Here is a 1,153,433-nt window from a genome sequence, read left to right on the forward strand (position 1 = left end):
TCCAGAGACCAGGGAAAGGCCAGTTGTGTTAGACAGTTGCTGGCGTAACGTGGCATGCTGTTTTAAATGTGTTTTACTTCCTAAGGCAGCCCTTAGAGTTTAAGAACTAAATGGGACATTGTTAGACCCAACAGGGAAACAATGTTCATTTTCTAACTCAGAAACCAGAAAGAAAAAAAAAAAAGAACGAAAGAGAGAAAAAGATTTTCAGGCGCTAGAAGTACATTTTAAAAAATTATCTTTATTTAGGTTTCTGATTCAGCACATGTATCAAAGACTAATCAACATAAAGTAAATAAGACATTAATTGAAAGTCTTACATCTCTCTAAACTCCAACCAAGAATGTCAAGTTGCCACTATTACCAGAACTCCAACCTAGTCAAGTTGTAGACAAGCTATCATGAAAAACACACAGTGCGTACAGATACGCAGAGGCAAAAGGCATGCTAGCATCTGGCTCGCTTCTCCTTGTTGAGCTTTTTTCTCCTTGACAGTCCACTTCTGCATTCCAGGTTAAGTTACAAATGAAGTCCAAAGAAGACGCAGGGTCAATCTGACCAGATACTCTTCTAGAGGAATGTATTCTTAACCTGTTGTGCCTGCAACTTTGTTTTTGCCAGGATGAAGTTTGGATTGAGATGTACAATACAATCTAGATGATGTGCAGACTAAGTCAAAAACTAAAGTTTGAGCAGTAACCCGAGTTAAGGCATGAATGCACACACACACACGTGCACACACACAACACCCACGCTATCATGAACAAAAGACTCCTTCAATTGCCGACTGAGAGGCAACCTGGGTGTGGCAGTTAATAACTGCTGAGTATTCTGGAAAATGCTCCCAGGGACATTATGCTAACATTTTTTTTTTTTTTTAAGTGAGGAGAAAAAAAGGAGGAGAGGGGAATAGAAAAACAAATTAAAAATCTAAACACCCCTTAATCTCCCTTACAATGGCTCTTGAGCATGAAACTCATAGCAGCGTCAATGGCTGTCACTGTAATAATTTGGAAATAAAAATTTTACTCTGTATTTCTTTGGTAGTCATCACTACAAAGTTTTCAGTGTTGGTTACCTATAAGACAAGTACACAGAAATGTTTCGTCTGCACTGATAAAAGTATTAAGCTCATAGAGTTTCTATGCTTTTTCTTGCCTTACAAGTGCATCCTCTAAAGCAAGGCTTTGTGCAGGGAAAAGTTCTATCTACCTAACGAAGGGTAATACAGATTCTATTTTCCTACAATTGAAAAATGAACAAAAATTCACATTATCAATTATTTCTGGCCAAATCGGTTAGAAGCCAATCACAAAGGCACAGCAGCACTCGGTGTCAAAGCCACATTCTGGTCACACATTCATTCCATGGTTGCTAGTCAGTATTTCAGGAGCTCAGAATTTAAAACTCCTTCCAATCAAAAAAGGAGTAAGTTCAAAACTAAATCTTAAATACTTTCATCTGCCAAATTTCTAGAATTCAGTCTAGAATGCCAGCATGCTTGATGAGAGAAAGCAGTTCAGTTCAGAGCCCAGAGGCATCAGATATTAAGTTAATTTGGTTTGTAAAAAAGGCATGGTAATCTGGCAACAGAGTACTTATCCTATTAGCAGCACAGTGGTAGCCAAAGGTCTCTGTCAGCTGAGCGAGACAGGAAATAAAGCTAAGGGAGATATTGTTGCTCCCACCTGCCTGCAAGGCAGCTGATTTTACAAGGACCTTCTGGGATGGATTCAGGGTCAGCCTGGATGAGCGAGTAACAAAAGGGCAGGAACCACATTCAGCTCCTCTGTGAAGTGTCCAATGTAGGCAGGTCAGTTTCCCACAGGTGAGGAGCTTCCTGTCCCTTCCAGGCTCAGGGCCTGACGCTTACCAGTCCCTGGTGGCTAAGCCATTGTCAAGAAATTGTCCTAGCAGGTACTGCTCAAACGCTACAGGCTCCACACGAGGTCATAAAACACCAAAAATGACATGATACATCACAAATTCAAAATAGTAGTGTTCGTTCTATCAGTTCTGAATGTCTGCAGAGAGAGGCAACTAGATTTACATTGAAAAAGTGCGGTTTAAAGGAGCAGTGTTTTGTTTTGAAGTGAAGTGATGAGTCTAGGGGACCAGCAATACACTGCAAAAGTCTGAAGGTCAAGAACTTCTCTCTAAAAGGCATTTATTAGGGACTGTTTGCTCACTCCAAGTGCTTTTTCACTCACCATATGGCAATGTTTTTAACTTTGTGCTTTCAGGAGATAAATAAATTGATAGGAAACTGAGACAAGATCGTTACATTATGGACTTTCTTGGATACAAGACACCAACCAACAGCATTGAAATCTACAATCTCATAAAAGATTCTTGTAAACATATACCGTATTTCTCCTTTAAGAGAAACTAAGAACTGTACCGTGAAGGCAAAATTGGTTTGCCTAGTTCAGAGTTCATTGGAATGGGTAATGTACCAGCAAGGTCCGTGAGCTGTCCGAGATATCTCTGGGTTTGACACAGCCCAGTGTGATTATATTAAAAATCTAAAGCCTCAACAGCAAATGTCAAACTCCTTCTCCGCATTTGAGAACTGTACTATGATTACGTATATTACATACACGTTATAAATAAAAATTTTATAGACCAATAATTTTTTCCTAACAATTGAGAAGGATAGAAGTTTGGGGGTGGAAGCAGGAAGAGGCCAAAAAAACCAAAATCCTATTGTTGCTTTTACTCTCAAGTTCTTAAAATGCTAGCCAAACACTATTATCCAATAACACTTTCTTCATTGTTAAGTCTTAAATATGCATTCGAAGGCAAAAATGGAGGTTTCTATACTGTACAATATCAAATATCTACAATGTCATGGTTCCTTATTTTTAGGAGTGTGTTCCATAAGGAGTTAGCTATTAGAGATGTTATCACAAAACATGAACTCTTAAAAATTACTGATAAATTAATTCTCAATTCTCTGATTATATCCAACAGATACACGTTCTCATCATAAAATATACATTCTCTAGTAAGTTATTTTCATCCACAGCATATATAAATATGCAAACACAGGTGGTAAAAATCACTTTACTACCAAAGTATAAAACAACTGCGGAGAAACAGAAAAAAAGATGTTGCAAGTATTAAGAGTGACTCAAGAGTTCCACTTTAAAGTGAAACCACACAATTTATTTGTGCTAAATGAATGGAAATAATATTTTCGGAATATACTTCTTTGTACACTTACTTGCTTATACTGGATAAAATAAGCAGTCATCAATGCTAATATACTACTGTCCTCTACACTTTTCTGCCAAACAATGCAGTATTTTGTGGTCAGTATGCCAAGATATGCCTATAATGTCCATTTCAAATAGTATTTTCTAATCACATTTTGTTTAAAATGCTTGTTCAAACTTTTCGCAGAACACAAAAAAAGAATCAAAGGAGAAATCACCTTGGTTCTGTTACAATCACATTGCCCTCTGCAGCAGAAATCAAAAAGCACATTCTAATCAGCCATCAAAGCACTGGTGGGGAGGATACTCATTGGCTCACGTGAGAGGGGGGCCAGTGTAGGTAGATTAACATTAAGGATAAAGAAAAGAATCACATCTTAAAATGCAATCATTATCCATCCCATGTATGTGGAGAAGAATCAGCCATATGACCTGGTACTTTACATTATCTGTTTTACAGGAGATAATGGATGTTGCTTTACACTGAAAACAACTTGTAAAAAGTGTATCTGTAGAAAGCTCTATTAAACAGTAAATACATCTTGGGCACTGATTCATCTAACTCCCGGTTTACAATGAAAGTTAGATTTTCAAAGGTCTGACTTGTAGAGCTGAATTCTTGGTACGTCTGATAAACACCACTATAATTGGAGAAAGGGGTAATAACAGCTCAGTAATTTTCTGCAAATTCATGAAAAAAATATAAAAAAGATATCCCTTTTTATTTAACAAACCTAAAAGCCAAGAAAATGAAGCTCGGGGTGGGGGCCAAGCAAAAATTGCACACTGCTGCTAAATTGCCAAATACCAAAAAGCAAATGTTCCAGCCAGGGAATGGATATACATGTAGATTCAAGTAAAACACTGATGGGAAAAAGTCATCTGGTTAGTGTTGTAGACCCACAACACTGGCTGCGTTTCCGACAGACATTTACAACACAATGAATAGTGAAGCCTAGATAACCTCAGTGCAAATAAGTCAGATCCAAATATGCCAGGGAAGGAAGCCTTTGGCATTGAGTAGATGGCTCCATTGGACGAGTCCCAACTTGAATTCAGACTAAGCACATGCATTAAGGCTGGGAGGAGGGATGCACCGAATGTTGCGAAGGGGCAGACGGCAGGGTGGCTGCAGAGGGGACCGTGGGCTGCATGGGTGGCGGAGGCGGAGGTGGAGGTGGCTGGACTGGGGTCTGTGTGTTGGGAGACGGAGGCGGTGTGGGCCGTTTGAATTTGTCAGGGCTGTTGCTTCTCCGTGGTGAAGGCCTCTGTAGAGAGGAGGAGAATGGCAGGTCAGCTGGGGGCACGGCTCATTTCCAGTACAGTGTGACTGTGACTGAGGCTAATAAAACACCAACCAGAAAGACCAGAAAGCAGCCACTGCCTTATTCAGGCCTACTGGCTCCTGAATTGGTCATAAAAACTTAAACCAGTATTCCTACCTACATTAAAAAAAAAAAAAAGCCATGCAGAATTATGAGAAAGCTTGCACTGACCAATCTATTGGACACTTCAGTGACTGTTATAAAAAGTTACTATGTCAACCTTTTAAATTTTTATTGTCAGCTGTGCATCCTCAGTTCCTTCTCTCACTCATTTTCAGTGAGTTTTCCACATTCTAAAGACTGTGGGTCAAGAAAAAAGTTAGTACTTTAACACAAAGTCCATTAGTCTGACAACGGAGATTCATGAGTCTCTCAAATGATTTGGAGAACAGAGTTCTTTGAAATATCGTCTCACTGGAAATACCAGCCATTCTTTCCAATTTTCTTATCATCTTAGCTACATTTCAGCTATTCTATGAGTCAACAACATGGCAAGTTTATAGGAAAAAAAAAAAAATAAAAGCAAACTCCTCTGGATAGAGTTAGCATCAGATATACTTAACCTCCCCTCCAATTCAAGGAGGGGAAATTATGAATAAAACTAGAAACAAAGTTGGTTTCAGGAAGAATATTAAAGGTGAGTGACCCACGAAGATGCTGACAAATATTTCCAGATGTCATTACAAACAACAACTCTCTATGGCAAGGAGCTGGCCAGAGTTCAGTAGAGGCATTGGCCAGAATTCAAATTACATTTCACAGATGCTAGGGGTTTTTTGTTTTGTTTTGAGTTTTAGTTTTGTTTTCTTTTTGCAAGCATTAGATTTAGTTTAGAGCAATTTTTCATAAGAAATGAAGTTATAGTTTTCCCTCTTGGGAAGGAGTTTAGTTTCAACATAAGAACTTTGTGTCAACTACTGGGAATTCTTTGCAACATTCAGGTAAATGGAAGGAGAGAGGAAGAAACATGTATGTCTAAAAGCATCAATCCCAGTCTCCCAAAGGAGAACAGCCTGGTTTGCTACCCCACGGACACTTACTGTGATGCCATGGGATGGCCCCATGTGCTGCACGTGAAGCCCTGGGGAGTTGTAGTAAGACATTCCCGCTCTAGTCAGTGACGTTGGTGGTGTGAAACCAACTGTGTGACTTGCATATGAGAGACCTGAAACAGGATAACAAATTAAGTATCACTATAGTCTTCAACTATCTAGGTGGTTTTTAAATGCAGAGTCCAAATCATCCACAAAAAAGCCAAAATAAAACAAAGCCACAAAACTAACCCAAAACCAACCAGACAAAATCCCAGATGGCAAGAGCAGTGGGCTCACTGAATGACATGCTAGGCAATGAGGAACATGAAGGTCAAGCCCTAGGACACTACAGAAAGCTCCAAAATAAATCCACGCATCCATGATCAGCTGCTAATTGGTAAGGACACTAAGAACACAAGATGGGCAAAGGAAGATGTCTTCCAAAAACTGTACTGGGAAAGTGGATATCCATATGCAGATGAACGAAATTTGACCTTTATGTTATACCATACACAAAATTCAACTCAAAATTAATTAAAGACTTAAGATCAGAAACTATAGACATCCTAGAAGAAAGTAGACAATAGAGTAAGAAGGCAAACTGGAGAATGGGAGAAAATATTTACCAACCACATATCTGATAAGGAATAAAGATTTGAAATACAAGGAAATTTATATGCAGCAAAGATAACAAAAAAAACTTCAACTCAATTAAAACATGAACAAAGGGGGCATGGGAACAGCTGTGCTTGCCTAGCACATGAAAAGCCCCAGGTTTGACACCCATAACAACAAAAAAGAGCAACAAAAATAAATAGGCATTTCTCAAAGCACGTACACAAATGGCTAATAGGTATGTGAAAAACACTTGCCATCACTAATCACCAGGGAAATGCAAATCAGAACAATGACATATCAGACTTCCCTGAACATCTTTTAACAAAAGATTAACTGTTGGCAAGAATATATAGAAACTGGAACACATTGTTGGTGGAAATGGGAAATGGAAAACTATGCCTCTCAAAATTCAAATAAAACAATTATATGAATTAGCAATCTTACTTCCAAACACTTATCCAAAAGGATAAAAATCAGGATCTCAAAGAGAGATCTGCCCAACTATGTTCACTGGTATTATTCACAATAGTCAAGACGTAAAAACAATCTATCAACCCATCAATGGATCAGTGGATAAAGAAAAATGTGGAATACATATACAATGGAATAATTTTTTTAAAATCCTGCCATGTGTGATAATATGATGAACCTGGAGGACATTACACTAAGTGCAATGAGATAACTGCAAACACCGTGTAGCTCCACTTAAATATGGAATCAAAGTTCAATTCATAGGTACAGAGTACAATAGTGGTGGATCGTAGGGATTGAGTAGGAAGAGAAGAAAAAGAGAAATTGCTGTTCGGAGGCATAAAGATGCTGTTAAGCTATGAATATACTTTAAATAGGCTATATAACACCATGTCTATGTGTTAACAAATGTACTTTATCGCACACTTAAAAATTTGAGATGGCATATCTCATGTTGTCCTTACCACACTTTAATAAAAAACAAGAAAGTCAAACCATTCAAGCCATGCCGGGACTTTAACTGAGATGTAGGAAAAAAATAGGAAGATATGAGAAGAGAATTAAGTGGGAAAAAGAAAAAAGCAAAGGGAGTTAAAAAATCAGATGGAAGGCAGGAGAAGAAAACATACACAACGATTGGACAGGACCCCCATGCCCACTCTCACACGTGTGTGTATATGTATACCACAACAGCAAACAAACTGAGAACTGTGCAATCTGAAAACATTCAATATAGGAAACAAAAGCCTATATGGAAATTAGTAGGCTCATGTTTCCTGAAAGTGACATTTAAGGAAAAAGCAACCCACAGCCTACTATAATGTTCTATAAAACCTTCATGTAGGACCCCTGGAATCATCTGCAAAATGTTTTGCAAGTACACACATTCAGGCTTTTCTTATTATTAGACAAGTCTAAGCTACAGTCCAAGCAGCCATATTTTGACAGTGTTCCCAAAAAGGACTTATCCCCCCAAGCAGTCTAAGCAGCCCTGGTGTTTGGAGCGTTAGCCCTGAAGGACTCACTGGCTGGACCATCATTTATTTATCACTGTATGGATCCAGCAATCTCGTATTTTTGAGTTTTCAGCATTTAACAGGAAACCTAACTCACAGTGGATTCTAGATGAACGAATGAAGAGAAATTGCAAACAAAGGAGACAGAGGGGAGAGTCTGGACAGGAATTACCTAAGATCAACTATCCTGTGCCTATGCCCAGCTGTTAGATGCTAAGCCACATTAACTTTACTTACTGCTTTTCTGAACTGCATGAAAAATTAGTTTTCCTGTACTGTCTTTTTGCTTCCGTGAAAGATTTAGACACTGTTATGGCTTATATGTAGATATCCCTCCAAAGCCTCATATGGTAACAGGTGGGGCTTTTGGTGGTGCTTAGGTCTAGGCTGTGTGATGCTGGGATCAAAGATACGATGCTAGGATTGATTCATGGTGGGATGCTAGGATTCGATGCACCCACCCTGGGTGAGCACTACCTACATGAAGGATAGGTATCATCTTGGAAAGGATGTAAGGGACAGGAACAGGGATGCTGCTTCTTGCTTGCTGGTTAGCTTCTTCCCTGCTTTACTGTCTGGTGCCTGCCATAACTGTTTCTCTCCTGTGATGCCCTTCTCTGTGCCACTCTGCCTTGGAGCCAGCCCACTATGAACTGCATCCTCTACAAACAGTGACCTAAATAAATCTTTCCTCCTTTGACTTTGGACATAAAGTATTTGGTCTCACCAATGAGAAAATTAAGACAGCTACCAAGTCTTTTCCTTACTTGTAGGGTTTTCTGTGCCTTCAACATCCAGTGCTAGGTATGGGTTTGTTTCATTTCTTGATTTGGATATCAGTCAATGATGCCCTTCAACATACTTCCATTTCCAATAATGGATGTTTCCAAAATGGAGTTCAGAGGTAAAACAAAAGACTTTTGGACTCGAGGGATCATTTGAAATGATGCTTACTGGCATTACCAGGGCATCAGTCAGCTGAGAGATGGAAGCTCTAAACAGCTTTGGGGAAGAAAAATGCTAATCCTATTCCTTGGGAAAGAATGAACTTAAGAGAGGAGCTATAAAAGTTAACTTTCGTTTCCAAAGAGAATTCAAGATGTTCAACTCATTTAAAAAACAAATAAACTCCAACCTATTTTCTGGTATTACCAGGCTAATTTTTCTGAAGCATAATTATGAATATATTAAAGCAACTAATGAGAAACTTTCAAAGACTTTTTATTGTCTACCCAACCTAAAAAAAAAATTTTTCTTTGGCTGCTGCTGTAAAAGACTTCTCCTTTTAGCTCTAAACTATGCTCTGATGCTCTAAGTCAATGGTTCTCAACAGTGATTCTCCAAGTCCTGTTTGCTTTACCCCAAACCAAATGAATAGGCTCTCAGAGGAGCTGTGCCCCAAGGCAGCCACGAGACTCACAGTGACTACATGGCTCCCCACTCAGCACTGTCTGTCCACCTCGTCCCCATGGCCTGGAAAAACCTCCTCTTTCTTGCCTCTTCCTTCCTCCAGTGTTAATCAGTACCTAACTCCTCCTCTGGATAGGCCCAGTCCCAAATGCTGGATTATCTTGGATCTTAGCTCAAGCTTGGCTGTAAGCAACAGTGGACAAGTTCATTTACCTTGTTGTGCTTTACACGTCTTGAATGGCAAGCAGAACACTGAAGAAGCTACTCACAAGATTATGCAGTTTTACCTTTACCCAGGCCTTGTTGAAAAGCTCCTGGTAGAGGTCAGAGAACAAATCTTATGAATGTTTGCTTGCCCTCATATTTCAATAGTCATGCATCTCACCCTCTGGTTCAGAAACATAACAAATGACAGAAGTTTAGTAACATTTATGTTGAAATTCCTAAACTACACATTCTGGCTCACTACACAGAACAGTTAGGCATGGTTTAAGGATGGGAATATCTTCTGAGAAATGTGTGCAAACATCACAGGGTGGTTAAACAAATGAAGAAGGTACAACCTCATTAGTAATGTCTTTGCACATGTGGCCCATCACTGACAGACTGTCATTATTCTCTACCTGACTATATTTCTTTTATTGCTCAAACTGTTATAGGTTTAGTGTTTGAGAGCTTCTACATTTGTTTCACATAGCCACATCATTTTGCTTTGTAAGCAGTTTATTTCTTTTCTTCCAAGGAGCTATCCCAAATCTAGAAACATCTATCTCTCAAGTAATTAACCTAAGTTCATTTCACTAGAGACTGGAATTAGAAACCAAGACCTGGGAGCTGGATATGTTCATGAGTATTGGGTACAGATCTTTTGTTTTGTTTTTTTGGTATCAGGGATCAAACTCACAACCTTGCATTTGCGAGGCAGGCGCTTATACCGCTGAGCTAAATCCTTGGCCCCTGGAGACCTATTTTTAGACTGCATAACTGCCTCTCACTGATCAACACATGAGAACTGGGAATATTATTTTCTTAGATTACATTAAAAAATGGGCAAATGCAAGACTAACTATTAAAAATTAACACCCATCCTATATATGAGTCCACATTTAATCAAGATGAAGATCATTCAGAAACTATAAGATGTGTCTTAAGAAGGGTGCAAAATACTTCCAAAAGTTGGTAAAAATGCAAGAATCCCAATATTAACTATTAAAAGAAAGGGAGGAAGAACAGCCAAAATGTTTAAAATAGAAATGAAAAGTATGCAAACATATTTCTGCTAAGGAAGTGAATCAATATTCTTAACACTAAAAATCACAAGTTTTTCCAATAAAAATTAAAGTGAAAATTGGAACACTTAGGTTTTGCAGGCCTACTATATATAGCACTACAATATATGACATTAGAAAGGAGGGTCTCTGCTGCCAAGTATGACAGAAAATCTGCTTTGCTGCTATTATAGAACTTAAAATAGGGTAAAAATATTCTGTCTAGCTGAAAGAAAAAAATCTAGGCGGTATTTATTACACAGTTTAAAGGAAAACCAAATAGCTTATCTATCAAAGTAACCACCACACCTGATGTAGGTCCTGCTACAAAGGCAGGTGCAGTGGGTAAAAATAATGCAATCAGGTAAGGTTTTCTGCAGAGTACTTGTTCTCATAGAAGTAATAGTCCAAACCAGGATATCATACTTGTTTCCTTTATTTAATAGCTGTCAATATTCTTTTTAATCAATTTCTTTAGGTTTAAATAAATCAAAGACATTAAATTATACCGAATATGAATCAGCATCCCTATGAACTATAAAATAACCCTCTATATCTTGCTTCTTTCTGGCTCATGCCTGCCTTTTACATCAATAAATCAGACTGAAAAAAGAAAAAGACCTTTATCATGATAATGAAACCAATGTGCTATTTGGGGAAAGTGAGAGGCAGCTAGGATGAGCAGCCTCTGGAGAGTGCTAAGACCTCTGGGAAGTACAGAACAGATTCAGAAACAACGTTTTTGCAAGAATGAGCAGCAATACTCACTCTGCTCATTCATGAGAAAAAGTCCTTTTAGCCTGCAATCAGTCCCCCTTTCTCTTGTCTAATATCACACAGTAGAGGCCCGAAGCATACAAAGGCTACCACTGTGCTAACCATTTTATTGTTTGATTGTCTCCTCTTTAAAAAAATTTTTTTAAAGTCACAGCAGCACAGTGCTGGGTTGAGCTGGACCCCAAACCCCAAACCCCAAGCCATTTCCATCCTATACTTGATGGAAGGGAACAACATTAAAGCACCATTTCCCTTTCACCCACCTTAGGGATATCCCTCATTTTAACTATCAGAGCAGACAAAAAACAACTTGTTAGTTACCATTATGTGTTTTACTTTACAAACCTTAAAACTGGCTCCTTAAGGTGGTCACATCACTATTCTACTATGAACTCTGAAACTCCTTCTCCACCCCTTACCCACTGTACCAACTGCTTATAAAACCTGTTTATCAGCAAGTCCAAGAACATCAGTCTCATCATTTTGGTCATGAGACACAATCCTCTGGCAGCTACTTTCTCTTCCCTCCCCCATCTCCACTCGTCACCCACACCCTCCTCTGCTGCTCCTTCTTTGCTGGATCATTCGCTGCCCTCCAGATTCAAGTGTCCCACACAGGGATGACGCTTAGCTGGTGACCCTGGGAGACTGCTTTCCGGGTCAGATGAAGACAAGCATGCCTTTAAGGGAAAGGCTCCCAACAGCAAAGCCAGGAGCAGACTGCCAGGCAGAAGTTCATCCCCGCCTGTACAGCCAGCCATCTGGGGCCAAGTCTCTCTCACACATCACTGGAAATATCAGGTGGCAGCTCACACTAAGAACAACACAGGCTTTGGACACAGCCGTGCTCTGCCTTGCCACTTCCCGGCAATAAACCTCTGAATCACTGCTGCCTTAATTTTAAAACAGGGAAAATAATCCCTACCTTCATTATTTTAAGGGTAAGTGTACTTAGAATGTAGCAAAAGAACCCATACAAAGTATGCTATAAGGAATCTCTGAAATCCATTAAATTCCATTAGATGATGAGCTAAGATTTAACAACCTAGTCCTAAAAAAAGCACTGTAGAAACAAATTCCCTTAAGGCTAAATTTTTAAAAATGAAAAACATCACATGGCACTACAGTCCTTATGCTTACATTTTCCAAGCTAAGTCTCAGTCTTAATAGTGAATTTACTTTGCACATGACCATGAGCATGATTAAGAAGGTTTACCCTGTAGCAGGGCACATGGCAGGCTAACCCTACTAGAAAGCACTTGCTAAGGTTGCCAAAGCCCCATACTCACCAGGTGATATGGGCCTGCTCGAACTCGGAGAAGGTGTGTAAGGGATTGGGCTAGACACAGTGCGAGGTCTTAATCCTTGTGCAGACATCTCATTAAAATATCTAAAGCGAGAGAAGGGGAAATGATTAGAACCACCTGAATTTACATAGGTCTCAAGAGTGTTCCTATGTGGAAGTTCTCATGTGGAAATGTTTGGAGTTTATAACTTGAGGCAGAAGTCCTGAATGTTTTGAGTGACGTTGCAGCTAGGATCATTTGTAACACGGACTCTGAGACACGTGGCTCCACTGTTTGGCAAACTGCACTCTCCATGAGGGCAAACCTATGGCACGCATGCTGCAGGGGGCTGTCTGTATCTCTGAAATCTCTAAAATGTTTACTGTCACTATCTACAAGGACACAGGGTAGAGAATCGAGGCTGTCTTAGCCCAGAACGGAGGCCTGATCCCAGAGCTAACTCCATACAACAGAGGGCTGCTCTCTTCTCCTGCCCACCACGTCAAAATCCACTTCCATTATTCCAAAAATTACAAAGACTTCTTCCAACAGCTACATCTGCATGGGGATTTAAAATTCAAAACCAAGCAAGCCATCTGAGAACTGTCATCCAATGAAGTTTAAAAGCCCATATGCCCATGAGTTGAATGTCACCTGTTTTCAGGGAAGTCTTGTTTACTTAACAAATGCTCACGTTAGAAAGTAACAGAAGACGTGGGGTACTGAGCACTCTGCTTAGGTCATGCTCAGCTACACTGTGCTGAGTCTGACTTATTTCTCAATTCGAAAGTCATGTCAGACCCGAGAATGCTGATGTGTGATTGCCAGGAACATTAGCTTTTACTCTGCCAACCAAGCAGAGTGCTAATGAGGAGAAATTTCTGCTTGAGAGACTTTCTGATAACCATCCTTGATGTACTCTGCAGACGCACGTGGTGCACCTGAATCCAGGGAAGCTTTCAGCCTTTGTACTAGGTCAGCTTACACGAGGAACTAACATTGACATTTCTAAGTGGGTTTATAGAGTTCAACAAATAAGGCTCCTTATTTTGACATGCACTTCAACTAGAGGTTCTCCACTTAATTTCCAACCTTCCTTAAAGCAGTATACCATAGTAGACGGGACCTTTCTTTGCATTCTACAGTCAACTAGGCAGCTGACTACCACTTATGATTTTAAGTATCAGGCCTTTCTTTCTTCCATCATTTCCAGTAGGCAGAAAAGTATTTGTTGAACAACTGTTCCCCATCAGAGATAGGAGCTTCAGTATTGTTAACACACAGTCAAAAGAAACTGTCCCTAGAGCGGTGATAGGGAACCTTTGAGAGCATTCTGGTTAACAGCAGCCTGCCGCAGCACACATGATGTAGGTTTGCTACCACTGCCCTAGAGTATGTCTCACTCAAAATTGGGCACAGGATGTAAATTAACATATCACTGCTCTAGAGTTTAAGAAAGTTAATAAAGTATAGTAGTTAAAATGCTGTTTCGCCAGGCATGGTGGCACACACCTGTAAGCCCAGAGCTCAGAAGGCTGAGGCAAGAGGATCGCTATGAATTTAAGACCAGCCTGAACTGCATCCTTGTCTCAAAAAAAAAAAAAAGTGTTATGGTGTTTAGTATTCTAGCTGACATTGCCAGCCAAATAGTTGAAGAACATTTTAAAGAGAATGAAAAACTGTTAGAAGTTGATGAAATTTAGAATCAGAGATGATAGTTTTATGTAATTTTGAAAAAAAGTAATATTTATTCTCTTGAGGAAATATATAGTTTTTAAATAAGATAACCTATTATCCTGTTTTTTATTTTTTTAACTTTTTATCGGTACTGGGGATCAGTTTTTAAATAAGATAACCTATTATCCTGTTTTTATTTTTTTTTTTAACTTTTTATCAGTACTGGGGATCGAACTCACAAAGGCCTGCTTGCAAGGCAAGTGCTTATGCCGCTGAGCTAAATCCCCAGCCCTATTATCCTGTTTTTATAAAAATTTTTCATTTGTAGACTTCCATTATCAAAAGTATGCATTTTTCTTAAAATGGTCAAAAGCTTTGTCATCTCCCATTCTACCCCAGAGTGCTGGGGCTCCCCAGTGCCCCATGACACATTTCAGCATCAGGCATCAGCACTGCTCAGCAGAGACAGCAGCAGGCCCTGGTCCTGGGCACTGGCTGCACAGTGCTACTGGAGGGGTCCCCAGGAGGCGCACTGTCACTGTCCACATGGGGGTGTGGTCTCTGTAAGGCTCAGAACCCCTGATCCAGAACAGGCAATTTCCTTACACAGATGGCGTCTCAGAGAAAGACTCATTGCCTAGCTGCTGCGTTTCTCTGCTAACTGAACAGTTTTTCCCCCTAAGGTAAGTTTGTCACTTGTTTTAATAACCACTGTGCTCTCAAATTCAAAGAGGAAAAGGTAGGGGACCCAGATAACAGATAAATGCAGGGACCAGTGCCCCTGCTTAAGCCACAGACCCCCCCCATCTCAGGTCACTCACAGTAAGGCAACGAGAAGGTTCCACGCTTAGGTTTGAGCAGACAAAGGCAATGCGGTAGTTTTATTTAAAAAAAAAAAAAAAAAAGTTGCAGAAAGGCTCCAAATTATCAAATGTGTTAAATTCTTGAGATTTCAACAACCTTTACCAATCTCCTGCTGCTCCTTTCAAGGATGCACATATTTGTTTTGTCAGTATACACTATAGTTTGCTTATCCTTATAAGGAAGTGAAGATGCCCCTAAGCCTGCAACGCATTTAACACAGGACTAGAAAAATTCAAGGACAATGCCAGCCTCATCTGTTATTTTAGAATGGCGTCTTTCCCTTTCTTTTTTTAAAAAAGCATTCGGTCTTCTGCACTTATCCCATTTTGAACATCAACATTAATGTGGTCATATGTGTATCATCACAGTAATTATGATGTGTGCATAAGCCATCTTCTTCCATATCTAACAGCTGTGAGAAAAGGCCTCCTAAGGCTGGGTTTGGGTTTTGGTTCGCAGGACTTGCAGGGCCTGTGCACACCTCTCATCATCCATTTCTAAGCTGGACTCGCTCTCAGAGAGCTGTCGGCAGAGGGCCTCTCTTCGCTCCATCTCCCTCTGCAGCTTCCTCTGCAGCCTCAAGTTTTCTTCCCTCATGTGGCGCTCCTCCTCCAGGTACTGGGCCATTTTCTCTGAATCTGAAAAGCCAGAGTTCACAATTAAACCATGTTTGGTGAAAATCAGAAGCCATATCTTAAGGAGCGAGATCCCAGTGCAGCCCAAAGGCACAGGGGACTACTGTGAGATGGTCCTTCCCGCTCCCACACACCCAGATGAGAACTGGACTTAAAGTTTACCCCAAGTATCGTAGTTTAGAAATGAATCACATTTAGAAAATAATATAAAAGGCAACGCTGGGAGGTTAGGCAGCTTCATCCCATTCACTGGTCTTCAACGGTGCTTTAAGCAGAAGAGGAAATGGTGGAATTATAGCCACATCTGGATTTAGTGGCTATCTGAACATTTCTCTCCACTGGTAGAGCCAGGTGAGGAGGTGCCCAGGTGGGGAAGAGACCTGCCCACCAGTGCGGCTGTCTCTCCTCTCCAGACACAGTGGGTCACTTCTGGGGCCTGTCACACACGCATGATGTGCAACCAACCACACTGCAAAGCACTGTACCAGAACATGAGGTAATGGCTAACATCTTTTCTATAAAAATACTAAGTGACCCAGCAAACACGAAAACTAGCGGTTAATATTTCAAATAAGCGGTCTGTCCACTCATGTCAGATTTGAGGGCACAGACATCTTGACCCAAAAATAGCAGGTTATACCATGGTAACTATCCTTACTTTCCTATTAACTTAAACTGAAATCCTGTATTACTTACATTGTCTTACTATGACTGATCTTAATTGAATCTGAATCATAAGACTATGGGTTGGCCGTGGCTGATTTTATTTGAATTTGGTATGCTTGTTAGTATCAACCCTAAAAGTAGAGGCAACTACTCTGAGGATGACAAGATGTAAAGGATATCCATACTGGTATTAACTAGTAACAGTTCTCAAATCCTACAATGCTGTCAAAGTTAAGTTTTTATAAAAATGGGTGATACTATGTTTAACTATAATAAGCCGGTGTTGTGGACAAATCTATTGAAAATAACAAGAGAAAACATAGTAACTACGGAAGATCATCTATATTGTGGTCTTATATGTCTTATCCAATGCATGTTTTTCTAGGAAATTGTTTTGCTGTCTTGCTATGACTTGGTTTTCCCTATAATACAGAGAGGATAGATATATATGTACAAATTCACACATGGGTTTTTAAAAAAAATTATTTACGGGAACAGATTATATAATGCAAGATGTAATGAACAGATACTCTGAGGAAGAGACGCTAAGAAACCCGAGGCTAATTTTGTAGCATTATGATATAAATTCTAGCAGTACTATTGTTCGCTGATTAGAATGACATTGGACTGGTTTCTTGAGTTCAATTTCAGCATATGTAGAGATGGGGACAGCTATCACAAAGAGAATGCGATGGCAGTTTATTATTGTCTTCCCTAATTTGGAACTTGAGGACCTAAAAAGCCTTCATCATCCTGTAATGATTTGATTAGTTCTATAATATGCAATAAGTATATAAAGTGGGTGAAGATAGGGACAACTATTTGTAAGAAACTAGAGACAGACAGTGAAGATCTCCAGTGGACTTGCTTTGAAATCAATTTCTTTAAATTGTTTTTTTAACTGTTTTGTTCTGTTTTGATATGTTTAATCTTACCCTCTTTGAGATGTAAAACAAATGTGTAGGACTGATAACCATATTACTGAGCTTTTGTTCGATCATAGAGCAGAACGGTTTGTAGTGTCACTTTTTGAATGTCATTCTAAATACTTTAATTCTATAACCTGAACAGCTATTTCTAAGATGACAATGTGTAACTTATCAACCAGCAATTTCTTACCGTTTGTTTTTCAGTAATTTTGTATTATTTCTACCCTTTTTTTATCTCCATGTATTTTTTTTGTTTCCTTTTCTTTAAATAAAAAAATAAATAAAAATAAAATATTTCAAATAAGCCTCATTTGTGGTGTGCATGACGCTACTGCCCTGACTCACATGCAGCTCAGACAGCAGATTAAGGTCTAAATACCACATGACTGGCAGCTCTTGGGCTGATGTCTTGCTTTTGAGGAGCCCCATAGACTCAGGAGGTGCCCCATATACCCAGTTCAGCTCCAGCACCCTTCTCTGGAGCAGGGGTGACCAGCCTCTGGGACGGATGAGGGACCCGTGCTGAGCCTGTCTGACTCTTTCCCCGGGATCAGAAATCTTCATGAGGCTCTAGAATCTAACTTCCGCCAAGTTTCCGTACCCTGCTGAAGTTATTCTTCACAGGATTCTGCAGCACTTTCCAGTCCCCTTCCAAAACAAAGTCCTCTCCTTAGGGCCAGAGATACAGCTCAGCACCAAGGTGCCTGCCTGGCAAGCACGAGGTCCTGAGTTCGATTCTCCAGTTCAAAAAAAACACACCAGTTTAAAAAAACTTCCCTTCTTTCTGGTTCATCTCAGACAGAATCTGCTATTATCAAGTAGTCAGAATAACCTCCATATAAAACTCAGTGTGGACTCATTCTTCTGGCTTTCTTTCTCCCTTTGCCTTCATGAACTTATTAAAAGTAAAATCTCCTTATAGTCCTCTCTGAAAAACAGGCACAAATTCAGAGAAATCATGTGCAGTTTCCTATTGACTGCTAATCCATATTTCTAGCCCAGTCCAAATTTAAGAAAAGAGGAACTAAAAGCCACATAGACCATTTTTCTCCCACAAACTGACCCTACTTCAATTTCCAATACTCATCAAATTATTTTTAGTTTTAAGCAACTCTATGAAGGTCTAGCATTTCAGCAAATAATGACTTCTGATAACTGTTCAATGATTTCCAAGAACACACCATCCTACAATATATGAAGTTATTTAATGTTCTTATTTTAGAAAAATAAAATACCAAAATTATTAAACACCATTATGTACACTAAATACTAAATTCCTTGGTTTTTTTTTTTCAATGTAGCCAGAAACCCTGCTGCCTAATCCAGATGCAAAAATCTCTTTAATTGAAGGCATGCTGGGAAAAATATTTACAAAGTGCACTTTTAATATGAACAATTTAAATCATTTCTTCCCAGAAATGCAAGCCTGCTGAATTTTTCACTTAGCACTACAGGAAGCCTTAAATTGGCCCTTGGGTTTATAACTAGAAGGGGGACTGTCAGAGCCAAGTCAACTTTCTCTTCCATAAATAGGAAAGCTTTGCAGAATTGAAGATTCAGGGATCTCTGAATAAAAACCTAAGCGGAAGCATTCTTTAGCATCTGGGGAGATGTCAGAAAGAAAAGAAAGAAAACAGTAATTCTTTAGCACCTAAGGAGTCAGCAAGGGAAGCCTGAAATAATAACCTACAGATAAGAATGTCACCTGAGATGAGGAGAGGATGATTTCCTGACGATTCAGCAATTAACCCTGAAGCCAAGACTCAACCCAGCTCCTCCGGGAGTCAAGGGTCCAGCCAGCCTGAGGCGGGCAGCACGGCACTCCTCGGGAGCCCCCTGCTGGCACACTGCTGACAGGACATGTGGGGCTCTCTAGTCCTTTGGGGAGCCAGAGCTTCTATTTCCCTCAGCTCCACCTTGCTCCCCAAATTGTGTCAAAGAGAGCACCAACTGAGACTGACTTCCAGACACACTTGACAGCAGCGACTGCCAAAGGGTCTAAAGGTGGCTTGTTTACTTTGCATTCCTTTCAAGTGTACAGTAGGAATCACCAAGGTCTAGATCTTAACCAAGGCAATTAAATCAGAATCCCCAAGGATGAGGCCTCACCGCTATACACTGACCTCCTCAGCAGACTTTTGCTCAACCAGAATTGAGATCTACTGAGAAGGATGTTCATGCCCATGCCCAGTGGGGCTTAGCACATGCAGGGGTCAATCGTCATCCGAAGGTCCTGTGACACAGGAGGAAAAGGCAGATGCCAAGGAACAGCCCCTAGCACATCCTCTAAGCCGAATCAGAACTCACTGCATGCAGGCATCCAAGCACCACTCGAAGCTGCTTTGGCTCCTGTTTTTCTATCCTTGCAAAGTCAAAACAGCACTTAGAGATATGCTTATGGAACTGCCACAGAGAGCAAAAGATGAGAATGAAGATTCTCTCCAAATTTCCATCAAATATAAATGAAAAAGAAAAGCAAACCAACAACTCTGGAAGGAGTGTAGGAAAGTGCTAAACCTTTTCTGTCCAACACAGAGACTCATTTGACAATGCTTAGACTTATCTGACTTGTTTTCATAGAACATAAACTGCAACTATTAACCTGAGATATACATGAGAATTAACTTGTATTTAAAACAAACCAAATTTTCAGAAGAGCATATGCCTGTGAAGTCCCACGTCTACACGCTAATCCCCAAAACCTGTGAATGCTACTACTACATACTCTGTGCATATGATTAAGATTTTGAGATAAGGAGATTATTTCAGAGTATCGGCGTGGGTCCAATACATCAGAGCCCTTATAAAGGGAGCCAGGGAAACCACGGAAAATCTCATGTGAGCCAGACATAGTGGCACACATCTGCAGCTCCAGCTACACAGGAGACTGAGGCAAAGGATTGCAAGTCAGAGGCCACCTGGAGGACCTAGTGAGACTTATCTTAAAATGAAAATTACAAGGGTTGGGGAAGTAGCTCAGTGGTAGAGCACCCCAGGTTCTAATTCCAACACCTTCCACTCTGGCCCACACACAAAGGGGGTGCAACAAGGAAGCAGAGCAGTTGGGAGACCACTCCAAGGAAAGCAGGACACCCCTGAAACAGAACATACAAGCGGTTCTCAGATTCTCAGATGTTCCCGTGAGCCTCATAGAGGAATGCGCCCCATGACACTTTGATTTTGGTCTAGTGAATGAAACTCTTGGCAGACTTCTGGCTTTGAGAGCTACAAAATAATAAACCTGTACTGATTGGAGGCAATGTGTCTGTGGTGATTCACTGTAGCAGAAATAAGAAACTAATCCATCAGCTTCTGGGGATGACCTTGACACACCAGCCCATGTGCATCCCTGCATGGGAACTTGCAATCCACTTCAGAGACAAAATATAAAGCTGAGAGAACCACCGAAAACTTAAACTTTGACTCAGTATATCCACCTGGAATCTACACTAAAGGCGTTCACACACAGGTAGCGAACACATGTACAGAAACACTCACTGAAGTTGCGGCATGACCACAGAAAGAGCCCAATGGTACGGGACAAATCCACGGTATGTCCACAGAACTGAATATTATGCAGCCTTTTAAAATGGAGCTAAGAAGCTGGGCATGGTTTCCACATCTGTAATTGCAGCTCTCAGGAGGCTGAGGCAGGACTGCTGCAAGTTCAAGGACATTCTGAGCTACCATAGTGAGTTTAGGGACAGCCTGAACTATACAGTGAGACCGTGTCTTAAAAACAAAGCAAAAGAGCTAAGGTAACTTCATATATACCAGAAGGACAAATACTTCAAGGTATAAAACATGAAGACAGGCACTAAAGAATATGGTCACTGCGCCACTATTTGTATAAATGATTTTAGTATTCATACAAGGAGAGGCGAAAATATACAGTGAATGCTTAAATTAGAGAAAACAAGTGTTTGGTGAAGGGCACATTGCCATTAACCCCACCCACACACCGACCACACTTTGAACACACTTATCCTGTCATTCTTCCAACTTGCACTAGAAGTCCTCTTCTGGTGTATGTCGCTACTGAGTGTCGTGTGACACAGTTTATCAAAAGTTTACAACACTGATTCTCAGATTCTCAGAGCACCTCTATTGGCTCTTACCCAGAGTAAAAATGATCAAGAAATGTAAACATTTTTAATTGATTTAGGACATCCAGGCAGCAACAACAGCACAGCTAAAGACAAGAAAAAGGGCTTCCGAAGCTACTTCTGCAAGTGGCAAGAATGACAGGGTGAGCTTGAAGCAAAGGGGACTATTTTGAGGGGGATTAATGGCATTGTGTCTCTTACAGTAATAATTTTTTAAAAATTTAAACAGTCACTATGCTTTTTAGCATATGCTTCCACATGTATTACCTGGAAGAATACAGAAAAAATGTGAAATTATGAAAATCATCTAGGTGGGAGGAGGAAACAGATTTGCATTTTGACTGTATAGTTTTCACTGTGTCATTTGGTCAGCAAAATAAATCTGAGCAGCCAGATACACTGAAATGGGGAGACCCAAGAAAATACAGAGATTAAGTATTCAGAAATCCCATTCAATTTCTAACTCAACATCTTGGCCTTTTCCAAATTTTAAGTGTTTATTCTTTAAATACTATGAAGAAATCAAGACTAAATTTAGAGCTGGGCATGATGACACATGCTTGTAAAACAAGCACTCTAGGAGGCTGAGGCAAGAAGATCTCAAGTTCAAGCCCAACCTAGACAACTCGGTCAGACCTACTCCCGAAATATAAACAACAAAATAAAACTTTTACAAAAATTTTAAAGGGCTGTAGGTGTACCTCAGGGCAAAGGCCCTCGGTTTCAATCTCGGTACTACACCAAAAGAAAAAAAAACAAAACAAAACCCCTAAATTTAGTAGTAAGAAGGGTAAACACTATTTTCTAACTTAACATTCCAAAAGTACATTAAAGTCTCCTGCACTGTTCCATCAGCACAATGCTAGACTGAACATGGTGGCACAGATTAAAAACACTAGCTCCTGAATTATCTTCTGAAAGTATTCCACAGTGGTATCTCCTACTGTACTATTTTTTAAAAATCCCTTCTAGGATGACAGTAAATTTATGTGAACATTCACCAGTAATAAGATACAGCATGAATTTGATTATGGCAAATTCACTGGTAGAGAGAAGTAGTATCATGTATTAAATCCCAGACAGAAAACTCAGTGAACCCAAAGGCTACATACGCTGTAACTGAGCGGCTCTCAGTTGCTTCTTTAGCCGCTCCACTTCGTTCTTTAAAAACCTGATGTGGCGCATCATGTTTTCTGGAGAATCAATCTCCATGGAGATATCTCTAGGCGATGGTGGTGCAGACACAGGCTGGTCTAATTTCTCCTGCAAGATTCTTCAATGAGAAGAAAATTTCCACAGATGAAACAGTTTGCCTTTTTTTAAATGAGAAAGCAAAAACGCTGGCTGCAAAGTTTCTTTTTTAAAAAGCATGCTCTGGTTATTTGCCAGCATCTTCTGCCCATTTTTATACCAACTTGTGGTCACACTTATTTGGTATCTCAGGTCAAAAGGCAGAACTAAACAATCTACCCTCATTTTTGATGACTACTGGTAATTTAACATTACTGAAAAGTTTAATATTTGGTTCTGCTATGCTTGGAATACACAGGAACACAGAAGCATCTGTTGCCTGTATTGTAACATGCTGGTATTAAGGCATGGAGATAACACAGGAATTCCACCCAATGCTTTGGGTCACTGAAGTTGATGTTAAAATGGGCACAAGAATCGAGCAATCACATGAATACTTATGAACTAATACAAATTTCTCTACAAGGTGAAATCATATAAAGAAACTCAACTTCTAACTTTCTCAGTCAGAATCAATGTCTAGGACCCAGCAAACTGGACAGAAGGCCTTTGGCTTCTGGACACAGCAAAGGTAAAAAATTAAGAACCAAACCAATGTTATCTGCTTCATAATCAGTGATATTATCGTATTCAGAAATTATCAGTAGGCTGAAGCATGTAAAATTCAACAGCTTTGGATCCACAAAATGATTATCTCAAATTGCTTCACTCAGCAACTTGGGACTATGCAATACCGCCAACTGTATTCTACAGAGGAAAGCTAATCTGCAGTGGACCTTTACTGCCCTTCTCTATGCTGCTGGCATTGCTGGGCTTTATTTTTAGCTTTTTAACCTTTGAGTTTATACAAATGCAAACTGTAAATTACCTCTAGGGCTACCCGTATTGAGAAAATTAGTATGTTAATTCCAGTTAATATCATAAAGGTCCCTATTTTTGTTGCATAAAGTAACTTTTCATATAGTAATAAAACTTTATTACTATACTACTGCCTCAAAATGCAAAATGTAGCTGATTTACACAAAACTTGAATTTTTTCTTTTTTTTTAAATTTTAAAGAGAAAAAAAGCAAAACAGAAAAAAAGGGTAGTAATATAGAATTTCCAAAAAAAGTTTCTTATAGATATCTTCTTTTCTTAAAGCTGTGTGTCACATATTTTGCAAACTGAAAGTTGAGCTCAAAAACAATATATAACTGCCCATTAAGCCAACTATTTATGGCAGAAAGAGTTTGGGTAGCAAACAAAAGATTTTGGGGAAGTGAATTAATAAACATTTTCTAAAAACCTCACTTTTTACATTCATGCACACATCACATACACAGCACCCTCCTGTCATGCCTACATGTCCTGTGCCACCACCCTCAAAGTAGATAGAGTGATTAAAAATGAGGGTCTAACAATGTCTTGCGAAATGAATTTAAGAAACAAGTGCTAGTGAATGAGATCTTACATATCCATATATGTACAGAAAATCTTCACCTTAAGTATGTACAGATGTTTCCTTATTCTATAGTATATTGTAAAACAGTAGCTTTCTATTAAAGTCTCAGCCTTACCAACTGAATAAAGTCTAAAGATGTTTAAGAATAGCACAGACTATAAACTAAGCACTTCAGAAATCAGCTGAGGGAAGCAGTTGGAAAAGGAGAAAAGTTGAAACAGCAACTACTGTCCAAAACAGCAGCATCGTGATTAATTCTGTCACTGCCCGTGACACCAAATAAACAGAAAGAAAGAAAACAGCTGGGATTTAGCTCAGCAGCATAAGCACCTGCCTGGCAAGTGCGAGGTCATGAGTTCAATCCCCGGTACCAAAAAAAAAGGTAAAAAAACAAAGCATAAAAAAGTGGGAAGAATTCAGAAAGTCAACATGTTTTTTCTCTGTGGCAAGTTAAAATGACACATGTTCCCTGAGAAATTAAAATATCCCATTGCTTTCCCTCGGTCACATCCAGAACAACAGTCTAGAGAGACACACACACAACACCCACACTGAAGACCAAGACCCCACAAACCGCTTTTCAGCTTCAAGCTTATCCATCCTCTTCCAGAGACGATTAACTAGTGCCTCTTGTTCTTGTTCCAATGTATTTTCAAGGTCAATCTTCTCCCGTCTCAACTAAAGAAAAGAAAAAAGTTTTACTAAGAATTGTAGGCCACTGAAATTTTACCACTTAGATCTTCTGGAATGAACACAGGATCCTCCCCTATTTGGAGGAAACTGCAAAGACACAAACCAATCTTCTGAACTTTAAACAAGAAAACAACAACTGGTTCGTTTTTAGCATGAATGCTTAATTGTAATCTGGTATATGAATCCCATTTCTTCTTTCAGCATTTATCAAGGCACATGAAAAGTCTTCCTTAGGGGTTGGGGAAATTCTGTTTATTACTTTTACCAAGACTTTTCTCCATGTGTTCTTTAGTGTTGCATATATGTCAGTGTTAAATCAGATATACGAATAACTCTAAAAGGCCCAGAAACAAGCTCTGCATACTATTTACCGGACATATATCAGTAGATATTAAAATATAAAAACAAACACAGAGATGACAAACACCAAACTCATAATACTGGTTACTGAGGATTTAAGGAAGAACAGAAATTGATCTGGAGGTGATATGCAGCTGGGAAGCAAATCTCAAGCTGTATCCTAGTCCATAAAACAAAGCCAACAAAGGGGTCAGTTCATTTAGTCAATGAACATTAAGCAATATGCAATAAATACTGAGATGCTAATAGGGATGTTTCAGTGATCTATGGAATCTGAAACTCTGTCCCCGTGGAACTTCACTTCAGTGGAGATCAAAATAATGAAGCAAGGATATATGAGATATGAAATAAGTAAACTGGCAAAATAGCCATAGAAATAACTGCCCATTTGAATAACGTAGTTCCTATAACTTTAGGTACATGCGCAAATCATCAGCCAATACCTCCAGAAAGGCCACATGTAACTATATTTCTGCCTCTCTCAAAAAAAGCAGTAAAATGAGGTCATCATCACAAATCGTGAGACAAATGTCTGGGTTAAAATCCCAGATCAGTTGCAAACTAGAAGACTTGGAGAAAATTGCTAGACACAACTTCATCGTTTATAAAATAAAGGACAAAGATGATGTCTGGCTCTCTGGGTGACTGAGAGTCACAAGGCAGTGAACTCACGTAAGTCATTAATTACTGGCGGACCTCTAGGAGGTGCTTAATACTTGGCTACAATAATAGCCAGCTCCAGTGTTCCAGCACTCTAGAGCCCCACGGGCCTTGACTCAGTGGTGGTTTTGTTCACTGGTGTACCCTCAGTGCCTAGCACAACATCTGGCAGTTTACAGCCCATCCATAAACAGGGAAGCCTTGTCGGACAAGTGAATGAGCTAAGATCACGTAGCAGTCAAGTGAAAATAGAGTGCAAAGTGTCTCCCTGGTGGGAAGTGACTCTGAAGAACAGTTCAAGGGTAAGAAGTGAGGAGGCGGCAAAGAATCAATAGATCAAAATCCCTTTGTGGGCAACCCAGAACGAGAACCAGTCAGTGTCCCCTGAGATCCAGCCATGCTAGAACTTAGGGTGCTGAGCAAAAAAACAATTTCCCTCCTTTCTGGAAAGCGACCGAGACACCAGCAAGCCACGGGCAAGCCAGAGAGAACCAGGCAGCATGTCCAGTAAGCCTAGCAGCGGCAGGCTGAAAATCAAACATCCCACCCCCCCCCCCCGTTAGCAACTGGGGGCCAGAGGGCTGAGCATCTCTTAGGAGGAAGACAATATGCAATACAGCAAATATGGGAGATTTCCTTCTGCCTTGTCCTTCAAGGCCAATATTGTTTTCCCTGTTTTGCTTTGTTCTGATTGTTTTGCTCTATTCAATATTCTGTTTTGATAGGTTTTATGATGTTCTGTATTTGGTTGGATTTTGCTATACCTGATTAAAAATACAGCTATTGTGAAGATAATGAGATACACTACGGTACCTATTACTGTTATCCCTGTGTGACACTGCTGTGAAGTTCTGTACCAATTTCACCGCATTGTCTTGATTGGCTTTGTCTTGTTCTGTTGTATTTTACTAACTTCAAAATAAAAAAAAAAATAATAAAAGATACTCACTGTACACTGACCCTAAAAAAAAAAAAATTACTCTGTGCTATGAGGTTAGAGCTGGCTACCATGTAAACATCTCTCCAAATATTAAAACAGCAGTGCTACAACTAGCAAAGAGGAGAGAGCCTGGACACCTAGGAAAACCGCCACTAAATGCTGTGCTTCTATGTGCTCATCACATTTTTGGCCAAACTTTAAAGTATAATCCATAGGTGTTTCTTTAAAGAAACCGAATTTCAAGGTTTTTTACCCTTTGAAGACCTGCTTTACTGTTTTACCAAAAGCCAGAAGCATTACAGGAGGTCCTGGGTAAATAAAACAATGCAAGGCGTCATGTTGTAGAATGGTGTGCCGTAGAGAAATGCATGCCAAGTTACTTGCACAGTAATCATGTGTAATGCTAACCAGTCATTCTGAGAAGTAAATTTAAGAAAAGTTTTCTTTACCTATGTGGGAAACACCAAGCTTGCAACTATAAGCAGCTCACCCAGCTGCCATAAGCTTCGGCATCCTCACCGTGGAACGAGAAGGGTGACTTAGACCAACCTCTGCATTCCCTCTCTGGTCTACTCAGTCTGTCACTTTCTGCTCATGTCTTCACTCTGAAGTGGCTCAGAGTGCTTTATAATCAGAAGCAGCAAGAGCAATCAGCTAAATCCACCCTTCCATTTTAGAGGTGAATAACCATTTGCCTGAGAGGTGATGCACCTGAGCCAAACTGACACTGCTAGACAACCATTTAGAAGAAAACAAGAGACATGGTAGCCACTGTGGATCTCCTGTAGTCATGCTTTGAAATCTGTGTCACATTGTTTTCTTCTGATCTGCTTTGTTCTGTTTTACCCTCTTTAAAATAAAAAAAAAATTTTTTAAAAGTGACCCTGCTAAGGTAAACCCAAGCTTGGTCACTGTGGCAGCCAATACTTGGGTCCTCTTCAATAAGCAAATGTGGAGGGTCCAGGAGGAAAGTAGGATCTGGGGGAAAGATGCTGTGGTTTGTGAGCTTAAGTCCTCTTTCAACAATACTTACTAATAGGAGATTTGGTGGGCAGTTTATAGTGAAGAAATATGATCAGCATAGGGAGCCCTTCCTCCACCAAAGACTATTAGAAAACAGGAAAACATGAGTTGAAAACAAATGCATCTCAGCTACTTCTTAGAACTTATTGGTAGAGATCCCATCTCTTAATCTACAGCCCACCTTAGCAACCCAGGGTATCTTAGGTATGAAACTTTGGTTTGCTGATCCCAATATACTCTACTAATTTATTTTCAGGAAGCAGATTAGCAATCCGGGTTCTCAAGCATTTCATTACATAGGCTGATAGTGCTGCAGGATTTTCTAACTGTCTTTAACCCTAAAAAGATCAGGGCTTGTTTTCTTTTTGTGGTTGTTATTTGTTTTCTCCGTTTTAAGTGTGCCAGCTTGTCAGCATGACTAAGGCACTCTCACGGGCAATAAGAGCAGAAAAATTAGAAGAACTCATATATTGAGTTAATTAATTTCCCCTAAATTCTTTATTGGAACTGTCTCACCACCACTGCCTGCTCACCTAATTCCACATCTTATATAGTTAGAGCCCAAGGGCACACGTCAATACTGCCAACTCAGCAGATTTTTAGTGCCTACTCCATCCTGACCATTGCACAATCTAACAATATATGTTAGATTTTCAGAGTAAAAGGTTGGAAACTCCCTGGTGCTTTTAATATGTTGGTCTATCTTTCTCTCCCAGCTTTTTTCCCCTTAAATGAGCTTTTGCACCCACACAAACTAGTACCATGAGTCAAACATCTAATATCTAGGCTAACCCAAGTAATCTTGACTGTGATTATTCTGCAAGTACCCAACATCCATGGGCATAGCTGATTTGCAGTATATTCATTTGAAAGACTGCCTGATAACTAATTCAGTTCAATGGAATGCCAAAGTTTTGTTCGGGAGCCCTACTTCTCGTCGTAGATTAAATTAACGTCAGGCCAAGACTTATTATGTGTCCAAAATAAATTTAGAACTTCAATAGATAGCCTTAGTGTATAAAAATACCTATAGTTGATTTGAATTCACAGTTTGCCTTACACATCTTGACAGTGGGTAGGTGCTGACCGCCATGCAGAACCAGGGCGGAGGGTGGGGGGCGTCAGCAAGGCCACCTCTCTAGGGGCTACTATATTTCTTCCTCACTACTGCATTTTCCCATTTAAAGAGCATTCTGATGCTGGGGTGCAGATGGGGAGAAGAAGTGCCTGACAAAAACATCTGATGAGAAATTTAACCTTGGTTATATGCTCAGCTACAGGAGTATGAGAGGCTTTCATGTGCCCATTTTATCATCCTAAGAGAAAATGTACTTTGACTTAAAAAACAGATTTTGGAAAGTAGTTATTTACACTAAGACATTTACCTGATCCAAGCATATGAGAAGGAAAAGAGTACTAAATAAAAGCCATCATATTAACACAGATACAAAGTTAAGATATAGTAAACCAAAAAAGCACCTAAAGTAAATGTTTTTAAATATAAATAGAATACTCAAAGACCTACATTAACCAATTCTTTAGCTGGCCAGATTTTTTTTTTAATGAGAAAGAGGTAAATCTTAAGAAAATAGGTAAGGTTTAGAGATTAACAACTAGCAAAAAGCTTTCAGGGTATATCTGAAGACTATTAACAGTTCAGGTCAATCTCTTGTCAATTTGTTACATAACGTCATAAATGTTCACGTGCTCAAAGTGCTAACCAGAATTACCTGGGAAGATAAAATAAAATATTCAGAAAATGACATTAAAATAAAAAAACAAGCAGTTTTTTGTTTTCTACTACAAGGGCAGAGATAACAGAAGATTTTGCCACATTCCATCTTACTTTCCTATACCCCTGAAATAATCTAAGCTTTGTTAATAGATTGGAAAATAATAGGACTTTTGAGAAGATTATAAAAATACTGTGTTTATCATGTGCAAGACACAAAAATAGCTGACAACAATGCACAGCAGCCCTTGCTCCATGATAAACTCTTCACAAATGAAAGCAACAGAGATCCGCAAAATAAAACTTCAGGTCTGCTAAGACCTTCTGCTTCTGCTAAGAAACTGGTATTTTGTTTCTATTCCTCACAACTCTCCTAGGCTGGAAGGCAACTGATCCTTGCCTTTTGGAAGAAACCCTTTTCTAAAACAGCTAAGCAACCAATTTGTTGTTACAGATATATCAGGTGTTCACAGATCAGAGCCCTGCAAGGTGCCGTTGAGATTAATCAAGCCGCAACTGTTTTCAGAATTAAGAACAAGTTCTAGGGCATCCCCCCGGCTTATCCAAAAGGACGGTGGAAATTTGCCAATGAAGAAAAGAGACGAAGGAGGATAGTCTATTCCAAGTCTAAAAGGTTAAAATTACCACTGAAAATAAATTTATCTGTGTACACCTGAAATACACAGATAAAGAAAAAGATGCAAAAAAATCAGCCAAGGTTCCTTGCAAACAAAACAACATGGCTGTCCATTGAAAGTAACTCTGCTCATTCATTTGCATACCTTTTCTTGCTACAACCAATCCTTTACTATATTTTTATAATAGAAAAAACTTTAAAGACATTTTACCTTAAAAATCTGATAGGTTTCTAATATATATAATAGCATACTCATTAATAGAAAGCCTTTAGAACATTCATTTATATACATTAAATATCAAAGGAGTCACTTGATTTTGAAGATAAATAATGGAGAAGGAGCAATTACCTGAAAGACCTGAGTTTTCCAGGTAGCCAAGAATTAGCATTCCTTACTACAATTTACATATTTTTTCTTGTCAAAACTGAGAATTTGTTCTTTGAAGTGTTACACTTGTTCTTTGAAACTGTTGTACCTTCACAATATATTAATATTTCATTATTATATAAAAGTGATGCTGCTTAATAGTTTGCCAGCTCAATAAATTTTGCTTTTGTTCAATAATGCTGAGAATGACATTTTTGAAATAGACACACAATTACACAGATTGGTACTGTTTCTGGATCAATTTCTTTAACATCAACACACTACTACATAATTTTGTATAACGGATTCATAATTCTATGGAATTTTTTTTTTAACTAAATGATTACCATTGATGAAAGTAGATTCCAAAGTATTGAATATACATTGTTTTGTTACATCAAGAGTTCAGAGGAAAACCCCTTGGGAAAGAATCAGGTCTGCAACTCTCACAAACACACTATTCCATCAGTCCATCAGGTAAAATGAGATCTTTAAAGAAAATAATAGGGACTGCAGTTGTAGCTCAGTGGTAGACTGCTGTGGCTTCAGACAGACCAGAAACACAGAAACAAAGTTAACTCAGTTGATACAGACATATGATTTATCTAAAATGGACCTTTCTTGATAAACAAAATCAATTATTTCTTGTCTGTAGCACATGCATCCAACGGTCTCAGGGGAAGATGTTGAATTTGGCCATTTGTTCATTTGCTCTGCTAAGGAGAATGCAAATTTTCATTCTAGTCCTAAGGAAACAGACTGCATTTGAAAACTACAGGCAACCTGATTTCAGGATCACATTTCTAGATTTTACTGCCCTTGCTACGGCACATCAACTTCATCCAATTTAACAAGCAAGGTCTCCACACTACTGGCTAATGACTCTCCTTCCACAGAGCAAATGCATCTTGATCCCCCCCCCCATCACATAATCATCTGTGCAAACTAACCTGCAAGTTATCTGATGCTTTAAAATAAAGTCTGACAAGATGGAATGCAGTGATTTGTCCTTCTTTAGAATATAAATACATGAAGGGTTTTCCTGTTTCGTATTCTACAGAGACTTATTTGTGCCACCAGACAAATTCAGTCTGCTTTCACAATCCTTGTGTTGGGACCTCTCACCAGCTTTGATACCCCAGCAGCCCCAGGATTACAAAACAAATCAAATCATCTGAAAGCCAGATTACTGAGGATTCCTTGGGGGAGGAATACGGATCCTGGTTTGCCTATTTTCAAGGCCAAAAATCCCATTTATTTTTCAGCTATGATCTGAATTTTTTTTCTATCGCTCCTGAATAAGCAGTAGGTGGGACTTGTACACAAGCTTCTCAGAAAACCTAAACATCTTGAAGGATTTGCTCTAATCCAATTCCCACCCAGGCAACTTCAGCATTTACTATGATTATGACTGCTTTTGCTCCAGTGCAGCTTAGCTAAAGGAGCAGGCATAGGTTCTGATGTGTTATTAAAAGATAAAAAGGGCAGTAAGCTATATATATACTGTTATTGGAAAAGGGAGGAAATTATTAAAAAACACCAATACAAACTGTTTAGAGTTCCATCTAGATAATGTTTTTGTACTTTTGTACCTTTTGTTCATGTTTTCTAAATTTTCTTAAAAGATCAATGTATTACTTTTAGATGCAAACAATTTAATAAAAGGTTCTACAACACCCATAATTGGAATCAGTATTGTACTAGGAATCAAACTTCAAAGTGTACAGAGTGATCCCTAAATTTTATCTCCTCAATACAAGTGAATGCTCAAGGAACACAATTATTCCTTGAATTTGCAAAGTGGTACACATAATTCAGCAGGTGCTACCCACCAGCATGTTTATGACAGATCCCTACTATAAACAGAATCTGCATGGGCAGGTGTTTGCACAAATGGAATTCTAAACAAGACTCCATATGACTCTTTTGTCTGCAAATTTAAGAAATATCTTGTTCCTTAATTATACAAAAGGTGAGCCACCAGCCAATGAATGTGACCCATTAGTCACCAAATTTGCTGTTGTGTGAGTCACAAGTACACATTGATTATCTGTGTAACTCACTAGTGAGCTGCAGTAGCTACCAAAATAAGCAGCATCAAAATTACATCGGAACTAGTAGTGATGTCAATTTGGTTTGTATTTTGAAACAACTGTCTTGTGACAAGTAAGACAGAAAGGTTATCTTGTATCCTTAATGTGCTGTTAACCATTTGTAACACCTTACTATCTACTAGTGGTTCTAAGAGCTGGAAAACTTTCTTTTCTTCTATATAAAACCAAATATATCAAGTTTCACTGATTGATTAAAAAAATGAACACCACCCAATCTTGTTCTAAGGATCCAAATGCATCATTTGAAACCCACGCCTCTCTGATTTGCTGCAGTTATGAATGAAAGCAGACACTAGGATGAGTGGGTGTCACCCTGCTCTGTCCCTAGGAGCTGGGTCTAGTCCAGGCTAAGTTAGTTGCTGACACTGTCTAGCAACTAAAGGTAACACCACAAGGCACCATTAGTGCTAAAGCCTGGGTGGATCCCTGGGATAGCTAGAGGGCTGCTTTCTGTAGTCACACTATAGGGACTCAACTCAGCATGTAGTCACTGTCACAACCCCTGCTCACTCCATGCTCTCTGGGGAGGATGAAGACTCAACTTCACATCTTTGTGAGTTCATTTCTCTGCCTCTTTGTGCAGTATTTGCAACCAATTTTTACTCCCACTTGTCTCTTCACAGGCCTTTGCTTTCCTAAAAGAGCAAACCTGGACCTCTCCAGCTGGCGTGTCTTTCTCCCTGCATCAATCTCTGTGCAGCTTCTAATCCTCTACGCTAATTAGGCTCCTTTCCAGCACCAGAGTGCTCTGTCCAGTGCCTCCTTGACCATTTGCCACAGACTCACTCGTGCCCTTATCCTGGACTGGACTTCTCCAGGCCAAGGACCTTTTTATCATTTTCCTTAATAGACTGCAACTCACAGTAAGCACATAATGAAGGTGTATTGAATAAAGGCAGGATACATGCCATATAATTGCACCAACTGCAGTATGGGCAAAAAGGGGCAAACCACAAATCTATGAATATGAAAGAGATTCATAAACGTTAAAGATGAATAACCAGCTTGAGAAAACCAGTAAAGTATTTGAAGCTCTCTTAATACACAGGCTCACGTTCCTGGAAAATAGAAAAAAGTACTGTAAGAAATGGATAGCAGCTTTTGTTATTAATGGCAACAGCCACGGCTTTTGGAAAACTTACTAGATCTGAGTCACCAAGAAAACAATAGTTAGATCAACGCTATCACTGTGCTGAACCTTACTGGGTATTTTCAGAAAAGAAACAATTACTGGCATATCCAGCGTTACAAGAAGACTGACCAATATGAAAATACTTCCCAGGACAGGCCGCAGCTGCCTGGAGAAAGGATATTAGCAAGACCCATGCACAGTGGGAGGAAGTGCTCGAGGTAGAAGAACAGGGCCATGAAAATCTGGCAATAGCAAAGCACCTGGCACACCAGAGCATGCTGTTCACACAGGACACAAGCCATTACTGGATTATGAAACTGGTTTGGTCTTTTGCAATCTACTTTTCTAAAAATGAAACAGGATAGAAAAGAAAAGCCTAAGTATTATCTTATGAAACTCACTCCTGTCATATATACATAATTACGTAATCAGTGTATACTAGATTACCATGTAAATGTATTTCTTGCTGCACAGGGTTTGAAAAATCTTGCCTCAGAGGAATATAAACTTCAATATATATGGAGTATGAGATGTAGGATAGAAAAATTAATCCTCTCCCAAACTTACAAATTACAGTTGCCTCACAAAGGAGGTCAACCTGTATGCCTGTGTCATACAGCTTATCACAGATGAAGAGGATATTTGAACCCAGGGAAGCTTTCCTTAGCTACATGGGCTAAAAAACTGTCATCATAAATGGTTGCTAATTGTCATAGTTTAGATCTAAAAATGTACTCATAAGTCTCATTTGTTTGGAAGGTGACTAAATCACGAGGCCCTGTATTCATCAATGGATTCATCCACTGATGAGTTCACAGTTGAATGTGCTGTTACCTAGCGGGACATCACTGAGAGGTAAGTCCTGGGGCATCTCACCTGGAAGAGTATGTTGATTTTGGTTCCTCCTTTCGCTCTCTACTTCCCAGCTGCCAGGCCCTTCTACCATGCTGTTTCTGACTTGGAGACAGCTGACCATGGACTGATTCCACTGAAACCATGAATGAAATAAACCTCTCCTCCTTTTAAGTTTGGATGTCAGGTACTCTGCCCCAGCAACAGGAATGTTGACTAATACTACACTAATGAAATGAAATTACCCTATAAGTCCCAAATCCAACCTTTATAAATGGACTTCAATGCTTTGGGAGAAAAGAGACAACTTAATAGAATATATTCCAAACTGCTATGGAAAGTACAGGGCTACAAGGGTCAGTTACAGAAACGAAAACAATCAGGCATGTGGTAGATGGTAGGCAAGCCTGGTAGTCACATTAAGTGTTAGCTGAATTACATGACACCACTAGCTTATTGCACCAGTATAACATTATTAAATAATGGTTTAATGTTAAACCACTGTTTTCTTCTTTCTTGAATTAGTCCATTTTCTGTTGCTATAACAAAATACACAGAGCAGGATAATAACAAAGAAAAGAAGTTTATTGAGCTCACAGTTATTTTGGAGGCTGAAAGATTCAGCTCAGCATGAATCCCCTCTTAAAGGCAGTGCCCCTCCACGAGTCACGCTTCACACAAGTTCCCCTTCTTCAAGGCTCCCTGCTTCTCAGTATTGCCATATGAAGGACCATAGCTCCAGCAAATGAACCTTTGGGGATAAACCACACCCAAATCGGAGCATTTCCTACAAGCTAATTTCTGAGCAAGTGTACAGAAAGCCCTCATAGTCTGTTGAGGTGAACTTCACATAATAAATGAGCTATGTGTGCCTTTCAATACTCAATAAGCAAAGAAAATCTCCCCCAGTTGGCAGAAAACATTAACATGCTCAGGACAGGCAGCTTGGACCACTGCGGGATACATGCATGATTATCCCACTGGGAGTTTATAGGTATTTTTTATTATTAATTTTATCATTAAAAACACCTATAGAAGTGTTTGAATAACCCCAGTGGTATAAGCCACTGAATGGGACAGTCATGCATGTGTTTTAAGCCAGTGGGAATGTGTTAACTGGGTCAAGATTTCTTGACACAGACAAGAAAATTTCAAGTTCTAAATGTTCTTACTATCACCTAAGAAATTGTGAATACTAAAAAAGAGACTTATAGTGACCACACAGTTCAATAAAAACCTTCCAATAAGGGTTTGCAGTACAGGAAATGACTACCAGCATTTATTTTTAAAGCTGCTAAAGATGCTAAAGTCACACTGAATAAATTAATCTCGTTTATTCAAGATGTCACAATCATATCATTCTCAACATGCTCTTTTGGGTCTACTTATGAACTGTTTTATAACTAAATTATAACTGTTTTATAACTAAAACAAATAATTAAGAATGAAGGCAGTCTGTTTGGACAGGAGAGGAGCAGGATTTCTAAAAGTATAAAAACATTGCTACCTCTCTTTACACAAAGATTAGGTTCTTCCTGCCTCCCAGAATAGAATACTGGGCCAAGGACTGAGGCCAAATCTGCCACTCACTGGCTATGTGACTAGAGAATGCCCAGAGTCCCCTGGCTTTCCATTTTTGGGCAAAGAGTATCCATGGGTTGGTCCACCTATAGGCCAAACTGGCTTGTCAGAGAAGCAAGTCCCATCCAGCGTCCTCCTCTGTAAAGGGAGAGGACACAGGAACAACAAGCTGCGGTCCTAAATCCTGCAGAGCTGTATCCTGCACAATTTCCCCCAACCCCACTAGGGTTTGAGGACCATTGTTGCCCCCTTGCTCTAAGCTTCTATGAACCAACCAAAACACCAGCCGACCACTGACACCCCACATATCTCACTAGTTAAGCTGCTTACATTCCCCTAGGTGAAAAATGAACTTGGGTTCTTGCTAAGAGACGAACTAACACTAATGAAATCATCTATGTGGGAGGTCTGACATCAGCACAACTGCTAATGAAGGCCTTCTGACATTTGGTTAATGGGCCCTACTGAGGAAGGACCTCCAGACAAGAGTCTCCAAGCCAAGTCAGTCCTACTTTCCAAAGCATGAAGACATAGCTCAGTGGCATAAGCGCCTGCTTGGCAAGAGCAAGATACTGAGTTCAATTCCTGGTACAAAAAAAAAAAAAAAAACAGTACTACCACTCAAGCTACACCTTCATATCAAGCAAAGCAGAATCATCACAAATTTCTGAAAGGCCTTCCAATATCTTTTCTGGAACCAGAACCAGCGGCTACCCGAGACCCGGCCATGTTGGGACTTAGATGGCTGCACAGGAAGGCAATTTGCCCACCCTCTCAGTAAGCACCCTGGCACCGGCCAGGAAGAGAACCAGTCAGCTGTTCCCGTGAGCCTGTCAGAGCTTGGGCTGAGAATCAAACATCTCCCCCCGCCACCCTGTCAGCAACTGGGGAGAGAGTTCTGAGCATCTCTTGGGAGGATGACCATATGCAATATAGCAAATAAGGGGTACTTCCTTCTATGTTCTGTTTGAAGGCAAAGGTTATTTTCACTATTGTGTTTTGTAATGATTGTTATGCTCTACTCAATATTCTCCTTCAATTGTTTTTACAATGCTCTGTTATTGGTTTGACTTCGCTATACTTAACTGACTGGACAACTATTGTAAAGATAACGAGATATACTATAGCACCAATTACTACTATCCCAGTATCCTGCTTTGAAGGTCTATACCAATGTCACTACATTATCTCGGTTGGCTTTGTTTTATCTTGTTCTGTTGTATATTTACTACATTCTAAATAAAATAAAATAAAATAAGCAGTATCTTTTCTGCAGGTTCAAGTCACTAAAATGCAAAATGTCTATTATTTTTTGTACAATTTTATCCAATTCCAATGTAAAACTATCCATTTGAGTCCTAGGTATATGCTTAGGAAAAAGGAAAACACAATGTCCACACAGAAGGTAGAAACAATCACATGGCAAGGAATAAATAGGATGCAGTATATTCACACAGTGGGAAATTATTCAGGCAGAATAAGGAAAGCTGCATGAGGACATGCTGTAACGTGGGCAAAAACACTACGCTCAATGAAGGCAGTCACAAAAGACCACAGTATACAAGCCCTTAAGTTCTAAAATGGGATTGTGGGAATAGCTGAACAACTTCCAATAGTAAAACTGAATTGTACATTTTGAATGGGTGAATTATATCTCACCAGAACCACCAGGGGAGTGGATGAGTGGATGAGGATGGAGAGAGGGAGGGAAGGAGAACGAGAACTCATTAAAGTATTAAGCAGAGGAAATACCAGCAGGTTCACATCGGGCTCCTCCTGTGTCAGGGCCTAGCCCCTGGTGACTCCTGAGCTACCTTTTGAAAGGCAAATAACTGCTCTCTAGCCTCATGCCTAAAACCACTGTTCAACTGTCCTGACAGAGCTCTGGAGCACGTGTGGTGGTATGGGACACAAAGAAACTGTCCTCAAACATCTTACAGCTCAAACAGTAGGTGTGAGTCAGTAACGGTGACACATACCTATAATCACAGTTACTTAAGAGATTGAGGCAGGAGAATCCCAAGTTCGATTTTAGTCTGGGCAAGTTACTAAGACACCATCTCAAAATAAACTAAAATTGGTGGGGGGTACAGTTCAGTGGTAGAGTGTCCCCGGGTTTGAGCCCCAGTGCTGTACCTCCCACAAAAAAGCAAAGGCATAGACTATATGTCATTGTAATTTATAGTGTACTATGTGCCTTTGGTCTTCTGATAACATAAGTGTAAAGCATACAATATAGCAGATACCAAGTAACATAATATAAAGTATTACAGGTATCATACAAGGCACATAAGAATCCCTAAAGATGACCACAGAGCTAATCAGAACAGATCCCTGGAAACTCAGAAAAGATTCTTACTGGAAAAAAAAAAAAAAAATCACAAAACAGTCTTCCTAAACACTGGCCAAAATTATTTGTAGTTCAACAAAATGCACAATAAAATTTCCAACACCAAATCACCTTGGACATAACCAAACGAGAATGGCAGGTTGGGGGGGGGGGTGATGTATGGCAGGTTGGGGGGGGGTGATGTCACTTTCTCCATTTTAGTTAAATAAGGACTCATATGCTGAATCTGAGGTTTACTTCTTATAAGAGGCTTTGCAGTGTACCTATTCCTCTAGAAATTTGGAAAGTGCTTTTTTATTCTGGAAATCCTATTTTGCCAATGTCTGAAATAAGCTTATAAATTCACCAACTCATTAACCTGGTAGAGGAAATGCATGCCTTGGACTTCACTTTACAGTGGTTCAATTATGTGTTTCTCCAAAGGGTCTTTAGAGAGTGAGGCAGTAGGACCCTTCCTTCTCCAGGGCCAGCCTACTTCCCTTCTCTTGTGGCCATTAGCTCACTATCTCCACCTTGTGGTCAAAGCAAAAGCCTTGCGAGGGGTCACAGCCCCAGACTCCAGTCCTATTTCCAGAGCAGCTTGTGAACACACATAACGGAGAAGGTACTTAAAGGATTTGCAACCACCATCGTGAAGTCCATGGCCAAGCCAAGGTCTCAATCTCAACTACAGTGGGTGTTTCATGTGACCGTCTGATTAGCTCTTGACTAACAAGCACCAATAAGAAGTTGAATCCTCAAAACTTAAACAGAAGAACTAAAGGCCACCCTGGAATCAAACAGGTGAAACTTACTAAAAAACATTTTTAAACTGAGGGTACAAGAACTCTTCTAAATTTAGACAGTGAATCTAAATTTGAAAGCTAAATGGAAAAAAGAAATTATTCTCTGTGTGTGCATGTGTGTGTGTGTGTGTGTGTGTGTGTATATATATATATATATATCCTCACTTTGATATAGGTATATATAAAAATAACAATCACAGCAAAAACCAAAGTCAGTTTTAACTCAAAACAAACCCCAACTTCCCCTCAACCCTCTCAAGTCCTATCACAGTTTCACTCTCAGGTAAAAATGTTAAAACTAAACAGAGTGCCTGGTGAGCAGAGGCTCAGATACACAACAGACCACTTTGCTTGGAAGGCCTAACCAAATCATCCCAACGGCCATTGGAATCTGTAACACTCAAACCTGAGTCATCTTAGGCAAGCTATTGAATTGTACACGGTAATCCAAGTCTCCATGCACTACAGACAGCCTCTTACAATTTGTCTTAGCAGAAATATAATTTTAAGAGACCTGAGTGGGAAAGGGCACTAAAGCGTAAGACCAGGGGTGTCAGGGACTTGGGTCCCTTCCACCAATGTGAATGACGTGATAGCAACTTCCCGCAGTCCAGAGTGATGGAAGAAATCCAAGACCAGTCTGGATGCTGAAGGCCAGTTCTGTGATCAACATCAAGGCCTGCCAAGGGCACCTGGCAGGATTGTGCACTATTACTTTCCACGTTTGTACCTCTGAGTTGGCCATCTATGATTGTAGCCTATCTTGTCATTTTCAAATAGAGAACTTGGGCTTAGAGGATTTAATGAATTCAAGGTCATGCTTGTCATCAGCACCTGACCCAGCATGAGTTACCAAGTCTATTACTCCACATTGGCGTCAACAATTTCAGCTGGGAGACAACAGCATTCATATAAAGTTGATAATAATTCAGAGGGAAAAAAATGCTCATTGTTCTGAAGAACTCTTGAAAGAAACAATTTAGCTGCAGAGCAACACTCTCAGGAACTTTCACAGAAATGATCCTGTGGTTAAAAACATTCTTCCCCTTTTGCTTTGTAAAAAAGGAACCTGACATTTCCTGCTATAAATCAGAATATCACCACATGTCTCCTGAAACTTAATTGTGGCCAGCCAGAGAGCCGAGGGCAGGTGGGTGTGTGTGTGTGAGCAGAGACGATGTAAACTTGCAAATACTTACTTTAGAAATGAAATCTCCACTGGGAAAGCAGAGCTGAAAAATGGTTTTTACTCCTACTCCTCAAGGCATATGAAAGCTGGAAAGAGCCAGCTGATTGTAGAAAAGCAAAGTCAGGAGAGCTAGACATGCTTACCTGCTCTAATGTAAGCTGCTTAGAAATGGTATCATTCTCCAGCTTTTTAATTTTCTTCATCAGTTTGTTGACCTGGAATTCCTGCTCCTGTTCCAGATGCTGCTCCAATTCAGCTTTCTCATGCTGCAGCTAGAAAATGAAAACACAGACTTGGAAATCAAGAAACACGGAGGCTACACCATCCCTGGTTCCAAAAGCTGACTATAAGAGGTCTCACTGCTAACGTGATATTGGCCATGTCTGCTCACCTGTGTAAAGTGTATATGACTAGGACTACCTGAGGCACTACCACCACAAACCATAATTAAACATAGATTTTAATTTTAAAAAGACAGGAGTAGTTTGCCTCTGTAGGAAGGAATTGGTAAGCTAGGGAATGAGGCAGTAAAGAAAACTTAATTTTCAACACAGACCCTTTGGTATCGAGCATATACATTTTAAAAACAGACACTTCACACTGTCAGTTTTTATTAAATGAATTGCAGTTTACTCAAATTTGCATCATGCCTGTAGAGAGAGATGTCACAATCACAAAATATACTTAGTAAATTATTCAGAATTATTTCCTGATGTACACGTAAGCATTCTTTGACAAAAATCAGTTCCATTAATTTTCTTGGCATAATGAAATCGCACACCACACCTCCTACATCTTTTTGCTAAAAACCTCTTATCTTTGCAATTATAACACGAGGTTATGATGTAGTTACAAGAAAATTTTTTTAAAAAATTATTGCAATCTTCAAGACAAAAAGGCAATGGAAGAAATCCAGCGGACACAGAACAACCAGGGACCCACATTAACCACCATGTGTTATTTCTGACATTCTCCTTTGAGGGAAGGGTTCTGCCTGATGTCATAGAACCAAGGACAGACTAACTAAACATTACTTAAGAATACTGAAGTACATGCTGCTTAGTTTTATCTTTAAAAGCACTTTTATGCTTTTAAAGATAAAGCATCTTTTGTGCTTTAAGTAGACACTAGAAACTAGGTTGTTCACACGCGTTAAGATAGGTGTGACCATTTCCAACTTATATGTGACAAAAAAGGTCTCCACAAGGCTCTCTGAAAGGCTCGGCTCAGAGGCCAGGAATGATGTGGACTAAGGAGACATGAACCGGTAGAGATATGCTCTGCTGACTCAGGAATGAAATGGGCTGAGAGAAACCAACTTAGAATACAGTCTTGGCGCTAAAATAGGAACAGAAAAGACTCGGTGTGGAGGCTCAACACCACGCCATTGGAAACTGTGATTTGGGTTTCCCGCCGCCCGGCGGCTGGCTGCCTCCACTGCGGCTCGGCAAGGAGAGACGCACAGAAGCTCTGGGAACGGGAGTCTGCGAACGGAGTCGAAAACAGGACGGACAAGGAGGCATACACGAAAACTAACTGGTGGCGAGGTGAGTGAGAGAAACTGACCCCCTACCACAGTTTGACTCCAGCGGAGGACTTTCTGGGCTTGGGCAGTTCTGCGGGAGCAGGGCGTGGTGGCAACTCCAGCCACACATTCCCCTCTCGGACGGGATTGGTGAAAAGTCCCTGGCCTGCATGACGCTGCTGGCGGACTCGGTAGACTGGCCTAACCCAGATCCCAGAGCCTGACGGTGGCCCGGAGGAGCGACTGACTCCTGTGTAGGCTGCCCCCTCTGTAACTCCCTGGTGCGCAGCGGTAGGCAGGAACACCTAGCCAAGCGCAATTTGATCAGGCTGTGGCTGACAGGCAGGGAAGCCAGGCCTCCTATGTAAGCTTGCATTTTATAAGGAACAGATAATATGGGGAAGGGAAGTAACAAGAAAGGCTCCTCGGCCCCCAATTCTGAGAAACAGGAAATAGTGGATCCCGCACCAATATACATTAAGCGCCATATAGAGAGCCTCATAGACCAATTCAGGAATGAAGTTATCAATGACCTGAAGCTAGAAGTATGCAGAATAGTTAGAGAAATGCTAAGCACCACCCAGGAAAAAATGAATGGTGGAATGGAAGAACAGAAAAAGAGGAGAGAATTGTTTGATGGAGAAAACAGAGAAAGCATTGAGTATGTGAAGCAGGTTCAAAGGGACTATCAAGAAATTAAGAAGTCTATCCAAGACTGGCATAACAGCTTGAAAGAAACTAAGGACAGACTATCTGAACTGGAGGGCAGACTTGTAATATGGGAGAATGAAATGAAAAACTTCTTAAAAATAACAAAGAAACAAACAGCAATAATACAAAGACAAGAAGATGATAAGAGGAGCCATAACTTAAGGATTAAGAACATAAAAGAAGAAGTAGGGACACAAACAAGTCAACTACAAAAGCTACTCACAGAAATAATCCAGGAGAATTTTCCTAATTTAGCAAAAGGTAAAGATACTCAGATATATGAGGCATACAGGACCCCAGCTACCTACAACCCTAACAGAGAAACACCCAGGCATATAATAATAAAAATTCCAGAAATTCAATACAAGAACAGAATATTAAAAGCTGTCAGAGACAAGAAACAGACCACTTACAAGGGAACACCCATCAGAATTACAGCAGATTTCTCTGCACAAACCATCAAATCCCGAAGAGCATGGGGGGAAATAATTCAAGCTTTGAAAGATAATAATCTCCAGCCAAGATTGAGATATCCTGCACAACTGTCCCTGGAAATTGATGGAAAAATGAGGTGCTTCCAGGATAAAGAGGAACTGGGGGAATTTGCAACCACCAATTCAACCCTACAGAAAGTATTGCAGGATATTCTAAAAAAAGAAAAATACAAAGAACCCAGAAATAGTGGCGGGGAGGCCACAACGAATGGAGCAGAGAACTAAATGAAGAAGACAAACTGACAGCTACTGACAGAAAAAGAGCTCAACAGAAATGAGACAGAGAAGATTGGATGATAGGAACAGCTATTTTGGAGAAAATGACACCTTAATAGGTAATACTGATTTAGTACCATCTTGTTTTGAAGTCTCATCTAGCTTTTGTTCTTCTGTCTCCAATGATCTAAACAGGTTGTATCTTATTGGATTTTATTATGTACGATAGTATAAGCAAAAACCTTTTAAAGACAAGGAGATTATACAGAAACCATTGTTCATTTTCTGTTAGTCGATTCTAAATACTCTATAATGTTGTCATTCTCTTAAATGGTTTTACATTGTTTTGATATACTTAATGCTACAGTATACGAAGTTGTACTCAAGGACTTCAAGGAAAGAGTCAATATGGTAACTACTTTTGGTCGGAATTATCTGGTGGTGAAACACTATTCTGCTTAAATGGTTATGTTTTGATCTGCCCTGTTTCACTGTTATGCCCTCTTTTTTTCTCAATCTCCACTCCATTATTTACTTTTTCATTTTTATCTGTTTAATTAAAGGGAAAAAAATAGCAGGATATAATATAGTAACCCACTTTGACTTTCTATTATCTCGATTTGAAGCCCTGTATTACTCTCACCATCTTGTTTTTGACTGAGGTTCCTCTATTCTGTTTTACTGGATAGTATCAGGTTCGAAAGTTTAGGCATCAGCTGTGAAGATAATGAGATTCATTACGACGCCCATTCTCGTTGACTTTTATCTACTTTTGAAGACCTACAATGTCTCCAATGTTTTGGTTTTGTCAGTTTTGTTCTTTACTGTTTTGTTCAATTGTATTACAACTAATGATATAGGCAATTCTATTAGAAATAGCAGGAGGCATTATGGTAACCATTGTTGATCACCTTGTATTATGTTTTTATATTATCTATTATGTCCACCCTTTTGACTTGACCGATTCTGTTCTGTTATGTCACATTTGGTTTTACTCTCTTCCAAAAAAGCAATAAGAACCGTGGGAGCAGTGAAACCCAAAATGTTTAATAGTCATTGTACAAAAGAGAGGAAAAGAAAGTGCTCTAAACTATATAACTGCATGTATATTTAAGTGTATAAGATAGAAAACGATATCACAGAGTTTTATTGGATCATTGAACAGAACTGTTTGCAGTATCATTGTTGGAATGTGCACTCTACAAGCTTTAATTTTGTGACTTGAACAATTATTTCTAAGATGGCAATATGTAATCCATTAACTAGTGATTTCCTACTGCGCATTTTTTTCTTCTGTAAATCTGTATAACTTGTACCCCTTCACTGTTTTTTTCTTTTCTCCTTAAATAAAAAAAAATGAAAAAAAAAAAAAAAATGAAAAAAAAAAAAAAAAAAAAAGGTCTCCACAGCAAGACAATAGAGCTGGGAAGCAGCAGAGTTTGGGATCCAGACTCTTGCTCTGAATCCCAAGCCAGTGCCTGCCCTCTCTCTCACTGAGCAAACTTTCACAGGCTGTCTCAGACTCTGTCACCCACCAGTGCTCAGGAAACCCTGGGCATTTGGAAAAACAGACAATAAATCACAGAACAAAACAGGCTGTGCCTACGTGCCCAGGGGAAGGTGTGAGTCCTTGTGGGTCCTCTACAAGGTCCACTGAACAAGCAGGGTGGAGGGACCTGATCAACCGTGGAATATCCATACCTAACAAACTCTCTTCACAGTTGACAAAATTTCTGCTTTTCTGAAAGCACATACTAGAATAGGTGAAGAGCAGAAAAGTGGAGGGGAAGACAAGGTAAGTGTTAAATCTGATAGTTTTTTCCAACATTGAAAATGTTGACTAAAAAGATACAGTTCTTTCGCCTATGGTTTTGGATGTGCAACTCAAAAAACAAAAACCAGACGTGAAGATGCTTACAGTGACAGGGATATTTTTAGTTAGCTCTTTACAACACAGGTTCTGCAAAACTAAGCAGTAATTAAAACTAAGGAGCCCAGACACAGAACAGGAAGAGTTCCCACATGTTGTCAGACATGAAGACCCTGATGGAACAAACAACACTCATAAAGGGGGAAAAGCAAAATATGTCCATCATTGCCAAACACTTTTATTAAACACCTGCTGTGGGTCTTCGGTCTGCAGGTCCTACACTTGTGGTCGATAAAATCTATAGTTAAGACATTATCCATGCCCTGAAATAGCTTATGAACACTAAAGCTTAAATGATATCAACTGGTTCTAAACACACAATGAACTTGGGCCTTCAGGCCTTTAAGCCACTTACATAAAGGTATTTGAAATATAGTAATGTTTTCCATCGCTGGCATTTTGTGAGAATCTTTTTTTATTTTTTTAAGAATTAGACCCTAACTCAGGTAAATTAAAATAAAGAATGCAACCTAAGTGAAAACTGTCCTCCCCTCATTCTAAGTGCCATATGTCACATAATACCAATCTGAGAATGGAAGACTCATTGGCTTTTAGGAAAAGTCATATTTCAACAGATGGTCTAACGCTGTTGATATCTGCTTAGGAATTTCCTTTAAAACTGCATATTTTAGGAGGTTTTTGTCTTTAAGAGCTAAATACTAAGGAAAATTAGATTGTAAAGTTGTCATTACCAGGACATGAGCACAGTCCCTGGCTTACGCTAACCTATTTGGAAAACAGCAAGGCATCCTGAGCCTTGCTTGACTGTTTGCTAAAGCTTTGGTTTTCATCAACTCAAGCTAAAGCAAAGTGCTCCACTCCTGCTTTGTTCTGCCATTCTCAGGTACCATGCAAGTTAGAAGCACGGCATGGAGTTTCTGAACAGAGAAAACAAGAGAGAAGAAATATGGTTCTTCCTTGGAATCAAAAAAAATAAAAATAAAAAAACTAGAAATATCCCAAGCCCCCAAAATTATGAGATGAAAGTTAAGATGCAGCAAGGGGAGGAAGCTGACTCGGGACAGCATCTTTGAGGAACTAATAACCACAGTCTGCCTCATACAATATGCCTGAGAAAAATTTAGAAATTGTCTGATTTAAACAAATACAAGTTAATGGTCCTTAATCCAAAATGCTCCAAAATCTGAAACTGTCTAAGCACTGTCTTAATGCCAAAAGCAAAATGAAGGTGCACTTAAAATAGTGTATAAAAGTACCTTTTATGTATAAGGAATATGTATAAGGTATATATATGAAACCTTTAATGCTTATTTTTATTATTACATATACGGCGTGCATAATGTTTACATTCATCATGCATGGTGGGTACATGCACACAACACATTTTAATCTTTTTGCATTCCCTACTCCTCTCCTTCCACCTTCTTTCCATAGTCCTCCTTCCATATAAGAAACAAATGAATTTCATGTTTTGACTTGGATTCCACCACCAAAATAACTCATTAGGTGCAATGTGTGGTCAGACTATACAGTGAACGTATAAAGTCTAAAAATTTATTGCAGTAAAAGATACAATGGCCTTCAAAATAGCCCTGCTTGCCTTGAACACACTAATCCCACCACCCTGCACTTTCTGAAACAGCTCTGGAAGTCTTGTCAGGAGCACAGTTCCTTGGTGTGATTAAAAACGACACTGAAGGCTGCTGCCTAGAGGTCCAGTAAAAAGGTGGGCGGAGGTCATTACACCCTCAGCCACCTTACTCACTGGGTATGGCACTGTGTGACTTCTGGCTCTTCCACTAAATCAAAATGACCGCAAACGGCAAATGTTTTGAACTGATCTGGGACACTGAGGATGCTACATCTCAGCTAAAGACACGCACAAAAGAAGACTCCAGAGCTACTTCAGAAAGGTGCGTAATGACGGGACAAGTCTGTTCGAAGTGAGGGGGAGCATCTTAAGGGAGATTAATAGTAATGTATCTTTTACTGTGAGAAATATTTTTAAAAATTTAAACATTCAGGTCGGGGATTTAGCTCAGCAGTGCAAGCACCTGACTGGCAAGGCAAGGTTATGAATTCGATCCCTGGTATCAAAAATAAAGAAAACATTCATTGTAATTTGATCACTTTTCTGGTATCTGCAAATATTCCAATATGTGAAAATATAGAAATTTAAAACACTTTTGATCCCAATTATTTCAGAAAATGAATACTTGACTGCCCATGTAAATTCAAGCAACTTGGCTCTAACAGAGTTCAAAACAACACTTGAATCCCCTTTCCTGTTGTGAAGCTATAGCTCATGATGCCGTAAGCATAAAACCCCTCCAGGAAGCCTGGTACAGGCTAATGCCACAATTAGCTGTCAGAAGCAAACTCCAGTTTCATCTCTGCCACCCATCTTCAATATGGATAAAAAAAAAACACAAAGCATAATTTTCAATTTCTAATTGGGGGGAGCAATTTTAAATCTTCCAATAAGGTCAGAGTTAATATACTAGAACAAAAATAACTCACATAAGTAAATAATCAAATTCTGGTATGTGTGAAATAATACTCACGTGAGTATCTTTAGTTGTGCTGCTGTGGCACAACTAAATTAAATCAATTAAAATCAATTAAAAAGTTTACCTTTTGTGGGCACTTTGACATTGAGGAAGAGCCTAGAAGTCCCTTGGTACCTTATTCAAAGGTGGACAAAGACTACTGTAATGTTTCTAAGGCCTGGCCTTCGATTACATGGCACTTGACAGAAGCTTTCACCTTCTTTTTTTTAATCACAACTCATAACCATTCATGAAAGAATACTTCCAGACTGCTTCACAAGTGGCAAGAATGTTAGGATAAGTATGTTCATAGCAAGAGGGAGTATTCTTAAAGGGGATTCATGGCAATACATCTTTTGTTGTATTAAATTGCAGAATTTAAACATACGCCACTTTCTGATCTCCCCTTGTATTGCTAAAGCTAAATTGTTAGATAAAATATTTTTATTCAAAATTAAAATTTTCGATAATATTTTATAAAATTCATCTAAAAGATTGTAAAATTTTATAACCCTACTTGCACAATATACTGTGAACATTATCAAAAAATACTCCCATGAACTTGAAATAATTATAATAGATACTTCTTTAACAGGTCACACTTTCAATGAATTAAAGATAGGAATAACTGTTTGTTCTTTGATATTCAGTACAAAAATATAAAGTAACTGAAGACAGCACAAACCAAGACACAAGTATAAGCCAGTACAACTTTAAAACCATAAGGATTAAAACTTGAGCAGTTTCTTGTTTTATCCATTGATATAAGATGTGACCAAAACACATATAAGATGTGACCAAAAGTTTAAACTTTTAAAGAAATGTTTATAGTAATGACCCGCTGCTATTAATGTTCCTCAAAATACTTTTCCCTTGCTTCAAATACACTTAGCCCATTCTTCTTGCACATTCCTGAAGCCATTTTGGAAGTTTTCTTTTGTGAAATGTCCTTTTAAGCTGTCAAAAATTTGAGGGTGAATACTGTGTGAGAAACGTTTGCAAAAATAACATGGTGTCTCCATCCACCTGACTGGGTATGCTACTGTGCAGGTTCTAGCTCTTCCCCAAAGTCAAAATGATCATGGAATGTAAACACTGAATTGATCAAGGTGTCTATGACAGTACAGTTAAAGATCCTAATCAAAAGAGGACTTGCAGAACTGCTACAGACAAGGCAAGAATGAGGCTTGAAGAGGATTACAGGCAACGTGTCCTTTACTACAATATATTTTTTAAAATTTTTGAAACATTACCATATTTTTTTATTACACCTCGTATGTGGAATCCCAAAGCAAACATCCAGTCCTTTAAAAAATACAAGTGTAGCATTAATTTGATCTCAAGCATACTAGCCTTAAAGATCATTCAATTACCAATAATTGTCCTTATAATTTGCTTTTTGGAAGCATGTCAATGAACCAGGCTTCTTGCATAAGATATTCAATAACTGTGCACCAAATAACTCACTATTCTTAGCACAAGTCTCTTGAGAAGGTCTGAGGTGTTGAAACCACTCACCTTTGTGACCCACCACCAACAGCCAGCACAGGTGCACATGAAGGCTGGGTGCTGAGCAATCCTCCAGCCCAATATGGCAGCAGAAGGTAGCCAAGTCAAAGGCTAAGAAAACTGTAGATCAACCTATTCCTTACTGAGACTGGCAGGCCTTCTGGTTGCCATCTTCAGAAACCAGCTTCTCAAAGCAAACTGAGAACAAACTTGAGATGCTGTCACCTGTTTAATTAGTCAACAGAAATACCTCCCTCTGCATACTTACCTACCATTATAAACAATCACCAAGGAATAGAGTTGTCTCATGTAACAGTAAAAAAGACAGTACTTGCATTGAAACAATTAATCAGAGTGTTAACAAATTTTATGAAATATCCTAAAATATCACTCGGAACATCAAGTGTCTCTCAAGAACTAACTTTTCAACTCTTCTGAGCAGCAACTCCGACTCCCACCTCGAAGTCGGTGAATCACCACTGTCTCTTGGGCCCACTCTCCCTTCCACCTCCTTCCTGCTGTTACTGGTACTGTTATTCTCGCTCCACACCTCACATCTCTTCAGTTATCAAATCACATTAAGTCAGCCTCCATATCAGCTGTCAAACACACCTTCTCTTCTCCGTGTTTGTGATCCAATCAGTTTAGCTCTTACATTGCTTGTCAGGAGGCTACACCAATTCCTGCCTTTGGATCCCCAGATCCACTGAAGATCATCCCAGTAGGTACTTCAGTGCCCAACTCAAAGCCCTTCCGTGGCTCCCTGCTACCCGCAGATCAAGCCCAAATTCACTAGTGGAACATTTCAGTTTTGCTCATGCTACTGCCACACTGAGTGCAAGTGACATACGAAGGTTTGCGAGCAAACACTTTCAAGGTTCAGGCACCAAGAAAACAAGGAATGGATGGGTCTAAGGGAGCAGTTGTAATCATGCTTCAAAGCTCATATGTTTTTCCAAAAGCTCTTTTTCCTAAACACACACATACACATACATAAAAACCAAGAATCTCATCATGCTGGCCACTCTGGTTGGTCCAGAGTTCTGTTAGGTGTGACAGCCCCTGCCAGGCCCACTGTTAATAGAAACTGTTGTCCTCTCCCACCTCCCACCCTGCTCACACTGTGCCTCGCTAAAGGGCCTGACTCCTTCCCTTCAAATTACTGGAAGGGAGGGCGACTCAAGACTTCCACAGTGCTTTCCCACGTGTGGCACACAGCGCACTCCCCCTCCTTAAGCTGTGACAAGTGCATTGTCATTCACGTGCATTTTAATGTCTGTTTCATGTCACTTTTCATCTTTTTCATCTGGTATTTCTAAAAGCAGCTAGTACTTCATGGCATTTAACTAATACCACGTACTAAACATCAATGTGCTTGATTCCCATAGTTTATAGTATTATCACCTACAATGGAAGAATGAAACTATGCCTTGCCCCAAGACTGACAGGAAAGGATGAACCAGGTTCAAATGAGGTTTGTGCCCTTATCATTGATGTATGCAACCACCCCTGATCACATGGAAACCCACTGTCACTCACTCCCATTAAATGCAAGCTTTACGAAAGTTAGTGACAGGCCCATTCTATTCTACACCCAGCACCCAGGAAAATCCTTACTAATGAAATACTGACCAGTTAAATGGGTGGACCGTGCCCTAGGATTAAGTCTCAATGAAATACTGACCAGTTAAATGGGTGGACCGTGCCCTAGGATTAAGTCTCAGAATGAACAAAACAACTAGTTAATTACAAAGGATACAGTTAAGAAGCAAACAGAATCAATAACCACGTAGAAATTAAATCACACAGGATGAAGATATTAATCCTTTCAAGTAATCATTACCCAAATCAAGAAATACACAGCCAGCTTCTCCAAAACTGTCTCTCTCTAATCAGCCCTTCCAAATCCCAAGACAACCATGCCCGATTTTTATGTTTGTGACTTCCTCCCTTTTTCCTAAAACTTTTTGTGCTTATGTATTTAATTCTGAACATTAATTTTACTTAGCTTCATACTTTTTATCTAGTTTTTTCTGGTAAATGAACTTGTGATAAGTCAAACTGTGGCTTATATCTTTAGTGTCTTACATAGTATCAGACTGAATGAGTATATCACACTTAATTCTAGTAATAGTAGGTGTGAGGTCATGTCTAGCTTCCGATTGTTGTGATACATAACAGAAGGGACGCGGACATACGTGGTGGACACAGGTATGCCATATGATATATACCCAGGGATAGAATTGCTGGTCATAAAGAAGGAGTATTTTCAACTTAACCTGATAATACCAGATTGCTTTCAAAGCTGTGGCAGTAATTTCCACTCTCTTCAAGGAGTGCATGAGAATCTATCAGTATGCTGTTGTAGTTTAATTCACCTTTCTCAGTTACTAATGAGGCTGTGTACCTTTTCATTTGGCTATCTGGCCATCCACGTAGGGGAAGCATCTGTTCAAGTCTTTTATTGTCTTTCTTTCAGAGTGTGTTTTCTTACTGATTTGTAGTACTGTGGCAGTAATTTATACTGCAAATATCTTCTCCCACTCTGTGGTCTGTCATTACTTCCTCCTTTCATGCTTTCCTGTACGTCTTTGGTCCTCCTCTTTGGGCAACCCCCAACCTTCCCCATGAGAGCATTAATCCCCAGGTGATAAATAAGTTCATATGACAACATTCCCAAATTTATCTCGCTAGCCCAGACTTCTCTCTACCAACAGCCAAAGGCTCTGTCCAACTGCCTGTTTTCTCCATTTGAAGTCTGGACATCTGAAAAGAGCCTCTGACCTTCCCACTAAAATCTATTCTACCTGCTGTCTCTTCTACCTTCAGGGGTAGAAATTCCTTTTCTACTCATGAAAGCCCAAACCTCTGTGTCTTCCTTGATCCTCTCTTTTTCCACACACCCACTTCTAATTTATTCACACATGCAATGGGCTATTTCTTCCAGACACACCCAAAATCCTACGGTCACCATGTTTATTGCTACCATCCTCAAACAGTGCTCTCCATCTCTCTGCATGGATTACAGAACAGTCTTCTAATGCATTTCTTCACCCCCATCTTCTTGGCCCCCATAACCTCTTTAATACACACCAACAAACACAATTACGGTAACAGATTATTTCCCTGTTCACCGTTCTGTGGTCACCTCCAATGGCAGAGTGAAAGCCAAAGTCCTGACATGGTCCCAAGCTCTACTTGATGTGCGTGCTGGCCTTCAACCCCAGACTCACAACCTCCTCAATGTCACCTCCTATCCGCCTCACCCTCCGATTCCACTCCGACACACAAGCTTCTCTGCTGTTCCTCCTATGTGTAAATTCAACCCACCTTCAGGTCTTACCACTTGCTTGCTCCGTGCAGTACTTTGGCCTCAAAAATTTACACACCCAGTTGCCCTCCTGTTCTCTAAAGATTTTGCTCTGAAGTTACCTCGTGACTAAAGTTACTCAAAGTTTCAACTCCCCATTGGTGTTCTGTTTCCCCATGCACTTAATAATTTCCCTTGGTTTTGATGCTGTCATTTTTATTTTCACCTTTTACTGCAATACCTAGTGATATAATTTTTCACGTCAAGAGCAATTCTAATTACCTGCACATTGAGATTTTCTACTTACATAATTATAATCATAGCTTTCTTTTAACCCTGATGTTTTTTATCTTTTCCTTGCCTTTCTGCACTGACTAGGAATCTACAACAAAAAAAAAACATTTAGGTGAATGTAACAGATATTCTGTCTACTTGTCGATTTTTTTTTTGAAAGACAAAGCTATTAACTTGCCCCAGTTAAACAATGTTTGGGGAAGTTCTTTGTGGACATTATCAGGTTGAAGTTCTCTCCTATTCCCAGTTCACTAAAATTTTACCATGAATTGTTATTTTTTTATCCTTTTTCTCCCATTTATTCATGTGATTATTTTTATTCCATGTGTGTAGCTAATTAGACTTTCTGGTTTTCTACTAATTGCATTCCCTGTGTAAACCCACAATGCTGGGGTGCCTTAATCTTTTAATATAGGGCTGCCTTCATTTACTTTAGGATTTTTGGTTGTGATTGAGACTGTACCATAATTTGCTTTTCTGAACAGTATCTGTTTAAATTTGAGCATTAATCTTTTTTGGGCCTCAAAATACCCCCGGAAACCTTTTTTTCCCTTATAGAATATAAGCAAGATCAGAAACATTTTATCCTTGAATGTTTGGTACAACTCTCAATGGAACTGTGTGAACCTGGAAATCATTTTCTGTGGAAGCCTATGATTTTTCTATATTTTCTATTTCATCAGTCAGCTGTGGAAAGTTGTCTTTTTCTAAGTATCTGTCCATATCAGCTATATTTGAATATATTATCATATAGTTAATCCTAAAATTACAACCCAAAGATGACAAGCTTGGCTTTTATTTTTTTACATGCAGTAAGCATGTGCTTTGTATAGTCCAGGCCTGATAATTCTGGTATCTGCTCTATCTGTGAAGTCCGCATTGTTATTTCTTCTTCACACTCATAACCATCTCACAGCTTCACATGCCTGGCTGTCTTTGCCTGTGGATTGGATACTGAATTTGAAGATTTATTTATAGAGCAAACTTGTGGCCCAGCATGACAGTATCTTGTTCCAAAAAAATTTGTTATCTTCTGCCAGGCACTCAAGCCTGGGTATACCTTAATCTAGAATCAAAGCTTTAAGTCTCTGATTCATTGCAATTCATACAGAACTGGTCGCTCTTATTCTGAGGATATAATTCTTCATGATTCTAGTTGCAAGTGAGAATCATCCCTAACTATTTGAGCTCTGTGGTCCTAGCTCCACATGAGTACCGAGTGCGTATCACAGCTGTTTTCGAGAGAACTATAAAAATCCTCAGAATAAAAACAGCTACAGGCCTGCAGTCTCCCTTCTCAACTCCCATGCTCCTCCAGCTCTCGGTCCAAAAGTGCTTTGGTACCTTGTTTAACATTCATTCATCCCTGAGGTTTGTCTAAACTAAAAGCTACATGTAACTTTTATGAGAAGAAAAAAACACAGCTAAGTCCTTCTATAAAATTGTTCTTTGCTTGCAGCACACTTGACAGCAGGCCCCTGTTCTCGAACAGCTGGCTTCAGAATAAATCAGACGCCCCATCTTCTCAGAATACCAAAAGCCTAACTTTACCTTGCCTGGATTTCCAACAGCATGATGCCTGCTAAAGCACTAATATCTTTTCACTAGTCTCTTTAGGACAAGGAGAGATAAAAAGATACTTCTGACATGAGACAAAAAAAGTCCTTTACACTCTAGAATCTGTTTTTTGTAAAAACCTGCAGTTTTTCAGCTTTTTCCAAGCGACTTATCAATGCCCTAAGAACAAAAGCCCCCAAAAGCCTTAATCCAAAGTGTTCGTTCTAGGTTGACTCATTATTGGAGATTAAAATAAAAAGTTTCATCTTTCTTTCCTGGTTCACATTTATTCTATCAATAAGGAGGAAAAAGAAGGACATGAGAGAAAGACAGTAGCAGGATATAAGTAGTTTAAGGTAATTACCGACTGGACTAATTGTTAATTGTTTTGAAAATAAAATGTAAAGTATCACAACATTCACAACTACAAAGTTTCAGTATTTGAAAATTGTGTGATGATAGCTAAGTTTTATCAATGGGAGGGCACGCATTCACCAATAAACAAGATTCACCTTTCCAACTAGAAATAATGAGGCTTCCCATTTACTCAAGAAAATAAAGCAACCTTTTGCCCCAGTTCCACCTAATTATTTTTCTTTGCCTTCTTTTTGCCTCCTGCTTTTTTCTCATGCCAAAGAAATCAATAAAGAAGGCTCTGAGTCCTCCTGCCCTTACATTTTTTAAAATCTGTGCTAGAGCATTAAATGTAGCAGCAACATTAGGAGTGTATGTACAGACAGACACACAGTTGCACGCTTTAAAAAAAACTCAACAATTTTTTAAGACTAAAGTGCAAAGACGTTGCATTTTCTAATCGCAACAAATTATGTTGTGTTGAGGGGTTTTTTGGCATGCTACTAGCGGAATTCTGATTTATGCTGGGTATGGTAGCATATGCCTATCATCCAGCAATCTGGGAGACTGAAGCAGGAGGATCACAAATTCAAGCCTATCTAGGGCAACTTAATGACTTTGCTGTCTCAAAATAATGATGATAATAATAATAATAATAATAAAAGGGGCTAGCTCAGTGAAAAGCCCTAGGTTCAATTCACATCACCAAAAATAAACTGGGGTGGTACTATTTTATACTTTAGCCACTGGTGGTTACAGCACTTAAAATCCATTTAAAAAATAAATAAAAACCCTGGCAGCTCCCTGCAGATATGTTGTGAATGCAATATATAAATCTCTTGCATTATAAAGACTTGAAAATCAGACAAAGCTGAAATTCAGATAACTAGAAATAAAACATGAAAAAAATTCTGCCCATTTGGCTTCAGAGCTATTGTATTGAAATTTCTCTGATCAGTATTAAAGCCATGAATAAACACAGGCAAAGAGGGTCACAGACCCAGCCATCTATTTCATTCAAGGTCTTTTCTCCCACTCTGTTGCATGTGAATGGATGTGACAGCAGTTTTAGCCATGGTCTTCTTGAAATTGACAAAAGCAAATCATGTACATTATTTGTCATCCTGAGTGTGATTTTTAGCTACACAAAATAAGACCATTACTACCTTAGTGACTTGGGGGGGCAGAAAATACTTTCAGATTCTGATGTGCATATTTAAAAAGAAGAGAACTGATCGTTCTCTCTCACTTTTGATGCCTACAGACACATCATGCTATTCAGCCACACACTCCTACAGAGGGAGGAAACAAACAATTCCATTCGATGGTACTCAAGAGAGGAGGAAGAAGGTAAAGCAAGAGGTAACCCTTCTGTTCAGGTAAACAGGCACATGTGGAAACTTACTGAAATTCTTTCTTGTAGCTGTAGTCCTCTGCCAAACATATGGAAGAATAATTCTGTTGCATGACACTCTTCTGAACTGCTCAGCTATCAATCTTTGAATTGTGGCAGGTTCAGCAGTGGTTTTGCCCACAAACTTCCTTCCTTCCATATATCATCTTTCCATAGATGCTAAGAAAACTTAAACTACTTTAATTCTAGGAGGCATTCTAACCTCAGAGACCAGGTCAGTAACAAAAACAAGTTATGATACTTGATAGAGCTCCAGACACTTTTCTTTCTTATTTCCAATCATCAGTATGAATTATATCCCCCTATTAGGGTACAAGTGCAATAATTCCTATTAGAGCTATAATAGCATTGCTGAGGACCAGAAACTGTTTCAAAAACAAAAGCACAAAATTATAACCTATTTTAAGCCCTGAAATATAAAAAATGGATTGCAAAGGTTGAGATATAAGTAATCCTGGATACTCTTCTTGTTCTAGAGTGCATGTGTATAAATTGTTGGCAGCCCCATGTGTTAAGAGTGTAAACAACAATCCTGAGCAGTGACTACGTAGGAAATGGACTCGCTGCATCAGACTTGCATAAAAGCAAGTGGGAAGATTTACAATTGCTAAAATCATTATAAATCTCAGCAATGACAGGTCTTCCAGTCAGCCCTGATAATTGGTGGTTAACAGTTACCCAGGGAGTGAAACACAAAAAGACCAACTAGCTAATCATTAGAGCATTCTGATTAGTTGTTAATGATGTAGTAAGTCCTGAATCTACTGCCGCCTAGAATAATCCTAACTCTGCAGGGGACTCCAGTGTCCTGGTGTTTATGACAAAGAGATGAAGCCATGATAGCAAGACTCTGAGCTCTCAAGTCAGAGGCAGCCAAGGAGGTTTCAAAACCTAAGAACAATCAGGCAATAGAATTTAAAAGTTCCATTTTAAAGAAATAAGGTATTTCCTAGCTATAATAGTAATACTGGTACTTTTACAAAATCAGGAAAGGACACAAAAATTTAACATAACCTGTAAGCTCAGCATCAAAACATAGGCATAGCTAACATTTGCGAAAATAGTTATTTTTATTTTTTCCCTTATACATATGTAATATATCAAATTCTGACAAAAATTTCTTGTAAATATGGATAAAAAATTATTATTATATTATAGCTTCTCTTCAGAACATGCAAGAGCAGAATTTAGATACAGGTTCATACTGGACTTGCCAAAACTACTAGGTTTTTTTTTTTTTTTTGGACAATTTCTCATAAAACAAGCATTCAGTCTTAGTCTGTGCTCAAAATAATGCAATTTTTCATACAAGATTCTTCACAAAGTAAAGATATAATTTTGTATTTGTCCACTGGATAAAGATAAAACCAAGGGAGAAAAGCTGCATGCTATCTTTTCTGTGTGTTCTGGGAAGGCTCAGCACTGCTGGGGATGTTTAAGTTACCTCCCATACCTGGTCTTAAGAAGGAAAGAATTTCCTCTTAACTGCACTTAACTAAACCTGAGTTCATTTTTAAAGGTACACCAGTTGAACCAAAGCAAATAGGAAAGGACACATCTCTTCTACAGTAATATTCTCATTTTTGTCCTCAGGATCAAAGCGTCCCTTTGAAATACACATAAAAGCCATGTCCAATTACTATCAGAGATAACAGCCAAAGCACACTGACAAAACAAAAACTGTTCTATAAATTAGCCTGCTAGTATGAAGAATGCTAAACACTTTCACGGTGTTCAATTTACCTATCTGTCTATTGGTGACACCTGCAAAATGGTTCCTTTTAGCAGGCTTTTCATTAAAAAAAAAAGTTCTATCCAGAAGCAAATATCACAGAAAGTCATATTAAAGTAATTACACAGTTGGAAAAGTCTATTGGTATCAATTACTCTAAAAATCTTCCAGATGGAGAACAGTACTTCCATGCTGGGTGGCAGAAAATGTGAGTATCCAACAAAGGACTGGTTGAAATCATTAAGGAAATATGTCCTGGGAAAAAGGGGTAGGGGTGGCTGAATATGAAAAGCCACACAGCCCTTCCCCCTACAGCAAGGAGCATTTTCTAGCTGGCCAACAAGAGAGGGCAGGTTCATAGATTATTACAGAATGAGCATGCTGTGATAATCTGTCGAAAGTAACTGATTATCTATTGTGCTACAGACAGACACATCTTGGAAACTTGCCAGGCACCTCGACACTGAGCTACCTGCCATCCATCACCATGTATAAGCTAAGAATCGGGAGACGTAATGGGCCATTATTGTTTAGTGGGTACACGGTTTGTTTAAAAATACTGTAGAGACAGATGGTGGTGGCTGCACAATAGTAAATTATTTAATACTACCCTCAAAAGATGGTTACAAATGATACATTTTGTAATGTATTTACTACACCATTTAAACAAACAAGCAAAACCTAAAAATGAAGAAACTATCTCAACATGCTAAACATCCACTAGTCCAGATGCTACAAGTTGCCTTACCGTAAGCTATAGATACAGCATCTTCACAGAGTCACACTTCATACCACATCCTATGTTTTGACCGAGAGCAAGCATAACACACGGCTACATGAAGTTTAAAGCTACACATTATGTACTCCACTTGATAAAAACAACTCAGTGTGTTGTTCAATTCATAAACTCTTCAATCTCTTTAGTAAAAATTGGGAGGGGGCTGGATTTTTAATATTGTATATGAAATACTTTCTGACAAAGTAGAACTAATTTTTTAAATATAAGAAGCAAAGAAAAATAATCATAATTCTCAAAGTCATAGCATTATTTGTAGGATGCTCAGAGCTTAAAGAAGGTTTGTATGCCATATATATTACTATAGCTGACTTCCTCTTCTGCTGCATATGACTCTTAAATTTCCTTTCTTTATTTTAAGGAACATTAATGTCTGTGGAAAATAAGCAGGCTATGGTAAGTGAAAGGAGGCCAATTATGAACCTCACAACCACTCACATTGGAGATGAATCTTTACAGAGAAAGGGAACACAATCTTGCTAAGTTTCAAATGCATTATAAGGTACTTTGGCCCAAGACACCAAATACAAAAAACAATGTGAGTTCTGCGGGTCGAAGAGAGTATTTCTTGCAATGTTATAAATTAGAAGATCTGATTAAACACTGAACTCAAGAAAAACAATCCATAACTGTATCTGTATAGTTTCAGAAGCCCATCATATAAAATAAAGCCAAGGTGCTAATGTTGCCAAGGTGAAATACATTAAAAGTGACCTTAAACTTTTCCCTCCTTCTTTCTCTACATCACAATGCAATGAAGAAATATGAAGTTGGAATGCAGAACTCCTGCCATGAATCCATGCTGAATGATAATGCCTGGGTACATCTATTCTACACATTTCAACAGCTGCATGTACAATTAATTTTACATAAGTTTGGAACAATACCTTTTGTAACTAGGAAGAAAAACAAGCATTGAATGGCCTTAACACTACAGTATCTACAGTAATAAAAGTTCAATCTTATTTACTCTTAACTTCATATTGAGTAATGCATAAACTATTTCTCCTATTTTTGCTTTCACATTGGAAAATGATATTAATTCAGACTTTAGAAGTCAAGTCCCTCATATGTTTTATGCAGGGTCTCCTATGTATTTTTTTATTCACTCATTCATTCATTCATTCATTCATTTACGGTACCCAGATGGAACTCACGAATTTGCACTTGCCAGGCAGGTGCTTACGCCACTGACCTAAACCTCTGGCCCAGTGTCTTCTATATTTCAAGTGAATACTGTTAACCCTTATTAATCTGATACCCGTTCAGTAACATATAACCCACTGGGACACAACTGACTATATAATTTTAACTATCATAGATATCTTTTTTCCTACCGACAGACATTTCATTTTATAATCTCATATTTTGGTGCAAAAGACCCACTTATGATTGTCAAAATAATTACATATTCATTATAGATTCATCCTAAAAGGAGAATAAAAAATCTCACATGTGGTATTAATCCCCATATTTCCAAATTTATATATAGAATATCACCTATGTTAAAGCCTCGTGTTTGTCTGCATCTTTTTAAATGCTCTAGGTACAAAATACCTTAGCTTTCCTAAGCAGATGTGCTACAAAAAACCAAATCCTTGAGTATCATACTGCCATCATTCTTAACATGTTATTTTTCATCTCCAAAGAACTTTTGCCACAACCTCATCAGCAAATATTTCAAGCAAAGTGCTCTATCAAAGTCATTTTTTTCCTAGAGAAGAAAATAGGCAGGGAAGATGAGAAAGTAGAAATGATAATTTACCTGCATCAATTTTCTGGAGAGCTCATTAGTGAGGAACTCTTCTTCCTTCTCGTAATTTACAGCAAGAGTTTCTTTCTCCTTCTGCAAAGCCTGAATTTTCTTAAATAACGTGTTACTGATGAATTCTTCTTCCTGCTCAGCCCTGGCTTGCTGTTTAAAAAAAGAAAAACAAGGGAGAACAAAACAAAAACACATGATAAGGAAACAGGATATTTACTAATTGTAATATAGTTGTTATTTACAGAGGAGGTGCCCATTTTAATTAGCACTCTGTTTTTAACTGCGAACCACCATTTCCCAAAAAGCACAAAACCAAGCAACTCATCAGTGGCCCAAAGAGCAAATATTACAATTTCCCAAAAGATCTCTATACTATGTATGGTCCGTCTTCTAAAAAATGTGTCACCACTTTAGGATGGTGGCGAAAGGGTCTAGACATATCATTTAAAAAAACAGTGCAGACACACAGAGAGACACAGAAACAGTGACATGTTCAAGGAATGGTTACCAGAAGGCATATCATCAAACAGCCCAAAAGTAGTTACTGTCAGGTGGGAAACTAAGGGACAAAGGGAGAAGTTGAACAAGAAGAACTTCATTTTTCACTTTATTTTCCTACTGGGATTATTTTTGGGTGGGCAGCAAAGCAGGTAATAGCAAGAACAGGCCTTACTGACATTAAAGCCACAGAAGCTAATGGGCTCTGGCATCGTGCAACAGAGATGATACTGTAGTCTTGATGCTCAATTCCTCTTCGCCCAAAATTTTAATAGACCAAACAGAAAACCTAACCATCTTGAAAGAAATTCATCTTTTTAGAAAGAAATGGTCTCAACTGTATTCAAAGCACTTTTAAATTTCCACATTCTCATGCATTTATCCCAATAACACACTCCTGTTTTACCTGCCAACCACAGGGAAGTAGTATATGAATTCCAAATCTACAGCACCTGTCACCTGTAATAATACGTAACAGCTAGAAGAAGGACAGTAAGCCAAGGGGCACCCCCATTAAACAACCTTTACCATAAAAGGTCCAAGCACCACTCCAGCTCTGGTAGCGTGTATTTGGTACTCACACCTACAGCTTGATACCCACATACACCTTGATGCCCAGTTTTTGCATCATCACATCCCAGCTCACCATCACAGGAGCCCTAGAGAAAGTGCCAGCCCTGAACTGTTTTGCTGAACATTCTTACAAAAGACACCCACAAGCAGTGCTTAGACTAAAAACCAAAGTTACACAAAAGCTGGGAATGTAGAAGGTTCAACATTGAAGGTCCAAATAAAGCCATTCTGGGGTGGTCCAGGAGAGTTGAGGGACAAAGAACATCCATTAGCTGATAGCGTCACTTGACCACCCAAGGACATTCCGTGAGCAGTCCCTGGCTCTCAGAGGCATCCTTTACACATCCAGTTCACCGACACTCTTTAATCCCCTACTTTTTTCTGTGCTATTAAGGGAAACTGCTGAGGACTGGGACATCGCTTGGCCCTTTAAATCAACCCCCACTCTTCCTCCAGCTCCACAATCATCAAAATCCCCTAGTTAATGCAATGAGCAGGAATCTACAGGTTCCTAATTAAGGCATATGTGACACATATATTCAAACCCACAAGCTTTTTCAGTTACCCCAGATTTGACTCAGAAAGTCTTATTGTATATTATTTGAACTCTGACTTTAAAAGTTACAGACGAGAAAGAGAGAGAGAGGAATTATAACACTTTTGCTGGTGTTCCTGGACTTAGAATTCAAAAGGGTGTTTGTCATAAATGATTTTCTATTATCAGGCCAGACTCAACTACCTGCACATTATTATACATTTAACATTTTAGATGAACGGTAAATTTAATAATAAGCAATTGGACTGGACTCTGAAGCTCGGGAGGCAACCTTCCCCTTTACATGGGGGCCTATAAGTGAGAAGCTGAAAAATCAATGCCAAGAATTTATTCCTGTGAAGATAAAAATAAACCTTAAAAGAATTTAGCTCTGCAGCTCTCTCTTCCTCTTTCTTCTTACCATTAAGTTACAGAGACAAATTTCAGTGTAACAGAAAAAAGAACATTAAGACAGAAAACTAATTAGTGGTTGCCAGGGAAGAATAAGGAATGACTGCTTATGGGTACAGGGTTTCTATTAGAGGTGATGAAAATGGTCTGAGGTTAGAGAATGTGAATATTTTACACAACCTACTAAATAACCTAAACAATGGTGGTCTCCAGTACACGTTAAAGGGTGCACACTTCGTACATGTAAGAGGATCACTGTTATGGTTTGTGAGCTGTAGACTGTTGACAGAAGACTTGAAAAAAGGACCCTGGTAATTAGCAAGGTCCGTATTTCATAAAACCTAGTTTCTTTTGTAATTCTTGAATCCTCATATATGTTCTAAATCTTAATGATCTTAAAATCATGAAATAACATCTGAAACTATACTGCAATGAGAGAAAGAACTCCCTACACACACACACACACATACACACACAGAGAGACAGAGACAGAGAGAAAGAGACAGAAAGGCAGAGGCAGAGGCAGAGATGGAGAGGGAGAGAGAGAGGGAGAGAGCGAGCCTGGCAACTAAACCAAACTCTGTCCTTTCTAAACTGCCTCTTACCGGGTGCAACACAACACAAATCAATTGTTCTGGAAGATGTTCAGGGTTTAACGGAATCTCTCATGTCCGATGCTGGCAGCTCTTAAAGAATTAAGTATCAGAAATACCAGTGGGTTTATCAACACAAATCACAGCTCTGCAGAAATTTTTAGCATTTAAGGGTTAATATGGCAGGGGTTGGGTGGCAGTGCCACATAACAAGACTACATTTACCCCTATTTCTTTTAAAATAAGAGTGGCCTAGGAAAGGATCTCAGGACATGCTCCAGAATTACAATTTTCTATTTAGTCCACGGGAGCACTAGACTAGTTTATACCTCCTGCGAATCCTGCACAACTAATGCATCCTTATTAATTCAGAATAGCCAGCAAGTCACCGACACACAGAGAAACCAGAGTGGACCCATGGTGAGTCCTGGCAATCTGTGCTACTCTGCCTCAGACTCTATCTAGGCCACTGTCACAGAACTACAGGCCAGAGACATGAACACACCAAGGGGTGACTCTCTAGATAAAAAGACCTCAGAAGAGATGGGAGGTGTAGCTCAGTGGTACAGCAATTGCCTAACATGCAAGACACCCTGGGGTTGAGCCCCCAGTATTGTGAGGAGAAAGAGGAGGAGGACTAAGAAGGTGGAGACAAGTGGAAAACAATTCAGGAGCTTGACTCTAACAGTTACCAAGTTTTACCAGCCTGTGGCTCCTTCAAACCAGCTTTAGAGAAAGGCCAGTTAGCCCCAGACAGTCTAACATGTACTAATGAACCCATTCCACATATACAAGGAAATAGTATAAAAATATTCATTGCAGGGCTGGGGATTTAGCTCAGCGGCATAAGCACCTGCCTTGCAAGCAGGCGGTCGTGAGTTCGATCCCTGGTACCAATAAAAATGAAAAAGACCAAAAAAAAAATTTCATTGCATTCCTGTTGTTAAGTAAAATACCTGGGAACATCCCAAATACCTATAAGGACAATAGCAAAAAAATAAAAAGAAAAACAATGAAACTTAAAAAAGATCAGGTAAGCACAATATAAACAAATCTAAGAAACACAGGATTGAATGAAAAAAACTACAGGAAAATACGTTTCTATATTGAACTAAGAAGTAGAGTAGATGTTGTTTCAGAGACCTTCGCAAGATTAAGAGTAAGAAGAATAAAACAGAAATGAAACTCATAGAAAAATGCAATGTTATTAGCATCATTCTTTTTAAACTGAGTAATGGGAATCTGGGTTCTCACTTCCCATGCTTTATAACTTACATGTGCCATATGATTCCTTTACTCTTTATTTTGAATAACATGAAAATGTTAAAGCAAAGGTTATGTATCCTTGGTGGAGAAATCCTTTTCCAGCTTAGTAATGATACATATTACCACATGGATAAATCTCAAAAGCAATACAGTAAGTACATGACGGCAGCCTGTCAGAAAAGATTACTATTATGAGAATCGCCTTCTAGAAGTGTACAGAACAGGAAAATATACAGAGATGGAAAGAACTGTGGTTGTAAGAGGCAAGGCAGGGAAGGCTGGGTGAAGCTGACTGCCTATGGACACCAAGTTCTTTGGGAAAATAAAAAACACCTAAAATTAAATCACAGTCACAATCACAAAACTGTAAATATACTAAGGACCAATGGGCTGGCCATCTTAGGTGGACATCCTTCTGGTATGTAAATGATAGCTCAATGAAGCTTTCTAAAACATGATTATCTCAAGCCTGTTTTTGTTCATATCAGAAATATAAAGAAATGTAAAACTGTTAAGTAGCCTTAGGTACAAAGGCAATGCAGGCTCAAATTTATAATTAAATACAGTGTGAAAAAGCTCTCATTTTATGTCACTATAATAATCACAAACTTATGTAATCATTACATGCCTAATATTTATCAGTTTGACATATTTAGAAAGAACCCATGCTTCAAGGATCACTTCTACTATCCTTACAGGCAGTCATCAATTTAAGAATGCTCAAAAAGTTATAAACATTTATATAAATTGGATAGTGTTTTCTGTTGCAACAACATAAACCATGATTCAATTACCACGGCTAATTTTCAAAACTTCATTCATGCCACAATGTAACTAATGTGTGGTATTTTACACCAGGTCTGCTCTCTGAAAGCAAAGAGATTCTATTAAAGTTGGGAAATGGAAGATTTTTTTTTCCTCCTCTTTAAATACGGCATCAACTCAGATGCAATTTTCAAGTTTCCTTGTATTTTCTCAGCTTTCCCTCTCAGAATTCTTTATTTCCCATTGTTACGACTACCAGATATGTAGTATACTAAAAACTGTTTTAATTCCCTAATTCCTATATGGAGAACAATCCTTTCCCCAAATCAATCAGGCTCTCAAATTAGCTACATTCCTTTCCTTACAAACAAAGCCACACCTAGCTACTCACTCTTTCAACTGGCAGCTGAGAAAAAACAAATTGGATTGATCCAAATTATACCATAATGTGAAAGACTTTTTCCTAACCCTGATGATTTTGGGGGGAAGAGGAAAAAAAGACCCTAGAAGACCATGCCTGAGAACATGCTCACTCAATCAATTATCTGTTATTTAATAACAAGCCATTCCACAACTCCAAGCTTATGAGGAAAAAAATGTATTAGTTATCCCACTTTGAGGTGATGGAGTTTCCTTAGGTGGTTTTACAGGATTCTCTTTGATGGCTGCATTTAGCTGCAGATTTAACTCAGGTAAAGAGCCAAGACTGAAGTGAAGATTGTACTTTTAAAGAAAGATACAGCATAAATCTCCCAGATGTAATAAGCAATAGAGAAAAAGATCACACAAAACAAGTCAGTGTCTAACGAAGTTTCAAACCACACACATTTGTAAGAACAAGGGTCATGATATACCCTTTTTGATATTCTGTGTTTATCATGGTTCACATCACTGACTAAGTTAAATACATGATTTTCAAGTTGATGAAATTACTATCTCCAAAGTACACCTTGGCTTAAAGTCATTGGGGAAGTTATTGTTCAGGGCTCTTATTTGCTGCTCTTGTATTCTTAGAACAAAGACCCTGTCTGTTTTGCACAAGAAAACCACCAATACCACTCTACATTTCTATCTACCTTTGACCTCAAGAACAAGGACGTAACATATCTACAGCTCTGCCTGCTTGAAAATCTAAGTCACTACTTATGCAGGAAAAGGAATCAGCCCAGCACTTCCTTCCGTCAATAACCAATAGGGGGAGCTCCACGATAAAGTGACTTCAGGAACAGGAAGAAAGCCCCAATCACAAACAAAAAACACTGGAATCCATCTACTCTCAAGGCACATTCCCAAAGACAGAAAAATCTTACAGGAAATAAAGAGAACAAAACAAAAATCTGAGTAAAGAATGCGACTATATAGAACCTATGACACCTTAAAGGTGGACTGTAACTAGTCATTTATCCTGATGGAGTAAAATACACCAAAGCTTCCCAGTCCCGGGTACCTGAATTTCTAAACAAGCACCAAGCAGAGGGAACCTCGATGTTGTCCCAGAAAGTATCCTCTCTTTTGCCAACAGTTCCTGACCAGAACACCTAGTAAGTACAAAAGTAGACTATGGTCAGTAAAAAACACAGTTAAAATTCACTTAACATATCTGAGAGTACCTTCTACACTGCAAGTGCTGCATGGCTATGGCAGTGACTACCACAGACACTATCAAGGCCCTGAAGAGGTATAAAATCCCCCTAGCCTCGAAGAGCAGCAACACTTTTTTTTTTTCTTTTTTATCGGTACCGGGGATCGAACTCACAACTGACTGCTAGCAAGGCAGGCACTTATGCCACTGAGCTAAATCCCCTGCCCCAACAGCAACACCTTTAATCCATACGTTCACCACCTGGCTGTAGGATAATCCCGTCCTGGCTGCATAAAGCGCCTGAAGTATAAAGACTTTAATGAGATTAAATTGAACAGAAGAAGTACCATTGCATCTACTACAGGAATAGAAGAGAGAGGCAGGTCACTCACACCTAAGGTCTGGCACCTACGCACTTCAACACCTGCTGGAGTGGGGAGCATGAAAGTACACGAATATAGAAATGTTCTATCACAGGCTCTTTCATACATCACCTACTTTATCCCATCATTCACTGTACATTTCAGTCTCTCATCAGATATGGAAAAAATGGGTCATAGAAGTCAAGTAACTCACTCAAGGTACCAACTCTATGAAGGACTGGAGCTACAATTCAAACAGAAACCCTGGACTTTTTGAAGAGATACCCTGTGATTTTCTTTCCCAAACCAAGACTAACTAAACACTGAGTGACGGACAGGTAATCTTTATGAAAAGGGTCATTTCCTGCTACTGTTTCCCCTACGCTGGTGAGAGAATACGTCTTTCCTGGTGGCATACCCACACACAATGTTCCTGTGGACTGCCTGCAAGTTTTGGTAATATAACTTGACTCAGCAGACTTCTCCCCTGCTTTCAGACACCAAACAAAGGGAGATCAGTAGGAATAAGAGAAACCCTTTCAAGAGGCCATAAGGGCAAGTCTGCCACAAGCAAGTCAATAAGGACATTATTTCAACTATATCAAGAATCTGCAGAATAAGAAAAGGCAGGTACACTTCCTAAGGGTGGACAGAATTTAACCCAGCAGGCCTACCTAGTATGATTTGAAAGTTTTGCTGACAATGTTGACCCTGACTGTCAACTGGTAACTTAAGATATCAGACAAGTTCTTCCTAACATGGCAAAAGCAGCTGAGTCTATACTTTACGAATGCTACAGTTCATGATGATCAAAGGTAGACAACACTTCACGTATGTGGTCACAAGTAATGCTGGAGGAATTAAGTACATCTTTCAACTACTGAAGAGACCAAGCTGCTCTGTTTTCCTCCACACTTCAGCCCTTGGACCTGTTCCATTTGGCTTTGCCTTCAAGTAATAAATCTTACCCGAGTATGTATTGATTCTGAATCCTATTAGTCCTCCTAGCAAAAGACCAAATGCTGGGGACTTCTGGCACTTCTGAAGCCTGAAGAGAATGCCTTTCAGTCTACCTTTTCAGTCTATCATGGAGAGCACAGGAAAGATCACACTTCATACTTGGCCATGCCTAATGATCTTAGGGTAGAGGTGTTAGCTATAACCCAGTCTTACGGTTAAGTGTAACTTGACTAAGAGGGATAGGACACGACTTAGCCTGAAAACACTTTCCAGTCTGCAGAGTGTTAGCCAGCTATTTACTTAACATCTCCAACTGGCAATCATATGGGCACCTAAAGCATAACTAGCCATAGACACATCTCCCAGCTCCTTCCCACCTTGGCTAAAAATCCAAGCACTCAGTTGTTCAAGCAAAAATGAAATCAGCCTTGTTTTTCTTTCCCCTCATTGCCCTTGTGTTCATTTAGTCCACTAGAAATTCTTGTTTTTAATGGAAAAGTTTGAGAATGTCTCTGTCTGTCCTTCTCATCTTTGTCCAACCACCATTGTTCTGCACCAGCCATACAACTGCTAACTCACTCAATGGGGGCTCCACTGACGCCCCCATTCCTGCTCAGTATCTGTGCTCCATCCATCCTTGCTTGCTGCCTGCCATTTCCGATCTCCCCAAAATGTCACTTCCACCACCAAACCTAACATCAGCCCTCAGTCACTTGCTATCTATCTTACCACTGCTTTTTTGTCTTCAAAGTATCCACTGCCAGCAGGATTTATCTTTTTACTTTTGTCTCCCAGCCACTCCTATCAGAATATGAGCGTGTTAGGCAGAGCTAGGTCCACTGTGACTACAGAATCTTCAGTCTAGAAATGTGGCAAGCACTGCAGTACCAGTCAACAAATGGGCACTCTCTCAATCTGTGAACCTCCTCTTCTCCACCTTCCTCTGCTAGTTAGCTGAAATTCAAAGCACTGGGTCAAGACCTCGGGACAAAAACAAAACAAAAAAGTCATCACTGTTCTTAGAGGAGCCACAGTGCAATTCCATACTATTCACAGCTTTGCATGACTCCACATCCACCAATATGGATGCTGCCAATATCAAAACATAGTCCCACGTGGTCCCAACTCTTCTACCTTACCGCCACTGTTAGATGACATACTGAGCGACAGTAGGCAGTAGTGACCAATTCTCAGTGCTAACTTTTCTTCCTTCTTTTGCAAACAGGCTGCCAGTCACATCCTAGTTAGACACAGTAAAATTACATATCCCAGTCTCCCTGGTAGCTAGGTGACTCTATGGAAGTAATTTCTGATAAAAAAGGGAGGCCAACGAAAGTGACACGTAACTTTGGAATGTCACATCTTTAGAAAGGAAGCAATTATTACCTATACCTAAACCCCTTTCCCAAGGACTGGAAAAACCTTAGAAATTATAAGCAAACTCCTACCATCAATGCAGAGTTAAAGGTCCTTGAGAAGATAGAGAGCAATAGATTTTACCAATCACTCTCATGGATAAAATTACAAGAGCACATTAAGTTCTATACTCTGAAATTTCCCTTTAAGTAGTGTGACCTCCACTCTAAAATGATTCCTAAAATGGAAATGCATAGGAGTGATTCCTAAAATGAAAATGCATCTGTAGGAGAAGAGGCAGACCTAATATTTAAAAAGAAAAACTCCCACAAGATACACTAAAGTTAGACAAGACACTGTAAGACTCATGCATAGTAGGGTCTCACAAGTAAAGTTTTATTCAACAAGACTATAAAAAAATAACATTCACAAAATATTATAGATTATAAATGTATATAAGTATCATGCATATAAATAATTACACTTTTTTTTAATCTGTTAGAACTGCGCCGAAGAACTCTTGACTTCTTCTGGAGCTAAAAGTCTAATCGGTCACACCACAAAGTTGAGAACACTGCCTTGTATATCCTAAGCACTCAAATACTGTAAAAGTGAATATATGCCTGTGTCAATATGTGTATGCACAGAGCTATCACAGAGCTGCTTTGCAGGCGATGAATTCTCAAAGCAAAATATTAAGACTGCATTAGCAGTAGTACCATCTAATATTCATTTTTTTAAAAAACCTCAATTAGCTACTGATGCCCAGATCCCTTCTCTCTGAGTTCTGTAACTCTGTGGGGCGAGTCCTGAGGTAGCGATGAGCAGTCTGGTAGTGGAATCAAAGGCAGTAACATAACACTACACTAGCTGATCAGAAGGCATCAGGCATGCCTTTGTACTCATTCCTATTTAACTTTGGCATGCTACCATCTTCTCTATGCCTCCATATCCCTTTCTGTACATGTGAGATAATCCAAGGTCCTACCTGACAAAGCATTTCATAAACAGCAATCACATACTCTAGAGAAATTTAGGGAGCACCTGTGGTTAACCGCACACAGGCCAAAGACTGTAGAACATGGGAAGTAAAATCCATGTTTTTCCTGCATCATTCTGCCTTGAGAGAGAATGCTGGGCCTATAGTATGTTGCTTTAAAAGGTAGCTCTTACAAAAATATTCCCTACACTCAGTTGGTAAAGAAAGAGAAGGGGACTTCGACTAAATAGAAGGATACGATTCTCCTCCAAAAGTAAAAGACTTTGAATTTTGGGAATTGAGGAGAGTGTAGATTATGAAAATTCTCTAATCAATTATGAAAACATTATCCATCCTTATAACCTCTATGTTTACTCGATTTATAAGATTATTCCATATTAGGGCTTGGGATTTAGCGCAGCGGTATAAGCACCTTCCTTGCAAGTGTGCGGTTGTGAGTTCGATCCCTGGTACCGATAAAAACAAAAAAGACAAAGAAAAAAAAGATCATTCCATATTAAATGTACACTCTATCCCTTTGCCCACTTGTATCACAAGCATTCCCTGTGATTAAATGGTCCTCCAACTTTTGATGTGGCAAACATCCTATCTCACACGCCAAAACCATCTCCTTATTGCCTGACATTTCTACTGCCACAGCTACTACAATAAACATGTTGGAACAATGTCTGACAGTGTACTAGTTGGATGTTCCTTCCAGTGGACTCCTCAATCATGGGTATGAGTATTCAGTTAAGATATGAAGATTTAACAATTCATTTCCACTATGTGCAGCTCCAACACTGTTTCCCGTGCAACTGCAGGTGAAGGAGGCAGGCAGTCTGCTGGCCATTCAAAATGTCGCAGAGCGTGGCTTCTGAGGACCAACTTTCCACTGAGGTAAAGCTTTCTAAAGAGATGGAAGGCATTTCTGATTTAACCAGAAGGTTGGATTTGCTACTTGGGGTTTGATGGATGAAGACTGTCCGGTTGGTTCAGTGAAGAAAGAGGCTCGGAACAGTTAACTCCTTGAAAGAGTTCACATTGAGTATAAAGTCTCCATTTGGATTAGACAGGAAATGTACTGTTATCACCTTGATGCTTGGGGTTGATTGCATGCATCTAATCCACAACTTCCCAGAGAGGACAAAGAAGACAATATTAAATAGTACCTAAGTAATGACTGCTGCCAACAAAATGTCCCAGAAAGCTTGCTCTGAGGATTAGGTGTAACTTGTCATAGGTCCTCCATCCTTTTACAGACAATTCCAAAATGCAAAAGATTGAAAACCAAAAGCTGCAAACCATTTGGCAAGAAATCGACCAAGCTGATATGCATGCATTTGGTGGCAAAGCTTGATCTAAACAGACAGAAAGCTCTTCACAGCTTTCTCTTCACATTTCACGTGGCTGTTCACAGGTCTTGTGGGTGTGTTTAAAGTGCTTGCTGTTCTAACACGCCAGCAGTGTGACACTGTTACATCCCATGTGCTCAGTATCTTTCCGTATCTCCCCTCCCTGTTATGAGAAGAATTGTTTCCTTCAAGAATATGTTGAAAGCCCAACTCCAACTACCTATGACTGTGACCTTATTTGGAAATAAGGTCTCTGAGGATGTAATCAAGTTAAAATGAGATCATTAGGGTGGGCCCTAATCCAATAGAGCTGGTGTTCTTCTAAGAAGGAAAACAGAAACACAGGAAGAAGGCAGCTGTGTGACTACCGAGGTACAGACTCTGCAGCTGCAAGCCAGGCACCGCCTGCAGCTACCAGAAACTGGGAGAGGCTCTTGGAAAGGTCCTCCCCTAAGGGCTTGTTAAGAAACATAACCTTTACCATCGTCTTGATGTCCAACTGTAGCCTCCAGAACGGGGATAGAATCAATTTCTGTTGTTCTAAGCCACTGCATCTGTAGCACTTTGTTATCGCAGTTCTGGGAAACCAGGACACCCCATTCTTCACCAGCAAAGACACTTTCATTCCAGAACTCATCTGACCCTGTGCCTGACAGACTGTGGAGCTGTTGTTTTTGTTTTTGTTTCTTTTAAAGAGAAAAAACAGAAATATCAAGAAGCAATCAAACCGGGAAAAAAAAAAAAAAACCACCACCACCACAACAAAAATACTAATATAGGATTTCAAAACAAGATGATGGGAATTTAACATGGCTGTTATATTGCATATTGTTATCTTCAAAATAGTGGCTCAGGTTACCAGACACAGGTATGAAAGATTGATCAAACAATATAATTTCCCTTTAAGCAGTTTCTTTCTCTTTTACTGCATCTATTGTACCTTTTGGATCTTATTTACTCTTTCAGTTTCTACACTAGCGAGATAATATGGTGTTTATACATGCAAGTCTTATTTATTTCACTTATGAGTATGATTTCTGGTTGCATCTATTTAGCTATAAAGGCCTCAAGTTTATATAAGTTCTTTATGGCTGAGTAGTATTCCATTGTATAAAAATACCACACTTTTTTTTAATCCATTCCTCAGTTGATGGGCATTTGGGTTGTTTCCAAGATCTGGCTATTGCAAATTGTGCAACTATAAACACAGGTGCACATATATCATTGTGATACAATGTTTTCAATTCTTCTGGGAAAATACCCAGAAGGGGAATAGCTGGGTCAAATGGAAGCTCTAATCCTAGTTTCTTGAGGAACCTCCACACTGATCTCCATAGTAGTTGAACCAGTCTACACTCCCACCAACAACGATAGAGAAGGGTGGAACTGCATTTTACTGTCACTTTTGTCTAAATATTTCAGAGTAACTCGTTACAGTCAAAGTTTCTAGCAATAGTATTAACCTAAATTAGTGAAGATGTCATTAAAAAGAGATTTATTTTTCAAGCAATAGAGGTAAGAGGGGCACCCATGACATATTTAACCTTTAAGATACAACTGAAAACCATCCAAACACATCTTAAATGTTTTATAGAAGGATGAATGTTTCTTGATCTAATGATTTGAGGTGGTTTTGAACAAAGACATGAAACAGTCGTCAGCACCCAAAATACTGCAAAATTAAATATGGTGACTCAGACAAAAGAGCTATGTTACATGTAATACTAAGGGAAAAAAGTGAAAGGAGGTGGCTAATGGCAAAGCGCTTGTAATAAAAGTGCTTACACATTTACCAAGCAAATACACACCAATAAACTACACATGCCAAAGCATACAGGGAACTCAATAAAACTATAGTGAGAGACAAGACCTTCACCTTTATAGGAATGCAAAAGGGGCCAAATCAGTCTTCTCCTAGCTCTAAAAATTCATCTTTGGCCTTAACCTTGTGTTCTGTTCTCTTATCTAACACAAGTTTCCGTAACTTTGACATTTTTAGGGGACTTACTAAAATGATTATTTTGACAGACTTCATTTACAAAAAGATAGTACATGGATTAACCAGAGATACACAGAGATGGACATATGAATGAATTGTCACCCATTCAAACCCAATCAATCAGTGCTTCCACAGTAGGAAAACGGGAGAGGTAGAACCTCTTTCCCCTCTAAGATGTCCCTGTCCTAATCCCCAGAAGCTGGGGATGTGTTATTTACACAGCAAAGGGTAATTAAAGGTACAAAGGCTGCTAACCTACTGACCTTTAAATAAGATTATTCTGGGTGCTCTGGGTGGCCCCAGTGTACTATAAAGGTCCTTTAAAATTAGAAAACAGAAAAAAAAGAGATCAGAGTGCTGCCCTCTGAGAAAGAAAAGCTGCCACTGCAATCTTTGAATCAAGAAAGAGGCCACAAAGAAAGCAAGCCAGCTTGAGAGGTTGGAAGAAGCAATAAATGCATTTTCCTCCGGAGCCTCCAGCCCTGCCACACTTTGACTTTAGGTAGCCCAGTCAATCCATACTGAGTTTAACCTTGGGAACTTTCAGATTATACATACGAGTTCTCAACTATTCCCACCATCCAGAACCCTGAGCTCACCAAAGGACACATTCTGCCCTGGCCTTGTGCAGAGAAGTCTTAATGGGAGTCCCAGCACCTCCACAAGACATCCTTAGGAAGAGTTCCTTAAGAGTCCCCTTTCGGGGACTCACTCTCTCCAAGTCACTTTCGGAGAAGTGACTATTTGTGTGTGTTGTGTGTATGTAAGGAGTTATAATACTTAACACATGCAACTACTCATTTAAGCCAAGAGATGAGAAAAGGGATAGGGAATGAAGCATGGTGCCACCTTGAATCCCTTTAGGAAGTAGGTGCACACTATAAATTAGCAGATAACATCTCATGGTGAAATCCAACAATTACATCACAAAGGGCCATTAAGAAATCCGGGTCACTGCTATAAATTACCCTTACTCAACTGGTAAGGAGAGAAGGGTCAGGCGTGATTAAGCAACTGCCAAAGGTCTACACGACCTTGCAAGGACTGTTGAAAACCACTAAAACCAGTCTACACAAGGCAACTCCTATCACTTATGAAGAAGACTTAACATGAGCACCTGAAGAGTAATGTTCTAAATATATTTTCTGTTCACAATACTCATTTAGTATCCTAAGGAATAAGAGACAGTAAAGGTCAAGCCTATTTTAAGAGCACTCAAAGTGCTGATTTATGAAAAACAAGAGCCTATAAATTTTCTCTGAAAAGCAAACAAGCAGTCCCGATATCCAGCATCTGATGCTCACAGTGAAACCTCAGTGTTATACAAACTGACCCACCATAATCTAAGCCAACAGAAGCTAAGTCATGAGGTTCTCTTTGGGACATACACAATCTCATAAAACACCTACATTAAACAAGGTCCCTGTAAGACCACAACCAGGGGAGGAAACAAGACTGCTATGAAACCCAGCATATATTAAATGTCCCTGTCTTTTGGTTAAAATGAGGGTTGTTTTGTTTTGTTTTTGATGTTTTTGTAGTGCTTGGAAGCAGAGGCTGCCACATGACAGGCAAGCACTCTATTACTAAGCTACATCCTCAGGCCTTTTCTATTTTAGTTTGAGACAAGATCTCAGTAAGTTGTCCAGGCTGGTCTCCTGCCTCAGCCTCTCAAGTAGCTGGTATTCTGAGGACTACCACAATCACAGCTTTTAACCTTGCTCTAATCTGTCCTCCTACAGATAAGATTTACTGAGACAAACAATAGAACTGCACCCACGTTCTGAAACCACCCAATCTAAAGCAAACCCCTGCTGCCATGGTCTCATTCCAGGATTATCCAACAAGGCTTAAAGCTTTTATGACACCCTCTTCTTCTCCATATTGTATTCCCTGTCCTGCAAAGATCAATAATAAATCCAGCTTGTTTCCCAAGCTGGTCTTGGTGCTGTCTTGGTGAGCTTCAGCTAAAACATTCAAAAATGACTCATCACTTTACATCAAGATACTTTGTATGCTTACATTTGATAAAAACTGAATTCAATCAACTTCATTTAAAAATGAAATTTTTAGGATCCTATTACATAAAAGCATGTTACATCTATAAAATGACAGACTCTGAAGGCATCAAGATTTTTATCCCATTGTTTTAAAAATACCAAGATATTTCCCTTCCAGTATGTATAGAACCCTTTACACCATGAACACTATAGCTGGAGATAGCTTTTGCTAACACTCAAAGCACTGCAAACTGTGATGACACCCAGTGGATTACAATTTGCACATCTGAAGGATATCAACTGCTTATAGATACTATTGGTATAACAACCTACCTGGTTAACTACTGTCTGACTCACAATCTTCCACTTGGCCCTTTAACCTTTTTTTCTGTTTTTTGGTACAGTTCTGTATATCTTGTTTATAAAGTCTCAGTGTCTTTGTTTTATACAGCACACACAAAGTTATACAGTTGTTTATACACAACTGTCATTTTTGCAGGCTGCATTACACAGTCCAGTGCTGTTACACATCACAGTAGTGCATATAAGAGTTACAAAAATAAAAGCAAAGTCGTCAAGTTGGAGTTTGAGTTCCATTTGATCATTTCTTTGTTCTGAATAATACTGCAACATACAAACTATATAAAATTCCTCATTTAGTGACCAATTCAATTAATGACCTAATCACAGGCCCTTAATCGTTAAACAAGTAGCTATATACTACTGTTTTTTAGGCACATTCACTAAACAAGTTGTGCAAATAAACACACCATTTATGAAAAGACAAATGTCTTCAAAATATATATTATTTCTATAGTATCTAATACTGTGGAAAAATAATCTTCCTGACATTTTTTTGGATATTGAGGCAGTAATCAAAAAAAAAAAAAAAAAAGAGGTCACTTGTCTTGCCTCAATATCCAAAATATGTATGGTTTGCTTGTTTTGATGCAGACTGGAGTGATGTGGAGCACAGTCTTATGAGATCTGTTATCACGTTACGATACAGGCAGAACAGCTCTGCCAAAGGCCAGAGAAATTTATCAGTGCATTCTTTTCATTGAGGTCACATCTAATGACTGTTTGCTTCCAACAGTTCCTCAACAGTCCCTTGAGACTCATCTGGAGTTAATTCTCAAATTTAAACAAACTCTTTAATGTGATACTACTTTGAAACTTTCTAATATGAAAAAATATCTCACATATGGATGCACATATTTTCTCAAGGGATATATATATATATATATATATATACATACATACATACATATATATGGCAGCAGGGGATATATACATAATATATGAATGTATTTCTGAACCACCGGAAACAACTGAACAATTAGTTTTCACTGTTATGCTTCACTCTCTGATTGTTTTACTTGTTTAATTCTTGCCTTACACTTCTGGCTAGTAAGCTCCTTTACTGCACATTTAATATGTCTTTCTATTCTCCAAGGTATTACTGCAGATATAGGCGGAGCAGTGGCTCCATTAATGCTATTTCACTGGCAAGAATATTTCGCATTTTCAATGATTTTTGCAGAGTCAAACAGGTTCACCGCTCTATGATATCTCATTAGTAGTGTTTTCGTTTCACTGGTTCCTTGCAATGATCTGCAAAAGCTCCTTCATCAATGAGCCAAAACTGCACATTCAAAACACAGCTCCCAACACTATCAGCTGTGTGATCAATGTAACCTTGAAGAATTCAAGATGCTGCTGAAGCGGCTACAATGCCAAGAAATGGCATGTGAGGAAACACAGGAATAGACACTGTATTGATTTGCTCAAGATTGTATCTGGATTGCATCTGCTTTGTAATGATTATTGGTGTGTACTTCTAACTCACTGCTATATCATCACTGCTATATTATCCTAGATAATTTTCATCTCTGTCTTTTTTAACAAGTGAGGGATCAATAGTGCCTGAAGCCAGCTCATATGATAATTTGTTGATGGCTGCTGCATTTTATTTTAAAGGTTGTTGGAAAGCCAGGTGTGGTAGCATGCCTAGAATCCTAGCACTCAGGAGGCTGAGACAGAAGGATTAAAATTTGAGAACAGAATGGGATACAAAGTGAATTCAAGACCAGCTGGAACAGTGAGACCCTGTCTCAAAAAAATAAATAAAATATAAAGTTGTCGGAGAACAACTGAAAAAAATCAGTTTCATGGAGCTATTTTGATACTATGAGGTCTAATATAGATAGTCTTAACGACCTACTTTTCAGACTTACAACTAAAGCACATTGAACTTAAAACCTGTCTTTTTTGGGGGTACGGTTCTGTACATTTTGTTTATAAAGCCTTAATATCAATTTTTTACAACATATCAGCACTGTAACTTTTGCTGATTGTATAGTATAGTACTGTAGCTTTACATTCCATTATCCATTACAGTAATGCATATAAGAGTTATGCAAATAAAAGCAAAGTCATCAAGCTGGAGTTTCCTTTGACCATTTTTTTTCTAAGTACAGTAATGTTCGTACCACATACAATTCTCATTTAGCGACCAGTTCAATTATTGACCAAGTTCCAGGAACATAACTTAGTCATTAAATGAGGTATGTCTGTACTAAAGGGATTTTACAGCCATAGAATCTATGTGTTTTTTCTGGCCATTCTAGATCTTAAGACTCAATCTCAAAAGGGAAGAAAGCAATCTACAGATACAGCATTGGAAGAAAGGATCTAAACACTATGGGCATGTACCATACAATGAGTGACACAGTGCAAACTCAGGAACATAGCTTCCTGTAGAGGGATAAGGACCCGGAGGAGCAGAAGTCAGGTGTTAGTATTGCTCTGTTTCTTGATCTGAGTACAAGATACACAAGCGCCTTCAATCTGTGAAAATGTATCGAGCTGTCCACTTGTTATGTAATGCATATTACAAAAAGAAGCTCTCTCAAAGGAAAAGAAAATGTATCAGCATTTCACAGAGTGACCTCTGCCTAACTGAAATCCTGGAGGCAGTGTGTGTCCATTATTTAAGCCAGTGTCTTAACCACAGTCTCTGCACCTCATTTTCCATCAGATATAAGGATAACTATAGATATTCATAGAACCCTTGTGAGAGTTCCACTAGTTGTGCCTGGTGCACACAACATGGTGATTCAATCACATGGATGTCTGGTCATGCTCTCTCTGCCCAGTATTTCCTCTTCTATGCAACTCAGAGAAGAACAGTGATTTCTGTCTGATAGATCCCTGCAACACTCCTCTCGCCCTCGTTCCCCAGCCTGGGGCCTCTAGTCCTGCCTAGCAGGTCTCATGAGGCATCTCCAGCTACACTTTCTTTCTGACCATTGCTACCAACATCCTGCACCATAATCCCCACTGTAATTCCCAGATCTCCAATAGTCCTTTCCAACTGCATCATTCCACCAATTCCCCACCTCGTGTTCTGTTTTCTCAAAGAAATCATCAGGAAGCAGGATTCATCCCCCACCTGTCACAGGTGCTGGTACTGAAAATCACAGCAGCACAGGTTCAGCAGGCTACTGCTAAAAGAAGAGGAAGCTCAGGTCCCTGTGTGAGAATGGGAGTGAGTGGTGTGTGACATGTCCTCTACAGCCTTAAAGGTGGCTTGAAGATATACAGCAAGGCACATATTCAAAAGTAAAAGCAAAGTCCTAGGGTTTTACATAAGGGAAATTACATCAGTGTCCCAGAAGAGGGACACTGAAGTGACAAATTAAGACACTTTCCTCTCTTGGGGGTCAGCTGAGGGGCTACTGTAATTTCAGATTCATTTTGAGTTAGGTTTTTTTTTTCCCACACCAATTCATTTTAAAACTCACTGAGATTGTTTGCATAAACATATATGACTTAAAAGAAGCGACAGCATAGACATGGATAGGAGCAACAACCAAATAAAGCCAAAAATTTAAGGTACACAGGCATTAATCAACAGGTCCCAAACAATTTCAAAACTGAGTGTCCTAGCAGCCTCCCGTCTGTTGCCATGACAGCAAGACCTAAGAAATAATTTCTTCTTTGCATCCCCATAAAGAGGACACTCATTGTGTAGGTGATAGGCTAAAGCATATCCCCACTCCTTAGCTCTATCCCTGGGAGGTGCATCCTGAATACACAGAAAGGAAGTAAGCCGATATCTGAGACCTACTTTTAGATGGCTGGGCAAAAGGGGACAGGATGGGGAAAGGGCTGCCGAAGACTCATGTGGGAGTGGTACAGTGCAAAGAGTCAGTGAATTAGGTGGAGCACACAAGAGTGTTCCTGGTGCTGACCTACTCTTTAATTGAAAAAAAAACTCTTTCCATGTCAATAGGGAAAGGAGGGGGCCTATCCTTAACTCCAAAACATGATGATTCTCAAGGACTCTGACTCCAACAAGTCACAAAAATAAGAAATCAGTGGGGCCAATGTTCCCATGGTCTCTCCAGGTTCGGTTTCTCTGTCTGAACCATCTGTGGGCTCTGAGTCTTTGAGTGAAATAATCACATTTTGTAATAAGCAGACAACATATTAGCTATGCAAAAGGTGAAATAGAGCATTGAACGAAATGTGATACTGGAAACTGGCAGATGGAACAAAAAAAGGGAAAATAAACTGTCCTTTATGATTTCCACGTGAAATGGCGCCACTAATGTCTTGCCAAGGATGAGAAGAGTCACAAAGCAGGATGCACTCAGTTGTACCAGATGAGGTAACTGTCACGAGTGATACCAAAAGAAGTGCCAGCACCTTTCATGGGAGCCAACATCTCCCGCCAGACTCCAGACTTAGACATCCAGACTTTTCTTTGTCTTTACTTTTATCCTGAACCTATGAGAGTATGGGCAAATGACAGGGAAAAATCTTAGTGCATTAGAAGGTTTCACTGCAAGGTTGTCAAATAAATCCTATCCAACTGGACAGCAACAGTAACAGTGTATATTCTTTGATTGGTTCAATTTACACAAATTGGAATAAACTCAATTGATTTTATATAAAGGAGCAAATCTACTCTACTCTAAAACTCCCTAAAATATATTTGAGAACAAAAGGCTAGGATTCCTATCATGTGAACTGACCGTAGCCAGAGCCTGTTTAAGAAACTCTACAAAGTATACACCAGATAAGGACGAATGTGTCAGAATTGAAAACTGTCACTTTTAACACCAAGTCCAAACTCTGAATATTCTAGTATTTCTTCTGGGGTGACTCAAGGGCAAAACAAAGACAGGTCATTAATAGGTCCCCAAAAGCAATTTTAAACTCCTACTATCTACCAATTTGCAGCTTACAAAGAGGGACACTTGGTGCTAAAGAGATTTATATGAAATGTTTGTTTTCTCTCATTTCTAAGTTATTTAGACAAAAGAGGTGTTTTCAGTGTTAAGAAGACTGAATTTGAGGGAGGAAAAATGTTAACCTACATGGCTGGGTTTTTTCTAAGTAAAAACAATCCTTTAAAGAATACAAGACAGTTCCTCCTATAGAACAAAGGAAAGGCAAGAATGTTTAAAAAAGGGCGGGGGGGGGGGGTCAGGTTAAGATAACAACAACAACAACAAATGACCAAAATGAGTAATACTGCCCTAACAAATGTAAACAAGTTTTAAAAGCACATCCTCTTTGAACTGGTAATCCCACTCCTAGATTCTTCTGCAGATAACGTGCACCATAAAAACATTTTTAAAAGAATGATTACTGTGTAGCAAGCAAGAGACTAGAAACAATAAAAAACTAAACAAATACACAGTTCCCATTCTATGAAATATTTTATAGCAAGTCCTTCAAAAACAGTGGGGCCAGTCCTATGACCACTAATTCGGACAAACTCACAGGATGTCCTCCTAAGTGGAAAAAAACCAAGACACAGAACAGCATGCACAGTGTGCTCCTATTTCTGGTGATCTTTTAAAAGGTCACCAGAGACACACAATTGTATATGCATAAAATTTATCTAGAAAAACAATGAAGAAAATGCAAAAACAAAACAAACAAAACCATCTCTGTGGTTACCTCTAATGAGATAAACTGGAGTCAGGGAAAAGAGACTTTACTACACTGAGTTCTAAATGTATTTTTTTCTATTGTAAGCCTACATGCCCTAAAATATAAATACAAATTTTCAGGGGTTTTGTTGTTGTTATTGTCTCTTTTCAAATTTGAAGTTTTAACATGAAGCCTGTTTATATATTCATGAAACATGAGTCTAAAACTATCACAGCAGAAGGCTCAGAGTTGGGGACAGTGATGAACAGTAAATAGTATTTAATGATAGAACAGAGTAAGAAAAGAACACAAGATGTATCTTGGAAAAAACGCCAGTCGTAGGGGCTGGAGGTTTAGCTCAGCGGCATAAGCGCCTGCCTTGCAAGCAGGCAGTTGTGAGTTCGATCCCCGGTACTGATAAAAAGGAAAAAGACAAAAAAAAAAAAAAAAAAAAAAATGCCAGTTGTCTACCCTGCCTGTCTTCATCAGAGAGATCTATCAGTCCAAACAAGAAACACAGGGAAGTCTCACTTTGAAACTTCCTTCTTAACCAAACTCTGTTCTGCCTCCTACATGACTGGATTCTTCATTTACCTCCCCCGTGACTGATCCATGCAAGAGGGCGTTTGACCCTGTCTGCCTCAGACTTTATACTAATTGCTCCTCCCTGTTTACCTTCACCTACCTCCTCTCTGACCCAGCCTCTGGCCTACTTCATTCATTTGCACATCCAGCTAATCTACTTTCTCTTCCAGGCTTCCTTTCCAACCCCAAGATAGCCAAAATGTGAGTCATTTCAGAGATTATCACAATAAAAGGTTTGTCTTTGATTTGTTCAAGACGTAGGTTAAAGGACTCTTTGATACATTACTATCATGCCAATAAATCCCACTAAAGAAAGGTGAACAGTCGACAGGTGTAGTCTCCAAGAATTTAATAGATGGAAAAGGGGAGTTGTAGAAGACAGGTTCTTCTCATTGCAAAAGGAAGGCAAAGAATGGGTTGCTTGTCTTTCAACACAGAAAGGGCAGCAAATAAAGTATGAAGCAGGGAGAGGAGGAGAGAAATCCATGCCAGATGCGTTTGCAGTGTACCTGCAGCTCTTCTTCCATCTTAATTCTTTCTTTCCCGTTCCAGCTAAGTCTAGAAGTTTGCTTAATGAGAAGTTAATCTTTTTAGACCACCTCTGAATTTTAAACCATGAAGCCTACTGGAAGAACAAATCTTAATGAAAAACTAACAAAGAATGCATCCAAGTGCCAGTTTCACAGGCTAAATGTATTCACGCGAAGAAGTCCTAGGTTGGAGCGGTCTTGGGAGTAAAAGAGCCTAGTTCTGCTTTCAAAGGTACAGAAGCCAGCATTGCTGTGTGAGTTAGACTCAGATCTCAAGTCTCATTCAAGACTCAAGACTGAGACTGCCGGACCTCTCACCTCGCCACGTCCCCATCATCACTGGGACTACTCTCATCTTTTAGTTCCTCAAACTTGCCAGGCTTCTGTAGCTTTTGGGGTTTTTGCATGACCTGTTTCCTTGCCCCAGAATATTCTTTTATCACTGCACTGCATGATTAACTTGATGTTTAAAGCTAAATGATGGTTACCACCACTGTCACTTTAGAGAAACTCTCCCTGGCTTCCCAACCTACACAACAAGCTCAGAGCCCTTACACATCCTCTGAGAACTGCTGGTTATCTTTTGAAGCACTTCTCACAATTTTATTTGTGTAAGTGATGCCTGTCTTTCCTTGCTAGAATATGAGCTCTGAAAGGACAAGACTGTCCTCAAACCTTCGCACAAAACTAGACACACAGAATAACCTCAGTAATGTCTGTGAGATGAACAAGACTGGCTAATATGGAAGGAGATTAAGTTTAAGGTCCACAGCTTTAAACCCATCTATGAGCAGGGGAAATGGAAAATACTGCAGAGTCAAACAAAACCACCAGATAAACAGCCTGAAACTGACCAGGGGAGATATAATGCCAATTAAACTTGACTCCTTTGAGAAGATTCTGAAGAAAAGTAAGATAACGTATCCAAAATGCAAAAAACTCAGTAATTGATAACTAGACACAAGAGTCATCCTAATCAAAGATCTTACATGAACTATAAAGTATAATTATAGAGAATGATGGGGGGACAGCGGGAAATGTGTCTTTAATGTGCAGATGTGAGTTCAAATAATTTAACATACTATAATTTAAAAGAATTTTTTTTTGAGACAAGGTATTGCTACATAGTTCGGGTTGCTCTTGAACTCACTAAAGAGCCCAGGCTAGCCTCAAACTTTGGACAATCCTGCTATCTCATGAGGCCTCCCAAGTGCTAGAATTACAGGCAGGCATCACTATGCCTGGCTTAAAAGAATATTTAGCTTCACTATATCTCTGTTTTGTTCTGACTCTCTTAAATACAATTTTTTTAAAAACACAATTATCCACTATTTTTTTAAAACTAAAGTTTTACCATCACATGTTAGCAGTATTTCTTTCACGTAACCTATGACATTAATAAAATAGATTTAGGTGTGATGGCGCACACACATACAATCACAGCACTTTGAAAGGCTGCAGAGGAGGATGGCAAGTCCAAGTGACACTTGGGCAACTTAGCTTAGTGAAGTTCTGTCTGAAAATTAAAAGTGCTGGGGAAACAGCTCAGTGCAAAGGCCCTGGGATCCAGAGGGATTGAGCGGAGGAAAAAGAGAAAGAGGAAAAGAGAAAGTCTTCTTTGTGCCCAAAACTCAAGTTGAAAAATAGTCATCAAATAGGAAATGTCTTTTGCAACTCAAAATTGGAATAAAGGGAAGGTCACTATAACACATAGAGCGCTGAGAAAGAGGAGCAGGACAAACACCAAGGTCCCAATAGAGAAATGATCTGAGCTAACTGACTATAGAGAAAAGAGCTACTAACAGTTCCTACATGCACAGGAAGGACGTTTATCCACTCCCTTGAGAGACATACAAAGGCTACACCAAGATGCCAACTTCCATTTACCAGCTGGCAAAACCAAGCTTGATAAAGCCTTTGACAACAGCATGGGGGCACATGTCCCCTGTCATACCCTCCTAATGGAAGGGTCAATTAGGACAATCCCTGCCAATGGCACCTTAGCAATATCTATTCCCAGTACACACATTTGGGCATTTGATCCACTAATGTCCCTTTCCACAACTTAGAAAGGTAGTATCATAAAATAGAGGAATTCCTGTAGAGTCACCTTGCATTGGCACAGATTCTGGCTCTGTGAATCTCTGTCATGTGGTGTAACTTTGGTCAGGTGACTAAACCCTCTCTAAGCCTCAGTTTCCTCACCCATAAAATGGGGAGAATAATGCTGGGTACTTCAGAGAGGACTGAAGTGAAGAGTGAGTCAGTACTGTGTAAGGAAATGGTTTAAGAGATGGCTTGGTACATACGTGCTGAGCGAACTATCCCTTCAGATACACTCACTCACCTGCAAGATAGTCGTGTTCAAAGTTACTGCTACGTTACGAGACCAAAGACTGAAATAAACGCCCAACAGCTACACAACAGATTATCATACAATTGTTTAAAAAAAAAAGGAGGGTGGAAGGTAATCAATGGACCAATATTTCCATATATATTTCCTGAATATAATTAAGTGGAGGAAGCACAGCACAAAGCACACACTAACTTTTGTATTAAAGGGAAGGAGAGAGAAAACTATTACAAAATTTCAATTAAAACAAAAGAGAAAAGGCTGGGGTATAGCTCACCCCAAGGCCCTAGGCTCAATCCCCAGTGCAATCAAATCAACCAGTGTCCTCTAGGGCAGCAATATTCCAAGACTAAGCGAAAATTAATACTCACAAATGTATGAACTAGCAATTCCTAAATTTTGTTGCTGGATGAAAAGCCATTTTTTAATTGCTTAGGAATTTTGGAATTCAATTCCTTTTGTTTCTAAGTGTTCAACTCTGGAACTCTTTCTTTTCTGACAAGCTGAAAGAGGAGAAAGATTCTTGGTCTAGGAGTAGGCTGTCTACCTGAAATCTCGCCTGCCTGTTTATCAGCACAGTTCTTGGGTGATAATTTAACACATTTATGACTGGACTGTCATCTATGTCTCACTGCAGGGTGGCTTGGATCATCAGTAGTACATGCATGACTGTTGCACCACGTGGCTTTTAAGTTTATTAGTAAAGAAACCAATAAAAGTGATTAGATCTATTGGTACCACCAGTGGTACCAGCTGCCAAATCGAACAGGAAGCGTGTACCACTTGTGGTTCAAGCTGGCAGGAACATGTTAGCAAGGCTTTACCTGAGCCCCAGATCCTTTGTTTTGACACTACCCACTCCCACAGACTTACTGGGAGACACGGTTGAAATAATTTAGCTGAAAATACTCTACAGATGCTGCTGAGCTGCAGATTTTGGAGCTAGATTCTGGTCAAAGACGAGTAGCCCATCTACCTGTCCAAGAGACGTCTGTCTGTGTGCCCTGCCCATACCTCTTCAGCACCTCCCGGCCACACAGTGAGGACGCCAGATTTTCTGGAAGCTACAGATGCCATTCTACCTTCCTGGGCTCAATCCCACAGGATGCTCCATTTCTAAGTAAAGGACTCGAGGAAAGACTGCAGAAGATGCCTTTATCAGATTTCCTTACAGTAGAGCCGCAAAGCCAAGTTTCCTGCTCCACAAACCCAGTGGCAACCTCAAATTCACACCAACCTGTGCGAGGGAGCTGGGACATGGGCCCTACTACTTGCTGAGAGCAAAACCAGTGTGACTTAGATGCTTAGGAGAATGATATCAGTAAACAGGGAAACTGGTAAAAGGCCCTATCAAAGGCCGCCAAAAGCTCTAGGGGAAAAGGAGGATTACAGCTGGGCTGGGGGGCAGCCTCGGGTACAAAGGGGAGAACTTAAAGGGAGAAGCAACAATAACAGTATTTCAGCCTACAAAAGCCTAAGGTGTTTACCTCTCAAGTGCAAATTTAGAGGAAAAATAGTGTAGTTATTTTTTACATATAATAATGTTATGGTGGTTATACAGTCTTCATCAGAGATACAAACCAAAATACTTACGGGTGAAACTGTTAGTTCAACTGCTAGTTAATAATCAGGACAGCTAGTAGTTTGCAAATTCATTCTACTATTGTGCATACTTGGAAGTAGCTTTAGTAAAGAAAAAAGTTGTTTAAAAAATCCGCTATCACAAAAATAAATTTCACAGCAGAGGAATGTAAGAAACACACTTTAACAGTCTGATGGAGTGCCAGGCATTCAGGGATAAGGCACAAGGCCTACAGGTCACTAACTTTCTGTGTGGTTTTTTGTTTACTTTTTGAGGTATTGGGGATGAAACCCAAGGTCTCACGCTCTGCTACTGAGCTGCATTCCAACCCCTGAAGTCACTACCTTGAGTAGCAATTTCTCCTGCAAGGGCATCAGCAGCCTGATGACATTTGGGGCTCTGGGGCATTACAAAACCTAGGCATCATTCACTCATAAATGGAACTTTTCTTGGCCATGAACTCCTTTCCAGTGTTGCTGTGACATTGAAGGCTGCTCACCACTGGTTAACTGGCACATGCTATGTCAGAAACCACTGGCCTAGAAGATATATTCAGGTGCACAGCTTCACACTGGTATCCCCTGCGGAGCGTGACAATGTGGATATGTGAACAAGCATTCTATTCCATGGGACTATGGTCATTAACTGTGATTGTTAACTGTGATATGCCAACTTGACATGAGTAAGATTTGTAAATCTCTGGTTGTGTCTGTGAATGATTGATATGTGGGCTACAAAGTGAGAAGGGAAGACCCACCCTGGATATGGTTGGCACCAACCAATAGGCTTGTAACCCAGGCAGATTAAAAAGGGAAAGAAGGAAGTCTTCATTTTATGTATTTCTCTGGACTTTGCCATTGCCTTTGAACGTTAGTCTCTAGTTCCTTAAGGCTTCCAGGACAGACTGTTCAGCCTTCCAACACAGATTCTTTGGCTTCCTCACAGACTCTGCAGTGAGATCCAGACCTTTGACCTTCAACTGGATCCTTTGGCTCTCCAGCACACAGGCAACCATTTGCATGCTTCTTCCCTTGATTCTACAGGAGGCCATCGTATGCCTGCCTAGAAAATCCTTTATGTAAATACATACACACATATTCCTTTAAAAATACTAAGTCTGAGTGAACCCTAACTGATACAGGGGCTTCAGAAGACAAGCAAAAGACAGGAAAAACCTCCAGCATCAATCCAGTCACTTCAAGGCATGGGCTGCTCCATGTGGACCCTGATGTTTCAAAGTGCCATGCTGATGCTGTCCATGCTGTTTGTTCTCCCTGAAAGCCCATTATTCATGTCCTCCTTGAGGCGGGGGGACCTATGAGTCCTCCAAAATTATCTGCAAACTGTTCAGGAACTGCCCAGGCTAGGCACAGTCACTACATTTTCATTTCTTCCTGAGTCAGACCTGGGTCTGTTGCACCTAAGATGCCTCCCAATGCCTTCTTGGGTCTGTAAGGTTGCAGAGAAAGGGAACCCTCTATAGGCTGCATCTCTTTTCAGAATCAGTTAACCTCCAACTGGAGTGTTTCTCCCTTCTCCACCTTGGACAAGCTCCCTGTCTCAAGGCTCACCGCAATTCCAACTTTCCCAGTTCATGGACTTCAATAACACCACTTTCTCCTTCATCCTCCAGAGGCAGCACAGAAGTGGGGTGGTGTCCATATACTGCAAGCCTGGAGCTGTTTGCTTCCGAGCTCCAAATCCCCACTGACCTCTCAGACTCTACCATTGGGATAAGTAACTCCCTGGATTACACCACTACCTCTTACTCTGTGTGGTTTCTGTTTTCTCACATGAATCCTGAATAATAAAGTGGCTATCTTCCTTCACACAGTGTGGTCACAGCTTTTACACTTATCTCTCCAGTGGCCTCTAAGGCCCTTCGCAGCAGGCACGAGTTTTCCTGGGCTTTGGACAGAGAGGGCACTCAGCTGTTAATTCATATCCCTGCCCTGTTCCTATGAAAGCACAGCTCAAGCTTACAGCTGACAGCAGGTATCTAAAAAGTGTCACGTTAAATAAGCATTTAGACATTTCATGATCTATACAAGTTAAACAAAAGGCCACAAGAAAGTACTTTAGAAAACAAGATTAAGAGACAGAAGAATTCTTAGAGGAGAAATTGACAATAAGGATTCACCACCTCAAAATTGCCTACACAAAGGGCAAGAAATTAGATTATTAATTTTTTTTAAAAAGAACCATACTATGAACTCCTACAGAGACTTTCTTAGATCCTCACAGCTGCAGGTGATCACAGAAATATAACTGTGTGGTTAAGAACTGAGGCTCCAAAGCCAGGCTGCCATATCTGACCCCAGCATCTACCAGCCATGTGACCCTGGCAAATTAACTTCTCTGCACTTTGCCTCTCTTGATCTGAGAGCTAAAATAACTGTATCCCTATAGTTTTGTTTCAAGGGGTAAAAAAGGCTAGAGTCCACTGGCTTCATTAGTCATATCTGCAGCCTGTTCCAGAGGTCTCAAACCCAACTGCTGTCAGAGTGGGAAGTCTGTAAGCACGTGAGGCTGTAGGGGAGAAGCAACAGCGGCGACACTGTGACAAAGCAAAGTGCCTGCCCTTCTTATGATGGTCTCTTGCAAAAGTTCTCAGAACAAACCAAAGCACTCACCTGTTGGCCAAATGCACCCTGCTAGATACAAACTCCACAAATTTTTCAAGAAACTTTCGCAGTAAACTGAGGAGAAAAATGAGGTCCTAAAAGAATGTGGGACCAACGCCTGGCCCCACAGACAGCGAAATGCCAAGAGCCCAACTCTCTCAGGACCATCTCAAGCTCAGAAGAAGAGAAGGGAAATAAGAGGGTTGGTAACATGTAGCCAAGTACAGGGAGACACCTGGGACCTAGAGTCAAAGCCTCTCCAGACAGGAAGAAATAGGAAGAGCACAAGGCCTGGAACTGGGAGGCAATACCAGGGAGCAGGTGAGCGAGCAAAGCACCATGGGGTGAAGCCTCAAAAACCCACTCAGGAACAGATATTAGATGGCTTCTTTCAGGCCTGGTCTCAAGTCCATAAAGGAGCAAAAGAAGAAAACAGGCAAAGGAACAAATTCATAATTAATGAATAACGACAGAAAAGAAAGCCCCATGCTGAATGTGTTCTGAGGGTCTTCATAAGTTGTGGCATAAATTCACAAACCCAAGAAGTAAGATAACAGGATCTTGTGTTAGAAAAGGCAGCAAGATGGCTCACAGGTCAGCTCAGCTGTTCCAGGATCAGCTAGGAAGGAGCAGGACTGAGATTTGTAACACCAGTCTTCCAAGGCTGCCAGATAAAATATCAGACCCCTCATTTTAAGTTTGAAGTTTAGATGAATGACAATTTTTTAGTGTATGTATTTTCTGTGCCACATTTGGGATATATTACTAAAAAAACTTTTTCTTAAACTTAAGTATGGTCATGCATCTTGGTTTTATTTCTAGCTGTAGTAACTACTTGATTCAGATCTCTTCCCATTATGCCAAGTTCTTATCTAAAAACCTTGGGCAGAGCAGAAAATCAAAAAGGAGCTAATAAAATAAAAAAGAGGACTAGTTCACACAGTCTAACAGAAGATGCTAATCAGCAATGGCGGTACTGATAGGACTTTGAAACCTGCAAAAAGAATACACTCTGCTTATAGAAAGCAATAAAACCTATTGGCTTTCACTGTGTGCCAACACGTAAATTCCAATTCCCTTTTCACCTTTCCGGGCAGGTATCAATGACCCAGAGCTGTAAGGCTCTGGGCCAAGTAACAGCCAACCAAGTAAGAGATTACTGTCATTAGAGTTAATCTTCCTTCCCTAAAAGAGTTCAATAGGAAGGTATTCAGACAAGCAGGCTGGGAGGGAGGAAGACAGAAACCAAAAGGTAGAAAATGGCCTTGGTTAGAACCCTACAATCCCTAGTAGGCAGTAGTGAAAGCAGCAAAGGCCTTCCTGTGTTCAAGATAACCTGCTCACTTCAGTACAAGTGGAGTTGCTGAATCAGACGAAGTATATGCTCTTTTCCTCTTGCATGGTCCTCAAAGCCTCTACGCTGGGCCAATAAAATCAGATTCAGGTCCTAGCAAAAGGTGTGCTCCTCAACCCTAAGACAGTGCCCAGCTACCTCTACTACTGCTAGACAGGTCTAGAGACAGCAAAAAAGAAACCAGATCCTTTGAGGCAGCCCGCAGACAGATGAAAACAACTCCCTTTCACAGATCTGCCCTTGGGTCATAACCCTGGGCTCTCCTTCCATCACTTGGGGACTGCAAACTTGCAAAGTTAACTCAGCTTCAAAGATACTCAGGTTTTGGTTTCTGTTCTTTAAATCAGCAGCTAAGCAAAAGTTTCACTCGGGTGGTGCCCATCAAAGTACACTTTGCACCAGCCAGGCCTTCACAAAACAGGGTCTCCTGTCACACTCCTGAGGAGCTGCCTATGACTGCCTTCTGTCTGCCCACAATGCCAAAGTCAGAAAACAGTGAAAGATAAAAGATGGTTCTTGTTTCAGGAAATAATGGAAAGAACGCTAACCCTAACCCTAAGTGACCTACAGGGAAATAACATCCTTCAGGAAGTATTTGCCACCCTCAGTCCTGTTATTTTCACAGGGACACACACTCGTTTTACCTGGGCTCACTGACCTCCAGGAAATCAGCCAAATTTCCCAGGGTATCCCCAAGCCCCAGGGAAATGTGAGCCCACAGAGTGCAGGGCTCCTGGCCTGAGGTCTACAGGCAGGCTGGTGCTGCCTCAAATCTCTCCTCCTTTCCAGAGATTATTTTCCTAGCATCCTATATCACAAATGATTTGGAAATGTATTTTTTGACAATACAAAGTCTGAGGATGTGGTGGGTATTAATGGATTTTAATATCTTCTACAAGAATAAACCACAAATTAACAAAACATTTTCAGATAAATCGCCTCACGTGGTCCTTACAACACTGAGGCAGGAAGCAAGATAGGTACCAACCCTACTGACTACCGTTTTAAACCAAGATCCAATGACTGAGTATAATATCAAGGGAGCTAAAAACCTCAGCTGATTGACTCTCATGTCCTATAGGGCCTGTCCATGTCCTGATGGGTCACACTTCCCCCACACTGTCCCTCTGCCCAGCAACCAACACTGAGGTTGGGGCAGAGCCACGCAGACAGCAGACATAAAGCTGAAAACAACTTCACATGAGGTAGAACACTGCACAGCAAAAAGAACTTCAGTACAGCAACACAGTAAATAACCCAGAAAAGTCAAAGAAGCTGGACACAGTAAATATTCTACAACTGAGTCCAAGTTGAAAAAAGGACTAGGTGGCCTTCTGGGGGACAGTGACTAGAAGACAGCATGTGGAAATCTCAGGGCCGCTAGTAGCTCACATTCTGAGCTCAGTGATTCACTAGTGGATTCATTTTTAACTGCATTGAGCACTGATCAATAATCCTGTGTATTCAAAGTCTAAGTCTGCACATCTGACAGTAACTATACCTACTACATTAAAGACTTTGAAACACTATAAACATGGGCACCTCCAAAACTCAATTTCATAAGCTTTATTGAACAGCCACTTTGTTAAGGTTGTGGGAATACACAAATGAGCCTAGAAACAGCAGGTCTTTAGGTGCCAATCACCATGCAAACCCTGGTCACACTGCTTGCGTTCAACGTTAACTCTAAGGGGTTGCTGAAGCTCTCTATACTTGATTTTCAAATTTAACATGAAGATCATAAAGGATTATTTTGAGGATGACATCAGCTCCTAAACATAAAGTGTGGAGAACAGTACAGGGCACATAGTCAGATTGCAATATGCAGCTGCTGTCACCACGGAATAAGACAGATCTCATAGACGATAAATGACAAAATACCTATCTGTAAATAGTTCAAAAAGAAAATAAATGTCTGCACTAAGCAGCCAGAGTGGATTTCAGAAAGGCAGAAATGTCTCCACTGTTCCTCAGCCCATTTTCCTCTCCACCATTCAGGAGTGGGCCAGGAGCAGAGACAACCAGATATGTCCAACTCAGCCACAGTCTCCACCCAAGCTTCTCTATCCTCTGGACACTCAAGTTCTACCTGATATAGGAAGACTCTAGTCCCTCCATACGTATTTCTCATGCTCTTGTCTTCTGGATTAACTTCAACTTATCAAGCTCTGATAAACAAAAATTTTAAAAATTTTAAATAAATTACCTCTACCCAGAGCAAGCCCTCTGACCATGACCCCAACACCTACGTTGACTCAGTGCCTTCTACCAACTCTCCCCGCACAATCTCACAGTCAGGCACACAGCAGATGCTCAATGTTTGGTGGGTTAAAAATTAAAAAAAAAAAAAAAAAAAAACAACTTGTACTGTGCTAATCAGGCTTTTTTTTTTTTTTTTTTTTTTTTTTTTTTGCTTTTTGAAACAGGGTCTCACAATGCAGTTTAGCCTGGCCTTGAGCTCACTTTGTAGCCCACGCTGGTCTTGAACTCATAACCATCCTCCTGCCTCAGTCTCCCAAGTGCTTAACCAGGCTATTTTTGTGTAGTGGTTGTAACGTAAGCATGAAAAAAGAAACTACATCCAGACTGGAATGGGTGGAGGTGACAGTCAGGTAGCAATGCTATAAACAGAGGCGGCAATGTACCAATGTATATAGAACAGGATACAGGCGCGCAGCAACTACCACCCGAGGTTGGAGTGCAGGAGAGCCAGAAAGGGGAGCACACAGTCCCACACACCTGAAAGCACCCTCTCTAAGGCTGCTATCTTTCCCAGACAGGGAGTCAGCTACCCCGGCAACACTCCCTCGGGCCCAGCAGCCTGGGAGTTTGTTAGGGCAGTCACTAATTACTGGCCCATTACCATAACTAAGAAACAACTGTGTAGAACCTGCAGGAAAATATCTACAACCAGATGAGACAAAATTGTCCCTAAATCAATTTATATCTGACCATTCTATGGTCTGTGTTGCCTTGTGTTTAAGCTCCAACATCAGTCCTACATTCAAATCCCAGTCCCACCTGAAAACCAGGAGATCTCAAACAAAATACACAATCCCCATGGGCCTACACTTGCAAGTCTATAGGAATGGATAACAGTAGTACTGATCACATGGGACAGCGGTGAAAGACAGGATGTAGGCAAACCTTGCAACAATCCCTATCCCATTGTGAGTGCTGTATAAACATCACCTGTATCATAGTAATGTAAAAGATTTGGAAGCAGACAATGCTGGTGGTTAAAAAAATACTTCAAGTTTTTATTTTCTTCATGTTTCTTAAATTATGGTTTATTCAAAATAGTATCAAGACAATTAAATGCTTAAACACATCTCATTTAAAAAACAACAAACCAAGAAAGAGCAAAATAGAGGACATATATTAAGAAGCAGGAAGAACTTTTTTTCAAAAGGAAGGAAAACAAGAGATGGGGAGAAGAAAGGAAGTGAAGAGGGATTTTAAAAAATGAGTTGAGGCTGGTCCGATGGCAGTGGGTTATCAGAACTTATTAACATTAGTGTCACTAAAGTTGGTATACCACCCCCCCACTGCTAAATTTGACTGGCTTTAAAAAAAAAAAAAAAAATGAGTTGAAGGGAAAAAGTGGCTAACAGCTTTTGCAAATGGAGAGGGTGCAAGGGTTGCCAGGGAAAGGGGAAGGGGACCAAAAAAAACCAAAAAGAATTAACATGTGCTATGCATAAATTCCCTATAATGAATGTGACTGCTGTATACTGCAAACATGTACTAATAAAAAAAATAAACTTAAAAACATAATCATCTCTGAGGTATTAGGACAAAGTTCTTTTCTGAAGCATAAGACTTTACTGTAAGTAATTCTGAACCTAGCATTCTCCATATCTGGGTGCTTATCCTCAATACCAATTAGGGTGTCAGGTGCCAAACCCAGGGTGGAGCATCCTATGTGTTTGCTGCATGACACAGAAGGACCAGATATAAAGTAGCAAATAGCAATACAAACATAAGACCTTCAATCGGAGCAAGAAATCAACAAAATTTGCATTACGACAATCTAGTTTCCAATTTATAATTTCAATGCCAAGACAATAAAAAATCACCTTGATGCTTTTGTAGATCCGAATTTTTCTTTTAAAAAATAAAAATGTTTTGACTGGAAATATAGCTCGGTGGCAGAACACTTGCCTCGCATGCTCATGGTCCTAAATTCAATCCCAGAACCACCAAAGTAAATGGCATACAGGTTACCAGGGTAGGCAGAAATGAAGAGTGACTCTTCAGCGGGTACAGAGTTTCTCTGTAGAATTAAAAAAAAAAATTCTGGAAATGGGTAATGGTGATAATTCCAAAATCTGCAAATGTACTCAGGCCACTGAATTGTATGCTTAAAATTATATGCTTAAAAAACTGCAAGGAAAAGATGGTCATTGGCCCTCTTCTCTGAGTACCCACCCACTAGTTAATATTATGGGATATATTTCCATAATAAACTCCATGCATTCAGGGTTTATATAGCTCATATACTGTCCCAAAGACACAGTCTCTTAGCAGGTGGTAATCCAAACCTAAAGAAATCCAATTGTTTACTTCATACAGTATATTCTTAAAATCATATTTTTTTGGTAACAGGACATTAAAGTCAGCTAGCCATTGGTTTTTCCTCAGAGTTTACTTTCATGTAATTTAGAGCTACTAAATAGACAATGTTTTGATTCAGCAAATATCTGTATTTCGATAAAGTCCTGTCAACTGAAGAATCCAACTCTCTCCCCAAAAACCATCAACTCTGAAAAGAAAAAAATTACACTGAACTTGCAAAACCAGAATAACTGAAAAAAAAAAATCAGCACTACAATGCAAATAATTTCATGCATCGTTTCTATATTAAGCACAAGGACAATTATCTTCCTTTCTACCCATCCTTTTTAGCCCCTTTTGAATGTCAAAAAGCAGAAGGCTCAAAAGAATCAAACTGTTCCCTTATGAAAGCCACATGTGAAATGTTTCATACAGATTACTGTATTTCTAAGACATTTCTTGATGTTTTGGGTCTTTTCTTTTTTCCTAGTATGGAAAACTTTTTAAAATATGACCTATGTCTGGCTGAACATCCCACTTCTGTCCCTCAGGACCAAGTGGCCTCATTTGATCTTCAGTGCCCTGAGACACCCTGGTGGGCATTAGGCAGATCGCTCTGGACACAAACCTGGCACCTGCTGAGGCTGGATAGATCTGGAACAGATGTGTGCAAGATTAGCCCATCCATCAGCACGGCCTTTCAAACAAGGTACAATTCCAAATTGCTCATAAAATACTATCTTTCATTAAGTCTACCATAAGGAGTCTTTGTTTTTACATAGTTTTGGATTAAAAGCATGGGAAATTTGGTCCTCCAACAATATTCCATGAAAGGAACAGAAGTAGGCCCCAGAGAATAACAGAAATGGAGGAAAATCCACCTAGATAATGACAATCTACTGACAGGTACAAATTATGAAATTAAAATATCAGTGACATTTCTGCTCAATCATCACCATATAAAAACACAAATTAAAAACAAACAAAATGCCTCACTGTGCTTCCTCAGCATAAATTGGGCAACAGCTCTCCCCAAGGCCCTTACAAAATAAACTACAAGCTAATTAAACTGTGAGAGAGTATGACACACTGCTTTCCTTAAAGGTATTCACCAAGATAGATGACCTTCATTTTAAAGCCAAAAGGGAGAACTGCCCTCCCTCGGAATCTCCAACTTCCTCTCTTGCTTGTATGTTCTCTTTAAACACCTAGGCTGGAAAGAAAAGGACTATTCCTCTCGGTGGTAAGTTGTCTGCCAGGGTCAAACTAAAAGTCAGGTACAAACCTTGCTAGGATCTAAAGGAGCTCTTACATTCCGTTTAAATACTTTTGACTGTCTGGCACATAGTGGGCCATGAATGCACACCTGAAAGCTGAATTCTGCCTGTTGAAGGCTGTGTTTATCACATGCCATTCTGTTTCTTATCAAGAAAGCAAAGGTGTGGGAGACAGAAGAGAGCACAGAAAATTTTCTAGAGTCAGGCAAGTGAGTACTGCGATGAATTTCAGTCACCACACCAGCACTCCAACAAGCCAGATCTAGACACAAGTAAAGGGAGGGATTAAGTCTAAATCAGCAAACACACTGTTTAGTCCCCTCTTCTACCCATTTAAGCTTTATTGCCTCTAAAAGAGACCTCACACAGAGATGTTGGCAGTTTACTGGTATGAGAGTTAGCCTAAACTTCAGAGCCGTGAATGTGACAGGCAAAAAGAAAATTTGACAGTCTTGGAGAAGTAGGCAGAGGCTATATATAAGTAACATCACTCCAAGATTGTGATGAGAAATGTTTTCCAGAGAATTAGTTTTTCTTGTCAAGAAAACTGCAACCACCACCAAGCGGGAACATACTGAACCTGTGAGCATTTACTTTGCTAGCTTTGACAATAACTCAATATCTCTAAAAGCAGTTACACTGTGATTGAAAACAAAAGGCAACACCTACTCACTGAGGAAAAATTTATGCAGAGGGACAAGAAAGATCACTCCTTGCTTGGCCCCGATGCATTTTAAAGACAAGGTTTAACATTTCTAGGTATAGATGCAATTATCTCTGCAAGGCATGATTTAAAGGGGAGATGACCACACAGAACAGGTCAAACAGAGCACAGTATCAACACCATCACCACCCCCGTCCCCCGCTCTGCAAGTCACATACGGACATGAACATCTAAAGGAATCAAGACTTTCCAGTCCGTTTTCAGACACTTCTCCAACCAGAGACTCGGGTTACCTATATTTGCATTAATGCATATTTACCCATGGTACACATTGTTTCTTAGAGGTGCCTGTGGGATACTTCAACATGAAAGTCATAGAAAACACCTGGAATGATTTGTCACCATGCCCCGCCCTAAGCAAGGTAACAAATCTGACCGTGAATATTTACAACAGGGCTATGTTTTTCTCTAAGCTTTGCTTAGTAAAATCTTGGAAGGGTAAGCCTAAACACATTTTGCCCTCTTTCAGATGAAATGTATCAGGAAAGTCCAGTATATGCTACAAGGTAGCTGACATCATCACCCATAGCTAGAAGAGGATGACTCAGGTCATGCTGATGGCAGAGAAGTCCCTGAAGTATATATATAATGTATCCACACATCTACCCAATCTATTCAACTATGATGAAGATAAGGTTCTCCTGGTATGGCCAAAGAATGGCTCTGGAACACAAAGTGCAGGTGACAGCATTCTCACCCTGGGAAAAACCACAAAGACACCCTTCCCATGCTACTGAAATAAACTCAACACTGCAAGTGTCTCCCACACACCAGCCACTGAGGAGTTTCCACTCTTCAGTGAAACAAGGCAAATTCTGCAGAAAAGGAATCTGTCCCCCTCCTGAGGAAGATCTGTGTGGCGAGGGCCAAGAGACAGGTGGAGTCTAAGGAACTGCTTGAGAAAGCACAAAACTCAGGGTGTGGCTACAAAGTGACAGTGCCAGGGCATACTGGGCAGCGATCTGAGCTAGGGAGGCAGCACTATCTGATTGAATTTATAGGCAGAAGGCAGGAGGTGAAAGAGGGAAGAGCATTCAAGGGCAAGAATACCTCCCTGAAGAGCCAGGGGACTCTAATGAAATTGTCATGGTAGCTCCTGCAAACAAGAGCTCAAAGAAGGCACACCTGCTAGATGCACATGGCTGTGCAGCAAGCAGAAGCCAACCTCACAAAGCACGGTAAAGTACCAGAAAGTTTCCCTGGATCCACAGGGCAGTAGGCACTGCTGAACATTTTTAAGCATATGGCTGCTTCAGATTTTTGTTGAAGACGAGTGTGTCTGGTCCTAAACAAAAGCCATCACACACACACACACACAAGTCATCACAAACCAGATTCTCCAATGCTTCCCCTTCTCCAGTGAATACATATCAGCGTAAAAGACCATCATAACCTCCGAAGGCTTTAGTTTTAAATGAAGTTCAAACAGATTCTATGAAACACACAGAAGGTATGCATGAAACACGAAACATCTTAAATACAGAACAAACATGTGAGAACTGTCTCTTTAAGATAATTTTTATGTATGGTTAGACCTAACTGAAGTTGTTTCCCTCAGAGTTGTGTCGAAAGCTGAATGTTTCTGTAACAATCTAAGAAATATTTTTTTCTATGCAGGAAAAGAACCCATGCCTTTTTATAAGGGTAATGCCAATTTGACAGCTTCAGAAAGTCTGTCAAAATAGTCTTAAAAGTGGAAAACAGGGTATGAGGCTTCCAGAGTAAATAATCCAAAATACACAACATATTAGGCTATCTTTATTGGTTAAAGGAATCATTGTACCATTGATGTCTAACATAGTTGATTGTTAATTATATCTTTCCAACATGTTTTTCTACTACCACTTCAAAACACTTGTATTTCTGTATTTCTCTAAGATTCTACAATGAGGGCTGGGGATTTAGCTCAGGGGCATAAGTGCCTGCCTTGCAAGCAGGCAGTCGTGAGTTCATTCCCCGGTACTGGTAAAAAGGAAAAAGACAAAAAAAAAAAAAGAAGATGCTACAATGATTAATTTTATAATCAGAAAGACAGTTAAATACTACTGATGTGATTGCGATAGGCCTTTACTTCAAAACTGAACATATACTGATGATCTGAACTTGTCTAGGGAAGATGCACACTGGAGGGACCTAGCTGAGCTCTTCTTACACACTGAGCACTTTGCAGCCATTCAATTACTACTGATAATTGTATTTCTTCACCTCTGCAAAGCAACCACCCCTCGACCACCTTCAGCGCACAGAATCAGACAAGCTTTGATCACATTCTCATTCACAGCCTGTGCTGGACAGACCTGGTCTCACAAGGAAAAGCAACTCAAGCAGGTGATAAAGCATTTTATTTCCCTCATTCCAAAAACAGCTATTGTTATCTATCATCAGTAGCCTATTTCCACTACTAATTTAACAAGTAAAACTAGATAATCACTCAAAACATTCCACCTTTATGTCCCAAATAAAATGCACTAGCATCAAGCTCCAAGTCCCAGATACAGCAAACACTTATAGACATGGATATGAGTCTTCTTACAGTTGATTCTTTCTCACAGAAGATGTTTATCTCCTTTATACAGATGCCATGAACACAGACCCATGAGGCCAGGTCTTTATGAAATGGGAGGCTTGATCAGAATAAACACTTATATACCAGAAGAGACACTGATTAGAACTTCTATTGCAGTGATGGCAAAACTTATAGAACATCCAATGACAGGAACAGCCCACTGCAGTACATGTGCCATAGGTTCACCACCACTGTTCTATCGACAAGGAGATACCATTAAACACCTATCAGAAGGCCCCAACCCCTGAACACTGCCAACTCTCATTCATTGCCAGTGGGACTGCAAAATGGTCCAGCCAGTTTGGAAGACAACTTTGCAATTTCTTACAAAATCAAATACATTCTTACCACATAATCTAGCAACCATGATCCTATATGATCCCAGTGAGAGGAAACTTTTTCCACACAAAACCCTGACTATGAGTGTTTATAGCAGCTTTACTCATAATGCCTAAAACTTGGAAGTAACCAAGATGCCCTTCAGAAGGTAAATGGATAAATGGTTACAAACAATGAAATATTATTTAGCACTAAAAGGAAACCATAAAAAAGAGGAATTTTAAATGCACAGTAAATGAGAGAAGTCAATCTGAAAAGGCTGCATATTACCTTTTCCCAGTTACATGACATCCTGAAAAAGCAAAACTTTGGATACAGTACAAAGATCAGTGGGTTACAAAAGTTGGAAGAGGCGGGGGAAGAACAAATAAGCAACACACAGGATTTTTAGGACATGAAACTACACTGTATGACACCATAATGGTGGTTGCACGTCATTATGCGTGTGTCCAGACCCTAGAATTCAACAGCAAACTCTAATATAAACTACAGATTCTGGGTGGCAATAATGTATCAACACAAACTGTACTAAATGCTCCCCTCTGGGGCAGGACACTGATGGTAGAGGTGGCTGAGACCCTGACGGGAAGGGAATGCATAGGCAATCTCTGTACTCTGTGCTCAATGTAACTGAAAACCTAAACCTGTTCTACAAAAGGAAATACTTTTTTAAAAGGGGAAGAGAGAAGTCTTCCTCCAGGGTGTGGGTGAATGGTAATGTGCCCTCCTGAAAGTGTTGGGGGGATTGGGGAGTAGAGGAAAGATAGCCATAATCACCTTTTTGAGCTCTTCATTTTGAAAGTTAATATAATTAGAGGTAGGGATGAGAGTCAGGAAGAGAAGTAACATGATTATGATACTATACTAACTTCCCTTCAAATTAACTAAAATGGTGAAAAATCTAGCAAGGCCTTCACTTAACTGAGTATCTAGGCCTTGTCCCAAACTTCTGAGGCAGCTTACTAGCAAGGGCAATGTTGAAATCAGCTTTAACCTTGATATAAACTTTGAAACAGAGCTGTTCAATAGATTCCTTAACGTTTATAAACCCATTTTATGGAGTACACGTATTTCTCTCCTAAAATTACAAACCCTACAGGTCAAACCTACTCCAATACAATCTAGACCCTAGCTCAGTTCACAAAATTTTCAAAAGCTTGATGGAATTGCTTTTCAGCGTTTGTCATTTAGCTCCTTAGCAACAACTGCCAAGAAGAAGGGAGCCAGAGGAACCACAAGTACTTTTATTTGTCTGGCTGAATATATTAGAGATTAAGAAATGAGATGCTGCTGGTACTTACAGGCTTGCCATCTGAACAATTTTTAAAATTTACTTGGTAACGCCACAGAACACTCCCAAGTACATTTGGTGGGATGTCACCCTTAGTTGAGAAGTAACCTGCTAAGAAATAAAGCCACTGCTTTATACACTCCTTGCACCAAATATTCAGAAGGCCTATGATCTTGCACATCAGGAATGGCCATGTTTGTCCTCACAAAGCCAACATGCCAGTGTACAATCTGCAGATCTACTTATAATATGGTGAAAGTGTCACAGACAACCCTTAGTCTCCCCACCCGCAATCCCTTCCAAACAAAGACAACAAACAAAAAAACCCTGCACTGCTCACCATATGCAAGAGGCCAGAGATTCTGTATACCTTAATTTTATTAATCTGCATGGCTCACAACCTGAGACTACTAACCTTCTCATTTACTAATTCAAACCGTAAATATATGGCCTCCTCTAACTTCTCCCTCTTTTCAAACCCATTCTTAGCAGTCATCTTTCCAAGCCAAGAAAGTGGAGGCTTGGAAGCAGCTACCTCTGCAAATTCCTCCCCCTTCCCATCAAAAGGGCACTTCAAGAACTTTACAGTCTGGAGACCAAGAATGTCAGTCTAATTCTATTCACCAGGACAGGATCCAAGCTGCAAAGCATCTTTCTACGTGTAATCAATTGTTACTCAGGTTGCTGATCATTCTGAAACTGTTTGCAAAAACTGTTATATACACAGATCTAGAATGTCATATAGTTCTCTGTGGACTAGCACTGGGGAAACACAGCTTACACACTCTTATTCCCTAAATACTACTTTTTCCTGGGCCAAGGGCATCCTAAATATGTTCCATTTCATTTCCAGGGTGCAATTCTGAAACTCGTTCCCAATTCATCCCTCCTTTTCCATTTAATCAGTTAGCTACTGCACAGCCACTGTGGCAGCTTATTCCCTTGATTTCTTGACATTTTCTCTGCTCCTGGCTGGGAAACTGTTTTGATCTGAATAAGGTTGTCTGTGTGGGGTTTCTGCATGCTAATGATGTGGAGCCGGCAGAGATGTTAGGTGAGAGAACACAGTGTACTTTTTTAGTTACGTTTCGCCTCATCACCGCCCTAGGGGCCTTTCTAAACGCCTGATACACCGGGAGAGCGACCTACACATCTAATCTTACCCTCTCCTGGGGAGCCCGGGGTAGTGGTGGGGGGAGGGACATAACGAAAGGCCTGATCTCCCATCTAGATTCAGAAGCGAGATCCTCCCAACCAATTCACCACCAGCGAAGCAAACAAACGTACATCTTACTCAGCAAGAGTCACAGTGCCGACCCTTCACGCTGGTTTCAGCCCCCAGCCGGTGCAAGATTCCCTACTCTCACGACTGTACCCCGCCCATCCCCTCCGCCCAAAGGAAAGGGCTTCCACAAGGAGGTAGGAGCAGTAGTTTGGGTACCCGCCCTTCTCTCTTGATCCCCGCCAGAAAACTCCACTTCCCGGATTCCGGCCACTTCTCCCGCCCCCTCCCCGGGCGATCCAGCAACGCCGACCCGATGCCAGCTGGGTGTCCAACCTCGCTGCGCAACCCCTCCAAGCCAAGCCTGGGGGACAGATCCCCGCTTCCTCTCTCTTCCCCACCCTCAGGTTCCCCACATTCTAAACGCACCCCTCAGGCACACTAAAACCAAAAGCTCCCACCCCGCCCTCCCCCCAAGCCACGCCGCCAGCCTCCAGCCCAGCCCCGGAGGGGCCTCCTACCCGGAGGCGGATAGGGACAGTGGGTGGTTGCCCCAGCAGCCAGCACCCGCAACCCGCGAGGGTCCTGGGCCCCAGAAGGGGACAGACCCGCGTGGCGCCGAAAGGACACCTCCCTAATACCCCCGGAGGCCAGCCGGTCTCCACAGGGAGCGCTCGCTGCGGGTCCCGGGAGTCCGGGGGGAGCACCGAGCAGCCCGGGTCGGGATGCAGCCCCTCCCGGGGGCGGGCGGAGGTCGGCACTGAGGCGCGCCCCCCAGGGGGCACTCACGATGGTCACGCTGGCTTTGCGCAGGTCGCGGTTCTCCTCCTGCAGCGCCTTGCACTTGAGTTTGTAGGTTTCCAGCTCGATCTTGAGCACCTTGTTCTCCTGCTGCAGCGAGGCCAGGCGGTTGGTGAGCTCCTCCAGGCGGAACGGCGAGATGACAATGCCCCCCGACTTCCCACCACCGCCGCCTCCCCCGCCGCCGCCGCCGCCTCCGCCGCCCGAGGTCGACGAGCAGGACGACTGCATGGCGGCCGGGCCGCCGCTGTTGCCCCCCGCCCCGTCCGTGTCGCTCTCGCTGGCGCTGTCCGCCATGGCCGCGGCGGGCTGGGGAAGGAGGAGGAGCACGAGCAGGAGCAGGGAGGCGGCGGCGGCGGCGGCGGCGGCGAGGGCTGGGCTGCGAATGAGTGGGCGCCGGGCGAGCACTGGGGAGCGCGGAGCTGGGCGCCTGGCACCAGGGCGCAGACTCGGAGCGGCGGCGAGAGAAAGAGAGGGAGCTTCCCGCTGCCAAGGGACCTCCTCTGCCAGAGAACAGAGACCCCGCCCGGGCTCGGGCAGTATTGCACTGGGGCTCGCTCCAGCCGGGCCTGGCGCGCTCGTTAGGCCGCCCTGCAAAGCTTTCCAAAGCTCAGAGACCCACCCTCCACCGCCTGGCGACTGCCGGCGGGCCGGGGACGCGCGGGCACCCAGGGTGCGGGAGAGCCCGCCGAGCCTGCTGAGCGGCCGCTAGCTCGCGACCGCACGTGCTCCGGGAGGCCCTCCGAGCCCCCCGACTTAAGCCTGCGGGCGCCCAGCCTCTTCCGGGCTCGTGGCCACTCCGGGGAAGAGGAAACCCAATGCCCCACAAGCTCCGCAGGTGCTAGGGACACGTGGAAAGGTCAGCGTGGCTCGGGCATCCAAGCCTGGCCGTGTGGCGGCCCCATCTTCCGCCGACTGTGTTTGTGGGTGTCTCCCTCTATCTGTTTCACACATACATTCAGTTGTGTCTTCTCCGGGAGCAAAATACTTGACTGGGAAGCTTCGGGTAGAGATAAAGAAACAAAGTTCTGCAGTGGGTCCGAGTGGGCTGAAACAGCTGCAGCCACAGGTTAGCATTGTTAAGGAAGAATTTGCAGAAAGGACTTTCGGCTGTCTAATAAACTCATAAAGCTCCCTGTGCTCCATTGTTTACATAATGTGCAACTTTTTTTTCTTTTTCCTCTTTGCATCCTGCATACATTTCCAGCACACGTCATGCAATAGGATTAAGACACATTTGTCTAGTCAAAGACAGAAAAGAAATATTTTGTGGAAGAGTTGAAACACATAGCAAATGCCAATTTTCCAAAGTAACTGCAGACATAGTATTATGCTATGCAAATAGTCTTAAGTGGGACTTTGCTATCATCTGGCTCACTTGTAGAAAACTCCAGTGGGTAAAATAAAACATTAATTACTCTAAGGTTATATAATTCTGAGCCCCAGCTTTGAGGAGTAAGATAATCAAATACTTGCCTTACTCCCCAAGAAAGAATTGCAGGAAATAGGCCCAGCAGGTGAGGTGGCTCTAAACACTTTATCCTGTTGACACAAAACAGCTTTCACTTATGTATGAAAATTGGAACGTGAAACTGACCAGACTAGTTTTATTATCCAAGTTTAATCAACGGAAGAATAAACACATGGAAGCAGAAAATGGGGGGGGGTCAATTGTTTTGAACTGTTGCACAGATTTATAAAGTGTTATCAAGAATGAAGAGATGGCTTTCATGATTTTTATTCCTACTCCTTCATTATCTGTAAACCTAAATCTGATGTAGTGACTAAACTGTTGCTCAGTGCCTCATAGAAACTGGTATCTCAAAATAAACTCCAAGTGTTCCAAATGCCATCGTCTTTTACCAAGATGGCTGCTCCTAGCAAACAGTTTAGAAATGCTAACTACACTTAATCTCCAAATTTCTCGTAGGTCTTTTTAGTGTAGTGCTAGAGGACTTTTGAACTCAGTCACTGTTGGTGTTAACAGAGCAAACAATAAAATAAAATAAAATAAAATAAAACAAAAACCAAAGAGCACTTGAGATATATATCTATATATTATTATTGAGATATATATATCACTAATCTAATAATTGTTAAAAGTGATCCAGTTTAATTTTCAGTGAAACTTCTTTCTTTCCTCACGTTTCCTTTTCAGATCTGTTACATGAGACAATCAGCTCCTTGAGTTTGAAACAGGTTCTGGAAAACTCCCTTGCTGGGTGAAATGGAAGAGTCAAGCTAGCAGAAGAGCACCACAGGAGGAAAATCAGATTTAACAGCATTCTTTTCACTTTACTCAGCGCGGTTATAGAGTGGGCCTGACTTCCATACTTCACAAATTCTATTGTTCCCTTCCCTTAGTATTTCAAGGCTTCCGCTTTTTGGGTTTATTACAGCAAGAACTTTCTTTAGAGGCAGAGCAGAGAGTGAATTAGCTTTCTTGGCTTTATCCAACTAAACTAACTGCTATAGAAAGCAGCCCGAACGCGGCGAATCAGCAGAGGGGGTGGAGTTTGAAGCGTCTGGCTTTCTTAAAGGGCCCAGGTCATGGTAAGCTTAAGAATGTATTGGTCTTCAATAGGATTTGGAGGAAATCTGCATTTTGACATGGTACTTGTAGGCAATAATCGTGTTTGGAAGACTTTAGAGGGAAAGTCATCTTCTAAAGCTTCCCTGCTGATACAGATGGAAATAAGTTGGAGGATTTTTTTTCCACCATAGTTTTTATTGTTATTGCAAAGCAGAAGCGTGTCTAATTTTCTACTTCTTCTAAAAGTGATTTCCTTGATAAACAGACCATTTATCACAACACTGGTTCAGTAATAGCATTACAATGGAAACACCAGTAATAAAACCAATAATATCATTATAAAACTCCTCAGCTTTCATGGGAAATGAATCAGAAAAACAGTAGTGTGTGCTGCCTGGAGGAAGAAGGGACAAATTTAGATAATCACCTCCATTGGAAGAATAATGAAATTTAGCTTTGCCCTAAATTTAAACGCCCCAATTTTTTAATTTTAAATTGTCTATTGGTACAATTTAGATATACATAAAGATCATATTCATCAGAGGGAATTTGTACCTATAAAGCCCTGAAATTTTATGAACAAAGAAAAAGATACCTTGTGGTATAATTGCAAGGCATGGCATCAAAATCCTTATTTTTTTCTGATGCCATGATTTACTCTGTATCTTGAAATTTTAGTGTTATTAATAATAAAAGTATAAGTCAGAGAATGTTAAATTTTTAATGCCTAGAAATAAATTGCTACTTAAACTAGTTAAGATAAGAATCTAGTGATTTTATTTCAATTCGAGATGGATTTAGTGGTTTCAGACTCCACTATTATATTTTTTTTTTCTTTCTTTCTTTTTTTTTTTTTTTTTTTTTTTTTTTTTTGTCTTTTTCCTTTTTATCAGTACCAGGGATTGAACTCATGATTGTCTGCTTGCAAGGCAGGCGCTTATGCCGCTGAGCTAAATCCCCAGCCCCCACTATTATATTTTTTAAAAGAAAGCATTGCACACACACACACAAAAAAGAATTGGAGGCATCTTGAGAATGAACTGGCTATCACAATGTCATTCTATGTGTGGAAATATAGAATATACCACTGTGGTGATGTCATTTCTTGAAAGGTAGTTAATAGTGTTTATGGACCTTTGACTTAGAACCTGGTTCCAGGGCCCAGGGCCCAGATTTCTCAACATTGGTAATATCAGCACTTGGGACTAGATAAATTTTTGTTGTGGGGAATGGACCTGCAACATCCCTAGCCTCTACCCACTAGATGCCAGTTGTACTTAACCAAAAATCTAAATGTCTCCTGAAGGACAAAAACGCCCCCAATGAGAACTACTGATTTTGCAGGACAATTATTTTGCAGGCCAAAAGCAATCCCATTTGGGGCTGACATTTTTGGCAACACATTGATTACAAACCACTGAGTTTGAAGAAAATTTCCCTCTCATTTCATATTCCCAGTGGCGCTAGCCAAGAGATCATGGACCCAACTCCTGTTCTTACCGTTGTTGTCTTTAATTTCTTTAACATGCTTTTACAATATATGGCACATGTTAATATTAAAGCAACCATGGAAGTAAAACATCCTACTCTGGTCAGGAATCATGACTATAAGATTAACTGCATGACTCTATCACTCATCATGGATTCTTAGGAGTCAAAATCATTTTTACACATGGCAGTCTAAGGAATTAAGTGCTTGGCTAAAGTAAATCCGATAAGGATCAAGTAAGAATTTCAGCAAAAAAAGAAAGAAAGAAAAAGAAAGATCTGACCTATGTATCTGGAGATTTGACAATCCTATATATAAGATCTAAATATTTTCCTGATTCAGACCATCTAGAATTGCTAACCAAAAAATGATATTTAAACCCTAATTACTAAACAGAAAGAATCAAAAGGCAATAAAAGAAGGCCGGGGATTTAGCCCAGCAGGCATAAGGGCCTGCCTGGCAAGCATGAGGTCACGAGTTCAATCCCTGGTACCAAAAAAAAAAAAAGAAGAAAAAAAAAAAAAAAAGAAAGTAAAGAAAAATCTGGGCTCTAACAGCAAAGAAGAAAATGAAGCACGCAGATAAGCACCAATCTTGTACATTGTGTTATACTTATGCAATAGATTAGTAGATAGAAATGACAATGAACAAGCTTCAACTGCATGAAGGCATGTGATAAATGAACCTTATAAACATAGTGATAAAGGAAACCAGACACAAAAATATTCTTTGTCTTATGGCTTCTATCTAGATGTCCTGCCAAAGCCTCCTGCACTCAGGTGAGACTTTTCAGAAGTGGCTGGATCTAGGGTATATGAATATGGATTAAGGGTGTGTGGCATCTGGATTAGTCCCTTAATTGGATTAGCACAGTTTCTGGCTTGGCTGAATGGATTTGCTGAGGAAGGAAGCTCAATCCTGAATGAGGGTGGCATCAATCCATAGGTTTGTAGCCTGGATGGAACAGACAGAGAGAGTGAAGGCAAGCTCACTGCTTCCGGCCTGTCATGCCCCTCAGCCATGCCACCCTGCTTAGGAGCCAGCTGATTATGGACCGAAGCCTCTACAAACTGTGAGCCAAAATAAACCTTTTCTCCTTCAATTTGTGGGTGTTGGGTACTTTGGTCCCAGCAATGAGGAAGTAACCAAGTTTATTTAGTTTTCTGCAGTAAAAGATAATTCACATTAATATGCCTATGAAATGAGATGATGGTAGGATTTTCACTTGAACAGGATGACTCTAGGCAGAAGTTTGAAAATTTACATATAATTCAAAATTAGGCAAAATTACACTGTTAGGAATCAGAAATAATGATTCTCCTTAAGAGAGTGTGGTGTTCTCTATCTGAGTACATACTAACATAGGTATATTCACTCATGAAAAGCTGTTGAGTTATATGTGAACTTAGGGTTGATGTAGTTTTCTCTACGTATATTGTACTTCAGTATAATTCATGAGTCAAAACAGGAGAGAGAGGTGGAACTAAAAGGCAGTTGAATCTGGAGCAGCAGCATTTTAGGACATGAACTTTGTTTTAATGTCCATCAGGGGCAGGACTTGAGGCCTCGGGATCATACATGGTCAGAAGGTATAACTAAAGAATCCACAAGGTACCAGAAGTATTTTTTTTTTTTAAAAGTTGCACTCATATTGAACAGCTGAACTAGAAAGAAAAATTCGTGTCTTCCTACCTGCCAATAAGTACATAACAGGAGGCTTGTGTGCCTTAGACTGGATTCAGAGTTTCATTTGTTTATTTAATAGTCTATTTGGAAAAGTTATGGTCTAGAATCAAACTTCATCAAGTTAGAAGGTTTACATAAGTGCCTTAAACACCTACATGGTCCAGAAATCTCCAGGATGAAAATTGTCCTGGATGGGGACTCTTCGGCTTACAGAAATGTTCCATACATTGGTTACACAAGTGTGTGCAATTATCAAATCTCATTGAATGTATTTATAAAGGGTGAATTGTATTCTATGTAAAGTATAATTGAAAAAATAAACTGATTTAAAAATAGTTGGTATTGGAATGGTAATATTCTCTACCACCTAACAAAAACAAGAACAATTCATTCTGGAAGGATATTCATTCTGGATAAAGACAAGATTACAACTGAAGATTATAAGATACAAAAAGAAATCCATTTTAGGCAAAAGTTAGCAAACAGTAAATAGAAGAATGGTATTCTTGAAATTTTAATTCTTATGAGAGTTGGATATAGTGGCTTGGGTAAAAATAAGTATGTTTAAAATAGAGCTATGAAACAAGGAATTAAAAGTATAGGGAAGATAAACACAATCAGATCTGAAAACAGAACAGTTAGAATTAGAAATGAGAAAATATAATATCTAAAAATTAAAAATAGTTTGCTAAAAACCATTACACAATGATCAGAACTACACCTGTAGTTAAAAAAAAAGTTTATTCAGTTTCCTGCAGTAAAAGATAATACACAGTAATATACCTATGAGATGAGATGATTGTAGGATTTTCACTTGAACAAGATGACTTTAGGCAGAAGTTTGAAAAGCAGAGGTCAGTTGTGGATCAGATCTTAACCAGAAATGGAAAAAAATCTGGTGATTGAATATAGCTATAAATTTTATCTAAGAAGCAAGAGTTTAGAATTATCATTGCAAAAAGTTACCACTAATGAAATATTTATTCATATTGGTCAAAAATGGTAAGTTTTGTCATTTTTATGATGGCAGATTAGCCTGTATTGTTTGACCACCAACATGATGTGGACTCACCTTGATAACTACTTTTATTCTTTTAGTATTGGCTTTGTCTTATTATATGCGTGGTTGAGACAAAAATACCTGCCACCCAAAGTTAAAGGAGGAAAGATTATTTCAGCTCCCTGTTTGTAGAGGTTTCAGTTCGTAGTCGCCTGGCTCCAAAGCAGGTTGGGTTATCTACAGTCAGGACTATAATCAACCAATTAGTGGGCTAATCAAGTACTACGCACTTTTAATCCTAGTATCACAACCTTAATTGACATTCACACACCCTAGATTTAGCCACCTGCAAAAAGCCACACCTGTGACCACATGAAGCCTTAGGGAGACATCAAGATGAAAACTATAGCATCTTCTTTCAGTCAGGAATATAATGACTCAGCTGGCATCTGCTATTTAAACAATTTTTTTTATTTTATTAAGTGGCAAAATTTGAAACCCTTACAGTTATCACAATGAACACTACTAGCAAGTACATTATAATACATATACATAGGCTCTGCACCCTGTGATTGTAGAATCAACACTCTTTTCAGGCACAAAAACACCAAAATTGAGAATTAAGTGAGCCAACAAAGAACATTTCATACACTGACATGGGCAAAATGCTTTAGTATATGTTATATGTTAATTAGTTTAATTCTCACAACCACCTTGTTTGGGTGGGTACTATAATTACTATTACCATTCTTCCCACTAGAAGATGAGATCATTCAGGCTAGTATAAATTAAGAAAATTATTCAAATTCATCACTGGTAAACTGGAAGATGAGAGTCCAAATAACAGTTCCTGACTTCTCCACATTTCTGGAATCTGCATTGTAGTTTTGGCTCCACTCTCACAGCTTTATCCAGTGCTCTCTCAGGGGCACACTATCTGGTTTCCTAGGCTTTCTTATGGAATCTGGTGGAAGCCTTCCTGTCCACACTCTTACATTCTTCATGCTTGTAAAAGCAGGACTCTGTGGCTGACAGCAAGTTCTGCCACCAGCTACAGCAATAGCCAGGATCCCTTGAACTGGGGCTGCAGAGACTTCTGAGTGGCTGGATGACTGAGTACCATGAACTGAATCCAAATGACCAAATTCCCTGGGGGGCCATTCTTGAGAAGCTTGTCCTTGGAATTTTTTTCTCAAAGCATTGTTTCACTGGCCACTTTAAGCCTGCAAGAGTGAGAGGCCTTTCTACTTCCTCACATGCCCTTAAGCCATTTTGTCTATTTTCCTGCTGTGAGGTACTTTAGCTTCTTTTTAATACTAATATTTTTTACAAGTAAACTTTCTTCCACTATGTCTTTACAGATTTGAATTTTATCTGAGCTTCCTTTCTTTCCAAACTCAAAACTTTTCACATCATTCTACTATGCCATTTGTTCTTGACTATCAATATAGATCTGACCAAAATTTGCTAATAATACTCATTCACTGCCTCAATAATGGGATGTTTCAAAATTTCCTCTGCCAGATTAGTCTACCTTCTTTAATCTCATTCTTCCACAAAGCCTCAGGACATAAGCAAAATGCAGAAAAACATTCTGTAAGAGACCAACACATATGATCCAAAATCCAACAGAAATCTCTTGAACTTGGTTTTTTCTGGCTGCATTACTGTCAGAATTCCAGTCTTCTGAGCTCTGACGTAAGCCTCCCCTTGCATTTGTCTCATGGTATTCTGGCCTTATCCATCCAGCATCCCTAAGCCTTTCCAAACTCTGGCAAGCCAGTTTCAAAGGCTAATAAACCACATGATCAGATAGTATCACAACAATGACTCCCCCTCTCTCACTTCTGAGAAAGAGAGAGAGAGAGAGAGCCAAAAATGTATACATTGGTAAAAGAAAAACTTGTATAAATATTTTAATGCTAAATTTTTGAGACATCATGAAATCAACTTATTACCTTTGGTCTCTACAGTTAGGAGAACATTGTATATATTGAATCTGATTCCTCTGTAAGATTCTGCTCACCACTCATATCACTCAAGTCTTCTATCAAAATCTTATTTATCCTTTGCTAGTGAAATAAGAATGTAATTCTTAGATGAACTGAAACCATGTATAGTAATATATACCCTTAGCTCTGGGGTATGTATTCCCAGTGGATGTCTGCAACCTTGAACAGCGCTGGACCCAAAATGTATTTTTTCTTATACAAAACACATATTTCATAAAGTTTACTTTATAAATTACTAAAATCAAGAGATAAAAAATTAACAACAGTAAGCAATAGAATAGAAAAATATACTGTAGTAAAATTTAATGCTTGTAAGTTGTTTACTTCTGAAATTTAACATTTAGTATTTTCAGCTGTGGTTGATTTGGGGTAACTGAATCCAAAGAAAGCAAAAATCACCGCTAACAGGTGGCTTCATGGGTAATGGACTACTGAAACCCTTGTTATCCCTTATTTTACTCTGCTTTATAAATATAATCTTTACATGTCTACTTTCCTGACATATTGATTATAAAATTTAATTCATTTTATAAGCATGAATAAATAATGGTTAGTGTGTGTGTGTGACACAGGAGATTGTATTCAGGGTATCCTATATACTAGGCAAACACTTTACCACTGAGCAAGATTCCTGCCTTGATGATTAATTTTAATATGTCACCTTGACTGAGACACGGAGTGCCCAGGTACTGGTTAAACATTACCTGAATATTTCTGTTAGGATACTTTGAGGAATGTAACATTTAAATTAGTAGAGAGAATATAAAACAAATTGTGTTCCCTAATGTGAAGGGGCCTCAGCTTTCATCTAATGCCTAAGTAAAACAAAAATTAAAATGAGTCAGAGGGAAGTCTTCCTACCTGACTGCTTACAGTGGCATCTAGCTTCCTGTTTTGAACCAAACATCACTTTTCCTCCAGTTTCAGACTGCTAGTATTTGGAATAACCAAAAGGATAGTATCAGTTTTTCTGATCTGTTTCTGTCTCTATCTCTCTCTGTACCTTCAGTTCATCTCAATTCTATTTATTCTGTTTTTCTGAAGAACTCTAATACAATAAATGACATCTTATAAGGCCTTAGACTAGGAGTTGGATTCCCCACCTGTCTAGGTTAAAGGAGTAGATAGGTTAAATTCAATGTTATAAGTGCTTTCACTGAGTTACATAGTTGGAGAATATTTTGAGACCACAGAAGGAGTCTAATTAGCTAAGAGTTGAGAGGGCTTCACCTAAGGGTTGGCATGAACACCACTGTGAAAAGTAGCACCAGACAGAAAACTGATGAAAATGAACTAATTCAGTACATAATATTAAGTGAAAAACATCAGATACAAAAGAGCGCAAATGAATGCAGGTGCTTTAGTTATCTTTGAAGAACAAGTTTTGGATATTAAACTCAAGTAAAAAGCATCTGGTGTGCAACCATTCATTATGATGTTAACAGTGATGTACCTAGTATATGTGACATTCCAAGAAGTCATCTGTTAGCTTCTCCTTCCTACATAAAATACATTTATTTTTCAATAAAAATAATGCACTAACCCACAAAAATATTTTTGATTTGGTGTCTATTTAAAAAATAATGACTAGAAAGGATACATTTCAGCTTTACAGATATTACTGAAATTTAGCAAAATGTATGAGCTAAAGTTTATCCATACTTCCAAAATTACACAACAGCTAACACTGTTACATTAGTTAAAAAAACTTAAAAAGCAACAAATCTCCAAATAAGTCACAATGAATAGCAGAATTGAAGTAACTTGAATTTTGTCTTTACAATCACTTTAACTGACATTTTCAAAATTTTAAACCCACTGTTGAAAGGTAGCAATATACAGTACCTCAGGTGTGGAGTTAAGAAGCACTCATGAAATAATCTAAAATGATTCTGAATAGTTATAAAATTTTTGAAATGAAGACATGTAGCTATGTCTATGTGATTACAAAAGTGGAGGTCTAAATAGGAATTAACTTTCACATAGAGTAAAATGCTTATTGCAGAGTTAGTAAAGACTATGGTGATTGGATGCTTACATGTATTACTAAAACTCAATGATAGCAACAGTTATCTAAAACAACAGTACTAGAAAGTCAATATTTTAGGGGGTTTTTTGGTACCAATAATCAAATTCACAACCTCACACTTGCGGGGCAGGTACTGAGCTATATCCCCAGTCCTAAAACAACAGTGCTAAAAGTTTTTGGTCTTAGAACATTGTTGCATTCTTACAAATGGCTGAGATTTTTGTTTTTGTTTATGTTGGTTATATGTAATGTCGGTTTTGTTTATGTAGATATATATATATATATATATATATATATATATATATCCCTACTAGAAGTAAAAACAAAAAATTAAAACCAGAAAAAGTTAAATATTAATTTCTAAATGTTTACACATTAAAAATACAGAAATCCTACCATACTAACATATACACTTATGAAAAATAGTTTTCCAAAACAAAGCAAAATTTAACAAAGAGAATGACATTCTTTCTTTGATGCAGTTGGGGTTGTGATACATACTTCTGTATCCGGTTTACTGTAACACTCTAGTGAAAATGGAAGTAGACAAAACAAACCTAGTCTCACAGGAATACACAGTTGGAGAAGTGTGGTAATTAATTGTAATATTTCCACTTGGACCTGAGTAAGCACTACCTAGCAGAGGAGTGAAGTTTTGGGGGTGCCTGGGGGGGACTCGTTCACCACGAAACTGAAAGGGGAAGACTCAACCCAGGTGTGGCTGACACCAACCAATAGACTTGTACCCTGGAGTACTGCTGGTCTCTGTTCTTGCCTTTGGATGTTGGTCTCCAGTTTTCTCAGCCTTCCACTACAGACTCTTTGACTTTCCAACACAGATTCACACCACAACTCTATAGTGAGCCTCCAGGCCTTCCACCGTCTACTGTACCGAATCCTCTGCCCTCTGGCATGTCTCTCTAGACAACCCTAACTCATATAACAAAGGAATGTATTTTAGCAGACTTTTTATATAATCAGAGATTTCTTTGATAATGCTCCAAAACTTGAGAAGAGGTTGTTTTTTACAGCATTAGTTACATTGCGTTCTAAAGCCATTGTATTGCTTAGTTCTCCTCTCCTCTGCACAAAATGCATAACACTCACAACTTAATGGAGGAGAGATTTGTTTGGCTCGTAGTAACAAACGGTTTAGTCCATTGTTGGCTGGTTCCAAAGCAGAAGCATCATGGCAAAAAGGAGTACAGGATCAAAGTTGCTTAGCTCGTGGTGGTGGGAAGCAAAAGAGGAGAACAGTGCCTGAAACAGCCAGGGATCATATATTTTTCTCAAGATTATATCTCCATGACTCACTAGACACAACCAGAAGTATGCTTTACTAATTCTCAGGGTGACTATCAAGCCAGTCCAGCTTAACTGTCACATTCTTCTCCTTGTCAATTTGATGCTAAAACACATCTTCTTAAACCACACTTAATCTCTAAATAAACATGACTTTGCGTAATATTACATATCTACCTCACCTATGACTGGAAATACACTGATGCCCTCCCCCAAGGTCTCAGAAGTTCCAGTTTTGTTCAAAGTTCAAGTTGTCTCTTATGAGACTCACGGCAAACTCTTACCTATAAATGCCTGACAGTCCTTAAAAATCAAGTTGTTAGTATCCAAGCGTAATGGCATGGGGTAAACATTACCCTTTTAAAAGGGGACCTAAGAGGGTAGAAAAGAACAGGACAATAGCAAAACTGGAATCCATCAGTCAGACATTAAGTCCAATAGCCCAGTATTCAGCACAGGGCACACAATGATGAAATATGAATTCCAAAGGTATAGGACAGCCCCTACTCTTTGACCTTGTTAGTTGTAATTTATGTGTTATCTGTCTTGGGGGGGTCTTCGTTTGTTGTCTTTGCCTTTCTCCATAGATATCCCACATTCTTGCCTCTCCAGCTTCCTGGAATTTCCACTGTTCATTCAGTTTCATTTTCTTAGCTTCATACAGTCCTACTTCTCAGAGGCACACTGCTTGATCTTCCAGGTTTTCTCTTGAAATCTGGATAGACGCCTCCATGACCCAACAACTCTTGCATACTGCATGTCTGAACAACCCACATCATGTGGATCACCCCAAGATCTGCTACCAAGCTGAACAGCACTGGAGTCCCTGCAGACCATAGCTATAGCAGCCTCTGAGTACCTAACTGAATGGTGAAATGAATCCTGAGGAACTGACTCACTAAATGGCCTTTCTCAAGAGGCGAGAGCTCTTTCCTCAAATGAAAGGTTTGTAATTTTGTACCCTGCAACCTACGACAGGTGGGGATTTGCTCATCCCTGAAATGCCCTCACAGTATTTTTCTCCTTATCCCCAAAGTATTTTTAATGGGTCTAGTCTCTTCCATGCTTTCTGAGGCCCCAACTTTACATGGGGTTCCTTCTAAGCCAAAATTTAAGCTTGTGAAATCTTCTTGTTCTGTTTATTTCTTCTGATTCTCACTATATATGGCTAACTGCAGCCAACAATCCTCCTGTCACAGCTTGCATACTGTGCTGCCTTGAAATTTCCTCTCCCAGATAAATTAGAACACCATCATTAAATTTAGCCTGACACAGAGTCTTAAGACATACAAACAAGTTCTTTGCTAGTATGTAACACACATAGCTTTTAGTAGGTTCCCAACAGAGTCCTTCATAAATCTGGGTTTTTCCTGTCTGCATTTCTATCAGTATTCTGGTCCTGTTATCTCCAACCAAATTGCCTATTAATATATACCTATATCATTTTACAGCTTCTCTAATTTGCACCTCCAATCCTTTCAAATCCTCCTGCAAATCAGTCCTAAAGGCTTCTGAATTTTATGGTCAGGTGTGATCAGTTTAAATGTTTAAATTTTTAAAAAATTATTACAATAAAAGACACATTTCCATTACTTTGTCTCAAAATACTCCCATTTGCCTTGAACACACTTATATCGTTGTTCTTGCCACTTTCTGAAACAGCTCTAGAATTCTTTTTATCTTTGGTTGTGTTTCCATGGTTACCTTGATGTGTTGAATTAATTAAAAACATTCACCTTTTGTGGTTATTTTGACTTTATGGAAGAGCCAAAAGTCACATGGTACCTGATTCACTTAAAAAGGTGGGGATATACCATAATGTTTTTTGTTGACAGAAATTGCTGCAGACATTTGATTAATGAGGGATGCTCAAGCAACACAGTGAATGTTCAAATTTTTAAATTTAGTACAATAAAAAATACATTGCAATAAATCATTAAGTCCCTTCAAAATACTCTTACTTACCTCTACTATCATTCTTGGCAAAGTATATTTCACAGTGATGATTTTTTTAAATTAAACATTTACCATATTTTTTGATCACCCTTGAAGTCATAGCGACAACCTCACTTCTCTGATAACCAATTTTTAAAAAACTGGTCAGTTTTCCTGTGACTAAATACCCAACATTGGTAGTTTAAAGGAGAGGATTATTTAGCCCAGTGTTTCAATTCATGGTTGGGTGGAAGGATACATTGGAGGAAACTACTTAGCTCATGGTGGGGGAGGCAAAGCAAGGGAACAACGCTTGAGAGGATGAAGCCGGGGAACAGACATAGTCCCCAAGGTTATCCCTCCGTGACCCACCCCGACACCCAGAAGTGTGCTTTACTAATCCCCATAGGCTGACATTCTGGTTTACATTTCACAGCCATACAAATGAACTTCTCATACTCAATTACATTAAAATTTATTGATTTGTACTATATTCTGAATTAATAGGCATGACATTGATGATTTGGACAATATTACTTCCCTGAGCCAATGCAGCTATTGCAAATGGTGAAATGTACCATTTTCTAATGGCAAACACAAGACTTTTAAAAATATTTACAACCATGGATTGCAGCAGGAGTCTTTAAGCTCACAGAATTTTTCAAGCTCACATAAGTACATAGTAAATACAATAGTTAATCTGAGTTCACAACCTCAAATTCTAAATTGTATATATGCTAGTTCCCTGCTGAGTCTCTTAGTCAAACTTCTGAACTTCTCAAATTGACACAATGTATCATCCATAACAATATGAAAACATTTTACACCCTGGACTACCTGATACAGGACTTTGCTAGGTAGTGGGCTGGTCTTGGACTCACTTTGTAGTCCAGGCTGGCCTCAAACTTGCAGCAATCCTCCTGCTTCTGCCTCCCTAGTGCTGAGATTACAGGCATGTGCCATCATGCCCAGCCAGACAGCAAATATTTCAGTGTATTTGAAATGTCAAGCTTCCTTGGTATATTTCTTAAAACCATTTTATAAATAATGAAATTTGGATAGCTAATATGTAAGTCTCTTCAAGACAAATAGAGGTTTAAAAATGGCTAGATTAACACATATCCTAATAATCACAAAAAGTGCATTTCTTGAAAGTGTGTTGTTTTTCATCTCATCATATGAAAAAGATGGATATAAACAACAGTTCAGATTTCTTTTTAAAATTTTTATTTTTAAATTTACTCTCTAGCTTTTTTGAAGTACAACTGACAAATAAAAATTGTATATATTCAGTGTACACTGTGTTCTGATATATGTATACATTGTAAAATGATTACCACAATCAAGCTAATTAGTATGTAAATTACATTAACATTTTATAAGATTTAACGTTTAATAAAATTAAATCCTTTAATAAATATAAAATTTTAATGCAAAGAATTACACATTTTTGCTTCTTTACTAGGGATATTCTTTCCTCTTCTTCTTCTTCTTCTTCTTCTTCTTCTTCTTCTTCTTCTTCTTCTTCTTTCTTCTTCTTTTTAGATAGGGTTTCGCTGTGTAGTCAAGGTTAGCCTTGAACTCATGACAATCCTCCTGCCACTAGGGATATTCTTAAGTAAAACTAGAGGTTTGTTATTGTTCTTAGCTGTGTATATATAGTGGTAAAGAATACAATGTGTACTAGTATGATTTGTCTCACTGCTTTGGGTTGTGCTACAGAATAAGCAGTTTACAGCTTATTGTTTAGAAATATCAGTGCACACAGTCAACACAGTGAAAAAGGCAAATCATATTTTAACATTTAATATGTGACTTCGTTACTTTTCTCTCATTGCTAGGACAAAATACCCGACACCTAAAATGAAGGAAGGCAAGGTTTATTAGCTCACTGTTTATGGAGGTTTCAGTCCATAATCAGCTGCTCCAAGGCAGGGTGGCATGTCAGGAGGGCAATACTTTAAGAAAAAGTAGCCAGAGCAAAAGCCAGAAAAGAGCAGGTCTCTTTTCCTCCCTTATAGTGTATGTAAGCCACCCCCTGCCCCCAAGGCAAAAGTAGCCCTCACATAATCTCTGTGCCCTCCTCTTGCACAGGATGAGGATGTTTACAATGTAAGGATCCTAGTTCCCTGCTGAGTCTCTTAGTCAAACTTCTGAACTTCTCAAATTGACACAATGTATCAACCATAACAATATGAAAACATTTTACACCCTGGACTACCTGAAAAAATCAGGACTTACTCTAAATCTGTAAATTATATGTTAGAACTTACACTAACAAAAGATTTTTTTTCTAGCAGAGTATAGTATATGACATTGTTTAACATTTCCAGTACAGTATATGGTAACACTAAAGTATAGGTTGACTTTTAGTCAGTTTTATTATAGGTTATACATTCCCCACAACGAAGCCTTGATTGTCTGCATGTGGGAAGACTTTCCCACTATTCTGCCCTCAGTACCCTTCTGGAATGTGTGTGCATGTTGGTCAGCCTTCCTGTTGCTGGGGGAAAAATGCCTAGTATACAGTTCAAGGGAGCCGAATGGTCTACTCAGCTCATGGTTTCAGAGGCTTTCGTCTATGAGTGACTAGCTGACAAACACCACACCAGAAAGGCATGAGAGAGCTCCCATGGCAGCTGGGAGGCAGAACACCAACGAAAGATGTGTTCTCCAGAGGTAACCAGGGTGGCACACCTTAATCTAGATCTCGCTTCCTAACTGCATATTCAGCTATCAAGCATCGTGTGCCCCCAGTCCAATCATCTCTCTGTCTAAATCCAGTCAAATTGACGAGATTAACTTGCACAAGATTTCAGGTTAGTATAATATATAAATTATATTATCCTTATATAATATAATGTATAATTATATGTGTATTTACTTATATTTATTATATGTACTATTCATATGCTTTTAGAATTGAGTTCATTAGATACATGTTATTGTAAATATCTCATCCCAAGCAGTGGTTTGTCTTTTCCTTCTCTTTGTGGTATCTTTTTTTTTTTTTTTTTTTTTTTTTGTCTCTTTCGTTTTTATCGGTACCAGGGATTGAACTCACAACTTCCTGCTTGCAAAGCAGGCGCTTATGCCTGCTGAGCTAAATCCCCAGTGCCCCTTTGTGGTATCTTTTAATGAGTAGAAATTCTTACTTTTAATAAAGTCTAACTTTACAACCTAACTTATGATTTTTACTTTTTTCCCAAGATTGCAATCCTGGCATAAATTCCATTTGGTCATCCTATATTATCTTTTATATATAATAAGAAAATCTATGAAGTCATCCTAGTATTTACAGACAATTTTTGATAAAATTTAACATTGTAAAGTAGGAATGGAAGGAAGGAAATAGTGAGGTTATGCTGATCTATGGAGCTTTTTAGAAACTATCCTTTACTCTTTTCTACTCTCTGAAAGAGTTCTTGTAAGATTAGTTGTTTTTTTTTTTTTCCCTTGGAGAATTCATCAACTGAAGTTATTTTGATTCCATGGAGATTTCTGTGAGGAGGTTTTTTATGAGTGAGTCAGTTTCACTGATTTTAGTTTCATTCAGATTTTCCTCTTTTCTTTTTACAAGTTTTGGTAAATTTTACTTTTCAAGGAATTTGACCTTGCATTTAACTTTTTTTCTTTTCTTTCTTTCTTTTTCCTTCCTTGTTTCTTTCTTTCTTCTTTTTTATTCTTTTTTGTCTGTCTTTTTGAAATAGTGTTTCTCTATGGAATCCAGGTTGGCCTCAAACTCACAGCAATCCTCCTGCCTCAGCCTCCTGACTGCTGAAATTATAGGCATGTGCCATCATACCAGGCACATTTATCTGTTAATGACTTCACTGAAATTTAATGGGAATGCTGTCAAATTCAGCATAATCATTGCCTCTTATTGTTAGCAGAAAAAAAAATACCTCATACAACCTAAAGAAGGCAAAGTTTATTTTATATTTTAGCTCACCATTTCACAGGTTTCCATCCTTGGTTGGCTGGCTAGAAGTCAGAAGCATCAGGGTGGAAAGGAATAGTGAGCAAGCTACGCAGCCCAGCTGAAGAGTGCCAATGAGAGACAGATCCCTTAAGAGTACAGTCCCAGTGATCTAACTGAGACTCCTCCAACTGGGCCCGTCTTTTAATAGCACATTCAGCTATGAACATAAGTGGATTAACCCACCTAAGAGTGCAGTACCTTCAGGATCCAGTCACCTCTCCAGCAGTCGCTTAATTCAATCAAGTTGATGATTAAGAGTAATTGGCACTGTTGTCCTGTGAAAATGTGGAACTGAATAATTTTTAGTATAATATTGAAGTTATGCAACCATTATCCCTTAAATTTATTATTTATTTGTGGTGCTGGAGATCGAACCTAGGGTTTTGCATATGCTAGACAAGTGCTGTAGTACTGAACTCCTCCCCAGCCACCTAACCTTAGAACATTTCCATTCCCCAAACACAAATCTCATGACCATTTGCAATTACTCCCGATCCCAACTCTTAGTCCTAGGCAACCACTGCCTTGCACTCTATTTTCATAGATTTGCCTTTCCAGAACATTTCTTATGAGTGGAATCATATAATATGCGTGATACTTTTGAGTAATACTTTTGGGCTTAGCGATGTAGTCGGTTGTATTGTTCTCAGGTTTTCAGGTGCTGGCATCTTGGTTCCCAAGTTCTGTCTCAAACAATGAATTGAGTGAAACAAGTGAAAATGGTGACAAAGCTTATTTAAAAGACTAAAAATGAAGAATAAGGGAGAAACTGGCTCTGCAGAATGAACTTGGGCCAAATACAAGAAAGGAAATTTTAAAACTAAAAACCAAAATAAAAGTATACCCTGGGGGACATAGGGTGGGCCCCCATGAGGAAAACCATGCTAATATGCTTTTCATGGCAGCCTGTCTGTTTTTTCTTCCATGTATTGCAGGAACATATGAGAACTCCATGTACGGGGCCTTTGAGATTATTCGGCACATGTGCTGCCATCCAGTCAATCTTATTCCTCCCAACATCTGTGCCATGCCCCGCCTTCCTGTCTCACTTCTCTCTGAGAGACATAAATTCCTGAGGAAGTGGAGGTGTCTGTCTTCTATAGTTTCTTGGAGCTGGAAGAAACTGTGTACCTTGCCTACTGGGGATCCTTGAGCCCTCCAATCACCTTGAGGTGCTGAGGCTCATTGACTGAGCTGAAGAATGAAAAACCTGTTAGAAGACAATGAGAAAAGAGTAACAATCACTGAGCTGCCTGTTTGATGGGAGCAACTTTACTATTACCCAAAATATGAGGAGCAGATTAGATTTCCATACTTACTAAAGAAGAGAGTGTAAGTCAGAGAGGAATGTCAGATAAATTCTCCAGGATCTGAGTGTGACAGTCTTCACAAGGTCCTGTTTACCTGCCTATAGCAGCACTAGAGTCTTGCTTTTCGCAGAGAAATCACAAATCTTTCAGGGGCTCACAGGAATAGTTTTTTCCTTTTGAGTGATCTCCCTCAGACACAGTGGGATTGGCTTTGTTCTAAAGACATGAATCCAGTTTTCTTTGCACCTTTATTGCAGTGGGTGTTGCAAGGATCATTGAAAATGAATCCTTCCATTTTGGCTTTAATTGGTCTCCAGGAGTCCTTTTTCTCCAAGTTTTTATGAGCACTTGGTCTCCAGGGCAGACACTAGATAGTCCCCCTGGGCAAGATTCCATTCCCATACATTTGGATAGCCTGTTGGCTCAAATTAGTGAGAATGTGTACGAATCTCATGATATTTGGGCCTATTATCATCTCAGAGGACAGAAATGGCCTCCCATATAATATCTCGGGTGGGCTCAATTTAACCCAGTTTTGGGCACTTTACAATCCTCGTAAGCACCACTGACAGCAATAGGACTCAGGACTCAGATATCTCTTAGTAAATTTTTTCCAGGGCTCACTTTAGGGTCTGGCCAGCTTTTCCTACCTTTCCAAAAGATCAAGGCAACCAGTGGAATGGAAGTAGTACTTTATTTCTAAAACCTTTGTCACCCCCTGAATTATTTGAGATGTAAAAGAAGGCTTGTTGCCACTGTAGAGGGAAGATAGAAACAAAATCTGGGGATGCTTTCCTTAAAAAACACCTTAACTATCTCCAAAGCTCTTTCTAAATATGTAGGAAAGACTTCAATCTAGCCTGTAAAGTGTCAATCAGGACCAGTATCTGTGTAAATCCTCCACATTATGGTAAATGGGTAAATTCTAATTGCTACTTCTCCCCAGGGTATGTACCTCTCTGTACAGGTTCTAATCAAGGAGCTGGTTTGGGCTTGCCTGGTGTGATAGTTGATTTGTTGTATCAATTTAAGTAAGTAACACCAAAATAAATTGGCTCAGCATAGTTCTGGATGTGGAAGACCCACCCTAGGAGGATTATCACCAGAATGCTATCAACGGGAAGTAAAGAAGGCAGGATTGCTTCTGTTTCTTCAGGGAAGATTCCAGCCCTGACCCTTCAGCTTTCTGGCATGGACTCAACACTAGACACTGCACAGAGCTCCAAGCCTTTGATTAGATCCTTCAGATGTCCAGTGCCTTGACAAATGTTTTGCACCCTTCCACACCTGACTGTGGATGGCCACTGTAAGCCAGTTTTATAAATTTTTATATATTTGTAAGTCTTGTATTATATCTGTTCCTTTAATAAGCACTGTCTGATATACCTGTGTTATTGGAAAGTGGGCGACTTTTGCGGACCTGTTGAGTGAATGCTGCTAGTCTTCATCCTGGGAAGACTTGAATGAGTTGGATAATTTCTGAAAGCTACAATATCAACTGTGTGCTGCAGGATGGTTGCCTGTTTAAGTCTTAGTTTCCTTTGTGCCTGAGCAAAAAGTTGAGGACTATCTCTAAACCCCTGTGGGAGAACTGTCTGAGTATCTTGCTGTTGTCTCTTGTAATAAGTTTTTCCCATTCAAAGACAAATAGAAATTGGAGGTTGAATGCAGGGCAATGGAAAACATTGTGTCTTTTTATATTTTTATTTTAAAGAGAATGAAACCAAGCAAAATAAAACAGACTAAAGCCAATCAAAACAAACCAATGTGACACACGACTTCAAAATAATAGTAATTAACAATGGTTACCGTAATGCCTCTTGTTGTCTTCCAAATAGCTGCTGATACCTTCAGACATAGTAAAAATCAAACAAAACAGAACACAATAGAACCAATAACAACAAAACAATGAATTCAATAAAGGACTTCAAAACAAGGTAAGAGTGCCAGGCTTGGTGGCACACACTTGTAATTCCAGCACTTGGGAGGTTGAAGCTGGAGGGTTGTTGCAAGTTCAAGACCAGCCTGAGCTACAAAGTAAGCGCATGGCCAGCCTGAACTGCATAATGAGACCCTGTCTCAAAAAGACAAAGGAAACAAACAAACAACAGCAACAACAACAACAAAAAGCCAAGATAAGAATAAATCCAAAATGGTTGCCATAATATATCTTATTATCTTTGCAATAGCTGCCCATACCATCAGATATAATGAAATCAAACAGGACAGAATAAAACCCAACCCAGCAAAACAATGAAAATGATACAGGACTTCAAAACAAGTTGATAGGGAGTTAACAGTGTCTACCACCTTCAGAAGATCTCCCATAGATGTTACATTGTGTATTATCATCCTCTGAATAGATGATCAGATCATTGGCTTTATACATGCAAAGTCAGTGAAATATTAAACTGTACAAGAATTAAACTGTATTCTACTTCAATAGCCATCATCACAGCTAGTGTTTCTCTGGATCAGCCAGTCACTTACAACGGGTTTTGGGGGGCTCTTCTTGTTTCCCAGCCTACGTGTCAGAAGGGGCTGGCATCTGGCTGTCCCCCTCAGTGGCCCATGCATGGTGCTGATTTGAAGGAAGGGCTTGATTCTCGGTGACTTCTTGTTGTCTTCCCCACAGTCCCAAAAAGTGTGTTTTTTTTAAAATCTAAGACTGAGAACAAATTACTGAACTTAAGAGAGAATTGTATATGGATCCGTTGCTAGAGGATGCAGTGAAGTCTTGTTAATGAGGCAAAGGTCTTGTACTACTCTGTATTCTCCTGAGGGCTTTACTCCAGCAAGAATGGGAATATTTCAAGGGGACTGACAAGGCTTCAGAAGGCCATGTCTGAGAAACCTGTCTGTGACAGGGTGGAGGCCATTATGTGCTTCTTCCTTGACTGGATGTTGCTTTCAGTTAGAAAATCGGCTGGGGATTTTTAGTCTGATAATTATTGGCATGTGGTGGACCCCAGGGTCTCCTTGAAAGAAGACCACTTGTCTCCATGTTGGCCCAACCTTGCTCTAATTTCATGTATTGATATGTACAGAGCTGGCTTTAAGCAATGCAGCTGAGTCTAGCCAGGTATTGATTTGTAGTCTTTGAAGCAATGTGACAGGTCAGTGATCCCTGCCTATTACTCCCAACTTTCTAAGCATGAGCTAGGCTGAGGAAGGCCATGCTGTTGGCTGAGACTGAGATTTAAGAAAAAAACTCCTGGACATCGCAGAGCAGGAGGGGCCAGAGCAAACATCCTGACCAAAAACACAAGATACTTCCTCAAATTATGTTTATGCAGATTCCTTCTAGAAGCTACCTGTTACCACACTTTCTGCATACCTCTCTCTGCATATTGCAGAGGTGTGGTTGTGCCTTTTACCAGTCCACAGTACTTAACATACTTCCTGCCATTCTCTCTGCCATGAGCCACTCCCCTCTTCCTGAATTAATAAAACCCAGGGTCTGCCCTGGGTCATGGCCTTTCTTCTGGTTAGCCATTGTTCTAACTGGACTTTGGATCCCGTTGGCTCCTCATAACCACAGATATGTATGTGCTTGTCCCCTTATTCCCACCATTGGTTGCAGTGGAAGTGGTGGATTGGAATTTACTTAGTGGAATTCCAATAAATTTCCCCTGGCATTACAAACGTGGACTCCAGACTATGATGAGGCCAGAATGGGCTCCCTGTACTGGCATAACTCAATTTGCCTTACCAGGTAGTCCTCTATCCCATGCAGTAGGTTCTGCCTATTGGATAATTTGGTCATGGAGACCTGGTATAGTCCCAGGAGTAAAATCCATTTTGGCCTAAGCCATATTTTGAGAATTTCCCTAGTAAATCTCTTCCTTGCAAGGAAATAGGACACCATGGGACAATCAGAAACTCATGGTTAAACATTTGGCCTTCAAAGCTACATGTTAGAGGAAACATAAAGAATCCTGATTAGGGGTCCCCTTCACCCCAACTATAGATATAGACTTGGAGGAGGGTTTTCAAAGGAAGGAAACCAAACAGAAGGAGCCACCCCTGTGTCAGTTACTAGTTGGATTTGCTCACCCATGACATCCAAGATTACCCAAGACTCTTCAGGAGAGATGGTGATATCCATGGATGGGGGCATAACAAGTTCCCTGGGACCTTTTCAGTCATCAGAGCAGGAAATGGAATAAGACAGTCAAACCTCCAGTGCCACAAGCAGGCACATTAGCTGCCTCACATTTGGAGTAGGGTCCAGGTGGTGGGTTGGTGCAGTCTCGTGCCCAGCATCCAGTGTTCTTCCACTTGAAACTGGAACTCTTTCCCTGGTTGTCCCTGGATTTTTTTCTTAGATAACCTGAGGGCGTTTAAAGCATTACCAGCTGCAACAGCTATAATCTTACCTTTTTGTTTTGTCCTTCCTCTGGGTCCTGATTGTTGAAAAGGTCGTGTCCTGCAGTTGGGCCATAGGTGTTGATGATCCCATCTGAAGTTTCTGTAGCTTACACCAACTATCTGGGGCTGATTGACAAATGAAATGGTGTCCCACTAATGCTTCTCCCTCCCTGAAAGATGAGTATGTTTATGAAAGACTTGTACTAATTGGCCATAGGTAGCAGCTGAATTCTCATCTGTAGCTTATATGACCCCATTAACTTTATCATAGTTAATAGACTTTTTTTGGTACCAGGCAGGCACTTGTGTTGCTGAGTTAAGCCCCCAGCCTGCTAAAGACGTTTTAATGGACCTTTTTATCCCATGGTAAGAGTGGCTAGCATAGTAGAAAACAATTTTAGTCCCTGACTACTATTATAGCCCCAGTTTGGTCCCTTGGCAGGGAGAACAGGCTCTCCTGGGTCGTTTATTTCCCTTTTAAAGCATATTGCTCCTTTGTATAGTTTCTAGCCTCTTATAGGAGTCTTTGTCTTTCACAAGGGGTGAAGCAAGTGGCCAAGGTCAGTTGGACATCTTGCCATGAAAAACCAAAAGCAAGGTCAAAATTTGAAACCCACCTGCAAACTTACTAGGGTCCCCCGACAGTTGGCCTAGTCATTCTTTGTACTACTGGACATCTGCAACGGGACCTGCACTCAGGTATTCCCTTCCACTCTTGGGGCTTCTCTTATAAATTAGAGTAATAAGAAGCACACACTTGGTTTAATCTGTGGGACTTAAAGCTCTCTGTGGAGCATGATTAGGGGGCTGAGGAATATTGGGTTCCTCTTGGGCACTAGGCTCTAATGGAGTCCCTGAGCCACTTGGAAGGGGTGAACCTGATTTGTTGGCCTGAGGCCTATAAGGAGGAGGTCATAGAGTCCTCCAGTGTGGTTTTTTTCATCAAATAGACCAGAGAGACCCATATCTTTCTGAGAGGCAAGTGGGGTCTCCAGGACAGGGTCATCCCCTCCTTCGGAGAACATTTCATATGCTAAAGAGTCATGAAAGCCTGAATATAATGGATTTCATTCCACCTTTTATTTTTTAACCAAATAATAGTTTCCTAGTTTTAACTGCCATCCAGGACCTGTTTCTCACCATTTCCTAGTTCACACTGAACCCAAACCATATTACAATGATTACAATGGTAGATAAACTGTTTGTGTTTTAAATTGTCAGGATCAAACCTTGAACATCCATCAGGGATTTGGCTTAGTGTTTAAGCTGGTGATATCTACATGGCAAGTTCAAGAAGTTTCTCACTGGCTCATCTTTGTGGAATGTAGAGGGAAGGATACAAGTAGGTCTTGGCTCCTTAAACTGCATCTCAGGCAGAAGGAGAAGACTTAAGAGCCCCATAAAGCATCCCTTGTGAAACCTTAACACTGACTAGACACACATCTCTATCTGAACCTTAGAGTCATGCCAGCATCATTCACAGAGGCACAGATGAAAGTCCCACCTAAGACTTCTTTGTCTCCATATTGGGGCCCATTAACTACTCAGGGAGAAGACAAATGAGCCATTTAATGCCCTTACCTTTCCTTTGACTCCTCATCAGATGGTATTTTTTTAGCCACCCAGTCGAACATTCCATGGCTTAAACAGAGTAAAGCCATATGGAAAAACTATCTCTTTCATTTACTCTGATAGTAAAATATTCTTTGGTACTTTAAGATGCTAGAGACTGAAACTTTTTTTTCCCCTCTAAGAACAGGGATGGTTTTGCTTTTATATACTCAAAGTCAGTTTAGTTAAGTTTTAAATACTGTTCATTTGTTCTACTCAGGCTGTCAGGCATATGTTCTTAAATTTTACCTACATTTAAACAAAGAAGGAATCTAGCCAGCAAACAATAGCTCCAGGTGCGCTCTTAGACCCAGAGGGATCCAAGTTATCTAAAGCCCACCTGGCTGCTTCAGGTGGCCGCCTTTTGCTACAGGAACATGGTCTCAAAGCCAACACATATGGGCAGCTTAGGCCTGCCCATTCTTTCCTCTGACTTCTGTGGATGTGCACATTGGCGATGGTGACTGGGACCTCCCTCCCGCCTCTCTGTGAGCTCATTACCCAGGCAGGTCTGCCCAGGCCAAGGTGATGGGAGAGACAAGAGGAGATCATGCCCCCCACAGCTAGTTCACACCATAAAATAGCCACAACCCTTGGGCCTCTGGTCACTACTCCACTGGCCAAAGCCACGATTTTTTGTTTTTTGGGTTTGGGGGGGGGGCAAATTTTTCTGTCCTATGCAGGAAGACTAAAAATAATTCAAAAGAAAAGAGATTCTTCCCTCTTGTTTCTAAAAGCCCACATGTTCTTTAAAATTAGAGGCTTAACTCTTAAGTCTGGTTGGAAAAAAAGGGAGAAAAAGGCAGCAGTTGATGCAAGATGCTATCTAGTGTCATGACAACACAAGATGGCAGGTGATCACATGACAGGGTAACATGGCAGCACTTGAGGCAAAAACACCAAACCAGAAGAAAAATTCATTTACAAACTGGGATAGGTGAAGACCAGGCTGATTTCCAAAAAAGGTGTATAGCAAAGGAACGCATGACCACAAGGCATGCCAAGGTCTAGGTTGCACACATGGTACAGCAAACTCTCTGGCTACTTAACCTGTACCTGCGAGTGAGCACAAGCAAGGGAAAAGTCTATCGCAGTTGGAAGAAAACAAAGGCAGTAGATTCCCTCCCCAGCCTCCATGCTGGACTAGGAAGCCCTTCCTGGCACCGTAAGGAAAAGCCTCACAGATTACCACCTTAGGGGAGCAAGACAGGGAAGAAGAAGGAAAAAACCCTTCATGACATTTCAGAGAGAAGCATAAGTAAAAAAATATTTTTAAATGTACGTGGGTCTTTACCTGAAACTTCTTCTACTTAAGTCTCCTGGTCAGCTAAGCCAAATAAATGTTACCGGGTTTTAGAGTGCTAGCATCTTGGACAAAGAACTCAGCAAAACAAACAAAAACAGCGATGAAGTTTGTTTGAAAAGTTTTTTAAAATATTAAAAGTGGTTGTATGCAAAAGAAACTATCCTTTGCTGTCTTAAATGAAATAACGCAATGTAACATGGGGATAGCGTAGTGGACAGGTATTTGTGGCTACAACAGAAACACAGAAAAGATATGGCACAGGAAACAGTACTGAGGAATACTCACGAAAACTTCTATGCACCAGTGTCTCTCCTAAGTTGCTCCAGTCTCCTAAGATCTCACTTTCTATTTTCAAACTACATGATAGAGAGTAGTATTGTTATTGTTGTTGGGTTTTTCTCTCTGAATTTTAAAAGCAGTGAGACTGGTGTCTCTTCATGGTTTTCTCATTTCTCGGAGGAAATATTCTCTCTCCTCTTCCCTCCCTTCCTCCTCCTTTTGCTTGAGTCAGAGTGGTGGCTTCCTTCACTAGGATCGTCCTTTTTCTTTCACTAATATACACGCTGTCCCTACACACGATAAATAACGTGGACGTAATGGTACTAGGTTTCCACAATGGTGTCCCTAGAGGCAAGAGGACATTTCCCATTAGTCCCAGATGAGAGTTTCTAGAGGAAAGCCTCTGAGTGAGGGCATAGAGATGAAATACAGTGGACCCCAGAAGCTCAGAGTGTTCCTGGAGCACTCTCAAATCATGAAACACTGTGAATTTCAGATATGGTCAGGAAAATGCCTATTTTTATAGTTTAAACACTATGCTATGTCTCCTGCATATGTAATTTAAGATAATAAAATGCTGTATTAATAAAATGTACAGGGTGACTTGGCAGCATCTTAGGAGGGATTTTAGGGCTTTAAGAACAAAACTGAGAACCCTTGAGATAGCTTCATGCTATACAGAAACCTGTTATTATGCAGGAATGTTGGTGCATCTGCCTGAGATTGGCATCAGCCAATCAGCAGCAAGGAGAACTGAATATTGCTCTTGGATTGGCTTCTTGTGAACCTTCCACCAAAAAAACAATTGCAGAGGATATTTGCAGTTTCCTTGACATTATGGAAGTTTCCATGAACAATTGTTAGCTTCAAAGGAAATCTGCAAAGACGGAGGCTTCGAACTCTGAACCACAACTTCGACTGTATTGAGGTTGGCTAGTCTTGTGGAAGGAATTGTTATTATCAGAAGGGTACTGGAGAATTGTCCTAGGTCAAAAGCCATAGGCCACATTGTACTCGTTCTATTTCCCCATAGCACTGTTGCGTTATTTGCAAATAGTACGAACTTCCTAAATGTTTATTGAAGGAAACAAAGGAATGAATAGTTGAATGAATGAGTCAATCTCTGACGCAAAGTGTCTTCCTGTCTGCACAAAAATCTTCAGCCTCTATCGCAATCCTCCTAGGACTTTGCTAACTAACTATAACATCCAGGGACACTGCTGGTTAGCCATTCCATGGCCAACTGTCTGTGAACCTTAAAGGTACAGACACACGAAAGAATGCGACTGAAATACTAAATGTTTCACTATCTTTTGTTGTCTTCAGTCTGGGTTTGTTAGGTCAAGAAAGGTCATGAATGATCCGTCAGAAAACCAGAAAGCCTCGTGGTGAGTCAGGGCTTGGGGGCTAAAACACAGTTTTGAGTGTGGGCAGCTTGTCATCACCTGCATGTACCTGCCTTGAGAGCTACCGCAGCTTCTGATGACCTTACCACAGGCTGCACCTGACCCACAGCCTCTCCTGAAGAGGGGTGATTCAGCAGCCACCTTTGTGAACATTTTTCCTGAGATCTTTCATTCGCATTCACTGTGTTCAGAGAGATCTGAGTTTCAGAAACCCTGCATTGTTTCATTCTCACAAGAGAATTATTTTCAAAGCCCATCATCATTTCATTCTCACCAGGGAGGTATTGCTTTTGTCACTTGTCAGAATCTTATGGAAAAAAAAAGAAAGAAAGGCTAAATAATATCTGCAGTTCATATAGCTTCCCAGACTAGTGCTAATCCTATCAGCCTGCTTCTTTCCTAGGGCCTGCTTCTTTCTCCTTTAGGGACACATTGCCCGTGCTCAGTTAATGCCAAGTTATAGGGGGAAAAAAATCATGCAGTATCCTACACATAGTCAAATAATCTTCCTTTTTTTCTCTTTCCCTCATTCTGTATGCTTGTGTGTGTGTGTGTGTGTGTGTGTGTGTGAGTGTGTGTGTGTATCCCATTGGTTTTGTTTCTCAGTACTAAGCTAAGCAAGAAACATTGATAACTTACGCTAGGGATTCTGACAGTAGAGATGATGACGCATGCTTGTATTCAGAGTAGGGTTTGAAGGTAAAGTCAAATAAGACTTGGTGATGAATTAAGATTAGAGCTAATGAAGGAAAAAGATAAACTAATTAGGTTGGCTGACTTGCTTTGGGGTACATAGAAAAATTAGAAATATCGATATGCAATAGAAATGGATCTCTGTGGATTAACTGCACCCCACCACTGTGTATCGAGCTCAGCACCTTGCACTTGCTAGGCAGGTGTTGTGCCACAGAACTATATCCCCAGCCAGACTTCTGTTGAATCAATGGGCTAGAATCCAACTTGCCACTGTAAGAGAACAAGAACCTTTAAAACTCACTATGGTATGTACATGACTGAAAAAATTGCTTCTGTGAGTTGGGGAATGATGTATTTGGGAAATTATAAATATTTGTAAATGAAGGGTCAGTGAGATCCTTCACCACAGTGATGGGAATCATTCCCCAGGAATTTTGTTACTGCTGAGTCAAATACATGGGTACTATCTAAATCTCATTTCTGATTATAAAGGGATCTTTTTGAAGTCTCCACCAAGGAAACTCTTCTTTGCCGTTAGAAACAATTACTTTTTTTGTGTGTCTCTTTTAAGACAGGGTCTCTATGCAGTTCAGGCAGGCCTTGAGCTCACTTTGTAGCCCAAGCTGGTCTCAAACTCACAACGATCCTCCTGCCTCAGCCTCCTGAGTGCGGGGATTACAGCCACCATGCCCGGCAACAATTACTTTCTTTACTTACTTTTTCCTAAGTTGACAAGTGAAACCATTTTGCAGGTACTAAAAGCCATTAACAGGAAAGACTTGAGCACTAGAAAGCAGATGAAGCATTTTAATGGTAAATGAGTAATTTGAAAACTCCTAAACAAATATTGCTCAGGGACTCCTTGTTCCTTTAATGAAGGGAATTATTCTGTGGAAAGGGGCTATACAGGGTAAGGATTCACAAAGCTAAACTGTAAGTGCTAACTTGACTCTCTTAAGGATTCTATGACGTCAGGTCATTTATCATCTCCGGCCCTTCATTTCTTTACTTATGAAGTGAGATTAAAAATCTCTGCTCAGTCTGCCTTATAGAAACTTCATGAGCTTTAAAGTAGATAAAGACAGTAATACCACTTGACATTTTTTAAGTCCTTACTGTGTGCCAGGCATTGCGCTAAGTAACACAATGAAGCTACTGTAAGCCAGACACCATGTTCAAACCCTTTTACTGTCATTGCTCACAACTCTGAGGGTCAGTAATTTGGGCTGGACATAGCTGAAGGTTATTTTTGCTTATCTTGTCAGCGATCAAGGATGAAGCTACAAATTTCAAACACTTCTGGTCTCCTAACTATTCCTCTCTCATTTGTCTGGTCATCGATAGTGTCTATTATCTGGTGGCATGGTGGAGGCGGGGAGGTCTAGGAGGCTGAGGGGACTCCAGCTGGAGGTTCATTTATTTTTCATTTGCTCTTGCATATTCCAATAGTTCAATAGTTCAGGCTTTTTTGCGTGGGTATTTCAGGCCAGAGTTCTAGGAGGTGAGAGAGAAGCTGCAAGATACCCTGCATTTGAGGCTGGAGAGTATCGCATGTTATATCAATGATTTTTTTGGTCAAGACAAATCACAGGTACAACCCAGATCCAAAGAAGAGGAAACAAACTCCATTTTTGATGAAGGAAATGGAAAAGTCACATTGCAAATGGTCTTGACTGCCAGGATAGGAGGAGTTATCATAGCCGGTAACAATTTATCATATTTGCCAACATGTAACTTCATTCATTTTTCATAGTAACTGTGTTATTCTTATTGGATAGATAAGGAAACAGAAGCACAATGAGGTGGAATAACTTGATCAAAGTCACAAAATCACTTAACATCTACATTGGAATATAAATCCTGGTAGTTCAACTCTTGAGGTCATGCTCATCTTGTTTTGTTTCTTTTTAACAGCTTCACAATGGAAACCACATTGTGACAGAGATTCCTTGTGTCTACTTATGTTCAGAAGGATTTTGTAGGAGGCCATGTATCAATGGAGCACCTACACTGGACCCAAAAAACCAATCCAAGAGAGAGCTTAGTCCCAAGAGCTGAGCTTTGGTCCTAGAAGGTCTGTAGCCAGTTAACTAATTAAGTCATAAACAACTAGTTAATCTGTTACCAATTGTTATGGTTTGTGTTCTGATGCCCCACCCAGCCTTCTGTAATGATGAACACAGCTGAATCTAGTGTTTGTGATTGGTTCATTTGTCTAGTGCTGGGATTGAGTGCTACACCCACCCAGGGGCATCACCCTACCTTGGAGCCAACTGAGTATGGACTGAAAGCTCCAAAAAATTGTAAGCTAAATAAACCTTTCTTTGCTTCACTTTGAGCATCAGGTATTTTGTCTCAGCAACTAGAGAAAAGTAACCAGCACACCAGTTGACTGGTTCATTGACTAGGCTGTAGCTAGTTTAGTTGTCTATGGCTAACTTCTGATTTCTTATAAATGCCATGCATTCACATTGTTAGTGGGAGGTTTGGGAAGCTGCCCAATTTATAAATCATTCTTATTTAACTGGTCTAAAATTTTTTCTTTTTACTCTTTTATCTAGTTCTTTCTTTGTATCCTACTTCTTAACCCTTACAGTTTAATTGGGACCATGTAACTGGTTCTGAGTCAAAAGAAGAGCTGATATAAGTTCTTCTTTCTTTCCTGTTCCACTTTTGTGGTCTTAAAAACCAAGTGTCAAATTGTAGCTAGAAGTAGACTGTATTGCAAAGCTCCATTTAAAAGGAAATCACCTGACTTATAAATGAAAGAAAATTGTACTTGCTAAGCACCTGAAATTTTCAAATTTGTTATTTCAATGAAGTCAATTCTCTCCTAAAACAAATTTCCTTGTATTACTCCACTTATAAAGTGAATTGATAATCATAAAAATTGGAATTAAGCAAAAAAGAATAAAGAAAGAAATCTAAAACCACTGTACATCTTACAAGCCAGGGTTGGCAATTATATCCTTGGTAAACATAACTCCAGACAATTATGCATAAAAAAATTCACTATTTATATAAATAGGTTTACACTCCTACATTGCCTTCTGTTTTCATTAAAAGTGTCATTCCAAATACTGGTGGTTAAGAAAGAAACCTAGGGGGCTGGGGATTTAGCTCAGCGGCATAAGTGCCTGTCTTGAAAAGCAGGCAGTCCTGAGTTTGATCCCCGGTACTGATAAAAAGGAAAAAGACCAAAAAAAAAAAGAGGTCAGTTTTCCTTGAAAGCAGGCAGTCGTGAGTTCGATTCCCGGTACCCATAAAAAGGAAAAAGACAAAAAAAAAAAAAAAAAAAAAAAAAAAAAACTTAATAAACCTACTTTAAAAAAAAAAAAAAAAAAAAAGAAAGAAACCTAGGTAGGTACTTCTATGAAATCTTCAAAAAAGGAAGTTTTGAGAATATTTATGAGTATCTGTTCTATATCTGAGTACTTGAGTTCAAATTCTCACTATACTACTGACCTTAAGGAAGATATTTAGTCTTACTGTGCTTTAATTCCTTCAGTTGTGAAATGAGGGTTGATACTCATCCTATTTCACAGTGAGGATTCAATAAAGTTTATTTCACATTCTGTACATCATCTGGCATGTAGTTAACACCAAATCAATGTTAGCTCTGCTATCGGGATAATGCATTTACCCATCCCACTGAGATTTACAGAGAAAATACACTTTTGAAATAATGTCTTTCTTGTAACTCCCTGTGAGGCATCAGGGTATGGTGCAGGGTGCCATGGAATAATGGTTTAGTCTCCACACTGGCATCAATTTCAGGAAGACAAGTCCATTTGGTATTCTTTTTATTAGTACATCTTTGTAGTATGCAGTGTTTACATTTCATGTGTGGAGTTGTTACATGCACACATGACACACATTTTAATTCCTTTTTTTCACCCCCGCCCTTTCCCCTTCCCTCTCCCTACTTTCTTGATCTGCTTCTGCTTTGAGAAAGATCCATTTTTCTCTTTCCCACTATCTTTTATTTTGCTCTCTGTTTATACTTTGTTTTTTTTTTTTTTAATCGGTACCGGGGATCAAACTCATGACCATGTGCTTGCAAGGCAGGCGCTTATGCCGCTGAGCTAAATCCCCAGCCCCTGGGTTTCTTATATAAGAGAAACCATGCAATATTCAAGCTTTATGTCTTCATGAACAACAGTATTTTGTTGGTGACTAGATGTTGTGTCTGGTCATTGATGGTCCTGACGTGAACACCTCCTCTTCCTAATTCAAGTCTTCCATGAGTCCAGTGGTTCTCCCAGCCTCTGGTCCCTCACTAGGGCACACATAAACTATCTGGCTTCTTAGCACACTATGTATAGACCATAGTGAGCAAAGAACAGCACCTTTGCCACATTTTGGCTGACTCATAAGTCTTGGCAGAATCCTTGCATGGAGGTCTCATTTCATGATTTCAGACAGGAGTGGATCAATGTTCTTTCTGTTTTGGCAATTTATTTAGTTTAGGTGGCAGCGTTCTGCCCTCCAGGGCAAAGTCAGTCACCGATCAGATAATTTGCTTTCTTTTCCTTTTTTATCAGTGAGAGCTATGTTGGACATGTTTTTCCTTTACCTTCTTGTGTAGAGGAACTTTTTTCTGTACATTCCTTATGCCACCAAGCCTCACAGCTCAACTGTAATGACAGAGCAGTTTTAATACTTGCATGCTGAAGAAACTGCATGGCTCTAGATATGAGAGGGATACATCAGTTACTCAAGTAAACTATGAATACAAATATAGTTGTTAATGTTCTTAAATATTACCCCATTATAATACCATCATCATTATCATATAAGATGAGTTTATTTCTCTCCCAATACCCTTTCACTTTTCCAATGAACTTGTGTTGCCTGTGGGCTTCTGGATTTTCTAGCTTTTTTGCTTATTAAAAAAACAATTAGAAGACAGTCCACCGGCTGTTTTCCTGGAATGCAGGAAGTGAACATTATACCATATGGACTCTTTAGCACCCAGCCAGATGGCCCCAGACACACACAAGCACTGGCTCCTCTGGCAGCTGTGCGCCATACACCACTGGGATGGCTGCTTTGCTTGACAATGACGCATTTAAAAATTTTTCTTCATTACATTTTTTATTGCACAGATAAAAAATTAATTTGAGGTCTTTCTGTTAACTACAAAGGGATCTATAATTTCTCTCTCAGATTGTTCGTGGTACATAGTGCCCAGTAATGACTAATGAATGTTCCTGTCAGTGACAGCTACGTAATTAATGCTCTCAATTAGCAGTGCTGACCTTTCACAGATTGAATAAAAACTCTGGCTAGATGTCAGGGGTGTCAGTAAAACCTGCCTTGAATATGGACTGATGCTCAAATACCATTTTTGTCATGTATTTCATTAAACTAGACATAAATACCTTTATTTGAGATAGATTTGCCAGATCACCTATGAGTTCTTTTTTATATAGGGAAAGGAATTTTGGGTTTCTGTAAATCTGAGAAAAAAAAATTCTTACCAAATGGGAGATAGATACTAACAAAGGTGTGCAGCAAACCAAGATAAACTTTACTGTTGACTGGGGCCTTAGGAAGACGAATATGTGGAAGAGATGTCTACTGCATTGTGATAGGTCAGGAATAGGCCAAAAAGTGATTGAAGTTTTATGTGTCATTTAGGGGGCTCTACCACAGACTTTTTTCAATGGAGTGGACCAGCATTACCTCACAAAGACTGACGCTGGAAACGAAGAACCAGTACTTGTATGCTTGGGTTAATTGTACCTGGTAAAATTGAGAGGGCATCTTGGCTTGCTTTCCTAGCTGCTGAATCTCAATCTTTGAAAAATGACCTAGTGTCTAGCACAGAGATAGATGCAGGAATGTTTATGCAAAGATCCCTGTAGGGGTCAGGCAGGTCATATCATTGCAACAGCCATCAGCTGACCTGTGACTCTGTTTTCTCTAGCGTGTTCAGGAGGTTGTCTCCAGCCCACTGCTCTCAAATCAACTCAGGGATTCACAATCAGAAGAGCCATCAAGGCTGATATTTTAAGGAGGAGCTAAGAATGAACACTAAGATGGATCAAGGTTCAAAGGTTGGAAGAGAGTTCCTTAATTGGGAAGAGCCATTATGAGAAAGAACCCTGGCAGCATCACACCTGGAGAGGTACTTCACGAATATGCGCTGAGTCATCAACTGGCTGTCGTGACCAAGACCTAAATGTTCTGGGTGTGCTTAAGCCTTTTGAAATTAAAACTAATATGTGTGGGTATGCACCTTGTGGTATGCACTGTATAGTACTAGGATCTACTGATTCTAAAGTGATAGCATGGAAATCCTGTTTTTAGTATGATGCTAATGGCATCTTCTCAAAAGTACTGTCTTCAAACGAGTTATTTTTGATGATGGGGGATAAGCTTTAGAGAAAGAGATAAAAGAGTTTAGGAGGGAGGGACTAACATCATCAAGGAATGAAAAAGAAAAGCACCAATGAAACAGTCTCTGCCTATGAAATAGAAACACAGGAGAGAAGCAGCAGCCAGTTGATAGGAGGTAGGTTTTTGCATTATTTGGAATCTTGTACACATGAGTGATATTCAGCAGGCCCAGAGAGATAGGCCTTGGGATACAAGTAATGGCCAAACTCTGATGAAATATACTCTTGGGCATTTTTCTAATAAGTTTATGTTTATTAAATGATTCCAGAGTATAGTAAAGCTCTGGGGCTTTATCTAACAAATTGTTCTCTCCTAAATCTCTCTTAAGAGCTCTGGTTAGAAGCTAGTAGTGTCTCACCTACCCAAAGTCCACTTTGTCTGGCTCGCACACTGGTGAATCAGCAGAACTAATCCTGGCTGGTCTTTTGCCCTAGAGAAAGAGGCAGGCCTGGTGATCATAGAGGGGGAAAGAGGAAAAAGCCTGAATCATCCTCAACAATAGGTTTCACTGCTGACCTCTGTTGGAGTCAAATATAAATTTCTTCCTCCCAGTGAAGCTCGGTTTTCAGGTTTAAATTAAATCCAGTTCAATAGACTATATACAAGGCACCTATCCTGGAGTTAGCACTGGACTCTGTGGAAAACAAAATAGTATAAGAAACTGTAAAAAGCAAAAAATATTCCAAAAGAGGTCAACATAAACAAGTAAATAATAAGATGTTTAAATGGGCAAAGAATTTCTTGGCACTAAAATTGCAAGAAAATTCAGAGAACAGAGATACTATTTTTATGAGAAATTTTGGAAAGAACTTGGTATTTGAAACTCATGCTTTTGGAATAGACAATAGAGGAGATGAAGAAAGCAGAATGGTCTTATTAAGACTATTAAAAAAAAAACCTGTCAAGATAGCTATTTGATAAAGGTAATCAATAGGCATGAATCTCTCACCAAAATGAATTCTTCAAGGGTTGGTATGATGGCTTAGGCCTCTTGATACCCATGCATTTGAAAAATCTGAGTGCAAAGGACAATGAGAGATTCAGACAGGACCTCTGTCTTCAGGCAGTACAGTCTACAATCTAGTGGCAGAGACAGGTAAATAGACACATGATGCTGCAGAAACAATAAAATTGATGAAAGCAATACTGATCCTTGTTAAAAATAATGGTTAGTTACAGACCACTTTTTCTGGAAAGTGGAAAGGAAAAAACCACATTTTTACACTAATTTATTTTTTAATATAAAAAGTTCAGCTAAGTGGACTGTGTGGAACCAGTACGTACACACAAACACATACACACACAAGCACCTCACGAACTTGCAAATCAAGTTGTCTGCAAAGATTACTTGTCTCTGTTAAGTTAACAAGCCCATCAGCCAGACAAGCCTCACCCCCTCCTTTCCATCATTTGAGTGGTGACTATTTTCCACATCACAGACCAGCTGAAAATGATATTTCCTTGGCTTACTAGGAGAGACAGAGGAGACAGTGCTGGATGGATGAACAGTCCTGGAAGTTCCACCCTGTGGACCAAAAGGACCAGGATTTCAAAGCATCTTTAATTCATTTGGCCAATTAACTAGAAAGCCCTACTTTCTACAATCAAAGAAAAGTCGGCTTTTGCAAAAATACTGTAACCCTCTTTTCCTCAAACTTGCTTCTCCTACAAGTATTAGCATTGCTGTTACTCCATTTTTCTAGCTATTCAAGTCAGAAATTTTGAGTTTATCGCACACACACAGCATCCATTAGATCCGTCAGCAAGTCTTACTGATTTTACAAGGTCCAACACTTTTTCCATTTCCTCTGGTACCATCCTGGTCCATATTTTTCCTTTCCCTGGATTACTTGAAACACTTTTTTTGTGTTGCCTCATTTTTTCTCCTGTCCCTCTGTAGTCCATTCTCAGAATAGCAGTGCACATGATGCTCTTAAAATGTAAGTCCAATAATAATAGGTCCTTGCAATTCTCCAGGGGTTCCCCATCTCACTTAAAGGCCTGATTTCTCATAATGGCTTATAAACCCCACCTCCAACGGCCTAGCTGATCTTGCCCATCTGCTCCTCTCCCTACCTCTCTGACCTCGTGTTTGACCTTCTCCCCCTCCCTCATTCCTCTCAGCCTACACTGGCCTGCTTGCTCCCCCTTGAACACACCAGACGCATTCCTGTCTCAAAACACTGCATTTGCTGTGCCCTGCCTGCAGTGCTCAGATAGCTCTACGGCTTTCTCTTATCTGTCCTCAGGTTAAACACTGCCCTCTTAGGGGTCCATGTTGAATCCTACTGTTTACAATTGATGCCCGACTCCTCAGCTAACCCCATTAGATCCTGCCCCATTTCTCTAGCAGCCAGCCCTTATTACTATCTAACATTTTACTTGTTTATTTTGCTGCCTGACTGCCTCATTTGAATGTTAAAATTCAGCAGAGCAGTAATTTATTTCTCAGTTGTGTTCATGTTGGCACCCAACATTCTATGAAGCTGAAGTTATCTGTCTACTATCTGTCTACATAAAAATCATTGAGGCCAAACACAGAGGATTTGATCCAAAGGTTAACATAGACATGGTCCTGAAATATTACAGCATTAAAACTTTGCATATAGATTATTTAATAGTGTGATCTAATCATCGCTTGTTCAATTATAATAATATAATGAAACATGGCCAGAAGTGCTGTGAAGGATATTAAAGCAAGGAGAGAGTTTTAAGGATGAGAAGATGGCTGTTTTAGTTGGTGACATCAGGGAAGACCATTTATCAGAGGCTGGAATGAAGGGAGGAAACAGCCCTCAGACGCACTCAGAGAAAGCATTCCAGGCAGAGGGAACAATAAGCACAGAGTCAGTAGCGGGAACAAACGTCATGGTTTTGAGTGGTTGTAAAGATAACGTGGTTAGATCAGAATAAACATGCTGGGGAGTGGCGGCCGCTGAGGTTAGAAATGTGGACAGGGGCTTAATGGCACAGAGGCTTTTGATAAAGAGTTAGATGCTTGGTGCGATTGGAAGCCACCAGCGTGTTTTGAGCATGAGAATAACATGGTTGGACTTGTTATTTTAAGTACAACTTTAGCTGTGGTGTGGAAAAGGACAGCAGTAGCAAAGGCCATTTGGGAGGCGACTGTAGGGCCTAAGCAAGAGAAGTCTGCTACAGCACCAGAGATGGTGGTAGGTGTTATGAGAGATGATTTGACTCAGGACTCAGGACTCCTCAGGGCTCACGACTCAGGACTTAGGGCTTCCTTGTTTTACCATTTTATTTTGAAATAATTTCAGTTTTACAGAATAGTTGCAAGAAGAGTAGAAAGAACTCTAAAATGCATTTTATTCAGTTTTGCTAATGTTTAAAACTTCACATTTTTGTATGTTCTCAGGAGCTCTGTCGCTCACCCTTACCATCTCTACTAATTTTTCTCTTTTCATTTGTGTGTTTATACAACACATGCACATATATTGCTACAAATCATATTCATATCTATGTCTATACTTTATGCTTGACTTTTGATTAGCATGTGCTAATTATACAAGCTATGTCTATGGTTCCTGTTCAGAGCATTTAAGAGATTTGAACATTAGGCAGAGAAATTTGTTCCACTAACAAAAGCAACAGCGTTTCTCAATTTCATTGGCATTTCACGGTCCTTCTTCAAATTTCAGCTTCTTATGAAATGTCATCTCAGAAGACAAAAATTGGGTCTGCAGTTATAATCCTGACACCAATATTCAGAGTTCTCGATGCAAATATTTCAGTTCTCCTGGTGTGAAAAAAAGCATATCAATCAAGATCCACATCAATGGATGTTGAGTGTGTGTGTGTGTGTATGTGTATTGTCTTGATGGAATGGTGCAAGCTGAATTTGCACCTAGTAACACTACAGTGAACTCTGAGTATTATTAGAGCATTCAAGAAATGATATGTGTGGAAACAGCCTGAAAAATGGGCAAACGGTTTCATCCTCCATTATGACATAGCTCAGTGTCACACAATGTTTCTACTACAATTTCTATCAAATAAAAATATTGCAGTGTGTCCTCCTCTACCTTACTCATGAAATCTGTCACCATATGACTTCTGGTTCTTCCTCAAAGTCAAAATGACCAGGAAAGGTAAACATTTTGAATGGATTGATGACATCAAGCAAACACAATAGCATAGTAACAACAGCACAGAGGACTTCCAGAGCAGTGTCAGAAAGTGGCAAGGAAGAGATAAGTGTGTTCAAAGTGAGAGAGTATTGTGAGGGGACTTAATAGCAATGTGTCTGAAAGGGTTTTGGCCCAGACAGGACACTGTAGCCAGGAAAACCTCAACCGGAAGCAGGAAGCCCTATCTCCCCTGCCCCTAGGAAGTTATCTGTGACGCCATCTTCCTGCCCCTGGAAATTTACATATGGCGCCAAACCTAGGACCAATGGGCTACCCTATGGGGTACCCAATGGGCTACCCTAATGCCCACCTTAGGTTCCACCCCAAACCAAGGCTATTTACATGCCCCCATGCCACGTGTCTGCCGGAGAGATCACGGGACGCCAGCGGTGGGGGTGCTGGTCATCTCTCTCCGTGTTCTCAGAATAAAGGCCGCTTTTTATTTTATACTTCTCATCTTTTGGAAATATTTTTCATCTTTTGGAAATAATCCTAGCAGTGTCTTTCACAAAAAAATTTTTGATCATAGGATATTTGATTTCATAGATTTAAGATTTTTCCTATGTTTGGAAATACAGTTCTATTTCATTGTTTTTGTTTTTGTCTTTATAAAGTCTTAGGTCATCTTTATGTTGAATCTTCCTTGCCTGCCTTTTCATTTCAACCATTTATCACTTAAAAAAAATTATGTCTTTATTCTCCTGAGGGTGGGTTTTTGTGTTTGCTTTTGCTTTTCTGTGTCCTCTTATTTTTTTTTTTTATTTTTAAAGAGAATAAAACAGAGTAAAACCAATCAAAACAAGCCAGTGTAAAAGATACAGAATTTTAAAACATTACAAAATCAACAATAGTTACCATAATGACTCTTGCTGTCTTCAAAATAGCTATAGATAACTTCAGACAGAACAAAATAGAAACAATAAAAACAAAACAATTAATGCAATAAAGGCCTTCAAAACTAGCCTATAGTAAATCCAAAACTGCTATCATAATATATCTTGCTGTCTTTGAAATAGCTGCTCCTGCCATTGGATTTGATATAATCAAACAAAACAAAACAAAACAGAATAAAACCCAACCCAACAAAACAATGGAAACAATATAGGATTTCAAAACAAGACTATAGGGAACCAACAATGGCTGCAACCCTCCGAAGGAGCTCCCCCTAGATGCCACACTGTGTACCACTATCCTCTGAACCCATGATCAGACCACTGGTCCTAGACCTGCAATGTTAGTGGAGCTTCAAAGCACCACAGGCATCCAATTGTATTTCAACTACATAGCTTCATCACAGCCTGTGTTTCTCTGGATAAACCTGTCACTTATGGCAGGGAAGGGAGGCAAAGGGAAAGGGTGTTGGTACTTCTTGTTTGCCAGCCTGGACCTGGAAGGGGCTGGGGTCTGTCTGTTCTAGTCTGGCAGCAGCCTGCACATGCCGCTGGTTCCCAGACCGGGCTTGCTTGCTGGTGTGGCTTTGTTCTCTCCACCCCAGGTCTGAGAATGGCACTGACTCATGGGGAGGGGCTGGGATCTGTTCCAGACTGTTCCAGTCTGCCAGTGACCTGCTCATGGCATTGGTTCCCCTCTGTCCTTCAGTAAATGTTCATTTGAATATATTCTTAGGTAGCTTATATACTTTGTTTTCAGTGTATATGTCTTTTTAAAAAAATTCTTTCCTATATTAATTAAAGTCTTATTAAATTTTTTCTAATTTTGACTGTATTTCTTTTTGAATTTTTGATCTAGTTGGTGTCCAGTATCTCCAAATATTTATTTAAGAATATTTTGTTAATTTTGCAATATTGTGTTACAGTTTAATTTTGTTTCATCGTCAAATACTGAATGTTTAACTTCTCTGTTCCTTTTATATTCTTAAAGCATATCTTTGTACAGAAGTGGTCTGATTATATTTCTAAGCCTTTGTTCCTAGCTTATAAGTTCTTATATCAGACAGCATAATAAAAGGCAGCTGTCTAATGAATGGTCTTGGCAGTTGTTACGGTTTGTGTCTGGATATTCCCCCAAAGCCTCATGCAGTGATACAGGCTGAATCTAGAGTTTGTGATTGATTCGTTATCCAGTGCTGGGATTATGGAGGTTAGTGCTCCACCCCCCCACCTTGGGATGGTATGATCTAAATACAATATAAGGGACAAAAAAAGTGATGTCTGGTGCTCTTTCCCTTCACTCTAATTGTTTTTGCTGTCCTCTGCTTCCATGAAGTGTTGTCCCTCTGCCATGTGCCACCCTGTCTTGGAGCCAACTCAGTGTGGACTGAAACCTCCACCAACTGTGCGTTAAATAAGCCTTTCCTCCTTGCGCTTTGGGTGTTAGGTATTTTGTCCCAGCAACAAGAGAGAAGTAACCAAGATACTGATGATGTGGTGGGAGAGGATGAGGATTTACAGGGCTGATGGCTCTCTCTCATTTCATAGAATCTTTAATTTTTCCTTTCTCTGTGTGGCACACATCGGAGGGCCACCACTGCTATATCTGTTTTCTGCCCAGAAACAATGATTTTCCATGACACTCCTCTCTAGTCTCTTGCTTTCAAGCCTGTTTCCTCTAGCCAGTGCTGTGTACTACCAAGTCCCAGAGTTATTTTTAATATTGTAGCATTCTGGCAGAATGCTTTTTCCTGAGGGTGATTTTGTCTGTGTTTGATGGAATCTCACTTCTCTTCACTTGCCTCTTCTCAACACAGCATCTAAATTCTCCTGTAACATTCTGCACTCATAGGTTGGCAGTGGCAAAGGAAGCTGTATAATAATTTTACGTTTTCTTACAAACAATTTGAAGTTCTTATAGTTGAAAGCATGGGTCACATGAAAGTTTACTAGGACTTCTTATGGACCTTCTGTTTGTTTGTTTGTCTTTTTGAGACAGAGTCTGGCTATGCAGTTCGGGTTGACCCCGAGCTCACTTTGTAGCCCAGGCTGGTCTCAAACTTGTAATGATCCTCCTGCCTCAGCCTCCTGAGTTCTGGGACTACAGGTGTGTGCCATTACGCTGGCTGTTCTGTTTGTTTTTTAAAAGATGACGCTGTGGTGTGAATTCAGGTTTTTTCAATTTGAAGGGCTTTTAAGAGGTAACTCTCTGAGTACCTGCATCACAGGTACCCCAATTGTACAGCAAGAAAGCCGCTTGTCAAAAACTGGGGCTTTAATATTAGATTTCCTAGCCTCCAAACTTGTGAGCAAAACATTTCTGTTCTTATTAAGTCATCCAGGCTCAGGTATTGTTATTGCAGCTCAAAACAGACGAAGGCAGAGGCGTGGAGAGAACCTGTATTCCAGGACTGAGGGGAACTCTCAGGATTTACTTTAAGATAGAACAAATGTGGAAGCATTGACATTTTGAATGTAGAGTGGGAAAAGCAAATAGTTGAGGTGCTTCCCACATTACTGAACAAATGGGCAAATTGTAGCCCCTTATTTAGAAGGGACAAAGGAAGTTGTGGGAAGAGGTGGCACAGGGAAGACAAAGATTTCAGTTTGGCTTCACTTTGAGATGTTTTGACACATCCAAGTGGAGCTGTTATGCAGGCAGGAGGCAGGGAGGTAATGGATGCAGTAACACTTCCATTTTTTACTAAGAAAATTTTAAAAATGGATGCATCAGGTTGATTTTGTTTTTGGATTTCTTTGAGATAGGGTCTTGCTACGTAGTTCAGACTGGACTTGAATTCACTATGTAGCCCAGGCTGGCCTTTAACTCACAGCAATTCTCCTGTGTCAGCCTCCTGAGTGCTGGAAATACAGGCATGTGACACCAGTCCCCACTCTGGGTTGATTTTAGAAAACCACTTTTTATTACTCATAAGCAGAGTCATGCTATGTTGGCAAAACTGTTTTCCAGTTATGTCCTTTACAGATTAATAGACAATTAATAACTTTTGACAGACCTAAGTGTTAAATAAGTTTTTAAAACTAAGCGCTCTATTGTCCCCATAAATTTACAAACAGAGAAAAGCAAAAAAAAAAAAAAAAAAAAAATTAATATCACAAGTAATCCTGCCTCACTGGTAGAAACAACTACCACATAGATTTGTTGCAAGAGTACTCGGATCTAATTTCACCAAACCAGCAGCTACAGTTTCTGCATTTTATCTGCAATTTCACAATGTTTTCCGTGCACTAAATCATCTCCAGGTTCTAAATATTCAGCCAACAATGGCGAGGCAGAGCCACCCAAAATACACGCTGACTTGGAAATGCGGTATTAGCCAGCAGAGCCTTTTGCCTACTGCTGTCTGGACGTGAGCAGCAACGCAGACTGGAGTCCCATGGAACCGGTTCCCTGTTGGCAGTCATCCCAGAGGATGAGAGAATAGTAGTCATGCTAGCTGGCAGAATATTGAACTGTTTTAAAACCAATTCATAATTGATCCCAAGGCAAAGCATTGTGTACCCATTAAAATATTGTATAGTGAAGAAATAAAGTATATTTGAAACCTTATGAAACAGTAACCTCCATTGGTATTTTGGCCTATAGTACTCCAGATTATATATCCAGATAAACAATCAGATTACCATAGGGATGGGGGACAGATTCATCAGCTGTTACTTATTAAAACCATGATTTGTGTTTTCATCTGAGGCAATCAGGAACTTTAAAAGTTGTTTTTGAAAAAGAAAATAAAAAAGCTGCTAAGAAAGACTCCTTCACTTGGGCTGGTACTTGCCCAGCAGATAATAAAAGCAGAAAAAAGCCTGACCTTCGTTTGTGTCTGTCTCCTTTATTACCATGAAGTTTTGGGTCAGATCCTTGCTCAGCTCTGGCAATGTATGTCTGAAAACTGTCAGAACAGGGCTGATTACTCCTACACCTACATAGACTATCCCATTCCCTTCAAGATGAGGACATCAAGATAAGATTTACAGGAACATTCAGCTATCGGTGGGCACACAGAGATCTCTAGTTATTGCCCTAAACTAAACCAAAGAGCACCTTGGATTCCAACAGAGCCTCTACAAAACTGAGGCTGCCCCAAACAAGCACCTCATGAAAACCAGGTAGCTCCTCGGTTGATGAGACCTTCTGAGCTTCCTCACAAGCCAGCACTGAGTAATGATCATCAAGGGCCCTTAGCCCACCTCAACAAATCCATAAAGCTGGTCTCATTCCTTTGTTAACAGATCAGTCTGATCCTCATCAGACCTGTGCCCACTTCATCTCAAGATGATATTCCTTTCCTGTTTTTCTTACTTTCTAACTTTGCCTAATAAATCTGTTTACACCTGTCTCTGATGAGTCCTAAAATGCTTTTCTGTGATATAACAAGAACCTGCCTCGGCTGAGTTAATCATGCTACTGTTGCCCCCTCTTTAGAGATCTAGTAGGATTCGATAGTATTTTGGAGCAATTTTTGCTAACTTGATTGTACTTGAAGTTTTGCAAAATGATAAGCTAAGACAAGTGCCTTGAGGCAGAGGTGCAGGAGTTCAGCATGATTCTTGGATTTCATTTAAGACAAGGAAGCAGCTCCAGAAATCAAAGAATGCCTGCCTCTACTCATTAATAAACACAGCTGGGAGGGGATGGCGGGGTCAAAACCCAGAACTTGCCCTTTATCCTTCGTCCCAGTGGAGATGTGTGTTGCTTTTGTGACCCCCATTGCTGGTGTTTCTGAAGCTTTCCTTACGGGCTTTTAGGAAGCACCCTTCGGCTGTGTGTTCAAAGGTAAGATTTATCTGATTTGTTTTGCATTGATGAGAACTGTTTTGGGAACTAGAGTTAGACTATTTCTAATCTCAGTGAATTCCCTGAACTCTGGGAAGCTTAGGAGGAATGCAAAGGTTGGGTCCAGCCTCGACAATTTAGTGACTTAGGTAAACGCTGTCTCAGAATGAAAAATTTAAAAAATGGGGGGGGGGGCTATAAATGGAGCTCACTTAATTGTACCCTGTCTTAGTGGGTGGCAAACTGAAAGTAACTTTAAGGAAAAAATAAGTGTAAATGGCAGTGATGTAGAAAATGCCTGTTTTAAAATATGATAACTCGTTTCTTATTCCAAAGTTTTTCTCTGTGTGCTTAAAGTCAGCTATTCTTGGGCCGAGCATTTACCTCAGCAGCGTAAGTGCCTGCATGGCAAGTGCAAGGTTGTGAGTTTGATTCCTGGTAGCAAAAATGAATAAAAATAAAGTGAGCTCTTCTTTATTTCAAGTGATATTTGATGTCTCTTTGCTTTTAAAATCAGGGATTTCAAAGGAGACATAAGGGTGATATCATGCTGCAATTCCAATAGCCAAATCTCCTTTTTAGCTGCTGGGAATACCTATAGCAAGCATTTTCTGTGAATCTAATTTCATCATAAAAAGTGAAGTCTTGGAGTCATCAGAAAAGGAAAAGGAATGAGTGATGTGCCTGAGTGTGTGTGGATAGGCTAGAGACTTTGCTTTAGGTCTAGAATGGTGGCAGCCAGAGGAGGAGAAAGGAAAGAAGATGCCAAAAATGTAACAAAGGACAAAGAAAAATGAAAAATGTAATAAAGGACTCACCTTCCTCCACTCTGTTATTTCCCATCTTAGATCTTTGTATGTTTCCACAAGGGGCTTACCAGCATTTGCTATTATATTTATTTGTTAAACTTATTCTATTAGTCATTCTTATTTTATGTCTGAAATGTATATTCTCAGTGGACATGGACATTACTTGTCTTTATGTAAAACTGAAGTCTAGCACCTAATTTGTTGAATGAACGTATATTGATTATACCAAACATTTGACGTATATTACCTCTCAACCTAAGTTCTAGAATAATTGGGACTAGAAACAGTTGTTGTTTTTTTTAACATCCCTTTCTAAAGACAAAAATTTATTGATGACTAGTTTCAGTCCATATCCAAGAGGTTAGAGGATGGCATTTGAAATGTGATCCTCATAGCACCCTGGATGTGAGCCACCATTTCATGATTTTTATGAAGTTCTCATATATTTCTCTGACAAACTGAGAAGCTGAAAACAGTCTATCAAGACTGCATCCAATCTGTGAGGAAGATTGATCTCCACAGCGTGACCACAGCTATTTAACGTGTCCATCATTTCAGTCATCCTGTCCTAAACCTCACCCAGAGCTGTTTTTCACTCTTGGCAGAATTCAGAAATCATGCAAATCAAACAGTGTTCTAGAGCCCACATCCAAAACTACACAGCCTACCTCAACATGTCACTGCTTCCTAAATATAGTACCTGAAATTTTACAGCTTGGATATTTATCTTAAAAGTTTCAAACCCTGGAACAACAAATAGTAGATATGTCAAAAGTCAGAGAAACTGGTGAGATATTACTTGCAGAAAATTACTGCTTCACAGATGTTAATTCCTCTTCTCTGTAAAACTGCTCTAAGGAAATCTCTAGGTCTTTCTCTAACTTTTATCCCTTGGTTACAATTTTGTCCTGTATAACGTATTTCCCCCTTTAAAAGCATGTAAAATGACAAATTTACAGCCTTGCTTTAGTAATGTAACACTAGCACCCTTAGAGGTATGACAGCCTTTAGAAGTGTAAATATTACACTTCTAAATATTACTCCTGGCCATCTCCAGGGAGAGAAGCGGATCTGAGGCACTCTGGCCAGCATTAGTGCTGGGGCTGCCCTGGGGAGACCATAATCTAAGACAAAAGGGTCTGAACTCTGGAAAACCAGGCAGAATAATGACTAGAAAGGAGGCAAACCAGGAAATACACCAGTGCCCCTGGTTTGTAGTTGAGATCCTTAGTAAAGGATAAGCACAGTTTGGAATAGAGCTTACCTAAAGGGACAGAACTGTCTTATGTAAAAGAATTCAATCTATTTCAGAATTTTCTGCAGCCCGTCATCTTTTAGATATGCTTCTTTTTGTGTGTTGGTCATCCTGTCTTTTATTTCAATTGGTCTTCCTCCAGGGGACAGATTTTGCTGTGGAGTGCCCCAGGTTTGTGCCACCTACCTTACATACCCCAGAAAATAAGGAAGTCTCTTTCACAGTGTCCATATGTAAAATATCAGAAATGCTGACTAGATTTAAGAGATGTTTTCCTTTGAGGGTGTCATGATTTTGATGAGGGATATGAAATGCCATGATTGTCCAGGGTCTAGGTTATATCACTTTGGATTTCTATGCCTCTTGTGCCTGTATGCTGGTAGGGTTTCATACTAAGAGTTTTTTTTTTCCTGGTGATGTATCCCAGGGGGTCTGTTGGATGGGCTACATTTGGCTTTGGTTTCATGTGTGAGGTTTTATTTAGTGGCTGTGTAGCTTCATTTGTAGTCAATGTTGGTGGTATCTGCAGGTGTCTCGGGGTGGAGGCCTCAAGGTTGTAGGATAACACATGTCAGCTGGGATGAAGCTCTCTTAGGAGGAACAGCTGTGCTGATATCCCTGGTCATGGAGTGCTGGGATGCAGGTGTGAACTACTTTTCAATTTCTGTAAGTCGCGTTGGAACAGGCACGTGCAGGCAAGATATGGCTGAGGTGGCAGCAAAGGGTGCCATCTTGTCAGTTCCCACGAGGTACTGGGTGGGGGCTGCCCTTGTGGGCTGTGCTTTCTGGATGCTTCTGAGGGCTTCAACAGGTTAATACAGATGACAGAAGTTTTTTTTTCAGAACAGAACAATTTAAACAACATAGTGTTTCACCACAAGACAACCTGACATAACAGTAGCTACCATAGTGTCTCTTTCCTTGAAATATTTGAGTATAACTTCATACACTATAGTATCAAACATAACAAGACAGTGTAAAACCATTCAAGAGAATGACAGTATTACAGGGTATTAAGAACCAACCAATAGAAAATGAACAATAGTTACTATATTATCTCCTTGTCCATAAAACATTTTGTTTATACTATCACATATAATAAAATCCAATAAGATACAACATGATAAAACCAATGGAGACAGAAGAACAAAAGCTTCAAAACAAGATGATATTAAATCAGCACTAGCTATTACAATGATGACAGAAATTCTAATGAGGGTAGTTGGTGATGCAATGGTTAATCCCACGCCTGAAAATTAACCAGCCACAATTTTTTTTCACACGTGTGTAGGTATGCACAAAAATATTCATTGCCACATTGTTGAGAGATTAGAAAGTTAAAAGGACTCTAAGGATTTGCCAGTAGAAGACTGGTTAATATGATCTATCTATATAATAAATTATTAGATAACCTTGGAAAAGATTGCAGTAAACATTGTATGTAGTGTGGAAAGAGTTCCATTAGAAATTATGTGACAGATAGAAAATAGCAAAACAGTAGATATAATATGATCTCCCCTTTCTGGGTGTGAAATTATAGTTGTTTATATATGTATGTGAATATAAATAGATATATATAGATATATGTATCTGTATAATGTCTTAAAATGTATGCATAACTCTTTAGGGAGTAGGTAGGAGTGGGGGCTACTTTTTGTATGTTCTTGTATTTTAATAATCATGCATTATTTCCATAATATAAGAGAGGATTAGAGTGTTTTTAGAGTGTTTTCAAATAAATTTCAGAAGTGCTAAGTGGCTACTTATTCTTCATAGTAAGTAGCACATGTTCTTTGGAAACATTCCTTTAGATGATCAACTTACTATGCTTGCCTCGGCAGCACATGTACTAAAATTTGAATGATATAAATAAGGTTAGCATGGCCCCTATGCAAGGATGACGTGCAAATTCATGAAGTGTTCTGTATTTTTTTTTTTTTTTTTTTTGGTCTTTTTCCTTTTTATCGGTACCGGGGATCGAACTCACGACTGTCTGCTTGCAAGGCTGGCGCTTATGCCACTGAGCTAAATCCCCAGCCCCTCATTCTATATTTTTTTAATGGAACTAAAAACAAGATCAACTTATGTACAGATGTATTCTGGCTTGAAATTTAAAATATTACTACCTTAGAATTCACACCAACTTAGGGATAAAAATGTTCCCTAACAATCTGTTATTGAAGAACCTTGGGCATATTTTTTTCCTCTGAAAGTTTTAGTCCTTTTAGTTTCTCCATAAGTAACCCAATGATGGGTTCAGATTTATTCCCCAAAGTTATTTTAGTCTATAAAATTGTAAAACCATCTTGTCATAACGTTTTTTCCTGCTCCACACTTAGTTTCTACGACAAAAGCTTTTAAGACAGCCAGCATCCGAGTGGCTGTACTAGCCACGCAGCATCCAGGGTGCTCATCTGTTTGTTGCACATGTGAATGAGGTAGCTTACAGATGCCAGGTGGCTGCGAACTGTGGGTAACTGAATGTTCTTTGCTCGACATGCTGACTATCCACTATGGTTGATGAAGTCTCTGATATCAATGCTGATATTAAGAATCTTTCATATCTTTCAGTATTCCTGTAATAGTGAAAAATTAGCCTCCACATAAGAGTATTATTGCAAACACCCTCCTAGAAATAGTTTTTCTTTTTCCTAAGAGGAGCCCAGTAAACATGGCAGTCTATAGTTATGGAATTTCAGGCAGTAAAACTATTCATTGAACAAACCTGGGTTATGCTAGGGAAGAAAAACTATTCTTGTTTTCTTCCCTTTTATTCTAAAGTACCTGTTTTTCCAAAAACCTTTGGTTTTTTCCCCCACTTTTTGTCTGATTGGTTCCCATAGCAACAGCAGCCTGCAGGGTAGGGCAATCTGTGTGTCTGGGTCATATGTAAGTTGACTGTTTGTAAGGGAACTGCCTCTACAGCATTATTCACATATCTAGACATCTAAGTAGGTCACTTGTCTCCTGTAATGATGAAGTATTTGTTCTCTTAATAGACTAGCAAGAAGAATGTGTTTAAGGATTTTGCTCCTCAGAAACACTATTGAGAGAAAACAAAGCTATGGGTGAAGAAGACGAACAGATGGGACTAGCGTAAGTACATGAGAGCCAAGAAAGAGTTGTAAGAATGGTAGAAATCGCTGGGGATCTAGCTCAGTGGCACAAGTGCCTGCCTGGCAAGCGCAAGATCGTGAGTTTGATCCCCAGTACCAAAAAAAAAAAAGTAGAAATTCTGAAATGACTCAACAAGGAAGAGTGAACTATCACGATAGCATTATCCACCTCAAGTACTATATGAAAGAACATATTTGGTGGCTGTTCTTTCTGAAAGTTCTCAACAGGTTGTTAGTGGTTTCTTCAGTTGGTACAGTATCCCTAAGGTTACGGCACTGACATGACCTTCTGCATCAGCTCCGGTGCCCAGTAAATACTGAGCAAGTGACACAGTCAACAGTGTCAGCTAAAAACAGTTCATATTCAAAATGTTTAGCAGATCAACTCTAGTTACTCACTGAGTCATTCAGCACATGTTTTCTAGTGATGACAGTAAAATTTTGTTACATCTACCATGAACTAGGCCTTGGAGTTGACTGACCATTTATGGATGAAGCTTTGCACCAAAACAAGTTCCTAGTATCAGTTCTAAGTTCTAAGTTCCTGGTATGAGGTATTTTATCACAGCGATGGGAAGGCAGCTAATACACATATTTCTTTAATCCATTATTTTTATTGTTACTGATAACTAAATCATCCCCCTTTTGATCTTTGGTAGCCTTTTCTATTTTACTCCAGAGTCATCGAACACATCTTAAGGAATCTTTGTTAACTTCTTTACTGTCTTGTATGACAAGAAATCTCAACTCATCTTTTTTTTATTCCTATCCAGACATGTAACTGTTCATTTCTCCAAAGATCCCTGGTTTCCCTAATTGGAAAATAGCATTTGGAGATTCCTTGCTTTTATTTTGGTAACTAGTTTTTAAAAAATGACTTTTTCTGGATTCAGCCTGTGGGTAGTGTGTTGGTGACCTCTGATCAGATTGAGAGTACAGGTTGAGTGTTCCTTATTGTACAAATCTGAAATATTCCAAAATCTGAAACTTTTTAAGCACCAACATGATGTCACAGGGAAAATTTTCATACCCAACCTCATATAATGGTCACTATCAAAACACAGCTTTACTGAAAACATATAAAACCACATGAGGGTTGGGAGGTACTCAGTGGTATGTGTGAGACCCTGAGTTCAATCCTCAGTATCACAAAACAATAAAGTGTATATAAATCATAAATAAATTTTATGTTTATGCTTGTGTTTCACCTTCAAGAGACTGTATTAAATGTGTTCAAATGTTCTAGTATCTGAAAAAAATCAAACATGTTTGTAAGGATTTTAGATAAGCAATCAAACTATAGTAGCTATGAGAATAAAAAGGAGAGACTAAGACATTTTGGGCTCGGTTGCTTGGATATTTGGGAAGGAAAACACTTGATGTTTCAAGTGAGAAAGTTCTAATTATAAACTATCATGGTTTGAAAATTAATGTCTGCTTAATATATTACACACATGTTTAGCAGTGACAAGTGATGTGGTCCTCTACAGGTGAAGAAACCGATGCTCAGAAGAGCATTGTGTGACTGGGTCTCTGTCTTACTTCCGGTGAGGTCTTCTTGCTGGTCTCCATTCCTTGCTTGTCCCCGGGATGTTGGTTTGACCACTCTAAAAAGGGAAAATAACAAAGGCTTGATAAAGAAGAGTACAGTTTTTCTCTCTCAATAATAAGCAGATGGTGCAGGGCTTGTAGACAATTTTGTTTCAAGAGAACATTCAGGGGCTCACATGTGTTGTTCAGCGATTCCCTGGAATTGTACCTTCCTCCACATATTTGATGCTGACTTACTTGCATCAATGGGAAGGGAAAAATAAGAGCAGAGGGGAGTTGCCAAAGTGGCTAGCTTTGGAGAAGTGAAGTTTTAAGAAGTTGGAAGTATCACTCCTATTCACATCCTATTGGCAAGTCCTTGGTCACATGGCCATGGCAAGGAGAAAGGAATGCAGGTCTGTGACAGCCCTGGATGGGGAGGGGAGTTGCATTACAAAAACACAGAAAGGGTGAATTGGGTGTTAGGGGGGGATATTCAGCAATCTCTTGCACTTTTCCAATGCATGCCTCTTCCCTTTGAAAATCTAATGTTCTTTCTAGGGAGGAAAGGAATCTTATAAAGAAGCGCATTGAATTTCATGTGGAGGCGCCGTGGATAGCCGAGGAGTGGGTTTGATGTGAGCATCCCAGGGGCAGTACCTAAGTCCAGCCACACACCAGAAGCAGGAGAGGTAGGAGACTGGGCAGGGGGAGGGGGTTGACATTCATATTTGGCTATGTCACAAAAGAACTGCCAAGAACAAATTCTTTAAGTCCTGGTTTAATTCTAGATCAAAGCCTTCAAATTCATTCTGCCAAAAACATTTTGTTTCCTAAGACGATAAGCCCTTGAAATCACTGCAAATGTCCTTATTAAAACATGAGTGCATTTTAAAAATAAATAGCATGGCGTTTCAGAAAACAAGTTCTACTCCTGTGTTTCTCAGAGTAGGTGGTTCATTTATATCTCACTCCTAACTGAATTTAAGTACAGTAAGCTGGAATTGCTTGGTTCTTTCCAGCAATCCATAGGTATTTTCAACTGCTTTTCAGTGTGACTGGTATTGTGTAAGAGCCTTTTGACTTGTTTGTTCCTGCCACCAAAGCTTGAAGCAATCAAGCACAGTAGTCTTCTGTATTGATCTTTCACATATGGGGAGATCAAAATACCTAAAGAATGTTTTATTTTCTAGGAGCTTTTCCTTGCTAAGTCCTTTATTTTCTGGTTAGATGAATAAGTCTTTGTCCCCTTTTAGAAAAAAAAGAATCAAAGTACACTTTATAAATGATTTAAATGCTACTGCAGCTGTCTTCTGGCCTGCAGAAAGACAAGGAGAAATTCATGCTTACTAATTGCATGAATTTGGGTAGGTCACTTGACTTAGCATAGTCCTTGTCTAAAATAAAGGAAAATCATCTGTACCCTACTGAATTGTTACAGAAATAAACCACAGTTCCATTATTTACTTAGAAGTGTGTTTTTGGTAAAGTTACTCAAGCTCTCTGTGCCTGTTTTTTAATCTGCAAAACAGGATGAAAGCAGCTACCATACAGGAAAGGGTTTCATGAAGGAAAGAGCTCAGGAGAGTATGTGACACAGAGTAAGCCTACATCAGTGTTATTTGCTGTGATTCTATAAACATGGTAGTGGACACCAGTGTGCATGGGCTTGACTTGGGACACTGACAAGATGGGAAGGGGAGTCAGTCTTCAACCTAATTATTCAGCCTAGGCTGGAATTCTTACGTGTTTCTGCATTAGTGGGGACTATCTGAAGGCTGCTTGGAGGGCAGAGCTCCCCTGACCTTTGACGGTAGCTGATAGGGTTGTGTCTGAGAGAATCTAATGCCACTGAGTTTTGGGGGAAAAAGAAAAAAAAATCCTAGAATAAAAACATCTTGTTGAGGCAAAACAAAATGGCACGCATATGGGAAAATGGAAACAACTCCAGAAATAGATTCTAGTGAAATGCATTCAATGGTAAGTTTTAGTTCTCTGGGGGAAAAAAAGGGGAGGGGGGCACTTTTCAAAGTTTTATTTTTTATAAGCTTTGGTAACATGACCCTCCTCCCCCTCATCATATGTGTGTTTTAGTTTTCATCACTGTAAAATCCTTTCTGGGATGAGAGGTTCAAACATGTTAAACTGATATGGTTCTCTGTGTTAGCAGGAAATAGCAGCAGATAAAATGTTTCCACAGGGGACTGTTATCAAAGACTCGGTGCCAGGAAGATGTCATCCAATAGCTGTCCAGATGTGCTCGGCCCATCTGCAGCCCGCCACTCCCCGCTTCCCTGCGTTTCAAATTCAACACCTTCAGGGATAGTTAGTCCAAGAGACCGGCACTGCATTTAATTTGGGAAAACACATTTTTAGGTCACAAAACTGTGGTGTCATTTCCTTTTTAGCTTTCTTTAGTTCTCCTCCTGCTCCAGGAAGATGGAGATTTACAATTACATTTTATTGTTACTTTTCTCCATAGCACAGATGATAAATTATTGAGAAGCCATTTGGTCTATAAAAATGAAATACACAGCATCTCCCTTCCCCAGCGGGCTGCTGGGATTGGCTCCAGCTGCTGTGAACTGTGAGGGCCTTGCAGATGATAAAACAAAGCAAATCCTTTACACATTAAGGCCTTCTTCCTTTATAGGGAGATAGAGGGAACAATTTCTGATGGGAGTATGGACTGTCTGGATGCTACTGAAGGCCACAGTACTAAATGTGAGTGTTGGAATTCAGAACATGTGCCTATATTTTAGCTAGTTCTTATTTTGGATTCTAACCAGAAATAGTCAGAGCTTCCAATAGTTGACATGATTTTAAATCTTTCTTATCCTCTTCTACGGCAATCGTAACTCTGTGGGTCACCTACCCCCTTAAGGTGCTGTAAAATTATGAATTTCCCATCTCTTGGCGCCCACCTACTACAGTTATGCTTCATGCACAAACACAAAACCCTTCAGTGTTAGTGAAGCTGCCGACCACCCAAATGCTAAATGCTTTACAAATCTATGAGTAACTAAGATTTCATTAGATACCTATTTTCCTATGTTGTTTTTTTTTTTTTTTTTTTTTTTTTGTCTTTTTCGTTTTTATCGGTACCAGGGATCGAACTCACGACTGCCTGCTTGGAAAGCAGGCGCTTATGCCCCTGAGCTAAATCCCCAGCCCCTATTTTCCTATGTTTTAAGCACAAATGTTAGATTACACTGGTAAATATTCTTTCAAAAATAGAAAATTATGTGATCTTTGACCTTGCCTTTTATGTAAAAATAAAAATCAATTGAGATTTGTTTTGTTGTGTTTTTCAATACTGAAAATTATCCTTGGCACACTGAGGTACATCTCCAGCCCTTTACAAAAAAAAATTTTTTTGAGATAGGTCTCACCAAGTCCCCAAGTTGCTCAAGTCTCATCTTTTAGCCTCAGTCTGCTGGAGTGCTGGGGTTATGTGCCACCATGTGCAGTTTGAGATACTTTTAAAAGTATGATTTAATTTTTAATTTTATTTGAAGGTACTTACCTAAGCTCTTAATTTTTAAAACTCAGATTTAGGATGATGTCAAATTGATGATTCAGTTTTCCACGAGCCTATAATGCTTGAGCTGACTTAGTGAGCAAGCCCCTCAAGATTCCAGGATCTCTAGATAGATGGACAGTTAAGACTCAGCCTCATGGCCAGGGATGTGGCTCAGTGGGAGAGCTATGACCCGGCCTTGTATGAGGCTCTGGGTTTGATCCTCAGCACCATAAAATATTTCAACCTCAACATCTAAAAATTCTGGGATTTGTATTACCACTTTTGCTGGGTTATTCTCAGAGTTAAAAGTAGTTCCCATAAAGTGCTCTTAGATACACAGTAAGTGGCAGCTCTTTTGTTATGATCATCTAGCCCTCCCAGCTATGGAATTGTAAAAGGAGGCAAAAGGTGTTTATTTCACTTGCAGAGACATCAACCATAATGTTGGGTGGAGAGCACCATCCTAGCAAGTGGAACTGAGGAAAGACATGGTCATCTGCCAGTTGTTAATGCAGTTCCCACGTTGGAACAGTGCCTCTTCGGAAATACAGTACAGATTTCTAAGGATTAAATTATGGAATCTGCAAATTTCTGTTGCTCAAAAATGTATAAGTAATGTGAAGAGATCATTAACTATCAGTAGAGGTTCTCAGTAATTTTCTGTTGCTCAGAAAAAATGTAAGTAATATGAGGAGGGCCAGGGATTTAGCTCAATGTTGTAAGTGCCTGCTGGCAAGTGCAAGGTTGTGAGTTCAATCCCTGATATCAAAAACAATCCCCCCCCCCCCGCTGGGGATTTAGCTCAGCAACATAAGCACCTGCCTTGCAAGTGTGTGGTCGTGAGTTCGATCCCTGGTACCAATAAAAAAGAAAAAGACAAAAAAAAAAAAAAAAAAAAAAAAATCCCCCCCCCCAAAGAAAACCCAAAAAACAAAAAATAAGTAATATGAGGCAATCATTAACTATAAGTAGAGGTTCTCAGTAGGTATAATAGTTCTGCAAGCAAATTATATCTCTGAGTACAAATAGATTGCTTATGGTTGTTAGAATTAGGAAGAAAATGATTTCTTAATGTTTTTCAGCTTCTCAAAACCATAAAAAAATTGATTTTTGGTTTTTCTGAGTGGAGAAAAAAAGCACAGGACTGTTACCAGAGTGCATCTAATTAGTTTTAAGGTTGATTGCTTGGTCTTTGCAACCTTACTCTGCTTTCGGTAATTAGAGACAAAAATCTCCTGTACTTCCTCATGCTGCTCATGATAAACAGCAAATGACTATGGCTAGTCCTTCCTCGACAAACTGCTAACATAAGAAGCGCACTCTGTGTCAGGCCTTGCAAAGTTGGGGGCAATTCTTATCTGAACTTACATAGGAAGAGGCCGTATGAGCTCTTTCTACTTTGTCCCATGTCTGCAAGAAAAAGGGGACACAATAGAATCCTGCGTGTTTAATTAAGATCCCAAATTCTGAATCTGTTTTTCTCTTCATTTAAATTCCGCCTATTTTTGTTCTGTTATATGTAAACAGGCTCAGTAACACTGTTGCCAAAAGCCCAGGTGCTTTCTGGAAAGATAGATGTTTTATGGATTGTCTGGCCAAATTTGTCTCCTTGGGAAAGAGGATGTAGCTTGGATCTAAGTGGATACTGAGTTAACCTTTCCCATGAACCTTTCTCCATGTTCACAGAGAACTCTCAGGACAGTGGATTTACAAGAGGGCACATTTTTGGAAAACTGAAATTCTATAGGTTCTTGCTTTCTGAGCTTCTGTGGTTTCTTTTGGCTCTCTTTACCCTCCTCTGCAGTTGATACAGATGCAAAGTCTGCACAGTAAGGTCCATGGATGCTAATTTTCTCACCGATTAGTATCTTCCAGGGTCACTGTGGAGGTTGAGCAGGACTAACAGCAGGAGCTGCCATTCACACAAGCATAGGGTGGTGTTTAGGGCCCTTGGAGTTGAGCACAGCTCCTAACGTGTGCTAGAAACGAAGAAAGGCAGAGTTTGGGATTCCATCTGTTGTGGTAATTATACTTTAGATTTGGCTTTTGCTGGAAGAAAATGGTGTTTCCTCTTCTTGAGTTTCTGCAGGACAGAAACAGTGAAAGGTCTTCACTCAGAATTCTAGACATTAGATAACAACTGTGTTCTTCAGAGCTGGTTCACTGAAATCTTGAGCGATTAGAAACACTGTGGATGTGGTTTGGGGCCAATGCTGCAACATGGCTCCTGCCAGTCTCACTGGGTCAGTTCCGTGGGACTGGATGATAAAGTAGGTGCAAACTATTCATTGCTGAGTGAGGAGGGAGTGAGGCAAACTTGCAGTGTGGTCCAAGCTGGCCCCAGCAAGGCTGCAATGAAACATGTTTACTTCTCATACTTTTCTACCAGCAGTTTCTAGTGCAACTGTTTTAGTTGGGAGAGAGAAAACTCAATGTTATATGACTTAAATTAAAACAAAGAGGATTTATTGGCTCTATTACTAAAAAGTACTGTATTTAAGGGGCTTAAATGATATCATTAGGACTAATCTTTCTCTCTCCTCTATCCTCTTCTCCATCTCTCAGTTCTGCTTTTCTCTGTGTTGGTTTTATGCCTGGGCAGATCTTTTGAATCTGACATCCAGCCTTTCCAGGTTTACACTGCTTAATACTAGTATTCTCAAAAGAAAGAGAATGTGCCTTGGTAATCCCAAAGGAAAGAAGCACCAAGCTTTACAATGAAAACAAACTCACACCACAACTTTAAAAAATGAAACAAAACCCAAAGGACTGTGTCTCCTTGATGGGGGGCTCATCACTGAGACACTTGCTCTGGTTAAAGGAATGGAACCCGTGATTGGCAAGGCCTGAGTTAGTGTGTCTGTGTCAGGGTTCGGAAATGTACATCCTAAAACAAGTAGACTCTGAGGGCTGGAGGGCTGGTCTCTGGAAAGAAAGGAAGCTGCTATCCCTAGAAGAAGGAAGGACGTATATGTGAGTGGCGTAGCAGCAGTCATAAGATCATCTCTATTCATCTTTTCTGCATCTACCATATAGGTGGCCAGTAGTGGGCTGGGCCTTCCCAGTGCCCTCTTCTGATGTGTGTTTTTCTCAAGGAGTATTTTCCTTTTTAGGGTCACTTCTACCATTTGTTAAGTCTATATGTGCCAAATTTAAAGGCCTTGAAAATATCAAACCTGAACAAACATTGCTGTCATTTATTTGTATCACCTTTCCATTATACTTCATATTGTTCACATCATCTGCAGCTGAAGTTGTCTCCTCTGTTGATTTTATGACGTGGTCCTCTTGTTTTCTTTTTACATCTCTGATTCTGATGGATCCTTTTGGCTGGCAGCACATGAAGTTAACCCATAGAGTTTTTTAGAATTCTTTTTTTTTTGTCTTTTTCCTTTTTATTGTTACGGGGATCGAACTCGCGACTGCCTGCTTGCAAGGCAGGTGCTTATGCCGCTGGGCTAAATCCCCAGCCCCGCCATAGAGTTTTTTAAATCACTAGATTGTTTTCAACTTTGCTTTCTTGATAGTTCTAAGATATAGCATCTTCCTATCTCCACCAACTTTAAGGGCTAATGACCCATTAGTGTGGTGCTGTCATCTTTCCTTATAGCTTTTTTTGTATACCTTTAAAAAAAAAAAGCACTAATTTTTAATATTATTTATTCTTAGTGCATGTTTATAGTGCAAAATGATTACATTCATCATAGGGAATTTGCACATGTACATAACACACTTTAACCACCTACAGGCCCCATTATTTAAATACCAAATGACCAAAAATGCATATTTTTAATTAATTTTTATAAGATACCAGGAAATATAAAAGTAACAATTTTATCACATTTATTCAGTAATATCTGCATGTGTGGTATTCAATAGACAAGCCAGTGTTATAATCTGGACCACAGTGTCTAGGCTCATTCCAAATTATTTTTCCATTATTGTCTTTCTTTGAATGAGATACATTACACTGTTGGGTTGGCCTTTCTTTTCTGTGGGTGGTATAATTTCAATAATATATCTACCCAGTAAACATAATGGTGAAAACACTGATGATGGATGTACTGGTTGGCATTTTGTTATCTTGTATTTTTAATTATCTGGTATATTGATTGGTCTCATCAACAAGAGAAAAGTAAACACCTGACACCCAAAATTAAAGAAGGAAAGGTTATTTAGCTTACAGTGTATGGAGGTTTCAGTCCATAATCAGCTTCCCCCAAGGCAAGGTGGTATGGCACAGGGGCAATACTTCCAGACGGCAGAACACAGCCAAGCAACAAGAACACAAGTTGGGGGAACAAATCTCTTCTCCTTCCTCATACTGTAAGCAAGTCCCCCTCAACCTGCAATGTAGCAGTTACATCATTTTGGTGCCGTCCACTTTCACAAGATCAGGATGTTTATTGACAGGTTTTTCCTTAGTATGGTAGAAAAGCAAAGAAAGGAAAAAAGAAAGGCTTTCATTGTGGCAGGGAAGGGCTACAGTAGAGTGCAAGATGCCCTCGGGGCACACAAAGAAGCCCTGAGCTTTTGTTCAGTTTGACAGAGGGTGGAGTTTGAAGGAGCAGGCAGAAGTAAGTTTTGAAAGCTGATTGGGGGAATATTGGCACCTGCGAAAAGTGAGGAGTTCAATTTTGGGGTTTGGAAGAAGGCGGAAGTCGGTGTTGAAGGATACACTGTCCCGCGCATGTTGGACAGGTGCCACCTGAGCCTGGCAGCACTTCGCTTCACGTGGGCAGGGCCCATCATTTACAAAGCAAAGACCCCAGATCCGAGTACCTGTCAAACTTCTAAACTTCTCAAGCTGACACAATGTATCAATCACAACATCTGGTCTATTTGACCAAATCTAAATGTATAGGAGTTTTTGAGCCCCCTTGTTTTGAGTCAGTAACAAAGGAGTTTCATTTTATTTGGTCAAGAAGGTCCACAAATATTTCATAATATTTTTTCCTCACTTCTTGATCTTCACTTGTTAGAGGTTGGGCAACTCTGTCAACACCACCATAGAATTATTGTAATCATTGACCACTATTGGAATTTTCTAAGTTTCACTTCTTCTTCCTGTCTTCTGGATTATGAATAGTTGACAATAAGGGAGTCTTTTTTTTCTTTTCATCTCATAACAGAGTTTTCCTCTGATATGCTAACATTTCTCCTTTTTACAGTTTTTTTCTTTTGGCACTTCCTTCCTATTCAGTCTCAGGGTCCCAAACATGTCCATTGGTGTTGTAAAAGAATATCAACTGAGTTCTGGAGACGTGTAACAATTTTTTCTAATGTTCATTATGATAAGAGTTTTTATAGACTGTAGCACAAAATCATGGGTCATTTTTCAGAAACACCAATTAGTAAAAGAAAATGACCAGAACTTCCTACTAGATTTCACTAGAAACATCAAAGATGAATTCAATATTCTAAATAAAGCATGCAAAAATAGTTGACATAAAATAGATAAATGAATATATCACATGCAAATAAGAATCAGCTGGTCAAAATGGTACCCGCCCAGGGATGCTTGGTGTAGTCAATATGTAACAGACGGCTGCCCAAGTGATGCAGCGGTAAAATGGTCAACCCTTTCTTCGTCACCTTTCTCTTCTTTCTCCAGACTGACTCCCCTTTCCATTTGCAAAAACTCTATTTGCATTCTTTGCTTCAATTCTTTTTTACTTTAAAATTCTATTTCCCTTCCCTGTGCCTCATCTCGCTTCCCCTTCCCATTTGAAAAAATTCTTCCTATAACCTAAGAGCTATCTTTTACGTTGCTCCTATTTGAACTTCTGAAATCTAACCTCCCGCTGCTTTCAGACCCTCCCAGTTCCCTGTTTGAATTCCTCATGTTTGCCCACTCGTCTATAACAGACCCGCCATTCACTGGCCTTCCTCTCTGTTTAGTTTCATTTCTTCCTTGCTCCCCTCTGGATTTCCATCATGTTAAACACAGCACATTGCTTTCTAATTTCTGTACTAATTTGTCCATATGTTATTGCATACAAACTGCTGCATTTTAATTCCTTACTTAACCTGTGTGACTGTGTACTAGCCTGAATACTTCTGGGTAAGACTTGAGCTGAATCACAGGCCCTAACATGCAACATCTGTAAACTTTCTGCTCCAGTTAGCCAGGGGGTTTCTTTGGATTGCAACCAAGATTCCTGACGAGAAACCCTCTTCTCAGCATTAAGAATGTACGGAGAAAAGACATACAGTCTTATCTCCTGGCGTTTCATGCCTAAGTCCCTCTTATTCTTTGATTTCATGCTTATCTTTTTCTTTGTATCATCTTGTAGCCATTAATACCTCTTTTAAGCTACGTTCCAGTAAAAGTCAGTGTATTAATTATGCTGGATGCTTATGTTATTTCTCAATCCTGAATAATCTGCTTTTTCTACATGGAATTGGCAATAGTGACCTCAAGGAAACCTCTGCACAGAATGCAAACACACCTAATATATGATGCTTGCTTAGGGAATCTATTTCCATGACAACAGGTCATTTGGGATTTTAGATACAAATGTATTTACAACCATCCTCTCTATAATACAGGCCATAAGCATACTTTTGGACTATTAACCCACAGGGCTCATTTTTAGAAGTCAATAATGTCTACTTAATAATGAGCTATTATTATGTATTTTCTAAGACAAAAACAATTTTTACTCTTTTCTTCCCTATGAGGGCAGAGATAAATGTAGACATTTTAAGTTGTATTTGTCAAGAAAAGAAAGGCCTTTAAAAAACCATTTAATTTTTCCATAAACAATATGAAACACCTTTAGAATAGTTTTCAGAGCAGTTATAGTGAGGCACACTTAAAGATCAGGTTTCTGACTTGCAAGGCCTTTGTTCCCTGCTCCTTTTATATTACTTTGGTTCCTCCCCTCCATGCGGAATTCTGCTATGACACAGGGAACCTCTACGTCCACACAATGATTCACCTGACTGTCAGGGTCATGAGAATCTAATTCCTGGTCAAAATAACTACCACTTACCATACCATACACCATTAATGTGCTAGTTTTGAAGACATTTTCATACATTACCTTGAATCCTCCAGCAGCCATTACAAGATTACTATCCCATCTGCAGATAGAAAGATAAGAGTATAGAGCTGGGATTTGAACCCAGGTCTGTCACACTGAGAAGCCCATGTTTGTTCTGGTTTTCCCTGCTGCCTCTGCTTCTTTGGTTTCTTCAGGGGAATTTTCTGACAACAAGATAAGTTCCCTCTAAGCAGTACTTGCATTATATTGCTCTTGTTTTTAAACAGGCTTAAAAACCATAAGGAAAATTGACAGCAACTGGAATGTTAGAGAAATCAGAAGATAAATTTTTATTAATTACCAAAAAGCAAATGTAAACTATAAAGGATTGAAATTAAGAATGTCAAACCCCTTTCCCACAACAATGAAGGAGATCATTGTGACACACAGACTTTGAATGATTTCCGATCAATCAGAGCCAGCCTGTACTGCTGGTAGCCACCCTATAAAAAACAACCTGTGTGGTTGAACTACTCTACAAAGGACATGTGTCTCAGATGAGGGGTGCCTTTAAGAAACTCTCAGAATGGATACTGCCACATTTGAAGGAGGTATAATAGACCCAAGCTACAGACAAATTATTTGAGAACAATACTGAATCTAATTTCCCTGATTTAACTGCTATCCCAACTGCCTTGCTGGCAAACTTGATTTTGCTTCTATGCTTTCAAAACCTTTTCGGTGTCCTCATAGGAACATCACTGGTAGCCTGCCCTTTGCACCAGCAATCACAGATCTTTAAAGTGATATTTTCTGTCATGCATTCCTATAACTCAGCATGCCTGGCTTGGGCTCCTGTCTAGGCTATACCTAGAAGTGGTAGGTCTCTATTCTAATACCTATTTAATTTTTGAAGAAAATGCAGTTTCACTTATGATTGGGTAAGTTTTGGGCTTTACTTTTGCACAATGAGGGGTAAATAACTCATCTATGAATCAAAAGCTTTTTATTTTAATCCCTTACTGTAATTTTAGACTTCCTTCATCAAAATGGCACCTGGATACACATTTCCCATGACCCAACCTCCACTTTCCAGATAGGTACACATTTTATGCTTCTAAACAACTACAAAAACTCTTCTATCTTTTCTTGGAGCACAGAAGGTAGATTTGGAGAAGCAGGCATAAGGTTGGAGACTGTTGTGTTAACAAGACCTTCTGGCTCTAGAGTTAGTGATTAAAGAAGAAGAGCACATGGTTGGGAAAAGGTCTGGCTGATAGTTAGGATGTTCTCTTCTGTTTCTGGGCTTGCCTTGGGCCCACTGGTCAGGAGCCTTCATGGAAAAAATGGGGCTGCAAAGCCTCGGGGTGCTGGAGAGGAATAGGAACTAATGAGCAGAGTCCTAGAATGGGAGTCCTCTGGCCTTTACATCAGCAAGTTGCTTTCTAGCACATGAAAGTTCATGTTGCAAGCCTCCCATCCATAGTAGAACTAACAAGCCATGAGACCCCAGCAGGGAATTTTTCTGTTTTGCCTCTCAGCATAATTCACCATCAGATAAAATAATAAAATGCAGGTAACATTTATGGAGTGCTTACTCTGTGCCAGATACTTTTTGAAGTGCTTTACATGGATGATCTCATTTCCACCACTTGTGGTTAGTAAAACTATCACCTCTACTTGCCAGATGAAGAAACATAAAGGCCAAGTAAATTGCCTTAGGTCATATGACTAGTTTGACATGATGTAAATGATGGAAAAACATGTACATATGAAACTCCGTCTTCTACATCTTTCCTATCTAAGACTTGGGCCTGTTTTGAAACAGTAACTTTTGGCTCAGAGGTCACATATGGATTCTAGAAGGCTGTTCAGTGTAGGCTTTCGTTGGGCTCAAATGCTTACTGTGATATACATGGAGTCATCACCCTCTTTCTACCCCCTCCTCAAAAGAAAACACTATTAATGATACCTTCTCTATTCGGTTTTGCTCACTTTAATTGGTCCTTTGTATATAGGACCAATTTTGTCCTCTTTTTCTTACTGGGAAGCCTCTGCCCTCTATGATAAATTATTTCATTTTCTCTCAGACTTTCCTTTCTCTGGTACCTTCCTTTTCTTTTTGGGGGGACTAGCATATATGAAACCAACCTCTTTTGTTTCTTTTTCCTTTTCTTTTTCTCCTTCCTTCCTTCTCATGGTACTGAGGATTGAATCCAGAGCCTGCTAGGGAAGCATTTTACCACTAAACTACATCTCCAGCCCAGAAAACTTTTTAATATGTTCTATAGATTTTTTTCATAGTCAAAGTGATCAGGTTTGCAATGTTATAAAAGTGTCTCTGCCCCTGTCCTTGCTTGGAGTCACATTATAAAAATTATCTTTATTACTAGTTTAGAAAGTCTGTAGACCAATAAAGAAAGTACTGGGCAATCTGTATAATGCACATATATACACAAGGGCTGTCATGCAAATGACTAAGGAGAATTACAAAAATGAAAAGTTGTGGTAATTTACAGATGACTTTTTTCTTTCAAAACATCAATATTGTTATGTTAGCTCATCATTAAAATACTAAGATATTTCATTCTATACATCTTTGTTTGATTCATACTAGTCAGCTTTAATATATTGTTTTGTCAAGAGGGTTTTCCCAAATGTGTAAGCAAATAGAAAACTAGGTTGATTATATTAAATATTGATGACTTACAAATGTGGTAGAGAGGCCATTTGAGGACTGTGTGGGGAGAGAACCAGGCGCCAGGCCAGGAGGTGATCCCCGCCTAGAAAGCAGTGCCATGCCCTAGCTGCTGCCAGCGTGGGGACAGCCACACCCAATCCTCTCTCTGTGAGTCTGCGCCATTCCTGGATCTAGGCCTCCAGGAAGTGATCCCAACAGGGAAACCATATCATCTTTATTGTTTTGTTGGGTTGAGTTTTATTCTCTTTTGTTTTGTTTGATTATGTTAAATCTGATGGCATGAGCAGCTATTTGAAAGATAACGAGACATATTATGGCAGCCATTTTTTATTTACTAGTGGCCTGTTTTGGAGTCCTTTATTGCATTCTCTGTTTTGGCTTTATTGTTTCTATTCTGTTCTGATCTGTTCAATTTTTACTATGTCCAAAAGTATCTGCAGTTATTTTGAAGACAACAAAAGGCATTATGGTAACTGTTGCTGGTTTCATAAGGTTTTGAAGTCCTGTATCACTTATGCTGCTTTATTTTTTATTGCGTTTCTTCTATTTTATTTTCCTTGGTTTTATCATTTTTTCAAATAAAATTTTTTTATTAAAAAAAAACAAATGCAGTAGAGATAAACTGGGGATTTAAAAATATATTTTCCCATTTAAAGTCTTTCTATTCAGTACAAAGACAGTAACCAAGACAGATTAATTTTCTCTGCTTTTATTGAAACAATATGAAGATTCTTCCTATATTTATAGAGCAGGAGACTCAAGTGTAAAGGAGGAGGAGAGAGGGCAGGATTGCCACACTTCTAGACCCTGACCCTCAGCCAAAAAAATCTTCATCTTGATAGAAAATGACCAAAAACAGCCCAAACAACCTAATATGGATAGCTTTCTGTACTTTCTCATTGTTTAAAATACAACTGTAAACACAGAGCTCCTTCAGCTCCTTACCTGGAGATTATATATAGGCCCGTGACATTATATTTTTAGCAAATGCCACCCAGCATATGGTTTTCATTGTCAGGGAACGTTGGAAAGTACTAATGTGACAACAGCAACTTTTTGCTTGGTACTATTTTGTTCTAAGTATGTTGGGCATTTGTCAAGAATTGTTCCAGTTAAGTCTTGAAATAGTCCTATTCCTTTTTCAATTACTTTGCATTTAAAATTGACATGATAGTCTCAATATTTTCCTCTATAAAATCATGCTTTGTGTGATTAAAGAAATTAGGATAGTTGTTATGGTAAAGAGGGCTTTCATGCTGGAAGTTTAATCCTAATTTTTGCCCCTATTGCTCTTATATCCTTCCTGACTTTTCTCAAAGTGGTATTAGATGGATAGTTTCTGGAAAGCTGCTGGACCCTAGAAATTTTAATAGTTTCATCCCAGTAAATCCATTTCACATCACAAGCTATGTTCAAAGTGAAGGGAGAAATTTTTTCCCACATAAGAATATAGTACTGTCTTTAGAGTTACTAAGAATGGAAAACTAGCCCTTGCTTTCCAGAGTCTTTGTGCATTTGGGGAGAGCAGACATTTTAAAGAAAATATTGGATTAGGATTATGTATCTAGTTATGTATGGAACAGCTGTGTTTTAAGACAGGGGAACTGCCCAGCTGTGCCACTGGCTCTGTGACTCCTGACATGGCGTCTCCTGCTCTGCCTTCCACCTGTGATGGAGGAATCAAATAAAACAACAACCAAGAAAGCAATGAGATGAAATGAGGCATGTCATTATTATTGTTTCTAGAATTCTCTTTGAGGATATCTTAAAAGGAAATCAAGTGACTAAACTCAATCGGCAAAAGTAAATTAATTTCATTGCTAATGCCATTTTGTTTAAAGACTGGTTGAGCGAAAGGTCCTTAAACAGCTCTCACAGAGGGAGCAAGGGATTTGATGGAGATGATGGATAATTCTGTTTTCCTATTATAGGAAGTAAGGCATGATCTTTTCTTTTGAAACTAATTATTGGGAGAGAGGACAGAGAGAAGGATGAAGAGAAGGAAGAATGAAATATTAGCCAAGAGCAATAAGAAATCACAGAAGCAAGAATCCAGTTTGGCCAAAGGCACTTCTATGAAGAAAATGATGTTGGGCCTTCCTTCCATTTCAATTCCCAAGAACACTCAGGAATCACATTTTCTGGGAAAGGTTTTCAAAGAATATTTTCATATGAGTTGATCACATGAGAGAGAATTGAGGGTCTACAATTAGTAAAATTCCTATAAGCCATCAGGATGGGGTTGATGCAAAGTGGAACTTCTTTTCCTGCAGCTGTAAGAATGGCTTTGTGTTCTTTCATTTTTGCAGTTTCTTCTCAGTAAAGCTCAGTGGCCCCCCTTGATCCTCTCAGCCACTTTGACTGTTTTAATAGTTTTCTTCCCAGTAAAGTAACCGTCACCTTGAGTTCCCCTGGAACAGCTGGTTGGTACTCTTTGGCCACACTTTCCTATATTCTGCTTCCTTTTGTATCTCCCTTTCTTCCTCAAGAATAAGTTCTCTCCCCGTGACTATTTAAAAAATCTTTTGAACTTTCAAAGGTTTGACCTCCTTTTGAGACAATCAGATGCATAATTGATTGTCTTCTGACCATAAGTGCCATGTTTCCTTAAAACATAACCTCTTCCTGATTAGTAAATCTGTATATAAGACCTTAATTCTCTTTATACTTCTCTGAATAAAATAGTTTGTAATTAAAGAGTAATCAAGCTTAGAAAAAACTTCAACTACTGTCTGCTGAATGCCTACCCTGTGTCAGGAATTTTGTCAATCCTTTTACCTGCACCTGATTTAATTGTAAATCTGACCCAGGAAGTATATACTACTGAAACTGAGGCTCAGAGAGGTTAAGAAAGTTGTTCAAAGTTCACAGATAATCTTTGTGAAAGAGTTTTCAGTGTGATAAAAGAGCAAACTATAAAGTAAAAGTAGCCTTTATTCCAAGGACATAGAGAGGAGTCCATGGCCACAGGTGGCCTGGCACCCTCTGACCAGAACTGGGGTATGGGACATACATACAACCTCTGACCAGGGATGGTGCTTAGGTTGGGCATTGATGACGTGCAAGGAACTGATTGGAGCTTTCTTCGCATACAAACAGGAAGGGGAGTTGCAATTAAGGCTGAGGAGGAAGCAGGAAATAGTAGGCATTCGTGCTTTGGCCTTCCCAAAGGCCGCCGCCATAACCTAAGGCCAGAAATTTTCACTTTGTATTACATTCTAAGGAATTTATTCATTCTAAAGGCAAGGAAGAAGATTCTAAGCAGGGAAATACTATGCTCAGATGTTCTCACAATGCTATCATACTGTTTTCAAGAGTTAGAAAAATAAACTGAAAGCTATCTCAATTATTCAGATGAGAAATGGTGCCAGAAGATAGTAATCATTTGAATTGAGATAGTAGAACAGATTAAGACAGTGATGAAGAACCTATGCATGCTTGCACAGCCAGCTACTCGTTACCATTAAAGCTCTAAAAGGTTTGCCCTCCCTGGATTAGGGGATGGGGTGGGGTATATTTCTGAAATAGTCAGGGAAGAAGGGAGAGTAGATAAGGGTGTTTTTCTTGTATCTGTGGGCAAGGAAGGAATCATGTTGCCATCCACATTCTTTGTTCTGCAGATGTCAGAGGAGCATCCTGAGCTGTCTTCTCCTGAGGGGAGGGGCATGTGTTCACCTCTGGATAGGAAGGTTGAAGATGTCTGTACAAGTTTCGTGGGCTGATGTATGTGAATTCTGACACTCAGACAGCAGTAGGAAGAGATAAAGTTCTGGAAAAGATCAGCACATAGATACTACTAATGTTTTAGGAATAGATGAGATCACTCTAGGAATTTTGGTCTATCCCAGTATTAGTAATAGAACAGATAGGAAGAGGATGATGAAGAGGTTGAATGTTTCAGAAACTAATTAAAGGGTAAAGACCAACAAGTTTTTGTGAGAATATTTGATTTTGAAGACACAAATTTCTCCAAGGAATCCAGATGGAGAGATGCCTCTTTGGGCTAATTCTTTGTGTTCCTTCCCAAATCAACAGGAATCCAATAAGCTATGGTATAAGATGCAATTTCCAGCCATGATCTACCTCAAGCTGACTCTGGGACCTTGAAGCGTCACTGAACTTCTCTGAGTCTGTCTGTGCTTACATTGCCTTGTGGCAGTCAGTCAATAGGGTGTTCCCATAAGCAGTTGTTTGTTGGTCTGCTGTTGATATTGATTAACTTTTAAATCACAAAATGTCCTATTCAATTGTGTTATTCATATGCAGCTGGCTTTAGAAATTGCTTTTCATTGAACTCATGCTTCATTTATTTGGGAAGGAGTTGAGAAATGGCTTTGTTAATATTAAATTAAAAATGACTCTATAGTACATATCTAAAGACAGGTATCTGGCCCAGGAATAATCCTGGGTAACTCAGGAGTACTTTGTGCTTTTTATCCTTAGAATCTTGCATTGTGATTCTGATGCATTAAATGGCCTTGCATTCATTAAGCACATGCAAACATGCCTGAAGGGAGTGAGAACACAGATGATCAGCAAGGCGACTGTCTGCTGAAAGCAATCAGACTTCCTGAATGGCATTCAAGACTCTTGACATTCTCTTCCCTCTTTGCCCCCTATTCTTTCTTCTCCAGTTCTGATCCAGATAAGTTTTATTCATGCTTCTTAAGATCCCTTTATCATGCTTCCCTCTTTGTTCCTTTTGCCTAGGTCTCCTTCATTCCCATATTTAAATCCTCCTGGTTTATCGAGTCCCAACTCAAAAGTTGTTCTTCTAGTAAGTATTCACTGAACAGGGTCTGTGGATTTAGCTCAGCGGCAAAAGCATCTGCCTTGGAAGCAGGCAGTCGTGAGTTCAATCCCCGGTACTGATAGAAAGGAAAAAGACCAAAAAAATTTGTTTTTTCATTGAACAAGTATTTACTGAGTACCTCTATGTGCAAAGCTATGGGCTAGCCCCTTTGCAGTTGACTTTATCAAGAGACCTGGGGCTCATCATTATAATGACAATGTAATATTACTACTAATAGTGGAAACAATCAGAGTAGTAGCCAACAAATGTACTACTTATTTAGGACAATTTCGTGCATTATATACATTTACTTATTTAACACATAGCCCCCCCCCATTGTCTTATGTTCTGTTTTAGTATCTTAGGCTTCCTATTAAAGACTTGTGAGTCCACACGTCCCAGCTATCACTCCTGATTTTTGACAGGTGGCTATGTCTAGGATTGATAGGTGGGTGGGTGAGTGGGTGGATGGGTGGATGAATGAACATCAAGGATGGTGGCTTAGAAACAATGTAAATTAAATGGCAAGTGTGTTGAATTTGACATATGCTTATAATTGTATATATCAATAGTCTGCTGCTTTCCCCTCACATAGATTTCTAGCTTCTTTTGAAAAATCGTAAGAGCTGATAATTTCTGCCTGACGTTCTATACTGCAATATTTTGTTAGAGCTAACTGATTCTGGTTGTGGCACATGCTGTCAAGTTTTCCACAGTCTCTGTCACCCTAAAATTTTTTATAGCAGGTTCTGTAGATTTTATTTTTGACCTTTATGAGGCTGAGAGAGTTTAGATTGTGGTTACAGGTTGGAAGTGCTAGGGTAGGAGGCAGTTTAGTGGATTGGTACCTGGTGGTCCACTTAAAAACCAGCTGAACTGAATCAGCATGGTTCTGAGTGTGGATGGCCCATTTGAGGACTGTTACAAGCCATAAAAAGGATACATAGAGAGGAAGAGTAGCATTGTGGGTTCTCCTACGTGTTATTGTTTGGAGCCATTGGTTCTCCTGGAGCTTGTCATGCTGGCTCTCTTGATATGAACTTAGCTGTTATCATCAGAGGAGTTTGGAACCTTGATGCTGAGAATGGCTGCTGTTCACTTTGGGGGACCTCTGGGCCTTACTTTGACCATCGCTTCCTGGCTCCAGAGGGGAAGATGTGTGCTATTTAATCTCCAGGAAAAGTTTGTCACATTGGCTTCCTGATATGCACTTGGCTGTTCTCATTGCCAGAGGAGCTCTGGGCCTCATTGTCTGGTACTTTTTGAGGGAGCTTTACTCCTTAATTTGAGCATCGCTTCTTGGCACCAGTGCAGAGCCCTCAGTCTACCGCCATAGATCCTTCTTCCCACTGGCACAGTCTCTCTAGCTTCTACCGCTGACCTTTGGATCTTCCCAGCACAGATTCATGAAACAGACTTGCATGAATCACTGTTGTGGGCTCTAGGTTTTCAGTTGAACTCATACAGGATAACACCATGGGACCCAGGTCTTTGACTGGATTTTCTAGGTCTTTAGTGTTGTGGACAGATTTCTTGCACTTTCTTTGTCTCTAACTCTGTAGGTGATCATCATTAATACTATAAATGATGTGTCCTATATGTAATTGTTCTCTTTGCAAGCCCTGACTAAAATAGACGTGTTGGGGCCATTATAGAACGTAGCCACACAGGCTGCCTGAGTGGTTCTCTTCTGGTTATTGTTCCACCAGAAGGCTGGAATTCAGCTACAAAGATGGCTAATTTTTCTAGCGCAGCTTAGCAAGAACTATGCTGTGTTTGGGTGACTCAGAGAGAGTTATTTGAAAATCTGATGCCGTGACACAGACTGAGTGACTTTAACAACCTTCCCATCACATGTCCTTGGCACAGGATGGAAAAACACCATGATGACACCTGATAGTCAGTAAAAAAGTTCTCCTAAAATGCTGTGGAGGGGGAGTTGAAGATAAAGTTCTTCTCAGCAAGTCTTCACTGGGGGTGGATGTATAGCAACCCTAAGAAACAAACTGAAATCTCTTTGATGCTTTACAGTGAGTCACTGAAAATATGCTGGTTTTCTTTGACTTTGAAAGCATTCGTGAGATATTTGTCCTAGGTTATATATATATATATATATATATTTTTTTTTTTTCCCTTTTGCTTTATTCCATGGCTCATTTATTCAACAAGTGCTTCCATGCCTAGGAAACAAATGTACCAGGCTTTGTCCCATATATTGTGATATAGCAATGAGTAAGAAGGATAATTGGTGTATCACTAAACAAGATGATTATAGTGATGAATGCTTTGAAGTGAATAAAAGTGGTGATGTGACAGAGGGAAATTGTGACGGTAACAAGAGGCTGCTTTGGACAAGGAATGAAAGGAAGGTGACATTTAAAGGTTGAGGTAAGAGCTCTCCTAGGAGAGGGAACAGTAAGTACTAACAAGGTGGGATGAATTGTAAAGGACTCTGGTATTTCTGAGTAACACAAAGGAAGTTAGTGTGGCTAGGGCTACGTTGGGCAGAATACTAATCTGTAAAAGATAAAGAATTGTATTAGATTACAAATCTGTGCAACACCTTGTTTTCAAGATAGGCTTACCATCAAAAGAAAAAAAAATATGGTTAGGAACATAGTTGATTTATTCTGGTTCAGGTTTATTTTCTCATTGTAGAATGGCAATAAATGATTCTGCGAGTCAGGCCAATCTACACACTGTCTACTTCACTATTGGTCCGGAGTACTATAGTGAGAGAGAGGGGTAAGGAGGCATATAATGTGGATTTAGAGGTATGTAGGAATCATGCTAAATGTACAAATGGAGGTCGAGTTTTCAATAAGATGTAATGAAATGTTGAGTAAAAAAGCTTAATTGGGCCCTTCAGATCCTTACTGACAGTTCTAGAATTAGATATCTAGAGTTAGATATCATGCACAGAAAGCAATCAAGCTACCCTGGAGGGGGATGAGTAGTCCATCAGACTAACTCAGGAATTACTTGCTTATGCACACCAGAGTATGGTAAAAAAAAGATATCAGCAAAGGTGTGTAGCACGATCCCAAAATGTGTACCTTCTACAAATGCTAGCAGTCAGTGGCAGGACTAAAAACTGGTGGACCATAATTGTGTTTTGTCTGCTCACATATATGTATTATTGGAAAGAAATTGAAATAGCTGACAACACTTTAAAAACTTGAAAATCTAGCAGAACTGGTTTCCCACAAGGTGGCCCCATTAGAAGGGGGAGTATTCTTGTCAGTACCCATCACTTCTTATTGCCTTCTATCTGTCTTGTATATTAATTGGAGTAGTAGGATTGTGCTATAGTAACAAGTGACTGAACATTCTCCATAGCTTACTAGAAAGGCTTATTTCTTGCTCATTGCATGTGCAGGGTGGTTTTGCTCCACATTATCTTCATCCCAGCCCTGGACCAGTGAACAATCTCTCTAGAGCATCATTGGTGTTGAAACAGAAGAAAAGAGAATGAAACCATTAGCTCTTATAGTAATCTGCTTTTATTTTGTTGTCAAAACAAGTTCTATGGCAGGGATGTGACTCAGTGGTACAGCTCTTGTCTTGCATGCACAAGGCAAGCCCTGGGTTTGATCCCCAGCACCCCCCACACACACATGTGCACACGCACACACACAAACACACACGTCTAAAACAAGTTCTATGGGCAACAGATCCAGGAAGTATAATCTACACTCAAGGAGTGGTGGCCAGAATTTATATAAAGTATGGCTTGCCACAACCTTTTACCTAATTTAGGTGACCTGCCTAGTGTCCACAGACATTTGAGAATGCCCACTCTTTAATTTTGTCACAGCCAGAAGCAGAATTAAAACTTATAGTGCTACAGCTGTCACATGTATTTAGATTTTTTTTCTCTGAGAGCCAAATGACCTTGAGTAGGTTAAGTTTTCACAAACTTCCTTAAATGCACTTCATCTTTCAGGCTCCCTGGCAAGGCACAGTAATCGCAATAGTGTTAGCAAGCCGGCCAGTAGTTGCACTAACTCTGTTCTTCACTGCACCCATGTGCTGCCTGCTGGTGGGGAAGTGTACATGCAGGCTGAGCAGTATTGCATATTTGGGGTCTGGTGAGGCTCCTTCACAATAACTAGGTTTGTGAAGCTGGGTATGTATGTGATTGCTGTGTACCCAGCTCTGCTCTCGGGGCTGTGAAAACCCCATGTTTTTTTTTTTTTTTTCTCTCAAAAAACAAGATTACTGGAGAAACTATCAAGGATGGAGGCTTGAGTGCTGAGCCATGGGGAGTTCATTTGGTTCACCTGAGTTGCTATTGTTTGTTAGCATTAGCAGGGGAGGCTGTGATGAGGTCAGAATTATTTGGGACTTGAAGGATGGAAGGAGAAGGACATTGTGTAAGAATTCAAAGGTTCAGCTGGTTTCAAGTGAATCTGATCTCTGGAAATATGATGGGCTTTAGAGAGTTCAATGTATTTGAAATGTTTTATTTATTTTTGATACCACAATTCAAACTCAGGACCTCGTGCTTACCCGGTAGTTGCTGTGTCACTGAGCCCTATTCTTGGCCCTCAAACATTTTAGTTTTCCCCTGAAATGTTTGTCAGATCTCAGGTCCCACTGAATTCTGACGTTAAAGCCTGATGTGAAAGTGTGGCAGCTTTTCTCCCAAGTAGCTCCTCCCACCTCATGCTGCCATCTTGTTCTCCAGCAAGCACCGTTGCAGACGTGCAGCTACTTCCTTTCCTGTCATCCCTTCCTGAGCAGCTCTAGATCTAGATTTCACATAAGCTGTTTCCTTTCTTCTTTGAAGACAGTGGCAGGGAACTGAAGTATCCTGGGCTGAGAGCACCTAAAAGACCGCAGGCACCAAGCATGTGCTGAAGAATGAAATGGCGGAGAGCATGGGTGGGTTTGGAGAACCACAGGATCCATCTTCTCTTAGTTCCTGATCTTTTGTTCTGTCCTCTTACAGGTACTGAGATACAGGATGAAACAGAGGTTGATGTTTAACCTGCCAAAATAATTAAGCAGGATGGCATCACTTTGCCATCTTTCCTTTCCTTCCAGCATAACAGAGACTGGAAATATAAATTAATAAAATAGGTTGGGTTTTAGAAATAATAAGAAAAGGAAGGAATGGGATGGTGATTAAACACATGCCCATCCAAAGGTGGTGTGTGTGCTGGTTTGCTCCAGGTGACTGTCAAAATTTTTCAGAAAGGAACGTGCCACATCTTCAATTTTAAAGATAACTCAAAATACAACATTTCACCTAAAATCTCCTGGTTTTTTTTTTTTTTGAAGTATTGCCCCTCATTGTTTAAAAACTTCCTGTGATCCAAATGAAACATTTTTGCAGGCTGGAGGTGGCCCAAAAGACTCCAGGATATAACTTCTTGACCACTGCTCCTCAGCAACTTGGCAAGCACTTAGCATCATCAAAGTGGAAGCAACTAAACGGACTTCCACAGAAAGGATGCTCCAAATTGTGGCCTTGTTTCCTGGTCAGTCCTTGATGATGATGACCACAGCCACGCTCATAGAAAGGATGCCCACTCAGCAGCATGTGAGTGGTGTGCTGCTGGATCATGAGGTGTTGGTGCACTCAAGATCCCACATTTGACTTTTTGGCGTACAAAAGGGTTATGCACCTGGAATGCACCAGTGGAGGTTAGTGATGCAGTTCTTGGTGAATGAGTCATCAGTTAATGTTTTTCTTTGATTTCCAACTTGGTTAAGCCTATAACTAAAATGGTGCACAGAGCAATATTTCTCAGTACTGTTGCTTGTCCTCTCATCTTCGCTGTTTCATTTATTCATGCATATAGCAAATATTTCTTGAGCCCATTAGATGGTAGACACTATTGCAGAGTACTACGTTTTTTCTTTTCCTTTTTTTTGCGGTACTGGGGATTGAACTCACAACCTTGCGCTTACCAGGCAGGCGCCTATGCCACTGAGCTAAATCCCCAGCCCAAGTACTTACCTTCCTTTTTTATTCTTTTTTTTTTTTTTCTGTCTTTTTCCTTTTTATCGGTACCGGGGATCGAACTCATGACTGCCTGCTTGCAAGGCAGGCGCTTATGCCGCTGAGCTAAATCCCCAGCCCCTGTACTTACCTTCTTATCCACAGGTGATAGTGCTACTCCAAGACCCCTGTTAGGTTCCTAACTGATAGTACCAGAATTTACATACATACATATTGCCCTGAATTTACATACATACATATTACCCTGAATTTACATACATACCTATATACAAGTATCAATTTTAATTTATAAATTATTTTAAGTTTAATTATAATTAAACATGGAAGAGTTTAATTTATAAATCAAGCATAGTAAGAGATTAGCACCAGTAATTAATGAGAACAATTACAATATACTGTAACAAGTTGTTTGAAGCTTATGATTTATTTTTGGGAGTTTCCATTTAAGATTTTCAGACCATTAAGTAAAACTGAGACTCTACAAAGTGAAACTGTGGATGGAGCTATGGAAACGGGGAACTACTATACTATGGACATAGCGGAGAAGACGGTCTCTGCCTTTGGGGATGTCTAATCTAAAGACATGATGGTGTGCCTCATACAGAAGTCTTTTGAAGAGTTGGACAGTCATCATCTCACCCAGAATTCCCTCAGAATTAGGCCTTGCATGAGTAAGTTTGAAGAGGAGATGTGGTAACTGAGTGATGGGGAAAATAAGCAAGGAGACTTTTTTTTTCCCTGAGATACCAACAGGATGTTCCATGGTGGCCAAGAAAGAGGACAGTAATTCTTGCTTCTGGCATTCTTCCTGTTAGATAGTAATTCTTCTCACTGCCATTAGAATTCTTTGGGCATATTCATCTCAACTCACTCTAGATCTCCTCTGGAATTGATGTGGAGTCCCAAGATGTCCTGCTGGAAATGGAATTCTAACACAGAAAGCACTAAATGATAAAAGAATAAAATTTCTTCATGGCCTATTTCCCTAGCTGTACATACTACATATATGGCTATCAATGAACAAGCACAGATGATACATGCTAAATTCCATGTTTCATTTTGAACTGCCACATTTAATCAGAGAAGTAAAAGCTATTGGGCCTATTAAAAAAGGATGCTTGTCAGACTCTACGGTGTATTTTTTGTTCTGGGTATACTGCTGTATAATGATATAATGGACACCACTACCTTTCTTCTTGAACTCTTGAAAGAGTGCGGCTCAAAGCTCAATAGTGGACAATGTTTATTTCTAGACTATTTGATCATCAACTTATGATAGATCAGTGTCATGAGTAGAAAATTATACACCTTTCCATATGCCAGTACCTCTTCAGTGACCAAGAATACCAAGAGTCACCCAATAAGGATCAGTTTTTGGATTGCTGGCTACACTGGAGACAGGCAGGGGATGCATTACTGTTACCCTTTGGTTTCCAGGCTTCTCACATATCCCTGTCACACAGTCAGATGTGAGCTGATACTCATAAGAGGCAAGTAAACAGCTGTTTATAGTTGCCATGGCGAAAAAACTTGAATCTTTGAGGAACCCTAAGATGTTCAAATGAACGTAGCAGAACATCAAAATCTGGAGTCCTTATTTACAGAGCAAAGGAGGTGACCATGTAGGTGTTCAGTGAAGTAGGTCCCTTTTAGAAGTGATGAAATATTCCTGTTTAGCATATTGCCCAATTTTGAACTAAACCAGGAATTTGGTAGGACTACAACATGAAGAAACAGTAAATATCAGGCACTTGTATATCACAGTTCATTTTTTACAGCAATATCAAAAATTTAAATACATTTTTATGTAGGCAGGCAAAAGATATAGGAATATAAAATGTGCCACATTTAGACCATATATACATATATAAATTATCCATATACATATGCAAATAAAATTCTATCATATTTTGGATACTTCTGAGTAAATTTATGAGTTTTCACTAGATCTGAAACATAGCACATCCCATACCCTGAAAGTTAGGCTTTCAGGTATATAAACATAACCACTTGCTATCTAGACAAGTTTGCATCATTAATCTACTTCAGGATAATCATCTTCTGTAAAAGACAGTCAAAAATTCGTAACTCTTACATGGGAACTTGACCTTGATTTTACAGATAAGTGTTTTGGGGCAAGGTTGTTTTGTTTTGTATTTTAACCTTTCAGAGTGTGGGTGTCAGTTTGCTCATCATAAGATGATTTTGGTGTAAAGGTACGGGTGTGTTTCATTTATCTGGAACACTACAAATGGAACCTAGCTTAACTCTATGCAAAACAAGTTGTTTAGATAGGTCATCTACTTGTCAAGTCCATTTTGCCGCGTCCATTTGTTGATCTTGTAGACAAGCAGTATATGATACTGATGTACAACTTTACTTACTTTTTTTATGAGGACTATTTCTTTCAAAGATAGTACCTACCTCATAAAGTAGCCAAGAGGACTGAGTTAATAAATGAACAGAGAAGGGGTCATAATGAGCTCTCCAATTTCAGTGATGAGAGTTACTGCTACCACTATTTAAAGCCACACTCTGAGCTGGAATAAAAGTTACAGCCATGGCCTGTTGTGCTACAGAATTTAAAATCATGTAGTGAATGTGTTGCAAACTGTGGTGTTACATTAGTCCAAAGTGTAAACAGTGTGGTCTGAGACTGTGGTATATTAGACTGCACACCTGGCTGGTGAGGGCAAGGACAAGGGCAACCTATCATGTTGCTGTTTTCGGGGGATCAGGTCCATTGAGAGCAAATATTGCTTTTCCAGAGAAGTTAGAAGTTGGGTCATCAGGCGAAATCTTGTAACTCATATGCACTGACACTGAATGTCATTTAAAAATATAGGTCAAAAACAACTGCATGTACAATGGTTATGGAGTACCAGGTTACAGCTTCTTTTTTTTTTTTTTTTTGTCCTTTTCCTTTTTATTGGTACCGGGGATCAAACTCACGACTGCCTGCTTGCAAGGCAGGTGCTTATGCCGCTGAGCTAAACCTCCAGCCCCTTAGGTTACAGCTTCTTGACATGTTGGCTATTGTGGCTCTAACTTCTCATTTTTGGGGGGGCAGCCCAAACAGATGTGGGAATAAACGAAAGTTCATTTGTTGGTTCCTTCACAAAATACTCAGAATATATGCCAGCTGGGAGCTTTCAGGGCAAAACTAGATGTTTGGTACAACTCCTTTAGTGACCAAGGCATAGGTAGACTTTAGCAGGTGGTAGATTGGTGTGGCTAGAAATCATGGGACAAGGGATCAGATGGTGACCTTTTGCTGCCAGAGAACACAAGGACACTGTAGAACACAGATAGGTGAAGAGTTTAACACAATTTATTTTATGCTTAAATAATTGACTAGGTCATCCAGTGTCTGGTTTTTCATACATATGTCATTAGAGCTATGTGTTGATGAATGCTGATTTTATGTGAATATAATCAACAAATTAAAGAATTTCACCAAAACCCAAATAAAAATGCCCTTTAAAACACAGCAGCCTTTTTAACCTAGTATGACACTGCTAGAATGGTTACAAATGATTGGCTTACGGAAAGGTGTCTACATCTGAGAGCCAGTACACAATACAGTAATAAGTTTACAGCGTGCTGCCATTCTACTAGCTAAGGATTTCTGATCAGTCCATTTTAAGTACCCCTGACTGGGGCCTTGTAGGAGCACTGTCCACCTCTACAGCGGCAAGCATTACCCCCTTTTAAGCACTAACAGCACCCCCCACCCCCCTAAAGCAACTACTGTATAGGCCTTTTTTTTTTTTTTTCTCATTTTTAGGTCATTTCATTGAAAAATTGGCAATAGCAACAAATAGTAATGAAGGGCTTTGTGTTTACAGATAAAATTTTCTGTGTTGCAATATACTGTAGTGTTTGCAAAATTGGAAAAGATTTAATCAAAATAAGGTGATACACATGCATCAAAATATTAGTATTCTGAAGAAAAAATTTTCACACAACTACAGAATTCCTCATTTTGGGAATTAAATTTGCAGCAGATTTTAAAGATTTGTTTTTTAAAATCAAGCTAGCAGTTTTGCATATACAAACATTATAATTGCTAATATACATGAGTCAGGGGGAGTCCTCCCCCCAGAACCTCTCCCTCTTCTAGGGTGAAGTCACTTGAGCCCCCTATTATGTTAAATGCATCTGCAATATTCTGTTTGTGTTCTAAGAGGCAGTGCCTTATCAACATTTATTCTATTTTTCTGTTAGAATTTATACAGTGTTACTATTTACAGCAAAACTATCGATGTTTTAAAAAAGAAACAAATAGTGTTTATACCCTGACAGTTTGGGTCCAAGAAAAATAAGGCGAGCTGTTGTGGATTTAGTAATTTTAGTGTTCTTCGAGATTTGATCATTTCATCTCCTTCTGTCCTTTCTGGCGGCAGGAATTTCTTTTGAAAATGACACCAAATTACTTGAGATAAACTGTTAACAGCATGGCTTCTTTGTATATACACTGCATTGCTAATTGCACACGTGCCAATCCTGGAAATGAAAGTGAATTTCCATGCTCTGTAAATTGGCTCATGCTAAATTAAAATGTGAGTCGTTTTCTTTTTTTTCTTTTTGCATAAAAAAAATCATGCCTTTAATGTGTGGAAGCAGCAAACACACACACCCTTCTCCATAAATTCTTTCCTTCCTGGTGATATTTCTTCCATGAATTTCTCAATACTGGCAGTAAAAATAAATGATCCTGTGGAAAGAGAGACAATAGGTAGTGAGTACAGTTTTCTTTCCTCATTTTGTTTTACTTTTTGAGAACTTGCCTAAACCTTTCTTAGTATTCAATAGAAAAGCCTCAGAGAATGAGTTCTCAACAGTAATAGGTGGTTAGTCTACCTGCTAAATGTCTTTGATGACTATGCCCTAGGCTGTACTAGAAAGGAAGGGACCTTATTTTCACAGAAATAAGGGTTTTAGAAGTTGAGCTGGAAAGATCTCCTGGTTCTGACTACAGCTCAGGTGGCTGAGCTATTTAAAAACTCTTTGAGGTTCAATCTTATCACCTATAAAATGACATGACAGGAAGATTGGTACCAGTATCAAAATTGAAGAGAACTGAGCCTTTCGTGGACATAAAGGGCCAGTCATGTGGAGGTATAGAGCATCTCATCATGTCTGTAGATTTGTAAGTTCCTCATCCCCTAAAGTCTAATCTTTCAAATCTGGAGGACAATTGCATTGCCTCATTACTACAGACCTGCTTTTCCACACATAAATTAAAGTTAAAGCCTAACTTGTACTTTTGCAAAGAAAACTTTCCTTTCTCTTGTCTGTATCAGTCGTGATAGGATAAAGCGATCTGAGCTTTTCTATTGAGGCTCAACTGAGAATGTCTTATCTTGCTGGATGATTCTTGAATAAAGCATCAATGTTTTACAGTCAAAATCAGTTTTAATATATCAAGATAAATGAACATTCCGCAGCGGAGGTTTTCATGCTATGTACAGTATTGTTGGTATGACTCCTCCACAAAAGTTTTTTCCTACATACAGTTTTTCCTCCTTGTTCAGTATGAAAAACTGCAAGCCTGAATGTGTTTCTGAGCATAAGCTAGTCTTTACAGAATCGAAGGAAGGCAAGAACAATTGTAAGAACAACTCTGTCCACTCCTATGTAAGCCACAAACTTGTTGGCAGGTCCTGGAGAACCTTTATAAACAATTCTGGTTTTGTTGGGGCTGAGTGTTCACAGTGACCTTAAGTTTCCTTCTCTTTAGATGAGTCTTTATGACACCTTATCTTATGCAAACATTTTAGAACAGCATTCCTCTCTCTCCTCACCTAGGATTTGGACTTCCCTTTTTGTTTTAAAAATGGCACTGACCTCAATACCTAGGTCACTAATACTTGGAGCCAAGAAGACCAAAGTATCAAATTTCTTCTTGTGTGATTTCAAGGGCTTGCCTCTCCTATAACTTTGCAGAAGTTCTGGAGAAGGAAAGTGACTCATTTGTACAGATCCTTATTGGGAGGATCAGGATTTTCGCACTTCCATTTCTACCATTTAATTCTAATCTTCTAGGCACCAGGCTTCTCGGATGGTCCTAGGATAACATTACCACTATGATTTTGCTGATTTGCAACAATTTTCTCTGGATAGATTTTGTATGTCTTACAATTTAATTTGCTTAATTTATAAACCATATTTCATCTGTTATATTTATCAAGATATATTTATATCTTGATAGTTTTTAGTAAGTTTATGTAGATAGAAGATCACAATAAACCAACTGAGCTTTTTCTTCATCTCTTTTAAAAAAACCAATCCAATTTTCTAGGTTAATTTTGTGATATGAAGAGCCTTTTTCTTCTTATCCCAAGACAAGTGAACATTATCTTTCTAGATACAGGTTTTTCTCAGATTTTACTCCCTGGGGAGTCGGGAGGATTTCACTTCTCCACTATTCCGGGCTGATACTATTGTCCACCAGCCTCTGGAATCCAGATTCTGCCAGATTCTGTTCTTGGCTCTCTTCTTGATCAATGCTAGTGATAATAGCTTGCTCTTATTGAATACCTACCACAGGCTTCAGAGTCACTATTAAGCAAGTTACATAATTAATTTCACAAATAACTGTAAGAGTGCTGTTATCCCTGTACTGAAATACAGCATTATTGTTCATTAAGCTTAATACCACGCCCTATCTCTGGTCTTTTGGAATAATAATAGATGTGAAGAAATTAAGACTTAGAAGTTTATTCAGCCAAGCTCATGTAGTTAGTAGACAGCTACACAATTCGATCTACTCAAGCCACTTCTCTTCTCTCTCCTATATCGAAGACGGTCCCAGAAAGATCTCTAGCACAGACAGACTTGTTTGAGATCACTGACAAAATATGGAGGGCACTGTGGCAGTTCAACCCTAAGTTTGTTTTGTGGTCCTGGGTTCTACATTTGTGTTAATTATTATCTACAAGCTAGCAACTCTGATCATCGCTCTCTCTTCCCTCACTCTGTATACTGAATTAAGCCAACTGTTATACTTCTACAATGTTCACCAGATCTGCATTCTCCTTGCCATTCTCCCGCCTGGAATGAATCCTTTTTTCCAGGCCACTGGGTTCCAAAAGACAGCACAACTGTCACTTCACATTATGCCTGCCTCCTTCACCCCTAATTCCTCAGACTCCTGCTCAGGTCCACTGATGTGCCATTTTCTCGGGAATGGTACATATCTACAGCTCGAGGCCCTTACACATGCTGGTAGCACCTCGAGGTAATGAGGCATTTGGATAAAAGGCGAGAAACTCGGTAGGCCTCTTCTCTGTTAGTGCTACTGTTTTACCACAGAGATCTTCCTTAGATCCAAGTCCAAATGTGTCCACATGTCATTAGCTACTGGACATTTTTTTTTTTGGTACTTAAACAATATTTGCCCCATCTCTTCCACTTGTAGACTGGGAAATTCAGAAATGCACGGAGGTTTTATTCACCACTGTGCGTCTGGGCCATCCACTCTGAACCAGGCAGATGGTCAAATATTCTTTGCAGGAATGAATGAAATAAAATGACGTTTTGGCATCAGACAAAGTGCTGCCCTGGCCACCCAAAGCTCCCCTGTTTCTATAGAGCTGTCAGTGAGAGGCAGAGCACTTTCTCAAGGAGGTTTGGAATATGTTATGGTTTATTTAAGTCTTTGTCCTCAAGGAGGTTTGGAATATGTTATTGGTTGATTTAAGTCTTTGTTATGACTTTGATCTGAGGCTGTTCCCTTGTCATGATCCTAAAAAGTAGCCATTTAATGGCACCTGAAGTAAAAAACCTGAAGATTATGGCTATCTTAAAAATGAAGTCTTGCTTTATTTTAAAAAGCACACATATTTACCACCACTGTAAGTGTTTACAGGTTGCCTATAGACACATGTTTTTGGTTCAAAATTTGATTTTGAATCTAATAATTACTAAATGTTATTTAATAAGTAACAACTGATTTCAAAATGAGTCCAAATTCCACTCTTTTGCTTGCTGGTAGAAGGATCTTAGGTACATCATTTAACTTTTCTACAACTTAGTTCCCTCAATCAAAAAAAAAAAAAAAAAAAACCCACCAACAAAAACAAACTCACAGCATTTTCTGGTAATTATATGAAATAATATATGTAATGATTTTATGCAGTGCCTCACATAGAACGGTCATTTTATAGATGGAGTGTATGAGAAGTCTTAGATTGCTTACTATGAGACAAAGAACTCTAGGCTGAGTATCAGTCTTGTGTTCAGATTCTAGCTCTACCAGATAAGATAAGCTGGGTGACAACAAACAAATCACGTCACCTCTGAGCCTTAGTACTTTCATCTGTAAAAAGCAGCAAGTAAAGTTAGCCTAGCCTGCCTCAATCTTTTTTTTTAATAGATTAAATTAGATAGCAATGTAGAAGTACTATGTAAACTAAATCAGTATACACGATGGACAAATCTTTAAAATCATGGTGATTCCTTTTACAAACAGGTTGACTGTGACTGCATATTACAAAAAAAAGCAGGAAGGAGCAGGGTGCAGACAACTCAAAAATCAACTGGCATCAAAATGGGAAATAAAAATTTTGATGTCAGTGTCTAAGACCCAGTGAAATTTAACAGCATTCTAGCTTCTTTGTTGTTTTGTTATGTTAAAAAAGCAACCGGCAAGACTATAAAAACTCAGTGTATTCACGAAACTATTTTTCCATATCACATATTCAATATCCTCAAATTTCACGTATTATCATAGAACCTGTTTCCCAAGGTTCCTTATGGAAGGTGAGCACTACCTCGCAACATGGAGTCACTGGTCATCTGACACATGGAGATCACGTTATTCTGAAGCTATTTTCACATTCACATGAATTGATCTGCTTTAAAAAAACTGATCTGCCCTTTGATGTAGCAAATGAGCCTGACTTCTTGAGAGGGTAGTTATAATTTTAGAGCCTCCTGAATATTTAGTGAATATTAATAAAATTCTATACAACCCTGGGAGTATAGCACTATCATATTTTTTGTGTCACTTATTCAACAGATATAAAATATATTGTCACTGTGGAAAACGACTCACCTGTGGAGATAACCTTTCTGGTTCTTTCCCACTTGGAATCTGAGTAGTATATAATGAACAAGTTGCTACACTTTTACAGGCATACTAAAGCTGACAGAACTCTCTTCTACTTTGACTTCATTCATTGCTTGAGTTGATAAGGTAGACTAATTTCAGAAAGCATGCTTAGTATTTTAAGAATACATATATATGTGTATATACTACATATATGTGATATATATATATAGTGAGCTTATTCTAGATATTTCTACATTGATGCCATCCTTAATTTTCTTGTCTGTCTGGCCAGGGATTTAGCTCAGTGGCTCACGCCCTTGCCTGGTAAGTACAAGGTCGTTCAATCTCTGGTACCAAAAAAAAAAAAATTTGTTTTTTCTTTGTCTGTCACCCATCTCATCCAATAGAAGTCCAGTCATGCCAACAGCACTCATACAGCAATTCTGACCTCCAAAGCCCGCAATGGCACCAAACTCTAGGCTATCTGGAACACATCCCATCCTTGCCTTGAAAACCTCCAGTGGGTTTTTTTTTTAAACCCCTTTTAGACTACAAGTGCCTGAGTCCCATTAAACTCATTCCACACTTCACACTAACCGTCCCTGTCTCCTTAGGCCTGGGTGAAGTCTCCAGTAAATACATCATTGAGAAGGGGGCCTCTGGGGCCACTTTGTTAAATTCTGAATCCTCTTTCTCCCACCTTTTACTTATGCAAATTTAGACAATCTACCTAGGCCTGCCTCTTATCTGTTAAATGCAGATAATCATGATATGTGTATCCAGGAGAGGTGCCATGAGAATTAAAGGGGACACACAAAACACTTGCAAAATTATGGAAATACTATTTCCAGAGGATCTGCAGTTCCCAATGTCATTAAATAACTGTGTGATTGATTAGTTGTACTTGGTTATCATGAAGTCACTCTTACAGCTCAGCTCTCTCACGTTCCCCCTGGGAGCATGTCTTGGAAGGATGCATTCTTGTCCCCACCTCCTCCCTTTTCTCTTCACATGTTTCCTGGCTGCAGGAGGCCAAGAGTTTCTCTTCACCATGCCTTTGCTGCCTTGGACCTAGCTAGCCATACAGTTACACCATGACCCAAAATAAACTTTCTCCTTTAAGCTGTAGATGATGGATAAATTTGTCCTAGTAACAGGAAAGCGACTGTCTCCAAAATATAAATTCAGTGAGAGCAAGTAATGAGTTAAGAGTTTTTTGCCAGCAACTTTTTAGTGCCTATGTAGAAAGCCTCATAGAGAGGAAGTAAAATAAATTAGAATAAACAAATGATAAGATATTGAGGCTTTAGTTACCTCACATACAAACTGGGAGGATTGAGACTACATTATTTCTCAGTTCCTTATCTTAGCTTTCCAAATATAGTACCAGGATGCTCAGGGGCAGAGAACAGCAGATACTTGAGGGTAAAAACTAGAATCTGTTTGCTCTTTGGTACTTTAACCATGGCACTCAGAGGATGTAGGTGCATGGTCCTGAAGAAACAGCCTAATTATTGCTGTATTATAGTAGTAGGACAATGTAAAATTTAGGGAAAATTTAAAAGAAAACAGTATGATCTGTGATGACAAGCTCAGTCAAATTTAAACAAATCTCACTTGTAAGCATTTAACGTAAAACAAAAAAAAGTAGACCATTGATCTATTATTTTACTTTGATTTCTACAAATATAGTAGTATACAGGGTTTTACTCACTGAATTTAGACTTGGCAACCATTACATTTCAAAGGAAAATATATCCTCAGGTGCTAAAATGATGAAAGACATTTGGAAGAGTTAACTTATTGCCAAATAGTGTCCCTGTTGGGTTGTATATGACTGCTGCATTTCATAGTGAGCTTTCTCAGAGGAAATTAAAAAAATCACTATTTACACTTGCTTTTACAAACATTTACATTTAAATTCCTGTCGGCTTTGCAAGGAGAAAGTTTATGGACTGTGAACTACAGTCAAGTTTTAGTGTGTATATATTTAAATTATTATATATAATATAGATGATCAAAATATACAGTGCTTAAATTTTAAAAACTTATTACAAGAAAAACGCATTGCCCTTAATCATCTCAAAAGACTCCATCTCCCTTCAAACACACTCATCCCTCTGCTCCTCCACTTTCTGAAGCAGTCCTGGAAGTCTTTTTTTCATGTCTTTATAAGGTGTGATCAAAACCACGGTAACGCTGCTGCCAAGTGCCACCCTACAGAGAATCAGGCTGGTAAAACACATCACGGTGTTTCCTTATCCACTTGAACGTGGCACTGCACTTTCGGGTGCTTTCCCAAAGTCAAAATGACTCCTGAAAGGTAAATGTTTTGAGTTGATTCTGGACACTGAGAGACAGTTATGTGACTAAAGGCATTCATAAAAGAAGACTTCAGAACTGCTTCAGAAAGTGGCAAGAACAGTGTAATAAATGTGTTTAAAGGAAAGAGGCATATCACAAGCAAGACCAATGACAAAATGTGTCTATTACTATAATTTGAAAATTCCACGTTCAACGTATTTTTGATCACACAATACAGATAGAATATATATGCAACACACTTATGCATATAAATACATCTCTAAACATAAAAAGAATGTAACTTCATATTTTTCAAGGTGGAATGTAGTGAAAAAGAAGAAAGGGAATATCTGAATGGCTTATTTAGGAGTTTCACAGGAATTAAGTGTTCACATGAGCACACTTCACACCTTGACTGACCGTTCTGTTATGAGTGGCTCTTCTTTTCCACGTGCCGGATTTCCTTCTTCATCTTCATCTTATAACCTTCTCCCTGCTTTAAAAGGAATATGCACATTCAGATTTCATTGCAGAAGGCTTTTAAAGTAGTTCCGCTTCTGGTCCCTGGAGCTGGATTAGGATAAGTGGAACCATTTAATGTACTTTGTCATTTCACATCCAAAAATACACACAGTCTATTTAGCTTAACTACAGAGCTTAGCATCACCACGGCAAACAAGAGAGCACTGTCAAAATGATTACAACATAACTGCGTTTTGCGATAATTCAGCAGGTTAGTGACTACAGAAAAAAGAAAGCAGCCTATTCATTTCTTGTAGTTAGAAGAAATCATCACCAAACTTCACAAGGCATTCAAATCTCCATTTAAAAAAAAAATTAACAAACCCTAATATTTTAAGCCAGCAGAACTTGAAGTGATCTGTTGTAATGAAACAAGCTTTTAGTAAAGCACTAATTAAGAACTAACTACCATGGAAATACTGTTATCAGAGGGACTATTTTCATTCTTCTGAATTTTATGGAATTACCAACACTAAGCTCTTATTCCTAAACCACAGAGGTATCAGCTTTCCATAAGATCTCTCTTCTCTGAGTACCAGAAGCACAGTTCCGAGGGGAAGGCTGCTATGCAATACTCAGTTTTTACTTTATTATTTACAAGAGAAAACCCAAGTAGCCGTTCTAATTTTCTGATCTAGTCCTGAGGAGCTATGAATTTACTCTTTTTCTCTGAAAGAAGTCTACTGCCGTTTCCATTTTTGAATCAGAGAGGATAAAGATCTGGGAAAAAGAACTGAAAAATAACTAGAGGTTTTCTTGACAGGTAAGGATTTATTGGAATGAATTCCACTGCTCAGTGAGGAGATTCTGGCTCTGGGACTGGCCCAGCTACGGAAACCCAAAGAGGACAGCCTTGTTAGGTGACGATGGAATGCAGATTACCCTACAGAATGTGATAGAAAGGATAAATGTACAGATCTGATGCAAACAGTGTGAACTGAGACTTCTCTCACCCTACCACTCAAATACTGCCCTTTGAATTGCCCTCTGTTTGTGTCCTAGGCAGACACTGACAATGGCCAAGCCCTGTGCAGGGCTTGGGCACTCCCAAAGAGTTTACAGGTACTAAAAATTTTATCTTTTTCTCTCTCAAACTGGCATACTCTGTTCCCATAAATAAATTTATTTACTGAAAACCTGGAAGACAGTAAAACTATATACAGTATCATTAAGAAATGGGAGGAGGAAAATCTTTTTTTTTTTTTTTTTTAACACTGAACAAATGCGAAAGTCAAAAGCAGCAAATGCTTCAAGCTGCCACACTGCACATGTCAGCCCGTGAGCAACGCTTTCAGGGAATATACAACACTTTTATCCTCTACTTCCTCCTTGGCCATCCCTCTCCATTACCACTTCATCCTGTTTCCTCTCTTGTGGGGTAATTCGTCTTATTACTTTCCGAGTGATCTGTAGGAAGCAATAGTGAAAGGTAGAGATTTTTCCATTTCCAGAGGTGATACTGCAGCACAGAAACAGTAATGTTCTTAAGGTGAGAAATTTAAATTCCAAGGAAAGCATGAAATCTCAATGATGATTACTTTTCTGGTGATGAGGTTCCCTTCTTCATCAGTAAATTGTTCTTCTGTGACAGATTCACCAGGAATGTTTTTTGCTTCCTCTCCCTAAAGGATGTGGCACAGAGGTTAGCAAGGTGCTAGTCGGAGATATTGCCACACCACTCCAAATGCCACACACATGCTTTGGAATTCCAGAAAAAGCATCAGTGAGCTCTATTTGCTATTCCAGTGTGAGAGAAAAAGGCGGACTTCACTGGTGGTTATTTAACAGTCAACAGTCTTCAAGCATTAAAACTGCAAGCATGTATAATAACAGAAGTCAGCAACAAACTCCAAGGTAGAAGAATTTGAAAATATGTCATTACAGAACACACATATACACAGGCTTCAATTGTTGGAAAGAAAAATTATAGTCAACACTTAATTAGAGCTTAGATCAGATCATCTGACCCTGAGAACAGTGTTTTTTCCTTAGTTACTCTGAGGATCTTGTAGATTGAATTTTTGTAGTTTGAGTTAAAACACTACCTCAGTTGGAGAATGATATTTATCATCTTTGTTTAAAAATTCACTTCCTAAGGATAAAGATTTTTGGAAAGACTATGAAAGCTTCAAGGTAATAAAACAATCATTTTTCCCCCCCTCGAGCTTTTCATAGGACTTAATTGAGAATAATGACCTCATGAAACATAGTTTAAATATAGTGTAAGAATGCTACCATGAAGTGAAAGGGTCTTAGGAGATAATTATCTTTACTGCCATAGGCCCAAAGGGGAGTGGAAGCAATACTAAAGGAATTTAAGATTGTATCTTTTAGTTAGTAATTGTTCTTTGATTTAGAAGTGGAAATTGTCAAAAGTTAGTGTATTAAAAATAAGTGGCATAAATTCTTAGTCATCAGGATGGGCTCATAAGGAGTTCAGTGGATTGAGATGACGCCTTAGTATCTCTTCATGACAAACCCTTCAGCAGCAGGACTATACTGTAATACATTACCTTCTTCACTAATGTTCAACAGTTGATTTGTGCTGCTTGCAGTTTTGGGGAACGAGGAAAAATATCTTAAATGTGGATTTGTATTTGAGGAACTCAGTGACTTGCTGGTCACACTTGTTGAAAAGGTAAAATGGATAAAGGTGCAATTCAGTGGACGGATGTGATTTTTCTGGGAAAAACAGTAGATCACAACAATATCCACATTTCCACTTGTCAGTGTAACTGGCGTGAGAAGGACAGTGGCTCTGATAATTCTCTCAGTACTAGCCAATGCTGAGAAAATTGTGTGCCTGACCAGAAATTACAACCAGTGGAAAATGAGTCCTGGTTTGAAAAAGTGGAACAAAATAAAAATTAACTTATTTTTCTAACAAACTTCTGTTCCCATTCTTATATACTTTTTTTTTTTTTTTTAAACCAATTGTCCTTGTATGTCTGGAGTCTGGGCACGTAGGTGATGGCCATAGGCAGAATACACTCATCTGACTTCACTGTGGTATGAGTGGAAAGAAAATGCTCCCTAGCTTGTCCTTAATCTTACTTAGTTTTTAAGTCATCCTTAGTTAGTTTTAGGTCATAGTTGTTTAGTTAGTCTTACTTAGTTTCAATCAACACAATTGTCTAAATGCACTAAAACCAAGTGTTTTTCTGAGACATCTGTATTTCCTATGGTTGGCACTGGAGAGCAATTTTTAAAGTTGTATTTTTTTAAAAAAAACAAACACCTAAAGACAGCAAAAACATCAATAAACATTGAAGCTAATCCTTATAAACATCCAGCTCTTTGAGTGGTACACAATTAAGGGATCTCAGGAGAATCCAGTAAAATAAAATCTTGTTGAATGTGCTATGAATGAATCCTTGTGTAGAAAAGATGCTAATTAACTTTTAAATGGTCAGGACATTCTGAAAGGAATGTGAAATAGATATATTTATAAGGATAGTGAAAACCTACTGGCATATTAACTGATTCTTAGCCAAGTCCTACTTAATAAATAATATCCTATTAGTTGAGAACTATTCTGGTATGGAAGCATTTGCATTATTTTATACTGAAACTTATACTAATTATTTATCATTTATAGGTAAAGGGACACCTCTTTACCTTAAAGTTTACAAAATATAGAAAATTATTGCTTTAATATGGCAAAAATTGATTATGCAGAAACTTTCTATACTGGGGAGGTGGATTAGATAGGGAAGACAGTAAGATATCATGACATAGATTTTTTAAAAACCATGCATCTTTAATTCTGTCAAATATATTAGAGAACAAGATTACCAAGGAGAGATCTCTGAGGACTCTTTTTAATAAGTGTCTAACACTGTTGAAAATAGCAAAAACTTCTAAGTAAACAAAATTTCTCCCTTGGTTTGTTTAATAATATTTTAGACAACTACTGCCGCTTATTTCAAAGGGAAATTTTCATTTCTGGTGGTTATCTTAACAAAGCCTACTTATATTTACTTTGATACACCTGCTAGAAAGTATTGCATGTCATAATTTTTACTCTCTTTCCTAGAGTTTTTAAAAAAGTAAAAATATGAAATATAGCAATTTGCTTTGATGTACACAATAAAACTTGAATACTCCAAAAATAGGATAATTTTGCAAAAAGCAAATTTTCCAGTATTATGTAGAGTATAACCTATTGTTATAGTCTAGCAAACACTATTACATGAGGGAGGGAGGGAAGAAGACAGAGAGAGAGAGAGAGAGAGAGAGAGAGAGAGAGAGAGAGAAAGAGAGAATGTGTGTGTGTGTGTCTGTCTACACATACACTTTGGGACATGAATGCAAAAACAGTTTATAAATAATGGTTATTCCTGGATAACAGAATGAGTAGGTATAACTTTTGAACTGCTAATTGGAGGAAAAAAAGCATCTACCTTCCAATTAAAATATTATGAAAAATTAAAATAAAAATGCCTTTGTGCTATATTGTAAAAAATCAACCATTCAGAACTTACCAAACTTCACAATAGTTTGTGAGTTGGTTTAAAAATTTTACTTTGGCATTCAATAAATGTGCTAAGAGAGATAAACAAACTTAAAAGACTGCTTCATACTTTAAACTGCCTCTAAATATTTGAAATTACTGTGATATGATCAAATTATATAGAAATAAATGATTATGCTGATAAACTTTAAAAGTTCCATAATGAATGAAGAACTTAACATGACTCATTCCATAATGATTTGAAACTATTAAGTGTAAAATGAATTACAATTGCATTAAAATGAATGGATTCACATATAAAAGTAAAGATAAAAATCATAAAATTATACTTTTAGCCCATTTATTGTATAAATTGCTAAGGCTTGTGGCAACGGAATTCTGATCATATCTACTGCTTTCTTTGGGAGATACTTCTCACACAAAGCTAGCTCTACAAGGGATGGATAACCCTACAAGTTTTTGTGGTACTTGAGGGAGATAGAGTAACATGACAGGCAGTGTAACTATGCTGACTCAGCTCTGGGCTAGACTAGCATCTGAAAAATATGTCAGATTCCCAGCATTCCAGTCCTATCAAATAGTTTCTAGCAATGGCACCCTAATGCCACCCTCATCTGTGCCAGTGGAAAATATGAATGGCGGAACGTTTGACTTAATCTAGTCAAAAATGCTCCTTTCTATTTGTTTTGGAACAGAAATACAGTATGGAGGGAAAAAAACTGTACTTCATTACAGTGATTCTGCCCAACTGTGTGATTTTAAGCAAATCAATTCACCTAGTTTTGTCAGGTAGGAAAAATAATTTTAGTCTTGATGGCCCACGAAGGCCTAACATTGCCATTTTATGTTTCTGAAAGAGATGCTTTCCATGTCATATTTATTGTACTATTATTGTAGTTCTTGAGCTCCTTTTACTTTAGAAAGACAGCAACATATAGAATAAAGAGAAAGGCAACAGAAATCTGATTCTCTTAACTGCTCCAAAAACCTCAATGGGAAAATATTTAACCAGAAAGGATCCTATGTATGCCAGAGTTTAAACTTTATTTGTTATACCTATAACTTCCAAAGGTAGTTATAGCTATCCTTTAGCCAGTTACAAAGTCTTTATCTGATAATTCCATTCATTAAATCTGTTTAAAATTATACCAACTTCAAGAGGTAGGCATTTGGGGAGAAAACAAATACTTCTGTTTTATAAAGCACTATAGTACATGTTGCTATTTTAAACTTAGGACCTTAATACACTGAAGTGTTATCTATTATTAATCAGATTCTCATTCTAATAAAATTACTTATAAGTTTGCTTGCAGATGCATTTCTAGAGTGCTAGGAAACCAACAGAAAGAATCCCCACAGGTTTGAGGGGTTTGGGGACTTGATGTTGCTGTTGCTCGGTTTTTGTCTTTAGAGAAAAAAACTTCTTTACTCTCTACTTTCCAGTGTGTTTGTTTGTTTTCCCCTCTTTCATGAATGTTTTCTTCTTCCTGACAGGGAAATCTGTTCTGTAAGGGGGAGGAATATAAAGGAAACGGGGTGGCTGTGGAGGCCACATGGCTAAGTCATAAGTAAAGCATAAAAAGCAAGTTAGAAAATAGCCTATCTGCTGTGGTTTTCCTAGACTTCTCACTTTGAAATACCATTTCTTGAAGATACTGACCACGCGACTAGCAAATGTGAGTAAAAGGTATGGCTATCTCGATACCTGAATCCATAGAAAAACTGAATCAAGTACTCCCCGGCCCATCCTGTAGAACATACGATAGGTGAATGATTATGAGGATTTTATAGGCAACAGGTTGAATACTGCAGATGTCCTTAGACAGAAATTAGTAATTTGTTTGGCTCTGTAGGATTTCCAAAGAAATGATTCATGCTTTTTTTTTCCTGAGAGTTTCCCCACTGAGCTCACAGTTGACTGGGGGTGGGGGGGAGGGTGTTTCCAAATTTAGATGAGGACTTATTTTCTTAATTCTCTAGTTTTATAAAACCTTATCACTTGACAATTTCTTCACTTCTTTCAGCTGCTTTTCATCAAGTGTACAACACAGCAAGATTAAGAAATTTTGGGTATCAAATCTAGCCTTCCTCTTAAGTCTCTGACGCTCTGGAACTGGGAAAATTTGATAAATAGTCTTCAATTTCTCTTCTCTCTCCAGAACTGGCAACCAAGAAGTCTCAAGTGCATTGGGAAAATAGGCTCCTAGTTCTTTGCACTCAATTATTCTAACATCAAGAAAGCTTTTGTTAAAACCAGAGAAGGAAGAGAATTAGCAGATTGCAAGGAGCTTTGTGATGGACTTTGCCATCCATAAGGTCAGTGTTTCAAAAGATCTTCATAGAGAAAAACTTAATGATTCATAGTGTTCTCAATTTTGCTAAAATGGGGTGAAATTATACTTTTCATTTCTATCAAAAATTGCTTATACTTAGCTTAATGTTTTTGTGTAAGTTATTATAGTTAAAAACCTATTTCAAAAGGTTTGCTAGACTTGCATTATGTCACATACATTTATGCCAGGTTATAACTAAAATTCTTAAGCATTAATTAATAAAGAACTGGCTTTTCATGTAAATATTAAGACAGCAAGAATTTAAGACAGATGGAAACCTTTTACTTCTTTCATGATTTTTTTCTTTACCTTACTTCATAGCTTAGTAGTCTCTGAGGTTTTGGTTGAACATTTAACTTTATGCAGTCTACCCTCCAATCCAGACAGAATTTTTGTTCATACATGTAACACTTCTCCAAGAAAAGCAAGACACAAACGCCAAGAATTATCAGATAAAATTATAACTGCCACATGTCAAACAGGCCTCCATTGAACACTCGTTACCATGCAACATGAGTTTCCTTTTGGTTGTTGTTTTTATAAACTTTCAAGTTTGCAGAGAAACAGAAAGCCATTTAGTTATCAAGCATGCTGAATTTTTAAAATCACATGAAAGGATTTCTAATATTATGCAAAGTCCTACAGTGATCCGGCTACAGGATACCTTTATAATCAAACGCCGGCGAGTAACTCGAGTAGTGACCCTCTGTTCCTCCTCTGAGCTTGAATCATTCTCACTGTCTTTCATGTCCTGATAAATGCATTTTTTTAGTATGATTTTAACATCACATTTTAAAATAAAAGACATTCTGAGAAGAAAAACCAAGAAAAAATTATATTTATTTGCTGTTTTTTTCCTCCACTAAGGAATATCATGATAAATATTGCTGAGAATCTTAAAATTTAAATGGAAGAAAGCTTTTATTCTCTAGGAACTGAGGACTGAACTTAGAGCCTCATGCGTGATAGGCAAATGCTCAACCCACTGAGTTCTGTTCCTGGCCCAAAAGTTTTGAACAGCATTCAAACTACTTTGTATATGCAGATAAATATCAAGGTAATTGGTTATAATTTATTAAAAATAATTGTAGAACATTTTTAGCTTTTGAAACAATGCTACTAGTTTGGAGAAGCATTTGATTTCTTTTAAAAATAGTTTTATATTTATATTCATTTGACTTAAAGGTGTAATAACCTTCTGGTTTAGGCTACATTTCACTTCACAGAAAAAGGTATAAAAAAATGGTCAAAGAGATATATTTCTGATTTTTATAAGAATTTGGGCAGATATCATAACTTTATCCAAGCTGTTTTGAAATGCACAATACCACAATTTGGTGCACATATTTACATCAAGAAATTCTTATAAACAAAACTGGGTAGTAAAAAGAGTTTAGAATAATGTAAAATATGAGAAGCTTGAAGTATTTTAAAGATCTCATGAAATTACAGTATAACAGAACACTTCATGGAAAATAATATGTTACAAATTAGAATCTAGTAAATCTAAAACTTTTGTAAAATACTGCTTTTTAGGCAACAGGGATAGAAAGCAGGAGAAACAACCAAGTGGCAAATACTGTGTAATTCACAGGGAGAAACAACTTCTTATGGTCATGGTGAAGAGTATTTACTGAGTGATTTTATTTCTCAACTGTAACGGTAGAATTTTGGTAATTATCTCAAACATAATAGTCCTGAAGATGAGTGTTACAGTTAACAACTGTTAGAAAAATGAACAATAGTATTTGTTTAGTGAAATAAGCATGCAAGGTGTGGGTGTTAGATAATACATTTTATGAAATGTTAATTGAATAAATGATAAACTGGGTCATTCTTTTCACCAAAGTTAATTTAAATATTTTAAGATATTTGAGTAATAGCAAACTTGACTTTATAGGAATTTTATTTGAATAAAACATCCTACTGAATAATACGGTTTCAAAAGGAAGTAACAGCCAGTATCTTTGCAAGAAATAAGAATTTGAAAATTAAATTTTCTACTATGTTTTAAATTTTTTTCAGAGGAGGACAGTAAATTTGGGAGATGTTAAAGGATCTAAAAATCATATTGTGAGAGGAAGGCCTTAGTGGCTCAATAAAGCAGAAGTAGACTTGCCACTGAAGAAAGCAAAAACTTGTTAATGGGTTGGATGAGGCAAAAGGGAAAGAGAAATCCCAATTTTCCAAACACAGAATCTTAAACTGGGGAAAGGTTTGCATTGGGTACACTGAGAAAGCTGAAGAATACTTGTTAATGCAAATAGTAACAACAGACCTAGATGTCAATTAGATAATAATTGTCTCGAGTGTCCTGAAACCAGCCCCAACACACACAAAAAAGTGGCGATTTGGCTAATGTTTCAGAGTCCACTGTCTCTCTGGAGTCTCCACTCGCCTTATGGTGAACAGTAGAGAAAACACAGTAGCACAGTTGAAGATCAGGATCCTTTTGGGAGAATTCACCAAGAAGTGGTAGTAAATGGAGAAACTTTAGGAGAACAAATGGATTTTCGCAGTGTTCCTACAAATGAGTTGTTGCATGAAAAGACGTGGAAAATAGCAGAATTTTACCTTGTAACAGCAGGCAGTCATCCGTGTGAGAGCAGCACCCGGACTTTTGACCTGATTTTTTAGGGGATAAAAAGGGGACTGTTTTCTGAGATTATACATCAGACGAGCTACTTGGTTGCTATTACTGTACTATGGTAGAGCCACAAAAGATAACACCCGAAAATCACAGGATTGCTTGTGAGTTCAGACTCATGTTTCCTGGAAGCTGAAACTCACATAGATTATGATGATCACATAATAGCAGAACTGGCAATCAACATGAAAGGGAGGCTCATTTATAAGGAATCTTGAAAGTGCTTTCTAATAGTACTGATTTTCCTTTACAAATGAATTCAGCTGAGTTTCCACTCCGAGTTAAGATCTTCACCTTCAACCCTCTTTATGCCAATGCCAGTGCTTATGCCCATGTACACATGCTGCAGTGCTTATTTATATTGCATGGTAGTTGTTTTTGGCACTTCTATATTGATATTAATAGACCTTTGCAGAACAAATCTTTCCAGATAAAATATCACTATTCTATTATTTGTGGGTTTGCCTTAAAAGGAAGCATTCTGTCCAAATTCATTCTGCTAAATACACTAAAAATCAGTGAAAGACAAAACAATCAATATTCAAAAACACACTTGTCAGAAAGTCAAATGCCTCAGAAAGACTCAAAAATGCTTAAAAGAAAAACAGAAAGAACACCATGTTCAATTATTAGTTGTGGTAATCAGTTGCTTTACTTACCTCATTAAATAATCTCTATCTCATTTAATAATCACCTTCACTAAATCTCAAAATAAACATCATTGGACAAGACAGATTAACATTTGACTTCCTCTTACTTCCCCTTCTAATAAGCAGGAAAACAGCCAAAAGGAAAAGGAAAGGATGTAATTGGTTGGTAAGTTTTCCTAACCTTTAAGCATTACAATGTGTCTTAGGTGTCTTAGATATGTCTCAAGGAAGATACATATGCAAATATTCCAAAGACCTGTAATTCTTGGTCTGTTTCTATGGCATAGATGAAAAGAACACACAAATTGAGATTAGGAAAATAGTAAAAAGTACAGAAAATGTAGCTCATTTTTGTTTTCTTACACCAGTGAGTCATAATTTCAGCTTAAAATATTTCAATCTCTCAAAATAAAGATGTACTACAGGATATCACAAAAACATATCAATACAAAGAGCAAACAATTTCATTATAGGAAAGTTTTTAGATTACTAGCAACAGTTGTAAAAATGATACTTGTAACTTTAAATTTCTGACAGCTGCCAACCCACCTTATCTTCAACTGGGTGATTTTGTCTCTTCAATTTTTAAAATACTTTCAGACAATAAGATTTTTTTTTTTTTTTTTGGTGCTGGAGATCAAACTCACCAAGCAGGCACTTACACTGCTGAGCTAAACCCCCGGCCCCCAAACAATAGATCTTTTTTTTTTTTTTGTCTTTTTCATTTTTTATCGGTACCAGGGATCGAACTCACGACTGCCTGCTTGCAAGGCAGGTGCTTATGCCACTGAGCTAAATCCCCAGCCCCAAACAATAGATCTTATAGAATAAGAATCTTAGATGGGTCAGGTGCTGTATACATTTTTTTTTAAAACATATTCTGTAGCTTGAACAACTGGTGGTACACACGTGACTGTCCCATACACAACTGCACCACTTGTACCAACACTGGCACAAGCCATTCCATAGGACAGTCATGCATGTAACCACAGGTGGTTGAAGCCACCCAGCAGTAAGACATATGAATTATGGCCCCATTGTGAATGTGTTAAATTATGCTGAAAAACCAGACAGGAACAGAATTATCCTCTAGAAAGAAAGATGACTAGGTTTGGAGTTAGGAAATCTAATATATCTCAGACAAAATTAATACTAGATCTTAAGGTAGTTACTTAAATGTCTCTGTAGTTCTTCATCCTCCTGAAAAGGGCTATTGAGGTGCTGCTCCCTTTTTCCTACTTTGGGAAGGAAGGTATGGCCAAGTGGCCGGTGTTGTACTTAGCATGTTCCTTACCCCCACCATTATCACTACAGTGTCACCCATTTATAATTTCAACCCAGTAGAGAATCATGTGTCCGGGATTCTGGGTACAACCCAAAGCAGGGAAGCATCAATACTGCACATTTCACGAAGAACCCAGGGATGACCTGATGACATACCTTTGGCTCTGACCCACTGGACCCCTCCTCTTCATGAAGGTTAAACCGTGGCTTGCCATCAGGAGCAGAAGTCCTACTCATCTTTTTCATACTGACAGGCACACAGGGTTTAGGCTCTTCTATTACAAGTTTGCTGGTTTCTTCCAGAGATTTCTGATATGCTGCTAGTGGTGATGGTGACTCCTCAGCACGACCAGATCCATGCATTTTTGGTTTCAGAGTTTCCTTAGCACTCTGTTTTCCTGTGTCACTTTGGGATTCTGGAAAGTGAGATTTTGTCTTCGCTTCTGGAGTGACTTTAGCATGGCTGCCATTTGCTTCAAATTTTCCAGGTTCTCCTTTGAGATATGAGGTAATAGAATCTCTGCACTGATCAGGGCTGGAAAAGATGAAATGGACAAATTATAACGGCACCACGTGGCTCAGAACCCCTGAAAGTTACTGCTGAAGGCATAAAATAGAATGGATGAAGGGTTTAAAATGTGAGGGGCCATTATGAAAATGTGAGGGGCCATTATGAATGGAGGTGTGAGAAGGTAGATAGGCTCAAGGTACCCCAGATTTCCAATCTAGTTGGCTATGCTGTCTTTTTAAAAAGAATTATACCTCTACAGCTTCTAAATTCTGTATCTAGAAAGGTGTTCACGGGTCTGTAATTCCAATCAATTTAAAAGGGAAGGATATTTCAAAATACTCTTGTATCACAGTAAAAAATTCAACAAGTCAAGCACCTAACAACAAAGTGAATTGCTGAGGTGAAACTCTGGCAGCCCTGTGAGTCTCCAATTTTGGTTCTGTGTATGTTTTCAGCTATGAATCCTGTTTTCACGCTTTTCTAATCATAATACTTCTACCTGACATTCATTTCTTCCTGCTCCTGACCCGTGCTGACCTCTCTGGTCATCCCTTTGCTTATTTTGAGGACCGTTTTCCTTAACTATTAAAAACTTTTAAATCGATTTTAATTTTTTTTTTACTACTTTCAGTATATTCTTTGTTTTGTAGCTTGCACATTATTTTAATGTGTTTGTTTACACCTTGTTGAAAGCAGCATATAATATAGTAATATTTATAAAGTGCATAATATATACTGTACTTGTGCCTATTCTTTTAAATCAAGTTTTATCTGAACACATTTATTTTAAAGATATTAATAGTATACTCCCTTCTGTATGTGTAAAGACAAACTCACTGTACTATGAAAATAGTGTAAGATCCGTATCGTCATGACTTCTTTCAGATCCCCAGTTCACATTGTTTGCCTGACTTCCCTACCTATGCTTATAAACAGAAGCAAAGTTACTGTCATTTTCCTGCTTTTATGCAATAAAATGACTATTTCTTCTACATAATATATTGACATATATGCCTTCCAAATAATGTAGTCTATATTTAATGTAATAAACAAGGGCTTCCAGCCAGCTTAATAATGAACATCTTTCCTATATCTCTAATTACTTCTTACTAAGCAACTACATACTGCATAACTGCATCTGAACATAAACTTCAAAATACTCTCTGTCTGTTCTGTAGTCTATTTGCTAAGCTATATATAGCATTACTGCCTTCATTTTTTCCAAAGGAGTTAAACTTTTTTCCAAAGGAGTTAAACTTTTCTTTGCAAATTTTATAGTCTATGTGAATTTTTGTGAGCAAGAGGCTTATCAGAAATATGAAAATATTACATATGTTTATGAAATAATATAAGCTCTCTTGCCTCCAATTCAAGCTTATCACCAAGTAAAATACATTTTAGTCTGATGTGTAGGTATGTAAAAATAATGGTTACACTTTTATCAGGAGATTACTATTTGCACAAGTCCTCTGGTAGGTAGTTTATATGCTTTCTTTTATGATTTCTATCCTTGCCTGAGGGAAATGGTAATAGAAATATGACTAAAGTGACACTGTCAGAGCTGAGATTTTCAAGTTGCAGAGTATCTATCTAATGGTGGTAGGATTTGACCCCAGGTTTTGGGGACTGTAGACTTACCTTTCCAGAGTAGTGCTAATATAAAAATGAACCAGCTTCATGTTGTTTTGTTTTGTTTTTGTCTTTTTCATTTTTATCGGTACCAGGGATCGAACTCACGACTGCCTGCTTGCAAGGCAGGCGTTTATGCCGCTGAGCGAAATCCCCAGCCCCGAACCAGCTTCATGTTAAGAGAATTATTTTGATTATCAGCAAATGTCTTTCATGGCATTTTAAAAGAAAGATATACAAAAAATTAAGAAGGTATACAGTATGGTAGGAAGACAGAAGCTTTTTCTTTTAGCTTGTCTATATTTTCTACATTAAGATATTTTTAAAAATATACACAGAAGACAAAACATTTTTCCTTTTGGTACCAATGACTGAATTCAGGGCTTAACATGTTTCACTGCTGAGTTTAACCTATAGCACTTCCAACAACATTTTAAGGGTAGTTATTTCTACATGATGTTGTTATACTGAATTTTTAAAAATCTTAAGTTTTCAAATTTTGTATAAGAATCACATTTGTAGGTGGAGACATGAAATGTTTTGGGGGCAAGAATACTGCAAGCAATAAATTAGAAAAGAATAGTCTTCTAAAGTTAAAAAAAATACGAATCTTTAGCTTCTCTTTCTATCTCAGGCTTTCAAAGTTATATTTGAATTTAAACGAACTTTTCTCTTTCCATATTAGCATAATGAACCACTTTTCAAAGCAAGTATTATCCAAAACTGAGCTGGGAGTTTCAGAAAGACTCATGCTAAAAAACATCTACTTTTACGCAAAAGATTTTAAACAAACAACACTTCACAGCACTTGATGTTGCGCCTCCTGAAACAGAGCCATACCTGTCTTCCAGTCGGTCTAGCAACCCACCAGTTATTCTTCGAGCTTGAGCCGGGGAATCTACGTTTCCACCTGATGTCTCATTGTGCCAACCTGTAATTGAAGACATTTCCAGTTCCGCTTGCTGAACACGTTTAAGAATAGCCTGTACTTTTTCTTCTGTCATCTCCTCAGACTCTACTCCCTCTTCAAGTTGAATGTCCTCAAACAGAGATTTGAGTTTTTCTTCCAGCATCTCCTCATCAGGACCAGATTTTCCTTTCTCCTGCTGCTCAGCGCTTATGCCTACTTTCCTAGTCTGTTTCAATGGCTCGGCTGCTTTCGCATCTTTTGGGACCCCAGCCAAACTTCCGAGATATTGAGGATACTCACTCAGACATACATCCTCCAACTGGCTCTCATCTACTTCCACTGCTTCAGGCATTTCTGTTAAAGGCACTGAGTCTTCCATTTTGCTGTCTTCTAAGGAAGTGTCTTCTGCAGTTACAACTGGAGGTCCATCTGCTGAATGCACTACATTTCCCTGGGAAGGCACTAGCCCATCACTCAGTCTACTAGGGGTTCTAAGGGGAGACTCTATGCTAGAGAGATCGCTAAAATAATCATCTTGCTGCAAAGGGGTGGGTGGTGTGTAGTGCAACCCTGTGGGGGTCTCCAGTTCCACTTGAAGGGGAGGATAACCTATGGAAGACAGTACATTTGGACTGACTGGAATGAATTAGAACACATCAAACAAAAACACATGGAATGACTAAAAAGTATATCAGGTATGAAAATGCATGATGAATTACAGAATAATGTTGATAAAATTTATTGGTTTAGTTCAGTTAAGTGAAATACAATGAAATAAAAAGCCTAGTGCAAACTCCAATAAAATAGAAATGCTAATGAAGATACCAATTGCTTAAGATTTTGGTACTTTTAATATAGTTAACTTAAATATGCAGACTAATTCAATATAAAGTTAGTTGTCATTTAAAACATTTATTTTATGGCCAATTATCATTCTAATTTTAGCATGCAAAATTCATACTGTGGTGGACTGAATACAGCAAGCCACAAGAAAACAATTTTGTAATTAACTACCTATAACTTATTTTAAAAACAGTACATATGAGCAATACAACACAACTTTAATTCTTGTTTAAAGAAATTTACAGAAAGATATATGAACCTAAAACTTCAGAAAGAAATGTTACTAGATTTTTAGAGCAGTAGCACTGGGTAAAATCTGAAAAGATGTTAGGAAAAGGATTTAAAAAGTAGACAGAGTAGAAAAGAGTCCATGTAAAGTTTCCAGGTGTCGGAATATGACAGAGATGAAGGGCTGTGGTCTATATGGAAATCTTGGTGAGGTTGGTGGTGGGATCCACTTAGAAACACAAATCAAATAAAGAGAAGAAATGATACACAACAGAGATAGGAGGAAATCATTTGCAAAGCGCACTCTGAATATTCTTGACAATGCTATGAAACACGGAGCTCATTAACTAGCCTACATGAATAGGGAAGGACAGAGCTAATTGCTTGCTTTAAACATTGCTGTGTATGAACTACAGAAGTATTTTTCTACCTTAGCAGAGAGAAAAGTCAACAGTGGTCTGGTCATGGTGAGGAATGGAAGTTTTGTAGAAATTCAACCAAGAGGAGAGACAGGAAAACATTTTTTAAAAGCAACAATGCGCATTTCCTGAATTATTTGTGTAGACGCACTGAAGACTAAGTTTTCCATCAAGCCAAGGTAAATACCAATTTAACTATTGTTATAATTCAAATGACTGAATGTAAGCATACATTTTCTAGTCATGATCGCTTGTGTAAGCCAGAATCTTGTTGGAAAATTAGCTAAGATTACTTGAGGTTTACAATATGCATAAGTGAAACTCCTAAATTTGTCTAAGTAGTTTTAGAATAAGAAATATCAAATACTAAAATACAGCATCAAAAAGTCTACATTAACTTATTTTAAAATGATATTCTGATTTTAAAATATTAAATGAAGCTTCCAAGAAAGGTGCTTTTGTATTTAATGATCTTTTTAACTAGAGCTACTTTTCTTAGTTTTGTTTTCCAATACAGGATAGTAGAAGAATATATAAGCTGTAACTTGTCAATAATATAGTTTGCTATTTATTACCTCTATATATACTAGAATTTGATTACCAATATATGGTCTTACATATAAGGCATAGCCTTGGACACAGCTTTTCCTCCAAGGCTTTGTTGTATTTCTAAGCTTTAGGGGAAAAAAATCCATGTTTATTACTTCCTTTTTATATGTTATATGCATAGCGGGTATACTTTAAATTTTCCATTAACTTTAGTAAGCAGAAATTTTCTAACAATTTAAGATTCTTTCTCTTATAACATTTGCAGAATTAGAAGTTTGTTACTCTAACTTTGCCAGTTTAAAAAAGGAAAAAAAAATCAAGTCAGGCAGATGGTAGACGTCTGTAAACGCAGCCTTCATGAGGCTAAGACAGGAAGAGCACTAGTTTTGAGGCCAGTCTGAACTACATGGGAAGTTCAAGGGGAGCCTCGGCTGAACTAACGGCAAGATTCTGTCTTAAAAGAAAAAGAAAAAGAAAAAATTTCACTGTTTTAAAACTTGAAATAGTAGAAAAGTATCCCTTTCTCCTTTCTCTGCTTTCATGTGATCAATATTTTCTACTCAAAGTTTACTGCAGGAATAAATCCCCATGTGTAGAGGTAAGATAGGTCTATCTTTAAAAAAAAAGACAGTAATGTATTTATTATGCTTTTCTTAATACTTTGGTGAAAAAGTCCCAATTTACATAAGGGAAGATGACAATATATAAATTCAGCTAATGTGAATGAATTATGCTGTTAGTGATATTTATTCTCACTGTTGAAAAGTATGCTGTCTTTTATATACAATATATGAGGTAGGGTTCTCCTAAATAATAAATGATAGGATGTAAATTTACCAAACTAATTTAATAACTAAACTAATAAATAAGTGATTTAATAACTAAATCACTGTGACAAATTAGATCTTTCTAGTATATTTAAATACTTCGTTCCAGCACAGTAATTCAGCATTTTACCTTAAGATAGATACACCTTTGTGTATTTTTTACTTTAATCTCACTCACTACTTTGTATATGTAGCACAACTGCCCTCACCATTTGGTTTCACATAAACAAAAGATCACTAGTTTTCTAGGTAGCTATAAAAATTGAAAATGAAAAAAAGAATGCATTTTTGAGGTATTTAACTTTCTTCCATTTGGTCACATATCAGAAATACCAGTTCTTTCCAATTTTTTATATCTCATTATTTGCATTGTATATTACAGAGGCATTTACCAGGCTTGCTTTGACATCAGAGTGCTTATTTGCAGACTCTGGCAGACAAAATGCTGTGAAAATGAGAAATTAAGTCAAGCAAATCACAATTTATTGATTTTAAGTGACTGCTCTGTCCAACTGCACTTTTCAATTTTATCAAATGATTAAATAAATATGAACACTAAATTCAATTACCATCAACAGGGTCATGGAAAACATTGTTTTCATCTGCAAAACTTCTGGTGCCTGAAATATTTCCATAATCAAATATTGGTCCTTCTAGCAGAGTCACTATATCTATCCGATTAATTTTTGTCAAGACTGCAGTTAAGGCATCAGCTGAAAAGGAGAGAAAAAAAAGTTGAAGCCAAATTAAATTATTTTCTTCTTGTCAGCACAACGTCCACACAAAGGAATGGTCTCTGCAGCCCAATTGGTGTTTCACAGCTCATCCTCAAACCAGCTCTGCAGTGTCATTATCGGGAGGACTCAGAATGCTTACTGCTACAGGGAAGTTGGGATCTTAAACGCTTGGCCAAACTGTGTGTGATGGCAACAGCACAGAGCGTGCACTCCACCCTAACACAGCGGATAGGCCCTAAAATAGCTGTCTCCTTTTCTAAGGGCATCTATGGTAACTGCAGAGAAGTTCTTCCTCTTTTTCAGAACATCAAGATAGGTCACCCTTCTGTAAAACATTCTGCAAAGTTACTAAGGTCAGGCCGACACAGGCAAACCCATAACTTGTTCCACACTGCATGGGTTAGCACTTGCCAAAGTGTAGTACCACCCCCTCCACCAATCCCAATCCAAGGCTGGCAGAATTCTCTGCTGCCACAGAGGCAGCTGAATTCACTACTTGATCCCTAGCTTGGTCTTGTCCTCTTCTGTGCAGTTCTGCTTCCGGCCACAGCAGAGTGTTTCGGATGACCATCCCACGAGGTAATGACAGGAATTGATTTTCCATTTTTGATGGTCACAGAAAATGGCAGATATAATGAAAAATATTTCCTTCTGGTTGTGTTCCAAAACACTTCTTAAAAGCAGATCTCTATCTAGCAATGTTAGCACTCTATTAAACAAATATAACTTCAAAAGTCTTGCCATTAGAGGGTCATCATCACCCTATGTTTAATTTCCTATGTTATATTTAAAAGCACAGGATATTTAGAACAATATTTGTATGAACCTAATGGTAGGATTTTCTAAAGTATTTGGCATATGCAGTTTTGAAAAAAGTTAAAATAATATAATTTTAGCATACTTGTAGCATTTTTCCCGTCTCTGGTAACCCATTTTTTTAATAACATGAAGCTTTGAGAAATTAAGGAATTGGGATTTTCCACACGTATTTGATTGATTTCATCCACTGAAAAATTCAGTTCCCTTGCCAATTCTGTAAAAAGAAAGAGAGTTACTAAGATTGCATATTCTAGTTTTACTACACACATTTTATAAAAGTAATGTTCAGCTGTTACCAGGAAAAAGAAAAGGAACTTTAATTTTCATATACTTGATTTCATAACAAACTAGTGGTTATCCTCAGGCTCTGATTTGTCTCTCCTTAGGTAATTACTTAAAATCAAATTACTTGAGAAATCATTCTATAAATATTCCTTTTCTTTACCGAGAGAATGCTTGCTTGCTATTAATTCAGCCAAATTCTCTGTCATTTCAGCAAGTAGCATACAATATAGGTATAAAATTCATACATATAAAACAATAGACAGCAGCAGAGTGCCCTAAGCCATCTTCATGAAGCATTTTCATACAACATTCTGCTCTATGATGCCTTCTAATTTCATGAACTCCACTCAGGAATTTAAGGATGGATGACTCCAAGTTATATCATTATATCTGAGATGCAATAACCTGGGTAAAAAATAAAAGGGATCTAGCTCTTTCTGTTCATGTATAGCTTCACACACTCAATCCTGTAAATGTTGAGTGTCTCTGGAAAAATATAGATGCGCTAGATATTGGTGGCTGTCCTGGAAGAGGGAAACTTTGGAGACTTCTCACTGTATATTTTTGTGTTTCTTAATAATTATCAAGTGTATAATACCTTAAAAATGATTTTTATAAAAAGAAATGCGATAAATGCTCCCATGGAAAAAGAATTGGTCAAGATTTTTTCTGTTAAGAAACATTTCCAGTAAATTGGTCAAATGAGGTCAGTTTACAAAAGTCTTTATCTTTTGACCAAGTATGTTATTCTGATAATGCAAGAGACATAAAATGTGTTGCATAGGTTACTGTTCATTACAGATTTGAACTAATGAAACACTGGAAACAGTCCATGTGTTAAAAAAAAAAAAAAAAGAATCATTGGGAAGTAAAATTACAACTGTTGGGATCATGGTCAACAAATAGAAATGTATAGTGGTGTTTATATAAATGAAACCAGTTTTCAACAGAATGAAGTTTTGTTTTTAATACATGCAATATACAAATTCTTTTACATTCGGTTTAAAAATAGTCATGACTCATTAGTGTACTGTGACCATAGTTAGAAAGACACTATCATAAGGTGTATTAAAGGCAAAATCAGATTTTGCAGAAAATTACAAAATTTGTAACTGTTATCTGAAATAAAAATGCTAGAAATCATTAAAAATCAACACACATTAGGACATTAATGGTAGTTAAATTTTCTAACCTTCATTAAACATGTAGTTAATTCTAATTAGAAAAACTAATCACATTTTTAAAGATTTTTTTTTTTTTACCTCTGTGTTTTAAGTGAAAATATTCCTCCTATTGCTCAACAAACCCAAACTGTATCTGTTTTCTGGACTCACAGTGCAGAGCAAGGAGCTACTGACATGAAGCATTTTATAATTTGGCTTTATATCTGGCTTTTCAAAATTATTTTTTAACTCCCTTGCAGTTCTAGGGGTTGAGTCCTGGGCCTTGAGCATTCTAGGCAAGCACTCCACCCCTGGGCTGTAATCCCTGGTCTATCAGGCTACTCTTATGCCCCACCTTCTCCAAAAAATTTACTCTGAAAATGCAGGGTTTTTTTAAATTGGCTTAAGGAAAATTTAATTGTTATGGGTATATAATAACACAAAATCAACATTTGCCTCAAGCTACAGTATATTTTCAAATTTGTATCTGATATTAAGATATAAGTTAGCAAATATTTATACAGAACAAGTTACTCTCAGCTCTCATCCATTCACAGATGATGGCTCAGATCACCCATCTTAAGAGCTCCTTTGGGTTCCCGGTAGCAATGTGCTTGAGAATAGGGACAGAAATGGGGTGGTGGAGTTGGGTTGGAGGATGGGATTGGGGGATGGAGGGCATTCACAGGAAAAGGTTGAGATGAAACTGTTCCCCATTATTCAGTTTCACATTGTCTTTTTATAATAGTTAACTGCGTGGACTGTACGTCACTGGTGGTGTACAAGATGACTTTAGATATGACAATATCCTTTTAACCAGGCTTTTTTGAATATGCATCAAAAAATACAAGCAGCCTACGAGACTTGAAGTAGCTCAAACTTGGGTGAGGCAAGATTTTAAGGACGCTGATAAGATCAAAACCACAGAGTAGGCCAGGCATGGTGGTAGATAATCAGGAAGTAGGATTATAAATTTGAGGCCAGCTTAGGCAATTTAGCAAAACCCTATGTCAAAAAATAAAAAGGGCTGGGATATAGCTCTACGGTACAGCAGCCATGGGCTTGCACAAAATATAGTTCAATAACAACGAAGTAGCACTGCCCCGTTGATACAGGCCTGATCTTTGGTTTTTATGGAAGCAAAATGAAGCCAAATATTCACTTCCAATGAATTAATGGCTGGTTATTTACTTTTTTAACTACTTTTGTGAATTGAAATTTTTTTAAGTTTCAACTCAAAATTTGAACTGTCATTCCTTTGTTTTCATATATAGATATGGCAAATACTCCATTCCTCACTAGGAAAGTATTACATGATTTACTTTTAAATAAATCTTGAGCATAAAAGTTAGTGAGTTCACTCAAAGAAAAGCATCTGGGCTGGGTGGTGCATTGCTCAGTAATAAGGGTGTTGCCTAACATGTATAAAGCCCTGAGTTCAGTCCCCAGCACAAAAGTATATTTAAAAGAAGAATCAGGTATTCACTTTTTATTAAACCCAGGCAGAGGTTCACTGAACTACTGCTAATGAGAGCTATTCTACTAGGGCAAGGACTGTAAACTCAATGATAGAGCCCTTGCATGGCATATGCAAGGTCCTGGGTTCAACCCCAGTATTGGGAGGGGAGAGGTATTGTAAGGACATTAATCATGTTAAGAATTGGTGTGATTTTATAAGTTTTTAGCTATGTTTTCCTTTATATCTCCAAGTAAATCTGCTATCAGGTGAAAGATTACTTATGTTAGCACACGTGACACTGTAAAGAAAAACTCTAAATTCAAGGTAAAATAAAAATTAAACTTCTATTCCTAGACTAGAATATGTACAGAGGAAAAAAAACCTCAGTACGAGGTGCTATTAGCGATCACCTGATTGATTATGGTTTTATATATTTTTTTACCATAGCTGCTTGTTTTAATTTTTTAAAAATATATAATGAAGTACAAGAAAACAAGGAAATAAAATGAGTGCAAGCAATTGTTCCACTCAGGAGTATACACACTTACCTGTCCAACTAAGTCCCAGGTGATCAGCTACTATTGCCATCCTGATATCTGTCCGTTCACATGGACTCTGTGGACCTACGATTTACAATTTCTTAATTAAAATAATCATCAAGAAAGACAGGACACTGGAAAATTGCTTTTAGCAGTACTCAGATTTTACAGAGACTAATGCTAACACTATACACTTAGATGTGTCCTAGCCACCTACATGAACACTATTTTGTCACATGACTCACTTGTTTTCTACCTGCATCAGGCCAAATGTCAGACTACATGGATGCTCAATGTAATGGGGTTGAACATGCTGACAAGCTAGCTACTTTACAACAGTTACAGAATTGTCATGTTGGTGAAAACACCATGATGAGATTTTTGACATTTGTGCTTTTACTTTGACAGAATTATATCCATTAGCACATCAAAAAATACAAGTTGTCCCTCTGGAAAGACACCAGTCTCTTCAGCATGCTTCCCTAGCTGTCTACAGTGTAGTTGGATTAAAAGGAAGAAAGAAGAGTATATAAGACAGCACACACAGATGACAATGGCAGAATGAGAAACTACAGTTAAGTCACTCCACAGGCAATCACGACAGTTCATGCACTAGGGTCTACGAGTTGGAAAGTGTTTACAAACTAGGCTGGTCTCCAGGAGGTGAGCAAAGAGCGCTCCAGAAACCTGACTGCCTTCATTCTCACCAGTCCTCCTACTGCTCCTTTTCTCACTGCCGGCCTTTTCACTCTTTGATTTTAAAGATGCTGACTCTGTTTTCTTATCTCTAGCAGACTTCGTGGTAACTGAAGGCTGGCCACCCCGGGAAGTCTCGGACAACGACGTGTTTCTTGAGGTACTCTCTTCCTCATCAGACAACTCCGACTGCATCTTTTTGTCTTCTTCAGAAAGGCGGTCCACAAGCTTTAAGGTCTCACCACTAATTCCCTTAAAATATTCAATGGAATGTTTACATACTTCCTTAAGCTGACTTTTCCTGACTTTGGCTGTGGTGGCAGTGGTGGTGGTGGTGGTGGTGGCGGGAACACAGGTGGATCTTACCTTTACTGGCAACTTGGATGGAAGCTGTTTGGCCTTCCCTTGCTCTGGCTGTCCTTGCCTTTGGGTGGCACATGCTTTTCTAACTGAAACTGAGTTTTCCCTGTGTGTGTTTTTTACTGGAATTCTGGACTTCATGTCTACACATGAAGAGGTGGTAAGGGGTTTGGCTTTCTCAGACTGACTAACCTGCTTGGTTTTACTTGCTTTCATGTTTGGCCTATGGCTTGAAGGGAAGATATCTTTTGGTGAGGTGGCTTTTATGGGAAGTTTGGATCTTTGTCTACTCCCTATTGATTCTTTTGTCTTGTGCAGCTCTCCGAGAGCTGTCTGCTTATCTCTGGTATAGTGTCCTTGTAGTAGCCCTGTCTTTCTTCCTGATGAGCTTTTCATTGGATTAGCTCTCTCTGTGGTACAAGTGGGTGCAGGATGTTCTGTCAGAACTATATTACTGTTATCTGTCTGCATAGTGGCAGAATCCAAATTGTTGTTGTTATTAAAGTTATCTTTTTGAAAATCATGTTTTTCTTGGGGACTAGTGCCCATCTGGCTATTGGCTGTATTGGAAATCACTGGTAAAGTTTCATTTTCTAATCCCTGACAACTGGTCATCCCAGCTTCTAGCTTATCTGTTCCTTCTCCAGGACCTTCTTTCTTCATGGTCATAGTGGATGCAGAAATTCCCATTTTTATAGGCGTGCGCGACTTGGGGTCAACTTTAGAGGTGTGAGTGGCTGCTGCCGCTTTCTCCAGGGAGCCACTAGTGGATGTGCCTTCCTGACACTCTCCGCTGGTCAGGCTGCTGGGGTTAGGTTCAACTGTAGGTGCCTCTACATTTCTTTCTAGATTGGTTTCTACAGTGGTGTCCCCTGACTGTGGCTGTGGAGTGGCAGTGACCATACTTTCATCCCCTTCCCCCTGGTCCCCTGACTTCCCTTCAGAAGTATGCTCACCAATCTGGAAAAATTGGAGCCTCTCTTCAACAAAATCCCTCTTGCTCATGTCAATTGCACCACTGCGAGTCATCTCAAACATTTTTCCTTCATGAAATGGGAAGGGGTTAGGCTCACTAGTTGGGGTACTTTCATCAGTTGGCGTTCTGGCTGGTGTGGTGTCAGGGGTGGTTGCTGGAGAACGGTCTTCCACTGCCAGACCAAATGGCTTAGTTTCATCTTCCCGTGATTTACCATCAAAAACTTCATCATCCCCTTGGTTATTGGACCAAGGGTCAAAATCTAGACCTTTGGTAGCTACTGTTTTAAAAGGAGTGGCAAATTCTTCATCTACTTTGTAACTGAAATATGTATCAGGAAACACCGATCTGTCAGGATGTCTGCCTTCTAGTGTGAAAAACTGAGCCCCTGACTTCTGATCAGTCCTATCAGGAGTCCTTTCAGATGAAGAACTTTTAGAGGATGGCTTATCTTCATCTGGTCCCATCCTTCCCTCCTCCTCAATGACTTCCAGTTTACTTTGGCTAAAAGAGCGATCAGCTGGTTTCAGGATGCCCTCCGTGTTCCAGACATCCTTCTTCAATTCCAGGGTTTGGCTAGGGAGTTTAGAATCACTCTCGGTCAGACCATCATCTTCATCTTGCAGGTCATAACCATCCAGAGAATCGATCTCGGTGGCATCTGTGTCGTGAGAAAACTCTGCGGTGGTAGCAATGGAACACTCTGTGATGGACTGGTCATTGTTCCCATTCTGAGCAGTTTCATTCTGGGTCGAGTCAAGGCCAAGGCCAAATTCATTATCTTTTCCAAATCCATTACTTTCTAGTTCTTTCTGGTTGGCAGCCTTTTCAGCAGAAGCTTTGGATTTTGACATTTCTTTTTGTTCGTCATCTACTTCCTTTAACTTGAAGGTGTATTTTTTAACTGGGACTGGTTGATAAATAGATTCATCATCACTCGAATCACTGGCGTCTGCGCCCGGAGGAACTGGCGAAGGCGGCTGCACTCTGATGACTGGCTCCGCCAGCTGGTATTTGTCATGCTCATCTTGCAGACTGACTTCAATCATGTCTACCTCCCTTTCGGGGTGAAAATGATGCTTCTTTTCTGACTCGATGTGGTCTGCATCCAGTGGTGGAGGAGGGGGAAACTCAATATAGGCAACTCTGTTACTTTTGGGCCTTTGGACAGAGTCTTTGCTCACATCAGAAGGCATTTCCCGCTCAGCTGTGGTTTCCTCCACTGTGACTGGCTTCAGGGAGGTTGACTTGGCCTGTTCCTCCTCCTCGGATTCCTCTGAAACCTCAGGAATTGGGCTAGGTTTGCCCGGTATGTAAGCTATGAGTGAGTCTGGGGTCTTAGATGTAAATTCATAACTCACTTCCTCTGAACTAGGTGTTTCTGGGGTTAAAGGGCTTTTCCCAGAGCTGTCTAGAAAGGATACTTGCTCTAGAGTATCATCCTCTGGACTACCTTGGGGAGAAGGAGGCTGCTTTTGCTGTCTAGTTGTATAAAAGGTCCCCCTCGTTTCTTGTACTGTCTTACATTCCTGACTTATGATTTTTTTTATACCTCCTTGTTGTATCTCCTTTTCATATTGCTTCCCCACTTGTACAAAACTGACATAAACAGGTAAGGTTTTTATCTCTTTCCCTCCCTCTGTCTGGGCTAGTGGTACAAGTTTTTCCAATCCATCAATGGGACTGTGGTCAAATACATCACTAGAAGGAGAATCCTTTCCTGGGCTAAAGTCTAAAGAGTCAGGAGATTTGGTGGGGGAAGTCTCGGTTTCATCAAGAGGCGGGCATAAGCCTACATAACTTTGTTTGGAAACTTTGCTGATCTCTGAATAGGTAACCTTTTCATCTTCTATTGAATTAAAGTGCTGCGTCTCAACTGTCTCTTTACTTATACTTGACTGGGAAAATTTTTGTGATAGTTCATGTTTTGGGTATGTCGACTGTTCACAAAAGCCATCAGGAATACTGGAAGACAGCGCCCTCCTCTCATCGGCAACTCTGACTGGAATATGAGACACTGCTGAGCTCTCGCTTCTCCTGGGAGGTTGATCAAGAGCTCCACCTGGACGTTCCCCGTCTTTAACAACATACTCCCTATACAAGACTTTCTTGGAAGGAGATTTTACAGTCATTTCCTTAATTTCTGAGAGAGAGCCATTTGTTAACAATTTGTGTTCTCTCTCAGTCACAGACATAAATTCACTCTTTTGGTCAACACTTTTGGTTTCAGGGTGACCAATGTGATTCTCTCTTACATCGTGAATAAGTACATGTGAAAGTTTGTCTTTCTGTGACTTATTATTAGTGGCTCCAGAACTTTCCCACGTTCTAAAGACCTTTTTGTCCCACGGTCCCTTGGTTGCTAAGTCTGAAGTTACACTGCATGCCAAGTCTTTAGCCTGTTGCTCAGAAAGATAGTCAGACACTGCTTTACTTGACGATTCAGTTCTCTGTTTGTTCACATCATCAGAGCCAGTGTCATTTACAACAGCTTCACTGCTCAGGGCACGCTCCTCTTTAGCTTTTAATAACACGACATCTTTTTGTACTGATACACTTTCCTCTGAAAGGTCTATGGTCTTCTGCTGTTTTTCTCTAGCCAAAACTTGGTAGACAGGTAGCTTGCTCTCCTGTGGCTTTTTAATTGGGATTCTAGATTGGCCATCTGGCTTTCTGTCTTCTTGAGCCGTGTCCTTACTTTTTGCATGTGTTCCTTGTTCAAATTTTAATCTAATGGAACTGAGTTTTGATTGTTTGAGCTGAAACCCAGACTGGGGTCCTTCTGGTGCTTTCCTCTGTGAAGCACTTCCTGGGGCTTCCACGGTGGACACGCCATCCTCACTTGGTTGGGAAGGGACCCTTTTTTCCGGGCTGCTGGGCGTGCTGGATGCTTTGCTGTCCTCAGCCTGGGGGAAGCTCTGTCCATCAGGGCCTTGCTGCCTTGCCTTAACCCACTCATCATTGGATGCCAACAGTTCTGTTAGTACTTTCTCAGGGCTGCTACTGGTAGAGCTTTGAGAAGAATGTTCTTTGCCATTTTTGGGGCGTGGCTTTTTCTCTGGGGACTGCAGTTCATCGTTTAGCTTCTCGGTTTTGTCACGAAAAAACTGTGACACTTCAGTCAGCTTTTCTTCAGCCTCCTTCACAGTCCTGTCCACCCTATCTTCATATATCAACTTCTCTCTACCTCTGTCTAATCTGTCCTCAGTAAAGCGCATCCACATGGCATGTTTTGGACTACTAACATCGCCAGAATAGTGCAACACTGTCACTTTATCAAAATGCTCATCTTTAGACACTTTACCTATACCATTTTCAGATACATCTTTATAGATTTTGGAGAGAATTTCTTTTTTGGGGGCAGTGGCTACTTTTTCTCTGGACCGCTTATCAGACCCCTGTAACTCTGAGCTAGGGGGTCCTGTATGGTCTGTAACCGATTCCTCAGTATCAGAGTGAGACACATCTAGCTTTTCTGACAGAAGCATTTTCTCAGCAAACCTGTAAGACTCCCCTCTTAGTTCTGACAACTCATCGTCATGGTATTCTATGGAGTGCTGACTCAAAAGTTTCAGTGTTTTATAAGAGTCATCAGATATGAGTTGCGCAGAACTAGGGCGGCTGTCTTCTTCTTGGGACACAGGAGTGTTCACCCTGGAAGACTCCAGGTAAGAAGGCAAAGACTCTTCTGCAGTTAGTTCTTCTTCTTCTTGCTGACCCTGTTCCTCTGAACAAGGAAAAGCATCATGTTTTTCTGGCAGAAAATCTTTTAGGTTAATATCTCCCCGGGATAAGTCTTTCTGATATACATACATTTCTTTTTCTGGATGCTTTTTGGTTTCTCTAATAATGACTTCAGTGGGCTCAGCCTGGTTACCTTTTTCGATGTGGACTTCTATTATGCGCTCCAGTTTGGGTTTCATTTGGTTGTCCTTCTCTGCATGCTGGCCAGTTGTTTCAGCAGCAGACTTGTGAACATCTGGAGACATGGCCGACTTATGCTCAAACAGACCTGCTAGTTCTTTGGAGGGGTCCCGCCCGGACTGAAAGGCCTTCATGATGTCATGGACAGACATGGTTTCCTCAATTCTTTCAGAGGCTGCATCACTGCCTGGTGGAGAATGATAAACCATTCTAGTGGTTGTGGTGATATGAGTTTCTTCTTTAACACGCATGCCTTTGCCCAAAACCCGACTGTGGTCATCTTCTTCACTGTTGGCTTTCATTTGAAATGCTTTAACTTTTTCTTTAATACTAGAGGTGGTGGGCTTTGGTTCTAGTTCCATAAACGTTGGTGAAGGTTTGGGTGACACAGGCTCCTCTGGCTGGGGCTGGGGAACATCCCCAGAAGAGGGCTCGTAACTCCTGATCACGTGAACCACTTCAGTCCTTGTTTCCGTAATGACGGGAGGGATGGGGACTTCATGAAAAAGTGGTTTAGGACCAGTGCTTTCTGCACTTTGTGGGGCCGAAGGTGTTTTTTCACTTCTTGTTTCAAAGCCACTGTCAGACAAGGGACTTTTATCTTGGTCATGTTGAGAAAAGTCATCTGGAGACTCTAAAATAGTATCTGTTCCGAAAAAAGAGTCAGCCATTTTACATAATTCCTTCTCAGAGGTGGAAGGCCTCATGGAGGCTGGTGGCATTTTGAGTTTGTGTTCCTGCAGGGCAATTGCTGGTTTCAGAATTCTTTTCTGTCTCTCCTCACCATCCTTCTTTGCATCCTCAAACTTGTACTTTAAGTTTGTTAATGAACTGCTGCCGATATCATTGGTTAGGTAATCAATGACTTTGGTCAAGTTGTAATCCTTTTCAGAGGCAGCTTTGGCTTTTACCTGCACTCTCTCTGGCAGGGTTGGAGAATGGCTCGCAGCAGCGTGCTGTCTTGCTTCCCTTAGCTCTTCAGAACTGAATTCTATCCAGTCATCTTCAGGAGAGTGTCCTTTGTCACTCTTTGGTGATTTGGGTGGTCCTTTGTTATCTACACACACATCCTTTTTAAGGATTTCACTCACTTTCACTAAGTCTTCCTTGACTTTTTCAACAATTTTAAAAGGTTCCTCATCATCAATTCTCCCTTCTTTGGGGAGTTCAGGTTGGAATGGCTTCTCCTCAGGCACATCTGTCTGTAGTATTGCAGTCATTCGCATAAGGTCCTCCTTCATTTCAGCCACGTCTTTGAGTATCTCCTGACTGGACGATAAAGAAGATGGTGTGGACAACTTAAGGGAAGAGGGTGTGAGGAACAAAGGTGACTTCCCTGGAGATGAAGTTCGATTGAAATGGGGCTGAGGACGTGTCTCCGTAGTCAATGTTTTAATGGGTGACAGCAAGGCTGCTGCTGATTTTGTAAGTGAATTAGAGTCTGGAAGTTTCTTTACTGCTGGTTCTGGCAAAACATTGACTACAGAGTATACTGGCACTGTGATTATTGATGAAGTTACAGATGAGGTAGTTGCAGAAATTGACGACCCAAGGGATGTGTAGAGTGCACTTGCGGAAGGAGTTCTTAGGGACTGAAAAGCTGATGGCGCTGCAGAAACATATGACCTGAGTGGGGAAAATGGCATTGCTGTTGTGGTAGAAAATACTTTCTCAACTGTGTCAGTGGCTGCATTCACCACAGAGCTCACAGAGTTTGTAGCTGTAGAAATTTTGTCCTGTAAAGTGGCAGTGGCTTTGCACCCATTAATTAAAGTTGAAGCTGATGGATATTTCAAAGGAGAAATAGATCCATTGACTAATGCTACCTCTGCATGTCCAGGGATCTGTTTCAAAGGTGACGAGAGGGAAGATACCGTTGTAACTTTAGCTGATGAAATGACATCAACTGCTGATTTAGCTGGAGACACCACTGACTTTAAGGGTGAAGATATTAGAGGTGCTGCTGATGTAATAATCGACTTAAATGGCAAACTTGAGGAATACATATTAATATTTGATTTGGGGGAGGCAGGAGGTGTCATAGTAATTGATGACCTCTCCAAAAGAGACCCTGCTGTAGTCACGGGAGAGGTGCGAGAGGAAAACGTAGAATTGGCTGCTAGCCCTTTTAAGGGCATAGCCTCTGTGACTGTGGGAGCTCTAACCAGGGTACCAGAGGCAACTTGGATATTGTATGGAGACTGTGACACCACTGTTTTTATTGGCGAAGACATTGTCCGAAAAGATCTAATTGGCGATGCCACGTCACTAATGGATTTAACTGAAGATGTAGTTGATGCGCCTAATGTGGATTTGATTGGAGAAGGAGTCGAAACAGACCATATTGATTTTAACGGAGAAGCTGATGGCGTATTAGAGGAAGAACTTGATAAGGAAGTGAAGCCTGACTTGGCCGGCCCGGGCACTGTAATCGGAGCTGTTGTCCAGGACTGGTATGGTCTTGTAGAAAAGAATGGCTTGTATGAGTAAGTGGTAGGGAGGGATCTTGTTGCTCCTGCACTCCGTTCAACTGTTTCTTAAATTTAAAAATGAAATCAAACACAAAAATCAACAAAAATGGTTGAGAAACAGAGAGACCAGAGAAAAAAATTGGTCAGTAAACTTTGAAATATTACAAAAGCAAGTACAATTTTTTGCATGATTTAGAATGGAAGAGGCAAAAGGAACAATTAAATAAGAGGAAAAAAAATCCTACAGACATAACTAATCCAAAATTAAAAAAAAAAAGAAAGAAAAATGACTAAATAAATAAAAAAAGAGCAATGGTAAATGAAAGACAGGAAAGGCACATTGCAACCAAATAAGCCAACAATGAAAAATAGAAAACATGAGGAAAGGATTAATGATGAGAAAAATAACCACATGGAAAACTGTTCCTTTACTTCCTATTGACTTTCTTATGTGCTGGTATTGAAATTTCAGTAGCCATTCTGCTTTGCCTGTATAGGAATGCTTATTTTGTGCAACCATAGCACTCTCATTTTAGTAATTTCTAACATTCACTCTCCTAGAGCCTTTCCATGATACAGATTGCACCTACTTAGAACCATTAAGCAAATCTATACATTAAATAGCTTAAATTCTTTTTTAGAAAGCCACTCAAGCCTATTACATGCAGAATCTGGAAACTATTAAGAGACAGGCAACTGGTGTGCAAACTGTTAAGCCACTGGATTTTAAATCTTTATCTTCCATGCACAATTCAGTTATGCTCCACACCCATAAAAAGCCAATAAGAGCAAGAAATTTTTTGAGTAAGGATTTGAAACAAAAACAAAAACCAAAAACAAAAGGAATGTTTGCATTTATCTTTTCCATGCAGTATATTCCTTTTGATGAGGGGAAAAGAAAATGTAACATGAAATGAATATAAAATGCATATGTACACACAAAGGGGAGAAAAAAACCAGAAAATATGGTCCATAGTTACCGTAAGCAAGCAAAGCAACTGAAAACATTTTATCATGCGCAGTATATCATGGCAAACAAGCCAATGAAGAAATACAATTTGTATGCCATATTATGCATAATGTATAACCTTTAAAAATACTTTCACAAGACCATTTAGAAAGAAGAGTACACTTTTTCCATGAGATGTGAAGTCTTGGTACCTTTTGAGATTTTAGGAAAATATTCAATACTGCTTAATATAAAATACATCTGCAATTAAATATATCCATGTCTATAGCTGTCTTTTTATGAATAAAAGCATACAGTTTATTGCATATTTTTCATCATCTTTCTACTTTTAATTCTCAAAAGGTATCACGGGTAAAATCACAGTTGTATTCTTAACACCCCATATTTAAATACCTCTGGGATATGATATATATGGAGATATATATTTATATATATTATAAATTACAAAGGTACCAATTCTGGTGCCTTCTCAGAATATTCATGGGACTCATCGATACCCCAACACTAGAACAGCCATAAGGTAGACCTACCACTAGGAAAGACGGATGTAGTACCAGCATTCCTTTTGCAATGGGGCAAGAAACACACAAATGAAGTAAGCACACTCGCTGGGGAGAGCAAACACATACTTAGTCCTCTCTGCTTCTACAACTCTAAGAAACAAACTAAGCCCGTCACAGAGATTTGGAATGCCTGCCAAGGATTCATGTTCTAGGTCAAAGCTGAGTATAGGCTTACTCCAAGAAAGCAATGGTTCAGAACAGTGAAACTTGATGAGAAAATGAGAATCTGTTTCATCATCTTCATGCTGTACCCATGCCACTGCTACAATCCAGGCCTTGGATTAGCAGCTACTCCTGTAAGGGTGAAGATTTTCATTCCTAGTGTACATTTAAAGTTAAATATTCAGAATATATCCTTTATTAGGCTTACATATTATTGTAAAGAAAATGGAAGAGCTAAGGAAAAATGCATCTACTCATTGCTGTCTCCTAGCCATAATTCTCAATATTATATTGATTAATTCTTTAGGGAAATGCTATATTACAAATGGATGATTTGGGGAGTCCTTGGTTTCAATCCTTTGGACTTAGTTCATATCTTAAAATAATCTGTAGTACTGAGAATTGAACCCAGGACCTCAAGCATAAAAGGCAAGAAATCTACCACTGAGCTGCATTATCAGCCCTTTTTGATTTTTATTAGGCAAGATCTCACCAAATCATCCAGGCTGGATGAAGCTGGAGAAGCATATTTTCTTTGCTATTGAAGAATGGCTCTGCTAAGCAGCCGTCTGAACCATGTCTATGGTTTTATACTTTATAAGGAACAATCAACTTCCCAACCATTTATACCTCTATGTTTTAATGACACACTTTGTGATGTCCTATACCAAAGGAAATTCTGGATGTTAAGCCAACTACATCAGTATCTTTTTCGGGGGGCAAGTTGATGAGGGAACATTGCTTTTCACTTGGGAGTTCTAACAGCAATTCAGAGGCCATGACATTGCCTGTTTTCTCTCAGTCCCTTTTTATTCCTTTCCATTCCTGTTTATCACCTTTTTATGTGCCCATTCAAACACAGAAAACTATCCCCTTCTTTCAGTCAAAAGACAAGCACATGTACCTAACTGAAGCTACCTAATAAGGTAGCTTATGCATTTAGCACCTGTGTGATCTTCTGAGTCAGGTATCCTCCAAACATACACCTTAGGTACCAGAAAGAGATGGGAACCTCCCTGCCCCAAGTGCCTCTGACCTAAAGTGGCCAGCCCATCAAGCCTGTCCAAAATTTAAGCATACTGCCTGTGGGGGCAAGGCTGGGCTGGGGACAACCAGAATGCAGTGAGGATCTCAAGGGAAAAATAATATTCCAAAGAAAATGTATACTCTGTTTATCTGTACTGAACACTATCTCACTGTCCACATACCCTCTTCATGCTCTTTGGGATAACAGGAGTTAGTTTCAGTCCTTAGGTTTCTGAGAGGATTCAGACATCTCTGCTAATGGAGAACATTCAGATGGGAAGAAACATTCATAAGTGTGTAGGGTTTCATTTCTCTTGTATTTCCCATTTGTTATCTGAATATGAAAGCTTTCTCAACAGTCAAGGAACTAGACTTTGGAAGATAATGCTAAGGATATCTAATCTAAGCCGTGAAGTAGTTTCTTCCTACATATTTCACATGCTAGATTGGTTCACAGAGAAAAGAATTAAGAAAAGATGGGAAAAATGAAAATTGTGGGCCTTGATGGTAAATTTCCAAACCTTCCTAAACTCAAGTTAAATAATATGAGTCAATGGGAAACAATCAGGATTAATTAGAGGTTTTTTTTTTTTTTGCATAAACCTTCTTCAAAATGAAGCCCTCAGATGCTCAAAGTATCACCAGTCTACATCAGTCAAAGATGGTTCTGCCCTCTGTGCTCAGTTCCCTTGGTGGAGGGCATCACCTCGAAGGCTGTGGTGAGCACCAGACGTGACAACTACAAAGTGCTGGCAAGGAGAGACAGGAGGCAGAGAGAGAGAGAGAGAATGCATATGATTGAATGAATCATACCTTACGTGGAAACCAGTAAACAATGAACCAAAACAATCATCCAGATAAAAGAATTTAACCAGTCTAGTAAAAACAAGCCTTAGAACTAATATTTTATAGAAAGCAGATGGAAGACACAAGAAACTAGTAAATAAAAGTACTACCATAGGAAGGTAAGAATACAAAGTTCTTGCAAAGCAAGAAGAAAAAGAACTGGGGCTAGTACAACAATCTGTATTAAGTGAGATGACATTCAAAGTAACTCTACCATACTTTCGACTATCCCAAATACACAGGAGTAAATATGTTTTCTTCTGAGCACAGATTAAAAGCAACATTGCCATTTGCCCCTGAGCATAGTTTACAATCACCACATAAAATGAATGGTTAGAAAACAACAAAACTTTTGAAGCTATGAACTACAGGTGTCTGCACTGTGTATCTTCAACTACACACAAAGTATTACCTAGATTTCACAATAGGGTTTTTCTGTAATTTTTTCTTCATTATTGAGTTTCCAAATGACAGTAAAATTTAGTTTGTATAGAAAAAATGTCTCTTCTTGAAAAAATTCCACACAGATTAGTAAATGTGTTAACAAACTCACTCATTCCAGGCTCAGTCAAGTAGCTGTAGCGCTTACGTAAAGCTAAAGATGCAAAGCTCTGTCGTTTATCTGCTTTCTCAGTCTGAAAAAGAAAAACGTAGACTTTTTTCAACTTCTGTGTGACGTTTTCACAATTTTGATAATGTTTTATAGGATGGCATTCTGATACTTTGTTTATCCTTATTTTTTTTTCTCTAAATTTAGCATTTTCCTCTTGAAAAAAGTTACATTCCTACTGGGATTCTACAACCCCACCGCAGTATCTCAACCAAATAACCACAATTTAGCAAAACACAGCGGACTACAGGGAACTACAAATAAAAGACGAGCATCACAGAGACTTCTGGTGCTGAGCAGTAAGTCTTCCCAAAGTCATTCATACTGAAGCACATATATCACAAAATACACTCACTACGTGAGTACATTCAAGAGAAAAAGGCGCACACGGTTTACTATTCCAATTACAGTGTGGTTTATATGTTAATATGCATAAAGTATAGAGGAAGAGATTCAAAACAAGGGAATGGTTTTACTAGCAGTAATGTTACTGAGTCCTAAGGCTACTGTCTCTATTACTGATGTGTGGGTTTTTAAAATACAACTAGCATATAACTTGGAGAATTAGTAGGAGATAACAGGCAATTCTAAAACTTAGCAATTTGATTCTCTAAAAATGGTCAAGATAAATTTCTTTCGTTGCAATAGTAAATATCTTTCAACAACTGGCAAGGAAATGTAAAATATACACTGATTTCTACTGTAAAATTTCATGCATTTATTATGATCCTGATTCGAAAGTTATAATATAGTGCATAACAGGATAAGTAGGTAATAAAATACGCAGGTGAAACTGAAAAAAAATATACATGCCAGTCACATTAAAAAATGTTTAAATAATTTCAGCTTTTCTTTTAAAATCATTAGCTGGATTATAGTTTTGTGAACTACACTGACATACTTTTAGGTGGATGTGTAGAAAGTAAACTACTTTTAAAGAAAATTATATATGCTTTACCTCACATAAGCTAAAGCCTACAACAAATATAACTGGTATATTTCCCACATTTCAGCCCTCTTCATACATTTTCAATATCTGTTCTACTTCTGATAGAATAAAAGCAGAAGTTTTTATATTACCTCATCATCTTGATCTGACTCTGTCTCCTTTTGGTCCCAAGATGCATTGCAGAGACAAGGAATATTATAATGGACAGCAGGGAAAAGAATATCAGGATATGAAAAGGACTGAGTAGGGAGCACAAAATGCAAGCTGGTTTAGAAAGCGAAGCAAATCAAAAGCCAACCAAAAAATATCAAGAACTGTACATTCACAGCAAATTAACGTGTGACGCTATTTGAAAGCATACAAAAATCTATGAACTAGCAGCAGAAGCGATAAACAGAGGACTGTGTCATACAAACTATAAAAATCTGACAACACAATAACAAGACTTTGTCAATCTACACAAGAAGACTAAAAAAATGCCAGTTTCAAGAGCTTTAATTCTGTAACAAAGCATTCCTTCATTGCACACCAAGGGCCCACTTTTTCAAGACCAGGGGAAGAAGCTTATATGAACCAGTGTTAAAAGATACCTTTTTATGTGCTGGCAGAGTAATATTTAAGTTGCAAACAGCTGTTTGAGGCAGTCCTTTTGTTGTCTTTGGTTCTTTCAGAAAAGACAGACGACCACAGGGCTCTTGGCTGGTGTCTCTAATCTAGAAGAATTTAGGTGGTTGACAGTTACAGAAAAAGACTTTCCTGAGGATTCCTTCTGTGTAAGAGCAAAGTGTGTTTATTCTATAAAACCCTCTTATAGATAGGTAAGATAAAAGGAAAAGATGATGACAATATATGTCAACCATGGTAGTTACGGTTGGACTAGGCAAGATTTAGGGACTCAGTTATGAGCTTCAAACAACAGGACTGTTGTGTCTGCTTGTCCTATCTTGATAATTCATAGCAGAGTGCGCAGTAAATGGATTTTCTTCTGGTCTAATAATTTCTGTCTCTCAAAGCTTCTCTCAAACATAAAACAATAGCAGCAGATTAAAGTAATAATGAAACAACTACCCTGACTTCTGTTCTTTTAAGGAGGAAGAGTGTGTCTCAAGAATATCTGCGGTCTCCCTCAGAAATGGAAATGAAACTTGACCACTGAATCTGGATTTCATCCTTTTTTTTTGAGTTACAGGGTCTCCCTATGTAGTTTAGGCTGGTCGGAACTTGCTTATGTAGTCCAATCCAGGCTGCCCTTGAACTCACAGTGATTCTCCTGCCTCAGCCTCCCAAGTGCTGGGATTACAAGTGTGCCACCCATTTCTTTGATTACTGGATATTAACCAGATTTGGTGAATTCATTCTTGTTTGGTTTTATAAACAATTCCTTAAATATAAATGACTCATACATTTTTTAAAAGGTAAAAACTAGCTTTTACTAGTTGGAAAGCTTCACTGAATCTGACCTTGTTCTTTAGGAGTTCAGGTTTGGTGGAAAATTTCAAGCTAAATCATTGAAACCTTTTAATTCTCTAAGAGCTTTGCTTTTACTTATTTATTTTATTAAATTCAGAGTCTCTGTTGAAGATAGTTACCTTGATGGAAAATGGCAGTCTATTTTCTTTAAAAGCATAAAAGTTAAAAACGAGTTGTTGTCCTCCCTTGGTAAGCGGAGCCAGATTTCCATAACAATCAACATAAATAGGTTTTCCTTCTAGAACCTTGAGAGTAAAAGAAATGCATAATTTAGTGCCAATTTAAATTAGGAGAATTTTGAGATTTTAAAACATCTAATATTAAAAGACATGTTGTCATTTTTGCCTCCTCATTAGGAAATTACTTCCATCATACTGTCTGCCATAAAAACCATTCTGCAGAGTTACAATCCAATAGTTGGGACTGGAAATCATTACTATGGGCATGTGTAAAGTAGAATTCTATACTTCTGTTCTGGCACTTTTAAACATGTTTGGAAAAGTGCCTGATGTCATCACTTATTTTTATAGACTCTGAAAAAAAAATTCTTAGCTTTGGATACCCACATGACCACTGGGTTTGAAAAAGGAAAATGACAGAAATGAATGTCGATGGTGACAATGAAAATAACACACACTAGTGGCCATAACTTAGATTCCTTTGCGCTACATTTTAACCAACTGAAATAATCTCAAAGATGTTTCAAATAACTTGGGAATGAATCTACATCAATTTTTAAATTAAAAGTAAAATCAGTAATGTACATAGTATGTAGTGACTGCTCCTTAGGGCCTGAAGAGAGAAACCTGTGTCTGGGCACGGCTATTGGATGGAGCTGTTTTTGTGGACCAGGTACCTCAATATCTTTGCTTCTTGCAACTTCCTCAAAATTCTCTTGTTGTTCTAAAGTTTTGTCGACTTTGTCATCTGTCATACAGAAACATCGCAAGGAAGATTCTACAGGATCATTCATTTTGGCAAACACAACAAACTTGGCCATATATGGAACACATATTAATTCTCTGTACAGTTGTGTGGCTAACCCGACGGTTTCTAAAACTTGATGGCAGTCTGCAAGCCAGAATCTGAGACAAACAAAACGGAACTATGAAAATATGATACAGAAGCTACTATCTTTAAAAAATATTTCTTGTTAATTTAAAAAATCAGAGGCTAGGGCTATAGCTCAGTGGCAGAGAATAGGCATATGCCCTGAGTTTAATCCCTAACTCCAAAACAAACAACAAAATCACCCATATAAGGGAATTAAACTAAAACACTATTACCTTGTTTATTTAAACAGCAAACACATTTACTCTCTCCATCCACACAGAAAACTTGTTATTTATTATTTGATAACATTTTTGCAAGGATTCTCTCTCCTTTCCCACAAAATGGAAAAGAAATACTATAAAAATAACACTGCTATAGAGCACAACAGTTTTTACTTCCCAAAATGTAGTAACACAAGTAAGCCAATTCCTCAGTGCCTTTCAGAATCTGTTTTCATACCTGGCAGAAACATTGGTTGTAAAAGAGACACAATCCTTTATAAACGTCAAAGGTGTTGTTCCTGTGATGTCTTCCCACTGAGCAGGCGAGGTGCCCCCTGGGAGAGGAGCAGCAAATAATGTTGATTTTATTACATTTTATTAGGGAGAAGCTCACTGAATCCTTTTTATTGTCATCCTGCTCTGCTCCCTGCATAGCCAGTATCTGATGAAACACTTTTTCAGTGGAATGGTATGTGCTAAAGGTAGGTTTCCTCTTTACTCCCTTTTTATACTTTTACCAGCTTACTATGCTCTCTTTGTAAATTATTACTAACTTTTCAAATTCACAGCAATCCTCCTACCTCACTTTCCCAAGGGCTGAGATTATAGGCATATGCCACAAGCCCAGGTAGGAAGGAACTCATTTTATACCTAACTGAACCATTTACTTTTCCAGGGAAAAAGAATCGATCGTTAAAATTACTCCTCAAAAAAAAAAAATAATAAAATAATATAAAACAAAGCCTATGGACATTAGCTAAAACATGGATCAGGATTATCAAAAGATGAACTGGGGTCTGGATTCTGGGTAGTTGTGGTCTCGCAATCCTGGCTGTTTAGCTGACTGACTGCACTGGTGAACAGAATCCGTGAGAACAATAAAAAACTCCACAGTGCCCTATAATCAGTGCTCCATGGGAGAGCTATTTGCCCCACAGCCCATCCAAATTCCTGCAAGTCTAAAGGGCTTTGCTAGTTTTACTGTTTGTGTCTAGTTCACTAAGAAATTTCCTAACTGCTTGCTCTAGTAGAGTTGATAATAGCTCAACAGTTCTAAAAAGACTTTCTTATTGACACTAAACCTAACATCAGGAAGGGGATAGCTCTAAATGTTAAATGAGTCACGAGGTCAATGATACAGCTCAGTGGCACAGCGCCTGCCTGGTAAGCACAAGGTCCTGAATTCAATTCCTGGTACCAAAATAAAAGACAAAAATGAGCTCAAGTCCATCATCTTAAAAAAATAGTCTGAGAAGAAAAGGGATGAGGTGGTAGAAAAGAGTAAGTATTTTATCCTTTACATCCTACTGTTATACAGGTGGCATGGATTTTTCCAAGATTTTATGTCACTGCACAGAATCACTGCAAATCCACAGGAAGTAGAGCTTAACCACACCTGTAATGCTGCAGAGAAGGCGTAGGTTGGGTGTTGTGTCCCCCTGGTATCCATTAGATACACCTTCCCCAGAGGGCGGGGGCACAGGAATGGTCATAGTGATTGGTTTATGGAATTTCCTCCTCCTGGGCTCCACAGTGACAATTGGGCTAAACGTTGCTTTATTTCCAAGGATCTTTTTTACAATTTCTTCTGGAACAGGTTGGGCCTAAAGAAAGCAAAAGAACCTTAACTGAAACTAAACATTTTTTTTCCAACAGAGAGTTGACTTTTCACAGGAGAAAGACAATAGTCTGACATACCATGACAATAAATGCTTTTCTTCATCTTTTCTATTTTAGGAAGACATGAAATAAAACCAAAGGAGCTACCACATGGCAGGAACAAGTCAACCTACTTCCTTACTAGAACACAGATGGTACTAGTTTCCTGGGCAAACAGGCAACAAATCTCAGAGGATGGAAGCTCAAAGTCAAGGACAACGAATATTTAGTTCAGTACACTTTAAACTTATGCAGGACATTCCATAAAACCTCACAAAGTCAACTTGCACCTATGCAAAAGTTGAGGCTTTTAGGGACGGAACAAAAAGGGCACCCAACATTTCAAGGGATTTGAATTCTAGTGTATGAGGCTAACTTATGCCTTTTAGTTTTTTTCCTAGTTGGTAAAACAATTCAACATGAGAGACATAGAGAATTCACTGAAAGGGAAGGTGGTCTCTGGCTCCAAGTATGTACTACAGGCTCTCCAGTGCTTAGCATGTGGGGTTGAAAAGAATCCAACTGCTCCCTGGTATGAGATTTCAGTCTCACAAAAATAGCATTAACTTCCAGCTAAACTATTAATTACTACGTTAATTAATACCAGATGAGTTATTGGAAGTTCATTTTCCTTATTCATTCATTTATACTAGCTACGGTATAAACTAACTAAAATGAATAAACAAGGATCATTCTTGCCAATATTTCCAGTCAGCTTTCTAAACTAAAGCCAGCTTCAACTGGTCTGGATGAAACCCAGCATTTATGATTTACTTAAACCCCAAGAGCTTCATATGACTGATTTTTATGATGTGGCATACTATAAACCAAGTTTTAGTAAGCTGCTCCACACACTGAGACCAATAAGCTTCAGGTGAAAACATTATGCTTCCTCAGAAACCTACTGAGACTTTTAAATGGAAAAACTCCAAAGTACACAATCTTTTTCATCTGGACACTAACTTTACACGGCATGCTTTTCATTTGAAATAGACTACTTATTTCCACAATGACTTAATTAGCAATGTCATTGAGGACAAGTTACTATGACTGTTTCCAGAGCAGAACACACTCAGTGCCCTCCCTACGTGCCGAGGAACGCAGCACTTGTGAAAAGGACACCTTCTGAACGGTACCTGGAGGCCCACTCGAATCCTCTTGGTTAAAGCACCTTCAGGGAAAGATGCTTGGACCAGGGGCACGGTAGTGCTGCTCAGAATTCCACCTTCAGGACCAATCTGGTTGCTTTCCTGCTTAATCCGAGAAACCACTGCAAAATACTGGGGGAAATCCTTAGTGATTATCCTGCAGATCCGCTTCTTCCCTAGCTCTTCTGGGCTGTCAAGTTCTGAAAAAACAAAGTGAAAAGGCCATGAGAATATGCATCTCTGCAAAATACTTTGAGAAAAAGTGAAATATAAATTTTGCTTTTTAAGTACATAAGAATATAAAATTGTGTCGGGGGTACCATTTCAATTCAAGTATACTTTTTAGTGTCTGAGTCAGATTAAACACATCCAGTGTCAAATGTTCATCATTACTTTATGGCGAAAGCTTTAAAAGTCCTCTCTTCTAGTTTTTGTTTATTTTTTCTTTAGGTAAGTTCAGGTTGGCCTCACATTCTTGATCCTCTTGCTGCGGCCTCCAAAGTGCTAGGATCGCAGGTTTGGGCCCACCTGCTAACTTTTTGAAATGTGCAGTATATTAATAGTGCGGTCACCACACTGCGATAACACACCAGAACTCCTTGCTGCTACCTCACTGTAACAGAGTACTCACCAACCTTTCCCATCTTGCCCCCTAATTTCCCTGCCTCCTGGCAATCACCATTCTTTCTACTCTGAACCTGTATGAAATCAGCAGTTTTAGATCACATATAGGAGTGAAATCATGTGGTAGGTGTCTTTCTATGCCTGACATTTCACAATTTCTAACTTTCTTTCTTTTCTTCCTTTCCTAATTCCTTCCTCCCTCTCCCTTTTCTTTCACTCCCTCCCCACTTCCTGCCTTCCTTTTACTATGCCTTTTTAAAATACTGGGGATCAAAACCCAGGGCTTTGAACATGCTATGCAAAGGCTCTACTACTGAGCTACACCCCAGCCCTGACATTTATTTCTGTTCAGTAGCTGAAACAGACTTTTTTGTGATAAAAGGAAAACTGTAATGATCACCAAAGAGTATGAAGCTTTTCAAGAATATTACAATATCACCAGGCATGATTGTGGAGACAAAAGGATTGCTGTGAGTTTGAGGCCAGACGGGCTACAAAATGAGTTCAAGGCTGGCCTAAACTGCACAGCAAAACCCTGTCTCAAAAAGACAAAAAACAAAACAAAACAAAAAAAAATGCTCTTACAGTACTTGCATAAAATATTTCTACTGAAAGATTAACATCTTCAAAAACTGTACTTGCAACATATACAAATAAATTTGCATTCCCCAAGAAGAGATTCTGTTGATGGTAATCTATCTTCAAAGCTTACAATAGGTATGAGTCAGAAAACAAGTGGAGCTTCACAAAAAAGCGGTACATAGAAAAAGCTCTAGAACTTTGTTTGAAAAACTCTTAAATATTTCCAAAGACAAATCATTAATATCACCACCAATTTCTGTCTGCCCCCTGACAAGCATCAAACTCAAGTGATCTGCACACGAATGCAATTTTTTCCCTTCTATCTCCTTTCAAGACTGCTTCTTCCTCTGGAGTGCTAACTCCAGGAGAGAACTGAAAGTTTGCCTACTCCCTTCAAAGTTTTGACTCACTTTCCTTCATACTTCAAGTCCAGTTGCTTCTGTCTGGGAAATGGCTCACCCTCTGGTCACCCATTACTCAGTTTCAGCCTTCTTGATTTATGGAGGCCACTTCCTAACCAACTGTCTCTTTTTTATTCACCTGCCAGACTTCAGTCCATCCCTCCACTAGTACATCCAGAGTAGTTTTTGTTAGTCAAATGTGATGCAGAATTCTTCTACATTTAGCTGCAAAAAGGAATTTAAAATTTTATGGCATAATCCTTGAAACTAGCCAATAGTGTTTTAGAAAAGTAGGTTTGTGGGGGAAGATTTATGTTCCAAGATATTAAAATATATCTAGAAATATCACAGTAAAACATATTGGAATTATACATGACAATAGATAAACTGATCAGAGGGATAAAAATAGAAGATGCAGACTTAGGTTAATGTATGTAATATGCATACACACATTCATATGTAAGTCCATATACATTAACATATAATGTAAGTTATATTTAAAGCAAAGTCATTCATTTAAATTTCAAATCAAAGTGGGAAAATGGCTTATTTAGAAGATGGGCTTCTGTTTGTTTTTTGTTTGTAAAGATGGGTTTCTGAATCAGTCTATTCCACTGTGAGGTGTTTGGTCAGTGAGGAGCTAGAAGCCTAGGGAAGAGAGAGCCTCCCAGAAAGACTAGAGGACCCAAGAGTGGCAAGCCTCTCCTGCGTCATGTGCTTAGATAGCAAAACATCACCAGCTATATCCTTGGCTTCCTCCTGTCTTTGTCAGAGGGTGTCAGCAATTTACAGAGCTTTCCTCCATCTTTCCACTGGTCCTCTTTTCTGCTTCTAAAAACCATCTGTGTAACACTAATTCTTAAGGAATACATGTATAACACATTTACAATCAAACCTGATGTTTTCAGGTAACTGCCATGTAAAAATGTGGAAAAAGATTAAAAACAAAATAAATTCATCTGAATTTCCAGGCAATTCAGTTAACTTTTATATTTAAGGGTGGAATTCCAAACACACAAACACATTCACGTGTATGACAGAAAGTAAACCCATGGAATATAGTATTTTACAATTTTTTTTAAAATAGAAACTTTTACACACACAAGCAATAAAAAATTATGTTGGTGTAACTGAAAATCTATTTGGAAAAAGAAAGCTATATCATCATATATATGTTTTTTACTTTTTAAAAAATGAAAATATTACCCTCAAAATTCAGAAAAAAATGCTTTCTTTAGCCTCACTTAGAAGAAACATTCCCGTGCAAAACTGGAAAGCTGCAAATTTAAAAGGCAGTTTTGTCTATGCACAAATGTAAACCTTTCACTCAAATGCATGTAGTTAGTATACATTTTAAACACACACTAAATAAAAAATAATGGAAGGCTTTCTATGACAAAAATGTAAACTTGGAAACACAAAAAGTAGACACTAGGAAGAGTTAATAGCCACACCTGACAATGTTTTAGTATGCTTAACACTAAAGGTAGCTATTATTTAGAAGACGAGGGACAACAGCAAAACATTATAAGCAGGCAATTCACAGAAGCAGAAAAATGGTCAATTAGCACATACTGAAGTATTCAAGTTCAATCGTTTACATAAAATGTCAACTAGACAAACTAATTTCCCTCCACATTCACCTCTTTAATTAGCAAAAAGTATTACCTATGGACTTACACTGCTGTGGCTATTTTACTTATTAACAAAATAATAGGAACATTCTCAAATTTCAGGGGTTAGAGGGTGAATTTTGTTCTTGGTGTTCACCAGTCATATAAGCCTCTGTCCATACCTCTGATGGACTGAGGGTCAGCCTTCACTTTAACATTTCTGTCTCCCTAGTCAGATACCTGGGGCCCATTCTGGAATGGTCATGGCTTGTTGCAAATTTACTAAAAAAAACCCAAAAACAAAAAACAAAAGACAAAACCATGTACAACAATGGCAGATGAATGACTAGATAACCAATCAATGGTGTCTGCTCCATTTAGAGATCAGCCTTTGGGCTCTGACACAGGGGGATCAACTTAATTGTCAAGTAGTGGACAAACAGGATTCAGCCCTGATTAAAAGTGGAACTCGAATTACACTACTCTAGATTCCTACAGAATCTTCTTCTGTTCTGCAAACTTAAAATTAATGAGGTCTCAGCGAAGGAAAATAAAATAAAGGTAGAGAATTATGAAAAGGTCAGAAAAACAAGAAATAATTCAATTTCTCAAAAGAGTACTACATTCTGGGCCTGGGGTGGGGGTAGGTAGGGCTGGGGATGGGGAGGAAGTTTACCTATTCACTGATAGGAAAATAAGTTTTCCACATAGAGCAAATAGAGCAAATAAATGATCCTCCCCAGAGTTCACAGTTCCTGCTACACCTGATAAAGTTCTGATCATCTGTACAGCACATGAGCATCGGCTAAACAGGTGTTTCCTCCTTTAGACACAAAGTGGCCATTACGTTCCCCTTCACAGTGGCCCAGAACTCCAGGACAAGCGACCTCAGAGCACCACCATGAAATCAAGAAATAGATTTCCTAACTCTGCCCGTGACAAGCTGTGTGTCTGGGAGTGTGAAACTTGCTGCAGATTGGCCTGAACCCACTGAGAAAGAGCGGCACCTCTTGGGGAACTAGCAGTATTGTTGGTCGTTTGTGTGCAAGTATACCTTTGTTATATTTCAGAGGCAGGTGAATGGAAAATGTAAAAAATGGATTTCTATCTGGTTTCTATCCAGAAACTGGTTTTCTACAAATAGAAAAGCTGCCAGGAAAAGTTATCAGTACACGCTACACTCAACTTCTGACAACTGGGATTTTCTAGGTTCTTGGGGTACACCCCACATTTTACCTACTAGCAAGTTTGAGTTACCTCTGAAACTTGTAGGGTAACTCACTTTTACTATGGTATTAACAGGTATTTTGAAGGTAAGTCTCAATATAAAGAAACAGTTAATGTGGCAATGGCAGTCGGCAAGTGGGAGTAACTTGGGTCTGCACACACGGTTCTTTAAAGAGAACATCACACACTGCTTTCATAAAAGGCAGATTCTCAGGCCTCAGCATGCTGAAACCAAGCATCAGTATCTTCTCACGTTCTTCACGGAACCAGACTGATTCCAGTATATCTTTGTACTTAAAATATTTCTAAGTTTTTTTGAGAAAAAGAAGTCAAAAGAAATGTACAAAGTACAAAAAAGTATTCTTTAAATATTGGTTTATAAAAAGAGGGATAATCTCTTTAATAGCTGCAGGAAAATGCCTAAATTCTGGGACACTGGCTAACTAAAAAATAAATGATGTAGACTAGGTAAGTATGAAGAGGCAAGGTGAAGAGGTGAAAAGCAGTTAGTAAAGTCTCTGTAGCATGCTTATGACTTGAAAATCTGTCTCATGATCTCACTGATCAGCAATGAGAAAGGGGTTAATTATGACATTCAGACCATGAAATAGAATGCATATTAAAAATAATGAGGTAAGACATGCTAATTAAGATTTTATGAATGTTATTAACATTGTGTTGTTTTGTTTTTGTTTTTGTTTTTGTAACCAGGGATTGAACTCATGACCTTGTGCTTGCCAGGCAGGCACTTATGCCGCTGAGCTAAAATTCCTGGCCCTTTCTAATTAAGATTTTAAAATGTAAATTTCAAAACATATAAAATAAAATATGATCTCAGGGCCAGCGATTTAGCTCAGTGACCTAAGCACCTGCGTGGCAAGTGCGAGGTTGTAAGTTCGATTTCTGGTACCAAAAAAAAAAAAATCTCAAAACTACTGACTAATCATCTCTTAACACGCCTTGTGCTTTTACGTGTTTGTATAAATCACATTTCTAATGTGTCTATATGTATATCCATATAAGTTATATAGGAAATAGGGGAGATGGAGAAGGAAAATTATGTATTATAAAGAATTATTAATAAATTATTAGATATATAACATACAAAATAAAAACATATATATAGTATTTTATCGCAGATTCAACTCATGCACCTTAGTTTCTTGCTTTAAGAAAACTGAAATACGACAGTAAAATGACCTTGGCTGAACATTTGAAAACTGGTAACTAAAGACCCCAGCAGCTAGAGAAGAATGCAAGAAGGAAGAAAGCAGGAGCTCTCAACACTCAACTAGTGTGAGGTCCTGACTTGTGACTACAATACCCATCATTGTGGTTATCTTTCCTCAAGGCTTCTGATGCTAAGGAAACTACCCTGTGCTAAGACTGGGGGCGCTGGGGTGTGAATGTGATACAGGGATCACATTTTAAGGTACTAGTGTGTATTAAAAGCTAGGTTTTCTTGCATAAAATGTTAAGTAACTGTCATTCAATTACATTAAGCTCAATACTGTTTGGTATTGGCAGTCCAGCATATGGCAGGGTTCCACTAGTACCCTCTAAACAGAGAAATCAGTTGGGAATTAATGAGACTCAGACAACTTTGTATGCTAAGGAAGAGTACAATTCTTTAAACTTTGCTCTAAAATGTATGCAGTTGTAGAAACTGGGGGGGGTTAGATTTTTTTTTTTATAAAAATATGTGAAAAAGCAGCTCTTTCTTCCTACTTTTAAATCCACAAAGTACTCTACTTCTATATGTTTATAACTGAAATTACAGTTTAATGATTATTCAAATTGAATTAAAAAGTCATGAGAATATAAAATTTATCTGAAATTCCTCTGCTCTGTGCTTCAAATCATAAGAAGTGTACCACTGAAGTCTCTTTCACAAATGGCAACATACTCTATTCAGACAATGGCAATAAAGTCTGATTATGTAAAAATGAACAATGACAGTATGCATTTGGGGATTGGATTTATATGTACCAAGATTGTTAAATGGTCCATTAGGTCAGAGAAGTTGGACTACATTAACAAGAATCTTTGCTTTGCTTCTATTCTTTGGATACAGAGAAAAGCTCAGGGGCTGGGGATTTAGCTCAGCAGTATAAGCGCCTGCCTTGCAAGCGCATGGTGGAGAGTTCAATCCCCGCTACCGATTAAAAAAAAAAAAAAAGAAAGAAAAGAAAAGCTCAACAACAATACCATCCCTGTATGACATTCACACCCGCAGCACCCACAGTCTCAGCACAGGGGGCAGCACTCCAGCCTGGCAATCACAGACACCATGTAGCAGCAGCAGTGAAGCCCAGGCTTCCTGGGACAGATTCTGACCGGCTAGGCCTGGTGTGGATCCTGAACCTTCTTTTTTTTATCCCCTACTAATTTCAGCAGACTTGATGACTTACCATTTTTGGTAAACAAAGTCTTAATGAATTTTCATCCAGTACCTGGCTTTAAAAACTCAGAACCCGAATTTTTATTAAAAATATAACACTTGGCTCTCATGAAAAATAACTCAAGGCTCATTCGGTAAGAGAAGCAGATGGAGCAACAAAATACATCCATTACTGTACTTTTAAATGGTTTTGTTTTTTAAAGGATATATTAAAACACTAGCTATGGAGGAAGAAAAACCTAAATTGCTATAATGTAAACAATGAAACAAACACAAAATGAAATTTAAGAGCTTCTTACCTTTAAAGGTCATTCCCAATGGCTTAGACTACGAAAGGACCCTGAAATTCTTTCTACCCTTTGTCTTGCTATAATAAATAACTAGTGAAATTTTTACATACAACACAAAGAGGACTAGAAGGAAGAGAGAGGAATATTCTGAAATAGATAGCTTTGGCCAGGTAAAAAAGTTAGAATTTACATTTACTGAATATTTACTCAGTGCTGGGTCAATTATTATTTTGTTTACATAAAATTGGGATCTGAAATTCAAAGAGGAATATAGGCTTGCCACACTGACTTAGCTGGCTAGCTGAACAGTGAGATTGTTCTAATCTCAAAGGTCTTGGAAATGAGGCAAATGATGTCATAGGCACGGACTGCAACCACCATTTAGTATCTTTGCAGACTGCCTGGCACATGCACGGTGGTGGATCAACGGATGAGTAATGAACAGATCTGCAAATTATCTTGGGTGAAAAAGGTAACCCGATTTCTAATTGGCACAATCTATAACAGAAAGCCTTGCCTCACTGATTAGTAATAAACTTCTTAAGCAGCAAGTAACTCAGTTTCTCTCCTTGTACCACGTGGGACAGCATTCCCAGTAACCGATGATCTTAAAATCTCTTACAAAGCGTTATGGAGATCCTACTACAATCAAGCATAAATAACAGGAATGAGCTCACATTCCAAAAAAACACTACTCTTAACACTTTCAAGTGATCACTCTTTTTGCCTCATTCTGTATCTCAATAGCTTGGTAGAATGGAGAAACAACTCTGTTTCCTGTACCAAATTACGTGTCAAAGGCTACCTGAGATCTGGGTAAGTCTGACTTCACGTGAGTAGTTCCTGGAAGGAACACAAATGACCTCAAGGTTGCATACTGGATGGTTTTTATACTTAAGGTTTAAATTTTAGTTAGAGAGATATTCTGCTCAGCTTACTCCTCTAACAAGAGATTATTTGATAGTGGGGGTAGAAAAAAACTAGGCCTGAGAGCTAGTATTCAAAAGGCCAATCTAGCTAGGATGGGTATGTGGAAAATCATTGTAAACAAGAGTCCAGAATTCAAATCCAGCTATGCAACCAGTGGCCTTGGCCCCTGGGCAAGTTCCTAAACTTCTGAGCCCTGTTCTCATCTACATGATCAAGATAAAGCATTTTCTCCAGGATGGGCATAGTAAGTGAATGACAAAAAACTCTAGCACCATTCTGTTGATGTAGTAACTTATAGAGCTTACATGTTCTCTCCACGGTCACATACTGTTGGAGACAGGAGAACCAGAGAACCAATCTGTAGTGGATGTAAGGGAATACACATGTTGAATTTTAAAAACAATCACACCCTCTCTCTCCTTTGTGTCCTAACAAAGTAAGGACCTGAATTACAATTTCACTCAATTTTTAAAAGAAAATTTTAGCAATTACAGGAAACTAAAATCAGATAAATTGGAGGAATGAAGAAAGATAAATTTATTATATTCAACACTAGGTGAAGACTATATAATACAGTTTGTAATTTCAATGACTGTAATATAGTCATTGAAATATTTTAGAAAATGACAGGCATTGAGCTCCTTGGAATGAAAAGTTCAGTTTCATCTGAATATGCGACCTCTGTAACAAGCTCACCCAAAATGTTACAGGGGAAAAAAAACCCTTTAAATGCTATAACTGATCCTTTTTCTTTGGCATCAACTTAATAGGTATCTTTTCAAAGTTTTTAAAACTTATATAAAACATAACTATAGTTTCATGGAAATTTTAAGAATAATAGACAGGCTCCATGAACTGCACATCATTTTGGTAATTCAGTCCATACTCTTAATCAGTTCCAGCCTATCATTTATGTCTATCTGGATCAGCCTGCTTTGTGTCTTTAACTATTTAGAGGCCTTTTCTGTTACTCATATTTATATAATGAGTTAAGTGTTAATGATGCAGAATGTCTGGAGACTTTAAATATCCACTTGTTTCCCCCAGTTTTAGTAAGAAGTAATTTTTGACAATTTTATATTTTAAAGGTCTTTTAAGACTAATTCTGGGGCTGAGAATAAAGCTCAAGGGCACAGCACCTGCCTGGCAATCATAAAGCCTCCAGTTCAATTACACACACACACACACACACACACACAGAATTACTTCTAATCAAATGTTTATGACTTTTAAAAATCATGATGTGATTAATTTCAGAACTCTATTTCTGTTTTTTTTTTTTTTACACATTTTGGATTTTATTACTCCTTAGTTCTTATTACTTTTTTGGGGGGGAGAGAATTCAGTCAAATATGGCAAAACAAAGCTGTCAGTCAAAACCAAGGATAGACATAGCACATGGTGTAGAACAGAGTACAAGGTTATCAACAATGGTTATCAACGTTGTCTCTTGTTTCCTTAAAAAGAATTGTCTATCTCATTAGATATTATAAAGTTGGACAAAACAGTAGAGAACAAGACCAATAAAACTTAGGCATTGTAAACCTTACAGGACTTCCAAAGGAGACAATAGTCAAACCAGAATGGGCATCTTAGTGAATCTTATTGCCTTCAAAGTAGTTGCCTATACCCTCAAACTTGGTACTATCATACAGAATAGAACAGAGTCTAATCAGTCAAAACAAGATCGTGGGAGTATTACAGGACTTCAAAACAAGTTAATAGGAAATCAAAGAGAGTTACTATTATATATCCTATTTTTTTAAAGTTTTCACTCATTAATTAGAAAGGCTTTATTCTGGGCTTCTTGATATGGAAATATTTGAAGCTATAGTATATGAAGGTTTATCCAAATATTTCAAGGAAAAAGACAGATACTATGGTAACTACTATTAAGTCGGGTTATACGGTGGTGAAGTACTAGGTTGCTGAAACAGTCATGCTTTGACCTCTATTGTTATATTGTTATGTCCTGTTTTATCTCAATCTCCCCCTTATTCTTTAAAAAAAATTATTTAGTTATTTCTTATGTTTGTCTTAATTAAGGGGAAAAATTTAGAACTCTATTTCTGAACACTGAGTGACTGAGCAAAGGTGTTACCAAAAGTGCAGCGAGTGCCTGGGTAAAAGTCATTAATTTCTCCATTCTTTCAAAAAATTGTAATGAAGTGACGGTTGTGTGCCGAGCTGGGCTGAATATAATGGTCAGGTCATTATATACCTCATAGACCACAAGGAAGGAGACAAAGTTCAAAACTGCACGTTACAGCAAAAGGCTAGGTACTGTGGATGTATTTATGAGGTGGCCCCACCAGTCTGGGGGTCAGGGAAGGATTCCTGGGAAAACAAAAGTGGGCAGAAGGAATCTGGCCATTCTGGAATAATCTTTTTAAGGTTTTTCTTCTTGACTGCAGATAGAGAGACCAGTAGTCTTTGCATCTGCTTCTCCGAAATTTTCCCAAAATTTCATGCTTGCTTACTTTTCCATATGTACAAATAAAAATACAGTTTTTAGGCAACTAACTCCACTATGTCACTTTTCAACCCTTTGTTTAAATATTACTACTGTACCCCGGAGAGAAAAATAATCAATCAGTAAAATGCTATCTTAAAAGGCCATGACAAAAGTATTAAAACTCAGCACCATGAACACGCGTGGGGAGCCTTGAGCTCCAAGGGCACAGGCCCTCTACAGTCACCGCATGCAGCAGTAAAAGTTTGGGCTCAGCCTCACAGACCTGCTTCACTGCCCTCTTAAACGTAAAGGTCCCCCTGTGCCATACGTGCATGAGGGGCAGGGGTTCTGATACCACCGTTCTGTCTTCATGATGTTTCATACAGACCTCTGATTGCTGGCTCATTGGTACACACAGACATATACGAAGTGTGGCTTGATTAATTCCTGCTCATTTGCTTTTATTCATCTCCCATTTCCCAAGTAGCTGTTTTGGAAGACTGTCCTGATATACCGCCTTTTTGCAATATTAACTTTCAATTTCTGCACCTGATTTAAAATGCCAGATTGAATACAGGCCAGTAATTTGTTAGGATTTAACTAATTTACTTCCTTGTTTAAATTTTTGTTTATTTTTGTACTTCAAAACCATCCTGAATTTTTTTTAACCTTTGGATTTTTCCAAAATTGTTACTACTAGATTTTGCCAACAGATGGTGCTATGTACAAAATAAAGCTGCATATTTCATTTTCAGGGTCCTAGTGCTTCTGATGACTTGACACTTTTAAGATTACTATTTGTCTAGTGGTTGATTAAAGATAGGTCAAACTGAAATGAACCAAAGTGACAGCTTTTAACTGAGAAGTCTGCTTCTGAGATATTGTTAGTATAGTCAAGATAACAATTGGAAAATTCATGTTATATAAGAAAAACCAATTTCCCTTTCCCACTTCAGTTTACAATAAAATAACATAGGTATTCAATCTAACATACATTGTCTGAAAAACATCATTTGTTCGCATATGAAAGTCAACCTATGACAATGAGAAGATATTTTTCTAGCCTTATAAAATTGAGGAACTCCAATAATGCACTGTTCCAATCCCATGACTAGGATTTTAAAATGAGGGCACGATTCATATATCTTCTGTCTATGTGACAGTTAGCAACAATTACGATTTTTAAAAACCTTAATGATACATAAAACTAAGTCTGTCATTATCCAGAGTAGTATCCCCCAAAATAAAAATAATGTAAGCTTCATATATAATTTTAAATGCTTTTACAGCCATATAAAAAACAAAAAGGAACTCGTGAAATTAAGTTTAATGATTTTCATGTAGCCCATATGTCCAAAATGTTATAATTTCAATGAACAAACACTATCAAAATTATTAAGAGGAATAGTCTTTCTATTAATAAACATAATAAACATAATAACCACCAACTACAAAGCACTCCTTGGAATCTGACTTTGGTGGCAGCACACTTTTAAACATGTTTAATTTAATTGTGTAAGGTGTTCACTAAACTTACAAAGTGGATTCAATTTGGTGTACATTTTGGTGATGTAGGGGAGAGAATGTATTTTACAATGTCTCTTTTCTCTGCTGAGAAAAGACTAATTGATAAGGACCTGGACACACTTTGCTATCAAGGAGAAAATTTGCTCCTGGCACCTGATACCTCGTGGCAAAGGCAGGTTCTCCACACCCAAACCAAATGCACTTTTTGTCACTCTAGCCTCTTACTTCAAAAAACACACCTTCTTCCTCAGCATACACACTGATGCTTTTCCCTGGGCTTGCTTACAAGGGACAGAAATAGACCTTAATCCACTCTTTTTTTTTTTGTACCTACAGTTTTTCTTGAATATATACTGTGTCTGTCTCAGTAAAAACAAAACAAAACAAACAAAAAAACAACGATCATTAATGGGAAATGTAAATACCAGCACATTTTTTGTGACTTTTTTATATTACATAAAGCACTTTCATAGGCATGCTTCATTTAAGACAGAGAGGGAAAAGACAAGAGCTGTAGCTGGGAACCCGGATTTGGAAGCGTAGATCTACAGACTATTTTCTAACTGGTGGTGGTGGAAAGATGTGTCTTGCTCATATGGTTGATGTTTGTGCAGTTTGGAAAAGCGGGGCTAGACAACCATGCAGGTACACGAGCTAGGCCAGAAGACAGCAGTTCTGAGCAAATTAGAAAGAAGTGCCCCTTGGTGCTTAAGCCAGCACAGTGTCAGGGCAATGGGAGTGACAGGTGGAAGACGCAACATTTCAGATCCTGCTTGCTCTCCCACCCAGCTTACATGGCAGCTGTGACTGACTGAATGCCAAGTGACTGGTTCTCACGCATCAGGCTTGGGGGCGGAACTTCACATGTGCTTGCTCATCTTTGCCCCTTCGTTTCCTGAGAGGTCCCCTCTCTCTACATACTTAAACTAAGATTTAGAGAGACCATGTACTTGGTTAGGATCACACAATTAGCAAGAGCTGGAGCCAGGATGGGAATTCTGATCTATGTGACCTCCACGGGTCATGGGATCATGGTCCTAACCACCACAGGACACTGCTCCAATACCCTCCTCCTCCTTAATTCTGTCTTTCCCTGAAAACATTCTGACAAATTTGTGTCTATGCAAAGGTACTGCATATTTTGAAGCACTGAAGAACAGATCTGATCTTTATAATAGTGCTACTTAGTAAGATGACTTTATAAAATAGCTGGGTGTTGAAATTTCAGACAAGTACACAATAGGTCTGTTTATTATTAGCACATAGACTGGTTTTAAAACAGCCCACCAAATTCACCTATGGAAAGGGGAGTTTGAAAAAGAGACATTTAGAATGAGATGGACATTATCAGAGGTCACTTGCCATAGACGACTGAAAAAAGTTTAATTTTTAAGAACTAGGGAAATAAGTACATTAAATGAAATTTTAAGCAATCTGGCCATTTTTATTGACTTTTAGTAATAGTTACCTTGGAGCAAAAAAAAAAAAAAAAAAAAAAAAAAAAGGACGGATACAGGTGGAAAGGAAAGAATATCATAAAAACAGCATCCTACAAGGTACTCTGGATCTTATCCTCACTAGAACTTTACTAGTTGGACCTTCAAGAAAAACATAGGCTGGCATTTTTCAAGCGACAGAATGATTTCTAATTTTGCCTGGATTTAAAGGAGGTAATGCTCTGACAGGAATGAAGTGTCTTTGGCACTGGTGAGAAACAGGGTCTGAATCTGGTATGAAATTGGCTTGAGCTTCAGTTATAAAATGTTTGTTGTGTTGCTTCATAATTACTATTCCTTAGTTTAGTACACAAAGAAAACCACTGTGCCATGAAAATTTAGTTTTCATTTTTGCTCAATAGAGCTTGATTCTTTAAACTTAGAAGTATTTACATTTCCCTTTAACTGTCTCAAATGGAAGCAAAGTTCATTGGTCTTTAAAAATATAGTAAAGAATATCTGCTATTTCCAAGATAACATATAGAATCCAGAACAGAGGATTATATCACTGTTTCTTTAAAGTCTGACAAATACTCTGAGTGCAGCAGTGTCTAAGGTTTCATTTGTCTAAGCAAAGACAAGATGAATACCTACGTGAAAACTGGTTTGTTGAAAATAAAATGAAGATACCTCAGTATAGAATCATTCCCTAAATACATTTTAAATTAAGAAAAAAACTTCTGTTCACTTGGTAGGGTATAATGTAATATATACTCAAAAATGAAGGAGAATACAGAACTAGAACACTCAGTGTTTGCCAGAAATGCACTGTCCAAAGAGATAGGCATTGGCCATATTAGCTGTGTGAAATTAAATGAAATGAAACAAAATAAGAATTAACTTCCCTGTGTACTGGTCACATTTTAAGAGCTCAGGAGTTACTATATTAGGACAGCACAGATGAACGTTTTCGTCATAAAGTTGTGTAGGGTAGCCAAACCTTCAAGGAGTCACTATTCTTCCAGAATACTGTTCCTCTCTTAGAACTTTCCCCAAAGAAAGTGTTCCTTGTTCATTTTTTTCCAGGAGGTTAGTATTAATAAAGGTTGGGACAGGACAGTGGAAACAGCCTAGTGAGACCTTTCCTCCAGTTACTTAATGTATCGAGCTCCTTCTTTCTGCCCACTCACTCAGGACTCAGAGTGCTGGTCAGTCCTGTGCCAGTCGCTGGTGATGGGGAAATGATGAACACAGACTTTGCCCTTGAGGCAAGAATCGGGGACCTTCCATTTTAAAGTTTGTAAGGGATGCTACATTTAAAAATCAGTAACCTCTGTAGGAGTCACTAAGTCACAGTTACATGAAAGTATTTCTCACTTTATTTTCCTTAAAACAATGAGACAATTATCATCTGTAGGAAATGTATTTCTCTTTTCTCACTTATTCCTCTAAATCATCCTTTTTAAAAAAACATTTTCACATGTGCTAATTCATTTTCTTAGTAGGTGTTCTTTTAAAAACTTGGGACTCGGGGCTGGGGATTTAGCTCAGCGGCATAAGCACCTGCCTTACAAGCAGGCGGTCGTTAGTTCGATTCCTGGTACTGATAAAAAAAAAACTTGGAACTCTTGGGTACATTTTCTTATAGACTGATATGTATTACAGTAAGTTCATATAAAAGTTAAGAAATTTAGTTGTCACTGAATGCTCCTATCCATCAGAAATTATTTGAGGTTGCAAAAAGAAAGCAAATATCACTACTGCGTATGTATATTCCTTAAATAACATACTCATTAAATGTATAAACTGCATAAAATGACTATTCTCCTTCACTCAATGTAAACCAAATCTAATCTGGACCAAATCTAAAGGTATATAGGAATTTCTACTGTATGTTTTAAAATAAGTGAGATATTATTAAAATTTTTAGAAAATATGTATAACTAGATTTCAACCCCATCCCTGATACTCAGGTAATGTTAGGTAAGTTACTTGATTTCTCTGAATTTCAGTTCTCTTATTTTTAATGTGGAAATAAAGCCACTGAGTTTGTAGTGCTATGTTTTCTATTCAAATTAGCATATACAGTACAGTCCTCAAGACTGTTGGACACACAACAGTTGCTGAGTTCTCTCTACCATGCTACAAAGACATCCTTTGGGCGGTAGTGTGTGTGTGTGTGTGTGTGTGTGTGTGTGTGTGTGTGTGTGAATATCTGATATCTAACGTTTTAGCATGATGGTTTTTTAAAATAGAATGAACATGACAGTGACAATAACTGATGTTTATCAAGGTTCACTATGTGACAAGGACTGTGTTTCACAAATGCTTCCCATCATTATTTTCCTTCTTTTCCTCAGCAGTAACCCTGTGAAGCAAGAAAGGTAATCTCTGTTTTACAGAAGCAGCAGGCTCACACTGATGAAGGGACTTGCTCATCATCACCCCTCAGACACCCTCTGTCTAGTTCCTTTGTGCACATCGTAAACTCATGAGAGATCCTGCTGCATGCACTGCAAAACTCAGTGAATATAAGACTGAACTTTATGAAATATAAATTATATTTCCATAAAGTTACTATTTAAAACAACTGTTGAATTTGTAATGATTAGGCAGTAATGATTGAAGTAAAGATCATCTAATATTCTTACTGGATTGGGTTTTATGAGGTTGTTCTCTAATTTCTTTTAAAGGAAAACTGCATCAAACATTTACTCTCAAAAGCAATCTATTATTTATGTCTGCTAGGAAAAACTGCTACAGTTTTAAGGGTCAGATAACTTCAAAAAAGTTAGATGTGAGAAAATAACCTGCTTAACTATTCCTTAACCTGGTCTTACTAAATTAAAGATACCAAAACATCATAGACAGCAATAATTATCCTGCAACTTATTTTTTAGAAACAAATGTTAGCCCAGAAGATACTAAAAATTCATGAAGGATACTAAAATAGGTTGGAAGAAAAATTAAATGCGCTGAAAGAGTCTAGAAATAATTCCAAGAATAAACTGTGAACTTGTTTTCTGAAAGGTGTCTGTATGCTTTGAGATCCATCCGCTACCATTTTACTCTGACCTTATCTATTTTTGACTCAGAAAACTCTATTGGGTTTTGGAAACTAAAATGTTAAATGAAATAACTACAAGCTTAAATATCACATGAGTTTCTCTTATATTTGAAACCCAAAGTATGAATAGATTCAAGAGTAGAATAGGAGACATAGCTTGTGCATAGAGAAATGAGAGGCGGGAACAGAATGAGTTAAGATGTGTTTATGTACATGAACCGACTCCCCACATGAATGTAATCTTTATGTACTGCAAACATGTAATAATCAAAATAAAAACAAAAAAATAAAGTGAAAGAGCCTCCAGAACATTTATATATCTGCTCTATATATGTGTGTGGGGTGATGGTGTAAAGTTTGTTAGATTAAATGGAACTTTGAGCGTTAGTTTAGAAACCAGCAATAAATGCTAAGGAACCTGTGTGGAATGTGTGTGTTGTTTCATTTAACTTCATATACTTTTGACTTCTGTCTGCAAACATTTATAGAATCAAGGAGCCACCGTTACCTTCATCCATGCCGTTAAGTAACTCGGTCAAATCTTCATTTTTACTGTCAAATTGATGCTCCTTCCATGTTTCACCATTTTCACTTCGAAGAACAATGAGTTCTCTCTCTTTTCCTCTCATGGACCCAAAGTGAGGGATTTCCACTATGACGGGGCTGGAAAAAAAATCCCCATTATTTTGGCATCAAGTGAAATATAGTTATAAGTATCATACTAAAAAATGTTTCTTTAACAGTGCTCATTTGAAAATCAGAGGTGCCACTCAGGTTGGGAATGATTTCAAAGCTGCAGAATCATTTGCTAATCAAATAATATACATTCGAAGCCTGAGAACATGCTGTCATTCATTCATTCACAAACAGTTCTTGAAGGCCTATCATATGTTAGGCACTGGATTTAGTGGGGCAAATGTTCAGCACATATGAATACAAAATTTGAATCAGGGAATTGAAAGTTATTAAAATAGGCCATAAGAAAGAAAGTTGGTCCATTTCTTTAAAACACAATAGGTGTATTAAACAAAATGCTAATGATTTAAAAGGACACAGTCATTCCTTCAAAAAAAAAAAAAAAAAAAACTACGAGTTTTCTAGTTTAAAGACCATTACATTTTTTTTTTACCGTAGCACTAAAATGATCAATTTAATAATCTATTCCCTCCAGCAATCAGTTTGCTTGACTTTCATGCCCTGTGTAGTGAAAACAGTTTCTCTGATTTTCAATTTGTGAACAGACACTGGGCAGCTTCATTTCCTGACTCTGAATAACCTGTATAGGAATAGCGAAACTTTCTGAAAAAGCACTTGTTGGCTTGAAATTATGACACAAAAATGTATTAATTTGTGACAGTGTCCTTTTGCAAAGGAATGTAAAGGAATGGCTGCAAATTGATGACAGCCAATCAAGCAATGAGAAATAATTTAGTTAAGTTTTAAAATAGGATCAATACTAAAAAAGATGAATGGAAGTAAGCAGACCACAATCACATACAGTTTATGTAGTTGGATTGTGCAGCTTTATTTTATGACATTTAAATAGACAGTATCATTATTTTCCTACAGAGGTTGTATGTAACCTCACCTCTTAACCTATGTATTTATGTACATATAGTAATAGCAGGAACAGTTAAATAAAAGGAGCATAAAAAGGGACAGTTGTAATGAAAATATGAATATTTAAGTTCTTACAAAAATGTTCATTTAAAATGGGGATGATAAATATGACAATTTTAGTTTTGGCAAAATAATTACAATTCAGATTAGGATTTTAAAAACAATTTCTGTAATACATTTGTTCTTTAATAGAAACTAAAAGCAAATATTCCTCAGGCTAATTTCAACTTATTAGGATATTTATCACGAGTTTTTTAACCATGCTTAATAATTAGACATTAAATTTTATTTTAATTCTTTTAGAACAAGATACAATCTTTGCAGGTGAATGTTTCAGATACTGTCTCTGTAAATATTTAAGGAATGTGGCTCTGTGTATAACATTCAACGATACTGGAGAGAAGGTATGCACAAGGTCTTTGACCAAGGAGAAAGCCAGGCATAACTTTCCATAACAGGTTTTTTCATGCAGACTGCCAAGGCAAATATAACAACCAAACAAGCGAACAAACAACAAATACCAACACAGTTCAGCTTAAACAAGACAAAACAAAACAGTTTAACAACTCAAAAAAATAGTCTGCCTTTTACCTATTTAATTTTCTTTAGACATCTCATATTCCTAACACTTTTTAAAACCACTGTACTTATTTCTTCTCAAAGCACTAGTTTACTAGGACTCACAAGTACTTTCTTTTAAAAAAGATCTAATCACACACACACAGACACCAACAGATACAGACAGACAGACAGACATACACATACATATACATCATTTACAGCAAATGTTGATTCAAAGCCTGCAAATACCTTCTCTTACACTGGGTTAAAGATTATTAGTCTAGCTTCAAAATATATTTAGAAGAAACATTTCAAATTAAAGAAAAGTATACAGAAGCACAAAATTATGAAAGCAGAATGCTGGCGGTGAGTTCCACATGCTTGAAAGCACAAGATAGGGAGCACTGCTACATGGAGTCAAGCCACTATGGTGTTATTTTTTTCTTTCAGTGACACACATCAACTGAAAGCAATTTTTAAAAACTTAAAAAATAAAAATAAACTTAAGACAAGAATAAGACCATGAGTGTGACAGAAAAAAATCGAAAATGGAAAAAAATTGTAGACATTCTGTATCTTGTCTATGAAAGTCCTACCCAATAAATTTTGTTCCTTGAGGCCCAAGCTGCAGGATTCGGCTAACCAAGCTCTCACCCTCATTTACAGGGGGAGGATTGGTAGGAAGATGCAGTTTACTGAATAACATCCATGCAGCAGGAAGAGAAACGAGAAGGGGAGATCGTGAACACGCTGCCAGTCACGACAGAGCCTGCCTGATTTGCACCCAAGTGCCACCTCAGAGAAATCAGTAGATTTAGTTTTTCTTCATATAAGATACTATGTCACAACGGGCTGTGTCCCTAAGAATTCTCTTTCAAAGGACAGGTCCCCAAAGTAGGCATTTATTCAATAAGGCCATCCGATTCTGGCATTTGTGCTCTCCCTAGGAGTGGTGCCTTGACTTCCAGGGGCCCGGGGGGATTCCGTGCACTGGCTGAGCAGAGAACATGCTTCTGGTTAGTAAAAGCCTCACCAGCAAACCGAGTTACGGAAGTATCAGCCTACGGCAGCCTTTCACAGAATCACACAGTTTTGTGACACTGGCACTTCACAAAAATATCCTCAATCAGATCCAACTAAGGCATTTTCATCGTTAACTCTGGGAGTTAACAGGGGAAAGAACATCAAAGCTGTGGTAATAGGGCCAGGATTAAAATTGACAAAACTTACCCTAAAAATTGTGCCCCTGCAGGACCCATTTCTACCAGCCTACTGGCTAATCCCTCTCCTTCCACCATGGGGGGTGGGTTGGCCAGTTTATGTCTCTTTACCAAACGGCAGGTGATTCGGGTGGGGGCCGTACACTTGCGTGGAGGAATAATGATTCTCATCCCATGGTGCCGGCTTCCCCTCATGGAGCCGCCTCTTGCATCCACCATAAAGCTAACCAGAAACCTGTGGGGAGAAGACAGAGGAATAATCAAGGAGAGGAAGAAGCCCTCTTCAACAGAGGTTTAGAAATCACATGTTAAAAGATTCAAGCAATCGACAATATAGCTATCATCTCCTTAACGGGCCCTTGGCAGGAAATACGGTGGAGTTATATTGAGCATGCATTTAGTTTGTGACCTGGGAAAAACCTAACAACAATTTATTTTTGGTGGAACATGGCCCCCCTCTCATAATCCAACTATTTGATAAGACGCTCACACTGAAGGAAGAGTGAATATCTCAAAACAGGAATAAAAACCATTAAGGGGACACTCATGTATTTAAAACCCCAATACTGCCTGCGGCCTTTGTCAGTGGTTTATGGTATATCCAAGGGTTGTTTTAATTATAAGTGGTTTCTACCATATGCTGACTATGGACTCTCTCTATCCTACAAGTAAGCTGAAACTCCACAGTATGTCTCAACACATACAACTCATCAACTGAAGGGGTATTTAATTACACCAACACTCTAATTTTTACTAAGATGAAACAGACTATAAAAATAAATGCAAATGACTAGATCAACTAAAACAATTTTGATGGAAAAGGATTAAATCTTTTCAGTAGAAATATGGACTTGAAAGCTGTTTTACCATAACTCACATTTGAATATTTTATATAGCAATATAAAAATAAAAAACTTAGTTTTTTTTTTAAGACAAGGTCTTCCTGGCCTCAAATTCATGATCTCCTGTCTCAGTCTTCTGTATGCTGGGGTTATAGGCACTGTCTACTTACGTAATTTAGAGACATTTTCTAATTCGATCATTGGCTCTTTTTATTAAGTCCAGAAAAGAAAAACAATTTATCTGCATGTAGACATGGCAATGTAACCAAATTAACTGTGCCATATCTGAGTAGAGCACTTGGCATCCCTGCTTTATTAGAGTGATGAGCATGCTGGTGAACACAGCAAACCACCCTACACTCAAACCAGTGCACATCAGAAACAGGATCTTGCACACACAGTCTCACATCTAATTTTCACACTGGAATTACTGCTAGAACAGTGCCAAACATCAATAATGAGAAAGTTGCCTAAATTTCTAAAGTGTATTTGGAGAGAAAGAATAATCCCATCCATCAAAACCCATGGGCTAAACTGTTTTGTTATCTGGCTTAGAAATGAGCGAGGTGAAACTAGATCACTAATACTAACACATGGATGGACAGACAGATACACAATGACTGTACATGAACAGTCTGGAGAAAGTCAGAAAGGTTTATTGGGATCAATAGGAAACTGTGTGGGCTACCAAAATATGAGAATCAAATGGACAAAACATTATGGCTATGATGACTTTAACGGCAAACCAAAACAATCTTTTTCTCTGGATTTTGCTTAGCACATAGCGGATGGTTAGTGTTCATTAAAATCCATTTATTGTTCTAATGTTTTCAACTTCATAGGCCAAGAGACTCAGGAAAAGTGGAAGTGCTGAATATGAATACAGGTCCTATTACTCAATAACATTATAACACATAGTGATTTGTTTTCTAAACCATTCCCTACATTTTTTGTGCAAAAAAGTCAGGCAACACAATTCATAGAAACAAATAGCAACAAATTTAGGTAAAATTTAATAATATTTGTGCTTACTAATATTTATACTACAGCATGAATTCTATAAAGGATCCTAAATGGATATTTCTAGTTGTGTGAACAGCAGAATGACAAATGCACACATACTACGGACACTGACACAATCTAACTATGAGAAAATTTCACATAAATTAAAAATACAAAAGGATGGTTCACATAAAGGACACGGTTATCACCTTGAATCATACTGAGGAAGTGGAGAAGAATAGCTGCAAAATAATTTAGAAAGCAAATGGGAAAATTAATAGATAATTAGCAGCAAGCAACAGAAAATGTCAATGACAAGCAAAGAAAAATAAAAACTATCAGAAAATGAAACCATGGCATTTGGCATTTGTGGGACAACCTGAAATATGTTTGCCTTAAAGGTCTGCATACACTACTTCACGGACTTGATGCTAGTGAAGTATTTTCAAGTGTACAAGAAGTCTATTTTTTCCTTTTTAAGCAGATCATTCCTTGTGCTTTGCTGCACAAGTCACTGTCTTCAAGAACAGTTTAAAAGAACAGATAGATAAGTTGTATATTCAAAGACTTCATCTTCAATGTGTGGCTATGTCTGCTTCTGATTATATTATCTCATGTGTCCTCAAAGTAAATTCAGAATGTTTCTTTGCTATATAGAGAATATGAAGTGACAGTTCTATAGTGGGTTCAAAAACTCTCCTTGTGTATTTTCTTTTAAAATTTGATTTTCTTGCTTGTACAACTTTCGGGTCCACATCTAATATAAATCATGGAAACACTTTAGGCCCTTCAAAAGGAATATTATTCTAGTAATTCAAGGCTTCTATAAGTTATAGAACTGCAACATCATGATTCAAACCCCACTATGCAATTTATAATTTACAAAGTACTTTCATATAAATGAATGCCATTTAAATGGTACACTGCCCTGATTTCTTAAAGTTATAGTATCAGAAGCCAAAATTCTATAATGAAACTTTACCTAAAGCATTCTTGAGTGTCAGATTTATCATCTATCGAAGGGGGACAATGAGAAACAATTGTCTCAGTGTCATTTGAGGTTTCGAGTAAGTATTAAATGAGACAAGCACATGTAACAGATGCAGCACAGCGCCAGGTACATGAAAAGAATCAGGTGAATGTTAGCTATTACAACTGAACTTTATTAGAAGCAGCAGCAAATACTTCATGTAATAGATACAGCACTTCACAAACATGAAATGGTAACTTAGTTTTGAATCATACCTTGTCCTTGATCATGACTGATTTATAGCCTAAATGTCAATTCCAAAGGCAAAAATACCTTGTGATAGCCTCTCACAAATTATTTTTATACTGTGTATATGGATATGAATTATTTCAAGTTTGAATTACTGAACTATCTAAAAATACCCCGATTTATCAATTCAGTTATCAAAGCAAATCATCTTCTAGCCTGCTGCCTTCAATTCCACTGGCCAATGAGGGGCAGGAGCAGCCTCTGTGATGCAGCTTTTACTCAGGACATTTGGTATACATACATGTATAAATTCACTTTTTAAAAGCAAATTGATTTTCTTTTAAAATTTACTTCTCTTTGTCTAATTATAATTTAATACAACTTAATTCAATTTTATTTCAAGAAGTTGGTTTTTTTTTTTAATAAAAAGCAGACAAAACATTGTTTGTCAGATAAAAGGTCTACATTTCTTGAGAAAAAGAGGAAACAAGGCATGGTGTGCATGCCTACAATCCCAACACAAGGGAGACTGAGGCCGGAGGATCATAAGTTCAAGGCCAGGCTGGGCAATTAACTGAAACCATGTCTCAAAATGAAAAGGACTGATCATATAGCTCAGTGGTTGAGTATCTCAGGATTCAATCCTTAACCCCATCATCATCCCCAAATATGATGAGAATGCCAGGGCTTAATGTTTGAAGGATTTAAAAAGAAAATATTTGATTGAAATTTTATCTACCACTAGATGTGAAATACAAAGTCAGTTAGTCAACTAGTGAGGTAAATTAACAGAAATACCTATTTAATTTTGTTGGAAGGAAAAATCAGACACCTAGAAAAACATGGTATTAGTCCAGCACAGTAAACTGAAGAAAAATGAGTTTTTAAAAACTATTTTAATTGAAAAGGAAAATTAAGAACTTAAGATCAGAATAAAAAGGAAATACTTCTGCACCAATAATTGAGCTTCATTCCAAAACTGTGCTTTCAGCAATAAAAATACACGGATTTGCCTAAAAATATGTATTAAATGATCTATGCATGTATGTGGCACATACTAGTAAGTGTATACTCATGTATGAAACCTATCAATATGCATTTAGAGCTACAAATAATAAATACAGTGTTAATTTAGCAGGATAAAAGGATAAAAGTGACACTTAGGTTACTCACCCAGAATGAACAGGGCTTGAGACAAGGTTCACATTGTCCAAGGTGTCTGCAGCCCAACTGTAATGTCTAAGAGAATCTGAATCAAATTCCCTTGTGAATGTTAGAGGCTGAAAAATAAAACAGTGCATATCACTGTATTACATACAAGATACTGATTTTCTTCAAGAACACAAAACATATCAGTACTTCTGTAAAATCCAAGTAGACTAACATTCAAAACAAATAACTTGGAAATTCTCTTTTAGCTGTCTACGTCACAGTCTGAGTACAAGAACACTGAAACATAGCCTACAGACACACCCAACTATTTCAATACTCTAAGAAAGCACTGTTAAGCAATTTGCACAGTGAAAGGAATATCATAGAACTATTTCCAAAGATTATAAGCATGTCAACAGGTCCCAATTAATCCTACAATGACTATAAAATCTTTTTCTTATTCCCAAAATAAAAATAAAACACATAATGTCTGATTTCAAGTGAGACAGAGTTGCTGATAGCTGTCCAGTGCTCCTGCCAAGTAAACAGTCCAGAGAAAATACAGAATTGTATCTGGCGTCAGTAGAGGGCAGTAGAGGCCCTCAGAACTGAAAGAACTCTACTCAGGAGAATTACAAGTGACATGATTTTTAACTTGGGGGCATTTGTCACTTACTAGTGCAGGCAGAATTTGGGCTTTGTATGTAACAGGGTCCAGTACTGAGAAAGGAAAGAAGCAGGAGACTTTGGTGAAGATTGGTCTCCAGCAAACTAGTTTTTCATGGAGAACATTTGCTGAATCCTGGGCCTGTGCAGAACAGGAAGCTGAAAACCTAATCAGAATGATCTCTATAAAGTATAATGTGCTTTTGGAAGTTTCATGAGAAAATTATTTCCGAGTTTAGAACTTGCAAAGAAAGGTGGACTTGAAGTTCCTAACAGGATCTCAAATTAGGGTGCTGAAAGTCCAGGACAAACCTGTAATCTGAGCTTTAACAGGGCAGGGAAAGGAGCCTGCTTTTAACAACATCTTGACTAGACTGAAAGCATCATCTTTTCTGTTGCCCTAACAGGGGAGGGTGACCTGTCTCTAGAGGAATATAACCTTGGGGCGTGTCTACAGTTTTCATTCAGCATGTCCAGCATGAAATGAAAACTTGCCAACCAGGACCACAGCACATGAACAAAAACAGAAAGGCAAAACTAAACCAAACCAGGTAGCCTCTCTTAGCAGACTGATGGGTCATCTAGATTTTGAGGTAAGTTAATAACTTTATAATAACTATTATTCCAATAGAACACTGGGATATACGTAAGAAACAAGTGGGCACCTGTTCAATTCAAAATGTAACACCAGATCTTGACTTAGACAACCAAAAACACGGTCACTAAATTAGAACCATATATGGAAAAATACACAAAGTGGAACACAGATTAAAAAAAAAAAAAAAGAACTGAAAATACAAAAAAATAATATGAGACATCTGGAACACAGGAAAGGATTTTCTCTAAGTGTAAGAGGACTCTCAGAAGTAGCTGAGAAAAGACTAAGGCAGAAGGTATATTTCAAAAGATAATGGTTAACAATGCTTCAAATCTGATCAAAAGTTCCATCTTGCAGAACAAAACCAAAACAATTTCAAGTTTTTCCCTGATAAGGAGTTTCTTTTTCCTAAGAATACCACAGTAAATGGCAGTCAAATACCTAAAAACACAGAAATAGGACAAGAAGACTAAGATAATTCATTCGCAGAAAAAAAGGATTAAAAAGGTATTTTTTAAAAAGTGACTTGCCTACTATAAACTCATGAATTACCAGTTTCCCCATCTACCATCACTGGCAGAAGACTGAAGGCATAGAGACCAGAGGCAAAAGACTAGAGAGAGGCACAATACTGAAAGCAGGAACTAATTCAAAGAGTCAATACGGACCGCTCAGGTTCCCAGCCTCCTTTCCTGACCGGCAGACACAATTAGGGACAGAAAGGTCCTAGGCAGAAAGTGAGAAGTCTCCAAGGATTCTGACCTCCCCACTGGAATTTCCCACTGAAATGTTACGCACTTACTACTGTTTTGGAAATCATGGCTCATAAGTCCCTATACCATGCAAAAGCTCCTAATGAATTTGTCACTGAGCAGACAGCCAAGAGGCACCAGGCAGCTGAGAAAAGCATCCAATATCAAACAAACAAAAAATCCCAAAATAAACAAGCAGTATAAACAGACAATGGAGGAACAGAAGTTTAAATATTTTACTAAAATCCAGAGAGAAATGAGGTCTTTTATGCCTATGAAACAACTGATTATTTTTAAAAATTGAGAAAAACATCTTAGAAAGTATATTAACATTGAAATTGAAATAAAAAATGTAAGGAAAAAGTTTTTTTTAAGGGGTGTGGGGAGAAAATACAAAAACCACAGAAGATCAATTTAAAGAGTTTCAAATCTTCCTCAAAAAAAAAAAAAAAAAAAAAAGAATTTCCAGGAAAAGAACAGTAAAATAAGAAAGAATTAAGGAAACTATTCTGGAAACATTCCCAGTTCTGAAAACTGGGTTTCCAGAGTAAAAGGATCCACTGAGTGACGGCACTATGACTGTCAGACTCCCCTGTATTCTGCTATTGCACTTAGCAGTAAAAGTGACGGCAAAGATAATACAGCACATTTTATTACAGTACAAGGAAACAGTTTTGTACTCAGAATTCTACAACTAGCAAAGCCACGAATGCAAATAAAAAGATCTTTTCAGATAAAAAAAAAAACCTCAAAAAATAATGAAAGATGAACTGCACCTAAATGAAAGATTAAACTCCTTCCTTTAAAAAGATGAAGAGGAAGAGGAAGAGGAAGGAGGGAGAGGGGAGGGGAGGGGAGGAGAGAGGGAAGAACAACTGAAGCCACCAGTTAAATCCAACACAAGAGAAAACACAGGGGCTTTTCATGCTGATGAAGGAAGGGAGAAGGTGTCTGTGCAGTGGACGTTTAAAGACTTGACAAGTGAGAAAGTGAGAAAGCTCCATGAGAGATGAATTAAGTGGATGAAACACCTAATGAGTGTGAGCATATTAAGAGAGGTGTACACTTGGGTACTTGTAAGTTGGACTAGTGACACATACAGAGAATGCCGAGTAAATGAAAATAGCCTAGGGAAAATACAGTGCTGAAAAGTCGGTCATAATACTTGCCACAGTGGTGAGCAGAATTTACACCATGAGCTCTAAGCACTTATGTAACAACAACCAAAATACAACTGCTTTGAGAAACAGAAGGACAGGAAATGTATGGTAGAGGAAAAAGTCCTGAAAATAATCTTAGCTTTATCTTCCTTTTGGGGCAGTGAATTAATAACTCCTGAAACGGACTGAAGTCAATAAGAAGTAACATATATGCATTATTTAGAGACACGAAAATACATTAAAAAAAAAAAAGTATTCTAAGCAGTTAACCCTGGAAAGGAAAAACTAAAGACTGATATATTGGGATTATATTTTTTTCCTAACAAGTATGCCCTATGACTTTTACTCTACATAATTTTCACAATACTAAAATTTAAACTTAAAAACCTAATGTGAATTACAAATTTTAAAAAACAGCCCAAAAATCAAATTGAAAAACAATTTGTATAACAATCATATGTAAGTCACTATCTAGGTCCTAGGAAAATGCAAAAATAAATGGGTGCAGTTTTGTCTGTGTACAATGACACACAGACACATCCAATGGGCATATATATAATTAAGTCTAATAAGAGTTCATGGAACAAAGATTCTTCCTCCAAAACAGCAATAAACAATTGTACAAAGTGGCCAAATTCTGCAAGCTGAGCAAAAGTTTAATGTGGGATTTAGTATGGCTTTATGTTCCTAATACTGGCTTCTAGAGACTCCAGCCAATTAACCTTTAGACTAAGGTAAAAGGTTGCTCCTGGTGATGGTGGAAAAAAACTACAATTCTTACATTTGAGGCCCTGAGGTTATTTTCCATGAAGGCCCATCTTTCTTAAAAAGTCTGATAAATAAGTAATATCACTTCTCTTTGGTAATTACAGTAAATTATTTACCTTTGGTACCCACAGAAATATGCCCTGGAGATATTAATTATTTAAACAATGAATTATATCACACAAAAAGGCATCACTGCCATCATGTAATATTTATCAAGACCTGAGTGTGCCAACACTCTGGAATTCTATGTTCCCTGGAGTCCGTTCTTAACCCCTTCACCCTTGCAAAACTTTTGCCACTTACTGAAGCTGTGCCCTAACACGACATACGCCATACTTGATCAAAACAGGAACTGTATTTCCAAATAAGTGACCCGAGCAATATTTAAAATGTATTTTTAGGTGCCCCCATAATATCTCTTCTGAATTTACTGGTTTTGTTTTTCTTCACAGAGGATTGTTCAGAGTAGATTGTTTATGGGTAGATCCTATGACATTTGAAGAACTTAAATATAGGTCAATGCAATATTCCTTGTATGATACATTCCTCTGAATATAAAACTAGCAACTTGATTGAACCTGTGAAGTGAAACCTATCCATGAAATTTAAAACAGGAAATCAGTTATAGATACTGAATTAGTAGCTTCCACTCCAACTATTTCTCTGTAGACACTTATTTCTATAGACTAGAATTTAAAACTAAAATGTTTTGATCCCTGGTACCGATAAAAACGAAAAAGACAAAAAAAAAAAAAGTAAAATGTGAAATTTCAATTATCTACCTATTTTAATACATAACATGAATTTTGAAAAGTTCTGACATACTGTATTACTGTCTAGAAGACAAAGTATCGCCTCCATTTCATTACTGAATGCTACAGTCAGGGGTTACACAGAGAACAATTATAGATTTCACAAAATTATTTTATGATGGTCACCCAGAGTTACATACAAGGACTACAGGAAATCTGTCCACAACACCAAAGACCTAGAAAATCCAACTGAGGGCCTGGATCCTACAGCAATGTCCTGCATGAGTCCACCTAAAGACCTAGAGCCCATGACAATGCTTCCCATGAGTCCAACTAGCGGCCTAGAGCCCACTATGAGTCTGTTTTATGGATCTGTTCTGGGAAGGTACGAAAGTCAGCGGTGGAAGCTGGAAAGTCTATGCCAGCGGGCTGAAGGATCTGTGCCAGCAGGTCGAGGGTTCCACATTGGAGCCAAGAAATGACACTCAAAATAAGGACCAGAGCTCTCCCAAAAAGGTACCACAGCCATCCTCAGCGACAATGAGATCCCAAGCTCCTCCAATGATGAGAACAGCCGAGTACACATCAGCAAGCCAGTGTGACAAACTTCTGGAGATTAAACAGCACTTATCTTCCCCGCTGGAACCAGGAAGCAATGCTCAAGGTAAGAACTAAAGCTCTCCCAGAGTGCATCGCAGCCATTGTCAGCAACAAGGTGCCAAGCTCCTCCTCTGATGATGGCCGAATTCATATCAGGGAAGCCAGCATGACAAGCTCCTCCAGGAGAATCCATGGCTCCAAACAACAACACTTAGGAGAACTAACAGTGCTACTCTTCCTCTCCAGGTCTCCTTTTTATGCTGGCAACCATCCTCAGGTGGGCCAGCCATGCTCAGCACCATATTGACCCAATTCAGCTGGTGTTAAGTTGACCATCAGTTTTTAATCCATAATTCTGAACAGACAGATTTTAAAATGATCAGGACACCACACATGACAATGGTTAAAGATGAACTAGATCTAGCAAAGGGAAATTCTCAGGCTTTAACAGAAGAGCTTGGCTTTCAGTGGAGTGACAGATTGGGCTCTGGAAATGGCCTTTGCCACTTGTCAATGGAGAACACTTGTTGCTCTCTGCTGAGTCTTCCCTTGTGGAAAGGTGATCCGACTGTGTAACTGTGCTGCTTTCCTCAACACTTCACATTCACTGAGGGTCTGAAGCCGTCTTAAATGTAGCATAGCGGATCTGGGGAAGGCAGCTGGGAAGACTCAACAGTTCAACCTTCCATTCTCAAAGGGAGGATGTAGCACAGCGGGTTGCGGAAGAATGCTGACCAGAATCCAGGATACAGGTGCCAAACAGTTCCCAAGGCCCCACACATGGACTTCTCACCAGTTCCCATGATGCACACAAGAAATACACACCAGGAGCCTGGAGCTCTCTACTCTGTCGTTTCATGGTGTCCAGCCCTGTGTCCTCCAGACCCAGTGTGTACTTTTATTTCTGCTTTTAATTTTTCCTCTCTTTTGTTTGGCCCAAGTTTTCTCTGAAGAGCTAGTTTCTCTCCCAGCCCTCAATTGCACATAAACTTTGGCAGTTTTTAGTTTGTCTTGCTCAACTCTTTGTTTCAGCTGACAAGGACCTAGAAACAGGTGGCAAGCGAGCACCCCTAAAACCTCATAACATTGAATTGGTGAGCCATTTCTTAAAGGAGCTACCCAGTGAAATTAGGTCTGGGCAGGGTCACAGTGAACAGGCAGCTGCTTCTCCTCCCAGCACTTGCTCCCGGCCAGCTAGGCTGTTCACAGAGCAGTGGAGTCTGCCTGTGAGAGGGGTTCACTGCGCAGGCTTGCTTGGTTCACATACTAAGCCAACCTGCAACCTGGCCTGCCTCAGGAATAAGGAGCTGCTCTATTCCTGATACTCATCTTTACTCCCTGAGAGCACCTCAGGCGATGCTCTAACGGGACTTGTGGGTTTTGTGGATCTTAGACCTTGTCTCCACTTTTCCCACTCTCATTTTCATCATTTTTCTACTTGGGTATCTGTTGACATAGTTTTTTTGTTTTTTTCGTTCCTTGAGACCGTGTCTCGCTATGCAATTCAGGCTGGCCTTGAACTTACTACGTAGCCTACATTGGCCTCAAACTCGAAGCAACCCTCTTGCCTCGGCTTCCTGAGTGCTGGGATTATAGGCATGCAACAGCAAGTCCAGCAAGGTAAAGATTTAATAAAAATGTATGTTCATGAAGAATCTGGCACTAGTGTAGTGTTGGTGTTGAATTATAAGGCCTCCCTATATGATATATATAGCCTTTTATACTTTTTGAAGGACTTCCATTTATATTAGCTTATTTGTTAAAATATGCAATTAATTGGGGAAAACAAAAAATGTTCCAGGCCCAGCACTGGACCTTTATAGTTATATACATACAATGTTTCTCATAAACTAATAGCACGTTCAGTTATAGGAATGTATTTTATAAAAATCTGCACTTATTTAATGACTGAAAAAATGTTTTAAAGTCCTCTGTAACAGCACTGGCACAACTTACTACGCAACTCAGTGGCAAGAACTGACCAACTAGAACTGACCAACATTCATTTCTTCTTTGAGACCTCAGAACCTATTATAGTAGAGAGTGATACTGGATAACCAAACTGAGACTCAGACAGACTTCAAAAACTTGGCAACATAAATCAGCACCAGCCTAGAGTGGCGTTAGTGGAACGCCACTTCACTATGGTGAAGAAAAATTCACAGTGACTTAGGATGAAGTTTCACCTCCATGTCCAGGGTAACAGGAATAGGCGTGTGGTTTTTATCTTGGAAGTGAAACAGGGATACTATTAAAATCAAAATACACATTATTCAACAGAGTCCAGAGCCTGACTAATGATGATATCACTGTCTCCAAGAGCTTAATACTTTCCAAAATTAGTTTCTCACTAGCCCTATTCATCAGAGGAAAGACAGAGCAAGCACACACTGGTCTTACAAATGAGGACACACCCAAATGCCTAGGTCTAGAAATAAATGTTTAGGCACAGAAGAAACCAAGGTCAGGAAAGTATCTGAAAAAGGAAAGGAAAGAAAAAAGAACAGAGTAACCTAATTCATTTCAATGGTAAGTGACTGTCCAGGCTGCTGCCCACTCAGTTTTGGGTGACCCCAGGTCAGGTGCAGGACTGAAGCCACAGGCTCCTTGTCTGTCACCTCCGGCACCACCAGGAGCCTGAGAAAGGTGGTCAAGTGAGTGAACTGGTGGCCACACAAAGCTATTGTTAACAGTCCCCAGCAGACCTCAAAATAACAGGTCACATGCAAAACTCATCTGGGAACTGGTAAACAGGAGTTGAGTGACAGGTGGATGATGTAACCAGCCTGATACGCCAGGAAAGCAAAGGCTCATCAAGGATAACTTCTCCCTGGGTCGGTCCGTTTCCCAACATAAAGAAAAAGAGAACACAGTCCAGTGAATGGCAAGTCGGAAACCTCACTGAACCTCCATTTCCACATGTGGCTGAAGAGTAGGTGACACTAACTGCCCATTTCACCTGTGATAAGGGAACGACTCCATGTGAAGACTTGAACATTCTACATGCTGTGCAGGTAGATGCATAGATAATAATCTAGGTTTTAATAATGGAAAATAATTTACCTCATATTAATAAAATATCGTGTCTTTTTAGACATTTGCAGCATAGCATGTGCTTTTCAGTCAGTCAGGGAGCTCATTGGATTACAAAACAGTAATCATGCTGTCCTCTCTGGTCTTCCCACAGCTCATGCACTTTGTGAAGCTCTGCCACAGGTTGTCTACTGGAGTGACATCTACGCTCAGTGATCAGCAGCATAGACTTGAGCATCCAACAGACCTAAACCCTATCCTCAGCCTTCCATCTAATATCTATGTGACACTGAGCACATAAACACTGCTTTTGGCCCTGGTCCCCTTGTTTATAAAATGCCAGTGATAATACCTGTTGCACAAAGGGGTGGAACAAAGTGGCTCCTTTAGCAAATGCTGTGGCAGGTAGTGCTGTGGCACACAGTGGATACTGAGTAGATGGCAAACTGCCAGTCAAAATAGGAGGCTTGTTCAGATAGCCAGCTTAGCTACATCGGAAGATTGTTTCCTGCCCGCCTGCCTTCTTTCTGCCCGTCCTTCTTTCTTCCTTCCCTATCACCCCTCTCTCTTTCTGTGCTGGGCATTGAATCTAGGCCACGTGCCTGCTAGTAAGTACTCTCTGCCACCCAGGCACATTCTGAAACTGTCTCTTAAGAAATTGATTCTGTAAAATAAAACCTGATTGAAGTAACAAAATAAAAATTAAAGTCTCAATCTAACAACGAAACCAGGTCTTTTCTTCCCCCTAAAGCATTTTCTTTAAAAATCAACTATATTATTGCCTTAGGATTTAATTTAGAAATGAGAATATAAGCTATTATGAAGCATCGTTCTTTGGGATTTTCAAATCTGATTGCTTTCAAAATAATTTACCTAATACCTGCAATTTAAGAATAGGTGACTTAAGATCAGCATGGAAGCCGATCACATCCATCTGTAGCTCTAGACGTGACTATGCCACCTTAAGTAACTTACAATACTAACTTCTCCACCTTAAAAACATAGGCAATCTTGCCACCAATCTTTGTGAGGTGTTGAATGGGTCACCTGAGTAATGCTGGCAAAGCATTTTGAAGAGACAAAGCAGCATATTAAATGTCCCTAGTCAAAAATGCTTATCTTCCTGGATACTATCTCTAGGAAATCTTTAATCCGAGGTTGGCTATCTTCTGCCACCGTGTGTATTTGTGAGGCCCCCTTAGAATCAGCATGAGCAAAAAAGACAGGAAAGTACTGGTGTGTGTCATGGGGGTGGGGTGCGGTGGAGTGGGATGGGATGGGGGTGGGGTGGGGTAGGTTGGGGTGGGGGTGGAGTGGGAAATAAAAAAGAAGAAACTATTAGCTTATCCTGCATTTTGGATTAGGTATTCTCATTTTCTATGACTGAGCTAATAGAAAACACTCAGATCTTGAAAAACCAAGCATGCATTTCTATTGAAGAACCTTCCAATTTGCATGCTACTTGCTAATATGTCAAGTAGTACATAGCACGTTATATGTCTAAGCATATATGAAATCATGCTTAGCCTCAAAAAGTACCAAGTCTAATTCAAAGACCCCAGTATCCTGGCCATCAGTTAAATAAAGAGAGTTATAAAGTAGAAGATGTGACAGCTCTTTTCATCTGGATTATGGCCATCAGGATATCTCCAATATTATTTACAGAACTGTCTCCACAGGCAATATTCACACAAACAACACAATGGTTTATTTTATATTTTAGGTGAACCTTCCTAACTATTTGAATGAAGGCCTGCTACTTGGTCTTCAAATAGACCATGTGGGTGTCAAAAAAAAAGTCCACAGAAGGAAAGCCTCTAGATGATCAACTGCATCGAAATAGAGCTAACATCTGTAGTCAGAAATTCGTTGAAGTGGATGATGAACACAAGCTCTGCATTTGTTATGAGAAGCATATGGCCACAAAAGTTGCTATTGGCATTTTGGGTGAAGAATGGAAAGTTATGTACTCCAGATCAGGGCTGCAAAAAACAAACAAGGTTTCACCACTAAGCAGAGTATCTGGAACTAAAGCCATGTATGCCTTCTACTAAGGGACATTCCTGTTATTCTGCTTGGCTGCCTTATGGGTTGCCAATTTGAACATTTTTACCTTGGCTATTGTAAAAAAATAGAGACCTATATTCCTTAAATCTGTGCCTCATTATCCAAGGTCCAAAAGGGCTAGCAGACCCACAAATTTTTCAGTCTTTCTAAGGAAGTTGATGTCCACTAATTTGTTGTCAGAAAGTCCTTTAAGAAAGAAAGTAAGAAACTCAGGCCCAAGATTCAGTGTCTTGTTCTTCCATGGCTGCTATACTGCTGCGAAGACACAGCATACTTAAAACTAAGGAAGAGCCCACAGAATATACTAAACTTTTGGCCAAGAGGATGAAAGAAGCCATAGAAAAATGCCAGCACAGATTGCCAAGCAATGTATACTGTCTTCTCTAAAAGCTTCGGTTCGCAGGCTAAATCACAAAGTTTTTTAAGAGTAACAAATAAGCCAGGAGTGTTGGTGCCCACTTGTAATCCTGCACTTAGGGCGACTGAGGCAGGAGGATCGCTGTGAATTTGAGGCCAGCCGGGGCTACAAAGTGAGCTCAAGGCCAGCCTGAACTGCATAGTGAAACCCTGTCTCAATAAAAGACAAAAAAGACCGGGGACATAGCTCAGCAGGCACAGGAGCCTGCCTGGCAAGCGCAAGGCTCTGAGTTCGATTACCACCACCCCACCCCACGCAAAAAAGTAACAAATAAATAAAATCAGACCCTAAAGAAAAGGAAAGCAATCTAATCAAACGGAGGGAGAAGGGCTGAGCAGCTGATGCATTTCTCTCTTCATAAATTATGGCCCCGAAGCTAACAGAATGCTAAGGAAATAGAAGGCACTCACTTCCCAGTGATTCACAGGCAAGAGAGTTCTTTCTGAAATGTCTTTTGAGGAAAAGCAAAGTTTACATCTATTTTCCTAAATTATACCTCATTTCCTTTTAATTTTGTTAAAAGTAAGTTTATTTCTAAAGAGAATGCATAAAGTAACAGAATCCCAAAGTTGAATAGCACTTTATGAAGTTAGGTTTTCTCTCTCTCCACATTACCACTGTAACGTGGTTGGTTATGCCACATTTCACACTATCCCCAATAGCTAGTACAGGGATTACACACACACACACAAATTGAAATTACTACTTCAAATGGCAAAAATGTTTGGCTGGTGCTAACTTTGGGCCTGGCTGAATCCAGCCATAGCTCAAACGATGGTAGGAATTTCTCATTGTCAGGCTCCACTCCTGGCAACTCTGGGCTTGCATCATCTCTGCTGCGTAGTCACCCTAATGGAGTTTTCCTAGCACTGCCACTAAAATGAGTGCACAAAGGAAGCCAACTGGTATGCAGGAAAAGTGACCACAGTATAGTGACTTTTGTGCTTCTCCTACCTTTCAATAATTCTATAAGAAACTTACCTAATTAAATATTTCTGATGACAGCGTACATCTTTTGGTCTTATAGCACTTTTAGGGTGATTCGGATGAAGTGAAACTAATTGATTGGCCTGCTAAATATTTGTAAATTGCTATCATGTCTTCTATCTCTTATCTGTGTAGGCAAGCACTCTACCACCGAACCATGCCCTCAGTCCTACCCCATGTCTACCTATAGGTCAGATATTTCCATTCTTTTAATGATGCCTTACATGGCATAATTTTACCCCCTTCATACTTTTTATAATCTATGTGTCAAGTTCTTTGTAAAGCACATTACATAACACACTATTAGCAATAAACATAACGAACATTTGTGTCTACATATAGTCTTTTTTGTTAAAAAAAATAATAAAAGGACCTAGACAGTGGTATTGAGCCCATGTTAAAAATACTAGCCAGGTATGGTGGCTCACATTTGTGATCCCAGCACTGGGGAGGTTGAAGCAGGAGGACTGCAAGTTCAAACCCAGCCTGGGTGACTTAGTGAGATTCTGTTTCAAAAAATAAAAAGGACTGGAAATATATCTTAGCATGAAGGCCCTAACTTAAATCCCCACTCCAAAAAACAAAAAAACAAGTAAAAGATTCTGGAGGCTAGAGAGTCAAATGCTTGAGCTCCTTCCTAACTTTCCCTTACACTAAGCAATGCACAGTATGATGTGTCCTGTGTAAAACATTTAGAGTAAATAGCTCATGGTGCATTAGTGATTTTCACCATTGTTATGAGCATCCTTCCATTATATTTCCTGACACGTAAGGCATCTAATGAATAGCATTCCATCTCTGTAATGAGGACTGGCTGATCTGGATCATGCACGGTAATTACACACGCACCAGACAGTTGCTTTCAATAACGATGTCAGAAGACATGAAAACAACAGTTTACTACATCCATCCCAGATGACCAGCCTTCAGTTTAGACTCATCCCTCTTAACTCTTATTTGGAAAGGAATGTTCTCAAGCACAGATGTTACTCTAAGACAGCCTGACACACAAATATCTTAGCTCACTCAACAAACACATTGGACGTTGATTAATCAACACAGTGTCATCTCTTGGTGTCTGTGGGAGATTGGTTCTAGGAACCCTATCCTGTGCACACACCCACATCCCCACATGCTCATGCCCTTTCTATCAAATGGTGTAGGATTTGCTTATAACCTACACGCATCCTCCTGTGTACTTTGAATCATCTCTAGATTACTTATAACACCCAATTCACTGTAACTACTCTTTAAATAGCTGCTATACTGTATTCTTTAGGAAATAAAAAAAAAAACTTGTTCAGTACAGATGCCTTTTGTTCAAATACTTCCTTTTCACAATAGCTTGAATCCTTGAGTGCAGGATACAAAGGGCAGACTGTTCACAAAGCTACCAGAGTTGCTATAATTCACATTCCTAAAAATCACACATGCCCATGAAAGCAGCCACAGGTTCTGATTCTATAGGTATCTGCTTTTTAAAAGAGCCACAGGTGATTCACATGTGCACCTGCAGTTTTGAACACTGTCTACAGCCAGGTGTGGTGGTGCACTCCTGCAGTAGCAGTGCTCAGAAGGATGAGGTAGGATGGTTACTGCAAGTTCAAGGCCAGCTTCGGCTACATAGTGAGTTCAAGGCCAGCATGGACTACAAAGTGAGACGATCTCAAAAACAAAAAACCCCACTGTCATTCAATCCTGTGTGTACTGGAAACTCCATGTCCATGTCCACCCAGGCCAAGTGAGTAGTGAGATGAGCAGCTGTCTTTTCATAAGTCTTTCAGATAATTCACATAAGCAGTCAGGGCTGAGTCACGACCTTATATAAGAGCCTCTCAGAAATCCAAGACACAATTTCATGTAGATGTTTACCGTCAGAAGTCGGTCTTCAGGTGACTCAGGATTAACAGGTAAAGGGGAGATAAAAGACTAGAGAGTTTGAACTGGGTATGGTAGTGCAGGCCTATAATCCCAGCACTCAGTGGGGCTGAGGTAGGACGACTGCTAAGACCAGCCTGGTGAGACCCAGTCTCAAAATGAAGAGTCAAAACAAGCTGTCTATGCAGTTCAGTGCAAAGGTCCTGGGTTCAATTACTAGGGGGTGAGAGGAGAGAATAGCATTCATAGGTAATGCAGGATCACAGAAAAAGAAGTCCACTTTGGCTTATCTGGGGATGAATGGTTTACCAACTAATCACGATTAAGGCCCAGAAAGAAATGGGAAAATAACTCTTTCTTTCAACCTATGGAAGCTCTGGCCTCCATGCCCGCCCTCACCCAGCACAGGTGCCTGGGAACTGAGGGTGGAGGCCTGCACCAGTCATCCTGCTGTCAGCTTTTACTGTGACTAATACTCGAGCTGGTTAGTCAGCAGGACAATGAACCGCGCACTGTGCTTTACAGGGGTCAAGCTGGACAAAAGAATATACAGAGCTGATTTTATTCACTTTTCACCTGGCCTTGTCAAAGCAACTGTAATTGGGCAATGACAGGGTAGTTTTAAATCTGACAGTGAGTCATGTATCACTGCTTTAAGAATTCTAAATATGCAATACATCTTTCATGTTTTTCATCAAAATTATTATTCTAGAAATTACTTTGAGACTTAAATACAGAGGCCCCTACAGACATAAGACTAATTTCTTGTCATTTCATTCTAACTTAAAGTGTTTCGGTGAATGGCTCTTACTAATCTTTGCAGTGTAACAAGATTGTCCTGACACTCTCTCTTTACAGGAATTGGCTGTTTTTCCTCCTCCATGGTAAGAACACAGGACTACTGTTAACATGCCTCTTTTAAATCTCTTTTCTCCTCTTCCTCAAGTTTTATTTTGAAGGCATTCACACAAGTACACATCAACACTCCAGTTCAACGACTAACATTTTGCCACACCTGCTTTACCTGCGTCTATTCTTTCTCACTCCAAACCATTTCAAAATAAACAGTTGACTTCATGATCAATTCATTCTTACGTATTCCTAGAACAGGGATATTTTCATACATAGCTTTAATATTAACAGTGCTAAGAAAATTACAGCAATTTGCTAGTACTATGTGGATATATACAGTGGACCTTTGACTTACAAACTCCGTTCCTTTGTAAGGGCATGTTGTAACTTGAGTTGCTGTGAATCAAGATTGTATTTCCCTTAAGAAATAATGGAAATGCCCATAATGCATACTTCACACAGCACCCCTTAACTTTTTTCTTAATAAAAAGATTGTATAATGTGCATAATTTATCAGAAATACCAATAATTTGCCTAGTGCATTCACCAAAATGTTATATATGTGCTTTACCAGAAGCAACAATTTCATACTGCACTCTCCATTCAAGTTGACATCTTTGGCTTTGTAGGAAGGGAGGATGATTATTGTTTGGAAGTAGAGTCCCCTTCTATATGAACATCAGGAATCTGGCTCTCTGTTGTCCTTTTTCTCCTTGGGAAATTTTGTACTAGGACTTGCTTCTGATTCAATATGTCTCAACCTTTTCATAACTAAAAGCTGGTCTAAGGTTTTCTGTTTCTGTCTTTTCTTTTTTTTTTTTTTTTTTGGTAATGGGGATCAAACTCATGACCTCACACTCACCAGGCAGGCACTTACACCACTGAGCTAAATCACCAGCCCATCTTTTCTTTAACACTGCTCCGTGGTTGACATGGCATTCTTATTAAGCAAGTGAATGTAACAATTGATTTTTTTTTCAGTCTGGATGGGTCTTCTCTACAAATGTTTGTAGCTTTGCCTTTTTTTCTTTTTTTCAGGGTCTCACTATGCTGTTCAGGCTGGCCGTGAGCTCACTTTGTAGCTCACACTGGTCTCAAACATGCAACAATCCTCTTGCCTCTGCCTCCCCGTGCTAGGATCACAGGTGTGCACTCCCATGCCCAGCTAGCTGTGATTAGATTTTCAGCATTTCTTTTATTTCAGAAGAACTTTGCTGCACTGATTGTTGACACTCCCCCTTCTCTTCAAAGAGCTCCTCTGCTGCCATTCACTGCTGCTCAGCCAGAAGTTGCTGAAATCCTCTGCAGACGTTTCCCCTGAGTGCTCCTCCACCAGTGCCTCAGCATCACCACTGTCTACCCGCAAGCCTATGGACTCTGCTACAGTGACCAGGTCATCAACGCCAGGGTCAACTGAAGGCTCAGGCTCTTCGAAACAGCCTCCAAAGTTTCTCTCCTGTATAATTTTAGGCCACATTTTCTTCTAGGCAGATTTCAGTGTCCTTAGAGAGACATGAGCCCAGGATTTCTCAATGAATCCCACATGGGAAAAGATGTTGTAATGTTGCTTTCAGAGCTCTTCAAAGCTTAAACCTGTATCTGAGACCATCTGGAAGCACTTCACAAACAATTTTGCTATTCAGCTTCTTAAAGTTAGCTATAACCTGCTGATTCACAGGCTGCAGTTGAGGAGTTGTATTAGGTGGGAGGAACTCGACTAAGAGCCATGGAAATTCTTCAGCCAGTTCTTCTTCCAAATCTCATGGGTGAGCAGGAGCACTGCTCATGAGGAGAGCTTTGAGTGATAAATCTTTGCCCTCTACATATTTCTTAACAGTAGGACAAAAAACCTTCCTGATCCATGCAAGAAAAAGTACTCCAGTTACCTAAACTTTTGGGTTAGATATCCATATGACCCCGAGCCTACTGTTCATGACTTTATGTTTTATGAACACTCTAGAGGGGTCTTACAGTGATAAACCAAGAGAAGTTGTATCCTGTCTCCACTCACACTGGCACATAGCAATAGAGTTAGCCTAACCCTCACAGGTGTATGGCTTGCTATTTTCTTCTTGTACTGGCTATATGTTCTCCTGGGCATTTTCTTCCAGAAAAGGCCAGTTTCATCATAGTTGAACATTTGGTGAAAGCAAAACCATTTCTCTGTGCTGTCATTTCAAAGTGGTGCATGTAATTTTCAGCAGCCCAGCACTGCCTGCTTCACTACGCTATGAACCCCCAGTTCCTGCTTTTAAATTGTGAAACCACCCTTTCTGAAATGAAATGTTCCACCATCATCACTTGCCAATGGGTTATTCTTTGAAAGATCTGCATTTATAGCCTGTACTTTTTCACAAATTATATACGAAGAGAGGCTACAACCTGCTATATGCCTTTGATTTATCCACAACAATAGCCTTTCTACCTCATTTAACACTGTTGATTGGGACTTAATAATCTGAGTAACACCTTTAGCAACACTAGCTTCCTTATATAAATCTTTTCTCCATAAGAGTATTGAGATGGTGGATTTCAACATGCTGTACACATTAGTAAGATTGGTCGCATGAACACCACTCTCCTATTTCTCCCAGTTTTCTTTCTTTTTGATTGTGATTGCTTTCTTTACTTTCTTTTCCTGCTTTAGCTTCTATTCTAGCTTTTGGGGGCAAGTTTGATAGTAGTGATCATAGTGATTATATAAAACACCGAAGGAGCCAGGGATTTAGCTTCAGCCGCATAAGCACCTGCCTTGCAAGTACACGGTCATGAGTTCGATCCCTGGTACCAAAAAAAAAAAAAAAAAAAAAGGCACTGATGGAAACTTCATCCATAAATGCACATTTGGGCTCAGACTGACATACATGCTTATATACACTTTCCTGGCATCACCAGTCTTTGTTCACAACCATACAAGCCACTGGCATTCAGGTTGAAACTCAAGACTTTTGGTCATATGTGAAACCTAAAATTCTGGTCATAACTCAAGTTGCTTGTATGTGAGGTGAGTAGTAACTTGAGGGTCCACTGTATGTATTTATGTGTAAGTATGCATGTGAGTATGTGTGTGTGTGTATATACATACATATATACACACTCTATACATATACTCTATAGATGTGTACTCTATACACACACATTCTATATACACATATTCTATATCTCCAATACATTTTTAAAATTTCCCGCTTGATTGTAAAATATTTATGATTTTCGTATTTTTTGTTCATTCAAATTTCTTGTCATGAATTTGTATTGTTCTAAGTATTGTATATGTTCACTAAACATGCCAGTCCCACAAGGCATGCTGATTTTTCATGGGCACTCTGTATTCATTTAAATAAACACCTTCCTGTTTCTACAGTTAACAACTTAATTTTTTAAGACTCACAGTGTCTTACACTCTCCCTCTTCTGATTGGTCCATAGAAGGAATTTCTGAAACTGTTGACATAGATTATTCCAAAGCTGAGAGGTAACAACCTGACTCCAAAAACGTCAGTTTGATCTCAAAAGTTAGCCTTGTCTTTTCTTCTTTTCACAAATCCTTAGTTCTGAAGTGCTTCCTCACCATTCTACATGAGTCAGTACATCTTGGTAATAGCTAACACGTGATGTGAGAACTCTTGGATGCAGTTTGGGGCCATGTAACCAGATAAGCATTTACATTCTGCATTAATGCTGATGTGCAGAGGATAGGAAGTAAATAACTCCAGTGGGGATGATAATACTGGAGATTATCATGATGATGGAGATGGTAGTTCCAATTTCAGACACTTGTTCTAAAACAAGTACATATTCAGAAAATATAAACCATAATGACATTTGATCAGGAGTCCCTCAGTACATGCTCTATATAAGAGCAAAGTGGCACGGACACCCAGGAATCTCCTATTACCTGTAGTTCTGTGGAATTTCCTTAGGACATGGAGGATAACAGGCATTTTTTTACATTTAATTTTTACTAATATACCCACTAACATTTCATTTCAGTGGGGAACATGAAGATAGCAGAATTACCAGACTAAGATGAGGATTCTTTGAAAATCTCAAGCAGTATCTTCTGCCCATAAGCTTAGCTTCATTATCTGAAAGAAGGCCTTTTTCACTAGTACTAACACCTTGTTTTGCAAAGTAGTTTTTGGTCTGACCAAACTCTGAAGAGTACCTGTATTCACTTTTGTAAGATGTGGTTGCTAAAAATGTTCTAGAGTATGCAGTAATATTCATTGTAGGCCTTTGTGAAGTACAATGCATATGTTGCATCTCCAGATACAAGGGAGAGAACTCTGACAACCCATTGCTCAACCCTTAACTTGGGCTTAAGTGATTATCACTTATCCATTATCTTCAATCACCCTTCATTATGGCATAAATATGTAAATGCAGCACAATTTCACCAATTATTAACATTGTTTAAGTATTATAAGCCATACTCAAATTAGTTTTATGCTCTGAACAGTTCCATCCACTATCAGATCACTACTCTGCACATTTAAAACCAGGTACTGTGTATATCCAGAAATCCTGAGCACACATGAAAGAGGATTACGCTGCTAAAATTCTTACGTTAACTCAATATCTATCCAACCATATTATCAGAAAGAAGAAACTGCCCAAAGACTCAATAAATCTAGCAGAGATCGTAGGAGAAAACAAAATGTTATCATGTCTTGAGAAGGCCCATCACATGCAGCTTTAAAACTAAGGGATCAAAATTATGACCAATATGATCTTTAACTACTTGTTACAAACAATCCTAGCAAATCCCAACATGCATACATACTTAGCAAAATAAAACATCCATGTGAATAATATCAGTAACTCAGCTACCAATTACTATCAATGCTCCCTAAAAGTGTTTGAAATAGATTTGATCTACAGATGAGAAAAGTACACTTTTTTTAGTTTTTAACATTTTCTAAGTTCCCCTTTGAATTTGAGGAACTAGTCTGCAGAAAAAAGTGGTATTTCTGATCATGGTATAAATGACTCTTATTTTAACTGGCTAGTACCAGAAGATTTACAAATGTAAAATCAAACATAGAAATGTGAAATTTTTTGTTACAGAACATAAAGCTTAATTCAATCACGTAGACTAAAGTTCAACAACCAAAGAGTTTGTTGTGAATAAGAAGAATATTTACCTGCTCTTTGGATGGCACGAGAAGTTCTTCAATCATCATGCTGTCTCGGGCATAGGAGCTTCTGTTCAAGGTGTAAGACCTATCCGAACTGAAGGAGCGGAGGCTGTTGTATTTACAGTTAACCATTCAACAGTGGTAGATGATGATGAGATGAATAAAAGAAAATTAATGCATGCAACTTTCTAAACAGGCAAGATGGCTAAAAATATCAACAAATTTTTTTCTTGAAAGGACATCATCAAAAATAAAATTCTTTATATTGGAAGAAATGTCTTAAGTACATACAATCTGATGATCAGTTTTTGTTTAGAATTAGGCCAACTGATATTAAATATGTGTGAAGATGAAATGGATAAAAACTTTGGATGTTTGACTATGCATCTGAATCACATGATATTGAGCAGAATCTCCAGATAATTGATAATCAAAGTTTTTGGGGGTGGTGGGTCAGGACTTGTATTCGTTTCCTCTCTGGCCCCTGTCTGCTTGCTTTGCCCTGCTGAATGGAATTATGTCTACAGTCAGATGGCCTTTGAGAACTAGATATGGATGTAACTTATGGAGAACTCTGGTTTGTAGTTGCTACTCAGGGAAAATATGAAAAAGTATTTCAAATACATAGTAAGTTGGGCTGGGGACTTATCTCAGTGGTACGAGTGCCTGCATTGCAAGCGTGAGATTGTGAGTTCGAACCCTAGAACCAAAAGTAACAAAAAACAACAAATATAGTTGTATGATCTTCTGTTGCATCTTCCTAGCCTCGAAAAAAGATTCAAATTTCTGGATGGTTATATTTTTCCTGTAAATATCCCACCTCCCCTCTCTCAATCTATTTTTGACTTCCTCGCTTCTTCTCTTCCCCTTCCCGACCTCTCTTAAATCTTCCATGTAGCTCCTGAACTTCCCAGATGCTCTGAAGTGTCTTTCATCACACTGACCTCCATCCTAAAAGCCCATAGAATAAGGCAGGCACTGAAGGAAGCCAGCTCTGCGAGTCACTGTGATGACCCTGCACAGATCCAGCTAAACCATGTGAGGACTGAAACTGTAATCAATCTGAGTCTCAGATTATTACCTTGTGAGTCCCCAGGAGCCAGAAGCATGGCAATCCTGAGGACCACTTCGAGGTCATTCCCACTTGCCTCCCTATCCCTCCTGGCAGACTGTCATGAGATCACCTTTCCTCATCTCCACTCTCTGTTGAGGTCTGAGGCTTCCTGTCTTGTGCCTGGAAGACAGCTGCAGAATATAAAACCACTTAAATAAAGTTCAGAATCGGCTCCTCAGTAGTGTGGTGTCCCTCAACCAGCATTGTACGTATTTTGTTTGGGTGCCCTTTTCAGTGTAGAGGTAAGATGTTTTCTTTACTCACTGCTCCTGTAACTGACTGAATGTAAATGTTGTTTATCCTATCTTTAGCAGTTAAATCACTCAGACCTTGACATTGGCCTTACGTATATCTGACGTGAAAATGGGCAAAGAAAAGGATTGTAAATGAGGAATAATTCCTTGCTTTGTACAAAACAGTGTCTTTTTCTCACTGCCTATTAATATTTTAAAGATGACCTGAAAGTGGGTGTTCTTTTATCAAGATATAGAGGCTCCTGATATTACGGGCAATATTCTAAGAATCTACAGAGATGGGTACTCCTACCCTTCTCTACTCCTACCCTTCTAGGAGTAGAGCTTTAGCTTTCACCAGAATCTCAAGCTGATCTTTCTCTGACTCAAAAATAACCATCATTCTATAGTCATTACGGAGCATATTCAGTGAACATGAATGAACTGACTACTGAGATCATTATTCCTGCACAGGGGAGCTTGCCTAGAAAGCCACCTGACTGTAAGCACATGCACAGCCAGGGCCTCGGTGTCCCACCATGTGACCCACAGCTGTTCCTTTTCTCCCTCTCTTTCCAAGTGTAAGCATTTCCTTCTTATTCCTCCTGCTTCTAGCCTTATCTCTTCTCTCTTCCACAGCAAAAGCTTCCTAAGAGCAGAAATTCTTTCCAACTCAGTACTATCCAATAGAGTCCAGAGTACCCTGGAGATGTGCTAAATCGGTGCTGGCCACTGTCACTGCCCCTGACCACATGTGACTACCCAGCACCTGAGGTGTAGCTAATGTGACTAAAAAATTGCTTTTTAAATTTTATTTACTTTTAATGGATTTAAATAGCCATACATGGCTAGCGGGCAGCTATATTGCTCAAGAGTGCACCTTCTGAAGACACACACACAGCACTATTGGTGTGATCTGAGAGGCACTGCAGAGTTCTTCTCTTTGTATATAGCATTTTTCTCTTCAAATTATGATCCTCACTGCATTGTATGTTAACACTGGTGGTTATATGTGAAGGTTTCATTGTATATGTGGAGAAACACTTAAAACTTTTAAGAGAGATTACATATTTATTTTAATTTCAGTTTTTAAATATAGCTAAGATCAGTTAATACTTTCCATATCTTATCTATCTATCTATGAATGGCAACTGCAAAACAGAGTTCAGAAAGACCTAAAGTTGTCTTAATCTTACCAGACAAGAGAAGTTTTTATTTCTGGTCATTCTAGACCAACTTACATGAGACAGATGGAACCAATTAAATCAAAAAGTTTCATTGTGAATCTTTAACACATCTAAGTACTTTTAGGTTCTAAACATATTGAGTATTTGCCTGTGGATCTTGAAAACATCAAATAGCTTTTACCTAATGCCAATGATACTATTTGTAGCCATCGATATACCCTAAATGTTAACTGTAGGAAATGTTAGAAAAACATGCCTCAAAATCTAAAATTATACTAGTATACCTAGCATTACTCAAAACAGCATCCAGCAAACAAACAGCCCTAGAAATCAAGACTTTTTCCTTAAGCCTAGTGAAGTTTTTTCAGTTACTTCATGCACTGTACAAAATTTGTTGAGAGGTAAGTTCTTTAAGTATTCAGTCACTTGGGCATCAAGTAATATATGTATATATACACATTTGTGTGTGTGTGTGTGTGTGTGTGTGTGTGTGTGTGTGTGTGTATATATATATATATTTTTTTTTTTTTTTTTAGTTTCTTGCTAATTTTCTTGGTCACAAAACTCATTTTCTAAAGCTAAGCAGGAAAAAAAAAAGCACATCACAGCACATCACATCGCAGCACAGCACAGCACAATGCTGAAGAAAACCAAAATTACAACATGAGTGGGAGAGGGGTGGAGAAACATCACAAAAGCGCCATGTCTTCTTACCTTATCTTGGGACTATTTTTAAAGTATTTTTAGAAAAAAAAAAAAAAGACCAGGAGAAACAGAATGCAAGAAAAATCAGACAGGGAAAAAAGAAAAAAAAAATATGGTTGAATGAGTTACACATTTAACACATTCCTTTTAAAATGTTACACTCAGAATAATTTACTTGATAATACTCTAACAAAGTGCTTTAAAATATTTGTTTTATTGTTTTAAAAAGATATTTGCCTCTGAGCATAACATAAATTGCTAATGTAAAAAAAATGACTCACATATAACAGCAACAAATAATGGTATAATCAAAATTAGAAGTGTGGACAGCCTTGGAATAATCTTAAGAAAAAATTAAAACAGGCAATAGTCTGGTTTCATATCTCACTAGAAGTCAGCTGCTATAATTTCACACATGCTAATGAATGGTTCACAAATTTGAGGATGAGAAGCAGCTAATTATTTGATTATAAAGCTACAGAATACTGAACGAGATAGAATCTATACTGCCTTTACAAATCTGCAGATTTTCAGTTGTAACTTGCCTATCTATGATTATCTGAAACAGCATATTTTCGTTTTTTTCCCCTCTTCTTGTTAATGACACTTGTTTCAGTAAGATTTTAAGGCCTTTTGTAAATGTATTTGTAAAGAAAAAGTTCTAAGTCTATGAGGTTCACTTAAAAAAAGACTAACTCAAAGAAAAATCAATTCAGTATCTAAACTGGCCATAGCAACCTCACTGAGAATAAACTCCAAGGTTTACTTTGTGGGAAGTGCCATTTACTATTAGACAATGAAACTTTTACAACAGATTTTTAAACTATAGGAAAATGTCCTCAGGGCTCTGGCTTAGGTTTAATTATTAGCTTTAACATAACTTGACTGTCAGCAAACAAGCTGCTAATCCACATCAGGAAAAAAGAAATCTTCCAAATTCTGGACAAGGTCTTGTTTCTCTCTAGCAGTGTGAAAAAGTTTGAGTCAAGGTTTGCGATGCACAGAAGTTTCATGCTTCCATTGTAAGGACTGAATTCCTCTCTGTGACTTATGGTAAGTTATGCTGACACTAACAGGTTCTTTTACAAACAAAATAATGGAAGAGTTGCGGAAGAGATTTCTACATTTGGTAAACAATTTTAATAAATACAACTCTTCAAGGATTCCTTCTTTTAAGTCTCTATCATGAATTCACTCCTTCAACAGTAAAGAACAGTAAACAACTTATAGTCATATTTCTTAATTGAAAATAAGGTTATCTTTTGATATGGAGCAAAACTTAATTTGGAGAGATGTGACCCAGATTGGTTTCCCCCATTTTTGCTGGTGAGGACTGTAAAGTAGGGGAAAGAATCAACAAATGATAAACATATTTGATCACATAAAATTAAGGACTGAAAACCATGAAAGTAAATATCAGAGCATGTTATAACTTAGTTGAAAATATTTCACCAAATTCATACCCTCATCCAAAGAGCTCATTCTAGGACAATGTGGAAAATTAAAATGATGTTGTTTATGACAAACCATGGTTGTCTTACATTAACTATGAAAACAAGCAACAAAAGTACCTAGCAGAACGAGCTCCAAGACTGAAGCCCATGTAGCCCTCCGCAGGCAGGGAGTCATCACCCAGTTCCTTCAGGTCCTGCGGCCCCAGGTACTTGTCTGTGTCCCCTGTCATTGCATCTTCACCTGCAGAAGGTATGGAGCAAGCCAAGATCAGAAGCTGCCTTTCTGTATATCTGTTGTGGAGAAAACCTACTCCTTTGGTCATCAGCAAATCATCCATTACCTCACCACCACCATCCCCTGTCCCCTGGATGTTTACAGCTGCCGCTTAGAGAGAGAGAAAGTACAAGTAGAAGTTAGTACAAACTTCAAGAGTAAAGTAAGTTCATAGCCAGCTCTGGGTAGTAAACACCAATTTTTTAAACACCCCTAACTCCATCCTCTCCCTTAAGGCTCCAGGTGGATCCTTTAAATTAGGCTTTTCCTCACCTTACTCATGATGAGGGCAGCTTGTCTGAATGGACATGGATTGCAAAGTACGAGATACCTCCGCGTTACCACTCTTAAAAATTATATGTGGGAAGGGAACACACTTAAAAACAACAACAACAAAACTTTTTTGTACACACTGGATTTCAGTTTGGAGATTATGCAAGAAACTAGCAAGGTATAAATGTGAGCTTGAACTACTTGTTTGAGGGAACACGAAACATTAATGTTGCACAGTTTGTAAACCTCCCAAACTCACCCAACAGTTCCAATGCTTTATATCTACTTGGAAAGGACCCTACCTTCTAAAGAGACACATGGGGTTTCCATAGCTTGAAAGGAAGACTGTGAATTTTTAACTATCAATGTAAAGGGTTACATCACGCAGATCACTTTTACTAGCTACATATGCCTAACATGACCTCACACAGAAAGCCACATTCCAAGAGTGACAGGGCAGGTTTTTCAATTGTCTTTGCCCTCTGGGATGTTTCTCATCCTCCTCAAAATGTAGTCCAGGCTGTGGAAAAGTTCCTTCCACACACAGGCAGACTTTTTTTTTTTTTTTTATAAGTCGCATTTTCTTTCTGGACACAAAACTTGGCTGACCAAAACAGATCTCAAAAACGTGTGTGTTTCTCAAAAGGTAAGTGATCCATGGACCCTGGCTATTTTTTTCCCATTCCTTCATTCATTTCCGTGTACAATTTCCATTCATTTAAACTCAGGAAACCAACAGAGCTCAGCTTTAAACTACCAGTCAAGTCTAAAAATACACTGTCAACTACTGTTTTTGCAGATGTAAAAACTACACAGATCAACTTTCGACTATCACCTAGTACCGAAAGATTATTTTAAGCCACTGTTTACAGCTGGGCTCCCAGCACATCCACTGCCTCCAAACAAAACCAGCACATACCAAGTACAATTTAAAGAAAGCGCTTACTCTTTGGTAAAGCCATTTCCACCAGGCGGGGCTGATCAAATGCTTTCCTGACGCTTCCAGGAATTCCTTACGCAGTGATTTAGAATCAACTTCCAAACCAGCCCAGGAAGAGTGGCTCCACTCCTCAACAGGGCTGTGGCGTCTGCCTCAGCATCTTGCACTCCTCGTAGCTAAGGGAGGAATTGCACATCGTTTCCCACTCACGGGAGTTCCAAGAGTTCCAAAATTTCAGACCAAAAAAAAAAAAAAATCTAGCCACCACTTAATTGAGATTAAGATCCTTTTGATCGCGCGGCAGACATCCTTTTAAAGCGCCTCCTGATTGGATTGAGGACTCGGCGGGCGAGCCTCTAGCAGGCCCCAGTGGGGACACAAATGCAAGCCCATGAGTTATTTGTATGTAAATATGAGGACTGCTCTGGTGTAGCCTTTCGGTAATTTGATACCAGTGCCCGGTGCCTAACCGGGTAACAGAGACAGCCTGAAAAGCAGGGAGAAAGCGGGAGGTGCAGCATTTAATTAGGAGGCGATTCTTCTCAAAAATGAATGAAGAAACGGCCAGCCCCAGGTAGAGGGGGAAACTGGAGGAAAACAAAGCAGTGGCCCAGGCGGGAGTGGCTGGGAGCTCCAGGCAACTTCCAGCTTTGCTCTCAGCTGGGAAACCGGGAGCCTCAGTTATTTATGGTCTCTGTCAGGTGGAAGGAGGGGAAAAGAGCGAGGGAGGGCCTGCCCTTGAGTGGAGGTTGTGAAACCCTGGGGCCGAGGGCCACAGCCGCAGCCCCAGCCCTCGCCGAGACGAGCTGGGACTAGGCCACGCCAGTGCTTCTCATCAGGAGTTTGGAGACCAGCTGGGGCGGTGGGGGTAGCAACAGGGTGTATGGCGTATTTTTGCAACAAGTCCTTCCAACTCTCGAATGCACTTCAGGGACTAACTGGTTCTCCCTCCTGGAGAGCTCCCGGGAGAGGCGGCCAAGCCCAGCCCTGGGAGAACTGGCGTTGTTGGGAGGGGCTCTGATGCCTGGGTAGGAGCTGGAGCCTGGAGGTGTTGGCCTCTTCACTGTTACATTGTCTCTGTCTCTCTGGAACTCAGGGCCTCCCTTGTAGGCGGCTCCACCCTGTTTATATTGGCAATGAGGAAAAAACTAGCGGGGTTTGTGCATCCTCCATCTGGGTACACTGTAGAAGCCATTTGCCAATCCCCTCCCCCAACAGTTGTAGAATTAGACCAGAAAATGAAGCGATGAGTTCCGAAGCCGTCTTGCTAAAGTACGCTAACTGGTAGCCCCTCTTCTTGATGGTGCGTCTATCCTTTTTACCCTACAATATTGCGTGGGCAATCTGTAGCACTGGTGAAGTGGGGGACAATTTCCCCCCCTGGGTAAATAAATGAATGAAAAATGAACGACTCGATACAATCCTGAAGTGGTATGATTCCCTTTGTCGTGGTTGGCTCATCTGGCGTGATCCACGCTATAAATCCACAGAAATAGAAGGGAAACCTGCGTGGAAGAATCACTTTCCCCAAGTGGGAGACTCACTTTCCAGTTCTGTAAAGAAGGAAAGCTGTGATTTTAAACAGTAACAGAGTCCATGCAGTGTAGGGAAGCCTTTTTCCGTGGCTGCCTGCATTCAAAATTCAGAACAAGCTGGGGACAGGCATGCAATGCCCTTCTCAGCGAGTTCACGGCCGGTCAGCTTTAACCTTGCCCAGTCTTCCACCACACCCACCCTGCCTGCGGTCACACAATCCCTTCAGTCCCTGGAATTCCTTAAACTCCTAGACTTTGAACCTTACTCTGGGTGTACTCTGAATAGCACCTTTTCTCCTCTCCCCTACTTTAGTAATTTTGTTCTTACAGCCCCTCCCCCTTCCACCAGCTCAAGGGAGGTGTCCCCTCCTGCGGGTGGCCCTTATCAGAAGAGACTGCTAGCAAAACACCAGCTTCGTTCTCTCACGGCCTGGTGCAATCCCTAGACTAGGAGTCAGGCATCTTTTCCCTGCACCGGGCATATTGGAAGTACCCCATAAATAGTTGTGTAATTTATGATGGCTAATAAAAAGGGTAATGTGTTCTATATTCATTTTTTAAATTTCCATGCCAGCCAGTTAGCACTCTTTTCAAATTGAACTTGATGACTGGCTTACAGTAAACTCCCGAAAGTAAGTTTCCATTATGCTTTGCCCATCCTTCTTAGACTTCAGAATGGTCCCTAGGAGATCAAAATAAACCCTGTGTTGGGCAAGGGTAGAAGTTGTCAATACATCTGGCCAAAAACTAATTAGGGGGCTGGGGATTTAGCTCAGCGGCATAAGCACCTGCCTTGCAAGCAGGCGGTGGTGAGTTCCATCCCTGGTACCAATAAAAAATTAAAAATTAAAAAAAAAAGATTAGGAAAACTAATTAGTGTGATGGCAGAAATTATATTCATACCATTCTAGAACAGTGAAAATGTTTCTTAAAAGGTAGGGTTTCAGAAATAAAAACAAGGGTATTATTTTGCCACAGTTTGGTGCTGGAAGTGTTCTTGGGTTCAAATTTAAAACCTATTTATTGATTGGAATGACCTTTGAAAGTCTGTTTAATTCTCAGAGTCACAGAGTTTCAAGGACTACAAAATTGAGATAAGGCTGCCCCTACTCCAAAAGTTCCTGTGTGGATTAAATGAAATAATGTTTTATCAGCACTGGGACTCTTCAATCACAGCTTTCTGTAATACCCAATATCTGATTGCATGAACTTACATAATTAGCACCTAATTTGTTACCATTCCTATCAGTAAAGACAAAAGCCAGCAGCAGCAGCCGCAGGGACTGTCCCTGTTCTCAGTCACTTACAGAGGTCCTGGCCCCAACAGGTGTTCAACCAATACTTACTGATTAAATGAATACTGTAAATGATTGAACAATAACAAAATGATCCACTCTCCTTTGGAACATTCTATGATTATTGTGCAGTATAACACACTACTATTCCAAAGATTAGAAAGGTTGAGATAAATTTGATTGAGTAGACTGTTAACTGCCTTTTAACCCACTGTATAATCCAAAGGTAGTTTGTTTCTAACCTATTGATAACAGTGTGTATAAGCCAGCCAAAGTCATTTTATTCATGTATAACATTCAGTATCAGAAACATGTAGTTTTTAAAAATAAAATCTGTGTATCTATGTGAAACCCCAAGAGCCACGTATTTTCACTTACACAGAAGTAAGCGAGGTGGGCTTACGATTCCTAGATGTGCTTGGTCAGTAATGTAACCCTTGTGTTAGCAAAGGGGATGTTGACAGTCTTGATAGACTTCCCCAGCCCCACTGCCATGGATCCATGTGTTCTTCTTTTCATACCTTTGTGTAGAGCTCTTACTTCAGTTGGGGTTGGTGAAAGTTTTGCACAATAAAACTCAGGGAAAGTGATTTTGTATGACCGCCTTCTGTTGGAGTTCAAAGAAATTTTGTCTCAGAGTTTCTTGGAACACTGGTTAGGTAGGGGAAGCCAGGCCACTGTCAGAAAGCATGAGTCTCCTGTGTTATAAAGAAGGTTGAGGGAACTTTTTGAAGTTGAAAGCCAGACCTCTGAATGAAGTTCTTGGACATCTTGGATATCTGATCATGTTATTCCTCTGCTGCTATCTGATTGCAACATCATGGAAGAGCTGTAGAGCCCAGAGGAGCCCAGTTAACTCACAGAGCCATGGGAGATAATAATAAATTAAACCATCAAGTTATAGATGGGTTATTATTTCCACCACAGGAAATAATATGTTCCCTGCACTCTTAAGCTGTATTTTGAGACAAGGTCTCACTAAACTGTCCAGGCAGGCCTCAGACTTGCTATGCTCTTGCCTCTTGAATAGCTGGAATTACAGGCTTGTACCCCCATGCCTGGCTAGTTGTTGCTTTGCAATAGGTCACCAAAGACAGAAAGAAATGGAAATGACGAGGTCAAAGGTAAGATGAAAAGTCATATGCTGGTTGCCTAATGCAACCTTAATAAGTTAGGAGTTAGCTCTGTAGTAATTTGCATAATTAGTACAGACAAAGACCAGAAGTACAATGGCCAGTGCAGTTAGATAAAGCCCCCTTTATTTACTTTTGAGTGTCAGTGTTCTCTTTGTTAATCTATTTCCGTCAAAAATGTACTAGAACCTAGAAAATGTAAGAGAAGACAAAACTCCCCAATTCTACCATGGTCACATCATTAACCAAATCATAAAATTCCATGGAGGCATTACACTTCACTCTCCTAGCTATGCCTTCTGGTCCTCCTTACATGGTCCTCCTCCTGTACAATACAAAATACAGAGAAACATAAAGAATATATTAAATAATTGCCAGAGCTGTGGCAGACCGAATAGGTGTGGCCTTGTTTCTTTTTAGATTTCAAGTCAACGGTCCAATAGATAATTTGATACATGTACTCCAAATTCCTTGCAATCTTCATTATGCCCTCTTGTGATCATCTTTTTATGATGAGTAAAGGAAACAGCTCTTGATCTTATATTTAAAGGTGTTTTCTTGTACTAGGGTTTCTCTCTATCCTCTCCCTTTTCCTCCTCTTTTCCTCTCTTTTGCTCTTCAAGTGATTTTTCTTTCTTTCTTTTCTTTTTTTTTTTATGGTTTTTTGGTACTGGGGATGGAACTCACGACCTTACGCATGCCAGGCAGGAGCTTGTGCTGCTAAGCTAAATCTCCAGACCTTTCAGGTGATTTTCATCCAGTTTTTTCCCACTTTAAATTCACCACTAAAACACACCTTTGTTGTTTTGTAAGGACTGAAAGTTGCTGTCTCATCTGCCTGCAGACTTGAATCATAGAGTCCTTTAAAACAACTATACCAAATTATACTGCTAAAATTTTTTCTCAGAAGTACTTACTTTTTGTGAAATATAGAATGTCTCCAAGATATATAGGGGTTTTGTTTTTGGGTTTTTTTTTTTTTTTTTTTTTGGTACCGGGGATCGAACTCACGACTATAGAACTTGCAAGGCAGGCGCTTATGCTGCTGAGCTAAATCTCCAGGCCCAAAATAGTTTGTAACACTAAAAAGCTGAAGACACCTCAAAATGCATAAACACTATAGTACGAGATCTTCAAATTACACGAGATTTTTAAAAGTTAGATAAAGAGGAACATAATCCCCATACTGATTCATTAGTTGGCTTCTTAATGGAACTCAGTGAATAGTTGTACACACAAGCAGTTGATCAAACTTGAATGACTTAAATTTACTACTTCTCCTTTAAAAACTGATTTTTGATCATACAGCAAAGAGAGAAAATGAAAACTACCAAGACAAGAAATCCTTTAACCATTTCTAGTCCACACCATAGGAAAATGAGATCACACCATTATAATCAACACTAATATTTATTGAGCATTTACTATGTTATCCACATTGTGCTTAGTGTTTTGTACGTACAGTATTACCCCATTTAATTCTCACATTGTTATATAAAAAACTATTGCATCTGTTTTAAGATCAACAAAATGCAGTCTGCAATGATGGAATAAATAACTTAAGATCACTTAAAATATGGAAAAGATGGGATTCCAAATTACATGGCCTGACAGTAGAGACCTAATTTTTAACTACTGTAGTGTGTTGACTAGAGAACACTTAGATTATTGAACAAATACTATAAGAAATTGTTAATCAAAAGGTAATCATGAGCACAGGGGCTTTGTTTGTAGTTTTCTATATCTGGTACCCAGAACAGTACCTGGTCCATAGTAGGTGCTCAATAAATGTGCAAATGATTAAAAAGTTCAGAGACTGCTTTTGTGGAGGAAACTATATTACTGAGATAATGGCAAGGGAGACTTACTTGTCACTGTAAATTCTTGTACCTTGGGAACTTTGCACCATGTGCATCTATCACCTATTCAAAAAATGAATAAAATTAACAAAATAAAACAAAATATAAGGACTGCAGAGAAGTCATACAGACTGTGTGTTCCATCTGCCAGAAATCCTGTTAGAGCATATGTAGCCTGCCCAGTAAACATTAACATGTGCATGGGTGGAAATCCAGCAAATTCAGAGGAAACAGGATTACATGATATTCTCCTTTATTCCTGGGAGAGAAGGGCCAGAGAAAATGACATTAACAAGGTAACAAGCTATGCAGGAAGAAGGAGATACCTGTTACTAATGTGGCACTTCTGGTAGCTCCTCATGTTTTAAAGAGGTACTTTGAAACCTGTAGTTTGCATTAGAATCACCTGAAAATGTGCATTCTTAACACATTCCAAAGTGACCTCATGCTGCTGCTCCAGGAAACATACTTGAAAACCACAGTCTAAAGGAATTTTACAAGTAAATAAGTCATCTAATGATCTTACAGAATTAAGTATCTATTTTTCCAGGGGAGAATTACTGGAATAATTAAAATATTAGCTTCCATAACTCAACTCAATTAAATGAGCACAGTCTTTCTCAAATACGGATACATACAGTGTTTGCATCAGAGGGGGACCTGGTTAACCAGCAGCTGCTGAGCCCACAGGCTCAGAGAAGGCTCTGGAATTCCAGCACAGGTAACAGGTTCTCAGGTGACTGCAGTGCTGCCCATCTGCAAACTATACTTCAAATACCCAGAGGGCAGAGCCAGCCTTGCCTTTCAGCGAGCCCAGAACACAAGCAACTGATAGATGGAGCACATTTGATGTGAATCTCCTTTAATCCCAACTCTACAGCAGTACTTTTCTCCTTTATCCACAAAGAAACATTCAGAGGGTTTCACTTATTCTTTAAAACTTGAGTGTCGGGTTAGGAGCAGAGTCTGGGTTGGAACTCATACAGTCAGACAGCAGGATTTAGACCCTCGCATTCACACCATGATGGGTAAACTCAAAGGAAAGCATCCCATCAGACTGAGGAGATTCAAAAGCAGCTGGACGGAGGATATGTGAGTTAGGTGGAAAGGAATAAAAGACCTTCCCTAGCCAGAGAACACAGCATGAGAAGGAAAGAATGGGAGTGTTCCCAGAACAGCAAGGGCTTGAGCTGGTTGGGCTGGTTGAGACTGAGCTTTAGGGCCGCTGCATTGGATTACAGAGTAACAAGTGCCATCCAAGTGCCAAGCAACATGTACCTATCAGTGGGTGGAAGCACAATTCTTTTGTTGACGCCTTTTTTTTTTTTTCCAAAGCTGAGGACTCACAGAGCCAAAGTCCGTCCTTATTCTCTCATGCTTCCCTGCCCTTCTTCTAACCCTAAAGTGGAAGAAGGATGGTCATACCCATGTGATGGGAAAAAAAAAAAGGAACTGCCATTCATTGGGTACCTACTACATGCCAGTGAGTGCTCTAATTCCTCCACAGACATTCCTTCTTTCCCTCCTCTCAGAAATTTTATGTGAAGGGGTTTGAAATGAGAATTGAGACCCAGCATGTATTATTGCTGGAGGTTCAAAAAATACAGATAGGGGCTGGGGATTTAGCTCAGCGGCATAAGCACCTGCCTCGCAAGCAGGCGGTCATGAGTTCGATCCCTGGTACGGATAAAAAAAAAAAAAAATACAGATAACTTGGAGAGAAAAAAATGTTTTGCATCAAGTTAAAATCTCAGCAAAAATTTATGTGCCATGCAACATTTAGATAATACACTTTCAAATCCAAATAACTCTATTTGTACACATGACTTTTCCCTTGAATAAGGGATATTTTGGTTCTCACAAGCAAGAAAATAGGAGTAGAAAGAAGAAAAAGTATGATATGATTAAGACCCTTATAAAAGACCCTAATTCTATCCTGGGGTCACAAACAGGTAATGGAAAAGTCACTCCGATTCCAGATATGTCTTTCTGCTTGCATTTTGCAGTGTGGAGCAAGAGCCTCGGCTGAGTCAGGTGACTGACTATTCAAAGAGTGACAAAAGGCAGGAAGCGATGTGTAGAGGATGCAATTGTGTCACTAATTTCAAGAGCTCCTGTGTGTTACAGGTTCTTCTGGGTCAGGCTGGAGGACCAGAGTGGCCCTGTGGTCCAGTCCAGCCCTGGACTTTCTGGTATGGTTCGAAGCTCAGAAAAAAAGCTGGCAGCCCCATCCTCCAGGTAAAGCATAAAGCACTGCTCCGCCTGTCAGCTCCGTTCAGAATGAGCAGTTGATGAAGACTTCCCTAAACCCCTCAGGTTCCATCATCTCCTGGTACATGCGGCTGTTCTTTCACGACATAAAATCAGCACTGAAACATAATATTCTCTTGCTTTCCTTCTCAGTGTAGATGGTAACTCTGGTTAAGCTGAGGAAACAGATGCACTGTGGATGAAATACCAGACACTAAGGAGGCTGGAAAATTGTGTTCCCATGGTAAGGGATCCATGAACCTCTTGCGGGACAGCCATCTGCTGCATTCTTATTTTCTTTCCCTGTGTTCATGAGACCCTGGCTTTGTAGGTGGCCAAAAGAGAATGGCATTTGAATGACAAAGTATGCACACTTCTTAACAGTAAATTGCAGCTATCTCAGGGAAAAAACAATTGTCTCTGTTCAGGTTATTTTTCTTTTCAGAGTACAAAGTTGATTTGATTCTTCAGTTCTCAACATTTTCTGTTCACTGTGGCTAGATGTGCTTCTTTTTAAAAGCTGCATAGCAGTTTACTGCTCCTTAATCTGGGCTAGTTTCTAAAGTAAGCATGCATGACTCAGTGTTGGAACTTTTCCAGATGCAGCAATAAAAAAACGTTCCCTGTGATCTTGGTTGGGTTAATAAACAAACCCATCCCAGAAAGGAAAAAAAGATTCAGTATCTTTCCCGCAAAAAGGTAGACGACAACGAGGTCTAGACAGAAGCTGTAATTGTTTCATATTTTCTGCCTCAGTGCAGTTCCCTTTAGTCATCTAAGTGGCATTAGACAATACACTGATTTGGTCAAATAAACATCGAACTCTTAAGATAGTACAGAGAGAAGAATACAAGATTGCTTGTATTCTTTTATTTTTTATTTATTTATTTTTGCTTGTATTCTTTTAGATCATGATTGTCTCATGATCTAAATCTATGCCACTTGAAAAGAAGACTAGGGGGTTGGGGATTTAGCTCAGCGGCATAAGCGCCTGCCTTGCAAGCAGGCAGTCGTGAGTTCGATCCCTGCTACCGATAAAAAGGAAAAAGACAAAAAAAAAAAAAAAAAAAATTTTAAAAAAAAAAAGAAAGAAAAAGAAGACTAGACAATGAATTAACGACTAGCCATAAACTAGCCCTGTGAAATCAGGTACTAAAATCCTGGTTCCCACTTTGACAGAAATTATGCAGCTACATTCAGTTGACAGCATCATGCAATCGGGTCTTTTATGCATTTTTCCTAAGCTATCAATCTCTCCTTCACCTCAAACTAAGTCCTCCTTAGGCCCAGGTCTTCATTACAGCACTCTGTGCACAACACAGGAACACTCACTTCTCCCAGGAATGCACAAGGCAGGACTGGTCACTTTTCCCACAGAGTGCACGCTGTGTAAGCAAGTTTTTTTCTTAAAGTCAAGCTACCTGTCATTAAGGCAGGCAATAAACACCCATTTATTGGTTTGTGTTTCCAGCCTATAACCCAAAGATGTACACACACAAGGCGAAGACCTGGGGGGCCTGTTCTCTGTTCTCAGCCTGAGATCAGGCTCTGGTGATAAGGGCTCCCCTCATGTGTAGCACCATTGTCCCCTGGTCTCCCTAACTTTTCTCTCACTCCTGCTGCCTGCCCTGGCCCTTGCATCCCCCCCATAGTGCTGACAGTCCCTGGCTCACCCTTTCTCTCTGTGGTATACACAGGACTTTAAGAGTGTTACAGATAGGACTGTAAGAGGGAGGGGGCTGAAAAGTGGACCACTTGGGATCTACTTCTACCTGAGGCAGATCAGACTTTTCCAGTGGAAAGGCAGAGACAGAAACAATTTAGAGAAAGAAATAAGCAGATTCACAGTTACAACTTGGTTTGCACAAATAAAAAACAAAAATAATAAAAAATTTTTTAAAAATTCAGCCTGTTATTCAGAGTAAGTAAGTAGCCTGCTGAATTCCCCGCCACCTCACAAGTAGGTCCAGCTCCTCGTTTTGCCTCGGTTTTTACACTTGCTATGTGACCTTTCTCCCGATGTTGGGAATGGATGTGGCTCACCAGGGGAGGTCATCAGGCGCTCCTGTATCGCTGGTGCTTGGAGCTCCAGGAAGTTTTTCCAATGGCTTCACTGAAACCTGCTTTTCCACTTCTTCCCCATAGCCCTCACCACTTCCTCTCCAAGCCCTTCAGCTTTCCTTTCCTCTTCGGGGTCAGTGTAAGGAATTTTCTAAATGGCTTCCCCTCCTCCCTTTGCCCTCCCCTAGGGGTCTGACCTGAGGTCAGCTCTGCTCCCCTGGGGGTGGGGGTGGGGGTCACAGTTTCTTCTCTCTGATACTGACTTCTGAACTTGGAACGTCTCTCTCCAGTCCCCACTTTCTACCTCCCCTGCAATTTCTGCTTGTCTATACTCTATACTTTAACAAGCTTTTCCAGCTCCTTGTTGAAGCCTTCAATAATATCTCCAACTTTGGAATTTCCCTTCCATGTGATCTGTCCCCTTATGACATCTCATTGAACAGAAAGTCTAAGCACAAAACTGAAATCCAGCTTCCCATTTCCATGATGGCATAAATCTGAGCAAATATCTTAAACTCACTGAGCCTGATTCCTTAATGTAAATTAGGCCTAAAACACTTTAAATGAGGGCTTTAAATTAGGACTAAATGCAAATTAGGAGTAATAATTATACTAATAATGCTCTCAAGTACTTGGAGAGAATTAAGCAAGGTAAAGTACCAAGTAACTAACATTTACTGAGATCGTACTGCATGCTAAATTCTAATTTGAATCTTTTATATGTGATCTCATTTAAAATTTAAGAAACCCCACAGTTAGGAGGCTCCTATGCACGTTGCTAAACAACATCTATATTAGAATAGAGGTCAAGTACAAAGGCTTTGAATATCAGCCCCAGCGCTGACCAGTGGTATGATCTTGATAAAAATTCCTGACTTTGTTGAGACTCATTTTCCACCTCTGTAAAATGAAAACAACAGAAGGCTGAGATCGGGGACTACAGTTCAAGGCCAGCCTGGGCAACTTAGTGAAGCCTGTCTCAAAAAAAGAAAAACAAAACACTAAAAATGGACTGGGAACGTCGCTCAGTGAAGGCCCAATGTTATCCCTACTACAGCTAGAAGGAGAGAGAGAGAACAGAACAGAACAGAGCAGTGACTGTAACTCAGGGAACTGCTGTTGAGTGTTTAATGCCATAACAGGAGCAATGTCTCTGTTTAATTCCCAGCACACAGAGGCACTCAGTGAGCAGCAAGTACCTGAGTTAAGGCTGGGAGCGTACATCTGCGTGGAACTGGGGGAGGGCAGAGACACGGGTAAATGATGGCCTTAAACCCACAGGGCTCTCCTGCATGAGTGACAGCGTGTGTACCTCTATCCTAAGAGCTGGGACAGTGATCCAGACAGCTCGGCTTTTTTGGTGCTAACAGTCTAATTTGAAAGAAAATAAATCAGTAGTTGGCAAACTACAATCAGCAGACTGAACGTCGCCTCCTGCCCATTTCTGTACATAGTTTTGTTGTCACATGGTCGAGCACATTTGCGCAGGTCTGCTCTCGGACTGCTTCTGCCTGCAGTGCAGGAGCTGAGTAAAAAGCTGAAAACACTGCCCCTGCCCTTATAGTCATGCCTGCTGACCCCCTCAAGTCAGTGACGTAAGGGGGAGCCAGGAAGTACATTGAGAAGAAAGCAAAAAGGAAGTGCCTGAAACCGTGTCACATGAGATCTACGGACTACGCTGTTAAAGGAATGAATTTATTCTCCATATAATGTTAAGCCTTGGAATTTTTTCCATTTGTGCTACTTTTGGGGTATATTTGTATTATTTGGGGGAAGCAGATAATTTCCATGAGATACAGCAATCACTCAGATATTTACACAAAAAATGTGAATGTAGGGGGCTTAGAGTGGCATAAGCGCCTGCCTTGCAAGCAGGCAGTCGTGAGTTCGATCCCCGGTACGGATAAAAAGGAAAAAGACAAAAAAAAAAAAAAAAAAAAAAATGTGAATGTGCCTTCAAACAAGTTGTTAAGAAATAGATACCATCAGGCTGGAGACATAGCTCAATGGCACAGTGGCTGCCTGGCAACCACAAGGTCATGAGTAACATTCCTGATACCAAAAAAAAGAAAAAAGTAAAAGACACCAGCTGAGCCAAAAATCAGAACAGCAGTTGGAGCTCTGAAGCATCCCCACTCTCATCCCATAGCAGCCCCCTTTTCATAATCCTCACACTGTAACATTCTTTTGACTTCAGGCTAACCATGCAGTTAGGCTGGCCTTGAACTCACTGTGTAGTCCAGGGTGGCCTCAAATCATGGTGATCTTCCTGTCTCAACCCTCTGAATGCTGGGATTACAAGCATGTGCCACCACACCTGGACTGCCTTTTTTATTTTTTGGGTAATGGGGATTGAACTCACGACCTCGTGACTGCATGCTTGCCAGGCAGGCGCTTATGCTGCTGAGCTAAATCCCTAGCCCCTGGCTTTCCTTTTTTAAAAAGAAAACTCATGCCACTAATTTTACAATCTTAGATTATTGTCACCGGGTTTTAGTGAATTCCATTGACTTTGCATAATTTAAAACTCAGCAATTGCACTTATAGGTCCATACGCTAAGAAGTGTGTACCTTTGACTACAAGGAGATATATAAAAGAAGATTTTATAGTAGCTTAGTTTATAACCGTCCCCAACTGGAAAAAAACAACATGTTCATCAATGTTGGAGAACCTAATTATAATGCTAGAGGCATATTGTAGAATATTATATATAGATGTGAAAACAAAATGATCTATAATTATTTGCAATAGCATGAATGAAGCTTAAGCATCATTGAAACTGGGGAACAGAATAACCCCATCCAGTTGCTACTTTACAAGGCTTACTGTGTATGTTGTACAGGAAGCCGAATCTATGGTGAAAGAGAAAAATGGAGACTTATAAGGAGGTCCTGACAGTGCAAGGTGGTGATAGGCTGGGTTACAGTGGTGACAATGAGATGACGAGAAGCTGAGGATTTGAGATGTATTCTGAGGGTAGCAGAAGAAGAACTGATATGACTTGCTGAAGGTCTAGACATGAGAGGTAAGAACAGGGAGATGGCATATAGCTCAGGCTTTGGCTTGGGTGACGAAGCCATTTGTTATACGGAGAAGGATATAAAAAGACACTGTTCTGGAAAGTTCTGTTTAGAGCATATTGAATTACACTATTTGTGAGAATCCAGGCAAAAGTGCACATAACTGAATAAGTATAAAAATCATAATGTTGGATACAGCTCAGTGGCACAGTGTCAAAGGTCCTAAATTAATTCCCAGAACAAAATAATAATAATGATAATAATAATAATAATCACAATGTCAAAAGGGTATCAATGAAAGAATATTCTCTGTTTTAGAATTAGGGTCACTGTCTCAGTCCACAGATCTTTTTCTTTAGCTGGAAATTACTTTTTAACTCATTAACTAATTTATTTATTTCCTATTTTATTTCCCCTGTCGGAAGGATCGTTACAAAGCTGTTTATCAATCCAACATGTGCCATGGACTTTTTTAGCCAAAAGAAGTGTTACAGGAAACAGAAGAAACACGGCACACCAAACTGCATCCTGCCTGCTCTCAGAAGCCTGACACCTTACCCTTGCACTGTCTCCCTGCACTGCAGCACAGCTGGTGAAACACACATCAAAGCTCTGCTGTGCGCGCCAAGTACCTTCCTAACTTCCTACACCACAGGAAGGTTTGATCTTTGCTTTCTGACATTTCAAAGTGACTATGCTGACTCTAGCACTGACAGCTGCACGCATGCATGCAATGTACATTTGAAAAGCCAGTTTTAAGCTGTGAAAAACGCTAAGTGTGTGATTTAAGGGGCATTCCTAAAATTGAAAGCTTCCGATGGGTAAAGAAAATTTCTGCCACTGCTAAGAACCATGACATAATCACCACCACGCCCTTCGTTCACCTGACACAGGCAATCTGTATGGTTCTTTCCAGATGTATTAAGTTAGTATATAATCATCCTATTTCTGTATCAGGATGATTAAGAGATTAGAGCAGCAAGATAGTTAAACATTTGGCAAGAGGTACCATGTTCCTGGTGTTTTCTTGATATCTAGCTTCATGTTTCCAAAAATAATTTCTCCTAATTTTTTGTCGTTGCTTTCGGTTGGTTGGTTGTTTTTGAGACAGTCTTACTATGTTGCCCAGGCTGATCCTTAAATCCAAGGATTAAGTGATTTTCCGGTCTCAGCTTTCTGAGTATTGGAACTACAGGTGTGTGCCATCAGCTCTTTCCTACTTTTTGAGGTTTGCATTGTCACAATTCAGATTCTACCTATTCTCTCCTAATTGAGAATATTCTGATATGCTTACTGTAATTACTGGAGATGAGTTCTTAAAATCTATTAAAAATTATGTTTATATTTATGTCACTTGAATTTCCACCTTGGTCTGTCTGGATATTTCTTTTCCCCAAACATAGGAAGGTAAAAATACTTCTACTGTAGTCTCACAAAATTCATTTTAAAATAATTGTCTAAGAACATGTTGTGTTCCTTAAATACACACTTCCTTAAAGAAAAAAAAACCTGCATTCTTGGGTTCTGTTATAAATATGGAGATCAAGTGAGAGATCCAAAAGCCAGAGAGTATCATCCTCATCTTGTTGCCCAGCTCTGTCACTAACCTGTGACCCACGCCTCACTCTGTATGTAGGGCTTTCCCTGTTCACCAGTGCCCTGGCAGGAATGGGCTTTCATGACCTCACCCCAGCCCTCAGTCTTTACCGTCTGTGGACTGTGGTTTGCCATTGCTTCCACAAGGCATCGGATTTGTCACAAAAGGCAAGAAGACTTTCTCTTCTTTCATGTCTCTGTACTCTCTGCTGAATTTTATTGCCTCATCTCAAACTTACACATACCGGATAATTATATCATAGATGCACTTAGCCTGTTACTTTTTTCTTTTTGTATTTATGGGGCATCTGATTCTGGAGGAGGATTTGTAACCTGTCAAATTTCAACTAACTTGGAACATTCTTCCCAGCATGAGTTTGTCTCACTCAGCTGTTCTCATAAACTTGTTCATGAGAGTTATATTTCATAGACCTGCCTGGTCAGTTCTTATTTTGCATGACTTACTTCATTCCTCATTATGTCACTTCTCTGGTTCCTCTGTCCCTCTCTTCTTTCTCTTTTTATTCTTTCTGTTTCTTTTTGTGGCACTGGGGATCAAATCCAGGGTCTTGCACATGCTAGGTAAGAGCTTTACTACTGAGCTGTACTGTAGGCCCTCCTACAGTTCTGTCAATTTGTAAACACCCACTAATCTCTATAATACTGCAAGTTAAAGTAACATTGTTTATATTTTTTTCAGTTCTTAAAATACATTTTATAGAAATTTACAAATGATGATCAAAGCACCACTATGAAATACTCTCAGAGGCGAACCCAAACTAGAAGTCAATTTGGACCTTAATCTCCATGTTCTCGTGTTTTCTTTCTCAATGGTTCTCTGGGTTTGCAAATAAATAATCACTTGCTCTGTCTCTTCTCACCTTTCTTTCCTCTGTTCCCCTCCTGTGCACATACGTACTTTCTCCACTTTCTTTTTAATTACAAACTGCACTGTGAAACGTAAGAATCTGGCGCTAGAATTAAGATGGTAAGTTTATGTGTAAATTCACACAACACACATGCAATAGGTATTTTGCAGGACAGAGACAGGAAGATGCTGAAGCACCTGCACTCTCCCTTATCCCACTTGAAAAGCCCTGCTCGCCTGACCTGTGCATATGTGAGCCCACAATGGCCCAGCCGAGATGAGGCCACTCTGCCTGAATCCTGCTCTCTTGCTGTGCCTAGGCTTCCCATGTTCCCTTCCGCATCTCCACTCCATGGCTCTCTTAGAAGATAACACTGTCCAGACTTGTTTTCCTCACATTTTCCTAAGAAAATAATTTAATCATCCACCTGTACTAATTTCTCACAGTAGATCAAAGAAAGAGAGAGGAAGAGGAAATGAAAAAAAAAAAAAAAGAAAGGAAAGGCTACTTTTAGCATTACACATTTAATACTTACCCTATTTTTATAATTTAGTATTACAATTTTATTTTCCCATATTACAGAACTCATTCTTTACTTCCTTGAGATAAGCTGGCAGCATATATTGTTTTGAAAGACTGCTTATAACGGCAGTATCCTGAGATACCAGTGTGATGATCTCTTATGAGCTCCTGTAGATGCATGTGTTTCCCTCATGTCTATGGGTTTGTGGAAATGAACATCTGCCGCAGCTCTGGGAGGCAGAATTAAATCCAGCTAGGGTGGCAATCAAAGCCCTGGGGAGACCATCAGGCAAGTGAGTCAGAAGTCAAAACTATCATTTAAGTTGCAGGGATCCTTTTAGAATTAAAATTCATAATGATTGGTTTTGGGGATTTGCAGTAATGTAGAAATGTTAATTTAGGTAGCAGAGAACATCATAAATTCATGATTAGGCAAATGTGGCTTGGCACAGCTCAAGCAGAGAAAATTTAGGGACTTCCGCTGAAAGTAAGATTAAAATGAATTAAATTAAATGTCCATTATCACATCAAACACATCTCAATCTTCAAAAATAGATGTGTAATCTACGGAGAAAGCAATAGCCCCACTATATTCCACTTGGATCAGACTACACCTAGAATATTGTGTTCAGTTACTGCCACTTGAATTCAAGACAGATATACAAAAGTTGAAACATGTATAGGAGGGCAACTAGGCTGGTGAGGGGAACAGTAGAGGGAAGTGGAAATTATATGTAGTGAGGAAAAATGACTAAGAAGAAATAGGAAAAACATTTTCAAATATCTACAAAATTATAATATGGGAAAAGTAGATTTTGTTCTAAATAGTAATTAGAACCCAGTATCCTTATCAACTTGGCCAAATACAGTATATCAGAGCTACAGGAAATTCAATAAAATAAAATTCAATAGAATATTTAAAGATAGTTGCTCAAACTAGATCAGGCAGTTTGAGAACTAGGGAATTTCTATCATCTGGTCATTTAGGCAAAACAGCCCTAAGCAAATGAAGTGCTTGTTCAGATAGAGTGACTTGTAAGGTGATCTTTACAAGATCAAGCTTTGTAGCATGATGAAATCAGAAGCCATAAAACAAAAGAAAAAGAGTTCAAAGAAAGATGGATGAAAAGAAATTTATTAAAATTTGTCTATCTTCAAATTTGCAAGTTGAGATAAATATAACGGAAATTATTTTCATTCCTATTTAAATAGCTAGATCAATTATATTCAAATTAGCAATTCAAAATTTCTTGTTTTGAAATTATTTTGTTAGTTACCCATATAATGTAGGTTGTTATGTAGTCCATTCAAACTTGGCCTCTCATCAATGTAACTTTGCATATTTGTTAAGACTAACAAATTTTTAGATATCTGATTATCATATTATATTTCATATAGTTTTATTTGGAAAGCATATTTGGGACACCGCTTTTGTGTGTATACATCCATGTGAGAATATTCTTTCTCTTCTACCTCCTGCATTTAGGAAATTTGTTATGGTTTGGAACTAAGATATCCCCAAAAGTTCAAATGTAAAAAGGCTTGGTTTCCAATCAGCCATGTTCAGAGGTGGGAGGTCAGGCAGGCAGCTGACCATGAGGATTCCTACATCCTCAGTGTATTAATCCATTTGTAGGCTTATAGCCTACTGGCTTTTTTTGGAGGGGAAATTGTCATAAAAGTGAGCACTCTCTTTTGGCTTCTTGCCACCATGACATGAGGAATCTTCTGTCCCTGGTGCCATGACATCCAGCCTCATGGCAGGCCCATGGATGGAAATTTTGTAGACCATGACCCAAAAATCTACCTTTTGTTTTTTCATGTTAATTTTCTCAGGTAGTTTATCACAGCAACTGAAGACTGACTAATACAAATTTACCCTGAAGTGTTGCATGAGAATGCCCTGAAATATAATATGATAGCAAAACATAGTACTCTAGAAGTCCTAAAGAGGATACAGTCATCTATTTTCAGGTAGAAGTGAGCTCATGTTTTAGAGAGGAAGAAAGAAAAGTAATTACAAGTCTATAAAATTTATCAGAATAACATTTATAAACAACGAGGTAGGTGCTTCCCAGGTTCTATACAACCTCCTGGCATTAGCTGTTCTGGTGTACAGGCCCTTGGTTGTGTGCACTTTGTGAAAGCATTCACTGGAAATTGAAACATTAGGATGATTCTATGGAAGGTAGGCTTTTCCAATATTTAGGTTCCCAGTGAAATTGTGCACATCAAGAAGGAAGCAATAATCATAACTGGCAAAACAAAGTGAGCAAACAGAAAAATTAGCAATACTAGACTGACCTAAGAGAAAAGTATTAAAATGGGTAATTAATGGAGGGTATAGTAAGTTGGAATATAGTTTGGAGAGTCAAATGATTCAAACAAGATATTTAAATACAATGTGGATGCAACTGCAGAAAACATTCCATTATTTCAGTGAAACTCCAAGATTTGCCATCCTTATAGTATTCATTTACTTTAAAAATGTTATTTTTTCCTATAGAAATTTCAAATATACCATTTACTGTGCCAATAAATATGCCTATTGATTATGATTGGGTCAAAAGTATTGTTTTTAAGTAAGTAAGGTAGAAGATAATTAAGATTCTTTAGAACCTGGACTTTTTCTGTGTGTGGTGCTGGGAATTGAACCCAAGGCCTTGTACTCTGTCACCAAACCACATCCCCAGCTTGCAATTAAGTTTCTTTAATCACATGAAGTACAGCTATAATCATGTTTTGATCTCTTTTATCAATTCATTGTTGGAAAGTTTATATTTTAAAAACAGTATTTGTTCTGATTAAGTTTTCACTACTAGTTCAAGATCAAAAGCTGCTTAGTGCAAAGCTTAGAAGAAAGCTTAGACTGGGCTTTTGATCTTCTACGTGCAAGGATACTTTCTTATTTCAAAAAACTTTTCATTACAAATATTAATCAGTTTTCCCCTTTTAGCTTTCAGATGTAAATAATAAAACTATTAGTTTTCTGCTTGCTAGGAAAGAAAATAAAGTAATCCAGATAATTAGTGATAATTTGTCTTTTAAAGATGAAAAATGGGCTGGAAAAGTAAGAAAAGATAAGCAGGATTACTAAACATATATTCTTTAAATAATACATAAATAATCTCAAGATAATAAGAAAAGTTAGTGATGCAAAGAAGTGTTATGTTTCAAAGAAAAGAAATGAAAAAGTTGGTAGTTAAGTTTCATCACAGTAAAAATTTACAAATACCTTCTTCAACATCTGAGATATATTCGCCATCACTGAGCAGCACCTCAGGGGCATTGGCTTTACGAACTGTGTGATTGAAGTGAACAATGTAAGTGTGAAAAATACACATCCTGGTACCACAGCAAAGCATTGCAACGTTTCCAAAAACATTTCCACAATTAACTTTCTTCAGGAGCCTCCAAATACTGAGGCACTCAAGATTGTTACGTAGTCAAAGGATATTTTCATACCTTCATCATCAGACATATCGAGAACTTCATTCATTGTTTCTGGAACATTCATTTTGTGCTTCTCTGTGACAGTCTAGAAACAAAAATGTTGTCATATTAACGGAGCAGACTACACATTTTAAGGCAATGAATTGTCTTTCTAGTTCATCAATTGGTTTCGTATGGGACTTGTTAAATATTTTGAAGCCTCTACATATAAAATATCTATACTTGCTCTCTCGTGGCATACACAAGACATTGTTCAGGTGAAATAATTCTAGCAGGAAAGTACAATGGCTTGAAAGACAGAGATCTTCTCAAAAGAGAAGAAAGATACCTCTTTCCTATTCCGCTTATATACTTTTCATGGTCTGAAGAATCTGTCCCATTTTATGAAGCGTCTTGGCTAAAGACAAATGAACTAAAAGGTGAGAAATATGTCTTGCAGTTGAAGATTTAGCTTCCTGGTAGAGCCCTGGCCTGACAAATATGAGGTATATATGGCAAATAGGAAGTTCAGTCCCCAGCACTGAGGGATGGGGTGAGGGCAGGAGAAAAATCAAAGTTAGTGAAGGCTTCCATTCATTTTATTTTCTCCTCCTAAGTATACTTTAATTCCCAGGATATATCAAAATGTTAAAATTATAAAAATTATGTAATTTTTTACAACCATACTTATGAAAAAATACTTTAGAGGAATGCATTTGCAGGACCATTTTCACCTCCAGACTTTAAAGAATATTATATTAAACAGCAAATGCCTTACTTATGGTTTTTCTCTGAACCGGGAATCTAACTTAGAACTTTGCACTTGCCAGGCAGGCACCATGCTGCTGAGTTATATCCCCATCTTACTGATTCTTTATACAGATTTGGATCATATCCATCTAAAAGACAGCATCAGCATTACTTGTTTAAAAAACCTTCATAACCATTGTAATCAGTCATCTTTTAATTTTGAACATTTGGGAATCTAATGGTACATGGGAAGATGAACACTAAAGTTAAAAAACAAGATCCAGATTGCTAAAACCAAGAAGGGGCATAGATTCAATGTTTCTTTGGGCTAATTCTAGGTAAATTAAATTACATGTTCATTCCCAATTACTGTGTTGAAATAAAGCATTATTTGGTGCCTCTTTCAGAACACAATACTGAGTTGAACGATTTTAAAAATGAGATTTTTGTTTTTGTTTTTGGTACCAAGGATTGAACTCACAACCTTGTACTTACTAGGCAAGTGCTTGAGTCACTGAGTTAAATCCCCAGCCCCTTAAAAATGAGATTTTAATCTCAGAATAGTTTTAGATACAAAAACTTTGTGAAGATCATATGGTATCCCCATATATATTCCCACAGTAAGTTTCCTGTCATTAAAATCTTACATCATTATTATGGTACATTTATCATAATTAATAAGCCGATATTTAAATGTTATTGAAGTTTTTATTTATTCAGTTTTCTCTAAATTTTTGCCTGGTTTGTTTCCATTTTCTCTTTTAGGATGATTCACAGAACAGCACACACTGGATTTAGTTATCATGGACATTAGGGCTTCTCTAGGCTCTCGCAGTTTCCTAGTCTTTCCTTCATTTGCTGGCCTTAATGGTTTTGAGAAATATCAGTTGTATATTTTAGAATTTTTTAGAATATTGCTTGGCTGGGGTTTGCACCATCTTCTTCCATGACTAGTCTGTGCTTCTGTTTTAGGGGAGACGACAGAGCAGTGGTGAAGAGCTGGTTTTCCTGTCATCGTGTTGGAGCACACATGTTTCTGCACTGTTGATGTTGGCCTGGACCACCTGGGTCAGGCAGTGTTTGTCAGGTTTCTCTATCGTGAAGCTCTGTGGTTTTTTTTTGTTTGTTTGTTTGTTTTTTTTTTTTGTCTTTTCCCTTTTTATCGGTACCGGGGATCGAACTCACGACTGCCTGCTTACAAGGCAGGTGCTTATGTTGTTGAGCTAAATCCCCAGCCCCGAAGCTCTGTGTTTTCCTCTGCTTTCATATAGGTTTGTTTTTAAGAAAATCTCTATATTGAGGCCACTCTTAAGCAGTGGGGAATTCTACACTTCTTTGAGGGGGAAGCATTTTCATAATTATTTGGAACTCTTTGGGCTGTGTATTCTTTCCCATTCATTCAGTCATCCATTTGAATCATCAGTATGGATTCAAGGGTATTTATTTTATACCTTTCATTATACTCCAGTACTGTTTATTTTTGCTCACATCATTCCAGCCGTGGCTAATAGTAACTCTTCCAGCTGAGCATAACAGCACAGTCCTTTAATCACTGCCTCTTGGGAGGCTAAGATAGGAAGACTAAATATCTGAGGCCAGTCTGGTCAACTTGGTGAAGTCTTGTCCCAAAATGGAATAAAAAGGCTGAGATGTAGCTCTGAGACAAAGTGCTCCTTTAGCATGGTTGAGGCCCAGCATTCACTCTCTAGCACTGCAAAACAAAAAACTATTCAAGTTGACTCCTGTGTTCCCTGGATATACCATCACTCTGTGTGTATTTATTTATTGTTGACAAACAAAGGCAGGAGAGCACTTGTTTGCCTTTTGCTGCTCTGGTGTATTCCAGGCTCAACTTGTCCATTTCCTGCCCTCTTCCTACTTCCAGCCATTTCCCCAAAGTGTCCTGGTTCTTTCTTTTACATGACAGTACTAGCAACTACCATCTAGATGCTAGATGTTCTCTGCTTGTTGTTTGTAGAGAAACTGAAAACTTTAAGCAATAAAATTAAGTAATAAAAATAGGCAAGATATCTTTTGAAGATCAGTTTCCTCCAGTTAGTTTCTTAGGCTGCCACGATTGTAACCTCATTAAGTAAAACATATTTCTCAGAATTGCTACTTCATACATTGGATTTCTACGGAAGAACCATTCTTTCAAAGCTTTGAAAAACTGAAGTTCACATACAGAGATCAGGGCTGCTGTCACTTCAGTATTTGTCTGTAAAAAGATCATGCCTGTTGTGAAGGATGAGATATGATTGTGATTTAAGCTGAAGATTATAGACATCACCCTAAATTGCATCAGTCCTGGTTGAGCTAATTTATATGTAACCACTGAGGCAGGGCTGACAGGGCGGTGTCTTCATCTGAGATGAAGTCTCAAATATCATGATGGCGGATTGAGTCATAGGGACTCTGATGGATTATTTTCTAATTGATGCAAACACTTGATTCTGTGACATTTCCTGTTTTCTTTAGGCAAACTGGACTTTTCTCATGAGCATGTACCGTGTCTTCTCTTCTTTGCAGAAAGTCACTGACCAATTCACTGATGACATCAACAGTGAAATGGCTCTATTCATACACACATTATGTCTTCTGATGGGAACCTGAATCTTGTGACTTTTTGCTTTCATTAGATTTTCTGAAGCTATAGTTTTACTTTCTCTATTGGTAAATCAATTTTTTTTTTAATATCGTTACCGGGGATCGAACTCACCACCATGCACTTGCAAAGCAGGTGCTTATGCCACTGAGCTAAATCCCCAGCCCCCCAGTAACTCAATTTTATCTTCAAGAGTGTTTTGCCCTGTTTTGTGCTACTAGGGATTGAACCCAGAATACAGGTGTGTGGTCTGTCCCTGCCTGACTCCCTTAAAACTTCTCTGCTATCAAAGAAGTATTTTGAAATTTCCTAATGGGTGAGATATCCAACAAGTAAGAGTGTTATTTCAAACTATCATACAAATTTCAGTTCCTTAACATTAAAACAAGATTTGCATATTTATTGCAGGGACTTCATATGTTTTATATCACAGTGACACTTGGCTATTCTTTTTTTTTTTTTTTTTTGTCTTTTTCCTTTTTATTGATATTGGGGATCAAACTCACGACTGCCTGCTTGCAAGGCAGGCGCTTATGCCGCTGAGCTAAACCTCCAGTCCCAACACTTGGCTACTCTTAAAAAGCTCATCTTGCTTCTTCTTTCCTATTCTAGACATGGGCTATCTATAAAATTAAGGTTAATAACTATTACCCATTTAAACTCTTCTTCTTGAGAATTAAATAAGATAATGAAATACTTAACAGAATATGAATAAAAATGTGGGAACTTATCTACATCTTGAAGCTGGAAATATGTTTTGGTTGATAACTATTGTTCTAGAGTCTATTCCTATAAAGCCACAGTTTTCTATCTTGCAAATTATAAAGTTTATAAAATTTATAAAGTTTATAAAGCCTGAATAGTGCTGAGTAATTCAACCTGCAGAGAGCTACAGATATTATCAGTCCATGGTTTTTGTTTTTTGTTTGTAATATGAAAACCTGTGCATACAAGCTGAAAAGTATACTTTCCTTCAAGTTGGAAGGTGGTGGAAGGGAAAAGGGGACAGAATTGGCAATCCTAAATATTTCAGATTTATATGATCTCAACTTAATCTCAGAGCTGTATATTGATCTGCATAGTCAGGAACAGCTCAAGCCTATGAGATGGGGTAATACCTAGCTTTGCTTCCAAAATTGCCAAATCCTGATACAATTCAAAGGCATCTTGTGGAGTTAAAAGATGACTTATCTAGAGGCCATAGCTTTTAAAAATGTTTCTGATACAATTGGACTCTTGATAAATATTTGCTTAAAAATTTAACAAAACATTTTTCCTATGAAAACTCTGTAAGGTGAATGGAGAGGAGAACGGTGCTCAAAAACAATTTTGATCCTATTTGTAATTTTTTTAAATTCATATTTTACAATAATGATAATATATCCCTGTATCACTTGTCCACTGAGACATTTTAAGAAGCCAACTTGAAGTTTTCAACTTTCTTACATTGCCAAGGAACCATGCTTAAAAAACAAAATAAAACAAAACAAAAAACTTTGTTCACCACCATTTTATTTAAAAAATTTTGTATCAAAGCAAATAAATATTTAATTTTTATATGGAACTAAAAACTCTGAAACTACTTATGCAAAATTTTCTTTTTCTTTTCATGTTTTGTTCTAAGGATCGAACTCATGACCTCATGCTTGCCAGGCAGGCATTATGCTGTTGAGCTATATCCCCAGCCCTACTTACTACAAATTTTGAAAAGTATTTTTATTATTTCAAAGTTTTATTCATATCAGAAATGAAAATCTTGCTATCCCGACTGTCAGTATTGAATTGACAGCATTTTGAAACATGTCACTATGTGTGTGACTGGGGGGGGGAAAGTCCAGGAAGGCATGGGGGTGCAGGTCAATGGTAGTGGGCTTGCCAAGCCATATGTGAGATCTTGGGTTTGATTCCAGCAACACACACAGGAAACCCCAGTCTGTGAACTGACTCTTAGGGTCTCAGAGCTCTACACCCCTTACTTACAGTCGAAGTCACTGTTTCTTCTGTCACTACTTTCAGAGTGTCAACCACGGAGATGTAGCCAAGGCGCCGAGCAATGGCAAGGGCAGTATTCCCATTCTGGTCATGGAAAAACAGGAACAAGGAATTAACAAGCTGCATTCTAGATGTTTCACCTACACAAAACCTTACGTTGTCCCATTACAAAAACTGTTTCATCAGAGACATTCCATGCACAAAACCCATCTAACTTGTTTCTACTCGTACAGCAATCTGGGCAGCTATGCTTGGAATCTAAAAGGCTTTTTAATGTTCTAAGGAAGCAATCAATGAAACTGACATACATTTTCTTCCTTACACAGGGATTTCCTACTAGGTGGCAATGTAATTTGTGGTTTTAAAGCGCAAAATAATAATTACACAGCTCACAACAATGTGGTTATTGTTTTTTCCCCACTCTACTGCATGTTCACAAAAATGCAAGACTGGTGCATAATGAAAAAGTGAGAAGACACCGAATCCAGACACATGTACATTCAACCTCTTCCTCCGGGCTGGCCCACAGCTTACCACAGTGAGTTCGTTGGGAGAGGCATTGTTCTGAAGCAAGACGTTTATTATATGCGTGTGTCCCTGCTGAGCTGCTTGATGTAATGGTGTGTATCCGTTCTGTAGAAGGAAGATGCCAGAAACCACTCTATCTTATTTGGATACAAAATCAATGATTTTAGTGGAAAGAAGGAGAAAGGGGCTAACCTTTGTTTTGGCATTAACTTTTGCAGAATGCTGGAGCAGGAAATTAACAATCTTGATGTTTCCATAGTGACAGCCCACATGTAGTGGTGTATATCCCATCTGTAATTAAAAAACAAAAATAAACAAAAAAATAGGACAGGGACAATTTTAGTAACAGATATACCAAGTATAAGTGAAACTGTTATTCAATTTTTTTTTTGAGCTAGACAAAGTTTATAAAAGAGGTCCTGGATGATTCTCAGACCTAGTGTTAGATATAAAAATATAATTGCACATAAAAATAGTTATTTTACTTTCCCAAGTGCTCTCTTGTATTGGCTCATTTTATTCACATAAGTACTGTGTAGGCCCAGAAGGCAAGATGGAATCACTGGGAACACAGACTGACTTAGTGGCTTCTTGTTGTAGGTCAGAAGAGGGTTTTGTGGAGAAGAGTGGGCTAGCATTTATTTACTACAGTATACTTTAAATGTTGAAAATCCAGGCAAAACATCAGACTACTAAATGATAATGCAGGACAGATGATGTCAGATTGTGTAATGCAGACAGGAAGAGGCCAGTGTAAGTTCCAGGGGTCAGAAAAGTGTGAACTGGGTCTAGGTAGCTCTGCCCAAGTCCAGTTTCTCATGTTCACTGGACTTCTGCAGTTTGAAAACTACTGATTTAGACCCAGCATTCAACTGTTTCGTGGATTAGTGTGCCCTGGATGCCAGGGGATGGCGAATTCATTTTTCACTTACTTTCCCTCACTCTTTTGCTGAATGTGTGCGTATATAGATATAGTACATAAAATCCAGATAAGTGTTTTTCAGAGTAATATTTTGTGCCGCCCTGGATACTTGACTTTGGTTGGTGTGGTTCCATAAACCAAAATGTCACCACACCCATGCTGACCGACTCTGCCCCAGCAAGCTTACTGTACCTCACAGAGATGGATTTATGATCCCTAAAGCTTTCTGCTGACCAGAATCCATTGCCTGCTTTGCTTCCTCTGGCTACTGAGGAATCAAATGCTATACCTGCCTGGGTCAGAATGCTGTTTGATGAGAGAGCCTTGAGGATAGTTTGTCCAATCATGTTGTAGTACAATTAGTTTAACTGGCAGAAGCAATACTTTTCTTGAGTTCAGAGATTAAGAGGTCAAAATAATGTAGTAGTATTTGTGACATACACACTAAAGAGCTAAGTTTCTAGTTACTTGCCCAAGTAATAATGCAGTGTTTCTAATGACTGTTGAGCCAGATGTATTTGATTTAGAAATTGAATTCCTTTAAATTTTATAATGCATAATTTCTACTCATCCTCACAATTTACCATCTAACTCTTAGTAAAACCCTAAGTCATTCAATAATGGACTATTTGCTCATTCTGACCCCCTACCCCTCTACTAATCTCAGCTCATTTTCTGGCCATTTCCCTTGTTCATAATGCTCTAGAACATTGGTTTTCTTGATGTTCTACAAATACTATTTTATTAAAAATGTATGTGCATGAACAAGAAGATTCAATTTGCTGGGACTCAAATATCGGAAATCAGATCGAGGGCTACAGTATTCCCAAATAAAATGGTGAAACTGTACGGAGTGACTGTACACACTATAATCCCAGGACTTGGGAGGCTGAGGCTGAAAGATTGCTGCAAGTTTAAGGTCAACCAAGGCTACATAGCGAGTTCAAGTCCAGCCTGAACTACATAGTGAGATCCTGTCTCAAAAAGACCAAAAAAAAAAAAAAAAAAAAAAAAAATTACCTCTAAAATTAAATGGTTGGTGGGGGGACCTCTGAGGCATTAGAACAATCAAAGCTCATAAAAGAGAATTTTCATAATTATTAGAAAAAAGAAAGTGAAGTGTTATCTCTAACCCAAGCTACTTCAGCTCTGGCATCCTACATAATGCTATGAAATTTTCTCTTTCTTCTGGCATCTTCCTCTTAGTTTACAGATATACTTACTTGTTCCCTGTTTTGGAAATAAAAAGTACTCCCTTCAAATATTCCCATATTTTAGGTCTTTGCCTTTTATAATTAAAATTCTTGAAAGAAATTTCTTTTGTTATTCCCTGTTGTCATCTCCAATACTATTCTACTCCAGTGAAACTGCCTTCTAATGCCCAAGTGCTAATCCAGGGCCCAGGAAATGCGCTTCTCTAACGTGAAACCTCTGCTTCACAGCCTTTCACAGCCTGCATTTGTGTCCCCTCTGTCCTGATAGGTTCTCTTCCACCCTCTCCATCCATTCTAAGACACCCTTGACTCTAGGGATTTTTGTCTTTGGTTTGCTCTACACTGTTCCTCAATGATCATGTCTATCTCCACAACTTCAACTGATATGTTCATTTTGATTACAGGGTCTTTTTTTTTAATTGGTACTGGGGATCGAACTCACAATCACGCACTTGCAAGGCAGGCGTTTATGCCGCTGAGCTAAATCCCCAGCCCAATATTTTCATTTTGATGACCACCCAGGAATCGTGACCTTCCTATAGCCCAGATCAGTATTTTAGTCATGTGTTGAGTTTTTCTAGCTGGATGGCCCTTGGTAATCTACAGATCTACAGGGCCAACAGACAAGTCTTCATCTTTCCTCCCACTGGCTGTCCCTCATTCTCTGTCTCACCGAATGATACGGTGATCATCCAGTTTACTCGGGTCAGATCCTGAAAGTCACCCTGAATGTCTCACTGTCCTCATCCCCCCATACATGTGACCTTTGAAATCTCACTATTCACTTATCTTTAAGGATTTATTACAATTTTCTCTTGTTGACATGCTTCCTCTCTGCCATGGTGTTGAGACCTTCTTTGTTCTTCACTGAGACCTTAGCCACAGCCTACCTGCCTTGGCTCCAAACTCTTCCACTGACTTACTTTTTGTATACTTTCCCAGGATCTTTGTAAACTAGATTGCTGATCTTATCACTCTTGTGTTTAAAACCTTGGTGGCTTCCCAATACAAACAGAATAAAAAGCCTCCACTCATGTAATAGCCTCCAGTGAGAGCTTATTAATGTTCTAGCAATGTATTAGGACATACCCAATCATTTTTCTAATTTTCCTGTGAACAACTACACAGTTCTTCTCTATACTCCCTACCTTGATAAAAAAACCTCAGTTATTGTATCTCTAAAATCTATGTATTTCTCTCAAATCAGGCTTTGCACCAATCTGCTTATACAAGTAATCCATCTTTCTGTGAATCAGTTTCCTTACTCATAAAATAGGGTTACTAATTTTACCAGTCACATTAGGGAAACTGTAAGGATCAATCAAAATAATTTCTAGAAAGCAATGACAATAGTACTGAGCACAAAAAAAATGGGTAATAAATTTTTGCTATTATTGTTATGTGTTGGGAGCCGCAGCCCCGAGCCCGGTCGCCTCACTTGGCGGACGTGAGGCCTGTAGTAAAGAGTGAGGCCTGAGGTAGATTACCCCTCCCATCGAATATGTTAGTTTCCTGCTTACCGCGTAAACAACCCGCTCAACAATATAGTCTGCCTGGCAACTGATGATGTTAGCCAATCAGCTTGCCTTGCTTACTTTAACATGATTGGACACTGTACCCGTATATATACCGGTGCCACCCCTGGGCGGAAGTAGAAGCCAGATAGAAGCCCGGAAGTAGAAGCCCAAAAGGAGCCGCGGAGAGCGGACCGGTAGAGGCTTTGGGGCAGGCTGAAGCACAAAAGGAGCCGCGGGGAGCGGACCAAAGGAGGCTTCAGCTGGGAGAACCCAGGGCAGGCTGTACGGAGAAGGAAAATAAAAAGAAAAGGTTGTCCACTACCAGACTGTGTCGTGTGTCCTTCCTGCCGGCCGGGAGCGGACATCGACAGTTATGTCGTCTCTACGTTACAAATTTTGTGAGGGCAAGGAGTGTATCATCCAGGTAAGAATTTGGGAGTGAGCAGGAGTTCTACAAGTGCACTTAAAATGAATGTCAAATAAGCTCTTAAAATTTATCTTATTTTGGGGGGCTGGGGATTTAGTTCAGTGGCATAAGCGCCTGCCTTGCAAGCAGGCAGTCGTGAGTTCAATCCCTGGTACCGATAAAAACAAAAAAGACAAAAAAAAAAAAAAAAAAGAAAAAGAAAAAGAAAAAAGAAAATCCCCGGCCCTCTTAAAATTTTTTTATGATTTATGCACAAAAAATCTAATTTACCTACCAATTCTCAAATTAGTACCTTTTGAGAATCAATGACTTTCAATGAGTGATTTCCAAAATGCACTTCAGAGCATTATCCTTTTAAAAGCAAAAACCAGTGGCTTCGTTTCAGCTGACAATATACTTACTATAAAACCTGGTGGCCAGTAGCACACTTTATTGTGAACTGATTTACTAAACACCAAAGGCAAAGGGGGGAGGGTATATAAAAGGTCAGTAAACAAGTAGAAAGGCTGGAAAGATCAGGCTGAGGACTCTGGTCTTTTCCTCATAAGGAAAATGAGTCCTTGATATTTTTACTACTATTATTTTGAAGTCTTATACCCATGAATTGAATGGTCTATCTCCCACCAGAGGGGTGCTCGGCAAATGTCTTGGGAGACTTGAGAGTTCTCAAGATATTATAAACAACCTGCACACAGTTAAGCAGCAAATGCCTGCAACCTATCTCTCTACTTCTGCTCTCCTCTAGAATGGCACAATCACAACCACTTTCTCTTGATGGAGGAAAAAAAAGAAAGAAAAAGAATTTGTCAGATGGAGAGATGGAGAGATGCTTTCTCAAGAAACATTATTGGAAAAGGGAAGGAAAAAGTATACACTTTAAAATATACTAGGAACAAAACTAATCCCTGCCTGAGAACCTGAGTTGGGCTAGGTGAGAGGCCCAGCAGAGGCTTGGCGATGTGTGTAAGCTGAGAGCTGACAGAGCCTGGGATTCTTTCTGCCATGCCCAGCTGGCCTGGAGAACCACACAGGCTTCCTGACTGGATTTGGGTGTGTGCTTTGGATGTACATGAGCAGAAAAATGCAGAAAAACTGGCCCAGTCCTTGTCTTCTAGAAGTCTACATCTAAAATTTAAAGTCATTTCAAAAAGGAGAAGTGACCTAGTAAAATGTTTCAGGTGTTTTTTTTTTTTTTTTGGTATGTGTATAAATAAAACAACACAGAGTGAATGTATTTTTTCATGAAGCCGCAAGTTTCCTAAGTGGAGAATCTTTTCTTGATCAAAGTAGTCAAGCAAAATACAGAAAACCAGTTAAATTCAATTTGATTTTGATGTTTGCAGTACAATTTTACCTGGTTAATTCTTGGCATTAATATCTTTAAAAGATTCTCATGCTGCAGAATCTATTTATATTATACAGAAAAATATTTTATTTAAAATATTTAATATTTTTTTAGTATCAAACATGACACATATTAAGAAAGAAGAATTTTAGAGTAGATAAATCTGACATGAAGTAATACAATAAGCATCTGAAGGAAATATTCAGAGAAATGGAATTGATAAAAGTCGTATCTTTGGTGATAACACATAACATCCATTTTTTAAATCTGTGTTTAAATTGTGGCATTCTTTGAAATCACTCAGTATGTTTTTTTCTTTTTAAAAGTAAGCTATTTTGTCAGAGAGGGAAGGAGAACACCAGTGTAACTGTATAGCCTGTAAAGAAACTGGCAAGTGAGTAATAATTGAAAATTTCTTAATTTAATAATCTGTCATCAGTTATACTGAGTGAAGTTAAATTACTGACAAAATTTTCTTTTTATATATACACACATACACATACATATTTTTTCTGATAGAATCTAATAGTATACATATACACATCTTTTTCTCATGAAACCTAAAAAACATACAAGCTCTCCTACTGCCTGGAAGGATAGGTCCATAGTAAGGCTTAAGGCTCACTCGTGGAGAGGGATGGTTGGCACAGGCACTGACATTTAACTCATATTAAGTACTCAGGCCATAACGATAAAAAGTGTCTGAGATGCCATAACCAGAGACTTTGGTGCCCCTCACACAAATGCACATTTGAAATAATGCCCTAAGTGACATGATTGAAGGTACTTTCTTCCTGCACATTGTAAAGGGTCCTAAACTGGTGTCACCAGTGGGAGTCGATATGGGTGGGGGAGGGAGGATGTACCTTTGTCTGGGCATCTACATGTGCTCCCTGGTTCACCAGGACTTCGGCCACATTCACTCTGTCTTCTTGAGCAGCGAGATGGAGTGGGGTGAGGCCACTCTGCGAAAGAATCCAAGTGTACAGTCACCCACAGGAAGGAATTAGTATACACAGCCATGTTTCAGAAACAACTGGGAAGGTCAAGAAAGTAAGCCTACAATTTCTATGTTAAAAATAAAATCTAACAATAAAAGTTCATACCACACGATATGAGCCCTATGGCAGCATTACTATTTGAAGGCTTTAAGAAAATTTTCAAGCATACTCAAAAGTAGAGGAAATGGAGTACATTTGTACTTTGTATATTTATTACAGATTCAGCAAATATCAAGATTTTTGTGTTTCTTGCTTCATGTATCCTTTTTCTTCCCATATTCATTCTTTGTGGCATCATTTGTTTTAAAGCAAATCCCCCGATATTACACCATTTTTAAAATGTACATACTTCAGTGTTCATCTATAAATAATAAAGACTTTTCTAAAAGGCAAAATTCTATAGGATTTTAACACATTACCAGTGATACTAGCTTTAGCAAAAATCACTAAAATAGTATCTGTTTACAAAGTCAACGTTGACACATGGCATCTTCCATATATTAGCATCTAAAGTCTGATGGGAATTTTTTGTATGTTTCTTCCACGTGGGAAAGGTACCTGTGGGATGTAGTGAGCATAATCAGTAATGAGAATTTCCAAGTCATGTCAGTGGTGTATGGTTTGATGAGACTGATTATTTGAAACTGACCCTACTGGAGAATCTATGGATTCTTGGTTGTTTTAATGACAAAGAAACACTCACTCAGACTGTACTCTGGTTTTAAAAACCTCTATAATTATAAAGCATTTTTGTAAATAATATTTAAGAGAAAATGAGTTAATGTAAGTGTTTTCAAATTGTTTTATACATTAGGATCACAGAAGCTAATATCTTGAATTCTTTATTTTTTGTGTTCTTGATTTTCATAATGAGAAACATCAGCCTGTATTACCTGTCAGAGGAAAGGAGCAAATCAAAAGCAGCTTTGGGGAGGGTACAGAGCCTTATACTCTCAGAACTTTATTCATTTAGGAGTCATGAGTTGATCAGAAACATTATAGGACTCACAGTCATTTGGTCATGATTTCTGATGACTTTGAACTACACTGACTCAACTAAGAGAAAAATATGAAAAGGAAGACCAATAAATCTAAAATCTAAAACAAAACAAACCCTTCAAAAAAAAACTAACCAAACAAACAAAAACACAAATGCAGGCCTAAAGAAGTACCACTCAAACACTGACATAATCATGGAACAATGTTTCCTGTTCTACTTTAGTTGTAATAGTATTTTCAGCCATAGCACTTTTATCAGTTGTTCCTCAGGATTTGGCTCATAGGCACTCGACCCTTATGTCCAAGAAAGAAGGACGCCTGGCTACTGCTCCAGCTGGCAGCATACCTTGGCATCATCCACATGATGCTGGTTTTAGGTCCATGTAGAATGCAAGAGTTGTGGTGTCAGGAAGGCTGTCACCTAGATTTCAGAAGAATGGTTGGGAGGCTCGGTAGTGTGCCCCTGAGAGGGCAATGTGTGAAGCTGTGAGTGTGAAGCCAGGGGCACAGTGAGATCCCAGAAGTTTGGAGAAGCCAAGTATATGGATTGTCTGATGAAAATTTCATGGAGGAACAGTGCCAGCCCTAGAGAGAAACCTTTGGAGCCACAACCACCAGCTGTCCTATAGGGGTGAAGTCACTCAGTCTCTCTGGAGTTCATAATTTACCACAGTTTGCCAGGGATGCTGAAAGCAGAACTGCAGGATTTATGTGTGCCTTGCTGGGTTTTGGTCATCCTTTGTTCCCATTATTTGCTATTCCTGTTTGTAACTTTCAGAATGCAAATGTCTGTCTTGTGCCAGTGAATGTTGTAAATTCTTTACTATATGCATGAGCGTTAGTAATTCTATTAACATGTTCCCAGTCTCTTGTTAACTAATGCTGCACTTTGACGAAATGTCGGTCCTTTCTTCACTTCACTAAGAACGCAGATATCAAACATGAGGTCAGGGGTATTTGGGAGCTTACGGAAAGGTTTCCATACTTACATACAAAGATTATACCTGTATATCAACAGCTTTTCCTATCTGTTCACTAAAATAGCTATTCTAAATTTCTATTTTAAAATGAACTCTCTAAGGTCAGTAATGTTTCCAATTTTTTTGGTAACTTAAAGACTTTAAATTGGGACAGGCAAGAAACAGGAGCCCCAAAACAATTGTGCAGTAAAGCAACAGGCTGTAACTTGCAACTTCTTGTTGCTATGTTCTGGTGAAGTAAAAATGCTACTTATGGAACTAATAGAACAAAACTTCTTCAAGTCACAACAAAAACTTCAGCCACTTCAATTTTATGGCTGCATAAATGCAGAGGTGTGTGGCAGTAAAAGATCCATTCACATTACTCCCATGCCGAATACCACCCCTACACGTATATACACTTCCAAAACACTTATTACGTCATCCATCATTCTGAGTACTTTCTGAAGCAGTTCTGGAACTTTTTGTGTCTAGATGAGATGTGATAAAAGAAAACACTATGAACGCTGCCCCCGAGGGCCATCCAACAGTACGGCAGGTTCATAAAACCTCACCTACCTTATGTACCGGACCTGGCTTCTGTGTCTTTCACAAAGTCTAAATGATCAAGAAAAGTAAGTGTTTTGAATCCATTCAGGACCTCAGCTTGACTATGACAGTACAAGCAAAGACACTCTTTTTTTTTTTTTTTTTTGTCTTTTTCCCTTTTTATCGGTACCAGGGATCGAAGTCACGACTGCCTGCTTGCAAGGCAGGCGCTTATGCCACTGAGCTAAATCCCCAGCCCCCGCAAAGACACTCTTGAAAGAGGGCTTCTAGAACTGTTTCAGAAAATGTCAAGAACAATAGAATAAATGCATTCAAAATAATAGGGAGTATTTTAAGGGAGATTAATGACAATGTGTCTTTCATTGTAATATATTTTCAATTTAATCATTCACCATAAGTTTACTATATTTTAAATTTATAATCATCCACTATGTATTTCAATCATAGCTTGTATATATTTCTTTGAATTACTGCCATTCTGTTATTACTATAATCTTTTTCAAGTTTTTGCTGAGATAAGAAAGATTTTAGTAAATATCTCTGTGTAATATTATACTTTACACAGTCTGTGTGATGCAGAACTTTTCATGCTTTAGTGACCTTTCTGCAGGGTGAAGTTTCATGGTGGTAAATTTTCTGTAGAACAGGGGAAAAGTTACCTTATTGCTCAGGTTCACATTCGCATTTCTGCTGAGAAGCAGCGACACCATGTCCACGTGCCCTTCCTGCGCTGCAAGATGGACGGAAGCAATTCCTTGCCGGGTAACTGCGTTGGCATCAGCACCATATTCCAGCAGAGTTGTTGCTATGTCCATCTGGTTCTTTTTGGCAGCGATGTGCAGCGGTGTATAACCATTCTGCCAACACAAATCACTTGGTCACAGGCCCAATAATGAGATAAAAACGTGCACGGTGTATTTTCCGATAATACACTTCTCTTTCCAGTGCTTTTGACTACTTGAAAAATCACGACTAAATGAAACACTGTTAAATCAAGTGGTTTCATTAATATAGTGCCCTTTTGCCTTTCTAGGCTTGGAAACAATTTAAGACACAGTTTAATACAGTACAGCCAGAGTATCGTCAGTTTTCTGAAAGGAATACAGGTTTTCCTTCTGCAAGGAGTCATGTTAATAGGTGCTCAATAATGGCATGTTTCATTAAAATTTGGGCTAGGAAGAACCCTTCCCGAGAAACAATAAATAATATGGCACCACTGCAGCATGCTTAGAGCCATCCTAAATTCCATCTTAAAAGTCCCTCCAATAACCGTTTGTTATGGTTTGATCATATCCCCTACAGTTCTTGTGTTAGAAACTTAAGTCCCTCTGCAACGGTGTTGCAAGTTGAGGCCTTTAAGAAGTGACAAGTCACTGGGGCTCTGCCTTTAGGAAGGAATTAATGCTGTTATCTGAGGCCTGGGTTAGTTCTGGAAATGGGTCTTTTGATAAAGGAATGACTTTGCTCCCTCCTCTTCCTCTCACGCCCTCTTGACCTCCCATCTTCTGACATGACAGATCGTATAAAAAAATCCTTGGTAGGTGTGGGTACTTCAGCCTTAGCCTCCCCAGTCTCCAGAACTATAGGAAAAAAAGTCTCTAATCTTTATGTATTGCCTAGCTTCACAGACCCCCGTAAACAGCAGAAAATGGACTAAGAAACCATATGCTGCTCACAAGTTGCAACTTTTTGTTTTCATGGTAGTCAGGGTGCTGTACCCTACCCATTTGCTCATGTGATTAGCTCTTCTGCTGAAATTTAGTTTCTGTGCTATGCTTCAGCTAGATTAGTCATCTGTACATCCCCAAACAGAATAAAGTGTCATCTTTTTTGCCTTACCTGACTCTACCAAGGAAGAATTTCTCTAACATGCCCATGAGACCAGTATATAACAATCTAAAATTCAGCTCTATGGCCACACCCTCCTGAAGTCTACGTTTCTGAACCTCCCAGGCCCCAACGCCTAGCTTCAACCCTGAGGGACATTTACTGACACTCATTTTTTTTAATAAATCTGTCTCCTATAAAAATACATTTGTTGAGTACGTAATGATCATATTTGTCTTTGTATCTCTCCCTAGTACCCCAGAATAATCAACAGATATCAATTAAATGAAGCAAAGATACTTTCAGAATTTGAATCAAGTACACTAAAGCTTTCAGTACATTCTCTCTCTTGGCTAACTCCTGATACTTGGAGACAATCAAAATTCCTTTGATAAGTTGTTGCTCAGTTGTGCCTCAGCAGCCATCAGAATCTCCTCGTCTAAGAAATCTCCAGGGAACTTTGCCTTGGCTCAGTCATTTAAGGGAAATGCAAGATAACCCTTATATATGGACACGAACCTACATATAGAGACATGCAAAGGGGAAATGTCACCCCTATATTTTTCTGAAACCAGCCTCTGCCAAAACTGGATGAGCCACAGAAGATGATTTTGTATCCCTATTTTTAGTTTTGACCTACTGCCATCTGGAAATCCTAGTTGCCCTGGAGAACATTTGGCTCTCTGACCAAATACGCAGACACACCCTTTAGAGACCAACGCCTTGGATCCCAAGCCAGGACTTTGGACCCAGCCCAATGTTCCAAAGAATGACAGAGGATACTGGTCACCATTGCAACCTGTCCCATAAAAAAGAACATATTCACAAAGCTGCACTAAAATAGGAAACAGGACCAGTGGATATGTCTAAAACTAACTAATTAGGATGGCAAAAGCAATTTAAGGTCAGATTTTAACTTATCATTCATCTCATCTCTTTTTTGCTTTTAGTACTAATACAACTTTAGCAAGTAATTTCTAACCAAGACAAAGCAGCCCAGTATCCTTGCAGATGTGACAATTCTCTTGATTACTTCTAATTGGAACCCAAAATCTTAGGTCCTACAACACTTATCAAGACAAGCTGTAGTATGTCAATTTCAGATAAGCAACTTTTTATTCCTTAAGGATTTGTCTTGAGCACCTTACCTGAGATACAAAGTATAAAGTAAAGGAAAAACAACTCAGGGTATTATTTTAGAATGGAAAGTTAATCTTGGAAAGATTTAAATACTTTCAAGTAATAAATAGTTTATCTTGAAACTCACAAAGTTTTTTCTCATAAGCTTTTTCTATTTTCTGGAAAGTAAAATAATCCTCCTCTGCCACACTAAAGAAGAGAGATGCATTAATTAGAATAATAAAATAGGGAAAGATTCAACTGTGGGATAATCTTAATCTCTATTTTACTCCTTTGGTGTAAAAGACAAAATGCTTGCCAAGGATGCTTCTGCATCTCACCATGAAAATCAGACCAAAAATAGCTTTAAATTCTCAAAGGTGACATATAATATTGATATCACTTTGTGTTTTTCCCAATAAATTTCAAAACACACTGATCTATAGTAATAAACATGTTTTACATTTTATGAAAGAGAAATCAGACAAATAATAAGTAAAAGTTCACTATCTTTTCCATAAGTAGTGTTCAGGTTCTGTCTGGATTTTGACCAATCCTCTTTCCAGCAATATCCTGCCTCAGGAAATATATCTGGCTAAAAAATGGATTATGGAAATTCATCCCCCCCACCTCTGTCTCTGTCTCTCTCTTATCACATAATGCTTCTAGGACAGTGTAAGAAAACATATTGCCAATTAAAAAAACATGGTAAGAAGGCACCACATATTTCAAGAAAAAAGGAAGAGTTAACATAGACGTTGCTGCTGTCACACCACACAGTAATAATCCCTCTGTCCCTCTGTGCCTCACGTCTCAGGACTGTCAGCATTCCAGAATGCTGAGCCTTTGGCAAGCAAAGGAGGCAGACTGCTCACTCCGCAAGTACTCTCCTTCCTTATTTGTGCTATGAAAGAACAACTAGCATTGTGCATAACTAAAAAACTACATTTCCCAGCTTTTCTTTCAGATAAAAGTGACCAATGAAATGTAAGGAGAAGTGGTGGGTGGAGAATCTGGAAAAGCCCTGTTGTGCTGACTTTCCTTTTGCCTGCTACTTGAAAGGGGACCTGGCAGCCCGGCCAGAGCTCCGGCTACCGCCAACACCACAGTAAAACAAACTAAGCAAAACCAAAAAACAAACAGTGAGTTTGCTTTGGCATGCTGGAAACACTGAACCAACACTAACAATTGTTTAGCCTTCTCTCTTGACTGTTTATGACATAAGAAAAAAATGGGGCATTATGAGTTTAAACCACTTAAGCAAAGTTGTTTTGTTTGTTTGTTTTTGTTTTTCCTAGCCAATAAAGCCATCCCTAATGGATATAAACTGGTTTTGCTTGGGTTCAAAGTCTAGAAAAAGCCTCTAACTAGTACCACTGCCTCAGAAGATGGAGATGACTGGACAATGTGCCAGAGATGGCATTAAGCAGGCAATTGTGCTATGGGAAAGGGAATCAATGACCCATTAGAAAAGTCTGTGTTTAATTTACCGTAAAAGATACGCCTAAGGCCAATGGGATGTTATAAGGAGTTAAAGTACTGCTTTTTAACTATTTCAAAGATGTTTTGCGGATATGAAACCATGAATACTAAATCTGTTTTGACAAATAGAAAGCTAGAAATCAGCTACCAAGATAGCAGTTGGCTACGACCTGATTAACAGTTATTTGTATATGGAAAGAGAAGTGATACTCACTTTTGTTGCATGCATTATTTTATAAGTTGTGTCATTTTTAAATTACTTGGCACTAGTTGTGCTCAAGTTATTATAGTCCCAGATGAGTAACACTGACTGAGTTGCCTACCAAGACCCCGAGGTTACTTATGAGAAAAGAAACCTCAATGCCCAGGGATATTAAAAACAAACTAAAATGTACAACCATTGAATTCTAGTACAGGTTTTCCTCTTTAAAAATTGTGGTAGGGCTTGGTTTGTGGCTCAGTGGTAGAGCACTGGCCTAGCATACTCATGGCGCTGGCTTTGATCCCGGCACTGAAAACTAACAAACAAACAAAAAAAAGGAAAACAAAATTGTGATAAAATATACATTACAAAAGTTCCTAGTGAAAGCTTTTTAAGTGGATAGGTCTGTGGAATTAAGTGCATTCATACTGTGCTCTAATGATCACTACCATCCCTCTCTGGAACTTGTCCATCTTTCTAAAGTGAAACCATGTATCCATTAAATACTAACTCCCAATGCTTGCTTACTCCTTCCCTTGACTCTGTTTCTGAATGTGGCTGGCTATTCTATATGCCTCATGAGAAGAATGACACAATGTTTATTCTTTTGGGAGGGGCTTATTTCCATTATATAATATCTTTAATGTTCACTCATAGAGTAGCATGTATCAGTATTTCCTTCCTTTTTATGGCTGAATAATGCTGTTTTGAGTGAGTATGAGTGTGTGTGTGTGCGTGTGTGTGTGTGTGTGTGTGTTACACGCAGACTCCACATTTCTTTATTCAGTCATACACTGATGAACATCTGGGCTATCCCCATTTTTGGGTTTTAAAATTTTCTTTCAAAAATGAAGCTTTATTAAGTCAAGGCATGCCTTGACAAATATTATTCATGATAAAATAAAGTTCAGAAATTATGGTGGGAATTTACATATGGATGAAAAGCAAATTTACTAGTTTGATGTTGAACTAGTTTAATTGGGTACAGTTCAGATGACGCTGAGCCAAGAAATGACTTAAAAAGTGTAGAAAAGAGGTTCTGAAATTCTCTCTAAATGTAGAAAATGTGTTGAATTTTCTCACTTAAAGTTTCTAAAGTAAGGTACAACAGGCCAGATTCACTTACCTGTGTGTACAATTGACTTGGTCTAAATATTAGTTTTAAAGGAGAATATTGAAACTGTCTCCAAATGGTGAAGTGAAAAGCATTAGGGATGCTAACGGGTCTTTCAACCAATAGAATGTCCAAAAAGAATTAGACATCATTAGAAACTATAGTTTGCATCATTACAGTCTTTCTGACAATAACTACCAGGTTAACATTAGAGACTTTTAAACTATATCAACTACATTATTTTAACCCAATGTCTAAATTCTGTTTTGTCATCTGCTCCCCCCCAGTCAGAATACCAGCTATATACCCTACATTCTTTATCCTTTTTCTCAAAAATCTAAGTTGTCTCCTGGTCAAAAATGGCCTAAGAATAGATATTTCCCATTAGCAAAAATAAAAACACATACACAAAACTTTCCAACCAATTTTATAAAACACAAACAACTTAAAGGCAATGTTTTATGGCCCAGAAAATGTACTACATCTTTTTATAACTTTGACAGAATAGAACTTTTGTACTCCTTTTGGAGTACAAAACCTAAGTTTTTAATCTGGTTAAAGAGTATTCCAACTTCTCTTCTTCTCCAGGCTCCAGGATATCTTGGATTTTCAAGAGAAATCAATTGGCCAGTAACTATTTATTGAGCACCTATCACATTAGTTGGCTAGTTAGCCGAAGGCATAGCTTTCCTAGCTGCTCTAGGTCTGTGATTTTTAATGGCATCTGGATGAGAGGGGAGCACTGTAGGTGAAGCAAAAGTGGGTGTTCGAACAGAGACTCATAGACACTGCCCATCGGCCCCCTTGTGCTGTGAACTGGAGGTACCTTTGCAGCCGCATGAGGTGAGGCTCCTTGGTCCAAAAGCAGAAGGGCCACTTTCTGATTATCGTAATGTGCAGCTACATGCAGTGGAGTTAGGCCACTCTGAAAACGTGCAAAAACAACAACGAGGGTCAAAAGTGTCTTAATATGAAGGCTTTAGACTTAGGAAATGGGATTAGATTAGGTACAACACAAAGCGTAGTTGATAGCCCAGTGCCACAACACTTGCACCACATGTTCATCTGGCTATTTGAGTGCTCTTCTTCCTAGTGGGACTTAAGTAGGGTTTGGTTATTTTTGAGATCGCAGCAGGGGAACATTAGCAAGTGTTGGTTTTGTTATGACACAGTAGCCAGTTTCAGGCTGGCCAATCACCTCCTACCTTCCCAGCAGCATCTGGAGATGCACTTTTCTGTAGCAGGAGGTTGGCTACTTCGAGCTTCCCATATTTTGCTGCCACATGAAGAGGAGTAAAACCTTTCTGCAATAGAAAACAAAAAGTAATTAACATAGAAATGATGAAGGGTTCTGCTTTTCTAGGAATGACAAATTGTTCTAATAATTAAGATCAATTAAATGCATATTTAAGGACCAAGACTAGGTACCAAATAGTCAGTGTGTACCAATAGGTAGTGTCCATCAGGGTTTGAGAGGCCATAAATGTACGTGACATCCTAGACTACAGCAAATTAGAGCCAATGGGAAGCTGACATGTGGAAGGCCAAGGGAATCCCAATCCCTTCATCCATTATTTTGTTTCACCTATTAAATGAGGTCTAGGAACTAGTGTCTAACTCTACTGAACAGCCTAAAGAATCAAGAAGACAAAGTTTGAGATAGTCATCATTTATTCATATAGTTTTCTAAGTGTTTGCAATGATCTTCTGTATTGATTATACGTACTTTAATCTTTCTTAACCACATCCAAATTAAAGACTGAAGCACTAATGATTTCCTTTTTAAAACTTGCCATGCATCATTTCATTTTACTTTACATTTGCTACATTTATGTAGTATCATAGGAAAAATGACCTCCAAATTTTGCATTTTGTACACCTAGAGCAACCATGTGCTAGGCTACTACTGTAACAAATCATTTGGGCCAAGGATATAGCTCAGCAGCAGAGCACCTGCCTGCCAAACACAAGGTCTCCGGTACCAAAACAAAGAAATAAATAAATACGGCTGGGGATTTAGCTCAGTGGCGTAAGCGCCTGCCTGGCAAGTGCAAAGTCCTGAGTTTGATCCCCAGTACCACAAAAATAAAAATAAATAGGCAAATAGAATTTTAAAAAGACATCAGTTGATCTTAAAAAAATCAAAACAAATCATATATCATACAAGACACCAATAATGACAACAAAAAAAGAATAGTAAAAATAAATGGGGGGGGGGAACCTCCTAATTGGAAAGTTTTATAAAATCATCAAAAAAAAAAAAAAAAAAAAAAAAAAAAAAAAGAAAAAAATCTGTAAGTGCCAGGCATGGTGGTGCATAGCTGAGGAAGGAGGATCACTGTGAGTTCAAGGCCAGTCTGAACTACTTAGCAAGACCCTGTCTCAAAACAAACAAAAATAAAATAAAATAAAAGTAAAATAAGATAAAAAATAAAGGCAGTTTTTCCAGAGCTTTAATAACATGGCCTCAGGAAAAGGAATCTATAAATATGTTTTCAAATACAGAGAACTGCCCTTCAGCTCCCCGGGACTCTGCTGGCCATGTGAGCGACCATCTCAGGATCCATGCAGCTTCTGTGCTTATCACCATGCAGGCACTCATAAGGAAGACGTAGTTTGTGGGCCATGCCAGCATTCCAAGACTTGTTTGCATACCTTTGTTGTTATAGATAAAGATGCTCCATGATCCAAAAGGAATGCGGCTACATCCTCGTGCCCTTCTCGGGCTGCGAGGTGAAGAGGGGTGTATCCAGATGTTGTGGCTGCATTTGGAGATGCTCCCTGCTGCAACAGCTGCTGTACTATATCTGCCTTCCCCAGTCGGGCTGAAATGTGGAGTGGGGTTTGGTCATCCTAAATGGTAAGGTAGAAATGCAAAGCTGATGAGCTCAGAAAAATGATCACGCCATAATGAACAATTCAGGGAACATTAGCTGCTCGATAGCAGAGGCACGTTCAACTCTTTGATTCAGTGCTAAAAGGAATCTCATTCATCTTCTTATAAGATCAGAAATACAGGGATAGTGGAGCTGAGCTCCTTAAATTCCCTTAGCATGACCTAATTAGTAGAAAATCATGAAAGACAGTTCAATTTTTAAATCATCTTCACTATCAGCTGTCATAGAGTACCAGTTTTTAACCTTTCCTGTTTCCTGTTATAAGAGGTAAGAGAAGTAATCCTAGCAAGATTCATATGCCTGGGAGGAATATTATACTTCCACCAGCATTATGTGCTCATAAATACTAAAGTATATTATTAATTACACTGTCCCATAGCAGAGGGAGGGCAGGCAGCATGGAATTCGGCAGGTGTACCAGGGAGAATGCTCTAGCCAACAAGGCTGACAGGTGCCATACTCTGTAAACTGTGTGTCAGGAAACATGTCTGCCTTAAGCGGTAGGCCACCTTATAGTTAACAGCCCTACACGCTTAGTGTTTATACTCAAATGGAAGGGTCACCACATCTAATTTTCCCTAGAGGTGCCCTCTGATGACCCTCCAAGCAGAAACTTCTCAGTTAAACGTAATAAAAAGACAGAAGAGAGCACAGACACTGTTTTGGATGAAGGTGAAAATCAAAGCTACACGGACTATGTAACAAGTTAGAAGCATGAACAGAGTGAGAGGAGATGCTGTGAGGGAGAAGGGAAATATTGAAAGCAGAAAGAGACAGAAAAAGCCAGAGAAAAATCTCAGCTACTTCTATTACTGCCCCCATAACCACCAAACATTTACTGAGCACCTCCTATTGACTCCTAGGCTGTGCTTGAAGTACTTTATGTTAAGTCATTAATCTTTAAAACAATCTTTGAAACTGGGACAATCATGATTCTCATTTTGTAGATGAGAACTCTAGATAAACAAGCACAGAGTAGGGATATTATTAACTTGCCCAATGTTATACAATTGCTAAACTGTGGACCAAGGCTGAAGCCCAGGTAGTCAGCCAGACGAGCTCGGCTCTGAACCATTACATATACTCCAGTTGTTTGCGTGTGCAACCATTTCTAGAGATGACGTTTGATATATAGTTAACAATATTCACTGGTATGAGGTTTCTTTGAATCTGTAGTAGACTATTGTCTCTCTTAGTTATCCACTGAACCAATTTAGAGGATTAACAAAATCCAGGTCAGAGGGCAGCAGACTATATTGTAGGGGCCAAACCCAGCTGCCACATAGTTTTGTGAATAAAATTTTATTGGAACACAGAGTTTTCACTATAATTGTTTTTGCACTACAATGGCAGAGTGATTAGCTGTGACAGAGACAGTATATTTTGCAAAGCTTCAATATTTACTATCAGTCCCTTTTCAGAATGCCTGTGGACCTCAGTTTCTGGATGATCTACACTGGACACTGAAAGGTTGTCACAACCTTTGTACTCACCTGTGGATCTCATGCTTACAAGGACTTAATGGTTTGTTCCTACAGTAGTATCTTTGTTCTAATTAAAAGCTTGTCTTATGTTTGTATCAGTTACTATAACTATATATTTAAGCAATGTTTTAATAGGTAAAATATGAGTATAAAAGGAAAAGAAAGACCCTCCCCAGGAATATAAATTGAAAGCTTTATAAAGCTTTGACAGCAGTTGACTAAACACAATTTTGGTTAAATTAGATATGAGAGAGATAGCTGAATACACTAGCAGGAAATCAGTAAAGTCTAGAATATGCTAGTCAACTTTCTTCACAAGTAACTTTATTTTCTCTTCAGTCAAGCTAAAACTAGAAACTGTTCAAATAAATGGGAATAAATGTACATTCATACACTGAAGTTTAAAATTAATGGTTGAAATCATTATGTACTTAGATTCTTGATCTGAACTGCCACTGTGATAATCAGCCCAGATACTGATCCCCTGAGTGGAAAGCTAGAGGGTTTCTACTGATGGTTGACCATCAGGCAAGTATGAAACATCCAAATTCAAACCTGACATTCTTCTTACATGTAAAGGCAAATCCTCAGAGCAGCTTTCCTCCGATACTTAGGAATTATGATTTCCCAATTCACAGAGACAAAAAGATCCTTTTCCCTTTTGTGGCTATATCAGCTGACATAATTCAACCAAAAGAAGTAAAGTTATGCTTTTAAGATGTGCTTGTTCTAGAAGCTGTCTGTCAGTCTCTGTCCATCAAGTGTGGGCCTCTCTGGACACATCTAGACCCAGTTTCTAATCTTTCAGGGACAATTTGGGGCATGCTGTTATTCTATTTAAACTATTGATTGGATACATGTAGATACCAGGGATTTTTATACTGTTATTTGAGTAGAGACTTTAGTTTTTGGAAGTTATGCATTTACTTTTTAAAAAAAGTGTTAGTCTTGAGAGACAGCACACATGTTTAAAGGTCTTATTAAAATCCCAAGTTTTTCCCTCAACAGGAAAGCGTTCATGTATTGCACATACCTTAGCTTTAGCTTCTACCTGAGCTCCATCTTGTACCAGATACCGCACGACTTCAGCCTGGCCTGAGCGAGCTGCCATGTGCAGGGCCGTCTCTCCTCTCTGGGAAACAGGAGCCAAAGTAAATTAACTGTAGCTCTGAAGAAGATTGGTATGTTTTATTTGGCATAAAGTTTATCATAAACTTTTCTTGCAAAATGAAGAATGGCCTTAAGTACTTCCTTACTGAACAGATAGGGAAGTGAACACATAAGTGCTTTTAGGACCTTGAGCCATGATGGCAAGGACTTCAGGGCCACCCTAGAGGACCCTGTCACTTACAGCATCCAAAGTTGCCCAGGAATCTCCAGTATAGCCTCAATAGGGATAGAAAGGTGAATGCTCACAGGGATCAATCAGCGAGTGAATGAGTGAGGCAGGACAGCTAGGGAGAGCCCAACCCGAAAGCCCCATACCTGCCCCAAAGGGGACCACTTCCATCTTGTACCTGCAGATTGCTGCTGTGACTGTGCAGGACACCAGCCCTACTATGCTACACCCTTCTGTTTCCAAAAGAAATGGCACTCTGGACATCCGCGTACATACATTTCCCAGTGTACAAATGTTGACTCTGACAATGGAATTAAAAACAACACTCTGTGTGGGCACCGGAAGTCATACTTGAGGGCCAGATGGGTCTTCTCTACAGTAGCTGTTTTGTGTCTTCCACTTTACTTAACCAGATCAGCATCCTACTCCTTACTCTATCACGATGGTCATTTTCTTTGCCTTGTATGATTATGTCAAATTTGAAATCCTGTACAATGTCAAATGCCACATATAGATCTAGGGTGACAAGTCACTGCCTGATGTCTACTCTGAAGTGAATATCATGATTCTCACAGCAAGGCTTAGCAAGAGAAAATTATGTCACTATGTAATCTTACACACAGAGTTAGTTCCAAGGTTTTAGTATAACATGCTATTGATACATATGGTTGATACATTGTGTCAGAAGTTTAGAAATTTAACTAAGAGGCTCAGCAGGGTGCCAGGGTTCTTACTTTGTAAATATCTTCATCCTGTGCAAGCAGAGGGCAAGGAGATTTTCTGGGTGCTATGCCTGCCCTGGAAGGGGAGTGACCTGTTATAATATAAGGGAGGAAAAGGGGCTTGTTTTTCCCCCGTTTTGATCAGGCTGCTTTTGCTGGCTGCTGCTTTGAAGTGTTGCCCTGGTGCCATGCCAATCTACCTTGGCGTCAGCTGATTATGGACTGAAATCGCCACAAAAAGTAAGCTAAATAAACTTTTCCTTCCTTCATTTAAGCTTAAACAAAACCTTTCCTTACTTCATTTTTGGTGTCAGATAGTTTATCCTAGCAACGAAATAAAAGTAATCAAGATACATGGTCCTTACTTTGAAGTTACTTGAAATTAATTCATTTAAATGATGTAGTACTTGTACCCTTATCCTCCTTAACTTTGAGCACATTTTACTGCTTTTAATATAGAAAATTCCCCACACCCATAAAATTACACTTTTAAAATATATAATATATAATAGTAAAGTACTTATCACATTCATGAACACATGAATGTTAAGTCCTAAAAATTTTGGTCAAATAGCCAAGGAATGGATTGTGCCTTCCAAGTAAAAGAAACAAAAAAATGTTCTTAAATTCTATCTTTTCAAATAGTCAACATAAGAGTTAGTTTAACCATAATTAAAAACCAAGTAAACGAAAGTCACCTTTGCAGTTTCTTAAATACTCACAGTTGAATACTTACCACATTGGTGGTGTTCGGTGAAGCGCCATGATGCATTAGTTGTGATACGATATTTACATGCCCCATGAAGGCAGCAACATGGATTGGGGTAAGGCCCGACTAAGGGGAAAGGAAGGAAGCATTGCTTTATTGGCTTAGCATTCAAAGTGTAAACACTTCGTCTATATGCTTGCCTGCCTGACCTCCTTCCACCTATTTATCCATCTGTCTACCCTGTCATCAATCTGTCCATCCATCCATCCATCCATCCATCATCCATCTCTGATTAGTAGTCAGATTAGATCAGGTTAGAAGGTATCAGGACATTTATAATGTCACAGATTTTATAAGGCAAATGTATCAACACATAATTGTCACTTCCCTAAAGCCAGTTCTGTGGTTATGATAGTGCTATGCCATACTTCTTATAAAGACCTACGGAAAAAATGAGAGAGAAATAAAGGTTTTTTTTTTCTTTAATACTAAATTTTCATCATCCATATGAGTACGCGTGTATGTATATAGGACAGAGTGATAATACATACATTAGTAAAAATTATTTTTAACTTAAAATTCTAATATTGGGCTTTCAAAAAATTTGCATGTACTGAAATATTACACAAAAAAAGAGGAGGGTGCTTTACATAAAGCCATTCCTCTAATAAAAGAGTAAACTGCACTGATAGTTTCAGTAATTTTTTTCTTTTTGAGACCGGGTCTCACTAGGTAGTGCAGGCTGGCCTTGAACTCTTAGGTAGCCCAGGCTGGCCTCAAACTCAAGGCCATCATCCTACCTCTATCTCCTGAGTGCTGGGATCACAGGCCTGCACCGCCATGCTTGGCTAGATTTTAATTTTTAAATTTGCTTTACATGCCATATACATGTATGCACACACACCCCTGAAACACGATTCAGCAAAAAGTAGAGTAGATAAAAGAGGATTGAAATCTCAAATCAATTATCTTATTAAACAGTACAACTGGCTGGTGCTTTTTATATAGTTACTCCTTTTTAATTTTGCTGAATTAATTAAGCTTAAAATATACATATCATAATCTGATAAAAATTTAATAGGCTTAGAAGAAGCTTATCCATTTTGTTTTTAAAAGGGAGAGAAGGGACAATTAATTTCTAAAGAAATTTGAGAACTGTCAGAAGTATGTGAAGTAATCCTGTACAGTAAGTGAGGAACAAGACAGAAGAGTAATAAATCCAGTTGCCCCACTTCAAAAGAGTGAAAAGTGAGGAAAGTGAGGAAAAGTTTTGTTACAGTTTGACTCCTTTTCCCATCAGCAGGGGGAGTCCCGAGAGCCTGGTACCAGCTGCCTTTTGAAACTCACAAGGACCTTCTCATCACTGATGGCATCTCTGGACACCAATTCAAATATCGGTCAAATCTTTCTCCCCAGTTTATTCTGGTATTTTAAAAGGCTTTCCATGCACTGAGAATAAACATACTATTTTCTACTTAAAATAACAGAGTGCTTAATGCAAAGCCATATGTCTGGGCAAAGAACAAATCTGTATTAGTTTTCGTTAGCCATTCAATCTTTCAAAAGTATGTGTTACAAGTCATGGCAAATATTCTATTGCAAGGTAAGAGCCTGAGGTCAAATAACAACTACAAGACTAGACTTTAATTTTTATGGAAGTGTAAAGGCTTCCACAGAGCCCCATGCAGGGTCCATGCATTGTGTGAGTCTGAATGCAGAGAAGACTCCCCTGTCCTCAAGAAGCTTGTGTATTTGGGGTCCTGAGGAACAGCTGGCTCATGACAGCTGGATAGATGCTTTGATAAAACATACACAAGATGAACAGTGCGTAGTTCAGACCTCAGAGTGAGGGGAGAGTGGCTGGAGCAGACAGCCCAGATCTGGTGCTAAAAGGTCTGTGGGATTAGTCTGGCAAAGTGCTTGTCGTGCAAGCATGAAGGAAAGAGGGCTCAGTCTAGAAAACGGCAGTGGTTAGGATCTGCAGGGACTAGAGCGCTGGGAGGCTGAAAGTCGGGTGGGGGTGGCACAGATCTGGAGGGGTAGATGCCAGGCTTGCTTCAGTTTGCAGAAGGCTCAGCCCTGCTTCTGATGGTTCATGTCTCTCAGCTGGTTCACAGGAAAGACACCGAAAGCTAGTCCTTTACTAACGCCAGCAACTCTGTGTTTCACTAATTTGAGCTTTTAGAGAGGGCAATCCCTACTTTATGAAAAACACACAATTTGTATTATTCAGAGTTTCTCAACCTGGCACATTTGACATTTTGAGGCAGAAAACTGTGGTGGGAGGTTATCCTATACCTTGTGAGATAGTGGTTAGCATCCCCTGACCTCTACCTGAGAGCTGACAGTGGTACTATTCAGCTTAAAACTGCAGATATTTACAGCAATTGCCAAATACCCCTTTGAGGACAAACTTGTCCCCATTAGAGAAGCACTGCCTTGTAACATTTCATTTAAGTTACGCTTTCTGTGATGGTGACACTGGCCTTGACTGTATTCTTGGTTATATTTCTAGACATGGGATGCATCTGCATCTTCCCTCTCATGCTTCACCTAAGACCTGGCCACTGTTTTGGTGAGGAGTTCAGAACGTGGTCTGTGGCAGCAGCACACAAACAAAACCAGGTGCTCCCTAGATAAGGCCCTGGTATTCTGGCTCTGCTCTCAATACCTCAGGAACCCTGGGAACCCCAGAATCCCTGGAACCCCACTCTGCTTACCTCGGTTACAGCTTGGATGGATGCACCATGTTTCAGAAGAAGTTCCATTACTTTAATTCGATTCTTTTTGCAGGCAATATGAAGGGGGGTAAAGCCATTCTGCAAAGAACAAATGTACTTATTTGCCTGAGTACATTCTATTGAAATCCAGTTCCACTGTGTACAGTGTAATCTTTCTGCTAAAATGATGTGCTATAAAGACTTCAAAATAAACAGAAACTATGAGGAGTGAAACAGAATGGTGATTCATTTCTGGGAGCAGAAGTAGTCTAGCTGCTCCCAGGAACTGAAGGTCCCCTGAAACTACAGTTGTGAACAGGAAGTAAATGTTTTGCCATCTCCCAGTAGCTAAGGCAAATAAAATGAAATGAAATAAAATAAAATAAAAACTTCCTTATTTTATTTTGGAATTCATTCTTCCAAACAGCATCCTTCTTCTACATCATTTCAAAAACATAACACAACAGCTGTGCCTAAACATACATCTTCATAGCCAGATTTCAGCAATAACTATTTTGACTTATTGACTATATTTTAGAACAGTAAGACCAGTTATAAAATGCTGTTATTTCTTGCCCAGCTTTAAGATTCAAGTAAGTGCTTAATCTATGGGAGCAGAAATTTGAATGATTCAACATTATTTGGATCATTTAATATTTAATCTAATATCTGCTTTTTAAAAAAAGTACCTCCCAAATTGCCCTGGCTGAAAGCTGATATGATGCCATTATACTTCAGCAGCTAATGGAGAACTATAAACTACCAGGGCCCACCATAAAGGCTGAGGTCAAAGTCATTGCAGATACTTCCGAGCAGGTTCCCAAGATAATTTCTCTGGCTAGAGTCCATCCCAGGATGACTGGCTTACAAGCTCCATATGTTGTGAAATCTCCAGAGTCCCAGAAAAATGAGAGCCCACACCCTACTTTAAGACTTTTTTTTTTTTATATGGAAAAATGAGTCATGATTGCTAATTTATTTTTCTCTCTCTTCAGAATTCAAACAGGTTTGACATACTGGGTGGGATCAACAGCTCTTGAATGTTGCTTCCCTGGAATCTTTTAGAATTAGAAGGAGAATGGAGCTATCTGGGGTCTGGAGAGTGCAGAAACCTTCCTGAAAATGTTCAGCCTTTACTTGAAAATTGCTGGTAAACTCACACTTTTTCTCTAAAATTGGGTGGCTTTTTTTTTTTTTTTTTTTTTTTTTTTAGTACAGGTGCTTATTCTGAACTAAATTTAAACAACTTACTAAGTAGAGACAATTTATTTTTCAAAAAACCTCAACCAAACAAGCGAAAACCAAACATTTTTTCTGAGCAAACCAAAATACAGCACATCCTGAGGGCTAAAAGAGGAAGTCATTTTGTGTAGCAGTTATAGCTGCAAACTGGACCAAAATTTTGATGGTTAAAAAAAACAAGATGGGGGGGGGGAGATCACAGGAAATATTCCATTGACTGACAAGGGTAACAGAGCACTGCAGATAAAGAATTTCTGGATAGATGGGTTTTTGATCATTTTGTTTTATATTTTTAGATCTAAGAAAAAACTTAATTCATAACAGTCATAACTAACTTTACCTATACTAACATGAGGTTGATGTCTTCATTCTTTTTACAACTGACATTCTTCAGGCTTTATTTGAATAAAAGAATCATAAGTTGATCCCATAGACTTCTCTTCTATAAGAAACTCGAAGTATAAATTAAAGAACAAAATAAAAGGCGGCAAAATCTGGGAGGGAGCCCTTCTGCAGACAGGAGGCAGTCTATGCTTTATTTAACCAACGCCTCCCACTTTTGCCTGGGTAAAAGCAATCCTTTCCTAAACAAGAGACCATGAGATGGTCTAGGCTGGAGCCACTCACCAAGGCTTTGGCATTGGGGTTAGCCTTCTTATCCAAGAGGACCTTGGCGACTTTGTAATGGCCGCAGTGAGCAGCCACATGCAGGGCCGTCAGGTAGTCATTGGTGACGTCGTCCACGGGCACATTGTGCTGGAGCAGAAGCTGGACGCAGTTTAAATGGTCCCCTTGTGTGGCCATGTGCAACGGGGACAAGCCATTCTGTAACACACGTGGAAATCAACTTTAGTGTTTTATCTTTTAAATGCAAATGTGCTAAAAAGTGAAAATATGAACAGATAAATTCTAGTTTTTCACATGAAAATATCTGATGTTTTAAAAGGTACTAAAGACTATTTTTGAGCTACAGCTACTTTTTCTTTTCTGGTAGTGCTAGGGATTGAACCAGGCACTCGCACCTGCTTGGCAAATACCCTAACACTGAGCTACAGCCCCAGCCCTTCGTATTTTGATATGACAGGATTTCACTAACTTGCTCCTGCTGGACTTAAATTTGCCACCCTCCTCCCTCAGTCTCCTGGGAAGCTCGGATTTCAGTTAGGCATGTATGACTACTTTTAAGATGGGTCCTCCTACTTCTCCTATCAATCATTTACAAACTGTCAAGGATAATTCTTCTCCTGATTTGAAAGCAATATGAATTGTATTTGCAGTCAAAATCTACTGTATTCTTAATGAATAGAAACTTTTATTTAAGGCTGAAAGAAGAAAATAGACAAGAACTGCTACTCATTGGACTGGCATTTATGTTGTCCTTGTAGATTAATTATGCTTGACATTGACAATGAATGGGTCAATTTTCCTGTTGCAATTTAAAAAAACAAGAACTGATTACAATGCATAATACTCACATAATATTCTTTCACAATTAGCAAAAGGAAAACCTTTGCCATTTCTGTAAATTTGGTGCCCCCATGTGTCTGTGACAAGGAAAGGCAAGTCTTGATCAATTCAATAACTCATGCTTCCCTCTTAATTTAATTCTATTGGACTGAAAAACAGTTAATCTTGTATATTAGGAATGAGTTGAAATTTTTTTTGAACTGAGGGGAGAAATTAATATAGTCAAATAGTCAGAGGTAAATAAAACTTTTAAACAGTTAGAATATAGCTCAAAAGCCGAGCATATGTTTAAAATTTGTGAGGCCCTGCATTCAGTACCTACCACTAAAAAAGAAAGAGAAAGAAAAAAAGAAAGAAAGTTAGAGTGACATTTAATACTCAGTACACATTTTCTAATGAAGGGAAAATAAAATGGGAAAATATGATAGCATTTTGTTCAAGTGTGCTTCCTTTAAATATAGAGGCAAAATGTGAGAGGCCTGGAGAATTCTAAGAGAAGCCAATTACCAAGAGAAGTTTGTTAACTATTGTAACAGAATTTAACATATTTTATGAAAAAAGTAAGAACAGCAAATTTAGTTTCTAAAAAAGTTATCATTAATAAGTTTGAAAGTAATGATATATCAAATATATACCAATGAGCCTGCTGTTTCTCAGTTCTCTGGGCCAAGTTATTGTCCCCTAATCTGCCTATAAATGACACAAAAGAGAAGCTCAAGACAAGAGAAAATAATGTAGTCCTTCCTTTGGCCAATCTCAGGGTATTAATCACTTACTGACACATATATTTCAATGACATGTTCTTTGAAGGCAAAGGCTCACGGTTATAATTTTCCTATATTGCCCAGAAGAGAGCTCTGCACATACAAGTAAAGCTCAGTAAATATGTATGTAAATTTAACGGCTTTGTACACAGTCAGTCAATCAAGATATTTCTGCCTAAAATATTCCTCTGAGACATTTCAATTCAAATTAGAAACTAATGCTCAGGAAAGGGTGGAAGCATTTTCCTTTTGAAATACTGCCACCCACGGGCATATGCACTACCTTATTCCTGCCAAAATAGTCCTTTGCTTTGTATTTTGATACAGTCTTGAAAGAAAAAATGAAGTAAACAAGGAAACAGAATCTGAGGAACAAATGACTTAACAGAGAGCAGAAATGGGAGGCAGGATCAGTAACAAAAGTAAATCTTAACCGTGCACAAAATAATGATGCATGAGTGGGAAACTCACAAGTCACTGAGGAAGAACAGAAGGAAAGAAAAGAAATGATCATCTGGTTTATGGAAGGAGTCATATTACATATGATGCCTGGAAATGTGGATCTGGTATGATGGCTTTCTTAGCAAGAAGAGAGAAGTCTTGAAGTACCAGATAAATTGCCTTTAAAGCTAGGAATGTATTCAGATCGCTCAACATCACTCAAACAAACATTTATTGAAGGTCTCTTATGTGCTGGGCCTTAATCTATGTGTCTGGGAGTACTGCACAGAATGAGGAAAAGTTCTTTCATTCTACTGAAAAAAGTCAGGCTAGAAGCAGGTACACAAACTAAGGGACATTGCATGACGGTGCTAAGAATTCCAAAGGTTATAAAACTTGATTGAATTATAATCACTTAGGGAAGTGGCGGGCATAGGATGGATGGATAGTCACAAAGACTTATCGGAGAAAAAGACATCTGAGTTGAAGATGGTGCGGACACCAAGAAAATCTGGGACAAGTTAAAGGGACTCAAACCAAATAGTTCACAAAACAAACTTAATGTGTTCTAGGAGTAAAGAGGCTGGGTGGCAAGATGATGCTGACCTAGGAGCAGGCAGAGAAGGGGTCTGACTGATAAGGACTCCATTCTTAGTGCAGGGGGAGACTTCTGATTAAACGTGGTAGGAGTATTTTTCCTCTAGAAAATTCCTTCAGAAAAGCAGGAAAGGAATTTAAAGAGTCAAATTCAAAAAAGCATAGAAATGTCCTTTTCCTGTTCTGATACATGATGAGGAAGGAAATAATAATGAAGGAGTGAAGTCAATTGTGGGGTAAGAAAAGAGGCTTTGAAAATGGAAATGCCCCTTTTAGGAGGGAAGAGGCTGCATCCACAATGTCTGTGGACCAGTGTGGTTAGTGGCATGCAGACTGATGCTTAATAACCAGCTCTTTAAAAAAGAGAAGATTCATCGCCTGCCATTGGCCAGTTCCCACTGTGTACAGACCTCCACTACGACCACGGTCAAGCTAAGTAGTGTGATCACTATATGTGGGGTTGGGAAGAGATTATGCAGTTAACTCTTGTGAGCAGACGTAATCTGGCTCTAGCACATTGCTGGGGATAATGAAGACAAATGATTTATCTCTCAAATCTCAAAAAGGTAAGGATACAGAAAAATAGTACATAAGAAGCGGAGACTTGGGGCTGAAAGCAGGATGGAGTCAAAGCCTGTATATGGAACTGTTGAATTTCCAGGGTCTTTCCCGCCCAGAAAAGCCAGATGACAGTCCCTTTTACCCTGCAGGAAACCAGGTGCTCAGTCACTGGAGAAGAAGACACACTTGGTATGAGAGCAGAACAAAGGGGAACAGTGAGGATGTAAACTTAGAACAAGTGATCACAGAAAAGGAGGACAGGATAGTTGTTAAGTATGTAGTCTCAGTTAGACTGGCTTCAAGTCTTTGCTCTGCCTCTAGCTGAGATATCTTCAGAAAGCTACTTTATCTCTTTGGATTTCACTTTCCTCTTTTATGAAAAGGATACAATAGTGATATGGTCTCACTGATATACCTGAAGGTTAAATGAGCCAATATATGCAAAGAACACTAACCCATATACATATTAGTTATCAGTACTATACACACAGAAAAAGAGACTAACAGCCCCCTTTCCTTTTGTGTTATTCAGAAAGTATGCATCCAGGTGTACACTAAAAAAGACTAAAAGGAGAGAGGAGCAAAGATGGTGGATAGATAACAGCAGACTACAGAGGCTCCCTGAGATAGTCAACTTAGAATTCAACATAATACAGCATGGGGAGTCCCAAAGAGAGGGAGATGAATTCTCTTGTCCCAAGAAGAAATTAAGGTGAGAAGAACCAATCAAACATACAGTCCTGGTACTACTACTGGAACAGCTGAAGGTTCAGTGCTCCCACTGTGGCGCCTGAATCTGAGCGGTGGCAACTTCAAGCTGTCAGAAATCCCGCCACTTTGACTCACTGGAAACACAGTCACATTGAGGTTGGGGGTCGGCTAGCCAAACAGAGAGCTGAGCTAGCGGGGAACCTGCATCAATCGTGGTGAGTGACGGGAATAAAACCATTCCAAAGAGAAGGGGGCTCTAACAGATGACATCCTGGGACCAAGCAGGACTGGCAGGAACAAGGGGCAGCAGTGACTTCAGTCAGTTGTTCCCTTCATGAACGGGATTGGTGGAGTGAGCTTGGCCTGGGTCATGTGACTTGGCTGAGACCCAATAGGTTATCTGAAATCAATTTACTATGGTGGCGGCACACACTAATGTAGTGAAAGCCTCAGCAGGTGGACTGACCTAGAGGAGAGGGGCCAGCATACATTGACCCTGTCTGCAACTCACTAGCACAATGCCATGGGAAGGGTCACCCAGCCAGCGTGCTTCAATAGAATTGTAACCAACAAAGAAAGAAACTGGGGCCTCCTGTAAAAAACAAAAAAGATGGGAAGAGGAAGCAACAACAAAAAGTCCCCAGGTCCTAACCCTGAGAACATTGACCCAGGACAGGTAAATACAAAGGAGAATGAGAAGAGCAAACATGCAATATCAGACATGGCACCAGTGGACATAGAGAGATACCTTTGGCACCTCATAGACGAGTTCAAAAGTGAAATATTTAGCCAAGTAAAGCAAGATATAAGAAGATTAATAAAAGAAATGCTAAGCACCCCTCAGGAAGACACAGACAGAAGAATGGAGGAACTGAAACAAAGGAGAGAATCATTTGATGAAGAGTATAAACAAAATATAGAATACATGAAGCATATTCAAAAAGATTATCAGGAAATTAAAAACTCTATGGAAAGATGGCAAAACTGCTTGAAAGAAACTAAGGATAGATTATCTAAACTTGAGGACAGGTTTGCAATGTGGGATTATGAAAGGAAAAAGTTTTTAAAAATAACAAGGAAACAAGCAGTAACAATACAAAGGCTAGAAGATGACAAGAGGATCTATAATTTGAGAATAAAGAATGTGAATGAAGAAGCAGGGGTACAAACAAAGGAACTACAAAGGCTATTCACAGAAATAATTAAGGAAAATTTCCCAAACATAGGAAAAGGAAATGATATGCAGATATATGAGCCATACAGAAACTCCAGCCACCTACAATCAAAACAGAGCCACATCCAGGCATATAATAATCAGAATCCCAGAAATTCAATATAAGAACAGAATATCAAAAGCTGCTAGAGACAAGAAACAGATCACCTCTAAAGGAAGGCCCATCAGAATCACAGCAGACTTCTCAACACAACCATCAAATCAAGAAGAGCCTGGAGCAAAATATTCCAAGTCCTGAAAGAAAATAATCTCGAGCCCAGATTGATATACCCTGAAAATCTGTCTCTAGAAATTAATGGAGAAACAAGATGCTTCCAAGACAAAGAATAACTTGAGAAATTCGTGACCACCAATCCAACTCTACAGAGAATACTGCAGGGCATTCTAGAGACAGAGAAAAGTACTAGGATTCCAGGAACAGTGGCAGAGAGGCCTCAATGAATGGAGCAGAAAACAGAATGAAGAAGACAACAAGCAGACAAATGATGGTGCAAAAAAAGCATAACAGAAATGAGGCAGAGAAGGTTGGTTATAATCTCTAATATAGATGGCCTTGATACACTAATTTAAAAAAAAAAGAACCACATGTAGAGTAGATCAGGAGGTAGGGACCACCGAGATGCTATTTTTAGGAAATGTAATTAACATGAAAAAGAGTACATGGACTGAAAATCAAATATGAGAAAACAATGCTCTATGTGACAGAGAACCAGAGAGTAATAGGGGCAACTAGACCAGTATTTGTAGATAGGTTGGAAAGACAGGCTTTAATGGGTAAAGGAATACAATTAGAGATCAAGTCCAGGAGAGAGAAGGTTCAGAACCACTTAGGTAAATAGCAGGTTGCCCCCCCCCCCCCCCAATTTAAAAGCAAGGGTCTTAGTGAGACCTAAAAATGCAAAGTATACCCTGGGGAAGTGAAAAGAGAGGAAGAGTCGTAAAAAAGATGGCAGAAGATATTGTTAATAGTGTATCAGGATTTAAAACCCACATTACTTGCACCACTCTGCATAGATAGATTTTATTCTGTCCCAGCTTGTCTTCTTGCATTAGATTTGAGGGCACAGAGAGCTATCCCCAAAACATCAGGATATAGCACAGTAATCATCTTTAATTTCCTATTATCTTAATCCAGAGCCCTGTATGACTTATACTGTTTTTTCATGACTGATCTTAGTTAAATCTGGTTTGTTTGATTGCTGTTTGGTATAGCAAAAAAGAACCACACATAGAGTAGATCAGGAGGTAGGGTCCACTGAGATGCTATTTTTAGGAAATGTAATTAACATGAAAAAGAGTACAGGAACTGAAAATCAAATATGAGAAAACAATGCTCTATGTGACAGATTTTATTCAAAACTGTTATGATTGATAACATCAAGTCTAAGAGTATAGGCAACTACTGAAGATGACAAGACTCACTACAATACCCATTCTGGTTTGATTACTGCCTATTTTTGAAGTTTTATACTATATACAAAGTTGTGTTTTTATTAATACTGTTATGTACTGATATATTCAAGTCAAGTCAAGAAGAGCCTAGAGGGAAATATTCCAAGCCCTGAAAGAAAATAACTATTATACTATGTCTGATGATATAGCCAATTCTATTGAAGATAACAAGAGACAACACAAGAACTATGGTAGAACTCCTTGTACAACGGTCTTTTATGTCTTTTTCGTTTCATGTATTTATAGGAATACGTTTTATTTTGTCTTGCTTTGTTTCATTTCTCCTTCTAATATAGAAAGGATAGAAATACATGTTAATACTCATGCATGTGTAGAACAGTTTATAAGAACTGATAAACAGTTTATAAGAACTGATCTTATGACACATGATGAAATGAACAAATACTTTGAAGAAAAAGAGACACTAAAGTACCCAGTGCTGATCCTGGAGTGTCATAATATGAAACCCAGCAATAGTATTATTTTTTGTTCAGAGTGATATTAGCCTGCTTGGGTTTGTTCAATCTCAACATAATTGAAGATATGGATAACTGCATGTATGTTTAAGTGTATAGGATTGATAACCATATTTCTAAGTTTCTGTTGGATAGTTGAACAGAACTGGTTGCAGTCTCACTGTTTGAATCCCCACTTTGTATGCTCCACTTTAGTATCTTGAATAACTATTTGTAAGAGGATAATCTGTAATCATCAGCTAGTGATTCTTACTGTTTGTTTTTTTCTTTAAAAGTATGTATTATTTCTACGTGTTTTCTGTTTTATTTAGTCTTCCTTTAAATTAAAAAAAAAAAAAAGACACTACAGTGCTCAGTGCTGATCCTGGAGTGTCATGATGTGAAATCCAGTAATACTATTATTCTTTGTTCAGAATGATTTTAATCTGCTTTAGTTTGTTTAATATCAACATAAATGAAGATATGGATAACTGTATGTATGTTTAAGTATCTAGGATGATAACCATATTACTAAGTTTTTGTTGCATAGTTGAACAGAACTGTTTGCAGTCTCACTGTTTGAATTCCCACTTTATATGTTCCACTTTTGTATCTTGAACAACTATTTGCAAGAGGACAGTATGTAAACATCAACTTGTTATTTCTTATTGTTTATTTTTTCTTTGAACATATGTATTATTTCTACCCATTTTCTGTTTTGTTTAGTCTTTCTTTAAATAAAATTCTTAAAAATGGCTAAAAGATTATTTTTCAGAAAACTGAATTGCCCCAATGTAAGGACATTTAGTGCTGACAGTAGACAACCCTGCCAATCCAGCACCACTCGATCATCAGCCCTGCTTACTCTTACAAAGTTATCTACTGAATGCTTGTGCCTGACTCTTACAGGAATTCTCCAGAAGAAAAGATTTCTTCTGGAAAAGAGAAAAGGAAATGTGTGGAATTAGTGAAATAGGAGAAGCAAAAAAAAAAAATGGAGTTAAAAAGTCATCATGAATGCGGTTGGAAAGTTGGTTAGAAATACTGTATTCATAAAACAAGAAGTACGGTTAAAAAAAAGAAGCTATCAGAGATTGAGAAAATGTCCTTAAAAATTAAAACCAAGAAAGAAAAAAATTCAAGATTTAAAAAAAAATCAATAACAGGAGAAAAAAAATGAGACAACTATTGTTTTGTTTGCTTGTTTGTTTGTTTTGGTACCAGGGATTGAACTCACAACTTTGCTCTTGCTAGGCAGGTGCTTATGCTGCTGAGCCAAATCCCCAGCCCTGTTCATTTTTAACTATGCCTGCACTGCTTTGACAAATGAAAACTAATCTTAATGAGAACATCAAAATTAACTGGAGGGTTTTAAAATGAGTGGTTGACATGATTTTGTTGACATTTTGATTGCGAAGAGGAATCTGGATTTTAAAGAAGCAAAAGGGAAAATGTGAGATCAATAAAAGTTGTTATAATGATTGAGTGAAAGGTAATGTGGCTCAGAAGGCAGCAGTAGAGAGAGAGAGAGAGAGAGAGAGAGAGAGAGATAAAAGACATCGTATATGTGAAAGAAAAAGGAAAAATGAAGTGATTAGGCTGAGAAATATTCAAAAGACCAAAGTACAATTATATTTAAAATGGGAAATCTGTGCTTGCTTAATTCTTTTGGGCAATACAATTCCAACAATTCACCAATCTATATCCTACATTTTAAATGGTAGTATTCAAATTGTCTGGACCCTATCTCGTCTTGTGAACCAGAGTACAAAGGATAATTGCATGCAGACTCATTGCTTTGATAATGTTTGGAAATTCAGACTCCTTACAGAGCTTAACAGAATTTCCAAAGTTTAATTAAAATAGTATAGACTGTAGGGCAGTTGTGTATCTCAAAATTTATTAGCAAGAAACATCATATAATGTCAAAGGGTTTTACTACCAGAGAAAAACTGAAAGAAGTTTTGTAAAGAATTAATTTTTGAAGGCAGTCTCATGTTCATTTCAGATATGTCAACTGTCAATGGGCCCAGAGGCCCATTCAAGGTGGAACTTTCTAAATTTTTCCATCTTCATCAGTTAAACAATATCCCTTTGCTTCTAAGAGCCTGTGAACATGTAAGACATACAGTGAGGGGTGAGACAAAGAGTGCCAGGTCTAGACCTGGGGAAGCATGGGTCTCTCTTAGTTTCTTTTAACCTAACCAGCAGTCATTGTTGAGCTGTGAAAACTTCAAAGAGTGAAAGCAAGCAAGATACGCTTCTGGAACAGAATATGAACATCGCACATGCAAATGACTTCGTGTATAGTACATTTCACATGAAAACGTCATAAACCCAAACTCACTCTGAGGTTCTTCAGAGAGTGCATAAACATAACTACTTTAATTATTAAATTGAATCTATCTTTTTTTTCTCTCTGTGATTCACATAGCCAGCAAAGACATTTGAAGCTAACAGCCATTACCTTGGTTTTTGAAAGAATGGGGGCAGCTCGATCAAGCAGCATTTCCACCACCTGCTCATGGCCACTCCGTGCCCCACAGTGCAGTGGCGTCAGACCATCCTGTTGAACAAAATCGCGTCTTTAATTAGATTTGATAGGAAGCTCTACAAACACAGTGTGTTCTGTAAGACTACACCTGGAATCCAATACCCTGTGACCCATGGGGATTTGAACATTTGCTCCATATGCTTCATAAAATAATTTCCTTTCTTAAATTGAAAGCTCATTTTTCTTAAGTTTAAGAAATTGCAGAGTATGGCTTTCCACATATTAGAATAGTAACACACATAAAACTGTTCCACTACTTTTTAAAGAATCCAATGAAATCTAAATAAATACTCCAGTAATTTGATGCACAGGAATAGATGTTTTATTTTTATATTTATTTTTGTTGTTTTGAGACATCTTCCCTAGGTACTCCAGACCAGCCTCACACTCATAGCAATCCTCCTGCTTCTAGCTCTGGAGTGTTGAGATTACAGGACTTAATAGTTAAGAATTTTATTAGTCCTCATTGCTCTTGCATTTCTATTCCATTCCATTTCCCCCACATCATTTTATCTTAATATAATTTTATGCCTGAGAATTTATTAATCGCCACATCATTTCTCAACCACAATATTTAAAAACTTCCAGTGAACCAAAACCTCCAAGTATCAAAAATAAAACACCTGATATCATTATAATTATTCAAATATAAGTGATCAAAATATATTTAAATTTGTGATTAAACAATTTGTTAAAAATCTTCTCTTAACAAGTTGCATTTTTTCACAACTGCTAGCATGACAGAGTTCAGTCTCAGTAGCATACCTAACTTTTTTTCCCCTAACTTTTACTTCTAACAGATGTTAGTACACTAGTACAGAGAAGCCTTGTTCACACAGAGTGGATACACTTATGACAGGAGTGTCATAAACTCTGAATGTCATATGACATGTATGCCAAAATTCCCTTCAGTTTAGATCATGAATTCTTTGCAAGGACCCATCACAGGAAAACTCCATTAGGTCTTCACTTTTGTTGGTAGCATTGGAGTCCCAACCATTTGATATGCAAAATGCTTTATTATCTACTATTTAAAGTCAGGTCACCAAAAAGTGCCCCATACTGGGAATTCTCACTTTTCCCCTCTTGGGCTATGAGGGTGAGAGGCAGGCCTTCCTTCAGTGCAAAGAGAGGACACTGTGCTGAGGAATCAATGGACAGAGACGTGGCAGGGAGCTATGGAAAGTGGGCCACTCAGAGCTAAGCGATCCCAAACTACCTGGGGATGTTTTCATATATACCCTGGCTCATGTGTCCTCCCAAATGAAGACTTCTGTGGTTGATACTTAGTGGCCACTCTAAGGATAATCCCACTTAAAATACCTCAAAATTAGATTCAGAATATTCAAATTACTCTTAAACTGGATAAACAAATCTGTAAAGTAAGCCTAATTATTGTAAAGTATAAGCAAGGAGGTAAAATTTTATTTCCAAACAAGTCTCAAAATCATTAACATACTTTAAAAATGAAATTTGAAAGGCAAATAGAATATGACCTGATTTGCACATTCCTTGAGCATAAATATTGTTTTTTATGTTAAGGCACTGCCTTTATATGAACTAAAGCAGCCTTTCAAGTAGAAATAGAATTTTACTAAAAAAATAGAACACAAGAGTATATAAAAACCACCATAAAGTCCAAATGCCTTTCTAATGATATAACACCTGAAAACATCTGAAGGAGAAATAATACAATAATCATCTCTATCCTCCACCACACAGAAACACGTCATGTAGACTGCAGGGTAATAGTTCACTTATGAACTAAAATGTCAAAATTGTTTTCTTTTACTTTTTCTTAGAAGCAAAAGATCACAGAATATCTGCAGACATTTTCAAACTACAATCATATAGAAAAAATAATTATTTTTATTCACTTCTTTATCCTGGAAAATTACCTTTCTCAAAGCAAAATGCAACATATTAAATGAAAATGTTTGGCCATCTAAGAGCAAAATCTAGCTCAAATGTCAGTTTTTAATCCTTTGAAGTATACTGTGCCTTCTTACAAACATGCATTTTTGGCTGATTTCATCATTTTAAAAAATTTATGGAAAATTTCAAACATATTTCAGACTAATGTAAACAAACTACTGCCTCAGGCACCATCATGATTCATCAATAACCTGACTTCTTCCCCTTTCTTGTATTATTTTGAAGCAAACTTCAGACATCTTTACCTTCCCAATTACTTCTGTAAAAACAAAAAGTATGACCTTCATTTAAAAGTGAAAACTTGGGAGTTTCAAGAAAATGAAATTATGCATTAAAGGGCTGCATTCAGAGCTGGCCTAGAGAGGCTAGGGAATGTTGCTCAGCTCAGTCACTGCCCAGCATGCGAGAAGCCCTGAGTTTCTTCTAAGCAACAAAACACTGGCCACCACCACACAGGACCAAATCAGCAAGGAGGCAAAGGAACGAAAGAGCTATTAGTGTTGATGCAAGACAATCAAGGCATATCTTGGGAGGGCTGAGGTAGAAAAGCCTCTCTCCTCAAATTCCAGCCCTTCTTAGCCTTCCTTTAGCTAAGCTGTGAAGCTGCCTCCTCTGATGTTTATTAAAACATATATGATATAAAGACACAGTACGAAAAGGTGACATTTTCAACAGTGGAAGAGCTGTGAAGTAGAACTGTTCTAGCTCTGTTCCTTTAATCGGTGAGTTTCAGCGCGAGCCTGCCAGCTTCCCAAGGTCAAGCTCATCAGTTCGAGCTGAACTGCAAAGAACTTGCTTCAACATAGCTCTTTCAACCAGACTCTCCTTGCAATATTTTTAACCCTGTCACCTTTGGATCTTCTACAAATTTGATCTGACACTTTTCAAGTGTAAAATTCTTCAAATAGCCAAAAGCCCAGCAGAGAGAAGCCTCATGAAGAAGATGTAGATGTCACGACTGCCTGGCTGCGCAGGTAGTGCTGGCCCAGCTGCCCAGCCCTTCACGGATCAGTGGAACACTAGCAGCTCAAGTGCGTGGAAAACCTTCATGAGTATCACAGTTCTCACAAGCAGGAAGACAGAGCCAAGGCCAGGGGGCCCACAGTGAGACTGACAAGTCTCTGCTATTTCATGATTCACGCTTAATTCAGCTTTTTAAAAGAGGATAATCAGCAGGCAGCGACTTGACTTCAGATCTGTTGAGTTAAGAAATAAATACGTAAAATTTGAACTAAGTTTTTAGGATTTGAAGCTGATGTGGCTCATCTTTGCTTTCCTGCAGCACAAGTCTGACCATGACATCCCTCTATTCAAAGAGATCTTCAGTAGCTCTCGTTCACCCTCAGTCCAGGAGAAACATTTCAGGTGTTAGCACTGCAAGGCTTTTCCTAGTCCCTGCCACCTATCAGCCAACTCTTCACAGCCCCTGCCATGAGCCTGTCATTGCCTTGTTTCTCTGGCTTCGCCCAGCTGCTTCACAGGCTCAAGAAGCCCCTTCTCACTTGCTCCAAGATCCAAATTCTTAATGTTTTACACTATGGTTTTCTCTGAAGCCTTTCTCCAAACTAAATGTAGCTGTTCTACCTTTGGGATTTCTGTATTATTTTTTGTACTTTTGCAAGGAGTGACCTACAATTTTTCCTGCTGGGGTTTTAGATATTTGTGGGCTCCTGGAGCTAACTCTAGTGTTACGGTTGTCTGGATGTCTCCCCAAAGCCTCATGCAGTCATGGAGGTAGGCTTCTAGAGTTTGTGATTGATTCATGGTTCAATGCTGGGATTATGGGTGTGAGTGCTACACCCACCACACCCACCCTAGGGATAGATATAGCCTACATACAATATAAAAGAGAAAAAGAGTCTTCTTTGCATGCTCCTTTTTGCTTTTGTTGTTTTGTGCTGCCATGAAGTGTTGTCCCAGTGCCATGTCACCCTGCTTTGGAGCCAGATGATTATGGACTGAAACCTCCACAAACTGTGAACTTAAATAAACCTTTCCTTCCTTTATTTTAGGTGTCAGGTATTTTGTCTCAGCAATGAGAAAAACACATCCAACACATCTAGTCAGGTACTTCTAAATTTTCTCCCTGACTAGGCCCTGACTTTTGATTTTTTAAAATTTATTGACAGTACTAGGGCTTGAATCAGGGCATCATGCATGCTAAGAAAGTGCTTTGTGATTGAGCTATATTCCCAACCCACCAGGCCTTGACTTTTTGGCTCAGAATGTTAGCCTGTTTCTTTTACTTTTGGCAAGAATCCTGATGGGCCAGTTTAGAAAGAATCCCCGTTTCTTGTTGTCTGATCCAATTTCTTATTCCCACCCTCAATATCTCATCACCCTGATCTGCCTTTGACAGTAATCCACTCAAGTCTGTTTAGCCAGAATCCCTCTTCCTCCTGATGTTTCCTCCTAGTAATTTTCCGCCCACCTACCCTCACCTTGTTCCCCAGTGGTAGAATACTACACCTTTCCTGATTGCATTAGTTGAGCCACGTGTCTCTCCTGTACTACAAAGCCCATAGTAGAAGCCACTTTGAATAAGGCTGGCTTACCTACCATTCTGTTAAGAAGTGCTATAATTTGTTTAACACTAGTTTATACCTGAGGACTAGTTTAACAGTCTAAAGGATAAATGAACCTCAGAAAGAAGGTAACTCAGTATCACATCCATGAAAGCTGCTTAACAAAAATTACAACGTGAATGAATTGCTATTAAAGTGTCTTACCTTTCAAAACATAAATTTCCAATAAAAATGACTTAAATTGGGGTTAGACTTAAGAATATGACTCAGTCTCTTTAACTTTTAGAATTCACTCTAAATAAGCTTTCCTTTTTTTTCTAAACCAGAATACTATAAGCATAATCAAAGAACTATTGTGAATATTGTGCTTTGCAACATAGCACTGAACTGATTTCTTCTAAATTAGAGCAATGGATTTTTTTCAGCACAATATAAGGATTCTTACTTGCTCTGAACTCCTAGAAATTTACATTTAATGTAGTGTCATTTGGAATGGGTCCTGGATCAGGAAGCATTTGTCAACTGCATGCAACAGCATCAACTTCCAGCTGAAAAATGCTTGACAGGCAATTCTTGGGGGACCCAGGGAGGCTGCTTCAGGAACACAGCATATGCAGTTGGACTCGAGAGAAGAGAGGCATGCTGGGTTGCCATAGTAACATTACAGGAGGGAAATGAAATTGCATGGGTTAGTAATTTTTTTCACCCAGTTCTCTCCATTTTTAAAGCACTAACATAATGAACAAGTTTCCCTTGGGCAGAATTGTGAAGCAACACTAACTGGCTAGTCCAGATCTCATACTTCATTTTAGTGACAGTAATCTTATTAGTGAGGTGTGAACTGTATTTTACTGGCTGAACAGAATGTTTTCTTGTGCAAGAACAAAACCTTGCACACAAAATCTTGCCAAAAAAAGACTTCTTTTCAGGTCTGGTTTTTCTGAGAAGCATGGAGCAGGACATTAAGGAGTTACACCTAAGAATATGAACACAAAACATGCCCTTAACTGATGGAATTTGCTCACAGCCATTACTGAAATGATGCAAAATTCATCATTTGGGAAGCATTTTCAAGAATAGACAAGGCCAGGCACAGTGGAGCATGCCTGTAATCCCAGCATTCAAGAGGCTGAGGCGGGAGATTGGGGCAAACTGAGAGCCAGACTGGGCTGCAAAGTGAGCGCAAGGCCAACCTAAACTGCATAGGGAAACCCTGTCTCAAAAACAAAACTAACTGACATATTTATTTTGATTTCTAATCTCTAAGTCCTGTCTCTTTCCTTCTTTCCAAGCAAAAAACTCTTCTCTCATTTTCCTAGAGAAAGTAAAGGAAGACAATCGGGGAGAATTCTGCGCAGACATATCACAGATATACAATACAATATAATATTGAGCCAAACACTAAATGAGTTGAGTTGAAGTCAGGGAACTTGTAGAAGTGACAGAATATGTAAACAGTGCTCAGGAGATGAGACTTATACTGATAGCTGAAGGTAAAGTAACAGTCGTTAATTATAGCTTAATAATGAAGATCCTCCTATTTTCAGCAAGAGTTTGGACTTGTGTCTCATTTTATATGTTAGGCAGTTAACAGAGGGAAGCAAAAAGAACATGAAATAGCATTATTTGAATGTCTTCTGTTGCAGGCACTTTATATGTGAGATCTTGTTGAATCTGGACCACAATTTCATGAGAAAAGCATCCATAGTTCTATTTATTGATGAGAAAGCTGCTCCAGGGAACTCATGTTCCTACCCAAAGGTCACATGGAAGGCAAATGGTTGGGATCAGGATTTATAGTCAGGCAGGACTCACAAGCTCTTTAAAAACACAGGCATGCATATTCCTTTAGGAGCAAGAATTCATTTCTGCTATTTACATGCAGGAAGGAGAATCTCTAATTTTTTTTCTTTTACTACTATAAACTCTGTATGTTTAAAATTAAACTAAAAGTGGGTAAAAATCCGCCTATCTTCTCTGTGCTTGGAAAATTTCAGCTTGCTTTCTGAAACTGGATCCTTTATGTTATTTGTTTTGTATTTTTCCATACTGTTCTTTGGGGGTTTTGTCTATCCTTTCTTTTCTTCTTTTGGATTATTTAATAGTCTAATCACTGAATCAGTATCTATCCTTGCCTATATTCCTTTTTGATGTTTCACCTAAAATTAAAAAACCTTTTTTTGGTGATTACTGTAATAGGCATTATAATATATGTTTTTAATATAATTTGAATATTGTATGGTGATATTTTATTACATGTATTAAATATTGAATACTATACCACTTTATGTACAAGAATTCTGTAGTATAATTTAACATACACTTTATTTCATTTTGGGGATTATAAATATAAAATATTTCTATATATATTAAACCTCACTAGATGGATACATCTTGTTTAAGCAATGGACTTTTACAGAACTTAAGGAAAATACTTTGTAATACAATTTTAAATGTCATAAAATTTGATTTTAAATATGTGGAGGTACTTTTAATAGTACTTATATTTTATGATTTCAAATTAAGGTTAATAATTTGAAAATCAAGAAAAACATTTATTTATTGCATCTATACTTTCAACCCTTTGAAGAAGAAAAGTAATTGAAGATATTTATAACTGGCAACTGTAGAGTGTTTATGTGCCTAGCTAGTACTGAGTTATTTAAAAGAATTTAGATGCGAGCATTACCAACATATATCAAGGGAAAATAGGATGAAAAGCAGGATACTTGTTGAGCACTAGTACTACATAGCAATTAACTAAAATAATAACTACTCTGAGTTTGTTTTGTAGTTTCTTTAAGAGAACCAGGCATGCGACACTGACCTGTTACTTTTAGGTTTCTATTCTGCAAGGGCAATAAACTTTCCAATATAGTATAAAATCATCAGGATTGGGGAAAAGAATAAAATTGCTCCCTCCATGTTCTGAAAAATCTTCCCAACTGTCAAAGGATGAACCTATGGTGGGAAAGCTAAGTGCATTTCATGATTGCTTGTCCTTTTTTTACTCTGAACACTTTCAATGAACTTCTAATATCTGTGTGACAGAAAAATGAAAAATATCATCATGTTGTGTATAATATGAAGCAATGTTTTCAAGTCAGTCTTGATGAATGTAGAAATCTAGTCTTTTGCTCTAGCTCATGCCTACCTTAGAACCAATGAGGAAGTGCTGCTTTAAGTTTTTATTCCTGGAGAGTGACTATGTCATGACTTTGAAATATTTATTTTCTTGGAGGATTTACTTCCTTGAATAAAAGGGCTGTTAAGAGCAGTCTTGGGAGCAGAATCCTGATTAGGTCAGCAGCCAGTGCTGGGAACGGAGCTGCAGGGAGGAGGGGCTTTCAGGGCTGGCCTCTAAGATCAAGGTCAAGAGAAGTTTATCTGTAAACACCAAAAGTGCTGTGTGTCTTCTCTGATGTGTTAAATGCAAAAACTTAAGATAGTAGGAAGCACTTAGCAGGAAGTGTGTGAATAAGAATACTGTTAAAAGCTACCACTGCCTTGAGTAGTTAAAACTTGTATTTATGGAAAGTTCTGTTTTCTATTTTTAGTGTTGTTCCTGTGGCTGTTTGACATTTTAGTTGCCTCCCTTCCTGTCACTCACACTCTGAAGCATTGTTTGGTCATTTGGGCAGAGAGAAATAAAGGTTCCATGAGGAAAACACAAAACAGTTCACACGTTTTGTATGAACACTGCACTTTCTTCCATTCTGTCTGCCAGGAATTCACTCTGGGTGTAAGTGGCACTCTTCTCCGGGCCGCCTCCCTGTGGGTCAGTAACAGGAGAATGACAGGCTTTTCTGTTCTCTCGCTCCAAGTCTGTCCTCTGCACCCACATGTCATTCACCTAGCTGAACAGCGTAAAGGTAATTCAAAATGAGCAGGAGGTAAAAGGAGTCTTGACCTTTGTTGAAATTAAGACAGCCTTGGAGAATATGGTGGCAAAGGGACACAGAAAATTTTGCCTAAGTATGTGATTTCGTTCATCTGTACTTTAAAGAATTTTTGTTTTTATCTCTGGGTCCTGTCCTGTGAAGCTATATGGACCTTATATGATCTTCCTAAGTATCCCTTTTTTCTTCCATTGCACTAAATACAGTACAGTAGTGTTTGGTATATAGTGCAAAGTGACAAAATGACTGTTCTGGTGATGGATGACTGTATCAAAAAAGGGAGAAATAAGATAATTTCCAACCCACAAACCAACTAAAATCCAGTGGATGTCCAGGCATCTATCTCCTAAAGCTTCTTATTTCCCTTTTTGAAGAGTCCCTTTGATTACCTATGATTTTGCTCTTCCACCTGATAATCAAGTGGCAAAAATAATGCATTTCTAGTTTTTATTCCTTTCAGCCTCTTTAAATAACTTACGCCTAGCAGAAGATCCATGACATTTACAGAAACGGTTCTAGCTTCATTAAATACTGATAATTTTTTCCTACTGCAACGTGCAAAAGCTAGCTCAGTAAGATCCTCTCTTCAATTTATCTCCCCACTGAGAGAATTTTTTAGGGGCCAGCCTTCATCACCTTCATTTTGCCTCTCCAGAAAGTGTGTTACTTGTACAGCACATACATAGTTTTCAGGCTTAGCAGTCATCAGGAACAAGACGTCTGGTTGTCTTGTGAAATACCCAAGGCTGGGCTGGACTGGAGATGACAATCTAGTCCATCAGCTTCGTGAAGACAAGGACAGCGCTACCTTGCTCTGTGATCAGTCTAGCCCAAGAGACACTCACTGATTAGTGAATAAATGAAATGAGTAACAAATGAAGAAGTAAATTAAAGCACTCCAAGAATCAAGTTGAGGTTACCACGTTCATTTTGAAACCTGGAGATTGGGATTTTGGAAGGGAGGAGCCCAGGATTGCAGGAGATCTAACCAATGACAAGGCAGGGAAACTACCTAAAACCCTTAGATAGGCCCATGCTCCTGGTGAGGCTGTATTTTATTAGACTGGCTCTTGCTCACCCCTCATAATAAACCCATGACATATGGAAAGAAAAACTCTGCTGGTTAGAAGTTTAATACACTCAGGGCTATGAGATGCTCCAGTAATGATTGACAATAATTTCTGGCCTTCTTTTTGCTGGCACAGTTTACCAACTTCATCTAAATCACTGTGACAATCCTTCAAGATGGCTGTTAATTTTCTTTATCTTCAAACAGAGAAATGATGAGCACCAAGGTTAAATAGACTGTAATAAATCAACTGGCTAAGAATCTGGCTTCTCGGAATTTGAATTCAGACCAAATTCCAAGTCTCAGTTCCTTCCCATAGCCACAGTAGCTCACACCACATAAACTATGTACTCTAGGGCTGGATTTGATCCTTAATACTGCTAAAACAAAACTCTCCCTGACCCCATCCCCTCCCAAGGCAATGTACTACAAACTTCTAGCTAGACAGATTCATGGGTCTTAAGTTTTTGAAATAATTTAATTGCAATAAGTACATGTAAAATTTACCATCATAACCATTTTTAAAATACACATTTCACTGGCATTAACTATATTAACACTGTTGCCTAATGGGTCATTAGAACTTTTTCTGTCTTGCTTTTTTTTTAAAATCTAAAACTCTATTACCAAACAATTCCACATTTCCATCTTCCTCCAACCTCTGGCAACCTACCACTCTACTTCTATTTTTCCATTATCTTTCTCACCTTGTTTTGGTGTTCAGGAGTGGATTTAGGGCCTTGTATGCGGTAAACACATGTTTTTTCCCATTTATGTTCATGATTTTGACTCTTCAGAAATCTCATAAAAGTGAAATCAGGGAGTATTTGTCCTTTTGTGACTGCTTTATTTCACTTAACACAATGTCCTCAAGAGTTATCTGTGGTGTAACATGTGACAAGATTTCCTCCCTCTGTAAAGCTAAATAATATTCCATTGTAGTACATACTACGTTTTAAGAATCCATTCACCTATTAATAGACATTTGGGCTGCCTCCAGCTCTGGGCTATTATAGTGATGCTATAAAGAACACAAATGTGAAAATAGTTCTTAAAGACCTGTTTTCAATTCTTTTGGAGAAATATCCAGAAGTAGAATTGCCGGATCATATGATAGTTCTATTTTTAGGAGTTTTCTTTTTGAGGAATTTTCAGTGTTTTCTGTCACAGCCGCATCATTTTATGTTCCCACTAGCAGCACAAAAGAGTGAACAGGTTTGTTCTCTGTAGAAAACTAGTCAGTTTCATATCAGACTGATCAAAGAGTTCAGCTTCAAGTATCAGTTCTTGAAAACTCAGTGAAAACTCTAGACCTTAGATCTTATAATTAAACACAGCCACTTAATACGTATTAACAATATATAAATATGGATGGCCATTGACTTTTAATAATAAGTGGAATAATCATTTTTAAGAAATTATAATGAAACAAAAGTAAGCCAATGTTTAACCAATGCAAAAGTATTTGGAAATATTCCTACTTTTTGTAAGTGTAAGTTTGTAGATAAGTAACACTCTTACCCTGGTTTTGGCATCAATTTTAGCTCCTCTATCAAGCAATAGTTTCACCATATTTGCATTTCCTCTTTTTGATGCAACATGTAAAGGAGTGATGTCATTCTGTGAAAGAGCAGAAAAAACCCACAGTTTTAATATCTTCAGTTTAATGAAAATATTGTTCCTAAACTTTCTCTGACATTGTCCTCCATTTTCTTCTTTTTAAAACATCCATCATACATAAGCACCTGTCTGGCAAGCGCAAGGTCATGAGTTCGATCCCTGGTACCAAAAACAAAAAAAAGAAAAGAAAAACAAAACAATCCATCATAAACAATGCACTTCCTAACATTTCTCTTTGACAGAAACTTTCTCCAGCAGACTTAAAAGAGGGAGAATTTTGAGGGACACAACAGGAGCAGGGTCCAAGTTCCTTTATCTCAGTCACTGGTGGTGGCTAATGGTACGATAATGAATTCCTTCCTCAAAAACCTGACATCTTTAAGTCAATGTATTTTCCTATGAATTTGCTGATGCTGAGCATACTGACCAATGAGTGGCTGACTAACAAACGGCTGATGAAGTGGATCCACACAGAGAGTTAATGGAGTGTCATGCATCTCAGAGCTGGCCCTGGGCTCAGTGGGCACCTCAGGTTGTCAAGGAGACAACAGTCACTAAAAGTGGAACATCTGTCCTTCCTGTGAGTCCCTATGCCCATAGGCCTGAATGCATTAGAAGGCATTTATTAGCAATCTCATAGAAAACTATGATGTTTTTCTTTTTAACGTACCCTCAAAGAACAGTTGGATTGTTAGTACAATCTAAAATTCTAACTTTCCTTAACACTTGTCTAAGGTAGATTTTCCCTTGATATATCTTATCGGTACTGTGACTCTTTCCAGTTCGTCAGGGATATAAATATATGTATGTACTGAAAAATTACCTATTTTGGTTCCTTATTCTTGACTAACAGCAATATGGGTTTAAACCTCTTGTCCTCAAAAGTGAATAATATCAATGAACATGGCTCATAGGGATTATATAGTTCAATAACAGATATAAGATCCACCACATATTAATCGCTTCCTACATGTCAGGAATACACAAAGTTTTATTTTCACATTGGTGAGTTCAACCAGGGCCTCACATATCTAGAAAAGCACTCTGCCCCTGAGCTTCGCCCCAGTCCATCTCATTGAATTCTCATTAGTTTTTTTTTTTTTTTTTGTCTTTTTCCTTTTTACCGGTACCAGGGATCGAACTCACGACTGCCTGCTTCCAAGGCAGGCGCTTATGCCGCTGAGCTAAATCCCCAGCCCCCGAATTCTCATTAGTTTTACAAGGCACGTAAACCTGAATTGCTATCTTCATATTACAGATGCAGAAAATAGCTAACAGAACCAGGACTCAACTCTTTTTTTTTTTTTTTTTTTTTTTTGTCTTTTTGAGACAGGGTCTCACTATGCAGTTCAGGCTGGCCTTGAGCTCACTTTGTAGCCCCGGCTGGTCTTGAACTCGCAATGATCCTCTTGCCTCAGCCTCCCGAGTGCTGGGATTACAGGCATGAACCACCATGCCCGCTCCAAGACTCAACTTTTTTTTTTAAAGCCAGTCAAATTTAGCAGTGGGGGGTGGGGGTGTAAGACTCAACTTTTAAAAGCTTAAACTTGAACAGATGATTAAAACCAACAAATTTTATAATAAAATAACTCCAAATGAATTTTGAGAGAAAAGCAACATGAAATTCAGGTACTCCTCACTCAGGTTCAATAAATATCAACCACGGTGATTGGAATGTAGCTCACTGGTAGAGCACTTGCCTAGCATGTGCTTGGCTTTTGGTTGTTTCCAGCATAACAAAACAAAACCAAACCCAAACAAAACAAAACAGCAATTTAAAAACATCAATCTTTTGCTAATTGTTTTCTCTCTACTCTCCACTTTTTTGTTCTGAAGGAGCTCAAGAAGAGGAAAAATGAGTCACAGGCATTTTATTTCACATATAAATACTACAACTTAATTATCTTTAATAGATAAGAATGTTTCCTCTACCCTCCCCGGACAGAATCTATGTTGTCAAAGCCTGTATTGAATTCCTGGGCTCAAGTGGTCCCTTTACCTTAGTTTCTAGAGTAAGCCGTGGCTACAGATGTGCACCAATGTGTCTACTAGACAAGGATGAGTAATTACAATATTACCCCATTTGTGATCAAATTCTCTCATCACCTCCAAGTGTCACAGTTGGTCTTCTTCACTTAGAAGGTCCACAAATTGTGTTAAATTTTTTATCTCTTCTAATCTTGCCCCTACTTATTCTCTTCTCCATATCCATTTATTTATTGAAGAAATCTGCTGATTTATTATGTAAAATTTCCATAATTGGATTTGACTGATTGCATCTGTTATGGTTTGTGTCTAGATGTCTCCCCAAAGTCTTGTGTAGTTTTAGATGGGCTTTTTTTGGTGGTAGCTGAATCTAGTGTGTGTGATTGATTTGTAGTACAATGCTGGGATTAAGGGTGCTAGGATTAGGGGTGTGAGGGCTACACTCATCTAGCATGGGAGGCCTGCATACAATATAAGAGACAGAAAGAGGCTTGTGCCCATCTCTTTCTCTTATTGTTTTTGCTGGTTTTTTTACCACCATGAACTGTTGTCCTTCTGCCATGTGCCACCCTACCTTGGAACCAGTTGATTATGGACTGAAACCTCTACAAACTGTGAGCTAAATAAACCTTTTCTCCTTTAAAATGATGGCTACTTTGTCTCAGCAATGAGAAAAGTAAGCATTTCAATGGGGTGTTACAAGTCTTTTCCTTTCATATCTTCAACAGCCTTTTCCAGTTAAACATTTTCAACAATTGTACATTGTACCACAAATGCAGACTGTGTAATTGTCTTATCTCATTATTTGGAGATACTAAAATATAAATTAAGACATATTCTCACAATGTTTAAGGATTATCTACTTATTTAAAGATGCCCAAATAGAAATTAGGGATTATTTCATTAAAAAATAAGCAAGAATTGACCTGAAGTGCAAAAAAAAAAAAAAAAAGTCTTAACATTGGTGGGGAATGGAAAGGACTACTATTATTGCTCTGGAACATGGGGAGGCAAACTAGCCAGATAGCAAACTATTCTGTCTTGCTGGCCACACTGTCTTGGATACGTCTGCTCATTTTTGTCACCATGGAACAGAGCAGCCACACACAGTGTATGAAGAAATGGAGTGGCTGTGTTCTGACAAAGCTTTATTTATAAAAATAGGCAGGGGTTGGATTTGGCTGGTGTGTACTCACTTGTTAATCCCTGCTTTAGGCACACTGGCTAATGGCTGAGGTTACAGCTGTGTGAGATAGTTTACAAAAGAGTATAAGAGATCGTGCACCCTACATGGTTCATGCTTCAGTTTTTCTTAGGTGGAGGTGAAAGCCAGCAGGAGGAAACAAACTTTATGATGCCCTTCACGTTTGTCTTGTTTCTGCATTCTGCTCCCAACAGTGTGCTGGTCTAAGGATGTAAGCTGCACGGAGCCTGACTCCTGTCTTACACTGGCAGGTGTGGTATCTGCTGAGGGATTCAGAAGTACAGGTCAGGAAGACAGCTCAAGCACGATGTGACACAAGGACTCCTCACTTCCGAGGGTGAATAAGGTTTTCTGTGCTGTCAGCCTTTAAAAAATGGCTCTTGCCTGGTCAAGAAAGATTTAATTAACCTTTGTCCCAGCAGGCTAATTTTAGTGAGATGAAGAACTCTTTTAATTCTACCCTCTCTCATATTCATGCATTTCTTCCATGGTAGAAGGATAGCTATCAAAAGGGTGCCTTGAATTCTTAATGTCTATATTGTCTATACCTCTCTGCTCCTTCTTAGAGGAACACTTTCTAATGCTAAATTTCATAAAAGTGTTACAAAGGCCTTACAAACACATCTATAATTTCATTCTACCCTCAGGGCAATCCAGTGAATAGCAGTATAAAAATCATTAACTCCATTTGATAGAGAAAACAAGACACAGAATTGGGCCATAATTTGCAGAATGAGAAACAGTTAACTGGAGGTAGAATTATTTTCAATTAACCAATAAAAATATGTTATGCCATACTATGCATAAAGCCTGTTGCTATGTTTTCACTGTCTAAGCAAACAGCAAAATTTTGGAATCTTGACCTACAAAAGAGCCCAATTATGTTAGAGAAATTTTGTTAAAAAAGCTCTCATTTGCTACCGATGAAATAAAAATCGGTACAAGCTTAATGAGATGTGATTTCCCTTTGTATATGAAGAGCTCTCAAAACAGCAGCCATAGAAACATGGTGGAGTTTGGCTGTTGGTGACAGAAAGAGCAAGAAGGTGAAGAAAGCCCCAGACCTGAGACTAAGAACACCCCCAGACTGAGACTGAGGCAGCCTGGAAACTTTCACATTGCCCAGAGATGCTCCCGGTGCCTCCTCTGCCACAGGGGTCCCTGGAAAGCTGAGAGTGGAGGACTGACACAGCAAATCCTGGCACCTCAATCCACAGCCTGAGCCAGACACGGAGCAGCCTGCTCTGGAGAGATCTGAGCCTCTGACTGATTGTCAACTCAGCTCAACCTCCGGTTCCATCTCTGATATTTGAGTCTGATGGAAGAAAGTATACCTCCCTCTAAACAAAAGTACTAGCAATTGCTATGTCTCCTGTTCCACATATAAAACTCCGGGTTCTGTCTAGTGGGGAATAGGTGAATGACATACAGGAGAAGACAGAGAATTCCAGCAAAGGGAGAGGGAAGGAGAAAAGAGAAAGAGATAAAAAAAGGAATTAAGATGTGTTATGTACAGGTACCAACTCTCCACAAGGAATGTAAACACTACGTACTACTAATATGCACTAATAAAAAGTTTAATAAAAAGACAGAGAAGGCTAAATGGAAACACTTGAAAAGAAAATCTACAATGTCAGAAATGAAGGATTCTTTTGATGGGGTCATGATTAGACTTTATGGAGCTTTATTTCTTTGAATCAGGGAATTCAAAGATATATCAACTAAACTACTAAACTTCTAAACTGAAATTCAGAGAGGAAAACTAAGAGAAAAAGAACTGAGTGTCTGTGGGACAATATGAAGCAGCTTAATAGATTTGTTTAAGAAAAGATAGAATCGCAGGCAGTCATGAGTTCGATCCCTGGTACCGATAAAAAGGAAAAAGACAAAAAAAAAAAAAAAAAAAAAAAAAAAAGAAAAGATAGAATCAAACAAAATGAATGTTTGAAGAAGTAATACTCAAAAATTTTCTTAAAATTGCCAGGCATGGTGGTATTCACCAATAACCCCAGCACTTGGGAGGCTGAGGCAGAAGGATCATTGTGAGTTTGAAGCCATCCTGGGCTAGATACACAAGTTCAAAACCAGCCTGTACTACATAATGATACCCTGTTTCAAAGAAAAAAAATAATTTTCTCAAAATAATGCAAGACACAAAGCTACAAATTCAAGAAACTCAGGAGGAACCAAGAAAGAAAAATTCCACAAGGAAACATGTCAGTTAAATTGCTAAAATGAAAGATAATAAAAAAATATACATTTCATATAGAGAACAAGGCAGTAATTATAGCTGATAACTCTGCAAAAATTATGTACCTAGAAAACAAAGAATAACATCTTTAAACAATGAGGTTAAACAAATATCAAATGAAAACGATATGTTGAATAAAAATGTCTTTTAAAAAAGTCATGGAAAAATAAAGACTTTGTGATAGACAAAGTTGAGGTAAATCATTAGCAGCAGATCTGCAATATATAAATGTAAAAGGAAATTCCTCAGACAATAAAAATATGATACAAGACATGATATAAGTATATGATACAAGACATAAACTTTGATCTACTTGTAAAAGAGAAAAATGAGAAACATGAAAGTAAATATAAGATAATTTCTTATGTAGAGTAAAAATGATAACAATGAATTGTAAAGTTTATAAGGTATACAAAACAAAAATGTACACTGAATACCTGTGTGCCCAACTGTATAAAATAAATATTAACAGGCATGAAAAATCAAATAAGCACTAATAAGATTATAATGGGGGACCTCAATACTCTCCAGGCACAAACAGATCAACTAGAAAAAATATCAACAATGAAACAGCAAAACTGAGCCAAACTTTTGAACAAAGGGACTCAATAGATCTCTATAGTGTGTTACACTGCATAACATCAGAATACACATTCTTTTCAGCTGCACATGGGTCATTCTCCAAAATAGACCACATACTAGCTAATAGAACATGCTTAAATAAATGCAAAAGAATTGAAATTATGCCATGCATATTATCAGACCACAGTGTAATGAAATTGGAAATCAATGGGAAAAAAACCCACAAAACCTTCATAAACATGTGGAAATCAAATAATACCTTCTTAAACAACCCATGGGCCAGAGATGAAATTAAAGAAAAAAATTAGACAGTTTCTGCAATTAAATCATAATGCCAATACAATATACCAGAAATTATGGGACACAATGAAAGTAGTACTATGTGATAAATTTATAGCTGTGAATTCCCATCAGAAAAAGAGTAAAATTAAATGAACAACCTAGTGTTGAACCTCAAGCTTCTAGAAAAAGAAGAGCAAATCAAGCAAGTCATACAAAGGAGGAAACTGTAAAGATCAGGGTAGTATTTAGTGCAATGGAGACTAAGAACACAATACAAAGAATCAATGAATTGAAGAGTTGATTCTCTAAAAGATTAAATAAAATTGACAAACCTTAGCCAATCTTATTTTAAAAAGACTCAAATCCATGTAATTAGCAATGGAAAGGCTGAAATCACAACATATCCTGCAGGAATACAGAAAATCACCAATACCCACTTTGAGAATCTGTATTCTAATAATGGATGGGGAACACAGAAGAAATGGACAGATTCCTAGATATATATGAATTACCAAAGGTGAATCACAAAGTTATAAAACTCTAAATAAAACAATATTGGCCAATGAAAGTAAGTATGTAATTAAAAACCTACCAACAAAGAAACACCTAGTCCCTGAGAGATTCACTGATGAATTATACAAGAAATTTAGAGACAACCTTTTGCTGCTATTTTTCAAACTCTTCTATGAAATGCAAAGGGAAGCAATACTTGTAAATTCATTCCTAGAAGCAACCATTACCCTGATACCAAAGCCAGAGAAGGATCCAACCAAAAAAGAGAACTACAGGCCAATCTCCCTAATGCACATAGATGCAAAAATGTTCAGTAAGATACTGGCAAATAATCTAGGTGTGGTGGTACATACTTGTAATCCCAGCACTTGGGAGTGCGAGGTAGGGGGATTGCTGTGAGTTCAAGGTAAACTTGGGTTACATAATGAGTTCAAGGCTAGTCTAACTATATAATGAGTTCTCATAATGAGTTTCTAGTCTCATTTTGAGACTGAAAAAACTCATAATGAGGTTTCAGTGTCAAAAAACACAAACAAACAAACCAAAGATACTTGCGAACAGAAAGCAGCAAATTATCAAGAAGACTATATACCTTGACCAAGTAGGATTCATTCCAAGGATGCAGGAATGATTCAACATACACAAATCAATAAATTTAATATATCATATTAGCAGAGCCAAGGACAAAAACCATATGATCATCTCAATAGGTGCAGAAAAAGAATTTTACAAAGTCCAACTCCCAGTATGATAAAAACTCTACAGAAAATTAGAATAGATGGTCTGTATGTCAATCTGACAAAAGGCATCTATGATAAATCAACAGCCAACATCATTAAGTGGAAAAAACGGAAAGCTTTCTCTCTAAAATCAGGAACAAGACAAGGATGTCCACTGTTACCATTCTTATTCAATATAGTTCTGGAAACGTTAGTCAGAGCAATCAGACAAGAGAAAGAAATAAAAGGAATAAGGATAAGAAAGGAAGAAGTTAAACCATCATTTCCAAAAGGAAGAAGTTAACTTATCCACCAAAATTCTTCTAGATTTAATAACCAAATTCAGTAGCATAGCTAGATACAAAGTCCACACTCAAAAATCAATAGCTTTCCTGTACACAAATAACAAACTCACCGAGAGAGAAATTAGGGAAATAACACCTTTCACAATAGTATCCAAAAAAATCAATCTAACAAAGGAAGTAAAAGGTCTTTAGAGTGAAAACCACAGTACTCTTAAAAAGATCAAAATAGATATCAGAAAGTGGGAAGATAGTCCTTGTTTTGGGTAGACAGAACAAATATAGTGAAATTGGCATACTTCCAAAAGTGTTACACAGATTTAATAAGATCCCTACAAAAATACCATTACCATATCTCACAGAATAAGAAAACACAATCCTAAAATTCATCTGAAACCAGAAGAGACCTAGAATAGCAAGAGCAATTCTGGGAAACAAAGGCAAGGTAGGGGGCAATCCCTGAGTTGAAACTGTACTGCAAAGCCACTGTGATATAAACAGTATGGTACTAGGATAAAAACAGATGATCATGTAGAACAGATTAGAAGACACAGAAACAACTCCAAACACATTCAACCATTTTATCTTTGACAAAGGAGCCAAACATCTTCACTGGAAGGAAGATAGCCTCTTTAATAAATGGTGTTAGAAAAACTGGCTTTCCACATGCTGAAGATTAAAACTAGACCCATATCTTTCATAAAGCACTAAACTAAAATTAAAATGGATCAAAGATTTAAATATTTAACAGGAACACCAAATCATCTGGAAGAGAGAAGAGGTAGAGCTCTTGAAGACATTGGTGTAGACAAAGACTTTATGTACAAAATTCCAATCCCACAGGAAATATCACAAAGAATTAACAACGAGGATCTCATCTTACTAAAAAGCTTCTGCACAGCAAAAGAAACCAGCAACAGAGTGATGAGACAACCACCCACAGTATGGAAAATTTTTTTTGCCAATTGTTCCTCAGACAAAGAAATAATATCTAGAATATATAAAGAATTAAAAAAATGTCAGACCTGTTCCCTAAATTTAAAGACCCCATCCAAAATGGGAATCTGAAATAAATAGACACTTCTCAGATAAAGAAGTAGAAATGGCAAATAAATTCAGGAAAAAAGTTCAATAACTTTGATCATTTAAACAACACTGAGATTCCATTTCACTCCAGAAAGAATGGTTATTTATTTATTTACTTATTTTTTGGTACCAGAGATAGAACTCACAACCTTGCATTTGCCAAGCAGGCGCTTATGCCACTGAGCTGAACACCCAGCCCGAAAGAGTGGTTATTATTTTTTTAAATTATTTTTTATTTTAAAAAACAGCAGACAGAAAAAAGGATAGAAATAGTACAGTATTTCAGAAAAAAATTAATGCTAAGAAATCACTAGCTGATAAATTACATATTGTCCTCTTAGAAACAGTTGTCCAAGTTACAAAATTAAAGCATAAAGACAAACAATGAGAGTGCAAACTGTTCTGTTCAATGATTCAACAAAAACTTAGTAATATGTTTATCTATCTTACACACTTAAACATACATGCAGTTATATCCTTTAGAGTACTTTCCTTCCCTTTGTTTTTTACAATAGCTATTACACATTTTGGATCTTATTATCCCCTCAGTTTTTATTACTTTTTACACTAGGGAGACAATGTGATATTTACAAATATAATGCTTATTTCACTTAGAGGATAGTCTCCAGTTGCCTCCATTTACCTATAAAGGCCTCAAGATCATCCTTTGTTATAGCTGAAATATTCCATTGTATAAAAATACCAGAAAGAATAGCTGCCATCAAGAAATCAACTGATAACAAATGTTGGTGAGGCTGCGGGGAAAAAGGAACACTGCTCCACTGTTGGTGGGGGTGCAGACTGGTACAATCTCTATGGAAATCAGTATGGAGATTCCTCAGAAGACTAGGATTGGAAGTTCCATTCAACCAAGTTATTCCCTTCCTGGGTATTTTCCCAGAAAACCTGAAAAGGTCATGACATAGTGATATATGTGCACCCAAGTTCACAGTAGCACAATTTGTAATAGCTAATTCTTGGAAACCACCAAAATGCCCATCAACTGCAGAATGGATGGAAAAAAATGGTTATTATTAAGAAAACCACCAATGACAAATGCTTATGGGGCTATGGGGAAAAAGAAACCATTCTCCACTGTTAGAATGTAGACAGGTGCAACCACTTTGGAAATCAGTGTGGAGATCTCTCAATAAACCTAAAACTAGAGGTTCCATTTGACCCAGCTATTCCCCTCCTTGGTATATTCCCGAAAAAATTAAAACATCATGGTACAGTGATATATGCACACCAATGTTCACAGTGGCACAGTTTTAATAGGTAAATCTTGGAAACAGTCCAAATGCTCATGAACTGATGATTGGATAAAGAAGATGTGTGATTTTTAAATAAACAAGAGTTAGCTAACTGGTTGCTCCCTGCATTATTTCTCTGGTGTTAGACACTGAGTGTGTAAATATGCACTGAAATGTATGGTAGACACTGGGAAATGGAAAGAACAATGAGAAGGGGAACAAGGGAGGGAGAAGGGTAGACGAAAGGAAGGCACAAGAAAATGAAAGAGAACAGAAGGAAAAAATGGAAACAAAGCTTTTGTAAAAAATCAGAAGACAGACTGAAGGGAGAGGAAGGAAATGGGGCAAAAGAGGAGCAAACCGTGTGTCACCCACAGGTCCAAATCCCCTGTGATGAATGTTATCATTATGTACACCTAAAAGGCACCCAGAAAATGTAACTCAACTCCACAAAGACGGGAAGGAAGAACCGAACTACAGGATACTGTGGCCAAGTTATTATACTATTTGTAAAGTTATAGGATATTTGAAGGTAAACTGATAAGTTAACCCCATGGGAAATATAATGTGCTAAATGAAAAGCAAAAGTATACATGCATTCTGCAAGGATTTAGGGCTAGTGACTCAAATGTAACAACTTATCTTTAAGACTGAGATTATAGATGGCTTTATGCTTCTTGTTTTTCTAGCAAATTTCTATCATGGACACTTGTTCATTGTCTACTGAAAAAGTGGCTGTATTTTATTGTTGGCTGATATGCAGCCCCCTACCACCAACGCTGTGTTCCCCGGCTAGACAAAGAGGTTTTACCTACACGTGAGCTTTTCTAATGTTGAAACTCTGAGGGAAACTGCTGAGCTCAGAGATACACTAAACCTAAAGATATAGTACTGTATTTTTTTCATTAATTTAGAAAATTGGGTATGGCTAAACATCTATATCTTATTTATGAAAAGAAACCGGAATTAAAATTTGAGTAAAACCACATTCAACTGAGAGTTTGGAATCTGACCTGAGTTTAGTACAACGGCAGATATTAACTTTAATATTGTATAAATTAATATTAATTTGATGTTTCCCCTTATAACAAATAATATTTTTCTTGTGTATTCAAAATGTTATAGAATTCATTAGCACTTAAGAAGTTTTTTTGTTTTTTTAATTAGTAAGGACCTCTGTCTGAGTTCATCCTGTCTGAGTGGGTAAAGAAGAGACCAAATAGGTTAACTAGAGTAAGAGAACTTGAGGCTTGCTAAGATGCCAGATTTCCCAGTTATCAGGCATCATTTCTTCCATTTGTCTATAACATTTGGGCTTCTCTAAGTCCAGAGTTTCATCACTATCACAATAATATCTAATTTAACTTTTCATGAAACTATTCAATGTAATGATTATTCACTCTAAAAATCTTAAGGTATAAATATGATTTACTAATGCCTTCCTTCCTCTAATATTTATTTCTAAACTGTCTTTTAAATATGGTAGCTAAAGATAAAAAAGTCAACTGAGTGTGGTGGTACAGGACTGTAATCTCAGTAGTTGGGAGGCTGAGGCAGGAGGACTGCTGTGAGTTCAAGGCAGCCAGGACTACACAGTGAGATTTTTTAAAAAAATTTTTTTCCCCAAGATAAAAAAAGCAATCCCATATATATGTGCAAACATTTTATAAACAGCAAGGAAGGGCACTGGCTATAATAGTATTCATATAAGACATTAACAGGATCTGGATTAATATTCAGACTTTGACTAACCAAGAATAAAATACAGAGCAAGTTGAATTATCTCAAGTTCTTGGGGCAACCAGCTAATCAAGTACTCAAGAAAATAACATAGATTAATGCTGTCCCTTTTGTGGATTTGTGTTCTCACAGTGAGATTCCTAGCCTTTTTTCTTTTGCAGTTAAATCATTTTCTTCTATGCTAAGTTCTTCCTACACAAAGAAAAAAGGAAATCTCCCAAACAAACCAAGATCTCCTGTATCGGTAACAAATTCAGTAGATTTCCTCTACAATTCATCTCAGTCCTCTCCAGGGATACCCACTGCACTGTAGTACGGAGCATCAGATTGTATTATATCTTATAATGATCACTTTTTAGATAAGACGATTAAGTTTTTTGCTATACTTCCTAAACTATTACATTGTTTAGAAATTTGCAGATTTTTAACAATGAATCTGGAGGTAGAAGGGAAATTCTATTCTGGTTATAACTTCATTTCAAGCCCATTTCTCAGTACAGATCTAGCGGAAAGCGTGTTGCCTTGATGATGAGAAGCCCCAGTGCCCACTCCTCTACAGCCACTCTCCTGCTGGGTGAGAGCAGGGTTGTGTGTTAGCTGGTATTAACTTATTTTCTCATCTAGAAGTGGACACAGTACCTCTGTCACTTTCCCGGCAGGACGGTCCAGAAGAACAAAGAGATAATTCATGTCAAAAGGAGGAAAGGAACTCATAGGTATTCCCCATTCATTTTCTCATCCATACTACAACCCTAGAAAGAGTTACTAAAATTTTGTCTTTATTTTACAGATGAAGACCCCCCCCCCGCCCCATCAAACCCACTTTCCAAATGTCACAAGGCTGCTGTCACAGGGTGTTTGACCCCATTGTGCTTCCCTCAAGAGCCAGGTTCTGGACTTGTTAGCAGTTGATGCACGCAGCCAGTTTGGACTCTGAGAGCCTTTCTCTGAGTGGTGCAACAATGGGCCGAGAGAGAAGATGGCTTGGTACAGTGAGTGAGCTTCCTGCTCAGGTTCAAATTCCAGGCCTGTTCCATATTAGCTCCCTAACCTCAGGTAAGTTTCTTTACTTTCTCATGTCTAAAATCAGGCCAGCGATAGTACTCACAGCACTGTCACGAAGACTAAATGAGTTAATAAGCACAGAATCTTTAGAACGCTGCTTAGCACTTGAGAAACAATGAAAGGGTGAGGTACTACACTATTGTTTTTACTATGTATCACGTAGATACTTAAAATGTATGAAACAACTGCATCTCACAAGGGCATTAAATAAAAGATTGAATAGAAAAAAATTATACAGAACCATACAGAGAAGAGTCAAAATCAGAAGGAGCTAAATTGTGGTCAGTTCTTCTGGATATAAGAGGTGTTAGAAGGGGTAGTAGTGTACACTGGTAATCCCAGCCCTTTGGGAAACTGAGAATTTCATGTTCAATCTCAGCCTGGGCAATTTAGTAATTTACTGAGAGCCTGTCTTAAAATACAACAGTAAAGTGGGGCTGGGTAGCTCAGTGCAGTGGACCTGAGTTCAATGTCCATATGGGAAGAAAGAAAGAGGGAAGGAAAGAGAGAAAGAAAGAAAGAGAGAGACAAGAGAGACAGGCAGAGGGAGGGAGAGAGAGAGACAGAGAGACAGAGAGAGACAGAGAAGAAGGGAGGGACAGAGGGCGGGAGGAAGGGAGGCAGGGAAGGTTTTATGGAAGCATCAGCTCAGCACAGTAGCAGTCTGCAAGGACTACAGCAGGATTCTGGCTAGGGTAGAAACAGTGAAGAGCAGAAAGCCAGGACTGAGCCGTGGCCTACATAACATGACAGAAACACATAGTACCAACATGATACATACATGGTACATAGGCTACCATGTGGCACTGTACGGCAGAAGACAGGGACCTGAAACCACTTCCTCTGGCAAAGCCTGAGGATTCCTTCCCTCTCAGCTGTCCAGAAAAAACAACCTGACTGAAGGAACATCCAAGCTCATCTTCTGCAAATCACCAAAGCAAGGCACTTGCTGCTGCTCCCCAAGGTGAAAGCAGGACCCTTCCCTACCTTGCTAGTGAGAAACGGCAGACTTTCCTCTTAGCTGAAGTCTATCAAGGGGAATTGATTGGCTTTTCCCTCTTTTCTGCACCTATTTCTTATTTTCCTTTGAAAATGTCTGGAAAAGAGTATCACTAAGGGAAAGACTAAAAGGATAATACCACTCAAAATCTTCTAGATAATGAAAATTAAATAACAGAACTATTTATTTCAGTTGGCTACTTGCCATGTCCTCTGTAAATACAAGTTCTAATGATTAAATGTGGGGAGAGAATCCAGCATCTTTTCTGAATTTTCCCACTTGCTACTTACTTCCTATGGCTTAAAACGTTAAAGGTCACAAAACAAAATATATGAACATAAGATGTCAATAGGCTGAGGGTATCCATATAACAAATACACATTTCAAAAATTTTATGTCTAGTTCAAGTAATGGTGCACACTTGTAATCCCAGCACTCCAGGAGGCTGAGACAGGAGGATCACCTTGAGCTTAAGGCCAGCCTGGGCCACATGGCGAGACCCTATATTCAAACCCAATTAAAACAAAAATAAAGGGAATGTGTCTTTTACTGTAAACATTTTTCTAAATTTAAAACTTTTCTTATTATTCTATTATACCTCATACAGATCTTTTGAAAGTCTTTTGGTCTTTTAGGGAAGAGGTATGTGTCCTCTCACCCTCACACCCAGAGCATTTATTAATAAATAATATTTAACAGTTACATAGATTTGGATACAGTGCAGAAAATATATAGTTGAAGTCCCGTTTTAATTTTCTTGAGTTTAAAAATATTCTTCCCATAAATTTTTATTATTTTCCACTGAGAATCTATTCATATTTTTACAAATAGGTTTTATAAATATAATTAGCGAATAGTAAAATTCACCATTTTAAAGTGTAAAATTCAATGACTTCCAGTCTATTTATAAATTGGATAAATCATGAGTATCTAATCCTAGAACATTCGTCATCCATAACAGAAATCTTGTACCACTGAAAACAATCGTTTCTCATTTTTCAATCCCTTAATCATCTCCCTGTTTAGCTATGAGTTTACTCTCTGTCTGTGGATGTGGCTAGACTGGATGTATTTTAAAAAGTGGAAACCTCCAATACGTGTCTTTGCATGACTGGTTTTGTTCACCTAGCATGTTGTTTTCAACGTTCATCCATGTTTTGATATATATATTAGGACCTCATTTGTTTTTTTGAGAATTCCTAAATTTTTAATGACTTAAGATAGCTATAACACACAGGCAACCAAGACGCTTCCAATGGTGAAGATGTAATACTTGAAGAATATACCCAGGAAAATTTATAACTATTACACATACTTGTAAGAACACACTTTGGCATTCATAATCTGAAATGTAAATAGGACTTCGCTTTAAAAGAAATTCAACTTTGTGTATAGTTAATGAGTATAAAGTAAACTCAGAGGCACTTTTCATACTATACTGACCATTAAGATGACTGCTGTTGTTCATTTTCTCTGTATTCACAAGGTTTTAATGAAATAGGTCTTTTTAGAGAAAGTCTTTTCCTCTTCTCTGGCTTTGCTGACTGCTGGCCTATTCTACCAACTTTTCTCTGTGTGCATTCTGGATAAGGAGATTAAATCCATAGCTGCTTTGCTGCCACTGACACTGAGGTATTGATGTCAGTGACACGTCCCCTCTCAGGGACACCAGCTAAATCTCATTTGATCAGACACCCGATAGAGCTGGGCTCCCAGGCTGCAGCACCAAATGCTTAGAAATTGGATTTTTTTTTTTTTATTTTTGGGTGAAATCAGGCTCTGAGTGCTGGATCTGTTTTGCTGTAAACTCTGGAGATTTATTTATTTTCTCCTAAGGATAATATGTGCCTGTTTATAGTTTATACTGTCAGAGGCTTCTACTGGGATAAATAGAGGATGGAACATCGTAATTTAGATAAGGCAGTGCCAGGCTGTCCTGTGGGTCTTCCAAGTGACTTAGCAGTAGAGAGAACAGTCCATCCTTAGAAGAGACCTCACCACTCGCTTCCTATGCACACTCTTGGCTGATGTGCATGATACCAGCTGTTGCCAGGGTGCAAGAAGACAGACCAGAGCTGACTTTGATCTCTTTTCTCAATTATAGAACCATCTTCCACTTTTATTTCACTGGATACTACAATTGACTGGATCTTTTCAAATGCTAATTTAATGGTTTACAAAAAACACTTTACAAATTAAAAATACACACAATATAAAACTTCTACCTTAACCCTATATATATATAGTTAAGTAGAATTATATTATTACATCCACTATTACGCCAAACTTCAGAACCTTTGAATCTTGAAAATGGAAACCTTGTACCTATAAATCAATTCCCCATTTTCCTCTTCCCCCAGCCCACAGCAGTTACCATTGCACTTCTGTGTTCATGAATCTGATGACTCTGTGTATCTCACATAAGTAGAATTTAATGTTTGTCTTGTTGTGAGGTTTATTTCACTTAGCAAAATTTCCTGAAGGGTTGTTATGGATTAGATTAAGAATGTCCTCAAAGCCTCCTGTGCTCAAAGGTGGGGCTTTTAGGAAGTGATTGGAACATGGGGTGCTGTACTCATCTGTGATTACTGCATGGGTAGTTCAGAGCTGAATGTGCTGTTAGGAGGGGGGCCCTCGGGAAGCTGATCTGGAAGGGTGCATTTCCCTTCTGGCTTCTCCCGTCTTGCTCTGCATCCTGGCCATCATGATGTGAGGAGCTTTCCTCTGCAGGGCCCATGCATCATGCTGTTTCCATCTTGAAACCAGCCAGCAATGGACTAAAAGGTGAGCCAAAATCAACCTCTCCTCCTCTAAGTTTTGTTTGTGAAGTGTTATGTCTCAGTGATGAGAAAGTAACTTAAGACAAGGCTCACCTATCTTGTAGCCTGTCAATGTTTCTTTCCTTTATAAAGATTGAATATTGTCTACAATATGTATCTATCACTCTGTTTATCCAAGCCCTCACTGTTGGACTCTTGGGTTTCTTCCACCTCTTGGATCTGTGAATAATGCTGTATGAATCTCCATGTACAAGTATCTCAAGACTTTGTTTTTACAATGGATATATTGTACCTAGAATTGGGATTAATGGATCATTTAAAAATGATATGATAAACCTTTTTCATTGTAGCAACATTACAAATTTACATGATTTCTTATGCTTCACACCGTCCCAATACCGGATATTTCGAGTAGACATTCTAATAGGTATTCAAAAAATATATTTTTTTCAGACTACATGTCAGGATTTCTACTATTCCAGGTAAACATGAGAAAGTTGAAGCATTAAAGAGTTAAACAGTAAATGCCTTTCATTGACTGTAAGCCCCCCCTTTCGCCTTTCCTTTCTTTGTACTGGGGACTGAACCCCCACCACCCCAGCCCTTTACTATTTTGAAACAGAGTCTTGTTAAATTGCCCAAGATAGGCGTGAATTGGTAATCCTTCTGCCTCAGATTTCTGAGCAGCTGAGATTATAGGCATATTCCAACATACTCAGTTTATCCCCTAAATATTTGTTAGAGGAGGTCTGTTAAAAACATTTTGACATCTATTGATTTAGATGAGGTAACTATATGAGAAAAAAATGCAATTATAATGGAAAAGACTACCAATTATGAGGTTCTTGCTTGGTGCAGGCCCTGTGAAACACACGATTAAACTTTATATCCACAACTATCTGTGAAATAGGTCCTATTAACTGCAATTCATAGGTGAGCGAGGTGAAGCCAGAAGGGGTTACAGGTCTGTTATGGTTTGTGTATGCAGCCTCTGCAAAGCCTCATGTGGTCATCACAGGAAGGGGTGGGCTTTCTGAAGGCAGCTGACCCTACAGTTTATGATTGATTCGTAGTATAGTACTACAGTTAGGGGTGCTGGGATTAAGAGTGGGTGATTGCTGGATCAGTCCTCTGATTGGACTGGCACCGCCCTCATCTTGGCAGACTGGATATAATACAAGCAACAGGAAGAGGCTTGTCTTCCCTCTTCTCTTGTTGCTTTTCTGTCTTCTGTTCCCCCAACCACCGCTGCTCCTCTGCTATGTGCCACTTGCTTTGGAACTAGCAGATCATGGACTGAAACCTCTACAGACTGTGAGCTACATAAACATTTCCACCTTTAACAATGCGTGTTGGGCATTTTTTCTCAGCAACAAGAGAAAAGTAACCAAGACAAGGTCACATGGTAAGAAAATACCAGAGCTAAGAATTGAATTTGGGTTGTCTGACTCTATAACTGTGCTGACTTTTTCAGTAGGTCATATAAGAGAAAGGAAATTGAAGTAATTTTTCCTTACGTGGTCTAATATTGGTCCACGCTCTGAGTCCATGTAGCATAGTCTCTATTCTGAAAACATTTCTGACATACAATTTCTATCAAAAAGGAATAGCACATTCAATGCTAACAGAAATATTACATGTCTAAGAGTGACAAATTCCATAGTGTCCTTTTGAAAAGAACTCTTGTTTTTCTTTTTCTATAATTCATTTAAGGTCTCACTAGTAACACTTAGTCAAAAATAGCTTACATTACAAAAGATAGCCTTTCTCAGCAAGAAATTCCTACCTACAAACTGAGACATAGGGATTGAAATGAAAATCATTTAAAGCTCAATCATAACTGTTTTCTGTATGTTGGAGAAAATTATAAAGCTGGAATTACCTCAAGTGAGCCGGTCTAATGATACTAGATTTCCTCTAAAGTTTCTAACAAATACTATAACTTCAGTTTTAAAAATCCCACCCCTTTCTCTAACACTCAACCACCAAAAACTCAAATACGGACAGAACAAGGGGCTTTACAATTACAGATTTTCTGCACTCTTGTATCATCTCTGATAAACAGGAATTCCATCAGTTTCTATGTGGAGATTTTTCCTTCTCCTTCAGAAACAAAATCATTTGCAGACTTTCTAGTTCTCTGCTAACTTAAAGCCTTTCAGAGCTCAGTTATCTTGCTCTTATTTGTTATTTGGATAAACCAGATACTTGGCTCAAGTTTCAAACATGTCAAGAAATGAAAACACTGCCTTTGAAGCTCCTAAAAGAAGATGATTTAGAAATAACAAAAACAGTTTTGCAAACCGGCTCATCTGTGCATGGCATTCTTGTCCTTATGAGGGGAGGCATTTTTCTAGGGACAGTGATGACCCAGCTACCACCAGTGCCCAAAGGCCTCTCAGTCCTGCTGCCACTCCCTGACCACTGAGCAGATTTCCACGAGCCCCGGGTGATTCACTAATGGTGATGGTCATGCATGAAACACACAAAATGCAAGAGACCTGGCTTCAAATCTCCATTCTACCACTTTACACTCAGTAGGATCCAGGGCAAGTAACTCCCTGGGGACCTCAGCTGGTCCTTCTGTAAAGATGGCCACTGTTGTGGGTTTCAGATGACGCACTGTATGTTAAAGTATTATAAAAGTGGCAAAATGTAGTTAACTCAAGATCCTATTGAGGGGTTATAAATATAACAATAATTGTAATAAGCAAATGAGTTTTTAAGAACCTCTATGATTCAACTTTGGGTAATTTAGAGAGAGATTTGTTTGGCCTTGGTGAATATTTCCTAATAATTCCTGGTCAGAAGAGTCACTTGAAGAATTTGTTAAAAATATGAAGTACCCACTCTATGTAACACAGGTTTAATGCGTTAGAATCTAAAAGAGACATTTCCTAAGAGGCTGGAATCTATAAAGTATTGGGAAATACATGTGTAGTACAAACCTGCCCTGTATTTTTTACCAGAAATGTACATTATGTATCTCTGTTGTAAGATCACCGAGTTTCTCAGTATCATGAGATGATGTCAAAGCATGCTTAACGAAGATTAAAAATGTATTAAGTCCATTTTGTAACCCTGGTCCTGGTATACAATTAATTGCCAAATAGTCCAAGTTCTTGGGATGCTCTATATTAAATTTATTGTTCAAGTACACATTGTGTCTAATGTCAGGATATTTTTATGAACTACATGGCCTGGATACAGTTTTTAAAACATTTTTTATGGCTTATGTTCCTATTCTTACTGCAGGTTACACTACTGGAGAGCTATACAGCTTTGCACAAATCATTTAACTTCCTGCTTTCTGTTTTACAATGGAAACCATACACCTCAGAATTAAGGTGAGGAACAAATGACACAAAGTATGCAAAACTTTGTGCTTTTTCAGTGATTAAGGAAAGCTATTACTTAAGCTGGTTTGAATCTTGTATAAGCTTTTTCTGCCTCTTTTGAAAATCTCTGGAGTGAGAACCAAATAATGTGGATTGCAGGGGGCAGTGCTCAGCGGCCCTGATTATGAACTTCTGGGTCCTTTCTGACACATCCCACCAACTCCACTTGGCCACAAGGAGGTGTCTAATCCAGCAGCTTGTCTCAGTGGCGGTGTAACCAGCATTTGGGCTGGGACACTGTTATTTGTATGGGACGATCCTGTGCACCCTGTGAGGGAGGCTCAGCCATGGTGCAACCAAAAATGCTGTGTAGACTTTTGAATGTTCTAAGGACAGCTCACAGCAACATGGCTCTGCACAGCTCTTCATTTGTCATTGAGACAGACAGGAGCATCATGCCAGGGGCTGGACCTGCACCTCCTCAACCACAGGGCTGCTACCCGTGTGACCGGAGTCCACCAGTGCTCACAACTCAGAGCCATTACTCCTCAGTGTCTCATAGATAGTGTTTATTAAACACTACTTCTTCCACTTCACCATTCCAAGATCTGGAATGATTCCCTGTCATCTGCAAGTTCAAGGCCAATCCCTCAGCTCAGGTTGGTATTAGTTCTGGGCTGATTTCACCACTGATTTCTAGTTTGTTTGTTTTTGGCGCTGGACTTTGAACTATGCATATTAACTATGCGCTCTACTACTGAACTTCGCTCCCAACACCAGCATCATTTTTTGGAGCTGATTGATTCTAGGCTCTCTGTTTCCACCATGGTGCAGCTTTTCAATATATTGTTCAATATATTGTTCAACTATGTTAGTCTATACTGATCTCCTGCCTGAACTTGTTTTCTTGGAAACTCTTGTTTGAGTTATGGAAGAGCCGGCATGTATTTGGGTACCGATCTAGTCCTTCAAAACCCTAATGTCATCCCTCTAGATGCCCCTTTACCAGTCCTGCATACTCTTTAAACCACCAGAGAAGAGCAGGCATATGCTTTTTATTGCCATAGGAGAGCCTGTAGTGTTCAAGGAGGGGTTCAGGGAGCATCTGAGCTGTTACCGATGCCCCGTCTAGGGACAAGGAGAGTCGCACGTGCTGGCGTGTGTAGCTGAGGGTCAGTCCGGGGCACGGCAGCCCCATGCTGCCTTTTGCTTTCACTGGAGAGAATGAAAATTGTACAGCTAATGAATAATTCTCTTCTAAAGTGCAAATGAACAACGTGAGCTCTGCTAACTCCTACCTTAATAGAATTTTACTTCACAGAATTTCCAAATAGGATTTATTCAGGTCATTTAAAAATGTTCTCAGAGCAAGAATTCTATAGCAGCACTGCAGGAAGCAGGGCATATATTCAAGGAGGAAGAGTAAAGAAATGGGTTCCTTCCAATTCCTGTAAATTTTTTTTTCATATTGGGGTTGTGTCTCAAGCACTGTTACCTTTATCACTTCTTAAAGGCTGGCTTTCAGCTAAAAACACCACTACAAACAATGGAACCCAAATATTCTGGGGAGGGACACTTCTGATTACCTTCAGAAGCCCATTGAAAGCTGTCCTGATGTCACCTACCACACTGTTGCCTGTGTATCTATCAGACTATAAGGAGAATGCGTTTTACAAAGCATGGGTTCTCTCCTGTGAAAGCAGCAATAGCAGCAACTATAAATTTATCTGCAGCTCCTGCTTGTGTGATGTTGGTTGCACACACATGGATTATTTCATTTAGTTGTCTTGATGTTGCGAGTTAGGTACTACTACCAGGACATTCATTCCTTCAAAGACAGGGTCTCACTATGTAGTTCAGGCTAGCTTTGATCTCACTATGCAGCCCAGGCTGGACTCGAACTCACAGAAATCCTCCTACCTCAGTCTTCAGAGTGCTGCAGTCACCATATGTGACTTCCACGAGGCCCAACTTATAGATGATCAAGTTGAAGCATTGCCAAGAATACACAGAGTAAGCTAAAGCCCAGGGGGGATTCCACTTGTCTGGATTCAACATGAATGACTTTGCCACTGTACTGTACCTATTGTCTATTGAGCGAGATGGAAAAGAAGCTGAAGGCTACCTCTGTCACTGGCAGACAAGTCATGGAGCAGATGGGAAAAGTCTTTTATTGATCTCGCTCTTTCTCTGTCTGTCTCTCTCTCTCTCTCTCTCTCTCTCTCTCTCTCTCTCTCTCTCTCTGTTAAGAAGATCACAAACCAGAAGATAAAAGCATTTTCTGTGAACCATGTCCATGACCAATGACACAGCCAGGACAAGTCCCCAGGAATCCAGTGTGTATTTTTCTCCTTGCTCCATGCTACTACTGTCATTAGAAATTTTAGGAACAACACAGATATCACACGGGAAGATGGTAATGAAGTTCAATTGTACACATGTATTTAGGAAAAACATGCATCTTTAAAACAATATCTATGAGAGGTTTTCCTTTACTTAGAACTAAGTGGAAAAGGTAGGATTGAGGTGGCTTGGCACACTTATAAGAGCAAATCTATACAAGGGAATATATATTTGCCTCTCTTCTATCTGTCTTGCAAATTGGGTTCATTCTTCCCAAGTTACTAATATTACTATGGCAACAAGAGCATGGTTAATGCAGTAGCCACATGGCTACTTTCCTTAACTCACATTCCTTTGCTAACACTTCTACATTCCCATTTTCATTCAAGAGGAGGTTGATATGTCCCATTTTGTAAAGTCCTTATCTTTAATCTAGTTGATCCTGTATTAGGAGATAAACCTACCTTAAAAATATGTAGTAGTTCAAAGAAATGTCCTTGCATGCATAAAATATCTTTGCATGCACACTTGGTTTATAAAAAGTTAAGCACATGTTGGAATGTCCACTTTACAAGCTTTAATTTTGTGACTTGAACAATTATTTCTAGGATGACAATATGTAATCCATTAACTAGTGATTTCCTATTGTTTATTTTTTTTTTATCTGTAAATCTGTATAACTTGTACCCTTTCTCTGCTTTTTTTTTCTTTTTTTCTTTTCTCCTTAAATAAAATTAAAAAAAAAAAGTAGAACAGGAGTATTGTGAGTGTTTTTTCTTTTATTTTAAAAAAGAATTGGGTAATGAGGGGAAAACGTGCTGGCAAAGGTACCACTACACAAACCAAAGCGGTCTTCAGGAGCCCTGTGCCTTTGGAAAGCTCTTATTAAAGTGTACACTCTGATGTCCTTCCCAGCACCTCTGAAGGTCACCTTGACTGGGTCTTTAGGGTTCTGAGCCAGAGGCCTTGGTTCAAATATCCTGAACTGAACAAGGCTTGGCAGCAGCTCTGAGGAAGCAGCCCTGTGTTCTAGGCTTGTCTTCCAAGGTTATCCACAAGACTCACAGGACTCCTCCTACTCAAATAAACTTGTCCTCAGCACCTGACTTCAATATCCAGGTTTGGTGCACAGGCTTCAAATTTCACTTTAATCTTAGCAATTTCCATCTCCCTCAAGGGATCTGATGGCACTTTGAGAAGCAGCCCTTAACCCCAGAGAAGGTTTGGCTGAAGCAATAGAATTTGATGGACTGGGGAGAAGACTATGGTCTGAGGAAGCAAGCTTGCACTGGAGCTGGGTTTCAGGAGTAACAGGCAAGGAGACCTCAAAGTGATACTTTCATCTACTCTTGAGTTTCATAAATATGAAGTCCCTCCCAGTGCTGGCCATACTCCAGGGATTCCAGTATGTGTAAGATACAGGTGTGACATGGAGGAATTCAGTCTTGTGAGACAAAGAGCAGGATGTGGAGAGGAGCTGTAAATATATTTCACGACATTTTTACTTCAGCTCGTGGTCTGCTCTTGAAATGTGAAGTGTTAAATGCCTAACGAAGAGGTTGGGACTTAGTAAATAATTATAACTTACAGAATCATTACATTTCACCTGCAGAATACAGGAAGGAAATCATTGCTAAGCAACCTAATTTTCTCACAGGAGATTCTTGATGTTTTCTCTTTCTCAGGAAGCTGGCAAGTAAACTAGAACTGAACATTCTGGTGACTCCATTGTTAGGTCAAGGGTACCTTCTTGTGACAGGCAGGTAAAAAGCTGTCTGGCACAAATATCAAAGGTCCTGCCTTTTTGCTTTACAGAACAGCAAAGGATGGTTTTCTGGAATAAATGCTTAACTCTCTATAAAAAGATCCAGATGGGAAGAAATGTTCTGGGATACCAAGTCTCATACTAGCAGGCTGAGAGGATTAAGTTTTTGCTATATTCATTAGCACAGGGCCAGGTAGTGGGTGAGCACCTGGGAACCAGCTGGAAAGCAGGTGACTAAGGCACTGGGGTCTTCAAAGGGCTTAGTAAATAGTGTGAGCAGAATGGATGATACCACAAAAATAACCTGATATTTGAGGTCCAGTGTGAGAGTGGAAAGTGTCACCAGTTTTGCTCAAAAGAACCCTCCTAGATGATGGAGATATTATGTATTTGTGCCACTTAATACAGTAGCCCCTCAATGTGCATGCACTGAGCATCTGAAATGCTTTTGGGAAGAAAGACATGAATTTTAATCTCAATTAAAATTAGGTGAGTGGCTCCCGAATAAAGGTAGCACAGGTGTAGAGGCAATGGTTTCCCTCTTTGCTGGGGCCCAGAGGTAGTTAAAAGGCCTGATTCTGGCCAGGAGGGGTGTGGTGTAAAGGGTTCCCCTATGGGAAGCAAGAATGCGACACGGGGCTTTCTGGGAGCTTTGGGAAGGTGTCAACGCGGTAGTGAGGAAAGGGTCATGGCCTGCGGACTTCAGGGCTATTCAGCACTCATTCTCCAGCCTTGCCTTTCTGCTTTGAACTCCCTCAGCAGTCTCTAAGTCTTTAGAGAAGTCCGGTTTGGCATTATAGCCTACCTTTAGTTGTGCATCATGGTTGTGTTATTACGAACATTGCGAGTACTCTGGCACTTGAACAAATTAGTAGAGTAAGGACTATCAGAGTATGGAGTACTCTGGTATTGGCAATAAGTACTGACAGTAGAGTATTCAGGTTACTTAAGTATGACTCTTCAGGGCCAGCTCATAGGAGACACTATAAATACTGCTACTTTGAATAAAATTTAGAAAAATAATCTCTGAGTTACTCATGGTAGTGCACTCTGGGAGGCTGAGGCAAGAGGATCTTAAGTTCAAACCCTGTCCAGACAACTTAGTGAGTATCTATCTTAAAAAAAAAAAAGTGCTGACGATGTAGTAGAGTTCAGAGGCCCTGCATTCAAGTCCCAATACCACCTTCCCTTCCTCCCCCCCAAAAAAAAACAAGAAAAGAGAGAGAGATAGTAGGGAAGGGAGGGAGTAAAGAAAGGGAAGGAAGGAAGGAAGGAAGGAGTGAAATCTTTGGTAATGTTAGTTCACAGACACTGTTTCGCTCATGTGTATGCTGTGCCATGTTGCTCTTCTATTTGGGCAAAACCTAAATCTGACACTTCTATTTTTCCACTTATAGGTTAAGTAGCTTCAGTATATATATATAAAAAAACAAAAAAAAAAAATACATTGCTTTCACTTTACTCCAAAATTAAACTACCTTAGTCACTTTAGTATGGTTAAATGGAGTTTCAAGTGTGGTTCAGCACCTGTTAAAACCTTGTCAAAACAGCTGATATTTGAGAAAGGTCATCAGTGGGTGTGTTAACCAACCATAGATCCATAACATATACACCAAATGCTAACATGCACAACCAGAGGATCACAAAGCCAGGGACGTGGCACAGGCTTGCACCTGGCCCAATAAGGAGCCTAACCACATGGAAATCTAGTGCCTGCAGGCAGCATGGAGCAGTATACTCGAGGTTCTGTGATATGACAAGATACTGTTAGCTCTCTGTTCCTAGGAGTGTTAGGAGTGTTCATGTGCTAAAAATCATGTTTGAGCTATTTCACATAAAAGATGGTCTCTTACAGAAAACTAAGATTTCCTTTGTCAAGAGATGAAAACTACATAATCCTTGCTTTCACTTTTATGAATTTTATCAAAGGTTTTAAGGCCTGCATTTCTCCTGCAGTGTTATTCCCTGGCTCATCCCAGCTGCTTGAAACACCTTTTTAGTTTCTTTCTTGTGAGCCTTACTCTGCATATTTTAATCTATAAAGTACCTGAAATGCTTTTGCAAACCCAAATCTCTCATTCTTCTGGGGTCAAGACAAAAAGTACAAGATTAACAGATGGATGCTTGATTCAATTTTCTTCTCAAAAGGGGGAAATGAATAATAATTTACAAGAGAAAGGTCAGTCACAAGGGACAGGATTAGGTTAGGCGGCTCATTATATTTGATGAAAAAACTCTTAGCCAGATGAAAAAGTTATCATTTTCAATCAATAAAAGGAAATTTGTACGTATCCACATAATGTAATTTGCTTTTAGTTGCACCAGTGCATAAATGCTCCTCACTGGAATGATGATCAGTCGTGGCTCTGGGGTGACTTTGTTACATTTTCTTCCCCAAGAGAGCTAGCGGGATTTGCTAAGAAAGCAAAGGTCACACACAGATTCAGAAGACTGAAGACTGCTGACACCGCATTGCAGCATTCAGCAGTTGACTGCATTAGCTCCCTTCCGTGGCCCCAGGAGGCTGAGGGAGTTGTCTCCATGGATAATCTGGAAGGAAATGTTAGAAGATGCCGACGGGATTATTTTATGCAGAGAAAGCAAGATCAAAATGCAAAAACCAACTGATACTGGAATAAAAATCTAAGAAAAAAGTGTTTAAAAAAACAGGTAAGTATGCTACAAATTCATTGCCATAATTGCTCCAGGTGGGTATAACATTCACGATTGGCTGGGATTTGCTTTATTGCCACATAAATTAGTTAAGCACTACAAAGAAGGTAGAGAGCAATCTGGTCTACTGTGCCCTCCCTTTAGTCACACTGCATTTGTTTTTGCTTCTTATCTGGTTTGGAAATGAACATCTGCAGGCAGGAAATGACTCCAGAAGTGTCCTCCTTCCCTTCACCAGCTCTCACTGCTAGCATGTCGCCCCTCTCTGGGTCACTCCCCAGTCCACATGCTGCAGAGAACTGCAAGACTGTTTTCTGACTTTCCTCTCAATCTTCCATTCCCTCCTGGACCCTGTCACCATTAGAAAACAGAAATCACAGCCCAGAGACAAAGATTGCTGTTGCTCTTTCTTCCAATCACCTTTTTTATTCACCATTAAAAATTTTCTATGTCTTTGCCTAAGCCTAGTACTGAGGTCTGTGATGTATGGTTACCATTTGTCACTGGTTCTCAGTAATGAGGCTTAATAGGTATCCCTGAATTATTCTGAGCAGACAGAACTTAATCCCATCTGCGTTCCATGGCACCTAAGTTTCATCTGCTACATTCCCAAGGGAACTGTGACTGAGAAAGACTTCACTGAGGTGTAGGGAGATGCCTTTATATTATGAGAGTATAAATCCTGGATGATTAGTAGTAAAGTTACTAGAGGTTTGACACTGAATATGGACAAGCTATTTCTGGAGAGTTCTTAGACACCCAGAGGCAAGTCATCAATCTCAAAGCAGATTCAGAGGCTGCAGAGGGTAAACAAGACCAACAGCTCCTCTAAGTATAATCAAATTCCACCACAGCTTTGCCGCTTGGAATGCAATGGAGCCTCATTATTTAGGAATGACTCAGGGTAAAATCAGGGTAAAATCTGCACTTCAACATATTTTAAACAAAAGCAAGTGTGACTACTTTCAATTGCATATGGGGAGTCAGGCAAGGTTAACTGTTGGGGACTGAGGTCTCCATTGATTTTTAATCAATAAACAAGCAACTTTTAGAATTACCACAGTCACTGTCTTAATGTTAATGGGTGTCTTGGAATTGCTGGATGGAGCCTTAAATTTTGCAATTTGTGCTTGTGATTTGCTTAAGCATACCCTCAATCCTGTTTTCAACAGTATCAGGAAACTTCTGAACAATGGCACAAAGACAAACTTTACACACTACTCTGATATGGATTTTCGATGTTCTATTAGAAGATGTAAGTAAATGAGGTTTTTATTATATAGTGAATTACAGAAATAAAACCAGAAGAATGCATCTTGAAATGAACTCTTGTGTTCACAATGACGTGCCCTGTTTATCCTGGGCTTAAGGAGTGCTTAAGTTTGTCCTTCAAAGAGTCACAAAAGACCTCAGGTCTGCCACATCAAGATGCAGTCAGTGCAGAAAGAACAGAGCTCCAGAGTGAAAACAATTGATAGGCACTCTAAAGTCATTCGAATTGAGATAGGCTGTGGGTAAATGGACGCAATAGGGCAGGAAATAGCCTTTATATTAGTACAATCTGAACTCCTATTAATTTTTATAGAACTAATAAATTACAACAGCAAAACAAGAAACTCTTTCACCCTGCTGAAGGGAGATGAACCACATACTGGAGTGATTAACAGCCTCATGCCTGAAGTCCTGCCTCTTCCGACCTGCAAGCTCTGGGATCCTGCAGCAGCTATATATCTCTAAGCCTCAGTTTCCTCTTCTGCAAAACAGGAATAATTAACATTTGTCTTCCTATTAGAAGTGAGATTACTTTATTATGGCTATTATTTAAAGTCATCATTCCTATTCATCCATCTTATAAATGAGGAAATGCAAAGAAATAAAGAAAAAAAAGTTTAGAACCAAAATGTGAAATCTGGAGTCTGAATCTGTACTCTGAGCTGGTGCCCCATCCTCCTTCCAACCTTACATGCTTTGGAAACATGCAAATAGGATTTTTCCCCAGTTTTATTTTTCAGCAGCATTTCTGATGATCAGCTCAGCAGTCAGTCACGTTTTACCTTCAGAGCAGTAATACTGACTTCAGATGACCAAGTTGTTGTCCAGTGGTGACGTCACTTAGCTTTCTCTCCATGAACATGAGCTTACTCAGGTTGTACAATCTTGTTATTCATTATGAAAATTGGTAAGAGATAAAAAGATACTGAAGGTTTAGAAATATGGGACTTATTTGGGTAATCCAGAACGTTCCTACTGTAAAAATGTCCCTGTCTGTAGTATCATTCCTACTGGATATCTCTGGAGAACTCTAAGTCCCATTTGAACCATTTCTAACAGTCTCAGAAATTTCAACTTGAGGAACCATGTGCAGTTCGTTGCCATGGTGATGTGAACTACATTTTTGTTTGGTCTTTTGAGATAGGGTCTGCCTATGCAACTGGTCTTGGGCTCACTTTGTAGCCCAGGCTGGTCTCAAACTTGTAATGATCTTCTTGCCTCAGCCTCCCAAGTGCTGGGATTACAGGGGTGTGTCACTCTACATAGTATGAACTACATTTTCTACACATACATTTGTTCTTTACCCAGCTCCCCTGGTTTTGGTTTACTTCTCCTGCTAGGAAATAATCACAGTGTAAAAGCAGGAAAATGCACAAGACAAATAGAAAACCATAGCATTCACTGACTAGAAACACCTTTGGCAGCATCTGTCCCACCCTCCTCTCAGACTGAGAAAGCAATGTCAAACATCACCGATCAAAAGCGATGTGCACTGGTGAGTTCTTACCCGTGCAGTGAAGTCCACAGCAGCCGCTCGGTTTAACAGCAATGTGGCTACGTTAATATTTCCATAGTGAGCAGCTATGTGGAGCGGAGTGAAGCCACTCTGTGAAGAGAAGAACACAGCAGAGATTCAGTTGATTCCTGCCAGCTCCTCGTCTGACAGGTTAATATCATAGCCCTGCCCAGATATAAAAGAGGAAGCAAAATATGCTGAGATTCACATTTCATTCTGTGCTAGGTTTCTATCAGTGCCAAATGCTCACAGGGTTTCTAATAAACCCCTTGGTCAGAGGCATAGGACCAGCCAGCAGCGATCCCAGGGTAGAGACTGATCCATCTTAGCAATCCAGTATGGTAACTATGTAGAAACCAGCATTTAAGAAGTTTCAGTAAGGATGACAAGAAAAATCTTTATAGCCCACAAAGAGCTTGTTTTAGGACTTGTTAGGACTGTTAGAATTGGCCATTGACACTCTATCCAAGTTCAGTTAGTTTTACATATTCAATATAAATTCAAATTAACCTACAATAAATATCAATTTCAAGGAATAAGGCAATTTTGAGGCCTACAGGTATTACCACAAAATTGATTTTATATAATGGGTGATTGTATTCCATGAAGAATCCACAAGTTAATTTCTTTATTAGCAAATGCCTATTCAATTATACCTTTTTGCATATTTTTATACCATGGTCATTTTACTTCCTTAAAAAATTTTAAACATGCAGCGATTCACTTAGTCCCCAAAGATTGAAACCTTATAGGAACTAGATGCATTTCTAAATTGTTAGCAAGCCTCTTAGCCATGCTAGCTGTCTCACTGACTCTTGGTGGGGGATGGTGGCTCCTACTGGCACCTTGGGAAGTAACTTTTCCTTTTGCTGACACCACAGAGGGTAAGTGTCATGCAGAACCCTTAAGAATCAGTCCTGGGGGAGTAGAATGACAGGGTTGTCTGCAGCTTTTGGTACTGCTGATAAGCATCTAATGTGTCGAAACACTTCATCTCTCACAAGTCTACTGCAATACCCTTAAGGTTCAAGGAGTCCTCAAACTTCTTTCAAACACCAGGTTCAGCTGCAGAAAGCCCTGGTAATCAAACTACTGTCTGCTCTAGCACATGCTCCTTTGAGGGACAGGGCAGAAAGCAGGAATCTAGCCTAGAGAAGGCGATGCAAAGAAGGAGGGAAGGAAATGAGGCAGCAGCACTAAGTAATGGGCAATGATGATGCAGATCTAGATTATACATATACATATTCATATATATATACATATATATATACCTCTGTTGTTCTATTCACCACCATCTAGGTTAACACATTTGGAAGCAAAGAGGAGGAAAAAATGAACGGTTAGTTCACTGTTGGTGACATGAGTTGCACAAAGCTAAGTGATGAGGCTAGTGATGGAGAGGAAAGCTGTGACAGAAGCACACAGGCACAGACAGCTAGACTGAACGAAGGCTGCACGACAACCTAGTCCAATTGCCGCATCTCCTTCACAAGACTTCCAGGTGAGACATGTAAAGACAATGGGCATTTTGGGCTGCAGCTCCCTCACTTCTGGCATGCTTTCCACAGCTAATCTGCACTTGGCACACTGCCTGTCACCTTAATACAAACCAGAGGTTCCACTCTGCGTACTGTCTTTAGCATTTTGTAACTTTTCACCTTCATGCCTGAGTTGCAGTGTTAGACACATTCCGACCACAACGTTAAAAGGAAGGAAACTATCAGTTGCATGTGAATCAGTTTCTCCCTTTTAGCACTGCAGGGAAGCATCTGCAGCACTGCCAGCTGATTTCCATGTCAGGGTGTGGGTGCCCTTAGCTAGCTGGGTTACAGGTTTTCTTTTCTCTCAGTGGAGCTGAGATTTGGGATAAGCTTGCCAAGAGGGAGACCAGGCATCCTTAGAAATTGGTCACCTAACTTAGGATCGATGCATGAAAGGCTCGTGTCCTGCCTGTCTCACCTTTGACTCCACGTCTGCATTGTTGTCGTTCTGCAGCAGCAGGGCAGCGGCTTTCGTGTCATCTTTTCGGGCAGCAATGTGAAGAGCTGGAAGACGCACTTTTCCTTTCGTGTCATTTTCTAGCAGAAGTGAAACTACTTGGTCATGACCTTGTTGCAAAGCTACTGCCAATGGTGTGAAGCCATCCTGCAAATTTTGGATACCATTAACAAATAAGAAGGCAACCAGTGGCCGAGCATTGATTTTATTTAGGGTTATTAAAGCTAACAACATATTCAAATAGCCACACATGTGACAAGATGTGTGTGTGTGTGTGTGTGTGTGTGTGTGTGTATTCACAAAGCAAAAAGCAAAACAAAACAGATATCTGTGTTAAGTACACGGGTTTTGAGGCTCTAAGTTGGATCCTTAGCAATGAAAAAAAATTTTTTCTGTTGATAAGTAATACTTATACACTAAAGGGAAACATTTAAACATTTTGAAAATATCTGAAAGTACTATATAAAAAGAAAAATTTTCCAAGATGCCATTATTTTAGTATACATACAATTTTAGCAAAACATTAACACTTTAGTATAGATTCAGGCAGAATTTTCAAAGGCATTTGAATCTGATGTAAAAACTGTCATTGAAATTTTAAAGATGAGATGTGCACCTATCTGATTTATTACTCTGCCTGGGGGATGTCTGAGGTCACAACAGTATAAGAAATTAATGAACCACAGTCACTGCTGTTTTAAGAAAGACCTATATGAAACCAGGCATGGTAGTGCATGTCTGTAATCTCAGCACTTGGGAGGCTGAGGCAGAAAGATCATTTGCATTTGAGAACAACCTGAACTACAAAGTGAGCTCAAGAGTAGCCTGAACTGCATAGTGAGAGGCCATCTTAAAAAACCAAACCAAACCAAACAAATCTACATGAAATATTATTGCTTCTCTGACCAATAAGAAAACATGATATGTGATCATACAAAACTTGACTTTATTTATTTTGGTTTTTATTGCTTTGTTGTTTGTTTTGTCTTTTTGAGACAGGGTCTCACCATGAATTCAGGCTGAAATTCACTTTGTTTCCCAGGCTGACCTTGAATTTCTAGCAATACTCTTGTCTCAGCCTCCCAAGGGCTGGGATTACAGGTATATGCCACCAGGCCTGGCTACTTTATTGTATACAGACAAATATAATTTTACATAATTATAGAACACAAAGTACATATAGTCTTGCATTATTTTAAATAATGTTGCATAGAATCTTACTGAATACATATGCCAATATTTATTAAATAGATTCCTCATGAGTACATGTTTAGGTTCTGCTTGGGTTTAAAAATTAGTACTAATTACACTAATGAATATTTTTATATACTAATTTTTTTTCCTTTTCCTCTGATGTATATAATATAAATTCTCAGCACTGATGTATATAATATAAATTCTCAGTAATAAACAATGTAAATATTAATTTTGATAGTTATTTTTAAGTGTTCTATAAAAGTATTGGAACTAAGTGTCAATTTCATCAATATTATAGAGAGGTCCTGATTTCCTCTTCTTGTCAATTTTTTTATTCCATGTGCAAAAGATCGGATCTTTTTATTTGATTAACGAGTTCTTATTTCTTTGTGACTAGAGATGAGAGTATTTTCTATATTCATGGCTATTTGTGTTTCTCTCGGTATGAACAATATCAGTTTCATTTATTTGTTGGTTTCTATGGAAGGTACAATCTGAAAAGCTGAGTGAGGTTATATGTGATTCTTCTATTGCCATCTCCCCTGCCATTCAGGAAGCACATCAACTTGCAAGAGGAATGGTATTTTCACAAGATAATTGTGTATATGTTGGAATTCACTGTTTTGTTAAACATAAAGAATACTCAAAACATTGGTCCTTATTATTGGCATTAGATTTCTTTTTTTTTTTTTTTTGGTCTTTTTCCTTTTTATCAGTAGCGGGGATTGAACTCACAACTGCCTGCTTGCAAGGCAGGCGCTTATGTAGCTGAGCTAAATCCCCAGCCCCAATTGGCATTAGATTTCTAGTGACATACTTAGCAGTAATGGTGGTGTTACACAAAGTTTAGATTAAAGAACAAATTACAGTAATAATGGCAAGACTTTGGTAGTTTTTTATTTTGAAGCAATTTCTCTTTTTAAGATTGTAGAATTCTTTTTCAAATAATTCACTACTTTTATTCGGTACTTAAAATGTATAAGTTTTATCTAGCACTATCAATTAAATCTACTTAGCTAGCTTTAGAAATATACCAACTCGATCGTACTAACTAGGTTAAGTTAGATTTGGAAAAAATAGAGCTACAATTAATATTTAATTGAAAAAATATTTCAAAAACAATGGTTCCTTTTGAGGTTAAAAACAAAAATATTCTTGAGTGACTTACTAAATATTAAAATAACAGCATAATTATAATGTAGAAGCAGACATGTGCAAAAAAGGTATCTAGGCAATGGAAGATTTTTAAAGATTAAAAATAGATTTCTAATGACTTTTATAAAAACTCAGAAAATCATAATACATTAATATAAAATTACAGTTGAAATCCTAGTGGAAAAAATTCTCAACTCCAGGTTTAAAAAGTACCTAATACCCATGTAAACTCAGTCATAGGAGAAAGCAAAGGGTCTTACCTCTGTGGCTAGGCTTTGGCTGGCACCATTGTCAAGAAGAAACTTGACAACTTCCAGGTGGTTTTCCTGGGCAGCCATATACAACGGTGTGAAACCATTCTGCAAAATAAGAAGTAAAATGTTTATCTGCAGGTTTCTAGAACCAATCTTTTTCTATGGTACTAAGGATATATGTCCAAAGATGTGCTTACATATAATAATTTTTATAATACCTCAATGTAGATATTGATAGAAAATAACACCAGTATTTAAAAATTCATAATTTGAATACAATATATTAATTATACTTCCTAATTAAAAATGAGTTTAGGTCATGATTAATACCCTATAGTTAGTAGTTAAGACTGTGGGTTTAACTCATAGAAATTTAAGCACTTAAGTACATTTATTTAGTCATCAATCACTTACTGAATGCCTACAATGAGTAAAACATTTTACTAGATGCTATGAAGATATAAGGAAAATACATTTAACTTTAACAGCTCCCAAGTATCACATTTTAAATAAAGATAATATTTTCATAGAAAAGTAAGCATTTGAAATAGTATCAACTTGGGAAGAAATTTGCTTTGATTTTGAACAGCTTCAAATATACATGAATGTTATTATTTAGAACAAAGAAAGGAACAATAATTTGCAGAATTATATGATTAAAATTCAAAGCAGAATTTAATTAACAGCTTATCTGATAGGCTTCCTCCCTTGAATTTTTTAAAAAGACATTGTATTTTTATACTTAAAATACATATATTCATAACAGCATATACTCATACAGACATATTTCACTTGTGTGAATGTGTGCTTCTCTGATATGTGCCTAAACAATCAAATAATTTGAATGAAAGCAAAAGAATGTGCATATTGCATTTTAAATTTATTAGTAAAAATAGCTTACATGTGTTGTCTAGAAAAATGTATTTCTCAACTATGAGATATAATTTCTAAAATTTTTATTGCAAAACATAAATATCACAAAAGATATTTTTCTTCCTACAATATCTTCTCTTTAAATACATTTTTTTCAGAATGCAGTTGTATTTAACCAAATGTTTAGGAAATTTTGGAATTACATTATAGTACTTAAAAGAATAAATGTAAATATATTTTAAAAATAAGATGTAACAAACCAAATATACAAACATGATTTAACAGCTTAGTTTAGGGTCAACATTGTAAATATCTATATTACTATCTTACTTATCCATAATTTGGCCTTTTGTGGTCTTTTTTGACTTACAGCTGAGAATTAGTAAATTAAGACCTGTATAGCTTGTGTCTAGGTGACCCTGCAAAGCCTTATGCAATCATGTACACAGCTGGATCTAGCATTTGTGATTGGTTCATTGCCTAGCACTGGGATTGGTGGTGTGAACACTGGACCTGCCCAGGATGGAGCTGGCATCAGTGTAAGGGCAGGAAGAAGATGTGCTTTCATCTCTTTTGCTCTGTTCATACTTGCTGTTTGTGGTGGCCATGAATGGCTGCCCCACCACACCACCCAGCCTTGGAGCCAGCTGAGCATGGACTGAAACCTCCAAAACTGTAAGAAATAAACCTTCCCTTGCTTCACTTTAGGTGTCAGGTATTTTGTCTAAACAATGAGAGAAAAGTAAGAAAAGACCCTTGAGCACATAAAACTGATGGTGATGCCATATAACAATCTAACATGGCATATATATTTACCAAAGAATTTCTCTATTCTTATTCTATTTTGCCCACAATTACAATAAAATAGTTTATCTGGTTGACAAGTTCAATATCAGAAACAAAAAATTAAAGTTGGTGGATTATGACATGACATTCAAGTTTCTTTTCGTTAAACTGTCTACCTGGTAATATTTCTGGAGCCCAAACAAAAACAAGAAAGAAAAAACAGGTTAACACCAGTGTCAACATTCTTACAGCTAAGTGAACAGCTGAACACCTATATTCAAATCTTCACCAACAGTTCTCTCTGAAAGCCAAACTTACAGAGGAAGGTTCAGATTTTAGGAGTGTGGTTTCTAAAGAGTTATGCTACCAATTTGATTCCAAACTGCAAGGACCTGGCAGTGTAGGATGACTCAGGGAACACTGGCTGCTCACATAGGTGTGGCTTCTGGCCCAGAGTATGCTCACACTGGTCCAAAGGTTACTATCTGCAGTTGAAATGGATACTCTTTTTAAAGATCTCAGAGTCTTGAGAAACACACCTTTTAAATTATCTCACAAGCCGTATATATGCCATAGATGGATAGACATAGCTATAGATACAGAAATGTATTTACTTTACAATGGCAGAAGAGATATGTAGCACTGGGACTACTTAGAAATAGTATTCAGACAAAGTCATGGCAAGTTGTGGCCCTGTATCTGTTTCCCACTGTAGTTTTTCCTTTCTTTTTGAGCATTTGCCGTGCTAAAATTTTATCTGAAATAAAATTCTTGTTCTCTTTTTTATTTTAAAATATTCACTTTTACATAGTATATTGCTGACTAGTTCTTAGAATATTAAAAAAATTGGGCAACCAGCCTCACCAGACAAGTGCCATTGCAAGACATACAGCACTACCAATCTGGACTATCTCACCATCCCGTTATCTGCTGGTGCTGGTTTTTCTTCATTAACTCCTTCCTTTCTATAACTCCTGGCAACTACTGACTTTTTTTTTTTTTTTTTTTGCCTCTATGGCTTTGTTATGCTGGATATTTTATACAAATGGAATCATATCATATAAACTTGAATTGTCTTGTGCTACTTTTCTTGTAAAGTCTTTATGATAGAAATTTCAATGTCACAGGGGCTATTTGGAGTGTGTGTCCTTATTTTTGCTTTAGTTATAGTCAACAGCCACCATATCCATTCCCCTTTTAATTTGTCAGTGTCCCCCTTATTTTCTTTTGGAGAATTTCTCTTCCTTATTGTGTACATAGGACTCAACTTGGCTAGACTTTGAGATGGCTGGGTCTGTCCTTCTCTAACTATAAGGCCAACAAATGCGCAGATTATCTTCTGTTTGCTCTTTTAGGTCAACTCTGTTCTTTGCCTGATTCCCTTTCCCCAGTCTGGACAAGAAAGAAAATCTTACTCTCTAGCTCTTCTAGATTCTTATCCTCAATCCCAATTATCTGATGTCCAAAGGCTTCTGAAAGCTTCTTTAGCTTTTTATTCTCAATCAAATTCAAATAAATTCCCACTTTATTTTTTCCTCAAATAATTTTTATTCTTCTGATCCAAATAACACAAAGCAATACAAATCTCATCTTTAGGAAAGTATCAACAAAGCAGAAGAACAATTATGTATCTGTTATAATTCTATAGAATCATAAGGGTCCTTTGGAAAGGCTGAATAAAAACATGACCAGAATTATCCAATTATCCAGGTCAAGGATGGTTAATGCACCTACCATAATGCGCTGCCATTGAACGAACTATAGCTGTAATTACTATTATTATTATTTGTGTGTGTGTGTGTGTGTGTGTGTGAGAGAGAGAGAGAGAGAGAAATGGCATCTGGATTGAGATAATGGTCAGATTTCAGAAAGATTAAGAGGAAAAAAATACAACATTTTCATATTAATTTTTTAGGAAATTTCCAAAATGAAACTGGTAAAAAAAGAAACATATTTGTGCCCAAGTTACATTTTCTTTTCTATAACAACAATAAATGTCATTCTCAAAAGGCACAGAAGCTTAAGATGCAGAGAGTTTGCTATTTGAAGTCTGAGTTTATCTAACATGCTTAATAAAGTCTGCTCTGAATGTCTATAGTGCTTCTAAGTATAAGGATGTAAATCAGCAGGTTTATAATTTGGTAGATAGTACTCAGGTATGCTCTCTATATTTGGCATTAAAACAAAATAAAAAGTCTTCCCGTGATTTCATTTAGGAGATTGAATTTCATCCATGAGAATTTCCCATCTATCTCAATTTTCTATGACTAGTCTTAGTACATCAAAAAGTGCTTTGTAAAATTAAGATATATGGGTTTCATGAAATATTTCACTGGTTCATGCATGACAATTTTTGTGAAACTCAGATTAGAGAGGTGATATAAAAGTTACAATCATAGAGCCTCTGTCTGGGCCATACTCATGTGTCTGACTTTGTCACTGACTTTGCAGTGTGAAATTTTCAGTAGCAAACACTGGCAATCACTGTTGTTATATTCCTTACAAATTATTAAGAACTTAGTAAGAATTCTTTTCAATCACAATTTAACTGTTTCCTTCTCAAGTTATGGTTAAATGATTGTTGGAACACTAAGTAACACAAGAAAGAATTAACTAACTTGTTAAGACCTAGGATCGGGGCTGGGGATTTAGCTCAGTGGCTTAAGTAAGTGCCTGCCTGGTAAGTGCAAGGTCATGAGTTTGATCCCCAGTACCACAAAAAAAAAAAAAAAAAAAAAAAAAAAAAAAAAAAAAAAAGAAGAAGAAAAAAAGACCTAGGATCAAGGCAGTGACAAAGAAAGTAACTTAAAGTCTATAAATTCTTTGTTAAAGAATCTGAGTTTATAAGATTTGAATTTAGGGGCTAGGATTTAGAACAATGGTTCAAGCACTTGCCTAGTAAACATGAGGTCATACGTTCAAACCCTAGTACCAAAAAAAAAAGAATATATGAACTTGAATGATACTCAGGGTCATTTTTCTTTTCTTTTTCTTTTTCTTTTTTTCCCTTGAGACACGGTCTTACTATTTAGTTCAGGCTGGCCTTGAATTCACTATGTGGTCCAGGCTGACGTGGAACTCTCTCTGATCCTCCTACCTTACCCTCCTGAGTGCTGAGATTACAGGCATGCAGCGTCACACACAGCACTATCATTTTTATTTTAAAGATAAGGAGAATTTTTTTATTTAAGGAGGATAGAGGACTCTTTGAAACAACTTTTCATGGCTAGTACAGGTTACCTACAGGTTAAAATTTCAGTTAGAGTAATATGTGGTCTTTCTTGAATGCTAATATTCCCATGATGTCGCAAGAGCCTAAATGACGTTTCATCTTCTTTTCACTGATGTTCTTTATAAAAGTTCCTGCTAAAGCATGGCTACCAGAAATTACCACAGAAAATTCATTCTATTGCACAGCCACGTCACTTCTTACTCTGTCCACAGAACGATGGTTCCGAAGGCACTTGAGGGCAGGAAACTGGAGGACAGGGAATACTTTGGGGGCACCACGTGTGCCATAGTATCCCAAGCACAGCTGCAAGGAGCAGGAAATTTCACAGCCTATACTCTTCTCCTTCACTGCATCATCAGTGTGGAATGTGTATAAAATGAAATTAAATCTGATTAGGATTTTACAGTGACTGCAGTTCTCCCAGACATGACGGAGCAGGCTTAAAACTGGCTGCTCAAAGAATTAGTGAAGAAGGAATACAGTGTTTAAAAGGAAGTGGTTTACTTTTCCTTTCTCAGAAAACAAAAAAGGAAATGAAAATATATTAAAGGATTTTTACCACCATCTTTCCTATTGTGTAGGGGAAAATTATGATATTTTTTAAAAAATCAATTTAAAAGTATGATGCTTTTTGTTGTAGTCAGCTAGTCTGTACTTCAAATACAAAACTAGTCAATAATCTACTTTTTATTACTATTTTTGGCAAAGTTATTACTCAAACTGAACTCTCATAGAGAATCAGAAGTTGGCATAGACCACGTAATAAAGATTCAACCACCAGAAACTAGAAAGATATTAGAGCAAATATGCAAGAAATTTGTAGTTGAAAGCACTGCACTGGCCGGGTGTGGTGGCACATGCTTATAATCTTAGCACTTGGGAAGTTGAGGCTGGAGAATCACAGCAAGTTTGAGACCAGCCTGGCTGCAAAGTGAACTCAAGGCCAGCCTGAACTTCTTAGTGAGACCCTGACAAAAAAAAAAAAAAAAAAAAAAAAAAAAGAAAAGAAAAAAAAAAAGAAAAAAAGAAAAAGAAAAAGAAAGAAAAGAAAAATAAGCACTGTACCCTTCTGTTTTCATGACACTAATATTTAACAGCACCAGAGAAATCATTGCTTATGGAAAGGAGTCACTGTAAGTAAACAGGCCCCATAAAATAAAGGGGATCCCTGTTTATCCAAAGGCAACCAGTACAAGACAATGCTGATGAAACTGTGTGTTCTTAACATGGAGATCACTACTCAGGAGGTTCAGATGGAAAGATTGAGAGTTTGAGGCTGGCCTCAGCTTTAGTTATGGTTTACCAATTTGCTGAACACAGTTCTAGGTGTGGCTGAAATTACTAAAGATAAAAGACCTACCCTGGAGGTGGATGGAATTCCTCCAATAGAATTGTAGCATGAATGGAATAAACAGGAAAGGAAGGCTCACTATTGGCTATTTTCTCTTGCTAAGTCATGAACTGTTTCTCCTCGGCCATGTCACCCTTACTTGATCAGCTGACTATGGATGGAAACCTCTACCAATTGTGAGCTAAAATAAACCGCTCCTCCTTTAACGGACAGGAGTTGGGTATTTTGTCCCAGGATTGAGATAGAAACTAAAACAAAACCCTGATAAATAAGGATATATGTCAGTATTCAACTGGAAGGAGGTGTATTAGAAAACAGTTTTAAAAGCAGTCAAGCCTTCAGTGGACATTCTTGTGTTATGATGATGTTTACATTTCTATAAAACCTGAGGGAGCATGCATGGACTCAAATACTAAATGTTTTGATAGTGAAAACCTATATTTTTAATTAAAGTGAAATTAATAATTCTTTGGGGCTCAAATTGTAAAATGATATTTTATTGATGTTCTTTTTAGAACCTCACACAAAACTGAGTTCTGGAGAGTCACAAGTCCTATAACTATGTTTAGTACAAGTACAAGGAAGCTGAATATTTTAGAGTTTGGGGACTTCAGCCAGTTTTTAATCTGTATCAAATAACAACATTGTTAACTCAGTAAAGAAGAATTAGGCAGTTTTTTTTCCTTTTTGCAGTTAGATAAAGCAGTGACAATCTTGAATTTCCAAGAACATTTCCGTATTTAGTGACATCCTCATCTTATTCACAAGTCAATATATACAGAGACTACACATGGCTAGCATGGAAAGATACCATAAGACTCTTTATTTCAGAAATCCCAGTTTAAACACTTGTGTGTGATTATCACTTTCCAAATTTCACAGATGGACCACTGCTAAAAATCTCTACCTCACAGGCATATGGATTGCAAATGCAAATACGTATCAACTTATATAACCTGCAACCATATAACTATCTGACTAGAGTTTCTCAGTATTGTTTTTAGAGGATACTAAACCAAGCAAGTACTGACCCAAAGAACATTATCTGTAAATTATAGCAAAATTTCTTTGCAGTAGAGCCGTAGGTTTACCTGAGATTGTGCGTTGACATTGGCTCCATTTGTAACCAAGACCTTGACTACTTCTGCTTGTCCAGCCAAAGATGCTATGTGTAATGCTGTGTTCCCTTTCTGTAAAAGGCAAATGAGGACATCAGCTCAGTCACTTTCCAATTCCTCGCTGCTTAACGTTTGCCAAAAAGAATAAAGTTGATAAGTATCTCATGAAAAGTGTACCCTGATTCTAGTTGAGAACCAGTTCTTCATTAAACTTGTTAAGTGACATACAAAGCCTTGAATATGTTGCACTGACCTTGGTGGCTGCATCCACATTGGCTTCTCTCTGTAGCAGTTCAGAAACAACTTCCACATGGCCTTCTTTGGAAGCAAGATGGAGCGCATTCAACCCATTCTGATTAAAAGTGAAAAGAAACTTCTTAGGAGATTGCAAACAGACCACTAAAGAGTCTATTAAGAACTCATCCCACTGAAAATCATTTGCATGTCCATGTACTATGAAACTGACTGAGGAATAAATATCTGACAACTTAGTAGACTGGCCAATGACCATTTATGACATGTTATGAATTATTAAAGAGCGTATACTTACATTTTTTAATATGCCTCTAATAAAGTGGAGAATAATTTGACAAGGTCAAACTGGTAAAATGTAACAGGTGAAACTGATAAAAGGACTCAGTCTTGCTAACATTAAAGAAAGTCTTAGAGAAGTATAAAGTCATGATTTTCAGAATACTAACCAAAAAAAATTAAACAATAACAATAGTAACCACAACTAACCTGGTTGCAAATGTTGATGTCAACTCCATTTTTTATGTAATCAAGGGCCTTTTCTAGGTGTCCAGCTCGAGCTGCTCTTAAGTAGCTTGCATTGGCATCAGACTGAAATAAAACAGAAACAGATTTTGATGAAAAGTGAAAGACATATATAAACAATGTTTGTAACTATCCAGCTTGTAGTCAAAACTAGAATGAAAATAAGTGAAGTATTTTATTTCTAACATAAAAACACTAATAAAAATTCTCTGTAAAAGGGTAAGGACAAATTATTTTAAACAGAAAAAATAGCAAAACAGAATTTCAAAACAGGTTAGTAGGAGTTACAATAATTAATGCATTGTGTACTGTCGTCTTCATAGCAGTTATTCAGAGTACAAAACATAGGCATGATATCTTGTCTAAATAATATTAGCGGCTGGGGATTTAGCTCAGTGGCATAAGTGCCTGCCTTGTAAGTGCATGGTCGTGAGTTCAATCCCTGGTACCGGGGAGGGGGTGGGGGAACCCAGCCTGAACTACATAATGAGACCTTGTCTCAAAAAAAGAAACCAAACAAACAAACAAAAAGACCCCCCAGAAATATTAGCACAAATCTTTTCAGTGAATTAAGAGAAAGTATAACTATCTTAATCATCTTGTGTATAAATATGTTTTTTACTTTTTTTCCCCTTCTTTTCCCATCACAGTTTGTCTTCTCTTTTTAATAGTTTCTTCCCAATTAACATTTTGGATTTTATTTACTCATTTGGTTTCTCACACTAGTGAGAAGATATGATGTTTATACATATGGGCCTGATTTATTTCACTTATAAGTATGGTTTTGAGTTGCATCCATTCACCTATGAAAGTCTCTAGCTTGTCATTTTTTATGGCTGAGAGGTAAGTATTGCATTATAAAAAAAACTACATCTTTTTTATCCATTCCTCAGTTGATGGGCATTTGTGTTATTTCCAAGATTTTGCTACTATAAATTGTGCTTCTATAAACATGGAAGCACATATATTGCTGTGGTATGATGTTTTTAATTCTCCCAGGAAGACACTCAGAAGGGGAATAGCTGGGTCACATGGGACCTCTAGTCCTAGTTTTTTTAAATGAATCTCCATTTCCACATTTCCTCCATTTCCACTGATTTCCACAACAGTTGCACCTGTCTACACTCCCACCAACAGTGGAGAAGGGTTTGTTTTTCCCCATAGCCTCTCCAGTATCTGTTATTGGCAGATTTTTTGATGGTAATCATTCTTTCTGGGGTGAGATAGAATCTCAGTGTCATTTTAATTTGCATCTCATGAATGACAAATTGTACTGAGCATGTTTTCATTTGTTTGCCATTGGTATTTCTTCATCTGAAAAGTGTGTATGCATTTCAGATGCCCATTTTTGGATTAGGTCTCTGAATTTTGGGGGAGCATCTGATTTTTCTCAATTCTTTATATGTTCCAGACATAAGTCCTTCATGTAAGGGACAATTGGCTACTATTTTTGTTCCTATTCTGTGAGTTGTCCCTTCACTGTTAGTGATTTCTTTTGTTGTACAAAAGCTTTTTAGTAAGTTGGGATTCCACGTGTTGATTCTTTGTAGTATTTCCTTTGAAGTCTGAGTTTTGTTGGTGAAGTCTGCTTACACCTATGTCTTTCAGATTTCTACCTATTTTCTCTTTCAGTAAATTTAGTGTTTCTATTTTAATATTTAGATCTTTGATCCATTTTGGCTTTAGTTTAGTGCATAGTAATATATATGGGTCTAGTTTTAATCTTTGGCATATGGAAAGCCAGTATTTCCACCTCCATTTATTAAAGAGATTATGTTGCTTCCAGTGAACCTGTTTGGCTCTTTTGTCAAAAATAAGGTGTTTGAGTGTGTTTGAAGTTACGTCTGCATCTTGTAATCCATTCCACTGATTCTTAGGTTTTTTTTGCCAATACCATCCTGATTTTATCATAGTAGCTTTGTATATAATATCAAGTCTGGGATTGTGATACTCCCTGACTTGCCTTTGTTGTCCAGAAATGCTTTTGCTATTCTAGGTCTCTTATGGTATCAAATGAATTTTAAAGAGTGTTTTCTTTAGATATGTGAAATATGCTAATGGTATTTTGATTGACATTACATTAAATCTGTATTATAGTTTTGCGAGTATGGCCATTTTCCCTATGTTACTTCTTCATACCCAAGAACAAGAATACCTATTTTCTGATATCCTCTTTGATTTTCTTTTTTAGGATGCTGTAATTTTCACTGTATGGACTTTTTATATCTTTTTTGCTTCCAAGTATTCACTTTTTAAGATGCTACTGTGAAGGATACACTTTCTCTAATTTCTCTGTGAGTTTGTTATTTGTGTACAGGAATGTTATTGATTTTTGAGTGCTGATTTTGTATCCTGCTAGGCTACTGAATTTGGATATTAAGTTTCCAAGTTTTTGGGTGGAGTTTTTGGGGTCCTCTACGTAGAGTATCATGTCATCTGCAAATAATGATAAAGCCTTTTCCTTTCCTATTTTATCTTTATTCCTTTTTTTTTCCTCTTGTCTAATTGTTCTGGCTAATATTTCCATCACTAGATAGAATAGCAGTGGTAATAATGGGTATCCTTTTCTTGTTCCTGATTTTTGAGTAAAAGCTTTCCGTTTTTGAATATTTAATATGATGTTAGCTGTTGGTTTGTCATAGATGGCTTTTACAAGATTAAGGTAAAGATCATCTATTCTAATTTTTTGTAGGTTTTTTAAAAATCATGAAGCAAATTATTTAAGCTGGTTTCTGTGTACAAAGTTGCTTTAAAAAATGTCATATGTCATTCTGATTGAGAGAGAAAAATTTCCAATAATGTGTAGTCAACTTAAATTGACATTTTCCAGGGAGTACAGCAATCCTAAAATTTCTTGGTAATAACATTATGAAGACTCCAATATTCTTTTGTATTAGAAATTTAATATCGATTTTATTTTTCTTTATTACAGCCAATTTTAGTCATTTCACAAAGCTATAGTTATATTTCCTATTATTACAGTATGTAATGGGAGTTTGTAAGTGATAATTTCCTGTTGGATGTTCCTCTAGGATGCAGTCCTGTGTTAGAACAATGGATTGGATTGGAAAAGCATATCGAAAAGCCAGCTCAGAATGTGATGTGTACTTTTTATAATTTTCAAGCTATATAAGGCTACATCCTAAAGAAAACTATTAGCAGCATCTAAGATTTAAAGTCAACAATACAAGGCAACTAATTCATTTGTTGAAAGCTTGCAACACTTAACTGCTGCTAATCTCTAACTTTTGAAATTGTACAACTGTTAACTACCTACTATGAAAATCTTTCATAGAGAAAGAGACAGGGAAAAGACACGCAGAACTGGGCCTACAAAATCTATAGAGGAGTCTTGCTCAACACAGTATAATACAGAAGCAGGTTTTCCTGAAACAGCAGCCCAAAACATCTCTTCAACAGTTACAAATGCAGGTTATGGGTTCAAAGAAGAGAAGGTCTTCTTTCTGTCATATGGTGAATGCTTCTTTCAAAGCCCCTGTTCAAATGCTACCTCAGCTGTGAATGAAGCCTGACCAGACCTCCCAGCTAGAGTTTAATTGCTTAGTGCTCCCAAAGCACGCATTCTTCAAGCTCTCTTAGTATTTATCACGTGAAGCATGGTTTTGGTATACTCATTCTTCCTCCCTGAATCGAAAGCCCCTTAATATTAAAGGAGGAGGTAACTAATCTTTACACAACACTAATTGGTGCCTGGAAATGTAATTGAGATGAAGGAAATTCCACCTCTTTAATGAGTCTTGGGTTCTGGTATGAATCAGTCAGTAAAAGCTGACTTGCTCAGGAGTCTCTAGGCAGTGATGGTAAATCTTTTAGAACTTTCATTGGTAACAGCGCTCTGTGGCACACGTGCCACAGGTTGGCCACTATCACTCTAGGGTCTCCTCTAACCTCCCCACTTACAGCAGTAAGCTTCTGTTTGAATAAATGGGTATTATTTCCTGTAAATCAATCCTTCTCAATCTCAATGCTATAGGCATTTAGATATGAATAATTCTCTTTTGTGGAGGACTATCCTACTCATGGTCCAAAGCTTTCTGGCATCTTTTGCCTCTACTAACCCAATGCCACTCATATCTCCAGAATTGCTCAAAGTTCCATGAGGAGCACAGTTTTTCAAGCTGAGAACTACTCTAGGTAAATAAACTTACTTATTCTAACATGGTAAGCTTATGGAGGCTCAAACCTTGGGCCTGCTTGGGTTGTCACATACTTTGACCTAACACAGTGCAGTACCCTCTATGTATGATATTAACTCATTTTACTTAAAACAAGAAGCATTTGTAGCACATAGCAGGCACCTATAAACAGTTCATGAATAAATGAACCAACAAACAAGCACACTGTGTAGAGATAACTAGCAATTATTTTTTGGAGCAATATAATTGGTTTTATTAATACCAATAGCAGCAACAGCTATTTAAGTTGAGAATCTGCTATGACACAAAGATGGATAACAGTTAATGTAAACTAAGTCAGTGAGTCAGGTGTCTTGGAGTACAGATAGATATCACTATACAAAACCCAGGTTTGTATTAAGCAGGTAAATCATACAATCAGAGCAGAAAGTTAAGAAAGAAGGAAACACAGTGAGAGATAAAAGTTCAAATCTGACAAAGGATAAATCACTTTAAGTTTCCAGGAATTTAAAGAAAAAAATGTAGTCTTCAAAGAGGTTCACTATTTTGAAAAGGTTAGCTTTTGTTTTTATGTTCAGCTAGAATTAAATTAGCTATGCAAAGATGGCTCATTGTACCATAAAATATCTTTTTCTTTGTGCCTGCTCAATGATTTATCAGTGAATTTGCCCAGAAGGGCTGTGATGCTGTTCTGGGAACAAATGACATCAGTCTGCCTGGATATTTCAACTGCCAGAGATAACAACTGTGAGTTAAGCAACCCAAACTCCAATTCTGAGTGCATAAAAACAGCAGCTAAAGAAGCTAAAAAAGAAGTGTTATAATTCAAGGGGGGAAAAAAGCCTTTGAATTGAGTCCAGATTTTAAAAGGTTTGCAATTCCAACATAGTCATTCTCCTCAGATTTTTTTTTTTCTGCAGACCTCTAAAGCAAAACAAATACAACCAGCATAAGACAACTCTTCAAACCTAGCTGATGTCTGGATTCTTTTGAGACTAGTAAAATTTATGAATGAATTTCCTTCCTTCCACACTAGCATATATAGTTAGCCCTACATGTCCAGGGTTTTGCACTTCCAGATTCAACCAACAGGAAATAAAAAATGCTTCTCTAGAAACTAGATATACTGAACATGTACAGATTTTTTTGCTTGCCATTATTTCCTAAACAATATAGCATAACATTTGTACCTAATACAATGTAAGTGCCATGTAATTCAGAGATTAAAATTCACAGGAAGATATTCGTAAGTTATATGCAAATAGTACATCATTTATGGCAGAGACTTGAGCATGCCATCATTTTGGTATTTGCAGAAGGGGAAGTGGTGATGGTAGTTATGCAACAGTCCCTTGAAGATATCAGGGGACCACACACACACACACACACACACACACACACCACAATGTATATATGCACATGTAAATAATTTCCACATCATGTTCACCAGCTCAAAACAATACCAAACTTCCACTTTATACTTTAAAAACAAAGGGAGAAAAGAAGGAGGAAAACAGAAAAAGCAGGAAGAGGGAGAATAAAAATTAAACTTAAGACAGGGCTGGGGATTTAGCTCAGCGGCATAAGCGCCTGCCTTGCAAGCAGGCAGTCGTGAGTTCGATTCTTGGTACCAATAAAAACGAAAAAGACAAAAAAAAATTAAACTTAAGACAACCTATAACTAATAACAACATTATTAAAGCTCACAGAGAAAGAACCAACAAGTGCTTTGCTCTGAACTACCTGTGAGTGACGCAGCCACAGCTTGCCTCCTCATAGTTGTAAGAGGCAGACTAGGTGCTAGCTGTCACATCCATACCTGGCTACACAGAAGAGAACAAAACACACGTGGTTTAAATGATGACCTGCTTGCCTTCATCTCACTGCCTCTTAGTCTCTTCCAAAGCATCTTGTATAAGTCGCAGGGTTAATACAGATGATCCTCAGATTACAATACGGTTCCATCCTGAGGAATCTATCATAAACTACAAATACCTTGAGTCAAAAAGGGAACCAATATCCAAACCCACTGAGTGTTCTGGCTTAGCCACACAGTCAGTACACTCTATCAGTGGTTCACCCTTGTGATCAAGTGGCTGACTGGCAGCTGTGGCTTCCACTGTCACTTACTGCCACTGTCATTTCCCAGCATTGCAAAAGAGTATTGTACTGAATATCCCTAGCCCAGGAAAAGAACAAAATTCATGCTGGGAACTAAGATTTCTTTTGAATGCTAATAGCCTTTTGGATCATCATAAAGCCAAAGAATCATTAAGTCAAATCTGCCATTAAGCCTGGGATTCTGTATTGGGTTATTTACTGTTACTGTTTTCTTTTTCCGAAATCTGCCAATATATAGTACATAGTAACTATGATGTTGCTGTTTATTTTCTTAATGTTAATAAACAAACATGTTTTTGTACTAAGCTCAGTACCAGAGGTTTGCATCTCTTGGCTGTCCCTTCATAGAATCAGTAGGAATTACTCTTACCATGCTCTTGCTGGCTTGGGCCACTAGTGATACACACAGGACTATCCTATTGGGTGGTTTGGACCACTGGTGGTTCAAGGTACCCGGCAGTGAGACATGTGAATTACAGCCTTGTTGTGAATATATCAATACAGTCTACAGCGTATGTTTAAACCTGAACACTCTATCTAAACAGTGTCCCCTATGGGTCCTAGATGATAAGATGCATCTACATATGGGTGTTGACAAATTACTACAGAAGGGAGCTGGATACAAAGGGAAGTTGAGTTCTGCATGAATGGCCAGATAGAAGAGGCCACTGCTAAGAAAAACTATATTAAGTCATTTTTCTGTGATTGAAGCAAAATACTCAACATCTGCAACTTAAAGGAGGAGAGGCTTTGGTTCAGATTAGTCCACAGGCTGTAGGCTCCAAGGCAGAAATCGCACAGTGAAAAGGCATGACCAAGGAAAGCTGCTCAGTTCAGGATATCTGGGAAGGAGAGGGAGGGGAGGAGAGGGAGGTGAAGGAAAGAGGATGGCAGGGAGCAGAGGGAAAAAAAGGAGCTGGGAAAAGAATCCACTCTTCCAGGTCACACCCCCAGTGACAGGCCCCACCTCCTAAAAACACATTAACTATTGAATTCATTAATGACTGGTCCACCAGTGAGTACAGGGCTGCCATCATCTAATCATCCCCTAAGTGCATGAAACATTTGGAAGACAATTTAGATGTAAATAATAACAGAGTTAGTAGGCACAAAGCACAAATAAACAGGTTGATCAGCATTAATTTTTCCTTGCTGACCAACATCTGATGGAAGAATCCAGAAAATGAAATCTTCCTATGTCAATGTTTCATCTGCTTTCTCAGCCACTTTAGTACACAGGAGAGAAACATGAATCATGTGTTTTTAAAGGAAATGGTTTCAAAGATAAAGTCAGGCATTCTCAGGAAGTAACTTAATAACTCAGCATCTTCAATTGCACTAGAATATGGATATCATTTAGCAGAATGCAGGGGTTAGAACAGGTAAGCATTTCTGAGAGCCATCTAGGTAATAACTAATTACTCCACACTTCTGACTGCATGTTATACATTATTACAAGGGTCTATATTAAGTTATTTATGTTACGATAACTTAATATGTGTTGGTGGTATAAATTCTTATATCAATTTACTTAAACCTTGCAAACTTCTGTGAAGCAGAATAATGGTTTGAAAGATGTTCCTCCAAAATTTATGTCCATTTGGAAACACATAATGTGACCTTATTTGGAAATAAGATTTTTCAGATGCAATAAGGTCATACCCTGTGAGAGTAAAATCCAATTTTTGGTACCCTTAAAAGAAGAGAAACAGGCCATGTGAGGACAGAGGCAAAGATTAGAATGAAGCCGTCAACAAAGACTGTCAGGAACCACCTGAGGCTGCAAGAGGTAAGGAAGAAACATTCCCAGTCAGCCTTAGGAAAAGCATGAGTCTGTTGACACCCTGATTTTGTACTTTTCGCCCCTTGAGCCATAAAAATTAAATTTGTGTTGTTTTAGATCAGTTTGTGGTGATTTATTTTGGGAGCCCTAGCAAACTATACAGTTTGGTACTATTACCAGTTACATATATAATGACAAGCGACTTCTGGGGACACAGAGCTTGTGAGCAGCAGAGGATGGAACACCAAACTGTCTGTTTCTAGAGCGTTTCACTATATGCCTTTTCACTATGCCATGTCTGCCTTGGAGCCTACAGCCTGCTGATTAATCTGAACCAAATAAGCCTCTGCTCCATTAAGTTGCAGATGTTGAATATTTTGCTTCAATCACAGAAAAGTGACTTAATACAGTTTTTCTTAAGCAGTGGCCTCTTCTGTCTGGCCGTTCATGCAGAACTCAACTTTTCTTTGTATCCAGTTCACTACTCTAAGCAAGGGTTTAGTAAATGTTTCATCTGTTTTATGTAACTCTTAGTTCATTTGTTCATTTGCCATTCATCCATTCAACTACTAAACTATGCTAGGTACTTTTAGGTATGTCTTCTGTGGGACCGGAATTCCATCCCTTAGATCATGATAGAACTCCAGACTAGGTGAATAAAGGAAATGCAGTTTGGGGATTCCGTATGTAACTGTGTTCTGTTCCTGTGTTTTAATTATCAAAGGAGACTCCCTGGGGGCCTCTTTGTATTTCATCTGTCAGTGCTTTCATTTTGCTCCTTGACATTCCCAACTATATAAATTATGTGAAAGGCCAGATGATCCTTCCTGTGAACCTCAGGTTTCTCTTCTCTTCTGGTGAACTGTCCTTTGCTCACCAACATACTCAGGTATTTCATAAAGCTAAAAACAAACCACTTTCTTTGCACTTTTCTACCTGGGACTGGGTTGTGAGCCATGATTTCTATTTCTCAGTGTTAGAAGGTGAGTGAAGGAGAAGGCATGGGAATCGCACGCACAGCCTGAAATGTGTAGCTGAGCTACCCATCCGTCAGGTTTTGTAACATCCATGTACCTCAGCCTCCTTAGCTGTCACATGGAGACTGTGATGATAAAACTTGGCTGTCCACTTAGTTGGACTGAGAAACACCTAGGAAATTAGGAAGAAACACTTTGGGTGTGTTTGTGAAGGTGTTTTCAGAAAAGACAAGGGGGACACTAACCTGAGGATGCAGAACTTGTCCTCCACATGGGTGGCCCCATCCAGAAGGCTGCAGGCCTGTACGGAATAAAAGGTGGAGGAAGAAGAAGCCCTTTGCATAGGCTCTGTCTTAGCTTTCTGGCTAGTGGGAGGCGAGTAGGTTTTTTCTGCCAGGCCCTTCCTTCTGCCATGTTTCTGCCTAAAAGGGATGGAGCCAACTGCTCAGGGATCGAAACCTCTGAAACCATGAACCAAAAATAAACTTTCTTCCTTTAAATTGTTTTTCTCAGGCATTTAATCACTACAATTGTTACAATTTATATCTAGATATCCTCCCAAAGCCATATGTACTCAAAGGTGGAGTTTTGGGGAGTTGACTGGATCATGGGGGTGTGATGATCATCAGTGGCTTTGTTCTTTGATGAGTTTATAGCTGACTCGCTGTTAGGAAGGAGGATTTGGTAAGAAGAGGGTCCCTGGAGGCACCATCTAGAAGATCTTATCTTTACCTGCTTCTCTTTTTCCCACCTCTTTATTTCTCATGGCCATGTCACAGATTGCTTCTCCTCTCCTCCATGCCCCTGTGACAGGTTGCCCTGATTTGGAACTACCTGATTATGGACTGAAACTTCTACAAAATAAACCCTTCCTCAAATTGTGGGTGTCAGGTATTGGGTCTCAGTAACAAGAAAATAAGTCAGCAATAGAGAGCTCACTGACACATGGATAAAATAATCTACTGTTAGAGTCAAATTATATTAATTCACGGGAGACTAATTATATGAAGGTATAGAAGCACTCAATGGATATTTTATTTTTGAGATTTCTTTTGAATATCAAATTTTTTGAAAGAGTAGCCACCAATTCTGTATTAATATGAATTCTGTACATTTGCATTCCTGCAAATATAGTGTTTCCCTAATCAATAAAGCTTTTCTACATGAACTTACCAAAGATCTTCCAATTATCAAATATTAGAACATTTAAATTTCTCCTCTTGTAACACTGAACTATATGACAGCACAAATCAACTCCTTTTTGTTGAAATTCTTACTTTCAGCCTCTCTTATATTTCATTCCCTTTTGCTCCTCATAATGTTAATCCATTAATGAAAACTGGACCTTTCCAGTTGAGAATTTTAATTTATTTCCTATCTGTGTTCTAAGTTACCTCTCTGAGCCCATGGCCTCTTCCACTTTCTATAATCCCAAAACTCTGAATCTACAATGTGTTCAACCTTACCTCAAAGTTTCCACTTACATGTCACCCACCTCAATAGCAGCAACACCAAAAGTTCACTGAGGTACACCTTATTCAATACCCTGTCCCAGGCACTTTTTCTGTTCTCCATATTTTTTTTAAAGAAGTATTTATCATGGTGCATGTCATACAGAAAAAGGGCATAAAAAATATATGAATAGTTTAAAGAAAACTCATAAATATCCACGTAACTACAAATCAGCACAAGAACTGAAAATTACAAGTGGGTCTAAGGATTCCCAACCAGCCCTCCCTTGAGTAGCTGATTCTCTATTCTAGTTAATCATTTGTATGCCATTTCTACATCTTAACATACTTGCACACCTCCCTAAGCAAAATACTGTGTGTGCTTGACTCTCTTAGCTCTCTCTACATAAAATGACATGATTCTTTAATTCTGTTTTCTGGAGAATCAAGGACATGATTCTTTAATTCTGTTTTCTGGAGTCACTCATGTTGACATGTAATTATAGTCAATGTATCAGTGCTATCACTGAAGATTGTATTATGTGATGGTAATACAATCTACTTACTCAATGTAGAGTTTTTGGATTTTGGGTTACTTTCAGTTTGGGTCCACCATGAAAGATGCTGCCATCAATATGCTGGAACCCAAGCACAATGGTGCATATAGACAAGTGCACAGGACATATACCTAGGATCATAAATGCTGGTGACTGGGTATGTACTGTACTTGTTAAATGTTATTACTTAACTACAAACAGCTTTTCAAAGTGATTGTATGAATTTTATATCCTTAGGCTTGTGGCTACTGATTGTGAGCTCACACCCTTTAAAAACTAATCTGCTAATCTGTAGCACCTGGGTTAATACTTCTATGGATCAAAGAGAAGAAATTAGAGATTGCTTCTGCATTTGCTCATTTACTTTAAAATAAATGTTTGGATTGGGAGGTAACTTCTTTTTGTTTTAAAGACTACACAGATAAATTTGAATCTCAAACTGGAAAAGATAAGAGGAATTTCTCATGATTATAAATTCTCAAGGGAGATTTTCCTCCCTTTCATCTTTTGTCAAGTGGAACAAGGCAAAGTTTTGTTGTATCTTTAATATAATGAGTTTATTTCCTGTCACTGCTGATATGGGGCTTTCTCAAAATAAAAAGTGAAACAAAGTCTGGGGACATAGCTCAGAGCAAAGGGCCTCACTCTGGGGCTCAGTTTAACATGAGGCCTCTCGTTAGACTACCCCTGGGGCATGTCCCAGTCTTCATCTTCTGTATTAATGCAACCACGTGAAATTGGTTCTTGCTTTCATATAATTTTTGGTATCTGCTGATCCCACACTTTTAAAGTGACAATTGAGATATACTTCAAAAGGCTTGTTTTTGTCATTTTTTCCTACTGTTTTTGCTTTTCCCACAGCTGCAAGTAGACTTGTTTCCTCCTGCCCTGAAACCTCTACTTAATTATCTCAGGCTTTGCTATATGATGCCCACGTCATTTTAAAAACTGTCAGGAGGATGTAAGCAGCACTGGTTGAGTCTACTGGAAGATTCAATATTCAGAAGACTATGAGAAGCCACTAAGGCTCAGAAAGTCACAACCAGAACAACAGCTCCAATTTAAACGAGTGCCTACTGTATGTCAGAGACTCAGTGTTTTACATATATAATGCATTTTTGTATTATTATGCATGGATCGTATTTATTAAATATTCAATGAAAATAGATATCTCACCATTACAAAGGCAGAAAACTAAATATTGTAAAAGTTAAGTGACTTGCCTGAGGTCACACAGCTAATAAATAAACAGCAAGGACTGAAGCCCAGGGTAACAAGTCCAGGCTGTTTCTTAACACCAGGGGTTTTCATGTTGGGTTCCACAGAGCCCTGAAGTCAGAGAGTGCTGAACTTCAGGATCAGGAAGGCTCAGGAAGCAAAATTCTCTATACCTTGCTTCAATGTCACCCCAGATCGATCTACTTTATGTGGTTTATACACTAGTGTCTGGTAACAAACTTCATTTCTAAACATATTTCTCTTTCCTGCTCTCCCCCCCCCCGCCCCCGCCCATGGTTCTAGGGCCCAGGGCCTTTGCACTGAGCTGTATTCTCAGCCCTTTTTTCAGTTTTTTTGAGACAGAGTCTTGGAGTTTTTCTTTTTCTTTTTTCTTTTTTGTCTTTTTCCTTTTTATCGGTACCGGGGATCGAACTCACGACTGCCTGCTTCCAAGGCAGGCGCTTATGCCACTGAGCTAAACCTCCAGCCCCAATCTTGGAGTTTTTCATGCTGGCTCAAAGTCATGATCCTATTTCAGACTGCCAGAGAGTTGGGACTATAGGTCTGTGCCATCACCCCTGGCTAAGTATTACTTCCAAAGGACATCTAAACAGCTCATTAAGCCTGGACTGGCCCCATAATTCCCCAGGATTGTGACTTCACCCAGGCATTATATCTACAGGACCCCTCCCCCACCCTATCCTGTACTTCAATTCACCTGTGAAATCCTAGGTTTGGATTCAAGATCACTTCACATTTTCCACTTTCCCTGATAAACCCTAGATCTGACCCATTTCCTTTAGAATCCTGACAGCATCTGTTTTGTTCTGCTTGGGTGTCAGCTGTCCAGAAAGATAGCAAGGCAATCTTCCTTGAGTAGGGCCCTTGTCTCCTCCCTGGAGGACATGGTTATTGCTTTAACTGTCATACTATCTGGCTTTGCTGACATGGGCAGGCACATATAATAAGAATGCATGGCAGATGAGCCTACAGAAGTTGACATCATTGAAACTCACCGGGAAGAGGATTTCTGCAGCCTGGATATTCAGCAGCAAAAACAACAGAAAAAGGAGGAAGCAGGCTATCAACAGAGCACTTGGATAGTGAAGAGAAAAGAAAGGTCAAGTGTAGAGGGCCAGAGAGAGGTCTGAGGCAGGGTGAATAGCTTTCTGGAAAAGTTGATGCCTCTGAGAAAGAAGAGCAACGAAGGTATTTAGGGAAAAGTTTAAAATGCCAGATACATCTGGTTTAATATCACCATAAAAATATCAGGAGGCACTGAGGGTTTCTGAGGAGTGCAAAGAGATCGCTAACATTACGTATTATCCCTGGAATTGACAGCACATTACTGTGTTGGAGAAAAAGTAGAAAAGATCTGCAAGTGTGTGTTGGCAATTTTCCATGCCTCAAGGATCCCCTGAAAAGCATTAAAGCAAACACATACATACTGGAGCCCCAACCCCACGGAACGAGACTGACTTCATATGAAAAAGGACACTTTGATAAATGTAGCTCGGGTGATGTTAATGTGCACACTGGGGTGAGAGGCCCTGAACTAGATTATTAGCCAATCATGGCTCTCTGTCACTATTCACAGGAGCCAAGAAATGGAATCAGTGTAAGTGTCCATCATGTCAACAGAAAAAAAATGTGTTACAGCAAGAATACTCTTCAGCCATAAATCGATGAAACATTGTCATTTGCAACAACGTACTGGCAGATGAACCTGGAAAGTATTATGTTAAATGAAGTAAGCAAGCCAGGGACAGAAAGATAAACACCACATGACTTCACTCATGGGCAGAATCTGAAAAAGTTAAAGTCGAGAGTACAATAGAGGTTGCCAGAACCCAGCAGGTAAGATACAGCATGGGGAGATCAGCTAAGGGGTATAGTCAGATGAAGGAATAAGCTGTTGTGCACACCTGCAGTGGACAGTAATTATGGCTCAATGTAGTATATATTTTAAAAAACCTACAACAGAACAATTTTACTGTAGTCACCACTAAGAAATGATAAATATGAAGTGACAGATATGTAAGCGACCCTTATTTGATCATTAAACAATGTATACATACATAGAAATGTCGTATGTAGCCCTCACACGTAAAAGTAAAGCTTACAAAGTACTGTATGGGATCAGGTGATGTGGAGATTTGGAGACAGCGGTGGAAGGGAAAGGTGAAGAGTGAGCTGTGAAGCCTCTTGAAGGGATACGCACACGTATTTAATTTCCCACAAAGGAATATTAAGATCTCAATGTCAGATTTTCAAAACTGGCTTTCCAACAGTTCTCAAATTTGGCCCCGCCCTGTCCTTGTTTTGCTATATACCTCTCCTTTCCGAAGCAATTTTTTATAGCCGGAAACTAAAGATGTAAAGCATTTCTTGATAGCATTTGAGTAGTAACATTTGGTGAATAACTAACACGATTTTGTAAATTATTCTCAATCAGGAGTAAGGGGGCCTGCTCATCAAAATCCCCAAATGCTGTAATTAGTGATTTCAGATGCCAATTAAAGTTCTGAAGTTTAAATGGAGTTACTTTGAAGAACATTTCAAAATCCAAGACTGGTATTTTCTCAGAGTATATTCACTGTCAACCAATATAATCTGAGGGACTTGAGAGTCAGTTGTCTGGGTTTAGGTCGGGTGGAGATACACAAGAGGGAAACTAGTGACAAAGGATCGGTCCCTACTGTTCTCCCCACTCCCCCCAAGTCTGGAGCTGACTCACTGCTTAAACAGTGGGACATGACATCCCCACAGCACCCACTCAGAGTTTCCAGATATTTTAAAGTGAGAAACTGTGCCCTGATATTTTATAGATTTCTTGCCCAGTGATCTAATTTTCCACCAATTTCAAAAGAATGTAACCAATTACACAACCTAAAACAAATGTGACATTCATTCTACAAGCTGTTGCCTGTCAATAAAAACCCTGGACCTTTAACAGATTGAGATTTCTCTCCTTTTTTCCCCCCTCACAAATGAGTAACGAAATCTATGCCAGCAAAGATTTTTTAGATATCTGTTTAGGGATGGGAGACTTCTGCATGTGACAAGGGTTTGAAAGTTTATTAGAGAAGTCCATGGGTGATTTAGATTTTATTTTCCTTTTTAAAAATTTCGATCCAGTAATTGGAAATATTCCAGCCTTTTCTATCCATAAGTCAGTGAGAAGAGGAGGAGATGGGGGTGGGAGTTGAACTAGCAGGAAAAATGCTTCTAAAGGCATCGATATTTGTAATCACTATCAAAACCAACTGAAGTAAAGGTTGCTTCCCCAGATTCCCTCCGATGGCTACAAGGCTGCCTTTGTCCACAAGGATTCTGCTTGCAAGTAACCTCAGTTCATCCCTGAAAATGAGGTCACCGTCCCCTAACACATGTTAGGCATGGTTAGCATCTTTGCGCTGGGATCTCTGCCAGGAAGGCCCCTGCTGCTGCACATTTGAAACCTGCCGGGGCATCTGTGCACGCTGTCCCCTCTCAGGCCAAACAGCAGAACAACATTCCCATCTTTATCTCTAAGTGGAGGAGAGTGGGAACCAGCTAAGAACCACACAGCCGCAAGCTTTTGTTTTTGTAAAGGCAGTGTTTTTAAGAGATTTTCGCTGTGGTATGCTGATAAAACCCTCTCTCATCCAGTCTGTTTATAAGAGCTGGTTTGTATCAGAAGCACCGAGAGGCCAAGCATGTGGGGGGGCAGGGATGTATTTTCTCACCCAGAATTCAGGCCCCTAAATACTCTTGTGGGGATTGATTAGAAATAAAAATAAATATAGAAAAGGGTTTTTTCCCCCACAAGAAAAGAAAAGTGAATACTGGTGGAAAGTGATAGATACATAAAGTACACATACCTCAGCTGCAGAACAGGATTTATTTGGTTTGCCTTGAAATGTTTTGAGGATATAAAGTAATATTTTAAAGAACCAATTTTTCCTGCCTCTCAAGGGATATAAACCCACAGATATCAGGAAAGAATAGTTTGTATGTCTTATTAATACAACATCAATAGAGTAACATTTTGTCTTGATTTATACCAGCATATGATAGAACTGCAAGTGTTTTAATATCTTTATTTTCTGCACGCTATGTAAGTTGAAAAGCATCCTAGTGTAGTACAGACACAGGGTCACTGTCATGTGTTAGCTATAAATGATGTCTGTAATTGGCAGAATGATATCTATATCTATCTATCTATATACACATATATATTTATTTGCTGGTGTGTGATGCTTGTGTATTATTAACATGTATATGTACTACTGAGATACACATACTCCCAGTCCTAACACAAAATGTGAAAAGGAGTGTAGCTATCCAAAATTTTATGATCTCTAAAACTAAAGCAAAATGATCTATTTGTTTTATTCTATTTAAGAGAATTGTAGGACATGGCAAATTTGTCTACATTTGCATACTCATGAAGCTGTCTACAAGTGACAGAGACATGTTAACTTCAATGTTTTTAAAGAATTATTTTTTGTTATTTCTGAATATAAAGATTCATATAAATAAGAACTGGAAAATAACCACCGCTGGAGAAAGCATTTCTGAAAAGTGTGTTCAGCAGGCATATTCATTATTGGACTTGCTTAAAGCCTCTGCTGTGTTTAGACATGTTTCATCTTGTCTCTTGGGGCACAGACACACAAGCGCAATGGTAACACAATATTTTGGAAAAAAGACAAGACTACTTGTAATATTCTCAATTCTCAGCCTACAGGACAAGTAACAGCCCTGGAGAATCTTTTTGTTTTTTTTTTTTTTTACTCCTACAAAAAAATATAAACTATAAAGGCAATTCAGTCTTTCGGAAATTTTAATCATATTTACTTCAGGGACTTATTATTCTCCCTACTGGGCTAAAATAAGAATGCAATAGAATGTTGAATAAAACAGCAGGTAATGTTAATTAGAGTCAATAAATATGGTGGGGTTCCCACAACACAGGGCTGAGCATGTTTTCTTTTTGTAAGGCAGAAGACCAATGGTGAACAAAGAAAACCATAGGACCCCTGGCATCCTAAACTTTCCCATTATCACGCATCCCTTTCTCTCTTCCTACTGTGCTTCATTCAGTTCAGCTGTCCCGATTTCCCACATGGCTTACGTCCTTTAAGAAATTCTCTTTTGCCCTCCTGTGAGTTAGGGGGCCTGAGAACTACCGGATGTGCACCCCATGCTTCCTTGTTCACCTGAGAAAGTGGCTGCCTTCAACACTCAGGCGCTCCCAGCCCTAGCAGGGTCGGTGGACCTGTGTCTTGGACCTTTTACAACCTGGTTCGAGCACCATGTACAGCAGTGCTGGTGAACCTATGAGCACACGTGCCACAGCAGGCTTTTTGTCTCATTGAAAGCTCTAAAAGGTTTGCTATCATGAATCAGTATCATGTGCCTGCCTTTGACTCTCTTCAGCAATATTTACTAAATAATTTCAGGATTCTTAGCCTGTAACTAGTAAGCTGACAGGTGAAAATTCAATTCAGCAGTGATTAAATCTTAGCCTTGATGAACACCTTGCTCTGTATTGAACAAAAAATGTAAATTCTGTTTTTTTAAACACATCTTAATTTTTGAGTTTGGTAGAGGTCACTGTATCATTTATTTGGCACAGAGAGCAAACAGCAGCAAAGACAGGGGAGACTGGCTTAGGTAGATAAACTGCTAAAAAGAGACTGTGGGTTGCATGGATTTAATGTTCTCCCTAATACTTTATAAGAACAAAAATAGATTAATTCACAGTGTTAATAGCTTAAAGTACTAAAATGACTTAGCTGACTATTTTCCTGTGAGATCAATAGGTCGAATGGGATCTCCAAAATCAATAGCTCCAACCTTCCTTTTCCTAAACTGTAATCCCTATCTTTCTACATACCTGTAGGGTATGTATACATATCCAATCACTAATCTACTCCTATGGCATGAAGACAGCTAAAAATGACAGCCAGCTTTGTTTCTATACATAAAATGAAACAGAATATTATACTATCAAAATGTGGTAGTCTTTGAAGGACCTATGCTTACAAAATAAACTCCAAATTGTGGCACCGCTTAGCTAAATAACAATAAATAAACTAGAGTCCCTTAGAAATTTTAAGCTACCAAGATATCGCTATTTGTTGCTTAGGAAATACATAATAGCAACTTCTAGCATTATGCACAGTGAATTGTATAAAACCTATCAGCTGTTTGGGATTTTTCCATTGTTTGGTAGGTTATGAATCAGAACAAGGATGTCAGGCCTTCATGTTTAAGGATCTTTATTCTGCAGGAGGTATTTGCAAGAGTCCTAAAATATTTAATCCAGGGAACCATTCACATTTTAAATATAGCAACTGAAAATAGTGATAAGCTAAAATAGTTCTAGGTAGAAGGACAGAAGAAAAGTATTTGGCTGCATAGATGAATAGTCCACAACAGTTTCTGTTTTTAAATGTTAAAGAAGTAGTTTGGTTTTTAGTGTTGATAGACATCATGTTGTGAACATAAATGTTTTCTTATATGCATAAGTATACTCCACACAGTGAGAATCAATCAGGAAATTACACTATATTGGACTTCAGTTTCCTGGCCAGATAATTAAAGGCCTGGAGCTTAAAAGCCCAAGAGAATTGAAGGCTGGGGCTCAGGCAGCAGAGGGAGAGGAGGCGTTAGCTGGTGAGAGGAAGGGTTCTTGAATTTATCATCCCAAAATGTGTGTGCCAGCTGGTGCAGCTGCAGTCTTGCTCAAATGGTTGGCAAATGAAACCCTCTGCCTTTTTGGGGACTTGCAAGGAAGATGGTTTCATATTAATGGTTTTAAATAAATATAACAAAAAGCTATTGTTCTTTCCATTTTTTTTTTTTTGGCATGTAATGACTGCATATACCTATTGGGTACAGAGTGATGATACATGTATAAAATGTATAATAATTAAATCAGAGGTGGTTTATAATTTTTTGTTTCTATTTCAGCCTATGATTAATAACTGAAAGCCCTCACTAAGAAAATACAGCTAAAATAGTTTTATTTTTTCAGTGCTGAGATTAAATCCAGGGAATTTTGCACACTAGGCAAATATTCTACTACTAAACTACACTCCCAGCACTAAATAAGAAAATGTTTCTTTTTTTCTTTTTTCTGCACTGGACATGGAACCCAGGGACATTCACACTGAGCTATGTCTACAAGTCTGTTTTGAGACGGGTTCTCACTAAAACATCAAAATGCCAAAGCTAGGTTTACACTTCTAATTCTCCTCTCTCAGCTTCTCAGAGTGCTGTGATTATGTGTATGTGCCACCATGCCTGGCACCTAAGTAAGTTCTTATTGGATAACAATTACTGAATAAGAACTGGGAAGAGAAATATTTAACAAATCATATTAGGTCACCAGTGAAGTCAGACAGACTGATTGGTCTGGAAATCTCAAGTAATCTTCAAGTGACACAGTTTTTCTGGACAAGTTATTCTGGACAAGACTAGAAGTGACAGACTAACTAGCTTTACATTGAATGTAGTAAACATTAAATGCAGATGACATCATTGGTTATTTGTGAAATACAAATTAAAACAACACTGAGATTTCATCTCATTCCAGAAACAATGGCTATCAACAAGAAATCAACCAGTATCGCACACTGGCAAGGCTGTGGGGAAAAAGGAACCCTTCTCCACTGTTGATAGGAGTGTAATTGGTACAAGCATTATGGCAATCAGTATGGATATTTTTCAAAAAACAAAAGCTAGAGGTTCTATTTGATTCAGGTCTCCCTTCTTGGTATCTTCCTGAAAGGGTTAAAAGCACCATACTACAGCAATAAATCCTCACCCATGTTTATAGCAACACAACTTATAATAGCTAAATCTTGGAAACAGCCCACATGCCCTTCAACAAATGAATGTATGAAGAAGATGTGGTTTTTATATACAATGGAGCGCTACTCTGCCATAAAGAAGAATAAACTTGAGACATTTTTAAGTAAATGGATGCACCTTAAGAACACAATTTTAAGTGAGATAAACTGGACACACATGTTTAAATGTTGCATTGTTTCTCATAGGAGAAATCCAAAGGTTAGATAAGGAGCAAAATAAAGGATAGATATCATGACACTGGATGAAAATACTCAAATGGGAAGGAGAACAAGGGAAGGGAAAGAGGAAGGGAAGGAAGCAAACAGGGATAAAGAAGAAGAAAGAAAACAATGGAAATAAAGTTTTGTAAATGGGGAAGAGAAGAAGGGTTGAAGGGAGGGAGGAGGAATGGGGGAAAATAACTGAGATAGATTAGGTACAGGTTCAAATTCCTCATGATGAATGTGATCATTAGGCATCCCAAAAATGTATCACTAATGTTAATTTAAAAAATAATAGGAACAGAGAGATTGAGCAAGTATAAAGATGTGTGGGAGATCTTTTTTCTTTAAAGTGCAAGGAGAAAATAGAAAAGAAAAAGGAAAGATATTATTTATTATGCAGCATGAAACATGTAAGAACAAACTTTTTCCAAAGTCAAGGTAATCACTGGAATCTGTAGTTACAAATAGTTATAATATGGTAGGAGATGTTCAGCTTTATTAGAGTCTTAACTGCTAAAACTAGAAAAGAAAGGTATTGGGGGCAAATCTTCATAATTTAAGGAACTGTTCTTCCTGTAAGTAGATGAAGGTACTAATTCAAAGCAACCCTGATGTATGCTCTTTAAATGTTTAGAGACAGAGGCAAAGTAAATCAGTATTAGCTTAATGATTTCAGAGCTCTGACCCTGGGTTGACCAGCCCTTAGTTCACAGTCTAGCTCTGCAATTAAAAGACTGTGTGAACTTGGACAAGGTATGCAAACCTATAGTTAAGTTGCCTGATCTGCAACGTAAAAATAGCAGCGAAACCTAACTCAGAGGACTGTAGATATTCAAGGACATAATGTACACAAAACAGATTGAAAGGACCTATTAATAATAAATTATAATTTATTATTAATTTAAAATTACTTTTTAAAGTGAGTGTTCTGGTGAACATGAAAGTCAAGAGAATATAACCAACCACACAGGAACTGAACCCAGGACTCTGACTTCAACTACTTCACGCTTTGCATCAATAAGCTAAGCTCAACAAAACCAGAAAGCATTCACATTGCAATGTATCTCCAGCAGTAGTTCTCACATTTCCTTATCTCAAGATCCCTTTAGATTCTTATGGAGGATGCCCAAAGAGTTTGGATTACGAGCATTTTAAGAATATTTATCACATTAGAAAATGAAACTGAGAATTTAAAAAAGTTATATTTATTTTCAAACAATAATGGCAAATTTATTGCATGACAACATAAAGTACACATTTCGTAAAAAAATACTATTTCCCAAAACACAAAAGAAGAGAAGACTGAGTTTGCAAATCCTTGAATGTTGGACAATAGAAGACAGTTGGATTCACACATGTGCTTCTCCATTGAATCTTTTGCCATGTGTTGTTTTGGTTGAAATACAAGGAGGAAACCAGTCCTCAAGAAGATAATACACTTAACAGAGGGAGGACCTCATAGGTATTCCAGAAGGCTCTCAGGATATGCAGTGCTTCCTGGGCCATATTTTGACAGAGGCTGATCTACAGCAAAACTTTCTAAGACTGCGCTCATGTTCCCAAGCCTAATAACTCCTAAGAGAATAATTAAAATGAAAGCCATGACTGAGCAAAAAGGCGCAATCTAAACAGAGGCATTGCTGCTACTTTTACAAAGATCATTCTAATCATTACACATTTATTGTATTTTTTGCTCCTTGGATTTAGTATTCCTCCAAAATAAAGTGTTTCCATGAGTCCATGTCATGCACTCTAAACGCTTGGACAGCACAGCCCTCAGAACGCTCTCCTAGAGTTCTTGGAAATGACACACGAGAGAGAAAAAAAAAAAGCAACAAATCTCATTACAAGTGGAGCTGCTATATCAGAAAGATAGCATGAAAATTCTTCACGAGCCACTTGGCAATGTTGTGTAAACACAACTGCAGATACAAATCCTCTACTCTGGGGAACTTCCAGACTGGAACTAACAGTCTGATTTGGTCAGTGAAATGGAAAGTTAATGACTATGTTTTCTTCTTTATTTAAAACTATTTTAATATTTAAAATCCTGCTTTTTGTGTGAATAACAGTGGTTAGAAGGCCAAAATTATGAGCAGTAGTACCTTTAAAAATATATGAGCATTTAAGATTCTAACAAATATTTATTGAGTATTTAATATGTGCCTAGACCTAGAGATCAAAAGATAGAACACAATCTCTATTTAAAAATCTATAAGTGATCTGAGGTAGCATCTTTATATTGCCACACAGAAGAAAACAAACCAGTTGATATGTAAATACTAGAGTTAGTACAAGACTAAAAATTTTCATTTTAAAAAATTCCAAGTATAACTCACCTTATGATTGCAAGAGTTTTCAAAATACGACAAAGTAACCACTGACAGAAACATGTAAATCAACGTATAATAGTGATGAATTAAAATCCAATTCATCAACAATTCAAAGCTGAATAAAATTGAAACAAATCCAGATTTTGCAAAATAATTTTGACATTGATTTCTACTTTTCAAATTGGTTGCCAACACCACTACCTTATCAACTGATTAAAGAAAACAGTAGCATTAATAACCCAACATATCATTCTCTTGAAATGTCTGCTATCGTGACTATCTGCAAAGACCTTTATTTCAGACAAAAGTAAAAAGGGACCTCTAAAAGAATTTATTCTTTAAATTCATTTATTCAGTCAATAAATTAATTTATTCTTAATAAGTGATTACTTACTATAGAAATTGCCTGATATACACTAAAATTAATGTTACATTATCTAATGATGTACTTATCCATAGTCCAATTTTAAAAAGTTCTATTTTTATTATTAGATTTTGCAATGTATTCTGAAAACCATAGCAAAAAGAAAATGTAAAAAGTACATACCTATTTGTATTAGGATAAAGAATTGGAAGATGAATTTTTACTTTGTATCTAAAAAATGCTTTAACATTACAACAGAATTTTCAAAAAGATACCACATTACATTAAAGTTTTTGTTTGTTTTCCAAATATTGCTTTAACTTCATTATTACCCAAAACTATAAATAATCCAAGGTAGCATCTTTATATTGTCACACAGAAAGAAAAAAAAAAGTTACCTGGTAAATAAATATTAGACTTATTACATAACTAAAAGTTATCATTTCAAAATAAATTCTATAGTCTCAGCAACAGAAAGACAAGTCAGGTTCACTTTTTGAATTTGACTTGTATGTATTATTCTACTTGCCCCTAACTTCATAAGTAAAAATCATTAACAATAAAATGATTCCTTCAGCTGTTAAATATGTATTCATTACTGAGTCAATTATTGAAAACCATACACAAAATAGAGAAAATCTGAGTTGGAAAGCATAAAATGAATAATATCAAGAACTTCTGGTACTGTAAGGTTCCCTTATAGGATTTAAAAATAACTCACATCACTGTTATTAAAGAATCTTATTAGCTGCCTTTCCGATTCACATATAATTGGATTACAATTGGGCTTTGTTTAGTATCAGAGTCTATGAGTTTATGGTCATTTTTCAAGAGATTAAGAGTTAATGTCTCATCAATCTTTTATGTCAAATCTAGTTCTTCCATATAGACTTGATGAGAATGAACCTATGAGAGGCTGTTTCTAAAATTAGCAAAGGTACACAGACATCTAGCTTCCTAAAGGTTTGAGAAGAAAATGTTTCACATTAACAAGTTGTAAAACCACTATGTCTCCCCCAATACTAAAAGAGTCTTACAGAAAATCTTAAAACAATGCTGTAGAAACCACAAGATAAATAATAGTGGCAGGAAGTATGAAGAACCGTTTGGGAAAAGGTAATTATTTACTATACCCTTTCAGCAAGCATTTTATCCATAGTTCAGCTCATGCAGATAAATTCTCCAGTCTTGCATTCAGGTCAGAGAAGAAGCCAGGAGAGGAAGAATTCTTATTCACTGTCCAACTAAACCCAGAACTGCAATAGTACATGTTGCTCTATTGTGATGGGACTTCTCTATGATCTGTATCGGGTCAGTACCCTTCCGGAGTTACTGCTTAGGGCATGATAATTTCAAATTCAGTCTGTCATTTTACCACACATTTTTTTAAACAGCATGCCCACCAAAACAGAAAATGCTGCACATATGGGCTGAAATCAAATGCTTTTACTATTTAGTTGATACATTCTGACATGAGGCAGAAATAAGACAGTCTACTTTTATTTGGGCTTTCCTTTGGATCTCATGTTTTACTATTTTAAGCTTACAAATTCATAAAGAGCCATCTTTTTTTCAGGTACAGCCTTTATTATGTGTTACATTTGCACCTAAGCAGTTCACAGCAATTGGCAATTAATATTTCTCAAAGCTAGGTCTAACTAATTTATGATGATAAAGCTTTCAGTTCTACAACTAATGGAACAGAATGCACATCCAAATTGAATAATTCATAATTTTTGATGAGTGAATTATTTTGAGATTTTTTTTAGGACCTACTTGCCAATATGCTTACATCACTATGTAGTAAATTACCGTTAGCATTAATGCCCAAAATTCACAAGCAATATTCATACCTTTATTATGAATCTCAAAGTATAATCTGAAGAAGTCTTTCTCAGAGTTGTATGAAATATTTGCAAAGGGTCTCTCAGGTTAAAATTTCATAAATCACCTATAATATAGCTATAATCCATAACGGTCACACAAGGCTAATACTTAAGCAGAAAGCATTGAGTATTTAAGAACACAAAGATTAAAACCGAATCCATTTAAAATAAAAATAAACATTGTGAAAGAGTTCCCCAAATTGCTTTTTCCTCAAACTACGAAATGTCAATTTTCTTCTCATAACCATTAGCATGTCTGCCTACGTGAACAAGTACCAATGTCCTCATTTTTATGTCTTTTCTTAGCCATTATGACTTTTTCACTATAATTTTTAAGCAAAAAGTTCACAGGGTGATCAGTACTTAATTTATTACCTTACTACCAAAGAATATTCTATTCATAGCACCTATGTGTACTCATTGTCCAATAAACTGATGTGAATTCAAAGTTCACAGGTAGAAACCAGAGACCACATGAAATCTTCAACCAAACCAGAATCTGAATGGTATTTTATAAATCCCCAGAATCAAATATTTCAACATTTTGTAAATATTTTATATTTTAAATATAGCATTTCTTAAAGGCAATTGGCTCACTAGTCTAACATTTCAAAACTAACAAACAAGATGATTTGTTAAAACTTATGTCCAGTTCTACTGAGATAGAAATCAAATTACATTTTTCAGCCTCTAGTTACATCCTTCACCTATCCTTTGAGTTTTATTCAAACCTTTATTCAGTTTCTCCCAACTGCAAAATTTCATAGTTTCTCTTGTAATTGATACATCAGAAAAACCTAGCATTCAGATTTTTCTAGAGTACTATGCAACCACTTATATCTCACATTCATCAGTTCAACAGGCTCTCCTTGTGCTCCTAATAACCCATCCTCTTTTTACATTTTGGTATGCATCCTCTTCTGGCAGGCCTTAGCCAGACACACTCACACCAGAGGCAAACATACAATACCTAAAGTCCAGGTCTGAGCAAAACAGAAAGATAAGACAGTCGCTGTCCTACATGTATTTAACTCAAGTAATTCATAGTTTTTTTTTTGCTTTTTTTTTTTTTTTTTTTTATGAACAGGCTAGTTTCCTCCTACCCAGCAACATACTTTCTCTTAAAAACAAAAGTTTTAGAGCAAAGCAAAATTTCTATAAGGAAAAAGCAATTCATTTGAAAGCGACAAATGCTTACTTGCTCTGGAAAGAACTCTCCCTCTTCCACTGCCATTCTCTGTGGCCAAGTTTGAAACCTGATAACTCAATTAGTTAACGCTTTGTAGATAGCATCACCTCTAAAAATATCTGCCTTGGGGAATGTAAAGGTTTCCCCCCACCTCCTAGTAAAGAAGCAGTAGCTGCTCTGAAGGGACTATTTAAATGTGAGGGGTGGGGTGGGAACACTGGAGGGCAGGGAACCATGTAAACAGTGTAAGGACCTCCCAGAATTCCCCATAGACTTACCATATTTATGGCCTCCAGTCAAGTTCTGTGGAGTCAGTCATGATATGTGGCATACCGAAAATAGCTGGCCATCAGCTGGGGAGTGTACCCTGGCTGCTTGGAATCACTCATGAAACCAGCTTTTGTCATTCTGCTTATCAGCACTTTCCTCTTCACACAGGCTGCTGTGACATTCCTTCTAAAGACAATGCCACCATTTTCTCCTCTGCCTCCCTGGAATCCAGTCAGGCTTGGGGTTTTCACTATTGGGGTTTTTAAATGTTTAATTTCCTTTGCTGTGTTCAGCCTTCCTTCACTACTGATGAATATTTATACATACATATGCATATATATAAATAAAAATATGTATGTGTACGTATGTATGTATGTACTGACATAGATGTGTACATACAAACACGTACACACAAGGAAACTGTGAAAGCAGGCTTTACTGTCATGGAGAATTACCATTCAAATCCAATTTCCTTCTCTCAGAGAGCAAATAGAGCTAATTATCTTTTTAAAATTACAGTGTGGATAGGGAACATGGCTTTTGCCTAACCTGTGTGAAAGGCTCTGAGTTCAGACCCCCAAAAACACAAAATAGATAATGAAATAATAAATAAATAAGAACATAGCACCATCCAAAACTTATGTCTATAATTAAAAAAGCATGAGAAAACAATGCTTATCAGTTGCTCAAAATTTGCATTTTAAAAACATAAATTCAGTTTTTCAGATCTGGGGCACAGGATACTTTGGAAAATTTTTAATATTCCTCCACCTCAGTTTTGCAGGAAAAGTCCTATTAAAATGCCAACACCGTAATAAGTTCCACTTGTATTTTATTTAATTCTAATGATTCCCCCCCCCCAACATTAAAGGCTTGAAGGAAAGTGCCTATGGTGGCCTCAATTAGGGAATCACTATGCAAATGTGTTCTTCAACACATGTTTACCCAAAGTCCACTAAATGCAGGGGACTATTCTAGACACATGGATGAAAGGGAAACAGAAACACAATAAAGAAAACTGAGAAATCCCTGCCTTGACGTAGCTTGCATACCAGCAAATGTGGGCAGACAGACAGTAAACTACAAGCATGGTTAGTTACCATGTACATTCAAAGGGACAGGAGCTATGACAATGGAGCAGGGAATGGGGTCTTAAGTGTGTGGTTGAGGACAGGGTGTAATAGTCATAGTAACATTTAATGGTTAATGCTGTGAACTTGTTCATTATTAACTGTTACTAGTAGCAATTATTATTATAATAATATAGGAAACAGAATTTTATATTGTTGGGTTGGATCACATAAAACTGCCATGTTTTTCTCTGATTTTGAGACAGGGCTTTGCTAAGCTGCCCAGGTTGACCTTGAACTCATAATCTTCCTGCCTCAGCTCCCCAAATAGCTGAGACTACAGGGATACACATTTTTAGAGGCCCAAACAGTTCTAGTGGTTGGTCCACAAACGCTTTTGTTTGTGAATAATTTGGTTTACAAACAGAAGTATTTGGCAAAATTTTATTCTTGTTTGTAAACTCCACATGGGGTGATGAATACAAGTGTAGTCATCTTTGTCACCCAACATGAATATGGCCATCTTTTCCAGAATTAAGGAACAAATTACGTTCATGAACCAAGGTATCACTGTACAACATCCAAGCAATTTCATATGGTTCAATATAATAATTTGGTCAAAGAATTAAAACACTAACATTTATTAAGCATAGAAGTCACTATATAAATTCTTTCGCATGTTATTTTAGTTCTTATAGGTAAGCTGTGAAACAATTTTTGTTTGTACTTGCGTTAGTAAGAGGGACACTAAAGTTCAGAGACTAAGTCACTTGCAAAGGTCAGCAGCTAATAAGTAATTAGGGCTTGAATCTAATTTTATATGATTTCAAAAGTTTACATACTTGCCAACATATAGGAAATATATGTTTTTTAGGGTGCCATACTGCTTCACAATTTCTGAATTAGTAATCTTGAGCAACAAGAACAAAGTTGGAAGCATCCTATTACTTGACTTCAAAATGCATTAGAAGGCAATTATAACAAAAGTCACAGTACAAGCACAAAAAGACATGGAAATGAGTAGAACAAAACAGCCGAAAAACAAATCTATATATCTACAGCTAACTGATCTTTGTCAAGAACACAGAATGAATACAGGATGGTTTGTCTCTTCACCAAATGCTGTTGAGAAAACTATAATAATGTGTAGAAAAATGAAATCTGAACCTCATACTATATACAAAAATCAACTTGCAACAGACTGAACTCTTAAATATACAATCTGAAGTGTAAAACTATTAGAAGAAAACAGAGAAGAGCCTTCCTGATACTAGTTTCAGCAGTAATTTTTTGGATAGAATATCTAAAGCTGAAGTCTAGAGAGAGGGAAGAAACATTCACAAGTCATACATCTGATGAGGAGTTAATATCTAAAACATACAAGGAACTCATAGGATGCAATAGTAAAAAATTTAAAAAACCAGCAGCAATAAAATGGGCAAAAGACCTAATAGATATTTCACAAAAGAAGACATAGAAATAGTCACTTAGTACATTAAAAGTGTTAGACATTACTAATCAACAGGAAAATGGAAATCAAAACATGAGGTATCACTTCAGGATGTTAGAGTGGCTTTTTATCATAAAGATAAGAAGTAACCAGTACTGGTGAGGATGCAGAGCAAAGGGAAACCTTAAAGACCTCTGGTGGGAATGTAAACTGGCAGAGCCCTTATGATAACCAGCATGGAAGTTCCTCAAAAAATTAAAAATAGAACTACATTCTGGCCCAGCAATCCTAAAGTATACAACCAACAGAAATTAAATCAGTATCTTGAAGAGATATTTGTATTCCCATGTTCAGTGCAGCATTCATTACTCACACTAGCCAAGACATGGAAACAAACTGAGTGCATGTCAACAAATCATGATGAATAAATGAAATGTGACATATATATACAATGGATTTACTCAGCCACAAAAATAATGACATTTCGCCATTTGTGACAAGATGGATAAACCTGGGAGCCATTACGCTACGGGAAATAAGCCAGGCTCAAAGACAAATACTGCATGATATCACACATATTTGAAACCTAAAGAAGTTGAGCTTTTAGAAGTAGAGAGTAAATTGGTTTCCAGGCATGGACACACGCGCGTGTGTGTGTGTGTGTGTGTGCATGTGTGTTTGTGGTGTGTGATGGAAAGGCGCGGGTCAAGGATACCATGTTTCAGTAATGCAAAACTGAATGAGTTCTAAGGACTAATATACAGCAAATGAGTATGGGTAACAATACTATCATACACTTGAAATTTGTTAAGTGGGTAGATCGTGTTATCATAACACACAGAAAATGTTACGTATGAAAGGTAATGGATACATTTACTAGCTTGACTATGATTATTTCACATCCTACACACATACAAAAACATTAACTCACACACCATAACTATATATAGTTTTTATTTGTCCACTGTATGGCAATACAGATGGATACATGTTTGAATTAGTTGCCAACACTGGCAAACTGGGAGATTTCATACAGACATGAAGAACTCCAGCTTCAGAAGTCACTGATTACACATCTCCTCCCTCCCATCCTCCTTATGCTCATTTACATAATCGCCCCGCCCCAGGTGGCATATGCAGGAAACTGTGATGTGCCAAGGGAGCCCTGGAAAGCCATCACCCTGTGCTCTGTGCTGGTTTTACAACTAATACCGAATGAGGAGGAAGCAGAGACAAGTCTAAAATGTGGGAAGTCTGACCTGTTGGCTGCAGGCATGCAGTGGGCAGAAAAAGGATTAGAAAGTGGAGAAGTATCATCGGTTGATGCTCAGAGGTGAGGTTGGCACAGGAATCCTTGCTGTCCCAGGTAGGATCTACCTGACAATGGGCAAACTCTTCCTCCATCAAACTCAGGACACAGCAGGGCCACTTCTCCTGGCTGAAGTTGGAGACTCTATTCTAACTAAATTTTGTCTTCTTCGAGGCTGACCTTCACAGATGTGTTGTCTCCTCACTTTCTTGGTGCTGAGACACAACCCCTGACACAGGCAACTTAAAGGAGGAGCAGTTTATTGGGAATCATTGTTTGGTCCACAGGTGGCTGGCTCCAAGGCAGAACAGCATGGCAGAGAGGGAGGAGGAGGAAAAGCTGATCCTGTCATGGATGCTCAGGAAGCAGAGACAGAAGGGAGGAGTCAAGGAAAGTGAAGTGCATTTTCAGGGTCAAGCCTGCAAAGACCACCTCTAACCAGCCCCACTTCCTAACAGCAAGCCAGTGGAAGCACCCCTACAATCCCATTACCTCACTCCACCTATGAGCACGAGGCCTTTGAGGGCCATTATCCCTCTGAATTGTAACATCTGTGTTAGCCACCTGCTTTATCAAAACCCCGGGGCCCTAGGAATCAGAATGGATGGGGTTCTGCCCACTGACCTAATGGACAATCCTTAGTGCCTGTGCGGGAATCTAAGGGGAAGATCTCTGGCTGCCGGCAGGACACCAAGTCCCTGTACTCACAGACACCCCAGGTGAACTCATTGGTGCTTACTAGTGAGGCATCGTAATTCCTCATAGCCAGTTTAGGCCTCTCCTACCCATTTCTTCATTTTCTATCTTCAGCGAGAAGAGACAGCAGCAGGGTTTTGCATTTTAACCACTGAGCACTGTTTGTGAATTACCCCTCCCTTCCAGCCTTCTCCTCAGGATAAATAATCCCAAGCCATACAACCTTTCTCTAGAGCTTATGGGGGGTGGAAAAGAGGGAGGGAGGGAGGGGGAGAGGAAGAGAGAGGAAGAGAGAGGAAGAGAGAGAGAGAGAGAGAGAGAGAGAGAGAGATCCACTATAATTACACTAAATAAGAAGAGTAATAATTCCCATAATTGTGTCTTCAATCCAGGACATTTTGTTTCCCAGACTCTAGCAGCTCCTCGCACAGATCCTGCAGCTGTGGGAGCAGAGGCAGAAGCTGATGGCCCCACACCATGCGTTCTAGCAAATGTGAGAGTCTGGTGGAGTCATTGGTAACACTCAGCCTGCCGAAGTCGGATTTAAGGTATTTACATGGTGATTTGGTTCTCAGAATGAAACCCACTTATGATTTTCAAAACTCACCCATTAAGATAATACTCTTGAAGAATGATGGCAATAAGCATTACCCTGAATATTTACAAAAATTTGCATCAGGCCTTGTGTGTTAGTTTTTCATTGCTGAAACAAAATGCCTGAAAGAACCTAATGGAGGGAAGGTTTATTTTGGTTTGGGTTCACAGGTTTCAATCTATGGTTAGCTGGTTCCAAGAAAGAAACCTCACGATGGAAAGGCATGGCAGACAGTGGAAAGCTGCTTATTTCATGGCAGCTAGGAAAAGAAAGAGCCAGAGAAGAGATACAGCCTTCTACAGTGTGCCTCCAGAGACAGACTTTCCTAAGTAGATCCCACCTTTATCAACTTATTCTAACTATTAATTTATTAATCAATCAGCACAGTGGTGAGGTTAGTGCCCTCAATATATGAGTCATTGGAGGAACATTTCTTAGTTAAACCATAACACTCTTTAAAAGACACCGGCCAGCCCAAAGCCAATCCTGATAACCTGCTTCCAAATTAATCTCCAAAATGTGAAAATGCTTTGAAGTCATGATTTTCCTGGCAATCCTAGGTGGGAAATGAACATCCATCACGAGCTCATTTCAAGCCATCCTGAATCATGAGTCACCTCATCTGGGAAAGGTCAGGGATGTTATCTGTGCAAGAAGATGAGGTTTAGGCAGTGCCCTGGGCTGGTGCCAGGAATATTGCAATCTGCATCTCTTCCCTTTCTCTTCCTTGCTGGTCCTGTGTGTCATCCTCTGCTCATGTTCACTCTCTGTGAGCATCCCAGTGCTGGCTGCAAATACCTAACATCATCTATCTAACCATGGCCTCCCACAGAATGTGCTCAGTAAGCATCCTAGGAATGTGGGAAGAGTCTGAGAAGCATATTCAGCTGTGTTCAGAACAAATTCCCAGTGTAGAAAACCATCTCTGGCAAGGGGAAGAGAGCTCTTAATGCCTGTTTTGAGATGATCCTTAAACCTCAAATCCTTCCAGGGCACAGGAGACGAGGGTGCTCCCTCGCCCTCAATCCTAGCCATCCCGAAAACAAGCCTCCTGTAGATCAGCCTCAAACTTGGAGACTTCTTGAAGTGTCTGCCAGTCTTACAAAATACTACCTCAAGGTCGCATCTGGTGAGCTACCACCTTTAATGTCATATGCAAACTAAAACTACCTTTTACTTTTTTTTTTTGTACTGGGGACCAAACTCACGACCTTGCACTTGCCAGGCAGGTGCTTATATACTGCTAAGCTAAATCCCCGGCCACTTTTACATTTTTTAAATGGTTAAAAATATTAAAAGAATATTCTGACATGTGAAAATGATATGCCATTCAAGAGTCAGTGCTTATGAATAAAGTTTTATTGGGAAACAACCACATATATGTGTTCCAGATGACCCAGGCCTGCTCTTCTGCTTCAGCAGCAGTTGTAAGGGACAGTACGGCCAACACAATGTACTCTGACTTGTTCATCTGGCTTTTTTCAGAGAAAGTTCTCTGACCACTGTCCTAGGGCCAGGGGTTTGACAGTTTTATCCTGAAGATGCACTTTTAAATCAAAGGCCATGAGTTCCTGTTGAGTCTGAGACTGAAAAAAAAAATGACAGAAATCCTATATAATCCTGGTAGAATCCATTCACCAAAGTTGTTGTCCTTCCATGTAGTAGTAAAGTGTTAAAATTTTCTCTATCCTCTCACTATGTGTCACACAAAAAATACTGAGCACCAAGACATGGATTCCACACAATTTTCTATGTTCAATATTTAGCAGAAACATGAAACACTATCTAAAAAGAGAAAAATAAAATCTCAAAAGTATTTGTATCATGAATGTGATGCCTGAGAACTTGGAGTAACAAAATGTACTCTCTCTTTTCTCTTGTTTTTTCCCTTGTTTCGAACTGAGGCCATGACACAGGCATTACTCACAGGAACACATGGAAAAAGCAGCTCAATGAGCTTTTGAGAAGGCAAGTGATTTAATCTACAAGGGAGCTTTCAAACAGCAACGTAATCTTGATTGGCTATGCTCAACATGTTCCACAAGCGTATTCTACCCTCCTTTATCAGCTGAGATTCAGACAAGATAAAGAATATGAGAAAAATTCTGAGGTTGAACTCTGACGGGAGATCCTTGACTTTCAGACAACCTGGTTTTGGATATCCTCTGTGGGAACCGTATGGTCAGGAACTCAAGGTGACACCAGACTGGAGGCTAAGTGGTTGGGGAAGTTGTTTCCAACTGCCTTTTCTCTGTTCTTCCTTCAGCCTCACCATTTAAAACTGGAGATACCCTGTCTGAGTAAGGTCACATGGCAGCTACCTTGGAGGTTAATTTTTCTAACAAGATTGATTCTGAGGGGGGAATGATCATTTCACTAAATTCTCAAGAGGCCTGTTTTACACTTACAGAAAGCAGCTATGGGCTGGGGATGTAACTCAGTGGCAGATGCTGGCCTAGAATGTGGGAGGCCCTGGGTTCAATTTCTAGCACTGAAATAAGCAGCTATGTTTCCTCTGGCTATATGGGGATGTTTTCAAGTGCTGCTCCTTCCATTGGGTTCATGGATTCCTCCCTCATCTGCCACAGCTCTACATTCCAAGCTGGGCTACCACATCCCCTCAAAATCTTGCAATCCAAGAGAATTAGAATAGAGGGACTCAACGGAAGACCTACACTTTTTCCTTACTTTTGCAAATGGCCTGCTGTAGATGCAAATGAGCTGGTAAGATTTTTTTAAAAAGGGCACAAAAGAACAAATGATATGTAATAATGTCTTCAGCACTTCACATATATACATTTTTGACAGCTGCAAACTTTATAGCTTCCAAAATATAAAAGGTGCTACTCTTAATGATGAAGGCATAGTTTTGTTTAATCCACCCAAATAGCATTAGGAAAGCCAATTATTTCTGAACTGCCAGAACTGTGTGCAATGTGGCCTGAAGTAATAGAAAGGTGAGATTTTCCCCATTTTTTCATATGCTTCTGAATATATAAAAGTGAAGCATGCATATCTCAGATTCGATTAGGAAATTATTGCTTTTTTCTTTCTCTGAGGGGCTCCAATGAATAATAATATTCTTAGGTAAAAGAAATTGACTGTTTCTGTTGTGCATAGTTAGGGCTTGAGGATTCTGCAAATGTAATGAACTCTGCAGGGCTTGATAAGCTGAGACTACGACTGTTGAAGATGAGCTTGCAGTTGTACCCTTTGACACTGACCCATTACTCCAGGAGGATGTCTGAATATACAGCACCCACATACTTCTCTGGAGATGATTAAGAAGACTGGAATATCATGAAGTACGTAGTTGGGCTACATTTTGAAAACTAACATACTCTCCTTGATACTTGCTACTAAAGAGAAAACAACTGTAGACTATACCAACCTCTCTTGAAATTTTCTGTCCATTTAAAGCATTGGAAAGGAAGAAACCAAAGGTAAAGATGAAGGGAAGAGAGTTAGGTCTGCAAAACCAATCATCCAGAATCATCATTAAGCAGTTTTATAAAGTGTACTTTATTAGAGTTCAGATATCAGTGAATTCAGTTTCTTTTAAAATCTTATGTTAAACAGCAAAACATGCATTTTCACATATTATTTGAGACATGTTAAGTGTGGGTGATTCTATAAAGAAAACTGGTTATCTTTTATGAATGGGAAGTACTACTTATTAATCCAGAATATTATTCTTTGGAAGGAATAATACATAATTAGGATATATCAGGGGATGAATAAATAATGGTTTGAGGACCTAAAATGTATATGCTCACAGAAATTCAGGAAACAGGAGGAGAACAAATTAGTAATTCAATTTGACAGTAACGTGTTAAGAAGCTACTTTCTTTTTTTTTTTTTTATTTAAGAGGAAAAAGAGAAAAACACAAAACAAAACAAAGCAGTGTAAGGTTACATATAATACAGAACTACAAAAAAAAGCATAACAGTAAGAAATCACCTGTTAATAGATTACATATTATCATCTTGGAAATAGTTGCTCAAATCACAGTATCAAAGAATACAAAGTAGACATTCAAACAGAGAGACTACAAACAGCTGTGTTCAATGATCCAAAAACATTAATAGAGTCAGCTATTCAACATCCCTATACACACTTGCTGTTATATCCGTTAGAGCTCTTTTTTCCCCTTCCTCTCTTTTTACAACAAAATTTACACATTTTAGATTTTATTACTCCTTAGTTCTTATTACTTTTTGGGGGGGGGGAGAATAAAGTCAAATATGGCAGAACAAAGCTGTCAGTGAAAACCAAGGATAGACTTAGCACATGATGTAGAACAGAGTATACGGTTATTAACAATAGTTATCAACGTTGTCTCTTGTTTCCTTAAAAAGATTTGTCTATCTCATTAGATATTATAAAGTTGGACAAAACAGTAGAGAACAAGACCAATAAAACTTAGACATTGTAAACATTACAGGACTTCCAAAGGAGACAATAGTCAAACCAGAATGGGCATCTTAGTGAATCTTACTGCCTTCAAAGTAGTTGCCTATACCCTCGGACCTGATACTATCCCACAGAATGGAACAGAGTCTAATCAGTCAAAACAAGATCGTGGGAGCATTACAGGACTTCAAAACAAGTTAATAGGAAATCGAAAAGAGTTACTATTATATATCCTAATTTTTTAAATTTTTCCCTTGATTAAAATAAACATAAGAAATAACTAAATAATTTTTTTAAAGAATAATAGTTACCATAGTGTCTGTCTTTTTCCTTGAGATATTTGGATAAAACTTCATATACTATAGAAGAAGCTACTTTCAACTCAGGAGTCCTGATGCTTATTCCACACAGAACTGCAAACGGTTCTAACACAAGTATTTCTCAGTTTCTAAAATATGCAGAAATGATGAAATTATTGAAGCTATCTCCCCCTGTTGTTTTACCAGAAGTATTTTTCCCTCAAAAATTTGGAAAGAGGGTAGAATGAGGAATTGTCACCCATCACTCCTCTACGCTATATGCTTTTCTTCAACTCTGGAGACATAAAAGTCAAGTAGAGTAAGGACGTGATGCTCCACTGCTGTGCAAAAAAGACCAGCGTGTGTGATGTGTAGAAAGACACCAGCCTGCTTTCTGTGCATCTTTACCATCTCTGGGGCAATAGATGGGAGATGGAAAAGCACTCATTATCAAAGATGGGAATAATTAAAGATGGGAAACTTCCAACTGATCAAGTGCCTACAGGGGAAGAAGGACCACTCTGTGGTGATGGCTGCTTGATGACAAAGACTTGTGAAAATCTCCCTCTGCCTGCTTCTTTATTCCTAAACCAGATGTAGATCTGCTATCTGTTGGCTCAGACAACATGCAATCAAAGCATCACACAGCTGAATTAAGAAGACTAGAATAGCCCTTTGGCCTGAGACGGGTTTGGCTCAAACAGCAGGTGGACAATGATGAGCCCCCTCCAGCCTCCTTGGACTGCTGGAAGGACCCAACATGATTGTTCCTACATCAAATCACATTGCAATGGAGTCCCACATTGCTATAAAACCAGTGAAATCTTCATAGTCAGCTAACTGAAATTTAAGTAATGAAGTGAACACATAACAAAGAAGAATGGTACTAGTCCCTTCAAAAAATAATTGGGGAAATGAAAATTTACTTGCTTGAAGTAAGTTGAAAACCATCTGTGTGTAAGCAAGTTCTTGGATCTCACTTCTTACAATTTCTCTTTGCCCTGAGATCATGCTTCAGGTACACTGGCCTATTTTTATGTCCTCCAAGAGGCAATCTCCTTTCTCCCTGACAGCCTTTGCCCTTGCCGTTCCTTCTTCTTGCAATGTGCTCTTCCTCTGGATATTTAATGGTTGGTTCCTTCTCATCAGTAGGTCACTGATGACACACTGATTCCTACAGTGGACTTTTCTCAACTACTCAAGCTACAGTAGGTTTAAAATAACCACCACATCACTCTTGTTTTTCTGCATAGCACTATTTGATCAATTTCTGATTCATTAGTTCACAGTTTGTTTTGTTCTTCCTTTCATCCCACAGAATTTCAGTTTCTGAAAACAGGCCTTTGCCTATCCTGATCACTGGTAGAACAGCACTAGGAACAGAGCAGATGCTTAACATCGTAAAATGAATGTGAAACTTTTGGCCCAGGTGGGCAGGAATGAAAGATAGCATATTTGAGCAGAGTTTCCGGGGCACTTGGCATCGCTAAAAGAAGGTGAACATAGCCTGAAGGAAGGCAGGCTAAACTGGTTCTAGAAGTATCCTCCAGGGACGGGACAGCCTGGGGGTGGGCAGGACTGAGTCCTTATTCTGAACCATCCTGGAATGGACACATTAAATTTCAGAGCTACAAAACACAATCCTCTTTCTCTGCATGAAGATTTCTAAAGAATAGTGCACGGTACACAGCTTGGCATGGAGCAGGCTCTTAATAAATGCCCGCCAAGTGCTAGCTTTATCTGCTTTATTTATATCTATATCTTTAGCTACATCTATCTGTATCTCTATGTGTGTGTATGGGGGAGGGTCCAGAGAGCCAGGCATGGCAGACAGATGCTCTGCTGTGCTCCCAGGATGGACACATTCTCATCCTACTGACCTTGTCACATCATAGCAGTTCAGTCTTGGCTTAACAGGTTAAACACTGACTCTCAGGCCCCCTGGATCTCATGGTCAATGGGCCCAATTCTCCTGATAAGGAAGCCACCCAGGAAAAATAACTTATCCAATGTCATAGAACTTGTTAGTATATTGTACATCTCCCTTCAAAAAAATCCTCACTGGTGAAATATTTCATGAAACAAAATAAAACTAAACTAAAACACCCTAATTCATTGCTAATATTTACTTACAAAAATACAGATTTCTACTTCCTCTGAAAAAATCAGATTATTTAAACAAAATCACCCTCTTCTTTCCCTTCAGCATCAACTGGCTTCATCTGAACCATAACTGTGACCTTGAGAAGGGTACAGGGTGCTCCAGCTTCCCAGCTGGTCTTGGGGGTCAGTGGACTTTGCAGCTTCAGGATTCAGTCACAAAGATGCCCAACTGAACTTATCTGTATCCACCCTTTGGGTGCTGGTCAGGTAGGGAGGCGTGGCTCTTGTTCAGAAGGCTCGTCATGGCACTTATGGTCCATCTCAAGAGACAGGCCTCCTGCTCATCTTTTTTCACTAAACCTGATTCCTGAGCAATGTCTGTTAAAGTGGCCAGATGCAGAATCATGCAGAATTGAGCCTACTCTAGTTGGTACTGACTCTTGCTCCCTAGATCCTGGGAATATCACCTGCAACTTTGGTAGGTCCCTACTACTTTGGAGAAAGATCCTCAGGCCATTGTGGGGTTTCAGTCAAAGTCACAGAAAGTCAGTAACTTCTTTGTAATCTATGAGTCATAGGAAAAAGAACAAACTGTGTAACAGCCATGTGAATATAATAATGTAAAACGTAACTCGGACTGACAAAGAAGAGCCTTGCTTTCCCAGGTGGGTAACATTTTGTGCAGTGTAAGGAAGGAATGCTGACTTTACTTTATTATTAGTTGTCTCTGCTGGAAGAAAGGGTGAGCTGGAATCTATCAGTTTCCTGCTGTTCAGGGCTTATCTCTTTGCCTATCCTCCAGGACCATTCATTTTCCCCTGAACTTTAGCCACTCCTTTCCTTAAACCTCCAGTTGGTCATTTTCTGACCTTGGTCCAATCCTGGCAGCCAGCACTTCCATAAAATATCCCTCCTCCAGTTTCAAACTAATCCTATTAAACTGGACTACCCTCATATGTTTGATATTTACAGAAGTATTTTTGTAAAAAGAAAAAGCGTCAAATGAAACCTAAGAATAGTCTAACAGATGACATTGAACAAAGTTTATAAATTACTTCTAATTGATCAAAGCATCTCAGATGTGACCTTGTTAGAGCTCAGTCCTGAATTGCTCAGCAAGAAAAAGTACTCCTCACTCTAGTGCATCATCAATCTCCCAATGTGGAATAAACTCTCTCAGATGAGAAGTTTCCTGTTGGTTACTGAAGTATACCTCACATCCACAAAAGTGCTTGATACTCAGTAATTATTTTTTGAGCAATTGAATAAATAACATTTACTTAATAGAAATTCTGATCAGGAGGATCCTTTGAAAAAACTCAAATTTTCAAATGACATTTTCATCAAATGATATCCATCAAATGGTGTTCAACAGAAACAGAAATATATACTGCTGATATTAACTAAGCACAGGCAATTTATGCTGGTCACTTTTTAAAGCACTTTGCACTCATTTTGGTAATTTTCATAATCCTATAAGGACATAAAGTTATTCATTTTACAGATGAATTGCCCAAGGCCTCTTCATGATGATATTGTGTTGATACTAAAAACAATCAGCTACATATTAATCCCAACATGAGTTAATCAAATTAACCCTTAAATAGGAATTTTTCAATTGTGTTATGTAAATGAAGCCAAACTGGGCCAGGCAAGAAATGCAAATGAAGGCATATCTTGGGAATACATATTCAATGAGTAATACATGATTCACCGGAAAAGGAATAAGCATATTTCTGTGGAACCATTATAGGAATACAAAACAATAAAAGCATACTTATGACTGAAAACCTGAGCTTTACTTTTCAGGGATGGATAACATGTTATGTAGGATGTATAGAACACTCCAACGGAAAGCAGAGACTAATTCTGTAGGGTAAGGCCCATCAGGCTCCAAGCTGATAGAGGCAGCAGAGTAGATCTTCATAGTACAGGAAAGGCTGTGAATCTGAATGTTTTTAAATGCCACTCTTCACTTTTTATATGGTGGCAACTAATTAGAAAATTAGGATATGCAGGGCAGATGTGAAAGAAAACCCAGGCACACTAGATTTTAAGATCATGTCAAAATCTACATGATTCTAAATGTAGAGCTCTGCTCTTGGCTTTGACTTCCTACCCACACAACTATAGAAACACAGGAGAATGACAATAGGATTCACTCTCATGGTACTTTATATTGGAGTAGACTCCTAACCTTTTCATTCAGTTTTCATTTACAAATGTCCTTATCCACCCTATTCTTGTTTCCTACTATGGCCTTGCACTATACCTGATGGTGGGGTGAAGGGAGAGGATCTGGAGGAGTTTAAGGTAGTCAGAATCCCTGGGGACACAGGAAACGGGTAAAGATATGGCTACACAGAAAAGCTAAGCAGTCCTCACACGTTCTTTTAGAAACAGAATGGACTCCTGACTTGATCTTTAAAATAATATTTCCTAGAATGTGTTTTTATTTAAATCCTTCTTAAAAGTATTTTTATACTATCTTGCTTTTAAATCTATGTAACTTTCATGGAGCATGCAAAATGAAATATACACACAGTTTGCTAGTTTATCTTAGTGAATTCAAAGATCCTTTCCAAGAACCAAAGAAGACATCTGGCACCAAATTCCAGTTAGAGCTCTAAGACTGCAATGATTTAAGCTCTTATCAATTAAAAAAGTAAAAGCAGGTTTCAGAATTACTGTGATTCTGCCAAAATCACTGTTAAAAATGAGTCACTTGTAAATATACTAATAATTCAGATGGAAATGACCTAGGAAGTTGTCTAATCCATCACCTGTCACTGTGGAAAAATGGTAAATTTAATTTAGAGATTTAGTTGTACTTGTTTAATTTGTTCCACAGGATTTGAGGAAGTTCAAAAATAAAAATACCATATTGTCGCTCTCCCCCACCTCCTTCAATCTCAGCAAACCATGGCAGCTTTCCTGTGTTAGGAATGAGTTGGCCCCCTTTCCATCTCTGCTTAACTAGCTCATTAAGGATTTAGGTTTTCCATTAGAGATTTCACCAATGGATACGAGAAGCAATAAGGTGATAATTCAGCATGTTTCAATGGCTATATTTCTGGAGAGTTTGAAATCTCCCCAGCTGTCACTCTATGCACTAAGGGAGGCTAATTCCACAAGGAATACTCATGAAATGAAATATTTGGTTTTCTAACTTATTAGAGCCAGCATAGCAGATAAAATTTCCAGAAACCTAGGACTCCTTGAGCCTCAGAAAACCTTCTGTAATCATGGTTCCTCAGGTCACACAGCATGGGCAGTCGCAGGGTATGTTTGTGAGCCCGCCAAGGTGGGCTCTGGGAGAAGTTCCAGACTTCACTCATGACATGCTTTACAATGGTAAAGAGAATCAGAATAAGAAAACCAAAGTAATTGTATGAATCCTACCAAACTGTATATCCTGGTAAAAACAGAGAGTATCCCAGTTCAAAGTGTGAGCAGTCAGGTTTGGGCTTGGTTATCTGGCTTTAAAGTCTGCTCTTCCCCTTCCTAGCTCTAAACCTTGGCAAAATTACTCAGTAGCTTCCTGCCCAATTATGAGAATAATTATAAATACAGCTGGTAGGATTTTTAAAAGGAACAAAATGGCATTAAGTACAGACATGCAACATAAACTATAAGGTTAATCTGCGTACAGTTGACATTCAACAAATAGTAGTAAATAATATTGTTTATAAGAAGGAAGAGAAAATGCATTTACCCTGATTCCACTAAAGTCAATACAATCCTAAACCACACATTATCTATATCATATATGTAGTTTGTCTAATACCTGGGCTTGGATTTGTATATGACATGGGCAAATCCCATTCATAGATGTGGTAATTAAATAACAGGGTGACTATTTAAAATTTTATAAAATTATTATAGCAAAAGACACATTGCCATTAATCCCCTTCAGAACACTCCTTTCTTTACACTTATTCCATTATTCTTGCCACTTTTTCTAAAAGTTCTAAAAGACTTCTTCCATTTATGCTTTTATAAGGTGTGATAAAAATATGATGAATATTGTTGCTCAGTAACATCTAACAAAAAAGCAGGCTTCTAAAAATATCACAATTTATTCTCACCTTATTTACCAAGTCTGAACGTTACACAACTTTGCTTTTTTCCCTGAAGTCTAAATTGCTATTAAAGATAAATAATTTGAATCAATCAAGACACTCGAATGAAGCGAACTTTTAGAATAAGTATAGGATTTACTTGTAAGTATAGGATAAGTATGAAGTGAGGAGGAGAACTGTCAAGGAAATTAATGGCAACTTATCTCTTACAATAATAATTTTTTTTAAAAAATGTGAACATTCACTATAGTTTTTGATCTTATGTATGTGTTAAACTTTATGAGCACTGGATATATGATATTTATTTTGTATAATCAGAGTCCTACCTGGACAAGCTTTCACAGTTTTCTGCTTATCTGTCATCTCTCTTAGTCTGCAAATCTTTTCCCTAATTTTAACTGTCTTTTACCATGTCATATAACTTACTTCCTTATGTAACTCAATAAAAGAAGCATGATTTAATTAATATGAAGTTCTATTCGGAATGTTATGGTTTGGATCTTAAATGCGTCCTCTACATAGGACATGTTTTGAAGGCATGGTTTCCAGCCTGTGATGCTACTGGATGATAGCAGAACCTTTAAGAGATGATGTCTAATGGAAGGAGGCTAGGTCATTTGGGATGAGCCCTTGAAGAGGGATACTGTCACTCCTGTCTCCTCCTCTCTTATCCTTTGCTTCCCAACAATCATTAGGTGAGCAGATCTCACCCACTATACTATGATGTTGTGCTCTGGCAGGCTCAAAGCAATAGGCCAAATTAGTATGGACTGAAGCCTCTGAGACTGTGAGCCAATAAATCTTCCCTCCTTTTAAGTTAACTCAATTTGTTACAAGATGGAAAGTTGACTAAAACAAAGTAGGTATTATTATCCCCATCTGACAAGTAAGCAAAACTCAAAAAACTTGCCTGAAATAATGTCATCAGCCATATAATGAGCGTAGTTGTATCTACACACCAACTCATGAAAGAATCATGACATTCATAATGTCATAAAAACAATGCACAAATGTGCAGTTTAAGCAAATATTTTACACTGGAGTAACTGTATATTTTTCATATTTTCAATACTGATTTTTACATTATCTATCCAATACCCAATTTTTATAAACATATTATATCATTCCTTATAGTTTACACTGCATTTTCAGTTAGACTATATATAATCTGCAACAAAGCCTCCTAAAACACTAACAGCTCAGCTTAAAATTGGAATTTCCAAATCAGATCATCAAGTCAGCTGTTGCTTATAAGGGGATCAACTTTGTCTTATAAGCTGATGCCGACATAGCTCTGAGTCACTGTACCTTCCTCACAACAATGCACAAACGGACTCAAAGAAAATAATATACCAGACCAGAAAGTCTTACTGTCACAGGCTTTAGTTCAAACTGCAAACTCCGAAAACAAAATGTTTTGCGTTTGTGTATGAGAGCATTGTCAAGGAGTATTACTCAGATTTTTGTCACTGGGGCAAAATATCTGACACACATCATTTAAAAGAGGAAGGATTTGTGCTGGCTCATAGTTTCAGTCCATGATTGACTGATTCCAAGCCAAAAGCATCGTGGCAAAGGACATGCTGCTCACCTCATGGTGGCCAGAAACTGGGAAAGCAGGGAGGGCAGTGTGGGTAAATGCCCTCTACAGCATACCTCTAGTGACCCACCTCCTCCAACCTGGCTCACCTCCTAATAGGATGTTCAGTTTTGAACTCATTAACACATTCATTCATCTGTTGATGTCCTGAACAGGTGAGTTTGGGGGATATATTTGGGAAGAGGAGTGCATCACTTTACAAATTAAGAACTAGCACTACAGAACACCAAAAAGAAAAGTCTTCCTCCATCCATGATGTCACCTTTCAAAACATTATGTTCAAAAATGTTGAGTTCATCATGATATGCTATTTAAAAGTGTAGGTTAGAAGACTATCAAGTACCAGGATAATTTATGGGAGAAATATCTGCTAATCTAAAAACTTTGATGATTACCCCGAATGTCTGTGGCATTTGAGATTAAAGTGGCTCTAAGTATGAAGCCATCTAATGCCACTGAATTCTAGAGAACACTTCACTAATCAGTAACTTCACCTCACAGAGCCTCACGTATTTGGTAATCAAGGCTTGTACTTTTTCCTGCTTGTTCACTATGGAAGATGAGTGAGCTGGACTTCTTCACGCAAATCATTACTGATTACTGCAGAATATTACTGGAATGGATAGTAAATTCTTGTCTTATACATGAGCTGTTAAAACAGGCAGAAATTTGCACATAGGTGAGCACAGTTTCTGAAGCTTCATTGCATTTACTACTTCATGTGATCATTGTGAATTTTGTATCTAATATCTGAAATATGTGGCATTCTGTGCCACTGCTGTTATTACTCTTTAACAGATGAGGAAATCAATGCTAATAAGAATTAAAAACCTTTCCTCAAATCAGTAGATGCACAGGTCATGGACCAGACCTAAGTCTTTTAATTTGTAAACTCTGATTATTCACACAGTCTCTCAACACTACAAATACAAGATTAGGGGAAAGCAATGTAGAATTTGTTATAATAAAACATGTCTTTTATTCTGTATCCATGTTTGATGTATTAATAGATATTTTTCTTAAGTCTTTAGCACACTGTACAGCTCTCTCATTCATGGCTCCACGAGTGTCTAATCGTTGTTGACTAGGTTGTGCGCATTCCTGGGAACATATAGTGGATAAAACCTTCTTTCAGGGAGCCTTCATCCTGGAGGATGTATTTCTTCCATGGTTAACTGACAAAGTTTTCAGAAACATAACTACCCTACAAGGAAATGTTCCTTCACTTGGCTGTAAAATCTAATGATCCTAACAAGTTTTTTAGAAGTTACAACATACTGACTCACCTCAGAGTCCTACCTCTATTCTGTTCATAAACTCCATTCATTATTGATTACTATCACTCATAAACGCTCGTTCCCAGCTGACTTCCAGAGCTTCCTCCCCGCAACACCAAACCAGTGTTTCTCAAACTAGTGCTTTCAGAGTTGTTCATGGAGAAAAAGCACTTCATCTTCCCTCAGCCTTCTATGGCCCATCTTCACATAGACCACATCTTTCCTTCAAATTGCTTTCTCTTCAATTTCAGCCTCATCCTCTCCTAGGACAGTGAAGGTGCTGGGCCTCATGGCAGAGGCAGTGGACATAAATACTATTTATATAAATTCCTTTTTTGGACAGGCCAAGGAGCCAACTGTGTGACTTTGTCCCAACTGTCCTCCATGGATTGCCCACTCTGGATACTCTTAAGGACAAGAATACAAGACTGAGCAAAAAGAGGAGCTCAGTGCCCCTGTTCTCTTTGTGTGCTGTTCAAAGCACTAACACATCCGAAAGCCCACAGTGTGCAGAGGATTCAAATAGACTCAGTCCCTTAGAAAGATCCCAGGGCAAAGGACAATGACATAACCTGCAAAGATGCCATTCTGTGTCATTTTGGATGGGCCAGTGTGAGGTGAGAAAAAGGGCTAGGTGTTCGCAATTTCTGGGGGACAGTCTTCTTTCTCCTATTCCAGTTCTAAGGGCGGGTTCTGGTAGGAATCTGTAGCCTGTGCATGAGCAGTGACAGTATCATTCTGGATGTTCCTCAGCCTGGTTGAAAATCACTATGACAGGCAAACTCTCTATGTCTCCTTAGTAAAATCAGGATGGAAATGGAAAAGGAGGCAGCACTATATAATCAGAACAATGAAGCTATGGCAAAGCACAGCTTACACATCTTGGTACTTGGTGAAGCTTGGGAGAAGTACAGGCATATGTAAATGAGGGCATAAACCAACCACAGAATCAATCTCACACTTCCTCAGGGCTCACTCTGTGCTAGATAACCCATTTTGCTTCCTATAGATACTCTACTAGCTCACTGAATCATCATAATGACCTCATAAAATAAGCACTGTCATCACCCCATTTTGCAAATACAAAACACGAGATTAGAGAGGTCAAGCAACCTTGCCCACAGGCACACCACAAGTGAGAGATCAAGCTGAGTCTGACCTCTGAAGGCTGACTTCAGAGCCTATGGCCCTAACCTCTCTGCACCCCAATGCCCTGACTGCCCTTGGTGATCATCAGAGTTGGAAGGACAGTATATTTATTGGCCCCGGAAGTAATTCACTTATTTAAAGTGACAGTGGCAATTACAAATTGTTCTTAAAATACCCACATGAATAGGAATCTTCCTGAAAGCTAGCACATAAAACTGTTACAGTGATTTTGAGGGGGTTGAGGAAGGCAGACTTCATTACTTAAAATGATTCGTCATTTGAGTTTCCTATGTTCTTAACATATAGCTCTACCCTGGTGGCCTATAGTGATAAACCAGGAGAATCTGAAGATTTTTTTTCCAGTTTATGCAGTATTTTGGTGACAAAAACTCACTGGTAAAGAGCACATTTATCATTATGAAGCATTCTATATAATGTTTTTCATCTCCAAAGCCTTTTATCATTAGGCAAATTTTGTTGTTGTTGTTGTTAGCATTCATGCATCTCTATTAGCAAGTATTTTTGATCATATTTGGCAGTCTATCTTCTGAGCACTGAGGGTAGAAGAGCAAAAGAAACAAATGAACATTGCTTTCTTCATGGTATTATATTGAATTGTTCAGAGACAAACACTTTTAAAATGCTGAATATTTTACTATGCCAAGGTGTGAAATCCTATGGAGAAAAATGAGTGGCTGTTAACTGGGTAAAAAGTGTGAGGGTAAGGCAAATATCAAAATGTTTGTCCAACAAGTGGAAGAAGTCACTCTTCTACTGAGACAGGCAATACAATGGCAAGAACATGAAGGTCTTAAGCTTGATGTAGCACGTTTGTAGTTAAGATGCCACTTAATATCTATTTTAATCTAGGTTTCCCACAACAAGATCTTGGAACAGTATTTGAGCACATGTATTGAATTTGGGAGTTGATCTCAGAAAACATTATAGACAGGTAGAGCACTGAGATATACACAAGAGGTCTAATAAAGATTGCCATAGGAGGTCAATTGGCATGATGACCAACTGGAGGTCAATCTCTTTGAGAATCTATGGGCAACAAAACCTGGCTCAAAACACACTTCGTCAGGAGTGTGCAGGCCACAAATGGGTGAATCAGCTGGGGTACTTATTCATGAACTCCCCTCAGACCTTGATTGATAGGGACTCACTGTGGAAGTTAGCTTAACTCCAACTCACACAAAAAGCCAGGGAGACTGAGTGGCTCCAATAGCCAAAAAGCAGCCACTGGCAAATTGTAACCATTTGTAATTACAAGCCAGGCCAAAGTGCACAGGAACTGTGAGTTCTGAAACAATATAGATAAGGTGACAATACTGGCAATCCCTACATATGAATGGAGACTTTAAGTAGGCTGTGGGATACATATATATGTCTAGAATTTAGGGGAGATGTCTGAAATGGAAATGTAAATTTGGAGGTTATCAATATACTGACAGGTTTTTAAAACTATTAGACTAGAAGAGATGACAAAAGCAGAGAGAAAATGGACAAGAGATGCTGCCTAATGACTGAGCTTGGGGTACACCAGCTGTAGATCAACCAAGAGATAGAAAAAGCAGTTAGCAGAGTAGGAAGAAAAGCAGCAAAGAGGAATTCAGAAGTGAAGTGGAGAAAGGGTTTTTAAAGAGAAGGAAGTGATAAGATGTCAAATATTCCCTCAGATCAAGTAAGGCAAAGGTGGAGAGCTTACTATGGCTTTAGCAACACAGAGGTTAGACCGGCTCTTGCAAGGACAGCACTGGTGGGATGCTGAGGACAAAGGCCTCGCAGAAGACTCACATGGGGAGAAGAGGAGGATAGCGAAGAGGATGAGCTCTGAAAAATTTAACTATAAAGACAGATGAAGCAGCAGCTGGAGAAAGACAGAATAGTTTTTGTAAGAAGAAATAAACTTACATGAAAGAACATTACTGAAGACTCCCCATGAAGGATAGAAATATGTTGATAATGGAAAGAGAAAGGAGAAAGGCTGGAGTGCTAAGGGCCCCAGGGTGGCAAGAGTGGGTCAGTCTGGAGGACTTGCCAGTAATACAGGCCTTAGAAGGATGAATGGGAGATGAAGTTCAGGTGCACAGATACGGCAGTGGAAGTCACTGATGTGATGCTAAACCAAGGGTGTCCATCTGGTTCTCTGGTTTAACTTCTTCTCAGGTACCTTTGGGTGTCTTCTGTGGCCAACATGAAATATTTCCTCCCTGAATTAGTGTTGCTCAAATTCTCTCGTTTTACATCTGTTTCCCAATGACAGTTTGAATGTGTAGGGCCCTCATTAATTCACTGAATTTTCAAGCCAGAAGGGACTTCATTAAAGGTTATTTTTGTACCCTATCTCACATCATCTGTACAACATTCCTAGTAAATGGTTACTCAGGTCCACTCTGAAATTTTCCAGGAACAAGGAGCTCATAGACTTTTCAAAGCCTTCAAGAATTTTTGTTAAAAAAATTTTGTCTACCTAGACCATGTCATCTTTTTCTGCACCCAAAATTCTAGAAAATTTTCCATATTACCAAACAACTCACTATGATTATCTGACCACTACTAATATAAGTTCATTGAGAGGTAACGTTTTATTTTGCCCACTGCTATCTCTATAATACCCAGAAGTGCACATAGTAGGTACATTCATCATATTTATGCACACTGAAATGAGGAGATCCCCAAAAGCTCTCAATTGAGGTATACAGTGTTCTTGTTTAACAAACAAGTCACATTAACATCCCTAGCTGCTTCCCAAAAAGCACCTTGGTTTTCTTTTGGTTGAACTCTTACTCCATATTAATGCTGATAACAGGCTGCTACATATCCCTGGCTAAATAATCAGCACTTGAACCAAGCTTGGCTAACTGAACATTTGTTCCTTAATTTTTGAATCTCAAAAATAGTAAAGAATCTGAGGATAGCTGGTCTTTATCCATTCCCACAGAAATATCCAGGAGAGAACAAACAAAACAAGGTTCCTGCTTCCTCAGTATCCAGACCTGTCCTGAATGCACACAAATGATTTTTGTTTTTCTCTGACCTTGTGGGAGCATTATACACCGCTGTGCTGCGGAGGCGACAAATGACCAATTGCCAATACTGAAGGTAGAACTTCTACATAGCATCTCCTAGCCAGGGCACTTACCTGTCAGTGTGAAATACTCCATGGATTTCTTTTCCTGGTGCAATTACTACAGCATTAGCAAGATAGCTTGAAGCAAACTAGAAAGGGATTTTCATACTCCCCACCTCTGACATATAGCATAAGTGCTAAACTTGTATAAGATTCTGTTCTCCAACTCTGATTCTCAAGTTTCTCTTAAAAGCAAGGTCTGGATATCTTTTAGTGCACTACCTTTTGCTTAAGAAAGCCACTCAGTACCAGCTTGGGTTACAAATGCTTCCCTCTGTCATTTTACTCAAGATCCACATTTCTGATGACTGCCTTGAAATGTTCCAGAAGTAACTACCACCTCATTATATTCATTTTCATTTTTCTCTTTTGACATGGGCCTCTATCACTATTTTTTTTTAGTTTTTGGTTTTCTTATCATGTCTAAATATTCAGATTTGAGAAAGCATTTCCCCACTTAGGTTCCAAATATTATACTCCACCCCTCCTCTCATTCATGGACAAGGTTCCCTTGGAAATGTTCTCTGACAATGAGTCGAAAATTACAGTAAAACCTCTTCTCTCCTGGACCCCACTTCTGATGCTGTCAGTTGTTTATGTAAATGACTAGATGTGGACTGTCTTACCCTTCTTAACACGTAAGCATTATCAAAGCAACAACTTGCTTAGATGAAGTCAGTCATGTAGCCTGAGCATGTAGCTTTCCTGAGATGGGATGGGAGACAAGGAAGAGGTAGATGAACTGATACTGCTGTGCCATCCACAGAGGATGAGATGTGAATGCGACCACTCTCATTTCCACGTCTCTCCTCTAGCAGGGTCAACGACAGGCACTCAGGGCACACAGTGCATTTAGGCAACATTTAGGGAGACTGTCCTCTGCCTTTTGGACAGAGAGGAGGCAAATCATTTTTCTCTTTGGTTAGGATAACGTGTTCCGGTTGCTGCTTTTTCTTTCAGAGGAGATTTTAGTGCATAAATTTAGAACAAGGAATGGTTGGTAAACACTGCCTTATACAAAAACTTTAATGTACTCCCACATTCTACTGTTCTTTTCTTTTTTCTACTGAAGCAAAATAATCCATAAGTTACATAATAGTCTAAATCCAAAATCCTTGACTGTCCTCTGAACACCATATATTGATACTATAGATACTAGTAAGACTGAAGAGATGGAAAAGTGCTGTGGGAATTCCTGGAATTTAAAGAAAGGCTAAAAGGTTGTGGCACTTTAATAATAGATTTTTCTGATTCCTGCATGTAATCTTCCTCCCATCTGATGTTTTCTTAGAAACACAAAATAAAGCATAGAGATGCCCTGGGCCTGCAACTCTCCCGTCTGGCTAATCGTGAGAAGCCACTGATCAGAACTGTAAAATAAAAAAAAATAAAAAGAAAAAAGAAAATGTATTCGGGGCTGGGGATTTAGCTCAGTGGCATAAGCACCTGCCTTGCAAGCAGGCAGTCGTGAGTTCGATCCCCGGTACCGGAAAAAAGAAAAAGAAAAAAAAAAAGAACTGTAAAATACCCATTCTCCAGGATTACTGCTCCAGGATTCAACTGAGTGGGTCTGTCCAGCCAAATTTTAAGGCATTCTGCAGGTAAACTAGTCTCAGTGAGGTCTGCAACTCACTGCTTTAGAGTCAAATTTACAGAAAGTGTGGACAGTGAAGTTTGGTGAATTCAGCTACATTTTAAAACATAACTTATTTATCCATCAAACTGTTAAAAAATTAAAGGCTATATTTCTGATGACATTCTAAAAGTTCTGCAATTATTATCAAATTTATATATTCAAATCTAGACTAGTCACTTAAAGTAAATGTTTCTAAGATAAAATACTGAAATTTCAGTGTGGCGGTATTTGTGAAACAGAAAAAAACTGAAACGATGTCAATGAATACAAGAAACAAGTTCAATGCCATTCAATATCATATATTGATACTACACAATTATGTAGGCTCATGAAACCAATTATAATGTGCTATCAATTTTAGATGAGAAAAAGATGGAGTTAGGTGTTACTGCTAAAGAAATATTAAATATGGACAAAGATTTACCAGTAAACAGTCAGTGCATCTTTATGTGTAATAAGCAGTAGTTAGAAATAATGTTTTATACCACAGCAGTGGTTAAATAAAAGGAATATATCTATATATTCCTACAGTGGTAATATACACTAGGGGCATTAAATTGAAATCTATGAAAAAATGGAATGTTCTCATTAAAACGTTAGTGGTATAATGGTGAAAAGAAGATCTGAATATCTTTGTACATATACTGCACACAGAAATAGTCAAAGATTGGAAGAAAAAAATAAAAGGAGACAATAATACTCTCTTTTGTGTAACCTTTTTTTAAAAATTGAGATGTCAGTGATATAGAAATTCTACCAAGAATTTATTTATTTTATTTATTATTTATTTTAAAAAGGGTAAAACTAAATATAACAAAACAGAACAAAGCACGTCAGAAGAAAACAATGTAAGTGACACAGACTTCAAAGCAAGACAGCAGGAGATCTACAGTGGCCACCATAATGTCTGTTTTCTTCTAAATAGTTGTCCATATCTTTACACACAATGAATTCATATGACATAAAATGATATAAAACTGATCAGAACAGAGTAATGAAGGCGTTACAGGCCTTCAAAACCAGACAACAGGAAAATTAACAATCGTGCCATGTCTCGGTCTCTTTCTACCATCAATTTAATCCACGTTCACTGAAAGAACAAACATGAGAAAGAAGAAGACAAAGAGGGGGGAAGGAGGAGGAGCAGAAGAAATAGGAGGAGGAAGAAGAGGGAGAGCAAGAGAAAGGAGGGATGAGGAAGAGAAAAAGGAAGAGGAAGAGAAAGAGGAAGATGAAGAGAAAGAAGAAATGGAGAAAGAAGAGAAAGGAAGAGAGGAAGATGGAAAGCAGAGAAAGAAGAAGAGGAGGAATGAAAACAGAAAGGAGAAGAGAAAGATGAGAAGAGAAAGAAAAGAAAAAGGAAGAAGAAAAGGAAGAATAGGAGAAAAGCAGAAAGAGGAGGAAGAGTTAAAATTTTCTTTGAAGCTAACATCAGAGTCGTTTTGTGGCTCAGAAGCTATTTTCTGTTCATCTCTTTTGGACTGGGAGCCCAAACAGGTCCCTCATTTCAATTAGCACATCATCTTGTCCTACAGTTTAATACTACATAAACTAAATTACTGTTTTTCAGGTTGTTTAAAAAATGAGGAGCTCGGATTTTAAAGTAAGTCACACTAATTTATCACAAGTAGATTAGATAGATTAGGAGAAAAGGACTGATTCAGAAATGAATATTAAATGCAACCTACCACTGCATAGAAACCATCCTACGGTGGAAAGAAAAATGGAAAGAAATTGGTGCATCTTTCCCTTTGCCTAAACTACAGAGCCAGTCTTTTAGAAATTTATTTGAGCAACTCAGAACAGCAGGAAATATATCCATGTGGTTAATTTAATTTCTTTTTGCTACACTTTAAACTCGTTTTCTATTGTGCTAAGCTCAGCGTAAATGGATACTAGCTAGTTACCATGCTCCTATGATTAAAACTAATTAAGATCCCTCATTTCTCTGTCATTACAAACGCAAGGAAATGGGCATGTTTCCTTAATGTTCAGTTTCTAAATCGAGAAACCATAAAGGAGTAATTCTAGGCTTTATTCAGAACTTCTCCCTCCCTGTGGAAAAACATATGGAGCATAATTATATGCAAAATATCTGAATATAATGCAGAGGGAAAAAATGGGACAAGACTCCCTTCAGAATCTTACATCAAGCTCACATTCACCTAATGCAAGTGTGAGCTTCGCAAGCGCTGGGGACAGAGGTGCTGGCTCCATTGTCTTGCATTAGTACTAACCACACGTATCTGTCTAACTTTGTGAATATTTACTGGGATCTGCTGGGCGTTACCCTTTGTAGTCATCTCAGAGCTGGCCCAGCGAGAGGGACACATGGAGGGCACAGCAGGGAAATGGCAAAACTGTATTGAACTGGCAACTGTTAGCACTGCTACATTTGCTTGGCAGTAGCTGCCGAGGGGGAAAGAAAAGGAACACAGGCAGACATGCGAGAAAGGCCAAAAATAAATATACACACAAAAGCCTCCAAATCTAAATTCCAAATCATACTAAACAAAGCACCAATATATTTTGAAAGACTGCTTCTTGGGGCAAACCTGAGCCTGAGGCTGTGGCCGTGGGCTGCCTCTAGGGAGTCTACGATATGCTTTCACTGTGACCATTCCCAGAATCAAAGCTCTATGATAGTGTCAGATTGCTGAGCTGTGAAAAGTGATTACAACACAGAGAAAATGGATCGTTGGGAGGATTAATAGAAATAGGGGTAAAATACACTATTCCGGTGTTATAATAGTAAGTGAATTTTGGGATAATTTGGCAGAGCCCATTAAAACGTATGGATGCACATGTATCCTTCCCAGGAACTGAAGTATAAAATACAGTTTTATAGAATTTTTTAAAAAAGTCTTTTAGCCCTTTTATTATGATAAAGAACATTAAAATTGGACATGTGAAATCTTCAAATTCTCCTATTGATTTTAAAGTAAATGTCTTTTCTGTTCCACAGAAAGGGCCAACCAAAATATATACAGTCTGGATAATATTGGATAATATTTAATTTCTAACTATATTATTCATTTTCATTAACTGTCTACTAGTGATGCATATATGTATTGCTACTTATGTTTTTATTTCTTAGCAAAGGGCTCACAGGATTTTCAATGAGGAGATATTAGCACTAAATTATGAAAGGTTAAAAGGAAAACCTCAGGTTAATAACAATTAAGGTAATTTTTTGGTAGCATTCATAGCTCTAATACAATTGTTTGCAGTCTTGGATATGTTGCACTAATTATACTGTTCTTTGTTACCTAATGAAGATTTTTACCAACAGAAGACAATTAACATAGCTTTTATGTATTTATAGTTTGGCTGCATTAATAGCAATCTGTATAGATTCTGTGAAGATAGAAGCAATCCTCTGATCTTGAGCTTTATTAACTTGGACTCCACAGATCAAGAGATACACGAGCCTCCAAAAAAGTCCACATCTATAGGTGTTATGGCATATCTGGAGTGGAGGGCAAATCTACAGCTCTCATTGGATTTCAGGGGTTTGAAATATTGGTCTTTCCAAGCATTAAATTTTTATTATTAGAATCAGTTTCAGGGAGATACTAGTAATTGTTGCTAAAGAAAAGGTCCTGACAATTGGTCAGCTATGAAAATTTACACCTTTTGAGAAAATGGGACTTCAGGAACAGAGCGCTTGCATTTGAGGATGCTAAGGAAAAAGCAGTGTTCAAGGCCCAGGACATCCTCGAGTCTGGAGACCCTGGTGGCTGGGAGTGAGAATGAAGTATGGTTATTAAGGCAGTGATAGCTACAAACAAGTCTTAAAGTTAGGCTTGTCCAGTTCACATTCACCCATGTGGCAACTAATGGAAAAAAAGCTGTATTCAGAAAGGAATAATCCTAAATGTGGGCATGAAAAACTGCAAGGAAACAATTTCTGCATCATGGAAGGAATTTTGTTTTCTTTCTCTCCCCTGCCCCCACCCTTTTCTTAGCATTTAACTCGAAACTGTTCAGTTCTAGATGATCTGCAAAATTACGTCCCTTGTGAATGAGACCAGCCTGGCCTGGATCACTTCAGCTGTTGAGCAGAGGGAGTGAAGCAAGTTGACCCACACCTGACTTCCAGTTCTTACAGTAAACAGCTGTAGAACAGGCAAAATCTGAAGCATTTCAAATACCAGCAAGGAAGACAGTTCTTCAAGCTTAGATTCAGGCAACTGAAGATGAAGTGGCCAGAATTTTAATGAGACCATCAGTCCTGATTCAAAAACTAAACCGTAGGAAATGAGCAGGTATGAAGAGACATCAATCACATTGTTATTATCATGTCTTATGTCTTAAGATAATAGTCTAAGAAATAGGTTCCTTTTAATTCATTGAATACTTTTAACACCCTACTGGGTAGGTTATACTATTATGCCCAACGTACAAGGGGGCAAGCAAAGCACAGAGAAGTCTAGACATTTATTCACAGTTGCACAGCTACCTCCAGGTAGCAGAAATGCACTTCAGGGCCAAGCTGGATCAGAAGTAACCAGACTAGAATTTTAAGAAGCAATAAACTGAAAATGGTAGCTACATTTTGGTTTTGAAGTTTGATGATCACTGGAATATTCCTGAGAGTATTTTGTAACACAGTTTTCAAGGGGAGGGAAGCCTACTGTCAGGGAGCACGTGAAAGTCACGCTGGAGCAGGTTAAGGAACTCAGACTGTGACTAAGTCTACTGTTCTAAAAGGCGAGGTTAAAATGGAAGAGAGGCAGTGGCTGGGGTCCTAGGGTAACCAGCGCTGCACTTGGTTAAGGTGAGATACAAAAGACAAGGAGAGAAGCTTGAAATGGTGCACGGAAGCAGACGCAACCCAGCTCACGTTTTCGTCATGTTCACTCAGGAAAGCACAGTAACAGATCACTCACAATGGAGCACATGGCCTGGAAACCAGCGTGTTAGCCAGGCAAAGCATTCTTCCTGAAGGAATGTGTTTCCTTTTGGTCAAACACTTGCAATTGTGTGCTGTATAGTGATCTCCTGGTTCATGGTAAAACCCGTACATGTCGGTGGTCCTATGAGATTCTATTGACTAGTGACAGCCTCGCCATCTCAGCTTGTGTGAGGACTCTGTGATGGTTCCACAGTGATGAAATTGGCTTGTGACACATTCTCATTACGTGACACATGGCTATACAAATACATAAGAATGCACAATACCAAAACAGTAACAATAAGCTTTTTCAGTTCGGTTGGAATTTGGAGAGATTTTCATGCTGTTGTTTTTGTTTTGTGCTTGCCTATATATTCCAAAATGACTATGAATTTTTTTTTTGTGGCATTGAGGATTGAACTCTGGACCTCATGCCTGCCAGGCAGGTACTGCATCACCGAGCTATATCCCAGGCCCTTGTGAGTGTGAATTCTGTATCAATGGTATCATGATAGGTACTTAACTTTGTATCAAAGTATCAATGGCTTATGGACAAAGAGGCTAAGAATGTATGTTGCTTGAAGCAATTATTAACATATAGTTTCTTATCTACTAATACCAACACAGCCTCTGACTCCAGAGCTCAGGCTCAGGGCCAAGATTCAGTGAGAAAAGTAGCCAGTGTTGAGGGAAAAGAGTTCTTCCTTAGACCATTCTGCTGTCAGAGTTTCTTTATGGTCAGGCAGATGAACAGTGACAGCTGAATGGGGAACTGATCTCTGGGGTCACTACCCCAGTCCCTTCCATTAGACTGCAGAAAGGAAATGCTGTCCAGTGCCCATCACTGGAAGAAAGCCCCAAAACCCAGGTATGATTTGACCAAAACCTGCAGCTGGGGCTCTCTGAGAAGATGGTGGGCAGTTGGGGGATGCTGACAGATAGTTTAATGATATGAATTGGACTTGCTTCCCTTTCATGATGAAAGACTAAGACCACAATGAACTTTAAAGTCCTGAAGTCTAGCTGACCAAATAAAACATCAAATGTTCGTCACTAACCCTTCCTGCTCATGCTTTTTATAGCACCTCCTGCTGTACGCTGTCTCTTCTACTTACTCTTTTGTCTCCCACATTTTGTTCCATTCTGTCTTCTGAACCTTCTATTCTTGTTGGATCTTACAATCTAAATGCTCCTCTTGATACACAACCGTTTTGTGTTCCTCCAAAGCATCACATTTCCCCAACATTTCCTTTCTTTTCCTAGTCCCAGCTCCCCAGACCCACACAAGGTCTGACTCGGCTCAACAGCCCCATAGCCATTAGACATGCACGAGGTCACTTCCAAGTGTACACAGCACAGCATGTCTGCCTTTCCACTGGTCTAGACACGGGTTACCAATTATTGTGACTTACTATAATGAGTGCTACTGCAGAAATATATGTTCTTGGAATGACATATTAACTAAAAGCAGGTTGTACATAATTGGCCAATAAAATATCACTGAGTTTAATCCCATTACTTGATTTTACCTTTGACTTTCCACATGCCGTTTTGTTCAGCCCTGTAGTTTACAACTGTGTGAACTGCTGCTGCTGTGAACTATCAGCCTGAAACCTTCATCTGTACTGCTGCCAGAATAACCCTTTCCCTATCCAGAAGGAATGGACAACTATACTCAGATTAATATTTTAGCTTATACTTAAACAAGTGGTTCTCAAGCGTGGATGTGCATCACCAGGAAGGTATTTTAAAATAGAGATTGCTGGGCTACCCATAGAGTTTCTGTATTGACAGGTACTAACTGGGGCCTAAGAATATGTATTGTGGTGGTCCTCAGGGTGAACTCAAAGCCTTGCACATGCTAGGCAGAGGATCTACTACAGAGCCATGTCTTTAGCAGAATGAGTATTTCTTTTTTTCTTCCCTTTTTTATTTTTTATTTTGTGGTACCAGGGACCAAACGCATGACCTTGTTCTTGCCAGGCAGGTGCTTATGCTGCTGAGCTAATCCCCAGTCTAGAATGTGCATTTCTAACAAATTTTCAGATCCCCCTGCTGCTGCTGCTCCAGAAACACAATTAAAGAATTGACACTCAAAGAAAAGTATGCAATAAAAATAATATTTTCTCAAGCTGGTTACCATATAGATTCTTTTGGAACTATTGCTTTGCATTGTTCTGTAATGTGGTATCAGACACACCTACGACATGGGCCAAATGATGGGAAGACACTGTGTGTTGTGTGTATGCTCAATTGTCATGGAATCCATTGCCACTCCAATTTTGTCTACCAAGTGATATTATAAAGTACAAATTTCCAAGGCTGGAAATTCCCTATTTTTGATACAATCTTTAGGCTATTTTTTGAAATAAATCCACATTTCAGTAATACCTCGGATTACAAACTTAATTTGTTCTAGCATTTTGGAAAAGATGGCCATATTTGTTAGTCACCTGATGCAGAGTTTGCAAACAAGAAAAAAATTTTGTCAATTGCTTCGCCAACTGAATTCTTTGCAAACAAGTGTTTGTAAATTGAGGTACCACTGGATAGGCTTATTCTCTGAACTCTTCCTGGAATATTGTTTGTCCATATAAGTTTAATGCAAAAATAATTTCTGAATTATTTCAAGATTTAGTTTGGATGTTTGTCTCTGAATAAGTGGGAACAGTATTTGAGTCTGAAAACCAGCAAGTCCAGGGAAGCTCTTTTACAGATACATGGAGAATTTCCAAAGACAGAATCAGTATATATTCTAAAAGCAGAGTGTCACAGAATATATGCTTGTTTCTTTTGTTAGTACCAAAATAGACTTGTGTTCGTTTGCTAGAAAAAAAATAATTCTAGCATGATTAAAAGGTTCAGACATTAAGTGGTACATTGTGAAAGTGTCACATAGCTATATGGCTTCCATTAACATCTGTGGGAGTTTAATCCTCCGCATTGCTATGAAAATGTAATTTACTCAGAGGCCAAGAATATTTCTGGATGTAGAATAGAAAGAAAACATTAGCAGAGAGATAAAACATCAGGGAGCTTCTTAAAATCCCACGCTGCTTCTCTTAGCAAAGACTACCTTGTAATCACTATCTGTTCTTATGACGAGGAATTCCTTAGCAGCATACTTAGGTGATAAGGGCATCACTTGTATATGTTCAAATGATCATAATCTTCTCCTATGATCTTTGAGTCAATTCTCTCTGTCTCTCTGTCAAGACAGACATTTCCTCGGAGCAGGCTGTATATATTAATGGAAAACAGACAGACCTTGGTTTCTTTTCCACCTTTATCACTCAAGGGTCATAGGCTTTTTAGCAAGGAGCAGACCATTTTCTTCCATGAGATGCAAAACATAATATGTATCTCACGGTTTTTAAAAACGTAAAATGGAATAATGTACCCTGCTGTCTAGTCCAGACAACCTTTTCCTCTCAAGACACAATGAAGGCTTTCTAGGAACAGGAAACACAAGTAGCAATGTCAGTGACAGCAGTAAGAGTGCTAGCTAGCTATTTATGATGCCCTTACTGTTTGACAGCCCACTGTTAACATATGACTTCATGCAAAGTAAAAACAATTAGTCCTTGCTCAAGAAAATGTAGTAATAGTTACCAGATTCGCGGTGACAGTGTAGGGGAGTGATGCACACCTGGAAATGCAGGAAATGCAGGATGTATAAGCCATGAACTGTAAGCTGCAGCTCACACTAAGAATTATTCGTGTTTTATCTCATTTTTAATCCTCCCCAGAAAGTCTACACAGAAGTATTACTTTGCCCTTTTCAGATCATAGAAGAGGCTGTAGAGATATCAGTAAAAAAAGAAGGCAGTAAGTAATATTTCCATTATTATTATTCTCAGGAAGAAAACTGAGGCTTGGGAAGATTAACAAACACACCCAAGTTTTTAACATAAGCAAAATAGGAGACCTGGGACTCAGGTCCTAAGTTGTTTGACTACAGAGCAGAAACTCGGAACAGTTATTACTTAGTGTTTGCCTTTTATGTGCTCAAAACCACGGCCCCAGATCTCTTCCCTACTCAATGACACTGCTCCTCAGACCCAGGATTTTTCTTTCTTCTCTAGTCTCACTGTAGCTGTTCTGTTCCATACTTTCATTACCACATACTGGGCATATTCTCATTTCTTGAAAAATGAGATGACAGTGGGGAGAGGTTTTGGAAATGTAAATCTATCCATAGTCTGATTTAAGACAGCTTGTTTATCTGTTGCCTTATATTGGTTACTCTTCTTTGGTTATTACCAAAGTTTTTGCATTCACGGTTTATTGCCTGACCAACTTTTCATGGGCAAAATATTGGTTTTTATGTTTCTTAATATTCTCCCACAATCTACCAGTTAGGATTCATCATTAGTTGATATGACTGGGTAATAACAGTTTCTGCCAAAATAACCTAAGTATCATTTTTTAGTCAGTGAACTCTGATGGTTCTGTTACAGAACATGCCTACGCTTTACACCCTATGTACTTATGTACATCTCCAATTTTCCTAAATAAAGAGTGGCTATTTACGGGGAGGGATCATGCCCAGCTCCAATCTGTGTTCTGTTTTGTTTGACACCAGTGTAGACATGCAGTGATTGGTTTATGAGGCTTGGAAATGACTGATTATACAACATTTGGTTTAGTCAAAGGAAACTAGAAATGCTTATTTTAGGTTAAAACATCTTTCCTGGCTTTTAAGCGCCCCATACTGGGTTAATTTACAAGGCTTGGGTCTCATGTTATAAAGTCGGAGGTTCCAGGACGGGTGGTTATTTGCACAAAACAGTGTTAGGGTTTGGTTCAAGGACATCCCCTGAAGGCCTCACACATTTACAGGCAGCGGCTTTGGAAGGTGATGGATTCCTGGTGGCCACACAGCTGATTTGCTGTTAGGAAGCAGGATCTGGTTGGAAGATGTGGTCACTGGGGCGTGACCTGCAGAGTGTACTGTCCACCCTGGCTCTTCTCTTGTCCTCTGCTTCCTGGCCACTATGATGTGAGCAGATTTTCCTCCGCTATCCCCCACTGCCCTCCTGGTCCTGCCTTTGTGTGAGCTGCTCCCCTGCTCCAGGCCCTTCTACCATGCTATTTCTGCCACTGAGGTAGCTGATCTTGAATACTAACTGGGAACCAAAATAAAGGTGCACACGTCAAATATTTGGTTCAGAAATGAGGAAAGTGACTATAACAGATTATCTCAGAAGTGGCTCAGATGACGATAACTTCCAGAAAAGTAAATGTAAACTTGCTTTCTTCTAGCTAACAAGTTACATGCTCATGAGAAGGGGTTGTGGATAGGGCAGGGGAACAACCAAATTTGCAGGACAAATGAAAGAAAATTTACATTCCATCAAAATTGATCAATAAATACTTTTTTAAAATTACTAATGTTTCTGTTAACCATTTACTGTATCTGCCTACATTCTGTAATACATAGTAATGTGTCAAACCTCTGTCCTCAAGAATGGTATATTAGGGCCGGGGTTGTGGTCCAGTGGTAAATTGCTTGCCTATCACATATGAGGCCCTAGGTTTGATCCCAAGTACCCCATAAACACAAAAGCAGATTTTTGAGAAATCAGACTGAAATGTTACATTACATTACAGTATTCCAAAAACAGTTCTGTTTTGGGGGAAAAAAACCTTTTATTTGAATGGATAAGAATTCACATATTAAGTCATAAGTCTTTGAAACTGGGAATGTAATCCAAGCACTCTGGGAGGCTAAAGCAGGAAGATATCAAGTTAAGCAGTCTGGGTAACTTAGTGTCTCAGTGAGACACTCTCTCAAGATTAAAATGGGTTGGAGATATAGTTCGGTGTACATACCCTGGGTTCAATCCTCAGTGTCCCCCACTTCCCATCCAAAAATACTAGAAATGTATTTTCAGGGATTTTTCTTATGATTTAAGTCCATTCCTATTATTAGATGGCACTGCTTCTCAGAAAAAAATACCTTTAGAAGCTTATGCTGATTAAATTCAGCCCTTCTACAATAATTAGTGGTAAACATAAGAGAAAAATTTTCTGAAACATGTAAATCACAGTCATTTGATCTGACAAAATACAATGAGAGAACACACACCGCATGACAGTGGTAGATATGCTACAGCCCTTTACTACATTATGGGTCACATATCTAGAACTCCTAGAAGCTAATAAGGTGGCTGAGAAAAGTTCTTTGGCCCTAACAAGTCATGTGAAGACCTCGCACAGTGCTTTACTAAGGCTATCTTTGAACCAGACAAGTTAGGTAGTAGACTGGATACTGCATCTACATGGAAATAATAAACTCAATGGGATCCAATAACCAACTGATGCAATGGGGCAACATTTTTTCAAGATATGTCCCATGCCAGATGAGTTATGTGAGATGCCATGTGAAAAAGAGGTTCATAGCCCCGTGTGTTTGAGAAATGCTATGTCAAGTTTTTTCTTATCCTTTTATCGGTACCAGGGATCGAACTCACGACCGCCTGCTTGCAAGGCAGGTGCTTATGCTGCTGAGCTAAATCCCCAGCCCCATCAAGTTTTTTCTTGAAGGTCAACAATTCTCATCAGAAACTAAAGGCTATGAAGAGTCCTGCAGTCATGTATTTTAGTGTACTCCAGTATTTCCCAAACTCATCTGGCATATTTTTTCCTTAACATCTGTGAAAAAAACATTTTATGTTCTATCACAGCACAATGTAAAAAGTTGCAGACCGAACCCAGGCATGCAATCAAAGAGTAGGATGCATATAGGTGGGTTAGGCATTAGTCAAACAGCAATCATGTCCTTTTATTCAGCAGTAAATATTAATATAATCACCCTATTTCAAATGTTACTTCCAATTTCTAGAAGCAGCATATAAACAAAGTATTATATAAGCCACCACAGTGTAAGAAAAATGTTAGTAATCCAGAGTCAGTGGTTTATCTGAAAGAGAAAAAGAGGAAGAAAATGAGGAGAAAAAGGGAGAGGAGTAGATGTCAGTTTCTCTACTTTCTATAAGACTAATTCAGTGAGTGAAGACTCAGGAAACTAAAGGTATAAAGGAAATCTCTAGAAGAACCCTAATATGAAAAGCATAAATGATAAAGGTGTGGGAGAAGGCAAAGGAATGGGAAGAAAAGCATAAGCAAACTGAACACTCATCTTTCAGAAAAGGTAGCCATAAGTACTACTTTCAGATGATTATTAAAGAATACATTTTAGGGTTGAGGAGAATTAATACATCTAAAAATAAAAATGATCAAACTGATTTATCAGAGTGGGAGTATAGGCAGATCTAAGGGTTCTTTCCTCTAAAGTTCAAAATTGTGTTTTCTGTATTACACAACCATCAATAAAGTAGCCAGCAGCACGAATGCACGTTTGGGTTCTACGTTCCTGAATGGGTCATCAGATTTGAGTTCACAACGCAGTCACCCACAGGACTTGCTGCACAGATCACAGGGCCCACTCCAAAGTGGATTCGGGTTCAGCTGGTTTAACAGGGGGACTGAGACTGGATTTCTAACTACAGATGGAGTTCCTAGCTGATGCTGATGTGGATGGGTCCAAAGACCACAACTGGAGAGCACTTGTGTTAGGGCAAGTGTCAGTTCTGGACATCCTTGGACCTCGGTTTGCAATTTTTGGAGTGGCTGATCCTGTGAAGAGCAGAACAAAGGCAACTCTGATATCCAGCTCCATAGAAGCAGATCTTGCTTTAATATCACTATCATTTCTACCCCAAACCGCGCCTCCAACATCCATATCCAGCAGGTAAAAAACCAGAGGAAGGCACTGAAAGTCTGATGTTTGCTGATTTTAGGGTCCTAATATGTCCACAGCCTTTTTTTTTTTTGTCCACAGCTTTTTACTTCATATGGAAGCCAAGATAAACGTCATCTAGAAAGACACTATCATCGATGCAGAAAATCTAACAATAAATCTGAAAAACAGTGATTAAACCAGATTGTTCAATTACAATCATGTTACAAGAAGGCCTATATTTCATGGGAGATGAAACAAAACGTATTAATAACTCAAAGAAAAAAGGAATTAAAATATATACAGGAACAAGTTCCCTAAGATGAATTTGATCATTATGCTTATCAAAAGTATCAATAAAATTAATTAATAAAAACAAACAGCTCAAAGTACCGCAAAGACACAGTTAAAGGATGACAGCACTGTGTACCCTCTGGGATTCACAGACATGGTGTACTACAAAGAATGCTTCCATTAAAAGTGTTGCCACTATTAGACCCCTACAAATATTTTACACATTTACTATCAGTACTAAGTCTAAAATTCTGAATTCTTTTTTAAAAACGCTGTTCAGAAATATATAGCTATAACACATTTCTAAATTTCACTTAGCATGCATAAACTGAAAACAGTGAAGAAATAGTTACCAGTGAGAGCTGGCTCATCCCTTTAATTTTATAGCCACAAAAGAATCTCAGATATATACAATCTAATATACAATGTGATCTGTAAATTCAAGTAAAATGTTCTATTGACTTAAAAAGTTGGAAAGGATTTAAAGAAATAGATTACACGTGCACACGAAGAACAGAACACAGACACCACTGCTGACCGCCTCATTCTCAGAAGGCCAGGTAGATGGCCTGCAACAAAGTCACCTGGATGTCCTTTGTTTTAGCACTTCCTGGTTGCATAAAGCTGAAAATATTGAACCAGCAGCCAAACTGTGAAACAACACCTAATTAAGTGTTTAGTATATGTGCCTATGTCTCAATCAAGCATTAAAATACATTTGTGGTGCAATATATTTTATTACTATTGAAGCAGAAAACCAGATTATCAACGTTTTGAAAATAAGGGAATAAAATTCAAAATATCATTCTATGCACAACTTATTTTGATGTTATTTACTCTAGGCTTTTCCAAGTAATATGTGTAGTCATGTACTTATTTTTAAGCAGGTGACAAGCCACACTATATCATATTGTTAAATTCTGGATTTTCCTTTTAAATTATTTTTCCAGTGATTTATTTTATGGGTCATTTAAATTACGCATTATCAACAAGTGGCTAATAGTATACAGTAATGACTTTCTTTTTTTTCATTTTCTTCTTCTTTTTTTTTTTTTTGAGTCAAGGTCTTATTATGTAGTTCAGGCTGGCCTTGAACTAATTTTCTAGTTCAGGCTGGCCTCAAACTTACAGTGAGCCTCCTGCCTCAGTGCTGAGATTATAGGCATATACCGCCATGGCTGTTGATAATTTTTTATGTGTGTAATTTTCCCTCTCTTTTGATTCATTTCTTTTGGTTAAATTCTTAGAAGGCTTTATGAGTTTCAACACACCAAAAAAGACTGAATTATATCCATTTAGGTACATTTCTTCCTTATTGGAATAAGAAAACTTCTTATAGAATAAAAAAGATATAATATGACAATATTAAGGCACTAATCTATTCATTTATCACATTTATTAATAATCTATTCTTTAGGGGCTGTGAATTTTAAATTCTTGGTGAATATATCACTAAAAATAATGTACCTTATTTTTGACAAACACACTCTTTAAAACAGTTTGTATCACATTGTTTTTCTGTAAAGTACACTGAAGCCAGTGCTTATGGAAAGATATTTTTTACAAGTGTAGCTTCTTTTCAACTAACAGTTCATTCCAGGAGCATAAACTGATCTACAGAAGATACTAGAAAGTCCAAAAACTAGTTCAAAATAATTAAGTCACTTAAATAAATTTGAGAGTTTCATAGAAAGTAGAGGTGGCATTTGAGATCAGTAAGGAAAAGATGGATTATTCAACATGATTGGATCTAGAATGTGCAGTTATTTTTCAGAAGAAAAAAAAATAAAGCAAGGTCTTTTCTTCCTCTTTACTCCAAAAAAACTTTAGATTTCTTAAAAATAAGTGCAAAATAAAACCAGAAAACAACCAAAAGAAAATATAAATGGATATTTTAGTAATTTGAAACAGGGAATTCTAAGTAGGAGCAAAATCCAGGGTTACAAAGAATAAATAGATCTGTGTTCATAAAAACATAAAGCTTCTATGGCACACAGCTACCAAAAAACCAGAGAAGAAATATAATCAACAGACAATAAAAGATGTAATCTGTGTGTGTGTGTGTGTGTTGTTTTTGTTTTTTGTGGGTTCTGGTAATTGAACCCACAAAAAACAGGCAGGCAGATGCTGCACCACTGAGCTATATCCCTGGCCCAAAAGGTATAATCTATGTATTACAACAAATTTTTACAATGAAGAACTTCTTTAGTGAAAGTTAATAAAGGATGTAAATATGAAAAAAGTCAGTCAAACTTATTAAAATAAATGCAAGCAGGGCTGGGGATCTAGCTCAGGAGCATAGTGTCTGCCTGGCAAGCATGACTCCCACTTTAAATACATAAATAAACAAACAAACAAATAAATAAATAAATTAAAAAATACAATGTAATTTTCCTCACTAAAGAGACTAAAATATTGACAATAATCACCCTGTGTTGAGGAATATAAGAAGAAATATTAGTACACATTGTTAGAAAATATATAAGCAGACATCTATTTGAGGGGTAGTTTAGGAATGACTGTTGTAATTTTACATATACATAATCAGTGTCACAATTTGGAAATATATGCACAAATATACACAGATGCAAGCACACACACACATACACACACGCATGGTTCTGCTTTATGTCTCTCATCCAAGGCCAGAGAGTTACCTTCAAGTTATTGATTTTACACACCTTCTCTCCTGGAAACTCTGGTGGATTGAACTACTAAGAACGGGTCTTCTGACCCTTCCTAATCTCACCTTTCCCAAAACACTACTATACAATGTCACTCAGGCCTTGATCATATGTTTTTAAAACAAATCTTATTTTTTAGTTGTTACTCTAGTACCTAATGTAGCTTTGCACACACTAGATACATGTCTGCCGAATCATATACACACTTAGCTATTAAAAAACCTCATGGATTTAAAACAACTTACCTAGCATTCCATAATTATTAACCATACACAGAATAACTATATATATAATAGCTTTATCTTATCACTAGTCCAGCAAGGTTTATGTAGATTTTTACCCAAAATATGCTCAGAATTTGATAATCTATGTTTATGCTGACAAGATTAGTTTTATCACCATGAAAGCATACAGATGTGAAGCTGTCTAATGTTAGCTTTAGGATCTCTCTTTTTCTTTGACAGTGAAGCAGTTCCTTGGAATCAGATATTTGGTCTAATTCTCTGAGCGTGTGTCAAGATACTTGGGTCATATCCCAAGCCCATTATCTATGTGATGTTGTAAAAGTCACTAACAGCTATGTTCCCTTGTATGTAAAATGAGAATAAGATTATTGAACAAGTTTATTATGTGTGGGTGAAATAATCAACCTCTGTCAAAGTGCTTGACACTCAATAAACAGTAAATGAATAGTCAAGTTCCAGGTAGGTGTATTGATACAGTTATATACCAATTGCTTTTTGATTGCATCATTAGATCTATTTATAAGAATTTAAAAAGTGTCTATCCCTAACCAGTCGTTGTCACACTTGACCCTTGTTAAATACAATCCTGAGAATTTATATTTCCTTCCAGTTCCCAGAAGATGCTGAAAACTGCTGGCCCAGGGACCAAGTTCAAGAACCACTGCCTTAAGCATTGGATGATGCATGACCATAATCATACCTTGGTATCAATTTCTGATTGGTTCTAGGGCATGTGATGAATACCAATCACATCACTTTGGCTGGAAATTGTCACAAGGTGACTTACAAGGCAGCCTACACCAAGTTCCCACTTGTGTGATGAGTACCGAAATGATGAATGTTGGGTCAAAATGTTCCCGCCAATATGTGTGGACCAAAAAATTCAAGTTTAAAGGCAGTCCAGAAGCTAGGTATGACTGTACTTTGAGCCTATGTCTGTGATATACAAGGTTTGGGGTTTCAGGTGGGACCTTTAACTTCTTAGCCACCACGCCACCCCTCACCACCAGGTTTTTCTTTGATTTTTTGCCCTACCTTGGCAGTGCTAGCAGGAGATGGGCTTATTTTTACTGCCCTTGATTTAGGATTCTACATTTTATCTAGCTTTATTAGCAACAGGGTGAAAATGGATTAAAAATTCTTTGGGAGTTAATGAGGATCTTTCATCTTGCTAGGTGCTATTTCCCAAACTCATGTGAAAATCTTAAATCTTTGGCATTCCTGCCAGCCCATTCTGTATCCAGGTGACAATGTACAACAGAGGTGGCAGACATGTGGGGTCTTGGGTTTTAATTATTTCATGTGCCTGTTTTATCTGTCCTATGAAAAGAAACCACAGAATTTACCAAAAAAGTCATTAACTGGGTGTCATGAGCAGTACTGACTTTTGACTAACGCAGTGACTAAGCCTGCAGACTGGGGATAAGACTGACTTGGGTTTGAATTTCAGCTCTAAAGTACATTAATGGTGTGACTTAAAATGAGTAACATAATGTCTATGTGCTTCAAACGTCTGTTAACTGCTGCATATATTTCTTCCTGTTTGTTCTTTTTTTAACCTTAATTTTTGGTATGCCATATAAAAGTGTTACATTTGCTGTTAAATAAGAATATCTTACTTTAGAGAGCTGAAAGGTTTAAATAGGATATTATACTTGAAGGTTTATTGTAGTGTCTGATAAAGACTCTGGCTCTGTTAGGTATTAGTAGTAGTAGCAGTCATTTTTACACTCTTTAGACACTTTATTTCATAGAAGGCAAACATTTGAATGAAAAAATCTGTTGATTTCTAAAACTACACAAGAACCGTATTTACAGTAGTCTCATCTAAACTATACAAGGTCCACATTGCCTGGTAATGATACACCCAGAACGGGCTTTCTACACTTACTGAGTGAGTGAAAGGCATGAACTGCATTATCTACTAAAAGATGGTAAACTACTATTTTATTTTTGGTGGTTTGGGGGTTTGAGTCCAGGGCCTTGCATATAGTAGGCACATGCTCTCTCATTAAGCTATATCATATCCCTAACCTAGGCTATGACTTTAAAAGACAGAAAAGATGCTCTAGTTACATGCACATTTCTCCCACATGTTTCCATGGTCACATTTCTTTACTGCCATTTCAGCCTCTCCAGCATGAACTGATATTTGGAGACATCTTCTCCCAGGACTGAGGATGTGGTTCAGGATGAGCTCAGGAGAGAACCACAGGAGACATGAACACACCAACAATGAACACAACCCAGCCTGCGCAACAGTTGCTTTACAGGAAGAAACGAAGAACATTTTGGGTGTAAACCGTTTGCTGTTACGCTTGGCTGTTCATTTGCTACTTGAACTTCAGCCTTTCTTTTAACTTGTGATTGCATGCATTCAACAAGAGAAATTGGAAAAAAAGATCTCTATTCTGTAAGATGTCTATGCAGACAGCCTGAATACTGCATTTCATCAATGACTGGAGAATGAGTACAAAGACCTCATGTGTTACAGCTCTGGCAGGCAACTCAGAACTGAAGGAAATATTTAGAAATTTCTATTTGCATGAAACTTGTAAGCAAGGATTAGGGACGGTAATTGTTTGATGCTAAGGGAGATAATTGCTCAATAAACAGTCATGAAATAGGGTATCTAAACTCACTCTTTTAAAACCCCAAAACTCTAAGAAATAAAATATTAATTCTTCCTCTACTTGTAATCAACGCTTCACATAAAACAGACTCAAAATAACTCAGGTTCTTTGAATAAAATAACTATCTGCTAAAAGCCCACACAAATTCTAGTTCATTCTAAATACAAGAAAGATAGGAAAGGATATGAAAATAGCAGTCATCATTGGAACAGGAGTTGGAATGAGGATAAAAGAAATTGCCGCCATATCTGTTCTCCCAATAGGCACAAACACTCGAAGGTGAATTAGAAATTAGAGAGCAACATGTGTCTTTGGACAAATCACATATTCCAGAGGTAAGTGGAGACTTAGAGGGAAAAAGCAATAAGACATGAAAATATCAGCGAAAGGAATGGGGGGAGGAGCAAGAGCCCAAGCTAGTTAATAAGCACTTTCTTGGAAATGAATGAGAAGGCACACATATGGTGCCAAGAACACATACCTAGTAGCTAATGCATGTATTATCTTTGTATTTCAGACTCACTGGCTGACCTTTTTCTTTTCTTTTCTTTTTTTTGTACTGGGGATCAAATTCAGGACCTTGCACTTGTCAGGCAGGTGCTTATGCCACTGAGTGATATCCCTGCAACCCGACCTCATTTATTAAGCACTTAGTATGTGCAAGGTGTTTGTCATGGTTTATGTCAGTGGCCCCCAAGCCTCATGCAATTAGGTGTTTGTGACTGATTCATTGTCTAGCACTTGGATTGGTAGACTTAAATGTTCACCCTGCTGGATGTTGGATTGCTTTGTTTCCAATGCTTGTATTCCTGCTTGTAAATTTTGGAATGGTAAAGTTTATCTTGTGCCTTTGCATTTTGGAAATGATTAATTTTGTTTCATTTGTAAAGAGTTTGCCATGGATCTTGGAGAAGACTTGGGACTTCAACAATGCTGAAACTGTTAGGACTTTGGCAACTCTTGGAGATGGACTAGACTAAATGTCTTTTGTATAAAGGATGTGCACGAGTCTTTGGGGGCCAGGAGTGGCTGATGTCATGGTTTATGTCAGTGGCCTGCAAGCCTCATGCAATTATGCGTTTGTGATTGTTTCACTGTCTAGCATTCGGATTGGTGGTGTGAGTGCTACACCCCTTAGGGGTGGAGCTAGGATATAATGTATAGTGGGAAGAAGATGTCTTTCCAGTTTCTGCCTTGCTGTTTGCAGCTGCCATGATGGCTGTCCTGTCATGCCATGCTGCCTTGGAGCCTACTGAATATGGACTGAAACTTACAAGAACTGAAAGAAATAAACCTTTCCTTCTTTCATTTTGGGCATCAGGTATTTTTCTCAACAACAAGTAAAAGGTAACTAAGATAGCGTTATAAAAAGGAAAGTCAAAAATGGATAATGCTTTGTCACTGGTTTTAAGGAATTTACAATAGAAGAGATGAAGTACTATATATAAGTATGTATGATACTCATAGTATAAACATGTGATACATGTAGGTTAATTAATTGTGAGACATATAACAGGAATATTTTGGCTTTATGAAAATGACATGCAATGGAGAGGGAATGAATTGAGAAGGCAATAGTTTGAAAGAACAAAATAAAAAAAACAGCCATAGCTTTAAATCAGTGTGCTCAAAAACCTTCAAACCATGAATAGCTCTTTGTTCTTCCCTGCACAGACAATACGGGGTCTTCTAATGCTTGGCACACTACAAATGAGGGGAAGACTACGTAATCTGGAGAAGCAATGCTAAGTCAGTCTTGGAATAAATGAAGCAGATCCCTGAGGCTTCCCAAGCCAATCCTCTCTACACTATTTCTCCAAAAAAAGTTTCAGAAATCTAGCCAAGAGTGTCTCTTAAACCTCAGGTCTGATGTCTAAAGGGAAGAGACAAGCAGCAGAAAGCTATGGATGTGCAAATCAATTATTGAGAAGATAAATTAAGTGGGAGGTGAGGGGTCCAGGGAAAAGAGAGCCATCAAGGCATGGGCAAAACTTAGGCCAACAACAGGGGTCTCCTCAACCAAAGTGTGGGACAGACCCTGGGGTTCTGCTGGGTCTTCACGGTGGCTGCAGCTTCTGCTGCCTGTCTGCCCAGCACAGAGGGTAAGGTTGATGCTGCCACAACCTTTGAGTTCCCTCTGCCCTTCTGCACTTCCCAGGGCCACTGACCTGGCTGCATTCCAGAGAGGATAATTTAGCTCCAATTACTTAAGCTGCTTTACCAGAGTTTCACAGAGAAAATCCCCTAAGTCGACTTTCCCAAAACCAGACAATGCCACACAGAGGGCACAAATGTATTTCCTCAAATGTTTTTATTTGAGCAACAATTAGAATTTAAACAATGACAGAGGCAGGGCATATTTTTCTTGATTTTGTGGCAAACTTCCAAGGTAACACTCCCACCCATTACCAGGACCACAAACACTCAGGTGTAAAAGGTCCATTTAAGTATTCAGACAAAGCAAATTTTTCTTTTAGGACAAGAAAACAATGAGGGGGAAGTCCTCCCACACCATCCCCACCCCCCAAATCTGCTAATAACCATCAAATAACTCCCCCGGATGCACGCAAGTGGCGCTCACCCAGAACATACATCTGCTGTGTTTGTGAGACTTGCTTTGACACAGACCTGCCAAAAATAGAATTATGCACTTCGGTGCTGTCACAGACTGCGCCACCATAAGCAGGCGCACAGGGGACATTCCCTATTTGAAAAGGCCACATAAAAGATCACTCTTCTAAGTTATTTAGTCCAGAAAAAAATAAAAAAGCATTCATGTCAAAGTGTTAAGTTTTATTCTGAACCTTACTTCCTTCAGGTTTTAGGGAGAAATTATGGCAGGATAATGTAGAGAAACAACTGCCTATGATTGAAGAATTAAGAATCTACCTATCTCGAAGAAATCAAGATAAGTCGGAAAGAGTCTGAGCAGGGCTGGGAGTCACAGATCATGGAGGGAAGCTGCTGAGGCCACAGTTCAGCTACCACTCCACCCAGCAGACAAAGGTAGATTCCTGTGATTTTTGTTTTAGTTTATTTTTTGGAGACAGGGTCTCGCTGTGTAGTGTGGGTTACCTTTAAACTCCCTGACATGGCCCAGGCTGGCCCTAAACTCACGGCAATCCCCTGCCTCAGTCTTCCGAGTGCTGGGATTACAGCTGTACATCACCATACTGGACTATCCCTGTGATTTTAGAAAGTACTACATCACAAAGCAAAATGTCTGGTTACCTTGCAATAAAGACATTCAGAAATGCATTTAAAGTAAAAACATTTTAAATGTAAAGCATGTAGATGCACATTTTTGTCTCATGTTCATTTGGATTATGAATTAAAGTAGCCATCAAATTGAAAAACAGAACCTGAGTAAACAATTTTTCACTTCTGATAATAAAATCCTCCATGAAGCTTTGCCCTTGGGACACACACACACACACACACACACACACACACACACAGATCATCCTGAGAGCAAACTCCAGGACTCTACAGAAAGAGTTCATACATAGACAAATGCTCATGGTGTAAGTAGGACTAAGCAAATGTGCATGTGTGGTCCCAGGCACAATGTCTTCTGACAAACACTGATAATATGACAGCCCGCAAGAGCACAGTAAGAACTCTCTTTCCGTGATACTTTCATAGAAAGCATAAAGTAGTGGACTCCTCCACTACAGTTGGACTGTTTCTTTAACTCTTTCAACATGTGTTTCTCCCTTCCTAATTTTATTTCGAAAAGAATAGTGGGTAGGATTTACTAACAACCTTAAGAGGTAAGTGCATAAGCCATTTACTTTGTTATATCAAGTCACTAAGATTTAAGATAGTAAGCCCTGGGTTGTGCTAGGACTACCTGTGTAGTACAGTCAAATTATGTTTGTACAGGGATGATCAAAATATATGGTGAAGGTTTAAATTTTTAAAAGCTGTTATAGTAAAAGATTCATTGGCATTAGTCACCTTCAAAACACTTCCTCTCTCTTCAAACATACTTATACCATCCATCATTCTTGCCACCTTCTAAAGCAGCTCTAGAGGAGTTTGTCTCATGTCTTTACAAAGTGTGGTCAAAAAGATGAATGCTTGAGCCAAGGATTTAGCTCAATGGCATAAGTGCCTACTTGGCAAGCGCAAGGTCACGAATTCGATTCCCAGTATCCCCCCCAAAAAGAAAAACAATATGATGAATACTGTTACTAAGTGCCAGGCAATGGAAACGCAGGGTCATAAAAGTATTGTACTGTCTCCTCATTTACCTTATTTACTGCATCTGGCATCCTGTGACTTCTGGATCATCCTCACAGTCAAAACCACCGTGAAAAGGAAACATTTTGAATTCATTCAGGTCACTGAGGCAGCCCTGACAGTGCGACTAAAGTCAATCATGAAAGAGGACGTCCAGAGCTGTTTCAGCAAGTGACAAGAAGTGTGAGGAGGAGGATTTTTTTGGGAAGGGGCTAATGACCATGTATCTTTTATTATCATCCTCTTTTAATTTAACGATTATCATATATTTCAATTACACCTTATATTGTGTTTCTATAAATCGACTGGACCCTCTTGGTAGAGGAAGGAAAGAAAAGAGGGAGGAAATGAAGAGAGACAATATGAACAAATGAATGACAAGGAGGAACTGTGAATTTTAAAGCTATTCCTAAAATCCACAATTCCTATAACTCTTAGCGTATATGCTATAATAAGTCAGGAGTAAGATATCATCTACTGGGGGCTGGGAATTTAGCTCAGCTGTATAAGCACCTGCCTTGCAAGCAGGCAGTCGTGAGTTTGATCCCTGGTACCGATTAAAAAACAAAACAAAACAAGATATCATCTACTTAAAAAGTTGACTTAAATTTTCACTCCCTTTGTATCAGTTTCCTAGATTACCCTGCTCAGCATCTCTCATTGGACATGTCATACTGTCTACTGTTTCTTATCACATGATCTTCCTTTTATCAGCAACTTTGTTGATTAATAAACATAGAGACTCTTCAGAGCTATCTCTGTGTAGTAGGTGTGAGGTGCCCCCTGCCCCAGCTGACTGGTGTGGGCAGGCTAAGAAAAGCCACGCCTTTTCTTCTCTTCCCCGTGTTGCCTGTTCTGGGGAAAGGGAGCGCTGCTCACCATCACTGACCCCAGGGCTGTTACACTGAGAGCCAGTTCTGAGATAAACCCTGCCTCAGAAACCTACTGTTTCACCCCAGGAACCTTTGCACTCATTGTCTCTTGGGATTTCCCCCAGGAGATCCCATCTTGTTGACTTTCCCCAGTAGATGTCATCAGGCCCCTGCCTGGAGAGCCTCGTGCATTGTGATCTTGTCAGGCAGTGTGACCAGGCACCAAAGGGCTGTGCTTGGCTGATGCATCTCCGAACCCACGTGCGGCCCATGATGTCATAGGGGCACCGTAGTCTCCTGTGGGGCATTGTCCACCATCTATGCGGAGCTAGTAAACAGCTCAGTTTTCAGTTCCTTCCCACCTTATACAATAACACAATCAGTAAGACTTGATCACTGAATACTGTCGATTGTGAATTGTTCCAAGACTATGCAAATAAATAAAGTGTGGAGGGTTTAACTTTCACCCCTCCCCCAAGAAGGATGATGTATTTGTGAGATGAAATATGAGAGAGTCCTGAGAAGCCTTCATGTCTGAGAACTTCATGCTTTTCAGATCACTTAGTGGTCCTTGAGAAATTATAGCTCTCTTTGAAAACGCAAAGCAGGTCACATCTTCATTGCTGTTTTCTGTAAGGAAATTCTTTCATCACCACAATACATACATACATACATACATACATAAGTAAAAATAACAGGCAACTTTGACAAAATCCTGAATTTGACATTTGACGCTGTTTGATAAAACCTTAATGAAAAATTACTACACCCAAGGATATTTTTTAATAACACTTCCTAAATAAACCAGATTAAGAACAGCAGCAAGGAAACACTTTGCACCGTTTCTCTTGCAAATCCCAGAAATAAAGAACATATAACATAAAAATAGCTCTTGCCCCAGTTCTTCTTGGCTCTTGCTTAGATACTGATTAAGAGAAAGGGCTGTAATGCAAGTTGGGTGTTTAATGTTAATTCTTTGCTTTTATCCTAGTTTAAGAGCACTCCCCCACATCAAAACATGGTGATACAAAAAGTGGAAATTTACTGTGATACAAGTTAATCTTATGCTTATGTATTTTAAAGTTAAAAATACTTCTTCTTTTGTATCACTTCTTAGAAATTATGACTTTGTATCCTACATTGAAAATTCTACAGTTGATATTGCTGCTAAAGAAACAGCCCTGATGCTGAAAATTTTCATAATTATTTTTAGAACCATATGAACAATGCTTTCTGCCTTAATCTAAGAACATCTTAAAATTTGTTTTATCATAATTGCTCACAGAATATACCTTAGTCACTTAAAAATACCATATGAGAAAAAGAAATATGCTACATTGTTATAATTCATCATAGGTACTGAGACTATAATTGGCAATTTTTCCTTTTATAATTTGTATTTATTCATCATTCTTCAAGAGTTACAAGTTATAAAGGAATTTATAAACTAACAAATGAAAACAACTGCTCTCCTCTAAAAGTTTAATGAAAATAAGCAAAAACCTTGTCAAGAAATCAACATCTTTTCCCTCAAATGCACTAAAAGGGAAGAAGTGAATGATTTATTTATTTTTTACCCATCTATGGCTTTTGCAACATCCTCTTGAATAGCCTGTTCCCCAGGATCTGGAGTGGTATAACTTGTCCTCATGTGGGTGCACTGCCCACATTTTTGGGACTACTTGTTCTGTGGAGCCTAAGAACTGGGCAAGGTCCTTGCCCAGGGCTTTATTTCCATTATTACTTTTAGTCATTGTGAAGTGTCTGAAGCCAAAGATAGTTCAGAAAACCCTGCTGAAATTGAGGAAAATGATAAGCTGGCTGAAGTTTCTTTCTTCTAGCATGTACACAAAACAAACAAACAAAACACGACACTCTTTCACCTCCATTCTGATAGTACAATATTATTTTCTTCCCAGAGGACAGCCACAGTCCAAAACCATTCCTGATGCCTCCTTCCAGGCTCCTTTTCTTACTGTGCCTAATTTTAGCCACCTCCATTTTGCCTTCTGATAACTTTTAAGAGAGTCCTGCATTTCATCAGAAGTGGGCAAATGAGGCCGGGAAAGGAACTCTTCCTTATTTTTCCTTCCTGTCTCTGCGCAGTCCTTTCCTGCTCTTCAATAAGAACACGCACCGTAAAGAAATTAAACAATTCAAAGTGCTTTTCAAGGGCATTAAATGCGGGTACCATGAAAGGCCTGAGGCAGAACCCTGCCTCAGGCTCAGTTTAGTAAGAGCAATACGTACACAGTACACAGTGTGTGTAAGAGAGAAGGAAACATGTGCTGGGCTGCTTATGTGGAGCCCCAGGGCAGCAGGAGGGAGCAGAAAGCACTTTTCTAAGAGAAATGGAAGGGGAGAGATACAGTCTCCTTAGTTCTCTAGTTATTCATCTTGTGCGTGAAGCGTTCTCAGACACTTTCCTGTGGAAATGATACCCTCCCTTGTTACAAAACAATTTTCACAGGAAAAGATGCACATTTATTTGAAGTATATAATTTATAAGCCTCTGAATGTTGAGAACTAATTTTCAACATGTATTTATATGTTGGACTCAGAAATACATGCATACATATATACATACAGGTATGTGTGTGCATGTGTCCAGTGATATTCTTACTGCCTCTGGAAAGATCAGATCCCAGAGATTTCCTCTTGCCACATGTTCCCAGGTGGGATGGCATCGTCTGATTTAGGGGAATGACTAGCTCAGGTCCACCGCTGAGCTCCCCCCACTCAGGAAGATAACAAGCAGTCTGTGGGAAAAGCTTCTGGATGGCCTTTAGACCCAGAAATTAGGAAATAGACTCCCGAGCACAGAATCCAGCTACATGTTATAGCCTCCATCACATTACCAATCACTGTCTGAGAGATTTCCAGAAGCAGACTCACCCCACATAGTGTCCAAAATCACTTTGGTCATCATTAATATTTCTTGTTTCCCCGATATTCACCTTATTTTGAGTGCCTTATTATTACTAGAAATGGGTTGTCTCCTTAAGAGATACTTCTGTAAAGATTTTCAGGTTTTCTTTTGTACCTCACATAATTTAGGCAGTGGGAATATCTATCCTTTTCTGTCCCTTTTGCAGCTTCCAAATCATTTCTCCTTCATTTGTGTTTTAAAATCTAGCTTCTCTAAAGCATCAAAGCATCATTTTTTATTCTTCCATGTTCTCCCAAAAAACACCCTCATCATTGCCCTTGGTAATGACTACATCCCTTGCCCAACACCCTGTTATCCATCAACGGTCCTACTGCATTCTTAGCAGCTTCAACATTATGGAATTGATGTTCCCAAGACTCTGAACTCTTAAGTCCCCGTCTTCCTCCACTCCAATGGAGTTTCCCCAGTCCACTGCAGCCAGCTACCCACTCACAGAGTTGTATGCTATATCCCACCCCCAGCAGCTCCATCACTTCTAAGGTAGACATTCTCACAGTGTCAAGCAGTTGTGTATTTCCAGTACTTGCTACATCCCTTCAAATCCACAGACTCCTCCACAGTTTCACTATCACCCTGTCTTGTCTTCTGTTTTGTCTTTTATTCTGTGATCTAGCATTGCAAGCGCTTCGTCCTTGCACTTTGCTCTCAGCATTTCAAACATTGCCTTCTGCAAAATTCCCTGAACATGTGCAAGCAAATCCAGGTAGAGCTGGGCCTGGCCAGTTGAAGAATCCCCGAAGAAAACATTTGATTTTACTGGCTGAACACACTTCAAATTTGTTACTGTAAACCTCGAATTGGTAGTCAACAGTGTCAATGTCTCATGAACCTTCCCTAGTGGGCTTGCTTTTCCATCCACACGAGACAGATTTCACGCTAAATCCTCTTTCTTCATTCTCCAAATCCCTTCATTCCTCCTGCTGTCTCTCCTGCTTCCTGTAGAAAACAGATGTGATGGAGTAAATTCTCCTTCACCTCTGACCACCACGCTCAGGAACCGCCCGCGTGTTTTTTCTCCTCTTTGCTCTCTTCTCTCTGAAGTGGAAATGTCCCTGCTCTTACCGAAGGCCAGCTCTTCTATGAGAGCACCAGCTTCATCACGTCATTCAGGGCTTCTCCCGGCGTTAAGAACTTAGCTCATCCTATTATTCCCTCTCCTTTGTCTGCCTTGTTGGTTTCTTCATCTCTATAATTTTGCTCATCAAAGAAAAGATTTATCCATTCTTTGAAACAAATGAAATGGAAGCCCCCAAAATCAAACCTCTTCGTGGCCCCACTTTTCAAGCTACTATCCCATATATATGTTGTTACTATTGTTTTTATTACTCTGTTCTCTTGAATTCACTTAGCACGATTATCAGTAACCTACATTTCCCAAGACCAATTTTCTGTGTTCTATTTGACACCACTGAACAGTCTGTGTGGTTGATCACCTTTACCTTCCTATATTACTTTCCAGCCATACCTTATGCAGATCTATCAGGTCTTCCTCCTACCTCACCATATGCTGCTTTCTCAATCTCTTTTTTTTTTTTCATTCTTCCTTTTTTACTAGATGTCTAAATGTTGGGATGCTCAGAGCTCTGTGCTCACCTATCCTCTCTTCTCTCATCAAGTTCCATTAGTTTAAAATAGTTCAGTGCACTCAACAGATGGCTGTCTCATGGTCCAGTTTGGGCCTCTAATTTTACATACCTTCTTACATCTCTGTTTTGCTGAGGGAGCTACAGTTGGATGTAAAACAGATACCTCAATGTTAAGTTGAACTCCGCCTCATGCCACTCTCTTTTTTTCTACTTTAATCCTGGAACACTGACCCCCTTCTGAACCTAGAACACCCCAGCCTAGAGCTACTCCCAAGGTCTTCGCTTTTACTCTTCCCTCTCTTGATAAGACTTTCTATTTTAGTAACCCTGTGTAACATGAGGTCGTCTCAGGCTCCCCTTGCTCACTGCTGTATTCTTGATACAGAGTCTCCCTCAAGGGAGGTGCTCAAGAATTATCAGATATCTGATTGCTTTCCATGACTACATTAATGGGCATCAGGAATGCAACTCTAAGTAAAGAGGCTATGCTCTTTTATGAGCACCAGATATCCTTTTGCTATTTCACGGACATCTAGTGACATCAGTAGTCTCAAGTAGGACTCTTTTGTAGCTGTAGTCTATGGATCACCTTGGGTGAAACTGACAGTCAGAATGGTTTCCTTGGAACAATTTCTCTCTGCAAAGAGAGACACCAGTCCCAGACATGAAGAGTGATATATCTCTTCACATCATACCTAAATGAACTATTATTCTATCAATCAGTTTGATATTCTTTAAAAATTGTCACCTGCATTCTATTTTAATTTTTATTTTGTCACCTGTATTCTTAATCCCAAAACTTTATTAGAATGGTTTATATTTTCCTAACAGGAATAGGATGTAAGTCCTCATCAATCGGTCTCTGTTAAGATTGCTTTAGAAACAACAATCACATAGCAGATAGAGTCAAAAATTTTAGTCATGCTGCCTAAAGTTTCAAAATTCCTAACCATGTTAAGGAATATAAATCTAACTTAGACAACGAAGCACAACTCTGCTATTCATTTCTTAACTTTTTATATCAGTAATTATCTCCAAACTTCTGAACTATTACAATGAAATAATAAATAGACTCTTAAAAAATCCATAAAACCTAGTTTTTTCAAATATGTTTTAGAGTCTTTAAATCACTGTTTCAAATCAATATATCTGGCACTATGTAAGTGCACACATGTATGATTGGCAGAGGGGACAGGTAATGCATGTTTAGATTTACTGTGTTTACCTGTTTTGACCAAGATCTTAAAAATTTAAGTGGAAAAAGAAACAGTTATTTTGGGGACTGAATGAACAAATAGCACTCCACTGAAAAGTGAAGAATCTCTGAGTATGCTATTTGTTTCATTTGGTTTTTAATAAAATAAGTGTGAAATGTTCTTACTATGTAAGGAGAAAATGGAGAATTCTACCTAAAGTATAATTTTTCTTTCTAGTTATAGGAGGTCAAAGGAGATTGGAGTTGTATTTATTGAAACTAAAATTTTCTGAATTAAAAATAGATTTAGCCTTTAAGTTCAATGTTGCAAAACTTTTATCTAAATGAGGAACTTTCATAGGCAGTGTCTTAGTTACTTTTTTCATTGCTGTAAGAAAACACCTAACACTCACAAGTCAAGGGAGGAAAGGTTTATTTAGTTCACAGTTTGTAGAGCTTTCAGTCCATATTTGGGCTGACATAATTCTGAGCTCCAATGAAGAGGGGCTTGGCAGAGGGGCATCACAGAGGAGAAACAGCGAGAAACACAAGTCATAACAGGCAGGCTTTATGTCAACAAGAAGAGATGAGATATTGGAAACATTTTATAATCAAAACATTAGGACAAGTTTGTGTTTGGAAATCTTTCTGGGGACAGTCTTTTTTTTTTTTTTTTTTTTCCTCAACTACCTAGGAAGCTGCTCAGTTTTCTACAGAGCCTTTGTACTTGTTTTTTTAATACATTTTTCAACTGAGTCAAATCAGAGTTTTGCTACTTACAGAAAGACAGGACAATACAACAATACAATTGGAAGTTTTAGCTATATTCTTGGCCTACAATAATAAACTGATCTTTCAGAATTTCAAAGAGGAAATTTTAAATCATTTTTCCTAGATTTCTATGGAAAATGCTTATTAAATCAGAATGTTCAGAGAACAGAATTGTATTTCAGTGTTTGATTCAACTCAAATTTTTTGGAAAATTTTTTGTTTTGCCCTTGATGTTGAAAATATTTTGTAAAGGCATCAGTCTACTTGTGTTTCGCTTAGTTTAGCCACTTTATTCACTAAGAAAGAAAACTGGCAGATGTGCATAATCGTGGCTGTTATTAACAGCAACAGAATAAGGCACAGAGAGAAATGGAGACAACGTATTTCAAGACATATTCCTAAAATTCTCATTTATAGGATATTCCTAGGTACAGTTCATAGTTTTGGGGGTGGGGAGGATACCAGGAATCGAATGTTGGAGTCTCACTTAGCAGGCAGGCACTGTGTCACTGAGCTAAATTCCTTGCCCTCTGCATCTCCCTTTTATGAACATAAAATAAGGAGAAAAGGTTGTAACTTAGTTTATTGTTACTTTGGTTCTAGCCAATTGAGGGTTTATACATGGTGTCTCATATTACTTTTCTATTCGTCTAAAGCATGTTTATAAAATTTTTTCTTAATGTAAAATATGTATACACTATATTGCTTTAAAATTAAACAATGTAAAACATTTTAAAATATAAAATAAAATCACTGTCAAGAGATAAACGCTATCTAATATTTAAGTATACACACAATTCCAGCTTTGCAAAATGAGATGAGGATCATACTTCATATATAGAGCCTACCTGATATATCCAGCAACATTTCTATGCTGCCAGAAGTTTTAATGCTTCCGTAGTGTTCTAATATCTCCTGAACCTAACTACTCATAAAGAGCTAGAATATTTCTGAATTTTATTGTAAAACATTACTACAAAATCTTTTCACATGTATTTTTGCACATTTGTTTAATTATCTTCTAAGGATACATTCTAGGAAGTAAAGTTCTATTTTACATTATATACCTATTCCCCCAGAGAATAATTCCTATGAATCCTTTGAACATCTGCTCATATCAGAGAACTGTACTGATTATTACGCTGAGCTCAGATTTACAACAACTAAATGACTATGATCATTTAAAACCACCCATAATAATTTTAGGACAACAGAATGAATACTGTCCCAAACTAGAATATTTCTATTACACATCAGCCGGCAGGGCTTTGGCAAAATGCTTCCCACTGGACCTTAATGAATAGAGTGGTCAGGGTTGTGGTTTCACATTTCATCAGGGAATGCCTATGGATAAGATTGGGATGTCAGGTGGCCAGGACATTTCTTCATTCAGCACTCTGTTTACCTCCAGCTGCTAGCTTCAGGCAACAACAGGAGGATCCACACTCCCATTCCTGCAATCCTTCAACAAACTCTCAGTGAACCCTGTCTCCCGGGGACTTCCAATGCTCCACTTCCACATGTGGTCCCTACCCTGGAGCACGCAGTGGAGACGAAGATGAGTGCAGACCAGGTTGGCTCATAGTGGTGAACTCTCCCTAAGCTACTCAGAAAAAGATTTCCCTAAGGGATGTGAAGCCCAGTGCTGGAGGGCGGGATGGAGTAGATGATCAGGGACAATGGTGCACCTGTGCTCTGGTCATCCCTGGATAGTCTCAGCCTCCTTGTCACTTGTCACCTCTGCACTAGAATGGCTTACTACTCATGTGTCTAGAGTCTTTTGCAGGTGGAGAGGATACTGCATGCACATCTGATCACTGAGATATAAACACGGGTTGGCTAGGGGCTCTGTAAACATATTTTCTTTCTCAGACAATAGCATAAATAAGTGAAGCCTATTATTTCCCCCACATCATTCTGTCTCGAATGCAGCTTTGAGGCAGAAAAGTAGACAACTCACACATGCAGGTCAACACCTTGGACCTAGTGACAGTGGCTTCCTACTTTGAAATTGCTTGTTCCCTGGATAGAGCAAACTTCTCTGTGTTTACCCTCCTGTTAACCAGACATAATGATACAAATGAGAATGAAGGTGTTCTTAACTGATTTTGGCATTTCTCTAACCAAAGTGGTATCTGGGTAGAAACAAGAAAATGAGGAGAGGGGCTGGGGATTTAGCTCAGCGGCATAAGCACCTGCCTTGCAAGCAGGCAGTCGTGAGTTCGATCCCTGGTACCGATAAAAAATGAAAAAGACAAAAAAAAAAAAAAAAAAAAGAAAATGAGGAGAAAAGAGGCCAAATAGGGCAACACAGGGAGGACTGCCGCAGGGTTCAAATGCCAGCTCACACAGCCAGCTCATGCTCACACCATATGGCTCTCTCAGGGTGGGCAGGCACAGCTAAGTGTTCCAGGAGACACAAGCTTCAAAGGGATTATCAGTAATTTTTACTAGAAAAACTATGTTGACAATGCCTAATAATGAATATGAAACAATACAATTTCCTTAAGATACAACAGCTTCAAAAGAACTAGCATTCAAAGGAACAAAACTCTAACATGAACTAAAGAAGCAAAAAGTAAATGCAATGCATCAAAATGAGACTGAGAAAGGCAGAATGAAAGGTAATGTCCTGTCCACAACCTTTTTCCCATAAAAGTATTAACAAGGTTTTGCAAAACAAAACAAAACAAAAACAAACAAACAAAAAACTAAGAAAGTAAAAGAAAAAGACTAGGGCAATTTTCTTAAGCTAACAAAGTATACAAAATGAGACGGAGAATTTCTAAGCCCACTGGAGCTGAAGGGAGATTTTCTAAGAGAAAACAGAAGCATCTAGATTATAAACCATCACGTAACTCAGCCAAGTGAACACCTGAAACTGATTATTCCAGGTTGCTTACATCATCCAAAATGTTTCAGAGGGATGTGTCATGAAAAGAAAGAGTGAATGAAAAAACCCTTACAATTTGTTGGAAAAATAACACAATGATTGTCACCGGCTATATGGATCCTTGTTTTAGTGATAAGAAAAATTAAAACAGCATGAATTTACAAGCAAAAGCTTTAAGTGGAAAGTAAGAGAAAATGAAGCAGGCCAGAGCTCTGCCAAAGCTCAAGCTGGTTTCTTAACAAAGAAGAATAAGGCTGCAGGAAAAGGCTTCAGTTTGAGGAACTAAAGGGGACACAGGTCTGAAGGGGCAGATTGTACTGATCTGTTCAGAAAGCAGGTGGCCATCTTTTAAGGATTACCTGAGATGGGGAATTATGTCAGGGCTGATTTTCTAGCTCTGGAGGAATCCTGATGGCTAGAGGGGTAGTGCTGTACCTGTATAAACACTGTGCCTCCTCCATGATTTGTTATCTGAGACTCTGCTTTTCCTTGGGCCCAGGACAATGGCTAGAGATTCCAGGCATTGCTCCAAAGGGGCAGGGTTGGAACTGGATGTTGTAAAAGCTGGTAAACAAATGTTCCTACAAATTCTGAACATTGGTTCCTTTTATCTCAGTATCCGCCATCTTTAAAGAGATAGGCCAGGTACATTTGGGGCTAATAAAGTTTGTTTTGTTGGCTTAAAAAATGATTAATATCTATATTCAACATTTTAAGGTAACAGAATACATAATGACAGTTAAGTTTTGTTCTACTTTTACTTACCTATATCTATTGCAATCTATCTGTAGGTCCAAGTGAGAAAACTTGGCTTTAATGAAAATCATTTTCAAGTCTTTGACTGCCTCAGAAAAAAGCACAGATCATGTTTTGCATGAATTACAGACTAAGGGCCGGCAGTTTGTCCTTTGCCCCTATGGTGGTCTCTGTACATGTCACAATGGTAACAAACCATGTATCTGACAAATAATCTATTTCCTAAGATAGTGACAAAATAAGGTCATTACTTTTAATGTGGACAACTTACAAAACCATAAATAAATGAAGAATTACACATGTGTAGGAGAAAGAAGAAAATATGAAGGGTAACATAGGGACATTGTCTATATTTCCAAAAGGTAAAAGACAACATCTCAACAGATGGTATTTTGTGGATTGACTGCTCTAAGAGCAAGTGTGCAAAAAACACTACACATTTGTATGTGAAACAGAAGATATCTGAAGTATAAACAACAAATTTTAAACTCCAAGAAAGCACTGATTTATCATTTTCTAACATCATGCATGGTGCCTGAAAAACAAACTAAAATATTTATTGAAAAGAAGTAGAGAAGGAAAATGAGAGAAAATGAAAATAGAATGCTTTTTAGATAAGCAAGGTGTTCTGTATAAAGGATTTAGCTTTTTTTTTTTTAAGCCACAGTGGTATTGTGTCATATAATATACACATAAATTGCTAAGTAGTAGTCAAGAAATCAGAAAAAATTAAAGATACATTCTTTTGAAGTTATGGATCCAAATGTTTTAAAGATCAAACTTCATTCTAAATCCTATTCATCAAAATTTGACAATATCTGTCACCATTTTCATTGAGCAACTTTATAGTTGTTGTAGACTACACCTTTTAAACAATAAGGGCCAGCTAGTTTCCACAAGGGAAGGCTGAACTATACAATATTAATGAGGTTATATACATTTAGCACTTTTTAGGAACATTTCTTTCTCAGTTGCCCTATGTTTAAAAGATACCTTCTATTTTCTACTGTTGAGAAATGTACCTATGAAATTCACAAGCAAGGTTTTACTTGGGGATTGTTCTTTAACAGTACAATAGAAAAGCAACAGAGATTTAGTTTGTAGGTCATTTTCCCAATAGTAATCTTGAAGGATTACTGCTGTCTATATTTCATAGGTAAGGAAACAGGTCTCGTAGTCAAAAAACAAACCCACATATCACAGTTATTAATCAAAGAAGGTGAAATACACAGAGATGCACAGGAAATTCGAAAGCTGATACTAATGAACAAGATAGAGATAATAATTGATCATTCTCTAATAATATACTGCCAAACGCACACATTTGCTAAAAACCTTCTCATGTATGTGTTCTTTGCAAGTTGTACAGAACCTTACTGTCCTCCTAGCAATGACAAACATTTATGTTGCAAGACCAAAATGTTGAAGTCACTGTATTTGGAAGTTCTTTGTCAGAAACCAGCTGCTTTCTTTCATTTCGTAACTTGGTGCTAATCCCCACCAGGAAACACCAGCAGCACATCTCTTGGGGCCTGGAGATAGGCTGAGGCCTCTCTCTGCTGTTTTGGCCATGTGGTGGCCTGAATGGGCATCTGCCAGAAGTTTTTTTGTCTAATATGTTGAAAGAAGAAGCGGGAGGGATTCACTCAGAATTCAGAGTGACCACTCAGCTCACTGGCCTAGGGTGAGGAGTAGCACTCCAGGGAAAGTGAGGGTATTTTCCACAGTCATAGGGATCAAATGTGATTTTATATATATTACATTATACATATAATATATAAAAGTTCTTCCTAAACAACAAATCCAAAGACATCCTCAAAGACTTCAGAACTCTTGTGATTTTACGATCTCCCTCTTCAATTGTCCTTAGAGGTCCCTCTAAAAGCACAGTAGTACCCCATCCTTCATCCAGTGGTCCCCTCTACTCAGTGTCATGTTTATTCTTTCTAAATGTACCTAATTGCACCATTATGTGAACATTTTACTTCACCTTCTAGTGCAAGGGTGCCCCACCATCCTCCTTTCCCAATGTTGCTTCAGCAGATTATTAAAATTTCCCACTGGTAAAGTTAACTGAGGTAGAAACATCACAGAAACAAAGTCTTCAGGAAGACAGGCACTGGAGCTGCTGAGACCCTGCATTTACAGCAGGAGTGTAGGACTTAGATAGATGGCACACAGTACCTTACATAACCCTGCGGACCAAATGGGAGCTTAGGCTGACATCTGACAGAGGACTTGCTCCTAAAAGAGTTTGCTTGAATTTTTCATCAGACTGCCTTTATAAAAAATTGAAACAGAATATTCTCCAAAACAGTTTGCTGAAAAAGAGGAGAATTTACAACTATCTTTTAAACTATCTTCACAGGACTTTATGCTTTCTATGCTTAAAATGCCAAGCAAGTGTTTGCCTTTAAAATTAAGGAGAAATGATGAATTCTTCATTTAGTACAACAAGGAGGTTTTGACATTTACATTCCTTGGATGGTAATTTCTCAGTATTAAAACGTTTTGTCCTTCAGGACATGGGGTGACAATGGGTGCCTTGCTGTGGAGTGATCATCATTTGCACACTGCAAAAACCGCCTTTTGTGTTCCTCCCCAAGGTGAGAAAGCCTGCCAGGGAGGGGACAGCGGAGGGCAGCAGCTGAATCACCAAGCTGGGCGGCCCTTCGTGCCCTGCTGCAGTGCAGATCTTTCTGACCCAACCTAACTCTCGTGTCCTCAGTGACATTTAAGTACAGCTTTTCCTTTAACATGATGCAGCAAACAAAGAGGATGTGAGGATATCCACCGTGTTTATAAGTTAAATATCACAACTCTGATATTCCTCAATATTAAAATGTTTCAACCCTTGGTCTTTTCAAAAACAGGGATGGGGAAATCTGCATTTCAGATACTGGGAGCCTGCTGTGAATGCAGATGGAAATTTTATGGCTTGTCTAATGCTTGTCTATTTTAATAAAGAGAATAAATTACGACAGCAGTGCAATTTCATTCTCTACTCCATGTGTAGCAATAATGAAATAAAAGTAACCTTCCTTCTCCTGCAGTCTTATCTCTCTACATTGTTCATTTTATTTCAACCCTAAAATTTACTTATCAAGAAGAGCACATTAGCTAACAGGAGAGAAGAAAAAAAAAACCTCTAGGGGCAAGGTAGGAAAAAAATCTCAATCTCAAGCCCTGCCCTCCAAAGATAGAAACAGAAGCACTCTTTGTTCTGTTACCTTGAGGTCCAAATGACAGTGCCTCCTACTGCATGCACAGTTCACGGTCAGAAGGCGCGGGGTGGGTGGGATACATTGCTTCTCCAAAGTCTCAGGGAGGTAATGGTCTCTTTGGCTTCATCTGTGATGTTTAGTGATCAGTTTTACTAATTTATATGTATTGCTCCTTTGTTCCAGTGTACACAAAAGGCGTCCATACCACACAAAGTTAAGATGCAATTGCAAAGGATTGCCACAGTTTTTACCAGAAGTAGAAACAGCTAGATTAAAATACAGCCAGAAAGTAAGTTACACAAAATCATTCTCAAAAGCTGGAAAGTGACTTGCTCCTCCTTCAGTAACAATTAGAAACTGTGGCTCCTCTCATGTGTTTGAGAGGCAACACACTAAAGTCCTGCATGGTCTGATTTTAAATCCTCATTCTTAGTCTATACATGTACTTCTGAATGATTCCCTAAAGAGAAAAAACAAACAAACAAACAAACAACTCCTCAAAGGTAAACACTTTTCAAAATCCTTCTTTGGCATGTCAGTGTGACATGTTATCTCTAAGAATTAAAATTAAGATCTAACAATGGTGCTGGAAATCTTCACCCTGGCTGCTTCCGGGGGGAGGAGGGGCCTGGGAGCACTGGACAGTCATCACTGGGTGATGCAAGTTGTGTCTGGTGAAAGGGGAAGATTAAATGACTGCATTTGTCAAATTGCTGAACTATGCACATGGGACCAGTACATTTTACAAGTAAATTAAACCTTAATTGGGGGGCAAAAAACCCTCCCTCAAAGCATTAAAAAAATAGCATAATTCTAAGCACAGGGTACATTTCAGAATTTTCTGGACATATAGTCATATGAAAATAAGCAAATAAAAGGGGTGCCTCTGGCTGAACATTTATACGAAGCTGAGATTCCTAATGCTGTATTTTACTAGGACATTACCATGAACACTTTATTGTTATGAGACAAAAGTAAATGTTTACTGAGAATGCAATTAAATCTCTATACTAAATTGCAAGGTTAAGCAAAAAAATTCTGGCCTAGGCATTCCTACCACATCCTTACTGACACAAGGGATCTTGGACCTCCCTCCTGTCTAAAGTATGTGTCCAGCTGTTGGGAAAGACTGAATCTAGAAAGGTCACTTCCCATAGAGCATGTGCATGCCTCATTTTATGATAACTGAACATCAGACCTCAAACACACATACACCAAAGCACAGTTATTGTAATTAAAAATGCTGGCTTTCAATTGCTAAATGCCATCATGTATTTTGCAACTATTCTAACTAGGGAAATTTCTGTTAATATAACTAAACCTTTTTTGGTTAGTTAAGGGATTTGTTCATCTATTTCTACTACAACTAATAACTGCAAATATGATATGGAACTTCTGGGTTAATGAGATTAAAATTACAGGCACACATACATGAACATAAAGTACAAGAAGAAATAGAAAATAAATTAATATCATGAATTTTGTGGTAGTAGCATTCCTTGTAGATAACTAACTCTTTGATATTCAACATTAAGGCGACAAGTTTTAGGCATGTATGCTTCCCCATAAGTATTTTATAAAAATGTCAAATAAGTACATTTAATATTTTTGTTGGATTCTTTAACATGCAGCTTCAAACTTAAAATAGTTTTTCAATAAAAGTAACACACTTGAAAAAAACCTAGCACATGTGGTTTAGTATCAATTTGGCAAATTTTCAGGGCATTCTTACGTCTCCTGTGTATTCATGCCCAGTGTTTTTAACAAGCAGATTTGCAAGACAAATGTATCCTCCCACTACATTGTTTTGCAGGACATTTCCTTTTTAATTTCTTTAAACTTCTGAAAATTAAATTTACACCACTATTAAAACAAACAGAAATGGATCACATTAAACTGATCAGGTTGGATCTGTTTCAGACCATGTTTTTCCATTTTTCTATTCTTTAAAAATCACTATAAACACACTTCTCTCAAATGGAGCACACAAAACTGTTTTAAAGGACTTTCATAAGTAAAAGTAATACCTGTAGGATACAGAAACCCTGAACATGGCAGCATAGTCTGGTTTTGAAGGCTAATAATCTATATATGGAAAGCCTTTGCACAGGTATGTCCAGCACTTAGCAGGCCCAGAGAATGACAATTTAAACTAAAATCAATGGTTTCAATGCTTCTCAGAGTAATTCAGTAATTATTCTCTAGGCTTCTCATTTACCAGCTCAGTGAATTTCTGTTTTCTTCAATGTTCTAACTCCAGAATACTGACGTGTGAAACTGGTACCTAAAACTCATGCAAAACAGTCAACATAAGGTAATTCTTTTTGCTTTGCAAAAATAATGTGAATAGTTGACTGAACTAGGAGAAAGCTGAAGACAATGTAAGCCAATCCCTCTGCAGTCTTCCTCCAACATGGGGTAGCCAGCCTTAGATGCTCACCCCTGTATATGGCACAGGGGCACCTTCCTTCTTCTTCCACCCCACATCTGACAAGCTGGCAGGCCAATTAATACAACTTTTGATGGTTTTCCAGTATTTTCTATGATATCTGTCCAAACTTCTGGATCTTCAGGACCAGCTCCAGGGCTCTGCCTCATCTCTGTCCTTATAAACATGTCCCTTCGAAAGTCCTCCACTGTTCTTTCCATGTTTCCTGTATCGACTAAAACTATTTCAATTCTTAAAACTTGTGTGTCTCCCTTACTGGACCATCAATTCCCAAAGAACTGGAAGCATAATACTTCTTTGTATTCTCGGGACATATAAATATCTACAGAGCAAATAGGTTGTAGAATCAAAACAGTATGTATGCCTTGTATTCATTTCAGGTCAATAAATGTTTCAAAATTTTGTTCTTTTTAGATTTTTGTTAGCTAATTGTCTGTCATAATAATTTCACACATTGGCTAGTTTCTATGAATTCAGTTCATAAAAGTTGGTTCCTAAGAGGCCAACTGTAACCCATTAATTGGTTCGCTTAAAATATACAAAAATCAACCTTTCAAACATTTTAACAGGATGTAATTTGTTCCATCCTGGTATGCAACTGATACTGAAAGATATCTATCTACTCTAGTGAATTTTAGTGAATACTTTATGATAAAAAAGATAAGGGGGGGGTAAAAAAGCAAAAACAAAGACTGGAAAGGCAGAAGACAAGTAGAAAAAGAAAAAAGAGAAAGCAATGTAGGGCATATTGTTGGGTCTTAACAATTATTTAGAAAATAACTTCTAAGTCTGAGAAATAAAGTAATAGGAGATACTATAATACAGCAGAAAACACAAAAGATAAAGAATTAAAGACAGCAAGGATTTCACATTGTGATAAATTTGTCCGTACCTGCTGTTTATAAATGTTTCAGTGTGGCACAAATTAGTTCAAGGTAGATATTTGAGTGTCAAACACAAAAAAACTAAAAATTAAATTTGCACACAAAATACAAACAAAATTCTCATGAAAATGGGCTGAACTGGCTCTCAGTTTCCCCCTTCACCAAATAACTGGAAACTTGGCCTCTTTCACCAGCAGTGGCCACAGCTCAGGATGTAGTGTTATGAGCTGCACTAACCACACACAAAACACTCTTTTCAGTTCTCGTTATCATAGGATGCTTAGGAGGGGAACTAAGGGATCTCTTGACTATGTTTTATGAAGTCTGGCTGAAGAAATAGAGAGCATAAAGCCTGGAGAAGCCACAGCACCTACCTATCACTGTATCTTCAACTCTAAACGTAAGTGGCATATGGCTGGACTTCACGGGGTGCTAGATTGAGTCTTAAAATAAGAGAGCATGTCCTGACAATCAGAACCACAGAGAAACAGGGACTGTATTTAAAGGTAGGACATTTCCACTCATGGGAAACTCAAAAACAGTTCACAGAGCTGCCATCAAGGAGAGGCAGGCTCTCTATCGGCCTGACTCAGTGACCTTAAAGCTCCTTCCTCCTCTCAGATTCCTTAATTCTGGAGAATGGAGACTAGGAATTTTCCATGCAACCCTGTCCTTCGAGCCACATGTATTTGTCCTTCACATAAATCCTATAGGTTCCAATTCAGATCTTTAACTAGGCACTTAAAAAAAAAAAAGAAATCATTCATTTATTCATTAGAATGAAGTGACTGAACCATATATTTTAATTTTCAGTCCATGGAAGTCATCACTAATACATTAAAAATGGTTGAGTGATTGGTATAAAATTAGAGGCATGATATATTGCTTTTTAAAAACTGAGTATTAGCTGGGCATGGGGGGATATGCCTGTAATCCCAGCACTCAGGAGACTGAGGAAGGAGGGTTGCCGAAAGTTCAAGACTTGCTTGGGCTATATAGTAAGTTCAGGGGCAGCCTGCACTACAAAGTGAGACCCTGTCACCAAAAAAACAAACAAACCCCATATCCCCCCAAACAAACTAAATAAAAATCTAGTAGTGTAAAACAATATGAAATCATGTTTATTGTCTCAATCATATAAGCATAAAATATGATTCTCTAGAACCTGCGACACTTAAATTATGTAACTTTGTAGTGACCTGTATCAAAATACTCCTAATAACTGGCCAGTGGTGGATTCCCCCTGGCTAGTGCATGAGAAATAAAACTAGAATTAAGTTGGAAAGAGCTGTAGCAGCCAGGCTGGGGTCTCTGAGGGTATGACACAGAAGTAAACAGAGCTGAAAGGGATGGGGAGGCAGACGTAGACACATCATGCCATTGCTATACTCTTCCCTCTTCACCACCAGTTCTAAATGTGGCAGTCCCTCCTTTTTTATAACTTTATTCTTCATGTTTCCAATTACCTGCTCTAAATGAGGACCCAGAAATATTAAGTGGAAAATTCCACAAAGAAACAATTCATATTTTCAAGGGTGTACTTTTGTTGTTGTTGTTTTTTGGGGGCGGAGGGCGAGAGGGTTCAGGGAATTGAGCTCAGGCTCTTGCACTTGCCAGGCAGGTACTGTGCCACAGAGCTACATCCGCACCCAAGGGTGCACTTTTTGAGTGATGTGATAAAATCTTGCACCACCCTGCATTGCCCCACTCTAGATGGGAGTCATCTCTTTGCCAGCGTATCCACACTGGGCATATCACCTCCCTGTTAGCCATTGTAGCCATTTTGGTTAACAGATCAACAGCTCTGGTTATCAGATCAACTTACATCAAGCAGCTCTTGTGTAAATAACCTTTATTTTACTTCAGAACAGCTCCAAAATGTAAAAGTAATGATTCTGGCAAATTTATGTTATCATCATTGTATTTTATTATTATTAGTTGCTGCTAATCTCTAATCGTGCCTAATTTATACATTCAACTTTACCAAAAGTATGCATGTACACACAAAAAAGTCTTGCCACAGAATATCATGTGTGCTTTCAGACATCCACTGGGGTTTTGAAACATGTGCTCCTGGATGAGAGTGAGGTTGCTTTATGTCCTTCGGAGAAGGGTAAAGTAATCTGAAGTTTATCACAGAATCTCTTGTCATAGGACGCATCTCAGTAATGGAGAAACCAGGCCAGGTGGACACATCAGGCCAACATGACGTGACGCAGCCCCTTCCCTCACCAGGCGAGAGGCACTGACCTGAAGGAATTTCAGGTGAGATAAAGAAGGCCAGAGGAAAAGTACAGGGCACTGGGAACAGAGCTCTAAACCCTCTATCATTTCTTTAAACAGCAACACAGCGAGGTACCTTAAGAGAGGTCCCAGGACGAATTAGTGTGGTTCTATACAAGGTGTGTGTGATGGAGTAGGGGCATGAAACATAGGACTTTTTTCATCTAGATATTTTTATAGAAAACTGAAAATTCTATATGTTTCCTGAAAATGTGTACATTTGCAAAATAATGGTTCTGATAAAAAGAAATTCCTACTACATGGGTAAGTCAGTGTTTCACAAAGGGAGGATTAGAGATGAGCTCTAACCGTTGGAAGGATCTGGACACAGAGATGGAAGAAAAGAAGACTGCAAACAGAAACACAGAGACCAGCAGCGGGAAGGAGACCAGACCCTGGAGTGGTGACAACTAGAGTCAGTTAGACTAAAACTAAGGCCAACTTATGGGCTTAGAGAAATGAGGTTGTGAATGGCAGTTCTTGCTTGAGAATAGAATTTCATGCTAAAAAGTCACTGCAAAATCAGGAAGACAGAAAATGAGAATACTTGGTGCAGGAAAAAAAAAAGATGCTATAACGTCATCCTTTATAATATTTTTTATAACAACAAAGACTGAAATAAAATAAATATAGAAAAATAGGTTAATCAAATGCTACAGATTCCTTAAAACTTACAGAAATATATTTATTGAAATAGGTATATCTACAGAGTTTTATTTCTTACATTTATATTTCTGTGAGGAAAAATGAGATTATGAAACAAGAGGTACCACTGTCTTCTCATCCTCATTCATTTTGATGAGGGAAAGAGGAAAGAGGAAAGAGGAGGGAAGGAAAATAATAATACATTTACTAAAATATTGAAAAGAACTTTCAAGCAATAACATGTTTGTCTGGGTGCTTTGCCTCCTTCCTTAACATTATTTCTACAGCAGATCTGTTACGTACATGGTGAGAATTCAGAAGCTAGATGAAGGAAAAAGAGTATGCTAACAAGTTACAAGTAGTCAAGCGGGGAATAAAAGTGACACAACAGGTATGAACTCATGACAACAAATTCTTGAAGAAACCTTCTTCACTTTGACAGTTAATAGTTAGTAAGAAACCCCATCTGTCTATGGCTTGCCTGGTTCTCTCTAAATATCCCTGGTTCTCTCTAAATATTTCCCTAAATATCAGCTGCCTGTCTGAGACTGGCCTGAAACTCTCTTCTGAGAGTCACTAGAACTCACTTTTGCTTAGGAGTGCTTTTTGCTCAACCGAGGCGGGGAAGACTTTTCTGTGAAAACTTAAAGAGAAATCCAGGAAGATGGATCTAGGAAAAAAGGTCTGGCTTGTCCCGTATTTCAGAAAATCTACCAAACCCACCTAGATGCCCACATCGGAGATGCAGGAGAAACTGGAGCCAACCTGGAGGATCAAGCAGCTCTCTAGAAGCTGAACCAGTGTCTGTATGCACCATGTTTCTTCCAAACAGAACCGCAGCTCTCATTTTAAATGTCCTTTTTGGAATACTGTCTATATCCCCGTCCTTCAACATAAACATATGCGTATTTCTCATTTACTTATTTACCGACTTCCTGTTTGCAATTCATTCAGCAAATTACTTTCTCCATTTTAACTGACAACTCTTACTAAATATGCTTAGCATAAAACAAGTTCTGATTTCTTGCAAGTACACCAGGGAAAAATGAAAGGAGTGGGGAGGTGGGAAAATTAGTATTTGTTGCACCACTGCATTGTGGCTTCAGGTTCAGCTTAATTTGGTCTCCATAATGGTTTTGTGGTAGATGTTATTATAGATGGGGACACGGAAAGGTTCAGTAACTTATTTCAGACTCCAGAGGAGTAACAGTGTCAAGATTCAAACCCAACCATAGCTACTACTCATTTGGAGTCTCCTCATTCCCTCAAGCCTCCAAAATATCAGTTTTCCTTTTATTTCAAACATCTCTGAAGCATTTAATGGGAGGGAAAAAAGCAGGCCAGATTAAGCTGTAGGAACAGACACAGCACAGATCGAATTAATAATTTACAATCCTTTAAAGCTGAAACAAAGCCCCAGGAAAGCAGGTCAAAGTGGGGAATGCCAAATGAATGTAAGAGTATTCTTTCTTCCCCTGCCACAAACAAAATCCTGATTAATCTGCCAGAGAGCAAATACTATCCAAAGCCAAATGGAAGGCTAGATAATTACTTTAATCTTAACCCATGAAAAATCCACTGAAACATGTTACATAAAGTCAAATCATAACTGGCCACTGCAGAAAAGGCTTTTCTATGGGGAGTTTGGAGTAAGACCAAGATCTGAATTCACATGTAGGAGTGAGAGGAAGCCATTGTTGCCGAGCCACGCAGCGGGACAGGGCACCAGGACCAGGGCTCACATTGGCCAGGTTATAATAGTTAGCAGGGGAAATGCTTATTTTAATGTGTCCCCAGTCACTCTCGAAGATCAATTTGAAATTGATCTTCTGCCTGTCTGAGACTGGCCTGAAACTCTCTTCTGAGAGTCACTAGAACTCACTTTTGCTTAGGAGTGCTTTTTGCTCAATTTGCACTTTTTGAGTGCAATTTGCTCAAATTTTTGATCAATTTGAAATTAGAGCTGTCAGTTAAAATGGAGAAAGTAATTTGCTGAATGAATTGCAAACAGGAAGTCAGTAAATAAGTAAATGAGAAATACGCGTATGTTTATGTTGAAGGAGGGGGATATAGACAGTATTCCAAAAAGTAAAATGAGATACCTTCATAACCTTTTGAAAGGAATTGCAGACTAGAATTGAGGCGGATTATCAGGATCATGAATTCAATTGTAATGAAGACCAGTGAATGTGTGAATTTCATATGCCTGGATTAATATATTAACTCTATTTGGAATAAATGTGGATAGAATAAATGTGCATAATGAAACCATTTATTTTTAGATAGCAGAGAATGACTCCAACTGAAGAAGCATAGTAAAACAGGCCTTGTTACAATGGCCATGATTCAAAGGAAAGAAATTAATTACATTCAGCATTTTAAAACATCAATATGGTTATCTTCCTGTTACTTAAGGGCAGGCAAATGTATTTCGAGTGTTGACAGAGCTGAGTAAATATATTCATGTTACTGAGTCAGGTTGCAGAGGCTGAGCCATAACAGCAAAACCCAGCAGATCTTTACAGCAGAGGGGAGGAAACAGTAGACAGTGAGGGATTCAGTGTCCTCGGGACTATGTTCCTTCTAGCACATCCTGTCCCCGTCACCCCTAACCAGTCAGGTAGCAGATATGTGGCTGGGAACTAAGAGACTGGTCATTTTGGGATTTACTAATAGCAAACAAAATGCATTGTTTAAAATTACGGCTTTGGCAAATGCTATTTCTTTACACTGCACATTCATCTAATACTATGATTTTTTTGTACCTGATTGAAAAATTTTTCTGTGTTTTACAATGACACTTAATATTCCTTTGTAGATCAAAACATAAAACCCAAACTATGTGCTATTATGTAAAAAACATTTTAAGCTAGTATTTCCTACATAAAACAAATGAACAATAATATTGATAAAAATGAGAGGCATACAAATGGCACAAAACTAATTAGCAAAACAATAAAAACCAAAAGTAAAACATTTCTTTAAGAGCAAGTATCTTATGTGACTAATGAATAACCTATAAATGGAATAGCAAAATTCAGGTGGGAGGTTTGAAGCCCAATGGCCGTGGGTTCAAGTTCTACTCTCCTTTTTTGCAGTAACTGAAATTCAATTTCTAAGTCTCAATTTATCCAAGAGCAAAATGGGAATAATGCCAGTTTACTCAGAGGACTCATTTCAACATTAATTGAAACAACCACCTTTGATTCCTATGAGTTATTTTACTGTAAATGGGACCTAACTTCCCCTAGCAAGTTTCCTATGATATCAAACTGAGGTTTTCTGGCAAAGTCTAAAAACGTCTCATTTTGAATAATCAAAGTTTTGAGAACTCTCATTTTTGCCATGTCTCCTACATCAAACTTTTCATTCATTGTCCTTATTAGAGTAAAGACAAAGGCCAGAAGGCCTATGGCAACTTGTCTATGCTAATAATAAGAAAAGAGGCAAGTTCTATGGTGATGGAACAATATATCATTTTTCTGTTTTTAGGGGAAGTAGCTTTTTGGATGTTGGTGTTAATTTCTTAGCTATCTACAAATTGCATTTATTTTCAAAATTTGTGCTTTTGAGCCTTAAGATTTTAAAAGTCAATTTCTTCCACAGTTTTCTCATAAAAATTACAAGCCAGAAAAGGAAGGTTTGGGCAAACATGGGGGAATAGAGTCATTTCAAATGCCAAAAGGTCAACTAAAAAAAAAAAACCTACTTTTCGTCACAATAAAAAAAATTGGGTAAGATATTTTGTTTATTCTTCTTTACTAGTAGTAAGATTATGACCCTGTTAAGATGGATTTGCACTCGTCACAAGACACGAAAGTGATTTCAACATCGACTTATCTCACCAAGTAATGTCACCCTCTTACTCAGTAGGCCCCGTTCTCTACTATTATTTTGGAGAAAAAAATAAATCATAGGTGTGGTTCTACTACAGATTTTCTACCAGGAAAAGCCCACTATGGCATTTCATGGTCTAGGAAGGCATGATTCGTTTCACAGGGCCCAGCACTCCACTCTGAAAACAGTGCTCCCAGGGATAATTCGGTAGCATCTCCAGGAGTGGAGAGATGGGGAAAGCACCAAGCTGGGAACCAGGCTGACCTGACTGTGATTCCACCTCTGCATTTACTAAGCATATGACTCTGGACAATTTGTTAAAACATTCAGGGTAGAGCTTTCCTAATCCAAGAGACAAGGACAAGAATATCCATGTGAGAGAGGCTTTACTACAATGGGCTACATCGAGCACCTAAAAGAGTGCTCAGTAAATAGAAGAACAGGTAAATTCTTCACATACATTTACTGTGCTGTCTTTCTTTTGGTAATAAAAATCACATGGAGACTATGAAGAAATGTCTAAGGAAGGGTATCTGGGTTTCTGGCTCAGTGTTTCCTTTGGTTTTAGGTGAATGAGTTATAGAAGCACACTGATAGTTCTGAGTAGTTATGGAAGGTGACCAATTAGTCAATGTGAGGTCCTTTGCTGTGTGTGAGCTAAGAGGTCCTTTAAAGAGCAATCCAGCAAAGCAGGGGAAGGGAAGGGTTGTGAAGGAGGACCACTAATGAACTACTGTGGGTTCAGAAAATAGGTATAAAAGGTTTGAGATTCCAACGGTCACAATACATAAACTATAGACCCTTTCACTCAGCCCAAATGAGTACATTTTGCCTAATAAATACTTCAACATTTATTTTATTTGAGAGCCCAATGCCACAGGCAAGGAAGCTAGAAACCCTTGCTAGGGTTCCCTTTATGCCGGGAACCTGGTGCATTTATTTACAGCATCATCACTAAAAAATTAATATCCCTGTTTGATCCGTGTAGACACTGAACCCAAAGAAAGACACATAGTTAATTAGGAACAGCTTCAAAATGAATTCTTATCTAGCCCACTATCACGAATTGAGACATTTACCCTACTCTCCACATTTATTTATTGTGTATCTATTATACCAATTCCTTTAACCCTCTAGTAAAATGTGTTGTGTTTACATACCACTTCTTTAACTGTGTAGATTTCTGACAAAGTATTATTTCATTAGGATAAAATGATGCTGTGCATATTACTACCAGCACAAGATTTTGGCATATCTACATGTAGATTGCAGATGTTTCAGTTTCTCTTTCAGTACTAGAAAATCTTGCCCTTCCTTCCTTGCACCCCTCCAATGGCCTAGTTTCCTTTCAATTTTTATCATATAGCTCATATATCTTCCCCTTCTAATAATGGCAATAGGGGAATTTTGTTCTGCCAAATAGCAGGCTACAGACCTGGAAGATATGAACAGCGGTCTCCATTTAACCTGTTCTAATGGGCTTCATCTGAATTTCCACAGAATCAAGACTATGACCCTAATTAGTCGGAGGGCTGATGATGACTGAGAAACAATATACTAGAACCAGTTAAATTGAAATTGAGACCTAAAAGCAGATCCTGCAGCAGACAATGATGGACCATTCTATCTCTTCACGCCACTCTGGCTAGCACAATGCTGGGTGACCAGGACAAGCACCAGAAAAATCTGACCCATGTATTAACGATTCAAACTCAATTTCCATCTTGTTCTTCTTAACTTGTCTAATTTGTGAAGACTAGAACACCAATTGGGCAAAACTATAGGAGATTGCTTGTTTTCAAATGTTGTTTTTCTATAATATATTTCTTTTGAACAAAATTTGAATAATGTAACCAAATATATAACATTGTATTTAGACATTCTCCTTTAATATTTAACCTATACATCAATCAATACAGGCAAGCCAAAGGTTTTTTTTTTTAGTGACTGAATTCCTCTTAAAATTATTTCAAACTTAGAAGTATATTCACAAGTAAAATAGCTTATACAACTTCTAGATTTTACAGTTAAGTTTAAATAATTAATAAAAGTACAATTATGAAATAACTTTCAATATCTCAAGTGATTATTTTTCTCTTGACATGAGAATTCACCTTGGACAGCCAGTAATAAGAAAATTCCTTAAGAAAACTTCTCCTATAGAGGTTTTTTTTTTTATTTTAAAAAAGCAAAGTAGAAAAAAAGGATAGAAATAACACAAAATTTAAAAAAAAACAGCAAGAAATCAACACTAGTTAATATACTGCATATTGTTACCTTAGAAATAGCTGTTCAGCTTACAAGATCCAGGCATTAAAAATAACCAAACAATCAAACAATGACAGCACAAATTGTTCTTTTTGATGAACTAACAGAGTTTAGTAGTATAGTTATCTATCTTGCACACATATACAAACAAAGGTTTCAACAGCCAAACAAGGGGCTGCGAACCACGAGGACAATTTTGGTTTCAAATCTAACTACTTGCATAACTTGAGGCAAATTACATAAGAAAGCTAAACTTTGGATAACACTTGCCCACATGTGGGTAACACTATGTGATTACAGTGTTGACAAATTCAAATAACACTGACCCCAAATTCTCTTCATACATGAGATGCACCAAAAACAAAAACAAAAAACTTTGTCCTTTACCCTATCTTTGCAGAGCAGTATACACAGAATCTAAAAGAAAGCACGTAGACCGGTCCCTCCGAGGTATTACCAGTATCCATACAGTGACTGGCAAAATGTAAGTGCACACCAAATTTTTATTAAATGAATAGATGCAGGAAAATTTGATACAATTAATGCATACCTTTTGAATAATCTGAAAAGAAAATAACTTTCCACCAAATCCTCTTGTTCTCTGAGTAGATATACAAAAAGCTACCATTTTTCTATAATGAGACTCAATAAAACAAAACAGAGAGAGAAATATATCTTCTTGCTAAAGGAAAACCAGAAGACAGACATTATGGGGCTGCAGAATAATAAATAGTTATCAGTAACTACAGTACCAGAAGTGCCAAAACTACTTAGAAATTTTAAAATATTCACACGCTAATATGTATATAATTTATTCCTAGCATAATCTTGCAGTGCTCATAATGACAGTTGGTCAAGAGCAAGAAAGTGTTAATAAAAATTGAGAAAAAGATTTATCAAGAAAATTATGTACCATGATAGTAATAAAGAACGTAAAAAAATCAGTCAGCTGACAGATTTCATTTAAGAGCATCCTTGCAAGGACAAAGCTTTGCCACCTCTTCGTGAGTGAGGCTGGACCTTTTCTTCCCACCCCCTCCAAGTGTGGAAGAATGGACATAAGCTTAAGCCAGGCATCCACTTATGGAGCTCACCTGCTGGGATTTGCTGGCATGATCCCCGAAGATTTGAGATTAAAATAACCCATGTATTCTTCTGTTTATTTGACTGTTCATTCTGAACAACAAAAAGGACAACCACCACCAACACTTATTTCGTGCCAAGTCCTGTTCTAAAACCAAACCATCAAAATCTCTTAGTCCCCCTTTGCTAGTAAAGGGCTGAGGTACCGGGAGGTTAAATCACTTCCCCAAGGTCACACAGCCAAGTGATAGCACCAGTATCTGTCCTCAGAAAATCTTACTCTGCAGACTAAACGTGAGCTTTGGTTAACACTTGCTAACTCTTATTCATTACACAGTACTGCCTGTTCATGCATCTATCCCCCAACATAGGCCATTTTGGTTACAAGAAATAATTATGATAACACTTGTGGCTTAAAGCAACTCCTGAGCGAGCCACACATGGAAACACTTAATTGATTTGAAGTCCAAATTGAGCAGGAAATGAAGCAGGTTCCCTTTGTTTCAAAGGGACTGACATAGTTTGTTAACTGCCAAAGTGCAGCTGTTGCTACAGAAAACCTTCCCTGCTTGGTACCTTACCCCTTAGGTTCCTATGAAGGAAGCTGTCACATCCCAGGAAGCACCAAGTTCCTACAGCAAAAGATTCCACTACCCCTTCATGTCATCTTGAGTCTTTTTCTCAAACTTAAGAGGCTTATGAGATGTTTCATGACAATAAACTCAGGGTTAAATGTAGACTTTAAATATATTACCCAAGTTTAAGCCTAGTCTATTTATTAGTTGTAGGACATCAGGCAAAATTATTTCAAATCTTGATTTTATCTAGGGAAAATGTAGATGAAAATAATACCCATAATATAGAGAAAAGACAGAGAGAAAAAGAAATTGATAATCCGTGGGACTCTCTTTTCACCCTGCCTGACATACTAGTATGTACCTAGCTACTGTTGGGTTTTCATTACATCATTGTGTGTTTAAAGATTTGAAGCCCCGGTGTTGGTAATTTTTATTTATATCTTCAAAACTATTTATCTTAAAAAACAAAGAGGGTAAAACAGTACAATCCTGATTTACTTAAGACACGCTTATTAAAGATAGAGATTCTGAGTAATGGACTATCATTGACAAGATTTTATGAAATGAGCCTACTTTCACATAATGTATAGCTATGAAACTAGCAATTCCATATACTACCTATGTGTGGTTAACACACAAGCTGGAGAGACTACCCAACTAGGAATCCCATATCTACCAATGACTCCTGTGGTACAACCAACTTAAAGGTTCATGCCTCGGTTTCTTCCTCTGTAAAATGGGAATGAAAATATCAGTAAGGTTATTGTGAAGCTTAAATGAGCTTCCATCTACAAAACAATGTAAAACTCTATTTGGTGTATAAGAAATGGTCAATAAATGTCCTGGGAAAAAAGACATGAATTTAGGAAATGTGATTCTTCCTCTTCTTCTTCAAGCCAAAAACCTGGCAGCTTCCCTAGAAAAAGATCCCTGTTTCTCACTTCCTACCTACAATCCCTTGCCAAGTTCTACTGAGTCTTCCCTTAAATATCTTTTGTATGCTACACCCCCTTCCCCAGGGGCTGAGACCCCCCAGCCCCCGTTCAGGCTCTCAGCATCTCACGCCTGGATCACCATCAGAGCTTCCTGACTGCTCTCCTTCCTGCTGACTGCAACACGGATGGGTGAGGATGGCTCCAAACCACAACACGAGCCCCAGTCCACTGTGCCTCCCACACTAGCGCAGGCCTCCTCACACAAGGAGAGAGGGCACGCAAGGGCTTCACCCGTGCTTGTGCTAGCTTTCCCTGCTGTACACTAGGCGTCTAAAACACTTTTCACACGTGGGCTCTCCTACTCCCATCACTTTGGGCACGGAATTCCTGTCTGTTATTCTCATCCATCTCCAATTCCTCTACAAGGCTCTGCTTTCGTGGACCCGTCTAGGAGCCCATTCCAGTCAACTGAGAGACTTTCCCTTAGCTTTGCCTTTTCACCCCTGGCGTAGGGTGGTTAGCAGTGTTCTAGTGTTTCTCTCGACCTCTTTTGGGAGCTATAATCTGTTTAGCTTTGTCTCCAATATTTGATGCAATGCCTGATTCATGAAAGTCACTCAGTAAATGTCTGCGGATGAACACAAGAAGGAAACAATGTCCTGCCACTGGTTATGAGTTTGACATCAATAATCACAAATATTCTTAATCATGGAACTAGTTAATCACTGTAGCCTAGTATCTAGCATTTTATATATATATGTACATATGCATATACATATACGGGAACCCCATAATGGTTCCTTTTAGAATATAAATTTCCTTAGGTTACCTTAAAGTTATTTTTTGACAAGAAACAGTAAATGTACTGAACATATATTCACATTTTAAAATCCCACTTATTGGATTCATTAGGGTCAATTCTTCTGACATGCCCCACTATTGAAATGGTTTCTACAGCTCATAAAGGAGAGGAACAAATGCAGGTAACCTGGCACCAGAAGCTATTAGCAACTAGAGGAACTGCAGCCTGTACCCCAAAAAGGACATTTTCCCCTCCAAACTTTCATATGTGTGTGGTAGGGTGTGCCAGGAATCCTGCTGGGGCAGAGGATACAAAAAGTTCTACCCTGAATGCTGTTAGGACAGGGGCCGACTGTCAACCCACCCAAAGGCACTCGGCCATGCTGCCCATCAGGAAAGGATTGTGAAGAGAAAAGAAAGTAGGGAAGAACAGAAGGAAAGTATAACAAACATTGTACATGCAGTGCCATGCAGTTTTAAACTAGACACTCATTAAAACTTTTAAATTTTTCCTATGAGGCCAAAAATATTGGAGAGACAAGACTAAGACCTTTGGAGATATAGCTCAGTGTAGTTTGCTTAGTATGCAAACGGATGACCCTGAGGTTTTTAGGTCTCAGTGTGCGCACACACACACACACACACACACACACACACACACACACAGTTTAATCTACCTAGATGCTTTTCTTTTAACAAGTGGGAATTTTTTTTCTTAGTGCAATTTAGGTTGTGTCAAGAATAAAATAGATCTTTATTAAAATTCAACTAATTATAAATTCCTAGAAGTTTTCTATATTTTTTGACTGGTAATTACATATTCATACTAACATGTTCAAAATAAACCAAATGTGTAACTTTTGTGATTAAAAACAGATGAAGCTGGGTGCAGTGGTGCACACCTGCAATCTCAGCACTTGGGAGGTTGAGACAGAGGATTACAAATTCAACTCTTGGCTGGGCAACTTAGTGAGATGCCATTTTTAAAGAGATACAGTAGGGGCCAGGGATTTAATTCAGTGGCGTAAGTGCCTGCATGGCAAGTGCGAGGTCATGAGTTTGATCTCCGGTACCAAAAATAAATAAATAAACAGGTAAATAAATAAATTAAAAAATAAAAAGATATGGTGGCTGGGAATACAGCTTAGTGATATAGCACCTGCCTGCCAAGCACAATTCCTGAATTTCATCTCTGGTAGTCACAAAAATAAATAATTTTATGTATATATACATAAAATTAAAAATAAATGCATGTATACATAAAAATAAATAAATTTGATGTATACATACATAAAATTAGATTTTCAAAAAAAAGGGCTGGGGATATAGCTCAATACCATCAAAAGGAAAAATGATTCAATGAAATATGAATCCAGTGTTAAGTCTACATATGTACTATAACTTGATTATAATTTGTAGGATATTCCATGCTATATGACGCCATATCATATAGATACAATCAACATATGTTCATTTTGGGTTTGTTCAAGCTTGAATTACAGGATTGCCATAGACAATTATTTTAAAGAAACAGATATTCTTTTATCTAATAATAGATAATAGTAGTTTAGCTATTTCCTAAGCTTTTCTATTTTATGACAGTACTATTACTTTTATGTAATTAAAAGATCTCAAGGGGTATTTCCACATATAAACAAGAGTAACTATCCCATAATTATCTAAAAATAATATTTAAGTCTTTTCTCTATTGATATGAGGTCTACAATACAAAATAAAGTAGCTCACAGGCATTAATTATGATCTTGGGAAAAAAAGGAAACTCCAACAGTCAAAATAATTCATTTTATAGAGTATAAATATGTGCTGTACCACTGAAGGAACATCTTCAAAATGACTGAATCTGAACTTTGTACACTGAGCACAGTCCATGTAATCATGTGATTATGGACATTGTTTTTCTCCAATATATACTGTACCTTTGTCAGGGAATATATCTCTTATACTCTGCTACGAGAGCAAGAGAGAGTACATACTATCCAAGAACCACTCTTTGGATCTACTCTGACAGTGTCCCGAGAACACCACATCCAAATCTGCCTGCACAGTTACAATCGCGATACTGATATTTCTCCATGTCCCCTCCAGTTGCTAAGAGATTTACACTGGGTAGACTCTGTTGTACTCATAACAAAGCATTTGCTTCAGCTCAGTAAGTCCCGCAGCCTCCCTTACCGCACCTCTTCCCTATTTTGCTTCCAAGTCAAATGGGGACTCAGGCAGCAAGGCAGCAGGTCAGGCACTAGCGCACAGGAGACTACTGCACAGGAGTTTGGTGAGGCTGACAACCCTTATGTACAGTGTCAGCCTGAATGATGACACGGTATCGCCACATAAATACACGTCCCTTTCTGCATGTCTCTCAGAAGTCCATTTATAATGGTGTGTGTGGGCTTGAGTGGAGGAAGAGAAAAGAGGGGGCAATCAATAGTGACCTTCCCACAGACCAATCCAGTAAATTGGACCAGAATCTAGTAAAATACAGCTATCTCATGACAACCGCATTGTACAAGGCTTTGAGATGTGCCTGCACAGAAGTCCATACTCTGTTTGCACTCTTAAGAAAATATATTCAAGAAGTTTATTTACAAGAATATCAAAGTGGGAACAATCTACATTTAACATCATGCAGCAAACACAACTGGGACCCTCCAAATTTGGCCTCATAAAATCTACTCCACCACAAAAGGCACAGAAGCTTCTCCTGTAGATTCTCACTCAAAGGAAAATGGCAAAGGTACCCAAAATATCCACAGTCACTCCTGAAGAGAGGAGTGTGCAGTAGAGGATATCTGCATGTTATTTAAAAGGCACATGCCTCAGTGCTCAGAGAAAATTAACACTATTTTTCCCTTGGGGATTCTCACAAAGACACATAAAAATGCTTTATGATTTGATTTCCATATTCAGATCACAGAGTTTTAGTCAATTTTTATTCACTGCCATGGAGGGAAAGTGCTTGGGCCTCACTTAACAACCAGTCTCCAGGAGTTATATTTAAAGGGCAAAGCCACAAACACTAAGTACTTTCTGGCTACAAAAAACTACCTCCAACCTAGGATACATCCCTGTGTTCCCCATGCATTTGGTTATCAGTGGGGGATCATCCAAGCCCTCTCTTTGATCTCAAGCAACCAGTGCTTGAAGGTTGCAGGTCATGATCATGTCACATAAATTCCTGCATTTAAGATAATCACTCATCCAGCTAGCAAAAACAAACCTCTTATGATTTTAGCTATATTTAACAACAGAAAGTTATTTCTAGTAGCTTATTTCCATTGTCCAACCTACCTAAAAAGAAACACTAAAGGGAAAAAAGACGACAAAGCAGGAAATGACTTCTCTGCCACATCTTTAAGGTCACATATCTGCCTGAGAAACACATGTGACACAGTTCCAGCATAAAAGCTCCTTTTCCATGGGCCAGATCTCTAAGAAGTACAACGGCCAGCTCTCTGGCCTCTCCTTCCAACCTAAGTCACCGCAGTATATTTAACCTTGACCAGACTGGCAAGAAACTACTTTTAACCCCCTGGCAACACCTTTCTGTGTCATGGAAACGTATCTGAAGCCATGGAAAGTGAGGCATGGCTTCTGCAGAGCCCTGCATTAGCCCCCCAGGAGGAACCTTCCCTGGCAGAGCCCAGCCTGTGGCCATGCTCTAGCCCTGGGCTTTATCTCTAGTTCCCATTTACACACCCAATTTAGACTCTACACAGCATGTGAAAAAGAGCCCTTCAAGCTCCACACAGATGCCAGGAGATTAAAACAAAAAGAATCCAGGCAAGATCTATGCTCTGGCATACATAGTACCTTTTTCTTCCGATCCCGGGACCGTTTGCGGTGTTTCCTTTTTTTCTCGGTCTCTTCTTCAGCATTGATTTCTAAATCCCTGTTTTTCTTTAACTGTGAGGCTGCATGAGCCATAATGCATTGAAAAAGATCCTGTCAGGCACGCAGGGCTTCCTTGTAAAAGGTGATCTCCTCAGGCACCTTTAATCAGGCGTACAGCAGCATTCCACTCACTGGAGAGAAGCCTCGGACTAGAAGCAGGAAGACATTCAAAAGGCAAAGATGCTGGAGAAGTTTAAGCTTTTAAAAACCAGAACAGCGGGGTCCAGACTTCATCCTGCACCTTCCTTTACCTGAACCTCCATATAGGAGTGCAGCCATCGTAATGCATTAACCGTAGTGCAGACAGCTGGGACAGAGGAAGCTGTATTATGGCTGTATCCCCTGCCACCAGCTGGAAGTGTCTAAGTGATTCCTCAGAAGGGGGAATGCTGCATAGGATGCTGCTCCGAAGCGAAGAAATCAAGAGTCACCACATATGCAGAAGCAAAAATCCAGCACTAATTCTGAAAAACTATTTTAGAATCCATCAAAAAAAGAGAAAGGGCTGCAATTTATGCATCACCACTAGATCTGCTCAGAGCACAATTTAACCCATCGTAGAATGGAGCAGTTCCTACTTTAGTTCAACTGCTGATGGTGACAAAATATATAAAATAAGACTTCAAAAAATACGCTAAATTTGCCTATGGAGAGGCTGACTGCATTATGAGGAAAACAATGCATGCATTGCCGGTCTCAACAGTGCACCCTTTATGCGGAGTTATCAGCCCCAATGCGTTTTGTGGAGAGGACTACAGAAGGGCTTGTTGTCATTTAAAAACAACACGCTGATTACAGCACATCACACAGAAAGCCGTGAGCATGTTGGTGTACGGAACAGATGCCTGATTCATGGGAGGTTCCCCAGGACGGTCCTCTCGTGTGGTCCAAGGGTCAGGGGTGGGGAAGGCTGTGCAGTCAGCAGTGTTTCTGAGGTACTGAAATGCAGATCCAGCTTTCACGCGAGGGTTTGCTTCAATCACCTTACTATTTCTGCCACCTGAGTCCTCAATGACTGCAGCCTCTGAATATTCATTATGTGAAGTGAAGCAGCAGCAATGATCAGGGCCTGCCGGGCGTCTTCTGTGAGGATGCACGCACTGGAAGAAATCTAATAAGTGGAACTCATTTACACACACACACACACACACACACACACACACACACACACAGTACTCACAAAGACAGTTTAGCAAGAAACTACTGAAATATTAGGTCGGGCCTAAAACATAAGGCCTGACATAAGAAATTCTAATTTCACTGAGAAAATCAGGAGAGTAAAAATGATGCTCCTCTACTGAAAAGATTCAATATTTGGACTTCAAAGACTAAAGAATCTGACCTTGCTCCTTGCCAGTGGCTCTGTAGGACTGACTAGAAGATACAGACAGGTCAGAGCTCAAGTGTGGTGCCTCCTGAGAGGATGCGCTTTTGGGCTTCGCCAGTGTTGGTCATCTGCTTCATCAGAAACACCAAGCACAAATTTCTACCAGCAACTTCTACCCGCTATGTCTCTGATTTGAAAATCAATGATCTTTCCCCTCCTTCCCTTGTAAAGTGCTTTTTCGAGTCTCTGCCAGGTAGTGACAGGAAATGAGATGGAAAAGATTCAAGAACCATGGACTTCTAGGCCTACATCAAATACACGTTTCTGAGAGCCACATGAAAACCACTCTGGTCACGTGGGTACTGAGGGTCTGCTACGTGCACCACTGCTCAGACCACTGCTTTCCACAGATGCTACCTTCACGAAGAGCTCCAGAAAGTTTCACCATTGCTGTGAAATCATCTATCTGACCAAAGTGGGGGAGGGAGGTGGAGAATTAAATGTAATTCAGATCCAAAGGCAGAAAAACCACATTTGGATTCATAATAAAAACTAATGATTCTGTAGGACTTTTTATTATATAATAGGTGGAGCAGAGAAAAGTATAAAAATTAAAATTTTTCTGTGTTTCTTTCCAGTATAAATCATTTTATACTTTTGAGGAACATTCATACAATTTATTTTCTGCAAGTTTAAGAGAACAGTGTACTAAAACATCAGCTGGCTTCCCTTGGCTTGTAGACCTCTTTCTTTCCTTCTTTTATAGACACTAATGTTACTGTAAAATCTATTGCATTTATGAGTAGCCTTGATCAAGGTTAATCATCATAAACTGGCAAAGCACCTTACTATTCATTGTTTGTCATAAGCAAAAGTCGAGTTGGGAATCAGGAAAACAAGACAGATATTTTTCAAACTCTGCCTTTCTAAAAGAATTGTTTTCCTAAAAATTTCAGAAGTAGAGGATGCATTATTACCTTTACCACCATAATGTGAATTTTGGGTTAGCTGAGGTTTTCCATTATCAGTAAATGATCATCCCATCAAAAATAGTTTCTAAAGCATAGCTTGTTTAGGTTCTCTTTCTTACAGGACACATGAGTTTTTGTCCTCCATTTCTAAACTAGAAGAACTCTAAAAAGCACTCAATCAAGGAGGGCAGCCCTGTGGGTAATAAGCTTTGACTCTGTATTACCAAAGGCTCAGTCTTTTCCTCCTAACCCAGCACACACCCGGACAGAAAATCCCAGGCTTCTGGGTACTTACTGTCAACACAAAGTGCAACACAAGAAAGCTACAAATGCTAACTCCTTCTAACTCAAACCAAAATGGCAATTCTGTTATAATAACTGAAATGGAAATATTTTTAAAAAAAACTTTAAAAAGTCATTTTCCCAGACTAGAGTTTCAAACTTTTGCACTTAAGTGCCAAGAGCTATTCCCATTATAGAACTAGTGTGAATCTTCAGCATAAACCTGTTAGGCTGGTGAAGCTGGTCTAAGTGTCTGAGACTTTGGTGGGTCCCTGACAGTAAGAAGGACAGGGTACAGACAGACACATGGCTCAGCCAGTTTGATGGTCACCTGTGTCTAGTTCAACTTCCTCCTCCGAATGCACAGGATGGGGATGACTAAAGATCAAATCCACTTAGAGATAAATAACAATAATATTTAGCTAATTTTTTCAAGAGAAGAAAACTGTTTTTGTTTCATAAAAACCCCAAGTACAAGAATTTCTAAACATCTTTTCAAAATACAGGATAAGTATAAGCTTTTAAACTTCACTAGCCCAGGAAGACTTTCTTTGAGTAAGTCGTTCAAAAAGACAGGTGAAGAAGGTTAAAAGTGTAGCCGCGTGGGTAAACTGGGGTCCCTCCACGCCTCCTTTTCAACTTCGCCCACCTCTGTAGTCCAGTCTTTTCCTTGCTTGTACCACTGTCACTAAAAGTTATGTTAACAATTGATTTCTTCTATTAAAACTTTCTTCATTATTTTGTCCTCCATATTTCTTGACTTATTTGAGCTAAGGAGTTTCACCAGGAGAACTTTCTGGGCATGCATTGGACCATGTGATAAAATTTATTTTTACATCAATAAAAGTAAAAATCACTTCTTAATTTGGAAAATAAATTATGTTTATACTCCAAGTATCTAATCCAAGAATCCAATAAGTGTGACTAAACACTCCATTGGAAATAAAACCAGATCAGTTCAGTAACATAACCAAGGAATTTTCTTTTTCTTCTCAAATTTTACATAATTTTCAAGATAAATTTTGAATATTATTTCAAACAATTGGTAACTTGCTGAAGTTGACTTGACTTCTTGTATTGTCTCCACATTGTTGAACTGAGCTGACATGCAAACAAACAAATACGTAATTTCTATGGAGATGACACTGCCACTTGGAGATTCTGAAGTTACAATAGCTGTACAATTTGAAAGAGTATTCCATAGTGATGTGGACAATGGGGAGACAAGGAGTATACAGAATAACAGAGGGTAGAAAGCAAGAAAAAAAAAATCTAAAAAGAGGAATGTTTCTACTACTGCCAGGAGGCCCCTCTCCAGACTGACTCTGGGTCCTGAACAACAAGGAAAGTATATGTTTAGATGGAATGAAAACAATTTCATGCTACACCCACTTCAGCTTTCTCAGACGTGGCTCAGCTCACCATAAGAGAGAGTCAAAATAGTTCTCCTTCACTCAGGAAAATGGATCTATTGTCATTTCCTTCATTCTGGTATCCTGGAGAGAGATGACACTAAGAGACATTAGCAAGTTCTGAGCAATGCGGGGGAACAAGAAAGTGGCTTTATGACAAGAAAATACTTTGGGAATTTCTGAACTCATGGTCACATATTATTCTTTGTTTTCAGAAGAGACATAATTCCTTAAAAAGGGGTGTGTATGGCTGGATACCCCTGAAGAATAATAGTCCCCATGTGTAGCAGGGAGTGGTACCTCCAGATCACAGGCCTTGGAACCATCTGTCTTAGCATTTGGCCTGCCCTCCTTCCCCAGAGTGCGCTGTCCATCCAACTAACTGGCCTCATCTCAGCACGGGACAGAAAAAGCCAGCTGGTCTCCAGCTCGCCAGCTGCTTTGGTGACCTCACTTGGGCAGATGGGGGCAAACACATGGAGATGGCTCATCTGAAGTTCCTGCATTACTCCCACAGTAGCCGGAGAGAGGAAGAGGTTCTTTATAGTCCATGGAAGGCCCTGCAGCCATATTCCTGGTTTCTGCCTGACACAAAGTAGACTGGCAGTGCCTGGCACAACACGGAACACAAAGCGGCCACTGGATGTGGTGTGCACACCTAACAGAGGGGGTATGCCATGTCCTTTCTGGGTTCCTGTTCTGTAGGTGGAAGAAGCAGGAACAGGTGACTTAGAAGACATCCTCACTATTCCAGATCACTCATAAGTGACAGAAGGCACTGGTGTTTGGAAGGAAAGGAGGGTATCTTGGAAAGGTCTAATAGAAGATTATAATCTACATTGGTCAAAAACATAGCTCATAGTCACAGAGGGTACTGAGCCTGAAACGTGAGCAGTGTGATTAGATAACTGAATTTTATTTTTAAAATTTTTAATTTAAAGCAGACAATTCATATGCTAGAATATATTTGAATGTGTTTGGAACAATTCAACTATGTAAACCCTTCTTTATTGTATTTGTGAAATACAATATAGATAAAATGTTTCAAATAAAAATTTAATATCCAAATCAAAATATAAATTCAATATCAGATTTTATGTTGATGTAATAATTTGATTTATGTTGAACTGCTAATACACTGGAAGCATCCAGTTAAATAAAATGTATTAATTTCATTTTTTGAGTGTAAATGTGGCTATTAGAAATGTGAAATAATACGTTTGGCTGATACTCTACTTTTACTTGTCAGTACTAGTCTATATAATGAGTACACATTAATGAAAGAGAGCCCAATTTGCCAGAAATTGTCTTCCTTAAGGCAGATATTTCTCAAAAGTGTCATCACAGGACACTTAGCGGTCCATCATTACACTTTCGATATAAAGAAATGAAGCTCAAAACTGCTATATGTTCTCAGGCACTTTGCTGAAAGAAACATGCATACTCTTTCAGTCTGCTGATCCCTGGCGTGGGCTGCTGAGTCACGTATGTGAAAGTCTTGCGTCCTGTTTGCAAGAATCAATGGGCAAGAAAAGCAAGTAAACCAATGACAGTGCACACAGAAGTGCTGTGGAAGCAGGGCTAGGGGCAAATGGAACAGAAGAAAAACATCGTGACTGGGAATAATGCTTTTGTATGGGATATAACCAAATAAATGAACATACAATTTCAGATAGTAGTAAGATTTAGGAAAAATACTATATGATTGAGTTGTAAGTGGCTGAATGTGGAACAAATGTTTATATACTATTTGCATATTTGAATGTTTATAATTCCCAGAAAAAGAAATCAAGATAGGGGAGAGCCAATGAAATTAAGTATCCTATTCTATTTGGGTACTAATTCTCCAAAAATCACCCTCTAAATCAAGAAAGTGATTTGACTGTGAACTCTGAATGATTTCTCAAGTAGTGTGTTCAATTCTTTTTTTAAATTATTATTTGTTTTAAATTTTTAAATTTTTATCGGTATGGGGGATCGAACTCACGACTGCCTCCTTGCAAAGCAGGTGCTTATGCCACTGAGCTAAATCCCCAGCCACTGTGTTCAATTCTGATACACTTATTACTGAGGACAAACAACTGATGATGATTTTGTATGGTCTATCTTCTAAATCATATGGGTAGTTATTGTGTCTATCATCTTTTATTAACTTACAGTTTAACAACAGTTCCCAAAAGATTGTGGAATATGTCCACTGAGTAATGGGATGCATTTTCCTGCATACTTTGTGGAATCATCTCATTTCATTTTTTTTCACTGAACTCTTGTTCTCCTGTGTTTAACAATCAGCTAAGTGGCTTGAAGAGAAGATAACACAAGTAACCAAAGTAGCTCTCATTCAACTTTGTTATATTAAGTCCTACTGAGACCTTGGAGAAGTCTTTTTTTTAGTTTCTGGATCCCTATCTGTTGAATGAAGGAATTCTGAAGTTTATCTCTCAGCATACATATTTTGTGATACTAAAATACAATTACAATGAAGATATAATGATCGATGTATGTGTTCTTTTCTTGTTATATTCTGATCAAAATATACAAGGAAAGGAAATTCACTTTCAAAATATTTCTCTTATGAGGTAGCTAAATGGCAAAAGGAGGAAGGACATGGGATTTAAAGATTAACAAACCTATTAGCATATAATTCAGGGGATCATTTGCTGACTCTACATAGAAGAGATGGAGTGACAGAGAAAGCAATATTTAATTTAATTAATCAATTTATGGCCATCTGACAGTGGCCAAGGATAGATTAACAACTAAACACTATACAAATACTGTGAAAGCAATCGGTCAGACTTCACACTAAAACTGAATAATATTTCTCTATCATATTACAGAATGTAACAACTCTGACAAGATTTATGTCTGACAAAAAGAAAATAATTATCTTTTCTTGGGTTTAGCACTGACTATCATAGAAAGAGCTACATGCAGAGTTTATAGCCTCATCCTTCTGTAGAGTGAAAATGATGCCTGCTGCTTCTGTATCTCACTAGTATGTTCAATAACTAATGTCTATAAAACAACATGAGCAATACAGAAAGAAAACCCAGTACACATAAATGCAGGGCAGAGTGTGCCTCGGGCTGGCACTTGGGTCCCCAAGTGGATTGGGATTCTCCTTCTTTCTCCTGTCTTACTTGGGAAGTCTTAATAGGTTTTCTTTTCCATGATGCTTCAGTAAACATACTGAAAATTAGAGTAAGCTTCATATTACATATTCCACAATTTTACAACTTTGTACTTGCTCTATTATATTATGTGAGAATATAATCCCATACGTAAAGTTTGAATATTGAAGACATCCTGTTTGGGACAAATGTTTAGAAAAAAAAAGTTATGAGTCCTTTTATTAAAAAAAAGATAGAAGCTGACAATAATTTTCTCATTTTCTCTCCAATTTCTCTACAAAAAGGGGAGGGGGCAAAAGCTTTTCAAGTACCGTGAAGTACTGTTTGATTCAGGTGGGTTTCACACTACAATTATTTTTATATTCTCCAGTATAAGAGGCAGCAAACATTTCTGTAAAGGGTCAGTTAGGAAATATTTGAAGCTTTGTAGACCAGGTGGTCTTTGTTGGCACCTGCTGGATTTTGCTGTTTTAGAGCAAAAGTAGTCAATATGCAAATCAGAAAGTAGCTGTGATCCAATAAAACTCAACGATTTCAGCAAATTTACATTTCATGTGTCACTAATATTTTTTGAATTTGTTCCTAACCATTTGTAAACACAAATACCAATCTTAGCTGGCATGCTGGCTAAATATAAGGCTGTCATTTCCCCACAGGCCAGGCTGCTGAACCCTGTTCTATGACATCTCAAGGTCTGGGGCACCATTTGGAAGGCTTCTGAGAAGCAGTGAATGGACAGCAGGATCAAAACCAATGCTTGGAATGCACACTTGAACATACATGTGTATGTGTATACCTGCATTCATATACACAAATGCGTGCATATATATATGCACAACTGATGTGCATATATATTCATATATTATCCACGAAATCTATCACATGGATTTGAACATGAAAATTGTTAAATTTGTAGAAAGACACATTGCTATATACATTTTCTAAACCATATACTTACAGATTTTTTTTTTTTTTGAGACAGGGTCTCACAATGCAATTCAGATTGGCCTTGAAATCACTATGTAGCCCAGGCTGATCTTATACTTGTGATGATTCTCCTACTTCAGCCTCCCAAGTGCTAGGATTACAGGCAGGCACCACCACACCTGGCCAGATGAAATTTTTTAATTTACTCATTTAACAAATACCTGAAGTGAGGACAAGATACAGAAAATTCTGATGCTCTATGTTTTATTTGTAATTCACTATTATATTTTACGTTTTCTACTGTTGTTGCTTCAATTACCTGGTAGAATAAGGCATGGGAATAAATATTTATGAAGCATCTCTTATATATGTGATAGCATGCTTCACCTTGTGAAAAACTAAAGAAAAAAAATATATATATACACCATTTTCTTAAAAATAAGAACTATAGCTACAGAGTTAAATGCTTCTTTTGGCATTGGTTTTTAAAAAGAACTAAAGTGAAAGTGTGTCAATAATTAAGGTTTGGTGCAAATTTCTAACATTTCTTTGTCCATTCACTCGTTACTGATGTGGAAGCTGACGAGTGAACAAACTTACGTCTCTGAGCTAAAAGCAACTCTAACTCGCCCTGAAAGCAAGAGGGGATGTCCTTTAGGAAATGCAACCTAGGTTTGCTGCCTTGTTCCACGCCATGCTCCCTCTGCCCTCCACACATGCACCCAATTGGTATTCAGAGGAAGGGAAAGGCCAGATGGTTTTAGGGATTAGCAATGAGGAAAGGACCAAGTTTCTCCTCAAGGTTGTTATTAAATTCTAGTGCAGATTGGCAGGGATACAAAATTGGGGCCATCTGAGAGCTCTTTGGGAGTCTTGGTCCAGTTCCTAGGGAGCAGGTGCAGACAGGGAAAAAGCTGCCTGAATCACGGCTGCTGCAGACACTTGGGTGTACTCAAGCTGCCCCAGGACCTCCTTCCACTTGAGGAAGCACACACTCAAATCTGCACTCCCAGCTATCAGTAACCATAGCAAAACAAATAAAACCAATCAATGAAAATGTAACATTGTGGCCTGATCTGCACAGGTGGTGATGTCCCAACACTTTGCTCTACTTGGAAGATTCTCTCCAGAATGTATCTAATTTAAATCAGATTCTATTTTGACTCCAGAAAGCTTCAGTACCCACTTGTTGATATGCCTGAGCATCACAGACTGCATGGCATAGCAAACACATCTGGATGGTGGCTCCCACAATTTAGTTCCAGGAAATGAAATATACATCCAAATCCCTATATAGTGATTTTTTTTTGGTAGCCATGATACTAAACTTTTAAGATTTAGTAAAAGGCTCTATCAGTGAGAATACTAAGACTTACTGAATACTAACACCACTTTACTACAGGCATGTGACAGATGTTCCTGTGTCAATGAATTCGTCAATTACACCAGCAACACAAGCTCAGTGGAACACAAATGTAACACTGTATCTGTTTTTAACAATAATTTTCCAGTCAACTCCATTTTTTAAAGACTTGAGGTCCTATGAATATTAGTTATGAGACATGACTAAAAATACTGATTCTTCTTATAATTGTGGTTTCTTAGCAATAAAAACATCATGCTTGTCAGAAAATAATTACTCCCTCCTCTACTAGTACTTGTACATGCAAACTGCAAAAATTAAAATTCTAAAGTATCTACTGCATTTTGTGATGCCAAGTGCCATTACAGTAGCAACCAAACCAATGAGGTGATCACTTTAAGTTTTAGTTGACTTTATAGGTAAAAAAAAAAAAAGCATGAGAGTTCTTTTTCTCTATCTATCTATCTATCTATCTATCTATCTATCTTGAGCTCACTTTGTAGCCCAGGCCAGTCTCAAACTTGCAACAATCCTCCTGCCTCAGCCTCCTGAGTGCTAAGATTTCAGGCATGGCCACCAGGCTCCGCTCAGCATGAGAATTCTTATGTTAAGTGTACAAAGAAAGAAATAACCTGTGTGGGCTGTAAGAAAAAAAAAAAAAGATAAAGCCTTCCACGTAGTAGTCACAGTAAAAATTTCCAATCATCAATTTAAAAATCAGGAAAGTAAATATCCTAAGGGTATTATGATAAGTGAAAGATAGTGCATGACTCCATTGTCTGAAGTACCTAAAAAAATCAACTTCAAAGAACAAAGAGCAGAATAGTGGTTGCCTGGCACCAGAAGAGGAAGAAATGGGGACTTACTAATGATGCACATAAAGCTCTAGGCAAACAATATGGGTATGCTTGGGGGAGCGGCTGCACAACACTGCACCAGTGACACTATGCTGTACACTTAACTTGTTAAGAGGGCAGATCTCATGTTAAAAGTTCTTGCTTCAGTAAAACACACAAGTGGATATACAGAACTGCCATTCATGAAACACAAGGTAAGTAGAAAATTTCAACAGGAAGAAAAATTTAAAAAAAAATAATACCACCACCATTCAGAAGTGATCACTATTACCATTCTGTACATTTTCCAACCTCCTTTTATGCTTATATGTATTTAAATGTTACCAGAATCATGTTAGCGCTTCTACAATCTGCTTTAAAAATACATCACACATGTAAACAAAATGAGCACCCATGTAAGTCATTAAACATTCTCCCATTGGGTTTTAAATGCCTGTACTTCTACACAATAAATATGACATATCTTTAACAAACGTCTCTCTTCTGCTAGACATATACATCGCCTCCAATTTTGCTAGAAGAAAAATAATGCTATAAATGGCCACATCAACAGATGAATTCACATACGCATAAGAAAATTAGGATAAATTTCTGAAGACAGATTTATGAAAAAGTGAAAACAACTTAATGACTAAACTGAAATGTATTGTTTAAGAATTGTGGAATTAAACTATATTTCAATATCTTTGTAATTCTGGGGATTGAAACCAGGGCCTTAGTCATTCTAGATCAGTGGTCTGTCACTATACTACACTTCCAAACTCCAATCAGACTTATGTTTTCTGTGTCCCAGACTTCTTCTTGCTTATTTTTCATTTTACTTATGATTTGTCAAAATGTTGTAAATTATTTAAGTTCCAAGCTGTGAATTACTTAAGTTCCAAACTATTTTCAAGCTTAAATACTTCATGATAACGTTTTTTGGTATCTCACTCTGAAATCTTCAGGTATCGTGGACCATGTAGTTACAATATAAACCTCAAGATAGCCTTCACTGATTTGGAGTTGTGTGAATAAACAAAATATTTAATGTTTTATAAATTTTTTTATAAAATGTTTTAAATATTAGTGAGGGAAAACTTTTTATGAGACCCTAATGAAACTTTATATTCAGGCAAGATTTATAACCATAGCAAAGATCTATAAAGATTGCTGTACCACAACATTCATTAAAGTCAGACAAATTACACAAAGTTGTTAAATTCATAACGGTCTGTTTATAATAATATACCTTAGAAAGGGGAACTAAAAACATTATTCTATATTTGCATTCATTTGGAATTATTGGTAGTCTATTCTTCCATGCTTCAAATCTGGATTTTTTTGTGACTTACTTTGGGCAACAGAATATGAAAAAATTAATTTTGGGCTAGACGCAAGCTTAACCCTCAAGAGCATTTGCACACTCCCATTTTCTCTAGGAGTACTGCCAACCCACTACATGAGCAAGCCTGGTGATGTGACAAACACATGGCCCATCATCCCCAGGGCCCCAGACATTAGCTAACCAAGCTCCAGACACAAAGCCACCCAGCAAACCAGGAGCTAACCAAAGGCTCCCAGGTGAGTCCACCTGAACCATAAGAACTGCTGTGCTAATCCCAGCCAGGGCCAACTACAGATAAATAATTATCATCTTAAGCACCAAGTTAAAGAGGAAGTATTACTAGAAACTCTATAGATGTTAAAAGATAAGTAAATGTTATGACCAACTTTTTGTCAGTAAAGCAAAAATTTAGATAAAATAAATATATTCAAAAATTGCATCTTATCAAAATTGACACATGATAAAAAGGAAAATCTGAAATTTTTTAAAACAAAATTAAAATTTTTTATTACAAAAGGATCCCACAGGAGAAGCATCACATTCATATGACTTTACTAGTGAGTTCTAACAAACATTTTGGGGAAAAACAACATAAATCACAGTCAAATCTTCAACAAAGTAAAGAAAATTGTCAACTTGTTTTATTAGGCCCATAAAATAAAACCAACAAAGAAATTACAAATATACACGTCCCAGAATGATCTCTCACACCAAGAGATACAAAACTGTCTTGTAAAATACTGCATTAGCAAAATTAAATTTAACAATTTAGTGAGGATTTCTTCAAGAATACAAATATGGCTTAAAATTTATAAGCCAATCAAGATAATACATCACACTGATAGAATAAAACAGGAAAATACATAAAATAATTTCAATAAATACAGATCATTCCACAGAAGTGAACACTTGTGATATTAAAATGGAATGAAATAAAACCACCAAGTTAGGAAGAAATAAATTTGAAATTTCCTGTTTGATAAGAAATGTTAATGAAGATCCTATGAAAGTGGTGACATTGAATACTTTTCATCTTAAAAAGATTGAGGAAAAAAATGATTGAAAACAAGGTAGTATACCACTCTTAATAGTTTTATTCAGCAATACTTAAGAGTTCTTAATCAGTGTAATACGGCAAAGAAAAGAAAGTCATAAAAATTGGAAAGAAAGAATAAACTGACTAATTTCATAGGTGGTATTTCTCAAACATATAAAACCCTAAAAAATTATAAAACAATTTTCTAGACCTGACAAATAAATTTATTTGGCTTCAGGACAAAGATCAATACATAAAAATCATCTGCATTTTACACTACATGCAACATATTTGAAAATACATTTTTTAAAATCCTATTTTCCTATAAATTTTAAAAAACTTTTAAAAAGTATTTAAATATAATGCAGAGTGAATCCTCCATCCAGTTTCTTTCACAGGTAACATTTTACAAATGTTTCAGTTCATATCAAAATCAGGAAATTGACTTGGGTATGGTCTCTGGACCTTATTCAGATTCCACCAATTTTCACATGTATTTACTCATGTGTATGCATTTATATCCACATTTCCATGCAATTTTTTGGTACTCGGAACTGAACTCAGGACCTTGCTCTTGCCAGGCAGTCATTCCTTGCAATTGTATCACACTTATGGATTCTTAAAATCTTTGCAGCAGTAAAATACAGAACAGATTTGCTTCTAGGAAGAAACTCTCTTGTTCTGTTCCTCCTAAAGATATTAAAAGAGAAATCTTGCTGTCTGATTGGGTAAGTGGGAATCTAACATTCTGGTAACCGGAGTCAAGGAGTTTCTTTAATTACACTTTGCAGCCACGAGACCTGATCATAAAGGGTGTTCTCAGGAGTCTTCCAAATTGTTGGTAGGATATGCAATCTCATTTTTGAAACCATCAACAACCACAACATACTTAGGAATAAATTTAATGAAAGACATGTAAATCATTCACATAGAAAACTATAATAATTATTGAGAGAAATTAAAGGAGCCATAGGTTAAGATATAAATCATATTCATGGATTGGAAGAGCCAACATTATTAAAATGCCAGGGCTGGGGGCTACAGCATATGCTTAGTATACATGAGCACCAAACAAAGTACAGATTTTCTTCAGATCTACAGATCTAATGCTAAGTCAATCATAAGTCCACAAGATTTTTTTAAATAAAAAATAAGCTCATAAAATTTGTCTAGGAATGTAAAAATTGTAGAATATCCCAAAGTATTCTGAAAATAATAACAGAGTTGGAAGGTTTGTACTATCTGAACTTAACCTGTTAAACTAACTATATAGACACAATAATCAAGATAGTATGGTACTGGGATTAAGTTAGACAAAAACAATAGTAGTACAGAAATAGACCTATATTTATTTCATCAGTTTACTTTCAACAACAGCAAAGTAATTCAATAATGAAAGTCTTTTGAACAAATCACGTAAAGCAGAATACCAGTAAGGATAAAAGTAACCTTAACCCCAACTTTACAATATACATCAAGTAATTCAAAAGGAATCATATACCTAGATTAGACACTAAAGCTATAAACCAATTAGAAGAAAACATAGGAAAGTACAATGACAACATGAGCATAGGAAATATTTTATAAAACAGATACAAGAAAAAAAAACTTTAAAAAAGAAGCTCAACAATATTAGTCTTCATCAAAATTTAAAGCTTCTCTTCAAAGTCCACTAAGGGATTAATATCCAAAATATACAAGCACCTCAACTCTAGAGAAAAAAAGAAAATAACTGTATAAAGAAATGATCAAGAAAGCTCAATAGACACTTCTCAAAAGTGGAAAATAAGTAGCTATCACATGCATGAAGAAGTGCTCAGTATCAATAATCACTGGAGAAATACCAATTAAAACCGTATGCATACACATGAGTATTACTCAGTCTTTAAAAAATAAATAATTCTATCATTTGCAACAACATGAATGAAATTGGATATCATCAATCTAAGTGGAATAAACCAAACAGAAAAATACCTCGTGTTCTCACCAAGAGTGGAAAGACAGAGGCCAGAAGCACAAAGAAATAGGATGACAATAGTGAAAGGGTACACTATCTCAGGAGGAATATATTTGATATTTTCTTTTCATTCTTTTTTGAGATGAACTGCACAGAATGGTGAATATAGGTAATAACCGAGTACTGTACATTTAAATCTTACTGAGAATCAAATGTTCTGATCACAATAAATGCTAAGTATATGCTCTAAGGAATTCATTAATTAACTTCACTTAATCATTCTACATTGTATTAAAAATCAATTTGTACCCATAAATATAAACCACTATAATTTGGCAATAAAAAATAAAATTAAAGTGAATAGGCCGCTGCTAAGAGAAAATATTCCTAAAGATCTGACAAGATCAGTGTAAAGCAAATGAAAATAACTCCAGGAAGTAAAAGACAGGATAAACAACTCAGTTAAAAATAAACACAGAACTTTAACAGGCACAAATGGTGAGTATATAAAAAGCTGCTCATCATTACTAGCCATCAAAGAAAAGCTAATTAAATCCATCATGAGACACTACCACCATCTACAAAAAAAAAAAAAAAAAAAAAAGACTAATAAGTGTTGGCAAGGTATAAAACAAACCCAACTCCAATACATTGTTAATGGAGGGTGTGAGTTGTATAATCACTTCGGGGAAAAAGAAAACAGCAGACATTTTTATACAAAATACTGCAAATATCTACATTATAACCTAGCAATTCCACTCTAGAAGTTTGCACAAGAGATAAGAAACTCAATCCAAAAGGACTTATATAAGAATGCTTATATCAGCTGTACTCATAAAAATAAAAAGCTGGAAATCACTCAGATGTCATTAACGAATCTATGGACAAATAAACCATGGGGGAATTCACACAATTACACCTACTCAATTAACAAAAAGGGAAAGAATCAGTTACATGTGACACATTGAGCCTATGATACTACATGGTAAACTCCTTTTAAGATTCCACACAATTTTTATACGCAAAAGCTTACAACTCAGTGGGATAAACAAAGAGGGCATCATTACTTCTATTATCTAGCTAACAATAGTCTTGAAAGCATCTGGCCTAAGAGGGTACCTTGGAGGATGAATTCAAATAAAGTGTGAATATATGTGTGTAGAAATGTCACAGATAATCTCATAACCCATACAATTAATATGAGTTAATAATTACAGTGATTTGCCCAAAGTGTCAGGGCAATGGATAGTAAACTAATAATTCAGGTGACGACCTTTGTCTTTAAAGAGTTAGATAGGAAATATGTGCCATTTTGGAGGCTAGTCATTGTCATTCTTCAGCTCTACTTTTGCAGCTTGAAAGCATTCATAAACAATGCATAATGGATATAGCCATGTTCCAATATAGCCATGTTCCAATAAAACTTTATTTACAAAAATAGGCAGAGCTTGTGTTTGGCCCATGGGCTGCGGTTTGCTGATCTCTAGACAATAATTCAGGTTTTCTCATTACAGAAGTTATCAATAAAAGGAATTTTGTTAGATTTTTACCTACCATATGAAGTTATAGTGACAACTAAAGAACTCATATAAAGTAACAAGTACAATGTCTGTTTTACAACCTATATTCACGAGTTGTAGTTTTTATACTTGTCACTAACCTTGCCTTTTTCTCATTCACTACTTTCACTAAAACACCTCAGGGCTTGAGTGAATTATAAGAAAACAAGCTTCTTGATGGCATTAGCTGATAGAAGACCTTTGGTTCAGCAAATCAGGAACAGTCGTACTGTAAATACAAATGCCTCCCCCAACACATTTATCAAGCTACCTCTCAGGTAGACACTTATGTGAGAAGCCTTCAGGTTGTCTACTCTTTTCATAAGGATGTTCCAACTACTCATTCTCATTCCACATTAGAGGAAACACATTGGTTGACTCCTGTTCTTGAGTTTTTCCCAGCCATTTCTCAACCTATACAACTATATTTATTTCTCACTGCCAAAAGTGTGTGTCTAAAATTCCACTGCAAAGTTAAGTGTAAAACTTTTCCTTAAGCATTTGATGGCTCTAAATGTGAATTTTCAGCCTCTCTCAAAACACTTTGAAGCAAAACATTCAAAATGTTAGTGAAAGTTTTATTTACTTTTATTTATTCCCTTATACAGAATTGTGACGGTGCAAACTCACATGTCTTAATTAACTCTATCTGTGAGCAAAGTTGTAAAGGTTTATCCTGGCATTAGGTTACAAAGGACAAAGACTATTTCAACCTTCTTTAATACAAAAATAAATACTATAACAAAAGATGTTTTTAATAGCTAGCATTTAATATGTGCTAAACACTATATTAGGTAACATTATTTTATCTACTAATTCATCAATATATATTGAAGAACAAGTATATGCCAGGATTTACATAAATTATCTGGTGAGTCTATACCAAAATCCTTTGAGACAGGTATGGAATCTTTGTTTTACAAAGTATGTAAGGTGAAGCTCAAATAGTTTTCAAAAAGTCACATGGTTAAGAAGTGAGACTCCTAGATTCAGTCAATTATTCTAAAGACTTTTCATAAATATTGTGAATGCACTGCATTAGCCAGCTTTCCATTGCTAAGACCCGATAGCTGACACCTGCAATTTGGAGCAGGCATGTAATTTGGCTTACAGTTTCACGAGATTCAGTTCCTAGTCAGCGGGCTCCAAGGAAGCACCATCATAGCACAAGGACATGGGAAAGCAACACTGCTTAGTTTACGGCATTCAGGAAACAGAGCGATGGAAGAACACCAGAGAGGGAAGGAAAGAGGGACCAGACAGATGTCAAGGCCATTCCTCCACGAGCCACTGAAGATACAGCTGGAAGTGTGCTCTGCTAAACTCCAATTTGGAATCCAAAGTTAATCACATTGACACTCCACATGTATGTTTTGTGTCACTTATTTAATGCATTTCTGTGTTGTTTTGTCTTTTATAGAAAGTTTGTTCTATTTCTGCTATCTGATTATCTTCACAAAGGAAAAAGACCAAGAGGCTCATTTTCTATGACTGTCTGTAACACATGTCCCATATTCCACATGTAGAAGATCAATCACTTCTGCTGATTCTTGCTTCTACCCCTACAGCACTATCTGTTCAGGCATTCCTCAGCACTCCCATCTCTACAAGATGTTTCCTTGCTTTATTCCTGGTTTCTTTGGAATCAGTCTATGGAAGACAGCAGAATCAAGGACTCCCTCTTCTACAGAGTAGGCTTTCCATTATGAACTCTGCCATCATGCTTTATTTGCTCTGCTGTTCATGACTTTTGTCACTGTAATAAGAAAAAATGACCCTCCACAAATGACCAAAGCATCTAAAGATGAGAGGAAGCTCCTTTCAGAAATACTATGCAATCCAAAGTGCCATTTCCTCCCAGTACATATATAGAAAACGTCTCAATCACCAGGGCCTGAAGCAGAAGCCTTCTGTCTACAGCCTCCAAGCCCTGCTCTCCAGTTAGGCTCTAACTCAGATTCTTCCCGTAAAGCTGCATTTCTGAGATCAGCTAATAACAATGGGTGCCTTAACTAATTAAGAAGAGTAATGAGTTCAGAAAACAAACAGGCATGCAGCATGCTGTTATTATGCGGCTTCTGCCTGACACTGTTGTCCTCATTAAGCAGGCAGTAATGTCAATATATCTAGGAAAGAAAAATTTTAAAAAAGTCCTTACTACAAGTTGAGTATCTTTTTTTGTTTTTAATTTATTGCATAACTACTGTGATAACTCGGAATCCTGTATAAAATCCAAGGAAGCAAGAAATTAAAATTTGGGAAGCAAAGGCTTTATTAGGTAAAATCCAGGTCTGGTGACGAGTCTCCAGGAGCCAATTTGGAGACTGCGCACCTCACAGCTAAAAGTCAGGTTTTTTTATCTTGTAAATCCACAAACAGCTGCTGGTCACACAATGTAAGGAAGGGGATGGGAGTGTGGCGCACTACAAAGCAGAAACGGCAATTGCAAGTCTCCCTGCATACTAGCAAGTTTAGATAAGAAGAAATCTTGTTTTTCTTAGCAAAGAATAGAAAAGCCTAACAGCAATTAACAACCTTAGTTACCCTACTTGAGCACCACAACTATTCTATTTGTAGAGGGCAACAATGGTTAACATATCAATTAGGTAAGATTTTACAATTCTTTACAGAGGAGAGCATTGATTAACATATCAATCCTTTGCCCAGAGGGAAATGAAAACACACATTTACAGTAAGGCCAAGTTACAGGTATTGCTATGATACAAACGAAGCTATTTTTGTGAAAAATGTACAATCTAATACAATCTAATGCAATTAACACAATTTGTGATGGGCTACCGGGTAGGAAAAACCCGGGTTGTCAGGCCTTTGTTTTATGGCCTTTAGGAAGTTAAAACTTAACCTAGTTAGATTTGAAGGGAGAAGGGGAGGGGAAGCAGCAGGTGGGCTTATACAGAACAGACCTCGGCGTGATAGTTAGGGGGCCTTAGGTTATAACAACTACCATGTCAGTGAAAGTGAACTTCTGTTTTGGTCTGATTAAAAACTCAAGTCTCCTTTCACACTTCAACCACGTAGCATCATTCTGCATTGCTTACAAGTCTGGTTCATGAAACCTGCCACTCAACCCAAAGAGCAGCTTCTCCAGTTCTAGACCAACCAAGAGAAAAACAACAGGACCCACACTTTTCTTTTCTATTGGTGTTATTGGTTCCCTGCTAAAATTAAGTTACTACAAACATCTCTGCATGTATCCCACAGCGGAGAAGAGTATCAGGGTACTTGCATGCTACGTGCTTTTTGTTCTTGTATTAAAAATGAGTTCTTTTCCAATAAGCAGAGGATGAAAATATAAAGGAGTTACTGACCTACTTTCCACTATTTACTATTTTTAAAGAAACTGAGGCTTACAAACTAGCTTCTGAAAAGGACTTTTTAAAGGGGGTTTGGCTTCTCTGGTTCTTCACAGAAGCAGCCTGTTTTCCCTTGGCACATCAGAGCCCCAAATCTCCATCCTGGGCTTTTTCATCTTCCTCTTACACTCTGCTCAGGCCACCTCATCCACACCCACACCTTCAATTATCACCCAAGTTAGATGACTCACAGCCCAGACCCCTCCTCGGAGCTCCTGACCCAAAAATTCAACTGCCTATTTGACGTTTTATTTGAAATGTATCAAATGCGACATCTAAAAATACACATGAGGTGCCTCCCACATGTCTGCACTATCCTTGGATCAGGGGATGACAGGCTCTTCTGCCACCTCCCCTTTGTCTGGGGCGCTTGGTCTGACCCCTGGCTGCTCTGCCTCATTCTAGCACATGCATCTCACCGGGTACCCCAGCCTGTCCTGCCCTCCCTCCCTTCCCACCTTCGCTCTTCTCCTGGTGACACCTCCTCAGCCTCCAGGAATCAGCTCAAGTATTCTATTTTTGATATCCCGACCCAGTGAACTCTGAATACTAAAGGCTCCATAGTTTCACACATCTTCCTTTAAAGTACTAGTTAGTTACAATGCTCCATTTTTCATGTCTTGATTATCTAATCAAGGGTTTTAGCTCAAAGGTGGAATGAACAGTATCTGGTTTTGTTTACAGATGTATTTCATAGAGCTCAGAGTGCCTGATGCTTTGTGAGTGGTCCTCATTAAATATATATGAAAAAAGAGAAGAATGTCTGTGCTTCTCAAATTTCTGCTAGTTTACAAGACTGGATACCTAGCCTCCGAACAATTCCCATTCTCTGATGGGGTGCGTGTCTTGATCACGTTTCTTAGCCTCTTTGTTGCTGAATGAAGCCTTGGACTAAGAACAGAAGAGGAGGCAGGTACCTGGGTGCACATCTTACCAACTCTGTGGAATATGGACGCAAATGAATTAAGCAGCATCAGAGTATATTAGAGAAAAGCCCAGCCCCCAGAACAAGGCTGCTTAGACTAAAATAACACAACACTGCCATGTGCTAGGAGAATGACGGCAGGCACCAACCTATCGATGCCTGTTTTCATATTACTAGATTGTGAAAATGGAGACACAGAAGAAATAATCATTGTATTCTTATGGAAGTGAAATGAGCAAATATTTGTAAAGTACTTAAAGTAGTAAATGCTATATAAGAACTAAAAGAGCCAGCACAATGATTCTCAGCTGTGCACTGTCTATATTTCATGGGTTCTATAATTTTTTTACTGAAAAAATTTTAAAATCACTAATAGGGTTGTGAGCACCAAAGAAGGAATAAGTAATTTCAAAAGACGTAAAACTGAGGATTGAGAAGGTCAATCAATACGGAGTTCTTATAAGATGCTAGTTAGGAAGTGTTTGGAGAGAGGTGTCCAGCTACAATGTGTGATAATTAATCAATTCATTCATTTTTTAAAATTTTACTTTTAAGGTACTAAAAATACAACAGAACAAATCCAACTGAGACATGCAGTGAAACTGGTACAGAAATGCACAGCAGGATATCAGGATAACAGTAATAGGTACCACAGTATATCATCATCTTCACAATAGTTGTCCATTCAGTTAGGTATAGTGAAATCAAACCAAAAACAGAACATTATAAAACCAATCGAAAGTGAATATTGAATAGAGCAAAAACATTTAATCATAACAAAGCAAAACAGTGAAAACAACATTTGCCTTAAAACAGAAGATAGAAGGAAATCCCACATATTTGCTATATTGCATATAGTCATCCTTCCAAGAGATGCTCAGACTTCTTCTGCCCCCAGTTGCTAACGGGGTGGGGGAGGGATGAGATGTTTGATTCTGAGCCTCTGCACCAGTGGGCTCATGGGAAATGCTGATTCTCTTCCTGGCTTGCCACAGAAGCGCTTACCAGGAAGGCTTTCTTGTTCAGTTGGGTAAGTTCCACCATGGTCAGATCTCAGGAGACACTGTCTGATTCTCCTCCTGGCTTGCGCCAGGGGTGCTTACCAGGAAGGGAGGCAAATTGCTTTCTTGGTTGGCCGCCTAAGTTCCACCATGACTGAATCTCAGGAGACAATGACTGGTTCTCGATAGTTAATTTAATAAATCAAGGTGACTGAATACAGGGTGCCTAGACTAAACTTTATTGTGGATGTGTCTATAGGGTGCTTCTTGATGAAATTAGCATTTGAATTGACGGGTACAATCTTCCCCAAAGTGAGTGGGCTTCATCCAAACCTCTGAGGCAATAATAGAACAAAAAATTTACTTCTCCCTGTCTGATTACTGGAGCTAGTACAGCACGGTAAATCCAGTTTGATTCTCACGTCTTCCTATCCTAGAAATCTAGAACATTCACTCCCTGGTTCTCAGGTCTTCAGGTTTTGAATGACACTACTGGCTTTTTTACCAGTTGTAGGTACAGGTCATGGGACTGTTCAGTATTCATAACCAGATGAGGTAATTCCTGATAAAATACATGTATATATACTGTTAGTTCTGGTTCTCTAGAGAACTCTGACTAATGCAAATATTAAAAAATATCTGTCAGTCACTTTCCAACTATAGGAAAGGTTGAGTCATAGCAGCCCCCTGAGAGCTGAGACTGTCTATAATTTTTCATGCAGCCTGCTCATTCTTGACCAGATCCAGCCCAGATAAAATGTGCAACATTTAACTGATGGGCTTTATCTTTCTAATAACAAAACTTTAAGATGATGATTATTCCAGTGTGCATGTTTCATCTCTCTCTAAAGTCACTTCAAGGCAAATTTCACATCTCATTTATCCTTTTATTCCCACCTAGCAGCATTATCTTGTACATAATACACTCCTAAATTGAAAGAATGAATGAATTTATAAAAGGTAGGATCACCCACTCAGTCTATTTATTAATAATCTTCCTCCTCAATTTATGAAATAGTAAAATTTAACTTTACAAAACTGAACTATGAAGTTCAAAATAATTATCACCTTTCTATGACACTAATCTTAAGTGCTTTTATTAAAAAAGGGGATTGTAGCAATTCTAGTCACCTTTTTCCTCCCTCACTAAAGTTTTATGAACTTGAAAGAAAACTTCATTTTGTCTAGATAACTAGAGGCAATATTGTGTCCATAAAAGAAGTCTGTTTCTTCCTCTAATCTTAGAGCATCTGGTACACAAGAATTCACAAAATGAGTATGAAAGTGTGGCTACCATAGTGTTTTGGGTGAGTACTGTATTAGTAAGATTTCAATGCCAAGAGCTCAGTTAAATTCAGTTAAATATGTGCTTCAAAGATGATAAGAGCCTTTTCAAAAACACTTTAAAAACTATGGAATAGTTCAACTTCATTGACTAATATTGGGTTATTTGGAATTTTCATATCTTCTTGGCCCAGCTTTGGTAATTCATATGTATGTAGGACTGTCCATTTTTGTGTTTTTCATTTTACTGGAATAAAGATTCTTCAAGTAGGTATTGTGATTTTCTGGACTGATGCAGTATCCACTGTAATTTTTCCCTTTGTATCCTTAATTGAAAGATTTGAATCTTTTCTCTTTTGATAAGGTTGACTGAGGGTTTGTCAGTTTTATTTAATCTTTCAAACCAATTCTTTGATTCATTGATTTGCTGTATTCTCTTTGTCTCAACTGTATTAATTTCTGCTCTGATCTTTATTATTTTCTCCCTTGTACATGCTTTGGGTTTATCTTGCTCTTCTTTTTCTAGAAACTTGAGGTTATTTACTTATGTTCACTCTGTTTTCCTGATGTGGGAATTCACACTATACATTTCCCTCATAAGACTGTTTTCATTGTGTCCAATAAGTTGCAGTATGCTATAATGACATTATTATTTAATTGTAGAAACTGTCTATTTCCTTTTTTTTTTTTTTTTTTTTTTGTCTTTTTCCTTTTTATCGGTACCAGGGATCGAACTCACGACTGCCTGTTTGCAAGGCAGGCACGTATGCCGCTGAGCTAAATTCCCAGCCTGTCTATTTCTTCTTTAATTTCATCTCTGATCCTTTGGTTGTTGAAGAGGATGTTATTTAATTTCCACATGTTTAAGCACATTTTGTGGCTTCTTTTGGTATTGATTTGCAGTTTCATTGCATTATAATCTGATAACATACATGGGATAATTTCAATTCAAATGATTGCATTTATTTAAGCATGAGCCAGTAGGTGGTCTATTCTGGAGAAAGTCACAGGTGCTACAGAGATGAATGCAAATTCTGTTGTTTTGGGGTGGAAAACTCTATAGATATCTAAGAAGTCCATTTGTTCAAAGGTTTAGTTCAACTCTGAATTTTTTTTTTTTGTTTAGTTGATCTGACTATTTGTGATAGGTACTGAGGTTACTCATTACAATTATATTAGTACATATCTGATTTTTTAATATCCATTAATGTTTGTTTTACATAGTCAGGTGAGCTGGTATTTGGTGTATGTATATTTATGATTGTTATGTGTTCCTCTTCAAATGTTCCCTTAACAAGTATGTAGTGACCTACCAACAAAAAAAAGTCCAGGTCCTGAAAAATCCACTGCTGAATTCTACATGAAATTTAAAGAAAATCTAATGCTACTACTTCTCAAAGTCTTTAATGAAACTGAAAGGGAAGTAATACTCCCAAATGCATCATGACCAAGTAGGATTCATCCCAGAGATGCAGGGATGTTTCAATATATGTACATCAATAAATGTAATATGCCACGTTAACAGAACCAAGGACAAGAACCACATATCATCTCAATAGATACAGAAAAAGCATCTGACAAAGTCCAACACCCACTCATGCAAAAAAAAAAAAAAATAGAAAATTGGTATAGAAGACCTTGGTATAGAAGATCTCAATCTGATAAACGCCATCTGTGACAAACCAACTAAGTGATCATACTGAAAGCTTTCACTCTAAAATCAGGAACAAGGATGCCTACTATCACTACTCCTCTTCAATATAGTTCTGGAAACTGTAGCCAGAGCAGTTAGACAAGTGGAAAAAATAAAAGGAATAAAGATAGGAGAGGAAGAAGTAAAATTGTCATTATTTATAGATGACATGCTACTCTACATAGAAGACCCCGAAAACTTCACCAAAAGACTCTCAGAATTAATGACAACATTCAATAGTGTACCAGGATACAAAGTTCACACTCAAAAATCAATAGCATTCATGTACACAAATCACAAACTCACTGAGGGAAAAATTAGGTAAACAACACCTTTCACAATAGCATCTTTAAAAAAATGAAATACTTAGGAATCACTCTAAAAAAGGAAATAAAAGACAACTACTTGGTTAACTACAGTACTCTAAAAAAGGACATTGAAGAGATACCAGAAAACAGAAAAATATCCCTTGTTTTAGATAGACAAAACCAATATAGTGAAAATGGCTGTACTTACAGAACTGTTACACAGATTTAATGCAATTCTGATAAAAATACCAAGAGCATGCTTCACAGAAATAGAGAAAAGAATCCTAGTATTCATATGGAACAAGAAAATATCTAGAATAGAAAAAGCAATTCTAGGCAATGAACATAAGGCAGAAGGTATCACAATCCCTGATTTGAAATTATACTACAAAGCTACTATGATAAAAATAGCACAATACTGGAAAACAAACAAATAAAAATGCAAACAAACCAGACCTAACAATCAATGGAGCAAAATAGAAGGTGCAGAAACAATTTCAAAAACAGTCAGCTACCTTATCTTTGACAAAAGGGCCATACACCTTTACTGGAAGAAAGATAGTCTCTTTGATATATGGTGCTGGGAAAGCCAGAAACACACAGAAGATTAAATACAGACCCATATTTCTCACCATGCAATAAACTGAAGTTGAAATTGATCAAAGATATAAATATTAAAACAGAAACACTAAATCTACTGGAAAAGAAAATAGGTAAAAATCTTGAAGACATAGACAGAGAATTGAACAAAATCTAGTTCACATGGGAAATACTTCAAATAATCAACAACTGGGATCTAATCTTTTAAAAAGCCTTTGCACAGCAAAAGAAACAACCAACAAAGTAAAAAGACAACCCACAGAATGACAAAAAAATTTTATTGGGTATTCTTTAGATAAAGGTCTACTATCTAGACTGTACATAGAACTTAAAAAAAAAAATCAGACCCCCCCCACATAAAGACTCAATCCATAAATGGGTATCTGAAATAAACACTTTTCTCAGATGAAACAAAAACAGCGAATATATGAAAAAAATGTTGATTATCTCTGGTTACTTGAGAAATTAAATTAAATTAAATTAAATTAAATTAAATTAAAACAACACTAAAATTCCATTTGAATGCAAAAAAAAATCAAGAAATCAACTGATAATAAATGCTGGTAAGACTATGTAGAAAAAGGAACATTTTCCACTGTTGGTGGAAGTATAAATTGTACGAACACTATGGAAATCAGCATGGCAACTCCTCAAAAAACTAAAACTAGAGGTTCCATTTGACTCAGATGGTCTCCTTTTTGGTATCTTCCTGAAACAGTTAAAAGCATCATACCCCGATAATATATGCATACTCATCAGCACAATTTCTAAAAGCTAAATCTTGGAAACAGCCCAGATACCCATCTGATGGAGCAGCTCTGAGGAGGATTTAAAATTAACCAATTGGCTTTCTATGTTTACTTGTGAGTCTGTCCAGGCCTAAGCCCCCTGTCTGGAGATGGGCAGTAGATTCAAAGTAAGTGAACCTCTATGAATCACTGGGTCCTGGCTGAGCCCGTAATGCCAGGGATGCCCTGAAGGACAAGATAAGACCACAGCTGAGGATCTTGGCTTTAACCCCAACTACCTACATAGAGACTGCAGCTGCAGGCATCTCACTCCTGCTGCCTCAGTCCTGCCATAAATGTCAACCCGGAGATAAAACAGTTCTCCAAAATTAGCATCATTTACTACATGGAGAACCCTTTAACCTGACTCTCAAGGTCTTGCTCAGTTCCCATGTTTTCCTCAGCATCCTCTTTCTTTGTTTGAAAACCAAATGAACATGGAATGCCCAGAGAAGTTCTTGGTCTAAGTCCCCAAAATCTCAAATTCTGGAGACTAGAAGGTTTTGATTCTATTGGAGCCCTAAAATCTTATCAGTTGTCTCATTTATTTAAGCCTTTGCTTCCCACTCATTTGGCAGATCATGGGCCTGATCAGCCAGCAATATACATCAATGAATGGATAAAAAAAATGTGGTTTTTGTACACAATTAGTAATATGCTGCCTTATAGAAGGATAAACTGGAGACATTTATAGGTAAATGGATGCACTTTATGAATATTATTTTGAGCAAAATAAATCAGACATGCATGTTTAAATGTCTCATTATTTCTCCATGAGAAACGGATTAAAGAGGGCCAAAATGGATGATAGAATTTGGGAAATAGGAAGAAAATGTTCAAATGGGAAGGGGAACAAGGGAGAGTTGAGGAGGATAAAGAGAGGAAAGAAAAAGAAAAATGGAAACAAAGCTTTTGTAAATAAGGAGGCAAAGAGAGGTTGAAGGGAGGGGAGGGGACTGGAGAAAAAAAGAAAAATCAAGATGCATTGTACACAGATACAAATTCCCTGGGGCAAATTTGATCATTACATATATCAAAGGTACATCAAAAATTAATCAAAAAATAAAAAGTACTAAACAGTAATTTTACACTACTAAAAAGCTGGAAATGTCTTATTCAGAATGATACCAAGCATCCAATAAATACTTAATAGATAAACAAATCATAAAGTACTGTCTCAAAAGTATTATAAAACTCATAGCAAAGATGAAGCACAAAAGGGAACAATAGCATTATAATATATAACCTCTATTTGTTGTCACCAATTTTTAAGGTATTTCAATTTTAAAAGAAGTAGTATGGGTTACTCTCACAGCCTAGAACCAGCAGCACTTTCATGTAGAAACATTTGTGATTCTCATGTAAAGCATGCCTACAAGAGATCTGCTCTGCTAAATAGACTGAACTTTGTTCATTCACAGAATATCCATGAATCTAATTCCCCCTAGTGAAGGCAACAGAGGCTGAGTTTGGTCACTTAGTACAGTCCCTGTACCATGAGGAATGGACTCCAGAAATACCAGGAAAACACAAACTCTGAGTATTTCTCAGAAGCATCCAAGCTTATTTATAGCACTAAAGATCGATTTTCAGAGATATTCAACAAACATAAGGCATATAGCAAATGACTCCAATAAAATACATGCTCTTAAAAGTAATTATCAAGTAGAAAAAGTGACAATCAAGGAAGGAAGGTATGGGGGTGGCTCTGAAGGATGAGTTGAGGTTGGAAGGAATATGCCTGCCCTGCTGTCCACCCTGGACTCTTGGAGAAAGACCAATTGGACAACATTGGTAAAAATAGTATTACTTTTTATAGTTCTCAGGGTTGAACCCAGGGCCTCGTGCATGCTAGGCAAGTACTACTATTCGGGCTGAGGTCAGAGACATTGGTGGCTACCACTGACACCTTTTGAATGAGGTAGCGACAGCTACATGACATATGCCTAAGCATTGCGAGAGGAAGTTACAAATCTCAAGAGGAGATGGTAGAGCCAAAGGGACATTATCAGAGTATGCACTGACATATCCTCACTCACAGTGGTGGGGAAGGCAAAAGAAAGTCAGTTCTGTTGAGGTCGTCAGAGTTCCAAGGCCTGTGTGGACAGATTGCTGACACATCCTTGGGTAATCTCCATATAAAGGACTGAGCACTGATGGCAGTGGCAGGAAGATGGCATTGGTCTGGTTGTATCAGCTGTCTACAACTCTCTGTCCTGCCTTCAGCTAGACCAGATTGAAGAGTTGGCCTTGGGTGGCAACATGTTTCATGGGTTTATAGGGCCTCCAGCACTGTCCAGATGTAGGTTGGGGAGTAAAAAGCAGAAGCTGTGTTGTGAGAAGTGTGGCTAAACATTGTAGAAAAACTCCTAAAATCTACCATATGAGGCAATCAATATCATCTATACAGCATGGAGAGAAGATCCTGTAAACTCCGCTTAGCTAGAGGGAAGCCCTGCAAAATAACATCAGTGGCAGTCCCATCCTTTTTCTCTTCTCCCTCCACTGCTTCAACCAGTGTGGCCAGTAGTCAATCTGATCCACTGAAGAAGAGAGATAAATGCACACTAAGAAGCTGGAGACAAAACTATACCTCCATTCCCTTCCTTCAGGCTTCCAACCAGACTGCAGTCACACGAGGGAAAAGGCCTGCTTAAGGCAGTCGAATGTTTTTTTATATAATGAAAGCATTTTCACGACAGAGTGAGTCTCAGTCTCTCTCTCTCTCTCCCTCTCTCTTTCCCTCAGTACCAAAAAAAAAAAATGTTGCAAGGTTGCCCTAATATTTCATCAACAGCAAGGAACATCCCATGGTCCCTAAATAAAGTTGTTTTTGAGTCATAGTTCTTCTTCAGTCAAATACTGATCCACTTACGTAGTCTGAGTTATACTAATCACAGTTTATGTATTTTGGTTTCTGCTATGTCCTGAGTGTTTGCATCCATCTTGAAGTTTGCATGTTGAAATCCTAACCCCCAAAGTGGGTAGTGCCACCAGAGATTTAGCTTCACGGCATAAGCGCCTGTCTAGCAAGTGCAAGGTTGTTAGTTTGATCCCTGGTATCAAAAAATAAATGAAGAAAGAAAGAGAGAAAAAGAAAAAAGGAAAAACTGCAAAGTGATAATGTCAGGAGATGGGAATCCTTAGGAGATGATTAGGTTATAAGAGTGGAATTTTCATGAGTTGAATATGTGTAATGTGTGGTCACATGTGCTTATTCAATATTAATATTTTTAAAATTAAAATGAAAAATACATTTCTTCATGCATACTAGCCACATTTCCAGTGTTCAACAGTAACATGTGGCCACTCGCCACTATATTGGACCGTACAGAATATATCTTTGCTGCCACCAGAAGTGGTACTATATAATAATGTTAATTACTGTTATACTGTACATCTAATTTTATTGGTTTCATGGGTCTTTTTATGACTTTCTAAACCACAGGCTCAAAATTGGGCATTTTAAGATATATGTTATCCCAAAATAAAGTTGGTTATAAAAGTTGTTCTGGAGAGAAAATAGCACCCACAATGAATCAGGAGAATGACTGATGGAAAGTTTTAAATAAGGAAGTCTTGAGAAGTATGGGCTGGGAATTTTTCTAGATTGATTAGGCAGGAAGATTTGATATAAGACATTTTGCTGGTAAAAAAGAATTGCACTCACTGAACACAGCTGAGTTGGCAAGAAGTTTGAGATCTACAAGAAAACTCTAGGGAACTTATCCATAGAGATTAAACAAAAGTGAGTCATGGAAGAGATAGACGGCAGAAAGCTACTTGTCTGGAGGAAAAATTAATCATTAAGCCAAGATTCAAGTAGTTTGAGAAACAGCAACTTCAGGGAGGCAGCGGAGAAAACAGAGTGCTCCCTGGCTTGGAGATGTCACAACATGGCTAGGGTCTGACACTTGGAATGAAAACATGCATACAAGCTGACCCATCAAGCTAGTTTATGAACACAGGCCTGGTTCCTGGAAAAGGGGGATTCTATGCAGGGTTGGTGTTTCAGATAATAGTTCTGATCTCAAAACCTGGTGTCTGAGCATGTATTTCTTGGAGGTGATTTTGACCCAATGGGGGCTCCAGAAAAAGATCTTTGTAACAGGTTAATAAGGCAACTCTGAAGTGGATAGCATCCTACAGAAAGCATGGATGAAACCTACGGGAACATCCAGAGTCTGCAGCCAAAGCTTGTTGCTACTGTTTAAAGAGGACGGAATGGCAAATGGATGACCAGGACAATAAAGACCAACAGAGATAAACTAGACCTGATTCCCTAAAGAGGATATTGGGGACGGAACAATAAGAACAAGAGCATCAGTATTTTAACTTGAATATTCTCAGACCCATAGGTCAGCTGCACAGGAAAAAGATACCCAGGGAGATCGACTATGAGGATGATCACCAATAGAAAACTAACACCTGTGCTAAGTACAATGTAAATTTTTAAAGTGCTTTTATCACATATATGTTTCTACATTTTCAAGTGAGAACACATCATGCTATTTATGAGGCCTACATCTAACTAGCAAGTGAGAAAAGGTGATTTTACCTGTGGAATATTTGTGCCATCTGTTCCTTCTCCTTATCTAGTTCTGACTCATTTCTGAGACAGAAGATTGCAGCAGCCTCTCAGTTGACCTCCTTCCTGCCAATCTTACCCTCCAGAAATGCACTGTCTTGTCATGGCCAGAGTGGTCCACCTGAAACAATTCTGACTCTGCTTTTAACAATTTCCCCATTCTCAACCCAGCCTAGCAAGCATACACCATGCTGATTTGTGCTTCTGCCTACAACAGCCTTCCTGGGTCATTAGGTGGCTAACATTCTCTCACCTGTTACACCCGTGCCCAGGTAGCATCATCCATGAATGCCTTGCCTGAATATCTTTTCTCTTTACTTAGTACATACTAATCACATTATTAACATTATCTACTCAGGTCTTTTCCACATTCCTTGAGGAAAAGTGGGTTTTATTTAAGTTATAATGCCTAGCACATTTAGTTGATACTCTAAATATGAGAAGAAAACATTTTAAAATACTGGCAAAATTACAAATATGGTGGAAATTTGGATATCAAGTGCAGCAAACAAAATAGAGACTTTCTAGTTAAATCTGAATATCAAAAAATCAGAAATTTTGAAAGTATAAATATGGGAGACCAATATTATATGTGACACATACTAGAAAAAATACTGCATCTAACATGCTTATACCAGAAAAAAATCTTATTTATCTTAAGTTCAAGTTTAATAAACTGCTCCACACTTTATCTGGCAAATCTAAATAGAAAGTTTTGGACAATTAAAAAATTACTAACGTTGTCTATTTAAGGTGACGTTTTCAATGGTCTGAAGAAATGAGTTTCAGAAAGTTCCATTTTCTTAAATCTCTGAGTTTCAGAAAGTTTCATAGATAACTTTTTTCTCAGATTTTTCAAGACAAAATGTTAGAAAATTCTATTTAAAATTCTTACAATCTGTAACAAAATTCTTTCTTAATTTTCTTTAGTATAGTTGAAATGAAAACTCCATTACTATTACAAAGAGCCGATATGTAAATTTGCTCTTCTGCTGGGTTCTCAAAGTTTAAAGTCTTGAATACATTTATAAATATACTACAAGCTCCTAAAGTAATCCTCTGGAAATAAAATAATTCAATAGGCCACAAGTGTGGTAACTTCATTTCAACGCTATTTTAGGGAGAACTTGGGTACAGCACATAACTCATTCTTCATACGTACGATATGGAGAGTGGCTTCTAAGTGACCTCAGAGGCCACTTCTCCATAACAGTCCACACCCACGTGAAACCAAATGCCTGGGTCTGAAGCAGGCATCCCACATCTGCCAGCAACTCTGCATAAACATAGTACAACCTGGCTCCCAAGGCTACAGGAAGTGTCCAGGTTCCCCTGTCTAAGCCTGGGCTTCATGATTCCCCTAAAGGTCATCTCACTTCTGCCAAAATAACACATCACCAAAACGAGGATCTGATAAGAAGAGAATCCCACGCAGGAACTAAGTATCCCTTTTGTCTCTCTTCTGAGTTTGGTTTTTGGTTCAGACATCTATGTTTTTTAAAGAAAGAGGTACATGGAATGAATTTCTACTTTCTGTGAAGATCATCCTGTCACATGGATATATACCTCAGCACTATTGAACACAACACAGTAACTCCAGTGTTAACTGTGAAAGCTGTTTTGTCACATCCGACCTCTCCCAGTCTTTTCTCTCTACTTCCTACAGTATACCTTCCAGAATCCATCACCTTTGCTTCCACATTGCAATTTTAATCTCAACTGTAGTTAACTGGTCAAAGACCTCTCTCTAAGTAACAAAACCCAAACACCCCACATGGATGATTACTAATAACACGCCTGTCTCACCCTTGAGAAAAATGTTGTACTTAATGCAGGGATGGAGCTTCATGCACCTGAGCAGTTCATGCAGCAATAAGGAAGACTCAAGACGTAGGCTAAAACAGTCAACCAAGGTGGACTGATTAATTTTTTGGTTTCCAAAGGCACTTATTAAATGTCAATGTGAGAGCATTAATAAACAGAACACATTCTCTACTAATCACTACTTACTTGTTTTTACTATGAAAACACTATGTTTAAGGCACTGTCTGATATGAAGAGCCTGGGATCCAGGATGCATCCACCTGCACAAATTTATAGTGTTCTGAATAGAGAAGGGGGTTGAGACTAAACATAAGACAGAGAGTGACCCGAGCCTTATTTCTAGTCATTTCTCTTCCAAGAAATACAGACAGCACAACTACTAGTATGATTATTGATCAATTTGTTTTATGAACACAATAAGATCCCATTGAAAACACAGAAAATAAATGCGCCATACAGTTGGCAAATATGAAGAAAATGTTTTTGGGACAGAATTGTTCTTATATTAGCTTGAGTTAAAATGATCCATTATCTATATCTAATGTCTGCTCCCCTAAATGAGTAGGGTTTACACATGACACATAATATTTGTACATTAACTCAAAATTGGTTATTATAATCAATTCTATCAATCAAGTCTACATTTAAATCCAAAGGCTTCTAGCAGTTTAGAGGACATGCTGCTGACAAGTAGAAAGTTTGCTGAAACATGATGTAGTCAAAGCATAATAGAGCTTGAAGGTTCAAATCAGTCATTATACAGCAGGGGTGTAAAAATGGTTATATTTTGGTGATGGCAATCTGTATTTTCAGACTAATAATATCTATGCCTACAATAGTTGTTCAATAGTGACTTTGTTCTTTTTATATCTGAGTATCTTCCTAGGTCTTAAAAAATGTCTACCATTAATTATGGTAGACATAATTAATACATAATTAATTATGTATGACTGTGTTTAGTGTGCCTATGTTTAGTGCCACAGAATTTTACTAAAAAAAAATCACGAAGGCTAGGTTTGGGGAAACACACCTATCATCCCAACAGGAAGCTGAGGTAGGAGGATTATCACAAGTTCAAAGGCTGTCTGGGCTACATAGTAAGTTCAAGGCCAGACTCAACTCTCTCCAAAACAAAACAAAACAAAGACAAGCACAAAGATAAACATTCATTTATTCACACTTCCATTTATGTGTTCATTCATACAACTGGCCACAAATGTCTATGGAGTATCTTCTACAGACAAAATTATTCCACTTTCATAGGATTAGCAATGTAAATTATAATAAAAACTGTTCTAAATTCCAAGTGACTTGCCAAGGGACACAGAATCCCTACTGCTATACAAGCTTGTTGACATAATCATAAATACCTGCTATAAATACTAAAACCTAAGCCTCTAAAGAAAAGAGCTAAAATATTGTTTTATAAAATTCTTATCCATGCATTTTGGTTTTATTTGGATTCAGCAACACATTTTATTCATTTTTATATTACAAAGCTTGAATATTTCCTCCTGACCTTCACTCGTTTGGTTTGAAAATACTGTAAATGCTGCTTATTTCTTCTTTCCTCTCCTAATCAGTAATGGCTTTTATACAGCTATTACAATAAAAATTTTAAAATGCAAGCAAGCAGTAGCTAGATTGCACAAGCTAATCAAGAGTTCTGTCAAAGATTTAAAAAACTTCTCAGTTCAATAATCATACTGAATAGAATAAAAAGCTTATGTAGCAGTGCTTTTCAGTGGCTTTAAATCTGAAAAATTTGCATCACCTTTCATACGTATGCATAAAACAATCTATGCTATCCAAATCTGAATATATGTTCTACACAGCATTTCACAAAGCACTGTTTACATACATGAAAGGATAATTCTTTATTCTGGAGGGCAATTCTGTATACTAAAGGGTGAAGGGTCATACCCTGACCCCTATTCATTAATGCCAATGATGCCCTCATTCAACCAAAACATCTCTAAATATTTCTAAAAGGTTCTTACAGAGGTAGTACCAGTCCAAGTGAAAAGCACTCTAAGGAAATTTTTTCCAGATGGGTACACTACATGTATTTGTAGAGGAAGAGGACAGTAGAAGCACATAAATATAATTGTTTCCAAAACACTTGTATGCGGTCTGTTTCAATTGTAAATATCTGTACACAGCATTCTTTACTCATTAATTTAATAAAAAGAATGAATATAATTATTTGAGGTAAATAATTTTACCAAAGTAAAATAGGTAGGGTGATATAGAATTTATGTTCTTCAACAAATACTCTCCATCTTTTTGGCCTAACGACGTACTTTACTACTACAATGACAAGTACACTGGCCCAGAGCATCCATAATAATGTGCCTGGTAGCCACTCTTTCTATGGACAGCCTGTGGGGAAGAGTCTCAGGAAAATAGCCTTGATTGCATCTCTTATATACCAGTAAATTTTTGTGTATCCCAACAAGAACACCCCATGTTCACCACTATCTTTGTGGGTGGGTCCTTACTGTCCACTGTATTTCATAGTCTGTTGAGGCAGCCAGGATCCCAGAACATTCTTATAGCAACATGAAGCTGAAGAATTTATACTTTCCAGTTTTAAACTGATCCTGATTTGAAAGTATCCATGGGCAAAAGTTTAGAGAATCCCAGAGGAACACACTGTTTTGCAAGAACTCTGCTAACTTATACTTTGTTAGAGTACAAATTACAGAATTATGGTTTTAGAGAAAAATAACTTCAGGGTTCATATGGGCATACTAATATTGGCAAGTACATATTATTTCCTTGGGTGTTTTGGATTTCACATAGGAATTTTATATTTTGATATGCTGTACTAGCCTACCAGTACGTTTCTACGATAGAGGAAGCTCAGAAGATGACATAAATCTGATGGGTTTGGCTCAAAGTGTTGGATTATGCTCCTCCTTTCTACAATCAATTATACTTAGGGTGACCACGAATCCTGATTTGGCCAATTCCAGTCACATCTGTCCATACTCCATAATTGTTAATAGCATTCTCTCATTCTCAATGAACCCTGTTATTTTGAGAGTCCCTGGGAGATATGTGACAAGGTCAACAATAAGAGGATCTAGAAAACTAGTTTTAGGGAAAAATCAATTATGACCTTTAAAAAATATTTGTCAGCTCTGTGATCATATAAATGACTCTTTAATATATATTCAAAAGTACAAATAACATGAGACCCTGGTTTTGATTGCCAACACAGAAAAAAAACAAGGCAGACAAAACACAAACAAAAACCACCACCACAACAATGAAGGTAGCAGTGGGTTCTATACTAAAAATAATCAAAAGGAAGCAGGTGTGGTGGCACATGCCTGTCACTCCAGCACTCTGAGAGACAGAGGCAAGGGGATACCAAGTTCAAGCCTAGCACGGGCAACTTAGTGGCTTAATGAGACCATATCTCAAAAGAAATGAGGATGTGGCTCAGTGCTCAGGATGAAGACCTTGTCTAGCACTGAAAAAAAAATCAAGAGAAATTAGAAGGAAATCCAGGTCAACTTCATTGAACATCATTGAGCACCTATAATACTAATACATAAATTACCATTACTGCTCTAGAAAGCCTTTCAACTCCACACAAAACACAATTTGGTGCAGACAGCAACTAAAGCAGAACTTTAGCATGTTGTAGTGCAGTAATTCTCCCTGTAATTTCCTAGTTTTGAGCTCTGAAAAATTAACAAACTGCTTTGGAAATTAGTTTTATCTTCAGAAACATCTACATGATACCTCTGTCACAGACTCATTAACTATATTCCGCAGGCCTTTCCTTATTGCCTTATGTATTCAGTACGTGGTATTTTGTACTCAACATATTTTCATAGTAGTATACATGAGCATAGGTGATCCCCAAAGAGGGGCCCTAAATCCAATCACAGATGAGAAGGAGGTCTAGGTCAGGGCAGATATAGACAGCAGGGGATGGAGCTAAGTCCCGACAGCTGCATGGCAGTTAGGCATCTATCTGATCACAAGCAGAGAGAGCAGGAGCAACATCCCGAAGCAGTGACATTCTCAGGGTGATTGTGGATATATAAACAAAGTGTAACACATTTTAGAGTAGGAAGTGACAAGAAGAGAAGCTAGAGAACTGGTGGAAGCTGACAGAGTTAGTAGGTAAGTGATGCAGATAGACACGGGGTTTGCACCCAGAACTCTGGCAGCATTTGAATCTAAAAAAGTTGACATGAAAGAAGAAGGGAGATCATGAATAGACAAAAGAAAAAGAAGGGGGAAGAGGAAAAAAGGGGTGTGAGGAAGGGTAATGGAATAGGTATGATCAAAAGATACTCACTGAAAGCCAGTACTTAATAAAATTAATAGGCACTCATAATAATGGAAAAATTAAATTAAAAAGAAAGCTGTATTTGAGTTTAGAGAATAATGTAGGCAGGAAAAATAGTTTGGAGGCTGTTACATTGATAAAACTATAAAATAAAAACAGAGAACATATATTGAAATACTTAGTGATTGTTTCCTTTTCCCCTTCTATTTTCAAGTCCTATGTGTTTAAACAACAGATTGTTTAGTGGTTACAGCCACTGTAAGTAGGAAAGGTTTTACCTTTCATTTCACCTCTGAATGCCAAGTTCAACAGCACATTCTTTAATGTTGACCAAAGACCGCCCTTAAATAAACAAGCAACCCTGACAATATGGTCATACTTTATGAGTTCAAGTTTTTGTTTCTAAGGTGGACAGTTGCCTTGGTTAAAATATACATAGCAAGTAGATCATGAAAGATGACTACAATAAGGTGATCCTAGTCAGCAAAAGCTCCATGAAAGACTGGGTCTAGTGCTTCAGTTAAAATACTCTTAGAGGTAACAAAAGTAGAGTAGGAGGGAGCAGAATGATTATATGAGAGTCACCAGGTGATACTAAGTTTGTTTAGTCTTTACTTCACACTTTCTATATGACTTGAGAAAACTGCTGATCTTCTCTGGGCCTATTTCTTCTCTGTTAAAACTGGGCAGAATAATATGCTTCCAGATAGAAGAAAGAGAGGAGAAACAACAGTGTTAGACTGAGAGTAAACTTAGAGATCATTTAGTATTTAATCGTCTCCAGTTGATTTGTATCTTATCCTCCATAGTCTACCATATTCTTCCTGGTTTTCCCTGGCTTTCTGCTTCCAGTCTGCTCAATAAAACTTCCAGTGTATATTTGATATTTTTATAATAAACTAAATTCTTCTTCCTCTTATCTCACTTTTGCAGAAATCTTATTCCATCCCACTATCACAGCTGCCACAAAACCGTATTTAACTCTACCTTGAATTGTGACGTTGTACTTCCCATCCTTCAGACACCTCCTGTTATTCTTTTGTGGCTCATAATTGCACATCTTATTATGACAACTAATCAAAAGCAAAGAGTCTGTCTTGTAAGTCATTTAATCCCAATAATTTGGATTTGGTTCATGGGCAAGACCCACAGTGGGTTATTTAGCAAACCTTTGTTTGAAATTTTGCTGAATCATTCTGAGATCGAATCTGTCCCTGTACTTCTACAGGGATGTTGAAGATAAATGTGCTAATATGTAGGAAGGGCTTTTAGCTCCTGCAAGAAAGCAATTCTATCAGCCCAAGAGATTATTATTTCAGCTGAAAGGCTATCAAGCATCATCCCATAATTACTTATTTATAGTCATAGAGGCTTTTAGCAAAGCAAAAATCAGCATCTTCAATTAGGTCACTCAAATTCCACATTTATGAAGTATGGAAGCCAATATGTAAAGAACAGCAATGGCAACGGTGCCTAGGAAAAACTTGAGGTGTCACATCTTAAGAAAGAGGCTACAGTTTAAGCAAAATCATTAAGCCTGATTCTCAGCAAGTCTTGAGCTTGACGCCTCAGAGAGGTGAGTTTGACGCTTGCTTTCCCTTCCTTCTGTAACACTCTATGCTACCAGGATGGCAACATCACAAGTGATGATGGCTGTGTTACAACATGGGAAACTGAGCATGAAGAGGAAGGTCATGAAGAGAACAGTTCATAGCCTTAGAGCGCATTTACACCCAAAGTTGTAGTTCGAGTTACCAAGTCAACAAACTACTCCATATAAATCAAATAAGCACTCAGATGATATCATGGCAATGGTAGTCAACATTTCTTTCTTTGACAAACTAACTACCAAGATATATGGGGGACAGGAAGATTGAGAAAGACAGACATAGACATCCTGACAGTGGGCATCATAAATAAAAATCAAGGTCAATTCATACGCACAATAAATAGTAACATGAACTTTCCTGACATTCATGTTAATGAACCACAGAAACAGAGAAAACCAGGAGGTGGTTTGTTAAAAAGGCATTTTTGCATGAATACATCTCCTAACACAGAATATAAAGATTTTTGGCTCTAAGAAATCTCAAGAATTTAAAAAATAATATATTCAGTACCAATATTACTGTCATGGACATTGGAGATTCTAAAAGCAGTATAGAAAGGCATGAAATTTTAGTGTTTTTAAAAGCATTGATGGGTTCAGAGGGGGAAAAGAACATGGGAGAATACTAATGGCTTCTAGTCTTCATATCCGCAGAGGCAAATAAACATTCCCAAGGTCACCAGGTGAAAGGTGGCTTGGATGCGGAGCTAAACTAAAACTCACATCCAAGTACAGACAAACCAGTAACCAGCACCTAAGTACCCATGGAAGAACACATTTTGGTGAGCAGTTAAACACACTGAGTTATGAGTGAGCACCTTATACTTCACCCCTTCCACACACCTTCCTTGGTTTCCCTCCTTGAAAAGGTGGCTCACACTCAGTTCAAAAGCCATTAGCACCTCTGCATCCTCTCCAGAGCAGGGGCACACATGAGTAATCACCTGCTATGTCTCTCTATGCCGATGTTTCATTCTTCTAGCACCCAGTTTTAAATAGTTGATGACGTATTCATGCAAAGGATCTAGGCAGCAAACTCTTGACACCTGTTTAAAGAGTCCCTCACAATCTGGGCCATCACTGAATCAAATCAGTATACTAAAAATATGAAGTTCCATAGTGAGGATGTCTGCCTCACAGCCAAGCATAAGGAGAATTCTTTCAAAGCCCTAGCACGTTCTCAGGTAGGATACCCACTGTGTATGTGGTTACCTCTGTAAACACAATCCATTTTTCAGGATACTGTGTTTCACTTCAGTGTCTCAGTACCAAAAGAGACAAGCATGAAAAGGTCATTTATCCAAAAAATTCCAAAATAAGCTGTTTCCCAGTTTTCTTGATCCTCTCAGTTAACTTTTAAATCCTTGATTATTCCAACACCATTCTGTGACATCATTCCCAGAAGAGCCAGAATCATAAAAATGATACCTTTATCCTGAGAACACCAACTCTCTGGCAATGCCACACCATAAGTGGTTTCCAAAAACTTCACTGGTTTTGAAATCACATCCTATCACTTAAGAAGGGGCTGGATATAGAATTTGCTGAGTTTCCCTGAATAAACTAACACTATCTTCTCCCCTTACAAGTTTGCAAGAGTTGGCCAGTTTCAATGGACTTCTTGACCATATGTAACTGAATATTCACAGGAGGAAGAGATTTTTGCAGGGAGGTTTTCTCTGTTTGACAAGAGTAGAACAAGTCACAGCTTGTCTTTGGTACTGTGAGAAAGGCAATTTAAATAGATACTCAAATAGAAAGTAGAAATAAATATCAGTTCCTACCCAATCCCCAGGATTAAGGATGGTTCTCTCTATATTTTATTGGATAATAATTCTAACTTACATACTTGCCAGCCCAAAAGTGTAGTATTAAAATCTGGCTTTACTTCAACAGAAGAAATTAATGCCATTACAGGATTGAGGGACCCAACCTCATGTACTTTCTGATAGGAAAAAATCCAAATGATTTCCAAAGCCTTTAGATATGGAAGTCACATAGAAGTTATGAGCCTGGACTTCTGTAATCCATGAGATCTAACTTTGTATGTGACAATCATAGATTCAATTATAAATAACATCCTGAAGGTGTTTTTTCATCTCCTCCTAAGCAGCCTCTATAAGTCTGGGAAAAATTATGAAAGAGGAGAGATAAAGAGACTTATTTAAGAGATGTTGAATAAGAAAGAAAAACAGGAGAAAAGGAGGGAGCTGGAGAAACCATTCTCAAATTTAAAGGATGCCCTCACCTTAAATATAACTAATGCAATTTTCTCTTTAAAAGTCTTTATGAGAGAAGATTAATAGTTTAGTTTTCAAGAAAAGACAGAAAGTATAATCCAGGACCAGGCAGTATGCTTGGGGCCTCTCTGTTATTCAGCCCCTCCTTCCTTTGTCCAGGTGTAGCCACTGGTTAGCGATGGAGGTGGAAACTGCCCTGGATTCTCTTGCAAAGGGGCTCACTTCAGACGCTAATCACAGCCAGTAGTTACAGATTTAAAGCATAAAACATAATTACAAATAGATGAAGAATGAGACCATTAAGACGAATCTGTAAGCAGCCTGGAGGCCCTGCAGGCGGTATGCAGGGCATGTGCAGGGCACAGAGGAACCAGGAAGAAGGCTTGAAATTGTTTGATTATGCTTTTCAAATACTTCAGAAAAGCATTCATAATATGTCACTGATACAAGCACCCAGAGTATATGAATGTTTTCCATCTGTTTCCAAATCCTGAGTACACACATTAAATGCTGAAGGGAGAGTATTACTTTCCTTGAAGGATCCAGCCAGCAGGATGTAAACACCTGCAAAATACCTCGGAAATCTCTTACCATGCATCGTTTCCAGCTGCTAAAAATTTCTACACTTGGCGTGCATCAAATTGTGAAGAACTTCACAGCAAGTACCCATGATAGCATTAACCCCAACGAGTAGATTGTATCATGTAAGTAGGACAAATATAATGTATTAGCAGGTAATACAGAAGACCTTTGTACAATAAGTTTACATTTCTTTCTCTTTTTCAGTTACTAGGGATTGAATTCCAGGCTTCATGTAAACTAGAAAAGCCCTCTACTACTAAGCCACATTTCAGACTTTTCTTTCTTGAAGCAGTGTCTCACGAAATTTCCTGGTCTGGCCCAAATCTGTGGTCTTCCTGCCTCAGCCTCCCATAGTGCTGAGCTTACAGATGTGTGCTGATTAAACATTCAAAGCTCATAGGGAATATAAAGTATGTGTTTTCATTTTCTCATATTTCATGATTCAAAAATTACTTGTGAATATCTTGATTTCAATGTAATATGTATACACGTATAGACTTGGTATAAAAATTCTTTTCATTCATACAATTATAGCCCATATTTGCAATATTAAGAAAACAATAATATCTATCTACTGTGTTACAGGACATTAGAATGTAGTATGTAAATCAAAGCAAAGCTTACACATTCAGTAACATGAACTCACTGTTTAAAATTTGTGGATTTGTTTAAAAAAATAAAGAAATAAAAAATAACATTAGTCATCATCTTGGGTTTCACTTTAAAAAAAAATGCAGAGTATCACCAATTCAGAAAACAGTTCTTTGTAGGCAGGGAACCTTAAATTCTCCGCAGGCCGTTTGTGCAGCTGAATCCCACTTTCTAACAGTACATGGCTTGCCTGCCCTGCCACCCTGTGGAAGACTTGGAGAAAGCAGCCAGACTTGGAAAATTCGGGCGACTGCTGGTCACCAACCCAGAGCTGACTTGACACTCCTTACACATCACAGAGGCTCAAATCAAAGGTTTCAGAATTTATATATCTGCAATGCTTTTTCATTTGATCATTTCTCACTGGGAGTTTTCCAAGTGACTGATAATCAGTCATGTTCTGTTTTTAATAAGCATACAACTCTCTGTGAACTTGGGCTGTTTTCGAGTATGTTCTCCCCTACCCCATAACATTTAGTAAAACACTGTGAAAATACCAAAGAGAAGGAATTGCAGGAGTGCATCACACAATGAGGAATAATCACACCTTCCTGAAAACAGCTGTGATGACATGCACACTGCAGCTATGCCTGGGGACCCAGCACACTCTGGAAAGCACATTAGCATGCTATTCTGACAGTGATAACAGGAGGTCATCAAGCACTGACCAAGCTTTTGTTTTTAATATACTATTTCCTTACATTACAAAACAGAGGATGATAGGCTGGTATTTTCCCTTGTCATTCACTGGGATGTTTATTTTTTTCAAAGTTTGTAAAGTTTCCTGCTATAAAAAGTTGTTTTCTGCTAGTTTGATGTAAATAACGTACTGCAGAAGTAATGAATCACTTATCAAAAGTACATAACTTAATGTCTTGAAATAGTACCCACTCTTTCTATATATTTCCTTATGTCTACCACTGTCTTTTCTTAGAGAATCTTTCCTCCAGCCTAGTGTGCAAAGACTCTATGGTTCAATCTCAATCCTCACACTATCCCTCCAGGTGAGTCCCAATCATAACAAGGGGGCTTCATCAAACATCTCCTTTGAGTAAAGATTCTACTTAATCTTAAAAGAAGTATCATTTCTTAAAAAAGATGTAATTCGCGAATCACAACAGTCACTCATTTAGACTGTAAAATCTAGTAGGTTTTAATATACTTGTAAAGCTGCACACCTACCACTGATTTCAGAACATTTACAACCCTCAAGATAAATGCACTGTGCCCTTTTAGCATTTACTCCCCATTCCCACTGTTTTCAGTCACCCCACTAAACTATTTTCTGTCTCTGAATTTGCCTATCCTGGACATTTCATATAAATGCAATCATGCAGTATTTTGTCTTGTGTCTTTTTTTTTTCACTTGGCATGTTTCATCCATGTAGCATGTATCAACAATCTATTCCTTTTAATGGCCAAATAATATACTATTGTATAAATATACATTTTATTTATCTATTCAGTTTACAGGTGTTAGGACTGTTCTCATTTGGGAGCTATTACACTTCCACATTTTTTTAAAGGTAGAGGTGTGTATCTTATCCCTTTTGGAATATAAGAAGTAATCAAAACATGTGATGAGTGTTTCAGGTTCTCAAAGAAACAGTAAAAGATACCTTGCTAAGACTGATAGATAGGATAAGCATGTTCAAAGCAGAGGAAATATTTTCAGAGGGATTAATAAAAATATGTCTTTTACTATTTTATAGTTTTAAATGTAAACATTCACTGTATTTTCGATCATCTTCTGATGATCAAATGTTTACGGGGATTGCTATGGAAAACATTATGATGCGACCTCATTCACCTTGTCAATTGTATCTGTCACCATGCGACTTCTAGTTATTCCTCAAAATCATAATGACCATGGAACACAAATACTTTGAGTAGATTCAGGGCATCAAGGCAGCCAAAACAGTGTAACTGAAGACACTCACAAAACAGAACTGTCAGGACTACTTCAGAAAGTGACAAGATTGACAGAGTAAATGCCCACAAAGTGAGAGAGAGTATACTGATGAAGATTAATGGCAATGTCTTTTATTGTAACAATTTTTTAAAATTTTGTTAAAATATTCATCATTTATCGATCATGCCTCATATACCTAGGAGTGGATCTTCAGGGTCATATGCTAACCCATGCTTAATTTTTTGAGAAACTGCCCGACTGTTTTCCAAAGTGGCTGCACCACTCTACATTTCTATAGGCCAGTGGTGGTGAACCTACGGCATTTGTACAGTAGCAGGCACCCAGAGTGCCTCTCCGTTGGCATGTGACCTAAAGGGCACCAGCATCACCACAGCAGTCAAACATCAGATACTCAGGTTTCACTGTGGTACTGGCACTCCACAATAAATAAGTGGGTTTGGGTTGCAGTTTATGCACTCAGTCTCTGAAAGGTTTGCCAGCACTGCTATAGATGAAAGTATAAAGGTTCCAAACCTCCACATCCTTGTTAGCACTTGTTACTGTCTTTTTTATTACAGCCATGGTAGTGAATGTGAAGTGATACCACATCATGACTTTGCTTTACATTCCTGATAGTCAAGGAGACTGAGCATCTTTCATGTCCCTGTTGGCCTTTTGTATATTCTCTCCATTGGATTTAAATGCTTTGCTTACTGAACTCTCCAACCCCCAACAACTCCCCTGCTCCAACCATGGTAGGGATCAAACCCAAAACCTTGCACACGTGAGCACTATCTGCAGCCCTGTTTCATCTACTTTTAAAATTTGATTATTGAGTTGTAATAAATTTTAACATATGTTAGAATAGAAGCTCTCTGTCAAACACATAATTTGCACATAGTTCTGTTCTGAGGATTGTCTTTTACTTTGATAGTAGCCCTTGAAACACAGATTTTTAAAAATATTTTGATAAGCCTAAACTAGTTTTTCTTTGCTTGTGTTTCTGAAGCAACACCAACACAAACTGCCTTAGGTCTCAATTATTGTGGACTGGGTAAACACAGACATAATCCGGATATCGCACAGTCTGCTAGCACATGGCATCTAATCTGCCCCCAGTTGAATGTGGACTGGGGTCAGAGGGCACAGAGCTCAGCAGCACACCGTGTCCCTCTCTCTTCATGCAGGCTTTGCGTGCACTGTTCTTTTCATCCACCAGGACACTGCTGCTCAACATATATAACCTGTTTTACAGAGCTCTGGTTGACTCCAGAGCATTTAGATCACTTGTTTAGGCACCTAATATTCACAAATACTATCTAAAGGTGGCTGCAAGCCAACAGAGTCTTCAGATGCATTATTATAGGCAGACAGTCCTAATGAGAGAAGGTCAGAGTCTAACAGAACCCAGCCTGGGCTAAGTGGCCAATGGCATGGTCTTTTGGGGTATCATGTTTTAAGAAAAATTTAAAAATTGAAATTCAGCTAAATAAACATAGAAAGGAAAGCAATATATCAACGGAACATAGTTGAAGACAATTCTTCAAAGAAAGGATTCAAGAAAAATGCAAGAACGACCCTTATATAGCAATGTAGGAAGAGGACTACATTGCCACGGAGGACAAGAAGGCCCAAGGGTAGAATCTGCAGGGATAGGTGCTTGGGATTTGATAGGAAGGAAAGATTACTATCACCAAGCCTAACACTGAGGAGAGGCTCAGTAACTACCACTGAATCAAAGAATGTACAAATTCAAGGTCCCAAATAATACAAATGGCTGTTTCAAGAATTAATGAGTTCCTTGTCCATGGAAATACCCAGACAGAGGGTGTAAAAAAGGAATTCACACATTATACATTAAGAGAGGTAGGGAGAAGTGATGTGCAACTATTACTCTCCTGACCTAGACTCTGAGCAAGAACTCACAGTAACATTCTATGTTAACCTCTTTAATTGTCATAGCTGATGAAGAGACAGACTTTAAAGGATTAGTACCTGATATGACTACATACAAAGTATGGTCTGATCTGAACTTTGTTTCCAGAATGCTATCCTTCCATTTAGCTGCACACTATTTTGACTTAGCTCTGAAATTCTTTAAAACTTCAGGACTCCATGTTTCTCTTCAACATTTGATAATTATTATATAACATCAAGGAGTTATTTACTTTTTTCAAAATGGAAAAGCCAAATAGACCATTTAAACTGAGAGAAGACTGAACCCTATGATGGCTAGAAATTCACACAGGCCCTTATAAATATGTGCACCAAATTTCTGCTCCAACACTTAAATCAACTAGTGATTGTATAAAAACACCTAGCTTTAAAATAACATTGATTCCACCAGGCTGTTCTCCCTTATGGCTAGATGCCCAGAACAGGCATAAAATTCCAAAATTCCACCTTCTGAACCAGCAGGGCTTTGTCCCTGATTCTAGTTGGCTTGTATTTAAAGAACAAGTACAAAGTTCCATTGAAATTTACTCAAACTTCCTCCTCTTCTGGAGTGTTCCTTTAAATATCTATCCTAGTTCCTACATGACAACATCTGGTGCCCCAATTCTTGAGCTAAAGCAATGAAAAACTAGTTTAAAACGCAGAGTGGACAAGAATACCCCAAAAGAGAACGCATAGGTCATTAAGAACTATTAAAGACCTGCAGGTTGGGCATTAAATGGGGATTCTGTCTCCAAAAAGAGGAAAACAATGTGACTAAGTTTGGAACCTCTCTAAGAGTCTTGAGCAGCTAGTAATAACTGTTCAAGGAACGAAGCAGTATAGCAGAGCCACGAGTCTTTTCCCTGGTAACATTTTGCTTCTGATTTCATCAAAAGTAAATGAGCTGAGCCTTTGCTGCTGGAGTGGGTAAGGAAGAATAAGACATACAACTCTCAAGTCACAGAAAATCCATTTTGCAACTCTATGAAATAAGCATATGTCTACTAAGCCCCCAAAGCAAAATGAGTAGAGATCCTCAAAAAGTTGTAGGATCTCCATCATATGGCAAGTTTGTGATTCTAATGTTTAAAATAGTATTTTTTTCTTCTAACAGATCCTCACACACAGACCAATTCCACCAAAAAGAATGGCAGAATGGCACTGTAAGACTTAACAACTCGTAACTGACCTCATTTGAGAACTTATATATGGGCTTGTGAAACACTGGAGCCCGATACCGTGGAAGGTGATACATATAAAATCCTTGCGAGGCTCAGGAATCCCATCCAGTCTGAGGATTAGAATAAGCAGTAGACAGTGAAAATGATCATAGCTTGCTGTGGGGCTTTGGGCAAGGCATTGTACCTCTCTGAACCCCCAGGAAAAGAGAACGTTGAGTACAATGATCTCTGATGCCTTTGTAACTATGACAATTGACAACTGTACTTTAATTTTTGTCTAAATTCCCACCTTAGCTGCATATTCCTCTTCCCAGTAGCTGAACAACCTGTCTGAGAATCTAAACAAAGTGCAGAAAATTTTACTTCATGGAAAGAAACTGATTAATATATACTGCATACCGAGTTTCCCAATCTGCACAAAATATATTTCAGTATGTTTTCCCCGCCGAGTGCCCCCAGGAGCCTCCCATGCTGCACAGCACACTCTCAAGCTGTCGGCAATATTCACAAGCCTGGCTGCTCTAACAATGTAGGCTACAAAATAAAAATAAGAAATAAACAAATCTATCAATCAGGACAACAGTAGGGAGACAACAGAGAAAGAGAACAGTAATTTTAACTGCCTGCCCTTGAGGATGTACGGCGTCTCTCGAAGCATGGATGTCACAGTTGCTGTACCAAATCGTTCAAGGAAAGAAATGGCCTAGGAAGTAATACAGGAATCTAAGATGTACCAAGGCCATAGAGATTCAGGATATCCAGCTATAGGCAACAGAAATATGCACTTTTTCTGGGCTCCTCATTGCCTGAGTAATTCCTCTGCCAGCTAGCACCTCCCAAGGTTGAAAAATTCAGATAAGAAATAATACATACATCTCATCCAATAGCCTAACTTTTTTTTTTTTTTCTGGTCTTTTTTCTTTTTATCGGTACCAGGGATCGAACTCAGGACTGCCTGCTTACAAGGCAGGTGCTTATGCCGCTGAGCTAAATCCCCAGCCCCCCAATAGCCTAACTTAATGTAGGAAGAAGTTTGTGCATCTGTAGAGAAATTCAACAATTGGAGCTAATCTAGTCGGCAGTATCAATGGGAAACTCAAAAGTGTGCTTCTCAGACACCAGCTTAAAAGTCTTAAATTTGAGATGCTTATGGGATATTCAATCGACTGTTACTCAAGAATGGGCAATACCAACTTAGAAAGTAAAGTGGGCAAGAGAAGGAAAGTAAAAGAACAGAGGGTGGCAAAGTTTGAAAAGATATTCAACCACAATATTAGAGTGGTCACACGGGTGCAAAGAGGAGAGAAGATGGTTTCTACTTCCTTTATATCATTCCTCTTGCACTGTGTGGACTGACTTTTCGGTAAGCCTTACTATTTTTATAATCAGAACATCATTCTACTCCTGCTATTACAGAAATGGGAAAAAACATTAAAAATGGCCTATGAACTAATAGCTTCTTGAAAACTGAACATTTAGGGCGGCAATACCTCTTTTTGCTTTTGTTTATGTAATCGAAGATGAATTAACATCATATAGAATGAAACTTTTGAGTCACATCCTCAAAGAGCTGTATTTATTCCTCTGGATTGTTCGCTAAGAAGTTTCTGAGGCTTGATCTCTACTTCCAACATCTTGTATTTTCCTCTCAGAGATACTGTATGTAGTTACTATATACACAATAGTAATTCTATGGGCAGAATTCCTATAAAACTTTGTGTACTACCTAAACAATTTGCTCAGGTTTAGAAAATGGTTATTCCCAATACAAATAAACAAATAAAATAGGACAAAAGTATATAAAGGTCTCCATTAATTCCTATTTATCTGTGTTTTATTGCTATTCATAACACTTACCCTGTTCACAAAAGTCTATAAACAAATTTCAGTGATGCACTGAAAACTTGAATTATTTTCATTTGGTAAAATAAAATTTCCAGATACTTAGCATAACTTATTTCAACCTTATTTATCATAAAGACCAACCAACAAAATTTGGAATTTATTCTCTTTGCCGGCAGTTTGTGGCCGTGAGCTCTCATTCAGCAGATGGTAAGTTATATTTTGCTCCAAACTTTACCCTGAAGAGCAAACAAATAATAAAATTTAGCTCCACATTATATTAGGTATAAATTTAATTTTAAAAATCCCTGAAATCAAATCATTTATATGATTCATTGGGAATAAAGTATTTTCTATTCGTTCAATACTTATTATCTTACATTTTAGGCATATTATGCTAAAACTCTTACATAGATTATAGGCTTTACTCCCCACAAAATCCACTACATGACAGGTACCTTTATTATCTCCCTTTCACAGGAGAGGCATGAAAGCACAGGAAGCATACATAAGTTGCCCAAGGTCACATAGTTAGGAGGGCAGGACTTAGACGCAGGCTGCAGACCACCTGCTCACTACAGCTATTATCACCAGCCTCACCAAGCTCGAGAACCTAGATGGAGGTGGTTTGTAAATAAGAACATTCAGGTTCAGTTCTGTGTTTTTAGGGGTGTAGATAAGAGGAAAAGTCCATCTGGGTTTATAGGACAGTGTGATGGGAATGGGTGGAATTACATGCATCTACACTGGAGTGCTGATTCAATAATTTACTAGCTGCTGTACTTTGGATCTTAAGTATCTCCAAAGGACTGTGTGTTAAAGCGCTGTTCCGTAGGGTGACACTCTCAAGAGGAGCTGAAGCAGTTAGGAGGTGGTACAGGGTGGGGTCTTCAGGTCCCTGGGACGAGCCTTTCAGTGGGGCTGTGGAACCCAAATCTTGTCTTGCTCTCTCCTGCTTCCTGGTTTGTGATGAAGTGAGTGGCTGACTTCACTGTGCCCTTCAGCCATGATGTGCTGCTTCATCACAAGCACAAAACTACAGGTCTAATTGACCCAGAAATGAGACCTCCAAAAACATGAACCAAAATAAATCGCTTTCTCGAGTATTTGTTACAATGACAGAAAATTAACAAACTAGCTCTTTGTCTTGGCTCACATTAATTTAACTCTTCCCAATATCAGATTATCTTAAACTCAGAATACAATCTTCAGCCTCAGGTTCAGCTGAAGAATATGTGTAAGGTGTCCTGTCAGATTCACATACACCTGTCTTTACTGAGACCTCAAGGATGGGGTAAAAATTGCATCATTACTTTAAGATTATTTGAAGACTTCTTGGAGGAGGAGACATTCACATTGGTTCTTAAAAGGTGCTTGTCTAACCATTATTCACATTAAGTTTTTATTTGAAAAGTATTTTGCACCCGCTTTTACACTCTGGATAAAGTGGTACTTAAAACTGACTTCTATCATTAAGGAGTTTATACACTATAATGAGAATAGTGGAAGGTTAGACAAAGTAAAAGTTACATCTGGAAGGAAAGCACCGAGCTAGATACATAAAGGATGTAGAGTAGAATAAAATATGGGTGTTGGAGTGAGTTTAGGAATAGAGTCAGGCTTCAGGTGGATCATAACCTAAATGAAATACTTAGTTTTGTTTTATGGTCTCCATTCTATTCCTCCATGAGTCTCTCAGACAATAATGGAAGAAAAATAAGAGATTTTGCACAATTCTTGCCAAAATACAACAAAATACAAATTTCTAAAATGGTCTGATTACATCTTTCAATGCTTACTTTTCAATCCATAATCCTTGATTTCAGAATCACCATTATCCATCACTACTTGCCCAATTTACTTCAAATTGGAACATTATCCTTTTGGGAGGATTACTGCGCTAGAATAGTAGGTTAAAAATAAGCCTGGACGTTGCCAGGAGAAAGTACCTTATGATACTGGATGCTTAGGAACAATCAAAAAATGGATGTCCTTTTTGGATAAGTACATCATAAAAAGTCTGCTCAACTCAAGCTTTTTCCTGCTCTTCAAAACTTCACTTTAATAGTGAGATCAACTCACTCATTCTTTCCAGAAATGGATACTGAAACTCTGTGAGAGTCAGGTAAGATGCCAGCTACTGCTTATTTTGGGGCTCACTGTATTTTTCATATCTCGACCTTTTATCCATTTTTTTTTTTGCACCAAGAATACTGAAATTCCAGCAAGTAATTTCAGTACCAAAGCAGAAATATATAACCATAAATACCAAACTAAATACTATTAAAGTTAAAAATTGAAAATAACTTTAAATCAACCTCTAAGCTCTTGTGTTTTAACTGATTTATGACATGATGCTATTTAAAAAAAAAGAAAAAAAAGAAAAAAACAAACTGGACAGAAGACCTGGCTATCTAACCACTGATACTTAAAATGTAAGTAAATACTAAAATATAAAATAAGTTCTATTCTCCCACTTTTTCAAATTTTAGTATCTACTAATTTCATATATAAGTTGTATTTAATCTGAAGTACAGAACTTTCCTTCTTTACAGTGTTTAGGATTTTATTCAAATTTCCTTCCCTAAATTATATTGTAATTTGTCACTAGGGGGAGTGATTGTCCTTTTCCTTTTTTAAACAAGTTTTTAAACAGTTAAGAAAAATATTCTTTTTTTACCTTTAATGCACTAACTCAACACAATTTTGAAGTATGAATATGCTTTAGTGGTTATACATGTCTATATGGTTTCTGAAAACTAATTTTACATGTTGTTTCGTTCACAATTCTGCAGCTATTCTAATGAAATCCAGATCAATTCTGATGCTGATAGACTCCAATGACATACAACTTTTTTTGTACTTTCATCATTTTAAAAATGAACTCTTTCAGCCAGTATCTTATTATGCAGCTGGGAAAATAAACATAATCTAAGAAAAAGTCATCAGTGTTCTAAGAGCTCATCCTATGTGTTAATAAATTGGTTGAAGCAATTCTGAGGATACAAAGTAATGCAATATTCCAGGTTAAAAAATAAAGTTCATTTGAAGCAACATTTAAGAAAATAAAACACTGCTTGGTATATACTCAGGTCATAGTAAAACTTTTTAAGCTAACAATGCTGATTAAAAGAAAACAAAGGGTTCAAGTTCGGTCTGTCTTTAGTCTGTTTCCTAAGTCTTCTAACTTGCTGAAAAACAGATAAAATTTAATGGAAGCACCATTCACATGTACACAAGTCTTATTATCCAGGCAGGCTCACATGTTATCAGTCGACAAAATTCCCTAACTAACCATAATAACAGCTTCAAACAAGTATTTCTAGATCACTCCCAATCTGAGTAGTAACCTAGACAGGGTATCATGGTGTTCAAGATTTTCAGCCCAGCTGAAATCAGGGAAATTTTGGAAGAAGCAGGCTTAATCTGGTGTCCCAGACCTATCACTCGAATTTCAATCAATAACAAAAACACAGACACTGAAAATGAATCGAGGCTGTCTGCTGTCATCACGGACTATGAAGAGAAGTGTGTACATCAAAGAGCTAAAGTACTTCATACCTGTCCAGGGTGACCACTGACATTCATCATTAACATTTTCTCCATTAGCTTGCTCTTAAAATTATAATCCATTTGTCCAAAGGAGGAAGAGGAAAGAACAGCAGAAGGTAATTTGTGATTTGCTATAAAAGTCCTCCTTGAAAGCACAGTGTTTTGTGCTTTGATTCTTTAACCATGGCTAGCCATTTCGAGTTTTAAACCATAAATGCATTGTGTTCTGTATCTTGCATTTTAAAGAGCAATTTTTCTTGCATGAAGTGAGGGAAAACACTCCCAGGTAGCATAGACCTCATCCATCAGAATGGAATGCACTTACCAAGGCCAAAGGAGGCTGAAACACCCTGCATCTCCAGGCCTGTTCCATTAGCCCTGGGAACGCATTCCTCTCCAGGCCAGAGCAGCCTGATTGCTGATTGACTACCAGTAATTCATGGCAGCAACTGATATTCTCAGACAGTTTCCCCTTCCTCTTCATCTCTTAATTCCTACGATGATTATCAATTAATGTGAGTTCCCTGGTTCATACACACATTACAGGTTCGGAGACTTTTTGGGGGTTCAAAATGACATTCAGAGTCAGAGCTTTATCCAAACACAACAGTCTACTTCGCTTTATCTCTCTTTGTTCTTTGGAGCTTTCCCATACAGCCAAGGGCAGAGGACACACAGAGGCTCCATGTTTGACACTGTTTCTCAAACAACAATGCCAAGGTTCTTTTGGCAAAGCAACTCCAACTTTAAAGGATAGCTTGGTGGTTTTATCTATAGGTAAGATGCTAGAATTTGGGATGTTATTTTTGTATTACAAAAAATTAAATCTTGCTGAAAACTACCATAACTGAGGAAAGTGCTTTTTTTAAAAAAAATCATAAATGGCACCCAGGAAGCACCTGAAAATAAAGTGCCATTTAGATGAACTTAGTATTGAATCATCCCCTTTGATCCTTAGATTACTGTGTCTTGAATGAGAGAAGCACTGCGGAAGCAGGAAGTGCCTGCTTAAAATATGAACCTTCACGGGTTAGTAAAGGTAATGGGAAACAAATCCCAAGTGGCAGGAAATACCAGTGGGGTGAGAGGTTGGGCTCTCTCCCAGAGCTTACTGCTCTGCCAAATGCCACAGAACCACATCACAGGCATCTGTGCACACAGACTTCTACTTTGAGGAAAAAGAGAGCCTTGGGTGTTCAAAGACCAGAGGGCTTCCCCAAATAGAAAAAAATAAACCTATAAGGAACTAAGCAAGTGTCTTTAAAGTATTCATAGCCAGTGAGACCAGAGGGATCAAGACAAAGAGTGAGGTCTCAGTGGGGCAGTGTTGGAAGACAGTGATGTTGGCCCAGGAAAGGTAAAATTAGAAGCCTTCTGTGGCTGCTGGATATAGGATGAGTCTTCTCAAGGAAGCACAGGTTTTGGTGTGATGGCACAGGCCTACAATCTCAGTACTCTGGGGAGGTTGAGGGAGGAAATCGCAACTTTAAGACCAGCCTAGCCAAATTCAAAATCTGTCTCAAATTCAAAAAAGGGCTGGGGATGTGGCTCAGTGTAAAGGTCCTGAGTTCCATTTTCAGTACCTCAAAAAACAAACTTCATTATTTTCTTTTTTTTTTTTTTTTTTTTTGTCTTTTTCTTTTTTATCGGTACCGGGGATCGAACTCACGACTGCCTGCTTGCAAGGCAGGTGCTTATGCCGCTGAGCTAAATCCCCAGCCCCCAAACTTCATATTTTCAACTTAACAAAAAGAAGGAGCCCTGCACTACTCCAGCAAGAGCATTTCAGTTATCATTTTCATTAACTGAAACAAATGATGCCTACTTAAAAAAAGGATGAAGCAAAGAATTCCACAGCTGTTGAGCAACTAGATGTTTCCTAGGCACTATGCACCATGCACAGTGTCCTTAACAGAAAAGCAGGCTCTAGACATCTACTTCATGCCAATGAATGAAATTAGAGGTATGGAAGTTGTTTAGAGAAATGTCAGGAATGTGGTTAGAATGGCATGCTGGGTCACTCACTTAAAAATTTGCAGGCTTATTGTAGATAATTTTTAAGAACCTCTTTTAGCTCTAAAACTCTTACTTTGCCCTCTGTAGAGGAATGATCTTCTGTGTGCAAGTGCCTGAATGTTTGTGTGTGTACACAAACACAAATCCTTGAAATTAACATTATGCTCAGTATACCAAGCAGCAGCAGATGGGATTCACCTGGCAGAGGAAATCCTCCCTGACATCCTTTGCAAAGCACTTATTCACAGTGGGGTAGTCTAGATAGGACTCAGTTCCAAACACATGGGATTCCAGAGTAGAAGGAGAAGGAAAAATCTCCTGCAGCATTCTCCTAATGCAATCAGAACTGGCCACGAAGACTAGAACTTAGACATTATATCTCGAGGCTGCAAAATTAGGAAGATTCCTATGTTTCTAGGGGAGACCTGGAGCTCCAAAGAAACTACAAAGTAATTACATGAAACTACAGCACTCTGGAAAAACATAAAATGTCATCATAACATTTTCAGAGTTTATTTTGTTAAAAAGTAAGGAAGATTAAGGCTCTCACACCTTGCCTCTTCTTTTGGCGCAGACTAGAGCTAGAGGACACCCAGGCACAGGGAGGGAAGTTCACAGGTTCATTCACTTAAATCTGTTGCTGTTCCATTTTTCTTTTCTTCAAAACATCTGACCTAGTTACAAAATTGTGCATCTTCTTTCCTTTACCACTTGCATTCTGCCATAACCCAATAAGAGATAACATAACTAAGTTTTAGTTACCTGCTCTTGTACATTTCTCTATTCATGTGGAAACGGCTCCTCCTTCCCGTGACCTTGACCCAGTCAGTGGGGGACAGCTGTGGAATTCCACCATGGCCTATTTGGTTTTAGTGGAAAGAGCTTTCTGTCCTGCAGAAAGAGAACTACTAATTCCTTTAAAATATCTTCTTTTGAGCAGTAACTTTCCTCCAACTGAGCAGACACAATACGTGTTGTAAGTGATACTCGTAGTTTATTGGGAGACAAAATATTGGTCAGCCTTGTTCCACGACTCTCGGGATGCCAGACCTTTTCACAAGATATCAATGTGACTGCAGCCTAGACCTTTATCCCTTTATCCACAACAAATACCCAGTCACACAGGTTCAATGCCAAAAGGCAGTTCTCGGCGGAAGGAAGGGATGTGTGGAACAGTCTCTGAGTTATTATTCCTTGGCCTTTCCTTATGTTAAGTATATAAATGCTAGAATAGCCACGTGGCAGAGAGAGTTACCAGGTCCGGAAAACAGTAGTCTATATGTTTATAGAAATATGAGCCACTTGCTTATAGCCACATTATAAGAGTAAAATTAAATTTTATTAATAGATTTTAGTCCAATTTAAACTGTTATTTCAACATTCAAAACTTGTTTTTCACATACTGGCTTCTTGATATCTAGAAGGTACTTTATTTGCACATCTCAGCCAAGTCATGTTCCAAGTACTCAACAGTCACATGTTGCAAGTGGCTGTTCTGCTTAATGGAAGAGGTCTGAACTAGAAAATTTAATTTTATTTGGGGGGAAAATTAACAGTGCTTCGCAGGCAGGCTGCATCAGACTCTTAGGGCTAACTAGTTAGCTGTGTCATTTTAGACAAGCTGCTCATCTTTAGAAGCATCACTTAGCTTCTGCCAAATGGACATAGTAGTTGACCTATTCAGAGTTCCTGGCACTTAAGAGTGGGCTCAGTAGATGTGGACTGTCATTGGTCTCCTCTTTGTTCCCTTATTCTACTCTTTAGAAGCATTACTGAGTGTCTTTATGGGTTAGGTGCTGTGACACACTAGACAACTCTGTACCCTTTATTGAATATAGAATTCTTTGTCCTCAAGGAACTTAAAACCTACAAAACTAACGAGGCAATGTTCAAAATGTGAAAATAGAGGTAAACATAAAGTATAGAGAAAGAGGAAACTCTACTGTGTGCTAAAAAGAGACACAGAATGACAGCTCAGGCTTGTGGCCTTGGTCAGTTTCCATGATGTGGATATCTTCACCATGGTCAGTTTCAAGATGTACAATGTTACTGCACATTTGACAATCAGCAAACTGTATTCCCTAGCTAGTGTGAGCTAGCTCCAAGCACACCCTGGAAAAATTTCAGCTTACAGGAAGGAGAATGATTAGCCAAAGTGGGAAAGTAAGTGAGAGAGGAAAGAATGCTCAAAGCCAAAGGGAAGACTGAATAGAAAAAAATAAGAGGTATGAAAGTGCATGATGAGTCAGAAAATAAGTGATCTCTTTGGGCTGGAATAAAACATACCTTAGGGGATACAAGAGGAAATGGATTTGGAAAGTTAAGTCGCGATTGGACTGTAATAAAAATGGAATGTAGGAATGGGAGAGGGAATTTTTCCACAGATTTACAGAGACCTCTGAGTTGGAAAACAACAAAAATAGAGATGGAGCCCTTACAATTTCAAAAGACACATGTACAGTATCTCACTATTTTCTAGCACAGATCTGTGTAGGGCAATGTAGCTCTTACCATTGTTGTAGTGGAATAAATACTAGTTCCCCAAAAGATCTGTGCTCTCAGAACCTCAGAATGTGACTTGATCTGGACTAAGGCTCTTTGTAGATGTAACTGCAGTAGAGATATTGAAATGAGATTATACTTGATTAGTGTGGGCTCTGAATCAATGATACATGTCCTTAGAAAGGGAAGATGCTATTAGGCACATTCAGAGGGTCTGAAGGTCAGTTCCACTCAAAGTATTTTAACAGACTGAATGAGCTGAGTATGAAATTGGTTCCACACGTTTGACTACTGAATAAAAATGACATCCATTTGTAATTTTCTTAGGAGCTGTGCACTTGTGCCACTTTTGATACAAGCATTTTAGTAAATGCCATCACGGGACAGAAATGTGGGGCTGTGATTATGTTGCTGAGACCAAGGTTTATAGTGCTCAGCGGAAATCACGGAGTGTCCTTGTGTGAAAAAAATGCATCTATCGAGACCCATCAGCTGATGTTGTATATTTCCACCTTGATGGAAGTGTGGGAGTCAAGTTTGTAACCAGGAAGAAAGATGTAAACCTGCATACTACAAGAGTTTATGAGAGCACTGAAGAAATGATATGTGAGCCATATGTGATGATGTATGCCTGTAATCCCAGCATTTAGGAGACTGAGCAGGAAAATCATCATAAATTTGAGACCGGCCTGAGTACTTAGTGAGTTTAACGCCAGCCTGAACTTACACAGTGAGACCCTGCCTCAAAAAACCAAAAAGGAAAAAGAAAAGAAAAGATATGTGAAGAAAACAGTCTGAGAAATGGACAGCTTCATCGTCATCTTCTATCATGGCAGCAGTCCATGTCATTCATCACTTTTGATACAGCAATTTTTGTCACATAAAAACATGGCATCTGCCTACTCACCAGATCTGACACTACAATTTTTCTTTTTCTTTCTTTCTTTCAGTTTTTTGAGACAGAGTCTCACTGTGTAGTCCAGGTGGCCCCAAACTTAATGCAATCCCTCTGCCTCATTCTCCCAAGTGCTGGGCTTACAGGCATGTGCCACCACAACTACATATTGCCAATTCTCAATCTTCCCCAAAGTCAAAATGACCACAAAAAGTAAACATTTTCAATAGATTCAAATTAACAAGGCAGCCATCACAGAGTAACTGAACACACAAAAGAAGACTATCAATCAGAACTACTTCAGGGATTCACTGGGCTCAAACATATGATCCTTCTGCCTCAGCCTCCCAGAGTGTGGGCGTACAGATGTGCACAGCATGTGTCTCCTTATTAAAAACAGCAACAGAAACTAAAAGTCTACTAGTCCAATATCAAAGACTTTGGAATCATCTGTGAAGTAGTCAAATGCAAATTCTTTTGTCATCCCCAGATACCTTAACTATAGCCTTAGACATAGCAGGCTAATCATCAGCTAGGTGTCCCTGGACTTCTATAAGGAATTTAAGAAGGCATCGGGTATATGTGTGTCAATGAAAATAAAGGTTAGGGGTATAGCTTGGAGGTCTTGGCCTCAATCTCCAGTACCCCTAAAAGACTTACCAGAAGACTTTTTGTAAGTCCTTCCAGGTTGTAACTACGCAACACAACAACTTGGCAAGACTGTCTTATAAAGGAGTTGGAGGTGTAGCTCAGCGTGAAGACTTCGGTTCACTCTTCAGTGCCAAAAGCCAAAAACCAATAAATACATAAATAAATAAATAAACAGATACATAGAGTTGGAGATTTAGCTCAACGGTCTAAGCACCTGCCTGGCAAGGATGATGTTATGAGTTCAATCCCCAGTACCAAAAATAAAATAAAATAAAAATAAAAATAAAATACTACCAAGTTGAAATTTCTCACAATGACACTATCATATTTGTCTTTTTCCATCATTCTCAAGGAGATAGTGATTTCCAAACAAAATTAGTCATGTTTTTGAATGAATTGCACATGCAATATACCTCACAATTCTGAGATCAAACTGCCATATTTTGTGAAATAAAATAAAGATGATGTTAAAAAAAAAAAAGAGAAGACAAAGAGAGACATAGTTTAGAATTGAGGAGCTGACAAGCCAAGGAACATCAAGCATTGCCAGCACCCTCTAGAAACTAGGTGAGCTTCAGGGAACAGTTTTCTCTCAACAAAAATTAGCCTTGTCAATATCTTAAGTTTGGACTTCTGGCTCTCAGAATCATGAGACTATACATGTCTACTGTTTGAGCCATCCAATTTGTGGATATTTGTTGAAGCAGTCCTAGCAAACTCATATAATGCCTAAAAAGGCAAACAAAGAGCTTTCCAAGATAAAGTTACCTGTTCAAAACCATTGGTCTAGAACTTGGTGAAGTTAGGACTGAAACTCAAGACAGCTATCTAGAGCTCTATCATTTCACAGGGCTTTACTTTGCAAAGACCCCAAAGGCCAGGAAATACTTCAGGTTACCTTGTGGAAGAGAAGCAAAATGTAAGCCTCACCTCCCACCAGGAGCACAAAATCATGCTTTTTCCTGTCATTTCTTTCCATCCCATTTGCCTCTGCTTATGGATGGCCAGGAAAATGTGCTGGTGCTGAGGCAGATTTGCTGGCATGGCAGTGCTGGGCCTTTGAGAAGCTCCAAATCCTGCCATCTCTGGACAGCTATGACAACTTACCCTCTACTGGTGTGTGATGTCACCCTTCAGTCTTGCCTGAGAAAACAAAGTCACTTGTGGTACTGAGTGATTTCTGGCATCACTGAAGCATTTGACAAGTATGTCCCCAAGGTTTCTACCAAATTCCAGAACAATGAGGACTCGTGGCAAGGTTACCTCTGAGAGCAGAGAGGGCCATGTGGGTGTCAGGCTCATCCTCTATGTTTTGCTCCTTATACTGCTAAAGTACTTTGCTTTCAGGGGGAAGAAAATAGAATAACAAAACATATTCCTGCAAATCTATTGAAAATGTTCTCTTTATATCTCCAGCAATCCTGATAATTCTGGGGGTGGAAGAGGTGACATCTATCCCCTATGGGTGAGCACGGTGCAAAACAGAGTGGATCGATTAACTCTGGAACATTTTTAGCCGCCCTTTCTCTACATGGTAACTTCAAGGAATAGTTTCTCTGCCATTTACACTGCTGAGGCTGTGCCCTTATCGATCTTAGCAGAATCACCATGGCTGCAGGAGCCCTTGGCACTAGTGATTCTCCTGTTGTGGTTTCCTTGGAGAACTAGTGCTGCTCCTTGGGGCTGAAGTTCTGGCAGGATACATGGCTGTAACAAGCAATGGAGATTGTTTTTCCAAAGAGACTTCTCCTGAGCATCAGATATAATTCCAAGCAGCCCAAGCCTTCCACTTTTTGTGGATAAGACTCTCTGATGGACTCCTACATTAGGATGAAACCAACACATACTGCAACCTAAACCTGGCAGAGAAGGAGCTGTACAAATAGCAGGGCCAACTGCAGCAAATCTCTAGTTTTAGCCAGGGTTCCATCACTGAGAAACCACCTATTATATACTGCTTTTATTCTTGATAATCTAAGCCCAGTGAACTGAAAAGCGACCTTAGATAAATATTTTTTCCCATCTTCAATGTCTTTAAGGTGTGGGGAGCCCTGGATAAATCTGGTGAACATTACCAGAGTGGAGAGTGCCCAGTGCAGTTCAAAAAGAGAATCTCCCTCATCATAACATCTTCTGAACTTTATAATAGTACCCGCAAAATTCAAGCATACTCTAATTATACGAAGTTTTATATCTTTAAAAGAACATTTCTAAAGGTTACTCTTTTGATGTAAATTGTAAGTAGGTTACCTGGAAATCCGGATGTTTCTGCTCATTTAGTTTCCTCATTTACTGTTCTAACAGAAAGGTTTATTTTGTGGCTAAAGGAAATCTTTGCATGATCTGAGTTCCAGGGGTTGAGGTGCTTACAGCTTTGGGAAAAAGATGCCCATACCATCTATCAGACACAAACAATCCTGGCACAATCCCTGTGGTCCCCAGAACACAGCTCCAGGGACTCAAAGAGCCTCCCCTACAAGTGAAATCTACCATTTGCTTTAAGGAAAACTGAACTCAGAAAAATTATTTCTGGAGCGAAGTGGCACAATGAAATGGCTAGAATATAACCTTTAGAAAAGGAAAATCAATTTCAACCTTGGTTTCAGCATTTGCTAACTGTGAAAACTTGGACAAATTGCTTAATCTCTGAGCACCATTCCCGCAAAAAGCAGCCATAATGCTCTAATGTGGATGCTACCGTGGTGTCGTGAGGGCTGAATGCCCACAGAGGACTCTTCACTCCTGGTGTCATCACTCTGCACAGATGCTCTCTAGGGAAGAAAACCTGATGACCTGTGTCTCCTGTCCATTCCAATGCCTTCAATTTAAGAATCCTGGGTTTAACTGAAATACATTTTCCAGTTATTTAAATTGTTTTCATAGTATTCTGTCCTCAAAGGAAATTAAAAGATGTCTGTGTATGTGTTGCAAATAAACTTTCCACGTCTTAGAGACTTCAGAGCTAAACATAGTGATCTTGGGATTTGCATAGTGTAAACAAACGGCTGAGTAAATATTTCAGAAGTTAAACCACCCTTTACATTTTCCCTCATTGTCTCCTACACTAACTGAAGATGGACTTTCACTTTGGACCACATCAACAGGAAACAGCTAAGCAAAAATAGCTAAATGAGAGTTCCCCCAACTGTCACTGTCTTCTGCAGTAGTTGTAAAATCATCAGTTTCCAAATTTTATGCCCAAATATTAGCAATCATCCTGGATGATTAGTACTGATTTATGTGAATCTGAGTAACCAGACTGCAAAAATGAAATATAAATACAGCCAGAATGCATATGACTGGTTTATAGGCTTCTCATCATTTTCAGCCCAAAAATGAATCAAACAGCTGGCTTTTCTTTCTTATATGCAAATAAGCCTCATTAAAATCATTCCTATCCACCATTCTTTTCTCTTCTTTTTGTTTTTGTTTTTTCTTCTTTTTTTGAAAGCATAGATTCAGAACGGAATACTTCCTTTGTATTTTTGGTCCGTCCACAAAACCATAATAGCAGCTGGGTTGTCGCTGAGTTGGAGTAGAAGTGTCTCAAGGACTGCAGTTTTTGATACTATCATTCTTGATCTTCTCTGACATTCAAATGTCAAGAATTTTACATACACAGAAAATGAGAGGGAGGGGGGAGCACAATTTATGGGAAGTAAAGTACAATCTAGGATGACATTCTTCTCCTTGTTTCCTTTCCATAGACTGCCCTTGGGTTTTCCTTTCAGCATCTATTAATGCCAGCCCAGTCTCCTAGGATCTCTCATGTGTCTCACTGAAGCTTTAGAATGCTGTGAAATTATAACCCCAATACTGATAAGGACAAGGACAGGAAGAGTACTTCCTTTACAATGGGAAAGAAAGTCAGAGAGGCCAGTTTACAGGACAGCCCCTGCCAAAGAGAAGCCCCATTCAGGGACCAGGATGAAAATAGGGCATCTTTTGGCTCTGCCAGAAGTAGGACATTCTAGGATGATGTTTCTATTCAGTACACAAAGGATTTCTCTATTCAGTTTGACTTCACCTGAAAAATCAAAGATAAAATAATCTTCCTCCTTGAAATTGTTGAAAAATCACAAGTATGCTTTTTGTGTCTAAAACATTCAATGAATTATTACAAAAAAAGTTCAGCCATAAAGAAAACTGATGACAAGATAGTAACACCTGATATAGCACTGCAACTAAATTGTGAAATAATTTTTAATCACTCAAAACAAACTGAACATGTGAAGAAATATGACCATATTCTTACATATATGGAAATTATTCTCTATTGTGGAAATTATATTTCTGTAATATAATACAACAATAAGTAGCATTCTTTGGTATGGTACATCCAAAAGTTTGGGGGTTTTGTAGTTGCTGTTAAAATGTTTTTAAAGTAGTGAAACCATTTCTAAACAAATAAATCTCAATACATAAAACAGAAAAAGATTTTTATTAAAAATATTTTACACAATCTCATTATACTACCAAATTTCAATCTTTTCTCAAGGTTATTGTAAGAATTAAAAGAATGAAAGGTAATTTTGACCAAGTCTAGCATACAGCACAAACAAAACATGTTGGCTGCTTTATTTCTCACATATAAAAATTTTCCAGGCAAATGATGTTTTATAGGCAAGAAAAAAATCTCTGAAGCGGCATCTTGCCTGGTAGGATGTAAGCTGCTGGGCAATTAAGGTAGATTCTCTCCTGTCATGTCTGTCCATTAGAAAAGCATTTCTTCCAAAGATCTCCTATTGCCATCAAAGTAATCAGGTAAATAAAATTGCCAGTAGCTCAAGTGGCCTTTCCTTTCCCTAATAATAAAAGACAGAATTCAACATATCTTGGGGAGATAGCCTCGGCCAGCTTGGCCCACTATAAATAATAATAAGGTTTACCCACCTGCAAGCAAAGAAATTCACAATCTAGACAAAGAAACAGACAAATGGCAGCCGATTGTGCCATCATACACAGAGGCTGTGTGTTGTAACAGCTGTACTGAGAAAATCCAACACGAGCACAATGGAGACAGAAATTAGTTCTGTCCTTAGGGAGACAACAGAGACGATGAAAACAGAAGGTTACTATTCCTTATGAATTTGGATATTACTTTGGATCAGTGGATGAAAAAAAGGGAAACAAAGTAACAGTAAAAACTTTAGGTAAAATTATCTACCACATAGCATTGGTTAAGGAAATGGTCATAGAAGAAAGTCACAAATCTCAGCCACTTACATGAGGCTCCTTATCACTTCACTGGGAGTTTTGCCTGCATGAAGATGAGAAAATAGGATTTGTGCTTTAGGGTCTGTAAATGATATAGTGAAAGTAGGAAGCCTATTATTCCTACCTTTAAAAGGTAAGTCAATAGATATGGATTATCTTTATGAAAGAGAATTGGATTGGCTTTAATGCTTCTAGTGAAACTACTTAAAATATAGGTGGGAGTTTTTAAATACAAAATAAAACGCAAGCCCAAAAGTACCAGAAGACACAGTCCATCAAAATGAGTGACAGTGTGTATTGTTGAGAACCCAAACTGAAGATACCCAACTGTGCCTCCAAAGAACCAGTCGAAGCAAACATATCCCCTTTTTAGACGACAGATGCATTAGCATATAATATATGATTCTGTTTCTGTGAATTTAAAAGCTTTTTAAGTTTCTTGGTCTGAAAATACAAAGCTTTGCCAGAATTTTCAGTGCTGCTTTTAGCTAAAAGGTATCCACACCTATAATAAACAGCACACTTCTGTGTTCTTGCATAAAATCTTGTACTTCAAAATCCTGTAAGATTTGGCATGTTGGGGAAACCTCCCCAGAGTCCTATATTAACTAGCAAATTCTACTTCACAACCACACATCTGATGAGTGAGCCACTGTGGATTTCTTCAGACCCATACCACAGACATTTGTGCACCTGCTGAGACCTCCTCTTCCTTATTGTAATAATCTGTTTTCAGTCATAAGCATCATTCTAGATCTCCTCTCCAGCTGATCCTTTCATCAGTACTAATTAGTGATTCATGATGGGTATTTAAAATTTAAAAGCATTCCCAGTGTTTCCCTCTCAGGAGTATAATACAACCACTTAGTAGAATATAACCTTAAATAACCAAAGTGATCTCAGACTAGGAGCCCTAAATTTTTCAGTAGGCTCCAAATGTTAAGGTGAATACCTCCACAGTACCATACTAATGTTAGAAATGCACTCAAATTCTTATAGATACATCTTCAATCGGTCTTTGAAAAACTTGTGAAACAGACCTCAGCTCTGGAGGCAGCAGTTTTGCAAACAGAGTCAGAAGTATGAAATACAAGCCTGAGAGAACTGGAACCAACAGCTTAGAAGACCAGATGGTAGAATGGTTTCATCACCCTTGCCCTCTGACATCTGAATCTAAAGAGAACACCCAGTATAGAACATGCCAACAATCCCTTTGAAAATATCCACTATGAAATCTCTGTTTCTAAGATTAGCCATACACTGTCTCTGTAACAACTGATTTAGTTAAAAAGAAGCTGAACAGCAAAAACATGTAAGCCACTAATATGTAGGTAATCACTTGGCCTTAAGAGCAAATCCTTTGGGAAATAACTACATATCTCCCAGAAGCATAGGCAATGATTCAGCAGGCTAAAGAAGCCAGAAAGGCAATATTTAAGAAAGCAAGAATCATTAGAAACTCCAGAAGAAAATAAAGCTTTGCACAGTACTTACATAAGCAGGAACAAAAAGATAACTTCCAGGAAGTACTCAGCTCAACAAAGACATCCCTCTAGAAAAGAATTACTTTACAAAAATAGACCCCACCAAAAAATATATGCAGTTTATTTGGCCATTTGTCCCAGTTAGAGATGAACAATACACATTTTCATACAATTAAAAATGGTATCCACGAAAAGCCCAGGTCTATTATTCAAAATTTAATAGAAATCATGCATTTTCAATATATAACATCATTTTTCCTAGGTCTTTTGAATATTTCTTAGAGAGCTGACATGTTGTCTCCACTGGCATCTAAATTAGATTGGCTGATGTTTCCAAGCTTTTGTGAAAGGTGCTGTTTAGAATTCACTTCACTGTGTTATCTATTTTATGTCATATTATATTTGAATTAAAGTTAAATTTATATTCTAGTATTTTGAAGTATCTGAGAACTTGAGGGGGAAATATTAATTCTCCTGGTTTGAAAGATAATATGCCCCCAAAAGCTGTATCTCTGGGTCCTTATTACCAATAATCCTAAGAAGTCATTTTATTGTTGTATTTTCTACACAAAGACACCAACACCATAATGCAAACAGAGTGGAAGTTTATAAGTACAGATATCAAATCTCCAATCTTTCTAAAAAAAACAAAGATACAACATAATGCCGTCCATAAAAAAAAGCTTTTGGGTTATTATTCACAATACCATGGAGGATTCTGAGAGACAATTTCACAGCTATTCATGTTAAAATACTTTCACAATCTACAGAGAAAGACACAAAAGCTCAGAAAAGTCTGGACCTCTGCAGGCCAACGACTGGCCTAAAGCAGGACGTGAGGACATGCAGGTCGAAGAGCACACATGCTTATCCATCTTCAACCACAAAGGAATCTGCTCTGAATGGCCCCAGGGTTTCTGACGGAAAGCCTCTCCCCGCTCCCTCGGGTCTCATCCTCGCAGAGGTTGCTACACTTCCTTAAGAAGATGGTCTTGATTTCTGCTCTCCCTCGTCACAGGTTTGAAGAGAGAAACCTTCACCAAATCTAACATAGCAGTATTATCCCGAATGCCATACTTCTGGCGCTACTTTATCACACTGTCAAATAATAATTGAAATTAATGTGGCTAACACATTTCAACCCTGCTTTACAGTTATCTAGTGAGATGCATCATAGAAACCGGATCAAAATGTTATTTCTGGTATACAGGTTGATAGTTTAATGGATTGAGGCATCCAAACATCTGCCAAAGAGTGTTTTGAGAGCTTGCAACTATATGACACTCTGATGGTGCAAGATCATGGGAAAAATGAAAGTTGGCGGTTACTAGAGGTTGAGAGGACAGAGGGATGAGTAAGGGAAGCAGAAATGACTTTCTGGGAGTGAAACTATGCTGTATGTTATTATCATGGTGGGGATATGTCATCCAATCACATTTACAACCAATGGAGTGCAGGACTCCAAAAGCAAACCCTAATGCAAACAATGGACTTAGAAAATAAGGATGTGTCAAGGCAGACAGGATGACAAAGCAAGGTAAAAACTATCGGCCAAGAAGGGTCTAATATCGTGTTTGTTTAAAATGAATTCCATAGTCACAAGACATACTCTGACTTCCTAGCACCTAGGTGCATTCTCTGGCTTCAACTTCCCACCAAGAACAGCAAAACTCTGGAAAAGTCAGGCAGTAACTCGAGGACAAGTCAATAACAAGGCACGTCTAACTATTATCCAAATGGCTCAGTATCAGGATGAGAGTTTGAAATGATTCCCTTGACAAGCTCAGATCAGGCAAGGCCAAGAATCACACAATCAAGTATAAATTCACATATCTTATTCCTGCCAGAGTAAAGAGAGGGAGGTGAAAATTGCTTCATCTCACATTATTCCCTCTTCTGGGATCACTGAATCAGCGCAGCTACCTGCCTGAAAGATAGAGCGGATGGAGAGTTTCCTTAGACTGCTGTTCAGATGGTGGAAGTACCAGCCAGTGACGAGGGTGCTCAAAGAAACAACAACCACAAAAAGAACTGTGGACATACAGGCTGTTGGCACAGTATGTACAACTGAACTGTGTGCTGAGAATGTAACAAAGGAGAGATTTACTGCATGATTTAACAAGGGAAAAATGAGAAGACTCTGCTAAGGCATGGCAGAAATCAGTGCTTTTTCATAATCAGAAGTCAAGATGCTTTTTTTCTAGACTACCCTATTGACAAAATAATGCAAAACAATGCAAAAGAAGAGAAAGGTTGATACATGCATAAACCTCCTACTATCAATAAAAGAACATTATTTTTTAAATTTCCTTTTATTAATTTATCTTCTTGAGACACAGCCTTGGCATATATGATACTCTGACCTTGAACTCACTGCGCAGTCCAGGCTGGCTGGAATTTGCAGCAATCCTCCTGTCTCAGTCTCCAGAGTCTTGAAATTACAGGCATGCACAACCACACCAGGCAAGAACACTGATTTTTAAGGAGGCTCCTACTTCTCCCAGGAAAGTCAAATACTCTGATTCTCTGGAGACACTCTAGTCTCACATTTGGTAGCAATCCCAGAAGAGTTTCTTCACTAACTCTGGTGATGAAAGTATGCCTGCTGAGTTCTTTCACTTCTACATGTTTCCCAAGATGTATGTGTTTATGAATCTAAGCATCTAAAATTTGTCAAAAAGTCTAAAACAAGACCTTAAATTGCCTTACCATTTTAATTGTTATTCCTGCATGAATGTCTCATTTTCCATGTAATACTATAAATGTGATCTGTATAAAGAAAATTTTAGTTTTTGCCTAAAAGAGATGGAGAGCCAACTCTTTTTGTGTGTATGTTTGGGACAGAAGAACTGAAGACTGAATCCAGAGCCTCATACAAAGTACAGAAGTCTCTACCACTGAGTAATACTGTGACTTCTTCATTCTGTTTATAGTTGATCTACAAAGCAAACAAAAATCAATGGCTTTCTACTTTAGATGCACCATAAAATCACCTGGGGAGGCTTTAAACCTACCAGTACCAAAGCCTCACCCCCAGAGATTCTGACTTAATTGGCTGGAGCCATGCATAGATATTGACATTTTTTAAAAGCTCCCCCAGATAACTACCAGGTTATTCTAACACAGTATGTAGCCCAAGGTGAGAATTTCAGCCCTATATTCATTCCCTAGGTTCTATAGAGTCAAAATTTCTCTTTTCTTCTGGACCTGTTCTGTAAGTTTTCTCAAACCTTGCATTTATCCCTATTGGGATGAATCACTTTGGCCCACTTTTCTAAATCTTAGGAATTTTTTTTTTTTTTTTACTCAATGTGTTTCCTGCCTACTGAGATTTGGGGGGATGAGCGTGTCTCTGTTTTATCTTTGTCACTGTCACAAATAGTGGCCAGGTCAAGGGCCAGGAAGAACATTTTAGCAGTTTTTATAAAGCTCCCTATTACAATTACTCATCATTCTTGTTCTTCCTCCCAATTTGAACATACACTGAAATCCACTCACCTACCAGTCTAACCACTTTGTCAAAGCAGCCACCAAGGACAGGCTGACATAGCTGTTCTATTTCTTTCTCAGGTATAACACTATTATAAACTTGTTTTTAAAAGATCTAAACACTTAAGAAATTTCCAGATTTGAGATAGATGGTAGATTTTCTTTACAAATATTTTCCACTTCTACCTTATTTGGAACTTAAATTTAATAGACAAACACAATAAAATAGTCACAACTTTTCCTCGTCTAGAAAGGTCTTGCATTTGTTTGGCAGAAAGGAGCAGCTTGTGTACATAGTGCTCCACTGGGACCTCATGGACGGCTTCATTCCATCAAGAAGACATTTTAATGTTCTTCTGAGGAGCTAAAGCTGCCTCTTTCCTTGCCAAGAAATACACTCCACTAAAACTTTGAAATGGCCCAGAAACACAGAGAAGATTAGCATTGCTTAACACAGAGAATTTATTTCCACACTGTTTAAACTTTCACCTCTCTTGTAAGGACTAAGATATGCATATGATGGAAGAAATAGCTAGAAGTCTGCTGGAAGATGATAATGCTAGAGATTGAGTATACCAATTGGTGTTTTGTCACCATTTATTGTAACAACTTACGTTATGAATGTATTCAAGAGGTGAACTAAATGTTAATTATTCAGGAATGAAAATCTCTACATATGAGATCTATTTTTTTTTTAACATTTTAAACTATGAACATTTTTGATAATTCCTTGCTTTAAACTTTAAATGATTTTTCCTGGCATTTTTCCTGGTAAAAGTTTCATAAACTTTATAAACAGGAAACTAGGCAATCTTACAAAAGCATTCTCTGACTTCAGCATCTTAAATACTATTTATCTAAAAATGATCCACATGCATAGGACATTCTGGTGAATAGATATTGGGAAATAGGAAGAAAATGTTCAAATGCGGGGGCTGGGGATTTAGCTCAGTGGCATAAGCACCTGCCTTGCAAGCAGCGGTTCATGAGTTCGATCCCTGGTACCGATAAAAATGAAAAAGACAAAAAAAAAAAAAAAGAAAGAAAATGTTCAAATGCGGAGAACAGGTGAGAGAAAGGAAAGGAAAGAAAGGACAAATAAAAAGATTAGAAGGAAAAATGGAAAAAAGGTTTTATAAATAAAGAGGGAAAGGGGTTGAAGGGAGAGGAGAGAAATGGGTGAAAAAGAAACAAGCTATATCTGGTACAGAATCCCTATGATGTGTGTTATTGTTATATATACCTAAAATGTACCAATAAAAATGTGGGGAAAAAACACTACTAATTGCCCAAGTGTGTTTGTTCTGTCCTTTAACATATGAACATAGAATATTTCTGCTCTATTTTTGGTCTTCAAAAACTTAGAACACTATCATGATTATCTATCTCTTGATATCCCCCCAATATCACATTGCTAAATTGCCTTAATGTTAACGCTAATATTATTAACAACCTTAGCATTGATAATACTTTGAATTTGGTTATAATACAGAGAACTAATTTTTATCCAAATTAAAAAGGCAAAATATCCCCTGTAATTTTTTAAATGTTTATAAAAATTTCCTCTGCCCATTGCAGCTCATTCTCTATCCAGAAATCAACGAACCACCCTACAACTGTTCAATTCTCCAAAGCAGATACAGCAGCACTTTATTTCCTCACTATGTTCCTGCAGTAAACCAGAGTCTCATTAGTTCTTCATTTACCACTGAGTCTGTATGGCAGTTTACTAGTGACTTATAAAACTCCCAGAAGCATGTGAAGGACTATTACCCTTGGGTCTATCAGGGAAAAAAAGACTCCAATTCTGAACCCTATGGACCATGAAAATTCCCAAGCACTTCACAGAAAATTACAAAGTGATATGGTTTCCAAGTTGCTTGGAATAAAATAAATCTACATTTGCCCATTCAAAGACTAGCAAAAATGAATATATTCCTGGTTGGTCATCATTTACTGTTTCCACAGGGCAAGAAACTGTTGAGTTCAAAAGAAAAGCCATCCCCCTGATGACTTTTGATGCAAATAAACTAAGCAGAACACAGCAGTGTGAAGAAAGGGTTGGTGGAGGGGAGAACAGGTCACTTGTACCAAGGCTAAACATCCATTTATTAGAAGGCAAGGATCACTTGGAAAGTGACTTCACTCACCAACTGAATTCAGTACTGACCTGGTAAAATGCTCTACAATAATGAAAGAATTCCTAATGGGGTCACAGTTCTCAACTTAATAAAAAGAATTTAGAATGAAAATTTAGCATATTTCAGTGAGAAAAGTCACCTAAGTTGTGAATTTAAGCTCTTGTGAAGTTAAGCTTTGTGAAGTTATTTGGCTGGCTGTACTGGAATCCACTAGGATTAATAGTACTGGAGCTACCCTATTGGATATCACATCTAGGAACTGATTTTTTAGATGTTTTTATGACAAATCAACAGCTTGTACTTAATTCCAGAAATGAGGATGGATTTTTGCTAAAAGCTCCTGTCCCTATGGCACATCATGGGTCATATCATTTAGTCTTTGGTCCTCTTAAACATTTTCATAGTTAAGTAAATATTGCTGGTCTGCTTATACTAAAGACATAAAGCTGAGTGGGCTAACCCTAAACTGTAGAGGACATTGTAACCATCTTAGTATCTAAGGGCTGGATTTGGAAAAGAAAATAAGTTCTTTTTATCTTAGCTGGTTTTCCATGGCTCAAAATTTTGGCTCACAAGAGGTTTTTCACTTGGGTATGACAGCACACACTTGTAATCCCTGTAACAGGCGGAAGGTTAGGCTGGAGAATGCCAAGATCAAGCCCAATCGGGGCAATTTAGCAACTTACCAAGACTGTGTGTCAAAATAAAACAAATTTAAAAAGGTGATGTAGCTCAGTGTAAAGGCCTTGAGTTCGATCTCCCAAAAACAAAATTTTAATTGATGACAAAGCAGGAAATGTTTACTGATATCTGTCCATGCCAAGGTCATTTGAATTATTTTTTTATATATTGTTTGTTCTTCACAACAACGGTTAGTTATTATTCCTAACCATAGGAGAATCTTCATACCAGCTCGAGACAATGTAGTACTGTTTTGGAAGACAGTCTGGTAGTCTTTCAGAAGGTTAACCATAGTGTTAATTTATGACCCAGTTATGCTGCTCCAAGCTGTATACCCAACAGAATTAAAAAACTAACTTCAATAAGACTTGTGCATGAAAGTTCACAGTAGCATTCTTCATCACAGTCAAAAGTGGAAACAATCTAACAGATCCCCGTGGGTAAACAAAATGCAGTATACCCATGGCAAAGGAACATCACCTATTAAAAGAATGAAATACTGCTGCTCAGTGCTATGTGAAATAAGCCAGTCACAAATGCCCACATAGTGCATACTTCTGTTTCTGTGAAAGGTTCAAACTAAGCAAACCTGTGGTGTCAGAAAGAAAATCAACAGTCACAAAGAGGGTAAGGTGAGGAAGAAGGGGTTTGGAGGGTATGGGCAATGCTTGCTAAAAGGAATAGAAATAATGTTTCCTTTTGAGAGCAATAAAAATGCTCTGGAAGTAGACACTAAAAAACTCTTTAAGTAGATGAACTATATGATATGAAAATCAAAATTATTAAACTATTAAAAACCAGTAAAACCAAAAGTAAAAAGTTATAAAGAATGATGATCAGGTATTTATGTAATTTATTTAAGATAAAAAATTTATTGACTGATTAAAAATACAATTACTTGGCAATTTAATGTTATCAGTTTATTACTCTTACTGAATATAAAATGCAGAAACATTTAAGGGGAAAAAGAACAAATTCAAAATATTACCAGGCAGCTATTGCTTAGCCTTCAGCCAGGGTATCTTATTAAAAGTATTTTAGCTGTTCTACTCTCTGTATTGCACTGCAGAAATTTCATTTCATTTTGATAATAGAATTATTCCACCAACACCTATCATCCTGATCTGAACACATATTTGGCAGGATGTGGGAAGCATCGTTAGCTTTGCTGAAAAGTAAGGATCTGTTCTCTACAGAAGATTTCAAAAATACTTCCTATTAAATCATGTAAAGTATCTATTCATACTGTTGCCTCCAGGCAGAGGATAACAGATAATTAAGTGGAAAAAGAAACTTGTTTAAACAAATAAGCTCAATTTACCTCTTGGAAATTTTAAAGACTTTAAGAATATATAAGTAAGAGAAGTCTAATAAATGTAGAGCTACCAAAAAGTGATGAGAAGACTAATTGAATTCATACATAAATATTGAAATTAATAACTAAGATGACATTAAACTTTAAAACAACTAAATTTAGGGACCAAGTGGAAAAACATTTCAAAAAATTTTTGTAAAGATATATAGTTCAACACTATTGTTGATAACAATGGGTACTGTCTGGCAATGTGTGGCAAAACACTCAACACATGAATTAAGACATTTCAATAAATCACATTTCTGAAGGGCAATGGAACAGCAACAATTTGGTTTAATCGTTTTTAGGTATGGGTATTATATATTCTATAAATCTATATTTTCAACCAAAATAACAGAATCACATTGTGTAGATCAGACTGTTTCTCCTCTTATTGATCCCCAGTGTTCCTTTAACCAATGTCTAGTTTACTGTGGCTGTTGAGTGATTCCTAAGAATATGCTAGCCTTGGTTGGGGATTTAGCCCAGTGGCATAAGCGCCTGCCTAGCAAGCACAAGGTCATGAGTTCAATCCCTGATACTGCCAAAAAAAAAAAAAAAAAAAAAAAAGAATACGCTAGCCTGGCTTCAAACCCTTGCCTTACCCTTTCTAGCTTTGTAAAGCTTCACAGACCCATTTACCTTCAAAACTCTGCTAATGATAAAGCTGGATTAAAGGAGGAATGGGATAATATAACACTACACCACAATACTGCATAATGCACTGAATAACTTGTGCATATTTACATTATTATTTGAAAATTATTTACCATTCATTGACAAAAGACATAAAATATGAAGATAGCTTTGACTAATAAAGTTTTAATATTTCTTTGTAGTTCTCATTCTAGATACTACTTTAAATCAGACGAAATATGAGCCAAACCTTTGTTTGAATTTATGTGCTTTTGCTAGTATTTAAAACTGGCCATCAATACATTGCCAATAAATCATAGCCTTTATTTATCGTACTGCAAAACAAATCTGTGCCGATGTAATACATTATTCTGTCTAATTAGTTGTGCTACAGGTGTGGAATTGTGATTTCATAGTATCAAGTTTCAGTACATTAGATTGAATGACCAAGTATGGAATCCATGATACACTGTGTGATTTCTTCCCCTAAGCTTTTAACTTTAGACTTCATCATATAGAAAATCTACTGAAACCAGAATCAGAGTTGAATATTTTTTTATATAGAGTAAGTATTTATAATAATCCTTCATGTTACTCAACAAGGTTCTTTGGCTTTTTCTTTAGTGTACTAACTAGTCAAGTGGAAAACATACACAGAGAAAAACAGAATATTAAGAATCAAGAAACTTATATGCATTTTATAGCTCATAGGAATCAGTTTGGGTAACTGGAGTTCCTAGTTGTCCACTTACACAACTGCACAGTACAGGAGCTGTGTTCGGTTAAATAAAATTGATAACCACCACAAAAATAAACTGCAATGATTTCTCACAAGCAATACTTTTGGCCACTAGGAACTACTTCACATTTTTGACTAATACTAAATGTAATAGTAAAGCAGATTAATGACCACTTTTGGGAAAAATAAACTAGCAATTTACTGTCTCAATATCAAGGCTACAAAAATGCCAGAATTAGTTAATTTATTAAGAAAAAATACACATTTTAAGGAGTCAACAGTTAAGCTGTTGGAGGTATCAACCATATGGCTGACCATTTGCAAGTACGTGAGAAATGTTCATGATGACCTTGATATAACATTGAAATACCTCCTTCTCCACAAAAATCCGAACACAAAATGAGAACACAGAAACCCACACACTGACTTTTGAGAGTGGGTGAAAATGTAATAGCAAAGAGTGGAGATAAAATTTAATTAAGAAGCCAAAGTATGAGGCTGTAAGTGCAAAACTACAAAATAAGGTTTACAGAGAGAACAAAGCTTAGCTATAAAGGAAATACAGTAGAGTTGGCAAACTTAAAAGCAACCACCTTTCCATACCCTTCAACAAACTTCCTTTTTTGTATCTTTTCCTAATTCTACCCCTTTGACTTTCTGTAGTGTATTATCTTTTATCTCTTCTGGTCCTTACTACTTTTTTATTCTGCAATATTGGGGATTGGACCCAGGGTCTCATGCACACTAGGCAAGCACTTTAGCACTGAGCACTGACTTCCTCAGACTTATTTTTAACACTGAGTTTTAAAAACTTCATTAAAATAATATCAAGATTCGCACTGCCGTAGGATTATCTATATCTCATCTAATTTTTATTTTAAAATTTCCATACAGAAAACAACAAAAAAGGATAATATAGCACATTAATCTTGAAAGCTCTGATATCCAAAACTTTTATGGGGCCCCAAAATCTGAGCCTCAAGCATTTTGGGTAAGCCGTTGTTCAAACTGTAAACACAAGTAGTCTGGAATTTCAAACAATACAGAAAATTATACAGAAAAATCAAAACTAAACAAATACAAGCCACTGATTCCCATGCCCAAAGGAAGCATGACTAAATTCTTGTGAATAGTTCTGAAACACAGACAAAAAGCTACAGAGTGTGGTAGCATACACACACCTGTAATCTAGCACTCCTGAAGTCGGAGGTAGGAGGATCACACGTTCAAGCACAGCCTAGGAATCTTAGTGACTTAGAGAGACTCTGTCTCAAATTTTGAAAAGGGCTGGAGATAAGACTCAGTAAAAAGGCACTGGGCTCAATCCCCACTACCACATCTCTGGCAGCTAAATTCTAAAAGACTGTAACATCGTAACTATTGAAAAATACTGCCAAATTATCTTCTAAGAATGTTTGAACATTTTAAATATAAGAAACTATCATCAATGATCACAGAAGCTACCAACTTTTCCATTGCTCTAATACATTTTTCTTATGTTCATGAATGTAACATGAAGGTACCCTTAAGAAAGAGCATGATTCTCCCATCATGTTCATGCAGGACCATGGTGTGTTGAACTTCAGTGAATCAATGACTTTGGTGGCTTCTCAACCTCAAGCACAGGGGCTAAGGGTAGGGAGTTTGAATGTAAAAATGTGAGTTTGTCACATTTAACCTTGGGCATGTCAGTTTAACCTTGAAAGGGCCAATGGTAATCGCTTGACATTATTACCCTCTTATGAAAAGAAACATTAATGTAAGAAATACTAAACTATAAAATACCAAATTTAAATGAACTCTTTTTTGTTCCAGGAATCAAACTCAGGACCTTGCACTTCCCAGGCAGTCCCTGCGTTACTGAGCTATATTCCCAGCACTATATGAACTTTTAAAGTAAAAGTTTCCAAAGGAATTTCAAACTTGGTACTGCTTAGGACAGATAAAAAAAAATCACTATCCTTTAGCAGTTTTTCAAAATGTCTGGAGAGTACAGGAAAGTGAAGATGCATCAACAGAAAAATAAGAAAATAAGAGAACTGTGTAAACTCCTCAAGATCCCCCTTCAGGACACAGCTGGAGAAGTGTATAGGGCATTTGAATGTCAGCTAGCAGGGCCAGGATCTCTTTAGATTGCTTAAGTCACATTGAAGAGAAAACAGCCAAGAAAAGAATGGGCAAAAATTGGTTCCCATCCCCTAAGAGGAAGGGGGTCAATTATGGGAACAGTAGGTATAACTAAATAAAAAACATGTTCTTTCATCTTGCATTAAAAACTTTAGGAATGTGCAATAGAACAAAGGTCAGTGGTTTCAGGAGCAATGAGTTCATCTTTTGGCCTCCAGCAATTATGAGCTTTCTAAGGATTTAAAACTGAGTTTTTCTCTTGGCTGAGATGAATATGACTGAATAAGAGACTCTGGGATTATCAGAGATTTACTAGTATAAGCTTAAAATTTAGTTATGTATGCAATTGCATATTTTAAAATATTTGTTGCTCAGAGAAATAGCTTGGTGAGTGTGTATTCTTAATATATATATATATATATTATATATATATATATATATATATATATATATATATATATATATAGTAGTATATATATATATACTACTATGTAATTGGAAGTTATTTCTCGGTAGACAGAATATGGGCATTTATTTTCATGTTTTCTTACATTTGTTTCTATAAGGGTAATACAATAAAAAATATATAGAAGAAAAATTATGCACCATATATGTTATTAGGCTAGCCCCAAAATGTTACTCTTATTATTGAAAATGTGTGTCATTCACGAGCCAGCATTCCAAATCAAATCAGAAATTCTAATATAAATTTATTGAAAATTGTTGGCAGCATTGAAAGCATTGAACTCACATGCAGTATGAGTAAAGCACGTATGTCACTATTAAATGAAAATGAGACCTTGATGGTGTGAATCTTAACTGTTTTCTTATTTTTTTTTTTTAAATCGGTACCGGGGATCAAACTCACAAGCATGCACTTGCAAAGCAGGCGCTTATGACGCTGAGCTAAATCCCAATGCAAATGGACCCTAGTGAGCCATCTACTAACTTTATCCATCAAGGAAACAATGCATGGACTGAGGTGTTCTAACATCAAATTTATATAACGCCATATTGAAAATAATCACATGCTAATTATAATTACTAGTTACAGATAAGAATGGCGTTTCCTACTTACTAATGTTAGCTGTGTTCACAAATTTTGGCTCCAGTTTATCACATAAGCTCCTCAGATGTGCTTTACCTTGTTTCAGAATTACCACTTCACAGTCAGATTTTAAGAAAGCATCTTTGTTTCTTCATTATGTATTTTTACTTCTATATTACATCTTTACTATCCTAAACAAGTATATCTTAACCAAAATGTCTCGAAAAAGAAGGCCAAATCATTTAATTTTGAAACAGTATATCATATATGCAGGCAAAACTCCCTGTAAAAGTTTTAGAAACATTTCTCCCCTCAAAGACAACAAAATATCAGTAAATAATAATTCTAGAGTCCATGCTAATATATTCTCACTCAGTAGAGACTTCATCTCACAGAGTCTGGTCAAAACTCAACAGTATGTCTGGGCTTATCTTGCTACCACTCACACTCTGGATTTCTGGCATAGAATTGCTACTTGCAAAAATTTGGTTTCATGGCAACCAAGAAAAACCAAAGACATGCAGACAGACAGACATACACCTCCAACACTCTAAGAAGTATCCTAGCTCAACCTAAATGCAGTATCTTTGAAGATAACATGTAAAATTTTATATCTCTCTCAGACTATCAAGCAAGGAAAGAAATTCCCGAAAGAAAAAAAAATTATACAATAGGTCTTATCAGAAATTATCTCCTTGTGGCTTGTTGTGTTTTAGTATGTTGTCTTCAGTTGTGAGGCAAAGGCCAACAGAAATGATGTGATACATAAATTTTTTTTAAAAATGAATTTGGTAACTTGACTCTGAGAATAAAATATTAACATACCCCTAAAAGGACTTCAATGAAAGGAAAAAGAACAATGGTTTTCTCAGTTTGCTCTACTAACTAATTTTCACAAGGAAAGCAAGGAAGGTAGTGGACATGAGGAAACATAAGCAGTAACTTTAAGATTCAACAGTGCTTAAAAATATGTCACTCACACAAAAAAATTATGTCACAGTCCACATGTGGCTTGATATAAATGTGTATACTGAGGGGCCGAACAGTAATACAATTTCCCCAGGCACTGCTGACACCCCTCCTAAAATGATTTTAACTTATTTACCGTGGTTATCTCAGAGCATGATAAAGAAAATTAAAAGTCAGGCACAAACTGTTTGTCCTAGGTAATAAAGAATTTCATTGAAGACTATGTTCCTAAGGGTAGTTATTCTGCTCTTTTTAACTATATTATGTAGTGACAACTATATTATTATATTGTTATATGACAAAACTTGCATGTTGGCACTGACCATGTGCTTTTGATGAAATGTAAGGGGTCAATTTTCAAAATGTAGCTTTGCTCTACTACTGAAAATACTGCATTTATACCCAGTACTCTAAACATGAACTGCATTTATAGCAACACTGGTATGTTATAGGCTGTATTAACCTGGTGTGTTATGGCCTGTACTAACCTGAACTAAACTTGCTGGAGATATAGTCCTTTCATCATTAAAATGAGTTTCTCATTTATTTAGATTAGGGGTGCAAAATGCAAAATAAGAATCAGACATTTTCAAACTCTAGTAGGAAACCACCTTACTGTAAATGAAAGAATTTTCCTCTTAAATTAAAATGAAAATGTGTTCACGAACATCTTCCAGCTTCAACAATCCTAAGGTGTCACACTAGAGAAAATAGAGCCAGCAAACACTGCTTCCAGAACAGCCACCAAAAAGATGACTTAAATGTGTCAGGCAAGTCCCTTGTAGGAAGCACATGCAATTCTGCATGCCACAAAAAATTACTACTTAAAATACACTTATTTTAACCTCAAAAATGGGGGTGGTTAACAAAGTACCTTTGATGCTAACATCCTTCAAAATAAAAATAAACTCTTCCTCTTAGAGATTACAGGATTTAATTTGCAGCAGTTAGTATGGCAACAAATGAGAAGCATAAGGGGAAAAGGAAGTTCATGTCTGGAAAAAGGGAAGATCAAAACACTCTCCTGGAACAGGAATGATATTGTGGCTCTAAATCACCAAATTATATGGAATACGTCTCAAAATAGAATAAGGAATGTGAAAGAAAAATCCCAGAAGTCATTTTTCCCTGTACAATTAGGTCTTGAATTATGCTGTAACTCAAACATAATATTTTGATACACAAAGCACAAGTGGATACAAAGCCACCATTTAAGTGTATACCTGCCCCCAGCACAAAGAGCAGCAGAAAATATGAAGTGTTATATACTTGCTATTAAGATAGGTGCATTATAACTAATAAGACCACTAAGATTCTAAGAGTTGCTAGAGTTGGTCACTTATATCTTTAAAAAAACAAAAAAGCATACATAAGAAAAGCTCTTAGAAAGCCTAAGAACTTCTCACATAAAAATTATCAAAGTGACTGAGAAAATGAATTAGCAAAAATAGTACAGTCATTCTGAAAACCGTTTGGCAAAATTGTATGTCCCTGTTCTTTTCACAGAACAGAAGCAAGAAAAAAACAAGAGATTGACAACAGACATTACACTGCATTTTCAGTTTATAATTATCCCACAAGAAGAACATCCTTCTTGGGATAAGATGAAGGCAAGTGGCTTTGTAAACTTAGGCTACATAATTGGCAATTATTTAAGAAATGAACTATTATTACCCACTAATGAAACTGTCTTCTAATGAGAAATGAAATATCAAGCTTCATTTGGGGAAAAACACTGGGAAGAGAATGAGCACATTATTAATCCTCAAAGATGTATTTCTTTATTGTGACATGACATAACAATTACAATAGAGGGCTTTCCAAAGAATTTGTCTTGAAGCCACCAAGACTCATCTTTAGCAAACAAACCTCAATAAGTTCAATCCAGTAAAGTTCTTTTTCTGGTCCTAAAGTTCAAATTTAAAACTTCAGAAAACTGCCATTTCTCATATATTCTGATTTTAGTCAATCACAGTTTTAAGCAATATAAAAAAAAATCTATAGCTATTTAAGTAGGTTACTTGGTAAAGGATTTTATTTAACAGCAGAAACAAAAACTACCAGACTGACTGAAACATTATGAGATTACCATTAAAACTGCTTCAAAGCTGACAGCAAATATTGGAAGACAATTCAGGTGGAATAAATGGTAATTCTTTCAAGTGTACCCAGATTTCCAATTATATGAGCAGAGTACTTCTCAGAACAAGGAAAATCTGTAGAAGGATTTGCATCTCTGATACCTTAATCCCCCTTGACAAAACAATTCTTTTAGTCTGATAAGGAAAGTGGAAAGAGAAAATGATCTGTTTGAACAAATCTTTTCTATTGATCAAATTGTTTTTACTAAAAGAAACAAAAACTTGATAACTATAGTTCATGAACACCACTCATGAAAACTCAAATGGAACATGCTGGTAATTAATAGTATACTCTTAGCATTAAAAACTGCACTATTAACTGTAAAATAAGGACTTTAAAACCTACTTTATAGATTTTATTATTAAGTCTGACTAAAGTAGCAAATAAAAAAGTAGAAAATACTGCTTGCTTGTAATCTATAACCGTGGTTATTGCTTTTATTACTAGTAATGATTTTTTAACAAAATGGATGTTAAGAGGCTGGGGATTTAGCTCAGTGACATAAGCACCTGCCTTGCAAGCAGGCGGTTGTGAGTTCAATCCCTGGTACTGATTTAAAAAAAGAAATGGATGTTACCAAAATATTATCTCACCTGTAGTAACCAAATATCTCAAGATACATACAAACAGAACCATTTCTAAGATTTATTTCATTTCATTTAGCAATTTTAAGAAGTTGAACTAAGGATTCTAGGAATTAGTTAAAATTCAAATAAAAATAAATCATGACACGTTTTCTTCATTGGGGAAAATGTATATTAAAAAGACAGGCTGAACATTATGTCTGGTTTTGTAGGGTTTCAGAAACTGTAAGATTGAACTACAGAATTATATATGTCCACTTACATATTTTTAAGTTATCCAAGTTAAATACATTTCTTACTATAAGGCTATACTGAGAATAAACTCCAAAAGATAGAGGCACTCTTAGATGCTTCCTTACATAGCCTGGCAGCTCAAATCGAGACTCAGTAAAATATGTTAATCAAAATCATATCCTTCAAGGGTCAGCTCAAATACAAAACTCTCCATGGATTTCTGTATACACAGCCACGATTTACCTCCAGGATTTCACAATGCTTCTAATTACTTACCACATATTGACTTGTTTTCAAACATTTTTATGACAAAGCTTTTTCCATTACAAGTTATTGGAGAGAAGGAGTTTGGCATGTTTCTTTGATTTCCCTCTCTTAATCATATACAACAACTACTCAATACATCTGGAGTTGACCAATAAATATGTAAAGCTGATAAGCACAGCCTAGATGAAACAAAATGACTGCTAAAAGAACATGGTCACTTGTGAGCCCTAACACTTATGCTGATGAGAGGTGTGGAGACAAAGGGAGAGGGGTCACGGGTTTTATCTCTAGGACTCCTACTTGAGTTTTTATCAAGAGGGAGAATTCTAGAGGAGACAGAATTGAGGTGAATGCGACAAATTCAGTCTTATTATGTTAACTGAAGCACCTCACAGACCTCAAGATCTGTGAGAGCATAAGAAAGAATCATCAGCATTTTAAGATATTAAAAACTATAGGAACAGAGTCAGGCATGGTGGCCCCCATCTGTAATCCCAGCACTGGAAGGCTGTGGCAGGAGGACTGCCATGAATGAGGCCAGCCTGGGTTGCATAGTGAGTACAAGAAAGCCTGGACTACATTGCATGACCCTATCTTAAAAAAAAAAAAAAAAAAAAAAAAAAGGCAACAGATGAATCCATATAGAAATAATATTCAGAAAGGGAAATCAGAGCAAAACTAGGAAGAATACGTAATAGCCAAGATAACAAAGTATCCCAATTGGTGGCTCAGTGATCTGGGAATTCACTCACATTAGAAAGGGTAAACGAAAGTGAAAAGTGAACCTTCAATCACAAAACTTATGGTTACTCAATTCCAACAGAATTCAAATATATTCAACCATCTACCATTTGTCCAATGACTCAGCAAAAATGGCAAGACCATTGCTAAGTACAAACTGGAAATTCAGTGAATAACAAGATAATTTTAGAAGATAATGAACATGGAAATAAGAGGAGGGAGAAGGTATCTCAGTGGGATCACTAATCAGCCAATTTAGACATTCAGTGGTTTACTACTGATAAATCTACAACTGAATGAGACTTGTCAAGGTTAAACAACTAACTGCAAATTCTAAGGATGAAGGTTTTCCAACTAAATTTTCCTTTAGTCAGAAAATAGCTAACAAAACATTTAGATTCATTTATTTATCACTGTAAATTAGCATATTTGTTGATACATCAACATCTTGTAAATTTGGTTTGGTGTCAGCATCCTGGGACTTGTTTGTAAGTGAATAAATTCACAAATGATGGCGCACGACATTCAAAGCCAAAGAATCTGAATTTAAAAGACAATGGCCTTGCTGAGACATTGTATGTTATGAAGCTCTACCTGAGTAATTATCTAATCTCCCCAGTTACTCATCTCTTTGAAACTTTCCTTTAAAGTTTAATTACAGTGTGCTTAATAAACCTGAACAACAGAGATTACTTGCCCACAAAGAGCAAGGAGCACTTTCCTGCTAGGTGCTCCTCCTCTTCCTACATGCTTATGTGTAATCCTAAACCGTCATGATGGAGATTTTTGGGAATCCTACCAATGAGCAGCACATGACAATATGAGCACATGTCTTAAAAATGACTTCATCATATCTGTCAGCATGACAGTATTCAGGCCTCGAGCCAAAGTCATGCCTTACACCTGCTGCCTGACTTCGGAATAAAATTCCATGGATCCCACTAGGTACAAACACAAATCACATATCTGAACTTTCTATTAAACCAGAGAGCAAAGCCATCCTATCACACTGATTTTTGTATCCTTATACAGACATCAAAACACACCATTCTTACCTCCAGTGAAGAACAAAAGTCTAAGGTTTCTCCAGAACTTGGGTTTCAGTGCCCACTCCAGGAAAGCTCTCCCCACCACAGCCGTGCGCCACCGGCATGGTGGACACTGCTGTGCAGTCCTGGCATTGTTCCAACGTAAAAGTCAGCTTACAGTCTTGGCACTGCTTTGCTTTTCTGTTCTTCAGTGTTTCCTCCCACTCCCCATCCTGCTCTCTTGGTTATGAACAGTGATGCCTTCTGTCATCTCCTGTTGCTCCCTATCACCTAACTCCAACCCATAAGCCTTGCGCCCTGTTGCTATTGACTCCACTGGTGAAGTTTGACCTGCCCACCAGTAACCATACTACGCTGGACCCTGAGCACATACACCATCACTCATCCCAACAGAGGGATTCCTTCTCAACAGAGGACAGAGGCATCCAGAGACACAAGGCAATCTGCCTGATACTAGAAAACTGCCGGAACAGAAATTCTCTAACTCCCAAGCATTGTCTAACTTCCCAATTTTTCCTGCAGTGAATCCTCTACTACCTTCAATTAAAACTTTCTCCATCATATTTACCAGTGTCCTTAGAGACCTAACCAAAATAACCACAACCGTTCCTCGACTAACATCTATGATGTTTCATTTGCCAAAGTCAAATAAAATTTTAAAATCCTTAAGATTTTTTCCTCCAGGAAAATAAAATCAATATATATCATGTACGGGTGAAAATTCCCTAAGATGAATATGATCATTCTGTGTATCTAAAATATACCGATGGGGGCTAGGGATGTAGCTCTGTGGCACAAACATCTGCCTGGCAACCGCAAAGTCCTGAGATCGATTCCCAGTATCATCCCCGCCCCAATTTTAAACTTCATTGAAGGAAAAACAAAAGATTTTCTCAAGGAGATTGATATTAAGGAAAAAAAATACCAAAGTATATTTAGAGAACCATGTTCACAAATAAAAAGAACTAATCACAGGATCACACTAAACATGCAGTGTCAAGGAAGGACACAGAATAGCATCTTTCTAGTATCAAACATAAATATCCATATGTTGGTGTGAAGATCTACTAGGTATATAAACTTGTTCAACCTTTTCAACCACTTAAAATATGTATTTTAAAATCTCTGTTGCATAAATAAATAAAATGAAAATTGGCAAAGCTATGCATTTTTTGTGTCTTGTTTGTCCCAAGAAATGTCTAATAAATGGCAAAATTGGGATCGAATCAAATCTGAGTCTAGGGTACAGGGTTTCAATCACCATAAAAGGTCCTATTTCCTGAAGGGAAAAGTATGAGACATTATGATTCATGGTAAGAAGAGAGACTCCTGCCTTAACATCCCTACTACAAAAAAAGTAAATTCCAAAAGAATTTAAAGAACCTAATTTCCAACACAGTTTTACATGTAATGTCTTTACGATCTTCAAGTATTAGCCATAACATCCAAATGTTAAATTGGTAAACAACAGCAAGTCTTTCATACTCATTTACCTCTTTCTTCTTTATGCTTGTTTCTTCAGAGATAATTTTCATCATGGTAAGACCCAAAATAAAACAAAATTTTGGTTCAATGAACTCTGATCAGCTCTTTTAGTATGCATATAAAAGTTAATGGGTGTTTTTTCTCTGATTTTATATCAATATGTAATATAAAAGTAACAAGGCATATTGTGTAGGTCTGTTCTTTTAGCAGCATAAAGGTTCAGATGTGTACATGTTTTCTGTTGATTTCCTCTTCAGCACATGGGAATTCATTATAGATACTTTCTAACTTAGGATCCCAGTAAACTGCATGCTTCACCTGCCTGTCTATACCCCTGACCCAGACCTCAGAAGAAGGGAAAGGAACAATATGTGGTTATTTATAAAAGTTTAGGCCACAAAGTGTTTAAATAGATTTGCAAAAGATACATAAAATTGAACAAAACAACATCCACATATTGCCCACGTTTTACAGAGACTCATGGTGACTATGTAGCTTATTCAAATTTATGCTATCAGAGACAAAAAAAAACCCACTAAAATGAGGATCCTAACATCACATGCATGTTTCTGAAGACATTTTCCCCTCTAGCTAAAGTAACAGTCCAAATGAAGACAGGCACTGATAAAGTGCCACTGACATTCATCGCCAGTGATGGGGGTGGGGAGATATTTGTGAATATATCAACTATTTAGGAATCTAAGATGGGAAGATTTGGGAAAGAGGGATATGGAAAACTCAAAGTGACAAGGAGATAATGAGATACAATCTTAGATGACATTTATGGCAGTCAGGCTCAAAATCCAAAGACCAGAGTGATAGTTATCAAGTCATGGCTAGGGATGCAGCTCAGTGGTGAGACTCTTACCTAGCATTCACGAGGACCTAGATTCAGTCTCCAGCACCACAAGAAAAAAACGTTCGTTTAATAAAAGAGGAGAGCCATTCTAAGACGTTCATTACTCCAGGCATGGATCCCGCCAGGCATGGTGGCACATGCCTGCAATCCCCAGCTGGCTCAGGCAAGAACAGGACAAGTTTAAGGTCATTTTAAGTGATTTAGTGGGAATCTTCCTCAGAATAAAGTAACAAGATCTAAGCCCAAAGCTTAATACCACAAAAACCAAACCAAACAAACAAACAAAAATCTGACTGTTCTTACTGGGAAAATTTGAATAGACAGTAATTAAATGCTATTAAAGAATTTTTTAGATGCAAAAAATGGGATTTTGGGAGCTGCATTTTTATTAACATCTATGAGGGAATAATAAGATGTTTGGCGTTTACTGTAAACACAAAGACTGAATTGTGATGCAGACACAAATGAATCAAGAATAGGAAGGGGTTGATGCAGGGGTTGAATGCTAGGTAAGTGGTGGTTCATTACATTATTCTGTCTTTAAATAACAGTATCTAGGTTGTTTATTACCAGAAAATTAAATGGAGGCTTACATAATACACATAAAGTACAAATAGGAGTTAGGTGGAGGATTTTTTCCAACAACATATTCAATATTACTATTGTACAATTAAAAACATAAAAAAGAATTTAAAAAATTTTCCAGTGTCACAAAATCGGCTACAGAGTTGAGAACTTCCAATTTTTGACTAAGTTGAACTTTTCAATAATTACAACATTTTTATATTTAGAAACTAATTTAATATGAATGCAGTGTCTCTTTGCCCTCTGTCTTTATATTATGCAAAATACTGATATTTAAGCTATACACACCTACATGCCTGTGTATATTTTTGTAGTTCTAAAAACGACATCTAATTAACTATGCCATTGATATCATTAAATCTTGTGATAGGACACCATAGGAATCACAGAAATAAAAAGCTATTAATTAAAAAGAAAGTAGGATGGTAGAAAGAGCACCAGAACAAATGAAGAAATCAGGAGGCCTAGATAATGGCCACAGACAGACTCAAAACTGCAAAGCCAGCCAACTCACTCGGCCCTGGAGCCCTGATTTCATCTGACCATGACTGGATTCTATTACATGCTCTGCAAGGCTCCTTTGGTTCTAACACAGGGGCTGGAGTCTGTTTCTCCCCAGGCCTACACCTGTTCAGGAACTCAGCGCTCACCACAGATTGACACCTCCAGTTTTAGGAAGTCTCCAGGTCTCAGCAAGCCTGACGAATGGAATCAGGAAGAGAAGTCTATTTCTGGGCTTTCTCTTCGGATGTGAGTAAAGCTATGAAACCCGGCAGGCAGTCTGGGAGCCCTGTCCAGTCACGTGGAAGGGCTTATCCTCAGGGAAGAGGTTAACGGTGTGGCCAGACTGTGACAGAGCTCATGCTATGTGATCCTAGGGCCAGCAATGAAGGACTCAGGACTCCCTGATGAAAGAGAGGAGGTGGGTGGGGAGGAAACTGCTGACCCATCACCATGGCGCACAGCCCTCCAAGGGTGGGCGGTGCACCCTCACCCATCCCCCTTGTGATCAAATCTGTTCTGAAATATCATTATCAGCCTGGGCTGCTGGGTAGAATCTGAGTCTTTCTGACACATCACCCAGCTCTCAGTATGGTGTCTGGCACAGTTGGCTTGTGTTTTCCAGGACAGTAATGATTGTCCAGGGTGGCATGGAAAATGGGGTGCTATCAGTACATTGAGAATGCTGGACCTGAAGTTGCTGTAAATTTTAAGTCTGTACATGGATTTTTAGATACTATAAAGAAAATTTGGCAAGATATAACTATGAGAGGATAGAAAAAAGGAGATAGCAAAGAAAGAAAAATGAATAAAAAGGAACCAATGAAACAAGAGAGGCTGAAAAGTAAAACTCAACTCGAGAGGAATGGCTCATCCTGACTGGTAGGGGGATGCTGACCTACAAGACCATCATGCGTACCCTAGAAGATGCAATTCCTAACTGGAGTGAGCAATCTGTCTACTAGGCTTCATGCATATTCTAGTTAATAAGAATATAAGAGAGATCAGTGAATGAAAGTAGTTTGCTAATTTTCAGTAAAACACTGTCTCCATTAAATCTTATGGTTATTAGTAACAAACATATAGCCTAATTTTAAAAATGTGAGTTCCAAAATTTCTGATCATCTTCTCAGAACCAGATGTAGTCAATGTTTTATATTCTGAAAATACTCAAAGCATGGAATTGCAGGCTACTAAATACTTTTCAACAATGTTTCAATATACAGTATATGCTAATTTGTTTCATTTTACTAATATTTTATCCTACTTTCTTTTTTGTAAAAATCTGTTTGGCTTATGACTTGTACTGAGTAACTACTTTGAAAATAATGATACACAATATAATAGCTAGCGTTATTCTCTTATTATTTAGATATGAAAATCTTGGTTTCTTCCCATAAAATAAAAAAATATAAAAAGAATCTACTGTTTTTATTGATGTATTTTTGCAAATAGAAAGAGAAATGTATCCTTCAAGCTTTCTGTCATATGGATAGGAAAACAACTTCCAAAAGATACTTTTCAATGTAGACCGTAATGCCTAAAGTTATATTGTAAAAGTTAGTCTATGTAATTGCTGAGTGTCACTTAACAAGGGTGATATCATCTCATAAATGAATCCTTGAGAAATTTCATCATTGTGCATCACTGTATGGCATACATAAACAAACCTAGACTGTATAGTCTCCATACTGGTAGTATACAAAGGTACATATAACTAATGGCAAACCTTTTAGAAAAGCTTTCAATGGTAATGCAGAGCCTGCTGTGGCACCCTTTCCATGTTTGCCACCACCAGTATATACCATTGTTCACAATTGATCAAATCATCATTATACAGTACATGATTTATTTATAAAATAAAAATTTTATGACAATTCTGTGCTATTTATACTTTTGGTGCTAGGACACCTAAAGTAAAGGGCTACATGTATTTATTCACACATTTAGTAACAAATATAACATCTTTTTCTGAAAATCAACAGTTATGAACAGTTGAGGGGATTTAAAAAGGAACTAATCAGGGGGTGTTGTGGTATACACCTGTAACCCCAGCACTCAGGAGGCTGAGGCAAGAGGATCACTGCAAATTCCAGGCCATCCTGGAATACAAAGTGAGTTCAAGGCCAGTCTTAACTGCATAGTGAGACCTTGCCTCAAAAAGACAAAAATCAAAAAACAAAATCAAACCACAAAAATATAAAGAAACCAATTCTTGAGAGAGGAGGAAAAAACCCAAACTAATGGGAAATCTATGTGTTTTAAAAGGTATCAATTGACTTTTCTTAGTTCTGAAATACTCAGGATATGTAGTATTTTGCTGGAATGACCCCATATGCCATAGTGAAAAAAGAAATGGGGAAAGGTATTAAGGAAATAAATTAATCAAACAAGAAAATATTTAGCAGGAGTGCTCAAAGCCAACTCTTCTTTAAGCAACAACTAAAGCAAAAGTTTCCCAATACTCAAAAATAATCACACAAGACAGGGGAGACATGATAAATGGCAGAGGTTGTAATACACGAACTGTGATACTCATGCATTGGTGCACATAAGAATCACAGAGACAGAGATCAAGGAGCGCTTGGTAAAATGCCCACCTCCAGGTACTGGCTGAGAAATCTGGACTTGGAAAGTACCTGGGGAACCTCAAAATTCTGGAAATGGCATTGAAGACCTGTATTTTTAAATAAATTCCTCAGATCATTCAGATGCTCTTGGTTTATAGATTAAACTTTGGAAATCCCTGGGCATATAATTAAATTTTCTTTTCAAGAGATGAGAAAACTTGCACACTAAAAATAGAATTTACGTAGACTGCTTTTTCTTCTATATCAAAAGAAAGGAAGGTACAGGTAAAGGGGAAAAAAAGGTACAGAAAGGGTAGAGAATTAGACACAGGTTTTAAAGTGTTTAATTATGTGAGATAGATACCATCTGGATTTCCCTTGAATATCAGCTAATTAAAATGTTTGCCAAAAGTAATTCAATTTAAGAAAATCCCTGCAGCCAGGTTCTCTCACTTCAAAGTCTGGACAGGTTGACACCATGGGCTCTGCCGCAGGAGCAGAAATGGGCAGGAAGTGAAAGTCAGCAGGGCCTCAAGCTTTGGATGCTGTTTGGGAAGAAGCAAAGGTGTTGAGGATACTTCGATTTTGTTATGAGACTTGCGATCAAATCCATTCATCACGCAATACACCTATTTAAGGTGCTCAAGTCTGTAGCTGTGGTAGTCTAACAATGAACCTCAATCACAATTTTAGAGTATTCTGTCACCTTACAAAACTCTATATCAAGGCTGGAGATTTAGCTCAGTGGCACAGCACTGCCTGGCAAGCATAAGGTCCTGAGATTGATTCCTAGTACTCAAAAAAAACCAAACAAACAAACAAATAAAACAAATAAACCTCATATCAGTTAATAATCACACCCTGTTTTCTCTCTAGTCCTGGGTAATTATGAACCTTCATTCTTTCTCTACAGTTTTACCTATTCTGGATATTTTATGTAAATAGAATTACTGTATATGACATGCTGTCCTTTTTTTGTTTTCATAGTATAATGTTTTCAAAATTTATCCATGTTGTAGTTTGTATCAGTATTTCATTTCTTTTTATTGTTGAAAAAACTATTTCTCAGCTACATGTTTAGAAAGAAGAGAATTCTGATAAAGTCTTCATTTATCCACATTATCAAATAAAGCATATGCTTGGGGCTGTTATTTGAATTAAAAAATTAATTTTATTTGATGTGATTTAACATCACTACATATGATCTTAGCAATTTTTCTCATTTCTGTGAATAAATTCCAATCAGAAATAGATACTATATACCATTTATATGCTGACAAAGTACATTTAATAGTTAATTCTAAGTAAAATCAGAGTACTTGCATTGGAAGTGATTACTTCTGAAATAAGTTACAATTTGTACAATGGCCATACTCTATAATTTTAAAAAGTTATACTCTGAAGTATACAAACAACACAAATTCAAATAATAATACTTTGACCAAAATAATATGCTTTTACCCTATGCTAAAGTAAACACTAGAATCAATAGTTTCTCTAAAGAACAATGACCTTAATCACTGATATCCCAAAATATAAATCTAAAGGAATGGAGATATTTTTATTCAATAACTTGATTTTACTTCATAAATCCCAGATATCCAGGATTAAGGCCAGTACACTAAAAATATTAGTTTTTCTGTTATCAATTATATATACTGCCATTATTGATGAATACTTTTTAAAATAACATAAGAATAACATACACATTTTAGACTCAATGACAACAAAATTATATAGAAAAGTTCAATAAAAACCTAGTCATAAACTGAGTAAAACTGACAGTAACATATTTCTTTCTAGCTTTTTTGTGCATTAAAAAGTGTATTGATTAGTATATTATATATAATTCAAGTTACATGTCTCCATTGCTTTTCAATAGAATACACACACACCTTTAAATATTAATTTCATAGTTTATATTTGTGCAGCCATATTGACAGGACTTATAAAACATGAGTCTGAAGGAAGGCAGGTTCTTCTAAATGAAATATCAGCCTTTGCAAATATGTAGCTATGTGTCAGTTAGAACACACCTCTATACAAACAAACCTCTATTCTCACAAAACAAAGCCCTTCAACCATGTACTGAACAGGGCAAAAACATTTGCTTGACAACATCTATTCATCAGGGAACAGGGCACAACAAATCAAGGTGATCCTAATGAAATCGGCACTAGTAATCTCACTTTCTCCTTTCTCCAAACTTCGCCTGCTAGTGCCCCCCACCACGGAAATTTTGGCACTTTGTGCTACTTTGCCTTTCTGAATTTGAAGTGTAGACACAGGAACCTAGGCTTAGGGAGAGGCAGGCGCTGGAGCTATGTACTAGTTATAGTTCTACGAGCCGAGATGAATCACTTTATTATTCAAAGCATGCATGTCTCAGCTATAAATATGAAAGCTCTACACCAGTGGCTCGCAAAGCCTTGCCTAGATCAGCATTATCTACAAACTTGTTGGCACATCCTCAAGGTCTTCCCCAGTCCTACTGAACCAAAAACTCTGGGATGAGGCCCAGAAAATTTGAGTCATTCTTCTGATGCAGGAAAGTTCGACAATTAATATTCTGCACTTTTTGAAATCACTAAAACCACTTCTTCTATTCTCCTTTTGCATCTTTGTCCTGGCTTTCTGCTTTGCAGGGAAAAAAATCCCGAAAAGCCTTAGTTAGCTTGGAACAATACAGCCAAGCCCACCACTGCTTGTAGTGGAGAATCCTACTTTATTTACAATGCTCCTAAAACACGTTTCTCTGTTGCACCCTAGATCCCACCCTCTCCCCTACTTGAGTACACTGCTTCACTAATTCTCCCTTCTTTACTCCTCAATATTTTTCTACTACATCTTTTTAATTAGCATGTAAACTATTTTTTCCATCTTAAAAAAGATTCCTCTTGACCTCCATTTTTCTTGCTACCTTTTGCCATACGATGAGCATAAAAAATTATAGGTTCCAAGTGTTCAGGTTAATGAAGTTTGATGTAAAAGCATATAAACACCCAGAATAAGACAGACAGCATCTCCATCACTCAATACATTTTTTCCCTTTCTCTTCCTAACCAAATCAATGTCACAGATTCAGGCTACCACTGAACCGACTGGTACAAAGATGTATTTTTTTTTTGGTTCTATAATTTCACAAAAATGGAATTATATAGTATATATTCTCTTACGTCTTCCATTTTTGCTGAGTAATGTATTTGATATTCATCTATGTTCTTTCATATCAGTTAACTTATCTTTTAGTGTTGGATAATATTCAATTCTAAGAATATACTACATTATGTTCATTCATTTGTTGCTGGATAGTGTTGATGGATAATGTCGATGGATAGTTGTTGATTCCAGTTTTTTAATATTCTGACTAAATCTGCAATGAACATTTGTGTATATGTCTTTGTAGGCTGACTTGTGTTCAGTAAAGAAATATTCAGTGAGGAATGTGACCTGTGTGGGTTATTGTCTTGAACAAATCATCTGGTCCTAAATTTCAGATGCAGTAAAATGCAGAAAGAAAATTTTTTTCAAAACACCAGACTGTTCAATCAAAAAATTTGCCTCTATGAATGCAAACCATGATAACAGTTTCAAAGCATAAGAGAAATATGTGACTCATTTCTTTTCCATAAATAATCAAACACTCTTTCCATTCAATTCCTTCCTATCTTCACTCTGTCAACACTTTGTGTCTACTGGGTTTAGAACTAGATGTGAAAAAGAATCACTCCAGTCTAAGGAACTTTTTGTATAGTTAAGGAACTTGAACCTGAAAATGCTATGAAATGTTTTAAGTGCAAAAATAAAACTATGTCCGAGGTGCAGTGCTTACCAAGAAGAGCTTCTGTCAAATGACTGAGTCTCAGTGCGGTATACTTCTGAAGAGTACAGACTTAAGAAACAAATTACTTAAAGTCACACCCCATTTTTATTGGGCACTACCTTGGAATAGCACTTGTGCAGGGGAGTTCATTTCTCAATGCCTCAATTTTCTCATCTACAAAATAGTAAAAGTAATGTCAATCCTATAGTGTTCTATTAGGCTTAATATGTGTAAAACACTTTAGAATAGTGCTTGGCGCTACATAATTCACTATTGTTGTCGTCATCTTGATCATCATCATGTTGACATGCTCTGTTATTATGTAGCTATTAAGTGAGTAGAACCTTTAGGCCTTTAAAATGGGATAATGTTTGTACTGAGAAATAAAGAAAAAGTAAGTCAAGGAGCATGCACACAGGCATGGTTAGAAATAGCACTGTATGTTTGGGGAGAAAAACAGCAACAAAAAAATCTACCCAAAATGGAAGCTCAAAGTCAAGTCAGCTCAAAGCTGGAAAAGAGGGGGTACATGATGAAACTGAAGAAATCATGAAACAGAAGAAGAAAATAAGAGGTCCTTTTATATCACAGTAAGGAATATTGCTTGCAAAGGGGACTGTAAACAGGAAAATGGGGATACCTTCAGGAAGTTTACTTGGTAGATGCAAGGAAGAAATCACAAAGGGAGCAGCATGAGTGAAGACAGGGGATCAGAAGCTGTCACTCCTCACCAGGAAACGCTAAGTGCCCAAGAGGCAGCGACACGTAAAGGAGGAAAAGGAAGACAAGCATCAGGCAAGGCAAGGACAATCCAAAGAATTAGGTTACTTCTTCAGAGGTCAACTTGAGAGTTTGTTGGCAATTTCATGCTGCATTTCCCAGAGATAAAACTGATTTTTAGATGTTAAATTCCAAAGAAATAAAAGAGTGCACTATATATTTAAGAATCATCACCACACATAAAGGATATAGTTTAGCCAGAATTGATAAAACCAGAGACTATGCAGTGAGAATGGAAAAGAGTCTCATATGGCCCAGCATCCACTCCATTTCCCACACGTCAAGCATATGGTGAAAGACCAGCACATGTCAAGCACGACCATTTCATTTCTCCTGCTCTCACCTATGACAGATTCAGACCCAATCACAGCCTAAGAGAAGTAAGAGGGGGGGCATCCTGGGGATTTTTTCTTTGTTTAAATGAAATGGAAAGACACAAGTCTTAATAAAATTGCCAAACTAATTTATCAAAGAGACCCGAAGACTGTTTTATTTCTGGACTTTCAGTTATATGAGACAATAAGTGTTTAATGTTTGTGCCAGTTTGAATCATAGTTTCTATTACTGGAAGTAAAAAATAATCCTGATTGTTACAAGACATCCATAGTAGGGATGGAAGGAAATTATTAGATTAGAAATGGCAAAGAAATACTATTCAAACCAAAAGCAAAAATTTCACTGTGAAAAGATAAAGCATAAGAAATAGATTATCTGACCTATGAGTGCATGAGTATGTGCATATATGAAAGTATTATGCTAATACATATTCTATAAGATATATGCACTCTATTTCTAGCATTTTATTGAAAAATTCATATTTCAGAATCATAAAAATGCTAGCACTGATCTCTATCCAAAAATCTATCTCAATGCTAGGTTTAAAGTACGTATTTTCAGAATGATAACAAACTGGTCCCAATCAAATAAAAATATTTTAAGTTTATTTTTAAAAATATCAGTGATGTTTTATTTTTCAATTAGTTACTATAAGATATGCTCTTATTTACATTTAATAGATATACACTTTAAATTGCAGAAATCTCAATACTTTTGAGGATATGATTTGATATTTCAAAATACTCCATACAGCTGATACTATGAATGATATAACAGATTTGATGTTACCAATGTATTTATAGATATAGTCTAATATAAATAACAATTTTATCATTCTAAGACACTACTGCAGAATAAGACAAATTCTAGAGGGACTGGTAAAGATTTTACAGGCCTAGACAACTGAAGCTTTACAATGAAAATCAAAATAGTCTGACAGTTCTTTCTCCAAAGAACCAGATTAATGATAGAAAGCAAGAAGAAACACATCAATGCTTATTTCTCGTTCTTTGTAAAAAAGAAAGCACTCTCCCCTCAGGAAATACCACCAGGTATTTTCTTACCAACAAGTGCAGGCCAATGCAAATGGCAAATAGTTTTGTAGTACAGACAGAAACAATTTTAATAATCTCTTCTTAATACACATCAAAATCCTTTTCATCTAAAATCTTTAGCACTAAGATTCACACTGAAGGTCCTGGATGTTACCACCCAGAAGTGTGGTCCATGAACCACAACCATGGCTCCATCGGGGAGCACAGTGAAGGGCATCTTGGACTCCACCTAGATCTGCCCAAGCAGGATCTGACAAAGTCTGTAAGTGCTTGGGGACACATTAGATTCAGAAGCACACTGCTAAAATGTCCTCTTTCACATCTTACTTACATTCTCATTGAAACCATCACTCAGATCTTCAGCATAGTGCTAAGTTGCTCACTACACACATAGGGCTTCAGTAAAGTGACCAGTAGTCTGACCAATAATGACAACTGGCTTTTATGAAACGTTATGAAAAGCATTTTTATCTTTCCCTGCATAATCTCTGATTTTTATCAATTGTCCTGGGATATTACTTCTAATACTTAGAGAAGAAATTTCTATAATCTTACTGAAAATTCCAATATAAGGGGTAGACAGAGGATGAGAGAAACTGCATTTGCAATTATGTAACTATAACTTAAAGTGGAGCAAAAAGAGCTAAAAGATATCAAGCCTCAAGCACAGACGCAAATGTTACTTGTGAATTCTTTAGCAGACTCCCAGCGGCTTGTCTTTAATAATTAACTTGTCTTTGCAAATCCCTATTCCAAAAGGCTGTTCTCCTAGCTGATGTAATCTAAATTAAGGACAGATCCCTCACGTGTGCAGATTTCATTTTTCTTTCTTTACTTATTTCCAATTTCAAAAATGACAAAACTATCTGCTTCCAATTTATATGTCCAAGGTTAATACAATGACTAGAATGCAAGAGAGCGCAGTGTGAAATGAATGAACACAAATAAGAATGCATTCTTTTTTTCTTTTCTTCTTTTTTTTGCTTTGGATGAGTATTATTTGGAGAGGACTGGTAGTGACACTACTAAGCTTTAACATGGAACTTTAGTCGCTGAACTCCTTAGTCACTCATTGAGCCTAAGGGTTTCCCTAGGAAAGGGCTTCCCTAACCAAAAATTCTGAGCATGCTTACAACAGACTTCACAGCATTCATCATGGTAGAATGTGAATGAACTCCTTTCCTAGTTTTGAACAACTTGATTTCTTCCAAACAACTGAAGATAAGCTCAAAACAATGCATTGTCAAGATAGGGTAAATTAAAAGCATTCTTCCCATTTCTTTAGCACTGTTATTTCTTCATGATTAGAAACCTGTGGAGAATTCCATCACTGTGGAAATCTAATCTGCTCACTTTTCTGCAAAAGGACTTCAAGAAGGTAATCTTCAATATTAACATTAGCACTCCATTTTATTACTATGGCTCAATTTATTCAACTTTAATTACTTTCAAGGCAAAAACATCTTCTGTCTAAGATAAGAGGCACACTCAACTCCCATTTGGTATTCTTTGTGCAATCTTTTGAGACAGAAAAAGTATTAGATCATCCTAATTTACCAAGGAGAAAGTCACAAGGCATCCACAGTAAGGACGAAACACTGGCTGGGAGGAAGTTCACAGCCAGACGGAGGAAAGGGTCTGATTCTTACATCCTATGCATTATACTATTGCTGTCTCTTTATAATTTATCAGCATTTAGAGGTTATCATTGTTCAACTTGGAGAAGGACCGGTTCCAGGAATAATTTTACTTTTTGACTGTAACTCAGACTTAACGGCAAAACAAGAAACATAGCCTAAGTGACTTATAATAAATATTTGCCTAGTACTAAACTGCTTAATGACACCGTCAGAAAGTGTGACTATGGCTGTCCTAGTACCTAATTACATTTTACAATGCTTAAGTCTTAATTAAAGTGAAACTCAAACGTTGTTATGAGTACAGTGTTTTGGAAAAAATTTTCCCAGAATAGAAAAATCTATGAAGATAGAGTGTAGCTCACTGGTTACCTAGATTTAGGGAGGAGGCTGGGAGATGACAGCTAGTAAATAGATTGTTTTGATTGGGGATGTCAAAAATGACTTAAATTTGACTGTAGTTATAGTTGTACAACTCTGTCAGTGTGTTGAATCTATTGAATCTTTTAAGTCTGTAAATTGTGTGGCATGAAAATTTTTAGTTTAATGAAGATGTTCAAAAAATTCTTAATCCTAAAAGCCCACAAAAGATAACATATGAACTGAAGTCCAAGGAAGTTAGGCTTTCACATTTCACTCTTCTGTGTTTGTGTTCTAAGTGAGCATAAAAATGTATAAGGCAAAATGATGGAGGGGAACTCAACCTATGTCACACTGATATACTGTTTTGTTCTTATTTATGTTTCTGCTAAATAGCTTTCAATGTTCCTATTAAGAATAGAAAGAATCCTTTGCTTGGTACTTTGTAGAACAATATTCACCTGCAAAGATGTTCAGCTGATTTGCAGAGCAACCATCTATTTTAAACCTGATGTTCCTACCTTCTTCATAGCTTCTGCAAGCTCCTGAGGTGACTCTGATACACAGAATTTGAAAAGCATTGTCCTAAATAATAACAGAGGTTTAAAGGTACCAGGAAAAAACATGGTACACTTAGACAAAATATGGATCTCCTATAACTTTACCCCCATGCCTCACAGAATAGAACTTATAGCATCTTCTACTGAAAGAAAATATAGAAGCTTTTATCTGTAGTTGTGTCTTTGCCTTGTGGGAGCATCCATTATCACCATCAGAAACCTGACAACCCGCTCACAGTCCCCATCTCCAAATTGCTCCTCATAGTCTCCTCTAGCAATTTGTCCTAAGCCTTTTTTTGATTTCTCACCTCTCTAGCTCCCAGACCTTTCTTTCATTTATCTTTTTAATCATAGGGCAGAATTAACCTTCCATGTGGGATTAGGACAACTGCTCTTCACATCCTTTCCAGCTTTTAAAGCTTACGGGAAATTTCCTAAGAAAACAAAGTGACTCCAATTTACAAAGCACCGTTTCCTTGTGCTGCCCAGTTCTTTAAGTATTTTACATCTGAATATGATGGTGTTTAAAATGCTTTGGAATGAAGTTGCATATTTAAGGTTAGCTTGCTTTTGCATTTTATTTTAGATATAATAAATTCTCAAGGCACACATCCACTTTTTGCATCAATATTCTATTCCACTCCATCGTCTTTAACTGACTCGACTGATTTTTACCAAGTTTAGAATAGAATTCAAACAATTATCATTGTATGCCATTAAAACTCCAAATTTCAAGTGGTCATTAAAATACGCATGGAAAGTGATCAACATAGCTATGTTAAAGAAATAGGTTTTGTAAATACTTCAACCTACCTCATGTTTTCAATATATACTTGTCAAATCGAGAGACTAATTAAAAGTCTAGTTACATTATATTCTCAATCACCTTATGTAAAGTGACACTTCTTTTAATCATGGTTAATTTATCTGCTGTCATAGTTAAAGCTCTTGTTATACTATTATCCAGGAGGCTGCAAAAGAGAAAAGACAGGCTGGAGTGGTGGCACATGTCTGTAATCTCAGCACTCTGGAGGGTGAGACAGGAGAATTGCCAAGAGTTTGGGGCCAGCCTGAGCTATAAAGTGAGTTCAGGGTCAGCCTGGACTACCTAGAAAGACCATCAAAAAATAATTAAACCAAAAACAAACAACAGGAGAGAAAACACTGATTGTTACTCTGAGAGGGTCTAGCAGCCTAGATATTTTCACAAGAATTAATAAATCAGAATCTTGTCTACTTCATAAAAGTATGTTTTCCCTTAAAAAGATCATAATAGAGTCATAAAAATGATTTCTGAAAGTCACAGCAATCTTATTTAAAACTTTCTTCACTTACTTTAATTATCACTATATGTAAAAATAAGATAGCTCAGATTCAGCTGCATTTGGGCACTTGTGAGCAGCAATATCAGTCTCTCATAAAATATGATTTATAATATATTATCATGAGTCATCAAAAATGAAAGCTAATTTTTAAAAAAATTGTTTATAACCCATGAACATTATAAAATGTCACAGTCAAGGATTTCCATTTCTATCCACATAAAATAAGTTTGGTTTGATCCTTTCAGTCTAGAGTAAAATGTGAGAAATGAAAAACAAAAATACTGGGGCTGGGGGTTTAGCTCAGCGGCATAAGCACCTGCCTTGCAAGCAGGCGGTCGTGAGTTCGATCCCCAGTACCGATAAAAATGAAAAAGACAAAAAAAAAAAGAAAAACAAAAATACTACCTTTATAAAGACTCCTTAAAACATTTCCCTAAAATTGATCATACTGGAGGGTTTACAGAGGAACCCACACCTGACAACATCAAAAACTACAATCCTGGGGGACTAGTTCAAAGACAGAGAGAGAGAGAGAGAGAGAGAGAGAGAGAGAGAGAGAGAGCGCTTAGCCAAGTTTGGAAGAGTGTTTTCAGCTTATTTTAAATTACTGTCTTATAAAAATTTTCAAACACCCAACATATAGCAAGTTACATAATTAACCACTAACAGCTCCTTATTTAGCTTCACTGAGTATCAACATGAGGACAATATTGTTTTGTTCATATTGCACCCCAACACATACCAACTCAATTATTTTAAAGAATTGTTTATTTAGGTTTCACATCTTTCAGAGACATTTAGATGGACTAAATGCCATGTGTTATAAAAACTACAAGTATAGCATTCATCAAAAGCCAAAAAGTACTCATCGAATTTGGAGACCTTGATTAAGTTTCTACAGTTTCTCCTGCATCTACTATCAAACAGAAGAAGCTCATCTTGTCTCGGTTACTTGTCAAGAATTTACCATTACAGGGGATACTGATGGAGCTACCCGATGATATATTATGATGTAGGACTTCTAAGAGCCATCCTGGCCTCCAAGTACTTCTTCCCTTTGCTCATACCTGAATTCTTACTGGGTTTAAATGCCTAGGTATTTATCTGATTTGTAAACTGAACTTAACCAAGGATAATGCATTCAGCAGCTATCTGTCATGGATGCCTAACTTCAAATTAGGCTGTTGGCTTTTAAAGAAAACAGCTAACTAAGCATCATAAAGACTCAAGGCTTTTAACTTGTAGAAGGAATTAGAGATAAATCTCAAACAGATAACAAGAGCATACAAGGCAAGCGTGTGTGTAAGAATATTCAAGAAAGCCCCGAAAGCTACTTGACTGCTCTCATGCTTCAGGGCCTACTCTTTTACCAGTAGGTACACACACTCTGAAATTGCATGGAAATACAGGGAGGCTGTGAGACAAACCCTAGGGATTTTGGAAAATCTACAAATGGACCAACAACAGAGACACGAATGTGATGTTTAAATACAGATTTTTGAGGCTTTCTCCACAGCTACTCAATCTGAATTTCTGGAAGCAAGACTCAGGAATCTGAACTTTGTAATAAGAACTTCAGCTGATACTTTCAATGCCAGAGTTACAAACCAATGCACTAGAGTCTTAAATCATTTCCTTTAAGGACAAATGTTGTCACCTTGAAGTCTCTGCCCTACACATGTACTTCTTACAGATAGTCAATAGTGGTAATATTTTCCTTTTATTCAATGAAGATTACTATTCAAAGTGCCAGCTGCCTAGAGATGCAAATAAATGATGTAAATAGTCTACCTTTTGAGACATTACTTTCTCAAGTGAATTATGTAATTTAATTGAAACATTAAAAGGAAGAAAAAAAGGACACCACCAAAAATAAAATACAAAATAGAGCCTAGGGACAAAAGTAGGTCTAGGAACATAGCTCAGTGGCACAGTGGCTGCCTAGCAAGCACAAGATCCAGAGTTCAATTCCTGGTACCAATCAATCAATCAATTGTATTCTTTATCAGCAGGTATGTTCCGTGAGCCCAAGTCAATACACCTGTGAGAGCTGTTGACCAAGACAACCCAAGGAGAAACCAGGCTGCAAGGACAGAGCAGGGAGGGAACAGAAAAATGAGGGCAGGGAGGTTAAGGCCCCACTGCTGCAACCCTCACCTGAGCTGCCCTGAAGGCAACTCACATAGCCCTGCAGGAAACTCCCTCTTTAGGAGGTAATGTTCTCTTTCCATATGTACTGCAAACCATAGTTCTGGCTTTTCTTGAAAGGGACAACACTTACAAAATGAAAGTCTTGAGCAAGGACACATTTCACACATTTTCTCAAAGACCTATGGACTATCTCATATTGGGGACCTCAAAATCACAATGGCTAACTTTGCATACTTCCCTAAGTGATAAATGGAGGCTTGGGACTACAGTATCACCCTTTTGAGATTTCCAATTAACCCTTGCAGTGGGCCTTCCTCTCCCTCCCATTAAGACTAAACCAAGACTACTAAAATGAAAAAGAACATTCCATAGCATGATCCTTCTTAAGGTAAACTCATCTCCACCCTCTAGAGTCATCCCAGGATTACTCGTTGCCTGACTGTCACCAAATTTTCTGTTTACCCTTCCTATCACTGTATACACCCATTACATTGTACACACCCAATAAGTAGTGGCTGTTTTGGAGTATGTGGGTCTTTATCCATCCTGAGGCAATGACCTCCCAGCCCCCATTATGCATTAAATTTGTCTCTGTTTCTTATTTTATCCTTCACTGTATCCCTCATACAGGCAGTTGGGGATCTTAGGCAGGTCCCCAATGATCCTAGATTTTACCAAAATAATGAAAAACGCTTTCATGAGGGCTTTTGAGGAACAGACTATCTGGCTTTAATGAAAGTCTCTAGTTAGAGAGCTCTGTTTACACTTACAATGTTAATGGTCACTTTATATATTCACTACAAACATAAAAAATATTTATGCATCTTATTTATGTAGCATTATTGTGTGACTTTATACGTACTATGAAAATTAAGGTCCAGTTTTAGCAATGTACATAAACAGCAAATTCAGGCTGATTGTGCTTCTGGGTTGATATGATGCTTTTGTTGTTTTGATTTTTTTGTGTGTGGTGGTGCTGGAAAAATCAAACCCAGGACCTCACAACATGATAAGCACACACTCTACTACTGAGCTACACTCCTAGTATAAAGGTTTTGAATTTTTGTTATAAAAGACTATGGCATGCAAAACACAATTCTGTGACTTAAATAACTATCACTAGCCAAAGCAACCTAAGCATCAAAGAAATGTGACTAATATTTTCTCTGCCAAGATCTGCAATGAACTTTTCAAGGAAAGGAACAATCATTAGTTACTACCAATACTAAAACAGCATGGGTGACATTTATAGATTGTTTCCCAACTACCAGAATTATGGAAGTACTTCATGCGGATTATCTCAAGCCTCACAACAATGATAAGGCCGAGTTCTATTAGTATGTTAAAGGTCAGGAAAATCACAAATTCTTAAAAAGTATATTTTCTAATGTCACATATACATGAACAACAATTTAAAGCCACCCAATCTGAATTGAGCCTATGCACCTGACCAACAAACCATAGTGCCTAAAATCCAGAGTTTGGAATTTATCATCTCTGCACTCCTAATCCGCTGTTCTTTTTATGCATCATGGAATCTGGGATAAGCATTAACTCAATTTATTGGAAGAACTTCATTAGTTATCATATTTTCCTTTTAAAGTCAATTTCTTCAATGAGATTAGATCTATACATGCTGCTCCAAAGCAGCCAAAGCCCAACAAATTCCCCAGACTAGAGGAGTGTCCAACCAAGCTGAGGACACTCCCTGATGGTGCCCACTGAGGCTATTGTCTTGATTACTGAATCTCATATATGGGTCACCCTTCCAAAGTAATGTGATATCTCAGTATCATTTTATTTTGTTTTTAAATTTTTATTAGTATGTGTTTACAGTACATGCAATTTACTGCACTTTTGGGAGTGGGTACATTCAGCTTATTTCTTCTTTAATTTCTTAACCTTCCCTCTGTCTCCCTCCTTCTCCAGTTTCCCTTTCTCCATTTTCATTCTTGTTGATATTATTAATCTCACCTCATGTTTATGGCATATAATGTTTACATTCATTGAAATTATTAGGTTCCTGTATATGGCATACCTTTATTCTTTGTCTTCACATCTGCTTCCCTTCTCGCCTCTTAGTCTCTTGGACTCCTCCATTTGCAAGATATCTGTCTCCTATCCATTCTTTATTATTGTCTTTCTTTGTAATTTGGCTTGCTCAAATGAGAGACATCATACGGTATTTGAGCCTGTGTGTCTGATTTTTTTCACGTAGTACCATTTTAACACATACTCTCACAAAGCCCATCAGGAATAATTCTAACAAAGGAGTATTTCAAACCCTGTGACAAAATAGGCAGATGTTGAATTAAAATACATAAGAAAATAGATATTAAAAAGGATACATAAAGGGGTCTGGGGATTTAGCTCAGTGGCATAAGCACCTGCCTTGCAAGCAGGTGGTTGTGAGTTCAATCCCCGGTACCAATAAAAAAAAAAAAAGATATAGATATATAAACAATCCAAACATGTAATATCAGGTTTCCTCATGATCTACTTTACTCAAAAGTAAGATGCATTAAATGGTTTGTCCAGAATCTAAGAATAAGAGTTTTTAATATAAAGGTGAGAGTAAAATCTTGTGGACATCCAAGACCCAAACGGCAGGTCTATCTCACCAGAGTTAAGGTGGCATGAAGACATTTGCTCATAATGGGGCAGCCTGTGGACAGCAGGCTTAAGTTGACAAGCCCCTTACAGTGTGACAGACATGGTACAGCTTTCTTTATGCATGGCCAAACAGAGATTACACTTTCCTTCTTGTATTTCAGACATCAAGTAATCAAAGTTGACTATTAACTTTAAGGATTTGATTATAATGAACCCTTAATGTGCAGAAGAGGGCATTCTTTTGGAAAGTAATTACTTTTGAATAATGGAGCAAAAAGACCACTTGAAAAGTAAAATGAAATGAAGCTTGACACTAAACAAAAATGTTTCACATACTGAGAAGATCTACCCAAAATTCTTAAAGATTTAAAAACACATAGAATCAATTTCTTAGATTCAAATTCTGATTTCATGAAGTTTATGGATGGAGGAACAAATTAAAGCAAATTTACCACTGAAAGCAAAGAGAAATGTGAAGAATGCAGGATATCTTATAGGACATTCAATCAAATTTTCCAACAAGTGAATGGTAAGAAAGAACACAAAAAGTGGGGTTGGGGATTTAGCTCAGCGGCATAAGCAGGTGCCTTTTAAACAGGCGGTGTGAGTTCGATCCTCAGTACCGATAAAAAAAAAAAGAGTGAAAACTGTCCTATATTCTAAAAGTCTTTAAAGACTGACCCAAACACAAAGTAGAAGCTGATATGGATTGTGATCAAACAAACTACACAGGATATTTCTGAGGTAATAAGAAAAATGTGAACATAGACTAGCTATTTGTATAAAGGGATTCTCTGAATTGAAATTATACTGCAAAGCTACTGTGTTACAATCAGCATGGTACTGGCAAAAAAGTGAGGACCAATGGAACAGGTTAGAAGATGTGGACACAACTCCAAACACATTCAGTCACCTTGTCTTTGACAAAGAGGCCAAACATCAACTGAAAGAAAGATAACTTCTTTAATAAGTGGTACTGAGAACACTGGCTTTAGATATGCTGAAGATTAAAACAAGACCATATACTAAACTAGATCATGTACTAAAACTAGAATATATACTATCACCCTGTGCTAAAGTCAAAATGGATCAATGATCTAAATATTAAAACAGAAACACTAAAGCTTCTGGAGGACAAAGTAGGTAGGAATCTAGAAGACAGAGGTATACAGTGAGTTAATGAACAAAGTGCATGGGAAGTACTTCAAACAGTCAACAACTGATATCTCACCTCATTAAAAGGTTTCTGCACATCAAAAGTAATCAGTAAGAAAATAAAAAGAAAACCCACATAGTGGGAAAATATTTTAGTCAATTGTCCCTCAGACTTACATCCAGAATGTATAAAGAATTTAAAAAAAAATCAGACTCCCTAAATTCAAAGACTCAATCCAAAAAATGGGCATCTGAGAATATACACTTCTCAGATGAAGAAATACAAGTGACAAATAAATCCATGAAAAAATATTCAACATCATTGATTATCTGAGAAATGCAAAGTAAAACAATAGTGAGAGTCCATCTCACCCCAGAAAGAATGGCAATCAAGAAATCAACCGATAAATGCTGGAAGGGGTTTGGTGAAAAAGGAACCCTTCTCCACTGTTGATGGGAGTGTAGACTGAAGTAACCAATGTGGAAATCAGTGTGGAGACTCCTCAAAAAACTAGGATTAGAGGTCCTGTTCAAACCAACTAATCCTTCTTCTGAGTATTTTCCCAGAATAAAAACAACATTGCCACAGTGATATATGTTCACCCATGTTTATAGTAGTACAATCTGTAGTAGCTAAATCTTGGAAACAACTCAAATGGCCATCAACCTAAGAATAATTTTAAAAGATGTGGTATTTTTATATACAGGAGTACTACTCAGCTATCAGAAGGATGAACTTGAGACTTTTATAGGTAAATAGATGAAACTTGACTCCATACTCATAATGAAATAAATTAAACTTACATGTATAAGCAAAGTCTTGTCTCCCTAGTATAAGAAACTAAAAGAGTAAATAAAATACAAAATCTGCAATAGATAACACAAAAGGGAAAGAAACTGCTCACAAAGAAAGACCAACTGGGATGGGAAAAAGGAGAAATGAAGGGAGGGAAAAATAAACAAATAAACAAGATAGCTAACATATTTATACTACTAATTTCTTTCAGCTCATTGAAAAGATAAGTTGGTGCTTATATTGGTTGATTAACGTTGCATGCCTGTATCTTATAATCTGAGCAAATACTTTGACGAGACTATGTAATATATTAACTATTGTTAATCTTCTATGTAGAAATTACCTATCATATTAATTTCTTAGTATCCTATTTTGAAATTCTGTATCATTGTTTTTATTTTTGTTTATTTTTCTCTTTTTAAAATTTAAAAAAAGTATAAAGGTATTCTAATGAATTTTCTATATATGATAGTCAGGAGAATTAGTCTCTTTTCAAGCATGGATACTGAAACACTTTGAAGATTGAATTATATTTAAAACTTATTTTAATACCACAGTGTTTCCCCTCCAAGCAAAGATAGCAATTATGACAAAATGTTGAAAATTATTAAATCAGAGATGAATTTATTAAATCATTTTCTCTACTTTTGTGGTGTGATTAAAATTTTTATTATAACATTAAAAATTTAGAACTTCAAAATTACAAAGATATTATACATAGCGTTTTAAGCAATATAAATTATAAACTACATGCTTTTTTAAAATTACAACTTAAAAAGCATTAAAAATATTGGTAAAAATACTTAAAATATTTCTACACATAAAAGTGTTTTTCAAGAAAGAGTTGACATTTTACCTGCAGATTTAAAAGTTCATTTATTGGGGCTGGGGATTTAGCTCAGCGGCATAAGCGCCTGCCTTGCAAGCAGGCAGTTGTAAGTTCAATCCCTGGTACCGATAAAAACAAAAAAGACAAAAAAAAAAAAAAGTTCATTTATATCAGTTGTCTAAAGTCCTATGCTAAACTTTAATCACTTATTTTATCCATACAAAATGTTTAATTAATAATATTTTAATTCTTGACATTCCATTTTTATCCAAGTTAAGCTTTAGCTCTTCTCACAAAATTATTGGACAGCATATTTTTATATTCAATCATATTAAATGACATTTCTAAAGTTATGTGGAACACATTTATACTTTCTCATGATGTAAAATCCTTCAGGCAGAGGCAAGAGCTTTAGAGGTGCAATGAATATCCTCAGTTCTGATTTGGCTCCCAGGCTAAATCATTCTAGTTTCCTTTGGGCTCCCAAATTTCCCACACCTACGTACACAATTTTAACTTTACAAACATATTTTCTTTTGACCTCAAATCTGTGCAGATCAAGTAATCCATTATGGTTCACATGTGAAAAGGAAAATCTCACTGCACTAGGTAGGTTCAAATTCATGCAGCCAGCCCTCAAAACACAATCTGCTTTTATAGCCACCTGGATCAAGTTTCTTTATCGAACAGAACTATTTCTCCGCACAGTAAATGTCAACAATATCAATTTCCTCAAAAAAGCACAATACAGCAAAGAGAGGAATTGGGTGATTGTTGTTTTCCAAATGTAAACAATCAAACTGATGAGATACCCCACAGGAAAATGGGGAAATATAATTGTTTCCTTTCTGTCCAGTCACATTTTTTTCATAATAAAAGAGAAAGTCCTGCTATGAAGGCCACTAAAATGATTTCATTCCCGCCAACTAGGCAGCTCAAGCACCAAGCATACTCTTTAAAGACTGTGCAGATGACACACATTACAATCAAAATCACTCAAGGAAATTCCAAAGTGGTTCTAGAAAGCTCCTCTGAGATTAAATTTTGCTATTTCCAGATCTCTATTAAGAGAAAGTTATGGTTAGTGAATCGTTCAAAACTTCAAGGGCTTAAGAAGATATGATATGAGTCACATACTCCAAACAGAGAAGTTTTAAAGAAACTTTGGTCTTCCCAGGATCAAAAGCTGTGGCATTCGGCAGCTCAGTGTTGCAGACACAGCTCTAGCTCTAATCAGAATTAAAAACTTGTAGACTAGGAGAGTCCCAGGGAGTTCTGTGATATTAGGAACTGATAATGTGATGCTTACTGAGTTCAAGCATAATGTTGAGATTTTTATTCTCACGAATAAACCAGTAATAATTTAAAAATAATAAGATTTGAATTCTCAAAAAACGTGAACCAAAAAAGTTTACAACTCTGAGCTTCATGCTTAATAGCAATGCTTTTCAAAATACATGAAAAGAACTTTAACGTCTCAATTTTTAGTGATTCAAGTAAGTAACAATGATATTCATCATAAAGAAATAGCTAGTAAAACAGACTCCAAATTATACCAAAAAGTCATGGTTTTTAATTCCTAGAGAATTAGCAACGTTGGAAATAAAATATTTAGCTGTAATGCTTCTATATTATTTTTAAACTACTTCAGAGTTTAAAAAGTTTTCAACAGTTAACAGTTTATTTTTTCAAAAGTTAACTAAACAAGAATTCACATTCTTATTCCTATATGCTTGTATATTTTCTTCTAAAAATAGCCTTAATATTTGAACATCTACATAGTAAACACCATCTTCTATTTAAAAAGAAACTCCAATTACACTTGTTTAACTTAAATCATCAGTTAAAAATGAGGCCTGTTCATTCTCTAGTCCACAGGCAACTTTTAATTTAGAATTCTGCACTTTGGATGGGATTTTGGGTTATTGTCTTTCAGCCAAGTTACTTTTTAAGCTACAAAGATCACTTTAAGAAGCTTACAACACCAAAGTATTCTAACACCAAAGATTCTAAATTTCATTCCAAACTGGCCAGATGTGAAAAAGCAGAGTCCCACAAGGTAGACATATCTAAGACACCAATGATGCCAAATAATTTCAGACTTTTGATAAAAACTGCCTCCAAAAGCATGCTCAACCGGAGTGCAAAATAAATCTCATTTCTTGTTTCTTTAGCTGTGCCAACTAGAGATGCTTACTAAACCAACAGAGCCTTTTTCCGTGGAGGAGGGGAAAGGGAGTGTAGGTGGATCGGCTTGATATACTGAGTACAGTTAAAATGGAAAACAGACACTTACCATCTCTCTTGGTATACACATTCTGATAGCATCCACAATCCCTGAAGGGCAGTGGTTTTTAAATTGTCTTATTGAGCATTAATGCACACAATGGTAACATGACTAATAGCCATACAGGAAGCATAATGAGTACTGCCCAGTGCCAGGTTCACTTACCTGCAAAAGGAAAAGCAAAAGTTTAAATCTCTCTAATCATGAGCATGCAATTATCTCCTCACATCTCTACTAATTAGCTTTGACTTAAAGTAGATTATGTGATACAAAAAAAAAAAAAGGCAAGTAGAACTGTGCAGTCTTTAATAACACTGTTTGGATACAAAAATTTCCTTCCCATCTATAAACTATGACTTAACAGGTACAAGTTAATTAGATACAGAAGTGGAATATTTTCTTTGATGATAAACAATGGCTTTTCAGTTTGTTGAAGAGCAGATGTAACAACAAAACAGGTGATGGAAATAGAAATCTCTTAAGATCTTGAGGATGTTTTGCTGAGAAGTGTCTAACGCTTGTCACTGGATCAGTTGCAGCTCTCTCTTGATAGCATAAAATGGTGCTATAGTTATTGCTGGAATTTTGCCAATGATCTCCTAGGCAACTGACAGAGGAGCCATAAATAGAGCAGCAAACACCATCACTGCTTGCTACCCTGAAGTATTTTGCCCTTATACACTTTGGTGTGCACATTCTCAGATACATGCTTCCGCATACACATCCCTCTCATCTTAAGGCATAGGGATGCACTGAAGACACAAACCTGGCCAAAAAAAATGTAAACAGATCAGCTACCTCTATATTACATGTATTTCTATAGTTAAAACCATAGTAGCTAATATGCTTAAGCTCTTGGCATGCAGCAGGTCCCAAAGCATTTTATATGTGTAAATTCACTTAATATTTTAAACAATTCTTTGGAGCATGAATTTTTATTTTCATGTTTTGTAAATGGGGAAAAATGAAGAAACTTGTTAAAAACATATGGTCAATTGTTCAGAATGATTTTAACCTGCTTTAGTTTGCTAAATCTAAACATAAATGAAGATACGGATAACTGCATGTATGTTTAAGTTATAGGATTGAAAACCATGTTACTAAGTTTTTGTTGGACAGTTGAACAGAACTGTTTGCAGTCTCGCTGTTTGAATTCCCACTTTACACGTTCCATTTTTGTATCTTGAACAACTATTTGTAAAACGACAATATGTAAATATCAACTAGTGATTTCTTACTGTTTATTTTTTTCTCTGAATGTATGTATTATTTCTACCAATTTTCTGTCTTGTTTAGTCTTTCTTTAAATAAATTTTTTTTAAAAAAGCATATGGTCAGGTATAACAATACTAGAATAAAAATACATATTTTAAAAAATTATTATCAATTCAAATTTTACAGATTCAGTAGTCAAAATAGTCAATTTCCCTCATGCTATGCATTTGGACACATTATTAAGGTATATATTTGACACATTACTATAAAACTGGCCTGAAAAAAGTTTCTGCAAGGATTTTTCATAAGATTACAACCTGGCATGAATATACAGGAAAGAAATAGAAACAGACTAAAGAACTGAATCTTCTCTGAATTTTACTAGATAGTAAGGCAAATGCAGTGGTAGAAGAATGGTAATATATCTGTGTTTTCTCCTAATAAAGTTCCATTTCAAAATTGCCTAATAGAAGCTATTGACAGAGATAAGATAAAATGCTGAATGTATCTCACAGAAGGCATCTTTCATACCAGGGCCTATATGTAAATAGCTCTCTATGTGTCTCAGATATTTACTTCCAAAGTATTTACAGGTGACTTCAGGTAATCTCCAGATATTTAGGAGACACATTCAGGGACAAGTCATGAACTCCCTGTAGAATACCGAGACAAACCGAGGGCTCCCAGTAGCAGACACTCATTTTGTAACCACTCCTTCCCTACCCTTCAAAAAGCCATCAGCAGAAACACTGTTTAAAAAAAAAACTTTTTTTTAACACTGACAGGAGACCTTGAAATCTGGAATATTTTCCTCTCTAAAAAGGAATCAAATATCCTTGATATGCAATGACTGAATTCTTGAAACATTTAAAGGTCTCAAACTCCAAAGAAAAGACTCAGGCATGGGCCTATTGAGTAAAGATTGAAACTGTCATCGTGGGATTTTCTATATTCTAGAAATAGAGTTCTCCTTCTTTACCAATTGTGACACTCTGGGAAGTTACCCTCCAACGACAAGAGATATGTCACAGATGTCTAAGAACATTCACCTTTTCAAAAAATGAAGAAAAGTACAACCCTTGGGCATCAGTCTGTATCTCATCCTGTATAGAGAAAGGTCATCTTCTTCTCCCAGAAGCAGGGAAGTAAATAACCAAAACAAAAACAAAAACAAAAACAAATCCATAAGTAGAATCTTATGGTGTCATTTTGCAACTATCTTCATGTAGTCACTGAAAACCAACACTCTTTCATGTCTTGGGACACTGAACTCAAGGAAAATGGTCTTGCTGCTGCCTGACCAAGTCATCAATTCATACCATCTTAATTTATGGGCGAGTGATTCCTTCAAAGTTCTCTGATAACCTGAAAAAACTGCCCTTGAAAGAATGAAATTTTATTTAATATTATTGGAGCAGAGAATTAAACTTAAACACTTTTTGTGTTATAATTTGGATTTTGGACATGCTAATGACCAGGTGTGAATCAGAACTGCTGCAAAGTCTGGGAAGTAGTAATGGTGGACGGTGACAGGAGAGACTAAGAATTCATCTAAGGTAAAGTAAAAATAGAAACAATAAGGAGGAAGATTATTTTTCATAATATATATGATTCACACTTAGTAATTTGAATTGAAAACCTGAAGTCAGGCATTTTCTAGTCATGAATTTTAGTGTTAAAAATGATAGCTGTGTCTCCATTAGAGAAGGAATTTAAAGTTGACAGAAATCAGAACTTGTCTAAAGAGGTACAAATATCAGTGTTTTTCTTTCTCAACTATGTGTCTACTTCATTTTGTATTTCTAGCATCTAAAATATTAAGTGCTCCACAGATCACATTCAATATTGTTAAGTAAGTGAAGGCATAAAATATCAGTTGCTATGGTGAGCACAAAAATTATAGCATGTAACTGTTGCTCCCAAAGACCTGACAAAGTAGGTGGGAGTTTTAAAGGCAAGACTCTACTCTGCACATAGATACCTATTTTCCTAGTAGTATATGTAACTTATGAGAGTTCAGGTCAGGAAAAGACCACTATAGGTCGGCAGAGGGGACCAAGGAGACTTCTTGAGGAAGAGAAACTCAGTGGACATGAAAACTGAGGAGGATGAATCTTAAGTTAGTGACAGTGCCAACGATAGGATGTTAGGGTTGACTAGAAGAAAATTGATGAAATATAAATCCAAATTTGAAGTTAAATATCTTCAAAATGATAACACATGCAACATTTTCCTAAATACACATACCTTACACTTTGCATTTTATACACATAAAAATTAGAAACTATGTAATACAATAGTTTTTAAAGCAGTACATAGAATTCATGGAAAGGAGCATTTTTAAAAACATATTCTAGGCACTGGGGATTTAGCTCGGTGGCATAAGTGCCTGCCTTGCGAGCAGGCAGTCGTGAGTTCAATCCCTGGTACCGATAAAAAAAAAAAAAAAAAAAAAACATATTCTTATGCATAATACTATCTCAGTTACTAGAAAGAAACAACTATTTATTACAAAATCACATCAAGTGTATATAAACCAATCCACAGGCTGATAAAAATAAAAAAGCAAAGGGTGATTAAAACTGATATTTAAGATTTTTTTTAATCGGTACCAGGGATCGAACTCACAACCATGTTTTTGCAAGGCAGGTGCTTATGCCACTGAGCTAAATCCCCAGCCTCTGATATTTAAGATTTAATACATAGTAATGTTCAAGCATTTTGCAATCACAATAGTCCTCTGGCTCATCAGAATGGGGCCTGGAATGTCAGGATCATTACCAGCTCCAGTTCTAACATTTCTTTCCTCAAATTACTTATTATTAACTACAAAATCAATTTATAAAACAATGTTTAGAGATCTGCCTCATTGATTACCTCACTGAAGGTAAGTCTAAATTAGCAGTATCCACAGGTTATGTAATAGTTAATTGAAGAACTTGAATCTCATCTCTGGTGCATATAGTTATATTGCTCCAAGAGATTCGCCTTTTATATCTGAGCCTACTTCCTTATCTACCAAAGCAAGATTAGGATCTACATGGGTCAGTAATGTTCTGAGAACTAAGAAACTATGTGAAAATTCCATGTGATTTGTAGTATCACCCAGTTCAAGTGAAACTGCCAAAGATCAAATCAAGGACAACCTACTTTGGCAGGCAGAATTAGTATGATGATCTTTGTCTCTCAACTCTCACATTTGGAGGGAATCTGCTTCCATCATTCTCCTTGAGGGTTGACCCTAGGCAGCCTATATTAGCATTTGATACTAGCATTTGAGAGAACAAACTCACCTGATCAAGGCTGGTTTAATCGGATTCTTCTGGAAATTTGAACTAGAAATGCTGAAATCAAGCCAGACAGACACTGAAGACTCAAGTAACTAGCATGAGTGGCTCCAAGGGGTCGCATGGAAGTGAATGGGTGCGTAGAAACACCGCTTTCCAGAAAAAATGAAATTGATGAAAGGAAGAAAGAGGAAATAGAGATCATGTCATTCAGCTCTCAGGAGAAATGCTGTGGCTGTCTGTTGTTTTTCTTGCTGTTGTAGTCCCCAATATCTATGCCTTCAGGTCCTCAAAACAAGGTTCTATTTTCACTTTCTATGTGGGTCTCTGTTTCTACAAGTTCAAAGATGAACAGAGGAAATTTGAAGCTAATTGAGGTCCCTCACCTGAACTTCACCATAATATCATAACTGCTCATTCTTCTTGAAGATTGGCCTAAAAATGCTCCCCAAATAAAGAACACAAGGGCCACCAGAGGATGAAGTTCATGTGCAGTGATGTGTTTCCAACTGGCTTCTTTTTAACCTGAGTCAAACTTAAAGAAGCACAGCATGTAGAGGTACATTTGCTGGTTGCTTCTTTCATGTATTTCAAGTAAAATGTCAAGATTTACTGTAAGAAGTTGCAAAATAACTCATTAGGTTATGGGCAGCTAGATCTTTAAATATGCTCTAAAATAACAACCATCAGTTCTTAATGAAAAATACTATTGCATTAGGCAAACACTGAGTATGTTGAGCTTAAATCTAAAAAGGCTTATTATAAATAAGAACATGAGAACTATGCTATTTATTCATTCCAGAAGTTCCAATAAGGAGCTTATAATAGGTAATTCATTTTGGGGTGCTACAAATACAAATACTTCTTCCAGAAAGCAGCTAACATCATGGGCCAAACAAAGGCAGAAATTATTAAATCAACTTAGCAAATACTGTCCTGTCTTATTAGTGAATAAAGTGCTTCTGCATGAACTATTAGCCGTGAGTACTCCACAGTGGTTCCAGCCACTACTCATTAGTTAAGCAGGGTCTGGTCCGGCCAGAGATGGAATAAGTAATCTCCAGGCAAAGATAAAATGACAAAAAATTATACTTCCAGAAGAAGGGTCACTGTGGCCCACTAGAAACAGGGGAATAATTTTTCAAAATAAATCAGTGTCAGATAAGGCCCAGGATAATGGATAATTGGTTCATTTCAATTAGGTGCTCTGATGTAATTAAATTACAATGCCAGTCCCTAGGATGTGCCTGAGACTGTTGTGTGTTCTAGTAGTTCAAAACTTGAAGAGTGTTGGCAAAGCATCACTCTGTCTTGCGAACACCAAGTTCAATTCTCAGAGCTAACTGTCACAAGATATATGAACATGGCACTGGATCATGAGAAATTGTTCTCTTTCCTCATCCTGTCTTGCATAGGGATCCTAAGTTAAGTAAAAACAGCAAAACAGAAAACTAGATGCAAATCAACAAACAGAGAGAGCTAGTCACAACATCTTGTTACACTGGTAAAAACTCTTCATTGCACTTGGACATTTGGACAAACACTATGCCAGGTGCTATGATAAATGCTGGGTAAACACCAGGTAAATCTGTGCACTTACAATCTAATGAGGGAGAGAAATGACCTCAAGCAAATAAGCAAACAAATGTCAATACCAATTGTGATGTTTTGAACAAAATTCCCTGGGGCAGAGTAATGTAATGCACAAGAAACCAGGATTAAAAATAATGGAACTGGGGATGTTACTAAGTGTAGAGCTCTTGCCAAGTACATGTGAATCCCAGGCTCAATACCCAGAACCAAAAATACATCAGTGCGGAACTTGGTAGGGATCTATTTAGTGTGGCCACAAAAATGGTAACAACATGATGGGTCACTTCAATCCAACAGTCATCCCAGCACTCAACTTCACTATGATCAAGATAACCCAGATAAGGAGTGGTGCTTTGCTTTAAATGATCAAACATTTATTACGTGAACTCGGAAAAAGGGGAAAATACCCAGCATTTTTGGGCATAATAGAAGAAAAATCAACTTGTAATACAATTTGACATGAGTGAGGGTAGGTACTGGGAGCTGGGATCTGTTCTGGGCAATTTCATTTCAGCTTCACAGTCCTACAATGAAAACCACAGATTTACACCTACCAAGAGCTACCCTGGAGGACAGAGCTACAGAACAGCTGGGCAACCTAAGACTCGAATTCCCAGAGCTGGCTGTGAGCCTGATTTTCACAGGAAAGTCCTACTTTGATTAGTCAACTGTCTAGCATTTTGAGGACTCATTTGGAAGGACTCATTCCTGTGGATAAAATACTGCAGCTCCTGTTTGGACAAGTCTTCTCTCTCTTCTCTGCAAGCCCATCAGTACCAACAACTAAAATACATAGGGTTAGGTGAACGTGGAGAGGCCACCAGAGAGAGCTGACCTTTTCCAATAGGAGGAGGTGGGCAGGTAATGCTGTCTTACACCTTTGTGAAAAGCAGAGGCCTTGAAGTTGTAGATCTTAGAAAAAAACCTAAAGTCACTGGGTCCTGGGAAGAGCTTCAGAACTGAGTGCCTCTAGGTTCTGAAACCTGGGTCTCAGTGTAACGCCTGGGTGGATCTAGGGCAAGTGAAAACTCACTGTGGTCCTCAGGTTGCTTATCTGTGAAAGGAACAGGATGGTGAAAGTCAAATGAGACTATCAAGAACAGACCTCGATGAGTCCTGTGTACCATTTAAATCTAGGACCACATGATCTACCCAAAAAACTTAAGTAACACAAAAGACAAAAATAAAAGAACTGTGAAAAAATAAGTAAAAGAACTGTGATAGTGGCTGTCACTGGCTTGCTTATTTATTTTGGTTTTCTGAGACAGGGTCTTGCTGTATAGGTCAGCCTGCCCCTGAACTCACTATGTAGCCCAAGCTGGTGTCAAACTCACGGCAATCCTCTTCCCTCAGCCTCCTGAGTGCTGGGACTACAGATATGTGCTACCACACCCGGCTTGTTAGTGGCTTTTTAAGACTTAATCTTTTCACCTACAAAACGATAACAAATCTTGCCTCTCAGGATTCTTGTGAGGATCACATCAATTTTTTACATTTGAAAGTACTCTATAAACTAAACTACTGAGATCAATAGGAGACATTAAATGTGAAAAAAATGAGAGGCTCATACTGGGTAAGACAAGATGGCTCCCACAGGTACACATAAGTGAGCCCTTGGAGATTCTTTCCCAGTGGATAACGGAGGGTATGTGAGGAAGGGCAAGGATTAGGAACCAGACAATCTCCAGTGGCTATCTGAAAATTCAGAGCAGTTGCTTCACCTCTCTATGGTACCATTACTCACTTCATTGTAAGAATAAGTAACACCTTGTCTCAGGAAAGCTATGAAGCTCAAGCAGCATAAGCCACTGACTTAGAAAGTCCTAACAGACAGTAACACTTAATACTGGCCATTAGCATAGTCTTAGCACACCTCCTCTCCAAGATCAGCACACTCAAATCTGCACCAAAAGTCTGAGAAAAAAGGAGGTCTTTAAAGAACCTGCTTTGCATTACCAGAAGTTTCTAGGGTAGTCATCAAATAATTTATGTAAAATGCATCTACTTTTGCTATCTTCAAATGACACAGTACATAGCAGCAAATGTCAAGAGGGAAAAAATAGCAAGTGCCTGTTTCCTCGCAGATGAGACACGCCGTGCGGCACGTAGCAGGGCTGTCCTGTGGCCGATCTGACCTCCAGCTATAACCGCACAACTCAGACTGATAACTGTCCTCTTCATATACCCAGGAAAGGCATGCAGCACCCTCCCCACAGTTAGCCCATCATAAGTGTCACCCGGGGAACTTATTAAAAATCCCGATTCCAGGCCTTGCCCAACAAAGCCTAGGAAGAATCCTCAGGAGACAGAATCTCTGTTCAGGACTGGTTGAGGGACACTGCATGGCAGCCTCATAGCTATTTCCTTGTCACTCTCCCTTCCCTCCCTATCTCCCTAACTTGGGAAAGTGTTCTCTGCAGCTCCACAGCTTCCATTCATAGCAGGAAGACTATCTGCACCTGAAGACCACCAATGACTTGAAAACAAATGTGTTGATGGAGACAGCTTCTCATTATCCAAGCCAATGTGAAAATTCCAGTTTACAATGCCTGCAAACATTGTGGTGATAAAATATAGCTCTTCCTAAAGGACAAGGGAAGCCCAGCCCCTGTTCCTGGGAAGCCCTGGGTGTTATGCCCATCTAATCCTAGTCTCATTTCTACCAGGTTCTCTTCTGCCATACTGGTGGAAAATTAAGTTTTCTCTCTCATCATAAAAACCTTTCCTTTAGATGTTGGAGAATAGAGTGAGAATCTTATCTTTTGCTTTTCTCCTTGTTACGGCTAAAGAGTAAGGAGAATAAAGAAAAGCAAGGTCACAATACCTAAGGAGCTAAGAGGTAGCCCTGGCCTAGACCCAAGGCCCTGGGTGAGATATTAAAGAATAATAAGCCTTAGCAAAGCACTGACAAGAGTTGTTTGTATGCCTTTGGGGCTCTTTTTGCAACACATGCAAGCTCTGCTGTCTATCAGAACACTCACAAAAAGCTCACAGAGTGTTCTGTATGTTTAATATACCAGACAAGTGCTATAAGAAATACAACCCATATGCAGGCAAAATCTCTCCACTGCAAGAGCTTACAGTACAGTGACAGCTGGGTGACACTTTAATAAAAAAGATAAACAGCAATAGGCTTCAGAGGTCTGGAGCAGGGAAAGATTGTTTTTACCAATAGGAAAGTTAACCTTTCACTCTAAATTCTGAGGCCTAACATATAGATTCTTAGGAAAGAACAAGTCCAGGAATGCAGTCCAAGTTTTCTAATTCTAAATAAATCAACAGATATTTACACTTGCTGCATTCTAGGAATTGTTCAAGGAGCAGAGGAACACAGGATCAAAAGATAGACCCTGTTCTCAAAGATCTTGTGCTCTAGCGTTAATTCTACCATACTTCATACCACAGTAAGAACCCAGGGACAGAATCTGAAAGAAGACACCCCAATGTGGATGACAACAGCGGGGAGTGCCTATTCCCAACATGCACAGCAATGGGAAATTGAGGGTTAGGGGTTTTTCAAAGGAATAAAGATATATTGGTTGAAAAAGTTTTTCACCAAGATATCATCCAAGAATCTTGCTCAATTTGCACATGATTTCCAGCACACTTAACATTTCTTTGATTTTTGTTACTCTGTGAATTTGTACGTATATTGTCCTGCTATCTAGACTCTAAACTCCTCCAATAAAGCCACAGGTTTTTGTGTGTTTTATATTTCTTTCCAGAGCACTTATTATGATACTTTTACCCATTGTTGTCACTCAGATTATACTGATTGGCAAGGAGAAATTACTTGTCCTTCTGAAAAGTATGACAACCCCTTGGCAAAGGTAAAAATCAAGCAGTTACAAGATATTGATAGACCAAATTACACAGTGACATGTTTCAAGTTTCTCAATTCATACTTTGCCCAAAAGTTGTAATCATTTTTCCATTTGGCAATTTTTTCTTAACTGTTTTGTTTTTCTAAAGTATGACTCAGTCCAGGATGTACTCAGTGGCACAAGCACCTGCCTGGCAAATACAAGGTCTTGAACAATTCCCAGTATCAGAAAGAAAGAAAAAGTGTGACTCAGAGTAGTTCAATGCTATACCATGACTATGGTATTTCAGCAGCAAATAATTTTCTGTGAAATCCATTGTCTGAAAAAGAAAGATCATTATACCTTCTTAGGACACCTATCAAAGTTTAGTATCTGAGGTCAAAAATAGCAAATTCTTGATAGGCCTGATTATAGAGTTCATTTGTAATCATGATATACTTCTGCAAGATCCCATAGTTAAAATTCCAGACCATGCAGATGGGGCCAGTAAATTGGATACTGGTGTGGAACAGAGTACCCAAGACATTTCACCATTTACATTTGAAAAATCATTTGTAGTTTCTTACAAGTCAAGCAGGGCCTAATCTGGAATCACTTTTTCCTTCTTAATGTAATTGGTCAAGGCTGCGCAAAGGTTTGTTTTAACCTAACGATGGTTCTATCTCAGAAAGCAATTACAAAATCCCTGTTTCCCAACTCATTTCCAAAACATCACTATTTCTTGGTTCTCTGTGGCAAATAATGAAAGCTACTGAAATCATCACCACCTTGCTTCCAAATCAGACTGACAACAACATAACCTTAGGAATAATTTAAGTGTGGAGAGAGAGGAAAGGCCAGGTAGCTTTGCTACCTTCAAAAGACTAAGAATTGCTTGGCCAGAGACATTTTTCTTGCCTTTGAGCACAGTCTGATTAATCAAGGTGGTGAAAAAATGCCAGCTCCATGGGGACTTGGGGAATGTGTGCAGTTTTCTGAAAAAAAAACCACATGGCTGAAAATCAATGCATTTTTGGCAGCTGAGCCCAGCTGAAGGCCATTGTCCTTATCTAGTTATCAGGAGTCCCTGCCTGCCTCAACCCACAAGCTCCCCCATTTAGCCAGGTGATTCCAATTTTATGCTTCATTTAAATGCCCTTGCTGGGGCTGTTTCCTGCTGACATAGGACCACATAATGGCTCAGACACAAAGCGCTCCATATCAAGACCTTTTTGTGAGCAAGACATGCTTTAGAGCTAGATTTCTGTTTGGGACACAGGCCTCTTACTGTCTAACCCTTTTGCCAGATTCAAAAATTTCAGCTTTTGCCCTACAACAGTTGCCTGTTAAAATCTGTGATGCTTGACTTTATCTTACACTCTTGACCCACATTTTGTATTTGTGTCTATTATGTGACTTTGGCCTGGCTGAGTCCACATTCCTTAAAGTTCTGGGTTCTCTAGTCCAACTTAACCAAAACCTCCAAAACACCCAAACAAGTCTAACTGGTTTCTAACCCAATCCACTGGCTGAATTTTCCTCTTCAGTTAAATGGGAGACAGTATTATCTACTTTATAATCCTTGGAAAGCTTTAGAAGGCTGCTATTAGTTAAAGGTAAAAGTTTTTTAAGGTTTAAAATGTTTCTTATACAAATAAAAAGTGAATATCATGAGCATGTCTTAAAGGTTATTTGGAAGTTGTTTAATTAAGAAAGATGCTACAACCAAACAGCAAACCCGTATGCAATTTGGAAGGCTGGGAGGAGTTCATGGATACAAAACTTCTGCAAAGAAGATGGTGCCATAAAGTTTGAATTCCATCATAGTTAATTGCATCTCCATTTAAAAAAAGATTTCAGGATTAAATGAGATAGGTACTTAAAGATACAAAGTACTTAGCAAATGACATATTTAAAGACAACAAGCATGTGTATTTGCACAAATACACTGTCTATCGGACTTTGGCCAGGCCTGTACTACAGTAGATGGGTGTTATGTAGTGCCTACACTCACAGGATGTGAAAACTCTCTAGCCAGCTCTTTCTCTCACTTCTAGGTCCACTGTCTTAAACCCAATGGTATTACAAACTGCAGATAACAAGAATCTGAAGACTGTGTAGGGTTTTGCCTCCAAAGAAAGGCCCTGTAAATGTTAATCAACCATCACAGGTCATTCTAATTTTTAGACAAATTAGAGAAATGCTAGATTAGGCAGCATCCTGGCATCTGCTAATGATGAAATTAGTCCATTGAGAAATAAGACCAGAAAATCTCCTGACTGAATAAGGCCATATGTCTGTTGCTGGGAAGAAAAAAAACCTAAGATTGCAGGTCAAGAGAAATTCTGTGTTTCAAACTCCTTGAAGGCATGTATCCAAGAATCACCCAAAAGCATATCGTCAGTTCATATGAAGAATGATAAAGTAAAATGTTTTGCAGTGTTCAGTAATAGAATACTATAAGCTGAATTAAAGCACGTCTTGTGAGTTTTTATTCATTCAAGCTACTGAGATATTCACGTCAAAACATAAATAATTAACACAATTTTCCCTGTAGAAATTTCATTAACAGTAATTTCTTTTCAGAAGTCCCACCCCAAAGAGTAATTCTTTTGTGGGATACTCTAGGAGGAGTTTAGTAAGTTTAAAATTATAGCATAGTTCACATATGCAAAAAGAAGGGTATTTATTTTGAGTAAAAAAATCTCAGAAGATTCTATTATAAATGTAAATATCCACCCCCGAATGAGATGAGAACTTTAATATTTTCATAGTAAAGAATCCATGTAAAAATTTCAAATGAGATTCACAATATTAATAACCATAACTATCCTTTAGCATCTCAGAAAATCCATGCAAATATTCTTTATTGATATGACCATAAGATACAGTAGGGAAAATTACTACATATTATTCAAAAATAGATTATACCTCGAGAGGCTGAAGATTATTAGTTTCCTTTTAAAAAAAAGGGCCCAGTATTAAAAGAACACATCAGTAGATGTCTTGCAAAAAATAAAATATTTGATACATGCTGAGCACCTACAAGGTGTCCCAAAGTACAGTGGTTACCAAAAAAATAATTAGAAATGTAGGATCCATCCTGTGTTGTTGCAATTCTTTTTGCATGAAGACCTATCAGATTTAGTTAACTATCATGATGAAGTGATCTTTTCCTTCCTTTACCCCACTTTTGGTACTGTCCACGCAGACTGTTGATTTGAATGCTCATTTAATTCCCTGCAGAACAGAAAGAACAGAATGCCTCCATCAAGGTGTATTGCAAGGAGCAAAAAGTAATAAAGCACATGAGTGCATTTTGTAAGTAATTCTAGTCACTGCAAATTCAATTATTCTGTACAGATGTAAGAGCTCTGACTTTGTATAAAGGGAGACCTGAGCCAGACTGATGCTGTGTCAAGGAAAACAGGCCAAACTGATTAAGCTATTTGAGACTGCCGAGAGAGGACATTGGAATCTCAAAAGTAAAATGTGACGCGAGCCGGCTCAGGCTACGTGAGATTTGTCAGAGATTATGACTCCTCCAGGATAACATGAAATAAGGCAACTGTGAAAAATTTCCCCATTCAAATGGCATTTGTCACTAATAAAATGTCCTTAGTTTGCAGAGTCCTCTCAATGAAATCAAGTACATCTGTTATTCCACACATGGTGACAAAAAAATTAGAATGGCTTTGAAACTATTTTCCTCAGTATATAATAGGCATGTTGAATTGATTATTCTCCAAAAACTGTATTGTAGGTTCCATAAGAATGATTTCATTAATATTACTGGGACAGCAGAATCAGTGACAATTTTGGTAACAATATCCATCTCAGCTGAAGCAATTATAAAATATAACATTCACCCTGACACTCTGATGCCATACACTTGAATCCTTTTTATGGTGTGCTCCACCAGACAGACATGCTTTGAATTTAGCAGTGACTCATGAAAATGTCAGGAACGATTATTCCAGATGACTGTGACAAAATAGCTCTTTAGTATAATACGCTTATCTATAAGGAACTGGAAACAAAAAGGCATTGTAATAGGAATATATCAAGATACTTTCCAAAGAGGTTAAGAAACAACCAGATTTCATCAGATGCTAAGCTAATATTTTCTACTACAGATTTGCAAGGAGTTTATGTTGATGCAATGGGAAAGGAATGAGAGATTCACAATAGTATTTTAAAAGCAACTAATAAAAAGAAACAAATAATATAGATATGAAAGAGCATATACGCTCAGTGCTATTTACTGTCTTTTCTTTTTAGTATCCTTAGGGAAGAAAAATGCAGAATGGAGAATTCATGAGTTTTCTTTCCTCTCCATACCTCAACCAAATCCCACCCTAATGATTAATATCTATATGTATCTCTCTAATATTATTTTTTGCCTATATAACAATCTATGCTTAGATAGGTATAAATTAATATATGGCAGGAGGCTGAGGCAGGAGGAGTGCAAGTTTTAGCACAGCTTGGGCAATTTAGCAATTTAGCAATTAAAAAAAAAAGCTGGGAATGCAGCTCAAAGCAAAGGTCCTGGATTCAATCCAAAGTACTTCAGGAGGGAAAAAAAAAGTAAAGAAGTTGCAGACAACAAATGCTACTTCCCTTCGGAATCAGTGGCTTTCAGCTGTGACTGAAAGCTAGACTCTTCCAAGGATCATATAAAAAGTACTGATGTTAGAGACCTACAACAGGCCGGGTATCTGTTTTATGTTTGTTGTTTTTGGTCGGGTATCTGGGTTTTTAAACGCTCCTTGCATAAATCTAATGTTCATCAGTTGCTTACATGCCAGAATAAACCTGGAACCTCTTCAACATACCTAATGCAATTGATGCATACTCTGAATCCATATGCCAAGGTCCTTTAAGGATCTTTTTATTTTGTTCTGTTGTGTTTTGTTTTACAATGCTGGGGAAGAAATCTTTTGTTTTTAGTAACCATATGCACTGCAGAAAGTTAAGCACACAAAAGAAAGAGGTGCAGAAACACCCACATTCACAGGAGGGCTTAATAAACACCTCAGATAAACCAACAAAGCAAAAACAGTATGCAAACTCAGCTTCCTACATGTCCCTCATCGTGGTACAGGAGAGAAGTATCACTTCAGACCTCATTGAGGAATCTTAATCTGCTCTGAGGTACACAGTAGGAAACGGTCAGGGCTAGTAAATTAATAGTAGCTCCATCAGTCTTTGGATTAAACCAAAGTTGAGAACAATGCTCTCTAAAGTAGAGTCCACGCAAGATGATGCACAATGACCCTGGAAGAAAACAAATTCTCTACATAGTTATTTTTAAAGCCTGTTTCAGAGTCTATGCTTTGAATTGTAAGTGTAAATCATATATTTGTACAATGGTCATTTGTACAATTTGTAATATATATTAGGCTGTACTGAACGAAACTGCCATTTTTGTAAGTCGAAGGATTAGCAGTTTAGTACAGTTCATCCCAATATTTTTAAGGATTGTGTGCATTTCATACAGTTCAATCTGTACATCAGAGTTTCTTAACCTCAGCACTATTGTTGTAGGTCACATAATTTGTTTCTCTAGGAAGCTACGCAATGCGCAAAGCAGCCTCCCTCCAGGCCCTTACCTACAGATGTCTGTAATACCTCTCCTCACTCTTTGAACAATTATTAAAACACTTCAAATATCTTCACTGATTTTCCTGAGCTGCAACTTCATCTCCTATTGAGAGCCACTGATTTATATTATGTGTGCACGCTGAGTTTTTACTAATGAAATGAACTATTTTAGGCGTGGTAGCCACTGCCTAAAGAACATTTGCCATTAACATTTCTAATAAAGCCAAAATGCTAACCCAATATGGACATTTGCATGAGTTTCACCGTGGAGCCATCTGTTACAGACAGAACAGGCCCACTATCACCATGCAGACTGGGATTTATCAGCTCTTAGGAGATAGCACAGCGCCCTGCAAAAAAGGCCACTGCAAGAACCATTAACAAGGAAAGCAGAAGCAGCTGCTCTCCCAAACTAGTGGGGGGAGACAAGAAGGGCGAGAGAAAACATTTTCAAGCTCCACAAACTGCAGTCACAGGTAGCTCATGCTAGCAGGCAGTCACTTCAGACCTGGCTATGCTTTTCTCAAGTAAAGATTTTCAGAAGGTTCTGAAATGCTAGATCACAAAATGTTCTTAGATGCCTAGTCATAAGCAAAATGAGAGTGGCAGCCAAGAGCCCAAGGATTGTATTCCCAGATGCACGCAGTGGAAAAGGCTGTTAGTCACAAACTGATCCGTGCATCATCCCCACATATTGACAGAGGTTTAATCAATACAATTCACTTTTGAAAATTAAGAGTGATGATACATAGACGTGTTGGCTCATGGACATGCACTCCAGAGTATATAAATATATACATGCACCATTCAGTTCATCTTCCTACTATTAAGGGCAGAAATCGTGAAATTCAAATACATGTTCATTTATTCAGGTAGTCCAAAGGCACCCTCATTCTCCATTTCATTCAAAGAAAAAACTTTGCAAGCATCAGTTGAAAAGCTTACAGTCATGAGTTTGCCAGACTTGGTTCCCATTAAGCCCTGGCATACAAAAGATGTGACATACAGCATTTAGAAATTTTCACCATCTACAAACACCAACCTCAATACTTTCTAAACAAATATATATAGATATGTGACAGACATTTCTGAAGTTCTTACTTAACAGCCTCAGAATTTGCTCTTTCTTAAGCATTAATATTTTTGGATATAGAGTAGGAGGAAGTGTAGGAAGAAGGGAATTCTCAAAAGGAGATGAATAAAAGATAGCATTAAAAAGGAATTGGGATTCCCCACCCCACCTCCTGCTTCTGAAGGGGAAAAACACAGTACAAAAGTGAAATCTTGGCAAAGCTTCCCTTGGCCTTGCCCCTGGAAGCCGGCTGTCCTCTGGCCCCCAACATGGCACAAAAAGCAGGCTCAGTGGCCAGAGACAAGGCCTCTGCTGGGTAGATTTCTAGATAATGATGACTTGAAAGGAGATGTCAAAATCTTCCTATTTAAGTTGGTCCATGAAAGGAAGTTCACAAACGACAACTTTGCTTTCTTCTTTTTAAGATGTTCTAGCTTCACAAATCTCATGTCTTTAGGATTAAGACTGATGCACATAAATGAATAATCAAGAAACTGAACTTTGTAACTTTAATCAGACCTTCCTGCAGGCTAAAAGGTGGCTTAAATATTTTGTGGTTTAAATTTTATCAATCCTTATTCTGTTAATCCTCACCAACCAAAACAGAATAAAACCCTAGGAGCTAGATACAATACCTTGGTTCACAAACATGTCTATTTAAGAACCCATTGGTTTGAAAACAGAAGCATTTGGAAAAAGTTTGTTTCCATCCCTGAACTCCACATTGGGTGACAAACACAATCACAGACATCTGTCTCAGAACTGGAACGAATTATGTTCGTGAACCAAGGTAGTATTGTGTGAGTTTATCTGCGTCTGACAGATAAGGAAGCTAATGTACAGCTGAGGACAAGAAGGGAAATGAGGAGCCTGGGGCCTGAGGGAGGCTGTGAGGAGGACACCTTGGCTGCCTCACCCAGGTTACTTGGAGTTGGTCCTGTAAGGAAGTGAGACTCACGTTCTCCATGTCTTTGGGCCACCTACATTGATGAGATTCACGGGGAGACCTTCAAAGTTTCAGAAGAAATAACTTAATACTTTAGCTCTACTATTTCCTAGCTCTAAACTTGCATATATCTGAGCCTGACACTACTTTTATAAAAAAACCATGACAACATCTAGCAAATGCTTGCTTCCTAGAGCAGGAGAAATGCTAACCCAAAGCTAAGCCTCCCAATAGGTAGTAATAAATTTCACTCTCCCACCTTTCCTTCCCCACTTAGACTGTTTATTTAATGGCATCTGCAAGTTACATTTTACATGGGCCAAGACTAAATTTTGTTCTTGTATACTGAGGCAGGAGAATTAGGGTTGATTGTGATGGCTGCTGACTAAGGTCTGATGGCTGTGGCTAAGGGCAGAAAACATAATTCCTCTGGAGGCAAACAACCATTGCACCTGCTTCACCCTAGTTCGACATAAAAATAGAAAAGTCTCAAACCTGTGCCATTCTATTTCTCCTCATTCTTGGTTAATGCTGAAACAGGCTGAGTTGATTTTGTCCCAGAGAGCTAACCTAAGGTAATTACATACAATCTCCACTGACTCTACTTCTAAAAGAGATACCCTACTTCTACCAGGCACAGAGTGAGGTCAACTGGAAAATCACAGGTGGGAACTGCTTCAGACTGGCCCTTATACATTATGTGATATACTCCTTATGGATATGCTAATGCTTTTTATAGAAAACATATAATGTCACACTGTACGCCAACCATGTTGCTGCTCTGCAGAACAGCCTACTGCTGTATCTTGTATGATTCTAAAACACTCTTTTAACTAATTCCCACTGGCTGTTCCCATTGATTTACATCTTTTCCAAATCAAAGAACCTAAGGAGCCAGTGACACTTACAATCAATGGGAATACAATTACTGGACAATGCTCAGAAAGTAAGCACTTTAGGAATAAATGAAGAGGGTAGGATAATTTGATACATGGTGTTTAGAGACTTTAGGCATCTGTTCTTTGATTTTTTTTGTGGACTCCATTCCTGGAAACCCAGTTATGCCCATCAATAGATAACTATGTAAATAGATTATAGGACAATCATGTAATGAGTATCACATACATACTCATAAAGGACCAAAACCCTTCATATTCTGAAAAGTTCACTCAACGTATAGGTAAACAAAGCAGATGCAGAGCTATGAATGTCATCATTCTGATTAAAAAGTTTTAGTATGTACACAATTATATATGTGTGTTCATAAATGCTTCTGGAAGGATAAGTAATATTAGTTGTCTCTGGCGAACAAATCAGTGACAGGGAGCTGGAGGAGGAAGACTCTATAGCCTTCCATTCATTTTTCATTTTGTGACTATATTAACTACTTCGAAAAGTAAAACAAAGAGGAGGAAAAGGTGGAAAAAAGGGATAAAGAAGAGAAGTAGAGAGGAAGAAGGAGGAGAAAGAGAGGGTAACTGCTCCTCTAAGGATATTACTTTGCGTGACATCTTTCTAGGAGCTCACAAAAAGTTACTGCAGATATTTAGATAAGTTCCTTCTAAAGTCCAAAACCAGCATCCTCTGGAAACCTCTTATCGTGCTCCTATCTCAGACTGATTAGAAAGGAAATTTTGGTGTTGGGCCCACGAATCTGTTTTAAAAACACCTCCAGGTGATTCCAAAGCTCTCTCAGGTTTGCAGAGCACCAAGGAGATCATTATCTATTTCACAAACAAGGTGAAACATGGCTGCGCCATGCCCAGACAGTTGGTATGGAACAGGCCCTGGGCCTCTGCTACAGGGAACTGCAATATCCTACATGCAAACCAGCTGTGTGTAAGATTGAAACGCCTGATTCTGAGTCTAGGCCTTCACAAGTTCTTTCCAAAACTAAAGCTGGCTGTTTTTCACTGAAATTAAGTTGCACATTACAGTCTAAAGAAACCCAGTCCCACACCTTCTCACAATCAGAGCAGAGCCCTCCACTGAGCGTGTATGTGTAGTAACCTTTGTAAAGTGGATCATAGTCTAGAACACATCAGAATGACCAGGAAGGCCCGTTAAAACATACTGCACTCTCCCAATTGCAGTTTCTCCTTCAGGAGAGGGCGGAGGCTGGTGACAATTTGCACTTCTAAAAAGTTCCACAGGATACTGATGGTAACTGGTGGTCCCAGCACTTTGAGGGTCATTTCTCTAGAACGCTAGTTATCACACAGAATGCCACATAGCCTTTTCAAGTATGCCACCAAACACAGTCACTATGTGTAACTTTTGCTGCAACTGAAGACGCACAATTTTACATGTGCAGGTGTGAGACAGAACTTCGAGTGGGGAAGCTGTGGCATGCAACACTGGACAGAGTAACACCCTTAATGAGTAAGAAGTGTTGCTGAAGGTTGAACAGGCACTCTAGAAGGAATATAAGAAGGCCTGGTCAGGGCTGCAAACAGTGTTTCTCAATCAGAAAAACAGGCATCAAAGAATACCATAGAAAGACACTATCACTCCTTCATACATTCATATAGCATTTCTTGTATTGATCCTTGAGCTCCGAAGGTGGAGAAACACTCACATTCACCTCATACTCACGTTCAGCAGCTGACTCCCAACATCAGTCCCAAGATCTTGCTGCCCAAACTGGATAGGATTATATGAGACTAGAGCTGGTACCAAGCCCCGTCTCACAGTAACACCCTGGGTGTCTAGATGAGAGAGTGACAAAGAACAATGGACTGAGACACAGCACTATAGAGCTGGACTGGAGCTGTGTGACCTGGAAAATCCCCAAGTTTTCAGTGGAGGAAGCTGTGACCTAGAGCAGTGGCCATGATGAGGTTGGGGCCTCCATGCTCTACAATCTTCCCAAGTCCAGCCAGGCCTGGTCTACTACAACACACATGCACACACACGCACCAATCAATGCATGCATTTAGAGTTAAAAGAAAAAGCTGGTAGAAATTATTGCTGTTAGCATTATAAACAGTGGAGTCAGGCAGGTAATTCTAGAGCTGGGGATACAGCTCAGTAAATTGCTTGCCTAGAATGTGCCAGGCTCTGGGTTCCATCCCCAGAATTCTAAGGGTTGAGGGGAGGTGATCCTATGGGTTTGGGGGTATTATCTCCTCCAGGGTAAAAAGCAGGCTAAGGTAGAAGATGAGAAGGAAGCAAGGCACAAAACAAAACTGAATTCATTTCTGACTCCATTATTTTTAATGCATGTTAATTTTCTTACTAGCTGGGCTGAATTATATCTAGGAAATAGCTGATTTATATTCTAAAGAAAAATTTATAATATAAAAAATTAGCAAGTAGACAAGAATATAGACTACTGTCCTCTGGTGCCTTTATATCATTTATTTTTTTTTTTTTAAAGTGAATTAACACTTTAATGCTTTTTTTTTTTTTTTTTTTGTCTTTTTCATTTTTATCGGTACCGGGGATCGAACCGCATGCTTGCAAGGCAGGTGCTTATGCCGCTGTGCTAAATCCCCAGCCCCATATCATTTATTTTTAATTGCAATACATCTTTAAGAAATCACTATGTCATCAATTACAATATTAGTAAGATTTCTTTTATATAATACATCCAGTGCCTCAATATATATTAAAACACTTGATTTAAAAAATGAGGGTTTTCTGTTGTTTGTTTCTATTACTATATCTTAAGGTTCATTCTGATTGATTTTTCTTTAATTTTTCCTGCCCCAACACACCTGAGGATTTATGATACAACCTTATCACTATGGGAATGATTGTCACAAGGCCTATATTAGAATTTCTAGTTACTGGTGTTAAGAGTCAACAGTTCAATAGAACAAAATAGTGACAATTAAAGCACTGATATTTATAACTAAGAGAACTAGACACCCATATGGCTCCCCAAGTTCAGTGAGCCCCTCCAACACACAGCTCTTTCCACATGTGCAAACAACAACAGAGGACAATTAAAGTGTAGCGCGTAGATGGTCAGCCTTGCTAACCAAGGGAACAGCAGCCACACAGCAGCCTTCCAGAGCCCCAAACACAATCAAGTTTTAGCAAAATTACAAATTACTCTGGATCACTTGGGGAATACCAGGACTATTTTGTTAAATGTGCAAAGCCAAGGGCCAACTGTTTGGTAAAACACAAGTGGATATTACAAATTGCAATGAGTAAATAAAGTCTTTGATATCTATATTATACTAATATTATTAAAGTCTTTTATATATTACATAATACATATATTTAATATATAAAGACATATTATATAATATATATATATTTTTAACAGAGCCCTGTGTATGAAGTATATTAGCACTCACAGAAAAAATACTCTCATTATTGTAAGTCAGGGCATGAAGTCTGCAATAACCTGAATTTCCTCCAGGGCATATACAAAGTTTCCATTTCTCAGAAGCTTGTCAGTTCTACCTTAGAGTGTGTTTATTAAAAAATTATAAAGGAGAGCCATTAGTTTATGTGAGAAAATGGTAATTAGTCTGAAATCACACCTATCAGCCAGGGATAACTGTTAAAATGACAACTTTCTGTCTTCAAGTATGTGGAAAATACGTGTTTCTTATTACTGCAATTGGTGAACTACTGGCTTGTTACAAAGGTCTCCCAATGCTGCAAGATGGAAAACTCTCCTAGCATTTCACCAAGAAACAGCCTCAAGACAAAGAACCACAGCAGGATCAGTTCCTTTCAATGGGCCTCCACGGTTCAGCCTTGGGAGCTCTTCAAAACCAAACCCAATTTCATCACAGCTGGGTAAATACTGGAGTGCCGGCTGGAAGTCAGTGGGGCTCACAGTCACCACCCCTCCCAGGGCTGCTACCTGGGAACATATTTTTCTTTTATCAAACTATTCAGCAAATCATTGTAGACCAGTAAACTTAAACCATACCATTTGGAGATTTGAAAACATCAAACGTTTTCTTGGGCTCTAATGCTATCAGTTTTCAGTGAGCTTTTAGATTTAGCCTAGAGATTAAAGGATGTACCACATGCATATGCACTGAACCTTGACTGGGAAATTCCTTACTTTCCATGTTGTTATTTTATTAGCAGTAAAAGCAAACAAATTTATGTGAAATTCCTGATTTAGTTATATTCAGCACAATTTGTCCTTTCTGGGTGTAGGCCACGGTTCCTGCAAAAGCTCTGAAAATCTTCACCTAATAAGAACTTCATTGTTTTTCCTCTTGAATAAACTGCAAATACTGATTAGCTACATGTAGTGAAAATAACATAGCAAGGAAGGCTATTGTTAACAAGTAAGGAAATGATGTGTCCTCCACATTAGTCAGCAATAAGGAGCCGGGGCTGTGATTTCATGGCTTGGTATTGCTCTTCCCTCACTCAGGGGATCTTTGGGGGTGGACCAAGGGTGATACTGTCTCTCAGAGATAAAATTCTAGCTCTTGAGATAAAGGAACAATCTTACACATGACACTTTATTTTTGTTTAAAGCATAGTTATGCATACGGTATATAAAAAATATACTATATATCTGTGACATTAAAATTGGGAGCAAAAATAAAGTTGGGGGCAGCTATATATATATATTCCTTAGGTGACTGAAGAGGATGAAATAATAGTTTAGAAATACTGTTCCAGACATTGGCAAAGCAACTGTTTGAAACTTCTAGCCAAAACAATCACAATTATTATTTTGGAAATGACATTAGTTTTTAAATTCAAGCTTTCAATAACAATCAAATGTTCTTTTTGCAGCTAGTCATTGTGAATCACAACAAAGCAACAAAACAGGAAACAGTTCTATATGGTCACAAATATTTTTATAAAATGCTGTGGCCTTGTTAGGAATGAAAATTCTGCTCTTTACAAGTTGATTTTGAGATTTTTTAGAGATTCAAGCTTTATCTTATTAAACATATTATAAGTATATATAATTATCTCTTTTTAATACTATAATAACTGGTAATTGTTGGTGAAAAATAACAATCTTATCTTAAAGATGCAATAATCTGCATCTCTTTTGTTAAGCTTCGAAGAGCTTGTTTTGCAAAACAGTGCACACATTTTTAAAAGCACACATGAAAAACTGAACAAGCTGTGAACTGTTACAATGATGTAATAGCAAAACTGAGACAGATGCCACCTGCAACTCCTCTGCTCTCTTTCCCCAAAATACTTTCAAATAAAATTTTACAGGCTATACATAAAAGTATTGCCTTCACTTAAAAAAATAAATTAACAAAAGGGTGTGTTTCAAAAACATTTCCAGGAAACAGATTTTTTTCCCTAAAATATCCCGAAGGATACCCAGTACAAGATAACTTTGTCTAGGATCTTTTCATCACTTCAGAAAAGGAAAATTATACAAACAACAACAACAAAAAATAGCCACTTCTACCACTGAAAAGAAGTGTGAGTTAGCAAAAGCCTTCTACCCAATCAATGGCCACACCATTGGTGACAAATCTTTCCACAACTGGGCTGACTCACCTCTAATGATAAGTCTTGGGGCCCCCCTCTAGTTTTTCTTTCTGTAAGTAACAGTACACTCAAGGGTTCACGAGCCAAGAAGACAGATCTGCTGTCCATAGAAACTTTTAATCTGATTTATGCAAGAATAAACCATTCTCACAAAAAGGGACTGGCACTTCTCTAAATTAAAGTAATCCCAATAATTACAATCAAAGTTCTTCAGTGGGCTGAAACAAAGCCAACAGAAGCATTAACCTAAATGTCTGCCTCAGCAGGAGCCAGAAAATGCTAATGTTGACATTCAGCTTCAAGAAAAAAATTATACAGGAAAAAAAATGACAAAAATTTCATATTTCAGTGGTAGAGCTTATAAGAAATGGAAATCTGGGAAGTGAATTTTAAATTCCACATTCTAAACAAGAGTTTCTTTTCATTAGGGGACTTTCATTTTGTTGGATGAAAATAGTTATCTTAGTTTTTGAAATGGCATTGTAGTAGCTATTCAACTCTCCTAGAAATTGATATATGATTTTTGAAAAAAATATAAAAAATGGTATGTCAAACAATTTAGCAATTTAATGAGATGCTAATCTAGTTTTCAACTCTCTGCAATTCTTGAACATACTAATTATTTTAAGATTATGACTATAAAAGTATTTTTATAGTACTAACAGAGATCATCACCAATAGAAAATTTCAAACCATCACATACGTATCTTATGCAGAGAAAATAGAGGAAGTGACAGGACTAAGTCAAATTCCTACAATTTTATCAAGTTACTCAAAATATATTGCAGCATTATATTCAAGGTACCCCAAGTCATTGGTCTACATAAAAAGCTTGGTTTTAAATTTATAAATTAAAGTAGAAATTATGTTATAGAAACAAAATAAAGTAATTTCTATATTATGAAATAAAGTATCACTCAAATGCAATAAGTATTACTGAATAGTCTTATTACACAAGTTCCATATTTTATTTTAAAAATATAATAGCCTTAACAATACCCTACATCTTCACAAAGAAACCTGAATTTTAAGTCACAAGAAACATCATGGAAGAAGCAAGGTGACATTTCATTTTCTTTTGTGTCACCATTTCATTTTCGTAGAATGACGAAATCATTTCTATAATGTGTGATTCATCATGAGTCATTCTTATAAGGAAATAAATTTAAAATGAACTACTGCAGTGAATAAATCTTAAGTTTCACAGAAAATGTATCAGTAACAAATCTGAGTATTCCAAAAATAATTTCAGATAAATGCCACTTCACTGTGGGTACAGCAACTGTGGGTGTGCCTAAATTTGTGCTGTACTTTAACCATGGGGCCACTGTGGTCTCATATTTGGTTGGGTCACATGTCCTGTGACCAGGGTTGTTTTTAGAAGTAGCATAGATATTTCAGGATGATGATTAGGATCAAGTGAGGCAAAAAGGCCTCAGTGGTGAACAAGGACATCAAATAAGGGGAAATGTATTCCCTACAAAATTCCAAATTAAAACAATCCGTTGTCCAGCACGTCCCTCAATACTGGACTTTCCTGTATGGTCAGGTATATGAAATTCGTAACAGCTGGCACCTCACAGTTCAACGTGTGTCCACAGCTTTTATACCACAATGCATTACCTTTTGCTTCCTTGCAAGAGGATATCGTATTAGTTCCCTTGGCTTGGAATATGCACTTTTTTGCCCCAACTTCTTCATCAGAATTTTGCTTTCACTCACGCTGCTTCAAACTCCATTCAATTTTTCAGTCATTTGTTTATCTGATTATTTGACAAATATCAACATACAGTACTTTATTCTGTGTTAGGAAACCCACTTGACACAGGCCAGAAATGTTCATATATATTTAACATACACGGTAGTTCTAGTCTTTTCTTAAAGTAACTTCTTTCTGCATTTAAAACTTTCAATGGCAAGGACTATCTTTTTCCATACAGAATCTAGTGAATACACATTTAACTGTTGGATGAGACATAAGCCAAGAACATTCATTATATCTACTTTTACATTTTCTTAAAATAAGTTGTAAGCTACTTGAATTATAATTCAAAGTTATAATCTCTGTGTTACATGCGTTGAAACAATAATTTCTAACAAATATACATATGTGTTTTTTCTTTTGGAGACAGGGTCTTACTCCTGTATTTCAGGCTAACCTTTAACTCACTATGGATTGCAGGCTGACCTGGAACTCGTGACAATCCTCTTTTTTTTTTTTTTTTTTTGGGGGGGGGGCCTTTTTCCTTTTTATTGGTACCAGGGATTGAACTCACGACTGCCTGCTTGCAAGGCAGGTGCTTATGCCGCTGAGCTAAATCCCCAGCCCCTCGTGACAATCCTCTTACCTCAGACTTCTGAGTACTGCGATTACAGGTGTGCACCAGCATGCCCATCACTGTATACCTTTTTGTATGAATTTTTGAGCACATTGTTGAGGACTGAACCCTGAGCCTTTCCATGCTAAACAAGCACTCTACCACTAAGCTATACTCACTATAACAATTTGATTTTTATTTGTTGGTTTTGGACATTTCACTGACCCAAGTTGTTTCCATAAATTTTTTTGCTCACAACGCACAGTAATCTGTGTGAATAGTAAGTGAATGAATTGTGATAAAAACCAAATAAAGGAGAATAAACAATAACACAGAATTTGTTCTCTGGGACTACATCTTCAGAGATCTCTTATCAATACAAAAATGGCTATCAATACAAAAATGACACTAAATTTTTTTTTTTTTTTGTCTTTTTCGTTTTTTATCGGTACCAGGGATCAAACTCAAAACTGCCTGCTTGCAAGGCAGGCGCTTATGCTGCTGAGCTAAATCTCCAGCCCCAACACTAAAATTTTACACTTGAAATGTCGCAACTATACTAAAACTTACAGAAACTGTGTTAAACTACAAATGTATGAAAATGCAATTCTTGCTATTAGAAATTTTATGTATATAAAATGAATCTCTAAGAAATTAAAGGAAACAGATATACAGTACACTATCATTGGCTTCATTTGGCTTAGTCCTTTTCTGTACCTTACTAGGAAACAGTATCTTTGGATACTATTTCTCTGAACTAAAAAATTCTTTGCTAACTACAAATAAGCTGAGGAGTCAGTGATTATTGAGATTAACTGTACTATAGTAATTAGAAGACTTAGATTCTATAATCTAAGTCTAGGTTTTTGGATCTGAGGGGAAAAAATGGAAATAACATAAATATACATCCAAAAGAAACCGGTTTAATAAAACTACTGCACAGTATAACAAACTGTTTAATGGTTAAAAATTAATGTGGGTGCTTGAGTTCAGTGGCAGAGTATTATCTAGCAATTGCAAGTCCTAGGTCCATTCATTTGATGGTACTTACCAAAACTATGACAGTAAGAAAGGGGAGGAGGGAGGGTAAGATCATTAATTCTGTATGTATTGACATGCAATGATAACATATATTGACAAATGGAAAAAAAGAAAAATTTCAAGAAAAAGCATATTATATTATCCTAGATTCACTAAAAATTTGTGTAGATTTACATAGTATATATATTTACACATGTAATCAGTAAATGCAAGAAAAGTCCATTTGACTCCTTCAAAATGCTCATGGAGGAGATATCACCAGTTGAAGTTTAAAAAGGGATTTTCATTTTCTGCTGGTCTCTGCAATTCTAACATTCCTCACAAATATCACTTTTTTAATCAGTGAACTGGTAAGGACTGGCTTGATCCAGGTCTATGCAGAAAATAAAAGATATATTCAACTGTATAAACCCTGTAAGCAAGCCCCAGATTTAGAAATGTGAGAGAACATTACATTTTATTTTTTCCTCTCTCTTTGAAGCTGCACTCTTGTAAAGAAAGAAACCTAGTGATTTCACATCTTGCTTAAAGAAGCTGGCAGTTTTGGAAAAGCACACAATGCTGGAAGTACTAAAAATAGCCCCCATACCACCACAGCACCCAGCTTCCATTTAACTCCTTTTGCTATAAATATCTTCAAAATAACACCCAGACTCTCTAGAGTACTCTTGAAAGCGTGGCTAGAGAGGAAGTCTCACTGCAAAGAAGGTTAGAATAAGGCTTTGGCCAAGAAGAGGGTTCTTTGGGGGAAGGAAAAATCAGGTTGTCAGGGCAGCCTGACAGGTTTTCCTCAGGAAGCTAAATTGAGACATAGCTGTGCTTAGGTTAAAAAGTAAGGCAGAGATTTCACTTCAGAAACACTGACTAGATTTTTGCTTTATTGGTGAAGATTCTTTGTGAGAGGGGAATTTTCTCAGGGGAACCATCCATTGGTGAGCTGGAAAACCAAAACCCACTTCCTTGGGCCCGAGGTGCTGTATGTAGATTAGTGTGCTCTTAGATTCTACACAAGTTTTTGGTCTGTTTAGGAAGATGGCAGCTGAAACAAGAAACATCCTCTTACTACCCATCATACACCAACTGTTTGGCTGTAATTTTTAAAAAATTAATTTTATCTTTTCCTGTGGATTTTAGACTCATTTGACAGTGCTTGCTAATAAATATGAATCCTCATCCTCGGCATTTGCCGGGTTTTTCTAGTATGTGAAGGATGTATAATGATTCATTGTTAGAATAACAAAAATTTACCAAATCCTGCCTTAATACTCCTTAGTGTGGGAACATTTCCTCAGTACACCAGCCCACAATATGAAAATATGCAAGACTGTTTGAATTGGCTGTATAGAATTCTTTATTACAAGCAGGGTTTTCTTGTTTGTTTGTTTTGTTTTTGTCTTGTGGTTTTGCTAGAAAGATAACCTTGTAGTCCTAAGCTACAAGATGCATCACATTGCATATGGACATAACGAAGGAAGAAATCACACAAAGAAACCCACAGCTATTTTGATCTATAGAGTATGTCACTGATCATCTCAGGGCATCAAGGGAATGTAAGACATATTCCATAATTCTAATGTCCAAATAAAGTGTAGTGAGATGACCAGAGAACACAGCCAGAACCAGAGTAGTATCTTTTCAGCTTTTGAAGTCTCACCTTTCTAAAGATTAAGATTCCTATGTATTCACTGGACTCACTCACTAGAGAAACTAAGTACCTGCTCATCACCACGTTGAAGTTTGAAATACTACATTTCTTTTTACTTATTTTAATGATTTTAAAACCATGGACACCAGAAAACTTGATGGTGACAGTGTGAAGGTAATTTGTATCCCACATGTCCAATGAGATCCAGTGTGCCCTGCCACTGGCTGTGTAGTTTTCACCAACAAGTGTACCATAAGAAATCGTTCTCGAAAAATGTTCTGTTTTAAAGTGTCTAAGGGACTATGATGTTTATATTAATTAAAAGTTCATGAAACTTTTTTAATTATAGTGAAATAGGTTTTTCAATTTTAATACTGATGATAAGCCTGCCAACACCTGGAGGGCAGGGATATGAGGAACAGGGTGTCCCATACATTATTGATAGGAAACATGGAACAAAATTGGTGATGTTCTGTGGAAGAGAACATGATAGCTATAAATGTATTATACATACCTATTTTGCCTATAGATTTCCATATTTTGCAAGGTGTCACACAGAAAAATACACAAGAATTGTTGAAGATTATTTATAAAAGCTAGAGATTGGAAATAAATAGTCTTCATTAATAAGTGGTTAAAGTACTTAAAGTAAGATCTTCTATAGACTAGTTTTAACACTAGTGAACACCAAGGCATGTCTGTCTTAAACAGCCCAGAAAAAAAAAAATATATAGGCAGCCTTCCGTATCTGTGAGTTCTACGTCCAGGTATTAAACCAACCTGGGATCAACAATTTTGGGAAAAAAGTGGTATACTAAATATGTACAGACTTTTCTCTTGCTATTAATCCCTAAACAACACAGTGTAACTATCTGCAGGGATTAACATTTTGTTGGTCATTATAAAAACTTTAGAGATGCTATAAAGTACATGAGAGGATATGTGGAAGTCAAATGCAAACATTATGTCAATAAATAGGCACTTGAGAATATTAGAGACTTGGTATTTAAGGGGATCAAAGAAAAAATCCTGTACAGATACCGAGCGATGACTGTGTTTATACAGGTAGACACACTCACACATGAATACACAGGCTATCTCTGGAAGGGAATTGGCTGTAGAGATGTTGTTGTTTAAGTTGTTATTTAACTTCCCCCTCCTCTCAATAAGAATATGAACTTCTGAAAGGGGAGGACAATGGGATAGTGGAGAAGACTGTGGCTAAAGCCCTCTCTAGGCAAAGCAGAGTAGATTCTAGATGCTCACAGGCTGGATGCGAGACATTTCCAGAAAGCAAGAGGCACTGTATCCTCTCCACAGATACCACCCCAAAGACAACCCACAGAATGAGGCAGCCATAAATAGAAATCTCGACACACTTAATTCTAGGAGCTCTCTCACATATCCTGGCAGGAAAGATTTGTCATATTTTAACCCATTTGGAGACACTACCCTTCAATTCAATGGATGATCTGATTTTGATGCCATTGTATGAGAACATGAAATTAAAATACCATGAAAATTACTGGGAAGCAAAGAAGAGAAATGATGGGTTATCGTTACATCCAAAATGTGTAAAATAATTTAACATTCTTAACTGCCACCCCTGCCATGTTTCTGCTTTCTTCAGGAGCTCATTTGAAATATTGCTTTCCATTTTTCTCCCACACTTAATCATTGTTAATAACCTTCAAATCTGACAGGTTAACAAATTCTTCCTTTAAAAAATAATGATTTCACACTGGACTTCAAGTTATCTCTAACTGGCAGTTATAAGTATGAAAATATTATTAGACAACTTACTCTAAAATGACAGACTAAAACTTTACTCTAGGACAACACATGCAAATTCCAAACTAATGTCAAAAGAAGTAAGTTCTAACCACTTTCTCCCATTTATAAGACTGACTTGATCATTGTGTTAATCTGTAGTTGTGCTTAACTGAAGTCATTTGAAAAGGTAACAATGTCCATTGCAGATGTGTACGGAGACTATCATTGCTTAGTTTGAACAAGTAATACTTTGAGACAAATACATTTAGAATTCTCAAAAAGTTAGTGGTAAATGTATAATCATCTGATTTTCTAATGAATTTGGTGTTGCAGGAAATGGATAATGTTTTTGAAAGTGGAAGAAAATTCAACTGTATCTTGGCTAAAATTGTCCCCCGTGGATTCCTTTCTCAGTGGTTTACAAAATCATTAATCACAGAAGATATGTAAAATGGCAAAATGCAACTCATGAATAGTGATGGTGTTAGAGTGAGAAGATCAAAAAAGTTGTAAAGGAAAGTGAGGGGTGCTTTTGGACAGTCATGATCAGAGGGAATAAAGAGAAAATGGGAACTAAATAATATAAAGAAGGTATCAGAGATGTCAGGGAAAACAGAAAAATAAACTGGAGAACTAGCAGCCTCAGAAGTGACCTGCCCTGGTGAGCAATCTTACCCTATGTACGTTGCGGGGAAGGACCAAGTAGTCCTGTGTGGAACTACGTAGTTTTTGCAGTGTCTTTAATGGAACTAAGTAGCTTTTAGAGGTGCTTTCAGAATTAAAATTGGCTGGTTCTATGTCAAATGAAAGTATGATTCTAACCCACTAGAGTTTCTGGTCAGTTCCATGCTAGAAATTTTTATTACAAAATCTGTAGCAAAATTTCATTCACAAAGGCCTGAAGCCTTCATGAGTAAGTATGATGGCAAGACTTCGTGCCTCTCATGAATGTGTAAGATTTTAAGGGGACTGGAAGAAATATCATCAGATCTAACTTGAAAACAGCATTCAAAGCAAAGTAGAAGATAATGTGTGTTCAGACCTGATTCACAATGTTAAAAGGCAAAGAAGGATACTACCAATTACAAACTGGTTAAATGATACTTGGATTTCCTCAGATTAAAAACATTGTACATTTTCCACATCAGTTTATATCTTTAAAATTATATAATTGGTACAATCCTACATCTGTGTCATTATCCACTTAGAAGACAAGATCATTCTACAATGAGTTCATAGTGAGGCCTCAGGCCAGATGTACTATGAGACAGCAGGCTCTGTGAGCTGGTGCACTGATGTTTACAATGTCTACTAAAGTAAGGCTTCTCCACAGAAGACAGAAGATAAAACAGATCTGTAAATCCACAGCCAGCCAGTTTTTATCTACCAAGCATCTTGCCTTCATTATTTTACATGCTATGCAATCTTATTTGTAATCCCTTATTTGTAATCCTTCCAAAAGCAATTGCCTTTTCCTAGTTTAAAGCCTATGTACCCCTGAAGTAAGAGAACCCACAGAAATAACTGCCCATTTAAAAATTGAAGACATACAAGGAGCTTTGTGCAATGGTAGGGCAAATTCATATTCCAGCATATTCTGCACTGACTGTAACTTAGCACCCATTCCATTCAACTGCTCTATGTACCCAGCACTGTCTTCATTTCCTTCCAGCATACAGCAAGCAACTGAGCTTAATTCCTGCAGTGTAAGAGATTCCACGCACAGAGGAAACAATAAGCACGTAAGTGAAATCACACCAGACAAATGTTCACATAAAAAAAGATCAAGAAAGTGTACACTATCAAGCCACTTTATTTAGTAATCCTGGCATAGTGCTTCCAATGCCAGGTGATATTATGTGAGGCAACTCATAAGTCTCACGGTCAAACAACTCCATTTTACAGACAATATAGCACTGAGCCACACAGAGGTGAAGTAATTTACTCATGGTCATACAGATAATAAATGACAGTGTATAGCTTACTTTACTTCTGCTGCTTTTTTTTTTAAAAATAAGCTTCCTAAAATAAATAAATAAATAACAACTTCCTTGCTCCAAGGAAATATAGGAACCTTTGCAGTTAAACCAGAAAACATACATAGGAAAAAAAATTGCTCCTGTTAAACCCATTTTTAAGCATGTTTACATATAGGCCAAAGCAAAAGTAAAATATTCATTTTTCAAATGTTCACAGATATCAGAAAATCCTGTTTTAGGAACCACAGACAATGTGGAAGGTCAGGGTCATCTAGGCATGATAGCCCTAGCCTTCATCTAGTTTCCAAGAAAGTAACAGGACACTAATTTTCCTCTAGTGGAAATTATTAGTTAAAACTGCAAAGCCCTGGAAAAGGAACACATGATAAGCTTAAATGACATAATAAGCACTATTTGCTTTGAGAACAGGTCCTATTTTCTCCCCAAAAGGAAAATTTTCCAAAGTAAGTATTTGAAAACATTCACAGAGGATACTTAGAATGCACACAATAATACATGGTCTTAGACAATAGTAACTTCCAACAGGTAGTCATATAATCAGTAAGTCTGATGTTTTTACCTATCTCCCAAATAATTTTAAGTCTGATAGCTCAAAATAAGAGCCAAGTCTTGCCTTATTATCATCCTTTACTTATAGACTTTAAATAACAGTATATTGCACTATTTTCTATTGGTGGTTATATTTAAGAATTTATTTCTTAAATATAGCTGGTTCTTAAGTAAGGTTATCATGGTAACTTACTTTTACTCTACTGTCCTACCATTATAAATCACAGAACAGGCTCACATGTAAAATCTCAATTAATCTTTACACTTATCTCACAACAGCAAAAAGACACATCGACTTGTCTCCTGCTTTTGTAAGTAAGAAGACAGAAGTTGGAAGTAATCAGGATATTCTGTAATTGGAATTTAAAGCTTCTGTCATTTAATACACAATTTTTTATCTTATGCCAAGTCATACATATAACAGAAAAGTACAATTGTTTAATTCCTTACTGGCAATACCACGGGAATTTTTTAAATTCCAAATGAAATTAAAGTAAGCAAGCCTTTATTACTAGTCCTTCTGAATAAAACAATTCTCAAGGAAACCAACCTAAGCAAACACTTCTGCACATATGATGAAGAGAAAATGGCTAGTTTCACATACACACACATCTCACTACCATGTTGACTGGCATGTACAAAACATCCTAGTTGCTCAGGAGACATAAATAGATTAGTCTAAGGTACTTAACAACATTTAAATAGATTTCAAAAGCTATAGTGTATAACATTAATAATTGATATTTGGGTTATTATTTATGATTCAGTAGCTTTACACCAGGGATAAATACTGTTATGATGTTCTTACTATTAATTTATTACAGGTTAGTATTTTATTCTTGTTCTCCAAGAGTATCAATGATAGTAATGCACCATTTTTCTTACAACTAATGTATGTGTTGTTTAAAGGCCAAGTCCTTTATTTCTACATCACAGTAGTACACAAACAGTCCAGCTAATGTTTATAAAACATTTTAAGCTTATTGAACTACTAAACTATATTAGAGACAAAAGAAAATGTTAATCTGTCCAAAATTCCAGGTGGTTTGACCATTTAATTTTTTTTTTCCTTTGGTACCAGGGACAGACCTCATGACCTCGTGCTTCCCATGCAGTTAGCCATTTAATTTGGATTTTTATTAAGAATTGTTCACTCAAGAGAAATAGAAATTATATGTTGAAAATTTTCCATATTGAATTCAAATATTTTTATCATAGTAGACATTTAGAAAATATGAAAGTGAAGATCCAAACAATAGATATGATAGGCATCATCAAGAAGCATTTTGATAAAGACCTGTCCTATAAAATGGCTTTTACGAATGTGGAATTGTTGATTGCAGTTGTGAGTCCTTCACAGAGCACTAGGTATCCTGGTTCCATGTGCACAACTACCTTAAATGAGTTTGCTACCAAGGACAGGGGAGTGGCTACCTCAAAAGAAAGGAGTAAGAACACATAACAACACTTTTGGAAAGAAGCTCGGCTCCTATTCAAGTGCGCTACACTTACTCAGAGTAGAATGGAACGGTTCAGTGATCTACCATCATAAAATAGAAAATGATTGACCTAACAAATCAACAAGCCATGTGTGATCACATTATATTTTTTGCTTCGTAGCTATTTTAGGATTTTAAAAACATATATTATGTACTTTATATAATGTTTATATTATTAAAATTTAATGTATCTTAGAAATAAATAGACTCAAAGTAAGATACATAAACAGTTTTTAATAGTATCATGAACAGATTCCTTTACTGTGACAGAGTAAGTGGTGTTTACTATGTGAGATTTCATTACAAATTGCTATAAATGTATTCTGAAATTTTCCAAACATACCTGCTTGGTGGCGGGGCAGAGCTGTTTTGTGTTTTTCTGCTTTTGTTTTTGTTTGAGACGGTCTTGTTATGTTGCCCCAAGATGACCTCAAATTCACTGTGTAGCCCCGGATGGCCTTAAACACTCAATCCTTTGCTTCAGCCTCCCAACTGCTAGCATTATAAGTATGCACTAACATATTCGGCTTGGAAAATACCAGGAAAATACATATTCTTAGAAGTTTGGAGAGTATATAAGAGATTTGAGTTTCTTAAAATTTTAAAGCATTAAATAGAATTTATAAATATTTATATAGTACTCTCTTTTTTGTATTTTTGGGTATTTTTATGTCAGACTATATACTTGTATTTTTAAAGACAATAAAATATATTCTTTAACAAATAAAACAAAATCGTAAGCAAAGATAGAAGTATATAAGGATTTTAAAATAAGCAATTTTTTAACTCTACAAGTACGTAATGAACAGAGCATGTTATGGGAGCTAACATATCTTTGAAGAAGTCATTGCTATGGAGATTTTATTTCATGCCTCTGTGGCATTTTTATAAGCTGAAAAGATTTTGCCTGGCTTTGCTTTTATTTTTTTAGTCATACACTAGTGTTTATGCCTTTGTATTTCTGCTCAATATGCCAGCCACAAGATTCTAAATATCATTCACTGTCTTTTCAGTAGTGAAAATATGCCAAAATATCTATACTATAGGAAAGCTTTAACAGTATCCTTCTTAAGAATTTTCTGTGCACAAAAGTTAAACTTTTCTATTTCTTCAATTATGTATTTCATCAATATCATAATGCTGGTTTTCTATTCATTATATTTCCCAACAGGAAGCTTGATTTGGATAGTTTAGCATCTTGTCTTTTCAATTTAATATTGACATGAGAATTCAGAAACTGCTTATCCACCTCTTCTACTTCTTTGAAATACATAATATATTACTGTTAACTACAGTCATCCCATTGCACAGCAGGAGGCCAGAACTTATCCTAATTGGAACTTTAACATTTCAATATTTTTAAAGTGCAGAGTAAAGATGAAAATGTGTGGTCAATACTGATTAAATTGCAACTATGTATACTTAAAAAAACCCGACTGAAAGAAAAATTAATGATGAAAACACTTTAACAGAAGGAATTAAACTGAAAATCAACTAATTTCAAGGCCATACATTTTGTTTCCAATTTTGTTTTGGTCTATGTTTGTGCATACTGCTGAACTATGGGCTGCCACTTACCAGGTAAACTGATAAAGAAAGTGAAAAGAAGATACATATGATTTGCATATTCATTTTAACTTTGGTTTAATTTTTGAGGAAAAATACTATCTCCCAGAACTAAATAAAATTTTTAAAATTATGACATTCTGTAACAGTACAGTATTATTACAGCATACAGCTTGAACTTCATATTACCGAGTTCTTAATTTTAGTCGTGAAATACAAACTATGAGCTTTGCATTTTGATTTGAAAAGTAAATTACTCACTACTGATTAGTCATACTCAGATGTCATTATGAAATGTAGCATTTTTGATTGAATTTTAAGATAAATATTCTGAAATTAAAACATGATTATGACATAAACTTTGTATCTATTTTTTTTTTAAAAATCAGTAGTTGTTTATACCTGGGTTTTAATCATATAAGACACTACACAGATATAAAACAGAAAAATATAAGTGAAATAAACTTTGTTAATTATCCTTAAAGCTTCACATTAAGGGTCTTATACTTCCTAATTTTCAATGGCTTGATCACCAGTCATGCATGAATAGGCTCACATGGAAGATCAAGTCGCAGGGCAGGAACATAATAGGCAATGCAACATTTCTTAACACGCTGCACAACTATCTCTACGGTTTTCTTCCAACCTACTGTCTTCAAGTTCATCCCTCTCAGGACATATAAATATCATGTTGAGTGAAATCGTGAGGCATTACTATCATGTCTGTGAGCAATGACAACACCTCAAATTGCTCCTGCATCGTCACAAGCACTAGACTTCACCAACTGTGAAGCACACACCAATCTCAGAGACTTTAAAAGGTTTGCAAGACTTTGCTGTTTACAAGTGAAAAAATGTGATACTCACTTCTTAGTAATTATAATTAGAAATAGAAATCTTCATACATTTCCTGTACTGTAATTATAAAAATGCAAGTTTATTTTCATGCTTTCAACTGAGTATTTCATAAAATTAAATATATAACACTTTGTTAATAACCATGTCTGAGATTTCTAACTAAAATATGCATACAATGGGTTTAACAAAATGGTTGTATAACAACTATAAACATAAACATCATCAGCTTTAAAACCTTATTTATAACTGTGAAATGCACACATATGATTTTGTTAAGGATCTTAGACACCTTGTAAATTTGGTATGGCACTTTAGAGAAAACATATTTACTTGCTACTCGTCATGGATTACTCCTGAACTCTGAATATGTGATGCCTGAGCTATTTTTAAGAATCTAGTTTGCTGCAGAATTCTGAAAGATTTTTGTGATCATAAAGTGTAAAAACTGAATTTTTTAATCAATTAATTTTATTATTACATTTTAGATATAGATAGTGATCACATTCATCATAGAGAACTTGTAAAAATATGGAACACTTCAGAAATTTGCACAGGGGCTATGGTAATCTTTTCTGTATATTCTAATTTTAGTACTATATGCACTGCCAAGGCAACCACAGAACTGAATTCTTTTACTTAATCTATTTTTTTTCCAAGACAGGGTCTTGGTGTGCAGTTCATGCTAGGCTTGAACTCACTTTGTAGCCTAGTTGGCCTCAAATGACAGTGATCCTCCTGCCTCAGCCTCCTGAGTGCTGGAATGACAGGTTTGCACCACCATGCCCAGCACTAAATCTACTAAAAAAGGTATTTCTACTTCCTTTACTTCAGGATAATACCAACTGATAAACTATGATGACTGAAATTTAATTACATGGCTTAAATGATAAACAATACAGCGAACTACTAAAGGAAAGCAGAAAAAATCAGACTTTGGGCTCCAATGTCTGGAATTTTGGACCTGCTACATTTCCACTATGAGAAATCAGACACTTTTCTTAGGCTGAGCTTGATCACTAGTGACATAATGAAGACAACACTTCATTGGTTTGTTTTAGAACTTAATAAGAAAATGAGATAACTTATGCATATCTCATGGACTAAATGCAGTGCATAGCAGACATTCAGAAAATGTTAATTTTATCTTCCAATTTTCTGAAACAGTTGGTTCATAATACATATTTAAAATAAATACCTGCCTAATATGTTGTAGTTTTAAAATCTAAACTTTCAGTCTCCATTTAAAGCTGCGGAGTTCCTCAAGTATTATAGAGACTTCCCAATCTATAGCCCTGTAGTTTTCCACTACTTGAAATCATCGGTTTAATGCCTTTGGAGGCATTCTGTATATAGTATTAAGTCATTTTCTAATGGGCATTTACTCAGTGGGGGAAAAAGAGGCAAGTACGGTCTGGAACTGATGTTTGAACTATGAAGAGTTAAAAATTCTTAAAAAGATGGATGTAGTAGTAAATAGAAGTAGCCACAGTTCAAAACAGAGGTCCAAGTTGGAACTCAGGAGGCTGCATGTTGATTGTCTGTTTCGAGCCACAAAATATTTCTTTGAAATATTGTTAGTTTAAATATTTCAATACTAAGATATTTTACAGAGGTCTAGATTTGTTTGTGAATGATCATGAAATACGATCACATTTATCCACACTTAGTCAATTATGTGACTCTTTGGCTCTTTATTTCAGATTGCTACCCTGGTTCAAAACAAGCTTTCCCTTCAGAAAGCTCTTCGAAATGAATGTAGCACAAATACACCTTTAAATCTGTGTGTATACTGGCCTTACATTATTCTTTTTATTTTTTACATGGATTACTCTTTTCAAACTGCAGCACATACAACCCTTTCTCTAAATAAAATCCAAATGTAGTCACCCTGTGAGATTGTGAGCTTGCAATGTTCCAGAGAGAGGGACAGGGCAGCGCTTACAGAACCTAGGACATAGCATATGACTTGGGTGCAGGAAACCACAGGTAATCCGGCCAGCTCCAGACAGCAAAGCTCGGGGAAATAGCCCTTGGGTCTAAATTCTAAGCTTTTCTTTGCTGTAGCATCTTTTTTCAAATAATATCTGCTTACTGCTAGAACACCTTTGAGATAATGAAGCCGGAAACTGGAATGGTTTGAGATACAGTCCGAGGTTAAAAACAATGAATGATTACCTTTTAGTATAGATGACAAGCCCAAAATCACTGTGAACTTCATTAAAAATCTGAAGTGCATCCAGACACATTGTTAACTATAGTATGTGCCAAGGTGCATTTCAATGAGGATTTTTTTTCTCCATTTGTCAATGAGCAAACTTATTTTGCTAATAAAAAACTGTATTTACCATATGATTACTGTATTTATCACATAATTACCAAATACCAAGTATTTGTTGTACTATCTTGATAAATATATACAATTTTCATAATACACACTTTATGGAAAGTGTACATTATGATTTTATATCAGTATCATGAGTCAATATATGTGTAACACGTAAGACTTTAAAACGAGATTTAGGAAAAAATTTATTCGGAAATAAAAATATAAAACACCTTCTAAATTCATTATTTTAGCAAAAGAATTCCCAAATTTTCAGTTTTGTATTTCTTTTGTTTTAAAATAAGACCTGAATATAAAATTCTAACAGAAATCCGTACACAGGTGATACACAGACACAATTATGAAAAAATCATTAAAATTTTCAGTTATATATAAGATTAAAGCAAAATAAAGAAAATGTTTAGACAAAGAGTTTACTTTTGTAACACCATATATCCTAGTCAAATTTTAAAACTTGCTAATTATAAAAAATGGAAGACAATAGAAATTTAAAAGACATTAAGGCGAAGTACTGTGGTACATGCCTGTAATTCCAGCTACTTGCAATACTTTCAATACTAAGTATTGAGGCAGGAGCACTGCAAGTTTTAGGACAGCCTGGGCAATTCAGACCCTTTCTTTAAAAAAATATGTATGAACATGTATGCAAGATACATAACTATACTACTACTCTCTGTTGGTTCATCAAAAAGAACAGTTTGTGCTGTCATTGTTTGATTGATCATTTTTGTGCCTAGATCTTGTAACCTGAACTAGTTCTAAGACAACAATATGCAACATATTAACTAGTGTTAATTCCCCTACTATTTTTTTTGCAATTCTGTATCATTTCTATCCTTTTTTCTATTTTTCTTTTTCAAATTAAAAGAATCATTTACATTCAGAGATGCATGGAGAAAGGTTACACTGTATTTTGTATCTGAAACTACACAATAGGCTTTTGATAGTTCTCTTGAACAGTTAATACTAAACCCTCAATCCTGTAGCACATATTCTAATCAGAAAGTCAGAAAGTGCACTATGGGGCAACACCTATTTGGTCCAGTATGACATAGAGAGTGATGCATTGTGCATTTTCCTTTGTTGTATGAAAAGGTCACAGATCTATGTGCAAACACCTTTTTCAATACTTTTTTCTTTCCTTCAGTGTCTACTGCAGAGCAAGGCAGTTAGTACCTATTTATTTTGATGTAAAGTTTCTCAAAATTACAATTGCATATTCAGTATCTCATAATGGAAATTCCCAGTGGTATAATTCACCTGTTTTTGCCAAAAAGAAAAAAAAATGGACCAAAATAATGGCTAAAATAGTCAGAAACACACAGCCTAGAACACTGGAATCCTCTCTGTAACACTGTTCTGGGGCATCACTCAGTCTGCTTATTAAAAGAGAAACAACCAGAAATGACTGATCAACACTGTGAAGTGAGAATTATATACACAGCTCCACCATTAAGGTCACCAACAACTTACAACACGTAGAAGGCCTATGGGATTTTGAGACTCCAAATTCTTTCTTTCTGGAAGAAATATTAAGCCAGATGTAGCTAAGTATATATTACTTTCTGGCCTGAATTACATTTTTTTTAAAATCTGGTTTACTGTTCTTCCATGGCGTGTACGCTGCTCTAGAAAGCCAAAGTCTTGGGATGAGAGAAGTAACAGGAATTGCAAAGTTATGACTCTTCTTAAGAGTGCATTTCAAGAAAACAATAATCTTCATCAGAATTGTTATCACAATGCTTTCTTCCACTTTTCTCTAATTCTCTGGAATATACCTGCTGTCCCTGTATTTTCTATTTTCATTACATTAGTGTTCCTGGATCTCTTCACGCATTCCTTTCTACTATATCCCCGCTCTCTATCATAAATACACACAAATGTTCACCATATTTTACCTGCAAAACTTGCAAAACAGTAATATATCATATGACTGAATGACAGCAAAATATTCATATGACAGAAAGCAAAACTACAAAAACATATTCCACGGAAATAGTTGAGCAGCTCTTCAATAATTTAAGTGCAGAATTATTACATAACTAGCAATTCCACTCTGAGATATATACCCAGAAGATGTGGAAATAGGGGTTCAAACTAGTTCCCATACATGAATGTGCATTGCGGCTATATTCACAGCAAGCGAGGGGGAAAAAATAATCCAAATATACAATAACAGAAGACTGGATGGACAAAATGTAGCCTATTCATACAATTGAATGTTATTCCCATAATAAAGAAAGTACATATGATAACACAGAAGAACATTAAAAATATGCCAAGGGAGAAGCAAGACACAAATGTACAAAATTATATGGTTCTATTGATGCGAAATGTACAGTGTAGGCAAATCTATGGAGAGAGAAAGCAGATTCACAGTTGCCAGTTCTAGAAGGAAAGAAAAAAAAAAATCAATGGATCTGTTACAAGCTTTGGTTTGGAGTATAAAAGACCTGGAATAAAGTGATTATTAGACATTGTTAATATAGTTATTGCCATTGAATTGTATCCTTTAAAATGGCTACAATGGTAAATATTATGAATATTTTATATAATTTTCCAAAAGTCAGAATAGCAAATTGCTCATGATCTAGATATAAACAATGTACAAATAATTTCTGCAGGGACTACCACGGATGGGCCAGAAACAAAGGAGTCCAACTACTTGTTTTACCATTAAAAAAAGATATTCTTTCAAAAACTGCTTTGGATTTCATATTTGAAATAAGGATGTTTCACCGTGTTGTTAAACATAGTAATAGAATGACATTTGAAATTCTACTTGAAAAGTGTTAAGACTAGGATACATTCCTTATTTTCCATGCATTTTAATTATAAAAATACAAAAACTAGAATGCATATTAATAAATTAAATGGCTATACTCTTAAGAGATAAAATAATTTTAGAAATGTTGGTTAGAAGACAACTACAAAGAAGAGATTATGCTCTTCCTTCAGTAGACATTCAGTAACATCAGATTCCATGCTATTACCCTGTTCATTTCAAAGTATTTTCAAATATTTTGTAGAAAGTTGTCTCTTTAAACCCATAAAGCTCATACAAACTATCTGGTTCAACCACATTTCCCATATTAGAAAATGAAGTGTCAGTTCTCACAAATAAACTCAGGGAACATGTTCATGTTTTCATATAGATTACCCTAAAATTCCCATCAACATGTAAAACTAAGTGTGCAAATTTGTAACAACTTAAAAGGGATGGCAGGATACAGTTGCTAGGTGCTCTTGGCAGAGGACTCTGGTGACAGCAGTTTGAACAGAATTACACAATTTGCAAATAAGTGGCAAAAGGGGAATTCCGTTTCCTCTGACTTTGAGTCTCACATCCCTCCTAACAAACTGCCCCTTCTGTGTTTCACACCAGTGCCCAGAAAATACCTAAGACTTTAGACCTACACTGTATAGTTCTTCTTATATGCCACCCCATTCCTTCATTCTAAATAGCTAAATGAAATATAGAGTACCAAGGATTTTTAGAGTGCAAATATAACAGTAAAATGTAAACTATGCTAATAAACTAAGGTTAATAAACCAAGGCTAACATTAACTCCACTAGAATTAATGTTATACAAATATGAAATAAATTATCTATCTCTGCTAATTTTTACGATATGTGTCCCACCAATTTGTTATAAAATCAAAATTCTTCTAGAGATAGCATAAATGTATAATTTTCTAAAAGAATTCAAAAGGTAATTTTTTTAATGGATTGAAAGACAAACTTTAATTTTCTTACCAAGCCAGGATAAGTCAACATCACAAATTAATTTTAAAGGAATAAGTTATTTTGATTTATAAAGAAAAAAGCAACTCATATTAAAATGACAATTCTGATTTGAGGAGAAAAGGAACTATAATTATATCTTTCTGAATATGCTTTCCTTCATAGGTAATAAAGTAATATAAAACTAATCATATGCTAGCAAGGCATTTAATGCTATGAACAATAATAGTTACTGTATATTGTACTCCGTTTTAACCGAAAACTATGCTAACTGCTTAACAGATACTGTTTTGATTCCTTACATTAAACCTCAAAGTAAGAAAAATGACCCATTTTGCAAAAACAAGGACTTAGAAAATTTACATAATGTGATTCCAATACCTATTAATTGGTGATGCAAAGATTCAGACTCTAATGTACATGATTCCATTCTATGTTCTTCCCAGTTTTCTAATTAGTGCTTTCCTTTGATCATAAGCCTATAATTAAAATATTTTAGAAACATTTCCACTTAACATTTTATCTTATTTTATTTTTGGGGTACCAGGGATCAAATTCACAGCCTCGTACTTTCCAAGCAGGAACTTGAGCCACTGAGCTATATCTCTGGTCCTAGATTCTTCACTTGAAAGGTTATAGATAAGCTGTACAAGCAGCAAATAAAAGGCACCTGTTGACACATTAGTTCAATACAACTACCTTAGCATATCTATTATCCAAAGTGAAACACCTAATTGATTGCCATATTTATAATTTATACCCCCTAACAATAAAGTTTACCTCAAAAACTTTTATATAAATGTAAGGGAATAGTGTTAAAAGTGTTGTCATTCCATGAGACCCTATGGAACAATCTGTCATTAACTTAAGCAATTAAGATTGATATGTTATAGTTTGTTGCACTTTGGTACTGTAATGCAGGGGATATTCCTTTATTTTTAGTGCTTTGCTATTGATATACCCTAACACAGTAAAATTCTGTGAATGATAGTGAAAACTTCTGAATTAAGGTCTAATGTGTTATTACTAATGCACATTCCATGGGTAGTCACATAATTGAATTCATCCAAAGTCATATGTAGCAAATTTTTAAAAACCTGGAATTCTGGAACCTATTACTGTTATTCTAGCTTCACAAATGCCTTGCACATTTTTTCTTAATTTTAAGTCACACAGAACAGCTGTGGAGGGTGAACCCTGCTTAATTGGTTGGAACAGGGAATTTCGAATATCTGAACCAAGCTATTTCCTGAGCTTCCCTATTTGTTCAAAACAACAGATTGAGTCAAATAACCCCACATGTATAGTAGGAGGCAATCCATTAAATTTCCAGTAAACATCTCTGTAGGGGCAATGGAGTAGGAATCCACAATATATCCACTTTGTTTTTAAAAAGAAACTTTGAAGTTGTTCATAAATATTTATTAGAATTCATGATTCAATTAATTATTTGTAATTATGCACAAAATCTTTTTCACTATTATTCAGATCATCATGGTTCAACTTTTATATGTATTTTTGCTGTTTCTTCTAAATTAAAATGAACAGGCTTTAAAAAAACAAAGAGACCATCATTAAAGATAGTATGATAGTATCAAAGGGGATTTTTTTTCAATTTTGTAAAATGCCAAGGTAAATAATCTGGTGGCAGAATCACTATGCATAAAGACTTAAAAAATATATAGCATCACTGGGGATTTCGCTCAGCGGCATAAACACCTGCCTGGCAGGTGCTAGGTCCTGAGTTCGATCCCCAGTACCAAAACAAACAAACAAAGCCATATATATATAAAATCATGAATATACCACCAGAAAATTGCACAATGCTGCCAGATAAATTACTTACAGTTTAAGTGTTGTTTCAAGTAATTATCTTGGTTTGCTATAATTATTGTTGAGTTTTTCATTACATACATACAAATATAATTTCATTAAGTACACACAAATATAATTTGACATTAAATATAACACAAATATGTGAAGCAGTGAAGCCATAACCTAAAGCAATGCATATTTTATAGGATACTTAAAAGCTACTTGCAGAATTTATCATGTATAAACAGCATACCAAGGTTTATGAAGTTTCTGATATATGTGTTTGTTTGTATTGCCATTTAAAATAGACTGTACTAAGGAGAAGACTAATTGTTAAATAGAAACTTGAAAGACATGCAAGAAATTATAGCTCTTGTTATACTTAAATCATACTGGATAATGAGCGGTATCAAAGTGAAAAGTAAATAAACATTCATCATGCATTCACTCTGCAAAAATGCACTGGGTACTAAACTGTCCAGGTAGCATGTATCCCTAGAAGACTTCCTAAAATACTTTCCTTTACCTTTAAAACCCATGAACTTTTATTGATTGAACTCCAAGATGGAGGAAAAACACTGAAGCACTTGGGCAGAAATCTTCAGATTCATTCCACCGGGGGAGTGCATTCGGTGGTCATGTTATTCCTTCCTCAGGACCCACACCCACAGGGACTTTCGCCAGGCATTTCCTTCGTCCTGAGAAGTCACCTGTCCAAAGCTACCAAGTCCCTGTGATGATGGGATACAACCACCCCTAAATGGTCACCTTCACAGCAAGGTCCTGCATAGTAACCCTAGTGACTACCAGATGACCTTTCTTAGAGCCCTAGTCTCTCTATGGTACAGGCCTCTTGGGTAAATTTTATATTAATTTAGCAGCAGTTGTATGATTTCAAATGTTTACTCTCTGTCTTGCTCCTCATGAATCACTTGAGTAGGGAACAGTATATATTTAAAAAACACTTTTGTTGAAAGAATAAATGAAAAAGAAAGGAAAAAAGAATAAATGGCAGGGGACTGAGTAGCAAAGTGATAAAATAGATCTATAAAGTAGTTTTGTATGATTTTACTTGTTTAGAAAACACATATACGATATGACAGAGAAGCACATCTCAGATCATGTAAGACTAGTAAACTGCAAGTGAAGGATGAGTTTGGAGGCTGTCTGTGCTGACAGTATGTAGTCAGCGACTCCTTAATTAGGTTCTGAATTTCACAATCTAAACTCTTCTTTGTCATTAATAATGTGAGTTTTGTTTTCCTTATGGAAAACAATAAGAGCATTACAAGACTGAAAATTGCATTATGGACCTTTGATAGTACCTGCTACTGTCAATAAAATTTTTGATAAGCTGGATATGGTGGAATTTATTAGGGATACAAAAGAGCCCCTATGATCTCAGCACTTCAGAAAGTCAAAGAAGATGGACTGCAAGTTTGAGCCCAGGCTGGACAATTTAGCAACTCTGTGAGATCTCGTCTTAAAATACAATACAATACAATACAATACAATACAATACAATACAATACAATACAATGATAGATGCAGACAGATAAAGGGCTAGGGCTATGAAAGCAATGGCTTCAATCCTTGGAACAGGAAAAAAATAATCATGTTTTGCAGCACCATATTTTTTGTTTGCTTTTATTTTTTTCGAAACAGGGTCTCACTGTGTGGTTCAGGCTGGCCTTGAGCTCACTTTCTGTGCCAGGCTGGTCTTGAACTCTGCAATCCTCCTGCCTCAGCCTCCTGATGCTGGGATTACAGGCTTGTACCACCACACCTGGCAAGCACTATGTTTGTTTTGTTTTGTTTTTGTACCGAGGATCACACTCATGACCTCATGCTTGCCAGGCAGGCATTTCCAGCGCTGAGCTAAATCCCAGCCCAGCTTTATGTTTAGATATGCTTAGCTCGTGTTATTTCACTAATGGTAGAACCGATGCACTTCAATGGCTAGAGTTTAACGGAGAAAGGAGTGGAAAGAATTCAAAGACTTCAAGCCATTAACATGGCCACGAAACAAAATATATCATCTTTACAATGATGGATAGCACAGAGGAACAACAGAATGAAAACTTTTTAAAATCAAGTTGTGGGATTGGGGTTGTATTTTAGTGGTGCAGTGCCTGCCTAGCAAGGGCTAAATCCTGGGTCTGATTCCCAGATTCAAGTTGTGTAAAAAAATAAGAATAACAGAAATATCAATGGAACCTACTTTATGTACTAATTGTAGAAAATTAATTATCTTTCATGTGATTAACATTATTTTCTTGGCACGGAGGTACAATGATTCAATAAAACAATAATTTCCTCAAAGCCTGTATCCTTTATTTCAAAAATATGAATCAGTCATTTTTATGACTTCATCCAACAGTGACAAACAATCACAACAAATACTCAAGAATTTCTAAAGAAGTAATTAGGAACATTTTTCTTATTATTTATAAACCACATTTAATTATGTAAAAAAGTTTATGATCTTCAAGACCAACCTATCCAGATGTCCAGACTAAGCACACAGTTTTCTGTTAAAACTGTAGGAAACAGTTTCTCCTACAAGACGTTTGATATAGCACCCAGTACTATAGAGCACCGCTTTATCTGGAATTTATTAGGGACACAAAGGACTCCCTCCCCCCTCACTCCAAGCTAACCTTTAGACATACTGGCTTGTCACCAGTCCCTTCCTAGGACTCAGTACAGGTTCAGAACCCATTTTGGGAAATCCTTGCAGCTAGAAAGATTCAAAACTTAGAACTTTCCAGATTTTAGAAAGGCATATATGAATATTATGAACAACCCCACCAGAATCTTGGGACACCATACTAAAAGCAAAGAATTTTTACTTTTGCAGCAAAACATATGAAATTCACAGTAAGTGAGATAAATAAAGACTATAAATAGCTTCACATAAGGTCAGGTTAGGTTTGGCTGCCAAATGAGTTCAGGTCAGGTCAGATTTTGCCGCCAAAGGAGAGAAAAATTTTCACTTTTTCATTTTGGATGTTATAGTTATGGACAAAAGACTGTAAATCTGTAGGATATCAGTACCTTACTTTACTTCTACAAATCATGCTTACAATCCATGCCTCAAGATGGCAATATATAAAATAAATTTAAACCATGTTTCTTCTATCTTCTCTCTAAAAATTTTTTTTAAATAAATATCCAGGTAAACCTACTTTGCTAAATAAGATTGTGACTTAATAAAATTTTGAAGACAAAAATAATATTCCTGTAAAAAGAAAGTTCCAAACACTGGGCAAAAGCAACATGAAAATTTGCATACTAAAATGAACAAACTACAAGGCTAACTTTGAGAAAATATCATTACAAAATAATTGTTGGAGGACAGAAGTCAAATTTTCTGTCTCCTGGATATGGATGCATAAGACATGAGATCATTTAAAGTGCCTATTAATTGTGAAAGTATAAGATTAACAAAAGGAAAGTTATGGAGTAAAAAAAAGAAAATATTTAGTAAAATAAGACTAAAAGGAGAAAAAAAAACACTCAATAGGGATACATATAGTGAAGTGGATAAAGACATAAAAGCTACTTGCTGTGCAGTGTATAATTAGCCTCTCAAATGTAACAATGCATTGAGCATGTGCTCTGCTCAGTGAGCTACTGCTCAAATCATCCTTGCCAACAACTAAAGATTTTTAGAGGTTATTTGCCTAGACAGTAATAGCAAATTAAGTAACATCCAAACACAGGGATGAAAACTACAAGTCAATACAACTGCCATGTGTTTAGGGTATGCCAGCACACCCTCTGCTCAGCGAGAAGCACAGCATTTTCTAGACACGTCAATCAAGAACTCAGAACAGAAGAACAAAAAGTACAATGAAATTCCACCCAGATTAAGAATATTGACTAACAATCAGAAGTGGATACATTCTGGACTCTCCCTCAAAAACTGCATATAGGGCCAGGGACATAGCCAAGTGGCACAGCACCCGCCTGGCAAGCATGAGGTCTTGAGTTTTATTTCTGGTAACAAAACCCAAAAATCAAACAAACAAATAATCAAAACTGCACATACATCTGGATAATTTAAGCTTCATCAGAGAAGAAAGAAGCACATCTCTTATGCATAAGGCAAACACCTGATTATCTGGGAGAGAAGGAAGCAAGGTAGGGGAGACAGGGGCAAAAATGATCATAAAAAGCAGGTAATGCAAATTATTTTGTATTCTTAAGACGAAAGGGGCAACTCAACTGAAATGATGAAAACCTTTTCTGACCTTCCCCCCAAAATAAGAAAACTCATTAAAATGAGATTCATTGTGTGGTAGAAATTTTAATGTGCTGGCATTTCTACCAAAAGAGTAGGAATCTAACCTCACTATTCACCTGATAAAACCCTTTGGTAAACCCCAGGACCAAAAAAAAGGACTTTATTCAATACGTTTTTTTTTCTGCATTCGTATCCTTGCCATTATACATTCCTGCCCTCTATATTCCAAATATAAAAACCAATGTTTAGATTCCTGAGCACACCAGGAAGCTCCAATCTTTCATCCTCTCTAATTCCAAACTCATTTACTAAAAGGCACTTACTCTGTTACTTGGGAAACACATATGTTCTTAATAGCAATTCAAGCATGCTTTCCTGAATCCATTCCTTCTTGACTTCAAAATGAAATTTACCACTCTTTCTATTCTACCACTAAGGGGGCCTGAATTCATCTTTATTTGGTAACCTTAACCCTTTCTTCACAGACTGGTTAAATAACTGAAGACTGTTTGCATACAATCTGCTAACTAAATTGAGTTAATAGAAAGAACTCCAATCACCATCTAATAACTTACTACCTATATCCAAGTAGGGAATCAGGATAGTACATCTTTCTTTGGATGGACTGAATTTTGAACCTCCTACTCAACCAAATCTCTATGTCAAAATCCTAACTTCCAAAGTGACTACATTATATTTGAAAATAGGGCTATTCAGTAATGAAAGTTAATAAAGTCATGGTCATGGTGGGGAGACGGAGTCCTAGTCCAACAGAGCAAGTGGCTTTATATGAAGATATCTACTCCAACAATGGGCATGCACTGAAGGGCCATGTGAATGCACAGAGAGAAAGTGCCAACCCGTGAAGCAGGAAGAGGGCCTTCGCCAGAATCTGACCATGGTGGCACCAAGATCTCAGACTTCTCATTCCCACAACTGTCAGAAAATAAATTTCTATTAGTTAAGCAACTGAGTAAATGTTATTTTGTTATGGTATGATGAGCTGACTGATACAGAAGCTAAGGGAACAAATCCACTAAATGTTGCTCTGTACGTTTTGTCTTTGATGGCTGGTGAGCAAAGCACTTCTGCAGTACACAGTCGGGCGGTATGTGTTCAATCGTCATTGCTTCTCCAGGATCAGCCCCTCTACAACTAGACTGAAAATCCACCATGACAACCAGTTTTGTGTATAAGTGCTATCGTTCTAAAACTTCTTTTGAAACAATATGGCTTGATTGATTATTTTCATTTAACTGTCTTAATATCCCTGATAATTGAACCAGATAGAAGGCCCCCATTTGACTGTTCTAGCCAAGACACACCATCAAGTTAGAAGCAGCAGTAGATAGGAAATTAGATCTTCTGACTTTTGATAACTACTTCTCTTAACTAGTATAAGGATAAATAGCTGTGGGATATGGAAACACACGCACGCACACACATGCCCTCCTCACATGCTACAACAAAATATAGAAATTGTTAGAAAACAAATTTCCTAACTGCAGTTTGAATGTTTATCTTCCTTAGCAAAATATAAAATACTTTCTCTGTGCTAACAAAAGAATAATATAACAGTTCCATTACATTTACTTTGCTTGTTCAATACTAAGTATGTCTCAAGAGAGGCTTCATACCCAAATGCCCCAAGGATGTGACGCATTCTACTGAAAACACTCAATACCAATGCCTCATTTTAAGGGTCATTTGATGTACACTCCTATACAGACATTGAAAGAATTTCACACACAAGTAGAAAGTATGTAGCTGTTTGGAAAGCTTATATGTCCTAGAGCTTAGCAGGTTGCAAGCATCTCCCACCTAGAACACTGTATCTGACCACACCCACCAGTGCTGCAGTCCAGTCATCTGGAATACCCAAGAACCTTCTGAACTATTTGGCTCAGAAATGGAATACATATATATATTTAGCATTGGTTTTTAAATAAATAGAAGTTTATTTGAATAATCTTAAACTAACATTTAACTAAACATTTAAATTATTCAATATGATAAGTTAAAACCATCAGTAAAATAGTATACCCTGTATTCAGACACTATGACGAGAAAAGACCCACTTATTTAAAAGACAACTTCTATTGGATATGTGTCTCCTCTAACACTGAAAATTCTTGGTGAATTCTGATCAGTAAACTGTAGAGCTAATTTGATGGGACACTGCCTTGGTGTCAACTGCATAAAGGTAGCATGCTAAGTGCTTGCTCAAGTGAAAACTAAAAGGTTCTCTGTGGCTAAGAAATAGGGCTGGTATCTGATAACCTGAAAAAGCAGAAAACATTGACACCCTGACATATAAGGTGATGTTCAATCTGGAAGACTGTCTTTAGACCAGGGCAAATCTAGAGATCTAAAGCAAAGGGTAAGAACTGGGTTTGACCTTCAAGAATTGGTGGGGTTATACCAAGTGGGCTGGCACAGAAAGGCTTCTTAGTAGACAAAGGACAAACAGAAAAAAACATTTTAATTTAAGGACTGGTTATAACCCCAACCTGGGTGGTCAGGTATGAATGGAGTAACTAGTGACAGGGAGAAAACCTTGTGTTTGACTGCAGGTTACATTGTGAAGGGTCTGCAGGCCCGTGGTCAGGAATTCTCACTTCACTAGGCCAACAGGAAAGAGTTTAGAAGGTACTGGGCAGAGTGTGATGACTGAGGTTATTATAAAGACTTCCCTGGCAACAGCTGGGAAAAGTGTGTCATGAAAGAAGATTATCAAAGCAGTTGATTTAATGCTATGCTCTGATTAGGATAATCTTATATGAAGAGAAATGATACTTATATAAAGGGAAATTTCAAGGTAGAGAGAGAAAGAAAAAAATTCCATGTCAAAGGAGTCCACGTAAAAGCCCAGTGATTTACAAGCAGCCCAGCCACTGCTCACTTTAATTTGGACCGCACTGTCGTGGCTCATGTGTCTGCTGGAGCTCTCTATGACACTCAGTATTCAGAATCATGGTGGAAGCTGTCAGGCACTTAAGGCCCCATCTCATAAACATGAGCAAAGCTGACACTTTTCCTTGAGACCAGTGCCACTCTGCTAGGCATTAAACAAATCATTTGTGCTGTGCAGCTGAGACCTGCTCCCTTGGGAAATCAGACTAGCACCTCTGTAACATCATTGACCCCTACTGAGACAATGTATAAGAAGTCAAGGCTGACTTAAAACGAGGCTGCATGGCTTCAGGGTCTGTAGGATGCTGAAGCACTGCCCTAGAATGCTGGCATGTCCCTTAACATGCCCCAGTATCGTCTGCTCATGGTAGCTCCTTCAAGAACGTCATATTCAAATGAATCTTTTCATAAATAATAGATAGATTAGAAACGTTTTTTAAAATGACTGATATAGCCAACTAGTAGATGAAATCATTCATCCTCTCTACGATAACCAACCATTCTCTGTGTGTCCACAGGCTAAGCATACATCATATTGGGAGAAGGAAGCATTTTAAAGAGACATAATTATATTTCACAGTCCCTGAAATTAAAATATAATATCTGAGGATTTGGGCTGGAGATTAAAACATAATACCCTTTCTTCTTAAATAGCTATGAACTATAATCCTACCTTAGGAATTTATTTTTCTTTGTTACAGATATACTACTATCTTTTCCATTGGTGGCACACCCTAAAATCAAAACAGTTTATAAACCACAATGGATCAAAACCAAATGCTAGGGAATTACCTTTTTTCTCCCATTTCAAAATGTATCGAAAAGTTACAGATATAATTTAAGGTACATATAGTCAAGAAAACCAAAATGAATCTACAGGTTTACTATAACCATCTATGCTACATTTGTGATTCTTCGGTTAACATGGAAAACAAAATTAATTTTATGAATTATAACAGAGAAATTAGTGCTATGCCCGTACAATGGTAGGGTTGAATGCAAATCTGAGATTTGTCAGCCATAAAGTGATCAATAATTAAAATGGAGTTCACCTCCATGCTGTAATTTTGAAGTATAAATACAGGTTTCCCTAGACTGCCTAAGATATGTGTTAATACTGAACATCTATACCATAATATTCATTAGTAATTGTACCCTGTTGATTAACAAGCATTCTAGAAAATTTAAAGGAAAAAACACACCCACCCACATAATTAGGACATGTGTGTACTTAATATCTTGAATATCACTATGAAAAAACACGCTAATTCAGTGAAATGTAAATCACTATACTTAACTGTTTATATATTTCAGCAATGTATCTGAGTTGTGATGTTTTTCTCCAACACAGAACACACCCATTAACAGACGAGAAAACAACCGAAGCATTCTGATTCTAGCAGCTTCTTACAGCCTAAAGCCAATCTCCCTCAAAAATCCAGCATAAAGATTACTTCCTCCTCCGAGCTAGAGAACAATAAAGATAACATGTTGCTTTTCATTTCTTACCTTTTTCCCTTTCCTTTTCCTGTGAGCAGGTTTGGCATTTTTCTCCTTTGGTTCTTCACTCATCTTTCCTTTAAATCAGGTGAGTTTATAAAGGACAGGAGATCACCGCCCGTATTCCAACATCCAAAGCCACGACAAAGAGTCAAAGCATCGAGCCCAAAGTCCATTGAGGGGTGCTCCCAGGCAAAGCAGCCGCTGCTTAAACCCAGCCCCTGCTGCTGTCAGAGAGACGCGGGCTGTAATGTAGCCCTGCTCAGCTTTCCTCAGGAAGAAACTGGGTGTTCTCCACATCAAACACTCAATTATTCCTCTAAAGAAAATCAATATTTTAGCCTTTCATTTTGAATTAGTCATTACCCTGAGATAAGATCTTGACAAGACTTTGTTGCTTGTTCCTCCACAGTGATTCCAGCTTGTAAATGGTGAGAGAGAAAGAGAAACACACACACACACACCCTCACACACACAGAAATAAGCTACAGACTGCTGACAAGTCTCCAAAGCCTTCCCAGGGGCTGATTTGCTGCTTCTTGCCGGCTGCGAAGCCGAATGTAAATTGCTCTCTCTGCTGCTAACCTCCCCTGTGGACACATGTGTTGAATGCATCAGGACAAACCCGAGGAGGCAGGCAGAGGTTGGCAGGCAGGGTGATAAAAGATCAGGTTACTGCTTCCTAAGAAAACACACCAGGATTCAAACAATAACCAAGACCTACTAGTACTACTAGAGAAGTCACAGGCTACATTTTCTTTATAATTACTTTTAATATAAGATAAAGCAAAACAAAAAGTGGGTAAATTTGCCTATCTTCAACTAAGGATTTCAAACGAAAGATTAACAACAGAAAGCTCTCTACCCTGTTTATTGTTATTTGTATTCAGTCACTGGTTTACCTCCATGAATACATCAAGCAACCAACAGAAAAGAAACTCTCCAGAATATTCAGGAAATATTATGGGCAAAGCCACTATCTCTGTAGCAGAAACATTCTGTGCTTCTGGACTGTGTTAAGGGCAGTGCAGGTCTCAGCTCACATTACACACTCCAGCTGCCCTGACCACACACCATGCTCACACTCCGTGCTGTATGCCAGCCTGAGCCCGAGGCTTGGCAATGTTTTTTGGGCATCTGGAGGACTTCACATCTGGGTAGAGATTCCCTGGCCATGCATTCCTTCCACTGAAACACAGCTGAATTACTCCCAGAAGCTGTCACTTAAGCATTTTTGAAAGAGTTCAGATACATTTTGATCAGGAAAGAATATGGTTCTGAAAACTACCCAGGTACTACTAAGATAGAAACAGGCTACTGTGAGCAGAGAGCTGACACAGGTATAGGGGAGGAAGAGGAGAATAAGGGGATGGGGAGAAAAAGTAAAGCACAGGTTTCATTCCATGACCAGGACGCAAAAGTCAGAAATAAAACATATTATTTCCTCACTACACCATTTTTGTACAGGAAAAATGGATTCTGAATATTATATAAAGCACATGGACAAACCAGGCACAAAGCGCTCATATCCAGTGGTGTATATGGGAGGACTTAACGCTGGCTCAAGAAAATGATGCTAAAATATGGAACCAAAAGAATCATGCTATTTATGCTGAGGCATACTCCCTATTTTTAATTTCTCATCCAAACAGGGTTTGCGTCTATATTCACCTGTACTCTGTCTCCTACTCCTTGAACCAGCCCCCCAGAAAGTATAAGGGAAGCTTAAAATGGTTTTCCCTTAGCTGAACAGGCTGGGGCTAGAAATGCAAATGATGCCCTCTGGAAGCCACAGGGACTCTAGGAACTGTGGTTAGCAAGATAGGTTCCTTTCCAGCATGAAGTTTCACATTTCTTACAATAATACACATCTCAGGAAGTGCGGTGGTGGCCAGAAATCTCACTGGTGTTGAGTGTGCAACCCCCATGTTCCAAAGATGCGTTCAGACTTGACCTGCTGCTTACTCACAGTTCCCACTTTCTGCTGCTGTCTGGTGATTTGTCACTTGTTATGAAGTCAAAGGTAGAAAGTCCTAATATGATAGAGTAAATTTATCCGTTCTTACAGGTCCACCCCTTGCTCATTTTCACTTAGGGAAATCTGGGAATTGCTTGCTGGAAATTTCATGGTTTCCATTAACCTTTTATTACAATTAGGTGAGCTTGAGCTTTTGGCTATGTGCCTTTGTAAGGACGAGGATGAACAATGTGTTTTATATGCATTTTTCATAAGCTGAGCTTATAAGCAGGTAAATTCAACCCAGACTTTTCCACCTACATCTCTTCATTGTCTCTATACACGCAACAAAGATAAATCATTTGTTTGTAGGTTATCTATAGTGGAATCCTAACGTCTTGATTTACTACCACAGAAAAACCACTATTTACTGCACATAGGGTAGGAGGCACTTGGAGGGCATATAAAAATTTAAATTAAATATCGTCTGTTCACATACAAATTTACATATTAACTAGGATCATGAAATATACAAAACATAGCTAACATGAAAATGTCTGAGGGCAAGCTCAAGAATATGTGTTTAGGAAAAGGTCATTGTGATAACTTTTTAAGCTAAAAAATGTATTCAAACTGATGCAACATTTAGAAAATTAATAGTACAAACCTGAATTGACAATTATTGAAATCATGACTCAGGTTAACTGTTAGCCCATTTCTTTGCTAAAGAATAAATTTGACTATTTATTTATAGGCGTAATACAAGCTAAAGTGCTCTCTACTGGCTGGATGCAAAAAAAACAGGACCTTTAAAGATAGGATTATAGGGCAAACTTCTACCAATGATCATATGAAGGAAGAATTGTACTTACTAAGGAAGAACTTGTAAATTTGTTTGAATAATACTTTACAATTTCATACTGTACAATCAAATCTGATAGAAAACTCAATTTTGAAAATTTTAAAGCATGTCAAGTTATTTAAGTAACAAAATGCATAATTTTGTTATAGTTTAAAGGTAAATGTGTGTGATATATAACATGCTTCATGTATATTTTCTGAACTTACTAAGTCCTAGACATTTTTTAAGGAAAAAATAATTACATCTCTAAAATCCCATAAAGCAAAAAAACTTCTGTGTTAGTGTTGAGGCCATTAAACAACACAAAATCAATAGTAATTTAATTTCTAACAATGGAAAATATATTTTCCAAAATCAAATTTTATTTCAACTTAAAATATGAAAATAACTTGGACTTAATAAAAAATGTACTACTTGTTATTTAATCTCATTTTTGTATAGCTATAGCTTACAAATATGTATTCATAGAAATAATAATTTTAATACACTCAAAGGTGTAACAGTACATTTTAAATTGTAATTGCTCTGTGTTAAAGAGTAATTTGATTGATCCAAACATAGTTGAGGGGTGATTCACTATTCTAAAAATATTAAATGTTAACTACTTTCTAAAGGTACTCTCTTTTTTACCCAAATCAGAAAATTCCCCAGCCTTTGAAGAAGTTAAATTTAACTTAAGAAAATACTTATAGGCTAATTATAAATCTGAAAATAAAACTCTTCACTGAGTTTCCTGAAGGGAAAGTGGAGTGAATTATAATATTCACATATGATACTCGACAGAACTGACTGCCTAATTCGGAGTTTACTCCAGATAAAGACGATCAACTAGTTGATACATATCTGAGACAGTTCTATTTTTAAATAAAATAACTCGCATAAGAGGACACTAACCACGGCCAACTTAAGTTTCATAGAACAGATCTATTTTTAAAACGAAAGTGGCTTACCATAGGAGAAATAACAGGAAGGGGTTATTGGCAAGCATATTTTTAAGCTATCTTCTGTATACAATTCACCTAGAAACACTAAAATGAAATATAATTTCACAACTAAAATTAAACTACACAGTTTTAAAGATTAAAAAAATTCCACTGAAGGTCAGCAGAAATACTCACATGAATGTGCTGATTTTATTTTTAAGGGGAGGACGTCATGTACTTACTGTAATTCACCCTGTTCACTAGCAAGTTCAAGTAGTTATTAAATCACACTACGGGTATTCCCTCAATACTACTCATTAGTCCTCGATGGTTAAAGTACTTGCAGAGTTTAACATGAAACTACAGACAAATAAATTGTTTTTTGTGAACCGTGGAATCTTCACAGCTGAGGGAAACACTGAGATACTGACAAGTCTTCCCCGAGGTCCTGACTCAGTCCCTAAGAAATGAGATTGCACTTCTATGGGGCTTTCTTTCCATTACACCTGTGTCTCCCAGATTGTGAAAAATAAACTCACACTGAGATCTGAGACGGTAGTCAATGCTAAACAAACTTGACTTTGTCATGCATTTACTTTAAATTTTTAAGAAAAGCAACCAGGGACATCTTGTGAAACTTTTTAAGTGGGATATTGGTATTTCTTCTGCCCTACTTTGTGTGAATGTCAACACAGAAGGGAACAGGAAAAAGAATAAATTGGAAAATAGGTGGCTATCTTCCTAAATTATACAAGACACTCTTCTTCCATAGACTTCGGGTTTTCTTACACTAATGGTTGTCTTAGGTTATTTCATTGTGACTACTGCTGCTTTATCCTCCTGTGTGCCTACGGTTTTCAGGGATATGCCTGGAGCCCTGAGCTGCTGGGCGCCACAGTGAAAACTTCTAACTATGCAAAGTTTCAAAGTGTAATTATATTTCTCAAAGATACTATCTTTCATATTATGTCTTGTTTTTTTCTGATATGATGAAAACATTCAAAGCAACATACTTCATGTATTTGGGCTTCTAGTCCTAAATTTTCATATTGAAAAATGAAATGGTGGAATTTGTTATAGCTACTAAAACTTTAGGCAAATAAGGGATATGAAGCAAAGTAAATTAGGACAAGGAGGCTGGGCCCAGTGGAGAATGTATGTAATAACAGAATTCAGAGGACTGAGCTAGGAGGAGGATCACAAATTGAGAGCAGCCTAAGCTATTCAGCGAGACCCTGTCTCAAAGGTGAGAGACAGAGAAACAGGGAGAAGATGAGACAGGAAGTTAAGTTTTTAAGCATTTTCAAATAACTATATGATTTTTGCTATATCCAGTAACCATTAATATTTTTTATAATTGACTTTTTAACCTAGCTCAGCTGTAAGCAATACTGTCTCTGAAATGATGATTTCAATGTGCTAGTTCCAGTTTTTATCAATGTGTTGGAATCCTTCAGGCAGGCTCATGACAGGACTTCCTGTTTTGTTATGGTATTCTAGTTTTCCTGATTATTCAGCTACATGCCCATTAAAATATAATGATACTAATTGGGCCACATCTAGCAAACTCCAAGCAGCTCACAGGGGCCTAAATTCACTCCTGGGCCCAGAGTATGTGCGGGGTAAAACCCAGCACACGGCAAAGCCTTGGAACTTCACTCCCAGGCAGTAAGAACAGACCCCAGGTCTGAAATCACCCAAGGAGGCACGGGAGGTTCAAGCAGGCCTAACTGGGCCATGCCCAGCCAACTCTAAACAGCTGGTAAGGGCATGAATTGAATCCGGGCCCATAGCATGCAAGGGTTGAAACCCCACACACAGGGAAGCCCTGGAACATTGCTCCCAGGTGGTAAGACCACACCCAGTGTCTAAAATCGCAAGACTTCCCATAGGAGTCCCAGCAGGCCTAACTGGCCCACACCCAGAAAACTCCAAGGGGCTAGTTAGCAGCTGTCTGCCCCAGGAACCAAAAGTGGGCCAGGTGATTCTCAGCACATGGGGGAAGCCTTGAAACATTCTTCGAAACCCGGAAATATAGGAAAATGACAAAATGAAAAAGCAAAATGCAATCTCAAACTTCCAGCCCAACCCAAGCAAGCCTAGGAGACATGAACACAGAACAAAATATAAGCCATACACCTGAAATGCCTGAAATGATATCAACTGAAGTAAAGAAATAACTCCAGGAAGCTATAAAAAAACTCAAATCAGAAATAGTCTCCCAGGTAAAAAAAGAAATGATAAATGTAATGAAAGAAATGCTAAACACATCTAAAGAAGACATAGTTGAAAAATTAGAGGAACAATGCAAAAAGATGGAAACTCTGAATGAAGAATATAAGAAACAAAATGCATGAAGCAGATTCAAAGAGATATACAGGAAATCAAGATTTCCATCAAAAGTTGGCAAAACCACCTTAATGAAAGTGAAGACAGAATTTCAGACCTCAAAGACATGATTGCAGCTAGTGAAGAGGAAAGGAAAGCTCTTTTAAAAATAAGGAATCAGGAAATAACAATTCAACAACTGCAAGATGATGGGAAGAACAACATAAGATTGATAGGTATAAACAAAAAAGAAGGTGACAACAGAAACAATATCAAGAGGCTATTTACAGAAGTAATAGCTGAAAATTTGCAAAATATGAGAATGGAAACTGACATACAGGTCAGCAAAGCATGTAAAAACTCCAAATAACCATAATCAAAATAAAACTACACCCAGACATATAACAATCAACATCCCAGAAATCCAACGTAAGTACAGAATATTAAAAGCTGCTAGAGAAAAAGAGACAGATCACCTATAAAGGGAAGCCTATCAAAATCTTAGCAGACTTCTCAACCCAAACAATGAAGTCAAAAAGAGCATGGAGTGAAGTACTTCAGATCCTAAAGGAAAATGACTTCCAAACCAGACTGATGCACCCTAAAAAACTGTCCTTCAAACTGGATGGAGAAATAAGATACTTCCACAAAAAAGATCAGCTGTGGGGACTGGAGGTTTAGCTCAGCGGCGTAAGCGCCTGCCTTGGAAGCAGGCAGTCGTGAGTTGGATCCCCGGTACCGATAAAAAGGAAAAAGACAAAAAAAAAAAAGATCAGCTGAAGAACTTCATGACCACCAAACCAACCCTGCAAAGAACATTGAAAGACATTCTAGATAGACATAGGAAAAAAACCATTAAACAAGGCAAACAATTAAACAGGGTGGAAGGCTAAAAAATCAACAGCAGAAAGATAACATGTCAAAAGTAAACCAATATATATCAGTTATAACCATTAATGTAAATGGCCTCAATTCACTAATTAAAAGAAACAGACTGGCAAAATGGATCAAGAAACAACATCCAACCACATGCTGCATACAGGAAATCCATGTACCCCAAGAGGAAACTCATATACTGAAAGTCAAAGGATGAAAACAATACTCCATGCAACAGGATCCCCAAAAAAAAAGCCGGGGTAGCTACTCTGTTTGCAGACAATGTGAACTACAAACCAAGAGTGATCCAAAGAGATTAAAAAAAGGCCACTACATTTCAAAAGGAAGAGATAACAATCTTAAATATATATGCACCAAATTTGGGAGCACCCAACTATACAAAAACAAATATTAACAGAAATGAAAAATCAAATAAACAATAACAGAATTATAATAGGAGGCCTTAACACACCATTGACACAAAGGGACAACTAGACAGAAAGTCAGCAAATAAATAACAGAACTGAATAACACCTGTGAACAAATGCACTTAGTAGATATATAGAGTGTTCCACCCAACAACATTAGAATATACATTCTTCTCAGTAGCACATGGAATGTTCTTCATAATAGACCATATACTAGGCCACAGAACATGCTTAAGTAAATACAAAAGAATTGAAATTATTCCACGCATGTTATTGGATCATAGTGCCACAAAACTAGAAATTAATGACAAAAGAAACTGAAAAACTCCACAAACAAATGGAAATTGAATAATATATTCTTAAGCAATCAGTGGGTCACAGAGGAAATTAGAAGAAATTAAACAATATTTGCAAGCAAATGAAAATACATCTTACTAGAACCTGTGGGATGCAATGAAAGCAGTCCTAAGAGGAAAATTTATTGTGGTGAACTCCCACATCAGGAAAACAGAACAAATACAAACAATCTGATGTTACACCTCAAAGATCTAGAAAAAGAAGAGCAAGTCAAGCCCAAAGCCAAAAGAATGGAGGAAATTATAAAGGTCAGAGCAGAAATCAATGAAATAGAGACTAAGAAAACAATACAAAGAGTCAATGAATCTAAAAGTTGGTTCTTTGAAAGAATAAAAAATTGACAGGCCTTTAGCCAACCTTATTTTAAAAAGGAAAGAAAAAACTCAAATTCATGAAATAAGGAATGAAAAGGGTGAAATCACTACAAACCCTGTGGAAATACAGAGGATCATCAATACCTATTTCAAAAACCTCTACTCTCATAGGCTTGATAACACAGAAGAAATGGACAGAATCCTAGAAACATATGAATTATCAAAAGCTGGGACACAAAGATGTAAAACTGTTGAATAACCCAATTTCAATTAATGAAATTGAAAATGTAATTAAATCCCTACCAACAAAGAAAAGCCCAGGTCCAGATGGATTCAGTGCAGAATTCTATAAGGAATTCAAAGAAGATTTAATGCCAACACTCATCAAACTCGTTAATAAAATTGAAAGGGAAACAATTCTCCCTAACTCATTCCTGGGAGCAAACATTACTCTAATACCAAAGCCTGAGAAAGATCCAACCAAAAAACAGAACTACAGACCAATCTCCCTAATGAATATAGATGCAAAAATTCTCAAAGTTTTGGCAAACAGAATACAGCACATCATCAAGAAGATTATACACCATTATCAAGTGGGATTCATCCCAGGAATGCAGGGATGGTTCAAATACACAAATCAATAAATGTAATCCACCATACCAACAGAGCCAAAACTAAGAACCATATGATCATTTCTATGGATGCAGAAAAAAGCTTTTGATAAGGTCCAACACTTATTCATGATAAAAACCTTAAAGAAAATTGGAATAGCTGGCCTTTACCTCAATATGATAAAAGCTATCTATGACAACCCAACGGCTGGCATCATATTAAATGGCCAAAAACTGAAAACTTTTACCCTAAAATCAGGAACAAGACAAGGATGTCCAATATCACCAGTCCTATTCAATATACTGCTAGAAAAACTAACCACAGCAGTTAGACTAGAGAGAGAAATAAAAGGAGTAAGGATAGGAAAAGAAAAAGTTAAATTATCATTATTTGCAGATGACATGATGCTGGACATAGAAGACCCCCAAAACTCCATTGAAAGACTCCTAAGTATAATAAATAAATTCAGTAATGTAGCTGGATACAAAGTCAACACTCAAAAATCAATAGCATTCCTATACACTAAAAACAAAACCACTGAGAAAGACATAATACAAGCCATACCCTTTATAATAGCATCCAATAAAATGAACTACTTGGTAATTAATCTAACAAAATAAGCAAAATATCTATTCAGGGAAAATTATAATATCCTGAAAAAGAAATCAGAGAGGACCTCAGAAAATGGAAAGACATTCCTTGTTCAGGATAAGAAGAGCAAACATTGTGAAAATCTCCATTCTCTCAAAATTGTTATATAGATTTAATACAATCCCAATCAAAATACCACTAGCATACCTTACAGATCTAGAGAAATCACTCCTAAAACTCATCTGGAACCAGAAGAGACCCAGAAATAGCAAAGGCAATTCTAAGCAACAAAGGCAAGGCAGGAGGCATTACAATCCCTGACTTGAAGTTATACTACAAAGCTTCTGTAACAAAATCAGCATGGTACTAGAATAAAAATATAAACAGAATATCAATAGAATAGATTAGAAGATATAACTACAACTACAAACACACTCGGCCACCTTATAAAGGGGCCAAACATATCCACTGGAAGAAAAATAGTTTCTTCAATAAACAGTGCTGGAAAAATTGGCTCTCCATTGCCAAAAACTAAAACTTGATCCATGCCTATCACCGTGTACTAAACTAAAGTCTAAATATTAAAGCAGAACTACTAAATTTGTTGGAAGACAAAGTAGGTAGAAATCTTGAAGACACAGGAGTAGGTAGAGAATTCATGAACAAGAATCAAACCACACATGAAATACTTCACAGAATCAATAAATGGGACCATGTCCTATTAAAGAATTTCTGCATGTCAAAAGAAATCTCCAGCATAGCCCAAAGAAAACCCTCAAACTGGGAAAGAATCTTAGTGAACGCTCCCTCAGACAAAGGAGTTCTGTTTAGAACGTATGAATTTTAAAAAATCAGATCCTCAAAATTCAAAGACCCATTCCAAAAATAGCCATCTGAAATGAATACACAGTTCTCAGATGAAGACATGCAAATGGCAAATATATATGAAAAAATGTTCAGTATCATTGGTCATTAGAGAAATGCAAATTAAAACAACACCAAAGTTCCATCTCACTCCAGAAAGAATGGCCAGGATAAAGAAAACTACCAACAACAAATGCTGGAGAGGCCGAGGGGAAAAAGGAACTCTACTGCATTGTTGGTGGAAATGTAACTGGTGTAACCACTGTAGAGGTCAGTCTGGAGGTCCTCAAAAAGCTGGGTTTGGAAGACCCAGGTATCCCACTCTTGGACATATTCCCAGAAAAACTGAAAACATCATACCACAGTGATATATGTGCACCCATGTTTATAGCAGCACAATTTGTAACAGCCAGATCTTGGAAACAACCTATATGTCCATCAACTGAGGAATGGATAAAAAAGATGTGGTATTTTTATACAATGGAGTACTACTCTGCTATAAAGAATGATCACATTGAGATATTTATAAGTAAATGGATGCAACTCAAAATGATACTCATAAGTGAAATAAATCAAACTCACAATGGTAAATACCATATAGTCTCCCTAGTGTAAGAAATGGTAAGAGTACATAAGATACAAAAAACTCAATACTTACAGTGAAAGGATAAGAATCTGCTTAAAGGGAAAAGATAGTATCTCAGGGAAAATGAAAAAGAAAAAGGAAAGGAAAAGAAAAAATGTCTAAAATTATATAAATACACTTAGGAGAGCTAAGATGATTGCGCTACAAACTCTGTAAGTTATTGGAACAAAATAGTTAACATTAATAAGATTGGAACAATAGTGCATATTATTGTACAGTGAGTGATCTGAGAAACTCTTGAAGGTCATTATATAAAATAACAACCCTAGTTATGCTCATATAATCTTGTTTTGATATTGTCAATGTTCTGGGCTTTTTGTTATTGGTGTTTATGTCTTTTTTGTTTCTTGTTTTTCTAGGAATTTGTTTTATTTTGTCTTGGTTTGTTTTGCTTTTCCGTCTAATACAGAAAGGATAGGTATACATGTAGAGATTCATGCATGCATAGAACTTCTAAAGTTTATGAGAATCGATAATATAATACACGATGAAATGAACAGCTACTTTGAAGAAAAAGAGAAACTAAGGTACCCAGTACTGATTCCGTAGCGTCACAATGTGAAATCCAGCAATACTATTCTTGTTCAGAGTGATTTTAGTCTGTTTTGTTTTATTTAATTTCAACATACATGAAGCTATTTTGAAGAGAATGAGAGACACTATGGCAGCCATTGTTGACTTCCTTATTGTCTGGTCTTCAAGACCTAAAATGCCTTCATCATCCTGTTCTGATCAGTTCTATACTATTTTGTTTTGTATGAATTTATTGTATGTGAAGATATGGACAATTATTTGGAAGAAAACAAGAGACAATATGAGAGACAGTGAAGATTTCCAGTTGTCTTGCTTTGAAATCTGTGTCTCTTGCATTGTTATCTTATGATCTGTTTTGTTCTGTTTAATTTTACCCTTTTTAAAAATAAAATATAATGATATAAGCAAAGTGGATCAGTAAAACAATGAGAGACAAAGTGTTCAAAGAGACATGGCTGGTGAATGAGTAGTTTGCTTTTTGTTTATTTCCTTTCCTGATCTTTTGTATTTTTACCAGTATGATTTTTGAGTAAGCTACTTTTCTTTTGCTAGACCAACAATTCTCTTTAGTGATTCAGTGATATTTACATGTCTTTTGTGAGGGGAGGGACTAGTGAGTCATTTCTTTGATCTTCCCTAAATCCATGTTTTACTTAATAAAGCTCCTAAATGACTTGAAAAGAAACAGTGATACATTCTGAAGACATTGTCTTATTTTGTAAAAGGCTCCAACAATGCTAATGCTGTATTAAGATGATTAAGAACTATGGCTGCTTATATTTGGATCCACACCCATATGGAGTCAGAAGTTATGCTAGATTTTCTTTCATTACTATAGAAAAGCTACACAAAAGATGATCTGAGCTGAGCAGGAATACAAATCTCAGCTACTTGGGTGGCTAAGCCAGAAGGATAGTAAGTCCAAAGCCAGTCTGGGCAGTGAGTGAGATCCTGTCTCAAAATAAAAAGGGCTGTGTTCTAGCTTAGTGATAGTTCATATGCCTACCATGTGTGAGGCCCTGGTTTCAGTCTCTGGTACCCCTAAAAAATAAAAGAAATGAAGAAAAAGAAGATAGACAAATACACTCTATTGAAGTCCTTGTTCATCAAAGGTTATCGCAACATAACAGCTTCTCAACTGTTCATAGTCTAATTCATACAATCATAACAAGACCTTTATTCATTCAGCTAATAAAAACGTAAGAAATTAGAAAAAGAACTAGATTTTTTACAACTCAAACCATATTTTTGTGGTATCGTAAATCTTTATACCAAGTTAATATTACCTTAGACGGTCATGACATAATGAGTATATTTGTATATTTGTATTTCTCTATCATTTAATTTCATTTAATGTTGGTGCAGATGCCTGAAATTATTTGTCCAAGGGACAGAAAAAAAGAATGAGATAGGTAGATTTTTCTTAGGGGCAAAATTTTAAAATTTTAGGATAAAATACAATGAATGAAGAATTGGAGGTCTGTAGAATAAGATCACAAGATTTGCTCTAAGTGACTCCCACCTTTCCTATCCCCACCCCTGTGACGTGAGGATGTTGTCTTACAGAGCTTCAAAATCAAAGATGATGTTGCAATTAAAGCTGGGCTCAGCCTTTGGCCAATGATATTTTTATCATGGCATTGTTAATACTCAAATTAGTTGAAAGCAGTAGTAAAAAGTTAAAATAATATTGTTATTGTTAAAATAAATGTAATAGTGATGGCTTCTATAAATCCTCCAAATTCCTCATGATGGTTGACCCAAATTAATTCAGCCAAAAAAGTGAGAACACATATTCCTCTTGAAGCGAGGGATTCCACAGCAATGTCAGTCCTTTATAACCATCCTGGAATTACTTTCGGTACTGACGCTTCTGACTCACAAAAATGCCTCCAACTTTAAATGGCTCATAAATTTAAAACATAGTAAGAGAATTCAGATAGGCAGTAAAAGGGACATTTCCCTGGACTTTTTCATTTACTGTCAATCTAAACATCCCTCAACAGTACAAAAGAATGCATATTTACTTACACCTTCACCAAAATAAGTTAGCATCAATCTTTTGTAATATTTGCCAAAATGACAAGAGAAAAATGTTATGCTGTGTTTTAACTTACATTTCTTTGGCAGAAGAATTAAATTTCGTCAAGTGTACTAATCATTATTCATCTTTATGTCATAACTTTCTTGTCTACACTGTAACGATATCCTAACAGAATTAAACTTACACATTTTCAATTCATTTTGAAAGATATTCATTAGGCCACGTGCTAGAGCCAATCAAACTCCTGAAGATCACCAAGGCCCACTGAAACTGAGGTCAACCTTAGGTAGCTGGGTGGTTCTGCAGAAACTACAGCCTCTTTTGGTCTTGGTTCCTGATTCCTAACATGAAAAGAGGCTGGATGTAGTATTGAGCTCTGAAGTCTCTTGTCTTACTTCCAAAATTTCCCTAATTCGGTGATAGTCTCTACTACAGCCACTAGCATTTCCCTAACGAATACAAAAATTATTGCCTCCAGACAAAGAGGTGCCATAACAAATATCTAAAACTGTCCTAGAAGCCAGGCAGCAGGCAGCAGGAGACTGCTGTGGGGGACAGGAGATCTGGAGATGCTGGCGCCAGTGGTGAGGAGCCGGCTGGGATGGCTGACCTGCTGCAGTAATTCCAAAGGCAAACATGCACTTGCTGGGTCCCTATGTTTTGTGCATTTGGCATGTGATTAATGGCATTTAGCAAGATTTCAAAACAGAGATAAATTAGACAAAATTATAAGAGAAAACAAATGGAATGAGGAAGTGAAGAAAGTTAGGGCCTTGAAGAAATGGTCAAGGTGAGTACCTAGACTATAAAAGGGAGCCCTGAGAAAGGCTGTGAGGGACAAAGGCTCACTTCAGCAGGTTCACCACAGGCATCCCTAAATGTGAGACAGAGTCAAGGGAAGGAGGAAGCAAACAAGATAATGTTTTCATAGTTATACACAGATAGCCCTTTGGGTGAGAGTACTGGTATAAAGAACAAACCAGAAGAATACAGATCACCAAGGCAGCAAATTGTACTGCTAAAAACACCAAACCCTTTCAAAATAAGAAAAAAAAAAAAACTTTGAAAGTTCAAGCCTAAATAAACAAACAAAAACACATTTGAATTTCCAAAGTTACCCTCAACTCACAGAAGCAGGAAACAGAATGCAGATGATTTATAATTACTAAAGATGGTACAGTCTCATACAACTACTTCAAACGTGGACACATAAGAAAATGGAAAACAAGAACCTTCCAAAGAGTGGTTACAAGGGCCCTAGAGAACAATGCACAGACAGGGAACTGTTTGTAGAGATTATAATTCAAGTTTAATCAAGGAATTTCATCCAGTGTCAGAGAACAAAGGACTCATGATGCATTCCCAATAGTATTCTGAATTTCTTCAGACCAGTGACAGCTATGCCCCTTCTCCTTTTTCATATACGGTGAGTGCATGGTGGATGTCCTGCTTATACCATGTCACTGTCTATTTTGGGAGACAGAAGACACTAGGCTTTGAGCTGAATACAGTAACTGAGACTTTGGATTGTCTCTTTGGATGAGACTGGGAAAAATACATGTTGTTGGGAGGCAAAAGAACTGGTCTCTGGTAGTGATGACATGTGTAGCATCCAACAATGATGTGTGCTCTGCCCGTAATGGATGGACACACTCCCTATCAGGTGGGCAACATGACTAATTCTCATTAATATTAATGAGATGTATCACTTCCAGGACAAAATAGTTTTAAAAAACTGGTATCTCTCTACTTTTTCTTTATATATGTTTTAGCTAAAAGAGGATAGTAAGACACTAGAGCTTTTTATAACTATAAGGCAAAATGATTCTGGGTCCCTAAATCACTGCATGAAAGACTTCTTCCCTATGTGTAAGACAGAAATAAATGTAGGTTGCATTAAGCTCTTAAGACTGGAATTGTTTTCATTAATTTCTTTAATACAAACTCCAGATCAAAATTTCTTATGCTCAAACTTGAGGGTTCTAGGTGTAGCCTCTAATTGGCATTTGTTCACTTAAATAAGCCAGGAATCTTGTAAAAGTTCCAAACTACAGAAATATAAGCCTGGGACAATGTTGCATCCCACATAGCAAGGGAATTATCAAAGTCTACTGCAGTCATATTGAAAAAGACACAGAGCTAACTTAAAGAGGCTTCTGCTGGTTAGAAGTGGGGCATCAAAAAGAGCAATAAATAAAAGGGACTGAAATACATCAAACGTATAAATCCAAGAATTCTAATGATACTAAAAAAGTTTTTACTTTTGAAAGATATCTAAGGGAACCAACTCATTCTCAAAACTAAAAAAAATAAAATAAAGTAAAAGAACCAATCCTCTTTCCTATACAAGCATAGCTTTATGTAACCAAATTGTGGATTTAAAAAAGTGTTTTTTTTTTAATCTGGAGATATTTCAGCTAATAAATTAATGATTGACAATTAGGATGTTACTATTTTGTAATCCTGCATGAAATGATGGATCAAAGCAGTGTTAATATTTCAAAAACAGAAAGTCACACATATACAATTCACATGAAAATATACAAAAGCCAAAAGCAACTATATAATATTCTCATCACACACACACACACACACACACACACACACCCCTAGTGGTAACTGACACTGGACCTACAAGATAGATAGGAGACAGAGTTACAACATAACCAATATCACAGGGATGCAGTCAGCAAAATCCAGACTATAAGAAACTTATAGAAAAATCTACCTAGCTTTCTCAACAAATATAATACAGGCTGTGGGTAAAGGGAGGAAAAGAAAGAGAAGTCTATGAATTGAAAGAGAGTTTTAAGACTTAGCAATCACAAATAGTATACACATCTTGATTTTTTTAACCTAGATTCTAACAAGATTACTTAAAAACAAAAAAGGACAACTGTAGAAATATGAATATGCAATGTTATATGATATTGTAGTTTTGGTGTAATGTGGTGTTTTTTTAAAGATATTAAAATTCCTTATGGATTGTCAATAATTCTAAAATTGGGCTCCTAGGTAATAGGAAACAGGGTTACAGTTTTCAGCATGTAGTCTGTCTGTCTATCTATCTACTATCTATCTGAAAATATCCATAATTCAGACAAAATTAAAAAATATATATTCTCATATGAATCCTTAATGAAGGTGATCCAATTGCCTAATAAATTAAACACTTACAATCTTTTCATATATGCTGGCATAACATAAACAGTCTATGAGGCTTATAATAAACTAATAAACTAATAAACTACTGATAGGCTGTGAAAGTTTCAGGTGACATGTTGACTTAGGTCATCAACCATACCAACAAGGTCTTTGATCCACATACTTTTTCTAATGTTAATTCTTGATAAGCTATATAAAGAGCACGTAATGAAAATGCATTTCTAGATCATTTTAATTTATTCTTTTTCTGTACTTCCCTTGTTAGGCTAGGATCTAAGAACAGTTCAAAGCTATTTAATGAAGAATTTGTGACTGACTCTTGGAAATAGTAACAACACAGACCATATTCCAAAGATTTAGGAAAAAACAAAAAAGAATGTAAGTTAGATATTCAATAATAATATTTATTGATTATATGTTTAAAGATATTCCTAAATGTTTGATTAAAATGCATTATTAAATGTAATTTTATCTTATTCATTTTACTTCATAAGACTACTAAAATTGCTAAATTATATCAGTGACATTTGTGGCTTATGTTGTATTTGTATTGAACAAAACTAATTTAGTATTTGAAGACTTTACATGGGTTAAAATCTAATGCATTGAGGAATGTAGCCTTTAGAGAAATCCCAATGGAGGAAATAAGAAGGAACAACTTTTATATACTTTATGATTTACCAAAAAAGCTCTTCACTACTCTATGCCTTCTAACATTTAACAAGCAGTCATTTGTGCACATGCATAACATGGTTGCTTGCTCATTTAAGAAATATATGTCATGTTCATAAACTTTTATAGGAACCAACAGCATAGATAATCCAATTTGTAAGTTAAAAGCACTTAAACTTGGTATTACTTACTTTGTGTCCATATTTAGATTTTTAAACAAACTTTTTAAAACGTGACTGATACTAAATGCTTGTTATGTGTAACAATTATTATCTCTTATAGCCATATGAGCCTGAAACATCAAAAGACTAGTCTGAGGTCACACAGAAAATACACAGCAGTACTGGCCAGCAGTCTGATCAAGTATTTGGCCATGAACAATAGCAATATTGCCTCTCTACTCTCAGGATTTAGGGTATGCTGAAGTCAAATAAAATAATAAATCAGTGCCACACAGCTGCAACTCAAGAGTCCATCATTGAACAGCACGGCAATGTCTATCTCCTTACTTTTGGTTTCTTATTCATTTTCCAGGAACAGAAAGCACCTCTTCCCCACAATGTAAAGGTCACCAGCCTACCTGGCAGAAGGAAAGATGAATTAAGTACATATTTCCTATCTTCTCTAGATTAAAACTAAATTCCATATTAAGAACTACTTAAACCAGGTATAATGGCACACTCCTGTAATCCCAGCACTCAGGAGGCTAAGGCAGGAGGATCATTGCAAGTTTGAGATCAACCTGGGTTACAAAGAGAGCTCAACAGCCTGATCTGCATAATGAGACCCTGTGTCAAAAAAAAAAAAAAAAAAAAAAAGAACTACTTAAAAAGAAGAATGGATCAATGGAATGCCAGTCAATCCACACAAATAATTAGGAACTAAGTAGTTTAGATTTAATGGTCCATAGTTCTATATTATAAATATCAACCTTCAAGTGATGAAAAGCATTAAGAAAGGTTTTATATAAGAAGTCACGCCCTCCTGTTAAGCCAGCAACCACAGGCCAAAGAAGAAGTCGCACCCCTGGTGACAATCTCCCTCCTCCCCTGAACCTCACCCAGAACAAATTCAGGAGACATAGACAAAGGAAACTGGAACTCACCCACCTGGAGTTTCTGAAACAATAGCAACTAAAGTGGGGAAACAATTTAGTACTTATAATGCTTGATTAATTATGCTTTTATCTCACCCAGAACAAGACTGGGAGACACAAACATGTGAGAAATTGGAAGTCACAAACCTGAGATTTCTGAAGTCATAGCAACTAAAGTGCAGAAAAAACTAAAGGGCTTATCTTGTTTGAGTAACTTTGCATGCCTGTATCTAGCAGTCTCAGCAACTATTTGGGGGATAACAATGTGTAGGAACTATTGTTGATTTCCTATTGCTTGTTTTTGAAATTCAAGGTTGTTCTATTGTATTGTTTTTGTTCATGTTATTGTTTTGCTTTATTCTCTTTAAATAAAAATAAAGGTTTTATAGATCTTCAGTAATGTCACAAATATAGTTCATGAATCTTCTGCCCCCTGTTCCTTCAAAGAAATTTGTGGACATTCAGCAAACATGACATTGGAGATCAGACCTCTCATGAATTCTTGGGCACTGGCTGTGAGCCAAAACTAATTGTGAGCACACAACTGTAGTCTAGCAAGATGGAGATTTTTGGAGCTCAAGTTATAAATACAGTTGTGACTCAATCTACCTCACAGGGTGCCCTATCACTATTTTTTCTCAGTTCTCATCTGTAGAGTGACTAAAGACATTCCTAAGAAGAAAGCTTACCAAACTATGAGCAAGGGTATTTTGGTAGAACCAAGTAGAAGCCCTTATGTCATCATCCTTTTGTTTCTAAAATATTAACCAAAGTAATGCTACAGCCCTGAAAAAAGTGACAAAGATTAATGATAGCATGAAACTCCTGAGATGGCAATTCCTATTTGTGCAGGGAGTAGGTGGACCTTGACGACCAACAGCAGGCTATCATGTGTTTAATTTGGTGGTGACTATACTTTCACATGCTATTTCAGACATACCCCTTTTGGCCAGAACAAGTTCATTCAGCCCTTGGAATACACCATGCAAGCAATGACTGGGAAAATGCCAGATCCCATTGAACAGAAACACAAAAGCAGTCTGTTTTACCTGATACAAGCAGCTGTAACACATTGAGTATCTTGCCATAAGATTATATCTACTCACTGGCTCTGTCCCACCATTTAGTCTGCAAGAACTTAGGCCATCTTGCCGCATTAAACAACAGCATAATGTCACTGATAATATCATGGAGAGAGGTGGTAAGACTTAGCAGTTGGTTGTGGTGGATGCCTTAAAGGACACACGTGTGCCAGAAAGCAAGAGACACAAAGCAGAGGGGCAGCTGCAGGTTATTCACAGAAGTGGTAATAGGGTTCAATGTCCAGCAGCACTCAGGATGAGTTCTATTTATAAAATACTAACCAGACATCTTTTGTTATATGACCTTGGATATGGCACACGACTTGCCCACACCCACCCACTTAGACCATAATTCCAAGCCATGATCTCTAGGCTTCTATTTACTTCTACAAACTGCTGGATATCCTTCAAAATAGATTCTTTTTCTGCTGACATTATCCAAAATCAGTGTCTTGATGATTGCAACCAAGAACAATTTCTGGTACTAAATGACTTTCAGATTATACAACTGACAAGGCTATGAACTAAAAGTTAAGCACAAAGACTACTGGGACTGAATACACAACATGTACAGGTTACTCAGGAAGTAAGGCATGGAGATACTGGAGAGGAACCAAGGGGTCAATGAGCTGCTGAGTTCACTAAATTTAGACTAAACTACTTCAATACTAGCAATAATTTGAGACCATCATTTTCACATACTCCTCTCAACAGCTACAATAAGCTCTTGAGCTGCTAATTTGCTATGTGGAGAAAGAAACTACAGGTGAAAGAAACACTCCACAATTCACACAGCGAAAATACCACCTACCCTTCTTGCTTAAGGCCCAGATCCTGATGGAGGGAAGGGAGTAAAGGAAAATGGAAAAGTCTTTTCCCTTGCTTTCCTCTCCAAACTACTTGGAATTTTAGTCAAAAAGTATGAATGACCACCAAGTATTTGCTACGATCAAAACCACACAAAAATTTTCAGCATTGCCAAGGGCTTCAGAAATACCTAGCAAAAGAATAGATATTTAGGTAGACAATAATTAATCTTTAGAATCTTTACATACCTTGTAATTAACTCTCACCATCACAGTTATTGCCAAGTCCAACAAATCCATGATAACTTTCTTGCTTAACCTTTGAAAATATTCTGTGACTGTGCTGCAGCCAGGAAGTGAAGAAAGGTGCTTTAATTTAAATGTGTGAATTGATAACTTATGGAAAAAGTTATTCATGAATTTCTTTCTCAGAACATCCTTCACTATTAGGAAAATTAAGTACCTGAGGGTAGCTTTCGTAGAAGTACAAAAGGCAGCTGTAAAGTAAATTATTTTCATATAGCAAATAAAACTTTAAAATCAAGAATATAAAATGATTGGAAAAATCATTTTTAGGGTCTTTCAGAGTCTCACTGTCTGGGATTTGTACTGAATTTTTCTTGTGTATTAACTGTCTTTAGAACCTCCAAGATTGGCTGATCAAATTTGGATTTACTACAAAAAAATTCAATTGTATACTAGATATAATTTTGATGCAAATATTCTCAGAAAAAAAAATCCTTAGTCAAGGAAGCTGTGGTAAAGTATATGTTTTTCCTTACTAAACTTTTGGTTCCTTTATTTTTCCTACAACCAAAAATCTAGACTTTGTCTACATGGGTTTCTGTGAGTGAAATCCCTGCAACCTTTGGCTCAAAAGCTATTACCATCAAAGTACTTACTTAGATGATCTCAAACCAGAGTCTATTTTTTATATACTCTAAAATATAAGTTTGGATGTTATATGTTTATATAATACCATCAAAGCATTTTCCCCTGTATCTTTACATTGGGTAAATGACTAATATTCACAGAAAATATTTATGTAACTCAAGTTCATTAAGAAATTGCATTTTAATTTTTATTTGGAATGCAAGAAAAATCCAAATTAGTTTCTCCTTTTTCCTTAACTTGACCATCAACTTATATAAATTTTTCTACCTGGCCTTCTAGTTCTTTCTCCATATTCCTCCCTAAAGAAGGGAGACAGCCATGACGAGTTGAGTCTAATTATTTTTTAAAATTTTGTGAATTAAATGAAATTTCATAATCAAATAAAAAACAATAGTTATTACACTGTATTTAGTTACTCAGAGTACAAGACATAAACCAAAATGATTCTTACTAAAAAGAAACATAATACAAATATTCTTTTTTAACAAACTAAGATAAAACAGTAGTATAAATGAAACCAATTTGCATATACATTTAAATATTTTTAAATGCAATTTGTAATTTGGGGAAGCATATGAACTTCTTACTTTCTATTTTGCTTTTTGTGTATTGCATTTCTTACGTAAAAGAAAACATGCAATATTTGAGCTTGTGTGTCTGTCTCATTTCACTTAACATTAAGATCTGAAGTTGAATCCATTTACCTACAAACGCCTCAAGTTATCTTTCCTTACAGCAATGTAGTACTACATTGTATATAAATGCCATGTTTCCTTATTCATCCATCTTTGATGGATATATACACAGTTCCCAAGATCTAGCTATTATAAATTGTGCTTATATAAATAAAGTATCCACATTTCACTATAATACAATGATTTAAAGACACTTAGAAGGAGCATAGCTGGGGTCAAACAGAATTTCTATTTTCAGTTGAGGAAATAAAACTGATTTCCATAATGTCTGTATTAGTTTACATTCCCACCAACAGTGTAGTATAATTTCTTTTTTCTCCCACATCATTGCTGGCATGTTATTAGAGTTTTTTTTATAATAGTCACGCTTCCTGGGGGTAAGATGGTATTTCAGTGCAATCGTAATTTGCATTTCTCTGATGTCACGTGATGATGACAATTTTCTCATGTATCTATTGGTCATTTACACTTCTTCTAAGAACTGTCTATTCATTTCACATGCCCATTTCTTTGATTGGATGTTTTACTTTGTAGGATGTAATTTTTTTAATTCTTCATACATTCTTGATGTTAGTCCTCTGTGTGAGGAATAGCTGGCAAATTTTTTTACCCATTCTCTAAATTGTCTCTTCACTTTGTTGGCTGTTTATTTGGTTGTGCAGAAAATTTTTAATTCAATATGGTCCTAGTTGTTGATTCTATTTTTTCTCATGCCAGTGAGGTTCTGTTCAGAAAGTCCTCACCTATGCTGTGTCTTCAAGAGTTGTACCATTTTACCTTCTAACAGATTATGTGTTTCTGGTTTATGTTTTGTTTTGTTTTGTTTTGGAGACGGGGTCTCACTATGTAGAGCAGATCTTGTAGCCCAAGCTGGCCTGGAAATCATGGCAATCCTGCTTCAGCCCCCCCCCCCCACTTCTCCAGTGTTGGGATTACAGGCTTGTGCCACCTGCCCAGTTTATTTTTAACATTTAGATCTTGGATCCATTTTTATTTTAATTTAGTACATATTGACATACATGGGTCTAGACTCAGTCTTCTGCATATAGATATCTTATTTTCTCATCACTATTTATTAAAGGGGATACCTTTCCTTTAGTGTAGATTTTGAGCCCCTTTATCAAAGACTAAGTAGCTGTATGTACCTGGAGTTGTTTCTGCTGCTTCTATCATGTTCCACTGATCCTCACACCTGTTTTTTGTACCAGTATGAAGTTGTTTTAACCACAATAGCTTTATGCTACAACTTCAAGTCTCAGACTGAGATGCCACCAACTTTGCTTTTGTTACTCAGGATTGCTTTTGCTATTCTAGGTCTCTTCTGATTTTACACAAATTTCAGGATTGTTGTCTCAAGCTCTGTGAGAAATGATGTTGGTATTCTGAGTAGGATGGCATTAAATCTGTATATCAATTTTGAATGTGTAACCATATTGATTATGTTAGTTTTGCCTACCCAAAGAGAGAGGATATTTTTTCCATTTTCTGATGTCATTTTTCAGTCTGATATAATTTTCATTGTAGAGGTTTTTCACTTCCTTAATACCTAAATATTTGATTGTTTGGAAGCTATTGTGAATGGTCTTATTTTCCTAATTTCTTTTTCAGTGAATTCATTATGGTCTTAGTTTTCTAATTTCTTTTTCAGTGAGTTCAGTTATTAGTGTATAATAATGTTACTGATTCTTCAGTGTTTATTTTGTAGTCTGCTACACTGCTAAATTTAGTTATCAATACTAGGAGCCTTTGGTGAAGGTTTTGAGCTCTTGAAAGTAAAGTTCATGTGATCTCAAAATAATGATATTGTGACTTTGTCCATCCCTATGTATATCCCTTTTACTTCCTTATCTTGCCTGATTGCTCTGGTAATGTTTCAAGGACTATTAGGAACAAGGAGTGGAGATAATAGACATCCTGGTCTCGTTCCTGATTTTAGCAGGAAGCTTTCAGCTTTCCTCCATTTAATATGATGTTGAAAGTACATTGGTCATAAATGGCTTTTGTCTTGGTGAGATAATGACCTTCTATACCTATTTTCTTCAGAGTTTTTATCATGGATGTTGGACTTCGTTAAAGACTTTACTGTGTCTATTGAGATGATCATACAAGTTTTTGTACTTGCTTCAGTTTACGTGATGAATTACATTTACTGATTTGTGTGTACTGAACCATCCTTACCACGCTGGAATGAAACCTATTTGGTCATGGTGCAGGATCTTTTGAATGATTTCTTGCATTCTGTTTGCTAGTATCTTATTAAGAGTTTTTGCATCTATAATCAGTTGAGAAACTAGCCCAAAGTTCTCTTTTTTTAAATTTTGGTTAGATGTTTGGTTTGGGGACAGGATAGTATTAGCATTTAAAAAAAACAAAAAAGGTTTTGGAAATATTCCTTCCCTCTTACTTCCATCAAAAAATTTGAAAAGTATTGTTAGATCTCCCCTGAAGTTCTTACAGTTTTGTCTATGAATCCATCAAGTTCTGTGATTTTCTTCATTGGTAGTGGTTTTGTTTTATTTTTTAAATTACTGCTTCAAATTTGTTGCCTGTTATTGAACAGCTCAAGATTTCAAGTCTGGGGCCAGGGATATTGCTCATCAGTGCATCACCTGCTGGGCAAGTGCAAGGTCCTACTCTTGACTTCCAGCACAAAAAACAACAATAACAATAAAAAGATTTTCAAGTATTTGTGCTTCAGTGTTGGCAATTCATATGTATCTAGGAATCTTTCCATTTCTTTAGAATTCTCCAATATTTTCTTTTTGTGAAATAGTTGCTAATTTTATTTCAGCAGTATCCATTGTGATTTCACCTTTTTTCTTTCCGTTTCTTGGTAAGACTTGCTAAGGGTTCATCTATTTTAGTTATTCTTTCAAATAACCAACTCTTCAATTCATTATTACTTTGTATTGTTTTTTAGTATCATTTTATTAATTTCTGTTTTGACCTTTATAATTCCCCTCCTTGTACAAGATCTGGGCTTGCTTTTGTTTTTCTAACACTTAATGTTAGAAATGTTAACATGTTAACAATGTTAAAAAAACACTTTTTTTTCCTAAGATTTAAGAGATTATATATTTGGGTTCACTCTGTTTTCTGATGTGGACATTCATTGCTAACCTTCCCTCAGAGGCCTGCTTTCATTGTGTCTCATAAGTTTTGACATCTTATACTGATATTATCATTTAACTCTAGGAACTGTCTTATTTCTTAGTTTCTTTTGTGACCCACTGATTCTTATTTTTTTTTTTTTTTTTTGCCTTTTTCCTTTTTATCAGTACCGGGGATCGAACTCACGACTGCCTGCTTGCAAGGCAGGCGCTTATGCCGCTGAGCTAAATCTCCAGTCCCGACCCATTGATTCTTAAATAGCATATTGTTTAATTTCTATATGTTTGCACAGTTTCTGTGGTTTCTTTTCCTATTGATTTCTTTTTCATTGCACTATGATATCATATTATGCACGATAAAATATCAGTTCTTTTGCATTTACTCAAGCATGCTTTACTAACTAGTTTGTGGTCTGTTTTGGAGAAAGTAATGTGCATAGCTGAAAACAATGTGAATTCTGTTGTTTTGGGGTAAAACACTATATCTATTAAGTCCATTTGTTTGAAGTTTTTTTTTAACTCTGCTATTTCTTTGATCTCTTTTTGTTTAGTTGATCTATTTGTGATAGTGCATCACTGATATTCCCCCTCTCTAATTGCATTAATGTTTATTTGATCTTTTATGTCCATTAGAGTTTGTTCTATTAAGTTAGGTGCACCATGGTTTGGTATATGTTTGTAATTATTATCTCTTCTTGATGAATAGTTTCATCACTCAATATGTAATGTCCTTCAACTCTTTTGATCAACTTTGGCTGGAAATTTATAGCTAGTTGTGTCTGTTTTCAGATTCCTTTTGTATGAAATGTTGTTTTCCACCCTTTCATTTTCAGTCTATGGATTTTTGTGCTAAGTGTGATTCTCATATATAGTATACCATTAGATTTTGTTTTTTGAACAAAATCTGTTTGATTGATGTTAACTTATATTGATAGCTATAACTGATGGTTGATTTATTCTTGTCATTGTTGCTATTTAGCTTTCTTTCCCTTCTACTTAATTACTAACCCTATTGATGTATTCATTTTACTGGACTTTTTGGCACTGTCAGCTTCATTTTCTCCTTCTAGTACATCCTTGAGAATTTCTGGAAGTGTTGATTTAGTGGTCATCAACTTCTTTAGGTTTTCTTTATCATGGAAGTATCTTATTTTTCCATTAATTTTGAAAGACAATTTTTCAGGACATTACAGTCTGCACTGAAAATTGTTTTCTGGAAATACTTCATGCTATGCTTACTTTACCTTTAAGGTTTATGTTGAGAAATCTATTGTGATTTTGATGTTTTCCTTTATAGGTGATTCTTTGGTTTCCTCTAGCAATCTTTAAGATTCTGTTCTTATATTTCTTGTACAGTGAATCCCCAACTTACAAACATTCAGTTGCAAACTTCTACAGGTGACTGCATAAGACTGCCAGATCTGAACAAACCCAAGTTACAAATGTTCTCTCCAAACAGAACTTGTTTGTAAGTCAGGGATTTACATAATTTAAGTATTATGTGAAACAGAGTGGATTTTTTTTTCTGATTGTTGATATCCAGATATCTATATGTCTCACCTATCTGTATGTTTAATTTTTTTTTCCATGTGTGGAAAAAGAGTTTTCTGCTATTACTATGTAAACAGGTTTTTTATGCTCTTTGGTTGCCTTCAGATTTTTCCTAAGTTCTAATTACTCTTTGAGTCATTTAGAAGCTTTATTTCTTTTTGCTGTTTAAAAGATATCTTTCACTAATTAATCATGGACCACAGCCCTGTCCTCTAAGCCTGACACTATGTCTTCACACTGGCTGCTACCCGTATTTTTAATCATGTTTTTAATCTCCTGGATTTCTGTTTAGAACTTTCCCTGGACTCCCATCCTTTTCTATGCTGTGCATTCATGTATTACATCTTTTTTAGCTCCACTTTCTTTAGCTCTTCTCTAGGCTCACTGATCATTGTTTTTATTATATTTTCTTTAAATATGTCAAGCACCTTATAAAACTGCTTTATCTCCATTGGTATCGTTTCAGACCTATCTGCTGTGTAGTTCACGATTTCTTCACCCTCATGGTGCTTGTGCCAATTTTGGAGTTGGGACTTTTCTGAGGCATTTGGTTGCCTTGCCTTTTCATTTTTCTTTTTGTTTTGTGTTGTGTTGTTGTTTGGTATTTTGTGGTGAGGTTTGTAAATTTTTTGGCCCAGTGCATCCTTCTTTGGGAGCGAGCCACAGAATGGTTTAGGATCCTCCACCACTACCCCCGCCCCATACACAGGTGTTGGCACAGAGGGAAAACAAACTGCCAGCCATTACCTTTTGGTGGTAGTAAATTCAGTAACAACAATAGCATCAAGTATCAATGAGACCTTGACAAACTTGTGAACAGTTCTTCACCAAAACAAAGAGGACTCTGATTTTAGTGAAAACAATCAGGCCCCTTCATATTTATTCACAATAATTCAGAGCACTGATTTCTGCTGGATGTTGGAAGAAATGCCAGAGCTCAAACGTACCACTAGGTCAAATGCCTTCCTTTTCACAACTGCGCTCTCTACAATTATTCTCTTTGATTCTGGCTTCCCACAACTGAATACAGGCCCCATGTTCTTCCTGGTCCGAGCCTGGGCCTCCCAGAGAATCCTACAGTATCCCTGCTTCTCTCTCCCTCTCCTACCCTACCAAGGCTGTCTTCCTCCCGGTGTCTAGGAAGGGGTGTCACTTGAGTCCTGAAGCAAAACTCCTCTCCTTGATGTTGGTCTCTTCCGCAGTAAGGTTGGGCTGTTGGTTATAGACTCTGTTGCCCTGTGCTGTGGCTCTGGAGATGCAGTGCTCAGTTCCTGAGCGTCCCAGGCTTGGGACTAAGTGCCAGGCAGGCTCAGGCTTTGGCTGAGGGCAGGGCAGGTACTTCCCAGGCCCTCTAGGCTGGGGAAGCCTGATTCTCATGCTATGGCTTTTACTCTACCAAATTAGGCAACATTTAATAATCTCCTGGATACTTCCTATTCCTTCTGGTGCTTTCTTTAAAACAAAGTTAAAGACTTTATGAAATTCTTTTTAAAACTCTGGTTCACAACATATACCCAATTCTTTGTGGACTAATTCTGTTAAAAATACATTAAATCAAAAAAGAATATGTGAGTCATTATCACATATTTTGCAAAATAATGTTATTAATTTCTTTACTATTTCATTTTTTGCATTTTACCTATAAGGAAAAGGATATATGTGCCTCTTTGGAAATAGATTCGTATGTCTTTAAAAAGTAAAATGAAGACAGAAAATTTTATGGGTTTTTGCCATTGTATAGTGTGTAATTTGTTTGTAGCCTGAAATTTATCTGTGGAAAATTTACATTCATAGCAAACTTATTTTTATTTCAGATACTCCTTTTTCCAGACTAGGGTAATAGAGCAATGGCCTCACTATGAGACAGATCATTGTGTGGTCTGTAATTTATCTGAGAAAATTTATATTCACAGGATGCCTATTTTTAGTCCAGGTATTCCTTTGTTTCAACTAGAATAATACAGCAATACTAGGATAAGGTCTTTGATCCCAACAAGGGTTACTCCTACTGATTTTAGCTAAGAAATGGATGCTTTCTGATTTCTTCACAATCACCTTGCATGTAATGATAACTGTTCATTTTAGGCAACTATTACAATTTCAGGCTGATTCTGGCTTAATGGCAGCTGTTAGCTGTTGCTAATAGGACCTAACCGAAATTGCTGGTGTATGAAGGCATGGAGTATTCTGGGAAAAAAAATGTTCGAACCTTGATATTAATCAGAGGATCCATTAACATAAAAAAAATCCTTGGAAGAAAGGATTCTTTTTAAAAAACTGATGAACAATGATGGGTGAATGTTCCACATTTCCCCTAAGACACTGTCATTATGAAAAATCAAAGAATCTAAAAAAACAAGAGGGCAGACTGACAATTCACACTAAATCCCTTTTTTCCCCACATAATTATTCAGCTTCAAACTCTTAACCTTTATAATATTCCTAACAGCATACCTTCAATATTATGTACAGTATCCACTATCCAAGATAGTGATGATAAAGAAAAATTTGAGAGAAATTTATGAATATGAGTTTATATGTTCTCTTAATAATTATATATAGGGAAAAAGAAAAAAATAATTATATACAGGGATATTGTGCATAAGGAAAGACAAGCCCTTGAAATATATTTGTAACAAACTATAAAATGGTTAAATACTCAACAATATCAATACTCTACAATTCTCAAAAGTGAAATATTAACACTGAAATTAAAATATGTCCCAAAACAATCTATTTTCATGATCATTAATAAAAGCAGTATTTTACACATCAAAATGTTTTCCCTGATGAAACACAGAAACTTAGTCCTACATCCTGATTACTGTAGGTTATATTATTACAAACTCTTATCATTATAGTGTATTTAAAATAATTTTCCAGACTATCTAGCCTATAAATCTGATAGGACTTTAGAATAAATGCTGAGCGGTACCCAAATTTTTTTCACCAAATACTCTTTTTAATGTAAAGTCAACAGGATATTAGACATTTTTTAAGAAAATCTAACATACAAAAGTATAGCATTTTGAAGCCAATGAATTATATAAAAACTAAATAATAAAATTAAACATTGCATAAAAGTATTCAAAACTGAATGTAGCATTCTCCTGACATTAAAAAGTAGATCTATTTAAAATGTAGTTGATAAAAGTCTTAATTAGGATTCCCATCACAAAAATGAGCCCCAAGAAAATAGAAATGTTACATGAATTGCTTCTTTTAAGATCCCTAGTAGACCAAGAAAACAGAAACTAAAAACTCATATCAAATACATAAAAAATAAGTTTTTAAACCAGTAAATTATAAAAAGTATAAAACATTGACTCTATCACCTTTAAAAAATTCACAAATTTCCTGATTTAAAAAAATCCAGCTATGAAGTTCTGGTAAAGATGACAGATAGATAACAGCAGGCTACAGAGGCTCCCTGATATAGTCAACTTAGATTTCAAAATAATACAGCGTGAGGAGTCCTGAACAAAGGGAGATGAATATTCTCAATCTAGCAAGAAACTAAGATGAGAAGAACCAATCAAACATATAGTCCCAGTGCTACTATTGGTAACAGCTAAAAGCTTGATGCCCCTGCTGCAGCGCCCGTACTCGTGTGGCAGCAACTTATGGAGCTGCCCAAAATCCCGCTGCTTTGAATCACTGGAAACGCAGTCACACTAAAGTTGGGGGTTGGCAAGCCAAACAGTGGGCTGAGCTGGTGGGGAACCTGCATTGACCTACGAATGGTCCTACTGACCTACTACATTTTCCACAGAAAAAGGGGCTCCAACAGAGGACATTCTGGGACTGGACAGACTGGCAAGAACAAGGAGAAGCAGTGACTTCAGTCAGTTGCTTCCTTCCCAAATGGGATTGGTGGGGTGTGATTTGCCTGGGTCATACCACTGGCTGAGATCCAATAGTTGTCCCAAACCAACTCCCTATGCTGGTGTAAACCAATGCAGTGAAGGCCTCAGCAGGTTGACTGACCCGGAGGGGAGGGGCCAGCATATGCTGCCCCTGTTTGCACCTCAATAGCACCTGCAGTGGGCAGGACCGTCTAGCCAGCATGCTTCAGAAGAAGAATTATAACCAACAAAGAAAGAAACTGGGGCCTTCTACATATACCTGTATGGAAGAAACAAAAAATATGAGAAAAGGAAGCAACAAGAAAAATCCCCAACCCCCAGCCCTGAGAATATTGATCCAAAAAGGTAAATACAAAGGAGACTGAAGACAGCAAACATACAATATCAGGCACGCCACCAATAGACATAAAGAGATGTCTTCAGGATCTCTTAGATGAGTTCAAAAGCAAAATATTTAACCAAGTAAAGCAAGATATAAATAGATTAATAAAAGAAATGCTAAGCACCTCTCAAGAATACACAAATGGAAGAATGGAGGAACACACAAAAAAGGGGAGAATTGTTTGATGAAGAATATAAAGAAAACATAGCAGTACATGAAGCAAGTTCAAAGAGATTATCAGGAAATTAAAAACTCCATTGAAAGCTGGCAAAACTGCTTGAAAGAAATTAAGGATAAATTATCCAAACTGGAGGACAGGTTTGCAATGTGGGATCATGAAAGGAAAATTTTCTTAAAAATAACAAGAAAACAAGTAGTAACAATACAAAGGCTAGAAGACGACAAGAAGACCTATAACTTAAGAATAAAGAATGTGAATGAAGAAGCAAGGGTACAGACAAAGGAACTACAGAGGCTATTCACAGAAATAATTAAGGAAAACATCCCAAACATAGGGATATTCAGATGTATGAGGCATACAGAACTCTAGCCAACTATAACCAAAACAGAACTACACTCAGACATATAATAATCAAGATCCTAGAAATCCAATATAAGAACAGAATATTAAAAGCTGTAAGAGACAAGAAACAGATTACTTACAAGGGAAAGCCCATCAGAATTACGGCAGACTTCTCAACACAAACCATCAAATTGAGAAGAGCCTGGAGTGAAGCATTTCAAGCCCTGAAAGAAAATAACCTCTAGCCCAGATTGATGTACCCTGCAAAACTATCGCTAGAAATTAATGGAGAAACAAGATGTTTCCAAGACAAAGAGGAACTGGAGGAATTCGTGACCACCAATCCAACTCTACAGAGAATACTGCAGGATGTTCTAAAGAGAGAGAAAAGTACCAGGATTCCAGGAACAGTGGCAGAGAGGCCTCAATGAATGGAGCAGAAAGCGAAATGAAGAAGACAAACAGACAACTAACGACAGAAAAAGAGCACAACAGAAATGAGGCAGAGAAGATAGGCTATAATCTCTAATATAAATGGCCTTGATACATTAAATTTAAAAAAAAGAGAGAATCACAGGCAGAGTAGATTAGGAGGTAGGAGATGCTTTTTATAGGAAATATTATTAACCTGAAAAAGGGTATATGGACTGAGAAAACAATGCTCTATGTGACAGGGAACCAGAGAGTAATAGGGCCAACTAGACTATTATTTGAGGATAGGTGGGAAAGACAGGCTTTGATAGGTAAAGGAATACAACTAGAGATCAAGTTCAGGAGGGAGAAGGTTCAGAACCACTTAAGTAAATAGCAGGTTGCCCCCCCAATTTAAAACCAAAGGTGTTGGTGAGACCCAAAAATGTGTGCACCCTGGGGGAGTGAAAGGGGAGGAACAGTCTTAAAAAAGACAGCAGGAGATACTGTTAATAGTGTATCAAGAATCAAAACCCATATTACTCACACCACTCTGCTTAGATATAACTTATTCTGTCCCAGTTTGTCTACATGCACTAGACCTGAGGGCACAGACACTTATCCCTAAAATATCAGGATATAGCACAGTAATCATCTTTAATTTCCTATTAGCTTAATCTGGAGCCCTGTGTAAGTTATACTGTTATATCATGACTGATCTTAGTTAAATCTGGTTTGTTTGATTGCTGTTTGTTATCGACAGATTTTATTCAAAACTGTTATAATTGATAGTATCAAGTCTGAGAGCACAGACAACTATACTGAAAATGACAAGATTCACTACGATACCCATTCTGGTTTGATTACTACCTGTTTTGGCAGGTTTTCAATATCTACAAAGTCGTGTTTCTATCAATACTGTTATATACTGATATATTCAATTATACTGTATCTGATGATATAGCCAATTCTATTGAAGATAACAAGAGACAACACAGTAACCATGGTAGAACTCCCTGTACAGCGGTTTTATGTCTCTTTCATTTTATGTATCTACAGGAATATGTTTTGTTCTATCCTTACTTTGTTTTGTTTCCCCCTCTAATATAGAAAGAATAGAAATACATGTTAAGACTCATGCATGCATAGAACTTATAAACAGTTTGTGAGAACTGATCTTATGACACATGACGAAATGAACAAATACTCAGAAGGAAAAAAGATACTACAGTACCCAATGCTGATCCCAGAGTGTCATGATGTGAAATCCAGAAATAGGATTATTCTTTGTCCAGAGTGATTTTAGTGTGCTTTGGTTTGTTTAATCTCAACATAAATGATGATATGGATAACTGCATGTATGTTTAAGTGTATAGGATTGATAACCATATTACTAAGTTTTGGTTGGAGGGATGAATAGAATTATTTGCAATCTCGCTGTTTGAATTCCCACTTACATGTTCCACTTTTGTATCTTGAACAATTATTTGTAAGAGGACAATATGTAAACATTAACTAGTGATTTATTACTGTTTATTTTTTTCTTTGAAAGTATGTATTATATCTACCTGTTTACTGTTTTGTTTAGTATTTAAGTAAAAAAATAAAAAAATCCAGCTATGTAAATATATTAATATTTTTTATATTCTCTTTCACTATAAAAAGCCCTCAAATACGGAAAAATAGAAACATTAAACCAACTGTTCTTTTACACATTCTTAGCAGACCAGGGCACTACAAACCAAAAATTCATTTCAGAAATGTCTAGCAACATGTATTTAAAAAAAAAAAAAAAAAAAAAACCCTTATAAATTCTTTCTCCAGCAAAACATGTTCATTCACTTCTGACTGGTAGCATTCAGGTCAGAAATGCAAATGAGATAGAAAGTACACAAAGCAGTCTGCCAAAGTGATACCAGATTCAACACAATCCTCATCAAAATTCCAAAAGCATTGTTTGCAGAACTTAAGAAAACAATCCTAAAATTGATATGAAACCAGAAAAGACCCAGAACAGCAAAAGCAATCCTGAGCAAAAAGAGTAAAATGCAAGACATGGTGGCACAGGCCTATAATCTCCGCACTCAGAAGGCTGTGGCAGGACTGCCATGAGTGCAAGGCCAGCCTGGGCTGCAAAGTGAGTTCAAGGCCAGCCTAAACTGCACAGCAAAACTCTGCCTCAAAAAAACCCCAAAAAGGTGGGGGCAGCGGGGGTAAAATGGAAGGCATCACAATCCTGGACCTGAATTGCACTGCAAAGCTACTGTGATAAAGACAGCATGATACTGGTACAGAAATAGATATGAAAATAAATGGAACAGGATAGAGGATGCAGAAACAACATTCAACTATTTGGTCTTTGACAAAAGGGTAAAAAATGTACACTGGAGGAAAGACATACTGAATAAACGGTGTTGGAAAAACTGACTTCACATGCAGAAGACTAAATCTAGGTCCCTTTCACCATGTACTAAACTAAAATCAAAATGGATCAAAGAACTAAATATTAAAACTGAAGCATTTGATTTGCTGGAAGACCAAATAGATGAAACTCTTAAAGCCATAGTCATAGGCAAGGACTTTCTAAAAGAACTCCAGTTGCATAAGAAATAGTACCGAGAATTAAAAGAATTATATCAAACTAAAAAGCTTCTGCATAGCAAAAGAAACAACAAACAGAGTAAAAAAGCAACCTAAAAAGTGGAGGAAAAATTGCTAGCAATTCCTGAGATAAAGGTCACATATCTACAATATATAAAGAAAGAACAACAACAACAAAACCCTCCCCAAGTAAAACTCCCAATCAAAAATGGGTAAGTGAAATAAATACATAGACACTTCACTGAAGAAGTACAAATGGCCAATAAACACTAAAGAAATGCTCAACAACACTGTCCATTGGAGAAATGCAAACTAAAACAACTCTTAGATTTCATCTTGCCATAGAAAGAATGGGTAACATTCAAGTAACAACAAATACTGGAAAGATTGTGGGCGGGGGGGGGGGGAAACCCTTCTGTACTTTTGGTGGGAATATCAACTAGTAAAACCATTATAGCAATCAACATGGAAATGCTTCAAAAAAAGTAAAGATAGAACTCCCGTTTGACCCAGCTATTCTCCCTTTACTTATCTTTCTAAAAGGTTTAAAGACATTATATCATAGTGATATATGCATATCCATGTTTACAGCTCTATAATTCATAATAGCTAAATCTTGGAAGCAGCCTCCATGTCCACCAACAAATAAACAGATAAAGAAAACATGGTATTTACATGCAATGGAGTACAACTTTTCATAAAGAAAGATAAATTTGAGTCATTTGTAAGAAGATAGATGCACCTTGGGACAATAATGTTAAGTGAAATAAATCAGAACACAAGCTTAAAGAGCATATTGTTTCTCTTATGAGACATCAAGAATTAAAAATAAAGGGAAAAACACAAGATAGATAATAAGTATGGAGACAGATTTTTCTGAAAGGGAGGTGGATCAAGAGATTAAAAAGGAGCAGCATTAGAGAACTGAAGTTAAGGCTTGCAAAGGAATAGATTTAATACAAGACACAATTTGTAGGATTATTTTATAATATTCACTCACAAAATCTAAGGCAGAGGAGTGCAAGAGCTCTGTCCATGCACTACAGACTCAAAGAATCCATCCTGGATCCCACAACAATGTCCTGCATGAGTCCAGCTGGAGGCTTAAAGCCCATGGCAGTGTCCTTCAAGAGTCCAGCTGGAGGCCTAGAGCCCACAACAATGTCTCATGTAAGTCTGCACCAAAGATCTGGATGGGGAAGACCCATAGGTCAATGGTGGAAACTAGAGAGTCTGTACCAGTAGGATGAATGATCTATGCCATCAGGCTGAATGATCTTCACTGGAGCCAGAAAAGGACACTCAATGTAAGGACAAGAGCTCTCCCAAAAAGAATAGCAGCCATCCTCAGTGACAGCGAGGACCCAAGAGCCTCCAACAATGAGAACAGCTGAGATCGTATCAGGAAAACCAGCACAACAAGCTTCTCCAGCAATAACATGCCATCCTCCTCTTCAGTTCTCATTTTATGATGTTGGCAACAATCCTCAGGTGGCCTTCCACACCCAAAAATACCATGCTGACTCAGGTCAGCTAGGAGTTACAAATCAATCAGTAGTTAACTCACCACAGGAATGAAAAAAGTTTGGCATGTGTTATGGATAGCTATGAATTCAACACAAGGAATGTAAACATTATCCACTGCAAATATGTTCCCCCGAAAAGGAAAGGGATCAAGAAATAAGGTGGAGGTGAAGGAAGGGAAAGGGGATGAAAAAATGAATTAAGATGTGTAATGTACAAGTATAAACTTCTGACAAGGAATGTAAACATTATGTGCTACACATGTATACTAGTAACTAAAATAAAATTGTTAAAAAACAAAGCAAATGATAAATACTGGAGAAGCTGAGGGCAGGGACAGGAACTTTTATACACTGTTGTGAGAATGTAAACTAGTACAACTACAATGGAAAACAACATAGAGATTTCTCAAAAATCTGGTTCATTTGACCCACGTAGTCTATTTCTCTTCTAGCTATCTTCTCAAAAGAGTTAAAGATATTACTACCATGCCCATGTTTATGCCAACACTATTGATGGGAACTGGATCTTGGGGTGGCCTGTATGTTCACAGACAGATGAATTAATAAAGAGGATGTGGTATTTTACACACAGTGGAGTGATGCTTTGCAACAGAAGGATGAATTTGAGTCATTTGTAGGAGGGGATGCATCTTGAGACCATAATGGTAAGTGCAATAAATCAGACACACAAGCTTAAACATTGCACGTTTCTTTTACATGGGAAATCCAAAGTATAAATAAAGAGCAAAATAAAAGACAGGTAATAGGAAGTAGGGGGATAGATCTTTCTCCAATGGGCAACAGGAGATGGAAGGAGAGGAGGCAAACAGGATGAAAAAAAAAAAGGAATTAAGATGTGTTGTGTATATGTACCAACTTCCTACAAGGAATGTCAACACTATGTACTACAAACATGTACTAGTAAAAACAAAAACAGACTGCCAAGTTATCATACCATGAATATATTGTATGGAATGATGCCTTGTTTGATTGAAACACAATTAGCAGACTATCAACATACAAATATGCTGTACCTCTATGTGGTTGTATATATTCATTAGCCTCTCTGTCCAGGGCATTCTGCATGCTACCCTGAGGCATATAAAGACATAAACACAGTCGTTGGCTGTAATAAAAGGGGCAGAATATATGCTGTCATTTCCTATTTCATTGCCTTCCCTGTTATTTCTACTGGGTTATTCCTACCTGCATGACCCTTAAAAGTCACTCAAACGCAAAATTCGATGGAGCTTCTTCCCACTGTCCACATGGCACTCATGTTCAGGCAGGCATAGTAAGAGTTCAAATAGACAGTGAGTAGGGTTAGGGTTAGAATCATTCCAAAACAAGATTAAAATTCTTAGGGGAAGATTATTTCATGGCCACCTTTGTTTCTCTGTGCCACTCGCTACCATGCCTTGTTCCTTGTGCAAGGAAATATCATCAAGGATCACCAGGATTCACAAGGGCATCTTTCCATTTTTTTCTCATTCATTCCCTCTCCTCTCCTCTCCTCTCCTTTTCTTTCTGTCTCTGTCTCTGTCTCTGTCTCTCTCTTCTCTCTCTCTCTCTCTCTCTCTCTCTCTCTCTCTCTCTCTCTTTCTCTGTAATGCTTTGAAAATATAATCTTCTTGAGCTTCAAGGCCCACATCCTTAATAATAAGGTGATGGGGAAGGAACCTAGGAATGTGAGAGATGGGAAGGAGTGAAGGGGAAGTAAACTAAAGAGGATCAAGATGCACTGTGTATATATACCAACTCCCCATGGTGAATGCGTTTATTATGTATGGCAAACATATATTCATAAAAAAGTGAAAGGATGGATAAAAGTAAGTATTTAAAAATAAAATTACATTGGAGAACAACAGCAAGATAAAATATCAAAATATTCTTTCTTAATAAAGATTGAAGCAACTTCCCATGCCTCTTCATTTTTATCATTCTTCAAGTGTATATTTTAAAGTGGTTCCTATTTCTGGACTTTACTCATTAAAATATTCCTGATATTTGCAGTGAGATAACACTAAAGAATATTCACCACATAGACTTAGTTACATGTCTAACAATACATTTGGCCAGAATTTTTGTTCTAAACTTAAGACTTCAATAGTAAAACCCATATTAACTTATAGCTTTCCATTCTTTAAAGAAAATTAGGAATGCAGGAATACCTGGTACATTATAACAAGATATCTGGTACATTACTAAGTTATCAAATTCTAATAAAGCTACACCTGTCCTGATCAACACTCAAGAGGTATAGATAGCATATCAATAACATTCTTAATTTCAGTAAAATATTTATTTATTTGCACAGGACTTTTAAAAACTTTATAAAAGAAGCAAATATTTCTTTCTCTTTATCTCAGTTTCTTAGAAAACTCTTGTTTCTATGAATAAAAATGAACTATTTTTAATTAGAAATATTAAATTGTCTCACTAATGAAGCTTTTTTATTTTATCAACAAGTATTTATTTATACAAGGAGGAAAATATTACCTTCAAATTTTAAAATAAACTACTTGCTATAATGTTAAATTCCATCTTTGTAAAACGAATTGCTTTATTTGTTATAAATCAAAACGTCAAAATTGTGACTACATTTATTCATTTCACAAAAAGCTTTTAAGACACTTTATCAAAGGCATTTTGTATAAAAATAATAGCTGCAACAACGAAATTTTTGTGATTTCAAAATTAAATACCAATAATAGTTGAAACTGTTGTTTTACTAAACATTACAATTGCTGACATCAAAGTAAATGATAATGATCATTACATCAAAATATTGTTTCTAAAATAAGAATTTGCTAAGGATTAAAGATCACATAAATGGAATGACTAAATCCTCAGTTTGTTAGTGGCCCCTAAGACAAATTCTTATATGGCTTGACAGTTATGGCAGACTTATTAGATAATAAAAATTAAGAACTCATTAACTTGGTAAGGAAGATTTCTGTTACTAGATATGTGAATTAAATTATAGTAAGCATGACTATCTTATTTCTAGTGTGAACAGCTGATACTACTCTTAAAGAATTAATCAAAAATATAATGTTGACGATACATTTTTTAAGTCAAATATTTCTAGCATTACACTCACATGAAACATGATCCACATTTGAGGCAATTTATGTGCCATCAAATTGCCATATAGTTCCTGTTGGCTTCTTGCTGCTGCAATAATATAATACAAATTTTGACAGCTTTAACCCCAAAACATTCCAGCCCTTCCACTTAGGTCCAGATACTTTTCTAGTCAAAGCAATTACCTGTCTCTCACTGGCCTCTCACAAAGATCCCTTAACTGATATCAGCTGCTCAAACATTACCTAGAAGGTGCTTTACAAACATCAAAATCCTGTCACTGCCCCACTTTTTCAAGCCATCTGAGCATTTCAATAAAATACAACTCTGCCTGGGAATCAGGCACTGGTGCTTCTGGGACCCCTTCTCTACAACTCGGTCCTCCCACTAATCCTTCCCTCTGTCCCATTATACCATGGCACCTTGAGTTTTCCTGCCTGATCCTGCATGCTAAGCTTTCTGTGCCACTGCTGCCTCGTAAAGACTTCCCTACCCTCAAAACCTAAGCCAGCCCAGAATAACCACCATGATCAAGTTGTTCACTAGCATGTCACAATGGTTATTTTCTTCAAAGCACTTCATAATCTTATTCACTGATTTTTAATGTCTGTTCTCTTTGCTTCCCACTAGGCACATGAGCCTCCTTCCAACAGGCCACTGATTTGTCTTCCTCACTATTAAAGCATGACAGAAACATGGGAGCAATTCAGTAAATAATCTGTTAATTGAATAGAACCCCAAAATCCATGAGTATCCATTGACATTCTCTGCTACAATGTTATAGTACAGCAGCATTCTTAAGTATTATTTCGAACACATGACTTTATGAAAGACTGCTTGTTTAGTCACCTAGAATAAATAATTTCCTCTCAGATAAGTGGTTTAGCAAGCACCTTCTATGAATATCGACAAAGTAATACACTGGTTAGTTTTGAATTCAGCTAGCCTCACAAAGCATAAAAGAAATAAATTTTTAAAAAGAAGGAAACTTTTAAATGAAAAAGAGAGAGGGAAAAGGTTACCTGGATATTAAAGACAGGCATCTCAAAATAAAAAGTATATCTGGAAGGAGAGGTTAGATTTGGAAACGGTGGTTAAGGTGAAATATCAATTTAATTGACTCTGGGATCCCCCTACGGGCTGGCTTGGTGGAGCATACTTCTGGGCATGTTTGAGTGGGCCACTGCCAGCATGGCCTTACGTTGACATCTGGTCTCTGGCCTTTTACCCACTGGTGCTGTTCCACTGCTCCCCATCATCATGAACTGAGCACCTCTGCACTGCCAGGCCTTTCCACCATGATGCTCCCGCCTTAGAAACAGTAGACCACGGACTGAACATTCCTAATCTGGCATATAACTAAACCTCTCCTCCTTTGTAAAGTGAAGGTATCAGGTATTATGTCCCAGTTACAGGAAACCTCACTAAGAGAGCATCTTCTAAAGTTTTAGATTTGATTTTTATTCTAGGAAGAATTAGTGGATGTCAAAAATAGACTTTTTTATTTTTTATTTTAAAGACAGTAAAACAAAATAAGGTAGTAAAACTTCAGAGCAGGATACTGGGATAACAATAATAGCTACCATGGTGTATCTTGTTATCTTCATAATAATTGGCCATTTAATCAGGTATAGCAAAATCAAACCAAAAACAGAATACTATAAAACCAATCAAAACAGGGCCTGGGATTTAGCTAAGTGGCGTAAGTGCCTGCCTAGCAAGCGTGAGGTCATGAGTTCAATCCCTGGTACCACAAAAAAAAAAAAAAAAAAATCAAAACAGAATATTGGAAACTTAATCAGAACAAACAAAACAGTGAAAACAGTATTGGCCTTCAAAGACAAAATAAAGGAAATATCCCATATTTGCTGTATTGCATACTGTCATATGCTCAGACCTCTGGTCCCAGCCCTGCATAATCAACCAAAAAACACAAGCATTTAGTTGCTTTAGGTACATTAATTGTTATCAACACTGACCGACCTGGGAACCATCCAGTTGCTAATGTGGGGAGGGGGGATAGACTTATATGTCATGTAAAGTTCAATGAATTATTACAAAGTATTTAAACACACAGACACACAACCATTCCTCTTATAAGGAATTTCATGATTCATTTTTTTTAAAAAAACAGAATATAAAAAAGGAAAAAGAAGAATCTTAATAGTGTGAACCTGGCAAACACTTCTTATTCTAACCATCTAGGTTTGTGATCTCAGTATCAAGTCAAAGGACAAGAGCTACTCTTGATACAATGTAACAAGTGTAGTACTTCATCTCTGAAATCAAACTCCCCAAAACCCATCACCCCAGTGTAATCACACAAGTTCAAATTGAGAAGCATTCGACAAAATACCTGACCAATAGGCCTCAAAACTGTCAAGCCAACGAAACAAGGAAAATCTGTGAAACTGTCACAGAAAGGAGAAGACTATACTAGACATTGGAAATAAAAATAATATCCTGCAATACTAAAAAGGAGCATTAGAGAAAAATTGATATAATCTGAATAGATCACAGAGCTTAGTTAATACCAATGTGGCACCACTGCTTGATAAATGTGTAATGATAACGTAAGATGCTTATAAAGGGGAAATTGTGTATGAAGTCTCAGAACTCTACCGTCTTTGAAACTTTTATTCTAAAATAATTAAAAATAAAAGGCAACTCTGTACAGAAAGATCTCAAGTATAGCTAGTTGATATGTTCAGGGTGTAGAATAATACATACTACAATGATTATTTGTGTGTCACATAGACTATCTGTATGTAATGTTTATATATACATAAAATTCCCCTTTATTTATTTGCTTTTACTTTTTAAGATAGTCTCTCATTCTGTAGGCCAGGCTGGTCCTGAACTCAATGATCCTCTCACCTCAGCCTCCCAAGTGCTAAGATTATAAGCATGTACTACATGCCTGTTTTTAATATCTCCCTTTAAATATGGACCGATGATTTTTGTAAGACTTTGCAGCAAAAGTTTAGACTGGAATGGTAAGAGCAACACTAATATAGGCCTTACTATGCATGTGTGAGGCATAACTCTTAGTGTTACATATGAATTCATATATTTCTCACAAATATCTATGAAATCGATGCTATTATTTATACAGAAGATTTTCTGAATGTTTCCTGACATTATTCATTAATGAGTTAAATATTTCCCCTTGGTCTATTACTATTTAAACAAAATTTCTCCACTTAAACTATGACTTCATTTCTTTATCCTCCCTTGACTATAAAATGGAAAGTTGGCAAAGGGCCAGGCATTAGGCATCTGCTGTAAAGATTTAGTATTCTATTCTTCTGATAATTAGGCCACATGGAAAATACACATGTTTGAAACTAACTTGCCTCAGTTAACATGTATGCTTAACATAGTCTACAATACTCATATCAACCAGAATGCCCTCCAAGGACTCAAATCTCAGAGTTTATTGTCTGAAAACAATGTTTCATGGCTTTGTATTATCTTTTATTTTTTGTGTCAGTAGGGAATATGTCGATTGGAGTTCTTAAATTGAGATATATGCATCCCTGTCATGGGTCTGTGAGTAAAGTTTAGACGGGGAAGAGCATACATTCATTTTCACAAAAATTTCGCTAAAATTTACCATTTTTTCCATTACAAATATAGCTATGATACAATCACAGTAGAATAAACAGAACTTGTAATAACAGATATTTCTCATCACATTATATCTAAGCAAATATCTCATGATGTGGCTTAAATTCATTATGATTTCAAAAGATTATAGCTGATATTAGTCCCTTTGCTGGATCTCACTGATGAGTAAAGCATTAGTAAGCATATTTCTTGCTTAATTGCAAATTTAAAATCGTTATGTAACTTAATAGGATTAATTCCTTACATCCATTTTCCATATTTAAATTTCTCCAAAGAAGGGGTTCAAAAGTGTCAGCCATCAGCAAAAGTACTTTTCACACGTGATACACAATGTACCTGCTGCACTTGTCTGGAAACTTGGGAAAGGCCTTTCTCAGAAAATGCTTGTGGGTTGAAAAAATGAAAGAAATAGCACTGTTTCATGGTGTGACTTAAAACAATTCACTTGCAACTTTTCAACAAAGAACCTAAAGGGAGTATGACCTCTAAGGCAAGGAAGAGGCCTTTTTCCAACAGTCCTTGATATACTGACATATCACACACAAACCCTGGGAGTGACAGTGGCCTCGACTAAGACCCCATTTGCTATGCAAGCACACAAATGATAAAGAGAGCTCAACCTGACTACTTGCAACAGTTAAAATAAAATGTGACATGGCCTCATGCAATCAAATGCAAAATATTTATATTTTAAAAAGCAAATAAAACAAAAAATGTTTTCTTTACTTTCAGCCAAATTAGGAGAGGAAAGGAAAGTTATAAAGATTATATACAAATATATCCTAAAATTTCAAAAACATTGGTAATAATTTTAATGTTCTGTATCACTTCTTTAAATAATTTCCACAGCCATTTATAGGGGAAAAAAATGCCAAGTGCTATTTCTACAGGGAAAAAGTTAAGAGATTCCAATAATGAAACACTGATTATTGTAAGAGTTCACCACGGTGTTACTAAAATCTGCATCCTGTGATTATAGCATTGCAATAAACACCAGCACAGTGAAAACCTCAGAAAGAAAATGGGTTTAATACTTTCCTAGTGAAAACAAGTTGGCTTCTTACTATGTCCTCTTCTTCTTAGTCATTACAAGCTACTAGTTCACAAACACATAGTGCAATGTTGCTAGATATTAGTTTCAAATGCACTGATATGCAGTTTCTACTATCCGAGACACTAAGACAAGAGCAGTATCATTTCCATGTCCCTATCTCCCTTTCTCCACCTGTAAGAATAGATAGTTCTGAGGCATATTCTGAGCCTCTCTCAATAAAAATAGAGGTGTAATTGGAAATAGGTCATTGAAATATAAGTTTTAATTATGAAGATTTATCAAACATTTGTGTAAGAGCTGATTTAATATTTGTAAGACAAACATCTTTGAAGGTCAGTACAGATTTTTTTTTAAAGATGCTAAAAAGAATTTCAATTGGAACAAATCCTGACTATAAAGATTTAAATGGTATATTCACAGATGACAGTCAAGGACAGGAAAAAGGAAGGTACGGTAGGTTCGGAGTCACTGATTTATGTCAGAGAGTGCATAATAAATAAAAGTGAATAGTAGAAAGAATGTAAAATTATATGCATGTTTTCTTAATAAAAGAGCATCTAAAGCAGTATCTGACCCTATCAAGTCTTTATAAGAACTGTTTTATCTGCTTCAAAGTCTCATTTCAACAATTACTGCTTTGGGGGCAGAGCTCATTTTTTTATGCAGTGAGATCAAACCTAAACACCTTCAACAGAGTGTCTCTTGAAAAGGCATTTCTATAAGTAAAAAGTCCCCAAAAGGTGTAAATACACAATACCAAAATGAAAGAACAAACAAAAAATAGAACAAAACAAACAAAGTACATAATCAAAGGATAATGCTGCTTCTCCTTTCACTGCTGGCTTGGATGAAACTTGTGAGCTCGTCTCCTGGTTGCATAGCAACCAATCTAAGCAGCAGTTCCAGCCTGTAAGAAATTTCTATGCTAGAGCAATAGAAATAGAAGCTAACTACTCAGTATATTTTTCAAGGTTACCTAAATTTGCAGAAGGAAAAAAAAAAGGTGGTTTGAACGACACACCTTAAGATTTCTAGAGTCAAATATCTGGAAGAAAGTTCTCGAATGCTTTGGGAGCCTCTTCTATCATTTTCAGTAAGAGACTACCATCTATGCACTAAGCAGGCAACTTGCAAATGAAAAAGAAAGATTCAAACATACATAAAAAGTGTGCCTCATTGCTGCAACCAAATAACTAACCTCCACAAAGCTTAATGCTAAGTTCAAGCTTTAAAAGGGGAAAATTGGACCTTTTTCCATAAGTACCACAATTCATACTCCACTCCTTGAGTCTACAAGATCATGTTATGTTTTGCAGTCTTAATTTTCCAGCAAATATATTAATAAAAGCATTATCTTTTAGTCTTACAACAGCCTTGGATATGGCTAACCATGGCACTGGACAAGTCTCCAAAATAAACAATGCATTTCCAATGAGGATCAGCTTAAAAGCTTGAATCTGATAAACACGATCAGTAAACATAACTGGCAGTAGCATGACAGGCACAGGCCAACTTTCAGTCTGTTTCACCTTCTAACACATGACCAACTGCGATAGCCAATAGACTCAAATGTTCTTCAAAAAGGGAAAAGCAGAGACACAGGTAAATAAGCACACAGAGACTGGTGCTAGTTTCTCTACATTTAGTTACAGATTCTATCCATTACTTCTCAGCATCCAGAATGTCTACCTCAAATGAAAACCATGTCAGTGGGGCCTATGGTCTCTTAAATGACAAGCTTAGGTAACAGGACAGTGGAAAAAGCACTGGGCTAAGACCAGGCTCGATTCACAAAGAGGTCGATAGTGTGACCTTGTGCAGAACATATAAACTGAACACCAGCTTTTTCATCTCTAAAGTTATATAAATAAAAGCTTCTCTGCCCATTTCATAAGAATGGTCTAAAACTCAAATAATGTCCCATAACAGAAAGCATGGACACACTGCCAAATACTCTTTCTGACTATGGAACATTTCCTGCTCCCTCAAGTCATGATGTAGGAAATGTCATGATGGGATAATTTATCTTCTAGGCTTCAAATTATTCACTGAAAGAGACAAATTTCAGATTCTGTCTGTCTATAAAGAAATGTTTGGGAAAATAAAAATAACACTTTATCATTAAACTCCAAACTAGCACAAAATTTGGTGCTAGTGTTTGATGGGCAGCAATATTATTAATTAGAAAAGGAACACAAAATTAATTGAGAGGTAGTCATTTTCCAGTTCCCCATATTTCCTGGTTTTTAAAAAAATGACACATTTCTTAATTTTTTTGATAGTTGAATGAGAACAAAAACTGCATTATGAATTGGATTGGGAAACGTTTGCTTTTGGAACACTGGTAATAATACAAGCATTAAAATTAATTGAAAAGCTTTACATTAATCAAATTAATTGGTCTCATGAGATAATTTAGAAAAATAGAATCCTTCTAAAGCTTACACTTCTGTAAAGTGTAATCTTATCTCAGTTGGTGATCAAAATATTTACAAAAAAGTATGAAAAGTATGCCTTATATATGAAAGCCCTGAGTAACTCTGTTGAACTGAAAGTAAAATTCATGGGGCTGGGGATTTAGCTCAGCAGCATAAGCGCCTGCCTTGCAGGCAGGCAGTCGTGAGTTTGATCCCAGGTACCGATAAAAAAAAGGAAAAAGACCAAAAAACAAAAAAAGAAAGAAAGTAAAAGTCATTCACTTGACACTGGACAGTATGTCTAACAGTACATTGACATAAAACCTTGTGACACTTGTACTCATGAACCACCAGCCTTAGACAGACACACTGAACATCATTTCAGGGCTACTGAGTTCCCCAAAAGAGGAAGGCAGGTGAGAGAGGCCAGACTTATGAAGTAAAGAATTCACAGAAGAAGAATCCAAGATGGAACATAGTCCATACCCCACTGAGTAGTGTTCCCTTCTGCGGCTGTCAGCCTTGACCTGCCACATTAATCACTGCAGCTTCTGCACAGATCCAAAAGGATACTCTACTTCATGATAAATGTCATGCTAGAATCATCAATAGCCGAGTCTGCTGGGAAAATGTGACTCTCATTGTACCCCAGATCCGGCAGGAAGAACACTTGTACATAACAGATGTATGGACCATACCCAACAAGCTGTTGACTGCTGAGTTCAAGTCTATCTTAGGCAGAGGTATCAAGGAAAAAAGAGGGTTTAACCTTTTATTTGAATTAGAACAGATTTAAACTGTAAAGAAAAATCCAAATTAAGAAATGGGTTATTGAATCAAACTTTCCCCAAATTACATGCATTCATTGAAGAGGAAAAAGTAGAAAACTATTATTTCCTGGGTCTAGGGCAGAGAACTAGTTTTACTCAGAAATGCTTATATTGAGCACTGTCGTGGGTGTTATAAACAACCCCATGTGGTAGCTACCCCATGTATTTTACAGATGAATGACCAGAGCTCAAAGGGAAAGTGATTTGTCCAAGGACACTCACACTGTGTAGCATAAGACTGAAATTTGAGCTTACCTCATTTTGACTTTCAATCTCACACACTTTTGCTTATGTCATGTACTTCCTCCCTTTCTAACACATGTATTTTTAAAAACTCATTTTACTAAGAGGCTGAATCCAGCCCAGATTATCTAAATCATTACGAAAGGAAGCCTACCAAATCTTGAAACTTTCTATTAAACACCACCCTATTTACATGCCAGAAGGTTGTAGCATATGTTCTATCTATATCCTTTCCAAGTACCTATCAGCATACTGCTTAGGACCCTGACAAGGCTGACATCTTAATTGCTCAGTGATTTTCTCAGGAGGTTATACATGTCACATATTAATGCTGGATATCCAAAACACTGGATCAAAATCAAAATAAATGAGGGAGGGAAATAACTGTTGTCAATATGGCTTTACTAGTTACAACACAAATCTAACAAATATAAAATACTGCTTGGAGCCAGAATACAAGTCAGAGATCCAAGGTAAGCAGCAAAGAGTGAGAATGTAGCCCAAACCAAAGAACAGTCATAGAGACGAGGAGTTAATGACCAAGGGATACAACAGCTACCAGCTGCTTCCCAGGGATGGCCAGCCAGAGCTAATGCTTCAAATATCTCACCCAGAAAACCCAGCACAATTTCCCTGGTATCTCTTATCTAAACATATCAGTAGGCATTGTGGACCTTGGAAAGAACATAATTTGAGGATTCAGTAAGATCTGCATTCAGATCAGAGCCTTGCTACATACTAGCTACTTGGAGCCTCTGTTCTCCCACTCATAAACTGGGAATAATCAAACCAGTTCCACAAAGCCAGTGCAGAATCAAATGAGATAACATCCTGCAGCATTGATGGGTCCATCAATTAACGTTTTCTTTTACTACTACCTTTAAAGTAATTAAGTACAGGCAGACTACAGGCTCAGAAGACAAACCACAACTGGCTAAAGGGAAGTTTTTTCCTCTTCCATGAACGTAAGGAAGATTACATGTATATCTTAATTTCTTTACAGTCTGAGACAAAATCATTTTTCATTCCAATAACATCTTGAGCCGGGAGTCACAGACTGTGCAGTGGGCGACAGGAAGTATTACACTCCATTGTGAAGAAACACATCACTGTAGCTTTGAGTGAATAGTACTTATCACATGGAAGTTCTATCTGCTGGGATCAATTAAAAGAGTACTTTTTATCAACAGCAAGGCTTGGCAGGGAGCTAGATCTTTAATTTACATCACTACATATTTTAGATTTATGTATATAAGTATACATATTACATGTAGCAATATCTACAATGTAATCAGTGATGACATACATATATAGCCAGACATGTATCAGACAAAAATGAGATTAATATTTTCAAATCCTGTTCATCTTTATATATTTATATATCACTGAACCAAGGTCTTCCACAGGCCAGGCAAACACTCCAACACTGAGCTATACCACCAACCCCATTCTGTATCTATATCTAATCCAATTTTTGGAACATCACAAATGGATATAGTGGTGTGTGGAATGTGAGCTGGGGAAGCAAGCATGAAGAGAAACTGTAACCATTCTGAAACTGGATTCTACAGCATCTTTTCCTAGATTCATTACCAAGCTTTATCTACTGCTTAATTACTATGCTATTAAAATTTTTAAGTCTCCATAACCATTTTGTTAGTTGGCACTAACATTTTAAAACATACTGCATGGAAAATGGGCTTAGAACTCTACCAGTTGAGTAAAATGAAAGAAGAATAGGAATCTGCATGAAAACTCTAGTGATATTTAAAATTTATCAAACACATGTGCCAGGAATATTTTGAAGAATGGACCATTCTCATTTAATTCTTAAAACAATCCCATGACAACATTCGCCTTCAGAAATTAGGAAACCAGGGATCAAAGTGGTCAAGCAAATTGTTCACAATTCCTAGTAAGTAACCAAGTCTGGGGTCAGCTAGACTCGCAGACACTTTCACAGCAGAGTGCTCGCTCTGTACCCCAAGCTGCACTGCTCTCTGGAAGGAGACAGTGTGTGGTCAGGAACCAACCATCACATTACCCAAGCGAGCACCACATTGCTCATGACAAACTTAAAGAGGGTAGATCAAACCTTAACCTTGCTATTTCAGGGTACTTGGTAATGAATTTAGATAGGCAAATCTATTAAAAAGACTGCCAAAAAGAGAGTATCTATGATAGCTAAAAAATGGTGAGGTACTATTATTGAATGTAGACAGCTTGAATGGATTGCTCTGCTTCAAAGAGATTAACATTCAAGAATACTAATATAATGATTGATTCCAATTGCCTATGAAGCACATCCATACTTGTCTCCTAACTTAGAATTCAAAGCCAACGTAACAAAAGCCTACCTTTTCAGGCATGTTTCCAACACATATGATCCTAAATTTTACCCAAACATATTTTATAAACATTTACATATGGAGAAACAATTCTACCATTAACTATTCTACAGCAGTTGGAGAGTAACAGTTTACAAAATTGTTTAAATTGAATTTTGAGGATTAATCATAACATACAGAGAATTAAAAGGCAAAGACAATATTGAAAAACAGCTGCCACTGAAAAGAAAGCTAGAGGATTAACAGTATTAATATATTAAAAGCTCATACACATTGACAAGACAAACACTAATACTAAATAAAATAAGATACAGAAGCAATTCACAAGTAGCTAGCCTACATAATGGAAGAAATATTTGCCAACTGTTCATCTGACAAACTTAATCTCTAAATACATAAAGGACTCAAAAAACATAGTAAAAAAACAAGTAACCTAATTTTAAAATGGATAAGTGATTTTAATAGTTCTCAAAAGAATAAATATAGACAAGTATATGAAAAAATGTTCAACAGCATCAGAAAAATGAATCCTAGTTATATACCACCTCCCCTCAGTTAGAATGGCTATTATAAAAACAAACAAGCAAGCAAGTAAACAACAAATGTAGATGAGGAAGTAGGGAAAAGGGAACTCTTATACAGTTGGTGGAAATGTAAAACTCTGCAGGGGAAAAAACCTGATTATTCCTCCACCTTCAGGGAGACAGGAAACAGCATCAGATGTCTGGGAGAAAATATACCATGATGTCAGACTTTAATTTCTGAAATCTTTAACAACTTTGAAATGGTTCTGGGAAATGGAAGGGCATTTGAAAAATTAGATTTTCTCAGGGGCAGGAGGATCTCAGATAGCAACATTTTATGGCAGGTTGAGATGAACAGTTTTGACTTCTGAATCTCTGCCTACTAAGCCATAATTACAAGCTGGTGAGTGCTAAAATGGTGTTAGTTACTTCCATGCAGTAACAAGATGTTGGAGTTGTACATAAACTGATTTCTAGACGACTACACTGCACACCTTTAAACCATTCTACGAGGCATTACTTTTTCAGTCTTTCCCACATACATTTTCATTTCTGACCCATGTGTTAAAAGGCCTGTAATAACACCCTTCTTTTTTAGAATACAGATCAACACAAACATGTCTTCCCTGACCATCACATAAAGATGATTAGGGGCTGATTTTCCTAAGTGAAAATGGGACGTTTTCCCTCCTATGGACCACATGCCTTTGAGGAGGACCCATTGTGGAGTGTCACAGCAGAGTGTTGAGAAGCCAAGTGATAGACTGCAGCAGAGCACTCTCACATCTGAAGTGAACATAACTCAGTCTCTACATCAAGACCTTCAGGAAACCAGGGAACCAGCTCTGTAGGAGCTCTGATTGTGCCATCTGCAGATGAAGACAAACTTTGGCAAGCAAGCAACTAAAATCACTCTGGCATTTTTCATGAGCCTCACTATAACCCACACCTGGAATCGGGCATGAGTTAATTTTGACAGTTCTGAGAACTGTGTCACTGGGGTGCAGACTCTGCCTGACAGGACATGGCATTGTTCTGGATTACTCATACTCCACAGTTCAAAGACAAAAGAATTCTATGCAGAGGCTCACATTCTCCTTCATTCTGTTAGGGAAACTGAACGTTCTGACAGCATACATATCTGTGGATGTCAACACACATTTACATACATCTAAATCACAGGCTGGCCTAGGTGAGGGGCTGGGGTATATGATTCTAAAAGTGACCCCGGTGTCTTAAGTGATACCATGTGAAACACCTCATACAGAAACATATGATCAAAGAGGTAGAGAGGAGATAGGGGAAAGAATCATATCACCTGTAACAAAAAGATTTTCCTTCGTTTTTATGGATGGCTGTCATCTCATTAACTCAGAATCCAGGCTACCCCTTGAGTCTGTACACTATAAACTCTTACCTTCTCTTTATATCTCTAATACCAGTTTAGGAGATTCCTTAAAAGAAATTCTCATAAAGGATACCACATAACCTCCTGAACCCCTCAACATTATCTTGCTGGCAATGAAGGTTAGATACTAACCATCAGGGGCTGGGACACATGCTAAGAGGGACTCAGGGTCCAGCATGCTCACTGCTGGTACCATGATCTCTGAAATCATGATGAGGAAGAAAGACAGAAGGCCAGTGGACAGGACAGGCAGAGCACTAATGCACGAAGCAGTGGAGTGGATGCCCAGAGCAGCCAGTAACCAGGGAGACAGTCCCAAAACACTGAAAATACAAAGTAGAAGAATCTATCACTCTGGCTATAAAAGATAGTCACTCCCAGCCTCTTTTTTCGGGTACTGAGGATTGAACCCAGGGAGTGCTAAGCTATATCCTTAGCCCTTTTTATAAATTCTATTTTGAAACAGGATCTCACTAAGTCCTCCATACTGGCCTCAAATTTATATGCCTCCTGCCTTAGCGTCCTGAGTAGCTGGGATTGATTACAGACATGTATCACTCACTTAACTGAATTCCTAATGTGAAAATATTTACAATTCCTAATTCTTGTCTCCAAAGAAATCACCTCAGGATGGATCATGATATAAGAGTTCAACTGGATAGACAAAGTAAGTATGGTTGATAACAATTAATTGAATATTTCAAAATAGCTAGTAGGGAAGAAATGATAAGATGCCTGAGGTGATAGTGTACCAAGTGCACTGATCTGGTCTTAGTACACTGTATTATGCATCAATTAAATTTTTATATATTTAAAATATATAATATCTGGGTATGAAGCGCATTATCCATAATTCCAGCACACTAAGGAGCTGAAGCAGAAAGATTGCAAATTTAAGCCCAAAAAGGAAAGACAAAGAAATTATCTCAGCTCATTATTTGCAATATGTGTCATGTCTTCTGGTAGCATAGGTACAGAATTAATACTTCATAAGATATGGCATTGGAACTGCATATAAAAGACTGCTATGGAAAACGATGTAACCACACATTCATCCCAGGAGCTGTGAAATGGCTGTTGACCAGGTAAATGAGGTTGGACTATACATTAAGATGTGAGCAAAACAAAACAAAAACTTCTAAATTCATACAGGAAAAGTTGTTTCATTCTCACAAAAAGATAAACTAAAATATTTCAACCTTGAGACAGGACAATCTATATTTTTGTTTTTCTTCAGAGTATAGGCAAAATTCATGTTACATTCATTTTAGAAGTTGTATTGATAACTAATGCACTCAATCTAAAATTTCTAAAACACAGGGAATGGTTTTGAGTAACCATAGAGTCCAAGAATACAGTAGGAAGAGAAAAGTTGAATGATATCCTTCTCTGTTTTGATTTTTGCATTATCATTTCAAATAACCTCTTAGGATTTTTATTTATTTGATTATGGGAAACAAGAGTGGCAATGAAATCTATGAAAGCCCAGCTTAGTTTTGAGATTATGAAGGTCTTTTTCAACTCTCTGGACAACTATTAAATAGACTTAAACCCTTGGTACAATTATTTAATGTATGATTCCAGTTTTTTTTTTCTTTAAAAAAATGAAGATAGTTGTAGTTTTGCCTCTCAAAATTACTGAGAAAGAAAATACACCAAAAAATGCAAAAGTAATTCAAAAGATAGAATGTAGATAAGACAGGTTTATTCATATGATTCAGAAGAATCTGACCTAGGCTTACGGCTAATAACAGAAATAGCACTGGCCACTAGTATTACAACATCCTGCTGGGACAATCATGAGACTACAAAAGGAATGCAAAAATTTAATAGACTTCATCAGCATTCTTAGGAGTAGTTCATGAAAAGAATCAATATTGTTGTGTTATTTCACTGAAACAAAAAGAAATGCATCATTTCAGAAAGATATTTCAAGCGTGCCTATATTTCAAAGGTTTTGGTACTGAATGTGTAACAGAAGCACAAACTAAAGGTTCACAGACACAAACAAATCACATGTTAATTAGTATAGCATTTGGCCATGTGAAATAAGTGTTGTACTACTGTTAAAGTACCAAAATGATTGTTCCACATTGCTCAGTCTTGTAAAACATACACATATGAATGCAGAAATCATCTTTAAAAATACTAACCACAGTAACAAGAATCATACCTTTTTGTATTTTTGAGTTACTATTATGACACTTAAACGTTTCATCTAAATAAATTCCCTGAATAAACCTCTGAGTTGAGAATATTATTCATCTCCATTCCTACAAAAAACAAATGAGGCAAATAGAGCTGACATTCAAAGGCACTGTCCTAGCTCTTTGTATTGCTCATCAAAAAGGAGAGTTTCCACATGAAAAACACAACAGTGGATGAGGTAAGCTGTGGAAAGATGAATGCTGAGGGCCAGGTAGAAGGTGATGAAAGAGAAAGAGTGTAGCATTTAATCACTATGGTACCAGGCAAAGGTGTCCCATAGAACCCACTGAGCACAACACTCTTCAAAGTGTGACGGCCACATGGGGTTGCTAAAAGCAGTTCACTATTAAGATAATCCCACTGGCTCTTCTTGCTCTACTGACAGAATATCTGTGCATAAATGGACTTCAATGTAGACTTCTCAAACAGTTCAGAATGTCCTGAAGAGTCAAGCCAAACATGCAGAAATTTCATAGCATTATCAGAAGAGAAACTGATATTTCCATATCCAGGACACATGGATACTCAGAACTGTACATGCCTAATACCATCAAGCTTCTCACTGAACAACTGAGGACCAGATGAGGAACACATTAAACAAGCCCATGGTACCAGGTCCAGTTGACACAGTGGCCCTGCTAAGCAAAGTCACAAAGCCTTCAAATTGTTCTCTAAAGGGCTAGGGATTTAGCTCAGTGGCTTAAGTGCCTCCCTTGCAAGTGGGCGGTCATGAGTTGGATCCCTGGTACTGATAAAAAAAAAAGTATCATACAAATTTTTCTTTAATTCAATAGTAATAATAAAAATGTTAAAAGTATCATCTCATAAATAATTCAAGTCCATGTATAAGAAAGGAGACATAGAAATATATTTGTTGGGTTTATTATTACTTTTTATTACCTTTCCAGAGCTTTGTGAATAGGATCCAGTATCATCCTAAAAAATAGAGAAACAAATATTTAGCAAACAGAAAAGTATTCACATATTCACCAACATAGCAGTTTATACACAGACATTATTAACTGACTTTTAAAAAACCTAAAAAGCACCTTGAAAGAAGACATACAGTAAAATAGAAGAAATATGGTAGATTACAGTGAAAAGGCAAAGAAAATACTTGGGTAACTACAAACAGACAAGTATGCACACACAATTAAGGCCATCAATAGTCTGAACAGAGTTTTTAAAAATGAAGTTGTGACCAAAACACAAATGTATGATCCTAAACTTGAAATGACTATGCCCATGAGATGCAACTATAAATGTTATAATAGGATAATGCAAAAAAATTCTTTTGTGTGAAAATGCTGGAACAGACTAAGATTTCCCCATGTTCTTTCACAGTTATTATGAGAAATTCAATTTCTTTCAGCCTTCATTATCATAAATAGTTTACCAAGGGCCAGAACATGAAGAATACAAAAGCCAAAAGCTGATTATGTAAGAAATGACATGAGATGGTTTCCGTAATATCATTACAACCTCAAAATAGGAAACTACAAACCCACTCTAGGTACAGACACTCCAAGATAAAGATGACAGCTAATTTTAGGTTTTTACAAAATGCTAGCTTTAGTTCATCAGGTAAAAACACATTTAGTTCATTTCTTATCAGGGTATAGTAATATGTGCAATATATATAAGTTATCCAAATTAATGTCAAGTTTACATATGTAGAATGTAAATTAAAGGAATATTCTACTTGGTAGTCAGGTTCAATATGCTTACATATGGTTAATTCAAGTCTCAAAAGTACACAAAATAATGCAAAGAAATTATTTAATCTTGTAAGCTTTTTAAAATGCACTATCAAATCATAAAGAATTAAATCTGAAATTTCAAATTTCTCAAGATTCTCTTAAAGAATAGAAAGAAATTAATATTTCTATGGCACTGAACTTTTTAAAAATTTTGTACAGGGAATCAAACTTACAACCTTGCACTTGCCAAGCAGGCACTTGTGTCTCTGAGCTATATCCCTGGTCCAGAAATTAATATTTCTAAAACCTTAATTTTATTTTTGGTGTTACAGCCACACTTACTCACTGAATCTTCACAACCTCTAAAATAGTAAATTAGGTATCATTTTTATATTCATAAAAACTGTGTATCTACCATAGAAATGCCCAAGATATTTGCCTTCTATGTCAAATATATATATATATATATCTTGTCTTTCCCCATAATATCAAATCATTTTTCCATATAATAGCCTTTGAATAACCAGAACTTGGGAAGCTGATGTAACAAGATCATGAATCTCAGTGAAGACAGCCTGGGTGACATAATGAGAACACAATTAGCCTAAAGTATGTAGTGAGATCCTGTATCACAAAAACAAAAAATAAAGAATAAAAAGGAGAGAAAGAGGAAGACCAGAGAGAGGAGAAACAGCAGGAGGAGGAAGAAGAAAAGGGAGGAAAAAATAGAAGAGGGGAGTAGGAGAAGGGAGGAGGAGAAGAAAGAAAAAACAGAGCCTGTGAAATCATACTCTCAATACCAGTGGTTACATGTAACTTAATATACACAGGCAAAAATTGTTCAAATATTTTCTAGTTTATTTTTTTAATCTAGTGCAATTAACATTTCGATAAAATCCTTATATAAAATTTTTGAATTCATTTTTGCTGATTTGTTTAAGTGAAATTTATCAAAGTGGAATTTATGAAGAAGAGATACAAATTTTGGTCATGGTACTTGCATCTCATTTGGCCACCAAAAGGGCAAAAATCTACAAATTGCTCATCAAAAGAACAATTAGCAGTATTGAACAGTGTTAATATCTCTACACATCCACAAACACATCACAACATTTTCATAAGATACATTTTCACTTGATAGTCACATGTAACTACTTATTCTTATGATTTTTTTCTTGTTACTCTGAGCAATTTTTTAAATTTATGGTAATTTTCCTGTATAGAGCTTCTGATCACTTTTAATTAGGAGATTTGAGGTTTTTTAATTAATTCATAAGTGCTAGTTATACAATAAGGACATTAATCTGTTATACATCACAATTATATAGATATTTTCATTTGCTTTCAGAGTTTATTTGCATTCAGGTTTGGCTTTTGAGCCATAGAAGTTTAAATTTTCGGTTGTCTAACACATCAGTAATTTATTCTGTGGTGTCATCCAGAGTTTCTATGCTTAAAAGTCCTTCTTCAGTCCAATATCAAATAGTTATTTGTATTTTCTTTGATTTGTCTCTCAGCCTCCACCACTACCTTTTACCCTTGACTTTTTTCTAACTAATATGGAATTTAGCATGTTTACTGTGATTTTGGCCACTGGCTATCACAACCTTTCCTCAGCCATCTCTGGTGAAACCACTCATTTCTGGGTAATCCCTTTCTGCAAAACTCACTTTGAGGTACAATTTACCACTAAGCAAGTCTGTCTCAACAATGCCTCTCTTATTCACATTGTAAGGATTAAACAGATAATGCATAGAAAGCAGTTACTTCCATGCCTGGCCCAGCACACACACTCAGTCCACAACTAGACATAAGATTCAGTGGTTGCTGTTCCTCTTCCTCTGATCCATCTGTCAGTTCCGGGGCTCACAGTATAAACTACAGGATGTCCAATATTTGGTAGACTATATACTTTCCAATTTTTCAAAATTTTCTTGGCTAACATTACCTGTTTGTTGTTTACTTAGGTCCAATTCACCTTTCATAATGGTTAGTTTTAGGATGTACTTTATCCACAATTATCACTCTAATACCTATCTATCTATCTATCTTTCATATATAAACATGTTTTTTGGCATGATTTTTGTTTAAGCTAGAACTTCCAACCAACGATTAAAAATTATGGCGAACACAGACATCCTTATTTTTTAATTAAAATACCAAAATTTCTAGGCTTTTGTCATTGAGCCTGATGTAGGTACACAGCTTACAAAGGTAATCTTTTATAATAGTACAAGAATATCCTTCTAGCCTTAGTTTTTTGAGATGAGCATTTTTAATCTATCCACAAAGGAAACTGTGAGTCGCCCCAAGTCATGCTGCCAGTACATGCCAGAACCTGAATGCACACCTGAATTGTTCTGTTCCAACATCTTTCTGTTTTCCATCACAACCACGCTGCCATTCTTTAATATAGTAAGGCTCCAACCCAGCGTGTATTTTGCTCCAAAAATAGCCATATAAATTTGTGATCGGACCTTATAAAATATCTTCTTATAAAAAAAACACAATAAAGTATGGCTAGTTTCTTTGGTCATCTAGGAAAATAACAGATCACCCATTATTGCCTGTAGAAATATTTCAATATTCATCAATATTCCAGTGGAAAAGTGAATTCAGTAGGAATTCTAGGCAGGGAGAACAAAGAACTCCCAAAGCCTTGGATGCTGAAGATTCAGATACTGAGGCAGGAGAGGACAGAACTCTGAAGCAAAAGAGCAGCTCGTGGAGGAAGAGCACTAAAAGTTAGAAAGTAAGATGAAAATGGCAGGAAAGCAGGGTACTCGTCAAACACTCAGCTTCATACAAAGACCCTCTTTCCTCTCTTAACCCTCCAATCTGTGTTCCACTTCTCTTGTACACATTCTGTCACACACGGCAAAATCATACGCTGTGGAGTAAAGCGGCATATCTAAATGAAATTAGAATAAATTAAATAGAATCAAAGTAATTATAATTAAACTTAGCACAGTTGAATTTAAACAGAAAGTATCCGTTCTGCTTTTCTGTTCTCATAGGTCAGGTCATAATATCCATGGTTTCATAGAGGGAAAAAAAAGCTTTGTTTTCACTCTTATCTTGACATTAATAAAAACAGAAAGGACAATCATGGACTTAGGACTCTCACATTTTCTTATTTGACCTACAAAACAATCATGGCAAACAGCAGGGTAGACATGATTTTTATTTAATAAAACAGTAAATTGCCTGGAGTTATATGGTCAGTAAGTGGCAGCAACGGGACTTACACCCAGAACATCTATTGTCAAATCCAAAGTTCTTATTTCCTGAAGCGGACTCCAGTCTCTGGAAGGATTGGTTACTAACTAGCACAATTTCTATTTGAGACACAGAAGCAATCATATTCCATTTCTCAGCAACGTTATCCAATAAACTATTCAGAAGCCAACAGTAATTACTTTGAGACTGTCCTACACAATTCTTGTTTCTTCCTTGACTGAATAATCTCTTATGGTAACAAGCAGGGAAATATAGGTCAACTCATTTCTGAGTTTATAAAGGCAAGAATACAAGTTATATTAGTACGAATGCTAAGTGAAAGGAGACATTGAATTTATGACTTTCATATCTGATATATTTTCTTATGTATTCATCCATCTAATCAATAATTATAATACTGTAAAATTACTTCACCCACTATTCAGAATGCTTCTCCATCAAAGCTGTTTATCATATTTGTATGAAAATCAAGCTTAGGCGCCCTCTTAGTAAGCACCCTTGGTGTGGGCCAGGAGGAGAATAAGCGCTCTCGAGATCCAGGCATGGCGGGACTTAGGTGGCTTATTTGCCTGCCTTCTTGGTAAGCATCCCCAGCATAGGCCAGGAGGAGAACCACTGGTTCCTGTGAGCCTACCAGCATATGGGCTGACTATATGCAGAATAGCAAATATTTGGGATTTCCTTCTATATTCTGTTTGAAGGCAAAGGTTGTTTTCACTGTTTCATTTTATGTTTCTTTTGTTCTATTCAATACTTACAATTGGTTTTATAATCTTTTGTTTTTGGTTTGATTTTGCTATACCTAATTGACTCGATAACTATTGTAAAGTTAACAAGTAACTATTGTAAAGTTAACAAGTTATCGAGTCAATTAGGTATAGCAAAATCAAACCAAAAACAAAACATTATAAAACCAATTGTAAGTATTGAATAGAACAAAAGAAACATAAAATGAAACAGTGAAAACAACCTTTGCCTTCATACCATAGTACCTATTACTACCATCCCAGTATCCTACTGTGAAATTCTGTCCCAATTTCACTGCACTGTCTCGATTGGCTTTGCTCTGTCTTATGCTGTTGCATTTTCACTACTTTCAAAATAAAATTAAAAAAAAAAGAAAATAAAGCTTAGTTGTATTAATGCCATCAATATAAAATAGTAAGAGCTAATACTTCATGTGCCAAATACTGTTCTAATGATCTTACAAATACTACTTCATTTTAATATAACTTTCTGAGGTAGATACTTTTATTATCTCCATTTTGCATACAAGGAAGCTGAGGTACAACGAGAATAATTTATCCAATATTACCCAACCAATAAGTTACAGACTCTAGATTTAAACCCAGGTTAGTGTTTATATAATCCAAAGAATTTCAGTAACCTGGAGTTTTCAAACACTTTCATTTGGTACCAAGAATTAAGCATGAATTCAAAGCTCATATATGTTGACCACTAGAACCAAGTTTGACATTTTGAAAGCAACCCTATTATAGAAGATTATTAGTTGTGTTGTGCTTTGTTTCTTTCTTGCAATGGTTGTTTTGTGTTTAGCAATAATGTTAATTAACAAGCACTTACTGTTTTAAAGTGGTGATTTTCTTTAGTGAATGAAAACTAATACTGTCTCCAATAACAATAAATAAAAGTCTTTTGAAGCTATGAGCATTTAATATATACAAAAGACAACCACAATCAATCCCTTAAACAACATAAATTAGAAATAATTATTGTTTCTATTTTACAGATTAAGAACATGACACTTAAAGAGATTAATGGGGTTGCCCAAAGTTACACATTTATACGTGTGGCAAAGGCAGTATTCACACCCAAGTCTGTCTTCAGAACATGTTGTTCCTGTTATACTCACCTGTCTCTTATCTACTCCAGTGAAATAACACTGCAAAATTAAAGAAAAGTAATTTCAGCAAATATTTCTTCAGAGTAGCCATAGAAGTCAATGGAAACAAAATGTGTTCACTTACACCCACAAATGTACCTGTCAATATGTGAGCAAAGTGCCTACTAGAAAGCAATTCTCTAAAAAATACCTTTGAGGCAGAGGATTACTTGAGCTATAAAACACTACGAAGAGCAATATTCTCTCCTTTACCCATGTATATAATTAAAACTCTAGATTGTCTTGTCATGAGTTTGACATTTTATTGTTATTTCTTGCAAGAAACAGGCCTAAAGCTCAGTAGCATAGATTTCTGAATATATCTTCAAAAGTACTTGAATAAATAAACCAAGATACTTAACATGTAGCATAGTCTTACACCAGAGAGCAGAGAAACAATTCATCCTTAACAAACCAATATTCCAGACCCTTCTGTAATGGTGATTCACTGCAGATTTGAGAAACATAACGCCAACTAATTTATTGAAAAAAGTCAAAATTTGCTTGTTGAATCCAGGCTTGCTCACGTAGAAAAACTGAACTACACTAAAAAGTTCCAAGTGGCAGAATTATTGTTACCAACTTTTATCTAGTTAAAATTTCTAATAGTGTGTATTCTTTTTTTTTTTTTTTACAAAATGATATTCTAGTAATTTAATGAGGATATGTAAAGAACAAAAATTCTTTATTTGCTGTTATGGACTAGCAGTGGGATTGATTGAACTTACTCAGCAACTCAAAACATGAAATTTAACATAGTCAGAAGACAGTTAAATGTGATCCCTGGGCTGGAATAACAATGAAAGATCAATGTCAACTACAGCAAAATGAGGTGAAAGCTTACTCAGTCTAGTAGTAATCTTCTGACCAGTGACAAAGCATGCAGGCTCTTGAGTAGGCAAACCTCAAAGATCACCTCAATTTCCTCACCTGTGCTGCAAGGCTGATGATGCTATTACACAGACAACATCAGAATGAAATGGTTGTAGAATGTTTAGCACCAGTGTCAAGTAAATGCTCAAAAAAATATTAGCTACTGGACATAGTATCAGTTTAGCTCCCCTGTTTCACAGCCATGTTAGGGAAATCAATAAACTGAGTTTAATTAAAACTAAGAAATATACATGAGATTTTCAAGAAAGAAACTGAGGACAGGAGTCATTTCTTACTCATCACTGTATCTCTTTTTCCTGTCATAGTATCTGATAAATATATGCTCATTAAAATACATGCTGAACCATTTAGGTGAATATATAAAAAGTTATCTCAGTATAACAACCACTGGAATCCCAGCAGGGGAAAAAAATAGGCTTAACATGTGAGAGAGATAAGAGGTAGAACCAAATTTAAGTGAATCCTATCAGACTTTTTACAATGGAACAAGACCCAATCAGATCCTCTAGGTTTGATTCCCCCAAATCACCAATCTACCTTGAGGGCCAAATGCTGCAGACTAATCAAAGAATTAAAATGCAGCTGTTTACCTACTCATGTGAAATCAGTGTTTTAAAACAGAAAAAATCCTCAAAAGAACCTACCTACACACTCTGGCCCATTACGGACTTTAAGGTGATCTATTATTGATACTACTTATTTGACACTTAAGTAAATCAGGGGAGCCACTACTCCAAGGAATCTGTAATATGGTATCAAACATTTGCTGGATCTTCCACTAAACAGGAGGGTTAAATTCTGCATGTATCCTGAATGTGTTCATTTCCAAGCACAATTTCATCCTCCATGAAGAATAAGAAGAGGAATAAAATACAATTCTTGTTTTTAAGGAGCTTATTGTCTGATTTAAAAAAAAAACAGGTCAGAAACAAAAATAAATTCAGTGCAAGGCAGATCATAGCAAGTTCATAAAAAAATACAAAAAATGAGAACAAAATAGGATTCAAGTAAATCTGTCTTAAGCAGTGAAGGTTTTATGATGGTGAGGACACAGGACATGTTGAATTTTGAATGAGTAAAGCTTTCACAGGTTCAGAAGACAGTAAGAATAAATACCAGATAGAAAGACATAGGGTAATTAATGCTGGGGATTTAGCTCAGCGGCATAAGCGCCTGACTTGCAAGCAGGCAGTCGTGAGTTCTATCCCCAGTACCGATAAAAAGGAAAAAGACCAAAAAAAAAAAAAAAAAAAAAAAAAGACATAGGGTAATTAATTAACATGGTACCATAGTGACATTTTGCTGATTTATGGGATAAACAGGGCTGGAGAAAGAGAAAACAGAAGAGGAGGAGAAAGAGAAAGACTGAGGGAAGGAAGGAATTTATAATAAAAATCAGGGAGGGAGGGAGAGAAAAAATGAATATATTTAAAATCAAAAAACAACTGCAGAACATACAGATAAAAATATATTAAGACAATAGGCTGTTGATCAGGAAAGTGACATGAATAAAACTTGTTTATAAAAACTGGTCTTGCAAGAGTAAGACAGATGCAATGAAAAGGAGAAAAGACAAAACAACTTGATAGCAGAGTTTACATTATTGTAATCAAATAATGAATATCATAATCCAAGTATTATCCCTTCCTCACAATCCAAAAGGTTATATTTGTAATCACATTGAGACTTTATTGGAATCCCAGCAATTAATTCCAATCACCATCTCCAATGCAACCCATGGAGAGAGTAAAGACACCAAGGCATATTCAAAGTTATGGGCAACCAAGGGATTCTAAACTCAAGTCCAGTGAGGTTATATGGACAAAGACTTTGATCCAAGGCCTCTCTCAGAATTTATTACCTTGTGAAGAAGGGGATAACTCAAGGATGAGTGACAGTGAGTAACTTGAGCTGGCTAGCCAGGTGGAGAGAAAAGCATCTTTACAACATACAAGGAGATAAGCAGAAAGACCAGTCAAGTAGAATATGAAAGAATTTAGGAGGCTGTTGCTTCAGTTTCTGATAGTAAACTTTTGTACCTTGGGACTCATAGCTTCTTACTTTGAGGGTTATACTCAGCTGACATTCCTGGAGCTGACAGGCTCTGCCGTCCCACTGTGCTTCAATCTTTTACAGATAGCACTTCATGAGGAAACAGGAAGCTGTCAGTTGGCCAACAAGATTACATACTAGCACTTTAATTGGCCTTATTTGCAACAGTTAGAGCCAGTTGAAGGGAGAAGGGAAGAGAATAATAGCTCACTCTCTACATATCAGCATATGGAAGTAAGATTGTAACTAATATTGCAGTAATCTGTAGTCAAGGTGAGTCACTCGAATTGTCTCCTATTCTACATCCTGCCCAAAGAAAGATCTAGCCCTTGTCCCCACCTACTGTGGCTTCTGGAAAATGACCTTGAAGCCCTTGGAATAGCCTATCTAATGAGGGTCTTTGTTAGGTTGGTTTGGGTCACATCTCTTAGTCTAGGCCAACTGTGGTGGGGTACCTCTACCCATGTGATCTTAGCTAGATCTCTAGAGATAAAACTAAGGTAAACCACGTGAGCAGTTCAGTCTCTGTGTGACTAACCACATCTATGTGGTAAAGACTCAGTAAGAACTCTGGACACCAATGCTTAGTTAAGTACCCCCAGTTGGCAGTATTCCTGCATACTGTCATACACTGCTACTGTCCCCACAGTTCCTTGGGGGAAGACAATGAAAGCTAGCAAATTGGACCATTCAGGAATCTGATCCATGCTCATCTTCTCTCACCTGATATGAATGTGTAGCCTTTCACTGGGACAACCCATAACTCTTGAGTATGACAATTTTCTAAGTTCTGAGTGTCTATCTCATGAATTATAAACTGAAGGGCAGCTTTAAGAATCCCAAACTTGCAATCAGGGTCAGAAATACAGTCTTAGTGATCTCCAAAATGGACAGCAGTAGGAAGGGCTCCAGAATGGTGCACAAGAAAGTTACAGTGGCCTAAAAGCCCTGATACCCAGAAGATGAGTGAATGTTAGAGCTCTGCAAACAACAATCAAATCCAACTAGAGAGCTGGTTAGAAAGAAGAAACTTAATGGAGTCAGCTATGCAGAAAATAACTACACTGTTAATAAAGAAAAACTGAGTAGTCAGAAGGAAGATGCATTTAAAGAAGGAAAAAAAGGTAGAGTGGAAGAAAAGAGTGACTTCAATTCCTTTCTTCCTTGGCACCCAGGTCAAAGCCACTACTAGGAGGAGAAGCCTGTTTCCCAGCCTGTGGAATCCTTCCTGGCCAAAGCAATGCTTTACCTATGGTCCTACCAACGGCGGCAAAACCATGGCACGTGTATTATTTATTTTTCTTTTAAGGCAAAGATGGTAACATATGAATTGTTTTTTTCTAAACCAAAACTTTAGTGCTCAGGTTTATGTAGCTACACTGTTGGCATTTTGTGATAAATAAATGGGTTTTGAGTTTCAGTTTAGATATTTACCTCTAAAAGGCTTGCCATCACTGAGACTGGCTGGCCCAGTGTTCTGCCTCTTTTTACTCTGAGCCGATGTATGGTAAGTCCAGTGAGCCAGGCATGGTGGTGCACACATGTAAACCCAGCACTTCGGAGGCCAAGGCAGGATGATCACCAAGAGTTTGAGGCCAACCTGCACTACACAGGAAGACCCTATCTCAAAAAAAGAAATGAAAAAGAATCTGGGTTTGGGTTACATGGTAAGTTCAAGGCCAGCCTGAGCTACAAGTACATAATGAGACTCTGTCTCAAAAACCTAAAACCAAACAACAACAGCATGATAAAATCAATCCAGATAACTCTGCTGAGAGAGAAATCAAAGGGGAGGACAGGAGGCAGATTTGAGTGAAAAAGTCACTTTAAACAAGAGAAGTGAGTCCATTTAATGGTTACAAATACTTGGTTACAAATATACTTGGGATAGTTTGTTAAAGAGTAAACATCCAAATTGTAAGGCAGTAAATATAATCCAGCTATGTCATTTTTACTAGCTAATTTCCTTATTTAGAAAGTTAGCCATCATCCGAGAAAATAGAGGTCAACCATAAGGAGGATAACCAATTAAAAACTCATAAATGACCCAAGAGTTTGAGAGTGTACATTTATGTGACTCCAGATCATCAGAATCATCAAAGTTTCCAATATGTAAGTAGTCATTAAGGATAATGCATCTGTGATTATACCTGGCTTATTCTCTCCACTCATTTTCTATCTCTTGTTTTTCCTGTTTACTAATACCATACTTTACCAATAAAAAGAAACACAGGCAGAGTAGGTAGAGAGACAGGATCTATCAATACGCTTTATACAAGAAACCCATTTAACTCAAAAGGAAATTCATAGACTGAAAGTAAGAGGAGAGAAAACAATATCCACGTGACAGGGAATAGAGAAAAGGCAGGGCTAGCTTGCCCATCAACCGCAGAATGGAAAGCTACTCAGCTATAAGGAAAGATAACCTCAAGGCTCTTGTAGGTAAATGGATGCAATTTGAGATCATTCTCATGAGTAAAATAGTTCAGAGTCACATGGATGAACACTGTGTTGCCTCCCTCGTGTGAGAGACTGACACAGTTAGTGGAATCCAAAATGCACAATGGATATTGAGAAAGTAAAAGGTGGGGAGGCATCCGACAAGGGCAAGTGGTAACTATTATTAATTTCCTATTATCTTGTTTTGAAGCCATGTATTGTTTTCATTGTTCTGTTTTGTTCAGTTTTCTTCTGTTTTGTTTTGGTTTTATTATATCAGATGGTATGGGCAGCTATTTCATAGAAAACAAAATATATTATGGTAGCCATTGTTGATTTTCTATATCTAATTTTGAAGCTCTATATTGCTTGTTTTGTTTCAACTGTTGTTCTGAAGTCCTGTGTCATGTTCACTTTTTTAAATTATTGGTTCTATTCTGTTTTGCTTTGTTTGGTCTTATTCTCTACAAAATCAGAAATAAATAAATAAAATACCACAGTTGTTTGCTAAATGGCTGGGAAGCTAACTTAAGTTTGTGTTACTTGCCATCATCCTGAGTAATACCCACCCTCCTCCAATATGCATATACCTTTTTCTTAAATTTATCCTGCTATATTGGGGCTGGGGATTTAGCTCAGCGGCATAAGCGCCTGCCTTGCAAGCAGGCAGTCGTGAGTTCGATCCCTGGTACCAATAAAAAGGAAAAAGACACACACACACACACACACACACACACACACACACACACACAAATTTATCCTGCTATATCAAAAGGCTCTTGACAGACTATACTTCTCAAAAACATTCACAGCTTTCACAAAATTATGACATTTTGATCCTAAAATCTGAGATGAAGTAGGATATTAAATATTAGGTACTAGCCAGGGCATGTTATGTAACTATTCCTCTAAGGCACTCCACCCTGAGTTCAATACTTATTTTGTAAATGCCAAATGAATTTTTAAAAATACATGAGCAGTACTATCCAAAGCTTATACTTGCTGTCAACTTTTAAGTGAGCATATTTTATAGGAAAACAGGGAACCTTTACCAGTGCTTAGAAGATGGACCCTCTGGAAGCTTTTGGAGCCTTTCAGAAAATATGTTTTAAAAGCAGAGAATAAAATAAGATTTAAAAAAACTAAACATTGAAATAGTTATCAAAATAAATTTATGATAATACATTTATTATTAAATTACCTGACAAGACCTATGTATAGATCTCAAATAGTTGAGTATAAATGATACTTTATATTATTTTCAACAACTATAATGAAATATACAAATATTTATAAATATTAATGGTCACAAAGTCACGAGAGTATAACACTATCTGATTTCTTGTGTATATTTATAATTAAATGAAAAGCTAATTTTCACTTAGAGATTATTGCAATGAATTTATGGTTTCTTTTTTTCCCAGCCAAGGAAATTTTTGTTCACAACCATTTGGATAAAATTTCTGGCATTAAAACACTACAGGGCTCTTCTGTTAAGTACACTGAAGTTACAGATCTTCCAAAATATTGCTCCTCAATGCCCTGGAGATACTAGTACCTTCGTGGAATTTAAAAGATAAAAAAGCTGTGGAAATGGAGAGAGGGGTGGTGCTGAGGAGTTTACTAGGTAGGAGGGTTCGGGGGCTCCATGTCTACATGAAGCTACAGCAGGTGCTCCCGTACAAATGTAGCATGTAGGCTGACAGGGACCAATGGGGTGAGGCTGAGATGGGAACAAGACACTCACACACAGGCAAACACAACCTGGACATTGTGTGAGGGAACTCAAACACCTGCAAAAGACAGGATGAAGGAGAACATAATCTCAAAATTAGCCAAATTTAGGCATAGGAGCTAGGGATTAAAGACAGAGAAAAACCTGAAAACAGTGAACAAAAAATAGTAAAACATTTATTGAGTTCAAGCCATCCCAGACCAAAAAAAAAAAAAAGAGAGAGAGAGAGAGATTTTAAATCAGAGACATGGACTAGTGATGACATATGATTTAAACTCCCAATGCACACTTTGTTGCCATTACGAAATTTAACTATAGCAAGAAATAATGTGTTAAATCAAACTTGAATTTCTAGAAGTAACTGCATCATCTATCCTGTTAAGTGCTGACTCACAAGTCATCAAAAGGAAATAAAGGCTGGTAAAAGGGGTAATATATCACTATAACGCATTCCATTTGATCTTATTATCCTTTATCATTAAAAACAATTTGCGTACCACTGCCAGAAACTTTTATACAGGAAATGAAGATCACAAAAATTAAGGTTAATAAATCTTTGTTGGGTAGGTTAGCAAACAGAACCTTGGTTTACAGAGTAAAGGGCTGCTAAAATTATGTCAATGTCTTACACACAATTTTGAATCTGAAAAAAATGAAACAAGCAACTTTTTATAGTATTATTTATGTGACTATTTTGATATAAATTAATCTCTGATTTGGTAAGGAGTGCATCTTGCAATCAACTGTCACCAGTTGGATGACTCTGAGGTCCAAGTTTCTCACTTTTCTTTCACTTACAATCTACCTAATGACACTCCTGGATAAAGGGCCTGATTCCAAATAGAGTAATACAAATGTAAACTCATTTTATCTTTACAACAACCTATAACAGAGTCACTGTTACCTTCTGTGATATACAAACAAGGAAACTGTGGTTAATTAACTTGTCTAGGATCATATAGCTAACAAAGAGTTAAGCCAACATTCAATCAAGATACTTTTAACTCTATAGTCCATGCATTTGCTTATTACATTGCTCTGAGATATCCTATGGCAGAGAAAATGCACAGAAGAATATTTTGAACAGGACTTTCTCAACAAAAAACCTTCAGTTCACCAAATGCCAAGGATTGATTTTGAAACTCAATACCCCCACCCTAGATTGATAATATCCATTAAGTTACTAATTCCTTTATCTGTAAAACTGTAATGATCACATGTCAAATGCCACTTATAGGTGAATGTCATTTGAGAAACGGCTAGCATGACAATTTGGAGTAATTCACTTTCAATTTTACTTGAAGCTATTCCTGGCATAAGGTCTCTTGATATATTTACACCACGGATTAGAAAACCAGCCTTTTAAGTGATTCTTATCAACCCACCTTGCCTCTTCCCTGCAAGCTGCACCTGCTCCCTGCTGTCAGACCTCTTGTGGTTATCCAGAACAACTCACTGATTTACTGACTCTAAAGTCCTCAGGCATGACCCTGTGATTTGGTCCTTAGCCTCTGCCCTGCTGCAGGAGGGATTGTCCTTACATAGCCATGAGAAAACCCAGCTTCAGGGAAACAATCCTGAGGAGTCTCCAGCCCACAGAGCTTCAAGAAAACAACAGCTACAGTCCCCAAACCCCATTTCCACAGAACTTCAGAGAAAAGATGGGCATTAAAAAGAAAGAATTAAGACAGATCACAATTGTAAAACTTAAAGTTGATTCATTTTTTTAAAAAAAACTTTTTTAACAAAAGGAGTTTCATTAAAGGTAAAAGAAAAAAAAACTGGCTCTGTAGAACAAGTTTGGGCCAAATGAAAGCAGGAAAAAAAGTGTATTCTGCAGTGTGAGGTTGGGGCCACCATACAAGAGAGGATACACTGACCTCACTCATTAAAAAAAAAAAAAACTACAATACAAATGAGTCTAATGTGCTAGATTGTTATAATAATTTTTCTACTTAACCCTGTGACAAAATAGTGGTATATCACTCTATGAAGATAAAAATAAAGTTATTTGTAGATTACTGACATATAATATGCCTAATATTTCTACTTGGTTAGAAATTTTTAAATTATTGCAAAAGGGACAGATATATCAAAATATCTTCAAGTAGTATGTCTAAGACTTCCCTTCAACCAGGGATTTGCCATTTTACTGGAAATAATCTTTCTGCTTTTTTTTTTTTCTTTTCTAAAGCTACAGTGAACAATGAGTCATCAGGTGATTTCCTTTATTTCTGAGTTTCATTTCAAAGACAAAAAATACTCTTTCTCTTTGTCTTTTTACTTGTTCCTGAGCTATTGTTCAGGGTCATGAAGGAGATTGTTAAAATAAAAACTTCTGCTGATTTGACAAGGACCTTGATTACATGGGAGTTTATGGGTATGTCAAACATTTAAAGCAATTTAAATTTTAGTATCTCTAGAGATCAATTTAATTCACTGCTAAACCCTAGATTTTTACAGCAGCTTTCCTTTCTATTTAATTTATTTGAAAAACAAGGTAACAAACATATTTTAAAAATCTGTTAAAGATAACTGGAACATTAAACATTCTGTTTATTTTTTTCATTATTGAGATCCTAAATAAATATCATTTGGATTCATTATCATCTCCAGCTAGCTGATATTGAAAAATACATAATGGCGAACTGTTGCCATGGTAACCCTTCTACAACCACACGTTTTCTATGGCAACCCAGGCTCCATGGAATACTAATGAAAACCCATAGCAACAGAGAGTCAAAGAGGTGATGTCTGGAGACCACAAAGCTCATGTAACATTTATTACACATGTTATAGATGCCTTCATATATTTCATAAACAAAATCAGTATTCAAAGGCATATTTGTTAGAAACTCAAAAGGCATATGTGAAAGCTTTTCTGAAAAAAACTAATGCTATTATATTTTTTAAAAACCCACATCAATATACTAATTGTGACAATATGTAATTCATATTTTATAGCCATTTTAATAAAAATGGACATATATATATATATATATATTCCCAGTTGCATAATCACATGCTACCATGTAATGTGAACCCTAAATGCAACTCAAGAATGTTGTTTATCATATTATTTTACTTTATTTTCTTCTCCTACTTTCTATCCTAAGAGTCCAGCTGTTTAACTTCTGAAATCCTTAGGCTCTTTTGCAAAACAAAAATGTTACATTTAAAAGACAGCTTCTATGATTTGTATTTTACCCTTTAACAGTATGTGAATTTGCACGAGCCATTTAATCTGAGTGTCAGCTTCTTGTCTGTCAGAGGACATGATATCTGCCTCCTCCCCTCCATTATCAATTTGCACAAAATGAGCTAATATCATGAGCACTTTAAAAAAACTAAATACATTATCCTAGCTACAGAAAAACAATCAAAACATTACTCTTTATATATTTATATTAAAACATTGCAGTTACTTATAAAGATCCATTAATAATGCACATTACAAACTACTTTGGTGTACAATTTATTTATTGAGCACCTATCATGCATTGTAGTTGGTGTGAAAATTAACAAAACTGTTAGCTACATTCTTGCATTCATAGAGCTTATATTAGAGCAGAAAATATTAGAAAATAAGTCAGTATCAAGGATCACTAAGAAATAAACACACTACACAGGAAACAATCAGACAGCAGTGATGAAAAAGGATTTGAGGAAAGACCTTTGGGTCAGGCTGCAAGCCGAGCCTGTGGAAGGAATGAAGGGACTTTGAAGGAGGTTTCCAGGATGAGGAGAAGACAGCCCTGGGAGGAAATGGGCAGTGAAGTGGCACAGGTAACCATTCCAATACTCAGTTGCAGGAAGGAGGTCAGCGTGCTGGCAGAAGTGCAAGGGTGAGCAGGGACAGAGGGTAGAGAACGGGGACAGAACAGCATGGTGTGGAGATCAAGAAGGAAGAAGCAGGGCCCAAGAGTGACCTGGTGAGAGGCACTCATTCTAAGGCTGTGTGGTAAATGGGCTGAACAGGACAGCAGACTGACAGCTCTAGTCCATCCGGGTGAGAGATGACTTATGCTGGGACAGGCACAACGCTGACAGCAGTAGGTAGAAATAAATGAGATGTATTCTGCAAATAGAGAAAACAGGATGTCCTTATGGATTGTGAGGCACAGGGGATAAAGCTGAGAGGAATCGGTGAAGTTTCCCAATATTTGAACACAAACAACTGGAAGGCTGATGACATCGTCTTGTACTATAAGAAGCAGAAAAGAGAGGCTCAGCTCAGCAGAAGGGAATGGAAAGGCACTGGGGCTCTGTGTTATATTACTTATCTATTAAATATTTTCCTGGCCTACAGTCACAAATATCTTTGTAAAGAGCAAATCTTATTTCATTAATTGGTACCCATTAAAACTAATACAAAACCTACAAAAATCCAACCATAAACTTCCTTCAAAATATGCAACCAAATAATACATAAAAACTATAAACCATCCTAGACGTCAGAATTGTAAACACAGATTAAGCTACTAATACACGTGTGATAATGAAACAGCATGTATGGAAGATAACTTTTTTGGTGATAAAGCTAATATACATTCATACAGAAATTTCAGGAAAAATGTCAAACATGAGAGAAAATAACAATTATGTCTAATGCTATTACCCAAAGATGAGCCCTATTAATATTTTGACAGATATACAGTGATGCCTTAGTTCAATCTACAATTCTGGGCAAGATGGCTGTGGTTGTGTTTGTCACCCAATGGGAGTTTGCAAATGGAAGCAAAATGTTGATGAATGCTTGAGAACCAAATTCTTTGGAACAGAAGTGTTCATAAACCGAGGTATTACTGTAAGTCCCAAATTTTTTTTTCCTGGAGCATTTAACCAGTTATGGTAAAATTAACTAAAATTTAGCTTCAAAACTGTTTACATAAGGAGTTACAGTTATGTCTGGATATTATCAAATGCCTCACAGTGCAGTTGCAGTTAAGGCATCTGATCACAGATATAAGAATGGAAAAGATCCCAGGCAGGGCACAGCCATCCTCTGGTGCTGCTGGTCTTCCCACTCCCAAAGGCCATCTTCAAACACTGTACCTACCAGATCAGCCATTCAGCTCAAATAAACTATCTTGTTTAAAAATGTTACTTAAATATTATATTGTTCTGTAACTCATACACTACATATTCATTTAGATAAAAGCCAAATTGTTCCTATGACCACCAGCAAGACACTGACTCTCTTTTTCACTCTTTTCTAATATAATTATAAAACACTTACAGATAGGTTTAAAATTCTAATATTGCAATACAACAGAGTTTAGAACTTTTCCCTTTTTAAAAAACTGTTATGAAAAGACAAAGAAAATTAAACGTGCCAGGTGTGGTGGCGCACACCTATAATCCCAGCATTTGGGAGGCTGAGGCATCAGGTCACTGCAAGTATGAGGCACTCTGAGCTGCATAGGGAAATCCTGTCTCCAAGAGAAAACAAAAAAAGAAGAAAAAAGCTTAGAAAAGTGTAAGGTTTACAGTTATATTTTTGTGTAAAACTATATAATACTGCTTTGATACTGTAGTCCATTTTTATTTCATGATTTAAAGTTACAAGAAGTTTTAATGTTTTATCTTAAGGTTATCATCTCTAAATATTTCCAGATAAGACAGTATATACAGATTCTATACTAAGATACAACGTAATAAAGTCAAATAAAAATCACATTTAATGGTTGAAGATTCCATATGGAGTACAACCAAAAAACAATTTATAAAGATCCAAATAGGATCCTTACCTAAATAAATAGTTTTAGCAGATATGCCAAATAATGCCATTATCACAATAATGGTTAAAAAGCCACTAGCATTAATATTGAAAGAACAAAAGGCAACAAAGCTTAAGATATTATGTTTTATGCAATAATTATATATTAATTCTTCCCTGGACCAAAAAAAGTTACAAAAACTCCATTAAATTTATTTTTACGTGATATTCTATAGTTAGGAATAGCTTACTCTCCAATGATAAATTGCTGTAGTTTTATTTTCTTGAACAAGCACAATGAATCATATCATAAATACAATAAACATTTATTAATACAAAGAAAAAGTGACAATTTCAAAGCATGTATACTTTTAAAATACAGATGAAAATACTTAGGTAAATCTAAATAAACATGCATATTAAAATATAAAACATAGTGATGATTAGCTACTTTAAGTTTTAAATAGCCAATCAAATGAAACTAAACAAAAATAAAGGAATTGAGCAGCAAGGGGGTGCAGCGAAAAGTGGATGCAATGTTACAGCTTATTGCTTTTTATCGTTTTTTTTTTTTAGGATAACTATATATGAAATTTCCAAGTATGTAAAACAGTAAAAGAATCCAGATTAGACCCTATCTACCTCCTTTTAACTTCCAGGTGTTTATTTTCTTCAGCTGAGACACTTATGCTCAACTGAACGCTGATTGCTGTTTTTAAATAAAATATCTTGCCAGTGCTGCCTATCTTAAGATCAAACACAAGGCAGCATATATTTTAACATAAGAAGAGCAAAGAAATAAGATATGAGTTGCATGAAACTTTTGCAAACTCTGGAGCTTTGATCAAAATGAGAGACATTTATCAGCTATAAAACAGTTTGCATTGAGTTCAGTTATGTAACTATTTGAGACAGGAGTGGTTAGTTGGCATGAATTTGCTCATTCTGTATAACAAGTTTTACCACCTACTGAATAATCTAGAAGGCTCAAAATTACTTTGGAAGGTTTTTTACCTTCTATATCTGTTGTGTTCATTTGGCTGGGCAGATAACTCTGAAAGTACATGAGAATGCAACATAGAGGGAAATAGTACAAGATTATTAAGTATTCCAAAATCCATCCCCATTCCAACTCTGACTGCTGAGTAGAAAAGTCAGCCAATAAGGAATATGATCACTGAATATCTAGAGCTATTTCAGACTCCCAGTAGCCAGAGTGAAGAAAGTTTTACAATACATGAAATATGGGATGTGTTTTTCAGGTGGATTTTGGCCTAGTAGTAGGGCTAGACTCTGAGTAAAGGGTCTAGACCTGCTACAATAAAATTTTATGAGTAGATCCAAAAGACTGAAATGAACTACAAGTAACAACCACACTATAGAGCAAAAAGTCCAGTCTTTTCTTAAAAGAATACAACAAAATTCAAAACTCAACAATATGAAAATCTTGATGTGTGCTATTTAATCAAAAATTACCTGTCAGACAAAGCAGCACCAAAATATGGCCCAGTGTTGGAAGGGGGCAGGGTTGAGTTCAAATATCAGAAACAGACACAGAAATGGTAGAAATGATAAAATTAGTACAAAAAAACTTTCACATACAGCTAGAATTTCTAGAGATGAAAATGCACTGAATGACTTCTAGAGTCAAAAATATGCTTGATGAGGTTAACAGCAAATTAGACATTATAGAAAAAAAAACAAGAACTTGAAAAAAGAAAATGGCAATAATCTCAAATGAAACACAGAGACACCCCCCAAAAAATTTTTTTCAAAACACCGAGAGCATCGTTGACCTGTGAGATAATATCAACCACCCAGGTGTCTGAGCACAGTGGCACATGAATGCAATCTCAGGCATTCAGGGGCCTCAGTCACAAAGATCACCAAGTTGGAGACCATGTTGACTAACTTAGCAAGACCCTGCTTCAAATCCAGGACTGAACGGATGTAGCCAACGGGAGAGTGCTCAAGGTTCTGGGTTCAATCCCCAGTACCAGGAGAAAAAAAGAAAAAGAAAATTTTTTTAAAAATCCAGCACATTTGTAATTGAAGTCTCAAGAAAAAATAAAATAAAAATATTTGAGGAAGTCATAACTGAAAATTTCCAAAGATGAAAAAAACTACAAGGCAACAGATTTCATAACCTCAACAAACCTCAAATAGAATAAACATAAAACAAAGACAGACAAGGACACATCACAACAAAGCTCCTGATAAAGAGTGACAAAGTGTTAAACAGAAAATTCTAAAAGCAGTCAGGGATTTTTAAGCAAGACATTAAAGACAGCATCACTAAAGAAAAATAAGTCTTTCTTAGAAAGTAAGCAAACTGAAATACAATTGACTGTTTTTGAAGTTCTAAAGATAGGAAATCATCAACACAGATTTCTATATATCTACCAGTAATATCTTTTAAAAATAAAATGGACAGAAAAAGAAAATTGAAAGAACTTATCATCAACAGACCTCCATTCAATGATGGAAATTTAGATCTCACAGAAATGGAAAGTTCCCCAAGTGGTAAATATGCAGAAAAATATCAAGACTGAAGGCAGTTTTTAAAATATTTCAATCTATTTAAAAATATTCTCTGTATATACGACTTTTCAATATAACAACAATAATATATTATAGTCTATAACACATGAAGTAAAGTATACAACAGTGGAAATACACTATAAGTTTCTAACACTAGTGATATTATTATATTAAACATGTACGTTATAATCTATAACCACTAATATAAGACAAAACAAAATGACATATTTCTAGTAAGATAATATATGAGATAAAATACAATCTTTAAAAACTTTCATTTATTCCAAAGGAAAAGGAGAAAAAAAAAAAACCCAAAGAATATATAGGTCAAATAGGAAACTGGTATCAAAAAAAATAAATATAAATTAAATCAGCAATTATATTCAACATGCACCATTTAATTTTTCCATTAAAAAGCAGACATTGTTAAGTTAGATAAAAATACAAGACTTGGAACTGCGGATGTAGTTTAGCACTAGAATGAGCATTTGGCACATGCAAAGTCTTGGATTTGATCCTCAGCACAAAACACACACAGAGTCAACTGCATGCTTTCTGAAAGAAATGCACTTAAAATTGATAGATACAGGGGCTGGGGATTTAGCTTAGCGGCATAAGCACCTGCCTTGCAAGCAGGCGGTCGTGAGTTCAATCCCCAGTACCGATTAAAAAAAAAAAAAAAAGCACATGAAATTAAAATTGATAGATACAGATAGGTTAAAGGTGAAATGGTAAAAGGCAATATGGCATATAAGCCTTAAAGAAAAAAAGACACAGGGAATATATTCATAGAAGAAAAGCAGACTTAAAACACAATGAATATTATCATTGAAAAAGACAGACATTTTATAATGGTAAGGAGTGAATTTATCTAGGAAATATAATAATAACCCACATTATTTACATACTCAATAACACAGCTTCAAAATATATGATACAAAACTGGACAGAACTCTAAGGAATCACAAAAAATTCAAATGCCATATACAAAAATGTTGAGTGTTATTTTCTCTAGATGATAAGACAGGAAGTTTTTTTTTTTTTTTTTCTTTTAAATTTTGCTCCCTTATACTTTTCTGTGTATTTTTAAAATTTTTCTTGGGGTGGTAAAGCCCTTATCTAGGGTGTGTGAAGCCCTAGATTTGATCCCCAGCACCACCAAAATCTGAACTGTTTCCAACAAGTATATACCATCAATAGCGACAGTGTCCTGGCCTTCTCTTTTTTAACTCTCTGGACTTTTCCTTGAGCAGGGGACAGCATACCACTTGTTCTCCAGGGAACCAACCTTTCTCACACAGCAGAGCTCTTAACTGAGGGTCGGCAGCCTCCACTGTGGTCAGGGACACACTCACATGGTCCGGATCCATTGGTCCATGTGCACCTCTCCCCACAGGTCCTGACTGATCCTTAAGTGGAAAAATCACCCAAGCAGAGCTAACGGGGCTGACTCAGGAGCGCAGAGGTGCTAGAAGACATTTCTCTCTATCTGAGGCCTCAGATCCTGGACCAGCCACGACTATTTTTTGGCCTGAAAACATCTTCTGGGAAGAAGAGCCCACCCTAAGGGAAGCTGTGCTGAGAAAGAAACAGATGGACAAAATGCATGAGCCCGAGTGTCCAGCTATACCCCAAAACATCTCCTCCTCAGCCTCTGAGCTCCAGGAACCTACTGTTTTCCACTTTTTCCTTTAAGCTAATTTAAATGTGCTTACCCAAAAGAACTCTGACTAAAAGAGGGGCTCAACTAACTTCTGTCTGCTTACTTGCATATTCCTGTGGAGAAAAAAAAAAAAAGCAATAGATTTACGATGATCCCCTATCTATTGGTTTCATCTGTACCCATCACACTGACAGTGACTTATCAGACCTGGCCAAGCTCCTGATAAAAAGTTCTTAGAGAAACTGAGGACAGCATAGTGGTAGCTACCAAAACCGAAGAAGGCAGATTTTTCTAATTATTTAAACTTTAAAATATAATTCTGAGTTAAGTGTAGAGTCACATGCCTATAATCCCAGCACTCAGGAAGCTGAAGCAGGAGAATTGCCGTGAGTTCAAAGTCACCCTCAGCTACGTAGAAAATTCAAGGCCAAACTGGAATACATATTGAAAAAAAAAACATATATGTACATACATACATGTGTATATGTGGATGTATCTTTTTAGTCCTTTCTTAAATGCTGTCATGTAGCATGAAACAAGATTTTTCAAGAATTTCTACTGTAAGGCCATGAAGATTTCTTCCTCCAGGTCATACAGATTTCTAAGTGAAAAAAAAAAAATACATCCCTAAATAAAAAACCAAAAGGTTTTAAATTATTCTCTGAGTCAAATAAAAGCAAAATGGCCTTTAAAATTATCATCTTTGCTGTAGAGCAAAATCACAGCAAAGAAACTTATGAGGTAAATCACCATCCCAACAGGGTTCTTCAAACTGCAGCCCAGTGTGCAGGGCTGGTTACTCCATGCTTGGCAAATGCTCTCCTCCAGCTGCACACGGATGTGCTTCCCCCAGCTGAGATTAGATACCGGAAGAGTCGTATCTCAGGGAAAGTGCCATCGTGAGTCAGGTAGCAGGGAGGGATTCAATACTCATTATGCCAATAGAGAATTTTTAAATCAATGCAAGAGCTCAAGGAAGTTGATTTAAAATAAAAACACTCTCAGATTGAGGCCTAAATTACAGACAGTTTTAGATTCGAAAAAAGAACGAGTCATTACTGTTATTCCCTGGTGTTCAAATTTAGACATAAAACTCAGGTATATTTTTAGGAGTAAATGTGTTCTACATGGAAGATTAGGACTAAAACTTTATTTACTGTAAAAATGATAAAACTTTTATGCAAATATCTTAATACTTTTCCATTTAATTTTAAAATACTATATTTCTAGAAATGTGTGCTATGATGTATATAAAATCTCATATAACCTAACTTAAAATCTTTCCTAATGAGATTTTTTTGTAGTGTCCAGTATTTCAAAGTTTCTTTTGTCATGTAATTATCCACAGTTAAAGTCCATCAACAAAATAAAACAAAATATAGATTAAGGCCGGTAACAGATGCACATCTAGAATTCCAGCACTCGGTAGGCTGAGGCAGTAGGACTGCTGTAAGTTCAAGGCCAGGCTGGGCTACAAAGTGAATTTGAGGGCAGCCTCAACGGCACGTTAAGACCTCTCTCAAAAAAACAAAAAAAGAAAACTGCACACATCCTATGAAAAAACACTGATTTTTAGGTCCCCCAATGCTAAGCCTCTTTTTAAAAACACACTTAGTATTCTAGAAAGTTCGTTTTCATGTGTATTATTCCAAACAAATGTCTCAAACCAATAAACGAGTACATGCCTACAATAAGGAAGAGCTAAGCTTGGGAAATTAACTGTTCTGTAGCTCCTGGGGCATTTACTGAATACAGTCAGTCCTTCACAGACCCTGTTGTAGGAGTTTTACAAAGGACTGGGATAAAACCAAAAATCAATCAGTAATCACCTCCACTACAGGGCTTATAGGAAGAAACACACTCTCACACTAATTTGCATGTAATCAGAGTTGGGAATAAATGTTCTAAAATAAGTGACAATCTGTCACAGGAGGAAGACCCAATATCATGTGTTTGGACAGGGAAGGAGTTGGTGAGGTGGCGTTAAACTGACACTGAGCAAGAGAGCACAGACAGAGAACGGCGTGTTCTGGTCTTGACCGGCAGGTAGCCAAGCGCTGCTCTGGAAATGGGATAAAAAGGTTATTGCGGCAAGGCTCGAGATTGGAGCAGAACATCCGGTGCAGTGTTGAGGACCTGGGAGTTTATTTTTAGACAATTAAGAACCTTGGAAGTGTTCTAAGCAAAGAAGTCAGGTTGTTTTTGAAAAAGCTCTTTCTGGGGGGGAAAAAAAAAGAATATTGAGACAGAGTTGGAAGGCAAGTCTACCTGTAAGAAAAACTGCTCAAGGCTAGGGATGTTAGCTCAGTGGTGTAGCAATTGTCCAGCAGGTGCAAGGACCCAGATTCAATAATTAGCACTGCAAAACGAAACAAAAGAAATAATAATAAAGCCAAGGATTTAGCTCAGTGGCATAAGTGCCTGCCTGGCAAGTGGGAGACTGTGAGTTCAATCCCTGGTAGCAATAAATAAATAAAACAAATATTAATTTAAAAAGAACAGAAAGCCATTTCAAAGATCAGTACAGTGATGGAGTAACCATGGTTTTGTCCTGGATAGAAGCCCTGTGCTGGAGAGAAGCCACTGGTTTGTGGGGCATGAAAGAAAAATGCCAGAGATCTCTATAACTTTTTACCTCAACATTTAGCCCAAGCAGAGGAAGATGAGGAATTAATGAATGCTGTGGGAAAAGGAAGGGAAACACAGAATGCTGTAAGTCCAGGGACTCCAGAGTAAAAGTTGCTAAGAACAAGGAAATGAGGCTTGAAATGCGTCCTTTGGATTCAGCAACATGGTAACTTCACCAAGATCAGTTGGACTGGTGAAGGCAGAAACCAAACAGAAGTGACTGGCAGAATCAATTCTTGACAAAAAGGGCCGACAAGGCAGGCAGTCAGCACTTTCAATAAGCTTGGCTAAAAGCAGAAAAAATGTGATAGAAGCAGAGCTAGGCTCACATATGTAATTTTCTAATATAAAATTAAATTATGCAGCATGGGGGGCATTTGTATGTGTTGCATGTGTGTGTATGTGTATATCTTTATAGACCACACAGGACTTTTAATGACTATAGTTTTGGATAGAAAACATAATAACAATAAACCATCTGAAGCATTTTTAAGCTAAAACACTGCATCAAGTCACTGAGCAGTGATGTGCCAGGCAATGTGTGGAGAGGAAAGATAGAAGGGTTATATTATTCCTACCTCAGGATAAGTAGGCAAAGCTAAGACACCTGGGATGATGTAATATAGGTTATGATCAGGGAACAAATTGCTTGCTCAAAACTCACTTGAAAGCTATTTGGCTGTTGATTCAAATGTAGCTTTTAAAATGAAACATGAAGTCATTTTACCTGAACAATGGAGGTTGCAGCTGCAATACAATGGCCTTGGCAAAATTATATTTCAAGTACAACCCCATGCTGCCATCTACTGGATAGTCTTGAAATTTTTTGATGGATTTTGAGTTCTAGGACTCAAAAAACGAAAAGTGCCAAATGTTATGTAACAAAATTTAAACATAATACAAGTTTAAGATGTTCCAAAAGAAGCTCAGGATAAATAATTTTCAAATTTATAGGGTCTAAAATCAGTAAAAAAAAAATGCATTGTGAAAGTTTTTTAATAAATAGTCTGCAGACTTTGAAAAGGGAGGACAAATTATATCCTTGACCCTGCATGAAATTATCAGTTATGAAAGGAAGCTGATTGTGGGACAAAAACATGCCTAGCATACTATATATCATAAATAAAGGAAATCTGCCCCTTCCATTGAAATCTTCCTTTTAGAAACAAATTCTGTCTTAGAAATTTTAAAGGTAACTTTTGGAGAGAAGTTTCTTAAAAATATAAAGTTACAATGTATAAAAATGCCACATCTTTTTCATCTATTCTGCAGTTGATGGGCATTTTAGTTGTTTCAAAGATTTAGCTATACAAATTGCACTGCTATAAACATGAGTGCACATATATCGCTGTGACATGACATAAAAAGGATGATCTTGAGGTTCTTATAGGTAAACAGAGGAAACTCGAGACTATACTCATAAATGAAATAAATCAGACTCACATTTATAAATATCATATTGCCTCTCTAGTGTAAAAAATAAACAATAATAATAAACTCTGAAAGAGTAATAAGATCCAAAATGTACAAAGAAATTGTAATAAAGGGAAAGAAACTATTCAAAAGGACAGAACTACTGGGATGGGGTAAGGAAAAAAGGAAGAAAGGAAAACATGTATGTATGTTGGTAAACACGTAAAAATATATGTATGTATATGTATGCTAGATAGATAACTATACTACTCTTAGTTCATCAAAAAGAATAGCTTGTGCTGTCATTGTTTGATTGATCACTTTGTATCTAGATTTTGTAACCTGAACAACTAGTTCTGAGATAACAATTTGCAATATATTAACTAGTATTAATTGCCTACTTTTTTTTTTTTTGAAACTCTGTATCATTTCTACCCTTTTTGTCTGTTTTACTTTTTTAAACACAAAACATTAAAATTCTAAAAACAGCAGGCTGGCCTCTAACTCTCAGCCATCTTCTTGCCTCAGCTGTCCGAGTGCTGGAATTACAGGCATGTGCCACCATGCCTGTTTCCATCCCTCTTTTCACTCCACACACACACCTACCTCAAGCTCCTTTTGCTCCTGCACTTCAAAACTAAGGAGAATTTGTTAATGATATGGCCAAAGCTCAGGGCACTCCTAGCCAGGGTTAGTGCTCCTGAACAAGATCACAGCCTGTTCTGGTTCTATGCAGCACACTGTGAAATGGGACTCAGTGCCCTGCTTGGGAACTGACCTTTCATGGCTAATTTCCTATGCAAAATCACCAAATCCTGCTGCTCCCACCTAACATACAACACAGCCCTCGAGTTATTAAAAGGTGGCATTTTGTGTCTTTGCTCACCATCGTCCCAGGAATGTTCTCAAAAAGTGGCACCCAAAGAACGAGCATAGCACAGGCCAAGATTTAGGCACTGGCTCAACGTCAGTTAAGACAGTACCCACATGACCCACAATCCTTAACACAGGAAAAAAGGCACTGTCAAAATGAAGACAAAAAGGACTTTTGACAGGTGCACTGGCCCTTCAGTTCTTCTAATAGTATAATTGTTTTTTACCATCGCAATCATTTAATTAGTATTTCATATAAGGCCCTAGACAAATAGCTTAAGATGAAATATTAGGATATAAAAGATTACCAAAGTCAATGACTTAAAAATGCTAACAACTACTCTGCAATGAATTTAGCTTAACTTTTTTTTTTTCCAGTACTAGGGAAAGAAGTCAGGGCCTTCCATATGCTAAACAAGAACCAAACTCTCAGCTGCAGTTTTATTTTATTTTATTTATTTTATCATTTTAGACAACATCTAACTAAACAGCCTACGCTGGAACAAACGTGCCTCCTCAGCTTTCCCAGTACCTGAGATTATAGGTGTGCATGGCTATATCAGGCTCAATACATTTTCAACCATATTAAAGCTAAAGTTGGGTAGTCACTGATTTGTACTTTAAAGCATACTCACATTTTATGACGATACCAGTACAAACAAACCTACTGCACTGCCAATCATAAAAATACTGCAAATACTATTATGTATAGTCTGCACACATCATAATGATAAAAAATTATTACTGGTTTATGTATTTAGCTCACAATACTTTTATTATATTTTAAAGCAGTGTTGCAGGCTGTTTGTGTCATCAAAAGCTCTGAAAGATTCACCATCACTGTTTTAAAGTATGGCCTTCTATTTATTTATAAAATGCAGTCTTCTCCCAGCATGCTGGGGGCAGTGGTTGAGGCAGGTGTGTTGCATGTGCAAACCCAGCCCAGCCCGGGCAACTCAGTAAGATTTTGTCTCAAAATATAGGAGGTGGAGAGGGAGGGAGAAGCAGGAAGAGAGGAAAAAAGAAGACAAGAGAGGAGATTTCAAAAGAGCCAGGGATGTAGCTCAGTGCTGGATTCAATCCCTAATAACACACGCACATACACACACGCACACCTGCACACACATGCAAAATTCACTGTGAAACAGTGCATTGTCTTGCTGGTAGCAGCCTCACATCTCATGCTTACCACATCTTTGGACTGCAGCAACAAGCCAAGTAGAGTCACTGACCTACACTATGTAGGTTCAGATGAGTACACTCTTACGTTTACACAATAATGAAACCACCTAAGCACACATTTCTCAGAACACATCTCCATCATTAAGCAATGCATGACTGTATTCTGTTTCTATCTAGGTTCACAATATAATTTGGAGTTCCCTGCTCCCTTTTGTGTGGCCATAGATTCATCTCAAAGAAATATGGCATGTCTAGGCGGAAGCTTTAAAGAATATTCATGACTGTCTCTCCTTTGCCATGCAAAGGGACATGTCTAGATGGAGTTTCGTACAGCTTGAATATCTAGAATGAATAGAAATTTCTGCCAGTTTCCACCTGTGAAAAATTAACAACAAAAAGTAAACTTAGATGTGCAAAGCCCCTGACTCAGGGTAATCTGTTACTGAGTGTGGCCTACCCTTCTGATTATTTTAAATGCTAATTAACTCACTAAAGTTATGCTTTAAAGCAGAGACCAGCAAATAAGAGCCCAGGGTGAAATCCAGCCAGCTGCTTGTTTCTGAAAACAAAGTTCTGGTGGAAAACAGCCACACCTATTCATCCACAGATGGGCTGCGGCTAATCTTGACCAGTAACAGCAGAACTGTATAGCTGTAACACAGACTGTAAGGCCCACAATGCTTAAAATATTTACTACCTGACCCTTTAAAAGAAAAGTTCACCAACTCATACTTTAATGCCCTACACCAGCTAGATCTTGCTAAAGAAAACAAGGACGAATAAGATGCATTGTTTTTGGAAGAAGGTACTAAGCTGCCAAAAAGAAAGGTTGGACAAAATTTGTTCCCTAAGTGAAATACAATAGACAATAGACATTGGCATCTGTACTTTTTTTTAAAAGGCTGAACCCAGGGTCTTTACACTGAGATGGCTGTCTGACTGGCTGGCTGGCTGGCTGGCTAGTCAGAGCTAGCTAGATGTTAAATTTAAATACACAGAAGAATAAGGAATGTAATGGAGGTAGGTCTTTGAGTTACAGTGTGGAGAGATTGCTTTAAAGGAAAGGCACTGATCTACCAAGTAGCCCTGCAAGGCTGCTCAACAACTGTATCTCAGCATAACTTTATTATTCTCTACTGGCTTCAAAGTTTTCAAAGTAACTGTCACAAAATGTCGAAAATATTATTTATCTGTATAAAATTAGTTCTAAAGTACAATTAGTTATTGATGGTGGAAGTAATACTGTCTTAGAAAATATTCTTAGCCAACTCAGGGCTGTGTGTGTAGCAGACAGTAACCTTCAAGTCAGTAGCGACTGGCTTTTGATATAGGAACCCCACATACTCAGGAACCTGTTATAGTCACACTGTTACAGTAGCTACAGCTAGCAAAAAGCTTGCTTGGCACACAAGGTCCCAAGCTTTAAAGAAATGCACAAAGATACGTCGTAACCTGTAGATTGAGGACGCCATGAAAAATACATTTACATTTTTTGAGTAAAATGCAAAGGAACTTCTTGTTCCAATCCATTTTAGCAAAAGCACTGCAAACATGCATACCACTGCTATCTAACATAATGCAGGTCAGCAATGTAGATAAATATTGAGGACTAATTCTCATTTCAAGTATGAGCTGTTATTTATTAGCTGTCTGACCTTGGAAAACTCTCTACCTTTTTTGTGTCTGTCTTCTCATTGGTAAAATGGAGATATGACAGTATTTAGGTATTGGGTTTCCACAAAGAAGAGTTACATTGGTGCTAAGAAAGCACTATGTATGTTTGAATGAAACATGCCCCATTTCTTCCCTAATCTTCCCTAACATCCTATCATTCTGACCTCACACAAGAAAGCAAATGCTCCACTGGTACTCAGTGAAAAGACTGTTATTCTAAGAATTTGTTAGCAAGACCTTGCAAAATATAATATTCATTTAGGAAAAAAAAATGAAGTTTGCTAATGGCTGTTTAATTTGTATCTGCAAACATAATTTCAAAATGTTCTCAAAGAAATGGTATCACCTGAACCAGTTTAAAGATTAACATGCTAATAAAAGGAAAAGAAGAAGAGAAGACTCACAGGACTTGAAAAAAACTTACTGAAAAAAAAAAAAGATCTTAATAAGACCTTCATTTTAAAAAGCCAAGGAGAAATGGAAATATAGACAGAGGCACAACTAGAAGCATAAAAACTCAACAGTTAAGAGTCTAGCCAACACTGAAGGCTTTTGAAAGGTTTCCACTGGGGAGGAAGGAAAGGCATCAACTTTGAGTTTCTTATTGTTGTCTGAGGGGTTGATTACTTTCAAGGCAAAATGTACAAAAGCCAAAAATAGGCATGCAAATGGGACCAGAAAAGTTGCAGCCTGACCACTTTGGACCAGGAAGCACCTAGAACTCAGAGTAAAGACCCAGTGAAGAACAAAACAACCAATAGAAAAACTGTATTTAAGAGCCAGCACAGTGGCACATGTCTATAATCCTAGCCACGGGGGGAAACTGAGACAGGAGCATCCCTACTTCAGGTCAGCCAGGGTAACTTAGTGAGACCCTGTTTCAAAAAAGAAAAACAAGTAAAAAGGGTTGAGAACACAGCTTACTGAGAAGCCCTAAATCCAATCTCCAGGATGTAAAACCAAATAAATACAATTATATTACAAAAAACTAAACAGAAACTTGTAGAAATGAGCAAGAAGAAAGTCTGGATGTGTTCACCAATCTAGAGACCTCTCCCACATCTGCATTTTGCTAGATACGAATGCTGTGGAACACCTTTGCATGTGTGTATTGGCCAGCCATCTATTTTCCCTCATGATTCTTTTTAAAAGTATTTTACCCTTATAAAATACAGTTGGGTTGCCTCATTATAATTAACTTGTCAGAGTTTTTAGACATATGGATCACAGATATTTTCTATGTTTATTTTTTTTAATAATGTGCTTCAAAGAACAAAAGATTTGATATTGGCAGCAACCAGTTTATAAATTGTAGTATTTTATGATTATATTATTTGTGTCCTAGGAAATGTTTGCCTATCCAAGGTCTATTTTTCTCCTAGAAATTTGGAGTTTTGGTTTTTATATTTAGGGCTACAATTCATTTCACATTAATTTTTAGTATAAAGTAAAAGGGTTTTTTTTTTTTTTCCATAAAGACTTCTTGTTACCCTAGTACCCACTCTGTGGGGCAAGAGATTAAACTCCAGATCTCATGCATGCTACGGAAGTATCCTAATAAGCTATACTCTCCACCCTCTAGTAGTAGGTCTTGAATATATTTGTCTTTGTCTCATTAAATTACCATGTGATTTTTATTACAAATTGATAAATTTAAGTCTTTTTCTGTACTTTCTGTATTGTTCCATTGAGTTGTTAGTCTTTCCTTCAACACCCTTATGTCTTCATTAACACAACTTATAGTAATCAGATAATATATTCCTCACCTTTGTTCATCTCAGAAATTGCTCTGGGTATTCTAGGCTGGAATTTTACAGCACTGCTCTGAAACTAGATCACTGAAAAAGAAAGTTGAACTTTCCAATCTGTGGACATGATATAACTCCATATTTGTTTATGTGTTCTTACATTTCTTTAAGCAAAGCTTGTTACTTTTCATTGATAAGACTTTCCTATGTTTTAATATTTCATGATCTTGAATGCAATTGTAAATAGAATGGTATTTTATTTTATTTTCCAACTTTTTTTTTTTGATAACACATAGAAATACTATTGATTTTATATGCTGTTCTATTTGGTTCTAGTAATTTTCACATAGACTTTTGGGGATTTTTTGCACAATTACCCTACTTACAAAAATAAAGAGTTTTACTTCTTTCTACCCAATCTACATATATTTCTACTTATTTTTCTTTCTTTTCTGCACTTATGCCCAACCTTAAGTAGAAGAATTTGTTCCTTCATTATGAAGAATGATAGTGGCTATGCAGCTTTTATAGACATCCTTACTAATGAGAAATTTCTATTCCTCATTTGTTATAATGCTAATACATGTCAGTGATATGAAATGTTATCACATACATTTTCTTCAGTTATTCAAGTGATCATGGATATTCTGTATTTTGTTGTCACTGTAAGTTACATTAATATCTGAGTGTTGAATTAAACTTGCATTCCTGAAATAAACAGTTTGGTCCTGATGTGCTACCCTTTAAACAAATTCTTACAGGTTTGATTTCTTTTTTTAAATCTATGCTTATGAAAGATATTGATTGTAGGGTTTTTTTTTTCTTTGTAAAGTCTCTTTCTGATTTAAGTATCAGAGTATTAGTATTCAAAAAATGATAAAGCAGTATTTCTTTATCCATGCTCTGACAGTTTTATTAAGCTTGGTATCACTCTTCAAAAAATATTTGACAGAATTTATCAGAAAATTATCTTGAGCAGGAGTCTTATTCACAGAAAGGTGTTTTGATGAGAAATTAAACTCTTTTAAAAAATTAAAGTTGAGCTTAATAAATATTCCCATATTATCCTCTTAATATTATAGAATGCGTCCCTACATCCAGCGGTGGTAAACCTATAGCATGTGTGCTACAATGAGCTGCTTGTACCACTAGAAGCTCTAAAGAGTTCACAATTGCTGCTACATCCTCTCTTTCCTCAAACTGGTCATTCATATCCAATTTTTTTACTAGTCTAGGTAGAGGTTTACTAAGGTTATCCATCTTTTAAAAGAATTATTCTTATTTCACTAATTTCCTCTTTTTGTCTCTTTTAATGATCTCTAATTTTGTCATTATTCTTCTCCTCCAGTTAATTTTGGTTTAATCATTCTTGCATTTCTACATTCCTAAATAATACATGTGTGGGTTAGAGCAATGATTTTTATATTTCTTTTCTTTTCTAATGTAAATATTGAAAGTTAAACATCTCTCCCCCTAAGCATTCAGGCACACCCTTCACAATTCATTTTTTACAAATTTTGATATGCTATATTTTCATTATCTTTCAACTCAAAATATTTGATTTCTTCTTTGACCCAAAGTGGTATAAAAGTAGGCTATTTTCAGATATTTGAAAGGGTGCTTATACATTTATATCTTTCCTATTTTTGTCCATTTTATCATTATTCTAATAGTATAACAAAGCCTAGCTACTCTCTCTTCTGCTTACTCTTTATATAACATGTATTTATCTTGTCATTAAAAGTGTATCAGCTGGTCATTTCTAAGGTATCCTGACACTCACCTTATAAGTCAAGTGTTTAGTCAATTAACATTTAATGTAATAACTGCTATGACTGTGTTTATACATGTGTCTTTTACTGTTTGTTTCTTCTTTTTTGTTCCTTTTTCCATTCCTGCCTTTTGTTCTGTTAAGCAAATTTTTATTTGTTACTCACTTTACAGCTGAATCTCAATTATTTTTAAAGCTTACTGTAAGAATTAAATACAGGGGGCTGGGGATTTAGCTCAGCGGCATAAGAACCTGCCTTGCAAGCAGGCGGTCGTAAGTTCGATCCCCGGTACCGATAAAAAAAAACAAAAAAAGAATTAAATACACGCCTTTCATACAGAAAAGTGCAATGGTATGTTTCTGCCTATCTAATTATACCCCCATCCTTAGTGCTGTTATTGTCAAACATACATTATAAGCCAGAGTTGTAATACACAGGTATAATTTCATTTTAAACAGTCATAAGCTTTTGTGTTTATTCACAAATTAACCACTTTTGGTATTCCTCATTCTTCCCTGCAGATCCAGGTTGAATCTGTTATCATTTTCCTTCTACCCAAAAATTTATTCCTGAGACTAGATCAGACATTCTTATTTCCTGAGAATGGGTCAAACATTCTCTGTCTAGTGGATAATACTTAGGGAAAACTCTGGATTCCACTGTGTTCCCCTGAGGATTAATGGTCTTTCATTTAACTCGAGCTTGGCGAGTTCCAACTTGCTGCAATTTCAACCACAGACACTATCTACCACATAGTATGTGGGTGCTGATATATTGTTGTGTTTCCACTGATTCCACTGTTGTGTTTCCGTAGTTTTCCACTGATTGCCAGATTGCAACTACATCGTATAATTTGTCAGTAAGCCAAAGATCTGGACAAAGATGGAGCTGAATTTCTCTGTAATGTTCTTGCTTATAGAAGAACTGCACTAATATTTTAGCTGTTTTACTGGCTTTGATCCCTTTTCTCAGATATTGCAAACCTGTAAGCTTTAAAACTATACATCTAGCAAAACAAGCTTAAGTTCACAGATACGGCAGATAGTAGCTCTATCCTATAAAACACAGGTGGTTTTTGTGAGCATGCATTAATATTAAAGATGGGGTTTGTTTTGGGAAGTTGCATTTAACATATCTTGATCATGTTTGACCCCATCATAACCTTCCCCTTCCTTATCCTGCCACCAATCCCTTCCCCTGTCTCCAGCAGTCTACTTTCTGGATTCTGTTATCTCTACCGTTTTTAATTTATTAACGTATGTATTTGGGGGGGGAGTTCTCAAGGAAGAGAAAACACGTGATATTTAACTGAGTTGAATTATATTTAACATGATTGTTTCTAGTCTCTTCTATATCTTGCAAAGGACATGTTTTCATTTTTTTATAGCTGTCATATTCCATTGAGTATATGAACCACATTTTCTTTATCCATTTACTTGCCGACAGGAATCTAGACTATTTCCATAGTTCAACTATTGTAAATTATGCTTCTGTAAATATGAGTATGAATTTATCACTGAAGTAAGTAGTTTTTAATTCTTTCTGCAATATGCCCAGGAGTGATATAACTGTATTGACACGTATTTCTATGTTTAGCTTTTCTGAAGAATCTGCATAGTGGTTGTACTGGTTTACATTCCCACCAACAATGTATAGTTACCTTTTCTTCACATTCTTGCCAGTATTGTCTTCTGTATTCTTGAGACAGTCATTCTGTCAGGGGTGAGATGGAATCTCAACATAGTTTAATTTCCATTTCTCTGATGGCTAAAGATGTTGAACTTATTTTCCTAAGTGCACTGTCCATTGCACTTTTTAGGAGTGTGTATTCATTTGCTTACTTTTTACTGGAATTTTTTTGTACCAGGAATTGAACTCAGGGCCTTGTGCTTGCTGGGCAGGCCCTGTACCACTCAGCTACATTTCCAGCCCCTTTTTGTATTTATTTAATTGGCATTTTTAATAATACAAATTACAATATATTCCTTTTTTTAAGCAGTGAAAGTTTATTTGAAAAAGTAACAGTGAAGATAGAGAAAGAAGCTGGCTCTGCAGAGTAAGCTTGGGTCAAATAAAAGAAGACAAATAAGATAAAAGTACACCCAGGACGAAGCAGAGCAGGCTGTGCTGAGGAAAACCACTAATGCAAGCTTTTCTAGGTGCCGGTGTCCTTTTAGGCTGTCCAAATCTTGAGGAAAGCAGCAAGGCCTTCTACATACAGGTCCTGAGAGGCAGCCCTGGGATCCCAAGTCTCAGGCTGACGATGGTCCAGGACATCCTACTGAAAACCTGGTTGAGGCCTCTTGAGGAGTCCACATGCGGGGAGGTTTTGGGAACTCTTCTGTGTGTGTGTCCTGGGATCTTGTAAATTAGCAGGTCATGCCTACTTCCCCAGCCAGCTCTGCCACAGCCTAATCCCTTATGTCACCTCCCCCTGAAAGACACAAATCCCTGTAACTATGATGTGTTGAGGGGTGAAGGTCTCTGTCTTCTATAGCTTTTTCAAACTGGAAGGGGCTGTAGATCCTACATTCTGCGGGATATGTGCTCTCCAACCACATTGGAGAGTTGTGGTTCACTGGCTGGACTGAAAAAAGAAAAACTTATCAGGAAACAATGAGAAAAGAGTTAACAACCACTGAGCTTCATTATTAGCTTCATTATGAGGAGCAGGTCAGATTTCATGCTTCCTGTTGTGGCACTGGAATGTTGCTTTTTGAAGAGAAATCTCACGTCTTCCAGAGGCTCACAGGAGTACCTTCACCTTTTGGGTGACTTGTGATACTCAATATTTTACATATTAATCCTCTTTCAAAAGCATAAGCAGCAAAGATTTTCTCTCTCACTCACTGGCTTGTCTAACTCTGTTAACTGATTCTTTGCTCTTAAGGTTTTTAACTTGATGTAGCACCACTTGTTGACACTTAAGAGCATTTCCTGTACTTTTGGAGTGCTCTTCAGAAAGTCCTAGCCTATGGCTCTTATGACTGCAAGTGTTTCCTCTATGTTGCCTTCTGGTAGTTTCAATATTTATAGTTTTATACCTAGGTTCTGACCTGTTTTGATTTGATTTTAGTACAGGGTACAAGACAGGAATCTGGTTTCAATCTTCTGTACGTAGATACCATTTTCTAACACCATTTGTGAAACAGGCTGCCTCTTCTCCAGCATGTTTAGACCCCTTTGTTTAAAATCAGATGTCATATGTATTCATTTGTATATCTTCTGTTCCATTCTATTGGTCCACTTAATAGTTTTTGTTCTAGTAACATGCTATTTTTGTTATTATCACTTTATAGTAAAGTCTGGTATAATGACACTTTTTTTGTTCAGGATTTGGCTATTCTGAATCTTTCCTGCTTCCATATGAAATTCACAGTTTTTTTTTTTTTAAAGATAACTAGTTTTTGGAGGCAGAATGATCAACATTAATTGGAGGCTAGCCTGGTTGATGTAGTGAGTCCAAGGACAGCCTGCATTGCATAGCAAGGCCCTCTCTCAAAAATCAAACCAAAAGGAACAAACATAAAAGGTAACTTTTTTCTCTAGTTTCTAGCTGGAATTAAGGAATGGGGGTCTTTTGAGAGGACTGACCACACAACCTGGACATACAACCCTGATGTGGCCCAGATTCCTCTTTTTTATATTTCCTGATACCTTTCCAGGCTGATCTCTGATTTCTGTCACCTTTAGCCAAAGCTCTGTTTTGGCCACCATAATTATGTCAGGAAAAAAGTGTTATTGGGCCACAAGAACACAAACTCCTAATTCTGACCCCTCAACACAGTTTATTATTATTAATTATTAAATTTTCCTCTCATTTATGTTGTGTACCAACTTCTAGTATTTTTAAATAGCTGTAGTTTATTTTTCATTATTATTTTATTCTGTTTTTACCATTGTTATCTCTAAGAAAGTTCACATGACACTATGATTTCACTGCCTATGCTAAAAGACACTGGCAACTGTACAAGTTTAAAATCCTAAAGTACCTAATGGTTATTTAGCTTTTCTAAAATACCACAATGACTCTTCCTGTGAATGGTTAAACATCTTTAATATCAAAAAGTACCTTAGTTTATCATAAATATTTTAAAAGATATGGCAATCATTAAAGTGAGTGGGGGAAATTCACAAGGAGCTGACCCTTGCGTAAGAGCATGTTATTGTACATTTAAAATTGGTGGGGGCAGGGAGACAAGAATAGGAAATCACAATTGTACACATTCTACACGAGGGCAAATTAAAAGAGAGCTGTAAAAATGGAGAAAAGATAGAAAGGAATCTCATAAAGGTGATTTTGGTTTTGCAACTAATAGAGAATATCCCCAAATCTCTGTTAAAGTTTTTAGGATTTGTTTCTAATCTATTAACTTCATCAGATATCAGCCTATTCCTAAAACTTAGCAATATTAGAGACAGACAGATTCTTAAAAATCTAGGTAGAAAGGCTGTAAATGAGTAGGTAGGTATATATAAGTACAGTTCTCCTTCTGAACTTCCTGGACTCCTGGATTATGCCTTTCCGATGGCATTGGTTTTTCAGATTAGACAGTTGTTTGCACATTCAACTTTGAACAGCTTCAAAACAAAACTCCTATTCATTCTCCTGCTTGTCTGCTGACACTCATAACATACAGGCACTAAAATATTTTGTGAATATACGTATCTCTGAATGACTATGTCAAACGTTTACTACAAAAATCTGTGTGTGTGTGTGTGTATGACTCTGAACGTGAGAGAGGCAGGGGAATCAGAGAGCAGTATCCTTGCCCTCAAGTCAAGTGAGAGTTATTGGTTATTGCTTACAACTAACTAAAACATTTGTCAAGTTATTGAACAATAATCACATTTATCTACATATTTACCACTTCTAGGGCTTCTTCATTCTTTCCTTTGAATTCAAGTGTCATTTCCTTCTGATTAAATTTTTTCTTTACAGTGGGTTTTAGGGTTGATGTCCCCCAAAGCTGCATGTGACCATAGGTGGGGCTCTGGGGAGGTGAATAGATGATAAGGGCATGATACTCATCGGTGCATTAGTCCAGTGAATCCACTGATGAGTTTATAGCTAAACGTAATGTTAGGAGGTAAAGCCTTGTGGGAGGAGGCAGGTCACCGTGGACGTGGACTCAGAAGGAGTGTTCCCTTCCCTCCTCCCTTAATCACTCTGTTTCCCACCCCCATGCTATGAGCTGTTTGTCTCCTGCCATGCAGCCCTGCCTTGGAGTCAGCTGACTATCACCTGAAACTTCTACAAATTGTGAGCCAAAGTAAATCCTTCCTCCTTTAACATAAAGAGTGTCAGACACTGTATCTCAGTGATAAGAAAGCAAGTAAGACAATGTGTCAAATGTATTTTTTTATATCTAGTAAGATAATACACTGTAAATACTGTGGATTCTGTGGAATTCCTCCAAGGATCATGGAGGAAATGCCATGGAGTAGGAAAAAATAATTCTCACCATGGAGTGGAAGCTGGGTGGTTTCACAAGAGAGGTAACATTTAAGGCAGACCTTAAGACAGAAATAAGATCCTCCTAAACAGAGAGGTAAGGATGGGACAAAAGAGCATAAAAGGTCAATAAAATGGCACAAACAAAACACAATGAGTGTGTAAGGGATATTTCAGGAATTAAGAGTAGGGCTTATCAAAAACTTGAGACCAAAGGAGCAAACACCTCAAGAGTTTTAAACATACAGACACAGACACAAAGACACAGACAGACAGACACTCACACACTCATAACTGTACATCACATATCACACAACCAATCAACTTGGAAAGTATATCAAGAAGTTCAGGTTTAGTCCTATAAAACATAATAAAGCATTAAGGAAGTTTTCTGAGCAGAAAAGTAGTTATAGGAAAAACAATGCTGATGGCTATGTGGAAAATAGAATATAAAGGGAGAAGGAACTGATGTGGGAGAGAAGCAGAGAGAGAGAAGATATTTCCTTCTGGATGACTGTCCATGTAAAACCCTGGCCAGAGTCTAGGCCACAGAAAATAGTATAGAAATACTTTTAAACTCTTATCATAAATCTAAAGATGGAGTTTATCAGTAAACCAAAAAAAGCCAAAAATATATCTATATAATTGCTAGGCATTCTTTTTTCCTTCTCAAGATAATAGTCATCAGGGAGTATCTTTAATCTATAAAAGGCACAGTGCTCAGAGTTACAGATTATAATAATCTACTCATATGCATCTGGGTTTTTTCTTAGTCTATGAAAACTCATTTCTTCACCTGCCTCTTGTACTTCGTTTATGTGTATCAGTCAACTTTAAGGGGATTCCACTCATTTTTGCCTGATTTTGTCTTTCCCCGTTGTCTTTTACTTGGATTTTGACCTTCTTGCACAATAACAGCCTGCTCACTTAAACGCAACTTTGCCAACTTAAAAAATTCAGCAACCATTTCCCAGGTGAATGGCAAGCATTTTGTTTCCAGACTTCGCTGCAAGAAAAAGTATCCCAGAACTTAAGTCTTGTTATCCACTAGGAATCTCTCAGCATCTTCATCTTCCATCTGGTTCAATTAGGTCCCCAAAGAGTTATTATTTCTAAGTTTAATTTTGAAGCAGATTCTCACACCAGTATGCACCTTTATCCCCCAGAAAAGGGCAGACTTGCATTTGAGCCAGATCATTTGGTCCTAGTATATCTCTATTCTGATATAATACCAGTAGGATCCAAGGCCAAAGGAACTATCTTAAGTCAGCTTATTAAAAGTTTTTGAATGAAATCAGTTAAAATATATCCTAAAAGAACACAAGTTGTAAACAAATTTTTAAAATTCTGTATGAACTCTTTATCCATGATTATTACTGATCTTTTAAATTTATTTTTGGAAAAATAAAGAACAGATAACAGAATGTTAAGTCTAGCCAATTTTAATAATGTAAATATGCAATGAAAATAAATTGCAAAAAGTGTTTTCAATTCTCTTACTAGTAAGGCAGGAGATTAGGGTGTGGCAGACTGACTGGGCAAATGGGTATGACCTGTCAATCACAGAGACCTAGAGGATAGCCACCAAACCCTGCTCCTGGAACCAATCTTCAGTCCGCCTTGTGAGAATGCAGACAGGTGTTAAAGACCTGAGGCCAACCTGAGAAGTGGGAGATGCAAAGCTACCACTGAGCTTTTAGACACTGTGCTTTCACTCACAGTAGTCTGGTCTCCCCCTACAGAGTGTACTTCTTTTTTTACCTTGAACTGGTCTGCACTTGTTCTACAAAGCATGTTTTTTTTCCTACCTTTAATAAATTTAAAACCTTGCTACCTTTTGTGCTTTTTTTGTTCAATTCTCTGTTCAGGGTAAGAAGAATCTAGAATGAATCTCTAGGAGTCCCCTAACACTAATATATTGTCAGCCACTTTACAACATGTACTCTGAAGGATTCATTATGATAAATATATAAAATGTACTATTTTATTTAGAACGTACACTTTTATCCACTAACTCCTACCAAATATTTATATCTATGTTCTATAAAGTGAAGCATAAGTGCTGGCTCTAAGGAAAGAGAAACATATTTTGTTTGTTACATTAGCCTATGTCTCTAGACCTGGGTCTAGCACTTAGTTGGTTCTCAAAAAGTATCTGATGGAGGGGCTGGGGATTTAGCTCAGTGGCATAAGTGCCTGCCTTGCAAGTGGGTGGTTGTTAGTTCGATCCCGGTAACGATACAAAAGAAAAAGAAAAAGACAAAAAAAAAAAAAAAAGTATCTAATGGGTGAATAAATATATTTGGAGTATGATTTACTATTTTTTAAAATTACTATTAACTTACCTTTAAGATAAACTATTAAACTAATCTGGTATTTTCCTCTATGTTTTGTCCATTTGGTCATTTGGATATTTACAGAACACTGGTGTTGGACCTTGTGAGCTATACAAATAAGGTCCTTCAGAAGTCATAAAGAACAAATCTACTTGAGAAAAAAAGCCAAGTCAAACACTGTAAGAATTCCTGGAAATACTTAACCTACTACCTGTCCCTCTCTCACCTTTGGTGATCTCTCCTCAAAGTGAGCAATCAAGTAAAAACAATCTACTTGTTATAAAAGAAAACACATTCTCCACATCAGATTTACTGTCCATATATATTTGCCATCCAGAAGCTTAAAATTCTGATTTAAGAAGCTTGTACAAGCTAGGTATGGTAGCATGAGTCAGCTATTTAGGAGACTGAGGCAGGAGGATTATTTGACTTTATGCATTCAAGAACAGCCTGAGATACATAGTGAGACTCCAGTACACACACAAACACACACTCACAGGTATAGAGAAGAGGCAGATTTCACTGAGATGCCTCCAGGCTGAAACTGGCTAAAAGAAAGGATCCCTAAGCTACTGTATCTTCAATCCAATCAGTTCCACTTTTGCAAGACTCAACTGAAAAGGAATGACAACTAATCAAGGTAAGTTAGTTATACCTAAGGCTGAAACTTCCCTCTATGTCTTCAGAAGCATGAATGTAAAGCGTTAATATGGACAGTGCTCCAGCCCTGGAGAGAAGTCCCAGGGTCCCAACCTTGAGTCTCCTGATGCTGTGATCTCGGTCAGGCACCCATACCTTCAGGTCGTACTTCACAGAATAGGTCTGATGCTACATTTCTTCCTTTACGAGTGTTGAAATGCTTAACTGACCAGTATGTAAAACACTTAGAACTGTAAAAATACCATTTAAGGTAAAAACATATTAATTCTTTTATCTTCAGTGGGTAGCATTTTAACCCACATCGCCAAAGTAATCCATAGATTATTTTGGTATAGGGCCTCTGAATTTATCATGAGCCTTTTGTAAAGCACATTTTACTTGTCCTGGCATAGTAAACAGGAGGTAGTTGGTACTGAGTAGACCCTACTATTTTAAAAAGGAAATAAAATGAGAATGATTAAGGGGCTTACTCAAAATCAAAGGCATCTCAGGTCATCTCCCGTACAGTGGTATACTCTTTCTCTTCCTGCATACTGCCTGTCTCACAAGGCAAAAACTCAGCCCTGCTGGGAAGGGAGATGCAGTCTCCAGCTTACTCATCCAGGCATTTTGCTGCCAGCAGGGCAGTAAGGAAGGCAAAAATAAGGACACGTGAGATAGCACAAACCCCAACATAAATCAACCTAAGACTCCATCCAGCACTTCCCAGAGCATCTAAGCTAGACGTTTCAGAGCAATAAAAGAGAACAGCTTAACATCAATTTTCTTGAATTAATAATGTCAAGTTTGGGGCAAACTATCAGCACAATTTTAATATGGCATGATTTTATAATTGTGCATGAAATAACAATTACTACATTCTGTGAAACAAAAATCCAAAAACTGAGAAGCAATGACTTTGTCTTAAATTAAAGATATAAAATATTATACCAGATGAAGACACTGATGTACATACAAAGATAGCAGACAACATTTCAGAAAGAAACACTGAAGCAAAGCTGAAAACCGGTGACCTTGATATACCAGATGTCCCAGTGTAAGCTTGATTCATGCAAAGTTAGCCATTTAAAGTCTCAACGCACAGACAGAAACCAGAATAAATTAGCTCAAAAAAAACTGCTGCGGGCCAAAATGTTAGCAGAAGGCTCCTGAACTAAGACAGAATTAAAATTGAAAACAGACTTGATCCCAAGATCTATTTAAAAGCAAAAAACTCAAAACCCAGACAATGACCTCCCCAAGAAGGTACTTTATTTTCAGAAAGTGCTGCATATTTGTTTTCTGACATGTTTAATAATGTTCAATTTAATAACAAGTAACTATTAGTTTTTAAGTGAAGCTAAAATATTTTCAAGTCCATAGATGTCAAATTTTAAGGAAAATGTAAAATATGAAGAATTTTAATCATTTTATATTCAGTAAAAAATTCAATTAACCTCAACGCAACCATAAAACTAATGATTAATTTTTATGAGATCATTTTACAAAACAGAAACAAGGAAAGTGCTCCTTTCTGATTCAGCAAAAAGCCCAAGAATATGGCCTATGAGTTAGTTGTTCCCCCAGTTGAACCTGTTATCAGATTACACCTCTGTGCAAAGAACTAGCAGCACAGAGCTTCTACTTCCTCATCAATAAAATGAGAATGCTCCCTCCCTGAGGATTGTTGGAGACCACAACACATTAAAATTTTACCTCTTAAGCAGATTATTAAAGAAACAATATTGCCTTCTCTCATTTTTCTGTACATCAAACAAAACAAAATGAACATAAAAACATACAAATGAAGTTCTGCTCAAAAAATATTTTCTAAGAACCATAAAACATACATATGATTCCACCTAAAATGTACTGTACAAAATTACACTGTCTTGATTCTTCAGCATTATACATGGTACTTAGAATATAGCTGATGTGAATAAAATATAAGACGGTCAAATCCTTTGAAGCATTAATTCTGTTTCCAAGGCCACCATATTATCACAGCACAAATGCTCATATTTATGATGTGATTCTGCTAAACCCACCGTTAAGCTGTGAATATAGGAAGTTGAAAATGCAACTAATACCCTGAGCCTAAGGAACATTCTTGCTTAGCAACATAGTACCCTGAGAGACAGAAATTAGACGAGGTTGCCTGGGTTCTGGTAGGGCAGTAGAAGAAAATGGAAAATAGGAAGTTACTGTGCAACGGGAATAGAGTTACAATTTTGCAGGATGGGGTAGGGGTTACACAGCAATGTGAATGTGCTTAATGCCACTGAATTGTACAGTTAAGATGGTAAATTTTATGTTGTGTATTTTAGCCCAGATTTTAGAAGTACACAAATAGATTGCTGAAACTTAGAAAAATGTAAGAAAGAACTATACATGTAGTACCTGTTCAAGAGATATATTGTAAAAGAAAACATGTACACTATCTTCAAGGTTATCCCTCTAACTCTAGCACTCTCACTCACTCGTTCCAATGAGATTTCTTAAGGAGTGAAAGGGTGGAATTTTTTCCAGGATGTTTAAGACTGCACACAGCTGACAACCAATGCAGTTCAAGTCCATAACTATTTCAAGAAACGTTTAGTTAATAGCTGGAGCAAATGTGAAAGATTACAATGCTTAGATGTTGTCATTTTACAGCTGGTACCATATAAGACTGCCAGATAAAATATGCAATGCCTGTTAAGCTTAATCTCAGATAAACAATCAACACATTTTATTGTAAGTATACTGCAATACTGTATAATATTGTATGTATACTACATAGGATATACTTATACTGTGAAAAATAAACCTATTGTTCATCTGAGATTCAAATTTAACAAGGCATCTTGTACTTTATTTGCTAAAATGTGCCACACCAGCTCTGGCTTATTTTTAATTTTGTCCTGGGTTTAAAAGTTTAACAGAGCCAAGTGTGATAGCACACACACATGTGACCCCAGCACTCAAGAGGCTGAGACAGGAGAATTGTTGTGAGTTTGAGACCAGCCTGGGCTACAAAGTGAGTTCGAGGCCAGTCTGAACTGCACAATAAGACCCTATGTCAAAAAGGCGAACTTGAGAAGAATAAACATAAAAAGAAAACCAACAAAAAAATTACATCACATCGGTTGTACATAAAAAACTATGCATATTAGCATAGAAATTATACTCAAAACATCAAAAGCAACAAAGTGATGCTGTAACAACACTACTCATACTAAACTGTAGAAATGCAACAGTGCTGTGTTAACAGCAAGTTAATATACGCATTTTTCAGCCATGCATATACATTTAGATTATGGCCTCAGAATTGTATTTCTGAGTATAAAAATTAGTTCATTAAAATTTTTTTAATTTATATTTTCTAATTTATTTTGCAAATTATCAAACTCAGAACCCTGCACTTGTCAGGTAAGTGCTGTGCCACTGAGCTAAATCTCTAGTCTTAAGATCATTAAAGATTTTTTTTTTTTTTGTCTTTTTCATTTTTATCGGTACCAGGGATCGAACTCACGACCGCCTGCTTGCAAGGCAGGTGCTTATGCCGCTGAGCTAAATCCCCAGCCCCAGATCATTAAAGATTTAATTTTATTACTGATGCACTTTGAAACTGCTCTTAAGAAATGTATTCCCTCTCCTCCCCCCTGCTCCTTACTCCCCCAATGCAGCCATAGCAGCACCATTTGTTATATCCCTGCACAACTGGAGTAGGGATTAAATCTGGCCACATCCATGGAAATATAACATGCATGTGCTTAGGACCCATCTCATATGAGAGAAAGGCAAACTCTCTTTCATGGACGAACCAGAGATACAAAAGTATACTAAATTTTCTAATAAGTGATGCTAGAAAAGCCCATCACTAACAGTCTAAACAGCCAAACAAGAATGTTCTTATGGACTGAGGATTTAGCTCAGCAGCATAAGCACCTACTTGGCAGGTGCAAGGTCGTCAGTTCAATCCCTGGTACAAAAAAAAAAAAATGTTCTTATGTACAAGCAAAGGAAATAAAAATGTTTTACAATGTTTGCTAAACAATGTCATGTTTTGAGCATCCAGAAACAAACAAAAACATTAAAATGATTTTAAAAGTCATGAAAATTCAAACTTTCAACCTTGAAGAGACATCATAGTCACAGGAAACTGGATCCTCTTTTAGAAATACTTCTAACATATATTTTTATACTTAAAACCTGGCCATTTTTCTGTTCTCTTTATTATCTGTATTACATGGTCCCATTTCCTCCACACCCATTCACCTTCCCAACATCATTTCCTCACTTTCCCCTTCTTTTCCTTTTAGTCTGGACATGGATGGACCAGGGAATCTCAAGGGACTGAACATGCAAGTTAAGCAGAGTCAACCCTCAGCTCAGTGCTATCCCCAGTAACTCGGGTCAGTTTCCTCTATTCTGAACAATACTGAACCTTCTTCTAGCTAGCAAAATGCTTCTCAATCTTTAGCTTGCAACAGAATCATCGGAAGGGATTATAAAATCACTGGCTCCTGAGAATCAATCCTCATTGTACATACAGTAAGCCTAGGTCCAAGTGAAAAGAAAAATGGCCCTTTTGCTACGTTCCCAGGTGATGTTGATGATGCTGGCCCGGAATTAACAATTTAAAAACCAGTGCAGTAGGAACAGGTGTGATCCTGCTCTTTCACATATTCTAGATAAATCCATTTCACTTCCTAAACAATGAAAGGAGGAGGAGGAAACTCAGAGGAAAGCATAAATTCTCATCCTGCTCCACAACAAGGTGGGCTATCCATAGGAGCTAGACATAATTTATCAGACTAGGTTGCTCTTTCTTCAATCACTCAAAAGAAAATTAAGATTCTGAGGAGAGAAGCTGCCCCTTCCTGAAATGTAAAAACTTCAGGAAGTAACTATTCATAGGACCAGGACCACAGCAATGCCACACTGATTATAGTACTCAAAGGATACAGCAATCCACAGAAGCCAGCCAACTCAGATATAAATAAGCACCAGCTTTACGATATAAAGCTCTGGGTTTCACATCCCTGGCATCAGGAGGTGGATGCTTCTTGCTGCCAGGAATTTCTTAATCACAGGCCTATTATTCATTCCCATGAGATAGAAAACATGTGGAGAGCACTGAGGGGACTTTCACTTTCACTGGAAAGAAAAAAGAAAGTTTCAAGCAGGTGCACATCGGCCAGCCTCAGCTGGTATCATCAGGAAATTTTTATTCGAGGTTCTTTAAAAACTCTTCCAACCCAAGAACCCAAGAAATGATACTGTAATAGTCTTGGGTATCAGCTGTGTGTGTGTGTGTGTGTGTGTGTGTGTGTGTGTGTGTGTGTGTTGATTTCCGGGTTTTAAGAAAGGAGTGAACACAGGTGTCAAGCAGGTTTTTCTCCTAGAACCACTTCCTCACAACTGTATCCACCCTAACAACTGTTGGCATGGAAGCTCAGTGCTCCATGACATGACAAACTCTTCCTCTGTTTCAAAAGCTATTCTCAAATACATTCTAGCTGGCAGCCACTTATGCCCATTTTATGGGTCCACTCTACCTCTTCCAGTTATCCAGTGGAGCTTTTAGTTTTCCTGTCATGATAAATTCTCCCTCTTCAGAGATTATACTCTATGCACAGCAGACAGTTGCTGTTGGTACCGAACTGACCTTGTCCCATTTTGGCTGGCTTCCATTCTTCCTCCTCCACTGATGAGCTCTGATCAAGGTCACTAATGACCCCCAGGTTTCCAGAGAGATCCGTGTATTTCTGATCTCAGTCCACCTTAGAAAACAGACATTCTCTACAGGAAGTGCTTCCTGTCCAGGTTTCCATGGTAACTCACACCTCGTCTGCCTGGACCGCTGGGTTCTTTTGACATCTCATTCTCTACCTGAACTCTAAATGTCAGTGTGCCCCAAGGCTAGGCCTTGGGCCATCTTTTCCCCTCTGTGTAATCTGTTCCCCAGTGACTTTAAACATTTCTATCACTACAGGCCCAGTAAACAGGTTCTGATCTCTCTCAACTCCTTGAATTACAGTACTTAAATCCCATTCCTTACTCAACACCTGACCTCTCAACGTGAACATCCCCCAAACCAACCTCCTAGTTTTCCCTCCAAGCCAAATCCTCTACCTTCCCAACTAATCTTCCTCATCTCCATCAACAGCACCTTCATCCTTGGAGCTGCTCGAGCACAAAATGAGGCTTTTATTTCTGATTCCTCCAATCTCCTCATGTCACACTTATCACCAAGAACTGGAGAGCTGAACCCTGACATATGACTCAGCCCCATCCTGCCTTTAACTTAGTAGAAGTTCAATCCAGGCTCTGGCCGACCTCTGTCGACCTCTGTCTTTCCACTTTCTCCCTTCTTCAGGCAGGAACCAGAATATCCCTACCACAAAGCACCATATCAACTTCCTAGATTCATATAGGACTTTCATTTGTAGCACACGGTGCAGGACACCAGCCCCAGCACTCACTTTTCTTTCCATTAAGTAACAGTGAGATGATATTTATTTTACACAATAAAATTTCAGTTCTCCTTTGCAACTAAAGAAAACCATGTGACACAGTTTCAACCAATGGGCACTAAATGCTGCTGCTGTGCAGGCTTCTGGGAAGCCTGAAACAAACAGATCAGTAGAAGACAGTGCCCACTGGGGTCAGGGTCCTCCTTCTTCAGTCCACAGCAAGGATGGAATAATGGAAGTTGTGGCAGCCATAGTAGGCCACAGTGTAACTGTCAGGGTGGGAGTCATACAATAGAGTAAGAAGGCCAAAAATAGTCAAAAAAGCGATGAATCAACAGAAACCAGGGTCCCTAATTAACCTGCATTTCCTTCTACAAGTCTCTTTTCACTACAGAAGAAAAATGAACTTTTATCTTGCATAAATCATGCTTATTTTGACTTTTCAGTTGCATGTAGTTAACCCTAAGGATAAATACACCATCACAATTGCAGCATTCCAACTCTTGCGGTTACCTAGCTCTTTATAATCACCCAAGCTGTGCATGATGTTACTGTGCACATCTCTCCCCCTGCAGCCTGGCCATCTTCTCTTTCTACTGCAGTTCAGCCAAATTGCCTCCTTGCAATTCTTCCAATAGGCCAAGCACTTTACTGTACAGTCTCTGCATGGGCTTTTCGCTCTTCCATCCCAGCCCTCCCTGACTGACTCTTATCTCTGTTTTGTCTGCCTAAATACGGTCCTTCTGAGTGGTTTTTCTTGGCACCCCACGCTACATTTGTGCTCTCCCGTACATGCTAATTCACATCTCTGTTGGTTGTAACATTTTCTCCCCTTGTACATACTCCTTATCAGGGGTAGCATGTGCTTGTCGGTGGGTTGTAAGCTGCACAGCAAGGATGTGTGTGTGGATGTCCATGTTTTTTGCTAACAGCTGCACCCTAACATTCATTCTAGCCCAAGAGAAATGCAGAAATGTAGGAACGCAGCTTACAAGATTGTTGTAAAAGATAGTGACCCTGCAGTTTCCATCATCCTGCATTGCTCAGTGGGGTGTGAGAAGACGCAGCTATTGTGTTGCAAGGACACTCAAGCACCTCATAAGTAAGTGGATAACTACAATCTACTGCCCAAGACCACCACTAACTTCCCAGGAGCACAAATGGGTCACCCAGTCAAGTTTGTAAACAAATGTAGTCCCACCTGAGGCTGCAACCTCATGCAAGATCATAAGCCAGAGAAATCTAGCCAAGGTGCTCCCAGATTCCTAATTCATAGAAATCATGTGATAATGTTTGTTGTTCAAAACTAAATTTTGGTGCAATGTTTTACACAATTATAATGTGCACCTTTGTCTTGATATCTCATCTTTTCCTCCAGTTCCTGACACAGAGGTCTTAATTTCCTGGAATTTCCTGGGTAATAGGATCTAATGTGGTAACTCCCTAGAGGGGAGCTGATCACCAGAAGAGCCTGGTTAGAAGCCTGGAACCCTGGGTCCTGCCCCATCCTCTGCAAAGTGGAGACGAATTAGAGGTTGAGTTAATAATGAGTAATACCTACATACTGAAGACTCCATGAAAGTCTCACCAACAGGGTCTAGAGAGTGACCACACTGACAACTCATCCAAGACCTGGGAAGATGGTACAGCCCACCTCACAGAGACACAAACTCCATGTCTCACTCATGCATGTTTGCATCTAGATGTTCTCCTGCATCTTCTTTATATCCATTATTAATAAAATAACCCAGGAAATGTGTTTCCATGAACTCTGTGAGCTTCCCTAGAAAACAAATCAAACTCTCTGTATGTTTGTGTCCCTGGGGGGCCCAGACTTGGGCCTTCTTCTCATCTTGTCTTGTGTCCCTCAGAAAGCTCCAAATCACAGGCAAGCAGGAGAAAGTGCAAATAATTAACTGCTTCTGTGGTTGACATCAGAAGTGGACAGTCTTCTGGGAGGGAAGACTTCCCTTTCTCCTACTGCAGGTGGACAGTGCTGGAACTGAACTCACCTACAAGACACCCAATTGGTATTGGTTGAAAAATGGGTTATTAATGGGCAGAAATTCCCACATGTTTTGGTCACAAAGTGTGTTAAGTGTTGACTATATAACAAAAGAAAGGGTCTGTTTTGCTGATAAAATTACCATATATCTCTGTCACTTAAATTTGGTAAAAACTGTATTTGCATGTAGATAATCACTACCTGTCTAAACCCCAGGAAACTTAAAAAGCTTCATGTGATGGAGACAGCAAAATAATTTTGGAACATTTACAGTTTCTGTTGTAAGCCTACTTTGCTTTAAGTAGGAGTGATGTTATTCAATAGACATTAAAAATAGAAAAATACTCATGAGACATTCTTCTCTTAAGCTGGAGAAACTACAGAACAGGAAATAACTCATAGAATCAAAATCTAATTTAATTTTGACCTTTCTTCAGAATAGTTTTTGGATAAAGTCACACAATTGTTCACTGTAAAAATAAAGATTTTTTTGAGAACAAAATCATTAATTTGACTCTTGTTTTCACTGAATCTCTTTTCTTCCAGACTATTCTTTTTTTGGGGGGTGGGAGGTTGAGGCAGGGTCTTACTGTGTATATTAGGGTAGCTTTGAACTATGTAGCCCAGGTTGGCCTCGAACTCACAGTGATCGTCCTGTCTCAGCCTCCTGAGTTATGGGAATACAGTGTGTGCCACCACACCTGTCTTGCACGATTCTTTTAATTTCTATTTTTGTTGAATTTCTTTCCTTTTGCACTGTCCAGGTAACCTTCTGAAATCTCCTTCCATGTGATTTCGAAAGTGGACTATTCAAAGGAAATTTCTCCTAGAAAAATAGTACATGAGTAAGAATCACCAAAGCATCTGGACAAAGTGGCAGAAAATACATTGATCTGCCTGTCTCCATGCAGGTGCTGAAGATTCTTAGTTCATTCGCCACACCAGGAAACAGCACATGGGTCTGGGCCAAAGCCCTTGGAGTTGTAAGTGTTTCGTGGTCTTCTCTCATTGTGGGGCTCAAAATAAAGTCCATAAGCCTATTCTTAAAGTATGAAAATTCTTAATTTTAAAATATTTTAAAAATTCATGTCTTTGGGAGTGTGGTGCATGTCTGTAACCCCAGCACTCTGAGAGGCTGATGCAGGAAGATCACAAATTCAAGCTCCAAACCAGAGTAATTTAGTGACTCAATGAGACTCTCTCTCTCAAAACAAACAAACAAACAAACAAAAATGTGCCTTTATTCCCAACACAATTTTGTTTTATTAAGGTAAAATCTATAGCAGTGAAGTAAAGTGTTTAATGTGATGAGTTTTGATGTATGTACCCATGAAAACAATGTCCAAATCAAGATATTAAAATTAGAACCAAGCTACAGTATAAAATTTTCAGTCATCCCAGTAACTTATCTTGGGCCTCTTCCTGGTCAACCTCTACCACAGAAGTAGCTACTTTCATGGTTTCTATCACTATATGAATTACAGTCTTCAAAAAATGAGCACAAACACATTCAGAATCATCTGGATCCCACAACTCAAGACCGTCTACTTTACATTCATAGTCATGTCAGCATGAGTTAGTATAATATTTCAAATATCTGTGTGTTGGCTAAACAAATAGACAAAAAACATGAACCATAAATTTGAGCCTTGATAGAACAAGCAAGCTAAACTCACAAAAGCCACGCCCTTTGGCCAGCACATTTACACTGCAAGTGACAATTTACTTTCAGAAACATAGCATTGTCATTGATTTCCTTACACAGAATTTTTAAATCAGCTTTGGCTTTTATAATTGCACAAGAGTTGTAAGTATAAAGCATCCTGGCCAAGTTTTACATTTTTACATGCTTAAGTAATATTAAACAAAAATAATTTAAGTTGACAATGACAAAGCACCATAATGTTTTTCAAAATGAGTCATTTTATTACCTAAGTTTGAAAAGCTTTGTCAGTGCCTATGGATAACTGTAACACAATCAACCAATCTCCCTGAAGATACAAAATCTGAGGGCTTTGAGGTCATCACAAATTTTTGTAAGCAGACTAACAGTGAATTATTTCTCCCACCCATCTTTCCAGTCTTTTGGGGTGGGAGTAGGGGATTAGAACTCAAACCCAGGATTTCACACGAGGCAGGTGCTCTACCACGGAGCTTAGCCCCCCACACCCTTTTATGTCTAATTCAACCCTAGAATGTCCTTGGCCATGCCAGTCCACAAAATTTTTCTGTCTTTAAATTCTAGAAGTTGCACAAAATTGAAATCAATAAATATTTTTCAGTGAAATCAAAATAATCCTGTAAAATGGGAATTCCTAGTGGGAAAAAAAGCATATATTAAATTTGGATAATTAATTTCTGAAATTAGACAGAGATATATATGTGTCTAAAGCCAGAGTTGATGAAAGGTCTGGAATTATATACTAAATTTTATAAAAATAAATAAATAAAATAAATTTTGTATAAAAATATGTGCACTTTTTAGCCTAGAGTCTCTGATTTTCTTTGTATCTCAAATGGAATTCTAATCTCAAAAGATGGTTAGAAATAATAAGGATCACGTTTTCCTACAAATCTGGTGCTACAGCCTACCAGGAACACAGCCAACAAAGAAATTGAAATACAGAAAGAATCTGAAGAGAAGGAGGGAAAAAAGACAGGATCTATATTTTAAAAAGGGACATAAGTTAAACTACCCAATTTGTGTAGTTAAACATAGGCTTGCCTCAAAAACAAGAACAGTCTATTTTTTTATCTCATTCATACACTGGAAATTATAAAAATAATCACTACCTTGAAAGGCAACACTTAATTTTAACTTAGATACAGAATATAATAAAAGAGACAATAAAACAGATAAAATACTATAAAAGAAAGTTAGTGTTGCAATCCTAAAAAGAAAAATTCTGATTGCTTTTCCTACTAAACTACAGATAATTCTTGAAAGTAATTTGGAAATGTTTTGCTTTTTCCTCAGGAAAATGAAATGAACAAATTAATAGAAAAGAGCTTAAAGGAGTGTTTGCATCCATATGTTCAAAATATTTTAAATATGGATTAGACCTTCATTTTTACATGAAAACTTATTATTCTATATTTCCTTACAGTCACTGTAAATCTATGCTAATGGAACTCTAAGTTAAATTTTGTTACACACATTTTAGAAATCTATTTCAGAACACATATGAATAAATTATATTTGTTGAAGATTTCATTTTTGTTCCTGTAATAAATATAACACATATTAACTACAAAGCACTAACAAAAAAGTTACAGATCTCAAAATAAAATATGTACATGGGAACAATGATAGATCATTAATGATCATGATTTGTTCCTTATAACGTTGAAAAAAATAACTAGTAGGGCACAAAATACTGAGAATGAGAAGCACCTCATTATGATAAAAGAACATAAGAGCAATGATTCTTTATCCCTTCAACAGTATCTGCAGGTTAAGTAATGTCAGTGTGGTGTTTGTTCAGGGTGGGGACAGGTTCCCAGTGCTGAGACCAGCTGAGACCAGCTGCCATTACTGTAGTGGTAACATTACAGCCCAGAGAAAACAGAAATATCCTAAACAGTGAGCTCCAGAAAGTAACAACATTCTACCCTCTTGCTTCTTCAAAGAACTTAGTACTCCCCACATGCTCTCTGTGAAGAGGGAGCTACAAGAAAAGTAACTATATGTATTTGTTATATGACAGCAAAAACACGTCACTTCTTTTTTGATTTAAATCAGTATGTGTAACTAACCACAGATATCAGTCTTGTAATAAATATTTAAAATTTACCGAAAGATAATTCTTGGTTTTGAGACAGTTTGATACAATTCTAAAAATCTGATTTTATGTGTTTCATTTAGTCTTCTTACTCAAATAAGTATCTAAAAAAGTTGCAATCTGACCATTTTGATTTTCAAAGAAGTAAGTATATCTGGAATATCTGAATCCTTAAGATTTGGGAAAGGTTATGAAATGTTTAAAATTATTTATGAACAATAAAAGCACCAGCTTTTTCAAAGAAGCAGTAAGTCTGTTCACCAGACTCTCAAACTCCAAGCAGTTTCTTACAACCTCACCTAGAGACCAAATATCAGACTAATCCTTTCTCAACTACAGAAGGAGGGAGAGAGCAGAGAGAGGGAGAGAGAGGGAAAAGGAGGGGGAAAGGAGGGAGGAACACAGAGAGGGAAGAGTGAGAGACAGAGACTGAACCAGGAAAACACTAATAGATTCTCGGCTCCTGACACTCCTTTCAAATGCCAGCCCCCACCTCTCTAGAAGAGAGGTCCTCTGTCACAGAAGCCTCAGCTCCATCCCAGCTGATCAAATTGGCTCTGGCTGCCCTACTTACAGACAGTACTCTGCCACACTTAGTTAGGGAAGAAATGGAAATGAGCCATTATCTGTGAGCTGGTGGCTTTACCATTGAGAATCGAGAAATAATGCTACAAATTATAGATCGAAAGAAATTGGCAATGTAACTTTAAAATACTTCCCTTACACTCCACAGACATGAAGGCACTGACAAGAGTTCTTAGAGCTACTTTTAATATTTCCAACCCATAACAGAAATTGTATTTTTAAGTTAAGGTGGCAGAATCCAACAAGAAAGTAAATTGAAACGGTTTTTGTGAGAATTAAATTGTCAGCTCACTAAAATAGGTTATCTGGTGCTGACAGTTGCATTGACTTCAACCTAGGAAAAAATGGAAAAACAGATGATGATTACTTAAGAAATTATTTTGTGGAGCTAGGGTATAGCTCTGTGGAGGAGCACAAGCTAAGCATGTGTAAGTTCCCAAGTTCAATCCTTGGTACTTTTCCCCATGAAAGAGAAAAAGTGTAGTCAGCAAGATTTCAAAATGCTGGGTAACAGGGTATGATGGGGCCCCTCTGTTAGAATCCTCAACTCTGCTGAGTCACTCAACCACCTAAGCAGGAAGATTGTTGGACCCCAGAGGACAGGAATCAATCAATGTGCATTCTACAAAAAAACAAGGTCATCAAAGCGCAAAAGACCTTCCCAAGAAAGTCATATGGTCAAGCAAGACCATGATCCATCCTGCAAATGACACAACCGGAAAAGGGAGAAACTAGACAAGCTAGGCTCTGTGGACAGCCTCAAAAGTAACCTCTGAGGAGCCTTGTTACCCTGATAAAAACATTATATATATATATATGATAGATAGATATAGATATTTGATTTTGATTAGCACAGGTCTTATTTTAACTTGATTTACATCCCCACCAAATAATTAGAGTGATAATAATATTAAATAGAAAGCAGTTAAGTATAAAAAGACTCTCTACTACACCTACTGATGGTCTCTAGCCGAATCTGCAACAGACATCAATTTTTTAAAATTTTAAATTAAGTTTATTGGTAAAATTTAGGTATACATAAAGAACATATTCATCATAGGGAATTTGTGCCTGTATATTATGATGAGAGTAATATTAAAGACAATTCAATGTTCTGGTTTTAGTTTTTGGCCCTTGCTTGTTTAATTATGCTTGCACTATTTATATCTTCCAGACTTCCTCCTAGCCAAGCTAATTTTACCTATTCTTTTATTAAAACAATTTTATTAAAATTTTTCATTAAACTTTTTTAAACAAAATTGTTTTTAAACAAAATTTTATTAAAACAATTATGTATATATATATACCTTCAACGACATGCTGATAACAAAGTCTATATTTCTACGTCTCCTTTAGGTCAATCAGGATGAGACTTTTGATTCCTAGTTAGGTAAAGTCATCATTCTCCTTATATCAGTGTGAAGGGATTATAAGAAGACAGCCCCTCTGTACCCCGTAAGAATCAAGGAGGGAGCAGATACACTAGAAGGAAGACAAATAGAAAGGAGTCAAGGAAAAGCACAATTAAAAAAAACAAAACTACTTTTAAGAAAACTGGGACACAAAGTTATAGACAACTACCATATTGGAAGTCCCTTAGGTTAATTTATGTTCCATAGATTACCCTAATTGATGAAGTATAGGGTAGAAACTCGATCTTAAAGGAACAGATGAGAGAATTTTTAAAAATGCTAAAATCATTATTAAAACAAAACAAAAACCTGGGCTCAAAACTTTTACCTATACAGCATGGGCCGTTATCCTTCGAGAGGTGGGCCATTCTTTTCCTTCCATAAGCCAGAAGTAAGATACAACTTTTTGAAGACTCACAAATTCCACAGATTTTGACTCCCTTCAGAGAAACATAAATGTTCCTAATTCCAGAAAACACATGCTTCTCTCTTGGGGGCCTGCATTTTATTTCTTTGAGTGTATACTTTTAAAATTCTGCATAATAAATCCCTTTATGTCTCTTAAGAAAAACACAGAGTAAGAATAATTAAAAAATGAGAGGTAGCTTTTAAGACCTACAATGCAAAAGTATAGAAAAGAATGTACTGCGTAAGCAAAACAAGATTTTATATCTAGCTTAAATTCCATGACTTTCTTCTTTAGATAAAAAAGAATTAACCTATAAAATGTCTCAAAGTATTTCTTTATTACAGTATACACCCAACATCATTCTTAAAAATCTATGAAAGCCATTAGGCTATTATGGATAATGCTAACAAATTTCTAGCAAACATTTATTATTTTATTTTATTTTATTTGACATTTATTGATTATTGAACCTAAAAGCTAAATTAAAAACATAGGAGTTCAAGGTTTCAGAAACATAATTTTCTGAGGTTGAATTAATGTAGTTCTTTTAGTTTTCCAAAAATGTCCTAAACCCCAGAAGAATAGAAGAAGAAACAACCAGGTGCACACCTGCAACTCCTGCTACTTAGGAAGCTGAGGCCAGAGGATTGCAAATTCAAGGCCAACATAGGAAACTGAACAAGACTTGGTCTCAAAATACTGTAGAAATAAAAGTGCTGGGGATGAAGCTCAATGGTAAAGTGCCCTGTGCTTAGCCCCCAGAGCTGCAAGCAAAGCAAGCCAACCAACAGCCTCAGCCAACCCTTGGACATACACAGCAAGGTTAAGTTGGAACTGAAGCCTGGAGTTACAGGAAGGTTCCCTTCCCTTCGGGCAGCCCCAGGTGCCCCTGCTGCACTCTCCCACATTGTTCAATGCATTTATTCTGAGTGCTTATACCTCGCTATGATACGCATTCCCACCAAATCATCAATTCCATGAAGGCCTGGGTATGGACTGTCTTGCTCCAATGCACAGGAGATTGGCTGGCACACACTAAGACACTGGTAATGATGATTATGGAAGGGGTAAAAGGAAGATAGAAAGACAGAGAGAAGGCCCCTAAAAGATAACTATTGTCATCCCTATATTCAAACTGAGGCAGCAGAGGTTTAGAAAGGTTGAATGATTTGCCCAAAGTAAAAGTCAAAGGACCTGATTCTAGAATTAACACCAACCCTTGCTAAAGCATTTACAGTTCTAATTTAGGTGTTCTGGGTTCTAATGCTGATTCTGTCCTTCACTCCTGCTTATCTAAGACAAGGAACAAAGGAACCAATTATCTGAGACAAAGTTTCTACATTGGTTAATGGTGATCACAACATCTGTTAAATGTTATTAACATAAAAGAAGTGACAAATGGGAGTTTCTAGCTAAAAACACTATCTGGGCAGCTGTGAATAAAGAGAAACCACCCCAACGACTTCAAACCTAATCATTAATGGGGACACTGGCTGGAGCCATATCAACCTTACCACTGGACAAGGTATAGCACTCTGTCCTCACCCTGAATGGAAAGTGTACTAGAAATACGATCCTGAATTTCACTCTGAAGACATTTCACAAGCAAAGTTTTCTTTTAGAAACACAACTTGTCTTCTTCTAATCTCATTTTAAAAGTCAGAAATCTACCCTAGCAGGATAATGCAGGCCTATAAGTCCAGCATTTGGGAAGCTGAGGCAGGAGGATCACCAAGAGTTCAAGGCCATCCTGAGCTAGCAAATTCAAGTTCAGCCTGAACTACACAGTGAGACCCTGCCTCAAAGAAAAAAAGAGAAACAAACAAAATATTAAGTCAGAAATCTAAGCCAGGTCCAAGGGCAAATGCCTATAATCCTAGTAACTTGAGAAGCTGACGGAGAAGGATTCCAATTCTAAAGGCACTCTGAGCAAGTTAGCAGGATGCTGTTTCAAAATAAATATTTTCAAAGGGCCTGTGATGGGTAGTTGCCTAGTATATTGTGTCCATCCCCCAGTTCTACAAGATAAGTAAAATTTAAAAACAAAAGTCAGAAATCTGTGAGAAACTGTTATAAATGTATAAAGAGAAAAACGCATCTCACTGCTCCTCTATATTTTTCCAAATTCCTTTCCCTTCGTTTCTTCCTTTAGTTCCCATATACAACAGTCTCGTTTTCCAATGAGACAGAGACCGTGAGCACATGAGCCAGAACCTGCTCTCCAGTGCCAAGGTGGCGCTCCTCTCTGTACACTGCAATCACACAAGGGATTTCCACCTCCATGGAAAGGAAGGGAGTGTTATAACTTATGGAAAATTAGTTTAAACCATGTGTCCTTAATACTTGATGATTTATTTAATCAATGCTAACTAACAGCTGTCTGTCAAGCAATTATACAGAATTAAAATAACTGTGTAATCATGGATAAAGCAAGAAGAGCTTAAACATTAACAAAAAGGAAAGCTAATAATCACTCCCTTGAAAAAGAGGATGAAGCAATTTGACATACATGATAACCTTTAGTGTCAGATAAAACCATCCTCGTTTTTATTCGGTATTGCCAGCTGTGGGTGTGGGTTTTAATGCCCCTTCCCCAACTATTATAAAGTGCTTGCTAATGTTCTGGAGTGAGTCTATGCTTTAAAGCATGTAGATTATTATTTTTTTCAACACCAGCCAAAGCCTTTAAAAATGCAGCTGCTCCAAACACTGAGGTCAAAGTTGCCTTTAAAAGAGCACAAAACATCTCGAGGAGCAAACAGCAAATCAGTTTTATTTCTGAACTTTTCCTTGATGCAGAAATTGGGAGATGACTACTTTCCAGACTGAAAGCCTAACGTTTGTAATACACAATAGCTAAACATCCTTTCACAACAAACATAAAGACAATGAACAACATTTGAATGCAAAAATCCAAAATCTTTCAACAATTCCAAAAAAACAAAAACAAAACCTTGTCACTGCACCAAAATGTTAGTTCAAAAGGAGGCTTTAAGATATAGTCTAATGCAGTAGTGGTAAACTTACAGTGTGCGAGCCACAGCAGACTGTATCACTCAAAGCTCTAAAAGGTTCACTATTACTGGTCTAATGGTCACTCATTAGAATGACCCTGAGTGATGAAGAGACACTTGAGGAAGCTTCAGCAAATCTGAAAAGCATAGACAGTCTTTTTAGAATGAACAATATTATTTGTAACTGAAAACGGGAATGGAAAATACATACCTAGAATGCTGACCTGGAAATCAGAATGAATATATGAACACATAAACATAATAAAAATATAGAACACAGAAAATTGTAGAGCCATTCTAGACATAAAGAAAAAACTTCTAAGTAAAAAAACTTTCTCATGGGTTAATTTTCCCCAACCTAACCTATTAATTTATTATTTATTAATTGTTAAACAATTCTATTTAAAATAAAAATGTAATTTTTCATATAAGTTGACAAAATGATATAATTTTTAGAAATGCAAGAATAGCTAAGATAATTTTAAATAAATTGTGTAGGAGGTATCTTAGATACCAAAACTTTCAACAAACTGGGATTTAAAACAAGGTAGTACTAAAACAGGATAGACAAGCCAATACAACTAGATTTTTCAAACCAGAAACACCCAAATACACATATATATAGAAACTTTACATGTAACTAAAGTTAAAACACAAAGGAAGGAATAGAAAATACTCAATAGAAGCCAGACGTGATGGCATACACTTGGAATCCCAGCCCGGTAGGAGGCTCACTCAGGAAGATCCAAGTTCACATTCTTCCTGGACAACATGGTGAGTTGGTGAGATCCTATCTTAAAACTTAAAAAAAAAAAAAAAAAAAGACTAGGAATGTAGCTCAGTGCAAAGGCCCTGGGTTCAATCCTCATACCACAAAAATAACACTGGAGAATACTCAATAGGAAAAAAATTTATATATAAAATTTATATTTATGTATTTTGATATATTTACATATAAACACATTATATACATATTTATATATATAAATTTACATATGTATTATATATATATATATATATATATATATATATATACATGGATCACAACAAAAATTAACCTCTAGTAAACTAAATACTTTTTTTTTTTTGTCTTTTTCCTTTTTATCAGTACCAGGGATCGAACTCACAACTGCCTGCTTGCAAGGCAGGCACTTATGCTGCTGAGCTAAATCCCCAGCCCCTAGTAAACTAAATACTAAAGCATCAAAAAAGCTAATAATTTAGAGGGATTCAGAAGACACATATTTGTGACCTTTACATAAAAAGGACTTCCCAGACCAGAGGATAAGGAACACAAAATATAAAGAAGCAAGTTTTTAATTCATATTAAAGTTTTAACTTTTATTCATCTAAAAACAGTATTAACAATGTTTAAGTAAATATCACAGACTGAAAATGCTTATTCACAGTACAAATTGGAAAACAATTTAGATCTTGAAAATAGAGTAGGGGGCTGGGGATTTAGCTCAGCGGCATAAGCGCCTGCGTTGTAAGCAGGCAGTCGTGAGTTCGATCCCTGGTACCGGTAAAAAGGAAAAAGACAAAAAAAAAAAAAAAAGAGTAGGGCAGAGATGTCCAGTAAATCAAAGAAGGAAAAAGAACTTTATAAAAAAAAAAAGTCAAGAACATAATTAAACATTTCATAAAGGAAAAACATGGATGGCACATGCCTATAATTCTAGCTACTTAGAAGGCTGAGGCAAGAGGGTCTTCACTAATTTACTAAGTATTATAATCCCTTTTTCTGTGCTCCTCACAGTTTAGGAAGATATTTTTAATCCCATCGAAATATTATTGGAATCTCGGCAAGTTCATTTCAATCTACCACCTTCAGTGTAACCCACAGCAAGAATAAAGACACTAAGAAATACTCATAGTTACAGGCAGCCAAGGGGTCCTAAGTCCGGTCCCAGTGAGGACCAACAGAACAAAGGCCTCATCCTCAATTTATTAATTCATAAAGAAGGAAGTGGCTTGAGGATGAGTGACAGTGAATATCACAAGAATTACATGTGAGCTGGGCTGAGCTAGGAGGCTAGAAAGCATCTCTGCAATATGCAGACAGAAGAGTATGCACAAAGACCGATCTGCATAACTCAAATGGGGTAGCATTTAAACATCAGGCAGCTGTTGCTTCAGTTTTTGATATGTAAACTTTTGCACCCTGGGAAGGCATAGCCTCTCATTTTGATGCTCAAACCCATTTGGCATTCCTGGAGCTGTGTGGCTCTGCCATCCTACTGTGCTCAACTGTTTATAAGGAGACAAGAGGTGAGGAATCAGCTGGCTTCAAACATCATACATCAGTACCTCAGCTAACCCTATTTACTTTGCTAGAGCCAACTGAAGAGAGAAAGAGACAGCTTAGCCAGCTCTGTAGGTATCAGTACATGGAGACAGGGCTCAGTTTAACTAATATTGCGGTGACTGTTCCGCATTCAAGGAGAGCCCTCCAAGTGGTCTTCTACAATTAAGAATGATACTCCAACCTACAGAATGGGAGAAAATACTGGTAAACCATTTATCTAACAAGGGGTTAATTACCAAACAACATAAGGAACTCAACAGCAAACAACAAAACAAATTAATAAGCTGACTTAAAAATGGGTTCAGGACTTGAACAAATATTTCTCAAAACACACAGACACATATACACACACACACACACACACACACACACAAATTGTCAATAGGTAGATGAAAAGATGCTTAATATCATATCACCAATCATCAGGAAAATCAAAACTCCAAGATGTCCTTTATAACTTGTTAGGATGGTTACTATGAGGGAAAAAAAAGTGTTGATGAGGATGTGGAGAAACTAGAACACTTGATCTTTCAAATTAAATTCAACTCATCTGCATTGTATGGTAGATACTCCCAAACTTTTCCACATCTTGACATTTACAGAAAATATTATTTATTGCAGCACTCTGGATAAGCTGACAATGCTGCTCCACCATATAAGCAAACTGACCTGGGAGCTCCTGCCAGCTCAGACACCTATTAGCTCAGTTATCTCTAAAACTTGACCACAGTAAGGCAAGGTAATGCCTTCCTGTAACCCCAATGCTCTGGGAGGCTGATGCAGAAAGACTATAAATTTGTTACCCCTGCCTGGGTAACTTATTGAGATTCTATCTCAAAAATAATTTCTTTTTTAAAACAAAGTCTGGCAATTTAGCTCAATACAAAAGGCTCTGGGTTCAATTCCCAGTGTCACATAAAGAAAAAAAAATCACCCCACAATGGCACACACTTGGGGGTTCTGAGCCATGAGCTGTCACCTAAAAGCCTCAAGCAGTGTAGCACTCTGGTTAAGGCAGAGACTCTGGACTTGAACAGCCAGCCAATGACTCTCTCACCAGTTCAGTCTTAGGCACATTGACTAAGGATGCCATGTCACGGTTTCTCTATCTATAAAATGGAAAGAATAAAATTAATATGAATTCTATGTTATTATATGAATTAAATAAAAGGTCCAATGAAGAGCATTTAGAATTGGAGCTGGTAATCAGGCGACATCCACTAACATGTTTGTCATTTATTTAGATTACTACCAGCTTAAAAAAATAATCTTAAAGAAAGCTTCCTTCTTTGCTTTTTATTTTTATTTTTATTAGTACATACCTGCAGTATATAAAGATTACATTCCTCATGGGGAGTGGGTACATATTCATGACACATCTTAATTCTTTTTAAGTCCCCTTCCTCTTCCTGCCCTTGCCCTTCCCTCCTACAGAGGGGTGATCCTGCTGCTCACCAAAGATGAAATAGATGACCTTTCCTCCAAAACTAGACAAGGACCAGGTTCTTTGACCTTTTGATATAAAATACCTATTATATCCCTTGTGGGATATAACAGAATATTTTTAACCATAGCATCTGCCTTTCAATCCACAACCCCAGGCAAGTCTTCACCTGCTCTTCTGTTTCTCTCAAGAACCTGGCTACACACACACACACACACACACACACACACACACACACATCGAATAATTCAAGGGAGTGGTTCTAAAATGTTTTCTGCCAAAAACTTGTACACCTACACACATACATAAGCACATACAAACACACATAGCAGCACTACAAACCCATTTCCACCAGTATGCATTTACTCTTTATCTTTTAAACTCAGGAAGATGTGTTCTTGAAAATAGGCAGCCTTAACTCTGAGGAATACACAATGAACCCTCTATTTCTCATAATTAGCTGTCAAATAGTTAGATTAGAGCTAGATGTACTGCATGATTTGAGATGCAAAGAGGCATTATTCAACAGAATGAAGGCCCCGTGTGTGTTAAACATTTTTATTTCGTTTAGTTTTTACTGACCATATGTCGTTTTGCTTAGAACATTCTTGCAAAGATATTAACATGGTGTGCAGTGTCCCTAAATCAGCAGTCCCGGCCGCAGTCTGAGTGTCCTCTACCTCTGTTGACATCCAGCTACTGTCATCTTCCTCTTAGATGTGACCAGCGCACCCCACAGTACTGTCCCTTCTCTTATGGGCTGCTCTGTATAGCCTAAAACCTGATTATAGACAGTCAATTACCAATTTCCAAGTTCTTCATTTCCCGGTCTCCTCGAAATCAAGCTGTCTCAGGATGTGTGTCACATACTCCTCTCCTGTGCTTATTCCTCTGCTCAATTCTTGGCCCCCACACATACCCCAAAAGAGAAAACTTCTCCACTTCAAACCTTTCTGGGGTGACGACCTGAGGTACAGCAATCACTGAGCCTCCACAGAAATCCACAACTTAATTTTACCACAGTCAATTTGAGTAAATAAAGTCTGGATGAAATCATAAAGTCTGGTTAACCAGTTATTTGCAATTCAAGTGATTTCCAATAGTCTACTTAGAACAAATGACCCAGGGCATAACCCAGGGCAAGGAGGACCATTTTTTATTCTTTTCTGTGGCTTTATTTTCATTTTTTAATGTTACTTTTGTGTTATTGTTGTTGTTGTCATTGTTTTGTTTGATTTGAGAACTCAGGGACCCAATGCCTCTTGCATGTTAGGCAAGCATTCTACCACTGGGTTATGGCCCCAGCTGACCTTTAAAACTGATTCTTGGATAACAGATTATTATGTGATTTCTGGCACATAGTATGGACACAGGTGAAAGAACTGATGACACTGTGAATAACAGCAACAAAAACTGCTATTACTATTTACAATTCATGTTTTTATAAAAACAAACAGGAATATAATTGTTGTTCAACCCTGTTATAGTCTGGTAATAATACTCAGACAAAGAGATGTATAAGAAAACACTCTTCCATTTCTCTAAGAAATGTATTTCTAATAAAGTTTTGCTTTTCAAAAACATAATAATAAAATCATTTTAATACATTTGTGTTGCTGGAAAGGATTTTATGGGGCTAATAACTGCAATGGTTCCTTTTATGCAGTAGAAAATTTCTTAGCACTTAAAGCCTGGAGGGCCCAGAAAATTTTTAAACAACTATTTTAAATTAATATACATTCTTATTACCAAGAAGTATGATACAGTGATCAATAAAAAATGTAGCATAAAAATATATTTCATTACAATCGGATACTGTGCAGAAAAGAAACATTTAAGGAGCAACGGGAATGTTATAACATGTGGCTGATAAAATCTTGCTATGTTTTAAATGGATAGAGCTCTTAAATTATTATGTTATTTTAATTTGATTAGACTGTTTAAAAGAATGATGAAATAGTGTCATTTTAAAGACAATGTTTACCAAGAACAGGAAATCACATTATTTGCAATAGTTTAAGTTTACATTAAAATGTTAAGACGTCAACTAAAGAATATGCAAACAGGCAAAATGTTTTTGAAATTCTTTTAGGAGATACAAAGACTCCAGACATAGAAGCATATACAAATCTCTGGGAACCTGAGGCAAAAGAATTCCAAGTTAGAACAGCCTACACAAAGTAAGAGGACCCACTCTCATAATCAAAAAGATTTTTAAAAGGGCTAGACCTGAGCATGGTGGTACATGTTTACAATTCCAGCACTCTAGGAGGCTGAGGCAGAAGGATCATAAATTCTAACCCAGCCTGGGCAACACAATGACTTAGTGAGACCTGTCTCAAAATAAAAAGAGCTGGGAATGCTGTTCAATGCACAGATCTTGAGTTCTATCCCCAGTACTGGAAAAGAGAGAAGTGAAGAAGGAGAGGAAGAAAGGGAGGAGGGGAAGAAGAAAGGCAGGGCAGGGGAGCAGAAAAGGGAAATACGATGTTCCCTCAATTACATTTTCTCCCTGTCCACTTTTCCCTTCCCTTTCCAATGTTTTGAACTTAACGAGGAACATCCCCAGATGTGACTGCTACTCCTCAAGGACACTGCTCCAATGGACCGCACCTCCAGGTCTTCCTGCCAAGTGTCACCCTCTGCCTGTGCCCAGGGACAGACCCAACACTAGCTTTTGATCATCACAATATGGTGGAAATGACACTATGACTTCCTAAGCCAGGTCCTTGCAGTCTCCACTCGGAGTCAGAGAACATTTGTTCCTAGCTCATTGGTTTTTTTTGAGTCCAGCTGCCATGCAGAGAGGCCGTGCTCTCAACCTTTCCAACTCACTGCCTCTCTGAAAAGTTACTTTTGCATTGTCAAACAAGGACAAACTTAATAACACGGAGGTGATATCAAAATCAAACAAAAGGCCATTAAGCCTGCAAGAAGTGTTAAGGTGACTCTACTAGGTAAATGTCAAGTGCCATATGTTTTTTTTTATCATTACCTATCACTATGTTTTCCTTCTCTTTCTAAACTATCTCGATGAAAAATAATCAGCTCCACAATGCATTTTAATAAATGCTGATTAAACACTTTAGAGGACATAAACAGCAGTAACCAACCCACACCTAAATTCTGAAAGGAGTTTAATTACACAAAAAATGAGAACCTAAAAAGCAGAGCTTTTGGAGTAAAAAGCTTTTATCCTAAAGTAAAGATTACCCCCCAGAAAAAGCCAAAGCTAATAGTAGAGAAGTTAGAGAAACCTAAAGAATTTTAATAATGTTCTGTTCCTGTCCTGAACTTTCCCTACAGAACAGTGTGTCCTCTACACAGAGGACACACAAAGGTCACTTGAGGAAATAAGTGTGCATGAAAGAACAGGTCCAGTGGTGTGGTCAGTTACTGTGTCACTCAGAATTCAAATTCACTTTAATTCAGCAGGGTTAACCAATAATTTCCTTCTTATAATACAAAGCTGTCATAGCAGACAATGGCAACATGTTTTATTAATAGAATTCCTAGTGGTCCAATTTAAGCATGAACAGTTAGCAGTCATTTTCAAAAGTTAGAACCAGACCACAAGTGGTAGCTGCAGTTCTTCAAATCAAAGGATGGAATCTTCAGAGTTGGGAAAATAAAACTGTTTTCAGGCTCAGGCTTTTAACTTTCATTAAGAAAAATAAATGTCAACTAATCCATTCAAGAACAAAAAAAGCAGCTGCCCTCAAAAAGCTAATCTAGAAGGTTGGGAATACAGGTCAGTGGTACAGTGCCACCTGGCAAGTGCAAGCTCTTGAGTTTGAGTCCTGGTACAAAAGAAGAAAGAAGGAAAAAGAGAAGAAGAGAGAAGAGAGGAGAGGGAGAGGGAGGAGAGGAGAGGAGAAAAGGCTAAAAATGAATGCATTAATAAACTTTCAAAATAGCAGACGCATAGCACTGTATGGCAGAGATCTTTATTTCTTCAGTAATTTTTTTCTATTTTGGGGGACTTTTTAACACTTATTTTTATTAATAGATGTTTGCAGTACCAGATGATTACATTCACTGAGGGGATTTGGTGCATTATATATCTTAGTTCTCCTTCTCTTTCGCCTCCTGGTTTTCTCCATCCCTCCATCTCTTAATCCTCTTCTCTTTCTTCAATATTAAAGGTTTTTAACTTCTTAGATTTTTATTAGATTCTATTTTTACAAGAAAATAAGTCTTTCTGTCTTATCTGGGTTTTAGCTAGATAATTCTTTCTCTAAAAATACATCAGTTTCTTTATACCATTTTTTGTGTCCATTGGAGAGAACACAAGATATATTAATTTTTTAATAACACTGACTTAAAAAATAATGATAAATGGTAAGAATATCAAACACTTTCCTAGCATTCACAGTGTGACAGGCACTATGTGAATTTAAAAATATTACTCATTTTAATTCCCATAGTGACTCTATAAAGTAGGTATGTTATTATCCCTAGCTTAAAATATACGAAATTCAGCATATAGAAACGTACGGAATCTGAGATTTAATGATAGTACCTCAGGAACCGTTTCCTAAATATTTGCTCTGAATTAACCTTCCTTTTCTAATCTGTGCTCCTTACTTAACGGTTAGAGAATGACAAAGAGTATGCAATTCCCCACAAAATGCAAAAGTACAAAGCATGCCAATCTATCCTCAGAGCATGTAGCATCTCTACAAGTACCTCTACTACCGGAAAAGCCATCCCCAGTACTAGTATGGACCAGGAGGATGGTGGGTATTCTTTCCCAGGCATAAATTTCATCCTAAGGGGCTGGGGATTTAGCTCAGTGGCATAAGCACCTGCCTTGCAAGCAGGCGGTCATGAGTTCGATCCCCAGTACCGATAAAAAAATTTTAAAAAATTACTAGTAGCTTAGGTAATATTGATTAAATGAGGATCAAATGAGGAAGTAAATCACTTCTCAAGAGTACATGGACCCAACAAGGACTTTCTGGAAAGGAATATTAGGGAGGTTTTGGTCCTCTAGCCCAGGTGACTGACTCCTATTCAGAGTATCAATGACTGCCATTCATCCCTAGGGGAAGTATGTACGTGTAGTCATACTTTGTTTCGCTTTGTTTTGTTTTGTTGTCTTGAAGCCTGACCTCTAACAAGTGGGCCTCCTGTAAGTTGTAATATGTTATTTTCTGGATTGACTCTCAAAGGCCCAGCCTATCTGACTGCCTATAATATTTCTAAATAACTTCACTAAGTTATTTGAAGAGGTATCCTAACTGCAGTTGGGGAAGAATATGTGTAGTTTTTATCTGTTTCAAGCTAGAAGAGTCACTGTAGGGGTGACTGACGTCAGGGGCCTTTTCTAGAGAGCTAATCTAAGGGCTCTCAGACAGAAGTTATGTTATGGGTTATTAGTTATGAACTCCTTTTGTTAGATCAATCTTCGGATCCTGGTCAAAGCAGTCTGGGCATTTGTCATTGGTTCTATCTGCACGATCACTTAGAGTTTGGCAGCAGAATGAACAGATTTCCAAGAAATTAAAAAACATACATAATTAAAGCATGAGCACTGTAATAAAAAGGCAGGTTGGTAGAAAAGCCAAGTTTAGAAGTTGCTCTTAAGAGACTGGAATAACAACTGTATCCTCTGGCTCTTGGACCCGTCTGCTGACAGAGGTTATCTGTAAGTCTAATTTTGTCATAAGTCCTTTTAGGTTTAGCTGTAAGAAGACAGAGTTAGGTGGTTTTGAAGGAAAATTGTGCCTAAGGAATTTAGAGTCTTGTTGATCTTTTATACCTTCTATCATAGTTTTCGGCCTCACTGAACCACAATAGTAGTCAGCTACCAGTATAGCCCTTTTTACATCTAGTTTTTAGTACTGAGATACTGTTTTTATATGTCTCTTAGTTATACTTCTTTCTCGGGTGTTTAAAACAAAGGAAAAACTGGACCTTGTGGCACACAACTGTAATCTCAGCACTCAGAGAGCTGAGACATGAGGATTGCTGTGAGTTTGAGGTCAGCTTGGGTTATATAGTGAGTTCAAGGCCAGCCGGAACAACTTAGCAAGACCTTATGTCAAAAACAAACAAACAAACAAAAAAAAAAGGTAGAAAAGCAAAAAACAAAAAAAGGCCAAGTTAAAATGAGACGTGTTAATCCAAATTAAGTTATTGTTGTCTATCAAGGTCAGTTAGGTCTCCTCACACATTATTTTTTGGACTTTGTACAGAGCCTCTCAGCTCCTCTGTCAGTATCAGCCATAAGGGTGGGTCATGGTCTTGCTTGACAATGTTGCTTTCTGTGAAAGCATGGGAGACTTTTACTTTTTTGGTAATTTTCTTTTCGCACACTATACATTTATTGATTCTTGTCTTCTAGGGTCTAACAATCTCCCTGCTCAGTTGATTGGGTGACTCACCAAAGTTGTAGGATCCTGTAGAAGAGGTTTCCTCAGGTCCTGATAGGGCCAAAATATTGATTATTCTCTTAATCCAGTTATCATTCTAATCCTGGTCTCTGAACTTCAGTTGTTGAACACCCAGAAGAGATCAGTTAATCAATATTGTAGTGGTAGCAGTAAGCTTAACTAATATAATCTTATCTGAAGATTAGGCACTTCAAATTATGAAGTATAGGCAAAGGACTATTATTTCTTACCAATCATGGTTGTTTTGTAGTTAAATCCCTACAGGATGTTAACAGATAACAATTATAAAAGTTGTACAGAGAAAACTTGAGATCAACAGCCACACATATTCTGTTAGCACAACAATCATGACAGTATCTTTCAAACAGTTTTTTTTTGTTTTTTGTTTTTTTTTGGTACCAGGATCGAACTCACGACTGTGTGCTTGCCAGGCAGGCGCTTATGCCGCTGAGCTAAATCCCTAGCACCCTGAAACACATTTAAATGTCTCTCTTAATAGAGAGTAGCCTTTTTAGTCAATTATCTTTATTATATAAAGAAGCTCTCACCTAATCTGTTATCTTTTGATGGGATGTATTGAAGACATTTAACAGTATCTAACCATCTCTAAGTGTAGTGACACATAATAACATGCACATCACTCAAGCATTAAAAACAAAACTGTCATTTGACTGATGGTCTCATTGATTTGACATATACCTCTTATCATAAGTAGCTGGAACACAAGAGAAAGGGAGATACCTGAATCTAGAAAAAACGTTATCACCATAGACAGACCTTGTTTTACATTTCAGATCTATAGACCCAGAAGGCATGAATATATTTAGTATACCATGAGATTAGCAATAAAAAATGTTAAAGCTATATTGAAACCTTTATCTCTTAATTTAGTATTGTACTGAGAGCATCTTTTGATTTAAAAAATGTTATTAATTTTATCCACATAAAACTTAACTTTTTGGTGATGATCAATATAAACATATTACTATAATATGTTTAGCAACATTTATTGGGGTGTGTCTCCTACAAAGCTATGAAAATTATTGGGACCCCATTAGTGAACAAAGACTAAAACAAATGTTTTTAGGTAGCTGCTACTTTATTCATCAAGGAAAGTTATGTTTAGCAGTTTCTTTAAGCCTGAGGGGTCTCTATCATTTTAACAAAAATTTTAATGACCCATGAGAACCAGATGGTAATAACCAACACATTACTCTTGACCAATGAAAGACTCAAATTATTGTGCACAGACAACAACAGGCATTGAATTTGTAAAAGCACTATTGACATCCTTTTGATCAGCTGGCCACCTGGGTAGAAGCATGTCCTCAATTCTAATGGCATTTATCTATAAGCCAAATTAAATTATAGGCAAATATTTTAAAATCTAAAAAGGCAAAAAGAAGAAAAAAAATTATTGGGCTCAAACAAAACAGCTGTATTATAACCAGCCACAAATTGAATAGACACACAACACACAATTGTTAATAGATCAGAATACACTCACATGTATTTGGCCAAGTCAAATTATAATTACTCTTTTACAGTTTTTAAGCTTGTAACTATAAGTAGACTAGTTAGAACTTTTTGCAGGTCAATTAATAGAGATCCCTTATAATAAGAATCAGAAGAAATTAAAAACCTATTATACCTGTAGAAGCAAAAACAGGTTTTAAGATAAGCTCTAGGCTTGTGGTTTATCTGACTGGAATATCTAGCCATACAGGCTTTTTATTATTGTTTTCTTAGCCACCTGTACTTGTTTATTCTAGAGGAGCGAACTGTTAAAACAGAATTCTAACTGTATCCAGGACTGAGTGTACAAGCCAAATTTGGGCGCAGAAAGAGACTATCTTGCACTCTTTGTAGCTAAGTATATAATCTAAACAGTGGGGACTGGGTGGTGAAGTACACCTGTAATCCCAACACTCGGGAGGCTGAGACACCATAGTTCTAGGCCAGTTTGGGCAACAGAGAAAGTACAAAATCAGCCTAAACTATGTACTTAAACACTGCCTACACAAACAGTGGGGGAAGAAGGCCTGTCAAGGCTTTAATCTTCCTTTAATCTTCCTAATAGATGTCTATATGTGACAGATTTTTCCATTTCACCTTTGATCCTTGGACCACACTTAGCTATAGGCCTTTCTTTTTAGAGCCTCAGTTACATATCTCTGAGAATACTGGCAAGCCTGGCAAGATGTTCTGCAGAAAAATCATGATGAGAAAGGTGTATCTCTGGGGACTGGGGCTATGACTATTCTTTAATACCTGTTCTTATTTAAAACTGTTATTAAACTCAGAAGGTTCCCTTGGAATTCTCTATCAATGAATTTGTCTATGTTATAAAAATCAGTGAGTGAGTCTGCCTGGTGTTATAAAAACCAGTCAGTATCATTCTTGAGAGGAGAGGGAAGAGGTGCTAATCTCCAGTTTTGCCTAAGTACTGAAAGGCAGATAAACTTAGACTAAAATCTTTATATTATTTTTTGAAATTTATAATTAAATCAAGATAATTTTTTTTTTGAATATGGCCTTGAGATAAGTGCAGCTCAGCTTCACTTTGGAAGGATTCCAGGGAGGGGAAGCTCATCATTTTTGGAAACTTGGTCCTGAAATTCAGCAGCCACAAAGGAGAGAATTGCCTAGGACCCAGACACTATTACAAACTGCATTGTTACTTGAGGGAAGGGCAATGGAGAAAGTACAGAAGAGTGATTCTAATTATGGCAAAAGAACTAAATTCTAACCATTTCAGATATAAAAAGACAATTAAAATTGTGAGATTTCTCAGAGTGGATCTCTAATCTTTAGCAAGACAACTCCCCAGAAACAAAAGTTATAATTGGTGCCAACTACATTACCAAACACAAAATTAAACCAATAATCAAATGTTTGAGACTATAAAATCACAATGGCTAATTTTGCATACTTCCCTAAGGAAAAAATAGAGGTTTGGGATTATGGCATCACTCTCTTGAGACTTCCAATTAACCCTTTTGGGATAGGCCATCCTTTCCACCTACAAAGACTAAACTAAAACTACTAAGATTAAAAAGAACACACCAGGGCGGATCCTTCTTAGCATAAAATTCATCTCTATACTCTTGAGCAGCCCCATTTCCACTCTTTTGATTGTCCATTGCCGGCTGAGTCACTGACTTCTAAATCTTCCACTAACTCTTCTACATTGAATATACCCAATAAATGGCGGCTGGTCTAGGGTATCTTGGTCTTTGCCCATCCTGAGGCGTTGACCTCCCAGCCCCACATTGTGCATTACTAAATTTGTCTCTGTTTCTCATTTCATCTTTTCACTGTACCCCTCATTCAGGCAGGAATCTTGGCCAGATCCCTGACAATCAAAGAACCTGAATGGCTGCTGTTTTACTCTTTGAAAAGTGAGAAAGAAAATGAAAATGTTCTAACTATACTGTTTAGATTTTATTTTCTAATAAATGACTGAATCAAAAAATTCTACAATCTCAGTATCCAAAAGAGCTTTATCACCTCTGTCACAAACACAAACAGGCAACAGTCTAGAAAAAATCTCAGTCTGAAGGCAAAGAGGTCTCTGGGACATTCTGGGTTCTTTAGTCATCTAGATAACTTTCCTCTATGGCAGTGCTAGCTAGACTCTATTTAAACTCACTCTGAAAATATGTATCCCCAATGATCTGTAATATACTTACAGATTAAAGTCTCCACTGATTGTCCTTCATTAGAAGCCAATGTTTGATTTAAGTCTAAATTACATCTCTCTAATCTAGTTTATAATTCAGAATAAGTCCTCTAAAGACCTCAGTGTACTTACCAAGGTCATCTGAAAAGTTTCTTAGCTTTTGTTTGATCTGTCTTGGGTCACTGAACAGACAGGACATATGAAGGCAGGCAATCTCATATAGCATATAATTATATTTTAAACACCATCAAGAATTATTTCATAATGCAAAGAAAGTAAACATAAGACAATTTTGACCATCTTTCCTCTTTTTTACAGTATGATTCTAGTTGTAAAATAGCATCATATCAATATATATGCATTCTGTTTTGGCTCTGGGGGTGGGCAGGTCATATGCAAGTACATAAAAATATTAAACTGTTCTTTTTCAATATGTGAAGGTTGAAAAATTTTTAGTGCTTAATAATACGTTCCAAAGGAATAAGAGATTTTTACATCGAATATCCTATTTGAAACAAGAGAAAGAAATTGGCATCACTTTTAATTTCTACTTGATTTTTATATCTTCAATGTATCTCCAAAATGAGTCTCCTCCAAACCAGGTAGCTGCCTTCTGAAAAGTAACTGATAGATAGGCTGGGTCAGACTAGTGACATTTTACCAGCTCACGACCCTATCTTCCCTGAACACTCTTATTCCTAAATCTAGCAGATACTTTTAAAAGTGCAAGTTACAATTGATTCTAGCTGCAACAGGAATGTTTAAAAAAGGAAGCACTGCTAGTAAACTAATAATCAAGAGATCTGAACCTCTACTTTCCAATTCTTTGAAAGGGTGTGAGGGTAACTATTGAAAAGAGCAAGTTGTAAGTCGTTGGAGAGCTTTTCAGCCTGTCAGGGCAATCACCTCTAGAATCAGGTAAAAGCGCTCAGAGAAACCTTGCCCTGGGCCCTAGGGCAGAGAAGCCTCTAAGATATTCTTATCATCTACTTAATTATCCAGGCACATTTTTCTAGCAGCAAGACAAGGTTATGTTTTTTAAGTCTAGTCTAAAATTTCTGTGTCCCTGAAGCTTACAGGTTAAACTTTACCTAGCAGCCACAACTTATATGTTAGTAAAAGCATATTTATCAATCTTCTACACACATGAAAGAAGAGAAATGCTAAAATCTCTGTAAGTTAGCATGAATGAGGTACAAATGTAAGTGATTTCCCTGAGAGCTGTTTTTCTTTGTGAAAGCAAACAGTTGTTATAAACTGCCTCAGCCTGATTTCCTAGAGTGGGGAGTGGTCTAAGTAAAAGGGGGTTCTTAAGTTAACTCCCAAAGAGTTGAAGAAAAACTGGGGGGGGGGGGTTCCTAACTTATTAGCAGAGAGAAAAGTACAATAGATAAATCCAGACTGTTTGTTTATTTATTTTTTGCTGGATACTTAGTCAGGCTGTTGGGACCCAGCTTTCACCTTCCACTGAGGAACTTTTGTGAATCTGAGACTCTGACCCCCCTCAGCTGTCCTCTCCACTTTCACTAGTTCCATGCAACCAGAGATTTGTCTGTAAACCACTGTTTGACTTCTGTAAGAGACAGATAAAAGCCTAAGCTGACTAAACTCTCCCCCAAAAAACATTGCACAGCATTCGACAAGTTTACGGTAAAAGTTTTAAAGTCTATAACTTATAGCAAAATCATTTTCCTTTCCTACACACATAAATGATGAGTCCCAGATCTATGAGGGGAGACAGAGCAGAGGCTGGGGATTCTCTCTTAAACTACATTTGTTTTGGTTCCTTAAATGCTGTGCTGAGGGAATAGCTCCTTCTGGTCACCAACAGCCCATTCTTCCCATGTAGGTCTCAGGTTCAGTCCTCTGAGGAAGACTGTTGCCCACAACACTTAAGTAGGGACACACTCACATGTATATACTTCTGGATGGGCAAAATTTCAATGTCTCATTTGACCAAGAGACAGTGTATGTGTTCCTCATCTAAGATGATTTCTCCGTCTCTGGCATTAGTAAATGCTCATTTTCTATGTACTAAACTTGAAAGTTCTTAGTTGCTGGTAGGAGAAAAAGGTTTCTGTCTCTCTAATCTTATATGCCTCTAAAAAATGAAAGTACAAAGTATCACAGAAAGATCAAAAATGAAATCAGGAAAAGGAAGTCTTCTTTTTTTTAAAATCGGTACCAGGGATCAAACTCACAACTGCATGCTTGCAAGGCAGGCGCTTATGTTGCTGAGCTAAATCCCCAGCCCCTGGAAGTCTTCTCTTGATCATGATAAGTTATTGTGACAACTTGATCAGGACTTGTCATCTGCAACCTGGAAATCCAAGAATGGGGAATCTCAAGAGCTAAGATTGCTTTTTCACATCAGGAAATTAGACCAAAAAGAAAACTGAGGCATAATAGGCTCCACATTTTTTTCTAGAATATAGAGGGAATGCACAGGACCAGTCTGTGTCAGTGAAACTTGTCCCCCAAGTCTTAAGAACAAGTGCCAACCTACTGTCTTTTAAATGGTGGGGGAGGTCCCAAGATTTATAAATAAGTATAAATAAAATATGAACTAGATTTCATTAAAAACCTCATTTTATAGCATTTTACACCAAAGGACACTATGAGGTACTCTAACATTATGCTTCCTAGTGCTATTGTGTAATAAATCAAACAAGGGACACCAGTAAATTTAGCAATTAATTCAAATGCAATATATAAATTTACTGTCATTACAATAAAAGACAATGCATAAGAAACAAGGGCCTAAGCAATTTTACAAAGACAAAGGATAAAATTCAAGGCATAGTCAACTGACAAAGACAAGGCATAAAATTTAAAGCATATACAATTAATAAAGAAGGCAATTTTTATTATCTAAGTGAGTCTCAGTCTACAATCTATGAAATCAGCAAACCCTTAACCCCATCCAAATATCTCCATGCAACCTCCAACCGATACAGAGCTGATGGTATAGGGATCATCTAGGACCTCTGAATAAGCCAAGTAATAAAGAGAAATATAACTCCCAACCTATAAGATAACTGATATGTCAAGCTTGTGTTTTCTAAAATTAAAGAATAAATTCTAGGAACAAGGGTAAAGTAAGAGTAAGAGTAAAAAATACTCATAGAGCGAAAGAAAGCTTCTATGAGGGACAGAAGGGGTTCCAAGTGGGTAATTCTGGGGACTCTACTTCTCAAAGGAGTTTTATAGAGAAAAGCCAAGAGGTAAGATACTATAAGGTGGGACAAAACTATAGTCAACTAATAAGATTACAAGTATAGTCCTCAGGTAATATTGTTCTAATGGAAAAGCATAAGGTGAACATAGGTGGAACAAAACTATGGGCAACCAAAAAGATTATGAATATAGTGGTTTAGGTAATATTGATTAAATGGGGCTCAGATGGGGGACATTAGTCACATAGCAAGAGCACATGGAAAGAACAAGGACCTACTGGGAAGGAATGGGTTATAAATTACTGTTAACTTACTGATAAACAGTTACTGCTGTTTGCTGTTTATCCTTATGGGAAGTATGTGGGTGCACTGAGGATAAGGAAAGACTGAAGTCCCAGCTCTTGCAGACAGACGGTAAGTGAATATTCTATTCAAAATAGCTACACGCAGCATATCATATTCGAACTACAGAAAATTAAAGAGAAAAATCCTCAAAGAAGGCAGGGAAATATAAACCTTACCTAAAAATGAACAAGGATTAGAATGGCATCAGATTTCTCTTTGGAAACCACACAACTACATATTAAATAAAAGATTGAAAGAAAACTCCTACCTACAATTTTGTTTCCAACAAAATTATTCTTCAAAAGACATAAGAAATAACGACTTTCTCACACAGGTACCTGCCATGCAAGAAAAGTTCTTTAAAAGGAAATAAAATGATGTAAGTATGCTGTTAGCCACCACTATAACAAAACACATGAGATAATGAAATTAATTTTTAAGCAGTTTTATTATGGCTCACAGTTCTGGGGATTCCAGTTCATGTTGGCTGACTGCTTTGGACCTCAGGCAAGACAAAATATGACTACAGGAGAGCATGGTGGAGACAATTGTCTCACTTCAGTGCCAGGAAGCAAAATAGCAAGGAAGAAAGGCAGTCCCACAACTGCCTTCATGGGAACTGTACCCCAAATGACCTAAAGAGTACCCACTAGGCCCCACGTCCTCCCAACAATGCCATTCTGGAAGACAAGCCTTTAACACAAGGAGTGTTAAAGTGACCCTTTAAGGGACACTTGCTGTGCAAACTGTAGCAGTAGGAAACTTGGAGCTATATCAAGAAAGAAAATATTAGATGGAATAAAGCAAAGTAAAGTAAAATAGTTTACTTTTCTTATTCTTATCTAACAGATTAAGAGTTTCTGTGATAATAATTCTTCAATAAACATAGTAATGTTTTCAGTGACTATAATTCATAGTCAGTTTAATCAGTGAATTAATCATGAATCGACAGCACCAGAAGGGTAAATAAAACGAATGTCAGCAGCGTTGCAACGGATCCTTATAAGGGATGTGAGGAAGGAATTGGCATCCTCTATTATAAGGCAATTTCACTCCTACATAAGGGTATAGTGTTCCTTGAAAATAAATGTAGATTATTAGGAAACTGACATTACAAACCCTAGGGAAAGAAATAAAATTATTTTAAAGGAATCAGTTTCTATATTAGAAGTGGAAAGAAAATGGAATCATATAAAATGCTTAGTACCAGAGAAGAAACAAGGGCGCAAGGTAGAGAATGGTTAAAAATATAGCAGACAACACAGTCAAGGATGTAAATTAGTACAAACAATATAGAAATCAGCATCACCAGTACTGGAAGAAATGCAAAATAGTGAAACTACTTTGGAAGACTGTTGACAGTTCTTTACAAAGCTAAATATACTGTTATCCAATGATCCAGATATTGTTTCTTGGTATTCATCCAAAAAGTTAAAAACTACATCCACACAACATTCTGTACATGCACTGTTATAGCAATTTTACTCATAATTGCCAAAATGTGGAAGCAACAATGATACCCTCCAACAGATGAAAGGATAAACAAAGTATAGTGCAGACTTACAATGCAGTATTATTCAGTGACTGAAAAGAAACTGAACTATCAAGGCAGGAAAAGAAATAGAGGAACCTTCAACATACATTGTGAAAAGAAGCCATTCTGAAAAGGCTACATACTACATGAGAGAAAGAAAAAAATACCATGAACACAAAAATTAAAATCCATTTAGGGCAGTTACAAAAAGGACCCACTACTTAACACTTTTTGTAAACTGCCATGATTATAGCATCTAAAATAAATTTTATTCTCATTTTAGAAAGATATATACAAACAAAAGGTCTCCAGAAGCTACTCCACTTGCCATTACCCAAATATACCTGCTCTCTCTCTCTCTGAGCTTGGTTCACAGTGTTCTTCTGTATGTTCTATTCATCTTTGTCTACCTTGGAAAGGTCTCGTGGGACTCACTCCTATTTTTGGAAAGTCACCTCTTTTGCAATATCCTTCTGAGATTTGTGCATCTTCCACCACCAGATATGATATACATGTATGAGTGTATATTTTGTATCTCTGAGATAAACATTAATTTGTGTGACAACGGCATACCTTTTTGTGCCAAGCATTTTGTCCAGTAAAAAATTTATAACAGCAAAGAAAGCAGCATTATTACTTTTAGTATATTACAATGTGATTTTATACACACATGTGAAATTTGTAACCACTGTTTTTTTCTTACTTCTTAAACACTTTTTCCAGAGCAGTTTTAAACTTAACGATCTGCCTCTTTCCCCCCCAGGACTCCTCTACAACTTCCTCTGTTACTGACATCTTATATAGTGCAGTACAGTTGTTACAATGAATGAATATCTATACATTATCATTAACTGAAATCCACAATTTAAATTTGGGTTTCTATTTAGTATGGCACAGTTTTATGTATTTTGACAAGTGTACTGTCTGTCCCCCCATGACAGACTAAATAGTTTCACTGCCCTGAAACTCTGCTCTACCTTACCTATCTTTCTTTCTTGCTAACAAACCCCTGGCAATCACTGATCTTTAGCTTTACTGCCTCTGTAGTTTTGCCCTTTCTAGCAAAATCTTAAAAAGAAGATACCATTCTTAGTAGGAAATCTACTTTTTCAAAATTAGGATCTCTGCATTTCAAGAAAAGGTAAGAGAAAAAAGGACTGCTAAGGAGTCTCATGAATAAAGCATGTATCTGGAGAGATAAACTTTGCATGATCAAAGCAAACTTGACAATTAAGTATTGATAAGGAAGAAAACTGTGAAAATAGTAAGGACAAAGTGTTCCTGGAACTGCAGTTTGGAAAGTAAGTCTTGATCTTCCGCTTGCATGATGGATTGATTGCCCTCTATCTTCTCTCATACCACTAACCGATATTAAAAGGTAAATTTTTCAGATCAAAGATTTCCATATTGAATCTATTTAATAACAGATTACACATGTCTCTCCAGAAGCACAAAGCATAGTAATGGAAAGAGAGTAGCTCATCTCCTGAGGATGGAGTAGGGGGAGGCAGATGGGCCGGCAAATAGTAGAGACTACTAATAGCTTCTTATTCGTTATGACTTATAAACTGTCAGATTACTATTTCCTTCTTACTTGATTCTTTGGAGATCTTTTTCTAAAGCCAGCACTCCATATTTTACTTTTCAAAAATTTATGATCACAAAGTAAAGCAATGTGAGATCTTTATTTTTTTTTTTAAACCAATCACAGTGGCAAAGGTAAAGAAGAGTGGTGGTGAATGTTTCTGTGGCAAGTCTGGGAAGTGGACCTTCTTGTACAACACTGGGGAGATATAAATTGGCATAAACTAACAAAAAGATGAAATTATACTCAAAAAATAGAGGATTAAAATGTTCATAGCTTTTGTATATATTCCACTTCTAGAGACATGTTTATATGCACAATAGCTCTGGGAATGGGGAATTACTGATCACTTCAGTGTTTAGAACAATGATAAGCGTTTAGTGTAGCTACAGTTCTATCATATCTCCTTCAGCTGCACTCTCACCGTCAGGTAGGAGCAGTCTGGCACTCTGCTTTGAACATGGACTATTTAGGCAATAAAAGAAAGAGGCACGGGGGCTGGGGATTTAGCTCAGCGGCATAAGCGCCTGCCTTGGAAGCAGGCAGTCGTGAGTTCGATCCCCGGTACCGATAAAAAATGAAAATGAAAAAGACAAAAAAAAAAAAAAAAAAGAAAGAGGCACACACATGAAATCTCAGCACTTTGGTAGGTAGGAGGACTGTCATGAGTTCAAGGCCAGCCTGGGCTACATAGTGAGTTCAAGATCAGCCTGAACCATAAAGCAAAACCCTGTCTCAACAAATAAATAAATAAGAAAGAAAAAAAAAACCTATAAGTATAGCTAAAAAGTACTTAATAATGAACCAAGCACTGAGCTTTGGTTGCAAAGACCCTATGAAAGATGTATTATACCCATTTTCCAAATAAGAAAACAGAGGTACACGTCAGCAAGTTCTAGTCATGAAAACTTGGATTTGTCTGCCTCTTAAACCCCTCTGCCTTCCTAACTACTCTATAGAAAATATGTGACTGGAAGAAATAAATGAAGAAATAGAAATAAATGACTGGAAGAAAGTTACTATAACAGTAAATAAGAAATTTATGTCAAATGGGTAACATTTGCATAACTTTTAAATATTTGTTTGGAGGAAGAGGAGTTGCTTTTTTTTTTTTTTTTTTTTTTTTTTGGTACCAGAAATCAAACTCACTACCTGATGCCAGGTGAGCACTTACGCCACTGAGCCAAATCCCCAGCTCAGAGGAGTCACTTTGTACAGTACTTATTTAACTTTGTTTCTTAATTCCCAGTAATAATCATTGCTTTCATAATTTCAAAAAAGGCATTTTAAAAATTTAAACTTGAATTTTGAGCTACAGACAAAAACATAATTAAAAATGGGAAGAATCAATTAAAAAAGAAATTTACTTACCTGGAACTAGAAAGAATGAGAATGTAGCTACCTCAATTTTGGATATGAAACTGACCAAAACAAAAGGTACTCCCACTATTACCCTACAGAAACCTAAAACGCTATCAATACCCAAACCAAAATTCTCTAAAATCTAGTTCAGTTCCAAAGGCCAAGCCATTAAAGAATGAAGAATTCTATAATCACATCAATAACAAAGGCCCATGAGATCAACTATACAATCAATGACAATTCAAAAATTTATGCACATAAAAGATATCCAAAAAATTTGCTTTCATCTCTACTTATCTTAAATTTTCCTTCCCTTAAGTTTTTTTTTTTTTTTTTTTTTTTTGCTTTACTGGATTACAAAATACTTGTTTAATTTAATATATCAAGCTATAAAACAAAAAAACCTTGTCATTTCATTCTCAAAATTCCATCCCATCCAGATAACCAAATATAAAAAACAACCTACATTCAGACAAATATGACTTTCCTTTTTCTTCCTTTTTTCAAATTGAGCTGTTGTGTACCCACTGCTCTTTAACTTTTTTTTTTAACTTCACAATAAATAATGTAGAGCCTTCTAGTTTACCATAGTTAGCTCTAATAGATTTTAGATTGCTTTTATCTTGTTCTCTATAAAATAGGGAAACAATAACACAGTCAACCAGTCTTATTTAGGTAAATTTAGTTTGTTTTTAATGCTTTTGCTTTAAAAGCACTGCTGACATTAAACATGCTTGTAATTATTTCCACACACACTGGTATTTTTGTTTCTATAGTACAAGTTTACTGGGTTCTGAGCAAAGGATGAGAGCTTTTTGTCCTTTATCATAGGTAAAATGCTTAAATTCCCCACCAAAAACACTGCACTAATTGACACTCGAATCAGCAATCTTTGTTAGTGTCTATACTCTTAATACTCTAAAAGGATTATTTTTATTTTGCCTAACTGATATACAAAATGTTATCAAGTAGAAATTGATTTTAATCTTTACGGGTTAGAAATGTAATGTCTTGTCACAAGTTTATGAAGTCACTGGGCATATCCCACAACCATTCTACCTTTTGGAACTCTGTCCTCTTCACAATGCATATGAGCTCTCGGAACACCAGTAAGATAATACCTTGTCACATCATCAAAATATTTCCTCCTAACATTTTTGCTAACACTGTGATACCATATGCTATAATGCTTGCTTATAAATTTTACAAGCTAATCAAAAGCATGGAGCCATGGATTTGGAGCTGTAAGAGCCAAAAAAAAAATGCTGCTGTTTTACATATGAGATCTCTGTCATCTTCACAGACTTTAACTGGGACCTATGATAAGCAAAAAGAGAGAGAGAAATTAACTTTATCTCACCATCAACTGACTATCAATAATCTCTATTAGTAAATCATTTTAAAGGAAAAAAGATGGACAAATTCCTATTATTTTATTGTAAAAAGATGAGGGAAAATTAAATTTAGGCAAAAGAATCTAATGCTCTTTTGCAAAAGGTAATTTATGAGAACGCTGCCTTCATTATCAAGATAATGAACAGCAGGAATGTATACAATTAACATATATTAAGATAGTAAAAGCCTGCATGCACAGAGTAAAACTCAATAGTAGATGTTCATAAGATGGGAGTTATGTACCAGACCTCATGCTAAGAGCTTTCCCAGGATGAGCTCATTCATTTCTCTTCATACCAAAATGAGATTGGCACCCCAGCTTAAAGATGAGGAAATGAGTCTTTGAGAAGTTAATTTCATTGCCCAAGGCATGGAGCTTCAAGGAGAACCAACACTGCTCATGCATATTCTTGTCAAATTTCTACGACCTTATATATATATATATATATATATATATATATATATATATATATATATAACAGACTTCAAAATTTTTAAATGTTTTTAAAGGCATTTCAAAACTGCCCCACAGGAGACCACACTGGTAAGTGCTGTCCAACTGCCAAATATCTTTTTGTTCAATAGCCATCAACTGAAACTCAGGTGTGCTAGATTCTAGATGAGGAGATGCACATTTAATGAAACCATATCTTGTAGGAATCCACAATCCAGTTAATCTTCCCCTGAAGAGGGTAAATAAATCATTATAATAAAATGTGATAAAGGTCATGACAGTTGAATATTTGTGAAGTGCCACTGCACTCAAGAAGATACAGTGACTGTCACCATCTGCAGAAGTCTAAAAAGGTTGGTGAGAGAAGGACATGTGAGCTAACTCTTGAAGAATTGATAGGAACAACAGAGGAAAAGAAAAATTAAAATGTCACAAAATAGCAGAGATAAGGCTAGTATAAAGAGAGGGAAGAACACAAAGGCAATGTGCACTGAAGGAAAGATTGTAGAAGTAAGTACAGTCTCAAGGTCAGATATTTTATAGAAAGAAAAAGACGGCAAATGATACTGGGTCAAGATGGCAAAATATGTTCTGCACAGCCCTAAGATGTTTGGACTTCATCCTACTTATAATAGATGAATATAAAAGGTTTTTAAACAAGAGAATAATGTATTTTTGTCTTTTCTTTTCTTTAGTTTTTATCTTGTTTTTTGGTACCAGGGATTGAACTCATAACCTTGCGCTTGCCAGGAAGGCACTTACGCTGCTGAGCTAAATCCCTGGCCATATTTTGTTCTTTAAAAATAACCGGGAAAACCAGCTGTCTATCTGAAGACAATGTGTAAGCAAGGAGATAATTCAGAGAGCTGTTCAAATTGCCTGGGTAAAAGATGATGAAATCCAGAACCAAAGCAGTGACACAGAGTTGGAGAAGAAAGAACTAGCTTTAAAAGACGTTTGTGGGGCAGAATTGAAAGGATTTGTACCTCATTATATGAGATAGGGAGAAATGTCTCATTAATGACTCAGATTTCTAACTTAGGCAAACAATGTTTACTGATAAAAGGCTTCTTTAGGAATCCACATAAATATGCACTGGGTGTTTACTCATCCCTCCCAAGTTTACAGCAACCTCAAGATAAACTACGGCTTAAAATTCCTTCACTAGGCAGCTCTACAAACACCACATATACTACACAGTCTTAACTGACAACCTCCTCCACAGTTCAGATCTTCCAGCACAGAGAATCTTTAAGTGAGAAGAAAGCTTACCACTTAGGAGGAAACTCTGTGGAAGTGACTTGGCACAGTGCACATCCAATTTGAATATCAGATTGAATCCAAATATACCAAATCCAACTCAGAGAACAATTCATTACACAGATTTTTCAAACATCTGAAGAACTTCAGGCTGCTCAGTTACACATCTGAAGACAGGTTCAAGAGACATCTGTACCAACCTAAGCCATACCATCCCATACCCAGTAGCAGCTCTGCAATCTAATCAGATTTTGCAAACTAAAAGATCTACAAGGAGTTCAAAATTTTTGCTCATGCACCCACTCTGTTGGATGCCATAAACTTAAACAAGCACAGTTTCTAGAACTACCTGATGTATGTTTAATGAGATGAAAAAATGTCAAAACCTCAATGACACACTAAAATCCTCAAATCTCTTAAGCCAGATTTCAAGGATCACTGAGACATTATTTGTTATTACTTCTCATATTTGGTAAGCTGCTAACTTAATGGTAATGTTATCATATTAAAAAGAGTAATACACTTCAAAATTACATTTAAAACACACACCAACATATTCATATGGTCCTAAGCAATCTGAATTGAGTGAATTGTCTAATCTTACAATTTGATCCTTCGAACTCTGAAAGGCATTCATCGTCATTCCTACTACAAATGAGGAATCCAAACTCCACAAGAATTCAGAACCACATTTATGAACCACATCTTCAACATTTGCACACCTTCTAAGTTTGCATTTCTTTCACTGCATTCCAATGCTTTCCTTTTCATACTAAATTGATTCTCCACTGTCAGCAATCAGTAACAGGTATTACAGGTGAGATTCCTACACAACAGGTAGGCATTGTTCTGCACTGACAGGTAAACCTGAAACTCTGGTCTGCATGCCACTCACAGATAGGTAGACACTAGAATCACTAAGGATGTCAACAGTTTCACTCCTGCTTCTACACTTATCATTAAAATAACTGGGTGACCTTTTTGTCTCAGAAGAGACAAAATGCCAGCGAGTTCACCAACCATCAGTAACACCTCTGCAGTAGCAAGGGGTGAGCACCTTCCAAAGAGTGATCATTTTAAGTTGAACTTTTAACCATTATGATTGTTTTTAAAATAATCATTATAGCAGAATTTATAAAAATATACAATAATAAGACATGATTGTAACTTTTTTTATAACTATCATTTCAGAAGGATTGTAAACAGTGAGTAGAAAGGGAAGGGCAATTGAAGAGCAGTCTATTCAATATGATGACCAAAGCAAAGGTCACACTGATGAGAAGCAGAAATCACGAACATAGGAACCCACAGCAGCTGGAAAATAAGAATTGGATTCTCTAGAACTCCAGAAGGAACACAGCCCTGGCAACCCTTTTTGGACTTTGGACTTTCAGAGCTGCAAATTTTTTTTTAATCTCCAAAAACCAAAACTAATGTACTACGCTTCAAAAGTGAAGTATTATACTTCAAGCTGAACTTGGAAAACTATTACAATAGGAGGTGATATAGTTACCTGCCCAAGAAATATATACATCTAGCACCTTCAAGAATAACATACACACCATCAACTATTTTTAGATAAAAGAGAATATTAAGTACCTTCTAAGTTCATGAAGAATGATAAGGCGACTGTATCATTTTAGAACTAAATATTTATTTAGCATATTACATCCTAATTCTTAATCCAAAGTGCAAAATTAACAAAGAACTTTAGTCTTTTTAAATCTTTTTTTAACTTGCTACGCTACCAGTGCTGACCTCCAATTTCTAGACTCAAGGAATTCTCTGCTTCAGTTTTCTGAGCAGCTGTGATGACAGCAACAGCATCACCACACCTGGTTTTAACTTTCATTTTAAACCACACTAAATCACATGTGCTGCATTGTAAGGCTTTTGACTCCTGCATTTAATGTCACTTGAACCATTAGAAAAAATCCAAATTTTCTCTCACTTGGAAGCCTTAGGTGTCTGATTAAACCTAGTGAAAAACAGATAACAAAATATGGTATTCAGATAAGACCAAGTAACATTGTGCTGATTATCAAGCCTGATTTTTAACCTTGCACCATTCAGAGGTAGCCATACTTCCCTGATTCAAGCACATTATAATTAACTTTTCCTCTTTTTTAATTCCTTATTATCTTTATAGCCCAAACCCATGTACTGGGCACCATAAGCAGTTACTCTAATGGGAGGAATGAATATGTTCCTCACATAAGTCGTCATATCAAATGTGCACTGTACTCAGTTTATGATTCTTTTTTATTTATCTATTTTTGTGACAGTCTCCTTGTGTTACCTAGGATGGCCTCAAATTCCTGAGCTTAAGAGATCTTCCAGCCTCAGCCTCTCAAGTAACCAGGGTTACAGTTACATATCACAGAGCCCAGGGATGTCTATGCATTTTTAACTCACATAAATGATTTAATGTTTATATACATCATTCTTACTTTTTTCCCCTGAGCACAATATTCCCATTCTTCTATCTAATCCATTGCTTCTACTCCTGCTGACAATTCCATAAAAAGCACCCACTTATTTTCCCTCTCCCTGTCCCAGCAATGCTCCATCACTCACCTCACATCCCTCCCACCAAACACAGCACAGCAGAGAACACAGGCATCCTTCTGGTGACCCATGAGATACATTCCTGTGTTCGCCAGTAGGAATGAACGCTGCACGGTTAGCAGATGGGACTCTCGAAGGTGCCCAAGTAGTGCCGAGTTGTTATCCCACACAGCTGCCCAGGCTACACCTGAACCACCATCCCAGGAAGCTTCCTGTTTATCCTCTCCATCCCTCCTCCGGCTTCACCAATCATCACTTTCATGAAGACCACAAGCAAATGTATCTGTACCCTGCTTCACTTTTCAATAAAATTAAATGATTTACTCCAACTACCTAGTATGAATCTTGCAAAACACAACAAAGTAATAACAGGAAGATACTTTAGCAAATATAAATGTCACTTACCATTGTAAGAATTGTGTTATTTTTGTCCTTATGATGATTATTTCTAACCCTCTTACCTTCTAAAGAAAATGAGGGTAAGAGTGATTGGGCTTGAGGTTTGAAAAATAAAACTTCCTGAGTACCTAAATATTACAGGAGATTAAAATAAAAAGGGAAGCATTTATTTACTTATCTATGCTTTTATTTAATCAAATATTTTACTAAGGACTAAGTATATACTGACACTGTACTAGTACTAAAATATTAATACTTGTGCAGCAAATATATGCATAGTATATGACCAAATTTTCATCTATTCCTTGAATTTGGATAGAAATTTAATTCCTGTATGTTACTTCTTCACAGGTAGTGGCTTCTGATATTATACAGTTTCAGGTTCTATTCATTGAACATCTGCTACATCAACATATCATCATGTATACCCCTTTGTCCAGTTAGAGCAAACCCATAAGGTAGATGTGTCTTACTCTAGGTCCTCATAAAAGGAGAGACACAGGTAAGCAGTCCCTCTAATAAAGCAATTAAATGGTAGTGCCAGAACTCTAGTGTATTTTTTCAAAGTTCAGATTTCTTCTTTCTGCTCTACCTCATTTCCTCTTACATGTGTTCAAAGTTTCCTGTAAAAAGGACAGACTTAAGGAGATGGACAAAACAAAACAAAAATTTCAAAATGAAAATCACAATTCAACAGTACACACTGACATTTATTCAAAGCTTATATTGTACCAAGTGTTCTACGTGGATTATTTATAATGTTTATGAAAGACATTACAGGGCCAGGTATGGTGCCATGTGCCTGTGATCCCAGCATTTGGGCAGTTGAGGCAGGAGGATCACTACAAGTTCAAGGTTAGCCTGAACTACATCGTGAGTTCAAGATCAGCCGGAACCATATGGCAAGACCCTATTTATCTCCAAAGATGTAGAAGCTGAGAATACTTTACCAAAGTTGCTGTACAAGTTGCTTTTCACAGTTGCTGTACAAAACTCAGACTGAAACACATGTGGGTCTTCCTAACTCCAAAAACCATGTATTTTTTTAACTGTAAATGAACACTTCTTTGAGGATAATAAACATCCTAAAATTAGATTATACTGACAGTTGTACAAGCCTATAAAAATATAAAATTCAATGACTTGTACATCGAACATAGGTGAACTTCATGCTATAAAAATTATACCTCAATAAAACTGTTTCATTAAACAATTATGGTCTTCCTCCTACAACCAGGTTTTCTTACACAAGTTCATAACCTCTTATACTAACATATTTTTTAATGTTAATCTTTCATCAATAGATACAATAATATATTTTAAAATTCTCAGATCAAGTAAATACCAAAGACCAATTCTTCTAATGTACTTCTACTTTTCATTCTGTCTGATCACTTTACTATGCATAGTCGCACACCTGCATGGCAAGATCAAGCTCAGTCTGGGCAATGTAGTGAGATGTTTGCTCAACATAAAAAATACAAAGTATTGGGGTTATAGCTCAGTGTGAAGAACCTAGGTTTCAATGCCTAGTAGAAAAACAAAACTAAATTTTATTGTATGCAAATTATATCTCAATAAACATGTACACATACCAAAACATACACGAAGGGAAAAAAGAATCCATAGTGTTTAACTTGATATCCTTAGAAAACACTTAAAAATCACATTCCACCATCCTAACATTGAATAATCAATCTTCCATAGTTAATACAGATACCTAAAAATGTACTTGATCTGTTTATTTTGGGTAGAAAAAAAAGACTTAACCAACCATTTTCAGACTTTTCACTACTTAAAAAGTTTATGGAAACAGCCCTGCTAAACAATAATACTTTGAAACGTAAAACCAATTATGTATCTGTGCTTCTCCGTGAGTGCCTGGTATCTGGCAAGTGTCAAATGTATTTTGGATAAACAAATTATTGATCCTAATAAAGAAAAATTAATACACTTCACTGTGTGTATACGGTACAGCTTGAAATCAATGACAGAGGCAGGATTTACACCACAGAAATCAGCAAGGCTACAACTCAGTGCTTTATATACCATGGACAGTATTCCAAATGTTGAAAGGAAGCCAAGCAGGCAGGCAGGCAGGCAGGCAGCCTCGTAACACTCATTCAGGTCAAGCGGTTATCTCAACTGTCTTCCAATTACTAAAGTAAAACGTGTATATTCTTTCAAATTTGTAAGCATTTGGTGATCAGCCCAAACTCTTGAGATGGCCTGTTGCTACTGCCCCTTGGAAGTAATAAATTTCCTGTCCTCTAAGATGTCATCAAATGTAAAAACCACAATTTTTTTAATATCAGATTTTTAACAAAAACATTTTTTTAAAAAAACAGTAAGTTTCAAGGTTTCCAACATTTAAAAATTTATCCTAATATCAGGAATGTCAACACTTCTTGGAAAACAAGGAAACATACAACTTTGGGATTAATTATCTGTACCTCTCAACATTAACGTCTTTTAACTATAAACTGTTAAAGTTTGAATGAACTTTAAAAATAATTTATTCCAACTTCCCCTTCTCCAGTGAAGCTGAAGCCCAACTGGTGCTGAGAGTCTGAGGGCGTTTGAGAACCAGAGTCTCCATTCCCTGACTTCACCATCCTTGCTCTCACCATTACTCAAATAGCTGAGATTCCAACCCAGTTTCTGTCCCTACCAAATCACAGCTTGTGTGACCTTCCTGAAGTTCAGTTTCCCCATATATAGAATTAGGTGGGGTAGTAAGATTTCACAGTTAATTATAAAGTATATTGCATCTATTATGAATGGTGTAAGAATCGTTATAACCAGGCATTGCAGTTATGTTTTCAAGACACAAATGCCTCTCTTTCCAGTTGGATCATGAACTTCTTGAGAATAAAACCAAGAATCTCACTGTGAACCTAAGATCCTCTTTTATATGATGGGAGCTCTAAAGTGCCTTTTTGAAGCTTAAAAGTATATGTTGTTTAAATTGTTAAAGCAGCTCCTCCATCTGAATACAGGGTCCTTCTCATTATTTATTCAGTATCTCACTCAATAATAAATACTGTACCAACTGAGGTCCTAACTGAGCCCTGTGCTTGGTGCTAAGGAGTAACATTGCAGTCACAGAGCTGCTTTATGACACATTCCATGCAAAATATCATGGGGAAAAAGAGAAAATGAACAGCTCCATACTTCAAAACCACTGATGTCACTCCTGTGGCCAGTTACTAGTTTCAAACCCTAGAATTCCTCAGAAAAAATGCATGGTGCAGAAATATAGCTAGATGCTAGAGGGGCACTTACTCATGAATCGCTGTAGTAGTTATTCTTAAACATTTAGGGAAAAGCAAAGCACAATTCTTTCTTCTATAATGGCACTCAAATTAACTTTGGATCTGCTTCTTTCCCTATGAGTCCAGGTACAAAATACACTCTAGGGTCAATTTTTCAGTATTTTTCTTCCTTTAATATTACCTGGAAAGAGCAGTAGTGTGTCTCATTTAAAAAAATAACCAAATAATTTATTTTCAAGCTCTAGCTCCAAATACTATATCATTTAATCTCTGGTTATTGCTATACATCATTAAATACTAAAGACAGTTTATTCTTGGAAAATTACTACCATCTATTCAGAATTCAAAACATGTAACATTCAGTGATTTCTTATGCCTCTCATGATAGATGCTTTCTTCCTTCCATGGTGAAGTACTTGGTAATCTTGATAGGACCTCAAGAGATGAAATTCATTCCCTTAAAACATCGAAGAATTGGCTATATTTTGGTGCTACAGATATCATTCCCATGGTCAAATAGAAACCTGATTAATTCCTGAAAAAATATGTCTTTTTGTAGAAATCCACTAGAAGATACAATTTTCTCACTTTCTAGCATGCCAAGGCATGTGTCCAGGTAACACTTCAACCAGGACAACAGATTCTGGAGATGTTGGCACATCTTTTAACATCCAATTGGGAAAAAAGATACATTGTCCCCAAATAGTTCCCTTAAATTTTTAGAATCTTTTATATATACATATACATATATTTGTGTGTGTGTGTGTGTGTGTGTGTGTGTGTGTGTTTAGGATTACAGCTTTAGCTCAGTGGTACAGAGTACGCTTAGCTCATACAATGTCCTGGTTCAGTCTGCAGTATCACAAGCACACACCAGCAACAACAATGACAATAACTACAATAAAGTAGTAGAAAGTAGACAACCTCACAATAACTTAAAAAACTATATATTAATCTGAATGCAATTAAAATACACATTAGGTTAAAAATTAAAACATGTAATCAAATGCCCCTATTTTCCCAGGTATCTCAGCATTAACCCAGTACCTTATGGGTACTCAGATTTGGAGGATCCAAGGGGACAGTCAGGTAAATAGCCCAGTCAGTACATACAGGGAAGGTCACTTCAGACTGACAGATAATTAGAAACCCTGATATTTTCAGAAGGACAGACTTTAATATTATGATTTGGGAGAAGTTGTAGCAAGGGTCAACGGCCATGTAAAACTGATTTAATGTTATAACTCAGAGTCATTCTCTCATACAAGTCTCTAATAGTTGGTTTCATCAATTGGGGTGGTTTTTTTTTTAAAGTAAAAATATCATTTCTGTAAAGCTAAAATTTCACATAATTTGAATTATATAGAGTTCCTATAATTACAATGCATTCTACATATATACACAAGTATTTTGTGTATTTGAAAAGTGGATAACCTTTAAGACAGAAGTAACTCATTGGAAATGATCAATATGGAGAAGATCACTGAAAGTCCAGAAAATTCATACTTTTCAATTATCAAAATATTACAGAAGACAGGGGCTGGGGATTTAGCTCAGCGGCATAAGCACCTGCCTTGCAAGCAGGCAGTCGTGAGTTTGATCCCTGGTACCGATAAAAACTAAAAAGACAACAACAAAAAAATATTACACAAGAAAGTGTGCTTGCTTGGTTCACAAACTCATTGTCATAGAAGAGCAGAATAAGTACTGGGAAAAAAAAAAAAGGAAAACCACAGTACTAATATAACCACCACCACAAAAATGCAAACATTCAGAATCTACAGTGTTTCCTTGGATTTCAAAACACACTACTAGTCTACATTGTCTAAAGAACATCAAACCACATTCTCTGCCATGGAGCCTAATACATTACCGTGCAGATTATGAAACAGACTGTTTATTTATAACTTAATAAAAACAATGGGAAACACCATAAATATGTCTAACTATAGTCCATTCATCCTCCACTGATTTGAGATTAAAGAAAAAATGGCTCTCTAAATGTTACTAGCTGTGTTAGAGACTAGAGATTGCTTTTTTTCAGTCCATTTTTGTTCGAAACTGGTTTTAACTCTACATTCATTTTCAATGTAGAAATTCTGCTTTCTTAAGAATGCACTGGTTTCAGCGAAGGCCAGAAGATGTGGGAAGATTGAGTTGCTAAGGTATCAATCACCCTGAGAATGTCGTGAGAGTCCCCCTACTAAGAAGCTAACCTGGGCTGACATGGCCTGGCCTCTAGGAGTAGGATCTGTTGTAAGCCAGGGTGATGTCTCTGTTTCTAAAAGGAAGTGGCTTTTTCTACAACTAAATCAGCCACATTCATTCTCAGATAAGTCAAATCAAAATTCAAAATCAATGTAGCAATAAAAACTATTAATTGGCATTGTTGATACTTCAAAGTTTTCTTTTTAATTCTTCTTAACTCCTTGGGGATATTTAGAAATAACAACTAAAGGAAAGACAGGACATGAAGATATGAAACGAGGTAGACTATGGTTTTCAAGGCTACTCCAACGTGCATCTTTTAAGAAGTAGTGCTAATCTTTTTCCTAAAATAGATCATGCATGCACACAAGAAAGAAAGACAGATAGATACATGAGTGGAAAAGATACATGAGTGGAAAAATCTCTCTCTTCCTACCACCCCAGCCCCCAAATGCTTATGCCCTCTCTGTGCACAATCCCACCCCGCCCCCCTTCCCTGCCATCGGTATCCCAGATACTCGCTAACACAAGCTAGCCAGTGTTTTAAACCAATTAGCCTATATTATACACACAATGGCTGCACCAAAATTACTATTAAACGCCTCAGGGCTTAAGTTGCAATCCACTAAGGGTCGTGGGGTGAGAGGAAGCAGACATATCTTGAAGGTGCAGTTTTGCTCATCAAGCACCGGGGTTTTACTTGGTGCGTTAGACGGTTCCTAGAGCTAGGCGAGAAAGCAAACCCACCACAGCCGCTCCTTGGCACTGCACTTCACCTGCATTGGCTCTGCATCTTTGTGCCCCAATCTTTTTACACATATTCCCTCCTCCCACTGGGTTAAATAAAGTATCACAACTCACCTTCAAAAGAACACACACACACACACACACACACACACACCGCCTAACTCTGAAGGTAACATTCAGAACCAGGTGATCTCCCTTCTGCCAAAGGAGCAGGCTACTTAGGTCGTGTCCTTAGGCAGGGTGCAACCTGGCACGAAGTTGGAGCCCAAAGACCAAAACAAAGCCAAGGCCTCCTCTCTCAGCCCGGGCTGTTCTTTTTCCAGACAAACGTTTAGGAACAGACTCCCCAAGACCTCGGGCCCTCTCTCCCCACACCGGGATGCTCGCACTTGGGACGCGTCAGGAGCTGCCACTCCGGCCCCGGGCGGAAAGTTCAATGCAGGGCGGGCGCCGCCCCGCACCCTCAGGAGGGCGGGCTGCAGACAGCGCCGTGCGGCCCGGCCCGGCCCCGCGGGGACGGCGGCCACAGGTAGGGGTCGCGGCTCACCTGCGCGGGAGGGCTGCGCGGCGCGCCCGCGGCCGACGAGGAGGCGCAGGAGGCCATGTTGTGGGGCGGCGGCGCCGGCTCCTTCCAGGAACTCCGCTCCCCGCCCGGTTCCGCTCTCCCTGCCCCCCGAAGGTGGAACTTCTCGGGAAAAGTTTGGCTGCGGCTCGGGCCGGCGGAGCGCTGAGCGCAGCTCCGGGCGCCCGCCCCGCGCGCCGTCCCGTCCCCGTCCCCGCCCCCGGCCTGGCCCGGCGAGGGCCCCGCCAGGTGCGCGCGCGGCCCGGACGCAGGGGCGGGGCCGCCAGGTAGGGCGCGGCGGGAGTCCGCACCGCTCCGCCCGTGCGCGCCCCGTCCCCATCGGGACGAAATTCTCCACTTGCTCCGTCTTAGAGTTGGGGGAATAAAAGCGTTCTACGATGTTGCTTTTGCTTTTTACTGTTATGAAAGTATAGCATACAATCGTGTACGGGAGAAGCGATGTTTGCCAAGCAGACAGCTTCACAACGAGGTCTGCACCCCCGACCACCCAGCGCTCAGGTGGCTCCAGCTAGACTACAAGGTTTTTAAGAAGAAAGAAAGTAAAACTCTGGAGCTGTCTGGGGCGTGAGCTAGGCTCTGAACTTGCTCCAGCGAGGAAAGAAGGAGCAGGACCTGCGAGTGCCCTCGTTTCTAGTTCAGGTGACAAGGATTTGCAGCGCTCCGGTCGTCAGCCAGGCTGGAGAGACACCTGGGTGTCCAGACACTGCCCCTACAGAGCTTGCTATTCTTAGCGGAAGGAGAGCACCTGTCTTCCCATGGTGTCTCCCGCAAGGAGGACCTCTCGCTGCAGTTCCAGACCATGCACACAGCAGAGGCACTAAATGACTGTGAATCACATGGGAGACGTGTATTCCTGTTTCCTTTCTCTTTCTGCTCTTCTGAGTACAAGTAGAAAGTTTTCTTTAAAAAACAGTAGACCAGTTTCCTTTTTAATCACACACAGCAGGCCCCAGGCAAGCACTTGATAACTAATTAGAATTTGTAGCATTGTTTCAGTTTCATTGATGCATTGTTTATTGTTCTTTCTATTTCTGGTAAGTGAAGGGGGCTTTCGGTTTATGGTAAGAATCCAAAGTTTCCCTCTAAAGCAAGTTTACATAAATTTTTTTTAAAAAATGAATAAAAGTAACGCCCAAGTGGGGTTGGGATAAAACATTCTAAAGATAGAGAATGACTGAAGAATGGGAAATACATTTTTCCAACTGGCGATAGCGAAAAGCCAAAGTAACTGTAACCAGAGAACACCACTGTGAGTTAGCTTGCCTGGCTTTTGGCACCCATCTCATCTTTCCCAAAACACACAGAGAACTGAGTATTTACAGGGCATGTGTTGGATTCTGTGTTAAGCACCTTACTTATGTTGTCTGATGTAGTCCTCACAACATCCTTGGGAGACAATCTGGAAATTTAATTTCAAAAACATTAATTTAGTTAAAGTCGTAAACTCCTAAAGCAGCAATGACTCTACTATAGTTTGGGTAGTCTTAAGTCAGAATTTAGCAAGTCTACAAATCCCCTGCAATTTTATATTAAATTCTGCATGCTACTTAGATGGAGAAGGTAGATAGCTCTCATTAATTTTTCAAAATATCTATATGTCTGAGTTTAAGAACCGGTTATCATTGATTATAAGGCTGTCACATGCCTCATGTTTCTTATATTGTGATTATTAAACAAAAATGAGTTTCATTTTGGTGTATTCATACATGCATATAACATAGCTTGATTATTTTTATAGCCCTCCCCATTATCCTCCTCCTGTCTGTAAGGTGAATGTGTCTTGTCCCTAGCCTGTAGGTCTCTGAGGACACTGTGAAGCAGACAACACAGACTACAAGAAACAGGTGAGAATAGCTGGCAATGAGCATCGCCTTCATAAATCTTACGCGCGCACACACACACACACACACACACACACACACACACACTCTACAAGTCAGCTCCCTGGCCCTGATACAGCCCCAAGAGCGATCTTAAACAAGAGGCAAACTGCCAACCACATAGACAATAGAGAGAAGAAGGTACACATGCTCTACAGGAATTAGCCTGAGAAGCAGCACCTGGGGGACAGCCTGGAAAGCTGTGCGGAGACATCCTGCAGACACATTCCAGCCCAATCTGTTTATCTGGCTGTCAGTTTCTGAGAAACACTTGTGTTTAGGAGCATGGTACATACAACAGCAAAAACAACTATCCCAGAAGCAGGCTGCAACAAGCTGAGAGAGCTAACAGCAAGTAACTAGGAGCCTGGCAGCATATCTTCTTTCTCTCTAAAAACTAACAACTACGTCCAAACCTTTCCATGCAGCCTAGCATTGCCTCTGACTTTGACCTTCTTCCCCCTGCCGCTCTCTTCACAGCCAAGTATCTTTAAGGGATGGTAATTGCCACTGATGTCCTCACTTTCTCACATATCCCCTTATTCAGAGCCATCAAGCTCTGCCCTTCCTCTGCTGTTGAAACCACTCTTCTCAATTCTGGTTGACTTCTTACTTACTACATCCTTTCAAAACTTTTCCAGACCTCGCCTCAGTGTTCATCTGGAACATTTGATACAGTTGACAATTACCTTCTCCTAGACTGTCTCCTAGGATTCTGACCTGTCTTCCTTACTCTTCACATTGTATGCTGCTTTTTTTGTGATCTCATTCAGTAAAATAAGGCTTTCACACAATGACTCTCAAATCCAACTAAGTTCACTTAGCCCTGTACCCATATTTTATCTTGCCCAAACAGAATGCATCATCTCTCCTTTTCTGTCCACAAGGAGAAACGTATTCTACAAATGTTCCCCATCCTGTTAGTGGCACTACAGATCTCAAAGTCAGAGAAGAAAACTGCCTTTCTACCTCCCTGTTCAAGCAGTTACTGTGTCCTACATAATACTTTAGAATTGGCTAGAGATATGGATCACTATTACAACACATTTTTTTGCACTTGAAAGGCCCTGCATTTGATCTTCAGCATTAATAAAAAATCCACTCATCCATCTTGACTATAATATCTCTATCTTTAACCCTGTGATTTCTTGAGCACTCCTTGCCAAATCACGCTAATTTGTATTTTCTCAACATTTGTCACCTAGACAACTACAATAACCTAATTTTGTGTAGAGCATCAGCTCTTTCCGAGGCTGTTGTCTCTCCATCGACCATTCCTCTGCCTAGAGAACCCCTCTCCTCGTCCTCCAGCCTTCTGAATTGTCTTCTCCATCTGATTAACTCCTCTTCACTCAGAAAAACCAACAAACAAGGAAGTCTTGGGGTTACTCAGCTTTTGTTCTTCCAAAATATCCTAAAGTATATCTCTAATTACATTAGAGTGTGCACTGAAACACTTTTCTCCAATTTGGAAATCTATAAAACATATAAAAGCTAAATCAAATTGGTTTGAGGCTACTTATAATTTTTGTTCCAATTATACTTAATATTCCTGTGAGACTGCTCCAGACCCTTTGTGTGTCATGTGACTATGTCAGCATATTACTGCTCTAAAAATTCAGACTTGTAAATGCATCTTCCATCAAGGAGTTCAGATAAGAGGTACAGACCCATACAACCGCTATTTCCTTGTCTGTGTCATCTGTGAATACTAGCAGCTTAATGCTTTCCGTATATCTTTTTCATGCCAAAATCTCTTAACACAGTGTCTGGCTCAATAGAGATTTGCTGAATAAATTAAAGGAATATTTTTTATGAACTTTGCCAGTATTCGTAGGATTGATTCCCAAGGTCGAAACCTGATGCTTCTCCTCACTTCCCTTCCCGCTGCCCCTCCTCTGGGCTACGCTGTACCTTGCATGCACATCAGATTTCTCACTGAATGATAACAGTTTGAAAATCCAGCTCTCTGGTGAGACAGAGTAGGTTGTAAAGGAAGATGATACTGTATTAATCTTTATATTTCTGGATTCAAAGTGGCTGATACAATGTCAGGAATATAATACCCTAAGAATATCTTCTGTTACATGATGGACAGTAGGGGACAATGAGATGGAAGTGAATGAAAAAGGAAAAAGTCTGAGAGTTGATTTAATGTGTTTACTGGGCTCTGTGTGTTCCAAACTCAACCATTTCACCATATGTGTCATAATCGTGTATCACTTTTGTCATATGATATTTAATTTCATTTACTTTGTATCTAAACAAATTTCCTATTTTAAAAAAGAACCTTACCTTTAACTTTATCTTGGAAAATCACTTTTGGTTCCATGACAAGATAAGAACAAAATATTGTTTTGAATGTCTCTTTTTGTTCTGCATTCTGCCCGAGGCCCTCACTCCTTGGTATAAAAGAAACCAGGCAAGCAAAAGGTCATGAAACTTGCGCCAGATAAAAACTTCTTCATGATGTTAACAGAAGTGAAGAGCAATCACAAAGATAAAAATAGAACAGGATTCAGTATTATTTAATTTAATTCAACAGTTATGAATTTTTGTCTTTATTAGTATTTGTTTGCAGTACATGACTTCATTCATTGTGCAGAGTTGATACACGCAGACAGTATGTCTTAACTCTTCAGTATTATTTAATCCCCTGTTCTTAAGCCATTTAATGTTATCTCAGGATCCTCCAGGCGGGAGGGAACTGTAGGAATTTTCCTCTTCCCAGTACTCAGCTTCTACGTTCTTGATTATGTCCCCAAACAGTTACACACTTCCCTTCTTTCAAAGTAGTTTCCATTCTAATTAGACTCTAACTAAACAAAAGGAATTTTCCACCTGGCTATCTACAAGATAGAAGATCTGATTTCTCAGATGGTATTTATGATTTCCAATCAGCAAAGAGATAAGAGTTATAATGAGCTTTAGCCTATGAAAATTGGTTTCCTTCTTTAGGTTCAAAAGATGATGGTGGTGAATGTGTGTTTGTTTCAAAAAATAAGTAAGGAATTAAAACAAGCATTTCTCAAACAGAAGAGAGTTATATTTGGTTACCACTAACCCTGGGGATCTCATAGCATGTAAATATGTTTCTTACTTTGTAAACTTTATGAGGAAAAACAGCTCACCCAGAACAAAGTTGAGCTGAAATGTTTTCTCTCTTGTGGCTTTTGGCCTTCCTCGCTAGTACAGTCTCAACTGGGTGGAAACACATACTTCTAAATACGCAATGAGGATCATGGCTTAGCATGTTTTTATCAAGGCCAAGTAGAATGAGAGTATAATGTTTTATTTATTGAGTTAGTTTTGCAATCCCATGTAGAATATGGTTTTAAAAATATTTTAGTACTTCTTTCCATATCTTCATTCCTTTAGTTTCTTAAACATTTGAAAGGAAATAGAAGTTATTCTGATATCTTCTATGAAATGACAGACACTGTCCCACTCAACATACTTGAGACAACTAAATGTTGATTTAAAAAGCCCAATCAAAAAGCACTTTATGAAATGGGATGATAAAATTCATACTAGGGTTACAGAAGAGGAAAAATCAGTGGCATTAATATTACCTTTGCTGCACATTTTGATAACTGAATCACTCCTTCCACTTTGCATCTTTGTCTGAATTTCAAAACATATAAGAGTGGTGATATAAATAATGGTAATATCGGTCCTCGAATACACACATTAAAATTCAAGTAAAGCTAATTAATTAGCATGGGAAATAAATTGGTAACTTTCCATGACACTTAAAGAAGAGCGAACTTTCTTTATTGTCTTTTCCTGAATTCCTAGTGAAATGAACTGTGTTGATTTTAGTTAAGGGTGGTTAGGAAAGAAAGAAAAGGAAGTTTGGAGATTTTTCATTGGCACAGCAGCTAAAATGGGGAAAAGGGAATTTAAAAAAAAAAAGGGAAATGTTGGCCAACCAGTTATTTCAGTTAAAATATTTTCTTTCTTACATTTTCTTCTTGGTTCTCTCTTATTTACCCTTCATTGTTCTCCATTCTAATTATTCTAAATCAGAGATGGGCTATCTTGATTCATTTATGCTTTCATTTTCATGCTAAATAATAAAAAAAAAAGTGAAGCCATTTGAAGCCTACTGAATGAGATTGCCTGTTTTTGTGTTTTGTAGAACTGTTTCTAATGAATTGCATGGTATTGCTTGGTAGAAATTTCAGTTGCCCATTATGTATGTGATACACACTTTTGAACCTTGAATGTGGACTATTTAAGTCAAAAATTTTAAAAATAAGATTTGATGAAGGTGGATACAACACGACTCCCCAAGACCACGTGCAAAACAGCCCTATCCTCAAGGAGTGCCCAGATTTCTTGACTACTTGGACAGCCTGAAAATGATCACTTTATTTGTACCCACATTGTTCCTTTTTTCCCCTCTCTTATTTACAGTATGTCGCTGTCTTAAATTCACATAGATATTTTGGAGAGCCATATGAAATTCTTGTGATCTCTACCGTTGAAAAATTGGTAACCAGAGAAACACTTTATAGAATCATCCTCCCAGTGCAGTCCCTTCTCTAGGTATCAACGTTACTTTCTGTTCTGCACACATCATCTGGGGCTTCCACATACCGAAGGCCAACTTTCTGTATTACAAAAGGTGTCACGCTCTACTGCCATGCACATTGCAATTGTAGTAAAGCTAAATACTTATTTTAAAAATTAGAGCAGATGGCAATTAAGACCCTAAGCAAAATCAGTACTTTTTGCAATGCTTCCTATAGATGGAAGTAGTGTCCTGAGTAAAAGAAAGGCTTTTCTTTATTCATAATAATCAGTCCAGGTTTCCTCAAAAGGAAATATTAAGATTCAAAGTCTCATGAAAGTAGGCACTATGGCTGTGGCTTCTTTCATTCCATGTTCCTGCACCTAGCACTAGGCTTAGCATGTATTTAATGCTAAACTATTATTTATTGATCGCATGGAAGACTATATTTTTATGGTTCTTCCAATTTATTGATATATTTCTTTTCTGTCACTTATTCTCACTTACGTTAAATTTAAATATCTAACGTACATTATCTTAACAACATTTTGATGACTATTATGCAAATATAGGACTGCTATATACATTTTACATGATACTGTTTGTTGATTTAATGATGAAATTCAAAGTTTATTTCAAATGCTTCCTTTTACTAATCATGTCTTTAGAGCTGGGGTCTTTCCAAAGCACTTGGGAAATACAGTACACAATGAATCATTAATATTTCTCTGAATGTTCTGTTTCTCTAGTGTGCAGATACGGGGCATCTCTCTTACATTCCTCCTGTTTGTCATTGCAGTCTAGGTCAGGGGTCAGCAGACTTTTTCTACAGAGTCAGTAAATAGTTTCGCAGGCTATGTACTTGCTATTGAAACTACTTGATTTTGAGGCTATAGTGAAAAAGCAGCCATAGCTAATATGTGGATCTGACTGTGTTGCAATAAAAATTTACAACAAAAAAGGTAAATTAAATGGATTTAAATAGTATACTATACTTTGCTTTTGCTGTATAGTGTTCTATCTTATTTAATCCTCAAAATAAACCTGTAAAAATATTGTTACACCCTTTTTGTGGAAGAAGAAATGAAGGCTTAGCAAGATGCCATGATAAATTCTCCTAGCTGGTGAGTCAAGCATCTGATTGACTTTCTTAACCTGAGTTTCTTTATCTACTAAAAACATGGGGGCGGGGGCAGGAGTATAGCTCAGCAATGCAGCATCTGCTTGGCAAGTGTAAGGCCCTGAGTTTGATTCCTAGTATCAAAAAAGGCAGGGGGAGGGGTTCAGATGTGTGACTATCAGGGTATCCTACAGTTCTAATATTCTATGATTTCATCTGGGCTGTAATGTTGGGAGCCCTGGAAACTGGAAATTGACCTAGGGCATGACTCAGACATGACCCTATCGAAAACAAAGAGTGCCTGGGTCAGCCAGGCGACAAAGTTGCTACAGCCCAGGAAAAGACCAAGCTCCTAGACAATCCAAGCAATGGGTTGCTAGGCAGAGGGGCTGAAACTGACATCATCTTTCCCAGTATATAAATAAACATAGTGCATTGGTGAGCAATATCTTTCCTCCAATCAGGAGTGTAAGGGCTCCAAGTGACCTCAGCTTTGTCTCTTTTTTATTTTTCTCATCCTCTGGCAGTCTTTAACCCCCAAAACCTCAGGAGCCACATTGAATCATGACACTGCAATTCCCCCCAAAAAATAATAATTAAAATTTGGTTAAATGGAATTATTTTTTCATGTTCTCTATAGAACTTTCCCTCTAGGTCAATTCAGTTTTCTTTAGAAAAATTTATTTTGGCTTCACACTCATTATTCATAATGCCATGTACAATTTCAAGATGTTTCCTAATTTATGAAGGGCGCTATCAATTTTTGGCTAATGGCTTAACATCACAACACTTCTCATTCTGTTTCTGTTGTTGTGTTTCCTTCTGTTGTCAGATCTCTTTATCTCACTTTTATAAGATCCCTGCAATTACATCAAGGACATATCTGGCTAATCCAGGATAATCTACCTATTTTAAAATCCTTAAATTTAGTCATATCTCCCATTTTCACCAAAAGTAACATTCACAAGCTCAAGAGATTAGGATCTGGGTATCTTTGGGTCTGATCATTCAACCTACCACACATAGTATGTCAAAGGATGGCATTAGCTGCCTCATTTTGAGGACACATTTGAGCCTAAAAAGAGAAAGCAAGCAGACCTCTGGCACATCAAGTTAGCTATGTTCCAGGATACCCTATGTCCCTTTTCATGAAGCATTTTTAGAATCATAACATGGCAGGGGCCTTACGAATAAATCTAAATGTCTTATAGATGAGATGACTTGAGTATTGGCAAAATCTCATGAGGTAATTTACCCAGACCCTATTAGATTAGGGTCCAGTTGTATCTATTCTTTCCTGCATTTCTTTAGAGGACTCTCAATATTTACTTAATAAATACCCAAAAGTTTCTAAGCTAGCAAATGTAATCTCTTTCAGTACATCAGAACTCTCCTCTGAAAGCCAGTACAGGTGGAAATCACCTGTGCAAGGGGAAAACCACCAAAGTGTATGTGAGCTACAGTACTATATATTTTTGTACTGGAAATCTGGAAGCTTCTTTGTTGTTTTTTGCTCAGCTTGGCTGGCATTGTGGTCAAGAGGGAACTTGCCAAAAAACATGGATCAAAAGATAAAGTGGGAAATGAACCAGTGATTCTGCACTAACAGGGCATTCTAACCTCATTTAAATTTAACATGGTGGGGGTGTTCCTCTGCTGTTCTGCCAAAAAGCTGTGGTTCTCGAGGTACAGTATCCAAAGAAGAAACACCACCAGCAGCTGCAACGTTCTATAAATGGAAATTATTGTTCCTTACCCCCATCTGTATCAAAAATCTGGGGTAAAGTCCAGTGATACGTTTCGGCAGGCCCTCCAGCTGATTCTGATGTGAACCACAGTGTGAGAATCACTTCCTTAAAGTAATGCCAGATTTTTCTGGGTAAACAAAATCCATGGGCCAAAGGAAAGAGTTGAAAAGCAAAGCTTCTTCCAGAGTGAAGAAGGACTATGGAAATGATCAAGGCTAAGGATATGCTTTCTTCCCAGGTGACTTATGTAGAGAACTCTATGACAGGGCAAAAGCAATTGACCAACAACTCTGCAAGAAAGGAAGGGAGGATGTGAGTAATACATGGACTGTGTTCAGGAAGATTCAGGAGGATCGATTTGGGTGATAGCCAGGAGAATAATTTTTTTTTCTTTCTTTTTTTTTAAATCAGTACCAGGAATCAAACTCACTGCCACGTGCTTGCAAGGCAGGCGCTCATGCCACTGAACTAAATCCCCAACCCAGGAGAATAATTTCAACCAGTGTGGCAAGTGGATAAATACACACAATACATGCAAAAAGAATCTTCCTTCCTTGCCAGCAACACAGAGATTTGGAAGAAAAGCAAAAAATCCCTCTCTTTGAATAAAAAAGCAGAGAAAGGAAAGTAGATTCCCAGCAGCAAAATCATTAAAAGAGAAACTGGAAATTTACTGGATGACAGCCGCAGAAATCTGTTAAAGCAGTCTTTTAAAAGTTCATGAGCATTTTTTAAGAGCTGCCTTGAGTTCATTTTAGTTCTGGTGAGGTGTGAAGTATAATAAGAGGGGAATTCCTTTCTTCTCTTAGGTCAAGGTGTGAAATATGGAAATAGGGTACAGTATTCAAGTTCACTAGGGCGGAAACCCTTCTTAGGCATGATGGGATATGGATCTAAAACACTGCTCTTTAGTGGAGGCTATTTCCCCTGGATGCATTTGGCAGTGTCTGGGGCAATTTTGATGTTCAAAACCTGCAAGAATATTACAGGCATCTAGTGAGTGGAGATCAAGATGCTGCAGGACTCTTGCCATGCACAAGGATTATCCAGCTCCAAATGTCAGTAGTATTGTGGTCAGGAAACCCTGGCATAGGGTAAAGTGTCCTGACAGCCAGCATCTCAGTCACATATGACTAAAAATCTTAGCCTTGTAGGCAGTGAAGATTGTATCTTCGAGTATTTATACTAAGTCAAAGTGACTGGGAATGATTTAAATGGTTGGAACACCTGGGGATAATAACAGAGTTGGAGGTAATGACTGGACTCAGGAAGAAAAAATCAACTAAACAGGTCAAATATGCAGCTTTTAATGTCCGTGGGAAAATTGGTAGCTTAATACTCAGTCACCTTACCCAGCTCTCTAGTGTGCAAACAAAAGCTGTCTTCACATTAGCAATTCCAGTCTTGCAGGGGGTGGTACCAGTGATACATATAGCTTTGGGATGGGAAATGTACTACTTAATCAACCACTTTGAATATCAAACCCAAATTGGACCCGTACTGAGCCACCACTACCATTTCATCATTGAAGCAGTGAAAGTAAAACCTACTCATTACAAAAGAAGCTCTATAATGAACTACTTCATGACCTTTTATGTTGTACTCTGTGTGCCAAGAATGTACTGTGTTGAAGTAAACATAAAGAGCTTCCTACTTCCTGTGTAAGATTGCCCAAGGCTACCAGTTATCCAATTAACATAGATTTGAAAATAATTCACTAAAGGTAGAGAAGAAATAAAAATCAGATTTTATCCATCTGAACTTTCCCCCCAAATTGTTGATACTAAAAATATATTTACCCACCCATTAACACACACACACACACACACACACACCCTTCTTGAGATGTCTTTAATTCCATCTGACCTTTTCCCCCAAATTGTTGATACTATAATTTTTTATCCATCTGACCTTTTCCCCCAAATTGTTGATACTATAAAACTTCCTTAGCAGAAAAAATGGACTACTTTGTTGACTTTTACTGCTCTTCCAATTAAAGTTGGTAACATTTCTTTTTCTTAATTGCTTGATAATCCTTTAATTAAAAAATTGTCTTGAATTTAATTAACTTTAATTAACTCTTCTGTTACACAGTAGTCAAGATAAAGAAATTGCCGGTATGGTTTTCATTATGTAAATTGAAATTAAAGAAGTAGTAGGTTTTTTGTTTTAATTGAGTGATATCTGGGTGTGTTTAGAGTGCAGAGGCCTTGGGTTCAATCCCTAGTATAATAAAAAATAAAAATAAAAAGGATTTGTCTTGATGGAGTCAGTCCTCTTCCAAGATATTTTTTTCCTTAGCCTGTTCACTCCCATGGATAGTTGCAGCAAATTTGTTGCAGACCTGGGTCACTGAGAACTGTAGAATAAGTTAAGACTCTTCCCTTGTTTTTAGAATTCAGAAGAAAAATACTGTTCATGTACTTGATCTTGTCTATTTGGTCTGAAATAATTACGGTAGCTAAAGTTGTCTCTGAATTCAAAATGAGATTATTTTGTAGCTTGTTAATTTTTTCCCTGATCACTGGATAATGTCATAACGAGGAAGTTAATTCTGCAAAGGCTACCGGGTATTCACTCAAAGGAATTCACATGTCTAAGTCAAGGCAGAGAGAACTGGCTTAGTCACAATTACTGCGATTACTGTTAATGTCAGAAAACAAAGGCATGATCTGTAATGAGATTTAGTTTTTCACTGCATGTAACTGTTCTTTTTTCTTTCATCTCATGCCCTCGCATGGGCTTCCCTGTGCGCACATATGTACTTCTCCACACCCTCATTCTCTAGGCTACTTTGATTGATCCATCTACATAGAAATGACTAGGAATCTTATCAGAGAAGTGTTTTGTCAAAATACTAATTGATGAAATAAACTGTCTTTTTTTTCATCTCCTGATGCTGAAGCTTTTTCCCGGTTCACCCGCCTTGGGTCCAGCTCTTCCCAATTAGCTTCATTCTTACTCATCCTTAAAACTGAGTACAGTCACTGCCACTTCCTCTGGGAAGTCTTCCAGAATCCTCCAACCCAGTTGGAGGGAGCTGTTTTCCATGTGTGCTTTGTTTCATTTTGCTTTGCTTTGTATTGCGTTCCTCAGGGAGAAAGGCAAGGTACACTCTACCTCTGTCTCTTTCTCCAGCCTTTGAATTCTTTACAACTGAGTTTTTATCTTGAATGTAGCTGGTACCTGGGATGCCACCTGCTATGCTAGGCACCTAATGCATGCATTAAAATTTTTATTTGGCAGTTTTTTATGGTGGATAAAAACTGACTCTTCGGTTACAGTGTATAGGAATGCACAACCATCCAGAACACTCAAAATAATGTGTCTGAACACTTACTCCTGATAGCATTATAGAAGGGAACTAACCAACATGAATAAGAATTGCCCCACTAGATAACACACAGAAGGCTGCCAAAGTTGAACAACTTTTCTCGTTTAAAACAAACTCATTCATTCACCCCCAAAAAACCCATTAAAATATGTATTTAAAGCCAGGTGCTGAGCTAATCTGCAGGAACTGAAAGATTAAAGGCTCCAGGGATGCTAGGATTATAGTTACAACAAAGTGAGCTCTACACCCAACACAGGTGCATATGACATGTAGTAGCACAGTCATGATGATCACAAGATCCACTTCAGACTAGCTTTACTGCTTGTATCAGTGTGATCATTACCCTCTCTGTGCCTCAGCTCTTTCCTTGTAAAATACAGTAACTTTCATCTCACTTTTTGTTATGAAAGTTAAATCATACGATCCCAATATAATACAACAACGCCTGGGATATGCTAACTATTCAAAAAGTATCAGTGCTTCTGCTACCACTATGTGTTAGTAATAGCAAATTCAGAAAGACATACTACTAATGAGAGAAAGTGAAAGGTAGTTTATTGTTAGCTTTTTTTCCCCACTTACCATGTAAAATACTAACTCATTAGTTAGCCACATTAGAAAAACAACATTTAAAGAGAAATCACTTGTGTCCTCACATTAACATTTTGGTGTGTTTTTCCACAATTTCTTATTTACACACATAAAGCTCAGACTTTCCAGACTAGCTGCTATCACATTTTCCTACTAGTACTATTGTTAAATATATTTCACATCATAACTCTTCACAACTCCATGTATTTTTTGTATAATTGCACAATGAGTTTAGTCACTGCCTCACGGCTTATCTTCCTTCCATTAGAAATAATACTCTCTCTCCCCCCCAACAATTATTAGGAAAGAGTAAATCAATAAATAATTTTCTTCTGATGTTTCTAAAAGGTAACAAATACACACCTGTTGGGGTCTGTGCTTAGATCCCTAATCCCTCAAATGTGTGCACAGCAAAGGCCCAAAGGAATGAGACAAGCAGTTTGTTCTTTAGGGCTCCAGGAGGACTAAAATCCTCTGCAGAGTTTATAACTCTGATAGCCAACCTAAATATGGGCAGCCCGTATTTATTTGAAAACAAGGAAGGAGTTGAACAGGAAACCTAAGAAACCTGAGCAGGATTTCCTGAGGGGTTCAAGCACCCCTCAGAGCCACAGACAATGCTAATTAAGGGAAACTATCCAGAAAGTCTCCAGGTGGTCTCAGCTGTGGCCTGTCTTGCTTTATGTTCAAATCCTCAGAGTGTGTTTGAGTAGAGTTGAGCCTGCTCTCTCTACCCCATTGTACCTCCCTCACCTAACAATGACAGGACAGGAAAAGAAAGTGAAGAACAAACTCCTTGATTGTTCCACGGAGGCAGTGAATGCCTTTCCTTAATTCAGGTTCTCAGTTTCCAGGGTGTCTTTGCAAATAGGAAAGAGGCCATAAGAGACACTTACAATCACATGCTTCATTAGTTTACAATGCTTCTGACCAAAAGCAGTGGGGAAAACACAGGTGAACAGGATTAGAAACCTCTGTCAAGCATGAGCTCAAGTTAATCCTGTATATTTATATAAACCATTTTCTCTCACACTACGACATCATTCTTTGTTGGTGGCACGGACTGCTCCCAACATCGTCCCTTGACTTTTTCCCCAGGAGACGCTTACTGGTCTGAGATTTCTAATTACTACCTGTTTCATTTACATATAGATTTTGTTTTTGTAGTATAATTATCATGAGATGATGACCCCATTGCCAGCAAGAATTGGAGGCTGAGCAATGAAACTTGTTTTTCAGCATTCGGACTGAAATCAGGGCCTTCAGACTGAACTACACATTCAGTGCTTATTTGTTTTTGAGACAGAGTCTTGCCACGTAGTTCAGGCTATCTTTGAACTCACTATGGAGCTTAGGCTGAACTCAAACTTGCAGCAATCCTCCTGCCTCAGTCTCCCAAGTTTTCCCAGACATTCACTGCTATGCTTGGCTTTCTCTTTATTTATTTATTTAAAACAGGCTCTCATCAAGTCGCTAAGTTGCCCATGCAGGACTCAAACTTTCTCTCTTTATGCCTCAGGCTCCCAGAGGGCTGGAATTGGAGGTGTTAACCACCATGTCTCACTTTAATAGTGCTAATTCCACTCCTTGTCTTACTTTTCATCCTACAGGACTTCTCTGTCTCATTCTGTCCAACCTTCAGTTTCTCTTAAAATTTTGGAATTTATGGTTTCTTTTCTGCTGGCTGAACTGGAGACCTTCCTCTCCTCTTACCCAGATCATTGCTGACCCTAGTCATGCCACAAAAAATAGATAAAACAGACAGACTTCCCAGACATAGAGAATGCAATTGGATGCATTTAAATAATCACAAGTTGTTCGAACCTCCTGGAGCACAGAATAAAGCACAGGACAGTGATGCAAAGCATTTGGAGCTTTCAGTGACAAAATTCTGGCGGTGGCATGCATGCCATAGGCTCACCTCTATTGGCATAGCTGCTATCAAAGATGGGACAGACCTGAATACATCAGAAAGAAAAATGGAATTTATGCTCACAGTTTAGGCTGTATTATCAATTATGACTAAGAGCTATTGAATAATTTTAGAGAAAGTAATAGAATGGTCATAGATAAACTGGGAAGACATCAAAAGGAGGACAAACAAGAAATTATTGAAATGTAGATTTAAGGACTGATGGGAAGGGCTGGACACATAGCTTAGTGGTAAAGAACTTGCCTACCATATGCAAGGCCCTAGTTTCAATCTGTAGTTCTGCCCACCTCCAAATTAAATAGTGCTGAGATTTATGAGCAGGGTAAAATAATTAAAGTTACTAAGATGGAGCAACTATATTTGCTGAGGGAAACATTTAAGGTTAAGATGTCAGCATGAACTTCAAGTAGAGAGTTCCAGCAGGTAGCAGACCTAGAACTCAGAAGAGAAGTGAGGGTTGGAAATACACATTTAGTCATTACCACTATGTAGATGACAGCTGTAACCCTGGTATACAAAGACAGCATTCAGGAAAAGAGAATCGGAAGAGGAAAATGCCCATACAGAATCCAGGAACCATGGTCTAGAGGAAATAAATCAGTCTGTGGAGGAGACAGAGAACAGAAATAAACTGTTAGGGCCAAACTGTGAAAGAAGTTGGTGTAGGGAAGGATGCATCTTTTGAGAGGATGTCAAGAGGAAAAGCTTTTCCAGCCATATTGAATGCCTTCCAGAGGTCACACAATGCATATGCATATGTACATGTATAGAAAACCTGTGCTTCTGGTCTGGCTTTTCTATTTGAATAATGAACCGAGTCTTTTTTTTTCCCCTATGGAAGAACCTGATAATTTAAATTTTTCTTCAAATTTTGTTTCTAGCCTTACTTCTGTCTCCAGCCTTTTACAACACCCCATATGTGTTATAAATAATATGTAAATACCATTCTTGAGCCGCCTTCATCCAGTTCTTCCTGATTTCAAGTTATTTCACTGTAAAATTATTTACTAGGCCATTACCATGCATCAGACCTGATCCTGGTCCTGTGGATACAGAGATAAGCAATTTCTGTCTTCTTCGTCACAGAGTTTGCATTGTTGTCATCTTTAATTAAACAATGGGAAGTTACAAGGAGCTGGGGAGAAATGCTGGGCCTCAGAGTAACATAGAAAACCTGTGCAGGGAAAGAACAGAGAAAACCCACATCGAGACTACACTTGGCAGGTGTTTCCCACCCCTGCCCCTTATACATCTGGGCTCAGTTACACAAATTAGTACTGATTCCCCTCTTCTACTGGAAGCAGCTTCACATAGCTGTCATAGGCGAAGGAGTAATTAATGGTGAATTTTCTGGTGCCCTGCACTATATACACATGCTGCTTTTGCACCCAATCAGGGATGGCCTTTGGTTTTTCCCAGCACAAAAAACAAGTATCCTTCCAGGAAAACAGTATCTTATAGGCTGAAACAACTAGCTATTTATAAAAGAGAAATGATTATAGACTTCTTCAGAATGGACAAAGAATTTTAAAAATCCTACACTAACCACAACATGGAATAAAATATTGACAGTATTAAAAAAGAGAGTTTTAAACAGAACAAGTGGAAAAATTGATACGATAAATACAACAGATGGGATAAATATTATGGAAATCTACCTGACGAAATTAGCTTATCAGAAGGCCAGATTGAGAAGCTATCAACAAATCATAGAGGAGGAAAGCAAAAGATAATAGAAGAATAAAACAAGGTAATACGAAGGGAGCATGCAAGGTGTAGATTAAGATTTTCAAATACTAGATAAAATTTGTTTTTCTTAAACTATCTAACTAACAGATTAGCACAAGCTTAGTGGCTTAAAACAGCACAAGCTTATAGTTCTGTAGGTCAAAAGTTAAACGTGAGTCTCACTGAATTGAAACCAAGGCATCCACAGTATAATGTTCCTTGCAGGAGAGTATAGTGGACAGTCCATTTCTTTGCCTTTTATTATTTGTAGAAGCTGCACCTTATGCCCTTCTTTCTTCGTTTTCCAAAGTAGCATACCATTTCTCTCTAACCATCCTTCCAAATACAACCGCCACTTTCAAAGATTGTGATTAGTCCACCTGAATAATGCAGGCTAATCTCATTTCATGTCTTAACTTCAGTCAGGCACAGTGGTGCATCCCTGTAATCTTGGTATTCTGGAGACTGAGGTAGGAGGATTGCAGGTTCAAGCCTGGCCAGGGCTATATAGTGAGACCCTCTCTCAAAAGAAAAAAAGTCATTAACTTCAGTCAGATTTGCAGAGTTCCTTCTTGCCACATAAAGTAACATATTCATGAGTTTCAGAGATTCAGATGTAAACAACCTTGGGAGGTTTTTATTCAGCCATAACATGTATGTTGCAGAGCAACAAAGAGGAATATTCATACATATTTAAGTTCAATATTCTAGATATTAAAGATACAAGAGAGGTGTTGTGGTTTAGATCAGTTAGGTCTGTTCCTTAACATTGCTACTGATTCCTTCAATGCTAACGCATATTTAGATAATGAGCAATAGCTAACTTCTGTTAGAAGGTAGGACCTGGTTAGAGTGGGTCATTGGGAGTGCGACCTGGAAAAGTGTATTTTTGTCCCCAGATTTTCATTTCCCTCACTTCTTCCTAGTTGTCCTGGGTTGAGCACTGTTTTCTCTACCATTTCCTTCTTCCATCCTATTTCTACACTGGAGCCCGAAAACCCAGGATGGAAACTGTGAGACAAAATAAAACTCTTTTCCTTTAAACTGTGGGTGTCAGGCATTTTGTCCCAAAGATGAGGCAGTGACTAAGACACGAGGGTTAAAAAAGGCACTAAAAGTATTATCTATTGAAATTATAGAACCAAGGCGTGGCTCAGAGGTAGCACTGTAAAGTCCGAGTTCAATTGCATATGCATACCAGCTGAAATAATAAACTACGATTATAGCAATAGGTGGGGCTGTGCCTCAGTGGCAAAGCACTTGTCTACCGTGCACAGGCCCCTGGATTGATCCCAAGCACCAGCACCAAAAACAAATTTCAAAAAATAAATAAATTAAAAATCCATGTTATTAAATACAAATCTACAGAACTTGCACTTAAAAAAGATTATCATACTGTATAAAAACAAAACTAAAATCTAGAAGCCCTATCTAATCAAAAATTCTAAAAGCTTGTAAAAAAAAAAAAAAGATATACTTTTGAAAAAGGAATATGAGGGCCAGGGATATAGCTCAGTGGTATAAGCAACTGCCTGGCAAGCACAAGTTCTATTCCTAGTAACAGAAAAAAAAAAAAAAATTAAAAAGGAAAATGAATCAGGACCTAGATATTTTATGTAGCTAAAATGTTCTACTTTTTTTTTTTTTTTTTTGTCTTTTTCCTTTTTATCAGTACCAGGGATCAAACTCATGACTGCCTGCTTGCAAGGTAGGTGTTTATGCCACTGAGCTAAATCCCCAGCCCCTTATGTAGCTAAAATGTATGGGCATAATAAAAACTATTTTCAGACCAACAAAGCCTCAGAAAATTTACCATACAAACACGTACTGAATATAAGATGCATATTATATAAAAACCTAAGGAAAAAGAATATTGTCAATTAAATTACAATAAAGTTTTCTTATCACTTATTTTATAGTAGGTTACAGAGCACTTTTTTTAGTTATTTAGATGTATATTTTACCATGGGTGACTAATATGCACAATATAGCCAGAAAAATAGAAGCAAAATAAGTTGATAAAAGTGTTTCTAAACTTTACTCATATCTGCCCAAACATAAATCACTTTTCTGTTTGTCAATATCTGCCTAATTTATTACTTGTGTAATTAAAACCACTGGTGATTCAGGACTTTCTAAATGGATCATATCAGGACTAAAAACCCTTGGTTCTGGGCTTAAGACAACCTAAGAATTACGTAGAGTAAATTTATTTTGTTTATTCTTGACGTATGAGTATTGCCAAATATGTCTGATTCATGCTTTCCTCACATTTCCCCTACAACCATTTGTTTCTTAGAAATTCAAATACTGTACTATCCCCTCCTAGGACTTCACTTCAAGTCAGTTAGGTCTGTTCCTCAACATTGCTACTGATTCCTTCAATGCTAATGCATATTTAGATAATGAGCATTTTGGTTCAAATGCTATCTGGATAGAGATTATGACTTCCATCAATTGAAAAATGCATCCTGATTTCAAAGTTGTTCTATTGCCAAATTTTATAGATATCAAACTCCATAAAAAACCACATATATCTTCTATAAGGACACAGAATTTAAGAGTGCAAATAGTATCAAAGGGCAAAAAGGTGCAAAAGAAGTAATAAATACTAATCCAAAGTAATCTAGTATAGCTATATAGACCCACATTTTCCAACATAGTAGCTTTAGCCACAAATACCTGCTGAGCACTTGGAATGTGTTTAGTGTGAATTGAGATGTGCTGTAAATGTACAAAATGTACTAGATTTAAAAGATTTAGAATGCCCAGTATCTCATTAATAATTATCATAGTGATTACATAAGGATATATTGGGTTAAAGCATATTGTTAAAATTGAAACAACTTGTTGCTTTTTACCTTCTTAATTTGCCTACTAGAAAATTTAGAAGTGCAAACATTGCTCAAAAATTTCCATCGAACAATTTTGAGACAGACTTTAAAAACAAAAGCATTATTAGGAAAAAAGATTGTCACTTTATAATGTTAAAATTTAACAATAAGATATAAAAATAATCAATTTAACAATAAGATATAAAAATACTCAGTATTTACCCAACAATAGCCTCAAAAATATGAAGCAAAATTTGATAGAATTACAGGTATAAGTTGATAAGTATGTGATAAGAGATTTCAATATAGTTGTCTAAACTACTAACAGATGAAGTAAACAAAAGTTTAACAGTAATTAAGAGATATGACTGATACAACTAATGAGACTGAGTTTAATGACTTTATAAAAAATTTATACCTAAAATTAGATCATAGGTTCCTATGGAACACTTACAAAATTGAACATGTATGTAGCAAAATTTAGGAAAATTTATGTTTAGGGTATTATCTGTTTCAAGTTAAATACTTTTAAAATGATAAAATAGAATCACTGTATATTTATGAATTTTAGTAACAGATTTCTAACTAACTCTACGTAAGAGAGAAAAAAAATTCAGCTAGGCACAGTGACCACCACTCTGAGAAGTTGAAGTATGGAGATCATAAATTTGAGCCCAGCCTGGGAAATCTACAGACTTAGTGAGATCCTGTCTTAGAATTGGGGATGTATTTCAGTGAGCAGTCCCTGGGTTTAATCTTTAGTACCATAAACAGACAAACAAGCAAACAATCCTAAAAACTTAAAATTATAATCCAAAACATTCTAGAAACTGCTGCTGGGATGTCTAAAGTAACAGGTACTGACCTGATCCTTCCACCTTAACCAAACCTTTGAAAAAATCCAAAATGCACAAATATATGAAAACAACACTTCAAATATTGGACATCAGGCAGCATAGGACAGTGATTCATGAGAGATAGGAATCAATTGGACCAAACCTTATGATTGCCCTAATTGACTACCCTGAGAGAGTTGAGAGCCAAAGCTGAGAATCAAGGGATCAAATCAACGAGATGCCATTCAGAGTTTCAGAGAGAAGAGAGATCTGGAGGACCTGCAGACATGAAGGTGGTCTTCGCTGAGGATTCAGGCAATGAACCATGGAGGGAAAGAGGAGAACCACTGTGACAGTCAAATTTGTTGTGTTAAGTTGTCCAAGTCATGGGGTCATTGACATTTGGTCACATATCATATTTGCCTGTGAGAATGTTTTTGGATAAGATTAGCATTAGAGTCAGCGAAGTGGATAGCCTTCTCAAATAAGGCTGAGCCTCGTCTGATATGTTAAAGGCCTAACTAAAATAAAAAGTTGAATAAGAAGAAATTCCTCCTCCCTGAATTCTTGAGAGAGCATGTTGGTCTTCTGATTTGGATTTGCACTGAAACATCTGCTCTTTTCAGACTCGGAGTCAGCCTGCTGATTTTGGGATGGAAACTTACATCATTGATTTTCCTAGGTCTCCAGCTTATGGACTGGAGAGTTTAGGGTTTCTAAGCCTCCATAATTACATAAGCCAATTCCTTGTAAGACAACACGCACACCCTAATTGTACCCTAATGGTTCTGTTTCTCTGGAGAACACTAATAATATGATAACTCTGTTACTCATCAAGGGAGTGCTATAAGGCCTGTTTCCAACTGCAAGATTAGAAAAGCTCTTTTGATTTCTGAGAGAACAGGAAGAGGACCGAGAAAGGTTTTGACTCAGTATAAGGAGTAATTAGGTCTAGAATAAACTAGCTCCAGTCCTATCTAATGAACCATAAAAGCAGTACAGAGAAGGATCAAACTATTTCCAAGAAAATTACCATTGCATTTCATAAGAAAGTTCAAAAATATTTATAGGAATACAAAAGGATCTAGCACCCAGCAAGATAATAGTAATAATGTCTCAGGAAAAAATTCCAGATGTGCACAAAATCAGGAAAATACAATCAATAATTAAGAGAAAAATCAACTGAAAATAAAGTAGGCCTGACAAAATGGCTTAAAAATGTTATTTTAACTGTATTTCAAATATTTAAAAAGCTAACATCTTATCTGTCAATGCTCATGGATTACAGTAAAAAAAATAGTATTTTAAGATATATTTTAGCAGAATCTAGTCAAATAGGTCCATAATCCTAGCACCCTGGGAGCTGAGATAAGATGATCATAAATTGGAGTTCAGCTTGGTCAGTTTAGTAACTTAGTGAGACCTGGTCTCAAAATTAAAAAAAAATTAACAGTGGGCTGAGATGTAGCTCAGTGCAAAGGTTTTGGGTTCAATCCCTGGTGCTGAAAAATAGAAGAATAATATTTTAGGTATTAGTTCTTACATTAGAAAAGACAAGATGCTAAAATTTAATGAGTGGGAATAGTGAGATAATACAATAAGAGCAGAAATTAATCAAATATAAAATGAAGTTTCAACAGAGAATTCTAACCAACCCAAGCATTGGTTTTTCAAAAACAAACTCTGGCAAGGTTATATAACAAAAAGAGAAAAGGCATATATGAATAGTATTATGAATTTAAACAATCTAAAGCCCTAGTAGAGATATAAAACAGAAGGAAACACTATTATGCTCACAATATAACACTATATGCTAACAATTTGGAAAATTAGGCTCAGTATACAAAATTTGTGAGAAAATGTAATTTAATATAATTGAATGCTAGTCGAGAATCCACTTCCAAGCTCACTCAGTAGAACTGCTTTATTGCTGTTTTTTTTTTTTTTTTTTTGCGCGGAGGGGAGGATGTTCATTCTTATCCCCTGGGACTTTCCACCCATGGTATGGATGCTTTCTGCTATGGTAGCTGGGAGAAAACTAAGGTCCATCCAAGCTGTGCCCATACACCTAGCCACTTGGAAGGCTGAAGCAGGACTATCTTTTGAGTCAGGAGTTTGAGGTTAGCTAGACAGTACAGTGAAACCCTGCACACATGATTCCCCACCCCGCCCAGCAAAATGTACCTCACAGAGGAGAAAGTATTCAAGAATCTGTAGACATATTTTATTATTTTTCTTTTTTCTTTCTTTCTTTCTTTCTTTCTTTCTTTCTTCCTTCCTTTCTTTCTTTCTTTCTTTTTTGTACCAGGTATCAAATTCATGACCTTGCACTTGCCTGCCAGGCACTTATGCCACTGAGCTAAATCCCCAGCCTGTATTTTTAAGAAGTTTAATGAGAAAGAAAATAATTCAGAATTTCAAAACAGGTTAGTAGGACAGTTATAATAATTAATACTTTGCTTATTGTTGTCTTAGGAGTAGTCATTCAGAGTACAAGATAAAGCTATGGTATCTTGTATGGACACATTTTAAATGTGGAAAGATTTCATTAAAAATTATCAAGCAAATGAGTGGGCCACCTGAATCGTGTCCCTCCTGACAATGCAACATGAATTACACAACCTCCCTATTAAGTATTTTTGCCAGAAAGTCTAACTTCAATTTAATCAAGCCTTCAGAACAGTACACAATTCAGACAATAATGTATAAAATACAGGGTCACTGTAATATGTTAAATGACAACCTGGGAAAAGGCAATGAGTTTAAAAATAATACCATGAAAAACAAAAGACAGAGCACATTGTAGAAACAAATCAAAAGGAGAATAACAAACAAAACAATTCATATATCTTGATAGTATCTCAGATTTTATTTAAAAATAGGAAAAACTTTTTGGAGATCTTTTGTTTATTTTATTGATATTATTACAATGTATAGATTACAAAATTAGCATTACTTTCTTAGATGTGAACATGGCACTTTGGTTAAAAACATCACTCTTCAGTAGTACACGGTGCAGCATTTGTTGGAGGTCTGTGTGTGGTTTACTTTAAAATGATTACAGGAGAAGGAACCAAAAAGGGGAAAAGGAGAGAGGGGTCAAACTCAGTAAGGTGGTAATTGGTATACGGACCTTTTTGCTACTACGCTTTCAACTTGTTTGTAGGTTACAAGCTTTTCAATAAAATTGAAGAGTATTTTAAAGAGTTAAACATCCTTTAAAAGGTTATATAGAAAAGACAAAGCTGAATTAAACTGTAAGCACGGAATGATGATCCAGGGTGCAGCAGGTACCAGGACCGGGAACAGGTGGGATGAGACCAGGCAGGGAGGACGCTCGTCACGACTACTGCTCAGATCCAGGATTAATGTCGAGTTGTGTTCCATGGATGTGTATTACATTATTGCTATAAATCAACAATGGTATTTAAAAGACACCCATAAAACACGGATGATGAGAGGGTGTCCTGAACCCAATGTGTTCTTAGGGCACCCACCTCCTCATCCCACTAAAACACTGATGAACTAGATATCTCTTCAGTGGAAAATTCTAGTGATAAGAGAGAATAGTTGGGTTGAGAGCAAGCTCCAATTGTTTTCATTGATTTCATCTGCAGCTAATCATTGTGGTGTTCCAAGAATAATGAACGACCATTTGAAATACTCCATTATTAACCAGTGACTCAACCTTCTTTAATCACATTCTTATTTAAAGAAAATGATACACTACTACTGTTACTTAGGAAGATACTGGTGAGAATAAAATAGTCACTAAGATAAACAAGGTATGAGAATTAAATATGTAATTCCTATTTACTAAAATTAATGTTAAGGATATTTCAAGTAACTTGTCATCCTAACAGAGTACCATGTACATATATGTTTTTTAGCACAAAAGTGAATCTTGGATGCTGGTAGAGAAGGCTGAGTAACCAGAAAATGCTGGGTTCAGATGTCCCTTGTGCCTCTTACTAGGTGTTCAACCCTGAGAAAGTCATTCAGCCGCTCTCAAGGTCAGTTCCTCCGATCAAAGCGAGCTGTGCATCAACCAGATGCTGTGTCTTTAGAGAAAATATATTCAAAGTAAGCAGCATATGGCATGATTATAAACGTTATTAAAGGTAGCTGCAGCTGGGCATGGTGGCACATACCTATAATCCCAATTCTGGGAGGCAGGAGAATGAAAAATTTGAGCCTAGCATGGACAATTTATTTATTTATTTTTTTTTGTCTTTTTCGTTTTTATCGGTACCAGGGATCGAACTCACGACTGCCTGCTTTCAAGGCAGGCGCTTATGCCGCTGAGCTAAATCCCCAGCCCCAGCATGGACAATTTAGCAACTTGGCATTGATCTGTTTTGAAGCAGATCAATAAAAAGGGCTGGGGATATAGTGCAGTAGGAAGTATTGGGTTCGTTTCTTAACCCAATCAATCAATCAATCAATCAATCAAAGGTAGCTATTACAACCATATCAAAACATTTACTCTGATTTACTTTATCTTGTTGTCCATATTATATGTTATATATCTATATTATATATAGATATTTAACCTATTATTGAAAAGTTATGGGAGTTTAATAAATAAGTACACAGCTCTAAAAAATATTCTTTTCACTTTTCATAAGATGATCTCTAATATGCCATTCCACTTTTTAAATTTTGTGATTATGGCTTTTGCAAGCATTGAAAAAAATCACTAAATTAAAGATGAGTTTATTTTAGACTGTGGGACTTCATTATATTTTTAAAGGCCAGAGAAAATGTTCAACTTAGACATTTTCATGACTGGAAGAGTTTATAAAGCTTCACCTTTTTACCCTTGGACATGCCAGTTGATATTTAGACCCAGTACTGTTCGAATATCATCTAAAATTCTATTTACATTTCAGCTTTCTCTGACCCTTGTATTCTTTTTCCTAAACTATTGAAGAAGTTACTTATAAATCTTTTAAAATATCACAGCATAATTGCAGAGATACTTTAGTTGTAGATTATATCCATTATGTTCTCATTACTGTAACATGTACCTAAGATCAGCTTATAAAGAGGAAAGTTTTGGTTTGGCTCGGTGTTACAGGTTTCAGTCCGTGGCCCACTGGCTTTGCTGCCCTTGGACTTGTGATGAGGCAGCACATCGTGGGGGAGCATGTGGAGGAGCCTCAGCACCAGGACAAGAGAGACAGGGACAGGAACAGGGACAGGGAGAGGAGGAGGGAGTCTTGGTTCCCACAATTTCCTTCAAGAACACATCCCCAGTCACTAGAGGACCTCTGGCTCTGCTCCAAATCTCCAAGATTTCATCACCTCCCTATAGCACAATTTAGGGGTACAAGCCTTTAATTTGGAGGCGTTTGAGGGACATCTCAGACACACATTTTATAACAAAGTTACAACAGCAGATGAATCCTAAAGTCCCAATTTAACCTCTTCTGTCCTTCTTTTCTTCTTTCTTTCCTGTCTCCCTCCTTCTCTTTTTCCTTCCTTCCTCCCCTTTTCCTTTCTCCCTACTTCTTCCCTTCCTCCTTCATTCCTTCCTTCTTTCCTTTCCTCTTTCCTTCAACAATATAAGTTTACTCTTTTGAGAGATTTAATATATATTTGGACTGTGAAAGATTTGAACATGCTAGTTAAAAGATAATGTTTTAAAATTATAAGTACATTATGACTGGTGCTATGTTTACCTTTTGTATGTGGTCACTGTAAAAACAATACAAAATTAGTCAGAAGAAATGTTTTTTAAGTGACTACACATTTCATCACACTAAGCAATTCTGTGTCTGATTACTTTCAGTACATGTTCTTGTTTTTGGGAAATTTCAGTCGGTTTGTGTGTGTCTAGGTATATAACACCTAAGGAAGGTCCAATAATTTACACATTTAGCCATTTTTCTATTAGAATTCTTGGTTATAAATTTTTATTACAAAAAATATTGTGATGAATCTTTTCAGGTATATGACTTATCGATATAGAATTATTTCCTTATGATAAATTAATAGTAGAGAAAATGCCTAGATAATAAAAATAAAACATTATAGACATCACAGCTCTTTAGTGCTATATTGTTTTCCAAAAGAGTGTGTGTGTATATATATATGTGTGTGTGTGTGCTAAAATACAGTTTTATACATATTTCAGATGTTACCTGTACAAGAGCATTCCAAAGAAATACCTTTTTATCATAAATTACCTAAACATTACATAAAATAATTAACTTTTACCAATCTGTATTTCTTCATTTTTTCCACTATAACCAAGAGTAGGTTTAGAGGTAATATCTCTCATTCAATTTAAAAGGACAGTTTGACATCATATGTCTGTAATACCAGCTACTCAGGAGGCTAAACAAGAGAATTGTAAATCTGAAGTCAGTCTGGGACAACTAGTGAGATCCTGCCTCAAAATAAACAATAAAAATGGGCTATGGATGCAACTCAGTATCCTTGGGTTCAATCTGCTGGGGGAAAACTTTAAGTCAAGGTCACAATGAGATATTAGTTGTTTTAAAAGTTAAATATCATGGCTGGGGATTTAGCTCAGTGGCATAAGTGCCTGCCTTGCAAGTGTGTGGTCGTGAGTTCAATCAATCCCCAGTACCAATAAAAAAGAAAAAGACAAAAAAAAAAAAATAAAAATAAAAAAAAAAAAAAAGAAAGAAAAAAAAAGAAAAGAAAAAAAAAAAGAAAAAAGTTAAATATCAGCTAGTTTTCTGGTCTGGTTTATTGTCTTCCAATAATAGCCATAATTTACTAAGTTAACTAGATCTAAATCTATTAAATATACTTGTCATATTTTTCTTAGCTATGGAATAATTGAATTAAGCTTATAATCGTTACAAGGATGGACAAAAAGAAAAACACTCAGTTTACAGCCTGTAAGACTGCAACACCATTTTACCAATTACTCTACTACCCTCTAGTGGTGTTATAGTCACAGTATCCTCCAGGTCAGAGCAGAGAGACAGACAGAGACAGTCACAGACACAGACCTGGAGTCGGAGAGGCAGGGAGGGAGAAAGGAGGAAAAAGAGAAGGAGGGAGGGGGGAGGTCGTCAGGGAAGACAAGAGAGAGCAACCCTTAAAGGGAAGTGCCTTTTGACTGGTATTCCTGCTCCCTGTACTCCCTAATCCTATAGCTTAAATATAGGGCTCTGCCTCTGTACAGGGCTATTCCATGGCTCTCAGTTTCTAGAACCATAAGCACAGTTACATTTTAGAGACACTGAATAGAAGCTGGCCCAGAGTGGAACAAACCAGAGTCATTAATACGACAGTATAAATTTACAGAAACCCCTGAAACTGTAGAAGAAAGATAACTGGGTTAAAGGTAAAAATCTAGCGTTGCCGCTGTGAAAAATGTATATTTATATTGAATGTAAAATGGATATAATGATTTACTTGCTGTTTTTACATAAGAGTTTAATTTTTTTCTTTGATCAGTGTCTTTGGTTAGCAGAGAAGACCCTACATTCCCTATAGTAGTTGTCTGGGGCAGTTTTCATTTTAAAAGTGAACTTTAGATTTTAAAAGTTAACAGGGGGCTGGGGTGCTGCTCAGTGGCACAGCATTTGCCTTTTGCAGGAGGCCCCTGGGTTTGATTCTCAAGTGGCTGGGGGTTGAGAGAAAAAAGGTTGGGTCAGGCAGGAAGTCTCAAACTGCTACACTGCCATCACGAATTCCAAACATCCTGACACGGTCACATAGGAACAAAATTTGTCTAGGCTAAGTACTCAGATAGGGCCACATGACGAAAGTGGCTCATTGTGTAGAAAGACATTAAACATTTAAATGGAAGCAGTTAATCAGTTTCATTCTTTATCCTGAACTAGGTCTTCTAAGACTCGTTTGTAAGACGTGCGGTTATCGCTCTGTTCTATTTGACATCTAAATTCAAGGCAAAGAGAAATTCATGCTAAGTGGATTCTTATTACTCCAACTCTGTTTTACTGCTTTATTTTCTTAAAAGAGTTTACAATGATGTTGAAGAGCAGAAATCGCTCTTAAAGTATGATGGAGAACAATGAGAGAACTTTCAACACTGGATTAAAAACGATTTAAACATAATTTAGATCCTCCCTCTCTGTCTCTCTGTCTTGGTGGTTTTGGGGACTGAATTCAGCAGTGCTTTACCACTGAGCTGACTACATCCTTAGCTCTTTTTTCTCTTTTAAAATTTGTTTTTATTTTTAAGCAGGGTGTCAGTAAACTGCTCAGCCTGACTTTGAAATTGTGATCCTCTGGCCTCAGCCTCTGGAGTAGCTAGGATTACAGGTGTGTATCATTGTGCCCTGATGAATTTTTGTATTTTTAAAGAATTTTTTCTGGAAAATTCTAAAATTTCTGATGTGAAGGTGCTTTAACATTTAAAATACTTTTAATTGTTAATTTTTCAATAAGTAAAAATTTAAAATAAAGTTAAAAACTAAGTACATATATATATAATTGGAAATGTTTCTTTACATTTTTGAGAATGTCTTTCATTTTTCCATTAATTCCTACTACTTTATTAAGGTTCCTCAAATACACTCCTGAAGTATTACAAATAAGAAAATAGAATCTCAGTGTAGGTGCAATATCACTTTTGTGATGAGATATTGGACGGCAATACATTTTAACTGAGCCAATACTGGCCGAAAAAAATTAAAAACAAAGACTGAGCAATCAGCAGCTTCTGGATAACGAGAAACAGTAGGACGACGCTCTCCTGAAATAAAACACCTCAGATTCTGTCTGCGCCCGCCTTCCTGGTTTTTCTCTAGCCGCCGTTTCCTCTTTCTTTCGCGCTCGGGCTGCACAGGAAGCCCCGCCCAAGCATAGCAGGGCTCTAATTGGCTCCTTTGAAAGTCTACGGATTATCTGATTGGTGGGTCAAGGCCCCTTTAGCGCGGCGAGTTTGAAACTGCTTGCACTTAACTTCAAAGGCTGGCACTGGCAGGTTCTCTGAGGAGAGACACAAGCGAGGTAGCTTGAGGTAGCTACAGCCGCGGCCCGCTGCGGGACGATACCTGGGTAGAGTAGCTGGATTCAGGGTCGGGCTTGTGGGGCATCCCCTCGGCCGAGCGTTGAGAAGCTCACGGCTTTCCGGAGGCCAGGCTGGACCGCAGGACCTTCACCGGGACGCGGCCGGGGCCTGGGCCTGGGCGTGGGGGCGGCGCGGGGCCAGGCTTTTGAGGGTCTAGGGAGCCGAAGTTTGCCTGGCCTCAGTGAATCTGAGGCCTGGTCGCTCCTCTAGGAGAGGCCCCGACCGGCCCCAAAGGGCGCTCAGAAGCCTTGGGTCCAACCACGCCAAGGGCCTGCGAAGTGCAGTTCGCCTCAGGCCCTCTCTCCCGCGCGGGGTGGAAATCAGGATTCACTTGGGTCGGGTGAGACCACCCTGGCTTCCTGAGACCCGCGTCTAGGGCCAGCGCCTCCTCGGCCTCCACGCTGGGCCTGGGTCCTGGTCCCTGTGTCCTCCCGGAGCTTCGAACTGGGAACGCTGTGGCAGGGCGCAGAGCCGGAAGAACCTGGGAGCGCCTTTCCTTCATTGTTCCCTGTGGAGCACTGTAGGGTTGGCCGGGAACGAAAAAGCTAAGAAAGGACGACAGGAACATTTGTCTCTCTTGTCCTGAGTCTTTTCTTGAATACTGAAGTTAACCAGTGTGCATGTCTTGCGCCCCCTGAAGACCCAGAGGTCTTTGGGAACCGAGATGCAGACCCGGTTGTTTCACATTCCGTGGTTGTTGGGATAGAGACCGCCTCGGGGCTCCAGTGACTTAACTCTAACTTGACTGAACACTGATTTTATTATCAGTGATGAGTGACTGAAAAGTCACGGTAATTATTTTTGGACTTGGCAAACTTACTTAGCTTAGGAATTCTTTCGAATGTCTGGTTATTAATTTTTTTTCTTAAACCACTCTTTGTGATTCAAGTGTGGGTTTTTTTTTTTAAACTTGGTTCCTCATATTTTGTACAATATAATTAGAATTTTGTCTGTGGGATTGAAAATTTCATTCTTCTGAGGTGCTTAGTAGCATTTTGCACTTTTGAAAGTCTTGAGTATGTTTTTTTCTGTGACTGCAAAAACATAAAAACTCAAACTGTAAATACAGTATTTAAATATTATTTCTAATGACTTAACAATCAACACATCCCTTCTAGTGACTTTAAAAATTTCTTTTGAAAAATGTAAAGCAGTATAAATTCAAATAACACTTTCGAAATTTTTGAATATAACATTATCACACCCTTTTACCAAAAAAAAAAAAAAAAAAAAAAAAAAGCATTCTTTGGGGAGAAAAGAATGTCTGAATTTAAAAGTATTTCAAAGTTGCTAAGCGCTGTATACTGTATTGAATATACAAATGTTTTAGTAGCTGATAAGGGTCAGAAAGTCTCATTGAAGGAGTCTTTACCCTTGTAAATGTTGTTTTAATGTAATAAGTAATATTTATGGAATACATACTTATGTATTGCAGAAGACACTGGAAAATGCTTTATATGTAGTGTCTCTTGTTCTTAAAACTACTCTGAGTTAGTGGCATCTAATCAAATCAGTTTTTTCTCTTGTTTCAGCATCTGTCATACCTGTCGAATAAGCATGGAAGACTACACTAAAATAGAGAAAATTGGAGAAGGTGAGTGGTTTTTGTTTTGTTTTGTTTTGGAACCAGGACCTCGTGCTTGCCAGGCAAGCACTGTGCCACTGAACTATGTATCATCTGGCCCTTGTGAGTAGTTTTAATAATATACTAATTTTAAGAAATTATTTAACATTGCTACTTCTGTAACATTGAGAACACATAAATATTAAGATACAACCATTAAGATGTTTTGTAAGGGCTGGGAATTTAGCTCAGTGGCATAAGCGCCAGCCTTGCAAGCATGCGAGTTCCATCCCCGGTACAAAAAAAAAAGTTTTGGCTGAGTGTGATGGTATGTACCTATAATTTCCGCATTCTGGGAGAGTGAGGCAGGAGGACAGTTCAAACCCACCCTGATCAATTTATGGACTTACTAAGATCCTGTGTCAAAATACAATATTAATAAAGAGGTGAAGATAAGAGTTTAGTGCCAAGATCCTTGGTCCAATTCCCAGTACTGCAATAAAAAGAAAGTATCTTCTATTACTAATATGAATTGATGTGTATTCTTTATGTAATAAATATAAAACTCTTTATATTTCAAGAGTTGAAATCACTCTACTATGACTCCTTGGTGACTCCCTCACACAATATAGATTTTTTTATAATAAACAATTGCGTGTGTTTTGTAGAAACTAATTTGTGTGTGTTGGAAAGACAAAAGTTAGGGCAGTAGTACACAAATTTCATAAAATATTTTTAGTTTTTTACAGTTATTTTTAGTTTATAAAACTGTTTTACCTAAACTGGGTATAACAATTTTTATTTTTGGAACAAGATCTTCCTGTGTAGTTTAGTTCAGTCTTGAATTCACTGTCATGCAGGCAGTCCCTGAATTTAAGGTTTTCTTGCCTCAGCCTTCCAAATGCTGGGATTACCAACATGTAGTACCCCCACCCAGCCTACAATAGTTGCTTATTAAACTAATTTGAAATAGTTTCTAGGTATAAATAATCTGACATGTTTGTGTATAAGACATTACAAAACTGGTAACTTTTAGGCACGATCAATCACTTTCTGTAATTCCTTACAGAATGTTTAGATGTAGCTGGACATGGTGGCACGTACCTGTGATCCTAGTTACTGGGAGGCTGATGCAGGAAGATAATGAGTTTGAGTTTGGCCTGGGTAATTTAGCTCTTACCTCAAAATAGAATCCAAAAGGGCTAGTGTGTAGCTTAGTTGGTAGAGCAGTTGACTAGTATGCATGAGGTCCTAAGCTCAATTCTCAGCACCAAGAAAAAAAAAGATCTGTATAAGATAAGTAAGACATAAATATATCCTTTTGCGTAAGTGTTGTTTGTTTGTTTTTTGAAACAAGGTCTTGGCTATGGAGTTCAGATTGCTCTTGAACTTACTATGTAGCTCAGGCTGGCCTCAAACTTGATAGCAGTCCTGCCTCAACCTCCAAACTGCTGGGATTACAGGTGTGCACCATCACACCCAGCCAGCCAGGGATTTTTAAGTTTTTGCTCTCACAGGACTTTCAATTTGTTTACAGGAATTCTAAAGTGCATATTTACAGCTTTCAAGGAGCAAATAATAAAACTTGTACAAAGTAATTTACTTATAGAGTCCAGTTTATGTGCATTCTGCCTGAGAAATATTTTCATTTTTATTTTGTGCATTCAAAGACCCCCAGTTATACAAGGAGAGGAATATTGTATGGAATTTAGTAAGATAAAATGACCAAGGTTTATTGTTCAGTTGGAGATATATTCTTGTCTTTTTAAAAAGTAAATTCTCTTAGATACATTATGAAATCCATTCTACTATGCTGATTTTGCTGCTGAATTAAAAGTATCAAGTGATAAGCAGTTGTTAGTATTACTGCTATGACCACTGTCTTCACAGCTGTCTGCATTGTAGCCCTCTGGCTAGTCTTACCCATACTCTCTAATTGGAGTTTCTTTGATGTCCTCAAGTATGATCTACCTTTTAACTTAAACTGGCAATGACTATTCTTTCCTCTTGAAGACACCCCATACTGGCTTTATTCTTCATCTCCTTGGTCTTGGCCAAGAGAATTTGGTAGTTTCATTGGCATTATGCCCAGCATCTTTGTTTTTGGTTTGGTCTGGTAGTACTGGGGAATGAACTGAACCTAGGATGTTTGCCTGAAGCTACATCCCTGACCGGTTTTATTTTTCATTTTGTGGTTGGGTCTTGCTAAATGACAAGGCTGCCTAACTACTGGAATACTGGATCCTAACTTGCCCAGACTCCTCTTGAATTTTTCTTCTTGAATTTCTGCCTCAGCCTCCCAGAGCACTGGGATTATGAAAGTACACCACCACATCTGGCCTAATCCTATTTTTAATTGCTATTCAGTCTCAAGCTGCTTGAGACTGAAAGTTTTGTCTTTTTCACAAGTATTTACCTGTTTCCTGACAATGCGTGTAGCCTACAGAAGATACTCAAATATTTGATAATAACATTGTTCTCTTTCTCTTGTGTGTTTTCTTGAATTCCGTCATTTCTTCTTTTTTCTACTATGATATAGTTTTGTCTACTCTAGTGCCTGACTGTTCTGGGGTTCTATATTGGATATTGTTTGAGTTGGGTTGGGGTTTTTGTTTTTTTTTTTTTTTTTGAGACAGCGTCTTGCTATGCAGTTTGAGCTGGCCTTGAACTCACTTTGTATCCCAGGGTGATTTCGAACTCTACATGATCCTCCTGCCTCAATCTCCAGAGTGCTGGGATTACAAATTTGTACCACCACACTTGTGTTTTTGGTTTTTTATTTTTCCTTTTTAAAAGACAGTGTCTCACTATGTAGCCCAGCATGGCCTCAAACTCACCTCTCCATCCTGCCTCAGCTTCCTGAGTGTCACTTGACTGATAATGTTTTTGAAAACTTGTGGAAATAAGAGGTAGATGTCTTACATATAATTTTCTTTTGTTTTCTGCCAAGTACCCGGTCAAACTCTAGTATTTAAATACTGTGATGATTTTAAACATTATTCCTCAACTTCTTTATTTTGAACATTTCTAAACCTCAGATAATTTGAAAGATTTATATGACGAACCTATAATATCTTCACAAAGATAGTAGTGGTTTGTCACACTTTCTGCGTGTACATTAGCAATTTTTCTTTAAGTAGCATAGATGGGCTTTACTCCCAAACACTTCTTTATGTATCTTTTGAAGATTCACCAAAGGTTATGCGTTTCATTTGGCGGTTTTGCCTTGATTTTTTTCTAATTTAAAATCCTTTCTTTTGTTTGTTCATCCGTGTCTGTGTGTGGTGTTACTGGAAATTAAACACAGGGGCTCTGCACTGGACTATCTCAAAGCCTTTAAAAACATTTTTTTAAAAAAAATTTTTTTGGGAGTGTCTCTCAAGGTGGCAGACTGGGCTTGATTTTCTTTTTCTTTTTCCTTTGTTTGGTGATGCCAGTGAGCAAACCCAGAGCCTCATGAATGCTACTCATGTGTCACTAAGTACATCCTTGTCCCTTGTTTTGAGACAGAAGTTTGGTAAATTACCCAGGCTAGTCTTGAACTGTAGATCCTCCTATGCTGACCTCTAGGGTAGTTTGGATTTCAAGTGTGTACCATCATACTTGGCCTAATTTATTTCTTAAATACATCTAGACTTTTATTTTGGATTTTACAAAGTTGTTTTTTAGTTTCTGATTTTAAAAAGTCTTAATATTGTCATACTAGTCTTTGAAAGCTCTCTTGTCTAGTGACAATGTTTCTGGCTCATAGATCATAACTGTATTCATGATGCAGGAGATTTACTGGCATTAGTAGACGCTGAAATAAAAGCTTACTGATTACCACTTGGTGGTGGGCGGGGGTTCATAACCTGATTATTCCTACTTTGTATTTCCTGGGAGAAGTTTTCTGTTGGACTGGGCTCCTTCCAAGCTGTTCTGTGGTACAATGATTTCTACTTGCTTTTAAAGTAGCATTTTTTTGTTTTTCCTTGGTTATGTTTTAGTCTTAGTCCATTTTATAGTGCATACTGTGTAGTTCCTAAATAATTTTTGTTGATTAGCCAGTGAAATGATTCTACTTTGTTTTAACCCCTGTTTCAGTAGTTCAGTGAGAAGTGGTGACAGTTCAAAAAGTACCAGAAGAAGAGATATAGAACACTAATCTAAAATCCAATTTAATGAACATTGAGTATTGGCCAACAATTCTTACAGTTAATTCTATGAATTACTTAGAAATAGAGATTATACATTTAAAGAAGAAAGGATGCAAAAAAATTAGTTCTTAATTTCCTATTAACTGCAATCTTGAGACAATATTAATAGTGCCAAATATGTTTCTACTGAACCTACCTTTTGTGCAAGTATAATACGCATCCTCCAAAATGATGAGCTGTTAAGTGTGCAAGATTACCTACTTTTTTTTGGCAGTGTTGTTGATGGAACCCAGCATCTCATGATTGTAAGACCAGTGTTCTGCCACTGAGCTAAATTTCTCACCCTAGAGGTGACCTAATTTAAAGATGAGAAGATTGAATATAATCAGGTTTCCTTTAATCTGAAACAATTCAGTCATTTCAAGTTACAGATAGTTAATAATTTAATCAAAATATAGAGTGGGTTTATTTAAAATTCTTTTAAAATGACACTAGTATTTAGGAAAACATGTAGAATTTTAAAAATTTGCAACAGTTTACCTAACATCAATTTGCAGCTGATCAAACTGCATGATATTCAGATTAAGCAGCTGGTAATATCAGTAATGTTTAGCTGCTTTGAAGTATATTCCTACTTTGAGAGAAACTAATCAAAAGAGTAGACTTACAAAAGCTTTTACACAAAATTCATCTGTGACTAAGGGGTTCTATAGCTTCTTAAATTCCAGTCTAAGATGAAAAAGCATTTTTCCAGGGAATTAAGTACAGCGTGTATGTGAACTTATTTTAGGTAAGTTCCATCTTCCTTACTGCTGTTTCTGTTTTCTGTGTCCACCCTCCCTTTTACATTGTTACATTGACATTGTTCAGTATCTGAAGGATTTATCAGTATTAGAAATTTTTTTTTGTCAACTTGGAAATGGATGAAGTTTTCATATGTAGTAGATCATACAGTGCTTTATTATAATAGTTTGTAAAAACACCTAGTTCTGTTTGTCTTCATGCTTTTGTGGATGAGGACTAATAACTGTATTTGAAAATGCACATAGTTGGGACTGGGAATTCAGCTCATAAGTGCCTGCCTGGCAGGCCTGAAGTCTTGAGTTCAATCCCTGGTACATAGTTGTGGTGGACCATGTCTGTAGCCCTAACACTTGAGAGGCTGAGGCAGGAGGATGGCTCAGGTTTCAGGCCTGCCTGGGCTTCATAGTGAGTTAAAGCAATCCTGACTACCTAGTAAGACATTATCTCAAACTCCACCTCCCAAATTATATAAGTATCTTGAAAAGCATAAAGTATACAGTTTTCTGTCATGCTAAGATTTTACAGTGATTTATTCCTACTCTTGTGTGATGTTTACATTAATGGTACTTCATTAATGGATGGGACTTATAATGGCTATATAAATTTTTATTTATAAGCCATATACACAATACTTTGTAGTTAACTTCATTTTCTTTTTGGAAGCAGTGAGGATATGATTATGAAAAAGACATTCTCTTTCTGGCCACAGCAGACATTTCTATTGTGTGACCTTAAGGAATGGAATCATTTCTAAAATCTGTGTGGCATAGCACATACTTACTTTTGTATTTCAGGTACTTACGGAGTTGTATATAAGGGTAGACACAAAACTACAGGTCAAGTGGTAGCCATGAAGAAAATCAGACTAGAAAGTGAAGAGGAAGGGGTTCCTAGTACTGCAATTCGGGAAATTTCTCTATTAAAAGAACTTCGTCATCCAAATATAGTCAGGTATGGTATGCTATCTGAACTTAAGCTATTTTCTGCATCCTATTTCAATGTAAGTTTCAATCTGGAAAATAGTACAATTTCTTAATTTTCAGTCTAACCTTGCTGAGTGAAACAAAGAACTACTCTTTATTGATTGTGAATGCTGGGCATAAGTAAAAATAATCCGTTACAGCAAGAACAGAGTTAGAGGGGCTTAGTTATAAAAATCTGTTTTGGGAGCTGGGAAAGCAAGGTAAAGTGGACTTGAAAGAAGCCTGGAAAAACTTTGTCAACTAGCTCCAACTCTGGGATCTCTGGTCCTAAAAATGACTCTCTTTAAAGTTTATTTGTATCACTTGCTTAAATAGGAGAACACTCTCTGAGCAATGGATAGCTAATCTAAACTCATTATTTTGGAATACAGCTTATTAATAATGTAGCACCTCCTATATAATAAAATTTGTTTTCCTGATATTCTCCTTTCAAATTCTAGGTTTATATTAAATTTTTTTTCCTGCTATTTCTAAAATTTATTAAAAAATAAAAAATAATAAAAAAGGAGATTAAGATAAAAGAGGACATAACAACATAACAACACAGGTCAGAAAAGAACAATTTAAGCAACATAGTGTTTCACCACAAGATAACCCGACATAACAGTAGTTACCATAGTATCTCTTTCCTTGAAATATTTGAGTATAACTTTGTATACTATAGCATCAAACATATCAAGATAGTATAAAACCATTCAAGAGAATGAAAGTATTGCCGGGTATTTAGAACCAACTAACAAAAAATGAACAATGGTTTGTATATTATCTCCTTGTCTATAAAAAATTTTGTTTATACTATCACATATAATAAAACCCAATAAGATACAACATGATAAAACCGATGGATACAGAAGAACAAGAGCTGGATGGGACTTCAAAACATATTAAATCAGCACCAGCTATTATAATGTCTTGTTTTCTTCAAAATAGCTGTTCATACCATCACAGACAATAAAATCAAACAATCCAAAATAAAACCATTCCAATTAATGAAACCATTATAAGGCTTCAAAGCAATATAATGGGGAATCATGATTACCACATACTTATGGATTCTTATTTCTTACACTAGGGAAACTGTTAGGTATTTATATATGTGAGTTTGATTTATTTTGTTTATGAGTATGGTCTCAGCAGCTTGAGACTATATTAAAGTTTTTGTATAGTTTGGGAGCTACCATCTCTTTCCCCACTTTGATAATTGTTACTTTTTGTGAAAGAGAAATTGAAAATGTTTGCTGGGATTTTTCTTTCATATGCTTATTTTTATCCTTCAGTCTTCAAGATGTGCTTATGCAAGATTCCAGGTTATATCTCATTTTTGAATTCCTTTCTATGGATCTGAAGAAATACTTGGATTCTATTCCTGCTGGGCAGTTCATGGATTCATCACTTGTTAAGGTAAGAAACTTAACTACTTCTATTAATGTTTACATGGTGTGAATGAAGTCTTCTCTATACAGAAGTCCTTGAATTTTGTGGGAATATGCTTGGAAAGAGTATTTCACTTTCCTCGCATACAGATTAGATTGACATTTACCAATCAGCTAGTATATCTAGTAAATGAAAAGTGATCCCTGTGATAACATGAAATGGGAAATAATACTATGTGTTATATTTGTGAATTCCGATCTTTCTTTGGTTCTCAGATGAGTTTAAAATAGCAAAGACCTGGAGCAGGCTTTATTTTATTCAAGTTTAAAATAGGTTTTCAAGCTGGCTATGGTTGTACATGTCTATAATCCCAGTACTCAGGAATCTGAGATAGGAAGGTGAAATTTTTGAGGCTGGTCTGGGCTAGCTTGCACTACTTAGGCATCCTGTTTTTAACAGCCAGGTGGAAAAAAAAGATATGTTTTGGTTAATAATAGTCTAGATATTTATAATATTTCATGTAATTTAAAAACATATTAAAATGTGTAAAGCAACAGTATTTTATTCTTATACTAACTTTTAACTGACCGTTCTTCATAGATAGCTATTGTTAATTTTATTTGTACTCTTATAGGCCTCTTATGCAAATGAAATTTTATATATTCATATGCATAAACTAGCCCTCTTTGATGTAAACTATTATCAGATATGTACATTTTTCTGTATCTGCTTGCATTTCTTAGAATTATTTAAGCCATTTCTATGTTTATGAACAGGTTGTTTTCTAGCTCGGTTCTTATTAACTATGCTACAGTGAATATCTTTGTATGCAACTTTTTAAGGATACATTTTTATTATGGGAAAAGGCATACTAATATTTTTTATTTGACATTTAACCTTCTTTGTTCATTTATAAGTAGCCAGTACTTGCTCACTGGTTTTAGTAATTTCTTTCGTTTACTTTTCTTTTTTATCTTTTCCTTATTAGTTGTGTTTACTGTTAATAACTTTCTAATATATGTAAAAAATGCCTTGTCTGACTTGGATTTTCAGTTTTATGTCTTTAAGCCTTCCTCACTTGAAGGTCACATATATCAGAAGAGTAAATGACAATATTTTTCTAAAACTTTTAGTTGACCTCCAACTCCCCCCCCACCCCATGCCTTGTCTGTCTTAATTCTGACAGACTTAACTTTGGTGTAAGAATTAGTTGTAAATCGAACTTTATTTCCAAACAGCTGATTGTCCTAACTGGTTTTATGTGTTTGTGTTTTCTAATTTCACATTTTCCAGTCAGCATTTTATTGTGTAAGATATTTCTGTAATACCCGTGTTGCTTCAAGTGTTACATTGTCTTTGATGTTTCTCATTAAACACCTATTTCTGAACTACTAAATAGCAATTTATGATTAATCTGTTTAAACATGTAGTCAATATCCTATCTGCCGTTTGTTTTGAAATACTTGACTCATGTTTCCAATGAGGAAGTGCATGTGTAAAGAAGAAAAGTAGAAATGAAAAAGACCAACTTTATTCAATATATAAACAGCTAATATAAACATTTAGAAGAAAATTCTACGTAAACTATTGAGATTTAAGATAGGGCGCAAAAAATGAGTAATAATGGATTGAGTTTGTGGATACAAATATGTCTGTAGGTAAATATCTTTCTTTTGATTACACACAAATGCTTATTAGTTTAAAATATCTGGAAATCTTTTTTGGTAAATATTTTCCTGTGTCATAGTATCTTAGGTCTTTTAAACAAATGGAGTAAACACTAGTTAGAAAAATTATTTGTAGTGTGATGAAGTTTCTTATATTCCCTTTTCCAGAGTTATTTGTACCAGATCCTTCAGGGTATTGTATTTTGTCACTCTAGAAGAGTTCTTCACAGAGACTTAAAACCTCAAAATCTGTTGATTGATGACAAAGGAACAATTAAACTGGCTGACTTTGGCCTTGCTAGAGCTTTTGGGATACCTATTAGAGTATATACACATGAGGTAAGTAGAATAGTGTTTTTGGTGCTTTTGAATGTGTGCTTGCTGAATTGCTTCCTGTATTTAAGTTAAGAAAAAATACTCAATAAGAAAAGATTTTTACTCCATGACAATATCAATTTATTGTTTCTCAGCTCCAAGTTCACCCTTTGTAACATGCTATATGAAAATAGAACTGGAACCTTGAAATATTTCCCCTTTTGCCAGCAGCTGTATTAGAGGCATTTAAAGTTGTCACTATTTCTTAATAATCTCATTTATTCATACCCCCATTGGTTTTCTTTCTTTTTTTTTTTTTGTACCGGGATTGAACTCATGAGGCAGGCACTTATGCTACTGAGCATAAGTGCTCAATATAATTCTTTCAATTAAACTTTTCCCATTCAACTGTGTAGTTTCTGTCTCCTGAGTGAACCTTGGCTGATACACAATCATTGATTACAAAATAGATTTCTTTGTGTAAGAGGTAGTATTTCTGATACATGATACATTTAGAAGTCATTACATAGTCCTCTCTTTCTTATTCTCCCCTCCTCTCTCCTCCTCTCTTCTCCTTTCATTATGATACACTAAGATGGATAATTAGTTCTAGATTACTGATAAACTTATTTGACTAGATGTGCTCTTAATTTGTGTTAACGTGGTAATCTGAATTGTCATGTAAGCAGTACCTGCTGTTTCTATAATACCATCTCTAAGTCTCAAGCCCATTATTAGTTTTTTGTTTAGGAAAACATTTGACCTATAACTTTTGATATTTCTGCTTTTGATATTTGGAATGCAAGAAAAGATGAATGTGTTCTGCTTCCCTACCATGAAGAGAACTCAGAAATATTTATTAATTTATAGAGTTTATTTGCTTTAACAGTACTATTGCTAACCATTGTATAGCTTTCTGAAGAACAGTTCTTATGAAATATAAATGTTTAACATTAGATAACTTAATGCAGATTTACTCACTATAAAACTTGCCTTGCATTAGGTAGTAACACTCTGGTATAGATCTCCAGAAGTATTGCTGGGGTCAGCTCGGTACTCTACTCCAGTAGACATTTGGAGTATAGGCACAATCTTTGCAGAATTGGCAACTAAGAAACCACTTTTCCATGGGGATTCAGAAATTGATCAACTGTTCAGGATTTTCAGGTATTGTTATTTTAAGCCTAAGCTGTTAAAATCTTTTGTGTTAAATAGTAAAGTTGATATATGTAACATAGTCTCTGTTGCCACTGTTTTTAGAGCTTTAGGCACTCCCAACAATGAAGTATGGCCAGAAGTGGAATCTTTACAGGACTATAAGAATACATTTCCCAAATGGAAACCAGGAAGCCTAGCATCCCATGTCAAAAACTTGGATGAAAATGGCTTGGATTTACTCTCGGTAACCATGACTACATCTTAAGCAAGATATACTTTACTGACTTTAATATTAGTGCTAGCTCTGAATATATTTAGTATTCTCTGAATGGCTCTGTATGTCTTCAGTATTCTCTAAATGTATTCAGTCCTTTCTTTTCTAGGAAAGAGGAAATCTGGCATGTTTTGAGCTTTTATTCACCTGTGCTTTGGCAGTACTGGGGATTGAACCAAGGGCCTCAGCTATATTTTGATTTTAACCTTATAGGTTGCTCTGTAAACTCCAAAGGAGATACCCAGGATTATATACTTGATATTTTTGCTTTTCTTTGTGATGCTGAGGTCTTAGACTTGTTTTTTAAGCCTTCCACTCCTGAGCTTTATCTTTGTTCTTTTCAAATTGCTGTAGTTTTCTTTTTTTCCTGGCTTTTTGTCTCAATGTTTACCAGTGAGCCCTTTTTTTAGTTTATCCTGAAAAGAAGTGCTTTTTTGTCCTTAATATTTTTAGTTATAAAACTCTTTTCACTTTGTGTACAGTTTTCTCCATCTGAACATTTAGGACTGATATAGTTCTTAATCTTTCTCCTGTATTACATTTCTACTTCCCATTAATAATTGTTTCATTTAAAAATGACAGAGAAATTTACCACTGGAAGAGAAAAGCTTGCTTTAAAAAGCTTACTTTAGGACAATATTTAAGCTTTGAATTTTCAGAGGACCAATTTTTGTAAATCTCAGGTAACTTGATAAAATAGATAAAACAGAATAAAGAAAGCAGGTCTAAACAACAGAAATATCCATTGCTGTATCAGCAAATACAGTTTTTAATTGGTCATTGAGCTCCTTTCAAAATCTATAAATCATTACGTCACCAAATTAAGCTCAAATTTTTCATTTGCTTATAGTGAAATCCAAAATCCTTTACCTATGTACGTGTCAGATTTCCTGTCACTAAGATGAGATCTGAAACACCTATAATTTAAAAGAAAAAAAAGAGTTTATTTTGGCACATAGTTTCTGTGGGCTCAGTCCATGGTTTGCCAACACCAGGATAGAAATAATCATGATGAAGGAGACTAGTGGATGAAAGCAACTTGCATAGTAAATGCCAGGAAGTAGAGAGAGACTATTTGTTAGTAGTGGACTAACATACTCAGTATAGCAACCCCATAATCCAGTGACCTTTCAAAAGTCCCACCTCTGAATACATGGGACTTTGGGAAGACACTTTTAATCTAAATCATAAATTATTTTATGTTACCAGTATAGTTGACTATCTTACGTAGCTTACATTAAAGTAATGGAAGTGTTCTAGACCCAACCTGCCGTTAACTCCTAAACTTCTCAAACATAATAAATTTTATTTCAGTTAATGAAACAAAGGCAGTCCTTCATGAATCAGTTTTCTCTGTTTAGCCACGATTGACATCTTGGCTAGATTGTTCTTTGGACTGTCGCGTGTATTGCAGCATAACTTGTTAGTGTTATAGACTTTGGCAGGTTGTTTAACTTCTTAGGTTTGGTGTTCTCATTTGTAAAATACTTTTGGTGAGTATACAGTGCTGAATATGTAAAACTCAAATGGTAACTGGTGAGTAAAAGTATCTAATGTGTGCGTCTATTTGGTCTTCTTTACAGTTAATATTTCTTAAATACCAAGCTTCACTGACCTTTTTCTGGTAATGTGAAAATTAATACTAGTTGCCTGGTGGTAATTCACTTTAATTCATTTTAGTAAGACATTGTACTGTGGGGTTTTCTTTTGTTTTTAACGTGTAGCTTCTTAGAAACTATATGAAAAAACCACAGTAGTCAACTGCCACTGTTTTAAGAATGTGGTAAATACCTTGGATGGACATTTAATTCTTAAGTATATTTAGCTAGATATCTTTCCTACATGAATGCCTTGGTTTTAGACCTATCTCTGAATTCTGTGTCTTGCTATGATTTATAACAAAATGATTATGAAGATACTTCATATGAATAAAGAGCAGATTATTCTGGACCTAGAAGGTGACGTGGAGAAATGAGGCATTCATGTAGCTTGTGTTAAAGTAATGGAAATGCTCATTTAGTACATTTTACCAAAATTATTAGCAAATTGTTTATTGATTTAAAAATTAAAGCTTTATAAATTTTGTTTGTTTTCTAAGATTATCTTCCCATTTCCTTTTTTCCCCCAGAAAATGTTAGTCTATGATCCTGCTAAACGAATTTCTGGCAAAATGGCACTGAATCATCCGTATTTTAATGATTTGGACAATCAGATTAAGAAGATGTAGGGTTCTGACAAAAAGTTTCCACACATTATAATCCAAGATGAATAGTTATATTTTTACTGTTGATTCTTTTTTGTTTGTTTGTTTTCTACATTTTTCTTCTTTGCTGTACAACTGAAACTATACTTTACTTTCTAATTTCAAAATATAACTTAAACATGTAAATATTGTTCTATATAAATTTAAATGTAATTCTGTATATGTGTGTAGATCTCACTGTGACATTTATTTGCTACTACAATAAACTCTAAATCTAATACTGGTGTCAGGCGTTGGGGAGATTTTGAACTAGTTTAAATCATCTCTGTCTTTATAGTAATTATATTTTCCTGTAGCTGGAAATAGTGAAATTTAGGTAAATGTGCTAAGTTCAAGTTTCATAATTGAAGTATTTTTATACTCTGAATGTTTAAGTTTTCTGGTCTGTTTCTTGCCATGTGTTAGCTATACAACCTGCTTAAAGATGAATATTTTTTACTGGTATTTTAGCTTTGACCTAAATGTTTTAAATATTCAGGATGAGAGTGCTATAGAGATCTGAGAAATGATGCTAAATTTATGGGGTTTTTCAGTAACTTATAAAACTAACATTAGAGCATGCCAAAGTTTGCTCAGTTTTATAGTCTGAGATCAAGAGCTGTCCACAGCAGGGAAGAACAGTTTGAAAATTTATGAACTATCCTATTTTTAGGTACATTTTGAAAGCTGTTTGTCTAAGTGAATTCTTATGCTTTGGCCAGAAGTAATAGCTATGAAGGAGTTGCTTATCTTGGCTTTCAGGTCTGGCTTTACTTACAAATGTTGACAATGTTGTCAATTAGCAGCCTTCTATAAAATGTTCTAATACATATGTATTCAGCTAACATCTCTAATCCTGCGAATTATTATTTTTACCTATGAGCACCCTAGTTTAAATTATTTGCTATAGTCAAGAGAAATGTATATAAATTAGTTTTATTTCTGTTTTAGGATGTATCTAATCCTAGGATGTGTTGCTTTACTGAACACATTTTTTTCTTTGTTTTTTTCCTGCTTATTTATGACTTGCATCTGCATTCCTATGTTATTGGTTCTCTTAGGTTAGTTGGATGTGTAATGAATGATCTGTCTTATCCTTTTGCACTTGTAGGTGAAAGTGTTAAACACTTTCTTTGGCATTGGGACAGTTGGCCGTTGTTTTCCTTGTTCTAGGAATTAATGGGAAGCCATTGCTGTAAAAGAATGCCTAGCCTGCAGATGGAAGTCATTTGGAGTCATATTAGGGAAAGTTGTTAAGGGTTCATGGTAGGAATTTAGGAATTGAAAAGTCACACAAAAGATTTCAGATGGTGCAGTAGTGTGCGTACAGGCCTGTATTTTCGGTAGAAGTGGGACATTGAAGTAGAACTATTTTTAAAATTGCAGCACTAGTAATTCAGAATCAGCATTAACCATTAGCGTAGAAGCCATCAGTGTATCCTATATATACTCTTGTTTCAGTAACACAGATATGAGATAAATGTTTGGCTTTTTGACAACAACAACAAAAAAACAAAACAAAACAAAACAAAACCCTAAATGTTTGGGTCTTTAAAATATGGCAGAAGGACTTCACTCAGTGAAGTCTAATTGTCCAAACGCCAATGATGTACCCACCCATTTAGGACTGCTTTAGTAGACCAGGGCAAGAAGATAGATGGTAGAACACTGGCATTGCCCTAAGGTTTGACCTACTTTTGATCCTGCTTTTCAAATATTTGTGTAATTACGTAAAGTATATTAGTTTCAGTGGCAATGAAAAGGTACTGAATCTGGTACTCAACTCATGCATATTTTTAAATAAAATTGTGTTGTAGGGGCTCTGCTAATTTTAAAATGAGTAGGCCATTGGTTTTTGCTGTTTCTGACCTGGGCCAGTTCACCTCTCCTTAGGCAACCTTGTGGCCCCCTGTTCCTAGAGATCACCATATTGATGCAGAATTTAGTGCAGACACCACACTGCATAGCACTTTGCAGCCCAGAACTCCTGGAATTGAGCGATCACCTAAACTCCTGAATAGCTGGGTCTGTAAGGGTAGGCTATCACATGTGACTAGGCCACTGGTTTTTAAATCTGTAGCGTGCAGGAAATACCTGGGAGCTAACTCTGGCACTACCCTAAACCATTCTGATTTTGAAACTGGGAAATGCATCCCAGGATTATATTTGTTTAAAAGCTTCCCAAGCACATTATGATGAAGCTTGTTAGCAATTGGAGGTGAGTTTGAGGACTTCGGACATGTATCAGATTTTGTCTTAAAATTCCATAGCATCATCATGCAGTATTTCAATTCTATTTCTGATTCAGTCTATGCCTCAGAGGAAGAAGTGGACTATGTATTATATATAACCTCAATGAGAACTTTATGGTCTTGAGCACAACACTGTAATTACTGGAAATCTTAAATGTTATCTATCCTTTGAGGTTTTTTCATTTTTTACATTTAAATACATCAGCAATAAAGACGCAGAGCAGTCAATACAAAACATAAACAATTACATGTATAAGCGTGGCATATCTAAATTATAAGTTCTAAAATAATAGTATTTTAGAAGAGTTAATAAACCTAATAAAAGTTCTCCTAGGGACTTAGATTAAAAGCTAAAATTTTAATTAGTTAAATGTTTTAAAGTGCTTGAAGAAACTTGCAAGTTACTGGATGAAATAAACTAGTTCTATAGCAAGATATGGTCCATAATATGTCCCATTTCATTTTTTTTTTTACATAATTTACGTTTAAATAGTTGATGTATTCAAGCTGGAATCAGTGAGCTTTCATAGAACAATAAAATTCTTCATTGATAATTGATTAGTAAAAATGCCTGCCTCAGTGCTGAACAAGCTCCCCAAAGTAAGATGCAGTTTTCAGTTCATCCAGTTTTCTTATCGACTTGGGTAGCAGTTATCCCATCTATTTGGGTAACTCTACACTACTATATGAGATTCTAAGGGGTCCTTATGGCTGCGTCTCTTTTTCAGTCATAGTATATGTAACCCAGCAGTAACTGAATGCAAGGAGCAGGCAAATGAACTCACAAGGTCCCTGAGGCCCTGCTGACATTAGGCTGGTGTGATGACTGCACAGCCTAAGGGACATGCTGGAGCCAGCTGAGATGAGAAAGTTACTTGTAATTGTTGCTTTTACTGCAGCTTTTAATATTGGTATGTATAATGGTACTGATGTAAAGTATTATGTGTCTATTGACCTTTCAAAAGTGTTAAACTTTGAAGGAACGTTTGTATTGTATATAGTACCTAGGTTTTACTAGTCAGGAGTAGAAATCTAATACTTTACAGGTAGTCATTCTTTCCCTTGAAAACTATCAAAACCATGTGTGCTGCAGTTTTCTGTCAAGGAAATAACAAAAGCAGAATGTATTTGGAGAATTTATTTGCTAATGATTATTAGTTCTTTATATTTGAAAAATTTATAGTAATTAAGTAGTACATGCTATTTCAATAGAATTTTTCTATACAAAAGTGCTGTGAACTATAAGATCACAAGAATGATTATACCCTAATGTAGCCTTTACAAGAGGAAAATTACATTTCCCAAATGAACATAGCCATTTGTCTCAATGGTTCCGATGTCATGATAAGTGTATTTATGTGCAAGAAAATATAAACGTGTTCATGCTTCTAGGATGCAGAAGAGAAGTGGAGCATTTGATTCATGTTAAATCCTGCTGGAATCAGCAGTTGTAGAAAGACTAGCTTCTGGTTTAAAATCCTAGTCATCCCCAAATACTCATGGAAGTAGCACAGAACATTTTAAAAAATCACAGTTTTCTAGATGAACACAAAATGCTACACTTTTGACTAGTTAACATCAATTTGAAGCCCAGTAGCCTGGATGACAAATGTAGTATTTAGGTCTCAATTTCCTGTACTAACAGCACATAGTAATGTGGATGAGATGCCTCACGTCTCTTACCCTAGATTTTGGTATTCGTATGTAACCCACATGCATTTGGCAAATAAACCATTCCTAGTTAGTGAAATGATAAAATTTTAAATTGAATGAATGTTGGGCATCACTTAATTCAATGTATTTTACCAGTGAGAGAGGACTGCAGATTTCAGCAACTGACAAAAAGAATCTGGATTTTCTAGTAAGGATTTCTGTTTTGGATATGCTCTAATAATGAAATTGGAGTCTAGTAGAGTCAAGAAAGTTAATATATTTTGAGAATGAAAAAGAATGCAAATATCCAGTGAAGAGAAGGAATCAAGTCTGAGAAAACTGCATGAGTTTTCAGCTCTTAAAAATTAGAAGTGAAAAGGCTAATGGTATGAGTAGCTAAAGACTAGGTTCACTGTTAAATAGATGTTGGGTGAATTCTCTGCAGGGACTACAGTTCATTTCCTCCATTTAAAGGATAACTGAAGATTTAGCTGGGATACTGCAAGTATTTTTAGCTATATTCTAAGCATTAACAAACTACAACTGTAGTTTAATTATAGGAATTTATTGAACAATCAACATTGAGATGGTATTACATCACTGTAAGGTCTGTGGCCCAGGAGTATCCTAACATATATAAAGTAAAAAAGGCAATGAGCTCAATCTTCAAGAGAAATGTACTCGTCCCATGTTTGCAATACTTCCTAGCATAGCCAAAAGGCAATGGAATAAACAACCATAATTCAGGATACTTATTATTAAATAAATGGATTTTTCACAAAAAAAACTGGACTTAAGCAGCTGTTTATTTAAATACAAACAGCAACTCCTACTTTTCCTGTTATCTCCAATTATGTGATGCAACATTTTTACCAGAAGTATTTTTTAAAAACAGTCTGCCAGGGAGTGAATAAACAATACTATATTTGGCTAACAGCTGTTTTGGGGAAATGAGATGTCAGCAAAGCTGAATGTTGTTTAAAGAAAACTAATTATCCAACTACCTTTGACTGGGATCAAAGTAAATAAGACACTTCCTGAATTGCACTGAAATGTTTTGTCTAGGGTTTAAATATTTGATGTTAGATATTTCACTTCCTCCATCATTTGCCATGTTGAGCAAATGGGTTTAAAGGGTTCCTTGTGTTTAGTTGTACTGCCAGTGCATATCCCTTTATATTTTCTGTGGCTGTACAAAACTGCTTTGCTTATTTACCATCCACTGTTGTTGTCAGCCTAGAGCAATGTGCTTTAAGGAGACATTAAAATCTTAGATTACCTAGTGACAATATGATTTGGTTACATTTGTATTCATTTATGCAAATGTCAGTTTGACATCTAATTTAATACTTAGAACTTAAAACAATGCAAATACCATCAATTTTGGGCAATTTATTTCAAGTTCACAGCCAATGGAATTGTGAACTGATTTATCTTGTTGCCACATTATCACCTTTGTCCAGGCTCTGTGCTCACAGGCTATGGTTTCCCTGAACCACAACTGTAGATGCCTGTGGTAAAGACTCTGCTTGTTTGAACATATACTGTTACTATAATGTGAAATGTTTTTGTATTCCAACTGAAAAGTGCCTGAAAATTAGGAATTTTTTAATGAACTTGAGGTGTGCTTTTCCTGTCACAAAGGCCAAGTGACTCTTATGAAGCTTTTAGAGCAAGTACTTTGTAAAACATTAGTGATAATCTTGGGAAAATAAAAGCAGCATTAGAGTGCAAATGTGATGCAACAGCTACAGATTTTGAAGGAACACTTCCCTACTTTATAGTCTTTGCTTGGAAAATTTTATGTTATTTAAATTCTTCAAGAATATACCTAAAATCTGGCTTAGGTTATCAGATAAACTGTTATTAGAAAACACTTCTAAATTTTTTTTTTTTAAAGTAAAAACAAATCGTTAAAACAATTCTGGGACATATTTGAAGGTTCCATACCTGTTCATCCAGGGAGTATCCACTGAGCACCTGCCTTGAGCTAAACTGGTAGGGGGTCAGGACACTTGTTTTGAAGTAAATGTAGTTCTTGCCTTGGTGGATTTTATATCCTATCATGGAGAAGAAGACAGATTCTTGCAAGTGAATAGATGTAATAGGGTTTTTTTTTTTTTTTTTTAAGAAAGACTTAATGTCTCAGTTTTGATTAAGGCCATATTGGATATCTGATACATTTGTATGGAATTGGTCCAAGAGCCAGGCCTAGGCCTAGGATAAGTTACACAATTTATGGAACTCATTGCAAAATGAAAATGCAGAGCCACTTGTTCACAAGTACAAGAAATTCAAGTCAGCAAGAGCCAAGCACAGAATCAGTGCAATGTCCTGGGTGACTATACGGGTCACACACCCATCAAGTTGGCCCTATTTTGATCCTTCAACCAAAGAAAAAGTGAAGAGGCAGATCTAGGGGGCAGGTGGTCTTGGGAGGGCTGCTGCTATGCTGTTAGTATTACTGCCTTCCTTACATCCTGTTACAAACGTAAGGGGGATGAATCAAAGCAACAGCCAGACGAGCTTGGAAGCATGTTTCTTGCCACTGAAACAAAACTTGTGTCTGCTTGAGGCCTAAGAAAATTAAAGTCTAAAGCATAGCTCTTACCCATGGAATCTGCAGGGTGATCAGAGAGTGCTGGTGTTGAGGTTCCTCCACACCTAAAGGTTCTGGGGGCAAAGGCTATGTGCCTAGAGCAGTGGAGCCCCAAAGAAGCTGGAGGGGGGTATTGGGCCAGATCACACTTGACATACACCCTCTGAAACAAAGGTAACAGGATCCACCCCTGCCAGTGCAAAAGCTAAACCCATATCATCCATCTTCCTAGCTCTTTTGTGAAATCATAATGATACATTGCTGCCATGTACCCCACATCCAGTTTCCATTATTTTACATTTGAAACCCACAATATACTTCTTACACCCTTTAGCAAAGATTATTTATGTTAAACTTTTCTTTATACTTATACCATCTGTTTATCAATCCATCATGTTGCGTGCTTTGTGTGTTACATAAATGGTATTAAATATTTTGAGATTTATTTCTTTGGCTTGCCTCTTTTGCAAGACTCTTCCATGTTGATATGTGTAGTTGTATTTCTTTTGCTGTCACTGCTGTACTGTATTTCATTGTATGACTATAATAACGCATGGATATTTTCTCCTGTCAATAGACCCCTATTTCTTAGGTTTTGCTCTTAGGAACAAACTTGTGGTCCTGCCCTGGTATGGCAGAATTAGAGAAGATTGCCACCACATCCAGCTGATTCAAAGAAGTTTTAGCTTCCTTTTCTTGAGTTTTGTTATATATGATTCCACTTGTTCATCTATAGTTTTTTTATTTTTGTTTTGTTTTTTATCTGATGGATCCATTTGCTCTTCTCCCTGTTCTGCTTTGTTTCTAGGGATCTGACCCACATGGGTTACTCTTCCCAGAATCCCTGTGTCACTTGCTTGCCAATGAGTTAAGAGAGTGGGAGAGAGTCAGAAGAGAGAAAAAAGCCAGAGAGCCTGTCTCCTCTCCTTTCTCTCAGATGGTGTCATTTCTTCAGTTTCAGCATCCATTGGGCGGGCCACCCTGGTTCCAGCTTCCAGAAACTCTAGTTAACATCTAGTTTTTGCATTCCACATGCTTGTGTCTAGATGAAGTGGTCATGGCTGCTGAAGATGCTAGTCCCTGATTGCCTTTCTTCTGTCCACTGACTTCTCAACTCTTTCCATCCTCAGATAACCAATTCCTTGGGTTAGTCTTTCTGTCACAACACTTAAGAGTGATTTTTATGATTGTATCCTACATTATACCTATCTACGACTCTAAATTGCTCTCCAGTGCACCAATTTAGGCATCTGACAGCATTTGAGTCCCTAATGGTATAATCTTCACCATTAGATGTTTTGCCTAGGTTTTTGCCAATTTAATTGGTCTGAAACAATAGTTTACTGAGATGTTACGATTTTGTTTGGGTGGTTAGTTTTGCTTTTGTGTGTGCATGTATGCTTGCATATGTATGAGTCTGTTTCAAATTTAAATTTGAAATCTTAGTAGATTTCCCAGGCTGATTTCAAACATGTGATCCTCTTGCCTCTACCTCCCAGACTGCTGGGATTTCAAGTGGGTGCCAACACACTCATTTACTTCACTGAAGTTTTAGTTTACTTTTCTTGAGACTGTAGTTCCTTTTGTATATTACAGACCCTTCAGGTTTTCTCTTTGGTCCCTTGCTTGTTGGGCCATTTTTTCATTACTTGGTTCTTGTAGATTTGCTTATATCTACATACTAATTCTGTGTGGGTTGTAAGTATGGCATTTATCATCTCCCATTCTTTGTCTTGTCACTTTTCAATAGTATCTATTTCATGGGAGTTTCAAATTTTAGTGTTGTTCTTAAATGGTTTTGTTTCTTGAGCTACTAGAATGTTGCTGACAGGATGGGATTAGGTAGGTTTTAAGACCCAGAAGACTTCAGCAACCTAAATCCTTTGGATGGGGCATGTGCTGAGTAACTGGCCAGCTAAGGAAACATGTATCAGAATTTCCCCATGGTGGAGGTGGCTGACTCTATTGAAAAAGGGTTGCAAATTCAGCTTGCACAATGGGGTGTAGTAGCTTCACTGGGCCAGGCTTTTTTAGACCAACTATTTGGAATATAGCTAAACCAGGGCCTACGCATTTATTTGTCTTTAGACTCAGCTGGCTGGGAAGGTTTATTGCACAGGGCAATTTCCTGAAAAGTAACCAGCTTTGTTCAATGCAGCCAGCTGGCAGCCCAGAGTTGTGCTGGGCTGGAGTAGAAATTGCACAAGCACTGTGTGGCCCCAGGCTAGCGCTGCCCAGAAAGCAAAGAAATCCAAGCATGGCTGCTCAGCAGGCAGAGGCTGATGAGTTCAGGACGACAGCTTGGCTCATCTGGCCTCTGGTGCTCACCTGGCCTCACAGGCTGACACATTTACCTCTGGCTGACGCTGGCCAGGGCAGCCTCCAGTGGAACTGCTATGAGGGGATGCTGTGGGGAACACAGGGGCTTGGATGGCACAGGCACTGTGGTGCATTTTCTTTGAAAACTCCCAACAGAACGTAAAGTATACAAGTTTTGCTCCTTTCTTATCTGCATCCGCTGAGTTCTCAGCTTTCACTCCTTTGCCCCTTGTGACCTGGTCTTTGTACACGTTCCCGGCACATTTGAACATTTCACATTTCCCTGCTTCTCCATGGAGATAGTATATTACATAGGTAATATACATATATGTATACATACATAATTACATAGGTAGTTTTTTTTTAACTATAGATTTAAGAGATGCTTGATCAAGAATTTTAAGAAAGGTTTTAATTATATATTTCTTGTGAATTGACAAGTGTCAATTTTGATAAATTTTTTTTCTTTACCTTATTCCTACAGTAACTTTAAAAATTTTCTTACAAAAGTCTGGTCGGTCTCCAGTCCAAGACAGAAGTAAAACTTGGATATAAACAGTGTAATTTCTCTTCTTTTTTTTTTTTTTTCTCCTGTTTCTTTTTTTTTCTTTCTGTGGTACTGGGCATTGAAGCCAGAGCCTTCACACTGAGCTACACCCTATCTGCAGCCCATTTTAAATTTTTTATTTTGAGACAGGTTCTGGATTCAAACTTACCATCCTCCTGCCCCAGTGTCAGAGTACTGGGTTTATAGGTACATACCTTCTTACGTAGCTACTACTTTTTTTAGTATTTCCAAATCAGGAAGGAATGTTCTGTGTTTTTGAAAATTCTTTTTGGAGGATAAAGAAAAGCACAAAGGATAATGAATTTAAGAGTGATTCTATTATCAGAGTTATTCAATTATAATAATTAAAGTGTTAGGACCACAGTATTTTATATATTGAATATCCCACTAAAACAAACATAATTAACATTTTTAACTGTAAAGTAAAAAAGGCATTAATTTACTGAAAAGTCATAAAGGTTAAACATTTCCAAGTTCATTAACGACAGCAATGTGCTTTGTTGAGGTATATTAACTTTTTCTATATCTTGTTTTTTTTATGTACATGCTCTCCTTTTTATACATATTCATTTAGGGCCTCCTTTTTATATGCTCTCCTTTTTATATATATTCATTTAAGCACATAATAGGCAAGCATTTTACCTCTGAGCTACTATTTTACTTTTAAAAGGAATCTTAAAAAGAAATCCATAATGATTGTGTGCCTAGTTTTCAATTAGCAATTATCATGCCTTGGATAAACCTCATTGGCTACAATAATGCACTGCTCAAAGCTTTATGTGCCCAGTTTAAGGAATTACTGTTAGGTCCCCCACCTGAGTGACAGCACAGTCATCATGGCAATAGTTCACAGCTGTGCCATGATAATGTACACCTCCTTCTTCCCAGAAGCCCCTATGGCTTCTTCCCAAAACTCTGCCAAAGCTCAGGAATATAAAGGTTTACCCAATCTCCTGTGCTCTCACAAAATAAATCAGCTCACCAGTCACCAGAGCCCGTCCCCATCAGAACCTATATCAGGCAGAACCTGCCCTTTGTCTGTAGACAGCTGCCACAGCCTTCCTTGTGGTGACTCCCTCCATGTGCTCCCTGCTTATTAAAAACACTTATCTATTTGCCTCTTCTCTTTAATATTCTGTGCTCCTCTAGATTGAGTACAAATCACTCAATCACTTATATCACTTCTCAATTATACTCAACATATTTCAACATTTTTTTTTCTTTTTTATCGGTACCAGGGATTAACTCACGACTGCCTGCTTGCAAGGCAGGTGCTTATGCCGCTGAGTTAAATCCCCAGCCCCTATTTCAACAGGTATTGATTCACTAATTCCTCACATTTGTACAGGTGGTGGGAGTCTTGTTTACTCTTCTGAGCCTCTCTGAGGGATTTAATGTCATCTTCATGGGCTGGATGAAGAGACTTGATGGATGCCTAAGGCCACCTAATTTGGTAAAGAGTTGGGAATTTGAACCCCAAATCTAGTTTTTATTCTACTTGATCATGATGGGAATATAAGAAAGAAAAATGCCTTACATTCCTAGGCCCCTTAAGTTTACAGTGAAGCTGATGAAACAAGTTCCCAAGCCATTAGACATCCAGATAAGAAAACAGCCTAACAGAGGTGAGAGTAACCACTTTATGGCTGCTCCACTTAGAGAGGATCTACCACTTTTTGCTGCCTTCATGTGTCTTCAATCATCTGTGGTACCTGCCGCCACCTCAAAGGCCTTTGAAGAGAGCATCTCGTGGGAAGTGAAAAAGTTTGGACTGAGTCCTGGTCCTGGGAGTTCTACATTGTAGGCAAGCAAGAGATATGCATCCTAACTATAATGGATACTTTTCTTTGATGGTGAGAATTTCCCCCTTCCCACCTTCATTAGGAAAAAGGAGGAAAAGAAACAGAAGACCAGCCTAACAGGACAGGTTTACTTCAGAGCAAACCTGAAGGGACCATCCCGTCACTTTGACCAGAATAGAAACTCTCACAGAGACTATAAGGTCTTTCCCAGAGCCATGATGGGGAGTGAACCAGAATTGTGGCTACCTGCCAAGGAGAAGCCTTCAGAAAATATAGGGGGTCCTAAGGACAAGGCTTGGAAAAATGCAATAAGTAATGGATGCTATCAATGGCAGGGCTGAATAATGATATAAGCCAGTCTAAGATAGTTCTGGTCAGATCCCTTCATAACTATCTCCTCTTTCCGTGTCCTGAAGATTGAACCTAGAGAGCACTCAGCTACATCCTTGGATCTTTCTTTCTTTTTTACATTTATTTTGAGGAAGTCTTGTTACATTGCCCAAGTTTTCCTCAAGCTTGCAATCTTGCCTCAGTCTGCCAGACTTCTAGGATTACAGGCAAATGCCACCATGCTTGGCAAGAATTACATCTTAATTTTATTTTTCTGATGGTTTCAAAGTATTTACACATTCAATCATTCATTCATATTTAAATTAAAAGACACCACCAAGGACCCAGTACATCCCCTAAGGAACCCAGTAACCCTAAAGGGAGATGATATAAATAAAACTTGCTTTACCCCATTAAAGAGCTCCATGCTACATCCTTTTTCTGGTGAGGCCCATGTATGCTTCATCAGCATCATTAGATAACACACAATCCATACTTTCAACCTAGACATAACTCAGAGTGTCACCTACAATGCAGGGTGAAAAGTCCTTCATCTTGTTTTGAAACCACATTCACTTTTCTGAAAATGAGGACTCTAACTTAAAACCAGAACTCAAGGTGGTGTTTCCAACACAGAAAGTAGAAGACAAGATATACAAAACATACGAGGAAAAAGATCCTATATTTTTTGTTTAGCACAATGTTTAATGGTTTCCATAACAGGGCGTCTAAAGCCTCATGTTTGGAAAGTGATCAGGTATGGTGCTGCCACTCTTATCAGTGGATGAATCCATATCTGAATGTGCTATTAGGTGGTGGGATCTGGTCCAAAGATGGTGATCACTGGGGATATGACCTCAAAGCATATGTTACCATCCCTGGCTCTTCCCTTCACTCTCTGCTTCCTGGTTTTCATGAGATGAGCCCTGTTTTCCATCCAGGCCATTTCAACTGTGGAGTCAGCCAAACATGGAAATGTAAGCCCAAATAGACCTCTATTTCTTTTTTTTTTTTTTTAAATTTTATTTAAGGAGAAAAAAAAAAGCAGAGAAAGGGTACAAGTTACACAGATTTACAGAAAAAAATAAACAGTAGGAAATCACTAGTTAATGGATTACATATTGTCATCTTAGAAATAATTGTTCAAGTCACAAAATTAAAGCTTGTAAAGTGGACATTCCAACAGTGAGACTGCAAACAGTTCTGTTCAATGATCCACAAAACTCAGTAATATCATTATTTATCTTATACACTTAAATATACATGCAGTTATATCGTTTAGAGCACTTTCTTTTCCTCTCTTTTGTACAATGACAATTACACATTTTGGGTTTTGTTGCTCCCACGGTTCTTATTACTTTTTTGGAAGGGAGTAGAACCAAATGTGACAGAACAGAGTCAATCAAATCAAAAGGGTGGACATAATAGATAATGTTAATACAAGGTGATCAACAATGGTTACCATAATGCCTCCCGCTATCTCTAATAGAATTGCCTATATCATCAGTTATAATAAAATTGAACAAAATAGTAAAGAATAAAACCGACAAAACCAAAACATTGGAGACATTACAGGTCTTCAAAAGTAGATAATAGTCAACAAGAATGGGCGTCATAATGAATCTCACTATCTTCACAGCTGTTGCCTAAACTTTCGAACCTGGTACTATCAAGCAAAACAGAATAGGGGGACATCAGTCAAAAACAAGATGGTGAGAGTAATACAAGGCTTTAAATCAAGATGGACCTCTATTTCTAAAAGCTGTGGACATTGGGTATTTTTGTCCCAGTGATGAAAAAATGGCTAATGTCTCTCTTATTGGGAATATGTTTTATAGCACATGAAATATGTTAGAATAATAGTGTACACACACTTTTTTAATGAAAAATGTATCTATGATGCATGTGCCAAGTAATATTTTATTGATGGGATGGGCATTGAGAATTTGAGGTTCACTGCTATAAAACTATAATGACACTGCCTCTGTTTTCTGAACAGTATATAAAAGTCTTCTGACAGGCTAATTGGAGAAGCTTTCCACAGTCACTGAGAACAGATTTGCTCTGATTGTTGGGACAAGAATTACACAAGGTTTCTGGAAAGGTAACTTTGGGGAGAGTTCTGTCTGACTGAATCCAGCATAGACATAGGAAAGATAGAGATCTACTTTCCTCGATATGCCCCTTTCTTCCTTTTAGAATTTTAAAAGCTTACTTTTTTTTTGCACACCTGGAGAATCCATTTTGAATTCATTTTATTGCTGGATTGTTTCTCTTTGGTTTCCTGTCAGCTGTTTTCCCAAGTGAGTGCCATATTTCATCACTGCCCTTTTGTCCTTGTTCCTCTTCTACCTGGAGTTGGGGAATATCAATCAGAGTCCTGGTTCCCATCCCTTCTCCTGCCAGACGTTTGCATTTGGCTATAGATGCACAGCAGAGTTCTCATATGTCAGTTTCTCCGACAGCTTTCTCCCAGGTTCTTCTCACTAATCTCTGTCTATGCAGTGAGTGCCCTTTGCTGCTTTCTTGCCCAGAAATCCCTTTTGTACCAGAGTTGACCTCTGGACTGAAGATTCTTTTTCATTCGCATCTATAATGTTTTATTTTCTTTTTCTCCATTTTATTCATGCCTGCATCTCTGTGACATCATCATTAATAGCTTCTGGAAAATATGGGTAGCGCTTCACTAACAGAAATAGTAACCTAGCACAATCCAAAAATATAAAATGTAAAATGATTTTTAAGGACAGATTCTTTTCCATGAAGCTCTAGTACTTTTATAAAAATATTTCTTAAAAAGTTCATAAAAATCTCTATTTTGTCCAGTTATTCTAGAAAGTCATCACTTGCATAATGCAAATTTTATTTGAGGCACTCTTTTCCTTGAGTTCACTGAAGCTCTTGTTTAGACCATCTGCATTTTGAGCTGGCATTTGGGGAGACTGCGTCATTTAAATCATGGGTAAACCAGCTGATACTTGCAAATATCTACTCCTGGTTTTAGAGTGATAAGAATGTTGAACTCATAACCAACAAGAGCAAACTGGGGATAAAAGTGGACTGGCAGAGTAGTCTGTGGATTGATCATACTGGGAAGTCTTTTCTTCCAAAGCAAGGAAGGAATTCCTGTTCTTGTTGCTGAAGGGCATATTAGCATGTTTGATGAGCTAGGGAAAGCTAACTGCTGTGCAAAATAGATCCGATGATGAATAATGTCTCAAAAGGATAAAAATTTGCTTCTTCTTCTAACGATAGTACGGGGCTAGAAAAAATACAGCAGAAAGGCTTTCCTCTTTTAAGGAAGCCAATACATGGCTGTCCTGTGGGCAATCAGTCTTTCGGGAACCTCTCTTAGTGCTGCTTTGCCTCTTCAACCCCTGGCTGCCAGAATTGGTCCAGGAGACAGCTCCATTCCAGCCTTCAGACAGCAGCTAAAACATCTTACTTTCAGGGCTAAGTAGGATGTGGCACCACTTATTTCTGCACACATTCTTTTGCTATAACAGTCATACCACCATGCCAAATTACAAGTGAGGTGGGGAAATGAGGACTAATTGCACTTTCATTAAGCAAAAGAGAATCTGTGTGCCAGCCGCATGTTTACCTTTTGTTCCTGGAAAATTATATTTCCAACTTGCTGTCTCAACCAGTGAAAAACAATTGTGTATTACTCAGGATTGGCCCTGGGATCCCTTTCTCAGACAGGGGGATACCTTATCACTTATTAGAGGACAATAAACCTCTTCTACTAGAGTTAAATTTCAAAGAATAGATTGGGGGTCTCCCCAAAGGTTCCCAGGTGATTAGGAAATCTCTGTGGGAGAAACAGAGATGGCCTGTCTAGAACTGGACACGCAAGCGTAGCCTGTCCCCTTGCCTGGGCCTGGGGCCAGTGCTCCCAAGTGTCTGCAAAGCCAGCACTCGCTGCCTTCTGGTCTTATCTTTACAAGTAAAAATAACTCCCCTTGTTAAAACTGCCTATTTGTTATCTGAAAAGACAGCAGGAATTCCTTAGCAGGAAGGGCCCCCACAAGTCTTCCTCAAATAGGGGCCAATAGATGGCCTAGTCAAAAACAGAGAGACTTTCCTCTTTGGAAAAACCAATACATAGGACATCAGCCGAGTTTCCATTTCAGTGCAATTTAAGCTCAAGTGATAAAGACAGCTGTGTTCTGTGAACCTTGTATTACCTAACCTCATGTGATTCAGGGAAGCTATTTATAGATTTCCATCATGCAGGGACCCAGAGCTGGGTTACAAGGATGTAGCTTCCTTCTTCTCAGTGCCCCAGAAGAAGACTGAAATGACTGCATTTTAAGCAAGCTTTCACCTACCTCTGGTCTTTCAAAACCATTTCTGTTTTATTGCCTACATGAAGCGTTGGCTTCTAGTTTAACCTGAAGTTCATTCATTCACTCAATTATTCATCCATCTGCCTGTCTAACAAATATTTACTGAGTTCCTACTGGGTACTGAGGATACAAAGTTGAATAAGACATTGTAGAGAAGCGGTAGAGGGTTGAAAATTTTTAATCTCAGACCAGAATATTCTAGGCATTGGTATGGTTTAAAATCTTTCCAATAGAGTTCAATGCACAGCCAAACTGAGGCTCACTAGAATTTCTAGACCTGGAAGCTAGAGGACTATATCAGCGTTAACAGTCCAGACAGGAGGCCTAGGGAGAAACCAAACAAAAACAGCTTGCCAAGTAGGTGTTGAGGAGTGGTGCTAAGAAAATTGGGAAGCTGCTTGTTACAGAGAAAGGAAAGTAATGGAGCAGATCAATTTTTGGTGGAATTTTTAGTATTTGGTTTTTAGTTTTGGGTGATTGTTTTTGTTTTTGTTTTTTATTGTTTTGTTTTCAGATAGAGTCTAGTTATATAGTTAAGGCTTACTTTGAGCTTAGTATGCAATCCTCCTGCCTCAGCCTTCAGAGAGCTGGGATTATATAAGCATTTACCACCATGCCTGGCTATCTTTAGGTGATTCTTGAAAAGTCATTTAACCTTGTGAGCCTCTGCTTCCTCATTTTATAAATGAGAATAAAGATCTTCATACCCCAGGATTGCTGTGCAACAGATTTTAGTGGATTTTATTATTATTTAGAAATCGGAGGACATTAGGAACCAGCAGATGGATGATTTACAGGCCAGTGTGGATCCTAAGGGATTCTACATCACTTCAAAAATTGAGGACAATATTATCATTGTTTTTATCTTAAAACTAACATAAATATGCTGTTAACTAGAACGGAAGTTTCCATCAATCCATTAGCTACAGTAAAAACTAACCACATGTTTTGGAGGTCACTGGAGATAGTGCTCAGGCCTTCCTGGGGGATTTCATTCTTCTCTATCATTGCGGGGGTGGAGGGGTGTCCCTGGCAATCAGGTGGGAGCACAACTTTAAGCATCAGGGAAGCTCTCAACATTCAAATGAGTTAAAGCACAGACACTGTGTGGTTGGGACACAGTTCTTTGACCACCAATGGCACCTTCCCCTCATGATCCACTGTGCACATCAGCAAACACATATATTGTGTTTCTTCTTTTTCCCCCCACTTGTAACACTGTTTTAAAGCCCTGCTTTTCTTTCCTTGACAGCGTATTTTGGAAATTGTTCATATCGGCCCATAAGGAGCTTTTTCATTTTTAAAAATGGCTTCATAGGGTTCTTTAATGTAGATGCACTATAATTTATCTAACCAATGTTTTGTTCATGGATATTTGGAATGTTTTTGGCCTTTTGCTATCTTGTAAGCTGCTGCAATGAATGACTGTATACATTGGTACTTTGCAAACATGAGCATCTTTTGCAGCATGAATTCCGGGAAGTAGAATAGCTGGGTTGAAAGGCATTTGCCTTTAGAGATTGCCCTTCATAGAGATTTCCATTGTGTGGGGCTTTAGAACTGATTCCCATTTCCACTTGTGATGTAAGATATTTCCCACACTCTCACCAACAGAGTCTACTACCCAAGTTTCAGTTCAGTCAGTGTTCTGGGTGTAGAATGAAACTTGCAGAGTTTAATGTCCATTTCTTCAGTTGTGAATGACCTCAAGCTCCTTTTCATATGCTGTAGCTTCACATGGGTTTTCTATGCTGGGAAGAGTTGGTTCATATCCTTTTTCTATTTTCAATTTCATTATTGGTTTATTCCATGTTGATTTTGAAGGATTATTTATGTATCTTGAAAAATTGGTAGTATGTCTACGGTAAATGTATTTTTTCTTTCACTTCTATCCTTTGCATTTGACTGATTTTTCTGTAGATGGTTTCTGTGTTTTATGTGTCATAATAGAAAAATCTTATCTGATCTGATATTGAATAACTAGTTCATAGTTTTCTGTATCACTTGCAATTTGCCATTCTTTCCTTTTACATTAAAATTTCTGCACACTTTCAAGTTTGCTGTGGCATGACCTGTGAGGTATTTTTAGATGGTCATCCAGTCATCCTAAGGCCTTCAGCTGAATAAGCTATCTTTCCACCACTGATTTGGATGCCTCCTTTATCATATATTAAAGCTCTATCATATAATAAATTTCCATATGCCCTTCCTTCTACTTTTGGACTTTCTATTTTTGTCCATTAACCTCTGTCTATTCAAGCATCAGCACTACCACTTTAAATCACTATAGTTTGATAGTAAGCTTTAATTTATAACTTGGAAAAAATATGGAAATCATTCTTTTTTCAGAATTTTCTTGGCTACTCTTATTTCTCCAATTAAACCTTAGGACCAACTAACTTAGTTCTAAATTATAATATTTTATGAGTATCATGTCAATTCCTAGAGAGGGACTGACAGCTTCCTGCAACCTTTACAGTTCAATGGTCCTCACCCATCATTGTGACCCAGTATCAGCAGGCCTACAAAGAGGGGCAGCCAGAAAGCTTGAGCTGAAAGTGGCTCTGTCCAAAGGAGCAGAGCGGAACACCTCTTCTTCTGCAGAAACAGGGAAAAGGCAGAGGAAGGCTGCTCACTGCAGTGACCGAATAAGAAGCGCACCTGATGAGTCCTTCTAGGATATGTTTACTTAAAGGAATCTTAAAGGTCTTGACAGAGTCATAGACTACCATAAGAGAGACAAACCAATTCCTGGGATCTTAACCTGTTAGTCATTAAAAGCTTGATTTGTGTTTTCTTCGGAGACAGTCAGGGACTTAAAAGCTCTTTTTATTAAACAAACAAACAAACCCCAACAGGAACACAGTGACTCTTCACTTGGAGGGATACATGGGATGGCCCCATAGGTAACTAAAAGCAAAACAAAGCCTGATCTTCACTTTATATCTCCTTTATTAACTTACAGCTTTGGGTCAGAGCGTTGCTCAGCTCTGCACATAGACATGCAGATCATCAGGGCATGCTGTCCACCAGTTGGTGAAACAAGGGTGATTAGCTGTGAATATCTATGACCTATCTGATCCCTTTCAAGACTGAGGCTACTTAAATAAAAGACTTACTTGGACATTCAACTACCAAGGAACTTCCAGATGTCTCCAGTCACTGTTTTAAACTCACAGTTATTTTAGAATCCAGCGAAGCTTCCACATAACAGACAGTTTCAGTTATCTCCTGGAGACCAAATTGTCTCCTCAAGCAAGGATTTCGTCTTGCAAAACCAAAACTGAGATGATGAGCAACCAGACTTTAGCCTGCCTTGGCTAATCCATAAAGGCTGTGGTGTCTTTCTCTTCCTTCTCCTGCTTATCCTCCTTCTTGGTACTGGGGATTGAACCTAGGGCCTTTGCACTGAACCATATCCACAGTCTTTTATTTGTTTTTAAAATTTTGAGACAGGGTGTCATTAATCACTACATTGTTCAGGCTAGGCTACATCTTGAGATTCTCTGGTCTTAACCTCCCAGAGTGCTGGAATTACAGGTACCATTATGTTTGACTCTCCTTTGTGAATGACCAGTCTGACCTTCTTTATCAGAGCTTCACTCCTATTAGCTACTCAAGCTGAAGTTCCTGCCTCATTTTCTGTTATTTTCTGACTCTGCCTAAAAAACCTGCTTTTAGGCCTCACATTAAATCCTGAAATTCTTTTCCTGTGGCAATGAGTCAAGAATCTATTTCATGGGACGAAATGAAGCTCTCATCTCCTTTTTGTCCGAAATCAAAGTTCAGTGACTTCATAATATTTCTCGAGACTCCCAAATCTGTACTGTGACTCACTGAAGTTCCTGCACTATGCTTCTTCTTTTTCTTTTGTCTTTTTTCATTTTTATCGGTACCAGGGATCAAACTCACGACCGCCTGCTTGCAAGGCAGGTGCTTATGCCGCTGAGCTAAATCCCCAGCCCCCTCACTATGCTTCTCACTCGTAGGGTTTCTGTTTCTGTACCATCCTGAAATGGAGATTTGTAAATGAAAACAAACAATCTTGATCCTTTAAACAATGCTGAGAACTTTTCCTGCCCAGGATTTTTAATAAATCTCAGTTAGAAAAACCAAAAAATAAAAGAAAATATATGAAAATAAAATCTAGTGAGAATGCCAGGAAATCATTAGAAACAAAAATTTTTTACAAGAAATCTTGTTGCATTTATTTTTGGGTTTATTCCTCTTCCTCATGACCCTGAGATTGACATTTATATCTGTATACATCTGTGCAGATGTTTACACTCATACAGACATTCACATTGTTTCATATATGTTTTATCTTCCTGTGTTATGCAAAATTTCTGGTAAACATACTTTTTTATTGCTACATAAATATCTTGTATGTTTTCCTTTTTTAAAGTGAAGAATGATTCGAGCAGATTTTATCTCCACTGACACCAGTTAGGGAGAGGAGATAAAATGTTAGAGGATGACTATTTATATATTTCCACTTAAATATCAAATAAATGGGGAAAGCAAAACATTAACCTCTGAAAGCATAGACTGATGAACGAAAGTTCACTTAGCAACTTTGTTTTTCACCACTTTTTAGAGAAAAGAGTATTTTTCAGTTACTTCTGAGTAATATGAACAACACTGTTTTACGAGGAGTCCAACAAAAACCAGAAGCAAGAGTTATGACCCTCCTTTCCTTCCTGGAACAGTGTGTTTATCCTTTTTCCAATGGGGGCAAAATTGAGTATTTTCCGTGAAGCAAAACAACCTGGACATCTAGAATGATTTGATCCAAATGGTAAATAATAAAGCAAATCAAGTCAATTAAGCAATACTTGTGGGAGAACGAATTGGGTCATGTCTGTTATTTCCCAGATAATTTCTGCTGTGTCTTTGGTGGTTGGCCACAAGATGTCACTGTGGCATCTTTAATCTAATAGTATTTAACTGGCTGGGGGTGGGGAAAGAACAGGGAAAGAAAATCTTACAGTTCCATGCAAAACAGAATAGTATTTTTTTTTTTTTTTTTTGGCAGGCAGCCATGCTAATAAAAAAATTTTAAAAACCAACACTATGAATTGAAAAGGCTTTCAAGAAACATCTGTACAGCGAAACTGTTAACACCAAAGAAGTCCAACATTGTATTTATACTGTATAAATTAAAATGGAAAATAAAAACCCATTTGGGCCAATGTGCAAAATCTCCAAAGCAGAGAAAAGTATTTCTGAAGCCAATCCATTTTCCAAAGGATGGCATTAAATATGGAGGATGTAATTGCCGAAAACAACTGAAATCTAGCATAGTGGAGCTTCAAATACATTTCCCAAACAAGTGCTGTTAACCAAATTTCCCTTCACAGAATCAAATTATATTACAAATAAACCATTTTTAAGAATGCAAGCTCTTTTGGTTTCTTGGGTAAAATGATTTTCAGAGATAACCCATACAGCCTGCACTACTCCATCTGTGGGGCACAGCTACAGGTCAGAAGAAGACGGCTGGTGTTCTGGATCATGTGTAGGTAATGACATTCTTCAGCAATTAATAAAATTGTATTTATGTATTTACATAGATGCCAAGGAAATATTTTAAAAAGAAGCTCTATGTACAGTGAGTCTTTGGGTTTGAATAGCCTTCTCTTGCATGCCTGTCCAGCTATCTATCTTTATGTGAATGTTCATAATGCATCCCTGCATCCACACGATGCTGGAGTGACTGGCATACATATGACTGACACAGTGAGTTCATAAGTGGCTAGGAACCTGACCAAAATTCCTTGCTCCGAAACCTGAAGATGAGTCAGTAAGTCTCTTTCCAGATGACTGGACAGGCAAATTCTGCAACTGTTGGGAACTATGTTTTCCATCTTGTACACCAAGATGCAGAGAAAATGCAGAGGAAGAGAAAAGAATGAAAGGTGGGGGTAACAGAGACTCATGGAAAGGAGTCTTGATGGCACCCAGGTCTTAGGTCTACATGAGTGATTGACACCCAGAGTCATTTGCTTGAGGATTCCATGAGAAAATCACATATCCTCATTGGAAGTAATCACCTTATTCAACCAAGCCGCTCTAATGACTGCAATTAATTGTAACAGAGAGAGTCTTAACTTTCACAGACTTTTCAGGATCATTTGGAGCCCAAGTCACTGTGATTTTTTTTTCCTTCTCTGTACCCAACCCTCGCCTGCTCTGTAGCCCTTTGTCCCTATCATTAATATAGACACTTAGGTTCTGGAATATTTTATTTGGTCTTTTGAATCAACTCCACTACGTGTGTGTGTGCAGGTTCTGGGTATTGAACCTAGAGCCTCTGAACTAAGGTGCATTCCAACCCCCAACCTGCCCTTAAAATTTATTTATTTTTTAAAATTTTGAGACAGGGTCTGGCTAAGTTGCTAAGTTTCCCAGGCTAAGCGCAAACTTACAACCTTCCTACCTCAGGTTCCAATTGTGCTCTGATTGCATCTGTATACCACCATGCTTGGCTCTTCTGGTTTGTTGAGAAACCTTGGGAATACTCTAGAAAATTCTCAATGAATTCTTTAAGAGATGACTTTCAGTATCCATGATCTTTGGCGGAACTGAATCTATAAATCAAGATTCCAAAATAGCAGTTCTTAAACTTTTTTCCTTAGAACAACAATCCAATTAAGAAAACAAAATATTCTGTAATAAGATAAGTTTCAGAAAAAGTGCAAAATATACCTCCCTCTTAGTGACTCACAGTTTGTGGGACAACACTAAAGGCTCTGAAAAGTTTTTTGGTAACAAAAAAATCCCTGAAATTTTTGGGCCCAGAATTTTCCAAATTTATGTGATAATAGATTTATTTTGTTTGGACAAATCCTCATTTGGCTCATTTTAGAATGTCACTTGAGATGTTTCCTTAACTTTACAACTAAACTGAATTAGAACTGGGTCTGCCTTTGGGAATTTTCATATTGAGGACGCTGAGAAAAAAATTCACTCCCTTACCTTCCAATCTCACGGCCATTAGTGAGGTGATTACAGAAGGCTGGAGAATGACCGGGCCTTCCTAAGCTGTGGGAAAGATGAACTTGTGGCCCCTTTTGTAACTTCTACATTTCCCAGCATCCTGACTTTATGGCTTCATTTTATGTCTTTTCCAAAATATAATACACTCAAAGTGTATAGATTGCTAGGTGGACAGTGATGACGCTTACAAACTGGATATACTAGAACCAACTCTGGATCAGAAACCTTACCAGCCCTCAGCAGTCTTTTCCTGCTCTCTTTGAGGCATTCCAAGCCCTCCGGTTCCAAAAGATAGCCACTGCCTAACCTCTGGTTTTTCTTCTAACCACATGGAGATTTTCTGGAAGACAGGAATCAAGACTCAATCTTTTGTATCCCTGCAGGGTATAGAATGACACTTAGCTAAGGAAAGATAGTTAATTGTGTTCTTTTATAGGCGTGCAGCACACGACAACTGCCTATCACACTAGGATAGAGGACAGAAGGGCTCTGGGGTCAGACTATCTGGTTCTGGTTCAAATCTGCCTCTATTACTTGCTACCTGTCTGACTATAGGGAGCTGCTTAATCTTGTGGACTTCAGTTTTCTTATTTGTAGATCAGAGAAGATCTATTTTATGGAAACGTTACAAGAATCAGCGAGTATTGACACACATAGTAGTAAGAGCTCACCGCCTTTGTTCTTTTTTTTTGTCTTTTTCTTTTTTATTGGTACCAAGGATCAAACTCACTACCGCACACTTGCAAGGCAGGCGCTTATGCCACTGAGCTAAATCCCCAGCCCCACCACCTTTGTTCTTGGGTGTGTCCTCATGAATGTCTGGAGTGCGCATGTGGTAGTGTGAGGGCCAGGGCCTACTAGTCGGCTGGTGCTAGTGACCCCATCAGCTCCGATCTTCTTCCTTTTAGTGCTCAGGGAACACTAGGCAAAGGGCTTTGGGGTGATTACTTGAAATGGTGAATGGTGGTGAATCTTTGTAAGAAGGGGCAGTGGACGATGCCTTTTGCTTTTGTGGAACCTGATGTTCAAGAGAATCCAACAAAAAGACAGACACACCGAGAGACACCCCCTCACCCCACTGGCTGCGCAGTAAACTACTGTGGTTGGATGCCCATTGTGGTGTGTGGCTCTGCGTGTTCTTAGCGTGTGTGGAAGCCAGCGGGTGGTCCTCAAGCTATCCTGGGATGCACTCTGGACCAGGTGACTGATGCTTTTTTCCTGGCTTACCCCATAAGCACCTGTCCTTAGCCAAGGTTAGAATAACGAGACTCGTAAAGTTCTTACTCTGCTCAAACGACCCGTGCCCATTGAAGCACCATCAGAAGAACCTGACCACTTGCACCATGGCCGTGTCGCTCCACACCACGAGGGGGCGCCGATGAGGTCCCTCGTTCGGCCTCTGATTATCAGGACCGCGGGACTTCTAGCCACACCCCCACACTCCAATCCAGCCAATCCTAGAAGGTCCCGCCCCCTCCTGTTTCTGAGCTATCCAGCCACGAGTCAGGGGCGAGGCGTTTCCAGACCAGAGAAGCAGAACCTCGAGTCACGGATGCGGGACTCGCCCCCTTCCAGATCCCTCCGCTGGGTTGCAGTAGAGCCTCTGGTCTGGCTCCCAGCTGCCCGGCCCAAGTCCGGAGACTGAATAGCTGAGAGCCAATTCAGGCTTCCCCCACTCGCTCAAAAACGCGTTTATAATTGCTCTTTTCACGTTCACTGTTAGGTGCTGGCAAGAGACCCCCCTATCAAAGCAGAAACAAAATATTGGGAACTGATGTAATGAAAACTTCAATTTCGAGGGTCACTAAGTCTTGTTAAGAAAAATCACGAGCGGAGGTAAATTTTGGAGGCATTTAACAGGCAGTGTTAGTGCAAGATAAGGATGTAATAATCATTGGGAGATTTTTTAAATTTTATTTAATCCTTGCAACACTTTCTAATGCCTAAATCCAGAAGCTGATGAAGGTGGAATGGCTAAACAGATTCACTCAAGTGTTCATTTAATAAAGTTTTTTTTAAAAAACACTTAACTTTTTATTTTGATATAATTTCTAATAGAAAACTTGATAAAGTTGAAAATAGAAAAGATTTGTAGAATTCGGAATCCTTCTACCGGATCCCAAATATTAACTCTGAAGTGTTGTTTGGTTATGGGTTGTTTTCTTCCTTTTTAAAACTGGCATATGAGAATTCTACGCATTAGGACACACCCTGTGATAATTCAGTACATTCATACGATGTGTAATCATCACATAGGGGTAGTTAGCACTTTCATCACCGGAAACATTTATCATTTCTTTGTTCTTCTCTCTTCTAGCCCTTTATGAAGTCCAGATATTAACATTTTTAGCGCACTGGGCGCTTCTGTCTCCCTTCCTCCCTCACATGGTTCTGTGAATCATTAGACAGTGAGTTGTCAGAAACAGCATCTTTTCTCCATTCAGCACATACTTTCCTAAAACAAAACCACCGCACAGGGCCTGAAATCAAGAGATTAACATTAAGACGATGTTGTTTTCTCTCCTACAGACCTTATTCAGATTTTTCCAGTGGCTATTAATTTTTTTTTAACTGAAAGCAGCTCAGCTGGTATGTGATATGTGGTTGTCATGTCTGTTTAGTCTCCCTTAAATTGAAATCATTTCTTGGTTTTGCTTTGTCTTTCTCCACATTACTATTTCTGGAAAACACAAGCAAACTGGTAGAATGTCTCTGCGTTTGGGTTGGTCTGCCATTTTACCTTGATTAGATTCCAAATGTGCACATATTTTTTGTTATGAATATCATGGAAATATTGTGTCTTTCTCAGTCCTTTGCCTCGGGAGGCAGATGTCGATTGTTCCCATTGCTGGTGATAATGGCTTGCGTTATTTGTGAAGGTGATGTAAACACGTTGCAAAGCGGAAATGTGCTTAGCTAGTGGTTCCAAACTCCTGGTCTTAGGACTGACTACACTCTTTATTTGCTTGAGGCATTAGGACTAGACCCCTAGCATTTTATCGCTGCCCCCTAAATTATTGAGGCTTTCATGAGTGTTTACGCTAATTATATTAATATTTACTACATTAGACATTAAAACTGAAATTTTAAAATATCAATTTATTAGTTGAAAAATAACATGATAAACCCATTACTTTGTAATAATATTGTGTCTTATGAAAAATGCCTGTTTTTCAAAACCAAAAATATTTAATGGAACGCTATTATTTTACATTATTATAAATCTCTTTAATGCCTGGTTTAATAGCAGCTGGCGATGTGTGGTTGTGGCACATGCCTGTAGTTGCAACACTGGGGAGGCTGATGCAGGAAGATCACAAGTTCAAGGTCAGCTTGGGCTATGTAGCAAAACCCTATCTGAAGGGGAAAAAAAGCAGCTGGATGACTGCCATCTGTGCTTCTGGAGTCAATCTGTTCCATTATGTTTTCTGGTTAAAAAGTATATGAAGAAAAACATACATTTGTAACTGGAAAAGGAAGGGGCATTTTAGTAACCTTTTCACATGATTGTGAATAATCTTTTTTGACAGTATACCAAAATATAGTAAGTGGCAGTTTGTTAAAGGTTAGTTGTGATGTAAAATCTGAAACCCTATCAGTGTGTGAACATTTTTGTTCTCTATTACATTAAAATCAACTGGTATATTGTCCATTTTGGATGAATTTTTATAACATCATACAGATGTCATTTGGAAAAATCTTGGCTTTTTGAGTTATACTCCTCTTCCAAATGTTGCTGCTTATTTATACAATAATCAAAAACATCACATTTGTTAATATCACCACTGATCTTTTTAGAAAGGACACAAATTTTCCAGAATTTGAGTTTTCATGTGCATGGCCAATTTTTATGATTGTCTATAAATATTGTCACTTGTTTTCTTTAAAGTTACAGGCTTATTTTACTTATATTGAGAAAATGTCCACTAAATTCCCAAGTATGAATAGCCATAGTTTTTCCATTGGTTTTTCAAGTAAAAACTATGTTGTGTGAAAAAAGTGACATTTCAGCTTATAATTCAACTTCACTATACAAGTACTTTTGCCAGACAGCCACTGTCTTTTGGTGGGTGGCACGGGTCTTTTATACATACTCCTCACTTCTGCCACCCATACTAAGAAAGCTGAGTATTCTAGGGTCAAGATTTAATTACATTAATAATGTTTTTACATCTTCACAGGCAGTTGATTATATTTAAACTCAAAGTGGGTAACACTGCCGACTACAGTGACTACTAACATGGTTTGGTAACTGCTTCTTTAGTGCCAAGATGCCAGCCATTTTACACATCATTGTTTTTGTATTTTGTGCAGTATTTGTCAATGTAGTGTAGTATTTGTCAATACTACATTAAAAAAAGAAAATTATGTCTTAATATTATTATAATAATATTTCTGACTTAAAAGTGTCTAAAGCACCCTCAAGAGCTAGGAATTACATTTTGAGAAGGCTTCGAGATGCTAACATCCATATGACAAGCATGTTCTGTCTTCCAAGAATTCAAATTCTAGTTCAAGAGGCAGCCCATCTAGTTGAAGATGCAGCCTTCCTGCAGGCTGGCCTTAAACTCACTTATATAGCCCAGTCTGGCCTGGAACTCACAGCAGTCTTCCTGCCTCAGCTCCCAGAGTGCTGGGATTACAAGGCATATACTGCTACACCTCATTACATATAAATACTAATCACCTGAAATGTGTCTAGACTCAATTGAGATATATTCTAAATATAAAAAATAAATTTCAAAGCATCCTATGGAAAAATAATTGAGTCTGTCATCAATAACACAGATATTGATTACATGTTGAAGTGATAATATTTTGGATGTATTGGGTTAAATAAAATATACTAGTAAAAGCAATTTCAGTTACTTTTCGCATTTTAAAATGGACCTACTAGGAAGTTTAAAGCTACAGCTGCTCTGTGGGTTGTATTTCTACTGGGCAGTGCCCTTTAGATAAATACACAGATAGAATAAAATACTGTTTATAAATGAGGTCAACTATAGCAATGATGATAGTGCTTGAAAAATCAAGGATTACTTTTCAGTTGATTTAGTGCATTTGAAGCCAAGAGCAAAAGACAACTTCATTTACATGGCTCGGTGAAGATTACTTAAATCACTTCATAAAGACTCAGGTTGCTGAGAGAGCATCAAGGCAGACAACTGACCCAGCCTAAGCGAGATGGTAGGAAGCTGTCCAGAAAAGGAAGTGAGTCAGTGTAACTGGAGAAAATTAGAATTTCCTCAGGTGAGCAGGTGTAGGTGGGGAGGAAAGGGGTGAGGGCTCTGGGGAAGAGGAACGGAATTTGCTAAGGCTCTACTTTTGGTCATAGCCCACTTGGAAACTTTTGAATTTATAGGAGCTTTTTGTAATGCTGTTGCAACATGTGTAGCTATTTACATACAGTTCTGTTTTCCCTGGGGCACTGATATATAAAGGGGAAGATTTATTTTACTTTTGTGCATTTCTCAAAAGAATCATGAATTTAAAATGTTATTTTAAAATCTGGGCAACATCTCTTGTTCATAATATGAGATACTTTGCATTACTATTTAGTTTCATAGACACATGTAGGGTTTTGCTTATCCACATTTTGCCAAATGTTTGCGCTTTTCTGTCTAGGATAGTGGAAACTTGACTCCATCATGTGGAAAGCTACACACGACTCCAGAGAGAGGGGAAGAGAAAGAAAAAAGTCTGCAAAGACATCAAAATGATATTATGGTGATTCTGCATTGACGTCACATCAATATTATGATTAATACCAAACTGAGCAGAGGGTTCCAGAGTTTGAGAACCTTGATACATTATCATCTAGACCAGTGGTGGCAAACCTATGTGATTTGTGTCACAGTGGACTGTTTGTTAGGATTGGAAGCTATAAAAGTTTCTTCCTCACTACCCTGTTATTCGAGAGAACAGATCTCATGAATGGTGGAGGTAGGTTTTAAACTGATGGTTAGACCTCTAATTTGCCTTCTGTCTTTCTCTTCCTTAGCATGAAAAAGAAAACATCTCTTAGGTTGAGGGTATAGTTAAGTGATACAGTGCTGGCTGAGCCTGAGTGAGGCCCTAGGTTTGATCTCTAGCATCAAGCAAAACTAAACAAGAAAAAAGGTTTCTCAAGTCCTCAGTCTTTCAAAAAGCAGAGATTAGAGTATCTTCACAGTGAAAATATCAAACCAAACCAAAAGCAACTATTTGAGCTCCTCCATTGACCTTTCCACAAGCTTCATAGCACCCTGCAAACTTTGCCCTATTCTCTGAATCCTTGGTTTATGGGTGCCCATCTCCCCATTGTGGCTGCCCATCTCCCCAGGATCCAGGCACTGTGTGTGAGGACAGAGCCTCACCTGCCTCACTGGTGTCTGTATCCTTAATTCCAAGGGTGTGCTTGGCACAGAGTGATGCTCAGGATTATAGGATTTACACTGCTTGGTGTGTGACCTCCTTTGGTATCATTGAGAATGAAAGTGTGTCACCTCGACCCAAATACTCTCTGTTCCTCATGAGGTGAGATGAGGGTGAGACTCCCTAACTGCTCTTCAGTGGTTAATCCATCTGTAGCATAGAAAGAGGAAGATGTGATTAAAACCTGCCCAGCCACCTCCTCATGCCAATCACCAGGCACTCAGTGCTTCCTCCATGCCATGTGCTTTGCAAGCATTATTTCCAGCCTTATAACCACCCTACAAGATAGTGGCTATTAAAAATGCTATCATCTCCACTTTGCACATGAGGGTGCTGAGGCCACTTGCCCAAATCCATGCTGTTGGCAATGACAGACTTACCTGCAACTTGACTCTGCTCATTGATTTTTGTTGTTGTTGTTTTGTTTTTTGGTACCGGGGATTGAACTCAACCTTGCACTTGCCAGGCAGGTGCTTATGCCAATGAGCTTATGCCAATCCCCAGTCCTCTCGACTCTGAAACTTTACCCCACAGCGTGGCCTTGCTCTGCCATCCACAGGGAACTGGTCACAGGTTCTGGAATGTGGGCATCTTGTGGGGAGGATCCACATCTTTGGGCACCTGGGAAAAAAATGAAAAGTGAAGAACAGATAGCAACGGTGGTCCACTTCCTGTGGTCCCGGTCATGTGACTGATGCTCAGCATCACAGTAATCACGTTACTGGGGGCTCTCAACTAATCAGGGATGTGGTGTTTATGGATAGGGCTTTTATGGAGAGGAACCCTAAGCTTGCAGAAGTTCTGTATAACTACAGACCTTCACATTTGCTCTTTTCACTTAATACCACATAGGAGTGATGCTCACGTGGTATTTTTCTGCTTTGTGTCACGCTTAGTTCCAAACACCTGCTGTGTGTTAACTCCTGGAATGCTCTCCTTAACCCTGTGAGGTATGAAGGGACATTATTTCCATTTCACAGATGAGACATAAAGAGGGGAAGCAACTTGCCCAAAGTTACACAGCTAAGCGGTAGAGGCTGGGTTCAAATTTGAGCAGTCTGCTTCCTGGGTTGGTGTCTTAATCTTTTTAAACTTTTAGTTTTAGTAGTTTGTATTTTCAGTACATAATGATTACATTCATCACTGAGAGTTGGTCAATGTATGATAGCATCTTAATTCCTTTTTACATCTGACTCCCCTCTTTTCCTTCTCTCTCTCTCTCTCTTTTTAATTTTATGGAAAAAAAGGAAAAACATTCAAAAGAAAATAATATAATGACAATAGTTAATATCTTACATATTGTAATCTTCAAAGTAGTTACTCAAAATATGAGATATGGGCGTAAAAAATTCTCCAAATCATATTAGCACAAATCTTTCTTTTCAATGAACTAAGAAAAATTAGTAGTATAACTATCTTGTGTTTTTTTTTCCTTTTCCTTTCCATCACTCTGGTAACTCTTTCCTTTTCAATTATTTGCATTTCTTTACATTTCAAAATAGCAATTGTACATTTTGGACCTTATTTGTACTTTCTGTTTCGCATATCAGGGAGACAATGTGATATTTATACATGTTTGTTTCTTTTTAAAGAATTTTAAAAAAAATTTTCTTTTAAAGAGCATAAAACCTAGGAAAATAAAACAGAATAAAACCAATCAAAATAAACCAGTGTAAGCAATACAGTCCTTCAAAACCTTATGAAATCAATAATAGTTACCATAATGCCTTTTGTTGTCTTCAAAATAGCTGCAGATATCTTAGGACATAGTAAAAATCAAACAGAACAGAATAGAATAGAAACAATAAAAACAAAACAATGAATGCAATAAAGGACTCCAAAACAACACCATAGTAAATCCAAAATGGCTACCATAAAATGTCTTACTATCTTTCAAATAATTGCTCATGCCATCAAATTGAACATAATCAAACAAAACAAAAGAGAATAAAACTCAACCCAACAAAACAATGAAAATGATATGGTTTCCAGGTGGGGATCACCTCTTGGTGAGGCCTGGTTCTCTCCTCTTGCAGTCCACAAATGGCACTGACTCACAGAAGGAAGCTTAGGTCTGGCTGTCCCCACTCCAGCAGTGGCCCATGCATGGCGCTGGTTTCCGGGTGATCACCTCCTTGTGAAGCCTGGTTCTCTCTCTCTACAGTCCACGGGTGACTCTGACTCATGGAGAGAGGCTTGGGTCTGACTGTCTACATTCTGTCAGCGGCCCATGCATGGCACTGGTTTCCAAGCAAGGATCACTTCTTTGTGAGGCCTGGTTCTCTCCCTTGGCACTGACTTATTCTACTTATTTTTATTTTCCTTTTTATTTATTGTATTAGGAGTGTGGTTTTAAATTATATCCACTTACCTATAACAGTCTCAAATTTATACTTCTTTACACCTAAGTAGTATTTCACTGTATAAAATGACCACATCTTTTATCCATTCATCAAGTTGATGGACATTTGGGTTGTTTCCAAAATTTAGCTATTACAAATTGTGTTGCTCTAAACATGAGTGCATATATATGGCTGTGGTACAATGTTTTTAATTATTCCAGGGAGACAACCAGAAGGAGGATAGCTGGTTTGGATGAGACCTCTAATCCTAGTTTTTTGAGGAATCTCCACACTGATTTCCACAGTGGTTACACCAGTCTGCACTCCCACCAAGTGAAGATTTCCTTTTTCCCCACAGCCCCTCTAGCATCTGTTATTGGTTAATTTCTTGATGATAGCCATTCTTTATGGAATGAGATGGAATCTCAGTGTCATTTTAATTTGCATCTCTTGAATGACCAGTGATGTTGAACATTTGTTCATGTATTTATTTTACATTTATATTTCTTTTTCTGAGACGCTTGTATTCATTTCAGATGCCCATTTTTGGATTCAGTCTTTGAATTTGGGAGGGTTATTGTTTTTCAATTCTTTATATGTTCTAGATATAAGTCCTTTGTCTGAGGGACAGCTGGCTAAAATTGGTTCCCATTCTGTGGGTTTTCTTTTCACTCTGTTGATGATCACTTTTGATGTTCAAGAGCTTTCTAATAAGATGAGGTCCCAGTTATTGATCCTTCTGTTGCTATCATTTTAGAAAGTTCTGGTGGTTGGCTTCTGATTTCCTCTAGTGCTCTGGACTTTTCCTGGGTGGGCTGGGGTCTAGGATTGTATTTTTGCCTCTGCATTTGTCATTTTCTGTTTTCTATTTTTTAAAATTTTGTTTTCTGTGTTCTTGTTTGTAGGTTTCTAGTATCAAGGCCTCCCTAGGAAATGTCTGTCCCTCAGGAATGTCTTCTAGATGTATTTGGTTCTTGGTCTTTGTTTTTATCCCGGGAATCTACCTCCCAATGTGTTAAGGGTGAGAAGTTGCTATCTATGTCCACTCCACTGGTACTGGATTACAGTGATGCTTATGAACCCATATATCATAGTGTTGTCATAGAGAGAGAGAAACTGATTATAACAGGTGTGACATCTTGCTAAAGTAGTATACTTAGCAACAACAATAGACTCAAGCACAGCCTAGCTACTGACAAACTGTGGTAATTATTAACTTGATACCTTTAACTGTAGGAGAAAATTCTAGTTACATAACAGAATCTAATACATACTAGGAACTTGTATGCAGTGATTTTCTCCTAGAATGATTTTATCCTGTTGTGTGTGGGGATTAAGAAGGATAGCTGACAAGACAGAGAGATAAGTGAGGTCCACTATACAGAACAAGGCTGGAGGGCAAAGGTTGGTCACCAAAGTTATGGGAAACTGGAGGACACAGGAGGGAAAGAATGGAAGAGAAACAAAGAAATATTGAAGTGAGCCAGAAAGAAAAGAGACAATGTTTGCTCATATGAATGTATCATAAAATCAAGCAAGATAATTGATGAGAGTAAGAAGACAAGTAGAGTAAAACAAAAAGAAAAGTAATAAATCTAGGTTGTTAAGCAAAGACAAAAGATGGAAAAGAAAGAAAGAAGAAAAAACAAAAATAACCATAAAAAAACAAAACAAGACCCTTGGTGAGGCCCATGTGGACAAGGAGGCAGTGTTCAGAGACCTACGACCATCCAGGGACCATTGGTGAGGCCCATGGGGACTGGTAGGCAGCACCCAGACATCTAGGGACCCTTAGTAAGGACTATGAGACCAAGAAACCATGCCTTGTGACCCACCAACACCTGGCAACCCTTGGTAAGGTCCTTGAGGAATGAGAGGCAGCATCCAGAGATCTGCAACCATCAGCAATCCTCAGTGAGGTCCACTGTGGGACAAGCCACTGGCATGGGAAGCAACTAGGATTTGGCATCTGGCCGAATTAGAGGGAAAACAGGAAAATTTCAAAATGAAGAAACAAAATGCAATCTTACAGTTCCAGTCCATCCAGAAGAAGTCCAGGAGACCTAGACACAGAAGGCATTGTAAATAACACACCTGAAATTTCTGAAATGATAGCAATGTAACAACTCCATGAGGCTGTAAAGGAAATTGTATCATAAATAATCTCTCTGATTAAAAAAAGAGAAATGATTAATATAATGAAGGAGTTGGTAAGTACATTCAAAGATGATATAGATAAAAAATAGAGGAGCATAGGAAAATGATGGGAACCTTGAATGGAAAATATAGGAAAGAATTAGAATGCATGAAACAGATTCAAAGAGGTATCAAGGAAATCAAATATTCCATTGAAAGCTGGCAAAACTCTAGGAATGAAACTGAACATAGACTCTCAAGACTTTGAAGGCAGGATTGGGGCCAGTAATTACAAAAGGAAAGATCTCTTAAAAATAACAAGGAATCAGGAAATAGCAATTCAACAAGATGATGCAAAGAAAAACAATATAAGATAGATAGATGTTAATGAAAAAGAAGACAATACAAAAAACAAAAAAGATTATTTGAAGAAGTAATAGAAGAAAGTTTTCCAAGCATGAGAGAAGAACCTGACATATAGGTCAGTGAGACAAATAGAACTCCATTAGCCATAATCAAAATAAATCAACATTCAGACATATAATCATCAAGAGCCTAGAAATTCAGCATAAGAACAGCATATTAAAAGCCACTAGAGAAAAGGAACAGATCACTTTTAAAGGAAAGTCTATCAGAATCACAGCAGACTTCTTAACACAAATCATCAAGTCAAAAAGAGCATGGAGCGAAGTATTTGAAGTCCTGAAAGAAAATAACTTCCAACTCAGACTGAAGCAACCTGCAAAACTATCTTTCAAAATTAATGGAGAAATAAGATACTTTATGACAGAACAATTTAAGAACTTCATGGCCACCCAACTAACCCTATCTACAGTACTGAAAGATATTCTAGAAAGAGATAAAAATGACCATAATTCTAAAAACAACAACAGAAAGAAACCACCATGCAAGGCAAACAATTAAACAGCGGAAAAGTAAGGAACTAACAGCAAAATGACAATATGATGATGATAAGCCAATATATATCAGTAAATAGCTTCAATTCATTAGTCAAAAGAAACAGACTGGCAGAATGGATCAAGAAATAAAATCCAATAATGTACTGTATACAAAAAACCTATCTAATTCAAAAGGAAATTCATAGACTGAAAGTTAAAGGATGGAAAACAATACTCCATGTGACAGAAAACCAGAAAAAATCAGAAGTAGCTGTTCTATTTGTAAACAATATGAACTTCTAACCAAGAATGATCAAAAGAGATAAAGAAGATCTCTACATACTTGTTAGGGGGAAACTTCAAAAGGAAGAGATAATCATAAATATGGGAGCACTCAATTATATAAGACAAATATTAATAGACATGAAAAAACAAATAAGCAATAACACAATTATAATGGACTGTGACACCTCATCTAGAGACAGATCAACTAAACAAAAATGAGTATAGAAATAATAGAACTTAAACTTCTAGACAAATGGACTTAGTAGACATTTACAGAATATTTTACCCATCATCAGAATATGCATTCTTCTCAGCTGCACACAGAATGTTCTATAAAATAGACCTATATTAGTCCATAGAACATGCTTAAGTAAATACAAAGGAACTGAAATTATCCCATGCATATTATCTGACCATAGTGCAATGAAATTGGAAATTAATGATAAAAGAAAACACAAAAGCTCCATAAACACATGGAAATTGAATAATGTACTATTGAACAACATTGGATCACAGAGGAAATTAAAGAAGAAATTAGACAATATATATATTCAAACAAAAATATAAATACAACTTACCACAACCTGTGGGATGCAATGAAAGCAGTCCTAAAGGGAAAATTATAGCAGTGAATTCTCACATCAGGAAAACAGAGCAAGGATAAATACACAACCTAATGCTGCACCTCAGACTTCTAGAAAAAGAACAAGCCAAGCCCAAAGTCCAAAGAAGGGAGGAAATTATACAGATTAGAGCAGAAATTGGGGCCAGGGATCTAGCTCACCGGCATAAGTGCCTGCTTGACAAGTGCAAGGTTATGAGTTCAATCCTTGGTTTAAAAAAGCAGAAATTAACATAGTTGAGACTAAAAAAATGATACAAAGAATTAATCAATCAAGAATTGGTTCTTTGAAAGAATAAATAAAATGGATAAACCCCTAGCCAATCTTATCAAAAAAGGAAAGAAAAACCTCAAATTCATGCTATAAGGAATAAAAAAAGCAAAATCATTATAGATCATGTAGTAATACAGAAGAAATGGAAAGATTACTAAAAACATCTAAATTACCAAAGCTAAGTTAAGAAAATATAAAACTTCTGAATAACTCAATGTCAGTTAATAAAATTGAAAACCTTAATTAAAATCTTATCAACAAAGAAAAGCCCAGGTCCTGATGGATTAACAGCTGAACTCTCCAAAAACTTAGAGAAGATTTAACACCAATACTCCTTAAACTCTTTAATGAAATTGAAAGGGAAGCAATTTCCCCTATTTCATTCTGGGAGGCAAACATTACACTCATACCAAAACCCAATCAAAAAAGAGAACTACAGGCCAATCTCTCTAATAAACAAGATGCAAAAATCCTCAATAAAATACTAACAAACAGAATACAGCAAATCATCAAGGAGATTACACAACATGACCAGGTGGGATTCATCCCAGGAATACAGGGATGGTTCAACATATGCAAATCAATGAATGTAATACACTATATCAACAGAACCAAAGACAAGAACCACATGGTCCTCTCAATAGATGCAGAAAAAACTCTTGATAAAATCCAGCACTTATCCATGATAAACACTGTACAGAAAATCAGAATAGATGGTCTTTCCCTCAATCTGACAAAGCCTCCTATGACAAATCAATAGCCAACATCACACTAAAAGGACACAAATGGAAAGCTTTCCACCGAAAATCAGGTACAAGAGAAGGATGCCCACTATCATGACTCTTATTCAATATAGTTCTGGAAATGCTAGCCAGAGCAAATAGATAAGAGAGAGAAATAAAAGGAATAAGAATAGAAAAGGAAGAAGCTAAATTATCATTATCTGTAGGTGACATGATATTCTACATAGAATATACCAAAAACTCCACCAGAGGACTTCTAGACTTAATAACCAAATTCAATAGCATAGCTGGCTGCAAAGTCAACACTCAAAACTCAGTAACAGTCCTGCACACAAACCACAAACTCATTGAAAGAGAAATTAGGGAAACCACACTCTTCACAATAGTATCCAAAGAAAATTAATCACTTAGAAATCAACCTAACAAAGGAAGTAAAAGATTTATACTTTGAAAATTATTCCTTAATACAAGATATAAAGAGGATTTCAGAAAATGGAAAGTACTTCTTGTTCATGGATGGGAAGAAAAAACATTGGGGAAATGGCCATACTCCTAAAATTGTTACACAGATTTAATGCAATCTCAATCAAAATACCATTAGTACACCTTACAGATTGAGAAAAAAAATTCCTAAAATTAATCTGGAACCAGAAGAGACCTAGAATAAAAAAGGCAATTCTGGGCAACAAAAGCAAGGCTGGAGGCATCACAATCCCTGACTTGATATTATACTATAAAGCTAGTATGATAAAATCAGTATGGTACTGGCAGAAAAATAGATCTGAGGATCAAAGAAACAGAATAGAAGATGCAGACACAACCACAAACATACTAAGTCATCTTATATTTGACAAAAGGGTCAAACTGGAAGAAAGACAGCCTTTTTAATAAAATGTGCTGAAAAACTGGCTTTCTACATGCCAAAACCTAAACCTAGATCCATGTCTATCACCATGTACTAAACTAAATCAAAGATCTAAATATTAAAACAGAAGCATTAAATCTGCTGGAAGACAAGTTGGTAGAAATCTTGACGACATAGAAGTAGGTAGAGAGTTCATGAACAAAAGCCAAACTTCATGGGAAATGCTTCAAATAATAACTGGGATCTCAGCTTACTAAAAAGTTTTTGCATGTTAAAAGAAATCAACAGAGTGAAAAGAAAACCGATGAGTTGGGAAAAAATCATAACCAACTGTCCCTCAGACAAAGTACTTATCTAGAATATATAAAGAGCTGAAAAAATCAGACCCCCCCAAATTCAAAAACCCAATCCACAAATGGACATCTGAGATGGATACATATTTCTCAGATGAAGAAATACAAATGACAAACAAATATATAAAATCATGTTTACCATCACTGATTATTAGAGAGATACAAATTAAAACAACGCTGGGATTCCATTTCACTCCAAAAAAGAATGACTGTTATCATGAAATCAGCCAATAACAAATGCTGGAGGAGCTGTGGCAAAAAAAGGAAACCTTTTCTACTGTTGGTGGAAGTGCAACCACTGTGGAAATCAATGTGAAGATTTCTCAGAAAACTAGTATTAAAGGTCCCATTCAATCCAGCTATTCCCCTTCTGGGCATTTTCCCAGAAGAATTAAAAATATACCATCGCGATATATGTGCACCCATATTTATAGCAGCACAATTGTAATAGCTAAAGCTTGGAAACCACCCAAACGCCCATCAACTGAAGAATGGATAAAATGTTTTTATACAACGGAGTGCTACTCAGGTGTAAAAAAAATATAAATTTGAGACATTTAAAGGTAAATGGATGCAACTAGAAAACATATTCAGACTCACATATGTATACATCATATTGTCTCCCTGGTATAAGAAATTGAAAGAGCAAATAAGATCTAAAAGGTACAATAGATATTGTTAAAGGGAAAGAAACTGCCCAAAGGGAAAGAACAACTGGATGGGGAAAAAAGAAAAGAAAGAAGAGGGAATATATATAGTGTTATAATATATATTATATAAAAATACAGCTATACAACATATATAGTTATATAATAGGTTACATTTAATATATATTTATATATAATATATAACATACAGTTATATAAATATATATTATATATAATAGCTAAGATAATTGTACTACTAATTATATTAGTTCATGGAAAGAAACTGTGAGAGCTTAGATATTTAATCTGTTTTTCATTGACTGTGTTTTATAATCCATCTTTTTTCTCTGACAGCTTTTAATATTCTATTCTTATATTGGATTTCTGGGATGGTGATTATTATATGTCTGGGTGTAGTTTTATTTTGGTTATGGCTATTTGGAGTTCTATATGCTTCACTGATCCTGATGTCAGTTTCCACTCTCACATTTGGGAAATTTTCAGCTATTACTTCTCTAAATATCCTCTTGACATCCTTTATGTTGTCCCCTTCTTTTTTATTTATCCCTATCAATCCTATGTTGTTTTTCTTTGCATCATCTTGTAGTTGTTGAATTGTTATTTCCTGATTCCTTGTTATTTTTAAAAGATCTTTCCTTTCCTGTTCACTAGCTGCAATCCTGTCTTCGAGGTCTGAAATTCTATCTTCACTTTCACTGAGGTGGTTTTTACAGCTTTCAATGGAATTTTTGACTTTCTGAATATCTCTTTGCATCTGCTTTATGTATTGTTTGTTTGTTTCTTATATTGTTCATCCAGAATTCTTCCTTTTTGTTTAGTTCCTCCAATTTTTTAACTGTGTCTTCTTTAGATATGTTCAGCATTTCTTTCATTTCTTTTATCATTTCTTCTTTTACTTGGGAGATTATTTGTAGTTTGAATTCCTTTGAACCTTCCTGGAGTTGCTTCTTTATTTCAGCTGCTATTATGTCAGGTATTTCGGGTGTATGGCGTATATTTTCTTCTGTGTACATAGCTCCCAAGGTTTCTTGGGATGGGCTGAAGGTTTGAGATTGTATTTTGGTCTTTTGTTTTGTCATTTTCCTATATTTCCATGTTTCAAGTGTTATTCCAAGGCTTCCCCAGGGCCTGTTGGAAATCCTCTTCTATGTCTTCAGCTCCTGGGACACTGGCAGCCCAGTTCCCTGGATTGAGAGAGGATCACTGAGGGTGGAACACGCAGCCCCAAGCTCTATGGTGCATTTTGAGTGTGGCAGGAAGCTGTGAAGTTCCTTGGCTGGTGGGAGCAATGATCCCAAACTCCCTGGTTCAGGATGGTGCAGGAACACTCACCTCAGGCTGCCCAGTCTCCAGAATTTAGGGTGCTGGCAGGCCCAAAACCCCAGAGTCTGCCAAGCATGGCAGGAAGTGGAGCAGTTGTTGCAGGAGGGCTCAAGACCCGCTGAGCTGGTCCAGGAAGCCTCAAAGTTCCCTGGCCAGGCCCAAGCGAAGATCCCAAACTCCCTTGGTTTGGGGAATGGTGCAGGGACACTCTATATTTTATAATCCAAGCAACTATTTCAAATATAACAATGTGCAATAGTGATCATTGTTAATTTCCTATCTTGTTTTGAAATCCTATATTGTTTTTGTATTGTTTTGTTTTTTTTAATCGCTGAAAAAAACAAAACAAAACATAACAAAACACCTCAACCAGACAGAAAAAAGAAAACCAATCAAACCGAGAAAAATTAAAGTAGCAAAATTCTGATTTCTACAGTTCTGTGATAGATCCAAATCAGACTTCAGAAGTATATATTCCACACAAGTTTGCAGTAGGATTTGTGCGGGGTACGGGGTTAATTTTGGAGTCTGGATGTAGGGGCTGGGACTGGTCATCTGATTGTGGAGTTCTTACCAAGTCCTTTGATTAAAAAAAAAAAAATGGTGGCCCCACCAGCCTGCTTCTATTCCACGTGTCTGTTTGCTGGTTCACTTAACGACTGCTGGCTGGTGTTCTCACTGCCGCTTTGGTCCTGCCTGCCCATCATGTGTGCTCCCCACTGGGCCTTGGTGGGTGCTGGGTGCTCCTGCGTAGGCTGGTCCTGCATGTGCGCCCCCTGTAGGGACCTCAATGAGTCGCTCTTTCCCTGGTCTCTTGATCATACCATTTGAAAAAGATCTTGCCCTCAGCTTCCTATTGTCTACCTTTTATCTTTTTATTTCTATTTTGGGGTTCTCGTATAAGAGAAATCATGTGGTATTTAAACCTCTGTGTCTGATTTATTTCACTGAACATTATGTTCTCAAAGTGCATTCATTTTTGTACAAATGACTTGTTTATCCTTCTTTATGGCAGAGTAGTACACCATTTGTGTGTAAATACCATTTTATTTACCCATTCATCTGTTAATGAACACCTAGGCTTCTTGTAAAATTTAGCTATTATGAATTGTGCTGCTATAAAAATAGGTATGCATGTATCACTGTAATATGATGTCATTAAATTCTTTCAGGAAGATACCTAGAAGGATAGTAGCTGGGTCAAATAGAATTTATAATTTTAGGCTTTTGAGGACTCTTCATACATATTTCCACAGTGATTGTGCTACTTTGTATTCCCATCAACAGTGTAGAAGGCTTCCAGTCATTCTTTCTTGGGTAAGAAAGAATCTCAGTTTTGTTTTAATTTGCATTTCTCTAGTGGCCAACAATGTGGAACATTTCTTCTTGTATTTATTGACCATTTTTTACTTCTGAGAAACATTTATTCATTTCTGTTGTCCACTAAACCTTTCTCATTTTAAAGCTCTAAATTTTTTCATATTTTAAATTTTACATTCAGATATATTATGAGTATATAACACAGGTCACAAACAAAAACATCTACTATCTTTTATACAAAATGAATTATATATCCTTTGTACATAATGACAAATATCTGACATACTGGTGCACAGAGATTTTCACAGTTTTAACATCTGCACAGGATTCGATATGCCAATGTGTAATTTATTTTACTAGTCTCCTTTTGATGAACATTTTAGTTATTTCTGCATTCCTCCCTGCCCCTACTACCACAACTGGGGACAAATTGAGGTCCTCCTGTATGCTAAACAAGAGCTCAGTCCACTGAGCTACATCCTTAGCTCTGTATATTTTGCTATAATAATGTTGTAATAAATAGCCAGTTCATTTCCTCCATATGCAGTTCTACCTCTGGGATAAATTCCCTGAAATGAAATTACAGGATCAAAGACCTTATGCATTCATGACTCTGTTAGACCATGCCAAGTTGCATCCTAAGGGAGCCATACCCTTTACCATCCCACCAGCTCTGGACCAAAATGCCATTTCACCACACAGTGTGCTGTCAGGGGACTGCGCCCTAACACACTGCATTGTGCCGTCTCCCTGCGATAAATTAGTGCGAAATCTGTGTGAGCTCAAGGAAATGAAGTTACACGAGAAAAGGTCAGAACTTGACCTGAATTAAATATCTGATCAGAAGTCCAACAAACGCGAGGCACGACAGAAGGTATTTGGTAATTATATTCCAGGGAACTAGTATCAAAGCACTTATGCCAATGACTGATTTCTCATTCTAGGAAGACTGGGTTTGTAAACTCTCCTTTTTCTCTGCAGAGAAAGGAAGGTAAGTGAATTCCAGGAAATGCTGCTGTATCCAACTCAGACAGGAAGTGTATTCTAGCTGACAACAGGAAAGAACTGCTCATCTGGGCTGCCCAGAGTCCTCTGAACTTACCTGAGCTAGACTTTTGGTTCTGATTCTGATGACAGCTGAGCACAGATTTCTGGGAGATGATCAGGAAGTGGGCAGGACTCGGCCTCTGAGGGGGTCCGTGAGGGCAGAGTATTCAGGGTCTTTCTGGGAAATGCACTTAGCTAGGTGATGTAATCCTCTGATTCTTTCTTTTGGGGGTATCCCCCAGATTTGTAATTAGTTAATTAGTTTGGGTGCTGGGGATTGAACCCAGAGCCATCACACTGATCTACATCTCCAAGCATTTGTTTTAAAATTTGAAACAGCATCTTACTAAGTCACTCAGTTGCCCAGGCTGGAATCCAATTTGAGATTACCCCACCTCAGACTACCAGAGTGCCAGTATTACAGGCCTGCATTACTACTTCCAGATCTTGGTTTTAAAATAAATAACATATATTACTTTTATAATCCAGTTAAATAAATGAAGCCTTTAATATTAAACGAGTTTTTCCAAGACAGTTCCCAGGAAGTACCCAGCTACCAAATCCCAAGGACTTCTTCCATTCTTGTAGTTCCTGGGAATACTGAGATGCAAATCCTCTCTATGACATGCTTACCCTTCCTTTTAGCTATTTTTTTCCTCAGTGCAGTAATAGCTTTTTGCTGGAACGTCCTGTCCAGTGGGACTTTGGGTCCAGAAGAAGGGACACTGTGTGCTCAAAGGGGAAGAGGGCTTGAGGAGTCAAGGTGAATGGAGCTGCATGTACAGGCAAAAAAAAGCAAGGGACTTGGCACCAAGGATGAATTTCTCTGATTACCGCAGAGTCTCTGAACCAGCCCTCTATCTCATGATTGAAGAGGTTCTAGGAGAAAACATTCTAGTTAACAGTAAGTTGATAATTCACACATTGATGGCAGGACTTAAAATCAATCCAGCCTTGGCAGTAGTAATACAGATGAAGATTCTAACAGTATAATTCTGTTCTTGGAGATTTACCCTGAGGACATAACTTAGGGTGGAGAAAGAAGTTTACTGAAATAATTGTAGGATTAATAAATCTACAAAATCAAACATAACTTAAATATCCAATATCACAAAAATTATTATTTAAATTAGAGCATATAATGTAACATTGTGAAGGCATTAAAAATTTAAGTGATAACTTTTATGGAATGCAATGTTCAAATGTTATTTGTTTTCTGATTAAAAATTATGTAAAATATATGCATAGGAAGAACAATATAAGGAAAGATATTAAAATGTTAAAGTTAGCCTTTGGTAGTGTTAAGAATTTAACATTTTTCTCCTAATTTTCTATCATGTGTATGAATTCTTAACAATTAAAGGCAGGCCTGGGCATTTAGCTTAGCAGCACAAGCACCTGCGTGGCAAGCACAAGGTCCTGAGTTTGATTTCCAGTACCAAAATAAACAAATAAATATTAAAGACATATGTAGTCATCAGTAGATCTAGGATTTAGCTTATATGTATAATTTATACATGATGAATGTAATCCTATGTATGAAAAGTGGGCTAATTTTCCAGACCATTGGTGATTAATAAAAGGTTGGTTTACATTTCAGTACGTATTCACTGAGGTTAGAGTAAGGGATCAATAAAATAATTCAAGAGGTCTCACTGGAAGTATTTTAAGTAACTAAAGATTCCTTATAATTGGTACAATTTTTGTGCAAGCAGTACTGTTCAATAAAGCTTTATTTATTATTTTATTTTTTGCTAAATTAGACAAAACTGTGCAAAGCCCATTTATGCTGCTACTTTGCTTGGAAAAAATATACCCTTAAGAAAAAGCTCTCAGTTCATTTTCAGATGAATCAGACTGGCCCATAGTGAATAATTAAAATTACTCAGTTTTGTTCTTATGCACATGTTTTACCTAAAGTTTACTACCTTGGGACAGTGATGGTAATCTATACTCTAATCTCTGCCCCTAATTCATGTTGTTGATTATATTTGGTACTATTTGCTAATGAGGATCTGTAACCTGGGGATCTGTTTGTCTGGAAATACAGGGTTTGGTAGACACCCATTAAACTGATTTCAACCAGGGGCCCTGTTGTGGCTGGATCTTGCATTCCCCTAAATACCCTTATGCTTGATCTGCAGGGTGTTGCTCTTGGGAAGTTGTGGAATTTTTAGGAGCTGGAGTGCCACAGGGCATCTTCAGGTAGCTGGGAACAGGCTTGACTGTAGAACCCTGGTCCCTCCTCATTTTATTTTGCTTCCTGGCCATGAGTTGAGTGGTTTTGCTCTGCTGTTTCGTGCCTTGCCAATGGGCTTCAAAGCAACAACACCAACTAACTGTGGACTGGAACCACCAAAAACTCTGGGCCCAAGTAAACCTTTTCTCTTTATAAGTTGATTGTCTCTGCTGTTTTGCTATAGTGATTAAAAAGCTGATTTAACACGGACCCAGCACAGGGCTGTGCCCTGGAGATTTATCAGCTGGTAAAATGAAGGTGAGGGTGGGGGGAGATTGAGAACAGGTACCCAAACACAGTTTGCCTACAGTATTGCAGTGGGTGAGAGTTCAAGGTTGTTTACTATGCCCATCCTACTCATCAGGTGCTGTCCAGCTCCGAAGAAGTGAAGATGACTAAGACATGGTCCTTGCCCAGGGACAGTGGTTGGCTGGGCACTGCTATGCTCTCATAGGCACAGGGCCTAAAGTGGTAAAGGAGCTGAATATGAGACAGTAGGCTGTAGTAAGGGCTATGGTAAACTGCAGGGAGCATCCCAGATTTAAAGGTTTAGACTATTATCAGATTTTCTTTGAAAGTCAAGATGGCTTCAGAAAATTAACTTTTATGTAAACTCTCCTGACCTTAAAATACTGTAAACTAATTTACATTTTTCAAAGATCCTGTGACTTTGTAGTAAACAACAAAAAAGTTCCATTGAGTCATATTAGAATTGTGGACCACTCGTGTGTAACTTCCTCAAAGGAAACAGACTTGTTAAATGAAAAAGCACTGAAAATTGTGACTAATTGCAAATCAATGTACTACTTAGTTCGTGGGTTTATTGATGTTATTAAGTGGATATAAGGTACATGGCTAAATGCCTGCAGTTATTGTAATAAATTGGTGATGAAATTCAGTGCCAAGACAGATGTGGTTCCATGTACTTATAATCACAGCACGCAGGAGGCTGAGCTGGGAAGTCACGAGTTTGAGGACAACCTGGGCCATATGGGGAGTTCAAGCCTGGCCTAGCCCACACGTATGTAGCTCCTATCTCAAAAGACTAAGCGAAATTCATGTACCAAGGAGAAGTCATCAGAGGATGGGGACAGTCAGAGAAACTCCCTCAGAGGTGGTAATAGCTGAGCACTGTTTTCCATCAACACTCTGTTGAGACAGAATTTATATACAATTCACTCACTAAAATGTGCCCTTTAATGGACTTGTGTATATTTACAGAGTTGTGCCAGCATCACCAGAGTCAATTTTAGAACACTTTCATCAACATAAAAAATAGCAGTGTCCACTGGCAGAAACATCTCCCATTTCTCTCCTAGTTAACCACTAATGTACAATCACTGTAGAGCTGCCTAGTCTGGCCACTCAGTGTAGGCAGAATCACACAGGATGAGGTACCTCCTGATTGCCCTCTTTCACTTATTGTAAGGTTTTCAAGAGTCATGCAGGTTGTGGCATTTGTCAGCACTTTATTCTTTTTTATTACCAAATAATATTCCATTATACGGATGTACTGTGTTTTGTTTGCCTATCAGTTGTTGGATTGTTTCCACTTTTGGACTACTATGAATAGTGTTGCTGTGAACATTAGGTACAATGTTTGTGTGAACGTAGTTTCATCTCTTTTGGGTATGTACTTGGGAGTGGAAATAATGGGCTGTGTGGTTTTGAATGATGAACAGACTTTTAGGCTAAAGAGACAGTGAAGAGAAAGAGAAGGTGAAAAAAGAAATATTTTGTACTTTGAACAAAACTTTGGGGATATGAAATAAAAATGCACATGCAAGAAGCTCAAAGTGGTTCTGTAGGGGAAGACTGATAAGAAATGAAGCTAAAGGAGAAAGTCTAGTTGAGGTCAGGCAGGAACTTGCTTCTGTAGGTTCTAGAAGGTCACAAATGTCTTAAAGTGCTACAGAGGCAAGAGGACTCCAGAGGTAACGGGAGAGTGGACTTGGTTTCACAGCTGGGACTCTACCTGGCAGGCTCTCTGGCCCACATCTTGCTGCGTTGTAGAGAATGTTGCTTTTTAGAGCTATGCCTGTTAAACTTTTGGACAGGCTTCTTGCAGCCAAAACAGTGCATGGACTTGTGGTATGGTTATATTTACAACATAGTTAAAGCATTTTTAAGACAAGCCATCTTTAAAAGACATTACAAAAGTGAGCAAGCCTTTTTTTTCACATTGGTACAAAATATGGTTAGATTAAATTTTTGCAAGTGAGTGTATCAGTTTGCTTAAATTCTTCTCCTTCTCTCCTTTGTTCCTGCCTTTCCTCTTCCCCTTCCTTCCTGTCTCCTTTCTCCCTTCCTTCTTCCCTTCCTATTTCCTTACTCTTCTTCCTTTCTTCTGTTCTCTTTTCCTCCTTCCTTTACTTCCTCCTTTCAGAAATATTTTTTAACCAATAAAATATATCCCAGAATATGTACTGAAATGGAGAAGATGACTCACGACTTCAACTTGAGTCTTCTGAATTAAATTTCCTTCTGTGCTGTAATTCTTACAACAGAGGATTCCAAGTGTGCTGCTGGTAGATGCCAAGTTGAAGGACAAGAACCTGAACTGAGATACTGTCATGCAGTTGAATAATTTTTGTCTCTATGCTATGTGAATCATTAGACATTATTATGAATGCTGCAGTGCATTTCCTCTCTCAGAGCTGCAAAGATCGGGCCACAATTCTCTTCTGTTTTTTATTAACTATATTTTCTAGGCCTTTTCAGTCATGGACTTCAAAAGTAATATTTCTCTGTGCTGACCCCAAACGGAATTTAAGACTGATTAATAAAATAGCTCATAATTTTCTAGCTAACTTGTGAAACAGCAGAAGTGGAGCACTGTAAAAGGATTTGGTAAAGTTTTATAATGCTTTATCATTTTTATTTTCTAGCATTTAATTTGTTGCATTTGCTTCATTCCTTTTAAAATACAATATAAGTTGGAAACACTCAAAGTGCTGTCAACATACATTTGGTCTACAAATAGTATCTGTGTGTCAGATACTATGACAGACGTGGGGGGCAAGATGACCAAGACAAAGGTCCCTTGCAGCCTGCTAAAGTAGAAGAGGAACCTGCTCGAATGACTGCAGCAAGACAGGTGGGACAGGAGGGTCGAGCAGGGGTACAATTGCTCTGCGTGGGGATGTGGCAGTAGTGGCTATGTCGTTTGCGGGCTATGTTTCTATGGTGATTTCATAAGGTTGTGCAGAAGGTAATGTCTGATTGAATGTTTGGGAGCTCTGACTTGAACAAATTAAGTGGGCAGGACAGTGTAATGGCTAAGTGTGTACGGATTCAAATTTCGTACATACAGTTTAGTCATTGTGGGATTTTAGTTAAATTCAATTGAACTCTAGAATTTCCTCCTCTGAAGCATGAATCTATTTAGTAGTTAGCAGAGAGGATAAAAGGAGGTGAGATGTGTAAGCATTTAGAACAGTCCAGGTGTATAGAAAGTAAGTTTCCAGTAACGCATATTCCCACTTCTTTTTCTCCTTCCTTCCTTCCTTCTTTCTTTGATTCCTTCCTTTATTTTTGAAAAGGGTCTCACTGTGGATCCCAGGCTAGCCTGGAATTTGAGATCCTCTTGCCTTACTTTCTGAAGTATTGGTATTACAAGCTTGACAATGAGTATTTTTTGAATGCAAGACTTCTTAGAAATTAAAGTCCAAATATGAATTAGAAAGACAGAGACAGAGAGAATGAGAGCCTGAGAGAATCATGCAACTTCTCCCAAACTCCCTAACCACAGATTCTTTTTTTTAAACAAGAGTATTTCAAAGGCCTAGACTTGGAAAAAACAGACTTTGAAAACCCTAGAGTGGTCAGAGATAAAGAAGGCTGCAATTAGACTAACTTTGTAAGTTGAGAGTGATTTTATCAAATAAAAATGAGATACAAAGCAAACAAAAACAAAAATAAATGCCATAGAAAACCTATTTGTGTTGGCAGGGGAGGGAGGCTGACTTATTGATGGATAAGGAAAAAGCCATAATGATCACGTGGACAAAGGAGCTTTTTTACCTTCATTAGACTGTTGTGTCTTTCCGTTCAGAAGCCGCCTGATTCACATTTTCCATCGTGTGTAAGGTATGTGTAAAGGTTATAGGCAGATCTTTTGAGTTCAGTTAAGGAAGGAGTTGAATTAGGAATTCACTTAGTTTGAGGTCCAATGGATATATTTGAGTGATTCATAGTTTCTCTGATGGTTCAAAATTTGGTCATGTACTGTACCATTTTTGATGTCTAGGAATACTGTCACTGACTGCTCTGGTGCTGTGACAAGTGGACATGGCCGCACACTGGCCAATGCTGTCACGCATTCAGAATACTTAAAATTAGTCCCCCAAAAGAAATGTTTTAAAATATCCTAACTTATAGATAGAAGAAATTTGAGAGACCCTAAATTTGTCAATAATCATAAAAATATATATAATGATCAATTACAAATTTTAGAGCTGAAAAATATTTTATTTATTTTGCAGCACTGGGGATTGAATCCAGGTCTTTTGCACTGAGCTACATCCCCAGCCATTTTTGATTTTTTATTTTGAGTCATGATCTCACTAAGTTGCCCTAGCTAGGCTTGAACTTGCAATTCTCCTGCCTTAGCCTTCCAGAATGCTGAATTTACAGGAATGTGCCATCACATCTAGTTGGAAAAGCATACCTTAAAGTTATCAGTAATTCAAAGATGGGAAAAAAATAAAACTGATCAACTGTGGTGGAAGAAGGTCTGAATTATTTCTGTATTCCTCTTTAAAAATTATATTATGAAGTCATTTTGTATAAAGAAATTATTGAAGAGTATTCAGCCAAAAAAATGAGGGAACAAAATTCCATTATGGAGATAAATCAGCCAGGCTTTGTGATGATTTGTGCTATTTACTTTTTAAGTTTTGCGTGTGTGTGTGTGTGTGTGTGTGTGTGTGTGTGTGGTTTCTCATTTTAAATATTTTCTCCCTGTATCATTTTTATATTTGCAGTTTTCTAGTCTTATAGGAGTTTCCAAACACAAAAAGAGCTCCCTGAACAGAAAAAGTGCTAAAACTCACAAAACTTCAGCTGCCTTTATGGATGACCTCTCTTATCTCACCTGCTGAGGATCACTTGGGCAGGTTCCATCTCTGATTCTGGAAAGGTCAGGTAATTCCAGGCCAGCAGAGAAGGGCGCTCAGCTGATTGTGAGAAGGCAGAGGTGTGCACAGACCCTGGTCCCAGTTGGAGAGACCCAGCTCTCCATTAAGTGTCTCCCTAACACACGAAGGGAAATATGAATCACAACACCAAGCTGTTGAGAGAAATATAATCTGTCCTTTTCATGAGACAAATCTTCCTGATGACAAAAACAGAACTATATTTAAAGCTCTGATTTTTATGTGATTGAAAATTGTCAAATACAATAGTCAAAGGCAAACAAATTACATTTTTATAAACATGAATGGGCATTATAATAAACTGATAGTGAGTAATTAAAGAAGTAATAAAATAGACACAGGCATATCTCTGTAAAGTAATAAATTATCATGTAATTATTCTATAAAGAATGTTTTTTCGTTTTTAAGTTAAGCAACAGTCACTTTTTTATCATTAGGTTTCACATGATCTATGCTCTACTGACCATGATTCAATAGATCAACAATACAATTGAATATATTTTATTCAAAAACAGAAATCTAAGATGAATGTAAATTTAAAAAAATTAATGTCTTATTAAACCTACTGGTAGACAAGGTAGGAATTTTGCAGACACTGGGCAGAGAGTTCATGAAAAAAACTCAAACTGCTTGGGAGGTACTTCAAAGAATCAATGACTGGGATCTCATCTTATTAAAAAGTTTTTGCACATCAAACGAAATCACCAAGAGAGTGAAAAGACAACCCAGAGAATGGGAAAAAAATTTAGCAACAGTTCCTCAGACAAAGGACTTATATCTAGAACACATAAAGAATTGAAAAAATCAGGCCCTTTAAATTCAAAAACCCAATCCAAAAATAGGCATCTGAGATAAAGACACACTTCTTAGATGAAGAATACAAATGGCAAATAAATATATGAAAAAATGTTCAACATAATTGGTCATTTGAGAAATGTAAATTGAAACAGCACTGAGATTCCACCTCACTCAGAGAAAATGGCTGTCAGCAAGAAATCAACTAATAAATGCTGGTGAGGCTGTGGGGGAAAAAGAAACTCTTCTCTGTTGTGAGAGTGCAGATTGATGTAATCACAGTGGAAATTAGTGTGGAGGTGCTTCAAAAAATTAACATGGGATGTTCCATTCAATTTGGGTATTTTCTCAGAAGCATAATTGAAAACATTGTATCACAGTGCTATATGTGCACCCATGTTTATAGCACCACAATTTGTAATAGCTGAATCTTGGAAACAACCCAAATGCCCATCAACTGAGGAATAGGTAAAAAAGATGTGGTATATTTATACAATGTAGTATGTAGAGCTATAAAGGAGGATAAAGTTGAGGCTTTTATAAGTAAATGGATGCAATCTGAGACCATACTCATGAGTGAAATAAATCAGACTCATATGTGTAAACATTGTATTGTCTCCCTAGTGTAAAAACTGAAAGACAAGATTCAAAATGTACAGTAGCTATTGTGCAAGTGAAAGGGGAAAAAAGTGCTCAAAAGGAAAGAACAAATGGGATGAAGGGAAGGAGAAAAGAAGGGAAACAATTATATATATATATGATAGATAATTATAGTACTAATATCTGTTAGTTCATCAGAAAGTTTGTTCTGTTTGATCATTTTTCTTGCCTATATCTTGTAATCTAAGCAACTACTTTGAAGATAACAATACACAACATATTAACCATTGTTGATCTATTATTTTGTTTTAAAATTCTATATCATTGTTTTTATTCTTTTAAAATTAAAAAATTAATGTTTTGTATTATTTTGCCCCAAGGCTTTAAAGTTTATTAAAGTGTGAAACATATATGTTTTGATTGATTCCAAAATTTAAATCAAAGTATATAAACCTAGATTAAATTTTAGATTAATTTTGGAATTTAAATTCAATTTTATTAAATTTTTAAAAAAGTTTACATTTCCAGTGTTTTAGCTTCTTCTACTGTATAAAATCAGAATCATAATTCATGTGTAAACCTATATGTAAAAGTTTAAGAGTAATAGGCATTCTTTAATGCAGAATTATAAAATTATAAAATGTTTCTCAGCTATAATGTGCAAATACTGCAAATACTTCTCTAATTGCTGACTTGCTCTCTAGCTACAAATTGGAACATAAAATGCCAACAAAAAAAGTTCTCCATATGCTGGGAATTAATATTTTTTGACAAGATTCTTTTGCATACATACTAATAGGAAAGATTTGACACACGAATTAATTTACTTTCTTTGTACCTAGATTCTTCCTCTCTCAAAACCTCCCCCACACTTTCAAGCAGTGTCCATCTCTGATAGTGTCATTAAGATAACCCATAAAATTTCCTGAGGATTTTAAAGCACTTAATTTGAAGACACAAGAGAAGGAGAAAAATATATTTCTGAAGCTGAAGAATTGTCTTAAATATTTCAATATTTAGGATGCTCTTTGTTGAAAATAGTATATTATACATGTATGTATAACATTTATTTAGCTACATCTATATGTATATTTGGAGAGAGAGAGAGAGAGAGAGAGAGAGAGAGAGAGAAAGAGAGAGAGAGAAACAGTCTTCTACACCACGGAGTACAGGAAAGAATTCCTTTTCAGGGCCTGGGAAAGGGGTCACGAAGCAATGTGAGAAGGCAATTTTTTCCCTAATTCTAGTTCTTCCAAATGTGTTTTCTGGTGTCTCACTACTTGTCTAATTTCTTTCATGACTAAAATATTTTAGAAGTCTTTGCTTTCTACTAACTTCAAATTTCTACCCTAGGCAGAGAGAAGATAGGAATCCTTGAGTGAGAGAACTGGAAGAGTTTGGCTGTCTGCTTAAAAAAGGAAGAAAAAAATTTCTGGAAAAACAGAAATTAATTCTGCCACCAGTGGTATGGCTACTTGCTTTCCAAGTGGAGACATAAATTTGAACTGTGGCCCTCAGCCCTCAAGTCACACTGGTGGTCATTCAGGAAACCAGGTTAGGAAACTGGACTGTCATGCTAGAGAAGCCACACCTTCCCTGTGTGAGCTAGCTGATAAGGGGCTCGGTTTGGGGGTCTAGAGCTTTCTCCAGAAATGTGGACAGATAGTTGACTCCAGGAATCAGTATTGCTAAGTAGGACATCGACCTAACCAGCCAGGTTGTATTTTAGTGAGATTAGCATGAAAAGAGGGACTGTTTTGCATAAGACTGAGCAGGCATAATTACAATATGGGTTAGAAGAGTGGTTGAAAAAAATTAGGCCCAAAGGAAAAACATATCAAAAGTAAATTGTAATTTTATGTTGTGAACTAATTGGAAGCTTAAAATGGCAATTGAAATTCTTTATGGGCCTCAGGGAGATGAGGCAGGCTTCTTCAGGATGTTTGAACTTAATTACCAGGTGCAGCAAGAACAGAATGGATTTTGTAAAATTACTTAAAATAATGATGTTGGGCACCAGAAATAGTTGTATTTATCTAAGGATCTTTGCACACTTTTCAAGTTGAAAGATAATTTGTATCACTGAAAATTTGGTAGGCTTTTAATGCATCTACAGATGAGAGTAATATTTGAGAAATGTGCTCTGAATCCTGTCAAGAATTCATTTCAGTTTAGAAGTGTACATAGATACTTCTTCAGCGGTATACTGGCACAGTGGCAGAATTTTCAAAATATTTTTCAAAGCTAAAATATTTTTCAAATATAAAAATGTTACTAAGTTTTAGAGGAATAGAAAAAAGTCATACAGACTCTTACCAGGCTTCTATAGGAACTTTCCTTTTTATACTCCTTTGTGGGAACATGGTTTTGATATTGTTATAGTTTGGTATCATGTTCTTTTTTCCTCATATGACACAACATTTTCCTAGCTTGTTCTATATTCTCACATTTTAATTTAAAAATTTGATAGCTGCATAATATTCCTTTTAAGGTATGTCAAAATTTATTTAACTGCAGTTAACATTTAGACTGTTTCCTTTTTTTGGTATTAAAAATTAAAATTTAATGAATGCATTCACGTGGAAAGTACATTTTCTTCATCTGTTGGTCCTAAGATTTGCATTACTTCTGAGATATCTGATTAGAAGGTAAAAAAAAGATACAGTGTTTTCTTGGCTCTAAGTATATATTACTAAATTTATTTACAACAGTGTTATTTCAACAAAATAAAATCTACAGTATATTAACATTAGGTTTTCCAGTGCAATAGAGAGATACAAAGAAAGAGAAAGAGTCCTTTATTGAAGATATGGAAAGAAATGCACAGCTCTTGAGGCTGGGCTCCTGCTCTAGCTGGATACAAGGGGGCTAAAGGTTATATTACCTCTGGCCAGAGGTGGAGCTTGGGGCAGGCGCTGATGACACATGAGGAACTGATTGGAACTTTCTTTCCTGTGGGAAAGGAAAGAGGAAATTGTAATGGGGCTGAGGAGAGGAGGAGGAAGTGGTCATCAGGGAAATAAGCTGTGGTTTTTGTTCTCGTCTTCCGCCACGTTAGACCACTGCCATAACATTCAATAATTTATACTAGGGCATAAACCTTTCAATTAGACTAATGCATTTATGATTTATTCATTGTGCTTCTCTCTCTTCTTTCTCTTTACAATCTACTGAGATAGAGTGTCTGTTGAGGAGATTCCAGTTGGGACTGTGTGATAATGTGGAAGTGTGTCTGTTGGATGGTGCCCACCTGTAGTAAGACAATTAACTGACTGAGAAATACCTGAGTTCTTGTTCCTACATAATATTATTTCTGGAGACTGGAGTCTGAACCTTGTGTGGGGTACATGTCTAATCTCATGCATCCTGTCGGACTCTTCCAGTTCTTTCTAGGTTCAGGCAACTTCCTAGTGGAGAGTGTTATTCTTCGGTGGTTTCCCGTACCTTGGAGGAGTTCACATTAAATATTTCTGCTTCCTCTATTTTGGCCTCCAGATGATTCTTAAATTTTCTGAGAAGACTTTATACATAGTGAAAAACAGAAGGGCAACAGGTAATAAATAGCTTGTCATCTGGCAATACGATTCCTAAAGGCTGCTTCGGGGTCTAAGTAAAACAGTATCACTGGGATTGGGGAATAAAACACTGACCCTAGACTTCATCCATGGAGATTCTGATTCCGAGGGCCTAGAACTAGGTACAGAAATATTGGCTCAGGAGCCAGGAATTTAGGGGCTACAGTTTGCTTTCTTCTACTAGCATCTTCTAGTGACAGAGGCCATTTGTCCCACTTCATTCAGAAACGTCTAAATTTCTAGAAGTCTACATTTAGAGTTCAAATCATAGAGATGAAAAGCCCTAGGTGGCAGTATGGTATAATGGTTTATACTCTAAATTTGAGCTTGAGCAACGGGCTGACACAGGGCTTAACCTTTTTGGATCCTAAAAGTAATGAGAGCTACTTCTTAACTTGTAGACATTAAATAAATACCTGTATAGCACTATGACAATCCTTGGTACATAGTAATTGCTTAATTTTGCTGTCACTACCATGATTATTATTTCCTTCCCACTTAAGATTTAAATTCCAGTTTTCTGTCTTAGGAATTACCTCTTTCTGAGTAACTGACAACATACATGACAGTTCAAATACCAGCCCTTACTCCAGACAAGTTATGCCAACAGCTTACGCCACCAGCTAGTGAGGATTCCTAGTCACTTGTAAAATGGAATTCAGATGTAGTTTGGTGCTTCTCCATTGCTACCAACTGTCACTGTTGTCTGTCTTCTTCGGAGTCCTCTAATTAGGAGGATCTCTGTAGCCACTAAGATGTTACAAATTGTTATGGTTTGGATTTAGATGACAACTCCCCTACCTCAAGCCTCGTGTGCAGCCTGTGGTGTCTGATGTAGCTGAGCTAGATTCAAGGTATTTAGAGTTTGGGTCTTTCTCACCTGTTGCATTTACCCTCTATCCAAAAATATGTGAACTTAGTATAAAGCAGCAGTAAGAATCCCATATCAGAACTTAATAGGTCATGTGCCTCTAAGTACCACAGTGGTGCAACAGTAGAGGGTCACAGCAGCCTTGGTAGAGTCCCAAGTTGGTGTGCAAATGTGCAGTGAGACCTTAGGTGACTCAAAGCTCTGTGTGAACTGTGATCTTTTCCCCTGGCATCGCCTGGTGGACAGAAGGTAGCAAAACAACAAGGGACAACCCCAGCTTTTGCTATCCCTTATATCTTATCCAGGCTACTTAGGGTGGGCAGCACTCACACCCTTGATCCTCGTGCCCTTGATCTTAGCATTGCACCATGAATCAGTTCCAGGGTTACATGTTAGATCCACCTACCACGGCATGAGATTTTGGGAGAAGGGAACATTAAACACAAGCCATAACACTAGAAAGTTGTTCCTGTCCTTTTTGTCCCAGAACTGGTCTCAGTTCTCTTGGAAAATTGTGGAAAAGGTGGGAATTGTTGAGAATTGCTGGTGCCTCAGGAGATTTGAAGAGAGGTGCATTATTAGAGTAAATGTGATAGATATGAAAAGTGACAGGAAAATACATTGCCATCAAAACACAGTAAGATGACAGTTATTTTATGTTAAAGGACATGTGTTGCTCAGTACATTCTGAAATTGTCCTTCCAAGTGAAGAACTCTGGGAATCATGGTGTTTGTGACTTGAGACTCTCTTTCCTTACTTGGTCCATCCACTTATTGCTCTCTGTACATTTATTTACCTGCCCCTTCAGAAGACTTGGAGGACTTCCATAATTCATTCTTATAGCCTTAACTACCTGCAGAATGCCTGGCTTTTAGTAGGTGCTTAACAAATGTTTGCTACTTAAATTAAGTTTTAAGTAATTTATTATTATTATTATTATTATTATTATTATTGGTACAGGGGATCAAACTCATGACCTCGTGCTTGCCAGGCAGGCTTTTGTACTGCTGAGCTTAACCCCCAGCCCCTAAGTAATTCATTTTTGTTAATCATATAATAAAGGTATTAAAAACAGTAAAAATAAAAACAAGAATTTGTCAACTTTGGTTTGAGAGGTGGTTAAATAAATTATGACTAGAATCATATATGAATTTTCATGATGTGAATAATAATGTTTTCAAAGAATGTTGAAGGACATAATATAGAAATCATCTGTTAGGTTAAAAAGCAATGCATAAGACTATGCTGTAACCCTCATTTTAGTGAGGATGTTATGTAGCTTAGTGTATATAAACTTTAGCATATAAAACATAATTATGTATATAAAGTAGGTGTGCAGATCTAAGAAAAGAAGGAAAAAGACTCAAATATTATTGATGATTTTTATCTGCTCTGTGAACTATTTTTTGATAGAAGTGTCTATATTTATTTTATAGATTTTCTGCCTGCATTTTATGTTGTGAAAGAAATCAATTGATGAAATTAAAAACTAAAATGTAAGATAAAAAGCTCCAAGAAAGTGTTTCAAATACTGTTCTCATTAAGGGTAAAAAGTGGGAACTGATCCCTCTCTTCCCAGGACCTTTGAACATTTAAGGAACCATCTATGGGTTCATCTCCCCAAAGCATCTGCTGGGAAGATACTCCACCTGCCCTACAGTGACCCAGGGCCAGTTTGGCTTTGGCCTCACGAGGAACAGCAAATGCTTACAATTATTCTGGATTTTCCCTCATGACCTAAGGCACTGCAAAGACAAAAAGTGTACACAGAGTCGTACCAGAGTTGTGGCTTCCCCTCTTTGTCTCACATGGTAGACTCCCGGGTTATGGGTGATAAGTCCTTCAGAAGGAGGACACAAAAGAACACAACCATGTGCTAGAGTGGAATATCATCTCTGGGTATAGGTTAAAATCTTTTCAAACAAATGATTTTCCATTTAAAAAGAAAAGAATTGTTAGGATTTTTCCATAAGAGCTGTTGACACAGACTGGGGCCACTTTCTGGAGAGGATAGGATTGCAGAGTTGCCTCTTATAGAGGAAGTCATGGGATGAACTGGAAGCCTTTAAAAGCAGAGGAGAGTGGGACAGGAGGCTAAATTTACACTGATCATCTAGGTCATGCTGCCTTGTTTGAGAAATGGAAGTCGAGATGGGGCTGACCATGAACCATGAGACAAATGCATAAATAAATATGGCTTAGGCCAGTGCCTCTCTGAATTTAATATGTCCATAAATCACTGGGGATTTTGTTGAGCACCTTCTGATTCAGCGTATCTCTGTGGGGCCTAAGAGTCTGCATTGTTAGTAAACATCTAAGCCTGTTGGCCACACATCACACTGAGATGTGAGGGCCTAGGAGCCCAGAGGACTGAGACAAATGTAGTTTACTTTGAGACATATGGCTGGCTTCCTGGTAATAGGAGAAGTCATTTGATCAAATGATGAGCCATGTACTTCAGGCTACTAGTATTTGGGAAGCTGTGCAGTGCAGTGGAAAAAGATCAGGAAGGTGAATCACATCTACTTGACTAGATTCCTAAGGAGTTTGGTGTTTATCTTATAGAGGATGGGAGGCTTTGGAGGGCTTATGATTTCCCTAGACACCTCTTTCCTTAGCCTACTGGCAAAGTGCCTCATTCATGCTTGAGACATGGCCAGCGCTTCGGTGGAAATGGCCCAGTGCCACTTTCCTGGCCAGGCTGATAAATGCCTCCTGCTCGGAGCCACTTGCCTAGAAAAGGAAAAGGTTTGCAGGGCCAGACCTCTACTTGCAGTGTGGGTCTACTCAGGCCCCTCGGGGTATGCTCTTGGTCCCACCCATGCTGAGATTGCCCTTCTGATCTATGTTATCAGTGCCTTACAGCCTCAGTTCTCCACGTCTACTCCATAACCAGCAGTATCTGTGTTATCATATTAGAAATACAATCTTTGACGCCATCTCAGATTTTCTAAATCAAATATTCACTTCAACAAGAATCCAAAATGATGTTAAAATTTGAGAAACAATGCCTTATGTAACCTCTTCCTTGGCATCCTTCAGGCCAAGGAAAAATCTCAATACATTTAAAAAATGCTTATAAGCAATATTCTGAGTGCCTTGCAATTAGACCATTGGATACACTCTTCTATTGTGTAATCTCAGGGTCAAGGCCACCATACAGTGTCCAGGAGGATGCCCTGTGACACTGCATACCACATTCACCTGGCCAGCTGGGAGGTGACTGGAACCTTTGATGCAGGCTCAGAAGAAAGTGAACAAGGGTTCATTAAGTAATGGGAGATTTGCGTATGAGGTGGTACTGTTTTTGGTGCAGTCCTCTTTAAGCATTTTTGAAAACTTGCTGGGTTCTTACAGTGACTGCGTTCCAGAATTGAGGTTAGAAGTTTACTTCCATTCGCTTTCTAGTCACTTTTAGAATTTGAGAGGGAAGGAAAAAATAGCCAATTTAAATTTCTGTCCATGGGAAATGTGGTACAGTGCTTGCCTTGTACATGCAAACCCTGGGCTCAATTTATAGTACAGAAATGATGAAGAAAACTCAGATCAAGTGAACAGTGTCAGTTTCTGGAGGAAATTAACACATACAATGTACCCACAACCACTCAATTTTACCAATTATTATAGTTCTGATCCAAGTCACAGTTAACTTGCCCTTAATTCAGAAAGGACTGAACAGCTCTGCTACTCAGAAGGGCCAGAACCAAGCTGGGGGACTCTAGGGATGACTCAGAAACCCAGTAGGAGATTAGCAGTTCTAGAATGAAGAGAAATTAAAGACTGTGTTAGTTTCCTATTGCCACAGTAACATATTACTGTGGTATAAGATAGCACAAATTCATGATGTTCTAATTCTGGACAGAAATCTAAAGTGGGTTTACTAGGCTAAAGTCAAGGTGTCAGAGAGCTGAGTTCCACATGGAGGGAGGCTCTAGGGCAGTGGTGGTGAGCCAATGTCACATGTGCCTCAGCAGCCTGTTTGTATCCTTGAAAGCTCTAAGAGGTTTGCTGTAACTTTTCTAGAGAATTCTTTGCTTTACTCCTCTTCTGTGGACTGCCTGTACTTGATATTTGTCCCCTCCCTCAAGCTTCAAGGACAAGAACCTAACATCTACAACTCTACATTGCAGCCTTTTGATTTCTGCTTCAGTTTCATCTTCCTGTAACTCACGCTTTGTCCCCCTCTTTCACCTATAAGGACCTTTGTTTATAGTGGGCCTGCAGAGCCAATCCAAGATCACACCTGTATCTCGCCATCCTTAACTGAATCACATCTACACAGTCTCTTTTCCCATGTAAGGTGACCTACACAGGTTCTGTGGGTTAGGATGCAGATTCTTTTAGGAGAAGGGCATCACCTGTCCACTGCATAGGTCAAAGAGATCTAGTAGCAATTTTCTTTGCCATGTAAATGGAGAATTCTCCAGCCCCTTTTGTATTGGTGAGAATAGGATGGTAATTAGAAAACACTACTACTATTGAGCCTTTATTTGTGCAAATCTCTGTGGTCAGGGTTCCTATAGTTTTTGCCATTTAATTTGCACACTAACTCGTTTTATGAGTGAGGAAGGAGAGGCTGGGAGAGACAGAGTTAGTGATGAAGTAGGGATGGTGTTTGAATTCCAGGGTGCCTGGTCGCAAAGCCCATCTTTTTCCCACCACACTTTACATTGCATTGAGACTAAAGAGAGTTATGGGGGCTTGTCCATTTTGAAAGCTTGATGTTCTCAATGGAATCCATTTTTACAAATATTTCTTGAATATTTGTTCAGCTTGGAGCTGGCCAGAGCACGTTGCAGCACTAACCTTTTAAGTCCCACTTACCCAATGAGGGGTGAGGAGGTCTCAGTTTGCTATGGGGTGCTCTTGGGCTTTGTCTCCTACTTTCCCAGATGATGTGGCCCAGAAACCCAGTGTTCTGTACTTCCTGGCCTAGTATGATGCCTGGCTCAGGGTAAAATCCTGTCAGATAAGTAAATGAGAGCATTCCAAAATGGAAACCATTCCACAAAATCAATTCTGCACCTCTGGCAGCAAAGCTTTTTTCATTAAGAATACTGGAAGATGTTATGTAAAGTGGAGATCACATTAAATGACAGAAGAGAGAAAAACATGGGCGGGTGAAAGTGTTGTTTTTCTATTACAGCTTTTGGGAGTGGAACATTCAAGAATAAACACAACTGGGAGACACTCCCTGATGGAATTATGGACGGGGCAGAAGGCCCACAGGTCATGATGATGTAGATGCTTTGGTACCGACAGGGGGCAGTGCTGACTCCATAGAAACCATGAAGCAAGCAGGAAGATCCCAGAGACAAAATTGGCTACTGGGAAAAATGAGAGCGAAAGAAATTTCTGTTTGACATAAGAAAGATCTTTCTATCCAGCAGAGTGCCTCACCATGGTCAGCCCGACATGGAGCGCAGTGAGCTCTTCATTGCAGGTTAAGGATGGACCACTTAGAGTTCTGTCAGAAAGTCCACAGTTGGATTTTCTATGACAATCTGCAAGGCCCTAGCTTGGGGATTCTAAGACCATTTGCTTTCACCTCCACACTGGCCTGGCTTGTTCCATCTGTAGAAATCTCCCAACCAATTTCTAAGAGGCCCAGGTAATTCACATATACTCAATCAGTCTGCTTGTGTTCTTTAGAATTACTCTGATTGTGGCTGGCACCTGTTTCCAAGTTGCTTGAAGACACTTTATGTCCATCATTGCTGCTGGTGACTTCACAGTAATGTGACTGGCTGTGCCAAATGCTTTGTTTTACAAATACACTGTATTTCCAAATGATGGGAAGAAGGCAGTAGGATTCTGGTAAATGTTTAATAATGAGCTCTCCAGAAAAAGAGAAAGGCCAGTTCTCATAGTGTAAATACTCTCGCCATGTTTGATTTCAAGATTACAATTTACTTTTACTCTGCATGTAAAATTTCTGAAAATTGAACAATGTATTCATGGCTAGAACTAAGTTTTCACCGCACATCTCTCATTCAAGGGGCGGGCCGTTTGTGACTTGAGTCTGTTATGAAGAGCCACTTGGTTTATGCTTGTAGCATCCTTTTCCACAGTGGACCAGGTCAAAGTTTTTGCAGTGGGTTGGGGACTTACAGGCTCCTTTGCTGCTTCGCTATCCCTACAGTGCAGGTTTTTCTGATTCACGGCATCTGAATCCAAACTCACCATCCCAGGAGGGACCTTCCTTCAGGGCTATCACTTGTGGAAAGAGATACTGGGGAGAGTCTTCTGATCCTCCCTCCTACCTCAGTTTAAGTGTTGCTGAGTTCCCAAAGTGGCTGATCATCAGAATTTCATGGACAGCTTAAAAAATAATACAGAATCCTTGGCTGAACCTTTATGTAGTGATTTTGATTTGAAAAATCTATAATTTTGCAAAGTTCATTGGATGATTCTGATGTTGAAACATTTAAGGAAAGTCATTATACCTTATTGCTTTAAAAGGAAGGTTAATTAGAGAGCATAGAATTTAATGTTTTTTCCAAAAGAATCAAAGCTATCAAGTCCTGGCTTGTTTCCCCAAAGGTCAAAAGGAGAGTACCAGTGAATCCTAGGGCTCTATGACTGTACCTTCTTTCTGCCTGCAGCAAGGCAAACTTAGAAAGCCAATGGTAAACATAGCATGGTCCCAAGAGAGTTGCTAAGCCAGAGAGTAACAGCTGCCTAAATTCAAAAGCTGAGCCGTGTGACCCAGACGATCATCACCAGTGCCAAAGGGCTGTGGCTGGATTATTCCCTAGGCTCTAGTAACTGCTCTCCTCCTCTCCTTTCTTCCCCATCTTGGTCTGCATCTTGGATCTCTGTTGGAAAGTTCATTGCTCAGAGGCAAAGCGTGGATACTGGGTTTCTTGAAAAGGTAGAGGAGTTTCCTTCTGAGACTGGCCCAAGGGAAAATGACCCCAGAGTCAGGCTGTAGTAGAAAAGAGAAAGTGGTGAGTGAAGGCTCGTTGACCCATACAGTCACCTTTTCATAAAAGTGGCCCCATCTGTCTTTTTGCTATGTTTTCTTGCCTTGGTACCCATCGTGTAGAATGCTTGTTACAGAAATGAAGTCAGTACTTTGTTGTTGATTATGACTGGAAATGGCACAGTCACATCCTCCAAAAAGCAAATAGTCTTGGGGGGAAGGAGGCTTGGACCACCTGGTTCAAGAAAGGAGCTTAGTACCAGATGGTATCGTAGAGTGGACAGTGAGAAAGGAGTCTTCCAGCTCAAGAGCTGCTGTGTCCCCTCCTGTAGGCTATGAATTACACTGTACCCAGAACTGAGACAAGTGAGACTTGGGATGTCTGTATCAATTTCCTTCCAACAGCATACACCTCAGGATCCTTGCAATGAACATTCATTGCTGAACCTACAAGCTCTGGTGCATTCCTGTGTCATGACCTGAGGAACGTAAATGAAGCATTGGACTTTCACTGTCAGTTTTAACTCACCATGCAAGCATCATGATGCTGAGTGTGATTCTCCCCAGTTTAGCAGTCACAGTGCCCCACGTGACAGCTCGACAGTTCTAGAGCCTGCTGTTAACAATGAAATTTAGAGCAGCAGTCTAGAAAGGCGTGGGGAACATCGCTGGGTGGGGAACACTCTTTCTCAGCCATTTGTCTTGTTGGTATGGAGCTTTCCTGAATCCCCAGTGTGTTCTATGCTTCATACGCTGGCATTGGTTACCTCAGATTTTCTATTAGGTTCACTGTAGTACCCTAGAAAGACATGTGGTAGGTTTCTAGGACTCTTAAGTTCCTCCTAAATTCGGTATTTTCTGTCAAGACACTTGAGGGCAGAAAACAGGTTTCTTTCTTGTTATTCCATTAGTAGTTGTTATATCTGTGGCTGGAGTATCTCCTAAATAGGACTTAGTAAAGAAATACCCTTATCCAGCTGGCCATGCACCTCCCCAGAGAGAAAAGAGATGCCCACAAAGCCCACATGGGCTCAGTTCAGGGTGTTCTGCTACCTGTAACTGCAGATTACAACATCTGTGGACTTTGCACGACACTGGAATCCCATCATGAGTTAAACTTTAGCTCAACAGTAAAGTAGAAATGTAATGCACATTGCATTAAAAGGGCCCGGAAGCCCAAAACTGAGGCACAGTATACATAGCGAGTGAGAAGAGGGCTCTGGAGGTTGGGAGACAGATCGAAGATGTGGGTTTGAGGAGCAAATAGGAGACTTTGTTTATAGACAGAGAAAATGACAGTGGACGGCACATAAAAATATCTTAGAATGAGTGATGCAAGCCGGAGGAGCCAGCCTTGGACTCAATCACCCCAAACTAATGTCATGTGGCCTGGGGCCCATTGCTGATATTGACTGGTCCTCAGGATCCTTTTGAATAAAAGTAGGGTGAAAATGAAATGGCGAATGAGTTCTAAAGTGAGACTTGGTCTTTTTGCTGTTGATTAGTTATGCAAAGCCAGTAAATTATTTTGCCTCTCTGGATCTGTTTTTCCCAAGTGGGAAGCTGTTGAGCAGATGAGAAAGTACATAGCTGAGGCAAAGCCACGAAGCTCTCAGGAGAAGATTAGGGCCCAGACAGACTGAGTTTCTGCCCTACCACTTATAAAGTGATGATTTTGGGTAAGTGATTTATCTTGAATGAGCCTATGTCTCCTCACCTCTAAGCGGGGTTAGCTGGCAGACTCTCCTGCTAGGACTTTTGTGAGAACAGGGTAGGGCCCACAGCATGTGAGACTTGAATGATGTTTTGTGCTTGGGAAGCCAGTTAGTTATCTCTGCAAGTTCCCAATTTCTAACTGGAGGAGGGAATATATGAGCAGTCATAATGTGGTCAAACTTTCAGCGATACATGTTGTGAAGTGCCCAATAATCCTGATTTCCAAGAGTCATTGGTGAAGATGGATTGGCTCAAATTCAGGCATCCTGCTGCTTCTCAAGTTCAGGTGATATCAGGCTCAGACCTCCTTTTCTGGCGGAGAATCTAAGGTGCACAAGAATGATAGCTGAAGGTGGCTTCTTGAAACCCTGACCCAGAAAGCTGTGACTCTTTCTCTTCTTCCTCAAGGAAGGGGAAAGAGAGAGAGGCCAAGAAATCTGGTCCAAAAAGAATTGTGCTGTCACCAACCACATCAGCTAGTGCTCTGTATGGGAGGAGTGAGGTTAGAGGGGACTCTGGAGCAGTCACGCCAACACCCGACCATCATGGAGAGAGGTGTGGTTATGGATGGCATGTTGGTATCCCAGAGTCTCCCAGTCATCACCAATATGGATGGTATTTGGAGACGTGGCTCTCAGGTCATGAGGGTGGAATTCCTTTTTTTTTTTTCTTTTTCCTTTTTATCGGTACCGGGGATCGAACTCACAACTGCCTGCTTGCAAGGCAGGCAATTATGCCACTGAGCTAAATCCCCAGCCCCATGAGGGTGGAATTCTAATGATGGGATTAATTCTCTTATATGAAGAGAGAGAACTTGCTTCTTCTCTTGTAAAAGCCAAGGGCAGAGCATCTGAAACTTTATAGTGCCAGATGCCTGAGAATACATATTGAGTTAGTGATTTCAATAAAAAGAAACAGGATGTCTGTTTTTGGAAAGATTTCCCTTCCTCAGCATTCCCTCCTCTGGTTCTCATCCCTGCTTTGGGATTTACTAATTGTTGCCTGTTTCTTTCTGCCTCTTCTTATTCCATACCTCTACCTACTCACACAACCACCTTAGATCCAGTAAGTGGGTAGCTGGGCTCGCCCAGAGGGTGGTTCAAAGGCAGAACAATGAGGCTATCTGGAAACCACAGAAAGACTATTTTCAGAGGAGACGTGTGGGTGGGAGGCCGACTGGCCACTTGTTCTGATGGTAACATAGATAAGCAAGCAGTAATGTGTTTAATTATAGAACTCCAAAGCTCAGCTCTCTTCCACCTCTGAGTTAAGATGTCTGCTTCTACTAATTGCTTGAGGGCTCCGTGCCTCCTTGGAGAAATGCTACAAAATTGCTAGAAACTCAGGAACCTGTGTGGGGCCCCTAAGAAGAAAGACAGCCACGACTTGCAGCTTTATGTTCTGGGTGCAGGACTTTGAACTAAATCGCAAAGCCTCCTCTGTCTTTGAGAGGAGAAAGGAGATGGAAAGCTAATTTTGCATATTCATTTACATACCCACGCCTCACTTTGGTTTCCAGTAACATTATATAGATGAAGAAATTACTGGTCAAGAGCTTATCATCTGCTCCCTCCACATTGCTGGTAAGGAACTGAGCCTAAGGCTGATTACCAAAAACTTTATACCAGCCTCACGGTCTTCCTATCATTGTTTGCTGAGAGGGGAAAACACGTTAAACCTCATTACTCAGTATCTGCTATTGTTACTACTGCTGGCTAACGCAACGGCCTGAAAGTTAGCGGTGAAAACAACCATTTTACTATGCTGATAGATTCTGAAATTTTGAGAGGCTCCAGGGCCAGCTTGTGTCTGCTCCTCCATGTTTGGGGCCTTCAGTGGGAAGACCTGAAATCCAAGGATGACTCAGTGACTGGAGTCCCTGGCAAGTCTACACTCATATATTTGCTGCATGATGCTGTCTCTGGGGTGAGACCTGAGTGAGGTTGTTTATTGAAACATTTTCCTCAGTTTTCTCCACGTAGCCTGTCTCAGCTCATTTGGGCTTTCTTAGAGACTGGCAGCTGGGTTCTGAGTGAGTAAGCTCAGAGAAGGCAGCATAATTTTAAGTCTTGAAATTCCTGTGGTGTCACTATACTCTGTGGCTTGAGGCAGTGTAAAAGCCACATCCAGGTTCAAAATTCATCCAGTCTGCAGAACTCCAGCTCAGATCACCTGGTAAGAATAACGTGTGGAATTGGAGATAATGTTGCCCTCATCTGGCACAATACTTTGGAATGTATTTGATGGTGTCCTGGAGCTGGCTTTTGATTGGGAACAGAGCAAAAGAGATAAAGAGGCCATGAAGGATGCTCTGTGCCCAAAGGGAGAAGAGAAGTCCCTGAGGTGGAGTCTGGCCTCAGAGCAAGGAAGAAAAGTTCTACCTCCTTACTTCAGCTTTTTTTCCTCATAAATGGTACTATCAGAAACGCTGTCTGTACGTTCCTCCTGGAGTAACTCACACTCATGTAACCAGTGGTGGCTCCAATGTTTTGCCTACATTTTTTGGCCAGTGAGATGGTTACTTCTCCAAGTGGGACAGTCGCCATAGTTTAACAGCCTAAACAGTGTAAAGACTCCTGGCACCAATGGGGCTCAGCTGCTTTGCTAGTGACTTTCTCAGACAGGAAAACACGTTCTTTAAAGGCCATGGTACCCTCTCATTCTTCACACAGATTCTCCCTAAGAGCGCTTAATTTCAGCATCAACAATAACTCTCCCTTCTCCTTGTCTTCCCCCACTTCACCATGCCCCTCCTGTTCTTCCCCCTCATCATCTTTTGCAGTACTGAGACGCAATACTGACTGGGCTAAAATTTGTAATTCTTCTGCTTCAGCCTTCCAGAGTGTTGGGATTTCGGGCAAGTGCCACCATAGCTTAGCAAGGGACTTAACTTCTTAAACTAACAGTCTGTTCTTTAGACTCAAAAATCAAACATTTCTCCATAAATAACAAGGATGGCATCAGCAACAATATTATTTTCAGTGGAGGAACCAGAGACGCTAAAAACCAATAAGAAATCTGGAGGAGCCAGTGCGAGGATGTCTCAACTTTTTTGAAAGTGTACTTGATGATTCTCATGTAACTACAGCCATATGTGACCTGTCCTGCCTGCCTGCCTGCTCTGCCATTGTTTCCTGTGCCTATTTTTTCCTAGTTTATAGGTCTTCTTGACCATCCCCTACTGTACTGTACTGTACTGGGTGTGTTCTTGCCTGTCTTTGCATTTGGGCTTCCTTTGGCCTTTGGATATTCTTCCCCAGGTAGTTCCTTGACTCCCTCACCTAACTCTTGAAGAGAGACCTATTGTCCACAGCCCTGCTGAGGTGCCAGCCAAGATCCATCATTAACCAGCAAATACGTGAGCATAGGTACTCACAGGTGATTCCAGCCTCTAGCTAGTGAGTCATCTCTGACCTTTAGGTCTTAGGGGAGATCAACTAACTCTGCCATGCCTTTTCCAAACTCTGACTCACCTAATTCGGGTCTCTATTCAGACAACACCCTTCTAGAGAAGGATGGACCTCTCTACCTTTGTCTAAGGTGGTATTCTTAATCATTTTCTTTCTTTTCTTTTTAGTTCTCCATAGCATTTATTTAATTAAAAACTACATATCCATTGGTTTCCACTGAATGCTTCCCACCATGGAATGTTAACTCTGCAAGGACAATGGATAAGTGCCCAGCACATATTAGATAGGAAACACTGCAATAAATATTTGTGGAATGAAAACACTTGTCAGTTATGCTACTGGGCCCCTTTCCAAGAGCCTGGCAGATACTGGTAAGTAATCTTAGCACTCTCCACTTGAATCTGTGTTGTGCTTCAGAACTTCTCACAACATAATCATGCACTGCTGATTTGAACTAGCAGATCACATAAAACCTATTTTTCACATCTAGTCTGTAGCATTAATTATGGCATGTTCACTTATTATTTTATTCTTATCATTATGTACAGATAGACACTAGATACTCTGTGAGGCCAAAGACTGGCCTTTTATATTTTTGGCATATAAAAATTTAAAAAATTCTAGATGAACTGAAATAATTTGTGGTAATTTCCAGATCGAATCATTGGTAAGGAAGAAGAAAGGCCAAATCAACATATGATCACCAGGCTTTGCAAGATACAAGGTAGATAATCAGCATCAAACTGGTATAAGAGATTTCTAGGACTGGAAAAAAAGCCACTCCTGGATGAGACAGTCAGTTCTGTGCCAGAGATTTTGGGTTCTGTCCTCTGCAGGATCTAAAAAGTGAGTGTTTTCGGCCCATTCTCCCACAGAGTACCTTCATTTGTGTCATCTTTTTGCATATGATATGACTTGGTCAAATGGAATTTCTACAGGGCCAGGCCTAGAGGAAAGAAGGTCAAGGTAGGGTGAGGTAGAGAAGGAGGGGACTGGTGTTAGGTATCATGTATTCTCCACAATCAAAGGGAACCTGTTATCAGCTGGGCTGTTTTAGGAGACATGCGATCTAGAATTATCTTCAGATCTGGAAGGCCCTGACTTTCTGAGGGGATTTTGAGTCAAGATACTCTGAATGAAAGCATGCTTGTCATCTGAAGACCTTGCTTATAACCAAATATTCTTAAGACAAGAGAGTTATTTCCCAATTGGTAATGAATGCAATGATCTCTGCTTTAGAATATCTTGACTGAACTAAGAGAGGAATGCTATTTTTGGAAAGAGTTGGTTTCAGCACAGATTACCATAACTCATACAGATAACATTCATCTCTGTTATCAGTGTGCCATCACTCAGAAGCAAGCAAAATTATGAAAAAAGATACCTTTTTAGGATGAGTTCAAATAATTATTCTCCCTCTCCTGTTCCAGCAATTTGCAAGATCTAAGGAGGAATAGAACCATCCCATTCCCCACATCATTGTTTGAGTAGAATCAGAAAAATGACTCCCAGAAAAATGTGCAGCTGGCTAGGTTGCTTAGACTTTGTGCAGTTAGGGGAATGTCCTGATAATTTATTTAAAAATTTCTTTTAGTTATTAAATAAATTAGGCAGTAAATTCCATGGAAACCAGGTAGTTGATACTAAAGTAAGAAATTTAAAAGTCTACCTTAAATCATCAGTTTTTGATTACTTCCTCTTGGACTGATTCTGTAGGAGGATGCTGCTCATGGAGAGAGAGAATGAAAATTGTCATTCTAGTTTTTTTTTTCGTTTTTGGAAGAAACTGTTGTTAAGCCTAGGAAATGCTGTATACTAGCAATCATAAAATTTGCACAATGTAGGTAAAATTCAGTGATGGCCTTTCAAATGACTTGTGTACATTTTTTTAGGAGGATAAACAATTGAAGTTTTGTAACTTTTAAAAATTAATATTTTTATCTTTTAAAAATTGAAATTAACTTTTACTGCTGTTTAAATTGATTTAAGAAGTTTGCCGACATAGCCTTAAAAGAGGATACATTTTTTCAACCATATTCAGCTATCAACACACAGTATTTCCATATTCCTTATATGTCTTAGCCTGTTTAATGTCATTGTAACAAAATGCCCAGGGCTGTATAACTTACAAAGAATAGAAGTTTATTTGGCTGTTAGTTCTGGGAGCTGTGAGTCATATCAAGAAAAGGCTTCATGATAGAAAAGCAGAGGTGCACGTAGAGAGACAGAACAGGCTGGCAGCCTCACTTTCTCACTGTGTATAACCCAGTAGTTCCGAGAGCAGAAGAACACCCTTCCTCTAAATGACCTAATCACCTCTTTAACATCTGACCTCCCAGCACTGCCACAATCAAATTTCAAAATGAGTTTTGGAGGGAAGAAACCATATTCAAATGAGTGAATAGTCCAGGATGGTCTTTGGGGTTTCCAGATAGAAGTCAATGGGCAGATCAATCTGTGTTCTCCCAGGAGTCTTTTCACTTTTCTGTTTTCCTTGGTTTGCCTTCAAGAACTCACTTTTGCGAGTCTCATTGCAGGAATCTTTGTAAGCTACTGGAGCCGCTGCCCCAACTCTCCAGCCCCAGAGAGTCTGAAATGCTCTGGAGCTTGTACTCACACCTTCTTCTCCACTGCCTGAGCACTTGGCCTGTGACTATCAGTGCAGGAATCTCACAGCCAGCTCTGTGGCCAAGTTTATAAACCTGAGCAGCCCTGGAGGCAAGGCGGGGTGGGAATTCCTGAAGCCATTCTTTTGCTTGGCCTCTTCCTCTTCCCTGTCTTCCCCTTCTTTATGGGTCTCATCTAAGCACATTCCTAGACCCATGGCTTGCTTGTAAATCTTCATCCTGTCTGCTTCTGGAGAACCTATTATTCTTCACATGCTGTGAGAATTAAATGAGACAAATGCTCACAAAGCAGTTATCACAGTGCTTGGTCATAATAAAAAATACTCAAAAATCAACTTTTTCACATTAGTGTTTTGAATTCTGGTAGAGTGGTGTCAAGACTTGGGGCATTGTTTCAGTTACGTCTGATGAAGAAACATTTGAATGAATTTGAAAGAATGGAGGAAAGTACATTATCGTATATCTGAGGTCTAACTACTCTGGGAATCTATGCAAATGTAAACAAAACAAGAGCAAGAGAAAATAACTGTACCACATTTGCTGGCAAGATAGTACAAGTTAATTTTTTTCTAGTTTGATAAGATCATTTCTCTGAGAGTTTAAAATTTTAGATGCCTGGTTATAGCCAATGACTACTTATTTTTAAAGAAATCAGATCTATAAAATGAAAGAATTTCTTTATAATCCAAGAATGCCAATGGGGGTGGGACTGAGAGAGAAATCATAATGGTTTGAAGGCCCTCCATCTAATCAGGTAGTGGTACTCTGATTTACCATCTGTGGCAGGATATTAGGAGAAAAGGAAGTTTTATGTTCAAAAGTATGGTGAATATTTAAATTTAAAAAATATTACAGTACATTTAAAAATATTACAGTAAAATATTACAGTAACATTGCAGACTTGCAGTGTTAGTGAAACACCAAAGCACCACAGGTACCCAGTTGAATTTTACCTCCATAGCTATCATCACAGCCTGTGTTTCTTTGGATAAGCTGCTCATTTATGGGGTGGGGATAGAGTGTGGAGGGGAAGAGATTGGTACTTCCTGTATTGCCAGCCTGTGCACTGGAATGAGCTGGGTCTGGCTTTGCCCAGCCTGGCAGTGGCCCATGCATGGTGCTGGTTCCCAAACTGGGCTTATTGCTATCAATCTCTTAACACTTCTCTTTGCTTTGAACACATTTATCCCATCATCCGTACCACTCTCTGAAGCAGTTCTGGAAGTCCTCTTTTGTGAGTATCTCTACTAGGTGTCATCAAAACTATAACTGCTGCTGCTATTCTGTCCAATGGGAAGCCAGGCTTATAAAAATATTATGTTGTGTCCTCATCCACTTTACTAATTGGATCTTGTACTTGTGACTTCTGGCTCTTCTCCAAATTCAAAATGACCATAAAAGGTAAATGTATGGATTTGATTCAGGGCATTGAGGCAGTCACAACAGTGCAACTAAAGATAGTAAGGCGTTGCTTTTTCTTTAGATTTCACACGTGAAATAGTACTAGAAGGCAATTTTCAGTGTATGTACATAAGCTTACTAGGGAATTTTTTCCCCCTGAGTTTCAAGCTATAAGTGACAAAAATTGTGCCTACTTACAATGTAGTTCAAGGAATAAGTGACAAAAATTATGCACACTTACAATGCACAATTTATTTATTTATTTATTTTCGGTTCCAGGAATCAAACACATGACCTTGTGCTTGCCAGGCAAGTGCTTACACTGCTGGGCTAAATCCCTGGCCCAGGATGGATGTTTTGATATCTGTGTACATTGAAATGATTAATCCAGCTAAGGAATTGTTTGAAGGAACATTGCGAATCTTAGTATTCAAGGGGCTCTTGAGATGACATCTAGGCCTTTTGCCTTTCATGAAGGTCAGATGACATGAAAAACCACATAACTTTGACATCCAGAAAGTCTCTTTAGGCCTCTCAAATGATAGGAAGCTAAACCTCTCTTCACTTATTGGGCTGAGTCAGAGCCTTTCAGATTTTGATGACTTCTGTCACACTGTCTCAGTGCAGGGTTTGGGGGTTAGATTTTCCTCATTGAGTCCAGTGGACACATGTCCATCACCTCAGGAGGCTTTGATTAAGTGTAGCTGACCTAGCACCTGAAATGCAGTTTTAGTTCTGACCCCAGGGGATGCACAAGAAAGTGCACTGTAGAGCCAGGGAATGGGAATTAATGAGTGGGTCTACCACCAGCAGGGTAGGAGTATAAAATGTGGAAGGTGCAGTCTGTGGCACATGATGGGTCACAGGAAGTAAGGATGGGGTGTACGTATGAGTATCATAACACAGATTTCCATGCCAGGTTATAGTCAGAAAAGCAAATAGCACAATGAAACTTATTATGCAACACCTTTTATAATATAAAACTATGAGCATAGGACAAAACTGTGTAACAGAATGCTCTCATGGTTAAAGGCATACATTGAACATGCTGCAGGAGTGGATATTTTGGGAGAAGTAGTAACAAAGGGTCCTCGCTGACCAAGGAGGACAATGTGGTAAGCACTGAAGAATGTGGCTTCTCTGGTTTGAATGTGTCCACTAACCTTTCATGTTTTAGAAACTTAACCCCTAAATTCTTATGGTATTTGAAGTAGAGTCTTTTGAAGGTAATTAGAGATAAATAAGGTCAGGTAGGGCTCTTATCAGGGACTGGGAGCTTTGTAAGACTCAAAGAGACCTGAGCTGATGTGTTTGCTCTGTCTCACTCTGTGATGTGCTTAGCTCTAGAGGATGCAGCCTCAGCAGATGCTGCACAGATGCCAGCACCAGGCACTTAGAACCCCTGGGCTCCAGCACCGGAAATTAAATAAAATACATTCGCTGTATACGTTGCCCAGTTTTTGGTGTCCAGTTATAGCAACAAAAACAAACCAAGACAATGGCTAACTAAACTTTTTAAGGAGTGTAAGAAAGAAATTATTGAGAGAAATAAAAAAGGAAGTGCTTCAAGTGAATCAGAGGCTCAGGCAAGGTTGGCCTGTGATGCTCCAACCTTATGCAACAGAGACAATGGAGGCACAGTGAAAGGAAGTGACCTCTCAGTGTCACCCTCCCACCCCCTTCCCTTCAGTGCCACCTCCTTTAAAGGTCCCACAGTTCTTAGTTTCTGATTCTTTAATCACCTGTGAAGCATGAAGTAGCAAGCCTGGCACTTGATTGAACAAACAATTAGTAGAAGACCACATATCTTATTCTGTAACATGCATGGTTGTCTTCTTTTGGATTTCTTGACTTGGTTTTCAACATGCTGAATACTCTGACTCGCCATTTCTCTCTAGCTTCCATTTACAGAGTACTTAATTGGACAAAGCATTGTGTCACATGCTTTACCTAAATTATCTTCAGTCTGTACTGGAAAATCAGTGAAACCTGTTCGCATTTTCTAGAAGACTCAAGCATAGAGAGGCTGTGTATCTTTCCACATGGCAGTTAAATATAATATTCCATGAGTGTATCACTCCAATTAGGACTACCATGAATCATGAATCATTAAGGTACATATAAAAAGATAATAAAGGATATAAATTACATTTATAGAAAGGGCTAACCTAACGTTAGTATCCAAGCAGAAAGAAATGCATGAAGTTTTTTCTTTAGTAATGTCTCGTTATATCTAACCATTGTTTTCTTTGGGATTGCAAAATATTCAGACACGAAATGCTTAACAAATATGCCTTCCTGGGTGTCACATTTAGGTAGCTCTCATTTCATCTCCAAGCTATGGAAATCCATGTCACTAAGATATTCTGTTTTATGGAAACAGTGAGCGATTGGAGTGATTTCTGGCAGTCACCTCTTGTTTGCTCCTGTTATTTATAGCACGTTCATGGCTATGGACACCCAGTGGCATGATTTATTGGTTTCCATCCCCACATTATCTCTTTATAAATTATTTCCGTGTATTTTAGACTATAGTCTACAAATATCTAACTGATGAACATCTGCACATTTACCCAGAGAAAGACCACACATGTCAATGGCTTAAGCAAAATTATTCAGTTTAGAGGCACTGCCAGTGCAGAGTGGGTTTCTCAAGTGCAGCCAAACAAAAAGCACTGCTTCTTTACAAGTACAGCATCTGCAGGTCAGCTGTGTTGCCACACAGCTGCCTTTGGTTCTCAGTCTATGCCTTTCATGTTGTACACACCACCTACATTTTAATTAGAAATTCAAGACACCAAAGTCTTCATTGGAAAACAAAATAAGTCACAAGATATGCAACAAACCCATATATTAGCACTTTGGAAGAAAGTACGCTGTGGCCTGGAGCACTTAATTCAGCTTCCATGGCTTTGGCCAATGGCTTCTCTCTCTCTCTCTCTCTCTCTCTCTCTCTCTCTCTCTCTCTCTCTCCTTTTAATGTTAATTTTTCGCCTGCTTGATTTTTGCTTTGTGATGCTGCTTCTTAATTACTTGCATTTATACACTCAGACACATAAAACACAAACCCACGCATGTTCCCTGGTTAACTTTTACCTTTACAAGTTTTATGCAGTAGCCACATTCTTTTAGAAAAAAAGAAATTGCTGTTTGCTCACTGGTATCCAGTTAGGACGGACACTCACACACACACACACACACACACACACACACACACACACCCCTCAAGAAATACCCAAGAAAATATTGAATTTTGACAATTTTGAAGGTGATATGCCATAAAATAGAAGCAAGTGTGAAAAAAATCTCAGAAACATTGAACTTTCACAGTATTGCATAATGAAAATATTTTAGTTCCCTCTAGCCAGTTGAATGGTTCCCCAAGTGCTATTATAAGAATGTTGAAATTCATGATGATTTTCCAGCCCCTCTTGGAGAAACGTGGGCCACTACATTTTTTTCCTTTCGGAACTGGGGATCGTAGACCATTACTTTCTATAGGTAAGACTTCATTGCTGTAACTATGTAAAAGGTCTTCTGATTGAGACCACCTTTTGAAAGGTTTGAGGATGTGTTGAAAATCTGTCATTTTTCCACAGTTACTTTCTGTAGTGGTCAATTCCTTCCAATGGAGTTATAGAGAACATGCTACTCAGAAAAGTCCTCTCTGGATAAACATCACAGCCTCTATACTCTGTTCCCCAAGTCTTTTTTTAGCCCTGCTTCTAAAGGAAATGCTTCTTCCTGAGTCCCCCAATCAGAACTTTCACTTAATTGCTGACAGAATTGCCCAAAGAGAGACTATCATCATTCCACCAATAAAGAGATGGCCACCCCCTACCCCAAGACTGGTCCATGTTTAGTAATGTAACTCTTTTATCAAGAGCAAGGAATCAGACACTTCATTTACATCATGGTATTGGGATCTGTGATACTAAATGATACTAAAAACAATGACGACAATCATTCAGACTGCTTTGTTACTGAAGCACCCACATCTCAGTGACCCAGAACCTTTAAAGTGCTGATTGTTTTTAAAAGTTGCTAAATTACATGCGTGGCATGATGTTAATTCTTAAAACAAAAACTGGAGGCATTTTATAGCTAAACAGTTTTATTGGCTTTTTGTGAAATAAAAAACATGAAACAAACCACCATGGTAAAAGGCCATAATCAGCATCAACCAAATGAACCAGCCACTTGGTCACAGTAGCTGATAACAACATTAGTGGATATTATTGCTTGTACCCCATGTTCATTTATATGTCCATTACATTTTGGCAAGATCACAATAAATGGGAACTTTGGTTGTATAAATTCAAACTATGACTACTCATGAAAACTCAACCTCTATTATCTTATGATGGGATACATGTCAATTCTTTCAGAGCCTTGACATTTATCCTCTCATTTGGACTCGTGTCTCCTTTCTTTAATAATTTACAACCTTATTTTAAAGAATAAAGTGGATGTACTCGTCAGCATCCTCACTCCACTGCTGCCTCTTTTGTCATGAGAGGTGATGTGTTTCTGGGCCTCTCTAAGCTCTTGTGTGTTTCCTTTGCAGGGAATCACTATGCCCATCTGTAATGTAGAGATTTTCAAATGCATAGCACTGTAGCACTGGGGTTTGGAGTCAACTGTCTCTTTTCCATCTTTGGAAAAGCTAAAAGAAAGTTAAAAGAAAGTCAGCAGCCCTTAACATTGGAAAGTTGACTTTGCAGCGGGATGAGCCCATCCCGGCCACATGGCATCCCACAGCAAGTATGGAGCTGTGGCCTTCAATGCTCTGTGTGTGCTGCAGTATTTGAATTTATAGAGAAGCAGTGACTGACTATCTCTTGAAAGCTTCCGGCTCAACGTTTTATATTTTAACACTGAGAACTTAGAAGGACCAAGGGTCAAAACTAACTCACGATAGCACCATATCCTAGACTCCTGGGATTAGATTCCTTTCTGTGTTGGGGAAGGTGGAGACTCCGCCTACAGATGTGTGCTCTCAAAGGCCCCGCTAAATTTCAGCAGGCATGGTGTCCCACCTTAGCCTGTTCCTGCAGCAACATGAATTTTCCCTGGGAAGAGTTAAAAACAATGTTGTACAAAATGAAACCGGCCACAGGTGGGAGACCCGAGGAAGCCTGTTTCGGTAGTAAAATGTGACAAACCTGTAGATGGTCAGAAAAGTCTAGGGACCTTTTCCCTGCCCATCTCAGTTCAAGTCAGTGGAGAGTCTGCATGCAGAAGCATGGCGAGACCAAGGAATACTGAGAGACAAGAACCCTAATTCAGCAATCCACACACCAATGCTCTAACGGTATTGAATGTATTCAGGTCCGCCAGGAGGTCTGCCCTGGATAATGCTGTAATTTAATAAGCCCTTCTAATGATTATAAAGATTACCCTCTTGAATCTAAGACATTTTAAACAAGGAATATTTGCTATCACTATATTTTACATGGCACATATAACCATATAATTACTAGCACTTACACAGCAAATATTGTAAATACACATTCTTGGAGTTGAGTTGGTAATTATACTGATGTTATTCAGCAGAACAAAGATTAAGCACTTTCAACTTGCACGCTGGGAGATTCCAGCCCAACCTTTTACTTCACAACAAAAAGATAACCCTCTAATTACATCATGCTCAGTGGTCATGTGGGCCCAGAGACTCACAAGGCAATGTCATGGTCAATTTGTGGCCTGTAAAACAAGGTAATACATAGTATTTTTATTTCAACAAAATACAAGAGACCATATAAAAATATTTTCCAATTTGGAATCTGAAACATGAAAGCTGAATATTTTCTTTGTATAAAAAGAAACAAAGTAACGGACTAAAGTTTATTAAGCCGTCTAACAAAAAATAGAAGTATTAGTTTAAGGAATGCAGTGAGAGTCAGCTTCCCTTTTTGTCCAGGCTCATGGATGGTGAGCTTGTGCTTTGATCCTAACAAAGATAAATGCACAAAAGTGGAAGAAGGTCAGTGCCTGAAACCTGAACTCTATCGCATCTCTAAGAAGACGACTAATTTTACAGTAGTGCTTTGAAAAGCGGTGTGTCAGATTACTGGGTGTTTTTTGCTTCCTCTTCAGGCCACTGCTGGAGATGAATTCCAGAAGCACCACTTGCGTCTTGAGTGATGTTTATTTAGTGCAATATCTTCCTTTTCTCGCTCCCTTTTCACACGCTGGTAGTGGTCTTCCTCCTTCAGGTACCACACCGGGGGCCAGCGGTGCCGCTCAAAGTACTCCTGGTTGTCTGGTGAGGAAAGAGACTGGTGATAGCCCTGCTGCAGAACTCAAATTGTTCTATGTGCTGGGCCTTGTGACTCCTGCTTTGCATATATTCTCTCGCCACCCCAGTGTGGCAGGGACTTTGATCAGGCCCACTTACAGAGAGTGACAGTAAACTTTTAGGAGACAGACTCCTGTCTTCAGCCTTGCATCTGGGTACAGAGAACCTGGACACTTTGCTGCAGAGTCTGAGCTTCTCTGGAGGCATGCCTCCCTGAACATGAGAGTGCCACCAACTACAGGCTGTGCCCAGGGATCCGAACTCCAGCCCACACTAATCTTCCAAGCAAGTCATTCTGCAAAGAGCATCCCCATCCTCCAATTCTTTGGATCACGTCATATGTGAGGAATTCTCCCCAAGCCACCTTCTGAGCATCCTGTCTCTCCTAGGCATGGAAGGGAGCTGCTCCACTCACAGCCGAGGAGAACTGGACAGATGGGGACCTGACACAGTCTTACCTGCAGATTTTGATTTGATTTCCTTGCGGAACTTGGAACAAACACTGTTGTAGTTGGTGCAGATGTGGTGCAAACACCAGGCAGCCAGCTGGTTGGCATTGTGAAACTGCAGAAAAAAGATCAAAAGCAAGTCAGGTTCTAGTTTCTAAAGGGAGGCTGTGAAGAAACAGGAAACCATTGTAGGGGTGATAACAAGTAAAGGGTCAATAGAACGAGTCCAGGAATGCTCTTGTTTTGACCTCAATATTTTAACTTCAGCCATGGATCTGATGCCAGGCAAGTGTAGTGTTTGATACGCCCTTCCTTAACCCCCCTCCACTATGATAGACGTGCCCAAAATAATCACTATATTGCATGAAGAATTTCAAGCATGCTTTGCCCTCCCACTTTTCTGTGCCACCTGGCCCTCAATGATAGGCGACTGTGCCCTCTGGAAGCAGCAGGCAAGAGGAGGGAGCAGCAATGTCATCTCCGTTTAAGGAAGCCTCCGCAACAGAATACTCTGTGTCACATGTCAGAGCTCAGCTTGCTGGGGCCAAAGATCCGAAAGAGGAGACTGTGAAATGCATGACTGTCCTATACCTGTCCTTTGGTTACATAACGAGAGCAGGCAGTATGGGCAGGGTGGGAGGGATCCAAGTACTCCATGCTTCTCTTTTGAGCAGAGGCAACTGAGGGGGCTATAACTGAAAAAGACTGGACGCTCAAAAACTGATAGCCAATCAACTCTCCTTTACCTTGTAAGATCTGGCAGGATTCTCTGACCCCCTCCCCTTCTAAGTCTGGCTTTTCTTCAGCCAGGCGAGATCCTGGAACTACATGTGGCTCCCCCATGGTGCACTTCTCCACTATGAAGACCACTGGAAAAGCCCAGGACCTCAGAAAACCACTCATGAGACTCAGACAATCGTAGCCCCAAACATCTTGAGAGGGTGAGGCTGGTGCCTCCTGGCTTCTTCTGGCTTTTGATTTATCTTAGAAAATAAGGTTGGACCTATGGTATGCTGAGTTGGCTTTTAACAGCTTGAAAAAGGCAACTGTGTACATTTCTTTCCTGTTCTGAGTTCAGTAACTTTGTGTTGTAAAACTGGCCATGATGGAACCATTTATAGCATAGAAACTGAAAATGCAACAGATTAGGGTCCCACATGCCCCGAGGCAATGTTAGACACTCTCCAGCACATGCTTGGGTTAAGGTCTAACCAGTGAGTAGGGGACTCCATCTAAACTGTTTCTGCCAAGGTTTGTCAAGGTTTATTAGAAATATTTCCTTGCAGGGTACGTGCATGGGTGGGGTGCAGGGACAGGACAGAACGGCAATACAGAGCAAACCTTGGCTCAAGTGAATTGGTCCTATATGAAATTCTGAGTCACTTCATTTTTACTCTGGGAGAGATACTGGACAGAGCCAAAGTCATAGATTATCCCCCAAACTAGGGGTGTTTCAGAAGGTCTCAAATTTCAAACTGTGGGCATCACAACTAATTTTGATGGGGCTTGCTGATTCTACACAATGGATGTCTGCCCTCAGTTTTCATTGAAATCACTCATGAGGGTGTTTTTCACACTGAATTTTAATAATCTGTGATGGTGTTTGTTTCTTTTATCTGCCTGTGATTGTTCAGAGGGCAAAGAATCTATTATTTGTATGTACATGTTCTTGGCCTAGAGCAGTGCCTGGTGTGGGGGGAGAAAGTGACATTCGTTACATGTTAAGTCCCAGCGAATAGGCTGCTATAAATCCTCATCTGCCTTCTTCCCCCTTGAACCCAGGCCATCTCTTCTGGCTTCAGCTGGACTGCCTAACATCTGCTCCACGGCCACCTTCCTCTTCCTGAAAACACCTCCTTTCCTTTGGCTGAGAAATATCAGTCTAAGCTATCTGACTGAAGATAACAGTAAGCCACCATCCTGACAGAGAAAAGCAAACTTAATGGGCAGAGAGATTGCACAATTAATTGTTCATTCTTTCAGACTGTAAACTCGCTGTTCATCAGTTTGTGCCAGGGACCAGCTCATTTTGCTGATGTGCCTTCCACTACAAGACATTTTCCATTCCTTGGACTGTTTCTTGAACTTTCCTCCTACTTGACTTTCACAATAATCTGTAAGGTTGGGAGGGTGTAAGTTACTATCTGACTGGATGAAGAAACAGAGGCAGAGGTTAGCTTTGCGCCCTGAGGGTGTTATGTGTTGACAAAGCTGAAGCTGGACCTTTGGCCTTCTCTAAAGAAGAGTGTAAATGTGTATTGAGATTATGGATATTGATATTAACAAATAACTGATTTTACAAAACTCCAGGAAAGCTCAGTGAGCAGTGGGCTATTATAGGGTTACATGTAATTCTAGAAACTAATCTTGGCTAGCACACGCCCAAGGATTCCAAGAAGGAAAACACACACGATCTCTCTCTATCTTGCTTCAGTGGTTCTCTCACATGTGAAGCCAGTGCCTTACGGGACAAGGGACTGGTGTGGGGGTAGGGTTTTTCTTTTTTCAAATGAAGCTCAGTAGGCTGAATGGTTCTGAAATGTTAAACTCTCAGATCTTCTCAGTGTACATGTTGTAACCCAGTGGTGACACCTTTATTTAGACAAATGCAACAGTAGAATGCTTTACCAGGATTAAATGAACTGGCTGAACACACAGAAGAGGTGAAAATCAAGCTGCTACAAACCTGGGCCAGTTCCAGATAGGAAAGCACTTCCCCGTCGATGCCCACACCATTCATGGCAGCCTTGGTCAGTTCCTGAACCGCATGCTGCTCTGCGGAAGAGAGAGGGCAGGAGAACGTTACACTGTACTCCGCGGGCCAAACATGGGTCTGCAGAAGCTGGTCTAGGACCATTATAAGAGAGGAAATCTAGGACGTAGCTCTGGGCAGCCATCTGAACTGAATCCAGGATCCATTTCAATGTGTGGCCTTTCTGTTTGCAGAGTTCTGCTTTCCAGTCATTAGATCATCATCTTCTTTGGGGACTCTTATCTGTACTTCTGAAACAGCCAGGATCCTCCAGACCTGTACTTTCCTGTCCAGGACAGTAACTGTAAGCCATATGAGACTATAGAAACTTAAATGAATTCAAATTAAATACAATGAAAAGTTCAGTTCCTCAGTCACACTGACCATATCAAATGTGCCATAACCACATCTGTCCACTGCACTGAACAACGCAGAACATTTTCATCACTGCAGGACAGTTCTACGGGACAGTGTAGTTTTCCATGGCACCACTTTCTTACACTCCTCTAGACACGTTTTTGTTAGTTTTTTCACACACATCATCCTGACAGTGAAGAGATTGAGTGACAGAAGAGTAACACTATTTGGAGAATTAAAAGTGTGAATGCAAACATCTGTCTCAGCAGCTACAGATGTATGATGGATTGCTTGATCTCTTGGATTATAAAGATGGCTTGCACTTCAGTAAGAAGTTCAACAGAAGTCTGATTTAGAGAGCTATTTCTACCTGTGAGCTTGTGTATGCTCGCATTCGTATGCTGAATTTAAACTGTGATTTTCAGCCTTAGCTAAGCACTTTTTGCCTCCCACCTCTAGGGCTGACATGAGATACTGGCCCAGGATTTCTAGCTCTGCCATGTGTCACTACTGGCACTGTGCTTGCTCTTCTAATCCAGCAGTGAGTATACTTTATTTTATTGTGCTTCACTTTTTTACACTTTGCAGATATTGTGTGTGTGTGTGTGTGTGTGTGTGTGTGTAACACACTGAAGGTCTGGGCAACCCTGTGTTGAGCAAGTCTATTGGTACCATTTTTCCAACACCATGTGTTCACTTAGTATATCTGGTCGCGTTTTGGTACTCCTCTCAATACTTCTAAGTTTTTCATCATTAATGTATATCTTACGGGGACCTGTGATGGGTGACTTTTGGTGTTACTATTGCAATTGCTTTGGGGTATCAGGAACTGTGTCCGTGTAAGAAGGTAACTATTGTGTGTGATCTGACTGCTCACTGACCAGCTGTTCTTCAGTTTCTCTCCTCCTCCTGGGGCCTTTCTTTTCCCTAAGACATTATAACATTGAAATTAGGTCATTTAATAAGCCTACAATACCTTTTAGCATTCAAGTGAAAGGAGGAATTGCCTCTCTCACTTTAAATAAAAAAGCTACAAGTGATTCTGCTTAGTGAGCAAGGCATGTCAAAACCCAGGATAGGCCAAAGCTAGGCTTCTTGTACCAAACAGTCAAGCTGTTAATGCAAACGGAAAGTTCTTGACAGGAATTAAAAAGTGCTACTCCAGTGGATGCATGAAGGATGAAAATGAAAAACTGTCTTACTGCTGATCTGGAGTTTTAGTGGCCTGCACAGAAGCTCCAACCAGCCACAGCACTCTCTTAAGCCAAAGCCTAATCCAGAGCAAGACCCTAACACTCTTTAGTTCTGTGCAGGCTGAGGGAGATGAGGACACCGCAGAAGAACAATCTGTAGCTAGTAGAGGTGGATTATGAGGCTTACAGAGGAAAGCCAGCTCCATGACCTAAGGTGCAAGAGGAAGTGCCGATGGGGAAGCTGCAGCAAGTTCCCCTGACTCGGCTAAGACCGCTGACGAAGGGACTGCACTCAAAAACAGCTTCCCAGTGTGGACAGAACTGCCTTAGGAGCAGGCCACCGGCAGCACTTCCACAGCTAGAGAGGAGGAGCCACTGCCTGGCTCCAAAGTTCAAAGGCAGAGTGGCCCTGTCATTAGAGGCTAAAGTAGCTGGTGACTTTAAGTTGAAGCCAGTCTTTATATAATTACCGTTCTAAAAATCCCAGGGCCCTGAGAAACTATTCTAAATCTGCTCTGCCTGTCCTCTACAAATGGAACAACAAAGGCTGGAAGATGGCACATCTGTTTACAAGACAGTGTATTGAGTATTTTGAGATGTATGCTCAAAAAGAAAAAAAGGATTCCTTTGAAAATATTACTGTTTATTGGAAATGCACCTGGCCACCCACGAGCTCTAATGAGGATGTAAAACAGCCATGAATTAAGTAATAATTTCAACTTTCATATTTAAGAGATGTATTTTTCCTGGGGATTTAGCTCAGTGACACAAACACCCCGCCTGGCAAACATAAGGTCATGAGTTCAATCCCTCGTTATATATATAAGGCTGGAGCTGCCACAGGTAGTCATCCTCTTATGGAGCTGGGAAAAATAAATTGAAAACTTTCTTGAAAGTATTTACCATTCTAGATGGCATTAAGGACAATTGTGGCTTGATATAGTCCCAGCTACTAAGGAGGCTGAGGCAGGAGGACTGAACTAGCCTGAGAAATTTAGCAGAACCCTTTCTTGAAAAATACAGAAAGATGGGAATGGTAGTGCAGTGATGGAACTCCCCAGGTCTGCAAAAATATCAATGAAACATTTGTGATCCATGCGAGGAGGCCACAATATCTCATAGGAGTTCAGAGGGCTGTGAGGAAGGCACATGGCTGTAATCCCAGCACTCAGGAGGCTGAGGCAGGAGGATCACCATGGATTTAAGGCCAACCTGGGCTACACAGTGAGTTTAAGCACAGCCTAAATTACAAAGCAAGACTGTCTCAAAAACAAAACAAAGACTACATATATATATGAAGTTGATTCCAATCTTTTCGCGAGAAGGATCACTTCCGTGTTGTTCAATGCTGGACTTAATAAATTACTTTTCACTATTTCAAAACAAATCAAATTTATTTTCAAAGCTCAAATCATTGTAAAGCTGTGCAGAGCTGCATTTGAGTTTATATTTCTGAAAAATAAATTTTGCATCACAGCCTCATACAGTATTTAAAAAGTAGTACACTCATTGCAATCTGTGACTTCAGGTATGTTGGTTACAAAGTTTTTTTAAAGTCTAATGGTGATGCTTCTACTCTCTTTTCACTCAGGGGAGAAGTAAGGTAAAGAAAGGACTTTGATCTATTAGTTTGTTTCAAATAGAAGAAATCTGTGGATCAACTGTGTATTATGGCACAGGCCTGTATCCCCTCAAAACTCTGAGAGGCTGAGGCAGGAGGATAGTAAATTTTTCAGAATAAAAAAATAAAAAGAATTGGGAATGTAACTCAGTGTAAAGTCCTTGGGTTCAATTCCCAGTACTGTAAAACAAAACCAAACCAAAGCCTTGGGAGGATGGAAAAATTAATCTTTCATGGAAAGTCATTGCTAGAAAGTAAAGTGCATTTAGGATTGGTTGGTTTGTTCACATGCTCACTTTTATTCAATTATTATAATTTTGAGACAGGTTCTCACTGTGTAGCTCAGGCTGGCTTGGAGTTCATGACAATCCTTCTCTCTTAGCTTTCCTAGTGCTAGGATTATAGGCACACACCACCATGCCCGGATAATTATTTAATAAATATTTATGGAGAACCTAATATGCTCATAAACTTTTCCATGTGCAGGGGAAAGACCAACGACCAAGATAGTCCCTGCTTTTCTGGTTACTAGGAGTCAATGAAACACAGTGGTAAACACCCAAATTGCTAACTGACACCTCTGATGAATGAAGCAGAAGGTTTAAATGTTTAAAAATGGGTATTTAAATGCATATATCTTACATATAGGCTTGCTTTAGCTTACCAATGGAACAAATCTAGAAATCACAGATAAGGTTTCTGAAGATAAGCCAAATCTCCCTTGCTTTTTTTTTTTTCTTCCCAAAATGAACTTGACAATGTCAGAACATTTTCTAAAATAGCTTTAAGAAAACCACTTACATAATGCTTACTATGTGCCAGACAGTGTTCTAGGGACTTTATATATTTTAACTCGTTTAATCTTCATAAACACTCTGTGGTAGATAATATTATCCCCCTTTTAAGGAGCGAGATCGCTGTGATACAGAGCTCAGGTTATGTAAAGGAGAAAGTCATGTGGCCGGTAAGCTGTGGAGCCAGGATGGGAAGCCAGCTCTGCAGTTTATGTTCTTAACCACTGCACCATTGTCTCTCCCTTAAACACTATGTCTGTGCACACATTCTGGGGATAACAGTTTTATTTCAAATTCTGTGACTCAGCAAGTACGGAGTGGTGCCTCCCGGGCAGGGGGCTTGGGTTACTCATCTTTATATCTATACTACCTAATAGGACCGGCCACAAAATAGGTCTGTAATACTTACTGAATCGAATGGGATTGTCTAATACATCTGCTCAGCTCCTATCACCCGAAATGAGATGGTTTTGCTTGGGCGGGGTATAGAAAAGTTTTATTCTGAGGAAACCGTATTTTTGTTTAAAAGTGACTTTGATAAATATGGCAGGCACAGCACAGCTCCAAGTCTCCAGCCTTACCTGCAAGTGCAACCAAGTGTGGCAGGCAAAATCTGTTTGCCAAGGCGATTAATTCCAGTGGGTCCAGGTCCAAGTTAGGTGACAACTGCTTGGTATAGAGATAATCCAACACTGCTTGCATTGATATCTTGTTTATGTTTGGGAGATACACCTGAAATGTTATAGGAAAAGCTGAATTCTGCTGGTAAAAGCAGGCACATTTTCAGGCGATGCTGCTTATAAATACCCCAAAGGCCTGACTTGATACCTGCTTTGAGGCTGTACATAGAAGTGGTTCAGTATTTATGGCTTTAAACATAATAGCATGATTTGTAGAAGACAAAAGAGTGGAATTGCCTGACAAAGCCTGATTCGGAATTTTTAAATGGCTATTTGGACGTATAAATCAGACAAATGGACTGTAAATGTTTGATGACATTATGAGCCCTCCTTGCCAAGTACCTGATAATATTCTATTGTGGAGAAAAAAATCTCCTAACAACATGACAGGTGTGCATGTGGAGGGGAGCTATAACCATGCTGTTGCTGACACAGGGTGTCATCCGGCTCCCTGGGATGTCCAAAATAGAGGATGTGCAACCACCCAGATGCTACAGTGACTGGCACAATTTTGGTGTTCAATTGGTACATGCTGGTACCACATATACACTGTGTTATTTTTCCTACAACTACATGGATCCAGTGAGAACCTGTCTCAATCATGCTGGAACATGATTATGTCTCAGAGAACCCAAGAGAATCCTTGCCTGGAAAATCTGGGGGAGTGGCTGGTTCGGCATGGTAACCTGTCTCTGTATGATTCTCCCAGATCTCTCCTGGATACTTGGACTGTTTTTGATATAAATCCATGCTAGAATTTTTTAAGAATGAGAGACTATCTGGGAGCTTCACTGCTAGAGGGGTGGCTATAGCTCAACGGGGATATATATGCTTTAGCAGCCACTCTTTATGTCTTTAGCTTCATAAGGCAGAGTCTGGAAGAGTATAGAATGATATCACTTGCTTTCCTTATGGAAGTGCTGATGATTATAAAAATTAACCTAGCATCAGGTGCTAAGTTTTCCATATTCATGATCTAATTTGGTCATTAAATCTTCCCTGGAAGGAAGAAGCTGTTATTTTCCTATTTTACACTTAAGGAAATTGAGGTTTGGAGAGGTTAAGTCTTATATCCAAGGTCACAAAGATGGGAAGTAGTGATGGGGATTTAAATCCAGGGAGCATAATTCCAAAATCCATGTTTTGAATTGTGGTTCAGTACTGGAAGCCCTTAATGGAAAAGAAAAAAAAAGTTTGGCTTATAGAACAATAAAGCATTGTGTTTCACTAATAGCTTCTAAGAATTAGATTTGTAATTAAAAAGATGAAAATTATAAATGTCTTAGTTCTGGTACTTACCAAACCTGTATATAGCATATAAAGATATAAATCTATATGTTATATATACTTATATCTACCTATATATATTTATATATTACATGATTATACATCTTTCCATGTGTAGTCATACATATAAAAACATATCTCATTGTATATATATGAAATTGTATGCTCCTATGTGAATATGTATAAGAATGGAGATGAGCCCCTGCCCGCTTCTACAAGGACCTCATAGACTGTGGTTCCACAATTCAGCTATAGTGACCTTTGCTATTCTCCACTCACAGGTTACCTGAGAGAGGCAATAAACTTTAAGATGGGCAAAGCCACTCTTTAATGCTTCACAGTGAAAGCCCAGACAAATTCCTAGACATATTAAGAAATTTACTGCCTCCCCATTGTAGACCTAGTCAGTGAAAATATGATCCCAGAAATAAGATGCTTGGGTTGTTACCATAGATGACATGTTAAGAATGATAATTTCATGCTTTTTTTTTAAGCACAACTTGTACAACAGATAGAATTTGATGATAAGAAACTATTACTGATACCACTTTTTAAAAATAATGACATGCTGGATTATAAGGAATGTTATTCTCTTAACCAGTTGTACCTACATATGAATAATTAATTGCTACACTGTGTGTATCCTTACATACATGTACTGTATGTTATATATATAAATGGATTTATTTTACATAGACAATGAATTATAGTATACAAACTCATTTCTTTGTGGATGAATACCTAGCAAAATGTCATTTCTCTAGAATGATGGATCAGCACAATTTTTATAAAACTGAAGAAAAAATTGTGAAATTTTAAGATATGAATGATTTTGTAGTAAAAGCACCCACATTTTACAAAGCATACATGCTATATTACTCACGGCTAATGTCATCTTCAGAACTTCTACTCATTCAGATATAGGGATGTGCACTCCTTTCAGAAAAGAATGACTCAAGGGCTGGGGTAAGAGTCCAGAATCGGCCCAGAGAGACTCGTGAAAATGCTATGTAACCTTTGATAAATCACACATCCTCTCTGACCTTTAGTTTCCCCATCTATCACATGGGAGAAATTTGGAAGAGATGCTAACATTTCTTCACTGAGACTCACAGTTTTGAAAATACACAGATTACATTACCACTGTTTGATAAGAGTACATTCTAAATCATTTCTTACAGAAAAAAATCTTCTTTGAAATACAAATGTGAAAATGGGCATCCTAAGTAAGAGAGTTATTTCTGGCAGCAGGTGAGTACAGATTCCAGTGGGCGGCCATGCCCCAGTGCTCCCAGGGTCCTGGTGTTCCTGTGTCTGTAATCACTCATGGCCTGCTGTGTCCTTTGTGATGAATATGAATTAACATTTTTTGAAGCAGTGATTCTCTTTGGAAAATAATGTTAGGGATGCTTAGAAGTAACCATCCAATGGGAATCAACTGAAAACTTTTTCATAACATGCTTCTCCTCCTCATGGATGATTTTTTAAAACAAAATCTGATTCTGTGATTTCTACATTTATAACTCACTATATATTGAGAGAGTGAGAGATAGAAAAGTAGACAGAAAGAGGCCTTTTAATAACACTTGAAAAATAATATAAAGGTATAGAAGAGTGAAATCATTTGCATCCCAACTGCTGAATGTAAAGAAAAGAGTAATGAAAGAAAATATAATGCTATCCTAAACAAGGTCCCACATACCAGTTTAACATTTTAATTGTGAAGATTATCTTGGACCATCAGGCTTATAATTAGAGATGCTTTCATAAAGAATAAGAAAGTATTTGAACTCCCAAGCACCACTTCCTATAACCAAGCATGCATTTTTAATGAGCCACTTGCTGAGTACCTGTGGGGTGGGGAGAGAATTATGCTTACTGCTGCATAAACGTAATGAGAAAAAATAAAAGTAAAAGCAGTGTCTTTATGAATATTAAATGACAATGTTAAAGTGACATCAGTGGGCATAATTTCTTTTTTTCTGGATACACATGTTTATACGGAACTATTAATATCCCCACCACACCAAAATATAGGCTGACTTTCATGGGTGAAGCAGGTTTCCTCAAGACAAGAAAGAGTCCAGAAGATGCCCAGCAAGGCCTTGGCCCAGGGCTGAACACAGAGCTAAGTCAAGCATGGGGTTTTACTTGACAGACTGACTTCTCACCACATCTGTTACTGCCACTACATGACTTTCTTAGCTCAGAAAAGAGTTAGGGGCCTTTTCATTTAGAGCTTTTAGGGGGAAAATATCTTTGACCTCAATGGAAGGAATTTAACAAGGATACTCTGGGATAATGTCTCTGACGCTTGTTGAGTATATGCATGTTCTTGGTACACATACTATCGCTGTTTTGCCCTTTGAAGAAGATTCACCTGTTATCCCCATTTCTCAGATAAGGAAACATGTATTTTGAGGATTGGTCACTTGCTCAAGGTCAAACTGAGACTAGAGTTTATAACTCTGTATGACTGTTCATGCAGCAAATAAAAAGGACAGGAAGTGGTGGGTATGTCAACAGCTTATGACAGTCTCAGTAGAGTGGATAATGAATTTCAGTACAGACTTTTGGTTACTTGGTTCTTGAGCTGGTTTGAAATGGCCTCAGCTGCTGTTCTAAGAAGTGAGTGACCTAGTCCTTCCTGGAAGATGTGCTAAACCCGAGGCCACCGTCCAGCATGGCTGTTAAACAGCCACACATGTGTACAGGGCCGGGGATATAGCTCAGCGGCCTGGCGCCTGCCTGGCAAGCATGAGATTCTGAGTTTGATCCCTGGTTTCAAACAAACAAGCCAAAGATATGTGTGCATTCACAGTTACTGTCGAGATTTTTGTTTTGGTCAAGGCTACCGCAGATTTTAATCTGGAGAAGATTACAGTCCATTCTGTGACGGGATAAAGAGGATTAGCATGCATGAGGTCAGCACTGACAGTGTCCCTTTGTGACTGGGTTCCTGACCTTGATCAACTTCTCTGGCTCAGTTAACAGCAGGCTCTCTGCTGTACCATCAGCACGCATCTCAGTGAGCTGGAAAATAAGGCAGCAAGCCTCTGAGCTCTTTATCTCTGGAGATTACTGAAGTCAGTAAAATGACAACTGGATGAGGTTCCATTAATCAGTGCCTATCCTGATGTTTTCTTGGAAGTAACAGGGGAAGAAAACTTTCATCAGCATCAGCATCAAAAGTTGACAACAACGTGGTAGTAGCGGTAGCCACTCATCACTTAATCCTTATGAGGTACTTTGCAAGTATTGACTCTGCCTCAAAACCGCACCACAGGTTATTACTGTGTCTTCCCAGTGGAGCACAGAAAGGCTCAGACACTTGTCCTAAGCCATGCAGCTTGTAAGTGAAAGCGTTGTGGTTTAAGCCTCACAGTTCCTTAACTACTGAGCTCCACCGCACTGCAGAAATCTCAGTAATGAAGCCCCGAACACTTCTGCCCATAGGGGAAAGACTAACAAGGTACAAGTGAGAACCTCTTGATTTATAAAGGCTGTCAGACACTAGAGGAGATCCCTGGGATAATTCTAAGGCTTTTTCCCAAACAGCAGACGGGCCTTTGCGGAGTGGGGGGTGGAGCGGGTGGCTGGAGCAGCTGCAGTGTGAGCTGGAAGTGGAGTGACCTCCTCAGCCCCAGCCATCCTGGGCTTGTGATTCCAGGGTTCTGTTTCTCTACTTGGAGATGCAAATGTGGGCTCCTGGGTCACAACTGGGAGTGCTCAGATTTCTCCTTTGAGCACCCCTTTTGAAGAGTTAGCCATTGTTTTCTGTATTTCTTTTGAAAGTCTGGAGAGATGCTGAGATAAGCAAAACAAGCTTCTTAGGACAATAAACTTGATGTCCCCATGCTTTTTTCTTTGTAAAGATGTTAAAAAACAGTTACAAAACTCAACAAAAACACTTGCTCATTCCTAAAGTTAGACGTGCTTAAACATATTTTTTTTTTCAACGGATTTGAAGGGAGATAAAGATCCCAGCATGTCTGTGATACTGCTTGCACGGTCCAAAGGAAACCCTTCTTTTGGCACTGTGTGACCCACAAACTTTGGAAAGTATGTTTAGGGGACCATTGTTCCCACGCTAAGGACCCTCAGAGTCTCTCCACAAAGGCAGAGAAGTTGGGGCAGAGCTTCTGAGCCCAGCACCACAGCTCACAGTGGACATTGTAGTCCACTCCTCATCTTGCAGATGAAGAATCTGAGGTTCAGGATGTGGTTTCCTAAGGCCCTCTGTCTGGCTAAAGAGAAAGCTGGACTCCAGACTTTAGGGTCTGAAGAATTATTCTCACTTTCCTGAAACTCTGGTAGAAAGGCTTTGTGCCTCTTGTACTTGATTTTAATTTTTAAATTTTACAGTACTAGAGATTGAGTCTGAGATAGAGAGAAATAAAAGAAAGGAGACGATGAAATTATAAGTGAAACTGTACTTTCAAGAAGACTGCAACTTTTGGGTCTCAGCATTTTCTTGGTTAAATTTATGCTCCTTGCCTTTCAGATCCATTACACTCAAAATTCCTCAGGAATACTGGAAATCAATAAACTGGTTTACTTGAGAAAGTAAAGAGCAGTGACCTGATCCTAAGATAAAGGATCAGGTTGAGAGAATCAAAAGAATGTTTAAAATATCTATGAAAAAAATACTGGGCTATGTAAAAAAATACAATGTGGGCCACTATCATTGTTGGGGGTCAATCACTTTTTCCTAGGGTTTCTACCCCTCAAGAGAAGCATAAAAATTTCCTGTTCCAGGAAATTAAATACTTGCTCTCTTAAGGACCTGCGGTCTATTTGTGTGTGTACTATACTTTCTAATAAACCCTCCCCGAGCCTCTTACTGATGGGCCTGAAAATTCTTTTTCTGTAACAGACGTCAGCACAACTGTGAGCTTATTTTATGTGTAGTAGGATCCTAACTCCAGTTTTGAGAACCTCCTCACACCCTGTCTGAGGATGTTTTTCTCTTGGTGAACCACAGACAGGAAAAACAGAGGCATAGGGCCCTTGATGACCTTGGTAAGTCCAGCCAAAGGCTTTTCATTTTTTTCTTCCAACCTTTCTTTATTTTTTACATTGAGACAGAGTTTTGCTAACTCACTAAGTTGCCTGGGATGGGCTCAAACTTAAGGTCCTCCTGCCTCAGCTTCCTACTTGTACTTAGTTTTGGTTGTATTTTGCATGGTAAAAAGTCTGGCTGGTCAAAAGAATCTGTGAAGACGAAAGGCTATGCTCGATGGAAAGCAGTTAGATGCTCAGACACTAGAGATCCATCATCAACAGCTCCTCATCACTGCAACTACCTGAAACTCAAACACAGGTTAAGGAACTATTTCATGGAAGGAGTTAAGGAGCTGAAGTCATCTAGCTAATGAAACACTTTGCATAACTGCATATACTCTCGGGGCGGCACCTACCTCAGTGTTGGCGCTCTCCACAAAGGACCCCCCAAACATGGCAGCCATCCACTCACAGCTGCAGATCAGCAGCGGCTTGTGTGCACTGATGGTTCCGTCATCCAAAGTGAATGTCACATCTGCCAGAGCATTGAGGGAACACCATGAGTCAGCTTTGCCGAGAGCTTAGACCATTCAGCTCCATCACAGGTGTCTGTCTCCCTTCCACTGCTGCTTTTATTTTTAGGGCAGCCTCTACCTTTGCCAAACCCAATTCCCATATTAAGGAGCAAACATTTAAGTTACACATCAAGTTACAACACAAATTCTTTGAAACAGAAAGTAACAAAAGGGAGAGGAATATTTTTTCCTCCAAATATACAGAACAGTGGAAAGAATAATGCAGGTGAGTTTCCTTTATCTGAAATGTTTGGGACAAGAAAAACTTTAGATTTGTTCAGATTCTGGAAACATAAATATCTTGGCAATGTGACCCAAATTTGAACATAAAATTCATTTATGTTTCATGTACACCTTATACACACAGCCTGAAAACAATTTTATACAATGCTTTTAGTGCTACTGCATTTTTACTGCAAACTGTTATATGAGACAGGTATGGAATTTTCCACTTATTGGCTGTTAGAAAGTTTTGGATTTTGAAACATTTTAGATTTTGGATTTTTGGATGAGTGTTGCTCAGCTTGTGTAACAACCACTCAGTTATCCATTGTTAACATTTTGCCACATTTATTTTAGCTGAATATATATTTTTATATATGTGTGCAGACATTTTACAGGGGTAATATGGCACTCACCATGAAATCTTCTAAAACTAAGAGCATTCCCCTAAACAACTATACCATTACTATTCCCTAGAAAACTAAAAAATAATTCCTAATAATAATACTAATGTTATATACTATGTAGTTCATATCAAAATTAATCTATTTCTAAATTTTTTTTGTCTTTTTCTTTTTTTATTGGTACTGGGGATCAAACTCACGACCACAAACTTGCAAGGTAGGCGCTTATGCCGCTGAGCTAAATCCCCAGCCCCTCTATTCCTAAATTATATTTAATAGTTTTTTTAATGAAGTCAATTGGTGTTCTCATCATATATTTGGTTTTTTTTCCTCTGTATTAATCAGAGGATGATTTTAGTCAATTTTCACAAAGGTCCACTGTTCAATTTGTAGCATATTTTCTTTAATTTTCAAGATTGTTTCTATATTATAATGGCCAGAGTTTGGGGTAAATTGGATTATTCACAAACTTTAAAACTAGTCAGTAGATTTAGTTACTAAATTCCTTAACCATTTACTAAATGTATTGTACCACAGCAAGGATTATGATAAAGTCAAATAGAAATATCCATATAAATAGAAGCGAGGAAGTCAGCTTTTTCACAATGAAGTACACACCCAGCCATACCTACAAACACACCCAGTGGACAGTTTTAGAATAAAAACAGTTCAGGTGTGTAAGGCAACACCAGCAAGGGCCAGCAGCCCAGACTGGATAGGATTTACCAGTGTGCTTAAGCAATGTATGAATAGTTATCAAAGATAAACAAAGGGCAGGGAAACTATAAAACAATGTCACCAAGGAGCATGAGGGTGGAAAAGAAGAAGGTGATTGAAGCAGATGAGGCCCCCGCTGTGGGAATGCAATGGCCTCCAGGACTTCAGTGACCTCAAGGCCAGAGGTCATTGCTGAAGGATCAATAGAAAATTGGTCAAGGGTTGGATCCTGAAAAGGAACTGCAAACCTGGAGCTGACTGGAGGTAGGTTCAAGGATACATGTTCTACCTTGAAGAGCAATGTGGGGCCACAGTGGGTTAGGGAACAGATTCCTGTTGCCATAAAGTTTGGGTCCAAGTTTTTACTCTATTATTTACTGCTTGTGATGCCATGTGCAAGTTACTTAAGCTGTATGTTTCCCCATCTTCAACGTGAAGAGAATAACCGTTAAGTCCGACAAAATTAAATAGGTTACCACCTATAACTTTCAAGGGTAAATGGAAAAAGCAAGCACTTATGGATTCAAGCTATGATTATTTTTTACTCTGCTCATAGTTGGCCAACACTTGATAAAATACTACCAAAGGTCTTGGTGGCTTCACCACAGGCCCTGCTCACCTGAGAATGTCCCCTTGCTGAGACACTCTTTTATCCGATTGGCTTTCCTGACATGAAAGGCTTTCGTGATCTCCTGGTTCATAAAGGCTTCCTTATTCATGATGTTCTCCACCATCATCCTTAAATCAAACATTTCTAGGACTTCTGCAATCTGAGCCAGCCCCACCAAATCTTTTTCCTTTTCGTCCAGCTGCCCTGTGTAAAGGAACTGGAGCAAAGTCCGGAAAGGTCCTGACTGCACCGATGAGTCCATCTTGACCACAGTCACGGGCCCCACTCGTTTCGAAATGGGATTGACCTGCATTTCCTTGTGCATGCCAATGAACCCCTTACTCCAGCCTGACAGTGTCTGCGTCTCGGGAACTGAACCCTCGGCTTCCAGCCCCAGAGTCTCCAAGGGGATCTGGCATGAGGATGTCCCCTGATCACCCTGAGGTGTCCTAGGGGGGTCTTCCTCCCCTTCCTCAGCTGGGTCAAGACTCAGTGTCCGCCCCTGGGATTCCCTGCTCTGTATCTCCTTTTCACAAACTGCTTCGCCCCAATTTGGGGATTCTTCACATTCCATTAAGAAAAGATCGTAAAATTTGGAAGAAGAGGTAGCAAGGTAAATTCGATGTGCAAAGATGTGTTCCTGGTCCTGGAGGATGAACAGGACATCGGCACACAAAGGATTGTCCAGTAAACAGGCAGCTTCGTTCGTCCCCATGGAAGGACACTCTGGAATTTTGATGACCGGTGGAGGGGCTTTTGGAGGTAGGAAGGGAGCCTGAAGTAAAGGTTTCTGGACTTTTTTTAAGTGGGACTTCCAGAACTGCAGGTGTCGGCGGGAAATCAGTGCTGCTCGGATTGCATTGTCAAATACATCCTTGATTCCAAACTGGTCAAACACACTTGTTTCATAGTATGGTATACCAAGTTCCTTCGCAACCTCGCGACCTTTTTCTGGGGGCAAAATATCACCTCTCTTTATGGGCCTGAAATAGAATATTTAAAAAAAAATCACAATCAGCCTTATTTCCAGGTAAAAATAATAACCAGAGCCTAAGCACCTAAATGAATTATGCATTTGAAATCCCAATCAGTTTTTAATAAAAAATCTATGACAAACTAGATTACAAGTATAGAGAATTTATTACTGCAGGAAAAAATTGCGTTCAGTAGAAACCATAGTAATGAAAGTACTGGCATTTTAGTAGCTGTTTGATTTTGGGTGAGTGACTTAACTTCTCTAAGCCTTCTTTTCCCCATCTAGTACATATATCTTGACGACTTATTGGAAGATTCAAATGAGATAACATGCTTAGCAGGGTACTTGGTCCACATAAGTGTGGCATAAATGTTACCCTCATTATCACTATTGCCACCACCATCATCATTTTGTACTTTAAATTTTGCTTTATAACTTTAAAATACATTTTTTATTTGAGCCTTATAATGATGCTATGAGGTATTTTTTGTTGTACATTCTGAAGAAACTGAGGCAGAAAGCTTAAAGGGTCACATCTGCAAATTATTGAGAGACCTCTAACTAAACAATTTGAGCTTAGACTCCTCTATTCTTAAACGATTCTCTAATGGACTCATGAATTCTCTTTCACATCTATCCCCTTGTTTTTTTTTCCCTTACGCCTTTCATCATGTCCTCTTCTTTTTTGTTCGGACTGCTACATTAGCTTCTGAACCACTGTTTCCTCACAATCTTTAATTTTATCCTGTAGTCCTTACTGCTATGAGAGAAGCTTTCAGTAGCACAAATATGACTTGGGAGCAATTATGTGCTAAATTCCTTTAAGTCTGTAAAGTCCATGGAATAGTCTGCACCCTTTAGTTTCCGCACAAAATCCATCTACACTCTAATCAAACCCAGCAAGAGCAACAAACCAGTATGATGTTGTGGTTATAGCATAATCGTGGTAAAGGAACAGATATATTCCAGAAATGGATGAGCTGTGACTGGTTGTGCCAACTTTTCAAAAACAAGTGCTTGATTCTGAGACATATTCTTAGGAAATGATGTAAGTACACATTTGGCCTCTGATACCAAATATAATATGTATGACAGATATTGATCTCTAGATAAAAAAGATGACAATGGTTGGAATTTGGATTTGAAGACCTGGATGGGAAAGAAATGTTGTGTTTAGGGAATTGGCAAAGATGTAAGGGAGAAGTATAGGGAAGAAAAATTGTTTTTCAAGGTTTGCTTCTGGCGGCCTCATGTGTTCCTTGGTCCTAGTACTTTCTAATCTTTGCTAACTGATAAAATTTCTCACGGCTTAACTCAAATAACCCTTCTGCATCAAAACGCAGACTTGCTCTATAGAAGGGACTGTTCCCTCTATTGTCCCTTCAGGTCTGCAATCCTCCTCCCATCACCTACACACAAGCGTGACTCTTAACATTGAGTTTCTGGGCCATGGGCTGGGGATTTAGCTCAGCGGCATAAGCACCTGCCTTGCAAGCAGGCAGTCGTGAGTTTGATCCCTGGTACCAATAAAAATGAAAAAGACAAAAAAAAAAAAAAAAAAAAAAAAAAAAAAAGAAAAGAGTTTCTGGGTCATGCATTTAAGAATGAAAAGACTATGAATACTGGACATGAAATTTTATCCAAAATGTAGAGCATCAGAAAATATCCAAAGAAAGCACTTTTTTTCAGAAATTTTATCCAAAATGTAGAGCATCAGAAAATATCCAAAGAAAGCACTTTTTTTTTTCCCCCACTGGAAGAGCAAAGTTGTGTCCATGCATATTTTGGTTACAAGCCTATTATTAAGCAAACATCAAAGCAAAGTACTAATATCAAAAAGGTTTGAAAAATTTATGCTGTGCTACAAAAAAATAGTGACATGGATATGATACAAAATTGTTTAGTACAAAGGGAATCTGAAGGAACGTGGATTTTTAAAATTTTACTTTTCTTTCTTAAGCTGGTATGCATATCTTATACATAGTAAAATAAATCCTGCTTCAAGTGGTTTTTAAAATACTTGTGAAACTGTAGAAATGTAAGTATTAGAGACATTCAAAAGTAATGTTTTCCCTTTTGCAACTTGAGGTCTAAATTATTTTTAAAAACTGGACACTATCATTTTTGGAATGAAATATTCTTAAGAGACTGGGCTAAGGAGTATGAGGAGGGTTAAAAAAACTTGAAAGTACATGTTTGTAGGAATTTGATATTCCCTGGAGCCAAGAATTGTGGTTTGTTACTCTAAGCATCCATTAACTTTAGTAATACTCATAATTTATGTATTTTTTATTTTTGGTACTGCAGATCAAACTCATGACCTCGTGCTTGCCACGAAGGCACTCTGGCCCTGAGCTGTATCCCTGGCCCAATGATCATAATTTCAAGAAGGACATTATTATGGGCAGCTAATATTTTGCACAATATTTTATACATTTGAAAGCCTGTCTACTACAGGCACCATTTCATACTTAGAGAATTCGCATCAAGTGCTGGCCAGCAACTTTACAAGAATCGTAAGAGATGATGTCATAAGAGATGTCACCGGAGATGAAGGTGAGGGGAAAAGAGGCCAAGGCATTCCCCATCATGACTAATGGACTGACTGAAAGCATATGTCTAATTGACGGGGTCCCAGAATCATTGAGGAATGGAACGGCAGGCTGCAGAGACACCTGCTACCTCTAATTCTTAATTTGACCAGGCAGCAAAACGCTGAGTCCTTGGCTTACCTTGCTAACGGACGTCTGGCTCGATTAACAGCCTCCAGATCGGCATAGCGGAGATCAAGCTGGCAGCCAACTAGGACAACAGGTGTGCGAGGGCAAAAGTGCTTGATTTCTTGATACCACATGGTTTTCACATGATTTAGGGAATTGGGATTAGCGATCGAAAAACAGAGGACCACAACATCTGACCTAAAATGAAACCACAACAGAAGCTCGTATTGACTTTTTTCTTACTATCATGATCCCTTCCCTCCCCCATTCACCTAATGCCTTATCATGTCACAGTTTAAACAAAAATCGCTAAAACATATCTCTGAGGCATGCGAACAGCCTGCTAAGCCCCCACATTCCAGCACCAACACAGCCTAACCATTTATTTCCAAGTCACCCTGCAAACGCTTATGCACTGAGAATTTCCAATGGAGTTATTTTCCAGTAGAGATGTTTACACAAACTTAACTCGGTCCAGGAACTGCAACATGCTGAACTATTTCTATTCACAAGAAATAGTTTCAAGATAAAAGAAGATAATAAAAACTACCTTTTATCAGTTTAAATATAAAGGTGATGATGATTTAACTCAATGAATAATTTAAAGCAAACAATTCAAACACTGCTGGAAATGTAACAAGTATTTGCTGCACAGAGTCAACAAATACACAGAAGGATTTCTGCCCTTCTCGTGTAAGCACACATGTAGAGAGCACAGTCACTTCTCTGCTTCTGAAAAGAAAAATCTTGAATTTGTAGGAATTTTAACATTTTACTACATGTAAGGCAAGAAGGTAGCATTTAATGCGCAACTAGGTAAGAATTAGATGGAATGCTATTCAGACAGGAAAGAACTGGAAGCAAATTTTTCAAGTGTTATATATGATACGTGGTAGATATATGGAGAAAAGAAAATTTGCTTTACAGTCAATTTTTACATCAGACTCATACACAATAACTTACCATTCTAGAAGTCAAAGAACTGTTTTACAAAACAGTTGCTCAAATACAGTGTTTGATGGATAGTTGCTAAGTAGAAGTTGTCAATCATCATTTAGGTTAAAATATGCTGAATGATGACTTTTAAAACAGTGAAGCAGAATATAAAACAAGGCATAGTTATGCACAAAGATTCAAGACTGTCTTGTAGCTAAGTTTAGAAATAAACTTATAATTTAATTAGATGTTAATTTATTGCTTTTATTGTTTATGTAATGAGAAGAATCATGCTGATGAATCAAAACACTTTCTTTTTAAATCATTAATGAGCTTCCCCCCTACATATCAATGAAGACAAACAAATATATGCAGGCAACATAAAATTTCTAAAAATAATCATTTGCAATGCAGAAAACTGCAGGGTGCTTACATTAAATATAATTCACAAGTTAAGTCTTTAAATTTATATTCAAGAAAAATTGCACCAGACCTCATCAAATAGAGAGGAAAGTCCTGAATTTAGAATATTTGCAAATTATAAAAGAAAACCTAAGGCTCAAAGTTGATGGATATATTAGTCTGCATGGCTAGAACCTTTTTGAAATAAAGATATTATCAAAGGTTCTTGGATGTTGGAATAATATGTGTAAAAATATGCATAAACATATAAATGAAAGGGAAGCATGTCTTGTCTTTGGATTCTGATTTAGTTGCAGAATATTCTGTGCTCAGTCTTACTTCCAATCAGCATAAATAACAGCACCAGTAAAGCTAAGAATGCTTTGAATTTTACATTTTTTACAGGCTTAGTCTTCTATTATTCATAATGCTATTTATATCAGGTATCTGATGAAGCTTTACTGTATACTTTGTCCTGATCATGAATTTGGTACAGTGAGAATAATATGACAATATATAAGATTTGATACTATAAAGAATTTGGTAAATTCAGCACCTAAATGTGCAATATTATGTATATGTGTAAAACTGTTATAATTGGTGCCTTCTATTTACATATTAAGGCACATGACTGTAAAGAAATCACTTTCAGAGCTTAATTTATATGACAGACACGTACCTAGATGTCAATTCTGTTATTTAATTTTATGATACAGCATGTGAGGTTTTGAAATCAGAGCTAGCTTGGTTGCCATGGTTACTGTGATAACACTCATGCCACTGAACACACAGGAGTTACCATCCAGATGACCTGTAAACAAGTACAGACAGGACCTTTGGGGTCGGAAGAAATGAAATCTTGTGATGATGGCAGCACAATGCCATCACACAATACAAGTCCTGAGGGCCCAACTTCCACCTACGCTGCATCAATATCTAAATGAATGAAATGTTATGGGAAAGCTGGAAAGATAATTCAGTGCTCTGTAGATATTTTACTCCAAAACAATTATGCTTAAAAAAGGGGGGATGTACTGAGAACAATACTACCTCTAAAGCTAAATAACTCTGAGTCAAAATTCTATATGTATCTTAGAATGTATTTTTCTTTTTTCCTTTGTAGTCTCATTTAGTTACTCTGAGAACCTGTTCCCATTATTTTACACTGAAAACAGTTAAAAATCATATTTCTCTACCAACTTGTGCAAATGTTTTTTGTTTAACTTGTGGTGAGCTAAATAAAAATGCAAATTAAGAAAACGATTAACAAACTATACAAAATTCTTTTCTTAAGATCTGTCATGCAAATGTAAGACCCTAAACACAATTCCAGCCTAAAGGCTGAGCATCTGTGAACATAATGGCGGCCTACAGAAAGATGCTGCTTTGACCCATTTCTCTCTTCCAATTCCTTCCTAATTGGTATCCACTGGTGTGTTCTGTGATATATACACCTGTACAAATCAAGCAACTATTCTGAGAATGCCATTTATTCCCTCTATAGTTTGAGCCATTTTTTATCTAGTCAAAGAAAGCACAGACCTGTAGCTAAGAATATCTCCAGTTTAGGCAGAATTCCAAGGAGCTAGAGATATTAAATAACTTTTAATCAAAACATTCATTCCCGTGTGGAGACTGCTCAATGTCTGACATAGGCTTGTGTTTAAAAATGCCATTCCTATGAAAGATAAAAGGAAAAGAGCAAGTTCTAGCTTTTCTATTTTCAGGACTCTGTTACTTTTTTTTTTTTTTTTTTTTTGAAAAATGACTTTAAAAATAATTGGGGTGTGTGATGAGGACATTTTCACGTATTAGGCAGTAGGGATAGCCTAGCAATGACCTCAGAAGTCATATTTCTGCTCTAAAAAGAATCTAGTAGGATTTAAATGGAATCTTACAGCTATTTGGAGTAGAAGGCATAACAATTTGAGACTGTGGAAGCCAAGAAAAGACTGGACAAGACTCTAAATCCAGGACTTGAATATTGAGAAGGGACAGGAAGAGGTTTGGAATGTTTATATAATTGATTTTTATTTAACAAAATTATGACTGGGCTAAGTGGCTTTATTAAAGAAAGCCAGAACCATAAACCATAAGGGTATATGGTGCCAGTTGTCCACGGAATGTTTACTTTTAAAACAAAAATATAATTTCTGTTCCTAAGAGGAAAATATCAATATAAAAGTTTCATTTGAGTACTAACATATCAAATAATGCCCATGAAACAATATTTTGACTAGTTAACTAAAAAACTGTCCAAAATAAATTGACAAGTTGGAAGAATTAGAAATCTCCAATTTCTACTGTGGAACTAGGAGGACACCATAGAGAGACCAAGGCATCCAAAGATACTTCAGCTGACAAAGCCGTTGGTTGTGTCAGTTTTTCTTCAGCTATTAAACAAACCAAAGAGCATATTTTTCCACTTATCTTTTAAGGGAAACACTGGCCAAAGATAGCATGTGGAAGATTGGCAAAGACACTGAGATAATATAAGGAATGCATACAAAGTTAGGGTCAATCTTTGTTGGACGATTAAAGGGAAAAAATTGCAGAGAAGTGCATCTTACCAGCATATTTTGGCTCCAGCCAGACTTTGAGCAGCCAACACTACGCATGTCTTCAAAGCCTGTCTTTATAGCAGCTACAGTCAAATATAGCAAACTTGGTGGGGAAGGACTGGAAAAATAACCAGAAGCTAAGCTGTGTCTCCGGTCTAAAACACCAAATTCATCCTTTGAAGAAATGATTGAAAAAGAATAGACAGTCTGTATGGTACTTCTGTTAATGAATTTTCTAAGTTCTTTACTATTATAGCAGAGGTCTCTGCCTTCTCTTTGCTGGTCTCACTATATTTTTTATTTTATATTTTTGTCTTCCCTTTATTATTTGCCATTATTATCCAGTAGAGGAGCTGCGAGCATTGGGGTTTTCTTATCTAAGTGAAGAAAAAAGTTCTAGAATCATCCTTTATCTCCGAGAGTACAATACAGTGGCTGGTAGAATCTATTCAATTTTTCAGAAAGCAGTGCGTGAGAAGCCCAGTACTGTTTTCCACTGAGTTCAGTTCTGGGTGGGTCTCTTTTTGCACTGATACTTGGTGATCAAGAAAAAGCTAGCCATGACATTTATTTGAGTTCTGCATGGCTGTATCTACTTTGTAATGTATATTTGTACTTCTAAGCCTTTCATTTATGGTTAGGCCCCATCTCTTTATATGTCACCAATGCCTACTTTCCTTGGATTTTTTTAGGAAAGGCTCTCATATCCGTTACATTGGCAGAGATCACAGTCATATTTTAATGTTTTTTTTTTTTTCTTTGTCAATGTATGTTAAGTTCTCCTCTGACAAAGATTCAAGGAGAAGTCCCTGACTTCCATCATTGGGGTTTCAAATTTCCATCTTTCCGCTGATTACTGAGGTAGGTTTTCTTCAAAGAAACATTTTTAAAACCATTCGTGTGGACCACACACCTTTCATGCACAGAGTCTGACAGTGCTATGCAAACAGACACATCAAAACAGCATGGACCAGCTGGGAGCATGGCAGAGGAAAGAAATGTGTAACAACATGTGGCTTGGAGAATTTTAGTAGGGGAACAGCCCAGTGTGTATGAGATGCGGAGGAAGTTGTCAGTGATGGCGCACAGAACCGCTTGGAGATGAATGGCATGGAAGCTCACACTCATGGAGGATGGAGAGGCCTGCGCTAGGCGGTAGCTCTGAGAAGAGCAGGGCTCAACCATGCAGTGCCCTGGATGGGAGCAGAGAAATCAAGTCAATACTTTACCAATAGTAGTGAGGCTTCTTAAGTACAGATGTTATGTGGGGAAAACTGTCAAACACCCTGAAATATATCCAGATTTGGGAGTGATTAGCATGCGCGACTATTTCTTCCAAGCTTGTAACCTCATTTTTAGTAGGAAGCAACATTTTAAACCAGTCCTCCCCCACCCTCTGAATTTGGGACCAAAGCAACAGGCATTAAGTGCAGAGAAGCCAAGTCAATGTTACACCAACGCCACCACATTCAGAGACACACAGTGCTTGAGAGTCTTAAAACTGGTTGTTCCTACCATCCTGGTACAAATCCCACAGGGGTCATGGTCCTATCAAAGAGAGTTGTGGGTTATTGTTAAAACGGCTGAAAACTATATTCTTAGTGTTCTTATTTCTCACACAACCGCCAGAAGTGGGAAGCATGTGAAATTAGGTAAAGCACAATCAATTTATTAAGCAAATAGTTTGCATAATCTCATTTAACTCCTGGCCAATGAATGCAGGACAGACAAAAGGTTTGGTTAACAGCAGGGAGTGAAATTGTAGTCTTAAATTCATTCCCAACCCTACATTTTGTTCTCATTCCTCTGTGGCTTTCCTTGAAACTGGGTGAACTTTCTTCCTCTACGTTCAGTATTTTCTCTGGAGAGAAAGACTAAAGATAGGAAAAACATCCCTGTCAACTAAAGAGCCAGATGGGAGGCCTTTGGGATTAACCTCATTGACGCTTTTAAGATGAAACTGTCAACCAGCAAGATCATCCTACCACGAAAAGGACTTCTGTCCAGGTCTCTTAGTAATCCTCTTTGAATTGGTAGTGTTACTAGGACTTGTCCAAGTCCTTAATCATTTCTTCCAGAAATAGTAACTGATAACCTACCGCATACCAGGCACTCTTCTAGCCATTTGGGACACAGCATCCATAAAGGACACCAACAACTGTCCTTGTCACGCTTATCCACATCACGCCTAGATTCTAGTGGAGGGCAGACATAACAAAGAAGGGTAATACTTGTAGCAGTAAGTGCCAACCAGAAACTAAAGCAGAGAAGGGGACAGAAAAATCAAGGAGCAGGGGCTGGGGATTTTGCTCAGCAGCATAAGCACCTGCCTTGCAAGCAGGCGGTCGTGAGTTCGATCTCCGGTACCGATTAAAAAAAAAAAAATCAAAGAGCAGTAATTGCTACCGAAAAATGAGGTGGCAAGGGAGGGCCTCACTGAGAAGGAGAAAGGAAAGGAGCAACATGGCTTTTTCGGAGGAAGTTACACTGCAGAGGAGGAAACAACTGCAAAGGCCCTGAGGCATGAGCATGTCTGGGAGGTTGCTCTCAGAAAATACTCTGGTGAAGCTGAGCAGTGAGAGGAAAACGAGCAGAAATGGAGCTTACAGAGAGGCAATGTTGGGCTGAGGTAGGGGCAGTGTCATGGATGTGCAGATTTTACTTGGGGCTGGTAGACTATTGGGAGGCTTTGAGCAGAAGGACATGATGTCACCTATGTCTTAACAAGAGTACTCCACCGTTCCGATGAGACCTGATTAAAATAGTGAGGGTCAGGGATCAGGAAGCAAAAGGCAGGAAGAAGCAGGAGATTGAGTAAGACAGTTGACAGTAGCCTTGCTCAGCCTGCGAGGGGCACAGAACAGGGGCTACGTGGTTGTATTCTGTACCCAGCTTAAAGGGACAGCCAACAGAGAGCTCGGTGAGCAGTGGGACATAGGATATGACCAAGGGACATCAAAGAGGGACCTGAGATTCTGGCCGGGGAATTCATTTCTTCTCTATTCCTAGAAATGGCACCTCTCAGTTCAGCACTTTAAGTACTAAACTGTAATAATACATGTTGTTCTCCATTTTATTAGAAGTTCATTTTCAGAAATTTTGACCTATTTCTATTGATTTCTCTCAGTGTGCACAAAACACCGGATTTGTGCCAAGCAGGCCCTCGATGAATGCTCACTGAATGAAAAAAAAGGCTTTATGGATACTGGAGGGTAAAGGCTGCAGATACCAATGTGTGTCTGGATTCAAGGTCTAAAAGAATAAATTGAGACTTAAAAGAAGTCAGGATCAGTTGGAGCTTTAATGGTGAAAATAGAATGCAAGCCAGGATACTTCTTCAGTCTATTACTGCTGAAGGATTGCCACATAATGGCTCTGGTAGATAGCAAAGGCTAGCCATTTAGTATGCTCTTTTTTTCTTTTCTTTTGTGTTTTTTTTTTTTTTTAACGAATTATTTGTATTTATCTAAAGAATCCATTTACTCAACTAATTGGATACTTTCATAACACTAGAATAACAATGGATTCATGATTTCTCCCAGGAATTAGATGATCTCCAGAAGCAGAGGGGACATAAAAAAATAGGCAGGTGACTTTTAGGATTAATTTATTAGAGTTAAGGCTGAAGGAACCCCTCTGTTTCACAGACCATCTTGCTTGTTAAAAAATACACACTCGAAACAAACAAAGTCACTAAAACGTAGCCAAAATGATAAATTTAACAAAGATTTCACTAATGTTTTATCTTTCTGGCTAACTTTGTCTTTCTGACTGTAGTGTTTTGGCTGGAGGCAGAAGTATTCCTGGGGAGGAATATGAGGTGGGATCATTTTAGAAATCTAATAAATGGCCAATACTAGAAGTCACTGGCAAGACTGTTGGTGAGATTTATTATGAAAGCTCTCTGAAAATACTCTATAAAGTACCAAGCATTGTCAGGGAAATACAATGTTGAGTTCAAAATCCATTGGAAGGTATCTGTGTATTTCTGTTAATGGGAGTGGCAGAATATTCTCAACAGGGGCCTTTCCTTTTTTTGTTCTTTTATTTATTTATTTGGATCTCACTATGTATTCCAGATTGGCCTTGAACTCACTATGTGGCCCAGGTTGGCCTCGAACTCACTGTTTCCACCGGCCTCACCCTCTGAGTGCTGGGTTATAGCCGTGTGCCACATGCCTGGCACCCTTTTCCGTTTGGCTTATCAGCTATGCCCTTTACTGACATGGGGTTGTTGAAATACCTTCCACTGTAGAATTACTTAGATGTCTCTTTCTTTTGCCACCTAATTTAAAAGGGAAAAATGGGTGTGTTAGAATATATTTCTTCATTAGAAGGTTCCGGTAGAGAAACATCAGAAATTGATGTCCCCTTTCACTCTCGCCTTCGTTGCTAGGGATAAAACCCAGGGACTCCTGCATCCCAGGCAAGTATCCTATCACTGAGCTACATTTCTGTCCTCTTTCTCTTTCTTTCCTTTTTTTCCCCTTGGTCATTTTGAAACATGATCTTGCTAAGTCCCCCAGGCTGGCCTGGAACTTGTGATCTTCCTACCTCAGCCTCCCAAGTAGTTGGTATTACAGGTATTTGCCTCTGTGCCTGCTTATCTTTTCTCAGGATGAAAACTCAACATACTTAGCTAAATTCGACCTAATTTGTCAAATTTGCAAAAATTAATTATATATACAAAAATACAGGAAGGCAAACAAAAACATTAATGATGTACTAATGAAAATGTTCCTTATTTTTGTCACCTATCTCAGTGGCCTCTCTTGGATCCATCAGTGCTCTTGGCTGAACCCCAGGGGACTATCTCTTGCAGCATGTGACCAGTGTCCTGACAGCAGCCAGCATCCTTCTGGGCTTGGAACCGAGTGAGCCCCAGCCATCCACTGAGCCCTGTTGCTATCTCGCTTGGCACTCCTGCCTCCCAAGGGCGGTTTCATCTCAGGGCCCAGGGCTGGGCCAGGCCCAGAGAGATCTCAGCTCCGCTCATGTTTTTCCTTCTGGCCATGGTATGTGTTATTCTACTTTAGAGCAGGAGGCACAGTGTGGGACAGGAGACCCAGGGAGGCACAGAGCATGGTCCTCTGTCAGCTGACCTGACTTCACTGCAATCTTGCGTTGTACTTTAGCACAGAACCCATTCATTTCCACTGCAGATTTAATTTATTGTGCTATCTGGATACATTTGGTCTAATCTATTTTTGTTGGTTTGGGATAAGCATATAATCCACCTTCAGTTGTGCTCTATGGCAAGTAGAGTGAAATTATCTATCTATCTATCTATCTATCTATCTATCAGTATATATTCTTTTAAAAACATTTTTCAATTATTCTTCTTTAAACATTTATGAGGTTCTGGGGATTGAATGTAGGGTTTTACTTTTTTTGTAAACATTTATTATTCTTTTCTAAAGATTACTCTTTTTTACAGATTATTCTTTTATTTGTTTTGTTCTTTTTTAAACATTATTATACTTTTAGAAACATTTTTGATTGAATGTAGTGCCTTATGCATGCTAGGCACGTGCTCTTCCACCTCAAAAAGACTATGCTTAGGGAAGCCAAGCATTCCCATAGGTCTTTGGGAAGCGAAGCATTAGGGCTCACCAGCTTCATCACTTACCAGTTGGCACAGTCTATGATATTCTACTAGAAAAGTGTACACATAAAATTCAAGCTAGTAAAAGAGTCTGGCGAATAAGAATTTTTCCTTGTAATACCTTAGAGGATCTTGATGTATATAAGAGGCTGATCAACAGATTCATTCCACAAACACTTCAAAGCTCCTCCTATACAGAAGACACAGGTTCTGGGGATACAGAGTAAGAAGACAAAAATCTCTGTCCCAAAGACAGTAGGAATAACAGAAGAAACGAAAGGGAAGAAAGGAAAGAGGCAGTGTTAACACAACGCAGGATCTTCCACAGTGTATAGACTTCTGTGTTAGCTGACGGGGAGGGTAGGAGGAGTCCTTTGAGGACTTCTGAGAGCACAGGACATTTGTTCCCATTATTATTAGTAGTTAACTGGATTAAAAATAGGTGAGTGTGGACATAATTTTGAGGTGGACATACTTTCTATCTGTGGGCCTCCAGACTTCAGAGGATACAATCTTCTCGCTTTGTTTTGTCTGGAGCAAGAGATGAGGCTGGGGAGGGAGGCTGGGACCTCATTCAGAGAGACAAGCAGAAGTGAAGTCTCACATCCACAGTGTAGCTACTACCTCAAATATCATTCAACTTTGCACCTAACTCCCACGACACAAAATGAAGGTCATTAGCACACTCCAGGGGCTACTGTGACATTCTTTAGCTCCAGAACAAATCAGCAAAGTAAGACAAAATCGTTAAACATGTTTGATAGAGAAATGAAAAACTTTCACAGACCGTGGTATTCTCTCTTTGGGTACCTGGTGACACTACTCTTAGACAAAGATACAAACACAATCACAGCCAAAGAAAAAGGTCCTAGGATCAGACAGTGACCCACTGAGTTGAGGTTCTATCTCTGGGAGAAGGCATGTGGCATGATTTTGTGTGACAGCTTGGTAATGTCCCATTATAGCTTGGAGATTCTACAAATATTCCATTTCTCATTTTCATTTTTGTCCTTTTTCTCTCCTCTGGTTCCAAAGGTTGAATCTAGGGCCACAAATATGGTAGGCAAGTGCTTTATCACTGAGCTATGGCTGCAGGCCTCTGTTTTCAACTATTAAGAATCTGGTTCCATTTTCCCCCTAAATTTACATCGATAATTTAAGTTTCAATGAGACAATTAAAACATATATAGTATACTTTACAGACTTGTTCTCACATATCACAGATTACCCATTAAGTTATTTCTCATCCTAAAAATTTTTATCATGATATGATTAAAGTATAATAAACTTCACATATTTAATATTTTTTAAAACTTAGTTTTGGCATATGTGTTCTTCCTGAAACCATCATCACAATCAAGATAAACATTCTGTCACTCCCCGCAAAGTTTCCTTATAGGCTTTGGTAATCTGTCATTCTCTTCCCAAATCTTTGCACAGCCAATGATCTATCTACCTTCTGTCACAATAGATTAGACAGCCTTTTCCAGACTCTTATAGAAATGGAATCACACCATCTGCACTCAGTTTTGCTGACTATCCTAACTCAGAATCCCCTGCTAATCTTCAGCGATGTCTCGCTTTGGGCTGCAGGGTGCTAAAGAGCATGGGGATAACTCCATGGCAGTATTCACCCAAGTGCGGCCTGAGGGTCAGCTGCTTCATCTTCATTCAGTTACTGGTGAGAGCTGGCTCATTTACTTCTCCCTGGAACTCTCATCTAAGAAGAACTGTATTGCTTAGCATGTACTTACGTATGAAAACTAGTAGTTTTAGTATGATCTCCTAGGGAATCACTATTCCTGTCTCTTCTGAAGTGTTCATACGTTTTTTTTTTTCTATAACGTGAGCAACTTTGAGTTCTTTTTGTTACAGCAGCACATAGGACTGAATGCCTTTAAAATAGAAGCCATAATAATTTCCCTAGACCTAGCATGTTGACAAGTGCAGTTTGGGTGACTTTTGCATAAAGTACATGCCTTGGTCACTTTCACCCCTTTGTGACTCTGGTCTCCATGCACAAAGCCTTCCACCAGGACCAGGACTAGTGGGAGGAGAGTGATGAACTTGCCTTGCTCAGGTGCAAAATGCAAGGAGACACCAAAAAAGTTTAGTAATCTACACCAAAAATATTCTAAAATATCAAAGTGAAGATAAAACTCTAGGATGAACAAAATATCAACATTGTAAATAATGCCAGGATCATCAACAGTGCCATACTGAGCCTAAGGTGAAAGGGAAAAAAACAATTATCATGATTCTGTCTTTTAAAAATTAGTATTAGCTGGGCATGGTGGTACATGCCTACAATGCCAGTACTCTGGGAGGCTGAGGCAGGAGGATGGCCTGTTTGAGCTTAGCCTGGGCACCTGAGTGACTGAGCAAGACCTTGTCTCTAAATAAAAAATAAAAAAAGACTACAGTGAAGCTGCTGGCTTCTGTTTCCAAGTACTAAGAACCTCAAGGAATCCTCCCCCGCCATGCTATTACTCATATTTCAAGGCCAAGGTGAGACTCACTTGCCTTGACTAGTTCTGACCTTGGTCCACCTCCACTTGACATATTTCATGGCACAACAGGCTGTTTGTCATCCTGAAATCATTAAAACCTTACTTCTTGTCCAGCCTTTTAAGAGCTAACTGAAGGTCTATCTAGATGCGTTCACTGTATCTGCTTTTCTTCTTATCACTAACCACGAGCACAGGCAAAGACACAGTCACCCACAGTCTTTGAATTTTTTAAAAGGGCCTCAACTGACTATTCAAAACGGGATGTGTTCATGCTGTATCTGGTTGCGTGGGCCTTCAACATGAAACTAAACCCATCTTATCTAAACAGAAACATAGAAACCACAGTTCTGATTAATGTTATCATTTAAAACACGTATTGTACTTCTCATAGGAACTATCAACATTTGAGAAAGAATCAGTGTGTATGAATAAGCGATGTAATAAGTGGATTCCCACAGAGCTGAAAATATGCCCAGAAACTGTTGGGGATAAGGTCAAGTATAATGGTTCTGAACCTTAGTTAAACATTTTGGGAGAAATATGCCAAATAAATGACCCAAGATTCCAGTTCACTCTTAAAAAGCTGATGTGGATGTAACTTTGTTCCCGAAAGTGAAAGGACTCATGTTTTGATAACTATGAATCCATGCAAGGAGGTACCTTATTTATTGTGGATTAAAGAAATTAAGAGATTTGGTGAAGTGTCCGGTCTAGAAAGAGAGATAGTAAATATTGGTTTTTAGTGTCCACCTAGGACAGTGCAGGACTCAGACTGTCCAAGGAAGAGATTTCATGCAGGTTTGTCATTAATCATCATCATAAACTACTTACTCAAAATGATTGTGCGAGGCTTTGGAGTAGGACAGACCTAACAGGCCGTTTTGCTGAGGGGCCCCGATGGTCTGTCGAAGGTACAGCTCATCCCACTGATTCCCCTTTTTTGGGGGGAGGCTTAGTACCAAAGAAGGAACCTTTCATTCTTACAAATATTCCAGGGGAAAGTTCAGTAGAGTGTTATCTCTTTAAGAAGAGGCTCTTTTCTTGCCAAAAAAGAGCAGCTGATCAGTGCCATGGTTACTATGTACAGTTTTGCTCTTGACATTTCAAAAGACCCAGAAAAGAGCTTCAAAAAAAGTTTATCCAAAAGTGGACTGAAAGTATCCACTTCGAAAGGCTACAGAGAGTTGGGGTCATTCTCTGCTGAGAATAGAGGGCCTGGCCCATGCCAGGTGGGTGAGATACTAGGATGCTGATACTGGTCTGCTCCCTTTCATCTCCTTCCAACAGAAGGGCTCCCCCATCTGCACTTTCTCTTAGCTGGATGGACGACTTCCCTGTCTGAAGGAATGGGTCAGACAGATCAGCTTCTGAGGTCTAGTTCTAAGTCTCTACACAATTGCTGAAGAGCAAACAGAAGCCAGCTCATTGGTGGGGGGTAGTGTTCAGTCACAGCCTCCTTAACATGAGGATGTGGTGGCTTGGGACATAGGAAAGAATGGGAGCCAGCAGTAAGGAGAGCTGGGTGTGGAGCTGCTGCTGAGACTCACTGCTGGATGAGCCACAGCAGAGAGGACGCAGATCCTTATTCTCTTGCAGCATGGATATCATCCTGGCCTCTTTGGGTCCCTCAATGGATGAAACGAACATTGGCAAAGCTCCTGATATGATGGCTGGTACATAGTAGGCCAATATTCACTTCGATAAAGTGAAGCTGTTGTCCTAGTTGGCTAAAAAAATGGGTTGGATAGCTATTTTTAAGTCATGAAAAAAACAATGATATTCTTGTTAATGACACTCTAGGAAAGCTCAATTAAAATTGGCAGACTGCCTACCACTGACACCACCTTGGCCTATAATCCACGCTGAAAACTTGAGCTTGTCCGTGCTAAAGAGTGTCTCAGGGGCAACTTGTGAAGTTCCTTTGTGCTAAGTAGGAGAGGAAACTGATGACAAGGTCTGTGGTACCTTGGTATGAGTCTAATGTCTCTCATTGTCATCACGATAATCCAATTAATCATTTAATAAAGGTTCCAAATACCTTGGAATATATTGCACAGGCCTTAAAATTTATTCCTGTTGCACATCCTACTGGCTTGTAATTCACACCAGTATAGTTAAAAAAAAAAAAAAAGTAGTCAACAAACAGGCTTGCAAACCAAATTGACTGTCAGAAACTATAATTATGATTTTTCTCCTTTATAGATGATATAAAGCTAAAAGTAGAAATCATTAAGAAATTAAAATTACACAGCTCTCTCTTGGCAATGAAAAGAACTGGTTAAAGCTCTATGCTCAATTACAGACTCTGATTTGGTACCATATTTTTTCATAAAGTGTAATTTTTTTGGTGTTATTTCAGTGTGGTATTACATACATAGCATTGAAAGAAAGATGGTAAAACCCAAGACAGAGTAACTTTGGTTTTTATACTTTTTTAGCAATAGGCCCTGGGGCTGGAGGCCTAGAAGATGCAGAGAATCACAAAGGACAGAGGAAATACAAGGCAAAAACGCGGCACCGAGTGAGGCCTGAGGGGAATGTGGCCCTGAGATATAAGTGTTTCTCGAAGGCCCTCAGTGTTGTGCAGAGAATTAAAACTTGGCTTGGGGAGAACTTCCTGTTTCCACCAAAGGGAGAACAGGTTATCACCGATGGAACCAAACACTACAGAAAAGGGAGTAGAACAATGCACTTTGAACTGATGGAGTCACAGGAAAGAGCAGCTTATTTTTGTTGGGAGTGAACAAACACAGGCATGGCATGCTGTAAAATGACTCCAGCTATGTCAGGGAACTGAGCAAGGCCCAGTGTAGAGCTGCATGGGCCCTGGTGCCATTCAGTAAATCCTAGGCACAAAAATTTCACATGAAGAGAGGCAGTCCTTCTGTCACCACAATGCAAGTTTTGCACACTGGGGTCACATTAGAATTTGTTTTTCAAATGCATAAACAAACCACAGAGCTGTTGAAATAGCCTAAACTAAAATATCTCAGTGAGCTTATGTCAGGCTTATCTTAAATGGCACCTTTGCAGAAGTGAGGTCACAAAAGGCCCTTTGACATTTATTGCATCTATCTTTACTTTGCTTAAAGACATTTTAAAATCAGGTTTACTTAAAATCACAGATATTACAAGTTTGACTGCACAGTACTTACAGAAGATTCATTTATTGTTCTTATTGTTGTTGTTATTATTTGTGACACTGGGGATTGAATCCGGGCTTTTATGCTGATTACATCCCAAGCTCTCTTTTTAATTTTTTAAATTTTGAGACAGAGCCTTGCTAAATTGCTAAATTTCCCAGGCTGGGCTGGAATTTGTGATCTTTCTGCCTTAGCCTCAGTGCTGGGATTATAGGTGTGCACCACTATATGCAGGACAAATAGATATAAAACAAAAATGAACTGGCAACTAACATACAACCAAGAACATCACAGAAAGAAAGGAAAACAATTCCCAGGATGAACGTATCCGCAATGCTGAGTCTTCAGTTTAAAAGTCCTTACTACACAGAGGCATTAAGTCATGTTTTACCTCCATACGCCTCTTTAAGCATTCCCTTCAACAAACTGGCCTGGTTTTTTCTTTTCAGTTTGTAAAGTATTTCCCAGGAGTAGGACAAACGCTTTGTACAATTTTATCACCATTTTAGACCACTGTGATAAATACAATTTGAAGTTTTCTCTGTGAACTACTGCTTAAAGAAACAGAGGAATTTTCCAAAGTGCTTGTGTCAAGGACAAGGAGTAATTCATATCTCCTTCAACCTTGTTTGATGTTAAAAGGGACAACCAAGACATGATGCCTAAGTTCTAAACTTAAAATATAATGTGTTAGTTTACAACAAGGGAATAAAAATCTCCATCATATCTGGGTTTAATAGCTATAATCCACTGATTGAGAGATATTTTTAAATTATGGTGACAAGAAGTTGCTATGTATTTTAAGGCACATTGACCATGTTCCCATCTATGTTAGTGTCCTAGGTTAATTTTCTCATTACTGGATTTTTCCTTCTCCCTTATTTTTTTTTTAATAAAAAATAGACATTAGTGTTTCAGTTCACTTTGAAAACATGCTTTGTGAAGGACTTCCAAGATATTTTTCTTTCTTGTTAAAAGCGACCTTCAAATAAAAATAAGAGACTTTCCAGATAACACAAAGCCTGAAGCAAATAACATCAGACTCTGCTAATATGGTCATGAAAAGGCCAAAGAGACCTTCTGAAGTAGAATGGCTAAAATAACTTGCAACATCCTAGAACAAGGTAAATGAAGGATCACTCAGGAAAACAGCACCTGAAGCACCCCAAGCTGGAGGGCAAGGCAGGATCCTTGGCTATTAAGCTTCCCCGCGTAGCTAGCACTAGTTGTTTTAAACAGGGACTTCCTCAGTGAAAAGGCAGATTGTTTTTCTTGACATCAGGAAACAATGCCGTTCTTCTGCTTCTACTTTTTTTTCTTTTCTTAGAAAAAGTGCAGAACATAACATATTTCAAGGCCACATTGGGGTTTTTGTTGATTTGTGAGCCAGCTGCTAGTTCTGAAAAGGAAACTGTACTCAAGCTCCACGGCTCTGCATTACTTTTGGTTTACCTGCCATATGCAAAACGCCTGTCTTTGTGATGATCGCCAAAAGTATCCCAAAGCCTGAGAGAAACGCTCACTTCATCAACAACATCCCGGGACCGCTCCAAGACCTGGAGGAGAAAGAGAGCACCACGCCCGCTGTTAACTGGAGGCTCCTCAAGAGAGGAGGTCTGAGTCAACCCTTAGAGCCCCTCAACCTGCTTTCATTGAGTGTTTACTCCATCTAGTGGGATTTAGGCCAACTTCTAGTTCATTTCCTGGAATCACATGACATAAACCCTTACTCAGGATACCACAAACACATCCCCAAGTTCACACTCTGCTTTGTTTGCTTGTTGGCACTAAAAAGTTTATCGTTTTGAATATGCAATTTACCTACCCCCTCCTCTCTTTTTATTAGAATATATTTGTGGTACATAACAAATACCTTTATCAGGGGGAACTGGTATGTATACCTATGGAACCTTGATTTATTTTAATTGTCCTTTTTTTCCTTCCTGCTGGCTCCCTATCTTCTCTGGTATCCTTTCCATCTCCACAAAGTTCTGTGCATCTTACCTCCTGGCAGACGCGGTACTGGTCAATCGCCCACACAGTTGGCACATGGGTGGCCAGCAGCTGATACTGGGTCAGCGTGGTATTGCAGGCTCGGGCACAGATGAGGCGTGTCTTCCCCACAGCATTGTCACCCACAACCACACACTTGATGGTTTCAACGTTGGGTCTTTCGTAGTCCATGTCAGTGTCCATTTATAAAACTCTGCAAAAGAAGTGGACACTGAGGCTTTCCAGAGCAACTCAAGACGGTCCAGCATTGTTCTGCCTTTGTCTAGCTCTCTCCTTAGAGGTGCCAAAGCATAGGGAAGAAGTTTGGAATTTTGTACTAAGCCTAACTGAAACTCAAGTTTTCTTTTTATATCTCACACAAGAACAAAAACACCAGACTGTTATTTTGACCTCAAAAGGTTTATTCTGGTTAACATGTTATTTTCTCCTTGGTTTTCTCTAAACATGCCTACTGCAGATCCATCCAGGCCTTGTCAGGACAGCTGCCACATATTTATAGCTCCCTGGCTACTCAGGTCGATCAGCTAGTGAGACCAGTCACCTGTAGGGTAACCTTTGTCACCAAGGCCTATGTGCCCACCACAGTCTTCCAATTATCCAGTCTGATGTTGAGAAGCAGTTTTCCTTAAGTTCAAAACTATTATGGTGACTTAGTAGAGAATCAAAAGCTTAGGCTGAAAGACCCTGACTTTACAAAACAGTAAACTCCATGTCTGAATTCTGATAGATTCACCAAATTAGCTTAATTTATTCATTTATTTATACTGATCAAATTAATAAAAAAGATATTCTCAAGAGGGTGCACTATAAAGCAAGATTAAAAAACATACTTTCCCTGCATATTTTCAACAAGAAAGCTGAAGCATATGGTTAAATTAGAACTATTTTACCAGGAAGAGGAGCCACTTTGGAACCTTCCTGGAGGCACCAAGGCTGCTGAGAGAGATCACAGAGCAGAGAAAGGCAAAGCTTTACAGTGGGTTTCCTGGGGACAGCGCTCTCCAGGGAGCAGCAGCAGCTCCTGGTGGGGAGTGGCTGGATGGGACACCAACTTTGCAAGATTTTAAGATTTTAATGAGTTGTAATTTTCTTTTTAAGGAAATCTACTATTAAACTGAGATGACTGGCTGGCTGGGCCTTTATAAAGAGTTGATACTGATTTTATTGGCCATAGTAAAGAAACTGTTCCAATTAGGACTTGGTTGAGTATTTAATTTGACTGATTTGAGCAGAATGATTATTTATAAGGTTATCGGTGCGGGGATTTAAGAAAAATACTGAGAACACTTTTGTTCACAGTTAGGAATATGTGAAGATGGAAGCATTTCAGGAAGTGAAGGGTATGGAATTTTCAACTGCAACGCCATCCCAGGAGGTGTTAAACCCCAGGCTGGAGAGCAGTTTGGCAGGAATGCACACAGTGATTCAGGGAACAGATGTGTGGTTAGGTTAGGATTTGATCTATGGTTTCTACACAGCAAGGAGGCTTAAAATAGATAAATACCTGTGTCCCACCTGGCAATGCTTATTCTGAACATCTTGAGTAGGGAAGAGTCTTTAAAAATTTTCTAATTCTGACGAACAGCCAAGTGCATCACTCAAAAAATTGATCTCCTTAACATTTTGTCTTTAAATTCTATGATTTTATTAGTTCCCTATCTCATAGTATGATATATCAAAAGCATGAATTTGGTATTTGACCAGTATTCCTTAAAACTCTCCAGGGAACCTGTACAATTCTGGATACATTTTTTATTGTCACATTCAGAAGAGTTAGAATAAAAAGCTACTGGCTTCTAAAGTGGAGAGGCCAACGACATTGCTACTAAACATATTTCAATGTACAGGACAACCCCCAACAACCAAGAACTACTAAATCCTGAATGCCAGGTTTCATGGTTCAGAAACTGTTTCAGATGCATGCGAGTTTGAACCTGATCTACTGCACTGTCTAGTCATCTGACTTTGGGCCAGCTGTTTGTTATTTTTTGGGTCTCAGCTTTTTATCAGTTAGGTAGGAATTATAATCAGCTATCCTGAAAGATAAGGTTATTGTGAAACTTAAGTAAACTGATATTTTAAATTCCTGGTGTAGTACACCTGACACACTGATGGCTTAAAATTTCTAAACCTGATAGTGAAGACAAATGTCCTCAGAGGACAGTGAAACTGAGCCCCAAGGGAAGCCAGAATTAGATGCAAACTCATAAATTTAACAATAACAAAGAACTCTAAAAAGGACAGACTTTAGTAAATCCAGGATAACTTACTGAAAGTTAAAGTATAAAAAACACCTAAGCAAGGAAGGCAGAAAAAGTTTTGAGAGGAATGAGAGAGGCAGGGAGGAGATCACAGTTAACCAAAAGATAACAGGCTTGCAAAGTTTGCTTAAGATGTTTTTATGGGGTATTTTAGTATTACAGAATTAATATGGTAATGCTTCTTAATGCCCCTTGATAAGTTTCTGGTAATGTTACCATGAGGTAGCCGGAATCAGTAAAATAAGTTTTATTTGGAGTCTCATATCTCTGAAAACTGACCTTTATTATTCTGAATATCCACAAAGTGCTAGAGTATCTTTTGATGGTGAATTTGATTTTTTTTGGTAAATAAACATCGTAGAGAATGTCTGGATTTAGTAAACTATATAGACAGCTATAAACAGAGAATTCTTTGTGTTGGCTTGGAACTATAAAATTGGTTTTCTTGTTGCTTTGCAAACTAACTCTGATAGCAGCCCCCAAAGAAGAATTCTGCAAATAATGAGTCACCAAAGTGTTGTTGGAACAGTTCTGAAGCCTACTTTGAGAAAGAAGCCCTTCAAGTTTCATGTTAAGGTATGATTACAAAGAGTATCCTTACTTATTTTTAGACACATTTCATGTGGTGCTAAAAACAAATTTCTGTGTCAAAGGTGAGAATAACATTCATGGGTCTTCTAGTCCCTAGCAATCTGTTCAAGACCAAAGTGAATGCCGAAGATCTGAACTTTGTGCACAGTAGGTCACATGTAGGAGAGAAAAAAATGACAGGATAAAATATTCATAGCCCAGATCACTACCTGCAGGTGTGAAATTCCCAGGAGACATTGTGGAACTCCCAAATACTGAATATATTTTATTTGGAATATAAATTCCTTTTTTTGTGGTAATCTAAAAAGCATGCTAAGAATGTGAAGTCACAGCCAAAGATACAAACTCATGCTACACTTGTATTGTTGTAAATCACTGTTCATCTGTTACACATAAACAATAAATATTAAATTATGGTAGTAATTATAAAAATATGGAATTTGATTCTTCTCCACTTGTGGACTTTATTCATATCTAACACTCTTCTGGTTGAGTGAGCTCTGAGCACCATCTGGATATTGACTGTCTGCTTTCTGATTTTTATTTACCTAGAATGACAGCAATAAATATTATTCATTTAACACATTAATATTCGTTTAACATACTAACAGTTAATAAATTTCACCATCATAAATTCGACTGGTTTATGTGGATATCCTTTTGCCTTAAGACACTCAAGGACACAAGAAAGGCAGAAAGGAAAGTATTTGAAGAATGAATACTGGTGGTCTAAGGTAGACTGCTTATCTTACTCAAAACTGACCTGAACTTTCTTTCATACTTGAACAAACACTCAGCACACAGATTCTGAGTTCAAATGCAGCTGAAGACCCTACCTGCATACTATCTGAAAGTGGTTAAGTTTATCTCAAAACTGACCAATGGACAAGAAAAGGCTTGGTGGAGTGGTTTGGGGTGGCTGCCACTCTGAGGGCCGGTGTCCACTGCTCACAAGCTGACTTAGACATACATGATTAGGATCATCATGGTCCAGAGAATCATGCTGCCTATTTTCTCAGGCTTCTCCTCTCCATTTACCAGCGACTCTGTTCTTACTCTGTTCACACGATGATGAGACCCTCATCTTAGACTCACAACATCTCCATTTCTCCTGTACCAGTGATCTTCAACACGCTCTACTCGGACCATTCATCTTTTGGGGTCTATTTGGATGTCACTGACGTGCAGAAACATCTTACTTCACAAACAGCAGATTTCACAATGCCATCCTCAGAGTGAAACTCCTTGTTTAGGGCTAGTACTACGTGAAATGAGGCCACTGCAGTCACCTGTCCCCACCTCAGGCAGTGGAAATGAATTCCCTTCCTCTTGAACTTGGGAAAGCCTGGTGGACTGCTGGCCCGGGAGCATGTGCTGCAGAAGGTACCATAAGAATTCTGGACAGCAGGCTTCCAGAGGCCTTGTGATTCCACATTCCTGCTGTTGGAAAGCTGCCCTGAGGCCACCATGTGGGGAAGGGTGCTGGTGTAGCACAGAGTAACAATTCATACTGGGGACGACCAACCTGGATCTTTGCGCGTCACCAACCCTCCATTCACCTGAATGTAGCTTTGTGAAAGAGCCCGGTGAAGACAGATTTAACGAATCACAGGGTTTAAAGAAGTAATACACCACTGCTGTTTGAAGATGTCAAGGTTTGGAGCGGTTGGCTATAAGCCAACAATGAACATAACACACCCAATTATACCTTAGGAAAATCTTCAAAACCTTAATTCCTTCATTAAAAAATTTATCAGATGCTAAGCCCTTCTTGGTGGGTAATTTCTCCACCAAAGGTTGATGGGCATGACAATTTTTCTCTTTACTAATTACCCTTACCTTCTTGTATTGCATGTGAGCTAGGCAGAATAACAGCTCTTTGATGTCCACATCCTAATCCCTGGAACCTGTGAACTTGTACTGTTCCATGGCAGAGGGGAGTTACATAGCTTCGTAGAGGAAATTACAGTTGCTAATCAGTTGATGTAATATGAGACTACTTTATAGTAGGTAGTGCTATGATAATCACAAGGGTCCTTTTCATGTGGAAGAGACAGGCAAGAAGTAAAAAACAAAAATATGAAGATGCTTTTCTGCTGGCTTTGAAGAGGGAGAAAAGGGCCACAAATCAAGGAATGCAGGTCACCTCTGGCAGTTAGAACAGGTTTAAGGAAAGAGGTTCTCCCTGGAGTTTCCACAAGGAACAGTCTGCCAGTGCATTAATTTAACTCACCGAGACTCAGTTCAAACCTGTGATCTCCAGAACTGTAAGTTAATAAATTTGTGTTTTTTATGCATTTGAGAATACAAATACAACAGCAATAGGAAATTAACGTAGTATCCTTTGGTCACATAAAATACCTTCCTTTAATTTTAAATGCTGTTTTTTTTTTTTCCTACCTCAGTGCTGTTATGCACATTTTCTAACCAACCTATTTCTTGCTTGCCAGCAAATTCTATTCATTTTTCTATTCATTCTTTAGAACTTACTCAGGGATCGCCTCTAAAAAGCTTTCCTATCTACCTTTCCTCCCCATAGACTAATTTACTTTTTCCTCTGTTCCAATGAATTATAAGGGAAAAGCTTGTAATTGTGTTTTAGGTAGCTATATCTTCCAAGTGACCCTCTAATGCACTTAGTGATATCAATGTTTTGGAAAGAACTTTGTATATGCTATTGTGCTCAAAATATGTGTATAAATACCCCCCTTTTACAAAGCCTTCTCTGACTACCCCTTTTCATCCAAAGGTCCTGTAATTTAATGTGACTTTTTTCCAGGGCTAACAATGACACAGTCAAATGTGACCTTAGCTACTCTGGTCTCCTCTTTGAATCATTTCCCTTTCCGTGGAGGTACCCCACTTCCATCTTTGGTCCTTGAGTTCATGGCCGGCCTTCATGGTATTCAGTCTCTCTCTTTTGAAACAGGCTTCTAGGAAGTGCAGGGCCCATCTACTCCCTCACTCACACTGCGGCTATGTGACCTTTAGAGGCCAAGCCTCATAATTCAGCATTCAGGGGCACTGCAGCTGATGAAACCCAAGACGTGTTTGTTTGCTGCCAACAGGAACACTTCAGTGTAAGGCCACTTGGTGCAGTCAGGTGAGGGTGCGTGACTCCTCTACCATTAGAAACTTAAAAATGAGATAGTGTGAGCTTTTTATTTATCTAAGACATCCCACTAATTTCTGGGCATCACCCATCAGTGGACTATATATACCACCCTTACCATCATCTGTGTGTCTCTTGTTATGCTCACTGTTTCTATCAAGGGACAGTGAGAGCTCTCCTTAAAGACAGAAAGCTAAGGCCATGCAGATACCTTTGTATGCTCAGCTCTATTTAGTTCTTCACGGTCTGGATGATGTTACTGCATAGCTACTGCAGCTCCTTGTTCCTTCAAAAAGTCTATAACCTGATTTTTGAGGAATAATTTAGTTTGGCCACTAAAAAATATCAATGGAACAAACTTTAAAGTATTTGAAGAGCTAGCACTGAAAGAAAAACTGGGAATTTTACATTATTGACAGAAACAAAGGAGAAATGTTGCATAATAACTATAGCCCTTAGCCAAGTTTCAACTGTGCAGATTTCATTATCCTCTTAATCACTAGTCATAGGCAGGTGGGAGCTGTTTTACACAAAATAAACATCTCAGTAGGAATGGACAAGGATCTGGAGATGAGGAAGAGACCTCCCAAACTCAAACATTCACAGAAATAGGATAAAGTTTCTATCACTTAAGAATACATCCTATCAATCAACAATATTTCTGTTTTGGTTTTAAAAACAGAAAAGACATAAGTAAAAGAAAGGGCACTGCACAGTACTGAGACGCAGATAACAAAAGGCCGCTTTTTGATAATGATCAAGCACTGTGCTTTATACATCCACTGTTGAGCCTCTGCAGAAAGAGCCCTGTGATAACGGGATCCACGCAAGGTCACGCTCGTTGCTTTTTAAAACTCAAAGTCAGTGGGGGAGGTGAGCCAGGAACAGAAAATAAGTTTCTTTTCTACCTCTATGGCCCTTAATAAACACTGTCCTAAATGATAAAATAAAGAACAAATCAGAAACCTAAAAGATACATAAACATTTCCAGGGTAAACCACAGTGAGTAAACTGTGTGCTCCAATCTACACACACTGATCTACGTTCTTCCGCAAGTACACCATACACCCTCCCTCTGACAACCTTGCTTGGGTAGAACTGGCAGAGTGGAGAGAGCTGGACCTGATTTAAGTTCCATTTTGGAAGAAGATGCACTTGAAACACCATTTTGGAAGAAGATGCACTTGAAACACCATTTATGCCATCTTCTAGGATATTTATCAAATGCTTTTTTTTTTTGGGTATTGGGGATTGAACTTACAACCTCCGCTTGCCAGGCAAGTGCTTATGCCGCTGAGCTAGATCCCCAGCCCTCAAATGTTCTTTTAAGACACATAATTATGTTTCTATAGATTTTGCTTCTCCCTCATCAAACTTATAAATTTTCGACAACAGCAATTTACTTATCTTAAATCCTTAACTATTTTCACAGTGTCTTGCTCATATGGAGCCCTAACTAAAATGTTTGAAACAAATACAGAAGTGTAGCCATGTCAACTTCTTCAGAGAACCTTGCACCAGGGGCTGGCAGAGAGCTTGTGTGCAGTTCTCTCTAGTGAATGAATGTTAAGCTCTGTGGCCTGAAGAGCAGCAGTCTGTGGCTAAGCTTGTGGTTGATGAGAGGAACACCTTGAGGAGGGCCATCCTGTGAGGTCCATCTTGAAAGCAGCGCTCAACAGATGGTACTGTACCAACCAGTGCTCCCTAGCAGGAACAACATCAGTAACCATGGGAACCACCAAGGACGGGATCAGGCCTATCTACCAGTGAGAAGGTGGGAGCAAGGGAGAAATGTGGGCAGAGAGGCTAAGGACCCTGTTTGATTCAGAAAATTAAGATATGATCATTTATTATGCTCTGATGCTTAGAACCAATTTATGAATCTTAATATTTACATATAAAGGTATTAAAAGACCTAGGCTCAAATAAAAGCAAAATAAAATATTATGCTCAGTGGAAGAAGATAAATCCAAAAAACTACAAATTATCTGACTCCATATTTATGAAACCTGCTAAATATGCAAACCCCATAGAAAGCAGATTAGTGGTTGCCAGAGCTGAGAGATGTGGAATGGGGAGTGACCAAAAGGCATATAATAAGCAGTAAGAACACTTTAGAAGTACAAGGAAAAGTTCACAGGAGTAACAAACAGAGCCGGACGTGGTGGCTCTGGACCTGGAATCCCAGAACCCAGGAGCCTGAGGCAGGAGGATCCCTGTAAGTCTGAGGTCAGTCTGAGTTACATAGTGAGCACACAGTGAAGTTCATGGCCAGCCTGAACTACCTGGTGAGGCCCTGTCTCAAAAACAAAATAAACTTACTGAAACATATGGAATGGAGAATGAGAATATATCAATGCCAGATTAAGAAAGTGAAAATGAACACCACATGGAGGGTTGAATTAATAGATATACCACATGTTTTAAACTTATAAAAAGACAGTGTACCTTCTTTTAAGTGTGCCTTGCACATTTACAAAAGATGACCACATACTGGACATAAGGGTAAATATTTTCCAAAGTATAAATTGTACTAGCCAAATTCTCTAGCCATAGAGACATTAATGAAAAAAATTAAAAGAAAAAGGTTATGACAACAACTAAAACTCTCAGCCCTTAAGAATTTAAAAAATACTTTGATATATGTAGTCATTTAAGAAATCAGCATTATAAATGTAAACTGTTTTAGAAGTATATCAATCACAAAACAATCTAAATCTATAACAGGTAGGGGAATAAAGTACTGGCTATATAACCTTGGACACATCACTTAATCTAAGCCTCTGTTTCTTTATCTGTAAACTGGGGGGTAGCTACCTCCTCAGTGGGTTGCTGTGTAGGTGAAGTTACATCGTGCTTGTAAAATAGTCTAGCCACTGAGAATATTCAGAGAATATTCAGCCAGTCTGATCTATTAAAACCATCAATAAAACTATATTTTCTATGAATTTGCAATAACATAGAGAAATACTAAGGGGAAAGAGCAGAATAGTAATCTGAAATATAGGTTGACCGAAACTGCAAAAAATCAATCTGTGTAACCTAAATAAAACTGGATTTCATCATTCTCTCACATGAAGCACCATTTTAGCACAGTGACACAGCTGAAAACACACAAACAGGAGCCTCCAAGAGCCATAAAAAAAGAATGGGTACTTAAGAACAGAGAGGTGGGATTTACATAATTTATCAGGCATCTTGCAGCAAAGCTCCTGCAAAGTCTCTCCACAGTGCATCCCACCTTTAATGGCAACCACTCATGGCTATCTTTCTGCCGTTGGGACCCCAGAGATTCCTCTGAGGTCTCCTCCCTTCCTACAGGGCTAAGGTAGTCACTGCTCTCTGCTTTACTTGCATTTTCATCCAGGACTCCCTGTCTCCTTTCTTGAGATGCACCCCTTTTTAGGTGGGGAGAGACCTCAGCAGGTTATGTGCCTATTTAGGCTAAACCGAGAGGCAATACAGTAAACAGCAGTGATTGTTGCTGAATGATGGGGCAAGAACCGGTTCCTATCATTTTTCTACTTTTCTTCAGTTTCTAAACTTTCTATAATGCACATGTGTGACCTTTAAAGAAACAAAAAGCTGGGACAAAACTCACTTAGCGTGTACAATTCAATGCCTGTTTTTTTCTTCTTACATTCACACAGTTGGGCAATCATCCTCACGATGTAATTCCAGAACATTTCCATGTTCTCAAAAAGAAACTGTGGACTTGTTAGGAGTTACTCCCCATCCCCATTTCTCCCATCTCTAGCCACCACTAGTCTGCTTTCTATGGGTTTGTGCTTTCTGAAGGTTTCATAAATATGGTGTCATATAATTTGTATCCTTCTTATTTGTCATCTTCCAGTGAACACAATATTTTCAAGTCCACTCATGTTATAGCATATATCAGTACTTCATTACTTTTTATAGCTAAATACTATCCTTAGATATATTACTTCTATGACAGGAAAATATTTTAGCTTTTTTAACTTTTATTTAAAAAAAAAGAATGGCTATACAAGTGTAAGTATTGTTAATTCTTCTAAGAGTATGCCACACAATCCACTAATAATAAGTGATTTTTGATGATATGTAAATTGTTTTTCAAAACCATACATTTACAAAGCATACTAAGCCTGCTAAACTTGTTTTTTTCCCTGATTCAAGCTTTCAAAACTATAGGCCCTAACTGATGCTTTGCTGAATATCAGACACAGATCTCGAAAGAAACAAAAAGACATCTGAAGATATCCAAGACAAATGTATACAATTGTATTTCAAGCAGAAAGGGAAAAATTCGTGGCTTTAAAATTTTGAGTATTCAAAGAAAATACTTATGGTAACTGAAATGAACACTTTTAAGAAATGGAAATAACTCATGAAATATACTGTGAAAATCAATTGTAGTTAAGATATTTTAGGCTTGGATCAATAATATAGTATAATTCAACTTTACATTCATTAATTCAAAATATTTTGGTGTGCATACCATGTGTGTATTTGTGCACCTGAAAATCACAAACTTACAAATACGAATACATATTCATGCATAAATTTAACATTATAATCTTTACTTGGAAGGACAGACTTCCACACATTTTCAGCTACATGGGTGACACTACAATCAAAGCTAGCAGTCATTGGCTCAAATAAAGTAATGGTTCAGTGAAAAATTGAATTCTGCAAATGAAGGACTTACCCTTGGGCACAGAATTCAGAGTGTTTCAAACACGAGAGTGCAGGGTAATGGTAACCTGAAGCAGGGTGCTGGTGGTATTCTGGTTACTGATCTAGCTCCTAGTTACATAAATATGTAAAGTTCACAAAAATGCATCAAACTATAAACTTGTGATCTGTAGACATTTTTCCATGTTTATAGTTCAATACATTTCTTATGGTTTTGGAAACCCTACAGTTGTCATGGGGAGGGGGGGTGAACACAGGAGCTGGATCAGAAATCTTCATCAAAAATTAATAATTTAAATATTAGTCAATTCTTTAAAGAGATATCTAAGTTGTAAAGTGATTGTTTAAAATAGCTGTTATCAAGTAGAAGACTAAAAGTGCTTAAAAACTCATTCTCATGAAGAAAAGTCTCTCTAGTACTTCCTAGTTAGGGCTGTTCACAGAAAGCATTTCTAAAGATGTCAGTAGGTTAGCTCCCATAGCACCACAGACTGCAGACTGTGAAATCTCCAGATACAATGACATTCAAGCTATTGTACTTAAACATTCATGATGCTGTATTATGCCAGTTAAGATCAGGTTATAGTCTGATTCAGGCAAATGAAGAAGCTTTTTTTCCAAATTAGATTATAAATTCAGGATATGCCGACTTAACAAGCTAAAGGGAAAAGATTGTCTATCTTTCTAAACCAAGTCATAAAACTTTGAGAGGTTTGAGTTGTTTGGTTAGAAGAGAGTCCTTAGTATTTAAATACAGTGTTTACAAATGCTAGAATCTGAAATATTCTACGAGTTCAGTACTGATCTGTTTCATATACATAAAGGAAAACTATTTACCCTACTTAAAGCCTCTTTCCAGGGGGCTGCAAATATAGCTTTTGATTCTGTGTTCAAAATATCTATTTCTCTCCCTTGTTTACTGATGAGAAGCCAAATCTCATCCCTCTTTTGGCTGCACAAATGTAGATGTTTTGACAAAGGGGAAGGTGGGAAGCTGTGTTGAAAAGAGTCAGAACTAATGACTGCAAGCACTGGGTCTCATGACTTACGAAACTAAACTTTCACGCACATGAAGGAATCAGCAGCCTTCGTCCTGTTACATGAGAAGGAAAGGAGACAAAGAGGTGTGTAGAGAAGGCAGTCAAGAGGTCGGCTAGTTACTAGAATCATTGTTTTAAATACTACTGATATCTGTACCAGGATGTTTTTGGCAGCTCTATTGATAATACCTAGACACTGGAAATAACTCACCAACAGTAGAATGGATTAATAAAAAATAAATTGAGGTCTATTCATACTGTGGAATATTATACACTACTAAGATAAATTACTGCTCCATAAATTATGAATGAATCTTACAAAGATAATATTGGAGGGAGAGAAGTCATACATAAAAGAGTAATGGGGCATAATTGCATTCATATAAAGTCCCAAAGGGGGAAGACCTCGTCTGTGGTATCAGAATGAAGTGGTTGTCTCAGATGGGTGGTGACTAGAAAGCAGTATGAGAAGGGTTCTTGGTGCTTGCTGGTTATGTTTGATTTTTGTTTAGGTTTTGGTTTTGTATGTGCTGGTTATGTGAGCATGTTGAGCTTGTGAAAATTTTTTGTTGCATATACCTATGCTTAGTACATTTTTTCTTTATATAAGTACCTTCAATACAAACATTTTCAGTTCAGATTCCTGAGCCCTAATGTAGATCTACTAAAAGCATAGGCTTTAAGTTCCTCAGGGCATCACAATCAATGTACAGCCAAGGTTGAGAGCCACTGCCCCAGGCTCTCTGCATCCTTTGGTATGTGGGTGCCAGCCCCAACAGCCTCTGTGAACAAAGTGGTAAATTTACAAGAATTTATCAAGCCCATTAAAATAGTACCAATATTAAAATTCAATTATATGCTTACAACTACATTATACTAAAAATAAAAGTAATACTCAAAATCCATTATTTTCTGATTTTTCACATTTATTATAATTACACTTTTGAGGTTTTATGCCAATTTGCCCTGTGTGGTGGAAATGCCAGAGTATCAAGCTACTGGGCTGTCTTGTCTCAACTGTGTGCAGTTACACCAGTAGTTTACAATTTGTCATTGTAGGATTATTTACACCATAGAAATCAGCCGGTACTACAAAGCAGGGCTTGTTTTATGGTTCTGGTGATTGTCTAGACTTAAGAAAAAATGATTTAAAAATTTTGATATTGTAGAATAAATTTCTAAGTGTGTCATATGTGTAGCTGTTAGACTGTGAATAGTACCTTTGAGGAAATATCCTCCTGGAATGTTAAAACTACTATGCATTTCAGTAAAGAATTCATTCATGTCATTGATGAATAGGTACAATTCTGATATATGTCTTCGTTGTTTCACCTTTTTTTATTTTTTTGGTCTTACTCATCAACATAAAGGAAAATATCAGCCAACACTTACATGAGAACTACAGTCTTCACTAATTGTACCCTGTGTTGGTTTTAGATAGAAGAGTGGTAAAAACAAACAAAAGCATTCTGTGAGACTCAACTGGTAATGTGGAATCTATAATGAGCAATACTTTGTATTTTATTATGATTGGTAAGTGTTGTGTTATGCAATCAGTACATCAGAAGCATTTACCTGGTTAGAGGGTGGGAATTGCACTGAGGGCCCCGTGCATGGTAAACATGCTCTGTACCACTGATCTCTACTCCGGCTTACTTATAATTAATATATTTATGCATACATATACATCATTTTTCTTCCTCAGAGAGTGGTTTGATTTGCTAGTACATCACTGGCTATAATTTCTTTCATGTTTAAAAGTTCATTACTCTGTTGTGATTTAAGAAACAAGCAAAAAAAAAAAAAAGTGAGAGTCTAGTTATGGTCATACAGCGTAAGAACCAGCATTAGATCCAGTAGGACTCTCCCTGAGAACCCGGCTGCTTACAGTGCAGTCTTCCACCCAGCAGTGCTAGTAATGATGGGAGCTTGCTAGAAACCTATCTTCTCAGGCCTCACTTCAGAACTCCTAAATCAGCTCTGTTTCCATCTGACAAGATGCTCATTCTTATAGGCACATTAACAAGATTTGAACACTGCTTTAAAAATAATTAACTTCTTGGTAAGAACTGAGAGTTATATAGAGGCAACTTGAGATTGGTAAGAAGGTTAAGAACCATCTAGCAACTGATGATTTCTAAGCATTCAGCTGCATTTGCTACTTCCCAGCACTGGGCAAACCATGCAGTGGGTTCTTCTAAACTCAAAAAAAGAACCATATGTCTTGCAATATACATGTACCAGATACTTAAAGGGAAACTGCCAGCAGGAGAATAAAGTCTATTTAAAGCCTCTTGTTATTAATAGAAAGAAAAAACAGGTGCAAGTAAGGGAAAAAAAAACCCACATCAGTAGCTTTCCTCTGTGTATGTGATGCACAGGAAGGGTTGCCAAAGACTTGTTCCAAAAGTCCAAAGCAGAGCAGCAAGTGCCACATGACAAAGTGTGGCAGCTGGGGAGAGGAGTGTGATGAAACACTTCCCAGAGGTGTAATTTAGGCCAGGGTATTATCAAGTGCTGAGGTGAAGGGGGAAATTGTAGTGTTTATGCTTTTTCTATCAACATCAATCTGTAACATATAACACAAAGACAAGATAGCACACCTCCAATACTCAATACTGTAATTCATTAGAATAAAGGTAGCAAATCTCACATACTTTTAAGTGGAGAAGTTTTTTTACTAGCAATAATAGTCTCTAGAAATATTCCTCAGCTATTGGACAGAAAGTATAACAGTTGCTTTGAAATGCAAAGGTCTATGTGATGCTTACACTGAATCCCGAAGAAAGAGAGAGGCACAGATCTCCAAGAGCTGTGTGTGAAAACTAAAGCAACAGAATAATTGAAGTAAACCATGGCCCTAGAGGGTGAGGAAAACAAATGGAATTATGTGGGATTGCTGGTACCCAGAGCAACACAAGCAAAAACATTCCTATAACCATCCTTCTGATAGCAGAAGCCAATGACTCCACAGTGACATGTTATAACTACCCAAACATGTTAACAATTTTTCCTTTGAGGTACCCTGAGAAAGATAATAAAGAACTAACTTTCACTGAGCACCTACTATGTGCTTCAGAGGTGATTTCATAACTTTATAATCCTCAGAGGGAGGCAATACTTTTTCTACTTAGAGAGGAGGAAAGTGAGGTCCACAGAAGTATTTTACCCAAGACACACAGCTAATAAAAAGCGGAGCTCAAACAATATTAAAAAGGTCCCCACAGATCACTCAGCTGAGACAGCTGGGGAGGGATCAAAGTGCACAGTCTGAAGAAAAAGAGTGTTCTGTCTTGTCATTGGTAATAGTAAGTGAAGTTTCTCCTAATAGCGTAGCTTCACTTTCTGGAATTCTCTCACCACACCTTTCTGGGTATGCTTTTGGTAACAGATATATTTTAGACTTGCTAGTTGTAATTGAGGCTAAATTAGAGTGTTTAGAAGACTAGGCACTCTTCAGAGAATTTTATGTAACAGAATTGAGCCTTAGCTGGGATTTGGAAACCTGGGTTCAGTTCAGCGATGTCAGTTATTAACCATGAGAGTGGTCAAGTTACATGGTTCTCTGGGTTCCAGTATTTTATTATCTATGTGAGGTTGAACCAAATACCGTTAAGGACTTTCCTAGCTGTATGATTTGACTCCACTGGTTCAACTGTTAAGACCAAATTTCATCAAAATGTATTGTAAATGATTTCAAGATTTAATAATTTGTTCAGATTGTTCTATATATAGCTCTAAAAACCGTATCTACAGAATAATTATTTAATTTCAATACTCATCATCTGCAAGGGTAACTTGAAATGAAATAGTTTTAAGTATATAATTTTCTAAGTTTATTTAGAACACACACACACACACACACACACACACACACACCCCACATATTCAAATTCTTAGACAGACTTGGGTGTAAATCCAAGCTCTGCTTGCTCTTAGCTCTTTAGTTTAACCTGAGTTTCATTTTTGCTTCTGTAAAATTTAAACTGATAATGAATATTATCTTTAATGCAGTAAAGTGCCTGGCATCCAGAGGAGAATAAGTGTTGGTTGTTGTTATTGAAGGACTCATTATGGGTTTGGGCTACAGCTGGATAACAATTCAAAGGCACATCCAGAAATGGATGATACAGAGAACTCCAGCAGTATAAAGGCCTGGTAGGTACCAGGGGAAATTTCCCTTATCTTCCAAGGTATTGAGACAGAACAGCCCTTTCTTCAACACACAGCACCCCATTCGTTGACCCTTCCCAAGTTGGCTTGGAATAAAATCTGACATCATGACTTCATTAATACTAAGAACTGGCTATTAGGCTGTCTCTGTGCAATAAGTAAACTTGGTTACCGAGCAGAGGTAATGTAATTGCTTTCCTCTACATCTACTGGCATCTCTTTCTTTGTAAAACTTGCTAATTCACCCTTTAGTAAATATAACTTGGTAAGAGACAAGCTGATGTATTTGATGGTGGAACTGGAGGGAGCATTAGAAGACAGGATTGTCCTGGACACCTGGAAAGAATGGCTGTCATGCCTACCCTTCACTTTCCATGTGTTTATTTCCCGGTTTCTACCCCAATGCATAAGTTCCAGGAAGAAGAAGCAGTCGCTTTGTTTATAAATAAAAAAGGACAAATAAATAACCAATCTGTAAACATCCCATTCATTTAACTGGCTGTCTCTGGCCTCGCCCACCCCACAGTTACAAGTCTCTCACTACGTGTCCTTTTTCTATACATCTTTTTGTGATTTATTTTTCCTTTTTCTTTCCTAGTTTTGGTGATGTGGGGTTGGTGGGATGTCTGATTGGAAAACAGAAGGTGAACAGAGGACCAAATTCAAATGACCTCTATTGTGTACACTCAATTATGGGAAGTCAAAGGGAGGCCTTCTTATAAACAGATTGAACTATATTTTTTAAAGGAAAGGTCAATATAAAGGTTACAAAATTACAGTCTTCTAAAAGTAAATTTACTAAGCAAAGTCAGCAAAATTTCAAATATCTTTAGCCATTTTTAAAGAGGTAGATCATGCATATTAAACAAAGCCTTCTGAAGTTCAAAAAGCAAACAAGTGATTGATTGCCAAGTAAGTGATTATCTAATAATAATAGAGATACTATGCTCATTTCAAAATTTCTTCTGGCTCTACATTATGTAATTTATAATATAATTTTATTTCTTTAAATAAATTGTAGGCTTATAGTTGGTATACTGATATTTTTATGGCATACCATTATCACAACTAATGATATATAACTTGATGGTAAGGCCTTGGTGTGTAAAGGGATCGTCCCAATAATAACAGTGCTTTTATGGAATATGATCTGTTCTGTAATGATTCACTGTATAACAACTCTGTGTAGGGTAGAGCTTTTATAAGATAGCCTATTACAAACCCTTAAATGCTTGAAAATTCTTTTAGCTAATTAAGCTTTTAGAGCTATTAGTTTAAATTGAGGCAATCAGTACATTAAAAAGATGATATCTAAAGATTTTTATAGTAATCTGTTCCTTATTTCATTTTTATTACCCTTATATAAAAATCCCTAAGAAGGATTAATAACTATTACAAGTTATTAAGAAAAAATCCAAAGAGAAGGGCAGACAGAGTAGGAGAAGGTTATCAATTCAAACACAAACTGAAAATATTCTATTTAACTTTAGATATTGACAATTTCTAGGCCTTTAGTCAGCATGCATCTAGGTAGGAATTTATGTCTTAGACTAAGATAGGACTTTTTAAAAATGGTATTTGGCCATCAACTAGATAGACATCAAAATTAAACACAATCTCTGAACTTTTAACTCCTCCTCCTCGCTTTGCAGTTTGGTGATCAAGAGAGTAGTTTCACCCCACATATTGTTTTTTTCTTTTGTTGAGGCAGAACAAAAGCATACATTTACAGAATACCGAATAGAGCATTACCTGAATCTTAGTTCATGCTCAGTGTATCTATCATTATAACAAATTTCTTCCAACTCCAGAGTGCTAAGATTCAAACAGAAGCAAAACCCCAATGCCTGAGCACCTAGATCCCCAGTATCCTCAGCTGTCTTGCACCATGTTGATTCTCAGAATAAATAAAGTAATCATAATCATTATTGAAATTGTGATGAACCTAATTGAGCATAAAAACAACAAAAATTCTAACCACCAACTATGAAACGTGTTCTGAAATGCATCCTCTGAATGAGACACATGATGTCATCAATCTGTTGTCATGGCTTTGCGCAGAGACTGACCTGGCTTGCTGGAAGTGAAGAAGAGAACGCTCCGTTTGCAGCTGGGCTTACCTACATAAAGAGACAAATGCTTTATAAATACTGTGAGGAGCACACAGAGAGTCACTAGTTTTCAACATGTTGCCCTTCGCCCCAAGAGTGGGCAAAATCTGTTACTTTTGCTAAGTGCCAGTGTAAAAATGACATTTCTCTAATTCAAATACATCTGAAATAGCTAGGTTAACATTTCATAGCACTTGTGAAAAATTCTGAGCATTTTGAGATGATATAAAAAAACCATTTGGCCTTAAATTGATGGATGGGAGCAATGAAAACGTCAAAGGCCTTTTATAATACAGAAGCCATGGAAGTGGGAATGCTTTTCTTTCAAAAGAGCATTTTCATACAATATAATCTTAACTAAAACACCAAACACCAAACAATTTTTCCTATTATATTTGTATAAGTTGTATTAGGCAAATATTTGGCATCAGAATAAATACAATAGTCAAAATAATCATAACTGTTCTATGTGTTTCTATTACCATCTCCACGATCACACACGGCCCACACTATTTTCAAAATCTGGAAAAGTAACACTTCCTAATGATTTTTCAAAGCTTTCCATACTGGGATCAACTGGCCTGAAGTCTTTTCTATATCCAAATATCCAAATATGATCCGGGAATCTCAGAGGAAACCTTGTTTAATATAATAATTTACAGCTCACTCCACCTGCAGAGCAGTATGCAGATGTTATTTGTACTCCAAAGAACTTCTTGTTTATTTTCTAGCAACCGCTGCCTCTCTTATGCATCTTGTAAATACACTTACCAGCTGGTTGACTTTTTACTATTTGCTAATACTGAGAGGTCTTTTACAGAGGTGAAGACCATGCATAACTCAGTATTGCTTTTGCAGTTTAACATATGCTTTCTGTTGAATGTGGAGCACAGCCCCAGTTTCACAGCCCTAGTTTCACACCCTCAGTTGATGGCAGGGACCCCCAAACCAAATGAACCTCAAGCTGAGCAGTTGGCTAAAGCCCAACAGGGCTGCCCAACAGGAGAGTTCAGTCAGGGCCACGTCTCTGGTCTTAACTTATTAAATGAGTTTCCTAGATCTGGAAGCCCCTGTGTCTGTCAATCTTCATGATCCCCCGCTCCCCCCAACCCCCGGTAAATGTGTACAGTCAGCTCTAAAGCCACGGCTTGTGTGCTGACGCGCAAAGCCAAGTCAAAACCATGCGCTTGACGCTCCCTTCTAAAACTTTCTGGCTTGTCCAAGTCTAAATATTGACATTGCTCCTCAGTTGAGATGTTTGATACTGCTAGGGATGGAAACTGAGCAGCTAACAGTAGGATCTAATGATATATTCTTACATGGTTGTGCCTTCTCTCCCACTTCTTTGGGGAGGGGAGTAGAGGACATTGGATTTTCTTGGCCTCCCACCGTCACCCACCCCATCCCCCAAAGCTGAGCACACCAGAGACAAGGAAAGGTGTGTGCAAGCCCCTCAAGGCAGCTCCTGTTGTCACAGCAACTCACAACAGACTCCATAGCCACTGGGCTGGGGGGAAGGGAGGGGAGCGCCAACTGTGGGCTGACCAGTCAAGTCTCTGGGGGGTGCCAGGGCCCAAGCCACCGGCGTATGCCCCTTTTCAGGTCCTCCACGCCCCACTACAGTCCTTCGAAGAAAAAGCCTTTCTTAAGGCGCGACACCACTCCCTCCCTGGTGCAGCCTGCCTGCAAAGGGTGCCTGTTGTACACGTTCTCAGCTCCAACTTAGGGGTGCGGCTGGGCGGGCGCTCCTAGAAATCTCTTTTGCTGGCCTCCGAAGTGACAGTGCCCGGTCTCAGGGCGGCCCCTACACCAGGTCGGCCCCACGACTCTCCTGGGGCGCTCCCGGCCGCTTGGCACAGTCCGGGACCCTCGCACGCCGCCGTGGGGGGTCGGGGCGGTTGCACGAAGTTTCCAACCACAGTGCACGCACGACACAGAACCTACCCTGCAGCCGAGCAACACGCGAGCTCTCTCCGCCTTCAAGGGCCGGGGGGGCGCGGGGGGACCCGCCACTCAGCAGCAGCCACGGCTGCGCGCGGTCGCGGGTGTGCGGGGCCCCTGCGCGCGGCGCGCCGCCCGCCGCCCAACTTTGCACAAAGACAGCATGGCACTGCCTCGCCTGGCCTCGCCGGCTCGCCCCGCGCCGCCGTGCTCCCCAGTCCCGCAGCGACAGGGGCTCGCCCCTTTGCGCCGCCAGCCCTCCGCCCTCCCTCCCTCCCTCCCCGGCCCTGCCCCGGCCCTGCCCCGGCCCCCACCCCGCGCCGGGGCGGGGCGGCCGGACGGAACCGCGCTCCCGGCACCTCGCTCCGACGCGGTGGCGGCCGCCGCTCGCACTGTGACGTTAGCAGCCTTCGCGGCTATTTATAGCCACGCGATTGGATTTCATTCATGAAACTGGGGCCTGGTGTGTCTGGGCTCCGGGACGCGGGGTGCCAAAGGTGCCTCAGCTCTACTCTCGCCGGAGTGGCCCAGGACAAACATGCGCAGAGCGCAGGAGACCCCGGCCCTGGTGCCCAGCGGCCGCGAGGGCAGGGTTTGGGCGGTCTGTGCCCACCACTCCGTCCCCACGTCCCACCCGTCTCCGTGCGTCTGCTGGCCCTGTGTCCCAGGCTTTGGAGTTGGGCCACTAACCGGCTGGGCAGCATGGTTCGCTTCCCCCTAGCAGCTGACCGGCCGCGGACTCCGAGGGAGGACATTGGCTTTTGTTTCCAAAGCGAGCCCAGCTGCTGACTAAGGGCTGCGTTAGCCCAGCCTTCTCCTCCCAGGGCGGCTGCACGTGCTGGCCGGCTCCCCCCTCGCAGCCACCTTCCGGGCGGCGTGCACTGGCTCGAGGGGTCCCTGCAGGGGGCCCCAGTAAAGAAGAGACTCACAACCTCCCGCAAAGGGATGAGTGAAGGGGTGACATCCACTTCTGGCCTCCTGCGTTGAAGGATTCTAGTGGAAACCCTTCTCGCTTTTCTAGGTAGACTGCAGAGTTCTAAGCACAGAACCAGGGATAGTTTTCAGATTCTCACTGTAAGAAATGTTCATGGGTGCCTAAAGAATGCCAGGGATTCTGCCAAGCCCCAAGGAGGAGACAGCACACAGATCACCCTGCTCCCTGCCCTCAGGGAGCACTCAGTCAGCCTGCTAGTTTCTGAAGAGAGAACTGGGGGATAAAGGCACTAGTGTGTTCAGCTATTAAAAGGGATTTATTCATTTAATAAACCTTTATTATAGAGACTGAGTGCTAAGGATTAGACATACAAATAAATCAGCAATGTGTGCTTGGCCTGAAACAGCTCTCAGGTAATGTGTTCCTGAGATACTGAAAACCTGGGGGAAGGGGAGCCATATTTTGTTGTAAGGATGATTTCTTTGTGTGCCCACAACAGAACTTGTGAAAAAAAAAAAAAAAAAAAACTAAAACAAACTAACCTTTCTGTCTGCTCCCCGAAAAACCATCTTCAACTTCCCAGACGAATTACCCTCCTTTTACAGAATTCCAGATAAATTTCACTCCATAGGCTATTTCTAATCCTCCTCCATTGTGTGTGATACCTATGGCAAAGGCTTCCCTTCAGACCTTTTCTGAATGCCCCAGAAATTCCATTTTTTAAAAACGAGAAAAGGTATCATGAACAACTGTTCTGTTTAAGCCAGTGTCATGATACTGTCATGAGAAACAGCATTATCAAGGTCCTACTCTTTGACACTAGGAAGAAAAAGTAGCACAAAGTCAAATATGAGTGTCTAAGAATTCAAGACAGATACACAACGCGTGATCATTTACTTGGACCTAAACTGACTTTCCATAGTGTATTTAAAAATGATTCCATTTTGAAAGGCTTAATCAATATACATTCTTTTCAGGATCACCTTTCTTGAGAAAAGTTAATTAACCCTACCCTGTTGTCTTCTAGCAACCAGTCCTCTTCATTGCAAGGCGTTTCTCTTAAAACTTCCATGGGCGCTAAGAAATAGGACACCACCTCGAATGAAATGGGAATCAACGTGTAACACAGACTCCAAATGTGGCAGGCACACAGGTAAGTGGGTGAAAGCCTTTTTTTCTCATTGACTCCTAATCCATGAAGGAAATGTATATATTATTGACCGCTGTATAAATGAGAGAACTGCTGTCACGCAAAGCTAATTTTCTTAAACTTTGACAGCTGTATTTGCACCTAGCTTGTTCTCTGCAAAGCCTTATTTTATCATCCCCATCTTTCCCCAGTTTCTTCCACAGCCTCTTTTATATATTAAAAAGTTAAATGGTGTGCTTCTCTTCACAGGCAGCGGCTGGAAGCAGAAGACACCCATAGAGGACCTCCATTGGTCAGCTATAACCTGCAGCCCCTGCCCTTCCCTGCTAGGGGGCACTAGTGCACACAGGCGTCCAAAAGACTTCTAAAGAAGGGTGTAGAGATGAATTAGTCATCTTTGAATTACTCTTACCTTTTTGAATGCACCAATCTGAGAGAAAATGAGGAAGGGACTTTCAGTAAAATAAATTTGTATCAACAACAATCAAAATATCAAAAGACAGATCATTTTCTGTGAATTCCCTCCAAGCAAGGGCGATGATCTGAGAAAACATTACCACATGGTGCTATGCAACGCAAAGTTTATAACACCTCTCATTTTGGGAAAGTTGCAGAAAATGCAGCAAGGTGTATTTTGCCAACAAGAAAGGGGAGAGAAGGCACATAAACAAGTTACTCCAGGAATCAAAGCCATGATTGTATTTGTGCTGTTTTTATTATAAAATAATCCTCCTTGCTAAACTTGCTGCTTGCTAATAAAACCAATAGCAAAACTGGTACTTACACACAATTATTGCATGAAAAGCAGTTATTTTGTCTTTAAATACGGTGGTAGCCTACTGTGTTAGCACCTGCCTGTATTCTAGTACAGTGAGAAAGGATCAAATTCCACCGAACCTGAGCAATTTACTGAGATTCTATCTTAAAACAAAAACAGGGTTGGGAATGTGGCTCAGGGTCTCAGCCCCGAGTTCAATCATCAGAACCTAAAAACAAACAAAAATCACGTTCTTGTTTTGCATACAAATGGTTTTTAAAACTTTTTATTTATGATAAATATTTTACCAAAATCATTGGATTATAAAAAGTCCATAATCTATGTACAGGACTGTTCTATAACCACAAAAACCCCATCATGATATCCCTTTGTTTTTGCATTCTCCCAAACATTAATCTGTTCTGTTTCTAAGGTTTTATCATTTTGAGTCTGCTACATTAATGGGAACAGAGAGTGAATAATATTTTGAGATTAATTAAAAAAAACTAAGCATAATGGGCTTGAGATTCAATCAGGATGTTACATCTACTAATAGTTCATTCCTTTTTATTGCTGAGTAAATTTTTATTGTATAGATGGGCCAGATTTTGTTTATTTATCCACAGAATGATATTTGAGTACTTTCTAATATTTTGCCATCATTCAAAAACATTTGTGTATAGGTTTTTATTTGAACATGTGCTTTTTCTTTGGCATGAATGTCCAGGAATTCAATTGCTAAGCTGTATTCTAAATAGACTATTGATCTGTTTTTTGAAGAGACTGTACCTTTTACATCCGCACCAATAACTTGTGAGAGATCTTGCATTTGGTATTATTACTCTATTTTCCAAAAACCCCTATTTTACAGAATCTTAGTTCTCGTAGTTGAGTAGGTAGCCCACCACAGCCCACTATATTTAACTTATTTTGCCCTAATGGATAATAGTACTGAGCTTTTCTTTCTAGTGCTGGGGACTGAACCCAGGGCCTTACAGGTTCAGGAAGGGGCTCTTCCATGGAGCCACATCCCTCACTCTTCATAGTTGGACATTTTTTTGTTGAATTATTTGCCATCCTTATAACCTCTTTGCTGAGCAATGTGTTCAGGCCTTTTTCCTGTTTTATAGGTTTTTTTTAAATTGAGTTTTTAGACTTTATTTTACACATGCTGAGGTCACACTTTGCAAATTGGAAATTACATATCTTAAGTTAACTCATTTTCAACTCAGTGACTATTGTATTCTTTCTGCTGTTTTATGGAAAACATTCTTGGGTATGGAAGTACTTCTGTAGACAAGAGTCTCTTTTCTGCAGTGGCTCCAAACCAATGTAAAGGATCCCACGTGGGCAACCCCGGCCTGCCTTGTGCGCAGGCACAGGACTTGGGACACCAGGTGGGAACCACTTGGCCTAACCTAAGGCGTGTTTTTGGCTGGTCAACTACCTGGGATCTTGAATTATATGCTATTGTTGGCTATTCAGAGATTATTATCCAGGATGAGGAATTTCAAGTGTTACAGAGAAATTTCATGGATAAGCACTCCCAGGGACAAGGAAATAAACTCATCCATGGCCCGAAGTGTGTTTGGAAAGTGGTCTATTAAGATCATTGTTGATTTCTGTTAATTTCTAGAGTTAACAGGGCAGCTTTCACATGGCCAACCATTTTGGGTTACCCTAAAATAAAATAGCAGGTGATGTATTTGATGTGCTGCTCACAGTTCTGGATACTCTGGATTCTAAAGACAGGCTTCTGGAATGTACTTAAGCAGTAGTTCAGTGACTTCTTTGCCCAAATCACGTTGGAGGCCAGGTTTCCAGAAGAACTGGGGCATGGTTCTCCCTCTTAGCAATATCTGGACAGCAGGGACCCATTGGCTGGGTGATAATTGAGGGGAAATAGTGATCCATTCTGGTGGTCTTCAGTAAGTATTGATGAGTAGAAACCAAAATGACCTTCTGGGACCCCTGTATCTCTGCAAACACTTTCTAGCTCTCCTATCAGAGGAAATAATTCTCCAAGGAGCTTCTAGTCAGTGTAGCTGGGGCAAATTGAGGGCCGGCATTCTATTTGAGGGGCATTTCCCCAGCACTCATGTTGTTGCTATGTCAACCATATGGAATAGCCTACCATCAATAACCGCTTTTTGCCCAACTACCACAGCCAGCATAAAGTCATGTCTTCACAGGTTTCTCTTTGAGTAAAAGTAAAAAATCTTCCAGTCTAAGTGGCTGAGCTGTGTGGAGTTTTGATTCCAGTGAACTTATCACAAATGTCATGATAGTTCTGGAGAACTTTGAGGCTCCTATTTTCTGCCCAATGGTCTGAGGGAAATAAGAGGTGCTTGGGCTATCGAGTCCATTGAAAGCCAGGGCTTTTGCTAAAAGCTACAAGTGCAAGTTGATTCTCAATCTTGGGTTTGTGGCCCAGTGTGTATCATCATTGATCCTGATCTAGTTTCTATGATAAACTTCTTTTTAAAGCATCATTTGGGATTTTATTTTAAAGAAATGAATACTCAGGGTCACTTAGTGAACCTAATATTGAAATTTCCATGAGTACTCTTTTAAAAACAGAAGCATTAGATACTATACTTTTTATTGTTCTATGAAGGCAGAACTTTTTTATATTATAGCTTCTATTTCATTGGGCACCAATAAATGAAGTCTATGTACTGAAAATGTACCAAAAGATGCTGTTTCATATAGCATAACAGAGTTATCGTGTATGTTGACATAAAGTCCTTTCCATATGGATTAATTCATTATGCTTTCTGTTGGGGCAGAAGAAGTTTGGTAAAAATGTGATTTTGCAAGCTCTGCTATTCTAACTACATCCTTCTTCCTGTCAAAATTCTCCTGCCAAAATGGTGTTCCACTGGCCTAGCTCAGCATGCATAAGAGAGGGCAGCAAATGGTCTTTATGGTCATCTGTCTGGCTTTGTTAAGGCATATACAGACTGGAAAACTACCTCATACTGCCAGAAAAGAGAAAAATACAAGACTTTAATGGTCAGTTGGTAGTTTTGACTTTTTAAAGGTAAAAATATGATACTGTTCTAGGAAAAAAGGTATCTGTATTTAAAGGAACATTTATCTCAGGAACAAACTAATATGATCATTCAATCTTCATAGTACAAATGGTATTAATATAGAACTTCAGCCTTCCCTAATTAAAAATAAATCACATCTATGTGTCATAGCATGTAAAGGCTATCCTCCTTGAATGAAAATTCGTATAACACTTGCTTCTCTTTATTAAACAAATAAAACAATAAGATATCTTCCCCAAATTAAAAAAATGAGCACACATTAAAGAGAGAAGTTAGTACAATGGGAAAGAAAACAAAACTGTATTCTGGCTGTCCACTAGTTAGTCACGTAGTTCTGTTCCAGTTCCGTAACTCACAGCAGCACAACATTCCATATATCAGCTTGAGACAGGAATAACAACTTTCAACAAAGTTGCTGAAAATGATGAGAAATAATGTGAGTGGAAAATGTCTTGTAAAATGTAAAGTTCTGTACATATTGGTAAGTGTGAAAATGGGTTTTATTCTGAGGCTACTTGAAATGTTGTGCAGCACCGGGTATCACTTGACTTGGAAGTGCCAACTATTAGCCACACAGGATCTGTGTCATTCCTGCAGCTCACTCTGCTGCCCTAACTGTCTGCAAGCATCTTATATATTAGCTTCGAAAGAATTCTGTGAGGTAGAAAGTTAAATATTTGAGTGTTGACTTCTTTGCTCTGTCACTGGCTTGTAAGTGCTGGTTTTAATCCCATCTATAGAAGTGAGCTAGAAAAATAAGTAGACTACAAATACATAGCTCATTTTGGAAAAATGATTTCACCTGTATTCATAGATCTTCTTGTTACTGAACATCTTTAATATACGTGTCAATTCTTATGACTGTCTTGAGAGAAGAGAATCTGTTTCCCCAGAGATCAAATGACTTATTGTCTATTAACAGATGGGGAACTAGGAGTCTGACTAACGCAGAATTTTACCTGATGCTCTGACTATGTGGAAGTAAATATTCTTAAGTAATTTAGTTTACAGTATACTAACTTGTATGTAGATATAACTCCAAGAAAAATATAAGTATTTAGAAATCCCAGTGCTCTGGAAGGAAACCTGAGTCCTTCACAGGAAAGTGCTAAATCATGAGGCTTTTATTCAGTTAGCATCACTTGTCATTTCATAATAGTTTCTAACCTAAGCATGCAAAGGACCACATCTGTCTCCATGCACACAACTCAGAGTGTCTCCTTAACTGCATAGATGTTTACGTTTATTCTTTCACGTGACCTCAGGTTATCACCAGGTAAACTCTATTTTATGGACAAGTAGCTAGTTACATCCCATGTGAATGATGTAAGTTACACTCTTAATGACTAAATTTGAAAGCAGATAACACTATAGCTTGTGAACATGAGCCAGTAACTCCTAGGATCAGGGCCAAATCTCATTGCCTATCATGGCGTCAGTCTTAGAGGAGCCTTAAGTTTTGGCGAAGTTAGGTCTTCACTCACGGTGCTTTGAATAGCATTGACAGGAAACGCTAGAATAAGTAGTTCTAATGTAGGGTGAGGATTCCAAACCCCAAAATTCAAAGTACTTCAATTCCTAAAAATTTTAAAGTGCTTGACAGGATGTCACAAGAGGAAAATCCCATACCATCAAACTTTGTTTTATGTACAAAATTATTTGTATGTAAATGTTATATAATGTTACCTATAAGATGTTATATAAAATTACCTTCTGGCTATTGAACATATATGAGACCTATTAAACATAAATTGATTTATTGTTTAGATTTGAATCCCATCTCCAAGATAACAAATTTTATTAGTATGCAAACATTCCAAAATCCCCAAGCCCCCAGACCTGAAACATGTCTGATCACAAATATCTTTGATAAATGATATTTAATCTGGAATGATAGGTGATAAAACTTTTACAGGACTCCTTAGTTAAAATTTTCTCGAATCACTCATATATACAGACCTTCTACCTGACTTAGAGACAGGTGCAATTCTAAAGGAAGACTATCCTCCATTTGTACTCTAATCATTGCCAACATTGATCACACAGGAGGAGGCACTTGGAGATCAAGAAAATGTTTCATAAAGATTAAAGTGTTATAAACAGATAAGGTGCTAGTATGCATGAATAAGAACAAAAACTGAGATCACCATCTGGCTTTTGAATTTGTAATAGTACTGCCTAACATTTAGTATAATGTATCAGGTGTGATGCTGAATGCTTTTATACTAACTCTGCACAGTGATTTTTATGGAGGAGGTGTCACTACCATCCCTATTTTATGGAAGAGGAAGCCAGGGATCAGAAAGGTCAAGTCAAGATTAGAGATCAAATACTTCTTAACATTTTATATTTTTAAAAACCTCAGGTAAGCTAAAGATTGAATAGAGATGAATGGAACTGATGTTTATGATGCTAGAACTTTAGGGCTTGCATGATCTTTAACGCAACCAACACTCATGGATTAGCCATCTGTGACTGATAACCTGTCACCACACCAATTCAGAAAAATCACATGATTTGGGGGAAAAGTCAACACAGCATTTAGTTCATTCCTTGCTATTTCCTTAAAACATTAAACTATTGTTCCACTTCCTAATGAAACAAGCAGACTGCTATAATGATTTCACTTTGCGCCAGCAATGTCTGACTGATGAGATAAGAGAGGAAAGACATGCAGAAAAATACAGACTGAGTTAGCAGATTGAGTTATGAAAATTGATTTAAATACATGGCCAACATGGGTGAGGTTAGAACTTAGGCATCATAGTACACTGTGTACTATGAGTATAATGCTCTGTTTTTCATAGAAGGACCTACCACAACTGTCGCTCTTACAAACATTATTGTGGCTTTATTTTTATTTTTATAAAATATTTGAGGTGCCTATTTTTTCAGAATAATAGTTTAAAGAGAAACACAGGTATATGAAAATCGGTCTGGGATTTTCTTTAAATGTGTGTTCTTATATTCTATTCGAGGGACAGGGACTGACAGTCTAGGAGACAGCGCAGTCGGTGCCTTGTCAAAACAAACTAAGTCATAACCAGTATAATTTAAGCCTTATGTTTATTTTAATGTATTTCATTTTACTGTGATTGAATCAATTAAAATGGTAAGTGTGGCTGACTACATCCATTATGTTTTCTGTTTTTTGTTTCGACTTGGTATTTTTTTGTCCTACCAAATACAGTGAAGAACAGACAATGTGAGCATGAGTCCAGGCCACTGAGAGTTAGACAGTGACACTCAAGCCTCAGCACCTTGTGGGAAAATTCTCCTGGGTGCTTTTTTGAGGCCCAGCTTCTTCACCTGTTAAATGAAAGTGCTCCAACTATCTGACTGGAATGAAGAATGTGGGGCAGACTTGAGCTCCAGATGAGCTCAGACTGAACCCAGTGACAAACCGGGTTACATCCTCTGCCTTTCTTTTTAAATTCTGAGATAAAGTCTCATTAAATTACTGAATTGCGTAGCTGGACTCAAACTGTTGACTCTTGCTGGGATTATAGCAGTGGAATTATGAGCGTGTGGCATATGCTTGGGCTTATACTATGTATTTTTTGAATTATAAAAAGATAGAAGATCAAGCTGTCACAAAAGGAGCGTCACACTTTTATTATGAAAAAAATTTAAAACTTATTCTACAAGGCTGGAATGAATTCTTCCTATGTACTTATTAGGAAATTAAGCTGACAGTTTAATTAATTAGTTATTGGTAGCTCATTTGACTTTGGCTTAATGTTTCCAGATAATACAGGACACTCAATTATATTCAGATATCCCATGCGTATGTGGTGCATACTTAGAATTCACTATTTGCTTAAAATTGAAATGTCACTGGTGCCTATATTTTTATTTGTTCAATCTGGCAACCTGTCTGGGTTGGAAAGGGTAAAAAAAAAATAAAGGAAGGAAAATTGGATGGAAGTAAAGTGGTCAAAATCATTTTTAGTTATCCAAATGTTGAATTTAATACTAAATAGAATGAAGTAAGATAAATAAGACAAGTAGAAATTCCCAAGATATTTTGTGTTGGACCAGCCCTGAGACACTCTGATGATGGTGGGAACCAGTCTTTTATTTTTTAAATACATGGTTAAGTTCAGAACATACTTTCTATTTTATCAGCTTCTTAAGGAAAGTAGTATGTCTTATTGCAAGATCTTATTGCAAGTATGTCTTATTGCAAGATTTGGGCACTTAAATGTAAGAATAAATTATCACTTAAAAGGAGAAATACTATTCTTTTAATCTTCTCACACTTATTTGATAAAGTCAACCATTTTGTGAGTGTAAAATACTTTCATCAATTTATAATATTCTACCGAACATATTTTGTAAATAGTACAAAAATAGTGTACAAATGGGTTAGTCAAGCCAAACATGCAACAGAGATGTTTCCCCCCACCTGGGCAGATATATGGGCCACCTTGGTCAATTATTCAACAATTATCTTTCCTGATTACCCAAGTCCCAGATAATTGTGATCTATCTTTACGTAGCACAAATGTGTCCATTTGAATTGTCAGTCTCACGTTTATAAGCAATGCTGATTATAAAGCTCTGTAATTAGGGGAGCAGAGAACAGGTGACTCAGGATTAGGAAGCATTCTTTCAGCCTAAATTTGTGAGTTCTAATGTGTCAGTGACAGAAGGGCCCAGTTTGAATGCAAATAGGAACTCATAGGTGCACCAGCCTTACTTACAACTTGAAAAAGAATGTGTCACAATCATGAAAATTAAGTCTATGCTACTAGGGCTACTAGTATCTTCCATTTAAATATTTTGCTAAATTTGCATTAATTTTTAGTCAATTTTCTCAACTGGCACACTGAACTAATGTTACCCGGTATTCTACAAAAGTCTGCTGAGAGCCTCATTTGTTACTAGGTTTATGATACTCTGTGTGATTTCAACTGCTCCCACTCCTAAACAGTACTACAGGAAGCCTTAGGAATTAGCCTCAATTCCTCCTTTTTTTCAACCTGAGTCAAATACTAAAATGATACTGAAAATGTTAGATGGCAGATTCAAGTGACTAAATAGAGGAGAAAATAAAGGTCTTTGGAGGTAACCTACTTAGGAATGGATGAGAGTGTGCATACACATTTTCAACAGTAGTAATGGCAACAATGTAATACGTGTATTGAATGACACTGTGTTTAGTGTTTTGCATGCTTTGTTTGTCTAATCCTCCTGTGTGATATTTTCATCATGCCCACTACATAGATAGGAAAGCCAAGTTATGGAGAGGTTGAGTCACTTGGGCAAGATCACATTCCTAGAAAGGGATGTTTAAGGATTAAAATTCTAAGCCTAAATCGAACTCAAACTCACTATACAACACTGTTGAAAGTGGAAAGACTTACTGTGAGCAGACAGCACTTGTGAGCATGTTTATCTGTGATTTGCCAGAACAGATACAGAACCCCACTGCTAATCAGATTAAAAAGTCAGTAATTGGGTCCTCAGGACATGTGGTTAAAAACAGTCCAGGAAACAAAAAAATCTAATGCCAAAGTGCAGGAGGTAGCAAAGTCAAGACTATAAAAGTAGAATATCACAAAAAATTGATTGCATTATTGTATACACAAGGTTGAAGCCTGAAAAATTTAGTTGTGAGCACAGTATTGTTATAAAGAATGTTAATGGAACACTACATTTTCTAAAAATTTTTCCAGTATAAAAAATGTTAAATTTTTCATTTCTTCTACAAACCCAAAGCTTCCAAACCACCCTTCTTGCAAAGGAAACTGGACAGATTTTAGCTTTAAAAGGATCATAATATCACACAAGTGAGAGGAGCTAAGACTTTAAAATTTTATAAGCGGGCATAGAGTCTACAAGGCACGACTTGGAATTAAGCCTCATGTTCTACTGATTAAGCCTCATGTTCTACTGAGCACATTGAGCACTAAAACTTGGAATTAAAATGTTAAATGAATATAGATTTTTCAGGACACTTTTGTTTGAAGAAAATCTCATAATGCATCAACATCCACCCTCACCAGGGAGGATAGACCAGAGTTTTAAATAAGAATGACTTCATTTTTATAAGTTATATGGTAGCACTCTTACTGTGGGAGACAGTTATTCTGGTGGCTCCTACTGAACGCTGCCTCTTACTATTTGTTTTCTCGTAGGGCTCCTCCTTAGGCTGGCCCAATGACCTCTTTTAGCCACAATTGAGAAGAAAGCAGGTCAGCTCTCAGCCCTTCTCCTGCTCCTTCCTGCCAGGAAGACCTGGCAGCTTTTGTTTCTGCACTGTAGAGTAAGCCATTCACCGCTCAGAAGTTGAACAGTGGGACTGCCATTCTTAGAAGTCTAACCAAGCTATACGGCATCGTCTTGTGGATAACAAGTCAAGTCTGAGGAAATAGCTTCAGCTGAGATCCCAGCTGGCAGCCAGCACCAACTTGCCATTAGCACTACGTTAGAAGTGGGTCCACCAGCTGAGTACCTCAAAGTTGACCCCGTGTGGTGCTACTGAGCTGTCTCCACAGAGTGATGGAGACCACTATGAAGTGGCTCTGAGCAGGGATTTAAAATTAATCAGTCGGCTTTTTCTATGTTTTCTTGTGAGTCTGTCGCAGGCCTGGGCTCTTTGTCTGGAGATGGGCAGAAGATTCAAGGTAAGTAAACAGCTTTGAATCCCTAGTCCAGCTGAGGCCTTTCATAGCCTGGGATGCTGTGATGATGCCTCAAAGTATGGGATAAAGCCACACCTGAGGATGCTTGGCTTCAACCTCGATTAACTAGATAGACACTGTAGCATCAGGCTCCACACTCCTGCAGTGAATGTCAACGTGCAGGTAAGACAGTTCTCCTAACTAGCATGATTTACTACTTGGGGAAATCTTTGAACTGGCTCCCAAGATGCTGCTCAGCTCCAGAGTTTTCCTCAGTATCCCCTTCCTTTGTAACTAAATAAATGTGGGCTGCCCAGAGAAGTTCTTTATCTCATCCCCCAGAGAATCTCAGGTTCTGCTAGAGGGTTTTGCCCCTCCTGCAGCCATAAAAACGAATCTCTTCACTCTTTATTTAAATCTCCCATGCACTCCGGTCTGATTAGTCTATGATAAGAGCGGTATTCTAGATTGTAAAATTATGAGCAAATAAATGAAATACTTACTCTTTTAAAAACAACTTTTGCATTAATTTTATACAATTCAGTATCTCTCTACATCATTTTTTGGAGTATCCATTCATTTAATAAAATAAGGATAATTTTATCATATTATAATCTTTCTCTTCCCCTGACTTTGTATAGAAAGAAGCATTTATTCTTCAATAAATATTTGCCAAATACCTCTGTTGAGTACTTCTAGCCTCAAATACCAAAGATGAGGAGATTGAGAAGCACTGTTAGGTTAAGAGAAAGGACAGAAAAACCCATTCACATCTGTTCAGTGTAGCCCAGCACTGTGTGTGAAGTTCAATGACAGTACCAAGAAGGTATAATTCATTCTGCCTGTGGTTGGAAAGGTTGCAGAATCTTCAGGAATTGTCTCTTAAAGACACTCCTTCATCCCCATTCTGGGAGTAGAACCGAGGGACTTATATATATGCAGAGCAAGCAGGTGCCCACTGAGCTACATCTGGAGCCCTAGGAACATTGTTTATTCTAAGTCTAAAGGGATGAAAAGAATTCTTACAGGTAGGGAAAGATGGAAAAGAGTCATTCCATTCTGAAGGAACAGTGCTAGCAAAGTTTTGACAGTAAGAAAGAATATGGTGGTTGGAGGAAATTAAAAGTCTTATGTGTACCTAGTTCAAGGTACAGGAATGAAAATTATGTAGATCCCTAAGCTAGTACCATGCTAATGAGTTGGGCTTGAGGCCAGAGTGAACCCAGTGTTTTTTTTTAAAAATGGACTCAAATAGGGTAGTTTACATACTACCCTTTGTACACGTCTTAGGTTCAACAGCTTTTCATATACATAAATGTGCATGTGTTCACATTTCACATCATGAAGCCCAGGCCACTCAAGACAAAATTTGATGAGTGTCATAAATACAGTCCTCAAATACTAAGGAAAGTACTAGCATATCATATGGGCCATTTATACAAGGGAACTACCCCAAGACTGAATAGTCAGGAAGTCAGGGTTGACTTAACATTCAAAGATAAGAATGCGAACCACCAGTTAGTAAAAAAAGAAAGCCATATGATCATCCTAATAGACACCAATAAACAATTGATGACATTCAACACCCAATGTGATAATCATGCTTCCTTGAGCATTTAAAGTGCAGGAAGGCAAGTCAGGTCTGTGCTGTTTTGAGTGAAAGGCTCTTTTAAAACAGTCATGGTCCTTGCTGTCATATAGGAACTTATAGTATGGTATTCTCTGGGGAAAGTTTCCAGGGACATGAGAGAAAGCAAAAATCCACAGATGTCTAACTCTACCATTTGATTGCCAAACGTTGATTGCCAAGTGAGCAATAGATGTACTCCAAATCACTTTAAAAGCTATGCAGACAAGCAAAGACTTAGACATCGAGTGCATTAAAAATGTGATTGCTCTACACATCACAGGCAGTAGTGCTAATGGATATTGCTTACATGTCTCTCAGACCGGCTGTTACACGCTGAAACAAAGAGAAAGCAAGAAAAAAAAGGATGGAAGGGCTCAGGTCTATAATGATGGCTCACAGCAATTAAGATAACAAGTAGATGTCAGGAAACCTGAGTGCCAGTGTTGTCTCTGCCAATTTCCAGTTGTGTGTGCTTTGGAAAAGCAGTTCACCTCTCTGCGCCAATTTCAGTAATTACAAACTAAGTGAATTAAACTAGATGAGTTTGGGAATGAATCAGCATGAAGACTGAATCCTACCTTTGTCACTATTTGTCCTGTGCCTCAATTTTCACATCTGTCTAATGGAAAGAAACTTCAAAGAATTTCTTTGATGATTAACTTAGATTTATAAGTAAAACAACATATGCACTGCACATATTGAACATTCATTATAAGTAGATGTATTAATGTTTTAAGAATTAGTTATTAGGCTCTAAAATGCCAAAATTATAGTAGACTAAATACCAATTAGTTCTAACATGAAGGTGTGCGAAGCTTTGAAATTTTGCGTATCCTGCCTATCATCACAGGTGGTACTGTAAGGCGCTTGATAATTTTAGCAGGAAGGGAAACAGAAGGTAGACATTCCTGTGTGATTTAATCTTGGTAATACACCAATGATTTCATTACCATGTGCAAAAAGCTATGATGGCATTTCTTATACTCTGATAAGTACTAAGTGAAAAATCTAATTAAACAATGCTTCCCTAGACTTGCCATAGAATGCAGTGAATGTGCCAACCAGACTCCTTGTTGATTATGCTGGTAAATTTAATCAAATATTATGTTCATGTAAGTAATACAACAGATCTGACGTCTGTAGTCAGACATGTGGTTTTTGCTAGTTGTAAATAAGCTACTCACACGAACAAAATACCCTCTTAGAGAACCTGCATAACAGTCTGCATGCATCATAACATGTTGTAAAATAAGTGACTGTTTTGTCCCCACCCAAAAATCGTATTTATAGTACCCACCAAATATTTGGTTGGACTGAATGTTTATACTGGAAGGGTTTAAATTATATTCCTTTTGTATCCTACTTACAGTATCTGATGTTCTCTTATGTATGGACAAGCATAGTCTTAAATCATAAAGAACTTATAATTATAATTGGATTGCATTTTCTGTGGACACACTGGCAGCTTGGGCACTCCCTTTGGAGGCCAGTAAGTGTGTTATCTTTTGGCTGTCACTCCACTGCTTACCCCTGTTGATATCCTTGAGTGGGTTATCACTTGAGGAAGATGTTCCATCACATCCTGACCAGCAGGATTGTTGTGCTGTACAAAATCTTCTCCTCTTATCTCTTAACTTTTTATAACTATATTTTTTGAAACAAGGCCTTGCTGCATAGTTCAGGCTGGCCTTGAACTCACTATGTAGCCCCAGCTGGCCTTGAACTCATGACAGTCCTTCTGCCTTGGCCTCCCCAGTGCTTGGATAATAGGCATGCGCCATCATGCTCGTCCATTTGTAACTTTTTATGGACTTGGGTTTGGGAGGTGGATAACAGCATCACCAACACTGTCCCAAGCTTTACTCAAGCAAACTCTTCAACCAAAGAGAGTGTGAGGTCATTCTCAAAGGGCCCTGTCTTACTGTGTGACTCCAGTTGGTCTTTTGAAGTTCATGGGACATGGTGCTCTGCACATATGCACGGCACATATTGATCATTCTTTCAGTATGAATTGCCATACAAATCACACTCAGAACAGGGAGCCCACAGCATCATCAAAAGAAAACCTTGCATTTAATCAAAACCTTGCATTCAGTAAACACAGTAGATATATGGTACGAATGCAATATAAATCCCTCTCATGAATACAATTAAGTCTGTCTCATGAATATTTCCAAAATGAGACAGCCGGATAGAAATGATGTCCAATAGGATTTTTAAATAGAACATTTAGAGGAGGAAAGTCTGCTCTAAACTAACAGTGGTATTAGAAAGAAGTGTCTTCCTGGGTAGGCAGTGTGGTTCAGGAGCTGAACACCCTTGGACCTGGCTCCTCTGGTTACTGTGTACCTGTGGATACACTGTGCAGCCCTGCTCCTCTAAAAGAGGAGGGGGTAACTGTACCTGTACACTAGGGCCTGGCCTGGCACACACACAACAGCAGCGCTGCTGGAAATATTTTGCAACACCATATAAGTAGCCTGCTATTTATAATCAAATGCATATGACAATGTAGGATGTACAGCCTCACTAGAATGCCACTTAGATCTGGATTCAGAGTAAGAAAGCTTGCCTGGGAACTAGTTTAGCAATTTTCTGACTACGTGACCTTGGGAAAATCCATCAAGCTGTCCAGTTCTGAGAGGTGAATTTAATCACACCCATCCAGGATTGTTATGAAGTTCAAATGCATTGCTGTACATCAGAAAGTGCTTTTACAATCTATAAATTTTATGCAAGTTAGATTATTATTCTATTAATATATTCTGGCATTTTTATTAACTATAGTGAGCATTTATAATGTTTTAAAAATATTTTTGCACCTAAAATTCAATTGTAGGACTTTGTGAATAGAAATTATCAAAATGAACCACAAGTTAGGAAAGATCTGCAGATTGAAAAGCTTATATGCAATGAGCAATCTACAGTTCTTTGTTGGAACCAGAATTAAACTCACTTGGCTACTGTGACCTCCAAAATAACCATTCTCAACCATTCTCAAAAAGAGGCCTTATCCTAGGATAGTTATATCAAAATATGCACAATGATTATATTAATTGTTTTAAATAAGTGTATAGAAATGGTAGAGGCAAGAGGAACAGAGATTTAACATTAACCACTTAGAAGCTCATCTCAAACTGCAAATGCAAATTTATATTGGGGGTATTTATAGAGTCCAGATTGGCTTGGATACCTAAAGTATGCAAATTGTACTTTTTTTGCCTTTTAAGAAAAATTTCCACCCCTTAAGAAGCAGAAGAAAATTACACAGCATTTTTCCATACAAAATAAATGTAAATGTCTAGATCTTTTTTAGTCATAATTTTCTATTTTCATCTAAAGAAGCTCTTCATTTGAGAAGTATTTAAAGGCTTCTGTTTTTTTTTTTTTTTGTAAAAACCTTAAAATGAAGCATCATAACCCTGGGAATAACAGCTGACTAGGTCAATCCAAGGCAAGCAAAAACAGTCTTTCAAAATGTGATGGCTCCTGGTAGAGGTGTTGCAACTGTGTCCCTTTCTTGAATCATTTCTGGTTTCATAAGCATCATCTGTATTTTTTTTCTTTTATGTACCAGGGATCGAACTCACAACTTTGTACTTGCCAAGCAGGCGCTTAGGTCACTGAGCTAAATACCCAGCTCTGCATCATCTATATGTTGACAACACTGTAGTTCTACAACTTCAACTCTTCAAAGCCACGGCACTTAAAACATTTACCAGTTTTAATGTTTCAAGCAAATGTGTCACTCCTAATTTAAAATGAGACCACTGTAAGTAATCACTAGTCATGTTGTTTGGGTTTGATGTCCATTTCTTAACATCTCAGTAAAGTTTTGATTTTAATATAGACCACAGCTACAGATGTGTTGGTAAAGTTTTCCCAAGAAGTATTGCGAATATATATATAATTTCCAGTCAGAACAAACTGAATAAACAAATGATCACACAGACAAATCACACCACTCGATTGGACAAAAAGTTATCACAGGAATGTTTGCAAAGCCACTCCTTGCTGTAGGGATAAACAGTTTTCCTTGTCCTCTGCTCCATACAGCAACCCAAGTAGCTCAGTGAATATCGACTGAGTTATAATTCGGACATAATCTTTCTCTTCGCATATTTCAGGTTTGCATACTGCTCCCAATTTTATAATATTAAAGTGAATAAAGAAGTTTAATCAGCAAATAATACAAATACAATAAAAGAGATCCTGAAAGATAAATTCACAGGTATTACAGGATGCTTTTAGGACAACCTTGCAAAAAAGGCTGTTTTGAAAGTTGCATCCTTTGCATAAAAATGACTCTGAGCAGAATGAAATATTTAAACAGCAACATTAACTAAAAGAGAAAACCTCAGCGTTCCAAAAGCGCAAACTCAGGATCTTCCTTTGTCTCTCAGGAAACTTCCTGTACTCCTTATCACCTTCCAAATATGAAGTCACATGTTCCATAGGAACAGGAAAAAGATTGCAGACCTGTGTTCCTCCAAAACAAAAGTTCTCTTTAGTTTATATTTTTATCAGACTTCCCAAGTTTGGAATTACTGTCATCTCTCCCTATGTCCAGTAATTTAACTGATTTCTAAATTATAAGTTCCCTGAAGTAGTTTCTTTGTCCCATACATTACCGTAGTATCAAACATAATGGCTTTTACACATTAGGAAACTCTCAAGTGAATAAATGGTACTTGGTAGTACATATAAATTGTTTCCGTTTCCAACTCAGGAAAAAACATTGCTTTCCTTGACTTTATACATATTGCCACCTTTTCCTACACCATTCTTTAGCCTCAAATACATAAAAAATACATAAAAATACATTAAAAAGGCCAACTAGGCTACATGAATATTGTGTGTATTGTATATATATATATATACACACACACAAATAAAGAAGTATACACTGTGTACAATTTTTTCCAGTCTTCCTAAAATAAACTTCACATCATGTTGTTTTCTAATATTTTGTGGTTTTTAAAGTTAGGTACTCAGAAATAAATATGTCACTGTCAACTTGCTAGTAAAAGAATTGTGTGCACAGGGTCTGAAGAAAGGGTTGAGCTGGAAAGCAGACTCCTTACAAATCCTCTCCTGTGTTTTGGGCGACTGCTGCCCTCTAGGGGACACCTAGAAAATAATCTCAGCCTCTCAGCCTTTAGCAATTTCTGAAGACTTTGGGTAGGTGTCTCACCCATTCAACATTTATTAAAGAAGACAAAAAGTAATTAAAGTAACTTCATGGGCAGCTGTATAGTACTAAAAATTCTTTAACTTTTGTGCCTTTCATTGGGTTCTCTGTGAAAGCCCTCTCCCAGACAACATGTTTTTTTTATTTTGTCCTTCCTACTGCAGCGTTTGAAGCATGTTGTTTCTTGTTCTGTTAGGAAACAGCTGCTTATTATGACTAATGTGTTAGTCACTGTTTGTATTTTCCACTTTTAGCCTCCAGTGCCCAAGAAACCAGAAACCCCAGAGTCTTCCGTCTTACGAAGTCAGTTTGTACAGAGGAAAACATGCAAACATTTCCAGAGTTGTCAAATTTTTACTTATTTCTGGGCCAAGAAGCTTCACTAATTTCAAATGCAGACAAAGGATAAACTTGTAATTTTTACACGGTGGGTAGTCAATTTCAATCTTTATAAAATAACTTGTAAAAATTAGGGCTCATATCTAGAGCAACCCTGTTTAATGCACAGAAATTAACCCGCTTATTCATTTCTAAAATCTTCAAGGAGAATTTAAGTGACTAATACTAACATGAAGTTTCGGGAGGTCAACATTTTACCTCTGGGAGAAGATTCCATGATTTCGGGGTAGGAAAGAAAGTGACTTTAGAAGATGTCTCTTTGTTCACAGGCTTAATGTCCGTTGAGTATGTCATTACTCTGCAGACACCCAGACTACCATTAGGGGTCACAGGCCACAAAAAACCTACTCATTTCTCATACACACTCATACTACAGATATTTCTGACTTCCAACGGTCTATTTAGGATGCTTTGATCTTTTGCTATTATGATGGTAACAAATGGTATGCACCCAAAAGAATCTCTACTTTGAAATTTGACCATTTCCTGGGCTACCAGTATGCAGTCTGATTCTGTCTTGTGACACTGGGCAGCAGCAGTGCTTCCTGGTCAGCCACGTGGTCACCAAGGTTAACAACCACACTCCACGCAGTGTGTGGGGTTGCAAGACTGTAATACTTGCTAGGTTAGATGCATAGTAAATAATTTTTGAGCCCAGTGTGGTGGCACACTCTTGATATTTCACCACTTGGGAGGCTAAGGCAGGAGGACTGCTGTGAGTTGAAGGCCAACCTGGGTTAATAATGTCAAAAAGCCCTGTGTCAAAAAAACTAAAGGAAAAAAAAAAAGCATTTTTGACTTATGACAGTTTCACTTATTATGGATTTATGGGGATGTGACCCTAGTATAAATCAAAGAGCATCTGTATGAGAGCACCACATTTTGCCATGTATATTTGATTGTCCAGTAATCATAGAAATTAAATTTTTGTATATTATTTATTATACTTCAGATTTTTTGAGAAAAGGGAATTTACTTTGCTCATATTGCATCACCAATACATGGAATATTTTACTTTTCTCAACCTATTATGGTTCTTTAGATGGGTGTTATTACCTTCAGTTTATAGATGAGGGAAATGATTCAGCATTCTATAAACTCATGTGTAGTATATTTAAACCCGAGTGTGTCTGTATTGTTGACATTATGTTTCCGCCCTGTTTATGTGTCTATCATGGTACCCGGCATACAGCAGATGGCCAATAAGTATTTGCAAAAGAATCAACAGGTGTGCCTTACCTGAGAGTTTGCTTTTTGCTTTTGTTTTGGTATCATGAATACCTCAATCTCAAGCACAAAATTGGTCTACAATAATCACTAAGTGAATCACTGGAAAGTCTTGAGGATTTATGCATTACTTTAGTTCTCATGGTGTATCTATAGTGGTGGGATCAAGTTTTAAGACAATGAAACAAGCGTTTTATGATGCTGTCTTCATCAGCTTGGAATTCATTTTCAGCTAACCTCAGGACATCAGATAGATCACTGACTTGTGTTGATGGCAATTTTATTGTCAGAAAATTTGAGAAAATGAAAAAGGGCAAGATAAATCAATTCCAGACTTCTAAGGGGAACTGGTTGGCCAGGAAGAAGCAAAACGAATCTTCCAACATTATAAACATACAATTTAAAAGCTATGGTGGGGATAGGTCTGAAAAAATCATGGAAATATGGCAAATTTCTGAGAACAGATTTTTAAAAGTTCAGAGAACAGATTAAAAGGATTCGGCAGCATGAGAATTTGAAAGAGAAATCTCTGGAAAAGATAGAAGGGTTTGCAAAGGTTCTAAACATACTAAAAGCTCAGTATTAGTTTTCTCTGTTGGGAGGATTGTGAATTTTTAAAAAAAACTTTATTAAAGCTGTCTGCAAAGCGATTTTTAGAAGATCAAAGCACTTCTGATTATAACTTCAACACTGAAACCAAGGCTACTTTAAAATAAACAAGCTCTACCATGTAGTGGCACATAATTTTGAAGCAAAAGAAAGTTGGAAACTATAATTAAAAAATCGCTGTTGTGGTTATGTGACCTTCTTCCCAATTCCTGGGAAATAACTCATTTTTGCTTTATTCACTGAGCACATGTTTATTAAAAAAACTGTTATATGGGGGCATTGTTCCCGGCCGTAGGAACAAAAGTATGAACAAAACAGAATCTTTGTTCTTAGAGGGCTTATATTTCAGTAGTATGTAAATAAAGTATGTAGTAAGTAAATAAAGTATGCTTCTAATTCCAGGGAATAATGATGCTTTAAGAAAAATAAACAGGGTAGTGGACAAAGGAATGACCCAGTTTAGTTGTTTCAGACAACAAGTCAGGGAAATCCTCTTGCAGTACCCTGAATCTTGGTGGAGACTTGAAGGATACGAATTGGCCTTGTGAAAATCCAGGTGAATAGTAATGATACAAGCAAGGGAATATGAAATTTAAAAATGCCTGTATAACTGCAGAACAATTAGAAAAAATGCATCTCAGGATGAGAGTAAATGTGTGTTTTTCTTGCGTAACTGAGGAACACTATAGTCCCTGCAACAGAAATAACGGGAACACGGGTGGCTGCGAAAGAGAACAGAACCATAAGATTGTCAGTTTCTTTACGAGGGAGGGAACGCTGTTTGGGATGGGAAGGACAGACTGCAGCCGCTGGGAGGGAGGAGAGGATGAGTAAGGAGAGTGAAAGAAGGCCTCACATTATGAATGCCTGCAAGGACGGGCGGGAGTCTTGTCCCTTGGTATCCATGTTTCATTTCTGCCTCAGAAACGATAGAAACCCAGGGGCAAGGAAACAAGGCTGGTATTTCTATAGTTGTTTTGATTAATCTCAATTAATTACTGTGATTTTATTAAATGTGACAGGTGGTTACTAGCCTTTCTATGTGTCTTCAGAAGTTGTCTCCGCTGAAGTTCTGCTGTCTTCTGGCACAAATTTCCTTAAGGAGGCTCACGGAGGGAGAAGTACAGGTCATGCTATGCCAGTGGAAAAGGGTTGGGTGAAAGGGTCAAATAATTTGGCTCTGCAAAAAGAAAGGGAAGGAAGGGACTCCAGCCATTTGGAAACAGGGGTGAGGCTTCAAGGACTGAATGGAATCCTCTCTCCCACCCTACTTCTCTCAACCCATCCCTGATCTGCCTTCCTCTTATTTTGTCAATACTCTTTTTTTTTCTCTCTCTCTTTCCTTTCCAACAACCAATTCAAATATCACTCTGTTTGAGCCTCCACAGGAAAAGTGTTGCACAGAGTTTTTCCAGAGAGATGGAAATCATCTTTCTAGAAACTCACAGAAAGTCACTTAAAACCACAGGAAGGTAATCTGGAAGGGTGCTAAGTGGGTATTGTACAGTCACATCTAAGAATATTCCTTTGTTCTGTTTTTGATTGTAATATAAGTAATGAAATAAGGCACAAATAATTCCTATTTCAAAGTTTTAAAATAGAACTATAGCCATCCAATTCCAAGTTTTGAGTGTTTTGATTCTTGAAAATAGCAGGATGCCTCTTCTGTTTCAGACACAGTGATAGGGACAATGAATAAGCTGAGGCTCCTTCTGTATTTGAGGAGGGGCATGATTATGGATCTGATTTCAAAAGAGGGAGGGAAGCAGTTTCTCAAAACCTACACAGCAGTGAGCAAATTTAATGAGATACATTTCATAGAAATAAATGTGAAATTTTACTGTGGAGGTTCAAATCATAAAGGAAAAAGACCCAACCACATAGAGATACAGTGGGGTATATGGATTAGATACAGTGGGGACTTGGATTACATACTTAGGCGTTTGGAGATTTCAGGCACTTCTCTGATATAAATGGCACAAAAGCAAATTCTGTGTTAAAGAAAGATCGTGTTATAATGAAGCTATTGCTAAATGTGTTTTATCTTTCGTTGGTCAAACATTAAAAAATCATAGTATGCTCAGAAGAAAATTACTAGGGTATTAAAGGAAACACCCAGAGGGAATTAAAAACTGTTAGAAAGAAATGAGATTATCATGGCATTGTAGGGGAAGTCAGCATTTGATTAGTCCCAAGCATACATGTAGGATACAAGTGGAATTTACAGAAAGCCACATATGTCTAAATTTAACAACTTCCTTTCAACTAGATTAGCCTGAATTTTGGAGGCCAGCAGATTCCTACCATTTATGATGTTTCAGCATTGCTGTAGATGTCAGCAAATGTGTGGGACCATCATTCATGATCTCTGAGGGCCCCGCCAACCTTAAGGGTCTTTTCTAGAGTTGTAGACTACCCATTTATTGCACGGCGGTACCGGGTTAGTTTTTGGGATAACTTTTATGCTCTGCTTTTAGAAGTTGGGGAAACAGAATGAATAAAACAGGGTTTATAATCCCTCTTACGCCCAAAGGTAAACACCTGGGGAGGGTCAGGAATTTACGCATCTCAACTCATCTCAGTTTTGATGTCAGAAAGAAAATCTTGACAAACTGGGGCATCTGCTTGATTGATATATACAAGTGTAGCTGTGTAAAATCATCAACTGGAAACTGTTTCCAGTGTAGTCTCCAATCATACTTGCCTGAGGAATCATCCAGTGTTAATCTGTTACTTAAAAGAATGTCATTAATGATCAATGATGGTTTGGCTGCAGTAGTTCATATCAGTTTTTTCTCTAAGTGCTATAATAAGCACACACATGTTATTGATAGTGACAATTCTATTCCAATTACAATTATTACATAAAAATGATTTCTAGTTTTGAATACAGTGGGGCTTACATTACGTTTGTTGTAGTCATTGCTTATATTTAACAAAACCAAATGCTGCTGTTTTTTAGGTATATAAATTCACTATTCAAGTCAAAAGTCATATATTTACTTAAGAGAGGAATATTAATGTTCTTATGTATTTTCACCTTTCTATACCTTATATCAAATATTTGTAGATCTATGCATTGAATATTAATTCCATATTTCATGGCCCTTATTAATTGTGTTAAAGTCAACACGCACATTTATTTACCTAGATAGCTAACACACTTTTGATAAAAAATAATTCATTATGAACTTCAGAATCATTATTTCACCCCAGAGAAATTCTTTTTGCGTTTACAGTACATACAATGGAAAAGTTACCAAACAACATAAGAGTTAAATATTTTCTAACAATACTGAGCTCAGAAAAGAGCTTACAGAGCATCTTTTTCTGCTTGCTTTACATTTATATTTGTGTCACAATACAAATAGGGCTTTTACAGTCCAAGATTAATGCTATGGTTTTCTATGCTCATTCTATATCATCCAAACTGCAGTTGGACCAAATAACAACAAAAAAATAATCAGCCAAATGCTGAACAACTCATTGCAAAAACATTCACAGAGAGTCGAAGTCACTATAGTGGAGAGACCCAGAATATATGCATAACTCACCATTTTTATTTTAGTAAAATTTCAGAGAACCGTAGTGATAATTCTGTAACAATAAAACATGTAAAGCTTTGCCAGGACTAGCTCAGGATGGTAGTTTTTAGGAACACTTTTATCACATTCTCATTATAGTAATGCTATAAACAACAACAATAATAATATTGGCACCTGAATCTATAGTCAAGGAAGTCTTCAATCTGACATGAGACTTCTATTATGTATTTTATTTTCATATAGAAATTATTTCTAAATTTCAGTGAGTACAAAAATAGCTGATTAAAAGTAATGCAAACTAATAACCTGATTGTTTTGCTTCTAAATATCATCATCAGCTTAGTGCACAAAACCAGTACTAGTGGATTACATGGCAAACTGGAAGATTGCTTAATCTAACTACTGCTAATCCTCCCCAGACAGGATTGTTGGATGCAGTTCACTCTATGGCAGCCCTCCTAGGCAAGGTAGCTAATCTGCAAGTAAAATACTCACTGATGTTAACAAAGCTCTTCTGTTTAAATAGAAACAATCACAATGTAGAAAAACCAAGTAGGGTTTTAAAAATAGAAGAATTCATGAATTCTTTAACCATCTCTATAGAAGTATTTCTAATGTGGAGCAAAGAAGCAAAAGTTAAAGAACGATTATGCTTATTATATAATATCTCTACTAATTTCTCTTCCATGATTGTCTTTGGATTTAATGATTTGAAATGGACTGCCTTGTATGTAAGTGTAAGCAATTGTTAAGAAAATTACTTCCAAGAAACAAGCAGAATATTTCTGCATTAAAAGGATTTTATTTGCTAAATATTTGTATTCTAGGGCAGATTAGATTTTAGCATGTGGTGGAAATGAGATGCTAGAAGCCAAGATTATCACAAAATCGTAGAGCTGTGGGATCATCAAGGGGTCATTTAGTTTATCTCTCTGCCCCCATCTCATCCAAGGGAGAAAACAGCTCACTGTTATCTCTAAAAGTTTTGGCATTAACTACTACATTGAGCCTTCTCAGAGAGCTCCCTCTTTTTGTTTTAGATTTTAGTGATATTTTACTTCTGAAAGAATTTAGGGGATTACATCATAAGAACATCAAGAGTTTAAATGCACAGGGCAACACTCGTGGGTAGTTTCTGTTTCATTTGTTGTTTGTGGGGATTGAACCCAGTCTCATTCATGCTAAGCAAGTGCTCTACCCTCACCTTTTAGTTTTACATTCAAAAGAGGTAAGACTGGACACAGACTCAGATGAAACATTAAAAGAATGAGAAAGAACAGAAAGAACTACCGAGTATAATACAACTTTCAGAAAAACAGGATATTTTGAGATGGACTTCAGTTATTCATAGAAGAAATTTCTTCAAAGTGAGCAGGGATGTGGAACACGAAAGTGAATTCCTGAAAGTAAATTATAAAAAAAATGTACTGCGCTATATTGACTGATTTCTTGTATTTTTCCTTATAGGCATAGCTATAAATATAAGCACATGATAGTCGTTGAACTGGTTCCCAACTAAGTCTGGGTTCAGAACCAGGGGAAGAGGTTGAAAGTGTAAATGCCTAACATTTTAAAGCTGAGACAGCCTAATGCATGCTCTTTCCAGAGACACATCTGCTGCGGAGTCCAGAGAGTTCTGTGCTAGGGCAGGATCTTACCCTGTCACAGGCTGAAAAGACACTGCCCATATTTGACCTTATGAATCTCCGTTTTTGGCACTTCCACTATTATAATTACCCAACTTCTGTGGATAAGAGTATTCACTCTTAGGAGTTTTAAAATTACATATTCATTGAAAGCTGAATTTTTAAACTGAAATATTATTTATTAGCTTGCACAGAAATACTGGAGAATGACTATGTAAACACTGAATCCTGGGTTACCTGGAGGAAAAATTGAGATTCAGGAATATCCTTCATATGCCACTCGGAAAAAGGTCACGAATGCCTGCTTGTACGTAAAATCTTGCTTTTAAAGGGAATATAGTGTGTTCGCATAGCTGGATCATTATTTTTCAGTGTTTCCATTTAAGTATCTCTCTATGAACTGTTTCTTTTTGGCAAAAGCCAGCAAAATTATATACAAAGATGGCGATCAATGAAAGCAAAAGCATCATCATAATGGGTTCTGGAATTGTAAAATGGAGAACCTGGGAATCAAGCCCAGTTCAACATTTACAATAATGGGATCCTCGCTTGTATCTCATGTTTATGAGAGGATGCAGAAAATAAGGAAGTGGAAGGGAATATTACCTGGGTTCCAGCCCATCTACTTCATGGCTGCCCCAGAAAGTTATATAAATTCATAGGTTTCCTCTTAGGCTAGGTAAGCGCTCAGAGTTCTCAGGAGGAAATGATATATTCAGTTTAGAAGCTGTGGTATGGGTTAAATAAAAGCAAATGGGAATATAAATGCTGTTAAAAGACTTTGGATTGGGAAAAGCCAGAATGTACTAGATACTGGGAGTGTGGTACACAAGGAAAGTTGTAGCAGCGTTTATTTCTTTTTTTAAAATTATATAGCAGCATTTCATTTGACTTTTTTGCTAGTAGAAAATACTTTTCAAGGAGATGAAATTTCTATACTTCATATATTTAATTTATACTTGAGATATTTCTTTTGTTTATGTGTATATATTTCTATTTTTATAACTGTACAATAGGCAAAGCATTACATGTATAATGTAACATACACACACATACACACATAATAGCAATAATAGTCTTCATTATATGGAGATAATCCAGAGATCCCATTCAAAGGTCAAATATATTTAACACTGAGTTAGGCAATTGCATGCTAAAGTATTGATTCTTCTTGTTTATTTTATAACGGTTCACTAAGCAACAAGCCTGAGGAGAATATTTCAGTGACAGTTCTCTGTAGTAATGCTTTTTATTTCACAAATTCATTTTTAAAAATTTCTATTCTCTGATGAACTAAATGCTATCCAATACATCTGACAGCAAAATCATGCAAATTTAAAAATTCTGCATTGCTTCATAAGAAGTTATCTTCTTGATAAATTTAATGAAATGTATTTTCTTTTTCAGCATATACAAAATTTTTAATAACTAAAAAGTTTATTAACTATTTCAGAACATTGGATGCATAAGTACTTCCTTATTATAAAGATGAATTTTTAACATGAAAGAGAATTTATAGATTCTGGAAGAGTCTAAGTACCCCACATACAATGTGTTTTAAATCATCTGCTTTTGACAACTAACATACTAGTATACTGTTTAAACTTCAGGAAAAAATTCTGCCTGTGAAGTTAAGATGGGGACAGTATTCAATGACTATAATAGTCTCAGTTTTATTGGCTAAATTTAGGAGTCGTGAGGTCTGTAAATGCAAGAATATTGTATATTATAAATGGCCGTGAAAATAAAGCACATTTTAAATTAATTTAAACAAAATTACCAGCATAAAATGTCTGAACTTGTTGGTGCTTTGCTCCCCTAAACTGTGGGCTTTAAGTTGTAAGAGGAGATGGGGAGGGTGTCGCTGAGTTAGTACTTAGGGAGGCTTTGGGGAGAAAATTGGACTGTAAGTGCCACACATACTGAGCGAGGTGAATCTATGGGTAGCTTAGAATAACACCATATGAGGAAGTGCAGATGACAGTCGCGAGGGATGGTTACCCTTTTAGGAAACCCCGGTCTGCCACTTAATATGGTAACTTGTACTTTGCTATACAATACCTATTTCACTGATGCAAAAATTGATAAAAAATACCTGAAGGAAGAAATGGAGGTAGAAAAAGAAGCAAGCAAGCAAGCCGCGAAGCCCAGGAACTGCAAGTCATCCCGCAGGCAGACACAAATGATCACAGTTGTCTACCCTACCTCTTTCACCAAATGCAATTATGAACCATTTGGGTTTTATTTTATCATTAATATTTTAAACTCTGAAAATTTCAATGCATCTTTTCTGTGCCACTGCCCACGTGCCACGTGGCTGTTTTAGAGAAGAACCATTTCTCACTCGCATGAATCAGAAGGGAGAGAGTGGGGATGGCTGATTTAAATACCTTAACTCAGGATTTACTATGGATTTAAAATCTCTGACTTAATGTTGCATTAAGTACTGGTGGCTGCTTTACTGTCTTTAAAACATGCATATATAATTGGATACTGTAATGCTTTGCGGGTAAAATAAATACTGACTCACACTAAAATAAATACTCTGCAAGATGAAGTTCATGTAGACATAAATTAATCATTTACTAGTTAACCAATATGCACAGGAAAGAAATAGATCACTTATTAAAGGTAGCCTCATCTATAAAATGGAAAAAATAAAACGCTGATGTATTTTACAGTTGTGCTGTGAGGGAAAATGTATAAAATTATTGCTAAGCAGTTTATAAACCATAAAATGCAATATGAACATTAAATTAATAATATTTGTACTAATGCAGATTCAACACCCTTTGCATTAAATATATCTTTTGGCGTATTGAAGCATACACAAAACCAAGCTGAGGCTTTTTATTTAATTTTTAATGTTGCCTTCAGAATTCTTCAAAGCATCATGAAGTTATTGGTTATGTTAAAAACTTCTCACTGGCTGTCTGCCACCATTTCTAAGATAAAGTTCTTGGCTGTTCCTATTCCCAATTCTATTTTAAAAGCCTTCTTCTAAGGAGCTTTATGCCTTTCACTTGTAGAGACACAGCAGATTCAAAGGGAACACAGGCTTGCATTTTTTAAATTAGGGGAACATTAGTACCATGCTCTGGACTTCGCTTCCTTCTAAGCTACAGACTGGGATGGGGAAGTGGAGGAAGACTGGTTTGTGTGTGTTTGTGTGTGTGTGGTGGCGGGAGGGTGGCTGGTTTCTGCAAAGTGTATCAAACTGATCTGCTGTGCAAAGCTTGTGTGCTGGGACAGCGCTGGCCATGAATCAGTGAGGTCATCAGGCCATTGTGCTGCTCAAAATGTTTCCGGTGTTAGAGATAAATCAAGCTGCTGCTGCTGCTTCTTTTTCTTTCTCTATTCCCACCTAGGAACACCATTCAAGGGCACAAGGGAGAACTAAGCAGTACAGAACATAGTCCTCTCTTTATCTTCTACTTCTTATTTTTAAATAGAGACTTATTTTTTAGAAGACCTACTTGTATAAAACCTGTAATCCACTCAGCACATTTTTAACATTGTCAGTGTCCCTTTGACTATCAATGATAAAACACATCAAACGTTTCTCCACTCATTTCCTTTTATAGAGGCCATTAATATAGAAATGCCTCCTCTTCTTCCACTAAGAAATGATAAATGGCTGGCTAGAGAAGTCTGAAATATTGCCAAATCTCCCCTATGTATCATGTGTCACCAGTGATAATAAACAGTGACTAATCTTTGGTCATGAACTATATTTATGACTTTCTTGTCATAGGTATTTCTTGAGTCAGGCTTAAGGGCCTGATATTTACACTAGGAACATGTGTGCTAGGAAAAATACACTTAGGTTCAAAGAAAATGATTCCTCACATTTCCCTTCATTTCATGATGGAGCTTGACATTTCCACCTTTCTGCCTCTTTTTGCACGATTCACCCAGGAATGTTCCGATCTGGAATCTAATTTATCCCAATCCATTCACCATTTTGATGACAACAGTCTCCTTGGGCAACAGGAAAAACTGTGGGGAAGGGAATTTGGATGAAATGCAAGCTTATTGCAGTTAAAGTTTATCAGCGGTCAAAAGGAAGCACAGTCAGGAATCTTTCTCCTTCTCCTAATTCCTACTGGGGGAGGAGTAGGTCAAAGTTTCCCCTAAGAGAACTGTAAGAGAGGCAAAACAACAGAATGCCCAACCAATAGAAGGCAAATTAAAGCTTTGAGGGAAATGAAATAAAGTCAGTAGTGTGCAGGTGTGAATTAAAGACCTCAATTCAATTTAACTAATGTCTATCAAGTGAGTAACACGCACTCCCGTCCTCATGTAGCTCATATTCTAAGGGAGTGAGACAAACTAACTATGAGTAAATTGTGTCATTTATCTGAGAAGTTCACAAGAAGCATGAAGAGAAATAAATCAGGAAAGGAAGGATGTGTGGCAATGGGCAACTTTTTAAGAAAAATGATCAGTGAAGGTTTAACCACTGAGCATAGACAGTGTTTTTTTTTTTTTTTTTTTTTTTTTAAAGACAAGATCTTGCAGGTGGGACTCTATGAATTTGCAATCCTCCTGCTTTAGCCTAAGGAATGCTAGAATTACAGGCATGTGTACAATGCCCAGCTAGCAGGTGACATTTGAGCAAAGACTAGAAGACAGTGAGATAGCAAGTTCTGTGGATGTCTTGTCCTAGACATGATATAGCATGTGCAAAGGCTCAGAGGTAGGCAGCACCCTAAAGAATCCAGAGTGACTAGAGTGGAATGGAATGGGGCAGGGAAGAGACAGTAGAAAATGAGGTCAAAGATGTCATAGTTAGTTGACTGTGTGTAATGGGAAGCCATTGAAGGTTTTGAATCAAAGAGCAAAACAATCTGAATTATATTTTATTGAAAGTAAACATGGAAGCAAAGGTGGAAGCAATTAGGTAAATTAAAAATCCTGCTGTCCTCTGTAGAAGTTTGATAAATATATTTTGGCAATTGATGACACACATCAGTTTAAAACAAATGTAAAAACACTACAGTTGTCACTATGCAAAAGTAAAATCGGTTGGAAGATTAAATTCAGTAAACAAGCATTTATTTTGCCAGTATCAAATAGTAAACTTGAGTACATTTGAAGTTATAGACGTATGATTTAAAGAAACTTAAGATTTGAGAACTAGAAGCACCTATTGCTAAGGAATAGATGAGACATTTCTCTTCTCAACATAGTCTGGGTTGTAGAATTGAACAAGTGCTTGCTCTGATGTGGAGGTGATCCTTTCAGGTACTTTGCAGTTGTTTGCTTCTTGGGAATTGGACATGGAGAAAACTTGCTTTCTCTTATCTCTCCTGAGATGGTTAGGTTTGGGACACATCAGAGCTGAGAAAGCATCAAAATTCACAGGAGGAGTGCCCACTTGCCACCACTTCCCTCTCGGAAGTAGGTTACTTCTTTCACCTAGGGAAATCTCTACTGAATTATAATTAGGTGGCTAATTAAAAAAGGGATTATCAAGTATGTTAAAATATGCCAGAAAGAGGTGTACATCATTTATTCTTTAATTTTGGAACTCTACCTTTTCCATGGAAAAATTCTCATTGGGAAATTCTATATTCAATATGTAAGTTATCTTTTTAAGTCAATTTTTATTGAAGAGAGTCTGACACTTTTTTATACAGGTAATGGATGTTACTTGAGCTTCCTATGACAGTCAGCAGGACCAAAGCATCATAGTTCTGCTTTACAATAAGCACACACAATGGCATAACAACAACCCTGATAATGCGAAGTCCCCCAAAGAATTATTTTTGAGTCAATGTGACACTGATGACGAGAATAAAACCACTTCCATTTATTCACTGCTAATGCATGCTATGCTTTGTGTCTTAATTCTCCCCAAAGCTGTAAGATAATTTTATGTCCACTGAATAGAAAAAGCTTAGTTCAGAAGAGTTAGGTAAATTATTTAAGGCCACATGGGCTGAAGGTTAGCAAGCTGAAATGCAAACTCAGGTCTTTTATCCAGAAATTCTTCCATTAAGCAAGACTTTTTTAAAAAGATAGTTTAACATTAAGTCAAAACTTTTTTTTTAACTTGTTTTGAAATTGATAGTATTCAGGTATCATAGAACGTTAATTAGGATCCTGTATTAACCAGACCATCGTAGTTCCTAGCCATTTGTCCTAAAATCAGTTTATTTTAAAACACAATCATGCTCATCAGGAGATTCCTGCTATATTATAAACAGCAGAAGTTAAAAAAGTTGCACTCACCTGGTAAGATGAGTTACTTTTCATTTGTTTTTTTCCTATGTTCCTGTAATTTCTGAAAAGATACAGATTAGGTGATGGTCCATGAACTTTGGTATCATACTGTCTTTGTGTCTGCTAGTCTAGTTAAGCATTAAATGGGTCAGTCTACTCCAGAAGTCACCTACAAGCTGGGCACCAAAAGCAGATGACTTGGCTGATAGGCATGACCAACTATCCTGGGAGGGCTTGCTAAATTGCTTAGAAGGCGCTGTACTAATGACATTAAGGTGATTTGGTGTTTCTTCTCAAATATTTAACAATAAGAACATTATACTAATATTTTTTCTAGAGTCTACTGTGTATCAGATCTTGTGTTTGTTATATACATGAGTCAAAGTTTCTCAACCTTGATAGAGTGACCTTAGTGACTGATGACTCTGTCACAGGGCCCTTGCCCTGTACCTGTGAGGAAGCTAAGCAGCATCCCTGGGTTCCACTCCCTAGGTACCAGTGTGCATCTACCTTCCTTAATTGTGACAGCAAAAGCTACCTCTGATTATTACCAAGCATCACTCTAGAGGGCAAACTCACCTACCACCCTTACTTTGAGTACTTCTGTTTTACTTCCTCAACAATTTAGGAGGTTGGTATTATTCTGCTAATCTCACTATTGAGGAAACTGTGGCTTTATATTTACATGAGTGCCGAGGGTGTCACCAATGATGAGTCACAGTTCCAATGTATGTGGACTGCCTCACGCTAGAAGATTCCTAGACAGGGAATGAAATTCACGTGCTTCCCCCACCCACTCCTAATCCCTTTCACCCCTAGATTTCCCCATGAGGATGGAACAGTCGGAGCGAAGGGGGTGCACGTGGCACACTGCACAGGCCTTCTATTGTACCATCGTCTTTCATTCAACAGATTAATTCCATTTTAATTGGAATTCTGGAAACTAATGAAAAAAAATTACAAGCCTTCGATGGTCTATTCTCAGGGTTCTTGAATCTGTCTGATTTAATTCTAACCAATTAGCATGCCATTACGGAGGAATATTACACTGAGAATCAATATTAAGCTAAACACTAATATTTTATTCAGTATTAAAAATTTATACAAATGGTAATACAAGTGCTTTATCCCTACTTTCTCTAAATGAGAAGAAATGCTTCCTTAGGGTGATTTCAGCAACAAAGAAAATTATATCTTCTTAGGAGACTATTGGTATTATGCTTTACATACATCATTGCTTAAATGAATCAATAAGATTTAATTGAATGAAATTTGTTCAATTTTCTTTTAAGATGTAGTTTTTCAGGCTATCAAATGGTTGTTTATTTCCATGCCCAAGGTATATTCCTATGTTAAAATGATACACTAGGTTATTGTCCAACACTGCTAAAAAGAACAAAATAACTGCCTTATTTTTCCTGATTTTAGGATACCTTTTTTTCCTTCTTGTTTTCAACTGGAATACTCTACACTTTTTAAATTCAGATATAATCTTAGGCTTGAATTTAAACCTAAATGTATTCAGAGTCTGCTTTTTAGATCTTCTTTACAAGGAGCAATACACTTAAATATGCTATACTTATATTGATTTTAAACTACATAAAAATCTAAATGCCACCTACACATAGTTTAGTTAGGCATGATTTCAAATCATCTTTCTGAAATTGTGCCCCTAAATCCCCTCCTCCATGCTCAGACTTACTATTCTCTTTGTTTTGATTTATTTATTTACTTATTTGGGACCAGGGATCAAACTCATGACCTCTCGCTTGCCAGGCAGGCACTGATGCTGCTGAGCTATATCCCCAGCCCCCAAACTTAGTGTTTTTATATTCCTGGGCCACCATACAGATGCTATAGTACTTCCATTTTCTTCCTTTTTGTGTCTCTCTACTTCTTCTAACTTCCTATCTTCAGAATCTTGTCCAAGCTATGGTGGATTGTAAGATTTCCATACTTTGGATCCGACGAAGAATATTTACAATTTTTTTCTCATACATTGGAATTCCTAAGTTCTCAACTATTTAAAAATTCTCTGCATACTATACTCTTTAGAAAAACTCTTGCTTGTATGTATGCTGTTCCTCAGTATTGGTATTAGAAAAATTCTGCTCTATAATTTTGTAATCTCCCAATTGGGTAGACAAGATCAATCAGTAAAATGCATGTACTTTGAAAAGGTTGCTTGTAATTCTAAAGGCTTATTAGAAGTTAAAAAGTGACAGCAGAATCAAAGCAAAAAAAATCACTGAATATATTAAGCTAACTGAAACATTAGAATTGGAGGTATGTTCAGCATAGTAATCACTATTACAAATAGAAAATTTAAACTAAAAAATAACATTTAATGGGTTGACTTTTCTAAAATAGTGACAGGATTTCATTAAAAAATGTTTAATGCATATAGCTGTTCTGAAAGTTTATTTAAAATTGAAAGACTAATGCCTTAATGAGAGGTATTATTACATGGGCATATTTGAATCTGGCTTATGAAAAATAGGACTTGAGAATTTGAAATGTGTGCATAAAATGCAAATGGATTTAATTAACTGAAAACCCATAAGACAGAACTTCTTCAAATAAGCAATTACTTGGGGGACTAATAGTGTAAATAGGATCCTGATTCATTAGCACAAATACCCATATGAGAAAAGGATCAGCAAATTTTATTCTTTTAAGTTATTTATGCATATATGGCAGTACTGCATTAATTTGGAGCTTCAATAAAATTTAAAATCTCTTGATAGTTCATGAGCTAGTCTGATGTTTACTTTTGCTTTGCAAATAGTTTATTTATAGGTAGATAATATATGATGTATTAAATATTTATTTCTAGTCTTATGTACACTTTTTAGACATAGAATAAACAATTTCCAAGGAACCTCAGGCACTTTACAAGCTTTTACATACAACCAATCTATATGCTAATAACAAAATGTTCATATGATTTATTATAACAGGTCTCCTTAAGTACTTCTACTTTGTAATGTTTTGTTGAAGTTACTCTATATAGTTAAAGATAGTAAAAGTCACATTTGTTTAAAAGTTATCTATAATTCAGCCTTCCCACAAATTCAGATATGCTCACTTCCCTAATTCACTGGAATAAATGAAATTTTACAATATTAACAGTTACAAAGCATTTTTCATTACATATGCATGAGAACATACAAACCTATAAAGAAAACCAAACACAATAAAGAGTGAAAATAACAAATGGCTTTACGGATAGACAAAAGATATTGTCTATTTCAAATAATTTTAAGTAATTTAGGTGCAATATTCTGGGAGAAAAAACCTCAATTATGTGGCCTTTTATTCCAAAGGTTGGTTTCACTCACTTGAGATGTTTCTAGTTCTAGTAATCTGCAGAGCAATAATAAGTTTTTCCAATTAAAGGCAGTCAGTGCCCAGGCCAAAAGTGGTGGATGCTCCCACAGAAGCATCTGGGAAGAGAAGTGTCACTGTACAACAATCTGGCCATTTCTAAATCTTCCTTGTATGTGACCATGACTTTTCAGAGTCCACATGTCAATTTTCTGCACAAAATGTTACTCACTAAAAAACTGTAAGTTTGTGCAAAATGTGTAGAATAATTATGTTATTTTAATAACCAAAATTGTATGTTGGTCAAAATGACTCAGATTCTAAACCAGATAAAATATATTCAATTTGAATTTACAAAATCTACGTGAACTAAAAGTGGAATATTCTTTTTGAAAATGACAGATTCTGAAGACAAATCTGGTTATTATTTGTCAGTCATGACATCTTTGTGCAAGAAATATTTTTATTTCTTTGGTAAATATCATAAGAAAATTTTAAAAAGAAGAAAGTCAATTGCGTTACTCAAATTAGTGGTTACTTACCACACCAAAGGGGAAAATAAACTTCAATTCCATTTCCATAACTTAAGACTGCTTGGTGGAGAGCCCTCTTTCAAGGGGTGCTCTGGCTGCTGTAAAACCTAGGAAGGAGATACATGTGTGAGATAGTGCATCATCAAGAAGAAAGCTACTCAAACAATATTGGTTAATGTCACTGGTTATTGCTCCTCAAAACAAGATCTATCTCTCAGCTGGCCATAAAAGTTAGAGCAAAAAGAAAAATGTTGAAGTGACCACTACCCTTGGAGACAGAATATATACCTGGAATTGAATTCTACTCTACAGTATTTGTCTAAGTAAATTTCATATCTATCCAAGTGCTTGACTTCACTGAGGCCCAGTTGCTTTGCCTCTCAGGAGGAAATAATAGTATCAGCTAGTCAGTGGAACTATTTTGATGGTCAAATGGAATAATGTGTGGAAAGATACTCAGTTAACAGTAAAAGTATTATTGAACTAAAATAAATGCGTTCTAAACTAGCCTCTGTACTTTGACACTGTTTGGTCCAAGTAGCCACTATACATAGTATTGTACTCTTGCTTGGTGTTGTAAGGAACCTTATTTTGAGCTTGGTGTATATGTATAATCATATGCATTGAAACCAAATGAATGTTGATCGATCTCCGGCTGGCAGAGGCTTAAAGTTGCAAGCAACAAAGACAAACATTAACTATAGCCAATCGGGTTGTTTCTGTTTGTCACTTCTTATTCTCTGGCTATAAATATAACCTACCCATGTGGTAGAGTGAAGCATTTTGAACCATCTTTTGTCTGGAATGTTGGAAGATTTTAAAAGCTTTTCTCTTATGTAAACTTCATCAAATTTAATTGGTTTTAGTTTTTCTCTTAACAGTTTTTAATTTGTTTATACCCTGAGTTTGTACCTTAAGGACTTGAAATGGCTTCCAAAACAAAACTAAAAAACAAGAACATAACAGTGAGACTAGAAAGGGACACACACACACACACACACACACACACACACGGAGGTATGCACACACTATCTATATTGATCAACATAAATGAATGAAATTGTAATTTGTATTTGAAGTTTTTGGTACTTTAAGTGATGGGAAGATATAATTTCTTCTATAACTTCTTTTCTTAGGAGAAAACATATCACTTCCCATTGCTTCCTCAAAGAAACAAAAGTTGCATCCTCCAGATATAAAATTCAAACAACCACTTTTTCATGTAACATACAATATAGGGATATTGAGACAAAATAGAGTATTTTATGAATAAGACTGACTAGTATGAAAAATTGAAAAGCAAGATAGTACTTCTGGTTGGAAGTAGTTATTACTCCTGTAAAAAAACTACTATTCCTAGAAACAAACCTGAAATCCTAAATACAAGTCCAATAACACTCAATTAGCAAATCATCTTGACCTCCTCCCTTTCTGATTCAGCCTAACAGACACACAGGAACATCTTAAGTAATTTTCTCAGTGTTGAGGAGGGGTTTTGGAAGGAAGTCATTGGTTACTGGTGACTCAGTGATGCTTGTTAATTGAGAGGTAGAGGTAGGATGGCCCTAGGTTTGACACAGAACTAGAAGTTGCACAGCCTATGTCTTGGGCCTTTTCAAAGGGAAAAGGAAAAGACATTAGTGATTATATCAGTGAAGCAATCACAGCATAAGGCTTCTTCCTTGAAAGTCACATATTTTTCTTGGCTTCATGAAACCTCACTTCATGTTTCCTAAGAACACCCCCAGCACACAGACAGACAGACAGACAGACAGACACACACACACACACACACAATGACTATTCCATTTCTGTGTACTGTCTTCTGCATTTCTTAAATATGAACTTTTTCTTGAGCAGATCCTCATCTTCACATAAATTTGCTTTTCTTTCCATACCATTTCCTTACTATCAAAGCCTTGTCATTCATTCTTACTAAAAGGCTTAGTGGTCCTCTTCATTCTTCCTTTTTACATGGTACCTCCCCACCAGAAATCATCCAGCTGATTACGGTACAACTTTAAAAGAAAGGTCTACTTTCCATACTTTCCAAGGTCATCATCAGAAACCTGTCTACCACCCACCACCTCCCAACAGGCAAAGTCTAGATAATGTGATTCCTCCTTCCAATGACCACCATTTCTCAGCTTTCTGGGTAATGCCAGTTTTCATCCTAAATCTCATACTTTTGTTTGAAAATTTAAACAGCTCTCCGATGAATTAAGTCCCAAACTGCCCAGAATCTGGGCTCAATCTATTTACTACTTTACCTGTAACATTTCCAAGGAACTTCCCTAGTCATGCTAAGCCATAGCTCTCCACAAGGCCACAACCTTCCCTGAAATGTTGTCTGCTGTCTCCTAGACCTTTGTGTAGATTTCTCTTGTCTGAAGTATTTATTCTTTTAATCCCTAGTTCAAATGGAATGTCCTGAATCCTGGAGAAAGAACTCATTATATCTCCCTTACAAAAGGTTCTTTTATTATGCCCTTACTATGAAAATCACATTTATGATACTTTGGTTTATTTTGGATTTCTGTACATCCAGCAATGCGCCTGTCCTTGGGAAATACATAATCTATTTAGACAAACCATGCAGATTCACATTTCTAACTTTCATAGGGTAATATTCAATGCTTGATTGTTGTGGATGGTCTATAAAGAATAGGTGACTAGATGACTTTTAAAAATCAAATAGTATATGCCAGTCCCTGAACATAGGATTAATGAGACTGTTTTTGAAAATATTTTCTCAGTCATAGGTAACAACAATATCATCCAAGTTTGGAAGACATATCGAATGAAAGGAGGAAGGATGGGGACAATTAAGACAAACAAGTATAAGTGATTCTATTTTTTTCTCTTTTGAACACAAATTTGATCATTTTATAAAAATTAAGTAAATGTTTACATTTGGGGAAACATTAATACATTTGAGATTGCCATATAAGTACCTTCATGGTTTAAGTACTTTTTATGGAGATCTTCCATGAGGGATAGAGAATGTCTTCCTGGTGCCCATCCTAATGATGGCCCATGTAAGATAGTGGAACCTTTGTTGAATACCTTTCAGCTGCTCCTCCTTGCCAACTGCTCACTTCCCTTTCACAAACAAACTAAGGCAAACAATGACCAATGCTTATCTTTCTTTTCTTACCTCCTGTATAAAGCTCATATTGCTTCTATCTAAAATCGATGTTACCACCTTGTTCACTGTGCTGAGATGGTAACTTCCACTCTGTCTCTCCATTGGGCAGATTTTAAACTTCTGTGTTGCATCAGAAGCAGAGAGGAAACTGAGGCTGTAGCGCACCTTACAGGAGTCACTAAGCATGTGCCCTGTGACAGCACAGCCCATGGGATCCTTCACTCACACAGCAATGCCAGCCAGTGAAAGAGGTAAGTCAACAGTGCTTTGTGAACACTTGGCTGTTTACCCTGCCCCCAGAGTCCCACTGATAGGAGACACAGGTGGGCTGTACTCACAGCATTCCCTCGTATACAAATTTAAATTTTCTCTCCAAATTCCAGAACTTTATTCAGCCCTGTGCTCAGATCCCTTCCAATTCTACTCCCTTTCTAGTGGCCACTAACATGTAAATAGACATTTCTCTCTATTTTGCATGCTTTCCAAGTATTTTTTTTAAAGACACGCAAAATGTAAATACATAAAATATTCTAATACAGAGAGAAGCAATTGCAACTATGTTTCTGGTACATATCACTTAGCAAGTTCTCTATTTTATTTCTAAAACAATTACCTCTTGATTAGTATTCTCCATTGTTGGTCCAAAAAACCCTTCCAAATTTCATCTTCATTTAACTGATAACCACTTCCACTCTTCCTTGCCTCATCATCATCAAGTAATCTAGATTGTCTTCTGTTTATTTTGTTAATTCTTTCATCCTTTATGGGGCCCACCTCTTTTTTTGCAGAACTGGGGATCCAACTCACGACCTCCCACTTGCCAGGCAGGCTCTTATGCCACTGAGCTAAATCTCAAGCCTGGGCCAGTCTTTTTCTGATGAGTCATTATGAGTTTTCTTTTTTGGACACTTAATGTCCCCCCAAAGTTTCTCTTTTTCCCCTCACTTTTATAATTTTTCTCTAAGCAATCAAATCCATCTCTAAACCTATGACTATGAAAAGTCACAAATGTATATCCAAACCTCAGTCATCTTTGAAAAGCTCCACATCCTTACCCCAAGTCTACTCACTCTCGCATGTGAAGTTCCAAGATAGCTCAAGCTGTCCAAGTCTGAACTTAACATCTGTTTTTGCAACCATATTTCCTTGTCACTTTCCGTGGTCTCTCTATAAATGTCACAGAAGAGACCTCTTCCAGGTCTCTTGAACTCACCCACTTTTCAGAAATTACTTACTTCTCTTCCCCTTCTGGCCCTGGTTATCCTTACCTCTCTACTGAAAATGTTCAACTGGTCAAATAGCTTTTGTCCTTTGCTAAGTCGTAGTGCACATTGTTGCCAGAACTATTGTTTCAGAACAGAAAACTAGTGTAACTAATTACAGTCAGCTTGTCAAACGAAAACATAAAAGCTCAACTTTCCATTGGTCCTACTATAATAACATATTCCATGATACAGCTAAAAAGATTTTCACGGTACTGGCTTCAGATTACCACTACAGGCTCACGCAGCACACCCACCTCTCTCCTCCAGACACTCTGCCCTTCTCGCTGCTCATGTTGACCAAGCTCTGTTGCTAGAGGGCTTTTCCATGCATCGTGCCTTCAGCCTGTACTGGTCTGGTGGACTCGTATACACTATTTAGGTTTTCTTTTCTAGAATGTGTATCTCTCCTGTGTAGCACTTAGAATGCTTTCAATTTCATATGTTTTTGCCCTTTTCCCACTCTCTGTCTTCCCTGGTCAAGTGAAGCAGGGAATAGCTAATGCAATTTATTGCATCCTAGCAGTCTCCGACACACAGCTGGTAATCAACAAAGATGACTTTATTGAAAATACGATGCATGATATGAATATGAAAACAAACAATGAAATTTTAGTGAGAAAAAAATGTACTGAGTCTGGAGTTTAAAAATCCTAAAAGACAGTATTGTCGTCACTCAGAAGACCATCGAGAACTTGAATAGATTTAAGAAATTAAAATAGAAGGGCTTCTTTTCTCATTCAGATTCAGTACTAGGTAGATAGAAATGATAAGGATTTGTTCTAAATAGGATTTTTTTTTTCTCCTGGGCAGGAATTACTGGACTTATCATATAAGGCATATGCTAAGACATGAAGGTAATATTTTTAAACTTTATTTTCACTATTTTTTCCTGCTGCATACTGCATCTACTGATCAAAACCATTGCCAAGGGGGAGCGAGGGAGAACTGGGACAAAAAATGCACTGAGGAAGCAAAGAAGAGAATGCTTAAGTATCTGGATTGTGAATATTCTGCTAGGGACTCCTTTTTATATCTTAGCTTTTAAAACCCATGTCATCAAATGCAGTATAATTGTCTCTGCTTCCATATGGTGACAGAATTCTAGCAACTGTATCAGGATCTCAGTAAATAGGTAAAACTAAAATGTTGCATAATTGATTTTCCCTCAGTTACATTCCAAATACAGACCCCCACAACTCTCCAACCTAATTTTGTAAATTAGAATAGTATCAGTTATGAATGCACTTTTGCAATTACAAGGCTAAAAACATTCCACGTTGAAATAAGAAATGCCATCTGATTTTGATTTAACACAAAGGGGGAGAAACACATTCCATTTAAGAATGACAAATAAAGCTGTCAGTGTGATCCATTTATAGCCCCTCAGAGAATCCCACAAATCCACATAATGTTCTGAGAAGCTAGTTATTGTATTTTCTCTCTCAAAGAGAAAGGGCATAGCAGTCTGGGATGAACTCCTACCCAAGGAAAACTACGGTTAGCAAGAATAACTGTTGAGAGTCAATGTCATCTTAGGCATGCTCTTGTCAGGGAAGAATGAGAGCTCTAGGGGTTTTATTAAATATTGTGTAACAATGGAAAGGATGGGCTGATGGAGTGGAATTGTCTCTGTTTGTGAGGTAAAAGGAGGAGCTGAAAGAAAATGGAGATATCTCATTGTCTTTGCAGCACCCTCTTACCTGGCTCCATTGACTTTAATAAAGCCTCTTTCCAAAGATGTACTGCTGACAATGATGATGACAAGTCACACAGTCTTAATTATAAACAGCCAAAGACCTAGTCATTTTTGAACATTTTTTACTGGGTTATTTCCAGCTCAGACACAAAGACACATGTCAAAAACAAAATGTTGAAATTATAATCTCCTTATTCCTTATTACTATACCAGGCTTCCTTCTTTTAAGAAGTAGTTTTTTTATTAAATTACATATACATATATTCATGTATAAGTATATATAAAATATGACCCTCTACAAGGCATAACTGATTTTTTCCTTCTTTGCATTGGCTGCTAAAAAACTGAAAATAAAATTTGTTACTATCTTCTAGCAAGAGTGTTGAATTTCATGGCATAAATTTTGAGCATGAATCTCTCTCCTGGCCTTATCTTATGTTCTTAGTGTTATTTTTTCCTTGGACTCATTTTTTTCTTAGCTATTTGGAATATATTTTATATTGCTGTACAGTATGTATTTTTATTAGCCTTTCTCTGTAAGCCTTAAATCCTTCCTAGAGCCTAAATAAAATATATAACATTTATAGATATTCCTTTTTTCTTGTGGAAGGTTGAGAAATTTTTCAAAGGCAGCACATAATTGATCACCACAAATGTGGTAATATACTAGCATTTATAGTAATTAATTTTTTTGAGGTATTTCATTCGCTAAACAAATTAGACTTTCTTAATATTCATACACACAGTTTTAGAGTTTAAATGCTTAACATGAGCTTTATAGACTTCAGTTGTATGCCAAAAATTATGCATTAATGACATAAATCAGTCATACAAGCATAAATATCACATGATTTCACTTATATATGAAAAATCCAAAGGATAAATAAATTAAACAGCAAAGTAAAAGGTAGATAATAGAAACAGGGAGATGGATCTTTTGCAAATAGGAAAGGAACCAAAGGATAGAGAAGAGGGAAAAGGAACAGAAAGTGTATTAAGATATGCTATATATATGCATCAACTGTCCATGATGAACTATATTATGCACTACAAAATTAATACAAATAAAAATTAAAAGAAAAAATTTCTGCATAAAATGTTTATAAAGGAAGAGTTTTTTTGGATTTTAATCTAGTTCTGAAAGGTGAACGGCCTAAAAAGACTAAAAATTACTGCTTTGTAGTAGATCAGCTCTCAGGATTTGGTCTTTATTTATTTAACTAATTGATAGAATATTTGTTGAATGCCTACTAAGTACCTGTCACTATAACAGATGCTGGGAAAACAACTGGAAACCTGTAGGCTTGACCTCTGCCCTCAGCGTGCTTCTAGTCCAGGGGCGGACAAAGGGAAACAGTCATGATAACATTCTGAGTAAGACAAAGAAGTAGCAAAAAATTGAGATGAGGTACTCGGAGGATCTCTCTAAGGAGGTGATCTCTTAACAAGAACCGTGGGAAATCTGAGGAAAGAACATTCCAGAGAGAGGGAATAACGAATGTAAGGACTTTGATGGAAACATAAGCTTGATTTAGTCCACAGCTCCTCAGGAAGACAGGAATGGTGAGTGGATATCCAAATCCACATTTTCAATACTTTAGCCTTGAAGTATCTGCATGTTTTCCTTTCCTTTTCTTTTTTTTTTAAAGTTAGACTTTCCAACGTGAGAGAATGACACACTCAGAAAGCAAAATGCAACACACTTTGTTATACATTATTCAGTCAACACCTGAGCCTACCATTTTTAAGACAATGTGAGAGATGCTCTTAAATTGCTTAGCACAAACCAAATAAAAACATAACTTCCAAATAGGTAACCCGTAACACCTTAAACCAATTCTGTATCACAGGTTTATGAACCAAGTAAATTATAAGACCCAGATATCTTAAAGTACAGTTTGAAACTAGAGTCTTTAGGAAGGCATCATTCAACCTGTTAAGATCAAAGATGAATGAGTAGAACAAAGGAACACATAATGAAAATTGAAGCCAAAAGATTATTTGCAATAGAGATATTGTACCCTGTGGCTTGGAAAATGCTCCCAACAGCCCTAGCTGCATAGATCAAGGTGTGTCTAAAGAGCATAAACAAATTAAGCAGATGCTTTCATAAACTAAATTTTTAGTAAGTCTACTAGGAAAAGCACACACCAATAAGATGACTGTGATGCGAAGGTTACAGAATTCCGTGTGGTGCTTACCAGATGCCTGGCTGAAAACGCCATGCACATAGCCTTTGAGGTAGGGGCTACTATTGGTTCCATTTTATTGACAAGGAAAACTGAGGTTTAGAGATGTGGAATGACTGGCCTGAGTCACATAGCTTGTGAGGGGGATTAGAATCGAAGTAGTGTGACTCCTCGAAGATGCAGTCTCCAACACGGTCAGCTCTTTCACCTACGCTACAGAAACCTAATTGCTTCATGAGTTATCTCTAGTAACCTCACCTCTCCTTGCTGGTTAAAAGGCTTTTAGAAACAATATTCTATTGATAGTAATTTAAATGTTAGTCAAAATGAACCAAATAAGATCAGAGATATAAGAGTGACACATATAGTCTTTTAAAAAAATTTGCTTGATTTTGGATCTGTGTAAATTATTCGAATTATCCTTACTATATTCCCTCTTAAAAGAAAGAGTGAAGGGTTAAATATTGTTATTTTAAACTTCACAGTTAAATATTATTATTATTATTATTTTGGTCTTTTTCGTTTTTATTGGTACCAGGGATCGAACTCATGACTGCCTGCTTGCAAGACAGGCAGTTATGCCGCTGAGCTAAATCCCCAGCCCCTAAATATTATTTTTGCTAACTTATTTCTGCTTTCATTGCTTTCTTCTTTCCCTTTTCTTCTTCTTCTTGTCCCTCTTCTTCTTCTTCTTTCTCTTTCTCCTCCTCCCCCTTCTCAGTTTTTAAGTGATCCAATCTCGACTTGGGAAAGGTGATTTTCAAGCTATATATAAATTTAGAAATCAACAATTGTTTCTTTTTTTTTCTCATTTCTCCAAAACCCTTCATGCCGGCTGCTGGAGGACAGTCCCCTCCTGAATGGTGAGAGGGGCAGCAGTAGCCCAATATGGTGCCAATAATGTCTGTGTAGTACCACACGCTGTGCCACATATGGTACAATTTCATTTCAGCCTCATAACAACGCTTTTAATAGCTTCACTTATCATTTTCAGTTCACAGTTCAGGAGATGGTGATCATAGAAGTAACAGTCCATAATGGAGGAGCTGATGCCAGACCTCGGGACTATGAAGCTCCCTACAATTCTCCATATCACTTACTTTTCTTTGGTTATGTTTTGCTTCCTAGTGTACACATTAATAATATGCTATTTCCCAACATGACAGCTGAAATCCTTAAGATTTTAAGGCTTACAATCATCTAGAGTTTTCTTTTTATCCCTAACCTGATCATGCTAAGTTTTCAGCATTCTACACTAAATACTACCCTCAAGGGTTGAGGGAGTCTGTCTTATCTCAAAGCTTCAGGGTGCCTTCACACACTATCTAGCTAAATTCTATTACTCTTAAAGGCCCCGTTCAAATTCCACTCTTCTAAATACCTTCCAGAGCTCTCCAGGTCAGGTAAGCAAACAGAACAGATGCCTCTGCTGCCTGCCTCCGAAGAGCTGCTCCCAGAGCTGTGGGATGGAGTGTGACACCAGGCACTTGGCTCAGGAGCGGTCCAGGACCCTTCTCAGTTCCTCTTAGCTAACATCCACTCAGCTAACACCTAACACCTAACATCTAACATCTAACATCTAACATCTAACATCTAAGCTAACATCCACTCAATTCTGGATACTAATGACACTGAGCATTGTTGCCAGGTTTAGCAAAAGCAATATCATGTGAGAAGTACTTACACTAAAGCATGACATTTTGTATATTTAAAATTCAAATGTAGCTGGGACTTTTTTTTTCACTTGATCTGAAATGTGGGAGGGCAAGAAAATTCATTATTTCTTCACAGAATTTAACAGTCAGCTCTTATTGCTAATTATTGACTTATTTATGTGCTCCAATAGAAACATTGTAGAACACGTTCCTTGATCCCCATTTGGGATCATTGGCAATTGGTAGATATATCATGATGTACATATGCATGTATGTGTTTACACATACACACATCCATATATACATACATGATTTTTTGTACAAAAAAATTGATGGCCATTACATATGGTAAATCAATTGTATCTTCTATTTGCTAAGTCCAAGCACACTACTTATTTTTTTCTTTGCAGGACTTGGGATTGAACCCAAGGAGGCTTTAAAGTTTTTGAAATAATTCTCCCTAAATTGTCAAGGCTGAGCTGAAATGTAGGATCCTCTTGCTTCAGCACCCCAAGTACTTGACATTACAGTCATGCACCACCACCACACCTGGTTCCTTTTCTTTAAAATTCTCACAGGTGGAATACTGAAAAATTTAAAATATACCAACATTATTATTGGACTTTAAAATCAGATCTTTAGACCATTTTGTTGAGAGATCACCAAAAGTGTTTGCTAAAAATGCAGCTGTCTGGATGCAACTCTAGCCTTATTCATTCAGAACTGTGCAGAATGACTTCAAGAAATCTTGGTTTAAAAAAGCCTTTCACAGGACTTTTGTTTATGGATCTAATAGTCTAGAAAAGATTGTTACATAAGTCAAAGGAGCTAAATTTTCATTTTAGTCCTTAATGACACTTCGAACTATCTTTCGAAGTTCAAAGTATCAACTTTCAAATATGTCTTGAGTCTCTTACACTGGTGTTAAATGCTCAGCACTGCATATTTCTCCTTTGGAGATTCTAAGCATTTAAAGAGATTGGTAAACTAATGGTTGGTATTAAAAAGGCTGGCTGAAAGGTCATTAAAATAGTAGATGAGTCACTAAAGTTTACATAAGACAGAGAAAAATAGACTAGAATAGAATGTCCTAATACCCTTACCCAGAATGGGGCCAGACAACCTCAAGTCCTTGGGGTTTTAGACCAGTGCACCAATGTTCAAACTTTCCTGTGACTGTTGACTGAGTGGTCCCCAGTCAGTCTTGGCCTTCTGGTAGAATAACATTGGTCTGGAAGTCAGGGGGCTTAGGTTCATTATTTTGGGGCTATATTTTTTTGGGGGGAGGTTAATTTTCTCATCAATAAAACAATGACATATAACTTTTAAAAAGCTTTTAACAAGTATCTTCCAGACATAAGTTTCTATTGCTCTGAGGTTCAGTTTCTACTGCTGTAAAATACGGGGGTTGGCCCACATGCAGTCCATCCGTTTGTTCTGTGTTCCTGAGGGCAACCCTGTTGTCTCTGTCACTATACTGGGATCTCCATTCATAATTTAAGCTTGTGCTCTCTAACAGTGGAAGATCAATGGTGCTTCATTTAGGACTTTCCAAGGAAGGGACAATCTCTTGGCCATTCACACAGATCTTTCATAAGAGAAAACTATTCATTCAAAGTCACTTATTGGTCACCAACTATGTGCTATCTGTTACTGTTCTGGCCCCTAGGAATTAATAATAAAACAAGTCAAATAAAATGAGGTCTGGCCTCCAGCAGCCTGTACTCTGACTGGGGAGAAGATAACCAAGCATGTGTAAACTGAGATATAAAGAAAACAACTTTTATTTGTAAGCAGTCATATAAAGGATGTCTAAGGCTCAAGATAAAGAATCACAGAAGTACGCTTAGGAAAAGGAGGAGGTAAGATTTACTTACATCTAAAGTAAGACATATAAATGGGGTAGGGAGGTGGGTGGAGGAAGGGGCAGGTAATATTCTAGAATCCTATGGAACGAATAGATTTTGGCAATCAAAATTCTGGAAAGGTGCCTTCCATTTCTGAGAGATAATTCAAATTTAAGGAGAGGAGAAGAGAGGCTCAGAAGTTTAAGGGACCCACCTGAAGTCAGCCTGCCTAATGTGAGAACTCTTCCACACTTTAGTCCAGACGTGAGGTCTTCCTACTTAGAGAAGTGCTGGGCTGCCTCGTTCCAGGAACTGTTTGCCTGCTTCTGCGAGCCTCCGTTTTCTTTGGTGTGGCAAGAGGCAACATCTACCGTGTCAAACGGTTACAGCTATTTAATGAGCTAATGTGGCGTGGTGCCCAATAAGCGCCAGCTCTTTTGTTTGTCACCTAGTGCACTTTCACCCACACCAAGCTGCTGGGAAGTACAGACAAAAGACAAAGTACAGCAGCAGGCCAGCGGCTTGCAGAAAGGAGGGGTGGTGGCAGAACGCAGGTTCTGGAATACAGGACTGGGGCTTAGGTGGCACCTACCTATCAGAGACCTGCGAGGAGGAAACGAGAAAAGCCCACTAAAGTGGGACAACACCAAGGAAAAATGTCCTCAACTTCATGGTTTTGCTCACAGCTTAATCTGCTAGTGGTGAATCTAGAGTTGTCTTCATAAAACAGGAAAAATGACTCACATCAATATTTATACTTAGAATTTGCATGTAAGAAATAGGCTGTGCTCTAGGATACCACTACACAGAAAGACACACTTTATTATTAAAAACATAGTAAGAGAGAAATGTTATGTTAACGTGTCACTCAATTGACTGGGAACAAGCCAATTAACTACAGGATATTAAAATAATAGCTGATATTAAGGGGGTTTAAAAACCAAATCCATGATATTGGAGGAATGAATAATTTATTCAAGTAACTAGGATGATTTTCTTTATTGTCTATGAACAAAACCACAGACTGAACTTCAGCCTTAAAATATCAAGAGGCAATTTCATAGATTAAAGCTGACAGCTATTAGCCTGCCCCACAGACCCGGGGGGGGGGGGAGGGGGGCGGAGGGGGGGGACGACCCTCCCTTGCCCCTCCCTCAATGTTAGGGAATGTTTATGGTCTGGGTACACATGAATCAGAGGTAAATACTTCTTAGTTTCAAAAGTTCACTGGGTCCCTTTCCCCTAACCATAAGGTAAATGCCATTCCAGATATAGCTTTTCAAAATGCTGCTCACTTTATGATTCTCTGCTGATGCTGCCTTATGGGGGAAGTTTTATTTCAAAGTTTCATAGGATATGAATTGAACTCATTATTTTACTTCAAACTCCTTGGTTAATTGACAGGAAACTTGCATCTAAATCATCTTGTATGCATGGCAGAAGCAGCTACATAAATTTAACAATGGGTGGATTATTACTATTTAGCATATTTATAGAATTTTAGATTCAGGAAGCATTTTGCGAATCTTTTATTAGTTAATCCCCACACTTTGTAGTGAGTTTGACAGGTGGTAAACAATGTTTTGGGTTTCAAATTACCACTACATGAAAACTTTAAAGATGGGGGAAATTTGCACCATTTCTGCTTGCTCCCAGAAGTACACCTATTTTCTGTCCTCACCAGAGACTAACCCTGGAGTAAGCAGAAGAGGCTTGAGACACACCTGACAGGACACTGATAAAGCAGGAATACACTAGGTTCTGCCCCAGCTTAGGTGGCACTTGGGGGAGGGGTGACCAGCTGCAAGGCGATGTGATAGCACAGACTTCCCAGCATAATACCCTCAGTGGCACAAGAAAAGACACAAAAAGAAGCAGTCACATTTCCTAAATCTATCCAGCAAGCTTAGTTTTAAATTTCATCGTCACACCTGCTGGGCTCATTTGATCCCACCAGTTATCATTAATTCCCTTAAAACACACGCATGTATGGTGAAAAGTAAAGCCTAATTCAAATCAAGAGAGTTAATATGTTTTTTCTTGAGAATGCACAAATTAGGAAAAAGAAAAATACAAGACAAAACAAAAACAAAAACAAAAACAAAAACAAGAACAAAACCTACCAAACAATAACAACCAAAAAACTACCCTTCCTGGACCACTAACTTGAAACTTTCTACAAGTTCTGTGACCTACCCTTCCTCCTCCTGATCCCAGAGGCTGCTGGAAAGCAGGGCAAAGGAGGCCTCAAGGCGCCAGCCTTATTCTTGACCCGGACCCTTTTACGATCTGGGGCTCTCGGGGCGGGCACACCAAGGGGGGACACACCAGCCCCCCGCATCCCCGGAGCGCGGACGCCGCTGGCTCGCAGAGGACCGGGCGGGCACCGCTGCGTCCTGCCGGATGCCGCCGGCCGGGGCGGTGACTTTATCCCTCTAATCCCCGCCGGCCGCCCGCCCGCCCGCCGTGTGTGCGTGCGCCACCGTGCGTCTGCGGTGCGGGACGCCGAGGGGGGCCCGGAGGCGCCACCTGTCCCCGGGCCACCCCTGCGCAGGCCTGCGCTCGGCAGCACGGGGGAGCCAGGCCGCCCGCCCCGGGCCGCGACCCCGACGCCACGCCCACCCCGGGGCTCCCGCCCGCCCGCCGGCTGCGCTACCTGGTGGGCACGCTGCAGGCGGCGCGCCGCGCTCCGGGCCGGCGGGGTGGCCGAGGCAGGAGCGCCTCCGGGTGAAACCGCAGGCGGAGCCCCGACCCCGCCCTCTGCCGGGGCTCCGCCACCCATCCGATCCCTCGGGCCGGTTCCGGCTGGGCCCCAGGGCGGGCGTCCCCAGCACCCACCTCTGGGGTTCGCGGGGAGTCGGGAGGGCCGGAGGGGCGGCTTCTTTCCCGCGGTGACCAAATCTAGGAAAGTTTCTGGCCACGATGTTGAGGGTCAGCGTTTTCTGGCAGGGGCGTCCTCAGGTCAAGAGATGGAAACTCGTAAGGATTCCATCTGCAGGTTCTGCTGACATCACAAACCACACACAGCCTGTCTCTCCGTCCTTGCAGTTCACAAGGGCCCTCCTGCAGCCTCGGATGCTGCCTGCTGCCTGTCCATCTTCCAAAGCCCACGCCTGACATTTAGGCAAAAGGGTTTAGAGAACTCAATTTTTAAAGAAAAAGTTAATATTAGAAACACACACACACACACACACACACACACACACACACGTATGAACTCCGCACTGAGCTGTCTAACAATGGTCGGTCTGAATAATTCAGAGCCTCTGGTGACCCAGATGATCTAGGCCGCCGTTGCCCTGCACCTCCTTCTGTCCAGAATGTCCATGCTTTTTACACTGCTTCATTTCTCCTGTGATGGGAACGAGAAGTGAAAATAAGATGCAACAAAATCAATTTGAAGAGACTTTAACAGCTGGTATAAAAGTTTATAGGAGAGGCAGTCTGCAATCATTGAAAATAAGATTTGAAAATTGTAGCCTAGCTCTTCAGTTTTACTGTTTGTGCTAGAGCTTAAATAATGCGGGGCCAGTGGTATCTAGCATTTGTAGTAGAAATAGCACTAAGAGTTATGAAGTACGGTAAACGTGTAGTATGGTTATGAATGTCAACTAAGGTGAAACTCTGCAGACCGAAGAGTATGTTGACTGAAGAGCAGATGATTGAGAAGACCCAGCAACTCTTTGGAGCGGTGTAGTTGGCTTGGTCTTAGAGTTTATATAGTAGGTAAAGTGACACTGAAGGGGTTTTGTAGCCTTCATTGCCACTAACAAATGTAATTCTTTTCTGTATCATTATTTTCTTCTGTTTCTAGTAAAATAAAATTTTGAGATGGCCTGTCATTTACACATGCAAGCGTGCACACACACACACACACACACACACACACTCACACCCACACACACTACCTGCTGTTCTCTTTGAGAATGACAGTGGCAATTTGTTGTGGTGTCAGTTCCACAGAAGGCGCTTGAATATGTGTTGAAAGCACATAAACTGCTGTGATACCTTGGTTCTGGTCACGGTTTCCAGCAGGTGTGGCCTGCACCAAAACAAAAAATACCAAAGTGTTTGGCTGGGAAGGGCAGTGGCTCATGGGGCCACGAGCCTTGAGAAATGATACTTTTCTCATTAAGCACCAAGCAAACATCAAGTATGGGACAAACTTTGCTCACCAAATTTGCATTAAGCACCAAATCTGATGAGTTTCAAGGCAGCTGAGTATCAGGGTGTGAGTGTATGCTGTAGACTGAAGGTTTGTGCACTCCTAAGATTCCTAGGTTGAAGCACTAACCCCCAAATGTATCTTTGGAGTTAGGGCCTTTGTGGAAATAATTAAGGTGAAAGAGGCTATCAAGGTAAGGTAATGTTCTTATAAAAAGAGACACCGAGAGCTCTCTTGCTCTGTCCAGGGCCTCCACCAAGGAAGACCCCCATGAACAGACGATGAAAAGAAGGTGCCTCTTGCAAACCAGGAAGAGAGAGCTCATCAGGAACCAGAACTGGCCAGCACAGTGATCTTGTGCTGCACAACCTACAGAACAGTGAGCAATAAAGGCACCTGGGCTCTGGTGTTGTGTAATGGCAGCCCTGACATCACAAAGATGTAAAAGAAATGTGGAGCTCAGTTACACTCCACTCTCACCCAAAATCCCTAATCACAGGATCAGGCATATGACCGCATTATATAAGGGTGTGACCTTTACCAGTAAAAGTTTGCAGTACCTCCCAGAATAAATGAGGCCTTGAAAATCAGTCTTATCTTGACCCTGAGAATGGAATAAGTGTTTGGGTTAAGTGTTCACAACTTTCCCCTTTATCCCCGTCGGGTCATGAATGGTTGATCCGTAGAGGAGAAAGCAGCATCTGGTCATCATGGTGAGAAACACTGTTTCCCAAGAGAGGGAGCATGTTCTAAACTCCATGGAAGGTCCCTCCTGGTCACACTGAAGAATTCTTTTGCAATTGGGTGCCTGCCACATGACCATGACCCACTGATGTTCAAGGAAAATGTTGGATAACAGCTTCTGTTACTACGACAAGGATTTACACTCTTGACCTTTAGAGTAGCCTGTGGAGAATAAATATTAAAGCTTCCATTTATGTTTTTATTAAAAAATACTCATGTAAACATTAGACATTCAGGTTGACAAAGGTGTACTCACTTGTCCATGGCTCAGCTGGTCTTTATCCTTCCTTTCGGTGGTATCTGGAGGAACCATTGGGAGTTCTGGAGCATGCAGAGTGGCACAGTGCCCCACTCTTCTTCCTTTTTTATTATGCTGCTTTTTATTGATGTTTACATTTGTTCATTACAGATTTTATTGCCTCATTTTAACCAAACCATGAGTCACAAAATGGAAAAGTAGTTTAAACATATTTTTATGAAAAAGTTGACATTAATTATATATAAGCATAAGCAACACCAAAAAGTTGGTGGAATTGTATTTTCATTCATACTGGGAATTAACAATGCTAATGATCTATTTTACTTGTCTTACAAGAAGTCAACTCCTTCCCATTGGAATGATTAACAGGACATTTGAAATATGGGTTCATATCACTTTGATTCAAAGAGACTTGACTTCAGTATAGTAATTTGAGATATAAACTGATGATAGTATGATGCATTATGAAAAGCAAGAGAAGAGCAAATATAATTTATTCTATGATTAAGTTACTTTTAAAGAGTTCTGTGTGTATGTTTTTAAATTTAAGAGTATTTTTGTTCTTAAATTAATACATAAAGTATAATATGGTACATATAAGTGTGGTACCATATAATGCTTCAATATATGCATACAATTTGCCATATTTAAATCAGTTTAGCATATCTATCTCCCTTGTTTGTGTGTTTTATAATGTGTAGTTGGATATGTGGTAAATGTAAAATCTGGTATCTAGATAAATAAATACGTGTTTTGAAGTTGTCATGGCTTGTGTCTAGTTATAACCCCACAGCGTCATTTGGCAATAGGTGGGGCATTTCAGAGGTAGCTGGATCTAGAGTGTGTGATGCTGGTATCAAGGATGTGTGATTACTAAATTAGTCCACTGATTGGTTTGGCATAGTTCTGTGTGTAGGTAATGAGGAGAGCTATCGGGTCCTGACCTAGATCCCTGATCCCCCAAACAAGTGTACGGCCAAGGTTAAATAAAAAGAGGCAAATTGTATGATTTTTTAGGGCTCCAAGATGGTCAAAACCCTTTAATTAAACTTGTGACTCCTAGGGTTAAGACAAAGAGTTCTCTACAGCGCCCACTTTATTTATGAGGTCCAACAACAAGGGGCAGGGAATCAGGAAAGCACAGGCAATGAGCTAGACCTTAAGAGTCACTGCAAGGACATCTCCCAAGTAATGAATCAAGTCAATTCAGTGAAACTGTCTTAATGAAGACATGGTAGAAGTGAGACCATAGGAGTAATTTCTGCAACTGCAGTCTCTATCTTGTTAACTGGGGTTGGAGCCAAGTACCCAAGCCTATGGACTTGCCCTTTAAGGTATCTCTGACCTCACATACCATTACAGGCCTCAGCCAGTGATTCATAGAGGTTCACTTACTATGAATCAGCTCCCGTCACCAGGCAAGGGGCCGAGGCCTAGGACAGACTCACAGATAAACATAGAAAGCCAATTAGTAAAATTTAAATCCTGCTCAGAGCTGCTTCGTAGTGGTCTCCAACAAAGAGCCACACTGGCTGTGAGTACTACCTCTCCTAAAGGGGTGTGGCCTTGATAGAATATAAAGTACGGAAAGAGAGCTGCTGTCTTGAGCTGCTGGTTTGCTACTTTGTAGTTTTGGTCTCTTCTCTCCATGAACTGTTTCTCTTCTGTAATACCCCTCTACCACGCCACCTTGCACTGAAGTCAGCCACCTGTGAGTTGAGACCTCTATGAACTGTGAGCTGCCATAAACCATTCCTCCTTTTGCTTTAGGTGTTGGGTATTTTGTCTCAGCAATGAGAAAAGTGGCTGAGCCTGGCCTACAGACTAAATTTTATTTTCTATTACTGGGCATCAAACCCAGAAACTAGAGATGGTAGGCAAACGCTCTGTCACTGAGCTGTCTTGCAAACGCTCTGTCACTGAGCTGTCTTCCCAGTCCAATGGCAGACATTTTTAACAGATGCAATAGCTTATAAAAATTCAAAATCATTGATTTGCATTTCCAGGGATAAAAATAATATATTAGAGCATAATACTCTCTTGTAACAGAAGAATAAATAAATTCACTTTCCTAATCATGGAATATCTGTTGAGGGTATGGATTATACAGTACATTTCTGTATTTTTCTTTTCTCTTCTGCCTTTGATCACTCCACAATTTCAAAGGAAATCAGAAGAAAAGAAAGTTTTTTAACTTAGCATGTTTGGCAGAGGAGCTTGCATTTGCATATAAAAGAAGTTTGGGCTGCTTAGAGATTTTGGTTACTCTGCTATTCTAGTTTTGAATTACTATAGATCATAATAATATGACTTTATATTAACCCATCTTCTTTAAATTAGCTCATTTTCCCATTATAATATAATGTACACATAGAACCTGGAACTTGAAGTAATATTAAAACATGACCAAACTCTTTTCAACTATTCTTTCTCATACATAAGAAGAGTTTGTCCTAATTTTTTCAAGATCTCAAAAGTTCCCTCCTCTCTGCTCTTAAAAGTATACGTCACATCAACATGATACCAACATGTCTTTAGGAAAAGTGCTATCTAGTTCTGGTTAATTATGTGAGTACATTATAAAATCTGAGGTTGAAAGTGAACTTGGCCAGAGGTCATTGTATGAATGAAAAGGCAGAGGCTCAGAATGCCATGGGCTTGCTCCTGGTCAAAGCACTGGAGCCTGGCAGAATGAAGAGCAAGCCTGTGACTTCCATTCTGTATAGTTTCTACTGTGACATGCCACCGCACAGAAAGCTTGGAGAGAATATTATGTCTCTTATGCAGTGAGTATGAGTTAGAGAGAGCGGACATGCTTGACTATGCCTCCCTGTTCTCAGATGTATACTTCAGGCAGCCCTGAACGTTCACATTCTCCAAATGCCCAAACGTGTCCACGAAAGAAAAGGGATCTCCCCTAGACATTCATTTATTTTGCTTATAAATGGTGAAAGGAGAAATTACAGATTATTTTATGTTTTTTCTTGGGGTTTTCAGAAATTAACTCACCCCTAAGCCACTGCCAGCTATTGCTTTCTCAGTAAAAACTTGAACTCTTAGAAAATATTATTTTGATAAGATAGCCCTAATGAAAAAAAAATGGGTAATAAAAATGCCAGTAAGACATGGACAGGCAGGGTAGCTTAAACTAGTTGGAGGAGACTATTAGTTACTATATATGTCGAATGGTTTGATAGAAAATTTTTGAGGGGAGTGATAGAAACCTAATTTTCTGAGGTAATTAAAATAGGATCAAATAAAATAGTGAAGAGTGTACTGTGGAGAAGATCTAGTTGTCCAGATGGCCTTTCCATAGTTACAGCTTTTATAGTTCTCAAAATGTGTGTGTTCTTCATTCTTTTATGAGAGAATAAAGATTTTCTTTTTCCCAGGGGCATGGAGTTACCCTGCAGTTTAGTTGTTAAAATACATTGAATGTTTTTTCTTTGCTACTTCTAAGGGCAGTCATATTTATTCTGGAAGTCTTCTTGTGTCTCTCTTGTGTATCTCAATTCTGGCTCTACAACTCCAGATTTCAAGCTTTTAAAATACAGTGCTAATGCTAGTCCTGATATGCTAATAAATATCATGTTTTATGCAATGTATTTGTGGAAAAATTGTCGAGATTAGGTTATAATCTTATCTAATTTTGATATTTTTTTCTCCCAACCTTGCCAACTAGCACAGGGTGGACTATTGCTGAGTGGAATTTGAAATTGTGTCTGTCGTTCCTGAAAATGTGGCTTGAAGATTCTAAAACCAAATTCCAGTGTATTATGCAAATGATTCACTTCATTTTCCTTTCTACAAAGTCTCAGAGCTAGGATAAATGGCACTTTCACTTTACTATGACTTCTGGGTTTTATTACATAAGAAAACATCAAGCGGTAAAATGCCATCCCCAACATGTCTGTCCAGATGGAGTTTGTACACGTGGGTACCATCTTTTTCTTTCTATTAAAGAAGACAGATTTTCTTATAAGATTCTGTCGGTACTCATTTTCCACCTAAAATATGCTTTGTGAGTTGAAACTGTGGAGAATGTATTGAAGGGGTTGCCTGACATCCCATGTCTACGTGGAAGGGATGCTTGTCCTCGGGAGGCTGCCCCAAGTCTGCAGAGCTAACATCTACAAATATCATCCAATATTAGTAAGTTGAAAATCTGATCCTTCGTTTCCCATGTACCCCATTATTTCTTGTGATGAAATAACTGCTGTGAGGGCAGAGGAATTTGTACACTGTTAGGCTTTTTGTACTTTGTCCTCTTTACCGTCTATGTTCATATGATTCTATCTCTATGTTCATTAGGGAAAGGGTTACATTACTTTTACTTTAATAATTATGCTTTAAACATATCACTGTGCCTCTTAAAATGTGGCCGTCATGCCATGTAGAATTAAACTCTCAGCACAGGTGACAGGGCCTGTGGGAAAGGCAATACCTTCCCTCTCATTCTTCTATAGTTCTTCCCCAATCACTGAGCTCATGACACCAGGGAATTTTCTATTTCTTGAAGACAAGTATTCATCCCTAACCTGGTACCTGTGAGTGTGTGATTCCCTCCCTCTGAAATGTTCAGAGCCCAGGTTTCTAAGTGATGGATCCCCTCCAGTCTCCCTTTCTCTATCATCTTATTCATATTGCTCCCCACTCCTGAAGTCCTTCTCCACTGCTTTGATCTCTTTTCTTTATTCCTCTAACTACTTTTGAAGATGATCATTTATTTGTTTCCAGGCTTATGACATCATCATTATTAGACTGTCACTGGCATGAATTCAGGAAAAAAATATAAGAAATGGTTAATTCTTTATACTTATTTCTGACTTTGCTTTGTTACATTAAATTACATATGGGCAGACAGTTCAGGGCCAAAACAATATTTCTAGTACTTGGGCTCTAAAAGTTTTAGTCTAGATTTCTCTAGAAATATTTTAGAAAACAGGACAAAGGATTTTAAATTTCAGATTTCAAGTGTAGTTTGCAAATCTGCATCCTCAAAACACAAAATAACTATTCCTTAAAATGAACACAAATAAAATCAGAACCAAAAGCCTCCACAACTGAATCTTTTCTGAAAAGCATGTATGCATTGAGGGTGGGTGAGATGTATAAATATTTTGATTTTATTTTTTGAAAAATCTCAAAAATAGGGAAAATTTGGAGAATTAAAAAGAATCATGTTCTAGTTCTTGGTATCATTTTAGGCTATTTTCATTCAGTATTTTTTCTATGCATTTAAAAAATAGCCTGGTAGTAATCTGCTAGTATAGAACCTGAGGGCTAATCCGTGATTTTGCACTTCTGTTTTTGAAAACAGTACAAGGACAACAAACTACTCCAAATTTCCAGTGCCTCGGCACAATGGGTGTTCACTTCTTGCTCACGCGATGACCCTGTGGACGGCAGTGAACCCCTTCCTCTACTTCTTTCTCCCTGCCCAGCACTGCAGATCAGATTCAGGGTTTTGAACTGAGATATATCCCCCGACCTTTTTCCAATTTGTTTTATTTGGGGGCAATGTCTTGCTAAGGCACTAAGTTGCCCAGTCTGGGGTCTAATTTGCAATTCTCTTGTTTCAGTCATCCAGAAATCTGATATTATAACTGTGCGCCACCACATCAGCTTCATTATACATTTTGTAATCACATAGCTCATAGTAACGAAAAATATATATACACTTTATTTTTCCCTTTGTGTGTGCATGTTCATTGGGGATTGAATTGAGGGCCACATGCACTACCCTCTCAGCTGTATTTTCCCCTTCAATTTATTGAGGCAGAATTAACAAATGTATTGCATAGTACAATATAAGAATGTGTTATATGCATACACAGTCAAGTGAATATATCCATCACTTTATACAATTGCCTTTTATTTTTGGATGAATACACTTAAGATATACTTTCCTAGCATATTTCACATATACAATTCACTGTTATTGGTTATATTCACCATACAGTACATTAGATTTCCAAAACTTAGCCATTTTATAACTGGAAGTTTGTACCTTTAAACAAACATTTCCTCATTTCTTTTTCTCTCTATTTCTTGGGAACTACCATTCTATTCTCTTATTCTGAAGTAACATTTTTGGTTCACATATATGAGACTATAAGGTACTTTTCTTTCTGTGTTTGCTTTATGTCACAGCATAATGTACTTCACATGCATGCACACTGTTGCAAATGGCAAAATTTTCTTCTTTTTGTGGTTAAATAATATTTCACTATAGACTATATCTAAAATATAACACATGTAATATTTTCTTTATCAATTTATGTGTCAGTGGACACTTAGGTTGTTGCCATATTTAGATTTGTGAATAATACTACAATAAAATTGAGAGCCCAGATATCTCTTTGAAATACTGACTTTATTTCTGTTGGATGTATAATCAGAAATGGGATTGCTGCATTATATAGTAGTTCTAGTTTTAATTTTTGGAGGGATATTTATTCTGTTTTCCGTAACAGTTGCACCAATTTATACTCCTATCAACAACATAAAAGTCCCTTTCTCTGCACCCTCCTCAAACAGTTGTTATTTATTGTTGGTCTTTTTGTAAGTGGCCACCTTAATACTTGTGAGATGGAATCTCATTTTGGTTTTAGCTTGTAATTTCCTGCTCATTTTATAAGCTAGAATTATCTTCATCCCAAAGCATGATAAATATTAGAAAACAAAATTACAAACCAATTCCCTGATAAAAAAGATGTACAATTTTTTAACAAAATACTGGCAAACAACTCAATAGTACATTAGGAAGATTATACACCATAACTAAATTGAATAGAGTTTGAACCTGAGATATGAGGATTGTTTACCATGTTTATAAATCAATAAATGTGATACACCATGGTAGAAAAACAAAGAACAAAAACCTCTTGAGCATCTCAAAAAAATGCAGAAAAATCATTTAATAAAATTCAACACTTTTCATGATAAAACTCAACAAACTTAGTGTTTGTTAAAAACACAAAGCTAAATATAAAGATCATATATAACAAGCTCACAGCTAATATACTCAAATGTGACAAGCTGAAAGCTCTTTCTCTAACAATAGGAACGAGAAACTGCTCACTCTTAGCATTTCTGTTTAGTATAATACTAGAAATGCTGGTCTGAGAAATTAGGCAAGAAAAAGTAGGAGCCATTTAAATTGGAAAAACAAAAAGGAAAATAAAGAAAGTTCTGTTCATGAACGAACTTACATAGAGCTTAGACCTTATACAGAAAATTCTAAACAGTCCACCAAAAAGTTCTCAGAAATAGTAAGTTAGCTTATTAAATTTACAGGGTTAAGAAATCATATAAAACTAAGTCACATATACTAACAATGAGCTATCTGTAAAATGAACTATTTGAAAAAAAACAAAATAAAATACTTAGGAATAAATTTAATCAAGGAGGTAACAGGCCTTTCACACATGAAAAAAATCAAAAGATGACACAAATAAATTGAAAAGTAATTCATGTTTATGAATTGCAATAATTGATATTGTTAAAATAGCCACACTACCTTAAGTGATCTATAGATTAAATGCAATTCTTATTGAAATTCTAATGACTTTAAAAAAAGTTAAAACTTTCATATGCCTCAAATGAGATCACAAATGATTCTAAATAGTCAAAATAATATTGAGAAAGAACACAGAAGGATGTACTATATTTCCTGATTTTGATCCACATTACAAAGTTATAGTATTCAAAACATATGTTACTGACATCAAAATAGACAGAATAACCAAAGAAATAAGTGTATGCATACATGATCAACTAATCATCACTAAGGGGACCAGGAGAATAAAATAAGAAAATGACAGTCTCTTCAATAAATGGATATCCATAGGCTCTTCAATAAAACTGATTATCCAGATGCAGAAGAAACAAAACTGCACTTTTAGTTTAAATCATATACAAAAATTAATTGGAAATGAAGACTTAAAATGTCTTCGTATTGTTCTTGGCAATATTTTTTTGATAAGACTCCTAAAGCAAGGTGAAAAAAGTGAAAGTTAACAAGTATGACCACAGTACACTGGAAATCTTCTGTGCTGCAAGGAACACAGTCAACAAATGTAAAAGGCAGTGGACAGAGGGGAGAAAATATCTTGAAATCAGATACTAATAAGAGGTTAGCGTGCAAAATATAAAGAATTTAAACGAATCAATAGCAAAAAATATAAACACTAAATAAAAAAACAGGCAAAAGACCTGAAAATGCTTTTATCTCAGGGAGATGTACAAAGCAGACAGCAGATATATGACAAGGTGTTTGACATCACTAGTCCTCAGACAAAAGCTGTACTTAGCACCCTACATCTCAGAAGCCTTATGGATATAGAATTCTAAGTCTGAGTTGCTATCTGCACTAGGATTTATAAATAGAGCAGTCCAAAAGTAAACTCTTTGAAGCCATATTTGATAGAGTATAACTCACAGCATTTTCTCTATGACAAAAGCCTGAATAAATTTGATGTGTGATCAGATTCTATTTTTTTTTTTTTATTTTGCTACCTGGAATTGAAGCCATGATCTCGAGCTTGCTAGGCGGGTGCTGAGCTGCTGAGCTATATCCCCAGCAGAACTCTGCTTTTTTGAAGTGGGCCAGAAGGACTTTTTTGTTCTAGAGATTGTTTGGGTGACATTCTTATACTGTTAAAGTAATTATTTTGTTTCTTGATATAGATATTTAAAATTTATAGTTTCATAAAACAAATTTTAAAGGACTAAATATATAGACTCTTAAGTTTCACATAGTTTCATTTTCTGATAATAAATTTAATAAGTATTTCTGATTTGTAGGCTAGCTTATTAAGATAATACACGGGATATGTTTTCTAAAAGCCTCATAGATTCTTTAAACTTTCTGAAAGAACACAGTTTCATATCTATTTTAAGTACATAGTCCGTATTAATATATATCAATTGGACTATAGCAAATGGAAAATGATAAAGGAAACAATGAATATCAGATTTTATATATTTGTTTTTTAAAAGTCAATTAATAAATAGATGAAATGTAATATAGTACTATTAAAACCTTTATGGCTAAATTTACTTTTAATTGTTTTTGCTTTACTATCTTTTGGCAGCTGGAAAATCTTTGATTAATCTTTGTGAGAAGAAATTAGACTTTAGATCCTTAAAACAAAAAGTAGCTAAGGTACACAGTGAATAAGCTTATTAACTCTAAAATTAATCAGTCAACACTAGCAAATTCAGTTAGAAAACTATGCTGATAATTATATAATATTTGTGCTCCTACTTTGATTTGCCCTACTTGCTAATTGCTCAGTCATAATGCTTCATTATATTTTTGATAGCCTGTAATTCCTATTGCAAATGCTTCAGTTTGCACTGTTTATATATTTTTGGTTTTAATACAGATTTTTAAAATAGCATGCAAACTTGAGTTTGGGGAAATAGTTGTCAAAAAACAAACAAACAAACAAAAAAACCCCACAAAACATGGCAACTTCCAAATGGTCAGGTTGTTCAATAACTTTAAAACAGTAATGTGGAATGGAACTGATTGAGTTCCATTCTAGCTCTCTCCCCTATTAATTATGAACCTTTATGTGGCTATTTTACCTCTTTAAGCTTCAGTTTTCTTAGCTGCAAAATGGGAGTAATTAAGGCTTCTATCTTGTGGCATCTTGGTGAACATTAATGAGGCAACCTAACTTTGTACATTTAGAGTGAGCACAATAATTGGCACAAGGCAAGGGCACAACAAATCTGAGGTATTATTTTTGTTCATATGGGAGGAATTTTTTAGGAGTAAGAAATTATATGGTTTATTTCAAGAAAATATAAACATAAATATGTCCATGTTGATTATGTAGGGCATGATGAAACAGATAGTAAATACATTAAGGATGTTTCTAACAATTATGTTTTATTGTTAGCATTTATAATGCTAATATAAAATATTGCTTATAATAATGAAGATCCCCATGAACAAATCATATTTGTAATAATGAACATAATTACAGTGGATTAATAGCATAATTAGAATTATGATAACTATTTAAAAGTGAGTTAGAAAATATTAACATTATGTATGAGTTAATATAGATTGTTTATGCCATCATGGAACTGTGAATGTATGAAAGTTAGGAGAGAGCAATCAGGAAACTTTTATTGCTTGAAAAGAATTCTGCTTGTTAAAAAAACATCCCCCACTCCCAAAAAAGGATGTGCCTGAGAACAAAAGGCGTCTTCTTAAAGAAAATATTCTGCTATGACATGATAATAAGTCAAAACAGGGCAGGATACCCTACTGAGAGTCAACATTCTGGTATTCTTCAGTATCACACAGAGTAGTGGACTATTACCATTTGGCAAAGAATCTATCATAACAACACAGAGACAATTTGTATGCAAGGCAGGGAGGCCACTTCTGCCACACCATTACATTTATAAGCACACCACAAAAAATACAAGTCTGCTACACTGGGTTTTGAAATCACAATTGAAGTATCAAAGACTCTTCATGCTTATTCTCCTTTGTGTAATCTCACTAGATATATTAATTATGCATTGACCTTGTATGAAGAAACATAAAGTCACCAGGAATGAATGATTTTTGTAGAGATGAAATTTTAAACTTTATAAAGGGTAAAAGAGTCAAAATTTATTATCACAGAAAATGTATTCCAAGTCTTTTTCCATGAAAAAAGTTTTACTTTATTACAAAAGGGCCATTTCTTTTATTTGTAAATTGTTTCAAATTCATTTGATAGTGAAAGTGTATAGAAGACTGCATATGTGAATGATTAAGTGAATGGTGGCATGAATCAGGCACACAGATGTTGCTCTCAAAACATTGCAACCAAGAAGGAAAAGGAAGAGTATATGATTAGACTGGAAGAGTCAGGCTACAAAAGATGTGCCTTGTAGACAATTGTGCTATCAACGTGCAAAATTACCAGTAAGTGCTAGCTCTTCTGGTAAGGTTCAGGGTAATGATCTCTGGGATGTTTACAGAGACAATGTAAACTCACACATTTAAACTCTTTTTACTACTATCCAGTAGCAATTACCCATTCATCCATCCATCCATCCATCCATCCATCCATCCATATATCAAACATTTATAGATTGTCTTCCAGGCACCAAGCCTATAAAAATGAGTTAACTTTTTATTGCATTCATAGTATACTGAGGGAGGCATCACACTTTATTGTAGCTTATTTACTTGTCTCAGTACTAGACTATATAGTACTAGATATATAGGAGAAATGGAATGGAAATTTAGGGAACTAACATAATTATTTCTATAAAGTTTGGCTTAAAATGATCAACTTAGAAATACAGAGTTTTAGATTTTAGGAGTTATAAAGTTGTTGCCTTCTGAAGAAAGGTTTAGAGTGTATTAAGGATTTCCTCAAGATTACATGACTTATTGGTGATTAAAGAGAGTTGGATCCACCCATGAGTACCTCAGGTTCAACTCATTCTTTTCCTGATCAAGCCTCAAGAGATAAATAATGTAAATGTTTTATGTACAATTGGAGCCAAAGAAAACATGCCTACATTTATTCTTAAATGGGAAACAAAGCAGTGTTATGAGCAACTTAATGGCAGGTACCAGATTAGGAGTAGATTTACTCTGTAAAAATCAACAAAGGTATTAATGTAGCTTTCAGGAGATATCATCTTACCAATTAGGGACTCAGTATTCCACAGGACTCTGATGTGAACACAAAGAGACATTTTATAGCACCTTTTAAAAATGTTGAAGTTGGGGGCAGATTCATAGAATCTTGTAGAAAAACATCCATGCTTAGGAAGGTAATAAAAAATTGAATCACTGAAATTTGATTCCTTTGTCAATTGTAATCTAAATCTTCTTTTGATGTATTTTTCCTCAGATAGCAAAGTGTAGGGCTTATTCAATGGCTATTACTAAAATTATATTAGGACTCTAGGAATGCCTGCTCTTATACTGCAGTCTAGAGGAATGACATTGCCTACTTACAGACTTAGAACAAGTTCCTCAATCTTACTGAGCCTCAGTTTCCTTATTTATAACATGACAAGTATAAGTCAGATTACTTCAGCTCCAGTTTTAATGATCTATGTCATTTGCAATAGGTAATATTTGCCTGTTCAAAAAGTGCCACCACAAATGGTTAATTGAGCTTTGTGTTCTACTTCATAGGCACTGGTAAATAAAGTTGCTGATAACTAGGAATAGAAAGAAAAATGGCAGCCCACTCATTTTAATGAGAATACTGAAAGCATATGCAATGGTTTATTATTAAACTATTCCACTACTTGAGAAATTGGAAATATCACAATAAAAATTTTCAATTTTCCATTTCAGTAACTTTATTGAATTGCCAAGGCGTATAACAGCCAAAGTTGATACATTAAATGGGGATGTTTAAGAACAAAGTTAAAATGTGATATTATTGTTTCTCATTTTAGTTCCTTTCTGACAACCCCCTCCAAAGTTAAATAAATCTTCCTTACTTATAACCCAAAAGTATCTTACTATTTCTGACAGTTTGAGAATGTTTTCAGCTAATTCTTTATTCTTATGTAAAGGCAGTAAATCACTATAGATTGCTATTACTTCACTGCCAAGTGGAATACAATGTCAATATTTCCTTGGTTTCCATAGTCTGTCTTCTGGTTTCTATTTTCAGTTTATGATCCTTGTGTCTATATTTGGTAAAAGTCTGCTTATGTTTTTCAAATCTGATGTAAGGCAGTTTTATAACAAAATGTTTCTGAGTAGAACCTAAAGAAAACAGAATGATTACAATTTTAGATATATGCTTCTGAAGAAAGACATATAGTGCTTTTTAAAGGAGAGAGTTGCTATTTTGCTTCAAGTATTGTTACATTTGTGTATTTAAACTATGTTTAGCAATCTTCTCATCTTCTTTGATGCTAATGTTACTGTGAGAAGCTGCCTCCGCCTGACCCAGATCTCTCTTACCATGCCAGGACAGATGAAACAGCTTCTCCTGGGATCCGTACCCTGATTCCTGCAGCAGCTCTGAACCATTCTCCTGACCCCTGGGGATTCTTGGGCTTGGATCATGTTCCAAAGATCTGATAATTAATAAGAGCATTTTGTTAAAATGCTATACAAAAATCTCATAGTGAGTCCTATTATAACTCATTTTTATCTTAAAAAAAGTGTGAACAATGATAACTAAACTCTAAGAATAATCATTGATGGTCTGAAGTTTTGCTAAAGAAGGGGTCATTAGGCTTCTGAGGCTGTTTAAAAGTTAGCCTTGTTCTTATATGTGTGTTTGTGTGTGTGCACATGCCTCTCTTTCTCTCCCTCTCTCTCTCTCTCTCTCTGTGTTGCTGAGGATCAGCTCTAGGCTGGCAATTATTTTTAATTTTATAGGAAACTCATAAGTGTCTCTTTTTTGCTTAAATTATTCAGTTTTTGAGATGTGTTTGTAGCTGATGAATGTCTGTTGTACTACCAATTCTAACTGCAATAACAAATTCCATACATTGGATTACTTAGACAACAAATATTTTTAGAGGCTAGAAATCCAAGATCAGAGTGCTCTAGCATGATTCAGTCCTGGTGAGGATCCTTTGACATGATAGCTTTCCTAGCTCTTCTTTTAAAAACACAAATCCTGTCATAAGGGATCTACCCTCAGGATCTGATTACTTTCTAATAGTCCCACCTTCAAATACCATCACAGTGAAAATTAAGATTCATATGAATTTTTTTTGGGAGGGAAACAGAGATATGTACTACATAAGACACATTTATGTATTACTTATACATACTTTGCTGTATAATCTGCTTTATTAATGCCAAATGCTAAAAGAAACGGATTAACTTCTTCCATCTGTGTTCTTCAGGCAATGGCAGCAGAAACAGTATTCTCCTGATTCCTCCATGTAGAGGTCAGCTGACATGGTGGCAAGACCCTCTGGAGCAGCCTTTACTCCGTCTGTAACTCGAGGGTGCCTACTCAAGTTTCAGTAAGTTCTTTAGGTATAAGAGGACACAATCTCCATATTTTATTAGTACAGCGTTACTTTGCAAGCCAAGACTTCTGCTCTTGGTTTCTGACGCTGATGTAGCTGTGGCATTTGCCTTACCTGAGACAAGAGCTCTACTGCAGACTCCTTATGGGGAAATCTCTTGAGTTTATTAGAAAACTGGGGAAATCTCTTTAGTTTATTAGAAAACTGCACTATTTCCTCTAATTTTTATGATGTCTGTGTTGCATCTGTGTTTGTGGATTCTCTCTATGCAATGATAATAGTGTAGATCTTAATTTATTTTCTCTTCAACACAATGTTCCTTAACTAAGTCTCACTTCTCTGGTCAAGTCTCTTTTGCCTGATCTCTACTGCAGGATACCACACTTTAATTAATGTCTCAGGCTGCCACTTGTGGAGGTATTGTAGTCCTTTTATTTAACAAAATAGATAGTTATACTACTAATCTTTGTTAGCACATCAAAAAGAATAGTTAGTGCTTTCCTAGTTTGATCACTTTTTTCATGCCTATATCTTGTAATCTGAGCAACTGCTTTGGAGATAACAATAGGAAATATACTAACCATTGTTAGTCTTTTATTATTTTGTTTTGAAATTCTGCATCAATATTTCTATTCTTTTTTGTTTTAAAATAAAAATAAAAAACAATAAATTGGAAACTTTCTAAGCATATACATCTTTTTACATTTGCCATGTCTTAAATATTCTTCTACCAAGAAAACTTCTGATATTACAGGCCATAGTAATTATACCATGTGGTCTTAAAAAGTATAATCTTTAAAATAGCATAGTAGTTTAAAAAATAAATTCAAGCCCCTTTTTTGATATGAAATTGTATGTGCATATCTACTATAAAAGATAAGAAATCCAAACCAAAACCAAAACTTTGGAGCTGCCCTGATGCAGGTAGAAGCCAGGATGCTGAATTGAGCTTACTTGTTAAGTTTTTTGTACCTTTTAGAGCTTTTTGTACCTTTTAGAGTTACCCTGTCTTCAACTTTCAAACTTGTAGCTACCAAGAATGGAGTTTGTAAATCGCTGATCTTAAGAACACTTATTAAGCAGTTAACCAGCCCTTTGGCATTTCTCAGCACCATTATTAGCTTTTGTATGGCTATTTAACTTTCTCAATATGTTTTGACATTCCCTTTAGATTGTAATCTCTTTGAGAGTAGGAAGGATCTTGTATCTTGGAAAGGACACAAATAAAAATCTATGTAGACAGAATAAGCCAGTACTCAATTTGTGAAGAAAGTGCTCTGACAATTATTATTGACCGATTGCTACTTTGGTTTGGCCTTTAACTTTCAAGAGAAAAAACTGTTAAGCTTAAGTAACATAATCAGGTGGTAAACTGGACTCCTACTGTTCAAGATTAAGATGTTAAACCAATGCTGCTGACATTCCACTGAAAGAATGTAATTAGGCACAATGATTCAGAATCCTGTGTGTGCTTTTCACTGCTGGCAATGTTTACTTGATATGTCTAGACTGATAGGTTTATAAATGACTCAGAATATGTCTATATCTATCCCAGGGATGACTTTCATGTGAGCAAAGTTTCAAATCACAATTGAGATGAAATCAGATCCTGTTTTGATCACTTTATGAAATACTGTTCAGTATCGAAGCTACCAGCAGAGTTGTAGGAAACGAGGCTGTCTTATCAAAGAGAGCAATGACTAATTATATGAGGAATGAATGGACAATATTATGAGCAACACATGAATAGTCAGCTTGGGATGAAATTTTCATTCTGTTCATTGGTGTTACCAATGATTAATAGTTAGCATGACTCAAAAATATGTTTATATCCACAATAGTTGAGTGACTCACATGTTTGAGTGCTATTTGTCTAAAGTATGCTATTGGAGGATGGTTGTACTTTGCAATATGCTTTATAATCAGAAACTACTTGTTGCTCTCAATGAGAACCAAATGTTTTATATAAAAAGAATAAACATATGTAACATGCTATAGTAAGATATTTCCTTAGTTAACATCCATTTTAGATCTCCAACTTTTTATTTAAATAAATTTAAAACTATGTTAGATAAGATTCTTGAAAATATTTACTAGAGATCTATTCTATAGGGATTTTCTAATGCTTAAAAGATAGTCACATTTCCTAAGTTTATGTAGTACAAAGGATTGTAGCTACAGAAAATTTGCACATTCCTGGATTTTCACCAAAGATCTCTAGGGAGAATTTTGAATCTGATTACTATTATTAATAACATAAATATGAATACATCTTCATCTTCTGAGTAGAATCCTCATACAAATACTTGTTTCTTATATATGATTTTCCTGTGCAAGAGAAATGAACAGAAATGGCTGCGAACCTTTCACAGTTAGAGCTACCAAAGGACAGAGAATGATTTGCATACATGTTCCACTGGATACATAATGGGTGGAGAAGAAGATCTTTGGGTCCCTAGGCAAGTGCTTGATTCGTCATGAGTTCTGAAACTTGCTTTTTCTCCAATGTCACTCTTGATGAACAAGTTACACTGGCATGCATAATCACAGGACAAAGTACTGATGGTCCTCACAGGATGTGTGTGTGTGTGCACGTGCATGTGCTGGAGATAAGTCTTCCCAGAGGGTATCTCAGAGTTCTGGTGCACTTATTGAGCATGGTTTTAAAATGCTCTAAGAAGTCTCGGCTACTTGAAAACTATATTAGTGCTGACATATTTTCTTATTTCATAAATCTTTCCCTAAGAGTCCAGAAATCTTATACTTTGGAAGCAAAATGTTCCTCCTTGGTCTTGCTTTCTGTATAGCACATATTGACTACTTTGCTTATACAGTGAATCTTTTGCCATATTGATTATTGGTTCAAAATCAACTTGCTACCTATAAAGCTCAAACCATTTCTTTTGATAGATTAGGTGTGACATGGCTCTGGGCAGTACAATATGCTGTATCATTGAAAGATGCAGCAGAGTTTTCTCCTTTCTGCCTACTCCTTGGATACTGGATGAATCAGCTAAATATTTCCCTGGTAACAATAATAATGATTATCAGATATCTTTGTTTTCCTAAGGAGGTAGAGGGATCAAAGAGGAGAGGCATGGAAAGAATGTGACTGCTCTATGCTGGTGTCCTTCTGCTCAAGGCATATTTCAGTGGGACATAGAGATTCTAAAGGAGTATGACAGTTCCCTAAGAATATAGAAAAGCACGATCAGAACTGTGATATGGTGTAGTTTGGGTTAGGAATAGTGGGTATCTTAGTCTGGGCTTCCACAACAAAAATACCAAGCTCTTGTGTGATGGTGCATATCTATAATCCCACCTATTTGGAAAACTGAGGCAGAAGAATCACAAGTTCAAGGCTAGCCTGTCTCAAGTGAAAAGAATGAGAGGATGCTGGGAGATGTAACTCATCCTTAAAACATCTCCTTAGCATGCGGGTTCATTCCCTGGTACTGAAAACAAGTAAGCAAACCAACACAAACAAAAATATGGGGCGGTGACTTACCAAACTATTTCATATAGTTTTGGAGGATAGAAAGTCCAAGGTAAAGGCATTTATAGATTTGGTGCCTAAGAAGGGCACATTTCCTGGTTTACAGCTGGCTGTTTGCTCATTGACTTATCACACAACAAAAGGGACAAGGGAGCGCTCTGTCATTTCTTTTATAAGCACACCAATCCAATTTGTGGGGGCTCTGTCTTCATGACTTAATCACTTACAAAGGTCTCAGTTCTAATACCCATCATTTTAGAATTGAATATTTCAACATCAGTTTTGGGGAAATCCAAATAATTATTCTATAGTAGTGAAAGATGAAGGATGCAACATCTTGTATCCTTTTATGTCCGTGGGGAGGGAATTACATGTGATTGTCAGAAGCTTTATAGAACTGTCAAAAGTATATGAAATTATTTGTCCATTCCAAAGATATTTATTGAGTGTCTCCTGAAGTAATAAAATTAATAGCTAACACATAAAATATGCTAGTAATGTGTCAAGTGGTGTGTGGAAGGCTTTATAACTATTATTATATTTAATTTCTACAACCTTTGAAGAATATAGTTTTCATATGTAAGGAAATCGATATTTAAAGAAGAAGGGTAAAATACCTGAAGTCTCACAGCTTATAAATGGAAGACTAGTCACTTGACACCATATTTCTCATATTTAACTATTGCATTCATCACAAAGGGGCTCTACGATGGAGACACGCCAGATTCAAGCAGTGTCTGCCTTCATGAGACTTCCTCACTTTTAGGATAACCAACTATCCTCATTAGCATGGACTGTTCCAGTTTTAGCACTGAAAGTCTCACGCCCTGGGATCAGGCTTAGGCAAGGTGTGACAAGGGATCACCAATATACTAGTGAAATCTCTGTCTCCTTTGGGCCTGTTACAACTATCCCGGGGATCAGATCCTTTGTGGACATGTTCCTTCTATGAAGTTTATACTGGAACAGGGAAGTGGCATGTAAGAGCTCCAGACTCTTTAGGGTAGAATTTTTTGCCCTGAAGTGTCTGTGTGGACATAATCATAGTACTAAAACACTGCTCTGGGACAGAGAAGGCTGAGCTTGCACAGACGTCAGAGAGAGAACTTCCCATCCCTTTCCTCTTTCCTTCTCTTTCTCCCCTTGCGCCCATGATATATGCTCTGTCCTGGTACATAGTACCTAATGTGTGCCCCACTTTTCTTTTAAGGAAAGATTTCAGTGCTTACCATAGTGGAACCTGTGTCCATTTAGATAGGAGGGTCGTATCATAATAGCTTCAGCATATACGGATACAAGTATGTTAAAGAAGACCCTCTGATTTTTGGAGAGAATATTCTTTAGTGAAGAGAAAAGTAAAGCACCTATATTATTGCCAGCAGGAATATCAGTTGCACTGGTCATAAGCACAGATTTAAACTGATAGAAGCTTTGAACTTTGTGTCTGTTTTGCATCTGTTCTTTTCCAACATATCATTCATCACATGCATTCTAGCTGTGCCTTATTTGTACTTTGAGGTCTTCTCTCTTAGACTAGAAACTCCTTGAGAGTGGAAATCATGACGGTTTTATTTTTCACCATTTTTATTGTTTGTTTAGCACAAACATAGCATATGGTATGCATTCAATGAATATTTCTTGCATAAGTAAATAAATAAGTCCTATAGCAGATAAATAATAGCAGGTACTTAAATTCAACTACTCAAGCTTACCTCCTGCAAAGCAACAAGGAAGAACTTACAAAGTGTAAGCTTCCTCACATTAAAATATGTGGTCTTACACTGTGACCTAGCCTTGTGTATAAAACAGCAACATTTAGTCAGTATACATTAATGTGTCACCCACATAAATATATGAAACTCACGTAACACTCACATCCACACATTGAAATTTTAATCTAGTTTTATGAATGAAAAAGAAAGACAGAGAAAAAATAAATAACTTGCTGACTATTAAGTAAAACATAACCTGAGTTTGTTTCTGACCAGAAGTTTTTGGACACCTAGTTTCAGTTTTATAATCAGTATGAATATTTGTCTTGTTGACATAATTCACAGCTGATTTTGTGAGTACAACCCAGCTTTCTGACTCTGGACTCAGCTTCCTCATGAGGACACTGCTCACAATGGATGGGTCAGGAACCTCCTTCCATCCATGTATGGCTTTCATTTTCTGTCTAACTAGAAATATATATATATATATATATCAAACTCACAACTACACACTTGCAAAACAGGCACTTATTCTGCTGAGCTAAATCCCCAGTCCTAGAAGTATATTTTTGACACAAATAAAATTATTTTGGCACTTACGAATTTCATATTGGTCTTTTAGGAAATGAATGTGTATGGCACCAAGTAAAGCGTGCGATACATAGACACATTGACAGTTGGAAAGAAAGGAAAGTTTAGATACTCAAAGAAAAGAAATGGAAATAAGGATGCTTAGATAAGATTATTATATGGGACCATGTGATTAAAACTTTAAATGTTAAGTACATTAAATCAAAATATAAAATTATGATGAGTAAATCTAATCATATATTTGTTGAAAGTTCTCACAGGGATTGCTCCAGCTTAGGTTTACTTCTGGGCTAACATGAGCTAGTTTTGTATGGAGCTATTATATAACCTGGCGTTGGAGTCAGAGGTCTTATCATGTGATCATATGGCTGATGGTGTCCCTGGTATTCTTGTGGCAAATCTCAGACTTGTTTCTCCATCAGTTATAAAGAATACAAATGACACAGCTATGCACTAGATGATACACGTATACACTAAAAATGTTACATACTGAATTTTTTTATTACTAGTTGCTATACTAACAACATGGGTGGGTTATTTTATTTCATATATTGGCAAAAGTGTCTTAAATAGTCAAAGGATGGGCCATGCCAAAAACCAGAAGAGAATAAAATGTGTTTGAATCAGTATAACTTGAAATGTAGAGTAAACACTGAAATTTGGATTACTGGCACCTAAATATGTTTTTCTGACTATTACATATGTTCATAACTAGATTACAGCACCACATCATTTAATTTTTGACAGATTAAATTTTCCTTAAAATGGCAATGTGGAAGACAAAAAGACAAAAAGAAAATACACCAAAAATTTCCAGTCTTCAAAACTGTGTTGTATTTGATGCAGTAATAATTGCTGTAAACTTACAAATATTTAAGAGAAAATCTTTTAAAATAAATTGATAAAGTCATTATTGATAATTCCATTATAATTTATAATTTCATTATTGATTTATTTTCTTAATTGATTTTTCAGCAAAATGATTTCTTGAAGGCTAGCCAGGATCCCAAAAGACCTCCTTTACCCAGCTGCCGTTTGAAACATGTCATATATCATCTCAAATGGGCATTGAATGGGAACTGTTAAAATGCCCTGGTTTTAGTAACCCCAGGAGAGACTTAGATGCCTTTCCTTTTAACCACACTGACAATCACTGCTCCCTGTATGTCCTATTAAGAAAGGATGAGGGTTTTTTTCCTTTACTAAGTCTTCTATGTGACATTCTAGTATTTTCTTGTCTGTGCATTGTGCACAGACATTGCACATTGTGTGACTGTCTTTTTTTCTCTTCAATTTTTTTTTCATTTGTAATCTTTTTTAAATCTATTTTTCAGTTAGGTCATTATACCTCCTCTTCATCTTAAGCATGTGGCCATGTCTAGTTTTCTTTCATCCTTGTAAACCAATCTCTTGGCACTGCATGCTCCATCAACCATCTTTCCTGTAACATATTATCGTGTTTCCTTTTGTATCATCTTGTACTTTGAAAATATTATGTAATACTGGTTTGATGAACTATTTTTTATTAAATGTTTAACTCCCTTATTAAATGTCTTGGCTCCCAAAATTCCACTCTACTGTAACTGTTTTTAAGACCACAGTGGCTTCTAATTTCTATACCTTGTGACATTTCTCATCTCTAATGCTGTCTATGCAGCATTTGAGCCTCTTTCTTCATCTGACTTCACTGTCTTAGGGTTCTCTTATTTTCTGCCTGGCTGTTCCTTTTCAGTATCTGTTGTAATTTCTTCTACTGTTCTCCGCTCAAAAGAGCTGGAGTTCTATACAAATATAAGTTGAAATATAGTCATTGATGTTTTTTGATGCTGTGTTGGTTACTTTTCTCTCGTTGCTGAGACAAAATACTTGATGCCCAAAATGAAGGAAGGAAAGGTTTATTTAGCTTAAAGTTTTTGGAGGTTTCAGTCTATATTCAGCTGGCTCCAAGAAAGGGTAGCATGGCTAAGAGGCAACCGTTCATGGCAGCCACAGGTCATGAGAGTGAACAGGGTAAAAAAGGAAAATCATACCTTCTTCCTTCCCTTACGCTGTATGCTGGCTACCTACCCCTGGGGGTACAGCACTCACATCATCAGCCCCAGCACTAGACAATGAGCCAGTCACAAACGCTCAATGACTGCATGAGGCTTTGGGGGAACTTTTAACCAAACCACAACAGATGCTTTAATTCAGCCTAAGAACTGGAAGTTTGTTACCCGTATCAAGAATACATACACATGCACACACTTCTAGTCAAGTACAATAAAGAAGTTACTCATAATTCTGTATAGGAATGCTTTCCTCCTTGGTTACTTTGGCAGATGTAGAAAAGTAAGCAGATGTAACTATGTGATGGCATCTGAGGTCCTTAGGGCCGTGGGATGGAAAATTGATGGAGTCCAAGCTTGATTGTAAGTAAACAAGTTCATCAAGTAAGTGGCCAGTGGTGACAGGAGTCTGAAAAGCTAAACAGTCCAACTCCTGCACTGCAGAGTCATAGCATAAATTATGTTCACCCTTCTTCATTTATATGTTAAAATTCCAACTGTTAGGATATCAGCACGTTACTGTATTTTTTAAAATTTCATTTTATTAGTACACATTTGTAATACATGAAATTTACATTGATCTTAGGGAGTAGGTGCATGCATATAACATATGTTGATTCATTTTATTCCTCTTTCTACCCACCTTTCCATCCGCCTCATTATTGTTGTTATTATTATTATTAACTCATATTTAAGATATAGAATGTTTACCTTCATTGCAAGTATCTGAGACATGTTCAGGATGTCCCTGAAATCTCATTACCTCCCCTTTTCCTTCCTCATACCCCTGAGTCTTTTTCTCTTAACCCCTTTCTGTTTGCAGCTCCCTGTTTCAATTTATTGGTCTCTTTATTTGCATTTTACCTTACTCAAATGAGAGATACATACAATATTTATAGTTATGTGTCTGATTTATTTCACTTAATGTCATAGTTTCCAGATAATTGCAGTTTGAAGAAAACATCTTTAAAGCGGTGATGGTTAAAAATGAGACTTAGATTGGGGCCTTCACCCTGACTGATCCTCTTTTAACAAAAGGAGGGAGGGAGAGAGAGAGACAGAGAGAGAGAGAGAGAGAGAGAGAGAGAGACAGAGAGAGACAGAGACAGAGAGACAGAGACAGAGAGAGACAGAGAGACAGAGAGAGAGACAGAGAGAGACAAGAGACAGAGAGATAGAGAGCAAGAAAGAGTCATATAAAGAGGCAGTAAAAGGCCAATCAATCATCTGACACCAAGAAGAGAGGCCTCAGGAGGCCTCTACAAATCCACTGCTATCTTGACCTTGAAGGTCCAGCTTGCAGAACTGTGAGAAAATAATTTTCTGTTGTTTAAGACATTCACTTTAGGAGTAAACCAAGCTAAATTCTTGGAGAATCAGCTTGGCACCTCAAAGGTGTGGGGATTATTGGTAAAGGGTTCACACCCTAAGGAAATGTTCCTGCTTGGGTAAATAAAGTCCTGTCTCATGAGTGCTTTGCACTTTTTCCTCCCTCAGTATGCTGTTTGCTGTGACCACTAGCCATGTATAAAGTTCACAGAAAGAGAACTGTTTGTGACAATGATCTAGCAAACATCAAAATTTGTCTTTGTAAAGAACTGAAAGCAAAGCAAAACAGAATGTTTGCAGAGTTTGTGCCCCTTAATCCAGAAGAAAAATTCTGCAATTCAAAAAGGTTTCCTGCATCAGGATTTGTGCTAACTTCAACACAAGATATACTAAATTAGAATAGGGCTTTAAATTGGTTTCATGACAAAGGCTATAAATTATACTAGGTGACTCAAATTATTCATGAGAGAGAGGAGATCTTGATTTATGCACTAGTTTTGTGTAAATTTCATTTTTTTGTAAAGTAAATCACTTTCTCCATTGACTCACATTACAATTTGCGATATGCTTTATCTTCTCTTCTGAGTAATCTTCAATTGACAGGCTTTTTGCACTTCTTTGGGAGCGTTTAATGACCTAAAAGCAAATCCTTAAATGAAGCAAAGCTATTTACAGAAACTGCAACAAGTCATGTATTCTTCAAACAAACATAACAAATAGAGTGCCAGCTTTTTAGCAGGAACTTTTTAGGATGTCTGTAGTTTCAAGACATGGCCCCCTGTCTTCAATGTGCTTACTATCTTTGGTAGACCCTAATTCTTTTTTTTTTTTTGAGAAACAAATTAGCAGCCTTCACAGGCAAATGTTCTACAGTATGCATATGTTAGAAGTTGAAAATTGAGTTATGTAACTATCACAGATAAATAAAACTGGGCACTGTCTACTAAAACAATAAGTATTGATTTCATCACAGGGAAAAGTGTGCAGATTGATTTGAAATTAACTTTATGCAGAATTGTCTGGGCATTTTAAAAGAAGAAGGAGAAAATAAAGAGGGGTATGAGACAGGGCTCTGTAGAATTTAAGAAGTGAAAAGTTACAAAAAATAGGAAGAAGTTGATCCACATGTAACTGGTTTGCTACCTGGAACATTTTGGGGTCAGGTTTTTGTGCACTCCTACAGAGATTTGAAGAAAGGAACTGTATTGTAGGGGTTATTTGTAAAAATAATTTCTTCAGCGTGCATGAGTTTTCCAAGGCAGGTATTATAAGAGGTGATAAAGTCATCCTAGAATGTGGCCTTGAGTGTTAGAAGTGATTTAGGTTTTTTTCAAGAGAAGAAATTTTGGCCAACTTTTTTGGCCCACGTTGAAGTCTACTACAGAGAGGGCTTCGAGGATCCTGGATAGAGTTGGGTCAAGAACAAAATATTTGTCAAATACTATAAAAAAGTTATCACCATCTGCCAGATCAAATTTAATGCATATCATTAAAATTAATCTCATGTGTATCAGCAATGTTTATTTTATTGCTTTTGAAAGACATGGGTTCTTAAGCTGGATACAAGTGCTTTAAAAGTTTTCCCACCTAAAATTGATATGATTTCAAATGTGTATGTATACATGCAATATTTTTCTAAGGAGAGAGTTCATTACTTTCATCAATTTTGAGGAAGGATCTGGGACCTTAAAGTGATTAGAATATTACACAATGTAATTGTGTTCATTTCATGAGTCCAGCTTTTATAGATAGTATTGCTGGGAATTCAGGTTTGCTGCAAACAATTTTAAGAAAATTACAAAGTTATTTGAAAGAACTCATTTCCATACAAGAAGCACTTATTGAACACCTAACAGGTTAATTGCATCGTATTAAACTTGGTAGAGCCAATAAGCTAAAAAGAGATAGATCAACATTCTAAAACATAATAGCTGTTAGCTTTGTGGTTCAGGAATGGGTGAGGCTAATATGGAGAAATAAGATCAGAATGGTCACTTGCCATGAGCAGCTAATAGCTCTATGTAATATTTGTGCAGAAAACCTCATTAAACATCAATGGCCAGTTATGTAAGGGAATTTTTTTGAATACTGTGCCAGCCTGTAAATAGTAAGCAAGTTATTGACTTGAAATGCTTTATTTAATGGAAAGCATTACTAACAAAGAGCGTTTTCCATTTTCTATTCATGTTTTTTTCCTCATTATTTCTCTTGAGCTAATACTGTTTGGACACAATGAACACATTAACAGTACCCACCCTTGAATGCTCTTTAGAAAAACACAAAGTATTTATTGATTCTTTATGGGTTTTTATACCTAATGAAAGCTAGTTAGAATCAACAACCTTAACAACAATGTGTTGTATTCTCCCTGCTGTTAAAAAACAGCAGGAAAACATTTCTGAAGCAACAGAGTCATGCTGCAAGTTAGAGGCAAATGAGCACTTTCCAACAATAAGATCTGCTAAATTACTGCATTTGTATCCTTTCCTTAATCCCTATTATGAAGATCACACAATGAAGAATATCTATGTATAATGAAGATTGTTGCTAACTCGAAAATGATAACACAAAGCAGAATGCCATCTGTTAGAATAATGTTGGAACCTCTAATTTTGCAATTGTTGGGAGCCCATCATTACTTTTCTATTTATTTAAAATATATATTCATAAAGCTAATGCTTTCAGCTTCATAATAAAGCTTTGGTGATATGTTCTATAAAAACATGTCACTATACTTTTCTCTGTGCTTGTCAGATAGTGTATTTTACAAAGGAATAAAGGAAACTTTTAATAGAGAATTCAAGACATTTAAAACTCAAAGAAACAGATTGACAAAAATAGCCGAACACTACTTAATGTGAATTCTGGTTCACAGTGTAGATATTTGGAATCTGTTATACAAATGGTGGAATTTGGATTTTGGAAGATCTTTGATGTCATTAATATCTTGAGCTTGAGTTTTCAGGCTGGGTGAGCATTTTCACCATGTCATTTTCAGGCAATTTGCAGCCCTAAAGGCATGATAGACAGAAAGGTGCTTGGTTGTCTCAGAAAGCTTAAAAAAACAAAACAAAACAAAATCTTGCTAAGATCCAAGAGTCTTATCATGCTGCTGGGTATAGCTGCTGCTACAAAAACTACAGGATGCTGCTTTTGTAAGGATCTGAAAAGGAGATTCACAAAGCTCAGCTCTGCTTGGCCATTTGGTTTAAATGTATTTCTGCTACCAACAGAGGTCAAGGTCAGATGTGGGAGGGACTGTCTACTCTTTGGCACAAAGTCTAGAGACAGAAGGTACTTCAGTGATTTGGTCATGGTAACTCAGACCCAGAAAGGGCAGAACAGGGACTAGAATCTAGGCATGCTGGCTTTTTGGTCTGTATAGTGTTTTTTCCCCTTTGTTGTTTATGCTATTCAATTTCACTATGTATCATTCTACCTTTTCACTTCTCTGCTGATATAAACCACTAAAGAGTTTTTTGAATTTTCCCATGAGACTTTCCACAACACAGAACTGAGACCCCGTAACATTGTATTTTCACGAGCCAGACTCCTTTCTTCTGTCTCCATATTTATGTTATAGCTCTTTCTTTCCTCCTTTTTCCTTCCCAGGATAATCAATGCAAATGGATAGAGGTGGGAAAAGATCTCAAAATTTTATTTGTAATTCTTTGATTGTCCTTGAGGGCTGGGTATGAAGATTTCAAAGGAAGTGATGAAAACATACAGAGTCTCTCTCTTGGATGCAGTGGTGACTTCCCACACTCAGCTGACTGATCCCATTTAACCTTTCTTTGTTTTGTTCATCTCTGAAGTGGGGATAACATTGCACTATGTAGTAGAATGCTAAGGAAGTTAATTTATAATTGTCCACATCTTCTTTCTTGGCTAGTGTCATCCTTTCTTTGTGTTTCAGAGGAGAGATACAGCTTAGAAAAAGCAACGACATTACCTAACCACATCTCAAAGGAAGATATTTAGTACAAAATGAATTTCTCTGCAAGCTGAGGCCTTCTCACAAAGGCTGTTGTCTTTCAGAGGACTGTGCAGTTGAATTTCCTAATGTGACAACTGGGTGTTCCAATATACAGATGTCCTGGGAGTCAGCATGATGGCAGACTGAGCAGAACATGTGGGGCTCAGCAGTAAATACTCTCCCAGGTGCTGGGTGTAGGGTACCGGGGAGTCTGTCACCTTCCCAGGCTGAGCTGCATCCAAATCGGAAATGTTGTCAACAATTCTGAACTGCAAATTTTGAGGTGGTAAAATCATACAGAAAACATGTGAGTTTTATTTTTCTAATATTTCCTGTCGCCCTGCTGCTGTGTGTATCTTCCCTTATACCATCAGCCACATTGGTTCCTGTTGCTCACTTGGCAATGCTGGCTTCATAAATATAAATTTTATGGTTACTTCCTTGACTCTGTCTTAAATGCTTCCCACTCTGTCAGTTTCCTATGCATTTTTGAGCTATAGCCAGTTTTCTTTAACAAGCTGTAAGTTCCTTCACAGTCTGTTAAAAACCACTATGTCTTTACTGCTGTCCTGTAGACTCTTATCAATATTTCAAACCTTGTGATCACCAAGTAGCCCAAGAATAGCATCTGCAGTTAAATTAACAGGTATAAAATTATAAACTCTATCAATCTTCATGCTTCACGATGTAAGGAGGTCATTAACTGAGGTCAGGAGAAACTTTCCCTTGACAGTAGCTCCTTCAGAATTAGTGCATTATGGGAACATTTACAAATTAGTCTCATTATATGTAGGAGCATCTGCTATGAACCCCTTGTCACAATCATGATTCTGGAAAGGCAATTAATAGGTTCTTGTGAAATCTCAGGAACCTCCAGTCTCATTTGAAAATGAAATTTGGGTGAATTTTAGCTGGTTTATCCAAAAAGATTTGCCCTTTCTCTTTCTCCATGGTTGTTAACCCAGTGACCAAGGCTTTGTCCTGAATGGTAGGTGTTGCTATAATGTGTAAGTAATATTGATTAATACTGGATGACAATGCCATTACTTGACCTTTAGTTACATTTGTCCCTTGCTTTCTTGGCTGTCACTGATGTCAAAGTTACAAAATACTAGAGGTAAAAGTCCTCTCTGTGTGCAGAACAAGCCTAACAGGACCCATTCAGACAGTGGGCATCCTATCATTGCACATTCTCCTGCCACAGCCTGGCTTCTTCCAGGTCCAGTGTTAGAAATCATCCTGGCTGCACTAGCGCACCCAACCCATTATGGAAGATTGAACAGAGCTACAGTAATCAGTCATCTCATTTTGCCCATGACCAACGGAGTTCCCGGTGTGTAGGACCTTAAGTGCTGAACTGGTGAAGTTTTCAGCAAATCAGGACAATTCGTCTGTCTTAGTGATGCCTCTCTCCCATCCTATTGGACAACATCCTTTGCATCCCCCACTGACACTTCTCTACCCTACTTTATCTTTTCAAAAATTTTTATTTTATTTTTTTAAAGAGAGTAAAACAAAACAAAGCAGATCAGAATAAAACAATGCAAGCAACACAGGATTTCAAAATAAGGCAACAGGAAATCTACCATAGCTACCACAGTGTTTCCTGTTCTCCCTGAAATAGTTGTTCATATCTTCACACATACTGAATTCAAATGAACAAAACAGTATAAAACTGAATAAAGCAAAAGAATGAAAGCATTACCAACTTTCAAAACCACACAATAGGAAAACCAACAATGGCTACCATAATGTCTCTTGTTCTCTTAAAAATAGTTGCCCATACCACCACAAAAATTGAAATCGAATAGCAGTAAACAGACTAAAACCAAACAAAACAACGAATAAAAGCATTATTGGACTTCAAAACAACAGAAAATTAGCAATGGCTACCATAACATATCCTTTTCTTAAACTTAGCTGTTCATACCATTACATATTCCAGTACCATGCTGATCTTATCACAGTAGCTTTCTAGTACATGAAGTCAGGGATTGTGATGCCTTCTGCCTTGCCTTTGTTGCCCAGAATTGCTTTAGCTACTCTAGGTCTCTTTTGGTTCCAAATGAATTTTAGGAATGTCTTCTTTACATCTGTGAGGTATGTTAACTGTAATGGAATTGCATTAAATCTATATAACAATTTTGGGAGAATGGTCATTTTCTGAGCTCCTCTTCGATATCTTTTTTTCAAAGTGCTGTAATTTAAATGTATAAATCTTTTATCACTTTTGTTAGATTGATTTCTAAGTATTTCATTTTCTTTGTATACTATTGTGAAAGGTGTAGGTTCCCTAATTTCTCTCTCAGTGAGTTTGTTGTCTGTATACAGGAATGCTATTGATTTTTGAGTGTTGACTTTGTATCCAGCTATACTACTGAATTTGGTTATTACATCTAGAAGTCTTTTAGTGGAATTTTTGGTGTCTCCTAATGTAGAGTATGTTATCTACAAATAATGATACTTTAACTTCTTCCTTTCCTATTCTTATTTCTTTAATTTCTCTCTCTTGTCTAATCACTCTGGCTAATGTTTCCAGAACTATATTGAATATAAGTGGTAATAATGGACATCCTTGTCTTGTTCTTGTTTTTAGAATGAAAGGTTTCAGTTTTTGAACACTTAATATGATGCTGGCTATTAGTTTGTCATAGATGGCTTTTATCAGATTGAGGAAAAGACCATCTATCCTGATTTTCTGTAAGGATCTTATCATGAATGAGTGTTAGACTTTGTTAAAAACTTTTTCTGCATCTATTGAAATGATTATGTGATTTTTATATTTGGCTCTATTGACATTTTATTACATTTATTGATTTGCGTATGTTGAAACATCCCTGTATTTTGGGATGAATTCCACTTGGTCATGGTGTGTAATCTTCTTGATGACTTGCTCATTCTGTTTGCCAGTATTTTATTGAAGATTTTTGCATTAATGTTCATTAGGGAGATTGGCCTGTAGTTCTCTTTTTGGTTGGGTCTTTCTATGGTTTGGTATTAGGGTAATACTTTCTTCCAGGAATGCGTGAGGGAGAATTGCTTCTTTTTAATTTTCACTGAGGAGTTTGAGGAGTGTTGGAATTAAGTCTTCCTTGAATTTCTTGTAGAATTGCAGTGAATCGAGACTGTGGCCCTTCCAGGGGAAGAACCACCAGCAGCTCCTGAGATCTGCACCATGTTGGAACTTAGGATGCTGGGAAACCAAGCAAGCAGCTCCCCTCCCTGGTAAGTGGCTGCAGTGTGGCAGACTACAGTCCCTCCAGGGGGAGAACGACCAGTGTCTTATGAGATCCACACCATGTTGGAACTTAGGAAAACTGGGAAACCAAGCAACCAGCCTGCCTCCCTGCTAAGCAATAGTGAGCCTACTGGTATATGGCCTAGAGTCAAACATCTCACTTCCCCTACCTCTCTTTTCCTATCCCTCCATTACCAAATGGGAACCAGAAATCTGAGCATCTCCTGGGAGGTTGACCATAGCAAATTCTACCATCTCTTTGAGGGCAAATATTTTTATTACTGTTTTGCTCTATTATGATTAATGGTACTGCTCTATTCAATATTCTGTTTTGATAAGTTCTATAATGTTCTGTATTTTATTTTGATATATGTGATTGAAAGAACAACTATTATAAAGATAATGAAATATACTATGGTATCTATTACTGTTATCCTGGTAATATGCTGTGAAGTTCTGTACCAATTTCACTGTACGATCTTAGTTAGCTTTATTCTGTCTTGTTCTGATGTATTTTTCCACTTTCAAAATAAAATTAAAAAAATATACCATACACACACACACACAAAAAGAATTGCAGTGAATCCATCAGTACCTGGGTAAGATTCTAATTATATTTTCAGTTTCATTAATTGAAATTGGCTTATTCAGCAATTTTACATTTTCTTGATCCAGTTTTGGTAATTCATATGCATTTAGGAATCTATCCATTTCTTCTGTATTATCAAACCTGTAAGAGTAAAGGTTTTTGAAGTAGGTATTCATGAGCTTATATATTTTCATAGGGTCTGTAGTGATTTCTCCCATTTCATTCCTTATTGCATGAATTTGAGTTTTTCTTTCCTCTTTTAAAAATAAGATTTGCTAGGGACTTATCAACTTTATTTTTTCAAAGAACCAACTCTTTGATCTGTTAATTCTTTGTATTGTTTTGTTATTCTCTATGGCATTGATTTTTCTCTGATCTTTATAATTTCCTCCCTCCTTTGGGCTTGACTTGCTCTTTTTTTTCCTGGATGTTTGAGGTGTAGCATCAGGTTGTTTATTTGTGCTCATTCTGTTTTCCTGATGTGGGAGTTCACTACAATAAATTTCCTTTTGAGGATGGCTTTCACTTCACCCTACAGGTTCCAGTAAATTGCAATTGCTTCTAGATATTGTTTAATTTCTTCTTTAATTTCAGGAGTATATTATTTAATACACTTTCATTAATTTCCAGTTTCATGGCACTATGATCACATAATATGCATGGGATAATTTTGATTCTTTTGTGTTTACTTAAACATGTACTATGGGCTAGTATATGGTCTATTTTAGAGAATGTCCCATGTGCAGCTGAGAAGAATGTATATTCTGATGTTATTGGGTGGAACACTCTGTACACATCCACTAAATCATTTGTTCACAGATGTGATTCAGTTCTGTTATTTTTTTTGCTGATTTTCTGTCTAGGTGATCTGTCTGTTTGTGTCAATGGGTTGCTAAGGCCTCTTGCTATACCTGTGCTATTGCTTATTTGATTTTCTTGCCTTGTAATATTTGTTTTATGTAGCTGGGTTCTCTCATATTTGGTGCATATATATTTATGATTTTTATGTCTTCCTTTTGAAGTTTTTCCCTAACTAGTATGCAATGATCTTCCTTCTTTGTCTCTTCTGATCATTCTTGGTTTGAATTTCACATTGTCTGCAAACAGAATGGCTACCTTTGCTTTTTGTGGGGCTCCTATTGCATGAAGTATTGTTTTTCATCCTTTGACTTTCAGCCTATGAATTACTTTATGATTTAGATGGGTTTCTTGTATACAACATATAATTAGATGTTGTTTTTTGATCAATTCTGCCAGTCTGTTTCTTGTAATTGGTGAATTGAGGCCATTTACATTAATTGTTATAACAAATAGTTATTTTTATATCTATTTTGAGTATCTGTCAGTATTCTTTGCAGGGTTGGTTTGGTAGTCATGAAATTATTCAGTTGTTTTTTTTTTTTTTTTTGCCATGAGAGTATCTTATTTATCTATCAATTTTGAAGGACAGTTTTGCAGATTACATCAATCTGGGTTGGAAGTTCTTTTCCTTTAGGATTTGAAATACTTCACTCTGTGCTCTTCTTGACTTTATTGTTTATGTTGAGAAGTCTGCTGTGATTCTGATGGGCTTTCCTCTATAGGCAATGTCTATTTTCTCTAACAGCTTTTAATATTTTGCTCTTATGCTGAATTTCTGGGATGTTGTTTATTATGTGTCTGGGTGTAGATTTATTTTGGTTATGGCTAATTGGAGTTCTTCACTTACTGGTATGTTAGTTTCCTTCCCCATGTTTGGGAAATTTTCTGCTGTTACTTTTGTAAATAGTCTTTCTATATCATTGTGTCATCATCTTTTTTCACTTGTACCTATCAATCTCTTATTTTCTTTGTATCTTCTTGTAACTGTTGAATGTTATTCCCTGATTCTTTGTTATTTTTAAAATATCTTTTCTTTCCTATACTAGCTGTAATATTGTCTTCGAGGTCTGAAAGTCTTATCTTCACATTCATTGATGTAGTTTTTCCAGCTTTCAATAAAATTTTTGATTTCCTGATTATCTCTGTGAATTTGTTTCATGCATTCTATTTTTTCTTTTATTGTTCATTCAAGGTTTCAATCTTTTTACAGTGCTCCTCAATTTTTTAAAATTATGCCTTCTTTAGATATGTTTGGCATTTTAAAATTATGTTTATCATTTCTTGTTTTACCTGCAAGATTATTTCTGATCTGAGTTCCTTTATAGCTTCATGGAGTTGTTTGTTTACTTCAGTCACTATCATTTTAGAAGCTTCAGGTTTATGGCTTACAATCTCTTCTATGCTGATATTTCCTAGGCTTGTTTGGGATGGACTGGAGGTTTGAGATTGCATTTTGCTCTTTTGTTTTGTCATTTTCCTGTGTTCTTGTGGGGAAGCCTAGTATGCTTCCTGGGTTGAATATGCCTGTCCATATTGCAAAATGTTTCTTCAGTTGAGTAAGTGTCATTAGGCAGGTCTTATCAAGTACCTAGTGGCACTCTAAGTCTCCTCAAATTGGGGGGAGTATTCTGGGTGGACCTTCAGCACATGCCATGTGGCACTCTGAAGCTCCTGGCTGCTTGATGTTCTGAGTAGTGTATCAAGGCTGAACAGCTAGATGGAGTACATTTTGCAAGCCTTCAGTTCATGCCACATTGTCGGTGTCACTCCCGGCCGGCAGGAAGGACACACAACAAAGTCTGGCAGTGGACAACCTTTTCTTTTATTTTCCTTCTCCGTACAGCCTGCCCCGGGAATCCTCCCGGCCGAAGCCTCTGTTGGTCCGCTCCCCGCGGCTCCTTGCGTGCTTCTCCCTACAGTCTGTCCCGAAGCCTCTACCGGTCCGCTCTCCGCGGCTCCTTGCGTGCTTCTCCCTACAGTCTGTCCCGAAGCCTCTACCGGTCCGCTCTCCGCGGCTCCTTGCGTGCTTCTTCTGCTTCTTTTGCTTCTTCTGCTTCTTCTTTCTTTGGCGGGAGAGGCACTCACTTTTATAGGGTTCAGTTGTTACTAGGCAGACTATCTTACAGGGCGGGTTGTGAAACAGGAGATCTTACAGGGCGGGTTGTTTACCAAGCAGGAAGCAGGAGATCTTACAGGGCGGGTTGTTTACCAAGCAGGAAGCAGGAGATAAGCGCCATCTTAGCACACTCGATGGGAGGGGTAATCTAGCTCAGGCTTTGCTCTTTCCTACAGGCCTCACGTCCGCCAAGTAAGGCGACTGGGCTCGGCCGCGGCTCCCAACATCTCCCCCTTTTTTATTTTTTATGAATGTGCGCATCGTAGCCCTTCCTGGACTGGGTGCAGAGGCTTATGCCCTATGCGTAGGCCCACCGTAGGTCCTTGGCTTAGACCCTGGTCGGCCGTGCCATGGTCTGCCAAGGCCCTGAGGCCCTCGTCCTTTTTCTAGGGCCAGGCACAAACTGGACGGAACCTGGATGCACACAAGCTTGCACTCATTTCCTCTCCGTAAAGAAATCCCCTCGGAGAGAAATTTAGACCTGGGCAGCATCTAACAGTCCAGCGGCTTACGTGCAGGATGGGGTAGGGCCTGTCTTAGGTTGAGTCGCACCGGGGGAGTACGCTCTTACCCGTCATTGACTCTCCTACCCAGCTATGTCATAATTTTTTAGAGGAGGAGTGTGGGAAGCTCACCGCCCCTAGACTCGGTCGTAGGCTAGGCGAGCGAGCCATGCATATGCCTGAGGATCTTTTTGTCCATTTTGGGCTACCGCTATTTCTATTCATCTTGTTGGTTGGTCTGTGATGGATCTCTGGTAGGGCAGGTCTGATCTTCAGTCGAGGGCTTTGTTGCCCGTGTCAGTCTCTCTGGTACCCACAGTGGTTCTCGTCCCGGTTCCTGTGGGAAAACACAAACCGCGCCTCGGTTCCAGCTAACCACCGGATCCGGGCCCATCCATTGTCCTGTTAGGACATCTTTCCATTTAACCCACCCTTTATGGTTGGGGGAAGGGTTGCAGTGCTCCATAGCTGGGGAGCAATTATCATTATTTAAATTTAAAAAATTGTGTGTGAATAGTGCCATGGATAATCGTGCCTTTGGGGCCAGGCCTTGGCCTACTCCCCCTTTTTGTTTTTGTAAAATTTCTTTGAGGCTTCTATGAGCCCTCTCAATGATTCCTTGACCTTGGGGATTGTATGGGATACCATGTTTTAATTGAACCTCCATCATTTTGCAGAACTCATTGAAGGCTTTGCCTATATAGGCTGGTCCATTATCAGTTTTTAATATTTTTGGTTTGCCCCATGCGGCCAAAGCCGCCAGGCAATGATTGATCACATTAGACACTTTTTCACCTGTTTCTGCTGTTGCAAATATGACGTGAGAACAGGTGTCTGTGGAAACATGAATATATTTAAGAGTCCCAAATTCCTGTATATGTGTGATGTCCATCTGCCAAACATCACCAGGGATCAAACCTCGAGGGTTTACTCCCATCGGTATGGCAGGTTTGTATGTGGCACAGGAGTCACATAGTCGCACGATATCTCGTGCATCTGCTCTGGGAACATGGAAATGGTTTGCTAGTGTCCTGGCATTGACATGAAACTTATCATGGAAGGCACGGGCTCGCTCGATTGGTGTTAGTAAGGTAAAAATCCATAACGGGCGAGTGGCAGTGTCAGCAGCCGCATTCCCCTGTGCCATAGGCCCTGGCAGGGATGTATGTGCTCTTATGTGGGTGGTGAAGACCTTATGGTGTCTGTTCTGAAGCAATGTCTGGATAGACAGGAACAGCCCAGCCACTGTGGAAGTGGATCTAATTAAACCGGCAGTCTCAAGCACTTGCATAGCATTGACCACATACCTAGAATCGGAGACAATGTTAATGGGTCCTGAGAACCTTTCAAGAATCATTTTAACGATCTGCAGTTCCACCACCTGAGGCTGATCTGGTTCAAATTGTATGGTAACCGGGGGCTTGCCTAGGATCACATAGGCGCCTATCCCCGGCTTGGAGCCATCTGTATATATTGTAGTTGCTGGAACTAATGGCTCAGAGGCAGTAACCTTTGGAAAAATTACAGGGTGCTGAGTAACAAATGACAAGATAGGGTCTTTAGGGTATTGATTGTCTATATCCCCATGGAAAACACATCTCAAAATGGCCCAAGCATCTATGCAGGCAGCCAGGGTCTTGATCTGGCTGGCGGTATAGGGTACTCGGATGGCTTGTCAACTGCCTAACCAGCGGTTGAGCCACTTCCCTATCGGAAAAGATCTTATCGGCGGCATCTTGCATCCGAGCCACAAAATCAACGAATGGCTCTGTTGTGCCCTGGACTATTTTAGAAAGGCACAAGGATGCCGTTCCGGCACCACTCACCTGCTTCCAGGCGCGAAGCCCAATGGTATTGATCTGCTCATAAACTGCACCAGGGAACTGAGTCTGATTATCAGCGTGTTGGCCTTCCCCCATAAGCATGTCTCTATTCCACCCCCGGTTCCCTCGGTTAGCATTTCTTTCCGCCTGTTCGGCAGCGAACTCGGCGTACCAGGCTCGCCAATCCAGGTAACTACCCGAGGGCAGACACGCCTTTGCCAGCTGAATCCAGTCCGCGGGGGTGAGGGGCCCAGAAGACAGGTTCTCCAGCATGGCAATGGTGTAAGGCGCAGTCGGCCCAAAGGTTGTAACTGCATTTTTAAGTTCTCTAATCTGCTTTATTTCAAAGGGTTCCCACACATTACGTCCCTGACCCATGGCCATCTGTACAGGATATATCCCATAGGGGCCGCTATCTATCCCTGGGAACGGGTGGTCTTCATTAGACACACGACCCCCATGCCACAGCTGTCTGTGGAAATAACGTTCCGCCGGTGGCGGAGCATCGTAAGATGGCGGCCGTGGCTGAACAGAAAATGGCGGCCTGTGCGTTATTTCCTGTACTGACGGAAGAGGGGGGAGTTCCCATGCGGCGGCATCGCGGCGAGGGACCGCTTCCGGGAACGAGTTCCAGGGCGGAGCAGAAGGTTCTGTCTCCCTCCCCTGCCAGGGGGCGCTCAGAAGCTCTCTGCTTTTTCGTAAGCCTAGCTGAGCGGAGCGCAATTCGCGGCGCAACGCAGCGAAAGAGCCTTGCGTCTCCCCATCAAGCGACTTAGGCCCCTGACAGCTGGTCTCTTTGGCCTCCTCACCATTCAACCTTCCCTCGTCCTCGGAGTCAGACGACTCCGAGGCTTGAGCCCCGTCCTCCTCCTTAGCATCTTTGTTCCCCTTGACGGACCCCTCTCGGGAGCTCCCTGACTGGGCCTGCTCAAATACCCTGCGTACTTTTGTAAGCTCTTGAGAGCTTTCCCCGCAACCACCCTCACTCTTAGTGCCGCTACCTAGCATGTTTCCCATTTTTTAATATGTTACTCACCGCGTGAGGCCCAAGGAATCCGCCACTTACGCGTGAGCCTGAGAGGAGTCTACAAACCCTGTAGGTGCGCGCCACCCAGGGCCCAGGTTTATCCTCTACTCACCTGTCTTGCAGCTCTGCGTTGGAGCGTTGTCCACTGCCACGTCTCGGGGGTGATCAGCTCCCCGTACGGGCCACCAGTTGTCGGTGTCACTCCCGGCCGGCAGGAAGGACACACAACAAAGTCTGGCAGTGGACAACCTTTTCTTTTATTTTCCTTCTCCGTACAGCCTGCCCCGGGAATCCTCCCGGCCGAAGCCTCTGTTGGTCCGCTCCCCGCGGCTCCTTGCGTGCTTCTCCCTACAGTCTGTCCCGAAGCCTCTACCGGTCCGCTCTCCGAGGCTCCTTGCGTGCTTCTCCCTACAGTCTGTCCCGAAGCCTCTACCGGTCCGCTCTCCGAGGCTCCTTGCGTGCTTCTCCCTACAGTCTGTCCCGAAGCCTCTACCGGTCCGCTCTCCGCGGCTCCTTGCGTGCTTCTTCTGCTTCTTTTGCTTCTTCTGCTTCTTCTTTCTTTGGCGGGAGAGGCACTCACTTTTATAGGGTTCAGTTGTTACTAGGCAGACTATCTTACAGGGCGGGTTGTGAAACAGGAGATCTTACAGGGCGGGTTGTTTACCAAGCAGGAAGCAGGAGATCTTACAGGGCGGGTTGTTTACCAAGCAGGAAGCAGGAGATAAGCGCCATCTTAGCACACTCGATGGGAGGGGTAATCTAGCTCAGGCTTTGCTCTTTCCTACAGGCCTCACGTCTGCCAAGTAAGGCGACTGGGCTCGGCCGCGGCTCCCAACACCACATGGCACACCAGTGCTCCCCAACTGCTTGGGGTCACTGGGTGGGGCCCTGACAGGTTCTAAGTGAGGTGCCCATGTCTCATGGCTAAGTGGAGTTCACTGTGCAGGCCTTCCACTTGCACATCTTGACGCAGAGGGTTACCCTGCCACTTGGGGCAGCTGGTTGGGGCCCAACCAAGACCTGGAATAGTCTGTTGGTACTCCACACTGTTTGGGCATGCTAGGCAGGGATGCTCCCCAGATGTTTGGGCATGCTGGGCAAGGTCCTACCAGATTCTGAGTAAGGTTCTGAGGTTACACTGCTAGGTGGAGTTCATTGTGCAGACTTTCCACTCATACCTCTTGGCACAGCCCTACTATGTATCTTAAAAAGAGATTGTTTACTCTTTGTGTTCCAGTTGGGTTGAATCAGTTGATGATATTATTAGGAAGGTGAGATATTTATTATTCTGTTTTCTTCTTGCCATCATTGCCCGAAGCAATCTCAAATCCTTCTTCTAAAGACCACAGCTTTTTGCCAGATTGCCATCTCCATGCAATCACTTTTCTCAGCTAATAGCTTTGGAATCTGGTTTTTATAGCGATTGCCAATTCTTGCCCTGCTATGTCTGGGATTAGTGATAGCTCCCTACCATTACTAATCCGAATACTGTACTGTTCTTGTTTTGATTTCCTCATCATAATTTTTTTTAAGAGAAGCTTTCACAGCATAGGTCAGGCTAGCCTCAAACCTGCAGTAATCCTCCTGCCTCAGTCTCCCAAGTGCTGGGATTACAGGCATTCCCCACATTCCTGGCTTCCTCATAATTTTAGAAAAATTCTTTCATTATTTTATCTTCAAATCATCCAGTATGAGGGCCCCATCATTTTCCTTCCAAATCTTGATGGACAGTCACCAGTTCATCAGTTTCACTTAGGATTACACTAACATGTTTAGGCAAGAGAGAGCATGGAAATCAGATTCTGTACTTCAAAAAAATCTTTCCCCTTTAGAATGGTAGACTGGAATTGAGGGAAATGGACTTGACTCATGAGCTTAGGAAAGGCCTATAACACTGATCATTGGGAGCAGCAATTTCTGTTTAGTAAATATTCAGTTTGAAAATTAACATACTTATCTGATAATACTTTAAAAATTAAAGAGGCTTTCTAGTCTGCCATCATCCTGAGGTTGACAGATATAACAGATATAATTAGATAGACATTATGTGAAACCTAGACTCTGAGGCAGAAACATGTATTTGTAGGCAGCATTAGAGGATAGTGCTGTAAGGCTGGACCTTTCCAGTATAGTCTTCTTACATCTGGATTTCAATTTGCCAGTTGCTTGATGTGTGTCCAGGCAGAACTACCTGTTGATGTAGAGTGCTGTAACATGACTATTGCCATTTGCAGGAAGACAGATGTGTAAAAGATAGATGAGACTGGAGCCCGATTCATGGATTCTGCTAGAGGCATATTTTCTTAACACCCTTGATCTAGAAGTTTATTTTCTTAAGCTAAATCTGCATATAGCTTCAGTTTAGCTTAAAAGTGCTCCGTTCTGTGACTCTACATCCAGAGTATGTAGAAAGTTTAATATTCACTCATCTGTCCATTCATCTGTCTATCCATACATCCATTCTTTCAATATTTATGGGCTCTTACTATGAACCAGATACTGTGCTTAGTACTGAGGACATGGCAGTGACTAAAACAAGCAATACTCTCAAGCAAAAAGGGTGCTAACAGGGACATCTGAGAGAAACAAAACAGAACAATGAGTATGATCATTACAGATTATGATGCATTTTATATGAGTCATATAAATAAGTAGAAAAGAGAGTTAGATATTGAGGGACGAGACACTTTAGAGGGAGTCAAAATGGTTTCTTAAGGAGGTGGAATTTAATTTCAGAGGGAAAAAATGAGAAGGTGCCAGCAGGGAAGTCTCTTTAGGTAAATAGAAAACACATATTTTGTCACTGAGTCTTGTAAGGGTTTTGAAGGTGGAGGGTATCTGATGTAGGTTGGAGAAGTGGTGGCGAAGACTATGGCCAGAACACCCACGTCTGACTTACAGTCCTAGAATTTACTAACCATGGCCTTGGGCAAATCCCTCAACCTCTCTGTGTTCAGTTTTCTCATCTGTAGAGTGGAGATAAAAATATTTCTTTCTGTTCTCAGTATGAGCTAACTTTATTAAATAATATAAAATCCTTTATGTGCAGTAAATACTCTTATTATGTAGCCAGCACTGTTGATATGAGGTTGTGTGGACAGACGGAGAAATAGATACATTCAGAGAAATAAGTCATAGCTAAGATATTTTAAAAAATCATAATAATAAAGCAACTTTTTCCCCCAGGCATATGATAAAATTATGCCTGGTGATAAAATGTGTAGTGCATGAGTTACTGGATTTATCTGTGAAGAAAAATGATAAGTTATGGTTTTAAAAAAATTCTTCAGATGTTTACATAGCAAATAGGATTCTCTTTGACCTTCTAACCCCTCCCCACTCAGTAATCCACTGTGAAATATATAGATCATTTTTCTCAAGGAGATTTGAAAGTGCAGGAATGGGAGGTACTATTGATTGTTTTAGTAAGTATACCATGCCTGTTATTTTATCCTGTTTTTATACCTCATCAGAATTTAAAGCTATTTTTAGCTCCATGTGGGCATCATTGTATGTGATAAAAGGACTGGAGAAAGAATCAGGCTGTACAAAATCTCAGCTCCTCTTTCTATCTTGTACACCAATGAGATTCATTACAAGGTTTTTATATAATTTCCTTAGGAATGCCATTGGCTAGTATTTTGTTTTCTAATTTTTCTATATTTTCATGGAAAAAAACAGATATCATTTTCATATGTGTTTCTACTTACAAAACTGGCATGCAAAATGGTGAGATACAAAGATAGAGATGTCCTTAAGCCATATGTTCAAAAATCTGCTCTTGAGACAAGAGGAACCAGAATAAATATTTTGGTGAAAACTACAAATGTGGTTGCACATCAGAAGTTTTCCAAAACCACTAATTTACCTCAGTATGCTTTCTGCACACAGTTCCAAAGAAGTTAGACTTCCTACCACAAAATTACTTCTTCAGACCATGTTACAGAATCATTGTATATTCAGGCAGACTGCCTGTTTCTAATTCAGAACTTGGGACAAATCATTTAGAATATTCAATATGACAGTCTTTTCTCTCCTGGCCAAGAAGGCTCAACTCTGAGAGCCTTGGCTGGGACAGCCAATTGGAAAAGATAGAGTTGAAACAATGCCTTTTGCTGTCCTGCACTTGGAAATTACCCATTTGACAATAGATGTTAGAGGTATTCCATGTTGTCACAATCAGTGACTGTTTCTTGGTTGTTTTCAGAAAAGTGAGGGGAAAATGCAGCATTAAATAATATGTTGGATATTGAACTGTGACAAGCTTCTTAACCTTTGTACTTAGATTGCCATGATGCAAAGCATTAGCTGGCTGGCCAAACAGGAAGGCTATAAATAGTATTCTTTGATGTTTTCTAATCTTCTTACTCTGCCACTTAATGCATCCACTGTATTTTGCTGATGTTTTTGTACTGCTTACAGTATTCTGAGAGGTAGAAAAGAAACCAATGATTGTTGAAGGCAGAAGACTGTATTTTCAAACTTTGACCTAGGCTTACCTCACATTCTTGAGCACAGAGAAGAGGTGTGATATATAGTTCACAGCTGGCTATTGAACAATTCTTGTCTTCAACATTGTTAATGTTCTCTGTGCGAATGTAATGTAGGACTGATTCAAATTAGTTGGTTTTGAAAAATTATTGTTTCAGAATGACCAGGCATCTCAGTGGGCTTGGGACTAAAGCACCAGACCTTCACACAACTGGGACAGTTGATCTCCCTAATAACATGGTATCATGGGACTGGGACCCCTTCCACTGATTGTTCTCTATTATGGCTGCTGCTATTGGTCTGAGTATCTTCTCTGTTAGCAGATGCTGTGTCTCTTCCCCGCAGGCATCCAGAACTTTCTGCCTATTAGGTCAGCGGAATTTGAGAAGCAGTACACTTAACACTTCCCACAGCAATTTCACATTCTTATATCCCTTGCTTTTCATTACAGTTTAGAGAAGCAGCAAAAGCAGATAACTTGAGCAACTAGAAAGCAGGGGTTTAGAGACATTTCTGGGATGAGACACCTAGAATTGTCTCTAGGTCTCCTCACACTAAGGGTAGTGGTCCTTTCGATTCACAGTGTCGAGTTTTCCAAAGTTTTGTTACACAGACAGCTGGGGACTGGTCTCAGGATAAGAATTTGAGCTGTTCCTGGGGATGGTAAATTGGATAGTGGAAAATATACATTAGCTAGGAAGTCATGAGATTAGAGCTGTGGCCTCATAAGCATAGTCATTGGGGAAGTCATCCAGTCATCATTTTTCTGCAGATAATTGATGATCTTGGACTAGATGAACTCTAAGAATTTCTTCTAATTCTAAGTTACATTCTGTCTCCTTGACACAGCCTGGGCTTTCCGTTGGGTCTCTTTGAAAGTTCTGTTAGGGTATTTTACCTGGATAGAGAGATGTGAGATGACAGAGTGACAGGATTATTGAGCTAATGTAGGTCTGTGAAGCACCTCCTACATCCCAGATTTCCAATCTTTAGAGGATAAGTCTGACAGGAAGTTTAACCTTAGGGACTTAGTGATACCACATAGTCCAGCAGCAATTGTGTGGAAGTATTAAAAGGAAAGGGAAATAAAAAAGATGAACATAAAACTAAGAACAACAACTGCCTTCAAAAGGAATAAAATATCAATATTCTTTAATATTGAGCTGCAAATTGAAAATTAAGGCCGAGTGTTCATCTTAGTCACTGTCCTTATTGCTGGGATATGAGACCTGACACCTACAATTTAATGGGAAGAGTTACTTGGGCTTAGGTTTCAAAGGTTTCAGTTCATGCGTGGCAAGCTCAAATGCAGAAATGACGTAGTAGAAGGACTTAATCATGGTGGTCAAGAAGCAGAGGGAGATGAGCAGAGATCATGCCTCCAATGCACTGGATCAATGAATCCACTGATAAGCCCTTATAATCCAATCACTTTCCACAAGCCAGCCTCTAAACACAGGAGACTCGTGGGGCACATCTTCCTTCTAAACCATCAGTGTTCTACTGATTATATATTCTAAGTAGCTGGTGTTTTACAAAATATTCTTGAGAAGCAAGTGAGTCTTTCAGTGCATTCCCTGTGATCTCTCTACCAAAAAAGATTAATCTAAAGACATATAGGTTTACAAGAAGATAGTAGTAGATATTTAGTGTATTTTCTTAGAAGAGAGTTTTGGATATATACACAGAAACTGATGTAAAGGCTTTCCAAAAGAGATTTGCAGAACCTCAGAAAGAGAAAGTGGGACAATTAGTGCCTCACCTCCATGATGAGGCACCAGGAAAAGAAAACAGGGAAGTAACTCAAAAAAGGAGATTCTAAGGCTTCCTTGAAGAGTTTACCTCATTTACTTTCTCTAACAAGACGAGGATGTGGATATGGGGGAAGTATGGATATTTCCCATATGGTTGCTTCCAAAATTCATTTTAAAGGATTTCTCAAACTCCATACTCCCCATAATCCACTGCAAATAAATTAAAATCTATTATTCTTCCCCAATCCAATGCCAATTCAAGCTTGCAGAAAAGTTTAGAATAGTTATGGAAAGCTGCCTGTGGGTGATGGATAGATTGTGATGTAGAATGGAAAGGGAATAATAAAAATGTTTTGGCAGATGGACTGAAGGTTTTGTCGGCATTTTGGATGAAGTAGGTGTTTTAGAGCCTGAACAAATTCACACACTTCCCCAAAATAGGAAAATTTGCTCACTGGGACAGCTCACACAATTTGACAACAGAAAAATCATTCCATTTCTTTCCCTAGACCTATTTAGACATTTGCTAAATATTTCTATATTCTCAAATATAGAATTAGGGCAAAGTGGAAAATACTATTTCATTCATCAGTATATGGATATAAACATTTTAAAGGCTGTATTTCCATAACCTTACCTGTGTACCTCCATCCCCAATAATCAATTTTTCTTTCTTTCTCTCTCTCTCTCTCTTTCTTTCTTTCTTTCTTTCTTTCTTTCTTTCTTTCTTTCTTTCTTTCTTTTCATTCTTTCTTTTTTTTTTTTGTACCAAGGATCAAACTTACAACCTTGTGCTTGCCAGGCAGGCGCTTATGATATTGAGCTAAATCCCTAGACTCCCAATAATTTCATATTTCTTGAATGTCTCATATCACTGCTCAATTCGTGACCCCTTCAGACACTGTGAGACATTTTCCAGGAGTCAGGAATAATGCCTTAGCAGTATGTCATAATCCAAGAGAGATGTCACTTGAAACCTTTTGGCTGTGTGCTCTGTAGAAAAAGAGCTATCATCAAAAGTCTGAAGTTCCTGTTCTTTGGGACATTTCTTTCTGTATCTTAAGTAAACCAGTGTTTATGCTTTCAGAAACTGCTTCAGTTCATGATTATACCTGCAGATTTTCCCACAAAAGGAATTTAGTTCCAAGAAAAAGAGTCAGTGTATTTTTTTCCCATTTTTTTCCTTGCTCCACTGTTATCTGATAAAGTGTGAATGTGGTTGGCACCTAGGGTAGAGAGATTGTAATTTGTAGAAACATTTTATTTGTATTATAGAATACAAGAAAAATCATCATTTTCATTTAACCCATGAATGCCCAAGGACCTTAGTAGGCTGAAACTGCCATTCCAAATTATAGAGAATTCATCTATTGGAGTGTGATTAGTTGCTTTTTGGTTGGTACTTTCCCTAGTCCCCTAACTTAACAACAGCCCCCAAAATAGGTACCTTTACATACAAAGAAACCAAGATTTAAAAAGTGTGAAGGGTAGATTGCTCAAGAACATATTAACCTGTAAGTAATGGAGCTGAGAAGATTCAAACCCAAGTCTTTTTCCCAAATCTACATGGTTCAGCTGTCTCTCCATGGTCCCAAACCAAAAAGTTTGCTAAGCATCAAATGAATGCAATGAGTAAGATTCACGTTCAATAGTTAGGAGGAAGAAAAGAGGAAGAAGATCAATAATTTCTTTTTTTTTCTAAAAATGAACAATATTGTTGAGTAACTGTGCTGTCTGAGGACAAGCACATGCTCTCAATTCATTGAATTTTTGTGGTAGTAATTGCATTTCTCCAAACTCACCCTCCTTTTGTAAGCAATAAATAGCAGCTCAAGAAATGGCAAAGACATCATACAATGGCTGGAAAGCCTTTTTTTACTCACCTTGTGTACTTTGGGTGAAAGATGGGGGCTTCCATCCATACTGTCTCTTACACATTGGGCATCCTTGGACTTGTCCCTCAAATACTCTAAGTTAGTTTCTTCATCTATATAAGTGATATTAACCAACAGCTTTATGTACAGGCTAAGGTGAAGATAAAATAAGATAATATAGATGACAACTAATAAAACAACGCTCAGTGCTTGCTAAATACATTGTGGAGTCTAAATAATATTTCTGGTAAGTATATCATAAACATAGGAATTTAAAAATCCACTAAAAAACAAACATTTCAAGAGTGTTCTCATCCCTAGATTTTTGAGTTTATTTTTCTCTCCTGCTGGGTAATTCTCCCAGATTTTTGTAGAGCCGCCATGACCTGTCATTTTCACCTCAGTTTAAACATCACCTGGCTCCTGCATCATTTATGACCATCCTATCTAAAGAAAAACATTCTAATATGATTTCCCATTTTATTATCTTTGTAATATTGCTATTTGAAATTAATTTCCCTGCTTGTTTCTTGTACCATGCATCTATTTAAGTGCAAGCTCTTAATGCGAATGGACTCATCTGTTTCATTTGCTGCTGAGCAAGCGGTGCCCATATCAGTGCCGAGTAAAAGCAATAGAATACCAGCCACATATGTAAGCAAAATTTTCTGATAACCACATTATAAACAAGGAATGATAAGTTTGATATTTTATTTTATTTAATCCATTATATTGCATACCATACCGCATTCATATGTAATCAGCATAAAATTATTAATGAGATATTTCATGTTCTATTTTTCCACCTTTGAACTTTTATGTGTCTGACATATCACGTATCTAGTGCTTGCTAGTCACACGTACCTCATGCATAAAGTGTTGAAGAGCACAGACAAAAATACTAGCATCTCCTGGTGTTCAATATTTGCGGAATGAATTATGTGTGAAAATATTTAGTTGGAACCCAGTACTATATTGCATTGCTTCAGACTTCTTATCTTCAAATCAGAGAACATTAGGACTACAATTTTAGGGACTGTTTCCTGTGTCCTTCACAATATAGATGAGAAAACTTTGACCTAGAAATGGGCAGTGCTGGTTTCAACATTGTCTTTTTCTTTGTGATACTGAGGATGAACCAGGGGCTTCCAACCCCACCTGCTACACTGTACTTAAAATTACATAGAAGGTGGTAGAGCTAAGCTAGGAACTCATGTTCTGTAATTCTAAAGTGAATTTTCTTTTCAGATATTCAGGCTAGATAGAAACACACTACATGATCCATATTACATCATTCTGCTTTTGAATACATCAAATAATTACTTACAACACTCCTTGACACAAATGGGCATGATTTTCAGTTCGGCATCAAACAAAAGGCTAAATTCTAGGTACCATTATTATGAGATGTTTTCACACTTGGTTTAATTAGATCATTTAATTTAGAACACTGAACATTTCTTAATAACTTTAAGTGAAAACTTAAAACTATCCACTTTCTTTCTAGAATTTTTCATTCCAAATTGTTAAAAATTTGAATGTCACCCACACACCTGCAGATCACGTGGTCACCTGATTCACATTTCTTCCTCTTTGGAGTCACTGAGAAGGAGGTGAGCAGCTGCTGGTGAGATGCCATAAGATTGATTAACGGTGTCTCCAGGAAATCAGCTCAAGACAATTAATTTTTACAGCACAAGTCCTGTAGTTGCAAAGATTCTATTAAAATTATGCATTGCTAATTGATACTGCTGGGAATTAGGGGCAAAAACCAGTTCGCCAAAGGGGGGAAAAAGGAAAAGAAATAAATAAAGAAAAAGGACACAACTCTATTACATATTCATATTGTTTTTCTACTTCAGAATCTGGTGAGGAGGGATAATGAGAGCTGTGATCTAGAAAACCCATTGTAGATGAAAAGTTATTACCCGTTTCCTTTTATTTTTAAATGATGAACATTAGGGATTGTGTTAGATAATGAGTCCGTTCGTGCCAGTTGAAATGCTTGCTTACTCTGTCAATCTTCTTCCTCCAGGGGCAAACAACACAGGGTCGCTGGGCTACAGTGTGTGCATACTTTTAAAATTCATTTTTGTTGTCTATTTGCATCTGTAGACCACCAGAGAGTCTGGGACCACTGACACCTTCTCTGCAGTGTTTGGGGAAAGAGACTAAAGAGGTTTTCATAGCTGGTGCTCATCTCTCAGAGACACTAATCAAAATATTTCACATAAGGAATCAAGTTGAATATGGATTCTAGGAGTGAGAATTTCCTTGGATTAGAGAAAAATCATCATTCTTTGTTTTTACTTACCTGTTTAAGTATTTATGTTTTTCTGTTTGATCCACAGACCCTGCTTAATTTTTTTGCAAAAATGACTGTGATCCTCATACGTGCATGCTCACAATTCCCACAGAAATGTAGTTCAGTGAATGAAGAAAGGCAAACTTTCTGGAAATTTATTGTAAAAAATAATAATGACAAGAGCAACTAAACAATCTAACTATTAAAAGAATTAAGATGCATGTACATAACTCTCCATGATGAATGAGTGAATGTAATTATATAACTACAAACACATACTAATAAAAATAAGAAAATTCTTCTTTTTGAAAGCTCTAGCAAAGAAGGAAAAATTGTGTCTCTTAAAAATGGAGAGAAAGGATTAAAATTCTGAGTGCCATTGTTTAACTAAAATGTCTTTATTTTGAGTTGGAACATTTCAGCTTAGCTGTATCACATTCCAGGCTTTCCTTTTGCATTTTGAACTTATTAATTGTTCTCCCTTCATTAGGGCTTTGCTTGAAAGGAGCCCTGTGGTCCCATTGAGACTGGAAATAGGAGCTAGGGATGGAGAAGAAAGTTCAATGAAAAGGAATTGGTTTTGGATGTCCACCAATGAAGATGGTGCTCATTTAGAGGATATTCTGGACACAGGGTTTCAAGTCATAGAGACTGGGGAAATCGTAGTCCCAACATTTTTTGACCTGTAGGATCTTGAGCAGAAGACTCAGTTTTTTTTCTAATTCAGTATCTTCATTTGTAAGTTTGTGATTGTCTTAGACCATGTCTTGGAGAGTTGCAGGCAGGATAAATGAGAAAATACATGTAAAACTTCTGATATGCTGTAAATGTCTAATAAACTTTAATGGTTGTCATCATTATTGCAATTCTTGAGTAAAAGTGCCTTTATATAGCAGAATAAGGTGATTTATGCCCGTGTACTGAAATAACTACATATTTTTGATTTATTACAATGCAAAAGCATTTTTTTATTTTCTGAATTGAGTTTATTTTTAGTTCTCATGCATCTGAGTTTTGAATGGGCAAAATATTTGAAAATAATGAAGACAAATCTTTTAAAATATGGTTTTCCATTGACTCCTTGACATTTTTCCCTAAATTTCTGAGATTTTTAAGAGACTGTAGTGATCCCACATCATCCCAGAATAACAGCCTAATACAATTGCAATGTAAGGTTCAAGTAAAAATGTCACAAACTTGTTGTTTTTTGCAGACTATAAGACTCTATCTATACAATACCCTGACAATGAGTTAGAAAGAGAAAAAATTAGTTAATTGTGCAGTTCTGTTAGCTACATGAAGCCAAACCATTGATTTCAGTCTTATTCTGTCTGCTTCATTGCACTGATGAGATTCAACTCATAGTTCTGACATCATGTGTGTGTGACTTAAATCATATTCTCTTACATTCTGAAAGAAGGTGTTAATTGAGTATTTAATGGAGTATTTGCTCAGTTTGAAAGGTATTCCCTTGAACCTGGATGTGAGGAGAATTGCAATCCATTGATTATGTATGATGGAAAAAGCTCAGCTTTATTATTGGTGCTTTACAGTATTTTTCCCAGGCTTGGATGGGAGTAGTTGGTGATTTTAAGTCAAGCTCACCTGGAGTGGGTTGACAAGACTATGAAAGACAGCTTCGTACTGTTTGTACATATTTATTTCTCATTATAAGTTCTACCCAGATCTACCCATGACTTGTTGTTATGCATTGTACTGAATAGGAAAGATGATTCTGAAGTTAAACAGACTGCCAAAAATCTAAGAGCAGAAATTCTCAGCAAGTTGCTTGATATTCCTGTGCTTCTGTTTTCTCATCAGTAAAGCATATTATTTTTAAGGAAACAAGGCAATATATGGAAAGGTTTGAGCAGAGAGCCTGGCACAATCTTAATATGCAATATGCAGTGATTATTTTTATTCTTCTGTGCACACATATGCACATATATGTAAAATTAAATTTCTACTAATGTGTCTTATCAATCAAAACTGTTAAAAAACTTCCTTTCAAAGGAAGCTGGCTAAACAGCATCAATTTTAAATTAAAATAAAAAAGCTCATTTACCCTTCTCGTGCTATATGTATTTGTTCCAGAAAGAATTCCACATACACCTTCTGCTCTGGTGTGAAAGAAACAATAAAGGATGCTCCTCGAGATGGCCTGAGCCATGACATTGCAGTTTTCTTTCCACACATCTCCAGGATTTGGTGGCAATGACAAATGGCAACTCAAAGCAGTTTTCCAAAGGCCTTTTTCAAACAATCCAAACAGTTCCTGTTTGATTTGGCTCTTTACTGTCATTCTTACATGAAAAGAAAGAAATGTTTTGGCAAAAGCAAACTTCTGCAGGCTGCCAAAAGGGAGCTTCCAAGAGTCAGTGTGTCACTGGGCAGTCGTTCAATCCACCAGGGGAACATCTTTTAAGCACAGCATGAATAGAATAGTCCTGTGCCTCTGAAAACTGCACCTCCTGTAACAGCGATTTAGATTCACACATGGGTTTCAGGTGCACTCACACCTTTGCAATACATCTATCTTTTTATTTGGAAATAATTTCAAACTTAGAGAAAAGTTGTAAGAGTAGTACAGAATTCCCTTTACTCAATTCCCACAACAACATGGTGTATAATAACCGTGGACAATTGCATTCTCATTAATTCAACACCTATTATGAAACATGCAATATATTGGTAATAGTATGCTTCATTCTTTCCCAAATCATATGAGGGTGTAGAATGAGTATTTTTTCCTATTTCGAATGAGGAAATTGAGGTGCAGGTGACAGACCCAGCTGGGGCTGAGTCAGAAGTGAACACCTTGTTCTTATTTCCCAATTCTGAGGTCCTCTAATCCAAACTCATTATTTTTCATTAAGTTGTAAAATAAGTACATATTAAGAAGAAATCATTAAATCTGATATATATAAGGACATATATGATATCTATATATATGCTATGTAAATCATCTTTTGACTGTTGTTGGCTAATGCGGAATGTGGCTATGCTTCCTCCTTCGTATTTAATTCACTACTCCCCTAAATATTTCTAGAATCCATTTCCTGCTGCAAATACTATTACTGCTACCTGGGTATTCAAATGTTCCCCAGAAATACTTGTATTTTTTGCAGAAACAAGTTTATTTATCATTCTGAACATAAGCAATAAATTCTCATTAATAAGAAAATACTTCCAAGGAAGGACATAAAGCAAAGAACTCTGGGAGTTTTTGACTTATTCATACAAACACATACTCTGGGCCTTTTGTTAAGAGCTGAGAATATGAAGGTGTCTAAGACACTGTCACTGTCCTGAAAGATAATGTCATTAATGGTAATATCACTATTTATCATTGTTTTCTAAGTACTTTCTCCAAGCCACAGACATAAACACTTCATTCTTCCATTTAAATTCCAATAAGCTTTTGTGGAATGCACAGTTTTTTCCAAAGTACCATACACTATTTGGTATCCATATCCCCTTTAACCCACCCAATCCCATGGACTAGGTGTTATGTCTTACTTTGATTTGGTAAATCATTGATGGAAATAATTTATTAGCTAAATGGCAGAGCCAAGATTTGAACTCAGAAATTTAGAGATGATCAGATCATCTGGTTCGTCCATCAGCTACAGGATGAGGTCTGGATTCCTGAGCCATTCAGCTAAGATTCAGGCTTCACTTTAGGTTTTTTTTTTTTCAGCAGCTTGGTTCTTTTAATCCTATGCTTAGCTATGCCAGGCTACTTTTCCTACCTATTTTTTAAATACTATCCAGCCTGGTCAAATATAGGACTACTATTTCTGCCTCAAATTGACAGTCCTGTTTTCTCTGTTTAGCAAGACCTAGTTAAAATTTTTTATGGTATGGGGTAAGAAGGATGGAGACGTTGGAAATGGTCCACTGGGTACAGCCAGTAACAAGTGCTTAGAGGATGCAGTAATGAATGCAGTACATAGTTATTGACATTGACTAGCAGTCACTTGTTTGTTATTGGCACTGTGTACCTGCAATTGCAAAGAATGTCAATGTCAAAAGACCATTTTCTGGGGGAAAGCATACAACTGCCTCTCTCCACGTTATCTTTTGGAAAATTTCATCATCTTGTTTCTATAATATTTAGTGCAAATCCCTAACATCTATCATCATATCACAAGTACTGAATTATCTCTCCTCCATCCATACTGTGTGGTCTTTCAGGATAGTGACAATGTCTTAGACACCTTTGTATTCTAAGCTCTGAACAAAAGGCCCAGAGTATGTGTTGGGAGCCACCACATTGCTGAGCCGCCGCATATAGCGATCATGCGGCCTGTGGTAAAGAGTAAAGCCTGAGTTAGATTACCCCTCCCATCGAGCACGTTAGTTTCCTGCTTACCGCGTAAACAACCCGCTCAATAATATGTTAGCCAATCAGCTTGCCTTGCTTACTTTAATATGATTGGACACTGTATCCGTATATATACTGGTGCCACCCCTGGGGGGAAGTAGAAGCCCGGAAGGAGCCGCGGAGAGCGGACCGGTAGAGGCTTCGGAGAGAAGCACGCAAGGAGCCGCGGGGAGCGGACCAACAGAGGCTTCGGCCGGGAGGATTCCCGGGGCAGGCTGTACGGAGAAGGAAAATAAAAGAAAAGGTTGTCCACTGCCAGACTTTGTTGTGTGTCCTTCCTGCCGGCCGGGAGTGACACCGACATTTGGTGGCCCGTACGGGGAACAACTGATCACCCCCGAGACGTGGTAGTGGACAACGTTCCTTGATACAGCACTGCGAGACAGGTGAGTAGGGGATAAACCTGGGCCCTGGGTGGCGCGCACCTACAGGGTTTTTAGACTCCCCTCAGGCTCACGCGTAAGTGGCGGATTTTTGGGCCTCACGCGGTGAGTAACATATTAAATATGGGTAACGTACCGAGTAACGACACCCAGCCCTTGGTACAGGTCCTCCGGAAGCTCTTGATCTTTCTCTAGCGGAAAGGGAGGGCGGGGCTTCGGTCTTCGCTCGGCCACTGTGGGAAATGATATATGCATGCTTGAAGAGTGAGGGTGGTTGCAGGGAAGGTTCTCAAGAGCTCATTAAAGTGCGTAGGGCATTCGAACAGGCCCAGTCAGGGAGCTCCCGGGAGGGGTCCGTCAAAGGAGACAAAGATATAAAGGAGGAAGACGGGGCTCAGGCCTCGGAGTCGTCTGACTCCGAGAACGAGGAAGGCTTAGACAACGATGAGACCAAGGAGCCTAGATGCCCCGCGAATTGCGCTCCGCTCAACTTGGTCTGCGGAGGAGTAGAGAGCTCCTGAGCGCCCCCTGGCGCGAGAGGGAGGCGAAGCCTTCCGCCCCACCTTGGGAGCTGTTCCCGGAAGCGATCCCTTGCCACGAGGTGGCCGCGTGGGAGCTCCCTCCCCTTTCGCCAGAACAGGAAGTGATGCACGGGCCCCCATTTTCCGCCCAATCACGGCCGCCGTCTTACAGGCGGCTTTGGCAGGGGGGACGTTTGTCTCATGAGGTACATCCACCACCTGGGATAGATAGTGGCCCCTACGGGATATTTCCTGTACAAGTAGCTATGGGCCAGGGACGTAATGCATGGGAGCCTTTTGAGATAAAGCAGATTAGAGAACTTAAAAATGCAGTTACAACCTTTGGGCCGACTGCGCCTTACACCATTGCCATGCTGGAGAACCTGTCTTCTGGGCCCCTCACCCCCGCGGACTGGATTCAGCTGGCAAAGGCGTGTCTGCCCTCGGGTAGTTACCTGGATTGGCGAGCCTGGTACACAGAGTTCTCTGCCGAGCAGGCTGAGAAAAACGCCGGTCGAGGAAATGGGGGCTGGAGATTTAGCTTAGCGGCATAAGCGCCTGCCTTATAAGCAGGCAATCGCCAGTTCGATCCCTGGTACCAATAAAAAAAAAAAAAAAAAAAAAAAAAAAAAAAAAAAAAACGAAAAAGATAAAAATAAAAAATAAAAAATAAAAAACAAAAAGGGGGAGTAAGCCAAGGCCTGCCTCCAAAGGCGCGGTTATCTATGGCATGACAATGGATGGGCCCGGATCCAGTGGTCAGCTGGAACCGAGGTGCGGTTTGTGTCTTCCCACAGGAACCGGGACGAGAACCACTGTGGGTACCGGAGAGACTGACACGGGCGACAAAGCCCTCGACTGAAGATCAGACCTGCCCTACCGGAGATCCATCACAGACCAACCAACAAGATGAATAGAAATAGCGGTAGCCCGAAATGGACAAGAAGATCCTCAGGCATATGCATGGCTCGCTCGCCTAGCCTACGACCGAGTCTAGGGACGGTGAGCTTCCCACACTCCTCCTCTAAAAAATTATGATATAGCAGGGTAGATGAGTCAATGACGGGTAAGAGCATGCCTCCCCAGCATGACTCAACCTAAGACAGGCCCTACCCCATACCGCACGAAAGCCGCTGAATTACTAGGTTCCGCCCAAACCAAATGTCGCCCCGGGGGGATCATGCGGAGCGACATGAGTGTATGCCTGTGTGCATCCAGGTTCCGTCCGGTTCCTTCCTGGCCCTGGAAAAAGGACGAGGGCCTCGGGGCCTCGGCAGACTCGGGACGGCCGACCCGGGCCGACGCCGAGAGCCCTTGGTGGGCCTCCTATCAGGGCATAGGCCTCTACACTCAATTCAGGACGGGCTGCGATGCGTAGACTTATTTAAAATAAAAAAGGGGGAGATGTTGGGAGCCACCACATTGCCGAGCCGCTGCATATAGCGATCATGCGGCCTGTGGTAAAGAGTAAAGCCTGAGTTAGATTACCCCTCCCATCGAGCACGTTAGTTTCCTGCTTACCGCGTAAACAACCCGCTCAATAATATGTTAGCCAATCAGCTTGCCTTGCTTACTTTAATATGATTGGACACTGTATCCGTATATATACTGGTGCCACCCCTGGGGGGAAGTAGAAGCCCGGAAGGAGCCGCGGAGAGCGGACCGGTAGAGGCTTCGGAGAGAAGCACGCAAGGAGCCGCGGGGAGCGGACCAACAGAGGCTTTGGCCGGGAGGATTCCCGGGGCAGGCTGTACGGAGAAGGAAAATAAAAGAAAAGGTTGTCCACTGCCAGACTTTGTTGTGTGTCCTTCCTGCCGGCCGGGAGTGACACCGACAAGTATGTGTTTGAATAAGTCAAAAACTCCCAGAGTTCCTTTCTTTGTGTCCTTCCCTGGAAGTATTTTCTTATTAATGAGAATTTATAGCTTTATGTTCTGAAGAAATTTTGTGAAGGAATGCTTAGTATTTTAAAATTATACAGTTGCATATTCTAACCAGTGATTTAAAAACTGTAGCAATTTAAAAAAATAAAGTATGGATACCTTGAATAATATAGGGACTTTATATTGAGAAGCATTAAAGTGACACATTCCTCATGATAACAATACTGAGCAGCATATTTGGAGCTCAAGAGACTGGAGACCAAGACCTGGATCTGATCCTTATAGTACAGACAGTGACCGTGGGAACTTAATTATCTACAGAACTTAATTTTCTCTTGTGTAAAATGAGTGCTGTACAAAAAAATGTACAAATGTTTAACAACACATTTGTTACATAGTTATTACTAATGATTATCAATGTTATTAAAATGATTATCGATTATGAAATTTTGCCTTAATTAGGCAGGCTATTTTAGCAATTTATTCAGCATGGTTCACTTATACAATAAAAGATAATTTAATGAGTTTATCTTAATTAGAAAACAAATATACAAGAAAAACAAACAGAGAAAAAGGAAATTGTACTGTGGAGAATTTTCTAGAAGAATTATTTTGTTTTTGGTTATTTGAAATGTGAACTTTACAATCAATAACTATAATGGTATGTCAAGCTGAGGAAATAACTTTTATGCTGTCAAAGTTTTAAAACTCATGGGCTGCAAGCATTAAAGATTTTGGTCAAAATGCTACCTTGTTCTCATAGTGCATAAAATTTATTTAAAATGACCATAGCAGCTATTTAATGCCAGTGCAGTAAACTGAAGAGAGATTCATGGAGACAATTCATGCATTTAAAAAATATTTATCTTACTTGTAAATTGCTTGATGAGAAGGATGTCTTTCATTTGAGTAGAGATGCATTGATTGAAACACATAATGCTTTTGAGTATAAACCAGACTCAAAATCCATTTTTTAATTCTACTAATTTCAGTTTATTTCAAGCAGAGCTAGAAGCTAAAGCAAGTTGTGGAGCTAACTAAAACCAGAACTTCCTAAGTTTTTATGAATATTTTCCACATCATCCACACCAAATTGATTCTCTCTTTAACTTTCTTTTATCAACTCTTTCTGAAATATTAAGTTTTTTTCATAGAAACTTACATATTTTCTTTTTACAGTCATTTTTTTGTCAGCCTGTGTAGATTTAGTTATACATTGCTACTAGCAAGCAGAAAAACATAGCTATTAATAGTAAGCATAATGCATTAACATTCTAGTAAATAACTTACTAACCATAATTTTCCAATGCAATGCTAGCCAAATTCCTATAGGAAATGGAGGCCATGGCTCATCAGATGGCCAGTTGAGTAGCAATTATTGGGGCATCAACTGGATTTAATCCTGAGAGCTTAGCTCCCGTCTGTGAACAGAATTTTGCTAATTAGAAATGCTATGAGAGTCCAGGCTTTTGACTCTTAATGTCTTTTAAATGTTCATAATGCTGGGCTATTTCAAGGCAGTTCAATTTAAAAGATTGCTTGGTGTTTGAATTTTATCTTTTGCCAACTAATTTCTCTTTTCATGATCTCCTTTAATCCATGTGTTCCAATAAAAATATTAATTTAGTTTAAAAAAACTTGAGATAAATACAGGGACTAGACAGTCATATCCAAAGGATGCAGTACCCGCCAAATACTTCGTGAAGAAATACACCAATGATGTGCTCGTACGTATCTGCACACTTAGCTTCTTAAGTCTTCCCTGAGCAGTCGTTTTAGAGATGCTCGCTATAGCTTTTTACTTAACTCACGTCAAAAGTTTTAATGCTCACAGAAAACCAATATTTTGTCAACTCATCTGAATCTCTCCTGGCCTCCAATTAGCATAAATATTTTCTTAAATAGAAATAACATTCTTTGTTTATGCTAGAATCTCATGTTTCAAAAGACTATAAAATAAGTGTTTGCTACAGGGGAGAGGAAAAGAAAGCTTGCATTAGAAAATTTGGATATAATGCATCTCATGCATTTTTACCTTGTGCAGACATTGGTGAGAATGAAGTGCATATGTAAAGAATCAGAGGTTGCGTCTGAACTACCAGAAAATCGGAAATGTCTCCAAGATGGCTCGTAAATCCATGGGATACTATTCACTTTTTGAAGTTATTTGTCTGGGAAATATAAAGATTTCCATGATTGTCTGTGATGTGATGGAATAGACTGGATTAAGTACATACATCTTGCCCTTTTGTGCTATTTTAAAAATAGGCAACTTTTGCAATGGAAAAGGGATACACAGGGTGACATGGGGCTTACATTGGTACCTGTTAGCAAGTGACTGGAGCTGAGCAGGAGATGTCCTGGGACAGGACTACTTACCATCATCCCTGAGTTTTCCCTCATTCCCATCCTCATGTGTGGCCCATAGTTTTTGTTGATTCTTGGTTACTGATGGCAGAACATTTTGAAGTCTTTCTCATGGTCTTTACTTCTTTGTATACAAAGTATATTGATCTAGAAGGATTAGCTTCTTTGAATAAAATGAATTGTTTCCTCTGTGGTCTGCATGAACACTTTCACAATTTGTGATGTATCATAGTCTACTTCAAACTCTCAAAGCAGAAGATGTCTCCCCAAAATGTTAAGAATTCCAGCATGATCCTGAAAATTTACATTTTGACTGCATATATATATATACTCCTGGGTTTCTTCATCGATCAGATAGCATGTTCCTTGTACTGTAATTTCTTGAACATAGTCTGAAGCATGATGGAAAACCCAGCATTAATTCTGACTTTGTGTTTTTGATTTCTTGCATGTAATTTTTTTTAAAAAAAAGCTTTAGTCGACACAAATTGTACATGTTTATGGAATACTATTGATTTTTCAATATATGTATACAGTGTACAGTGCTCAGATAGGGTAATTAGCTCAACCATGTATACTTTCACTGTGTTGGGAAGATGCTAAATCCTATTAGCTATTTTAAAGCATACAGTGAAATGTCAACCATCACTACTCCAATGTGCAATAGCATATTAGTAGCTATTCCTCTCATCCAACGGCACCCTGACTCTTAGTGTTTGCCCCGACATCCTGAAACATTTAAGCAAGTTGCCCTTGGCCAGCGTCCTTGTTGATACTTCCCCAGTCATTTGGCATTAGGAGGAGCAGGGTTGAAAATCCTCCCAGCAGAGGGCATCTGAGGACAGAGATGAGAAAAATGCAGGGAGGTTTGTATGAAGCATGGCGAACAAAATCAGGTCGGGGAGCCATAGGAAAGGTAGGACGGTGAAATTGGAATGATGCTGGAAACTGGGACAATCTTGGAAAGTCTTTTGATCTGCAGAAAGATCCTAGTCATCATAGGGAATTTGTACTTGTACATGATACGTCTCGATTTTTTTCCTTTTGTTCTCCTTTTTCACTTTTGCCCCTCTTCCCTTTGTCCTGGCCCTCCCATGCTCCCCTGCCCATTTGAAAATGTTCTTCCAACATCTTCCATCCATTTTGGTCCATTGTATATCAAATCACATTTTCTTTATCATTCATCAGTTGATCTGGGCTGTTTCCAAGGTTTAGCTATTATAAATTGTGCTGCTATAAACATAGATGAGCATGTATCTCTGTGGTATGATACTTTTAACACTTTTGGGAAGATACCAAGAAGGGGAATAGCTGGGTCAAATGGAATCCCAAGTTTCAGTTTTTTGAGGTGTCTCCATACCAATTTACATATTGATTATACTAATTTACACTCCCACCAACAGTGGAGAAGAGTTCTTTTTCCCTGGCCTCATCAGTATTTGTTACTGGTTGATTTCTTTATAATAGCCATTCCTTCTGGAGTGAGATGGCATCTCAGTGTTGTTTTAATTTGGATTTTTCAGATGTCCAGTGATGCTGAATATTTTTTCATGTATTTTCATATCAATATGCAGAAAAAGGATTTGACAAAGTCCATACCCATTTATGATAAAACACCGCAGAAAGTTGGAATAGAGGGTCTTTATCTCAACCTGACAAAAGTCATGTATAATAAACCAATAACCAAAATCATATTAAATGGTCAAAAACTGAGAGCTTTTACTCTAAAATCAGGAGTAAGATAAGGATGCTGTCACCACTCGTGCTCACTGTATTCCTGGAAACATTAGGCAGAGCAATTAGATGAGATAAACAGAATAAGGATAGGGGAAAAAGAAGTTAAATTATTGTTATTTGCAAGTGACATGATACTCTATACAGAAGACCCCAAAAACTCCAACAAAAGACTTCTAGATTTAAAAAGCAAATATAGCAGCACAGCTGGACACAAAGTCAACACTCAAAAATCAATAGCATTCCTGTGTGCAAATAATAGACTACTGAGAGAAAAATTAGGGAAAGAACACCTCTCACAATAGCATTAAGAAAAACGAAGCACTTAGAAACCAGTTTTGAAATAGGAAGGAGGTAAAAGGCCTTTGTACTGAAAATTACTCTACTCTGACAAAGGAGAGTGAAGACAATATCAGGCAATGGAAATATGTCCCTTGTTCTTGGACAGCTCAAATCAATGCAGTGAAAATGATCATATTTTCAAAATTGTTACACAGACTTAATGCAATCCCAATTTAAAAAATCCAAAAATACTTTTGGAACCAGAAGAGACTGGAATAACAAAAGAAATTCTAAGCAAAAAGGGAAGGTGGGGGGCATTGCAATCCCTGACATGAAATTTATTTATTTTTTGGTACCAGGAATTGAACTCAGTACCTTGTGCTTGCCATGCAGACATTGTACTTCTGAGCTATATCCTTGGCCCTCTAATTTGAAATTATTCTACAAAAGTACTGTTATAAAAACAGCATGGTACTGGCACAAAAATCAGACATAAGGATCGATGGAACAGAATAGAACATAAAGAAAAAAAAAAACCAAATTCTAGACACACTCAGTCACCTTATCTTTAACAAGAGGACTAGATAACTTCACTGAAAGAAAGATAGCCTCTTTAATAAATGGTACTCGGAAAATTAACTTTCCACAAGCAGAAGAATAAACCTAACTCCATCTCTGTCAGCATGACCTAAACTAAAATAAAAAAATTGAAGCTTTAACTATTAAAACAGAAATGTTTAATTTGCTGGACAATAGACTAGGTAAAACTCTTGAAGACACAGATATAGATAAAGACTCTATAAATAAAACACCAACTGCACAGGAAATATAAATAATCAACAACTGTGATCTCATCTTATTAAAAAGCTTTTGCACAGCAAAAGAAACCACTAACAGAGTGAAGAGACCATCTGCAGAATGGGAAAATATTATGGCCAGCTATTCCTCAGATAAAGGACAAATATCTAGAATATACAAAGAACTAAAAAGTTCAGTCCCCCGGTTGAAAGACCCAATCCAAAAATGAGCATCTGAAATGAATAGACATTTCTCAGATGAAGACACACAAACAGCAAATAAATATATGTGTGTATTCACTGTTTAGGTTTACAATTCACTCCTGCTGAGCATCAGATTTATGACTAGCCTTAATGGATAGACTACACAGAGAAAGAAAAGAAGAAATTTATTGTTTGAGAAAAATACTTTATTCCCAGTTTCCTAGAACATTTCACACATATTTAAGGTTTTGTTTTTAGTGACTAGCAAGTACAAGGATAAATTGGCTAATGAGGGACTTACACTTCAGTGACCTTTTAAAAAAAAATAACAACATCTATTAATACACTTGCAGTACTTATGATTAGATTTATTGTGGGAAGTTTGTAAACTTACACATCTTTCTTCCTTCTCTGACCCTTCCCTGTTCCTGCTGACGCTTGTTCTCCTGCCCTTTAGCAAAAACTCTATTTCTATCTTTTTCTTCAGTCTTCTTTTAAATCTTCTTTCTCTTCCTTCCTTCCCCTAAGTTCCATCTCTTGTTCCCCTTCCCCCTTGATAAAGATCGCCCTATTTCCTATTATTCATACTTTGTTCACTATTTTTCATATTTCAGGTTTCTCATATAAGAGAAACCATGAAGTGTTTAAACTTGTGTGTCTGATTTCACCTCACAGAAAGTCTCAAGGACCCCGATGTTACCCTGGTACTTGTGTTCACTACCGTGCCAGGAATTGTCTTACCTTGCTCTTAAAGGGATCCTGGAGTTTATTTCCCTATATATTGTTTAAAAATTTCCCCTTCATTGGAAGGTGTCTATGGCTTCTAGTGTACAGGGGCACAGGAGGTGCAGTCATTGAGGATTTGCATGCTTAAAAACTCTTTATCTTCATAGTTGATTGAAAATTTGGTTAGATATATACTTTTGAAAATAAGTTTTGAAGGCATAGTTGTTTAGAATTTTAGCTTCTAGATTAGTCACTGAGAGTCTTGGAATCTTTTGTCTTTTAGTTTTAAAAATTTAGCAGTTGTCATTAATTTGATCATATCTTCCCTTTATTTTTTAAAAGGTGTATTCTTGATTTCTATAACTTCTAAATTAACATTTTATTTTCGTATTTTTATTTACTGTCTGGAAAATTCCCTCAACTTTGCCAGCTTCAGCTTCAACTTTTATTCCTCCTGTCATAGTTTTAACTTTCAAGGAATTAAACTTTTTCAAAATTTAATTTAATTTAATTTTTTATTTCTCAAGACATTCCTTCTTTTCATGGCACTCTGCAGCTATGACAGGTGAAGGATCCATTTTTATCTCTGATGCATAATAATAGCAATTCTGTATTTTCTTCTGATATGGTGAAATTTTTTTATCTTTGATGGTCTTTTATGTGTTTTTCACCTTCTTTCATGTTTAGAATTTCCTTGTGTTCTGGCAAGCCCGGTATTTCTCTTCCAGAAAGAAGTCAGAAGTGTGTAAACATGAGCAAAACTTGTGAAGTTCTGGGCTTAGGGTTTATGATTCTTTACTATCTTAACAGGCTTTAGAATGAGTGAAATTAAGTGCATACATTCAGTTCACAGTATTTGATGAGAAGTTCTAGTTGATGTCCTCTTAATCCAGGTACATTAGTAGGATCTAATAGATCTCTAGTGCCCGTCTCTCAACTTTACTTTTTACTAACATCCTACCCTCTTCTTTCCAGATCTAGCTACATGCAGCCTATATACTCATGCCACTTTCAAATACAGGGGACTACTGTTCAGTAGATACTGTTTTTCTTTTTAGCATGTTGGATATGATCCCTCACTCCCAAAAATTATATATACATATATAATTATGTATATTGCACATAACTGCCATAGAGAGACAAAAAAGACAGGCAAATAAAACCGTATACTCTATTCTATCAGGGTACATGCTTACTTTCTCTCTGAACCATTGACTGACTATTGTTTATTCCACTATTTCAATAGGAACTTTGAATTAGTCAAATATCAACTTATTTAAGTCTTTAAAAGTCTAAAGATGGAATTTTATCTAAACTCCCCCCTGCTTTATTTTTTACTATCATAAGATTTTAAAGATGTCAATCTTATCTTGAACTTTCATGAATTTGCCCCAAACTGTCGCATACTCTGCTTTACTTTACTGTTAATGTCACAATATGTGTGTTTGTGGTTGATGAATCTATCAAAAAAATTCTGAACACTATCAGTGTAATACCTTAGATTTTGATAGACAAATCAGTGCCTCATTTAAACAGGGGAAGGAGGGAAAAGCAAAATTTTTCCATAGTAATTGTCACATGTGGAGAGGTTCTGAGGTTAGATTCAGCTTCAGAGAAAGGAGTGTGACAGTAGGCAGTCTCCATGGCTCCGCAGAGGCCATCATTACTGGACTGGATGAGAAAAGCAGTGATTCACCATCTACCATGCTTTGTACTATACTCCAAGACTGCCTTAGAGTATTTTATGTTCTCTTATCTGTTAGAACTGAATGGAGTAGACCCTACATTTTCTGACCACAACTCTACTTGTTGAACTTCATTTTGATATAGGAAGGGTAATATTGTCATTTCTTAGAAAAACACCAAAAAGAAGGAGACCTGTCCATGCAGAATGCCAGCTAGAGATATGCGCGTAGATGGTGGCTATAGTTACTATAATGTATTGTGTTTTTGAAAATTGCTAAGACAGTAGATAGTAAATGTTCTCAATGGAAAAAAAGGTAAGTATGGGAGATAACATAGGTTAATTAGTTTGATTTAACTCTTCTACCATCTACACGTTTCATTGTTTTAAAGCAATTTTTGTTTTTATTAATTTATTAGTTTATATTTGCCGTACATGATGTTTACATTTTTTTTTTTTTGGTGTGGAGCTGATACATAATATAACGTATCTTAATGCCTTCCATGTCCTCTTTTCTCTTTCACTCCTCCTTCCATCTCTTCATCCCTTTCTCATTTAAGAAAAAACTGTCTTCCTACTTCTTGTTATTGATCTTTGATTTTGCTGTTTATAATTTAGACTTCATATATAAGGAAAACCATACAATATTTAAACTTGTGTGCCTGAATTATTTCATTTAACATTATGGTCTTAAAGTGCATCTATTTCTCTACAAATAACTCAAGTTTATCTTTTCATTTTGCAGAGTAGCTCTTCACTGTGAGCAACTACCACATTTTTTTTTATCCATTCATCTGTTGACGGACATTGGCTGATTCAAAACTTAGCTATTATGAATTGTTCTATTGTTTTTTAAATTTTATTTAAGGAGAAAAAGAAAGAAAAAGAAAAGCAGAGAAAGGGTACAAGTTATACAGATTTACAGAAAAAAATAAACAGTAGGAAATCACTAGTTAATGGATTACATTTTGTCATCTTAGAAATAATTGTTCAAGTTACAAAACTAAAGCTTACACAGTGGACATTCCAACAGGGAGACTGCAAACTATTCTGTTCAATGATCCAACAAAACTCAGTAATATCATTATCTATCTTATACACTTAAATATACATGCAGTTATATAGTTTAGAGCACTTTCTTTTCCTCTCTTTTGTACAATGACAATTACACATTTTGGGTTTTGTTGCTCCCACAGTTCTTATTACTTTTTTGGAAGAGCGTAGAACCAAAAGTGACATAACAGAACAGTCAGTCAAATCAAAAGGGTGGACGTAATTGATAATGTAAAAGCGTAATACTAGGTGATCAACAATGGCTACCATAATGCCTCCTGCTATCTCTAATAGAATTGCCTATATCATTAGTTATAATAAAATTTGAACAAAACAGTAAAGAACAAAACCGACAAAACCAAAACATTGGAGACATTATAGGTCTTCAAAAGTAGATAATAGTCAACCAGAATGGGCGTCAGAATGAATCCCACTATCTTCACAGCTGTTGCCTAAACTTTTGAACCTGGTACTATCAAGCAAAACATAATAGAGGAACATCAGTCAAAACAAGATGGTGAGAGCAATACAGGGCTTTAAATCAAGATAATGGAAAGTCAAAGTGGGTCACTATAATATATCCTGCTATTTTTAAATTTATTTTTCCCTTAATTAAAAGGATAAAAAAAGTAAATAATAAAATGGAGATTGAGATAAAAGAGGGCATAACAGCAAATCAGCGCAGATCAAAACATAACCATTTAAGCAAAATAGTGTTTCACTACAAGATTATCCCGACATAAAAGTAGTTACCATATTGTCTCTTTCCTTGAAATCTTTGAGTATAACTTCATATACTGTAGCATCAAATATATCAAAACAATGTAAAACCATTTAAGAGAATGACAATATTACATGGTATTTAGAATCAACTAACAGAAAACGAACAATGGTTTCTGTATAATCTCCTTGTCTATAAAAGGTTTTGCTTATACTATCATATATAATAAAATCCAATAAGATACCACCTGTTTAGACCAATGGAGACAGAAGAACAAAAGCTTGATGAGACTTCGAAACAAGATGATACTAAATCAGTATTACCTCTTAAGACGTCATTTTCTCCAATATAGCTGTTCCTATCATCCAATCTTCTTTGCCTCATTTCTGTTGAGCTCTTTTTCTGTCATTAGTTGTCAGTTTGTCTTCTTCATTTTGTTTTCTGCTCCATTCATTGTGGCCTCTCTGCCGCTACTTCTGGATTTTTCGTATTTTTCTTTTTTAGAATATCCTGCAGTATTCTCTGTAGAGTTGAATTGGTGGTTGCATATTCCCCTAGTTCCTCTTTATCCTGGAAGCACCTTGTTTTTCCATCAATTTCCAGGGATAGTTGTGCAGGATATATCAATCTTGGCTGGAGATTATTATCTTTCAAAGCTTGAATTATTTCCCCCCACACTCTTCGTGATTTGATGGTTTGTGCCGAGAAGTCTGCTGTAATTCTGATGGGTGTTCCCTTGTAAGTGATCTGTTTCTTGTCTCTGATGGCTTTTAGTATTCTGTTCTTGTATTGGATTTCTGGAATTTTAATTATTATATGCCTGGGTGTTGCTCTGTTTGGGTTGTAGGTGGCTGGGGTCCTGTATGCTTCATACAACTGAGTATCTTTACCTTTTGCTAAATTAGGAAAATTCTCCTGGATTATTTCTGTGAGTAGCTTTTGTAGTTCATTTGTTTGTGTCCTTACTTCTTCTTTTATGTTCTTAATTCTTAAGTTATAGACCCTCTTATCATCTTCTAGTCTTTGTATTATTGCTGTTTGTTTCTTTGTTATTTTTAAGAAGTTTTTCATTTCATGCTCCCATATTACAACTCTGCCCTCCAGTTCAGATAATCTGTCCTTAGTTTCTTTCAAGCTGTTATGCCAGTTTTCGATAGACTTTTTAGTTTCCTGATAGTCTCTTTGAACCTGCTTCACGTATTCTATGCTTTCTCTATTTTCTCCATTAAACAATTCTCCCCTCTTTTTCTGTTCTTCCATTCCACCATCTGTTTTTTCTTGGGTGGTTTCTTAGCATTTCTCTAACTATTCTGCTTATGTCTAGCTTCAGGTCATTAATAACTTCATTCCTGAATCTGTCTATGAGGCTCTCGAGATAGCGCTTTATGTCTATTGGTGCTGTGTCTGCTGTTGTCTCTTTCTCAGGATTGGGGGCCGAGGACCCTTTCTTGTTGCTGCCTCTTCCCATATTCTTTGTTCCTTATATATGCAAGCGTATATAGGAGGCCCAGCTTCCTTCCCTGTCAGCCACAGTCTGATTGAATTGCGACGGCTAGGTGTTCCCACTCACCGCAGCGCACCAGGAAGTTGCAGACCCGACAGCCTATGCGGGGCCCGCCACTCCAGGTCAATCTACCTTCAGGAGCTGGCACCTGGGCTGTGCTAGCCTACTGGATCTCAGCCAGCAGCGTCACGTGGGCTAGGCACTGCTCACCAATCCCGCTTGAGAGGGGGATACATGACTGAAGTCACTGCATCACCCTGTTCCCGCAAGTCTGCCCAGTCCCAGAATGTCCTCTGTTGGAGTGTCTTGGACCGTGGCAGAGTCCCAGTTTTCCCTCACTCACTGGAGGTGGATGCACGGCTCCCCGCCCATCCCACTCTCAACTCCATTCACCGATTCCCCTTCTCAGAGCTTCCACGCGTCTCTTTCCCTGCAGACGCGGTGGCATCGCGAAATGCAAATCGCGGCTTCCGATGGCACGGGCTCCAGCCTCCACGCTGAGGCTTTATCTGTTCCTGTTATAGCACCAGGATTGCATTTCCAGTTGGTTTCTCTCAGCCCAGTTCGTTCTTGGGTCACCGGGGCATATCTCCTCCTGCTTATGATTCCTTACTCGGCACCATTCCTGAATTCTAAGCTGGGTGTTTCAGAGAGCCTCCGTAGCTGCTGCTATCTGTCCACTATGTTCTCCCGGAAGTCCGAATTGTTCTATTTTAAGCATAGGTATGTATCTATCATGGTAATAACATGGATAAGTAAAATTAAGAAAAATATGTGTGTATATACTAGTATACACACATACATAATACATATGCTTGTGCACATAAGCCTCACTACTTCCAATAGTTACACTGCATATGGTCTCTGTGAATACTAATTAACAAACATGAAAACATTTATTTTAAGAAAAATGTAGACTTAAATTCCTGTAAATTTCTAGTCACAATAATTTTTGTCCCCTGATCAATATGTAATTTTACTTTGTGTGACAATTTATTTAATATATATTAAAAGTCATTAATATTGACCATAAAGTCAACAGCACTATAGCTGATGCCTGCATGAAGTTATACACATTTTCTCTGTGAGTCAAATTCAGTTTTGTACACTGATTTGGGGGTAACAAATACATTGTAGCACATGGGTAATTTTGCATATTTGGAATACATAAAATCACAAATGGAGACTGTTGAACTGATTGTGTGTATGTATTCTGGGCAAATAAAAACAAAATAAAATGAATCCCAAAAGCTTGATGATTTCTTTATTCCTACATGTATGTGAGGACTTACAATTCTGACCTTGATTTTTATCCAGGAGAAGGAGAGAGCATTATTGTATTCAGCTCTGGAGGCCAACATCCCCCATCATTCTCCAGGCTATTTTCCTTTCAACTTGTTCCATTAGATTCTGTTTTGTGAAAGAAGCCAGGTGAATACACAGTCACCAATATTTTGGCCTGATAATGGGTAGACATTGTTGAAACAGCTGAAGCTGGTCTCCTTTAACCTGGGGCAGAGCTCTGAGGCTCTCGCTACTGAGCACTGCCTTCCAGAATCATCTGCTTTTGGATTATTTAGCTCTGCCACATATGCAGGCTTTTTATCTGTTTCATTCCTTTGTTCCAGCTCATGAGATTAAAAAATCTAAGCTATTTAAATTTTCTATTCTTGTCACTTGGCAGAATGACTTACCTGGATCTGGAAGGAAAGATGAAATCATGTGTTCATCACACATAGGAAAAAGACTGCAAAGGGAAACATGAATGATTATATTCACCCATATTGTAGATAAGAAAAATTGTGAAACACGTCGATATGTAATAGACTTATTTGAACTGTGTGAGAGAAATCTGAGGCAACAATGAGCTTTTCACAAGACCCACTGACAAATTTATTTTGAAAGTGGTTTTCACTCTTTGAATATTGCCAAGGATTTCAGTATTTTATGACTTTGTGTTGCGGAGAAATAATAGTCTGGGATAGGAGAAGAAAAAATTAGATTGGTAAGAGGAGGAAAATAAATCTTTCACAATGTGACTTCTATGAACAAGAGGAGTTCTGGAAAAAGTGCTGGCTGAGATCAGGAGTAATTATGTGGTTTTAGATCACTGAACCACCTAAATCCCCTACTAGTTTTTGGATCTTTTGCACAGATCTTTTGCAAATAGAGAAGATGAATAGACAAAGCCCATTGAAATGGCTTTATGAAAAATGAACATTTACTAGTTTATTTAAAAAATATTCTATTATAGGTTTTAGGTATAGCTAGATCTAGTGGCTCAAATGATGACCTAAGAACAAATTTTATTTTTCTTTTCCTTAGATCTATTCTCTCTGTTGGATCCCTCTTGTATTATCAAATAGGTTTACATCCTAATGTCATAGCTACTCCCATCAAAAATGAGTTATTTTGTTTTCCCAATAATTTCACAAAATTCCCAGAATCCAATCCCTTTTATTATTTTATTTGACTCAATATTCATCCCTAAAACAATCTCCACTATCCAGGGACATGGTGCTGTGCTGGTCAAGCATCCACCATTTCACTGCTTCTAGAGTCAAGACTGGAGTTGGTGCCACTTATACTACTAATAATCTTTTTTCAGAAAAATCAGAATTTTGGTATTGGAAGAAAAGTAAATCAGTGCTAGACAGGCACATAATAAATGCCCATCTTGATACCCTTTATCCACTGATTTGCTGTGTATTTAAATTAAGATCTGAGATGTTCAAGTGCTTTAAAAGCACCACATATAAACATAGGGTATTATTATTACCACTGTGTGCAAATAATATCAATTTAATGGAATACGTTCATATTTGCATTTACATATATATGGATGTAGATGTAATACCTACTATCTACTAAGTGTTATAAAAATTATCAGTGAAAAAGAAATAACATTTTTCCTCAAAGTACTTAAATCTAGTCGCGATATTGATAGGTAAAAAACAATTAGTAAAAAACACGAGGCAGGAGGAAATGATTGCTAAAGAGCAGCATGAAGGGAAGGCAAAGAATTTTGTGATCTATTATTTCTAAGCAAAGATAACTCAGAACATAAATCAGTGCCTTAATAAACCAGAAAAAGCTTGTTGACGAAATCTCTAGAGCTTCTGCAAACTTGAAGGGCACGAGAAAAGAGAAATAGAAAGAGGATGAAATGGACATCAGCATTAAAGATGAAAAGGGGAGAGAAATACTAATGTAAAGAGAGGAAAGAAGAGGCCATTCCTTGTACTTTTGAATGGTGGTTCAGGATTAACAGTGAAAATGTACAAACATAGGCAGGTGCTGCTTGTTCTTGGACTTCAGAAGCAGAACCTCCAGCTGGGGCCCCAGGCAGGTGTGAACGAGCCAACAAGCTCTACCTGGAACTTTGAAGCCTGCACTGCTGTAATTCTTTGAAGATTTATGAGAAGAGTGTTTGTTAATGTACTGCTTTTTATTTCTTTCTCCAAACAGTTGTGACCCCAAATTAATACTTTGTTCTTTATGTGTTAAATGATGCTTTATATCAATACTGTTTTATTTTACATGGCACACCAAGGTTGAACAATTTGGGGATGGAAATAAGTTGGTTCTGAAACTTTCATTATACCTTCAATTGAAAATTATATAATATCATGGACCAATAGTTTCTCATTTATAAAGGTGTTACTTAACCAGTCACATGAACTATTAGAAGTGTAGCAAAGAACAAGAAAAAGAAAGAGAATTCTAAGAACTAAAAATGTGGCCGAGTCACTAAAACTGTTGAGCTCTCTCCTTGGAAGAGTCCCTCAAGGCTGGTACACAATTAATTATCACACACACACACACACACACACACACACACACACACACCTAGGACTTAGTGTATTTGTTCTTAGCCAATTAGAAATAAATAATCAAGACAGAAGAATCTGGGTTCCTGAGAAAGATTACTAGAACTGTCATCCTGAAATCATGCATAGCAGCTGAAAATAATAAAGAGACTAAAAAACTATAAGATGGCTAATAAAATGCATAGCAATATTGGGATGCCAAAAGTGTCACATGCACACATTTTCCTGACTGGGTTCCTGTGCTATTGAGAAGGAGTCATTTATTGAGAGAAGCTATTGATAAGCCAGTTTATTAACTTCCATTTTAAATAGAAAAAAGAATTATATACTTATATATGTGTGATACAAATATATGCATTTGTAAACATGTTATTACAAATAAACTATTTGTGAGATTTAGATGTAACTGTACTACATGTAGTCTATACCTTATGTCTCTATATAATGTATTTTTAAGAAACAGCTGTTCAGTGGGCAAATTTCAGTTATTTAGGCAACTTATTATGTTATGAGAAATATGACACTCTGTTAACTGGTTTTTCATGCGTGAAAGAATGTACTTGGGGAAGAAACACTGATATTATATATATATTTTAAAAAAATCTCATTGTATCAGTTAACATTGTTTTCTACCAAACCAATAAATCAGGAACTGGTTTAATCACCTTCTCCCTTCATCAGGCTCTTTACTGCTAATAAAACATGCTCAACATGCCTTCACTAACGCCTTTCTTTGTGGAACAAAGCCAGAGTACTAAGGTTGAGACCTCAGCGCAATCCTAAACTATGGTCAGAGATTTTTGCCATTTATGACCTTGCAGAGATCACACAGTCATATCCCACACGGATTTTCACTCTTATCTTTTAGAGCACCTAATTTCTCAGACTTTGCTAAAACTTGAACAGTTATCCTTCAATATGCCTATGGTTTCTCAAATGAGGTTATAATTTAAAGCTCTGCAAATCTCAACAATGGCGATACAGGCGGACATTCCACAGTCAGTGTAGGCTGTTAAGGCAGATGTGGGCTGCTTGACAGCATGGCAGAATGAAAAGTCCGTCTTCCCAAGAGTTTCATGCAATGACTTTCACCTGCACATTTAATTAGAGTCTCAATTCAGGTATGTTAACATTTGATATTCTTGTTGAAGGGTGACTGTAGATTGCCAGATCAGCTCAATTTTTTTTGTGTGTGTGTCCAATTGAAACTCATAAAGTAATGAATTGGGTAAATACACATACTCCATTTTATTGCTATTATTGTTAAGGAAAAGCTAAAATAACCTGGTTAAAGTAGGAGTAATAATGGCTGTAGTTAAAACTTGGTTGAACCTCTTGTTTGACTGTTTTTGAAATTCACAGTTATGTATTCTACAGAGACAAATCTTATCTTGACAAATGTAAGGCGGTGGCATAGTTGATGTCCTTTTCTCCTACCTGATGTACGCCTAGCCTTATGCAGAGAAGGTGGGACATTCTGCATTAGCCTGAAATTAGTTCAATGACAAGTTTGATCTTCTGCCCTCAAGTGGTGAGATGGAAAAGTTCATCCAGATTTCAGAAGCAACCAGTCCCTGTATCTTTACAAACATACACTTTGCTTAGAATTGGACTTGGTTTGAAAGATATTAATGATTTCAAAAGTCTTTAAAATTAAAAGTAAAGGAAAGCAGCCTGCTTCTTTACAAATAGTCTTCAAAGAGCATTACTTTTATAAGAAATTTTCTTTTTGATTTAACAAATGCCAAGATCTCAGATTTTTAAGACTGTGGAAATTGACATCTCCTTCTTAGGTCCACTCATTTGTCCATATTGTCCTTGATTTATCCTAAGGAACATTAAAGGATGAAGAAGGCCCAAGTACAAGCAGGCTCTCAAAGCTGGGATAAAACACTTCCATCTGAAGAGGGAAATATGATGACACATTGCGTCTTCAAAACAGGTTTTCAGAGCCCCAAACTGAAGAACATCTAATCAATTCTGTAAGCCACGCGATTTAATAATTGAAACTTGATAGTTGTAACATTTGAATCAGACCTTCATCAGAACCTTCAAGCTTATAGCTTGTGTTTGGAATTTGGGATAATGATGTAGTAGCAAAAACTTATTCTGCAGAAAAAAATAAAAAGGTTTCCAAAATGGGGTTTCTAATTTAGTTAAAGGAAAGTTTTCTGGAGAAATGAAGAGTTATTTGATTTTGCTAGCTTTCATCCTTTGCTATAGATATACTGCTGAGACGATGAAATGCCTGTTCCTCAGGCACCAGCATCATGCTTTAATGACAAGCCATTAGTTTTAGTTAAAAAATGATGCTCTGGTCTGAATGCAGGAGATGGTGGGAGCATTGCCTGTAATCTCTTATGAAGCTCACAGGAATTGGACCTTCAGAAGCATGCAAAAGAGAGAAGGGAAACATAGCGCAGATCTTTTACAATAGGGGTTCAGGAACTTTTTCCGATTTGGGGGCCTAGCAGGTAAAGGAAAGGGGCATAACTGGGCAGGGAAGGTGCTGGGGCATGCAGCTGCGAACTGCAGGTGCATGTACATGCAAAAGGACCAGCAGCTGCTCAACTGAAGCCAATTTAGACCTCACACAAAGATGTGGTTCCGTGACGCTTAACCTATAAAACATTTTCAATGGCAATAAAAATACAAATTTTATTCCCATATATAAATGTTTGTCCAGATTTATACAAGCATTATGTAGCCAATTTAGCAAATGGCTGAGCTTAGAATGAGGCCCATGAGCTGCTCTTTTTGTACCTCTAAATTTGCAGTGTTGGATTTCTCACACCAGACTTATGAAGTCAGTTGTTACACATTGTTCCAGTGCACAGTCGATGGCACGCATGCATGCACACACACACACATGCACACACACGTGTGTCATCTCATAAACATCAGGTATGACTGGAAAGAAACTGTCCCAGGACTCATGGGCATAGGCCTGGGAATCAGAAATGAGGAATCGTAACGTCTCTCTGTCTTTCAAAGGCTACAGGGTCTCGTGTTTTTGCCTTTCTAGGCACATTCTTCCATTTTTCTCCTGTAGGGATTTCTCTGTTTGTTGTTGGGTGCCATCGCCTCACATACATGACTTTTTAGTTCCACAATCCACCAAGAATGGATAGCACTTTGCCTCAGTCTAGCGAATCTGATTGGTTTAACTAAGCCTATGAATTGGCTCTCTTTGGGCATAAATTTATTAGTCCAATTAGCTGTGACTAATCAGAATGAGGGAGGGCTGAAGTGGAACTGGGTCTTCTCAAAAATATATGCACAGATTAAATTGAGACAAAGGGGGAACTTAGATATGGAGGTAGATTGACTGGTATCCTATATAGTGCACAAACTAATGTTGATATTTTAAAAATGGAAAAATTTAAATTAAGTAATTTGTGATTATCAAAGAGAGTTTGGGAAATTTTGCTGTGGGTAAACATAATGAAATTACCTCTAATCTCATTACTTGAAGTTCAGTATAAACATGTTGACATATTGACTTCCAGTTTTTTCTATACATAGGTCTCCAAATGCTACATTTAATAAGCACAGATCTTGAAAGGAAAATTAATAGGCCCATTTCTCTATGATTTGTGTATTAAAATATATTTTAATAAGCTAGAAAAATTCTAAGTAATATAAAAAAGACAGAAATATGCATGGTCTTTGATCTAGCAATTTCTTATTTAAGACTTATTCAGAAGAAATTCTCAGAGATGTGTACAAAGATGTATGCATAAAGATATTCACCAATGAATTATTGATCATAGCCAGACACCAGAAACAATGGAAATGTCTAACAATAAAGGATTGGATAAGAGAAGTGTGGAACAGGCACCAGATAAAATATTCTGAGGGTGTTAAAAATTGTGGAAACATAATTGTTAAAATAGGGGGCTCACAATAACTGCTAGGCAGATACAAAAGTATATGTGTAATATGTACATATTTTTGTATGAAGTTATATGCACTCACAAAAATGTTAGTAATAATTGTCTCTGGGTAGTTAAAAAAAGAAAACAATTTTCCCTTTTAGTTTTCAATTTTTCCAACATCTTCTATTGAGTATTATTTTCGTCAACAAATCAATCCAATACACACAATAAATAAAAAAAAATCAATTTTGTCACAAGGAGTTGTATAAAAAGAGAGTAAAACTAAAATCAGAGATTAGTTAGTAATGTTTAAAGTTATTATAGAGCAAGATGACACTAGGCTTCTTGATCAGAACTTCATTTAGGAGATAGTCCAGCTATTAACTGAATTTCAAAGTGTTTGCATTTCTTTCTTGCTTTGTAAGTTCATTACATGAAATTGAAGTGGATCAATTTTATTCTTGGATAATTGAGATTTTTTTCAAGTATTCATTCTTGGAGATTTTTTTTTTCTCTGAGAACCTCTATTTTCTTTTTATATTCTGAAGGCAATATTTCTACATTATTCACAATTAGAAAAATGATGAAACAACAAAGAAGAAGAAAGATTCAAAGTTCTACAGCATCACCTTTCTGAATATCATTCAATCAAGAAAGATTCAGATGCATACTTAGGGAGTCAATCTCCCCAGTGGATTGGAAATGGAGTGGGATGTGTATATGTATGTTTCCTTCCCCCAAGGACATAATAGCAAACATCAGCACTAAAGACAACAGCAGAAAAGCAGCAGTAATTCTTGTTCTGAGAGCTCTACAACCCTGGATGGTAAATAATCAAGAGTTTGATTTCTTTGTGATAAATTCAAAGGCGAAGGATAAATTTAAAGACTAGTAACTAATAAACTACCTGAATTTTCTTGTGGCTCTGTAGGTCATGTAAGATCATTTCATTTCATTTCTACCATTTTGTCTTAATTTAGATATAGATTACTGTATTAAATAGATAAAAAATGGTCTCAAAGAAGGCTCACAATGGCTGATGCCATGATGCTAAATGCTAAGAATATTGAGTCCATCAAAAAATGCATAAAGGCTGAGGCCTCATCTCAAATGGTTTAAGATTGCAGGTTGTTTTGTTTCTTAACTTTTGCATTAAAATTTTGTTTAATGCATGGTTAAAGGTTGAATAATATAGAACACTTAAAATGAAAAGAAATATTCTTGGCTTTTGATAATTCACTTAACCTAACTCCATTTCTGAGAGGTAACTAATATTGTTTCTCCATGTTGGTCAGCTTTCTGTAACTATTACAAAATTTCTGAGATAGACAATTTAAGAGGAAAGATTCGTTTTCTTTCATAGTTTCAGTTCATGGTTGTTTGACTGCATTGTTTTTGGCTTTGTAGTGAGTCAGAACTTCATGGTGGTAGCCCATGGCAGAGGGAGCTACTTACCCCGTGACAATCAGGAAGCAAAGAGAGTCAAAGGAGGGGAGGCAGGGCCCAATATCCACTTGAAAGGAACACTCCCAGGGACCTAACTTCCACTTGGCTCTACCTGCTGAAGATTGCAGGATTTCCAACTGCATCAAGGACTGGGAAAAAAGTGTTTACCACCTAGGCTTTGGAGATATTTATCTCACCCATAGCATTCTGCTACTGTTTATTCTTGTGCTTTCCTGTCTATTCATATAAAGTGTTCATACTGCTATTCGTTAATATATTTTTCTTAAATTGTCAGGATTTAGTCGATTGTAGTGGAAAAGGAATTAGCTGATAACAATGCTCACCTCTTTATCAAGCTCTCCACCTTTTCCAACATGACACTTAGTCACTTCGCAGGTCATTTTGGAAACTCCCAAGCATATTAAGGCTTCATGTTTTGACAGATGTAACGACTTACTACTATGAAGATAATTATGTCAGAGTTCTTACATTTCTTCTACATCTACTTTCTCTTCATCCTTTTTCTACCCTTAGTCAATTACAAATTTCATTTTACATGAAAGTTTGAGAATATACACATTCTGTTCAATAATTATAGAAGTTACTTCACATTTTGTCTCCAAGTTGATTCCAAAAGTTGAAAATAAATATAATTTATATTTTTCAGACAAGATGGAGCAGTATTTTCCTTCTCAATGGTTTTATTCTACTCTGCAGAAGATTTACTTGACTTATTAGTGTATCAATTACTTTTTAAAATTTGACAAGTTTTGGACTTCTGATAATTTCTTTTTGCATCTGTACTTTTTCTTCTTAGTTTATGATTGCTGTCTTCTCCCAGCCCCTTCTTTGAAGACCATTTAGAATATTATGTTCTCTCTCTGTGTCTCTCTCTGTTTCTCTGTCTCTGTCTCTCTCCCATTTCATCTTCAATGATTTCTGTCTATTCTCTTCATTGTGTGTGTTTCAGCTTTTCTCAAATTTTATCATGATTAGCATTAAAAACTTAAATGTGAGCCCTCATCCTTCAGGTGTATGAGACTTGTTAAAGGGGGAAAAATCAATTATTAGAAAGAGAGAGTAGGAAGCCCTAGACTATGAACTGGGATTCCTGAATGACAGAATGATAAGGGATTTGCTCAGGGGTGCTAATTGCTACTAGAATGTCTTATTTCTTCATGGAAAATTTATTTAACATATACAGATGACACTCCTCCCTACAAAGTTATAACTAGATGACTTAGAACTTTAGAGGAGCTGAAGTAAAATAAACTTTTAGGGGAAGTTCAGGGGAAAAGAGTTGACTATTTCACTGAATCCTCTTTTTAAATATTCTATCCTTATTTTGGTATTTATCACTCCTTTGGAGAAAATCTGTTGTCCTATTCCCCCAAAATAATTTATTGTATTGTTCATCTTCTCTGGCTTTCCATATAATTCTAATGATGGTTTTACAACTCAATTGTTTTTTTTGTAAAAATTTTATGAAATGTCTTGCTCACGGATGATTCCATGCATTCTTTTTGTTGCTGTGGGTTTATGTCTCCTTGCTTCTTTGGGATAAGTATGATGAGTTCTTATAGGAAAAAGAGATAAATATAGATACAGGTAGAGAAATTACATCACTCACACTGTACTTTTAACTAAAAAAATTTCTGGACTTTGAGATAGAAAAATAGGAAACTTCAATATTCTAACAAGATGAATACAATATAAAGACTAATAAACAGCACCATGCTTCCAAGAATTTCCTTAGAAGTGAAAGGAAGATACAATTTTTGATTGAGAGATTTGTTGAATGTGCATGGTGGAGAACCACAATTTAGAATTTCTCACTCACGAATTCCACTCAGCTGGTGCATCCAGAAAGCAACAGCTGACAATTGTGATGGATGCTGCATGGCATGAAAAGGTGGCCAGAGACAGAGTGATGTTTTTAATAACAGAATAACAGGTTCAGGTGTTTCTATAGGTTGAGAGACCAAGAGAATACACAAACATGTACTGACTAGCCTGTGAAATGCTAAGAAAAACTGAATCTTCCTAAAAGAAGAATTAGGGATTCAAAAAGCACTTGCAACTGATATAGTGCATGTTACCATAGCTCTTCAATATCTACATGCAATGACTTATTTCCGATTGTAGGGCGCTCCTATTTATAAAAGGTGAGGCATGTTCCAAAGAGCAGACTAGCAACTTCCCAGTTTGTTTTAGATATACCGTTACTTTTGATAGGATTTTTACTAATGCCAGTTATCATTTTCAGAAGGTCTGTTTTATACTAGACTTTACATATTGAGCAATACATATATATTGCTAAGAATCTAGGTTAACATATGCCTTTACAATGTATCCTAATTTTTTTTTTTTTTGAGACAGGGTTTCACTATGTAGTTTGGGCTGGCCTCAGTCTCACTATGGAGCCCAGACTGGCCTCAGACTCATGGTGATCCTCCTGCATCAGCTTCCTGAGTGCTGGATTTGCAGGTGTGCACCTCCCATCTCAGTAATTCTTAAAGATATATTAACACTATGCATTTACTTATTCATAGACTTCATTGTGCATTCAACTACCAATCTCATTCTTTCAGATGCATCTTTTAATAAATGAAAATGATCAAAATCTAGAGAGGGAAAAAGCTAGTTGCATAAGATGAAGGCTTGATAACTACAAGCAGATTTTGTCAAACATCAGTTCCTGTGAGGCTTCAGTTATAAACAGAGTTATACAGATTTTATGCACTACATTACTTTCAAAATGGAAGAATATTTTAGCATTATACATTTTAGGAATAAAAGATTGAATTTTGAAGATTAAGGGAATACACGCATAGGAAAACAAATTATTCTTTAAGCCATCTCTCCTTTTTATCTTTCTGTGTTGATATTAGAACTGATTAGCATAATTTTCATGTGATGTGGGTTCATTAGCAGCTTTGGCCATGTGATCTTCAGTGAAACCTGGAAATAATAAAAACCACAGCCAGATATGTTTAGATTTAAATTCTCCAAATACCCAGCAAAATAAACAAAACTAATTGTTTAGTAACTTGGAAAACAGATGTACCAGATAAGTCAGACATCAGTGCTAGTTTAGTGAAGTCAGGTTTTAAATCAGATTCTTTTACTACCTTGCCCTAATTCTGTAGACAAGAGGCAATCTGAAACTATTTGTTCCCTTGAGAAGGCCCTCTGTTTTTTTAAACAAAAAAAGTCAGGGGAAACTCTTATTTTTATGATTGACCTTCCAAAGGTATTGTTCATATTCTTACCTGGTAGGTCAAATAACTCATTTCAACCTTCACTTCCCTTCACTTAGGGTCTGTGTCACCTAGGAGACACAGGCAAGTGAATTCTTCTGATGGTAAGAAAAATTCTTTATCAAACCATTGAATTATGACTGCTATGAAACTTGCCTGTCAGCATAATATTTTAAAAGTCATCTAATTTGAGCAAAAGCATGGAAAGGATGTAATTATTCTCTCAGCTCAGCTGAAAATGTGGCCATATCCTTTTGAAATTTGAGTCTGAAAACCCCAAAGTGTGAGCTGTCAGGCCACATCATTGCCCTGCTGCTGAGATGTTCTTCCATTTCTATTTCTCTGAGCATCAGTCTGTTTCTCTGATCTCTACTTTACTTTTTTCCTGCTCATTCTTGACAATGTGAAGGTCTGTGCATGCCAACCCAGGCAGAATATCCCAGGTCTGTCTCAGCAATGCCTGGGTCCCTGTTGACATTATTAAGGCTCTACTGCCATAATGGCCTATCGCTACGATGCCCACATACTCCTGAGACTTTTGGCCACTTTGTACAGGTTCCTTGGGCTAAAATTCCTGCAGCCAGCCTCCCACAGGGGGAACATCAGCCTCTCTCTGCTCCACTCTTCACCTAGACTTATTTCTTCTTAAAATGCCATGATTTTAGCTTTGCTCCTCTTGTCACTCAGTTTTGTTCCCTGGGAGGCTAGGTTCTGGTATGGAGAGACAGTTTCTTATACTTAATCAAACAGATGTTTTTTTTTTTTGTAACTAACCCTTACTTTATTTGTTTACTATTACCGTTTTTACTGTACATATATATTGGGCATGCTGTGGCAATAACAATTTAAACTAGTTAGAATGAAACACCTAGGTTTTTCTTGACACAGAATTAAGCTCTCAACAAATGTTGGTTTTCTTATATTCTACTGAGTTCAGATACTATACCAGTAGTCTCTGTGTATGTGTATAGTATTGTTGCTTCTTTTTGAAAGTTTTCAGAATTCGAACTGTATTTTGTAAGGATGTTTGGCCATGTGGATTTCTATCTAGAACCAGAGAGAATCTGGTTGTATCTCTCTGTGTCTACCTACTGATATGCATTTTTAAATATATAATTCATCTTTTATAACGGGTGACTGAATAAGTGCTGTTTTGTGGACGTGAGTTGAGTCTCAGATTCCTCTTCTTAAAGGAGTTGGGTTAATCTTTAAAAAGCATAATTAAGCCAAGAGCCCTGTGCTGGTGCAGCCTTTGTTCTCTTCAGAAGATAACCTGGTCTGAGATTTCCGCTTCATGCTTCAGGATTCTTATAACTAATTGCTCCATGTAGTTAGGTTTTCCTTGCACGTGTGACCAAATGTTAGTTTGCGTTTTTTCCCCCATAAATGTATTTAGATTTATAATTGATTTATAATAGCTTCTATGTGATATGGCGGTTCGTACTAAATGAGTTTCCATAGGTAAATTACCTGAAGGAATCCCAGGAATGTAATAAGAACCATGTGAGCACTTGCAGCCTGCAGTCAGACCTCTTGCATCCTGATCTCAGCTCTGCCACTTCCTTGCTGTGGCATTTGTAACAATGGAACTAATTCATAGGATATTGTGACACTGAATACAGTAAAGTATTAAAATTCTTCAACTATCACCCAGCATATAAAAAGCCTATATGCTGGTTATACCTTATCAGTAGCTTTAGAATTATTATTTTTAGTGAAAGCTTTTCATTTATCTGTAGAATTTGAGTAGGATTTTCCTCTCTAATCTTCCCTTCTGTGCTTCCCTCTAAGGTCTCTGATGAATAGCTCTTTTGCTTTACTGGCTCCAGATTCCAGCCTTGACTGGTCATATTATGGACCATCTCTGCCTTCAATTCTCTGCCAACTGTACAGGCTTCACTTTTTGCCTGTTTCTTTGCTTCCTAGACTTATTTTTCCTCTGTTATTCCAATATCAGATGTTCTAGGAGACGGCCATGCATAACACCAGCTAACCTGGTGGAAGCTTTGGGTGCCTTGCTGGCTATGATGAGAGGCAGGAAAGAGAATGGAGAGCAGATGCACTTTGCAAAATGCCAGCCACTAGCTTTGATAAAGAGCTGTGGAGCCCATCCCTCTAATTTGAGAGGTCTTTACTTTTTGTTTTACATTTTTCTGCTGCTTCACAGTTTTTGCAAATTATTCCTAATCATGGAAGGATGTTTTAAAATTCTCTTTAGCAAAGTGGTCTACTTCTTGGAGTCCAAGCTGGCAATGATTCCCCTATTGTACAGCATAAGAAACTTTCTATGTAAAACATGTTGTTATTCTTTGGTCATTTCATGCACAATGTGATGTGAATTACCCTTTTAAGTATTATCACACTCAAGTCTCACAACAGCCTATGAGGTACTATTTTCATTGCTTAATAGGTACAGAAGAATGAAGGGTCAGGCTAGAAAGTGTCTGTGGTCATCAGTGAACTGTAGCAGTTTGAAGACATTTCTCAGGGCACCTTCACCAGTGCCTGAAGCAGCAGAAATATCTTTTTGTGATTTCTTATGAACTCACTAGATGGTAAAAATGTTCATATATTGCTTCTGCAAAAATGACCTTTGAATCAGTAACTTAGGAAAAAATCCAGAATTCTGTCATTTAAAATTTTTCACTGCATGAAGGTGTTAACACAAGTGATATTAATTTCTGTTTTGTTCTCACAGTGATAGGTGAGTTAGAAAAGAAATGAAACGTGTTTCTTTCTCTCTTGTTTTTTTTCTTTTTACCTCCCAGAGAGCAACCGAGCTGAGAGTATTCGCTGAAAGAATGGATTACCTCTGAAAGCGTAGGCCTCAGGTGGGACGAAATCCTGAATCTGCTAGGCTTGCTCCCTCCCTTCCCAAGATGGATGTACCGCAAATGAGAATGCCAGCACGAATACTCAAAAAGTCTCACTCCATGTCCTCTTTACGGCAAAGTTTCCTCTGTGCCCAGGCACGCCAAGGGACAGGGAAGACTCTTTCCTTCTCATGGTCTGGTGTGCATGTGTGTGTCTCTGTGTGTTGAATAACAAAGATCTCAAAAATAAATCTTGATGGTTTTAACCCCTACATTTGTGTAAGATCCTCATTATCAACTTATTCATGAAACACTGAGCACCAGGATAAATTTGATTTTGAAACAAATAAAGTAAGTAACATTTCTGATTTCTGATTTCTGAATGTCACTAGATGTGACATTCACTAGATGTCTATCAACAAAACTTGTATACTGTAATCGATTTTAGTATCGTATAGAGATTCAAATTTTGTTCTACAATCAAGAGATGAAGAACTTGGAAATAAAAGAAGGGTAAAAGAATTGTTAGGGAAAGTTTTTGTTTTTCCATAATATCAGAATTTATTGAGTAATAATATATTCACAGACTAAGTCCATTTTCTTAGCATTAGGGTTAAGTACTTAAGATTTCACTCTTAACCAGTGAGCCAAACACTCATACGTTCCCTTATTCTAATTACTGATACCTGTAGTACTTAAGTCACAGATCACACTTCCCATAATAATAAAATGTACAGGTTATGAAATGGCTAAGAAAGGTTTAACAGTTGCTGTAGGATTGAAGAGGGAGAGTTGAAAACCATTGCATGGGGCCCACAGAGATGTGGAAGGACACCACAAGTGGCCAGATAAGATTACAGAACAGCCAGAGCTTCTCCCAGGCCCAGCTTCTCTAGAGGCAGAGAAGGCTCAGTCTCAGTCTAAATGGCGAGGAGGTCCAGAGCGCCCCATCAAAGAGGGAGACAGTGCTGAACCCTGGAAGAAAGAGCTGCAGTTCATCACCTGTTAACCTCATTATGTGTTCACCACATGATTTGATGGCATGACAGGACTGTGGGTATCACCAGTGTTGGATGCTTCACCTTTTATATGATCCCAGTGAAGGGACTGCTTCATCCATTGGTTTTCTGTGTCTAATAAGTTCCAAAGGCCTCTGATTCAATCTAAAAAACTTACAGGTGAAAATTTTTATTAGTAAGATTAATTTATTTATCAGTCGATGCCTTATGATTGTGCTGTGAGGTTGAGGGTTATTCCGTCTTCCCCTCAAAATTTGCTGTGTCCTGCACCTGTGGGTCATCTATTTGTCACAGAGGGGATACCAAGTTACCTCAGCGTTTGCACTCAGAATGAAGCAAAGCGCTGTTACATAAAAAGGAGACACTTAGGTCAGGGTACAGCTTCAATTCTGCTACTCTGTACAACCTGGAGTAATTCACAGCCAGGCGCAGTCTGCTGTACAACAGGAAGAAAGAAGGAAGAGGGAGGAGACTATTTAAAATGGATGGCTGAGGGAATAAGCTAAGATACATGCAAAAGACTGGTGCGGGTAGGCCTGTGCAATGGGATATTGTGCCTCATCTATGTGTAAGAGTGACTCGATATATTGACAGTGAGAAGGAGAAAAATGGGGAAGGCAGTAGGATTAGCTCCATTTTCTAATTCTGGAGGTGGTTAAGAATTTTCACAGTTGCTATGAAACAATTCTCTGGGCCGACCCCATTTTCCCCTCTCCCACTTGTAATTCTCAAGAGTAACTGTAAAATGTGCAAATCCTGAGAGAGGGAGAGGAACTTCTTGGAAAATCCAGGGCTCCATTCCTGATCTCTTTAGAAGAGGATATCTTACACTTTAACCTGTGAGTCATGTCTCTTTGAGTATAAAGCCAAGGGTGAGCTCCTTTTCAGGTTCCCTCAGAGACAGTGTGAGGTAGGGAACACAGGACACAATTCCATCCGTCCTGAGCAGCTTTCGTGAGCCTTGGGAACCAGTTTGCCTTAAGTTCTTTGCGTCTGCTGTCCCTTGCTGCCCATCTGTGAGAAGTGAAGTTGCTTCAGTTTTTCATTATGTGAGTGTTCTGTCTCACACTTGTGCAAATAGTAGTGAATAGCAGTGACTGCAGCCCATAATGCAGAAGACTGGCGGGGTAAGCATGTTTACCAACCTTGTACTTGCTCAGGGCTGCACTTCCCAAGGCCACTCACAATCCTAATTTTGGGGGGCCATGAAAACTGGGATCACATTATCCAAGACCATGGTGCTACAGTTGTGTGATACCTGCAGTCTTCTCATGAATAAGAAGCAAGAAGCCAAAGGCAACATTGTACTGAGAAGCTCAGTAGACCTCAGATTTCTAATTCACTCCCATTTGGATGGACCCCAGTCAAAGTCCCTGCTGATGGATGAGTCTGAGTAACCATGAAACTCTTGTTACCTCTTGTTACCACCTATGTCACAATACATTGTCCCTGAAATAAACCCAGGTATCCAGAGATAAAGGATTTTCTTTGCCTTCCAACTCTGACATTTAAAGTCTGTGTTTACAGAAGGAGGAGTATGTTTGAGTTTGGAAACCCTGTAGCAGTAACCCCAGTAACAGGGACGGGGTACATTTTCAGCCATGGGTTTTCTGAGGTATTCGCAGAGAAAGCAAGGCTTCAAAGGGACATAAGCGAGAGAAGGAGACAAGGAGAGAGAAGGAAAGAGAGGTCAGTTGGCTTCAGAGGGAGAGAGAGAGAAATTAAATCAAGTTTTGATGTTGGACACTGTGCTAGATGTTTTAGCAACATTAAAAAATTCATCCTGAGCCATCTCCTGCAGAGGAGGAGCTGGGCGGATCCGGAGTCCCTGCAGAAGCCCGTTCCTTTGTCTGAAGGACTGAATACTTCTGCAAGCAGGGAGGCATCGCAGCTTCTTGAGGCACCTCAGCCTGTGGTGAGTGCCCAGCACAGTCTGCCCAAATCTCAGACTGTTCCGGACCCCCCAGGCTTCTGGGTGCAGTGAAGTGGAGCAGTGGGTTAGAGGCCACTACAGCTGCCCCCCCCCCCCCCCCGCTACACTTGGGAGTCTGCTGAGCTCCTGACGGATGGGCGGGCCTACACTAACCCCCGAGCCCAGCCGCGCCTAGCCATCTGCCTGCAGAGGAGGAGCTGGGCGGATCTGGAGTGCCTGCAGAAGTCCCTTCCTTTGCCTAGAGGACTGTGGATATCTCTGCAAGCAGGGAGGGATCACAGGCTCCTGAGGAACTGTGGCCTGTGGAGAGCACCCTAACCCGGCTGCAATTGAAGAGCTGTGGATCTTCCAAGGGGCAGGTGGGCGCACAGTGTCCCTGAGGCCCAGCTTGTCTGGAACTGCGGAGTTCTGAGCAGGCAGAGGAGGGACACTGGTTCTGCAGGCCCAATGGCTTGGGGTAGTGCGGTGTCAGAGGCTCAGTAGCTCCAAGCATAGAAGGGGATTTTCAACAGATCCTGAGGAAGCTTTCAAATAACACTTGAAACACAGAAATATACAAAATGACAAAACGAAAGACCAAATTACAACCTCAAACCTCCAGCCCATCTCAGGAAACCCTAGGAGCAATGTATATAGAAGAAAATATATCCCATCCACCTCATATATCGGACATAATAGCTACTGAAGTTGACAAACAACTCCAGGAAGCTTTAAAGAAATTCAAACTCGAAATAATCTTCCAGATAAAAGAAGAAATGATAAAAGAAATGAAAGAGATTCTAAATATATCTAAAGAAAACACAGATAAAAAATTGGAGGAACTAAACAAAAAGATAGAATCCCTAGACGAGCAATATAAGAAACAAACAGAATACATAATGCAGATGCACAGAGATATACAGGAAATAAAAAACTCCACTGAAAGTTGTAAAAACCGCCTTAATGAAAGTGAAGATAGAATTTCAGACCTTGAAGACATGATTGCAGCTAGTGAACAGGAAAGGAAAGATCTTTTGAAAATAACAAGGAATCAGGAAACAACAATTCAACAATTGCAAGACGATGCAAAGAAGAATAACATAAGAATGATAGGGATTAATGAAAGAGAGGGAGACAACATAAAGGATGTCAAGCGGATATTTAGAGAAGTAATAGCTGAAAATTTCCCAAGCATGAGATCAGAAACTGACATCAAGATCAGTGAAGCATATAGAACTCCAAACACTCATAACCAAAATAAAACTACACCCAGACATATAATAATCACCATCCCAGAAATCCAACACAAGAATAGATTACTAAAAGCTGTCAGAGAGAAAAGACAGATCACTTATAAAGGAAAACCTATCAGAATCACAGCAGACTTCTCAGCACAAACGATAAAGTCAAGAAGAGCATGGAGTGAAATATTCCAGATCCTAAAGCAAAATGATTTCCAACCAAGACTGATATATCCTGCAAAACTATCATTCAAAATAGATGGTGCAATACGATACTTCCATGACAAAGAACAGCTGAAGAACTTCATGAACACCAAACCGACCCTGCAAAAAATATTGAAAGACAGTTTAGATACACAAAGGAAAAAACCACTAAGCAAAGCAAATAATTAAACAGAACAGAAAGATAAAGATGCAACAGCAGAGAGATAACATTCCTACAATTAACCAGCATTTAACAGTAATAACCATTAATGTAAATGGTCTCAATGCACCAATCAAAAGAAACAGACTAGCAGAATGGATCAAGAAACAAAATCCAACCATATGCTGTTTACAGGAAACCCATCTAACCCAGAAGGATACTCACAGACTGAAAGTCAAAGGATGGAAAACAATTCTTCATGCAGCAGGAATCCAAAAAAAGGCAGGAGTAGCCATTCTGTTTGCAGACAACGTGAACTTTAAACCAACAATGACCATAAAGGACAAAGAAGGTCACTACATACTCGTAAGGGGAAAACTCCAAGAGGAAGAGATAACTATCTTAAATATATACGCACCAAACTCCAGAGCACCAAGTTATATAAAACAATTATTAACAGAAATGAAAACTCAAATTATCAGTAACACAATTGTAACAGGAGACCTTAATACGCCATTGACACCAAGGGACAGATCAACCAGACAGAAAATGAGCAAAGAAATAACAGAACTGAATCATACCTGTGAACAAATGGGTTTGATAGACATATACAGGATGTTCCACCCAACAACATCAGAATACACATTCTTCTCAGCAGTACATGGATCATTTTCTAAAATAGACCATATATTAGCTCACAGAACATATTTAAACAAGTGCAAAAGAGCTGAAATCATCCCTTGCATGTTATCGGATCATAGCGCTCTGAAATTAGAAATTAATGATAAAAGATACTGCAAAAATCCCACAAACACATGGAAACTGAATAACACACTCTTGAGTAATCAGTGGGTCACAGAGGAAATTAAAAAAGAAATCAAACAATACCTAAAAGAAAATGAAAATACAGATACAACTTACCGGAACCTGTGGGATGCAATGAAAGCCGTCCTGAGAGGAAAATTTATTGCACTGAGTTCCCACATCAGGAAAACAGAACGAATACAAATAAATAACTTGATGCTACAACTCAAACAGCTAGAAAAAGAAGAGCAAGTCAAGCCCAAAGCCAAAAGAAGAGAGGAAATTATAAAAATCAGAGCAGAAATCAATGCAATAGAGACTAAGAAAACAATCCAAAGAATCAACAAATCAAAGAGTTGGTTCTTTGAAAGAATAAATAAAATCGATAAGCCCCTAGCCAACCTTATTAAAAAAAGGGAAGAAAAAGCTCAAATTCATGCAATAAGAAATGAAAAAGGAGAAATCACTACAGACCCAATAGAAATACAGAAGATCATCAACACCTACTTCGAAAACCTCTACTCTCAAAAGTTTGATAACACAGAAGAAATAGACAGATTCTTAGAAGCATATGAAGTGCCAAAGCTAGATCAAGAGGATGTAAAACTGTTGAATAACCCAATCTCTGTTACTGAAATTGAAAATGTAATTAAGTCCTTACCCACCAAGAAGAGCCCAGGCCCAGATGGATTCACTGCAGAATTCTACAAGAAATACAAAGAAGACCTAATGCCGACACTCCTCAAACTGTTCAATGAAATTGAAAGGGAAGCAATCCTTCCTAAGTCGTTCCTGGAAGCAAATATTACTCTAGTACCAAAACCTGAGAAAGACCCAACTAAAAAAGAGAACTATAGACCGATCTCCCTAATGAACACAGATGCAAAAATCCTCAATAAAATATTGGCAAATAGGATCCAGCAATTCATCAAGAAGATTATACACCATGACCAAGTGGGATTCATCCCAGGAATGCAAGGATGGTTCAACATACGCAAATCAATAAATGTAATCCACCATATCAATAAAGCCAAAAATAAGAATCACATGATCATTTCTATAGATGCAGAAAAAGCCTTCGATAAGGTCCAACATTTATTCATGATAAAAACTCTACAGAAAATTGGAATAGATGGTCTTTACCTCAATATAATAAAGGCCATTTATGACAAACCAACAGCCAGCATCATTCTAAATGGCCAAAAATTGAAAGCCTTTACTTTAAAATCAGGCACAAGACAAGGATGTCCTTTATCACCACTCCTATTTAATATAGTACTGGAAGTACTAGCCAGAGCAATTAGGCAAGAAAGAGAAATAAAAGGGGTAAAGATAGGAAAAGAAGAAGTTAAGTTATCATTGTTTGCAGATGACATGATACTCTACATAGAAGACCCCCTAAACTCCATTGAAATACTCTTAGATACAATAAATAAATTCAGTAATGTGGCTGGATACAAAATCAATACTCAGAAATCAATAGCATTCCTATACACGAACAACAAAATTACAGAGAGGGAAATAAGAGAAACTGGACTATTCACATTAGCAAGCAAAAAAATGAAATATTTAGGAATTACTCTTACGAAAGAAGTGAAAGACTTATACAGTGAAAACTATAATACACTGAAAAAGGAAATTGAAGATGATCTCAGAAAATGGAAAGACATCCCTTGCTCATGGATAGGAAGAACAAACATTGTGAAGATGGCCATTCTCCCAAAACTGTTGTACAGATTCAATGCAATCCCAATAAAAATACTGTCAACATACCTTATAGATCTAGAGAAATCACTCCTAAATTTCATCTGGAACCAGAAGAGACCTAGAATCGCAAAGGCAATTCTAAGCAGCAAAGGCAAAGCAGGAGGCATCACAATCCCTGACTTGAAATTATACTACAAAGCAACAGTAGTAAAATCAACATGGTATTGGAATCAAAACAGAGGCGAAGATCAATGGAATAGATTAGAAGATACAACCACAACTACAAACACACTCAACCACCTTATCTTTGATAAAGGAGCCAAGCAGGTTCACTGGAAGAACGACAGTCTCTTTAATAAATGGTGCTGGAAAAACTGGCTCTCCATTTGCCGAAAACTAAAGCTAGACCCATGTCTATCACCATGTACTAAATTAAAATCTAAATGGGTCAAAGATCTGAATATTAAAACAGAAACACTAAATCTATTGGAAGACAAAGTGGGTAGAAACCTTGGAGACATAGGAGTAGGTAGAGAATTCATGAACAGGACTCAAACCGCACGGGAAACACTTCCCAGAATCAATAACTGGGACCACATCTTATTAAAAAGTTTCTGCATGTCAAAAGAAATCTCCAGCATAGTGAAAAGAAAACCCACAAACTGGGAAAAGATTTTAGTGAACTCTCTCTCAGACAAGGGACTCTTGTCTAAAACATATAAAGAATTAAAAAAACTCAGACCTCCAAAATTCAAAGATCCAATCCAAAAATGGGCATCTGAGATGAATACGCAATTCTCAGATGAAGAAATGCAAATGGCAAATAAATATATGAAAACATGCTCATCATCATTGGTCATCAGAGAAATGCAAATTAAAACCACACTGAGATTCCATCTCACTCCTGAAAGAATGGCCAGGATCAAGAAAACCAACAACAACAAATGCTGGAGAGGATGTGGGGAAAAAGGAACTCTCCTGCACTGTTGGTGGGAGTGTAGACTGGTACAGCCTTTGTGGAGGTCTGTCTGGAGGTTTCTCAAAAAGTTGGGATTGGAAATCCCATTTATTCCAGCTATTCCACTTCTAGGCATATTCCCAGAAGAACTGAAAGCATCATACCACAGTGATTTATGTGCACCTATGTTTATAGCAGCACAATTTGTAATCGCCAGATCTTGGAAACAACCCAAGTGTCCATCAACTGAGGAATGGATAAAAAAGTTGTGGTATTTCTATACAATGGAATATTATTCAGCTATAAAGAAGGATCACATTGAGATATTTATCAATAAATGGGCGCAGCTTGAGACCATACTCATAAGTGAAATAAATCAATCTCGCATGTATGAATACCGAATAGTTTCCCTAATGTAAGTAATGATTCAAATATATGAAAATATGTGGCAATCATGATTCCCCATTATGTGGCCTTGAAGCCTTATAAAATTTTCACTTATTAATTAGAAAGGCTTTATTCCGGGCTTCTTGATATGGAAATATTTGAAGCTATAGTATATGAAGTTTTATCCAAATATCTCAAGGAAAAAGACAGACACTATGGTAACTATTATTCTTTAAAAAAATTATTTAGTTATTTCTTATGTTTATTTTAATTAAGGGAAAAATTTAAAAAATTAGGATATATAATAGTAACTCTTTTCGGTTTCCTATTAACTTGTTTTGAAGTCCTGTAATGCTCCCATGATCTTGTTTTGACTGATTAGACTCTGTTCCATTCTGTGGGATAGTATCAGGTCCGAGGGTATAGGCAACTACTTTGAAGGCAGTAAGATTCACTAAGATGCCCATTCTGGTTTGACTATTGTCTCCTTTGGAAGTCCTGTAATGTTTACAATGTCTAAGTTTTATTGGTCTTGTTCTCTACTGTTTTGTCCAACTTTATAATATCTAATGAGATAGACAAATCTTTTTAAGGAAACAAGAGACAACGTTGATAACTATTGTTAATAACCGTATACTCTGTTCTACATCATGTGCTAAGTCTATCCTTGGTTTTCACTGACAGCTTTGTTCTGCCATATTTGACTTTATTCTCCCCCCCCCAAAAAGTAATAAGAACTAACGAGTAATAAAATCTAAAATGTGTAAATTTTGTTGTAAAAAGAGAGGAAGGGGAAAAAAGAGCTCTAACGGATATAACAGCAAGTGTGTATAGGGATGTTGAATAGCTGACTATATTAATGTTTTTGGATCATTGAACACAGCTGTTTGTAGTCTCTCTGTTTGAATGTCTACTTTGTATTCTTTGATACTGCGATTTGAGCAACTATTTCCAAGATGATAATATGTAATCTATTAACAGGTGATTTCTTACTGTTATGCTTTTTTTTGTAGTTCTGTATTATATGTAACCTTACACTGCTTTGTTTTGTTTTGTGTTTTTCTCTTTTTCCTCTTAAATAAAAAAAAAAAAAAAAAATTCATCCTGACAGCAAATCTGCAACGTATGTAGCTACTACCCACATTTTACAGATAAAGGCAGAGACATGGAAAAGTTAAGTAATCCTTCACTTTGCGTGAAATACCCAGGACTTAGATCCATGTCTTTTTCTGCTTCTATCATATTCATCTGCATTCACTTAAACTGGAATTTCAAAAAATTTTTTTCTCTTTGGAAAAATGTCTTTGCTTTATTTAAACATTTTTTACATTTAACCCTTGATAAAAAGAGGGATAATTTTTGAACTTAGATATGTAATTCAGAATTCTTTAGGAACTTTTGATAATTTTTTGTCTGAATTTCTACTCTGGGATCCTCAGGCTGCAAAGCTGAAACTGTTGAAGGAAAGTATTGTAACCAAAGGGAGTCAGAGGATGCTAAAGGACTGCGGATAAATTTAGTATCACTGATTCCCCATGGTGGGTTGTTAGCTGAGTAATTCTTGGGAGCCAGTTGGTTGGCCATAATTATATAACTTAAGAAATTACTGGAGGAATGTAAGGCATTACTTATGAGACTTAAAATTTAGAAGGGAGGAAAAAAAAAAAAAACCTTGGAATCCACCCCGAGGACGTTCTGAATGGATTCCAGGCACACCATACTGTTCTTTGCTGATTGATGTTCTGTTTAGTTAAATCCTGCTGTTTTGCAGAAACTATCGTCCTATAACTGCATAGAAATTCCCAGAGGCAAAACCAGCATCTGTCCCTTATTCTCCATCACCTTAAAGAAATATTGCTAAAGACTGTGAGAAAATGTTTTAGGAAATTATGTGATGCTTAAATCTGTCCATCAATCAAAACTGCATCTAATTTTTAAGGGTATTTTAGGGAATTTTTGATGTAATTTCTGATGAAATAGATGCTAGTGGGATAAAATTACGGTGCTTAAAATGTGCATTTAACATGCTCTGAATCTCCAAAGATGTTAAATATCTTGGATATCTGTGTACTTAAGAGATACATTTTACAAGCAAAAATGTCATTTTAATTTGAGCTTCTTTGCTTATATGCAAACTCAGAAGTCTGGCTCTTATGATTTTTGAAAACGTGAAGTGAATGGTGAGACTTGCTCAGTAAATACAGCTGTAAGTGACCCCGTTAAGGGATGCTCTTGAAATGCAGACTTTCATTTTATTATAAATTGCCCAGCAGTGTTTCAGTTGGAACCCCCCAGAGAGAGATCCACTTTCCCATCAGATTTTCATTAAGACCCATTTGCCTGAACCTTTGTCTGTTACTCTGCTTTTGGAGTGCCTTGAGAATCAATCATTCCATTTTATTTGCCTGAATGTCATGTGAATATAAAAACACATGGTCACAGGTTTGTGATTAGTTATCCATAACAAGCAATCCTCGCATTTGCTTTTGTGTAGCTGTGCATTTGAGTTACTGAGTCAAAAGTTCTCGGTGCTTCAGCGGGGCAATATGAAGCCTAAAAGTTGGCTTTGTCTGAAATAACTGTAGGAGTTCGATCATGATTACTTTTTGCAAATTTCTTCTAGAGGCAGAATCACTCCCATGACACGCTGCAACACTAATTTCTGAAAGTTAATACTGTGTAAGTACAGCCACAGACTAATAGCTGATTGTGCTGTTTTCTCCTTCCTAATATTCATCCAACTCTTCTTCACTGGGATATAATTAAGCAGGAAAGGGAATTCTGGAAGAGAGTCAAACATTCACATGAAATATTTGAAAATTTTAATTGACCCTCCCTTTTGCAAGAGTCCTAAAACTCTTTGGCCTTTGAGACTGAAGACCAGAAATTTTATCCGTTTTCCTTTTCCTGGTTTTATAACTAAAATCGATTCAAACATTTGCCAAATGTAATTCAGACTTTCTGGTAACAGGCCAAGTTTTCACACTAAGCATTATGAATCTGCAATGAATTCATAACATTTAGTATTCATGGTAATAACACTGATCATTATGAAAAGATTTAATATTCATGAGGGTTACACTGCTATTTTCTCAGGTGCCACGATAATTTTTAATAATAATTCAGCATTTCTTAATGGGCAGTTGGCATAATAGAGTGTGATCCGAGAGTTTTAGTTAAGGGATATTAGAAGAGAGAAAGAAGGGCATTAATACAAATTTTGAAACTTGATCTTCCATGAGAACGTTTGATCAGGATTATTCTGTATTATTAAAACAAGCTGTCCCGGTTAAACGGCTTTGAAATGTCAGACAAATCTCCACATTGCATATGTAAGCTGACGACTGGTGTGTGCACAGTTTAACAGGGGAGGGAAAATAAAAATATTGGCAAATTCATTTTTTGGGTGGGGGGAAGTACTTTTAGTATTTGTGTCAGCTTTGGCCTCTGTGTCCTTAAATTTCTTTCTTTCTTTCTTTTTTTTAAACCAGCGCATACACTTCAGAGTATTTTTTTTTTTTTCCAGTACGCCATCTGTTTCTTTGCAATTGGGGATGGTTGAATAATTTCCTGAGGAATTGCTGACAAGATGTGGCCCAGGAACAGTAATCCAGCAGGACCAGATTTCTCATTAAAATCACTAAGCTCAGCTGTGTTATAGCAAGCTCTTGATTTAAGGTGGTCACCCTGGGCTGGTGAAGGTTGATGGCCAGCAGCTCCCCGTGTTTTTCTAAAAACAGGACAATGGAATTGGCGTATATATCCTGTAAGTGGTTTTAGGTTCCGAAGCATTTAGGTGCTAAAGTATTACACGGCTCAGAGGGGATTTTTTTTTTTTTTTTTTGGTTTCTGTTACAGCAGTGACCATTCTGTATACCTGTATGTAGACCGTTTTCTTACCTCCTGAGGTGTCTGAACTGTAGGTGTCAGCATCTCATGAATCAAACTGTTGTCCTGCACTTTTCCTGGGCATGGGTTGGTTGTCTGGGATATCTATTCGCTTTTTTGGATTTTTCCTTATTTCTTTTAGCAGAATCTGAGTCTTTTCTCCTGTCCCTCCTGAACTGTTGACTAATGGAGCAGGAACTATCTAGGATTAACTAGAACACTATGCACTGTAGATTCCAATACAGACTTTATTTATATTTTCTCACATAATGTCCACAATAACACTATGACTTAGATATTTCCTTACTCACTTTACAGATGAAGAAACAGTCTCAGAGCATTTACTAACTTACCTTCAAACACACAGCTATTAATTAATAAACCAGGGGTTATAACTTCTTGCTACCTAGAAGCACAGAGTTTCATAAATCTATGCCCTTAGCCTGGTTGGTCCCAAAATGAAGTTGACGGATCACCAAGATCAGATGCAGCAAAACTGATTGAAAATGAAACTCCTGCTCCGCACTCAGACTTACTGAGTCAGAATCACCAAGTTGGTGGGCTCTTGGAGTTCTCAGCAAGCTCCCCTGGTAATTCTGATCCATACTATAATATAAGAACCACTGTCTTACAGCATAATAGATGTTATTTAATTAATTGGTTCATTAAATATTGAACAGTTAAAGTCATTAAAAAGCTGAGTTGAATTGGGGGAAATGAAAAGTAAAAAATTCTAGTGCTATTGTGGAGGTGGGAGTGGGGCTGGCTCCAGGATACAGAGATGAAGATGGGACTGTTTTCTGTGGAACAAATCACAGCAGGGTTTGCCATCAGATTTTGGTTCAGTACCAGCGATGGCCTTAAATGAACCGAATCTTGTTTTACTTCCTTGTTTTGCATGTCAGCTGACGCAGTTGAACATGGGTCCAAGCATCTGCCTGATTGACTGCTAGTCTGTTTCTTCTGTGGAGAAACCAAGAGAGGCTCACATACTGTGCTGTTCACTTTAAGTGCTGTGTATTGCAGGCACCTAACGAGGCCTCGATTTCAACCCAGTATTCAGCAGTTCACATTCCTGCTCACCTTTTCCATAAAAATTTGAGTAAATTTGGCATGCCGTCTCTTGGATACCTCATACATTTAATTTGTTATTTGAAAATTAGGTGAAAAAGAAGATACAAAGTTGTGTACTATCTTTGCTTAACTTGGTAAAGTTCACAACATTAAATTGCTGTTGAGCCTATTGTAATAACAGATTTGGACTGTCATTAAAAATGGAAGAGAAATACTTATTATATGGATAAAGAAGCATCACAAAGATTCTAAAGGCAGGGACAAGAATAGGTCTTAAAATGCCATTAGAAACATGAACAAAAATTCCTAGAAATTTCCCTCATCACCAAATTTTGGTCTGTCCCTCTTCATAAAACTTCTTTCTTTTTCTTAGACTGGGGAAAGGAGATAATACCACAAATGGCCATATTGCATCTTCTCTATTAAAAAGAACCTAGACTTCTTCCTAGATGGTCCTTCCTGTTACACAGGTAAGCAATCTAATTGGTTTAGCTTGGGGAAACTCTTATGACCAGGTGGGTATGTGTAGGGTTAAGGGAATGTGAGAAGCTAGAGAGGCTCTTACAGGTGGCAAAGGAGGAAGAAACTGCTACCTTTCCAATGAAAAGAGGCTGGGAAGATGGTTAGAAACTTAACTCTTCAAGAGATGAATAAAATTCACTTTGTCCATGTCTTGAATCTCTCTGGGTGGAAGAGAAGGGAGGGATGTCAGTGAGGACGGAGTGCAAAATTGACAGCTTTGTATGGAATTTCAGTATTTAATGGAGTCTAAAATTTGATGACAGTTTTCTTCTTTTTCTTGAGAAATTCTCCCCCAAAATCAATAGTAACCAACCCTGGAGAAATGAATAAAAAGTAGAAAAACTACTTGTTATCCTTGAGAGGTACAGATTTGTGTGTAATACATTCTGCAATTAAGTCTTAATGACACAACATTATGCACATAGCTTTTTATGTATGACTCACTGTCATCATCTTGAAGTAATATTCATCACAAATATGGAAAGGGTAGTAACGTTTCCAATTTGCATTGAATCAGGTGGTGACAATCCATGCTTATTCCATCTGTAAAGGGTTCTTTATGAAGTATTTGTGTAATAGAGAAGAGTAATATTTGATAGCAGCTTCTTTCACTCATTTTCATACATCTTGTCATCAACTATCTTTATAGTGTAAAGATAAAGCACCAATATTATAGCATTCTGAAAATCCCAGATGCTAGTCTGAAAATACCTGACCCATGTATTCTTCAGTTAGAGGGCAAGGCAGTGGGGCAGTGTTGATGTCTTCTTCCAGTATTTATTGCCTATGTCACAGGCTGAGAATTTTTGTAGGCTGGACTTGTCTTGAAACTATTATGCATGTATCTTGAGCAAAATACATGTATATTAATCTGACACACTTTAAAACTGCCCTGTGGATGTCTTATTCAGTTGGATTGTGTACTTTACATTTTCATTTAAGTTTTCAGTCAGGAAAAATGTTAAGACCTACTGAGTTGTCAAGAGTTGCACTAGCGGATTTCCCAGATACATGTCACTTGATCATCCTAACACCAGATTATGAAAATGAGGCTTAAAATAATTGACTCAAAATAATGATTAGCAGGGAATGGTCTGATGTCACGTATACTTTTTTTTTCATTATTTTCCCCAAACATACACAATGATATTGAAACTCAGAAAAGTATAAGAGTTACAAGACTGTACAGTTAGTAGAGTGAAGATATTGGTTTTAAAATCTCACTTATTTGTGTTTTTTCTATGAGAACATGTGTATTCCAGACTGAGATATTTTCATGAGTAAAACCATGGAGAAGGACAAGCACAGGAAATGTTGCTTTTGAAAACTCTGTAGAGCTTACATAGTCTTCTATCCATGTTCCACTGAGTCAAAGTAAGTCACATGACCAAGTTGAAAGCAAAGTGTATTTTGCTTATTCTACATGGTGGCCCTGCAAAACTTGCATGAAAATATGTAAATGTATAATCCTTTTATAGTGAAGGAGCAAAGTATTGGAACAATAATGTACTCTAGCAAACTGTGCTAAGGCACTGCAATTTTAAGTGATACAGAAAATTAGAAATGATTTTAAGCATAATTGCATTTCTTTTATCCTAAATTAAAGAGCTAGACATGAAGCTTGATACTTTTAAATCTGTTGTAAGACTCTGTATACTGAACACAGTAGAAAGTTCAACATCATAAGGATAACATAAAAATTTAAAAAAAGACCTATAATAAAGTTCTTCAGTTTTCTGATCTCTTTAGAATTAAATCTTAGCTGATATCTTAACTCTGCAACATCTGATAGATAACTCTTGATATGCTTAATGGGAAGAAGAAATAGTTTTAGTCCAGGAAAGTGGAAGTGAGTTATATATGAGGGAATTGTGCTGGATTGATCAGTTTCTTCTTTTCATTTCATTTCATTTTTTTTATTTTTGGGACAGAGTTTCACTATACAGTACAGACTGGATTTGAACTCATTTTGTAGCCCAGCCTGGCCTCAAACTCACAATGATCCTACTGCCTCAGCCTCCCAAATGCTGGGATTACAGGCCTAGGCTATACATCTGGTACAGTTCTTGATTATAGTGAATAAACAAACTTTTGTGGTAGGATAGGGCCTTGTCCCCATTCCCACTCTGGTTGTTGAAACATAGAAACCCATCAAAGCCATGCTATAACATGCTTTTAATATTAGTGAGAGAAGAACTGGGTTATCTTATAGACATTTCAACCTAAACATGTCTGTTCCCAGCTTCACTCTCTCAGGTGGGAGAGGAATCTGCCTGTCTGACTTTGGAGAGAGAGGACAGCGGAAAATGGAACCAACACTATAAAAGTAAAGCTGAAAAGCAGACAAGAAGAGAAAGTGACAAAGGAGAGCAGACTTCAGATGCCCGTGTGTGATGTACATGATAAGACAAGAAACTAAATATATGGCATAATTTTTTAGATTGTAAATTTGTTTATAATCAGCCAAGAATAGGTTGTTAGGATGGGGTGGGTTTTTTTTCCTTTTTTCTTTTTTTTTGTTACTCAACCTTCAAGATTCTGTGCTTTAAAATGTCTGGATAATGCTGTCTGGATTTTTGGACATGGACTCCTGGGATAAGAAAGGAGAGAAGAAAGAAAAGGATAAGGAGACTTGTTGTAAGATCTACAATGTGATTAAAAACTTAGTAAGCCATTCTGGACATGATTCTCCAAGGAAAAGGGAGGCTTTCAAGGGCTGCACTGTGATCCTTAGCTTTCCGGGGCTGAGCTATTCTAGGCCTTTTGCCCATCTCTATTGGGACTGGAAGAACTGAGTTTTAAGCGGCCTTTTGTGTCTTGGAGTCTTCTGTTGCCTGGGTCACTGGGGACTCTTTACCATTGTTAGTTAAAAGCTTGATAACTGTGTTCTGTTGCGATATAATTAAATATTTGATTAATTGCTTCAGCTCTATTCCACAGAGTATGCAGTTTTCCCGAATCAAAGAGTTTGTCTCAGCACGGTGTCAAGAAACATGAAGATTTAAGGTTCACCCAAGCATCAACTCTGAGCTTATGCAGGCCTTCAGACTCTTGAGGCTGCAGAATGGTAGGATTAAGCAAACATTTTTAAAAGAGGGACTGTTGCTGCCACTGAACAAGAATGATAACAAGGCGTGGTAAATATAGGAAAATGCAAGCTTCCATTTCAATATTTTAAATGTGTGCCGTGGATCTCTGCTTTTGGCTTTCCTTATTAATGGAGGAAAAGGAAGGCTAATCTGGAAGAGAGAGGTCAACATGTTGAATAAACTCAAATGCAGAGAAAGTCTTCCCTGTCAGCGACATTTCCTGATCACTTTTTGTGCACCAGACACATAAAGTAGTAAGAGTACTTTCAATGTGCTTATGTCCCACCAGAGGATACAGACCTTTGTGAAATGCACTCAGTGTAGAAAAATATTCATTCATTCAGAAATAGAGATAGTCTTTATGTGGTGGGGAGAACGCAAATGAGGCGAAGTTTAGAAAAAAGAAATAGCAAAATAATTGAGATTTTTCATGATTGTGTTATTTTATTTTTATTAACATTTGTTAATTATACATATTATTTTATCCTCCATTTACAAATATTTTATTTTATTTATGAATAGGTATAGTAGATGATGTCTTCATCCCTTTGGGAAGTTCATACATGTATATAACACATCTTAATTTCTTTTCTCACTCCCTTCCTTCCCTCCTATCCTCCTCCACTCATCTCTTGATCTACTTCCTTTTGTTGTCTGGTACATATTTGCAGTCCACAATGCCCATCTTTCTTGCGTGGAGATTTTCTAAAACGGATCCTTAAAATATAAATGAGTAAGATGAGTAGAAGTATGGGTAACCAATGTCACCTCTAAATGCCACAGCGATTGGTTTCAACATTAGCAAGGAGTGAAAAGCACCACCTAACAGTCAGGCAACTGGATTTGTGTAAGTGCTTCAGCTGTTGACTACGTTTGCTCTTCTCCATGATTCAGCCAAGTCGACATGGCTCGTTCTGGTCCATTGGATGTGAGCAGAGTTGCTGCTTATCTCTTTGGGGGATGTTGGGTCTCTGAGAAGCCTTCTCAATTCCTCCCTTCTTATTGTGTTGCTAGTGAAGACTGTGACACTTAGGGGACCATGCTGATGCTTCCTTGGTTTGGATTACATTCCTCGTCTGCAAAAAATAATCTTTTGCAGTTTTGAACTGCTGAGTTTTGGGTTACGAATTGCAACACTTAGCCCTACCACAAAGAGTATAAAAATGAAGATAATGTTTGCTCTACTTTATCTACACTTTTCGAGAGTCCCTCACACAACAGTAGATGTGGAATGCGGTATAAAATTTTAAAATCTAGCTCAGGATGATGAGGCACTCCTGTAGCCCAGCTCTCTGGGTGGCTGAAGCAAGAGGATCAAAAGCTCAGGCCCAGCCTGGGGAAGTTAATGAGGCCCCATCTCAAAAATAAAATTTTAAAAACTGACTGCAGATATGCGAGGAATAATTGAAAAACACTGTGGAGGAGAAAGAGTGGGGGACAAGAATAATCACCCTGCGACCTGCCTCTTCCTACCTGGCCCCATTTCATAATAGCACATTCATCAGTGGGTTAATCCAATGGTGAGGATAGCAACGGCATTATTAAGTCACCTCCCACAGCCTCATCACTGAGTATGAGAATTCTGGGAGACATTTATATCCAAACCATGAGAGAAAATATATTTGTGTCTCGTATTTTGGGATCTTCATCAACTTTAAAATGCTAAAAAAAGCCTTTCCCAGTTTAGTAATTTCATACAACTAATTTAAGCCACACATTGTAAAATATACATATGAGGTTTCTTTACAAAGAATTATGAATTTTTTTTTAAAAATTTCTACTGCTGAGATCAAAAAAGGGAATCTGTATCCTGGCAACAGAAGCTTATTATAAAAGATAATAGTGTTTGACTTTGATCATCTGCATCAGACCGTTAATGTAGGTTTAGGTGGATTTTTCTAAAAGATTGCTAACATTAGTATTTGCAGAATCAGAATTCGAGTAAATTTGCTGTATTTGGATAGATCTGACTAAGACATCTTTAATCTTATCATTTGTTGTCTTAGTCTCGCCATTCATTATTGTTCTCAACAAAATGTAATGCCACCTAGATTTGAGGTGGGATGGAGGAAAATTATGTATATGAAAGGTAAGACCCAAGGATTCGCTTTCAAGGAATACTGAAGAGAACAACTCAGGTGATGATGATGGGTTGACATAGATTCAGGCTGCTTAAGACAAAGGCACGAAGATGCTTTTAAATGCTTCTCAAACATTCCAGATGGTAGAGGTGCTGAATTTTAGGGTGACATCTTAATCATTCCGAGTCCAGGCACTTCTTTCCTTCACTAAAATTACTCATAAGAAACAAAATGTAAGATATAAGAAAAGAACACGTTGAGCTCATTTCCTCTGATTGGTCAGTTTCACATTCTGGTCCTTCCCAGGTATGTGAACAGAGCGAGTGGGGTGAATAGAGCATCATCAAGAACTATCCTGTCCCGCGTGTAACCCCCCCTAGATGCTTCCAAAGTTTTCTCTTGTTTATGTCATTGTCTGTTAACCAAGAGCCCAAAGAATTGAGAAAATTTGAAGAGGAATTTGAATTGAGAACAAGACAGAATAGTTATAACATTTACTGTTCCACAAACTATGAGGCATATTTACGCATTTTACAAAAATGGAAAAATTCCATATTCACAGTTTGTATTTTTCATTACAAAACATTGTGACTACCTCTTACAGAGTATATATTTTACTATTTTAATGTTTCTTATTGTTGAACACTTAAGTGCTTCTGTTCTATTCTCTGCTGCACTGAGGATTGAGCTGAGGCCTTTGACCATCTTACATCACTTTTTAAACTTTTAAAAAAAATTTTGAGATAGAGTGGCTATAAATTACTAAATTGTTCAGGCTGGCCTTGAACTTACAGTCCTCCTGCCTTGGTCTCCCAGAGTATAGGCATTACAGGTGTGAGCCATCACGCCTGGGTTGCTTTCTTTCATTTTTTACTCACAAAATGGCTTCATAAACCTTAAACTTCATTTACCTTTTGGATATTGACTAACAATTTTTCCTAGAAGTGCAGTTCAGCAACTGAAGGTTAGATCTTTAAAAATTTATTTTTCATATATGCAGTCCAGTTGCCCTTCAGGAAGATTACATAAATTTACACTCCTACTGACAGTGTGAGGGGCCTAATTATCAGCATCTGCTTTGGGAACTCAGCATTAAATCAGTTTTATACACTGACCATTTCATAGCTGCGAAATTTTGTAACAATTTTGCTTAATTATGTTTTTGGTATTAATGAGAGTTAAGTAGATTTCATACTTATTAAACTTCACACTTCTTGTAAATTTGGTATATATCCTGTGCATATTTTAATTTTAGAGTGCTCATATTTTTTGGTTTGTGAAAACTATTAAAGACAATAGCTTCCATATTTTATAGCTTTCACTATTATATAAAGACATTTATAAACTATTTTTATAGTCAGAATATTTTGGATTATATCTAGAAGTCCCAGGAGTCTCCTGTGCGCATAGATTGGACTGTGGAAGGTGACTGGATTAGTGGGTTACCGCTGATTCAATGTTAGGAGGTGTGGCCTGGCCGCAGTGGGTGTGGCCTGGAAGAGTTTACCTCCCTTTTAGGCTCCTCCCCTCACGTCTCTTCTGGATGCCATTGGGTAAGCAGTGTTTTTCTCCTTCATGGACTGTGCCATGCTGCATTTCCTTTGGAGCTGGATGGTCATGGATTGAAATGTGCTAAAATTGACCTTTCTCTCAAGTTTTGGCTGTCTGATATTGTGTCCCAGTGATGAGGAAAGTAACTAAATTACAGATATTTTCTTTCATAGCTTTTTTCTTTAAAATCATGCTAAGAAGAATTTTCCAACCGTCAAAGTATGCACACAGTTGGTTTTTCTTAGTTCATTTATACTTGCAGTTTATTGCACTATTTTGAAAATGTCATTCAACTGTCTTTTGGTTTTCATTTTTCTTTAGATGTATGCTACAAATACTATTAGGGCTTCTGTTAAGTAGATAGGCATTTTCTCTGGATTCTTTGAATGTGTTTTCCTTGTCTTTGGGTTCTGGTAGTTTTTCTAAGATATGCCTCCGTGTGTGTGTGTGTGTGTGTGTGTGTGTGTGTGTGTGTGTGTGTGTATTTACCCTTCTTCACCTGTGTTTTGATGTCTTTGATGTTGGCAGTGATTGATAAAGTCCCTTTAATTTGGGACTAAAGAAGAGATCTTTAAAAATTTGGTGTTGTATGTGCTTTCCAGTAAGATTTTGTTCTTGATTCTCTTCCCTGTTACTCTTTCTCTCATTTAGTCTCCTCTGTAGTCATAGGGATGCAGTTTTTCTACATTACATGAAACTAAAGGGCTTTTGAGGAAGAAGAGTCAGTGGTTGGTTTGTGATTCTGT

The 1,153,433-nt window shown here is 37.8% G+C and overlaps 4 protein-coding genes, 5 long non-coding RNA genes, 1 other non-coding gene and 1 pseudogene across 25 annotated transcripts; 6 read left to right on the forward strand and 5 right to left on the reverse strand.

The window, feature by feature from the left end:
• Positions 1–221: 221 nt before the first annotated feature.
• Ccdc6 (coiled-coil domain containing 6) lies at positions 222–104,282 on the reverse strand. Its single transcript, XM_003473567.5, has 9 exons — positions 103,503–104,282; positions 60,527–60,676; positions 40,553–40,681; positions 24,569–24,672; positions 22,413–22,573; positions 15,446–15,602; positions 12,427–12,527; positions 5,584–5,708; positions 222–4,486 (listed from the first exon to the last, which is right to left on the reverse strand). The coding sequence occupies exons 1-9, from the start codon at positions 103,809–103,811 to the stop codon at positions 4,292–4,294; spliced, it is 1,431 nt and encodes a 476-aa protein (XP_003473615.1). The 5' UTR covers positions 103,812–104,282; the 3' UTR covers positions 222–4,291.
• A 4,266-nt stretch (positions 104,283–108,548) lies between these two features.
• LOC134473796 (uncharacterized) lies at positions 108,549–139,224 on the forward strand. The gene is made up of 3 exons (XR_010044222.1): positions 108,549–108,609; positions 134,377–134,536; positions 138,395–139,224. It is a non-coding gene; the product is annotated as an uncharacterized LOC134473796 (long non-coding RNA).
• A 9,118-nt stretch (positions 139,225–148,342) lies between these two features.
• On the forward strand, positions 148,343–158,324 carry LOC134473822 (uncharacterized). Of its 2 annotated transcripts, none has more exons than XR_010044281.1 (4): positions 148,343–148,703; positions 153,767–153,863; positions 155,975–156,105; positions 157,584–158,324. It is a non-coding gene; the product is annotated as an uncharacterized LOC134473822 (long non-coding RNA). The 2 variants fall into 2 exon arrangements; XR_010044282.1 differs by having other exon boundaries at positions 157,614–158,324.
• On the forward strand, positions 152,593–152,699 carry LOC111758021 (U6 spliceosomal RNA). Its single transcript, XR_002792262.1, has one exon. It is a non-coding gene; the product is annotated as a U6 spliceosomal RNA (small nuclear RNA).
• Positions 158,325–182,698: 24,374 nt separating the features above from the next.
• Positions 182,699–818,166, reverse strand: Ank3 (ankyrin 3). 9 transcript variants are annotated; one of them, XM_063239289.1, is made up of 54 exons: positions 817,759–818,166; positions 728,611–728,640; positions 722,698–722,733; positions 397,622–397,723; positions 397,134–397,232; positions 396,854–396,952; positions 389,527–389,625; positions 386,876–387,061; positions 386,188–386,211; positions 384,908–385,006; positions 355,148–355,246; positions 344,112–344,210; positions 334,590–334,787; positions 332,721–332,819; positions 330,028–330,126; positions 328,264–328,362; positions 325,505–325,702; positions 324,055–324,153; positions 323,676–323,774; positions 317,765–317,962; positions 314,443–314,541; positions 308,344–308,442; positions 308,158–308,256; positions 307,612–307,707; positions 302,310–302,382; positions 302,080–302,145; positions 288,535–288,588; positions 281,334–281,457; positions 276,530–276,632; positions 256,874–256,980; positions 252,648–252,872; positions 252,014–252,112; positions 249,745–249,899; positions 232,672–232,883; positions 231,273–231,480; positions 230,115–230,211; positions 229,459–229,687; positions 228,722–228,847; positions 227,723–227,845; positions 227,264–227,290; positions 226,127–226,208; positions 215,592–222,071; positions 213,589–213,663; positions 210,216–210,347; positions 209,147–209,290; positions 206,012–206,320; positions 205,642–205,732; positions 202,818–203,196; positions 200,655–200,705; positions 198,745–198,831; positions 192,812–192,895; positions 192,624–192,680; positions 191,162–191,247; positions 182,699–184,106 (listed from the first exon to the last, which is right to left on the reverse strand). In XM_063239289.1, the coding sequence occupies exons 1-53, from the start codon at positions 817,813–817,815 to the stop codon at positions 191,179–191,181; spliced, it is 12,579 nt and encodes a 4,192-aa protein (XP_063095359.1). In that variant the 5' UTR covers positions 817,816–818,166; the 3' UTR covers positions 182,699–184,106; positions 191,162–191,178. The 9 variants fall into 9 exon arrangements, with proteins under 9 accessions (XP_063095359.1, XP_063095360.1, XP_013012090.1 ...); XM_063239290.1 differs by lacking the exons at positions 215,592–222,071; positions 227,264–227,290; positions 252,014–252,112; ... (3 more) ...; positions 728,611–728,640; positions 817,759–818,166 and adding an exon at positions 505,432–506,201; XM_013156636.3 differs by lacking the exons at positions 192,624–192,680; positions 192,812–192,895; positions 198,745–198,831; ... (4 more) ...; positions 288,535–288,588; positions 386,188–386,211 and having other exon boundaries at positions 817,759–817,922.
• On the forward strand, positions 226,183–232,674 carry LOC106028506 (uncharacterized). The gene is made up of 3 exons (XR_002792200.2): positions 226,183–226,482; positions 230,259–230,358; positions 231,614–232,674. It is a non-coding gene; the product is annotated as an uncharacterized LOC106028506 (long non-coding RNA).
• On the forward strand, positions 427,648–430,474 carry LOC134473772 (uncharacterized). The gene is made up of 3 exons (XR_010044207.1): positions 427,648–428,580; positions 428,950–429,105; positions 430,144–430,474. It is a non-coding gene; the product is annotated as an uncharacterized LOC134473772 (long non-coding RNA).
• A 28,992-nt stretch (positions 818,167–847,158) lies between the features above and the next one.
• Positions 847,159–883,129, forward strand: Cdk1 (cyclin dependent kinase 1). 5 transcript variants are annotated; one of them, XM_063239534.1, is made up of 8 exons: positions 847,159–847,177; positions 848,869–848,930; positions 854,635–854,791; positions 856,101–856,224; positions 858,033–858,203; positions 859,183–859,346; positions 859,440–859,581; positions 861,740–862,092. In XM_063239534.1, the coding sequence occupies exons 2-8, from the start codon at positions 848,894–848,896 to the stop codon at positions 861,836–861,838; spliced, it is 894 nt and encodes a 297-aa protein (XP_063095604.1). In that variant the 5' UTR covers positions 847,159–847,177; positions 848,869–848,893; the 3' UTR covers positions 861,839–862,092. The 5 variants fall into 5 exon arrangements, with proteins under 5 accessions (XP_063095604.1, XP_063095605.1, XP_063095601.1 ...); XM_063239535.1 differs by lacking the exons at positions 847,159–847,177; positions 861,740–862,092 and adding exons at positions 847,181–847,285; positions 882,764–883,129; XM_063239531.1 differs by lacking the exon at positions 847,159–847,177 and adding an exon at positions 847,181–847,285.
• Positions 871,904–872,019, reverse strand: LOC111758009 (U4 spliceosomal RNA; annotated as a pseudogene).
• A 54,301-nt stretch (positions 883,130–937,430) lies between the features above and the next one.
• Rhobtb1 (Rho related BTB domain containing 1) lies at positions 937,431–997,210 on the reverse strand. 3 transcript variants are annotated; one of them, XM_063239536.1, is made up of 12 exons: positions 997,073–997,210; positions 995,087–995,137; positions 977,158–977,359; positions 976,606–976,709; positions 965,125–965,181; positions 960,009–960,194; positions 956,310–957,283; positions 954,189–954,307; positions 947,383–947,533; positions 942,771–942,859; positions 940,094–940,199; positions 937,431–939,599 (listed from the first exon to the last, which is right to left on the reverse strand). In XM_063239536.1, the coding sequence occupies exons 3-12, from the start codon at positions 977,347–977,349 to the stop codon at positions 939,430–939,432; spliced, it is 2,148 nt and encodes a 715-aa protein (XP_063095606.1). In that variant the 5' UTR covers positions 977,350–977,359; positions 995,087–995,137; positions 997,073–997,210; the 3' UTR covers positions 937,431–939,429. The 3 variants fall into 3 exon arrangements, with proteins under 3 accessions (XP_063095606.1, XP_063095607.1, XP_013012261.1); XM_063239537.1 differs by lacking the exon at positions 965,125–965,181; XM_013156807.3 differs by lacking the exons at positions 965,125–965,181; positions 976,606–976,709; positions 977,158–977,359; positions 995,087–995,137; positions 997,073–997,210 and adding an exon at positions 963,905–965,088.
• A 6,188-nt stretch (positions 997,211–1,003,398) lies between these two features.
• LOC134473844 (uncharacterized) lies at positions 1,003,399–1,046,754 on the reverse strand. The gene is made up of 4 exons (XR_010044305.1): positions 1,045,945–1,046,754; positions 1,033,940–1,034,037; positions 1,030,080–1,030,131; positions 1,003,399–1,023,596 (listed from the first exon to the last, which is right to left on the reverse strand). It is a non-coding gene; the product is annotated as an uncharacterized LOC134473844 (long non-coding RNA).
• Between the last annotated feature and the right edge of the window lie 106,679 nt (positions 1,046,755–1,153,433).

This window comes from Cavia porcellus, unplaced genomic scaffold, assembly GCF_034190915.1.
Source record: "Cavia porcellus strain 051 isolate PalLab524CR breed Dunkin Hartley unplaced genomic scaffold, mCavPor4.1 scaffold_28, whole genome shotgun sequence".
Lineage (NCBI taxonomy): Eukaryota > Metazoa > Chordata > Mammalia > Rodentia > Caviidae > Cavia > Cavia porcellus.

Coding starts and splice junctions, on each gene's coding strand:
- Rhobtb1 (XM_063239536.1), bottom strand. CDS start 977,349: ATGGACACTGACATGGACTACGAAAGACCCAACGTTGAAACCATCAAG. Junction 965,182..976,605: donor AGGCGTTTTGCATATGGCAG/GTAAACCAAAAG, acceptor GATATATTTCAG/GGTGTTTGACAGTTTTCCCC. Junction 954,308..956,309: donor CAGCAAGGGGACATTCTCAG/GTGAGCAGGGCC, acceptor ATGCTCTGGCAG/ATGTGACATTCACTTTGGAT.
- Ccdc6 (XM_003473567.5), bottom strand. CDS start 103,811: ATGGCGGACAGCGCCAGCGAGAGCGACACGGACGGGGCGGGGGGCAAC. Junction 22,574..24,568: donor AAGCTTGAAGCTGAAAAGCG/GTTTGTGGGGTC, acceptor TTCTCATTGAAG/AATCTTGCAGGAGAAATTAG. Junction 15,603..22,412: donor GAGAGCCGCTCAGTTACAGC/GTATGTAGCCTT, acceptor CTGGCTTTTCAG/ATTCAGAGAAAATGGCCCAG.
- Cdk1 (XM_063239534.1), top strand. CDS start 848,894: ATGGAAGACTACACTAAAATAGAGAAAATTGGAGAAG. Junction 848,931..854,634: donor AATAGAGAAAATTGGAGAAG/GTGAGTGGTTTT, acceptor TTTGTATTTCAG/GTACTTACGGAGTTGTATAT. Junction 854,792..856,100: donor CGTCATCCAAATATAGTCAG/GTATGGTATGCT, acceptor TTTATCCTTCAG/TCTTCAAGATGTGCTTATGC.
- Ank3 (XM_063239288.1), bottom strand. CDS start 505,545: ATGGCTCATGCAGCCTCACAGTTAAAGAAAAACAGGGATTTAGAAATC. Junction 334,788..344,111: donor CCATTCTTTCAAAAACCAAG/GTAATGGCTGTT, acceptor CGTGTGTTACAG/AATGGCTTGTCCCCGTTGCA. Junction 302,146..302,309: donor CGATATGTCTGATGATGAAG/GTATGAAAATAT, acceptor TCAATCACACAG/TTCGTAAAGCCAATGCCCCT.